The sequence below is a fragment of the Monodelphis domestica genome, chromosome 3 (assembly GCF_027887165.1).
Source record: "Monodelphis domestica isolate mMonDom1 chromosome 3, mMonDom1.pri, whole genome shotgun sequence".
Lineage (NCBI taxonomy): Eukaryota > Metazoa > Chordata > Mammalia > Didelphimorphia > Didelphidae > Monodelphis > Monodelphis domestica.
This window is the reverse complement of record NC_077229.1, coordinates 376,381,527-377,353,923: the sequence shown is the minus strand read 5'-3', so window position 1 is coordinate 377,353,923 and position 972,397 is coordinate 376,381,527. Positions and strand designations below refer to the sequence as shown.

At 36.5% G+C, this 972,397-nt stretch overlaps 3 protein-coding genes and 2 long non-coding RNA genes across 16 annotated transcripts; 3 read left to right on the top strand and 2 right to left on the bottom strand.

Moving 5' to 3' along the window:
• Positions 1 to 150,503: 150,503 nt before the first annotated feature.
• TRIO (trio Rho guanine nucleotide exchange factor) lies at positions 150,504 to 689,737 on the top strand. 9 transcript variants are annotated; one of them, XM_056824286.1, is made up of 58 exons: positions 150,504 to 150,697; positions 213,771 to 213,803; positions 328,405 to 328,479; positions 367,708 to 367,822; positions 396,024 to 396,216; positions 399,362 to 399,874; positions 401,447 to 401,569; positions 413,166 to 413,357; positions 418,546 to 418,677; positions 429,216 to 429,446; positions 453,070 to 453,192; positions 474,437 to 474,628; positions 509,736 to 509,905; positions 511,093 to 511,267; positions 517,053 to 517,248; positions 518,173 to 518,339; positions 521,264 to 521,383; positions 523,495 to 523,686; positions 524,168 to 524,317; positions 527,083 to 527,197; positions 529,609 to 529,724; positions 530,859 to 530,981; positions 536,707 to 536,901; positions 537,029 to 537,144; positions 537,810 to 537,876; positions 538,464 to 538,573; positions 540,864 to 540,933; positions 541,310 to 541,399; positions 545,790 to 545,882; positions 547,857 to 547,968; positions 551,394 to 551,584; positions 553,552 to 553,653; positions 558,380 to 558,522; positions 561,974 to 562,073; positions 585,673 to 585,916; positions 639,801 to 640,093; positions 641,713 to 641,883; positions 644,920 to 645,015; positions 652,086 to 652,234; positions 654,177 to 654,243; positions 655,816 to 655,919; positions 658,788 to 658,857; positions 660,631 to 660,720; positions 661,345 to 661,437; positions 662,702 to 662,752; positions 663,027 to 663,104; positions 664,145 to 664,336; positions 665,652 to 665,829; positions 668,840 to 669,627; positions 676,190 to 676,437; positions 678,237 to 678,375; positions 679,795 to 679,822; positions 680,034 to 680,196; positions 680,779 to 680,900; positions 682,046 to 682,124; positions 682,427 to 682,627; positions 684,953 to 685,091; positions 687,321 to 689,737. In XM_056824286.1, exons 1-58 carry the CDS (start codon positions 150,511 to 150,513, stop codon positions 687,861 to 687,863), a joined length of 9,348 nt encoding a protein of 3,115 aa, XP_056680264.1. In that variant the 5' UTR covers positions 150,504 to 150,510; the 3' UTR covers positions 687,864 to 689,737. The 9 variants fall into 9 exon arrangements, with proteins under 9 accessions (XP_056680264.1, XP_056680261.1, XP_056680265.1 ...); XM_056824284.1 differs by lacking the exon at positions 150,504 to 150,697 and adding an exon at positions 152,986 to 153,899; XM_056824283.1 differs by lacking the exon at positions 213,771 to 213,803.
• LOC130458472 (uncharacterized) lies at positions 371,874 to 378,922 on the bottom strand. The gene is made up of 2 exons (XR_008917795.1): positions 378,059 to 378,922; positions 371,874 to 373,982 (listed from the first exon to the last, which is right to left on the bottom strand). It is a non-coding gene; the product is annotated as an uncharacterized LOC130458472 (long non-coding RNA).
• Positions 641,332 to 644,997, bottom strand: LOC130458471 (uncharacterized). The gene is made up of 2 exons (XR_008917794.1): positions 644,908 to 644,997; positions 641,332 to 641,777 (listed from the first exon to the last, which is right to left on the bottom strand). It is a non-coding gene; the product is annotated as an uncharacterized LOC130458471 (long non-coding RNA).
• A 116,109-nt stretch (positions 689,738 to 805,846) lies between the features above and the next one.
• OTULINL (OTU deubiquitinase with linear linkage specificity like) lies at positions 805,847 to 853,872 on the top strand. Its single transcript, XM_007486829.3, has 8 exons — positions 805,847 to 806,170; positions 841,575 to 841,734; positions 841,838 to 841,869; positions 841,985 to 842,076; positions 844,004 to 844,153; positions 844,896 to 845,024; positions 846,632 to 846,901; positions 847,152 to 853,872. The coding sequence occupies exons 1-8, from the start codon at positions 806,110 to 806,112 to the stop codon at positions 847,329 to 847,331; spliced, it is 1,074 nt and encodes a 357-aa protein (XP_007486891.1). The 5' UTR covers positions 805,847 to 806,109; the 3' UTR covers positions 847,332 to 853,872.
• A 46,408-nt stretch (positions 853,873 to 900,280) lies between these two features.
• On the top strand, positions 900,281 to 959,720 carry OTULIN (OTU deubiquitinase with linear linkage specificity). 4 transcript variants are annotated; one of them, XM_056824280.1, is made up of 8 exons: positions 900,363 to 900,815; positions 916,903 to 916,979; positions 919,218 to 919,312; positions 922,013 to 922,156; positions 949,113 to 949,238; positions 952,755 to 953,024; positions 953,785 to 953,821; positions 955,351 to 959,720. In XM_056824280.1, the coding sequence occupies exons 1-8, from the start codon at positions 900,637 to 900,639 to the stop codon at positions 955,353 to 955,355; spliced, it is 933 nt and encodes a 310-aa protein (XP_056680258.1). In that variant the 5' UTR covers positions 900,363 to 900,636; the 3' UTR covers positions 955,356 to 959,720. The 4 variants fall into 4 exon arrangements, with proteins under 4 accessions (XP_007486892.1, XP_056680258.1, XP_007486894.1 ...); XM_007486830.3 differs by lacking the exon at positions 953,785 to 953,821 and having other exon boundaries at positions 900,281 to 900,815; XM_056824281.1 differs by lacking the exon at positions 953,785 to 953,821 and having other exon boundaries at positions 900,365 to 900,819; positions 916,907 to 916,979.
• The last annotated feature ends 12,677 nt before the right edge of the window (positions 959,721 to 972,397 follow it).

Below are 972,397 nucleotides of genomic sequence, written 5' to 3'. Positions count from 1 at the left end.
TAAGTTTTAACTCCACTCAGGAAATTGTAACTCCCTTTTAAAGACACTTTCTTTTGCATCATTTCCTATGCCTTCCCCTAATTTTACATCTACTAATCACATTTGAAGCTTTGCTTAGGACAGCCCACCAGGTAGCCAGTTTGATTCTGATTTATCACCCTATATTGCATATGTAGGTCCCAGACCTCCGCCACTCAATGATTAAGTGGGATGTTTAAACTTTTGGTGATTAGATCTAAAAATGGGCAGATCTCCCCAATCAACTGAAGTTGCATGTCTATACTTTTGGTGATTAAATCTAAAAATGGGAAGGGGAGTTCACTTAATTTTCACTATCAGGAGAGAGTTAATTAATTTCATTTTCACAATTAGGGGAGAGTTAAATTTAATCTTCACAATAAGAATTTTTCAGACAATGGATCTAGGACCATTGTGTTGTCCCTCAGCCACACAACCTCCTTAGGATTGATACTAGGACAACTAGAGGTTCACCCCAGAGTTGCCAGTGACTATAAGGTGGGTCTTTGGATACTGGAGTATAGGAGCAGGACAGAGAACTTAGACTACTAAATATGACTGCCTGTAGGGTAAAAGAGGGACAAAGGTCTATAGCCAAGGGATCAGATCTTTGCTCTAGGGAGGGGAGTATTGTTTTAGCTAGCAGGTAAAATATTAGCTTTTACCTGATTTTATTGAAGACTAAAATTTTTAATACACCCAAATTTATTTGGAAATCTAGTAGTCAATTACAGTTATGCAGACTTTGTTTTAATATTATAATAGTTTAAAAGGTTGTGGTCACTGAATATAATAATTAAATATAAAATTATGAAGTGGTTAGTAGCTTTTAACAATTTGGTTTAATAGAAATGTAGTAAAAAGAGGGAAATGTGGGAAAGAGGTAGAAAATATTGCCTACCTAAATACCCTAACTGCTGACCTGATGGGATCCAGCTCACTCCCAACAAAAGATCTCTCAGGTCTCAATCTCCAGACAGGGGTCCTGGTAGTCTCTTCAGAAAGAGTCACACCAACCCAAAAGATAGAGTCTTCAGTCAGCTTCGGAGTCCGAATCCAAGTGCCTCCAGAGCAAGAGTATAAATCTGAATGCAAATCTCTCCAGCCCAAAAGAGTGTCCCCAGCCAAGTGTGTCACCAACCAAAAGAGAGTGTCCCTCCAAAGAGGCTTTCCTGCCAAAGAAGTGTGTCCCACCAGAGAGAAAGTCCCTTCAAAGAGAGTGAGGGGTCCCTAGGTTCCATTTATAAGGGGGTTTTCTCTACCCATTAGATCTCCCACTCACATCTCAGGGACCAATCACTGGCACTGCCCAAGGGGCAATGTCTGTTGGATCCACCTCTTATCTCTGAGGGTGTGAACTTTTATCAAAAGGATCTTTAAGTTTCTGATTGATTTGAGTTAGAAACAGGGGGATTCCAAGTTCTTGATTGATCAAGTTAAAAGTTTCTGATTTATTACATTAAAAGACAAAAGAAGTATAACTCTATTTTCACAATATGCCAGCAATTGTAGATTATTGTAAATCCAGGTGTAGATATATATTTCAAGATATTTTCTCTAAACATTGAGTCAAGTTCCATTTTGTTCATGTTGGCACCAGTCAACAAATTTTACTTTGACTCAGATTTGGCTTCAACAAATTAATTTAAATATGTTAACTGATCAATAAGTATTTGTTGACTATTGAGTATGTATATAAAATATTATATTAGATAGGACCCAAAGGAAACACACAAATGTCAAAAGCATTGTTCCTGCCCTCAAGGAGCTATGTGTTATGAATAATGGTTAGAATATGTATATACCGACATAAGCCAAAATTTGACATATCTAGAAATATATTATTTGCGTGCACAATGAAACCATTAACATTTTTTAAACTATAAAATGAGGTCATTGGATTCAATGATGTCATGTTCTAATGAGGTTTTTGGTTCTTTAGTTTCTTCTCTAAGGATAAGGCCAGAAAATACCCTACTCCATTTTTATAAAGCATTTATCAGATGAGAACATGCCTTGTAATCAGTCAAGACAGACCTTAGAAAAGTGTGAAATAGGATTTCCTCTTATACTCAGAGACCTGTACAAAAGCATCCAGTTAACTGAAATAGGAGAGGTTCTGGTGAATGATGAATGAGGAGAGAGCATTCCAGCTAAATCCACCAGGGAATGAATCACTCTGGTGGGAAGTAGAAAAGCATTCTGGCCTAGCCTTGTTCTCTGCCCCACCCCTTGTTTTGAATGAAGTCCAAAGAATGTTGGACTTTCCATCTTACTACTGATGTCCTACCACCCCCCAAATTAACAAATGGTAATAATTGCTTTACAAGCTAAGGTCAGACTGAGCACAGATTCACGTGTTCACAGGTGGAACTTGTTGAGCACCCCATGAATGAGAAGAAAAAAGAGAAAATGGAAGTTATAAATAATCCTTGTTGCAAATGCTTTCCATCTCAGAGCTTATTTCTCCTGGGACTTTGAGTGTTCTTGTGTGAGTGTGTCACATATTTGGTGAGAGAGAGAAGGTTTTGTACCAGCCGTTCTGATCACTTCAGTAAACATGCTTGCTACTTAGAGATGACTGACTAAAATAATTCTCAGCTCATAATGGCAAGGGTGGCATACTAGTGGGGCCTTGAGGCAAAGATATTAGAGAATCACTGTCCTCTCCCCTCTTAAGGGTATTCCTAGAACCTTGGGAGGGAAATATTAAATTTTGCTCTGGGAACTTAGACCTGACTGTGCGAGCAGGGGTTGTGAATATTCTTTAAAATAAAAAACAACCCTCATACCTTCTGTCTTAGAATCAAGTGATAAGGGCTAGGCAATGAGAATAAGTGACTTCACCAGAGTCACACAGCTAGGAAGAATCTGAGATCAGGTTTGAACATAGGATCTTCCATCTTTAGACCTGACTGTCAAGTTGTGATCATTCTTAGAGCTTTTAAGAGCCTACACCTGGACTTTGGGCATCAATCTAGATAATTTTAGGTTTTCAGAAACCTTAATATAAAAACTATTTAATTTTTGTTCTCAACTCTTTAACTACTCATATAATTAAAAACCCTGAGATAATTTTACCTAGGTGTGGTCTGTACAGCTTCTTGGAGCCAAAGGGGAGAGAGTAGCAGATGGAAATCAAAGGTGGAAAGCAATCTCAAAAAAAGGGTTTAGCAGCTTTCATACGAGAGATGCTAGTCTTTCCTGAACACCCCAAACACCTTCTGAAGATCTCCTGGCCAGATAAGGTACCAGACACTGAAATCCTTTATTGAGCTGAACTGCCAAACATTCCAGTTCTACAGTAAAGAGTGCAAAGAGTGCACTGGGCTGGCCACATTGTTCAAATGCCAAATACAAATACACACTTGTCTAAAGGACTATTTTGTGGAGAACTCCCACGAGGCAAGTGCCCCATCAAGGTCAGAGAAGCAATACAAGGACATTCTCACAGTCTCTCTGGAGAATTTTGGTATCTACTATGAGATGTGGGAGACACTGGTACAGGACTATCCAGTATGGTAGGTCCACATCAAAGAAGTGGTCTCTGAGTAAAACAGGACTGCAGCAGCTCAAAAGAAATGTGAAATGAGCATAATTAAAGATATCTCTATCCAAAATGTTCGTTTGAGCTATTTGTGCCCAAAAGGTGGTAGAGCCTTTTGAGCAGCCAGTCAGACATACTGTAACACTGACTCTGACACAGAGATATCATTTTGGTCCTCTTCAAGAGTGAAGGACAAGGACTAACTCATTAAAAGTCCCACTGTTGAACTGTATATCCACAGCATGCCACCAGTTTTTTTTTCCTTTGGGTTCCAGAACCTTAAGAACATGAAAAATATAACTGTCAAATTTGCAGAACGGGGTGGGGAGCAAAAGGAGCAATATAAGCAAGATTTTTCAGAACAGTTTGTAAAAGTACCTCCCCAAATTAGATTGCCCCCATGAAATAGAGAAGTAAACTGAGGAAACTGTTTCTTTTGCAATGACTGCTGTTATCTGGCTTGTGACTGGAGAACTGCTAGAGGGAACCTGAAGCTGCTTATTTGTAATGGAGGTAGAAATAAGAAATGCGGAGGGATGCTGATACACAGAGATGTTGGTACAGGGGAACTGTTCTGGGGAATGCGCTGGGGTTTGCCTACTAATCCCTACTGATGGCTGATGAATCAATCTATTTCCTAACCTCCTTCCTCCTTTATTCCCTCCCTTAACCACCCTTTTCTGGAAGCCTTTGGCTTCCTCTCTCCCCCTTTGAATGGACTATGAAATACTCTAGTTTTCCTTCTCAGGTAAGGGGTTTATTGTGATAACAGGATGGGAAACTGAGGTGAGAGGGATGAGGATGTCCCTAATCTAAAATGAGGGTTTGAGAAAGTAGTCCAGTCACAAGCTGTGACTCTAAGACAATTAGCGAGATGGAGGACAACAGCTTTTAAATCTTCTTTCTTCACAAAATCATCAAGGTCTCAGCTTAATTTCTGAAGTCCCCCCTCCCAAAGGTCCTTCAGTCTGAGACAACTCCCTCAAGAGAGAAAACAAAGTTCAAGGTCTAGCAGTTTCTCCTGGCCAGCTCAACTCTTAAATAGACCACCAACTCAAAAGTCAAATTTCTCCTTCTTGTCAACTTCAACTGTCCAAAGCCAAAGAACCCCAAAACCAAGTCAGCCCCACCAGGGTCTTTCAGCCAGGTTCAACCTCCAGGGAGAGTGACTCCAAGTCAAGTCCCCTCCCCCTGGTCAACTCAACTGCCAACTCCTGGGAACATTCCATTTGGAAATTCCTTCTCGACTGACAGGCTGGTCTCCAGCTTCTTGCATCTTGGTTTACAAATTCTCTCTCTCCCCAGCCTTCTACCACACCCACCAAAAAAAATATGGGAGATTTGGTCGATTCTTCTCAAGCTAAGGAAGTATTTGATGAAGACTAAGGAATGAGGGCTAGAATTAAGGCAAGGTAAGTCAGCCTAAATGAAGTAGCAAAGCATCCTAAGGGAAAGACAAGGGACAGCTTGCCGTAGTCAGGTCAAACAACTACCACTACATTAACTATCCCATTGGACCCTGATGGAGACAACCCAGGACCTTGAATTCAAGACCTTTGGTATTAACAATGCCCCATAAACCACTAGACCTGCTTCCATCGAAGTTCCCATAGCCAACATCAAGGAGAGAAAATTACTGTGGAAAAAGGAGTCCAACTTCCTCATCACTACCAGCAGCAATTGCTGGCCAACCTCCACCAACAGGCTGGTAATCTCCAGAACTCTGAGAGTGGTAGCACCCCCAGCCCAACCATCTCAGAAATCACATAGGAAAGTAACTCCTTTGGAGAAAAGGCCAACCATCCCAACTGAGAGCCACCCACAGAAAAGGAAAGTCAGCCCAGCTGAAGTAGCAAAGCACTCTACAGGAGTGACAGAAAACAGCATGTGCCAAGCAAATGAAACCATTGCCACCTTGACCACCACACTGATAGAAACCACCCAGGGCTCTGAACCCAAAAGCATTGAAAACACTCTCATCCATCATCCTAAAAAACAACCCCTCTGGAGGTTCAGTGTGACAACTGTTCCTGCAGATGCTATAGCCACAGCTACCGATGACCCAGAAGAGAAAGTTCACCACCACTATCAAATAACCCACTGTCAGAAACTGATATTTTATCCGTAGAAATGATGTGAAAGACTTTACCATCTGATTTACTACAACTAAAGACTTACGTATATGTTTTTTTCCACATTTGAATATGAGCTCTTTAGCAATAGGGTTTGTCCTTTCCATTTTTAACCCTAGTGCTTAGCACAATGGTTTCCATATGGGAATCACTTAATAAATGCTTTATTCATTCAGGATAAAATCAGTGCTCTAAAGTTTGGAGATTTCCCCTTCCATTAATCTTTAAAGAATGGAGGCACCTTGAGAGAAGACTATTTTGTTTGGTTTGGAAGGTGGGAGGGTTCTTGTTATCCCTAAGACCTAGTATATAGTAGGCACTTAAATATTTATTGGATTTAATTGATTTTGTGAACTGCAAGCTTTCTTTCAGGAAGTGATCATTGAATTTTTTTTTCTAATTTTACTTTACCTTTTTGGTTCTAAAAGATCTGGACAGTTTTCTTCCCATGATGCCTTGAAATATGATGTCCAGATTCTATTTTCCTCCATGGCTTTCAGGTTGTCTGATGATTCTTAAACTATTTCTCAGTCTACTTTCCAAGTCAATGGTATATATAGATATAAACATATGTATAGGTATATAGTTGTATATGTATCTATATGTATCCGTATATATATATGCATGTATGTGGATATATATATATACATATATATCAGATATCTTACATTTTCTTCTTTTTTCAGTTTTTTTATTTGGTTTTTCTATTTCTTGCTGTCTCCTAAAATTCTTAACTTCTGTTTGTTCCATCCTAGTTTTCAAGCATTTTGATGCTTATATGAGCTTTTTACCTCAGTAGTTAAGCTGTTAATTCCCCTTCCAAATATTTTCTCAATGGCTATGCTGGTCTAATTCTTTCCTCAAGTACTCTAATTTCACTTTTAAAATAATTTAGAATTCTTAATTTCTTTTCTTTTCTTCCACAAATTCTAGTTGAATATGTATCTAAGTTCTATCTCATTTTGAGGCTTCTAGATGGTTGAGAGTAATTTTATTGGCATTTCTGTCACTATTATAGCTTTTTCCGAAAGAATATTTTTTCATTTGCTTATTTATTTTTCCAACCTTACTTCCTAAACTGGAACTCTGTCTTAGGGCCAGACTCTGTGAATATTTGGAAGGAATGTCTTGATTGGTCCTGTTTTTATAATTCTCTTGGACCCTGCCTCTACTTTCTATAGGTACTGAGTGCTGTGTTCTTCAAGAATCTCAAAGGTAAATCAGGGTGGGAGATCATAAGCTTTCACTGAGTCCAAAACGGTCGTATTTAGGGTGAAGTCTAGTCACTGTGCTCTTGATCTGAGTTGTTGTTTTTTGTTTTTTCAGACTCCTGACAATTCTGGGCAACAAAACTGTGAATATACGCCCTAAATGTAGCTCCATTATACATTTTCTGGCCTCAGTCAGTGCTAACTAACTGGAAGGCTGAGCAGGTTCAGAGAAACAGAACTATAGGCTTCCTTTTGTTTCAAGTTCCCTTCCTTGGTTACAGAGATAATATGTTCCAGAATAGGCTGGGGTAGAAAGAAAGACCCTCTTTTAGGGCCAGAATCATACAGCAAGTGCTTGCTTCTGCTTCCTGCTTCTTACCTGGCACATTGTCTCAGACCTACAAGTGTCTTTAATCTGCCCTGTCTACCACCCTAGGATTAAAGTCCCTTCCTCAGGGAGACACCTCAGGACACCACATGTAGGACCCAACTCTGGAATATGTGCCAGCTTCCAATTGTTATCTGTTCCTGCTCCCTGAACAGTGTTGGTCCCCTCCATGTTGCATGTAGGATATCGTGTTCCTCCATACCCAGGACTAATCCCCCTTTGAATCCCCAGGACAGAAAACTCCAGTCATTGTTTTAATTAGACCCAGATCCCAGAGTCAAAAACCTCTATATGCCTCCCAATGCTGACCTGGAATGGAAAAATGAATGACTGAGACTTTTCCTTGGATTTCCTATTCTGAACTAAGTCTGGTGTCTTTCTAGGTCCCTTTGGCAATCAGGGAATGGAGTGCTATATTGATTTCTCCTACTCTGACATCCTGGCTGATCCTTAGAAAGATCAATAGCTTTTGAGAGACAAGGAACCTTTCATCTCTGCTTCCCAGTCTTCAGGAATCTGTGAGCCTTTTTGCAATCCATCCTTATATCTATACTTAGAGGTAACACAAAGTGCATGCTTGTAAAGGTTCCAGAACTGAATGAATGTTGGAAAAAGAAAGGCTTCCTTTAAAGGAGCTTAAAGGAATATTAAGTCACCCTAGTAAGCACAGGAGAGTATCTTTTCCATGTTTAAACCTTCCTGGTCTCTAAGGCAATAAATAGTTGTTTGGGAAAGAACTGTGGGTTCTGTTTTTATTGCTAAGAGTTCAGCACGCTTGCTGCAGTTTCCTGCTGTCCAAGACATTCTTTGTGAAGCCGTCAGCCAGTACTAAAGAAAGTTAGCATTTCCTTTAGTATGTCATTGACCATATTATAGCAATTCACAATATTTTCCTCTTCCTACAGGGGAGAACGGCAGTGGGCCAACCTCAGCACAGCAAGGCAAATGCTAACTTTTCCACTCATTCTATTAGAGGCTGTCATTTAGATTCACCAGCAGCCTCCAGGGTCAATGGCAAACAAACAACAACAAAAATAGTTGGCAGTGTGGACAATGAGCTCTCAACACATTGAATACTTCTATAACTCCAGCATTTCTACTAGAATGTGTTTTTTGTTATCTCTGTTCAGCTCTGCCTTTATACTCTCCCATGTGGTTTTGTCAGATGATCTCTGCCCTGCAGAACAGTGAGTCAGATCTGGAGGGCTGTTGTAAGATAGTACTCATAAGGTCAAAAGTAAGCCAAAAAGACACAGAGAATACCAATCATTCATTCCTAGAGACACAGATCCTGTTGTCCTCTATCAGGTTTTAAACCCCTCAGAATACAGATTCATCTTTTCTCATTTTTTTTCCTGTGGATAATCAAATATTGCTATAACCCAGGGCTACGCAATGGATATTTCTTAGATGGTGATTGATTTTTATATGTGACAAAATACATTTATTTTAAATACCTAATATGTGCGAGACACTGTGCTAAATTCTGGGGATACAAATAAGAAAAAGAAAGACAGTCCATGTCCTCAAAGAGCTTACCGTCTAAAGAGGGGAGATGACACACAAAAGGAGGCTTAAAAGAGGAGAAAGGGAGAAGGTATCCAGCTTGGAGGCATGATCATGGTAGAATGGAATCCAAAGAATATAGCTGAGGAGAAATAAGGAGCTTACTGATCTTCTGTGTGCTCTTTATATGGAGGCTGTAGGTAGGAGGTATTTTTTTCTTTTTGCTCTGCCCTCTAGCCCTAATAAGGCTACTGATGTGGAATGACTAAAAACTGAAGCAATCCCTGAGGTGATGAGTTTCCTGGAGATGAGCTTTTCCTGGGAAGAGGGGACACACCGAATGATGATAGTGGAGTGGAAGCCAAAGTGCAGGTGATAAGAACTGACAGTCAGTTAAAGCACTGCATAGACTTATCACTAGGTGAGGCTGGTCACTCAGTGATACATTCTTTAGCTATGGCAACTCAAGAAACAAGGGAAAACATTCAACGGCCCTTCGGCTTACGTACATTCCTTCTGTTTTAGCAGGTGGTGATGGTAGAAGGGAGAAGAGAAAAAGGAAGCCATAAGAATAACACAATTTTTCTACTGTCTATAAACATTAACTTAGCTATTGGGACTATAAATAAGATCCTTACATGATTGACATAATACTATGGCCTTTGCACACAAGGAATAAATAAATAAATAAATATATATATATATATATATATAGTCTAATTGGAGTAGACAATATATATTGGGGAATGGTGACTAAGACAAAGCATTTTGGTCAAGGTTTGGTCAGTGAAGCCAGAAATCCATCCAAGTAGCAACACCCAAAAGGAAACTTCACTACACATTAAGATATAATAACAATATATAATTTTTATGTTAAATATGCCTTTTGAGAGCAGCTGGGTAGCTCAGTGGATTGAGAACCAGGCCCAGAGATGGGAGGTCCTAGGTTCAAATCTGGCCTCAGACACTTCCCAGCTGTGTGATCCTGGGCAAGTCACTTAACCCCCATTGCCTAGCCCTTACCACTCCTCTGCCTTGGAACCAATACACAGTATTGATTCCAAGACAGAAGGTAAGGGTTTAAAAAATTTATATATATATATATATATATATGTCTTTCCCCCACAATTGAATATAATTATTTAAGAAGTACTAAACTTCTAGACTAATAGGTATGCAAAATGCATGAAGGCCACAAAAGAATTCCTGCTACCAATCTGAAGCAAATAATTTGAATTACCTAGATAATTCAGGTAAAAAAATTTGCTAGGTCAATCATTACTTTCATACTAAAACTACAGAAAATCTAGAGTCAGCTTATTGTCAAATTTTCAATGTGAGTGTTTATACCTCAGAAACTGGCAATGCCACAAATCAGGGTCTGATTTATTGATCTGACGATTGTCAAGAATTACAAAAGCAATAGGGAAAATATTAACAATTCAGATTAAAATTATGTATTATGCATTTTTCAGAGAGCCAACTGTTAAACACTTAACAGCATACCCCTGTCTATAGCTGAATTTGGAATTACCTACACATGGTGAGAGGGAAAGCTTACAAGTGACCAAGGAGTTGGATAAAATAATTTCTTTGTCAGGATATAGAGTGTATGAAGAACAAAAGATAGGGCAGTTATGATAATAATAATAGCTAACATTTATATAGTGCTTACTAAGCACCAGATATTGTGCTATGTGAAAACTATACAAATTGGCCCTCACAACAAGTCTGGGAGATAGATGTTATTATCTCTCTTTTATAGAGGAAGAAATAAGTCAAACAGAAGTAAAGTGACTTGCTCATGGGTACATGAGTAGTAAATTTCTGAGGACAGATTTGAACTCATGTCTTCTTGACTCCAGGCATCCAACCTTGACTGGACCATGTAAATTTCAGAGGTCTGGAAGATTCCCATCTTCCCAGCATAGTCCTACCAGTGTCCATAGATCTTCTATCTCACTGTAGTATCAACATTAGGAGCTGAGGACAGAGTGGATGAAGATTCAAGGCTTTAGGAAGAGGCTAGTCAAAAAGGTAAAGGAGTTATGAATAACTCTTGCCAGGTGTGTTCTTGAAACTTTAGTCCATATTTCTCTAAACTCTATATAATGATAGAGTGGATCACAAACTTTTGGAGTAATGTTTTGTACTAAATGCTGTAATTATGACACCTTACAAAAAACCCTCTTTTGCAAATTGTCAGGCTGATTCATTTATCAATGATTCATATATCAATGATATAAATGAATTGCACAGAGTATACACCAGTGGATTCATATGTTGTCTTCTCACCTCCCTACAATGAAACTTCCAACTTCATCATTTAATAGAAATTGTTCTCTTTCAAAGTAGCCAATGATCTTTTAATCACCAAATCAAATGGCCTTCTCTCAATTCTCATTCTTGACCACTCTGCAGCCTTTAACCTTATTAATCACCTCTTCTTTTTTTTTTTTTTTGTAAACCCCTACCTTTCATCTCGGAATCAATAATAACTGCTGGTTTCAAAGCAAAAGAGTGGTAAAGGCTAGGCATTTGGGGTTAAGTAACTTGGAGTCACATAGGTAGGAAGTGTCTAAGTCTAGATTTGAACCCAGGACCTGCCATTTCCAGATCTGGCTTTCTCTCCACTGAGCCACCTACTTGCCCTTAGCCTCTTCATCTTGATCCTCTCTTCTCTCTAGATTTTCAGGACACCATTTTTTCCTGGTTCTCCTTCTACACTACTCCTTAATATCCTTTGCTACATCATCATCAAATTCTAGCCCCCTATGAGTGTCCCACAGGGCTCTGTCTGGGCCTCTCTTCTCACCTCTTTATATACTACCTCATTTAGTCATCTCATCAGGTCCCACAGATTTAATTATCATCTCTGACGATGATTTTAAAACCTGCTTATCTAACTCTAACTTTGCTGACTTTCAGGCTTGCTTCTCTAACTACCTTTCATATATATTTTCATATATATTCATATATTTTAATAAATTTATTTCTGTGTACAAATATATTTATTACAATTAGAGATTAATTTATTTTACATTAATTTATAATTATATATAATTTATAGCTAAATTATAAATTTAATTATAGAAATAAAAATTAAATTAAAATATATTTTTAAACCCTTATCTTCCATCTTAGAATCTGTTAAATTTATTTGTGGTTGGACTCTGAAATATATTATTAGGTAGTCACCAGGGATTTAATTTCTAAATCCCAAAATGAATTACTAAAGTAAATGGAATTTATGGTAGTTTGTTTATAATATTTATAATGGAAGGAAGATATTAAGGAAAGAGAGAGAGAGAAAGAAAGAAACTCTGGCTTCTTGTGATATCAGTTAGAATTTCTAAGCCCCAGCCAGGAGAAGAGAGTCTCAAGATGATGGTCCTTACCTGGAGACTTCACATCTCCAGAAAGGCGGGATCACTAAGTCAGCTTTTTATTCAACAGTGGTGACAGTCTAAAAGAAGTCTGGTGTCTGTATTCCAGTCGCTCCTCAAGGGTCTGTCCGAGTCAGTGTCCAAATGGATGATCTCCTTCTGCCTTTTGGTCCTCTTTTTAAAGATCTTTTTCTCTTGCATCACCTCCCCTAAATTTCCCATCTACCAATCACAGCAGACACTTTTCTCCAGGACTGCCCATTCTTTAGTTCTCGCCTTCTTTGGTTAGATTTTCTCCAGGACTGTTCATTCTTTAGTTCTCACCTTCTCTGGCTAGATTATATCTTTTTGGGTTACTTAATACCTCTTTTGTTAAGTTCACCTTTTGTAGTTAACACCGTTTTGCAGTTAAAATATAAAAATAGATTGTAGCTTACAATACTAGCTTCACTATAAAGGAAGAGCGAAGTACCTTCATTGTTACAATCAGGAGATAGCTAAATCCAATCTTCACAAATCAATACTATGTATGGGTTCTAAGACAAAGGCAGTAAGGGCTAGGCAATGGGGGTTAAGTGACTTGCCCAGGGTCACATAACTGGGAAGTGTCTGAGGGCAGATTTGAACCTAGGATGTCCTGTCTCTAGACCTGGCTCTCAATCTGCTGAGTTACCCAGCTGTTCCTGCCTTTTAGATATAATGAATTAGATATCTAGTAGACATCTTACATTTAAAAAACCCCAAACTCATTATCTTTCCCTCTAAACTTTCCCTTCAAACTTCCTTGTCATTGTTGATGCTGTCCTTCTAGGACCCATGATTTGCAACTTGTAGCTCATAAGTATTAGCAAGTTCTTCCTTACAATTTTCACCAATTATTTCTAGTTACACCCTCTGGTATCAAGAAGGAGAAGTCTAAACTTGCTTCCACAAGGCAATTTTTCAATAAATAAGACAACTAGAAAACTGAGAACTGGAATGTAATCATTTTTCAATAGGTACTTTTTCCTGTACTGTTGCTGTGGTTCAGTGTGTTCAACTCTTTGTGAGCCCATTTGAGGTTTTTCTTGGCAAAGATACTAAAGTGATTTGTCATATCCTTCTCCAGTTCATTTTACAGATGAATTGAGACAATGACAATTGAGTGACTTGTCCAGGGTCACACAGTTGGTAAGTTTCTGAGGCCAGAATTGAACTCAGAAAGATGAGTCTTCCTCCCTTCATGTCCAGCATTGTATTAACCATGCCACTTTTCTAGGAAACTGATATCTGATCCCTATAAATCAATACCCTATAGTATAAAATACAAATATTCCATATCATTATCTCCTAATGGATTTAGAACTCATGCTTCTCAAAGGTTATGTTAGCAAACTATAAGCTCTAGCAGATTCTAAAAGGTATTAATGTTCCAGGTATGATCTTTACAACAGACTGAGTTCATAATCAAGTATCTGGAAGCTACTAGATGATTAATCCTTTAACCATGGCCACACCATGGTCACACACACACACACACACACACACACACATTGTGTGTGTGTGTGTGTGTGTGTGTGAAACTAGCCTCAGTCCTGTGGAGCCCCTTCTGCTTTTGCAATGAGAGTGGTAGAGTAGGGTCCTAAAAGCATGCAAAGTGTACTAATAATCACACTATTTTTAGGCTGTCTAGACACATTAATTAAATGTTGATACTCTAAATATGATATATTTGTCAAATGACAAATAAGTTGGCATTCTCCTGAGAGAAGCGAAACACATCAATATTGACATTCTTAATTTAAATTCAATTAAAAGATGCAATGGGACTATAGTCAAGAGGAAGGATGTTTCCTGGGTATGGAAAGATGGTTTCATCATGTGCCCAGAAGCAATAAATAAAATCATTTCATGGAACATTTGGTCATCTTCCCTTCTTCTGTTCAAGATAAGCATAAAAAAAGACCACCGTTGAGATAATTATAGCTGTTACAAAGGGGGGATAAGTGAAGAAATTCTAAAATGACAAGTTCCTACAAGGAAAGTCAGCACATCCTTGAAAATTATTAAACATCAAAGAAAATATGTCTATAAAAGAAGATAATGAAAAACATATTGTAAAATGTAAAATTCAGGATTAAAAAATAAGAGGCCCAAATTGCATAATTTCAGAAACCTCTCATCTAGTACCATGAATATTTTTTCCAAAGAGAGTTGGAAAGATCTAGATATGGAAAGCCCCCAAAATACCACACACACAAATGAAATTTGGCTATATGTTATCAGACAGGAAACCACACCACTATGGGAATTATTTCAAAATTGGAAAAATTGTTTATTTTATAGTGAGCCCATCAACTAATTAGAGCAAAAGTCAAAATCAACTACAAGTTCAAAAAAGGATAAAGATTAAAAGGACAATCATCCAATTTCAAACTACCAACTTGGCCTACTCAAACAATATGTCAATGACAAAATTAGAAGACAGATAAAGGTTATCTTGAGAGGTTAAAATATTGTACCAAAATTATGAGCTTAAATTTGACATAAATGTAAAACCTTGTACTTGAGTTAAAAAACAGATTTACAATTATAGAATGATTAAGATGTGAGTGAATAACATGTAATCTATAAAAGATCTGAGCATCATCAACAATGGGGAAAGCACCCAAAAACACCACTATAATCAATATTGGAATTTTTTAAAAAGAGGTGTTACTCCCCACACTAAGATGATAGTACCACTGTCCTCTGTCTCTGTCAGTTCATTCTGAATGCTACATCTTAGTAAGGATATTATTGAGCTGAAGAACATTTAGAAGCATCTTCAAATATTCAAAGATTCCTCATAAGGAAGAAGGATTAAACTTTTCCAAAGAGGATAGGTTTCAGGGCAAAAAAAAAAATCTTCTTAACAATTAGAGCTGTCTGAAAGTAGAATAGAATACTTTTTAAAGTAAAATGAGAGGGTCAGACTATATGACCTCTGAGGTCCCTGCTAGCTTGAAAATTCTATTTTCTAAAATCAACATTCTTTGTAACTCACCAAGGTTAAATCAATTATTTGGTACAGGGCAAAATCTATTTGCGAAGTTAGTATCGTACAAATCATTTTTATCAACAAAGTATAAAGAAAGAAGCCTTGTTCAAATATCTATAGGCAAAATTTCTCAGGATTCCTGGTTCTTTAATGTTCTAGTTTCCATTTTTTCATATATATATATATATATATATATATATATATATATATATAGAGAGAGAGAGAGAGAGAGAGAGAGAGAGAGAGAGAGAGAGAAAGTCTATTCTCCTTCCACAGGAGAAAGAAGGGTCCTAGATTTTCTTCCTTCCATTTAAATCCTACTGATTGAAGCTCTGTGTATAAATAGATCAATGGAACACTGGAAATAGTCACATATTAGTTCAAAGGGCTGTTCTCTATCTATAGTTTGTGAGTGACATCGCTACTTTTCATCTCAGCCTTAAAAATCCATAAGTCACCAGCTGTCATTGATGATTGCTTAAATTACTAATAATTGCAGTGAATATAATTTGACAATTGCTCAATCAAAATATCTAATTTAAATACAATTTTCTCATTAAAATTCAAACAAAAATCATAATTTTAAGGATACCTAAATTTTTTTTCACAGTAATGGGCTATGATATATCTCTCTACCTAATAAAGGCCTAACATTCAGTTATAATGAATTGATATAAATTTGAGACAAAATGAATATTAAAGGATATGAAGACTAGCAACCCATCCATTTCTATATCTAAATTATGTAAATATTATATTATGAGGACCAAAGGCCCTTGTAGTGCTATGCCAGATATAGGAAATAGTTTGAGCAAAGAGGAGGTTGGAAAAACTCAGGGAATATGGGCAGAAGGAATACTTATCTTGCAACCATGTATGGGTTGTATTTGAAGAGAGTGGGAGAATCTGGTAGCTCCTGCCAAGACCCAGTTGGCAGTGAGAATGGAGAGGAGGATACAGATGTGGACAAACTTGTGTAGGTGGGAAAGATGGATTTCAATAATTATATATAAAATGCAAGAAAAAGGGAAGAGCCAAAGATAAAATTATGGTTGCCCTGTGGGAGTCTGAGTAAATGAATATGTCACTAACACAGAGTCAGAAAGAAGAGCATGTTTAGAAGCAAAGATTTAAAAGGAAAAAAGGACAAGCATTTGAACTGAAAGTGTAACTGGACAATTCTGGGGAATGTCTTATAAGTTATGTATCTCATATATAGGTCTCAAATTCAGAGGAGAAGCCAGGATTACAGGATTAGACATGTGGACTTAGAAGTCAGTTGCACGTCCCTGATAAATGAAGTCATCACAGGGAACAAAATTTCCAAGAAATAGAATTTATATTGAAAGGGGGGACAAGAATCAAACATTAAAATGTCTTATAAATACTACATCAAACATAAAAACTTTATGAAAACCCTGGGCCTGAGGTAATAGATGAGCCAACCACCTCTGAATTGTATTACATGGCATTTCGGATTGTGTGAAAGCTTGTGTATATCAGAGAGATTTAAATCAGAGGAAGAACAATGCCTGCTACAAGTAGTTCTTAGGCATGCTCTATTATAAAACACTGAGACAGTTTCTGTTGTTGACAAAGAATTATTCAGACCCATGAAAGCCTCATCATGCAAGAAAAGACATGCCTGCATTGTTTAAGACTGTCAAGAGACTGGCCTGTTGGGGCCATATTCTTGTGAGTCTCTCAGTATGTTGACCCATGGCAAAGCAATCATGTAGCATTATGTTGAGCTTCAGTGTCTATGGATGGTGACTATACTTGATAATAGATTTGATGGAGATAAAGTCATATTTGAATTTTTAAAATTGGCTTAAAATATGTAAGCAATGAGGAAGGACAAGAAAGATAGTAGTTCATTTAAAAAAAAAGATCTGTCCATTTTAATGGAGTACAGAACTGGTGTGAATTATAAATGTGATATGGTAACCAAGAAAACTAATGAAATTTCAGACTGCATTCAAATAGCCATGACAGCCAGAAATAAGCAGATGGATAATCCCATTGTACTTCTCCCTGGTTAGATGAAATCTAGAATATTTTATTTAGTTCTAGGACTCACATTATAGAAAGGATATTGATAAGATGGACAGTATCCAAAGCAGGGCAATTAGTAAAGTAAAAGGGTAGAGGTGTTGCCAAATGAGAATACATTTAAGGAAGTGAGAGCATTAGCTGGGGAAAGAGAAGGCATGGTGGGATGGAGGGAGGGAGGAATGTTAAAGTTGTCTTTAATAAGTGAAGAGCTCTCATGTAGAAGAGACTTGTGTTGGTAGATCTTAAAGGTAGGACTAGAAAGATGGGTCATCCCGCAAACCTCCTTGCTTCCTTGATTCTCCCCTAAATCATCAACAAGGCAAGGACCTAAGGACCTAGTCTGTATTCACAGCTTAATAAAATCTTATTGACAAACAAGACGTGTCTTGTCAAAAACAAAACTGACCTCATTTTCCCCTAAAAACTAAAACCAAAAACCAAACACCCTGATAAGCCTGTAGCAGAGCCACCACATCCCTGCTAGAGGGCAGGATAACTCTGTGGCAAATGGTTCTACCTTCCTTTTCTGTCTCCTTTTTTTTAGCTACTAATATACTTATTATGAGGAAGAGAAGGAACTAATTAGTTCTTTCTAAAATTAATCAATTAGTAAATATTCATTAGGCATCTACTACATACAAGACACTATGCCAAGGCATTGGTACACTCAAGATAACTGTACTTAAAGTGACTATTCAAAGCTTTACAGCATAAATTGTCTTGTCTCAATATTTAGACTTAGCTTAATAAATGTTCAATGACTCGAGTGATTAAATTATAACTTTGTACACATTTAACATATATAAAACATGTGCAATAACATATTTACTTAGTCCTTTGTGATTCATAAATTACTTTTCCTTTATATATATTACATATAATATATACTTCTTTCTATCTACCTATATATATATTTATATTTATTTATTTATTTATTTATATCATTTGGGACAGTTAGGTTGCACTGTGGAGTGGATAGTGCTTGTTCTGAAGCCAAAAAGACCTCTTCTGGAGTTCAAATCTGGCCTCAGTAACTTACTAGCTGTTGTATTAGGGAATTAACTTGAGGGTTATGTTGATGGAAAGATCATATCAGCCAACCTCCTCTCTCTCCTTCCCCCCTCCCTTTTCTTCCTCCCTCCTCCCTTTCCTACAATTGGTTCTTCAGTTTCATTTAAATTTGTAGTTTCTAGATTATTTACTGTAGGATGAAAAAATTCAGCTTCTGGGTTCAAACTGGATGTTCTTTTTAAGAATGTCTGTACCATATAGCTATTTGAAGTTTTAACTGGTTCATGTGGGGTTTAATGTTTGTCTGTGAGTTTTTGTAAGTGTTTTATAGCTTCATTAAAATTATTTGTAACAGTAACCTTTTTCTTTGATTTTTTTTTGTTACAGTCCTTTTGCTGCAGGGAATTGAAATTTTGTTTGACTGTCTTTCACCAGCTCCTGTTAAGGTTTATGTGAGTTTTTATGACTTTTATTTGTACAAAATTCAATCCCTGTGCCTTATCTGCACTGACAAAAGTTTTCTAAGTATGTTTTTATTTGTGTTCTGCTTTTTTCATGAGTGGTTACTATGTTTCTTCTCTCTGAGTCTCTTATTTCAGTTTTTATCTGAGCAAGGATATTTTTAATTTCTTCATCTAGTTCCTTCACATGTCTCTGCCTTTCATTTGATATTTTGCTTGGTTTGCTATCATCATTACTCAGAGACTTAATATATTTGGTTTTCCACATCACCTTTGCATTATCTCTTTTCTGCTCTTTCTCTTGCTTTGTACCAGAATGTCTTTCACTATTTTGCACATAAATTATGCTTCTGGCTTCATAAATCCCTTCTTACAATATCTGAATATTTGGGTTTAGTCCCTACATTAATAGCTGCACACATTTCTTCAAGATTTGATACTTCCTAACTTGATTTCAAACTACAATGATTGCAGCAACTATTTCTCTGTTGTTTGTAAAACCTTACACACACATGCATGTTCCTGGATGTTCCTGAATGTTAAAGAACACAGGACTTCAATCAAGAGCAGATAACAAGCAACAAGTGTATCCAACACAGATGAAAAAACGAAGACAATCAACATCAAAAGACATAGAAGGACTTTGAAATTGTGGACTGGTGTTCTTGAGGTCATGTAAGAATGCAATGTACATGTTAATTTCACATATATATGCTACACAGAAACACAATGGGGAAGAAAATGTCATGGAATGGGTAAATATACAACACATGCATAATAGCAACACAGAAAATTCATACTAATATATGTATAAATTTCTGTGGAAAATTGAAACAAAGACAATTTCTTATCTGCATGAGTTTGTGCAGAAATCAAAACAATGTATTATATTTCTACATATGTGAATCTGTACAGATACAAACCTATGTACATTTGTAAATACTAATGTACTAACAGACTAACTCTATTAAAGTAATTTATTAATGTTCTAATTGCTAACAATTGGGACAGCTTAGAAAAATTGTTCAAATTCTTACAGAATGTAGGGACAGACATATAGAATTAAACATAGAAGTTAGATTATATAATAATGTTAATAACAATTGTTAGTCATAGAAATATTTACCTGGTATAAATTATAGACATTAGGAGATATGACAGTTACATGGTCAAAATACTGTTGAAATTATTCAAATTGTTACAGGTTTACTATTATGTTCAAAACTATATTCATGTAAAATCCCTATTACCTAAGCCATTTTCCTATACCCAAACCTAACATAGATTTATGCAGAATAGATAAGACAGACCTAGAATTTATTGTTTTGGAGGATAAAGGAATATTTAACATAGTATAGGGTTAAGAATAGATAGGTATTTATCAAGACAAATGTTAAGAGGTAAGTAACATCAGTACAGGATGCAGGCTGAACCCTGGCCAAAGACAAAATGGGGGATTATTGTGGATGAGAGAATGGGAAAAAGCCTGCAGCACAGCTGAAGGGACAAGATCTGCAGAGCTGTCAATCAAGGAAAGCATTCTGTAATGGAATGGTGACTGGGAAAGACAGTTGAAGCAAAGAACAGCAAAACTAAGAGAGGGGGTCTCTTGCTCTTGGGACAAGAAGGAGTAAGGACTGAAAAGATCCTGCTCTCACTGATTTCTCCCTTCAAGACTCAAATGACTAAAATCCTCAAACTTGTTTGCCATCTTCCCAATTTAAGACTCTATTCCACTATCCTTCTATTTGGGAGTATTGTAGGATTAGGGAAACCCAAACCCTCTCTCCCATCAACTTCCTTACCTTTCCCCTTCTCCTAAATAGAACCCCTTTTTTAAACTTGTCAAAAAGAAAGTCATCTGTCTGATATATCAAGATACTCACTCAGAGCTGATTTCCAGTGATACCAACTGAAGAACCAACTGATGGGGGAAGGGAGGAGGGAGGAAAGAAAGGGAGAGGGAAAGGAGAGAGAGGAGGTTGACTGATCTGATCTTTCCATCAATATAAATCTCAAGTTAATTCTCTAATACATTGTGTGACCCTGGGCAAATCAAATAGACCCTGTTTGCCTCAGTTCTTTAACTATAAAATGGACTGGAAAAGGAAACAGCAAAACACTCCAGTATCTTTGCCAAGAAAACCCCAAATGGGGTCACAAAGTATTAACAACCAAACAACAAAACGTGACCTTATCAACCTTTCAACTATGTCATACCAATAGAATGACTAATATATCATAATTAAAAAAAGAAAAATTTCCAAACTTTGCATTTCAATCATAAGAGAGAATTGTTCTTAAAGCTGTATCAGTTTAAGAAGTCTGTTTATAACTCTAGAAAAAGACTAAGAAGTTTTAACCTAGAAATTAATAACTATTAACTGATCAATTCTATTTATTATTAATTGAAGAGTGAAATAATTTAAGAAAGTTTAATTCCATTATAACAATCCAACAATAACAACAAAAACAATCGTTTCTGATAAATGATAAAGGCTAAAGACTTTTTTTTTCTGCGTCTTTGCGACTGGCAATAGGTAAATGTGATTCCCTGAGCTGTTGTCAAGGTAAGACCTGTAACAGCCTCAATTTCAGATCTTAAAACCCAGGTGCATGTTTTCATTTGTGCTTTGAGTAATGGTATCTACTTATAGAAAATCAAACAGAAATATGAAAAGCAATTGCTCGTGGGGATTTTCATTTTTCACTAACAAAAACAATTCATTCAAATGCTATACCATTTTAACAATTTGCCATTATACTATCCAAATACTTTCCACATACTGTATTTGTAGTGGAATTAAGAATCTCTAATTTCATTCCTAAAACACATGATATGAAGGAGATAATGATTCTTAAATGCAGATAGCATCAAGGTTAATATGCTAATAATTTTCTCAATTATAGATATGTGTATCTTTTCTCTTACAGAGCAAAAAAAAATATTTGGTTTAAATATTTATGTAGTGAGGGTCCAAGGATGGAAAGAATCATGAGCAGAGTAAACATTTACTGAAGCACTGCAGATTAAAGATAAATAATCATAAAATGGACATGGAGACACAAGAAATAACCAAAAATGACTCAATTTACTGGTAATTTCTAGCTGTATAATCATGCATTCCACTACTATCACATTCTCTAGGGTTCTTCTGACATTTCACGCACATCTACTGAGAGCAAATCTTTCGTATGGGCCATAGATAGGAATAACAAATATATGTCTCAGATTGCTGAAAGAAATTCCAGTTTATAAAAAAAAGAAACTATATTTTTTTGAGCACACACAAAAGGTCTATCCTTTGTTAGACCAGGTACCTCGATTTGGGGCTAAGAAAATATGATCATTGGAGATTTTGGCTAAAACAGGTTCCCATTTTAGAGGTAGGTAGCAAGATGGATAAGCACTGAGCCTAGGATCTGAAAGATCTGAGGTTAAATATAGCTTAAAATACTTCCTAGGTGTATATCCCTGGGCAAGTCACTTGATGCCTGTCTGCCTCAGTTTCTTCAAAATGGGGTTAATAATAGCACCTACATCCCAGGATTATTGTGAAGATCAAGTGAAACATAGTCACCATAAACTTTTACAACTATTGATTGTATGTTGGTTCTGATCTATTGTACTATTTTTCTATGCTTAGCCAGTAGCAGATTGTTTTTATAATTATTGCTTTCTTTTTTATGTCATTCTATTTTTTTTAATTGTTTTTATTTGGTCAATTTCAAACATTATTCCTTGGTTACAAAAATCATATTCTATTCCTCCCTCCCCTCCCCCTGCTTTCCCATAACCAACACACAATTCCATGTATTACATGGGTATTACATGTGACCTTGGTCAGAACCTATTTCCATGTTGTTGATGTTTGCACTAGGATGATCATTTAGGGTCTATATCCCAAATCATATCCCCCTTGACACATGTAATAAAGCAGTTATTTTGTTGTTGTTGTTGTTTGTTTTTCTGTGTTCCTACTCCCACAGTTTTCCCTCTGAATGTGGATAGTGGTTTTTCTCATAGATCCCTCCAAGTTGTTCAGGATCACTGCATTGCCACTAATGGAGAAGTCTATTACGTTCGATTGTACCACAGTGTATCAGTCTCTGTGTACAATGTTCTCCTGGTTCTGCCCCTTTCACTCTGCATCACTTCCTGGAGGTCATTCCAGTTCGCATGGAATTCCTTCACTTTATTATTCCTTTGAGCACAATAGTATTCCATCACCAACATATACCACAATTTGTTCAATCATTCCCCAATTGATGGGCATCCCCTCATTTTCCAATTTTTTTTGCCACCACAAAGAGCGCAGCTATGAATATTCTTGTACATGTATTTTACCTTATTATGTCTTTGGGGTACAAACCCAGCAGTGCTATGGCTTCAAAAGGCAGACAGTCTTTTATCGCCCTTTGGACATAGTTCCAAATTGCCCTCCAGAATGGTTGGATCAATTCACAACTCCACCAGCAATGAATTAATGTCCCCACTTTGCCACATCCCCTCCAGCATTCATTACTTTGTATAGCTGTCATGTTAGCCAATCTGCTAGGTGTGAGGTGATACCTCAGAGTTGTTTTGATTTGCATCTCTCTGATTATAAGAGATGTAGAACACTTCTTCATGTGCTTGTTAATACTTTTGATTTCTTTGGCTGAGAACTGCCTGTTCATGTCCCTTGCCCATTTATCAATTGGAGAACGGCTTGATTTTTTGTACAATTGATTTAGCTCTTTGTAAATTTGAGTAATTAGACCTTTTTTAGAAGTTTTTGTTATGAAGATTGTTTCCCAATTTGTTACTTCCCTTCTAATTTTGGTTACATTTGGTTTTGATTGTACAAAAACTTTTTAATTTGATGTAATCAAAATTATTTATTTTACATTTTATGATTTTTTCTAAGTATTGCTTGGTTTTAAAATCTTTCCTTTCCCAAAGGCCTGACATGTATACTATTATTTATTTCTAATTTCTAATACAATTTAAAGTATGGTTCTCCTAGACTTACTTCATTTACATTTTTTATTAGTTCATTTGATATTCTTGACCTTTTGTTCTTCCAAATGAATTATGTTGGGGTTTTTTTCTAGTTCAATAAGATATTTTTGGTAATTTAACTGGAATAAGATTGGATAAGGAGATTGTCATTTTAATTATATTGGCTCTGCCCACCCATGAACAATTAATATTTCTCCAATTATTTAAATCTAACTTTATTTATATAAAAAGTATTTTACAATTATGTTCATGTAGTTCCTGGGTTTATTTTGGCAGGCATACTCCTTAGTATTTTATTCTCTTTTTGGTGTTTTAAAAGTAATGGTCCAAGTGTGGGGGGATAAAAATTCATTATTTGATAAAGATTGTTGGAAAAACTGGAAAGCAATATTGCAAAATTAGAGCTAGACCATTATTTTACAGTGTTTTCGAAGAGAAGATCAAAATGGATACATGATGTAGACATTAAGGAAGATATCATAAGCAAATTGGAACAGGGAACATATTATCTATTAGGCTTATGGATAAGAGGGGACCATATCATATATCAGACATATGGATAAGAGAAGAATTTATGAATAAGAATATATAGGAAGCATTAAGAGGTGTAAAATAGATAATTTTAATAACTTAATAATAATAATAAATAAAAAATAAATAAAAATAATAATTTAATATATTAAATTTAAATTTAAAAGGGTTTGTACAAATAAAACTAAGGTAACCAACATTAGAAAGAAAGCAGCAAATTGAGGGGAGGGATTTCTAGGTAATTTTTCAGATAGAGATCTCATATCTAAAATATATAGAGAACTTTGTCAAATTATAAGAATATGAGTCATTCGCCACCTGACAAATGGTCAGAAGATATGAACTGAGAGTTTGGGGTGAAGAAATTAAAGCTATATATAAAATTATATGAAAAATTCTCTAAATCATTATTGTTTAGAGACATGTATATCATCTCATACCTATCATCTTGGCTAAAATGATGAGGACAAAATGACAAAGGTGGGGAAATATTAATATACTGTTTTTAGAAAATGCAAACTGATCAAACCATTCTGAAAAACAATCTGGAATTATGGTCCCAAATTTATAAAACTGGGTATTTCTTTTGACCCAACAATATCACTATTAAATTTATTTCCTAAGGTTATCAGGGAAAAAGAAAAGAAACTATATATTATAAAATATTTCTAGTAGTTCTCTTTGAGGTGGCAAAGACCTGGAAATTCCCATCAACTGAGAAATGGTTCAACAAATTTTATCATACAATAGAGATGGAATACTATTGAGCCATAAGAAATGATGAACCAGTTAATTTTAAATACCATAGAAAGATTTACATGAAATTTATGAAGAATGAAATTAACAGAACCAAGATTTTGATATATACAACAAAAAGATTGTTTGAAGAATGACTTGTGTATGTCCACCCAGAGAATGAAATAATAAATAGAAAAATAACAAGAAATAGTTTTATATTTACGTATGTCTTTTTGTCAAATGATGCCTTTTCTAGTATAAGGAAGGAAGGATGAAGGGGAAAGTTAGCTGGAAAATTTACTATAACAAAAAATGAATTAAAAACAAAGAAAGACTATGGCCACTCTTTCTCATAGATATCATGTGAATAGATGAGCAAGGGTGTCCTAAGTTAAATGGTGAAATTTTACTTTTATTTATTCTTGGTTTACCTTCTTTTTAGTACAAATTTCTGATCAAGACTTTTTAAAAAACAAGTGAGATAATGTTTATAAAACTCCTAGAATATTGTATGGGAATAATAAATGCTTATTCCTGTCATAGGAATTACTCTCTGATCCAGGAGATATGTACACACATAATTGAGGACAGAGACTAAATTTTGGCCTTTATTGTCTGATTGAATAGCACAGTGCCTAGCTATCATGCTTCTTGATTAATTGACATGAGGCTCTCCTCTTTTCCTATTCATTGGCCATGAGCTGCCAATATTAATTTCCTAAAGCACCAGTCTGAGGCTTGTCATTTCCTTGCTCAAAAACATATTATTTAGGGAATAGAGTATAAAAATAAGAACCCTTCCCCAAGTGATAAATGGCCAAGAATACGAATAGGTAGTTTTTAGAAGAAAAATACTCTATCACTGTTTTTTTAAACCCTTACCTTTGGTCTTGGAGTCAATACTGTGTATTGGCTTCCAAAGCAGAAGAGTGGTAAGGTCTAGGCAATGGGGGTCAAGTGACTTGCCCAGGGTCACACAGCTAGGAAGTGTCTAAGACCAGATTTGAAGCTAGGACCTCCCATCTCTAGGCCTGGCTCTCAATCAACTGAGTTACCCAGCTGCCCCCTAAGTCACTGTTGACTAAAGAAATTTGGATTAAAATAACTCTAAAGTACAACCTCAAAGCTCTCATTTTGGCTACCATGACAGAAAAGGAAAGTAACAAATACTGGAGATGTGGAACACTGGGATGTTAATGCACTATTGGTGGACTTAGGAAATAATCCATTCATTCTGGAGAACAATTTGAAACTATGCCAAAAAAGCTATAAAACTGTGCATACCCTTTGGCCCAGCAATACCACTATTAGTCTATATCCAAAAAAAATGGAAAGAAAAAGGAAAAGGACCTGCTTATACACAAATATTTATAGCCTTTTTGTAGTGGTGAAGAATTAGAAATCAAAGGGATTTCCATAAATTGGGAAATAACTAAACATGCATAAGATTGTGATAAAATACTATTGTGCTATAAAAAAATAATGAGCAAGACCCTTTCCGAAAAAACCTAGTAAGATATATATGAACTGATACAAAGTGAAATGAACAGAACCAGAAGAACTTCATACACAGTAACAATAATATTGTAAGGATGATCAACCATGAAAGAATTAGTTACTGTGGTTAAGACAATGATCTAAGACAGTGATGGCAAACCTATGCCACATGTGCCAAAGATGGCATGCAAAGTGCTCTCTGGGGGCACACAGCCACCATTCCCCCACTGCCCCACCCCAGAGTTTGTTACTAGAAAGGCAGAGGGACTCAGGCAGAGCTGCTTCTTTCCCCTTCTCCATCACATCTAAAAACATTTTTTCACATCACCTACCCCTCCTCCACCAAAAAGCCCAATGGGAGTAATAGGGGTACCCTAAAACTAATACCCCAATAGGGGTAAGGTGGGCAACTCACAGGTAGCAGAACTAGAGAGAAGTGGAGCACTCAGACCACTCCTCTCCCCCTTTCTATGTGTGCTGAAGACATTCCTCACTTCACCTGCCCCTCCACTCAGCAGCCTTTGGAAGTGCTTCCTTCCTTCAGGGCATGGCACACAGTTTCTAAAAAGTTTGCCATCACTTATCTAAGACAATTCCAAACATCCACAATGAAAAATACTATTCATCTCCAGAGAAAGAACTGATGAATTCTGTATATAGATTTAAGTATACTTTTTTACTTTATATTTCTTGTTTTATTTTTGATGGTTGTCTTTTATAATATGGAAATGTTTTTTACATGACTTCACATTTATAATCAACATCAAATTGCTTTTTCTCAAGGAGGATGAAGAATTAGAAAGAAGGAAGAGAATTTGACATTTAAAAAATTTAAATGATTACTAAAAATACTTTATGAATAATTGAAAAATATTTAATAAAATAAATAAACATATATTAAATAAATAAAAAGCAAAGCAAAAGAATTACATATAGAATAAAATAAAAATCTGTCAGCCTGGCATTTAAGATCCTGAACAATTTGGCCATAAACTATGTTTTTAATCTTGTTTCAGAATACTCCACTTCATATACTACATTCCAGACAAATTGGATCATTAATTATTTCCAGAATTCAATACTTTGCTTCTGACCTCTGTGTCTCCATACAATTTATCCCCCACAGCTAGAATCCTAGTCCCTCAGGCACTTTTCACCTGTATGGGTCAGACTCATTCTCTGTCTCCAAATTTTGGTTCAACTGCTACCTACTTGGTAAATCTCTCTTTGAGCTCCTTAGTTGTTAAAATTCTCTCCTTCCTCAAACTACTTCATGTTGTTTATCTCTGTGTATGTTGTATTCCCTATTCCTATAAGATTGTGAGTTCTTTAAGGGTAGGGACAGTTTCATTTTGGTGGTTTTATTCCTATTCCCATCTCAATATCTTGCATCATACTTGTATTTAGGACAGTCTGGAGTCTGTGAAGTTGTTTGTCTTTTAAATCTTTTTTTTTTCTTCAGGTGAAGAAATCAAAGCTATCAATAATCATATGAAAAAATGTTCTAAATCACTCTTGATTAGAGAAATGCAAATTAAAACAACACTGAGGTACCACCTCACACCTATCAGATTGGCCAAGATGACAGTAAAAAAAAATGATAAATGTTGGAGGGAATGTGGCAAAATTAGGACACTAATGCATTGTTGCTGATCTAACCATGGAGGGCAATTTGGAACTATGCCCAAAGAACCATAAAATCAAGCTCGCCCTTTGGTCCTGTACTGGATCAATATCCCAAAGAGGTAATTAAAAAAAGGGAAAAGGACCTACTTGTACAAAAATATTTATCACAGCTCTTTTTGTGATAGCAAAGAATTACAAATTGAGGAAACATCCATAGATTGGGGAATGTCTGAACAAATTGGGGTATGTATCTGTGATGGAATGCTATTATTGTGCTATAAGAAATGATAAGCAGGATGATTTTTAAAAGCTGGAAAGATCTACACAAACTGATGTAGAGTGAAATAAGCAGAACCAGGAGAATATTATTGTACACAGCAAAAGCAATATTGTCCAATGATCAGTTGTGAAAACTTGGGCTACTCTCAGCAGTGCAATGATCTGGTACAGTTCTGAAGGCTTTATGATGGGGAATGTTACCCACTTCCAAAGAAGAAACTGTTGGAATATGACATCAGTTTATTTATGGTTTTATTTTGGGGTTTTGAATTTGTAAGAGTGTGCTCTTACAACAATAACCAATATGGAAGTGTGTTTTGCATGATAATACATTATAGCCCAGATCAAATTGCTTTCCATCTCCAAGTGGGGAGAGGGAAGGGAAGAAGAGAGGGAGTCAGTTTGGATCTTTTGGGAAACTGGTGTTGAAAAAATATAATTACATATAATGGAGAAAATAAAATATCTTTGAAGTAAAAATAATAATAAATTTTAAAAAAATCTTTTTTAACAGAGAATTGACATGATATCTGTCCTCCTCTATAAATGAAAGGTTTGCATAACATGGACTCTAAGGTATTTTTCAACTATCAAACTATGATTCCATGAGCTTCCGAGAAATAAAATTGGACTAAGTAATCTCTAGTCACTTCTGGTTCTAAATCCACAATCCTAAGAATTGAACCAGTTGTAAATAGTCAACTAAGAGGTCACATGCAATACAGCCCTTTGACTATATTACATACGTGGGGTCTCCTTTATGGTCCTTCAGTTTGAGTTTCATTTCATGCTACTCAGTTGCCAAGAGAATACAGAGAGCAAGCCTCCATTCTGAAAGAATCTCAACTCTCCTGTCCCCCGCATAGGGCAAAATGTCACATGGTTCTCAAAAGTGAGGTTACAGTGATATTAATAGTCAAGAGGGATCCCTTGGAATAAGCTTTACAATATCGCTGCACTTCCTTGCCCTTAAGGGATAATACACAGCAATCTGCCAAATGCATACTTAAGCTTTGAGAATAAGCCTTTACAAACTGTGGCTCCTGTGAATCATAATCCAGTATATTCTTCTGACTTGGCCTGAGTGTCTGATGTCCTGATTTTACTGTATTCCCTCTCCTTTCTATTGTTTTTCAAAGAGAACTTACTTCTTCATGAGTCTGGGTTTTCCATTATCCCCTCACTAAGGTTCACCTCAGTTGAACTTTTCTTGGTAGGTCACCTACCAGCTTCCAAGGTAACAGCTGTCCTGTTTAAATAATCTCAGGGGATTCAGGAGCCCAGCAGGAGGAGCCTACTTCTGCAACTTCCATCCTCAGTCCAGAAACAGGTTCAAGCCCCCCCAAACTGGTATGGTGTCATCTTAGAAAAAAATGCAGAACTACTAAAGTAGTCAGAAAAATCAAGTCTTTAATCAGGAAAGAGATAGGTCCAATACAATTGGCCACCATCACTGAGCCATGTGTCAACATACTAAGCAGAGTTAAAACTCTGGGGCCCTGGGGACAATGTCTCTGGGAGAATGCACCAGGTGAGATGATTCTCCAAAGAATCAGAGAACCTGACGATCTTTTATACCCGTGGGGAACTCAGGACATCAAACCTACACTGACAGGTTGTAAGCAGGCTTGGGACAGAGACTGTAGCCAGAAGTTAGGGTAACAGGGAGTGGTCTACTACTATTGATACCTAAAGGATGGTTCCTGCACAGGTGTTGGTCGTCTTGGGAATGGATCTCTGATTCCATGGGGGAAGCTTCTAAGACTAAAAGGGTGCTTAACATTTGATTAGATCTACTTGCCTCACCTGAGCTAGTCTGAAATGGGTCAGTCTGGGGCTTCCTTTGGGGTGAGTTCTTAGGGGACAGGGGCAAACTTGGGGCTCCCCAAAATCCAGTTAACAATGGTCTGTTCCCCATCTCAATTTACAGCAGATACTTCAGATATTTTTAAGAATTAGAAGAACTAACCTAACCCTGGAAATAGCAGAATTATGTCCAAATGTGCCTATATGTTCCACTTGTCAGAGTATTCACAGGTACAGCATAATACTGGACTTCAGGAAAGTCTATGCACATTGTCTGATTCAAAAGGCTTAATCACTGGGAAACCAAAGATAATACACATCGATTATTTTATAGTTGATCATATTTTTTTAGTTTTTCCATTAGAAATTTCACATTAAACATTAACACAAACAACTGAGCTTGCTGAACAAGTACTGACATTTTAATTAATTCATTTCAATACATAAAGTATCCTAATGCTATTTCAATCCCTTTCCTTAAGTTCCCAACAGAATTATGTCCTTTAATTCACATTTACTTTGCCTCAAGTAAACATATGTCTCACTCTCTTCTTCTTATACTGCTTTTTTGCTTTGCATTATTTGATTGTTTTAAAAAGTCTCCCCAGAAAAAAAAAAGAAAAAAAATAAAAAAAAGTCTCCCCAGATATCTACATAGTTTTCATATTTGTCTGTCTTACTGATTTTTCTTCTTATTAAGAAAAATATAGGTTCACTTTCCATTCACTCAGTAAGTGTCCAGGAGCACTCACAAACGTCACTGAGAACTTGAGAAAGGAAAGCTGAAATTGATGGTAGGCATAACTAAATAGCTCAGCTCTGAAAAAATAACCAGGGAAAATTTTTCATTAGGAGAGCTGCTACTCACAAACCATTGAGAAACTTTACCCAGCTCAAAGAACAGAGAATAAAAATCAAGAGCTGTTTAGACCTTCTAACAAAGAATCCTACACACATTACATACTCATGGACATATAATTATGTTCTTCTACTAAGACAAAATAATGCCTATTCTCTCTATTATTTTTCCAATTTCATTAGATTTCATTTTTATAGGTGCTAAGGAATTATGGAGTAAAAAGAGACAAATGTATATATATTATTGTAATTAGGACCAACAGTATTCAAAATTGTAAAGTCAGCAAGGTTTCTCTTAGTACTTCTCACTTTCTTTTGATAGCTTCCACAGCTTTTGGAAGAGTCCCTCCTTTGGAAAGTACTCCACCTCATTTCTTACTGCTGGCTCCCCACCTCCTACCCCAACACCCAAATTCTTTCTAATGCATCCTATTAAGGAATCCAACTCAATCCAAAAGATTATGTTCCATCTTTATCATTGGCATTACTCCGATTCCCCATTCCCTCTGCCTTACTCTGTAATGAAACAAAATTTACTTTAGTGTGTTGTACTTCTTCAGGGCAGCCCTTTCTTTAGAAGGAGATTATGATAAAGGGTTAATCAGATGACATAATCCCTAGGACTATATTACCTAGTCAATTTGTCACCCACCTCCAAAATAATTTGATTCATTTTAAACTGTGTGTTTCAAAGCAGGTGGGAAGAGATATTGTTTGTGGTCAACCAAGCTTTTAGTGCCCCCCAGCAGCTGTCTCCTCTGCCTATGTATATCAACGACCTTGAGCAATATACCTATTAATAGAAAGGACTCTGCGCAATGTGGGCATTCAAGAAATGTTATTTGTCTGGTTGAATAGAGCTTTAAACTCCAAGCATTACTTTTACACATTCAGATATCAAAACATTTGATATACAGGTCTTTACCCAATTTAGAATACCCCAAGAATTTAGTGAGATTTAGGGAAAATAGATAAGAAAATACTATATTTATCTGGATATAAGTCATCACTATATGTGTCACACCTTTTAGATGAGATTATACGATCACAGAATTTAGAACTGGGAGAGCCACAGAATTTCAGAGTTAGAAGGTGCCTTAGTGGCCATCTAGTCAAATACATACCTATGAAGTACTCCCCTTTACAACATTAGTGGTCATATAGCCTTTGCTAAATAACTTCCCATGTGGGGGACACACTATTCCCAATCCAGCCCATTCCACTCTTATAGAAATCAAATTATTGGCGAGGGGTTTTTTTTATTATATCAAATCTAAATTTTCCTCCTTTCAATTTTTATCCATTGTTGCTAGTTCATACCTTTAGGACCAAGCAAAAGACATCTGGTTTCCCTTCTACATAAGAGCACTTCAAATATTTAAAGGCAGTTTTGACATACTGCTTAAACTTTCTCTTAATCTAAGGTACAATTGAATTTCTTATGATATGATCTCTGAGATCCTCACCATTCTGGTTGCCATCCTCTGAGCATTGTCCAGCTTATCAATGTCCTTCCTTCCTAAAATGTAACATCCAGAAAAGAATGTAGTACTACAGAAATGATCTGTCCAGGGCCATGTATCACCTCCTTGCTTCTAGATACTAGACCTCTTTGAATTTAGTCTAAGATCATTGACAAATAGCTAAGAGACTTCACAACTGATCTAGTCTAAATTCCCAGTCTTAAAGAGGAAGAAACTGAGAGTTTAGTGACCTGACCAAAGTCACACAGATAGTTAAGTAGTAAAGGAATAACTCAAATCCACATCTTCTAACTCTTTCTTTATGAGAAGAGGGCAGACACAACTAAGTAGCGCAAAGCATAGAGCTCTAGGCTTGGATTTGGGAGGACTGGGTTCAAATTTGACTTCAGACACTTCCTAACCATGTCACCTTGGGCAAGAAAATTAACTCCAATTGCGTAGCTCTTGCTGCCCTTTTGTCTTTGAATTCAAACTGAGACAGAAGATAAAGGTTTAAAAAAAAAGTGGACAAGAATAGTATCACTACAAAATACTACCCCAGATAAAACTCAAATCTATAGTTTCTAAGGAAATTAGAGGGTTTTCCTAGTAAACTAATAATAATAAGTTTCTTTTTTTTTAAACCTTTACCTTCCATCTTAACTGTTCATGGGTACACCAAGCTAATATAATACAAATCTCAATCCTACCTAAATCAATTTACTTATTCATGCCATACCTATCAAACTACCAAAAAACTATTTTATAGAATTAGAAAAAAATAATAATAAAATTCATCTGGAAGAACAAAAGGTCAAGAGTATCAAGGGGACTAATGAAAAAAAAATATATGGCATAGAAGTACCAGATCTTAAACTGTACTATAAAGCAGTGATCATCACAACAATCTGGTACTGGCTAAGAAATAGATTGGTGGATCAATGGAAAAGATTAGGGGTAAATGAACTCAGCAATCTAGTGTTTGGTAAACCCAAAGATCTCAGCTTTTGGGATAAGAACTCACTATTTGACAAAAACTGCTGGGAAAATTAGAAAACAGTATGGCAAAGATTAGGTTTTCATCAATATCTCACACCCTATACCAAGATAAGATCAAAATGGATGTATGATTTAAACATAAAGAGAAATTTTATAGGCAAATTGGGCAAATGTAGAATAGTTGACTGATCTGATCTATGTAGAGGGAAAGAATTTAAGACCAAATGACATAGAGAACATTACAACATATAAAAGTAATAATTTTGATTATATTAAATTTAAAAGGTTTTATATAAACAAAACCAATGCAAGATTTAAAGAGAAGCAACAAACTGAGGAAATTTTGTGAAAATTTATCTGAAAAAGATCTAATTTCTAAAATATATAAAGAATTAAGTCAAATTTATGAAAAACCAAGCCATTCCCCAATTGATAAATGGTCAAGGAATATGAATAGACAGTTTTCAGATGAAGAAATCAAAGTTATCAATAATCATATAAAAATGTTCGAAATCCCTCTTGATTAGAGAAATGCACATTAAAACAACACTGAGGGAAGGCACTGGAATTAAGCAGGGTGGGGAAAGTTATGAAAAAGAAGAGTCAAAGGTAATTGTCTACCTTGTTCCTGAATTAAGGGAAATAGAAAGAGTATGATGCACTTGACAATGGGAATTTAGAAAGGGTTGCAGTGTTGGAGGGAGAGAAGAGTTAGATTTAATTCATAAAACATTATACATTTTAATAATTGGAATATTGTTTTGTTTAAATAAGACAGGAATAAAGAAGTCTAAAGAGATATAATCTGTTTTCTTGATTAGTGATATATTATTAAAATGTTCTCAAGATACTCATTGAAATATACAAATTTGCATATAGGTGTATAGGTCAAATCTTTTTTCATTATAATTCAAATGAGAGTTCAAATTGTTTCATTTTATTGGAATTTCATTATGTTGAATAATTAAGCTATTGCTGTAGACCAGGTTTTTTTTCTGTGTATGGAATATAAAATATCCCTATATGGATTGCTAGTTAGAATATGGTAACTGCCCTGTGTATTATGCTTATCCCTAGTTTTCTCCTATGTAGATTTATTCCTTTAAATTTTTAATGTATTTTTATTTAAATTATTTCTGAATATATTCACATCCTCTATTCAGAGAGCCAGATTCTTTCTTGTAATAAATAAAAGTGATTAAGCAAAAACAACAGATACAGACCTCATCAGACAACATATGCAACATTCTGCTCTTGAAGCATCCCTGTCCTTGGAGGGAATATACAGATTTATTTATGGGGAAAAACCTGCTTGTATTAAAGTTTATTTTCAGTGTCTCTGTATCTATTTTGTTCAGTCAAATTCACAAAAATAGAAGTGCTTCTTACAGTGTTTAATTTCTACCCGCACTTGAGGTAGTCAAGTAGTGACTTATGTCATTTTTAGTCAGAACTCAACTCGGTGAATTTTTGTATTTTTTTTACATCATCAGTCTGGAATCTTTATTTAAAAGATAGTAAAGCTATCATGTTTAAATGTATTGTTCTTCCCTGTATTCCATGATAATGCTATTAAATATTGGGAAGGGTTATTCAGGCTTTTAAAATAGGCTATATCTTCAACTGATATGTGTGGTTCTGCCTGAGGCAAAGGGATTTATATTAGTTGATCTCTTCAGTTCCCTTCCAATCCTATTATTCCATAAATCTATAATATTCTTTGTGATGTGCTCAGCCTCTAAGCTCCAGGGAGCCAGGGAGTCAGTACAAGGGAATATTATTAGTTATGAAAAAATATATTCTATGTGTGCACACTCAATAAAGTAAACTCATCAGAATCTGCAATGCCCTATCTAGTGGAATTTCTAACTCCTCTGCACCTGCACAGTAATTTTTTGTGTTAAAAATTATGATTTTGAGGCACCATAAAATACTTTCTAAATCATCTGAGAAACTAATTACATTCAATATTGTTTGCATTTTTTATTTTGTTGCTTGGAAAACTGCTAATCAGAATTTACTATTCATTATCTCTTTTACGCAGAATTAAGCCAAAAATATAAAGGTTATTGTATATGAAGTTCCAGAGATATACAGTAGAGAAATGACTTGAATAATCTTATCTTTAAAGTCCAATGGGAAAATCAATTCTGTAAAAATGGGGATGGATTTTCTTGTCAGGGTTCTTACTCATCTATGCCATAAGAAATATAGAGAAAATGAATTTGGGACAGTATATATGGGTGGGATATTGATTCTTTTTCTAGCCCTGGCCAGAACCCAAAATCTAAATACATTTTAAAAGTCTTGATTCTTACAGTTTAGAATCTCAGAAAGGTTTGATTCCATTTAAGTTCTAAAACTAGCTAGTAGTTTTTCCAGGCATTTAAATTAGTCTGAAATTTTTCCTGAAATATGGAAAACTTTTTCTTTTATGAAGACAAAATTGTACCCAAGGAGATGTTTTTTGCCCAAAAATTTCATGTATGTGAAAAGTGAATCTAATTATGAAAAAACTTCTTCAGCTACAGAGTTATGGTTGCAACTGTGGCATTGTAATTGGCTTTTCAGTTATGCTACAATGCCTCTAATAATCAATAGAGCTTTTCTAAAGTAAGTGAAGTTGCAAATGTGGGAGCAGAAGAAATTTGATATAAACTCTTAGACCCTAAAGTCAACATTTATTGACATGAAAAGGAAATAAAGATATTAAAATGCAAAAAAGAAATATAGAAGTTAGCTCAATAATATAATCATGTCTATATTTAGTATGGGAGGTCAGAGTTAATGCTGTAAGAATTCAGCTTTGGGTATTTCCTAAATTTAAAACTTCTAGTAAAGAAAAATAATCCCCTAAAAACACTATCTTATTTTTAAAAATTAAAGGCTGAGCTTTGTCCTGCAAGAAAAAAGGAATGTGCCACTTTGACAGACAGGAAACTGAGTCTAAGAATAGATCTTGTTGTGATGTTGTCTGTGAAGCTGAAAATGCTTTCCTTTTTTTGCTTCAGACTCTCTTTAAAAGGAAAATGGAGTGTGAAATGAATGGTGAGAAAACAAACACTCTATAAGAGAGCAGAATACAAAAAGATATCTCACCAACTTTTCTAAAAGTAAATACAATCAAGTATCAGGGAACATCTTATGAGATTCATTTTTTTCTCTGCAAGAACAAAAACAGTTCATAAATCATAGAGAATAAAACTCCCAAAATAAGTAAATATAACTTCTTTTTTTCCTGGTGATTAGTACACCTTCCTTTAACTATATAGCATCTGTTATGAAAGTAGGCTTTTACCTGACATTTTAATAGAGTAAAACAGACCATTGTCTCTGTAAGTGTGAGTTACTGAATTGGGTGAGGAGGAGACAGGTAATCCAAGAAGAATGTACCACTCTGACCTGGATTTTCACTTGTAGTTTTTGCATGTGCACATATACAAAGTAAGGAACAAAACATGTAATGATGACCTTAATTTCTATGTGATTATGAATTTTGACTTCCTGTTTTATCCTCTATAGGTTCTTTACTTCCTAGGAAGATACAAGGTTAATGGAATAAAAATGGAAAATAATATTCTATTTCAAAACCATTGTGGCATAATAATGTTGAATAAATTATGAAATTTTAAATAATATAACTATCAAAAGTGGCAAAGTATAGCAAATGTACATATAAAGATATCACTAGGAAGCAAGGAAAGGACCTTATTAAAAATATGGAAACTATATAAATGATCGCACAATTGTGTAAAATTTCACAGAGAAAGCTTATAAACAGACTGTTGTAACTAATGCTATGCAGATTAATTTCAGAGTCCTTTAACATCAAAGAAGCCATGAAAAACATGTCCAAAAGGAAGAATATGTTGTACCATCTGGGATGCAGATTTTTCAGTCATAAATCAATTGGCATTGTGAATAAACCTTTTCAGTGGCTTGAATCTGATATGGCTGATTAACAATAAAATATGAAACAGGAATCAAGTACGTAACACAAGATCAAGACCCCCATAACAGTTCTGTCAACTCTGACAAACACGTACCTGGAAAGGAGATTATACAAATGACTTGCAGGAATTTACCTACAACTGGGAACTTTGTATCTCACTTCTATTAACACACTACTTCTAGAAGACTTACTCATCTTTAATCCCAATTTTTGTAGAAAAAATAATTTAGTGTTCTTTTAGTTTTAGGAGTTAGTGTAAGAAGAAAATTAAGGATCCCCTGTTAGTGGCAAACTTTTGGAAATTTGTGTAGCAAATACAAGAATAAAAAAAAAATCCTTGCCTCCAGGAGTTTCTATTCTACTGGAGAGAGAAAGCATTCATACAGATAAGTAAATATAATATAATTTTAGGAGGAAGAATATTAACAAATGGAGGACATATTGTAGGAAGAGGGACTTGGGCTTTGAGAAAAGATAGTGATTCTTAGAGACAGAGGTAAGGAGGAAGAGCATTGCGGGCATGGCAGTCAGCCTGAGCAAAAGTATTGTCCAGAGTTCACAGAAGAGCTAGTAGGGTATTTGGGTTGACATATAGAACACATGGAGGAGGGAAATATGAAATAAATCTAGGAAGGTAAATGACAGCTGGATTTTGACATGCTTAAAATACAAGACCAAAGAGTCTGTTTTGGTCTAAAGGCTTTGAGGGGTCACTGAAGATTTCTGAGAGTGAGCGTAACATATTCAGACTATTATTTTGGATTGTTGGTCTGTTTGTTGTGAAGAATAAATTGGATAAAAATCTGAGAACAAGAAATCCAATTAAAATGCTATCACAAGAGGTGGGAGATAATGAGGATTAGAACTACAAGCTGTGCAAGTATAGAAGAAACAGACAACAGAGATATTGAAACAACAAAGCTCGACGTGTGATCAAATGTGATGAATGAGAACTAGAAAGAGTCAAGATAACCTGGGTGAAGGGAAGAATCATAGTACTCTTAACAGAAATAGGAAAGTTTGGAAGAAAACTAGTTTTAGAGAAGAAGATAATGGGTTTTACATCACAAGCATTAATTTAGAGATGCCTATATGACATGCAGGTGGAGATTTCCAGCAGATAATTGGCAGTGAAGACTGGAGCATAAGATGAATGGGGGTTTGGAAATCAAATGCATAGAGATTATAATTGAATCCTTGGTAGCTAATAAGAGCATCAAGGCATAGCATAAAAGAAGAGGTGAAGATCCAAGAGGGAACACCGAGAAACAGACTAAGGTTATATTAGGGGAGCTGTGAAATGATGATGAGGTCATTCTGGAAAGCAGTTTGGAACTTTAAGCAAAAATTCACTAAAATGCACACACTCTGACCCAACATTATGACTATATAAGCATAAACACCAAAAAGGTCAAAGGTGGAGTAAAAAGAAATACTAGAAACAAAATAAATTCCCATCAATTAAGAAATAGCTGAACAAATTTTTGGCATAGGGATGTCTCATATCGATGAAGCAGATTTATAAAATGGGGCCCATATTTAAAGTAATTTTGCACTTAGGAAGGTAGTTACAAAATGCTTATACTTATTGCCCTCATGTAGAGGACACATTTATCTATCAATGGGTGTGGAGCTCTAGGAAAAATCCCTCTATCCCTTGTGGCTCCCATTGCATGGTCTCATGCCACAAACAAAGGGACAGCCAATAACATAAGGACAAGGTTCACCAGAGGTATAATGAGAAGAAATACTAAATCCTGTAAATGCATTCTATAACAAAATAGATTTAAGAAAAACACTAGAAGAAGTAAGGCTAGAATACAATATGGGTCTGACAGTTCCTCTCAACAAGCTTATTTCTCTCATCCTCTTACTATTAAAGTGAAAATAAAATGCATAAACAGATACAGACAGACAGACAGACAGACAGACAGACAGACACATACACACACACACACACACACACACACACACACACCTCCCAATTCTATTTAGATGAAAGTCATCTCTCATGGTCTTAAAGAAGGGAACTGTAGATACAGAAGACACCTGTTGTCTTCATCATATTGCTGCCATGGTACCACCACTTCATAGCACTTTCTTTTCTCCTCATTGCTCTTGAAAGTTCTCGAGCAATTACATACCCTGCTCCCAACCTTCAAAGAGCTTCTTTTATACTACTTTCCTCTCTCATAAAAATGGAAAGAACTACAAACAGAGGAAGGGAGGAATGTTACCACATCTACAATTCCCTTCTTTAAGACCATAGAATTATCATGAACTGCTGGCCTCTTCCAAGCAGTTGTTACATTCAATCATTATAAATGTAATGAAATAATACCAGGTCAGAAAAAATTACAAAAGAGATGGACTCAAAAATGTGTCAAGTTTTTGAACAAGTAAAACTAATATAGCCAAGATTAGAAGGAAAACAGTAAGTTAGGGGGAAAATATCAACAGTTTCTCAGATATAGGTCTCATATCTAAAATTTATAGAGAACTTTGTCAAATTTATAAGAATATGAGCCATTCCCTAACTGATACATGGTCAAAAGATAAGACCAGGTTGTTTTGTAGATGAAGAAACAAAAGCTATATATAAATAAAGGGGGAAAGTATTCTAAAATATTTTTGATTAGGAAAATGCACATTAAACTAACTCTGAGATATCAATTCATACCCATCAGACTGGTTAACATGACAAAAGAACAAAATTGCAGGTGTCAGAGGGGATATGGAAAAATGAGGACTAATACACTCCTAGTGGAACTGTGAACTTATCCAACCATTTTAGAGAAAAATCTAGAATTATGCTCAAAGACCCAAGCTAACCACTATACCATCATTAGGTTTATTTCCTAATCAAAGTGATCAAGGAAAATGGAAAAGAAACTCCACATTCTAAAATATTTATAGCAACTCTCAGAATTTGAAGGGATGCCCATCAGTTGGGGAATAGCTAAACAATTTGTATCATATGATTGTGATGGAATACTACTGAGCCCTAAGAAATAATAAGTTAATTTTGGAAAAATATGGAAATCCCTCCTTTATGATGAGTAAAATGAGTAGAACCAAGAGAACATTAACTCCAAAAACAGAAATATTGTTTGGGAAATGATTGATAAACAAAAAAAAATTAAGATATAGTTTTAGATAGACATATATCTTTTTTTCAAATAATGCTAAAAAGGGGAGGTCAGGGAGGGAGTTAACTGCATTTTTAATATAGCAAACAAAATTTTAAAGTATATAATAAATCCTACATGTTACTTTCAAAACTTCCTTGTTTGCTATGCTTCCTTCTGAACTCCCTTATCTTCTGATTATTTTGCAAACTGACCCTCTTTTTTTCTTTGAATCACTATTGCTCACTTCCCTGCCCTTATCCCTACAATTCCACCCCAACCCCTCAATTAACCAAGAGAAAGGAAGGACCTGAGAAACTTTGCAACAAATAAGCTCAGACAAACAAAACAAATCCAATGCAGTGGCCAGGCCCAATAATTCATATCTAGGTAACATACAGTGGTGTACTGGAACCTACTCTCACAGAGCCAATTGTAAGATTTTCAGTGAGCAAATTTACTTCCTGACAAATGCTACAGACCTGGGCTTGATTTGTTGTTTTTTTGATTGTCTAAACTGAAGAAGGGATGAATAAAATGTTAATATGCAAATTAAACTTTTTTTTCAGAGCTAGTTGTTAAACAATTGCCCTCATACTTTTTTCTCATCCCTCAACCTCAAGCTCCCATCTCCTCATTTCTCTGTTGAATTTATCCTATTTCTACACTTAACAGTGTCTCTGTGTGTATCGGCATGTCCAGCTCTCTTCTATACATTTCAGAAGAGTGATGTTCATATTTGACACCCACTTCTACTCTACCTTCTGTATATATATTCTTCCAAGTCATTTATGAGAAATAGTAAATTTAACCTCTTTTTTCCTTTCTGCAATAGTACATTCTTCCTTTTATCTACTCTTACTTGTCTAGTTGGCAAATCCCCAGAACAGAACCAATCAAACTCTAGGACCTCTATTTTTTTCTGATTTAATTTCCTCTGTACCCTTTTGGAAACAATAAGGTTCTGAAGAGATTCTTATTTCTTTTCCCTATTTTAGAACAGTAGTGCTGCATTATATTCTGAACCTTCAAATTGCTTAAATAAATTTACCTTTCTAGGTTTCTCTGTACTCTCATGTTTGTGTTTCCAAATTCCTACTCATCAGAAATAGTTAAAAGTTCTCTATTCAGTCAAAGATCATCTTTTCCCACATAAAATAATATCCAAGCTTGCAATGTAAATTATTCTTGACTATCATACTTTATCTTTTACCTTCTGGAATATTCTATTTTGAGATTTCTTCTGACTTTTTTTAAACCTTTCCATTTCATCTTAGAATCAATATTGTGTATTGGATCCCAGGCGGAAGAGTGATGTTAAGTGACTTGCCCAGGATCAAACAGCTAGTCTTCTGACTTTTAATAAAAGTTTCCAGTTCTTATGAGATCTTGACTGCAGTTACTTGCACTCCTTCCTTTTGTATGCTTATAGTATTTTTCCTCTGGATTTTGGGGTGACGTTCCTGGGACATTTCTATTTAAAGTTATTTTCAATAGATAATAGATAGATTCTTTCTATCTTCACTTTGACCTATTTTTCAAAACGATCTGAATTTTCGTTTATCTTTAAAATAATATCCAGATGAGAAGATGTTAGGTTACAGAGGATCTCAGATTCCCACTCAAACACTCTTAGATCAAAGAAATGCATTAATTTAGTGGGCAATAGGAAAAATAACACATTTAGACTCCCTACCCAACCCACAAATCCAGAGAAGTACCCCCAGAATCCTTCACAGATACAAGAATAGAAAACCTGGGGCAGGTCAAGAAGGAAACTGGAGAACAGAGAATACCAGTCAGCCATCCCTGGAACCATTTGATCCCTCCAACACTTTTTGCTTCAAATCATCTGCTCCCAAGCCCAGATAAGCCTGAGCCTTCTCTGAGGCTGTAGATGGAATATAATAATTCTGAGGTATTCTGGGCCATCTAGTGTCCCAGCATCAAGAAGCCCAGACCCAGTCTTTCCTAAATCAAAGCACGTTTGCAACCAGGATTAGAAGGAAAATAACAAACCGGGGGGGGGGGGGGGGGGGAGGGGGGGGAAGGGGGTAATAAATCTCTGGCAAAGGCCCTATTTCTCAAATACGTAGAGAACTGAGTGAAATTTATAAGAATACAAGGCATCTTCCCAATTAATTGAAAAATGATCCAAAGAAATGAACAGGTAATTCTCAGATGAAAAAATTAAAACTATCTTTAGTTATGAAAAAATGCTCCAATTCATTTGAGAAATGCAAATTAAATCAACTCTGAGGTACCAACTCACATTTATCAGACTGATTACTATAATAAAAATAAAAGGAAAATAATAAATGTTGAAAGGAATTTGGGGAAATTGGGACACTAATACATTGTTGGTGGAGTTCTGAACTGATCCAAATCAATCCATTCTGGAACGAAATATGGAACCATGCCCAAAGTGTCATAAAACTTCACATATCCTTTGACCCAGTAATACCACTAGGGGGTCTACATAAAGAGATCAAAGATAGAGGGAAAGGACTTGTTTGTATGAAAATATTTATAGTAGTTCTTTTTGTGGTGACAAAGAACTGGGAATTGAAAGGGTGTCCATCATTTGGGATATAACTGAAAAAGTTGTGGTATATGATTATAAAGGAATACTATTATGTCATAAGAAATGTTGAACAGGATGATCATAAAAAAATCTAGAAAGATTTATATGAAGTGATGCAAAGTGAAATGAGAGAACCAGGAGAATGTTGTACACAGTAATAGCAATAAAATATAATGATCAACTGTGAATGAATTAACTATTATGAGCAATTCAAGAATCCAAGACCACTCCAGGAGACTCATGACCAAAAAAAAGAATATCCACCACCATATAAGAAAGTAATGGAGTCTGAATGCAGATGGAAGCATGTGATGTTTTTTTTGCTTTATTTCCATCATATATTTTTTCTTGTATAAGGGACATTGTCTTTTACGACATGATGAGCATGGAAATAAGTATTGCACGATAGTACTTATATAACTTATATCCTATGACCTGATATCTCAAGGAGGGAGTAGGAGAAAGGGAGTGAGAGAACATGGATCACAAAATGTTAGAACATGATTATTAAGAATTGTATCAACACAAAATCTGGAAAAAATGATTTAAAAAGTCTAACCAATTATATACTAGCAATTATATGTAAATGAAACTGTTAACTTAGAGGAAATAGTGGAATATTTACAAAAATGTAAAATATCCAGATTAACATTAGAAGAAATAGATTGTTTAAGTAACTTAATATCAGAATAAGAAATTGAAAAAGCCAAAAATGAATTCTTAAAGAAAAAAAATTCAGATCCAAACAAATTTACAAGTCTATATTTCAAAGAACAATTAATCCTAATACTGAATAAACTGTTTTCAAAAATAAGAAATTACCCTTTTTAATGATGAGAATATTGTCTAAACCAGAGAGGAATAAAATAATAAATTACAGAACAATGTCTCTAATAAAATTTGTTGTAAAGATGTAAACTGCAAAGTAGCAAGTAGGCGGCAACATATTAGAAAGATTATACACTATAAGCGTAGACTGCTTACTCAGTGTTCTGCAGTTGCATGGGGGGTACAGGTGGGAAAAGTTTGGGAACAGAGAGATCTTGGTCTTCCAGACACCAACTTCAAGAGAGAAGACTCAGCATCCAAGATTCTCTTCAAGACATGGGTCCTTTCTTGTCTCATGACAGTGTTAGGGATTTCAAAGTCCTGGTTTGAGTGTGAAGCACCACTTTGAATAGATGGAATAGAGGAATAGAACAATAATTCATTATGCCCTTATTATTTGCCAGTCTCTAACATTTTACAAATATATAATTTTATCTCCAACTCTGAAAGATAGTTGCCATTATTATCCCTCTTTTACAGTTGAGAAAACTGAGACAAACAGAGGTTAAGTGACTTAGCCCAGGGTCACAGAGCTAATATTAGTCTGAAACCAGATTTAAAGTTAGATCTTTCTGACTTCAGGCACATATATATATTGTACCACCTAGCTGCCTCTTGATTGGTCCTGAGTTATTTACAGTCTGCTGCTAATTGTGGTGGTTTTCAAAGATCTCACTCTTTGACTTTTTGACCATCCTGAGGCTTCCTCAGGAGAGCCTTCTACTCTACTTGTCTCTGTGTAACAAGACATGCATGCTATATATATTCTCTGGTAGTAATAGTATTCATTTTGCTTGAGGGGTCCCCTTTTATATTGCCCATGGGCTTCTGAATTATTCTGTTCCATTCTGGCATGGAGAATGCCACATCTTGTAGTATATCATTAGATTTCTTGACCTTTATTCAGTCTGGCGCAAACAAGAGTTGCTGGAGTATTCATATAAAAGTGGGGCAACTTGCCTCCTTTCAGCCAGGTATGTTGGACAGAAAATCTCAACTACCTCATTTTAAAAGAAAAAACATTTAGTCTGATTAAATTCATGGTTAACTATAACCATAGAAAACAGAGGTTGAATTATGTTTCCCACCTCATAACAGTGAGGTGATGGACTGACAAAAGGTAGAGAGTAAAATATAAAATTTCAGACAAGGCAAATGTATAAAGTTGTTTTGGTTTCTGTGGTTGTTGGATGTTTTTTTTTTTGCTTCTATATGATTATTTTTTACAAGAAAGGACCTTTATAGAATGGGGACTTGGAAGGTAAACAAATAGCAATAATGATGCCAAAGCAATAGAAGAAAAGGATAAATAGAAGTTCAGAAGGAGAGATAGATAAGCATGGCAATTTTGGAACTACGATGTCAATTTTGTATAAATGCATGTATATAAGCATATGTGATGTAATATATACATATTATATATATGAAGTTGTACATATTATTCATGGTTTAATACATTAAATGCCCCCAAACCAATTCCTGACTATTTTGACTAATCCTTTCTGAAATTTTTGATCATTCCACAACTTTTATCACCCAAGAACATTTTATCCAGAGATTTTATGAAAATGGACCAACAAGAAATGAAGTTTCTAGAGTCTTTTTATCATGCAAAAAAGGTACCCATTTGGGTATTTTCAAGATGTAACATGTCTAATCATCTGTCTTCATTAACTTGTTTCATATTTCTACAAATAGTAAATAAGCAAAAAGCATCTACAAATGTAAATAACCATGAAAAGAATTTAATAGGGAACTCGTGTAATGTAAGAAAGAGATCCAGGGGGTTACAATGGGAAGCCAAGCTGAAGGAGAAATCTGCTGAAGAACAGTGGAGGGGAGCAGAGAGAGAGAAGCTCCAACTGTCAATGGTCTTCAGCCTGGGAGGTGGAGGAGGAAAGGAGGTTTTCCTGGAAGCTGAGAAAGAACCCATCCGTGTAGGACCTGTTATTCCTTCAGGGACCCAAAAACACCCCCACTAAGACTCTTCAAGAACAGCTACAGGAATTCTTAAGGGGATTTTGGATTTAGACTCACGCTGGCCAGAGCCATCCAGATCTTTCTCTGAGATTTCTCTATCTCCATGACCTGTTCCTAGACTTCTGAATTAAAAGTTAGTTAGCTGAGGAATAGGGATCATTAGCAGTGGGCCGGAGGAGGGTTCAAAGCCCTCAGCCTTAAACCCTGAGAATTTGGGGAGGCCAGTCTGCCAGAGGGGACTAGAGTCATGGTTTCCTACTCCCCACTTTCCTTGTATGACATTCCTACCTCTTCTTCCCTGGGTGAACCCAAATAAATTGCTTACTACTTTATAATTGTTGGTTTCTGACACCAGGAAAGGGGACAGAAGATTTGGGGAGAATCACCCCTCTCCCCAAAAGGGGAACGTTAGCTCAGGATCCCAGGGATCCAAACTGCCTAACCCAAGGCACAACATCTCTCCTCAATAGTGGGGTGATCCCAGGTTTCTGAAGGAAAGTGACAGTGTCCTTTCTCTCCCAGAACCATTCTCTGAGGAGACATACCCCCCTGTCAGGGAGAAAAGATTTGGCTACCTCTCTCCCAGAAAAGAGAGGGGAAGAAGAATCTTCTCTCTCCTTCCATTCCCCCTGTTCCCCTCTCAAATCCTTCTATTACACTGCGTAATGGAATCCTATTTCTTTGAGCCTGTACAGCGAACTCTTCCTTCAGAACTTGGGAATTTAACAAGCTTTCTTTCAGAACTGTGTAATGCAGAGCCCTACTCCCACTTCAGAATACATGCAGGTGTTCTGTAATTTATGTTCTACTTCCTAACTTACTATATGGTGATGTTAAATACCTTTTACATGACTGATGAGCAAGAACCAAATATGAATACAAAGGAAAGCTCTATCTCCTCCCTTGAGATTTTCAAGGAAAGAACAAGAAATGCTGTGGAACTATAACATGGGAAGAGAAGTAGCGTGAGAAGCAGTAGACAGTATCCATCTTTGTTTCTGCTGTCTTATCTCCCAACCTGGGCTGCCCTGAGGCTCAGAACATATAGCCTGGCTATTTCTTCTTTCTCAGTTGTATTTATTCTTTCCTGATGTTAGATTGAGGATTACTGGAGGCAAAAAGGACCAGGCTACAACCATGTGAACTCTGCAAGATCTGAAGAGCAACCTGCAGTTCAATTAAGTGAACATAGTTTGCTCATAATCACAGCAAATTAGCCCAACATGTAAAGAGCCTTGAGAAGCAACCTACTTCACACATCTCAGCCAGAAAACACTGCCTTGTAAGCAAAGGAGAAAATCATCCATCAGCTATCCCAAACCCACAAATCCACTTGTTGAACTGTTTAGAGGATTGTTTCTAACAACAGCTTTAAATTTGAATTCATTCTCCCCAGAGACTGATGTGGTTAACAGTGTGTCCCTTGTTTGGGAGATTCATCATTCCCTTTCTAGCTGTGTTGTCAGCAACTAGTCTTTTAAACCATGCTATCTCATCCTGAAACTGTCCCTCCAGTTTTATCAGCCTGGAATGTCTCTCTAAATGAGGCACAAGCCCATCTCCCATTGCTAAGTTCCTCCTGAAGCTTCCAATTTATTGATAGTTCAAGGCCTCCTTTATTCCCCTCCCAGACCTGTTCCAGGTTCCTGGATTTTGAAACCAAGCTTCCTATGCTTTCACCATGCTTGTTGCCACTTCTGTCTTTCATTGTCCTCCATTAGAATATAAGTTTCTTGAGGCCAAGGACTGACCTTAGTGTATCCCCAGTGCTTAATACATAATAAGTGTTTCATAAAGTCTTCCTTCCTTCAGGTTTTGCCATATCTTCTTGGTATAGATCCCTTGGTAACAAAAAAAAATCATCAATATTCCACGGTGATCAATGATATCTAGAAGTTATCAAGTGAACAAAAGGATACTGATCACTACCAATGATATTTGAGGACATACACCAGTGATAGCAGTATTAGTGATACTCTGTAGCCCCTCAAGGCTATGCTTGAATGCTAAGAATGAAGAAGTAGCCTAGCTCTGGGGACCTGATATGTTAGTGTGAGTTTGGAGTTGAGTTCAGGTTTGGAGGTAAGTCAAGAAATTTTATGTTATATCTACTATAGTAATTAGTAATTGAATTGTTAAAGCAATATAAGGTTTGAAAAGAATCCTTTGTCTCACTTGATTAAATATTAAAGCAAAGTGCAATGGAAGCCCCACTATTGTGAGATAGCACATGTATGTCTTCTTCTGTACCTGATTTGTTAATCATATTAGATCAGAGTTCAACTCATTTTGATTTGATCAGTATATGCCTATTATATTCAGAAATATTGCTAGGTATTTGAAAGCATACTTCAATGCTTAAAACAACTGTGAAGTTAGTAATGGAAAATTGTCACAAACAATATGTATGTATACACATATGTTATTTTTAATCAGAGAGGAAAAAGTGGTTTTCAGAATGGGATCATATTTCCCATCTCTTGGCTGAAAGGTAATGGACTGTAAGTTCAGAATCAGCCATTCATTTTCACAGAGGACCAAGATGTGAATTTGTCTTACTTAATAAAACAAAGCACATATATGTTACAAGGAAAATTTTTTATTATTTTGAAGAGGAGAATGGGAAGTGATGAGAAAAGATAGATATATTTTAAAAAGGATAACAAAAAAATAAACTAGTTTAAAAGATCAAAAGAAAGCAAAGGGAAGTTCAGAATAGGGAACCAGACAAATAGTAGTGTTAATAGGTATTACTACATCAAATTTAATTCAAGGGGCAGCTAGGTGGCTCAGTGGATTGAGAGTCAGATCTAGAGATGGGACATCCTAGGTTCAAATCTGACCTCAGACACTTCCCAGCTATGTGACCCTAGGCAAGTCACTTAACCCCCATTGCCTAGCCCTTACTGCTCTTCTGCCTTGGAGTATTGACTCCAAGCCAGAAGGTAAGGGTTTAAAAAAATTTTAATTCATACTTATGAAAAAGAAGATATGTACATATGATAAAGAATTATGGTTTCATATAGAATCTTTTTCTATTCTTCTTTACATATAAAATGTTCATGTTTGTATTGTAAATTCTCAAGTGTAGAATTTAAAAAGAATTTGTTTTAAATCTTTAATGGAGTAGTCAGCCAGTAGCCTTATTTGATTACCAGACTTTTTCATATCTAACAGAAAAGTCCTTGATAGGCATCCTATTCTTACCACTATTTCTAGAGAATTTGCCATATGCTCTCTAGAATTAGATATGGAAGAAAGTCTCTAACGGCAATCTCTAGTACAGAATATGTTTAATATCTGAATCTATGATTTTAAGTTTCCCTGCTTAATAACTAAAAGAAAGAGGAACAAGGTTACAGATATGAGTAAGAAGAAAAATACCTTTTATCTGCCCTCATCATTTATTCTGACACAACCAGTGTGTTCAAGGACCAGGCCCAGGAGAGGAGAAAGGCATAAATAGAGCAATAGGACCCTTACTCACTGAAGTAAGTAGCAGGCAGAAATGGAGAATGAGAGATTTTACAGTGCAAGCATAGATGCTCTCCATTCCAATGCTGCTGAAATCATTTTTGCTCACCAGTGCCCTCCCCTGTGCCCAATTACTGATGAAGGATTGACAGCTAGCAAAAGAGAGGATTCTTTTGCCAGCTACACTGAGTCACTTTCTTGGCATACCCTGGGAGTTATTTACAGTGTGAATGGCAGGTGTTAAAAGTTTCTTGAAGTTGTGGCCTCATAGAATCCTGTTAACCTGCAGTGTTTGGAAGTCTCTCTCCTCTCAAGTCATTTATGAGTTCAATGTTATCTTTTAGCTTATTTTTCTGGTCCTGTCTTTGGTCAGGCTTTCTTCCATCTATGAGTACCTTAAGAGGTAGAATTGTGTTAGTCAAGGGGCTGTATGAGGGCATCTGTAGGCAAAGATGGAATCTAAGGGGCAGATAGAGGAGACAGAGGTAGCAACAATTCTCTTGCCTAGAAGTCATGATGAAATGTGTTGCAACTAAGCTAATATTTTGTGCAATATCTGCTTTTTCCACTTTTAAGTTCTGTACTCAGAGAAGTGGACATTCCTCTAAATTCTCCTTTTTAGACAATCTATCTCTTTCTATCTTTTCCTGACACTTTTCTTGTCTTTTTAATGGTAAAGACAAAAATGATGACATCTAAATCCAACAGAAAATTACATACCATTGCATAATTTGAAAGTATTAAAGCTGAGTGCTTAGACTAGAGGTTTTTTATTTTCATTTCACCATAGGTAGATTCACAATTTCATTTTACAGCAACTTCAAAAAATTTTTGGTAACCTTTGATCTCAGTTTACAAGATTCTTTACTGATTTGTAGGCAGCTTATTTTAGCTATCCAAAGAAAGAAAAATGCTTTTCTCTCCATTCATTTCTATAAGAAAGATTTGTAAAAGAATTTTTATCAATCAAGGAAATGACTTTCAATTGTCATTGAAAATGAATTATGTGTCCTTAAGATTCACCAAATAAGTTTCCTACACCATAATACAAAAAAAAAAAACCTTAATCATACTAGCATTATCAGAAAAGAGATCCATTCGAAAACAGAGAACTCAATAATCCAAATACCAAAGCTACCTAAAATTTTAGCAGATATATGGGAAAAGTTATATTTTTGGGAAAAAAAAGCATTTAACTGGAGGAATTCTTGGCCTATTTTTTTTTACTCCTTCCATTACTACTCAGTTATTTCTTTCTCTACAAAGTCCCAAGAAATTCCTATTCCCTTGCTGTGGGTACAGCATCAAACAAAGAGATGTGATGAGGTCAGCTTAAACCATATCAACCACAGAAATCAGCAAGTTTTAGAAATCAGGGCTTGAATGATTATTTTCTAATTGTCTAGATTTAATTGTTGGGGAAAAGTTAATAATACAGATGAAATTAAAAGTGCCATTCACACATTTCCTCTCCTTTTTTTTTGGAAAGACAATTTGTTAAAAATTTTCCAACACACTTCTGTCTATAATTGACACAGTGAGATTTCCTATTCAAACTCTTTATTTTACAAATAATGGGCCCAGAAAAAATATCTTGGCACAGGGCACAGAGATACTGCCTGAGCTCAGATTTGAACAGGGACTCTTTGGATCTGAATCCAGTGATTTTTCATTCTATCCAGAAATCTTTCCATGGTAGACCTTAAACATAAATTTATTTCCAAACATTATCAGATGGCAGTAGTTATAAATATTTGCAAAAACTTTGCAAAAATAATTCCCCAAAATTGGTAGTTTAGAACTTCTATGTATGACTGAACAAATCTAGGCATTACAATTCATCTAAAAGTATATAAATAGGGGACAGATAGATCTGCCAGTGAAGAAGGGAGCAGGTATCAGATTCAACTAACTACATAGTAATTATCACAAAAGTGCTCAAAAGAAATAAAATCTCTTACAACTTGAGACATAGCAAAGGATGAACTCCTATAGTTAACGTCATTCATAAAATAATAAATAAAAATAAAATTACATATTAAAAAACAAGCTTTTTTTTTTCATTTCAACTGTCTCAAGTTAGATAATATCTTCCCATGTAGTTTATAGATCAACCATGCCAATTTGAACCTGGGCCTTGGGGTGCATTTTCCAGTTTTTGTTCCTTTCTGTGCAAGTCATTAAACATGGTTCTCAGAATGGAAATGTTGAGGATTGGAAATGATCTTGTGAGCTTAAGAGACCTTCAGGCCCTGGGGTCCCTTTGAGCTGAAACAACCTGATGGCAGAAAAAGATACTGCTTTGGCAAGTATTAAAACCAACTAGAGAATTGATTCAGATCTGTCCATTTGACCAGCAAACATGTTCCTGGAATTGTTTCAACAGTTCAGAACTGAGTATATAATGAGAAATGCCTAACTAGCAGTCCTTCAGGATGATTTAAGTTCTGATAGATTTAAGTATCACTCTCCCCATAGAATATAACAGTAGTAATATATTAAGTTATCAAATCGTGTCTGTAAGTCATTCTGTCAATGCATGTTGTCTTTCATATTTAGCATTTATTTTGTGTATGAAAAAACTACCTGTCCCATTCCTGAGTTACACTGCATATTCACTATCTTTCTAGTCTCCCCTTTTTGGGGAAAACCCTAGATGTAAACCATAACTTAAGTAAAATCAATCCCAGTTCACCAGAGGGTGAAGGTTTAGGGGTTGCCTAGGACTGTACCTGGTCCAAACCACAGGCTTGGGTACAGAAGAGGGATTGGACACAGTACCTGAGTCTCTGTGGGTGCAGCCTTGGTTTCCTGAATGTTATTTTTAAATTTAAAGATATTTTATTCTCCCGATTACATGTCATAATAATATAAATAAAATAATTTTAATAATTTAATTTTTAATTAATTTAATTAATTAATAAATTAATTAATAAATTTAATAAATAAAAAAATTTTCAACAGTTCTTTCTACAGTGGTTGGTTTCCTGGATATTGAACAAAAACACATGTCAAACAAATAAAATAGATTGCAGCTAAACATTTAAGAAAAGAGACTCTATACAAGTGCCGATATGAGAAAGTTACAATTTCAAATCAAGTTAAATTTAAACTAAAATGTAGTTAGCAAGGTAAATTGTATTTCATAATGAAAACCCAATCACACTGAATTGATTGATTGGCCCAAAATATATTAGCAATTATTATTTGTACTCTAAATATTTGTGGTTTTGTTAGGATGGGTCATACCACTTTACATCTACTGCTCTGCCTGGTTTCAACTCTGTGAAATAAAATGCAGTTGCATCAAATACCTCATGGTTTGTTTGTTTGTTTCCTGCTCCTACTTTCATGATTCCTTTTTGTGTTTTTTAGGTTATGAGTTCCTTTAGGCCAAGGACCCATCTATCTATTTATTGTGTCTTACCCACTTAGCACAGGGCCTGGCACATTGGAGGAGCTCAATAAAAGGTGGATTGTATTGGGTATGCCTCACTAATGTATAGATCCCAGTTTCTTTATATCTTATTTAAAAATCTTCATAAATTTCTGAGATCTTTTTTGTCATCGCCTTGTGGCCAACCTTGTAATGAATTTGAATCTTGTCAAAATTAGATTCTATAAGCTTGTCCTTAAATAATAGAAATTCAATTAACATTTAACTCATGATCAAAACCTTTCTCAAGTTTGATAAAAAACTGTTTGAACTTACACTCCACTGATTATGACACAAGTATTTAATTGAAAAATATAACCATAGCTTTTCTTCCTTGACACACTGAATATCAGAGTTGGATCTTAGTGCAACAATTAAAAACATAAATAACAGTTAACAGTATTGCAAAAGAAACAGTGGGAGCTCATTTCACTCCTGGACTTCAAAACATTGGGAAAAAATGCTCTACTCTAGTGGCATCTGTTTCTGCTTTGTCGATTTGTTTCAGATTCATTTTAAGGAAAAGGTCTAGACCAATTATACTTTCATTTTGATACCTCTAAATCATCTACATTGTTTTCAGCTTATTTTTATAAATTATCTTTCCACACATTAGAATGTCAGTTCCTAGAGGGGGTGGACTGACTTTCATTCTGTTTTGTAGTTATATTTCCAATACTTAGCACAGTGCCTGCCAAATAGTAAGCAATTAGTAAAAGTTTATTTGAAAATAAAATAACTAGAAACTAATAGTAGTTGAGGTTCTCTGTAATCATTATCAGAATGTGATAATATGATCATAAACAAAAAACAAAAACTAGAGGAAAAGAGAAAGAGAGATTTTACCACCACGGATAGGGACAGACTTCTTGACAAAACAAGATATAGGAAAAGTGGGTTACAGGAAACAAAATGGACAATTTTTATTAAAATGAAATTGAAAAGCTCTTGTAGAAACAAATTCGGCACAATTAGAATTAGAAAAGAAACAGTTAGCTGGATGGGGATCTTTTTTAATCAAGTTTTGTTGACAACAGTCTAATATACAATATACACAGAGCCATTGTCCTAATAAATAAAAACAAAGAAAAAGAGCAAATTTTTAAAAAATCATTACTTAGCAAGATGGAATCAACAGATACTTGGAGAGAAACAAATGAGAAAAGAAAGTATTAAGAGAGTTTTTTTTTAAATAATTTCTCCTTTTTTATATTTAAGAGGAAAAGGAGCAATAATATTTTTCAATAGGAGACCCCCTGCTGTGCCGCTTGACAGAAGGGTGTGGCCAAGGGGAGCTGGTCAGTTGCAGAGAGTTGTGAAGGGCTTTTTGGTTTCTGGGTCTCCTTAGGAGAGGGTGTATTACTAGCACTCTCTCTGGTTAAAGACAGAGAATGGAATTAAGGCCTTACTAGCCTTATTGGTTATTAATTACTTGGGTAGGTAGATAAGGTAGATAGATAGTGTTTATATTCATAGATAGTGAGAGTAGGAGAGTAGGCAAGAGCTTTGGCTTAGCAGAAGATATTGCCCTCTTAGGGAGATAGATTTAGGGTTTTTTAGAGAAATTTAGTTAGGATTGGGATCTGGGGTATATAGGTACGAGCTATTATAAGATTATTTTCACTTTCCTCCTTCCTATTTCCTATTTTTATTTCCTAATAATAAACAAGTGTTTTGCATTTAATAAACTGCACACTGGCTTTTTTTTTAAACCCTTACCTTCCATCTTGGAATCAATACTTAACCAAAATTTAACCCTTCACAGAAAGTATTGCACATTTTGTTCAAGAGATATTTCATATACTTGAATACAAATTACCATCTAATAGTCAAGATATTCTCAGAGGGAAATAAATAGTGTTAAATGTCTGATTGTTGAATTTTAATAATCCATAGGGAAAAGAAAAATACAATAAATCTATAAGTAAGAATTTCAAAAAAGGAATTCAACAATAAACTAAAGAAAAAAAGAGCTCAAGAATAGGTATAGAACTAACTAAAGTGAGAAATTTTTAAAGCATTGATGAATAAAACTAAGTTGATTTTTCTAAATTAAAAATATAGCTATCCTGACAAACCTTTTTGCTTTTGCCAAAGAAGAAAACACAAATTAACAAAATTAGAAGGAAAAGGAGTCATGCAATGTATTTTTCAAAAAGTAAATAACCTAGTATGTTGGTATGTGGCAATAAATTAGAAAATCTATAGAAAATAAATGCTTGATTTATAAGTGTCCAATCTGAAGAAATAATCCAATTTTCAAAGAAAAGAGAAAGTCACTCAACAAATTCCAAATATTGTTGACCCTCAAAGCAACTGACCCAGATAGTTTCATAGCAAAATCAAGTTTTGGAAAAACAAATAATCTTGATGTTTCAGATTACATCTGAATATATAGGAAAAGAGATTACACTGTTTGAATCTTTTTGTGAGGTAAATGTAGTCCAGATTCTATTCTTCTACAACCAAAACCAAGAGGAAAAAAATTACAGGCTTTTCTCAAATATGAATATAAATACAAAAATCTCACATAAAATTGTGATTATTAGAACTAAAAAATATAACCCAAGAATTAACCATGAAAAGGATTTATTCTAGGAATGCAAGAATGGTTCAATACTATATAAGAAAAATGATTGGCATAATTTATTGTAGCAGTCCACCCCTAGCTACGGTTAAGGGGAACGGTTGGTATGTGCAGATTGCCTTAAAAGAGAGCATGCTCAGTCTTGAGCATGCTCAGTAGTGCTCATGGCTGGGAAGGCCTCTGACCCTTGACCCCAGCTTCCCCCAGGTTAGGCGGGAAAACAAGTTTCTTTGTGCTCGCCTGGTTAAGAGAAACCACACCTATGCCTTGTCATTAACCAATGAGGGTCATCCCTATGTACTGCATAGCAAAGGGTATTTGTAACCCAGCAAGCTCCGCCTCTCTCTCTCTTTCTCTTTCAGGCTAGCTGATGGCTGTCCTTGCAGGAGCTTGGCCTCTGGCCAAGCTCCATCTTTAATCTTTCTCTATCACCTCTCTGACCTGTGTGGTATTAAATATGGATCTCTGGACTGGTAAAAGCCTTCGGAAGGGTCCTTTGATCAGAGCTTAGCTGTGGCTCATGGAAAATTAATAAAGACTCATTCTGGCCACCTCATATCTCTACTTCGACTCCGTCATCCCCCTCGTGGTATCTAAAACTTCTATCCTGTCTCTATCTTTCTACCTTAAAGCTTCTCTCCCCTCTGAGAGAGCTTCATTTATTATGTCTAGATGAAATAAAAAGAAAAATAATATGATCATATCAATAGACCAAATAAAAAGCTTTTCCTAACACTCAATATCCATTCATGATAATTCTAAATAGAATGGGGATAAAGATTATATGTTTAAACTTGGCAACATAGTGTCTGTTCAAAGCCCCCAAAATCAACATTATTTATGATGAAGAAAGAATAGAGCTCTTCATCAAAAAAATCAGGTATCAAAAAAAGATGGCCATTGTGGTCATTTCTGAGCTGGACAATATTAGAAATTCTAGTGATTGCAATAAAATGTGAAAATCTACTTAAAGCAATAGGTGCTGGAATATAAGAATTTGAATATTAATACCTACATATATGATTATTGTATACCTAGAGTAGGAGTATCAAATATGGGACCCACAGGCCACATGTAGCCCAACATTCTCTAATACAGAAGGAACCAATTTAAAATATAAGTAGAAAATATTAAAGAAATAGATGAAATACAATAGAATATAGATTATCTTAATATGTAGTTTTCTAAATCAACTTGGAGCATATGGGGATCTTTTTGTATGGATTAGTGTCCCCATTTCTATTTGAGTTTGATGTCACTGACCTAGAGTATGAAACATATTCAATAAGTAAAAAATAGAAATAAAAGTTGAGTAACTAGATAAACTGCACCACTGGAAAGAGCACCATATTAATAAAATCCCAAATCTATCAAAGTACTAAGTTCAGCAAAATACTAAAGGTGGACCAGTTATGTCTGAGTATTACAGAATATCTTGGAGTGAGCATTATCAATGATCCTTCTTCCCCTCAGAGGAAGAATAGACTCACAGAAAATCATTTATGTGCCAGAAACAAATAGTTATAAGAAACAATAAAAAATAATAAATGTTAGTTTCTATTGACATATATATGTATATATGCATATTAAAATATATAAATAAGATCATGAAAAAGACCATCTTAGTACTCAATATAATCTAAGTTCAAATAATATTTTGACACATATTGTCTGTTACAATGGGCAAGAACCAGTGGTTTACACTTGTTCAAGATATAATCCTGAATTGGTTCCTAGACAAAGACCTCAGTTTCCTATAAAAAGTATTATGCTGGGCTAATATGGTACAGTTTTTAACCTATACCTTGATTCTGGAAGTTCCCCCATCCAGGTGGCCCTTTCTACAAGGTTCTAAAACAGACCTTCCCTTGATGTTGGAAATGTTAGCTATATTTTCTATAGATTTTACAAAAGTTCCTTTTGTTGCTAGTTATTAGCACTCATTGGTGTGGTGTTCTCTGTGATCCCCAGCATTACACACTCCAAAATCAACACTGCCTCACTTCTGTCAAACTGACATTCATTAAAGAGAATTGAAAATGACAAAATTCAATACTGGCATGGCTGTGGGACAATAGCATGCTAATTCATTGCTTGTAGAATGGTAAATTGATTTGATATTGTAAAAAAAAATACTGTGGAATTGAAGAAAAAGATTCAGAAAAATTTTCATACTTTTTGACCAGGCAATCTCATTAGTAGCAGGCAAAAGTAGTAGAAAAGCACAAATAAGGAAATTTACTAGGTTTGATTCCAGCAGAGGTTACCACATGTCTAAAATCTAAATAGCCCTTTTGTTCAACTTATCTTTACATGGATAAAGTCTTCAGAAATTTACTTATATAAATGGCATCTTAAGACTTGTCACAATTCATATTTCTCTGGCTATTAGCCATTTTAAACACTTTTTCCAGTGGCTTCTAAAAATTTGTTTCTTTTTTCTGAGGAAAACCATCTCTTATTCTTTTACTGCTTATCTATAACTTATCTATCTATTTATTTGTAATAGTTATAATTCATAAATTTATGTCATTATCAACTTTGAATGACACAAATTTATGAAATATAGCTATTACAAAAACTTTTTTTGAAAAAATTTTTATCAAAAGGTGCACTTTTTAATGCCAATGAAAGACTTTGTATTTATAAAAATTTAATCATTTTTATAAATTAACAGTTATCAAAACTTTGTAGCACCAGGTGATTTAAAAAATAAACTAGACCAATAGGACAGAGAGAGAATTCTGATAAAATAATTGAAATACATACAAAGGAGAAGCATCATTTGTATGTTTCTAATTGCCTCCTTGACTTTTTGTTGTGGTTCAAGTCATTTTCAGTCCTATCCAATTCTTCATGAACCCTTTTGGAATTTTTTTGGCAAAGATCCAAGAGTGTTTTGCTATTTACTTCTCCAGCCCATTTTACAGATTAGGAAACTGAGGCAAAGTTAAGTGATTTGCTCAAAGTTACATGTGATTAAGTGTCTGAAGCCAGATTTCAACTCAGATCTTCTTGACTCCAAGACCAGAACTCTACTGAATTATCTAGCTGCCCTTAAGAGGTATGTGCAAGATGTTCAGGGAATACTAGCCCCTCTGGGGTGAGGGTCAGGGCTATACATTGACCTTTGGTGCCTACCTGTCATCAAACTCTCACATGTGAATCCAAGAAGCTAGAGTATGTGCAGACACATCCTGGTAAAATCATCTCAGCAGGTGGGCTAAACCAGACTGAGAGTGATCAACAGGTTTCAGACCAATCAGTGAATTAGAGGAATGTCTGTCCCAAGCATATGAAGACTTCTTTAGCAGAAGGGGTAGATAAGAGCAATTTGTTCCAATAGCCATGAAGGCAGCTGAGGCAGGTGCTGGGGAGCATTTAGAGCTTGGTCAGATATTGAAGATGCAAAATCATTCACTGCATTCTGGATTATAAGCAGTCATCTTGGCTTCTGACTTGCCCCTGGATTTTTTAAATTGGGAAAAAAGAGTGAAGTGAGGACTGTGAAACTCTGCCTCTTTGAAATCCAATTCATGCACAAGTTAAGGCATTGCCCTATGATGGAATTGATTCTCTTTTTTTAAAAAATGAATACTCCCTAGTTATGTGATCCTGAGCAAGTCACTTAACTACAATTTAGCTCTTGCCACACTTCTGTCTTAGAATAGATTCTAAGGTAAGGATTTTTTAAAAGATGGATAAATAGCTTTGTTAATAATTGGTAAAAGGAATCCATTAATGAATAAGTACTATGGAAAAGCTAGGTAGTGTAAAAATAATAGGCAAAAAATAAACTATTTATTGAAAATATAAGGATAAAAAGGACTTCTAACTCTAAAGGATTCTAATTCTACCCAAATAAAATTCCCTGGTTCCACAAGGAACCACTTCTCCTGTTTCCACAAGCTATACTAATATTTCCTGATCCGACTAACCCAAATTTTCCCTATTTTCTACCATAAAATAAACACTATTATCCTTATACAAAGTATATAATTCTTAACTTTGTCTCCAAGTTATCAAAATTACAAAGGCTAGCTGGTTGAGCCTCAGCAAGAACCAAATTAGGACTCTGAGCCTTAATAGACTCAGAGTCCAAACCAAAGACCAGGTCTTTCTTTGGTCTTCTCAGATATAAAACAATTTATGAAACTGCAATGGACATTCACTAGTGTTTCCCAAGTTGGAAAAAGAAAAACCACAGAGCTCCTTCAGTTTTTTCCCTCCTTTCCTTCTACCTCAGACAATGAGAGAGAAAAAAGATGTCACCTGTTCCCAGGACTCCAAGAGAGTATCTAACTGCCACTCCCAGAGTCCAATTGCCACATAAAAACCATTAGATTGTCAACATTTAAAACTGATGCTCTGTCTCAGATCTACTTCAAACTCCAATTCTTTCTCAAGCCTGCTTCTCTACTTATTATCTCTAAACGAATATAGCAAGACTTAATTTCTAATATCATCCTTATAGAAATGATAGAATAAAAGGTAAATTTAGGTCCATATCTTACAGCTCATATCTAAGCATACATTCAGTTGAGAGAAGTTACTTATTTTAGTATACTGAGGAGTATTATACTACAATCCTAGATCTAGGAAATATTAAAACAATGTCCTATAGTAGGGCCATTTCAGACAAAAAAATATGTTAATAGACATAAGAAGAAAGTATTTCTTATAATTCCTATATTTTCTATTTATTTTCTTGAAGTACCAGAATTATCTCTATCAAGCCAATAAAAGGTAGAATTCACATACACACACATTTAGCTTCATAAAGAGGCATGAATAGCTCATGACCTGCATTGTAGGAAAGAATAATGATTACTATTTAACTCACTGAGAGTGTTAAATAGAGTTTAACTCAGTTCACTAAATAATAATACCTCAGTAACTAAGACATCAGATCTGGAGTGTTGGAAGATATATAGTATATTTGCACAAGGATTCAAGTCAAAAGGACTCCCAACAAAATGGAATGACTTGGGATCAGCTCTTTTCCTCTTGCCTTCCAGACAGTGACTCCACAGACAAGTTCTGAGCCAGGGCTCTGCCATGTACAGTCCCAAGAAGAAGAAAAAGGTTTCTTGTAGAAGGGCCATGAAGATTGCCAAAGGCAGCTAGAGGGTATAATTATGATGTCAGCAAAGCACAGAGAAGGGATGGGGCTAGCTGGCCTTTTGGGAAATCAAGATAGTATCAGGCTGACTGCCCTGAGAAGTGTGTAATGAGATAAAAGCCAGGGCCTGAGTTGGGAAGTTTCAGAGGAAGTGAGGCCAGATTCCAAAACAAGAAAATGAGCAGGCACTATTGGGCAGATGAGCAACAAGGCTTAAGTGAAACAGACTTGAGGAGACACTTTTGTCTGAGATCCGCTAATCTATTCTCACTCCAAAGACTCAGCAGGAGTATATAGTAACATAGCTCTGGAGTTGGAAGGGAGTTGAAAGTCAATTAGTCCATTTCTTTCATTTTACAGAAGAGGGAATTGAGGCCAAAGAATGTAAGCAGAGGGAAGCTGGGCAGCTCAGTGGATTGAAAGCCAGGCCTAGAGATGGGAGGTCCTAGATTCAAATCTGGCCTCAGACAGTTCCCAGCTGTGTGACCCTGGGCAAGTCACTTAACCCCCATTGCCTAGACCTTACCAACCCTTTTGCCTTGTAACCAATTGATTCCAAGACTTAAGGTAAGGGTTAAAAAAAAAAAAGAACGTAAGCAACTTGCCTGAAGTCACAGCGTATATTTATAAACATCCAGGAGTGAGAAGGAGTCCATCCAGAGCCAGTGTTCTTTCATTGTATCATGCCACCTCCTATCCATGTAATTAAATCCAACATCTTTTTTTAATCCAACATATTTATAAGGGGCTTATGATGTGTGAGATGCTGCTGGACACTAGAGTGACAATTCCAAAAATGAAGCAGTTCTTGCTCTCAAAGAACTTATATTCCATTAAAATATAAAATCACTGAATCCTGTATTTCCAAGGAACCTCAGAGATCATCTCACTCAAGCTATAACTGAGTAAGAAGGCCCTTGAAAACATATACAACTTGTGGTCATGCTAGCCATTAGGGGGAAAATAGTACCTCCAGAGACAACCCATTCTAATTTTGCCTAATTCTGTTAGGTATTTTTTCCTTTATCATCTAATTCTAGCTTCTGAGAAAAATAAAAGCAAATCTAATCCATCTTCTATATGATATTAGAATCAACTAAGTGATACAATGAATAAGAAAGCTGAGTCTAGAGTTAGGAAGACCTGAGTCCAAATGTGGCCTCAGACATCAACTAACCATGTAATCTTGGTCAAATCACTTAACCTCAGTTTCCTTAAGTATAAAATGGAAACAATGATAGCATCTATTTTCTAGGATTACTGTGAGAATAAAATAAGATAATGTATGTCAAGCACTTAGCGCAGTGTGTGGCACATAATAGATCAGGTATAAATACCAGTTATTTATTATATATATTATATAGTTATTATTACATCCCTCCAAATAATTAGTAAGAGCAATCATAGTCCATTTAAATATCTTCTCCAGGCTAAATAACTCCAGTAATTTTGATGGATCCTCATATGGATGGCCCTTATCCACCACTATCACACCTCTCCTGATACTCTTCAACTTATTATCAATGTGCTTCCTAAAACTGCCAGTCAGAACAGAATACTCTAGGTGTGACTGAATCAGAAGAAAATACATGGAATTCTTGTCCAGACTAGTCATAGACACTGTGCCTCCTTTTGTAGAATCACAATTTTTTAGAATAGAAAAGTATCTTAGAAGCTATCTAGGTTGGGCTTTCACTAACCAAGAAATCCCTCAATACTATGCCTTAAATAGCCAGGCTTAGAAATGGGAGACCCTGAATTCAAATTTGACCACTGATACTTCCAAGTTGTGTGACACTGGGCAAGTCACTTAAACACCATTGCCTAGCCCTTACCTACCTCTCTTCTGCTTTGGAACCAATATATACTATTGATTCTTAAATGAAAGGTAAGGGTTTTTAAAAAATGAAACACAATACCTAAGTATTCATTCAGTCTTTGCTTGAAAACTTGTAAAGAGGCAAATGTTGTAGGGAATGTGGAAAAATAGAAACACTAATTAATTATTGGTGGAAGTGTGGACTGATCCAACCATTTTAGAGAACAATTTAGAATTAAAAACAAAAAGTTATAAAACTATGTATACCTTTTGATCCAGTTATACCACAATTAGTGTTATTTCCTAGAGGGCCCAAGGGAAAAAAATAGAAACCATATATTTTAAAATATTTATAGCAGCTCTTTTTATGGTAACAAAGAACTGGAAACTGAAGGGATATCTGTCAATTGGGAAATGGAAATGGCTGAATAGGTTGTTGCATATTATTATAATGGAATAGCAGTATGAAATAAGAAATGACAAACAATATGATCACAAAAATCCTGGAAAGACTCTTATGAAGTGATATAAAGTGAAATGAGTAGAACTAGAATATTTTACACAGGAACGACAATAATATATGCTTAATTGTGAATGTCTTAACTATTATCAACAAGGCAAGGATCTAAGACAACTCCAAGGAATTCATGAAGAAAAAGGATATTCACTGCCACAGAAGGAAGAGACAGAATCTAAACGAAGATTGAAATATGCCATTCTTCACTTTATTTCTCCCATGAATTTTCTGCTAGTGTAAGCAATATGTTTCTTATTTCACAACAAGACGAACAGGGAAATATGTATTATATGATGATGCAAGCACAATCTATATCAGTGATGGTGAACCTATTAGAGACTATGTGCCATGACCTGCCCCCCCCCCTTACCACACAGGGAAGGGAGAAAGCGCTCCCATTGGGATACTTGCCAGAGGGGTGAGTGAAATGAGTAATATCCTCAGTGAGTATAGAAAGAGGAAGGGGAGGGGCCCAAGCTCTCTGCTCCCCTCCAGCTCTGCCACCTGTGAGCCACCCAACTTCCCTGCTATGAGCTCCCATTGACTGCTGGGCAGAGGGGAGGGTGATGTGAAAAAAAATGCCTTCAGGCTCGGTGGAGAGGGGGAGGAGAGCAGCTCTACCTGAGTCCCTCTGCCTTTCTAGTAATGAACTTTGGAAGAGCTGGGGGAGAGGGGACAGTGCCTATGCCCACATGGAGCACTCTATGTGCCATTTTCGGCATGTGTGCTATAAGTTTGCCATCACCGACCTATATCATACTATTTGCTTTCTTGGGGAAGGAGCAAGGGTAGGAAGGGGTGGGGAAGAAGAATAGGTTTTTGAATATAGCTTATGTGAGAATGTTTCTCTTGGATAAGCATAGTTATTATAATTTATTAAATATTTATAGCAAAGCATATGTACTATATTGTTATATTACATATTATATTAAGTTATATATAAAAAGGTAACTCAAAAAAGAGGAACCCAGGGTAACCCAATCTACTTTGAAATAACTCTAGATATTAAACAAATTTCCTTTCATCAAGCCTAAGTTTATCCCTCTCACTTCTATACTGCAATTAATTCTCCTTTCAGAAGTCAATCAGAACAAATTTAATCTCATTTTCAAATAACAGCAATTTAAAAGCTTAAAGATGACTACCTTGAAGATGAAGAAAACTGAGTAAATAATAATCTCATGAACAAAAATGGTGATGCCAAAATTGAACTCTCAATTAAAGTCAGGGGTGAATAAAAATTATTATCTTATCAGGTGATACTTTGACCTTCATAAGTAAATCAGATTATCAATGTAATCTTATAGAGAAGATGAGAAAGTCAAAGGTTGAACCTCAGGGATATTTAAATAAACAAGTTGAGAAAAGGGCAAAGAGCCAGTTAGAAGACAAAGAGCAATTAAAGATGAGGTAAATTAATATGATGTAGGGTGAAGAGTGATGGACTTATAGTCATGAGATTTAGCTTTGAATCCCATATCAGTTATCCCTAGTTATTGGACTTCGTACAAATGACTTACTCCCCCTAAGTCTCAGTTCTCTAATCTACAAAACAGAGAAAATAATACTTTTTCTGCTTACCTCTGATGACTGTTTGGGAGGAAAGTACTTACAAAACTTAATATAATACTGAAGTTAAAATTATTATTATTAACCAAGAGAGCAGTGGTGTCTCTGAAGGTAAGAAAAGAGTGTTTAAAAGAGTGATCAATAGTATTCAGTATTTCATAAAGGTAAAGAAAGATGAAAACTGAATAAAAAGGCCACCATAACTGGAAATTAGGAGGTTGCTGGTGATATTTGAGAGTATAATTTCTTGATGTAGACTAAGCCAGAATTAACTTTTTTGGTTACTATATCATGCTATTGAGTCATAATGGGCATGCAACCCACTAAAATGCCCCCCAGATAATTTTCAGACAAATGGTTGTCTCACCATTCCTGCCCAAGTCCCTCAAGCCCCACCATCTGGTATTTCTGAAGCTGATTTTTTTTAAACCTACTCATAAGATTTTAAATTTATCTTTTTTTTTTTCATTTTATTTCATTAGGTTTAAATCAACATTCCAACTTTTTAGAATTTTTTTTGGTATCTTTCAGTCAAGATATTACCTACCCTCCCAGGTTTTTGTAATTGTTAAATTAAATAAGTACATCATTTGTGACTTTATCAAAATCATTAATTTATAAATAATGTTCAACAACAAAAAACCTCCTGAGAACTTGACAAAAGACTTCCTTTCTTCCAACTTGACACCAAACTATTAATGAGAACTCACTTAAACAGAAAACCACTCAATCTACCTACCTAAACTCTCATCTAAGCTGCATATCTCCATCCTTCCTCCAAGAAGAGCAAAAGAATTTTAAATTCTTTATTAAATCTAGGTAAACTATGTATAGCATTCCTTTAATTTACTAGTCTAGAAATTCTGTTTTTTAAAAAATAAATTAATTATGACATCTTTTATAAGAAACCTGTTCTGACTGTTCTTATTTCAGTGCCTTTCTTCCACTAATTATTTTTTTTATACTATGTATAACTTGCTTTGAATATATTTGTTTATGTCTTATCTCCCCCACTTGATTTTAAACTTCTTAAGGGAAGGTACTATTTTTTAACTCTTTTTGTACCCCCACCCCCCACACCCAGTAATGATCATAGTGCCTGGATCACAGTAGGCACTTAATAAATATTGATGGATTGTTTGATTGATTAACATGACTTTTTTTGAGATTGGGCTTCCCCATCTTGCCCATGCTAGAAGTATAGTGGCTACTCATCACCTAATTCTATGCTGATGAATATGGAAGTTTTGACTTGCTCTGTTTCAAGCCTGGAATATTTTGCCCCTCCTTAGGTAACTTGGTGGCTCATTGCTATCTCTGGATCACCATCTTGGTTCTAGCCTTAGTGGAAACATTCAGTAAGCTTTAAGCTTACTTCAGCTTAAAACTCCTGAGCTTAAGCAATCCACTGGCTCCTCTGACTCTCTAGGAACAGGGATCAAAGGCATGTATCACAATGCCAGTATGATTTTTTCTTCAATCAATCAAGATACATTTATTGGGGTAACTAAGTGGCTCAGTGGATAAAGATCCAGGCCTGGAGATGAGGGTTCTTGGTTCAAATCTGATCTCAGATACTTCCTAGTTGTATGGCTGGGCATGCCACTTAACCTTGATTGCCTAGCCCTTATTGCTTATCTGCCTTGAAAATGATAGAGACACAAGGAAAGGGTTCATTTAAACACAGACACATTTATTAAACACAAACTATTTTGGCAGGCACTATCCTATACTATATACTATACCTAGAAATGCAAAGAGCTTAAATTCTATAGAAGACAACATGTACACAAATAAGCACATCTAAAACAAGGCACATGTGATACATTGGTGTATGTAATCAATGCAAAGTAATTTGAAGGAATGCTGATCCTGCAGTCAGGAAGACAATCATCATTGTGAGTTCAAACCTGGCCTCAGACACTTACTTGATGTATCTGGGAAAGTTACTGTTTGCCTCAGTTTCCTCATCTGTAAAAAGAGCTGGAGAAGGAAATGGCAAACCACTCAAACACCTTTGCCAAGAAAACCCCAAAGGGGATCATAAAGTCAGACACAACTAAAAATGAGTAAACAACAACAATGTGAGGGGGAATTCAAGAAAAGCCTCATGCAGAAGATGGTGTCTGAGCTCTAAAGTAAACTAATTTTTCAAATCACAAAAAAGTAAAAAAAAAATGTATTCTAAAAATCAAATGAGATCAAATAAGATAATATTTTTAAATCACTCAGCACAATGTCTGGCACTTGGTAGACACTATAAATGCTTATCCCCTTCCCCTTCAAGGCAGAGAGGAGAAGGGAGTACTGCATTCCAGATGTAAGGGACTGCCTCTACGTAGGTATTGAGATGGGAGATACAATAGCAAATTGCAAGGAAAAGCAAGCAAGAATGTCTGACAGGACCATAGTATATAAAGATGTATATATAATAAGGCTAAAAAAAATAGGTGAAAGACAGTTTTTACCTGACTTGGATTTAAAAAAAAAAAAAAGAGCCTGTATTCAGTACTAAAGGTATTAGTCATTGGAGTTTATTGGACAATGGAGTGGCATGATTAAATCTGTCATTTGGGGATATAGCATTGGCAGCTATGCAGAGAAAAGATTGAAAAAGAGAGACTTGAGCCTGGGAAACCAATTATGAGGCTATTGCAGGCAGGAGGTGATAAGTGCCTGAACTGCGGAGGTGGGTATGTGAGGAGAGAGAAGTAAACAGCTGCAAGACATGCTGTGGAAGTAAAATCAATGAGATCTGGCAACTGTTTTAGTATGGTAGAGCACTGGAAAGGAAAGACATGAGAATGACTAAAAGGATGGTGTTGCCCTTGACAGGCATAGAGAAGTTAGTAGGAAGATGAAGTTTTTAGCAGAAAATTATGAGGTGAGTTATTTTGGACATGTCGCATTTAACCTGCAGGATATCCAATGCAAAGTATGTAACAGGCAGTCGATGATGTGAAAGCTTAGGAGAAAGACATCTGTGAGTCGTCCACATAGAGGTGATAATCTAACACATGGCAGCTGAGGTCACTAAAAGAATGTTTTAGAGAGAGAAGAAAAGGGGGTCCAGGAGAGTCTATGGGAATGTCCACCATTAGTAGGCATATTATGAATGATGATCCAGCAGAGGAGACTTCGATGAAGCAATCCGATGAGAGAATCAAGAGAGGGGATAGTATCATAAAAACTCAATGAGGGAAATAGGGTATTCGACCAGATCAAATGATTCAGAAAGTCTGAGAAGGATGAGAACTAAGAAAAGGCCATCTGAATTAGCATTTAAGAAAACACTATGAATAATAATATTATGCTTAGTGCTTTCTATACTTTGGAGAGAGAAGTTTTAATTAAGCAAGGAAGTTAGAGGACGAATTTGAAAAATGAATGAGAGGAGAAGTGATAAGATAAGTTTTTTTAGGAGTTTGACTATAAAAAAGGAGTGATATAGAAGAATGGATTTAGTGACTGGTAGAATAAAAGGATGAGTAAGACCTAGTTGCATTTTTTGGCAGTAGGGATGTAGCCAGTAGTTAGGGGAGACTGAAAATTAGAGAGAAGAGATGGATGTGGGGGAAGTCTATCAAAAGGGATAGGAGGGCTACAAGTAGAGACACTTATCTTTGCAAAGAGAAAGGCTATTGCTTTTTCACAAATTGGAGTAAAGAATGTTGCAATGGAAAATAACATCAGATGGTTTGGGGGCTATAAAAAAAGAAAAAGGAGGAACTCATGGTAAGTGGCTTCTATTTTCTTACTAAAGTATATAGTGAGATAGTGTGATAATAAGGTACGTTGTGATAAACTTAAGTAAAGAAGAAAGAGTTTGGAAAAAATCACCATGAGGGGTACAATAAATCAATTAGAAAAATAAAATTTTTGGCTTGCTGCATTGAAAACCAGTCCATTGTGTAGACTTTTTTGCCTCAACTCTCTTTTTTTAAGATGTTGACCAATCTTTCCTTTACAAATATATTCAGAAAAATTGCTTGAAATCAAACTCATTGACATTGCAATATGCAAACTTCATTCTCTTCACTTATTTGATAATTTAGGCACTCTCCTTAAATCCTTTTGCATCTCTCATTCTCGTTACTTTTTTAAAATTAATTTATTTAGTCAATTTAGAACATTATTCCTTGGTTATTATTATGCCCTCCCTTCCCTCCCCCCACCCTTCCCATAGCAGATGCACACTTTCATTGGGTATTGGTATTACTTGTGTCCTTGATCAGAACCTATTTCCATATTGTTGGTGTTTGCGTTAGGATGTTCATTTAGAGTCTACATCCCCAGCCATATCCCCTCAACACATGTATTCAAGCAGTTGTTTTACTTCTGTGTTTCTGCTCCCACAGTTTTTCCTCTGAATGTGGATAGTGTTCTTTCTCATAGATCCCTCCAAGTTGTTCAGGATCACTGCATTGCCACTAATGGAGAAGTTCATTACATTCTATTTTAATGCATCGTATCAGTCTCTGTATATAATGTTCTCCTGGTTCTGCTTCTCTCACTCTGCCTCAATTCCTGGAGGTTGTTCCAGTTCACATGGAATTCCTCCACTTTATTATTCCTTTGAGCACAATAGTATTCCATCACCATCAGATACCACAATTTGTTCAGCCATTCTCCAATTGAAGGGCATCCCCTCATTTTCCAATTTTTGCCACCACAAAGAGCACAACTATGAATATTTTTGTACATGTCTTTTTCCTTATTATCTCTTTGGGGTACATCTCATTATCATTCTTTACAATCTTTTCGAGATTATTGGCAGTAACTTGGCCAGAACATTTTCAGTTTCTTTTAGCATCCTGGAATATAATTCATGTGAGACTTTTGATGTGAATTCATCAAGAGCAAATAAGTGTCTATTTCATACTAAGTATCATCTTGATAATAGAAATATTTTAATATGACTCCAGATACTATTTTGTAACACTGTACTATATTTTTTGATTCATCTTCCATTACCTACCCTTGAATCCTATGTCTTCTTAAAATAAATGTTGGTTAGAGGGAAAGGATCAATGTGTACAAAAGTATTTATGGAAGCATTTTTTCTGATAGCAAAGAATGGGAACCTTAATTGATTCCCATCAAATAGGGGAATGTCTGAACAAATTATAATACAGAAATGTAATAGAATAATATTGTTATATAATTCAGAAAAATCTGATAAGATTTAAATGAATTGGGGACAGTAAGGCTACTCAATGGATTGAGAGCCAGCCCTAGAGAAAAAATATTAAGTAAAGAAAAATAAATGGTCAATGTCTTCATGATGATGTAAAGTGAAAGGACTTAAGACATTGTGGCATGGGTGTTGATATAGTCTCCTGGTAAAGAACTAGGTCATTCCTCATTCTAATCCTGGAAATGTAGTCTGATAAATGAATAACAAATGTTGTATGTATTTCTCATTCTCTCTCAATCATATTCTGTACTAACAACTTTTGTATGTAGACAATCTTTGGACCTCATGCCCATATAACATTTTTGTCCTAATGAGACAGACAGAGACAGAAATAGAGAGAGCAAGGTATTGTATTCAGATATAAGGAAGTATTGGTCTGCTATACTTGGCTTTATACAAACCACATTTGAGATATTGGGTTCAATTCTGTTATCAGTCTTATGGAAGGATACTGATAAGCTACAAAATGTCTAGAGAACAACCTATGTAGGGAAAAGCCTAGACACTATGCAATAAGGAAGTTCGGTTGAAGAAATTAAGGATATTTTTTTAGCCTGAAAGAAGATAAGTAAGACTCAGAAAGCATATAATAACTTTCTTCACATATTTAAAAGATTGTGATGTAGAAGGATTAGCCTATTTTTTTGTTTCATCTCAGATGTCAGATGGAGAAACAATGTGTAGAAGTTTCAAAGAAGAAAATTTCAGCTTAATAGCAGGAAAATCTTCCTAATAATAGAGATATCACAAAGTAAGAGATTATCTTGGGAAACAGTAGTTTTGTTTCTTCAGTAAACGTCAATCAAGGAAGGCTAAATAATGATTGGTTAGATGTTTTATGAAAGGGATTTTTAAAATTCAGATATGAATTGAACTAAATAACCACTGATGACATTAAAATTATGTGATTGATCTCAGATATCATTCAGAAGTAGTGATAGATTCCAGTACAAATGCACAAATGCAAGTACTTTGTACAAATGATGCAGTTTGTTATATTTTGAGTCTTGCTGTCCTCCATCCAATTTCATCTACAAATGTTCATGTACAAATGAGGCTATTCTCCTCAAAGATTTCTTTCAGTGCCACTATAAAGTTCTACAATAAACTTGTCTTGTCAGGTCTCTTTCTGATCTCTTTTGTCCTTTTCTTTGTTGTAATTGTTAAATTTTAAGAAATAATCAACCAAAAGTTTGGCTACTTTTGTTAATCTCTCACTTTTTTGGAGATGACTTCTTTTAATGGGTCAATTTAGAGTTGCTGAACTTGTAAACAATGTCTTCATCTTTATTTTTTTCTACTAGGTTGGTATATTCTTTGATCTTTGCTCTACTCATTTAATTGATAATTTGAATATTCAAAGATAGCTGATTCAATTTCATTTCTTGTCTGCTAAAAATAATCAATTTCACCTTTTTTTAATATTTGCTACCTTCTAATTTTTTTTCTCCCTGAGGAAAGTGTTCATGATACATTGGCTTAAAGTATCTAAATTCTCTGCAATTCTTTCTTATTCAGTGATTCCCAGTCACGTCCAACTCTTCATAACCCCATTTGGGTTACCTTGGCAGAGATATTGGAATGATTTGCCATTTCCCTCTTCAGATTACTTTACAGATGAGGAAACCAAAGCAAATAGGTTAGGTGACTTGCCTAGGGCCACACAGCTATTGCCTGAGGACAGATTTGAATTCAAGAAGATAAGTCTACCTGGCACTTTTTCCATTGTGCTACATAGTTACCCCTCCAAACCTTGGGCTTCTTTCATTTCACAATCCAAAATCTTAATTTTCCATATAGATTTCTTTATTTACTCCATCTCCCCATTATGCTAGAATGACATCTTATACTAAATACTAAAGATGTTATGTAATATTTTATACACTTTAAACTGTCTGGGTGATTATACTCTCCTCACTGTTTTGAGTTCTAGTCTGTTCTTCTAATTATCCTGCACATAGCTACCATAATAATCTTTTCAAGAAACAACACTATAATTGTGGCATTCTTGTACACTACAAATTGCTTTATTCTAAATTATAAAGTCCAAAATCCTATTCCCATTCCCAATAAAACCCTTCAAAAATTTAGTTCCAACCTGTCATTATCTTTCAAACTCTCCCATAAGAATAGTCAGCTTCAATAATTTTGCTGTAATCATTGTCTCTCTGAATAGATGTCCAACACCAAGCCTTTGGTCATTAAATCCCCGTATTTGGAATACACACCTCTCTCTGTATTGAAGTACCATCTTTAATGGCCCACCTAAAGTCCAGTCTCCTCTATATCACCTTCTTTGACCACTTCACTTGAAAGTATAGTTTTCTATTCTAAACACAGCACTTGTGGTCTGAAACACTCACATGTCACTTGTTATATTTTGTGGAATTTTGTCTTTGCTTATTAAACATGTAATAGTTATAGTTTTGCATTTTTCTCAGCCTCAGCTTCCTTTTTTTGTAAAATGGATTTAATAATACCTATAATGTTTTACTTATAACATTGTGAGGCTCAATTGAATTAATGTATTAAAAATGCAAATGTTAGAGCACTATTTAAAGATTAGATATTATTGTTATAATTTAGTTATTTTCTAAATATATCTTGTTTTCCCAAATAGAAGGTAAGCTTCTTAAAGTCAGGAACTTTTTGTTAATATTTTTTGTATTCTACACAGATAATACAAAACAGAGTATTATGGATATGGTAAATAATAAATAAGTGTTGAATGAATGAATGAATAAATCAATGAATTACCGTTTCAAGGACAAAATAGATAAGCTATTAGAGTCAGTTTGTCAATCAATAAAAACTTATTGAGTACCTACTATGTGCCAGTCACTGCACTGAACACTGAGGATACAAAGAAAAGCAAAACACTGTCTTCTCTCAAGGAGCTCACAGTTTAATGGAGGAGACAAAATCTAAACATACAACAATACAAGAAAAGTTTGAGATAATCAGCAGAGTGAAGGCACTAGAAGGCATCTGCAAAAGTCTCCTTCAGAAGGTGGGATTTTAGCTGAGACTTAAAGGAAGAGAAGGAAGTCAGAAGATGGTTTGAGATGGAAGAGAATTCCAGGCATGGGGAGAAAACAGTGAAAATTTAGAAAGTCAGAAAATGGAGTATCTGGTATAAAGGATAGTAAAGATACCAGTGGCATTGGATTTTAGGGTATGATAAGGAGCAGAGGGTATAAGAAGAATAGAAAGGTAGAAGAGGTATACAAATTAAGGGTTTTTATACCAAATAGAAGATTGTCTATTTTGTCCTGTAGATTATGGAGACACTAGAATTTGTTGATCAGCCTCCTACATGGTCAGACCTACAGTTGAGGAAGATCACTTTGGCATTTGAGTGAAGAATGGACTAGAGTGGGGAAAGGCTCTAGGCAAAGGAGACCAAACAGCAAAGGGTCATAATTGTCTAGATGTTGACAAAATGAAGACCTGTACCAGGGTGGTGGAAAGTTCAAAAGAGAGACAAGACCATATAGGAAATCTGCTATGAAGGTAGAATTGAATGGACTTGGCAACAGATTATATATGAAGGGTGAGAGAGAATGAATTTAAGATGACACTTAGGTTATAAGCCTGGATTACTGAGAACATGGTGATATTAACAGTAACAGAAAAGTTAGAAAGAGGGAAATGTTTAGAAGGAAAAATGAGTTCAGTTTTAGACTTCTGGAGTTTAAGATATCTATGCAACACCTAGTTTGAAATATCCAATAGGTTCATGGAAAAATGAGACTAGAGATTAGCATAGAGGAGAAGGCTAAAAAAGAAGATTTGAGAATCATCAGCATAAAGATGAAAATCAATTCCATGGGAGCTAATGAGATCACCAACCAAAGAGTATAGAGATATAAGAAAAGAGGGATCAGGACAGAAACATGGGGAACACCAAGTAGATACAACTTGTAAAAATATCTAGGAAAGGAGACTCAGAAGGAAAGATCGAACAAATACAAGGAAAACTAGAAAGAGTAGTGTAATAAAAATATTAAAATAAAGGAAATATCAAGAAGGAGAGAATTGAACAACAGTGTCAAAGACTGAGAAAGTGTCAACATTAGATTTAACAATTAAGAGATCATTGGTAATTTTGGAGAGAGTAGTTTCAGATGAAGTCAAGAGGCAGATTGTGGAAAATTGTGAAGTGAATCAAAGGAATGCATCCAAAATTAGAAGGGAAGCAACAAATTGGGAAACAATCTTCATAACAAAAACCTCTGACAAAGGTCTAATTACTCAAATTTATAAAGAACTAAATCAATTGTACAAAAAATCAAGCCATTCTCCAATTGATAAATAGGCAAGGGACATGAATAGGTAATTTTCAGTTAAATAAACCAAAACTATTAATAAGCACATGAAAAAAAATGTTCTAAATCTCTTCTAATCAGAGAAATGCAAATTAAAACAACTCTGAGGTACCACCTCACACCTAGCAGATTGGCTAACATGACAACAAAGGAAAGTAATGAATGCTGGAGGGGGTGCAGCAAAGTTGGGACATTAATGCATTGTTGGTGGAGTTGTGAATTGATCCAAACATTCTGGAGGGCAATTTGGAACTATGCCCAAAGGGTGCTAAAAGACTGTCTGCCCTTTGATACAGCCATAGCACTGCTGGGTTTGTACCCCAAAGATAATAAGGAAAAAGACATGTACAAGAATATTCATAGCTGCGCTCTTTGTGGTGGCAAAAAATTGGAAAATGAGGGGATGCCCTTCAATTAGAGAATGGCTGAACAAATTGTGGTATATGTTGGTGATGGAATACTATTGTGCTCAAAGGAATAATAAAGTGGAGGAATTCCATGGGAACTGGAAGAATCTCCAGGAATTGAGGCAGAGTGAGAGAAGCAGAACCAGGAGAACATTGTACACAGAGACTGATACACTGTGATACAATCAAATGTAATGAACTTCTCCATTAGTGGCAATGCAGTGATCCTGAACAACTTGGAGAAATCCATGAGAAAAACCACTATTCACATTCAGAGGAAAAACTGTGGGAATAGGAACAGAGAAGAAAAGCAACTGCTTGAATACATGGGTCAAGGGGATATGGCTAGGGATATAGACTAAATGAACATCCTAGTGCAAACACCAACAACATGGAAATAGGTTCTGATGACACAATGACATGACAATGACACAAGTAATACCCAATGAAATTACATGTGGGCTGTGGGAAGGGTGGGGGGAGGGAAGGGAGGGCATAATAATAACCAAGGAATAATGTTCTAAATTGACTAAATAAATTAATTTAATTTTTAAAAAAAGAAGAGAATCAGAGGAAAGGTAATAGAGGTCTATCATAAACATCCTTCTCAAGGAGTTTAGTCCCAAATGTAGGAGATGTGGGACAGTAGCCAGGGGTGATGGATGGACCAAGTAAGAGTTCTTTGAGGAAAGGAGAGAGATGGGTGTGTTTCTAGGCAGTAGAGAAGCAGCTAATAGATAGGGGTAGATGGAATATAAGTGAAAGAGGGGGGATGATAGGTGCTGGAGAAGATGAGATGGAATGGGATCACTTGTGCAGGTAGAGCTGTTGCATTTGGCAAGAAGAAACATCTCATATGAAAATAGAAATAGTAGCAAAAGACATTTGAGAGGTGTGAGTTGATGAGGAGGGGGAAATAGGAAGCTTTTTAGAATGATTTCAGTATTTTCAAGTAAGATTTCCAGTTGTGAGTGTGGGGTATAAAGCTATAGTGGGGGTGGAAGATAGATGGGAAAAGTTTGAAAAAAGGTACTGTTGTGAGTGGAATAGTAATTGAGGGCCCAGATGAGATTATGTAACATAAATTTGTAGTAGATTCTGTTAACATAGTTTTGTGACTTTCACCAGTTTGCTTTTGCAGTATATAAGTAATAGCAAAGGTAGAGAATGGTGGGAATAACCCAGTGCTAAAACTTGGTAAGGTAAAATCAGTAAAACGATAAGAGGGCAAAGGATTCAAGAGAAAAGGGTAATGTAGAATTGGGCTTTCTCACTAAGGGGTCAAAATAGGCAAGGGAAGATAGTGGAACCAGTTCAGGAGTCACAGTCTGGGAAAGAAGTAAGGAGTTGAGGAATTTGAAGCTCATGGTGAAAATGAAAACAGGATTCAGAGTTGCAAATCAGAGAGAGAAGTAAAATGACAATGGAACATGACCAAATAAAGGAAATTCAGAGTTTATATGTATGGAAGTGGAACATTTGTGGGATGTCAAGATCAAAACCATGTCTGCATTAGCTGAGATGGGATAGAGGAGTAGATCATGGGAAGTAAGCAAGTTCAGAAACTGGGATGTAAGGGTGTTTGAGAGAGTATTGATACATATATTGAAATCCCCTAGTATGTGGGCAGTAATTGAAGAGGAAAAAAAGACTGTGAACCTGGCCCTTAATTATTGAAAAAAAAAAAAAAAGACAGGGTGTATCTTAGAGGTCAGTAGATGACATCTACCAGAATTTAAACTGAGTGGTAGATATGGATTGAGTGAAATCCTCAAAGGAAAAGAGGTTCCTCAGTGATGAAAGAACCAGTGAATTAAGAGGAATGAATAAAAATGCAACAAGTTCCAGAAAGGGTGTCCAAGGAGGCTGTGTCATGAGGAGGCAGTCAGGTATCAATGAGAGTCAAAAGTAAAGGGAGACAGAGGGGAGGAAGATTTAAGATGGAAAGCAAGTCTGTTGATGTATAATTTTTAATTATAATTCCAGTTATGTGGATAGCATACAATTAAATACATGTACACACAGGTACATGAGAAAAGGATTCTCAAGGTGCTTGTTTCTACACTACTGGAGACAAAAGAAATTATTCAGTCGTACATAGCAGAGCTTACTAATTGAGTAGTTCTAGTTGTACCCAGTAGAGGGAAGTGTGCACATACATTCCCAGTTCAACCCAATTGGGTTTGTTTGTTTTTTTTAAATCTTCTCCAAAAGATCCACATATTTTGTTGATATAAACAGGATTAACAAACTATTGTGGAATAACATTAAAAAAAATATTTTAGCTGCCACTTTCTGCAAATTACAGGCAAACTTTTGGTAAAGTTCAACAAAATATGGTAACATCAACCCAAACCCAAAATACAAAACTAGATCAATCACTTAACAATTATTTCATGACTTTAAATAAAACCATATATTGTATCCCAAATAGGAGCAGTTAATAAATACTTTTTGTGTGATTTAAATCTCAAGCCTCCTCCACAACCTTACCTATTTGTTTCATCAAGAAAAATTCATATATTTAAGAAAAATTTTAAGTGAGATAGCATGGGGAAAAAGATCTCACCAGTTAGAAAAATGACTTCACAAAGAAGAAAGTGAATCAGCTTTCGGGATGGAAACTAGAGATTCTTTCCTTTCATAACTGGCAGAAACTGATTTTAAAACAATGCACTGCCTGGGACTACTTTCTCTAGTTTCCCATTGAAACATTCGGTGTTCTCTTCCTTTGCTCTCATATTGGAGGAGAGACCTTTAAAAGATACCAGATCTGGCAGCCTACTTGAAACAAAAATTAATAGAATTGCATATTTAGAGCTGGAAGGTACCTTAGGTCAATTAGTCCAGAGATGAAGCAACCAAGGCCCCAGGAGGTAAAGTGACCATCGTTGATATATAAATAACTGGGCAAGGATTTGAGCAAAGAAGTTCACCAAGTTCAAACCCATTGCTCTTCCCACTTCTTCCTAATCATACTAGAGGAGAAATCAGTTCTGAATAAGAAAAGGAAGCCACGGGATTATTCATTTAGAGACAATAGAGAATTCAGAGGCCATCTAGTCTAACCTCATTGTTCTACAGAGAAGGAAACCAAGGCTTTGGGAAGGGAAGAGGTATCTGAGAAATTATTTGATTTCAAGTCGTCTGATACCATAGCCATTGCTCTTTTCACTGTACCACATCACCCCCTTAGAGTCTTTGGACCATTTGCTGCTTTACAGAAAAGAAGTCAGCAATGATTTATGAGAATTTAGCCACAAGTTCAGTTTATTGACTTTCAGTCTCCACAGAAGGTAGTAGACTCTCAGCTGGCCCCTGGTCCTTTGAAGATCTCTGGAGAAGATGAGGAGAGTTTGTGGAGGCCTTCTTTTATGAATGACATCAGGGCTTCAGCTCCTTGGAATAGTCATTTTGGCACCTTTCACAGACAGTGCTGGGGAGAAAAATCATCAAGGAAGAAAGAGAAATCTATCAACAGAAACTACTGCATGCGTCAGCACACATCCTAGTCATTTCTCCTGTAATTATTCTTTGGGTGGAGTAAGCTGCTAGAGTGTGTTATTATAATAGGAAGCTATTTGTCCCCATGGATCTAAAGATTATGCTTACATTTCAGATTACATCAGAGGCAGAATTTAAATGCTAAGAGCTATGTTAAAACAGTATTACCTAAGAAACATACTTGGCCACTTGCTTGTAAACACTTTTCATGGTAGATCTCAAAGTACTCCACAAATATTTATTACATTTCACAACAGCTACCTGAAAAGTGTGCCATTGTTATTCCAACTTTACAAATTGCAGAAAAATAGATAATCTGATTTTTTAAAGTTTCATTGCTGACTTTATTTTTATATCAATAGTTCATATCTGGATACATTTCATCCACCATTCCCCACCACCAACAGAATTGAATTCTCCTTTAAAACAAAGAAAACCAGTAAGCAAAAAACAACTGATAGTTCTACCCACACATAATGTATGCAATATCTGTTCTTGTGTTACACCCCCCACCCTTACATATGAGGGGGAGAGGAGGGAACTATGTTTCAATGACTCTTCAGGACTACTATTGGTTTTTGGTTGTTGGTTATTTTTTACCATAGCTTGGTTTCATTTTAGCAATGTCTTCCTTTACGATGTGGTAGTCATCGTTTGAATTGTTCTTTTATAACAGAGCCTTCAAATCTTCCCAACTGACTTTGCAAAAACTATTCAACAAGTTGGCAACATCTGTTCTATTTTTATCACTAATTGTCCTATTTTACATTATTTAATTTTGGAAATCATCTCATATCCTTTTGGGAGTAAGTAGAGTTTTCATCCTAAATATCTAGGACTAGAATGCCAACTTCCTGAGCTCATGACTAGGAAATAATACACTTTTAGTCTACATGGTGCTTGAAGATAACTCACTGAATTGTCTAAAATATTATATGAAATTCAATGGGTGGACCCCAAATTGAAAGTGAAGTAATCCACTTTGGAATGTAACAGAACTAAAAAATCTTGAGTATTCAGAAATTCAAATGGTTTTCCTTTAGCTTTTAAGAATCATTACAATACATGGGAGGGTGGGGTGCAGTGGGAGGAGGAGAGGCAGGAATTGAGGGCAGAAGAAAGGTTACTCATTTAATAGTTAAACTACATTTAAAAATAATATAAATCATTAAAAGGTTGTTTTCTCCTCTTCCTCTAACATAGCCACTTTAATTACATTAAAACATATCTCTAAACCATGGTGATATAGGACTGTAATCCTTGCTCCTGGGAAGATGACGATAGTGGATTGTTTGAGCCCAGAAGTTTTGAGCTGCACTGTGCTAAACTAATCTGATATTTTGCACTGAGTCCTGAACCAGTATGGTAAGTCTCTGAGAGATGATGGCCACCAAGCTGCCAAGGAAAAGGCAAACTGGCTCAGGTTGGAAATGGAACTGGTTAAACCTTCCATGCTGATCACAAGATCAAGTATATGACTGAATTCTGCATTTCCTGTCTGTGTAAAAGAAGTCTGATCTCAAAAAAAAAAAATGTGTCTCCAAATATTCCTGTAACACAGGATGTTTAAGGGCTTTCTCAACAACTGTTGATGTAGTAGAAAGAACACTGGATTTTGGAGGATTCACATTTAGTCCAAGCTCAGTTATTTACAACCTGTGCTGCCTTTGGTAAATCATTTAATTTCTCCCAGCTTTAGCTGCCTCATCTTTAGGACAATGGGATCACAGATCTAGATCTGGAAGACAACTTTAAGAGGAACTCATCCAACCTCCCCCCCACCCAACAATCTCATTTTACAAATGAGAAAACTGAGACCCAAGGGGGGTGATTTGTCCAAGATCACATAATAAATAGAAGAGACAGGATTAGAACCCATATCTTTTAATTCCAGAGCTATTCCTATTTTCACATTAATTGTGTAAAATGATAGAATTTAAACTAGAGAAAATCTTTGTAATTCTTTTCTTCTCTAAATATCACAACCTTTAACACATTTAGATGTATTCAGTCTGTATGATTATCATGTCCCCCATGTTAGAATAAACTAGATTTTGTTTCAGCAGAGAACAAATCTTGTGAACAAGCAAACCTATCCCTCCAAATAATGGGCTAGCTCAGGGACTAGCCTAGTCCCTACTACTTAAGGTTTTCAATCAAAGGCTGCATAGCCACTTTCCAAGGATGTTATAGACTAGATTTCTGGGGTTGGAATAGGCAATCTCTGATGTGCCTTCTAATTCTAAGAATCTATTGTCATGCCTTTGGGGTAGCTCAGCCACAGAGTAGAGGATATGAAAAAAGAAAATCCTAGGCTAATGGTAGTTACTATTGTCTTGCAGCTTAATATCTCAGAGTTAAGAAGTATCATACTGGTCATGATTATCAAAATGCTCAAGCAGATGCATGAATGGCATATGAGACCATAGTGAGGGGTTGGAAGTCTAAAAGAATCTGAAATTATGACAAAGTTATCTAAATTCTCCTTAACCTAGACTAGAGAAATAGAGTAAGCACCACTTTCTTCAGTCAAATAATTTAGTGGTTTTTAGAAAAGGACAAATTGTTGATAAGTGCTCAAAAGATGTGAATAGGCAGTTCTCAGATGAAGAAATTCAAACTACCTGTAATCATATGAAAAAATGCTCTAAATCACTATTGATTAGAGAAATGAAAAGTAAAACAACTCTGAGGCACCAACTCATGGCCTACCAGGTTGACTAACATGACCAAAAAGGAAAATTATAAATGATGGAGAGGATGAGAGAAAATTAGAGCACTAATACACTGCTAGTAGAACTGTGAACTGATGCAACCATTCTGTAGCACAATATGGAACCATATCCAAAGGACCATAAAATTGAGCATACTCCTTGACCCAACAATATCACCACTGAGTCTGTATCCCAAGGCAATCAAAGATAGGAAAAAAGAATCTATATGTACAAAAATATTTTAGCTGCTCTTTTTGTAGTGACAAAGAATTGGAAATGGAGGGGTTGTCCATTAATTGGGGAATGACTGAACATATTGTAGGATATAGTTGGAGTGGAATACAACCATTGTGCCATATAAGGACAGGATGAGTTCAGAAAAACCTGAAAAGGCTTGTAGGTATTGATTCAAAGTGAAGTGAACAGAACCAGGAAAACAGTGTATATAGTAAGAGAAATAGTGTGTGATTATCAACTATGAAGATCTAAACTCAGCAAAACGTAATCCCAAAATAACCAAAGAGACATATGATCAAAAATGGTCTCCATAGCCAAAGAAGGAACTGTTGGAATCTGATTGTAGATCAAAGCAGGCTATCTTTCACTATATTTGCTTCATGAATTTTTTTATTACATGGGTAATATGTGTCTTCTTTCTTGGCATGGGCAATATAGAAAATATTGCATCAAAGCACTGGTATAAAACTATGTCAGACTTTTGACTGCCTTGGGGAGTGAAGAGAAAGGAGGGAGAAGGGAATCTGAATCACAAAATGTCAGAAAATAATTGTCAAAAAATCTACATTAATTTAAAAATAAAATTTTAAAAATACAAATTGTTTTCTAGGATGGTTAGAGCTCCTCCCACAATATATCGCCGCTTGTTTTTCCACAGTATCTCCAACACTGATTGATTCTACCTTTTGTCATTTTTGTAACCTCATTTGTGATTATAAAAACCCCAACTCCAACAATGTTTTGAGAAATAGGAGCATCAAAGAACTAAGTGAAAGTGTCTAATCCCAATGCTATGACTAAAGGACAATATACTAATTGGCATATATTCCCACAGTATTCCATTTAAAAATTTATTTTCCTGTCTAAATTATAGCTCAAATATTTCAGGAACTTAGGGAATTATGAAGTGGAAACATTAAGGTACATTGGAAATCTTAAAAATGGATACCAAATACCATTCACAAAACATTTCCACAAAGCTATACTTCATCTCTTTTCTAAGTTATATCTTTGAGATGCAAATATAATAGATAAGACTCCAGAATTGAATTTAGAGTCAGGGCATATAAATTCTAATTTTGACTTTGCTGCTTACTCCTTGTGTGACCTTGGGCAGATTTTTTTCACCTCTATGTACCTCAGTTTACTCATCTATAAAACAAGAGAGATGAACTGGATAATCTTGAAGATATCTTCTGGCTCTAAATATACAAAGAAATGATTGTGAGGATTTTATCATTGCCTCAGTATCCCCCAACAACTGAAATAATCTTTTTAAACATTTTAATTTGATTTAATTTTCAGATCTATTTTCTCCTTCTACCCCCTGAATATACATTGAGAAGATAAGAAATACAATACCTATTATACATATGAAGTCATACAAAGTATATTAAAATAATCTTCTAACTTTACCCTAAAAACTATTATCAAGAAAAGGATTAAGGAGAATCTATGTCCTCTAATTCACTAATGTTGTTCTTTTAAAGACTTAAGATGACCCCCGAAAGTGCCCTGCAGCTTTAACTCCCCCAGAAGGTTGAATGTGATCTAGTTGTTATTAGTTTCTCAGAAGGATCCCCAAAGCTACAGACATCTGCTAGACATGACCTGGGACAAAGACAGGTCTGGAAAACCCACAAGGAAGGAAATCCCACTGAGTGAGAAGCTGTTTCTGTGTTCCTTTTAAAGCCTCAGTTGACTATTGTTTAGTTACAAAAGGCTTAAGTTGAAAGTTGCTGCTGATTCCAGGGTCAGTCACTTGACTCACTGCTGGGCTGAGGCAACGAAGGGACACAGAAGTTCCTGTGTCCTGCTGCATCAACTGTCAGAGGCTTGATGAAACAGCTGAAGGGACTGGCTGCCAAGAGCTAAGGCACTATTCTGGTTAGTGTTTTGCCCTAGAAGTAGACAGACTATGTAAAGAGAATGAACAATGGGGTCCTTAGCTGTCTGTGGATCACTTTGCTGTCCAAGACTGGCATGTATTGTATGCCCCATTCTCATGAGTCCTTGTGCTCCTTTTAAACCGTAATAAATCAAGGCAAAAACAGCCTTTCAGATAGCCACCTGCCCATTTACTACAGGAATATCATGTATTTTCCAAATCCTCTTGGTGTTGTAATAGAGGGTTGTTTTGGTGGTATGGCGAAGAGAGAGAGAATGGAGTCTTCTCTCCCTCAAGGTAAAGACAAGGGATTGGAGGAGTTGATGTTATGTGCCCAGGAGGTAGAAGGAGTGTGAGATCAGCTATTCCCCCCTTCAGTCCTCCCCAGTTATGTCTCCCCAATAAACCTGCCTTTTACTCCCCTCTATTAACTATTCTTGAAGATGAACTTCCCTTGGAGAAGAGAGAGAAATCAGTTCTCTCCCCCCTTCAGCTGTAGCTATTTACTTCCCTCACACTGGAGTCAGTTGAAAGGTGGATAACAACTTTTATTCTAAGATAATTAAGGACAAGGAGCAAAACTGGAAGATGGTTGACAGGATGGGCTCTAGACGAAAGAGGGTGAGGGAGATCCCTGTCTATCTAGATCTTCTCCCCCAAAAGATTGAGAGACTTAAGCTCGATAGCCTGAGCCTCTGAGAGGTTCAGATGGGTGGACCCTGGTTTTTGTCAAGGCAGAGCAATGTTCAAATTCAGGATATAAAGAGGTTGTGAATGGGTCGTCTTCTTTAGGATGCTTCTTCTTTTCTTCAGGTTTCTGGCACCATTTTTCGGGGTTTGGGAAGGAGGATGAACAAGTTCAGGGAAGGATGAGAGCTTTTGCTCAGGATCCAGTCTTCAGTAGGACCTTCTCCTTTGCTGTCTCAGTTTAGAGAGAGAGATCAATTGCTTCTACCCTAGAATCTCCTCTTCCCTCAGGATTCTAAGCCGTCTCACCCATCTCCTGCTGTGGATGGAAACCTCAGCATGTCTTCCAGTCTCTGTCATTCAAAGTCCCTGGATTACTCCTCTATCACAGTGTCTATGTTTCTGTCTCTGTCTTTCTTTCTCATAAGGACCATATACATATACATATACATATACATATACATATACATATACATATACATATACATATACATATACATATACATATACATATACATATATAGTGACCAGATTGGTCATGCCTTTGGTGTTACTAAAAAGATACAAAGCCATTAAGTTCAAATTTCTTGAAGTAGGAACCAGCAATAGGAGAGGGACCCAATTTCTTTTTCCTTTTGTGGAGAGAAGAGGATTTTCTCTTCCTTCTCCTCTACCATTCCCAAGCATTAGACCCAAAGTTCTACAGTGAAGCTATTCACTCAGAGAGAGGCATCCCATCCATAAAGTTAGAAAGTCAGAGAGAATTTTGAAGAACTTTGAAGAATGAAGGAGCAAGGGAGTAAGATACACAGTTCTAACAGATACACATATGGAGACACTTGAGGTTGAAAGGAGCTTTAAGGAGTAGGACATCTGGCAGCAAAAAAAGAGAACCAGCAATGAATTAAAGAGGAGGCAGCTAATTGTATCAACCAAAAGTCAAGCAGGGAAAAGACCCTTGAAGCCCAACTGAGCCATCCATGAAAGAAAGACACATTCCCCAAATGATAAGGGACTTCATAGAAGAGAAAGGGACACTAGAACTTTTAGTACAAGAAATGTGAGTTGTCTTAAGCACAAGTGTTCCTAAATATGTACTTCATCACTGAGGTACCCCAAATTTTATTTTTAGTACACCATCATAATAAACGCCTTTGTGGAAAAATAATTTTAACTACAGGGGAAGAACAGTGGTAGAGTTTTGTAAGCTTTGGTACTAGGAATGGGTTCTCACATAATACCTCTTGATCCCACAAGTAGCAGCTGCTCTCCAGCCAGAGACTGATTCCACTGGCCTTGGGGAAATAAGTCAGAGGGATTGCTATACTAAAAATTACCTTGAAAATCTATCATTATCTTGCTGAAATGAGAGAGGCAGGATGACCTTAGTATGTCTTTCACAATTTACAAAAGGGGGTTGGGAATAAAATCCTTTAAAAATAAATATAATTAATCAAAACAAATTCCTGCATTATTCATGTCAAGAAAATACATCTTATTCTGCTTCTTTGTCAGGAGATGGGAAGGAAGCGGAAGCATGCTTCATTATTGGTTATCTAGAATTTTTAGATTCTAAAGCCATCATCATGGCTTAGATAAGAGTTCTTAAGTTCTTTGAAGTTGTTTATCTTTACAATAATGTTATTATTGAATAAATAGATCTCCTGGTTCTGTTCACTTCACTCTGCATAAGTTCATGGAAATCTTCCTATATTTCTCTACAACTATTCACTTCTGCTATTTCTTATAATACATTAATATTCCTTCATATTCATATATATAATTTCTTCAATAATTCCCCAATTGGGATGTAGACTCTAAGAGATCACCCTAATGCAAATATTAACAATATGGAAATAGGTCTTTATCAATGACATATGTAAAACCCAGTGGAATTATTTGTTGGCTATGGGGGGAGGGGAGGAAAAGAACATAATCATGAAACCATGGGAAAATATTCTAAATTAATTAAATAAAAATTTTCAATTCTTAAAATAATAATAATCCCCCAATTGATTGGCACTCCCTTAGTTTTCTATACTTTGCTACTATACCAAAAGAATTTATATATATTTTATACACACACACACACACCCAGATACCATTTTCCCACTTATTTGATATCCTTAAGGTATGGCTTACTACTATTAATCAAATGAGACAATAGTAAAAAGCACTTAGCATAGTACCTAGGTAAATATATAAATGCATTCTCACCTGCCCTTATCCTGTATATTTATAGTATAGTATAGTAGTAGTCTCTTGGTAACTGAGGATGACGATTGTTATTGGATCAAAAAAGTACAACAAAATGTAGTGACTTTGGGAATATAGTTCTAAAATTTTTCCAGAATGACTAACCCAATTCATGGAGTTAACATACCTTTTTATCAATAGTCCCACCATCATTTGTCATTTTCCTTTGTTATAGGTATAAGATAGAACACAAGAGTTACTTCAGTTTTTATTTTTTCTAATTTTTAATACTCGGGGGAATTTTCTCAGATGTTTGTTGATAGATTGAATTTCTTCTCATGAATACTACATGTTCATATCCTTTAATAATTTTCAATTGAGAAATGGCTTTTATTTTTACAAATTTGAATCAAATCAGTGAGATATAGCATACAAATGAAACCTTTATTAGAAAATTTTACTAAAAATTGTTTTTTCCTATAGTGAATCATTTCCCTTCTAATTGTAATTGTTGATTTTGTTTGTGTGAAAACTGAAAATTTTGTTTAAGAAAATTTTCCATTTTATTTTTCTGTAAGCCTCTCTATCCATTGTTAGCACATGAATTCTTTCCATACCTATAATTTTAAAGGTAATTTTTCCTTGATTCTCTAAGGTGTTGATTATGTGATCTTTTGTGTCTCAGTCATATCCAGTAGGACATTATTATTGGAACCTGGTATAATGGTCTAAATCTAATTTATTACAGACTGATTTCTAATTGTCCCAGCAGTTTCTTCAATAGTGAGTCTTTAACCTAGCAGCTGGGGTCTTTGTATTTACTGAACACTAGTCTAATAGATTTGTTTACTTTTGAATGTTGTATGCTTAATCTGTTCCAAATTAATTTTATAAATAAGAGTGCAAAGTTACTTTTGCATGGAAGTAAGATGAAATCTTGAGTGCCAGAATTTATCAATTTTACGTGTGTGTAAGATAACATGCGTTTTCTTCGTGCAAGTGGGTAAACTTTTTGCATTTGAACATCTTTGTGCTTGCAGGTAAGCTGTACAGGTGTTTTTACATGCATGGGTATGAGAATTATGCATAGGTTTTCAAGACTTTGGTAAGAATAATGATTTCAATTTTTTTTTCTTCAAGGAGGTTTATCATATGGTTACTGCTATTGTTTCTTGGATGGTTACTGTATCTAGTTCTTGGATATAGATCTTTTCGTTTTGTTACTGTTTCAGGCAGAGACTATTTTATATTTTATATTGAGGCTTTTTTTTTCTTTGTGGCTGCTACTCTTTCAAATGCAAGTTTTCCTTTTGATTTACTGTGTTACTGGCTGCATATCTTCAGACACTGTACTATATACTTCATCTTTAGAAGTGCTTTTCTATACTTTAATCAATTCAACTTGTGCAGGGCTCTCTTTTCTGTATTTTGATGGCAAGGATTCTCCAGTGCTTTCCTTTGTTCTCAGTAGGCTTATATTCACAAGGCTTTTGTTTTGATTTCTTCTTGGGCTATTCACGTTGCTCTTCATGACTAGGATTTCTTTTTTTTTTTTCAGATGTCATCTGTATATGGATCATTACTGATGGCATGTGAGATATCTGAAATTATGAAGTAACATCTTCATGGTACATCCTCTCTCTCTTCCTTCCCCTGGTAGAGACTGTTTTAGGATGAAGGTTGAGAGATATGGATAACCTTTTTCTTTCAGGTCTCATCTATAACTTGCTGTCAGTCTTGTCATAACAGATTCAATCAATGTGAATCCATGCTTCTCCAGCATTCTAGATGTTTGTGTCTGTCCTAGTTATGAAGTTGAAATTCTATGCTACAAGTTTAGGAGTGTACTTGCTGTTGAATTACTTGTTCTTCTCTTGCTGGAATAACTTATTCACTATGCTACCCCAAGACCAGTCTTCATTCACATAAGGTTTTGTGTAGTATGTTACCCTATGGAACTACAACTAATCATGGTTTCACTGTTACAGCTTGAATGGTACTTGTCATGTTTTTGAAGTTAGAGAGTAGAAGTGAAATTGTGTATCTATAGCTCTCCTCCTCCAGTTCTCAATATGTTTCTTGATATTCACCATCCCATTCAAAATCAGTATCTGCACAAGCCATGTAATTCAATTTATCTATAAAATCATTTTCATTATCAACCCCTAAACTTGCATAAATTTCTTTCAATGGAATGCAACTTGTTCTGTGCCCAAAGAATAATTCCTCCTCCGAGTCTTGGTAAGAGTTTGTTTGCACTGGTTCTAGGTATTCTATCTTTTCACCTGTGTCCCACACACCCCCTTCTTCATCTACCTCTTCATAAAGCTTATAAAACTGATAAGGCATTTGTTCTAAATCATCTTCATTCATTTTTTATAAAGTCTTCTGGTATTCCTTCAGATTCAGTGTCTGAATCTGCATCACTGAATCCAATCACTATGTTATTTAGATTCTGTTCAATGCCATGTAAACTTTTGTCAGATGTTGGCAACTCTGGCTTTGCATTTTGACCTAAGCCTATGTCACCAGCTTCTGTGTTTCTCAAATCAGTTTCAGTTTGTTTTTTACTACTAAGCTTTAGATTTTCATTTTGAATTGGTAAATTAGATAGTATGGGGTTGTGCAGATCTTCTCCACTGTTAATAATCACAGCTCCTACTCAACCACTAGTCTGAGGTTCACGTTTAACTCCATTCTCATTTGACTATGTAGAGATAGGAATCTTTCCCTCTAAGTTATTATTTTCTTCTGGGAATACGGTTTGTACTTCTGCATTTCCCCCTGTGTCAGTAGCAAGATGTGTGTCTTCATATTGTCCCACAATGCAAACATGTTGTCCCCCACTACAACATATTACTGTTTCTGGCTTAGTAGCTAAGGTGTTCAAAACTACTGTCTCATTGTCCATGTCCTTACTACTCTCTGCCAAGTGCATATGTAACTCAGTTAATTCTTTTTGATTCAATTCATTCCCAATGAAGTCTATATTGGAACATGAATCTAAATCACCACTGTTGCTTTGGCTAGATAACCCTTTGCCCCTTAGAATGCCGGCTTCAAGTCTGCCTTTTGAATCCATGGTGGTTTTTCCAGTTGGTAAGAGTTCCATTCCATCCTGCTTTTCAAATTTAACTGAAATGTCACCTCCAATACTTTGAATATGATAATTATTTTGTTCAAAAGTAATTTCAGCTTCATTTTCAGTTAATTTTCCCTTATCTACATCACTCACTGCTGGATGGAAGGTACTAGCTTCTGGATTCAAACTAGATGTCATTTCTGTGGGTACCTGTGCCATAAAGCTATTTACAGAATTAATTAAGTTAGGTGGGACTTCATCTGTGAATGTTTCCAGAGCCTTTTCATCTTTATCAACAGTAACCTTTAGGGAATTGAATTTATGTGTCTCTGTATTAGTCACAAACTTTTTCTTGAGTTCTTGTGACCCTTTCTTTTTCTTTTTGCATAATTCAATCCCATTATCTACTCTATACTGGAAAAAGTTCTCTAAGAAAGATTTGATGTCTTTTAAACATTTTTCCTGTGTGGTTACTATACAGCTTATTTCAAAGTCATTCATCTCATTTACTATTTGAGATGTTATTTCATTAATTTCTGCTTCATTTTCTTTAATCAGTCTCAGCCTTTCTCTTGCTTTATTGCAATGGTAATCATTCACAGATTCACTTTCTTGCACCAATTTTACACTATTTCCCAACACTTTTATATCATTTACAACTATCATCTCCAAGTTTCACACCAAATAATTTATGGGCCTGGCTTCATAACTCTTTTCTAACCATATCTGAATACTTTGGATTTGCCCCAGTTTTTATAGCATTTTGCATTTCATTCAAATCAGGAGCTTACTGTGAGGACTTTAACTTGCAGTGTGAACAAGTGGAATTTTTTGTGCCTAGTTCCTGCATTATGTTTGTCTCTGTTAGTACTCTCATGTTTCTTCTTCAAAAAACAGTTTCTAATCAAGTGCCCTTTCCAGTGACAAAGGAAACACTCCCTAGTCTCTTTTTGCACTGATTTGTCTGGTAACTAGGTTTGTGTGTGTGTGTGTGTGTGTGTGTGTGTGTGTGTGTGTCCTAACCATGTCCAAATTTTTAATTTCTTCAATTTCCTTTTGTTTCAAATCATTCTCGGTTCTCTCTAACTTTCCCTTCAGATCTTGAACTTGCTTGGTTTGATCTGAATTGTTTTCAAATAGGTAACCTGCAGCCTCTCTCAATTCAATTAGGGAAACTGAGTCATATTTAGGGAAATAGTTCTTGAAAAATATTCTTAAATTGGGTATGCATCCCCAAAGAAAGTATGAATGTGTCCAGCTGTCTCGTCAGTATCGGCTTCTAGACCTAATATGGACTCTTCCATTTCTGACAGACAGTCTATGTATGTGGCAGGATGTTCCCCTTTATCCTGCATGATCTTGTCAAACTTGGCCCATGCATTTGGCTTGGAACAGCATTGCTTAAGTGTCTGCAGCAAATCCTCCCTGCACCTTTTCAGGTAGGATATGCAGGTGGGATTTGCAAAGTCCATATCCACCCTTTGTTCTACTGTTGGCCAGCTAGTCAAATTGCCATCAGATCTAGTTTTCTCCATAAATTGCCTCTATTCATGGGGGCTGAACAGCTTAGACAATAGGAACTCGACATCCTCAAAGTCTGGATCAAATAAAAAAAAAAAACCTGATGGATCAACTAGTTCAGAAATTAATAATTTGAGGGCTTTAAAAAAAGAAGGTAAGTAATTTTATATAGGTCATACATGTGCAGTCATGTAAAACATATGTCCATATTAGTCAGGCTATGAAAGAAAATACAGATTCCTATCTTAAAAAAATAAAGATTAAAATATATGCTTTGATCTACATTCAGACTCCTACAGTTCTTTCTCTAGAGGAGGACTGTCTTAAATCATTCCATTGCTGAGAACAGTTAAATCATTCACAGTTAATCATCATACCATTTTGCTGTTATTGTGTACAGTGTTCTCTTGGTTCTGCTCAATTCACTTTGCATCAACCCATCTAAGCATTTCCAGGTTTTTCCAAAAGTATTCTGCTCATCATTTCTTATAGCATGATAGTATTCCAGCAAAATCATATTCACATCTTGTTCAGCCATTCCGCAATTGATGGGCATTCCATCAATTTCCAATTCTTTACCAACAGAAAAAGAGCTGCTATAAATATTTTTGTTCAAATGGGCCTTTGTCCTTTTTCTTTTATCTCTTTGGGATACAGATCAAGTAATGATATTGCTTGTTTAAAGAGTATGTATATTTTTATAGTCCTTTGAACATAATTCTAAATTGCTTTTCAGAATGGTTGGATCAGTTCACAATTCTACCAAGTTAACTTCTGACATCTCCTCTGACATTTTTTTCTTTTCTGTCATATTATCCAATCTGATAAGGGTGAGGTGGCACCTTAGAGTTGTTTTAATTTATATTTCTCTAATCAGTAGTGATTTACAGCATGTTTTCATATGAATATACATAGCATTGATTTCATCTGAAAACCATCTCTTCATATCCGTTGATGGGTTATCAGTTGAGGAATGACATGTTTTTTATAAATTTGACTCAATTCCACATATATTTGAGAAATAAAGTTTATTTCTACTTTTATCAACTTAATTTTGAAATATGTAAGTTAAAATTTAAACTCTTAATTTAAAAAAAACTCTTACTTTCCATTTTAGAAACATGCTGTCTATTGGTTCTATGGCAAAAGAGTGGTAAAGTCTACACAATTTAGTTTAAGTGACTTGCCCAGGGTCACACAGCTAGGAAATGCCTGAGGCCAGACTTCACCCCAGAACCTCCCATCTCTAGGCCTGACTCTTGGTCCACTGAGCCACATAGCTACCCTATGAATTTTTACAAATAAAATACCTTCATGAAATTTTTTAAATGATTTTATGAATCAAATGAAATTGCTGTAATATTTTTCCTAGTTTCATGTTTTTCTTCTACTATTCACTGAGTTGCTTTTATTTATACAAAACCTTTTTAATTTAATGGAAAAAATTTCTCATTTTATATCCTTTAATGCTATCTATCTCTTCTTTGGTCATAAATTCTTCCCGTATCCATAAATCTGACAGGCAAACTATACTTGCCTAATTTGTTTATGGTATCATCCTTTAGGACTAAATATTATAGCCATTTTAACCTTTCTTGGCATATGGTATGAATTCTTGGTCTATTTCAACTTGTTGTTGATCTGTTTTCCAGTTTTCCAGCAGTTTTTTGTCATATATTCTTGCCCCAAAAGCTTCAATGTTTGGGTTTTTCAAACACTAAATTACTATGAACATTAAATTTACATTAAATTACATTTAATACTGTGTATACCTACTCTGTTACACTAGTGCCCCACTCTAATTCTTAGCCAGTAACAAATTCTTTTGATAATTACTGCCTTGTAATGCAGTTTCAGACCTGATACAACTAGGCCATCTTAATTAACATTTTTTCATTGATTTTCATCATATGCTTGATCTTTTGTTCTTCCAAATGAATTTTGTTAGTATTTTTCTAGTTATATAAAATAATTTCAATGAATAAATCAATTAAGTAGAATTGTCTTTTATTATATGGGCTCAGTTTACTCATGAGTAATTAATATTTTTCCAGTTGTTCAGATCTGACTTTATCTTCATGAAAAGTGTTTTATAATTGTGTTTAAATAGTTCTTGGGTTTGTCTTGTGAGGTAGACTCCAAAATACTTTATATTGTCTATAATTATTTTAAATGTAATCTTTCCTTGCTTTCAGATTGTTTTATAATACATAGAAACTCTGATGATTTATGTGGGTTCATTATATATCTTGCAACTTTGCTGAAATTATTATTTCAACTAATTTTTCAGTTGAGCTCTAGAATTATCCAAGTATACCACCATATCATATGCAAAGAGTGATAGTTTTGCTTCCTACTTCTAATTCCTTCCATTTCATTTTTTCCTATTATTGCTATAGCTAGCATTTCCAGTACACTGGTGAATAATAGTGGTAATAATGAATATTCTTGCTTTAGTCCTGATCTTCCTGGGAAGGCTTCTAGCTTATCTCCATTATAGACAATGTTTGCTGTTGGTTTTAGGTAGAAAACTACTTATTGTTTTATGGAAAAATTCATTTATTCCTATGTTTTCTGGTGTTTTTAATAGGAATGAGTCAAAATATTTTTTTGCATTTATTGAGATATTATATGATTTTTGTTGATTAGTGATATATTAGTGATAGATTTCCTAATATTAAACAAAACTTGCATTCATGAGTTAAATCTCACAAGTTGGTGTATGATCTTTGTAATATATTGCTATAATCTCCTTGCTAGTATTTTATTTAAAGCTATTTGCATGAATATTCATTATGAAAATTGGTCGACAGTTTTTGTTTTTTGTTTTTTCTGTTTTGAATCTTCCTAGTTTAGGTATCAGCACCAGCTAGGTATAGTGATTTGTGTGTTAAACTTCAAGTTAGGAAAATTAGTGTTCAAATCATTCTTACTAAATATGTGACCTTCCTGGAGCAAGACACTTAACCCTATTTACCTCAGATTCCTCATCTGTAAAATGAAGAAAATAGCAAACCACTCCAGTATCTTTACTAAGAAAACCCTAAATAGTGTCATAAAGAGTTTGACTCAACTGAAACGACTGAAAACAATAGCCATATTTGTGCCATAACAGGAATTTGGTAGCATTCCTTTTCTCATGCTCCCAAAAATTTGTATAACATTAGAATTAATTTTTCTTTAAATGTTTGATAGAATGCACATGTGAATCCATCTACTCCTGGGGATTTGTTTTTAGAGAACTCATTGATGACTCAATTTATTTTTCTAAAATAGGGTTATTTAAATATTCATTCTCCTTTTCTATTAATCTGGACAATTTATATTTTTATAAATATTCATCTATATCACTTAGATTGTTAGCTGTGTTAACATATAATTAGACAAAATACTTCTTAATAATTTACCTTAATATACTCTTAATTGATGGTGAATTTATCTTGTTCATTTTTTATATCGGTAATTTTGTTTTCTGTTTTTTAATTAAATTAGCCAATGGTTCATCTACCTAAGGTTTTATTTCCAAACAATCAACTCTGAGTCATATTTATTAGTTCAATGCTTTTAAACTTTCAAATATATTACTCTCTCCATTGATTTTCAGGATTTCTAACTTGTTATTTAACTAGGCATTTTCAATGTTTTCTTTTCCTGACTTTTTTTAGTAACATGCCCAATTCATTCATTTGCTAATTCTCTATTTTGTTGATGTAAATGTTTAGAAATATAAATTTCCCCTAAAGTACTATTTTGGTTGCATCCTATAAATTTTGAAATATTATTGCATTGTTGTTCTTAAAATAAAATTATTAATTGTTTAAATTGACTTGTTCTTTGTTCCTCTCATTCATTAGGATTAGATTATTTAAATTTCAAATTAATTTTAATCCATGTTGTCATGAATCTTTATTGAATGTAATTTTATTATAATGTGATTTGAAAAGAATTCTTGCATTTAATAATTCTGCCTTTCTGCATTTGTTTGTGAGATTTTGATGTCCTAATATATAGTCAATTTTTGTCTTGATGTCATGTATCATTGAGGAAAAAGTATAGTCCTTTCTATTTCTTTCTATTTTCTCTAAAGGTCTGTCATATATGATATTTCTAAGATTCAATTCATCTCCTTAACTTCTTTTCTATTTACATTTTTGTTAGACATATTTAATTATGACAAAAGAAAATTGAGTTCCCCCATTAGTAAAATTTTACTATTTCTTCCTGTAAATCATTAAACTTTTCCTTTAAGAATTTGGATGTTATATCATTTCATGAATACATGTTTAGTATTGATATTACTTCATTATCTATGGTGCCATTTATTTATTTACTATTACTAAAAAGAATTCATTTCCAAGTATCTCTGGCTTTTCCTACCCTTCCTGCAAATAAAGAAGACATGACCTGACAAACAGATATTATATATAAATTATGTCTTTCATTTTTCCATTTTAGTGCATTCTCTGGATATTACATTCAAAAGCAATTCTTCAGATATTTTATCTCTAGCTGTATACAATGTACCCCACCAATTGGTTAGAGTGACTCTTCAAATGTGCATTGCGCCTCGCCATCCAAAACGCGCCCAGACAGTTCGCACATTTTACAACGTGAGTCATCTTAGAGATCCATCTTATTCGCAAACATTCCAGTCCTGCCTGGACGACAAGCTGTCTGCCAAGGGACCACTCACTGGAAGCTCAACCGAGAAATGGAACCAGTTCAGAGACACAGTGAAGGAAACATCAAAGGCAGTCCTAGGTCCCAAACAATGCAACCACCAGGACTGGTTCGACGAGAACAACACTGCTATTGAAGACCTATTGAGCAAAAAGAACAAAGCCTTTATGGAGTGGCAAAATAACCCAAACTCTGCCCCTAAAAAGGACAGATTCAAGTCTCTTCAAGCCACGGCACAGCCTGAGATAAGGAAGATGCAAGACCAATGGTGGGAAAAAAAGGCAGAAGAAATCCAGCATTTTGCTGATACGAAAAACTACAAACAATTTTTCAGTGCCCTTAAGACTGTCTATAGGCCATTAAAACCCACCACCACTCCCTTGCTATCCTCTGACGGTGACACTCTCATAAAAGATAAAAAAGGCATTAGCAACAGATGGAAAGAACACTTCAGTCAGCTTCTCAACCGACCCTCTTCAGTCGACCAAAGCACCCTTGACCAGATCCCCCAAAACCGCACCATTGAACAACTTGACATCCCTCTTTCAATAGAGGAAGTCCAAAAAGCCATTAAACAAATGAGTGCAGGCAAGGCACCCGGTAAAGACGGGATGCCAACCGAGGTGTACAAGGCCTTAAATGGAAAGGAGCACCAGGCATTCCACATAGTGCTGACCAGCATATGGGAAGAGGAAGACATGCCCCCAGAACTCAGAGATGCCTCCATCATAGCCCTGTACACAAACAAAGGCGCACAAGCAGCCTGTGACAACTACAGAGGCATCTTACTACCCTCCACTGCTGGAAAGATCCTCGCCCATGTTATACTCAACAGACTCCTGTCATCTGTTTCAGAGCAGAACCTGCCTGAATCACAATGTGGCTTTCGACCAGATTGTAGCACCATAGACATGGTCTTCATGGTGAGGCAAATGCAGGAAAAATGCCTTGAGCAGAACCTGAGTCTCTACATTGTCTTCATAGACCTGACAAAGGCATTCGACACAGTGAACAGGGACGCATTGTGGGTGATCCTCAGCAAGCTCGGTTGCCCAGCAAAATTCGTCAAACTGATCCAGCTCTTTCATGTCGACATGACAGGGGAAGTCCTATCTGGTGGAGAGACTTCCTATCGCTTCAACATCTCCAATGGCGTGAAACAAGGCTGTGTCCTCGCTCCAGTACTATTCAACCTATTTTCCACCCAAGTATTACGACATGCTGTGATGGACCTAGACCTGGGCATCTACATCAAATACCGACTGGATGGCTCACTATTCGACCTTCGCTGCCTGACCGCAAAAACAAAGACAACAGAGAGACTCATCCTGGAAGCTCTCTTCACAGATGACTGTGCTCTCATGGCCCACCAAGAAAATCATCTCCAAACCATTGTGGACAAGTTCTCTACCGCAACAAAACTGTGTGGCCTGACTATCAGCCTCAGCAAAACAGAGGTGCTGTTCCAACCTGCACCAGGGAGGCCAACGAACCAGCCGTGCATTACAATCAATGGCACGCAGCTTTCTAATGTCAACACTTTCAAGTACCTGGGCAGCACCATCACCAACGACGGGTCCCTAGACCATGAGATTAATGCCAGGATCCAAAAGGCCAGCCAGGCACTTGGGCGGCTGTGCTCCAAAGTCCTCCAACACAGAGGTGTAAGCACTGCGACGAAGCTCAAAGTGTACAACGCAGCGGTCCTCAGCTTGCTCCTGTACGGTTGTGAGACATGGACACTGTACTGGAAGCACATGAAACAGCTGGAGCAATTCCACCAACGCTCCCTCCGGTCAATCATGAGGATCCAATGGCAGGACCGAATCACCAACCAGGAAGTCCTCGACAGAGCCAACTCCACCAGCATCGAAGTCCTGGTCCTCCAAACCCAGCCACGATGGTCTGGACACGTCATCCACATGGACCCACAGCGAATACCAAGACAGGTATTCTATGGTGAACTGTCAGCTGGACTCAGGAAACAAGGCCGACCAAAGAAAAGATTCAAGGACCAGCTAAAGTCCAACTTGAAGTGAGCTGGCATCACACCAAAGCAACTAGAACTCGCTGCCTCTGACAGAAGCAGCTGGTGAACCCACATTCACCATGCCGCCACCACCTTTGAAGATGACCGACGTCGACGTCTGGCCGCTGCGCGTGAAGGCCGACACCAGGCCACAACCGCACCTCCCGTAACAACTGGCGTCCCAGGCCCCGTGTGCCACAAACTTTGCGCCTCAGTCTTTGGACTTCAAAGCCATATGAGGGTACACTGTAGATGATAATGCACAAAGACAATCGTCATTCTCGGTCACCGAGACACTACCACTAGTATATAATGTCCTCTTGTTTCTATTCATTTCACTGTGTATTATCCCAAGTAGTTCTTTCCAAATCTTTTTTAATTAGCCTGCTCATTATTTCTTATGGCAGAGTAGTATTCCATCATACTTATATATCACAATTTGTTTAGTCATTCCCCCAATTGATGGACATCCTTTAAATCCCCAGTTCTTTGTCACTACAAAGCTACAATAAATATTGGGAACTTATAGATTTTTTTTCTTTTTCCCCTGATTTCCTTGAGAAACAAATCCAGCAGTGATATTTCTGGGTCTAAGGGTATACACAAATGTATAATTCTCTAGATGTGGTTCTAAATTGCTCCCCAAAATGGCTGAATCCATTCACAGCTCCACCAATGGTATATTAGTATTTTAATTTTTCCACATCCACTCCAATATTTTTCATTTTTCTCTTTTGTCATTTAGACAGGCTAATGGGTGTGAAATGATATCTCAAAATTGTTTGGGTTTGCAGTTCTCTAATCAGTAGTGACAGAGCATTTTTTCATTATACTTATGCATGATATTGATTTCTTCATTTGATTGTTCAAATCTTTTGCCCATTTATAAATTGGATGATGGCTTTTATTTTATAAATTTGACAATGTTCTTTGTATATTTTAGATATGAGACTTTTGTCCAAGAGTCTATCAAAAATTTTCCCCAAATTTCTGCTTTCCTTCTAATCTTGGCAACACTTGTATTATTTGTACAAACACTTTTCAATTTCATGTACTCAAAATTATCCATTTTACAACTCACATTTTTCTTTATGTCTTCTTTACTCATAAATTCCTCTCCTGTTCATATGATGATATCTTATTTATGGCTACATAATTATACATTTTAATCTTTTCATAGTAATCAATGTAAGATATTTTTCTATACATAGTTTTTGTCAAGCTAGCACCTAGTTGTTCCAGCAATTTTTACCAAATAGTATAATATTTAACGGGAATTGTATAGAATTGAAGGGGGTGCAGGGGATAAGGAACATTTTATAACAGGGAATGGAGGAGTTGAAGAGAGAGATGAATATGGCTACCAGTGAGGTAAAAGGGGGAAGATGCCCCCTGATGAGAGACTATCTTTGAAAAATGGGGTTCCCAAGAAATGGGCCAACTATGATAGCCTGAGGAGATGTCTTCTCTATGGATTGATGTTGAAAAGATCCCAGGGCAGGTAAGCACAGATGCCCCTGAGGGACAAGCCTCCCCCCAGACCAAGGTCACCCAGCAGGGGTCCAATAAGGACCATTTATGGTTGAATGGCTGTCCTGAGGTTCAGCTCTCTCTATGTCCCCTGAAATGATAGTCCTCTTATCTGACTGTGGTTATTTAAATAAAGATGAATTTTAATAACAAGTTTGGATTGGGGAAGTATCAGGGAAGAGGGAATCAGTATTTCCCTAGATTGGGTTTGAGTCTCTCTCAGCTTTTGAGCTGAAGCCAGGCCTCACAGGCTGGTGGAGGATTTCTTTTATTCCTGTCTATGCTAATCTGTGCTAGCTTTCTTAAATTCAAAGTCTTTAGTCGTAGACAGTAAGAGGAAGAAAAGGTTCTGACATTCAGAGCTGGTTGGGCTTTTCTCTTCAGACTGATGCCCCTAAAGACCGGCCTTACAGTTCAAACTGCTTCCCTTAAATCCTTTTGTTTGATGACATGAGCACAGGAAACCAGGTGGAGCACACAGTTGGGAAAATCAGGAATGGAGGCATTTCTATCCCAAGACAGGAAGAGAGGCTCCTACCAGTCCAAGAGCGTGCAAGAGAGCCAGGAGACCCACTGCCACTCCCAGTTGCCCCTCCCCCCCCACCAACTGTCATTCTTGTCAATAACTTCTCTCTAACATTCCAACTGCTATCTGTTCCACCTGATTTGCAGAAAGTCCAAAACTTGCTTCAGTTTTCCTTTCCACAATCATCCCCTTTTTTTGTTGTGACCTTCCTAAGGTCACTTATTTTTATTATATTTACCAAACTACTAAATCTAATTTCTAACTACTCTCCCCAAAATAATAAACTTCCCTCAATTACTCTATCACTATTCTATTCTAACTTTATCTACTCTAAGGAATTCTGTGCAGGAAAGTTTGGGTAAGGGTAGTTTTAGAGTTTTACAAAAAATTCAGTACAATAAATGTTTGAACAAAACCATTACAAAGAAATTTGAATGTTAGTGCTAATACTACTTACTCTTACTAAGTTAAACTAAAATAAACACTTTTCCTATTTTATATATTTATTAGTATTTGCAAACTATTTTACCTATCTATATTTCCATTAAGCACAATTTAGCATCAGCTTTACAATAAACAATTAAAAGTCTACTAAATATCTGCAAATGCAGCATAAGTCTATTCCTATATATATAACTAACTGTCTATGCTATGTTCAACTTAACTTACTCCTAATCTATTCCCTACTTATTATAACTATTATCTAAGCCTCTAGTCTAATCTATAACCTGTGTTCCTTTTGTCCATTTAAAGTATGATATCCTGGAAGGATTCTTTGTCTCTCTGGTCCAGCTGTCTTTGTGCTGGAAACACACTGTTATCTCACCTTGATTGTAGTCTTCTCTCTCCTTGCATTGGAACATGCATGTGTGTAAGATTTGTTGCTATTGTATGAGTGTGTGTACAAATGGTTGATATTTTATGAGTGCAAGTAGGGCTTGTTAAGATTGTGTGAATGTGGGTAACACTTTATATGTATAGTTTTTCTTGTGTGTTTTAGGATTTTTTAAATGTATATAATGTTTTCCTTGTCCTAGGAATTTTGTGAGAGTGAGGGATGGAGAGTTAGATAGGTATAGATGGAGATTAATGGACGGAAAGAATCTGTCTTTCTTCCATAATCATTCATATTTCAACATCACTTTGTTTAGGGCTATACATAGCTTGTGCTTCCTAACTCTTGTCAATTTCTCTCTGGGTCTGTACCTCTTGTGTATGGTCAGGGGCATTTTATGATCCAATTTCATCTGGGTCAGTTGTGGCAAAGTAGCATTTGACATGTGAAACATGATACCATGGTTCTTTCCCTATGATTTTGATTGAGGTAAGTGTTGTGAATGCAACTTGGAATGGTCCGTTCCATTTTGGATCTGTTACTATGCTTCTTATAAAGTTTTCCACATACACCATGTTTCCAGGATTGATGTTGTGTAGTGCAAAGTCTGATGGTACCCTTTGTACCATTAAGCCTAAATTGCATAGTTCTTTCAGCCTGTCCTATATTTATGTCAGATAAGTGTGTAACTGGCATTCCCCTCCCAGCATGGAAATGTAAGATGGCTTTGTGGTGCTTCCATGCCAGAGAGGCTATGCAAACAGTAATTCATATGGGGTTATGTGCAAATCTCCCCTTGGTTTTGTCCTTAGGTGGAATAGTGCAAGTGGGAGAACTTCTGTCCACTTGAAATGTGTTTGTGCATGTAGTTTTCCCACTGCAGTTTTAAGTTATCTCTTCATTCTTTCTACCTGTCCCAAACTGCTCAGATGGTAAATTGCATGTAGATTTCCCTTTATGCCCAGATTCTGATAGACTTCTTATAAGATTTTAGATGTAAAGTGAGTCCCTCTATCAGAATCTATAAAATGCCATATCTGGAGATGATCTCTTTCAAGAGTCCTGACTACAAAGGCTGTGTTAATCTTCTTGGATAGATATGATTCTGTCCACTAGGTTAATCTGTCCATGATCACTAGGGCATACATATATCCTTTGTCACTAGGCATGTTGATGTAATCTATCTACAAGCATTCAAAGGGTGTGAAAGCTAAAGCTCTACCCCTGTAAGGATAATTTAGGGTCATGATCTAATCTAAATTTAATTTTTGGTTTCCCGGGGACATCCCAAATAAAACTACCCAAGTCAGTTTGGAAATATATGATGGTTTAATCAATATATAGGGAAGAAATCAAGGAGAAGAGAGAGGGAGAGGGTATAGGATTTCTCCTGCCTGGCCTATGCCAGAGGGAGTTCAAAATCCTCCACCACGAGATTTCTGAAGAAGATTAGAGGCTTCTAAGTGGATAGTGTTTGGAAGGTAAAAGAGAAAGAATCAGCCTAAAACTGAGAGATCTCAGAGAAGATGCCTCACCGAACTAGGTTACTAGGCTTCCTTCAGTATGGTATCAAGGAAACTCATCACTAAAAATTGAACAATAGCAGCTGCCATGCCAAGATGCCAACATACTCAGCCAGCTCCCCCCAGCCACCTCTCCGCTGTCCAAAAGTGACACCAAATATATAGATGGTTTTATATCACTTTCCTGAATCTCACATGTATCAAAGATATCTTAGGCTTGACTTAGGACAGCCTAAGAGTCTATGGGTTGTTTCTGATTTGTCATTTTCTAGCACATGTCTGTCATAGGCCATCATCCTCAACACTTAATCCTTAAGTAAGAGTGTAGACAGTCCTGATTTTGTTAGACTAAGTACAATGGAATAATCTAAAGTTCACACCTCCTAATGCTTTGCTTCTAAAATGACCTTGGTTGTATCACCTGCAAAGATCACATGCTTGGTATACTTTTATTGCATATGTAGATATCCCTGGGGCTGCCCAAAATCTTTTAATTTCATCTAACAATACAAGAGTGCCATGATGTTCTTTGGAATGTATGACATTGCAGAGGTAGTAGTATAATATTTTGAGTAAAATGGATTTCCTTCCTTCTGATATCCAGATCCTGTTCACTAGTTTTGCTCCTAATCATTGTTTCTACAACTGAACTTCTCCATTGTAAGCTTGTATGATATTTTGCTTTTCTACTAGAAAGAAGTTCAGTTCATGAATGGGACCAAATCTGGCTACAAATGTTGCTGTTACATAAGCCTTGTTATTCCCTTGGGATATCTTATCTTTACTAAAGGAATGACCCTTTCAGGGTATTACAGTAACTTCTTTTGGCAACAGAACTGCATCTAAAAGTTGTGATATGTTTCCCATAAGCTATGTGTTTCCCAGTTGATGTAATGAACCCTCTATTTTTCCATATATCCCTTGTCCCATGCAAAATCAAGAAAGCATAATCCAAGTCACAATAAATGTTGATTCTTTTGCCTTTCCCTAAGATGAGAGCCATGGTAAGAGCTTTTAGTTGTGCTCCCTGAGAGCTGACATGACTAGGCAGAGAAGCATGCCAGAGTGTGTCAGTTTGGGTAACTACAGATGCACTGGTGAGACTTTTACTTGGTGCATTTAAGAAGATCCATCAGAAAACATTTCCAGTTCAGGATTGATGATTGGAATATCTTTTAAATCCTGTCTGGATTTCTGCACTAGATCTATTGTTTGTGTACAGTCGTGAAGTGACTCTCCTGCAAATGGCAATTGAGGGATAAAGTTGCTGGATTTAATGGTGGATTTAATTTTATGTCAAAGGCAGATCTTCCTAGTCCCACATTCTACCAAGTACCTCAAATTTGGCTCCTACCTGGATCCTATAATCTAGTCCCTATTCTGTCTTTCATTGTGTGGAAAAACTCTCTGTAGTCCTGGCTGCTGATTGGGTAAATGTATAATTGCTTAAATCACTTTAATTGGGCCCTGATTCAAGGACCTGTTATGAGTTTATTTTTCCTTTACTTAGAATTTTTTACACATAAGACTTTGATAGTCTATATTTCATCCACAAATTATTTTCTCTTTTATTTGAATATTTTTATGTTTTTGATTTCTCTTGCCAATTGATTCATATACCTCATAACTCTGCCATGCATTCCTAAGTGATCCCTGTGTTTTTCAACACCTTCTTCAGGGGGGAATGTATTAGTAGTAGTAGTAGTAGTAGTAGTAGTAGTAGTAGTAGTAGTAGTAGTAATTGCAAAGTTTAAATTATTTTTGAGAGTTATTTTAGGATAAGAAGCACACTACCTCTCCAAATCGAGAAAGTGAACTGTTTGGAGAAGATACCATTAAGATGCCTGCACAGAAACACGCTGCACCAGAAGATCCAGAATGAACTTTGGGATGTGGTGATTTGAACTGTGTGGGGTTGAATGCATTTGTTTTGTATGCATACTCTTATGTCAAAGGGGACTGCTTTCTAACTGGCTTTTTGTCAATGCCAATCATTGATTTTGTTTTCTTTTCCTTTTATCCCCAAATTATTGTAATTTCAAAGTTGGTTATATTTATGAGATCCTTTGGAGAGACTAGTGTTCCACGGATCTCAGGGATGTGTAATTAAAAATGTTACCCTAAAAAAGAACTACATTTCCCAGAATCCCACCAAATTCCTGTCATTATGTACTTCCTGTAGACAGGGATATTAGGCGGGGACGTTGAGGGTCTGCCTCTTTACTTCCTGTCCTGAGCTTGGTGGTGGTAAAGTGAGCTTTTGAACTGGCTGATCAGCCATGGGCATGTGGTCTTTATTTTGTATCCTCTTTATTCCTTGATTTCTAATGTTCATTAATAAATCTCCCTTAAATATAACATTTTAATATTTGAGATTTAATTTTAATTTTTACAACATCAAGGTAGGGACAGGTTTTCATTGCCTAACATGATGACTTCATACTGGGATAATCTGGCAGATGTAAATTCCTGCATGTGTATTTTCTCTATTTGATGAGCAGAGTACACATGTAATCTGCATCCCAGAATTAGGTCACTGGCTTTTTTCACCATTAGAACAGTTGCCAGAGAAAAAGTGCCTAGCTGAAGAGTATGTGAAATTGATCACCTCAATGGGGGAGGGGTCCCAGGAGTGTGGAATCCTGAGGGGAGAAGACTCTGGCTGGGAGAGCAGTGAGAGTCTCAGTTCTGAGAAGCCAAAGAGAGAAGATGGGAAAAGACTTTCTCCTGAGTGTTACCCACATTTCCTGCTGGTGACTAGAAATCTTTCCACCCAACACTTCCCAATTGAAGGGACTTCTGAAGAGAAACATGAGCAGACTTTTCTTCAGCTCCTGTTGCCCAAGTGTGATTCAACCTGTCTTTCTCTCAGGGGGCTCAGTCTGCCAAGGCCTGAGTTCCCCCCAAACTCAAGGAGGGAAGGAAAGGGTTTAGATAGAGACAGGGACTCCATTTCCCCATTTTCCTTTTCCCATTCCCTGCCCATTATTCCTTTTGTATTACCTGATTGAGTTAACATTAAAAGTTATCTGTTCCCCAATCTGAGTGTGAGTGAACGAATCAAGGGGAGACCTTTTGGTCTCCAGTAGTGGAGGAGGGACAAGAGGGACAAGAGCGAATTGGGGAGAGCAGCTTTAGCTAAGGAGGGAAAACAGAAGGCGGGGAAATCTTCAAACCCCCTCTCCTCTCTCTAAGCCAACCCTAAACATCAGCTGTTTCCCCTGAACCCCACTTTGTGGAAGGGGGTTCTCCTCTCTTTCCCCCTCTCCATACCAAAAGTTCAAGCTCCCTTCGGGGTACAAAACTTCTCTACTTCTATCTTTTTTTAAGACAGGAGGGGAGGGGCAATATGGAATGTCTCCACTGCTACAACTAGACTGCCCACTCTACACTCTGTGCTTTTTCTCTAACCTCTTTCCAACTGCCAGTTTGATGCTCACAGTCTGGCACAGCTTTGCCCGCACCAGCACCCTTGCCCACCCATAGGTTCCAGCTTTCACTGGAGGCTTAGTGCTCTAGGTGGGGAAGGGGTCCTGGGACCTTCCTTCTTCCTTCCCTCTAGACCCCAGTGTTCTTGAATTCTGGCTTTGAGGGGCGTACCTTTTAAGTCCAGCAGGATTCCTTGGCTCTGTCTTGTGGTTAGGTTTGATTTTCAGTCCCCTAGGAGCATTTAGTTTGTGATTGGTAAGGAAGGGTTTTCAGAGGTCTGAACTTTCACTGCCTCTATGCTGCCATCTTGACTCCCTCATTAATCAAATTGGTCTATAATTTTCTTTCTCTTTTTTTTTGCTCTTCCCATTTTATGTACCAGCACCATATTTGTCTCATAAAAGGAGTCTTGTAAAATTCCTTCTTTACCTATTATGTCCAATAATTTATTTAACATTGGAATTAGTTAATCTTTGAATGTTTGGTAGAATTCACTTTTAAATCCATCTGGTTTTGATGCTTTTTCTTAGGAAGTTTATTTATGGCCTGTTCAATTTTTTTTCTTTTTTTGTCTTTGGCTAGTCTTTTTACTCTCTTGTAGTACAATATTTCTTTGCCTGTCTACTCTTTAAATTTTTTTTCATTATTTCAAATGTTTACAAATCCAAGCAACCCTAAATTCCCAAAGATATATGTATTTATACATATATAAAGAAAAAGAATGTATAACACAAATGAGATCCCAGATCTCCTATATATTTAACTTTTTTTCATATCTAAATAATAGATCCCATCCACTAGGGCCCCAACATTTCCCCATTATCCTCCCATAACGTAGAATTTCATTTTGTAGACCAACATATTTATATGAATTACGTCTTTCGTGTTATATCTTTCTGTTCATTTTCTAGAGGTAACATTCTCAGTTTATTCTTCTAGTATTATTAGTTCTGTGTCTGGGTATAAATTTCTCCTTGTTCTACTCATTTCACTATTTATTATCTCATATAATTCTTTGCAGGTTTTTAATAATTATTTTGTTCATCATTTCTTATCAATTTTTTTCTAAAATCGGTTTATTTAGATTATCTATTTCCTCCCCTAATAGTCTAGGCAGTTTATTTTTGTTATATATTTTATTTCACTTCCATTGAGACCAATTCACATTATTTTTAAAGCTTTGCATGTAGCTGTTTTATAATTATTGTCTTCTGAGTTTCTGTTTTGACCTTCTTTGTCACAAAGTAACTTTTTATGATCAGGTTCCTGATGTTATTGTCTATTCATTTTCCCAGCTTATTTCTTTACTTTTAGCTTTATGTGAAAATTAGGTTCTTCTCCTTAGGTGGAGGGGCACTGTTCCAAGCTTCAGGTTTTAAGTATAATTATTTTCAGAGTTAGTTCTAGGTGTCTTTAAGTTTTTAGTTCTACCAAGGTAGTATGATCTAAGAAGTGTGGCTACATCTCTCCTTGTCTATTCTCTGATTTGTGAATCACTAGAGGCACTCTTTTACATCCTGGATCTGTGACCATCATCCCACTCCTACTTGTGCTCATCCTTGCCCTGGATCCATGACCCAGAATCACATGAGGGCAATGCCACAAAGTCCTTCTCCCTGGCCCAGAAAAGGGCCTCCTATAACCTCCTTCTTACCAGTTGCCTAACCTCATTGCTATTAGTGGTCTGAGAACTTTGGAAGCTGCCACTGATTCAGTTGTCCCCAGGGCCTGCTGCTGGCTTGTCAGGGTACAGCCTGTGCTAGACTACACTACAATCCCATCCTTTTGAGACACACCTTTCCTGATGATTTTCCAAGTTGACTTGAGCAGGAAAATTATTTCACCCTGTCTTTTATTGGTTCTGCCACTATAGAATTCATTTTAAGGTATCTTTTTAGTGTTGTTTGGTGGGGAATTTGGGGGATTTCAGGTGAGTCTCTTCCTTTCCTCCACCATCTTGGCTTTTCTCTTTGACTTTATTTTTTTTAAATATTTTATTTCTTATATGGGTATATGATTTAGGGTTTTGAATTTTAAAAATTACTCTATTAAAATTAATAATATGAAAATAGTTTTTGAGTGATAATACATGTATAACCCAGTGAATTGCTTATCAGCTCTAGGAGTGGGGAGGGAAAAGATGGGGGAGAGCACAAGAATAATGTAACATTAGAAAAATATTTTTAAATAAAATAAAAATTATATCTAAAAATACTTTCTTTGTTTTAATTAGCCAAGATCTGCCTTCTCACCCACCTTTCCCAAATCAAACACAAGAAAAACAATGTCTGTAGCAAAGATGTGTAAGAGTTTAAATTTAGGTTTTATGCTAAATATGAGAGTTTTAAAGTAATATTGTAGTTGCCTATTTTAAAATATTAGAACTTAAGTCAAAGTTATTTTTGGCAGATTTATTTACAAAGAGGTGGAAAGAGTGAAGGTAGAAAAGTGTTGATAAAGAGACAGATTGTAACAAGCCTATCAGTCCTTCTCCAGTGAAGCCATGCTCAGGCCTGGCAGGGGCTTCCCCAAGTCCCTTGTCTCCACATGGATTTCCCAGTAATCTTCAACGAGAAATCCTGGAGGTGTCTTCAGCCAGTGTTCTACAAACATAGCTTCCTCTAAAGCCAAGGCTGTCAAGTCAGGAAAGGAATCTCCTGAACCAATCTCTCCAAATTCCAGGAAGGGAATGAATGCTAGATCATGCTGGTTTCTTTTATGCTTTTCCACGTCACTTCCTGTCACTTCTTCACAAAAACCAATGGTAGTCTTTCAATTTGCCTAACACTGCCCAAGAAAGGGGCAGTAGCCTTTGGAGGTGTGAGCTTAATCAAGTAAGTGACTTGTGAATTCTTATACTTAATGGTAAGTAGGGGTACTTTAAGTTCTTGATTTGATTAGCTAAAAATAGACAAGGGGAGAGTTAACACTATCTTCGCACATGTATATTCAGTCAAAATGAACTTCCATCCTGGTCATGTCCAAAAATAAATTGTTGCCTTCTACATTCTAAGTTCTTCACCTCTTTATCATAGGTTGGAAACCATGTTTCATTATTAGTCCTTGAAAATCATGGTTGGTCCTTATGCTGTTAAAAATCCAGCACAGTGGTATTTCATCATATTTATATGTAATTTTTCATCTATTCCCAATTTATGGACACTAGTTCAGATTCCCATTCTTTGCTACCTCAAAAAGAATTATAAATATTTTTGCAAATTCTTAGAGTTTGTTTTACTTAGGAATAATTCCTTCCTCAAATGACCCTTTCTTAAATTCCCACTTCCTCTTGTTCCTTTTTCTTCCTACTTCCTAGTTAAGTGAAATGTATTTCTCTACCCAAATCTTTGTATGTGTGTATTCTTTATTCTTATGTCATGTAGACATTGACTTCTATTTGTTCCTGTCTAGTGTTCAGGGAATTTGTTGCCTGAATAAGGTTTTATACCTCTTGTGCCAAACTGTTAATTTCCCTTCCAATTCTTTCTTCCAGCTTTCATCCTTTTGCAATTTTTATTTTCCTCAAGAGGACTCTATTTATAAAAGCATTTTTAATACTTTAAAAACTTTTGTTTCATTTCTTCCAGAAATTTGAGATGAATTCCTGCACAACCTATGGTTTCCTCTGAGGTATTGTTTATAAGTATTTTGGAGTAATTGTCTTCTTCTGCATTTGTGTCCTGAGCACCTCTGCCACACAATAACTCTTATTATGTCTTTCTTTTCTTATTCTTCTTTCATCCAACCTACTTCCTGTCTTTGGACTTGATGTTACACCCAGACTCTGTAGCACATGCAGAAAAGTTCTGGCTTGATTTTCTTTTTCTTATTTGGGGTATCTCATGATACATTATTTCAGGATCTTAGGGAAAGGCTAGGGACTTTCAAGCTTTCAATCTTCCCAAAGTAGTATAATCCAGGGAATATTCTAATTGCTATCCCCTGTGTAATTAGAATCTGTTACCCTAAAAAAAACTATGATTCCCAGCACCCCACTCTCTTCCTGTCATTACATGCTGACTCAGTCAGACAGGATATAAATTCTGTGGAATTCTGTCTCTCACTCTCTCTCTTCCTGTCACAGATTTGGTGGAGTGGGCTTTTTAAGCAAGTAGAAAAACATAGTCATGTGGTTCTGTTTTGTTAGATAATAAACTTTATAATATTTTAAGTATTGGACATTAATTTAAATCTTACATTTATGGCAACAACAGAAGTGGGGTATAGAACCCTTAATTCTCTCTGAGTAGATTAGTTTGAAAAGAAACCATGTTTCTCCTGCTGTGACCTCTCTTTGGAGTTTTCTGCACTCTGTCACCTGCTGCTGATGATCCTGCCTCCCTCCCTAACTGCCTGGGTGGTTACAGCTAAGCTACTGCTGCCACTTGCTTCTGCTGATTGCTGTACCTTTTAGAACACACAAACTGGGAGTCCATGGAGCCACTAGGGAGCTGGGAAAGTATAAATCCCTCTTTCCCCTACATTGCCAACACCTGAGTGCTTGCTTGCTGCTTGCCAAAAGCCAGGATGTGTTTCTCTTAGGCAATAATTAGCTTCCTAAAGGGCTTTTATCTGAGGAGACTCTTCTACCCTCTTAATTCCCTGTCCATGTAGCAGGGGAAGCAAGCTGATCCCTGTTTTTTTTACCCCTTGCGGGACGGGGAAGGAAGGTTACTCTTCCAAACTACAGACAGGAAGCAGAATTGTAAGCATGGTCCAGTTTCCTGCTTATCTCAAACAGTTCCCATTCTGGGAGAGCATTACAGAGCTCACACAACTCAAAGTTTTGGGGTATCTTCTCTTACTACTGTTCTTGGATGCACTTGTCCTTGTGACTAGCTTGAATAATCCTGAGATTCAGGGGAGAAATTCATCTTCCTACACCCTCTTGCCATTCTGGCCTGCTCAGTCTCTACAACTAATCCAATATAGGATTCCTCTACACTATAATCAGTGTGGAATTCTCCCTCACCATGGGAGATCCCAGAGATGTGACCAAGGGATGATAACCCTGGGGAGGGGAAGGAATTTTAAAGAGTCTAGAGGTGAAATTTTTAAGCTTTTTAAGACTCCATTGTTTTATGGAAGTCTCTGTATTGGAATTGATAAAAGGACTTTTGAATTCAGTGCTTGTATCCCATCACATACATTGTATTTGCTGATTGCTTGTGTGAAGATTATATTTAACGCTCCCCTGATTGTAACAATGAAAATATTTAACTCTCCCCTGATTGTGAAGATTAAATTGTAACCCCTACTTAAAGTTGAGTATGAAGATCTGCCCATTTTAGATTTAATCACCAAAGGTATAAACACCTCATTCACACTTGAGTGGGGGAGGTCTGTGACCCACGTGTGCAATAGGGGGTGATGAATCAGAATCAATACACTGCCTTCTGGGAAGTCCTAGAGCAGAGTGTCAACTGTGATTGATAGACATAAAATTAGGGGAAGGCACAGGAAGTGACACAAAGGAAGCATCTCTAAAAGGAGCTGTTATTTCCTATGAAAAAACATTCATTCCTTGGAGGGCTGACTGAAGCTGAGACCCTGTTTCCTGGTGAGGCTAATAAAGAATCTGCTGACTGGACTGACATGTGATGAGTGAAAGGGTGACTCTTAACTGCTGGTTTTTCTCTGAGGAGACCAGCCTCAGGAAAGACCTACTCTTGAAAGAGGCTTCCCCAGGTCCTCAACTTTGCCGAGGCTGACTGAAATGAACTCTCCCTGCCCAGGGAGGGCCAGAGATAAATTACTTAGTGCTAATGCTGGATATCTTACCTTATCCTCCTCTCTCTGATTTCTTGCTTCACTCTCTACATTTTGTAATGAAATTGTAAATAAAAATCTCTTTAGAAACAATTTAATTCCTGGTGACCACACTCTTAAAATATAAAATCCAACCCTTTTAAAAATAAACTCCTTTCCCCCCTTACACTTGTTTTAAAATTTTATTTTGTTTGTTAAGTTCTGTTACACTATGTCACTTTAAGTTACTGTGTTTTGACAATTAGCTATATGTGCTGTTACATTGTCTTTATTTGTACCTTCCTATATGACTGGACTGGAGAAAATACCATTGTAAAGGTACCTCTGAGTTGGCTATAACAAGAGATAAGATTCCATTTAGTAGCTGAAGTGAAGTGCTATAGCACTATTGTAATCCTCATCTCCACATTTATAAAAATGTAATGGATGAGACATATAAAGACATGCCATATAAGGCTGTTACAGTCTCATCTAGGAGGTGGGAAGGTTTTCCTAGGGGGAGTGACACCTCTGGCTGGCTTTCAAGAAGGGAGCATTACCCAGGTAGTCTAGTGGCTTCTGGATTTTTTTTTGTAACACTTCAGCTTATGCTACCCCTCCAGCAGAATGATTTAGATTCTTGGTGACATTTTAGACCCAAAAGGTTTTCTTGAATTAGCTGCTATACTACTGGTTTTTTTTAAGCCATTTTCTTAGTGAAAATTAATGTATCCTGAGTTGATCCATGTGTTCATCAACAACCTTCGGGGGGGGGGGGATTTGTATAATTGTCATAAAATTCTGGTTTTATAAAAGTTTTTCTTGTTTGAGAGTAATTTTAGGATAAGAAACTTGCTACCTCCCATAATCCAGGAAGTGAACTGCTTGGAGAAGGCTCCATGGAGATGCCAACAAAAACTCTCACACTGCACCAAAAGATCCAGAATGAACTTTGGGATATAGTGAAAATGAACTGTGGGGGGTTTAATGCATTTGTTTTGAATGTACACTTTTATACTAATGGGGACTGCTCTCTAATTGGCTTTTTGTCAATGCATCTAGCAATCACTGGTTTTGTTCTCTTTCCCTTTTATCCTGAAATCATTGCAATATTATGTTTACATGATCCTTTGGGGAGATGAGTCTCCCAAAGAATACCAGGGGAAGTTGTGTAACTAGAATCTGTTGCCCTAAAAAGAACAAACTACGATTCCTAGTGCCCCACTCTCTTCCTATTGTTATGTGCTGACTCAGACAGTATATAAATTCTGTAGAGTTCCATCTCTCACTCTCTTCTCTTTCTCTTGCAGCTTTGGTGGAGTGGGCTTTTTGAGCAGGTAGAAAAACTTAGTCACATGGTTCTGTTTTGTTAGATAATAAACTTTATAAAATATAATACTTGAAGTATTGGACATTAAATTAAATCCTACACCCCTTGATCTGAGCTCTGAAAGCTTCTGGATTGACTTTGATTCTGTTCAAGATTAAGCTGTTGCTCAACTGCACTACTATCAGCAAATAGGAAAACTCTGGTAAGTCAGAATAGTAGAATTGTGGCTTCCTTTGGTCTGGGATTCCTATCTTGGTTATTCCTCTGCAGGCAAAGAATGAGACTGGAAATGAGATTGTGCTCTACTGGGAAAAACATCTTGCTCTAGTCCAAATAATTACTGCTGCTGGTTTCTGAGATTTCCATTTTCTCCAAACACTTCCCAGGACCTTCATACCTGAAATTTCAACCCTCTATGTAGATCCTCTCCTCACTTAGCCTTGGATCTCTGATGCAGGAGTAGTAGTAGGTGACAAAGCTACTAGTTTTCAGGTGTCCCTATTGTGGTGGTCCAGTATTAGTCTGGGGTGCCTCGGTTTGAGTTTAAGACTTTCTTTTGCTCTGGACCCTAGAGCACTTGGTGTGCAATGAAGACAAACTCCAGTGTCCAGAGACCACACTCAGTCAAACAGGACTTCAGAAAGGACTCACTATGACTTTTTTCTGAATTCCCTCATCAGTATTCAGTGTAATGTGTCTTCTAGATCTGTTTAGAGGAATTTCTAGAAGGGGGTCCATTGCATTGCTCCTATTCCTCCATCTTGGTTCTGTCCCCCAACTTCTTTCATTCAGATGCAAATCAATTTTATGATTACCACTTTGTAGAAAAAGAGAGGTCAGATACTACTAATCTCCACTCTGCTTTTTCATTATTTCCCTTGATTTTCTTGATTTTTTTGTTCTTCTAAGTAAATTTTGTTAATTTTTTTATCTCTACTTATCAATCCTTGTGGTAATTTGGTATGGCACAGGTCAAACAAATTAATTTTAACAATTGAAATCTCAAGAGGTAGTATATACTAAATTTAAGTTAATTTATTAATCAACCACTGCAAAATATTTGAACTGGCCAGTAGATTCCCTCCATAATATGAGTAGATGCCAAGGAACAGAGGCAATGCAAAAAAAAAAAAAAAACAAGGCAAAAGAGACTGCATTTCTGTGGCACAACCCAATATATAACCCTTATGATGTCATCCTTCAAATCCCTCCCTAAGACATTTCTGATTGGAAAGTTATCTGAGAAGAAGAACCTAGAGACCCCAATTCTTCCCTTATTACTTCATCACAGAAAGAGGTAGATCTCGGGAGGACACGAACACACACTCTTCTGATTCAATGGGTAGGCATCGTCTCCCCAGTGAATCATTCCATATTTGCTATCTATACTTTTCAGGATTGTCTCACAGTAAGGGCCTGGAGATACTATATATTTCATGGAGAGTCTAACTGTGCTTGAATGTTTCTTAAAATGATATTAAAAATGACTGATTAATGCATTGACTGCGAACCATTAGCTATTTGGCACAAGGGTTTATAAGAAATTAAATGTAGGTTTTATGTTAAATATGAGAATTCTAAAGTAATATTATGGTCACTGACTTCAAGATATTATAACTTATGTCAAAAATGGCTTTTAGAAGCTTTATTTACAAAGAAGCATAAAATGGAAAAATGGAAAAAGTTAGCTAAAGAGACAGATTTTAATAAACCTATTAGCCCTTCTGTGGTGAAGTGAGGTTCAGCCCCACAGGGGTTTCTCCACATCTGGTGGTGTCTTCAACTGGAGTTCCACCTGTGCAGCCTCCTCCAAAGCCTTAGCAGTGATCTCCAGATTCAATCTTTCCAGAAGCCAGGAAAGGAAGGTCAGCTACTCACCAACCCAAGATGAATTCCAAAGGAGAAGACCAAAAGCCAAATCCCAAGGCAAAATCCTCCAACACCAGAGTCCAAAGGAGAAGATCCAGAAGCAGTCCTCCAAGAAGAAGTCCAAGAGCCCAAGTCTAAGCTCAAAGGTTCAAGGTCCCTCAACAGGAATTTCAGGACTTTTTATAGTCCTTTTTCCACATCACTCCCTAACCCTTCCTCCACTTTATGGGAACCAATTGCAGTCTTTCAATTTGCCTAGCACTGCCCAGGGGCAGGGTAGTGGCCTCTGGAGTTGTCACCCACTTTAGTAAGTAACTTGCGAACTCTCTTACTCAGTGTTAAGTAGGGGTGTTTAAGTTTTTGACTGATTAATTTTAAAATTGCTGATTGATAGACAAAGAAAATTTGTTTAACTCTACAGGTTTTACAATCAAAATAAAATATCAATGTATGGGGAGGACTGGCCCAAGTCCCAGGGATAAGTTCATTGTATCCAAGGGCTAAGAGTCTCATAATGTAGCTTTCTGATTTCTGGGGACATCTTCTATTGCTATCCTCTTCTTAGACCATCTGAAATTATACTGGCTCTTAGTGCATTTTTTTTCCTGGTAGATCTGCCTATCCCAATCCAGGTCATTGGAAACTTCTTTCTCTAAAATTGATGAAAAAATAGAATCTAGTGAAAGAGGCATTCTTTGTTAGTAAACACATGCATCTGTTAATAAACAGTGTTATTCCTAGAAAATGGCCTCATTCTTCATTGGTTAAAAAAGCCAAATGCTACAAGTTAAGATGGTACTGTAGTTTTATTATATTGCTTTAACCTACTCATGAACAATTAAGATTTCTTTAATTATTAATATTTTTATTTCTACAAGCAGTATTTTGTGCTTGTATTCATATACTCTCTTTCAGTAATTAGCTTGAAATGTTTAATATTTATTTTTAATAGAAATATATATATAATTAGCTAAAGGTTTTAATAAATTATAGTAAATATACTTATCCAAGAGAAACAACTTCTGACACTAGTTATGCCCAAAAATCCATGTCTCATTCTTTTTCTCATTCCTCCCATCCCTTCCCCCTTGCCAAGGAGGCATATAATATGATATAGGTTGTACATATATTATCACACAATACATATTTCCCTATTTCTCATGTTGTGAAACAAGACATAATGCTTACACTAGGGAAAACTTCATGGAGGAAATAAAATAAAGAACGATATGTTTCAATCTATATTCAGACTCTATGTTTTCTTTCTATGGCAGTGGAATATTCTTTTTTCACAATGAGTCTGGATCCTAAACCCTATTGATACTAGTTAATTCATTTACAGTTGATCATCATACAGTATTTTGCTGAGTACAATATTATCCTGGTTTTGCTCACTTCAGATTGCATCATTTCATATAAATCTTTCCAGGTTTTTAAGGTCTTTATGCCCTAATACATGGTTGACTTTTTAAAAAGTGAGATGTATAGAGGGAAACTAGGAGGCTCAGTGGATTCAGAGCCAGGTTCAGAGATAGGAGGTCCTGCATTAAAATCTGGCCTCAAACACTTCCTAACTGTGTGATCCTAGTCAAGTCACTTAACCCTAGCCTTTACCACTCTTTTACCTTGGAACCAATACACAGTATTGATTCCAAGACAGAAGGTAAGGTGTTTGTGTTTTTTTTAGGGCCATGTGTAGTGGATATATAAAAAATATGTGTGTGTGTGTATGTGTGTGTGTGTGTGTATAAATAAATATATATATATATATTCCTTTGTATTCTAATTAAATATCCATAAAGGATTTAGCATATCTAAATTCACTAAATTATATTTGAGTCAACTTCTTTTTTTAAAGATATTTAGTTCTGAAAGGTATACATTAAGTTTCTCAAGTATTATAGTTTTACTGTTGTAAAATTTAAATTAATGTCCAATACTTCAAGTATTATTTTTACAAAGTTTATTATCTGACAAAATAGAACCACATGACTAAGTTTTTTTACCAGCTCAAAAATCCCCACTCCACCAAAACCTCAACAGGAAGGAAAGAGAGCTAGAAAAGGAACTACACCCAATTTATATCCTATCTGAGTCAGCACACGTAACAACAGGAAGTAAGTAAGGTGCTGGAAATTGTAGTTTTGCTGGGGATCATAGTTTTTAGGGCAACAGATTCTAATTACACACTGCCTACTTCTTCTTGAAAGTTATTTGTATTTTCTTTTAAGATTTCATGCCATTCAGTGCATGTTGCTGTTATTAATTTATTGACTTTGGAGCCTTTAGGCATAATTTAGTTTCTTTTTTTTAAAACTAAGACTATTTTTGCTGTTGCCTTGTCTGAGATTATGACTGCTATCCTTGCTTTTCAGAGTTTAGCTAAAGAATGACAGATTTTGCTCCAGCCTCTTATTTAAATGGTATATATTTTCATTTCAAGAGTAATTTTTTGACTCTGATTTCTAATACATTGGCTATCCTCTTCCATCTTATGGGTGAATCCATTACATTTATGTTCATGTTTATGATCATTAAATGTGCATTTCCCTCCCTCCTAGTATCTTGTGCTTTTTTCCTTCCATTTTTCTCTGCTCCTTCTTTATTTTTCTTTTAAAATTTGTTTATCTCATCAAAGCTAGAAATGTAGGGGCTTCTCATAGGCCTAATCCCATTGCTGATGGGCATGGAAGATTCTAAATGTTCTGTTTTTAATCTGTGCTTTTTTGTTTCTGTTTATAAAATCTAGAGCCCTCCATCTCTTGGAGCCTGATGATATTAATGCCAGACTTAGGGTAGACACTAAAAATAGCATAGTCCATTGTAGATTAAGACTTTGACCTCAAGAACTCTAACAGCTTCAGTGTCCAAAATAGGTGGGATTACATATGTACTCTACTATATTTTAATCTACTAGGAGGAGGAAGAGGAGGAAAAGGAGGAGAAAGAAAGAAAAAGAAAGAAAGAAAGAAAGAAAGAAAGAAAGAAAGAAAGAAAGAAAGAAAGAAAGAAAGAAAGAAAGAAAGAAAGAAAGAAAGAAAGAAAGAAAGAAAGAAAGAAAGAAAGAAAGAAAGAAAGAAAGAAAGAAAGAAAGAAAGAAAGAAAGAAAGAAAGAAAGAAAGAAAGAAAGAAAGAAAGAAAGAAAGAAAGAAAGAAAGAAAGAAAGGAAGAAAGAAAGAAAGGAAGGAAGGAAGGAAGGAAGGAAGGAAGGAAGGAAGGAAGGAAGGAAGGAAGGAAGGAAGGAAGGAAGGAAGGAAGGAAGGAAGGAAGGAAGGAAGGAAGGAAGGGAGGAAGGAAGGGAGGGAGGGAGGGAGGGAGGGAGGGAGGGAGGGAGGGAGGGAGGGAGGGAGGGAGGAAGGAAGGAAGGAAGGAAGGAAGGAAGGAAGGAAGGAAGGAAGGAAGGAAGGAAGGAAGGAAGGAAGGAAGGAAGGAAGGAAGGAAGGAAGGAAGGAAGGAAGGAAGGAAGGAAGGAAGGAAGGAAGGACAAAACAAAAAAAAAACCAAGAATTTCCATTTACTAAGAAAAAGAAGATTCCTGATAAATGAAACTACAAATCTTTTATATATTTAGCTTACTTTTCTTCATTGCTACATAATAAATCCCATCCACAAGTGTCACATCCCCTTCCCAAATCATAAAAGGTATCATTTGGGAGATTAATATTTTCATACAAATTAAGTCTTTCATGATTTCACCTTTTAGTTCACTTTCTGGAGATAACATATACAATTTATTCTTCTAGTATTAATTCTGTAGCTGTGTATAATGTTCTCTTGGTTCTATTCATTTTAATGTTCATTATCCTGTGTAGTTCTTTCCAAGTTGTTTTTTTTTTTAATCTAGCTTACTCTTATTGCTTCTTATTGCATAGTAGTATTCCATCACAATTTGTTTAGCTATTACTCAATTGTTGGACATCCCCTCAATTTTCTATTCTTTGCCACCACAAAGAGACCATCTATAAATGTTTTAGAGCACATGGGTTCTTTTCCTTTTTCCCTGATATAACTACTGATAAGAGAAATGCAAACCAAAACAATTCTGAAATATTATTTTACATCTATCAGACTGGGTAAAATGACAAAAGGTCAAGATATCAAAAGTTGGGGAGGGTATGGAAAAAGAGAAAATTAATGTACTGTTGGTAGAGTTTTGAACTAATCCAGCCACCTAGGAGAACAATTTGGAATTATATCCAGAGAGTTAGAAAACTACACTTAGACTGAATTTGTTTCCCAAGTAGATCAGGAGGAAAGGAAAAGAACCCATATGTTCCAAAATATTTATAGCATCTCTCTTTGTGGTGGAAAAGCATTGGAAATCGAGGTAATGCCCATCAATAGCTAAACAAATTGTGGTCTATGATTGTAATGGAATATTTCTGTGCCATAAGAAGCAATAAGCAGCCTAATTTTTTAAAAAATTGGAAAGAACTACATGATAAAATGAACAATGAAAAGAGTAGAATCAGGAAAACATGCACACAACCACAAAATTAATGCCGGAACAACAAATTGAAAATATTACCTCCAGAGAGTAAAGTGAAAGGTAGAAACATGAAAGTTTTAATTTGTATGAACACACCGTCTGTGGACCATACCTTCTGTGATGTAGGAAGAGTAGAAAGATTGTATGATATTTGTAGATAAATTCTATTAAAAATACAGTTTTAAAAATTTAAAAATATACTGTGTTTTTTTTTTTTCTGGTCAAGGATATGCAACCAATCAGCAGCACATCTTACATGATCTGATGTAGAGCAAAGTCTGGTTGCTACCCTCTGGTTCTGAGATTTTCAAGTGTGTAATATCCATTTGAGCTTGGGTGACATAATAGCAAGCTCATATCTGCTCAGAGCTTGATGAAACTTCAGCTAGTCACAGCTCTTGTTAAACAGTTGTCAACCTCTATAGATTCAAGAGTGGCAGAATTATGGGTTCTCCCATGGTCTGAGGGACTTGTCCTTGTTACTTACCTGTAGCCCAGTTGGATGGACTGAGTCCACAACTTCATTCTAGGTTGAGAAAGATACAATTGTGACTAACTCCTGTTCCAGCTCTGTGAACAAAATATGGTCTCAGGCTTCATCTGTGCTGGATCCGTGATGAGTCTTTATTTTAGTACATGGTCAGAATGGCAGATGCAACCCAATTCCTCTGGTGTGAGATTTTGTGTAGGCCTTTCTGCTTGTTCCCATTTCAAATGTTTACAGCTCTTGGGCTATTCTGACCTGGGCTAGGAAAATGGCCCACTAAAGTTTCACCTTGTATTGCTCAATCACTACAGTGTCCAGAACTATTTGTCTATCTCTTTTTGGAGTAGTAGCAGGAGAGAACTGCACAGTACGGTTTCTTTCCTCTTACTTTATTATGTCTTCTTCAGCATATCTTTTTTATTTTTTAAAAAATTATTAAGGGGAAGCTAGGTGGCTCAGTGGATTGAGAGCCAGGCCCAGAGATGGAAGATCCTGAGTTTAAATCTGGCCTCAGAAACTCCCTACCTGTGTGACCCTGGGCAAGTCACTTAACCCTCATTGCCTAGTCCTTACCACTCTTCTGCCTTGGAACCAATACACAGTATTGATTCCAAGATGGAAAGAAAGGGTTAAAATTTTTTTTAGTTATTTTTTGTGGGGGGGGGGTGTATATTTTTAGTATATTTTAGTATTTATTTAATATATTTATAATATATATTTAGTTATTTTTGAAGTACATGTAGAAACAATTTTTGAAAAATGTTTTCTGACAGTTTAGTATTCAGATTTTCTCCCTTCCCCCCACCACACTTGGCTTCTTGAGGTGTTAAATAGCCCAATATAGGTTATACTGGTGCTTTCATGCAACACATATTTCCATAATACTCCACATATAACACAATTAAAAAAAAACTCACATGGGAAACAAGATGGAAGATAGCATGCTTTGAAATGTAATCAAATTCCCAACATTCCTTCTTTGCCTGTGTAAGGGGTAAAAATTATGGTTGGACTGAATATTTAGGAGTTTGGTTGCCAGGAATTTAATTACTAAATTCCAATGAATTACTCAAGTCAGAATGACTTTTATGGTAGTTTATTTACAAATAGAGAGAAAGAAAGTAAGGACAGACAGACAGACAGACAGACAGACAGACAGAGAGACAGAGACAGAGAGAGACAGAGTGCTACTCTGGCCTGGTCTGAACCAGATGGGGATTCAGAAGCCCCAGCAAGGTGGAGTCCAGAGGATTAATTTAAGATGGTTTCTAGCCATGAGGCCTCCTCCAAGATGAAGGGCCTCTCCAGAGGGTAGTGTAATATTTATAGAGAAAGATGGGTAGGATATGAAGTACAGGAGATCAGGAAGGTTTGTAGCAAGGAATGGAGGAGTTGAAGGGAGAGAGGGAATATGGCTGCAGGTGAGGCAAAAGGCGAGAGATGCCCCCTGTCGAGAGGCTATTTTTGAACAAAATGGGGTGTCCAAAAAATGGGCCACTTATGATAGCCTATGGGGATGTCTTTTCTATGGATTGATGCTGAAGATGCCCCAGAGCAGGTAAACACAGACCCTCCTGAGGGACAAGCCTTTCCCCAGACTTTAGTCACCCAGCGGGGGTCCGATAAGGACCATTTGTAGTTGAATGACTATCCTAAGGTTCATCTCCCTCTATGCCCTCTGAAAAAGATAGTCCTCTGATCTGACTGTGATATTCAAATAAGATAAATTTTAATAACCAGTTTGTATTGGAGAGGTATCAGGGAAGAGATGTCCCTAGAGAAGGTTTGAGTCTCTCTCAGCTTTGGAGCTGAGTCCAAGCATCACAGCCTGGTGGAGGGTTTCTATTATTCCTGTCTACACTATATCTGTGCTAGTTTTCTTAATTTCAAATCTTAGCAGTAGACAGCAAACAACAATAAAGTTCTGACGTTCAGAGCTGGTTGGACTTGTATTTTGGGGCTGAAGAAAAAAGAGGCACTTTTATCCAGAGACAAAGAAGAAAAACTCTTCACCCTTCCCATGCCCAGAAGGAAGTCCTAGTCACAAGACCAACTGCCACTCCCAGTTGCCCCTTCCCCCACCAACTGTCAGTCTTGTCAATTTCTTCTCTCTCTAATATTCCCACTGTTGCTTGTTCCAACACAGTGGCAGAAAGTCCAGAACTTGTTTTAGTTTCCTTTCCACACTAGTGCCTCAAGAAAAGCCAAGGAAAGGGAGTCAGCCTTTTCACTCACCATGAGTCAGTCCAAAGGGAAACAGTCTGAGGTCTCAAGCCCGAGCTCCTCCAAGGCCAAGGCCAAAGGCAAAGACCCCTCACAGGAAATGGCCAACAAATTTAAAAGCAGTTCTTTGTGTTACTTCCTGTGCCTGTGGTCCACCTTTATGTGTACCAATGATGGCTTAAACTTGGCTCTGGACTGCCCAGCAGGCAGTTAGTTGTTTCTGATTTATCATTCACTAGCACACATGGGTCATAGACCTTCCCCACCAACACTTAATCCTTAAGGGGGGTGTATACATTCCTGGTAGCTAAAATCTAAAGAATAAGTAGATTGGAGTAAATCCCATTTTCACAGCTGTAGATTGCATTTTTTATTATCAGTCCTTTGTGATTATCTTGAAAATTTCTTTTGCTAATAATGATTTAGTCCTTTATAGGTGATCATCATATACTATTTCTGTTACTTTATACATTGTTTTCCTGGTACTGATCACTTTGTGTTGTATCAGTTCACATAAGTCTTTCCAAATTTTTCTGAACTTATCCTATTTGCCATTTCTTATGGTGCAATAGTATTCCATATACCACAATTTGTTCATCTATTCCCAAATTAATGGACAACTCTTCAGTTTTCCAATTCTTTGCCACCATAAAGAGTTCCTAAAAATATTTTGGTACAATTGGTCTTTTTCCCTTATCTCTGATCTCTTTGGAACACAGACCCAAAAGTGGTATTGTTAGGCCAAAGAGGACACATACTTTTATTGCCCTTTGATCCTGGCTCCATATTGCTTTCCAGAATTGTTATATCAATTTACAGTTATACCAACAATGTATTTATGTTCCATTTTTCCCACATCTTTTCATATGACAAAAGATTGTTTTAATTTCCTCCTCTGGGAACTGCCTGTCAGATCCTTTGATCACTTGTCAATTGGGGAATGCTTTGTATTCTAATAAATTTGACTCAGTTCTCTATATATTTGAGGAATGAGGCCTTTTTCGAAAACACTTGTTATCATCCCCCCTTCCCCAATTTGTTATGTCCCTTCTAATCTCAGTTACATTGGTTTTGTTTGTACAAAACCTTTTAAATTTAATGTAATCAAAATTATCCATTTTGTTTTTCATTATGTTCTCTTTGTCTTGCTTGGTCATAAATTCTTCCCTTATCTATGTCTGACAGATTTCTTTTATTCCAAATTTTACATAACCAAACAAAACAAGCATTACTATATACAAAAAAAAAAAAGATTGTGGGGCAGCTGGGTAGCTCAGTGGATTGAGAGCTAGCCCTAGAGATGGGAGGTCCTAGGTTCAAATCTGGCCTCAGACACTTCCCAGCTGTGTGACCCTGGGCAAGTCACTTGACCCCCATTGCCTAGCCCTTACCACTCTTCTGCCTTGGAGCCAATACACAGTATTGACTCCAAGACGAAAGGTAAGGGTTTAAAAAAAAAAAAAGATTGTAAGTAAATTAAATCACGAATTTCTTATATGTCTTAGCTTACTTTTCTTCATATCTACATAATAAATCTCATCCACAAATGTTCTGGTCCCTCTCTGCATCACAGAAGACATATGCAGAGAGATATGTGCATATAAATTATGTACAGTGACCTATCACGGGAGTTACATTCCAGAGACCCCTGCGATAGGTAAAAATCTGCAAAGTAGTGGGCATTCTATTTATTTTATTATTTATATAAATATTTTAAGACTTTATAAACCCTTCCCACTCTCCTATAAACCTTTTCCACACTCTTATTAACCTATAATCACTGAGCCAATCAGCACTGTGGTTGGTTGCCTTTAATTCCACCAGCCAATAGTGTGCCATGATAAGCGTAACTCCATGATAGAGAATTAGATTTTTTTTTAAACTGAGATACAGTGAAACCTCAATAAGCAAACCACAATATAGTGAGGGACAACTGTATATGTGTACGTATGTACAATATGCACATATATATCACTTTTCTGTTCATTTTCAGGAGATAACATTCATAGTTTCCTCTTCTAGTATTAATTCTGTGATTGTGTATTATGTTCTGCTTCCTCTCATTTCACTGTTCGTTATTTCATGTAGTTCTTTCCAAGTTTCTTTTTTTTAATCAGGCTGCTTATCACTTCTTATGGCACAGTAGTATCCTATCACAATCACATATCACAATTCATTTAGCCATTTCTCTATTGATGGGCATCTGCTCAATTTCCAATGCTGTGCCACCACAAAGAGAGATGCTATGAATATTTTGGAGCATATGGGTTCTTTTCCACTTTCCCTGAGCTTCTTGGGAAATAGCCCCAGCAGAGGTATTGCGAGGTCTAAGGGCATACACACTTTAATAACTCTCTGAGTATAATTCCAAATTGCTTGTCCAGATGATTGGATTAGTTCACAGCTGTGAACAACAGTGCATTAGTATCCCTCTTTTTCCACATCTTCTCCAAAATTCATCATTTTATCCTTTTGTCATTTTACCAAGCCTGATGGATATAAAATGATATCTTGGAATTGTTTTGGTTTTCATTTCTCTAACCAGTAGGGATTTAGGGCATTAAAAAACTATATCTATATATGGCATTGCTTTCTTGATATAACTGATATATTGTCTATTTTCTATGTCTATAATTTTCAATATATTGTCTATTGTCTATGAAAATTGTCTATTTTCATATCTTTTGCCCATCTATCAAAGGAGCATGGCTCTTTTTCTTATAATTTTGACACAGTTCTCTATATTTTAGATATGAGACATCTATTCAAGAAGTAATCTATAAAATTGTCACCCAATTTTCTGCTTTCCTTCTAATTTTGGCAGCATTTGTTTTATTTGTAGAAACACTTTTCAATTTAATGTACTCAAAATTATCCATTTTACTTTTCACAATGCTCTTCATTGCTTATTGATACATAAACTCCTATTCATGAATCTGGTAGGTAGTATGTACTCTGTTCTTATAATTTACATATGGTATCTCCTTTTGCATTAATCGTGTATCTCTTCTTATCTTAGTGAATGGTATAAGATCTTGATCTAAACTTATTTTCTACCAAATTAGCTTCCAGTTATATCAAGCAATTTTTACCAAATAATGATTTCTTATCCCCCAAACTTGTATATATGCTTTTGTCAAATATAAGATTGCTACAATCTTTTATTGCTGTTTGTTCTATGTCTCTTCTATTCCACTGATCTACCTTTATATTTCTTAGCCAGTAACAGAAAGTTTTGACAATTACTGCTTTATAATACAATTTAAAATCCGACAGCACCAAATTGTTTTGATGATTTATCACTTTATATTATGTTTTGAGATCTGGTATGGCTAAGCCTCCATTTTTAGTGACTGATAACTTTGTACTTTTTTTCTTCAGATGACTTTTATTGCTATTTTTTTCTAGTTTTATGAAATAATTTTTGGGTAGTTTGATTAGCATGGCATTAAATAAGGAAACTGGGTAGGACTACCATTTTTATTTTATTGATTTTGCTTATTTATGAGCAACTGATGTTTGTCAAATTGTATAGATCTAACTTTATTTGTGTGAAGAGTCTTGTAATTGTGTTCGTGTGGTCACTGGGTTTGTTTTGACAGATATAATCCCAAGTATTTTCTATGGTCTAGTTACTTTCTATCTCTTGCTGTTGAATTTTGTTGGTGGTAAATAGAAGTGCTGAAGATTTAAGTGGGTTCATTTTATACCCTGTAACTTTGCTAAAGTTGTTAATTATTTATATTAGTTTTGGGTTTTTTTTTTTTGTTGGTTCTCTAGGATTCTCTAGGTATACCATCATATCATCTGCAAAGATTGATAACTTTGTTTCCCTTTCACAGATTTCTAATTCCTTCCATTTCTTTGTATGCTTTGATTGCGACAGCATTTCTAGTACAATATTAAATAGTATTGGTGATAATAGGTGACTTTGCTTTACCCCTGCTCCTGTTGGGAAGGGTTTTAATTTATCCACATTACAGATAGTGCTTGCTGATGGTTTTAGATCAATGCCATTTATCACTTTAAGAAAGATTTCATTTATTCTAGTGTTTTCTAATGTGTGTGCGTTGTTTTTTTTAAATAAGGAACTGGTATTGTATTTTGTCAAACGGTTTTTCTGCATCTATTGAAATAATTATCCAGAGAAAGAACTGTGGAAATAGAAACACAGAAGAAAAAAACATTTCCTTGATCACGTGGTTCAATGGAGATATGATTGGGGATGTGTAAAAATGGATTGGAATCCAGGACTTCAATCCCCACAAGCCTTTGCTCCACTTCCCCAGAATAACTTCTAATCTCACCTGGGCCTAGATTGAGAAGGGATTTAACCTGATTGCAAAGGCTTTTGAGCTCTCTTGGACTTCCGTTTTGGGGCAGACATGGCTCTTTCCATAATGTAGGTGAGGTCTTGTCTAGGCCTCTCCGGCCTAGGCACATTTTTCTTATCCGGTATTCTCTTTAATCCTTAACTTTAATAAACCTCATAAAATATAATACTCCTTGCAGAGAGAAACTAATTTCTACCTGCCTCAGTCTCCCCTAAATTTTAATCTTTACAGATGTAGACTAAAGAATCACTCTACTGCAAATATTAATAATATGGAAATAGGTCTTGATCAATGATACATGTAAAACCCAGTTGAATTGCTCTTTGGCAATTTGGAGGGAGTGCTCGTTGGAGGGGGGAGGGAGGAGGGGAGGGAAAGAATGTGAATCATATAGCCATGGAAAAGTATTCTAAATTAATTAATTAAATAAATAGTTTTCAAAAAAAGAAATAATTACAAGGTTTCTGTAGCTTTTATTATAGATGTGGTTGATTATGCTGATGATTTTCCTAGTATTAAATCATCCCAGCACTCCTAGTACAAAACCCATGTGGTCATGGTTTATGATACTTGTGATATAATGTTATAATCTCCTTGCTATTATTTTATTTTAAATATTTCATTAGGGAGATTGAACTATAATTTTCTTTCTCTGTTTTAGCTCTTCCTGATTTAGATATTAATACCATATTTTTGTCATAAAAAGAGTTTGGAAGTATCCCCTCTTCTATTTTTCTAAATAGTTTATGTACTATTGGAGTTCTTTGAATGCTTGCTAGAATTCACTTGTGAACCCATCTGGCTCTGCATCCTTTTTCTTAGGGAATTCTTTTTTTTTTTGATAGTTTGTTCAATTTCTTTTTCTGTGATGGGGTTGTTTAAATATGCTATTTCCCTTCTTGTTAACCTGGGTAGTAAATGTTTTTGTAAGTATTCATCTATTTCACTTTGTTGGTCAGATTTATTGGCACATAGTTGGACAAAATAACTTCCATTAACCATTTTAATTTCTTCTTCATTGGTTATGATTTTAACTTTTTTCATTTTTTATTTTGGTAATTTGGTTTTTTTAATTAATTAATTAAACTTTGTTATTCATCAAGTTAACCAATGGTTTTTCTATTTTGTTAATTTTTTTATGAAACCATCTCCTTGTTTCATTTATTAACTGAATATTTTTAAAACTTTCAGTTTTACTCATCTTTTCCTTGATTTTCAGGATTTCTAATTTGGTATTTAATTTGGGGTTTAAAAATTATTCTTTTTCTAGCTTTTTAAAAAAAAAAGTTATGGGTTCCGGTCAAGATGGCGGCTTAGAGAAAGTTAAAGCTCAGATCTCCGGAAAACCCTTCGCAACCAATCTCAAACTATAAGCTCCTAAGGCGCCGAAATTCAAAACGATCAACAGCACAGACCCTGGGTATCCTCCTCCTGGACCTGGACCTGGATCAAAAGGTATGGCCCCCCTCAAAAGCCAGAAACCAAGATAATTCGAACCTAAGGGGTAGGAGCACAGAGTCCAAGGCTCCGGGAAGCCGCAGCCCCAACCCCCTCAGAGAGCAGGGTCGTCTGAAACAATAGCAACCCTCAGGGCGGGCAAGACAGCCTCACCAGCTGGATCCTTCTATCCAAGTCTCAGTGAAAGTCACTGCCCTCAGAGCTCCTGGAAGCCCCAGCCCCACCCCCCCTCAGAGAGCAGGGATGTCTGAAACAACAGCAACCCCCAGGGCCGAAAAAACAGCCTCACGGCCAGCTATTCTGAAGGCACCTTCCGGAAAGCAACCCAACCCAGTCGAGGGGGCACCTTAGTAGCAGGGAAACAGAGAGAACTGGGGAGAGTGTGGCCCCCTGGTCTGACCCTTCCATTCCAGTTCCAGTGAAAGTCATTGCCTTAAGGCATATTCAATTTAACCCAGGGAAAGCTCATAGAACCGACAATCTGCCCAGGACTAAAGCCTCTGAACACCAGACAGAGATAAGAAAAGCTAATCCTCCACATTCAGAGATGGCAAACTCCACAGAAGCACAGAAGCCCCAAAATCACAAGAAAAATAAGAAGAAAGGGGCGACTTTGGACACATTGTATGGAGCCAAAATACAAAATACAGAGGAGATAGAAGATGATACACAAGAAAATGCTCCGAAACCTTCCAAAGGAAATGGAAACTCTCCACAAACCCATGAAGAATTTGAATCAGAAATGACCAAAAAGATGGAAGCCTTCTGGGAGGAAAAGTGGGAAATAATGCAAAAGAAATTCACGCATCTACAAAACCAGTTTGACCAAAGTGAAAAGGAAAACCAGGCTTTAAAGGCCAGAATCAGGCAGCTGGAAGACAACAATCGTGTAAAAGAGCAAGAATTAATAAAGCAAAGCCAAAATACCAAGAAATTAGAAGAGAACATAAAATATCTCACTGACAAGGTGACAGATCTGGAAAACAGAGGGAGAAGAGATAATTTAAGAATAATTGGACTTCCAGAAAAGCCAGAAATAAACACCAAACTTGACATCGTGATACAAGATATAATCAAAGAAAATTGCCCAGAGATTCTAGAACAAGGGGGCAATACAGCCACTGACAGAGCTCACAGAACACCTTCTACACTAAACCCCCAAAAGACAACTCCCAGGAGTGTAATTGCCAAATTCCAAAGCTCTCAAACAAAAGAAAAAATCCTACAGGAAGCCAGAAAAACACAATTTAGATATAAAGGAATGCCAATCAGGGTCACACAAGACCTTGCAAGTTCTACTCTGAATGATCGTAAAGCATGGAACATGATCTTCAGAAAGGCAAGAGAGCTGGGTCTTCAACCAAGAATCAGCTACCCAGCAAAACTGACTATATACTTCCAAGGGAAAGTATGGGCATTCAACAAAATAGAAGATTTCCAACTTTTTGCACAGAAAAGACCAGAGCTCTGTGGAAAGTTTGATACCGAAAAACAAAGAGCAAGGAATACCTGAAAAGGTAAATATTAAGGAAAGGGGAAAGGAGAAAAATTTTATCTTCCTCTTTTATTCAAACTCTCTTCTATAAGGACTACATTTCTATCAATCTATGTATACTAACATGTGGGGAAAATGTAATATATCAATAGGGGGTAAAGAAAGACCAAATAGAATAATCTTTCTCACACAAAGATTCACATGGGAAGGGGAGGGGAAGAAAACTCCTATAAGAAGGAGAGGAAGAGAGGGGATTTTTACTTAAACCTTAATCTCAGGGAAATCAACTCTGAGAGGGAAAAACATCCAGATCCATTGGGATCTTGAATTCTATCTTACCCAACAAGGGTAGGGAGAAGGGAAAACCAAGGTGGGGAGGGGGAGAGGGAAAACAAAAAGGGAGGGAAAGAGAGGGGGGAGGGGGAGGGAACAAAAAGGGATGGACTTAAAAGGGAAACATCAAGGGAGGGGACAAGGGGGACTGATTCAAAGTAAATCACTGGACTAAAAGGTAGAGCCGAAGAAGAAAAGGTTAGAATTAGGGAAGGCTATCAAAAAGCCAAGGAGTCCACAAATGACAATCATAACTTTGAACGTGAATGGGATGAACTCACCCATAAAACGTAGACGAATAGCAGAATGGATTAGAATCCAAAACCCTACCATATGTTGTCTTCAAGAAACACACATGAGGCGGGTTGACACCCACAAGGTCAGAATTAAAGGATGGAGTAAGACCTTCTGGGCCTCAACTGACAGAAAGAAGGCAGGAGTGGTAATCATGATATCTGATAAAGCCAAAACAAAAATAGACCTGATCAAAAGGGATAGGGAAGGTAATTATATTTTGTTAAAAGGGACTTTAGACAATGAGGAAATATCATTAATCAACATGTATGCACCAAATAATATAGCACCCAAATTTCTAATGGAGAAACTAGGAGAATTGAAGGAAGAAATAGACAGTAAAACCATATTAGTGGGAGACTTAAACCAACCATTATCAAATTTAGATAAATCAAATCAAAAAATAAATAAGAAAGAGGTAAAAGAAGTGAATGAAATCTTAGAAAAATTAGAATTAATAGACATATGGAGAAAAATAAATAGGGATAAAAAGGAATCCACCTTCTTCTCAGCACCACATGGCACATTCACAAAAATTGACCATACATTAGGTCACAGAAACATAGCACACAAATGCAGAAAAGCAGAAATAATGAATGCAGCCTTCTCAGATCACAAGGCAATAAAAATAATGATTAGTAATGGTACATGGAAACAAAATCTAAAACCAATTGGAAATTAAACAATATGATACTCCAAAACCTTTTAGTTAAAGAAGAAATCATAGAAACAATAATTTCATCGAGGAAATGACAATGGCGAGACATCCTTTCAAACCTTTTGGGATGCAGCCAAAGCGGTAATCAGAGGTAAATTCATATCCCTGAATGCTTATATTAACAAACCTGGGAGAGCAGAGATCAATCAATTGGAAATGCAAATGAAAAAACTCAAAAGCGATCAAATTAAAACCCTCCAGCAGAAAACCAAACTAGAAATCCTAAAAATTAAGGGAGAAATTAAAAAAATCGAAAGTGATAGAACTATTGATTTAATAAATAAGACAAGAAGCTGGTACTTTGAAAAAAACAAACAAAATAGACAAAGTGCTGGTCAATCTAATTAAAAAAAGGAAGGAAGAAAAGCAAATTAACAGCATTAAAGATGAAAAAGGGGACAGCACTTCCGATGAAGAGGAAATTAAGGCAATCATTAGAAATTACTTTGCCCAATTATATGGCAATAAATACACTAATTTAGGAGAAATGGATGAATATAAAGAAAAATACAAACTGCCTAGACTAACAGAAGAGGAAATAGAATTCTTAAATAATCCCATATCAGAAAATGAAATCCAACAAGCCATCAAAGAACTTCCTAAGAAAAAATCCCCAGGGCCTGATGGATTCACCAGTGAATTCTATCAAACATTCAGAGAACAGTTAATCCCAATACTATACAAACTATTTGACATAATAAGCAAAGAGGGAGTTCTACCAAACTCCTTTTATGACACAAACATGGTACTGATTCCAAAACCAGGCAGGTCAAAAACAGAGAAAGAAAACTATAGGCCAATCTCCCTAATGAATATAGATGCAAAAATCTTAAATACGATACTAGCAAAAAAACTCCAGCAAGTGATCAGAAGGATCATTCACCATGATCAAGTAGGATTTATACCAGGGATGCAGGGCTGGTTCAACATTAGGAAAACCAGCCACATAATTGACCACATCAACAAGCAAACCAGCAAGAACCCCATGATTATCTCAATAGACGCAGAAAAAGCATTTGATAAAATACAACACCCATTCCTATTAAAAACACTAGAAAGCATAGGAATAGAAGGGTCATTCCTAAAAATAATAAACAGTATATATCTAAAACCATCAGCTAATCTCATCTGCAATGGGGATAAACTAGATGCATTCCCAATAAGATCAGGAGTGAAATAAGGATGCCCATTATCACCTTTACTATTTGACATTGTACTAGAAACACTAGCAGTAACAATCAGATAAGAAAAAGAAATTGAAGGCATCAAAATAGGCAAGGAGGAGACCAAGTTATCACTCTTTGCAGATGACATGATGGTCTACTTAAAGAATCCTAGAGATTCAACCAAAAAGCTAATTGAAATAATCAACAACTTTAGCAAAGTTGCAGGATACAAAATAAACCCACATAAATCATCAACTTTTCTATATATCTCCAACACAGCTCAGCAGCAAGAACTAGAAAGAGAAATCCCATTCAAAATCACCTTAGACAAAATAAAATACCTAGGAATCTACCTCCCGAGACAAACACAGGAACTATATGAACACAACTACAAAACACTCTCCACACAACTAAAACTAGACTGAAGCAAATGGAAAAACATTAACTGCTCATGGATAGGACGAGCCAATATAATAAAAATGACCATCCTACCCAAACTTATTTATCTATTTAGTGCCATACCCATTGAACTACCAAAATACTTCTTCACTGATTTAGAAAAAACCATAACAAAGTTCATTTGGAAGAACAAAAGATCAAGGATATCCAGGGAAATAATGAAAAAAAACACATATGATGGGGGCCTTGCAGTCCCTGACCTTAAACTATATTACAAAGCAGCAGTCATCAAAACAATTTGGTACTGGCTAAGAAACAGAAAGGAAGATCAGTGGAATAGACTGGGGGAAAGCGACCTCAGCAAGACAGTATACGATAAACCCAAAGATCCCAGCTTTTGGGACAAAAGTCCACTATTCGATAAAAACTGCTGGGAAAATTGGAAGACAGTGTGGGAGAGACTAGGAATAGATCAACACCTCACATCCTACACCAAGATAAATTCAAAATGGGTGAGTGACTTAAACATAAAGAAGGAAACCATAAGTAAATTGGGTAAACACAGAATAGTATATATGTCAGACCTTTGGGAGGGAAAAGTCTTTAAAACCAAGCAAGACATAGAAAGAATCACAAAATGTAAAATAAATAATTTTGACTACATCAAACTAAAAAGCTTTTGTGCAAACAAAACCAATGTAACTAAAATCAGAAGGGAAACAACAAATTGGGAAAAAAATCTTCATAGAAACCTCTGACAAAGGTCTAATTACTCATATTTATAAAGAGCTAAATCAATTGTACAAAAAATCAAGCCATTCTCCAATTGATAAATGGGCAAGGGACATGGATAGGCAGTTCTCAGATAAAGAAATCAAAAGTATTAATAAGCACATGAAGAAGTGTTCTAAATCTCTTATAATCAGAGAGATGCAAATCAAAACAACTCTGAGGTATCACCTCACACCTAGCAGATTGGCTAACATAACAGCAAAGGAAAGTAATGAATGCTGGAGGGGATGTGGCAAAGTAGGGACATTAATTCATTGCTGGTGGAATTGTGAACTGATCCAACCATTCTGGAGGGCAATTTGCAACTATGCCCAAAGGGCGACAAAAGAATATCTACCCTTTGATCCAGCCATAGCACTGCTGGGTCTGTACCCCAAAGAGATAATGGACAAAAAGACTTGTACAAAAATATTCATAGCTGCGCTCTTTGTGGTGGCCCCAAACTGGAAAACGAGGGGATGCCCATCAATTGGGGAATGGCTGAGCAAATTGTGGTATATGTTGGTGATGGAATACTATTGTGCTAAAAGGAATAATAAAGTGGAGTAGTTCAATGGAGACTGGAACAACCTCCAGGAAGTGATGCAGAGCGAGAGGAGCAGAACCAGGAGAACATTGTACACAGAGACTAATACACTGTGGTATAATCGAACGTAATGGACTTCTCCATTAGTGGTGGTGTAATGTCCCTGAACAATTTGCAGGGATCTAGGAGAAAAAAACACTATTCATAAGCAAAGGATAAACTATGGGAGTGGAAACATCGAGGAAAAGCAACTGCCTGAATACAGCAGTTGAGGGGACATGACAGAGGAGAGACTCTAAATGAACACTCTAATGCAAATATCATCAACATAGCAATGGGTTCAAGTCAAGAAAACATGTAATGCCCAGTGGATTTACGCGTCGGCTATGGGGGATGGGGGGAGGAAAAGAAAATGTTCTATGTCTTTAATGAATAATGCTTGGAAATGATCAAATAAAATGTATAAAAAAAAGAAAAACAAGTTATATGTCCAATTCATTGATTTTCTCTTTCTTATTTTATTGATGTAAACATATAGAGATATAAATTTCCATTCAAATGCAACTTTAGCTGCTTCCCATTAATTTTATCATGTTGTCTCTTCATTGTCATTTTCTTTAATAAAATTGTAATTGTTTCCATGATTTCTTCTTTGGCCCATTCATTTTTTAAGATAAGATTATTTTGTTTTCAATTACTTTTTTAGTATTTTTTTCTGCTACCCTTTATTGAATGTATTTTTTTAATTATGGTCTGAAAATTACACTTTTAATATTTCTGTTTTTCTTCATTTGATTGTGAGATTTTATGCCCTATTATATAGACAGTCTTTATGAAGGTGCCATATATTGTTGGGGAAAAGGTATATTTCTTTCCATTCTCATTAAGTTTTCTCCAGAAGTCTATCATATCAAACTTTTCTAAAGTTCTATTTATCTCTTAGTTTCTTTCATGTTTATTTTTTGGTTGGATTCATCTACTTCTGAGAGTGGTTGAGGTCCCTCACTAGTAACATTTTACTACTTATTTCCTCCTATAACTCATGCTCTTTTTCCTTTAAGTATTATTTGGTACACATTTGTTTAATATTGATACTGTCTCATTTTATGTGGTGCCTTTTTTCAAGATATAGTTTCCTCCTTATCTCCTTTGATTAGACTGATTTTTATTTTTGCTTTGTCTGAGATCATGACTGTTACCCCTTCTTTTTCAGGTTAACTCAGAGGCATAGTAGATTTTGCTCTATCCCCTTTCTTTTCCTTTGTGTGTGTCTCTCTGCTTTGAATGTGCTTCTGTAGACAGCATATTATGTGATTCAGGTTTTTAATGCACCCTGCCATTTGTGGAAGAGAAAAATTGGGAAGCATGTGAAAAGACAGAAGCAGTAGCTGAGTGATGACCTGTCAATCAAATGAGAGGGTTCTATTTGGAATGTTCCTGGGAGAAACAGTTGGAGGCAAAACCAACTGCTGGCTGGACTCTGTGTGGCTTGTAAGACTGATGGGTCATCACTTAGCTACTGTTTCAGCCTTTTGCATGCTCCCCATTTTCTCTCTTCCACAAATCCTTTTCCATTTTATGGGTGAATTAATTCAATTTACATTCATAGTTATGATTATTCATTGTGGGTTTCTTCAACATAGTTTAAATAAGCACTGGTATAAGTTATCTCTAAAACACTATTTTGTATGACTGGGCAGTGTGAAGAGTTCTGCAACTTTCTATGAAATTTAGTTCTGGTTCTCCATAAGATTATCATTTAATATTAGAATATAGTTAGCACTAAAAAGAGATGAGGAGTGGTTTGACTGAAGTATGATTGGAGTAAAATCTAATATATATACTAAAACTTCCAAGAAACATCAAGTTACCAAGAAGAAACTATTATATTATTTATATTATATGAAGAAAAGCCTAATTTACAAAAAAAGTTAAACCAATTACCTAGAAATCATAAAAAAGTAAAAAAATCATACAACAGCCTTCTGAACCTAAACCTATTTATAATAAAAGACTGATAACTTTCACGATGAGCTTACTGAAACTGTTCATAATTTACTGATGCTATATTTTGGAACATGAGACTAAAGACTTACACACTTGATACATGTGTTGGAGAGGAAGAGAAAAATATTTTTTCAATAATTTTAGCAAAATGTTATTTATTAAGTACCTATTATGTGCCAAATACTGTCCTTTGTGTTGGTCAGGCATTTCTTTTGTTATTTTTTTAACTAATTAATTAAATAAGAATAATTTTCCATGTTCTTTCCTTCCTCTCTTCCCTCCCTCCTTCCTGAGCTGAAAAGCAATTCTACTGGGTTATACATGTATCGTTCAAAACCTATTTCCATATTATTAATATTTGCAATAGAATGATGATTTAGAGTCAATATCCCCAATCATATACTATGAAGATGGGATTGACTCTCCCCTTGTCTATTTTTTAATTAATCAACCAAAGCTTAAACACCCCTATTTGGCACTAGGTGGGGGTGTTCATAAGCCACTTGGAGAGCTCCACCCTTTCAACTCAATTGGTCAGAAACTTGTGAATCCTTTGATAAGAGTTAACACCATCATAGGATGAGGGGTGGAACTTACATACACTTCCCCCTTGGGCAGTACTAAGCAAACTAAAAGACTGCAATTGACCCCCATAAAGTAGAGGAAGGGACAGAAATTCATGTAAAAAAAGGACTATAAAAGATGATAAACTTCCTGTGCAAAAAGCTTCATTCTGAATCTTTGGGTTGAAGGAGCTGGGACTGGAGCTGGGGTTCTTGGACTGCTTCTGGTAAGACTGTTCCTGGATCTTCTCCCTTTGAATCTTCTCCTGGTGAATGAAAAGCTGACTTTCCTTTCCTGGCTTCTGGAGAGATTAGGTCCAAAGAGGCCTCTCCTTCTTGGAGGAGGCTGTATGGGTTGAATGCTTGCTTAATTCAACACCAAGCCCTCCAGCTAAGGGGTTGACAAAGCCTGCATGAGTTGAGCTAGAGATCAGAACAACATTTAGGATGATAAGCTAGATTTTTCTCTACCCTCTCTTTCATTTCTCTACTTTCACTCTCTCCACCTTTTTTGTAAATAAAAGCTGCTAAAAATCATTTTGACTTGGGCTATATTAATTTTAAAATCGACAACTACAGTATTATCTTAAAATTCCCATATGGTTAAACCCCTAACCCATCAAACCACATGATTGATCATATGCTTTTCTGTGTTTCTGCTCCCACAGTTCCTTCTCTGGATGTGGATAGCATTCTTTCTCAGTTCCTCAGTGTTGCACTGGATCATTGCATTGCTACTAATAAAGAAGTCCATTACATTTCATTGTGCCACAATGTATTAGTCTCTGTGTACAATGTTCTCCTGGTTCTGCTCCTTTTTCTCTGCTTCAATTCCTGAAGGTCTTTCCAGTTCATATGGAATTCCTCCAGGCCATCATTCCTTTTAGCACAATAATATTCCATCACCATCAGATACCACAATTTGTTCAGCCATTCCCTAGTTGATGGACACCCCTTCATTTTCCCATCTTTTTTGCCACTAAAAAGAGCATGGCTATAAATATTTTTGTACAGATATTTTTCCTTATTGTTTCTTTGGGCATAAACCCAGCAGTGGTATTGCTAAATCAAAGGGCAGGCATTCTTTTAAAGCTCTTTGGGCATAGTTCCAAATTGCCCTCCAGGATGGTTGGATCAATTACAACTCCACCAGCAGTGTATTAGTGAACACTCTAATGCAAATACCAACAACATTGACATGGATTCGAATTAAGAACACATGTAATACCCAGTGGAATCGCGCGTCAGCTATGGGAGAGGTGGGGGGGGGGGAAGAAAATGATCTTTGTCTCCAATGAATAATGTTTGGAAATGATCAAATAAAAAAAAGAAATTAAGGAAGTAGGAAGCTGACACATAGGAAAGTGAGGATGTTCCAGGGTACTTATCTGCATACCCTACAAGAGAATAGGAACCAAAAAATGAAAATGTGGGTACTGCCATACAGTGATAGGAATCATTCAGTAGAATGTTTATCTTCTATTTTTTTAAGTTGTATTTACATATTATATTCTAGGTAGACATTTGAAATCTTATTGAACATTATATTATATTCCTCTCCCTTATTCACTCACTGATCCTACCAATAATATCACTCAAAATGCAGTTCTAGATATAGGCACTGTAGTCAAGAGAAAAGGTCAAAAAGCAGAGAAAATGTGAAAGGTAATGAAATGGACCCAAGAGAAGCAGATGGAACCATGATGAGCCAGCAGGGGAAGTGAAATCCATGGAATTCCAAAGAAGATTCAAGAGGAGAAAACTGTTGGCCAAAAGGAGGTCTGGACTCACTCCTTTACTCTGTCTCACCAGACTCTGACCAGAGATAGAAAGCAGAGTTGGTTTTCCATATACCTTTTCTACCTGGCTTGTGCAAATGTAAAATGGAGATTTGAACCCCAGACTTCAATTCCCAGAAGTCCTTGGTAGTTCCCAGAATTCCCTATAATATCACCCTGAGTCCTCACCTGAGTGTGAGAACACAATTTGTATTTAAAATAACTCTCTGCCTACTTCAGCCCTCTCCCTGCTTCCACTTCTAAGCACACGGGACTCTCTACCTAGCAGGCAAGATGTAGAGTAAGTGGTCGTGAATGGGTTCTGGGCCTAGGCACATGCCTTTCTTATTTTGTATTTTCTTTATTTCTTAATTCTAATAATCTTTAATAAACCTCATAAAATATAATACTTTTAGCAGAAAAACTAAATTTTAACTCTTACACTAAAGAAGTGTTATTGCTTTGTTTTGAAGATCACCTTATACCATCATTTATCCTTGAAAAGACAGTTTGATCTCCCATCAAATATAGCTATAGAAAACATAGGGGTAGGGTCTACCCAATCCCTCTCTCCTACGTTTCCCCCTTTTATCTCTTTGTCATAGAAATAAATTAGCCAATTAGTATACCAAGACTGTCTCTGAAATTTTTTAATAGGAGGGAAGATTCCAAAGTCATCTAGAAACAGAGTTGGGAGGGGTTTGACTCATTCTGGATCAGGTCCAGACTCCATCAGGCTCTGTGGAAGAGAAGGAAGTACTACACTTTACAAGCCCCTCTAGCAGCTGGCTTCCTGTTCCTAGTACTGGGCCTCTCTCTCAATCCCACCATTACAGCACACATGGCAGGTTGTGCCAGCCCAACATGCACATCCTCTAAGTGCATCTATATTTCCAGACCCTGGCACAAAAAGTATTAATTCTCTCTAAGAGAGACATCTGAAGCCAGAGACAAAATGATTTTAGATGAATATCTAAGGATATACAAGAGTTAAGGTCAAAGAGTGTACTCCAGAATGGCCAAAATAAACAGAAAAAGTAGGTGGCTGGCTGGAAGGGTTAGAACTTGGCATAAATTATACTTGTAATAGCCTACAGGATAGTTAAAAGACTCTACAAATTGAAAAATATTGCCTCATTGGCCTACAATGAGCCTTAACCTTTGCCTTTACATGGTCCTGAATTCCCACCACCATCCTCCACTCTTTGGTTGCATATAAGAGGCAGGTGCCAAGTTTCAGAACACTATAAAATATGCATATGAAATCTTGAATGAAAAGGAAGTCCTTTCCTGTCCCTAGTTGCCTTCTACCAGTAACACTTAGTTAATCAGCTAGATATTATAGAAAGCACAAGAATCTAGTTCTGAGAGGGCTGTGGTTTAGGGAGGTGGAGGTAAGAGAAAATAAGACCTTTGGTCCGGATTGGCAGGTTTTCATTGGAAAACTTGAAAAGACAGTGCTATGGAATTCTATGTTGGAAGAAGGAGCAATGTAGAATGAAGTTATTTTTCATGAGTGCCTTAAGACAAAAAAAGGAGGCCTAAGGTTAAGGGAAGGTCTAGTGATTAGGGAAATAAGGGAAAATAAGGGAAAGGTCAGTGATAGCTTCCTAAAATCACATCATAGTAGCAACAGATTTAGCAAGGGAGACTAGTGTTGCCGTTGTTATTGTTGTTGTTTCCTTAATTCAATTCAGGAATTTTATTAAGAGAGTACTATAGGCAAGGCACTATCCCAGGGTCTAGGGATTCAGGGACAAAAATGTAAAGAAAAAAAAACACAGTCCTTGCCTTAAAAGAGTTAATATTTGACTTTTTTTTGAGGGTATGGTGGAGGATATGACATTTACACAGATAAATAAATACAAGATTATCTGGAGAGAAAGGACTAACAACTACAAATATTATTTTGGCAATTTCTCCAATTTTGATGTTAAGGCCAAGAATAGGAAAAAAAAACCCATTTTGCAAAATATTGAGAATGTTGTGGGGAAAAAAGCACTGACTACATCAAGTGGGAGATTTTTTTCTTAAATGTATAATATCTATTTATGGATTCTTTATCATGGGAGAAGACAGTAAAAGTGACATAGACAACATAATACTACTGATTCAGGATTCCTTCATTCCAGTGAAAAAATAGAGAAAGAGAACCTAGAGTCACTCTGACAGAATTTGGGAACATGTTGCTTTTTAAAACACTTAAGTAACTACGAAAAATGGGATATCTAGTGATCCTTGATCCATGATCCAACTTGAAAAACACAAAATTTTTAAAATATAAGAACAAATGTTCATTGAGAAGACTATTACTAACAAACTCAGTAGAAAAGTAAATATGGCCTTTAGATCTTGATATTTAAAGTGAATAGAGTACTGGGACTGGAGGTAGGAACACATCTTCCTGAGTTCAAATTTGGCTTACACATTTGCTAACTGTGTAAACCTAGCATAAAATTGAGATTTGAACTCTGGACTTCAATCTCCACAAATCCTTGCTCCACTTCCCCAAAATGCTTTGTAATCTCACGGAATTCTGAGGTGGTCAAGATCGAGGAAGGATTTAAGCTGGTGGAAAAGGTTTTGGGGTCTTTTTTTTGGACTTCCATTTTGGAGCAGACGTGGCTCTTTCCATAATGTAGGTGAGGTCTTGTCTAGGCCTCTGGCCGAGGCACGTTTTCCTTATCCTGTATTTTCTTTAATCCTTAATAAACCTCTAAAAAATATAATACTCCTTGCAGAGAGAAACTAATTTCAGATGCCTCAGTCTCCCCTAAATTTTAATCTTTACAGTTGGCATAACCACTTTGGGAGAAAAAACTCTCAATCTTCTGATTTCTTTTCTGATCTTTAGTTCAACTTTTAATATCTAGTACCTAGAAATTTTTTTGAGCCATATTACTCTGGCCAAGGTTTTTTTTACCCTCCCAAAGCTGTTGATCAACTCCTGCCTGCCTGCCTGCCGCCCACTTCAGACAGCCGCTTCTCCTGGCCCCACCCTGGCTGCCCGCTCTGCTCGGCCCTGCTTGTCTGAGCTCCAGCTCTGGCCCCAGCTCAGCAGACTTTCTCTCGATACCTGGCCCACCTGATTCAACCAAGATTGCAATCACCTGGTTTCTGATCTCCCGGCCCTCCAGCCTTGCCTGCCTGTTTCTGCGCCCCAGACCCACAATCTCGACCCCAGCTGACTCATCACCCAGATCCTCGGAGCAGATTCACTCATCGCTTAGGACTCATTTCGACCAGCTGGTAACAGTATTGGCCACATGGGCGGAGGGGAGAGACGAGAGGGAAAGGAGTACGGGTAATTTTCCCTTAGGCTAAGCCTCCGAGTGGATGGGGGTATTGACTCCACGTGGGCGGCCTGGGCTCCACGTGGACTGGGGCAGGAGGAGGTATCATATCAGGGGAGAGAGAAAAAGGGAGAGAGAAGAAACAGATTTTTCAAACAGAAACTTAATAGCAATGGGCTGTTTAAAAAGATACCTTTTGACTGTTCTGGTAATTTCATTGATTTCACCTGTGTGCCAGAAGAAAGATTCAGCCCAAAGATTCAACTTTGGGGAGGCAAATGGGTGGCTCAGTGAACTGATAGCCAGGCCTACAGACATGTGATCCTGGGTTAAAATCTGGCCTCAGATACTTCCCAGCTGTGGGGCCCTGAGCAGATCCCTTAAACCCCATTGCCTAGCCCTTACCACTCTGTCTTCTGACAATAGACATTTAAATGGATAAGAACCCAAGGAACTTTGAAGAGACTTAAAGGCTATATTTTAAGGCATTTCAAACTCCAATGGTTTATACAAATCTCTGTACTCTACTGCATTTTTCCTGATTGTTTTAAGATATAATTTTGTGATTTTAAGTTCATATATTACTGGATTGAATATTATTATGTTACACTGAAGGTTGATTGAATTTATTTTGAATGTACTGAGTTTTACAATTCTGTTGCTTTTTCCCCTATAACTGTGCTGAAAAAATATTAGTGATTAAGCCCATATATGAAAAAACAGCCTTTCTATTTTTGCCTTTGTAAATTGACATAGAGGATGGATGGACTTTAGAACTGGTTATAATTGTATAACAACCTTTAAAAATTTTAATGTGCTAAATATCTCAAATGATTTTAAGGGTTTTTAAAATATGATTTTTGGAATTTTTTTTAAACAATCTCTGGTTATTTTTGCCTGCCCCTACCGCGAGGTAAGGCCAATAGTAGCTGAAGTGAAATACATTTTATAACCGCCAACCTTCCCGCATTTCTAAATATGTGAATGGAAGTTGGGGCAGTTAATCTCAGGGCATTGATCAAAGGATCATTTTAATTGGGCCCTGATTGAAGGACCTGCTATAGATTTATTTTTCTTTTACTTGGAATTTTTACACATAAGACTTTGATAGTCTATATTTTCATCCAGAAATTTTTTCTTTTCTTTTTGATTTTTCTGATATCTTTTTAATTTCTCTTGCCAATTGATTCATATACCTCATACCTCAGTCATACATCCCTAAGTGATCCTGTTTTTTTTAATCACCCTCTTAATGGGGGGAATGTAAAAAAATATCATTATTTAAATTGCAAAGTTTAAACTCCTTTTGAGAAGAATTTTAGGTAAAGAAGATGCTACCTCTCTGAATCCAGAACTGAACTGTTGGAGAAGCCACCAGGAAGAAGCCTCCAGACCACAAGTTGCACAAAATTGAACTTTGGGTGTGGTTGATTGAACATTTATTTGTATGTATACTTTCATGCCAAAGCCCCCTAACTGGCTTTTTGTCAATGTGTTCAGCAATTATTGATTTTGGTTTTTTTTTTCTTTTCTTTTCTTATCCTCAAATTATTGTAATCTTTAAATTGATTATGTTTTTATGATCCTTTGGAGAAGGACTTCTTCCCAGAGGATCAAATGGGGATATGTAAAATTGAGATTTGAACTCTGGACTTCACTCCCCACAAGTCCTTGCTCCACTTCCCCAAAATGCTTTGTAATCTTACAGAATTCTGAGGTGGGCAAGGTGGAGAAGGTACTTAAGCTGATTGCAAAGGCTTTTGAGCTCTCTTTTGCTCTTTTTGGACTTCCGTTTTGGAACAGACGTGGCTCTTTCCATAATGTAGGTGAGGTCTTGTCTAGGCCTCTGGCCTAGGCACGTTTTCCTTATCCTGTATTTTCTTTAATCCTTAATAAACCTCTAAAAAATATAATACTCCTTGCAGAGAGAAACTAATTTCAGATACCTCAGTCTCCCCTAAATTTTAATCTTTACACTAGGCAAAGAACTCAACCTTGTGTGCCTCAATTTCTTCATCTGTAAAATGAGTTAGAGAAGAAAATGGCAAAGGACTCCAGTGTCCTTGCCAAGAAAACCCCAAATGGAGTCATATGGAATCAGACATTGTGAACTTGGAAATTACTCCACCCTAATTAGGCATACTTTAGGGGAAGATAAAGTTGTAAACTCCTGATTGAACAATGAAGGTACTTAACTCATACCTTAGAGTAAGCTAAAACTTAAGCTAAGTCTATTTTTAGATCTAATACAAAAGGGTGTTAAGTACCTAGAAAGGTAAAATTAATCACAAAAAGGTCAAGTAACTTCACAAGGGGTAAGCTTAACAAAGAAGTGTGGAGTACCTTAGAAGATATAATCTAACCAAAGAAGGTGAGGACTAAAAGTGTGGACAGTCCTGGAAAATCTAATCAAAGACAGTGAAAGCTAAAGAATAGACAGTCCTGGGAAAAGCATTTACTGTGATTGGTAGATGTGAAAATTTAGGGGAGGTGACATAAGAGAAAATTTCTTTAAAGGGAGGCTAAAAAAGTCAGTTCAGGCAATTGAATTCAGTTCGGAAGGCAATTCAGTTCAGAGTGCCATTGGATTCGGAGTTCAGTTCAGGACTGGAACTCAGCCTGGAGGATCTCGCTCAGACTCCTTTGAGACACTCCTTGGAGATGGTCTCGTGGAGACTAAAAAGACTGACTCCCTTTCCCTTAGGCTCAGGAAGGTCACTTTGGCCAAGGCCTTTAACTACTGCCTGGCTCAGCCTGAGCCAGAGCAGTTTAAATTAACTCTTTTTTTTCTCTCTCTCTCCTTTCCTTAATTCCTTCTCTCTATATTAATTAAAATCACCAAAATTCCCAGCTGACTTGGGTATTTTATTATTTGGGAATTTTCTCTGGTGACCAATTATTTAGATTTCAAGTCACAAAGCTTGCAACATTATTGAAAAAACAATTGAACAACAAAAATAACACAACACCAAAAAACAAACAAAAAACCTGGAGATAGATACAACAAAAGCTGCTTCCTCAAAGTTTTAAGCCTGAGAATTCCTCTATCTCCATATTCTATATGTGGTACTGCTGGGTGGGAGGCAGCAAGGCTGGAAGGAGGAAGGATGGACCAGACTATTGATCTACCAAGTTAAGCAAGTATAAAAGAAATGAGGGGGCAGCTGGGTGGCTCAGTGGATTGAGAATCAGGCCCAGAGAAAGGAGGTCCTGGGTTCAAATCTGGCATCAGACACTTCCCAGCTATGTGACCTTGAGCAAGTCACCTAACTCCCTTTGCCCAGCGCTTTCTGCTGTTCTGCTTTGGAATCAATACCCAGTATTGATACTGAGACAGAAGGTAAGGGTTTAAAAAAAAGAAATGAAAAATAGGGAAATGAAAAAAAAAGTCTGGTTGATAGGAAAGTAAATTCAAGTTTCATGCTGAAGATGCGAACTCCCACCTGCCTATGTATAAACAGATGCAAAGAGAGTAGGAATGGTTAATATGAGCTATATTTTTGACCATGTAGCAATTCAATAAAATTCAACAAGCATTTATTATGAGTCTGCTATGTGTTGGGAAATCAGGCAGTATTGAGCACTAATTTGACACTTACCATGAAATCAAAGAAAGGCAAAACAGCAAATGCTCTCAAGGAGTTCACATTCTATTGCAATAGACAAACTATGTCCATTGTAAATAGGAAGTAATTTTTGAGGGAAAGGTCTTACAGTGGGTGGGACCCACAAAATTTCTTGAAGAAGGTGGGATTACTATAGTTGAGTTTCAAAGGAAACCATGGAAGCCAAGAAGAAGAGGTGAAGAGAGAAAATCCAGGCATGGGGAAAATCTAGTAAAGAGGTAAGGGCAATGGGAAATGATGTATCATATGCAAGGAAGAGCAAGAATGCAAGTGTTGCTCAACTATACCTAGAGGGTAGTAAAGTATAAGAAAACTGCAAAGCTAGGAATGGAACAAATTGTGAAGGACTTTAAATGCCAAATAAAGTTTTATATTTAAATCTTACAGGTAATACAAGCCACTAGAATTTGAGTCAGAGACTAAGGGATGTGACATAGTCAGATATGGGCTTTAGGGAGATCATTTGGGCAGCTGAATGGAGGATGAACTGGAGCAGAGAGATACTTGAGGTAAGAAGATTGATAAGAAGGCAATTATATTTGTCCATGTATGAGGTGATAAGGGCCTAAATGAAGATAAGGTGGGGTGAATGAAGAAAGAGGGACTTATACAAAGATATTATAAAAGTCTTGGGTTATTGGGGTAAAAAGATAAAAATAAAAATCATCCCTATCTTCAAAGGGTTTACTTTCTATTTGGGAATATTGTGCTATGAAGTATTTTGCAATGGGACAGAAAACATTTAGTCATTTAAAGTGGAAAAAAAGTTACCTACTATATATGTAAATACTATATTATATATAAATATATGTAATTTATTATTATATATCATATAATATAAAATGCAATAAAATATATACATATATATATAATAATAATCAGAGTGGATGATACTCTCATATTCGGACCAATCATTTTTTAAACCTTTATTTTCTGTCTCAGAATTGATACTGAGTATCAGTTCCAAGGCATTATAGTGGTAAGGGCTGGGCAAATGGGGTTAAGTGACTTGCCCAGGGTCACACAATTAAGGAAATGTCTGAATCCAGACTTGAACCTAAGACCTCTCTATTCACTGAGCAATCTAGCTGTCCCCCAAACATTTTGAATATTAAAGATTCCTATGTTCTCCTAAAAAGATGAGTGTAATTAATTTTCAGGGTCCTCTATAATATAATTTTAGGCACTCCCATTATTACCTCATATTTAAGAATTCCAGAACCAAATTCATGATGTTTTGTAACTATTTCTTGATAACTCCACTCTCACTTTTGTTAAGGTAAATCCCTCTATATCCACAAATGATCTTGTTTCTTCCTGTCTTCTCCAGAAGTTTTTCCCTTCCATCATCCCCCCTCTCTCATTTATTTTCAGTCTCTCCCTGACCACTTGCTCCTTTCCTTATATCTATAAGGATTTCCATGTCTTTTCTATGCTCAAAAACTCTTATATCATCCATTCTTTCTCATAGCTATCCTTATATCTCTCTTCCCTTTGGATATTAAACTAACTCAATTGGAAAGCTATCTACAATTGGTGCCTTTCCATCCTTTCCTCTCACTCTCTTAATTCTCTTCAGTCTGGCCTCTGACCTCATCATTCAACAGAAGTTGATCTCTCCAAAGCACCTAATCGAATAGCCTTTCTGAATATTCAATTTTTCTTGATCTTTCTGAACAGTCACCCTCTTCTCTCTGTTCTGTGTGTGTGTGAGAGAGAGACAGAGAGAGAGAGAGAGAGAGACAGACAGACAGACAGACAGAGAGACCGAGAGACAGAGAGACAGAGACAGAGACAGAGACAGAGACAGAGACAGAGACAGAGACAGAGACTACCTTCTCTTGGTTCTCCTCCTTCCTATCTGACCTCTCAGTCTCCTAGGCTGAACCTTCACCCAGGTTGTATCTACTAATTGTAAATGTTCTCCAACACTCTTTCCTGGCCCTTCTTCTCTTCTCCTTCTTTATAATTTCACTTGGTGACCTCATCAGTGCCAGTGGATTCAATTAACATCTCTTTGCATGTGATTCTCAGATCTATTTAGACAGTGCAAATCGCTCTTCTGACTTTGCTTCATATCTCCAACTTTTTTGGATATCTTGAACTAGATGTCCCCAAATTCGTTAAATTTAACATATCTGTAATTGAAATAATTATATTCTTCCTGCTTTAATTTCCCATCAACTCTTCCTACTTCCTAACTTTCATGGAGGGCATTCAGGCTCACAATTTAGGTGTCAGCCTTAACTCTTCACTCTTTTCAATTCTCATATTCAATTTGCTGCCAAATCCTTTAGATTCTATCTTCATAACATTTCCCAAATGTGCCCCCTTTCCTCCTCTGGCCCTCATTATCTCATGCAAAACTTGCTGGTTAGTCTCTATTTCATCTCACTCAACTCCAGTCCACCCTTCACTAAGCTGTCAAACTGATCTTAAAGCTCAAGTTTGACCATGTCACCTCTACTTTGACCCAATGACCCCCTATTACTTCCAGGATCAAGGGAAACCCTCTATGATTGTCTTTTAAAATCATTTAAGACCTGGATCCTTTCTATCTTTCCAGTTTTCTTATGCCTTATGCCCCTCCACATACTCTATGATCTAATGGCAATGTCTTTCTTGCTATTCCTTACACAAGATACAACTCCTGACTTTCTGGATATTGAATGGCTGTTCTCCATCCCTAGAATTCTCTTCTTCACGTTCACCTCTTGGCTTCTCTAGCTTTCTTTGAATCTCTAGTAAAATTCTGTTTTCTGTAGGAATCCTGTCCTAGTTCCGTTTCCTTGAAGGTCTTCATACAGAGGTTTGCCAGCCACTAACTGGGTATGCCATATCAGGAATAACTTTCATGTATGAGTTGACTAAATGGTCAACTTCCAACTCTCAAACTCTGTTATTCTAAACCTATGATTCTTTCTACTGTAACAGAGAGGTATAGTATCCAAGGCAAGAAAGGTATTGCACAAAGTAAGTACATTTAAAAAATATTTGTGGAATATTCAAAGAGCATAGAATTAGGCTTTATGTAAGAAAATATTTTCCTAGTAATTATTGTTCCAACAAGGACTGGCCCGTCTTGGGAAATAGTGCAGTTCCCTTTCGGAAGGTCTTCAATCAGAGGTTGTGGATCACTTTTGGAAAATGTTGGAAGAAAGGATTTTTTAGATTGGAATGGATTGGATCCTAACTCAGATTCTATAAAATCCTGGATCTAATCATTAACTAGATAAGAGGTCTTGGGCAGGTCAATTAAGCTCTCTGAAGCTTAATTTACTCAGTAAAATGGGCAAACAATACCTGTTCTACTTGTTTCATACAATTATTGTGAGGAAAACACTGTGTGAAACTTAAACTTCTATATAAATGAATTAAAAATAATGATGACAATAATATTGTGTTATCATAAGCATTATTTTATTTGCACTGCAGTAGATTGTTTAAAAGAAACAAAATTGCTAAAGATAGACATGAAGGAAATTTTATGTAAAATATGACATACTATTCTGAATCCTCATCAATATTACCTGAAAAGCTGCTATGTGGCTTGAGTTCTCTCTGGAAGCCATATGACATGAGGTACATTCCTGGATAGGTTCTGGGCAGGACTTTTCACAGGAGATTTTCAAGCAGGAGCTGAATTTCCCCCTGTTGGGTGTATTGAATTAGGTTCTCTGGACCAGAGATGTTAGATGCTCAGCCCAGAGGCAGCATGCTGCCCACAACACTCCCAAGTGCCTCCCAAACCAGATGAAAAATATTTTTGGAAGATGTTTAACAAACAAATAAATAAAAATACAATAAAAGATAGATGGCATTAAAGTTCAAAATTAAGTCAATACATTAAAGTAGGGATCCTTTTCATGGATTAATGGACCCATTTCTGAGTTTGATACTATTGCTATGGACCACTGTGGCTTTGACCTTCTACCCCTTCACCTTACCCCTGCAGTCAACTCAGGCCCAGCCTCACTATTCCAAGATAAAGAAATGATATATAAGCAAGACATAGTTTTATATATTCATATATCTTTTTGTCAAATTATGCCTTTTCTAATGGAGGAAGAGAAGGGAGTGAGGGAATTGTAACAATGTAACAGACAAAGAAGTAAATTTAAATTAAAAAATTAATTCAGGGGACAGCTGGGTAGCTCAGTGGATTGAGACCCAGGCCTAGAGACAGGAGGTCTTAGGTTCAAATCTGGCCTCAGATACTTCCCAGCTGTGTGACCCTGGGCAAGTCACTTAATTCCCCTTTGCCTAGCCCTTACTACTCATCTGTCTTGGGACCAATACACAGTATTGATTCCAAGACAGAAGGTAAAGGTATAAGAACAAAAATCAATTCAATCCAATTTTTCAATTCAACAAGTATTTTTGACATCCTCAATAAAAATGATCACATTGTGTATACAGATTTCAGTCTTTGTTCTTATGTTCCTTCTCTATACTCCCTTCATAAATCAGTTTTGTAGCTTCATGTATCCTCCAGATGCAGTTGAATCTCATATTTACATTTATATTCTTGACCTTTGTAAAGTACCTAGTTCTTTGGCTTTCCCCAGCACTTAAGAGGACAGTACACTTGGATCTTCCCTTGCCACTCACATTTTTTAATTAGTGCCTTAGTTTCCTTTAGCTCTAATAATCTAAGTCTATGAGTTCATATTTTAATATGTGTAGTAAGAACTGATTCTACAACCTCCTCATTCACTATTCATCACTCAGAGATCTCTTGAGATTTCCAAGGGAGGGGCTGAATAATGAGTTCCCAAATTGTATTTATAGACCAGCACGAAAGAACTTCCTGGTCTTCAATTATAGAAAATATCACTGACCTATTAATTTATTAGTTAAATGCTTGCCTAATCAATAAATTGATATTCTACCCCCCCCCCAAAAAAAAAACCCAACAACTGATTTTACACATGCAGGCACATGGCACAGGAACATTTTTTTTTGCCAACATTTGCCAACACTGGAACAATAGCCACCACTTCTCTCTTTCTACTACTGAACCTTGGCCACAGTGGAACTAATGCCATTTCACCAATCTTGACTTCCAAGGTTGTTCTCCATCTTCATCACTGCCCATCCTTTTCTAAATTATTGCTCACCTAGTTAAAGTGTATCTTCTCACCATTCTTCCCCGCAACTTGAAACTTTCACTACCTCTTCTCCATTACTTCACACTTTCCTCTTCTGCTGTCATCTAGCATAGTGGTATTTGTTGACACTGACGCGATTAAGAGAAAAATCTCTTTTAGTGGGACTCTGACCACCCACCTGCCCTTCTCCGGAGAATCTCTCTCTACTGTCTCTATTAGGCTCTCATAGACTCAGCAGATGGGTAGAGGGGAAATTGGTGAGAGTGGGAGGATTGTGATCTGATTCCACCTTTGGCTATAAAAGGGTAGGGGGGATTGAGAGGAAAGGGATTTACTTTGTAAGACATCAACAGCTGGAAAAGAGCCACTTTTCTTCAGTCCTCATGGGGGCAGGAGTGGTCTGCCCTACAACTAATTGTCTGCCCCAACCCACCCCAATTCTGTATAAGAACTTACTCTCTTAACGATCTCAAGCTCTCACCCCCTGAACTCGACACCCCAAGACTCCACCTCCCCTTGGAGGAGGAAGTTAAACTCAGCTCCAAACTTCTACACCCGCTGGACGTGCGCGTGTCTCCCCGGCTTCCAGCTCGGAGTCAGCCTCCGAGTAGTCAAGCCAGTCTCCGACCCCAGCTAAAGACTGCAGCTAGAGGAAGAGCAGCGCCCCACCTCTCTGGGGCCAAGCTCCACCTCCCTTTCCCCTCGCCTCGGCTTGGCTCCTCCTATTAGCCGAGTCCTAGCTCCGGTGCCTAGCCGATCTTTGCCGGAAATTCACGAAGTCCTCCCTCCCCACCTTTTTTTTTTCCCTTTCCCTTCTCTCCCCTTTCCTTCTACCCTTGTTCTCTCGACTGTGATTTCCCCCCTCCCCCTCCTTCTTCCCCTATTTGAAATCAAGATGGAGGATAGCAGCCACTGCTGGGGTTCCTGATTCCTGAAGAAGCGGCAAATTCCTCCTTCTCCCCCTTCCCCCCTTCCTGCTACAGGGATTGAACCCCTTCCCTTCCCCTCCCCTCCCCTCTCCCGGTACACCTTTCCCCACCCCCTTCTCCCCTCCCCCTCAGCAATTGTGTGTCTGGCTCTGCCGCCTCCTCCCCACCGGCGCCGCTGATCCCCAACCCGTCCCCAGCCGGCCCTTTGGAAGCAAGCAGGCAGGCAGCGCTTGCTGGCTTCGCCTTCCAGCGAGCTACGTGCCCTCCATTGGAATACACTTATATGGCCCCGTATTCATTGTGGGGAAAAACCGCAGCAGCAACAGCCACGGTCAGCACCAGCCAGAGCTCTTGCTCTTTCTCTCAACCGCTGGCTGGCCAGGCGGCCGCTGCTTCCCAGCGCTTTTCTCCTCTTCCAGCGGTCCCCGAAGCGCAGCGCTGAATTGCCGCAGATCGCTACCGTCCCTACCGCAGTCGCTCCGGCCGGGGGAAGCCGGGAGCCAAAGCAGGGACTGGAAGAGCAGACCTCGCGCGGGTGGATCTTTCTCCCTGGACCCCGAGACCGGCTCGCTGGGGGAAGGAGGAGGAGGTGGAGGTGGTGGAGGTGGTGGTGGAGGAGGAGGAGGAGGAGGAGGAGGAGGTGGAGAGGGGCGGTAGGGAAGGAGGGGTCTTGCCCGGAGGAGCCGCCACCGCAGCCATGAGCGGCAGTGGCTGCGGCAGCAGCACCAACCCTGCCGCCGCCACCGCCTCCGCCACCTCCTCCTCTTCTTCCGCCGCTGCCTCCACCAGCACCAGCACAAGTGCCGGCGGCGGAGGCAATGCAGGTGAAGGGGCGGAAGAAGCAGCCAAGGACTTGGCCGACATCACCGCATTTTTTCGATCTGGTAAGTGAACTTGCCATCCCAGTTTTGAGGATCAGGGGAATCCAAGGCCACTGAGGAACCAGAGCAACTGGAGTGCTGGCCGGGGTAGGGATGGGGGTGGGGGACGTTTGTTTGGGGGAAGAGATAGTCCTGATGAACAGAAAAAAAGGTATGAAGTGTGGGCTGCTGTGTATGTGGGGGTGGGGGACCAAAATCTTGGAAGAACAGAAGGTCGTGATTGGCAGCTTTGGGACTGGCTGGAGTGAGAAATCTGAATTGAGGATTTCTTATCTTCCCGGTGCCTTAGAGGCGGCCCCCATTCTCTTCTCCCCTCCCACTCTCTTTGGATGGGTGTAGGTGTCTTTGGAGTGGTTCTCCTCTAGTAGAATGCATTGATGTGCAACACACACGTTGCTAGTGTAGGAGCCACCCCCTCCTCCCCCTAGGCGATGATGTGATCTTTCCTTAAGCGAGCTCCACCTCCCCTCCCTTTCTTTTTCTGGTAGGGAGGGTAAGGAAACATGCCAGCTTCACACTAGCTCTCAATAAGATTCTCTCTCTCTCTCTCTCTCTCTCTCTCTCTCTCTCTCTCTTTCTCTCGTAAAACGGACAATTTATACACTTTGCCTATCTGTTGTTAAGGTTTCAGTGGGTATTTGGAAGAGTAGTAAGGGCCATCCATCAATAATACCTGGCACAGGAAAGGAGGGGACAAAGCCATCATTACTGTTTCCAATTTTTTTTTACCATTGCTAACTAAAACAAAACAATCTTTCTTTTCTCCTCATGCTCCCTAATAGACCATATAGGTAGGATAGCTGGTGAGTTTCCACTATTATCAGTAATTCATTTGCTGGGTTAAGGACTCTTCCAACTTTCACTTTGTCACCTTTCCTAATAGGAAGTCCTTTAATCAGATACATACAAATAATACATTTTTAAAGAGAGGTAGCATAAAGTTGCCATTTGGAGCATTTTTCTTGTTAAAGAAAAAAGAATGATTTTAGAAATTTAGCATGTGTCATCTAGAGGAAGTAGTGACTCCACTGATTATCTAGTGGAACACTGATGGCTCACTTGGCAGGCTGTAGACACACATGTCACTGGAAGCTGTAACAGCTCTCAGGCCAATATGTGAGAGAATTTTCCCCTAACCTCAAGTCCTCCCAGAGGCCTCCATACTGGGTAGTTCTGAATTGGGGCTAAGTTGGTAGGAAGGGGAAGAGACTAAGAGAAACTGTAATATTATTTAGTACATTACAAAGTAGTAATGTATTATGGAGGCATGCATGGTCCAGAGAACCTCAAAGATCTTAATCAGTCCCAAGACTCACTCTAAATAAAGCATACCTGGGCCCAATTTTGAATCTGAAGACTCCAACAAAGACCCTCCATAAATAAATATGATGAATAAACATCTAAGAGAACTAGAAGTGACCTTAGGGATCATTTTGTCCAAACCCAGTGAGGAAGTGGAGACTTAAGAGACTTTAAGTGATATTACTAAAGTTTCTCAGCAAGTTAGAGAGAGAGAGCTAGGATTAAAACTCAGGTTTTCTGGTTTCCAGTTAAGTCCTCTTTCCATCTTATCATGGCTGTCATGGAGGGGAAAGGATTACAGAAGGCATGTCATAAACTAAAAGCCAAATTGAAATTTGAGGATCATACCATTAGAGCTGGAAGGGACTTTAGGGGACATCTGGTACAGTGCCCAGATTTTACAGATAAGAAAACTGAAGCCCAGAGAAGTTGTGACTTGTCTAAGATCATACATAGAAAGTAGCTATTCAAATCAAAATCCTTTCTATAACTCCAAGTTCTACATTCTTTAAAATCTCTTAAAATATTTGCATATTATGCATCTTATTACTTTGTGCATACTATTATGATTATATTCGATAGAAATCATGGTTATGTGTAAGAAACCTTTGTGATGGTGGCATTACATTTTACTGGCTTAACATTTAAATAGCTTTCTGGGAAGTGTATTTTCCCCCCACTCCCTTTATATGACTTTTAGCGGTTAAAATGGAGGAATAAAACTGCGAGAGTCAATTTGCACAAAAAATTCTCTTTTACTAATACTGTTTGTGTTGTTTTTTAAATGTTTGCATGGGGTAGAGAGAGGAAAGATGGGTGCTGACCAGTCAGTGATAGAACACGGGACTAGAGGAAAGGTGTTACTAATACTATTGCAGCCCTACTGAACATCTTAATGGTAGAAAAAAAGCGGGGGAGTACTGAAAAAATGAGTTGGAATTTTAAATATCTACATAACAGTTGGAAAATTCTTCTTTGGAACCTAGGGAGAGACCGATGTCGCTACTGAGTCACGTATAATCCTGGTAGATTTTTAGAAGGGAAACATTTGACAGGCTCCTTCTGCCGGCACGAAAATGGAGCTCGCTCTCTTACAGCAGGCCCTTCTCTTGGGACTCTCCTTGTCCTGGTGACGGGAGGGAGAGAGGGAACAGCTGCTCACCTCGAGCAGGCGAGAGCTGCCTGGATCCCCTAGGCATTGGACTGCCTGCTGTGTAGAGGCTGGCTGAACCTAGAATGGGACAGACAGCCTGAGACTTGGATCCTCCCCTTGCTTGATGGGGGTGGAGGAAGACCGGGAAGATTGCATGTCGCTTGGAAAGACTAAGAAGCCGCGCGGGTGGATTCTCCTGTGCCACTAAAGCCCTGGAACACTCTGCCCTGCATCGAGCCGCGACGGTGTATAGTGAAGAGGAGGCGGGGAAGGTGGGGTTCCCCCACTCCTGCCACCGCAGCAGCAGCAGCAGCAGCAGCAAGCAACAGGGGCTGAGGCACTCGATGTGACTACTGCCCCCCCCCCCTCCCTCTGCACCCCGCTCCTCCTCCTTCCCACTCCTCTCCAGATCCCGCGCGAGCCTGGCCGTGGCAGCCCCTCCTTCTCCTCCTCCCGTTGCTCCCAGCAGCTCCACTCCCTCTCAATCCCCAACCGCTCACGCACTCTCCTGAAGAGGAGGAAGAGGAGGAGGAGGAGGGAGGAGAAGGGGACCTCGAGGGTAGCGGCAGCAGAGGCAGCAGCAGCAGCAGCAGCAACAACAGCAACAGCAACAGCAGCAGCAGCAACAGCAGCAGCAGCAACTCTGCTTGTCTGCTGTCGATCTGGATGCGTTATTTCAAAGAGGAGAGGAGGCCAGGAAAATGCAGACTCACCGCTGGAAACCCGAAGAAGGAGAACCGGGCGGGCTAGGTTGGTATAGCTATGTTCATATCACCAGACTCCTGCTTCCCTCTCTCAATCTGTCTGTGTTGGGGTGGGGTGAGGGGGGGGGGGGGGAGAGTTGTTGAGGGGGAAGGGAATTCTGATGACGACTTGGGTTTAAGGAAGAAATCGCCGACAGTGGCCAGAGGTGATGATTGAATTGATCCCAACGGACCATAGAAAAGAAGGGCAGGGCAGTTATACAAGGGGTGCCTTTTCCAGGAAAGGTTGTTAAAGAGGTGAGGTTGATGGAGAAAGGATGGTGGATTGATGCTGGTATGGGACTGAGCTCACCAGACGGAAAGAGGGGGCAACCCCCTGGATGTGAGCAGCCAAATGGCAGTGGACAGGAGTTGGGGGCTTTGCTTTGAACCAGAAAAGGGACTCCTGGTCTCAAGAGGCAGATGGCTTTAGGGGAGAAAAAAAGGAATTGACTGATATTTCTCAGTTGCCTTTTAAACGCAAATCCCAAGAGATTTGGTAAAATCAGTTTAGTAATCTGGGTCACAGGGAGCAATTTATTGGTTTCTTCAGTAATTCCAGAAAGATAATCAGAGACAGAAGTTATATCTACTGTAGAACCTAGAGAAATAGATACATAAGATGTATGGCAAGTATGTCTTCTTTTTCTCAGTCTTTCCTAGGCATGATTGTTTGACTCACTCCAATAGGCTAGTTTTTATAGTATATGCTGACTTTTCAGTGTCAAATTGGGTTTGATCCCCCCCCCCCCATTATCACTTATGTCTTTAGAGGTGAAGTTGAGAGCCTGGTTTTCTATGCTGAAGGTAAGAGAAAATGTAGGGAAGAATCATTTTAGCTTTTGTTGAGCTAATATATAAATGTTTCTTTAGAGCAGAAAATGTTTCATTCCTCTCCATTCCCCTAAATAAGCTAAATCCTATCTTGCCTTTCTTACCCTACCACTGCCACCTGTCACGGAATAGACTCCATGTGTATTTAATTGTTCTCCATTAGAAATTCTTTTGTGGTCTAAAGATGAAATTTTGGTGTTACCAAGAAAGGGCTTCATTACAGCTCTGCTGTAGTGAGGAGTACAATTGATTTGATGTGTCTAGGTGACCCAAAGACAATCTGATTCATATTAGGCCTTCTTTTTCTGCTTCTTCCTTTGCAGTTTTGCCTCTCTCTTTTTTTAATCCAATTCCTGAGCTGAACCAGATACTCAACACATTTGCATGCTTCCCGAATTTCCCTGGGGACTAGGTGTCTGACTGGTCCAAGAGCCAAAGTAGGTTTTGGTTACAAGTAGGAAGCTGTTGCCCTCTTCTAGTCTGTTTCTACATCATTGAAGCTCCTTTGCTCTCTTTTCTTAGTAAAGATAAGTCTATCTCTGCACCAGTGACCTAGATCTCTTGATCGAGCATCTACAGGACTGATATCTGGTAGAGTCAGGAGGTTAGGGTTAGGATGACTTGGGAGAATTAGAGGGAAGAGGGGTTTGGGGGAGAGGAGATATCAAGGGAATGAAATAAATCAGAGACCACAGAATTTAAAGGTAGAAGGTATCTTAAAGATCAAATATGATGGGGGTAGATAAACAGGAGATTTAAGGTTGTCTAGCATATGTTCTTACATTCCAGGTAGATTGAACAGTGAATTGTCATCTGATTTCTGAAATGCTTTTGTAAGATACAAACATACACTTATTTGGGGAGAATAGATTCTTGGAGGCATGACTTATGGGGTGTTTGTATGTGTGCATGTTTTCTAATGTTTTCAAAGTTGAACACTTCAAATTACTCTTTATGAAAATATATTGGTTTGAAATAGTCATTTTGAAGTTGTGTGCACCTTTTGGGATAGTAGCTCCTTACCTGCCCATGTGATCTCTGCCTCTTACTCGTCCATACTTTTTATGCTCTCCCTTTCTTCTTTTTATTATTTTCTCCATCATTTCCCTCATCTTGGTTCCTGAGCGCCAGACAGTGATCCAGACTTTTTGTAATAGATTAGAATTCAAAGAGTCAATGACTTCTTTACAGTTAGGTCAGATTTTATACCACCACTGAAATAGTTTTGAATTTTTTTTACTCTTGTCCCTATGCTTTCATTTTAGTATGTCATATCTAAAGAAATGTTTTATAATTGAGGATCAAGGAATAATTGAACTTTACCAGTAACTGAAAAAAATCACTTGTTTTTGTGCATCTAATAGATCTTAAGCTTTGTGGCATTGAATATTAAGGAAAAAAATTCAAGCCTGCAAAGAATCAGCAATACAGGTGGTAAAGTAGATCATAGAATGTTATACCTAAAAATATTTTTAGTCTAATTCTCTCATTTTTCAAATGAGGAAACTGATATCCTACAAAAGTTAAATGATTTGCTGAGAGTTATGCTGCTTGTTGGTAGTAGAACCAATATTAGAAACCAAATCTAAAGACTCCAAGATTCCAAAGAATCCAAATCTTTAGGCTAGTGCTTTTCCCACTATACTACACTGCATCTTGTGTCCAATAATTTTCTTCCATTAGCTCTGAACTCCTTTAGGACTCATAATTTTTATCACCAATCTATTTTTGTGATTTATTCTTGCAGTAATAAATCAGTTTTTCTTGACCTACTGTTTAGGCATACAGGACTTTAAAAGGATGATGTGCTTACGTAAATGCATTATTTTTAACTTGCTAATATGTTTTTAGGTTGGCATCAAAAGAGAGAACAGAGAAAGGTTTTATGTCAGTCCTGAAATGTCATTGGGTCATTGCGGTACATTTTACTTCCTATTGGATCATGGTCTAGTTACTTGTATATGGCCCTGATCATTCTAAACAAGAATATTATTCTAAAGAATTCTTAAAGAAGAATTCACATTGACTTTTTAAAAAAAATTTATTAAATTTGTGCTTTTCCTCATAAGTCATTTTGAGAATGACATTTTTATCTATATTTATGCTTTTAACAACATTTATATAGTCAATCCTAACCTTGCCAAACATGAATATATTTAACTTGTCATCTTTTGTTAGGAGGATGATTTCTTTTCTTCCTTTGAACTGTCAGTGTGAATGACCTAACTAGATCTATGTATTATATGGAAAAAATAATAAGCATCTCTTTGTTAGCCTCAAAATTTTAAGAAAGGTACCAGGAAGTTAAAGGAAATGCATTTTGATAGGGTAAACTATCTTCTTTTATTGGGGTGGCATAATTATACTCAACTTAAAGAAAAGGTAAGTATCATGTAAAAGTAATTCTATAAATGATTTTTAGGAAATCAACATAGAGTGATTCAGTGCTCATTGAAAGGAAATTGAGATTTTTTTTAAACTGTTCTATTGATGAGGGGCATTATTTTGCTTCCACCAATGAGATAATATTTATAAAACACTTAGTAAAGTGTCTGGCATGTAGTATATATATAAATGCTTATTCCTTGCCTGCCCCTATTGTGTAGTATAACTTTCCAAAGATATTAAAATGAAAGCTTTTGATGCCAATAGATAAGTACAAAATAAAGCACATGGTTTGATGAGGTAGTGATAACAAAGAGTATGTGGTTATAAAACAAAATATGTTCTTATAATACTTTAAAATTCACAGTAAATCAGAAGGCATTTTCAAATTTATTAGTGGGTTATTTTGGCTGTTTCTGACAGTTAAAGATATATTTTAATTTCATATCTGCACTATAAAGGGGATTTTATTTATCATTGGCAGAACTCCAGAAAATAATCAAATTCCTAATCAATAGCCACACTTCATTGCCTGGTAAAGTCCTTTCTGTTAATTGTAATAAACTTAAAAAAATTTAAAATACTAAAATAAATATCTTTCTTTGAGGTGATATAATGAATTAGCTTTTTTTTTAATTATAAATTAATTGCTTCTGTGAGACACTAGAATTTCAGACATTAAGTATGAGAAGTGATTTTCTATATAATAGAAAACAGAAATGAATTTCAAAGAGAATGTATCATTTTTAGGTTTGACAAAAAGATTCTTTGGTGGTGCATTCTTTCTCCTATCAGATTGCATCTTAATAAGCTAAGTTAGAAAAAATACATGAAGACTATGTCTACCTCAAACCCTTCATCTTATACATGTGGAAACTAAGGATCAAAGAAGACTGATTAGTTGCTAATGGTCACACAAGTAGTAGGGGCTAGAGTCAACATTTGATCTCTATGCTTATGACTCTAAATCCAATGAATTTCCCATTCTTGAAGATGGTAAGGCTTATCACACAGCAGTCATTTTTGTATAACTAGACACAGGCTTATATCCTAGCATTGATAGGTCAGTAATGTCAATTGTGTCAAAGAACAGCCCAGTATTTTAGTTTTCAATAAATACTTTTTGCCTAATTCCATGACTTAGTTTATATTATCTGCCTTGCTTCTCTCCCATAACCTGTTAAACTAAAGTTGTTTTGTTGGGAAGTAAAGGGAACTGCATCTGATTAAAGAGTTCTACCAAAAATGTTTTACATCGGGCAATAGAAAGAATACTTGTTAGCATATAGTATGCTGAACAATTTGGGGTAAACAATCCTACAGTCTTTCTCTAAAGGAAAAGTAAAATGCTAAGGGAGAAAAAAATGTCAGCTTCAACTAACACATAAAATATTTGTTGTGAGCATCATACTATGTTAGGTTATAGGGAAAAATAACTTGAGATGCACATAATCTAAGAGAAAAATAAGATGCAAAAATACTTATAGTCATACACAGATATATGAAAAATGAAAACCAAGAGTAATAGGAGATCCAAGGCATGAAGTATTACTAATAAGAAGGCCACATGGAGACAGTAGCATTTAAGAGGTGGAGAAAGGGGGGAAAAGAGGATAATTCTTCTCTACAACTGTCGTTTTTCCCAATCCCTTCCCTTTTGAAAAAATCTTTGGTCAGGTAGTGAACTATCCTGGCTCTTAATTCCTTTGACTTTGACTTGAGACAACTAGATGACACAGTGGACAGAGCTGAGCACCTACATCCCAGCATAATTTTGGGGATTAAAAAAGATAATATTTATTTTGAAGTTAATAATCTGCTAAAATACTTATTTGTACTCTAATTTCATATCATGACTATCTACAAAACATGCATGCTATAAGGGGGTTATTTATTAAAAAGGTTGGACTGGATTATACTTAAAATAGGGTCACCAGGGATTTAATTTATTCCAAAGACATTTATTTACAAAATATAGAAAGAGTGAAGTAAGAAAATCAGAGAGAGAGGATAGGATAAGGTATCTAGCCTAACTAATTTACTCCCAGCCCCTGGCTCAAAACCAGGGCAGGGCAAATTAGTCCTTAGCAGGCTCCGCAAAGCTGAGGACCTGGGGAAGTCTCTCTCAAGAGTTAGGTTTTTCAGGCTAGTTTTTTTCAGAAAATATATAGGAAAGGAGTCAGTTTTTTCACTCACCACGTCAGTCCAAGAGGAAGAGATTTAAGAATAGCCTCACCAGGAACAGGTTCTCAGGTCCAGTTAGCATATTCTTTTCCAACCTCAGCTCCAAAAATTGAAGAAGTGTCTCTCACAGGAAGTTCAACTTCAAGTAAAACTCCAAGTAAAAATTCCACTCAGGAAGTTGTAACTCCCTTTTAAAGACACTTTCTTTTGTGTCACTTCCTATGCCTTCCCCTAATTTTAGTTCTGCCAATCACAATTGAAGCTTTGCTTTAGATCTTCTTGGGGCAGTCAGTTTAATTCTGATTCATCACCCACTATTGCACATGTGGTTCACAGACCTCCCCCATTCAAGTGTGAATGGGGTGTTTACACCTTTGGTGATTAAATCTAAAAATGGGCAGGGGAGTTAATTTAATTTTCACAATCAGGGGAGAGTTAAATTTAATCTTCACAATGCTGAGAAGTCCTCTGAAATCTAAACACAGAAACACTTTACCTTTAAAAAGATTTTAAAGAATGTAAACTGTATATTAATCTGAAAATTAAAAAAAAGTCTTAGAATGACTTTAGTTTTAGAAGAGAGAGTGGACAAGATAGAGAAAATGGACAGTTTCTCAACTCTCCTCAGTATGGTCTTCTCAAATCATTATTTCAATAGAAGTGATTTTTCACATCAGCTAGACATATTAAAATCCAAGTATAAGTATCCATTTCAAAGCCTTCTTTTCTGCAGAATGATTCTGTTACTCTTAATTTGGCATAAGCCAGTTTTGCCTAAGTGGTTGTTTTGATTATTCATGCCTGTACTCTTCTTCAGTTAATAAGGATAGTAGAGAGTGTGTGTTGGAAGAAAGTTCTGTCTTGTTTAGTTGTAAATTAATAAATTTCTGAACCTGCATTTCCATAAACAGCCATAAACCATGAAGAGTTGAGCCCACAAGAATGGCTTCTAGATTCAGATTGCTTTGTGTTGGCTATGAGTAGGTGAATGAACCATGTCTTATTTTTCAGGTAGCATATATTTCTGTCAAGTGAAGTTATGAAATTCATGTAATTTTTCTCAGTAAGCATTCCCTATTCAGGAGGAGCAGCTATACATGTGGGCCATGTGATTGTCCTTCCAGATTGACCCTAAGGCACCTGGCTTTACTCTTGCTTCCCCATTGAGATAGAGGTACTCTTTATGTAGCTTGGCAAGGATAGTGACCTTTTGATACCCCTTTTTGTTTGTAAACATTTTAACATGTTTCTTTAGATTAAGAAAAAAACTTGAACAAAGTATCTTCTTAGGTTGTTTTCCTGTTTAGCCTCAAATGTGGCTTAAGTGATATCCTGTTGCTCATTTAAGCTCATCATGTAGAATAACTTAAAAGACACATATGGAGAAAACTTGATCTACTTGCTCTCATGAGAGTAAATTTAGTAATCTATGTAGAATTTATGTAAATTGTTATAATTTATTGTAAAAATAAATGTAAATTATGTAAATTATTTTTATTGACATATAAGAGTCACATTTTAGGTTTTCTTCCTTCCTTCCTTCCTTCCTTCCTTCCTTCCTTCCTTCCTTCCTTCCTTCCTTCCTTCCTTCCTTCCTTCCTTCCTTCCTTCCTTCCTTCCTTCCTTCCTTCCTTCCTTCCTTCCTTCCTTCCCTCCCTCCTTCCTTCCTTCCTTCCTTCCTTCCTTCCCTCCTTCCCCCTTATCTCTAGGCCTGGCTCTCAATCCATGGAGCTACCCAGCTGCCCCCCCCCCATTCTCATTTCTTTTGAAGGCTAATCATATCCCATGTATGCTCAATAGGAAGGATTACATTTTATAATGATTTTGAATATTTAAATCCCTGAGAATGACATTCTCCATGAATTCTGATCACAGGTCTTAAACTAATGGTATGATATGATGTCATTTTGCCCTCAAATTTAAAGTTGGAAGGACCTTCAGAGATCATCTACTCCAATCCCTTATACCATGTAAAAATTCCTTCTACAGAAATTCTGGAATGAATCTATCCTCAGGATGAACACTTGGCAACTGAAAATTTAGTACTATGAAAGACAGCCTATTTCATTGTTGGACAGTTCCCTTTTAGGCTAAGGTCAGGTGACTCCTCCTCCCAGAAGCCCTTTGCTGCTGGCTCAAATTGTTAGTGCTCTTTTCTTCTCTCAGAAATTATTTGCATACTCTTTGTATTTAGTTGTGTACACTCAGCCTGCCTCACTTCTTTCTCCCCTGTAGAATGCAAGCTCCCTTAGGCTGGGGACCATTTCACTGTTTCATTCATTGTTTTTGCCTCACTAGTGCCTAGCACATCCTTTTTGAATTAAATCATTGAATAGATGACTGGAAAGTTCTTCCTTACATTAAGCTAAAGCTTCTCTCCTTTTAACACCAGACCTTTCAACTTTTAGTCTCACCTTTTACCTTTTGTACCATAGCAGAACAAATCTTTTCATTTTGTCAGTTGATGGTCTCTTGGATGTAGGTAGACAGAGATCAATTACTTTTTTTCTCTTTTCTGGTTTCTTCATCCTCTAAGGCAGTGGTTCTCAATCTTTCTAATGCCGTGACCCCACAATACAGTTCCTCATGTTGCAGTGACCCCAAACCAAAAAATTATTTTGGTGGCTACTTCAAACTGTAATTTTGCTACAGTTTTTTTTTTTTGCTATCATTCGGAATGTAAATACCTGATATGTATTATGTATTCTCATTGCCATATTTGAGGAAGAAAAAGACCTAATTTCACTGGATGGTAGAGTATGTGAAGGGGAGTAATATATAATTAAAAGTTGGCAAGGTAGTTTGGGACCAAGTTGTGAAGGGTTTTAAATGAACAAAGAGGAGTTTATATTTGATTGTAGAGTCAAAAGGAAGCCACTAGCATTTATTGAGAAGGAGAATGACATGATCACATATGCACTTCTGAAAAATCACTCTGGCAGCTATATAGAGAATGTATTAGTGTGAGGAAAGACTTGAAGCAATGAAGTCAATTAGAAGACTCTTTTAGTAGTCTAGGTAAGAAATGCTGCTGCTGCTGCTAACAAAAATAATAACAGCTAATATTTATTTAGCATTTACAATTATGATCACATTTGGCCCTCATAATGCTGGGAGATATGTGTTATTATTATCCCCATTTTGCATCAAGAAACTAAGGCAAGCAGAGATGAAAATAACTTGCTCAAGGTCACACAGCTAATAAGTATCTGAGTTTGGATTTGAACTCAGGTCTTCTTAACTCTAGGTCCAGCACTCTATCCACTGTGCTAGCTGGTTGTTCAGATGATAATAGGGCCAGAGCTTATATTTGTGAATGGAAGGGGACAGATACAAGATGATGTGGACTAGATGGTGAGCGTTCTTCCCAGTGGTCAGATCACAGTGTACCTGTAACGTCTTACTGTTTATGACTTTCACCATGTCATCCTATAAAAAGCAATCAATCAAACAAGCAAATAGTAAAAATCAAGAAGAACCTCTAATACGTGCTGGGCATCTTCCTACAGTACTAAATCATTTAGTTGTTCTATTGCCAAGGAAACCAAGACAGTAGGAAAAAGGAAGAGAAGGGAATAAACATTTATTAAGTATCTACTATGTACCAGGCACTCTACTAAGTTCTTTACCAGTACTATTTCATTTGGCCTCATAGTGCTTTGTTCCTGAAACTTATTTCTTCCCACCTCATTCCTATACTTTACCTTTTTGATGTAATTGAAACCTTTTTAAGGGATATCCAAATAATTGTTTCCCCAAAGTCTGCTCCTGAGTTGGCAAGGGTTGGTAAAGTTAGGATCTTGTCCTAGGAACCAGATCTCACTGTCAAATGAGATGTTTGGAAAAAACAAACAAACATGATGAAGTATCATAGGAAAAAAAATATTTCTGAAGCTATGGGATAACTGATTTACCAAGGATCTACAATTAAAAGGTTCCTTTGAGATAATGAAGTCTGACCACCTAATTTTACAGATGAGGAAAAGAAGTAAAGTGATTTGTTCAAGTTCACTTAGTCAGAAGAAGTATCAGGTTTTGGATCCAATTACTTTGACTCCAAACCAGCACTCCTTACACTACAACTTACTTTAATGTTATATACATATTTACTCCCTTTCTGTTAAAGTCTTTAATTTATATTTCCCCTTATGGCTAAACTAATAAAGTCTTTCCCTTACTACAGAAGGGGGAAGTTTTACAGGAAAGGGACATTGACAATATATTGTCTAAACATCCTTCTTTCCCACCTCCAGGCACATGCAATTTAATCAGTCAGCCAAGAAATATTTATTAAGTATCATCTGCGCTCCAGGTAGCCTTTTCAGGATATAAAGATAAAAATAAAATTTGATTGCTCTCCTGGACCTTAGAATCTATTTAGGAAGTGATATATACACATATTGATCAGTCAATTAACATTTATTAAGCATCTACTATGTTCTAGATACTGGGCTCATAAGTATAAACATAAAGTCAATAAGTTTTTTTGTGTGGGGGGGACTGGTGACTGTGGGGTGAAGGAAAGGCCTTTTGTAGGAAACATGGATTGGACTAAGCTCTGAAGAAAGTTAGGCCTTCCAAGAATGTCTTGATTAAGGAATGAATATTCTGACCTGGGAGACTACTGTGTGGGTATAGGAGCAGATATGAAGTTTCAAGGAACTTTTAAGAATCCAACCTTTACTTTTATAGATGAAAAAACTGAGGCTGGAAGAGATTTTAGGTGACTCACCCAAGACTGAGATTAGAATCCAGGTTCTCTGACTCCAGATGTAGGACCCCTTCCAGTGTACTTCAATGCCTCCCTAAGACCATGTTGATTTGGAGAGAACAGATTTAGTTGAATGATAAGGTGAGAAGTCCAATTGTAAGGAGCTGAGAAATGAATGAAAGAAAAGAAAGTGTGGAGGCAGTAAGTTTAAATAACTCTTTCTAGACTCCAAGGTATAACAAATATTTCTAGTCATATTAAGAGCCCTATAATTTATTGTTCTATGTCTTCTCTCTTCTTACCTCATTAAGAGTATGCTGCTTTTAACTTAACCATTGACATCTTTCAAATTGAGGCATGTTGAATTTTCACAGGCTTGTTCCCACCTGCCTCAAATTCTTGGTGAAAAATTGTTGGTTGAAATTTTCAGCTTTCTCTTTTTTAGGCTGCCTTAACTTGGACTTTAGAACTGAAAAGACAGTTTCATTTGTTGCAATTGGAAGTTAGAAGGTCAGACAGGGAGACTATCACACATGTTAAATATTCTGGACTTTTCTTTTTTACAATTGGCAAAATAAAAGAGCTGGGGGATAGGTCTTTGGTGGTGACAAATGATCTCAGTTCATTTTGGAAAGATAGGAAAGTCATGTTTCCATCCCAAAATCTTTAAAAGGATAAAAATTAGAAGAGAATGAAACATTTTTTGAAAGGGATTTCATGGGAAGAGAGAAATCAAGTGGGGAGAAGCTGCCAAGCTTCATCTGTTTAACACAGTGGGTGGAGTGACTCTTAGGTATAATACAGCTATGTCATTGCATCTACTAATTTCCTAGCTGCTATTCATTGCAGTGTTCCTGTATTTTATGTAATGCTGTGGTTGTGAGAAAGGTTATTTCCTATTTGGCATTTCTTCTACTCTGGAAGCAAGGAAACCTGATGCTGTCTCTTAGAAAGACAAATGATTTTATTTATGTAAAAAATCTTTTGGAACACTATATAAACAGACTAGCTATAATATAAACTCTTATACAGACAGTATGGTTTGTCTCTTAAACAGTTTTTCTAGTAGTGGTGATGAATTTTCATTGATCTCACTTTCCCATTCAGTCCTTCTTGTGACCATTATTGGCAAGGGGGTAATCTCTTATTTTTTTTTAGTATTTTTTCTTTAACATCAGTTTCTCTGTACAAAGCTGATTTTTTTTAAACCCTTACCTTCCATCTCCAAGGCAGAAGAGTGGTAAGGACTAGGCAATGGGGGTCAAGTGACTTGCCCAGGGTCACACAGTTGGGAAGTGTCTGAGGTCAGATTTGAACCTAAGACATCCCGTCTCAGGCCTGGCTCTCAATCCACTGAGCTACCTCGCTGCTCCCCAAAGCTAATTTTTTATAGTGAGGCTTTGCCATTTTTGAGGAGAAGAAGAGGAAGGCTAGCCATTATCATGTCACTATAATGTTGCTGATATTTTGAGAGGTGGTCATTATGCAAGTAGAAAATGTTATTTTGATTTTAGGACATAAAAATATCAATTTTACTTAGCTTCACAAATTTTTTTCTAAAGTTTACTTTTGGTTGCCTTTCTCTTTTTTTGCCTTAAGATTTTGAAGTTTGATAAAATTATGAGAATCTCATTGGCTTGCTCTTGTTGTGAGAAATGTCCATATGTTTTTTAACAATCCATTAACACATCTTTGAGCTTAAATTACAACTAGGAACTAGTTGACACACCTAAAATCCATACTGCCAATTTAGTTGTGTGGTGAGGGTTTTTTTTTCCCAGTTAGCTAGTTGGTTACTTTCAAATTATCCTAACACTATAATAAATAATCATTACTATTGGCTACTATTTAATTTAATATTAAATTGAAACTCAGATCATCTGGAGTCAGAGTATTCAACTACTCTTTGGATCATTATATCACCAATCAGTCACCCAAACAAAATATATGAGGCAATGCTGTGGGACTTCTCAGAGGTATATTTAATACTAGAACTGCTAGGCCACATTAGTGTCTTGCTTTCTACTGATATAACTAAGAAGAAATTAACCTAGAAAAATGTCAGTCTCAATCTGACAAGCATTTATTAAATTCCTACTTTGTGTGAGGCACTGGGGATGGCAAAAAAAAAAAGATACAATTCACACCCTCAAGGAATTTGTGGTCTTTTCAAAAGGCATATATGACAAAAGACAGTCTAATTGTGACTTTTGTAAATGTCACAATTGTTATGGGGAAAAGCATAATATCATCTTCTAAATTACTTGGCTTAACAAGACCTAGAAAAACTTCAGTGAATCAAAATTTGTAACCTCCTTGTCTTTGATCTCTATCCATATGTATGCTTGTGTAAAAATACATAAATACATATACATATAATGTGGAGTGGATATGGAGAGAGGTCATTTATAGTTTATCTTCCTTTAAGAGTCCATTACAGTTGGAATTTAGTGTAGGAGACAAACAGCATATGTGTATTAAAATATATCAGTTACTAATACCTCTAAAAACAGTTTTTGGTAGATTTAATGTTGCTTTACTTTTTACTTCAGTGCTCTTTTGGATTTCTGAGAAGTGTCTCAGTTGGTGTTTAATTCCCCAAACTATAGATTCATCAGGAATGAACTAAAATAATGTGTTTTTCCTTTGAAAGAATAAGATGCAGTTTTTATAACTCAGCCCAAAAAGGTCATTAACTTTTTACTGAGCATTTTGGTGAGGGAAGAGATTTACAGTTAGCTTGCTAAATGGCAGATTTTTTTTACTTAAAATTTTTCATGACTTAGAAAGCAGAAGAGAACTGAACTGAATAGGGAACAGATCTCAGCCTCTGCAAAGCTGAATCATTTGATTCTGGAAGAATAGTGCTGTTGCAGGAAACCAATGACTTGCTAGTAATTTCTCTTCCCCCACTAATCAGCAAAGAGCTCTGACAAATTGTCCTTAGATTTAGACTCAAACCCCAATTTTTCTTTTTCTGGTGCCATAGAAAAATAACATATCTGACTTTGAAAAAAGATGGTTATGGCTGGACATTTGTTAATTGTGTACAAAGAGTTACTGCAAGCTTTTTTAGAAATTCATGAAGAAGGTTTTTGATATTAAATAAGAAAAGACTAGACATTCCTTCCTTAGAGTTTGTAATGTATTTTGTGACAAGTGAGTCTAGCTGGAGCAGAGGATTCTTTTAATGATTGGAAGAGAGATTTTAAGGGAAAGGCACAATTTTCTTTGCTTGGCTATTTAGTAAATGTATTATCTTACTTTTCTCTTTCTTTTTAGCCAAGTTTTTTTTTTTTAAGTACCAGTAGCTTCATTGCTGAAATTTTCATTGTGCTTACTCTAGAATTGAGTTGACACATCATATGGAATGATTTTAACTAAACCTAAAAAGAAACATCTCAGAAATAAAAGAAATTTGCCCTGAGAGTTGATTCAAGCAGTAGCCTCTAAAACAAATGAATTACTAGGGAGATGTTCTTTCTTTAGTGTTCTGAACCCTTTCCTGTGATTAGTCAAAATGTGAATCTTCTTTAAATGATCTTTTTGATAATGTGTAGAATTCCTCAAAAGGGACCAAAGAGACTATGTTAAATAGAATGCTTCTCCTGCTGGGTAGTGACCTTTTTTATTATGTTTGGTCTGTCTTTGTTTCCCTGTTTCAAATGCTTAGCCCAAAATTATTTAATACTTGAAGTGGTTTTCATTTTCAAAGCACTTTATAGGCATTATTTAATCTACATAATGGTGTGTAATGAGTAGGTTGTTTATCCTTTTAAGTACCATCAATATGACAGATGCAGGAATACAGGATAGAGATGAAAATATACACATATGTATTATATGTGTATACACACACACACACACACACACACACACACACACACACTGTCCTTTAAGAGTTTATTTTCCAAAGAAACAAAATGGATAAACATATTCTTCACTTAAGGCTCTTTAAAAGTATATTGCATAATAATAGTACCTGCCTCTTAGGATTGTCCTGAGGACCAAATGTGATAATATTTGTAAAGGACTTAGCACAGTGCCTGGCATATTAAATGAGTTTAATAAGTGCTTTTTTCCTTCCTCTCAACCTCCTTTCCTTTCTTCTTTCCATCTCTTTTTTTCCCATAGCATCAGTTATTTAGACTTGGCTGCTTCTTGCTGAATATGCTTGAATTTTACAAATATCAGGAGATATCACATGGCCCCAGTTTACGTTGCTCCTATTGACTTTTTTTCTTCTTCCGTAATTTCATTAGTATATAGAACTCCAACTGAGGAAATGCTTATAAAGCAGATGAGCACCTGCTCTGTGGCATATCATTTTAGAAAGCTGCCCAACACTATGAGTTGATTGATTGACTTGTCCATAGTCACACAGCCAGGTTGTATTAGAAGTAGAACTTAAACCCAAGTCTTCTTAGCTCCAAAGTTGACTCTATCTACTAGCTATGCTGCTGTTTATATTGATTAGTGCCTTAGGATAAATAATTCAACAACTAAGAGTAAAAAAAAGTATATGGGAGGAAGTGGAATATGGAAAGCTGAATATTAATATTTGAGGATGATGTTTGACTATATCTATTGTTCAACTACTTGTAGAAGGGCAGCTTCTTGAGAACAGGGACTGTTTTGCTTTCTGTTTTTGTATTTTAATCAACTAGTACACTGCCTGGAACATAGTAAGTGCTTAATCAATGCTTGAATTTATGGGATTTGGGTTAATTTAGAAACTGGGACTTTAGATCAAGGGATCAGAGGTTGAGAGGTGGAATAGGACTTAGAAATAGTTTCTTTAGCCCAGTCCTCTCATTTTATAGATGAGGAAACTGAGGTCAAGAGGGATTATTAAGTAACTCACATACACAAAAGTAGTTAATAAATGGAAGGACTGAGATTTGGACTTAAGTCCAAAAATACTTCTAATGCTTAAATATGTTAAATAATACACTTAATAGTAAATATATTAAGCATTTACTATACTTAATATTAAATATACTTAAAATGCCATATATTTATGTCTAACTTAACTTTAAATTTTAGACTGAGAAAAAAAACCATTTCAGACAAAGGCGAAGTGAAATTAAGAAAAAGAATAATTAACAGTAGGGGTGGAAACAAGCCTGGTCAGCCTCATTGCCATTAAGTACTTCCTGTCCTTATTCCTTTTTATTTGATTTTGTATTGAAAGATGTCACATGTCAGTGCTAGGTCCATATGTATGCTTTCAGTGACCTTCAAATCTGTAAATTATTTAGTGCTGGGTTGGTTTGAGTAAACCTAAAACTTATTCAAGGTATGATAAAGATTGTTGGACTTAAAAAAAGAAAGAGAGGCCATTTGTGGCTTAGAGATCTTTGAAGCAGAAAGGATTTCAGTTCAGTTAGGAACTTGCTGACCAATCTGGCTCTCTGGTATGAGAATAGACTGAAGATCCAACCTAATTTGATGTCAGTATGTTGCCATAGAGATATTATGTAGTGTTGGAGGAGATTGGCGCAGCCACATTGTAAATTATCAGAACAGATGGCTTGTAATTTAACACTCTCCTAACCACTATAGTTTGCATTCTTCTTTAAGTGTTATAAACTCTCTGTTCTTATCTAGTATGATAAGTGCACAAAATTACCCTTGTGTGTAAATAAAGCAGAATCCACATATAATATGATTTAAAATGTTACATATGCCACTTGTATTTTGATAAAATGGAATACTGATAGGGAAAAGAAAATATCCTGAGAATTTTAGGATAGTCTTTGAACTCTCCTTTTATATCCTAAATCTGATTTTTGTTGTTTCTTTTTATTTGCAATTTTATTTGACTCACAAATTTGAAACTTGTTCCTTTCTTTCCTGGCACAGGGATAAATAGAGCATCTTAATACTGTACAATTTCAGAATTGGAAGAGGCTTAGTCCTGGATGACCTTTTTTCCATATTAAAATCTTATTTTGTTGATATATTTTGACTTCATATCACTGTCATTTTCAAACGTATTGGTTTATCCTTGTCTCCCTTGAAACAAAGACTAAAAGAGAAAGAGAAAACCTTACACATGTCTGATGTGTAGGATTCTGCACTCATAGTCAGTCTCTTCCTCTCTGCCAAACATTTTTTTTTACTCTTCCTTAGGGTCAAATATCAGTCATTAATACTTTATAATGTTCTATTTTCTTCTTGGGGGGGGGGGTCTTACTGTTTAAATTTCTGTAGTTATTGTGTTTTTTCCCCACTAGTTCTACTTTCTTTATTTTGTACCAGTTCATGAGTCTTGCCAATCACACCTAAATTCTTCATATTTTCATTTCCAACAGCACAATAATATTCTGTTGTATTCATGTATCACATGGTTTATTTAGCCATTCCCTTAGTTAATGGGCATGGCTTACTTTTGACCACTAATTTAGTCTGTTGCATTTTACTCTTGAGATTTTTTCCTGAAAGTCATCCTATAGCTTAACAGGTGCAGGATATATCAGATCATTTCTAGTCTGTCCTCATATTTTTTTTTTTTACAAACTTTTTGTAAGTCAAAACATATCTAATGAAGGTCCTTATATATGAACTAAGGAACTGAATATCTTTGTATTTGGGATAATTAAATAATGATTCAATAAGGATATATGACAGTATATTTCCACTCCTGAAGCTTCCACTTTTGTGATATACAATTTTTCTGCTACTTTAAGATTTTGTGTTTTTTAAAAAGATTTTTTCTTGTCTTAGGCTATGACCTACATGAAACTGTTGGGTTCTAACACATAATTGAGAGCACAGATCTTTTTATTAAGGAGCAAATAATTTAATTGCAGTTTTGGATACATGTGTTGAATATTTTTAAACTGCTCTTCATAACTTACATTGCATACATGACCCAAGGACACATACAATTGGCAAAAAAAAAAGCCTCACCTCAAAATGAGCACAGTTCCACTGGTATAATTTTTCTTAAAACTCAGAAAAGCTTGAATTTGCATTTACAAGTATATGGTGGTGATATTTGATTATTTTGTTTGGAAATACTTTGAATATTTAGTAATCATAATGTAATATATCCATATACATTTTCTTGAATTTCTTGTCCTCTTGCAGTAGTTACTTTAAAAGGAAATTACCCAGTGAGTTTGCCAGGTCCCATAGAACTTTATCAAGCTCTTGCTTTTTTAACTAAGTTACACATTATCAGTACAAAGTATTTCTGCCTATAGATTACTTTTTCTGAAACATGCTAATAGTGATGGTGGTTGACAAGCATCTTTCTGAAACCTTGCTTTGTTAACTTAGTGGCAAAGGCAGTGCTAATGATAAAAGGAAATATCTGGGTCACTATTTTTATTCCAAAGAAACACACTTTGATAGTTTCATACTGTGATCTTAGACCCAACTTTGAACCTGAGTCATCTGAATATAATTATTACTACAGGATGGGTGCACAGAACCCTTTGCTACCTTCATATCAATAGAAATTTTTAGGAAACAATGACAAGTTACTATCAACAATATTTTATTAAACATTAGCTAAGAAGGCAGTTTTATCAGAGTATATGAGGAAGACATCATTCCTCTTAGTGATGTCATTGTACAAGTCAACTAGGCCACTAAAAGTAGTTCTCTGAAGTCAAGCCAGAGTTTGCTTGTTGTTCAGTCTTGTCCAATTCTTTGGGGCCCCATTTGGGGTTTTCTTGGCAAATATATCGAAGTGGTTTGCCATTTCCTTCTCTAGCCCATTTTGCAGATGAGGAATTGAGGCAAATAGAGTTAAATGATTTGTCCAAGGTCACACAGCCAGGAAGTGTCTCATGCCACATTTGAACTCAGGAACATGACCTGGCCTTCTATTCACTGCACCACTTAGCTGTTCCAGAATTTTGCTAGTTTCTTAAAGTTGTTGCTAACTAGCCTGCTTACTTAAATGACTATCCCAAGGGAGAGAAAATTCTTTTGCTCTATTAATCCATATGCTCCTGGCAAGAAAGAAGAGGCTAACTTAGGATCCTCCATAATATCAGACTGAAAACTCAGTAGGTAGAAAAGGTGCTCCCCAGTTTGGATTCAGTTTTCCTGATATTACTTCAGGAAATGTTAGACAAAAGGCCTTTCCTCCTACCTGATTTAAAGAGTAAAGGGCTGGCCCTACCAGATCTTCTTCTTCATTAGACTGGGCAGACCAATCTCCCACAATCTGCCTGGACTGAAATGAATCACATTTTGTCCCTGCAAGCTAAGCCATTTATGCTGATGTGATTAGTCTCCTCCTACTTAATAATCCTTTAGAATTATCCCTTTACTTGGCAATTACCTCTGCAGGAAGGATTTCCTCTTTGGAGCTGCTGCTGGACTATGGGTTTCATTGAAATTTACTTTTTCATCCAAGTCAGGTTTTTGTTAGGCCTTTTGGAGATTATGCACTGAACTGACCATATTATACCACATTTCAAGAGGTCTTTACTTTTTTTTAGCAGCTCATATAGCATCTGAGTCCCAGAGAGCCATGGCCACATCCTCAGAGATGAAATTCATTCCTCAGACACAAAACCAAAATGCTCTTCCAAAATACCTTAAGGGACGTGCCCAGCTAGGTGTTTGCTTTTTTTTTTTTTTAATTTGATTTGGTTTTCTGTAGTATAGTAATATCCATTGACAACTTTGATTTTCCTAAATACAACTCCAGTGTACCTCAAAGGACTGTCACTAAGTCCATGTATTACTTTAGTCCGTAGACCTTGTTACTAAAAATTATTTTGATTATTTAATAGAGATAGCTGGGTAACACATTGATTAGAGTATAAGACTTGGAGACAGGGAGGCTTAAATTCCAATCCAGTAGCAGACACTTCCTATCTGAGAGGTCTTTCCTCTCTTTGCTTTAGTCTCTTCAACTGTTGCCTAGACCTTACTGTTCTCCCTTGGAACTGATACATAACATCAATTCTAAGACAGAAGGGAAGGTGTTTTTTTTTAAGCCAATGTCAAATAAATTTTTGAAAGAATAAACACATTTCTTAGTATACTGCAAATTTTTTTTTTTTATTAAACAGGAACAGATTTCTAGGCTTGTAAGGGGTTGGATTATAATGTTTTGAGAAGAGCAAGATAAGGAAAAGAAAATCTTTATTTTCTAGAAGAATTAATTATGCCAAGCTACTGTTGTCTTATTTGGAAGAATAACCATTTGTTGTTGACAGACAAAGTATTTCTTTTGATGGGTTACATTTAAAAATTTTCTGTGCTATTATTGATGAAATTGAATTTTGTCATGTTATCTATTAAAGATGATTAGGAAATGTTATTTTTCTGATGGATATTATTTTTCACTCTGTTTTGGTTAGACGTGAGATTTCCTCTGGTGGAAATTTAGAAATATAGGTTATCCTTAGCTTATACAGTTGTTTTCCAAAAGATCATTTGCAAAAGTTAATTGTTTAGAACTATCTCATTTCCCCATAGCAACAACAAATGTGAATTTTTCTGGAATTCCTAGGCTAGACTTTAGAGCCTATTTAATTCACAATATGCCTAACTAATTATGTTATTTGTAGTGAAAAGTATTATGTAGAACATGTGATTCCTTTCATGAAGGCAATGCGGTGATATGTTTTCCACAAACCAGGCTGGGTATTCATCTATTTGTTCCTGGCCTTCTTGCCCTGTTTCCTGCCCTTTAGGGCAGAAATGAATAAGCTTCCTACCCTTGTTCCACTGGACTTGGGGCAGCAAAAACATCATGCTGTTCAAGGTGAATTTGCTGAGAATGAGTCAGATAGCCAATCTGGGCTGATGGTCAAAGAGCTAGGACAGCAAGATGTGAATTTATTCGATTACTGATGAGCAAGAGCAGGGTCTAGGAACCTAGTATGGTTCCTAAGAAATCAGGGTATGGCAATAATTCCTTGGATTATTGTGGGCTAGAAAACAAATGAAAAGAAACCTATTTTAGTAACTACAGTTTTGGACTTGGAGTTAGGAAGGCTTGTATTCAGACCCTGTCTGAGATACTTATTAGCTGTACGACCCTGGGTAAGTCACATACTCTGTCTCCAATAGATTTCCTCATCTGTAAAATAGGGATTATAATAATTCCTACTTTCCAGGGTTGATATATAAAATACTGTACTATATAAATATTAGTTGTTGGTGTTATTACCTCCAGATTTGCAGCTGAGTCGAGTTGCTCTGTCCAGTGTTGAAAAACCATCTTGCTGAAGAAAACAATACAAATTGATACCCTATAATAGCTTTACAACATTGGTCACTATAGAAAATTCTCTGTGCCCAAACATAAAGATTTTGCAGTGTCTTTTGAGGGAAATTGCACTGTCTCCTAGAACTCAGGTAGCTCCAGATGGCTGACATCTCTTTATACACATGCAAAAGATGGCTTGAGACATGAGAACAAGTGCTTGGTCTTACCCCTGAGGGAAGGAGTAGCCCATGTCCACTTAGAATCTGGATTGGGTTGGTGTCACTAGGTAGCTCCTGAAGCAATTGTTTACTTTGTTATTTTTATCTTGTATAACTCTACATTCTAGAGTACTCTGTTTAACCTTGAGATAGCAAATTATTCAGATACTATTGTATCTTAACAGTTCTTCACCTAAAGTATCATTCAGTTAATCAACATTTATTCAATTCCTGTTTGCTGCATGCAAAGCTGTATGCTATATTGTTATTTAGTCTCCTGACTCTGTTACTCCAGTTGAGGTTTTCTTGGCAAAGATACTTGAATAGTTTGTCATTCATCTTCTTCTCATTTTTTAGTTGAAGAACTGAGGCAAACAGGGTTAAGTGACTTCCTCTGGATCATACAACTCAAGCGTCTGAGACCAAATTTAAACTCAGGTTGATTAGTCTCCCTGACTTCAGGCCTGGCCTTCTATCCTCTGCTCTAGATAGAAGAGCCCTGACTTTTTGTGACACTTTAAAAACTTAAACATGTCCATATTGTGTAAACACTCCTGGCGTTTGACCATATTATGCAAAGGTATGAACAAAAGTCAAACTTAATTTCATTTGATTCTTACTGTCTCCATCACCATGGTGTATCTACAGGTTATAGTTTCTCATTTTTCCCTAGCTAATGACACTGGCAGGCATTTATTTATCTTTTAGTGTCTATTTTATTGCATTGATACCTTATTCCCAAGTCTAAATCTTCCCCTTAAGAAGTACTAGAACTGTTTACACAATTCAGCATAGAATGGTACCAGAGCCTTTGTTTTCCTGGTTTTAGATATTTAGGGCTATTGCTTTTTCTTATAGATAGTTTGTTATTAAGAATTAGAGTGGTCTGCTTCTTTTCTTTTCTTTTATCTTCTCTACTTTTTGTCAGCCTACAGATCTAACAGGTATATAATGGATACTTAACAAATACCCTAGGACTCAGGTAGCTCCAGATGACTGACAGTGTTTTCATACACATGCAAAAGATGGCTTGACACAGGAGAACTTTATTTGTTCACCAATTTATCTGCTTGAAAAATGGAAACAAAAAGGGGAAGAAATAAGGAAAATTTACCCTGGATTCTCTAGAGACTTAAAGGCCATTTTTAGAATCAATTCGTTTTAATGAGTCAGTTTCCTAATGTCTGCCTAAAGGTATTTTCCTGATCCAAAGCAAAATAAATAAAAAGGAGTTGATGAGATTAAAATAAAAGTAAAAATATCATTGCACATCAAACAACTCATTTATAATTAAATTAATTTAAATATGCATGGAATATCCTAACTTTGTAGTTACTTCCTTTCCCTGTTATGATTCCTTATCAAGATTCTCTTTTCGTATTCATTCACTTTTTTAGGGGGTATAATATTTACTCTTCTTGTTCTCCACTTTTTAAATTCAAATTTTGGCTTTGCATTGTTTCCTAAATGTCTTTCTAGAAAAACAACTGCTTGATCATGTTGGTTAATGGGGCTATGACTGGGAAAGTAGACTCTAAATGATCACCCAAATGGGTCTAGATCAATGACACATGTAAAACCCAGTGGAATTGTGTGTCAGATATGGGAAAGGGGTGGGGAGAGGGGAGGGAAAGAACAAGAGTCTTGTAACATGAAAAAATATTCTAAATCATCTAATTAAATAAAACTTTAAAAAATGTTAAAAAGATAAATATCTTTCTAGATTTTGTTTTCCTCATACTGTCTGTCTTAATTAAATTATAGTATTCAATTAAATTAATGTACATGACTTTATTTAACCATTCCCCTTGGTGTTGGGCACTTAGCTTGCTTCTAGTTTCTTTTAAAATGGCAAATAATGCTGCTCTGAGCATCTTTGAATAGATTGTGTGTGAGAGCTGTTTGACAGCAGGGATTTTTAATTTTGTCTTTATAGCCCCAGCATAGTGTTTGCCTCATACTAAGTACTTAATGTTGCTTATTATTTATTGATTATGTGTATCTTAATAATACTTGCATACTATAGTCTGAATAATAGAATCATTGGGTCAAAGGTTGTGATTTAAAAAATTTTTTATGTATATTACCAATTTTTATCCAAAAAATATGGCATAAATTCTCAATGAAGTAGTTGCCTGTTTGAACATGAACTCATCAGCACTAGAGCTTTTAATGTTTTTACACTTAATGGGTTCAAGATATGGTGTCTAAAAGTTGTTTTTATTTTCATTTCTCTAGTTATTAGTGAGGTTAAACATTTTTGAATGATTATCAATAATGTTTCCTCTTGTTTGTTTTTTTTTCAAACTGTCTGATAGAATTTTTTAGGATGGGGGAGTTCTAAAAATTCTCATGAGAAATGAAACAGTACTTAATAATATATTTCATTTTTCCCCTCATCTTCCTTTTGCCACTCTTTTACTTCCTTTAATATATACTGAAAAGTTCCTTTTAAGTTGTTTGTGATCTAATGTAAGTGTATCTTATAGTAGTTGGGTCATTAGAGATTTTCTTTTAGCTTTTAAATTTATAGAAGTTAACATTAATACAATTCATTTTTCCTTTATTAAAAGGGCATATTATATCTACAAAGGAAGAACCCATATTCTTTCAGGATTTAAAAAAAAAACTATTTTAAACATGGTGCAATACAAAATGTGATGGGAGTTGAAAATAGAAGTTTTGGGATCAAATCCTTGTCTATTTCATCTACCACTAGTATGACTGTGGGCATACAATTTAACCATTTTTTGGCCCGAGTTTACTAGATGACTTCCCAGATCTAAAGCTTTGTTCCTATGAGCAAATCTTAATACTACAAATAGTAGCTGTTGAAATGACATTTCATATATATTTAAATGTGTTGAATTGTAGAATATACATGACCCCTTCTTTACAGAGGGGTTGAAATTTAAATTTGTCATCCTGAGTAGCTCTAGTGTAGAGCATCCTATCCAGAACAAACATTTTCTATTTGTATTTTATCCAAGTTGACCAGATATGGTACCCTTCTAAAACTGGACAAGGATTATATTTTGGATCAGTACTCTGGTTTCATCTGTTTACTGTATAAGATGAATACTGCACTCTTATTGCTTTCAATTACAGTATATTTATTTTTACCTTAATAGAGGGAAGGGATTTAAATCTTTCTTAAATCAATGAATGAGTGTATTTTTGTGTGTAGTAATAAATTTATAATGATAGTATGAAATTAGGAATGTGTATGTATTATTGCAGAAGTAGGAAGTAAAGAAACTAAGAAAAGCTTTGCCAAGATTCTTCAGAAGAATGATTAGGAAATAGATGGTCCTTAAGGAGGTAGTACTTTTTGGCATGATTTTTCAAAAGGTTTCCAAGATGCTGGCTCATGATTATAAAATTAAAAGGAATCCCTTGCAGCTAAAAGAACAAACTCTGTTCACAGGTATGAACATTCATTCTTAACATCAGACCCAGGCATGTTGTAATGAAATCACTGAAAAGACAACTTTTCAGTGGCATCAAACATTAAACAGGCTTGAAGAAATTTAATTCACTTTGAGTTAAATATTCCAAATTCTCCTTTGTAGTAGAAATAATATTCAGGGAATATTATTGTTTGTTCAGGTCATTACTATTTCATATTTAGGGATAGTTGTACTTCACTTGACAAAATAGGTATATTCCAAAAAGTTTGGTATAAATCAAGTCTTGCTTTCCCCTTAACATACATAATAATTTTAGAGATTTATCTTATTTAATTGATCAACTGCAAGTGACTTTTATCTTAGTTTTAGGTTACTTTCCTTCTCAGTCAAGTATAAATTGATTTGGAACCACTCTGATACACAAGGTACAGGCTGCTTTTTAAAAAAAAACTCTTACCTTCTGTCTTAGAATCAACACTTAAGATTCTGGTCCAAGGCAGAAGAATGGTAAGGGCTAGGCATTTGGATTTAGGTGACTTGCCCAGGGCCACACAGCTTAGGAAGTACCTGAGGTCAAATTAAACCCTATGACCTTCCCATCTGGCCTCTAGCCACTGAACCACCTAGCTACCTTGGTACAGGATGATTTAAAGGAAGATAGTGAAGAATCTTTTATGTATATTTACATGTATATTTAAATTTCATTGTAAATGTGTTTGCTTATATATGTATGTATGAGTCCTTTCCTAAAGTTGAATAGTCACCACTTAATTTATGCTTGGCACATTATTTTTGTCATTTAGGCTTTTGTTTTTTAATTTTTATGAGTTTGTTTTGTATTTAGTTTTATTAGAACAGTGTTAAACCTGTACCAATGGTGTGTTGGGATATCTAGCCCTCATCTTTCTCTGGAGTGGCAGGCTCAGGACTTTCTCCCTTCAATTAATCCTTCATACTCCATACCAACTGATAATCCTTTTTAAAATTTTATTTTTACATGTATCTATAAGCTGCCCCTTTCACTTGATCCCTAGGCTGAACCATCACTACAAGTACAAGAACAAGAAAATCCAAAATAAAATATTTCTCATAAAAATGTATAGTCTAGCAAAAAAAAAAATCCCACATTGAATGGGCCTGGAAATGTATACCTTCTTCCCTATTTTAAATTCTATTATTTCTCTGACAGGAGGTGAATGGCATATTTCATTTTTAGTCTTCTATTTGGATATTGCATTTAGCAGAGTTCTAAAGTCTTTCAAAGTTGGGATTTTTTTTCCCCTCTGTACTCCTTGGTGGTTCTAGTACTTCTTCATTCTACATCTGTTCATAAAGGTTTTCATAGTTCCTCAGAAATTATCAATTTCTTCATCAGTTATGGTACAATAACTTCATTTGTTTCATTTACCATAATTTAGTCTAATGTGTGGGTACTACTTTGGTTTTCAGTTTTTGGCTACTATGGGAAAAAATTCTATAACTATTTTTTGTTTATATAGATATTTTTCTTGGTATATCTAGGTGAAAGGGTTTGTATAGTTTAGTAGCTTGTGTTATATAGTTTGAAATGATTTTCTAGTGTGGCCAGAACAATTCACAACTACACCAACAGTATTTCAGTGTGCCTGCTTTCCTCAAAGCCCTCCAACAATAGTTATTTTCTTATTTCATCATCTTTACTATTTTTATGAAAGTGAGATAGAATGTCAAAGTGGCGTTTATTTGCATTTCTGTAATTATTAGTGATTTAGAGCATTTTTCACTTGGTTAATGAACTGATATTCCTAAAGTACAGACGAATCCTTTTCACTTATTCCTGTGATCAAGAAACTTCAGTGCCTCCCATTTGCTTCTGAAATATAACATAGACTCTTGTTTGGCATTTAAATCTCTTCACAATCCAGGCCCCAGCTGTCCTTAGATAGAAAACACATATGTGACATGGATTGGGAATCAGAGAATTTGAATTCTAATCCTGGATCTATGAGCACAGGAAAGTTACCATTTCTGGTCTTCAATTTCTTCATCTTACAGATGAAGAGATTTGAACTAGATGGTGTTTGAGGTTCTTTGCAGTTGTGAAATGTCATGAATCTATACATATGTATATTATTTGTGAGCATACACACATACACATATATATTTATATATACATATATGTACACACAGTATGTCTACAGATCTTTACAGACATACTGGTATCAGCATTCCATTTTTCCTATATCATATCACCAAAAATTAAGCAAAAAAAAAAAGTCCTGAAGAGCCAAAATAAATATTTGTACCCACACGTTTTTGTTTTTTGTGTTTTTTAATAAAATGGGCCTTATGCCATCACTTTGAGCTACTTTCATTTTATACATCAAATTTCCAAGACTATTGAAGATTAAAAGCAGCAAATTAAAGACTCACCATTAACAATCTGGAGGTGTGAGTAGAGAGAAAAACTTAAACAAAACAGATAAGGGATAGCACAGAATAGAAAAGAGAAGAAACAAACAAGAAAACAGAACAAGAAACATTTAATGCAGGGGCAAATAGCTCTATGTATTCTGGCCCTGAGAACATTTTTGGTATGTCTACTTGGTGTTATATTGCTTTACTTGAAAAAGCATTTTGGAATAGGTTATCACTGAAGTATTTTCCAACTTTAAATTATATCAAAATGACTCAGATCATGACTAAGAAAAAGTTAATTTATGGTCAATATATTAATTTCTAATACAACATCTTCAAGAAATTTTAGAAAAACTTGTTAATTCATTATGATTTTGATGTCTAAAGGGAGGTAAACATTCAAAGACTGAGGAAACTATTATCTAGAATAATTCTTTCCCCATGGATCCCAAGACAGCCAAGGTTGTGTTTTATATGTACTTCTCCTTATTTTATTGAATTAACCCTAGCACTAGCTTTTTGGAGATTTTTATATGAATAACTGGAGGTATTAAAGAGAATCGGATGTTTTCCCATTATCTTCCCCTTTGAATAAAGGATGTTGGATGAAGAAACTAGCTTTACATCCATTAAATGATATTTGAATTAATAAATTAATTTTCTTATTATGTTTTCCAGGCACTACTTTGGAAATAAGTAAAACATTTACAGTATAGCATCCCCTCCCTTTTTTGTGCAGTTGATTTTCAGAAAGGACAATATCTATTTTGTTATTTCACCATGGCAAAATAACTTGTTAATGCACCCTTATTTGGGACTGTTTTCCAGTGCTGGAATTGGTTTTATGTGCGTTTCCTTCTTCCTGTTTCTCCTAATTTGAAATATTTCTTTAGTGCCAACTTTTGGTTTTTATTTTGGCTTTACTTTTTTAGGGTGTTGGTTGTCCAAATAAATTCAGGACATGCTGCAATTGAAGTTATTATTAGTAATGGAAACATTGAAACACATTAATGACAGTTCTGTATGAATACCTAAGTTTTCATTTTACTAATTTATTCTTCAATCTTCTTTTAAAAAATCATATGCTTTCTAACCCAAATGACTTAAAATTATGGACATGATAAAAAAAATCAAACTTTTAGCAAAACTATATATAGCCTTTAAAGCATTGATCTGAGAACATTTCTCTGCTGGATAAAGTCAACTTCTCTGACTTGATTCTGAAACTACAAAAAGGACACATGTGGAGTGGTGACTAAGGAAGGAGACACCTACCCAAACAGTCTGAAAAGCAATCTTATGAACTAAAAAATTTAGGACATCCATTGTGAGCTTCCTCCCCTCCTCAATTCTACCTTTCAAATGTGTTTCACATTATCCTCTGTTCTATTTTCCTCTGCTCTAGTCTTAGATGTTGATGTGCCCTTTCTCCTTGCCAGCATCAGCTCCTCTATTCATATATTTGCCCTCATTCTTTCCTGCCTCTCCCAGAGGCTTCCCTTTTGGTTATCCCCTTTTCTTCTGATTTTCAACCTCTTATCATTGATACATTTCCATCTGCCTATAAACATGCTCAAATCTCCATTTCTGTGAACTATTTGTCCTGTATCTCTCCTCCTTTTCAAAAAATTGTCTCTACTCCTTGCCTCCACTTTCTTATCTCCTACTCCCTTTCAAATCCCTTTCAGTTTTGTTCTAGCCATACTTCTCTACTGAAACTGCTCTCTCCAAAGTAATAAATAATCACTATTACTAAATCCAGTAACCATTTTTAAAAAATCGGTTTTTATCCTTCTTAACCTTTTTCTGATTGTGTTTGACTGTTGTCCACTCCCTCCAGGATGCTTTCTATATTTTCTTGATGCTGCTCTGTTGTGAGTCTTCCTTTCTGTCTATTTGATTCTCTGTCTCCTTCACAAAATTAGATATATTTCACTACCTTATAATAGGTGTATCCAAGGGTCAATCCTTCTCTTGTTTTCTCTTACTTAGTGATCTTATCAGCTCTTAGGGGTTTAATGATAATTTCTATGGTGAGTTCCAAATCTATATACACAGCCCTCATCTCTCTTCTAAATTCAGCTTATATCTCCAAAGGCCTACTTGTCATCTCTAAATCAATGAACTATAGGCATCTCAAACTCAACAAGTCTGGAACGATTTCTTACCTTCCCTCTTAAATCCCTCTTCATCCCTCCTAATTTTGTGGAAGACAGACACCACAGTTCTAGGCATTTTGGTTCACAGCCCTGAAGTCGTCCTTAGCTATTTATTTAAAACCCTTACCTTCCATCTTAGAATCAATATTGTGTATTGGTTCCAAGGCATAAGAGTGGTAAGGGCTAGGCAATGGAGATTAAGTGACTTGCCCAGGGTCACACAGTTAGGAAGTGTCTGGGTCCAGATTTGAACCCAGGACCTCCCATCTCTGAGCCTGGCTCTCAATATACTGAGCCACCGCAGCTTCCCCACATCAGTAACTCTTGACTATAATTCATCCTGCATCCCCAACTCCATATTTACATTTCTGTGAATTTGTTGTAGTCTCTCTCCCCAAATTGAATATAAGCTCCTTGGGGCCAGGAACAGTGGAATTTATGTGCCACCTCTCCTGCTAGGTAGTGGAGAGCTGGATTTAAGAGATAGGAAGATTTAAAAAGGGGTTCAAGAAAGAGTTCAAACCCTGCTTCAAATACTCACTAGTTGTGTGACCCTGGGTAAGTCATTTAATTTCTCTAAGTCTTCATTTCCTCATTTGTAAAATGAATTTAATAAGACTATCTAATTCTTATTATCTATCTCATAGGATTTGTGGTGGAGACCAAATGAGATAACATATGCAAAGTCCTTTACAAATCTTAAATGTACCACATAAATGCTAGCTATTATTCTTTATTTATATCCCTACAGCCTAATACTATTCCCGACACAGAAGATGCTTAATAATTGCATTTTTATTGTTTAATTGAGCTGACTCAATCTACTCACCCATGCACAGATATATTAGATCCTAGCTATTGAAAGTAGTTCTGAATTTAGAATTAGAAACTTGGTTTCATGTTATCTATCCCTTATGTAAAAAATATGAATGATGATTGGATTATCTACCTTAGAAAGTTGTTGTAAGGAAGTTGCTTTGTAAGCCTTACAGCTTATATAAATATAATTTGTTATCATATGTAGAGACCTATTTTGACTTGGGCTATTCTGATTTTTTTCCCTTAGGGGAATCAGATAATTTGAAGTAGATTTATGGACTACGTTCTATTTCCTTTTGATTTGTAGAAAAATCAAAGAAAAAACAATGCTCTCTTGTCAACTTTGCTTCTTTTCTTAGTTAGTTGAAATTTGGTTATTGGTTTTTAGTTAAGAAGAGCCACAACCAAACTTTTTTCTTACTTTGACTACTTATGAAACACATGTCTTCCATTCTCCATTTCTTTACCACTTTAGTGAGCATTGTCTTGCATAAATATACCTAAATCTCTGTTTCTTTAACACTATGAGTTCTGAAGTTCTCATATGCACACTTGATTTAATGTACTAATGACTAATATGGCTCACTCTTATTGCTTGGTGAAGCAATTTGTTTATTCCTAGTGTGAAAGCCTCACTTATCCTTCTGACTTTGACATGGATTAAACACTGTGAATAATTCACCCATGTTAATAAACTTAAGATAAGCTAGTTTTATGGTCTGTACAATATAGAATGTAGTTCTTGTGTGGAAAGTTGTTCACAGAGTGACTGTAAGTAGTATTTGATTTATTTGATCAGGATGCCTGGCCTACTCATGAAAAAGTCCCCACAAAACAATTTGTATTTTTTTGCTTACTAATTATAGGAGTGGTAACAGAGAATAATTTTCTATAATTCAAGATTAAGCCATCACAGATAATGGATTCCTAGTGATTTAAAATACTTATCATCAGTGGATTGCAATCTGGCTTTAGGAAATTAAAGAAGGTGTGTACTTAATGGTACCTGGAGGCTTCTTTTTTAATGAGTACTTTAATGATATCTGAAGGATTCATTTTAAAAAGATTTTTAAGCTTGTCTTGCTTAGATCTCAAAATTGAATGGGTCACCAGCTCTAGAAATGATTTATTGAATGAAGATTGATCTATACAAAATAGCACAATTAAAAAAAAACAAACAACAAGAATAAATGGTTTATATGTATGTGTATATGTGTACATATATAATAGGTACATATATGTGCATACATTCACATTTACATGTACATGTATGCAAACAGTAAGAGAAAGGGGAGAGGAGAAAAGAAATCTAAAATATTATGTGACAAAGAACTTATACTAGTCTGCATCTGACAGTACTTCTTCTAAACTATGTTTCAGCAATTCAACATCAATTTAGTAACTGTCAATAATATGCTCTTGTGAGAAATTCTGATAAAGCTTTTATAATCCCTAACTCATATTAATGCCCAGTATCAGAGCCACCAGGTCCTAGATTATACCTTTCCTGATTTCTACCTTCAATACCCTTGTTAAGTCCCTCCCCTCCTAACTTCTCATTTACTATTACTTTGTGTATATTTTATATATATTTTGTATTTTATTTGTTATAGATAGGTTGTATCTTCTCCTTAGACTTTAAGTGGCTCTAGTAGATACTGTTTCTTTTTTGTCTCTATTGCCTAAGACTTTGCTGATGCCTGACACTTAGTAGACTTTTAAATGCTGGTTGAATTAAATATAGACAATAAAGCTAAAAAGCAAAGTCCCTATCCTCTAGGAGTTTACAGAGAGGAAATAGAACAGCCACACAGATATATAATGTAATTTGGAGAGAGAAAAAAAAAACAAACTCTTAACAACCCAGGGAGATCAAAAGAAGTAGTTTCTGAACTGAGCCTTCTAGGTAAGGAGGTGGGAGGAGGAAGAGTTCTAGATTAGAGTCAAATAAATAAGAGTTCAAATCCAGACTTGACACTTAATAGTTGTGATACTGGGCAAGTCACCTCACCTCTTCTAGCCTCAATTGCTTCATCTGCAAAATGAAGATAATAATAATACTTATAGGGTTGTTGTGAAGATCAAATGAAATAATACATATACAACACTCTTAAAGCCTAAACCGTTAAAGTGCTTATAAATAGTAGTAGTAGTAGTAGTAGTAGTAGTAGTAGTAGTAGTAGTAGTAGTAGAGAAATCCTATAGGAATACATTTTAGGCATGGTGGATGGAATGGGCAAATATATAAAAGTTAGAGATGAAATGAAGACTGCATGAAGAGGACAGAATATGAAACAAGGCTAGAAAAGGTGGCTTGGAGTAAAAGTATTGAGAACCTTAAATATTAGGCTAAGGGGGTTGTATTTTTATCCAATGGGTAAGATACTGATGGATTTTGATAAAGGGAGTGACCTAGCACACATTCCTAAGGAAATTATTTTGTCATTTCTTTAGAGGATAATTCTGAAGTTCTCTAAAACAAGACCCTGTTTTTCCATTGTTTTTGTGTGAATACATTTTTGAAGGAGCTCAAATTTGGTCTTGGAGGAAAAATTCAAATTGCTGACATTTATTTCCTTGGTACTGTTGAAAATCTCTAGAAGGAAGGATATTTCCTTTGGTATATATTTTGGGCATTGGATAAAGGCAATAAATTTTTTAAATTGATGTCAAAACTACCCAAGGTGTAATATGTGCTATTCTCTTTAAGCTAGTCTTATTCTTACAATATATCTACTGATAATGAGAAATTATATAGTAATGAGGAGTGTGTGTGTGTGTCTGTGTGTGTGTGTGTCTGTGTGTTTCAGTGAGAGAAAGACAAAGAGAGAGTTTGGAAAATATACATTTCTGAAATCTCAGAATATTAACTATGTAAAAAAGGAAAATAAAGGTAGAATACCTAACAATGACTCACCAATAAAATAAAGAAACCATATATCTATTTTGTTACTGTCATCTTTCATGACCACAAACCAGTCATCGATTGGTGTTCAACTCCAAACTATACACTCAGCACATTATTGTAATGTTGCAAAGCAAAACAAAAACTTTTCCATAATACTTTGTCAGAAATCCAGTGGTATGTGAAAAATTTGTGTAGTTCAGAAATAAAGTAATTTAGAGGTTGATACCAGTTAATTCTTTAGCCACTTTTGTAATGACTGCTTATTGACCAAAACAAGAAGATATCAAATCTAGATCATTCCATTTTTAATAAACAAAATTTAAAATTTGCCATGTAGAAACCTCCTAATATGTTCTAAAGGGCAAAAGGAATTCAATTGGATTTAAGAGAGACCAGTCTGCTTTGGCCTTAAAAATGTGATAATCAAGAAGCCCTGAATTCAAATCCAACCTCTGAAATTCTTAATTGAGTGGCCCTGGACAATTCACTTATAATTTCTCTCATATTTATTATCCTTATCTATAAAATCGGGGTAATAATAGCACCTACTTTCCAGGGTTGTTATGAAGATCAAATGAGATCATTTAGGTAAAGTGCTTTGTAAATCTTAAAGTGCTTTATACTGCTGCTAGTTATTAATAGCTTAGTATTATTTTAATGAAAAACAGAGACAGCAAAGAACTTTAAATTCAAATAATCCCAGGTATGGTACAGTGAAGAAAGTGTCAGATTAGAAGTCAGAGTACTGAGGTGCAAATAACAGTTTTGCAACTTGGAATCCTTGTGACCCATGGGCAAGTCATTCTCTAGGTCTTTGCTAGCTTTTCTGTAAAATAAGAGAACTGAGCTATGATTTTGTGATGCTAAATTCCAAGTCAGCCTTCCAGAATTACACCGAAGTCTGGCCAGTAGTCTTTATGACTTCTCCCTTTGTGCCATTTACTAGAAATATAATGAAAAAGCCCTCAAATACATTGACTTGCATTCTTCCTTTTTTCTGCTTACTAGACAGAGGAAGAGAGAAGGAGAGAAGGCAGCTTAAAGAATAGTGTGGTAGCAGCTAGGTGTCTTAGTAGATTGAGGGCCAGGCCTAGAAAAGACAGGAGGTCCTTGGGTTTGAATGTGGCCTCAGACACTTCCTAGTGGTGTGACCCTGGGCAAGTCATTTAACCCCTTTTGCTTAGCCCTTACCACTCTTCTGCCTTGGAACCAATACACAGTATTGATTCTAAGATAGAAGGTAAGGGGTTAAAAAAGGGTGACTAGTGAATAATTCATAACCATACAGTTACAAAATTTCTAAATAATTGATAGCTAACTATTTTGAGGAGTCAAAAGCCTAAACCATTAGCAAGGATAGTGTCATGGAATCTGACTTTAGATTTCATAATTATGTGTGATCCCATCTGTTTTTTTTTTTCAGCATCTTACTTTTTTGGTTTATTCAAAAGATGAAAATGAGATTGTTGGTTATAATAAATGGAGTGATTCAACTGGTTGTCTGTGTTTGCACCTTGATTTGTACTGATCCCGTTTAGCATTTGCAGGGCTAATTACTAAGCTTTATGAAAATAATGTTTATATGCATCCTAATTTTTCCTTAGCAAAAGTGAAAAAGTTAAAATTTTGGTATAAAATTAATATAAAGACTTTTAAATTAAAATACACATTTAAATTTTAAATTTTATGAAGTTGTTTTGCTTTTAAAGAATTCTCTGCATGGTTTTAAACAGTTTTTATTTAGAGTAATAATGCCTGCCCATGGCTAATGGAAAATAAAAATAAAATAAGCCTAGAAACAGAAGCAAAATGACAAGCCTGGTTTCCTGGACTAGGTTGAATAAAATTCCAAAGAAAATAAATTATGTCACACTGAGGACTTCATTTTTGACTGCTTCTAAGCAATCTATCCTCACATCTCAGAAGTTATTGTTCCCTTTTCCATGAAGTTCAGAGTTAGCCCTTAATCAGAAGTCATAGCCTTGACTTAGCATCCATAATAAAGCCTCCCCTTCTACATGTACCTTTTATTTGGCAAGTCCTTGTTTAAGTGCCTAGAACATATAGCACTACAGTGGATTGTATCACTGGTAACCATATATTTGGGGGTCAGAATAAAATAAGATGAACTCAAACCAGAACTCCCTAAATAGAGACTCAGAGCTAGAGAGGATGAGTAGTATGGAATTTTTAAGAAGAGATTTGCAAATGAAGAGATTTTTACTGATGAAGAGACTGAGTGAGGCCTAGGGAAGTTGTCCAATCTTTTCTAAAAATTAATTAATTAAGAATATTTTTCCATGTTTATATGATCCATGAATTTTCCCTTCCCTTTTCTCTCCCCCCTCCCTGAGCTGACAAGCAATTCCATGGGGTTATATATATATATATATATATCATTATCATTATTCAAAACCTATTTGCATATTATTAATATTTGCAACAAAGTGATAATTTAAAGTTAAAATTCCCAAACATATACCCATCGAACCACATGATCAATCATATATTTTTCTTCTGCGTTCTGTTCCCACAGTTCTTTCTCTGGATGTGAATGGCATTCTTTCTTATAAATTCCTCTGGATTGTCCTGGGTCATTGCATTGCTGCTAGTAGAGAAGTGTATTACCTTTGATTGTGTCATAATGTATCAGTCTCTGTGTATAATGTTCTCCTGGTTCTGCTTCTTTTGCTCTGCATCAATTCCTGGAGATCTTTCCAGGTCACATGGAATTCCTCCAGTTCATTATTCCTTTGGGTACAATAGTATTACATCACCCACAGATACCACAATTTGTTCAGCCATTCCCCAATTGATGGACACCCCCTTATTTTCCAATTTTTTTGCCACTAAAAAGAACATGGCTCTAAATATATTTTATATGTATTTTTGAGATACAAACCCAGCAGTGGTATGCCAGGATCAAAGGGCAGGCAGTCATTTAAAGTCCTTTACTCATAGTTCCAAATTGCCCTCCATAATTGTTGAATCAATTCCTAACTCCACCAGCAGTGTATTAGTCCCAATTTTGCCACATCCCCTCCAACATTTATCATTTTCCTTTGCTGTCATATTGGCCAGTCTACTAGGTGTAAGGTGGTACCTTAGAATTGTTTTGATTTGCATTTCTTGAATTATGAGGTATTTAGAACACTTTTTCTTGTGATCATTAATAGTTTTGATTTCTTTATCTGAAAACTGCCTATTCATGTCCCTTGACCATTTATCAATTGGGGAATGGCTTGATTTTTTTTTTTTGTACAATTGACTTAGCTCCTTATAAATTTGAGAAATTAGACCTTTGTCAGAGGTTTTAGTTATAAAGATTTCCCAATTTGTTGCTTCCCTTCTAGTTTTGGTTGCATTGGTTTTGTTTGTATAAAACCTTTTTAATTTAATTCAATCAAAATTATTCATTTTACATTTTGTAATATTCTCTCTCTCTCTTGCTTGGTCTTAAATTCTTTTCTTTCCCACAGATCTAGTAAGTATACTATTCCATATTTACCTAATTTACTTATAATTTTCTTCTTTATATTTAAGCCATTTACCCATTCTGAATTGATCTTGGTATAGGGTGTGAGGTGTTGATTGAAACCCAATCTCTCCCATACTGTTTTCTAATTTTTCCAGTAATTTTTGTCAAATACTGGGTTCTTGTCCCCAAAAGTAGGATTTTTGGGTTATCATACACTATCTTGCTGAGGTCATTTAACCCAAATCTATTCCATTGATCCACCCTTCTGTATCTTAGCCAGTACCATATTATTTTGATGACTACTGCTTTAGAGTACAGTTTAAGATCTGGTACGGCTGGGCCCCCATCCTTCACATTTTTTTTTATTATTTCTCTTGAAATTTTTTATCTTTTGTTCTTCCAAATGAATTTTGTTATAATTTTTTTCCTAATTCTATAAAAACGTTTCTTGGTAGTTTGATAGGTATGGGAAATTGTCCAATCTTAAACAAGTCACTTCACTTTGGGGGATCTTGATTTTCTCATCCATAAAGTAGAGGAATTGAACTAGATGACTTTTGAATTCTCTTCTCATTCTTCCTCTATCATCCTATTTGATGGAACAAAGTTGGGGTCACAGCATTATCCCAGACTCTTTCTAACTCTTAGAATAGTGCTCTTCCTATACTATCCCCTACTGACTTCCTTTAAATAAGTCTCCACGTTTTTATGGTCAGGTTGAGTTTTTTGCATCATGGTCTTTGGTGGTCTCTCTAGTTAGCTGGTTAGCATTTGGGTCTTTTTCTCTGAATAGCAGTTTTATAGATAAGGAAACACAATCACTTTAAAAGTATTTAACAGGCATCATGATTAGTAAGGGAGATAAACAAAATTTAGAGGTCCCTGTTCTCAAGGTGGCACAGGGGATAGAGCGTCAGGCTTGAACTCAAGAAGACATCTTTCTGAGTTCAAATCTGGCCTTAGATATTTACTAGCTGGTTGACCCTGGTCAAGGCACATAACCTTATTTGCCTCACTTTCTCATTTGTAAAATGCTCTAGAGAAGGAAATGTCATACCACTCCAGTATCTTTGCTGAGAGCCCCAAATCTGAACAACACTTCTGAAGGAGTTTTTAGTTTTTAGGGGGAAAATACATATAAATAAATATAAAATAACTGAAAAGTAAATGTGAGATAATTTGCATTTGGGTAGGCAATCAGGAAGGGAGAGTGGTACTTGAACTTTGAAGGAAGTTTATCACCCCAAAATAAGGAAAAATTTCTAGAGAGATGCCCAAATTCATAGTCTAATTGGTACACTCTTGATTGTGGTTGGGATTCAGGAGATTTAGTATGATGGTGCACTCACCAGCACTATCTTGGAATTAGAAAATTTGGGGTTTGAATACTTCCCTAACATATTATTGCTATCTACAACCAACAACTCATTTATCTTCTTTTTGCCTCCATTTCCCAATCTGTAAACAGTGAATATGTACTTCTTATGTATAATGAGGTTGGACTAGATAACTTTAGAAGTTCTTTTAGCTACTTATCTACTATCCTATATTTATATAGTGCCTTAAGATTTGTAAAGTAATATAAACAAATTATTTGGTCTTAAAACAGCGATGTGAGATAGATATTACAGATATTATTGCCATTTTCATATAGGGAAATAAAGGCTGATAGATTTTAGCATCACACAATTACTAAATGTTGGAGAAGGGTTTGAACCCAGGGGGCCACTAAGATTCAAGTTCAACATCTGTAATGAAAGTTCTTTGTAAATGTAAAATATAAATGCGTGTTTTTGTTGTTGTTGTTGTTGTTGTTTTTTAATTTTACTGGCACTGAGATCATGGAGCTCTGCATTTGAAAGGTGATATTTTTCAGAATGACAAGTCCAAGATAAGCTACCAGAAGCTACTGGTAAATTTGACCCATTTAAACTAATATTGTTTCTGTATGTTTGCTTGTCATTAATTAAAAACCAAAACTTTGGCAACAAGGGCCAGTTTCTTTTCATATCTAAATTAAAAGTATCTGTCCAGGCTACTCTTGCCCTGAAGGTAAAGGTCAGTATAAATATAGATCTGCTTGCTGTCTGTATGTCTTGGCTTTCTACAGTATTATGGAAATAGCAACTAACACAAAAAGAGGACTGCTTTGTGTTCTGGAGTAAAATAAAGGAGCTGCTTGATAGATTCTCAGAATTTATAAGCTATACAACCTTTCAGGATTTGCAAAAAATATGCTTATCATCTTCTATTTATCTGTGCTTCTTGGGTCCAAACACCACCTCCAACACTTATTGGTTGTGTGATCCTGGGCAAATTATCTATCTCCAATATCTTTCCATCTTAGTTTCCCCTGTTGAAAATTGGAATAATATTTGTAATACTCATAGAGTTATTTTAAGGCCAAGATCAAATAATTTCTGCAAATCACTTTATAAATCTTAAGATGCTATATAAATATAATGGCTGATAGATCCATAACTAGAAAGGACTTCAGAAATTATAGAGTCCAAGCTACGATCTAGTTATTTTAAAAGCCCACTGAATCGTAGACTTGTGGAGTATTCAGATTAGAAATAACCTCAGAAGATGTGAAGCATTTTTACTAGTGGTCATCTGACTTGTGCTGCAGATGGCATTCATATAACATACTCTGTTGGTGTTAGACTGACTTTCCTAACAAATGCTAATGAGTAATTCCTTTTGGTTGGTATAGACAATGAGACTAAACAAATAACTTAAAAGGTCCAGAAGTGATTTATTAGCTAAATTTAGGCTTTTCTGAAATTCTGGCTGTCAGCTGCCAAGGTGGCATGGTTGCCATTTTTACCATCTGCAGACATAGACTAACATGAGTCTCTGTCAGGAAGCAGAAGCAAAGAGAAAGCTATTACAAAACCGGTTCAGTGAAGGAGGCTATGAAGGTTTACTGATTACATTTTGATCAGTAGTAGTAGCAGCAATAATAATAAATGGCATTTAGACAGCATTACTCAGTTTGCAAAATGCTATTACACATATTGTCTTAGTTCCTTATAACAACCCTGAAAGTGAGAGTAACAGCCCTTATTTTCCTTATTTTTATTGAAAGGAAACTAAGGCTTGGAGAGAGAAAGAGAGAAAGAGAGAGAGAGAGAGAGAGAGAGAGAGAGAGAGAGAGAGAGAGAGAGAGAGAGAGAGAGAGAGAGAGAGAGAGAGAGAGAGAGAGAGAGAGAGAGAGAGAGATACTCCTGGCCAGTTAGTAAAAAACTGAACTGGGGTCAAACTTGGGTTTAACTCCTAAAATTGCATCCTTTTATAAATGGAATGTTTGTGCTAGTTTAATTTTTGTCAGATTTCTGATTCAATTGGTGTAGCAATTATAATGGCTAGCATTAATGTAGGATTTTAAGGCTTGCAAAGCACTTAACAAATATTATTTTGCTTTAGCCTCACAGCAGCTGTGGTAGGGACAGTTTTTATGTTCACTTTATAGATGAAGCAGCTGAGGCAGATGGAGATTAAGTGACTTGTTTAGGATTACACAGCTAATAATTGTCCAAGGCTGTACTTGAACTCAGTTCTTTTTAACTGCAGATCTAGTGTTCTGTCTATTGTACCACCTGATTGTTGCCTAGTTCAGAGAGTTTCCAGTGAAGAACTTCCTTTGCCAATGGAGATGGGCATCTTCTTTGTAACTTAAGAGTCTTAGAGAATGCTGGGGGGATAGTAAGAGGTTAAATGACCTGCCTAAGGTCAATAAAAGTTTTATTTATTTATTGGGGGGGGGGGGTGTCACTGCTCTGATTTCCCAATTGACCCTTTACCAAAATGGCTCTCCCTTGAGGAAAAAAAAGTATAGTTATGAAAAACAAATTAATATATTGGCCATCTATGACAACATATGCCACATTCCAAACCTTAGGAGTCTACCAATTTTCTGGCTAGAGAAGATAAACTTAAAATTATTAGTGATTTGGAGCATGCTTTTATATGACTTTTTGCTTGTTTGCACTTCTTATTTTAAAAACACCTAGTCTTTGCTTGTCAGCTAGATTTCATTAAGTGCCTACTTTTTACTAGATACCATGCTAAGTTTACAAAGAAAAATTAAAACAAAGGAATGAACAAATCAGTCCTTTTTCTCAATGAGGTCACAATCTAATCAATGAAGGAAACAAGTCTATATAAATGAGATAAAGAAGTGGTCTTAGAGGTTAGGAACTAAGATTATAAAGGTCTAGGAAAAGTGTTTCAGTCTTTTGACCACTTTATCTATTGGGAAATTGCTTTTGGTCTTCTATATTGTTATCAATTTCAAAAGACTTATGAATCCAACCTTTAGCAGAGATCATGGAATGAATTATAGATTTAGAGCTAGAAGGGGTCTAAGAGACCATCTAGTCTAACTCCCTTGTTTTTCAGATGAGGAAACATAACAGAAAGTCAAGAGCAATAATAATTACTACATCACAGATAATAGAAAGCAAATGTAGGAATAATGAACACAACTTATCCCACCATGTACTGAAGTATCTTTAGGAATGAGTGGCCAACACAGAAAACTGTCAAGGAATGTGAAGGAGGAAAAGACATGTGTTTGGGGTAACTTACAACTCTGGGATGCAGGTCCTGATGTAATTGGTATATTCATGAATATCTATATCACAGGAAGCTGCTTTTGTCCTGGCTGCTTTCTTTCTGCTTTTCATATTTTCCTGCTGGACGAATACCTCACCTTTTCTATTCATGAACTGATGAAGCAATGACATTAGTTTTTTTTGTGTTTTTTTTTTCTAACTTGCTATAATTCTCAAAAGGGCACTGAGAAAATATTCTAATCCACTAGCTAGCATATCCCTTTAACTAGAAAACTGTACAAATCCACAAGCTGGCTCCCTGGAAAATGCAGACAAACCTAGTTAATTCATCACTCACCAGAATTCTGTATCCTACAATCAGCTGTCAGCCATTGAATCCAGCAAGGTCATTTCCCTTTCCTGTTTTTTTCCTCTCAAACCACAGTAAGCAAAAGTCATCTACTAGAGCAGTGATGGTTAACCTTTAAGAGATGGAGTGCCAGGATCTGGCCCCACCCCAACCCCCCAGACCTACTGCTGTGCCCCTCCTCCCCCACTGAATGCTGGGCATGCTCTTCCCCTTTACCCCACACAGGGGAGAGAGAAAGTATTCCCATTAGGTTGCTGGGCAGAAGGGTGGGTGAAGTGTGGAATGTCCTTGGTTAGAGTAGAGAGGGGGAGGGGAGTGGCCCTAGCTCTCTGCTCCCCTCCAGCTCTGCTGCCTATGAGCCACCCACCTTACCCCCTGTGTGCTCCCATTGGGCTGCTGGGCAGGGGACCAGGGAGGCAAGGTGAAAAGGGAGGGGAGCAGTTCACTGAGTTCCTCTGCCTTTGTAGTAATGAATGGGGGGGCATGCCCACAGAGAGCACTTTATACCATCTTTGGCACCCATACCATAGGTTTGCCATCTCTATACTAGAGGCTTTACATCTCTTAAACTTTAGATGCCATTAAATGATATTAAATTACTTTTCTACTTCTTGCTGAATTTTTCTTTTTACTTCTGTCAAATGGGTCAGATCATAGAGCCTTCTGGTACCCTTCCCCTTGTTAAAGGAAAAATTCACAAAATATATTTTCCTATTATTTATAAAATCAACAGTTTCCAAACTACACTTTGAGTTATAATTTTCTAAGTTTTAGTCTCTGGAGCCACAAAAAGAAGTTACATGCAAATTAGCCAAGGAACAGGTCTCAAAGTTAGCCTCAACATTTTGTGCCTCTTAAAAGTGTTACTTCACACTTATCCTTTATCAAATTTTAGTATATAAAAGTACTTTCACTATCTCCTTTTATTCACTAAATTGTTCACATATGAAAGGACCATTTTATCTTATATGCATTACAAAGCAATTTTAGCCTTTTTATTTATTTAGAAGTTCATTTTCTCCTTTTTGCAATCGGACTGCTCACTGACAACTGTGGTTCTCCATTGATTTTTACCAGTTATTTATTTAACAAAAGTTCAGTACCTTTTAGTCACCAAACTATTTACCTATGAAAGGGATATGATTATACATTCTTCACAAATTGATTTAAACAAATGTGCTTTTTCTGGCCCTTTCAGCAACAAAACTGCTCACCTATTAATGAGTCATACCGTACATCTTCAATAGAGAATTAGAACTGTTTGAAACAGTTGATAACTTCATGTCCATCCCCTTCATTTTCCGTTAGGAAAAACCAGTGGATTTGAAGTTAGAGGTTTTGCCACTTAATACCTGCTTGATCTGGGGCTAGTCACCTCACCTTTCTAAGCCTTAGATTTCATCAGTCTTCAATTTCTTCAATTTTCAATCTTCAATAACACAAGAAAGATTGAGTAGTAGGACCTTCCAACTTGAAATCCTATAAAGAAAAACTCCCAGAAAGGACAGAAGATTAGAGTCAGAAATATAGACTAGAACACAGGTTTCTAGATAAATGGATCTGTACTCTTGGCACTGTATAAGATGGATGCTGGCTTTGTTTGTCAGGCCCCTTGGAGGGAGGGAAATAACTGCTCAGGAATTTTTGCCTTAGTTGAAAATTAATCATAATTTGAAACTTTCTGTAAATCTATACTGATTAAGAAAGATACAATCTTTGTACATTAGAAGGAGAAAAAAGCCTTGAAGATTATGTAGTTGTAATCACATTATTTTATAGGTGAGGAAACAGTGCAGAGACAGGATAGATTTGTCCAATATTACCCAACTATTTATTAATTGAGCTTCAACTAGAAATTCTTTCTGGATTTATGAGAATAATACTCCTTTAATTTTTTTTAAATTGTAAGCTTAATCACAAATACAAAATTTCAAGATGCATATAACAGGTGAGAGAATTGTATACAGAACTGTGAACCTCTGTCACCAATTTGCTTTAAAAAAAAAAAAGATATGCAGCTTAACAAATAGAACCAAATTATTGTGTCCCCCTTGGCACTTTAATTTTATTCTCCTTTAGCATAAAAAAATTTTTTATTCTCTTTGTCATTACCTAATCCCTCCCCTTTTCCAACCTGAAGCCTTTGATAGTAATAAATACATATTGTTGGGTAGAAAAAAAATCAACTTTTTGGCTTCTGAGGTAGGTATTTCAAGTGTTGCTATAATTATTTTACAAGTGAGAAAACCAGGCTCGGGGAAATTAGTGACTTGCTCATACTGACATGAAAATCAGAAGAAGGAAGGACCCAAATCAATGTCCTCCTTCTAAAGAATAACTTTATTATACCAAGCTAATTCCCAACAATACTCTTTCTATTATTCATGCTAATTTTATGAATAGTTCTTTTTTGTTAAAAATGCCTTGAAGAAAACTTTGAATGTTGTAACAGCAATAATATTGAATGATTAACTGTGAATGATTTAAATATTATCAGCAATGCAAGTATTCAAGACTTTTTCAAGAGACTCATGACAAAAAAAATCTGTCCACCACCACAGAAGGAAGTGATGGAGACTGAATACAGATTGAAGCATAGTATTTTTCACTTCATTTCATTCGTGAGTTTTTTCTAGTATAAGTGATATGTCTCTCCTTTCACAATATGGTGAACATGAACTATATATCACATGAGAGCACACATATAACCTATATCATATTGCTTGATGTCTCAGGGAAGAGGGAAGAGAAAGAGGGAGAGAGAGAAAATGTATTGCAAAATGTTTGAAAACAGTTATTAAAATTGATTCTACATGTAATCTGTAAAAATTATAAAGAGAAAAATGCCTAAAGACAGAAATGATGAATACATTTTTATGTCATCCATCCATCTCTCTCTATCATCAATCTATGTCTATCAATCTTTTCTCATGTCATCTTAAAGAGTGCTTCTTTTTTTTAAACATATGAAAACTAGGAATGTACCTAAATAACTCAGTAACTTTCTTGTGTGACAATGTCTCACTTTATTCCTTGACAACAGGTATTTATTGGGCATGTGCTATTTTGCTAATAATATGATGGGACCTACAAAGTATGAGACAACTCTGATTTCAAGTCCTCCAAATTGTTAAAACTTATAAACTGATAGCTCATATGTATTTTTTAAACATAGAACTCTTTATTGAGATTTTTAAAAAATACTACATTTTTTGACATTAGTTTTGAACTGAATTTGTACATTTTTGTTACAATTTATATGATCTATCTGAGCTGGATTCCATTAATTTTTAATTTAATTTACAATTTTACTTTCAGTTATTACATAAATAATTATTTTCCTTTAGGATAAGGTAAAGGGAGCTACCCAAAACAAATATAATTAGTCAGCATTAATCTTTTGTTATCTAAATTTTGTTTTCAAATCCTGACTTTTAAAACATAAATATTTTGTAATGCTTCATTTGCAAACATTTATAATGAGTGGCTTATTTAATATGCTTTTTAAGGATTACAAACATGATATTAAGAAGTATATCTTTCTCAAATGTCCTCTTAAATTTGTGTTTTGCTAGTGCTTATGAGGTCTTTCAAGTTATCTCTTTAAAAATATTTGGTTAATGAGCAGTGATTTCCATACCGAATACTTATAATTCATAGATTCTGGTTTCTTTTATGACAAACGGAGTGAATTCACATTGCCTTCTGCACTGTTGATGAAGTCTTGGTGAAGAAGGCATTGACAATCATATGATAAAATTAACTACTATTTATGATGTCTGAAAATATTTCACTTTCTAGGAAGATTACCAGAGTTAGGCTTTATTTTGTGTTTTTAGTTTTGTTGTTTTCATAAGAACAAAGTTCAGAATTCATTTCTTTTTTCTTGGCAGATTTATTTATGGTTTCTGTAAAACGAAATGAATCTCTTTGGACATAGATTCCTTAGCTGTAAAAGGTGGAGTTTGGGTTTGGTCTTTAAAATTCTAGAACTAAAAATTTTGAGCTCTAAACCTTTTCTTTGACCTGAATTGAAATGAATCCTGCCTTCTTAGGTACCATAGCAAGAGAATTACCAATGAGTAGTTCTATCCTTGTGTTTAGGATAAAGCTTAGTGGAATTCATTCATTTAGTAAACATTTTGATGAATGCCAGCTATATTTAAGGCACTGTTTTATTTTTTTTTAATTTTTTTTTAAACCCTTACCTTCCATCTTGGAGTCAATACTGTGTATTGGCTCCAAGGCAGAAGAGTGGTAAGGACTAGGTAATGGGGGTCAAGTGACTTGCCCAGGGTCACACAGCTGGGAAGTGAAGGCACTGTTTTAAATATTGGGCCAGATAGCTAAATAACATAACACTGACTATGTGCCAGCTACTTTAAAATTATCAACTCATTTGATCCTCACAACAATCCCAGGAAGTAGATACTATTATTGTCCCTGTTTTATAGATGAGAAAATTGAGGATAATAAAAGCTAAGTGATTTGTCCAGGATTACATAGCTAGCAAGTGTCTGAGACCACATTTGAATTCAGGTCTTCCTTATTCCAAGCCCATACTATATGCACTATGCCACCTATCTGCCCCAAAGACAAATGAAAATAATCCCAGCTTTTATAAGGCTTATGATATATGAATGTAAAGGATATGAAACATACACCCATGAAATGCAATAAAAATTAAGCTATGTAAATACATAAATGGATCTGGAACTAAATGAGTTCATGGTCTGACAATAAATTTTTCATATTTTGGGGAACAATGATGAATAAAGTCCCAAACCTATTGTTAAGTAGGCCTGAATTTGAATCTTGCCTTGGACATTAATCTCTAAACATATCATTTAAATTCTTTGTGTCTCAGTTTCTTAACCCCAGATGTGCATGATGATAGATTCTTATGAGAATCAAATGTGATAATTTATGGAAAGTACTTTATAAATATTAAAATGCTATATAAAATGTGTAATACTAGAAGAAGTAGTAGCAGAGAAAATTTAATGACTTCAAATTTCTAGTATTAAAATTTCCTCTAAGTCATCATTTCTGGGTATATATGTTTCTCTAACAAACTATATTTTTCACTGTAGTCCTTTGTGTTTGGCTGTATTGCCAAAGGGATAGGGATTGGATCTATGATTTCATTAGTAGGGAACTCCCAGGTGAGCAAGTTCATTTCACTTATGTAGTTATCATTTTCTCTGCTACTTACAGTCTGAAGGAATTACTTAGAGCATTGAGAGGTTAATTGACTTGTACAGGGTTATACAACCAATATATGTTAGAGATGGGACTTGAATCCAGGTCTTCCTGACTTCAATTCTAGTTTTCTATTGACTAGAACTATTAACAACAACAAATTCCCTCTATTTTTCCAGGTGATTAAAGGTCTTTCAGTTAAGTTCCAGTTTCCTTCACTAAACTGTCAAAATTGGGCTCCTTTTCTAGAGGCTCTCACCTGATTTTAACTCCATTATTCTTGGACAGCCTTTGCCTTCACCAGATATTTCCCTACCTCTGAAGAATATTGTGCAGCTTAAACAACAAATATTGTATATAAAATAACCATGGCACATCAGTCTATGTCTCCCCTCTGCCTTTATTAGCCACCTCTTTCCCCTTTTAACTACTATTTTCCAGATTTTTATTTATTTTTAAAGTTATTATTTTATTTGTTCAATTATCAAACATTCATTTTCCCCTCCCCCATTACCTCCTTGTAGATATCAAAAAAGAAAGAGAGAAATAAAGAATCTCTTTATCACATAAGCATAGTCAAGCAAAACAAAATCCACATTGGTCATTTCATTTTTCATTGCAACTGAGAAACTGTTTTGATTTTCACAAATCCCATAGGATTACAGATGTCTGGATTTATACCATTTACTTTCCCAACCTTGCAGTGTTCATAGTTCTGCTCTTCTTTGCCTAAAATTTCACCATCTCAGGGTTATTATGTACAAAGCAGGAACTTTGCTAATGGACTCCATTGCCTTTTTTTTTTAATTTAAAGTTGTATAACTTGTCAGGGTAAGGAGGTAGGGGAATAGAAGGAGTCACTTGGAGAAAAAGAATTCTGTTTTGGTGCTTTTCACAGATCAAGAGAATGACTAGGTAATGATTGTAAGGCAAGAATATATGACTCTTAAAAGGGAAAAAATGAATAATTCTTAAGTTTTCAGATGATAGATAAACTTGAAAAATACAAGAATAGAAATGGTTTTTTTTATGGGTCAGCTTAGCAGTTGTTATTGTTACCCCATATGTTTAGCCATGTATTTATTAAGCGCCTTCATTTTGTATGGTAAGAAATCTACTGTATAATTTTGTATGTTGGATAATTGAGAGATCTTCTGAGTCAAATTTATAAGAATACAAATTATCACTTAACTGATAAATGGTCAAAAGATATGAACAGGCAGTTCTCGGATGAATAAATTAAAACCATCTTTAGTTATATGAAAAAATCCTACAAATTCCTATTAATTAGAGAAATTAAAATTAAAATGACTCTGACATATCACCTCATACCTAACATGTTTGGCTATCATGACAAAAAAGGGAAATGATAAATGTTGTAGAGGATGTGGCAAAATTGGGGCACTAATACACTGTTAGTGGAGCTAGAAACTGTAAACTATCTTGGAAAAGTGAGGGTTCTTCCTTTCATTAAATGCTCCCAAATTCTTTCTTTTTTAACCAAGATCCTGCAGTTTTGAAATCCCCAAACTGAGGAATTGTGTTAATATATTACTGCTATTCAGTGACATGATTTTTTTTTTCTTATTCCTAAGGAAAAAATGACATTTGACTTATTACTGGACAAATACAGGCATTGAGGATTGGCTAAGAAGAGTGGTCATAAGAGATGGTGGTGAATCAGAATGATACTCTAAATAGAGTTCTGTTTAAAAACAGACACTTTTAAAAAAGCTTTCCCTCCCCACAACTCCTTAAATGGTTGAATTGCTCATTTCATACATGAGTTAAGTGTGACTCGAGCAGTGAATCAGTATTTGTCAGCACTCAGTATCTGGCTTGTATTCTGACTTTCCTTACAAGATCTCAAGAGATGGTTTTTGTACCACCTCCACCCTACCCCAAACAGAAAAGGGGCAGTGAAAAGTCTTTTTAAACTCTTGTTTTAAGTGAAGATTCCCTCCCCCCCCCCAAAAGTTGTCTGATTCAGCAATTGTTTATTTGCCTTTATTTCTTGTTGCCTTTACCCTTTTCTGTCTTCTGCCTTCTCTTCTCTCCAGGCACAGTTGTGTCTTTTATTTGAAGTAAGCCTATCAGTTTTCCTGTCTTTTTTTTTCTTTTTTAAAAAATGAATCTTTTGAAATGGATTTGTATAGGGAAGATTTCATGAGTGTATCATTTTTGACTGTTAACAGCTATTGGTGTAGTTGCTAGTAATTCTTAACTGCTGTGATACAATTTAAAAAAACCAATCCTGATTCACCCATAAATTTAAATTAAAATATTTCTTCTCCTGTCAGTACAATCCTTTGGTGGCAGAAGACTTTTCTTTGGTTTTGTGTGAGATGAATAAATCTTTTTTTTCTTACTCTAGATTGTTAGTGTATGTATATAATATTTTAAATAGTTATATTTATTAAAAATTGAAGGAATCACTAATCAGAATGTGAAATTCTATAATCTATTCTTGGAGTAGAACAGTCTCTCTAGGCTGATGCTATTCTCCACACCCTTGAAATAACCTAGACAGAAGCTGATTACAGTCTGATTTTGTCTCTCCAGTTTCCTTCTGTGTGGCCTGAATTTCTGACCTGATCATTGCCTATTGCCTGCAGCTTCCTGTTCTGATTGGATAAAAATGGATTGTTTGCTAAGGCAATGAAGTAAAAGAGGACAACTGTAGAAGTGATATATCATTCCTTGGACTAAACTGTTAGAATTCTTCATTGCTGATAGTAGACTGAATTAATAGAGGATATTAGTATGTTGACTCAAATCAATGAAGTTTGTTTCCTCTTTTTAAAACAAATTTAATTAAGATATTCTAAGAATCTCAGTTTAAGTTAAAAGGAGAAAGATCACTAAAACAGTTACATGTTAGGATCTGATATTTTAGTGTGAAAATTTAAGTAGGTTGAATTAAATTTCTTGTAGCAAAATATGCTGTTTACAGTTGGCTTGTTTTCCTACATATGTAGAAGTACTTCATTTTTGATCATCTGAGACCATCAGCAAAGAAGTAAAATTGTTAAAGGTGTTAAAGGTACACAGCTGCAATCCTTGCTACTTGAGAATTCAAGGCTGACGGATGTCCTAAGCTTGGGAATTATAAACTACACTGAACAAAATTGACAGAATGTTGGTACTAAATAGAGCACCAATATGGTGAGTGTACAGGAATGGAGGGGGCACTAGGTTGCCAATGGAAGGGTAACCTTGCCCCAATTGGAAGTGGAACTAGATGATCCAGTGGCATTCAATATGAGTAATTCCTACTCTTCTAGCCTAGGTAAGATAGGAAAACCCACTATTAAAATAATAAAAATTCGTAATAGTAAACAATCCTAATCATAGTTTTAAAAATATGTGCTAAGTAATTACTTTGATTGGCTTTTTATAGGAGTGATTTGGGGGCATAAATGATTCTCTATATTTATACATTGATCTATCTACCTCAAGGATGATGATGATTGTGAATAGCCACTGACAGACCTCTTCCTATTTGCTTTGGGTCACTCTACACCTACACTTTCCATGCATCCCTATTAATAGTGATGAATTGTTTTTTGATGAGATGTATGGCAAATCTTCCATAAAATATGAAGACTTCCATTTGTAACCTTTCTTTGGAAACTATCCCTGAAGTCAGTATAATTAGTATAGAAGACAATATTAACCATACTTTTTCATCAACTCAGGGTTTTAGTTTTTTGCCCTTCCTAGTTCGCTATAATTATTTTCTTATCACTGTCATCCCATTTCTCCTTTAAGCCTGTTGATTTTTCATATTATGTAATACAGTGTAATTAAACATTTATTAAATTCTTATTATGTTCAAGTCACTGTACTAGGTACAAATTATAAGAAAAGGAAACAGTTTTTGCACATAAGAAGCTTATGTTCTGGGGAATACAACATGTACTAAAATTTAGTATTAACAAAGTTTTACAAAATAATTTCTTGTAGTGATCCAAAAAAGACTGTTGGATATAAACATTAGCCAATCTTTAAGTTATGAAAGAAAGCTATTTATAAAAATTTATTTCATAGTTGCATATTGTACGTTTTTGTTTTAGATGTGTTCTAGGAAAATATGAAATATGAATAGCCAACTAGAAAGGTGATATAGCTTAAAATGTCTCTAGCCACTGACAAAATCAGAATTATTTGTGTTCCAAAGTTCTGTTTATATAAAAAGTTTTTAGAGTTTTTGTTTATATCTTTTGTTTTACATCATCTGTATCTATTACTGGATTCCTTCCCCAACTCCCTCTTAAAGAGCCATCCCCATCTCTTTAAAAGGGATGAAGAAAGAAAAAAGTTCCCCCCCCAAAATTAAAAAAAATGTGACACTATAGTCATCCACGCTTTCCCTTCTCTACAGAGAAACAGGGGGGCACTGAAGAGATTAAGGATCATACTATATTCTTCTTTTGGACAAAGATTGGACATTGTGATTTTGTAAGATTAAGTTTGGATTGTTTTGCTATTGTTATTTTTTTTATTTACATTGGTGCCATTGTGAATTTTTTTCCTTGCTTCTATTTACTTCATTTTGCATCAGCTCAGAGATGTCATTCTGTTTCTCTGTATCCATCATGTTCATCATTTCCTTCAGCACAGAAACATTCTATTAAATTTAAATATCACATTTTGTTTAGCTACTCAGCAGTATAAATGGACATCTACTTTGATTCCAGTTCTTTGCTTCTACAAAATGTCCTGTTATAAATATTTTGGAAAATCTAAGGTTCTTTTTGTCATTGACCTCCTTGGGCTATATGCCTAGCAGTAGAATGTTTGGGTAATAGAATCTGAACATTTTAGTCACTTTCTTTGCATAACTCTAGATTGTTTTCCTGAGTGATTGCACTAATTCACAGCTTCATCAACAGTGTACTAATATGCCTGCATTCTGCACTATTTCCATCTTGTCATCTTTGCAAATTTGCCAGTTTGAGGTGAAATTTTAAAGGTTATTTTGATTTGAATTTATCTTATTAGTATTTTGGAGTCTCCTTTTGTGATTGATAAAAATTGAAATTCTTTTGAGAAATGTATTTTCATAGCTTTTAATTAGTTATTTGTTCACCAAAGTTTTGATGGAAAGGCTTAAGAAAATTTTGAGATTCATTCCAATTTTTGAGAATGTTACAAAGGACACTGAACTTCATGTCTTGCAGATATGATTTGGTTATGGATAGACTATTTCTTATAAACTGTTCTGGCAAAACCTTGGATTTTCCTTGGGTAAGAGATTGGACTCAATAACTTTGAAATCCCTTCAACTCTGTTGCCATTCCTTGATAGGAGTACAGCTATGTGGGCAAGATAAGCCAAAACTGAAGTGAATTGGCAGGTGGAATGGCTGAAATTTCCATGCAATTCAACAATTATTTATTACATACATTCCAAGTATGGGGTGTGAGGGGAGGATTAATTCAGGAAGTGGGTAGAAGACCAGTTTGGCCAGATCTCAGAGTTTGTGCACGAAGGGATACAATATAGAAAAAGGCTAGAAAGGTAGTTTGGACCAGATTGTTTAAAGCTTTAAATACTAATTTTAAGATATATTATATCCTACATGTTCTGTGAATATGTTCTCTTCCATGATTAAAACCTTAATTGTTCATCTGTATTACCACCTACAGCCTAGCAGAGTACTTATCACATGGTAGGTACGTGATCCTTGATTGCCTGAGCTATTGAAGATTTATTAACCAGGGTAGTGACACAATCAGGCCAGTGCCATAGGAAGATTATTTTGACAGTCATATGGAGATATTTAGGGTATGCAGATTTAGGGTATACAGAGATTTGAATAAAGCAGCCAGTTATGAGGCTACTGTAATAATAATCCAGGCAAAAGATCACAAGAGTCTGAAGATGGTAACAATAGTCTCAGTGGAGCTAAAGAGATAGATGTGAGAGATATTGTAGAGGTAAACTTATAGGACTTGGCATCTGAATGAAAATGAGAGGTGGTTAGAAAAATAATCAAAGATGACAGGCTATAAACTGGTGAAAGATGTTCTCTATAGCAATAGAAAGTTTGGAGGAGATAGGTTTAGAATAGAGGTCTTAACTTGAGTCCATTAATTTAAAAAATACTTTGTTCAGTATTTTAGTGTAATTGGTTTCCTTTGTGATTTTATATATTTTATATCATGCATTTTTAAAAGTTTATTTTGGAAAGGATCCATAGGTTTTACCAGACTGCCAAAAGGGCACATGACAAAAGATTAAGAGCCCCTAGTTTAGGGTGAATGCATTCAATTTTATACCCAGTCTGAATTGCCATTAGAACATTCAGGGGTTAATGATCACACAAAATGATGGCAATATGGGACTGAAGTTTAGAGGCATGATCTATATATTTCAATTTGGGAGCCATCTTTGTAGAATTATAATTAAACTTAGAGGACCAAGCCCAAAATAGGAATTCAAGATTATGGCTTCATAGAAAAATGGGGTATGTTTTTGGATGAATGCTAGAAGCAAAGCCAGAGTCAATGACTTTGGTGTCAAAACAAATGGGAAGACACATGTAAGCTTTGGAATTCAGGTAAGTGGACTGTGGTTAATGTGGGCAAAAGGAACATATAGGGTTATAGAGAGTCTATTTAGGGGGATCAGTGTTCCAAGGGGAACCCTTTGAAATTATTGAATGAGGGCATAATATGATCCAAACTGCCCTTCTGGAAAATCACTTTGGCAAGTATGTTGAGAATGGATTGGGCTGGGGAGCAACTTGAAGAAGGTAACCCAATTGTGAAGTGATTGCAGTAATCTAGGCAAGCGGTGATAAGAGCTTCACGTAGGAGTGGTGAATGTATATATGGCCAATTTATTGGATAAGTAGAGTCAAGTGGGGTTCCAAGAACCTACTGTGGAATACTTGAAAAAGCCAGTGTGGGGGAAACCCTGGTAGACCAATGGCTAAAGAAGATTGAAAATGTATGTGTATAGATGGGAGGAAAGTATGGAAGACTATGATAAAAGGGAGGGAACTTCTGTGTTGGGCAAAAACCTCCCCTAAATAATAATTTTTTAAAAAAACCCTTACCTTCTAGCCTAGAATCAATACTGTGTATTGGTTCCAAGGCAGAAGAGTGGTAAGGGCTAGGCAATGGAGGTTAAGTGACTTGCCTAGCTAGGAAATGTCTCAGGCCAAATTTAAACACTAGGACCTACTGTCACTAGGTCTGATTCGCAATCCACTGATCTGTCCAGCTGCCCCCATTTCCTATAGTCTTTTGAAGGTAAAATATAATATGATCCATCTTCCTACACTTTTATTGAATGATTGTGTCCTAGACCCTCTAGAGGGGGTTGGGGGCTACTATTTTGTAGACTACTGCACTATGAAGCCTTCACATTTCTAATGTTGAACTTAATCAATCAGAAATGTGATAGTTTCTTGAACATTTTTAATCCTTAAGAATCTGATTAAAATGGGAGAAATTATCAGACTAAAAATTGTATTTCTATCTTTAATACAATATTGTACAAGAAAATTTTAGTTGATACTTCATTCACTGTGAAACTGTTTTTCTTGTCATCCTTTGGCACACTGATATTGTCTGACTTTTCAAAAAGTTTATTATGGTCTGTGGGTCATGGGGTGTGTGCATATTTTCATGATTATAGCCTTTGGGGGAAGTTATCCACTTGTGGCTTTATTTTCAAGAAACGGTGTGGTTTCCTCTCTCTTTACATATCCTTAAGAACCTTAGAGTTTATGGCAATTCTAGAGTTTAAAGGTTTGACATCTTGGACTTTAGTTTCCATGAAATAAATTTAAACCTTAAAAGGTCTATTCACTGGTATGGGACAGTGTAGAGGATGTTTGAAGAAAAGTTATATACAGAAAAAACTGATGGTGGAATAATTTCTATATTTGAGAAATAGCTGCAGCAACTTTCTGGTTCCTAGTCCCCTTGACCAAAGGTACTTGAAAGCTTTCGTCTCTCCTTACTGCTTTCTGTTACATTCCTCTGGATTCACAGGGGATTTTTTGTTTGTTTGTTTGTTTGATTTTAATGGGGATATGAAAATGTGGCACCTGGAAATGAATTCAGGAATCTAGGAATCCTTTGACTAGTCAAGAGTATAGTGGTACCATTTTTCTCCTTTGATCTGGGTACTATATTTCTATCAATATGATTTAAGATTTAATTAGCTGTTCTAGCAGCCTGGTCTCACTTTTGGCTCAGGTAAAACTTTTGGTCACATGAAATTCTGATATCTTTTTTATATGCTGTCCATTCATGTGTGCCACTTCCTGAACTTATATAATATATTTTAAAACTAAATGTAGAACTTTTTTTATTTGAAAATTTTTATTTAATTAATTAATTTAGAATATTTTTCCATGGTTACATGATTCATGTTCTTTCTTTCCCCTCCTCCCAACCCCTCCCCATAGCCAATGAGCAATTCCACTGGGTTTTACTCGTGTCATTGATACTTATTCCTTTAAAAGTTTACTTTTTGCTTTGAGTCCATGGTTCTAACCCATTAAATTTCTTTTGAGCCTAAATGTTAGTTATCTCTCTAATCTTTGTGTTAAATGCAAATTTGATAAGCATACCTTTGCCCTGTTTGGTGATGAAAATGTTGAAAAGACAGGGCCAAGGACAGAACCTTATCTTTAAAACATTTCTAAGACCTCTTGGGCTTTACTATAACCTTTGCCCCTTTCCATCACTCTTAGTGAGTGAACAGTTATTTTACCAAATGGTCTCCTTTTGCTTCTATTGCTTATGATTTCTTATAGAATAAACAGTCTGCGCTTTGGACTCCATCTGTAATGTCAGTTCTTTTGAGTGCTTGACAGAAATGCTTAAGCCTTGGGCTGTACTTATGTCATCTGTGAGTTGACTGTTGCAGGAACTTGAGGGCAGTAGCCAAGCTTTCTGAAAGGAGAAACTGTCTGTCATAGCGTATATTAAATAAACGTTGGGTTTTCCAGTGCTGACATGCTATTTCTTCTAACTCCCAAATAGTTATTGTAAAGAAACATTGTTTCTGTCTCCTTCAAAAGAGTAGCCTCAGTATAATTTTGAAAAACAAAATTAAATGATGCCATAAATATTTTTTGATAATTTTTTAGGTACTAATATACAAACATCAACTTAAAAAAAAAAAGAATCCAGGCTTGTGAGTTCATTCATGTGGAGTACTCTCAAGTGTGGAAACTTTTCCCACTATGACAGACATGCAACTTATGTGCAGAGAATTGTCTGGGAGCACTAGGTGACTTTGCCCATAGTCACACAGAATATGCCAGAGACAGAGTTAAAATTCAGAGCTTTTTGATTCTCAGACTAGTCCTTTCATGACTAATAATTAATAGGAAGATGTAATAATGTTACATATGCTGCTTCTCTGATATTAAAGCATTTTTAGAGCTTTCCTAAGTTATTTTATTTCTTGTTTTTTTATTATTTATTTCTTGCTTGTTCTTGAGAAGTCACATTTGAAAATGATTATAACTTAATTGATTGGCTTCTGGTGAGTCATGTTCTACCTAGGTCCTATGAGTGTCTACTGAATGCTTCTCAAACTTTTATTAACTTTGTGATCCTAGAGTACTATAGTACTGTGCCATGGAACTCATAATGCTTCTGATTCAGTTTTGAAACAGGACTAACAATATCTTGGGTATGTACCTAAAAGTCTTATAGAGGTGGCCTCTGAAGTTACTTATTAATTTACCCCTTGTTTTCTGTCAGTGCTAGAGAGGACCTAGAAATGAGTGCATACACAATTCTTTTCTCCTTAACAATATTCCCTAACTAGACAACTGAGATTAGATGTAAAATCAATGTTTATACATGGGGAAAGCTGATGGAAAAGCACCCTCAATTTGAAGAGAGGGGATACAAATCCTATATTTGTGTTTGAGAATCCCGTCTCAGAGGGTTAGGGTTTGGGTAGAGTATTTTACTTTCTGCGCATCATTTCAATTCAGTGCATTCTAACAAGATTTATTGAAAATGCTCACTGTATTCCTATAGTCTGGTTTGGCTGGGTAAGGAAGTAGAAATATAAGTAATCTTTAACTGAGAAACATTTATTAAGCAATTAGTATGTGCCAGGCACTCTACTGAGCACTGAGAATGCAAGATAAAAGCAAAAATAGTCCTTATATCCAAGGGACTTACATTGTTAAAGTAATAGGGAGCATTGGCATTTACTGAGTCAGAGGGTAACATGGCCAGATCTGCTCTTTAGAAAAATAACTGGTGACTGTGTGGAGGATGAATTGGACTGGGAAGAACCTAATGGTTAGAAGCTACCATGAAGATAGAAATAACATGATTTGGTAAGTGTATGGAGTTTGTGAGAATAAGAAGTCAAGAATAATTCCAAGGTTTTGAACTTGGATGAGCATAAGGATATTGGTAAAGATTACTGTCCTTTAACAATAGGAAAATTCATGAGGAAAGGGAAAAAGATAATGAGTTCTGTTTTGGATACACTGAGTTAGAGATGCCTATAGACCATCCATTTTGAAATATCCCATAGTAAGTTAGTTCTATGGAACTAAAGTTCTGTATAATGACTGGATCTTTCATAGATCAAGCATGTCAGAACAAATACAAATCACTAAATGAGAGAGTATAAAGAAATTAAATGCTTTTCTCTCCTCTTACTGACATCCCAAACTCTCAGCAACCTGCCTTTCAGTCACATAATTCAACTGAAATGTCTCTCTTTGAAGTTACTAATGATCTCTTCATTGCCAAATAAATGACTGTTCCTCAGCCTTCATTCTTAACTCACTAATAGCATTTGACATTGCTGATCAGTCTCTCCTCCTGGATATTCTCTCCTATCTGCATTTTCTTGACATCTCACTCTGCTGATTTTCCTACCACCTCAGTCTTATTTGGTGAATCTTCATCCATGATATACTCACTAACTTTGGGTGTCCTCCTAAGTCTCTGTCTGGTGTATCTAGTATAGTGTCTAGAACATAGGAATTATTGAATAAATGTTTTTTAAATAAATTTTTGTTTTTATGCTACTTAAATTTCCTCCTGTGTCTTTCCACCCTTCTACACATTATTCTTATGTGAAAAATTTTTTCCAACAAAATAGATAACAGGTAGAAGAGAAAAAATTAAATCAGCAAAACTGATCAACACATTGAAAAAAATTCAACAACAATTTTGTACAGTGTTCTACTGTAGTTACTACCCCTGCCTTTGCAAAAGAGTTGAAATGTTTTCTCATGTCTTCTTTGAAACCAAGCTTGTTCTTTATAATTTTGCAACATCCATTTTTCATTGGTTTGTGATGGTTGTAGATTATATTGCTGTGTATATTGTTTTCTTGAATTTACTTACTTTGTTTTACATCTATTCATGTATTTTTATACTTCTCTGTATTCATCATAGTCATTGTTTCTATGGGACTGGATAATATTACACAGAAATAAAATATTAAATGGTAATACGATTATTGTGGTATGGAAATATTCTATTAAATTCTTGATAAATTCTTGTTGATTAACTCAGATCTTCCATCAACTATGGTGAGAAGTCCTAGACAGTAGGGCTCTGGATATTCAAAATGATGGAAAGCCAAGGCCCTAGTGAAACATATTACTTGGAGGTGGGGTAATCCCATTTTCCCCTTCCCACTTTACCTCCAGCACCTGTGCTAAGGTACTCAGTTTCTTTACAGCAGGGAAATCTGACAACACTGAAACTTGGATGAGGGCAAGAGCTTGGAAGGTTGGCAATCTTACCATTATTATTAGCCTTGAATCACAGTGAATATAGGTGTTTTCTCAAGTGTCTATAGTATTAAAGTTGATTCCCTATGAATCTGGTGGTTTGGGAGATAAATAGTTTTTCTGCTTTGACTTAGTTGTAACTATCAGTAAGGATACAGAATGGTTTGTATTTCTGTGTCAGCCCATTGTTCATTTCCTTTAGCTGATAGGAATGGGGCTTCTGTTAAAGTACAGTATCATGACCCTGGAAACCTGAGTTTTAAGAGAGTTCCACTAATTTTAGTGAACTAAATCCATAATTTATTAAATAGTACCTTATGTTAAGAAGAGTTAACAATCACCCCCTTTCCCCAAGAATTACTAATTTATGCCCAAGGAACAGTTTATTAATTTTTTTTTCCCTTTTGGGCCAATGCCTTTTTTCCTCTTAAAGCAAAAGGATCTTTTCTTTTGGATTTTTATAGATTTAGTTTTCTTTATGATAGTGAAAAGTGAGAATATGTTCAAAATTATGCATCCCAAATTAGGTATTTATGCCTTGAATATGGAAAATTAACCCACAAGCCTCAAATCACCAGGATAACATTTTTTCAATTATAATGTTGGTCTTTGATCTGTATAATAACACTGCCCTACTCATATAAAAGCCCAAGTTGCTAATGGTGTAATGTAAGCTATAAAAAACAAGGTGATTAAGAAGAATATTTTGTTTGAACATATTAATGCAGAAAAAAAGAAGAAAAAAATGACCCGGTGGAAATGACTAGATTATTAAGAAGCAGCACGGGGTAGAATTTAGGCATAAGATAAATGAAATAATTCTGAGTAATTTTTAAATATAGCCTCTCAGGACCATGATTTCTTTATGTTTATAATCACGTTTCCCAATGAGTTTGCTAACTTATAATTAGCTATTATAAGGATTTAAGGGTTAGTGATTATATAATCCTTTGATTAGGAAAAAGAAAGGAAGGAAGGAAAGAAATATACTACTTTAAATATATAAGTCTTTTTATTGGTATATTTATTAGCATGTTTTTCAACCCTTTGTGCTTTGAAACCCATGCTAAATATATTTTTAAGTACTAAAACTTCAATATTGTGTGTTTTCCAAGCTCCTAGCACTGCATTCTCTATTGTGGGACAGACAGATTTTTAAAAGTGTGATACAACTGCAGCTCTTTTTTGGCACTCCTGGATATAACATATTGGATGTAATTATGCTGTTTTGCAGGTCATAGCAAATTATATATGTAAATAAGAGGTGACAATTTTACTTTGAATTTATTTCATTGAATTATTTTAATTTATCAAAAAGAAAATCTGAGAATGCCAGACTTCAAATAAACCTTGTAATGGACTTTTGGTAGAAACTGTAAAAATTGTGTAATGCACATGCATTTAGCAGAGAAGATTAGTTTAAAACTTTTCTTCTTCCTCACCCACCTTTTTTTTCATCTCTCAAGAAATATTTATGAAATAAATATTTCTGTGTAGAGAAGCATATTAAGGCCCTGGAAAAACCTTGTTGGAAAGAATGATACAAAGGAACTATCCCATGAAATAAGAGTACTAGGTTTTCTATATGTATATATATATGTGTGTATATATACATATACACACATATATATATAGTTGGTGCCTAACAAATATCTGTTAAACATAATTAAATTTGTTAAGGTTGTCTGATTTTTGTTCTGTAATGAAAATATTGCGTTGCTGTGACAATCTGACAAAATTTACTCGTCCAGGATTTTTAGCATGCTTTTTTTGTTGTTAAGTAGCCATAATATTCATTTTAAAAATTATAATGTTTTGTGAGTGGACTTGTGAGCATTTAGAGTATGTTAACTCAGGAAATAGTTACACATAATGCCAACACACCCATATTAAAATAATCGTTTTCCTAAAGCTAAACTGGAGGACTAGGGTGGGATGCTACTGATTGATGACCTCTTTATAATAATCAGATTATGAATTCTGGATGAATACAAGGGAGCCTTCATTGTCTTCTAATCCAGTGCATTGTATTAACTTCACTTGACAGTGTTGTTGAGACTTTGAACATATGATTTTTATCACATCAAGAAAATTGCATGGCTTGGTTTACTGGAAAAATTTCCCACTTGTTTCCTATTAGCTATTTATCATAATTTAGGACTATATTGCTATGGAGGAGTCCTATTCCCCTAGATAATTAAATCACCTGTACTTTCAAAGAAAATATCACATCTTAACTAGTCTGTTAAATTTTTTTGATTGTTGAAGAAGTTCCAACTTAAAATATTTACCATTTTCTTTCCATACAGAACATGGTTTATATCTGTCATCAGAAGCCTGTGGTAAGTTTTGCTTCTAGTAGTGAGTCTCTTCCTCTCAGAAGAAAAAAAGTTTCAAAATAGGTTAGAGAAATTTAAGGAGAAAACAATGTTTTATGTATATTTCATATATTCACGAGTACTAAAGGCCATGGAGTACTATTTCAGTCAGCCATCTTTTTATTTCTATACTTCTATTGCAAAGAAATTCTAACGTAGGATGTTATTGAATGGAACAAAGTACTTCATTATAACCTATTAGTTTAAAGTTAATTTACTCTACTGAAACATATCCTTTATACTACAACCTATTCATTCAACATATTAATAAGTACTTAATATTAAATATGCATAGTCTATTACAAAATTCTTGTTTTCTATATCTTGAGAAATATATTTTCTCTTTTTGCATGTTTATGAAGAAAAAATTCTATGGATTTTCCCTCAGCTATAAATGATAATGAAATGAAACTCCAAAGAGTAATTTTTTGGAGTAGAGAGAAACTTTTCAAAAACCATGTAATACAACCAAATCTTAGCATATTTCATTGTTTAATGAGCTACCAATAAAAGTCATGTGTCCATTTTAATCCTGTTTGCCTTACATTTGTTGCTTAGTGTATAAGATTTTGGCAGAGAGGTACAACTTGTTAGTGGTATTATCTGTATTATAAATGTTTATCAATGTCTAATTTTCAGTGTGATTAAGACTTGCAAAAATAGTTTGCTGCAAAAGATTAGAGAAAATTTTCAGGTCTTTATAATACCACGGAGAATTAAACATTAAGGATTTCAGTTTTCATTTTTTTATTGTCATAGAAGTTAATATTTAGGTACAAGCATTAGTGACTAGACAAGCAATGGGAATTATTAGAGTAGTCTCCTTAAGCCAGGTGTAGAATATGAGGTTTGCTTCTTTTTTAATCAAGTATGTAACACCAGGACTTTGTTAAATTTGCCTTTCCCAAAGCTAATGTTCAAAATCTGGCCCCAGGTTAGGGCTTAAAAAAAATCTAAAACTATCTCTTCAACCTCTCCTTCTGTTTTAAATATTTCCTGTGCTCTTAGACTTCAGAGGTTCTGGGGTCTATTATAGAAGAGGATGGATAAAATTTTTACTCTCTTAAAAAAGAAAGAAATGAAAACACTTTGAAAACAAAATTCTACTCAACCAATATAGTTTTCAACTGAGCCATGGCAGTTAATACAAAATGTCAGCTAACATTAGAAAAATAGTTGAGAGCAAAAAGTTCAGTCAGCATGGACCTTTCAGACATAGCAGCAATCACTGATTGCTTATTTTCAAAGATATGGTTTGGCTCTGAAATATGTCTTAGTTTAGACTAGACATCTAGACACTCTTGGACTGCTTCCTTTTTTCTCTCCTTTCCTCATCCTCCCTTTCCCCCCATTCCCCAGAAACATACAAACCTGCCTCATGCTTTAATATATGGGCTCCCCTTGGGCTGAGAGGCTGGAAAGAATTTTGAATATTGGCTTCTTCCACCCAGCTTTTGGGTAGAGGCAGGCTTGCCCAGAATAAAGATTGAGGGTTGTTGAGATGGCCAGAAAAGAGAGAAAATTGGTAGGAAAGGTGATAGGCATGTGAGTTTAGGGCAAGTAGGAAGACAAGTTGTAAAGGACTGTCAAAACTGGTTTAGAGTGACAATGCAGCATTTTTCAAAAGCCTGAATGAGGGTTGTGCCTCATTCAAGAGAGTTATTTAAAATTAATCCCATACCTAATTATCTAGTGAAAGATAGTTTTAAAAGGACTGAACTTAACCTCAAAATCAGATGATCTGTTTCTGCCTTCCAACTTCAGGATTTAAGGTCTGTTCGATTTCAGGGAACTCATTTCTTTATAAGTCTTGACTTCTTCAGATATAAAATGAGGAGGTCAAACTAGTTCATCTCTAAAGTCGCTTTTAGAAGTAATTTTTTGTTAAAGGCTCCTTTGCAGTTGTAACATTCTATGTAATGGTCACAGGAGTAAATTGAATCAAATACATTTCAGTAATTTTATGCCTTCCTTTTTTGTCTAGATTTTCTCTTATAAAACTGTTCCCATATAAAATGTACTCTTACCTCTTACCTAATTGGTAATTATCTGATAAGTAGTTTATTGACAAAAGCAGTAACTTTTACAAGATTAATGTTGTTTAATGCTTTATAGACAATGTCCCAATAATTATGGGTGAGCATTATTTGACACCTAGCAATCTTACTTGATGTATCAAAATCATACAAATGTTTTGATTCAGTAGAGTGACATACGGTGACATACTTATATTTGACATCATATTTCTTGCTTTGGGGGAAGAAGCCAGTGTGTAAAAAAAAAATAGGAAAGTGATTCCTCAATGTGAAATGTAAACATATATTACGGCAATGATTTTGCCAGGTAGGTGGATAATTCTTTTTTTTTTTAATATTTTATTTGATCATTTCCAAGCATTATTCATTAAAGACATAGATCATTTTCTATCCACTGGGCATTACATGTTTTCTTGATTTGAACCCATTGCTATGTTGATATTTGCATTAGAGTGTTCATTTAGAGTCTCTCCTCTGTCATGTCCCCTCAACCGCTGTATTCAGGCAGTTGCTTTTCCTCGGTGTTTCTACTCCCACAGTTTATCCTCTGCTTATGAATGGTGTTTTTTTTTTCTCCTAGATCCCTGCAAATTGTTCAGGGACATTACACCGCCACTAAAGGAGAAGTGCATTACTTTCGATTATACCACAGTGTATTAGTCTCTGTGTACAATGTTCTCCTGGTTCTGCTTCTCTCGCTCTGCATCACTTCCTGGAGGTTGTTCCAGTCTCCATTGAATTCCTCCACTTTATTATTCCTTTTAGCACAATAGTATTCCATCACCAACATATACCACAATTTGCTCAGCCATTCCCCAATTGATGGGCATCCCCTCGTTTTCCAGTTTTGGGCCACCACAAAGAGCGCAGCTATGAATATTTTTGTACAAGTCTTTTTGTCCATTATCTCTTTGGGGTACAGACCCAGCAGTGCTATGGCTGGATCAAAGGGTAGATATTCTTTTGTCGCCCTTTGGGCATAGTTCCAAATTGCCCTCCAGAATGGTTGGATCAGTTCACAACTCCACCAGCAATGAATTAATGTCCCTACTTTGCCACATCCCCTCCAGCATTCATTACTTTCCTTTGCTGTTATGTTAGCCAATCTGCTAGGTGTGAGGTGTTTTTATTTGCATCTCTCTGATTATAAGAGATTTAGAACACTTCTTCATGTGCTTATTAATAGTTTTGATTTCTTTATCTGAGAACTGCCTATCCATGTCCCTTGCCCATTTATCAATTGGAGAATGGCTTGATTTTTTGTACAATTGATTTAGCTCTTTATAAATTTGAGTAATTAAACCTTTGTCAGAGGTTTCTATGAAGATTTTTTCCCAGTTTGTTGTTTCCCTTATGATTTTAGTTACATTGGTTTTGTTTGTGCAAAAGCTTTTTAATTTGATGTAGTCGAAATTATTTATTTTACATTTTGTGATTCTTTCTATGTCTTGCTTGGTTTTAAAGCCTTTCCCCTCCCAAAGGTCTGACATATATACTATTCTGTGTTTACCCAATTTACTTATGGTTTCCTTCTTTATGTTTAAGTCACTCACCCATTTTGAATTTATCTTGGTTTAGGGTGTGAGGTGTTGATCTATTCCTAGTCTCTCCCACACTGTCTTCCAATTTTCCCAGTAGTTTTTATCGAATACTGGACTTTTGTCCCAAAAGCTGGGATCTTTGGGTTTATCGTATACTGTCTTGCTGAGGTCGCTTTCCCCCAGTCTATTCCACTGATCTTCCTTTCTGTTTCTTAGCCAGTACCAAATTGTTTTGATGACTGCTGCTTTGTAATATAGTTTAAGGTCAGGGACTGCAAGGCCCCCATCATATGTGTTTTTTTTTCATTATTTCCCTGGATATCCTTGATCTTTTGTTCTTCCAAATGAACTTTGTTATGGTTTTTTCTAAATCAGTGAAGAAGTATTTTGGTGGTTCAATGGGTTTGGCACTAAATAGATAAATAAGTTTGGGTAGGATGGTCATTTTTATTATATTGGCTTGTCCTATCCATGAGCAGTTAATGTTTTTCCAATTGCTCAAGTCTAGTTTTAGTTGTGTGGAGAGTGTTTTGTAGTTGTGTTCATATAGTTCCTGTGTTTGTCTCGGGAGGTAGATTCCTAGGTATTTTATTTTGTCTAAGGTGATTTTGAATGGGATTTCTCTTTCTAGTTTTTGCTGCTGAGCTGTGTTGGAGATATATAGAAAAGCTGATGATTTATGTGGGTTTATTTTGTATCCTGCAACTTTGCTAAAGTTGTTGATTATTTCAGTTAGCTTTTTGGTTGAATCTCTAGGATTCTTTAAGTAGACCATCATGTCATCTGCAAAGAGTGATAACTTGGTCTCCTCCTTGACTATTTTGATGCCTTCAATTTCTTTTTCTTCTTTAATTGCTACTGCTAGTGTTTCTAGTACAATGTCAAATAGTAGAGGTGATAATGGGCATCCTTGTTTCACTCCCGATCTTATTTGGAATGTGTCTAGTTTATCCCCATTGCAGATGAGATTAGCTGATGGTTTTAGATATATACTCTTTGTTATTTTTAGGAACGACCCTTCTATTCCTATGCTTTCTAGTGTTTTTAATAGGAATGGGTGTTGTATTTTATCAAATGCTTTTTCTGCATCTATTGAGATAATCATGTGGTTCTTATTGGTTTGCTTGTTGATGTGGTCAATTATGTGGATGGTTTTCCTAATATTGAACCAGCCCTGCATCCCTGGTATAAATCCTACTTGATCATGGTGGATGATCCTTCTGATCACTTGCTGGAGTCTTTTTGCTAGTATCCTATTTAAAATTTTTGCATCTATATTCATTAGGGAGATTGGTCTATAGTTTTCTTTCTCTGTTTTTGACCTGCCTGGTTTTGGAATCAGTACCATGTTTGTGTCGTAAAAGGAGTTTGGTAGAACTCCCTCTTTGCTTATTATGTCAAATAGTTTGTATAGTATTGGGATTAACTGTTCTCTGAATGTTTGATAGAATTCACTGGTGAATCCATCAGGCCCTGGGGATTTTTTCTTAGGAAGTTCTTTGATGGCTTGTTGGATTTCATTTTCTGATATGGGATTATTTAAGAATTCTATTTCTTCTTCTGTTAGTCTAGGCAGTTTGTAGTTTTGTATATATTCATCCATGTCACCTAAATTGGTGTATTTATTGCCATATAATTGGGCAAAGTAATTTTTAATGATTGCCTTAATTTCCTCTTCATCGGAGGTGCTGTCCCCCTTTTCATTTTTGATGCTGTTAATTTGTTTTTCTTCCTTCCTTTTTTAAATTAGATTGACCAGTACTTTGTCTATTTTGTTTGTTTTTTCAAAGCACCAGCTTCTTGTCTTATTTATTAAATCAATAGTTCTATCACTTTCAATTTTATTAATTTCTCCCTTAATTTTTAGGATTTCTAGTTTGGTTTTCTGCTGGGGGTTTTTAATTTGATCGCTTTCAAGTTTTTTCATTTGCATTTCCAATTGATTGATCTCTGCTCTCCCTTGTTTGTTAATATAAGCATTCAGGGATATGAATTTACCTCTGATTACTGCTTTGGCTGCATCCCAAAAGGTTTGAAAGGATGTCTCGCCATTGTCATTTTCCTCGATGAAATTATTAATTGTTTCTGTGATTTCTTCTCTAACTAAATGATTTTGGAGTATCATATTGTTTAGTTTCCAATTAGTTTTTGATTTGGTTTTCCATGTACCATTACTAATCATTATTTTTATTGCCTTGTGATCTGAGAAGGCTGCATTCATTATTTCTGCTTTTCTGCATTTGTGTGCTATGTTTCTATGTATGGTCAATTTTTGTGAATGTGCCATGTGGTACTGAGAAGAAGGTGGATTCCTTTTTATCCCTATTTATTTTTCTCCATATGTCTATTAATTCTAATTTTTCTAAGATTTCATTCACTTATTTTACCTCTTTCTTATTTATTTTTTTATTTGATTTATCTAAATTTGATAATGGTTGGTTTAAGTCTCCCACTAATATGGTTTTGCTGTCTATTTCTTCCTTCAATTTTCCTAGTTTCTCCATTAGAAATTTGGATGCTATATTATTTGGTGCATACATGTTGATTAATGATATTTCCTCATTGTCTTAAGTCCCTTTTAACAAAATAAAATTACCTTCCCTGTCCCTTTTGATCAGGTCTATTTTTGCTTTGGCTTTATCAGATATTATGATTACCACTCCTGCCTTCTTTCTGTCAGTTGAGGCCCAGAAGGTCTTACTCCATCCTTTAATTCTGACCTTGTGGGTGTCAACCTGCCTCATGTGTGTTTCTTGAAGACAACATATGGTAGGGTTTTGGATTCTAATCCATTCTTCTATTCGTCTACATTTTATGGGTGAGTTCATCCCATTCATGTTCAAAGTTATGATTGTCATTTGTGGACTCCCTGGCATTTTGATATCCTTCCCTAATTCTAACCTTTTCTTCTTTGGCTCTACCTTTTAGTCCAGTGATTTACTTTGAATCAGTCCCCCTTGTCCCCTCCCTTGATGTTTCCCTTTTTAGTCCCTCCCTTTTTCTTCCCTCCCCCTCCCCCCTCTCTTTCCCTCCCTTTTTGTTCTCCTTCTCCCCCTCCCCCCCTTGGTTTCCCCTTCTTCCTACCCTTGTTGGGTAAGATAGAATTCAAGATCCCAATGGATCTGGATGTTTTTCCCTCTCAAAGTTGATTTCCCTGAGATTAAGGTTTAAGTAAAAAACCCTCTCTTCCTCTCCTTCTTATAGGAGTTTTCTTCCCCTCCCCTTCCCATGTGAATCTTTGTGTGAGAAAGATTATTCTATTTGGTCTTTCTTTACCCCCTATTTATACATTACATTTTTCCCCACATGTTAGTATACATAGATTGATAGAAATGTAGTCCTTATAGAAGAGAGTTTGAATAAAAGAGGAAGATAACATTTTTCTCCTTTCCCCTTTCCTTAATATTTACCTTTTCAGGTATTCCTTGCTCTTTGTTTTTCGGTATCAAACTTTCCACAGAGCTCTGGTCTTTTCTTTGCAAAAAGTTGGAAATCTTCTATTTTGTTGAATGCCCATACTTTCCCTTGGAAGTATATAGTCAGTTTTGCTGGGTAGCTGATTCTTGGTTGAAGACCCAGCTCTCTTGCCTTTCTGAAGATCATGTTCCATGCCTTATGATCATTCAGAGTAGAACTTGCAAGGTCTTGTGTGACCCTGATTGGCATTCCTTTATATCTAAATTGTCTTTTTCTGGCTTCCTGTAGGATTTTTTCTTTTGTGTGAGAGCTTTGGAATTTGGCAATTACATTCCTGGGAGTTGTCTTTTGGGGGTTTAGTGTAGAAGGTGTTCTGTGAGCTCTGTCAGTGGCTGTATTACCCCCTTGTTCTAGAATCTCTGGGCAATTTTCTTTGATTATATCTTGTATCACGATGTCGAGTTTGGTGTTTATTTCTGGCTTTTCTGGAAGTCCAATTATTCTTAAATTGTCTCTTCTCCCTCTATTTTCCAGATCTGTCACCTTGTTGGTGAGATATTTTATGTTCTCTTCTAATTTCTTGGTATTTTGGCTTTGCTTTATTAATTCTTGCTCTTTTACACGATCGTTGTCTTCCAGTTGCCTGATCCTGGCCTTTAAAGCCTGGTTTTCCTTTTCAGTTTGGTCACACTGGTTTTGTAGACGCGTGAATTTCTTTTGCATTATTTCCCACTTTTCCTCCCAGAAGGCTTCCATCTTTTTGGTCATTTCTGATTCAAATTCTTCATGGGTTTGTGGAGAGTTTCCATTTCCTTTGGAAGGTTTCGGAGCATTTTCTTGTGTATCATCTTCTATCTCCTCTGTATTTTGTATTTTGGCTCCATAGAATGTGTCCAAAGTTGCCCCTTTCTTCTTATTTTTCTTGTGATTTTGGGGCTTCTGTGCTTCTGTGGAGTTTGCCATCTCTGAATGGGGAGGATTAGCTTTTCTTACCTCTGTCTGGTGTTCAGAGGCTTTAGTCCTGGGCAGATTGTCCATTCTATGAGCTTTCCCTGAGTTGAACTGAGTATGCCTTAAGGCAGTGACTTTCACTGGAACTGGAAAGGAAGGATCCGGCCAGGGGGTTACATTCACCCCCGGCTCTCTCTGTTTCCCTGCTGTTTGGGTGCCCCCTCGACTGGGTCGGGTTGCTTTCCGGAAGTTGCCTTCAGAATAGCTGGCCCTGAGGATGTCTTGCTTGCCCTGAGGGTTACTGTTGTTTCAGATGACCCTGCTCTCTGAGGGGGGAGGGGCCGCGGCTTCCAGGAGCTCCGAGGGCAGTGATTTTCACTGAGACTTGGATAGAAGGATCTGGCCTGTGAGGCTGTCTTGCCGGCCCTGAGGGTTGCTGTTGTTTCAGAAGACCCTGCTCTCTGAGAGGGGAGGGGCCGTGGCTTCCCGGAGCTCCAAGGACAGTGACTTTCACTGAGACTTGGATAGAAGGCCCTGAGGGTTACTGTTGTTTCAGATGACCCTGCTCTCTGAGGGGGGAGGGGCCACGGCTTCCTGGAGCCTTGGACTCTGAGCTCCTACCCCTTCGGTCCGAGTGTTCTCGGGTTCTGGCTTTTGAGGAGGGCCGTACCTTTTGATCCAGGTCCAATTCCAGGAGGAGGATTCCCAGGGTCTATGCTGTTGATCATTTTGAATTTTGGTGCCCTAGGAGCATATAATTTGAGATCGGTCGGGAAGGGTTTCCGGAGATTTGAACTTTAGCTTTCTCTAAGCCGCCATCTTGACCGGAAGTCTCTAGGTGGATAATTCTTAAGTGGAAGCAAGTATATTTATGAATGATATAATAAAAGTAAGAAGTTTGGCTTTATCTGAGGGAGGAGTGTAGAAATGCATTCTTTGGTTTCGTTTTGCACAGTGTCAAGCACATAGTAGACCCTTAATAAAGGCTTCTTAACTAATTTAACAGGACTTGTTGCCTGGCTTTGTTTTTCCTCTGATCAGAAAGAGATGCTTTGGTTTTTTAAATTTAAATTTTATTTTCTAAAGTACTTTACCCTATGATTAACTTTTGGAAAAGATGGATCCTTCGCAGTACCCTTATAAATATTTCCATAATTTTTTAAAACAGATTGGGACCAGGATGTCTGAATGACATGTTAAACAAACATTTAAGGTGTTGACCCAATTAGGTTTGCTGAGTACTGTCTAAATGGTCAGTAGATTTATGGTTCTATTCTGGGAAATAAATTGCAATCTTTAGTTGTATGACATTCTAAACTAGCTATTTGACTCTAAAAACCACTTTCCTGAGTTGGAGAACCACCAAATTCTCTCTTGCTTTCCTTCCTGGGTCAGTAAGGTTTAGAGTTTTTGCCTGACTCAGCTAACACTTGGAAATTCTCTTTTTTTAGAAATTGAAGTACCTGATCCCTGTTATGTAGCTATGAATCATCCAGGAGATGCTTTAAAAAGCCAAAAATATTCTTTACTCTGGTTTATCACTCTTTTCAGTTCCATAATTTAAATTAAGATCTCTTTAAAATTAAAGTGCAAGGGTCTATCACTTATGCCAATTCCAAACAGTCTGGTTCAATCCTTCATTTGTATCGGATATGAGTGAGTGATAATTGCCAACTCAGAATAGGCTAGACAGACACTTGAGCCTAACTTTCATTCATTTCTAAAAATAGAGCATCCTATTGGCTCAGTAGGTTGATAACCAGTTTTCAATGATTGAAGCGTTTCTCTTGTTACAATGTGCAGATTGATTGTGCTAAATGTTCATAGTGTTTACACCCATGTTGATTTAAACTTTATATATTAATATGAAGCAATATTTGGACAGATCAGACCAGTTTTCAACATTAGTACTTTGTAGTATTTAGGTGTGTCAGTATGGGAAAGTAGTGAGAAGAAAAGCTTACTTTGGCAAGAGCTTTTGAAAGTGATGAAATGGGACATAATGTTGTGGTTTGGTTCTTTTTTTTACATTTCAAATTTCAGTGATAGATACTGTATGTTGGTCAATTCTAACATCTTTAAATTATGTGGTAGGATTTTTCCTCCCATCTTTGAAAGGGTGTGGTACAAATTTTATACAACAGATTCAATTAACATTGAAAATAAGTTTTCATGCAGAAAAAAAATAGAGTTAACCAAAAAAGGGCAGAGAGGGGGAACGGGAATATGGGGAGAATTGGTATTATTCTTCCCTTCATTTTATTTATACCCTTGAAGATTACTAGTCCCATTCCTAGAAGGATAGTTGTTAATAATAATATATATAAAGGATGTTTCTTTTCAGTAATATTTTGAATATACATTGTATATTACATACTTGTGAGCCTGTATGTATTTACATACATCAGTATTGCGCCTTGTGATTTTTATTATTATAGGGAACTTTCATTGAGGGAACTTCTATCCTTGAAGATTGCCATCTGCTCTGTAATTCACAGTTGTTGAAAGTTATCAGGGGCACTTAGAAGTGAGAGTTTATTATTTGCCCAGAGTCACTTCACTAATACATGTTGAATATATTTATCATAAATCAATTAGGAAACATCTATAAGAAGCCTACTATGTGCCAGGCACTGTGCTTAGTACTAGAAGTATGTAATATAGAAGTGAATATGGTTTTCCAGAGATAGTACTTAAATGTTGACTTTGAGTTTTAATTAGAAATGGTGGTATATTTACTGCAGGTTTTCTTAAAAGGGTATTGAAATACCCAGAGTATATTAGTTTAAGAGTCACATAATTACATTACTTCTAGATTCCATATAGTTCTAGCTGTACTAGTATTTTTTAGAATCAAGGTATTTAGGGAAAATACAAAAGCATAAGAAAAAATGAGAATTTCACACATTGTATAGCCTTTTTAATGTTTTTTGTTGTTGTTGTTCATTATACATATGTCTTGTGGTCTACTTACCTTTCTTATTAAATGCTGGTGAAGTGATCCCCAAACTAAATTTCTGAACTTATTTAGATTAGAAAAATGTAAACTCGTAACCAGCATGATATTGCAGAGATTCTTTTCACCACTGAAGCTCTCTTATCCTTATTATAGCATTGCATTGGCCAAAATCGAAGTTTTGTACAGAATAATTAAGCTATAGTGAATAAATTTGAGATGACTGCAATACATATTCATGTTCTTTAGGGATGGATTTCATACAGTTAGACCTAGTCTTGGCTTAAAAACTTATTTCAGATGGTAGCAAAGAGAACCCAATGACATAGTTGCCTTCAACATCTTTAGATTATTGGATCAAATCTGGTTGAATTTTTTTTTCATTTATTGTTCAAGCCTTGATGGTTCATTGGAGTGAGGTGCTAATATAATAGGTTATGCCTTTTGATCTTTACTTTCCTAATTGGCTATTACTAGAAGCAAAACAAGATGAGACTTAGATGAGACTGCATCCCTAATCTTGGCAAGTCATATGGCAAATACCTGGCACTGTTAACAAGAACAATTGAGATCTGGTATTGTATAATCATCTGAGTGAATTAGAAATACCATTTTCAGAAGAGTAGTTTATATTATTATATGACTAAATGGCAAATCTGGCTAAACATTCCCATGGAAAAAGTGAATCAAGTTAGAGGAAAGAAATGGATTGGCAGTGTGTCAAGTCTTTATGTTCATGGCCTCTCCCTCCGATAGACATTCTCTTTTATCTGTTGAGGTACTATACTAATTCAATACCTGCTTGTTAAATGGCTCTGGCAAATGTAACATCAGTATAAATATATCCTTGCTCCACTCACTCTGCCAGCCCCTTGTTCATTCATTTGAAGATTGACTCAGATGCCTGCGGCAGTGGTTTGAGTAACCTGTGATCATTCTGCAGAGGCCCTGCACCCTTATCTTTAAAAAAAAAAAAAAGTTCTTTTTACTCTACTCCTCCCCAAAAGGGGGTGAATGACAGACAGGTCTACTTCTTTGCTTAGAATTCCCTTAGGCCAACTTTACTTGTAAGCTTTTTCATTTGAAACTCATGTCCCCCTAACCAGATAACATAGTGCAGTTTCAGTAGTAACTTAATCAGTTTGTATTCACACAAAAAACTCCAAGGTTTACATCAGGAAAAAGGCCTTTGTACTTCATTCCTTGTGCTGTGTACCTAACAGAACCCTTCTCTTGAGAATTATCCATATGTATGATTTGTTTGTTCCATGATCTAACCTTTCCACTTTCTCTTATCTGTCATTCTTAGGCTAGTTAGGAAGGCTAGATCAGCTTCTGTTACTTTCACCTGTCAAATACAATCTCTTTATTACCTCAGTGGAATTAGTTGGAGTCTTGACTTTCTACATTTTGTGCCTTGATGTTATGTTTTGGAAGTGATAGATGAAGGCAATGATTATAATAATACTGGTTTAATTTGCATAAAAAGTAATCTTGGTCAGGTTGATTTATGTTAACTTTTTAAAAATTATATATTTGGTTATTGTAATTGGTGAGTACTATATGACTACTATGTAAATTGTTCCTCTAAAAAGTCAAAGTAACTGATAATCAGGAACCATGTTTTAATCCCTTCAAAATTTTCAAATTGGAACTGGCAATTTAAATTCTTTGCATAATAATTATAGTTCACATTTATATAAGGCTTTATAACTTACAAACTACCTTATAAAAATCCTATTTGAATTTCTTACATTTCTTTAAGAGTAGATCGTAGAAGTAACATTATTCTCATTTTCTAGAGGAGGAAACTAAAACTGAGAGAGGTTAAGTGACCTTATTGAGGTCACACATAATCATGATGGAATCAGGGCTTGAAATTGGGTTTCATGCAAAGTCAGTCTGTCCTAGATTTGAATCTCTTGCTGAATTTGTTGTGTCTGATATAGTTTAAAGCTTTTATTTCTACCTCCTTTTCACACCACAGTGATTTCACTCTGGGCTACATAATACCTTTCCTTATTCCAAAGGAAAAAAATTTAGCAAAACTTAAAAACACATAGTCACAGGTGGGTCACATGTGTGACAGCATATGCAACATTTTGCAGACATAGCTGTCCCCCACATCACCACCACCTCCCCATTTCTGTAAGAATGTAAATGTGTTTACCACCTGTTCTCTTGCACTAAGATTAGTCTTTTTGCATTTAATCTTAGTGCTGCTGCTTTTTAAGTTTTCTTTCATATTATTGTAGTAGTCATGTATAATGACTGCTTTCCGGTCTGCTTTCTTCAGTCATCATTAGTTCACACAAGTCTTCCCATGTTTTCTGAATTCTTCACATGACTGTTTAGTAATATGCCATTAAAATATTGTGTTCAGCCATTCCTCAATGATGGGCGCCTACCTTTGTTCTTAGGTCATTGGTGGGAGTGTTTTGTTATGTTTTGTTTACTATTTCCAAAAATCTGTTGCATCTTTTCACATACTCAAAGTTTATATCTTCTGATTACTATAATCAAAATCACAGGCTAAATTCAGTCTAATGAATTTTAAAATGTATGTAATAAAAAAATTGGAGAAATTCTGCTAAAATTGCATTTAAATATAGGTTTCTAGATACTAGGGTAAATGAAATCTTGGTTCCTTCCTTTTTTTTGGTCACTTGGTGACTTTAATTAGAGTTAATATCTGATTACCAGGTTGTGTTCAGAATTGCAGCGACTAGAATCTAGGGAGAAGAAACTTGAACAAAAAAATTTAGTCAGGAATAAAAGAAGTCTGAGTTGGTCTGCCAATCCAAATCAAGAATATAGGAGGCCCTTCTTTGTAACTCATAGACTTCATAATTCTGGATCTAAAGGTGGAAAACTGGGTAGAGCTGGAAAGACAGATCACTGACATAGATTGCCTGGGGGTGCTTAAGTGCCTTTCTGCACCTGGTAATGTTTTCTTTTTTTCTATTCTGACCATGTTTTGGATATTAATCCCTGCATAGTCAGCTCATTTGCTTTCTCCACAATGTCTTGACAGTAACATACTAGAGAAATAAGATCTCTTGAAAGGTATGACTGTCTTATTCTTTTAGGATTGCATCTCTTTTTTTCTTTATCTTATATTCATATTCAATTTTCTTTCACTACTTTTGTTATAAAAAATATGTTTGTTCTATGCAGATGTGTATTATGTTCTATGCAGATGTGTATTATTTCTTTCTAGGGGATCCCCTTTCTGAGAGTGGAAATAAAGGATTACCTTTATATCTTTTATAGAATCTTTGAAATTGCTTAATAAATTATTTTTCTATCAGTTCATAATTTAATTTTGTTTGATTTAAAATTTTGCCTATCACTAAACTTTGATGATAATTTTATATGTACATGCATCTTTGTATTTTATAATTACTAAGACAATTAGAAAATAGTTTAGGTCTTTCTATTTTCAAAAATTCATCTCAGAGGTTAAGAATATTAAATGTTTATGTAAATGAGGAAACAGTTCTTAACCAGGTTTTTGCATTGCTAAAACTCTTTAACACCTTAGCACATTTTTGGTTGCCTATTTATTATCCCCATAGATCTTTTTAATAACTTATGTCAGAAATAAATATTTAGGGGTGTTAACATTCAAAGATGATTAAAAATACTGGAATCAGGCAACAAGCAACTTTTAAGTATCATGTATGTGTATACATTGTGCTAGGTAGGCCCTGGGGATACAAATATAAAAAATAATGAAATGATTCTTAAATTCAAGAAGAGAGCTGAAAAAGAAAGATGAAATAAATTAGGTGCTAACATGCCTTAAAGAAGATAAATAGTTCCTAACTTAATTTAAGAATCAGACTATTTAACAGGACTATTTAACATAACAGGAAGTTAGCTTGTTCTATCAAATATTCACCTTAGCAGAAAAGAAAAATTAACAAAGTAATACCTTGTCCTTTTCTTTATACTTAATTCTTAAGGTCAAATGTTAGTTTGTTTTGCTAATACTAAATATCTTGATTACTAGAAATTCCATCTGTAAGTTTTGAATGACTGGTTTTCTTGCGAATCTCAGCAATCATTTCATTTATTAATGACCACAAATGCTTTGTAACCTAGGCAAAATCCATAAGATAAAAGCACAATTTGAGGATAATTTCTATTTTATCTTCATAAATGTTTCCTTTTAAAGCTATTAACTAGCATTTGGACTTTAACTGATCTATAAACTGAAGAACAAGTGAAAATCTAAACAATAGATTGAATTTGTATGGATAGTTACTTGTTGGCAAAACCTGTCAACAAATTTCTTATTTACTACAGAAAAACTGTAGCATCAAGTCATGGCCTAGAGAAACTTTGAAAGGAATTTTTTTTTTTGGCATGGTGGGAAAAGTTACCTCAGAGAGCCTGAAATTACCATGCATATAGTTGTTGGAGAAATATCTTAATTTCTTGTTCAAGAGTGATAGTATTGGAAACCGGCTACTCAAGTATTTGATGTATAAATGAATTCCTATTTTAAGATGATGAGAAAAATATTAATTGACATTCAATTATAATATCACAGGATCATAAATTTAGAACTGGAAGTGAATTGAGAGGTCATGAAAATATAACCCTTTGTTTTTCACTTGATGAAAATTAAACTGAGAGGAGCTAATAGCCTAGGGCCATATAGTTAGTAAGTGACAGGACAAAAGAAAAATGCTTTCCACAATTTCCTGGAAGCCCAGAATATGAAGGCAAAAAAAAATTATGCAATATTTCTATGATAAATGATACTCTAAACCAACTGTGGGAACATAGAAGTGGAGACCAAGTTTTTCTTTTTCTTTTTTAGGATAATAGTTAATTATTTCTATTGTATTTATAATTAAGATGAAATATTGCTTAAGCATGTCATGTATAAATCACAAACACAGACAAAAGCCTGAATTTAGACAGTCCTTCAAGCCATAGTTAATTCTTAACTTTTCCTAGTAATTGTTTCTGCCTCTGATGAGTATTAAATGATTATGCTTACTTCAGAGGGTATAATTTAGTTTGGGAAAGGAAGTGTGGTTATACCTGATACAATTAAAGAAAATATACACAGACTTATTCTTTACCCATAGTTTACTTTGGAAGTTTTGAAATTTATTTAGATTGATGGTGGACGATATGTATTACTGGGTGATAAGTCTAATAGCTATGCCCATATCATAAAAACAAATAACTTTTTAAAATGATAATTCAAATTGTGCAGCTTTATCTAAAAAGTTCTTTTCCTTCATTTTAACAATTTTCATTCAGAAACACATTTATTATGTTCATACTATGTGTAAAACACTTTGCTTTCCAGGTCATAAAGGCAGGTCATAAATTAAAAAAAAATTTTTTTTTACCTTCAGAGTTCACTGGATTTTAGGGACAATTACTTTAATTTATTGTTACACACATAATAAATTTACTTTTTTTCCCTAAAAATATTTCCATTAGGAAAAATGTAATTCAAATATTCTCTATTTTGAAATTAAATGATTTTTAGGTGCTTTGTAGTAATAAATGACATGTATTTAAAGCTTTACTCTTTACAAAGTGGTTTTACACAAATTTTCCCCTCAAATCATCACATGACCCACATTTTGAAAGAAATTTTTAATTTCAAGAAGGAAAATTATACTTTTCTTAGGACTTTGCAAAAGCTAAACCATTTTTACCAGTCTTCAGTTTAGAAAACATAGTTGTACATATAAATTCTAAATAGTATTGAATACTCTCAAATGTCAACATAAACAAAAATGGGAAAACGTTAGCACCAAAAGACAGTGATAGAAATTGTATGTGAGGAAAACCATAACTATATTAAGGTCCGAAATAGCTAATATTTCATAAAATCTACGAAAGCAATTGGGCAAAACTCTTGATGCCCAAAGCTGTCAGATTGGTAGAGGGTTTCTGTTTCTTTTAGAAAGGAGTGGGGCAGTGGTAGCTAGGTGGTTCAGTGGATTGAGAGCCAGGCCCATAGATGGGAGTTCAAATATCCTGGGTTCAAATGTCACCTCAGACACTTCCTAGCTGTGTGACTCTGGCCAAGTCACTTAACACCCATTGTCTAACCCTACTGTTCTTCTGCCTTGAAACCAATACACAGTACTGATTCTAAGAGGGTAGGTAAGAGTTTGTTTGTTTGTTTGTTTTTAAAAAGAAAGGAGTGGGGGCAATTCTGGGTAGGCTAAAAATAGCTTGCTGTCAAAGTGCTAATTCAGTTCCTGAAATACCTTTGATACTAGACTAAAGTAAATCTGCATTCAGAGGAGAAAAACGCACAGTAAACCTTTGGTAGTATTCCCTACCACTTCTCAAACAAGAAGACCATGTCCACCTCCTGGGGCATCATGGAAACCTTGTTTTCCTACTATGAACCCATAGTTCCTACTATAAACCCATAGTTTAACTGCTTCTTTTAAATAGGCATAATTCATATTTGTTTGATAGGAGTTATTCCCAGTGATTAGCTAATGCTGTTGACTAATTGCTTGTGCCTTCTTGAATCATCTAAGTAGATTAAGGTGTTTCCTAGATAAGGGATGCTCTAATTGAGCATATTTGGGTGTAAGCTGATGTCACACAGAAGTCTTTATAAAGTGCATTAGAAAGTCTATAGAGTGTTCCAACTTTACTGACCTTATATGAAAGACTAGCCTCACTCATCTGCTTTGCAGTTGGGGACTTTTGTTATAGATCTCTTTAAAATACACTTTAGTGAATAAAGTAACCATTGGTTCTGGTTTAAAAGGGAGAGATGCTTTAGTCTAATTACATTCAATGGCCATTAGTCATTTCAGAGTTCATAGGTTTGGAGATCTAGAGCCCTGGACTCAGAGAGTCAGGAAAACCTGAATTCACATGCTGACTCAGTTCCATACCAGTTATGACTGAGCAAATCACTTAACATTTCTGTGCCTCAATTAATTTTATCCATAAAATGAAAAAGTAGGTCTCAAAGGGTCTTTCTAGCTCTGTGACTATGATCTTATGATCTAGAGGTGAACAGGACCTTAGAAGACAATGATCTAATTTTATGTTTGAAGAAATCAAGGTTTAGTCTTGCATTCTTCTCTTAAACAAAAATATATAGTTATGATAGAGTTTGGATTTCAGGACTGGTTAAAGAATATAATTGACTTGAAAATATTGGCTCTCATAGATCATGTTTGGAACTGTTGAAACTTAAAGATGGAATTTTATATGGTCTTAGCATTTAGTGGGCAGAACATATTGGCAAATTTTTATTTATGTAGCCTAGAAAGACTTGCTTTGTGCTCAGAAGGGAGAACAAGCTGGTGGTAGTACTCACACTCCAAAACAAACCTCCTAATACCTCAGATAATATGTGATCGATTCAGTCCCAACTACCAGATACTATTGTTGGAAATATACAAGAATTTGAATTGTGGCATTAGTGGGTTTTTAAAAATGATATTTTCCCATGTGCATTTGTGGTCTTAACAAGTTATGACATCAAACACAAGAACTGTGCATTTAGCAGGGTAGGCGTGATTGTCATGGGACCACTTCATATTTGCAAAGAACAATTCCTCTCAAGCTACCTAGTGCCCCCAACCTGATTCATGCCTGTGCAGATTGCCAGTTCTAACAAAAGAAATGATAGACTTAATATTGAACTAAAATATAACCAACTGAAGTTGTTTTATAAGTATTATTTACATTTTGATTAAACACACAAGGCATGACATTTTCTCTTATGTTTCATGTCTTCAGCAAGATTTGCATATCTTCATTCACTTTTCCTCATTCATGATTGTAGTTCATTTTTACTACATTAGAAGGATTTTAAAATTTGAGTCCTTTTGGGAAGAGGAGTATTAACAACTGAATTTGGACAAATTTATGCCTGGATCCTGGGTGCCTTTATGGATGAATGGATAAGGGCAGCTTCACACCATGTTAAGTTTTGACATAAGATCTAGGTGGCCCCAGAGGATGATGGTCTTATCTTAGTGGGTCTTCAAAAGTTCTTTGTATCTTCCCTTTAAATTGTTCATAGCTGGCTCTTGGGGAGCTGACCAGAGGCAAGAATAAAATGACCCAGGTCCTGTGGTGGAGCTCTTTTGACTTGACCACAATAAATCTGGTGGCTATAGTTTTAAACACATCTGCACCTATGCCATTAAGCCAGATCAACTCCTCAGTATTGTCTGTGAATGGCTTGTGGTGGTGAAGGAGCCACCCTTAATGGGATGCCAGTGGGTGCTGTAGTCTCTGATTTCCCTCTGACACTACCTTCACTTGGCCATACATAGTCTAGCATTTGCTAGCTGCATCTACTCCTGGTTTTTGCAAAAACAATCAAAACCCTGTTTGTTACAACATAGTAGTGCTGGCACATAAGGTTCCTACAAAGTATAGTAGGGGAGAAATGTTTATGATGGAGACTGAATGTCAATTCCTTCAGTGTTTAATGGCCAAAGTCCAGTGAGTATAATCTAGAAGCAATGTGCAAACAAGGATATTATTGAAGGAGATATAAACTAGTTGTGCCAAAGCTTCCGAAGTTGGAAGGAAAAACTTGAGAAAAGTCAGTGAAAGTATTGGTTAGTCACCAATGAGAAGCTTGAAGTAGAGTTCTCAGTTCTAGCAAACTGCCTAGTTCATTTACTTGAAAGCTCATGGAGATTAGGTAAATTGGGGCAGTTAGGTGGCTGAGAGAAAGCGAGAGACAGACAGACAGACAGACAGACAGACAGACAGACAGACAGACAGACAAAGAGAGCTCAAACCAGACCTAGTGAAAGATTCTGGATTCACATCTTGTATCAGACACTTCCTAGCTGTGTGACCCTGGTAAAGTCACTTAAGCCCTATCACCTACCCCTTACCACTCTTCTCCCTTAGAACCAATATACACTATTCATTCTAAGAAAGAAGGTAAGAGTTTAAAATTTATATATGTGTATGTATATATGTATGTGTATATATATATATATATATATATATATATATATATATATATATATATATGAGTCACACTGAACTTGTCCTGAGAGTTTACCTTGGTTTGCTGGGTGGTGGGGTGAAACATGTCCTATTCTTTTATTCCAACCCCTCCTCCTAATATAGGACTTGGTGTCTATCCTGTAAGTTCTAAATAATTCTTGTTATTAGAAGGTAAATAATAAATTTTTATTATTTAACATGATTTAATAGAAATTATAGTAAAGCATATTGTGAGTAGTGTGTTTGTTATAGACTCTGCTTATTTTAGGCCATTAACGATTTTTTCAAAGGACAATATTATGACAGTTCTTTGTTTATTGTTAGCATGGACATCAACTCAAGAGATAGTATTAATGCTTAAATCCACTAATTCTTTCCTTCTTTAGGTGTATTTGATTATGAGATATTTGAAGGTGAATTCATTTCTTGAGAAGGTGCTAATCACATATCAGCAGCTTACAAGGAAACTTCACTGATACCAAATTATCTTTATTTGGATAAACATTTTAAAAAGAAATCATTGAAGATCTGTGGAAATACCAGCCAAATGGCAGGAACTGGTCATATTAAGATTGTAAAAAAATTAATGACTTAAAAAAGTATATATATTAGAGGATAATGTAAACAATGGATTTTTATTATAATTTTAAACCTATTTAAAATCTATCTTTAAAGTTAGAAGTGATAGTTGCACATGATGTACAGCATAAACACCATATGACAAAATTAAATACCATATATGTTTTGAGTATATTTCATATATTTTCAAAAGGAAATAATTAGATATAATGATTATGAAAGAATCACCAAATATATTTCACATAATTTTTAATAAAATTCAACTTGCTTATTCTTCCCAATAATCTTATATCATTGAAGCAGAGGACATTTCTGTGATCGATGAGGCAATTAGATGCAGTAAATTGAGTGCTGGACCTGAAGTGAGGAAGATAAGAGTTCATATCCAGTCTCAGACATTCACTAGCTATGTGACTTTGGGGCAAATCCCTTAACTACTATGTGCCTCAGTCTCCTCATTGATAAAATTGGAATAATAATAATACCTACCCCATAGGTTTGTTGTGAGGATCAGATGATATAATGTTCGTAAAATGTTTTACACACCTTAAAATATTAATATTAATGAATTGCCTTGGCTGAAAAAAAACATCATTTGTGTTCACTTTTAAATCTTAGATTTATCTTATTTAAATTTTAGATAAACTTAACTAGACTCCATTTCATGTGGCAGTTATGTACATCACATCACATTCACTTGAGGTCTTTCCAGCTTGGCATAGTTGCTTGTTCTCTGCTGCCATAGCCTTCTAGAATGCTAGGACACTTTATACTACTTTAGTAGAGGTTTCCCACTTAATAAGTGTTATTATCTGCATAAATTTGCAATGTGTTATCTTGGGGGAAATTGAGACTGAGTAACTGAGATACTCAAGAATTTTCTGCTTTATTGAAAAAAAAAAAGTAAATGAAATTGATCTCTCCTTATTTCCATACCAGAGTAGAGGTGCTTCTAAATTATTCTTCCCATGACTACCTTCCCATCAAAAAGTCACTTTCTTATGTATTAAATTTGTTAGATAGATTTGACTCCAGTGAAATTCTAGTCCAACTCAGGTTTTGTGGGAGGAGTTCTTAGTTTGGTGTTAGGAGCTGATTTGAATTGTATCATTCCCCACTCCTTGAGGATAACAATAGGATGATTGGACTTCACTAAAGTTAATATAAAAATTTACTGATTCAAGAACTCTCACATAAAAGTGCAGGAATGTTACTGTCTTGATGGATGAATTAACAAAAAAAAAACTGGTGACAGTATGCTCTTTTGTGTAAGGGGTAAAGTTAGGGGTTGTTGACTGAATATATTATACTAGTAGTCTCAAGGGTTTAATTCAGTCCCACTAAAATGCTCAAGTCAGTTTGGGATTTTTATGGTGGTTTAATTACAATAGAAGGAAGAAAATTAAGAAGTGAGAGAGGAAAGAGGTATAAGATTTCTCTGGCCTACCCTAAGCTAAGGGGAATTCAAAGACCTCAGCCACAAGGCCTCCTCCAGGATTTAATCTAGCTCAGCTTCCAGCCACGAGGTCTCCTCCAAGATGAGGGGTCTCCTAGAAGGATAGTGTTTTAGGAGGTAAAGGAAAAAGGAATCAGCCTAAACAACTCACCGAGGTCGCTCAGGGAAGATGCCTCACCTAACCCACGCTACAGAGCTTCTCCCAGTTACCTCACTGGCAAGCCATAAACCGCCAAAGCGCCAAGACACCCAGCATGCTGCCATGAGCCACATGAGCCAGAGAGAGAGCTATGCCTCCACAAGAGAACCCAGAGAGAGGAAGTGACACGAAATATATAGACTGTTCTTTACATCACTTCCTGTGTCTCACATGTAGTCCAAGCTTGACTTAGGACAGCCCAGGGGGTCTGTCAGTTGCCTCTTATTTGCCACTTGCTAGCACATATCTGTCATAGGCTATCCTCCTCAATACTTAATCCTTAAGTAGGGGTGTATACATTCCTGGTTGCTAGGATTTTTAAAGACTAATCAGGGTGGAGAAAATCTAAAATTCACACTTGCAAAGTTGTACAGGTCACCAGGTTCTCCTGGGCAATAAAAGTTGGACAAAACTAAAACTTCCTCTTGAGGCTTTTGCCTTCTGAAGATCTGCAAACAAGGATTTGCTAAAAATATTACGGATAAACTGTGCAGTATTTGTATATTATATATGTGGACAAAACCTAGCTAACTTTCATCAAGAATTTTTAATCTTGCGCTTGTTCAGAAATTAAATTTAGCATTTTTAAAGTAACTATTGGTAAGGATATGTAATTGTCTTTGAAAAATGACCTCCTGTTTTGATATTTTCCCCATTGAATTGCTATTTTTTTTATTTTAAAAGGATTCTCTATTGTTTTGTAAGTAAATAGTGTCAATAATTAAATAATGCGTATTATAGTTTCAATATTAGGAGATAAGAAATCTGTTTGCAATCAACTATAGAATTCTAATATACTTTTTTGGAGGATTAGTACAGATACATATTAGAGATATTAAAAACAAATTAAGCAGAAAAAAGTTTATATAAATTATATACACAAGTGTATGTGAAACTTAATATTCACTCATAGAGTTCAGTGAGGGAAGTAGTAAATTGTTATGTGACAGAAATTCATGGACAATATACAATTCTCCTTTTGTTCTTTGTATGTTGGAATTTCTGTGTTTGTTGATGATGACATTCATCAATAAAAACTAAAATAAAAATTTTTTTAAATTTAAATAATTTTAAAATTTAAATAATTTAAAATTTAAATAATTTAAAATTTTAAAATTTTAAACATTTAAAAAATAAAAATTTTTTAAATCCTGGCAGAGTGACCTGAAAATGTTACCAAGTCTTAAAAATCAAGGGCTTTATTTCCTGGAAATACTAATGTTCCTTTATGTTTTGATAGTTAGCAATTCATTAGGATGTTATGAATAAAGGCTTAAACTATAGGTAGGAAACACCATTGATCTGGAATTGGTGCATGCTAAAGCTATGGAGTCCCACACAAAAGTATATCTAAAGTTATTTGGTTGTGCCTGCTAATCAGCCACCCCAAAGTAATGCTGACGAGCTAAATTTGCTTCTCAGTAGACTGTCCTGAAATCGCTGATCAGTGTACTGCTTATTACTCATCCTATAATTACACTATTATTCTATAATTACAGAAACATACAGTTAGGGTGAAAGAACAGAGGCCTAGTAATTTTGTGCTGACTATCTAACTTAGAAGACTTTCTCTGGAATGAAGATTTATCAGCTCTCTTACAAGGGGAAAAAAATACCACTTTCTTTGAGCTGCTAAGTATGTTACAGGTATTAATTTTTGTACATACCACAAGTTAAATACATGAGACCTCTTAATATTACCATTTAAAATTTCCTGGCTTTAAAGTACAGTTGTATAAAGTGTCTGCCATTTTGGGGGGGTACATGTAAAGTCTAGTTATAAACCTCTAAGTGCACATTCAACTACTCATAAATATACACATTCTCTATAATTTGCCAAGACTTGTAGGCACAGATTCAACTGCTAATTCAAAAAATTTTAGGCTATCTAAAGTCAATCTCTTTTGCCCTGTGTCTACGTGTGTCTTTGTGTGTGTGTATATATGTATGTGTGTGTTTATTTCATATCCTTTAAGACCCTTAGCTTCTGAGTGTTTGCATGTGTCAGAAAAATCTGCCCCCCCCCAGAGCCAGAGCCAGAGCCAGAGCCAGAGCCCTTGGCACTTTATTTACTGTGCAGTACATGTGTTTTCTTTTTGGTTGTAATAAGAAACATTCCATACTGAAAATATACAAATAACACATGTAACTATTATATTCCTGAAGCGACTCATCAGTTCTTAAAGTTGGGTGCTTTTGTGCACATTTGAATGGTCCTTTTTAGAACTGGCTTTCTGTCAGATCTCAAGATTTTTTAAATTCTTCATGTAATGAAAGCAAGGGTTGGACATCTTTGTGCTCATTGCTTCTCACATAAGATCAAGAGATCTAAGAGGAAAGCTCCCCATCATTCACTCCTTGTGTGGAAACACTCCAGTTACACAAATCAATAACCTTCTTTCACTTAGCATCCTAGACAATTACCTAGGGTAGACTGAGTTTATCAGTCAAGTCAATAGTACATATTAAATCACTTGAAGTGAAAAATTAAAAGTAAAGCCATCCCTTTCCTCTCAGTGAGCTTCCATTCTATGAGAGAGGGTGTAATATGTTCACAGTTAAGTGATACCTTATTCATTTAAAATAAATACACAGGGTTTGAGGCCAGGCACTAATATAATGAAATCAGAAAAGTCCTCTTGAAGGAGGTGGCACTGGAAGCTTGGGGGAACTGCAGGTTCTAAGAAACCAAGGAGCAAAGGGACAACATTCCACGCAGGGTATAGGAGATTAGATATTGTGCACAGGGAGCATTAAATAAGTTGTGTTGGCTGGAATTCTTGAGGGAAGAGTAATATGTACTCCGCCTGCATCTAGATTGTTAAAGTAACTTTACATGTCAATCTAAGGAGTTTTATTCCTTAGTGCCCACTATCACACTGAAGCTACTTGAGTGACATGGACAGATCTTTGCATTAGGAATATCATTTTTTGTGGCTGTGTGGAGAATGGATTGGTGAGAGAACGGACTAGATGTAGGCAGAACATTATGAAGTTATTGTTGTGGTCTAGAAAAGAGGTGACCAGGGCCCACAGAGGAGACAGTGAGTAGAGAAAAGAGGATGGATTTCATTAACAGTGGGGAAGTAGAATCACAAGACTTGACAACTATTTGGCTATGGTAATTAAGAGAGTGAAGAGTTTTAGGTTTTGAATCTGGGTGACTGAATTAATGGTCATGTCCTCAACAAAAATAGGGCAAAGTTTGGGAAAAGAACTTGCATGCTGATGGTCACCTCACAAGTATGTGTCAGGGGCAGTACTTAAACCCAGGCTTTATGAGTCAAAGGCTGGCTTTCTAAGTCACTCTTTTTAGCCTTATCAAGCACATTAAATTCTTTTCACATATCTGATGTTTTGGTCAAACTAGACTGCATCTCCTGAATATTTCCTGTGTTCTCTTGCTTCTTTGCTCACTCTGTTCTCTATGCCTGGAATGTGCTCTCTTCTTATAAGTAAATAGTGGCTATCTATGCAAAATGAAAATTCATCTTATTGACTTTGCCTCTTATTAATGCAAAAAGTCTAAGTAGGAGAAGAATTTCCCCTGTAATAGCACTCAGTTGATGATAAAAGAAAAATCTACAAAACCAAATAGAATATTCTGGGCTTAATTCTTCATATGTTCAGGCATTTTTTAAAAGCAGGAAATTTTCATAAATCTTAGGGAGAAATATGGTGTTTTATTTATGATACTCATCTAGAGCTGCTCTTAAGCATGCCTTTAGAAGGAAAAAAAGTACATTAGTATAACATTTGTGTAAAGGCTATAAATGATTCTGTAATCTGAGAGACAGTATGCTATAATGGAAAGAACAGTTGCCTATGAAATAAGCATGTTGGGTTATGGTATCTCAAAGGTCCCTTTAATTCTAATATTCTCTTATCATGGCTAATTTGTGCATATTTGTTAGTACATTTCCAGGGTGAGTTTGTATGTATTTGTTAGTTGATTAGAAGTTAGAGGGATTTGTTTACGGGTATATGTGTCTGTTTGGCTGTACACATATTGGTTTGTATATTTTGTATGCCTTATATATTTAAGCTATATAAACTATTCATGATTTTGTGTGTGTGTGAGACAGAGACAGAAAGAAAGAGACTAAAGAATCTTTAAAGAACTGAACACATTCCCCAATACAGCCCTACTCTCCTTTTTCCTATTTATTTTTTGGTTTAGTTCTTCTTCATCTGCAGTATACTTTGTCTCAGATATGTGTATTGCTTAATGGCCCAAATACCAACTATTCATGATTTTTTAAAAAATTCTCAATCTTTTGTTTTTACAATACTTCAGTTTCCCAGGAATAATTCACCCCTCATCCATCTCAGAAAGCCATCCCTTACAATAAGGCATTTTTTTAAAAGAAAAAAGTGAAACTAATCAATATGTCAAAGAAAACTAACAATTTATGTACATGTCTTTATTAAAGCTAAAATATTACATGATTTTTGTTGTGTGCGTGTTTTTTTTTAAGTATGAAACTTTGAACACATATTGTGTTAACTTGGTCAAGTCACTTCACCACTGTTGGCCTCCTTATTTGTAAAATGAAACAATTGAATGAGATGAGCATTACCATTCCTTTTGCTTTGATGAATATATATATATATATATATATACACATATATACATTTGATTTTTTTAATACTTCAGTTAGAGTCATACTATAATGTTAGTATTTGGGAACAAGAATAACAATTCACTTTCTAGGCTTTTCACAACATAATTAGACAACTATATTAGTCACCATTTTGTAAACAAGAGAATATAATTTGACCTACAAAATAACTATATCCCATAATACACTTCTTGCTTTATGTAAATTCAAATTATAGTACTCAATCTTCAGCTCTGGGCAGGTTGTTATAGGGGTGGGACCAGAAACCCTGCTAGGGGAGTGGGAAGAAGTTTGCAGAACACTCCACTTTAAGTTATAATTGCCTTGTAATGGGGCTTTACATGACCATTTGACTTTATTTATTGTGCCCCCTTCCTAGAACGCAAATGACTGATTTGATGAAATAAGGAACAAGCTATAGTTTATTTACTATTTCAGAAAGACAAGTAAAAGCAAAGGATAATGTAAAATGGCTGATGCCTTTTACTTTATGAAAAATAGTTTTTTATAGCTAGCAAAAGTATTTTTTAAAAACATGAAAAATAGCACATGAGACTAAAACGGTTTTCCCAGATTTTTTTCTTTTTTTCCTTAAAGCCATCTGTACTTTGGGAATTCAGAACAGGAGTGTCAGGAGCTGGTTTTGAGAAAAAGAATATCTTTTATATGAATTTTCTTTGTAAAATTAATGTTTATAAAGATTGAAGGGGTGGGGGGAAGGAGATCACAGAACCTTCCAAAAGCCATATGATTTCTTTCTTGTGGTTATAGAAAAACCATTTTTAATAGTTCATCTTTAATGATAAACTTCTTGGTCTTTTTGATTCCAGAAAGGTTGCAAGCTCTTATTTTGCATGTGTATGTGTAAAGGCCCCTTTTCCCCAGTTCTAATGTCTGTCATCTCAAAGTGTTTCCCCCTTGAATGTTGCTACAATAGCTATAATTGATAGTTGTAAGTTATTCTTGGTCAGGGAGTTCACACTGAATAGACATTTCCCCAGCACCACACCCTTCAGTCTGCCATTCATCTGATTTCAGGCTTAATGAACTTGGTGGATCTTGACTGGAATGGTCCCAGAGAATATTCTCTGGACTGGATAGCTGCTTGACTGACATTTCTCCAGTCTCTGCTCTCTCTAGTCAAAGCTTATACAATTTGTTTCCATTTTGCTCTGGCCCTGTTCTTGAGTTTAACTTTTATTTATGTTAGTATGAGTTACTCTTCCAATGTCAAATATTTGCATTGCAACAGGACCAACTGGAAGCTAGTATCCCAAAGAAATGACTCTAAGAATGGGAATTTCTGTACAAGCTGGTTGGAGGAATAATTTAGGGGTAGGAGGAAAATGGGTTGTGTGTTTTGTGCAGAAAAGCATTTTGTTCAAATCATGTCCCACTTATGATTGCCTTGGTTGGTTGTACTTAGGGCCGGCTGTCGTTCAGGAAGCATGGGTATTTAGTTCTAACTGGAACCTGAAGAATTATCTATTAAAGACTGAACAGTTCCCAAATGGACCCATTTTTCTGAAACCAAAATGAACTTTCATGGATGCCCTACACAAGCTCTTATGCCTATTTGAAACCAAAGTGACAGTTATGCAGATGAAGAGTACTAAAATGTCATGGAAATATGATGCCAGTCAAACAGCTGTTCGTTTTTCTAAATTCGACTTCATGCCAAATTGACTTCTCTGCTTCTAGTGGATTGAATGAATGAAAAAAATGTATTTCTTATTTCTCTGTACCAATCCTCATACTTAGTCCTGGGAATATAAATACAAAAGCAAAGATAGACCCTGACCTGATAGAGTCAAAGGGGGAGACAGTACCCAAATAAGGAGTGATGGTTAGGGAGGGGTCTTTCAGTCCTGAGGATTACAGAATGGGTGTGTGGTATTATAGGGGAATAAATTAACACACTCCTCCCAGAATGACTGAGCTAATGCAATCCAGTATTATGCTTACAGTGTTCTGTATTGTTCAATAGGATCCCTGAACTCATTTAAATGATTTAAAACTTTGGTTTTATAAACATTTATTCAGGGTCACTTTGTGAAGAACATTGTGCCCAAGGACTAGAGAAAGTACTGGACTGTGCACTGGGAAGGTGAAGGGTATCACCAAACTCTCAATCTCAAACTTTTGAGTGACCTATGTTTTTTCTATGTTCCTGGGTCCTATTAGCAATAATATCACTTGTGGGTAGACCTTCATTCTGATTAGATTCAGGTTATGCTTCAGACCTGAGCTGAAGTCCTATTCCACTCTCTGATTTGTAGCCTGGAGGAAACTTTGCAAAATAGTCAGCTAGCATATATATTATATATATATATATATATATATATATATATATATATATATATATAAAATGCTTTAAGCTTTATAAAGTGATTTACAAATATTTCATTTTGGGGAGATTTTTTTGTATATGCCCTAAAGACATGACAGCAGACTACAAGGTCTGGTGGGTGCTCTGGTAATGTATGTCTATCTCATTAAGATGTCAGCTTCTTGAGAGCAGTGATTGTTCCATTCTTTGCATTTGTATCCCTACCAGCTACTACAATGTTTGGCAGAGTAGACAATTAATGACTGCTGACTGAATGTTGATTGATCTTCTGATCTTTTTGAGCCTCTTTTTGAAGAGGCTCATCACTACAAGGTTGTCTGCCAGACTCTTTTTGGCCACAGCAGTTTGTGACATAGTCTACCAGGACATGGAAGGGGCAAGATCTGTCCTAAGGGAGGGATGAAACACCAACGAAAGCATGCATCTCTAAGTAGTGAAGTATGTGCTGTGCAGAGCAAGAATGGCTACTGTCCTTGTGAATGACTCTCTGGTTTACTGAAAGGCACAAAGCTGGCTTATTTAGTTTGCCTTCAAGAAAATAATATTCTTCCCATTGAGTGATTGAAGCTTATTCTATTCTAGGAATAGTAGAAAGATGTGTTGGCTGCAAAACAATCTCTCATTTCTATTGCTAAGAAGGGACTATTGTTGCTGAGCAACATTTTCACTCCAGATGTCATTCTGTTAATTGAGCTTTCTGGAGTCTATATTGGAGAATGGTGTTAGTACTGTAACATTCCATGGCCTCATCCATGCTCCTAAGGGAATATGGAATTCCAGTCATCCTTTCCTCTTTCTGACCCCAATCCATTCACATCCTCAAAAAGCTCCTCTTCCCCCCCAAAAAAAAAATCCATATTAAATGGGGTGGGTTAACATCTTTTCTAATTTTTTATTCCTTGTCCATCACACAGTTTGGACTGTTTACAATATTATAAACTACTTGAAACTACTCAGTTCCTCCCATGTTTTACTCACTATTTATGGAAGTATTTTGATTTAATTTAAAGAGAGGATGAGGTTTTCATCATCAAAAATATCTTGCAGTTATGGATAGGTTACGTTTTCATGGATTACTCAGTTTTAGTTTTCAAAAGAGTCACTTGTTTGGAGGGTTCCTTGATCTTATCTTATTAATGGTCAATTTAAAAAAAGAGTTATAAACCACTTTTATTTTATCAACTTTTTACTTACATCATTTTCTCTTTGAAAACATTGTAGAAGTATTTTAGTTTAAATATATGTATTTTTTGATATGGTACATTAGGATTATGTTGTTATTCCTATTATACATTAAAATGAGGGAGGGAGAGTACAATAAGAGTGAACTTCATTAAAAAACCAGTAGTGGATTTTTATCTTCATGAATTTCTACAACAGATTATTAACAGAGAAGTATGATAAATTATGACTTATTTAGATTGTATTCAGCAGATTTCAGGGAGACACCCATAGTTTAAATGTGTTTTGACAGAGTTCTTTCTTGAATTAAGGAATTAAATATTGTTACTCAGAGAACTTTTAGAAGTAGAAAGGGCTTGGATTGACAAGTGATTCCTCAATTGACTTGTAAGAAAGGTATTTTCTATTTTTATTTCAGGCTTTGGTGAATTATTATTTTTTTTTAAATGAACCATTACTATACAGATATTAATTCCAGTTGAATGCTATATGTTTCTTTGAAATATAGGTTTTCTGTATACCTCAGATCAAGGTATAACTTTAGATTAAAAAGTTCAAAAGTGGCCAAAATTTCAACCCTAGTGGCTTTGCAGGTTATATTTCATATGCTTTGAAGGATTCAGAAGAGTGGATTTTAACCTTTCAAATTCTGTCCTTTTTCATGAAATGTATAAAGCATTTTTGCAAATTAAAAATACATTTCTGGGGAATGTTACTGTAATAATTAAGGATAACTTTTCTAAAGCATAACATTATCTTACAAAACCATCTCTTCTGAACTGCCCTATTAATGTTGAAAACTACAAAAATCTTTCCAGGCACTCAGGTTTTCAACCTCATATCCTCATTCTTGATTCCTCTCTTTCATTTACAGCACATATCCAATTAATTGCCAAATCCTGTGATTTCTTTCTCTACATCTTTTATGTATGTCCCTTTTTTCCATTGACAGCCACAGCTCTAGATCAAGAAGACCCTCTTCACCCCTAGAACTGTTGCAATGGCCTGTTAATTGTTCTCTGCAACCAAAACCTCTCCCCAAGCCAAATTATCCTCCATACACAAGTGCCAAAGTAATTTGCCTTCAGCAAAGGTCTGACCATGTCACCCATATCTTACACACTCAATAAACTGCAATCGCTCCCTGACTCCAGGATCAAATTTTAAAGTCCTTGGTCATTTAAGGCTCTTCACAACATGGCTTCTTTTCACACTTCCTTCCACAGTCTCTTATCTAGCAATACTCACCAACCTACTATTACTTGCACACGACACTCCATCTCCCATCTCCGTAATTTTGTACTGCCTGTTTTTTCATGTTTGAAATGCTCTCCTTACCAGTCTCTGACTCTTAACAATCCTTAACTTCCCTTATGACTCGGTTCAATCTACTTCAGGAAGTCCTTCCTAGCACTTAACCCTCCCTTTCCCCCTGCAGCTAGTGCCAGCCCCTCTGTTACATTTTTCTATTCTGGATTTAATTTATATGTTCTGGTTTACATGTGTTGCTTAGCCCCTTGGCATCAAATGAGTTTTAGCTGTTTCCAAAAATCAGTTACTCCCAAAGTATTTAGATTAGTTACATTAAAAAGAATTCAAAAGAAGCTATCTTATAGGTTCTGATCATTTTTTCAAAATATGAATTCCAAATATTGTTTTAAAGCAATAGTAACACTTTGTGTTATGAATGCAGCTTCTCAGGATTATCTACTTTGAAGGGCCAGAAGTAAGAACATAGATGACAAGGTGGAAGGGATCTTAGAGATTATTTCAACTTTTTTTTTGTAGATGAAAACTGAGGCCTAGGAAGCTTAGTGACTTAGCCAGGGTTTTTCAGGTACATAAGTGAGAGAGTTAGAATTTGAATCTTTATTTCCAAATACAAACATTCCAAATAATTTTTTAACTGTTGTTTTTCTGTCATTTCAATAGTGTCCAATTCTTTGTGGCTGTGTTGGGATAAATTCTGGAGTGGTTTGCCATTTCCTTTTCCAGTTTATTTTACTGATGAGCAAACCAAGGCAAATACCATTAAGAGACTTGCAGAATGACACAGCTCATAAATGTCTGATTGAACTCTGGAAGATGAGTTTTCCTGATTCCAGGCGCAGCACTCTATCTACTATGCCATCTAGGTGCCCACTTTCTTCTATACCCGCCATATAAATTATAGTGCATTGGGTAAAACCAAAAACAAAAAACACTAGTTGCTTAAAAGGGAGGAAACATCTTTTTTACCTAGCAAATATGAGAATTCACTTTGATGAAACATAAACATTTATATTTTTTTCTTTTAATTACTATTCAGTGAGGGGAGGGGAGACAGTGGGAAGAACAGAGTATAATTACTTATAAAAATAAATTTAATTTTAAAAAATCTGGTATCTTACCTTATTATTACAACTTCAGACATAGAATATTTTTCTTTCAAGACCTAGTGCTGTGCAAATAGCACCTTCTCAGTTTCACAGCATTCCTAAAAAATAAAAAGGTAGAGAGGTGATACTTCTGCAAAGTACATTTTCTTTCCCAAATGTCTCAGGTTAGAAACTTCCTGCTTTCTGATTAGAAAAAGGAATACTAAGGCTGAGATCATATATCTATCCTTAAGACTTATTAGAATTACCTTAGCCATTAGCTTCATTCAATTAAAAATTCTGACCTCTCTTTTAGGAATGACCTTCTTATGTTTACTGCCCAATGTGAACTCAGTATTCCCAAGGATGTGAATCATTTGCCAAAATTTTGTCACAGAGTGACTTATTTCATTGTCTTCAAGAAGCTTTGTGTAAGTAGGAGTGAGGTCAGATCACTTGGCTTTCCAGCAGAGAAAGGAATAAGAAAGGGCTTCTTTAGCATATGGCACACTAATTACTCTGACCAAAATATGGTTTTCAGAGTTAGATTGTGCAAGTTGTGTAAAAAACAACCATTTTCCCAGTAGAATGTGGGAGAGAACAGGATGATGACTTTCTTATAAAGAAAAAACACAAAGGAATAAAATACAAAGAATTATAAATGAAGAATATGGCTCATAACTTGCACAGTAAAGAGGATCCTTAGTTTTTCATATTTTATTGTTTGGTGCTTTACCCTAAGTTAATAACTAAAAATTTAATTTATACTTGTATATGAAATAGGGAAACATATACCTATATATCTATGTATGCATATATACCAGCATACATTTATGCATGTATGTGTATGCATTAAAGTAAAAACCAGATTTGAGAAGGAACTTTTATATCTTTTTCAGAACATTTCTTGAAGCTGTAAAAAATTTTTTTTAAGGTCACACAGACTGTTCTTCTGAAACACTTCTTCTCACTGCTGCTTCTTCTCACCATTTTGTGCAAAATGTTTGTTTTGTATATCAGAGCACACATATACAGGACAGGGGGGTAGGTATGCAAGTGATGTAGTTCTCCATAGTCTCAATAAAAGGATTTATTTTTTTAAGGCACCCTCATGTCTTTTTGTATGACTTTATCTCTTCTCTCTTCTCTTCTTTTCCTTTATATCTTTACTGACTCTTTGAGGACCCTGAGCTTCTCTAGATTACATTTATTATCTCATGATTATAGAAGTGTACATTTAACAAGAATTGACCACACAATAAAAATGGGTTTTTGCTGGGAAATTAAAATCAGATGATGAAAGAAAGAGTTGTTGAGAATACTATTATATAATATTGCTTACAGTTTGGAAAGTCAGTAAAAGCTTTTATTTTCTAATGTGTCAAAGGAATACAAAGATCAGTTGGCTGAAATTTGTCACTTATACTTCATACCTCAAGTCAAGTGTGATGAATAAGAAATAATAGACTAGAATTTTACTGTTTGATGTAAGACTTCAGTCACATAGTCTATCTTTAGAAAGTTTGTGGCTTTGTTGTTTGGTTTGGTGTAGGTTTTTGGCACAAAGTAATTTCCTTTCCCATATTGTCTGTATGGGTGTGACAGCAACATTATGTCAATAGAAAGGTACAAAGGAAAACACAAAATGAATGGAAAGGATGCAGGATTTGGTTGGTCCAAAGTAGAGATCATTGCCAGGAGAATCCACAGAACATCTTTGTCTAAATAGCAGCTGCCGGAAATAAATGAAGGACTTGCTTTCTGGACCATGTTTGGAGTAGGTAGAGTTCACTGAGTGTGTTTCCTTGGCTATTTCTTTTTGTGAACTGGAAAGGCTTAGATTTCAATAAGAGAGAAGAACTATTTGAAAAGTGGAATGGATGATCCTAAAACACAGCATGAAAATTCAAAATATCAGTAGAAGTTATATGAACACTAAAGTAGGTACTTCCTTGGCTTTGACTATGTCCTTCAAAAGAAATGTTGTGCTACCTGTTATCTGTCAAAGCAAATAAGGTTTTATCTTGTGTCTTAACTTTTTTGGGGAGTCAGAAATAGAAGTGTAAAACTTCTGGCAAAAATAGGAATCATTCAGTTACAATATGATAAAATGAATTCACTTGAAAACAATACAGTTTAATTCAGAATGTCTAAAGAAAACCTACTGTAGAATAAAAATGTAGGTAGCACCTAGTGAATCATATATTCCTTCAGGTTTTTCTATTAAATACAACATTCAAGGGCTGTGAGTTCTCTAGAAGACTATATTTTCTTTGAATATGTATTCAAAACAACTTTTATTTCTTTTCTAATATTGATTTTAGTTAGTTTCAATAACTTATAATACCTCAGTTTTCAAAAGTTTCAAAAGTTACCTAGACTATTGTGCTATAAGAAATGGTAAAGGAGATGGGTTTAGAACCCTGGAAGATTAATATGAACTGTTGCAAAAGAATGTGAGCAGAACTAGGAGAACATTGTGCATAATTATAGTAATATTGTAATGTTGATCAACTGTAAAGGACTTAGCTACTATGGACAATTACAGTGACTCAGAACAATTCCAAAGACCTCATGATGAAAAAGGCTAATCTACAGAGTTAAAGTTAAAGAACTTTGAGTGCAGATTTAAGCATTTTTTTCACTTTGCTTTTCTTGCTTTTTTTTCTTGGAAATATATTTTTTTATGAATTCAAATGTTCAATTTCAAATTCAAAATTCAAATAAATGAATATTATATTGCTTTCCATCTCAAGGCAAGAAGAAAGAGGAGCTAAAGACAGAATTTGGAATGCTAATTTTTTTTTAAATGGTAAAAATAAAAGGAGAGAATAAAATAAAAAAAAACAAATAATTTCTTGGAATTGATGTTTTGAGCTGACTAAATAAAAGTAATACATTTAACAAATTAATTATTGAGAATTTATTTTTTACCCAGTGGAAAGCTATTTCATGACAGTTGGACTTTTTGTGACTTTACCTCATTAGAGCAGGGTTCTAGAATGAATAGTTCTTAAAAGAGCAAATGCATAGAGCTTAAATTTGGTAGGAAATCTTTATCTGTTCTTAATCTTACTTATTCCTTTTTTTCTACTTTGAGGCTATACATTAAGTCATGATGGAATGACCTGTGAATGACATGCCCTTAAAAAAAAGTAGCTTCACCCTAAGAAACTGCAACATGACTTTTAGTAAATCTTTCCCATTTATAAAGATACATCAGGGAGCTACTTAACTGTCTCCACAGACCCATCAGTTTTTCTGCCCTGAGATGGTAATCATAGATGGTCCCCAATCCTTTTTTCCCTCCTTTTGCAGAGCTTTGTTCTTCACCTGACGATGATAACAAGAAGTAAGAGTGGATTGTACTTGGTGGGAATTTATTCATACTTGTTTTTAAAACTCTAAAACCACAAATTTATCTAGCAGTATAGTTAGCATATCACCGGTAGATAATAAAATGAGAAATAGCACTTAGCTATCATCAATAAATGCTTATTAAGCACCCATAGGGATGGAGGCACTATGGTAGACACAGTATATCTACCAAGACCAAAATCAAACAAACAAACAAAAAAAACCCCTTCTACTTTTAAGGAGCTTACGTTCTACTCTCCTTTGTTAAGAATTTTTTTTTTATGTTTCCCTCCATTCATTTATCCATTTAATATCCATCAAACATTTTTTAAGTGCTTACTGTATGCTAGGCACGAGGATACAAGTTAAAAAACAAATCAGAACTTGTCCTTGGGGAGTCCCATTACCTGTTCAGACCCCAGGAATATTCTGTGCTCGTTCCCTCTTGTCTCCTGAATGATTCTACATGGTCATATTGAGTTAATTACTTTTTTCCATTTATATATTTTAAAAAATCAATATTTTATTTTGAGGTCTGTATTTTCTTCCTCCTACCCCTCCCTGATTCTTTTTCCATTGAGAAAGCAAGGAAAACAAAGCCTGTTACAACCATGGGTAGTTAAGCAAAATACATTCCCACATCAGTAATGCCTATATGTATATGTGCATATATGTTTGTATATATGTGTGTTTATGCCTTAATCTTTACTCGGTCCATCATCTCTAGCTGAGGGTGGATAGCATGTTTCAGAATGAGCCCTCTGGAACTGTGATTGATCTTTGTAATACTCTTAGTTCCCAAGTCTTTCAAAGTTATTCCTCTTTACAGTATTGTTATCATATACATTTTTCTCCTGATTCTGCTTATTCATTCTGTACCAGGTCATACAACTCTTCTAATTTCTTATGGTACAATAGTATTAACAGTATTTCAATATATTCATATACCAGACTTTTTTTTAGCTGTTCCAAAATTAATGAGCACCTCTTCAACTTCCAAGTTTTTGTTACCACAAAAAAGCTATTATAAATGTTTTGGCACATACAAATCTTTCCTCTTTCTTTAATCTCTGGGGTATAGACTTAATTGCAGTATCACTGAGTCAAAGGGCACACACCGTTTAATCGTTTTTTCCAACATAGTTCTAAATTGTTTACAGAATGACTGGATCAGTTTATAGTTCTTCCAGTGGTGCATTAAAGTACCTGTTTTCTCATAGCTCCTCCAACTTGGATCATTTTCCTTTTTTGTCAACTTCACCACTCTAATGAGTGTGAGGTGGTACCTCAGTGTTATTTAACTTGCATTTCTCTAATTATTAATTATTTAGGGCATTTTTTTTTGGAATGGCTATTGATTGCCTGGCTTTCTTCTTTCCTGAAAAATTGGCTTTTCATATCCTCTGACCATTTATCAATTGGGGAATGATTTTTATTCTTGTAAAGTCTTATCTATTCCATATATTTCTTGGAAATAACACCTTTATTAGAGAATCTTGCTACATTTTTTCCTACCAGTTACCTGCTTCTTTACTCATGTTATTTGAATTTCATCGACATGCTTTTCTATTCATCTTCACTATTAATCTGTGGTACCATTATTTAAGCTTCTTTCTTGATTCTTCTTTTCCCTCATCTTTTATATCTATTTAGTTATCAAGTTGTATGAACTCCATCTGAATTATATTATGAAACCTTTGTTTCTCTTTTAATTCTTATCATTTAGAAAGTCTGTTACTCATTACCACCTGCTTCATTACTGCAGTAGCTTCTTATCAGGTTTCTCAGTTCTAATCCTACTCGGAGCCATTCTTGATTCTGTGGTTAACAATAATTAGTCTGTACCTAGTAAAGTATAAATTTCTTTACTTAACATTCAGGTCCTGTTTCTACTATCTAGCACCATCTGACCTGTTTAGCCTTATCTATTTCTGCTTCCCTCTACATAGACAAACTAAACTACTTTCCCCCTTTTGAATAAACTCAGTGCCCACTCACTTCTCTAAGCCTTATTTTCCTCATCTGTAAATGAGGAAGTTGGACTAAATAACCATTTTTGCATCTAAAGTCTAATATCCTATGTACTACACTATGAGATAATCTCTTGGGTACTTGCTAGTTCTAACTCCTGTACTACTTGTTTTATCATTTTCTAATGCACTTATGAAATGTGTAATAAAGTTATTTGTAGTTGAGTTTCAATGTCCCATACTTTCTCTCTCCTATCACCTAACATGACATCTCATATATATATATATATATATATAATAAAAACCCTTACCTTCAGTCTTAGAATCAATACTGGATATTAGTTCAAAGGCAGAAGAGTGGTAAGGGCTAGGCAACGGGGGTTAAGTGACTTGCCCAGGGTCACACAGCTAGGAAGTGTCTGAGGCCAAATTTGAACCCAGGACCTTCCATCTCTGGGTCTGACTCTCAATCCACTGACCCACCCAGCTGCCCTAACACTTCATTTTAATAGGTGCTCAATAAATGTTTATTGGATGATAGTATACCTCCCTATATCTTCCTTAAGCATATTTCTAGAAATAATATGAGCTCTTTTTAAGGATGAATTATGCTTTAAAACCCACGCATCTTTTTTTAAAGAGTTTTATTGATGTTTTTGTCTTTTGATTTAATACCAGTCACTTGCTGATTTGTACCTCCCCTTCTCTCAAGCCCTTCCTTTTAATAAAGAAAAATAAAACACAGAGAAAAAAGCACAGAGGTCATTCCTGTGAGCATATGTACTATTTTGGAACCTTAATTTTTCACTTCTCTATTAAGAAGAGGGATTTGTATTTCATCATCTGTTCTATATTTTGTGATCCATTATTCTCTGGATCACAATTAGTCCTTGTATTTAATCAAAGTTGAGTTGTCACTTTTGTTTTCATTTGCATTATTATAGTCTAGTACAATTTTCTCCTAATTCTACTGTTTACTCTTTGTATTACTTTGTATATTTCAGTCTTATCATATTTTAGTTCATTATTTTTGTCAGTTCTAGTATCTTTTAAAATCTTTTTAATCTTTTAAAAATAAGAACTTCTGTCTAGCCATGTCTGATGAATCTTGGATAGGCCTGTCCTCTTTAGACTTTCCTGGGTTCTCTTAACTTCTCCCTTTCTGTTATTTAATTTGGTGACTTCATCAGCTGCCATGGTTTCAATTATCACCACCATGCTGATGATTCTCATGTTAACTTATTTAGTCCAACCTTTCTTCTAACCTCTAGACTCACATCTCCACTTGCCTATTAAATATCTCAAACTAGATGTTCTATAGACATATTAAAATCAAAGTGTCCAAAATCAAACTTATTATCTTTCCCCCCAAGCCAAAATATTCCCTTTCCAAATTCCTTTTTTACTGTTAAGGGCACTATTAATACCCCAGTTACCCAGATTTGCAAACCTAGATGTCATTCTCAACTTATTCTTTCTCACACCTCATATCTAAACTATTGCTGGTTTCTGTCAATTTTATCTCAGTAATATCTCTCATATATGCCGCCCTTTTCTCCTCATCACCTCATGTCTAAACTATTGCAATAGTCTGCTGGTTGGTGCCTCTGCTTTAAGTTCCCTGTCTTCCACCCAGGGGTCAAATGGATCTTTCTAAAGTGAAGGCATGGATACATCCCCCTTTCCACCACCCACCTCTGGCCCCCCTCCCTTCCATTTAATAAACTGCAGTGACTTTTGTTCATCTCTAGGATCAGATATAAAATCCTTCTTTTGTCATTCAAAGTCATTCATAACTTGGCCCTCTCCAACCTTTCCTGTGTTCTTAAACCTTATACTGCTCCCCCCCATTCCTTTTCCTCATTCCTGGAATTCTTTTCTTTCTCATTTCTGCCTCCTGGCTTTCCTTAAGTCAAAGCTAAACTCCTGACTAATACAGCAAATCTTTCTCAATCTCTCTTAATTCTAATACCTTCTCTCTGTTGATTATTTTCCATTTCATGTTATGCATATGTGGTGTCTGTGTATGTGTGTGCACACATACAGACATACATATTTCTTACTTCCCCATCAGACTGTGAATTCCTTGAGAGAATTGTATTTTGCTATTCTTTATATCCCTATTATTTTGCACAATGCTTGGCACCATAATATGTACTTAATGAGTTCTTATCAACTTTCCAGTTCCCTCATTTCAATCTTTCCACTATACCACATTTTTGTCAGGTTTTGTTACATTTCTTTTAAAAATCAAGACATGACATCTCCAGTGTTTCTCTGAGCAGTCTAGCAATTCCAGCAAGCTGTCTGTTTCCCAGGGGTGCTGTTGCAGCTGGGCTCTCAGTTGTTCCTTGGACACTGATCCTTTTGCCTGTCTGCCTTGTCAGCCTTCCCTTGTCCTACCATATGACCTAATTCACAGATCATTGATTGGTTCATTTTTTATACTAGTGGGACAATCAGAGCCTTATTTTTCCTGATTTCTAGATTAGTGATGACCTTTTGGAGAAATGAAACTTCCCAATCTTATCTTTCTTTGTTTCTTTAATTTTTTCGTCACTAGTCTCAAAATTTTTATAAAAGTCACAAAATGCTAAAGTTAGAAGTCACTTAGGAAAGAGGTTAAGTAAAGGATTATATGCTCAAGAGCTCACAGGTAAGTAGTGTCAGAAACATCTGGCCTCCTGACCTTTAGTTTAATGTTCTTCCTACCATATCATGTGAAAAGGCTTTGTTGAATCCTATTTTAAAATCATTACTTTAAAAGTCCTTATTCAGGATTTATTACTACTTTTGTAATTTAATTCAATCATTTTAGGAGTTTAACGCCAACTAAACCCATTACTTATTGAATCACTTGAGAATGTCAGAAATTTATGTCAAAGTTCATGGCATCTAAATAATTTAAGCATTATTGGTGAGGAAGCTTTTTTGTGTTTTACTAGCATAAGTTAGTATTTAGGCTAAAAGACCTGGGAGAAAAAATCATCTAAACTATTTTGTTTTAGCATCTATATAAGAGTATAGAAACAGAAACCAACCTTAATTTTTCTAATGGATAATTAAGAGACAAAATCAGCATTTTGTTATTTTTTAAAGTGCCTCTTTAAAATTGATAGAAACTATACTGTTCAAAAATACTTTATTCTTTGTGTCTTCTGGTGCTATACATAAAACTAAACTGTCACTTCAGCAAAAATACACAAAAATAGAGATTATTTTAAGAAGAGAATGAATAAAATAGATGAGGCATTTTTTTCCTCTCTCTCTCTCTCTCTCTCTCTCTCTCTCTCTCTCTCTCTCTCTCTCTCTCTCTCTCTCTCTCTCTTCCTCCCTCCCTCCCTCCCTCCCTCCTTCATCCTTCCTAAAAGCTACAAAAAAGTTTTGTCTTCTGTCTTTGGGTCTCCACTCCATTCCCCAACGGTAGGGACCTGCCCAACCACCCCCTCCCCCTTCCCCTCCAAGCAGCAGTCTTATTTGCTTGGCCTTTGGGGAATTGCCCATGTTCACTGGTTGTTACTTGGAATCTTCCTAGGGCAAGTATGGCGAAAAAACTTTTGTGTCATTGAATATGCATCAATAGTGGTCTGGAAAATTCCTTTTTCATCCATAGAAATTTATGTTAATTTTCATATCCAACCTCACTTCTCTTCATTCTCTTGCTATACCTCTCCAGGGAATAATAATCTAGCCTGTCCAAGCAGCTCATTTTTCTCTAAATACTGCCAAAGTTTATTTTGTGATGGGAAGAGAATTAAAAATGTAGGTTATTAGAACAATTTTCTTCAGCCAATAGATTTGAAGTAGAAATTCAGCAATTAATGTGTTTTGGGTAGCAAAATGTTAAGACTAATTTAGTTCTATCAACTATAGTGAATGTTAAGTTGGACTTTAAAATTCATCATGTATATAGTATAGCTTTTCCATATAAATATGTGTATTATATATACTGTATGCTTATATATCTTTTGAAACATATATCTTTGAAATTAATGAGCTCATCTGAAGACATCTGCCAATACATTAAATTTAATCAGTGAACATTGATATAATTAGTAGCTAGTAATAAACAAATTCCTTCAGTAATAAAGTCTAGAAAAATAACATTTAAAATGGAACATTTTACTATAGACATAGTGAAAGCAAAAGCATCAAAATAAAACATTTTAACATGAAATTGATATTTTTAATGTCAGGAAAAATTTCACCTAAAATTTACATTTTCTAAAAAAGTCATATAAAAGTATATTCCTTTGGACATTTGCAGGAAAATATAAAGAAGCTGTGCCTAAGAAATTGAATTTTGACATTTTTTGTATTTATAAAGCAATGTTCATTTAAGAATGATTCCTTAAGGTTTATCACTATTGAAATCACTCTTTTCTGTAGCCTTAGCATATTAGATGAAAGGGAGTATTTGAAAGAAAATTTATTAAATGATTTTCATTCAGCAGAAAATTATTAAGCTCCAACTCTATTAAATATCACTGTTGTGTTGATCATTGTAAGCTCCTTGCTTTCAAGCATTCAGCTAATGTAGTTGAAAGGACAAAAGGATAATACATGAAAATTTAAATGACAGTAAACAACATAAACACAAATCCTAGGATTCAGAATTGTAAGGAATCCTTAAAGATCTTTTAGTCCTGCTCCTCCATTTTTTTTTTTAAGATAGGAGAAAGGCCTGGGGCCCAGAGAGTTGTTGTGAATTGGTTAACATAATAATGCTGTAAATTTTAGAGAACAAGATATGAAGTGATACACAGTCTTTGGTTTCTAGCTCCTGTGCTCTTCCCAGTAAATTGTGATAAGATTAAATACTAAATGTTTGAAAAAGCCTGTCCTTTAATTTCCAAGTAGGGAAAGGTCATGTAAGGTTGGATAATCAGGAAAGACTAAAGGAAATAGTTTTGAACCTGTTGGTTTTTAAAGATTGATATGGATTTAAATTGACCCAGTGGTACCTATGGAGAAGAATAGAGGTGAGAACATTTAAAATGGGGGATTGGTAAGGATGAATCAGAATGGTATAGCTAAATTAATATATTGTACTCGCTACCAAAAAACCTGGTTCCAATCGTGACTTGGGCACTTAATTCTTTGGCCCTGTTTAGACCCAGTTTTCTAATAGATATTCCCTGCAGGACCCTGCAGCTTTAATATTTTGTAGCACAATGAATAAATCAGTTTGACTAGAGCAGAGTATTGAGAAAGGTAAAGGCAAAGGCAAGTTGTGTTCAAGTTTGGGAAATTAAAATAAAATCACCATGAATTTTTTGTGTTGCTTTTGCTTTCACTCATTTAGGGTATAGTTAAAGCCAGTAATTTATAATGTCATCTATTTCCTCTATAAGTATTTTTCTCAACATTAATGGTATCTGCATATCCCATAGACTCTGAGAAGTTAAAGGAAACAATTCTCAAAAGATTTCTTGGATGGATCTTGATGGAATAAACATGACAGCCTCTGTGACTTCAGTTGTGTGGATATAGCTGCCATCATCACAATGCTTGTATTATTACAGTAGATATGTATGGTAAACATCAATGGAAAAGAATTAAAAAAGATGAATAAACTTTGAAGTCATATCTGCATTTTCAGGATCATAAGAAGATTAATACTAAAATAAAAAGGTTTTGAAATTATTATTATAGTTTATTATTTTCAGCTACTTGTTATATATATATGTATATACATTTATATATATAAATACAATACATTTTGCATAGAAAAAGAAATGGCTTATTACTGTGGGAAGGTCACTGGATTTGGAAACAGACCCAGATTTGAGTCATGCATAGTTCTTTTACTACTTATTATAAAGGGGCCCAAGTCACATATCCTCTTGAAAGCTCAGTTTCTTCTTCTGTAAAATGGAGGAAATACTTTTTTTACTATCTCACAATGTTGTTATGAAGAAATCTCTCTTCAAAACTAAAGACTACATAAAACAAATGTGAGCAATTTCTTTTGTTTGGATTGCTTATTATCTGCATTTTTAGGAAACTCAATTTGAAGAAGCATATCTGTTTGGGTCTGTAAACTATCATTTGTTTATTTAATTATTATCCAATATCTTATTAGCCAGAACTGATTTTAGTGTACTTTATAAAAAAAGAAAAGAAAAACTTTGTTTAATCCTTGGTCATCTATAACTGCCCTCTTCCTTTTCACCTTTAAAGGGAACTCATCATTGTGAAAACTCACATGCACATAGTTTTGTGAATTGCTAAAGATGAGTCATTTCAGTACTGAATCACAAAGGATGTTTCTTTGGTGTTTTCTTGTGGAGACATATATGTGCTCAGACATGCACATACATTCCATTTTTTTCTCCATGCCTCAGGTAGTAAAAGAAAGGCTAGACACCAAATGGACAGATTCCATAGGAATAGAGATAGGGACTAGAACTATATTTTAACTGATAAATGGAAAAAGTATCAACTCAAGTGGGCACTAGCTCTAAGTACAGAGTTAGTACTTTAGGCAACTTGGAGTTGCCTGAAGCACTAAGAAGAAAAGAAAGAAAGAAGCATTTAGTAAGCACTTAACTATGTCCCAGGCAGTATGCTAAGCACTTCACAAATATTATCTCATTTGATCCTCACAACAACCCTAGAAAGTAGGTATGCTATTACTATCCCGATTTTATAGTTGGGGAAACTGAGGCAGAGACAGTTTTATGTTGGGTTTTTTTTAAGTGGCCTGCCCAGAACCACACAGCTGGTAAGTATCTGAGTCTAGGTTTGAACTCAGGTCGTTCTGGCTCCAGGTCCAGTGCTCTATTCATTTTGCCACCTATCTGCTAAGAGGTTAAGTGATGTGTTCAGATTCATACAATCTATGAACATAATAGATTGCTCACTCTGAAATCAGCTCTCCATCCACCAATGCTACTATGTCTTATCATTTCTTGGGTGACAGATCTGGAGCTGAAAGGGAAATTAGAGATCACTTTGACTTGAGAAACTGAGACCCAACAAGTTTCAAGGTTATTTTGTAAATATTTGTCTCAAGTGGTACTTAAACCTAGATCCTCTGATTCCAAAAACAGTGATTTTTCTATTGTACAGCTCTGAATCTGAGCTTGGGGTCAGATGATCACATTGAAATTTCATCTTACTACTTACTATGTGACCTGAAGGAAATCCTTCATGCCCATGGAACTGTAGTTCCTCATGGTTATCTAAAGTTATTAATGGTTGCAATTACCATATGGGGTAGTATAAAGGTTTAATGGATGGGAATGTGCTTTGGAAGATAAAGTCCTATAGTTGTATAAGATATTGGGAATATTGTTGGGAAAAAGTTACTTAGAAGTTACTTGTCCACATTGCCTTTAACTCTGCTTTCATGTGAAGATATTTCATTAAATTTCCTTTTAGTTGTAAGTCTTGAGAATCTACTTTTTGAAGAGAGGAGGGAGAACTTGTATTTATTAAGAGCTTTCTATGTGTAAAGGAGTTAAGGGAGGGTGAGTATTCTCCCTCTCTCTCTTTGGGGCCAAGCTTGGTCATTACAATTTCTCAGGGTTCATTTTTTTGTTGTTTTATGTTGTTTTTCTGGCTGTGCTTGCTTCACTTTGCATTAATTCATATGTTTTCCCATGCTTCTCTATATTTAGATCTGTTGTTTCTTAAAGGACAGTAATATCCCATTACTTTCATTCATGAGCCACAGTTTATCTAGTCATTCCCCACATAAAGGGCATCTACTTAGTTTCTAGTTGTTGGCAACTACAAATATGGTATAATAAATATTTTGATGTATGTAGATTCTTTCTGTCTTTGACCAATTTAAATATATATACCTTGGTGTGGAATCTCTGGGTCAAAGGAAATGGATATTTTACTATCTTTCTTTGTATGATTACTAATTATTTCCCAGATTTATTGTATCACTTCAGAGTATACTGATGAATCCATCTTTCCCAAAACTCCGAAAGGAATGATTCTCATCTTTTTCCATTCACAGTGTGTGAGGTGAAACATCAGAATTATTTTGATTTCTATTTCCTTTGTTTTTGATGGTTTGGAGCATTCATGAAGTTTTGAAAAAAATTTTTGAGAACTGATCATATTCTTGGGCCACTTACATTTTAATGGGAAATTAATAATGTGCTATATTTTAACTCATTTTTTGTTCATCCAATGACTATTTGAGTACCTACTGGTTGCAAATCACCATGCTTAATGGATTTTGGAATATCAAAAGAAGAGGAAACATTGTGCAAGAAGTGTGATCCTTTCCTTTGGTCAGTTTATAATGTTGCTGGGGAAATCATATTGAACCATTAAAAGTCAAACAACAAATCAAAGCACTCCAAGGGAGGAGAATATGAGAATTCAAAGGAAGTAAAAACTTGGCCTTACCAGCAAAGTTTCCATGTTTTAAGTGAGTTAGTTGTATGCCTTTTTTTAGTGAAAAGGGAGAAAATATATGCGAGTAAAGCAAGACAGTTAAATCTAATTAAGAATTTATAATATCATCTTGTTAGAAATCAGGAAAGAAAGATCCCTTTGGGGAGAAAGGTAGGGAAGGAAAATGAAATGGTTCTTATCAGTATTAACCTTGTAATTAATTTGAGCTGCCAGCAAATTGCTGCCAGCTAAGCAATAGACTGAAAATGCTGTAGAGCTCTAATTCCTGCTGGGTCCATAGCTTGTGGTTGTGACACTGTTTAAAATTGATAAGCTTGCTTATGCTTCAGTTCCCACATTTGTTTAAAAACAACAACCCAAAGCTAGTTGGATTATTTGGCCAACACAACAACTAGAAATGAATAATTGATGTTAATTCTATTTAGGGTAAGCTACAGACAGGAACCATCTATTAGACTAGTAGAGATTTGTTCCTCCCACCTCCCACCCCAACTCTCCATCCCTATTTTGAGAATAATGTCCTCAATTGGAACCTTGGAAAGTGATCCTAAATTCAATTGCTCATCAGGGGAGGCAAATAGTTGTCTGACCTGAAATCAGGAAACTTGGGTTCATGCCACTTCTTACTTCCTAATTGTTTTACTGTAGGCAAGTCATTTCACCACTGAGACTTGGTTTTATCATCTGCAAAACAGGTTTAGCAATATTTTCATTATCACCTTTACAGTATGGTTATGAGGAAAGTGCTTTATACCTAAAGTAACCCTGTAGCTATGTGAGCAGCTAAATGGCACAGTAGATAATCAGGAAGATTCATTCTCCTGAATTCAAATCTGGCCTCAGAAACTTATTGTTTCTGTGTGATCCTTCGCAAGTCATTTAACTCCTTTTTTGCCTCAGTTCTTTTGTAAAATGAGCTGGAGAAAGAAATGGCAAACCACCCCAATATCTTTGCCAGGAAAAGCTGAAACAGGGCCACAGAGAGTCAGACATGACTAAAACAGTTGAACCACAATAATAACAACAGCTATGGGGAATTTGTTTTCCAATTTTTAATGATTTCTTTATTGTTAATCTAGAAGAGTATTGTTTGGTCTGCTTAGAAATACAGGTCAAGTTGAAATAGCTACAACCATTTTATACATTGGAAAAAATCAATTGTTAAAAATGAATGTGCGTCATAATATAGCAAAACTCTTTGGAGAGACTCCAAAAAAATTGAGTATATGTGCCTGTAGCTAAAGAGATGAAAAGCAATTACTCTACCACCCATAAATCAATTTGTATTCTCACCTTATTTCACCTAATTAAATTTTTTCAAGGGATGGATTAAAGTGAATGTTATGTTTCTTGTTGATTATTTAGGGCTTCATTGATTAGTTTGCAAAGACATCAGTGCACATATATAAAGAGAAGCAGCATATTCCAAGAAAATTACTTAGCCAAGAAACTGTATTCTATCTTAGATTATTGGTTTCAGTTTATTGAGTTCAAATCAGTAGCCCTGGTTGATTTTTCTTTAAAATTTATGTGTGTGTACACATATATGTGTATGAATATAGATATATGTAGATATATAAAATGATGTAAAATATTATAGTGCATTTCTAGAAGTCTTAATTTGGGGGACTGTACTATATTTCATTATAAGAAAATTATTTCCCTTTAGTAAAAAAGCAGCCTTTAGTATTTAAAAACTAGCTATCACATTTAACATAATAGCTTCATTCTTGTTTTTTAGATCCCTCCCTCCCCCATATACTCATCATAAGCTATTTTCTAAGTGAATGAAATGATGTTGGTTGTTGCATGGTTTCCAAGAAGATGTTTACATTATTTGTTTTATGTAACTCAAACCCTTTTTTTCTTAGTAAGAATTGAATAAATGTCAATAGAAATTTGGCTACTGAGAACCTAAGACTTGGAAGACTTTTCTGTAATGTGTAGGGTAGAACCCTATTGGTTAATGCAAGAAATATTGTCTGGGTGCCAAAATGCAATTATGGTGGAAATTGACCATCTTGCTTCCCAGCTCTGTTTTTGGTGCCTACTGACTGGAAGGGGCTGGGGAATGCCAATGCCTAGCCTTCTTGATTGAAGACGTGTTCTCTGATTTTGTGCTGGTCTCCCATAACATTAACCTTTTCTCAAATTGATTGTCTCTGGTTGCCCTCTAGAGGCTGATTTCCCTTTAAGTAAATCAATGGCAGTAGTGCTACTCCCCATGTTTGGTAGTCCTCTCTTGGTAATCAAGGATGAGGATTGTCTTTGTGCGTTTTTGTGCACAACTTGCTGTGTCGCCCTCTCAGCGGTTGAACCTTCTTGTTGGTTTCTTCTGCCTGTTCTGCTGAAGCAGTCTTCACATGCTGGGTGAGCAAAGCCCTGGTTCACCAGGGGTTGACGACCCGATGGCTACCCTCTCAAGGTTTAGCTGGCCTGTGGAAGCCGTTGCCCGGGGTGTGGACGCTGCCGCATGCTAGCAGCTACTGGGAGCCACAAGTGAGAGCCGAGTGTCAGGTGGGGGTCAGAGGCTGGAGAGCTGCCCTAGGAGGGCATGACAAGCCCTCCATACCAGAGATACTACCCCTCCCTGAGCACCCCATACTCCCCAAGATGAGGAAGAATAATGGTTACCTTTGTAGAACTTGGTTTTTGTGGGAATAGTGGTAGGAGGAGGATAAGTTCTTTATTTTTCTTTAATACATTTTGGTGAGAGAGGAGTTTGACAATCTATCTTGATCCATCACTTCCTCTTCATTAATTTATTTCTTTTTTAATATTGTCAACAAACATATATCAAGCATTTACCCTGTGCTAGATACTGTGCTAAGTTCTGGTATTACAAAGAAAGGAAAAAAATATCACTCCTGCCCACAGGGAGCTCTTACTCCAATGAGAGGAGGCAACATGCAAACATCCATATACATAGAAGATATATACAGAATTGAGACAGCTAGGTGGCTTAGTGGATAGAGAACCATGCCTGGAGATGGGAGGTCTTGGGTTCAAATTTGGCCTCATATATTTTCTTTTTTTCTTTTTTTTTTAATGAGAAATTACACTTATTCATTTATTGTTTTTTAATTTTTAATTTTAATTTTTTTGGTTACAATAATCACTTTATTTCCCTCCCTCCCCTTCACCCACTCTTTCTGCTGCTGACACACAATTTCATTGAGTATTACTTGTGTCCTTGATCAGAACCTATTTCCATGATGTTGTTTGCACTAGGATGTTCATTTAGAGTCTACATCCCCAACCAAATCCCTTCGACCCATGTATTCAAGCATTTGTTTTTCTTTGGAGTTTTTACTCCCACAGTGTTTCTTCTGAATGTGGATAGTGGTTTTTCTCATAAATTCCTCCAAGTTGTTCAGGATCACTGCATTGCCACTAATGGTGAAGTCCATTACATTTGATTGTACCATAGTGTAGCTCATATACTTTCTAATCTGGGTAACCCCAGGCAAGTCACTTAACCCCAGTTGTCTAGTTCTTACCACTCCTGCCTTGGAACTGATACCTAGTGGTATCCATTCTAAGACTGAAGGTAAGGGTTTAAAAAAAAAAAGAGAGAGAGATATGCGATATTTATTGCCTGAGAGGTAATTTCAGAGGGAAAGGTGACATGAGACTAGGAAGGCTTTTTACATTTGAGTTGAATCTTGCCAGAAGCTATGGAAGCTGGTAGGGCTACAAAAGGAAATTGGGGACAGTCATTAAAAAGATATAGAAATGGGAAGTAGAATGTTGTGTGCAAAGAATAACTGAAAGGTGACCAATGTTGATGGATAATAGTCCCTAGTTTATCAGAAATGTAGTTTTCTAACAATTGATTTTGTTTTCCATTCTCATCTTAAAGTATTATTGTAAAACCTCCTTACTTTCACAAGCTATGATCTTATGTTTTATGTATCTTTACTTTCTCTAGTTTTGGCTTTATACTTTTTATCTCCTGTACTACCTTCCATATCACAAACATTAAATAATTTGTTGATTTGATTCATGGAAGAACTTTTCCGAAGTTATTTTTTCATACAAAGGTTATGTATGCACACATTGTCATTACAATTTGAAATCTAGAATATTGGATATAGATTCAGAATTGTACCTTTCATTTCTAACAAAATAGTAGTTTGGAGTGCTTGTTTAAGCATGCTTCTGCATGCTCAAAATATCAGAATTTCCTCTCCTTTCTTGTATCTGATTACTACTCTTGATATAAAGTATTTAGACATTCAGAAAATAAATGTTCCATCTTCTTAAGGAAAATGATTTTATCCAATTTTTGCTGTTCTCTTTATTTCTCCTAAAGTTAAAAAATGGGTACAATTGAATCTTTGATGACTTCTAAGTATCAAAGCTCAATAGAGATCCATGATGTGATCAGGAAAATACCTTTGTCTGAGAGACTCGGTATATGATTATGATATACTGTCTGGGGAATACCATTTGGCATGAGCTTGTAGTACTGCCTTATAATGGAATAAAAGTATGTAATTCTCTTAACACAATCTAGTGCTTTTTTAAAAAGAATTTCTGAGAATATCTTGAATCTGGGTTACAAATTATATCCTGTCTCACCTGTCTTGCACAATTAGATTAGGACTAATCTTTTAGGCATGCCCATTAAAATCAGCTACTGCAAACTTGAGTGACTCAGGCTGGCTACAGAAGAGTGACTGAGTGAATAAGTACATTCTGCTTTTTTTTGCCACTACAACCTTTCCATGTGATAAAGGCTTTGTCTTTACTATAGGTTTATTATAACCTGGTTATAAAAGCTTTGGCTCCATCTTGATTTATGAAATGCTATATTTTCCAGCACTGATAGAGAGCTAAATGATATTGATAGATTCACAAAAACTTCTTGTTTCCTTTTATGATATTAATTTTGGCTACTTCTGCATTTAGTCCTTTAAATTAGATAATAACAAAATTAAAAAGTAGAATAATAGTTCATCAGTGTATATCTTACCTTTTTTTAGATGAGAGTTCTCACAGAGATTGTGGTAATCACTATTCTTAGGCCATATAGTAGAATTTACTTTAGGAGGGTAGAAAAAAAATAAATGCCTCCGGTTGGGACTAAAATGCAAAGCAACAACACACAATTCCAAAAATAGTAGCTTACAGTAAAAAATAAAGTACTGCCACTTTTTTGAAATGTTAAACCATAATAGCACTAACGTTAAATATGTCAAACAGTTTCACAGACTGTTTCTTAGTGAAATATTGAAAACTGCTATTAACAAATACTGATGAACTTCTCTGAGGGAGGTGAAATTCTGTCAGAAAGAATTTAGAGTTATAATGGAAACAATGTGGATTTCAGCAGAGTGCCAAACAAGGATTTATATTGCTCCAGGGTAATGGAAGTGTTCAACTTTTTGTTAGAGAAGATCACCTAGGTAAGTGCTATTTTTCAACTACCATTACAGTTTATAAGAAACAAGATACTTCTCTTCCATTTTTATTTAATACTTCCAGGTATTAAGAGGCATTAAAGGAGGGATTTATTGTTATGTTGAAATAAACTTACTAGGTTTTGATTGAAGTATGGTGTGACCAACTTTGTAAGTTATACACATAATTAAGAATGTTAATCAATGTAATATTTACCACCTATGTCTTTCATAGCCAAATTCTTAGAAAAAGTTGTCTATACTCCTTGTCTTTACTTTCTCATCTCGCTTATTTTTTACTTTGCATTCTCCATCTCTCATCACTCAACTTAAACTACTCTCCCTGTCAATGATTTAATTGCCAAATTAGTTTGCCTTTTCTCAGTTCTTAGCCTTATTTACCTTTCTGAAGCATTTGACACTCTTCACCACTCCCTACTCCAAGTTGATGATCTCTCCATTCCATGCTCCATTTTGGCATTTTCATGGTTCTGTATCATCATCCATTTCCCACTCTTTATCTAAAGATATATCTCAGTACTCTGTCTTTTAGAATCTCTTCTTTCTCTTCACTCTGTGATTTCATCAGCTCTCCTGATGTTTGTTTATTGGAACTCAAAGTCTCTCCTGAACTCTAGTTCTGTATCCCCAATTGAATATTGGTTTTCCCCTAGGCAATGAAAATTTAAAATACTCAAATGCATCTCAGTAGCTTTCTTCACAGATCATCTTTTTCTAACTTCCTGGTTTTTGTTGTAGCACCACTATCCTTTTGGTCACATAAGTTTGAAACCTAGGAAGCATCCTTGATTCTTCCTTCATCCTTTCCTCTCATATCCAATTAGTTACTAGGACATTTTCATTTTGCCTCCACAAACTTTCATTTACTTCTTTTCACTCATAGTTGCCACCTTAGTCTTCCTTGCATCATTTCAGTTGTCTTTTTCCCACTGGTATCCCCACATGCTCCAATCTCTCCTCTTTCCAATCCATCCTCCACAAAGTTGTCAGCTATTCCTAAAGCATAGGCATGATCATTACAGTTCCCTGTGGAGAAAACTTCAGCAAAGTCATTATAATTCTAGGATTCTAGAAGTTCCATCTCTTCTATTTGGCATGTAAAAAGCTCTTCTCATCCTTGCTGTAGCTTCCTTTCTAGTCTACTTGTACATTGCTTTTCTTTGAACACTTTGTGTTCTTGCTCAGGTGGCCTATTTGTTGTTCTTTGAACATGACATTTCATCTCCTATCTTTATTTACCTTTATTTTCAGACCCCATCCCTGAAAATTCAACCTTTTCACCTCCCATACATAAAATCCAGGATAAGTACCACCTCCACAGGAAATCTATTCTGATTCCCTCTAGTTGCTATTCTGGTTCCTTCAGAAATTACCTTGTATCTATTTGCACTTAATTTTATATTAAATATTGTTTCACCCCTTTAATTTAAGCTCCTTGAGAACAGGGATTTTTTTTTGTCTTTATATCCTTAGTACCTAACATGATTCTCTCAACATATATTAGATATTTAATAGGTATTTATTGTATTACTGTTTTTATTGTTGCCATCATTATTTTATAGAACTAGATAAATATGAAATTATTTTTGCTTCCTTTCCTTAACAATTTCACTTTTTTGCTGGCTTGCTTGATTTTTTTCTCACAAAGTTAATTTACATTATTTGGTTTTCTTAATGAAGGCAGATTATGCTTTTTTAGAGGTGTGCCTTGCAATTTGACTTCCAATTAGCATTCATATTATGGAAAGTATTTAGAAAGAAAATGAAGTCTTAATTATTTCTTTACCAGCAGTAAATATTAAAAAAAATACTCACTTTTCTACCTTGTGACTTCCAAGGAAATTTGTAGTATTTAAATGCTGGGATGACTAGGTAGAGAGAGATTAGTCATTTAAATCGGATATTGCCTATATCAAATTATAGCATATTCCCAATTAGTGGATTCTAGTTTTGAATAAAGTTTTCATTGTGTTTTCTTACTATCCATGATAGGTTAACTGCCTAAAGCTCTCCTTTATCTTTAGTCTACCCCCTAGGACTCACCAGATGCTACTATCACTGACAGACTACCTGATCTTGGAGTACAATCTTCTTAAAAGAGAGTTTATAGAAGACAGTGTGGAGTCATAAAAAGAAAGCCAACTTCTGAGTCTAGAAAACTTAGGTTCAAGTCCCATTTCTGACAAAGACTGCCTGTGTCATCTAGGCAAGTCATCTAACCTTTCAGTGGCTCTAAAACTATAATTTGAAGAGAAGGTATTGATCTACCATAATCTGAGGGAATTTCCACCAACAATTAAATCACTGACCTATCTCCATTCTCCTTCCTCCTACAACAAATAAAGGAGTTTACAGACGCTCCCTAGCTTCTTTGGTTAGTAATAATTTGGAAGTTGGGTGGGATAGAAGAGTACTATCAAACTCAAGAAGAAACTGGATCTACCATGTATACACAGAGATATCCTTGTGCTACATATTGACTTACTTTAAAACATAACGTTATATGTGTTTTATTGTGTTTTTATTTATTTTCTTAAATATTTCCCAATTACATTTTCATCTAGTTCAGCTGTATTCAATACTATTGTAGTCACCATGTTTGACACTTTTGTTGTAGAAGATAGAGAATCCCTTGAAGCATTCTTCTTCATATACTAATAAGAATTGAAGGAATAAAAAATTCACCATCAGTAGAATTTCAAACCAAAATGCCCTATCCCTAGCCAGCATTCCCTTATATGAATTATGTCTTTCATTAAGGTGTAAGCTGCTTGAGATAAGAATCTTCACTTTTGTGTTTATATCCTCAGTGCTTAGTACATAGTAAGTAAGCTTAATAAATACATTTTCATTCATATTTCCGTTCATTAATCCAGCAGCCAGTTTTCAGTGGGAAAAGTATTTGAATTTATTCAAATCCAGGCCTGTAATTTTATTACCATGGGCAAGTCACTAACCTCTCTGGGTCTCAGTTTTCTCATTTGTAAAATGAGAAGGTTGGACTAGATTACTTCCTTTCCAGTTCTAGTTCCAGTTTACCCTATATCCTATGAACAGTGGGAAGTAACTTTAGATAGGAAAATTCATTTGTCCAAGGCATTTTATGTTGAGTAAAATTTTTCTAACTTGCCACTAATTAGTTTATATGAACCAAATTACTTAATCTATCAGTCCTAGTTTCTTCCATCAAAAACTGAGAATGTTAATGAACATTCTTGAAGGCTAGAAATAGAATTTTGACACAAATTATCTTTTATTATCTCTAGATGAAAAGATTTGCAATCAAATGCTGATAAACATATGCATAATAATAATGATGATAATATATAGATAGATAGTACTGATTATATGCCAGACACACTATCATAAATACTTTACAAGTATTGTTTTCCAATCTTGAGAGGTAGCTACTATCATTATTCCAATTTTATAGATGAGGAAACTGAGGCTTAGAGAAGTTAAACACCTTGCTTGAGATCAAACAGCTACTTTGTATCTGAGGATGGATATGATTTCAGATCTTTCTAACTCCAGGCCCAGCACCTAAAATCCATTGAGCTCCTTAGGAAAAACTAAATAAAATCGTATGGCACTTATGTTTTTTAATGCATCCTACGTGTTCATTCTAATCCAGTAAGTTTCCAGTCTTTGAGTTTGAGAAAGGCTCAGGACTGAATTTCTTGGTTTGGCATTTATAACCATTTTCTCAGTTTATCTACTTATCACTAAATAGAGAGAACAAGATAACAAGGGAGTAAGATAACAACTCAGGACTGTAAGATAAACCTGATTTTTGCAGCTTCAAGTCTTGATTCTATAATGGTCAAGTTTTGCTTTTTTACATAGAGAAAAAAAGGAGGATTTTATTTTTTAGATATAGTTAATTGTTCTAATAGCATTTACATGTAGGCTATTCAATCATATTTCTGAAAATAAAAGGAAATATTTAAGGAAGGATTATAAAAAGAAGAAAAGGACAGTATGTTTGACAGTATATATTTTCTGTATTTAAGGAACTAGTTTATTTTTTAAATGGTTAGTATCTTCCTTAAGGAAAAAAAGTTCCCATTTTATATTTGTATTCCTATATGTGATTTTAATAATAAATTTAATTTGAATATTAATTTTACTTATTAATAAGTACTTATTAATCTCAGAAGATCATGTTTTTAAAGTATAAAATATTTTCCTTGACTTCTCTTGGTTTGAATTACTTTAGTTTGGTAATTATTTTACTTGATATCCTAGAAAAAAGTATTTGTGCATTAATAAATACTATATATATAATAAATATAGATGTTAAAATATACATATTTATGGAGAGACAGAGAGAAAAAGTGACCTATTTTAGAATGAGACAGTATTATAATTTAAAATTTTTGTTTTGACTTTGGAATTTGAAGTTTTTAATTAATTTTTAATAATTTTAAGTTTTTATTTATAATTTTATTTGAAATTTTCAATTAAAAAACTAAGTTTATAATTTTAAATTTTAATTAAATATTTAATTTTGCAAAATAGAATTTTGGAATTTTTAAATTTTGCAAAAAGTTTAAAAATTCCAAAATTCTGAACCTATAAAATATTTATCCCCAAACATTTGCATATGTGAAATAGGCCACTGGAGAAACTTATCTATGAAACCATGGATTTCTATTCTTACAAAAAGGAAAAAAAACCTCTGACAACATTGTGGTTTTTAAAGGATATTCTTGTTGCTTGTCCCTAAACTATTAGGGACTATTATTTTCACATCTCACATTTCAATTGTTTGGATAAATTTGCCTAAGTTTCTGTTGCCTGGGTTTGCATTTCTAAGTTCCTATTCAGCTCTGGTTTTTTCATCAGAAATATTTGAAAGTCCTCTATTTCATTAGTAGTCTTCCCCCCACCCCCAATTGATTATACTCTGCATTGCTAGGTAGGTTATTCTTAGTTGTAAGTACTGCAAGATGTTCTCTTCCTTTTGCCTGGTTTTGTGTAATCTTGATTGTGCATCTTTGCTGTTTGCAGTATTTATCTTTGATGTAGAAGCTCTAGATTTTACCTATGACATTTCTGGGACTTTTTGGGTATTTCTTACAAGAGATGATCAGTGGATTCTTTCCATTTTTTTTAATTGTTCTAGTAGATCTTGGCAGTTTTCATTTATGGTTTCTTGGAATATAGTCTCCAGACATTTAAATATATATACATATATAGTTATCAGGCATTCCCAGTGATTCTTCAAGTATCATTGGACCATTTTCTAGATTCATGATAAAATAATGAAGAACAGAAAAAAAAGGCCTCATTGACCTGTTTTCTAGCCTGGGTGCAGAAATAAGGAGTAGAAAGAGGGCCTAGGTCTATGATTTCATTGGTAGAGATCTCCTGGATGAGCAGAACTCCCTCACTCAGTGATGTCATATTTTCTGTCACTTGTCTTAAGAGAACACTATCACATGGAAAAGGTCAGGTGATTTGTCCAGTGTCCTACAATTCATGTGTCAGAGCTGAGATTTGAACCAGGTCTCTTGGTCCTGAGACCACTACCCTATGCTTCCTCTTAGATCAAGTACTTAAGAATGGTGATTGCATTTATTTCATGGCAGGTCTTAAGGGATATACTTTGTCAAAGGCAACTGACTATTTAGCCAGGATTTTCAGAACATCTCCCTAATCCATCATTACTTTTAATTAATTGTTTAGACACTTGGTTGGATATACTATTTTAAAATGGGTTCATTTTTCTTTTTTCTATTTATATTAATAAAAGAAGGAACTTTTTTTAGATTTCATAAGTTCTGGTAATGAATGAATGAAAAACCATTTGTAAAGCACTTAGTATATGCAAAGTAGTATGGTAAATTCTTATGAAATAAATAGGAAAGCAAGACATTCCTGTTTCCAAGGAACTCCTGTTCAAACAGCGGGAAAGACAACTCATATAGGAGATTTCAGTACAAATATGATAGATGGAAAGGTCCCTGGTAATAAGAGTGCAGCACCAAAATGGATGATAATGTATCTTCTTTAACATTATTTATACTAATAAAAGCATATCCATCTCTAAAGCTGAAGTATTTGACAATATCAAGGAATTTCAAATTGAGACATTCCTTTTCTGGATCTTTTGTAGCTGTTCCTATTGAAAAGGCAAGAGCTACAGAAAGTTGTCAGGGTAAATATCCACCAAGATTGTTTCTCTGCATGATTGCCACTGTTGGGGCAGGTCTGCTATTTGAGGGGCTCTTGGACTAAGGGTCCTGGACTTTATCTAGATCTTAGAGGAGATCGTGGTTGTGGTGGCTTGACCAGTCTGGATCATGCCTCCTGTCTTTCTCTCAGGCTCCCTTTCCTTTTGCTAGGCTGACTCGCCTGCATGTGGGACAGCAGTTGTAGTTGTTCATTACTTGGCAGGGATGGTTGCTCACAGGGATTGATTCTTGTGTGAAGATCCTGAAAGCTGAGGTGGAAGCCATTCTCTGCCCTGGTGTAGGAGCACTACTATTTCCAGGGATCTTTTGCTCAGAATCCTGAGATAGCTTTATTGGAGTTTGAGGGGAGTATAGTGGTTGAGGTGGTGGTTTTTGGATATTGTTCTTTGACTTGCCTAATGCTTCTGGCCAACTGCAGCAAGCTAAGAAGGATTTTCACATTTTTAAGTGTTTAAAAATGTAAAAACCATTAGAAGGGGTAGGCCAAATTTGATCCCTAGGCCTTAATTTATTGGCCCCTGACCTAAAGTAAAGCAGGAACAGAGCAAGGAACAGGCATGTAAGTTAAGTAACTGATGCTACAAGCTATGCTGATACTGTCAAGTATATAAAATTTAAGTCATTTTGTGAAAGATGAGTACTAACTTTTCTTTCATTAAGGTGAGTAATGCGTGCTGCTTCCTTTTTGGCTGGTGATGCAAATGATTACTAGAGCATAGAGTTTTCCAGGAAAAGCAGAACTTTCACCTTATGAGTAACAAGGATATGTATTATCCTCTGATATGAAGAACCACTGGTATCTGGAGGCAAATGATTTTGCTTCCCAATTGTAATTCATTTTTCATGACACAAGTTGTAATATAAATAGAATTGTAGAAGAAGAAAAAATGTGTATGTGAATTTTTTTAGGTAAGATTTCTCTACTGTGTTATAGTGTTGCCTGGGTCAATGAGAAGTTAAGTGTCTAACCCAGAATCACATCGTTTATATGTGTCAGACACAAAAGTTTTTTTTTCCCTTTGTGTTGATACTGATATTGATATTGGTTCTAAGGTTTCTACTTTAATGAGATGGATGAGGCAGTTGTTAAATGACTAGGAAATGTCTTCAGATGAAATTTGAATTCAGGTTCTCCCAACTCCATGCCTGGTTCTCTATCAGCTGTGCTACCTAGCACCCCGAGAGATGAAACTTGAACTCAGATCTTTCTTATTCCATAGTATGCCATATGACTGCCATTCTTGTGATTTTTTCACTGAAAAGACATTAAGCACCAAGAATGGAACATAAGCCATATGTGATATTAAGGTGTTCAGTTATTTCTCAGTCATGTGTCTTGGTGTCTCCATTGGGGGTTTTCTTTGCAAAGATACTAGAGTGTATTTCCTTCTTCAGCTCATTTTATAGATGAAGAAATGGAGTTAAATAACTTGCTCAGGATCATACAGCTAGTAAATGAAGCCAAAGTTGAGTCTTCCTGACCTCAGTCCTTCACTCTTTCTAATGTGTCACCTAGTTGATCCTACTTTGATCTCATTTGATTTTTGAGGATCACAAAAGATAATTATTACAAAGCCCTTAGGACCATGCCCAGCACATATAGAACCCTTGCAACAACACTGGGAAGAACACCCATTTCACAGATGAGGAAACTAAAGCAGAGACTTGCCCAGGTTCAAGTAGCTAGTAAGTGACTGGGGTAGAAATTCAATCTCAAGTCTCGGCTGGCTACTCTAACTAACTACCATCTACTTTTTTGTTGACACTGCTTTAGTTGCTGCCTACTGCCAGTCCCTTTTATAAATATCATATCCAGGACCTTTTCCTTCTTTCTTTGATATCTTGAGGTTGTAGACTGCACCTTTTTCACTAGGTCCAAGGGTATGAACAATTTAGTAACTCTTTAGGTATAGCACCAAATAGAGCAAAATGTATTTTTAAAATAGAGGAGGGGGACAGCTGGGTGACTCAGTGGATAGAGAGGCAGGTCCAGAGGTTCAGGGTTCAAATTTGGCCTCAGGATTGTCTTAGTTGTGGGACCCTGGGCAAATCACTTAACTCCCATTGTCTAGCCCTCATTGCTCCTCTGCCTTAGAACATATATACTGTATTGATTCTAAGACAGAAAGTAAGGGTTTAAAAAAGTATTTTTAAAAAGACAATGGGAAGAAACTTTGTAAAAAGTCATTACATAGCTGAGAGGGATTGTGGTATAATGGAAAGAGCAATAGATTGGAGACTAGAGTGCCTTCTCCCAAAATGACCCTCTCTCTTTTTCCTGTGTATTTCTGTGGATCTGGCTAGAGTGCAAGCTCTTTGACAGTAGATATGTTTACTTTTGTCTTTGTGTCCTTTATCTATCATATTTGACTATGTGACCTTGGGCAAGTCTTGTAACCTTTCACTGTGCCAGGTAACAAGTTTCAGAAGACTCAGCTTGAATTGGTAGAGGGAGTTCTCTCAACTGGAAGATCCCTTACAAATCAGTGAAATCATAGATCTTATACCTATCCCTACCCTTAACTAAACTAATCTTACCTCTCCCTCTAACCCCAGAACCAAATACAGTGCCTGGGATATATTAGGTACATAATAATTATTTGTTGATTGATTAATTTGGAAATTTGGGTTTGAGCCTCTGTGCTTTCATTTTACCTCCAGAAGTGTGGGCAAGTCATTTAATCATTGTGTCCTTTTTTAGTCACTGGTAAAATTCGCATGATGATATTTCCTTACTTATTTCATAGTGCTATTATTGTGGGGGTTTTTTTTTTTGAGAGTGCTAGACAAATGTAAGTTTTTACCACTAACTTTCTAAGGTAATAAAAAAAATTGACATGGTCTGCTTTTAAATCCATTTGGAATTGATCTTATTACAAAAAAATGGAAGGATATATTATGTCATGTAGAAAGCTCAATTTATTATGCTATTTCAATTTCAGTTTGTACCTTGAGGCATTTGAAAAGCTTGATTACAAAAAAAGCTACATTCTTGACCTCCTAAATGTGCTGGCCCTAAAGCATATATCCAGTGAAGCATATTTGCCCTTCAACCACATCAGTAGATTAATGTCCTTTAGCTTGAATCATGGCATAACAGATAAGCATGTACATACAGTCCTTGATGAAATGGGTTAAATTAACTGACCCTAACTAACTGTGTTCATAGTAAGGTTAACTGGAAAGCATTACCCAGGAATCACAGTGAGTTAGAGAAGTCTAGGAAACTTCATGCATGCTTGACACTTGTGGTAGAGGACAGGGAGAGTTTTATATAAACATATCAAATGAATCTTCTTCCAAGCCCTAGAGTAATTTCTTAGTTTACTCTTTCATCAATCATAAGAGCTTATATTTAGAAGTCAAAGGAACCTCAAAGGCCATAAAGTCCAACCCCCAGATTTTATAGATAAGGAAACTTATCTGGGAAGTTAAGTGACTTGCCTAGGATTAGATAGCTAGTGTCTGAAGCAAGATTTAAAGCCAAGGTCTTGCTGATTCCAGTCTGCCACTTTATGTGCTAAAACTAAATGTAGATGATAGATTTAGAACTGGAAAGGACCTCAGAGGCCAACTAATCCCAAACTCATTATTTTACAAATGAGGAAACCAAGACACAAGAAGGTTAAGTGACTTACTCAATGTCACAAAGGTAAGAAGTGTCAGAAGCAGGATTTGAATCCTTGGTTCTCACTGATTTTACCTTAATGTGATAAATGCAATGTCCCTTCCTGTGGGTAACTTCAATGAATCAGCAAGTGTTTATATTGAGAGTAGTGCCCAACAATTGGACCCCAACCAGTGGGAAACAGAAGACAAGTAAAAGGCACCACCTCAGTTCTGAAGGAATTTATCTATGAATTGGGAAGATAATATTTAAGCTCAGGAAATAGAATAGAATATATATACTTACCATGTTAGCAAGCACAGCTAATACGTGTGGTCTTAACGAGAAGTTTATTGATTATACATACTTAGATCTATGACATTAGAATTAAGGATTGCCCTAGCTTTGTTTCTCATGACATTTAATTACTAAGCTGTGATAGAAAAGGAAAATTTGCTATTTCTTAAAATATTTTTGTTTATGGTTTTCATTCTAGTATATGAAATTATAAGGTATTTCCTTCACTGTATTATTCTTATATTCTATTTAAATGATAAAATTGAGAGGTGCCACCAATAAAATAAATATGAATTTTTGAATTTTGAGGTTAGAGATAGAGCCTCATTTAACACTTTCTTTTTGCTGGACCTAGAACAGCACATTATATATCGGTGTCTAATTAGTTGTTGAATGAATACAGTAATATCAGGAGCATCTGAACTCTAAAAGAGATAAAGGTGCTTCACTTGATTTCAGATCAGAAAGACTAGCTGATGTTTGGCTCCATATTTTCTCTGAATTCTTTTTTTGGTTAGGGAGGAGCTTTTAAAACTTTTTAAATGGGCCATTACTGATTGTTTTATAGTTTTTGAGGTTTGATGTGGGTCTCAGATGTGATATCATCTGATAGTGATTGTGGTAAACAACTTTAACTTGCTAGAAATGGCAATTATGAGACTTTATTTCTATTTAATGTTGGTTTCTTATGTTCTCTCCTCACTCCACCCCACAAGTCAAAGATTGCAAGTAATTTCTGAAGTAGACAAAAAAAATTCTATAGCCATTAACACATGGACTTGCTCTTGGGACAAACATGTCAGGCATTTTAGGGTGGATGGTCAGCATCAGAAGACAAATGGCTTGGGAATGTTTGTGAGAAAATACAAAACATAACTGATTCATTTCTATTTGACTGAATATATTTTCACAAAAGTTCCTTTGATTATATGCTGCTAAGGATTTATCTATATATGAATATATATACATATATATATAGAGAGAGGTGTATATATACATATACATGAGGATTTAACTATATGTGCACACATATAATTGATCTTCCTATATGACTATACCAATATATTCAGAATTTAATTGCATCATGTTGATTAAGCCTATAAAATTGTCATTTTTATATGTTTCACCATATTCAAATTTAGGATTTTACTAGGTTGAAAAAGGGTTTTTTCAGTAAAATTAAGGATTTCTTTGTATCAAGATTTTCAGAAATTGACTAAATCCAAGGCGGTACCACATGATGCTTACTTCCCATTATGTTCATGAAACTGCTCTGGTTAGAAGTGATTAACATGTTCTTTAAAACAAGGAATCAAATGGCAAAGAAGTATTAACTTCTCTCCTTTAAGCCAAGCAGGTTAAATCTTTTTTATAGAAACATTAAGTTATCTGCTACTAGTTACACTATTTTTTCAACTGAGTCTTTGCAGAAACAGATGTTGCCATTTGACTTTTATAACTTTGGTAGTTGAGCTCTGGTGAGTCATAATTGCTACTTCATTCTTTCGATTCAGAAGCTACATGCTTATGTTTGACAATATGGCACTTTCTTTAGATCCCTTGGGCTTTCAGTGAAGGAAGAAGTTTTTGCTAATAGTTAGGAAAAATATTAACTATCTGAGCCAAGCTTCATCATGGATTGTTTTTCCTGCTACTCAATACTGGGCTTTCCCTCCCACTTAAAAAAAAAAAGTTTTTAGTGTCTTTATGTTGGAGAATCACTTGTGTTTAGGTAATAATGATAATAATGTGCTATACGAATTAAAAAACAGTTTACACATATCTCATTTTGTCCTCACATCCCTGGGAAATAGCTGCTATTATTATTCCCATTTTGCAGATGAGGAAACTGAAGCAGACAGGATAAAAATGACTTGCTCAAGCACACTGCTAGTATTTGAGGTAGAGCTTGAACTTGGGTATTCCTGACTAGGGTATTTACCTGCCCTACAGAAATTACACTAGGATTAATTAATAACATGGTCTGAACATTATTTGATCCATAAATGAACTGTATTCTTCTAATATGAAGCATTTCAGAATTTTCACTATTTAAAGTAGAGAAAATGGAATTTATCATAAGTAGGTGGTGATGCTGGCAGCTTGGCATTGGGAACACTCATCTTCCTGAGTTCATATTCAGTCCCAGAAACCTACTTGTTGTGTGACACTGGACAAGTTACTTACCCTGTTTCCTCAGTTTCTTCATTTGTAAAAGAAGTCAAGAGAAGGAAATGACAAACTAGTTCAGTATCTTTGTCAAGAAAACTTCCAAAATGGAGTCACAAAGAGTTAGACACTACTGAACAACAGTAGAGGCAAAGAGGGTGGCTCGGACAGTTTCTGAGGTACCCTCTAAGTGTAGTGATATATAAACTCTTTATTATCTCTATTGAAAATATGTAGGTATATGTATATGTAAATCAAAAATTAATAGAAATAAAAAAGATGATTTTTCTCATAAGTGGTTGCTATGTGTTTTAAATTATGTAGGTTTATATATTTTTAAAAGTCTCATCTCATTTTAAAATAATAATTGTTACAGTTATTTTATACCAACTAGGATAAGTCTAGTAGCACATTCAGAAATAAATTAGAACCAGAGAATCATAAATTTGGATATGGACGATATTACTGGCCATCTAATCTAACTTCCTCATTTTACACATGAACTGTGGCCCAGAGAATTTAAATGACTTGCCTAGGGTCACACAGGGAGCTAGAGTCTGAGCTTATACTTTGCCTACTAGATTAGGCTGCCTTCCCCAGAAGGCATAATTTGATTTTCTCAGAATGAAATGAGCCTGTGTATAAACCCTAGTTCTGACCACCATTCAATTCTGCTTTATGAGTCCAAAGATCTGAGGACTTAATTGCCATTGGAGAGTTTCATTCTTGCCATTGAAAACTATTCATCTTGAGAGCTTTCAACATACTTAAAAAAAAAATAACGCTTACTTTTCATCTTAGTAACAACTCTAAGACAGAAGGGCAAGCTAGGCAAACTAGGTTAAGTGACTTGCCCAGGGTCATACCATTAAGATGTGCCTAAGGCCAGATTTGAACACAGGACCTCCCAACTACAAGCATGACATTCTTTCCACTGAATGACTTAGCTGCCCAACATACTTTTAATAGTGCACAAAATGTAAATCTTTCAGAAAAGGGAAATTTTTTCTTTTTTTCCCCTTTTTTCCTGAAGCTAAAATATGAAAATCAACCATATAATCTGCCTTGGATGAATACCCAATTCAACCCAGCTGCATGTGTTTGTGGGATGGATTCAAAAGGAAGTTTTTTCAGAGCTTTTTTTAATTGGAATGAACTTTTTGCCAGGTCTTTGATGAAACTAGAGTCTTGGTGGAATATAAGCTTACATGCTTATAAGTTCAAATGAGTTCTCACCAGCAAACCATTAATAATTCACTTCTGAAGGCAACCATGTTACAGTTGATAAGAAATTAAAGTTGTTTTTAAATAGCTGAGATCCAAATATTATATAATTTAGGGCATTTGGTGTTTTTTTTTAAGGAGATAGTTTAAATATATACATATATACATGTTATGGATATCTTCTAAATCGTGTAAGCCTCTAAAATAGTAGAGATTAATGATTTTCCTTTAAGCTTCCTACTACAATGTTGGTTTTTCATTTTATATAAAAGAACAGAAGCTATTATTTTTGAGATCATTTATCATGTTAACAAAATCTTTAGAAGTTTTTTCTTAGGGTCAAATCCTTTGGTGAAATGTTATTAATAAAATGCTTCCTTAGGTAAAATTAATGAGTAGTTTGAGTATCATCCTTTTTCTGATGTAATAAAGCCTATTTCGGGTGTTCATTAAGAGATAATTCAGAATGGATTAAAGTTTTTAATTCATAGAGAAACATTATTTGGGCAGAAAAGAATACTTAAGTAAAATTACTTACCTTATGTTGGTTTAGGTAGTAGATTAGAGATGACATGAGCCCTGGCATCTCCCACTCTTCCTATTTTTTCTTTCATGTGTGTATATCCAAATAGAATAAACTTTTAAGCATGTTTTACTAGTGTAAGGAAAAATTTTTAAATTTTCAGTATTTTTTATTCAAATATATTTTATTTTCCCAATTATATGTAGTAACAATTTCAACATACATTTTCAAAAAAATATAAGATTCAAATCTCCTTCCCTCCCTTCTCTTCCCTACTCCCTCTCAGAGATGATAAGCAATTTGATCTGGGTTATACATGTAATATCCTGCAAAACATACTTCCATATTGTTCATTTTTCTAAGAAAAGACTCATTTAAAACCAAAATCCCAAATTAAAACCATAAATAAACTAATATGAAAGATAGTACACTTGGATAATTTGAAGCATTTTTGATCAGCATGAAAATAATTGAAAGTTAAAATTCTTACCATTTTTTTTGCATGCTATTGATTTGATATAAAATATCTCACCTCTGACTCAATGTAGAAATAATGGTTTTCACTGACTTGCAGTCTCCCTTCTGTAAAGATTAAAATTTAGGGGAGACTGAGGCAGGTAGAAATTAGTTTCTCTCTGCAAGGAGTATTATATTTTTATGAGGTTTATTAAAGATTAAGGATTAAAGAAAATACATGATAAGAAAACATGTGTCTAGGTATGAAAAGAGCCACCTCTGCTCCAAAACGGAAGTCCAAAAAGTGCCCAAGCCTATTCATAACCAGGTTTAAATACCTCATCTCGCTCTTGGCCCAGGTGAGATTACAAAGCATTCTGGGGAAGTGGAGCAAGGGCTTCTGGGGGTTGAAGTCCTGGATTTGTGTCTATTTTTTACACCTCCCCCCTTTTAAACTACTTTGTTCCCTCCATGCTATTCTTTCCCTTATCTCTTCCTAGAGAACTAATATGTTAAAATAAAGATTTTTTTTAAAGGAAAAAGTCAGGAAGAAGAGAAAAAAATCAGCAAACTTATCAATACATTGGAAAAGTCTGACATTACATGAAATGTCCCATACCTGTTCACTTCCCCTTTAATCCTACCCCTTTCCTCCCAGAGTATTAGGGAGAGATATCTCTTACCTCTTGAGGCCAAGTTTGTTCTTTATAATTTTGCCATATACATTTTTGATTGTTTTAGTTGAATATATTATTTTTCTTATGGAATGTAAGAGGTTGGTTTTGTTTGTTTGTTTGTTTAAACCCTTACCTTCCATCTTAGAATCAATACTATGAATTAGTTCTAAGGCAGAAGAGCAGCGAGGGCTGGGCCATGGGGATTAAGTGACTTGCCCAGGGTCACACAGCTAGGAAGGAAGTGTCTGAGGTCAAATTTGAACCCAGTACTTCCCATCTCTGTGCCTGGCTTTCTAGCCACTTAGCCACCTAGCTGCTTCTGAGGATGTCTTTTTTTTTTTAACCTAATTGGGTATTTATCTTATTCTTTCTTTTTGTACAAAATTTCAATTATAAGATATTTTGCTCATATAGGGTGACATTGTTTTTAGCAATAATATGATTGTTACTCTTTTTGTTATTTGACAGTGGAAATTGAATTTTGATGGGATTGGGAATCCTTCAAGTTTAGTAGGAATTATAGATATACATCTCTCTGTGGATTATGGCTGCTCCATGTAGGTCAGAAGTTGTAGTCCTAACACATTTGGGGACTGGATGGCCAGATAGTTGAGAATAGAAGAGAATTCCTTGCATAGACACTGAGCTTTCATATGGTATGTAGTCCTACCCAGTTTTGTTTCGGCTAGTAGCCAGCATGTTATTTATAATGTCTTGGCTGTCTGAATTTAGCAATCTCATGTATACCTAAGTAGATCCATTGATTAATAAATAATTACTTGGCCAATAATATAGGTCAGGATTTGATAATCAAGTGTTGAAGAAGGAAGGAAGTAAGCATTCAGTTACACACTGGTCCCAAGCCTGTTTACATAGATTTTATTACACAATTGCTGTTTCATGATGTAGAATTTATGGCCTAAGAATATTTCTTTTCTTTCCCATAATATTAGACTTGCTTTCATTCACCAGATATGCTTACTGGAAATAATTTTACAGAGGATAGTTGATACATTCCCCTATTTTTACCCTCTCTCAATTAAATTCATGTGTAGTGGTTGAGATAGTCACTATTTAACACATTTTACCCATTTCATGGTATAGATTCCAATTGGGATCAGATTTTCAAATAATAGATCGAAGCAAATAAAAATAGAAGAAAATAAAATGAGACTGTAGTTTCCTAAAATAGTGACTTTGTACAATACAGTTAAGTGGGGACAAAAATTATATATGTGTGTTTGTATTTATTTATGAATGTATATATGCAAAAGTGTAGATATATATATTTATGTATATGTGTAGAGACTGTAGTTATGTATAGATGCATATATATTTATAATACATTGTACACATTTATATATGAAAATTAATTTGTGCTTAAAAGATTTAGTGGTGAAAGAAAAAAAAGATGTTAATGTATTTCCTTGATAGTGATCAGAACTTATCCCTTAATTTGTTCATTACTTTAAAATATTTATAGTCTAAAAGATACTGTTACTTTCCAGTTACATGCTTGGTTGTTACGTGAAACTTGAAGCCAAAATATATCTCATTCAAGTCAAAGAACAGTAAGTGTACTATTTAATCATCATAGCCTGGCATTACTTTCATACCTTAATTCTTCCTGGGCCAGGTTTTCTCGTCACCTGTGTTAGAATGAAACAGAGGGGATAATGAGTGTGGACATTGTCACCAATCTGTCTCATTGTAGCCTGGAATCTTCTCTATTCATCAATTCCTAAGCTGTTTTTATTTTGTGTAATTTTTGTTTTCTTGTTTTCAGTTTGTATTTCTGCAAATTATCAAGCTGTTTGGTCATTCTTTTACATTAAAAAAAAAACCATGTTAGGTTTTGTAATGAGATAGTATTACATTTTCATTATCAAATCTTGTTATCTAAGTCTTGCTCTCCTTCTTCCAAGAAATTTATAATGGCTTCAGAAAGCCAATTCATATTTTCTTATATTAAAATTGGAAAACCATGATGTAATTATGGTGGTATCTTTCTTTTTCTATCTTAAGTTGGACAAAATCAAGCCATAACTAATATTTACTGTATTAACTCTATTTCCCAACACTTACTTGTTTTTAAAATATAAAAATGAAGGCATAAAAAGTCACACTAAAAATCTTTGGGTTTTCTGAGTTTGTAAAAAATATCTAGTTCAGTTATCTAGATGCCATTATTTTCATTTTTTTCTTTTGCTTATATCTATCAACTTTTAAAATTTATCATTTTTACTTTTAATGATGTACACAAAATGTGTTTGCTTTATTTTGAGGAAAAGATGTGACTTTGACATACCACAATTATATCTGTTCTTTGTTAACTGATCCCTTCCCCTTTTTTTGTGTTGCAGAGGAGGGAGGGACTTGAGGCACTCTTTAAAAAAATAGAAAGTAGAGGGAAATTTCTGAGAGAAAGGAGCTATTTCTGGAGTTGCTTTGCAAAAGTTCATTTTTTTTTAATGCAGCCATTACTCATTCTTATTTCAGTATAAACCATTTTTAAAATAAAATATTCAGATTTAAAGTACCACACTCTCTTCTCATTTTACTGGCTGTCCCCAGTGCCTGGAATTCTCTCCCTCCTCACTATTACCTTCTCTGACTTCCTTCAAGTCTCACTTTAAGTCCTATCTTCAACAATAAGCCTTTCTCAACCCTCAGCCTCAGTGCTTTCCCTCTGAGACTATCTTGGATTTACCCTGTATATTTTTTATTTGTACTTACTTGTTTTCATGATGTCTTCCACCATTAGTAGGTGAGCCTCTCAGACTGAATTTTTGTCTTTGTTTCCCTGGTGTGTAATTACCACTGTGCTTGGCACTCCTTTAAAATGCTAGTTGGCCAACTGACTTAAGTTAGGAAGGTTTATATATCTACTCTACAATATCAGTCAGGCTTTGTACTGACAGTGGAATAGCCAATCAGAATCAGAAACACAGATGCTTTTTGGTGAGAAATGCTTTGTAGGTAATTCTTCCTCCATAAAGCAACTTCATTAAAAATAGCTGATGGGCTTTGTTGTTGTTTAAAACAGTCATATATTTTCACGTTTGTTTGTTCATTGTTTTTATTAAATTTTCATTTTCATTTTTTTCATTTTCAGCAACAACAAATAACTGACCACCACCAAAAAAACTCAAACCACTGAAGAATGGTGATGTGGCAGACACAAATCCAAATGATTTGCATCCCAACAGATTTCTCTACCTTTTGGGGGCAGTTGGGGGCATTTCACTTTGAAGTGGTGTGGTTGTATATAATTATTACTCTTAACACCTGTGTGCTTCCTGGTGAAGAAATGTTTTAATAATGCCCACTAGAATAGTTTTAAATTAAAGTAATTAAAATTAATTTTATATTAAAATTGATTAAATTATAATTATTTCATATTTTAGAAATTGCACGTAGGAAAGGAGAGAAATAACTTAATTTAGGATAACAATTCATTTAAAAATTTCAGTTCTAGCAATTTGTTTTGCTGAATATTATTCATTTTTTTTAATTAATCAGTGGTTCTCTTTCCTTTGAATCAGTCCTGAAATTGACTTCCTTTAAAATTCTACTCCAGGTGGGATTCTGGATTAAGATATTAAAAAACTTCTTTACACATATTGTTATTTTACAGTATTTTATAAAATTAATTAAAATAAATTAGAATGTATTTTTATTAAAATATTTAATTCCTTTATTTAAAATATTTTTATTTAAAACATTTAAATTTCAAAATGTTAAATGAGTCTATAACTTTTAATTAGACAAAGCAGTTAAAAAATACTTGATTTGTTAGTATGCCACACCTTCTCCAGTTTTCTTATAAATATTCTTTTATTGGTATCATTGTTAATTTTTAGATACTGAAAAGGGATTCAGGATCATTCAGTAATCATTATTTCATGGCACCATTTATTCAAGATACATGTTGATGAGGTTGTAAAGATATCTTCACTAAGTAACTGGTGAAAATGCCTGAAAGATCTCTAGATTCCTTAGAGATTTCTAAAAGAATAAATCAAACAGTGACTTTTTCTGTAGTTGTGGAGAGATTATTTTCTTATTTCTAATTAATTAATAACTTAGAAATTGCATAGGAAATAAAAAGAAGGAACCATGTTTTTTTGGTTTTTTTTGTTGTTATTTTCCAGAAGAGAAAGAGAATCATGGTCATATGTGTAAACCAATCTTTCACTTTGAATACTGAATCAACTGGTAACTTTTGTTTATTTTTTCCAAAGCTTAAAATGATTAAAATAAGAAATCACCTTCCAAAATAGATCTTTTTTACAATTCAAAACATACAACTTTGATATGCAAGTACTTGAATCCTTAAATGGTTATATAATCTAAGATTTGAATCTCTCTGATGTGGTTGCTCTTTGCAGTGGTCCAATTTATGACCCAGCCATGCCTTCTTGTCCTATGTGGTTTCATCCATATCTTCTTTCCATTGATCCATCATAGAGTACCCACCTTATGTGATAGAGACCTTCTTTGCAACTTCTGACATTGCATGATCACCAATTTATCATTAAGACTGTGTAACCACTAAATCAACCTGAAAATTTTGCTTTAAAATACATTATATATCACTTTTCAAATGAAGATTTCTTAAACACATTGCACTCTAATGGAAATAACATGTTATAATAAATCAGAATAATTTTAGACTCAGTTCTGTCCCCAAATTGTTCTGTGACTGTATAAATTACTTAAACTGAGTAGATGTCAGTTTCTTCATTTACAAAATAAGGCAAAGTGTGCTGTATGTTGTCAGTAACCAGTCCTGCTTAGATCTGAAATTTTTTAAATTTCATTTGAATTATGAAATTGAGAAAATAAGATTTTAACAGATAAGGGCTTTTTTTTTTAGTGTGGATAACTGTCTTCTTACTAGTTGATTAAAATCATAATTGAAATGTTTCAATTAAAATCCATTCCAGTATTTTCTCTGAGTTATTATTCTAGTCTTTATTTCCACCCTTTCTTGCATACAATATCACATTTAGATTCCACTCCTTCCCCAGTGATATCTTTGTCTTCCCCACTCTTTCCCTTCCCTGACTTTGCTAGGGAACCCTTGCCTTTGAGCATTACAAGGGATTAAGAGTAATCATTGTCAAAGCTTATTGGGTGGGAAATCCAAGCAGAACAACTGTTAACCAGTCTGACATTTTAGTAAGCCATATCAATTGTAGAAAATGTCTAGAGAGTGTAGTGTGACACTCAGAAACAAGAGAAAGCTTTGGTTGTCTTGACTTTGTCACATATTTATATTGAAGTCCAGGCAAAAAAATATCAATTTTTCTTTGGAGATTTTATTTTTCTTCAGGAAAACTCACTCCAACACTGTATCTGATGAAATTTGTAAAGATGGTTAGAATCTGAGAGACCAAGCCTTTACCTTGATCTATTTCTAATCTCTTAAATGATATTTCTTCTCCACTGATGTCAGCAAGGAAAAGATTTTTTGAAAATAATTTTGAAAATTATATAATAAAAACAATTATGTATATGTATGTAAGTTGGAAATCTATCGTTTCCCCCCAAATCAGACAATACCATAGTGTTACTTAAAGCTGTAAAAGTGATTGGGTAAGTAAAACAGACTGAGTTGAGATATGTGCCAATATGGTTAGAGGGCATTGAATTTTATTCTGTTCAAAGAATGACATTTTTATCTTAGTGTTTTCTTTTGTTAATGCTTATTATTGTATTGGAAATAAGGCCATTCCTCCACATCCCTTGAGAGTGTGTGTGTGTGTGTGTGTGTGTGTGTGTGTGTGTGTGTGAAGATAATAGCTGAAAGCAACTAAATGTATAATTCAGACAGAAATTATTCCAGTGCCTTCCTTCCATGTTTCATTTTCTCTTGTGCTCTAGTTTATAGTTCTTGCATGTTTTAACCTCATAAATATGGCTTTTATAATAATTGAGAATAAAGCAAGATCAGCTTTCTGAGATTTTTTTTCAATTAAGATTCTCATGGATGATGTTTAAAACTGGCATTTTAATTTCTGAAACCTAATTTGTGGGTTTGATCTCAACAGTACTCAACAAACAAGTAATTTTGTAGTAGAGTCCCTAGTTCTCTCACCTGTAAGCATGTCTGTGAATATCTAAGTATCCTGTAGAATTGGTTTTTCTTGTCACTATGTCAAATACTTCCTCCCACTTTAGTTTGGGGTTTTTTGTCTTACTATTTTTCTTTTACAAAATAAAAAATGAAATAATTATTGCACTAATCTCTAATTTAAAAAATACTAATGATAGGTCACAGCTCTCTAAGGTGTAAGAGATAATATACCAACCACAGACACAGTGAGTTTCATTGTTTTGAGGATAAGGGTAAAAAGAAAGGTGTTGTTTTACATATGAGGGTTATATGGTATTTGAAGGGGAATGAAGGGACAAGCGATTTTATACATAAATTCCCAAACTGCTTGCTTTCCTCTTTTTTTTCAGAATATCTTCAAAGGATTAGTCAGCACCTGGGCTATAGACAGTATAATTCTTACGATTTTTACAAGAAAGTTTTCAGGTGGTCATAAATACTAACCTGTATGTAAAATAAGCAGCATATGATTATTATTCTACAATTGTGGAGCCTTTTTAAAAGGATAGCAATTTTTATAACATTTTTATTAGCTATGTAGAAAACAAGCTAAGGCTTGATCCAAAGAGTAGTAGAATCCACTGTTGGTCAAAATTTTAAAATAAGCTAACAGTGTGCCTGTTTTAAAGTTGTCATAACTTCCTTTTAAATTAGAACCTTATTTTCATCATGAGTTGAATTGGTTGCATTGTGGTATGGATGTGGGAGCTTTCTTTTGCACTTTATGAAGAAGAAATGAAATGGGTAAAGCAAAAATGAATCACATTCACAGAGAATGCATGTGCAGAGGCACATACTGCCTCTAGTCACAGCTGCTTCTACTAACCATGTGACAAGTCTTCACTATAATTTTCTTAAAGCTACTTCTTTGGGGTACTAGTTGGTTTTTAGTATTGGCATCCATATTTTAATAATAAATTAATCTGGTTCAAATATGTAAAGTATAGGAAAAAGTAAAGATATTTATGGATTTACCAGTCAGAAATACTGGAAAATGATACCTTTCTATTCTTTGTTTCTTTCCTGAAATTTCAGAATCTGGTAACACATAATAACTATTTAAAAGACATTAAAAACTATTTAACAAACTATTTTAAAGGCCATTTAAACTATTTTACACTATTTTAAAAAGTATCATTTTCAATTAGAGGGATATGACTTATTGGTTTTATTTTTGCCTGTAGAATCTTTAATTGAGGTATTGAGTTAAAATGCTATTTTAAGCATTTAGTAGGATACAACATACATATTTGGTGAACATAGTCACTTCCAATAAACCCTGATTTCCTAAATGCATGTATTGTTATCCTTTGTTATCCCAAAATTACTATCTTCTTCCCCTTTCTCAATGTGAAATATTCCTTGCTATTCTACTTGCTTATGATTTAGGTACTTAATAATTGTAATAGCATTACAAACCTCTAATATGCAAAAGATTAGAGATAATTTTCTTTTACCTTTGCTGTCAGTTCACCAAGTAGTATTATGAGGATTTTTTAGAGATTGCATGACACTGGACAAGTCTCTTAGCTCTGTTTGCTTTAATTTCGCCATCTGTGAAATAGGGATAATAATAGCGCCTACTTCCCAGTGTTGTATCAAATGAAGTAATAATTGTAAAAGTGCTTAGCATAGTCCATGGTATAAAAAAGTGTCAAATAAATTTTAACTGTTGTTGCTGTTTACTGTTGGATAATTTTTGACTTTACATAAAAATGAAAGAGAACATCTAGTTGGTGCAGTGAATCGAGCACCTGACCTGGAGTCAGGAAGACTCATTTTACTGAGTTCAAATCTGGCCTAAAACACTTAATGTATGACATTGGACAAGTTCCTTAAACTTGTTTGCCTTGGTTTTCTCATCTATAAAATGAGCTGGAGAGAAAATGTCAATCTACTATAGTATCTTTGCCTAGGAAACTCCATATGGGATGACCAAGAGTTGGATATTCCTGAAACAACTAAATAAGAAGCATAGAACAGAATTTATAGATGATGAGATCGCCAAATGAATAAGTGTAGAGAGAAAAGCGAAAAGGGCCTAGGAGAGAGATTTAAGGAACATGTACATCTAATGAACAAAAATATGGTGTTTAAACGACCCTGAAAAACAATAGTCACATCTGCAGGAAGAGACTCAAAAGAGCACAGAAACCAATGGAGAAGCATATAGGAGGGAAAAATTGACCAGCTTAAAATGTGAATAAAGGTTAAGAAGAAAAATGAGAATTAAGAAAAGGACATTAGATTTAGCTGTTAAAATAACTGGTAATTCTGGAAAGATTGTGTACATAGGCTTAGAAATCTGGTTGTCAAAACTGAGAAGTGAAGTGGTGATGAAGTGAAGGAATTGAAGGTAGACAATCCTTTAGGAGGTTTGACTGTGAAAGGAAGGAACTATATAATATGGTAACAGTGGGATGGAGGGATGATAGTGGTCAGTAAAAGCTTTTTTTTTTTTTTAATTAAAATAATGACAAAAATCTTGGCATGTTAGGTTATAGGGAAGATGCCATTAGATAAATGGAGATTAAAGAAGAAATATACAGGGAATGACTAAAGGAGCAAGCACTAGGTTATGATAGCATCATAATTTGAAATAGAGGGGTTACACTTAGCAAAGTCATCTCTTCATCAAAGAATGGATCAAAAGAAGAGAGAATGGGGTTAATGTAGAAGGATTTTGAGGTGTGCAATAAAGAAGAGGGAGCTTCAGGTGGATGGTTTTTAAATCCTCAGTAAAGTAATAATGAGGTCCTCTCTTGTAGGCAGGAGGGAAGAGCTGATGTTGGAGGTCTTAGAGGAGAAAAGGTTTGGAAATTTGATTTTGGAATTTATTTAATATAAAGCTAAGTTGGTGTGGGCTTTTTTTTTTTTTAGTTCGTTTGTTTTTCTTTTGTGTTCAGAACACAGTTTATCATAGAACACAATGTGGGAGGTAAATGTACAAATCTATACTCAGTCACTCACTTTTATGAACTTGTTTTATTAATACAAGTTACTAAAATTTCATTAGCTTTTCATCTTGGAGGTATTATAGGAGGAATCTGAAGGTTATTATGCCATTATGAGTGAGTTTTTTTTTAATCATTCTAACCAAGATCTTGCATATATGAATACTGAGAGGAGAATGATAATTTCAGGACATCTTACTTTGTGTTTACTGAAGTCAACCAATGGAAAACATTTTTACTGCATTCCCATTATATCAATCAAGTAGGAGACTAAAAAGGAAATAGAAGTTATCATCCTTCCCATATAGCTTAATTGGGGAGTTAAAACACTCAGCAATTCAATTTAACTAACATTTGTGACATGCTTAATATATGTAAAGCCCCTGGATACTCCTATTACTAGTCCTACTTGCCCAGGTTTTCTCCTAATGTTCTGACAGCTGACACTGTTAGATGAAGAGTCCTTTGGATACTTCTGAGTTCCAGAATCCTCTGAGGAAATGACATTTTGTAATTTAGGAATCTTACTTCTTTGCTACAAAAAGTCCCTTTTGAAAAAATCATGACTGAAACATTGGTAGATATAATCCAGTGCAATTTTCTCTCTTAAAAACAGCTATATATCCTTATCATTAACTATTTCTTTCCATCATCTTTTCTACACCTGCATAGTTTGCTCTCCATTCCTTTCAGAAATTATAGGAATTGATATATGATAAGTATCCAAGGATAAAAGTGACACTTTAAAGATTGAGGCCATTTGATCTTCTAAGACTGAGCTTAGGTTCCATGGGCTTCCATGAATCCATCCTCAATTCTCCCAGGTTAGAAATGAAATATTTGTTCTAGAATATTATTAATCTGTTTGAACATCTCCTATCGACTTACCATATTCCATCTTGTATCTTAGTTATTTTGTACATGTTTATCTCCTGCTATAGTTGTTTATTCTTTGTGTCAGGAAGAAAATATGTATTGAATTGAATTGACCTGTTCTCTGATTTCATGCAGTTAACAATGTAGGAGGGAAATATGAGATAATAAATTTTAGTACTTTAAAGGACAACACAGTAGATGGGTAAGAGAGAAATGGAGTTGCCATGCAGAGTCTCAGCAAGAGATGATTACCAAGGAGATATGAGATGGCTGGATAGAGAAGGCTGAATTTCATCTAGACCTTCAAGGATAGGTAAGATTTCCACAGGTAGAAAATGAGAAGAGTACATTCAGGAAGGGCATGAGGAAAGAAAGCACGATGACAGGAAAAGCACAAAGATGGCTACAACCAATCATCCCATTTGGTAAGCATTTTAAGCTTACCCTCTAGTAAGGGAATGGTATATAAGATAAGATGGTACCAAGTTTAAGGGGTTTTAAGTTCCAAATAAAGGAAATTATATTTAATTTGTAGGCATTCAGAGGGGTCCTGAGGAGTTAAAGTACATGTGTAGATCGAATCCAGACATATTAAAAAGACTTAAGAAATACTTCAAAATCCACATGCTGATTAATAGTGATATTTACAATTAGCTCTTGCTTTTATGATGTAAAAGGGAACTATAGCCTTGATATGGTAAAATAATAGTGAATTTTTTTAAAGAATTGTCTTTGGAATGCACTGTGCATTTTTTGACAGCCTGTTTACCTAAAGAGTTACATTTTGTGTGGGGTTTTATTTAAATGCTTTTGAATTCACATACTAACATGGAGGGAGAAGGGGGAAAGAAAACAACTTCTAAAAACTTATGGGTGTATATTTCTAACTTCAGCTTATCTATATTCTTCCTTTCTTTCATTAGTCATTTCATTTCATAATTTGGGACATATAACTTGTAGACCAAAGGTTATGTATACTTCAGTTGTATCTGTCTAATTGTTATATGTGAATTTATTTAATAATATATCTTCACTAACTTATCTATAATTTTTTTAAATGTGTGATCTTGAAATACAATCCTAATTTATTTTTCCCCCTATGCCTGCTTTGGCACCTAGTAGGCACATCACAAAGTCTTACTGAATTGAAATCATGTTTTTAAGAAAATAATCCTTTTAAAGTAGATTCACCTTTTTAAATTAGGGTGGAAAATTTCTAGCCCACTGGTGAGAGTTGACTTCTACTTACCTCTTGACATTTATTTTTTTGATAATCTTATATATGGCCATGGTTGTGAAAATACAGTACAGCTTTAAAAGTCTTTAATGGCAATAACTGAAAAGATCACACAAAATTGCAGTATTGCTTCATGACATTCCATCTTTTTTTCCTAATCTCTCTTCATTTCTTTCTTTCCATGTGGGTCATTGTGATCCTGTCTCTTCATTTTATGTGTGTATACATGTATTTTATTTTGTATTCATATGTGTGTGTGTATGTTTGAATGTTCTTGTAATAGTTCTCTAAATTGTATTAATTTCATATCAGATTTTTGGTACAGACATTTTTTTGCATCGATCTTATATAACTGTAGGATGATGTTTCCAGGAAAGTAATGGAGGCTGGACTGTCAATTCTCCAATTGCTGATCAATCAATCAATAGCTCAGGAAATTTTTATTAAGTGCTCACAATGTGGTAGGTACTGTTCTTAGTGCTGTGAAGACCAATATAAGCAAAAAAGAAAAAAAAATCATGTCTTCAAGGACCTTGCAATTTAATGGAGAAGATAGCACCTAAAAGGAAACTGAAAAGGGAACAGCTATGGAGGCATGATAGAGAAATCCAGTGGAATACCATCTACTGGGAAATGTATAAAAAAGATAGTTCATCTGGACTCTGGACACCCTCAATAGATGGAAGTTAAAGGTGACAACAACTTCAGCCCTCTGATCAAGGAAAGAGCTATAGGGCAGAAGATACTTGAGATAAAAGTTCTACTGATTTGGAAGTTAATCTGAAATAGATCCATTTTAGTAATCATCCAGGAGGAAAATGTTTCTAGGGCCTGATATAGAAGTCCCAGGGAGTGTGCATCCTGGTACTCAGTACCCTTTCTCAACCCCACCCCACCCAAAATCTCTATAGTTTCCTAACAACAACAACAACAACAACAACAACTTTAACCATTTCCTTTTCCTGGGCAATGTCACATATGATATAAATTCTCATTCCAAAACAGAGTAAAGTCTAGTTTTTTTAAGTAAAAATTTTCATCTAGTGGTTTATTTGAAGTTTATTTCAGCTGTCAGTGATTGGGAGAGTCACTTGAATATTTTATCCATATTTCCCATCATTTAAAATAAGGGCACAAATGTAGGTTTCTTTGTTAAAATATATTTTTATTTATTTCAGGAAATATTTCCCAATAACATGTAATTTTTTAACATTTATTTAAAAATTTTTAAGTTACAAATTCTCTGTGCTTTCCTCCTCCACCTTGAGAAGGCAATCAGTGATGTAAAATATACTTGTCAAATCATGGATATATTTCCATATTAGCCATATTTGTTTTTTAAAAGTTCTTTGAAATCATTAAATATATTATAACAACAAAAGTTGACTATATTTTCATTTTTATACCTTTAAAAGTAAAACTTCATATTTTAAAAATCATCATAATTTTGCTATATCTTAAAAGTATAGAGATTATACTTTGAACTAGCTACATTTGGCAAAATATTTTTTTGGAATACATCCTTTTTTCTTTTATTTAGGTTGTAATGCAAAGAAATCGTCTTTCTGTCTCAGTTGTTTTGACTTTAAATAGAGCAAGTATTAGATAAGATTAGATAGATTAGATAAGATTAGATAAGATATTCAAAAGATAATAATCTTTTGAAATTACTAAAACTATTACTCCAAAGGTATATGATATTTAAACAACAATAGATATTTTCCTTAAGACTATCTGCAATAAATCAGTTTTCAATCAGATTTTCCCAACATTCCTAAGAAAATTACATGATATTCCTTTAAAAAATTAACTAATTCCAAATCCATAAATGGGTTACATTCTAAAAGTTTACTCGTAAGACAGCTATTTGGAAATTAGAATATCTTTTGCCATGGAAACAATGTTATAAATGGTCATGAATTCTAGGGCTCATAGTACTTTAGATGTTAACTGCCATTTTTAATATGGGAAAATTTATTCTAATTTCCAAATAACTACTATAAAGCATATGGCATTACCAAAAGCTTGTGGCTCTTCTGAGCCACTGAAAGTACAACCTTCACTGTGCTGAAGACTTCCCCAATGTGACAATTCTTCGCTCAACACATCATACTCTATATTCATGTTTGTATTAAAATGTATAGTACCATATTATTATAAGTGTTGTCCACCTGTTGAAAGCATTGACATAATCCCAGTGCTAGTAAATCCCATAAAGCTGTGCCCTTCTTTCATTGGGGTTTCTTATTTCAACTCAGTGATTCTTTTTTAGTCTATATGATAAGCTAAGTGTATAGCTTTCAGATGATTTAGTTCCTTTTGCTCTGACAACAAAGATTGATATTCAGCAAAGAGGCCCATTTTCTTCTGCTCATTCTCTGTAACATTCATTTTGTGGCAGCTGCTTTTTTTTTAAAAGTCACATTGTTCTTAGGGCTGTGATTTTTTAACATGGTAGATATGTATGTAAAGTCATTTGGGTAAAAGATTCTATTATCATGTTTCAGAACAATCCTGTTATGAGAAGAGGTGTATACAACAGGTGTATACCACACGTGTCAACAGAACCAATATTCATTGGTATTCTACCATACAGTAATTTTTAGGAAATCCTCACTACCATTCATGTTAGCATGTTTGCAATAAGCAGAAATTACACAAATTTCTATCTATAGATTGAAAAGGTATTTAAAAAAAAACATTACCTTCCGTCTTAGAATCAATACTGTGCATTTTTTTCAAGGCAGAAGAGCACTAAGGGCTAGGCAATGGGGGTTAAGTGAATTACCCAGGGTCACAGAGCTAGGAAGTGTCTGGGGACAGATTTGTACCCAAGATCTCCCATCTCTAGACCTGACTCTTTGAGCCACCTGACTGCCCCTTGGTTGTTGTTGCTGTTGTTTTTTAAAACAAGCTTTTGAGTCCAGCATAACTGATGGATAGTGGTTATATGTATGTTTGCCATAAGTGAAGACCTTTCCAGAAATTCAGCAGGGACTTGGTATGAGGGTAACAACTTTTTCTTATACCCTTTTCTTATACCCTTTTCTCTCCTTCTCTGTGGCTTCCCTTTCTGTCTCTCTTTCTCTCTGTGTGTCTTGGTCTGCCTTTCTTGGGACTGGCTAACTCACTCAACATGCACTTAGACCCACAGATCAGAGGTTCTCAGATGAATGCCTGCACTGTTATAGCTCAGACTCAAGGCTCTAGGGTAACCCCAGTGGAAGGAATATACTCTTACAATTACTCAAACAAGAGCATCTCAGCCCCCATCAGTATGCTTTCCATTTAATGTCAAGGTGATTCTTTGAACTTTTAATCAGAATCATTTACTAAATAGAAGGCAAAGCAGCAATAATTAAAGCATACTATTCTTCCTGTGTACTTGGAATGTACTCTTCCATCAATGCATGTACATTTACAACACCATAAAGAGAAGCACACGAGTTGGGGAACGTGTAGAAGAGCAACTTATAACTCTAGCTTTTCAGCCTTGATGTCCTTTGTTCCTTTTCTGAAGAGTCTGAAAAGCTATTCACTCATAGGTAGAATCACTCCTCTTTTGGGTTTCTCTATTCTCTTGCTAGTTGGTATTGCTTCTCCGCTGTCTTCTACGTAACATGTTATGTTTAAGCTCTTGTAATAAAACAGAGCCCTCAGCTTGGGTACTAAGAACTTTTCCAGGTTCCCCCCTTGCTTGGGCTCTGAGAGATTTCTGCCTGTCAGGCAGTGGATAGAAATGTTATTTCTAAGCAGCAAAGTTGTCTTCCCTTCAACTTTGTACCTAGTTCATCCCTTCTTTAATCCCTAAGCTTAGTTCTTCTGCTAGCAGCAGCTGACAAGCCTGTCTTCCTTCACTCAGGGGGCAGCGAAGGCTCTAACGTCTTCTCTTAGCTCTGCTCTTCTTAGAAGTTTCTTTTCATCTGGGCTCAGCTTTCCTTGCACTATCCTCATGTATTTAGGCACTCACCTCTGTCTTGTGGTAAGAAACCAAAATCTACATTTCTCTCAGCCATGCCACATAGATAGCAATATACAATCACCCCAGAGTCACCAAACAATTCTTTGATTCAAGATTTCCCATCTGTAATGCTCAAAGTATTCATAACAGAAAAATGTTAGTTAACTGCTTGGGAAACAGGACACACTGGCCATTTTGCCTTCAATAAGTACTTTTCTCTGAAGGGCCAATTATGCCAATTGTTTATTTTTTATTTCGAAGAGAGCCAATGGCATCACAAGATGATGTCTTGACTTGTGCATGAATTTGATTTAAGTGAGGCAGTATTGCACAGTCATCAGCCTCACTTTTACTCCCAGGGTCGTCAGAGTGTAGTAGCAAGACAAAAGTCAGACAACTGACAGTGGAAGTGGCTTAGGTTGTAGTGAATGATTCACTTCTTCACAGATGGGTTTGCGAACTATCAGTTACCCTCAACCTGGTTTAGGCAGTTTGCTGAGATGATTTACACAAGGGGTGTGCTTGCTATAGCTTCTTGGAGCCACAGTTGAGAGATGGGTAGCAGGTGGCCACAATGAGCTACCCTGAAATGGGCACAGTAAACCCTGACACTAGAGGTGCTAGTCTTCCTACCTAGAACACCCCACTATTTTTCACACCAGTCATTTCAACAAATAAAATATCCAAATAAGGAAGAAATACCACCTTACAGGAGAACGTCAGGGACCTGACTTCCTGGAAGCCATTTCTTGGAGATATATCTATTTTAATTTGGTAACATTAATATGAATCAGTTTTAGCAATATATTAATGACTTGAGCCTAAATAGGAAAAGATGGGGTTAGCTGAGAAGAGATAGTATATTGAACACAAAACTTTTTGAAAACTCACTGTTAAGGACTTCTAGAAAATAGTTCTAGTAAGCACAACTATCTAAACTTACTTAGATTAGCCATAAATTTTACTTCCTTTCTCAGTTAAAACATTTCCTTTGTCAGATGATCTGGAGCACAAACCCTGTTTCATTGTCTTCTTTGCAGTATTCAGGAAAAAACAGTTAAGTACTTTAAATAGATTTGCAGTAGGTTAAGGTTCAGAATGCATTAAAGCCTTTTTAAATAGAAAAATCAAAAGGTTTATATATCTTAATTATGAGATAGATTTTTTTGGGAAAGAAATCTCTACTTTCAGTTTCCTTTAGATTTAAAATTTGAATTGATAGAGTTTAAATTAGATGGTGATTGTCAAGTCTAGTTCAATTTACAGAGGTATAAAATATGTAGCAGTATGGAATATGTATGTGATTTAAACCTTTAAACTAAGGCTTAAGATAATTATTCTTGAATCCAACTGTAGCAATTTTGCCAGCAAAAACCTCAAAATAATTTTAAGGAAGGTGATTCAAAGAAATGTGGCTTTTTACATTCAAATGTGGCATATATTAATGAATTTTAGCTAATTGGGCCCATATTATCTTGTAATTATTTTAAAAATAAAAAATTCCTTCAACCTATGAATGAACCTAGAAATCGAAATTATATTGTAAGAATCTTTGATTTGTCAAAACATTAGTTTGAAAAAGCTAATCAATTTTAAATTAGGTTCCTTTTACTGATTAGCAAGTCCTGAAAATTTGCAGAGTAAAAATTATCTCACTCTATAAGAAAGCAAAAAAAAAAGAACAGTTTACCATATAAATTATAAAGTAATAGAATCTGAATTATTGATATTTCTTGCTTTTTCTCTGCAAATGTATATAAATGTCATCACAAAAACTAAATTGGCTCTTATAGTTTGGAGACATTTTGGGAAGTTCCAGTTGCTATAACAAAGAAAGGAATATCTCTTTGCTTTTCCTTTCTTTGTTATAGCAACTAGAACTCAAATGGAGCCTAGGCACTTTCTAGTACATTAGGCAATTGTGAGAATGCTATGAGAATCTGTATGCTAAATGCAACTTATTGTCTTGGAGAATTGCCTAAGGGCACTCACAGGTTAAATGACTTACTTATGGTTTCACAAACCAGAATAAGTCTGTAGGATATGAACCTAAACCTTTTTTACTATGAGACCAGCCCTTTGTCTTTTAAAGCACATTGTCTCTGGATCTGTAGAAAGATCTAATATATTGTGACAAAATATCTCTTTAGATTTCCACTTGGTAGAAATATTGGGCAACTAGGTGGTGCAGGGGATAGAGTCCTTGGCCTGGAATCAAGAAGACCTGAGATTAAATATGGCCTCAGACACTAGCTGTGTGACCTTGGAGAAATCACTTAATCCTGTTTGCCTCAGTTTCATAAAATGAGCTGGAGAAAGAAATGGAAAAAAGACCTCACTTATCTTTTCCAAGAAAACCACAAATGGAGTCATAGAAAGTTGGACATGACTGAACTATAGAAATGTTGCTTTTCCAACTGAACATACAGAAAAGAGAAAGAAGTAAAGAGTGGTGAAGATGATGGCTTTCATGATAATTCTTTATGAGAATATGCATATTTAAAGATAAATATGCCACTTTAATAACATAACTGCTAAAATTTCTGTTCTCATTTCATTAGAATGAATTTGCTGATCTGGCTCTAGTAGCATGTTGTAATTGAAGTTAAACAGTAGGGGAGCATTTTTTAAAGATTGTACATTCTATAATTTTTTTTTTTTATGTAGTAACAAATTCAGCTTTTCATGGAACACATGACAAGTGAGCAGAATCTGAAATGAGGAGGTTTTAAATGATTTCTGATGGGGGCTTTGGTACTACATGTTGAAAGAGTCTTAAATTCAGAAGCTGAATGCCTGGTTTTGAATTCCAACTTCATCCTTTCTTTGCTTTATGACCTAGGGCAAGTAATTTAAGCTTTCTGAATCTTAGTTTTCTCATCTGCAAAATGGGGATAAATATTTTAACTATCTCACAGAGCTGCTGGTTCAGATTAATTGCAAACAATACTATTTGTAATTATTATTGTCAATAAAATGGTTTAGAGACATGTGAGAACAACAAAACTTAATGCCAACACACTAAAACCATAGTTCATGGCTCACCTATTAGGTCAATAATACTTTTATATAATGACAGATAAAGGGGGAGGAAACTTTTGCCACAATTTCAAAAATATTCAAGCTTTCTTAGTCTTTGGATAGAGGTACTGTTAATAGGGATTATGTTCTTTTGGCTCATATTTCACTTATTCCATTATAAATGATTAATTTGCATTTATTTTAGGCAAAGGGATATTTTCAGCAGAAGCACCTTGTTTGCCAGAGTGGCTCATGGTGTCCTACTCTGCTAATTCAGTCTGTGTTTGCCTTCACAATGTATTTTGTGAGTGTGTTTCTTAGAAATAACAGACTCTTAAGCTTATATGGTTTTCTCTCTTTGCTTGAGGAAAGCAGCTGAGATTTGTGAATTTATTGGACAAGGTAGCAAAGGAAACCTGTTCAGAAGCACTTATATTGTACACAACTGTGTGTATATCGTAGAGCTGTTTAATTTCATCATGAGTGAAATACCAATTACTAGAATAAATTTGGTTATACAATAGAGTTAAAATGGATCTTTTACTCTGAATCGATGACCTGCCTTTAAACATTAAAAAAAAATTTTTGTTTTTAAACATAAAATCCTACTTTTTGCCAGTTTCAGTTTTAACTACATTGATAAGAGATGGATGTTCCCCATCTGGTTACACTCCTTTCTTTAGGAAGGAGGGAGGGAGGAAGAGAGGGAGTACAGTGAGAAGGAAATGGTAAATGCAAACAATGAGTTTATTACAGAAATACATCCCGTCTCATTTAGGCATCTTGTAGGACATACTTTATGTTTTAGACCAGAGAGGTGGGTTAGAATTAAAAAGAAACAGGATTGCATACACAGAATATTTCTGTGTTTTGCCTAATTGTGTATTTGTCTCTCATACAGTTCAGCATTACACAAAGAAGATGATGTAATCCTTTTAGCTGTTGACCACGTGGCAAGCATTCTGTCATTGGTCTTCACATGGATACCTCAGTGCTGCTACGCTTCATCTCAGGAGTCTCTGTGCATTTATAATTTGAACTGAATTGCTGTCACTCTGCCTTGATCTGTCTGTTTGAGTGCTCTCCTCTTTCTTTCACTAAACTATTTATACGTGTTTACACGACTGTGTTTTGTGATGGAGTGTTACTGTTATATAGATTAGGGTAATAAGGATAACTTTCATGAAGAAAGATAATAAAATAGCATTATAGATAGATGTTGAGGCTCTGCCCTTCTACTGGTTTAGAATTGTGGGAGGGGAATTAAAGTTGCTATTAGCAACCACTTGCCTAGTTTTAAAAAAAGGGAAGAAAGAAAGAAAATTGCACAGGCTTTTTTCTTTCTTCTTTCCTTTTTGTCCTCTTTCCCAGAATTTTAGCTATGGATTACTTGAATCTATACAATTTCCAGAGTTGTGGACAAGTAGAATGTTATATGTTCAGACACGCTTATGGAATATGATTCCCTCCCCTTCCCCCCAAAAAAGTCAATTCTGCTGCAAGGAGAGTGATTTAGACGCTGTTTCTTTCTCTGTGTTCAACATCTTATCACCTGTTTGCCTTATGGTACCTGAAGACAGCTTGGCAGTAGCTGCAGTGAGATTATGGAAACTGGATTAATATTCTTCCATTTAAAGAACCATAGAAGCAGAGAGTACCTTGGAATCATTCCCAAATTGATAAATGGACTCATTTCTAAAGAATAGAAATAAAAGCTATCTATAGAAATATTTTTAATGCTCCCACTCACATCTAAATAGAGAAATGCTGATTAAAGTAATTCTGAGGTTCTACCTTACCCCTCAGATTAACAACAATGACCCAAAAAAATTTGTTAAAGGACATACAGGAAAAGAGTCACATTGATTTGTTTTGGTAGACCTGTGAATGGATACTGGAATTCTGGAAAGCACTTTGAGGTTGTACACAAAATAGTTTCTAAACAGCATGTGCTCTTTAATCCATAGGTTGACCTATACCCAAAAGAGTCCAGAGAAATTTGAAAAGGTCTTTTATCTACAAAAATATAGCCATTTTTTTGTGGTGACAAAAAATAAAACTGGAAACTAAGAGTGTGCTCACTAATTGAGAAATGACCAAAGTACATGCAATATGGAATGTGATGGAATATAGTTGTGTTGTAAGAAATAAAGAGATAACCTCAAGGAGATATGGGAATATGTGAAATAGTACAGGGTGAAGTGAGCAGTATCAAAAGAATATTCTGTACTACAACAGCAATGTTATAAAAATGAACAATTTTTAGAATGTAAAAAAACTAATGAAGAATGAAATGAACAGAACCAAGAAATAATTTATATAATAACAACAATGTAAAGACTAATAACTTTGAAAGTCGTAAGAATTACAATCAATGCAAGTAACCATTCATGATGCCAGAGGAATGATAGATGAAGTATGTTATCCACTCCTGACAGAGAAGTGATGGATTCACTTGGTGATGGTGCAGAATGAGACATTTATTCAAATATGACCAATGAGGGAATTTGTTTTTCTTTACTATGTATATTTGTTATAGGGAAGTTGCCTTTATTCATTTATTTATTTGTTTATTTATTTACTTATTCATTCATTCATTTATTTATTTATTTTTCTGTAGGTTGAGGGAAAAAATACTGACCTCTATTAATTAAAAAAAAAAACTTTAATTTTTTTTTAAAGAGATCTAAAGACAGAATCTTAAAGAGTTTGAAGAAACCTCAGATGCCAGCTAGTCAAACTTAGATGTTAACGAAATTTATTTGACAACATTTCCCACAAGTCTTTCCATAATGGGGGACCAATTACCTCCAAAGAAAGTCTATTTCACTTTTGGATGGGGCTGATGGTTTGGGAGCTTTTCTTTACATCAGCCCTTAAATATATTTCTTTGTAACTTCTCCCTATTGGTCTTAGCACTTTCCTCTGGGGCCAACCAGAGCAAATCTAATCTTTCTTCCAAGTGACAGTTCTTCCAATATCTAAAGACAGTTATCACCTCTCTCTTCTTGGCCTCTCTCCTCCATTTCTCCAAGCTAAAATTATTCAATCTCTTCCTTTATAGAAAAGAGAAGGGTCAAGTAATTTTGCTAACAATCATTTCCTTTACTCCTTCAACTTTTACTGGAGGAATGACAGAAAAATATATTTGCAAAATAGTAGGTAAGGGAAAAGCTCATTTTGTTTATTAATGTAATAGAAAAAGCCCAGATTTCAGGTCAGAGGACCCAAGTTTTAATCCTATATCCCAGGCAGCAGGGTGATGTGGTGCAGAGTGCTAGCCTTGGAGTCAGGAAGACTAAAGTTCTGATCCTACCTCAGATACTTTAGCTCTGTGATCCAGAGCAAGTGACTTAACTGTCAATGTGTACCTTTGTTTCCTTTTCTGTAAAATGGGGATATTAATAGAAGCTACCTCACAGAGTTGTTGTGAGCAACAACTGCAAATATGTAGTTCTTTGCAAATCTGAAAGCTCTATAAATGCAATTAGTTGGTTGTTGATTTTTATTGTTGTTGTTATATATCTGTGTGACCTTGGGCAAATCAATTGTGTCCTATCTGCATCTCAGTTTACCCATAAAATCAGTGTTACTGGATGAGATTATTTCTAAAATTCTTTCCAGCTTTAAAACTATGATTGTGTGAACTCCATTATATGAAACTTTATAATATAGAATACTTGTCTTAACATAGATAATCCATTTTATTCTTTTTTTCAAAAATTGTTTCTCTCCTTTGTTATCAGTTCATGGACAACAAATGACTTGTCTTCTGGGGCATGGCTTCTTCCATTATTGCATTATAGCATTTAGGTAGTACCCCATGTTAATGCAGAGCAAATTATGGAGGATTGCTTGATTTTATGGTTGATGCATTCTGAAGTAAAAATACCTTGCTTATAATAACAAATTAACCTGTTAGAAACATCATGAAATGGAATTGAATTTGGGCTTAAAGCCTCTCGTGACCTTCTTGTTTCAAATGTGCCAATACTGATTGTGATTAGCTCCTGAAGACTTGATAGAAGCTGACAGGATTTAACTGCTATGTAATTAAAATCCAGGGAGCCTTAATCGGAGGGAGTCATTAACTCCTATGTAATTAAAAGCCAAGGGACCCTTAATCTGAGGGGGTCAAAGTGCTTAACAGAGGGTAAAATGGTTCTTCCTCATAGCAACGTTTAGACAAAATGAGAGTTAAATGGATTAAATTGCAGTTGGTATTGTCCTGATCTTGCACTTGAGGAAATTAAGTCAGAAATATTTACTGAATTCTTATGGTGTGCACCAGGGATGAAAGAAGTGATCTAGGTAGTGTGGAGTCAGAATCTCAGGGAAAAAATGATTGTCATGGTCTTTAGAAATTTACTAATGTTCTAAAACCAAAGAGAATCTTATAGCAACACAAAAAAGTGAGTAAATAATGATAATGGACATTTAGTCTTATTTAAGATTTTCAAAGCAATTTACAAATATTATTTCACTTTATCTTTACAACTCTGTTGGGGTAGGTTTTGAAGATACTGTAATGCTGATTTTATAGATGAGGAATCTGAGGGTCAGAGAAGTTAAATGATTTTGCCTGTTTACAAAGTACTAAGGACAAGAGGCAGGATTTGAATCACATTCATTTTTGTTCATGCTCTTTCCCCTATATCAAATAGTAAGTTCAGATTTCAAAGAAAACACTAAATGTATACAGCTTTGAGAAGTTACTTGCATATAATGGCCAATAAATTTTCCATTGTTTATTATAATTATGACAAACTTTTGACTTCCAATTTTGTCACTTAGGAAGATGACAATAAAACTTTTTATTGTAGTAACATTCATATTTATATAATTTATGGAATATTTTTTTCACAACAATCCTGTGACACCACTAATGGAAAAATCATCATCCCCATTTTACAGATGAAAAAACTGAAGCTTGGAAATTTTTTCAAGATTACACTTTTTTTAAATTGATTTAGCCAACTATTTTTTTTGCTTTTTGACCCATTCTTTGACATTGTATTGTTTTGCACATTTATAGAAATAAAAATTGGCATAAGTCCTTCATTTCTGCTGTGACCTTATTTTGTTGTTAATTTTATTCCTTGGTCAAAATTTTATTCTGCCACCAAAATAAGGTTTCATTAGAAAGAGCAACCTGTTTCCTCTTCTTTCTGAAAATACCCCACATACAAACATACACCCACATAATCCTTCAATACAGTTGGATTTCCAATTCAAGAAACTTTGGGCTCTTTTTTAATGTATCAATGTTCTTTAATATATCCATCTAGTTATGTGTTCTATTGCTTTTTCTTTCACAATTTGTTTTAAATCTTGCCTTTCAAATATAGCTTCTGTGTAGATCCTAATGATCACATTGGACTCCTCCCCAACCCTTTATGTTGCTTTTCAATGTCACTCTGAACCCAAGTTTAGTGAGAAAAGCTTACAGTGAACTTGGCATTATAATCAACCTAAGCTGTATCCCTAGCCATGATGGTACACATCTAGCATTGACGATCAGAGACCTGATGCTATTCCTTGGGAGTTTTAAAACTTTTTTTTAGTGGTGTTATCCAAATCTTTAACATAAATAATTCCACAGGTTGTTTGTTTTTTCTCCTACCTATTTCTATTCAGTTAGCCATCTATTAAAGTACTATTGTGATGCATAAGGGGTATAAGCCCCAGTGGGTCTGACCAAGGGAGAAGAATTTGGAGTATGGGCATGTTGGGGGAAAAAATGCATGTCTGTTGTTAAAAGACAACTATCCAAGTTCTGGAAGGTTCACATGGTTAGGTTGGCTTCCTTGTGATTTCATTTGCAGTCATGGCAACTCTTAGAATTACTTTCTGGGTTATAGTATAATAATAATAATAATAGTTGTGCTAGAGGTGAGTACTATTATCATAAGTTTATTCTGGAAACTGGGATTCTGTCTAGCACATGCTATTATTATGCCCATTTTACAGATGAGGAAACTCAGGCACTTATAAGTTATTTGATTTGCCTGGGTTCACATAGCTAATATGTTTCAGAGGCTGGATTTGAATTTAGGGGTTCCTGACTTCTTGCCAGTTCTCTGCCCACTTTACTAACCTGCATTATTGGAAGGAATGCCCAATATCTGTGCAATCATATATCCTTAAAATATTTATTTGATAAACTAATGTTTTTAGTATCTCCTTTTAAACTGTTGTCTTTAAAGGTCTGAATTAGTAATATTAATTGAGATTTGTGGCATCACTATGTAAGTCAAGATTGCTTTCTTTTTCTTTAAGTTCTATCTCATAACCCTACTGAAGAAAAATGGTTTTAGGGCAATTTCTTTGACAGACTGCCAGACAAGCACAGGCAGACCCAGACTTACTTAAACTTGATCCTCATATTAAAAACAACCAATACTCTGCTATTAGACAGAAAGCAAAGCAAAACACAAATTGGAGGGTTTTCATTTATTTGTTTGGTTTTTAGAAAACATTTGAGTATGGATAGGAGAAAGGGAGGGAGCTGTGAAAATAACTAATCCTTTAAGGGTACTCATCTGTGGGTGTGAACTCCTACTTGGCCTTTACAATGGTACTTTGACCAGAGTGGAATTTTCCCATGTGTGACCTGAAAAATTATAAGTTCATTTTATTGTCTGAAATTCCACCAATTTCATCTGAGTTAATTAACCTAACCCTTTAAAAATGCAAAATGTTAAAGTAGGGAGTTTCAACTCTGTCTTTATCACAATCAACAGTGAAAAGTTTATTGAGCTGTCATATTTCCAAGGAGCTACTATACCAGCCTTTATGTAGTAGATGTTTTTCTTGGAATATGAACCTATTCATTATCATGGAAAGATTAGGGGAATTAGGAACTAGAGTCATTCAAGTGCTTAATCATATTGCTTTGGATATGGAATCAGAGGATCTGGATTCAAATTTACTCCTATTTTCTATCAGTGTGATCTTAGATAAGTCATTTAATCTCCAGGGCCCCATCATTTGTAAAATGAGTGTTGGATAAAATAATAATGAAGATCCTTTCCAAATGTAAATTGTTGATTCCTTGTGAACCTGTGAACTTTTTGCTTTTAGCTTTTTTTGAGAAAATGATAAATTTGATAGGTGTAAGACAAAGAGGTATATAATTTTGTAACATATAACTTATCAGGATAAAGCCCAGAGAAGAGTGCCATATAAGGAGACTTGGGGGTACTCTGAGAAAACTGGGCTCCTGAAGAGAGCAACAGCAGCAGGTGACAAGATGGTTTCCTAAAATAAGTATCACCTCTTTCAGTATTTCTCCTAGGGTCAACCTAGTGCTCAAAATGGAGAGCAAAATTCTCTTCCTCATTTTTCTTTTCTTTGCCTTTCCACCTATACAACATTATTCCCTGCTCACATCATCAAGCTCAATTAAAAGAAAGAGGAGCAAAGGGGTAATTAGGAATTTGTGGGCTGTCTTCAAAACTTAACCACCATTTATAACATATGCAAAAATACTAAACTACATTTCAAAGCATCCAAGGTACAGATTGTTTCTGCACAATAGATATCTAAGTAGATACTACTGTTTGTTTTTGGTATATATTTGTGAGCTTAACTAGTTATAGCTCTTATGGAATTTTATGCTAATTAAAGCTAAAAGATTTATGAAAATGTAGTTTACTACTCTGTCAGAACAAAGAGTCTAGAAAACAAAATATGTAACTACATTGGCTGCACAGCAACTGATGGAAATTAATGTATTGATTGCCCTTATTCTTTTATTCTGCTCCTTATGGCAAAATAACCAAATATTGGAACCCTATTTTCAATGTATACTCATGAAAGTCAGTCCTGGCTTTGGGTATAAGACTGCTTTAAAAATATAAAACTTATTCCTTCAAATTGCTTTTATTATATAAGGCTAAATGGTTAAATACTTAACATTTTTCAGGCTGCTCAAGAATTACTTACTTGGGAAGCAATCACTTATAAACCCAATTTTCTGCTTTTAATCCCAAATGGCCCATGTTCAGGACTTGGTTGTTGGGTAGTTGGGGAACTCATGCCATGTTCTTCCTGTGCTCTTGGACTTACCTAAATGGGTTGTGATGGTGGAAGAAGAGAAAACTCATTAGTATTTTCCCCTTGTATCAGAGTTCTTTTAAAAAATAATTTTAGGTGAATTATACCTTGACCAAGGAAATTCAGAGAGTGCGGTAAATGCAGTCTTAGAGCTGTGAGGCTAACCTCAAGCTTTACTTATATGTGTTCAAAGCAGGATATGCTTCTGATTCTAGGCAGTATTTGAAATGCCTGTGGATGGGTTCTGAAGAGGTATGATTAGAAATGATGGAACAGGAAGACAGAGCATATGTCACTCCTTATGTATGTTTCACTTAAATCTAATGTCTTTGCATCACTCGATTTTCAGATGTAAAACTTTGTTTCATAGAGATTATACCTCTAGCACCAACTGGCCACTACAAATGAAGGGTTTCTGTGAACCCTTCCTGGGGACAGTAGCATTTCAAAAGGTTTTAACTTCAGGAGCAATCTTGGAACTCAATACAAAGTCTATGAGTGAGCAGTGTGTCATAGCTGGGGCATATCAAAGGCAATTTAGGTTAAATTCATATGAAAATGCTGGGGAAAGGACACAAAAGAAAACCAAAGTGTCACTGAAAAGGTCTCACACTGTGCACGATTCCCCCTTAATACAGGCTGAGATGCTGACAAAGTAAATTGGTCTGGGTTAGAGCCATCTACAAGAATGGCCATCCTGGTGATGACTGGTGCCAGCAACAATCAAGGTCTAATTAAAAAAAAAATAGAACTTTAGGTGGGGATCAGATAAACAGAATGTTCAAGATGTGTACATGACTTAGTAATGTAGTAGCATTGGCAAAAAAAGAATAATAGGCAATCATAGATTAAAGTCATGCAACAATATCAGGAACTGGATATCCAGTGAGCTTCAGTTCATAAAAGAGAACTACTTTGCAATTTAATTTGCTTGATTCTGCGAGTGACCATGGAAAGACTCCTTTGAACCTGAGTGCTTGGCCCTTACTTTGTTTTGTTTTCATCTTGTGTACAAGCTTCAGCTGTGGACAGTTCCCTACTTCTGCAGGTTATAATGTGAGATTGCTTTTAATTACACCAGTAGGCTTGTAAGATCCCCTTTCCAGAGGACCTTCTCAGCCTCTGGGTGAATAAAGGCTGTATGGATGCTCATGATGCAATAGGTTATTCATAGGCATGAAGGGTCTGGGAAGGATTCAATATGCTGTTTCTCTTTTCTATAACCTGCTTAGTTGTCAGGTATTGTATTTGACTATGTTTTGACCCTGCCAGTCCAGTACTTGTTTACCTTGTACGTTTACTAGTATTGGAAGTGACCATAGTAGGAATGAATGGAGTGGTAGATACTCAGAGTTTCTGAAACTAAGACCAAAATAACTAAGTCTACTTGCATCAAGTTTGGGGCAGAGAGTTTAAAAAAGGCAAAAACCACAGGCAGAGAAGGCCCTAGTCACTCTATAGCTTAAATATTTACCACCACTTCCCTGTATTGCTTATAAACATTGTTCAGCAGGACTGAAATACAAGGCTAAGGAACTAAAGTCATCACCTGATTGGAGAGTAATAATAATAATAATAATTAGAAAGATAATGACTGGTATTAATACAGCACTTTAAATTTTGTAAAACATTTTACATATCCTATCTCATTTGGGTCTCACACCACCCCTGATTTTAAGACTGACTGATTTGTCCTCCATTCTCTGGAGGTATGGTTCAGGCAGCCTAGGGGATGGAGTGGGGGTGGCTTATAGTAAGATAGTGGGTTTAAAATCCAAGATGGATTCTGGCCCTGGTACTAGAGCAAGTTTTAAGTCTCAGGAAATTGCCAGCATGGTTTTGAAGGTGCATGTATCCCACAATATATATGCTTTGAGGATTTCTTAATTCGTTCTTTTATTGTCAGAGACCTTGGGGTACTAGGTCAAGGCATGCTATATCCAAGGCCACACACACACACACACACACACACACACACACACACACACACACACACACACACACACACACACAAAATCCTCAAGCCCTTTCAAGAAAAGCTGGGGAAGTTCAAATCCTGATTCAGTAGTGATTATAAAGATGTGGTTTACTTCCTTGAAGCCTTCCTAGGCCATGCCTGTCTTTCTTATTTTTTTTAACCATTTCTATAATGCTCTAACAGTGTGGGTACAGTCTTTTTCCAAAAGGAAAACACATAAATGATCATATATATTTCCACAAAATCCATCACTGTTCTAGGGAAGAAGGAGGGGAACAAAACTGTTAATAGAATAGGACTCAATGTAGTAGGTCTAGAGAGAGATACCACTTCTTTCACAATGGTGGAAGGGAGTGGAATCTAGGACCTAAACTTATAGCCTATTTTATATGAGCTTTTTGTGATGGATGTTGCCATGCCTTTGTTATTCCAGAACTATTTGAGCAGATGAGAGTAACCCTGACAAATGTTAGAAAAAACTTGATGAAGCATCAGAGCTGAAGGAATGAGACTTTCAGTGGCCCATGCAGACATGTGGCACATTCCTCTGAACGGCTGTTATTGAAATCCCTGTTTGTTTTCACTTACTAAGCTAAAAACCTGGGAGAAAATCAAGAGTTAAAAACACTACATGTGAAGTAGTAGCTTTCCTAATTTCATTTATTCTCATCCCAGAGACATCTCTGAGAAAAATCTTCTCTAATCCATACCAAAGAAAAATTTTTCTAGGCTTATCTTATTCTCTTCTGTGTCTTCTGTGGTCTATATAAATATGGCTTTGAAATTAGATTCTTTTTCTCTTGGCTAGTGAGGGTATAAAAATAGGAAAATTAATCACATTTATTATAAAAAGTAGGGAAAATAAGGATTAATACCAATAATTTCTCTTTCTTCCTGCATTAGATCTTTTTATACTTTCCTTCTGTCCAATCTTCCTTTCCAGTTTCTATTTGTAATAGACTAAAAGAACACATATTCAAAAGACATTGACAATGTCTAAAAAATTGACATTTGTGGTTAAATGCAATACATGCTAAGTTATTTACACCCTTTTATTCAATATTTAGTTTAATTTTCATTTTGTCTTTTTATATAGTTTTCCCATTTATAATGAAAACTGTTAGAAATTCTGTTATTTTTAAAAAATTCTACTCTAGCAGAGAATACTATATGTAAATGGTGTACTCTTACTTAATTTTGTAACAAAGATACTAATACTATGTATATATAATAACATATTGAATATCTGCTCATTGATCAAGGGTCAGTGTAGTGGGAAGTTCTGCTAAACTGAAGTTCTCAAAAAGTATTTCCTGATAACTTTGTAAGTTAAAGAAATCCATGCTTAGGTAAATAACTTTTAATTTTTAAAATTTTAAAAATCTTTTTGTTTACATCAGTGGCTAATATCTCATTGGATAAATTATTAAGGACAAATAAGACAAAAATGAAAGGTTTTAAAATTTGTAGTGGACTAATTAAATTTTTGCTTTGTTGACTTGAAGTTCATAGAATTACATTTGATCCTTGTATTAGAAGAAACAATTTTAACATTTTTTAACATACTGCATTTTGAATTTCACTAATCTCTAATGATTCATATTAACTGTTCATTTGGAAAAACAATAAACTCTCATTTATCTCCCCACAATGATTGGGAGTATTAAACACTCAGTAAATATTTTCTGATTGGTTGATTTTAAAGAGTTTGAGCAGCTGAGTAGCAACTACAGCTGTAGTGGTAAAAGTACATTCCTGATTGTATTTTACATAGCAACTGTCCCTGTTACTGGTATTGTCATGTCTAACTGTCCTAACTATATGTCTAACTAGAAGAGCACTGGTATTCGTTCAACTATTCTAAATTCTTTTATAAAGTAGACCTAGTGTTGTAGTTAAGTACCACAGATGATGACCAGCCATCATATACTTTTTTGGCAAAGATATAGGAATGTGCAATATGAAGTATGAATGGTCATCCCTGCAAACAAAGTTTAGCATCTGTGACAACAACATGTTGTTAGGGTATCTTTCTATCTCCAAATAGCTTGATATAATTACCTATAATTAGATAATATCTATAGATACACAGCTGATCCTCATTCACAGATCTGATATTTGTGAATTCACAAACTTACTAAAATTTATTTGTACCTCCCAAATCATTACTCATGGTGTGTGGTTATTCATGGACTGTTCTTTATTTTCTTATGATCAAAAGCTCCTTGCTTCTTTTTTGTTTCTTCAGCATTTAGCATAGTGCCTGGCACATAGGAAGCTTTTCATAAACGTTTATTGAATTGGATAAGACCATAAAAATTAATTGATGAATTGAAGATAAAAGAACCTATTTCACAGAGTTGTTGGAAGGATCAAATGAAGTAGTATGTACCAAGTTCTAATAAATTTTGTTAGCTTCAGCAGCAGCAGTAGTGATAGTAGTAATGGTAATAGAAGCAGCAGCAATAGTAGTAAGATAACAGTTCCCATTCTGTCTTGAGAAGTATTCATTGAAATACATTTCTTAAATGTAGGATAGCAGAATATTAGGGCTGAAACAGGCCATAATGATCTTATCCATACTCCATTTTTCAGATGAGTAAACTGAGCAACAGGTGACTTGGTATCAGAGCTGTGATACTACATGCCACCATGGTTATAGCCATGACTAAAATTCAAATGGCTTGGTGTCTGGCTTACCTCATCTCCCCATACCTTGTCCTTTTACCTGTTAGTGTTCTTAATACTTATTCAGAATGTCAAGCACAATAAAGCTAAAAAATTAGACAGAGGATGCAATATACACTAAAATATCCCCAGATTATGAAGGCATGTTCTTTTCTGTTCTCTTGGTTTGTTCTGAGTACAGTAAAAGACAAAAAACCTTGGTACCAATTGCATCCTTGTATAGAAATAATACATTCAGACTTTACTTTCCTTAGAGTTATGATATCTATGATATCTTATAAGTTATAACTAGAAATAATAACTTCTAAAATGTATGAAATGGTAAATTAAATATCTGACTGTAACTCTAGTAAAATGGGTTATATATAAAATATATATATATATTTAATAAATATATAAAAACTCCAAAAAATGCTCCATAACTAAATCCATATTTTGATGTGGTTTGCAGACATCTGGTCTTTGTTTATGAGACCTAGATTTGAATATTCTATTCACTTTCTTTCCATTTCATAATGTCTAATTTTATCAAAGATATCAGCAAATGTTTACATTTTTAAAGTTTAGATGTGTAAGTGAAATAATAGTGAGCCAAGTCAGATCAATATCCAAGATTGAATCTGAGTTTTGTTAATAGGGGATTCATCTTTCTATGTCATTCATAGTGTGACTTTAGACAAATTACTCCACATCACTCTGGTGCTCCATTTCCTCATCAGTAAAATAAGAGGATTAGATTTAGCTGATTGATTTTTTTTTTTGCCCTGAAATTCAGAGATCCTGTGATTCTGTATGATCTGGGAAGCTTAATTGGACACCGTTCTTATCTTTCCTTTCAAACTCTGATCTAAAGATTCAATCTAGTTAAAATGTTTTCTGTTTTGATTTGCTTTTAATATGAATACATGTACATGAAAATAGCTGTCTCCACAACCATAAGCTTTGTTAACTCAGACATCCTGCCTGCCACCCTGTGCATGGCTTCATATCCTGTGAATCATACTGCAGGCACTGCAGTGAAAACGTTGGTAGTAGGAACTGCAGACCAGCCTGGTTTGAAAGGATGACATCACCTCCATTAAATGTGTGATAAGTACTGCTAGCTTAGGGATTGCCTAGCTGTGCAGATATTTAAGAAATTCTTATGTATATTCAGAGATCTCAGTGCATAACATGTATATGTGTTTTCTCTAAATAAACTTTCTCATTATTAAAATTTTATAATTCTCATCAGGACTGGACAGGGCTATTAACATATCCTCTTAAATTTTAAAATATGTCCTTTTTTATTTATGTTTTCATAATTACTAAAACCTATGTTTTTTTGAAGGTGGAATTTAGTTTTTTAAAAATCCCCTTGTTGGTGATTTTCTCCTCAAGTGAACATTTTGATTTTGGAACTGACAGGCAAAGGAGATTTTTGAAAATGAATTAGTAATACAGTTTATATTCAGCATTGTCTTATAAGGGCAAATCCACATAAAGGAAGTAGGGCAGACATGCAGAACAAGTTTATTTTCATTGGCAGTTACAGTGATTAGGAAATAATTGTGGTTTTTCTGACCCTAAATCAACATCTGAGTCATTTAATTTGAGAGTTATGCAAAATTTATAACAAGTGCTTGCCAGATATCCCAAAGAGAAGTTCAGGAGAATATTATTAATAATAATAATAAAGCGCCTCTATTTTATTGAAAAGTTACTGTACGGTAAATTATTTTCTAACTTATTTTAGATAGCCAAAATAAAACATTTTTCAGTAATAATGTACTCTGTAGAAGCTTTTTAGCAACTGGTAAAATATTTCTGTTAAACTTTTTATTTTAAAAGGTAATGTAATGTAATAGGTGAAATATTTTTATAAGTGTACTTTTAAAAATTCAGTATCAAAAAATGACAGAGTAAGGTGAGCATGAGATGATTAATGATTGAGCAAAAAAAAAGTGTTTTTTTAATTACTTCAAATTCCCTAGAATGTATTAAATACAACTCATTTCAAAATCTCTTAAAAAGTTAATGTATTATTGATTTAAACATTAGAATCTTATATAGTTCAAGTTTCAAGATACTCATTCAGTTAAAAGTTTTTCTGTTACATAAGAAAGAGAACTAACTTATAGAATATTTTCTCTTAGGGAAGAGGTTTCTTTTTTTTTTAAAGAAACAAAACAAAAAATCTAGCCACATCACACAGTGCATTAATAAAACTTTTTTTTTCAGATTAACAACTTGTAACTTTTTTTCAGATGAACCAATAGAATGAATCTGACTATTCTAATGTTTGTTTTCCTAACTATCCTAGAACTAAAAAGATAAAATACGATGCCTGTGGTCTGAACTATTTGGGAGCAATTGTAGTTTGATGAGATATAATTTTATCATTTTTATTAGTTACATTTAGTCAATGTCATTTTCACTAGCAATCTATCAATAATCTGTACTTTGGTTTTAAAAACCAAGAATTGTGTTAAGAAACATGGTGGGGAAGTTCATTAGGATTTCCTTCAAAAAACCCACAGGCTGATTTTAGAACAGTCCAAAATTCAGTGTCTCAAACTGGACATATGAGAGCCTTACTCCAAAAGATGCATGGAGTATAAATTATTAGGGAACACAATACTGTGCTTTTGAAATTTATTTTCAAACTCTCGCAACTTGAATATCAATTTCATGTTAAGATTATTTCAAAGATTACAATAAAATCATTACTTGCAATTAATACCATGCTGAAACATTAAAATTTTACATGTTGAGGTGAAAATGATTACTATCGGTCTTTAACTAGATGAGTAAGCAAAAAAAAAACGCTATTTCATGCTCAATTTTAAATTGAAAAATAATCTGGATATTTCCTAACCATTTAGGCAATGTTAGCTGCAACTACTCTTGAGCATAACAAAATAATTTTGACAACTTTTTGAATCTTGCCGTAATATGATTTGATGTTTCTGTAGAAGCAGCATGTAGGGATTTTGATGTCATGGTTAGAAAATTTAAATCCATTTCTGGGTCCTGCTACATCATCCTGGATATGAATCTTTAGCTTTGATGTCTACATCTGTAGACTAGGCAGGAAGCTGTTTCTTACCAACTGGATTGAAGGGCTATTTTGAGCACACAAGTTTTACTTTGTAAAGTGCTTTAAAAATATCTTTGACAAGAAAAGGCTATAAGAACACAATTTTTAGTTGTTGACCTTATGTTAAGTACTAGTTTTCTTTGAGGAAATATATTTAATGTAAACAAGTAACTACTTTTCTGAAGATGAGTGACTCATTAGCTTTGCTAATTTGTATCCTCAGGTTCCCAAGTTGAAAAATGAGAGTTACACCCTAAAATTAAAGATGAGATCAATGAAATTGAGCATAGAAAAACCATTGACTTAATAAATAAATCTAGTTCATTTTATGAAAAAATCAACAGAATTAATAAACCATTGGTTAATCTGACTTTAAAAAAAAGAAAATCAAATCAAATCACATATATCACCAATGAAGATGAAATTAATCATTAGGAGTTATTTTGCTCAATTATATGAAAATAAGTTTAACTCTGAAAGGGAAATAGAAGACTACTTTCAGAAGAAATGAACTGCCCATCCGAGCGAGAAATAGAATATCTAAATAAATCTACTTTAGAAAAAGAAATTCAATAAGCCATAAATGAACTTCCTGAGAAAAAAGTATCAGGACCAGATGAATTTATAATTCTACCAAACATTCAAGGATCAACTAATTACAATAATAAATAAATTATTTGAAATGACAGGTAAAGAAAGAGTTTTAACCAAAAGCTTTTTTGGAAATAAATATGGTGCTGATATGTAAGATTTAAATTAATTTCAATAACTCCAAGTATTATGTTTTATAAAATTTATTAGTAATCACTTGAAGTAGAAGAAAAAAATAGAAGTACAAAGCTTAAGTATAACCATGTGAGTAAACTTTCCTGCCAGGCTCAACCTTGAGCCTCCATAGCCATGTTCCTGGAAGAAGAGAGAGTGAGGGGTGGGGTTACATCAAAAATATATCCTCCCTACATTAGGAAATGTAGGAAAAATGGAAGCTGGGAAAGAGAGTTCTGGGGAGAAAATTCTAATTACACAGTTATCTAAACCAGGAAGAGCAAAAATAGATATAGAAAATTATAGATTAATTTTATTAATGAACATAGAGACAAAAATCCTAAACAAAATACTAGCTAGGGAACTACAACAAAATGTCACAAAAATAATACATTGTGAAAAAAACAAGATTTATAACAGCAATGTAGGGACAGTTTAATATAAGGAAAGTTATCAACATAATTGATAATATTAGTAACAAAAATAATAAAAACCATGTGATATCAATAGATGCAGAAAAAGCTTTTGACAAAAAACCCTCTTGTTAAAAACTAGAGAACATAGGTATAAGTGGATTTTTAAAAATGAGACAAAGCATCTACCTAAAACCATCAGAAAGAATTATTTGTAATGAGGAGAAGCTAGAAATAAAATCAGGTGTGGAACAAGAATGCCCATTTTTACAGAATTATTTAACATGGTATTAGAAATTCTAGCAATAGCAATAAAAGAAAAAGAAATTGAAGGAATCAGAACTGGCAAAGAAGCTTTAAAACTGTCCCTATTTGCAGACAACATGATGGTATGTGGACAATCCTTAAAATTCAACTAAAAAGTTAGTTGAAAAAACTATCAATAATTTTAGCAAAGTAGTAAGACATAAAATAAAGCCACATAAATTTTCAGCATTTCTATGTATTGCTGACAAAGTTCTACAAAAAGAGATAGAGATTTTCCATTTAAAATAATCATGGATAGAATAAAATACCTAGGAGAAATAATTTATAAAAACCTGCCAAAACAAACCCAGGAACTACATGAATATAATTATAAAACACTTTTTGTACAAATAAAGTTAGATCTAAATAAATGGAGAAATGTTAATTGTTCATGGATAGTCAAAGCCAATATCATTAAAATGACAGTCCTACCTAAGCTAATCTACTTCTTCTATGTCATCCAAATTAAATCACCAAAAATTGTTTTATTGAGTTGGAAAAATAATTAAAAATCTGTGAAAGAATAAAAGAACAAAGATAGCAAAAGAATGAGTGGAAAAAGAACATAAAGGAAGGAGGTCTAGAAGCACCAGATTTTAAATTATATTATAAAGCAATAATTATCAAAACCATCTGGTACTGGCTGAGAAGTGGAAAAGTTGATCAATTGAACAAAGTAACTTATGATAAAGAGCAGTAAAATAGTACAACACTCTTGTATTTGACAGAATCATAGATCTAGGTTTGGGGGATAAGAAATCACCATTTGGTAAAAATTGCTGGGACAATTGGCAGCTAGTTTGGCAAAAACTAGTTATAGACCAATATATTACACCATTCACTAAGACCAAAATGGATATATGAACTAGATATAAAAGGAGATAGCATAAGTAAATTAGAAGAACCGGCAACATACCACCTGTCAGATTTATGGATAGGAGAGGAATTTATAAGTCAAAAAGAGATGGAGAGTATTGTGAAATGTAAAATGGGTAATTTTGAGCCCATTAAATTGAAAAGATTTTATACAAATAAAATAAACACTGCCTAAAATAGAAGAAAAGCAGACAATTGGAAAAAAACATTTTTATGGATAACCTCTCAGATTGAAGTCTCTTACCTAAAATAGAGAACTTTGTTAAATTTATAAGAATAAGTGCCAACCTCAATTGATAAATGAGTAAAATATATGAATGAGTAAATTTCAGATGAAGAAATCAAAACCTTATGTAACTATATGAAAAGATGCTCAACATCACTACTGATTAGAGAAATGCAAACCAAAACAACTCATTTCATACCCATCAGAGTGACTAATGTGACAAAAGTACAAAATGACAAATGTTGAAGGGGATATGGAAAAGTGAAGACACAACTACACTGTTGGTGGAGCCGTGAACTAAACCAGCCATTTTGGAGAGCAATTTGGAATTATACCCAGAGAGTTACAAAACTGTGTATACTTTTATTGCTTGATCTATTTCCCAAGGAGATCAAAAAAGAGGAAATGAACCCATAAGTTCCAAAATATTTATAGCAGCTTTCTATGTGGTGGCAAAGAATTTAGAAATTGGGGAGATGCCCACCAATTGGGGTATAGGTAAACAAATTGTTGCATATGATTGTGATGGGATATTACTCTGCTTAGAAAGGTCAAGCACTCTGATTTTTTTTTAAACTTGAAAAGAACTTCATGATATAATGAACAGTGAAATGAATAGAAAGGGAACATTATATATGACCACAGAATTAATGCTGAAAGAATAAACTGTGAATGTTAACTCCAGAAAGTGAACAGAAAAATGAAACATATGCACATGTTGATCTCCCTGACTATATATTCTGTGATGCAGGTAGGGCCTAGGACTCTTGTGGATGGAAGTTATTATGTAAATATGAAGAAACATAAGCTAAATATGTAGGATATTTGTGATTTAATTTGTGTACTTCTTTTTCTTTGTGTAGAGAAATGCTTATTTGGTTTGGTTTTGGAAAAATAAATAAAGAAAAACAAGAGTTGAACTAGATGATCTCTGTCTTTATCAGTATGAAATCTCTATGATCATCCTTGTATCCAGTATTGATACAGATAAACAGAGTTAAATCTGCCTTTTTTACCTATATCATCTCTTCCAGCCCCAGTTTGGAAAGACTTTCTGCTGTTGTTTTTGAATCAGAGATATTCTTTGGTGCTTTGTTAAATTTGTGGACTCCATCTACTCTCATTCCCACATCACTCTTTTCTTGAAGCTTCATACTTATTGTCTATGAACCTTCAAAAAAAGATGAAACCCATTATTTTCTCATTGTCTTTCAGTTTGAGTTCTTCAGAATTCATCATTTTCATCTTTAAAATGATGGAACTGCCATTGAACTACCAAAATACTTCTTCACTGATTTAGAAAAAACCATAACAAAGTTCATTTGGAAGAACAAAAGATCAAGGATATCCAGGGAAATAATGAAAAAAAACACATATGATGGGGGCCTTGCAGTCCCTGACCTAAAACTATATTACAAAGCAGCAGTCATCAAAACAATTTGGTACTGGCTAAGAAACAGAAAGGAAGATCAGTGGAATAGACTGGGGGAAAGCGACCTCAGCAAGACAGTATACGATAAACCCAAAGATCCCAGCTTTTGGGACAAAAATCCACTATTCGATAAAAACTGCTGGGAAAATTGGAAGACAGTGTGGGAGAGACTAGGAATAGATCAACACCTCACACCCTACACCAAGATAAATTCAAAATGGGTGAGTGACTTAAACATAAAGAAGGAAACCATAAGTAAATTGGGTAAACACAGAATAGTATACATGTCAGACCTTTGGGAGGGGAAAGGCTTTAAAACCAAGCAAGATATAGAAAGAATCACAAAATGTAAAATAAATAATTTTGACTACATCAAACTAAAAAGCTTTTGTACAAACAAAACCAATATAACTAAAATCAGAAGGGAAACAACAAATTGGGAAAAAATCTTCATAGAAACCTCTGACAAAGGTTTAATTACTCATATTTATAAAGAGCTAAATCAATTGTACACAAAATCAAGCCATTCTCCAATTGATAAATGGGCAAGGGAAATGGATAGGCAGTTCTCAGATAAAGAAATCAAAACTATTAACAAGCACATGAAGAAGTGTTCTACATCTCTTATAATCAGAGAGATGCAAATCAAAACAACTCTGAGGTATCACCTCACACCTAGCAGATTGGCTAACATAACAGCAAAGGAAAGTAATGAATGCTGGAGGGGATGTGGCAAAGTAGGGACATTAATTCATTGCTGGTGGAGCTGTGAACTGATCCAACCATTCTGGAGGGCAATTTGGAACTATGCCCAAAGGGCGACAAAAGAATATCTACCCTTTGACCCAGCCATAGCACTGCTGGGTCTGTACCCCAAAGAGATAATGGACACAAAGACTTGTACAAAAATATTCATAGCTGCGCTCTTTGTGGTGGCCCAAAACTGGAAAATGAGGGGATGCCCATCAATTGGGGAATGGCTGAACAAACTGTGGTATATGTTGGTGATGGAGTACTATTGTGCTAAAAGGAATAATAAAGTGGAGAAGTTCCATGGAGACTGGAACAACCTCCAGGAAGTGATGCAGAGCGAGAGGAGCAGAACCAGGAGAACATTGTACACAGAGACAAACACACTGTGGTATCATCGAACGTAATGGACTTCTCCATTAGTGGTGGTGTAATGTCCCTGAACAACTTGCAGGGACCCAGGAGAAAAAAACACCATTCATAAGCAAAGGATAAACTATGGGAGTGGAAACACCGAGAAAAAGCAACTGCCTGAATACAGAGGTTGAGGGGACATGACAGAGGATAGACTCTAAATGAACACTCTAATGCAAATACTATCAACAAAGCAATGGGTTCAAATCAAGAAAACATCTAATGCCCAGTGGACTTACGCGTCGGCTATGGGGGGTGGGGGGGGGAGGAAAAGAAAATGATCTATGTCTTTAACGAATAATGCTTGGAAATGACCAAATAAAATATATTTAAAAAAAAAATGATGGAACTGGATTAGATGATCTCTTAGGAATTCTAAAGTTGTGTGATCCTAGGAATATCATTATTTTCCATGAAAATTCAAAATTTTTAAATTATGATTGATTTTTATAATTTAATACTTACTTGATAGGACCCCAGAAATCCTCTAGTCCTTTGGTGAGTTCACAAAGATTAGGAATAAGCAACTGCCCTTTTATTTTAGTGATTCTCAGATCTACTTTTGTCTATCCCTAACTCCTCTCTTTGCTTTTTGTACATTTTGAATTGGTTGTCTTACATAGACATCTTAAACTCATTACATCCAGAACTGAACTCATTTTCCCCCTAAAACTTTCCCAGCTTCCTAACTTTCCTAATACCCATCAAGGATACCATCATCCTCTCCATCACACAAACTCATATTCTAGGTGTCATTTTTGATTCCTCATTCCACACTGGTGCAGGACCTCCTTATCTCACACCTGGAGTATTGCAATAGCCTTTTGGTTAGTCATGCTGCCAGAGATCTCTCTCCACTCCAACTCATTCTCCACTCAGCTATCAAATTAATCTTTTTAATTAAAACTCAAATCTGACCATGTCATCCACTGGAATTCAGTTAACTCCAGGGACTTCCTATTGTCTTTAGGACCAAAAAGAAGGTCCACTTTTTGGCTTTTGAAGCCCTCCAAAATTTGGCCCCTTTCTACCTTTTCAGTGCCTCACTCCCTTCTACATACTCAATGATCCAGTTAGAACAGTCACCTTGCTTTTTCTCACACTAGAAACTCTTCTACTAATTCATAGATTTTTTTTCTGGCTACCTGCCCATGATGTCAAGACCTCTTTCCCTTCTCACCTCCAACTCCTGACTTCCTTGACCTTTTTCCAAGTGTTAGTTAAAGTCCCATCCTCTATGAAAAGCCTGTTCCAGTCTTTAATCCTGCTGCCTTTCCTCTAAGACTATCAGTAGTTTGTCCTTTGTATGAATCATATTTGCACATAGTTCTTTGCTTTTCTCACTATGATTAGGGAGGGTGAAATGGCAGAATGATGGAGAAGTAGGACAAGATACCAGTTTTCCACTAAGGCATAAGTCTGTAATGATGTGATTAATCCACTTGATCCCTCTCAAACCCAAGAGACTCAACTGGCCTTAGGATTTCATTAGCCTTAGCTTCCCCATCACAACTTACTGGTTCCTAAAGGAATAAAAAACCCAAGCCAGGAAAAGTCAAGGTCTCTCAGATTTGGTGGATTTTTTAAATACAATGTGGATTTATGAGGATCACCATCATTTCCTTCAACACATTTTTTTATGGAGACAAATTGGGGGGCGGAGGATAGGAAGATTGAGAATGTACAGCGAAGCAAAATGCCTTGGTATCCTTGTTACCTATCTTTGTCATGCTAGGACAAAGCCATCCTCCTTTTGTTAACTGTTCAAGGATATTTAGGGGTGCTTCCTTTCATCCCAACACAGAATCTAAACTAAGAGAGCCCAGGCATTAGAGCTCCCTCTGACATCTCAGAAGGGGAAAGAGAACTAGACTTGGGGCAAGAAGTTCAAATACCTAAAACTGGACGGGACCTCAGAGGCCATCTAGTCCAAACCATTCATTTTTCAGAAAAGGGAAATGAGGACCCTGCCCCCACCTCACCCCGTAGACCAAGTGCCATGGGGCACCCCACCAGAGATGGAGTGCTGGCCAGAGGAATGGGTGATGAGAAGCACATGTGGAGAAGGGGAGGGAAGTGGCCCGAGCACTTGCTTACCTCTAGCTCTGCTGCTTGTAAGCCGCCCTCCTTATCCGCTGTGAGCTCCCATTGGCTGCTGGGCAGAGGGGCGGGGAGCAGTTCCTCCTGACTCCCTTCCCTTTCTAGCAACTCTAGGGAGGAGGAGCATTAGGGCTGGGTGGGAGGGTCCTGCATGCCATTGGATGTAGGTTCATCATGTGGGGGGAGGGGGGATTCTTTGTTTCCTTTCAGAGAAAGCTAATTCCTGTCCTAGGAAGCAAGAAGTAGGGCCTGAGCCTATGTTATAGGTGGGTAAGAAAGAAACTATGACTTAGAAATGCCAGGAAATGGTATTAATTTTTTTAATATTATATAACATAATATCATTTTAATAGTTGTACCACGAGATCACAGAATAAATATTATTCTGTCCAAAAGTCATGGGATGTTTGCTCTTCCTCTTCATTGACTTTGAATACAGGGAATTCCCATTCCATGTGGGACAGCTATCTTAGAATTCATGGACAAGTGGGTGGGTCTGAGAGCTTTCAGAGCCGGTCTCCAGGGGTAGACACGTGAGGAGCCATCACCTGGTGCTCCAAGAGTGTGTGGCTTCTAAAATACCAACCTAGCTCTCCACAAGCTCTGGGAAGGAGACCTCAGCTGTGACATCCTCAATGACAGTGCTAGGCATTGCAGCATCAGTCCCTAAAACCAGAGTAAGAGCCCTGACTTCAACCAGATTTCTATAGGTTCCTGTTAGGAGATGGAATGTGTTTTAGGTATGAGAAGGGAGTGGGCAGACATTTACAAATTCCATTTGGAAAAAGTAGGGTGCTTGACAAGGAGTAGGGTTGAAATAGTTATAGAAAGCTAAAATAGAGCTAAATTGGGGTGGGATGCTAACATGTTAGGATAAGATATTTGTGTCAATAGAGAGCCACTGAAGGGTTGGGGGGAGGGAGATTGACAGGGTTTTGTCAACTGTGTGGAAGAATGAGGGAGAGGCTAAAAACAAGGTGAGGAAGAATGAAGAAGGGAATTGTTTAGTGTCCTTGGGAGCAAAGATGGGTGGAGGATGAAGGGAGAGAGATAGAATCAGTATAGCTTGACAAATGAAACCTATAAAATGTCATTTTACAACTAGAAAATGCATTTTTATTCAGTTACATATATCATTGAATGACATGGTACCTGAACAGTTTATGTTCCTTTGTTAACCATTATATACCAAATTAATATCTTTTATTCCCCCCTTTTCATTTTCCTTTCTTCTCCCTCCTTCCCTCCCTCCCTTCCTCTCTCTCTCTGTGTTTCTCTCTCTAATTTCTTTATCCTTTACCTCTTCTGTCTTTCTTCCGTATTCTTTGAACCGTCTAGTAATACAAACAAGTTTTTTTTGGTTGAGCTCACTGTTGTGACCTGGAGAAGTAAAAAGGCTAGTGTGCCCTGTCCTAGTCTGTAGCAGAAAAAAAGTGAGTTTATAATCTCCTAAACCTATGTACTTTTTGTGTCTTTTTAGTTTTAAGACATGTGAGAGTACTTTTAAAATTAAGGTGACGTATAATTTATCACTGCTTATGGTTCCCTTTTACTTTATTAAGTTCTGCAATAATGAATAGAGTATTTCAGTGCATGGAGAGGAAACTGGTAAGATCTAGGCCTTAAAGGCCAAAAACAGATAATAGGCATCTTTAGGGTGATCTAAAACCAATGGAATTGCCCAGAAGCCATTTACCTTTAAAAATTCCTTTATGGTCACATGTATTTATAAATATATGCCCTAGAAGCACCATGTAGAACTTTGCTTTTTGATTTTGCAAAGTATGATGGCAGAATCCTTCCTCCTCTTTATTGAAAGTTACAGAATTATTTAAATTGAGTTTGTTTCCATTAAAACATAGGTGGATGTTAGTGATGATTAAAAACATCAGTTGTCAAGCACCTTGGGCACAGACATTTAATATTTGTTTCTATAAGATTTTTAGCTTGTTGTTGGAAATCTGATAGCCAGTAAAGATTCATTAAGTGGCTATTGTGTGCCAGGCACAGTGCTAGGCATTGAAGATATAATTAATAAAAAGAAAGACAGTCCCTGTCCATAAGGAATTTATAATCTAATGGGAGGAGATGGGTAGGGAAGGGTAGGGAGGAGGATGTCAGGGAGTACCTATCACAGGGGTAAGAGACATCTTATTCAGTGGAGTTGATATCAATGAGCCCAAAAGTCCAGTTTCTGGAAGGCATTAGGAAGAGTTTGTACTCTACATTTCCATCCTCCATTCAGGAGAAAGGAGACCAAGGGAGATGGCATCTTTCAAACCTTGAGTTAGCAGCATGGCATTGAGATTAGAGGTGATGAGCAGAGCAGCAGGAACAGAATGGAGTGAGATAAAATAAATAAAGCTGACTTTTAATTTTCAGGCATAGGTTTACCAAACTAATTCTCTCAATTTAATGTGTTACCATTACTTCATAAAAATGAATTTAGTAGGAATACATTTGCATCAAAGGTACTTTTTGCTCTCTTTTAAAGACAGATTGACCTGTAGGATTCTGTGATTTTCTCATTCTGGGAATTCTTCCTTCTATATCACTGGAAGCTGTCTTAGAAATGAACTGAGCTGATTCATAGTCCTTTGTTACAATTCTCCTTTGGCTATAACTGTAACCACTTCATCTGGAGAATTCTACTTTAATAAAACTGATGGGATTTCAAAAGTGTATATTGTATGTATACAGACACACATTTTATATATATGTATATGTGTGTATATATATATATATATATATATATATATGAATTTAAGGAGGTGGGAGAACACATTTAGCATTTATTTAGTTTTTTGTTTAAATGAAGACAGTGTGATAAAAAGGAAAGAATTCCCTGCTTCTCTTCCCTTTGATAGTTTGGGCATGAGTGACATCTCAGTTATAGCCTCAAGTGAGAACCTCCCATGTTGAGTTTAGAATCATTTTTAGGGACATCCCTGGTTAATTTAGGACACATCTGATCATAGTTTCATGGGTTTGAACTCAAAGGAAAATATAAAAATTATCTAATCTAATATCCTCATGGTACAGATGAGAAAACTGAATTTTTTTTTTTTTTATAAACCCTTACCTTCCATCTTGGAGTGTATTGGCTCTAAGGCAGAAGAGTGGTAAGGGATAGGCAATGGGGGTTAAGTGACTTGCCCAGGGTCACACAGCTGGGAAGTGTCTGAGGCCAGATTTGAACCTAGGACCTCCCGTCTCTAGGACTGGCTCTTAATCCACTGAGCTACCTAGCTGCCCCAAGAGAAAACTGAATTTTAAAGACACTTACCTGGCTTGCCAAAGGTCAGTTAGTAAGTGGAACAGCCAAGAACTGAAGACCATGAAACTGGAGTCTTAAGGGAGGTATACAAATTCACACGAAGCACCATTTACTGCTTATGTTGCTCTGAACACAAAACACTTTTCAACTTTTTTAGCTATGAAATTTTACATTTTCTATGCCCCCCCTCCCCTTCCCCCCAAATTCTCTGAAAGTTCAGTAAAGCATCCATTACTATTACTAGTGGGAGGAAAGTGCCACCATCAGTGCAGGAGAAATAACATGATGAGGAATCGGGAGATTCCAGAACCACTGAACCATTTGACCTTGGGCAAAGAATTCCACTTCTCACAGCTTAGTTCTTTAGTATATAAAATTAGTGAGATTCAGCTGAGTTGTTTCTAAGGTCCCTCCAACCCCTGTAAACCCTGTACTTTGTGGCTTCTTGACACTATGCAAATCAATTTACCTTCACTGTAATTAGCAGCTGACATAGAGCCATTCAGCAATTTTTGTTAATAGCTGCATATGGACACAACACTGTTAGGTGCCGGGAATACAAAGATAAATATATTTTTTTAAAAAAACCAACTGTCCTTGGCCTTAAGGAGCTTGCTGTACTTTATTTGGGATATATAATATAATCGCTAGAATATTAATAACCAACTTTTGTATAAGGCGTTAAAACTTTTAGTGTTCTTTACAATGTTATCTTATTTTGCTCTTCCACAGATAGCAAGGGAGATATGTGCTATTATCATTCCAGTCTTCTAGATAAGGAAATGGAACCAGATGAGGTTAAAAATATGATAATAATAATAGCTAACATTTATGTTGTGCTTCCTATGTACCAGATACTGTGCTAAATGCTTTACAAATAGTATCTCAGTTAATCCTCACACAACCCTGAGACATAGGTGCTATTTTTATTCCCATTTTACAGATGAGGGAACTCAAGCAAATAGATATTAAATGACTTGTTCAGGGTCCCGCAATGAGTAAGTATCTGAGGTAGGATTAGAACTCCGGTCTTTCTGATTCCTCAGCTAATGATTTATTTACTATACCCTCTAGTTGCCTCACATGTAACCTTAAATTATTATCTAACCAATAATTCAAAGAAGAGCAATACTAACTACTGAGGGAATCAGTCTGGAAAGACTTCATGTAGATGGCAAATTAACTCAATTAAGAATGAAGCCATGGAAGGCAGCTAGATGGCTCAGTGGATTGAGAGCCAGATCTAGAGATGGGAGGTCCTGGGTCTTAGGTTCAAATCTGTCCCCAGACACTTCCTAGCTGTGGGATTCTACTCAAGTCACTTAACCCCCATTGCTTAGTCCTTACTGTTCTTCTGCCTTGGAACTAATATGCAGTACTGATTCTAAGATGGAAAGCAAGGTGTGGTTGTTGTTTTTTAAGTGAAGCCATGGTTTCTAAGAGGCATTGCCATGTCCCTCTGAACTAATCAACCTTTCTGTTATAATCCTTTGGGTGATTTGGCTTAAGCCAAGCTTTAAAGACTTAGTATTCTTCCTGCCACACACCCCAGAGTGTCTTTCTTGTCATGTGGGGAAAGAATTATAACTCAAGATGCCTAGGACGATTCTTGACTTACCTTGGTGATCTTGATTATGCCCCTTTCCTTCTTTGTTTCTCGGGACCTACTCATTTATTTGGAAAATGAAGAAATTAGATGAATTAATCTTTGAGATATTTACAATTCTAAAATCCTCTACTTCAATGTAAGCAAGAGAATTCACTTAGGATATTTTTGTATCAAAAAGTAATAGTAAACACATTGTGGAAGAAGACAATTTTAAAAAACCCTCACTTTCCTTCTTAGGATCAATATTGTGTATTGGTTGTGGTGGTGAGGACTAGGCAATGGGGGTTAAGTGACTTGACCAGAGTTAACATAGCTTGAAAGTGTTTGAGGCCAATTTGAACCCAAGACCTCCTGTCTCTAGACCTGGCGCTTAATCCATTGAGCCACCTAGATGCCCTGGGAGATAATTTTTTTAAGTCCGTGGTTCAGAGACAGGGACAGAGAAGGAGAGAGAGACAGGGAGAAGTAGAAGGAGGAGAGTTGAAATCATTTGATTTTTCTGTTTTGTAGCCCTATTACTCCCTGCTTAGTTGAACTTTTTCTTGCTAATGGAAAGAATGTCAATTGTGCAGAGATGAGACAAAAGAATGGGACAAATTGATATTTTTTATATTTTCTCTTAGTCACATCATCCCCAAAACATTTTATAAATACATTTCATATTTTAGTCATCCTTCTCTCTTTCCTTCCCTTCTCCCCAATCACTGCCTTAATCTGCTCTTTAGCTATATTAAGGATTGTTCTTCCGAACAGTAATTGCAATGTCTACTACTGTGTGGTAGTAAAAAATAGTTTATCTTTAGTTTTGCTTTCTGTATTTAGAAGCATATATATATATATATATATATATATATATATATATATATATATATATAAACTAGAAGCTTAAATTAAAGGGTTGACAAATTAAGTGAACTGGTATTTTATTTTCATGTTATGGTAATTATGTATACTATTTATTTACACAAAATTCAACTTTCTCCCACTACTAAGGAAAATTAAGAGCTAGCTCCATTTACCGGACTTTTAAAACATAAATATACATTTAATAAATAAATTTTATCTTATATTGAAATATAAAATATGGACTTTACTTAATTTACCTTGTCTTAAATTGTGCTAGTTCTAGGGATTTGAATGATTATAGCAAACCTTTCTTTTAGTGTGTTTAAATTGTCAGCTAGGTGGCACAGTGAATAGAGTGCTGGACCTGGAGTTCAAATACAACTGCTGACACTAGCTGTGTGACCCGTGGCAAGTCACTTCACCTCTGCCTCAGTTTCCTAAACTGTAAAATAAAGATAATAACACCAACCTTCTAGAGTTATTATGAGAATCAAATGAGGTAGTATTTGTAAAGGACTAGATACGGTGCCTGACACTAGGAAGCATTTACTAAATGTTTTGTTTCCTTCCTTCCTTGCCATAGAAAAGAATATCTTAGATGCTGTTTCATTTGAACAGTCTAGTAATTTTATTTTTTTTCTTATGTATTCCAGGATTTCGCAAAAATGATGAAATGAAGGCTATGGATGTACTGCCAATTTTAAAGGAAAAAGTTGCATATCTTTCAGGTAAAATTGCCTTGTTATTCTTTATGAATCGCTTTAATGTAATATCAGTTGTTGCTTAAGACTTTGAAATAACTTGACCAGGTCACCCACCGCATGGTATTAAGGAATTGGCATCCTTGGGGATTTTTCATTTTATAATAGCTGCATAAACATTTTACTCTTCTAGCATTTTTTTTGGTACATTAATATCCAAATTAGTTTATACTGATTGAAAGATGTAGTCTGAACCCCAAGAGACTCAGGATGAAAAGTGCCATCCACATCCACAGAAGGAACCATCAGAGTATAGATGCAAATCAAACCATGCTATTTCTTGCCTTATTTCCTTAATTAGTTTTTTGTTACATGGGCAGTATATACCTTCTTTTACATCATGAGGAATAGGGAAATTTGTATTGCATGATGACACTGGAAAATCCTGTATCAGATTGTTTGCTTCTTGGGGAGAAGGGTGGGAGAGAATTTGTATTGCAAAAGGTCAGAAAACAGTTGTTAAAGAATTGTTTCTACATATATTTGGGGGGGGGGAGGGAATGAGTTGGTTTAAAAAGAAACTTTGCCTTTCTTGCTTTATATGTCTCCCATTCTTTATACTCAAACCAGATTGTAGCCGAAATACTCATTTTTTCCTGCCTCCACTTTTTTAGATCTGTGCAGTCTGTCCCCATTTCCTTTCTTATCTATTGAATTCCTTCCTATTTTTTTCAAACCCAGCTCACATCCCTCCTCTTCTTAAAAGACTTCCCTAACTATTTATTATAAACTTATGTATAACAGATCACTTTATGAAGTAATATTATAGAAAAGTAGCATGAGGGAATCAAGGAGGCAAAGAAGACTTGTGTGACCCTGGGAAAATCACTTAACTTGGTTTGCCTTAGTTTCATCAACTGCAAAATGAGCTGGAGAAGGAAATGGCAAACCACTCCGGTATCTTTGCCAAGAAAACCACAAATGGGATCACAAAAAATCAGACAACTAAAAAAAATGGTTGAACAACAACAAAAGGGTTAATGCAGCATTCAGTACCTAGTAGTTCATTAATAAATGTTCATTGAATTAAATGGATTTGGAGACAAGGTATATGACACAGAGAACTAGATTTCCTAGGAGCAACTCTTCTATTTCCACACTAAAAATATAAGGAAAGGTCACTTGAATTAAAACCAAGCATTGATAAGATCATAAAATTTAAAAACAAATAAAACATACTAAAGGTAATTTTTATAGAAAATAATAACTAAAGAACAATTGATTGGTATATTATTCCTTAAATTTCATGGATTCCATACTCAGTGTCCCTTACTCTCATAGTCTTTGTGCTTGCTACTAGGCTTGCTCCTATGGTCGTAATCATTTTAGGCAAAGTATTTTAGGATTAACCCTTTGGCAATCTACCAGGGTACTCCAAGTACCCTTTATTCTTCATTCCTACCTTTTGAAAGCTGGAGAACATTGTCATTGGGGCAGTTTTAGGCAGCTGACTGTTGGAGTTAACACCTTGGGGAGTATTTTAGGGGAGCTCCACTGACAGGGAAAATTCAGACCTCTGAATCAAATAAACTCTAAGATTTAATAAAAAAGGAAAGAGGTTAGCACAGCCTAGGTCACTTTCTTAGAAATTAGAAAAGGGAGAACAGACTATAGCATTGATTTAAAATGATGCATTTGAGAGAAAATAGGTAGCTATTTTATTGAGTAAGAGAAAAGAGATGGGAGAGAAAGAGAAAGATGGGAAAGAGATAAAAGTGTAATGTTTTCTTCAAATATCCCATTCTACTGTGTTCTGAGAGATTCTATAGTGAATCTTTACAATTGGCCCCCAGGCCTCACCCTAAGAAATGAAGAAATTCAGGCACATTTAGGATTCCTGAAAATAACGGGCCTCCACCTTTAAATGTAAAGGTGGAGAACAGTTCCTATTACAGTGACCACTTGGAGTCCCAGTAATAATGGCTAAAAAAATTACAACCAAATTATTTTCTGCATATAAAAATACATTTAAATGATAGAAAAAAATGGAAACTGAGGGGTTAGAACTAAATCTGATATGCATCAGGTTATTATCAAGAAGGAATTTCAATTATAATCTCAGATAAAGGAACAATAAAAATACAGTCGAGAAAGACAAATGGGGGAAACTACATTCTTCAAAGTAATCATATACATTGAAAATATAAAAATATTAAGTGAAAATGCACCAGCATAGATTAGTGTCTAACTTTTTAAAGAGAAACTAGGGAAGATGCAAAAAAAAAAAGAAAAAAGAAAATTGAAATAGATAAAATGATGAGAAATAAATATTAAATATTGACCTTTGTAAATATTACATAATGTATCACAGTACAATCATGCTAAAATTTTGATCATAAGCTAGGATATGAAGAAATGATAAATATGTAAAAGACAGACTTAATAGATCCTTTACTGACCAAAATACAATAAAAATAGTAATATAAAAACTAAATTAAATTAACACTCTGGTTCTTAATTTCCATAGAGTTTATTACTATTTACTTGAATAAAAGAGGCCAGATAGATATAGAGCTATTTAAGTCTATTCTAATCTCATTCTAATCTAGCCACATGTCTCTCCACCTCATGGCTCTCTATTTCCATCACCATCCTTTCACTCTCATGTCCAAGACAATAGATAGAGACCAATTCCTGGAACCCCCTCTTTTATATCTTCTCCTTTAACCTTGGATCCATAACCTTTCCTTTCTGGGTCAATGTGCCCAGATCACTCCTGACCCACGCTGGCACAGTTATGTGATATAAAGCTATCACAGTACCCAGGTAAGGCAACCCCACTACATGTTTTTTGGGAAAGGGGGTTCCCTTTATATGAATAGGAATATGATCCAAAGATATAGACCTAAATGGAGACTAAATAATAACATTACAAATAATACATATGTCAAAAGAAACCCCATTATCAGGACAGGCATTTTGTTAAATAAAGAACAATGAATCAACAATTAAATAGCCCTTAGAGAAAAAATGTCCCTGAAAACACATATTAACACAATTAAAATAGGGAATATCAGTGAACTGAACATATAATTGATATAATTAGAAAATAAGATTTATAATCCTAAAAGAACTCAAGAAGAAATACTGAAAATTAGAGGAGAAATTAAGAAACTTAGAAATAAAAGATTATACAACTAATAAACAAAATTAAGAGCTATATTTAGAAGACAAACAAACTAGAACTATTATCTGATTAAGGAAAAAGAAGGAAAATTAAATTATTAAAGTAAAAATTTATAGCTGATTTCACAAAATAAGAAAGAAAATTAAAAAAAGAATTAACAGAAATTACTGTTCATAATTATACTCCTGTAAAACTACCAGATACCTGCATCTACCTGATATTCTTGCTACCTTTCTTCCCAACTCCAACACCAGCATTAGATCAATTGATCTGGAAACACTAATCACCACTTTTTGTTTTGGAAAGCACGGGAGTGAAAAATGAATTGTTTATGGTACCACATTCACTATCCATATAATTTTAGCCTTTCTTGGTTTCTATTCATTTATGTGTTTTGTTTCCCCTAATTAGAATGTAAGCTCCTTGAGGGAAGTAGCTACCTCTTGTGTATTTATAAGTTCAATGCATTGCACAGTACCAGAAACATAAGTAAATTGATAAATGCATTATAATTTATTCACTTCAAAAGAAATATGTGAGTATCCACAAAATATAAAATATCCAAATTAACAAAAGAAGAACTAAGGATATTAAATTATCCAACCTTAGACAAAGTAATTGATCAAACTATAAATGAATTGCCAACAAAAATAAAACCCTGAGTTATAATGCTTTAGGTGAATTCTATCAAATGACAATCATTACTAGTACTATGAACTTTTTTCTCAATAATAGAAACAGAGGTCATTTTATTAAACTCATTTGATGAAACAAAGTCTTGATATGCTAAGTCTGTTATGTAACAAAGACAACTTTAGACCAAGGTCCCTAATGGATATTGCTACTAATAATTTTTTTAAATTCCCCTTAAAGATGCTATAGATATATTCAGAAAATAATTCACTATACCCTACTTCTATGGCCATTATTATTTGACACATTTCTAGAAAATGGTATGCCATAGAAGTAAAACAAGAGAAGAAACTCAGAAGTATAAAAAATAATTTTATAATGTTACTAACACTTCTATACAAATAGCTAAAATGATGAAAATAAGAAACAAATACAAACTGCATGAAATATCTGGAAATTTATCCTACTAATACATGTAAGATTTGTAGAAATACAATTTTAAAACACTCTTGACTTAATTAAAAGTATATAAATAATTGGAGAAAAATTGGCTGTTCATATCAAGCTTGTGCCAATATGATGAAGTGATAATATTTTATTTGCAGATTTAATGCTATACTAATCAAATGATGGAGAGAATACTTTTTAGAACTAGGTGAAAACAAAAATTTTAAAAGTCATTTGGAAGAAAGTTCCATAATTTCAATGGAAAGGAATTTTTTTTAAAGAGTAAATGAAGGGAGCATAACATTATCAGATTCCAAATTATTATAAAGCAGTCATCATGAAAACTATTTATTGCATGTTAAATAAAAGAGAGTACTAAGTCCCTGGAAGAGGCTAAACAAGGTAAGAGTAGAAGCACTGGAAAATATGAACCTTGTCTTTGGTTAAACAAAGTACATAAATTGCTGGATATTGGGCTTTTTTAAAAAAAAGAACTATTGGGAAAATTATGAAATAATATAGTAAAAATTTAGTTTAGGATTCAGATCAGGATCTTAGGTCATATACCAATAAATTAAATTAATTCTTGACCCAAATATAAAGAGTATACTATTTTAATAGCCAGAAAATGAGATGAATTACTGTTCACAACTGTGTCTATGACAAAAGTTCTTGACCAATGGGTTAGAAACTATCAGGTATGAAAAAGACAATTTTAGTATTTAAAAATTTAAAGCTTTTGTACAAAGTCACGAAGTATGAAATCAAAAGACACAATTATTTCAACTGAAATATATTTGCTTAATTTATCACAAAATAAAAGTCTGCTATCCTATATTTGTATATACAAATAAATGAAATAAGTATATAACCTTAAGATCCATTCCCCAATATAGAAGTGACCTATGAAAGTATGTTCCAAATTGGTAATATTGGGAGATATACAAATTTTTAAAACTCAAGTTTCCTTTTTACTTTACAAATTGAGAAGATAAGACAACTAATGTAGAGAGGTTGTGGAAAATAGACATTCATTTGCTGATGGTAGAGGTGTAAAATGGTCTACTTATTCTGGTTTTCTGCCTGGAATTATGCAGTAGGAGTGATGATATAGATCAGTGATGGCAAACCTTTTATAGCCCAAGTGCCCAAACTGCAAACTGTGTGGAAAGGGGGAGGGGTACAGTCCCACCTCACATACCTCTGGGTTTCTAGTAATGAACTCTGGTGAACTCTGTGCTGGGGAAAAGGTAGGCATGCCCACAGAGAGGGCTTTGAATTCCCCCTTGGGCATGCATGCCATAGGTTTGCCAACATGGGTCTAGATTGTCTATACTTTTTGATCCTTCAGTCTTGCTGTTAGTCATAGGAATCTGATGACAGAAACAGTTATATACCAAAATAATCATAGCAGCACTTTTCATTACTAAAGAATTAGGAGCAAAATAAGTGCCCATTGATTGAAAAATATATGAAAAAAACATGTTATCTAAATGTAATAAAATATTCTTACCTAGGAAGAAATGATGATTATGAAGAATTCAGAAAAACATGAGAAAATTAGTGTGCATTGATGTAGTAAAATAAGCAGAAGAAATATACACACACATGTAATGACTAGAAGCAGTATAAATTAAAATTATACTGTGAATACCAATGAAATACATCCTCTTTTGTGACATGGAGGAACACAATACTTTACACATTGTCAAATGTAGTCACAATATTAAAATTTTTAAATTTTTCTTTGTGATGAAGGGTGTAGTTTAATCTAGTAGGAAGTGTGAAATGAGTGTACAAAAGAGATTAATAAATTATTATTTTTTTAAAAATCTGTCAATTAAGATTGAATTGAAGCCCTAAGTTTCTTATGTTTTTTTCTTATTCTCTCTAACCACTTATCCTCTTCTCTCCTTTGTTCTCCTATAATTAACATAGCCTATACTTATTTGTATCTCCTATCTTGACATAGCCTCACACATGCTAGCTGTTTAATAAACTTATTCTCTCTATCCCTTCATTCATACATATATACATACATCTTTTCTCATCCATCCATCTTCTATCTGTTCTTCTGTCTACCTATTCATTTATTTACATTATCTTCCAAAACCACACAAGTAGTAATCAGTAGACTCAGAATTTAAACTCAACTCTTCTGACTCAAGAAACAATTCTTTTTTTTACTTACCATTTATTTTTATTATTTGTAACATATAACATATGATGTGTGGTATAACAATAATATATATGGTATCATAAATATATAATATATCATAATAACTATGCTTATCCAAGAAAAACAAATGCTTACCTTATCTTGGTCAAAAAATCTATGTCATTCTTTTTTTCTGCTGCCTCCATCCTTCCCCTACCCCCAGAAGGCAGATAATATGATATACATTATATACATATTACCATGCTTATCTCCCTGTTTGTCATGTTATAAAACAAGACACATAGTTCTTCCACTAGAGAAAAATTCATGGAGGAAATAAAGTGAAGAATGATATGGCATTCACTTCCTTTGTTTTCGTTCCCCTATGAATAATAGTATTTATGACCACCTAAGGCTTCAGTGGCATAGGAGAAAATACACCTGTTTCTGACAGAATCAAAGACAATAAACAATATGCCTGGGTTCTGCTCACTCATTTATTTACTCACTGTCAGTCAGTCACTCAGTAAGCATTTGTCACTAGCATGCCAGGCCTAGAGTCAGGAAGGCTTTCCTCAGTTTCCTCTTTTGTAAAATGAACTAGAGAAGGAAATGGCAAACCACTCTAGTATTTTTGCCAAGAAAACCTCGAATGGGGTCACAAAGAGTTGGCTATAACTGAAATGACTTTAAAACAATAAAAATAATAGAGGAAGACAATAGGACAATGTTGAAGAGGGAAAACATTCTAGGCAGGGGAGATAGCCACAGAAAATACTTGGAACCAGGCAATGGAGTGTTTTCATTAGTATCTTTGGAAAGAGGAATTTCAGTTTGAACAATGATATTGGAAATCAAATTATAGGCAATTAAGAGAGTGAGTGGAGAGGAAGTGAAGGCACATTTTATAGATAGCCTTCTCAAGGAGTGTAGCCACAAAAGGCAGAGGAGATGGAAGGATTATGTGAGGATTTTTAAAGGATTGAGCAGATAGGGATACTTTTGTAGGCAGTAGGAATCAATACATAGGAAGAGATTGAAGTTAAGTGAGAGAATAGAAGCGACAGGGCATTCTGTTGGAGGAAATAGGAACTGTCTGACCTTGGATAAATTATTTAATGTCTGTGTTTCTTAATTAATTTAATATATAAAATGAGAATTTTGGATTAAATTATCTCTAAGATATCACCTTATATTCCTTTAATTCTACTAAGAACTATTTGATTATGAGTAAATCTCACCTGTCTCAGAGGTTAGGACAGGATGAGAAGAAAATTAATAGATGAATGTCTTAGAATCTAAAATACCATCATGATTCAATGAAATTTAAAGGGATGAATAGGTTTTAAATTCTTGTGAACTAAGTTGCAACTCTGACATATTTTAGGTTTACTAAATATGCTTCTAAAATGTTGGGGTAGGAAGCAGCAATTGCTTTTCTAAAATTTCACACTGATAAAACAACATGGAAAGGACTGTTTCCATTTTTGCTCACTACTAATTTTGTGCCTCAAAAAATAGCATTTTAAAGGCACTATAATTCAATCCCTCTATTTGTAAACTTTGTGGTATGAGAAAAGGGAGACATAGATAGCTGCTACATCATATTCATTTCCTAACAATTCTGCTTCCTCTGAAAGCTTAAGCTGAGATGGTTCCATCTGCTGTCCCCACCACCATTATTCTCACCAGCTCTATTCCTGATTCTTTCTCATTAGGTAAAAAAAAATAAAGACACATGAAATAGAGTTTGGACATTTTTATTTTCACAAGCATACAGATTAGAACAAGATAAATCACTGGCCTGCATTTTTCTTTGTAATTTGCCCTCCTAAGGATCATCTCTTTCTGTTCAATGAGCAAAAGAAATAAAACCAGTAGCTTTTAATCCATTATCAGAAATGTTTACTAACTCATGTCATTATGCAGTATCTGTAACATTTTTTTTCTTATAATCAGTGTGGAACTAGTTTAAGACATTGGGGAAAATATATTTTCTAGTGTATATATATATATATATATATATATATATATATATATATATGTATATGTGTGTGTGTGTGTGTGTGTGTGTGTGTGTGTGTATAAGCCAATATTTTTACCAAAAAAAATGACATTAGGAGGTGCCACCACAAATTTTAAAGTCATCCTTAATTTCTGACCCAGAGAATTGTCAAGCTTTGTTAGAATGAGCTCACCACTGATTCCTTTAGAGTTGTAATTATCCCTTTTAGGAGAAAAGAAAAAGATCATAAAATTAAAAACAAATCAATTATGTGGCTAGTTAATCTTATTTCTGGAAACTTTCATGGACTGAGGCTATTTTAAACTGTCGGCCCAATGGTTTTTTATTAATTTCCACCTCTGACTCTATTTCTTCACATATTACTTGCTGTGCCATTTATAAAAAGCTTTCCAAGTGAATGGTTTCTAGTAAATTGAAGAAGGCTTAGATGGAGTTCATTATCCAGGGTATAGCTGCTACCTGTATACAATTTTTTTTTTAATTTTTAGTAACAATTAGAGTTTCCTCTTATCTCCCTTAACTGTTGGAAAAAATGAAAAAGAGAAAAGCAAAATCTTTGTAGGAAATATAGTATATTCAAGCAAAATAGTTCTCTCATTGGTCATATAAAAATGTATGTCTCATTCTACATCGGGAATCTGTCACCTGAATGAGTAAGGTTTTCATCATTGGTCTTCTGTAATCATTGTTTGGTCATTGAATCAATCAGTCCCTGAGTTTTTCAAAGTTGTTTGTATCTACAATGTTATTCTATAAATTATTTACCTGGTTTTGCTCACTTAATTCTGTATCAGTTCATACAAATCTTCCCAGGTTTTTCTGGAACCATCTCTCATAATTTCTTAAAACAGACTGTATATTCTGTCCACAAACACCATTTGGTATTGCTTCTTGGAGGTCATCTTCAGGAATTCATTTGTGTAGTTTTTGTGGACAAGGATCTTGTTACAAAGAATCAAGGGTCAGAACTGGAGTATCGCAAAGGCTTTAAGAGATAAAATACTTCTGCTAAACCTAAATTGTGTCAAATTAAACTGAAAGGAATATAGGTACTATGCTTTGCTAAAAGGAAACTTGGAGTAGATACATTACTTGCCACAAACTCCCAAAGTGGGACTTGAATCAAACTAAAATGTAATCGGAAAATGTTCAACAAGAAAAAAATAAAAACATACACACAGATACTGTGAATTTGTAGTTTTTCTAAGTCATTTTGCAATTCACAAGGATCCCTATTTCTATTTGAGTTTAACACCACTAGGCTGTGTTATCTTTCTAGATGAATGGAGATATACTGACCCAAAGTCACTCTTAGTCCCTTCGATGTTCTTTGAAGCATAGGATTAGAAAGTCAAGGATTAAACTTCAGAAGTGTCACAAGCAGATAGGGGTAAATAACTTTTCTAGGATAATGGTGGAATTTTTGAAATATTAGTGGTCTGTGTCAGCTGAACTTAATGGACATCTTGTCCAACAGTGAGCAAGTTGATTCCATAGACTTCTGAATATTTTTTCTTGTTGAATAATGAAGTTTTATCTGTAGGCATTAGTAGTTGTATCCTTCAGCAAATAATGAAAACAGGGAAATTTTAGTTGATTCATTTAAACTTTTACCCCCCAAGTAATTGTGTCTTACTCTTTAAAAATAATCTTATTAGGTGAAAGATAAGAACTTTATTTCATTTTAAATGCCAGTGTTATTATGTCCTGTTTTCTTCTGCTTTCTGGTCTGTCTGCTACATTTCAAATGAATAATATACTGGACCTATTTTTGTATGCCCACAGCAGGATTTAAATGGGGGTGGGGGGCAGTTCCTTTGCTTTGCCTATCATCATTTTTGATAAAACTCCCTTTCTCAAGATCATGGAAGCTGCTGTCAAAATTATCTTTACATCCTCTACATAAATAATTCCTCTATTTCTCATGGAAAGATCCTTGTTTAAAATTTGGAAAATTAATGTCTGGTTTGTGGTATTTGGTTGGTTATTTTGAAATATTATAACTGTTAACAAAGGTTCTTAGGTTCATTTGTCTAACACTATTATTTTTTTTCTACTTTTTAACTTGTTTCCTTTATGTCATCATCTCAGAACTTCCTAAATTTTCATTATTTTAAACCAAAATACTATTTTGGAAGAGTTTGAAAATTGTTTTTAAAAAGTCTTCACAGCTTCAGAAATGTCATTTTATCTCAAAATTTTATCTTGACTTTTTATACATTTACATATGATGATTCTGTAAGTCATTCTTACTTTTCTACTTATTCTATGCCATTAAGTTAAGAGAATACAAATATTTCTCCGTAGCCAACATATTTTCATTTCTTCTATGAACTCAATTTATTTTAGATCTAAAGAATAATTTCAAATGAATCCCTGGACTGATTTTCACTTAAACCCCTCCATGACGCCTTTCATACTCATTTCTGGGTGTTGTCAATTTAAAACATTTCTTTATAGCAATTGTCTTGTTACCCTATGATAATGAAGGAAAATTAACTCTTTTCCATCCTTGCCAATACCTTTAATCTGTGAAAAATCCAATTTGTAAGCATCATTATGACCATAACTGAAATACTTTGATGAAGGTCTGATCTCACTGATGTAGGTTCTCATTCCATCTAGTGAAGAATGTACCTCATCTAATCTTGTGTTATTTTTGCCCAGGAATTTCTATATTTTCCATAGAATTTTTTCTCAGTCTGTTATAGAAATCTTTCTTATTCATTCACAATTTCCTGGATATTCCTGCAGCACCATGGCTATCCATCTACTATCTTGCTTTTACCAAATGTTATCTCTTTTTCCATCCTTCATATTGTCTTTTACTCCACTTTCATGCAAGTTATCATTGGCAATATTGCTGCAAAATGTTTAGACTTGTTAGTATCATTCTTATCACCCTTTAGATTCTTCTAAGATCACAGTATTAGGTGATTCGGAGCTATATAGCAACATGAGGAAAGAATTTTCTGTTATAATGATGGCCTTCTGCAGCAGAAAACAGTTTAGAACAGTGGTTCTCAACCTTTCTAATGCCTTGACCCCGCAATACAGTTCCTCATGTTGCAGTGACCCCAAACCAAAAAATTATTTTGGTGGTTACTTCAAAACTGTAATTTTCCTACAGTTATGATTCTGAATGTAAATACCTGATATGCATTATGTATTCTCATTGCTACAAATCAAACATAATTTAAACATAGTGATTAATCACAAAAACAATATTTAATTATATGTTGAGAAATATTAATCCAGCAGGAGGCAGCCTGAGCACTGGGGTAGGAGGTAAGTCCTGCCTGGGGAGGGGGTCCGCAGATGCTGTTTTCTTCTTGCTGCCTTCTTTTTCCTGTCTTCTCCCTCCAGCTCGAGCTGAGGCTTCACTTTGCTGGGGTTACTCGGCTCTGTTATCAGCTCCAAGAGTTATCCACTCCAGGATTCATTCTTAACCCCTCTGGAGCCAGTGCCTGGGTGCTCTCTCTGGGTCTCTGTTTGAGTCTGGTCTCCAGGCAACAGGGTAAATCCATCACCCCTCATAGGGGGAGCACTGCTGATAGGTAACTAATATTAGTACAATGTGCGGGCAGCAGGGTCCCCGTTCTTTCTGAGATCTTGCTGTAAAGTAGTGCAATTTCTCAGAGACTAAAGCTATCGGAAATAAGTATTTTCTGATGGCTTTAGGCGACCCCTGTGTTTTGGTCATTCAACCCCCACCGGGGTCGCAACCCACAGGTTGAGAACTGCTGGTTTAGAACCATTTGAGAGCATTGCTCAATATAGGAAACATGGTCTAGCCTGATCTTCACACCTTCACTCTGAGCCTGGCTTGTTATCCATCTCTTGTGTCTGACCAAGATAAAAGGATTCTGATTTACTAGTTTATAAATTATTGACCTAGTTCTGCACATTTAATTCTGCATTATTTCATATAAGTCTTTCCAGGTTTTTCTAGAACTATCACTTTTATAATTTCTTTTAACATTATATTCATTCTACAAATACCATTTGACTTTGCCTCCAGTCTCTTGGAGCTTGTGTTCAGGAATTCATTTGTGAATTCCATTTGGGCAAGGATCATGTTACAAAGAATCAAGAGGGTCATGGAATTGTAGAATTATAAATGCCTTAAGAGATTACATACTTTTACTAAACCTGATTTGAATCAAACTGAACTCAAAGGAATATGGATACTATTGCTAACAGGGAACTTGGGGTATATCAGAGGTGACAAACTCTGATTCTGATTTATTAGCTCATTTACCCAACCCTTTTAATTTTTTTTTGTATGTATCATGAAATTATTCTTATTTGAGTGACTAGGCTAAATACACTTCTCCTATTTGCTACTTCTGCGACTTTGAGTCACTTAACCTGTATGAACCTCAGTTTCCTTGTCTGTAAAATGAGGATGTTAGATAACTTGGTTCAAAGATCACTTCTAACTCCAAATCAATGACCATAAGCACAATATTATTTGCTAATTCGTATATCAATAGAACTTTACCATTTATAAATGATTAGAATTTTATAGCCCTTTAAGGTTTGCAAAGCATTTTCCATATTATCTCATTTAATCATCCTTATACATAATATATTTGTATAATATCTATATAGATATAGAATCTTCTTTTCTTTGACTTTGACCATCAGACATATTTTATGAAAGTATCATGATTCAATTCAATAACATACTTTAAAATTTACTTTTGAGACTCAAATACCCTTAGGAATGTTTTAATAAAACACTACTTGGCTCTGACTGACATATATGTATAAAGAGTATTTTTGTGTACAGGATGTATGTTAGATATGTATCAGTCAGTCATCTCTCATATTTAGAAGTTTGAAAAAAAATGAAGAGATACAAATATAAAGTTAGCTTTCTTTCTAATGAGAAAAACAATAAAATTTATTAAAATATATTTGTGAGAATTTTAAATAACTGTTATAGCAGATTCTAATAAGGTAGAATTTGTTTCTTAATTCAGTTCTGCAAACCTTTGCGCAGTCTAGAATGATAGCATGTTAAAGCTGAAAGGACCCTTACAATTCATCCCAACACTTCTCCCTATTCTGTATTTATTTCCATGTGCATGTAATGTCTACATGTGGTGTCATGCATATGTTGGGTCTCTTAATAAAAGTGCCCAGTTCCTTGAAATCAGGGCTATTTATTTCATTTTTTACTTCATATAGACAGTGCCTAACATTGTGCCTGGTTTATTGATTGATGGACTGATTTTTACAGGTGAGAATACTAAAACTGTGTACAAGTTGTCTGTTTAGTTATAAAGATTAGAGACAAATAAAGGTCTCTCCTATTAGACCATGTTGCCTCTCCATATGTAATTCGGTGCTTATAAATGGTTATTGTTGGTGGTAAAGTTATAAAGTAATTCTATGGAATTTAAGGTCACCTTATGACTCTTAAATAAAAAGTCTGATCCTTATTTTTCTTCTACCCTAAATCTCTGACTCCAGCTGAATTTCTATGATAAGTTTTAGATGACCTGTTTATGAAGGTGATTTGCCCTGAGTCAAGCCTGCCATTGAATTATACTCTTCTTTTTGAATGCCTTCAGCAAGGAAGATCATTGTTGCTGAGAACGAGTTCAGCTGAGTCAGGCCCAACCTTCCTGCTCTTCCTTCATATTATTATTCATATTATTCCTACATTAAAGAATAAAATGGTTGTGCAGTATTCAGATTCCTGATTTTTTTCTAACCACATATTTTTACTGACAGTTTCCAGGTTCTGGTTATATAACTAGACCAATATTAACCCTTGAGAGAGACAGAGATGTGTAGTGGATAGAGAGCTGGCTTCAGATTCAGGAAGACTTGGGTTCCAGCCCCACCTATTTACTCTATGAACCCAAGTCTCCCAACCTCTTAGAATTCTAAGCAACTCTCAAATTCGTAACTAGCGGGAAGGTGCTGACTTGAATTACTAGAAAGAACTTCCTTAACTTGGGAATTCTATAAAGCACTAAAATTACAGGTCTAGTTCCTAACCCTATGCCTCTCCCTATTCCAATGCCCAGATATACCTTTGGCCATTAAACTTATTTCTTAATTTGAATTTTTTTTTTTACCATTTTATGGTATTTTCCCAAATTATGAAAACAATTCACACTTGTTTTCTGACATATTGCCATACAAATTCTCTCCCTTCATCCCTTTTCTCCTCCCCAAGACAGAAAGTAATCTGATATAGGTTATATAGGTGCTATTATGCAATGCCTATTTCCATATTTACCTTGTGAAATAAGACATCTATGAGACATACAAGATATAACTCATGAAGGAAATAAAGTGAAAATTGGTATGCTTTGGTCTGCATCCAGACTCCAACAATTCCTTCTATGGTAGTGGATAGTCTTTTTCATCCTAAGTTTCTTGGAGAGTTGTCTTGGATCATTGCATTGCTGATAATAAAAAAAGTCATTCGCAATCGATCATCATACATTATTTCTATTGTTGTGTACATTGTTCTCCTGTTTCTGCTCACTTCACTTTGCTTCAGTTCACATAAAGTCTTTCCAGGTTTTTCTGAAATCTGCCAGCTCATCATTCCTTAAGGAACTATAGTATTCAGTTCATAAAACTTTAAGAACAACATTTTGATAGATGTTCCGTACCAAATTTGCAGTCTTTGCACCATGTGGAATTTGTTTTTTTAATATAGAGACTTATTAGGCAAAAATTAACTTGTAGGGAACGTGATGAAATACATATTGCTATCATCCTTTCTACTACTAGTGTTGTCCTTGAGAGCTTAGAGTGATACTCTAGAAGATGAGTTTATATTCCTATTTTGTTGTTGTTTACTCATTTCAGTCATGTCTGATTTTTTGTGATCCCTTGGGACATATTCTTGGCAAAGTTACTATAGTGATTTACCATTTCCTTATCCAATTCATTTTATAGGTGAGGAAACTGAGATAAAGAGGGTTAAATGACTTCCCCAGGGTCACATGGTGTTCAACACCAAATTTACCTCTTACCACAGCATCATTACATTCCACTGCTTTTGCTCAATTACAAAAAGCTATCAATTATGTAATTGTGCAACAATCTGTAGATGGGCAGCTAGGTGCCTCAGGAGATAGAGTGAGGCCTGGAGACAGGAGATCTTTGGTTCAAATCTGGCCTCAGACACTTCCTACATATGTGACCCCTGGGCTAATCACTTAACCCCACTTGCCTAGCCTTTACCTCTCTTTTGCCTTGGAACTGATATTTAGTATCACCTCTAAGAAAGTCAGGGTTGTTTGTTTGTTTGTTTTTTAAATAATCTATAGAACATGAAACAAAATAATAATATAAGAATGACTCATCCTAGGATCATTTCTTTCTGAACCCCATCGAACAAGATGAGTGAGGAGCAAAGTAATAATAACTGACATTTATTTAATCCTTTAAAGTTTGCAAAATGTTTCATATAATAACTTGACCCTGATCACAAAGCTAATAATTATCAGAGGACAAACTTTGACTGTAAATTGAATATTCTTGTTACTATATCACACTGATACTTTGAAAGGAGTGAATGAAATACTGGGCAATTTATCATATGCTTATGCCTCTCTTTCCAAGAACATATTCTTCTTTACTCTAAATGTTGAAACAAACAAAAAGTAACAAAAGCCAAATTTAGAATGATATTTAAATAAACATTTTTCCTGATCAATATTTGGTACTATATTAGAGCAGAATCAATAAGCTCTGTAATACTTAAATTATATTACTTGTTTGAAAAGAATGAGATTTAAGAGAATGAAAATTATTTTGAATGTTATCTGTCTGTTCTTTGGAGATATAAAGATAAGGTTCATTAGCAAAAAGGATAGGTAAAAACGAAATGTGGCTTGTTTAGGGCATACATTCCTAAAGAAAACTATTTTCGTTAATTCTCTAATTTATTTTGTAAGTATATTGTCCTAAATATGTTCAAGTTGAAAGCTGTGCATTTGACTCAAATTTGCTATAGCTGGAGCAGTTGAGAACCCAGTGGAGAAATATTTTTTTTTATGTTTTAAGTAAACTTAAAAATGTATATTTTTTCTTGTTGCTTCATTCAGAGAAAAACTTAGATGAAATGGAAGTGTATTTATATTCATGTATGTTAGGTATATTTGAAATTTAAGAATCATTCATTTGTCCTATACATTCTTTCCTTCTGAGATGTTTGTTTTTAACTGTAAGTCAAAGAACCTCAGATTTGGAATGATCTTGAGACATGCATGAATCTTTTCTAACAACATCTCTATCTGCTTTGGTATATGTGCCTGAGCAAGAACTCTCAAGGAGACCCATAGAATTTATCTCTATCACTGAACTGCTCTGGTATAGAGGCAACAAAGGACTTATAGATTGTTTCCAAAATAAAATGAAAATTAACATCCACAGTCTTTCTTAACTACGTAAACTATTCTTGGAGCTATACTCTATATATCAATTAAGAGAAGTGGAAAGTAATTGGCAGAACTGAGTTTGTCATGTCCAATGGCAACTCCTTTTTAGGACTTACTGCTAACTTCACTTCCTCTTCATATTATGCCCCAAAAGACCATCTGTGGTTCCTGGGACTTCACTGGTTGTATCTTTGACTCTCCCTGGCCCAATGATGGAGTATCTCATTTAAGTGTTAAGGCTTTGTGCACTAGTTACATTAGTCAATTACAACTGAGTTTTCATTGAAGCAAAGCAGTCTTTCTCCTTTGTAATCTATTCTCTTATCTCACTCATTTTGATAGTTTTTTGAAATTTCTTTCCTAGAGACTCCCATAACAGCCCTTCCCCTCACCCTTTTAGTTGAATATACCTCACCAAAATAACCAAGACAATGTTTGACAGCTCCTTCTTCTTCCTTTCTTGTCTCACATCTCTTTGACATCCTTCCCCAGGATCTCTTCCTTTCCTTTAGTCCATGATGACAAGACTGACTCTTCTTTCAAATTGTTTTCCTCAAAGTTATCACTGATCACTTAATTGCTAACTGTAGTGACTTTTCTCATCCCTTATTCTTCTTAATATCTCTCTATTGTTGATCATTATTCCTCTTGGGTAACTCCTTTTTCTTCATTCCCTTCCTACTTCTTTGTTCCTCAGTATCTAAAGATCCTCAGTATTCCAGATTCCTATTTATGGTATATCTACTAATTGGTTAACATGATCTGTCATAAAAATAGTAGATATTATACAAAGAATAGTTTTTATATAGCTCTTTAAACCATGTAACATTTAAGTTTTTTAAGTATATAATACTTTATGCTTTGCAAAACATTTTATACATTATATAATTTTATCTTCTCAACAATTCTGAGATGTAGGTGTTATTATGAGCCCTATTTTATAGATAAGGAAACTGAGATAGACAAAGGTTAAATGACTTTACTCAGGGTCTCACAGCTACTAAGTAACTGAGGTTAGATTTAAACTTGAGTCTTCCTTATATAAAATGGAGATTTGAACCCCAGATTTCAATTCCCAGAAATCCTTGGTAGTTCCCAGAATTCCCTATAATATCACCCTGAGTCCTCACCTGAGTGAGAACACAATTTGTATTTAAACTGACTCTCTGCCTACTTTGCTCTCTCTCTCTGCTTCCACTTCTGAGCACATGTGTCTCTTAAGATATAGAGTAAGTGGCTGTGAATGGGCTTTTCAGCCCTCCTAGACATGTGCTTTTCTTATTTTGTATTTTCTTTACTTCTTAATCTTTAATAAACCTCATAAAAATATAATACTTTTATCAGAGAAACAAATTTTAATCTTAACACTTATTCCAGGTCTAGTGCTCAATCTACTGTGCTATCTAGCTACTTCCAACAATGTCTCCTTTTTTCTCTGTATACTGTGTCATTTGGGGATATCACTGGCCCCCAAACTGCACCAAAAGACTGAGTTTACCTACTGACAGCTTAGTTATTATCATTCTTATGATTCTCAGATCTATATATTCAGCTCAAGTCTCTCCTCAAATCTCCAGCCCCACATCACCAGTTGTCTACTGAACATTTCTAATTATTTGTTCTGTTGTCACCTCAAATTCATTATATCCTGATTAGAATTCACTATTTTTCTGTCTTAAGATGAACCGCTTTTCTTTTTTACATGGTCTGGACATCCACCATCTTCCCAGTCATGTAGACATAACTTTTCCATTTGTTTCTTGGCTTAATCAAAGCAGAATTGTAGTAGTTCAAAAGAAACACGAGACGTACAAATCTCCATCCCAAATGTTAATACAAACTATTTGTGCCCAACCTGTGCTATAGTCTTCCAAGTTTGTATTAGTCTGATTAGCCACAGCTGGATACACCCCAACAAAGAGATGTCATTTTGGTTTTCCTCAGGTTTGAAGCACAACAACCAACCAACTCTCCCCATATGCCCAGTAATATTTAAGGAAATAGATTCTTATTATAAGGCATTTTAATAAAAAAAAATCACAGAATTTTAGAGTTTGCAAGAGACCTCATTAGTCATCTTGTCCAACCCATACATGAAAGTAATTCTTGTTATAACCTAACAAAAGATCATTCACAGTCTCTATTTAGAGACCTTCAAAGATGGGAAGGCCACCTCCTCTAAAGGCTGCCCATTTTTTTTTAAATCCTTGCTTTCTGACTTTGAATCAATATTGTGTATTGGTTCCAAGTCAGAAGAATGGTAAAAGCTGTATAATGAGGATTTAGTGACTTGCCCAGGGTCACACATCCAGGAAGTGTCTGAATCCAAATTTGAATCTAAAATCTCTGATTTCCATGCCTCGATCTTAATCCACTGAGCCACCTAGGTGCCCCAGTCCATTCTACTTTTGAACAACTTTAATTGGTAAGAAATTTTTTCTGTCCTCCAGGTTTTTTGTAACTTCTATGCCCTGAGGCCAAACAGCACAAAGTTTAAAATCCTTTTCACAGACCAGTCCTTCAAATACTATTAGAGACTATATCTAGTTCCATAAAAGATATACACAGAGTAGATACAAGGCATCCTTATAGGGAAGTTTGAGAAACCATCAAAGAAAAGACCTATTAGAGAGGTGGCATTTGAGCTGATCCCTTGAAAAAAAGCTGAGGATTTGAGAAGGTGAATGCAAGGAGTGATTATATTCCAACCAAGCAGAACAATTAGGGCCAAGAATTTCATGAAGAATTTTAGAATTTCATTGAACATTAGTAGAAAGAGGGCCAGTCTAACTTGTCCAAAGAGCGTTTGGAAGGGTATGTACTATTGTAGTAAGGGAAGGCAAAAGTAGCAAGAGTACGATTGACAGGCCTGGATTCTAAGAGCCACTGGGTCAGGATTCTAAGCTGTTGAAAGGAGCAGGTTTCCAACTGTCAGTCTGGAACTGAAAGTGAAGCCTGAAAGGTGAAGATCTGATCTTGCCTGGATTCTCCTGGACAGCTTGCAAGCAGCCTCTTTGAATACCATCAAATAAGGGTGAGAGGACATTCTCCATACCCTCTTGTGGACAGACTGGAAACTTGGAGGAACCTCTCTTTCCTGGGACATCTGAGGACTCAGCTGGATTCCTGTATGTGACCCACCAAGGACTCTCTGTGTGCGAGAAATATAGTTCCCTGTTGGACTTAACCTTAGGAAACTTACGTATTTAGTTTAGGGGAGTTAGATAGTGGGTTTAATAACTGGGATAAATCAGATGCAACCCCTTCCCCTTATTCTCCCTTACCTTTCCCTTCTTTGTTAATAAATTCATTTTATATATATGCAATTCTTCCCTTGTGTATAACCTTCCTTTCTCCTTTCCTAAAAATCATAATAACACTATGTAAGGAAACTGAAACATAGAAAAGGACAAGATTGTGGAAAGCTTTAAATACAAGCTTGTAAGAGTATCCTATCCCTGTGAGAGAAAGGGTTACAATTCACCTAAACCTGGTGTTTCTTCTAGCATCCAATAAGTACAGTATTCTCCCCACAGGACACTTAATACATGCTTGTTGAAAGAATGAAAGATGGCAAAAAAGTGTTTAAAGAGCCATTATCCATTTGTGTTCCTACCCTTTGGCCTAACTTAGAAACAAGGCCATATTCCAAGACTATACATTGAAACATTGAGACACAATGCTTTGAGCTTTTCCTAGAAGCACATGATGAGATATAAGCAGAACAAAGAAGAAAATAAAAATCACAAGGTGAATACTGTCCATGTTTTCATAATCAAAAAGTTAGATTTTTTTGGTCTTTAATAAGCAAGAAATGAAGATTCTACAAATTCTCTGTGACCCCAAATAATAGTAATTTGTAGAAATTTCTTTAAATTATAATTTGTTTTTATGTTTGCATATGCTAATCAAAGTTATGATTCCATTTCCTTCCCTGTGAAAATTAAAAGCTGAGTATTTGTAATTTAAGGTATATTTCTTGTCATATAAGATGTGTGAAATTTGAATTTTCATAAAAAGGATTATATTTTAAATTCTTGGTTCTTTTTTATTTTTTCAGTGATACCCTTTATGAAGCACATGCTCTTCTTGAAGTGCTAGTAATCACTATTAAACTGATTTATTTTACAAATTCATTTTATTTCCATACTGACAAAGGTATATGTGGGCTTGTAGTTTCTTTTCCATTTGAAAAGAGTTAAATGGGGTAGTATTGTAATAGTCAAATTTACCAAAAATACAGTTATTTCTATCTGTTTCATAGCACCATGTTAGCTAAATTAGTACACTTGTTACTGTATAATTTCTTTTGTCCTTTTTTGCCTTTTGTGAAATTGTCAGAAGAACTTGTTCAGCAAATGGATTATGGATTTATAGATGACTCAGAGCTATTTTCTCTGGAATTTGCAAGACTGCATGTTCCAGTCTCTGCATGAGGAAGTTTTATTGCAGTATCTTGTACTGATTTAAACTATCAGAGTTAGAATCACTTCTTGTAAGTGTTCCAAATACACAATGGAAGAGCCTAGGAAAGTTTGAGTGACATTGTAGAGTATATGTCTTTTTTAAAGTGGGCTAGCATGTGTTTCAGCATTGGGTTTAAGGAGTGAGAGGGCTGGGGTTTAAATCTCCAGGCTGCTACTTTGCTGATCATGTGAGAGTGCTTTTTATTTATTTATGTGATCCTGAGCATTTCACACATCTTCTCTAGAACTTTCCTCATCTAGAGTTTCTCTAGAGTTTCCTCATCTGAAATCAGAGGGGTTGGACTAGAGCAAGAGTTCTTAACCTGGGGTCTGTGGACCTCTTTATTTTTTCAGGAGACCTGTGGTGGGTGAGAAAAAATTGTATATTTTCACTACACTGTAGTTTCCTTTGTAATTCTATGCATTTTAAATTAATGTATTTAAAAACATTATTCTGAGAAGGAACCCATGATACAAAAAGGTTAAGAACTGAAATTTATGATATTGGAGATCCCTTCTTTTCTCTGAATTCAATATCCAAGTTTCCTCATTAAGATTTTATTTCTTTTAAAAAGGTTTTTGCTATATCTCCTTGGAGCCCTATTTAGGAATCTGGAGTGTTATACATTGATGGTTATATATAGAGAAATTATTAATATAATAGTAAGAATTTTGAGAACAGATAAGCAAAGTTGCAAAAGTGAAAACAGGAGTAATTGCCTTTCTTTTAGTCTTGACAAGGCAGGTAAAATTACCCTAAGAAATGTGATCATTTTATTAGAACTGCATTCTCAAGGATTTCATTCATATATATTTATCCATTGAACAATACTGATTAAGTACTTTGTTTTTAGCAGGTGTGAAGTATTCTAGGAAATAAAAAGATTTGTACATGATACAGTTTTACCTCTCCTATAAGTTTATAATTTCATTTAAAAGATATTATTGCTTCTTTTTCATTTTTGAAGAAAATTAAAGTTGGTTAGAGGTACATGAAGTTGTCATCCTCACTCTCTCTTCCAGAGTCACTATGTCCAAAGGCAAGACAAAAGTCAAGATGACTAGCGATATCTCAGGATATGGTCAATGACTTTGGCATCTTCAATGTCTGACCAAACTCTAAGCATTGCACAGTACCAGTTTCAATTGCTTTCATGGCTGCTGGAACAAATTGTTCTCATCTTCCCGTTCCAACCTGGGAAAGTCTTCACATTCTTGGGGTAGACATTCCTCTAATTCACTGACTGGTTTGAGGCCTGTTGATTAACCTCAACCTGGTGTAGCCCATCTCCCAGGATGTGTCCACTATGAAAGCTAGAGCTTCTTGAAGCCACAAGTGAGAGTTGAGTGCCAGGTGAACATCAGAGGCAGAAAGCAGCCCCCAAAAAGGTCTGGTAAGCCTTTACACCAGAGGTGCTAGTCCTCCTTGAACCCTTATATATTCCTTTATTCTAATAGTAATACATGAATACATAAAGAGTAACATGACTTAAGTGACACATTAGTACCCACAATAGGTATCATAAGAATTGAGAAGACTACACCTGGGGAGGCAGTGTGAGAGGTACCTTAGGGGTATTAGGCTTGGATTCATTAAAAAAACTGAATTTGAATCCTACCCCTGATACATGCTGTGTGATCAAAGACAAGTTCAAGTCTACATTTTTTTTTTACTGTGTAGAGTGGAAATGATCTATCTCGTAGTGTCTTTTTCGTAAAACTATTGGGAATTTCAAAGAAGATAATGTATGTAAAACATTTTGCAAACCATATATTTATTCTAGCTCTCCTTTAATAATACCATTTCACTTTTGAGCATTCTGAAGTTTCTTCTTGTTGTTCTGGGATCTCTCTGGAGATGACTCAAAATTGTGTCTTTGGTTAAGCATTTTCCTTCATATGAAATTATTTGCTTAACATTTAAGTTTGGTTTCTCTTTGTAATTTTATTATAAATTAAATTATATTATATATAATATATTATATTGTAAATTATATTATAAATTTAATATAATCCATTCTGTTGCTTTATTTATTTGTGCCCCTCTCCTCCCAAGGTTTTATAGAAGCTGTATATATGCTTTGGTGTTTTAGCCTTTCTTTAGTGTTCTTCCATTACCTTTTCTCTGATTATTCTCTCTCTTCTGTGGTATTATGGACTAACTAAGGCTGGCCTGGTGGGCTGCCTCAGCTTCCTTTCCTTACAAAGCCTAGAGAATTTGTTATTTTGGATCCTTGTTCTTGAGTAACTATTGGGGAATGAGACTGGATCCACCTATTTCCCATCACCTTTCCCTTCAGGCCAAGGCAGCCACATTCACATATTTATTTTTAGCCCTCTGGTTTCTACCTCTGCTCTCTTCCTTTCCTTCCAGAAACTCCATTAGATTCTGGCCAGGTAATAAGGGAAAGGGATGTTTTCTGATAGGTGGGCTCCCTACTCTAGTTCTGGGATCCCAGGGAAATAAACCTGATTGTTTGCTTAGAGTGTAGGGACTGACTACTTTATACCTTATAGTTCACTAGTGTGAATTCAAGAGATTTTCAACTTTGCCACTGGTTGTTTTGTCTCTTGGATTTAATTATAATTACTTTATACTTGTTGCACAGTTCCTTTGTTTGGAGGTTGGAGATGTTTGTAAAGCGTGACTGATTATTGACTTGAAGTTCTTGTCTAACTTATTGAGATTTCTGCAAGTCTTAAAAATTCCTCTCCTCTCTCTCCCTCCTATTCTTCTGTCTTCATCTCTTTCTCTGTGTGTATGTGTGTGTGTATATATATATATATATATATATGCATATTTGTGTAGATATATATGTACATATAGGTAGTTGCTATTTTATTATAGTTAGGAAAAACCTAGTATAATTGAGCAAAGGTTTCTGATGGTATTTGGATCTGAATTTGAACTTTTAAGGATTTGAATTGATGGAATGGAGGTGGGGGAATTTTGGATGGAAAGAATTGTGTGAGATGACAGATCATTCTGACTGTGGAGGGAGGGAATAATAGGAAATATGGTTTTAAATTTAATTTGGGGAAAGATTTTAGAGGGACTTCAGTGCAAGCTTGTGGAGTTTGGACTTTTTTATAGGTAATAAAGAGACATCAAAAAGTTTAGGATTTGGATCATTGATCAGTAAGTGCCTGGTGCATCATAATTGCTAAGATAATGTTATTTAGGGAATGAATGTATCTGATAAGAGCATGTTCAAGCACTTGTTTGATTTTACTAGAATCCTTATGACCTGTTCTAAAACATAATCAGATCCCCAGACTTCCTGATGATCTTAAAGTTCATCTGCCCAAATTTCTTGACAAGTAGTTTTGTCTGAATGAATGAATCCATGACTGAATACCTGCATACTGGGGAATTTGCTACTTTACAAAGTAGTTCATTGCCTTTTCAGCAAGCTCTAATTCTTAGAAATTCTAATCTTTTACCCTTTCTAATACTCATTGCATGGAATGTCAAGGAATCAAAGAATCTCAAAGTTGGAAAGAATCTCCAGCAGTCACCTGAAAAAAGATTTGTCCACAACATATTCAACAGTGGAGTAAGCCAACTTCTTCTTCAAAATATCTAGGGATGGTAGGTAAATATACCACCTTCCAAAGTAGTCTGTTTTCTTTCTCTGGACAAATATTGTTAGGAAGATTTTCCTCATATCTATTCCCTTTCCTTTATCTAATATTTCTTTTTCTAGTCTCTGGGTTCACATGAGAGCTCTTCCAGACATTTGAAAAGTCCCACTATATTTTATCTCCCACCTCAAGTCTTCCCTTTATGTTAACTATCCCCAATTCATTCAATTGGTATTTGTGTGGTTAAGTTTTTAATCCTTTAACCATCTTGTTTACTCTTCTTTAGATTACATTATTTAACATTATTCTTTCTAAAAATGTGCTATCCAGATCTGAACACAATTCTCCAAAAGTTTTTAAATGACTCTTTAGGGAAAATCTTATAGTTATATCCTTTAACTGGATGTCTGTGTTCTTTTTTTAAGCCACTAGATTGCATTTTGCCAATGGTAAACACATTTGTTTCCATCATTAGGAATTTTTTTTTAACTTACTGTCTTAAAATCAATACAAAGATTGATTCCAAGGTCGAAGTGCAGTGAGGAAGAAACAGTTGAGGTTAAGTGACTTGCCTAGTGTCAAACAGTTGAGAAATATTTGAGGCTATATTTGAACCCAGGTCCTCCCAATGCCAGGCCTTGCTTTCTATCTGCTGATGCCCCATCATTAGAAATTTTACATTAGTTAGAAGCAATGATGTTATTGACTAGCAAACTGTCTTTTACTATAATTTATGCTCATATAATCACATTGCTAAATTTTTTCTTTCAAAAACTAAGTTTAATTTTAGCCTAAATGACAATGGTTTTTGTCCAAAAAGTAGCAAAACTGGGAGAAAAGCAGTGCTTTTGTCCTATGGCCTCAGAATTTTTTCTGGTGGTCATTGTTTTAGTCTTATACTTTGGAAGCAGAAATAAAACTTGATAGTTCATGAAGTATGAATGAGTGGAATATAGAGCATTCTGAATGAGAGAGGCATATGTAAAAGTTTAAAATCATGGAAAATATCATATGCCACTAAGATTAAATTCCTATTGGTGAAAATTATTGCATTTCCTCAATTCATCAGATTAAAATTCATTGCTATCCTACTCTATCCTTAAAACAGAAATAGCTTTTGAAATAGATATATTTCTGCAGTGAGACAAGAATAAAGTTTTCTTCTTTGTCACACTCTAGTAGTGATGGGAAGAGTATTCTCATCAAGGTCAAATTTGGTTGACAAACAAAATGATAACTAAAGTATAAGAAAAAGCAGAAGAAAAATATGAACGAATAAATAACATCATCCACATTTTACTTATGATCTTCCTGACTTTACATTATTGTGTCCAAATTAATGCCCAGGGAACTTCAGAATTAGTCTGATAGTCTCAAGAAGCTGAGCAGAATTTTTCTTCTCTTTTGACTTTGGACCATGAATCATATACATATTCTAAACTCTGAGGAACCTAGTCTTCAGCTGTTATACATTAGCTTGCCATGTTCTTTAAATAAACATATCTCAGTAACTTTCATAAATTGCTTTATTTCACCTGGTTTTATTTATTAATTCCTAAATTCAATATATACTTTTATGTCATCTGAATATCTATAGGACTCCCCCAAAGTCATCTCCCCATTCCTCCTACTTTTTGGTTTCCCAAGTTTATTTACCATTATGGGGAATTGTGTTGTTTGTTTATTTTATTTTTTTATAAAATCCTTACCTTCTGTCTTGGAACCAATACTGTGTATTGGTTCCAAGGCAGAAGAGTGGTAAGGGCCAGGCAATGGGGGTCAAGTGATTTGTCCAGGGTCACACAGCTGGGAAGTGTGTGTCTGAGGCCAGATTTGAACCTAGGACCTCCCATCTCTAGGCCTTGCTCTCAATCCACCGAGCTACCCACCTGCCCCCTTGGTTGTTTATTTTTAAGTGATTTGGACTTCTGATTTCATTGGGTTATTCACATTGTGATTTCATTCATTTCAACTCTTTCTACATTTGCAAAACAACATTGTCTGGGCAAATGATTAAATGATTTTTTTGGGATTACCGTATGTGTCAAAGACTAAATTAGAACTTGGGTCTTTCTGACTCCCAGCCTAGCCCTCTATCCTATCTGCTGCTTTTCAAATGAATCTTGCCTGACAAATAGTTTTCTTCTTGCAACCAACTCTTTTAATGGTTAGTGATATATAGAAAAAGAGAGTAAAACCTCAAAATTGCATCCATCTTGTAACAATGCCTTGTCCTTAAAGAATGAATTATAGTTTCTTGCTCCAAGAAGGGAAATGGACTGTATAACTTTGCTTTGCATTTTTCAGTAGTGATTTAAGTGATTAAAAAGGGGAGAGGGCTTCTAATAGACTAAATAATTGTGAGGTTTTTTTTTTCTTTTATTTGAATATTCTTTACTGTTGTAGAGATGCTTTTATGGGAGAACCCCAAGCCAAGAATTTTCAAACTTGATTCAAAAGATGTCTGGTGGCACTTGGACTATATTTGGTATTAGATTTGTATTCAGTCACCTTTCTGTGGAAAGAAACTATTTTTAAACATTTCTCATGCCATTGGTTTAGATCCTTGTGGCAAGTTTAACTCTGGAGTCTCTGGTATTACAAACAGATATTTGCCATTTCACTGGGGCAAAGGAGGCATTTGATGTTCAAAACATAAAAGCAGATTAGTTAAGAATTGAATGGGGTTTATTGAAATGCCCTTTCAGCTAGTTGCAGTAATTCCACTGAATTTTTGTTTCCATATACTCTTGCCAGGGGGCACAGAGTAGGTGAGCAGGGTAGCATTCATTATGAGATGCAGGTCAAACCTTGACACTTATGACCTTTTTATAATGCAAGAGAGAGCAGGTTCCCCAAGTTCCCTCTTCTAAGGCTTTATAACTAACATATAATTTTGGTTCTTCTTTGAGCCTCCTTTTTTAAAAAAAAAAAACACTTCAAGTGGGCAATGCAATTAAAAAATAGACTGTTTTAATTTTAGTATTTAGTACGTATAATTATACCATGAAAATGTTCTCATCTGTAAAATGAGGGAGAATGATGTAAATAATCTTTAATCTTTCTTCCAGCTCTGGAATCATGTGCTTTTTTGCATTTTATATATGAATAGTGTACTTCAATCCCATTCTGAGGAATAATTTAACTGTCTGATGGGATCTAAAAGTTAAGATTTGAAAAGTAGTTGCCTCTTCCAATATGTGTCTCAGTGTGTTTCTTCAATATAACACTTCCCATTTACCCCAACCTCCCTTGGAGAATGGCCCAGAGGAAAATGTCTGTTCAATCAATAAAATCCTAGGCTTTTGGCCAAGACATTCATGTGTAAGCTAATAATCTCCATAAATGCATTAATAGGAAAAAATGAGTAAATTTGGATTTCAAAATGTTTGTATATGGTAAGATGAAATTCTGGATAAATTCCAGATTTTATCTGTGGTTTTGCTCATTTTTTCTGGTCTTAATTTCATTAAAAATTACTTTCTTTAATTTATGTATACTAAAAATGCATAAATTCAATTTGTCTAGCAATTATAAAAGATAAGAACATTTGATAATATTGTAAATGAATACTCTTACTTCTTGTCTGCTACCTATTGAAAAAAAGTTGCCTATTGATATGTGCAAATAGCATTACTTTTTAGATATTTTTAGTGAAATCACTGAATACTGATATATTTTCATTTAGTCCAAGGCATTAGCTTTTCTTCCTTTTTATTTCTTTTCTTCTTCATCCATATTTTAATTTCATCTTTAGTTTATAAATTTGATATATGTTAGAAGTATATTCATTCTCAATATTATATCAGGTAAAGTATAAAGAACAAATTTGTTTCTCTTGAGTTTATAATTTAATTTGGAGTTCACAATAAACAAAAAAAATCTAGCCAAACATGACTATATCTAGTTAATGCTAAATGAAAGGGCAGAGCATTCTTATGTGGATCGACATGGTTAAAGGATGTGAGATAACCTGTGTTGACCCTTAGTTGAATTTAGGGACCCAGTAAGAACAATATTTGGGAATTGCTAGATATAGGTGGAGTAATGTATTTCTTTGATATACTTTGACCCTCTTTAGTAAAAAACATAAGAATAAAAGGCCTCCTTTGTGGTAGCAAAGAATTGGAAGTTGCGAGTTGTCTATCAATTAGGAAATGGCTGAACAAGTTATATTATGTCATCATTATGGAATACTATTGTACTCTCAGAAATGATAAGCAGGATAATTTCAGAAAAATCTGGAAAGACAACATGAACTGATGCAAAATGAAGTGAGCAGAAATAAAGGAATATTGTACACTGTGACAGCAATATTTCTTGATGAACAACTGTGAATTACGTAATTATTGTCAGCAATACAGTGATCCAAGGCAATCCCAGAGACACATGATAAAAAAATGCCATCTGCCTTTCAAGAAAGAACTGTGGAGTCTAAATGCAAGCTGAAACACAGTATATTTTCTTTTCTTTCTTCTTTTTTCTTTTGAGATCTCTTCATGATTGGAGGATTAGAAGAAGGGAAAGAATTTGGAACTCAAAACTTTTTTTAAATGAATGTTAAAAAAATTTATATGTAATAGGGAAAATAAAATATTATTTTAAAAAAGAAATGATAAAGGAAAAAAATTTGCACTCCCATCTTTATAGTAATTATTTTATTTCCTTTCTTCTTTAAACCCTATAATTTTGTCTTCTTATCTCTACTAATTCTCCTCTTCTTTTTAAAAATCCTACTTCTTTTTAATATAGAGCATTGTCTGGAGATTTGTCAGAATTTTTGTTTAATTACCATTGCCATCAGTACTTTTATGGTTCTATAATTTCTTCTATGTGGGCAGTCCCTTCTGAGGAAGATTACAGCCCTTCCAATACCTTCTTGTTCCATGCTGTTAAAGTTAGTATTTTTAAAAAATAAATTCTTTATAAGTGAACTAACCAATGTGCTAGTAGCTATCTTTGCACTTTAAAATTTCTTGGTTTTACTAATGTAGCACTCTGACTATCCTTTTAAAAATTCTTACCTGTGCTACCTGACTAGTCATACATTTCTCTGTAATTTATGTCATTTCTTGCATTTAAGTCATCTTTGGAAATATGCTGCATTATAATTAGGCCCATTATATGACTATCTATTCCCTTTGGGAGTACTAATTTTTTTTAATTTGAATTTGAATACCAAATCAAATTATTATTTCCATACAAATAGATTTTTAAAATAGGATTAAACATGAAATTTTAGGTATTTATTATTTACAAATTGCTTTTCTTTTTAAAAATATTCACCATGTCCCAGAAGTCTTCATATAATTTTAATGTTTAATAAACTTAATAAGCATAATAAGCATTAAGACTGCTATTAAGTTCAACCTGTAATTTTCAGAGCTGCCCCATTTGCGGATCTTTTTTGGTTTTCCTTTTGCTTTTCTTCTGATCATTCATTTTAAAAATGTTTCAGTGATCCTCTTCTTTTTCTTATACTTTGGGGGTTATATTTTCCTTATTTAATCTTCTCCCATCCCACCCCCTTTTGGATTACACTAATTAATATTTTATGATGATCACATGTTCTCCAATTCTATAGCTATAAGAAGATTATTAGAATTTAAAAGATGGGATTTTGGTGAAAGTGAGAAGCCAGAAAATTGAGTACAAAGAAGAGATTAGGTTGGATTACATTAGGGAAGCTACCAATTCTAAATTCAATGGAGCACATGATTCCATGATGCTCACTTCCACAAGACACCATTTCTTTAATTCCAATTTTCTCCCAGTTATGAATGAACATATATCCACTGTAAAATGTAAATTAAAAGTAACTCAAAAGAGTAAGGAATGGGAAAGAGAGGGCAACTTGGAATGGGGTGGTCAAAGAAATAAATAAAGAAAAAAGATCCATTATAGTTGTTCCTGATTATTATCCTATTGATTTTACAACTTTTCCCTCTCATTAAGCTCTACAGTTTTATTTGAGTTTAAATGCTGAGCTTTCTGTGTCTGTTTGTCACCCTTCTGGTTTCTTCTGATGATATGGGCAAGTTTTCTATGATCTTATTTTTTCTTCTTTTTGACATTTTGTGAGGAAATATACTTTTAGTCTTCTTTTATCCTTATTATTGATTACTTAGTACATTTGTGTATAATTCTTAGTAATTCTAAATAGGTGTTGCCTAAGCTACTCTGCCTTGTCTCTTCTTTTGGCAAGGAGATTATTTGTGTTCTCTCTCCATGTTAAGGCAATTGTTTTGCATTAGTTAGAAGCTCTGTGTTGTAATAGACAGAGCATTGAATTTGGGTCAGAGATCCAGGGGTTCAAATCTCAGTCCCAGTAGTTCTTACCTATGTGAATTTGGGCAAGTCCCTTAACCTTATAAAGCCTCTTAAAGTTTCCTTTAAAAATTAGTGGGTTGGACTAGATGGCTTTTAAGGACCCTTCCAAGATGAAATTCTATGAACATTCTGTAAGAAATAATCTTCATTATATTTGTCCCTCTATAGAATCTATGAGTCAAAAGGGGTTTCAGAGGCCTTCTAATTCAAGCTATGACTGAACAAAATATCCATTCTATACAACTTGTGCAAGTGGCCATTCAGTTAAGGGGTTTTGTGTAAATGATCATTTTAGCACCAGGTGGTTCATTAAATTAAGGATAGGTAGTCTTTGTTTAAACATTACCAGTGAAGAGGAACTTACCATCTCTGAAAGCTGTCCATTCCACTGTGAGATAATTAATTGTTAGGAAGTTTGTTTTGTTTTGCTTTTGCTTTTTTAATATAAATTGTCCTTTCAGTTAAAGCTTTTGCTTACATCAAGTCTAAATCTGTATTGCTGTAACCTCCACCAGTTACTTCTGCAAATGATTTCTTTAAGTCCGCTAACAACTTGTTTAAACAAGTCAAGTTGGAGTACTATGATTGCATCAGGTATCCCTTTTTCATCCTTCTGTTTTCTTCCAATTTGCTATTTACTTATTTACTTTGACCTTTTACTTTAATCATTCACAGGTCTGACTATAGTCAGGCAGCTGAGTCTGAAGTGATAGTAATGTCTGTAAAAAGTCATCAGATGATATAGTGGAGTGAATACTATTTGGAGTCAGAAGATATTGACTTAAACCCAGATACTTCCATTTTCTACCACTTGTGAAAAGTTTGGGCAAGTTAATTAACCTCTCTGAGTCTTAATTTTCCTCTACAAAATAGAAGTATTTTACTAGATGATTTTGAAGGTACTTTCCTACTCAAAAAATCTTGTTTTGAGAGTGTTAGGCAGTCTTTGCCAAATCTAACACTAACTTTTTTTTTTTTAAAGAAAATACTCCCTTTATATAGGCATAACTAGTATATAAACCTTTGACTGTGTTCATTTGTTTACAAACTTTATTTTCCAGCATAGTTTTCCAATTTTCCTCCATGCCCTCCAACATACTTTTACTTTGGTGTTTGAAAATATTCAAGTGTATGTTGATTTTGTTTGGAGTATCTTGCCAAGTTCTTCAGAGAACTTCTCCATTTCTTCACCCTTTGTAACCTTTGTTGATATGTAAACTGTAGTTATCTCCTTGGTGGTCTGTTTATTGTCTTTGTGAGCTGCTGCTAGTATTTTGTGTTGGTGTTTCTTGTTGCCTTTGGGTGTATGGTGAAACCAATTTTTGATAACCGTTTTTCTGAGTAGTATCTTTGAGCAGTCTTTGAATTTAACTTCACTTTTTTTTAGTCTTTCGTTTTCATGTTAAGCAGATATTTAAATAGAGATGTGCTAAATTCCTCCAATAGTCTATGGATTTACTGTCCTAAGATAAAGATTATATAGGTGGTGGGTCAGCAAATATACTGTTGGGCTGAATTCTACCAACTCCTGCTTTTGCACAATCCCAAACTAAGAATGTTTTTTGCATATTAAAAGAAAATTTTATTGAATTTTAAAACGTAAAAGCCATTCTTATCTCTTAAGTCTTTCAAAAATAGACCATCCACAAGTTTGACCCTCCCTTCATAGTTTTCCTATAGCTGATACAGACCACTAGTTAAATAAATACTTGCAAACACTTCAAGAAATGTCTTTATATTCTGCCTACTTTTCAGACATTAAATATGAATAACTGTCATATTTTCTTATATTCAGAATTCCTATTGAAGTCATGATATTAATTTCCTACCAATCAAATGGATTAATTATTATAAAAATCTTGGGTGTATTCCCCTTTTCTGTTTTTTGGACACTGGTAACATTTATGGTTTTTAAAAAAATTAATATTCCCCTTTTCATTGTGAAATTAAATCATTAACCAAAAACTAACATTTCAATAAGTAAAAAGTAAAGAGAATTATATACAAAATTGTGATTTCTTCTTATATCTGATCTAATAAATATGTGCATAAATACAAATATGCACAAATTAACTACTAATATGGTATTATGTCATTGAGTCAACAAACATTTGTTAAAGGCCTACAATGTGCCCACCACTCTGCTGAGTGCTGGGGCTACAAAAAGACTATAGTCTAATGGAGGAGCTTGAGTAGAAACCCTCCCTTATAAAGAAAAATACATTAATTTCAGCAAAAGACATACATATTTTGGCCATATGTAGGGTTATATTTCATTCTGCACAAACCTGGGTGATGGATAGTGTGAATATTATTAACCCAATTTAACAGATGAAGAAATTAAAGTTCTAATAAATTCAGTGACAATCACACAGCTAGTCAGCAGCACAGCTGGGACTCCATAACTAATTTCTCCCTCAACATTGTTTTCTTTCTACTTTATCTGAATACCTCATAATAGTCATTCTTGTTGAAAAGCAAGAGATATATAACAGGAAAAAGATGTGGACTGATATCATTGAGCAAAAAAAAATGATGACAGATGGACAGCCTGTGGGTGCCCACATCATGTCAAGAGACCAAAAGGAAGACAACAGTCATAATGCCATAAGCTAAGAATGGATTGTGATCTGAATGTTATGAGAATGATCTGTATCATTGGATGGAATAATTTCATTGTTAGATCACTGATCCACTGACGTATTCGTATAAATGTAAATCCTTATTTTGGGGTTAGAAAATTCTTATTTAGAAGTTCAAAATTAATAATGGCTCATCCATATCTGATCAGAAAACTAATGGGTCTGTAATATTAGCCAGCAGTATGATATTACAAGCAAAACCCAAAACCTAGTATCTAATAAGGAAGACAAGAGTTCAACTGTACTATCTTCTAGTTAGAACATATCTTTCATGTTGAACTGTTCAGTGCAGAATATCACAGTTTATAGAGCACACCACTAAGTGGCAAAGTTTTCCAGAGGAAGGTGATCAAGTTTTTGAATGCCGTGAGACTAAGTTGAAAGAATTTAGGATATTTAAGCTGAAAAAATGAAAATTGTGGGAGACGTGAAAGCTGTTCTCAAGTATTTTTGAAGAGCTATCAAATGAAGAAAAGGCTGATACTTTTTTAGGAGCAGTGGGTAGAAATTGCAGAGGAAAATATAGGTTTTTCTGTTAGGAAAAACTGGAATGAGCAACCTCAGGAAGTACTGAGTTCCTCTCTGACAGTTTTTCAAGCAAAGGATTTATAACTAATTTCTGGGGTTTTGTAGAAGAGATATTTGTTCAGGTGTACATTGGACTAGATGGTCTATGGGGTCTCTTCTGAAATTCTATGATTCTATAAATGCTGGGAAAAATTGGATTGAGCTAGATTATAGAAGGCTCTAAGTGTCACAGTTGGAAATTTGTATTTATTAGGGACTGGGAAGCCATTATATATATAATATATATATATATATATATATATTTTTTTTTTTTTATTTGAAGTAACATAATGAGAGCACTACAATAGGAAAATTGCTCTGCAATAGAGTGGAGAAAGAATGAATTAGGGAAGAGATATGCTGAAGGCAGGAAGACCAGAGTGAATACCTTTTATGTTAATCTAACCTAGAAGAGATCAATTTGTAAATGAGGATGGGTTTTAGTTATAATGAACATTAGGAAATGCAGGAAGGAGATATATTTTTAATTCCAAATTAATTCCAACTGACAATTAATATGGAACAAAACCCTTTATAGATTTGAATAATCATGAAAAACAAATTCTCATATTCGCTATGTCCAATAATAATAGATCAAGAGAAGAAATTATTTTTACTTGTACTCTGAATCCATAAGTTCTATATGGGGGCAGTATGTTTTATCATTTGGCTTTTGGATCTCTAATTTGTCATCATATTAATTAATTGCTAAATCTTTCAAAGTAGATTACCTTTACAATACTGCTGTTATGTTATAGATTGTTCTACTTCTGCTCATTTCACTTTATGTCAATTCATATAATTCTTCCCAGGTTTTTCTGAAACCCTGCCCTTAAACATTTTTGATATCACAATAATATTCCATTACATTGATATAACTACTACTTGTTCAGCCATTTCCTAAATGATGGGCTTTAGTTTCCAATTCTTTGCCACCACAAAAACGTTTCCTAAGAGATATTGTGGGGATAGAATCATTGGGATTTGACAACTGATTGATTGTATAGAGTTTACTATAGGGCTGTTCACATACACAAACAAATACTTACGTGATGACCATAAATTAACTGTTAAAGGAAGGGAGAGCTGGAAAGGCAGAGAAAAACTCTCATGACTTTTGGCTGTGGTTTTTCTGTAGGTCTGCATTTGTGTTCGTGGCCCCCAGATCTTGTTTTAGGTCTCTGGGGAAGATTTATCTTTGGGCTTGTGCTCTGATCTACTTGGGGCCTTAGGAACATCAGTACTAAACTGCTTGGGGTCCCAGTAAAATCATCACAGTCAGTGTTCCTGAGGGATTTGCCAAATAAAAAATAATTGTGGGGTGAGCAGTTATTTAGGAAGCAAGAGGCAGGACATAAATTATTTCTAGAAGTTTGCCAGTAAAGAGAAGCAAGGGGATGTTAGTTTTTGAAAGATAAAAGAGACTTTAACATGTGTTTAGTGTAGGGATGACACGAGAAAGATGGGAAGTGATTGATCAAAGGTTCAAGCACAGACAGCTAGCTACCTATAACTTTTGAGACTAAGGGGAAGGAACTTGAGGTAGAGTATTATTGAACAGTTTAGAGGAAGTAAAGAGGGGAATTAGAGAAGTTCACATCAGTGTGGTACAAGAGAAATAATATTGTATGTAGAGGCAAAGGACCTGAGTTCAAGTCCCATCTCTCTTGATTTATTACAACTGTGATCTTGACTTTTCTTCTCAAACTCAGATTTCTCAACTATAAAATGAGAGATCTGGATTATATGACCTCTGACACCCCATTTTATTCTCTAAATGTATGATTATATAATGACCTCAGTCTTTTCAGTAATAATAATAAGTGAAGTCATCTGCCTAAGATTGAAATGGGAGGCAATGTAACTGGGTGCTAAAAGGGAGAAGGGAAAGTCTAGATCATCTGTTGGGAATGTGATAGTAAGAGATGTACCAAGATGTAAAATGGAGTATAGAGGATGTTCACAGAAGACTAGTACCTCTGGTGTGAGGGCATGGTGAGCCCTTTTCAGGGATGCTTTCCTCCTTTGGTGCCCACCTGCCAACCAGCTCTCACCTGTGGCTCTGAGAAGCTATAGCATGGGCAGTGGCCACATCTTGATGTACCCTCTGGGCAGATGGGCTGAACCAGGTTGAGGGTAACTGATAAGCCTGAAACCTATTGGTGAGAGTGTGTCTGTGCCAGACATGCAAAAGCTTCCCCCAGCAGAAGGGGTGGATGAGAACAATTTGTTCCCATGGTCCTGAAGACAATAGGGAGATGGGTTGATGAAGGAGGTTTCAAGTTAAGTGTTTGGAGAAAGGTGGGAGAATTTCTAGGCAGTGGGTAAATGACCAGAATTTGGAGAGGTTACATATAACCAGATAGTTTGAACTTTGAAGCAGAAGAGGTCGTTGAATTAGAGTGACAGTCACACATTTTTCAGGGTCATCAGCATCAGTCATAGCACCTGCAAGGAAGAGTTGTTTTCCATCCTTTTTCCCTTCAGGGCTAGAAGCAGAGTTGTTCTTGGGTAGAAAAGGGAGGATGAAAATGCTACTGAAGAAGGATTTACTATATAGACTGAGTAGTGTTAGTAGGGAACATTGAGCACATTGACTCTATCTCTGTCCTTTTTGATCATCTGATTTAAAAACTTCTTACCTATGGCAGGCGGCCTTTGTCAGTTTTAACTTATCTTTTTACCACATTATCTGTTTTTAAAACCATTATCTTTAGTCACCTTCATATCTACTCTAACAATCATTTAATCTAAGCAATTGCTACTGTAAGGGTAAATTTAAGGGTTGAGACTGAATATAAATTTATTTGGTCACCAGGGATTAATTCAAATCCCAAATAAAATACTCATCAGTTTGGAAATGTTATGGTGGTTAAATTAACATAGAGTGAAGGAATTAAGAAGAGAGAGGGAAAGGGGTTTAGGATTTCTCTGGCCTAGCCTGTGCCAGTGGGAGTTCAAAGACCTCTGCCATGAGGCCTCCTCAGAATATTAGGGGCTTCCTTAGAAGATAATGTTTTTGGAAGGTAAAGGAAAAAGGAATCAGCTTAAACTCCGAGAGAGCTTAGAGAAGACACCTCACATGACCTACGATATTAAGCTTCTCCCAGTTACTGTATCAAGGATGCTCACCTCCAAACCTAGGCAATAGCTGCAGCCACCCCAAGATGCCAAGATGCCAGCACACTGCCACCAGCCACCTCTCCACGGAAAGAGCCCTGAGAGAGGAAGTGATGTGAAATATATAGACCATTTTTACATTGCTTCCTGAGTCTCACATGGACCAATGGTAGCTTAAGCTTGATTTAGGACAGCCCAGGGGGGTCTGTCAGTTGTTTCTTATTTGTCATGTGCTAGCACATATCTGTTATAGGGCTGTTATATCCTTCTCAACACTTAATCCTTAAGTAGGAGTGTAGACATTTCTGTTTTGTTAGACTAAGCAGGGTGGAGTAAATCTAAAATTCACACTACTTTGTGCTTGGGCAGCTAGGCCCTGCATGGATAGAGATCTGGGTATGGTCAGGAACACTTGATTTCAAATCCAACTTTAGATACTAGTTGTGTGACCCTGGGCAAGTCACTTAATTGTGTTTGCCTCAGTTTCTTCATCTGTGAAATGAGCTGGAAGGAAATGACAAACCACACCAGTATGTTTCCCAAGAAAATTACAACTGAGATCATGAAGAGTTGGATACAACAGAGTAACAACTATGTGCTAGGCATTCCCCTGAATGTGGTTTATAGATTCCTGCCTTTCTTTCCAACTGTTCCCCATTCAAATCCTTATCTATCCTGGAAATCTCAATTCAGGCCTTTCTTCCTTAATGTTGAAACTTTTATTAAGCACCTCTATCTGGAAGTCAATTTCCTTTACCTGAATTTATAGGTAAATAAATGCCTCTCTGTGTAACTGATTAGGGTACATACATGTACTGCTTTGTAATGTTATTCATCTCCCCAGATATTTTGAAAGTACCTTGAGTGTATGGACAATGCCATATATAGGTTAAGTAAGACATATTGAGTGTATGGATGCTGTGTGTGTGTGTGTGTGTGTGTGTGTGTGTGTGTGTGTGTGTTTGGGTGCTTTATGGATCTTTTTTATGCATTTCAAATTTCTCATTTGTAACACTTGAATAAGACTTTTAAGGAATTACCTCAGGGGGTTGTTGAGGCTCAAATGAGATAATGTATGTAAGAAGCTTTGCAAACCTTATAGCATGGGATAAATGCCAACTCTTTCACACATTCTTCAGGGCCATCAGCATCAGATGTATTACCTGCAGGGAGGAGTTGTTTTCCATTCTCTTCCTTTCAGGACTAGGAGCAGAATTGTTCTTGGGTAGAAAACGAAGGATGAAAATGCTACTGAAGGTGAATTTATTCTGTAGATACATTCATTAAACTTTTTTTTCTTCCAAAATGAAAATTTGTTCTTCTAGGTGAGGAAAGAACAAAACACATTGAAAAGACAGTTCATGTAGCAGCCTACTGTGAATGGTATGAAGGACTGTGTGGTGACCCACTGACATTTTTCATTCGATGAGCTGCCAAGAGATTAGAAATAGCCTTGGCATGCTTATGACAAAACAAGGACTCTTGGCTGTTGGCATTGCTGTACCTGACTGCTGCTTTTGATTAAAATGAGTTTTTCACAGTATGTCTTGTATCATTCTGTTGGATGAAGATGAAGTCTTTAAAAAAAAATTCAAAAGCAGAGTCATGTTTTCTTTTGATTTGTTATTATTGCCTTCTGTACATTTTCTAAGTGTTTTCTGAATGTTTGTTTTTCAGGTGGTAGAGATAAACGTGGAGGTCCTATTTTAACCTTTCCAGCTCGCAGCAATCATGATAGAATACGACAGGAGGATCTGAGAAGACTAATTTCATACCTAGCCTGTATTCCTAGGTAAGTTGTCTCTTGTAATTTGTAAAAAGCAAAAATTCTGGTCATTGACTTAATCTGACTCTGATGTTACTTTCAATGGTGCCACTATTTTCCCAGTCACCCAGGAGTGTGAACTAGGAATCATCTTTTGTTAGATTTTAAATGGTTGAGGTCTTAAACTGTAGTGATTAAAATAGTGGAAGATATAAATTGTGATAGGTATAAGAGAGGGTGAGTAAATTTGACCGCAGAAATATGTTTCACTACAGTGTCTTGGTTTTAAATCAAATATAAGGTGGTCGCCAGGGAAATATTCCCAATTATTCAATATGTCCAAGTCAACTGGGTTTTATAGAGAATTTAATTAATAATACAATGAGTAATCAAAGAGAGAGAGAGAGAGAGAAAAAAAGGAAATAAGTATGAAGGGCCTTAAGCCAACATGGCTTAGACCTGAGTCTTAAGAGAGAGAGATCAGTCAGTCTTTTAACACTCACCACAAGGTCTGTCTAAGCAAGGATTCCAGTGACACCAGGCCAGATCCATCTCAGCTGACTTCACCAGAGAGAGTTCCAAAGGGCCTCTCTCCAGAGCCTCCAAAGGGACAGAGTCCCCTCAGAGGAGCTCCAGTGAGATCTCCTTAGAGATTGTCCTCTAAGAGCTTCCCTTCTCCAGCGCCTCTCTCAAGAGATTCTTCCCAAGCAATCCTCATCAGAGATCCTCCAAAAGGATTTTTTTCTCAAGAGATTCTGCTTCTTCTTATATAGGGGTTTTTCTCCTATGTCACCTCCCTAAGTCCTTACATCTACCAATCACTGCAGATGCTTTCCAAAGGACTGCCCATCTGAATTCTTGCTAAGTCGACAAATCTCCTCAGTAAGTCTGAACCAGAAAAAAATGCTGCTGTGTCGACTAATCTCCTCAGTAAGTCTGAACCAGTAAAAACACAGCTGAGTCAACTAATCTCATTAAGAGAAGACTTGCCCGACCCTTTTAGGTACCTAGCATCTCATTGTATCAGTTCTAAAAAACAGGCATGGCTCAAAGAACTCCTTGCCTTATTATATGGGTCCAAGTACTTTCTTTGTTTAGCAAGGAGTTTTCTCCCCTAAAGCAGTCTTAAGTACGGCTAGAGTAGAGGTCCCTCCCATAGCAAGGAGTTTTCTCATCAAAATGGGGAATGTTCCCAGTCCAATGGGGAAATTTTTAACATTCACAAGTCTGGGAAATTTCAAGGTTTACACTTTCATGTTTTGTTGTCACTTCCCATATCAAATGGATCTCTGTGTCTTAACATTTAGATTTTCAAATCTCTTTAAGCACTCATCTTTTTTATTCCCAAAACTATAACCCCTATAAAGGCTGAGATGGTGACGCAGCAAAGCACTGTGGAGTGCTTAGGGTGTGTTGGAGCACAAAAGACAACATGGCCATCAAATGCAGCTGAGGAAGTCTCCAGGTGTAACAATTTTTCGTGCCACTGGACCCAGGCTTCCAATGCTGAGAGAGTGGGACTGTCTCTGTGCAACGACTTTTCCACTTAAATCTCTTTCACGCACAAGTATCTTTGGGCACACTCATCTATCCTAACCCCGTCCACCCTCTTCAAGATCTGGGGTGATGGGGGAGTGGCGACTCAACAGGTGGAGGTGACCACTGGCAGTTGTAGTCATGATCCTGCATGTAGGCGGCCCAAGGACCAGTGGTTGCTCGGCCCTATAGGGCAGCAGGGATGTTCGGCAGCATCCTGGGCGACTGAGCAGCCCTCTCTAGGATAGAACTGCTCACCCTTATCAAGGGAAGGGACTAGAAAAGGTGTCCCAAACATTGCCTGCCCTACAAACACCCAGTCAGCACACCGCGGCTGGCGGGTCATCCCTTTAAGTAGTCAAAATCGAGAAAAGAAAATACAAAGAAAGAAACTCCTACTAGGAGCATGGAACATCAGGACATTACTTGATAGAGAGAATACCCCAAGACCTGAGAGAAGAACAGCTCTAATCGATAAAAAACTGGCTCGATATAACATCGACATCGCAACATTAAGTGAAGCATGCTTACCAGAAGAGGGATCACTCAGCAAACCCACCACTGGATACACTTTCTTCTGGAAAAGTAGAGCCTCAAATGAAGACAAAATCCACGGTGTTGGCCTGGCTATCAAGACCAGTTTGCTCAAACAGCTGCCAGACTTGCCTGTGGGCATCAGCGAGAGGCTCATGAAGATCTGTTTGCCTCTCAGCAAAGACCGGTATGCCACAATCATCAGCGCATATGCCCCAACACTGACCAGCACAGAGGAGACCATCGAGCAGTTCTACTCTGACCTGAGTGCCATCCAGCACTCAGTGCCCACAAATGGCAAGCTGATACTACTGGGAGACTTCAACGTCCGCGTTGGCCAGGACCATGAAAGATGGAAAGGAGTGCTTGGCAAACATGGCATGGGCAAAATGAACAACAACAGCCTACTGCTACTCAGCAAATGCTCAGAGTTCGAACTCACCATCACGAACACTGTGTTCAGAATGGCAAACAAATATAAAACAACGTGGATGCACCCACGATCAAAACAGTGGCATCTCATTGACTATATCATTGTATGCTGGCTAGACATCCAGGATGTAAAGATCACCAGAGCCATGAGAGGAGCTGAATGCTGGACAGACCACTGATTGGTTAGAGCGACTCTTCAAATGCACATTGCGCCTTGACATCCAAATCGCGGACCAGACAGTTCACGCATTTTACAATGTGAGTCCTCTTAGAGATGCATCTTATTTGCAAACATTCCAGTCCTGCCTGGATGACAAGCTATCTGCCAAGGGACCACTCACTGGAAGCTCAACCAAGAAATGGAACCAGTTCAGAGACGCAGTGAAGGAAACATCAAAGGCAGTCTTAGGCCCCAAACAACGCAACCACCAGGACTGATTCGACGAGAACAACACTGCTATTGAAGACCTATTGAGCAAAAAGAACAAAGCCTTTATGGAGTGGCAAAATAACCCAAACTCTGCTCCTAAAAAGGACAGATTCAAGTTTCTCCAAGCACGGCACAGTGTGAGATCAGGAAGATGCAAGACCGAAGGTGGGAAAAAAAGGCAGAAGAAATCCAGTGCTTTGCTGATATGAAAAACTACAAACAATTTTTCAGTGCCCTCAAGACTGTCTATGGGCCATTAAAACCCACCACCACTCCCTTGCTATCCTCTGACGGTGACACTCTCATAAAAGATAAAAAAGGCATCAGCAACAGGTGGAATGAGCACTTCAGTCAGCTTCTCAACTGACCCTCTTCAGTCGACCAAAGCGCCCTTAACCAGATCCCCCAAAACCACACCATTAAACAACTTGACATCCCTCTTTCAATAGAGGAAGTCCAAAAAGCCATTAAACAAATGAGCGCACGCAAGGCACCTGGTAAAGACGGGATCCCAACCGAGGTATACAAGGCCTTAAATGGAAAGGAGCTCTAGGCATTCCACATAGTGCTGATCAGCATATGGGAAGAGGAAGACATGCCCCCAGAACTCAGAGATGCCTCCATCATAGCCCTATACAAGAACAAAGGTGCACGAGCAGCCTGTGACAACTACAGAGGCATCTCACTACTCTCCACTGCTGGAAAGATCCTCGCCCGTGTTATACTCAACAGACTCCTGTCATCTGTTTCAGAGCAGAACCTGCCTGAATCACAATGTAGCTTCCGACCAGATTGCAGGACCATCGACATGGTCTTCACGGTGAGGCAAATGCAGGAAAAATGCCTTGAGCAGAACCTGAGTCTCTACATTGTCTTCAAAGATCTGACAAAGGCGTTTGACACAGTGAACAGGGATGCATTGTGGGTGATCCTTAGCAAGCTTGGTTTCCCAGCAAAATTCGTCAAACTGATCCAGCTCTTTCATGTCGACATGACAGGGGAAGTCCTATCTGGTGGAGAGACTTCCGATCGCTTCTGTAAGACTCTATGGCTTACAAGACTCATCCACAGGGTCGGCCAGTCCTGTGACATCCTGTTTGGGGTAACGAAAAATGAAGAGTAACAAAAGAAGAGATGGACACTATATGAAAAGAGAGAAATAGTGCCAATTTTATTTGCTTCACACAGAACTTTTATAGGCAAAGACTACTTAGACAAAACCCACAGGAATTTATGATTCTTCATTCCAGAAACCCTAACCTTGGTCAAGGGATAGTCAGGTGTTCAAAGGTTAGCCTACATTCTTCCTTTAATGCAAATACAAACAAAGGGAAGAGGGACAGATGAGGGGATAGGCGCCCACCTAATCGCAATTTGCCCTTCATAAATGTTATCCCGCAGTCTTCTTGTTTACTGTTCCATCCTTGGTCCCAAGATGGGCGAAGGTCAATCCTCATCTTTGTCTGAAGCAAAGACAAGCAAGTCCACAACTTTATCTTAAGCAAATACAAATAAAGAAAAGAGGAGGTATTCCTCGACTACAATTCCCCCTACTTGTTTTGCAAAGGACTTCTGTGGAGAGCCAAGATTCGGCCAATTTTGCCCAAGCTAGACAAAAGGAGTTGGAACAGACAGGGAAGAAGGACCGCTAAGATAACTATGAACAATATGAAGGTTAATATGGTTATACTCATTTGAGCCAAAGGGGATAGCCAACTTTGGCCTGACTTAATCCAATTGTATAATGAATCAGCGATATGTTTGGGGCGAAGGTCCTCAGCTAAAAAGTTATCCATCTCATCAATGATATGGTTCAATTGTTGGATGTCCTCTGAGATGTTACTCTTTAACCAAAGACCTTGTAGATCATTTCTAATTTTTTCGAATGCATCAGATGTGTTAGCTTTAACAGGAAGAAGGCAAAAGGCTGAATAGCGATAATCACACCTTAATTTACCCTTGATAGCTAAAATTTCTACTTGATTGGTAAATAACAATACATCTTTAGATATTTGTTGTAAAGCATAAAAAACCCTTGTATTAATATCCTGCTGTAAGTGCAAAACCTGGGTTACATTCTGTGCTAGCCCATGTAAGTATTCTGCTTCATGTTCCAGGGTCTGTACATTAGCTACATTTTGTGCTAGAGAAACACTACTGACAGTTGTAGCTGTTATGGCAGCTATAAGGGCTACAATTCCTAAAACTAAGCAAGAAATACATCTTCTTTTCTTAGGGCTGATTAATTGAGACAATTATTCCATTGCTCTATCTGCCGGTGAGTGATACCACCCCGCTGAGTGTTTACCTTGAATTTCTAATGTAACACTTCTAGTTACTGGATTTTGGACTTTTCCATTATAAGTAACATTAACATAATGAGACATATTTACTTTATCCAATGCTGGGGCTATCTTTCCATAATCAGTCAAAATCTGTGTGAAATTAGCAAAATGTAACCAATTAGCTCTGGGGGCATCACCCACAAAGGTGAGCTGTATCCTATAAAACAATCATGAAATTTGTAAGAATCCAATTTCTTTCCAATACACCTTGTGTTGTTATGCCAATACATCCAAATCATATTTTTCCAATGAATACATGATGCCCTTTTAAATCTACATGACAGCAAGGGCAGAAACATATTAACAGTGTCTCTTTGTTCATATCCCATCACATATGGAAAAGTAGGTCTTTCTTGTCCCCAAATACTATCACAAGATTCCCCCAGCCAACCTAGATATTGCAGTTGGCCATAATCTTCATATTTTTCCCTTTTATCTACACGATAAGGTCCTATCCAGAAAGAGTCTGACAGGTCAGGATGACCATAATAATGCACCTGCAGAGATCTGAGGGGCAGGCATGCAGGATAGTCTCCTGCGAGGCACACTGGGGGTGCCTCAACTAGTCCAGTCCAATTGAAAGGCACAAACAAATTGTTGGCCTGATTGTTGTCCTTAGCTTGTCTCTCAAAATGGTAAATGCCAGGAATATCAGTTAGTTTTTGTATATAAGATGACTTCTGGTAAAGTGTATCCCATGCTGACATGCTCTACCCAAGGTGGTTGTTCCCCAAAGACCATCTCTTTACTCCAGTAGCTGCACTTAAATTCTTGAATAGAAGCAGAAGAGTCAGTATCTTATGGAGACGTTGTCAAGTCCCTTGTGAGGCTTCCTGTGTCCTCTCCTTGTCCTTCTCTTTATGGTCAATTTCTCGAACTCAGCGGGGAGGGAGCCATACTCTGTCTTTACCTGTGGAGACACAAACAGAACCTCGGCCTTGCAGGACCACTGGGTGGTCCTTGCCTCTTGCCAAGTTTGATTATCATCTTTCCACATGCCAAGTTTTTGTTCTGGGGCAGGGAGCACAGGAGTGGTTCCTGAATTTCATTTATAAGAAAATGCAGAGAAAAATTTTTCATCTCTGGATATATTATTGGAAGTAAAGATCAAATTATTTATAGTATATATAGCTATTGCCAATCATCAATGTGGGATGCTGTCTCCCCCTTTTTGTTTTAAAAGAAATGTTTTTTAAGATCTGATTACTGTGCTCCACAATAGTTTGTCCTTGTGGATTGTGTGGGATACCTGTGAGGTGAATAGCCCAAGTGTGGCAAAAAAGAAAAAATTGTTTGGAAGTATAAGCAGGTCCATTATCTGTTTTAAATGTTCTGGGGGGACCAGTCATTTAACACAATTAGGACACTTTTTAACAATACTTTTGGCTTGATCTTTAGTGAGTTGGAACATTTGGCATAAAGCATTACTATTTTGGTGAAATCTATGATGTGATTCCTCAGCTAATTGTATATCAGTTAGATAACATTGAGCAATCAAAGCTTGATCTATGATATCATTTCCTTTAAAAATAGGTCCAGGCAGAGTGGTATGACTGTGTACATGCATGACATACTGGATGTATCCTTTGTCATATGACAGTTTGTAATTTACATTTGTACATTGCTTTGAGTAGATCTGATAACAGCTTTTTCTATACCCTGCAAAAACTGAAAAACATATTTAGAGTCCATTATAGGGTTGAAAGGCTCCTGAAATAACCAAAAAGCTAGTAAAACAGCTGTTAATTCATTTTGTTGGGTAGAAGAATAAGGAGTGGTAAAAATGACAGGAGAACTACCTTCCTTGTATACTCCTGTCTTGTAATTAGCATTTGCATCAACACAAACATTAGGTCCTGATACCGGACAATCTCTTAGAATATTAGGAAAAACAATAGGATGTTGTGACAAAAAAGAAAATAAGCCTTGTGGAGTGTAGGTGGTAATAGCAATGGGGTACACTAATAGTAAAGACTAAATATTTCTGTAGTATATCTTTAGCAATGGGTACCTGGACTTCATGAGGATACTCTCCTAAACCTGAGACCACATGTTTTATGCCTTTCCATATTAATTGAGCCATAAGACAGTCATAACTCTGTAAAGCCTTTCCCATTTTTCTTTTTAGATGTAACCATTCAATGACTCTTTGTTTCTCAGTTAAGGCACCTGTTGGTAACATTAAAGTTGCAAAAATAGTCACTTCCACGGCTAATTGAGGCTGATAATGGTTATCTTCTACTATCTCTAAAGCAAGAGAGGCCTCAGGTGTCAAAGTTCCAGGGGAATTCAAGTCAGAGCTCCCTTCCAGTATTTTGAATAAAGGTTGTAATTCAGTTGTAGTAAGAAATGAATATTGCCTGACACAATTGATATCACCTAACAATTTCTGATAATCATTAAAAGCAGTCCTTTCTTAATTGTACTTTTGAGGCATAACAGATGTTGCCTATAACTGAGCCCCTAGATAGAGTGCGGGACTTGTTTTGTGAATCTTTTCTTGAGTAATAGCTAAATGGTATTTTTGCAAGGTAATTTCCAATTGACTATAGCACTTGCTTATTTGAGATTCATCTTTAGCCTTGATAAGAATATCATCCATATAATGGACGATGTACAGAGCAGGAAAGTGTAGTCTTACAGAATGAAGGGCTGAAGCTACATCTTGTTGGCTGAATAATCTTATCATTCTGGACATGGAATGTTTGCACTAAAATTCACAGCTTCAAACAAGCTACTTGTTCAGACCAGGCCTGGCAAAGTTTGTTTGTTTGAGTGTCTTAAAACCTCTGAATCTACAATTAAAATACACTTATCTTAAGTTCTATCACACAGAGGTTGTTAACTCTTTGAGATCCCTATTTCAGTTCATAAGTATTAGTGTGGAACTTCTTTCTCCTTCCTGTGTGCAAGGAAGGGGTTAATAGCTTCTGAGCAATTTATCGTAAGGCTCCTTGGCTCAATTTAGATTTATTACTTAACAGCCTTGTCCCATCCTTCTTTAACAAGTGAGCTTACTATAATATTGAATTTATCAAACCTCTTTCATAATAATTTACTCTCAGTGGATTTTAGTTTAAACTCCACAACTCCCAAATAACTTTGATTAAGTCCTTTAGCAATGTTTCAGTGTGTAACCAAACTGAAGTACAAAGCATTTACATGCACTCCTCAAAACCTGTCTAAAGTAGAATAAAACCTACAGTTTAGTTTTCGTTTAGCCTAAAATATTGCTATATTCCTGATTAAATTCCATCAAAATTATTACAGTTATATCTAATTCATACTAGAATTTAAGAATATCAGTTAGTATCTCTATTCATTACTCTTATTGCAGAGGAACACTTCATAAAACGAATCCAGACACCTCCAAATTCAATTATAAACTTATATAGATAGGTTATAAGATATAAAGTTATTTCCTTTCACATAAAGATTCTTATCTGACAATCAAACAAACCTTATCACAAACATAGTTATGTGAGGTCAGAGATCCTTAGGTTTGTCCTCAGAGGCTGGTTACTTTCACAGTTACTTAATCACATCCCTAGTTAGCTATATGTTACCTGGCATTCCAGCCGGACCTCTTTGATATTCCTGAAGTTCCTTTTGTTACCTGACCTTCCTAATTCTTATCCTTCAGCTAATTAGAGTCTTTTTTTTTTTCCAGCCTGCCAAAACTGTTTGACCTCCTGAGGGGGAGGGGGCTGGGTCTGTTTCCTAAAAAAAACTTAGGAAGGGATAAATCCCCTTTATCTACTTCAATTAATTATTTTCTCTTATTGGGACTACTTCATTATTTCTTCTGGCTTTCCCTCTTTACCATTATTGTAAGTAGAGGAAAGGCACTATATGGAATTGTATTCAATCTTCATGACAAGCCCTCTTGATTTCAGGGCTGGTTAAATTTGTCTTGTTAAGGACATGCAGTTTGTATATCATATACCCTTAACCTATTTAGGTGGAAAACTTAATTCTCTTCATAATACAAATGCATACATATTCTGTATTCACTCAGCATCACTAATTTCCAGCATTTGGTATCTGAATACATACATGTTCATCTCTAGATTACCAATTCCTTCCTATGCATTTTTCACATTTAAAAACAATTCATATAACCTTGATCAAAAACATCATTTAGAAATTCTCTCTTGCAAAATACCAAATTCTTAATACTAGTATTATAAAATTCCATGAACAGATTACTTAAACTTCTTGTGTGTCATATGATTTCTTGTTACTATTCCTGACAGCACATGCATTAAAATAAATCTGATTTGAAAAAATCCCAAATTTAATTTCTAGAATAAGTTCTTCTCAACAACATGATGACTTTTACATATATAAAGTAGCCAGTGCAATTTTTTGTCCTTATAGAATAAAATATTCCCTCTCTGTGTCAGTCTGGCTATCAGCCACATTTAGACAATTCTCAAATTCACTGAAACCATGATGCATAGCAATATTTAATAAAACAAACTTCTAACCAGGAGTTTTGTTGTGCTCAATAAAATCTGATTAATATTTCACATTTAACTGACAAATAGTTGCACGAAATTAAATTTAGATCATATCAAAATCATTAACAATACTCCCAAATTGCATACATCAAACCATAGGATTAATCTTAAGTGAAAAATAGCCTCTAATTGTGGAGTAAAAATCTCCCTTTTTCTGCTCTGAATTTTTCTCTTTTTCGCTCCTTTGGGGGCCCATCCAAAGGAAGAAAGAGGAAAAAATCATTGAACAGGTATTTGCTTTTGTCCTCTGCTGAGGATTTTTGACAGACAAGTTCAATCTTGCAACTATCCCATTTTACATTCTTTCTTTTTGTGAGTGTCCAATTTAAGAATACATAGAGATGAGACTTTGACAAAGACAACAAAAAACAGAAACACACAACATTGTGACAAGCATGCTTTGAGAAAAAAAAATCAGTGTTTTAGGATCCATTCTAAAGAAAAAATATAATTTCCCTCTCACCCTTAGAGTATCTCGTATGCTCACCACCAAGGGGATCTCCATAGCATTGAAACTGCATGACCAGCACACAGCGTCGGGGGTTCTCCAAAGAAAACCGAAGGAAGGGTTCCAAGAAAAGAAAAGAAAGGGGGGAAGGGGGTCCCTAATAGGGGACAGTTTAAACTAAAAAGCGAAAGAGAGAGAAAAAGTTGGGGAACAGAGGAGGCCCACAAATACTGCACTCTCTCTGTTCGATTCTTCTGCCCATCTGAGCTGCAGTCTTGGGGCAAAAGCTGTTAACTCTTCGTCATCCTATGACCAGCAAAGGAATCGGGGTTACGAATGAAAGTCCCTGTCTGGGCAGCCATTTGTAAGACTCTATGGCTTACAAGACTCATCCACAGGGTCGGCCAGTCCTGTGACATCCTGTTTGGGGTAACGAAAAATGAAGAGTAACAAAAGAAGAGATGGACACTATATGAAAAGAGAGAAATAGTGCCAATTTTATTTGCTTCACACAGAACTTTTATAGGCAAAGACTACTTAGACAAAACCCACAGGAATTTATGATTCTTCATTCCAGAAACCCTAACCTTGGTCAAGGGATAGTCAGGTGTTCAAAGGTTAGCCTACATTCTTCCTTTAATGCAAATACAAACAAAGGGAAGAGGGACAGATGAGGGGATAGGCGCCCACCTAATCGCAATTTGCCCTTCATAAATGTTATCCCGCAGTCTTCTTGTTTACTGTTCCATCCTTGGTCCCAAGATGGGCGAAGGTCAATCCTCATCTTTGTCTGAAGCAAAGACAAGCAAGTCCACAACTTTATCTTAAGCAAATACAAATAAAGAAAAGAGGAGGTATTCCTCGACTACAGCTTCAACATCTCCAATGGCGTGAAACAAGGCTGCGTCCTCATTCAGGTGCTATTCAACCTATACTTCACCCAAGTATTACGACATGCTGTGATGGATCTAGACCTGGGCATCTACATCAAATACCGACTGGATGGCTCACTATTTAACCTTCGCCGCCTGACCGCAAAAACAAAGAGAACAGAGAGACTCATCCTGGAAGCTCTCTTAGCAGATGACTGTGCTCTCATGGCCCACCAAGAAAATCATCTCCAAACCATTGTGAACAGGTTCTCTACCGCAACAAAACTGTTTGGCCTGACTATCAGCCTCAGCAAAACAGAGGTGCTGTTCCAACCTGCACCAGGGAGGCCAACAAACCAGCCGTGCATTACAATCGATGGCACGCAGCTTTCTAACATCAACACTTTCAAATACCTGGGCAGCACCATCGCCAACGACGGGTCCCTAGACCATGAGATCAATGCCAGGATCCAAAAGGCCAGCCAGGCACTTGGGCGGCTGCGCTCCAAAGTCCTCCAACACAGAGGTGTAAGCACTGCGATGAAGCTCAAAGTGTACAACGCAGTGGTCCTCAGCTCGCTCCTGTACAGTTGTGAGACATGGACACTGTACCGGAAGCACATGAAATAGCTGAAGCAATTCCACCAACGCTCTCTCCGGTCAATCATGAGGATCCAATGGCAGGACCGAATCACCAACCAGGAAGTCTTTGACAGAGCCAACTCCACCAGCATCGAAGTCATGGTCCTCAAAACCCAGCTACGATGGTCTGGACATGTCATCCGCATGGACCCACAGCGAATACCAAGACAGGTATTCTATGGTGAACTGTTAGCTGGACTCAGGAAATAAGGCTGACCAAAGAAAAAATACAAGGATCAGCTAAAGTCCAACATGAAGTGGGCTGGCATTACACCAAAGCAACTAGAACTTGCTGCCTCTGTCAGAAGCAGCTGGCGAACCCACATTCACCATGCTGCCACCACCTTTGATGATGAGCAACATCGACGTCTTGCCACTGCGCGTGAACGCCGACACCGGGCCACAACCGCACTTCCCGTAACAACTGGAGTCCTATGCCCCATGTGCCACAAACTCTGCGCCTCGGTCTTTGGACTCCAAAGCCACATGAGGGTACATCAATAGATGATAATGCACAAAGACAATAGTCATTCTGGGTCACCGAGAGACTACCACTATAACCCCAATTCAGGCTCTCATTGACCATTGCCCTGAACTATTGCAATCACTTATTAACTGGTTTCCCTATCTTCAGCTGCTGTCTCTTCCAGAGTTATCCTATGTATTACAACCACATTAGTCTTCTAATGAATTCTCTAGTCACATTATTCTTCTCTTCAAAAAACTTCATTGACTCTCCACTGATTCTCAAATATATTTTTAACTATATTCTTTGGAAATTCACTCAATTTCCCTCAATTGTAGTTTTTCCTCATCTATAAAGTGAGAATTTTATTACTGGTTTTACGTACCTACATTAGAGTGTGATGAAGAAAAGTGCTTTATAAACCTTAAACCTCTATAGAAAAGTAAGCTGCTTGTTGTCATTAACCTGGTTCTCAAAAGCTTCATCACCTAGTTTTAACTTTCTTTTGTCTTATCTCCTCACTCTTCACTGCTTTACATTGAAGGCAGATTTGCTTATGTACCCAAACATAAGTAGATTTTCCTGCTTCTGCATCTTTGATCATGCCATCCTTATAACTTAACTATCCTCTTCCATACTCCTACCCTTGGTTCTCAACTCTACCTGTTAAAATTTTCTCTTTCCTTTATTATCAGCTTCACATGAAACTTCCCTGGTCCTAATCAGCTGAAAATAATCTCTTCCTGCCCTCCTTTACCCACCTACTTCATGCTGTCAAAGAACTTTTTCATAAATCTTTTTACAGATTTACCCTGTAGTACTTGGATTTGTGGTAATTTGTGTATATTTTCTCTTTACATTTGATTACAAATTCCTTGAGAGTATAGTCTGTATTTTTATCTTCTATATGTTTTTCCTTGTGTCTAGACAAAAAAGGGGGGGGGCTTTAGATAACAGGAACCTTATTAATGTTTTTAAATAAGTGATTGGTCTCCAGCAACCCTTTAATATCCAAGTTCATGACAGTTTCCTTAGATTTTCTAGTTTATTTTTCTGACACATTTATTATTGCTTCATTGATATATGTTAGAATAGAGGGAAGTGGAGTATCTTGGTGACAATGACAAACAAGGCATTGATTTAAACAATTTCCAGGCAGTCCATTGGGAGGGAAAAATCTTAGTTACATATTGGCCATCAATTAATATTCCTTTTATTTGCATACTAGTGCAATAATGACAAAAAAAATTAAGTTACTGTCCTTAACACAAACACATAGAGGGTGTAATATATGACATACTGGATAGAAGTCTAGCTTTGGAGTTGGGAATACCTATGTTCAACTCTTGTCTTCAATAAATTATCAATTTGTTACCATGGACAACAACAAAGTCTTAAGACTTTAATTAATGTTTTAGAACACTTTGCAACCTGAATTGGTAGAAGTTTTCACCCTGATTAATTCATATATCTAGACCAATTAAAAGACAGGAGAGGTATGGAATGATCATGTGAGGGTTTTTTTGAGGATAGAAGAAACACAGGAATATCTGTAAACAATAGGGAAAGAGCTAGTAGGCAAGGAGTAACTGAAAATTAGTGGGTAAGTAAAGATGATTCAGGGTGCAATCTACTAGAGAAATTAGAATGGAAAGAGGTATCTGTATGATTTGCCTTGGGAAAAGGCCTCCTCTTCATGTGAGAAAAGGATAAAGAAAGACATAGTAGTTAAAGTCATCTAAGTGATGTGAGCTGAGGAGGAGAGGAGAAGAAGGCAGTCATCTGACCCTATTATAAATATATTCAGTTAAACCAAAATATCATATATATAGAATCCACCATCTTGGGTGTATCCATTCCTAGGCAATAGGAAAAGCATGTATAGTATGAAATACCATTTAACCATCAATTACTCCTCAACATTATCGATGGCTTGTTTTGTAACAGTTGTGCCTGTGGCTTGGTGTGCATAGAAACTGTTATTTTGAGGGGGAAAAAATAGCCTTTCTTCTCCATTAGTCATCCAACAGTCATGGTGAGAGGTATCAGAGGAGCCTGGCTTTATAAAATATACTATCTTTATGAAGGATCTGTTTATTTATACTCTTGCTGTATGTTGTTTAAGTTAATTTACGTGATATCTAACAACTCAGAGGGGAAAAAAATTGAGCTAATTCCCAGAGAATTCCTTCATTTCCTAGCCTCTTCAGTTCATATCACTTAGGTGCCTTCTACCACAATCTCCTTATTTACCCATCTCGCATGAAGAGGTGGTCCTTTTTACCCCCAAGACAAAATCCTCTACATGTATATCCCTTTCCATTCCAATTTCTGCAGCAAATTGTATTCATTGATCTTCAGTTATTCCTTGTCTTTTGGTTGCTTCCCTACTGCCTACACATACTCTCATGTTTATTCTATCCCCAAAAAAACCCTTATCACATACCTCTCTTCCTTTTGTAGCTAAACTCTTTGAGAAGGTCAACTATAATGGGAGCCTTCACTTTCTTTCCTCTCAATTGCTTCCAAACTCTAATTTTGAGCCTGACTTCATAATTTAACTGGAATTGCTCTCTCAAAAGTTGCCACTGATCTCTTAATTGCCAGATCTAATGATTTTTTTCTCAATCCTCATCTTTTTTGACATCTTTGTCAACTTTGACTTTGTCAATCACCCTGTTCTCCTTGACACTCTCTAGTTTTTTTTGACACTTTTCTCTTGATTGTCCTATTGATCTGATCTGATCAGTCTTTCTCTATGCCTTTTGCTAGATCTTCATTCTGTTTGTATCTACTAACCATGAATTTCCTCTCTTTCACTTGGTGATCTCATCAACTCTTATGGATTCAGTTTCCATACCTGTGAATTTGAGGAAAATTTTCAAGAGATATGTCAAGGTCTCTTAAGATCATGAAAGATAACAAGTAATGGAACATATTTTATTCATCTGGTTCTGGTCTACTACCATAGGAAGGTATTTCTTCAAGCTTGGAAGAGATATATTTAGGACAAAACAACCAATGACAAGTGTACCTTTGTAAAACCTGACCACTGGTGCCAGCTTCATCGATCAAATACTGAAATTTTCTGTCTCAACTTACTTTGCCAGTTTTTAGGTATTTATCAGTGATGCCTATCTCATTTACCTGCAGGGTCAGTGTAGCAGACTTCTTTTGGAAATGTTCATCACTTTCTCTTTTCCCTTTAACATCTCTGCTTCAAACACTCCTACAGAACTGCACAATTTGGGGGTTGAAGGGGATACCTTATAAACAGTCTAGTCAATCCCTCTGCCCACTGCAGAAACAACCCTCTACAACATCCCTGGCAGGTACTATGAAATCTTTACTTTGTCATTCCTACCCTGCTGGTCTAGTTCTCCTTTCTGGAACAAAGCACCAGTCCCTCTTCTGCATGCCAGCTTTCACCTGTTACAGTGGAAATAGGGTAGGATTAGGAGAGAGAAAATTTTGTTTTGAATTTTGGTCATATGACTTCCATCCTAAATGAACTTGAGGAAATCACTTCTCTGGGCCCCAATTTCCTTTTCTACAAAATGAGGGAGTTGTTCTCTTCCAGTTCTAAGACTCTTTTTACCTCTTTCATATTCTCTTGTCTAGTTTAAATACCTTTAGACCTTTTATCTACTCTTCGTGATATATGATTTCTAGATTGCTCATCCTGGTCATCCCTCTGAATACAGTCCAATTTCTTAAAGCCTCATGAAAATGAGAGACACAGAGCTGCCACAGTTCTCTTAAGTTCAATTTTAATAGACTAGACAAGTCTTTTTCTTTGTCAGGGAAGTTGTTATTCAATTTTCTATCTGTAGTTCTGGTTCTGGTACTTTTCTGCTTTTTCTTTTTGCCTTGCCTGAACTGTTCAGTGTAGTCTGCCATATGTTTTCTGGGACATTTTGTCTTTTTCAGGACTAATTCAGAGGTGGCTTCATAAGTAATCTACTGTGACATAGCACATCTTCCCTTAATTAAGGTCAAAGTTATTGTGGATTGAAGACTTGAGTGCAGTTTCATCCTTCAGTTTTTAGAGAGGAAGCCACTTTTCTCATCTCTATGCCCAGTAAGGTAGAGCTTCTGTTCCTTTAGAAAACTATATTGGAAAAACAAAAGGAGAAAAATTATGTTGAATGAGAACATCAGTATTAAATTGGGAATTCATTTATCTTAGAGGAAGAACTATGTGGCCAACTGCCTTTAAAAACAACTGGCAAATAGATATGTGTCATATAGCACATGTCTTGAACTAAGGACCATTATATGAATGCCTGGCATGTAACTACTCTCTTGCTAAGGACTGTGCATGTTGATTAGGTGCCTATAAATACAAACCAGCCTTTTAGATAGCTGTAATTCATTACTCTTTAAATAGTACCTCATTTCTACTTGGAAAAAATAAATGGATTAGGAGGCAGATGCACTGTTAGCACTGCTAAACTACTGTTTTTGAAGTAACTGGGTAGTAACTCTTTGACTGGTGGAGAGGATGAACAGTTAAACCTTCTTTAGAGGGTACCACTTGGCAAGTTCAGGATGATTCTCCAATCTGTTGTTTTCTAAATTTTCTGCTATATGTCCTGGAATTATTCGGAATTCCTGCTAATCCTTTTTTAAGTGGGAAAGCTTACAAGTGTTATGTAGTTATGTTAAGAGGAAGATTTTCTATAACCATATATTTTGATCTAATGAAGATTAATTTTTTTGCTTGTTTTTTATTGGTGCAGACTTTTTTTATTCTATGAGTTCTGTGGAAAATGGTAGAGAAATATGGCAGAAAATACATTTAGGGAAATATACCATATAGAACAATAAATTCCAAATAGATAAATGACATATATAAATTATCATACTATTATATACGAAAGGTATATATACTATAGTAGATGAGAGTGGGAGGTTATAGCTTCTGCAAAGGAAGATCAAGGACAGATTTATAAGAGACAATTTAGAGTGAATGAAGAAAGACAAAATAGACAACTTAGTCATGAAAAGATTTTAAAATTTCTGAATAAAGAGAATTAATTAAGTGATTTGATGATAACAGAATATTGTAAGACTATCAGTTCCTTGGTCTTAGGCACCATAGCTTTCAAAGTACCTTCAAAATACTTTTTTAGTTTGTCATCATTACAGTGTAGTTCACTAACCAACTTCCATGTATTGACATGTATAGTATTGCATCTAGTACTGGTGAAGCTATTTTTAAAAATAAGTAGGACTTTGCCTTTATTCTTTTATTTTTTTTAATATTCAATTTAGAACATTATTCCTTGGTTACAAGAATTATATTCTTTTCTGTCCTCCCTTTCCCCCACCCTTCCTGTAGCTGATGTGCAATTCCACTAGGTATTACATATGTCCTTAATCAGAACCTATTTCCATGTAGTTGGTGTTTGCACTAGGATGTTCATTTAGAGTCTGTATCCCCAATCATATCACCCTCAACCCATGTAATCAGGCAGTTATTTTTCTTCGGTGTTTCTACTCCCACAGTTTTTCCTCTTAATGTGGATAGTGTTCCTTCTCGTAGATCCCTCCATGTTGTTCAGGATCACTGCATTGCCATTAATGGAGAAGTCCATTACATTCAATTGTACCACAATGTATCAGTCTCTGTGTATAATGTTCTTCTGGTTCTGCTCCCTCTCACTCTGCATCAATTCCTGGAAGTCATTCCAGTTCTCTTGGAATTTCTCAATTTTATTATTCCTTTGTGCACAATAGTATTCCATCACCAACAGATACCACAATTTGTTCAGCCATTCCCCAATTGAAGGGCATCCCCTTGTTTTCCAATTTTTTCCACCACAAAAAGCCCAGCTATGAATATGCTTATACGTCTTTTTCCTTATTATGACTTTGGGGTATGAACCCAGCAGTGCTATGGCTGTATCAAAGGAAAAACGGTATTTTAGCGCCCCTTGGACATAGTTCCAAATTGCCCTCCAGAATGGTTGGATCAGTTCACAACTCCACCAGAAATGCATTAATGTCCCAACTTTGCCACATCCCTTCCAGCATTCATATCTTTCCATTGCTGTCATGTTAGCCAATCTGCTAGGTGTGAGTGATACCTCAGAGTTGTTTTGCTTTGCATCTCTCTGATTATAAGAGATTTAGAACTCTTTTTCATGTGATTATTAATAGTTTTGATTTCTTTAACTGAAAATTGCCTATTCATGTCCCTTGCCCATTTATCAATTAATGAATGACTTGATTTTTTTGTACAATTGATTTAGCTCTTTATAAATTTGAGTAATTAGACCTTTGTCAGAGGTTTTTGTTATGAAGCTTGTTTCCCAATTTGTTGTTTCCCTTCTAATTTTGGTTACATTGGTTTTGTTTGTACAAAACCTTTTTAATTTGATGTAATCAAAATTATTGATCTCACACTTTGTGATTTTTTTCTAACTCTTGCTTGGTTTTAAAATGTTTCCTTTCCTAAAGATTTGACATCTATACTCTTCTGTGTTCACCTAATTTACTTATAGTTTCCTTTTTTATATTCAGGTCATTCACCCATTCTGAGTTTATCTTGGTGTAGGGTGTGAGATGTTGATCAAAACCTATATTGTCCCATACTGTCTTCCAATTTTCTCAGCAGTTTTTTATCAAATAGTGAATTTTAGTCCCAAAAGCTGGGATCTTTTGGGATTATCATAGACTGTTTTGCTGAGGTCCTTTACCCCAAGTCTATTACACCGATCCTCCTTTTTGTCTCTTAGCCAGCACCATGTTGTTTTGATGATCACTGATGTATAGTATAGTTTGAGATCTGAGACTGCAAGGCCATGTAAAAATTAAATTATCTCTACTAATAAAAATTTTATATTTTAAGATATTAATGATCATTAGAAATCAAGGAGTAAAGGAGCTACAAGATAAAGATCACGTACCCATGGCTGATCATCCAGTTCAAATATCCACATTACCACCACCAAGCTTGGGACAGGAAGTAAAAAGAGGTGGGAGCTTCCACATCCCCTCCTAATATCTCCTATCTACAGGAAGTACATAATGACAGGAAGTCAGTGGGCTTCTGGGAAATTTAGTTCTTTTTTTAGGATAAAAGATTTTCAATTATACATTCCCCCCTGAGACCTGCAGAAGAATAGTCTCTCCAGTGAGTCTTGTAAACATATCAACTTTGAAATTACAATAAATTGAGGATAAGAGGAAAAGAGAACAAAACCAATAATTGCTAGGTGCATTGACAAAAAGCCAGTTAGAAGGCAGTCCCCCTTGGCCTAAGAGTATACATACAAAACAAATGCATTCAAACCCACACCGTTCAAATCACCACATCCCAAAGTTCACTCTGGATCTTCTGGTGCAGCGTGTGGTCTGTGGAGGCATCTTCATGGTGCCTTCTCCAAAGAGTTCATTTTCTGGATTTGGAGAGGTAGCATATTTCATAACCTAAAATTACTCTGAAACATTATTTAAATTTTGCAATTTAAAATAATTATACATTCCCTCCTGAAGAGGGTGTTGAAAAATACAGGGATTACTTAGGGATGCATGGCTGAGTTATATGGTATATGAATCAGTTGGCAAGGTAAATCAAAAATATTTTTAAAATTCCAAATAAAAAAGATAATTTCTGGATGAAATATATACTATCAAAGTCTTATGTGTAAAAATTCTAAATAAAAGAAAAATAAACCTATAACAAGTCCTTGAATCAGGTTCCAAGTAAAATGATTTAAGCAATTATGCATATACCCAATCAGTAGCCAGGACTATAGAAAGTTTGCCACACCACGAAAGACAGAAAAGGGACTAGATTATAGGAGCCTGGTAGGAGCCAAATTTGAGATAACTTGGCAGAATGTGACAAGGAAGACCTGCCTTTAACACATGCTAAAAGCAAACAAGTTCAAGTCCTCTTGTTGTGGCTCAAAATTTTCATCAATTCCATCAGGATTGGTTGGTCTCTTTGACCTTATGCTCGATTGGCACTATGCAGTTTTGCTTTGTGATTCGTTGGCACTGTTCAGTGGCTCTTTTTGTATTCTCTTGTCCTGGAATGAGACAGAATCATTAAGCAACGTCCCATAGTTATTTTTAATAAGTGTCAGGTTTCTATAGTCTAAAACTTTTGGGTATGCATTCAATATTATAGCAAATATATTTTAAACATATATTACTACAAATTCAAAAAAAGTTACAGAAAAATCTCAATACTGTTGACATGTGCTTCAAATACAAAAAGGAGAAGAAAAATAAAACTGAAATGGTATATTGCATATGCAAGCAAAAACAATAATATAAAAGTTTTAAAATTCAAAAATATGTAGCTTACAATCATTGACACACTGTCAGTTAAGGAAATGTCAAGTACAAGGGTTTCTCACCCAATAAATGAGATTCATTTCCTTTTTAACTTAACCACTGTGTAAGTACAAAAGATTTTCAGAATAAAACAGTAATACAGTAGATCATGCACATTCAAAGAAGTACCAAAGTCCCCAAAATCCACAATAGCTCAGTTAATTACAATAGCAAACAAGCCCACTATCATATTTCATATAAGTTGTTGTATGACAAAAAAAACCCTATGAACTGATGGATATTTGTCATGATTTTTACAGACATAGCAAATCTTTCAACCTTGGCAAATATATTATTAAACAAAGTAAACCTTATGTAGGTCTAGAACATCACCAAGAAATCTAGATTGTTCTGGTGGAAGTAAATTAACTTGAAGAGGTTTTTCAGGAGCTCTTTTCTCGGGTTCCTGATTCATAGAAACACTTTGTTAGGAACATTTCTTTGTTTCTCTACCTTTAATATAGCATTCTTTAAATTATGAATATATAAAATAAAAAAATCTCATCCATTCAGAAACCCCTAGTTAATTAAAATTATTTCTGAAGACCTCATAGAATCACCATTAAATTCTTAGCTTATTAAATTTTCTAAAGGTTATTAGCCAGGTTGAGTCCATCCATCATCTATGTGACAATTAACTAATGAAAAATGAAAAAAAAAACTGTTTATGGGCTTTTAAAATATTTTACCATATTTTGTTTAGTAGCCATAGGGGAAAGGTAACAGAATATGTCTAATAGTTAAAATACAGTAGATTAAAATGATTCAGTGTAATAGAACAGTATTGAATACATTAATATATGAACTTAAAACAACAAAATTAAATCTTAAAACAATCAGCAAAATACAATAAAACAAAGAGGCTTTTATGAAACATTGGGGTCTGAAAAGCCTCAAAAATGTCACCTCCAGTGTCTTTAAAGTTCCTTTTTTTTTTCCTTTGAGATTCCTTTTGTCAGTACTGTGGGATCTCCTATAGTGAGGGAGTACGTGGGTTTTAGGAATCTCAAACTGGGCAGGCCCAAATGGCAAAGAGTTGCAGGGAGATGAATTCCTCCCCTGAATCTCAGGTAAGATAAGTAAAAGGATCAGTGCACTCACGAATGGTAGGAGCTGTTTGAAACAGGCAATGCCCTGCTCTTTCATAGAATATGCCATGCTTGTAATCAACTTCCTGTTTTGGAATGTTAAGATTAAAATTTGGGCCAAACTGTGGCAGGTAAAAATTAATTTTACTCTAGAAATATTATTATTTTGTGAGGTTTATTAAGGATTAAGAATTTAAGATGATACAAGTAAGAAAAGCATATGCCTAGGTGGGCCAAGAGGCCCATTCAATTTCACTTATACCATGAGAGATGTGTCTGCTGGGAAGCGGAAGTAGGAAGAGAAATCAGTAGGCTTTTACAGCCAGTTAAATAGAAATTTTCATCTCACCTAGGTGAAAATCTCAGTGAGATTAGAGGGCATCTCGGGAACTAGAGCAAGGACTTCTGGGGATTGAAGTCCAGGGTTCAAATCTCCATTTTTACAGGAAGAGTTTCTTCCTTCTCCTTGTTGACCCCCTCCCCCCACCTCTGAGGTTCCCTGCCACATGGAGGATAACTGTTGCCTAAGGAAAGAACACCCCAGTTTTTTACCATCTGCCCTGACTACTAGCTTCATGGTGGCAGCAATCAGCAAGAGCAGTAGGGGTCAGGGTCTGGTCAGATGCCGATTTCAGGAGCAGAGCCACTGGGGGCCTGGGCCTGGGGTCCAGATCAGTGATTGGGGTCAGGGGCTAGAGGAAGCAGTATCAGAAATGCCAGAGTCAGCAACAAAGAACGAGGAACGAAGGACTCAAGCAGTTGGGTGAAAGAAGTGGTTTATCTCCTTTTCACCAAGAGTCTCCCAGCTAAAAATAGCCAGGCCACTATGCCCAAAGGGCGATAAAAGACTACCCTTTGATCCAGCCATAGCACTGCTGAGTTTGTATCCCAAAGAGACAATAAGGAAAAAGACTTGTACAAGAATATTCATAGCTGCGCTCTTTGTGGTGGCGGCCAAAAATTGGAAAATGAGAGGATGCCCTTCAATTGGGGAATGGCTGAACAAATTATGGTATATGTTGGTGATGGAATACTATTGTGCTAAAAGGAATAATAAAGTGGAGGAATCCATGGAGACTGGAACGACCTCCAGGAAGTGATGCAGAGTGAGAGGAGCAGAGTCAGGAGAACATAGTACACAGAGACTGATACACTGTGGTACAATCGAAAGTAATGGACTTCTCCATTTGTCACAATGCAATGTCCCTGAACAACCTGCAGGGATCAAGGAGAAAAAAAACACTATCCACAAGCAGAGGCCAAAGGTGGGAGAAAAAACACCGAGGAAGGACAACAACTTGACTACAGGGGTAGAGGGGATATGATCGAGGAGAGACTCTGAATGAACACCCTACTATGGAAACCAATAGCATGGAAATGGGCTTGTTTTGAGGACACATGTGATACCCAGAGGAATAACGCATCATCAGTGGGAGGGGTTGGGGGAGGGGGAAGGGGGAAAAAAAGGTGATCTTTGTTTCTAATGAATAACGTTTGAAAATGACCAAATAAAATAATGCTTAAAAACAAAAATAAATAAATAAATAAAATAGCCTGGCCAGTAGGGAGATCAAGCAACCAGGCAAAAAATAGGAAAAGAAAAAAACAGCAGCTCCAAACAGAGTTGGAGTTTGCAAGAGTGGATGGGGTGGGCAAAAAGCCTTGGCAGGAGAAATGTGGCTTAAAAAAATTATCTAGACTATCTTAAAAAAACAATTTTGAGTTTCCCGTTCCTTTTGGTCACCAACTGTAAAATTAAAATCTCAATAATAGAAATATTATATTTTACAGAGATTTATTAAATGATCATTAGAAATCAAGGAGTAAAGAAGACACAAAATAAAGACCATGTGCCCTTGACTGATCAGCCAGTTCAAACACCACCAAGTCTTAACACCACCAAGCTCAGGACAGGAAGTAAAAAGAGATGGGACCTTCCTCATCCCTGCCTAATATACCCTACCTTCAGGAAGTACATAATGACAGGAAGTCAGGGGGCTCCTGGGAAATGTAGTTCTTTTTTTAGGATAACAGATTTTTAATTATACATCCACCTTCCTTTGCATTTTTTTCCATTAGTTCCCTGGATATCCTTGATCTTTTGTTCTTCTTAATGAACTTTATTATGTTTTTTTCTAATTCAGTAAAAAGTTTTTTGGTAGTTCAATGGGTATGACATTAAATAAGTAAATTAATTTGGGTAGGATTGTCATTTTTATTATGTTAGCTCATCCCGCCCAGTTAGGAGCAGTTAATGTTTTTCCAATTGTTTAGATCTAGTTTTCATTGTGTGGAGAGTGTTTTGTAGTTATGTTCATATAGTTCCTATGTTTGTCTCGACAGAAAGATTCCTAAGGCTTTCATATTGTCTAGGGTGATATTAAATGGAATTTATCTTTCTAATTCTTGCTGCTGAGATGTGTTGGAAATATATAGAAATGCTGATAACTTATGTGGGTTTATTTTGTATCCTGCAACTTTGCTAAAGTTGTTGATTATTTCGACTAGCTTTTTATTTGATTCTCTGGGATTCTTTAAGTAGACCATCATATCATCTGCAAAGAGTGGTATCTTGGTCTCCTCATTGCCTATTTTAATACCTTCAGTTTCTTTTTCTTCTCTGATAGCTTCCTTCCTACTTCCCCTTGAACCTGAGTGTTGTCAAATTCTGGCTTTTGTGAGTCTACTTTTCAAGTTGAGTCCAGCAGGAGGGTTCCTTAACTCTGTCCTGTTGTTAGATTTGGTTTTCAGTTTCCTAGGAGCATTACATTTTTAATCAATGACTAAGGGTTTTCAGAGGTGTGAACTTTCACTGCCTCTGAGCCTCCCTCTTGACTCTGTCTTCAGATTAATGTTTAAAATGCAGGGAATCATAAGCCAACTAACAAAACATTTGACTGCAGGTTTTCTGATGACATTTATTTGGTATGTGGATGTAAAATTTATGTTTATTATGAGGAGTTAAAGTACTTCAGTACCAACAGCATTCTATGGCCTGTAGAAGAAGTAGTAGCACATGATTATATACCCTGATGGAGTTCTGCACTTTGACATATTTACCTAAAGTAAATATTTGAATGAGAACTTGAATGCTTGAACCCCATTAAAATTTAATGAGACTAGTTTATCAATTGGTTTTGATAGACTGGGTTGACATTAACCTGTCTAAATGTTCTATATGTTTTGTGAATTAGGATATAAAGCACAATATGTTTCCATTTATATTGTTACCTGGATTGAAATTTTCTAACAGAAAGTGGACTGGAAGTGGAATGGAATGATGATGTGAAAGTGAATTATATGAGTATAAACCAATTTTAAATTGAATAGATCATTTAGGTAACTTTGATGAAAGGAGGTACCTTCTGCCAAATTAAATACTCTGTTCATTGAATCCAATCAGGTATGATTCAGCTTCCACGCCCCCAAAAATATGCTAATATGAACTCATTCTTGTTTTTTGTCACCCACATTGAAAGATGTACTATAAACTTTAACCTTTAAGAATTCCAACAATATAAAATATTCATCATGTTAGAAATCATAATAAGAAATAAGTGGGTTGGGATTTATGTCTGTGTTTTTATACATATACACGTGTTGCATATGAATGTGTTATTTTTCGGCATTTGGTGATAAAGAACCGAGAGAAGGTAATTTTAAAGAGAAGCAGAAAATCCACACTTGGGTATAGCATTTAGTTTCACAAAGATTTAAATTTAGGCCAGTTTCCAAGGTTGATTGCCTAAGGCTAGATGTCAGGTGATTCCTCCATTGTCACAGTAAAGCAATGGTTTAAATTAGGTGAAAACCTAAAATTATCATTGGCATTCACATAGTACTTTGGTATTTTCAAAGTGCTTTACACTCAGTACCTAGCTAATGACCTGACTTCAACACCATTAGACCACACAAGCTGTTTTACTGAATAGACTGTGTAATGATGAGGATTAGAATTGTTCCTTAACTATGGTGTAGCTTGGAAACTATCACAAAACCTTCCCTGTAGCACTTGAGGCTGTTAACGAGGAATACCAAATCACATGTACTTCTTTTCAGCCTGGATTAAAGGAAATTTTAAGCTGAAAGTGAATTAAAAAATTTTGATATTCTAGCTCTAACAACTTTCATAATATCTTTATATCTATTATATAGGGGGAAAAGGGTTATATTTTAAAAGGGTTGGGTTTTATATTTTAAGAATGTGGTCACCAGGAATTTAATTAATTCAAAAGAGATTTTATTTACAATTTCATTACAAAATGTAGAAAGAGTAAAGCAAGAAATCACAGAGAGGATAAGGTAAGATATCCAGCCTCAGCACTAAGTAATTTATCTCCCCTCCCCTCTCCCTTGGGAGAGTTGGTTTCAGCCAGGCTCGGCAAAGCCGAGGACCCGGGAAGTTTCTCAAGAGGATAGGTCTTTCCTGAGGCCAGTCTTTTCCTGAGGCCCAGAAGGCAGTCAATAGATTCTGATTTGTCACCTGCTATTGCACATGTGGGTCACAGACCTTCCGCACTCAAGTGTAAATGGGGTGTTTGCACCTTTGTTGATTAAATCTAAAATGGGTAGATCTTCATACTCAATTTTTAAGTAGGGTATTTACACTTTTGGGTATTGAATCTAAAAATAGGCAGATCTCCTACTCAACTTTAGGTACTGTGTTCTAAAAATCAGTAGGGGTTAAAATTTAATCTTCACAATCAGGGGAGAGTTAAGTATTTTCATTGTTATAATCAGGGGAGAGTTAATTTTAATCTTCACACTATATTTGAAAATTTCATGAAATACAAATGAACCTCTGTTTGCCTCAATTTCTTGACTGTAAAATGGGAATAATAACAGCAGCACCTACCTTTAGGATTCTTGTAAGACTCAAATGAAGTAATATTTGGAAAATACTGAGCATAATACCTGGCTTTTAGTAGGTGCTCTATAAATGTTTATTCCTTTCCTTTCCCCTATGAGTCAGCCTTCAAGGAACGATGTTGTTCACTGATAGAAATAAATCTTTTAAAAATTGTAGTGGGAGCAGAAAGGAGTTATTTCTCATGGAGTTTTTTGGGGAAGATTTTGTCTTTCTGCTCATTCATTTTGCCATTGTGCCTTAATAAGAGAATTAAAAGAAGTGTGGTGAATAGGGGAAGGCCTGAAGACAGGTGGCAGGGAAGGATGCTTTCTCCATCTTGATCAAGGAAATAGCATAGCGAACTAGAAATTTCTATAGTTAGGAATGACATATTTTAATAACAATTATGTTTAAGATCAGCTATGTGTTCCAAGAAAGATTACTAAGTCTTTTCTCCCTGAGAGAACTCATTTTTCCCTTAAAGATATAGAAAAGTTTATATGTATTTGTTAAAATTTATGTTTGTTTGTTAAAATTAACTCTGATGATTCTTGATAGATAATTTTAGAAGGCACTGGCCAAACCTCATTTGGATCATCACTTTAAGTTCTCTGAGCCAAAGATATTTTTGTTGATTGGTTGGTTTCTAAGTGAATCTGCAATTTATTAATCACAATAACATGTATATGCATTTGAAAAATATTAGAAATATATATCTGTGAGAAATTCATTGAACTTATGGAAAGCATATAACCCAGTTTATTGTATTGGGTTATTTAAGGAGACGGACCCCTTGAAATAACTTTATCATTCATAAATTGGGAAAAAAGTGATTTCCTAAGATCTTAGATCATACCTCAGGTCATTTAGTGACTTGCAGTGCAGTATAGGAGAAAGCATACTAGACCTGAAACTAGGAGAGACTTAGGTTAAAGCCTGCCTAAGAACCTTAGTGCATATATAGTTCATTGATGCATTCTCCTTTCCCCCTTCCTTTTTTCTTGTTAAAAATTTAATAGAACTTTTAATCTACAACTGAATCATCAGCCAGAAATTTCAATGTACAAAAAAATAAAAAGGATTTTATATCCACTCTTGAACTTGTTAATTTTATAGTGTATATTAATAATTGCAACAAAATTATTGTTTATATCCTGTCATGAACTTTTTTCTTTTTTAAGTATTTTGAAAAATACTGTATTCATGTTCTCTTTAAAAAAAAAACCCTATCATTCTAATTTGCCCCTTCCTCCCTACCTGCCTCTCCCTCTCCTTCCTTTCATCCCTACTCCTCCATCCCACCTTTCCTTCGTTCCTTCGTTCGTTCCTTCGTTCGTTCGTTCCTTCCTTCCTTCCTTCCTTCCTTCCTTCCTTCCTTCCTTCCTTCCTTCCTTCCTTCCTTCCTTCCTTCCTTCATTGCTCTCTCTAGCTCAGGCCTCTGGAATAAAATATTCATTATATATATATATATATATATAGGTTTACCAACTTTCACTCCATACTTGCTCTCTTCCTTTGGTTTCAGTGTCTCTCTCTTTGTTCTCCAGATATTTTAACTGAACTGAAATACAAAGTACATTATCAATAAACTGAATGATCATCTCTTGAATAATTGAATATGATTGTAGTTATTTATGAAGTTACCAATGTGATAGCAATTTAATTCACCTTTGCTATATGTATTTAATCTTTACTTTTCCTTTTTCCACAGTGAAGAAGTATATAAACGAGGATTCACTGTTATTGTGGACATGCGTGGATCCAAATGGGACTCTATTAAACCTCTACTGAAGATTTTACAAGAGTCCTTTCCTTGTTGTATTCATGTTGCACTGATAATCAAGCCGGACAACTTTTGGCAGAAACAGAGGACAAACTTTGGCAGTTCTAAATTTGAATTTGAGGTAATTTCTACTATAGCAAGGCCAGCCAAACTGATAGTTGTAGTTAATTATATGGTCACTCCTTTTCATTATTTAGTCAGGGAATAGATTTTTTATAGGTCATTAAACTTGTATTTCCAATACCTAATGTATATATGAGAATATATTTTTAGATATTTTCTTAAAAGTGAATGAAGAATTAAGGAGAGACAGTAAGAAATGGGAATAGAGCTGAGGTATGATATGACCATTCTGTGAATAAAATAATGTGGAATTTTTACTTGAAAAAGAAGGCTTTTACATTTTAATTCATTTTATATCTTTATGATGCACTCTACATAGTCAATATATTAGCCAAATTTGGTTTAAAGGGTTATCAAGTGATACCTCTTAACATGATTAAGAACCAAAGAGGAACACAGTAATTTTAGTTTCCTTGTGTTTAAGAATAAATAAAGAATGCTCACAGCTCCCAAGACTGACCAAAAAGTGAATGGTAATGAGGAGAATGGTGTAGCATATTTAGTTGCTTTAATTTGGAGTCCTTTTAACACACATAAAAAAGTGGTGGTTCTGGTTGGAGTGAGGTGATGAAGAGGACGATGTTACTTTAATTATATATATATATATTGAGGATCAGTGTATATATATATATATACACTGAATTGAAGGCCAGTTAGAGGCACTTCCTGAAAGGTATCATATTCATAGTTGATTTAACTGTAAGCCTCCTAAACAATGGAGTGAGTGCTAGTCCTAAATGGGCCAACTTTCTTTGTCCACCCCATTTTCACCTCCTTAATTCTAAAAGGTACCAACATTTTTTGAGGTAATTTAATGAGGTGATAATAGGAATAAGGAATTCTGCTCTTGTGTGGGTGTTTTTTAACAGAATGTGATTGCTTGTATAAACTTTAGGGTTTTTTCTCTAGTTTTTTCTCTTTTGAACAGGTTTAGCCAAAAGTTATATCCAACGTGAGTGCTAGGGATAGCTGTTGTCACAACTCTGCCCTGACCCGCTCCACTTCCCCAATTTATTTCTGTATATTGATCCTTCTTATAATCACAATGTGAATTCAACCTGGTTCAAGGAAATCCAGCCTCACCAGTTCAGATAGAAGAACTATGAAACCAATTTTATGCTATCATCTCATATAGGGCTTATGCTTCTCTTCATTCAAAGAAAGAATAACCACTGAAGAATTTTTTATTAGATTTTAATGAAGCATTTCTCATTTAAAAATTTAGATACCCAAAATAGGGTACATATAATTATATATACTGCCATATTTTCCAACAGGAAAGAAGAAAATGGTGATTAAGTGATGCAATTCACACAAAGCTTAGGGGTATTCTACTGAATCTGTCTCTGGATTTTTTTGAAGTCTCCTTCACCAGTTTTCCAACACTGTATATGTATATTGTCTCTCCTCTCTTAGATGGGTTGTGCAGGTGATTGCCTCCAGGAGTTTGCCTTCAGGAAGTTATTATAAGTCAGTATAAATGAGTCTGTCTCCCTAGGGATGGGACTTAACCTGCAGCAACCTTGCAGGCACAAATGCTGCTTTAGGAGAATGCATCAGTATATGCATCTTTTGTCTAATGTTGAGCTTTAACTTGCAAACTGATACTAAGTCTTGTTTGTTGGGCATTTGGGGGCTGGGGCAGAACCAGGACCAGGACCAAAATGGCTTCATCTCAAATCTATTTTTATTGTCTGGGTATTACTAATTTATATGAGTATGATAGTCTAGTTTAGTAGTTTACCTAGTTTCTCTGAATAAACTAGTTTTATTCAGCTATGTTGTTTTATGACTTGTTTTCTTTCCTCTGTGAAGTTAAGATCATCCATTTATATCTTGCATGAGTAATAATTAATTAAAATGTTCTACATTTTTTCCTCAGATGAGAATATGAAACAGATTGTTAAGGAATATAGTCATTGAGGATCATAGATTTAGGGTTGGAAGGGGTCTTACAGTCATTTAGGCAAACCCCTCTCATTTTACAAATGAAAGAACCGAAGGAGGATAAAGTACCTACCCAAAGTCATATAAATAAAATGGCAGAGCCAGGAGTTGACCTCAGGTCCTCTCTCAACCAGTTCCGCCTTCTTTCCATGCACCATGCTGCTTAGTAAACTTGTACATTTTTAAAAAGGTAAACAGATTATTAACATTTCCTGTGCTCTTGCTTTTGTGAAAGGGGAAGAGGAAGAGAATGGGGATACACATTTATATAGTGCCTACTATGTGCCAGGCACTGTGCTAAGCTAATCATTTCTGTACCTAGACACATTGTTTTTCTAGTTTTAGCAGGTTATGTTATTGTTGTTAGCTGTTCATGCTTCCTTCTCTCTAAAGTGGAAGAAATGGGAGCAGACAAACTATGAAGAGTGGTCAGTAGGAGACCATATGAAGGAGTAGTGAATGACAAGTACCAGTCCATGGGCCAGAAATAACTTTGGAAAAGTGAAATCAGAAATTTGTTTTCCATAGGATAATAGATATACAAAAAAAGAAGGAACCTCAAAGACCATTTTATTACAATCCTTTCATGTTACAAATTAGGAAACTGAGTCCCAGTGACCTTAAGTGACTTTGCCCCACTTTCCTATAGTTGATAAGTGGCAGATTTTCTATTTGTAGTCTTAAGAGCTGGCTCTCTTTCCACTTTTCCAATGTAATTAAAAAGGTTTTCAGTAGGGAAAGAGATGGTTGTAGTGATGTAGTTTATAAAGGAGGCAGACTAGAAATCAGGAAACTGGTGAAGGTGAAATTCTATCACATATCACATCTGCCTTCTGCTTGTAGCTTGGGAACTCATGTCATGGTTAAACAGCCTCCAATCAGTTAATGCCAGTATTTCTCAGAAGGAAACTTAATTGATTTCTAATCTGGCTCTGATCAAAATATGTCAGTTTCTACAAATGGGATGTTCTCTCTAAATATTTACATGATGCTTTTATGAATTCACCCTCTTGCTGACCATGCTGCTTTTATTTTTATGGGGAAGGAACCCAGGTATGTCTTTTTTTTGTCCTCTAAATAAAATACTTCCCTTAAGTTTTAAAATCCATGACAGAGCCACAAAAAAGCACTAAAATGACAGTATGCAATTGTGAATTCTTTGTTTTCTCACACATGTTTTTTTTTCCCCCCTTAAGACAAATATGGTGTCTTTAGAAGGCCTTACCAAAGTAGTTGATCCTTCTCAGCTAACACCTGAATTCGAGGGCTGCTTGGAATACAACCATGAAGAATGGATAGAAATCAGAGTGGCTTTTGAAGACTATATTAGCAATGCAACTCATATGCTGTCTAGGCTGGAGGAACTTCAGGACATCCTAGCCAAAAAGGAGCTCCCTCAGGATTTGGAGGGGGCTCGGAATATGATTGAGGAACATTCTCAGCTGAAGAAGAAAGTGATCAAGGCCCCCATAGAGGACTTGGATTTGGAAGGACAGAAGCTACTCCAGCGGATACAGAGCAGTGATAGCTTTCCCAAAAAGAACTCTGGGTCAGGGAATGCAGACTTGCAGAATCTCTTACCCAAAGTGTCAACCATGTTGGATAGACTGCACTCAACACGGCAGCATCTGCATCAGATGTGGCATGTGAGGAAGCTAAAACTGGACCAGTGCTTTCAGCTGAGGCTGTTTGAACAGGATGCTGAAAAGGTAAAAGAAGAAAGAGTGAGATACACAAAATATAAAATGAGGGGAGGGAGGGGGCAGTTCCCTGGTTCCTTATAATCAGATTTTAGTTTAGCTGGTTTAATAAAATGAGAGAACAAAAACTAGGAATTGCTAGTCCAAATTAGATCAAATCATTTAAAATCCAGTAATTTTCTATTTAGAGCATGTCATTTAACAACATTTTAAATTTTTGTTGAATCTGTTATAAAAAGACACCTTAGATAATTTTGATTGAATAGTTACTGACAGTTTGGTTTTGAGTGCTATGTGGGGATAGGAAAATGTTCTATTTTAATTATAGGAATGGATTATTTGTAGGATTATACCACTGAAAGCAATTAAATGTGTTTAATGTTAATGACGAATATCCTCATAAGTGGTGATAGAACATTATTAAGTTTTCTAACAGAGAGGCACTGTTACTGGAATTAATAAATCTTTTAAAAATGGTTGTCTGAGTTATATAAAAAATAAGTATCCATAGTGTCATGTTTTATTCTTGTATTTTAGACAGAACAGTTGTGTGAAAGTCAACCCTGGGCATTTACTTGCTAATTCAACTGCAATGATATGTGAAAATAGAGCATTTATTTATAGAAATGTGTTGTGAGCCCCAAACATGGGGTGAGTTAGTCACTCATAATTTGTGTTCATTGAAATTTCTTCATGGATGAAGGAATATTTTGTGGTCTGGAGAAAAAATAAGATTTATATCAGTGAAACAAAACAATTATTTTTAGGAGATGTAGACTGCCTGAAATAGGAATAGTGTTTTGAAAATATTTAATGTGTATATCATTTCTATTCTTTTTTTCTTAAGTAGTACCTTCCTCCTCTGTTTATGGGAAAAACAGATCACTGACCTCTGGGACTGTGGTTCAAGTCTGGCCAGCTGCTAATTGATTTTCATTTCCCATTCCCTGTAATTGTCCCCATGAGCATTCTGATCCTTCCTTTGTAATTGTCAACCTTTTCTCAGGAGTGTCTGATGGAACTCCCATGGAAGCTATCATCTTTTCTTTCCAATTTTCCTGTTATAAGGAAAAGCCTAATTTCAATAATCTAGCCACATATTGAAACCCACTCAAAGGCTAGAAAATTCTTTATCATTGGGTTACTTTTTCTCAGGGATAATGAAGTAATGTCAAGTAAAGGTTTTAGTGGAAAGAACATTGGAATAGGTTAACTTTGGTTTCTGGGATGACCTTATCACTTTTCATTTCTATAATCTTGGATAACTAATTAAACTTTTTTTGACCTCAGTTTTATCCTCTGCAATTTATGAAGATTGGATTAGCTGATCTATAATACCCCTTTCATCTCTTAAGTTCCCCACTTGTAGCTCAGTGATTGGCTTATGCCAATTCATTGGCTTCTTACACAAGTCATTGACTCCTTACAGTGTTTTTTCATTAGGATTTAATCCTCTGAAGCCAAATGTTCCACTCTGAGAATTTTAGACCATTTATATTGGCTTCTTGCCACTGTATCTGACCATGATAATATGTAGAATGATCTTGACTTGTTTTTGTTTGTTTTTTTTCCTTTTGGTAGATGTTTGACTGGATCACACACAACAAAGGCCTGTTCTTAAACAGTTACACCGAGATTGGAACAAGCCATCCACATGCTATGGAGCTTCAGACGCAGCACAATCACTTTGCCATGAATTGTATGGTAAGATATTTTCAGATAGTTTGATATCCTGAGTGTGAGGGCATCCTGTACCTGTGAGAAAGAATACTGTGCTTTCAGAAGGTACTTAAGCAGAGCCGTCTCCAGGCAACTCATAGGAAGAAATGTTATATTACAGTATATTTAGAATTGCCTTTTGGAATACAGCAGCATTTTCCTAAATGTGGCTTGTTTTTCAATACTTCCAGCTTAACTAAGTAGTTCTTTTAAAATTAGAAGAAGAAGAAGAAAAAAAGGTAAGAGAAAAATATTAAATCAATAAAATTAAAACAACATTTTTCCAGCAGAGGATGGTCAGTTCTTAAGCAATAGCTTCAAGTCATCTTGAGAACGTATAGGAACCTGCAGTCAAATATTGTAATAGTCTGCAAAGCAAACAGAGGTTTACATAAGCTATGTTGTTATGTCTGGCAGATGGTATTAAGGTGAGAGCCAAGCCATTGTGGTGTCATTCATATCTAACATCATGGCCACCTGAGGGAAAGACTCTTAAAAATATGAATTCATTGAGGCATGTACGGAGGGCTTCCATTCCAGGTTTCTGATCAATATCTTTAATCATGTGGGATACCTAGAGGAGATGCTGATTGAGGAGGCTTTGTTACGATGATTTCTGTGTGTCCTCACAACAATAATGAGTCTACCTGGTATTTGAATGGGCAAATCTCTGACTCTGTCCATGGATAAACCTCTTTGAAAGTCCAATGAAGTCTAAGGACCATTTCTCAGAATGTTTTTAAATGAAAACAATACATAGGACTACAAAGGACACCAAGTATATTGAAATATTACTTTCAAATTATTGTTTTTTTCAAATAATTAAAAAAACCAAATTCATAGAGTTTAGAACCTCCGAATTAAATTAATTAGACTAGTGGATTGAGTTGTGCAATGTTCTAAGTAAAACTTTTTATGATAACTCATTATCCAAAAATTCATCATAACATCAAGAATATTCATCTGGGCAACAAGACATCTTGAATCTGGGGAATACTTGTATAACATCATAGTGTTGAAACACAAAAAAACTATGACTAGTTGTTAAGAGCTACTCCTAAAATTTATTGGATAAACTTGAAATTATTTCTGAAGGAAGATGTACTCATTTTTTAGAATATCTAAGCTGCTAGGAGTTTTCTATTGAATGTTAAGGATTTATAATATTTCTTAGGAGAGATTGTGTAGTGATTAAAATTATCTTGAAAGATTGATTTTTCTTAATTTTATAATTTATTACTCAAATGGTTGTGACATCCTAATTGTGGTCAGGGGACTCTTTAACCATCATAAGACAAATCCTGATACTAATAAATATTTTTGGAGACCTATTCAGTCCCTTCTTTGAACATTTCAAGACATCTTTAATTGGTGATAGCTACTTAAGAGGTGGTTCATCAGACTCTCAGCTCTTCCCCAAACTGACAGATGAAGTTTTGCACAGACACCACAAAAACCCTTCTCCTCTTCATTTATTAACTAAATTCTGTTAAAAAGGAAAATATCCCTTCAGATTCCCAAGGATAAAGAAAAGTCAAAAAGCAGCAGACTAGATGGTGTTAAAATTATCTGTGGTTGGACTTGAATATATCAAATTGGTGGTCACCAGGGATTTAATTCCTAAATCCCAAAATGAATTAATAAAGTAAAATGGAATTTATGGTAGTTTAATTACAAGAGAGAAGATATTAAGGAAGTGAGAAAAGGGTAGAGAGGGAGAGAGAGCTCTGGCAGGGTCACTAAGTCAGCCTTTCACTTACCAATGGTGACTGTCTTAAAAGGAAAGCAGTCTGAGGTCTCCTATACGAGCTCCTCCAGGGATTCAGTTCCACAGCCAAGTCCAAATGTCTGTCTTCCAGTCTCTCCTCAAGTGTTTGATGATTCTTCCCTTCTCTCCCCTGAGTGACTCTTCTTCACTCCAAGCTCTAGAGACTGATCCTCCAGTCCAACTCTGGGTCAGAGTCCTTCCATCTATCTCCAATCTCCAATCGAATATTGAATGATCTGGCCTCTGTGGTCCTCTTTTTAAAGATCTTTTTCTCTTGTGTCACCTCCCCTAAATTTCACATTTACTAATCATAGCAGACACTCTCTCCAGGACTGCCCACTCTTTAGTTCACACCTTCTTTGGTTAGATTATACCTTTTTTTGGTTAGATCACACCTTTTGTAGTTAGTTTGCATCTTTAGTAGTCAGTTGGCACCTTTTGGTGGTTTAAATGGGTAGATCTACTTCAAATACTGAGTTACCACCTTTTAGTAGATTAAATGGGTAGATCTACTTCAAATACTGAGTTACCACCTTTTGGGGATTAAAATCTAAAAATAGATTGTGGATTACAATTCAATCTTCCCAATAAAGGAAGAGCTAAGTACTTTCGTTGTTACAATCAGGGGAGAGCTATATCTAATTTTCACAATGGTATCTGTGAACCAGATTCCAGACTCATGAATACATAGTAATCCTCCTTAATATGTAGGAATCAATAAAGTATATGAAAAATAAATTCTCACAATTGTAACAAGAAGTGTATTTTATGGCAGAGAAATTTTCTTGTGCAAGGGGAGACATTAACCACAGTGAGGGCAGCTTTCAACACTTGAATTGAAGCCAGAAATTGAAACAATATGAATATATGAACATTTATGACTTCCTACTTAAATTTAATTTGACCAAAAACTAGAATTTAGATAGAATTTAAGATTTGTTAAATTAGCAGATGGTTGAAGTTGCATTATAAATGCCAGCTGGCAATCAATTATTAACTTTATATACACAATGAGAGAACTCAAATTGTCTGTTCAGATCTCTTTGTGGGAGGGGAAGAGATAGGAGGGAAGTAGAAGGGTTGAATTAATCATAAAACTTCTATTAAATACCTACTATATATCAGGCATAGTCATATATAGAAAGATGTGAGACTATTAAAGCAAAAGTAGGACAAACATTGACTACTAAGGGCTGATATCCCAATAGGGTAAAGGCATGTAAATATAAGTATATACTGGATATATGCAAAATAAATACAAAGTATTTTGGGGAGGCGGGCACTGCCATACCAATTTGGTCCTTGAGCAATGTCTTAAAAGAAACCAGGAATTCCAAGAGATGGAGATGAGGAAAGAATGCATTCCAGGCAGGAGAAAAAAACAGGGTAAAGACCTGGAGATAGGAAGTCATGTGTGAGGAGGCAGTATCATATAGTACAGTGCATACTCTATTTGGAGTCTGAGGACATGGATTCAGAGCCCTACTTTGCCACTTAATCCCTTCATGACTTTAGGCAAGTCACTTAACCTTTACCTGTTTGGACCCCAAGTTCCTCAATTATAAAATGAGAGGATGGAGCTAGGTGATCTCTAAGATCCTTTCACTCCCACCCTTATTATCCTAAAATTCTAAGGCAAAGTGACATTTGCTTCCTTCATATGAGGCAAGTTTTGAATATAAAATTCCTTCTAATTATTATGTTTCTTTTACTACAAAATCTGTTACCAGAGTCAGACTTAAGCTACCTGTGAATATTTAGTCACTAGATCCAAAGAAGTCATTATAAAGAACTGCTTGGGACTTGGAAAAGTCAGACTTCTGCTTAATTATATTGTTTTCAAAGGGCTGTCACCCAGTACCCATTATACATAGAAGATCTTCCTTTTTTTTAAAAAATAGGTGGGGGGTTGTGGTAGGGTAAAGATTTGAGTGTATAAATAAAGGGAGTAAATAAGACAAGACCTAATGTTTTTTCTTCCCTGAATACAATGGACTCCTCTTTACAGGTTGTATGAATTATTCCCTTCTGTAGTAAAGTGGATGGAAAATACCTTTGGTTTGGCAAGCTTTCCTATAGAAGCTAACGGGGCATCAGGAAAAGCACCATTTAAGTACACACTAGCTGAAAGTGGATCAGTTGACAATGGTTCAGAAGAGAAAGCTTTAAAAAAGAATTGGGTCCATTTCAGATCCACGTTCTGAAAGTTGTCTGGTTCTGTGATCAATTAAACGTCTATCTTGTCTAGTCTCTCTTTTTCCAAGGATTGGAATTTGATGCCACTCATTTATTTAGGACATAATTAAAATTAGGAGGAAGAGGAGGAAAGAAATGTTATTTATAATGTTTGCCTTCCAGTGCCCAGGTGTTTTGTCATTGCAGTCAGTGATCTCTAATGATACCAGTGGGATTAGGGCTGAGAGGAGGTCCTTATTCTTTCAAAGTCTTAACTCTAGCTATGCCAGCCCTTCCCAGAGAAAGCATAGCAATTTGTGGGTTACCCCTTTAGTAAGTCCCTGTCCTCATATCTGAATTATTTCCAGGGGACTTCCTAGATTAGAAAAGAATTGGAACTTGTCCCTGTGCTATCATTACATAGCATAACATCCCAGAATTGAGCCCCACTATCCATTGTGGATGTCTAGCAAAATGCTTGGCTTTTTGTCCTAAAAGAGAATAACTCTCTTCCAGCCTCTTTCTGCCTTTATTCTCAAAAGGTTCATAGATGAGATTCCCTATTCATCTGAATTTTCCCAGAAATTCAGCCCAAGCCAAGAAGGGATGAGCTGACAACTAGCCTAAGGTGATTTACAGTCTTACCATAAGTTCCAGCTTCCATAAATCCATGAATGAAATTTATTTACATTATTAAAGGTAACTTTATTTGCCTGTTTAAAAGTTGTTATTAAATAATTAAATATTTTTAAAACTTATTTACTTTACTTTAAAGTACATAAACTTTATTTACATTAAACTTATTATTAGGCTTATTTGGCCTGTCTTTCAGATCTCCAAGGCCTTCTTTCCATTTCTTCACTTGGCCATTCCTCTCTCCAGTACTACTGAAGAAAATCATTGGATTCAAAGAAATAATATACAGAGTCATTTTTCTTTGACAGATTATTTCTATCAAGGATTGTAAGGCAGTGCAGTGAAAATGGTGGGTGGTTGGAGTTTTCTTATATTCTCCATGTCTACTTAGTTAGCAGGAGAATCACATAATTGGCTTAGAATTGCTCTGTTCTATCTTGCTCTTCTTTACCCATCTTAAAGATGGTGAGATGGAAGTTTTTGAGAGGTTAAGTGAGTTGCTTGTAGTTTAAGGTGGAATTTACATCCAGGTCTTCTGCCTGCAGTACATCCAGCTTTCTTTCTATTTGAGAAGTGTCATACATTCAGATAACCAGATTAAGATATAATTGGGAAATATTTAACAATACAATAGAATATAGCTAATGTTAATATATCGTTTTCTATGTCAGAATGGCCCACGAGGATCTATCCTTACATATAATTTAATGGCCTCTATTTCTATTTGATTTTGACAACACTAAACTATACCACACTACCTCTCTTGTATTAGATGTGTGCAGTAAATGTCTGTGAATTGATCTCAAAGGCATTGCAGAGCTAGTGAAGGTTTTTGATCTAAGAAGTGATATAACCATACCTTATCAAACATTAGTTTTTCATTTAACTCAAAAAAAAAGAAAAATGAATAGATCATGTCTCTGGATCACTAAGGACTTGTTCTGAGACATTTAAGAACTCTATTAATATTTATTGAAAGTAGAACTAAATATGCCTCAGAAAAGCTATAATATTTGGAAACTATGAGGGGGAGCAGTGTTGAACTAATGGAGTCATTATTTTATTTGATGTCTTTTGCCAGTTAAGCACTTTTGAACTTTAACAGAATTAATAATTTGCAAGATGTTGGCCACAACCAAGAACAGCTCTCTTCCCTCTTTTCCTGTATCTCACTATAACATTTGCAGACTACATTTGATCCTGTTATGGTCAGGATGACTAGGTGACTTGGCAGTGGCCAATTAAGTTTTATGCCCCTACAGTCTGCATGCTATGGAAACAGATTAAAAAAAACAACAACACCTTCCATTATCATTAGTTATTTGCTGGAGCATCTCACTAAAGTAGTAAATAATCTTGGCAAATGACATGAGATGAATTTATTAAATAGAATAATCAAGCTTAAATTATAGAGGGCAAAGTGAAGAAATTCTTTTTTTTTATACTGTTATAAATATGTGCATGTATATTATCAAGGATTTAAGTCTTCCCAGCACATGGGGGGAGGGGAATATATATTATATATATGTAAACTTAAGGTATTAAAATAGTGATTTCCTAAAATGGCACAAGTGCACCTGGTACAATGGATAAAGCATCATGACTGTAATCAAGAAGATTCCCGAGTTCAAATCTGACCTCCAATACTAACTAGTTGTGTGATCTTGGGAAAGTCATTTAACCCTGTTTGCCTCAGTTTCCTTCTCTTTAAAGTGAGCAGGAGAAGGAAATGGCAAACCATTATCTTTGCCAAGAAAACCCCAAATAGGGTCACGAAGAGTTGGACACAACTGGAGTGACAAAACAAACAAAAATGGCATAAGGTATAATGATTCTCATTGTATTTTATCTTTACTCAGACTTTCTGGACTGTGTCGGAAAGAATACATTCCCAGAAATGCTAAAAGAAGCTATACTATCTATCTATCCATATAAATAAAAGCCTTGAAGAGAAAGAGTAGGGTTACTTATTGACTTTTCTTACATAGAAAAATCAGTGCTCCCCTCAGTTTATCTACAATTATGTAAATAACAAGAGCATGAATAAAAATGTATATAGGTAAATGCTCCACCTAAACCCCAGTCCTTCAGGAGAATTGTCTGAGCTTGACTCAGGGTGTGGAGAATGCCAGCAAAGTGAGCTTTAAGGACTGGACAGCTGATTGGTGCAATGACTAGGTGACTTGGCAGTGGCCAATTAAGTAATGTCAGAGCTGGAATCATGTTTAAATTTGACCCCAGATACTTACTAGTTGTGTAAGGCTAAAAATTGTTCATTTAGTCTTCTCATGTTCCTAGATGATCTAGATTTTGATTAACTCTGGAGTCTGGTTCTGCTCTGTTATAGACCAAGAAACAGTGTATTGCTAAATGAGAACCAGAATATTCATTGACCCTTGGGCAAGGAGGGTTGAGATAAAATTTTTAGAAGGTTCAATCTTTGTAGCTTCTTCTTAGAAAAGCATCTTGCTTTTATTGGATCCTAGACCACTGACTTTCCTAAGAGGTTTTTTTGCCTTAGCTAATATCAGGAGTTATATCAAATCTGTGTATCAAACACTATGATAGCTTTAGGAATGCTGCTGTTTCTTTTTCTTTTTCTTTTTTTAATCTCTCCTCTCATCTTGCCTCTGCAAATCAGACTTTTTTTTTTAAATCATAGGAAAACAAAGAGTATAAACTGCTAAATTGAGTGACTGGGAGAGAAACATTTGACATTATAAGTTTTAGAAATAATCTCCACTTTTTCCAAGGTACCCTCCCCCCCTGCCTACCCATATCTAAAAAAAACCCAAACCCAACAAATCAGAAGCTTTCTTCTATTCCTGTCCCTTCTTGTTTCCATACTAAGAATATTATACTTCTTTCTTCCTTTTAAGATGGAAAAAGAATCCATAAAGTTCTCATTTTACATTCTGGAGAACATCATGGTGCAATGAAAAGAACACTGGGTGTGGATTCAAGTGAATCAAGTCCATTTTTCTGCTCCTGATACATATGTTCTTGGTGACCATAGGCACCTTACTTAACCTCACTGGGCTTCAGTTTCTTTGTCGATAAAATTATATTATTCATTCAGCCAGAACTAAACACCTATTATGTACAAGGTACCACTAGGCCCTGTGGGTTCCATAACAAACATAAAACAGATTAATGATCCTTTCCAGCTTTAAATCTTTTCACTGCTACATAAGGGGAGGGGGGGGGGAATCTTATTTTCAAATCAATAGTCAAATTTACAACCTTTAAATTTCAGAGTGGCACAGCACTGTGCTATGGCTCAAACATAACACTTTTCTACTGAATTTTTGGAATCCCTTGCCATTCTTCCATGTACTGAAAAGAAAAAAAAAGTCTAAACCAGTTTAGTGTAGTTATAATACACTATTCCAATGCCCAAATAACTCAGTATTATCTTAGATAAATATTTTGGAGCTCAGGTTCTCAAAATACAAGACATAATATTGTGGTATCAACTTTTCCTTTAAGTTCCAATCTTTCAAAACAGATATTGAAAGCAAGTTGAATTATCCATTCTGACTTGATAATAGCAAGGCAAAACTATATATAACAAGAAGCATAATTGGAATGAAGGAAAGAAGAAAAAAAAAGAAAAGGGAAGGGATTAAGGCAAGGAGGAAGGGAAAGGGACAAAAAAGAAGGAAGGAAGGAAGGAAGGAAGGAAGGAAGGAAGGAAGGAAGGAAGGAAGGAAGGAAGGAAGGAAGGAAGGAAGGTGGAGGGAAGCAGGAAAAAAGGGAGGAATGAAAGGAGGAAAGCATGGATGGAGGAAAGGAGAAAGGCAGAAAGTCAAGAAGGAAGGGAGGGGGAGAGAAAGAGAGAGGGAGGAAGTAAGAAAAGATCTGCTTTGCACTAGCACTATGCTAAAGGCTTTACAAATATTATCTTATTTGATACTCTCAGCAACCAGGGAGGTAGATGCAATTATTAATCCCATTTTATAGTTGAGGAAACTAAGACAGATTAAGTGATTTGTCCAAGGTCACACAGTGTAATAGATAAAGAAATTGTAGGGATTGAAGAAGTACAGGGGATAAGGAAGGTTTTGAAATAAGGAATGGAGGAGTTGAAGAGATAGAGGTAAATGAAAGAGATATCCCCTGCTGAGAGGCTATCTTTGAAAAATAGGGTTCTTGAGAAATGGACCAACTATGATAGCCTGAGGAAATGTATTCTCTATTGATTGATGTTGAAGATACTCCAGAGCAAATAAGCATGGACCCCCCTGAGGGACAAGCCTCCCCCCAGACCAAGGTCACCCGTCAGGGGTATGATAAGGACTGTTTATGGTTGAATGCCTATCCAAGTTTAGCTCCCTCTATGTCCCCCTGAAATGATAGTATTCTTATCTGACTGCAGGTTATTTAACTCAAGATGAATTTAGTAACAAGTTTGGACTGGGAAGATACCAGGGAAGAGGAAATCAGGATTTCCCTATACTGGGTCTGAGTCTCTCTCTTAGCTTTTGAACTGAGGCCAGGCTTCACAGGCTGGTGGAAGGTTTCTTTTATTCTTGTCTATGCTATTCTATGCTAGTTTTCTTAAGTTCAAAGTCTTTAGCAGTAGACAACAAGAGGAAGAAAAGGTTCTGACCTTCAGAGCTGGTTGGGCCTGTCTTTTCAGGCTGACACCCCTAAAGACCAGCCTTACAGTTCAAACTGCTCCCCTTAAGTCCTTTTGTTCGATGACATGATCACAGGAATCCAGGTAGAGTATACAGTTGGGAAAATCCAGGAATAGAGGTATTTCTATCCAGATGCAGGGAGAGAGCAATCCTTCCAGTTTGAGGGCCAGGAAAGAGAGAGTCCTTCGAGAGCAACTGTCACTGCTGTCCATCAATTTCACTCTAACCTTCTAACTGCTGTTTGCTCCAACTCAATGGCAGGGAGTCAAGAACTTGATTCAGTTTTCCTTTCCACAACAGGTAGTAAGTATCTAAGACTGAATTTGAATTAAGTTCTTTCTATCTATCTTTTCAGATACAACATCCACCAAGCCACCTAGCTAAGGAGGGTAAACATTTTTAACACATTGATGTATGTAAACTCTTTAAAGGCAGGGGCTATTTCAGTTTTGTCTTCATAATCTTTGCCTCATAGCTGTATTATACACATAATAAGCACTTTACAAATAATATTAGTGGAATTAAATTGAATTATAAGCACTTTACTCTTGTTTTTGAGTCAACTTTGAAGTTATTCATGAGGTTTTTTCCTATGAGCCCTATACTGTGCCAGACAGTAACATATGGAAAAGTAGAGGTACTAAAGGAGGTCATTTATTTAAGAAGATGAAATTAAATCACAGGAAACAATGCAACTAAATTAAATGCTAAACAATAAGGTGCCTAGGCAATTCAGGAGAGGTCACCATAAGTAGTTCTTAGGAATGGGACCCAGCCAATACATAATGTAGGCTGGCTGAAACTGTTGCATTATTAAGAATTCTAGAAATATTTCTTATTTTTGAAAAACCACCTGCTAGACGTGAAGGAAGAATAATGCATATAGCAGCTTTATTATGTCTTGACTTACAGTATACAAAATAAACAGAGCAGAGAGCCCCATTAGAAGGTACTTATAAAGAAATATGCTTTATTGAATTTTAAAGGTAGTAGAACCAGTTCACAGGTACCTTAGTTTTATTTATCTTACATTCAGAATTAATGACATGAATAGATCAAGTGTTTCCAAATGCTTTTCTAAATATGTATCTAGTTCAGACATGGAAACTATTAAAAAATTAAACAAATATGCTTAAATCCTTGATTATATTCATGATCTCCACCAATGTGGGTATTACCTTCTAAAACTGCTGATTGTAACTTTTTTTTAATCCCATGTGATTCTTGTGCATGATCTCTCATGAATCCTCCTTGAAAGATCTCTGGTTTTCTATCATTACATGCTTCAATCAATCAGCTTTGAGATATGTTTTCCCTCATTCTTTCCACATAACTGGCCTCTCTTTTACTGATCATCTGTTGATGGATATATTTACAACTTATCAAATATCTTTTAAGGATCCACTATGTGCAAGGCACAATGCTAGGATTGGGGATACAAAGACAAGACAGTCATTGCCTCTGGGTACTTATATTCATTCATTTAGGAAGAATGATGATACCTTCTATTCCACTTTTTGTAAACAAGTTATCTTTGGAAATATGTTGACACTCATTCTGCTTCTCTACATTGCCCTTGGATCATCTTCATTTTTAATTCTTCAGACACTATGATGCCCCATGCTTTGTAGTCATATGCTTTCATCAGTAGAAAATTAATATTAAATTGTTTTTCTTAATTTTTGTCTTTTATTTGTGTTTGCAATCAGGGTTCTTGACCTGGACCCTTAAGCATATCTAGGAATTTTTAGAATATTGATGATTTCATTTCAACATAATTGATTTTCTTTGTGATGTTAAACATTTTTGTTTCTTCTCTCAATTTTGCATCTTGGGAGAAAATAGAGTTCTCTTTCTCAGAATGCATTCTCCCTGTCCCCAAGAGTCTTCTTAGGCTTGCCCAGAACAGAGAGCTTGTGTGACAACAAATAGCCTTTGGTTGCTAAGTAAAGATTTTCAGTTTCTGGGTTCTTGTTAGAATCTGAAACATCAGGTTTCTTTAGCTCTGTGGGACTACTTGTCAGTAGGCTTGCCATCTGGACGGTGTTCAGTATTCAAGGCCAAAAAGTGAGTAATATTATATTTATATATGCCCATATGTGTGTGTGTGTGATTGCTGTCTGCTTAACAATTATGCCTTTCAGTCAGCTGATTTTTTAAATTTTACAGTTTTAAGTATAGAAATTAATGGCAATATTTTGTGGAAATCCAGACAGAAAATAATGTATACCAGGTGATTTTGCTATCCGATACTTGGAAGAGTAGGTTGTGTTTTGGGGTAAACCATCTGGATTTCTTAGAAAGAAGAGTTTTTGTTTGCCCTATCCTAATGGATCCTATTTTTGCCCCTCTTTTCTAGAATGTGTATGTAAACATAAACCGCATCATGTCAGTAGCAAATCGTTTGGTAGAGTCTGGCCATTATGCTTCTCAGCAGATTAAGCAGATTGCCAATCAACTAGAGCAAGAGTGGAAGGCTTTTGCTGCAGCCCTAGATGAACGAAGCACCTTACTGGACATGTCCTCCATCTTTCACCAGAAGGCTGAAAAGGTCAGTGCTTGGCTCTACCCAAGATTGTAATTGTAAATGTTTTATACTCGATTTCACTCATTATGGCCCAAAACATAAAATAATGCAGTCTACCCTGCTAGAAAGGATAATCATCCAGAAAATTTGGGGGGGAATTCATGTAAGAAAGCCAGTATTCAGATCAGGAGTTCTGGGTTCAGATATTGACCCTGCTTCATTCACAGAGGCTGCTACCATGGACATACTGCTTACATTCCCTGGGCCTCATTTTCTTCCTTTGTAAAATGGTTATTAAAGAATGCTTCCAATGAATTCCTCATGGAGTTGTTTTGAAGTTCATCAATAAATGTGAAATACTTTGTAAGCTTAAAACTCCACATAGATGGGGAAGGTCATTTTTTATTTGCACAAGATAGTTGCCAAATGAAGCAATTTGGCTTCATTTCTTATTTGTTCTTGGATATCTTTACTGTGACCATAAATTGGATTTAGTAAATGGTTTGCAGGTTTTTGCAAATATATATGGTTTAAAGAAAGAAAACGGGGGCAGCTGGGTGGCTCAGTGGATTGAGAGTCAGGCCTAGAGATGGGAGGTCCTAGGTTCAAATCTGGCCTCAGACACTTCCCAGTTGTGTGACCCTGGACAAGTCACTTAAACCCCATTGCCTAGCCCTTACCACTCTTCTGCCTTGGAACCAATACACAGTATTGACTCCAAGATGGAAGGTAAGGGTTTTAAAAAAAAAGAAAGAAAGAAAAAGAAATTAATTTTAAAAAACGCTTTTAAAAAGATTTTCTCCTCCTCACAAAGTTCCTATATCCATATTACCAGAAATATCAAATGAATGTACTAAGGAGATGATTCAGATCTATTTATTATATGAAGCTAGAAACTTGATTTGAGTTTTCAACTTTTCTACTACCTGAGGAACTATGGTATCCCTTATAAAATATCTGTAAAATCTATAAAATAGTTAAATAATTCCAAGGCAGAAGAGCAGTAAGGCTTTAGGCAATTGGGTTTGTAATTTGCCTAAGGTCATTGCTAGGAAGTGTCTGAGGCAAGATCTGAGCTGACTCTCTATACACTGAGCCTCCAAGCTGGCCCAAGTTATTGTTTTCAAATAGTAAAATATGATCTCAGAACTATGGATCTTTTAATCATTAATGTGGTAAAGATTAAATTAGATAGTTTATTTTTCTAAGGAGAAATTTGGATTAGAGAAGGGAGATCCTTTAGGTCAGGTGAATATTAGTAGACTTACTATAGTTAAAGCAATGTGAGTGTCTGGTCTAGGTGATAGCTTTGTGAGTGGAGAGAAGTGGGCATTTATAAAGATTATGGAGATAGAAATGACAAGAGTTGACAATTTGTTTTATTAGATTCATGAATTAGGATAAAGGATAGCATAGCCTCAGAATTTGATGTAGAAAGGTTCCATTAGCTATCTAATCCAACATGAAGAGACTCTCCTTGAAAAAACACAAAATAGCTACTTTGCAACTGTACCCATTTCTCTCCTGAGGGCCCAACCAAATGTCTAATCCTTCTGTAGGATAAGCCCTACAGATACTTGAAGACACATATTGTGAGCAGCCTTTTCCAAGCTAGTACCCCCAGTTCTTTCAAATGAGGTAGATCATCATATTGAATGAACTAGAAGCACTTCCCTTTCTGATTACCCTCTTCTAGACATTATCCATCTTAATCAATGCTCTCCTTAACTGTGATTCTCAGACCTGAGCATCATACTCCACAAATGATTAAAATAGAGAATGCTTTTTTTTTTTTTTTAACTAGGCAGAAGGACAAAGGAAAGTAGAAATTAGTTAAAGAAACAGAGTCTATCCAATGAGCCTATTTATGAGTTCACTTTGACCAATAATCTGTTGGGTTGTCCAGTAAAAATGGTGCAGGGTGTTATAAATACATAGATTTACCCATCACTACGAGGGAAATGTGGCTTTTATCACTTTGAGGGAAACACCCTTAGCTACATTTTAGGGAGATTCTGCTCCTATTTCACTTCATCACAATGGGACCAACACCTGTGCTAAGCGTAAGCTACATCATAAGGTTGGATGAGGCAGGAGTAGAATTAATTAATATGAAGAATGTAGCAGTACGTAGTAGTGAGGCAGAATAAACAGGAGAGTGCTTTATTGGTGGCCCCTAGTCTTCTAACAGATGGAGAGTCAAAAGAATAAATGCTGTGAAAATAAGCCTGCTAATTAATCATTAAAACTCCTTTTTGCTGCCTTCTATGTATTTATCATTATTTCCTCATCTCCAGTTTTGCAAACCTGGCCTCCTCATTTTGTGTTCAAATGTAGTTGTTTTTTTTTTAAAAGCCCTTATCATGTACCCATCATATGGCCCAGAAAACCCACATTTCCTGAAATATTTGCATTTGTTGAAATCTTATGATAAATTTGAACATAGTTGAGAATATAAGGCTCACATCTTCATTTGGAATTTTTCTGGATTTCTGCTAGGTCTCCCCAAGCATTTCTGCTCCTCTGAGCCATTCAACTGTTCACCCAGATGATCCCCAAACTATTTTTTTCCCCAAATATAATTTAGTGAAAGAATTTGGATTCTTGTACTAATGCCTCTTTCTCAAGGAATAGTTCTGCTCATGGTTTCTGTGTATTAGGGGGACCATTGCAAACACAAAATTAGAAATATTAATTTTATTAATTACCAGGGGTGTAATTGAATGCAGATGTCCAGAAACTTGTTTAGTTCAACAATTCAAAGTAGAAAGTCAGCTACTGGGATTCCTCTTATGCCCAGTAACTTATACCATGCCATAAATAAAGGGGTATAATTTCACATGGCATATATAGATCATACATGAAAATCAGGAGAACCATAGTTTTAGGAAAATAAATTAACTTTTCTGGGCCTCAATTTCCTCATATGTAAAATGAGGAGGTTGGAATAGAAGAAATGTAATATTCCTTCCTTAAGAGATTAAATTCCAAAAGCCTGAATTTTATACTCCTTTGGATTATTATTCACTCAAGAACAGCCTATAAAATTAATTTATTGATTGACATAGAATGTTTCTTCTTCTCTGCATTGTTTGCCACAGAAATCAGACACTTAGTCAATTTGACAGAATGAAGTATTGATTCCTCATTCATAAAACAAGTTCAGAAAGGCTCTATGTTTGTGGACTCAAAAACTTATCTTAATTGTTCTGTTTGAAATATTATAATCTTTTTGGAAGAAGGGAACGTACACATTTTGATCTTTAGCCAAAAACAATAAATTTTGCTTTGTCTTGACTGTTTACAAATGCTGACATTTACCATTAGATAGCATTTTATATTTAAATCCAATGCAGTAATCAGTAAGCCTTCATTAAGTGCTTCTGATGTGTCAGGCACTATTCTAAGTGCAGGGGAGGCAAAGAAAAACAAAAATGGCCTCTGCCCTCAAGGATCTTACACTCTAATGGGGGAAACTGCATAGACTTAAGTAGGTTTGTTTGGCTCAGATGCTTCCTAGCTGTATAAGCCTGAAGAAACCACTTCACCCGCATTCCTTAGCCTTTGCCACTCTTCTGCCTTGAAACTGAAACTTAGTATCAATCTAAGATGGAAGGTAAGGGTTTGGGGGCATAGGGGGGAGACATACAGCATAGATGGAAGGTTTTAGAGGAGAAAACATTTAGGAGCTAGGGGCACTAGGAAAGACTTTTGAGCTGAATTTTGAAGGAAGCCAGGGATTCTAGGAAGCAGAGGTGAGGAGGGATAGTATTCAGGACATGGGAGATAGCCAGTGCAAAGGCACCCAGATGCTAGATTAAGTGTACTTAGTGAAAAACTACAAGTAATCCTGATAATCCTGACCTGTCCAGTGTGCGGAAGCTAGTAAAAGTGTGAGAAGACTGGAAAGGTAGGAAGGGACTAGGTTATGAAGAACTTTAAATACCAAATATTGTTTCTTTGGACTTTCCTTTGTCAACCTGACATTTAGGACACAAAACACTTAATTAATGTTTTTTTTCAGTTGAATTTAATTTCCTAAGGAAAAGGATGCAAGTGATATTTCTTTGACAATTTATATTTTGAAAATCGTCTACTTTTTTCAGAATAACAATAACTATTTAATCCTTTTATAGACCACATTTTAAAATGTACATTTGTAATTAGTAGATTCGTGGTACTGAAATAATTAATTCACATTATATTTTGCAAGGCAAATAGTCAATTTCCTGACTGGCAAATATATTAGCACAATACTTTGCATATAGTAAGGGCTTATAGTTAATGCTTCATTCCTTCATTTATTCAGTCATTCCTACAAAACAGTCATCCATTGCTTTGCCTGATATTTAGGAAAATGTCTTAGTGGAAAAGATATAAAAGAATTTAAAACAAAGAGAAAAATGTTTATGTCTGTTTAGCTTAATTGAATTAGTTTCTTAATTGGACCTTCTGCTGTGCATGTGCCTTTAGACACTTACTTAACCATCATAGATTCTAATAGGCAATCCAATGAGAAAATTGGCTGTGATTTATCAGCTGTTTGATTAACAATGTGGAAATAAGGTGGGAAGAAATAGAGACTGGAATGACTTTCTACTGCTAGACTACAACTGATATTTTCTAAGCTGTTTGGTACAGCTAGGACTATCTAGTTTACATACAAATTGGATTAGGACTCAAAAGATTCTACTCCTTCCAGGAAACCTTATCTTTTCCCCAAATTCAACATATTCAGTTGAGAAGTTGTGTATGCACTGATTTAATTTTAGTCCTTTTTCTCAATTGCTTTTGCAGTGGGCAGAAAAATTGGGCAGGCTGCTCTTGCTAGTATTAGGTAAATTGACTTCTTTTGTTTTTGTTTTTTAATTAGTCCTTGAATTCTAGGAGGAAGGGAATAGGGCTGAAAGAGGCTCAGGAAATTGAGATGTATTGGAGCTCTGACAGGTAGAAATTGATGATAGCTAATGGAACTCTACTCTGTACCCAGAAATATAGTGGAATAAGGGACATTTTCAGAGGCAAGACTTGCCAATTAATTTGTAATCATTCCTTAAAGCTTATTAACCATTTACATTTAAGTGATTGTTCCATACTTTCTTTAATTCCTCTTCCTTATATAAACTGCTTTTCAAAATGTATGTAACTAGTTTGTTATTACAGGTAAAGGTACTCATTGAGGTTTTGTGTTTTTTTTTCCTTAACTTCCTAGTATATGAGTAATGTCGATTCTTGGTGCAAAGCTTGTGGTGAGGTTGAACTTCCCTCTGAGCTGCAGGATTTAGAAGATGCGATTCACCATCACCAAGGAATATATGAACATATCACCCTTGCTTATTCAGAGGTAAGTCATTTGTTGAAGTGAAGTTTTGTAGCAATATTATTGCCACATGTCCTCAAGAGTTTGAAAATTAAAATGATTAATTATTAATTAAAATTAAAAATTATAAATAGTCTGGGAAGAATCTTTAAGACTCTGATAGGCAGTTCCCAATAGAAAGTACTTTCTTTGCTTTAGTCATTGAGATTGTTCTTTTAAATTGGTTGTTACTTAATTTTCTTTTATCATGACTTAGGTAAGGAATTAAACTTAAGTCTTAGGTACTTGATTTTTTGTCACAAAACACATAAATTTTTGTTACTCTAAGTAATTGTCATTTTAATAATGTTTTCTCTAGACTCTTGTATGTTGTAGAAACCAATCAATAAATATTTGTTTAATATAATTCAGATTTCTAATCTTCCAAACTAATGCTTTCAAAAGAAAAGGGTCTTATTTGAAATTTCTTTTCACAGATGCATAATTTTTTTCTCCAATTAAACCTACTCAAATGAACAAATTATTTGTGATGCAGTTTTTCACTTTGGCTTAGAATGGATTCTTTTTCATATTAAGGCAGTTTATTTCTGAGCATATTCAGATCTAATGTTTAAATATCTATTTTAAGTCAAGTATATTTGTAAGATGATTAGCACAGTGCCAGGCACATAATAAGTACTATATGCTAGTTTTATTATTAATTCATAAATTAGATTTGATCAGGCCAGTTCATATTTATACATAATTTTTAATTAAGGTTACAAATTACTTTTTAAAGTTAAAATTTTTGAGTATTATTACATTTTCATCAATGAGAAAATTTAGGTGTAGAAAGTATATGAATTGCCCATAGTGACACAGCTTCTTACCAGATTTCCAGAGGCTAGGCTTAAACCGAAGGCTTTTTACTTTCTAGCCCATTAGTCCTTCTAGGAAACATTGGAAATTTCAGTTTACTTTTATAAGACTTGAAAAATATATAAATCATTTTAATCATAATAATTTATGCAAATCTATATCCTTGGGTGTCAAAAAGTTACCTCTGTGACCTAGTTTTATAGTTTCAAGACCCAGGGGTTTGAAGGGTAGAACTGCTTCCTGATAGTTCTGCATATGGCTCCTATGTTTGCATAGGACCCAACTGGGAAGAATGCTTTTCTAGAGATCAGAAGGGCACTTTGTCTCTAGGCATCTCTGTCACCCCCAAATTCCTAAACTCTATTTTTGTTTTAAAAAATAATAAAATTTAAAGAATTAGTACTTGTCTTATTTAGTATTGATTCTAAGACAAAAGTTAAAGATTTTAATATGTTCATATACACATATTTTTCTATAGGTTTATGTGTGTGTATAGATGGAGAGAGAGAGAGAGAGAGAGAGAGAGAGAGAGAGAGAGAGAGAGAGAGAGAGAGAGGGGGGGGGGGGGGGGATAAGTTTTTTGAAACCAGAACTTCTGAAATAAAAACATTAGAGCCACTTATCAGAATGAGTAAGAATCTTAAGTATTCTTTACTGATTCTTGCCTTTGGTCTTTTTTTTTTTAACCCTTACCTTCTGTCTTGGAATCAATACTGTGTATTGGTTCCAAGGCAGAAGAGTGGTAAGGGCTAGGCAATGGGGGTTAAGTGACTTACCCAGGGTAAATGTCTGAGGGCAGAACCTAGGACCTCCTGTCTCTAGGCCTGGCTCTCAATCCACTAAGCTACCCAGCTGCCCTCCTTTGGTCTTTTTTATTCTTTTTTTAAAAACTTATTTACCTTAGTTTGATCTCAAAAACTGGGCCAGCTTGTCTAAGACCTTAGGGGATACTTGACATCAAGTTATCAAGTTATCTCAGTAATTTATTCCTTGGTTATAACTTTCCTCTTAAAGAATCCTCTTTGTTATTGGTTCCTCTTGATAAGAGGTAAGATGTGTCTGATTTTGGTTTAGGGTTGTTGTTTTTTTTTCCTTGAACTCTTAGTATTTACTTAGTATAGATTGTTCATATAATGGAAAAATTCAGCAGCAATTTCCTCCCACCCCCTCTCTTCCTCCTCCTTTACCCCCTATTTTTGTCTTGTAGGGCATAAAGTTATCCTATCTCTTATAGAAGAGCATGAAATTTAGGAGAATTTAGGAGAAAGGCCTACTGATGTGTGAGTGGAATGTAGCTTAAGGAATTAAAAATTCCAAGAATCACTGGTTCTTATTCATAATTTTATGCCCAAATAAAATAATGTAATTTCTCTGGTTCTCAACTTTTTCAGTTGTTGCAAAGAGTGAAGAATCATTCTTTTCTTTGCCTTTTAGGAGCACTGCTCACTTGCTGAGAATAGAACATATTGCCTGAATTGTATTTCAAGTAGTCGTGATATTGTTTGGACTATTCAGTCATTGTGTGACCAGTGGTATATGTTTATGAAATGCATGGCTGTGGTCAGGGTCAGAAATGTGGTCTGTAGCTTTGGAATTATGCTTTTGTTCTGAGAGAATATGAGGGTTAGAGGTGGAACCTTCTCCCTGTTATCCTCAACCACTACAGGTACCAACCCAGATTGCAAACTGCCTTTGTGATGTGTAATAAAGGTACTATGCGAGTAGATGTGAATGTTATTGTTGTTATTATTACAATCTTTTAATAGCTTTTCAATTTGAAATCAGATTTCAAGTTCACAAAGAAAATGGGACACCTGAATATGGGGCATGTGTCCATCTACCTAGGAAGTGGTCTCCCAAGATTTTTAATTAGTGCAGATAGTTTAAAATGGACAAATTGACTAGAAATATAAAAGGTTCTTTGAGGTTTTAAGCCACAAATTGTCAGCCTACAGATATATTTACAAAGAAACCATAAGCCCCAGAAGACTGTAATCTATCCTAGAAAGATTGAGAAAACTTTGCATGGAGCTGAATAAAATTCCCGGGTTCTTTTTTGAAGTGGTCTTCTTTTTTTTCTTATGCTGTTCAGGGTTCTCTCACCATGTGGTAGAGTGAATTCATTGACTATATGAATCATTGAATCAAAATGTCAGGTCTAGAGAATTTTAGAGATCAGCTAGCTCAAACCCTTCTTTTTTGTAGAGGAGGAAATGTTCAGAGTTCAAGGCAAATAATTGCTTTGTATTTTTAAGAAAAGTGGTTTTAAGTAAAAAAAGGGGGGGGAGAGAATTTGAACTGCATTTCAATTCAGCTTTTCTTGCTTCTAGTGTTTTTAATGCTAAAAATGGGAAATAGGAATGCTTACCAGTAAAATTATTTTTTTACATAAAGACCTACTTTATTCTATTTTAATTAGACTTGTCCCATGTTGCTCCTGTTTGTATTTCAACAACAGGAGCATACCTGAGTCTTATAAACATTGCTTGCCTGAGCTTGCCAGATTTGGAGTACTTGGTCACCTAGATGAGTAGAGCAGTATACATACAAAGTGAGGATAACTATTAGTTTTGCTTTTTAAAAATAATTTCTTGATGCATGAAAACAAAAGAAAATAAAAAAGCATTTCTATCCACTCCTCCCCCTAAAGCCATCCTTTTAAAATAATTCATAGTTAAGCAAAACAGCTCAGCACATTTGATGTGTAGTTTTAAAGATTTTGCTTGGCTTTTCATTTGCTAATGAAAAGTAAATATTTTTTTGGAAATGTATTTCTAACCATTTCTTGTTTATAAAACAATGCTTACTACGTTAGGTCGCACTCGTATTACTAGATTAAAGATCTCAATTAGATTATGTGAAAATCCTTAAATGAGACAAATTATTCATTAAAAAGCATTTACCACTTTAAGACAGAGAGAGTGATTTCTAAGATTGAGGCAGAACTCTAACCTCAACTTTTTTTTTTCTTAAACCACTAAGACTCCTATAAAATTAGACAATGCAAGAAACATGGGTTTTCATTCCTGATCTGCCACTAACCTCTTGTGTGACTTTGAATAAACTATCTTCTCAATTTCTTCATCTATAAAATGAAGGAGTTAGACTGGCTTTCAAAGGCTTTCTTTTCTGATATTCTGTGGTTCTGTGTAACTTTAGGAAGCTCGTACTCTGTGCCTCAATTTCTTCTTTTGAAAAAAAAAACATACACTGACTTATCACATGCCTCAACAGGATTTTGTAGAGTTTAATAAGCTCCTTTCTACAAAGTCTGTTGTGTTTCTTAGCTTCAAGGCCCTGTATAAATGTATGATGATGTTATTATTGTCATTAGGATAGGATAAAAACAAACAGCAAAATCTATGAGTCATCCTAATCATTAGCTTGTAAAGTTACACCTATGTTATGGATATAGACTCTCTTTTGCCTTGATAATAACTTTATAAACCAATTATTTTAAAGCCCCATCAAACAAAGCAGTCTAGCATTGGATTTAATAGATTACACTCAATCTTTGGCATAACATCAGAGCTGGCAAGTTTCAAAAACAGTGGTTGTTTTTCTTTTTCCCATCTCCTTTTTTTAAAAGACCTCCTAGAGGTTGATCTGTTTCCAAACTTGCAACATAATAGGGAAGAGGAAAAAACAAACCATGAAATCAACCTGTAGCCATTACACGAGTAATGCTATGTGCCCATAGGAGATAACTAAGAAAGTCTTTGGAGGTAGCTTTCAAACACTCTCCTAATTTAATCTATTTTAGTAACTGCAGCTAGGTGGGGCAGTGGGTAGAGTGCCAAGCCTGGTATCAGAAAGACTCATCTTCCAGTTTTCAAATCCGACCTCAGACACTTATTAATGGTGTGACCCTGGACAAGTCACTTAACCCTGTTTGCCTCAGGTTCTTCATGTGTAAAATGAACTGGAGAAGGAAATGGCAAACCACTCCAGTATCTTTGCCAAGAAAATCCCAGATGGAGTAACAAAGAGTCAGATATGACTGTACAACAACAATAAGTGCCTAGAGGTGGCAGAAGAGATGAATCCCCATGGAGGAAGATGAGCAGGAACAGCATAGCCTTGTTTTGTATGTCAGCAGAGTTCATCTATGCTGAAAGACTGAATTACAGATCCAAATTCTAAAAATTTATTCTGCAAACTCCAATTGCAGAGGGGCCAGAAACACAAGGGGCAAATAGTTTACCTTCTACTCTGTTGCCTGTATTGCCTTCAGTCCAACACTGTAAGGCATTTCAGCTTTTGACAATTAGATCCAAGTCTGCACTATTATATTAACTTTTTAGAGTGGATACTTCATCCCTTATCTTTCAACCTTTCACCATTATTAATTGACTGCTGTACTGACTCTGGGGCAGATCCAAGAACTTTGACCATCTTATCTCTCTTCTTGAATGCCATCCTATTCTCAACCATCTGCAGCTTTATCAGAAACAGAATGAAAAAAAGGATTTTGTTAAACCAGAGCTGGCGAAGAGAGTAAGCACAGTTAAACCAAACCCAGGATGAATATTAAATTCTGTGCTATAAAAAGCAACTGCTGCCCTGACCCCATGTCTCTTCCCCCCAAACCCCCAAAATAACAAATATGACAAAATACTAGAAAATCCCTGCCCTTGGACAGCCAGTGTGCTTCTCTCATTAGCCACTTGCGTCTCCTTGGGATTTTAAAAAAGGAACTTGCTATTTTCCCAAGAAAGGTTAATTTTCACTACTTACATCTTCCTAGAGTCAGAATATTTGGTTCTTACTCAGCATTCTTTCTCAAATGACTAGAAACCCCGTTCTACCTTTGGGATATCATTGATTGGTAACATCCCCCCTTTTGGATCTAAAATACCAGATTCAAACCAAACAAACTTACCTAATGTTCATATAGATGCTAATATCAGGTTTAGCCATAGCCAAAAGTCTTTAGTGCTGCTTCCTGTTCTTAGATAATTATGAAACTTTGATACTTTGTAGATGAATATATAAATATTCCTGCTGGAGTCAATTAAATCAGATATAATCTAGTAGCAGATTTCAAGGTGCAGATACCAGAAGTAGAAATTAGCAAACTTGGCAGTGAGTTTCCTTGCATTTTTATTTTATCATATACTACTGAAAATGTAGCAAAAAATTATTTCTGTCTCAGGCAGCTTGTGGTGGACTAGAGAGTACTAGGTTTGGGATCAGAAAGACCTGTGTTCAAATCTAGCATCTCACACGTTAGCTGTGTGATTTTTTTAATCACTGCCTGTCTCAGTTTCCTCAGCTGTAAAATGGAGATAAAGTTGTAAAATGGAAACAAAAATAGCACCTCCGTCTCAAGGTTGTTGTGGGGACTAAATGAGGTAATATTTGTAAAGTTCTTAGCACATGCCAGGCATGTAGTAGGCACTATATAAATGATAGTGTTATTGTTATTCTTTATTTACTTTTCATTAAATACTCTAATTAGTTGCTCACTTAGATCTCAAACACTTGTTTTCTCTTAACTGTTGGAGGCAATATCTTTTGACATGTTAGGACTACTTATCACATATTTAGGTACTTTTATTGCTTTAATTAATCGTGAATTTTCTCTCCACTTAGCGGTAAATATATTTTTTTATTTGGTTCTTTATATTAAAATTTTTTTCCATGATTCATGTTTTCTTCCTCCCCCTTTCCAGAGCTGACAGGCGGTTCTACTAGGCACTCAAACCCATTTCTATATTACTTGTTTTTGTAAAAGAGTAATCCTTTAAAACCAAAACCCCAAATCACATACAAATATAAACAAGCAATGAATCACATTTTCTTCTGCATTTCTACCCCCACAGTTCTTTCTCTCGATGTGGATAGCATTCTTTCTCATAAGTCCCTCAGGATTGTCCTGGATCATTGCATTACTATTAGCAAATTCGATTATATCTGATCATTCCACAATGTTTCACTTTCTGTTTATAGTGTTCTCTTGGTTCTGCTTATTTCACTCTGCATCAGTTTATGGAGGTCATTCCAGGTCATATGGAAATCAAGCAGTTCATCATGCCTTATAGGACAAGAGTATTCCATCACCATCATATACCACAATTTGTTCAGCCATTCCCCAATTGAGGGACATCCTTTCATTTTCATTTTTTGCTACCACAAAAAGTACATCTATAAATACTTTTGTACAAATAGATCCTTGCCTGGATTTTTTTTTAATCTCTTTGGGATAGAAACCCAGCCGTGGTATTGCTGGATCAAAGGACATGCATTCTTTTAAAGCCAGTTGAGCATGATTCCAAATTGCCCTCCAGAATGGTCAGATCAGTTCACAACTCCACCAGCAATACATTAGTGTCCCAATTTTGCCACAATCACTCCAACATTTATTATTTTCCTTTACTATAATATTGGCCAATCTGCTAGGTATGAGGTGGTACTTCAAGGTTATTTTGATCAGCATTTCTCTAATCAGAAGGAATTTAGAACATTTTTTCATATGATTATTGATAGTTTTGAGATTTGGTTATTTATAAAACATAGAATAAAATTTAACTCATAGCATCTTACTAACTTATTACAAATTAATGGCAAAAGACTTACTGTAATAACAATTAATATGGAATTTGCTGGCTATCTACCTAGAAACAAAAAACATATTTTGAAACTAGGTCAGCATATCTTTTTTGAGTCCATCAGAATTTACCTGGCAGTAAAGTCAAGACAGTCCTAAAACACATCATGAGCTTTTTATTAATTGCTTGGGTTAGGTTTTTGTTTAAATTGTATGGAATTTACTTGGCTTCCCTTTTTCTTTGAAATATCTCCTTCTGTTCAGGATAGGATAGCATGAAGGATGTTTATTTTTGGAATCTTTTGTTTTGCAAAATAGGCTAGAAGACTATAAAATAAATATATTTATCTTGGCCACTGAATACTGTTTTTCTGAGTTACTGAAACAGGTTATGCTAATCTTATTCACCTAAACTAAATGTTATCACATTTACTTACAGATATTCTAATGTGGAGAAGAATGTTACTGAAAGGTAGTTTTTTAATTTAAAAAATGAAAAGTGAGTTTTCCCAGTTTACTTATTTTTAAAAATAAAAAATTACCCCCAACTGTTAGCCATAACAATTTTGGCTGATACTCTTTTTCTTTGTATCTCTACCAGCAGGCAATCTGTCAGGCAGGCAGTAAACATTTATTGTGTCAACTATGTGCCAGGCACTGAGCTAAACTACTAATAATACAAAGATTGACAAAAAATAGTCTCTTCCATCAAAGAGCTCACAATCTAATGGGGGAGACAACATGCAAACAGCTACGTACAAACAAGATATAACATCGGATTAAATTGAAGATAATGAGCATTACAGAGAATTGGGCGAGGCTCCTTGTCCAACTGAGATTGTAGCAGGGACTTGAAAGAAAGCAAAGAAACAAAGATTTGGTGATGAAGGTAGAGAATATTTCAGGAGGTAGCATCTTGTTCAAGGAACAGCCAAAAGGCCAATGCCACTAGTCACAGGGTATGTAGGGATGAACAAAGTATAAGAAGATGGGAAAGTGACAAAAGACAGAGTTTCATTAAATCAGAGTAAATTTATATTGAACCCTCCTAAAGAAATGTATTATTATAATTGTTTTCATTTCTCTAAATCTATTTAAGTTTTCACTGCTAAAGTAGGTATTGAACTATAAGCATCCTTGAGGAAAGAATGGTAAATGAAACTCAATAGTTACTTAAACTATATAATCCCACAACAATATGAAGGATGCCCTTTGCAATGGATATGGACAGCTCTCCTATTGTGTGAGAGTCTTCCTCAGTAACTCCTTTCCTACCCTACTGACCTCTGATTAGTAAACTCCTGGACTGGGCTCACAACTTGGTTATTGGGCAAAGGCAGGTGTGGGGCTCTTAGCAGCCAAGACAGCTAAGCAATTCCTAGAGTCGTCTCACAGTTAAAGCCCCAAATATTCTCCCACAAGGCTGGGACTCCATGGTCTGACATCCCCTACTTTCACATTTGGACTAGGAAAAGTCAAAAAATACTCTGGGAATGTCTTGGGCTTTCCCATTAGTGAAATATGTGTCCTTAAAGGCTTTTTCCATTTCAGTCATTTCTGTGACCATTCATCCTTCTTATGGGTCAGCCATTCTTTGGACCAACAGTCTTTTTCTTCTAATCATGTTTTGAATGGCAGAGGATGATCACCTTTCATGAATACAAGTTAGTTAAAGAGTTTACATACACGTATTGGCAGGGTAGGAATAGGGAAGTGTGACATTCTAGAAAACCTCCTCAGAAGTGAGACAGTTAATTGAAGAGGTTATTCTTGTTGGATTGTGCTTTCAAACCTTCCTTGCATTTTCGTCTTTTCTGGACCTCATGTTTTTCTAAAGTGAAGCATTCCTACTTATTTCCTTCTTTTAGTAAAGAATCCAAACCCCTTTAACATGGGTTTTCTGTTTTAAAAAGATCTGTCTAGAATGGAAAGAAATATATATTTAGAAAATACTTTGTGTCTTTCCACTGACCTCTGATTTTAGGCACATCATTGAAGTCTACTAAGTCTAATGATAACTTTCTTCCATGTTTGTCAGTATTCTCTATTATCATTTAGTATTGCCTGGAACCTAGTAGGAGCTTAATAAATATTTGTTGATTGATTCAATAGCCCTAAGTGCATAGGTTCTATTTCTTCTTATACTTCTACCTTTTAATACACATAAATAACATGTATATAAATGTATATGTATATATATTTAGTTTTTTTACATTGTAGTTTATAATGAACTATATCATTTCAATCTCTTATAGAAAATAATAGTATCTCAAATTGAAAATGTTCAAATTAATTTTTGTATTGAGTAAAATATTGGAGTGTTTAATTGTATTAGAGACAGCTCTTTTAATTCCCTAGTATTTCTCAGGCAAAAAAGAAAAAATGTTATCAAACTATGTCAATAAGTAATTTCAGCTCTTACTAATATATCCAGCATACTGTTGTTGTTTAAAAGCACAAAAGTTCTCCCAAACTCAAAATTTATATTTTATGTTGCTGTGAAGATTTAGAGTGTTAGTATGACACAATGGGTTTAATGCCATACCTGAAAACAGGAAAACTTGGGAAATTCAGTATCTGAAACTAAGGGCAAGACATCTAAGCTCTTCAGTGGACCTAAGAATTATCAATTAAGTTACAAGTGGCTTTTGATTTGTGTGAGTAAAAAGAAGGTCCATACCAAGGAAATCCCAAGCCTTGACATTGCTATGTGATGATTTGCTTTACTTCCTTGAAATATCCACCAATGTGACTAGATCTATGGTCACCTGTCCTCATGAGTTCTCTCCTTGGGAGTACTGGCTACGGATCAATTCAGAATCAGTTGCCATGTAATTTAAATAAATTTAAGTCTTTTAAAAAAAGAATAATATGTGCTAATTTATTAATATTTATACCATCCTATTCATATAGATCAACATCTAATAAGTGTTTCTGATTGTTAATTATGCTAAGGTTAAATGATAGCTCTCATTTTAAGTTATTACTCTGGTCTCTTGTCATCAGTTAACCAACAGAAAATTTTATTTTTTCTGTAGAAAGATGCATTTAAAGAGAAATGAAACCTGCCTATATAAGCATATTTTTAAGAAGGTACTGAATGCTGAAAAGAGTCCTCAGCATTGAAATAAATGCTAAATTTATTCCTGGGCAGGTAAGCCAAGATGGGAAATCACTTCTTGACAAGCTTCAAAGACCTTTAACTCCTGGGAGTTCAGATTCATTGACAGCCTCTGCAAACTATTCTAAGGCTGTGCACCATGTTCTCGATGTCATCCATGAAGTTCTTCACCATCAGAGGCAACTAGAAAATATCTGGCAGCACCGGAAGGTCCGTCTCCACCAGAGGCTTCAGCTGTGTGTTTTCCAGCAAGACGTTCAACAGGTCAGTGGTTGGCATGGCCTAGGTCTGTGATTTATTAAACTTGGAGTGTTATGTGGTAGAAAATAAGGATAGTGTTAACATGCTGAGGAATGGCACTGGGCATTGTGGATAAAGGACTTGGAATCAGGCAAACCTGGGTTCCAGTCCTGCCTCAGTAACTTAATAGGTGTGTGATCCTTAGCCCCCAATCTTTAGTTTCCTCCACATCACACTGGGGACAATAATAGTTTAGAGGTCACTGGATTGTAGTGAGGATTAATTGAGATAAGTTTTATAAAAGTACTTTGTAAACTTTAAGTCACCTTATAAATGGGAACTATTATTGTAAAAATGCATCTCCATTTACAATGGGATGTTGCTAATTATTGCAAAGTACAATAATACTGCTATTTGACACTAGTATGCCACTTTATGGGTTATAGTTGACTTCCTTCCCCTCCCCCCCTGAAAGCTGTTTATTAGGATTTCAATAATTTCTATCGCTTGTCTTCTTAGGAAAATTCCATAACAAATGTGAGAAGATTCCTAATTAGTTATAAGAACATATATATGTGTATATATATATATACACATATATATGTTTTACAACATACATTATATATTTTAGATATATAATTATATATTATGTGGTATATATTATTCTAGGACATTATCAATTATCTACATAAGAAATATAATTCATAATAATGTATATTATATATGCAACATATATTAGCACTAATAACTGTTGTGTGTCTGCATGACCTCTGCCTATAGCTGCCTTTATTGGCCTGCCTCCTGAGTCAAGAGGCATCCAGCTAGGCAAACTGAGAAAGCCTGATAGAGGAAGGGACATTGTTAGTAGAGATGGAGAAAAGGTCAGGAGGCTGAAGTGGAGTTACTTTGGGCATCATGCATGGCATGAGTGAAAGCACAAAGGTGGAAAAGTGAGGCACATGTCTGGGGTAGCTGGAGGGCAGGAGGCATGAAGGGGATCACAGAATCTTAGATTTAAAATTAAATAAAGCCTCAGTGATCCAAACCCTGCATTTGACAGATGAGAAAATAGACCTAGAGGTGAAATAATTTGTATGAGGTCACACAACAGAATGTGTCACAGCTGGGATCTCAGCACTGGTACCTTTATAGCAAACCTTTCTACCATGTCCTAGGAGATAAGTGTGGCAAAGAGGGCGAAGGGCTCTGTTGGGAAAGGTCTTGAAAATCCATTAAAGGAAGCTGATCTTCATATTAGAGGCAATGAGAAGCCATTAAATATTTTAGAATTGGTAGCAATTAGGTGATTCAGTGGATTAAGCCTGGAGATGGGAGGTCCTGGGTTCAAATATGGCCTCAGACACTTCCTTGTTGTGTGACACCCCCCACCCCCTCCACACACACACTGCCTAGCTCTTGCCACTCTTCTGCCTTGAAACTAATACACAGTATTTATTCTAAGACGGAAGGTAAGGTTTGGGGATTTATTTCTAAGTTTTTGAACAGAGTGGGAGAAAATGTTCAAAACATTAATTTTGAGGTACTGTGTAGATGGAGTTTAAGAGAGATTTGGTAACTGTAGTCATCCGGACAAGACCCCAGGAGAGCCTGCAGCAGAGTGCTGGAGGAAAGGAGGGAAGGCAGGGGGCAGGTGCAAGAAATGTTAAGAAGAGTGGATATTGGGGAGGATTTCACACCTGATTAGGCATGGGTGGCATATTAAAATTTTGGTTTTTGATTCAATAAGAGAGTTATAAAGTAATATTTTGGTTGCAGATTTTAAAATAGTATAGCTTACGTCAAAATGGCTTCTAGGAGCTTTTATATACAAAGAGGTAGAAAGAGTGAAAGTGGAAAATGTAGATAAAGAGACAGATTCTTAACAAGCCTAACAAACCTAAGATCTTCTCTGGAAAAGTGAAGCCCAGTTCAGCACCCCTGCAGGAGACTTCCTCAGGTCTAGATCTCCATGTGGACCAGAAGTCCACCAGTGCAGCCTCCTCCAAAGCCAAGGCAGGAATCTCAGCCACTCACCCAACAAGCTGATGCAGGATCCAGAGAAAGTCTCCCCTAGCCCAGCTCACCAAGGTAAAGTCTGTGACTGAATCCTGGGGCTGGCCTTTTTGAAGCAGTTTTCTTGATGTCACTTCTTGTCACTCCCCCACTTTATGGGAACTAATTGCAGTCTCCCAATTTGGGTAGCACTGTGGAGATGGGGGGCGGGGGGGGGGGGGGAGGGCAGGGGAGGAGTTAGTGGCCTTTGGAGGTGTCATTTACTCCAGTAAGTGACATGTGAACTCTTAATGGTTATGTAGGGGTGTTTTGAGTTCTTGATTTGATTAGCTAAAAATAGACAAGGGGAGAGTTAATCCTAACTTCACAGTGGCAAGCCAATCTTTTGAATTAAAGATAATGTAAACATTTCAAACTGAAATGTTTATGGTAAAGGGGAATAGAGAATAAGCTTCTACTGAAGAGCCTACTATGTGTTGGGCATTGGGCTAAGTGCTTTACAGATATTATCATTTGAGCCTCACAACAGCCTCCTAAATGGTAGGGGGGTAGTTGTTAATATTATCCTTATTTTACAATTTAGTAAACTGAGGTAGACAAAGGTTAAATGGCTTGTCCAGGGTCACAAAACTGTTAAGTACCCAAGGTTGGATTTGAACTCCAATATTCCTGACTGCAGGCTCAAGTATTCTTTCCATCATAATAGCTAGATGCCTCTAAAAATAAAATTCATTTATAAATTAGTTTATATTAAAATAAAATACACATGTAAATATGCATTTTATTTTTATATTATATATTTTATTGTTATTAACTATTTGAACCAATTAATTACAGTAATTATTATATATGTTTTATTATTAATATTATTAGATTATATATTATGTGTATAAACACACATACACTGTGTGTGTGTGTGTGTGTGTGTGTGTGTGTGTGTTTGTGCATGTGTGGCAGTCAGGTGGCATGGATAGAGTATCAAGCCTGGAATCAGGAAGACTGCTTCCTGTGTTCAAATCTGACCTCAAACACTTACTAGCTATGTAACCCTGAGTAAGTCACTTGACCCTGACTCAGTTTCCTCATCTGTAAAATGAAGTAGCAAAAGATATGACAAACCACTCCAGTCCCTTTACCAAAAAAAAAACAACAACAAAAAAAAATAAATGAAGAGCTGAGCACAACTGAAAGGACTAAACAACAACAAATTTTTTAAAAAGAAAATGCTATGAAATGAGAGGACCTAGGTTCTAACCCTCCCACTGCCACTAACTACCTTAAGCAAGCCATTTTCCTTCTCCAGACTTCAGTTTCCCCCCTCCTTAAATTAAGGAGGTTTGACTAAATGACCTCTGGTAGTATCACTAGGAATAGTAGTGATATCAGGGGAATGAGTAGATGTGTGTGTGTGTGTGTGTGTGTGTGTGTGTGTGAATTTTATAATCAATAAACACAAGAATTTTAATATATAACCAAAAACAAAAAGGTGCTTCTATTTATAAAAGCTATGAGGATATATTAAATATAATTTTTTTAGAAATAAGAGATTTTAGGGGTAAACAAATTTTAAAATAATTTATATACATATAATTTTTATAAAATATGCATTTTATATTTAATTATAGATGTTAGTAGAACATCCAGGAGGAAATCTCCATTAGGGCAACTAAAAATATATAGCTAGAGTTTAGGAGCGTGATCAGATCTGGGAATACAGATGTAATATTCATTTGAATAAAGGTAATAGCCAAAGATAGTGGAAGTGTCAACTATTTATCTTTTCGTTGGAAAAGCAAGGAAGGAATTCAAAACCTGAGGGAAGGGCCATATTAGGGTTCAAGATGAAGAAGAAGAGTCAACAAAAGGTGAAAGCAAAGGTTTGGTCAGATCAACTTCAAAAGTCAAGGAATTAGAAAATGTCAAAGGGTCAGGAGAGGCAGGCAGAGGAGGAGGACCCTCAGCAGTGTGAGAAAGGTCTGGGCAGATGAACACTTAACAAAAACCATTGCATTGGGTGATTTAGGAGGCCACTGACGACCTTGGAGAGAGTAATTACTGTTGAATGGTTGGGACAGCTGCCAGAATCCAAGAAACAGAGGAAAGATTCTAGGGGGAGGAAGAGGAGGCAGTAAGTGTAGATTTCTCTTCTAATAAGATTGACAGTGAAAATGATTAGAAATTAGAAGAATGAGAGCTTTAGAATTTCCCTGATCCTTTACTGGGGTCTCTTATAAAAATTAAATAACTGGTTAACAAATGTATAGCATTCATTATTGCTTATTAATAATTCATTATTGTTTGTCATGGCTTAGTATTAGCAAGTAGGTTTTTAAGAAAGAGAAAAAATGTTTTGGAAATAGCAAAGAATTTAGAAAGAAAATGAGGTAAGATAAAAAGGTCATATGACCTCATCAAATTAACATTGTCATTGTCTAGAAAACAACTTCTGATAACATTTCCATGCTAGAGGCTCTTAATTTTGGAGAGGAATACTACACTTCTAACACAATTTAGAGGGTTAAAATGTTTCAGCATATAAAACATGACTGCATTAATGTCAAATCAGGCATAAGCACCTGCCTTACATGATTTAGAAGAGGAGACTGGTTTAAATCAGTTGTCAATTTTGAGAATGAGGAATTGAAATGTGTACAAAGAATGTTGTCAGGATCTAGAGAAAGATGGTGTTAAGCCCCAGTGACATGTCTAAAAGAAATTCTTCCATCCTTGGCTGATGAGAAATTTTATTGTTAAAACATGTGGTCGCTCAGATTTCAAACTCTTCAATAGTCATCTGAAGGAGTATGGTTTATGGTAAAAGGACTGAGATTTTAGAGACGCTTCCTTTGTTCTTGATCAATACAAAAGCTGTCTCCCAAGTGCCCAAATAGTGTTTTTTAGGTCTGTCCCATAAGCTTGGATACTTAAAATTGTTTGATGACTATTTGTTTTTTTTAAAACCTTACCATCCATTTTGGAATCAATGCAATGTATCGGGTTCAGGCCCAAAGAGAGGTAAGGGCTAGGCAATGGAGGTTAAGTGACTTGCTCAGGATCACCTGGGTGCCCCCTATTTAGTGACTCATAATGCCAAGTAACTCTCCTTGGCTTCTTATACTTTTAGGTGAATGTCCTCTGTTTGAATGCCTTAGTAATCAAAATTCTGACATTGCGTCTGCTTCACACTCTTTTATCACATGCAAAGAGGATAGGGTGTGGAAAGTATCCCATTTGGAATTAGAATAACTGGACAGAAATTCTGGCTTAGCCACTTCCTTTGTGACTTTGGACGAGATACTCCTTTCTTCTAGATGTAAAATGAGTAGGCTGGATTCAGTGACCTCTAGGGTCCCTTGCCAGATTTAACAGGACTTAACTTGGCCTGGTCACTAGCTCCTAAATGAGCAAATATCCATTTTAGGGAAGCTTATGAAAACTGAGATTCTAACAGGGATTACATATACTTTCATTTTCTTTTAATTGTCCAAGAGCACTTACATACCGTTTGCTTATCATCGTAGAAAGAGGTTATTTTTTAATATCCAACTTGCCTCACTTAGCAGGTGAAATGTTGCAGATTCACAGGGAGAAACCCTCCTTGGATATGAATCCAAAGGAGAAATATTTCTCAACTGACAGGGGCAGAAGGAAAAAGGTTACATCTGTCTTCTCTAAAGAGGTCCCCTCCCCTTCCTCTCGCTCCCCCACACTAATGGGTGCTGAAAAGAGAGAATTGGACTCTTTAAGAAAAGACAGGGGATGGAAGAGATAAAGGAAGAACTCAAGTTTGCCTGAAAATTCAGAATAGCATGCTTTGGGTGTAAACTGTTTTTAATAGACTGGAATTTTAGAACAGCAGTCATTAATTTTAATATACAAGAAGATAATTAAAATGGGGATGTAGGCCAGTTCCCTTATAATCAGCTTCTTTTTTTTCTTCTTCTCAAGAGCACCAAACAGATCATGTTGTTGAGTCAAAGGAAGAAGGCATTTTGCAATAGACATAATGTGTACTGTCCTGTTACCATACCATATAAAATATATAATTGCCCTGTAAGGGGAATAGGGCTGTTTTGCAGGTTAAATTTAATCAGGAATGGTTTGGACTTGTTCTCCTGAGAAAATAGGAAATTACATGTGGATTTGGTTTGGAAGTGATGAGAAGTGTTGATAAGGTTAATCAAAGCAAACTCATTTTACTTTGAAGAAGTGGGTAGGGGACAAACTGAAAACTATTTTTTTACTTAAAACTCAAATTGAAAGTACGTAGGGAAGTTTTGTGTAATCTATTTGGTAGAGAGAAGCAAAGTGAGTGGAAATTTTGAAACAGTGATTAGTTCACAGAGTGGATGCCACCTCTGTGGCTCTCTTCCTTTTGCTGGAATTTGTTTCTCTCCCTGGAGTTCAAGGCTCTGATAGGGGAGGCTTCACTTTATTCCCTGAAGGAGACCATCCTGTTGCTTTCTGGCTGTCTCCCTCTTCTTTTCAATTCTAGCCTTACCAGTATGTATTGTCTTTCCCTATTAGAATGTTAGCTCCTCAAGGGCAGTGACTATCTTGCTTACATAGTATCCTCAGTGCTTAGTATATAGTAACCTCTAAATTTCCTTTTTATTATATGTGTGTGTGTATATATATATATACATATATATATATATATATATATATTTAAGCTAACTCTTACTTTCCATCTTGGAACCAATATTTTGTATTGGTTCCAAGACAGAAGAGTGGTAAGGGCTAGACAATGGGGGTCAAGTGACTTGCCCAGGATCACACAGCTGGGAAGTGTCTGAGGCCAGATTTGAACCTAGGACCTCCCGTCTCTAGGCCTGGTTCTCAATCCACTGAGCTACCCTGCTGAGCCCTTATTATATTTTTTAAATTGTTCAGAGCAACTCTTTCAACATTGGGCATAGTAGTAAAAGACAAATAATAAAAGCTAAAGGATATAAACTGGCAGCATACTTTTGTGTCTTGTAAAGGCTGATACACAAAAAAAGAGGTGAAAAAAGTGAAACAAAATATTATTAGCTCTACTGCTCATAAGACATGATCATGAAAAAATCCATTTCAATTGCATTTTATCTGATATTAAATATTCTAGTGCCTTGCATTAAATCACATAATTTTAAGTCTTTTTAAAGGCACAATTTATTTTTAGAATAGTTAATGAAATAGAATGACAGTTTTCAGATGAAATATTAGAAAGATGCTGTCAGTTCAAATTTTCAACAAAATTAGTATTTTCACTGTATCCTAGAAAGTCTGTTTGCCCCCCACTTGCCTTTGAGCTCATGCTTTCCCATCCCTTTGCAAACTATAGTCTATTCATGATTTCCTTTCTTTCTCATCTTCATCTCCTTCCTTCCTACTGGCTTTTTCAATTCTGCCTATAAACGTGAACCTTAATAAAAACAAATAAAAAACCCATCCCTTAAAAAATCTTCATAGAAACCTCTGACAAAGGTTTAATTACTCATATTTATAATGAGCTAAATCAATTGTACAAAAAATCAAGCCATTCTCCAATTGATAAATGGGCAAGGGAAATGGATAGGCAGTTCTCAGATAAAGAAATCAAAACTATTAACAAGCACATGAAGAAGTGTTCTAAATCTCTTATAATCAGAGAGATGCAAATCAAAACAACTCTGAGGTATCACCTCACACCTAGCAGATTGGCTAACATAACAGCAAAGGAAAGTAATGAATGCTGGAGGGGATGTGGCAAAATAGGGACATTAATTCATTGCTGGTGGAGCTGTGAAATGATCCAACCATTCTGGAGGGCAATTTGGAACTATGCCCAAAGAGCAACAAAAGAATATCTACCCTTTGACCCAGCCATAGCACTGCTGGGTCTGTACCCCAAAGAGATAATGGACACAAAGACTTGTACAAAAATATTCATAGCTGCGCTCTTTGTGGTGGCCCAAAACTGGAAAACGAGGGGATGCCCATCAATTGGGGAATGGCTGAACAAACTGTGGTATATGTTGGTGATGGAGTACTATTGTGCTAAAAGGAATAATAAAGTGGAGAAGTTCCATGGAGACTGGAACAACCTCCAGGAAGTGATGCAGAGCGAGAGGAGCAGAACCAGGAGAACATTGTACACAGAGACTAATACACTGTGGTATAATCGAACGTAATGGACTTCTCCATTAGTGGTGGTGTAATGTCCCTGAACAACTTGCAGGGATCCAGGAGAAAAAAACACCATTCATAAGGAAAGGATAAACTATGGGAGTGGAAACGCCGAGAAAAAGCAACTGCCTGAATACAGAGGTTGAGGGGACATGACAGAGGATGGACTCTAAATGAACACTCTAATGCAAATACTATCAACAAAGCAATGGGTTCAAATCAAGAAAACATCTAATGCCCAGTGGACTTACGCGTTGGCTATGGGGGGTGGGGGGGGAGGAAAAGAAAATTATCTATGTCTTTAACGAATAATGCTTGGAAATGATCAAATAAAATATATTAAAAAAAAAAAAGAAAAAAAAAACCCATCCCTTGATATTCCTACCCTTCCTAGCCATCATCCTATATCTTTCCTCTTCTTCACTGATAGCTTGGGACTAGGATTTCATCAGTACAGGAAACTCCTGTGTGAGGAAATCCTCTCTTCCAATTAAAATCAGCCTCTTTTCCTACACTTATGACTTTGGAGAATTTTCTGGATCACTGAGGGCTAAATGATTGAAAGAATATTGCACCACCATTATGTGCCACCCTGTTAATCTTTTAGAAAGGGTAGGCTGTACTTTCTTCCTTCACTCTCTCTAATTAATCACTCAGTCTACCAATAAGTATTCATGAAGTAATAACTGTTAGGCTCTGGAAACACAATGACAAAAACAAAATCGTTTCTGCCCTCAAAGATCTTGGAGTCCATTGGCAGAAATAACATATGCATATATAGGAAGGGATTTGAGGGAGAGAGAGAAAGAGAGAGAGAGAGAGAGAGAGAGAGAGAGAGAGAGAGAGAGAGAGAGAGAGAGAGAGAGAGAGAGAGAGAGAGAGAGAGAGAGAGAGAGAGAGAGAGAAAACCATTCATGATAGGGAGGTTCTGTCCGCTGTAGGAATGTGATTATAAAGAGTTGAATTTTGATAATAGCAAGTTCGAGAGGATTGGAAATTATCTCCAAATTGCTAGACTAAGGCCAGAAAACCTGGAGAGAATTCTGGAATGCAGAGAACTGAGGACGAAGGAATTTGAGGGAGAAACTCCCACTTCCAGTTCTTGAGCTAGAAAAAGAAGATGCAGCTTTCTTGGGCTACCTTACCTGTTAGGTAAGGAATAATGTGGATAGGTGGTGTTATCCACACTAGGGAACTGGTTTGGATATTTATTTGGCTGTTGATAAGTATCATATTTCCCTTTTGGTGAAAGGAAGCAAAGTTCACCTCCCTCCACTTGACCAGTGTGAATAAAAGCCTTGGAGACTATGTTATAAGAAAACAGTTTTGATATTTATTAGAAATCAAGGCAGACTGTGAGTATTATATAAAAGGATAACCCGATTCTAATTTCTTATATTTCACACAACCAATCTAAATCCATCTCACGACAGATGCTTCTGTTCTTCTGGCTATGCTACCAACTCCCTGTTTCTAGCTAGATTTTCCCAAAAAACTCACTAATCTATCTGGCTATAATCCCCAGTCTTTAGTTTAGTGGTTTCTCTAAGAAGTTGTCTCCAAAATCTAAGGAGTAGCCTCAAGATGGCTGAGTCCACTCAAAGCTGGGTCTGACCCTTATGTAAAAAACCCAGAGCCCAACAGACAGGATCTTCAGATAAAACTTCAGACAAGTTGGCAAACCCAGCAGGTGTGACTATATCTTCCTTAAGATGTTCTCCAGTTGAAAAGGAACCTCCAAACTTCCACAAACAGGTTAAGGTAAGGTAGCCCAGGAAAGCTGCACCTTCCTTTTCCAGCTCAAGAGCAGGAAGTGGCAGTTTCTTCCTCAAACTCCTTCCTCCTCAACTCTCTTTGCATTCCAGAATTCTCTCTAGGTTTCCTGGTTTGAGCCCAGCACTTTGGAGATTATTACCAATCCTCTCAAATTTGCTCTTATCAAAATTCAACTCTATAATCCCATTCCTACATAGCAAAAGGGCTTAGTAAAACTTTCATGTAGAAAGTAAAATGAACTGATTTTTTTTTTTAAGAAAATGAGTGATTCTAAGAGATTGGAGACGAGGAGAAAGTACATTTCAGGCATGAGGGATAACTCTACAAAAACAGGAGATGGAGTGTCATGTCAGAAAAACAGTAAGATAGCCAGTTTGGTTTTACCATAGCATCCATGAAGGGAACAATGTATATGATAGACTTCAAAAGTTAGGTTGGATCTAGTTTGCAAAGAGCTCTAAATTGCTGGAGGAGTTTGTGTTTTATTCTAGAGGTAACAGTGGGGCAACTAGGGTTTATTGGGTAGAAGAGTCACATGTTCAGATTTGTGTTTTAGGAAACTCACTTTGATCATTGAATAGACTAGAAAAGGCAGAAATTTGAGACTCTTAATTAGTAGGCTCTTTCAGTAGTCCAGATAAGAGAGGATGAAGGCCTAAACTAGAGTAGTAGCCATCTGTGTAGAGAGAAAGAAGAGGCAAACAAGCAAGAAGTTGCCAAGGCAGAAAGGACAAGATTTGGTAGTGTTTAGGTATATCGAATGAATGGAAGGGAGGATTTAAGGAAGTGACACTGAGATGTTAAAACTTGGTGACTGGAAATAAGGTGTTCTATCAGCAGAAATAGGGAAATTCAGAAAAGGAGTAGGTTTTGAGGAACAAAAAATAGTTTTGTTTTTAAACATCTTGAGATGGAGATGCCTTCAGACATCCAGTTTGAAATACAGAATGGGAAGTTGGCCTTTGGGAATGGTGCTCAAGAGAGAAAATAGGGCTGAATATTCATACATGTACATAATGCAATTAATTTGTAGTGATATGATAATTAAACAATGGGATCCGGTGAATTCACCCAATAAGCCAAATGTTTCATGAAATAATGTTTCTTATTGCCTTTGGACACATTATAAAACCATTTCTGCCATATCATTTATTTGCCTGTCCCAAGAGAACCTATGATCTCTTCCTCCTTTTCTCTACTACTTCCTTTTGTTTTCCTATTCTATTTATGGAATCTCAAGATTCATGATTCAGTTCCTCCAGGCATACTTGTGCCCATTGGTCCCTGGACAAGAATCTCACATTTATAGTATAAGCCTTTATGTATAGTTTTTAAGACAGTGTAGAACCTATGAGATTCTTAGCACCCCCCTTTATATCACCATGACACTGTAACTTCTTAAGAAGGGGCCATTTGGGTTCTGAGGCTATTTTATAATTTTCTTTGTTCCATGAATGTCCAAAGCCCAAGAATTCATCCTTTCCCTGTACTTAACTCCCTCCAAACCATCTTTCTGAATTCCTGATCATCTCTTTGGATATCCTCTAAGAGGAAGGCTTCCTAACCTTTTTTTCCTTATGATCTTCTTTGGCAGTTTAGTGAAGACTACACATCCTTTCCCAGAGTAAATACATAAAACATATAGAATTACAAAGGAAACCAATTATATCTAAAACTTGCCAAACTTTTTATTTTAATTCACAAACCCTGTTTAAGGTACCCTCCTCAGCCCAGTGCTGGGCAGCCTTTCCAGGGTTCATTGCCAGATTTCTCAACCCATTATTCTGTTGGGAGAGAGTGTGGGAAAGTAGGGGTGTTAAATTTACACAGGTACATCCCACTCATTTGAGATTCATTTTTTTAACAAGTTTTTCTTTTTAAATTGCAAATACAGGGAAGGTTAAGCCAATCAGTTAATAATTGATCAATCATTAATCCTTTGGTGTGAATTGCTTCAATAAACTGCTTTCCCCCCATCAGATAAATGTCAAACATCTGACCAAGAACTGCTTTTCTGAGAGGGAAATAATTTGGAGTGGGATGGGATTGGAGGTGTTGCCAAAAGATATTTTGAATGATGGAGCCTTTGGATGAAGGGAACTATTTAGTGTAATCTGCAAAAGGCGAGGTTTGAAGACTCAGAGGACTATAGGAGGGCTCAGTAGGTTCAGAAGAAGGCAGGTTGTGAGGTGAGAAAAAGCTCTAAAGGAGGTGGGTTTCCTTTACTGGGCAGTTGTGCTTTTGCCTCTGTTAGCTGATATCCTGTGTCTACAGAAGTCATCTCCATGCCACCTTACACATAAACGCCTCAGGTGGTCAGTTCTCCAAGGAGCATTGAGTCATCGATGAAGTTTCAGACTGACATTTTAGTGACTCTTATGCCTTCCCTGTGGTCATAATCTCAGTTTCTGCCCAAATTCTTTTGTTTTTCATTAATTTTTTTTTCCAACTTACTTTTAAAGATGAATTTAGGTGGGTATGTATTCATTGGTGATGAAGTATTCTTCAGTTAGATAGATGTCCATTCAGTTCAGGTCTTGCCAGTTACTCCATGTACATTCTGATTGTTTCTCTTGATATGGATAAGTTGTTTCTTCTAAGAGTACCTTATTTTGCTTTGGAGAGGTGTTAGAGTGGGCTATGGTTTGGGAACCTGATGATGGGAACTTTCATGCAGTCAGTCACATAGTTAGAAGCAGAATTAGGACTTAAATAAAGATCTCCTGACTGATATCTTTTTTACTGTACCACACTGACTTCCTTAAAACTACATGGGGGGCAGTCAGGTGACCCAGTAGATAGACAGCCAGGCCTGGAGATAGGAGAGTTCTGAATTTAAATCTGGCCTTAGACACTTCGTAACTGTGTGACCCTGGGCAAGTCACTTAACCTCCATTGCTTAACCCTTACTGCTCTTATCCCTTTGAACCAATACACAGTATTGATTCTAAGACAGAAGTAAGGATTAAAAAAAAAGAAAGAAAACTTTATTTGGCTTAAGAATAGCAATTTAGCAATTCTTTAGAAAGACTGTAGAATATGAACCATTTTAATAACAATAAAGAATATTTATTTACTGAACTCCTTTGATCTGCATAAGTTTTTGATGCTCTAATTCATTCATTCATTTATTTATTTGTTTATTTATTTATTTACAAGGTAGAAGAGGTAGGAAATAGATGTGGAATTTGCCAGGCTACCTTCTTATTTGTAACTTCTTTTCTTGGTTAAGAAAATAATATGGTGGCAAAGAGCGCCTATCACTTAAAAGGCTTTTTGTTGACTATTGTTAAGAGAGTTTTTATTAATTTCACCTTTTTTTATTTAAGAGGCAAAAGAGTAATAAGATTTCTTAGTAAGAGACTTCCTGCTGTGCAGGTTGTCAGTTGGGGACAGTTAGAAGGGTGTGGCTGAGTGTGGTTAGATAGTTGCAGACAGTTAAAAAAAGGCTTTTTGTCTCTAGGTCTCCTGGGGAGAGTTTGTGCTGCTAGCACTCTCTCTGGTTGGAGACAGAGAATGGAATTAAGGCTTTAATAGCCTTATTGATTAATAACCCGGGTAGATAAGGTAGATAGTGGTTATATTATTAGATAGGGAGAGTAGGAGAATAGGCGAGGGCTTTGGCTTAGCAGAAAATATTGCCCTCTGAGGCAGATAGATTTAGGTTTTTTTAGAGAAATTTAGTTAGGATTGGGATCTGGGGCACAGTTACAAGCTATTGTAAGATTACTTTCACTTTCCTCCTTCCTATTTCCTATGCATATTTCCTAATAATAAACTAAGTATTTTGTGTTTAATAAACTGCACACTGGCTTTTGTTCAAACTCCTACCCCCAAAATTTAACCCTTCACACTATGAAAAGTAATATTTGGAATATAGGATATTTCTGTCCTGTCTCAGACTCTTGCTTTGGGTGACTGTTCTGTAAAACTTTCCTTCTTCTTTTCTGTTGAATGAATTTCCCTATACCTCTTGCCCCACTAAGTATTAGGTTTTTTGTCTTTGATGGTGCCTAATTCCAATTAAGCTCCTTCATAGGTTAGATGACTGTTTTTTTTTGAAATATGTTGAATTCTAATTTTAAAATAAGAAATGAAAAGCCTTGAATGTCAAGACAGGTGATAACAGTGAAACATTGAGCTTGAGAAGGCCACTTTATTTACACAACTGAGCAAGCTTAAATTAAGTATAGGAAGCAGTCATACATGGTTAGACTTGGTGTCTGCAATTATATTTCTTAATTATAAGATATATCTCATTAACTTATAAATATTTTTAGCTGGAAAGGACATCAGCAATCAATTAGTGCATTGCTTCCTGAATTATGTTTCAAGTGCTATGATTAAGGCTTCCATAAGGAAATATGAATGCTAATAATATTTCCCCAAAAAATTATCCAAATATTTTTAAATATTAAATGTGAAATTTTGTATATTTAAAGAAGTTTACTATTGCTATACTGTCTTGAAGTTAACTGATTTTATCTATTTGTCTCTAAAATTTCCATGATCCAATATCCCCAAAATATTTCATAGCCTCAAAGCCCTCTAAATCAGCATATATAGATAGTACCATTTTACATAAGACCCCGAAATCATCTGTGGCAATTTTAGGTAAAGAACTACCAATGTTGTCCAAAATCAACACCTTCATTTGATAGGGGGGAAACTAAGTCCCAGAAGATTAAATTAATCTTCCAACGCCATCTTGACGACAAATGGCAGAGCTGTGATATATCCCTTTATTCTCAATCCAGGTCATTTCCTACAATACCATTTTTGTAGATGTCATGGAAACGCTATAAAATCTAAGTCATTTAAGGGACATTAAATAACAATTTGTGTTCCCTACAAAAGAGAATTGAGATTTATGTAGTATTTACCAAGATGGCAGCAGAAGGGTTATAGGTCACAGGATCCTAGATCTAATATTGGAAAGGAGCTCAAGCCATGTGTTCAAACCCTGTCATTTTATACATTATGGAATTTGGGTCCAGGGAAACCAATGATGAATCACACAGGTAGTAGAACTTAAACATAGGGCATAAAACCAGTTAGACATGTCTGTCTTTGTAGTACTGGAAAAAATGGATTAAGGTTAGGGATAGATACCTAGAGAAGGAGATGGAAAGGGAGAAAGGAGAGAGCTGTTGGTATAATTGCTCTGGCAAAGTTCCCAGGCTCTTTGTGGGAAAGAAGCTCATCAGTAATCTAGGGCCCCAGTCCTCTATTCTAGGCAGCTAATTTTTTTTCCTTCTGTGTCCAATTTATTAGGGACCATGAGGAGATGGATGATGTGGTTTTGCTTAGCTCAGCCTCAACTTCAAATGGAAGAGCATGACTAAATGGGCTACTTCTTTTGAAATAAAGTACTCCCTTGTATATCAGAAAATAAATGCTGAGAAAAAGAATATATACTGGCTATATTGAAGGGTGTCCCAAAAATCTGAGTGCAGTTTTAATCATAAAGTTGCTTTCAGAATGTTGGGTCACTGTATTGTAGCATAAAATTTTTATATGCCAACTGTGAGAAACAATTACATTCACTTTGTTATTTTCATTTTTTTCTGAATTCATAATGGCACAATACTGATCTTTATCCAGAGCCAAGCACTGGGAAATGACATTTTCAGAATAAAATGTTCACCAACTTATATTTAGCAAAATGATATTGCCAAATTGCTTGATCTCATTTTACATAATCCAAGTTAGTTTTGATTTAATAAGTTTAAAAATCTTGCATTCTAAATGTTTTTCCCCAAAGGAGTTTAATGGGATTCTCAAAAAAAAAAACCAAAACATTTTATTGGGGGGGGGTTTAAATTAAAAGAGTCCAGCACATATATTTCAACACTGGAATTACTAATGATTTAAATTATCAGAACCAACTGGGTTTGAACAAGGAAGTAACCAAAATAAATGAAAATATGTTAATTTTGGCTTTATGGTGAATTCAGGGTGGAGCACAGAGGAAGTCATTATTTTGCAACAGGAAAAAGATTTGTTTTATAAAAAGAAACAAATCAAATTCAGTGTCAAAGATGTTTAAAACATTTCATTTAATATTATTGTTTTCAAAATCATAAGTGTCTATTTAGAACTCTGTTTTATTCATACTTTACATTGTCCATTTAACAACACATCACTTAGAGTATTTTATATTTTGGCATGCTACTTCCATATCTGAATATATTTCTGATCTTATTAGTGTTAACACTGCCCCAACTAATGCATCAAAATTCATATATGCCTTCATCATGACAAGGTAGCTAATTGGCATAATAGGTAGAAAATGGAAGGAAGTTCTAAGTTTGAATCTTGTTTCAGAAACTATTAGGCCTTTGACTCTGGGGATTCATTTGACCTCTGTCTTCATCTGATATAAAACGTGGATAATAATAGTACCTTCCTAATAAGGTTGTTGTGAGGATCAAATAAGTTAACGTGTTTTTAAAAAAAAAAAGACTTTGTAAACCTTAAAGCAGTATATAAATGCTAGCAATCATCATCATCATCATCATCATTATTTTATCATTATCATCATCATTATTCCTCCTTCTGTAAATTCTCCAGGGAAGAGTTAATTATGTTTCATTAATTATTCCCTAAAAATAAAAGAATACTGAAATTTTTATTTTACATTTATTTTATGTATCTCTTGTACACAGCAGTTACTTAATAAACATTTGTTGAATTAATTAGCAAACAAAACCTGTGAAGTAAACAATATAGATTTCTTTTTTTTTTTTAACCCTTCTTTGTATGTATTCTAAGATAGAGATGGAGCAGCAAGCTAGGCAATTGGGATTAAGTGATTTGCCCAGGGTCATTAAGTGTCTGAGATCATATTTGAACCCAGGTCCTCCCACCTCCAAGCCTGTGCTGCCTAACTGCCCCAATAATGTTGATTTTAAAGGATTCATGAACAAATCCCGTCCTGTCTTCACTTAGAACATAATATTTTTCTTTTTGATACAATTCTAACCTGCTTGGTTTCTTCAATCCATCATAGATTATGAGCACACACACGCACCCTCCCCCCCAAAAAGAAGAAGAAATATACATGGGGGAGGGAGTTTAGAATCATAATATGGCAAGCCAAAGAAATAGATAACAATAAGGAATAACATTTTCTGGACATAAAGTATAGCCAGAAAGAAAGAAAAAACCTTAAGTAGACAAAATAATTTTTAATACCATAAGCTATTTGTGGTGGACATAACTGATGTTGATCTTGCTATCATCAAGAAAAAGTTATATTATGTTAGAAATTGGGGGTTGGGGTAACCTCCATCCAAAACAGTTAAAGTAAAATTTTTGGATATTGAAGGGCAATTAAAGGGGAAATTCATTGTTTTAGATTTCTGGTGAGACAGGGTAAGCTTTTAATACTTCTCAGTCAGTGGGCTGAAAAACCCCAGTTATTCCAGTAAGAAAGTGGAAAGACTTTTTGGTTTGGAGTCAGAGGATCTGGATTCAAATTCCAAGTCAGTCCCCTTGGGAGACAACAATGAAGGAATGGGTTGGGCTAGCAGACCTCCAAGGTCACTTGAAGCCTCAGATCCAAGATTCTGTGCTTTGATTCTATGCACCCTGGGGGGTGGCAGGCCAGGCCTTTTCCCCTGGCCACAGCAGCTGCCCTGACAGCCAGGCACTGTGGAGCACCCCTATCTGTCCATTAGAGGGCACTAAAACACAGAGCAGTCCAGGCCTGCATCACATCCTGCTCCTTTCTACTTTTCTGCACAGGAAAGGGAGGCAACTCTGGCCCTCCTGTCCCTGGAAGAGCAGAGGCTGCTTCCCCGCCCTCCTGCGCTTCTGCCCCTGGTGAAAGGGATCAGGCCTTTGCCGGCTTCTCCAAGCCCAGGAGGAGAGCAGTGGCTGAGATGTGAGTCCTTTTGTTAGGAGGGTCACCAGGAGTCCAGAGAGGCAGCCGCGCTTCTGGCTCCAGTTTGGTTGCCTTGGGGTAAAGAGTTAGATTGGGAAATGCCTGTGGTTAGCCAGCCGAGCCCTGGGCTTTGATGAATGAAACCCCTTGTTCTGCAAATGTTTTGGCTTGAAAAATTTAACAAGCATTTCTTTAAAATGTTATTTGGACAGATTTAAATTACAACTGTTGATGAAGAATTCTTTGGAAAGCTGGGAAGTATACTACAAACTGCCAAACACTGAGCATCCCCAGGGAAACCTTCGTATTGAATATCATCTTTGATTGCATGACTGTCTTTAATTATTTTAGAACAGTGTTATGGCATTTCAGTGCTCTTTTAAAAAAACTGTATTTGTCACCTGGCACATAGTAGGCCCTTGTTGATAGACTGAATATCCTTTGTCTTTATGAGAAATAGAATTGTTGGATACTTGATTGAATCCCTCTTCTCATGTTAGAAATTTGCTAGCACTGACTATTTCTTTTTGCAGTTCCTGGAACATAGTAGGCCCTTGTTGGTGGATTGAATTTTCTTTGTCTTTGTCAGAAATCTTAACTATTAGCTGCTTGATTGAATTCCTCATCATTGTCAGAAATTTACTAGCATTTCTTTTTATGGGGGCCAGAGACGAAGAATATATCAGTTAAAGGACTAGGAGCTGAGAAACTGTTGATAGCTGACTTTTTATAATTCGTTATCACTGAAACTTTATAATAATTAGAAAAGAAATTCTGTCATTTAAAAATATTCATCTTCTGACTCTTCTTGATTTGTTATTTTCCCATTCTCATTTTCAAACTTTTGGCCTTCTGTAAAATATGTTCTGGGAATCATCATCTACCTATGTTTTAGTTTGCTTCTGATAATAATAAAAAGGTAAATTTACTGTATGTAGTGCCTACAATGTGCCAGACATTGGGCTTTACAAATATTATCTCATTTGATCCTTACAACGATCCTTAGAGATAGATACTATTATTATCCCCATTTTACCTAGGAGGAAACTGAGGCAAAATAGCGGTTAAGTGACATCTTCCTGACTCCAAGCTGGACACTATCCATTGAGCCACTTATCTACCCATGTTGCTAATGATTTCATCCTTTTCACTACTTTAGAAAAGCAAAGGATATATAATAAATGCAAGGTAGACAGAATGTGTTGTAACTAAGAATGAAATAGGCTCTGTGGCCTTTCTGTCAGATTTTAAAAGTAGCATAGCTATTATTTATGCATCTCTTTACATTCCTTTCAGGCTTAAAATATTTGATAGCTTTCTTCCTCCTGGTATTGGCTTGATGCCCAGAGGAGCATTCCATTAAATGGATCCATACTTGGAGGTTAAGAGATCTTGAAGTTGTCATTGAGCCATTTCTTTAGGAGTGGGTGGTGCCCAGGCTCCCTAATGTGTCCTCAACGGATTTTCAGTCATATAAACAATTTAACTGCTTGTTATGTGTGCCTTGAAGTCAGGTGACTAATACAGCAGCACCAGCTGAGGGCATCTGTTCCCTTAAATCTTTTAGAAAAAACGCTTAGCTGTAAATGAGCAGCCACTCAGCAATCAACTTTGATGGAAGGACCCATATGCATTTAAAAGGGAAATATTTATTTTTGTGAACCCACTTAGTTAAATAGATAGTTCTCTTCAAGATACTTACTCAGATAAGGAAAGATGCAACGTAAAGCCAAATCCAACTCCCATGTATAATAGGGTTTTAAATATGAAAGACAGCAGACTTGTTGAATTGGATCATACAGCATTCTGTCAGTTCCCTCCAGTATCATAGCAGGCTTGGCCTGGAGATTGGTGCAGCAACCTGACGGGAGACCACATAGAATCTCTGGGTGGGCCATTCCCTGATGAGATCAGGTTTGCAGTGGGGGGACCAGACCAGGAGACTGGACCTGAGCAGCTCTAGGAGGGACCTGTATTTGACCTCAGTCCAGAGTTCTTCAGGAGAGATGAAATTGGTTCTGAGCCTTCCTAAGGAATGAGGTTCATTTAGATGGTTCAGAGGGAAACGTTATTGAAAGTTACAGGACTGAACTAGCCAGTACAGTATCTGGAATACTAATAATAAATAGTGCATTAGTTTGCAAAACATTTGATAGACATTATTTTATTTGAGTCTCATAATAAATTCAGTAAGATATGTAGTACCAGGATGAAGATCTTTATTTTATAACAAACTGAAGCTTGGAGAAATTAAGTAATTTGCTTGTAGTCTCATGCTAAATGTCAAATGAGGGGCTTGAACCTAGATCTTCCCGACTCCCAAGTCTGGTGTCATGCCTTGCTGCTTCTGTGGAAGTAAATTGGTCTCTTGAGGGAGACTCAGAGCAAGTGTAATCAGTGATCACCCAGACCAGACTCACCCCAGTAGAGTTTTTATCATTTTCCTCAGACTTAAAATAGCCTCTACTATGGCCAGGGATTAATTGTAGCTCAACAAGAATCTTTCTTGACACCAAAACAGCACATCCTGTGTTGTGATATGCTCATAGGCTATCAGATAATTTGCATAGCAGTCTTCAGTGGCTAGATTAGTCCATTTCTACTAAGGACTAAATAATAGTTCAAGTCACTTATATTAATGATGAGAAATGTTAAATGGGGAGGGAAAGAAACAGGCATTTATTAAGCATCTACCACTTTATTGGCACCATGTGGAAGACTTTACAAATATCTCATTTGATCCTTACCACAAATCTAGGAGGTAGATACTATTATTGTCTTCATTTGATAGTTAAAGAAACTGAGGGATTGAGGAGCTAAGTGACTTGCTAAAGGCCACCCAGTGAGTAAGCGTGTGAGGCCATATTTGAACTCAGGTCTTCGTGATCCCAGGATCAGTACTCTATCCAGTGTGCCACATAGCTGCCTCTGTATTTATGGTTCAGAAACAGTGAAAAATTCCCAAAAGTTTTCATTTGGTTTTGAATTCATGATATGACTTTTTGATTTGCAATGTTATCTTAACTGTTTTTTCTTAGAAAATTAAAAATTAAAAATAAATACATTAAATAAATACATGAATTAATTAAATTTAAGTTTAAAACATTTAAACATTTTGGGGTTTTTTCCCATCATCCTCATTAATAAAACTATAGCTTTAGTGTTAGAGTAAATCCCCTGAATCCTTTTCTAACCCTAGCTGCTATTTCTCTTAGTCTTTCAATGATTCCTGTCCTTTCTCCTACTTTTTAGATACAGGAATTCTTCTTCAAGATATTGTCCTCAGCCCTCAGCAGACTAGAGAGTTAAGTACTAAAAATGAATGCTCTAAGCAACAAGTGTGTTAGGAAATGGAGATGGGTCTTCCTGAAACATGGGTGGGATTATGATAGGTAGGCAGGAGGCAGAGGTTATTCCAGGCCACTAGAATACATTAGTAAAGTCTGAAAGGCAGAGTCCAGTGTGGTACATAGGAGGCATTTAGCAGAATGAATCAGGAGATAATCAAGCTGGGAGAAACAAGTGAGTGGACTGACCTGACCTCACAGAGACTTCATGTTGTGGGGTCAGGTTGAATGGAGTCCACTGGAGAGGGCTTTGAATGCCAGTGGCTTCTAGTTACTTTTCTGTGTTCAGGACTGAGGCTCCGTTGAGGGTTTTTGAACAGGGAAGTGGCATGATGAGGGAGGGCAATGTTTTTGAAACAGAATCCTAACAGTAAGGGGCAGGTAGCCAGCTAGGAAGCTGTGGCAGGGGTCCAGATTTGAAGTGGAGAGGATTTCTCCTAAGGTAGGAATAGAGAGAATGGAAAGTAAAAGATGGATTCAAGAAACATCACAAAGTAAGATATGTATAACCCAGTGGAACTGCTGTCAGCTCCAAGAGGGGGGAGGGAGACAACATGAATCATGTTACCATGGAAAAAATATTTAAGATAAAAATTATATTAAAAAAAAAAAGAAAAAGGTAACACAAAGAAAAATCCAGCACGGCATGGTGAAAAGATAGGAATGTTTATAAAATTATTTTCTGACCCCAGGTACCTGAAATAATGATTGTTGTTGATAGAAAGAAGTTGAGTGCCAGCTTCAGTTATAAGGCAGAATACTCATATCCCCATAGGTTTATTTTATCCACAGAAAGTATAAATAGGCCCAAGGCAAAAAATCCTTAAAGGAACAACCTGGAAATCAGAATATAAATATTGGGGCTTTAGACCTCAGCCTCTTCTCAGTTTCTTTGCTTCAAATTAGATATATTGACAACAGTATCAGAAAATTCTTGTTCAGTCATTTTCTGGTCATGTCTGTCTGTGACCCCTTTTAGGATTTTCCTGGGAGATCATGGAGTAGTTTGCCATTTGCTTCTCAAGCTCATTTTACAGATAAGGAATTGAGGCTCGCAGCTAAACCCAGGGAGCTGACTCCAGGTCCAGTACTCCATCCACTGGGCTACCTTCCAGCCTCCATCAGAGAATTCTAAAGCCTCACAAATATCTACTTAGAGAAAGACTAAATGTGTAGAAATTACCTGATGTCTGAAGTCCCATGGATTCATGATAGTTAATTATACTGACTGTTTTGTGTGGCGTAAGTTCATAATGTTATGAAGAGCAAGCTAACTATGTATAATTGAGATAGCCTCTGTCAGCTGCTTTCTCTTTTTATCTCTCCAGAGGTCTAAATGTCATTCAATTTTCCCAGCAGTATAAAGCATAGAGATTTCTGTTTTTCACCTAACAAAGGAGGAGATCATCTGTCCTGATGCTACTAACTCTATCCATCTCAAACTTATGGTCTTAGCTCTGTAGTTATGGCTTTTAAAAATTTGGGTACAAAATCATTTGGATTTTTGCTAATAGTTACAAATGTTACAATTCTAAATCCAGTTTTCCATGACTTCTATCGACTCATAATTTTATTGTAGTACAAAAGATGATCAAGATGTATTATGTTGTGCTTTTCAAACATTGATAATTTTGTTAAAATTTTTATTTAACTACTTAAATAAAACAGTTCATTTTTATCTAGTGATTTATATAACTATTATATGCTCTTACTCCATCCATACCACCTTCTGGAAGAAAAGGATTCTGACAATGTACACAATTACTATAATAAAAATATTGTTTGGGGTATAATCAATCATCCATGATTTCTTAGGTGAAAGAGACCCAGCAAACTATTCATTGTATTGTGATCATAAGTGAGAATGACCTTTCATAATTAAATAGCTTAAGTATTTTGTTTTTACTAATTTCATTTGTTACAGTGGTTTTTAAAGAGAAAACTTTTAAGCAATTCAATTATGGAATCGTGGCTTAAAACCTTCTATGGAACAAAATTGTTAGTCATTTAGGAAGGAGGATCTAAACCATCTTTCTGGTTTATTTCTGTTTTCTTGTAGGCTAGTTAATAAACTCGTATCTTCTATGAGTGGGTCAAAAATTACCTATTTAATGTATAAGTTGAGTGTTAATTTTGACTTTATAGTTATGATTTATTTTAAGAATTACAAAACTAACTGGATTTTCTCAGCTTTGTAACATATGTAAGAGCTAAACAGTTATATTTCTGCTTTTAGTGTGACATTTATTGTAAGATCTGATTAAAGTACTATAATAGAAAAGCTGATTTAAGATTTCACTATAGAGCCTGTTGTACACCAGAATCTTATCACCACTCTTAAATTTCCATTTGTAGTTTGTTTTTTTTATCCCAGTTTTTTTTTCCTTTGGCAGAATTTAATCTTCACAGACCAACATTAAAGCATTAAGGAAAGCTGATATTTTTGTAGTGACATACTTATATTCCATCCCAGGTATTGGACTGGATTGAGAACCACGGAGAAGCATTTCTGAGCAAGCATACCGGCGTGGGCAAATCTCTCCACAGGGCCAGAGCACTACAGAAACGTCACGAAGATTTTGAAGAGGTGGCACAGGTAGGTAACTGACTTTCTACTTCTGTTTCTGCTTCTATCAGTGGCCCTTTTTGTTTTTCTTTTGTAAATTATTATTGTAACATTATCTGTCATTTCAGATTAAGGTGTTGCTCAATACTCATCTGAAGTCTTACCAATATGCTTTGGAAGATGATTTCTGTGAGAATTTCCTTTCATTTTCAGTCAATGAACATATATTAAGGGACTAAGGTCTGAGGCTACAAAGAATGAAACAATTCCTGCTCTCAGATACTCCCTCAGTCAGGAAATAGATTCGTTTATTAGCTCTTATGCAAAGCATAATATTTGAAAGAGTGAAGCATCAACTGAGTGTTTTTGGTGGTCTGCTTCTTGCCACTGGTATGATTCAATCCAGTGTACTTCAGGGAGCCACATTCTAGTTAAAGCTTCATGGCTTTCCTTCATCTTTTAAATGAACATCATCCTTTATGGTGTTTGTGATGCCTGTGTTGTTTGAGTTGGGAAACTTACCCCTATTGACATGATTAAGGAAGAAGCCACAGGAAGGTAATTGTTCTTAAAATGTTTGCCAATTATTACTCTTAAGCTACATCAGTCTGATCACAGGACAGTCCACCAGAATTCTCACCCTTTATATTAAGTAATTTACCAAAATATATTTTGCAGATTAAAGAAAAGTAGAATTGTAAAAGAATCTTTTAGAACATATAGTTCCAGGGCAACTAAATTACAGGTCAAGGGCAGTTAAATTGCTCAGTGGATTGAGAACTAGGTTTAGAGACAGGAGGTCCTACATTCAAATCTGACCTCAGATACTTCCTAGCTGTGCGACTCTGGATAAGTCACTTAACCCCAGTTGTCTACCACTTACCACTCTTCTACCTTGAAACCAATACTTAGTATTGATTCCAAAACAAAAGGTAAAGATTTAAAAAAATAAACAAATAAATAAATTATAGATCAATCAGTTGCAGATCTCATTAATAAAGGTAGTTTCCTTAACAGGAGTGAGTTACACCAATGAAATCACAAATTTGACCCCATTCTCCAAAGAGAAAACAAATAGTAGAAAATTATGGAAGACAGGAATATGTGGAACACAAATAAGTAGCCAGTGTCTTTATACAGCCTAAGTCAGAGTTCTTCAGGACACAGGAAACTAGCATATAAAATTATTCAGTCTGTGGTTTCCAAAATAATGAGGCCCAAGATGGCAGAAGCAAAGCTGCTATTAGGAGAGTGCCAAATGTTCAGAGAGTATTCTTTAATTTACAAAAGAAATATCCTTTTCATACCATAGGGAGTTAGGAACCATCTCCTTTAAACATTTAGCTTCCTTCCCCAAGGAAAGAACTACTTCATGTGTAACCATGAGTTTCATGACCCAAAGAGAGTTTAATGAATTAGTGTGAAATGTTAATGCTCATCCAGCATAACCATACAGGTTTCCTGTAGCATTTTCCTACATCTTACTGCCCTAGGGAACCACTGAGAAAGCACTATATGCATGCAACATTATGGTAGATGGTGTATGAGACAAGAAAGATATCCTATGCCCTCAGGTAACTTATAATCTAGCTATAATAATAATAATAATAATAATAATATGTCAGAAGAAGGAAGGAGCAAGGGAGGAAGGAAAGGAGGAGGCAGGAAGGGAAAGGAATAAGCATTTATCATATCCCTACTCTGTACCAAACACTGTGCTAAGAACATCATCTCTTGATTCTCACATTGACCCTAGAAGGTAGAGCATTTATTTTCCCAATTTTATATTTGAGGAAACAGAAGCAAATAGCATGGCAGTTATATGCCCAAGGTTACATAGGTTGGGGGTGTCTGAGATTAGAGTTGAACTCCTCTTGCCTCCGGGCTCAGTGCTTTATGAAAATTATCTCACTTTGCTATCTTACAACTATAAGGAACTGTTCAGGGAGTATTATTGACTTCCTCATTTTTTAGGTAATGAAACTGAGCTTCACAAAAGTTACATGACTTGCCTGTGGTTTCACATTTAATAAGAATCAAAGATAGGGTCTGAACTGAAATTTCTCCAAATTTTAAGTCTAGTCCTCTTTCCCCTCCACTCTACTCTCTCCCCTAAGGGCAGAAGAACTCATGGGGGGAAATGCAGAAACCTCCAATACTCCATTGGGTAGGCTGATTCCATCTGTGGCAGAAAGAGATAAGAGCCTGGGCCAGTAGTCTGTTAGGAGCCAGAGGCTTCATAGTGAGTGGATGCCTACTGATAGGAGGTCCTGTGACCAGAGCATTCATAAGGCGATGCCAGCTGATCACGGGGCAGCACCCACACATGGCTCAGAGGTCGGGGGGGGCTTAGATGTAAATAGTCCCCAACAGTGGGGAAATGGGCTTTAGTCAGCTGGCCTCCTGGGTTCTTCTGCAACCTGACTGGGTCAGCACTGAGAGACAGCTGGAGGAGTACTCTTACACTGTCCCCTGATATTTTGAACTACTTTGGAAAACATGTAAAGAAAGGGTTAGTGGGGATCCAAACCCCCCCACCCCCGAATCTTTACACAGTGACTAAGAACCCCCAGGACAACTTAGAGTCCACTTCATTGCTCTCAGGACATCTTATTCTAGACCTACAGGCCTGAGGCTTCCTGGAGCTGGACCATGCATTCCAGGCTTCAGTTATTTACAGTTTTTTACACTCTGTAGTATGGAGACTCAGAGACATCCTTGTGTCCTGCCACAACTCTCCATCATTTTCCTCCTCACCTCCACCCTCCTGGGGACATGCTCATCTAGGAAGTCAGAAATAAAATAGGTCATAAATTAGTACAAACTCTCAACATATCAGATCCAGACATTAAAATCAGACAGCAGATGTTTGTTAAGCACCTACTGTGTGCCAACCACCAGGAGTACAAAGAGAGCCAAAAGATAGTTCTGGTCTCAAAGAGCTCACAGTGGTATAAGCATTTAAATAGTGCTTGCAAAGAGGGAGGGAGGGAACATGAATTGTGTAACTGTGGAAAAATATTAAAATAAAATAAATATATTAAAGCAAAAAATAAATTAAAAAGAAATAAATAAAAAGAAATAGTGCCTGTGATGTGCTAAGCACTATGCAAAGCACTTTATAACCATCATCTCATTTGATCCTCACAACAACCCTATGAGGTTTATTCTTAGAAGCTATTGTTATCCTCACTTTTAATATGAGGAAACTGAGGCAAAAAGAGGCATGTGACTTTTGGTCATATAACTGGTAAGTTTCTGAGGCCAGATTTGAACTGGGAGCAAAATGGGGAAAACAATCTGCAAACCACTGTGTACAAACTAGATAAACTAGTGATATCTCCTACGGAAGGCACTAATCTTTGGTTGAAGATAATAGCACATTCTTGGACTTTTATGCAAAAGTGAGCATACTCTGTTGTACAACTTTTTTGGTGATAGTTTTGCAGAGGTATTCACACTCAAACAGCAAAGGTGTGGAGGGCTTTTTGCCCTGTGTTTCTCTGCAGTTCATCCATATTTTTTTTTATTATTTTTGTTCATGTATAATTTGTTGATTAGATCTGGGGCACCATCTGTAACTGCAGAACACTTCTTCCTCTCCCATCCCATCCCCTTCTTCATGCAAAGGGAATTGTTTTGTATAGGCTGTGGCCTGGGGTCTTTTCTTCCTTATGTTCTCTGCAGCTGAGTTTACTGACCCAGATATCTTGATTTAGAACCCCATAAAAAATAACTGGAAAAGCTCTTATGATAAAGGCCCAAGACTTGGGACTAGGAATGAAAGGGTTAGCGCCTATCACAAGCTCTTGTTGAGGCAAAGCTTGGTCCTGCCAACTGGCCAAGTTTTAATTCTACTCTGCAAAATCATTCTGAGCCTTGTCATCTCCTCACCCTGTCAGCACGTGATTTCATTGCCTAGAAGCATGATTTTCATACCTGGAGGTCTCCACATCAGTGGCTCAGCCCTGATTCAAATAGCCCTCCTTCGGCATGCCTCAACATAGATTGCTGGGACTGAAGACATCCCTCATGTGTTGAGCAGCCTTCTGGGGACGTGCCTCCCTGACCTTCCTGGACCGCAGGGAACCCATCAGTCCTGACAGCCCTCTAGAACCGGGAACACCTGTGGGCTCCAGGGGGGCGCTATACAACTTTTCACATTTAAAGCAGATATAATAGTATGTAATAGTAACAGATGCTGCCTATTACACACTTATTTTTTGAGCAAAGGTGTGACACCTCATAAGTGTGCAGGAGATTATTATATTTTGTGGTTAAGTTATCACTCACAGGAAAGTTCCTTACCTAAGACCATTACAAGGCATGGTAAAGGAGGACCATTGTCAGAAGTCCCTGGATTCCCAAAATGTAGTACCCATGTACAAGCAGATTTCAAGTACCTATGCACCAGGTGCTGAGGTTACAAAACAAAAACAATATGTATTCATATAAATAGATGCAAAATATGTGCCAAGAAAGTGCAAGGAATTTTCATCAAGGAGAAGCACTAACGGCTGGTCTGGGGTAGTGGGACTAGGAAAGAGCTTCATGTAAGAGGTAATATTCCAGTTGAGCTTTGAAAATGGCTAGTTACAGTGGATAGCATGCTGGGCTAAAGTCAGGAAGACCTGAGTTCTCATCTGGCCTTAGACACTTCCTAGCAAGTCCCTTAACCCTTTCCTTCTGTTTCTTCATCAAATGAGCTGGAGACGGAAATGGCAAACCTGTATCTCTGCCAAGAAAACCCCCAATAGAGTCACAGAGTTGGTACACAAATGAAATGACTGAACAAAGACATTCTGAGAGGTGACGTTGAAGAGGGGAAACATTTCAGCTTGGGGTTCAATCTAGGCAAAGGTATATCAACTCTCTGAAGAGAAAAAGAAAAGCCTTTTCAGCTTCTTCTCTTTTGGAAGATCTTTGAAGTCTCTACTTTTGGGTTCACAGCTGAGGACCAGTCATTAAAGAAAGGCTAAGATAGGTGTTAGGAGTATGATGTAGTAGAAAAACTTGGAATCAGTAAGACTTGCACTAAGATCCTTCCTCTGCCTCTTATTACCTGCCTGACCTTGTGCATGTTATTTGAGTCTCAGCACCTTCATTTACAAACTGAGGGTTCCTGACTGTCCCTTCCAATTATAATGTTCTCTGACAATGTGATGAACTTCTCTATCTGATCATCCTTTGTTTCATAATGATTGCATTTGGGGCAATATTTCCATCTTGATGACCTCATGGTGCTCAGACAACTCAACTAGGAGCCCTGGTTTTATTAAGATGTGGTATATAGATGTTGTCTAGACAGACAGTGTCCTCAGGAGCAGGGCAGAATAATGCTGGGTATTTATAGTACTGTTCATTCACCGAAAGATCCCTGTGTCTTTGACAAACAACAAACTAACATTATTCTTTCTTCATCATAGGAAAAATGATGCCCACTAAGATAAATGACCTCAGCCAGCACCCCACCCCCTTCCTCTCCTTGCTTACTTTCTGTCAAAACAAATTGAAGTGGACATGTGCTCATGTCATAGATTTTAATGTCTGTTTGGGGACTTTATTTATTGCTAAGCATAGCCTCACTCTAGGGGTATTTCTAATGTACGTACAAGAGAATCTGTTAGTGATCAAGGAGGCAGAATCATACTTTTTTAGAAATGGAAGGCACCACAGTGGCCATCAGATCTACCCTGCACACCAAAAGATTTCCCACTGTATGATACCTGACAGTCATTCATTCCTCAATTTTAAGAGCCCCAAGAATGGGGAACTCACCACCATTCTAAGCTGCCCATCCTACTTTTTTACAGCTCTTATTGCAAAGAAGCTTTTTCTGATCCTAAATATAAGTTGGCCTCCTTACCACTTCCACCCAATGCTCCTGGGGCTCAATGGAACAAGTCTTTTCCCTCTTCCACACGAGTCCTTCAGATACTTAAAAGTTTGTTCTCATGTTCCTCTCCAAGTTTCCTTTTCTCCAAGGTAAATATGCCTGCCCAATTCCTCCAAGCAACAAAACTTATTGCTCTTCTCTAGAAACTGGCCAATCTGTCTATATCCTTTCTAAATATGGTGGCCAGTCCCAAACATAGTACTCCAGATGAGGTCTGATGAGGGCAGAGGCCAATGGGACTATTACTTCACTCTTCCAGTACACTATCTCCTTCTTCATTCAACTCAAAGTCTCATAAGCTTTATTTGGCCGCAGCATCACACTACCGACTTGTAACACTTAAAATCCCATACCAGAACTATGTCTACGCCTCACCCATCCCATATTTGCAAAGATGATTTTTTTGTACCCAAGTGCAAGACTTTTTGAGTCTGGTGAAAAATTTTATTAGAAAGCCTGTTGCAGGGCAAACATACCTTTAAAATGAGATTTTTCTGGTTTGGATTAACAGGATTGTGGTTTTGGAAAGTACTTTAGAAAACCAGGCTCCAGTTTATATTTTTGCTTAGGAGACTTGAATTGAACCTGCTGGGAAGCAGCCTACTTCTCTAGTTCCACTCAACTCTGTCTATTTCTCTAGTGTCCCTTCCCCGTTTATCATTTCACTGATTGCACTCTGCCAAGCCTCAGCCTTGGATTGCTCTGACCATATGCCACCTTGTTTGATCCTACATATGTATTATTGAACAAAGATGGAGAAAGTCCTACAAATATTCTGATCGGATCCAATACAGATTTATATTATACAGCCTCAACTGGACCCTCTTTGTTGCTTGGCAGTCCTTTTATACCTTTCTGAGGAGCTCACTGCCCCTTTCTTCATAGCAACTCTGCCAAACCTTGTCACCCCTCCTCAAATCTACCATGGCTCCTCCTCCCTCTACTTCTTATTTGAGAACTTTGCCTATTACAGAGAAAATTGAGGCCATTCGCCAGAAGGTCCCTCTCCTCCCATCTTCCTCATATCACTGATATGTCTTCTTCCACGATCTCCTTCACTCCTCTCTCACATGATGAGAGACTTTACTTCTTATCAAAGCTAACCCTTCTCCCTATACAAGTGATCTCATTCCATCCCATATCCTTCAAGAGACTGCCCCCATGCCATCCCCACTCTATCATTTATTTTCTGTATCTCCTTATCTACTAGCCCATTCTCTACTGCCTGTAAACATACTCATGTTCCCCTATCCTGAAAAATTTCACTTGATTCTTCTATGCCTTCTAATGATCATTCTTTATTTCTTCTGCCCTTTTTGGCTAAACTTCTTGAAGACCATCTACATTACAAAGTAGACCTGCAATTAATTGGTCTTCTATTTTTCTTCTTCTCTTCTTAATCCCTTTACAATGAGGCCTCCAACTACTTCATTACATTGAAATGCTGTCTCCATAGTTGTCAGTGCCAATTCCAATGTTTTGTTTTGTTTTTTTCAGTTTTTATTCTCCTCTACTTCTTTTTAGTCTATTGATACTGGTTATCACCCTCTCCTCCTTGATATTCTCTTCTCTCTAATACACTCCTCTCTACCTATCTGACCACTCTTCAGGTTCCTTTGCTATATCTTTCCCTATATCGTGCCCTCTAACCAGAGATATCCCACAGTTCTTTGAACTTTCTTTACTTGATAATCCCCAAAACCCCCATGGATTCAGTTCCTATCTCCATGCTGACAATTCTAATGTCTCCTTATCCTTCCCTAACTTCTCTGCTGACCTCCAATCTTGAATCTCCAACTGCTTTTCAGTCATCAAATTCACTGTCCAATTGACATCGTGAACTCAATATGTCTGAAACCAAACTCATTATCTTTCCCCTAAACCTTCCCTATCTCTTACCTTCCCTATTACTGTAGAGAACAACATTATCCTGTGAGCCCCTCAGACTCACAACCTAAGTGTCATGTTTAACTCCTTGATTTCAATCTTGCCCTGCCTATCCAATCTGTTGCCAAAAACATCTCGTGCATACACCTCCTTTTCTCTACTGACATTGTCCTCATCACCTCACACCTAGAGTCCTGCAATAGCCTGCTCTGGGTCTGCCCACTGCGAATCTCTCTCCATTCCAGTCCAGCTTCTCTTCAACCACCCAAGTGATTTTCCTAAAGCACAGTTCCAGTCTTGTCACCCTTCGTACTCAGTAAGCTCCACTGACTCCCAATTGCCTCAAAGATCAAATACAGAATACTCTAGGTAGCCATCAAAGCCCTTCATAACCTCGTCCCCTCCATCCTTTTCTGTCTCCTTTCACCTTTTTGTCCACTATACTCTTTGATCTAGTGACTCTGGCCTCTTGGCTGTTCCTTCAACAAGACAATCACCCTCTCTACCCTGGTCTTTTTCTGTGACTACCCTCCAAGCCTGGGGCATCTCTCTCTTTCATATCTGTCTTTTGGCTTCCTTTAAGTCACAACTAAAATCCCACCTTTTACAGGAAACTTTTTACAACTCCTCTTAATTTTAGTGCCTTATCCTTCATCTAGCTTCTTTCTATGTCTGTTGTTTCCCCCTTTCTATTGGGAACTCCTTGAGGGCAAGGGCTGTCTTTTGCCTCTCATGTCCACCGCACTTCGTAATATACCTGGCGCATAGTAGGTGCTTGAAAAATTAATAAATTGACTTTCTCACATATTCATTTCCCTGGAAGCAACCCCCATTTACCTTTTCAGCCTTCTTGATATTCCTCTCACAAGACACTATCTCCTGACTCAATGCCTTTCCACTGGCTGCCCACTCATGTCTGTAAATTCTCTACCTCTTTGCTGCCATCTCTTTACCTTGCATCATACAAATAATAATTCCAAACAGATATATCTTTCTAAGTGATTGGAAATCAAATAATTTCATGACAGGTGGCATACCTCTGAGACAAGAAATACACAATTTTCTCTGTACAACTTTTTCCAGAAGAAAAGAGCTAAGATGAACCTCTCCCTTGTCAACCAAATAGTTATTCAGCACAGCATTATTTATTTTCAAAATATATCTAGTAGATCAGGAAGTATAATGCCCCAAACTGTAAAACAGAAGTTACTGATTTTGATGGCACTTCCAGAGTCTGACAGTTAATCTCTTCAATATCTTCCTTCAAGAAATATTAAATCATTCTTTGAACTTACCACTTTCCTCACTGATCATCCCTAAGTAACTAATCCTCTTTTCTAGGTAAGGCAAAATAATTCTTCTTTAACTGTTTCTATTAATTTCCTATTCCTATGAACAGAACATTTAAGTATTTTATAATTTGAAAGAAATAGGTAAATAAGAAACTTGTAGGTTTTACTTTTATTCTGCATTTATACACATTAAAATGGGTGATAATTTAGTTTCATATTCATTCCCTATCCCTACTTCAATCCTTTCATCTTTTTTCAAGAGGTCACAGGCCTGAAGAATGTATTTTCACATTCCAACTGTTCTAAAAATTTCTGATTTGCTACAGATGATAAAGTTTTTACAGTATGCAGCACATTACCCTTTTGGGGTTAAGCACATTTTTATGTTGCTATAAAATACTGTGCTAGTAGTGTAGCTTATCTACAGAAGTTCTGTCATTTGTTGACAAGTCGTTAATGAGAGACTTTAAGGACAAACTCCATTCACTGTGAAAATTTTCTTTCAAATAGATATTTATTTTCTTTCAGAAACTCAGCCCTTATACTTAATTTTCTTACTTGTTTTTTTTTCCTTTAGAAACCTCCCCCTAATAAAAAATAGAACATTCAATATTTTAAAAATTTTACCTAATTTTTTTTAGAATTTGAGGAAATAACAATAAGGGGTAACTTGCATATATTTGTGTCTCTCTAACCCAATATTGTCCCACAGACCTGAGAGTCCAGTAATTTCTCCTGGGGTTTAATTGCAGTTTGCTGCTGAGATAAAATTTCCTGAACAGCCCAACATTTCTCATTTACTTTTGTTGTATTTGTGACAATTGTTACTGGTAGCCTTGGGGGAGCTCCTGTCACCTAATGCCCAGGAAGGTTCCTAGTGGGAGTGGATTGGTTCTACAATTCCCTTTAAGGGATTTTCATTGACTTCTTTGGACCATATCCAACTGGAAAGACTCCAGAATCACTCTGCTCACCTTGGGGTTTTGGAACTAGGAACTGGTCTTAGGCTAAGACAACTTGGTCATAATAAGTTTAAGAAGATTCATTGGGACCTACAGCATAGTGAGAAATGAGGAACTCTTGAGTTACTCCCTCTCCCCAGTCCCATCAGCCAGATTTAGGGGGAACAAGAATTTGTTGTTTCTGACATCTGGGCATACCGTGAGTTTCAAAGTCAACTGGAATTAACAAGTTGATGAGGTAATTTTTTTTTAAAGTAGCATACCAAAATGCATACATCTAAATGGCTCATTTAAATTAGTCATCTTGGACATTTATTCCAGTAGGAGACTGAATGTTGTACGAGCAAGGGCACTCATTTGGACAAAGTCCTGGATTTAAATCTCATCTGTGCTGCTTACTTTCTGTGTAACCATGGGCAAGTTACTTAATTAAATCATCCCAATATCAATTTCCTCATCTCCAAAATGAAAGTGTTGAACTAAGATGCTTTTTAAGGTGCCTTCCAGTCCTAAAAGCTGTGATTGTGCTTAATGCATTTATAGGATGCAGTAACTTACATCCTGTAAAGAGGTAGGGGAAGAAAGACAAGTACATGACAAAAAAGATGGCAAGCCTGATATGGTAAGGGCAAATGGAGAGATTTGATCTGTGGGCTAGCAAGCATTTTAAGTATCTGCTATGTCAGTCACTGTGCTAAGCTCCTAAGATCTCCACAAAGGACACTGAAATAGTAGAAAAAAATTAATGAGAAAAACTGCTAAATACTGGTGATACAAGTACAAAAGTGAGAAGCCTTGGCCCCCAAGGGGCTCGCATCTTAACAGGGAGACACAGTCATATAGGGGAGTAAGGCCCCAGGAAGGATGTTTTCCTTTAGCACATCATGGAGACAGGAACCACTAGGTGCCTCAGTGGATAGAGCATCAGACCTGGAGACAGGAAGTCCTGAGTTCCCCAGACACTTCTTAAATGTATGACCCCAGAGAAGTCACTTAACCCCATTGCCTAGCGCTTACTGCTTCTCTGCCTCGGAACTGGTACTTTGTATTGATTCTAAGACAGAAGAAAATCATTGAGGAAGTGAATAGCGTCACTGAGCAGCTGATTGATCATGCCTCTCCTACAGCAATGTTAGTATTGTTATGATTATAATTTTTAGGAAGGTAGAAGAAAGAAAGGGAGTAGATGTACAGTCTCAGGATGGAGGGCAGGAAGATGGCGAGGGCAAATGCACAGATAGGATGTGAAACCCAGTCTGAAGCCACTCACTAACCAGGCAAGACAACTTATGCCTGGGAATGAAGTTCCAAATGTCAGTGGCTTAAGTCCCCTAAGACATAGACTCTGGATGCTGGGTGATCTAGAGTGTAATGACAAAGTGTCTTGCCAGCTAAGATAGGAAAAATGATCTTGGACTGGCTAGTTACATACTTGTATGTGTTTGCATCCTTAACTTCCAGTCAGGGTGGCTTATCTCCAGGGTGTGACGAAGACAATTGCTTTGATCAGGGTTGATCAGGGAAAGTTTCATGATGGAAATGGCACCTGAGAGAGGTCTTTGAAGGGTAAAAAGGATTTCAGCAGCCTCTCTTCAGATTTGAATGATGGCACATGGAGAAGTCTACATTTCATTTTAACCCTAAGTGACTATTTGAGAAACTACATGAGAAATAGCTCAAAAAAACAATTTAATCTGGGTACGAAAGTTGTGTGGGGAGCCTAAGAGAAGAAAATTAAGAATGCTCAAAGGTATTTTTTATCTGGTTACCACAGAGAGACTGAGTTTAATAATGGGAGAGGGGTCACAGCTAGAAGTCATCTAACCTAGAGGGACATAAAATTGGTTAATCTCTTCAAGGAAATAATGTGAATAGGCAAAAACCTAGAGAAGAGAACTAATGTTGGGGAGGATGTGGAACATAGGAATAGTCAGAGACATTGGGAAAAAATCCAAGCTTGTGCCATGGGGGGGGGGGGGGGGGAACCTAAGGAAGTCTGCAGTGTCAAATAATGCTGAGCACAAGCCTATGCCCATATAGAGATTGATGGGATAGCTTCAATAGTAGATAGGAGGTGTGGGGAAAACAGTTTAAAAGTGAGTAGGTCTACCAGGTATAGAACTAAAAGATCAAAGAAAGAAGGAAAGGGACAAATATTTACAAAAATATTTACTACAGCAATAGGGATCTGCCCATCCCACTCCCCAGGTTGAAAAGAAAGGAAAAGAAAAGAGGGTCATTGTAGCACTTTTTAAAAAAATAGAGCAGAAAGTTCCAAAGGAGATACAGGTAAGCAGGACTAACATGTTGAAACTGACATGTTGAATTTAGGACTTTTTTCTAAATGCAAGCTATGTAGAATAGAGGTTCATTTTTTCACTTACAGTTAGAATGGAAATGTTCAGAATAACATTTTTTTAAATTCAAGTGAATGAGACAAAAGGTCCAATCCATACAAAAATATTCATAACAACTGTTGTAGCAAAGAATTGTAAACAAATGGGTAATGATTTATTAGAGAATGATAACTAAAGAAACTATGGCTTATGAATGTAATAGAGTATACTTATTTAATAATAAATTAAAAATGAAGAAATCAGAGGTATATGGGAAGGTTATATCAACTTATACAGAGCAAAATAAGCAAAACTGAGTAACATACACAGTGACTGCAACAAAGTAAACGAAAATAATTCTAAGCAGAAATCTAACCTTGAGTATTGAAAAAGTAATGAAATTCTCAGACAGGAGATAATGAAGGCAAAGAGGTGAGGGACTGTTACTATAGAATATTATATATAATTTCAGATGCTCATGGACAAATAATTTCTCAGAATTTTCTACATTGGGAGTTCCCCATTGGATGGAATTACAGGCTTGGATTCTCAACCTCTTCTCTTCCAACAAAATGAAGCAAAACAGATATTTAGAATATCTAACAAAATTAAAGTTTTTCAAGGATAACAGAATCTCCATATTTTTAAAGGTAAAAATAAATATACCAACAGAAACTGAGAGTTCAAAGATACTAGACAGAGGTAGATAATTGAGAAAGTTAGATCTGGAGATTGGTGGAAGAATCTGCCTTGGAAAATAAAAGGGAGTCAGTCCCCTTACTTCTGCATCTGAGAGTTAATGTAGAGCTAGAAATACTTTGTGGTCCAGGGGAAAAGAAAAGTGAAAGGAGCTTGTTATATTTATCCTTTGCAATTTGAGTTTGTTTTACACTTCATTATCACTTTGGATTTGGAAAATTTATCTGATGTTGATACTTTGTAGACACCGTGAGATAATTTTGATCCTCTCAAGTTATGTTGAAAGACAAGCCATTGGTCAGAGGATTGGAGGATCAATAAAAAGTGGAAATCTAAACAGTCAGTCAGCAAGCATTTGTTAAGCATTTGCTATGTGCCAGGCACTATGCTAAGCAATAGGAACACAAATAGAAGCAGAAACACAGTCTCTACCTTCACGGGATTAAGATTCTAATAGGGAAAAACAATACTTAAATAGGAGTTCAGAATAGGGGAAAGGGAGGAGAAAGTATGGGGATCATGGTAGAGAAAATCCTGTGGAGATAAATCAGCAGTGCAGCCTGGAGGATGAAGGGATCTTGAGCATGGGGTTCCCTCCTTAAATTGGAGGTTCTGGGTAGAATTAGCCAGTCAGTATAGATGAGGCCTCAGTGGCAGAGTCCTCCTATGTGAGAAGTAGTCCAAGTGACTGAGCTTCCAGGGTAAGGAGAATAAAGTTACTTGACTGAATAGATTGAAAAAGCATTTATTAACCACCCGCTCTGGGCCAAGCACTATATCACATTCGAGGAATAAAAATATAAAAGTAAGATAGTCTCTGTCCTTAGGGAACTTATATTCTAATATAGGAGAGGAATGACCAGGAGAGGGTGTTTTTGTCATCTGTGAAATCCCCAGGACCAGGATGGAGAGTCACAGATATTAGAGGCAAACCAAGAATGAAGGTTAGGACAGTCAGTTGAAAAGCCCTTTTTGGAAACTTTGGGAAAGGGGAGGTTTTGGTGTCAGTAAGTGTTCTACTGATGAGTGGGTGGCAAGAAGATGATCAGAAGGAAGCATGGTCAAGTCTGTGGCTATCCTGCAATACAATGTGCTTTGGTACCCTACTTAACCCTTCTCTTCTCCAGGCAAAACATGCTCAGTTGTGTGTGTGTGTGTGTGTGTGTGTGTGTATTGTGGCATTTAAAAGAGTGGGAGCTATAAATTGTAAGAGTTAAAATGGTTGAGGGTCATAAATGGTAGTGATTAAAATAGTGGAAGATATAAATTGTGATAGATATAAGAATGGGTGAGTAAATTGTGACCGCAGGAAATATATTTTCACCACAGTGTCTTGTTTTAAATCAAATATTTAAGGTGGTCGCCAGGGAAATATTCCCAATTATGAATATACCCAAGTCAACTGGGTTTTATAGAGATTTTTAATTAATAATACAATGAGGAATCAAAGAGAGAGAGAGACACAGAGAGAGATGCAGACAGAGAGAGAGAGAGAAAGGAAATAAATGAGAAAAGAATAAGCTGGCCCAGGCAGCCCTGGCCAACCCAGGCCTAAGCCCTAAAAAAAAAAGATCAGTCAGTCCTAATCACTTACCATAAGATCTGTTTAAGTGAGGATTCAGGGGGACAGAGTCTCCCCAGAGGGAGTTCCAGCCAGAGTCATCCTCCCTTGAAAGACCTCCTTAGAGATTGTCTCTCAAGAGCCTTTATATATCAAGAGATTTTTCCTTCAAGAGATCCTCTTTCTTATATAGGGGGTTTTCTCCTATGTCACCTCCCCTAAGTTCTTCCATCTACCAATCACAGTAGACATTTTCCAAAGGACAGCCCGTTCTGAATTCACAGCTGAGTAGATTAATCCTTTTAGTAATCTACACCTGAGTAGGTTAGAATCTCTGAGTAAGTTTCTCACCTTTTTGTCCTGGCAAGTTTACAAGTTGCCTGACCTTTAATAGGTACTTAGCACCCCTTTGTATTAATTCTAAAAACAGGCATGGCTTAAGTATGGGTTTAAGTATTTTTCATTGTTTAGCAAGGAGTTTTCTCCCCTAAAGCAGGTTTAAGTATGTGGATTAGAGATCCTCCCATTCCTGATCTAAGTAGAGTTCTCACATTTTAGATCTAAGTAGCTTCACTGTTTAAAATGGGGAATGGTCTTAACCAAATGTTCTAAGGTAGAGTCTGAGAATCTTTTAACATTCACAAGTCTGAGAAATTTCAAGATTCACTATATATATATATATATGTATATATATATAAAACACATATTTATCTTTGTAAAAAACAAAAAAATATATTTTTTATTTAAGGTGCTGAGAAACATTGGTAGAAATTGATTTATCATACTATCCAAAAATATGTTCAACAAAATTTTCGGTGCCTGTGTATGTGTATGTATGTGTATATTATGTATATATGTATGCGTTAATAGGCAACATTAGCATTTATTAAGTGCTATTCTTTAGAAACACAGAGACCAAAAAATGAAACAATCCTTGCCTTTAAGGAGCCATCTTTCAGTCAGAAGAGGAGAAACAACACATACAAATATATGCAAAATAAATACGGGTTCATTTAAAGAGATGGGGAAGTACTAGGCAGGGAAGGAATCCGGGAAGCCTTGGGTGGGTGACTTTTTAAGCCAAGTTTTGAAGAAAATGAGATCTTCTAAGAGAGTAGGAAGAGAGTGAGTATATGATGAAATGTCAGTGATAAAAAGGTGATGTGATGCTTTGCACTTTGAGGATTTTTTCTCATACAAACCTATAAGTATTCATAGGTAGTAAGAATCTATTATCTCCAGGAGATGTTGGGGAACTGAAGTTCAAAAAGGTGGTGTGTTTTGCCTACTCATAAAATTTGTAAGAATCAGAGACAGGACCCAGGTCTTCTGACTTCAAATCTAGCTCCATTTACCCTTTTTGTAATAGTTATTACCATTTGTAGTAGTTACCATTTGTAGTAGTTATCAATGTGACCCAGTGGACCTGGGTCACTGTGATCTGCAATTTAATCCTCAGGTTAACTTGACCTTTGCCATCATTTCTTTTATATTCATCAGTTTCTATATTCTTTTGTGCCCCTTACCTGAAAACAAAACAAACAACAACAAAGAAACTTTTTTAAATTTTCTTTTATAAAGCAAACAAGGGGCAACTAGCTAGGTGGTTCAGTGAATAGGGAGCTAGGAAGGTTCAAATCTGACCTTAGATACTTCCTGGCTGTGGACCCTGGGCAAGTCACTTAATCTTAGATGCCTAGGCCTTAAGCTCTTCTGCCCTGCCTTGGAACCAATACTTATTACTGATTCCAAGAAAGAAGGCAAGAGTTTAAAAAAAATCAAGCTATAAAATAGAAGCTTTATAATATATAATATGTTAATAATGTTCTCTTGGTTCTGCTTATTTCACTCTTCTTAACTCCACATAAGTCTTTCCATGTTTGTTTAATTAACCTGTTCATCATTTCTTATAATAGAGTAGTATTCTGAGTGAGGGGGGGATATATTTCATTAGAAGTCTCCTTTAAAATCACGATTGGTTCATGAACTGGCCCTGGAGCCTTTTAGAATTGTTTTATTATATAGTATTGTTGTCACTATGCAAATTCTAATCTAAATTTTAAAATTAATATGATTATACAAGGATTCTTTATTTGCAAAAAGTGTCATGATATGGTTGAGCCTGTCTCTGGAGCATCTAGGGTATCTCTTGGCAGAGAAGTCTCCATTATAACACTGATAGGAGCTCCCAATGAAAAGTACTGAAAAAGTGAGCAAAATAAAAGTGAGTCCCAGAGTCAGAAAATTCAGTAAAGCTGGAATGGATTCTTACAAGTCAAGAGATTTTCTTTGTTCTTGGCTTTAACTGTCTGCTTATCAAGCTAACTAATGAATATCAGCTGACATTCAAAAAAAAAAAAAAACCCAAAAACCAAGCAGGTTGGGTCTGCCTTATGGGAAGAGCCCAAGACTTGAGTCAGAAGACTGGAATTTTAAGTCCTGATCAAAATAGATAGCCTTGCTGGATACCCAGACAAGAGAATACATGCTGTTTCCTCAGTTTTGAACTCCTTTACCTGACTCAGTACAATTTCAGATCTGAAATCAGTCATGTTGTAAGGATATATCATTGTTGATAGTACAGATCAGGCAAGAAAATGGGAAGGGGTGTTCTAAATCTATCCACAGTTTGGAAATAGCTCAAAGCACATGCCCAAATGATCATATGATCTGCACATCTTTCACATCTACCTCCTCTCCATTCACATAATCATTGCCTGTTTTCAGGCACTCTTTACTTCCTGCTCAGACTATTTCAAAATTCTTTATTCTCCCTGTCTCAAGTCTCTTCTCTACTTCAATTTATACTCCAGGATGTCAATAAACATTGATTTAATCAATTAATTAAGTTAATTGATTCTATTCTCAGCTCCAATGCTAAAGATAGAAAGAAAAGCAAAAGCAATTCCTTCCCTCAAGAGACTTCCATTCTAATGGAGGAGACTGCATGTAAGTGACTAAGTACAAATGAGATTAGAAGTCATCTTGGAACATGGTTGCTAGCACCAGGGAGACTAGGAAGGGCTCTTTGTGGAAGGTGAGAGTGTTGAGACTTGATGGAAGCCAAGAGATAAAGATGAGGTCAAGAAAAATGTACTCAATCAAGAGAGGAACAGAAATAAAGACAAGCACACACACTTTATCAGAGCCAAACTTCAAAGCCTCATGATGAATCAGGGCTTGAAATATGTGACCTCCAAATAATCTTCTTACACCTTACACTCTGCCACATACTCTGCAATCCAGCAACACTTGCTTCCTTGCTATTCCTCAATCAAGAGAATCTGTCCCCCAACTCTAGGCATTTTTCTTGGCTGTCCCCACCACCACTGGCAACTCTCCTTCCTTCTCTCTGCCTCCTGGCCTCCTGCAAGTTGCAAATCAAATCCCACCTGCAGGGAGTCTTTCCCAGGCCTTAATCTTAATACTTCCCTCACCTGATTATCTGTCTCCAGCTTATCCTGTTTGTGTCTCATTTGTACATTATTACTCTAGCTTCTTCCTCATTAGATTGTAAACTCCTTGAGAGCAGGGGCTGCCCTCTCCTGCTCAGCACAGTGTCTGTCACATAGTGGGCACTTAATAAACATTTGTTTTAAAATTACTCTGCCAGAGTAAATGTGAGAGGGAATTAATAAGATATAAGAAGACTGAGAGGTACCAGGCTAGAGAAGGATTTTAAAAGCCAAACAGAGGATTTTCTATTTCATCTTGAAGTAATAAGGAGCCACTAGAATTAGCTGAATAGGAGGATGGCATGATAAAACTCGTACTTTAGGGAGATTGACTTGCCAGTGGAGCTTAGGATGGATTGGAGTAGGAAGTCACTCAACCAGCAGGCTATTGCAATAGTCTGGTGGGAAGTGATCAGGACCTATGGCAAGGTACAGTGGAGGTGGCAGAGAAGAAAGAGGGCACCACCTTTTCATAAGGTCTTTACTAATCCTTCCCAACCCCTATCTGCTAGTGCTTTTTTCTTCCCAAACTAGTTCTTATTGGAGATGGGAAGTCATGGATTCAAATCTGGCCTCAGATCCTTCACTTAACCTCAAATTAGCCTTACATCTCTTCTGCCTTGGAACCAATACTTTTATTAATTCTAAGACAGAAGATATGGGTTTTAAAAAAAAACTAGTTCCTATTTATTTTATATATATTGCATCCATACTTCTGTACATACAGATTATGTCCCCCAATGGAGCATATGCTCCACGAACTCAGAAGTGTTCTATTTTAGTCTTTACGTCTACAGCACCTAGCATAATAGCTGGTCCATTGCAGGTGCTTGATAAATACTTGACTATTTCATTGTGCGTCAGTAACATCATAACTATATGCAAAAAATAGACTACACTATACCCAAACTAGATTGTTGATCCTTAAAAATCTATTAGAATATCTCAAGTATGCTAGAATCATTGTCAGAAACACTTTTGAATTATTACTGCCCAAAGGTATTAATAGGGCAATTAGGTGGCACAGCAGATAGAGTACTGGGTCAGGGATCAGGAAAATTCCTCTCCCTGAGTTCAAATCTGGCCTTAGACACTTCCTAGCAGTATGGTCCTGGGCAAGGCACCTCACCCTGTTTGCTCACTTTCCTCATCTATAAAATGAGCCAATCGAGGAACTAACAACCAATTCCAGAATCTTTGCTAGGAAACCCTAAATGGAATCATGAGGCATCAGGTGGACACGGTTGAAATGACTGAATGACAACAACAGTATTAATACCTCCTTTTTTTTCTTTTATTCAAGCCAGGATGCTTCCGATCACCAAACTTATTATAAAAAGTGTTATCATTGGATTCAAAATGGGGATATTTGGCCCTCAGAGCAGCCTTGATGAATATTGTCTATGCACAATATATTATCCCAACCATTTGGGAATTGAACCCACTCCTTATCTGTCCTGTGCTTTATAATAATTGATGTTAGTTTTGGAGTGGACCTGTAATTTTATGAATATAGGGAATGAAATCCCTGCTAATATCCCTAAAACTGCATTTCACTGTTATCGACTTCGACTTCCTGTGTGTAATCCTACAGAATATATACTTTACAAATATTTCGGGAAGGGGTCTATAGGCTTCATGGTGTAAGAAAGGCTAAAAACCCCTGCCTTAGAGAGTTGCCAAGTGAGCTGAGAGGTTAAGTAATTTGCTAAGGGTCACCAAGCCTGTCTGTCTCAGGGGTTGGGCTTGGCTCTGCGACTAGCTAGCTCTTTAGCCATTACCTTGTTCTTTCCTTTTATTCAAAGTTCACATAACTTTATATTTTACTTTTAAAGCTTATAGAACGAAACATTTCATGTGTACTTATATAACATAACTCCAAAGCATGATCACAGATATGATCTTTAACCTTAGAATCATTGCATTATTTGGGACTCTGGGATGCACTAGAGAGTTGATGCAGAGTGAGTCCTAACACTTAATCATCACTCTATGTGAATTGGGTGTAGAGAGTGGAGAAGGGGGAATCCACAGGAAACTTATAAACAGAGAAGAGTGTGCAACTTGAATGTGCAACCTTCCTTCTTGTTGTAGAGCTGAAGAGGATAATGCATTTTCCTTTTTAAATGGCACGGGTTCCCTGGAGTCATCCTCATTAGGGCTAAAATCCTACTTGACTAAATTGTCTTCTCTCTAAAATAGTCTTACTGAATGTATTTATATATATATATATATATATATATATATATATATATATATATATATATATATCTTGATTTCAGCCTTGCTTCTTTCTTTCCAATTCTTACATTCTCCTGGCCTCCCAATCAAAATGAATTCCTCTACTAGCCTGCAGTCCTTAAATCTGCACTCCACTGCTCTTTAAGGTGCCTCCTTAACTACCTCATGCTCTCAAAATCCTGTCTCAACTGCTCCTCCCAGTGGACATGCTCACCATTAGCTGACTTCGCAGTGAGAGGCCCTCATCATGACTGTTTAATGTAAAAGACCTTAGAGGAGGCTACAGTTTCTCAAGAGTCACATGGCATGGGAATTTTTTTAAGTGTTTTTAAACGTAATTTTCAACTTTTTAAAAAAACTGGGGAAAAGGTTGTGCATGCTTATAACTGCTTAGTTCTGTTTCTCTAAAACCTCTAAGAAAGGAAAAGCTTACTGAAATGCTTAGAATATATGCCTCAGAAGAGCAGGAATGGATTTATTTTGGAAAGTTAAGCAGCTGACATCTTGGGAATTACCATAAAGACACATATACCACACAAGAACAACAACATTAGAGCACTTTATACAGTTATGAAACTGGAAGGAAAAAAAAGTGAAGTGGACATTTACTGTTCCTTCCCATATGTCATTTGCTGGCTGTACGGTGGCAGGGAGGCATTTTGCTCCTTTAGCTCTTTAAGGAGACGGCTGAGCCAACTGATTCCCTTTACTATTCAATATTGCCATAGTACCAACAATACTCAGCCACTTAAAGTCATGATAATGAAAAGATTATTGAATGATTTAAGTGGCTTTCTATTTTAGCCTTTCCTATTGGAATTACAGAATTATCCAAACCTGATTTCTTTGGGGCTCTCATATATACTCTTCTTGTAGCCTGGCTTCTTCCTTTATTGGTTTCTTTTTATTTACATGTTTTGTTTTTCTGAATGCTCTCTTGTGCAGAACACATACACCAATGCTGATAAATTACTAGAAGCAGCTGAACAGCTGGCTCAGACTGGAGAATGTGACCCAGAAGAGATTTATCAAGCAGCCCATCAGCTCGAGGACCGGATACAAGATTTCGTTCGGAGGGTTGAGCAACGCAAGATCTTGCTGGACATGTCTGTTTCTTTCCACACACATGTAAAGGAGGTAAGACATTCATAGCCAGAGTATTTCTAACCTAAATTTCTAGCCAGTTGCAAAGCAACCCTTTCTAGAAGCAAATGTGAATCTTGTTCGAAGTATAATTTGTGAAAGTAGATTAGAAAAGTGATTCATCTTGATTTGGTTAACTTCAGTTCTCATCACTCTCATTCTTACTTGGAATCTTTGTAAGAGACTAGGTTATTGGTAGATCTCTTCTAGTTGTTTTCATTCAAAGAAGGATGTGATAAATGTTTTTTTTTTCAGGGAGTTGAAGGAAAAGGGAAGAATATATGCCATAGAAACATAAAAGGGATATTTCTATACAAATAGCTATTCTTTCTATCTCTAGAGTGACTCTGTAAGTTATTTCTGTTGTTAATAGGAGTTTGAATCTGTCTCTTAGTCATGTAGCTGGAATCATGACTGCCTCCAGATTTTATCAGACCAAGTAGCTCTTATCAAATTCAGACTGATATTGAAGGTATGTATAAAGGAATGCATTTAGGAAAATGTTGAGAAGTTAAGATTAACTTAATGATGTTAACTAGACGGGTATTTCTTTTTCTAAAAAAGTTCTAATAAAATAAATTATAAGTTGTCTAGTTAACATTGTTTATTTAATGTTAGGGCAATAAGTGGGAAAGAGTGATTGGGGAGGGATATATAATAGGTTATTTAGCACATAGTAAAGACTTGAGTTCATGTTATTCTGATTCTTCACGTAACGCTAGTCAGAAGGCTTAACTGTCATCTTGTTGTTAATTGTAGAGTTTATGTTTTAATTTTGTTGTATTACTTTGTTTATTTTGGAGGAAAATGGTATCTTGCTTGTTCCTATCAGTCCAGATGATTTCAGTTTAGGAATTATTATATTAGCTATTGAAGATGGGAAGGGCAAAGGTTTAGCATTTTTTTAACAGCTATTTTCCAGGAGGAATGCTTTTATGTGGAATTTTTTCCCCTTTTCTAGGAAGACAGGGTATGAAGGGAGGTCCTTTTCAAAATACAAGTTTAGTGAAATTTTAGAAGGCCAAGAATGAGTACAAACAAAACAGAAGCTAACAACCTTACTGTGCCACTTTCTGTGATTTCAAATTATGATAATTATAAGGGATGAAAAAATTTTCTACCTCATAGAAGGACTATGTTGTAATGTAGTACTACTGTGTAAATGGGAATGAGATACCCTGCAGGTCTCCCTTAAGGATAAAGATAATAAAGTAAGAAAGACTGTGTGATTTGTACACATTTTGGATAAGATATCATGACATTAGGGGAGAAATCACTTGGGGGAAAGAGTAAGATCTGGCCATTATTTCAGAGGGACCCTTAGTTACATAATCTCTTTGGACCTGTTTCCTCATCTCTAAAATGAGGAGCTGGACTAAATGATAATAATAACAAGAGCTGACATTTATGTTACACTTTAAACTTTTGTTACAAAATGCCCTACAGACATTATATAATTTTATTCCAACATAACATTTTGAAATAAACACTACAAATAGGTTATTGTTCCCATTTATGATAAAGAAACTAAGGTTCAATTTTCTCATCTGTAGAAAAAGAGGGATATAGTTAGACTGGAATATTTTAAGGTCATTTCCAGCTCCCATGATTCTACAAAATAATTTCAGAAATATAAACTTTGGAACCGAATAATTATCCATTGCCTTAACTACAAAAGTCTCCAACTTTAAATGGTTAATGTTCCAAATTTTATTTGTAAGTTACCTTTTAAGTACTGAGAAGATATTTTTTCCTTGAAAAAATGTCATACAGACCATTTAGGTTCCCAGATTAGCACAAGCCCACTTGTTCACATAATAAAGCTGGAAATACTTTGCATTTGCAATAAAATAGTAGAAAATAACAAAATGCTACCAATTAAACAAAATTTTAAAATAGTGATCTTGTTCTAAATCTATAATCCTGCAAAAGCTAGCAGAAAATTAATTTTAGGTTTTGTTTTTGTTTTTTTAAACGTTATCTCGAATGCTGACATGTGAGAAAGAGTAAAAGAAAATTCAGAGAAGAATGAGGAAGTAGATGAAACTTCTGTGGAGGTGCCACAGGGTTTTTCTATAAACTTTAAAGAGTTTCAGAGGTTATGGCATTGGTTCCTCATTATTTCTAATTTCACTTCAAAACTTTGTCTTTTTGTTTGTCTTGTGACAAGAAATATTAATATCCCTACCAAAATTCACATCTTTTAGCCACAGGTATGGGTCTTTTTTGAAGAATAGAAATGGAAAGAAATAATTGACAAGAGATGGTAGTGGGCGATAAATAGGTTGCGTGTATGAGTGATTCCAAGGAGGGGAATTAAGTTCTGAGAGCATGGCTTAGTTTGTAACTGTCACCAAAGGGTAGTGACTAAGGGAATTTAAAAAAAAATCTAGGTCTATGATTTCATCTCTGTAAGAGGTTCCAATCTGGAAACCACCTTTAATGATGGAAACAGCAACTTTTCTGACATTTTTATTCATGAAGAGTCGTCTGTAGAGCTTAGTGGTTAGATGACTTGTCTATGGTCCACCAGGTTGGTATGGGTCACAAGGCAGAAATTGTACCCAGATCTTCCTTCACCTCACCCTCATCCCCAAAAGCTTCTCCCTCTCTAGAAAGGGGAGAAGAAATTGTCAGACAGTTCTTCATGCTGACCACTAGGGAGCACCATCAGACAAGGACACATTGGGGGAAGAATTATGATGGAATGAGGACTATGGACTAATATTCCAAAGAACTCTTGTCTTATCTGCAGGTCACCTTGAACACGTTACCTCCTCTCAGTGTCTCACCTATAAAATGAGGGGTTTAGACTGGGTGGTGTGGAAGGACCCTTCCAGGTTTGCTATTCTGATGTCTAGAGCAACTTTGGGAGGGAGGAATGGAATAAATACCTTAATAGATGGCAAAAAGAGACAGTGTAAAATAAATTAAAGATTCCACTACATAGATCATAAAGTCAGTCACACAAGAAGTAAGATTTTGTGCCAAGCACTGTGCTGGGTACCAACTACAAAAATGAAATGGCCAGTAGTAGCTGGGTGACTCGGTGGCTGGAAAGCCATGAACATTCTCTCTGTAGAAACAAGATACACACATAAAGGTAAAAACAAAATCAAATAACTAGACATTTTTATGGAGGGGGGGGGGGAGGCTCTAGCATCTAAGAGACTCAGGAGATATCTCCTTAGGGCCTTAGAACTGGATCCAACCTGCCTTGCCTTGCCTTATTTATCCCCCATCTCCCACTCTATATCCTAAGCAAGTTGGACTGCTAATTGTTCCTCAAATTTAGCCTGTCATCTTCCACCACCATGCCTTTCTTTAGGCTGTGTCCTCGGTGCCTAGAAATCATTTTTTAAATCTCTAACTATTGAAATCCTTCCTAGCTTTCATATCTCAGCTTAAGTGCTGTGCCTTACATGAAACCTTCCCTGATTCCCAGAAAATGAAAATATTCTGTCCTTCTCAACTTTTCTTTGAGCACTTCTCTGTATCTCTCCTTTGACCCATCATCCACCTTAGATTATAATTCTTTGTCTATATGTTTTAAATCCTCTGTTAGAGTTTCTGTAGTGAAAATTTCACCTTTTAAGATTGTTATGATATTGAACAATGGCCGCCAAGGAATTTACTTATGAAATTCCTAAAATGAAACACTCAAGTCAGAATGGAGTTTATGGAGGTTTAATCACAATGGGAGTAGGGAAAGGAGAGGGAGAGAAGGAGAGAGGGAAAAGGGAAAGGGGCTACTCAACCTCTGACCAGGGCAGAGGGAGTTTTAGGCCCAAAGGGCCAAGGTGGAAAGAATCAGTCCTTAACTCACGTGACCGATCTGAAGGGAAGCTGTCTGTGGGCCTCCTCCCTGTTCAAGCTCCTAACAGGAACTGGCTTCTAGCCCTGTCCCCAGGAAGTGAGCGAATTTCCGAGGCTGCTCTCTCCATCACTTCCTGTGCCTCACAAGTGCCAGTGGTGGCTCAAGCTTGGCTTAGGACAGCCCAGAGGGGCAGTTAGTTATTTCTGATTTGTCATTGACTAGCACATGCCTGTGTAATGTGGGTGTGCACAATTTTTGGGTGCTAGACCAAGATGGAGATTTTAAAATTCACAGAGTATAAACTTCTCAAGGGCAGAGATGATGCTGGGTTTTTTTTTTTGTCCTTATGTATTAGCACAGTGTTGTTTACAAAACAGGCCCTTTCAATGTCTGTTGGGTTGTTGGTTTTTAGTAGTAGTAGAATAGTAGTAGCAGTAATGACAGTTTATGTTTTGGGGGCATTTAAAGAAAAAAGCATTAAGTTAGTTGAGCCTCAAAACAACATTGTTATGTCAGTAGAGCATTGTTATTCCTATTTTACAGATGAGGAAATTGAGGTTCAGAGAATTTAAATCAAGCTACTAATAAACAGTGGGTCAGGAACTTAAACAGGATTCTGACTATTTCTTATACTTGTCTTACTACATCAGTCTAGCATTTAACTTTTCTTTTATAATGAATCATTACCTTGATACATTGTTTGTCAATGTTAGTCCCATTAAATTTTTTCTTTGATCTTATCAGTAGTTTTCAAAAGAAAAGGGAAAGGACAGCTCTGTGTGTGTATGTCTATTAAAGAAACTATTCCCTCATAGCTATGTTTATATCCATTTGTCTTTACAATAACAATAGTGGTCCAATATATGCTTGACTTATCTCTAATGCCAAAGGTTTCTGATTTGCAAACCACCTTAACTATGTCAACATATATTAGGAAATCAACTTTAAATGAAGTTTTATTTCATTTCAGTTGGCTTTTAAACTTAAAAAAACAATACATTTGGTAGGTTCTTGGTATGAATTTTTTTCATGTCCAGTAAATGTATGCTATAACTGTCCTGAGACATAGCCTTTAAAGATTAAGTATTTTCCCCCTTGGGTTTTCTCACATTGGAATTCTCAAGCTCATTCATTCTGTTATTTTTATGTGACTCTCTGGCACTTCAGAGTTATCAGGGTTTCCAAGAAATGACCATTTTGACCAGATTGATGGCCAGCTAAGAATTTAGAAATAAGGTGGAGAGAAATTGCCAGGTGAAATTTATAAAAGGACAGATTTATTTTGACAGTGTAGAAGTTTTGGGAAGTTAACCCAGGTGCTTTAGAATATTGCCTGATTATTCCCCTTGATGCTATTTGACTTCTTGTTAGAGACAATCAATCTTTAGTTAGATTTATTTTTTTCCCCTGATACCCAAAGGTTTTTCTTCACTCTTTTTTTGTTTGTTTGTTTACATAAGGTTCTCATTGCCATAGAAATCCCTGTAGTGGGGATTGGAGGATATTTGTAGAGAAAAGCAAACATTTCTTTGAACTGTATTTGTTGTTGTTTTGTAAGTAATTGTTAGTTGTTTATATTTTTTAAAGCATATTTTTTTAGGAATCATGTTTTGATCTTATATAGCAAAGCTGCTATCCTAATTAGTTTAAGAAGAAATTAAAAAGTGAAGTAAGTTAAAATAGGAGCAAAGAAAGCTAATTAAATTTAGTTTTTAACACAAAATCATTTAAGGACAGTGTAAAAGTAGACAATTTGAAAAATATGGACCAATTCCTTCTGGGCAGAGCAGGTAATTTAAAACCATGGAGATGAGGCTAAGAAAATGCACATTTGCCTTATTCCATCTACACTAGCATTTGGAGCCCCATAGAGTTAACTTATCAAAGGCTTTCTTACCCAGAATATTACAGAAATTAACCATGGCTCCCAACTGTTCTTCATATGGTTTCATTTGCTCCATTGCTCCCTTCCTCCAGATAAAGAACTCCCTTATGTTTCCATATAGTCATTTTTATTGTTCTCTGAAGAGCATGCATTGTTGATCCCATGAAACCACAAAGATAGATAAAAGATAGAAAATACACAGAGGCTCAGTGACAGGGGCTTAATGACATTTTTTTTTTCTTTCTGGAAGGGTAGAGGTCAGGTGGTAGAGGTGTCCATAGCCAGAACATTAAAATATAATTGGGAAATTTTTTTTTAATTTTTTTTTATTTTTTAAATATATTTTATTTGATCATTTCCAAGCATTATTCGTTAAAGATCATTTTCTTTTCCTCCCCCCACCCCCCATAGCCGACGCGTAAGTCCACTGGGCATTAGATGTTTTCTTGATTTGAACCCATTGCTTTGTTGATAGTATTTGCATTAGAGTGTTCATTTAGAGTCTATCCTCTGTCATGTCCCCTCAACCTCTGTATTCAGGCAGTTGCTTTTTCTCGGTGTTTCCACTCCAATAGTTTATCCTTTGCTTATGAATGGTGTTTTTTTCTCCTGGATCCCTGCAAGTTGTTCAGGGACATTACACCGCCACTAATGGAGAAGTCCATTACGTTCGATTATACCACAGTGTGTTTGTCTCTGTGTACAATGTTCTCCTGGTTCTGCTCCTCTCGCTCTGCATCACTTCCTGGAGGTTGTTCCAGTCTCCATGTAACTTCTCCACTTTATTATTCCTTTGAGCACAATAGTATTCCATCACCAACATATACCACAGTTTGTTCAGCCATTCCCCAATTGATGGGCATCCCCTCGTTTTCCAGTTTTGGGCCACCACAAAGAGCGCAGCTATGAATATTTTTGTACAAGTCTTTGTGTCCATTATCTCTTTGGGGTACAGACCCAGCAGTGCTATGGCTGGGTCAAAGGGTAGATATTCTTTTGTCGCCCTTTGGGCATAGTTCCAAATTGCCCTCCAGAATGGTTGGATCAGTTCACAACTCCACCAGCAATGAATTAATGTCCCTACTTTGCCACATCCCCTCCAGCATTCATTACTTTCCTTTGCTGTTATGTTAGCCAATCTGCTAGGTGTGAGGTGATACCTCAGAGTTGTTTTGATTTGCATCTCTCTGATTATAAGAGATTTAGAACACTTCTTCATGTGCTTGTTAATAGTTTTGATTTCTTTATCTGAGAACTGCCTATCCATGTCCCTTGCCCATTTATCAATTGGAGAATGGCTTGATTTTTTGTACAATTGATTTAGCTCATTATAAATATGAGTGATTAAACCTTTGTCAGAGGTTTCTATGAAGATTTTTTCCCAATTTGTTGTTTCCCTTCTGATATTAGTTACATTGGTTTTGTTTGTACAAAAGCTTTTTAGTTTGATGTAGTCAAAATTATTTATTTTACATCATGTGATTCTTGCTAGTTTGCTTGTTGATGTGGTCAATTATGTGGATGGTTTTCCTAATGTTGAACCAGCCCTGCATCCCTGGTATGAATCCTACTTGATCATGGTGAATGATCCTTCTGATTACTTGCTGGAGTCTTTTTGCTAGTATCCTATTTAAGATTTTTGCATCTATATTCATTAGGGAGATTGGCCTATAGTTTTCTTTCTCTGTTTTTGACCTGCCTGGTTTTGGAATCAGTACCATGTTTGTGTCGTAAAAGGAGTTTGGTAGAACTCCCTCTTTGCTTATTATGTCAAATAGTTTGTATAGTATTGGGATTAACTGTTCTCTGAATGTTTGATAGAATTCACAGGTGAATCCATCAGGCCCTGGGGATTTTTTCTTAGGAAGTTCGTTGATGGCTTGTTGGATTTCAATTTCTGATATGGGATTATTTAAGGATTCTATTTCCTCTTCTGTTAGTCTAGGCAGTTTGTATTGTAGTTTGTATTTTTGTATATATTCATCCATTTCTCCTAAGTTGGTGTATTTATTGCCATATAATTGGGCAAAGTAATTTCTAATGATTGCCTTAATTTCATCTTCATTGGAGGTGCTGTCCCCCTTTTCATCTTTAATGCTGTGAATTTGCTTTTCTTCCTTCCTTTTTTTAATTAGATTGACCAGTACTTTGTCTATTTTGTTTGTTTTTTCAAAGTACCAGCTTCTTGTCTTATTTATTAAATCAATAGTTCTATCACTTTCGATTTTATTAATTTCTCCCTTAATTTTTAGGATTTCTAATTTGGTTTTCTGCTGGGGGTTTTTAATTTGATCGCTTTCGAGTTTTTTCAATTGCATTTCCAATTGATTGATCTCTGCTCTCCCTTGTTTGTTAATATAAGCATTCAGGGATATGAATTTACCTCTGATTACCGCTTTGGCTGCATCCCAAAAGGTTTGAAAGGATGTTTCGCCATTGTCATTTTCCTCGATGAAATTACTAATTGTTTCTATGATTTCTTCTTTAACTAAACGGTTTTGGAGTATCATATTGTTTAATTTCCAATTGGTTTTAGATTTGGTTTTCCATGTACCATTACTAATCATTATTTTTATTGCCTTGTGATCTGAGAAGGCTGCATTCATTATTTCTGCTTTTTTGCATTTGTGTGCTATGTTTCTGTGACCTAATGTATGGTCAATTTTTGTGAATGTGCCATGTGGTGCTGAGAAGAAGGTGTATTCCTTTTTATCCCTATTTATTTTTCTCCATATGTCTATTAATTCTAATTTTTCTAAGATTTCATTCACTTCTTTTACCTCTTTCTTATTTATTTTTTGATTTGATTTATCTAAATTTGATAATGGTTGGTTTAAGTCTCCCACTAATATGGTTTTGCTGTCTATTTCTTCCTTCAATTCTCCTAGTTTCTCCATTAGAAATTTGGGTGCTATATTATTTGGTGCATACATGTTGATTAATGATATTTCCTCATTGTCTAGAGTCCCTTTTAACAAAATATAATTACCTTCCCTATCCCTTTTGATCAGGTCTATTTTTGCATTGGCTTTATCAGATATCATGATTACCACTCCTGCCTTCTTTCTATCAGTTGAGGCCCAGAAGGTCTTACTCCATCCTTTAATTCTGACCTTGTGGGTGTCAACCCGCCTCATGTGTGTTTCTTGAAGACAACATATGGTAGGGTTTTGGATTCTAATCCATTCTGCTATTCATCTACGTTTTATGGGTGAGTTCATCCCATTCACGTTCAAAGTTATGATTGTCATTTGTGGACTCCCTGGCATTTTGATTGCCTTCCCTAATTCTAACCTTTCTTCTTTAGCTCTAACCTTATAATCCAGTGATTTACTATAAATCAGTCCCCCTTTCCCCCTCTCTTGATATGTTTCCCTTTCTAGCCCCTCCCTTTTTCTTCCCTCCCCCTCCCCCCTCTCTTTCCCTCCCTTTTTGTTCTCCCTCTCCCCCTCCCCCCCTTGGTTTTCCCTTCTCCTTACCCTTGTTGGGTACGATAGAATTCAAGATCCCAATGGATCTGGATGTTTTTCCCTCTCAGAGTTGATTTCCCTGAGATTGAGGTTTAAGTAAACCCCCCCCCCTCTTCCTCTCCTTCTTATAGGAGTTTTCTTCCCCTCCCCTTCCCATGTGAATCTTTGTGTGAGAACGATTATTCTATTTGGTCTTTCTTTACCCCCAATTTATACATTACATTTTCCCCACATATTAGTATACATAGATTGATATAAATGTAGTCCTTATAGAAGAGAATTTGAGTAAAAGAAGAAGATTACATTTTTCCCCTTTCCTTAATATTTACCTTTTCAGGTATTCCTTGCTCTTTGATTTTCGGTATCAAACTTTCCACAGAGCTCTGGACTTTTCTTTGCAAAAAGTTGGAAGTCTTCTATTTTGTTGAATGCCCATACTTTCCCTTGGAAGTATATAGTCAGTTTTGCTGGGTAGCTGATTCTTGGTTGGAGACCCAGCTCTCTTGCCTTTCTGAAGATCATGTTCCATGCCTTACGATCATTCAGAGTAGAACTTGCAAGGTCTTGTGTGACCCTGATTGGCATTCCTTTATATCTAAATTTTCTTTTTCTGGCTTCCTGTAGGATTTTTTCTTTTGTTTGATAGCTTTGGAATTTGGCAATTACATTCCTGGGAGTTGTCTTTTGGGGGTTTAGTGTAGAAGGTGTTCTGTGAGCTCTGTCAGTGGCTGTATTGCCCCCTTGTTCTAGAATCTCTGGGCAATTTTCTTTGATTATATCTTGTATCACCATGTCCAGTTTGGTGTTTATTTCTGGCTTTTCTGGGAGTCCAATTATTCTTAAATTATCCCTTCTCCCTCTATTTTCCAGATCTATCACCTTGTTGGTGAGATATTTTATGTTCTCTTCTAATTTCTTGGTGTTTTGGCTTTGCTTTATTAGTTCTTGCTTTAAAGCCTGGTTTTCTTTTATAGTTTGGTCAAACTGGTTTTGTAGATGCGTGAATTTCTTTTGCATTATTTCCCACTTTTCCTCCCAGAAGGCTTCCATCTTTTTGGTCATTTCTGATTCAAATTCTTCATGGGTTTGTGGAGAGTTTCCATTTCCTTTGGAAGATTTTGGAACATTTTCTTGTATATCTTCTTCTATCTGCTCTGTATTTTGTATTTTGGCTCCATAGAATGTGTCCAAAGTCGCATCTTTCTTCTTATTTTTCTTGGTATTTTGGGGCTTCTGTGCTTCTGTGGAGTTTGCCATCTCTGAATGTGGAGGATTAGCTTTTCTTATCTCTGTCTGGTGATCAGAGGCTTTAGTCCTGGGCAAATTGTCAGTTCTATGAGCTTTCCCTGGGTTAAACTGAATATGCCTCACTGGAACTGGAATGGAAGGGTTGGACCACGTTGCTTTCCGGAAGTTGCCTTCAGAATCGCTGGCCGTGAGGCTGTTTCGTTGGCCTGCGGGGGGATGGGCTGCAGCTTCCCTAAGCTCCGAGGGCAAGGACTTTCACTGAGACTTGGATAGCAGGATCCAGCCCTTGAGGCTGTCTTGCTCCAGGACTCGGATAGAAGGCCCTGAGGGTTGTTGTTCGAGGACCCTGCTCTCTGAGCCAGGCTGGGCTGCGGCTTCCCAGAGCCTTGGACTCTGCGCGCTCCTACCCCTTAGGTCCGAGTGATCTCGGGTTCTGGCTTTTGAGGGGAGCCGTACCTTTTGATCCGGGTCCAGGTCCAGGAGGAGGGTTCCCAGGGTCTGTGCTGTTGATCGTTTTGAATTTCGGCGCCTTAGGAGCTTATAGTTTGAGATCGGTAGGGAAGGGTTTTCTGGAGATCTGAGCTTTAGCTTTCTCTAAGCCGCCATCTTAACCGGAAGTCTGGGAAATATTTTTAAATAAATAAAAATACAATAGAACTGTTTACAATTTTTATAATTACTTAATGCTATTTAGTTGTGTCACCCTGGGAGAGTCACTTAACCCTGTTGACCTCAGTTTCCTTATCTGTAAAATGAGCTGGAGAAAGAAATGGCAAACCTGTTATCTTTGTCAGGAAGGCCCCAAATGGGATCACAAAGAATTGGACTAGCCTAAAACTACCAAAATAATACAACAAAAAAAGTATGGTTTTCTAAGTCAGTACCAGGCCTTCAAGGATCCTAACTTACTGTTTATTTTTCTATTTGAGTTTGACACCACTGGTGTAATGAGGACAGAGATACCTACCCCCTTCCTCCCACATATTAACTCTGTGGCCCTGAGAGGCCACTCAGTGCCCCAAGGAGCTCTTTACATGTTCAAGTAATTGCAGATCTGCATTCAGGAGGGATGTTTCACACTGGAACTTTTTTTTTTTTAAACCAAGTAAATCAGCCACTGCTCTGCAGTTTTTGTCCTTAGATAGCTGTGCAGAGTCCTGTAGATAGCATGTCTTAGAGGCAGGATTTGAATGTAGATTTTCCTGACTTTAGGACCAGCTCTCTCTGCTTCTGTTGCTTCCTACTGTTTCTCATCACTAAAGGAAGTCCAAGGCCTAGAGTGGGAATAGGGTCAGATTAGAACTGAAAAAAACACTCAGTATTTAAAAATTATTGTGGTAAAGAAATAGGTTCTGAACAAGGACACATGTAATACTCAGTGGAATTTCGCGTTGGCAATGGGAAGGGGGGGGGGGAGATAGAATATGATTTTTGTAACCAAGGAATGATGTTTGAAATTGACCAAATAAAATAAAATTAAAATAAATAAATAAATGGATGAATGAAATTATTGTGGTGGGTGTCTTTGGATTATGAATTGAGAATTGGAAAGCATCTTATTCCAGCCTTCTCATGTTTTTTTAGATGAGACTGAATCCTGGAAACCTTAAGTGATTTGCCCAAGATTACCTATGTAAAAGTGGCCAAACCTGGGTAAACATGTCCTCTGGCTACAAATGTAAACCTTTTCTAATTGATTTAGACTAAATTATGAATTCCCTAATATAAGAATTCATTTTCACATTTGATTGGCATGAATCATTTTTATTGTTCTTACTATTTCCAAAAATCTTAACTCTGGTTTTCTAATTGCTGGAAAGTTAAGAGATGAATTTTTCAGTATATATGGAGTATAGGGAATATATCCATTGAGAAAGAGGATCTGGAAAAGGAAATGAACAAATCTAGATAGAGAAGGGACTGTACTGCACTTGGAGTCCAGAAGCCCTGGATTCAAATCCCAATTTAAAATGTTTCTCTGTGCTTCTGTTTTCTCCTCTGTAAATAAAATTCAGTGGTTGGACTCAGCAATTCCTTCCAACTCTAAATGTGATACAATACTCCATAAGCCAGCAAGATAGAGTTAGGATATGATCTAGGTTTATGGGAAGAGTCATGAGATGGGGTTTCTATGTTTTTACTCCTTCCCCTTCAGTATGGTGATTAGAAAGCACTTTATAGCTATCCTTCTTCCCTACCCCCACCCTTTCCTTTGCCTTTACTTCTAATTGAAGTTGATGGAGATTCCTTGTTTACCTTGTATGAGTTGCAGGAGTGGAGAATGACCTGTTCTTAATTCTTTTATTTTCATTTGAATTAGTTTATTTAGTCAATTTAGAACATTATTACTTGGTTACAATAATCACATTATTTTCTTCCCTCCCCTCCACCCACTCTTCTTGTAGCCAACTCACAATTTCATTGGGTATTACTTGTGTCCTTGATCAGAACCTATTTCCATGTTGTTGTTTGCACTAGGATGTTCATTTAGAGTCTACATCCCCAACCATATCCCTTTGACCCATGTATTCAAGTAGTTCTTTTTCTTCCGTGTTTTTACTCCCACAGTTTTTCCTCTGAATGTGGATACTGTTCTTTCTCATAGATCCCTCCAGGTTGTTCAGGATCATTGCATTACCACTAATGGAGAGGTCCATTACCTTTGATTGTACCACAGTGTATCAGTCTCTGTGTACAATGTTTTCCTGGTTCTGCTCCTCTCACTCTGCATGAAGTCCTGGAGGTCATTCCAGTTCACATGGAACTCCTCCACTTTATTATTCCTTTGAGCACAATAGTATTCCATCACCAACATATACCACAATTTGTTCAGCCATTATCCAATTAAAGGGCATCCCCTCATTTTCCAATTTTTTGCCATCACAAAGAGTGCAGGTATGAATATTCTTGTACGTCTTTTTCCTTATTATCTCTTTGGGGTACAAACCCAGCAGTGCTATGGCTGGATCAAAGGGCAGGCAGTCTTTTATCACCCTTTGGGCATAGTTCCAAATTGCCCTCCAGAATGGTTGGATCAATTCACAACTCCACCAGCAATGAATTAGTGTCCCCACTTTGCCACATCCCCTCCAGCATTCATTACTTTCCTTTGCTGTCATGTTAGCCAATCTGCTAGGTGTGAGGTGATACCTCAGAGATGTTTTGATTTGCATTTCTCTGATTAGAAGAGATTTAGAACACTTTTTCATGTGCTTATTTAATAGTTTTGATTTCTTTAACTGAAAATTCCCTATTCATGTCCCTTGCCATTTGTCAATTGGAGAATGGCTTGATTTTTTTTTCTACAATTGGTTTTGCTCTTTATAAATTTGAGTAATTACACCTTTGTCAGAGGTTTTTGTAATGAAAATTGTTTCCCAATTTGTTGCTTCCCTTCTAATTTTGGATGCCTTAGTTTTGTTTGTACAAAACCTTTTTAATTTAATGTAATTAAAATTATTGATTTAACATTTTGTGATTTTTTTTCTAGCTCTTGCTTGGTTTTAAAGTCTTTCCTTTCCCAATGATCTGACAAGTATACTATTCTGTATTCACCTAATTTGCTTATAGTTTCCTTCTTTATATTCAGGTCATTCACCCATTCTGAGTTTATTTTGGTGTAGGGTGTGAGATGTTGATCCAAATCTAATCTCTCCTATACTGTCTTCCAATTTACCCAGCAGTTTTTGTCAAATAGTGGATTTTGGTCCTCAAAACTGGGATCTTTGGGCTTATCATAGACTGTCTTGCTGAGGTTATTTTCCCCAAGTCTATTCCACTGATCCTCCTTTCTGTCTCTTAGCCAGTACCAAATTGTTTTGATGACTACTGCTTTATAATATAGTTTGAGATCTGGGACTGCAAGGCCTCCTTCCTTTGCATTTTTTTTTCATGATTTCCCTGGATATCCTTGATCTTTTGTTCTTCCAAATGAACTTTGTTATATTTTTTTCTAATTCAGTAAAAAAAAATTTTGGTACTTCAATGGATATGGCACTAAATAAGTAAATTAATTTGGGTAGGATTGTCATTTTTATTATGTTAGCTCGTCCCACCCATGAGCAATCAATGTTTTTTCAATTGTTTAGATCTAGTTTTAATTGTGTGGAGAGTGTTTTGTAGTTGTGTTCATGTAGTTCCTGTGTTTGTCTTGGCAGATAGATTCCTAAGTATTTTATATTGTCTAGGGTGATTTTAAATGGAATTTCTCTTTCTAATTCTTGCTGCTGAGCTGTGTTTGAAATATATAGAAATGCTGATGACATATGTGGGCTTATTTTGTATCCTGCAACTTTGCTATAGTTGTTGATTATTTCCACTAGCTTTTTGGTTGATTCTCTAGGATTCTTTAAGTAGACCATTATATCATCCACAAAGAGTGATAGCTTGGTCTCTTCATTGCCAATTTTAATACCTTCAATTTCTTTTTCTTCTCTAATTGCTCCTGCTAGTGTTTCTAGTACAATGTTAAATAATAGAGGTGATAATGGGCATCCTCCTGCGCATCCTTGTTTCATTCCTCTTAATTCCTAAAAAAAAAGATTATTTTTATTTTTATTTTTTTGCTGGTAATTTGTTTTAGTCCCATAAAGTTAAGACTTTCCAAAATCCCTATTTCTGGGTCACTGGATTTTAGTCACTTGTATTTTACCACTTCTATCTATTAACTCTCATTTTGAATTCCTCCCTTAAGTTTTTGTCAGATTCATTCTGTTCTGGGTTCTTTAAAATTCATACCCTTTATCTTTTCTTCCCTGGTTTTTCTTTTGAATCTCTTATGCTTTTAATTCTTTTTTTTTTCCTGGTGTGATTCATTATCTCTTTTTTTCTTTCCTTTTCTTACTTTTAAAGAGTTAGTATGTCAATATTTTGTTTTGCCTAGTTTAGCCTTATACTAAAAGAAGTTTACAGGTAGAAGCTTATCAGGATCTATCTTCCACCTCAGCCTACACAGGTTTTTTTGTTTTTGTTTTTATTTTTTTCTCCATTTCTTTCATACCTGTATAATAATATGTGTACCGGAGAAACACACACACACACACACACACACACACACACACACACACACACACACACACATTGAATGAATGAATGAAAATGCACTAATTAAATGTTTATTATATGCCAAGCATTATGCTAAGCACTGGGGATAGAAATTCTAAACATGAGTGGTCTTTAGGAGGCTACCCTTTATTATGGAGAAAAAAGCAAAAAAATAGTTTATTGCAATTGGATGGAAGGCCCCATAACTCACTTCCTTAGTGGACTGAATGAATATTTGCTCTGAATGACACCATCTTTTTCCTATCTGAAAAAGGACTAGCTCTCTCTAGGGATCTTCCTTTCTGTGTTTCCCCATTGTGTTTCTCTCTACCTATGCCATTTCTACTCCTTCCTCCTATTTATTTCTTTTGCCTTTCTTTCCCTACCTCCCCATTCACTACTTTCCCTACTACCTGCACTAAGCTGGTCTGGGTCAAGGAATGTCAGGAGTTTTTACTGGTTAAAATCTTCATCTGCGTAAGGCAATGATGATTTTTTTCTTTGACTACAAAGGTACAGTAATGATAACAAGCTATGCAGCTCGTCTAAAATAGTAGCCTAATCTAAAACCTGTCTCATGCCTTATGAAATAAATAAAAATACATATTAATATTAATTGTAGCAGTTGCCTATATTCTACATCACTGCAGTTCATCTACTTGAAAGCAGTAAAATGAAAGTCACCTTCAAGTGTGTGTTTTGGGTTATCAGGAGAATAATAGTATTTAATGTGCTGGCTAGATGCTACACTGTGAAATATAGGACTCTAGGGTGGTGAAATAAGTCTTTGCTTTAATACAAGGTTGCTTCCCTCTAGCCCCTTGATCTGCAGTCCTGTGTGTTGTCAGTATTTGATTAGATTGCAAAATGCTGAAGCAGAGACCTTTTCACTCCTTTTTGCACTATTCCTACTGCACAGGCAGTCCTGGGTTTGGAAAAATAGCATCAAAAATAGTGAACTTATAGGTAAAATAACCATTGGCTATCTTGTTTCATCATGCAGTTAAAGTGAGTTTTTAATCTTTTCAAATGGGTTCACAAATTTTAAACCTTTAGGTTCTCTGAGTCTCTGAGTTGGTTTCCTATATTTGTGTTTCCTAAGTCTGCATATAAATTACTGTCAGTGACTAATGAAGCATGACTTCATCAAGAACAAGACATGCCAGTGTAACTCTATTTCCTTTTTTGAGAGGGTTACATGACTTGTCAGTCAAGGAAATGGCAAAGTTATAGTTTGCCTAGATGTTAGCAAAGCATCAACAAAGTCCTTCATATTATTCTTACAGAAAATATGGAACAATGTTAGACTAGACAGCAGTGAAATTAGAAGCATATGGTAATGATTGGCAGTACCCAAAGAATATTCGTTAATGGTGCAGCATCACCTTGAAGACTTGTCATGGGCAAAGGACATGAATAGTCAGTTTTCAGATAAAGAAATCAAAACTATTAATAGGCACATGAGAAAGTTCTCTAAATCTCTTATAATCAGAGAGATGCAAATCAAAACAACTCTGAGGTATCACCTCACACCTAGCAGATTGGCTAACATGATAGCAAAGGAAAGTAATGAATGCTGGAGGGGATGTGGCAAAGTAGGGACATTAATTCATTGCTGGTGGAGTTGTGAATTGATCCAGCCATTCTGGAGGGCAATTTGGAACTATGCCCAAAGGGCGACAAAAGAATGTCTACCCTTTGATCCAGCCATAGCACTGCTGGGTCTATACCCCAAAGAGATAATGGACAAAAAGACTTGTACAAAAATATTCATAGCTGCGCTCTTTGTGGTGGCCCAAAACTGGAAAATGAGGGGATGCCCTTCAATTGGGGAATGGCTGAACAAACTGTGGTATATGTTGGTGATGGAATACTATTGTGCTCAAAGGAATAATAAAGTGGAGGAATTCCATGGAGTCTGGAACACCCTCCAGGAAGTGATGCAGAGCGAGAGGAGCAGAACCAGAAGAACATTGTACACAGAGATTGATACGCTGTGGTACAAATCAAACGTAATGGACTTCTCCATTAGTGGCGGTGTAATGTCCCTGAACAATCTGCAGGAATCTAGGAGAAAAAACACTATCCACAAGCAGAGGACAAACTGTGGGAGTAAAAACACCGAGGAAAAGCAACTGCTTGACTACAGGGGTTGAGGGGACATGACAGAGGAGAGACTTTAAATGAACACTAATGGAAATACCAACAACAGGGAAATGGGTTCCAATCAAGGACACATGTGATACCCAGTGGAACTGCGTGTCGACTATGGGAGGAGTGGGGGGGAGGGGAGGAAAAGAAAATGATCTTTGTTTCTAAGGAATAATGTTTGGAAATGACAAAATAAAATAATGTTTAAAAAAAAAACTTGTCATGGAAAGGGTTTCAGAAGACATAAATTTGAGTCCTGGCTTTGCCACTTAGGACCTGTATGACAGTGGGAAAGTCACTTAGCCCCAGTGGGTCTCAGTTCCTCACATGCAAAGTGAAGGAGTTGAAGTAGATGGTTCAGTCCTCTTTTGTTTGATATTGGAACAAAATGAGATACATGTAGGTCATCCAAAACGTAACAAAAGATTTACCTAGCCATAGCAAGAGAAGGATATTCAACAAGAATAAGAATTGAGGGTAAGATTATTGCTCCCAATATGTATATATATTAATGTCATAATAGATGTGGTTGAATAAACTCTGCATGTTTAGGCTCGAGAAGACATAGGAAATGATAGCTGTCTTGCAGAAACACTAGGTGACCCAATGGATGCAGCACCTGGCTTGGAGTCAGGAAGACCTGAGTTTGAATCCTGCTTAGACACTTAATGAGACTTTGACCCAGGGCAAGAGAAATGGGCCTGAGAAATGAAGGCTTTGTACTCAATAGCTACTTCTAAGTTTCCCTTCAGCTCCAAACTTATGACTGTAGTCTATGATCCTAAGTACTTAATGGAATCTTCCCTAATAGAAGGGATTAGACTTGCCTTGTTGGGCCCAGAGGACTAATTTGGGAAGAATGGAGACCAGTTGAAGGAAAGAGAATTCAGGGTCAGACAATAAGGGGTTCCTTCCAACTGGAGATCTTCAGATACTATTTGTATTAGAAGGGCTCTGGGTTTACATGCAATGCTGAGACTGTGGATAAATGCTGCCCAGACAAGTAAAATAGATGTGAAAATGAAAAGGTGAGATTTCCAAAGGATTTGGGGAGGAAGAGGAAACTAGTTATTTCCCCCAAACCTCAAAATTGCTTATGTCTTCAGAAGGGGGCTGTCATTAAAGTTCTCAGAGTATTCATCAAGACAGTGCCTTTTCCTATTGGGACTCCCAGCCAACAAAAGGAAATTTTAGAGAGGTCATAACTGTGGCAACTAGCTTAAAGAACACAACCAAAGAGGGACCTTCTTGTGAGAGATTCCTGTGTCATACGTAAGACTTCTTAAAGATCGGAGGTTTCACAAAAATAAATCTGATAGTATTTAAAGATAGCTTTCCCTTGTCAGAGAATTATATTTCTTATAATTTTAACAATTTCAAATTTTAATTTCCTAGGTCAGTGGAAAATATCCCCCAGTTCTGCCAGGCAGCTGCAGCTTATAGATATGAAACAGATAAATGAGAAATTAGGCTCCATTAAATGTAATTTTAAAATATATTACTTTTCTTTAAAAATTATCCAAAGCTTATTTCATACAGAAGGCCCTGTCTTTATTTTTTTTTTAACCTTCACCTTCTGTCTTAGAATCAAAACAGAGTAGAAGGCAGAAGAGCAGTAAAGACTAGGCCATGGGGATTAAGTGACTTGCCCAGGGTCACACAGCTAGGAAGTGTCTGAGGCCAGATTTGAACCTAGGACCTCCCATTTCTAGAGCTGACTCTTAATCCATTAAGCTATCCAACTGCCCCCAAGCCTTATCTCTCTAATGAGTGTTGTGCCCTGTTGGGCCAACTTAAGGGCAGCCTCTCTTTAGGGTTTTTGAAATGTCTGAAGAAATGGTTTTAATGGAGGAGGGGGATCCCATAAAGGAATAAAGGATGTGCTCCAGGCCACTGTAAAGATTAACATTATATGCCATATAACCAGTAGTTATTGGAAAGGAACAGAAACCGGCAAGCAGTGTGAGGGGGCAGCCTGTTCTGAATCTCAGTATTATCTAGCCCAAGCACCAAAGGTGCAATCTACAGTTATTAACCAGAATCCAAACTAGGTATTCACTTTATGACAAAGATTATATATCATTTACCTCCTGCCTGTCTGGAAACAACAAGCTTTAGTGAATCCAAACAGTACATAAGTGACACATGCATAATCGGTAAAGTGAATTGCACTAGAATTCAATCTTGACTCGTCTTGGTAGACAAGGATGCACCTTCCTTATTATGTATGTTTTCCCATGTGATAGTAGAACTGTTGGGTCTTTCTGTCGTCTCTTCCTCTCTCTCTTCGATCTTTGTCTCTTTTTGCCTCATTCTTTTCTCTTCTATTCTCTCATTTTACTTTAACTATATCTATGATTTGATATTGCTCTTAATAACATTTGTAAATAACTTTTCATGATAATATTGAGATCAATTTGGCATGAGGGTGGGTAGTGAAGGTAGAGGAGAGAACCTCATCTGTTTTTTAAAATTTTTTTTCATCTGTTTTTAACAAAAAGAAAATAACAAAAGCTTGCCAGACTAAATTTTCTAATACTATATAGTATTTTATTTTATCTTTTTGTCAGCCAAAATATCTTGGCTAGATGTTTTTCAGCCCTGTCTATTTAGAGATTATATCTTATATACTAGAGCAAGGTCACATAAGGAAAATTTTTGGCACAACAGAATTTTAAATGGTCAAAGAAAATACTTTCCATTTCTAAATAAAGGGAAAAACAACCTGATCTCATTTTTACTTGTTCTACCTTATTTGAAAATTTGGGACCTTGGATCATTAGATAGTCTTTTTTGAAAAGTTTAGGTCATTTGAGGGAACCAGGTGGTGACACTGAGGACTTGGCCAGGATTAGTTTCTGGAATTGGTTCAGTGGCCTTGCCTCAGTTTTTTGTTCATCAGTTTCCCAGCAGCTGCTTAGGGTTCCCAGAAAAGATCATTCACTTTTGAATCTAACTCAATTCTTGCTGTGTTAAGTAAAGAAGTTTTCCCCCTTAGTCTCTACAAATATGCAAAGTAAACTAGGACAGGCTTTTATTATTTTAAGTAATGCCTGGGAACCTTCCCTTTTATTTAAAGGACACAAAAATAATGGTTTCCCAACCACCTGTAGCTTTTTGTCATGGGACACCAATGTCATTTCATTCAATTCATTCAAAATTCTTTTTTTTATGTTAAGTTCAATTCTTAGCCATCCTTGGTAATAGTAAAAGAAAGTAGTGACCCATGAACCTCCTGTACCCATGGTAGTGCTAGAGTGAGGGAGGTGTAGGTGAGAGTGGGAGTCAAAGGTCATGTCCACATGAGGACTCTACTTTTTCCTTCACTAAGAAATTGGGTGCTCATTTATTCCAACTTAACCCATTTACTTTTCTATCTCTTCCTAAGCTGGGCCCAGAGCAACTCTGTCCTCTGATCCCCTTTGGACAGCTAAAAAGGAAAATAGTTTAAGTGTGATGAAATAGATCAATATAGTCTCCGTTAGCTGTCTATAGCATAAAAACTCTATTTTCCATAGTATTTGGGTATCTCCAAGTCAAACTGTATGACTAGGGTTTGAGGTACATAATCCCGTTATTTAAGTTAATTTAATATGATTTGATAGGTTGGCTAATTTCATAGCTCAAATCTTTGGGTTATTCAGTCTCTTTCAGGTTAAAATTGTCAGCATATATGTGTGTGTTTATACATACATATATACATACAGTATATATATCCCTTCCCATCATGGTTGTTAGGGGCGCAACATCCTCCAATATCTGGAAAATCTGCATAAATTTTTGTCCCTCCCCTTTGTACCATAGACGTCTGAATTTTTTCTTTTTTATTTATGGGGTGTTTACAGTACCTTATTATAGATTTTGGGGTAAGTATGCATTTCTGGATTGTCTGCAGGTCTTTGTGTGTCATCTGCATCTTCCATAAAACTCCCAAAAAATTCCCCTTCATTTTCAAAACTGTAGTGGGGAAAGTCATGATGTGGGAGGGATAACTGTATATCATAGCTCAGGATATTTATAATCCATATACTATATAATCAGTTGTTGAACTTATGTAATGGAATGGTGATTTCATGGTATATGGAGCCACCACTGCAATGAAAACTTAGCCAGGATATAATTGAATATTTATCATATTTTAATTAGGATGAACAATACAATTTTTAAAAATAAATATTGGTTAAATTGGCACTATCTCATAATAAAACCAGGTGGAGAGATTTTCAGCCATTCTGTTATCCTAATTTGATAGAAATTTAACTGATAGTTTTACATGTAAGGTATGGCCTTTGCCAATACTTTAAAGTTTGAAATACTACTAATCATTTCCTTCTTGGCATCATGTATATAGTTTGGGGAGTACCACCAAGTGAACAGTGGTGTTTGTGTTATGTCATTCCCACCATGGCTAGATTTCCCATGGGTATAAATAATTGAGAAAAGGGATTCTAATACATTTTAGCTATTATTCCTTTTTATAAAGGCCAGCCCTATTAAAATAGTATAACATCTAATTTCTTATTATTAGATGATAAAGATACACAATTTAGATCAAACTGTAAAGCCTTACACACAATGTGATTGGACTCTTGAACTTTAAAGCATTTTTTTCACTAATCTCGAAATGACTACAATCAACATCCCATTTTACCCAGATCCTATTTCTAAAAATATGACAACTCACCTTAACTTTTTCTTCAAGTTCAAAGCTTTCCAAGGCATATTAATATCTTCCAATTTGACTCCAGTGCTCCAGAGCTCCCATGTAACTGAGTGACAAACAGTTTTTACAGGTGACTTTCCCCTTCCCAATTAATGGGGTTTCATCATATTGCCCTTGTTTGTGCTTAGCAAACCTTAAATTCTCATCTCATTCCTCTGCAAAAAAGAAGAAAATGGCTTTTCTGCTCCATTCAATTCTGTTTGTTCCACCAGATATTAGTTAAAGAGGGAAGAAGTTTCAACTACTAATCACCATCATTCTGCATCCTGTGACTGATGCTGCTTACCCTCACCATTTTTCCACCATCAGGACCATGTCTTGAGTTCCATGGTGCCCCTTTCAGGAATTATCTTGTCATTGTGTCTTGTGCATAATGGATGTCTGTGAACCCTAAGGTTCTGACCAGGGGAGAAGATTATTGCATTTCTTCACCCCACTCATTCCCTTGCTCCCTAAAATCACACCAACCTCTTAGATATTGAAAGGAAAGTACATATTAAACAAGCCAAATTTATTTTTTAGTGTACCCTGGTTGTAAATAAGGAAACAATACAGGAGAAAATACTGTGATGGGCTTTTGGAAGTGGAGAAAGTTAGAATAATCAAATGGAAAAGTTAACAGGTTAGTAGTAAAAAGGTTCTTACAGTGTCATTGAATTCTCAATGGTACAGTAGAAAGAGCAATGCATTTGGAGTCAAGAGGACCCAGGTTCAATTCTCACCACTGCCACTGTTGTGGCTTCTATAGACAAGTCACTTTACCTCTTGGACCCCAGTTTCCCCATCTGTAAAATGAGGGAGTTGGACTAGATGAAATCTAAGATCCTTTCCAGTTCTAAACCAAGCACAAGATGAAAGGATGGATAGTGAGGGCAAGGATTAGCATTTATGTAGCACCTCCTATGTGCCAAGCATTTGACTAAATGCTTTTTACAAATATTATCTTACCTGATTCAGGGGTACAGGTACTCTTATTATCTCCATTTTACATTTGCAGAAACTGAGACAAACAGAGGTGAAGTGATTCTGCCTAGGGTCACACAATATTCTAGTAACTGAAGGTCAGGTTTGAACTCAGGTCTTCCTGACTCTAGGACCAGTTTTCTTTCCTCTATACCACAATACACACATGACTTGCTTCTGCCTCCAGTTTGCTTTATTACCTCTCTTCTAGTTCCCCAGCCCTGAATTGGCTGGCCAGAGCCGCCCTCCACTGACGTCTAGAGCTTCTCCCACATTCTCTCACATTGCCCATATTGGACAAAGTCTAGCTTTAATAAGGAAATGACCTTCAGTCACTGCCAAGATTAGCTGTTACTTTATTGTCAACTTGGGCAAAGCTCTTCAGGCCTTGCAGACTAGGAACAATAAATGACTTCTGTCTAACCCCAAAAGCTTCTGTCCCCATGTTTCAGCACCTTTTAGTCTGTCATCTCAACCTAGAGGTCTTTACTCTCACCTCAGTAGATGCTATCCGACCCCTCACCTTGTTTCTTAATATGGCTGGTTACCTAAAACATTCTACAGCCATTCAGTCCTTCTGTGACATGTAAGCTCCTAGTCTTTTGACTGCAGTACTCTCTATGCTTATGGCATGACTTCTAGCCAGGTAACTTCTTTTTCCTTCTTAAATTTGCAGTTTCACTGGCTCCTACATCCCCATGTTGGCCAGACTAGTCAGACATTTACACCAGAGGGCAAATGAAATATATTTATTTTCCACACAGTTTTTTTTTTAATTTAAATGTCTTTGTTACATTAAAATACCCCGATAACTTCCTCCCTCCCACAGTCCACTTCCCCCATCAGAGAAGGCATCATTTGACAAAAAGATATATTTGGACATAAAACTATGTCTTGCTTCTTGCTATTTATCAATTCTTTCTCTAGAGGTAGCTATCCATAAGTCATTCTTCAAACTATTTCTGTTGCTGTACATTAATATACATAATATGGAAGTTTCTTGGTTCTGCTTGTTTCGTTCTTCATAACTTCATAGAGATCCTTCCTTATTTAAAAAAATTAATCTGCCCATCATTTCTTATAATGAAGTAGTATTCTATCATAATCATATGCCACAACTTGTTCAGCCATTCCCCAATTGATGGGCATCTCCTCAGTTTGCAGTTCTTTACACCACAAAGAGAACTGCTGTAAGTATTGTAGAACATATAGGAACTTTTCCTTTCCCCCTGTTCACCTTAAGAAAAGTATACAGTTTTATAATTCTCTGGGCATAATTCCATATTGCTCTACAAAATAGTTGATCAGTTCACAGTTCCACCAACAGTCTATTAGTGTCCCCATTTCCCACATCCCCTCCATCAGTTATGACTAGCTTTCCCCCTAGGACCAGGTGGTTCACTCAGAAAACTCCACGGAATAATTATAGTAAGCAAATTGGCATTAGATGTATAGCATTACACACCTCTATACATATAGTATTATATATGTACACAGATAGATTGATAGATAAATTCAGACATAGTTATATACATTACAAAATGCATTTTCATTCACACAAGCATACCTGTTCTTAGGCAAGATAATTTTGTTAACACTGTCCTTTTCCAATCAGAATTTTTTTTTTAGTATATCACTTCTTCCTTCATACCAAAATATCCTTTGAATGCTGCCTGATGTCAGTAATTCCTCTCTTAAACCTACATTGTGTACAGTTGTTTGTTAACAGTCTGTAGGTTTCCTTTTTACCTACATTTTTTTCCCTAGACTAGACCTGTTAATATTGATGCATTTTGTTTTTTAAACTACAGTCATTAATCCAAGCACAAGAATATCCACACTAAACTTCTTCTAAAAGTAATAATAGCAACATTTACACAATGCTTACTATGTGCCAGTCACTGGGCTAAATGTTTTACAAATATTATCTCATTTGATTCTCACAACCTTACAAGGTATTAACATCTCCATTTTACAGATGAGCAAACTGAGGCAAAGAGAGGCTAAATGACTTGATCAAGATCACATAGCTATTCATTGTCTCCTCTCTTCATGACTCTTAACCCAGTACTCTATTCACTCCATCTCCTAAGGTAAATGTAGACCGAGTCAAAGCCTTACATTTCCATCATTCTCATATCATTCATGGTTGGACCAATTCACAACTCCACCCATCTTTCCACCACTCCTCTAGCAATGACTTCCTATGTTTTATTATGTTTGCTAATTTGTTGATTATAAACTGAAACCTCAGCATTGCTTATTAGTGGTTTGGAGATTCTTTCATATGGCTGTGGGTAGTAAGCATTTCTTTTTTCTTTTCCTTCCTTTTTTCCTTCCTCCCTTGCTTCCTTCCTTCCTTTCCTTCCTTCCTTTGTGTCTTTTTTCTCTTTCTTTCTTCCTTCCTTCCTTCCCTTCTTTCTTTCTTTCCTTTTTTTTTTTTGAGAACTCTCTGTCTATCTGACTATCAATTAGGGCATGGCCTTTGGTCCCATATACATGTCACAGATAAAGGTACACATGAAATTGCAGGGGGCTGCTATCACTCTCAAGTCAGGTCTTTCCTGACAAAGAATTTCCTATACCAATGAAATCACAGGCTCCATTTAATTTTTTTAAAAGAAGAATACATAGTAAAATAGTGCAAAGTAGTGTTTTGAAATTACTTTTTTACTTCGATGCATACTTTCAGTGCACATATAGATAATGTAAGTTTTCATTATAGTGTCACACCTAATAAAAGTTGGAAATGTTCATTTTAATGAGCAGTTTTCAGATGTGACAAACTATAATGTTATAGTTAAATATTTAAACACAGAGTCAGGCATTTGTGTTATTCATTACTTAGGGCTTTTTGACTATCCAATTTTAAATGGAGCATTTTGTATTTTATATTCTCTTTTGTAGCCTAACATTTGTCTGATAAAGCATTTTAGCTTTATTTCAACTAGAGAAATATTTATCAATTTGTGTTATCACTAACAATTTATTTTATTCTTCTGTTATCATCTTCAGTATTTAGTAAATGGAAGAAGGATTAATCCATACAATTATTTTAGATGGAGACAGTCCTTAGGACAAAGAAGAAAAAATGCCTGTTGATACTTTTTTCTTTCCACTATACCTTCCCTTCCCATATTTAACCTTTCCTGCAAAAATAATGTCCATATCTTGATTAAAAGAGATAAACTTAAGGAACTTCTATGAATGCATCCTACATGTTTTCATAGAGAGCCCTCATTGCATATCATCTTTGATACAATTAGAACAGAAATAGGGAGAAGGATAGGATATGGAGCAAGTAATGAAATTATTCCAATAAAATGTTAGAATTTTACCCCCACAAAATCTTTCAAAGTCCTGGACTCCGTTTCATAGCTATGACTTCTGATTATCTGTTGGAACTGTAATTCTAGAAGCTTTACTGCATTGTGGAGATCAGACAAAATACCTGGTGGCAGCTGTGCTGCTACTGAAGTTAAGCAGAATTAGAAGATAGCATGTCAGTTCTAGAAAGAATTATTAATTGTTAATAGTGGATAATTAAACAAGACATACTCTTGGTGCCTTTGGGCATTTTGAGTTGTTCAAAGAGCAAGATTCAAACCCAAGTAAGTCTGTTAGATTCTGGTAGGATATAACTACATTTTCAGAAAACACCTCTGATGTAGACGTGCTGAGTAGCAGAGCGGGGTTCCTAAATGTCTTTATATTTTTCTTTCCCTGGACATCTTCAGTTCCATGCAAATTTGATGTTTTTTCCTAGGGGTGGTACTGATAGAGAGGTGGAAAAAGTTTAAGGTATGTGTGTACTATGTGATCAAACAATTTAATAGTTCTCAATGCTAAGAGACTCAGCTGAATCTAATTTGTATTATTCAGCCTACCCAGAGGTACCCAGATTTAGTTGTTTCTCACTTGTTTTCAGTCTGGGCCCAATTTGTTGTGTCCTTATTTGGGATTTTCTAGGCTAAGATACTAAAGTGGTTTGCCGTTTCCTTCTCCATTTTACAGATGACGAAACTTGGGCAAACAGGGTTAAGTGACTTACTTAGAGACACACAGGTAGGAAGTGCCTAAAGACAAATTTGAATTTAGGAAGAGGTGTTTTCCTGACTTCGGGCCAGACACTCTGTCCACAACCTCACCTAGTAAAATTTTAGCCTAATTGTCTACAAACATTCTTATTCTTAAATGTTCTATCTCCTACCACCTTAGCATGTTGCCATAATGGTAATTTGATTAATTAATTACTCTAGATGAATTCCATCTAGTCCCCTTATCTCCATGGGGTTTCTATAATTACTGTGCCTTTAAGAGTCAGTGACTATGAAACACCAGGATTTTGAGGCTCTGGGATTTTTGTGAGAAATTCGAAGATACTATTTTAAATAATCTCATTAGTGGGTCCATTCCCTTTCCTTCTTCCCTATTCTCTTTTACTTCAAGATATATGGTGTTCTAGGATATACCCTTCTTTCTGCTATTTCCAGGAAATCTGAATTCCATGAAGTATACCTCGGAAAACATGTTTGCTGGAGATCTTAAATTTGCTGGTCTTATTTTCCCAAATAAAATTTCTTCCTTTGAAAAAAACGGAGATAACACTTGTCACTCTCCACTCTATAGCATCTTTCCCACTCTCTGTGACTTCTTATTGACTTCAGACAGTTTACAAATTCATGCCTACAAGTTCTTTCAGTATCTTCAAGATATGCTTTTTCTGGCCCTGTCGCTGAAAGCCCTGGATTTTGTCAGGTCTACCCCTTTAAGGAACAGAAGCTGCTGTAGCTAGTACATGCCAAACTTGCTCTGAGGGCTACAAACTATCATTTTATTGCACTGCAAACCCCAAGCTCTGGATATGACATTCCTGATTTTTCTGACCCTGGCTTGCCCCGACACTCTACATTTGCTGCAGACCTATTCCTCTCCTCTTTCCTTGACCCAGCCTGAACTCACCAACTTCAATTTTTGCCATCTCCACCAATCTCAGCAGACTCCCCTTTTGCTTTTTAATTCCTGTTTGGACCATGGCCCTGGCAATCATTGCTGATTCTGACACCGGGCTCCCTCCCAAACAGCTGGATCTAGCTGCTGGTCATGGCTTTTTGTCATTAAGCCTAGCAGGAGATGGAAGATGTCATTGACAATTTGAGAGCTTTGAAGTGGTTACGGTAGGTGCTTTCTCATTTAGTGCCTCCTGTTCCTCCTGACATTTTTTCTAATTTTTCTGGTTTGAAGAGAGTTCTCCTTCATGGAAAAATCAGCAGGAAAAAAACAAAAGCTATTCTTCTAGATAAGTCTATCAACTGTGTGAAGCAACAGTATACAGAAACAAACATTCTGTCTTTCTCAATGCTTATATTCTATTTGGGGTTTGAGAGGGAGGCCATATGCACACAGATAGTTAGAGAGAGAAGAGAGTACTAGCAACCCATTTACTTTTTTACCTCCTAAAGGCAGGAAAGGCTCTTTTGGTCCATTTAAAGATTTTTTTGTAGACCTCATCTCATTCTCAGACTTAGCTTTTCTGATGTTCTTTTTACAGGTTCTTGCTCTTCTTTTACATATTTATTCTTAGTTCCATCTCTCTCTCTCTCTCTCTCTCTCTCTCTCTCTCTCTCTCTCTCTCTCTCTCTCTCTCTCTCTCTCTCTCTCTCTCTCTCTTTCATTTCACCCTATACTTTCTGTTTGGATTTCTTCTTTTTTGCTTTGGGTTAGCTTCTTCTCATCACCGACTAGAAACTAGCCTTCCTTTCCCTCTGTTGCCTCAGATTCTGTCTTCCCCTCTGTCCTATCTAACAGTGCTCTTGGGCTATTGTAGTCTTTATGATAAAGGGAAGTGTTCCCTGGGCCCTTTCACTTCCTCTAGTGGGGAGATTAGCTTGTATTTTCAGCACAAATTATTATACTATATATAACCCTAATATGTGGTATACTGCATCATAGTATATAGTATGATATGAATGATAATTTCAGGAATAGTACTTACCCCTTCCCGGTTTATAAGAATGGTTCTCAAAGACTAAACTCAAAACCACCTCACCATAGCACATCACATTCATTATGAGTATCCCTGGCTTCTGTGATCACATCACAGGTTAATGTCAGCTAATCCAGCCGGATGCTAGCCAGACAGTAATCCTAGTTTCAAGATGAGTTCTTCGCCTCTTTTCTCAATCCCATCTTCAAGACTCAGAAATTCTACTAGGAATCGATGACCAAAAATGCCTACTTACTATTCAGGAAAATGGTATTTTTATTCCTACTGGCGCCACTTTATGTTGCTTGCTTACCTTGAAACCAAGGGGACCCATACTGTTGTTTGGAAAATAACAGAATGATATGATCACATAATAGCTTTTTTATATAAAACATTTGATATTTTTCAAAGTGCCTTTATATAATTTGTTAACTTAAACAAGTTGATCAGAAACCACTAAGTGGGTTCTGCTCAACTTTTTAAATGGAAGATATGTGACTAGAACCCAGGCCTTCTGATTCCTTTTCAGCTATTAATGTCTTCCTTTCTTGAATTACCTTTTTTCTACTCTGTATATTTCTTGTGTGGATATAATTAATTATTTACATGTTGTCTCCTTTATTAGAACATAAGCTCCTAGAAGGTAGGAGTCTTTATCATGACATATTAAACTCTTGAAAAATGTTTGTTGACTTGAGTACATAAGGGGGCTATAGAATGAATATAGAGAATTTTTATCATCCTTAATCAAAATATTTACCATCTTTCTAATATAAACTTATAGAGGTAAGTCACCTTTGTTAAAGTTTTAATAGGTTTTAGAAGAGATGTTGAAAAAAGACCCAAGAAAAATGATTTTTTAAAAAATGAACCTATTCTCATATTTGTGATAAATCTCTTCTGATAGAGGGTTTGATTTTGCTAAACTTAAAAGATTTTTAATTCTTCAATGACAGAACTTGCTACCCATCCGTACTTTCTCCTCTATGTAATACTTTTCCATATCTCCCAGAAAATGTCCATAATGTATCTATTAAGTACACAAGGGACTTTCCTCTAGGTCTTTTAGCACTCAGTGGATCCTGTTCATTCATTATCCCTTTTATTACATGATCCAACCCACCTTCTTTTCTGATTATTCATTTTTCTGAATAAAAATTAAAAGTAGGATGTGAATAACTAGTCTTCCATTGTGATTAAATGGAATCTCATTTACTCTTAACTCATCTGCATATACCATGATTTTTTTCAGTGGCCTCCTTTTCCAAAGTAAAACTTACAGGAATCAAATTTTTGAGTTATTTCTGTAATTCCAGTTTTTCAGAGTGATATCTTGAGATATCACATCCTCTTCTATCTGTAAGATTTAACAAAAATTAATTCAAAACAACAACAAACTTTTGTTATCTATTTAAATGAAAAGAAGAATTCCAAATGGAAGAATGTAATTTAAGCACAGTGACATCATGGTTAAAAGCCCTTTCCCTTTCCCTTCTTTTCCCCCTTTCTTTCTTCAGCAGCATAACCCTGAGGTCAGTTCCTTTGTGGGCCCTTCCGCCACTCTTTGGTAGTTTCACAGGACCAACAGCTAAACGAGGGTGAAGTCCACCATGGAAACATATTGAAATTGCCAGGATGTTGCAGTGAATAAGCAATTTTTTTTTAAAGCAGAAAAAAAGTCTAACCACAGGTACTAATGGCAGCTCCCCAAGACCTCAGGGAAGCATTTTATACAGGATACAGACTGGTTCTAACAGCTGTTCCTCAGACCTTACTATATTTAGGCATGAAAAATATTTAAACCTGGGATAATATGTACCTGACTAAGCAGTAGGTATATGGTAAACTATTGTTTGGATTCAAAAGAACTTCATATAAAGATTCAGAGAAAGGCAATTAGTTTTTGTTTTTAAAGAATACTTGTTTTCTAAAGTTTCTTATTAACTTCTTAAAAGTTTCATCTGATTAACTTTTAAGATACTGCATAAGTGTTATTTTCCTGCTGTGATATATATATATATATATATATATATATATATTCACTTAAAATGTTTATGTGTATGTGTGTGTGTTTCTACCATATGTATTGTGTTATGTTGGATATTGGGAGAAAGATTAAGAAAATATAATAAAGCAGATGAACTCAAGATGTCCCAAAAGACTTTTGAGACACCTTGTATATTCACAATAGACTATTGTGCTGAAGAGGAATATAAATTTGTTCTAAATTAGACTGAGAGAAAAATAGTTTCCAGATTAGGGGGAGGAGGTGAGAGCATAACTGAATATTTTTATACCTAGGAATGTTTCCAGGTACCACATTCCTATTTCTCTTCCCCAATCTCATACCTGTCATCCCCTTGAAGTGTATAAATTCTAGTCATGGAAAAACAAGCAACCCTGCAATTTTTAATTCATTTGTCTCGGAGTTCTTATATCTTATTTTTAATGATTTCAGTTTAGTTCAAAATGAAAACCTTGGAGAATTGCATGTATTTTTAAGATGTGTTTTTGGAAACAATATTTTCTTATATCACTGAACTCATCTGAGTGCTTAAGTATAAAAATAATCTCAAGACAGGCCCCTTTGTAGAGTCACAGCATTGTGACATGGTTTGTGTGTTTAATATGCAGTGTGTAGCATTCTTGCATAAATTCATTATGTATTCATCACATTCTGTCCAATTACCAACTCTGGGGGTTGATGAGCAGACAGGTGTACACCAAAGGAAAACTCATTTTCCTTTTGAAGCTTTCAATATGTTCTTGGGCACAGTAAAGGGTACCTTTAAATTAGCAAATAAATAGTGACAGACTATCCACTCAGGCATTCCAGAATACAAAAGAGGTTTGAGTGTTGGCATAGAGTAAGGTGAATAACTATTATTGCTTTTATTTTCCCTATGTTCAATATTCAACTGTAGATGGCCACTCTTCTTACATAGTAGAAGGACAGATTGACGAGATAAATCACATCTGCCTAAAATTGTAATCTCCATCTTTTCGTAGGATCACTTTATTGTCTCAGAGACATGTTAGAAAATAGTTTGTATATGACCTGTAATAAGAGGGTGATAATGGCTCAGATGAAAATGATTTTAATTAGAAAAAAATTACATAACTTTTTTTGGGAGGGGTTAAGGAATTAAAATATATTAATGAGAATGGAAGACGTTTATGCCATTTTTTCTCCCCTTCATTTATAAATTGAGTTTGCAAAAAATTTAGGGCAGTTAAAATATATATTATCCAGTTTATTAGGGATTTCTATTATAGCATATGTGTTTATTTAAGCTTTTGTAGGTACCATTTTGAAATATATTCTTTTCTAAATCTTCTAAATTCAAAGTAAAGGTGATATAATGAGAAAAATGAAATGGGCACTTTTTTTTAAAAACCCTTATATTCTGTTTTAGAATCAATTGTGTATTGGTTCTGAGGCAGAAGAGTGGTAAGGGCTTAGGCAATGGGAGTTAAGTGACTTGCCCAGGATCACAGCTAGGAAATGTCTGAGGCCAGATTTGAACCTAAGATTTCCTGTCTCTAGGCTTGGCTCTCAGTCCACTGAGCCACCCACCTGCCCCCAGGGCATGACAGGAATTTAAGGACCCTGTCTTCCATTTCTGCATCTATTAACTGGCTATACAACTTTTAACAAGGCATTTAGTTTCTGTCTTCTTTTTCTTAACATTTAATAGTGCCACTAACTAAGCTCTTAAGTCTCTTTCATCTCTAATATCATATGAATGTGATAATTTAGTTAAAAAAAATAATAGGAAAAAAGGATACAAAAAAAACACATTTTTTTCACCTTGGTTTTCAGCAAAACACACCCTGAGGATTCTGATTGTCTCAGTTGTGGGAAAAAAAATCTTTTTTACTTCTCAATTTTAAATATACATATACAATTTATAACCAATTTAAAAGATAAATTTGACTTATTTGCTTCTACATTATTGAACTATAAATCAGCTATAAAAATTTCTCTTGAAAAAGGAAGCCATAACATGCATATGAAGTACCCAAGGTCTCATAGTCAACCCGTCTGAACCAATGATTGGCTTAACTTTTCATCTATTTCTTGGAACACAAAAGTGCTTTCTTTCTTTTTTTAAGACTTGCAACAATTTAGAAACAAAGATTAAATATCAGCACAAGTTGTTCCAACAAAAATACAAGTTTGATGTCCTAATAACCCAAATGTGGAAAGTGGTTAAATAATCCCTGAGAGCTCAGGAAAAAACTTGCTGCTTTGACCACTCTTGATTAAATGTGCTTGTGAGATGTGCTTTCATTTTTGTGTATAAATTATGCAGAACTATGGTTACGTACTTGGGAAGGCACTAACTTTTATTGATTTCTAGAAGTTTTAATTTCTTCAAGTTTTCATTTTGTGTTATCTACCCTAAATGTACTGCATAGTCCTGAATGAACTAACACACATACTGAAAGGGCTAGGTAGCTTCCATCTTCCCAGCAGTATCATACACAATGTAATTAGTGATGCCCAGTTGGGACAAATAATCCTTACCCACCCAACTCCCATATGATCTCTGTAATAATAGTTGCAGTACACATTTTTACAATACATTGGTGGCATGGTGGTGACGGGCATATGTAGTCTTAGTGAAGGGAGGACTGGTTTGGGAGTCAGGAAATCCGGGTAATTATAACATCTCAGGTACTAACTACTGGTATCATCTTGAAAAGAGTCTCTTATCTTCAGTTCCTTCATCTGTAAAATTAAGGAGGCCGATTAGATACATAGTTGGACTAAAGTTGCTTTCGCCCTAAATTCTAGGACTTATATCTTTTATCAGCAAGATAATTTTCATCTGAGAGCTGACAAATCAATTGGTTCATGTGTGATCACACCCATTGTAAACATCCAGCTATACTATTCTTTTCTAAGGCAGGACATGCTATTAAAAACTCTTGACTTCCAAACAGTTCAAAGCTATTCCCAACTATAGTTCAAGTGATTTTTAATTGCCTGCCTTACTCAGAGGAACTTTCTAGGAATTAACCAATGATTATGAAAATACAATTGTTGCTCAGTCATTTTCTGTGATGTCTGACTCTTCTTGGCTCCATTTGGGGATTTCTTTTCAGAGATATTGTAATAGTTTGTCATTTCCTTCTCCAGCTCATCTTACAAATAAGGAAACTGAGGCAAACAAGGTCAAGTGACTTGCCCAGGGTCGCATATCCAGTATCTGAGATCACATTTGAACTTGGGAAGATGAGTCTTCCTGACTTCCGGACAGGGCTCTATCTACTGCCTTATCGAGCTTCCCTTAAAATAAAATAACCTTCTGCTAAATTAGCATAAGAAGATATTGGATTGTTTTTATGCATTTACAAATGCTTCTGTTGTTTAAGAAGGATTTTTTTCCTTTGTACTGCCAATTGAACATAGAAAAATATTGGGGGGGGGATTTCTCCTTTTTCCTTTTTTCTTGTTCTTATTTCTTTTTCACTTTTCTAACATTTTTCTGAATCTTCCTTTCTGATTTTTCTCAGTTTCTCTGCCTCTTACACAAATACACATATATGCGCACACTTTAAGCTCTGAAAGCTTTTTTTTTTTTATAAATATGTCACTCTGGCAGTTTGACTGCTTTTGGGATGCTTCTCCCTTCCTTCCTTCCTTCCATCTCTCTGGGAGCATTATACCACCATTTCCCTCCCAGTCAGTGTCACACAGAGCTCCAGCACCAGCCCACTCTTTCTGAAGTCAGCCAGCCTCTGCCTGCTAGTCAAGTCAGGAACCTCCACCACACTGGGCAATTTATTCTTATTTTCTCTCATCTAGCTCTGGACATGGCTAGAAGAGTTACAGAAAGAACTGCTGGATGATGTCTATGCGGAGTCAGTGGAGGCTGTTCAGGACTTGATCAAACGATTTGGTCAACAACAGCAGACTACCCTGCAGGTCACCGTCAATGTGATCAAGGAGGGGGAAGATCTCATCCAACAACTGAGGTGAGTCCCTTGTTTGCCCTTTTCATTTCATAAGCCATCAATCATAAAAACCTGGCAGCGTATTTCCTTTGTCTAGCAACTGGCTATTATCCTCAACCCACCTGCAGGAATAGTAAGCACCATCAACAATCTTATCTTTGGATACAAAGGACAGTGAAGAATCTCTTACCTTTCCCCTCTCTTCTTGACCTCTTCCTAATATCTTCTGTTTTCTTTCTCTTTTCTTTTACTCTCCCTCTCATGTATATGTTTTTGGTCTTTCACAACGCTGCCCTTATATAGGGCCAAAAATATTTTTAATCTATTTTATCTTTTTCCCAATAAATATCTTTTTCCTTTCCTCCATTTTAATTTAAAACTTGAAATTATAATTAATATAGATTTTCACCTAAATTTACTCAGAAACTTTCTGTCAAGGAAGAGAGAGTATAAATTACCTTGGTTGGGTGTGAAAAGCATCATTCTTTTTAGCACCAGCCTCTTATAAATCAGACTGAGGCAGTAATCAAGTTTAAACTTCACACACATACCAAGTGTCGTGCTTAGTAAAACCAGTTTCCCTTTTGGTGAGGCAAATTCCTTCCCTTGGTCAAGCACAATGCTTTTTTGTTTTTTCTATTTTTTTCTTTTAAATTTCATTCTCTGGATTTCATTCATTGAAGCCATTTCTTTACAAGGTTGTTGGTAAGTTTACAAGGGAATTGTCTTTTCTCCCCAGAAAGTTTACATGAAAAGTGTTTCTATGTACACAGTAGGTTTTTAAGACTAGTTATTTGAGCTAAAGTTTAATCTCTCCTAAGCAATTTAAACCTTAAGCTGTAGAAAGTGTGTTTGACTTTGTATCTTTGTTTCTAGAAAGGAAAAAAAAAATGGGGGGGAGGGCAAGTAATTCATTTATGTTTGAATAATAAGGTAAATTGTTAGAACCAACACAAGAACCAAAGCTAGAAAATTAAGTCCCACTATTGTGACAGAATTGCTCAGGGACAGAAGCTTAACTTTGTTGTTGAAGGGAGCCAACTTACTACATGTGCTAAGACAAGAAGTCCAACTTCCTGCTTGCTTTCTTCCCACTGAGGTTTTTAGTTGCCGGATCTGATCCTGTGTTTCTAACAATGTAGGACTTTCTCACTCAATTCCTGTTTGTCTTTTTTAAATCTCCACTTCCCTCATCTGCTCTTTAACAGGGATTCTGCCATCTCCAGTAACAAGACCCCTCACAACAGCTCCATCAATCATATTGAGACAGTCTTGCAGCAGCTGGATGAGGCCCAATCTCAGATGGAGGAACTTTTTCAGGAGCGAAAGATCAAACTTGAACTCTTCTTGCAATTGCGTATTTTTGAAAGGGATGCCATTGATGTGAGTAACTTGGTTTGGTTTTGTTTCAATTTTGTTTCTTTTTCCCTTGGTGGATCTTTGCTAACAGGGACAAATGCATATTCTCAGGAAGATGCCAAAAGCAAATAAACACCTAATCTTTTCTCAATCATCCCTTATTTAAATGAATCCCTGGTTCTCATCTCCCCTAGAGCCTTCAGAGGTGAGGTAGTACAGATAAGATCACAGACATGGCTAATCTGTGTCTTTAAGGAATACTCCCAGAAGTTCTGATTTTTGAAAGACTTAATTAAAAAAGAAAAATGAAAACAAATAGGAATAGCCAATAGTTACCTCCAGAAGAAAGGCAGTTATTTAAAGAGGATCACTTGTTCACTTGAGAAGCAAAACAAAGACATCCATTAGAAATTTATAAGTACTGTATTTTGATAGAAATAGAAAAGAAAGAAAAGGGACTTTTTTCCTAAAAGAAACTTAAAATACAACATGGTTACTTTATTTTTTTATTTTTTACCAATTACACATAATAACAAATTTCCACATAAGTTTTCCAAAGTTATATGATCCAAAATGTCTCCCTCCCTCCTTCCTTCCCCCCACCCAGAGCTGGCAAGCAATTCAATCAGAGTTATACTACATGTATTACCATGCAGAACCCATTTCCATATTGTTCATTAACAGAGGTGCTTTAGATGTGCCTGAACTATAGTAGAGTACTCTTCTCTCTGAGTGACTAGTAGAATTAGATGAGCAGACATTGACATGGGAAAGTGAGGCAGGAGTACTATTTTCTCTTCTTTTCAAGAATGAAAGTAATTTGAAATAAAAATCTGGAGTAGTCACAATAAAATATTAGGTAATAAGTAATCCTTTTTTTAATCAATAAAAGTCTCACTTTATATGTAGTTGCTGTGCAGAAATGGACCACAATAGCAGAAAGAGTTGCAGGATCTCTTTATCACTCCTTAACCAGAAATAAGGGAGTAGTTGTGAAGTCTGTGTTAGGAGACATATCTTCTTTCTTTTTGAACTGTGGAAGTGCAAGCAAGAGTAAGTATAATTTGGCAAAAACCAATTGAGGCTGACTGTGGATAATGATGAAAGGAGCCAAGACACACTTAGGAATAAATTATGGCAGCGTTTCCAAGGGAAGTAGAGCCCAAGGAGCTCATGGGTAGTGACTGATGCTTCATCCTTCTGCTGACTCCAGCATTTCTTTGAGGTGTTTTTTAACCAGCCCAGGCTTCTTAGTAGTAGCTAAAATTTGCCAAATAGGCTTCCCCACAGCATTGTGACATACAACCCTAATGGTGTTATCTAAAACTTATACAGTGCTTTAAAGATTACACAATATTTTTCCTAAGTATTGTGAATTTTTCATTGGTCTTCACAACATGCCGTCAGTCAGCATGCAATTATCACACACGGATTCTATAATGGGCACTGGACCAAGAAAGACCAAAAAAGTCCCTGTCCTCAAGGAACTCAGGTTCTACAGTACTTGAGATATTATCTAGCGTAGGAGTGGGAAAACTGAGGCTTGGAGAGTTTAAGCTATAGGTCTAGGATCACACATCTAGTAAGTATCAGAGGTACGATTTGAACCGGGCCTTCCTTGATACAGCCTGTCATTTTGGCCACTATTTTGGTGCCTCCTTTTTAGTATAGCCACACCTAGTAAAATTTATTTTTTGATGTTAAAACAGACTCCCTCATTTACATATCAGGTCATCAGTGGGGATGGGCAGGAGTTTTGTGGTCTCAGTAATTCATTGCTTATGGGCTCCATCTTGGCTTAGGAAGGATGCTTTCCACCCTAAGGTCAACCTTTACCTTATCTAGAGCTGCGACCAAAAGTCTTCACTGAGAAGTAACTGGCACCAAGGCTCCTATGTGCACTTTCATAATGCTTTTAAAGATCTTTTTCAAGTCAGTAGGAGCAACCTTACTTTAAAAGGCAATCTTTGGCATAGCTAGAGACATAATGAACAGAGCTCCATGCCTACAGAGGGGAGGACCTTGGTTCAAATTTGTCCTCAGATCGTTCCTAGCTTCATGACCCTGGATGAATCATTTAACCTCATTTGCCTAGCCCTTGCCCTTTTTCTAAGACAGACAGGAAGATTTTTTAAGTCAATCTTCACTCTCAGTTTTTAAAAGGGAAATTTTTAAAATCAATATGCATCTTGTGAAATATACTGAAATTCTCTGAAAAAATGTAGTGTTGGCTAAAACTTAACTATAGACCAAATCTCTTAAAATTAGAATGGCTTTTGGTGGTATCATGAAAACCAGAGATCAGTGGAGGATTCCATGTCTCAATGAGCACAGGTCTCCCCAGAGGAGCACTGGCTCAACAAAAAAACAAGTACTTCCTGTTTTCTTTTGTACTCTTTACTTCAAAGGGGTTTTTCTCCCCCCTCCTTTATTTCATCATCTGTTTCTTTTGGTTGGACATGTTCACTTGAGGAGCAAAACAAAGATGTCAATTAGAAATTTATAAGTGCTGCCATTTTGATTTTTGAAAATTCACTTTGTATTTGGGGTGGATGCAACTAAAAATGAAAAAATAATCAATTTTTTTTATTGGGAAATGATCTGTTTCTGGCAAAAAAAAAAGTATTTGGGAAAGTGAATCAGAAATGCTACTGCTTTATCCTTGTGGTCTAGTGGAGAGATTATTGAACTTGCAGTTAGAGGACCTGAGTTCAAATCCTGACCCCAGCACTAACTACTCTGGGCCAGCCATTTGATTTCTCTTAGCATCAGTGTCCTTAATCTGTAAACAAAAGGGATTATACTATTAGGTCAAAATCCCTACAAAATCCAGATTTGTGATCCTCTAATCAATAAATAAGTATGCATCCATTTCTTTGCAACAAAATCACAGATAGCTTAAAGTCAGTACACCGAATTGGTGTAAAAATTCCCAGTATCAAATTTGATAAATCTAATTTACTAAAATTTGAATGATTTTAAATCAAAGGCTAAGATAGAAATTATTAAACAAGCTTTTAGACTTGAAATATCTAAGAACCATTGTATTTTTCTTTAATTTAGGTGGCAGAATAAATTGTTGGAATTGGAAAGAACTAAGTTTGAATCCTGCCTCAGACACTTATTACATTACCAGTAACATGTCAATTTATTTTTTTAACCTCTGTTTCCTCATCTGGAAATTGAGGGGTGGGTGGACTTGATGGCATTTAAGATCCCTTCCTCATACAAATCTTTGAACCTGTGATTTTAGAGCCAGGATGTCAGAATCATTTACTATAAATTCACTTAAAATGAGGAAAATAAGTTGCAGCTAGGTAGCACAGTGGATGAAGAGCCAGGCCTGGAGTCAGGTTCAAATTTGGCCTCAGGTACTTCCTAGCTAGGTAACCCTAGGCAAGTCATTAACCCCAATTGCCTAGCCCTTACTGCTCTTCTGTCTTAGAATTGATACTAGGACAGAAAGTAAAAGGTTAAAAAAAATAAAGATGAGGAATTAATGGAATGCAGAATTAAATGGCTTGGTGAAAATATTATATGTAAAAGAAGCACACAGCCAGCATTTGAACCAGCCTCCTCTAAATACGAGCCAGCATGCTCACAAATGAGGCCGTTTCTTTACCTCTTTTTTTTTTTAAATAAACATAAAGCAGGAAGGCTTGAGAAAGCTAGAATCAAGTTTAGTTTTTCAATTTAGCTTTTGCCTACTGTGGTTTCCTCTTATATGAGGTGAAAATTCACTGCAATAGGGCACAAGGTTTCATAGGGTGCGGATTGGTTTTTGCTCATTTTTCATTTATGTCTTTGTACCTCCAATGGCAAGCATGGTGATGGCACTTAATAAATATTTGTTGAATTTCTTTGAATATGCGTGCCCCTTGGAAGCATGGCATTTGGTGCTTGTAAGAAGTTGAATGGTAGCTTTTATGTTTTCTTTCCATTTCTCTTATTTATATATGCCATTTGGGATGGCAACCACGTTTTTTAAAAGAGCCAACAAATTTTTTATAGCTTTTTCTTACTCTTCTTTTTGCAGCTTTCTTAAATAACTTATGTTCCTCAAGGCTTTACTGTCTAACTTCTTAAAAAAGAAAGGTTTCTTCTAAAACAGCATAATTATTACTATAGCATATAGCACGGAGACAGTGGAAAAATCACTGGCTCTGATATCTAAGGATCTAGGTTTGAATGACCTGACCTCAGATGCTTCCTAGCTGTGTGACCCTGGGCAAGTCACTTAACCCCAATTGTCTAGCCCTCACCACTCTCCTGCTTTGGAATTGATACTCAGTATTGATTCTAGAAGGTAAGGTTTTAAAAAAAATAACCTTGGACAAGTCATCTATATTCCCTTTGCTTCTGTTTCCTCACTTGTAAAATAGGGGATTAGCTTCTGAATTCCCTTCCAGCTCCAGCATTATGACAGTTTGCTTGTGAAAAATTATTATAAGGAAAAATTAATCATATGGAATTTTAGGAAAAAGAACTTAGAACTCATCACTAATTGTGTGACCAGGCAAGGTGTTCTGAAACTTCTTTTTGATTCCTTAGTATGCATTGGAGAAAGTGAGGGGCTATATGTGCAAATTCTGACCTGTGCTATTAACAGGCCACTTCTCAATTGCATTGTGAATAATCCTCAGTGGAGGAGGAGAGGATGTTAAAATGAGATAAGAATTTTTCTTCAAAATTTTTAATTTTCAAATAAAGTATCTAATTTAAACTTTCATTAATGAAAAATCAGTATCCAAAAATCTTCCCCTTTCTTGAATTTTATCTTAGTGGTTTTCTTTGTTTACTTGTTTCGTAACTAAGAGCTTATAATAAACATTATAGTAGCATTTTCCATGTTTATTCATTTTCATGGCTTCCTCCAGGGTTTTTTCTATGCCCAGAGGACAGCTTCAGTTCATGTCTCATTTGCTGTGTTTGGCTTTGCCAGTTTATTACCCTCTCCTTGTAGGCTGTTTTATTACTGGTTTATTGGTAAACTTGGTAGGTTTGCCACCACTACCAACCCAACTCTCTCCCCCAAGACCCAACAAAGTAAAATAAAGGTTTTTTCTTAAAGGGATTCGTATCTATTCTAAGACAGAAGGTAGGGGTTTCAAAAAAGGACTTGGTAATAATTTTTTTTCCAGTTCTTCTTGTTTATGTCTTCTTTGTCCTTTGGTTCATGTCTGATTTGGAGTTATTCAAATATACCATTTTTATATACACACACATACAGAAACCAAACTGTACAAAAGAAATCCTAATGAAGACTGAGACAGGCAAGATTGGTAAAAAAGGGCTGATGTTCCTGGCAGCTGAGAAGCTGCTGAACCTGAAGGCAGGAAGATGTAAGTTCCAATTCAGCTTCTGACACTGACTAGCTCTGTGACCCTGAGCAAGACACTTAACCTCTATTTGCCTCAGTTTCCTCAGTTGTACAATGGAGATAATAATAGCTCCTACCTTGCAGGGTTGTTGAATGATCAAATGAGATACTATTTGTAAAATACTTATCACAATGCTGGCAATATGAAAACCCACTATGGTTTCAATACATACCATTCCCAAACTCTTTCAGGTCTACCCTACTGGTGCCCATATCGATGAGCATTAGATTTTACAAATGCTATTTCACCATTTTGTTTTGCATTTTCAAGAACTTATGATATAGGATGGGAAATGGAAGAATAGATTTCCTATGATTTTTTTCTCGTGTTTGTTGTCTTTTGAATTTTGTCATTTCTAAAGATCTGAATGTAAATAGTCAGCATATTTTTTATGTTCTTAAGGAGATGGATTTTTTTTACCCTGTTAGATCATCTCAGACCTTGAATCTTGGAATGATGAGCTTTCTCAGCAAATGAATGACTTTGACACCGAAGATCTCACCATAGCAGAACAGCGGCTCCAGCACCACGCAGACAAAGCACTAACGATGAATAATTTGACCTTCGACGTCATTCACCAAGGACAAGATCTCCTGCAATATGTCAATGAAGTACAAGCCTCAGGTAAGAGATGGTCAGGCATTTTGTTGTTGTTTTCATTTTATGCCATATTGGAGTTTCTTCTTCATGTTGCTCTATGAATTCAGAATATTTTAATGGGATGGCTAAAAGCTGTTAATGTTTTCCAAAGTTAAATTTTAGTATAACTCTAATGTAGGCATTCTGCTCTGAATTCTTAAAATGAAATTTTTTATAATAATCAAAATTATGATCATACATACTAAAATAATCTTTAAAATAAATTCTCAGGAACCATTCCAAGCTCCAACAAACACATCATAATGTTATGAAATGAGAACACTAGAAAAATGACATAGTTCAGCATCAGAAATGTAACTTTTTTATTTCAGGTTAATTTAATTTTTGTTTAATTTTTATTTCACCAGCAGGTGTCACTAGAGGCAATAGGAAACATCTGACTAATACTTTACACTATATGGAACTATGTTCACCACTGAATTGCTTTAAATTGCCAAGGCTAATGCCAGGCTTATTAAAATGCAAGCTGAGCATGCCCCCGAAACAGGGTTCCACTGACTCAGAAAAGATGCAGCCTCCCCAGTCCCCCCATCTGTAGAGACGGTTCCCAGAACGTGAATCTAAGAACTGAGCTCTTCAATTAGCCATACAATTACCCATTGGTTATGGTCACAGAAGATCTAGAACATTAATTTAGGCGCTGGAAAATGGTGTTTGGTTTTAATGTGTAGCAAATAGATTCAGATACATGTGTGTAGTATATGTAAGGACACGCCGTGCCTGTTACTGAGTTATTAATGTCTCAGTCTAATTGCCATCACCCAGGAGCCTCCTGGGCAGACTGACTGGGCCAAGGGCAATTGTCAAAACCTCCAAGCAGATCCTCTGTTTAGCCATACATTGGGAAACTGGAGAAAGCGGGTCAGTGTCTCCTGTGATCGCTTTCAGGGGTTGAGTTGCTGTGTGACAGAGATGTGGACATGGCCACCCGCGTCCAGGACTTACTGGAGTTTCTTCACGAGAAGCAGCAGGAGCTGGACTTGGCGGCGGAGCAGCATCGGAAACACCTGGAGCAGTGCGTGCAGCTGCGCCATCTGCAGGCAGAAGTTAAACAGGTATCCTCCAGCATATCCACTTGCGCTGTGGCCCCTAGTGAACGGTCAGTCCACAGAAAGCACTCATTGCACATCTGGTCTGCAAACACAGAGCTAAGGGCAGGGGACGGAGGAAAGGGAACAGCCCTGCCTCCAGTGCACCTCCCACAAGGAGAGGCAGTGCAAGGGGCAGAGGGGAAGGCAGCAGATGAGCCACCTCGGGCAGACGCTTCTTGGCCCTGGGACCCCAAGAAGGGGATGGACCCACTCTGTTCTCTGTGAAAGGAGGAAGGGCTGGGTTAACATTCTCATCTCTGAATCCATGCAGCCTTATCACAATGATAGGAAGAATAAACACAAATGAGCAGAGGAGTAAAGAAGCAAGATGGCTCTGTGCAAGGGGGCATCTGAGCTGAATCTTGAAGGAACCAAGGGGTTATTCTTTTTCCTTTTATCTCTGAGGAAAAAAAGATCCCTTGAACCTTCTAGGAGCGGCTGGGTAGCACAGTAGATAGTGGTGGATCTAGAGTCAGGAAGATCTCCTCTTTCCAGCCTCAGAAACTTCCTCACTGGGGGACCCTGTACAAGTCACTTTACCCTGTTTGCCTCAGTTTCCTCCTCCATAAGAGGAGCTAGAAAACAAAATGGTAAACCTCTGAGTCACTTTGCCCAGAAAACCCTAAATGGAGTCACGAAGAGTCAGACACAACTGAACTGGCTAAACAGCAACATGCATCTTCTAAGGCTCACCCCATCTCTGTTCTAGATATCTTCTTACCGTCAGGGACCTCGGCCCATCTCCTCACCCACTTGTTCTTGGGCCCTAAGCAAATGATGATACAATATATTGGCCATGTGGCTGCTCCTTCGTACCTAGGAAATGCTTCTCAGCTCCTCCGCAGGGAGCAGCCTCTCAGAGGAACACCATGTCGTAAACCTCCTGCAGGGTCTGTTTTCTTATTTGTATTTTGTACCTTAAACACCTGAGTGCATTGCTTCCTGCTGGTGTTACTGAGATTTCCTGCCAAACTGACTGTCACTGGCTTGGGCAGGATCACACGCTCTGGGAGGCTATGGTTTTCCTCCTGTCTAGAGGCAGGCCAGGCTGAGAAAATAAAATGTTAAACATTTGAAAGGGTCCATTTTCTGCAGCTTGGGGAGCCACGTGTACCTGATGCAGCATCTCCCAGGTTTTGTATAATGATCAGAGGAATACTCAGGTAAACAAGACTATCCTAGCACACAGGAGGGAAGGATATACTCTCCCATGAGATGACTTGTCAGTAACACAGAATGTTAGAGCTAGAAGAGATCTTAGAGATACCCTAATCCAGGACCCTCATTTTATAGATGAGGAAACTGAGGTACAGAGAGCTAATGTGAGATAGCCACTGTTAGAAATAACACCTGAGGCCCGGTTTTCCAGTCCTCTTCCCTTCACAGCAGGGGTGTACTGGTAAATTTTACCCATTGGCTGGCTAAAAAAAGCATGACTCACTTTTAAATTTAATTTACATTATTAATATTTTTTCAATAACTTTCTTAAGTCAAGAAAATCAACAAAACAATAAACCAAGCCCTGATTTGTAGAATTGCCAATTTCTGAGGTAGAAAAAATTAACAATTGGTTCTATTGAGCAGGTATGAGCTGGTTCCAGCATATGCTTGATTTTTTGTCACACTTTTTCTCAGGTTGAAGCCCCAAGTTATATACTTAATGAGATCTAGATCCTATATGTAAGCTAATGAAATGGATTATACTAACCCTATCTGAATTGTCCTGGCTTGCCTTTTTTTTTTTTAGGAACAACTAATGTAATAATCTTTTCTTTTTATTAGCAGAAACTTAGAATCACTTTGTTGGGTTTTTTTTTCACCTCATGTCTTGTCATATTTCTTTAAAAATATTTTTATTGATTTCTTTTGTTTTTTACATTGCCTAAATTTCCACCATCCCAAAGAACAATCCCAAAATAACAGAGCATTTTTTAAGCTTAAAAAAGAAAAAATAATGACTGTTCAATTCATCAAGGAAAAAAAAACAAAGAAATAAACAAAATAAATAACAAAATAACACAAACAAAAAAGACAATGTTTCATACTCATAGATAACCCTTCAAAAAAAAAAATTCCACAACTCCATAGAAGGGAAATGTATCTACCCTGATCTCTTCTTTGTTTATAATGATTACAAAACATTCCATTTTCTTTTCTTTTACTTGTTCTGTTCATTTATATGATTGTATCATTTTGGATATTTTTTCTTGACTCTATTTACTTCACTTTGTATCAATATTAATTCATAGAAGTCTTCCCATGCTTCTTTCTATTCCTCATTACTTAACAGATGCCATCACCTTTCATTGTATTCATATGTCACAATTTTTGAAGTCATGAATTAACTTCTTATTTTGTGTATTTCTAGAGAAAGAGAATTCAGAGTCCTGATAATTAATCAGTTGGATCAGTTACAAGTATAGGCTACATTGTCTCCTACTTCCTGTTCCATTTTATGTGACATTTCATTGTCTATTTTAAAAAAAAGACTCTAGTCACTTTACATTTTGAAAATTTTATTTATCACAGGTTCATTAAAACTGAAGGGATATAGAAAATGACTCTTCATTACCATAGAAATTTTAGATCTTGAAGTCACTCTCAAATCACTATCTGTAGCCCGACCCATAACCACCCCCCACCATCAGTTCCCACTTGCTACTTTAAAAACCCTCACAGAATGATTGGTGAGAATGGTCCTGCTTCTAAGGAGACACCCCAATGAAGGTTACGGTGACAATGGTTTTATAACAATAAATGTATCAGTAATATGTTTAAAATAAAATACAAAAAACCAAGAAATTTGGGGAACACATCTAGAACTCTTTCAGGTTGGTGACTGGCATGTTAAGAACCAGCTCTCTAAGTAATTATATTTGCTATTTCAGGTGCTGGGTTGGATCCGCAATGGAGAATCCATGTTAAATGCAGGACTCATTACAGCCAGCTCATTGCAAGAGGCTGAACAGCTACAACGAGAACATGAGCAATTCCAGCATGCCATCGAGGTAAGAATACTTGGGTGCCATTCATTTAAATTAGTCAATAGCCTTTTGCATTAATGAACTTATTCTTAGTTATATTCTGCAAGATGATTATAATACCATTATGTTACCAAATTACTTATTACAATAAGTAATGTTAGCTGAAAAATAATTAACAGAAGCTATAATGAATTTTTTTAATTTCTGAAGATCTGTACCTGCTCCAGCAGCCATAAAATAGTAACAAAATAATGACCATTGATATGTCCATTATTTCCTTTGTAGTATAACAAGAACTATGTGAATGAAAATGGAAACCCTTATCTTCCTGTGACCCACATTAGTTGGCATCTTTTACAAATCTTGTGGTCTATCCCCTTTTTTTTTCTCAGTTAAATTTAACAACATAAAGTAATATTTGCTTTTAGGTTTGATATCATTTGGGTTTTTTTTATTACAATTTCGAGTTTTGAAAACATACAGATCCAACTTCATATCATGAAAATTTCTTTTCCAAAACAGGCTAATTCACTTAAGTAAAAACCAATGCAACAGAACTGTAGTAAGTCAAGGATTTTGTACTGGTTTCACGTAAAATTAACTTTTTTACTAACCATCTGATAGAATAATTTTTAAAATTTGGGTTGGGATTTGAGCTTTTACTGGATATTGGAAACATCTGGGGTAGAAATCTGCCCCTCAAATGCAGACCAGAAGCTTATCTGTAACTTAATCTCAGAGAGTTGTCTGGAGAAGCGAATCGATAAAAATGGCTTTCCTAGAGCTAAAGAATTCTTGAGATTTGTTCCAAAGCTTCTCTATATTGTCTTGCTGAGTTAGGGGGAGGAAAAAAAAGATCCTTTCTCTCCTGAAACAGAATCATTTTATTATCCTTTCTTTTTGCTGGTGTGAGCTTCATGCTGAGGCTCTGTTGCATCCATTGGTAATATTAGGTATACTTTTGCCTTCATCAAATAGAACATAGAACACATTTTCCCATAGAAAAAAGAAATACTCAAAATAGTCATGCGAAAAGCACAAATATGTGTTAATTAGTTGAGTATTCTACAAATTCAAATTTGCCAGAGGTTGTTTCAGACTTTTTTTCACTCTGTTCAAGCCCCTGGCTCTATTCCTGGCCCCCTACTTTTTCTGGATTAACGCCACCCATTATGAGTTCCCTCAACTTCTGTCCTCTAAACCTCATCTTTTTTTTTTTTAAATTAACCAATCCCAACTTTTCATGTGACCCTGGGCAAGTCATAAGAACTCTGGACAGCAGCAGTATAGGATTAAAAGTTACAGAGATAGTACCTAATGTATTTGGAGAGAAAGTTCCTCCATATAGCAACAAAATAACAGAACCATTTACTGAGCTATCCCTATTCTTTCAGGATCTCCCATTGACATTTCATATTCATTTACAAGAAGAAGCAAATAGGAATTGTGAGATTTAGGGATTTAAAAAAATTTTTTATATTTAAAAAATAAATTTAGAATGAAATTCCTTCAAACCACAATTTTTCCTGGACTTTAAATTGAAGTTTCACATTTGTTTGTTTGTTTTAAATAATATGCAAGGTTTTCTTGCCACTGTCTCCCCAATTTCTTTTTATCAAGTCCCCAAAGAGTCAGGAAGACTCATCAGTTCAAATCTCACCTCAGATACTACCTTTGTGACCCTGGGCAAGTCACTTAATTCTGTTTACCTCAATTTCTTCATCCATAAAACGAACTAGAGAAAGACATGGCAAACAACTCTAGCATCTTTGCCAAGAAAATCCCAAATGGGGTCATGAAGAGTCATACATAACTGAAAATAATGGAAGAACAATAAACAGGCCCCTAAAACACAATAGCTAAACCACGCCATGATTATAAACTCATTGCTCCAAAAAAAAAATTTCTTTCTACTGAACTTCCATTGATTCCTTCTAAAAGTGTACTAATAAGTATTGACCATGTTGGGGAGTTGCACCTTAGAAAAAGAATTAATTTAGCCTTTCATAAGTGCATGAATTCATAAAATATAGAGCAAGAAGACTATTACAGCCAAGCCAACTCTCTCCCAATACATGAGTATATCCTTTGTTAGGAATCAGTTTCATTCTTTTCTCCTTGCTTTTCTTAACTAGAAGACACATCAGAGTGCCCTGCAGGTACAGCAGAAGGCCGAGGCCATGCTCCAAGCCAACCATTATGACATGGACATGATCAGGGACTGTGCCGAAAAAGTGGCCTCTCATTGGCAGCAGCTTATGCTCAAGATGGAAGACCGCCTCAAGCTGGTCAATGCCTCTGTCGCCTTCTATAAAACCTCAGAACAGGTAGGAAATTTCCGTAGCTCAGACTTGCTTATGTCCAGATGCCCTTGATTAAGCCACCTGCTCAGGAAGGCCTGCCTTAAATGACGCTACCGCTATAACAGTCTCAATTTACTATACACCGTGTGCCTCGCTGTGGGGATCCCCAGGATGGCTGAGAAGAGGCCTCTCTTAACTCCTTTCAAACCTTTAGCCAACACGTGATACTGACTGACGTGGCTTTATTGAGTTTGCCGAAAGCCCGGCTTGCCTTTGCCTTTATCCTCTACGTGTCCTCCAGGTTGTGAAAAATGACTGTAATGTTTAATGTGCTCCATCTTTTGTTTCTTTAACCCCCTTCAATGGTGCCAGCCTTATGCTCTCCTCATAAAGACGACCAGGCTTTGGTCACGCTTGCCCAATGACAACTAGCCCCGATACATTTGTCCATGTGGCGTGACGCTCTGAGGGACGTCCTTGAGCCTTGCTCTGTGGTGCTTTGCAGGTGTGTAGTGTCTTAGAGAGCTTGGAGCAGGAATACAAGCGAGAGGAAGACTGGTGTGGAGGAGCCGACAAACTGGGGCCCAACTCGGAGACCGACCACGTCACCCCCATGATTAGCAAACACCTGGAGCAGAAGGAAGCATTCCTGAAGGTACGGAGACGGCTTTCTTGGCCTTGACTTCCTCACCAGATTGTGAGCAGGCACGTGTTCGAGGAATCGTAAAGGATTTTCTAGACGAGCACTCTTATTGTGTGTGTGTACTGTGAAGGTACCATCCTTTGGAGTTCACTTAAAAAGCATGCTCCACCCCACCAAGGGAACCATGAGGAATCCTTTATAATCCTTTATATCCTTTACACGTGAACTCAGGCATACACAACTGGCCGTGAAAAAAATTAAGGTAGAAAAATGCGTAAAATAAAAATTTTAATTATGTGCTAAAGCCACACCATTTTCCTAAGCAGTTGACTCGGCCATGCTCATTCTTGCTCTGAGAAGCGTCCATACGAGTCCTTTTATTGTCTTGGGCCAGGCATTAGCTCCAGCATTAGGCTTTGTCCGACGTTCTTGCTTGGAACATGTCACTTCTGGGTCAGAACCCTGCTTCTCTTTGCTCCATGAACACGATGCTGCTAGCTCTGAAAAGCCTAAGAAAAGTCATAAAGTACCTCATGGGTTCATATAAGAAATAATAAATCATGGGGTTATTAGCTGTTGTATGTGATTTTCAACTTACACAAAGGATCTGGGAATGTATCGCTTATGTTAAACAAGGTCCTACTGTACTAATGGACAGTGGATGCATCTGAGAGCTTCTCAAGAGGCATGGCTCTCATATCCTCACGGTGATTTTGTCATTTGGCCAAAGCATTTGTGGTAGTTGGGCCGATGGATATCACACACACACACACACACACACACACACACACACACACACACACACACACACACACACACACACACACAACTGTATTAGGCAGGTGGCTCAATGGATAGAGTAAGGAAGGCTTGAGTTCAAATCTGGCCTCAGGCACTCACTGCCTGTGTAACTCTGTGTAGCTCGCAGTAGCAAAAGTAGGCTTCAATAAAATCATAGCCATAGCTTAGATAAAGCCAAACACATAACCTCCTAGATGTCCAATGGCATTGTTAATGGTGCTGCTCCTCTTTATAAACTCATGTTGTATTGTTATATTTTGTAGTCATTTAAGTCTGTGTCACAGTCACACACTGTTTAGTTCAAGGAGTGCAAGTATTGTGTTTTATCTAGCCAATACCTAGAGCAACGGCTTGCACACAGTAGGCACTTAATAAATGTTTGTTGAATTAAATTTTTGTGCATTATCTTGAGTTCCTCATGAATTTTCAATCTGTAATTAAAGCCTGTCTAAAAGTTATTAGGAACTCATGCTCCTATTCTTTTTGTTGTATGACATACTTTTTATTAAGGACCTAATGTGTGCAGAGAATTATATTAGCCTAGGGAAGATATGAAATTTTGGTAAGATATTCTTTCTTTCTGCAAAGAGTCTATGAAGTATTGATTGGGGTGGGGAGAGGGATGCTAAATAAATGTGCATTATTATGAGATCTAAAGTTTGTTATTTATATGAATGAACAAGAAAGGCTGCATGGAGAGAAGGTAGTATTTAAGTTGGGATTTAAAGGATGAACAGGAATAAACAAGTCACTCAAAGCAGTTATTTAGCGTCTGCTGTATGCCAAGAACTGTGCTAAGCTCAAGAGAGACAAAGAAAGCTAAATCAATCCGTGTCTTTAAAGACTTCACAATCTAAACAAAGACAGAAAAGAGGAGAAGGCATTCTGGTTCTAGAGAGAGGCCTGAGCAAAGCACAGGGGATTTAAGTGTGTTACTTCTAGAATTAACTTGCCCATGACTTCTGAGTCTCTTAGATGGCCCTTGCTTCATCATGGAGGAAATGAGACTTAAGGGCTCCAGATTGGGGAGCAACACGGCTATCCACCCATAGTCCTCCAGCAGGTCAGAGCTGAGCATTGGCTCCAGGGGAATAGGTAAATTCTTGTGTAGGAGAAAGTATTTAGCTTAAAATACCTTCCTCCATTGATTAAGTTTTGTTACATAAAAAGATAATGTTCAGAAATTGAAATTTCCTGGGCTGGCCATAGTGCATTCATAAGTAACAAGTAATTCTCTGAATTTTAAGCAACTGGCTAGTCAGCATCTCTACAAAAAAAGGATCCTTTTAGGAAAGAAGTTTGTACACATACTGGCAGGACCGACACACTTGGAAGTGTTCTGCATGAGAATATACAAGCTCCTAAGGCTCCCATGCTATACCGTGATAATAGGATTCTGCTGTGACTGGAGTAAGGCAGTGTGGGGTGTCGCAGCCAGGCCTCCATGTGAGGAGCAAGCCAGAGTGAGGTTCAGGGCCTCCCTTGCATGCAAGCCGTGCACCCCCAGGATGACCATTTTTCCATGATCATTCCCCAAGACAATTCTCCCAGACTAAGTTACCCAGCAGCTTCTGGCCTGCGTTGGCAGGGAAACTTTCCCTACCTTAAGTTCCCAGGATTCAGGGAAATTACAGATCCTAACCAGACATTTTTTGAGTTGCTCCATTTAGAGGTTAGCTCAAAATTGAATTTTATGTGAAACCAATATGAATTCCTTGTTTTACTGCAGTATTTTTGCATTGACTCTTACTTAAGTGAACTAGGGTAATTGGTGTTTATTTGGAAAAGAAATTTTCATTGAAATGAGGTTGGATTTGTATGTTTTCAAAACTAATAGGTCTAAGTAGTATGTATAAATTCTGTAGGTGTATGCAAAGGTTTGTAACAGTGAGATGATATTGTCTTTGTAGTCAGGCGATGGATTTTTATAAGGTTCCATAATACACCAGTCCTCACAGACCATCCATTTTTTATAGGCTTGCACACTTGCTCGAAGGAATGCGGACGTCTTCTTGAAATATCTACACAGGAACAGTGTAAATATGCCGGGGATGGTGACCCACATCAAAGCTCCTGAGCAACAAGTGAAAAGTGAGCATCTCTCACAGCATTCCCTTCACTGGTTAGCAGGACTGATTCCACCTACGTTGGCTTCACCTAACTTTGTACACAAGCCATTGAAGGATTCTAAAAATGGGAGATCTGTACTACTTTCTGAACATAATAAGGGAAGACAATTAAATTGCATTATTGTGGGGAAGCTTTTTAAAACTATTTCTATTTCATATTCATTCAGCTCTCTTTTTAGTTAGTCAGTATGTATTTATTAAGCACCTCCTATTGCAGTCTTTTCCTGGGAATGAATTTTTATACAGAATTTTAAATGAGTCATGGATCCTACCTTCAGGGAGCTTAGAAATTAAATTACAACTTGGTTTGTCATTTTCTTAGAAAAGTAGCAACAGCGGGCAACTAGGTAGCTCAATGGATTGAGAGCCAAGCCTAGAAACAGGAGATCCTAGGTCCAAATCTGGCCTCAGACACTTCCTAGCTAGGTGACCCTGGACAAGTCACTTAAACCCCCATTGCTTAGCCCTTACCACTCTTGGAAGGTAAGGGTTTAAGGGGGAAAAAAAGAAAGAAAAGTAGCAACAATTTAATAAGCTTATTAAAACCTCCATTTGTTAAATAGAAGACTAATAAAAGGATATTATATACCAAGTAAATTCATTAGAACTGATGAAATGGAGCAAAGTGAAAACAGATACATAAAAATAGCAATATGGAGAGAATATGAGCTTTGAACTGAGACTTCCTTAAAAAAATATTCTGTCTTCGCTGTATTTAAAGAATAATTTTCAGTCTGATAAAAAGATCAAACTATTATAAAGTGAAGGGCAAACTAGTAATGCATGTAACCAGTATTTTTTAAACTGTAGATGGGTCAGCTAGGTGGCACAGTGGATAGAGTACCAGGCGTAGAGTCTGAAAGAACTGTGTTCAAATCTGGCTTTATAGACTAGACATTTCCTAAAAGTGTGACCCTGGGCAAGTCACTTAACCCCAGTTACCTAGCCCTGGGCACTCTTCTGTCTTAGAATTGATACTAAGCCCGAAGGTAAGAGTTTTGTTTTTTTTAACTATATAAGAAGTTAGGCAAAAAAAAAAATCCAAAGAAATTCTTATAAATCTTCTATTTTTAAATTTTCTTAATGCATTTAATTACTAAATATGAGAGCCAAGATGGAATATAGAATGAGAGTTGACCCTAAAGCCAGGAAATCCTGGGTTCAAGTCCTCATTTTAACTCATAATGCCTTGTGACCTTGGTCAAGTCATGAGGACAAGTCCCTATCTTGAGGGAAAGGTTTTGCCTTGTTCTATGTCTTCATCATCTAGAATAGAATAGGCAAGTTCTTAAAAAATGCTCACTGACATCCTTTTTAGTGTTCTTGACAACTCTTTAGATTATTAATTTGAGAGAAAGAGCTGATCTACATTGGGAAAGAGGATTTCCTTGCTGGGGTTCCCTATAAGGCAATCTTTGCTTCTCTCCCTGCCAACTCCCTTATAGCTAAAGAAAAAAAAAATTCCCCAAATTTTAGTCATGAAGTTTGATTAAGCTGTTACAGGTACAATCACATTTGAGGTTCTGCCCATCATTTTTAGTCAGATTTCATGAAATGAACCAATTCCATTTGAAGTTTTCATCTACTTGACCTGAAAGAGTATAGATTCATCATTAAGTCTGGATTGTCACAGTTACTTCATAGATATGATAACAAGTTGGGAGCAGTGAGTCTCACTTTACTTTTTGAGAAGACTGGAAAAAAGAATGATAGAATATCAGTTTTTCTCAACCTGGTGGTAGAATTTACATGTCTTTGAGTTTAAAAGAAAAAGATTTTATTAGTTCATGCAATTGAAGCATGTTGTAAGGGCAGCAAGGTGGCACATTGGGCATAGAATTGGGCATAGAGTCAGGAAGATCTAAATTCAAATCCCACCTCACACAAGCTCTGTGATCGTAGGTAAATCACTTACAGATTCCATTTGCCTCAATGTCCTTCAACTCTAAAATGGGCAGAATAATAGCCTTATTAAATTAACCTTCACTAACCTTTTCCTCCCTCTTTTAAAATTTTTTTAAAATAATTTTTTCCTCTTCCAATTTCCCAGAGTTGACAAGCAATTCCACTGGGTTATACATGTATTATCACTCAATAACTATTTCCATATTATTCATTTTTATATTAATCTTTTGAAACCAAAACCCCAAATTATAGATCTTTATAAACAATTTATAAATCATATATTTTTCTTTTGCATTTAGGGGAAGATCAAATGAGATGACATTTGTAAAGACATAAGAGTATTTAGCATAAAGCAGATATTATATAAATGCTTATTCCCTTCCTTCCATTCCTTTGAATATAGTAAATTATTTTTTCCTCTTATTTAAAATGTAAACCCTAAAGTTTGACTTCTGTTTATCCTTTCAGATATTTTAAATGAACTCTTCCAGCGGGAGAACAGGGTATTACACTACTGGACCATGAGAAAGAGACGATTAGACCAATGCCAGCAGTATGTGGTTTTTGAAAGAAGTGCCAAACAGGTCAGATGTGATTCTTGAATATGTTCTTAATTCCGTACACTTCGAACTTCTCCTATCCCTTCATCATTCACATACACTCTTCCCTTCAAATTTGATTTTAAAAATTAATCAACACTTTATCAGAATCACAGCTCAGTAAGCTGAATTCAGGAGCCATGGATTTTTGAGTTGTCATCTAGACTCTCTTACTCAAGCGCCCCAGCCTTCAGCCAAAAAAAATCACTTCTAGTCACACAGCGTGTTTTTGAGCTGTGGGAACAGACAGATACAGAGACAGTGACTTCCAAAGACTTGAAAGTTTGTGATTGGTGTAATTAGTGAGTAGTTTATAAGAAATATTATATAGGCCAGAGAATTCATCATCTCATCCATGTGAACACTCCCTGCATCGGTATATCTGACATCCACACCATGCCCTCTATCCACAGCCCAGTATTAGCCCTCTATTGAGGGTCTGCCCAGCAGATTAAAAAAAACTGTCCACCTCTTTGTGACCTCTTCATGCTGTACAATATGGGAAGAAAAAATAATTCATCTTCTATTTGAAGATTGGGAGGAGGTCCCTGCTTTCTTTTTCAAATTGATACATTCTACTAAGACTCCAAGTTTTGATAAGATTTTAACACTGAATGTTTAGCATTTTCAATGTGTGGAGGCTTGGTGGTGTATGCCTATAATCCAAATCTGGATGGCCTGAATCAGATTAAAATGTAATTGGGAAATATTTAACAAAGTAAAAAAAAAAGACAATAAGACACAGAGAATGTTAATATTATAGCCTCTGTCACAGTGGAGAAGCCAGGGCCTCCACACTTTCCTTTCCTCCCTATTTTACTGAATGATATTGATGGTCATTTTCCATTGTTGTACCCTCAAGACTATGGCTGTGAGGGTTTTCAGCACTTTATGAAATTGTTGTACACATTTCACACAGTCATAATTTGATTTTGGGCACTAGCAGCTTTTTCTGATTTCTTAAATATTTTTTTAGAGGCTTTGAATATATGGTGAATGTTTCATAGGAAGTATGAGATAGCAATTTCATATTTTGGTAGAGAAAATCATTGTAGCTTCCATTGCAAAACTTTTGCAACTATCTTTCTTTTAACTCTTTCTTCTTTGATTCTATTGTAGGCTCTGGAATGGATCCATGATAATGGAGAGTTTTATTTGTCTACACATACATCCACTGGTTCCAGTATACAGCACACTCAAGAATTGTTGAAAGAACATGAGGAATTTCAGATTACTGCAAAGGTAAATTAAAATTAATATTATGTCTGGGTCTGATTGCTTTCCTACCCTCTTTGTTCTTTCTAAAATGGCCCAAAATAATAAAACTACAATTAAATATTATACTGAACTATAATTATAAAAACATTGAAACTATTATTTCCATATTGAGTTAAGTAGGTTGTTCTATATCTACACACATTGTGTGTGTGTGTGTGTGTATAATGATGGAACTAAATAACATGCAAAGCTTTTTCATCCTTTTCTTTCTCTCCTTTCTGCTGTTTTCTCATCCTTCTTTTCCTCTTCCTCTTGCTATTTTTCCTCCTGTTGCCTGACCTTTTCCTCCTGCTGTTCCCCTTCAGTGTTCTCTTCCTTTACTAAAATGTTTCCTGAGTTCCCATTGTGTATATTGCATCCTATCAAATGTTAAAAGCTTCACTGTACTTATGAAGCCACTTAGCTAGTGTTTATCCTGTTCTGCCTTTAGTTTTACAACAGGACTGCCCAGTTCCATTCACTCCTACAATTTTCCTTATCTGTCTTATCTGTTGAGTTTGTAGGTTACCTAACACTAGTCACTCATAGCTCATAAAATCGTTCTTAATTAGCTCTTTGTAATTCTTAAAGCATCACCTAAATGTAAGTTTTTGAGGTTATTTTAATTATTATTCTCCCTGCAGCTGATGATAGAATAAATCCATGTTCAAGGGCTGTGTGTGTGTTTATGTGTGTTTGTGTCCCTTAAGATATTATAATGATGTGGTGAGAAAATAACTTAATGAAAAGACCTGACTCTTATCTGTACCTCTGGTACAAATCCTTGGTTTCCTATGTAAATTGGGATTATCATATTCATACTACCTACTCATGGAGTGGTTATTATCTGTATATTTGCTATAATATTAACATTCTCTGTGTCTTATTGTCTTTTTATTTATTTTGTTAAATATTTCCCAATTACATTTTAATCTGATTCAGGCCATCCAGATTTGGATTATAGGCATACAGCACCAAGCCTGATCAAACTCTTCTGTCTTTACTGGTACTTCTGCTCAGCATCACAGCGAAAGCCCCTGTAGCAATCCATGACCAACTAAATTAAATATGTTTCAACAAATATTGCACATCTTCAAGTATAAGGCATTAACTGATTTATCTGATCTCCTCTGCCTGTGATTCTGCTTGACAGTCTTCATTCATTTTATGTTGACTGCCTATCACCCATGCTGAAAATCTCACTTATCCTTGACTCTTCCCTCACCCCACATGTTCAGTCCATTGCCAGGTGCTTTTATTTCTATCTGAATGGTATCTCTTATCCTTCCCATTTATTAGTTCAGCTTCTCAGCAACCTGTTACCAGAACTAATTTAGTAACTTCCTAATGGCTTTCTTTGGTCCTTTAACTCTCTCACCTTCCTGTGTCCATCTGCAAGGCTAATGTTCCTAGTCATGTCACCCTTCTGACATGGTCTACCATGACTTATTCTGCAAAGTCCAGGGAGACAGACTTGTTATATTTAAAATAGTTAGAGACCATAAACTGTAAAAGAGTGGAAGATATAAATTATAGTAGATATGAGTGGGTGAGTAAATTTGTGACCGCAGAAAATATGTTTTCACTACAGTGTCTTGTTTTAAATCAAAATATAAGGTGGTCGCCAGGGAAATATTCCCAATTATTGAATATACCCAAGTCAACTGGGTTTTATGGAGACTTTAATTGATAATACGAGGAATTAAAGAAAAGAGAGAAAGAAAGAAAAAGGAAATAAGTATGAAGGGCCTTAAGCCAACATGGCCTAGACCTGAGTCTTAAGAGAGAGAGATCAGTCGGTCTTTTATCACTCACCACAAGATCTGTCTAAGCAAGGATTCTAGTGACAGAGTCTCCTCAGAGAGAGTTCCAGCCAGAGTCCTCCTCAAAGAGCCTTCCAGCCAGAGACTGTTTCAAAGGGCCTCTCTCAAGAGCCTCCAGAGGGACAGAGTCCCCTCAGAGGAGCTCCAGCGAGACCTCCTTAGAGATTGTCCTCCAAGAGCTCCCCTTCTCCAGAGCCTCTCTCAAGACATTTTCCTCAAAAGGATTTTCCAAAAGGCTTGATCTTCAAGAGATTCTGCTTTTTCTTATATAGGGGGTTTTCTCCTATGTCACCTCCCCTAAGTTCTTCCATCTACCAATCACAGTAGACGTTTTCCAAGGGACAGCCCATTCTGAATTCACTGCTGGGTCAACTAATCCCTTTAGTAAGTTTGAACCAGAAAAAAACTTCTGAATAAGTTTTCACCTCTTTGCTCCTGGCAAGTTTACAAGTTGCCTGACCTTTAATAGGTACTTAGCACCCCTTTGTATTAATTCTAAAAACAGGCATGGCTTAAAGAACTTTTTGCCTCATAAGTATGGGCCCAAGTACCCTCATTGTTTAGCAAGGAGTTTTTTCCCCTAAAGCAGTCCTAATTATGGATGGAGTAGAGGTCCTCCCATTTCTGATCCAAGTAGAGTTCCCACATCCAAATGTGGACTGTTCCCAGTAGGGAATTGTTCCAATGGAGAATTCCCCAATGTGGAAATGTTTAACATTCACAAGTCTGAGAAATTTCAAGATTCACAGACTGTCCCTAGGAGCAGTGGGACTGCCAGGCAACAGCGAGAGCCTCACTGTGGCTTGGCATCACAAATGTAATTGTAGATGAAGTTACTTTCATTTCATGACTTTGTATGGTGGATCTCAGGAATGGAATTAGAGCACTGGATGGTAGGAGTCATGCAGGTTTGAAGATTAGCAGTTTGGAAACGCTAGACTGTTGAGAGTGTGTTTCTACCTAGCTTTTAAACTACATAAACTTTGTTTTTTTTAAACCCTTACCTTCTGTCTTGGAGTCAATACTGTGTATTGGCTCCAAGGCATTAGAGTGGTAAGGGCTAGGCAATGGGGGTCAAGTGACTTGCCCAGGGTCACACAGCTGGGAAGTGTCTGAAGCCAGATTTGAACTTAGCACCTCCTGTCTCTAGGCCTGGCTCTCAATCCACTGAGCTACCCAGCTGCCCCAAGCTATATACACTTTAAATAACAAGGTGACCTGATTTGATAACTTTTAACAACATGATGAGGTGGATATTATTATCCCTATTTTATAGATGTGGAGACTGAAGTTCATGTAGTGATCACATGACTAATCAAGGGTTCAAGGCTGAATTTGAACCTAGATCTCTCAAAAATCTAGGCTTTTATCAGCTGTACCATACAGGCTCTCTAGAATGGTAGCTAGTGAATCATTATTGTGATAAGTTACAGGTGATGCCAGAGTGGAATGATGGATAGATTTAGAAAATATAGAGGGGTCAAAGGTGTTAGTGAAGACAGAGAGGAAGTTTATGAGAGGCAGACATATTGCAGATTATGGGACCTCACGGGTGAGGATCTTTAAAGGTAATGAACCTCTTCCTTGAGGACTAAACTGATTTTTCCAACTGCTAGTCATTGCTTCTTCTCTTATTTCTTATTACCCCATATATATATACATATATGTATATATATATAGTAGTCCATAGCCAGTAGAATATTGACTACTAAAGCATAGAGAATTTATTTTTCATGTGTTTCTGCTCTTAGCATGTTGCATAGTCATCATTCAATAGTTGTTTTTTTTTTTGAATGAATGAAAATATATGTGGCATTTCTATACATTCTGAGCTGGTGAATATGTTACATCTAAGAGAAACCTTCCCTAAGTCATCTTTTTGGAAAGGTCTTGCATTTATGGTGTTTTTTGTGTGCAAATATGAAAGCTCAGTAATAATAACAAATTAATTGTGAACTAAATTGTTCAGAAGTTGTGTTTTCAATACACAGATTTTGCTTCTCCCTCTTATTTCCTGTAATCAGGCTTTTCTTAACCTATCTACCGTTATCAGATAGTTAACAAGTCAAAAAAATTGTTTGACCATTAGATTTTTTCTTTTTTTTCCTACCACTTCTCCCACCTTCAACAAATGCTATAAAAAAATTAATATGACTGTTTTTAAAGCTGCATCCACTTTTCCCAATGAAAAACTTTAGAGAAACAGTGTTAATGAGTCTTTTGTCTGGTTACATTCCATATCCTGAGTTTTTTTTTTTCACATGCTTTTTATTTGAAATGTCAACATTTATGAGCTGCCTTTTAAAGGCATCTACCATCCCAGTAAAGTAATATTTATAATACGCTTGAGAAGAGAGCCAGATGCTGGGAGTTGTAAGCCATTTTGTTTGTGCTGGATAGATGTTTAATGTCCAAAAAGAAAGTGCCTTAGCAGCTGTTCAGTGGATCTTTGATCAAATCTTTTTATTTTATAAGTCAAGAGCAATTTTTCTTAGATTTAGAACTCTGACCTACATCCCAAGATTTGCTTATCTTCACTTCATTTTGCCATTCATAAAGCTGGTATAGTCAGATTTTAACTAGAAACTATGTCCACCAGTAGAAGATAGACAGATAGAGTGTCTAATGGCAATAGAAGTTCCATGATGTCAGTAAATGAAATGGATTCATCAGAAATACTTGTTGGGTAGATTCAGTTTTGTGAATTTGTTGTCCTCTATTTAATGGGATCATAGATCAGAGCTGGAAGGGAACATAGTTCATCAAGACCAGCTCTGTCATTGCACAAGTAAAGAAACTGAAGCCTACAAAAAATGAATGATTTGCCCAGGGTCACACAGCATCATCACACAAAGGTCTTCTTAACTCCAAATCAGAGTTTTACCTACAATGCCTCATACCCTCTGAAATTCAATTATACTTGCATACCTGGTTGTTAATGAATAGATTATAGATTTAGAAAGGAGCTCATCTAACCCCTTCATTTTACATATGAGAAAACTGAGACCCATGGAGGCTAAGTGACTTTGCCAAAGGTCAGGTAGGATTTGAATCCAGGTCTGTCTCTAGAGCTAGTGTTCTTTCCACAATAGTAGCTAATACCTGTAAACTATTTCTGTTTAATTGTAACATGGTGTATTTCTTCATCTAGGTCATCAAGATAATTATATTCCAAAGAGCAAACAAGCATCCAAATCTACTTTTGGGGATGATTTCTGACAAGTAAACCAATTTTGGTCCAGGTCCACTGTAGATTCAAAAAAAAGAAAACAAAATGGGTCTTTTGGTGCAGAAAAATATTTCAACCATTAGTTTTCCAGAGTACCTGCTATGTAGAATATTTGTTCTTAGCAAAAAAAAGAAAAGACACATAGTACCCCCCTCCCTGGAGCTTACATAGAATATGTATGAATGAAATCATTTTGTTGATTTTTTTGTTGACTCACATAGAACCAAGTACATATAAACATACCATGTAAGTATACATCTTCATGTGAAGGAGTAAACCCAGATAACCATGGAAGAGTTCTTGGAGGCTCTTAACTTGGGTTTTAGTTTTCAACCTCAAAAGGGGAAAATATTACAAATGATGAGGGCTGTCGACACTACTATATTATTTAAAACTATAGAACTTTAACTTGATGTCTTAAAACCATATCTATTGACATAGATTGAATGAGAAAAATAGTCTTATTTGGAACCCTGGATAGATGGACTATAGGATGCTTAGCCTTTCCAGGTCCTTTTATCCTAGATTTTCACCAGGATTAGACCTTTTCATTTTTAAAGATGTAAATTATAGTTGTCTAGCCACTATATTCAAGGTTTGTACCATTTGAGTTGAATTTGCTTTATAATACTATTCTGTTGTGTTTTTTCCCCCACAGCAAACCAAAGAGAGGGTGAAGCTGTTGATACAGCTGGCTGATGGCTTTTGTGAAAAGGGGCATGCCCATGCAGCAGAGATTAAAAAATGTGTCACCGCAGTGGATAAAAGGTACAGAGATTTCTCTCTGCGAATGGAAAAATATAGAACTTCTTTGGAAAAGGCTCTGGGGATCTCTTCAGATTCCAATAAATCGGTAAGTTTCTGTGTGGACTGAATAAATCAAGCATTTCCCACTTGATGACCTCTTTGCTAATTGAAATGGCCAACTTCATCTTCTCTTTTGTACATCAAATTCTACTGGGCTTCCTTTTATCCTACAGAGTAAAAGCCTTCAGCTGGATATAATCCCAGCCAGTGTCCCTGGATCAGAAGTCAAACTGCGGGATGCTGCTCATGAACTTAATGAAGAGAAGAGAAAATCTGCTCGTAGAAAAGAGTAAGGCATTTACAGATCTAACCTGAGTCCTTCATATGAAGGATGAAGCCTGTTATCTGACTACTACTATGCTTCATCCATATATGTGTATTCTGAAATTAATACCACAGTTCTCTTTGGTTTTCATGAGCAAGCATTCTAACCCATCTCTTCACCGGATTCAGAAATAGTATATAATGTCCCCAACCCCATTTATCTGTCCCCCTTTGATTTGGGTGTTGACAATCTTCTTTTGGTTATTTTGAAACTATCCTATTATAAGTCAGCAGTACAATTAAGCTAACAAGGAAAAATTATAAGCATGAAATCCAGATGGTTAAGACCATTTAGGAACCAAATTATACTGAATTTTTAAAAAAAGGATTTTTTCCTAAGATTTTCCTAAATAATTTTGATTTTAGATCTTCAGTTTTCTCTCAAGTGGTGAGATCTCTTACAGATCTGTCTTTCCTTAGTGAGCATTTTACATGGACACAGATGTAGACATATACAATCTTCTCAGGTTTAAATTGTGTTTTGGAAGATAGTATATACAGCGTAGCACACTCCTGCTATGGCTGTTAACATTGTTTTTTTAAATATTTATCAAAAGAGAAGGCAATATGTATATTGAATATTACCTATTTAAGTTCTTTTGAATAACATAGCTTCCTGTTCACTTTAAGGTTCATAATGGCTGAATTAATTCAGACTGAAAAGGCTTATGTTAGAGACCTTCGGGAATGTATGGATGTAAGTGTTTTGTTTTTTTCTTGTATGTAGTCAAATTATGCTCATGTCCCTGAGCCTTGCAATTTTTTAAATTAAAAACTCTTATGAACCTCTAACATTTAAAATCTTTAGCGACCTTATGAATAGGAATTCATGACAGCCCCCTTCTTTGTGGGGGTTAGATTTGTTTTGGGGTTCAGCAGAGATGATACAGCATTAATTCTTTCATTCTGTTAATCACATGACTAATTAGCTGACACCCTTTTTGTATAGAATTTTGAACCATTTCACAGCAACATGGCCAGTCGTTGTAATTGGTAAATCAGCAGTAACTGTTATACCATGTGATCACTTCTCATGTCACAATGTGCATTAATTCTGATATCCTGAGGATTTAGGGAAGGGGGTTTAGAGTGAATGCTGTAGCCACAATGTTGAGAAAGAATATCAATTTAAGGGTTATTAAAATGTGGCCTTTTAAAAATGTTTTTTTTATTTTATTTCTCTTTGCACATTAGTAATAAGTAGTCATTTGCAAATGTCAGAAATAGCTACTTCTTGATAAATGATATCTTTTGATATAATCTCTGTATTTCCCTGCCTGTCAGACATATCTGTGGGAAATGACCAGCGGTGTTGAAGAGATCCCACCTGGTATTGTAAACAAAGAACATATTATCTTCGGCAACATGCAGGAAATCTATGAGTTTCATAATAAGTGAGTGACTTTTATCTTTGGAAAGCATGTTATTCTTGAAATCAAGATACTTCTCTGGAGATTTCCCCTAAACAACAGAAGTTTTATCTGTGCTTAGCATTTATTTCTGTAGCTTTTGATGAAATCTGCTTGATGAAAGTTCTCTATTTCATGTAAGTGGCATCTCAAACTGTCTAACAAAAATCCACAGCTCCATCATAATAGCTGTTCATGTATTTGTTTTCTCCTGTAGTAGAAACGGGAAATATCTGAAAAAGGAAGCCCAGTGGCCTTCTTTCCTCTCACTGAGTAATCAATGGCTTATTAACCACTTACTAGGGTCAAGTGGGAGATGCTGTAACTGGATCAAGCTCTCCATTAGTTTCACTGCCCCTCGTAATTTCCTTTTAGATAACAAGCATGAAGACATGGCTGATGTAAGGAACCTTTTCCATCATTCTTCCTAGCCAAGAATGTTGACATACTTCTTCTGACTGTCCTATGTTCCACACACTGTGTAAATACAAGGCATAATATGTTACTCAAGACTGACAAATACAGTACTTTGTAGATTCTAGAGGTAGAGGAGATAATATTTAATTGTGGGGACCAGAAAAGGTTTCATGGAAGGGAGTTTTGAACTGAACTTTTGAACTAAGCATGATGCCAGCAGGCAGATACTGTAGAAAAGGGCAGAAAGAAGTAGCATGATTAAAGATGAAGCAAGAGGAAGCATAGGATTTATTTAAGAAAGAACGAGTAGGAATACTGTCCTTATGGTTTATAATTCAGTAGGCATTTAAACATTTTTCTGAATAAAGAAGTGAGATGATCAGTGCTGTACATAAGGAAGAAAAGAAAGGAAGGAGGGAAGGAAGGAAGAATTTATTAAGTACCTACTACACACCAGTATCAGTGCTAAGCACTTTACAAATATTATCTCATTTGGTCTTCACAACAACCTTGGTTTGTGCTATTCATTTGAGCTGTGAATAATTCTCATTTAGCACAGGAAACTGATACAAACAGGAAAGGAACTTGCCCAGTTACACAACTGGCGAGTATCAGAGGCAGGATTTGAACTCAGATCTTCCTGTCTCCAGGCACAGCACCCTTTACATTTAGTCACCTGGTTACCTCTAAAGAATAATCTTGAAGGGATGTGTAGAATCAAAGGATAGGGGAAGGACTAGAAGTAGAAATTAAGGAGGAAGCTAAGAAGTTGGTAAAAGGTAAATAAGACCAGAATTGAGGTTATCGAGATTGTGGATCTAATACTTACTATTAGTATGGCTAGGTCCTCTACCTTCTCCAATCCTCAGGGTTTTGTTTTTTTTTAATCTGTAAAACAAAGATCATAGTACTGATACTATCTGTTTCACAAGATTTCTATAAGCCTTAAAATGTTTCATGGCAAGAAAAAAAACCTGATGATAATTAGAACTCTCCAGAAACTGAAGTGGGATCTTGGGTGGGAGTTGGGGGTGTGAGTGGGAGTGTTCAGTTCCCACCTGGTTAGATGTCCTCAGGTGAAGTCGGAATGAATGCTTGTGGGATATGTTGTGGGGGGAGGGATATTTTCAGGCCTCAGATGACCTCTGTGTACCCCTCTAGCTCCAATATTCTGGTAGAAATGTGAGTTGTTATTATTGTTAAAGTCTCCATCTGGGCATGAAGGTGGCCCATTCTGGCTCATCATCCTCACCATGGTCACTGTAACCATCCTTTGGGTTTCAATCAGTCAACAAAAATAATTTAAAGAACATGTCTTCTCCCAGGAACCATGCCAGGTACTAAGGATAAAAATACAAATAATGAAAAATGCTGGGGAGCTTAGAATCTTATGTTTGTTTTAAAATTTTAAAGCCTTTTACTTTGCCCTTCTTCATCCTCAGTGAGTAAAACACTTCAAACAGAATCTCTTTCATTCTTCCCTGGGCCCTGGCGCCACATCATAGTTTGAAAATGACCTCAGTGGCCTCATCAATGGAGCAGAGGCTCTCAGAGGTTCTACACAGCCAGAAAAGCTTTGGGGGTAGGCCCAGGACTGTCAGGGATCTGGGCACCAGCCTGTTTTAAGCTTCTTCTCACAGGGTTGACCACTAAGTAATAACCTTTCCTTTTCTTTTTTCTTTTTCTTGTTCTTTTTAATTTTTTTGACAAGAGCAATGCCTTGAGCCATTTATAAGGGCATGGAAGGATTGTGATCTGTGTTGGCAGAGGTTACCCACATAGATCAAATCCTGCATTCTTAGTATATTATGTTATTGAAGTTAACTTTCTTGGTGACATTATTTTTTCTTCTCTGCAGCATATTTTTAAAAGAGCTGGAAAAATATGAGCAGTTACCAGAAGATGTTGGACATTGCTTCGTTACTTGGGTAATTAAGTCCCAGCCATTGTTGGGTCAGGAAAACCTAATGGGGTAGTGCAAAGGATTTTTATTGCTGTTTGATATCTATCAATTACCCCACCCACTGCTGAAGATTGGATACAGCAATCTAAAAGCCGTTTCTTGAGGGAAAATGTATATTTTAATTTTTAACAGTTGAGTCAATAAAACAGTCACTATCAGCAAAATAAGCTTTTCTGATTTTAGAAAGTTTTAGTTAATAAACAGAATCCATTGTTCTCATTTGAGACATTTTTTTCCTGCCTAAAGTATTGCTTTACCCAAAGCATTTGCTTATATTTTGGGTTCTTGCAGTTCAAGGTTCAAGGTTCTTATGTAAAATGTTCAAACTTTTTGTTTTACAGGCAGACAAGTTTCAGATGTATGTCACATATTGTAAAAACAAGCCAGATTCTACTCAGTTGATATTAGAGCATGCAGGATCCTATTTTGATGTAAGTATGAGATAACTTAAAAATTAGCATGAATATGAATGAAGGTTTACATTTAATTTGCACCAAATTGACACCTAAACTTCACTTGATGTAGCACAACTCAGTGGTGTCAAACTCAAGTAGAAACAGATCCCCGTCAGGTGCCCATTCAATTATTGTCATTTCAGTCATCATGTTCAGTTATGTCTGACTCTTTGTGACCCCATGGACCATACACACTGATCCTATCCATGAGGGTTTCATGGCAAAGATATTGGGGTGCCTTACCCTGTCCTTCCCCAGTGACTTAGAAAACCAGAAATCTCCATTATCTATGCGGCATTTTATTTTGATAAACATTTCTTAATTACATTTTAATCTAGTTCAGCCAAGTCTCAGAAGTTTTAGAGATTGACCTTGAAATAAATCATTTCAAGTTATAACTATCAGATATTTCATAGGAACTTTTATGCTATTTTACATTTGAGCATGAAATGTGATTTTTAAGGAAGTTATTTATCAGCACTGAGTTTTATTTTAATAAGTAAAATTTATCAATCTAGAAGCAAAAAATGTATGTACAAGTGTAGCCATTAATTTTATTACATATATTACTGAATTGAACATAAAATGGTAGTAGAAAATAGAACACTAACTTCTTTGTCTCCTTACTTTAAAGCAGAAATGTCCCTGACTTTTAAAAATAGCTTCTTTCTGCTTTGTTTTAATGTTGGTATAAAGTGACCAAATTTAGCACGAGATTACAAATCCTACAAATTGGCACGATAGACAACTGCAGTTTTATGTCAGGTTCACAAATCTTGCTCTTTGGAGCAAGGTAAGATAAGGCCTATTTGTTTCAAAGTAAAAAGGACTTTGTGAAGGTTACTTCATGTAAAAAGGCATGGAGCTTGATGACTTTCTCAACACCTAGAAAATGTGACACATTTTGAGTTGTTAGCCAAAGATGTGCCCTTGGGAATTAAAAGACAGGCTTGTTTGAACTCGACTTATAATAGTCCATCTGATGTGTGACTAAACTACAGGCATAGTAGTTAGGGAATAAAAAAATTCGATTTATTATGCATCTTTACATTTGTGCTTATACTGAGGAACATTGTAATAATCTCTCCTTTACCTCTCATCTTTATCTTTGGGATCTTGAAAGGATTTAAATGTGGGCTTTCCAATAAATGGCCTCTTCATGTTCCTTCAGAAGCTATGAAATCTTTGAGTTTTTGTTATCTTTGCAGCCAATAATAACACATTGCTTTTATTGATTCTAAATCCACTAAAAGCCTAATGTCATTTTTGTCTTTGTGTGAGAGCTTTAATGTTTCACATGAACTAAGGAGTCTTCAAGGGTATATTGAACCCAAAGACTCAATGCATGGAAGGGTTATTTTTTGAGGCTTAAGCTATGGTAATATATATTATATTTAAAATTTGAAGGACAAAGAAATTTAGAAGCCCCTGTTATCCATGGAATTTAAGAATAAACTTATGAATGTATATGTTACAGCTTTTATCAATTATATTGTTAATATTTCTGAAGGAAACTTATAAAAGGTGATTTTTTTATTGTCTCTCCCTCCTTTCTCAAGCTTATTGTGTTTCCTTTAGATCATACTACAAAGGGGATGATGTACTCCTAACTAGTGAGAGGTTTTTAATGAATTTATCAGTTTGTCTCAATAAGTATGAAAGGTGATTTTAACAAAATCATGTTCCACAAGGAATGAGAACTAAATTAAAAAACAAAAAACTTCTATTCATTCACTCTTGAGAGCATGTTCTTTGCTTGTGGATGGATATAGTTCGCTTGTCTCATCTGTCCTAATTAATTCTAATTGCAAAAGTCTGAGCCTAGTTTATGTTAACTATGTTCTGTGATCAGTGTTCATATCCAAAGGAGGATTATTCAATGCATGTTTAAAATATAAGTTACTATTCATATAAACCTTAAAGTTAAAGAACATAGAGTAAATCTTTAATGGAAGGTTTAAGATAATTTGGCAGTCTTGAGACTGGCTTATTTTAAAGATTCTTTTTAGAACATACCAACCATCAGTCATTGTTGCCATTTTCTTCCTTCTCCCACTGCCTATAAAAAGGTACTTTTCTTTGGAAGAAAAATAAGTGAAGCATTTTGGTACGTCATTTCTTTCATTTTGTTGAGGAAAAGTCAACCGTCATAAAATAAAGTAGAGAGGTACTGTGCATAGTGCACAGAGCACTCACAAAAACTTGGGTCCAAATTCCTTTTTATTAGTTGTGTGACCTTAGACCATTTGATTAATCAGACTGAGCTGTAGATTCCTTATTTATAAAATGAATATAATAATCCCAGCTACTTCATAGAGTTGTGAAGGTCAGACAAGGTAATGTATTATAAAGCAGTCTAAGAAATGCAAAATATTCTTAACATATGAGATAGTATTACTAAATAGGAGAAAGAGCTAAATACCAGGAGTTAGAAGATACACGTTCTAATTCCCAGATACTCCACTAACTACTTATATGGTCTTTGGTCATTTTTGTCCAAGACTTCTTGGGCAAATCATTAAGTGTCATCCTAGGTAAAATGAAGGAATAAAACTAGGCAATCACTAAGGTTCCTTCCAGTTCTAAAGCTTTCAATTATGTTATTGAGTTGCAAATATGAGAAGAGCTATTTCTTGAGTAGTCTAGCTCTGCCCTAGACTTACTACCATCATGAGTTTTAAGGACATTTTTAGAAAAGCAGAACATTTTTATTGGTTTTAGAAACTTCCTTTATAACTGAGTTTTATTCATAAAGTAAACTAAATGTAAGAAAATCATTTGCAGTAAATTCATTGAGAGTCATTATGACTTAATGAATAGAAAGCCAGCAAGTCACATAATCTCTCAGCACTTCTTAGCCAGAGGTGTCAAACACATGGCCCACTGGCCTCATGTGACCTACAACATTCCCAAGCACAACCTTAATCACATAAACATGTAATTAGGAAACACTTAACAAAAGAAACAAAAATACCACAAAACATAGATAATACTGCTTTTTTAAACCAAGTCAGTATGTGGCCCAAAGGGATCTTATATATGGTTTAGTCATCTTCATTTATATTCAATTTTAACCCTCCTGCTCTGAGTAAGACTGTAAGTCAAAGAGCCAGGCCCTATCCTTATGATCTGTCCTAGGTGTGATGATGCTTTTTATATCTACACACCAATAAATTTATTCATTTATACATAATTTTAAGTCCTCCATTTTTGAAACATTAATATATGAACACTTCATTATCATTTAGAAATTCAGCTAAGAACTGAAATGACTGAGGATAGAACAAGTTCAGGCTTTTCATTTATCCCACCTAACTTGTATCATTTAACTGAAGAAGTTCATTTTTTTATTGTCTACATTATTTTATCAACCTACCTACCCCACTTCTGAAAAGCTTGGCAATTGGGTGGTTTTAGCATCTTTCTGCTATTTAACAAAAATATCTCCACATGTCAAAAGCAGTTTATATTTTCTGAAGTGCTTTATAGTATACATTCTCACAAATTCAACCCCCATGACACTATGAAATAGCTGATATAATTAGTTCTCTCCCTGGTGACTTTAGAACAGCAATCAGTTTTTAAATCAATTCCTTCATATCTCCTTTCATGAGTAAACTACTTGATTAATCATAAGCAAATATATACTTCATGATTGATTTAGTTTAAATAGATATCCTCATAAATATACATACAGTCTTTTACAGTATTCTTAAATGTTTGAATGTGGCTTTGATGTTTAATCTGAGAGTTAGGAATTAGTGTAGAAACGATCAGGTCAATTTTCTACATATATAGCTACAATTGGAAAAAGAGTGGAAAGCTTTTATAAAATTATAATTTATGCCCTAAAATTAAGTACATGAGGGAAAGAGAGCAAGCTTATAAATTGTATTGAAAAGTGACCTGGTGAAATGTTAAAAAAAATCAAGCAAATGGACAAATCTGAGAGCACCAAGTAGAAGGTTCTGAATATTCATATGTGAAACAGCATAGAAAGAAGAGCCACCTGAGAATCTCTGATTATATTTACATGGTCATAGTGTTAGTTAGAGCACTAATGTATGGGGATAGTCAGACTGAGAAATTAAATTCTGTTCATGAGAAATGCATCAGGAAAACTTTCACTTAAGTCATATTATCTTTGAATATAGAGATCAGTGAGGTGTGTGTGTGTGCAGATATGTGGTTATGTCACTGAAAAGCGGTCTGTATTCTCAAGTTACTGTATGAATGAGTGAATATAACTGAAAAATCTCTTCCTTTAATACATATACCCAGCAATATAATAATTGGTGGTTTATAGTGCAAAAATCAATGTCTTCTTCCTGAATGAACATGTTCAAAATCTTCTTGTTTTATACAGGAGATACAACAACGGCATGGACTAGCCAATTCCATTTCTTCATACCTTATTAAGCCTGTCCAGCGAATAACAAAATATCAGCTCCTTTTAAAAGTATGTATATTGATATTTTGGGTACTAGACTTTTCTGAACGCTATATTAGAAGACAAAACGCCCTAATATCTTGAAATTTTTCCTCAGTTAGTATGTTAGAACAAAATACATAACTTACAATGTATTAATTTAATACTATATTAAGTTGATTATGAATCCTAAGACAAAAAAATATTGAATAAATCACTATACTAGGGCCAACCTTCAGAATCCCACAATATGATTTTAGCTTCTCAGTGCAGAGGTGTGGACTGAAGGTAAGAAAATGGAGGCGAGGTAAAGAGAGTGAAATTTCTCAAGGAATAGAATCTGTATGTATAAATTTGCCCATCAGGCTTTAGTGGTTCTGTTTTATATAAAAAATGGTAGTAGTTTTCTGTCTCATGTGTTTTCCCCATAAATAATATTTCATATAAGCTCTCAGCTAGTTAATTTTAACTTTTTTAATCTTAAAATTAGTTTTTTGCTCTTTAATGTTTCACAAGGTGATATTTTTAAAATATTTAAATTTCTAATAAGGAGGATTTATCAAAAAAATTAGTTTTATTGAAATGTCTTTTAAAGCTTTTTTCATTATATTATGTAAAATATTGTATACATGCCATTTGGTTTAGAATAATCTTGTTTTTCATTATAATTATGTAACTTTTCTCAGGGCATTCCTTTATTATCTTAAGAAACCTCGATCAGCAGTCAAGAAACCTCAGTTCAAATTCTGGTTCTGGTTCTGTTTTTTCAAAAGGCATGTCATTTGATTCATCTTGCCCTCAGTTTCCACACCCATAAAATGATATTGGTGGTTTGGATGATTTTTAAAGACCCTTCCATCTTTTAATTCCAAAGCCCTAGTGTGGATCTGGGAGTATTGTACCAAGTGCTCCATTCTGCTTCATCTTCATATCCATCTCTTGAGAACATTATTAACCAAAATAATTCGGAAAGTACCTTTATTTATTGATGAGGGTGGTGGCAGTGGTGGTGTTGATGCTGATGATAATGGTGGTCATACTAGTGGTGGCAATGGCAGCATAGTATAATGCTATCACCCCATTTCATATTCCCCTCCAACATATATAGTCAAAGTAATCCCCAGGCAACTCTGCCAGAGTGTGTCACAGAGAAAGGCACAGATTCTCATCAATGACAAAAATCACAAATCTTGCAAATAACAACAGCAACAACCATATAGTAATTAAGACGATGAACCAATAATATATGTATGAAATTAACAGAATATGAATTTCTGTTATTTTATTATCTACTCTGTAATATCATATATCCACAGGAAAATCTGAAATATAGTTTCACGAGTCGCCCAAGAAAAAGAATATTTTAAACCTTGAGTTTTTCTTATTAAAAAAAAAAGCAAATATAACACAACCCAAAGAAAATTACCATGACTGTGGAAACGGTTGCAATGTTAATATTCTTGGAGCATCTTGATGAAAGCTCTAAATCCACAGCCATGAATGGTATTGAGAACTCCCAGTCAACTTTCTAACTCACATCTACAACTGATCTGCAACTTTTAGTCTTAAAGAGTTTTCCAGAACACAGAGTAGTGTTTAAGTGACTTTCTTATGGTCCCATAGCCAAAACAGGCCAGACACAGCATTTAATATGGCTTACATGATTTCATATGCATATTTGATATCATATTGCTTGCCTTTTCAGTGGATGGTAAGGAACAAGAAGGGAGAGAATTCAGAACTCAAAATGTATTTAATTAGTGCTAAAAATAAGAATAAATAATAAGTTTGTTAAATGAAAAATTAAAAAGTATTTTGTTACCCCGAGGTAAGCTCTCTATCCACCATCCTATTCTGTGTCTTTCCACAAACGTTTTTGATTCAATGAATATAAAGCTTGCTGTCAAAGCATTTTGTGGGCAATCTTCCTGTATTTTTTTAGATGTTCTTTCCTTGAACCTGTCTATAGATCCATATCAGTTCATATGTATTGGTCTTCTGCAGGAGCTGCTCACCTGCTGTGAAGAAGGCAAAGGAGAGATTAAGGATGGCCTCGAGGTGATGCTTAGTGTGCCAAAGCGAGCCAATGATGCCATGCACCTTAGCATGCTTGAAGGTGAGTGGTATCATCATGAAGTTGGTTGAGGCTGTGTTTATATAAGTCATCTGGAAATGAATGTTCTCAGTTATTAGAAATCTGGAGCTATTATTTATCACTATGGCTAACTTTTAGTTCTATGGTTTTATTGGTGTTCTGATTTTAGCTCATTTGGCTTTTTGCTCATTTTATAATTTTAAATTGGTCAGAATTTTGGATTTGTCTGGTCCAGCTGCCCCAGTACTATAGGAAACCCTTCCACTCTCCTTCTTCTGCCCAATCTCCCTTCCTCTGAGTGAACATTTTGCTTAAAGATAGCCAACTTTTAAATTTTTGTTAAGTCTATAACCATGTCAGAGATGGGCATGGTAATCCTGCTGGGATCTCTGATGCTTGGCCTGAGAGTGGAGGGCAAAGAGTTTCCCTCCTCCTTGTGTGCTGCTATGGTGGTGCAGGAGCCCGTGGGGTTATCTCCACCCAGAGTGTCTAGAAGAATCTGAAACACCCGCTATGTCTCTTCACTTGGATCCTTTTAGAAACAGATCAAGAAGCTGGGAACAATATGGGGGTTTGTTTTGTTTGTCTGTACTTATTTGTCATAAAAGTTAGCCTTTTCTTTTTCCTCCAGTGGGAGGAAGGAAAAAATAAATGCTTGATAATTGGGGGAAAAAAATAATAAAAGGCATCTAAGCCAGTAACTATGTAAAACTGTTCTCTATAGAGGAACATCTCTAAAGAAAAATACAGGGAAAAGAGTCTTAGGAAATCATATTTATTACTAATTCTCACCCTGCCTTGACCATAAATGTAATACTTTTTAATGTGTCCATTAGGGGTAACCCCATATTGAAGCCTGTGGATAAGCAACACATTCTCCAGTTAACAGTATTGTTAAATTTCAAAAAAAAATTTCATAATTTCTTATGACATCTGTATAAAGACAGGACCTTTCTTTTCACAAGAAAAGGGAATTTCCAGGTGAGAAAATTCCCTCTTCCATGCAAGCTGACACCTTCCTTGAAATTGATAGCCTTAGAGAATTGCCTAGAGACCTAAGACGCTAAGTGAGCTGTGCAGAGTCCCACAGCCACTGTATCCATGGTGCCTTGGCTTCTGGCTATAAAGGCTCCCTCTAGCCCTTGTGACAGGCTGCCTTGTGTCTTCTCAGATGCCCAATGCATTAGAAAACTAAATTCTCCAATGCTATTTCTATATTATTTCATTTAATAAATTATACTTGACAACAAAGCTCCCATTTCTTCTAATACATACTTCTATCTTGAAAACAAGTTAGTGGGGACAGTAAGGTGGCTCAGTGGATAGAACATCAGACCTGGAGTTGGGAAGACTGGATTCAAATCTGGCTTCTGAAACTTCCTAGCTGTGTGATCTTGGGCAAGTCACCAAACCGCATTTGCTTAGCCCTTGCCCTTCTGTCTTAGAGTTGTTACTACAGCAGAAAGTAATCTTTAGGAAAAAAAAGTTAATATAAACCAGTGAATTTTAATGTCTCCCTTTAAACATATGCCTCAATGTGGGAATAAAAGCAAGAAGTATTAGAGAGTTGACTGTGTAAATGAATACAATAGCCAATTCTGGAGCATAACAAGTTTCACATCTTAGAGAATGTCTCATAATGATAGGCCATCAAATAACAGGTTACAGTCCATTCTCTGTGATAATAATCCTGAAATCAAATGCTTTCTCTAGTCCTTACCAACAATGTCATTGTTAACAAGAAACATTTTATTAAGGATGTGCTTTTTTGTAAGACAATGCTAGATAGTATGGCTAGAAAGCTGCATAGAAACTCATCCCTGTCCTTAAGGTGCTTTTATTTTGGTTGTGTGTGGATATAAGAACATAAGTGACTATTCAGGGCCACATCTGACACACTAAATGAGTAGTACCAGTACCGAGGGTACCTTTCAGGAGAGGGAGCTATACCACAGGCCTGAAGCAGTTGAGAAGTTGTAGCTTAATAACTTATGATAAATAACTTAATGATCCACATTTTAATAACAGGGTAGGATTTCAATAAGTATAGAAGTGAGTGGAAAGAACTCTAGGCAGGCTACAACTTTGCAGTGACTGAAGAGCAGAATTCTATGTGAGAGCAACACTGACAAGATAGAACCTTTTGCAAAAGGATTTTTTAGGGGAGTAGTTAGAGAAAAGTCAAGTAAATTCAGTTCAAGCAACATTTAGTAGCTTCCCCCTTTATGACAGGTGAAGCATTGGCACTGCAAAGACCCCCCAAATTTTCTCCCCCTCAAGGAAATGCTATTCAGGTATGTGGGTGGTGGGGTGGTAAGAGGCATCCAGTGATCAGGGCAGGTATATGATGGGTATGAAATAAGTGAAGGAGAGTCATTTCAGAAGGAAGAAAAAATTCACAAGAGATGTTTCCTGAAACACTTTGAATTCCAGGCTATGAAACTTGTTCCTGCAGACAGCAGAAAGATATTAAAGAATTTTGAGCTGGGGTCAATGACTTATACAAAATAATGTTTTAGGAAGACAACCATCCTTCCCATACAGTGCCATCTGGGATTGGGTATGGGGCACTAAGAGCCAAGGATGGGGATTAACATCCAACAGACTTCATAAGAGGGGAAAACTCCACATGGGAGGTGCATATAAAGCTAAAATGTTTCTCCCTAAGGATTATTAGCTTTAGTGACTTGTGTATGTAAGAGCTGACTTAGTAGAGAAACCCTAATCAAAATTGTCTTCTACAAGGCAGAGCCATTAAAACTTTTTCCAAATGCATTTATTTTCTGTGGAGTGTTATTCATATTTCTAAGCTAGAGGGGAAGTAAACTGCGGCTGAAGGTAGGAAGATAATTAAAGAGTTATTACCTCCCAAAACAGAAGCCTTTGTCCCCTGACATCATTTTATTGATTCAGTAAAAATGTAATTTTAAGCAAAAAAAAAAATGGAGGGGTCAGAGAGGGAAAGAGAAGGGGAAAGGGGAGAAAGAGGGAAAAATAAGAAAAGGAGAAAGGGAGAAACAAAGAAGGGAAGAAAGTAATGAACCGCTATGTAAATAATAATATAATAATAAATAAATAATGTAAAAATGAGTCAGGTATTTTGCAAGTATTGCCTCAGTTTCTCCTAACAGCAACCCTAGAAATTTAGAGGCTGTTATTTTCCAGTTAAGAAACTGAGGCACACAGAGGTTCAGTGATTTGCCTGAGTTCACACAGCTAGTAAGTGTCTATATATGAACTCTGGTCTTTCCAACTCCAGGCCAGCACTCCATCCACTGCACTACCTAGCTTTTATTCTAATAAGGAATATAAAGTAGTTTGGGAAAAAGACTTTGGCAGCTATTGGACCCATTACAAGTCTTTGAATAATCATCTTTTAAACATCTGTTTATCTCTTATGTTCCCTTTCTAATTCTTATGTCTTCCCCCCCCCCCTCATTTTTCAGGGTTTGATGAGAATATTGAATCTCAGGGAGAACTTATCCTTCAGGAATCCTTCCAAGTCTGGGACCCAAAAACTTTAATTCGAAAGGGTCGGGAGAGGCATCTCTTCCTTTTTGAGATGTCCTTAGTGTTCAGTAAAGAGGTGAAAGATTCCAGTGGAAGAAGCAAGTACCTTTATAAAAGCAAACTCTTTGTAAGTATGACTTTAGAGAGTGCTGATCTTGTAGCTGAAATATAGATGTTATATGTTATCATAAGTAAAGAATACAAAACTATTTTTGTCAGTTTAATTTTTCAAATATTCTTGAACTTTAAACCATCTTTTAAAAACTGGTTTCACATTCTGATACTATCTGGCTCACTAGAGGGCTCTCATATACAATTTTATTAGAACTTGAGACTTAGCAAACATGTTAGAAACAGTGTTCAGAGAATTTTACTAAGATCGCAGGAAGGCATTAGAATCATAACCTTAGAGTCCATCTAGTTGAGACCCTTCTTTTTATAAATGAGGAAACTGAGAGTTAGGGAGTTTTTAGTGTCTTGCCTACAGTCACACAGGTAAGAAGCATCAGAGGTACGATGAACCTTGCATTTCTGATGCCAAAGTCAATGCTTTGTCCACCTTAGAAATTATTTTTACTGTTTAAACCATTGTCTGCTTCATGTCATATTTAACATGGTATGTCAAATAAGAAATATGCCTCTATGATAATTTTCCTATGTTGATTTACTTTTCTTTAACAGAAAAAAGTTTACTGACAAAATGCCTCATTGTGAAATTTTGCTCATTAGTATATATCTTCATTAGATACACATCGTGCCCTTTCTTCTTAGTAGCTGAATGTCAGGATAAAAATAATAATAGCTATCATTAGCAGGACATTTAAATATTTTACCTCTTCCTTTTAACCATATTTCTGCTTTCTTGGAAATACCTGTGGTCCATGATAAATGCCAGCTCTATTTTTTTGACTTCCTGGATCATTTATGTTGAAATCAAGATATAATTGCTCTGGGGACTTGAAGAAAATGGTCATTTTATTCTTTGATTCTTTTAGAGAAAGAACAGAAGATCAAATTTGGTTTCATTTTTCATCTTGTCACAAGGTCTCTAAGACTGGTTTACATATCTTGGTATAATATTTGAAATTTTGGCAAATCGAATCACCATTATACATTTAAAAGATGATAACTTTATATATCTATATATGTGTATGTATATATCCATTTATACACACATAAATATTTCTCAAAATCACTGAACAATAAAATAGTTCTTAATATGTCTGAGTTACCTTAGTGACATTCAGAGTCAAACATTCTGCCACCCCCAAGCTTAAATTCATCATTTTTGTGCTATTTCTTCAAGCTTATCCTTTTTGGCATTGTCAATTTGCAGAATAACTTACATCATTTTAGATTACATTCCAATTGGAAAAGAAAAAAGCAACGTTGCTGAGTAGTAATTCACTTTGAGTTCCTTGGCTTTCAAACAGCCTCTTGGGACTAAGCTAATATGTTTTAGAAGCCAATACATCTTCATTTAATTTATCTTGTATTTTAGGATTCCCTCAGAGTTCACCTCCAGGACTGTGGATTGTGACTCACTTCCTTTTGCTGGAGGGGGAGAAATAGTATTATGGTTAACTTGTTTAGAAGGGAAAAAAAATACTGAAAAGTTAGCACTCCAAGTACAAACTTGCCTAGTTAATCTACAGTCCACAGATAAAAACATAAATCTTAAAAAGTCTGCTGAAATACAGATGGTGAGATATCTCAGGAAGCATTAGATAGAATTTTGCTAGAACAGTTTCAGCAATTCTCCCAGAAGTGGTCAGAGGAAATTTTTTAAAAAATGAACTTAGAATTAGTTAATTTAGGTACTTTTTAAACTACCCTAGTAAATAATTTGATGAAAGAGGATATTAAAACCTTCAGCTGAAATAAGAGGTTTTTCTGGTTTTTAATTTACTTATGTCATTATTGTTTATAGTATACATCCTAAGATAATTAGTAGGTACTTTCTCCATTGGTGATAATTGTAACTCCTCCATTTGCCACCAATTTCAACTCTGGACTCATCTTTAAGTCTTGCTGCAGTTTTGTTTGTTTTAAGTCACAAAATAAATTGTTACCGTATCAATTTTTTTTTTCCAGACCTCAGAACTAGGTGTTACAGAACACGTTGAAGGAGATCCTTGCAAATTTGCACTGTGGGTAGGAAGGACCCCAACTTCTGATAATAAAATTGTCTTAAAGGTATGCCCGTCTGACATCTTGACAAACATTTAAGTATCTCCTATGTAACTGCAAAGCTAATTATTTTGGAAACTGTTCAAGAAATTTATGACATAAGTGGGAGAAAGAGCCTGCACATAGAGACGTATGATACAGAAAATAATGCAATGAATGCCAAAGAGAACTAGACAGTGTGCTATAAGAAATTCAACAGAGATTCTGTTTTATTTGGTACACAGGATAGGGAAGGCTTAATGGGAGAGTTGGCAGCTAAAGTGACCCTTGAAGGAGAGAGAGAGACTTAGAAATGGGGGAGGTTCTCTTTTTCTGATTCCTGTATGTTAGCACTAGGGATGGTGTGAGCAAAGGGTGAGAATGGGAAGAGAACATGAGATGGTAATGAGGCCAGTGTGGCTCAAAAGTAGAGAATGTCAAAGGGAGGTATGGGATGCAATATTAAAAAACAAGGTGGAAGCCAGATTGGAGAGGGCCCCAAATTCCATATTCACATATGTATACTTTATTCTCTGATAAGTGGAGATTGTAAAGAATGATTAAAGAAGGAATAAACAGGAAGAAGGCTCATTTAAGAGGCCATTCTCATTATCTAGGCAAGAAATAATGAGGACCCGAATCAGAGAGGTTGCACTCTAGAAGGAATGGAAAGGAGTGACTGATTATAAAATGATGGAGATAGAATTGATTTGGCAATTGATTGGAAATGAGAGCTGAAGATGACTCTCAGGCTCTGAATCTAAGTAACTGGGAGTATGTTAATTCCATTAATAAAGATAAAGAAATCCTTGGGTGAGATCCTGAGGGCAGGGGAAAGTGGCAGCACGCATATGTTTTGTGTGAAAAACCATTTCACAATTATATATAAGCCTTTTTAAAGGATTTGGTTTTAAAAACGACTGTGCTGTACTCCTCCAAACATCTCTGGGACAAGAGTTGGTTATGTTGCTTGGAAACCGGAAGATAAAATTCCTATATTGGCTAAATGCAATTAAAGAACAATGAAAATATTTGCATTTTCATTTTGGTGGAAAATATTATATTTTAATTTTGTTGGGGAAATGAATTTTGCCAAACTCTTATTTCACCCACCTCAAGACAAAGACAGAGAGAAGGCTAATTTTTTATCCTTCACTGCTGATCTGGTTTACCTGATTTTATAGGAGATCAGAGGAGTTATATATGGCCTCAGTCTTCAGGCTAACAGGCTGATGAGTACTTTTCTAAATGCTGTCAAAGTTCCACTTGTATGTCTCACTGGTTTGGCCACAGTAATAAAAGCTGGTTTTTAAGTATGCAAAGATTCTTGGTAACTGATGGCATAACAGGGTCTTGACTTGCTCCCTTAAGGTTACTCGGTGCCACAAGCAAGCTGTGTTTGTGTTTACTTTCCTTTTGCAAAGTGAAAATAACTGTGGAGATGCTCTTTAGTATGTGATGGCAAAACCTGCATGATATTTTTATATGAATTTCTAGGAGATAATATTAAAACATTTTACTTCTCTTACTAGATCTTCTTACTAGATTTTCCTAGTCTCTTAGCAAAGACTTATTTAAAGGTGATGGGGGAGGGGGCAGGGAGGTGTCCTGTCTAGTGAGGAATTATTAAAACATAAATGGAATTGCTTTTTGAGTTGTCTAGAAACACCAGAAGTTAAAGGATGTCTGAGCTTGGGGAAGTTGTAGCTATAGATTATTACAAAGAAACATTGGAAGAAAAGTCAAATGCTTCATGAGACTCCAAGGTATTAATCAGAACCATTGCTATTTCATCTCTGACTTTAAAAAAATTCTCATATACTTGCAGAAACTATGATTTTAGTTTTTGTTTCTATCAGGTAATTTTCTGTTAAATGGATTCTTGGAATATGTACTACTTTTAAAAGTTTTCAAGTCCCCTGTCTGTGGAAATTATTATTTTACCTAGTTTTGACCTGCATTATATAGTAATGAATATCTGGATAATCACAAAGTCAGTGTGCATATGATAGCCCTAGCACAATGTCATTTACCAATCAGCTAACACATTGCTAAATATTAGGTAAATGTGATCTAAGTTTTTTGAAGTTTATGGCTGTGTGCATTATGGGACCATAAACTTTACAAAGACATATAGCCAAAGCAACTTCATGTGCAGAGGCCAACAGGGAACTATTTATATGCATGTGTTAAAACTTATGTAAAGCCCACACCCTGTCTTCAATGCGGGGTAGAACAATACTCCCCTCAAAATGGTCATATGTTCTTGGATTTTAAAAAAGGCATCTAGGAAATTTTTCCAGGCATCATCGCCAAATATGGGCAAAGTGCCTTTAGGATATCATAAAAGATCCATGACACAATTCAAAAGTAAGCCTTCCTGCACGTTACAGAGAGTTAACATGGTGAACATCTTCTGAAAAAGCATGTATTTGCAGAGGAACTGAATACTTTGTGGAGAATCGTTGGCAAGAGTTCTTTCTCCAAGAGACAAAAACAGAATTTACTTGGGAATCTTTGTTGTTGAGTTGATTCAGTTGTATTTGGCATTTCATGACCCCATTTTGGGGTTTTCTTGGCAAAGATAGTAAAGTGGTTTGCCATTTCCTTCTCTAACTCATTTTACAGATGAGGAAACTGAGGCAGACAGGGTTAAGTGACTTGGGGTTGTACAGCAAGTAAGTGCCTGTGGTCATATTTGAACTCAGAGAGATGTCTTACTGATTCCAAGCCCAGTATTCCATCTGTGCCATTTAGCTTCCCACCCATGAGTCTAAAAGACTGTATATCATGAAAAAACTCATTGACACTTTCTTACCTAATTATCCTATAAACTGAGTTTGGTTTTGTTTGCTTTCATAGGCTGAAAACAATGTATCCATCATTGCATCCATTTAACTCCACCTTTAGTGCTAGTATACATAGTATAAAACCGATCATTTACCATCATCATGTGAAATATCTCACCCAGCTCTCCAGGTTAGGTCTCCTTTCCCGTAGGACTATATTTCTCCAAAGTTGTTCACTTTTGCACCCTTACTTAGTGTTATTTTTAATTAAGGTTTTATAATTACTTCTAAATCTAATCTTTAATTCATTGCTTTTAAATAATAGGCATTATGATTTTTCAAGGCAAATTTAGCAGATCTTCTTTTCCTGATTGTTTCCAGTCTCTGCCAAATTGTTTCTTTTTCTGCTAGCCCAGATGATATCTCTTTAACTCCTGATTGTTTTCATGAAGCATTCCAATTCTAGTAGATCAGAGGTTTTTAGAGTTTTTTTTCTTCCTTCTCTGACTCTTGAGAATACTTTTCATGGGAGGAAGAAAGAGAGCTAGAGAAAGGGAGTGGGGGATGGGCAGTGATATTTCAGGGAGGAAGGACCCAGTCAGGCCTAAAGACTAAGTAAAAAAAAAATACAGAGGAAGTCAGAGGCCAGCTTATTCCCTTCCCTTCATTTATTTCACAGCTGTCAGAACCAAATAGTTCTCCTCTATGTAAAAATGGTTTTCAAAAACAGTAACTGGTGATAAAATATATATATATACTTTAAAATAGTGTTATCAGATTTGAGTATTTGAGGAAGTTGTTTTGTTTTTTTTTTGTTAATTTAGCCAGTCTCATCTGGGCCACTTTTGTTGGAAGATGCTGTTTCCTGTTTATTCATTTATTTGTCTGTTGTCCTAAATAGTTTGTGACAATCATTTCTACAAGAAATAATTCTCAGAGTAGCAGGATAATACTTTCCAGAAACCAGCTTTTAAGGGACAAAGATCTCCTTTCTATGTATATGGCCAAAATAAAAGTAAAGTTGAACATGTAGATATTTACTCAGTATTTCTCATAAGTTTTTGGTGGAGCAATGAAGTGACACTTTAAATCCAGCCAAAGAACAAATGTTCTATGTTGGGGGGGGGGGGGGGGTGTTGGTTGTTTTTTTTTTTAAACCCTTACCTTCCGTCTTGGAGTCAATACTGTGTATTGGCTCCAAGGCATTAGAGTGGTAAGGGCTAGGCAATGGGGCTCAAGTGACTTGCCCAGGGTCACACAGCTGGGAAGTGTCTGAAGCCAGATTTGAACTTAGCACCTCCTGTCTCTAGGCCTGGCTCTCAATCCACTGAGCTACCCAGCTGCCCCCAATGTTCTATGTATTTTAACACAGAACAGTGAACCACTTGCCAGAGCCCTAAACTAAGATCCATTTCTAAAGGCTAGTTCTAATCTAGGTTCCATTGTCTGCTCTTTAGTGACTCATATCTTGTAATGAATATCCAGAAGCCTTATGGAATATTGGGGTGGGGGGGAGAGATCTCTGCTATATATTCTCTATTATTTCTACATTGGCTATTAAAAAAAAGTCATTGGTTTGGGGGCATGACAGAAGCACGTACTTTCTTCATAGCAGATCCAAAATAATAATACAAAAGTGTAAAGGTATGCCTTTTGCAGACTCTGAGTAGCCCTACTTTCAGGGTATGCAGGACAAATGGCAGGCAATGGAAGTATCATTACCTTACATAAGCATAAGGTAAAACTGAAATCACTTTTGGTGAAAGAATGGTCAGATTAGCAATTGTTATCTAGCCGTTTATTGCAAAGTTGTTTTGAAAACAAGAGACTAAAATGTGTGTGTGTGTCTGTGTCTTTGAATGTTTGTGTACACACATGCATGAATACTTATACTTCAGTATGTTTAGGTTGTGGGGGGAAATGATTCTGCTTCAAAACGAATTCATAACCTTTTTTTTTTTAAGGCTTCCAGTATAGAGAATAAACAGGATTGGATCAAGCATATTCGAGAGGTGATACAGGAAAGAACCATTCATTTGAAAGGGGCACTAAAAGAACCAATTCATATTCCTAAAACAGCTCCCACTGCCAAACAGAAGGGAAGAAGGTATGTGGTCCTTGTCCCCATACAGGAAGGCTTTCATTTTTCATAATGCAACCAAATGGAACTCCTATTTACCTTACCCTTACCACTCCTCCATCCCTTACTGATGCCTTTGAATATTTATGGGATATTGTTTGAGAGGACATAAATTATGACTATTTCCTATAGATTCTAAAAGTCTTTACATTTAAGAGGCCAAAAAAAATCCAAACCATTTTAGTCAGCAAACATTTGTTTTTTTGTTTTTGTTTTTGTTTTTTTCCCCAAGAAGAAAGAACTCTTAGCCAAGGGCAATACTACTTTAGAATATAAACTAATTTTCAGAATATTACAGGGGAGTATGGCAAATAAAGAGCAAGTGTCACCTCACTAAACAAGACAGAAAAGAGAAAATGAGTCTGTAAAAAGGTTGGTATGTGATCCAAATCATCCCCAGGACTTTAAATGAAAGACTGGAAGGAGGACAACAAACAAGTAAAAAATGGAACAGATCCATTGGCATTTCGAAATGTTAATTCATCAGGGATTAAAGATTTACCCAGTATGGGTTTTTTGACTCTGCTGACACAATCAGATAATCAACAAGCACTAATTAAATGTTTCCTATGGATCAAGGTAAGCCAGGGCATGAAAAAAAAGAAAAAACATAGTCTTTGTTCTCAAGAAGTTAACAGTCTAATGGGAAAGACAACATACAAATAACATATACTCAGGATAATTTGGGAATGATCTCAGAGGAAAGACACCAGGATTAAGGATAGGGAAGGGCTTCTTACAGAAGTTAGAATATTAGCTACGACTTGAAAGAAGCCAGGAGGTGAAGAGAGTTACAAGCATAGGGAACGAGTGAAAATGAGATGACCACTGTTTTGTGCAAGGACTAGCAAGGAGGCCAGTGTTACCTGATCCTAAATAAGTAGAGGGGAATAAGATAAAAGAAAATTAGAAAGCTAGGAAGCAGGCAGTTTATAGGGGTTTTAAAAGCAAAATAGGGGATTTTATATTTGATCCTAGAAGTAATAAGGAGTCACTCGAGTTTCTTGAATAGTGGAGAGACAGATCTACACTTTTAAGATCAATTTGACAGCTGGATATAGGATAGATTGGAGTGGGGAAAGACTAGAGGCAGGAGGCTCACCAGAAGGCTATTGCAATAAAAGTCTAGGCATGAGCTCATGAGACCCTGCATGAGAAGAGTGGTATATGAGAAATACAGACAGCAACCCAATTATAACTTGGTAGCACTATATTCATCATCAGTGACAGCATAAATACCACATCAGGACTCTTCTCTCTAATTCCCCATGTCTCTCATGTATGATAACATAAAATTGGCAATTGGCACTAAAGAAGACAAAGGTAGGAAGAGGAGCTGTACCATAAGTATTCACAAAAATAAGTCTGTATCAGAGGGAACACTATTTTGAAGACTATGAAGGATTGATTTTTTTTTTTAATTTCAGGAAGAGGTAAAGCTATTCAACAGTCAGCAGAAATCACTCATGGTATAATTTCTACAAAAATGTGATTAAGGCACACAATTTTCCACCAGCCCATTTAACTTTCTCATCTCTATAAATTTTTCTTAAGAATGATCCCATATAGTTAGAATATGAAATATGAAAAACAAACAGTCCGGCTTTCACATTTCACTGCACCCTTCCACATTTCACTGCCATACAGAAAACTTAGATGGGCAAATAGGATACAAGATTCCCTTGTGCTAATTGTTAATTGATTTTAAAACAGCATTTGGTTCAGTAAAGCAAGATGGAGCCTTCAGGGTTCACTTCCAAAATATATCTCTCGGCAACATGTTAAGATCACCCAAGAATCTTTGATACATACAACCACAAAAATAACTAGTCAGGGAAACATAAAATGAGGACTTCTTTGCCTACCAAAGGTGTTTGTCACTGTCATTCAGTATTCTGGGACTTTGTACAAAATCCAAATGTCAGAAGGATTCCTTATAGATGGTAGCTTCTCAGATGCTCTTGTTTGTGAATGGCATGGTGCTACCCTTGTATTAATTCCCAGTGTGCTACAGAACTTCCTCAATGAGACTGATTGGCATGAAAAAGAAATCTGTCCAGGAAAGAAAAACAAAACTGAATTTATGAAGAGTTTTTACTACTTCCAAGACTATGATATGTGATGACCAATTACTCCATTGAGTTAATCCATCAGTATCTATGACTAGAAATAGCTAGAATTACAGGAGTTAAGTGGTTAGGTAGGATTACATTTGGGAAATTGTTGAATACTTTAAACTGTTCAAAGCTGCTCCTAAAATCAAAATTTTAAATGTTGAAAAAACATTCTTAAACCCTTACCTTTCATCTTCGAATCAATACTGTGTATTGGTTCCAAGGTTGCAAAAAAGTAAAGGCTTGGGGGCAGCTGGGTGGCTCAGTGGATTGAGAGCCAGGCCTAGAGATGGGAGGTCCTAGGTTCAAATCTGGCCTAGCTGTGTGACCCTGGGCAAGTCACTTAACCCCCATTGCCTAGCCCTACTGATCGTCTGTCTTGGAACCAATACACAGTATTGATTCGAAGACAGAAGGTAAGGGTTATTTAAAAAAAAAAAGGAAAGGCTAGGCAATGGGAGCTATGTGACTTGCCCAGGGCCACATAGTTAAGGAAGTATCTAAGGTCATCTTTTAACCCAGGACCTCCCATCTTTAGTCCTAACTCTCAATCCACTCAGCCACCTTGCTGCTCCCCAAAACCTACCTTTTTAAACACCATTATATTTCTGGTATTACCATGTGGCTACAAATCATGGAATGTCACTGAAAATCCAGAAATCACAGGTTACTCAAGGACAGAGAGATATATAGTGAACGTTTAGTAAAGAAGATATAGCATATCACCAACTATATCTTGTAGGCAAAAAGTTATCCTTGAAGTGCATTATTTAGAGAGGAGATGGACCAGTTATTTGCCCAGTACAAGAGGCCATAGGGGCCATAGATGGATAGCTCCAATGCTACATTGTGGCTCCCAGAATGATAATGATCTTATAGCCTTTAGTTTGTTGGCTAGAAACTTTCTAGACGATTTATAGTAATTCACTCACAAGAATTTTACATGATTGAGATATAGATAATTTATCATTTTTGCTTTCAGAGGAAGATCCCATCTCTGTGAAATTACAGATTCAGTGAAGTATATTCAAGTCATTTGATGAATATAGTCAGATTACCTTCCCAAATGCCACTTGCACAAAATGATTTCAGTCCCAATTCTAGTAGGGTTTTAAATTTTATTGCAAGGGCTTCTTTCCAAATAATATTAACCCTATAATATACATTATAGCATATTAGAAAAATATTAGGTTTTTTAAATCAATTAATTTCCAAATAAATTATAAATGATTCAGAAATATTCTGTTTTCTAAAGGGAAAAAAATGACATTGTCAATAACAAAAAGTCTGCTTTATCTTCACAGAGATGGAGAGGACTTAGACAGTCAAGGTGATGGCAGCAGCCAGCCTGATACCATTTCCATTGCTTCCCGTACTTCTCAGAATACCTTGGACAGTGATAAAGTAAGTTGCAGAAAAAAAAAAACAGATTCTCATTTTTTCATTGATTAGTCTCTAGTCTGACATGAAGCAACCTCCATTTCTTTTTTTAGATGTATTTTCCATTAATGATCAACATATTAGAACCCTAATCATATGCCAAACATTGTATTGGGTACATTGGTACAATAGTGAGTACAAACAAGGTTTGCTATCTTTTAAGATGATGTCAAAGTGAAAAGACTCTGAAGTTCTTCCCTTTAAAGAATTTTCTTTCTTCTCCTTCCCCAGATACACTTATATAAGTGAAGGAGAGAGATAAGCAGTAGTTAAATAATGAAATAAAGTATATTTTATTATTATTATTAATCTTTTCACTGCAGTTTCTAGCTCCAGGGCATCTGATCAATGTCAACACAGCACAATATGAAGTCTACTGTAGTATTTCTTAGTACAATGATGGCAAACCTCTTAGAGGCCTGGTGCCCAAACTGCAACCTTCACCTCTCATATGAGACCCCCATATTAGCCCAGACAGGGGAGGGAAGAATCACTCCCATTGGGCTGCTTGGAAGAAGGGTGGGTGAAGTGAGGAATGTCCTAATTGGGTGGAGAGAGGAAGGGGAACAGCTCCTTCCAGCATGCTCTGGCACACATGCCATAGGTTTGCCAACATGGTCTTAGTATAATCTAAGAAGTGATATTAAGCTATAGACATAGGATTTTAATTAGTGGGGGGAGGGACAATATCTTTTGTGAAAACTGATAGGGTTTTCATGTAAGTGAAATTTCCACTTTTAACTAAGACATAGATCCTCGTTTTATAGTCTTCCTAAAAATGTTAGAAAAAAAACTAAACTGAAAGTGTACATTTGAGGATGTAGTGGGGTTGAGAGGGAAGCAGGAATGGGAAAGAGGGTGAAAAAAAGGTATAAGATTAAAATTAAATATCCAAATAGTCCAAGTATTATTTTTATAAGATTTATTAATAATAACTCAAAGTGAAGTGAGAGAAAGAGCATTTTTCCAGCTATGTTAGCAGAAAAAAGACCTTAGGGCATGGTTACAGAAACTTCTAACAATCAAACATAAAATGTATGGGAGGATGCAATTCTGGGGGTTGTAGTTCTGGGGTACAAAATTCCAACTACACAAAGGAAAGGACTGAAATTAGTCATTAAAACAGGATAACAGAGTTTTATTATTTGCAACAACCTGTATCTTGTTAAACAAAATTTATTAATGATCATATGAGGTAAGTATAACTGTTCTTTGTCCAGTGTTTTCCCTTGAAACCAACTTGCCTACAAAAAGAAAAAATTACTAGACTCATTGTCCTCTAGAAATTCATAATATAAAAGGATTGAGTTCAATGGGTTTGAATTTTTTAAATATATAATATCTCTAAGAAAAAATTAAGAAAACCTCTGGTTCCTTTTTCTACCTAATTCCACAAAGAAAACCTACAGTGAAATTAATATTCCTGGTGTGAATTAAATACTAAAATGGTACTGTTTAGGAAATTCTTTTTGCCCCAATATAGTAATACCTCTTAGCTAGAAATTGACTCACGGTGGCATTTCAAAATGTTAATTAGATCGATTGTAGGAAGAATCCTGAATCTAGGTAATATGACATAGAGATATTGAGCTGCAATAGATATTCCTTTTTAAAAATATTCTTAGTTTAAATCCACCAGAAATACTATACTGGCAAGCTTGCTCTGTGAAAGCATGAGTCCATCTAGGCAAGCTTACATCTTATTTTACTTTATTCAATGCCCAGAACTTTGCCTTTCCACAAATGTTTTTTAATAATTATAATAATAACCAGAAGATAAATGACGTGTTCAAGCATAATGCACATAGCATCTGGTATCATTTCTCTCTCTGTGGGCCCCACCTCTAGCCACTCGCATATAGTGGGGGAAGATTTCTCTTCTGGGAAGCATTTGCAGGAGAAATTAATGTGTGAGAATAGACTCAAGGGTCAAATGAAGTTAAGTATGTAGTAAGCAGCAAAAAGACAATAAGTAAAGAAAAGCATTTTCATAAAATTAGTTTGTACTGAATGAGGAAATCCAAATAGGCAGGAAAACTAAGAGCAGAAAGGCTTTGAAAGTGAAAGAATACACTTGAAATTCCAATAAAACTAAGCCAATGGACAAATCAGAGTGAATGTCAGAGATGACAGCATAACTCAAAGCATAGATTCACCCCTATAAAGTTGTCTTTTTTTTCTTTTCAACTTTCTTTTAGGAAATGTGTGAGTTTATTTTCAATGTACATGACCTTTTGCTTTTTCTTTAAATAAGAATTGAGTTTATTAACCATTAAAATTGTTCAAATGCATTAGACTCATTACTGAAAGGAGGAAAAATTTAAATATCTACTGACTTGCAAGAAACATAGCATCACTGTCATTCCCACCCCAGTTTCAGGAGAGCTGTGCTCCAAAACACATTTAACATGATCAGTCAGTCTCTCTTTGTGCAAGTATACATTTCCTCTGATGGATGGATAGATGGATGGATGGATGGATGGATGGGTGGGTGGGTGGATGGATGGGTGGATGGATGGATGGATTGACAAGTAGGCAGGCAGGTAGCTAAGGTTACTTTTTGAAGGATGTGAGATTGGGGAAGAAAATCAAGAGAGAAAGAAAGTTCTGTTAAGTACTTACTATGATACCAGACATGGTGCTAAAAACTTGAGATAGAAAAATAGGCAAGTAACGCCCCACAAGGAACTTGTATTCTAATAAGGAAAGACAATTTGTATAGGAGCTGAAGTTGGAAAGGGGTGGAAGGTGAATGCCAAGCTAAATTACCTTAAGGCAACTGTGTAAAGTAGCTCAGTGGACCTGGAACAGGGTGAGATGATGGTAATGATTTATGTAACATTTACCATGTGCCAGGCACTTTGCTATATTATTTACATATACTGTCTTATTTGATCCGCAAGCAATTCTGGAATGTGGGTGCTAATATTGCCCCCATTTTACACTTGAGGAAACTGAGGCAAGCAGAAGTGGAAAATGGCTGAAACTAGATTTGAACTCAGGTCTTCCTGATTCTAAGCCCAGTGCTTTGTCTGATGCACCACCTGGCTGCCCTTAAAGTTCAGAGGCAATAAGAGCCCAGCAGCTTGGTAGTGAGAATCAGTTCAGGTGGGAGAAGGTTAAAAGGAGGCTGAAGTATTAGCAGGGTTGTGCTGGTAAATATTTTAAGAAGTAGCTCACTTGGGTAGGGGGTTGAGGAGAAGAGTGGGGGAGATGGGAAAAGACAGCATGCCACACATTTAAGTTTAATCTGCATTGTTAACATTTTCTCCATCACTCTCTTAAGTCTAGCAGTCACCAAAGCAATAAATCGACCTCTGTTTGTAACATTTGCTGGTTTCTAAAGCATTAATACTCACACTGAATGCTCACACTGATGAGGGCCTGCACTAGTGTTGGCAGGATCAGGGGAGAGAAGGGGTGCACACAAGAGATGTTGCAAAGGTGAAATAAGTAGACCTTGACAAGGGATTGAATGGGGTGTCAGGATAAGAAATATCAAAGAGTCAGGATGATTTCTAGGTTTTAAGCTTAAGAGACTTGGAGGGTAGAATTTCCTTATACAGTAATAGAGAAGAAAGGAGGTGAAGAGATGGAGGATGAAATAATCCAAGCATAAGTCAAGTTTTATTTGGAATGGATAAAAAAAATGAAATGAAGTGTGAGGAATGGGATTTCTATCTTATCTGTTTGTCTGTCTATATTGAACCTTCCTTTTTTCCCCTCCACTCTCCCACAAAACTGAGAGTTCATAAACCTCATATTTTATAGGGAAAAAGAGACATTTTCCAAGAGCTGCCCCTTCTCCCCTCCTCATCTCATGCCGCTCAAATGCTGTCTGCCTCTTTCTCACTTTTACCCATGTCACATGAAAAGATGACACTTATTGCCAAAGCAGATCCCTCAATTTGCACAGGTGATCCCATTCTACCCCATCTTCCCTCTGAAGATTGCCTCCTCTATAATCCCCACTCTCACTTATATTCAATCCTTCCCTATCTACTGGCTACATCCCTACTGCCTACAGTCATGTCCACATCTCCTTTGACCCTTCTGTCCCTGGTCACCATATCTCTCCTGCTTTTGTGACTAAATTCCTGGAAATGGCTATATGTGGCTCTACTTCTTCATCTCCCTGCAGCCTGGCTTCTGACTTCATCATTCAACTGAAACTGCTCTCAAGTTAGCAAGGCTCTGTGAATTCCCAGATCTATTGGCCTTTTCTCAGTCCTCATTCTTCTTGATCTCATTCGTCCTGACACTGTCAGTCTTGCTGTTCTCCTTGATGTTCTCTCTGGATTTCACTGCTCTCCCTGTTCTCCTGCCTATGTGACCACTCCTCCTTCTCCTTTGTTGGATCTTCATTGAAGTCACACCTCTTAACTAGGGGTGTCTCCAAGAGCTCTGTCCCCAGCCACCTTCTCCCTTTAAACTCACTATTGATAAATCATCATTAGCTCTCCTGGATTCCATTATCGTCTCTATGCTGATATTTCTCAAATCTTCTTACCCAGCCTTAACTTTTCTGCTTACCTACAGCCTTGCATTTCCAGGCACGTTTCCAGCTGCTATTAGAATCTTGAACTGGCCGTCTGTAGACATCCTTAAACAACTCGCTGTTCTTCCATCAGATTTTCCTTCCTTCTAATCTTCCTTGGTGTCCCTTGCATCTTTGAATACATCCTTCAAGTCCCACAGCACAGAAGCTAGGTGTCATCTTTAACTCCTCATTGTCCCTCTCTTCCATGCCTGGTCTGTTAGCATGGCCCATCACCATCCCCTTTGTAACAGTCCTTGAACATGCTCCTCTCTCTCACCCTCTTCCCCATTCAATAAGCTCCACTGGCTCTGCTGCTTACACAGAGGGTTATACAAACCCCTAGCAAATGTAATTGGGAATATCTAACCAGATAAATAAAAATACGATAAAACTAGAAAATGTTACATTTTAATCAAAATCATTTTCTGGCTTCTAGGGTCCTTATGTATGGATTAGTGGCCCCCGTATCTATTTTCTTTTGATACCACCAACCTCCAGCATCAAATATAAAACCCCCATTTGGCATTTGGAACCCTTACTTCCTATCCCCTTCCTCCCACTACCTTTCTGTCCTTACACCTTAAACAACCACCCCTACATGTTTTGTATACACTTTCCTCTTTGCTATTCCACTGACAAGACTCTTGCTCTCTTGGCTCTGGGCAAGTTGTCTGCATACCTGTCATGTTCTCCCTGTTCATTGCTTCTTCCTGAAAACCCTACCTTCTATAGGCAGTCTTGCCAAATCTCTCTTAGCACATGGTGCCTCTCTTTTGTTTTTGTTTTTTTTTCCATGTTATCCTGTATATAGCTTGCTGGTGTATAGTTGTTTGCATGTTGTCACTTCCATTAGGTAGCAAACTCCCCAAGGGCCAGGATTGTCTTTTGCCTTTCTCTGTATCCCCAATATTCAATACAGTACATGGTATATAGATGCTTAATAAATGCTTATCGATTGACTTAAGAATTTTGTAGAATATCTTCAGGGAACTCACAAAACCTTTCTGTTGTGCCTTTCTTTTCCTAAAATCTATTTAAGCATCCCCTTTTCTTTAGGTGAGTGGAAATACTAGTGCAGTTAGCATTGTTACCCAGATTATCATCCTAGGACTAAGACCCTGGGTTTTTCTTAATTATAATCTCCTTGCCCTGATCAAAGACTTGCTATTATAACTTTAAAAAAGGAAGAAGAATGTTGCCTGAATAAAATAAGATTGCAGAGTGGTTGAGTTCTGATCTGGTCCTTACCCGGTTTAAGAAGATATAGTTGAACAAATTACAGATTCCAAGAAATATCCTCCTGGAGTGTCCTTTTGGAACATTTATACCCTGAGTTATGTTCCTCAGAATGTATTTTTCCTAGAAATAATGTAATTAAATATTGTGGACTAGACTTGAAATATTAATATTGGTATTCTACCTAGGATACCTGTAGGATAGTTAGTGTTCCTTTGTTTTTGTTATTTGTTGTAGAATGACCTGGAAACTTAACTACCATTTTACAAGATTGTCTATGAGAAAATGCATTCCCAATTTTAAACTCATAAATGAACATTTCTATCTTGACTGGTTGCTAAGTTGGTTATTGCCTACATTCTTCTTTTTAGATGAATATTTTTGTGATTAACACAGTGTTTACTCTTAGTCTGTCATATAGTTAAGCCACTTTATCACCCGGCATTGACACTGCATTCCAACTCTCTCCAAGGATAGAAAGCTGAATGTAGATTAATTATCTCACCCTAGGAGTCTTTTTGCAGGATGACTTTTTTTTTTTTTGTAATTGAGTTTCAGATATTTTCCTATGGCTATGTCACTGATTTTATTTTTCATTTCTTCTAATCTGTTGTCCTCTTAAACTTTATTTGTTAGCTCTTGAATTTCTAGAGAGTCTACATCTGCTTCTAGAACTATCAACTAATTTTTCTGGACCCCTTCAGAGATTCTTGCAGGTGCTTGTAGAAGAAAGTTCTTTTTGACAAGACTGTTATAACACTTAACTCTATTTATGTGTTCCTGCTCCAAGTTTGAGCATTGTGCTAGCCCTCCGATTCTACTGGTTAAATACAGAAAAACTGGATAGAGTGATCTACTCTCTCAGGACAACAGGTCAAAATGTAGTTTACATTGGGTATGTCCACTTACTGCTTTTCTTTGTTATAAGGGAGACTTCAATCTGAGGGAGGAAAGAGTATTTCCAGAAATTACTGTAGTGTAAAAGCAAAAGACACCAATAAAATTCAGTTTAAAAAAACCAAGTCTATAACCATACAGTAAGGGAATTATATTACCAGAGTATTCGAGTGGTCTTTTACCTCTCAGTTCTTGCAAACTGTATTTTATATGGAGCTAAGCTGCCTCCAAGTCAGTGGCTATAAACTTTAATAAAGTTAAAAGCCAATATCGAGGCAGAAGCTTATAAAGCTTTATTTAAAAGACCAGCAACTAATATTAGTTACCTTTCACGGGCATTTTGGTGATTGTGCTTTTTTTATTGTTGGTGAATTTGTGTACTTTCTGATACAAAGTTAATGAATGAATAGATGACCTAAAGATATGACTGTAAGTGTGAGAGGTACATATTTTGAGAGCTGTGAGACTAGAATTGTCTCCAAGCTAAAATGTAATCCCACTTAGAGACATCCTTTTCCTAGATTTAACATAACAGCCATTTGTCTTTGGTAACATTCCTTCATAATAAATCACAAGGTTCTCTCTACCATTATATGTTTGCAGCCTCAATATGTAGGCTCTTTCTGAATGATTAGAACAGATCGATCTGGCAAGAAAACTGTTTAACTATCTCCTGCCTACTTTATTTAATTTATGATGTCTGTTGTGGGTTAGTTCTGAGTATGGAGTTTGGCTCCATTACAGATGTTGGGTGCGGTGGGGGGAGGATTAAATCAGCCTCTTGGAGAATTCCTAAGGAAAATGTTATTTGACCAGGGCTTTAATAATTCTCAGATGAGGTACTAAAGGTTGCTAGAAAAAAAGTTTTCTGAGGAGGAGTTGCCAGAGAGACCCTGTTTCCTAAGGAACATTATCATCAGAGCAAAACTTAGGCTTGCATGAGATAAAACTAAACAATCTCATGAGCACATTTACTTCTGTGAAAACATCAGTTTTAAAATATATCATTTCCTGTGCTTGTCGGTGTTGCTAGGATATAGTCCATGACACTTTCTTCATGCCAATATTCATAATTCTTATATAATAAATACAATGACCTTGTGAAAATGTGTCATTGTTATACACATTAGAATGCTTTAGAAGCATTCAAATGCTTGCCAGATTCTGAGCTCATGTGTCCTGAAAGCATTCCTCTGTGTTAGGGAAGGGAGAAGAGACATAGTTATGTTTTAAATGAGGAAACTGAGGCAAGGATTAGATAACCTAATGACTTGAGGCCACCCTCCAAGACAGTGGTAAAGCCAGCAATGGAATTCTGATGCAATCAGTGATTTGTCCCCTGCTAGGTTATGTAATAGCATATGTAAGCCAAACTATTTTCTTTGCAATTAGCTTCATATTCTCTCTTCTTCAGTGCCAGGCTTAAATCCCCCTCCATTGTGGTTATCTCTTATCTGCCTAACTAGTGGGAATCTCGGCTCCTCTGTACCCCAGAAGCATATTCCTTGTGCCCTTCTTATACAGTAGTTATTTATATATTTATCAGTGCTTCACAAATAACTATGTCAATACCACTAGACCATCAACTCCATGTGCATTTTCCTTAACTTGTATCTTTCCTCCCTTGGACCACCATTATTTTGCAAGGTGCTTTGTGCATGATAGACAAACACTCGTCCAATGATCAGGGCTAGATCAAGCACATCCAGGAAAGAATTACTCTTTTGAACCACAAAAATTGTGATGACTTTCACTGTTTTAAACTGATTTAGAAAATGTGTTACCAGACTTGGTTGGCCTTTGGGGGGGTGGTGGGGGGAACTAGGGCTTGGCAGTCTGTGACACCCACAAAGAGAAACCATTAAGTCTAGCATTAAACTGAACTGAGCAATGTTGGCCTGAAACACTAAAGGGGCTAACGGGGAGGTAGGGAAGAAGGGACAAAGGTCTTCCTCTCCTTTGCCTGTCGTTCCCACCAATTTTAGTAACAGTGAATCTGGAACATTGATTAAGGCATGGAAGGATGAGTATGTAGTTTCATTTTTTTAAGTCCCCTGAGTACTAAACAGAGAATCAGAATAATATTATGTGTTATTTCTATCATTGTTCAGATACTTATCGTAATAGTAGTACTAATAATAGTAGTAGTAACAATAATTATAACTTAACATTTATATATCATTTATAATGTAACTGGGACTGTGCTAAGCAATTTTCAATTATTTTCTTATTTGATCCTCACAACAGTCCTGGAGAAAAGGTGCCATTATTATCCCCATTTTACAGATGAGGAAATAGACAAATAGAGCTTAAGTGGCTTGTGCAGAGTCACATGGCTAGCAAGTATTCCAGGCCAGATTTTAAATCAGGTCTTCCTGATTCCAGATCCAGGACTTTTTTCTGTTGTACCATTTAGCTTGCCTCTAAGAGTTCCTGATTTCTCAAGAACAAAAAAAGTAAAAATGGGGGGGGGGGGGGGGTGGCAGGAGGGGGTGGAAGGAAAAGAAAATGATCTCTGTTTCCAATGAATAATGTATGAAAATGACCAAATAAAATAATGTTTTAAAACTAAAAAAAAAGGAAAAACAAAAGAAAGAGAAAGAAAATTTGGGCATGATTAGGGTTCTGATTCATTCATTCTAAAGGTCTGTTTACCATCCAAGCAGTTCCTTATAATGTCAAGGGATGATGGAAAGAAAAATCCCGTCCATTACCTAGAGTCCAGGCTTCCAGCTAATCTTTTTGAAATCAGAGGCAACCTCATTCAGTCCATTTTTCAATTATGTCTGATTCTTTGTGACCTTTTTTGTTGTTTTTCTTAGTGAGGATATTGGAGGGGTTTGCTATTTCCTTCTCTGACTCATTTTAGAGATTAGGAAACTGAAGCAAACAGGGTTAAGTGACTTGCCCAGGGCCACACAGTAGTAAGTGTCTGAGGTCAGATTTGAACTGAGGAAAATGAATCTTCCTGACTGTGTCCTGGCACTCTATCCACCTCAGCAACTAGCTGCCCCAGAGGCAAGCTTAGTTGCCCTAGACAAAAATCTAATCTCTCAGCTTTCCATTATTAATTCACCAAACTAGGGCATAGGATACTACAAACCAGGCCAGAGCCCTGACTATGGGGTCACAATCATGTCTTTGTAGGAAAAGGAACTTCGTGGCCAGCCCCTGGCACCTCAGAGCTCTGCTCTTCCATTTGCCTGTCAGCTCATAACCAAAATGTAGCATTCTGGCCAGTAGCTCCAGCCTTGTACATGCACTTTTGTCCTTCTGACCTCAAGGCCAGTTTGCATTGCCTCAGACATTCTTGTGTTATAGTCTCAAGCCATCGTCTTCCATAGTCATCTGCTCTGAGTCCTGCCCTCTGCTTCCAAGCACACCCTTGCACCCACACACCAAAAACCCTGAGTGCCTCTGCTCCTGGGTGCCACATTCAGAGCACCCTGACCAGCCTCCAAATGACACACCACCCTCCCACAGTTTCCTGGAACTTCTAAATCTGTCCTGCCACCCCTGTAAAACTGCAGGCACTTGTCCTCCCCTGTAACTGCTCCTGCAGTGGTGGGAAACAAGAAGGAAACCTTCCATCTGAAGCACTTCCCTAAACATCGTAGGCACTGTAATGACTCCTTTGTAAAGTTTTCATGAAGAGAACTCAGAATTTAAGCATTTCCTCCTTCAACCTCTAGCAAATATTGAAAAGGAAGTTAAATGTTCTATCTCATCTCTTAGATTGAAGATGTATTTCATATGTGATAAGAGAAGGAGAACTATAGAAAGAAAAGTAGATAGCACAAACAGCTTGGAGCAAAGACAATCACAAAAACTTTTAGTAAAATCAGGTTTATCCTGTGGAAAAGCCAGCCTAAGCCAGCAGGGTTCTCCAGTTATTAAGTTGTCTTGTTGGATCTTAGGTAATATAGCTCCTATTTTTTATGGGTTTTTTAACTTAGTTGTTACAATTCACTTGGGTCTGAGACTTGGCATGAGCTGCCTCTGGGATGTTAGGGATGTGTATGATTGTGTGCATATTTAAATTCCAGTTGTTTAAATCACTTTAAGAATGAGGCAGTAAAATTGAGCTGGGAAATTGGGACTTTATGTAATTTTTTAAAATATCAACCAAAAAGTTTCCTTTTATCAAGTGATATTTTGCAAGAACTTGATTCGATTGGCATAGTTGCTTAACATAAATTGAAAACATTTTAATTATAAAGATCACAGACCACTAAATTTTTAAGTATATCTCAAATTTTAAAATTTTATAGTATCATAAGAAAACATCTCCATTTTCCCCTATAATAGCCATCAACATGATTGAGAAATGGTTCCTTCTTTAACTGAAATAACAGCAAATCCATTAATGAAGTAAAATTACAATAAACCTACTTCTTCATCTGTCAGAAACTCCCACTTGTGCATGACTGTTCTGGATATTCTCTTTCAGAATCTTTCAGAAAATAAAATGTAACTATGACTATTTCGAACCCTTGGATGAACTGAGTTTCCTGGATAACAGAGAGTTGACCTCTTTAAGGATAAAAATCTGTTTTTAAATTTTGATCCTTTGATTGGAAATATATGCCTGAAATTCTCTTACTTCTTAATCAAAATATACAAAGCTTATAAATTAAAATTTGGTTTTAGAAAATTAATAAGTATTTTTCTCCATCCCTCTACCTAATTGAACAAAAAAAACCCCTCCTAACAAGCATGTAATATTCAAACGAAGTAAATACTAGTACCTATTTTATTTATTAAGTATCATCACTAGGTGTCTTGTAGAAGATACAGAGAAACTCCTCTCTAGGACACAGGCTACTAGATGATGCATTCTTGTCCTTGGTAACACACATAACAAAGAAAAATAATGGCCCTTGGTCTTGTGCATATCCCTTTTTAGTTCTTCAGGTGATTGTAACATAATGACAGGAAACACGGCATAGGCTGCTAGGAATCACAGTTTTTAAGCCATCTACAGACATTAACCTGATTGTTGATGCCCTGAATGTGAGGCTTCCATTCATATCAATATTAACATTTTCCTCTAATCAAAAAGAGGAGAAAATAAAAGAATAAGTAATTAGAATGAGGCCTCATGCATTCTCCACTGAGAGGTGAATAAAGTAATCACCAGAGTTGGTTTTATTATACATCCAAGGGAAACAAGAAAAATCATTTCCTAGGAAACTTGGTCATCTCATCTTGCATGGCTTGTGATGAGTATAAGCAAAAAGACCACCCATGAAGATAATTGCTGCTTATGTGCCAACATCTGTTCAGAGGATGAGGAAGTAGGAGAATTCTCCTGAGAACTCAGTGAAACCCTCCAAATTAAATATGCAGTAACACTTAGTGAGTTCAGTCCAGAAGCAGGCATAGGATAAATATGTAAGAAAATAAAACTCAAGCTTCAGAAAAGACAAAGGACAACAGTTTACAGATTACACAGAAAGCACATGCTTTATATCATGAATGCCTCAAGAAGAGAGATAGGAGGCTCCAGATATGCTGAATCTTGCATAATACTACCAGAAATGGACATTCTTAAGAGTTAGGAAATGACTGATTACCAATATGGGAGTCATTTCTAGCTCAACTAGCAGTGGACATTCAGCTCAAAATTAATAACAAGTTATGAGTAAAAATCAGAAGAGATGAATTATCAAAGCAACTAGTGAATATGAATAATTGAGAGGAACATTAAAGAATTATGTGAATTGTCTCACAAAAGAAAACAAAACAAAACTAGGAGAATCATATACTCAATGTAACTTAAATAAACAATCTTAAATAACAAAATGCAATAAAAAAATGGGCCATTGGACAATGTTAATTCAAAATCACTATAGGTAAATCGTACATCTTTGTGTACTTGTTAATAGTAAACTACACAAATGGAAATGACACCTACTCACAGTATTAGGCAAAAGTGCTTTTAAGAGCAATTATGAAATTGTTTATAAGAACCCCAAAATATAAATTAAAAGCCATAATAAAATTATAAACAGAAAAATAGATTAAATATATAATTAAAGCAGCTTTGACCAGAAAAAATTTTTAAAGCTATTTGTGTTCTAAAATGGGTAATGGATAAAAGACCAGATACCAACAAGATCAGATTACCAGGATTTCCTGAGTAGATTAAATGTCAATTATTTGCCACAATGAGAAAACTTCTCAAGAAGAGCCTAAAAATGTGCCAGAGTAGCAGACCTTTGATTTCCTTGCCAAGTGGAGAAATATGGCAACCAGGTGCTGTTAAAGAGTATAAAATTATTTATAAAAACTTATATATAGGAATAAGGTCAATTATTATGAAAAATATTACCTCACCAAACATCAGTAAGTGTTAAAGAGAAAATATATACAGAATACTCAGTGATTCAGTTAAACTAGCTCATCCCAAGAACATTTGAGGATAAAAATGAAAGAACATAAGTCAAAAATGAAGAAAAGAATATTTAACTATTACTCTAACGAAGTATTTTATCAATCAATGATAGTGTAGTTTGCACATTTGGACTCTTAATGTATTAGAATCTAGAAATGTCACTAAAGAAACCAAATTTGATAGAAGTAACTGGACCAAATCTTGTAAACTCAAAAGAGGATCATGAAGAAAGCAATTTGAAGATGTTGAGAGAGATGGCCTATCTCAAGATACATGTTTTAAAGGTTACTGAAATTCTTGGAAAATATCACAATCATTAATGAGAAAAAGGATGTAGAGAAGATGGCAATAGCTACTAACCCATATACCCATTTTCTCATTTCTATGAAATGTGTGTGAAAATAATCTACTCAAGTACCCAGGATATCCTTGTAAAAAGTATGGGAAAAGAACAGGTAGTTTCTTGCAAATAATTATCTTCATTAGACTTATAATCATAAATTGACTGTGAACAGAAAATACATAATGATCTATTACTTATTTTTAAAAAGCATTTTATTTAATAAAGCAAAATGCTATCTTAAAGATTCTCTTACAAAATCACCTATGTTAAAATCATATAGGATTTCTTGAAAGATATGTTATTTTTAGTTGTGGTCAACTCTTCCTAACCCTATTTGGAATCTTCTTGGCAAAGATACCGGAATGGTTTGTCATTTCCTTTTTTTAAATGTATAACCTCCTGCAGTTACATATTAATATTTTCATTGGTGGACATGTGAGAAGGAGATTGGAAACTGAGGGGAAATGGATAGAGGAGAGAAAGAGAGGGGGGGAGGGAGAGGGAGAGAAAGACGGAGAGAGAGACAGACAGACAGAGAGAGAAAGGGAGAAGGGAGGGGAGGGAGAGAAGGAGAGAGAAATAAAGATTCAGATTCAGAGACAAGGAGTTAAAAAATATAGGCTCCATCGTGCATGCCCCTCTGATGGAATTGAGAGAGGGCTCTACAAGTGTCCCCAAACTTTTATTGGAGTATTTAGAAGTGATTTAGAAAGAGGGAGGTAGCTAATGAACATGTGACATGGCATAGGTTTTAACATTGGTTCAACTGACAATCATGTAATCAAAGAGGAGGAGGTTAATCAAACATGTGACTTTGTAAGGAATGTGGTCTAACAAGGAGGGAGCTAGGACCCTGTGGCAAATAATGTCCTGATCAGGAATTCCTTTGTCCTTTGGACTGAAGATTTGGAATAGAATAATCAAGAAGTAACATGACCATGAGTCTGGTATATGAACACATAAGATACAATATCAGTACACCCATAATACTTTCGAGATGGCTCATATACCTGGTATGCTACAAAATGAGTAAAATGAGGCAAACAGGGTGAAGTGCCTTGCCCAGGGTCACGCAGCTAGTAAGTGCCTGATGCCAGATTTGAACTCAGGATATGAGTGACTCCAGGTCTGACTATCTACTGCACCTTCTGGCTGCCCTTCAAAGATGCAGCATTAGAAATAACTTTGTTCATTAACTCTAGTATTATTAATATCAAGTCAGGCCTAAAACAGGGACATGTACCCTAAATGTGCTTGCCACTGTCATGGAGGATTTTGAATGAATTCCAATTGGAAGAGAGGGATTCCTTGCTAAAAATATGTGCTTATAAATACTTGTATCTTTATATGACATTGTGCTGATTCTGTCTTTCTCTATAATATTATAGAACTTCCTAAATAAGATTGATAATAACTTAAAAGAATTTGTTCTAACTCTCCACAAGAGAAAATTAAATCATGTTGTTTAGATTGTGATACATAGTTGGAAGGAGGACTATGATGGAAATGAGTTAACAAATAAAATCATTTCTATCACCATATCTGCCCAGTCAGTACTTACTGCGCTGTTTTTATTAATTACTCTCTGAATGACTGATATAGGTTTGCACTGAGGTTATTATTGAGAGCCAATAACTTTATTCCTTTTATTTAGGCTCATAAGCTTCCCATAATGGATTGACTAGCTCGTTCATTAAATATATCTAAGAAATCTTCTTGTTTTGAAAACCAATAGGTATATTTGTGTTGGGAGAGTGGGGATTTCTACAAGTATTTTTCTTATCCTTTGAAAAAACAAACAAAATTAAAAAAAAAAAACCCAAACCCTGGCCCTGAGAAAATATTTTAAATTATTGACTGGGGGGATATCTTCCCAATATTCTTGCTATGATCTCAGATATTTACATGAATATTGAAATAGTTCTCTTTTGAACCCTAAGTAAGTCTTAACCTTTACCGTGTTCCTTTACATTTGTACTGACTCCCAAAAAAGAGAGTAGGTGTGAGGAAGCTGTGATTTCCTTTTTATTTGTAAGGGAGCTACTAATAAGCCTTAAGCCCACAGGAGAGGATTTTGCACAGAAGGAAATCTGAGGGGGTGACATGGGGTATATAATAGCATTATTTTAGGAATTGTATCAACTGTGCTTAGAAGATATTCTTTTGTGACTATTATTAGTAGCACTTTGAATATCTCCATCCCTAATCTCTTTAACAAGTAATCTTTTTAGGTTTGTTGGTCAGCTCTGTATGCAACCTGCTTTAATTCACAAGACACTTCTGGGAGGGTCCTGAATGAAAGAGCTTGTAGGATGTGATTGTTCACAATAATTTGGGTGTATTTTGTTCATAAAAGCATAGAGAACGGGCTTTTTATTAGAATTCTTTCTTCCTTACCCATTTTTAAAAATTCCCCATAGATAACTGGCCAAGATACCCACTTGCAACTGATCTTTAGCACACAAGACTTTAGACCCTTGAAGCAAAGTTATTCATGGAAAGGACTCTATGTATCATCTATCCATGCTAATCAGAAACAGCCTTCTCTTCCCCAAACTGCTTTGCACAAACTCATCACCATCAATGTAAATTTCCTCCAACCTAAATAATTCAAACCAGCTATTTTTTATTGTCTTAAAATTTTTTTTGCTGTCCTTGAAACTTAAATATCCTCATATAACAGGTCATATTAGTAAATGATGAACCTAACAAAAGCAAACCAGGAATGAAAATACAATTAGAAGATAACCCTCATAATAGATAAATATCTCAGACAACATCACTAATTCCTCAGGCTAGGCCCATAACTGAAGAGCAGTACAATTATGAGATAACTCTCAGAATGGGTAACATATTAGTAACTATTCTCAGGTAAGACCCAGATGAAGACTTCTCAGAATTAGAAAAATGTCTAAATATCTCAGACACCATCATTAAGTTCTAAGGCCCACTTCAGAAGAATGGCATCTCATTCTCTTATCTAATAAATAGTAAATCTATGGGCACTTGGGGAGTTCAGTGGATAGAGCACAGATGCTGGAATCAGAAAGACTCCTCTTGCTGAGTTCAAATTTGGCCTCAAATATTTCCTAGTTGTGTGATCCTTAGCAAGTCACTTCACCTTGTTTGCCTCAGTTTCCTTATCTGTAAAATGAGCTGGAAGGAAATGGCAAACCACACCAGTATCTTAACTAAGAAAATCCCAAATGTTGTCATAAAAAGTCAAACATGACTTAAACAACTCAACAGCAATAAATCTTTAGATTGTATAAACAATGCAAGAGAATGTAGAGTACAAAATACTTTAGTCTACTTTCTGTTCTCATGACTGTTTTGATGTACTATTAAGTAAAAGTTTTATAAGCATAGAATACCATTATCCTCAAATGAGTATATTTTAAGTGCATTTCCAAAGAAATCCAGTTGAACCTCATACTGCTATTACTTTTATTTGTGTAATTGCTATTATTTTGTTTTTCTCAAATTGCTCATTGTAATGCAAATAGTAATATTCCTGGGAAAACTTGCTATCCTTCTATTATTCTTTCATAGTAATGTTCTATAGCACAAGTGAATAAAAGAAATGGATTTTATAGTCAAATTAAAATGTTAAGATAATATTTCATCTTCTGTAGTCTTATGGAAAGTATCTTGAGTAGAAATCCAATATTTCTTCTGAACTAATTTTTTATCTCATCTTTTTTCTCCATATTTTGAATACTTTTCATCCTACATAATTTGGGAATTATGAATATTTGATATGGCAACAACTATTTTAAAAGTTATTGTTAGATTTTTATGATTTGTTGTTATGTCCAGGAGGTTGTAGGCATCATTTTGGTCTATGAAAATACTCTGATTCTGATATAGCTTTTTAATTGAACTCTCAAGAATATGGACAGTTGTCATTTGTCAATCCGAGGAATATAAGGGAGATTCTGATGTAAAATTCTAACCTTCAGGTGACAGTCATTAATTATCATTATTAGACCACAGATGGATAAAAAGAATATGAGTTGTTGACTTGATGCAAAGATTCAACCAAAACCGTTTTTTTCTACCAGGTATCATCTGAGCCAAGAATTTTTATTTTTAAAGGGCTCATGTTAGAGAATGTGCAAGTTCTTTGAGCTAGTCACCTCCAGAAAGCATTGGGATTGGGAGGTGTACACTTAGCACAGTGCCTGGCATATATTAGGTGCTTAATAAATGTTTATTGGATTGAATTGCTTGTGTATTTTATACATAAACAAACACATACTCATATAGCAGCCTTAAATTACTGAATAAATCTCTCTAAAGAGAAAACCACTAAGAATATTCCATCTTCATTCAGCTTGGCAAGACAGAGGAAATGACTCCCCTTTACTTTAAAAAAAATACTTCTGGTGTCTGTCACATAACAATGAGGAACTTCCTACATCCTTTCCTTATTGTTTAAAATTAAAGTTGTTGAAGTCTACTAACTTTTGTCATGCTTCTAATATAGAAATACTAGAAATTCTCATTAAATCTACCAATCATAGATTTTTTAATAGTCATTTTATATTTTTCATTGGAATTTCCTTCATCATGAATGAATGAATGACAACCCTGATTGTAAAGTCTACACCTTCAAATAAAATAAGATAAGCTTAGAATATTATTAAGAGCTGATAAAGACTGTAGACATTGTTTAATTTTGTCCAGGGTGTTATCAAAAGAATGACTGTGATGATTAGATGTTGGGAATGAATATATTGCTTCTAAGATTTCTTACAACTATATGATTCTACAGTTCTAATAATAATAAACTAGGCAGGTTAAGTGACTTGTTTGAGTTGACAGGACTAGGACTAGAACATAAATCGAGTAATTCCCAGTCTAGCATTCTTCCCACCATACACTTCCATAGCTCTTTGAAAGCAATTGCTTTTTTATTTGTATCCCCAATGCTTTAAACATAAAAATTTAATAAATGCTTTGCCATCCATTCACAGTAATGTTTGGAAAAGGGGGGAAAAAAAGTCTCAGCATCTGAGAAGTAGAAAAGGCATCCTTTTTCATGTTTCTAAACTTACAGATAATTCCTGGAGGGATTATAATGGTTTTCATTCATAGGTCATCATGAAAAGCTATTAGTATGGCTCTACACATCCTAAGCATGTCAAACTAGGGACACATATGGCCTTAGGATTCCAAAGCATATTCTCTAGTGACTTGTTTCTCTAAAGACAACCCATCATTAAATAAGACAAAATCTAAACCAATCACTTTCACATCTGAATTCTGGAATGATGCAGAGCAGACCACTGGAACTCTCCTCTATCATGAGTTTGATCTTTGAAATGGTAGACAATAATCATGTTGAACTTCTTACCAAGACACTTATACCCACTATATATTAATTGAAATTGAAACATTCTGGATTAGCAAATTTGTTTTCAGAAAAACTACATTCAATCAAGAAATTAAAAACCATAGAGTTGTTAACACCAAGACCAAATTCCTGGTAGACTTTTACTGCTTTGGGCTAGAACATGCTTATTTAACCCCCTGCTAAATACAACCTGTAAGAAAGGAATTATGCAGGCTAAGCCCATTGAGCCTCACAAATGCTGCCTTTATACATGCACACATATCTATATATTGCATCCTCTGGGAACGTTTAATTCTTTTACTGACTTGTGTTGACTGCATCCACAGTACTTCCTGAAAATAATTTAGAGGTAATTTCTTATGTGTTTTAGAATCAAAATATGCCTGAATTTTACCCCCTTTCTTTGGCTCTGTCAAGTACACAGCTGTTTTCAATTGTTTTTGATTGACTCTGAGAAGACCTAAAAATCTGTGCCAGAAAACTAGGGCGAGCTCTTAATTACCCATCTTGGGCGGCCCCTTCCTCCCCCCTCCTCTACACACACATCAGCAAACTCCTTGGCATAACTTTCTGCAGCTTGGAAGTTAATAGTGCTCATAAGGAAGGGACAGGAAAGGGGGTGGGTCAGAAGGAGGTGTAGTTTAATGTTATACTTCCCAGAACTGGGAAGCCAGATTGTTGTAAGCAATTTCAAAAGAGCAGGATTGGTTTCTAATCAAGATTGGAATTACTAATTTGCTTTTTGCCACTATGAACAATATACATTACAATTAGAATTAAGGTAGAGAGATTGGAAGACAGTGGTCATGGGAAAGCAATGAGGTCTGTCCAAACTCCCTGTCAGGAGTTATGTCTTGGGATTTGGGGGAAGGGAATAAATGAGTCCATATAAAATGCATGTCATGGGGGGGGGGGGGCTTGGCAAGATGTGGTCTTAACTTTTCTCTTGTTGACAAGTTTTATTTTCCTTAGAAAAGCAAAAGTTTCTGCTTTGTGTTGGAAGGTCTAACCACCTGGAGGGGAGAAGGAAGAAAAAAAAACCACCAAACCTATGGTTTTGTGAGGAAAACCTAGAATCTTTTCTAGGCCGAGACTTGTCCCTTAAATGTAGAACCTGATATCTGCACCTCTGGCTTAGGAGAGAAATAGGTCTAGTTTAGAAAGGTTTAGAAAAAGTTTAGAAAGGTACTAGACATTTGTTAGAAGTTACTTTTATAAAACAGCAAAGTTGAAAGTTTAATCAACATTTTAGTGTTCATCCTTTAGGAATAGTTTGCTATAACTTTTTGAATGCCTCATGAAGTGACTTTCCTTATTCTAAACACCTGACAGTTTCTACTAAAATTCTCATTCATTCACAATAAACTGTCATTTGTATAGTCTCTTTGAAGTTTGCAAAATGCTTCAAGTACATTATCTTCTTTCAGCCTCCTAACAACCCTGTGAAGTAGGTAAGTCAGGTATAATTATCATTCCCAATCTACAGGTAAAGAAACAGATTTAGTTCAAGGGAGCTGCATAGGGACACAACGCTAGTTAATGTCAGAGGTGAAATTTGCTAAATTGGTTCTGGCTACCATTTTCTATAGCTAATCTTGGTTGGACATATGTGCCCTCATTATTTTTCACAAATACACAAGATCCATCATCCCAAGAATGCATCTTGAAAGCTTGCTACTATATCACCCAACTCCATTCTTGCCTTTTTAAAAAAAATTATTTTTGTGACATTAAAATACCCAGTTAATTCCCTCTTTACCCCTTTTAGAGAAGACATCATTTGACAAAATATGTGTGTACATTAGCGTAATTATGTTTTATTTCTGTTTATCAATTCCTTCACTGGAGGTGAGCATATACAAGTCATTCTTCAAACAATATTCATGTTGCTCTGTACAATGTTCTCTTGGTTATGCTCATTTCATTCTTAATAATTTCATGTAGGTCTTTCACATGTTTTTTTCAAAATTAACCTGTTCATCATTTCTTAGGGCTCATTAGTATTCTATCACAATCATATGAAACTTTTATCTTATATCGTGAGTTCCCTAAACCAGTGGTAATGCTACCTACTAATCTCCAGTCAGAATCTCCATCTTTACTCTCACTGTTTTTTCTCAATCAGGAGGTCCTGATTTTACTGTCTTTTTAGATTACCCTCGCATTATTTTTTTAGTAGCAGATGCTAATTTAATTTCCCTTATCTTGCACATAATGCTAATTTCCTTCTTTTACTGGCAATTTCAAATGCACAATCTCAACTAAATGGATAGAAAAATATAACTTTATGTAAATCAGAATTTTGATCATACCAAACTACTAAAGAATTATTTTATAGAGCTGGAAAAAAAAATTAAGAAGATTCATCCAGAAGAACAAACAATCAAGAATATTAAGCAAATTGATGAAAAAAAAAGAGGCTTAAGGAAGGTGGCCTCTCAGTTCCAGATTTCAAACTACATTACAAAGCAGTAATCATCAAAACAGTCTGGCACTGGCTAAGAAATAAAGTGGTAGACCAGTGGAATAAATTAGATACCCAACACACAGTAATACATTACTATAATGACTAATATTTGATTAACCCAAAGATCCCAGCTTTGGGGGTAAGAAATCAAAATTTGAGAAAAAATGCTGGGAAAACTGGAAAGCATTTTTACAGAAACAAGGCACAGACTAACATCTTGCATTGTATAACAGTATAGGATCAAAATGGATAAATAATTTAGACACAAAGAGTGATTTCATCAGTAAATTAGGGGAGTATTGGAGAATGGACCTGTCAGACTTATAGATAAGGGAAGAGTTAATGACCAAACAAGAGTTAGAGGTGATTATGGGAAGTACAATAGATAATTTTGTTTACATGAAATGAAAAAGCTTTTGAACAAACAAAACTAATATAGCCAAATTCTGAAAGAAAACAAAAAACTGAGGAAAAAGTTTTTGCAGCAATTTTCTCTTAAAGATCTCATTTCTCAAATTTAGAGGAAACTGAGTCAACTTTATAGAAATAAGAGACATTCCCCAGTTGACATATGGTCAAAGGCTATGAACAGGCAGTTTTCAAAAGAAGAAGTCAAGCCTATTAATAGTCACATAAAAAAAAAGTTCTAAATCACTATTAATTAGAAAGATACAGATTAAAACAATTCTGAAATGCCACCTCACACTTGTCAGATTGGCTAACAAGAGGAAAATTATTGGAGAGGATGTGTGAAGATTGAGAAACTAACTTACTATTAGTAGAACTTTGAACTAGTACAACCATTCTGGAAAACAATTTAGAACTATGCCCAAAGATCATAAAACTGTGCGTAGAAAAGGGGAAAGGACTTGCTTGTACAAAAATATTTATTTTTTTGTGATGGCAAAGAATTGGAAATTGAGGGGATATGAGTCATTTGGGAAATCACTGAATAAATTATGGTATGTGATTTTGAAGGACTATTTTTCTAAAAGAAATGATGAATAATATGGTTTCAGAAAAACCTGAGGAGATTTATATGAATTCATGCAAATTGAAGTGAGAAGAACTAGGAGAATATTGTACACAATAATAACAATATGGCATCAACTATGAAAGTCTTAGCTACATAAATCAATACAGGGATAAAAGACAATTGTAAAGGACCTATCATGAAAAATACTATACACCTCCAGAGAGAGAACTGATGAACTCTGAATGCAGATTGAAGCATACTTTATCTAAATTCTTTATTGTTTATTTGTGTTTTCTTTTTCAATATGACTAATATAGAAATATGTTTTACATGACCTCACATATATAATTGAAATCAAATTCTTTGCCTTCTCAAGGAGGGAGGGAGAGAATTTGGAACTGAAAATTTTTTTAAATGATTGTTTAAAAAAATATTACATGTGTCAGTTCTGGGAGAGAGTAGAGAAAAGGGAAGGGAGAGAACATGAGTCAACTTTGGAAAAATATTTTTAAAAAATAAAATAAAATTATATTTGAAAAATGTTACATGTAATTGGGAAATATTTAGCAAAGTGAATAAATATAATTTTAAAAAAATTTGAGCAGCAGTACTGGGAAACAGATTTTGAACAAAGATTTAATCTAATTTCATCATATGTCATGGTATTCTCAAGGCAAAATTAAGATTAATTCAGTGCAGTTAAAAAATAAATATATGCTGTGTAGCCGGTTATAGTGGAGGATTTAACATAAGCATATCATTTATACTTATCAAAGGATGGAGATATTATAAATTGAAGTTTCTCAGCTACAAAAACTTTTAGACTCTTTAACAGCATCAAATAAAAATATCATGCCTCACAGAACTATAATTTCTTCAGTGTGAATACTTTCTCAGTCAACTGCCAATATGCTATTGCCTCAAAATTTACCTCTCTGAAGCCAGCCTGATTATTTCTCCAAATCTGGTTAGGCTGATCCTCAGACAGACTTATTCCATCACCAGGCTTACATTCAGAGTATTTCTAAGATGGTCAGACTTGCCAAAGTTTGAGTTCTTGTGGCTTAGTCTTTGGTAGGTGAGGTCCCCTCTGGCCACAATAAAATATTAGAGGGGGACCTTAGTGAATGGTAAAACTTTTCACCAGACACCAGCATGTAAATAATCATCTGAATACTTCCAAAAGAAAAAGGGTTGTGGAGTTCAAGATTTCCTAGGGTCAGAAGTTATGTTCATGTGAATGGAAACTTGATTCCTAGCCCCGAGTCCATTCTGGAACAGCTTAATGATACCCAGCAGACAACGTAACCTTTCTAATCATTTCTCGGCTCCTCTTTCTCTTTCCTAGCTGTCTGGTGGCTGTGAGCTCACAGTAGTGATCCACGACTTTACAGCATGTAACAGCAATGAATTGACCATCCGCCGGGGCCAGACTGTGGAGGTTTTGGAAAGGCCTCACGACAAGCCCGATTGGTGTCTTGTCCGAACCACTGACCGGTCTCCTGCTGCAGAAGGGCTAGTTCCCTGTGGTTCTCTTTGTATCGCCCACTCTAGAAGCAGCATGGAGATGGAAGGCATCTTTAACCATAAAGGTAGGAAACAATAAGCCGCAAATAACCAGGTGCCTTCTGGAATACCTGTTTCTTTCTCTCATGCATATTTCTTATTTCTTTGTGACACTGTGCTTTCCTCTGAAGCTCAGTAACGCCTTGTCTTGGAAATCATGCTCCACAAGAATTGGTAGAAAGAAAGAGAGATACTTCAGCTAGAGAAAAGAAAACTTGGGTGGGGACAAGGTAGCTGTGTCTTTGAAGATTTTTAAATGATTAAAGGCATATGGAAGAGAATTTTTTTCCTTCTTGGCTTCAGAGAACAGAACTAGAGGGAACTAGTTGTGGAAAAATAGGGACAGGGTTGTTGAGGGACAGATCCTGACTTATTCTTTATTTATTTTTATTTTAATTAATTTATTTAGTCAATTTAGAATATTATTCCTTGGTTACAAGAATCATATTATTTCCCTCCCTCCCCCCCCTTCCTGTAACTGACATGCAATTTCACTGGGTATTACATGTGTCCTTGATCAGAACGTGTTTCCCTGTTGTTGATGTTTGCACTAGGATGTTCATTTAGAGTTTGTATCCCCAATCATATCCCCTCAACCCATGTATTCAAGCAGTTGTTTTTCTTCTGTGTTGCTACTCCCATGGTTTTTCCTCTGAATGTGGATAGTGTTCCTTCTCATAGATCCCTCCAAGTTGTTCAGGATCACTGCACTGCCACTAATGGTGAAGTCCATTACATTTGATTGTACCACAGTGTATCAGTCTCTGTGTACAATGTTCTTCTGGTTCTTCTTTCGCTCTGCATCACTTCCTGAAGTTCATTCCAGTTCCCATGGAATTCCTCCACTTTATTATTCTTTTGAGCACAATAGTATTCCATCACCAACATATACCACAATTTGTTCAGCAATTCCCCAATTGAATGGCATCCCCTCATTTTCCAATTTTTTGCCAACACAAAGAGCACAGCTATGAATAGTCTCATACATGTCTTTTTCCTTATTATCTCTTTGGGGTACAAACCCAGCAGTGCTATGGCTGGATCAAAAGGCAGACAGTCTTTTGGCACAAATTGCCCTTCAGAATGGTGGATCAATTCACAATTCCACCAGCAATGAATTAATGTCCTAACTTTGCCATATCCCCTCCAGCATTCATTACCTTCCATTGCTGTCATGTTAGTTAATCTGCTAGGTGTGAGGTGATGCCTCAGAGTTGTTTTGATTTGCATCTCTCTGATTATAAGAGAGGTAGAGCACTTTTTCATGTGCTTATTAATAGTTTTGGTTTCTTTAACTGAAAATTGCATATTCATGTCCCTTGCCCATTTATCAATTGGAGAATGACTTGACTTTTTGTAAAATTGATTTAGCTCTTTGTAAATTTGAGTAATTAGACCTTTGTCAGAGGTTTTTGTTATAAAGATTGTTTCCCAATTTGTTGCTTCCCTTCTAATTTTGTTTGCATTGGTTTTGTTTGTACAAAACCTTTTTAATTTGATGTAATCAAAATTCTCTATTTTACATTTTGTGGTTTTTTTCTAGATCTTGCTTGGTTTTAAAGTCTTTCCTTTACCAAACATCTGACATGTATACTATTCTGTGTTCACCTAATTTACTTATACTTTCCTTCTTTATATTCAAGTCATTCACCCATTCTGAGTTTATCTTGGCGTAGGGTGTGAGATATTAATCTCTCCCATACTGTCTTCCAATTTTCCCAAAAGTTTTTATCAAATAGTGGATTTCAGTCCTAAAAGCTAGGATCTTTGGGCTTATCATAGACTGTCTTGCTGAGGTTGCTTACCCCAAGTCTATTCCACTGATCCTCCTTTCTGTCTCTTAGCCAGTACCAAATTGTTTGGATGACCACTTCTTTATAGAACAGTTTGAGATCTGGAACTGCAAGGCCTCCTTCCTTCGCATTTTTTTTCCATGATTTCCCTGGATATCCTTGATCTTTTGTTCTTCCAAATGAACTTAGTTATGTTTTTTTTCTAAATATATAAAAAGTTTTTTGGTAGTTCAATGGGTATGGCACTAAATAAGTAAATTAATATGGGTAGGATGGTCATTTTTAATATGTTAGCTCATCCTACCCATGAGCAATCAATGTTTTTCCAATTGTTTAGATCTAGTTTTAATTGTGGGGAGAGTGTTTTGTAGTTGTGTTCATGTAGTTCCTGTGTTTTTCTTGGTAGATAGATTCCTAAGTATTTTATGTTGTCTAGGGTGATTTTAAATGGAATTTCTCTTTCTAATTCTTGCTGCTGAGCTGTGTTTGAAATAGAAATGCTGATGACATATGTGGGTTTATTTTGTATCCTGCAACTTTGCTATAGTTGTTGATTATTTCCACTAGCTTTTTGGTTGATTATCTAGGATTCTTTAAATAGACCATCATATCTGCAAAGAGTGATAGCTTGGTCTCCTCATTGCCGATTTTAATACCTTCAATTTCTTTTTTTTTCTCTAATTGCTACAGCTAGTGTTTCTAGTATAATGTTAAATAATAGACGTCATAATGGGCATCCTTATTTCACTCCTGATCTTATTGGGAAAGCTTCTATTTTATCCCCATGGCAGATGTTTGCTAAGAGTTTTAGATATATACTGTTGATTATTTTTTAGGAAAGGCTCTTCTATTCTTATACTTTCTAATGTTTTTAATAGGAATGAATGTTGTATTTTGTCAAAAGCTTTTTCTGCATTTATTGAGATAGTAATGTGATTTTTGTAGGTTTGCTTGTTAATATGGTCAATTATGTGGATGGTTTTTCCCAATATTGAACTATCATTGCATTCCTGGTATGAATCCTACCTGGTCATAGTGAATAACCCTCATGATGACTTACTGGAGTCTTTTTGCTAATATCCTATTTAAGATTTTTCCATCTATATTCATTAAGGAGATTGTTCTATAGTTTTCTTTCCTTGTTTTTGACCAGCCTGGCTTTGGAATCTGTACAATATTTGTGTCATAAAAGGAATTTGATAGAACTCCTTCTTTGCTTATTCTGTCAAATAGTTTGTATAGTATTTGGGATTAGTTGTTCTATGAATGTTTGATTTGTGAATCCACCTGGACCTGGGAATTTTTTCGTATGGAGTTCTCTGATGGTTTGTTCAATTTCTTTTTCTGATATGGGGTTGTTTAGGTAGTCTATTTCTTACTCTGTTAGTCTAGGCAATTTATATTTTTTGTAAATATTCATCCATATCACCTAGATTGCCATATTTATTGCCATATAATTGGGCATAGTAATTTTTAATGATTGCCTTAATTTCCTCTTCATTTGAGATGAGGTCTCCCTTTTCATCTTGGCTACTGTCAGTTTGATTTTCTTCTTTCCTTTTTTTAATTAGATTGACCAGTACTTTGTCTATATTTTATTTGTATTTTGAGTTCTTCAAAAGCCTGTATCCAATTCACTGGGGTTTCTGTTTTTTGCTTGGTGTTCCCTCATCCTTCTCTGTTGCATTTGCTCTTTGTTCATTGCCAATATAGAAGCTGTCAATTGTAATTTCTTTTTTCTTTTTCTGTTGTTTGCTCATATTTACCCTTTCTTTACTCCAGCCAGTTGCCTGAGCTCTTGCTCCTCTCATTTTTTTTTTTGTTGGATCTGTGGTTTGGGGGGTTTTCTGTCAGGCTTCACCCTTGGAGCTTAGTCAGCAAACCTCTCAGTGCAGTCTGTGGGGGAGGGGTGTTGGAGCTTGAGTTTCCCTGCCCTCTGAAGACTTTGATGAGATTAAGTCCATCTGGGTTGAGCTGGATGTGCCCTGAGGCCAAAACCTTGGGAAGGAGGGAATATGGAGTGTCTCCACAGCTGCAACTAGGCTTCCCACTTTATGCTTCTTCTCCAACTGCTTCCCCATCGCCTGTGTTCAACGCTCTGAGCCTGGCACAACTTTGCCTGCAAGGTACTCCCTCCAGACCAGCACCCTTGCTCACACAGAGGTAATAGCTACCACTGGAGGCTTAGTGCTCTAGGTGGGGGAGTGGTCCTGGGACCTTCCTTCTTCCTTCCCCTTAAACCCTAGTGTTCTCGAATTCAAGCTTTGGCGGGGGATGGGGGGCATACCTTTTAAGTTGAGTCCAGCAGGAGGGTTCCTTGACTCTGTCTTGTTGTTAGGTTTTATTTTTCAGTCCCCTAGAAGCATTTAGTTTATAATCAGTAAGGAAGGGTTTTCAGAGGTCTGAACTTTTGCTGGCTCTACGCCGCCATCTTAACTTTGCTCTGACTTATTTTTTAAAAATAATCTAACATTAATACTTGTCTAAAGCAAAATAGTCAGTTTTGGTAGGCAATGAATTTCATATCAATTAATTTCTTCATTGGAGGTTGGGTCTTGGGGTTGTTCAGTTATTTCAGTTCTGTCTGATGCTTTCTGATCCCATTTGGAGTTTTTCTGGCAAAGATACTGTAGTGGTTTGCCATTTCTTCTCCTAGTCATTTTAATGATGAGGAAACTGAGGTAAACAGAGTTAGATGGTTTGCCCAAGATCAAACAGCCAGTAAATGTCTGAGGCGAGATTTGAACTCAGAAAAATGAGTCCTCCAACTTCAGGCCCAGCACTTTATCCACTGTGCCACCTATCTGCCAAAGATATATATTTCTCACATAGAGAAATAATTCCCATTCAAGAATGAGATATACTGTCGTGTAAAAAAAAAAAAGACCAAAATTCTTTTAATTAGTGAATTAGCTGAACAAAATGTTCCCTGTCCTATTTCTGGATAGAAATTATTTTTTCTTACTTCCAAGGTTAGTATTTTCCATTTACTCAGTTTAGATTCCATCTTATTAGGTTTTGCCCATTGTTCTGCATGTCTAGAACTTTTTGTATCCTCATTTTGTCTGCCAGTGTACTTAAGTCTCCTTTCCAACTTTGCCATCTGCAAATCTGATAAGTATAACTACACTTTCATTCAGGTCACCAATAAAATTTTGAGTAAACTGGATGCTAGAGCACTTCACTCCAGTGGAGTCTCCAGACTGGCTTTGACCCATTTATCATCATCACTCTTTTTGGTTCTTTTTCTAAGTTTTAATGTATTTATTTGTTTGTTCCATTAAAATACCCAGGTAGCTCCCTTCCTCCCTTCCCCCCCCCATTAGAGAAGACATCATTTGACCAAAAGATACATGTATATAAAATTATGCTTTGCTTATTTCTGTTTATCAGTTCTTTCTCTGAAGGTGGACACATACAAGGCATTCTTCAAATAATATTTCTGTTTCTATATATAATATTCTCTTGGTTCTACTTGTTTCATTTTCATGTTTCAATGTTTCATACATTTTTCATATGTAGTCTTTCCATGTTTTCTTTTAATTAACCTCATAATTTCTTATGGCACAATAGAATTCCCTCACAATCATTTTCCACAATTGGTTTCAAACTCGCCTAAGCATTCCTCTTCTAGTTTTCCTTTCTCCATATTCTCCAAAATGATGTCATGAAAGGCTTTGTTAAATGCCACTGTCTGTTTTAAAAAAAATATGGCTTGGACCCCAAGGTATGGAGAGGGGGAAGGAGAGGAGAACCCCCTCAAAAAACAGGGTTCTGGGGAGACAGCAGATGCAATGGGTTGGCTCAGAGAGAGGAGATGGGGTATTGAAAAATTTCCCCCTTCTGCCTTCCCTCCTTAGCTAAAGCTGCTCTCCCCAATTTGCTCTTATCCCTCTTGTCCCCACTCCACTACTCGAGACCTCTTGTCCCCACTCCACTACTCGAGACCTCACTACTCACACTCAGCTTGGGGAACTTTTAATATTAACTCAAATCAGGTAATACAAGAGGAATAATGGGCCGGGAAGAATGGGAAAAGGAAAGTGGGGAAAGGGGGTCCCTGTCTCTATCTAAAGCCCTTTTCCTTCCTTCTCAAGTCTGGGGGGGAACTCCGGCCTTGACAGCCTGAGCCCCCTGAGAGAAAGTCAGGTTGACTCACCCCTGGGCAACAGGAGCTGAGGTAAAGTCTGCTCAGGTTTCTCTTCAGAAAGTCCCTTCAATTTGGGAAGTGTTGGGGGGAAAGATTTCCAGTCACCAGCAGGAAAAGTGGGTAACCCTCAGGAGAAAGTCTTTATCCACCTTCTCTCTTCAATGTCTCCAGACGGAGAGAGCCTCACTGCTCTCCTCACCAGAGTCTTCTCTCCTCAGGAAATTCACTCCTGGGGCCCCGCCTCCATTGAGGTGATCAATTTCATATACTCTTCAGTCTGGCACTTTTTCTCTAGTGCCAGCCTCTATCACACTGTCCAAGTGGGATTTGTCCATAGTTTTACCCTAATCTTCTGATCTGGTATGCCTCTGAACAAAAGAATAAGGTTTTCTGTCATGACTTGTTTTACTGAAACCACATTGGCTCTTCAATCAATCAATCAATAAACAAGAACTTGGTAGGTGCAGGGGATACAAAGCCAGAAAATGAAATTAATCTATATCTACTACAAACCATCCTTTTAATAATCTTTACTAGAAACTACAAGGAATTGAAATGTCAATTGTTGGCCATAGCATAGTGGATATTGATTTATGAAGAACTATGTTCAGATCCTGACTTACTAGCTATGCAATTCTGGGCAAATGACATATCTTTCTATAGTTAGTTTCTCTATTCACAGAAGCCTCAATTTTTTGCATTTTGTGCTTTCTGACAGTATTCTTACTCTTTGATATTCATCCTTAATTACCTGCCAAACTAAGGATGAATATAAAAGAGCAACTTCCAACTACTCTGTGTCTTTTTAAAATTTTTGTTCATCAGTAGGTTTCCTGGGCAGCCATACTCTCTTTCCATATGAGAATCATCTGGATTTGTGTGGCTGAGAATTGTATTAACTAAGATCATTCCATTATCCTGGAGCTGATTTCCCTCTAGAAAGTCAGAGCTTCTGGCCATCAAATTTACCTGTCCTTTTCTGGTCTCTTCAAAAATCATCTTTAAAAAAGTCTAGGGGACCCAACCAGTTCCAGAATAGCAGTTCCCCTTGTCATTTCTGAACAATGAAATCAGCAATTTTTCAAGTCAAAAATTTCCCAGCATATTTTTTTTATCAATCAGATTGCTAGCAGCTGGAAGGATTATCTGTTGTTCTGCCTTCTATGTAGTCACCTAAGAGAAAATCAGATCCAAGAGTTTGAGAACTTGAGTTCAAATCCAGCTCTACCATGTACTACATAGGTGAAGGTAGATAAGTCACTTAATATCCTTGGAACTCTGATTCATTGCAAAATGGACAGATTGGCCCTGATGACCTTTGATTTCCCTTCAAGAAGTGTATGTGTGTGTGTGTGTGTGTATATATATATATATACATATAGTGCTCCTGTTGTATCCACTTAAGAGATTATCTTCTGATATAAATAGTGGTTCTACTATCCCTCCTATCCAGTATGTTACTTTTGATAGGTAAATCCTTTTCCTTTGATATACTCCATATTAAATCTCAAACCACCAAGCTTTAGTGATATCTCCTTTGGAGAGAAGAAACTGGAAAAAATATATCAGATATCAGAGAAAGAACTCTTATTTCCTTTCAAAAATAAACATTAAAAATCTCTAGCAGTCAGTTTTGGTGGCCTAAAGCTGAGAAAGCCAGTGCAAGATCCAGAAAAGTTTGACTCAAAATAATGAATATATATATATATATATATATATATACATATATATATATATATATATATATATGACTGTAAAAGTTTTAGGGCAGCTAGAGGTTCCATAGATAGAGAACCAGGCTTGGAGGCTCTTTAGTCTTTAAAGATTAACATTGTCAATGTCTGTTAACAGTGTCAAGATCCTATCTAGGTCCTCAGTGATGGGGAATTCACTATTTCCTCACATATTAATAATTCACTTTTATTGAGCCAGGATTCTTTGTTTCATTGGTCTTGCCTAAGCAAGACACCTTTTGGAGGAGTCCCAACAAAGACAACTCATGGCCCTATCATCTCAGATATTTCCTAGCTGTGTGACCCTGGGCAAGTCACTTACCCCAGTTGCCTAACTCTTAGCATTTTTCATGCCTTGGAACCAATACTTAGTATTTATTCTAAGAAAAAAGGTACGGTCTTTCTTTTTTTGTTTTTAAGTTTTAATCATTTCTTTTTCTAGTAGTAGAGTCTATATTATATTTACACCATGATATCTTTTTTCCTTCCTCCATTAACCTTCATTCAAATGTTATGCTGTCTTCCCCAGTGCTCCTGTTGTATCCACTTAAGAGATTATCTTCTGATATAAATAGTGGTTCTACTATCCCTCCTATCCAGTATGTTACTTTTGATAGGTAAATCCTTTTCCTTTGATATACTCCATATTAAATCTCAAACCACCAAGCTTTAGTGATATCTCCTTTGGAGAGAAGAAACTGGAAAAAATATATCAGATATCAGAGAAAGAACTCTTATTTCCTTTCAAAAATAAACATTAAAAATCTCTAGCAGTCAGTTTTGGTGGCCTAAAGCTGAGAAAGCCAGTGCAAGATCCAGAAAAGTTTGACTCAAAATAATGAACAAGTTAAAGTCCCCATCTCCAACAGTAGGCAGAAAAGGTTCCATTTTAGAAATGGGCATAGAGGTAATAAGGTCATGGCTGTCTTTATTGGGACTCCTCTAAAAACAATGTTTTTAGCCAAGACTAATGAAACAAAAAATCCTTACCCAATAAATAGTGAATTATTCATATGTGTGGTAATAGTGAGTTCCTCATCACTGAGAATCTAGATAGGATCTTGACATTGTTAATTGACATCAACAGTGTTAATCTTCTAAAGATTTTTCCAATTGGGAAAAACAACTCACTTCCTTAAACTTGTTCCTTCAGTGATACATTGTAGCTATTTCACATGTTCCTCTTCTGAATTTCTTTATTCGTGACTGTAAACCATGCTTTCTTTTGTTAAGGTTTTGTTTGTTAGCAAAATTTAAAAGCAACTTTGCCTTAGTTTAAATTGTGAAATATCCATATTGTTTGTTCATTTCTAGGGAATATTCCTTATACTAGATCAGCTGGAATTTAAAGCTCTTGCAAAAGGAGAATTTACCCCCAAAATAAATAAAGGCCTCTAAATATCCTTTAAGTAGTATTCTTCAGTGCCACAGTGGAACATGTACTGAACTTGAAGTCAGAAGAATGTGGAACTTAGACTTGGCTCTACACTAAGTTATGGTGAGACCATGGCTAAGCATTTAACTTCTTGGATCATTGGTTTTCTTATCAGAAAAATGATGGGATTGTTTTGGGTGATCCCTAAATTCCCTTCCAGTTCTAAAAATCTCTGATTCTACTCACTCAGTGAATGATTCTTTTCACTCCCAGTGTTGGTACAGGAGGGATAATGTTTCGTTTGGCTCTTGTGGGAAAGACACTAAGACCCTCAGTCTTCCCTTTTTTATATTAAATCTTCTTAAGCCTGCCTCTTGGCTTGTCTAAACTTTAATAATTCTCAAGTCCTCAATATTCTTCTTTGGCTATGGAAGCCTCAAAATGAGCAAGTTACTGAGACGGTTGACCAAGACAGCATTAACTCTAAGCTAAATAGTATAAATATTAAGTAGGAGTCTATATACTTCACCATCCACCTGTCATGCTTGCTTTCTGAGCTGTAAAGATGCATTGTTGCCCAGTACCTGCTTTGCTACTCATGAGCCTTTTACTTCCCTGTTAAAAAATAGTTTATTCTCTGTCTTGTATATGTGAGACTTGTTCCTTCCCAAAGGCACTGCATCATAATTGGCCTCATTTAGCTTACCACTATTTGTTTTGGACTACTGTAAGACATTTTTTATTTGTTACTTCTTCACCCTTGGACAGATGCACCAATTCTTGTCCCTGTAGCTCACCTCTGTCCTGCCTTCTTGCTAACCTTCTTAAGACTCCTGAACTGCCAGCCATCCTGTTTATAGACCTGGGGGTGACTAGCAGGCTAGCTGAGATCTTTATCCATCACCTTTCAATTTCAATGCCTCCCGGCCAGACTATGTTCCTGATCCCTCATGATTTAAATATGGATTTGCTGCCACCTCAGTAAGGAGCTGGTTTAGTTTGGCTATGCTTTTTCCCTGGAGGCTCCAGAGAAAGGCTGAGACCTTTGAGATTTGAGCCAAAAACTAGAGTACAAATCTTAATTTCCGGTGAAATTCCCCATATGCTCAAAGCAACATTCATCTTTGCCATCATTCAGGTCTTAAACACACACAGTCATCTGTTTGGTTTACCTCAGCAGGGGGGAAAAGAATTTTTAAAGTTACACATTGTCTTTGTAATCCTTGAATCCTTGGGAACTGAGCTGAAAAAAAAAAAAAGAGTGCCAGTTTCCTTCCCAAGTTAAAAGGTAAAAATTCAGTAAAAAAAAAAAAGAGTGGATTCTGAATTCCACTATATCACATAAGAATTGTATTTTTAAAGTTTATATTTGTCTCTATTGTACATTCACCATATTATTTGGGAATGAAATAATATGAGGCAACTTTTCTATATAATATAGTTCTTGACAACAAGAGAGTGAGAGATGGGCTTGTTTAAGTATTCAATTTCCTCTCCTGTTAATCTGGGCAGTTTATCTTTTTTTTAAATATTAATCTGTTTTGCTTAAAAGAAGACTTGGGTGTGAGTTCCAGCTTCATCATTTACCTTGTCATGTGATTTGGGACAAGTCACTGAATCTCTATCAGCATCATTTTTCTCCTCTGTAACATTCAACTAGATAATAACACTTCAGGTACTTACCTCATATTCTTGTTGTTAAGAGCAAATGAAATGATGTATCTGAAGGCTTATGTGAGTGTATGTCTGGAGGTGGATTCAATTCATCACACATTTATTAACTAGCTGGCCACTAGATTCAGGATAGTACATATGTGCATTTTGCCTCATAAAGATCTTTTAAAGTAGACGTTATAACTACTTTATCATACTAGTATTATATATGTATATATCTAATATAGACATAATATAGATATTATTATCCCCATCTTTCAGATGAAGAAACAGAGATTCAGAGATATTGAATTACTTGGCCATGAGTTGCCCAGCTAGTAAGTATTGAGAGCAGGGTTAAACTTTTTTTATTTTGTTTTGTTTTTAATTTATATTATTATTATTGCTTATGTTAGTGACACTTTCTTGTGCTTTTTTAAGATGTAAGGGAAGTTTTTTTGTTATCAGGGGAAGATTATAATTGGGAATAGAGAAAGCAAGTATCATACCGAGGTGATTGTGGTATTAAAAACTATGTTTTATGGGGGGAAAAAAAACCCTACCGTAAGCAGAGAATAAGAATTAAAATTCTTTCATTTAATAAATACATCCCAAATGAATTAGCGTAACTCACTGAAGAGGATTCTGTAGGGCTTTTTAAAAAACTCCTGCTGCTATGACCTTTATGACAAAAGTTTTATTGATGCCTTTTATTTGTTTTAAATTTCCTTTTTTATTTATATATGATCAAAAACACATATTTCCCATGTAAAAAACAAAAATGGTGTTTTCTGTTAAAACTATGCCAATGAAAGGGTTAAGTTATAGAATGTCTAAAAACAAAAATATTATTGAGAGTGAGCATGGTAGGTCACCTCTCGCCTTATATAAACAGTTCATTCCTAACTTAGTCAAAAAGCTTTTAGTGTTGAAACAGGAGAGAGGAATCTCTTTGAGAGTTATTTTTAAACACATTTAGTTATGGTTTATTTCCAATTTTTACTGAGTTCTGGACTAAGGAGGTAACTACAGACTTGAGAGGTAGTCAATAAAAGCTAGTCACGACTCAAGGAAGAAGGTAAGGTCCTGGTCAGTCTGAACACAAGTTTCCAGAGTGATATGCTTCATTTTGGAATTCACAGTTTCTAGTGTTGTGGGGGATTTTTGTATACCTGATTAAACTTGAGAAAGAACTGAATTAAGTGTTAAGGATGAAATAAGGCCCAAGATTGTGAGATTGTGAGAGGGTCATGAGGCCATTGCAACACTTCATTAACTATTAAATGCAATGTAAATGTGAGCTATCATTATTATTATTCTCTTGAGAAATGCTTCCTCTGCTGTTATAAAAATATGTTTGCATGGAGATAGACTATTAAGAGTTTTCCTCCCAAAAGTCTTTCTTAGAGAAGTAGCCCTTGGGTTGTTAGTCGCTGTTTTAACCTTCTTCATTGTTCACAGTATAATATCTCAAAAGGAAACCACACATACTTTTACAATTATGTGAAGGAATAGATACTGGTTCATTAGTAAAATCTTAATAAAAGTGACTACTAGGGCAGGCAGGTTGCTCAGTGGGTAGAGTCAGGCCTGGAATTGGAAAGCCCCGAGTTCAAATATGGCTTCAGACACATCCTAGCTGTGTAACCCTGAGCAAGTCACTTAACCCTGTTTGCCTAACAAGGAGGTGGGGAAGTGACTGCTTCCTCTCTGGGATAGCGTAGTGGGGAAATCACTGGTTTTGAAGTTGAGTAACCTGGATTTGATTCCTAGGTCTGTTACTACCTTTAAGAAACCTTAGTCAAATCACTTAAGCTCTGTGGACTTCAGTTTCCATGCCTATAAAATCAATATTATTGGACTAATTTACAGGCTCTTAATGTGGATCTATGGATAAATTTCAGGAGTTCTCTGAACTTGGGTAGGGAAAATTACATCTTTATCTTCACTAACCTTTAGCTTTTCCTTCAACTGTGAATATGTAGGCAATAAACTTTATTCTGAGAAAGTGGTCTACAGGTTTCACTAGACTGCCAAAGGATACAAACAAGATTAAAATGAATTAGATAATCTCTATATAGATAATAGATAATTTCTGAGACTTGATCATATCTAACTTCTTTTTTAATGTAAATTTTCTTCTACATTAAAGTTTTCAGTTGACAATTGATATGTCATCTATTGATTTTAAGAGTTGTAATTCTTCTAAGTTGTGCTGAGTTTTTGCTCCCATGTCATCTGTCAAATTTATAATAAAAGAAATATATAGACTCAATTAAAATGAAGTGCTTTTTAATACCAACAATCCACTGTACCTATATTGTCTCTGATCCTCACAAAGATCTTTTAAAGTAGATGTTATAGCTACTTTATCATACTCATATTATACATGTATATATCTAATATAGACATAATATAGATATTATTATCCCCATCTTTCAGATGAAGAAACAGATTCAGAGATATTGAATTACTTAACCATGAGTTGCCCAGCTAGTAAGTGTTGAGAGCAGGGTTAAACTTTTTTTATTTTGTTTTGTTTTTAAACCCTTACCTTCTGTCTTACTATTGATTCTAAGAGAGAAGAATAGCAAGGGCTAGGCAGTTGGGATTCAGTGAGTTGTCCAGGGTCACACAGCTGAGAAGTATCAGAGACCAAATTTGAACTCAGGTTCTCCTCATTTCAGGCCTGGCTTTCTATCTACTCTACTACCTAATTGCCCCTAACAGTACAGATCTCTTTCCATTATGATGTTATTAAGATGTCTTCCAAAGTAATTAGGGAACTAAGAAATTCCTTATAGACTTAAAAATTTATGATTTTTTTTTAAAATTAAAGATTATGATACCTTTTATTCTATAACAACTAAACTTCTATTTTCCTCTTCACCACAAATTTTCAGCAGTGGAACTAGAGAAGAACTTGTTGCTAGAGGTAACTGAGGATCAAGGTTTGGCAAGACAGAGTATTCTTTGGGGACAAGAAAGTGTATATTTGAACTGATGTACTACAGGGTCAAAACTAGGAAAGGAAGTGACTAGAGCAAAGAGTATAGCGATGGTTGAGAATGAAGAGAGGTGGATGGGCTGACTGGAGAGCACAGTCAAGACACAAAATAGGAATGGAGATATGGCTATTAAGAATCTTCCTCCCAAAAGGCTTTCTTAGAGAACCTTTGGGTTCCAGCAATGAGGCAGAGGTAAAGATGGATGCATAGAGAATTCGGAGGAGAGAAGGAAATCAGAAAGTGAGGCCACAGGCTTGTTTGCTGTCCTGGGGAATGAAAGAGTCAGGTCAAACCAGCACTAAGTCTGATTCCCAGAGCTGAATTCCTATAGCTCACTAATGGCTCTTGTTCTTGTTGAAGGCTTTGGCTTTTGGATGTCAGAACTCAATTCTAGGCTCTTCTAAAGGGGAGCTGCGCCTTTCTGAAACCACAGCTTATTTCATCAGAAGAGTAAGCCTGGACATCTAGTGACAGCCTGGGAACATGGATTCCATCCTTGTCACATTTTACATTAGGTGGGACCAGTTTAAAAATACAGTGATTTATTTAATTGTTTGGTGGTGTATAGATGGAGATTTTTAACCTTTGACTTCATTCCCCAGAAGTCCTTAGTATTTCCCAAAATTCCCTACAAGTTCTCCTGTGTCTCCACATTGGCGAGATCATGTTATTGGTATTCAAGAGGATGTATGCTCCTCCCATGCTCTCTTTGACTTGCGGCCAGGCTGAATTCAGGCAGTTCTTTTGCATTAGCTATTATTAATAAAACTTAATAAAATATAATATTTAGTTATTGGATATTAATTTTAATCTTTACAGTGACAAATTGCCTCTTTCAAGGACCCAATTTTGAAATTGAAAAGATTTACAATATTTAACTAGAGATTTTTATAATCACTATTTGTAAAGCTGGGCAAGTGAGAAGATAGGTCATCTCCATGGGGTATTGTATTTCTTTCTCCTTTTGCCTAACTGATCTACTGTGCCCTTCATCCACATTCTTTCTAATTTCTCATGAAAGGCATATGAATAATGCCCGGATATATCCCACATAACAAAATTAGGGTGAAAGTAGCTATTTACCATTTCTGAAGAAATTAGCCTTAACATCTTTAAATTTTTGTTATAAATCACATTTCTCCTTTGTTGGGCTATATACATACAGTACCTACAATTTACTTTGGAGGCGTTGATAGAATGATTAACCTGGGCCAAATTTGACATGACAAAAGGAAAGGAACAAAGAATTGGAAAATAAAGTAAGATCTCACTCCTGCTGCTACCTTGACAATCAAATCTTACTAATTCAAGGGCTTTAAATCAATGTACTATATTTTACTAAAGCACACAATAAATCCCTTACAATACAACTAAAATGACTGCCCCCCTTTTTAAATAGTAAAGCATTTTTGGACTATTTGACAGTTGTAGAGTCTCCATATTAGAAATTCCCTTAAATCAAATGGGCCCAATTATAAAGAAGAAAAATAATAGTTTCTTTTTAAAAAACTTATGAATAAAGCAGCGAAGAACATCTATCTATCTCAGTGGATATAGAGCTAGGCTTGGAAGCGAGAGGTCCTGGGTTCAAATTGTAAGAATGAAGGGAATTTGAACAGGAGTGAAGAGGTACTGGGGATAAGGAAGGGCTGGTAACAGGGAATGGAGGTGAAAGGACAGAGAGACTCTGGAGGGTTAAAATGGAGGAATACCCTCTGGCTGACAGACTGTCTTTGAAATTTCCTCTCACTCAACCCACAAGAGAGGTACCCCTAAGAGGTAAGGTTAGGTTAATAAAGACAGGACCAGTGTCCTAGAGAGAACTTCTGGGTACTAATGGAAATTATTTAGCAAGGCTTGACTAGTAGTTGAACCCCAGGAGTTCCCCTTGTCTGGCAAAGGGTTCCCCTTGTCTGGCAAACAGAGTGTTACTGTTGGCTCTCATTGTTTCGCTTAGGCTAATGACTATCTGTTAAGGGTAAATTTTAGGGTTGAGACTGAATGTACATTTTAGTGGTCGTCAGGGATTTAAATTCTAAATCCCAATGAAATACTCAAGTCAGAATGGAATTTTATGGTGCTTTATTTACAATAGAAGGTAGAAATTAAGAATGAGGGAAGAGACAGAAAGGGGAAAAGTTCTGCTCCAGTCCGGCCTGAGCCAGGGGGAGTTCAACCTCAGCCAAGGGGCTTTCCCAGAAGATAAAAACTAGCTCGGCTTCCAGCCAGGAGGCCTCCTCCAAGATGAGGGGCCTCCTTGGAGGCTGGTGCCTTCAAAAAGGTCAAGGGAAAGGGGAGTCAGCCTTATAACTCACCATGTGGTCCCTTCCGGGAAGCAGTCTGAGGTCCCAGGCACCACCGAGTCAAGTTCCCCCGCCAAAGTCCACAAAAGATCCTCTCGCAGGAAGTGACGCAAAATATATAGGCAGTTCTTTACATCACTTCCTGTGTCTCACATGTACCAAAGATAGCTTAAACTTGGCTTAGGACAGCCCAGGGGGTCAGTCAGTTGTTTCTGATTTATCACTTGCTAGCACACATGGGTCATAGACCTTCCTCCCCCACACTTAATCCTTAAGTTGGGGTATATACATTCCTGGTTGCTAAAATTCTAAAGACTAAGCAGGGTGGAGTAAATCTAAAATTCATATATCTTAGCCACCAGCTTCTCATTCTTTGTTCTATCTTCAATATGAATTTGACTGCAATTTTCTATTTCTCAAGTACTTTAATAATTTTAGTAAATCAAGAATGGGGAGAGGTTTGAGGGGAGAGGAGACCCTACTGTGTTTCTAGTTTTCTTCAGCTGAGCCAAGATGGCTCAGCTTTAACTTATCTATCTTCTTCTTAACTAATCAGTGTCTCTCTCCTACCTTACCAAGTGGCAAGAGTCCTTCTTAGGGAAGGTTAAGGGTTGGAAAGGATCTTCAGGGTGACCCCCCCTGAAGTTAAGGGATCAACCCCTTCTCAGCAGCTGTTGTTGTTTGTTCTTCCTCTAATGGATGCTCTCAAACATATAGGAACCTTCTTTTTCTTCTGGGTAAGGGAAATGGAGGCAAGATGTTCCACAGGTTGGGATATAGAGCTCCCTCTCTTTGTTCCACACTCTGCTGAGTTTAGAGGGCAAAGACTCTTCACTTAGCAGTTTTTCCCACAATCCTCTTCTCTCACTCCAACTGTAACTCCCCCTTCCTGATCACATTCCAACTGCTGTCTGCTCCACCTCAGTGGGTAGAAATGCAAAGGCTTAATTCACAGTTTTCCTTTCCACAAAATATGATCTGAGACATTCCTAGTTTAATGTCCATTCTGGTCATTGTTTTTTTTGTTTTTTGTTTTTCCCAATGAAGTGGCAAAGGCTCCTAATTTTAACAGAATTTCTAAAAATCATCAGGAACAAGGGGACTTTAAGCCATTTACTTTTTTTTAAAAGGGAGTACGGCAAATTTCTTAGTTCTATAGATCATTTTGCTACCATACTCTGAAAAGTCCAGAAAAAGTCTAAAAAAGGCTTTCTATTTCTTCTAAAATTAAATATTTCCTCTGTTTGGCACATAAGACCCTTCCCAACCTGTCTCCCATCTAACTTTCTAGAGTTGTTCTATATTACTCCTCTGAGTGAACTCTTTGGTCTATCCAAGGAAACCCAGTATTCACTAAGTGTTTACTTTGTGCCAGACAATGTGAACAACAACCTTAGGAGGTAGATACTACTGTTATTCCCATTTTGCAATTGAAGCAGGTAGATATTAAATGCCTTCCTCAAGGTCACACAGCCACTAAGTATCTGAGACTGGATCTGAACTCAGGTTTTCCTGACTCCAGGCCTAGTACCCTATCCACTGAGCCTTGTCGCCCCCAAGCTGGCCTTCTCACAGCTGCCTTTACCATGCCTTTGCACAGACTGTTGCTGATGCCTAGAATGCTCTCCTTCATCGGCTCAGCTCAGTTTATAATGTACTTCTCCCTTCTTGTACCACACCCCAGTCTGCTAGTCTCATCCCTCCCCAAATCACATAACATTTAATTTGTACATACTGTCATGTGGTCTCCACATAAAATGTAAGCCCCTTGGTCATCTATCTTACCTGAGTTTTTGCACCTACAGACCTTTACATACTGCCAGGCATAGAATAATAATTAGTAAATGCTTATTATTTAGTCAACTTATTGATGTTAAATAAAATGGGACAGTTCTAGATTATGGAATGGTTATTTCATTTGGTTAGTTTTCAAAGTTTTTCATGTATTTTTGAGAAACTAAAAATGTTCTAAACTAATTTAACTCAGCATGCTCAATTTTTTAAAGCTTTACCAGGAACACTATTAACAATTCCCAATACTACTATCAGAAAATTAGATCCTCTAAGAACTTCAGAAGTTCTGTTTTGACAGCAGGACAGCTTTTTAATAGATCACAGGGAAAGGACTGCTGCGTTTTATTCAAAACAAGAACAATACCACCCCATCACTCACTGCTAATTATTAAATATTCCTAGAACCATCAGAACAGAATTGTTTATTTCTATATACTAGAATTGTAATGCATATCCAAACTTCCCCTTCCCAATTCTGCATTTATAAATGTTTGGGAATTTCAACCTATATTTTAAAGTGTTTTTAAAAGAAATAAATTAATATGGAAGTCTGTTACAATATTATAAAATTAACATGGCGAACAACTGAGTTCGTTCTGCTTGAAAAGCTACTAATATAAATCTCTGTGGGAAGTAAAGCTGAGCACAGTGAGGCAGAAATAAGAATTGAAAAGCCGAAAAAAAAATTGTCCCTATACTATACATTATGTACCAAAGACTAAATGTTCAATTCAAGACATGTAATTATGGAAGGTTGTACATATGGTATATAATTATTGAGTCACAAAAGTGGGCTGTTTGAGAGATTTTAAATATTCACATTAGATGATCATAAAATTATATATAATAGATATCAGGAATAGTAAGAGTGATTAACTGCCAGCCTACTGTTGTTTTTAAGTGTCTATAAAATGATATTTAGTGAGAGATGTATAATTAGGCCAAGTAGAGGTCATCAGAAGTTAGATATTTACATCAGCAGAAATATTCAGATGAATTATAGTCCTAAATTGGTTCTGGCTTTATATCTTAATATTTCTGAATTTTACTTCTCAGTGTAGTCTGGTACCATAAAAAGCCTTCAGTGAGAAGCTGGTTGGTGCGGTAGAACACTGGGCCTGAAGTCAGAAAGACTCAAAAACAAATCCTGCCTCTGAAACTTACTGGCTGTGTGACTCTGCTTTCATTTCATTTCCTCATTTTATAAAATAGGAATGATAATATTTCCCACCTACCTCCCAAGCTTGTGTCAAGGATCAGATGAGATAGTATTTATTAAATACTTAACACAGCCCATAGTATATGCTTAATAAAGGCCTGTTTTCTTCCTTCTCTCCTCTTTCTTCCCTCCTTTCCTCTGTCATACATTCTTTCCTTTTTACCTTGTAAACACCAGACATGGCAAGATTTTTCTAAGAATTTGAAATCTCCTAATCCAACACAAATTTTGTGGACTATAAAAAGAGCAACATGGTAGCATTTTCTATTAAATTATTTCCTAAGTATTAATATGTAGCTAAGATGAAAAGACAGAGGTATAGAGCTTAATTAGAATGAGAATGCAACCATTCCCAAATATTCTTTGTCTATTTATTGTGTCCGACAGGACACTTGGTACAATGGCAAATAACCAACCAAATAGTATGGTAGACAAAATTGAAGTGTTTACTTTCCTCCCACATGCTGCCATCCCATTATTTGCTCTAAACTCTCCCGATAAGTGTGACATTTGATTTTGTTAATTAATACATGTTTCTAGAGCTTCCTTTCCCATAAATAGTCATGCTAGCAATAGACTGAATAATGTTCTGCTGAGTGTGAATCATTGGTATCAGGGTGAACAAAAGAATATTTCTCTAAAGAATAGAATTTCTTTCATTCTTATATATTTATTTCTCTTCTCTGGAGAAGAGAAAGTATTTGGTAGTTCTTTGTTCTCTAAAGAACATTAAGAAAGCTTGATTATTGTTTGTTTCTTCAAAAAAAAATTTCTAAATAAACAAAAAACTCCAGGTCTACCAAAAAATGATAAATTGTACCACCATTAGCTATAATGCCATAGCATGGTATTAGGCAGTATTTAACTCCAGGTTTTATGTGTGTCATATTCATTTTGATAAAGTTATGCAAATTGAGCTTCACTGAAGTCCATGAGTTATTTTTAGTGTCTTTTATTTCTCAATTCAGAATGAGGGAAAGCAGAGACAGAAGAAACTTCATCATTTAAAAAATTTTACTCTTTGAAATAACTCAAGTAAATTTAATCCTGTGTCCTCATGTAGTTGATATCTTGATCAGATATTTGCTGAATTTATTTTGCCACAGAACTTCTGAAAGGTCAAGAAAGTTAAACGTTGAAACAGTTGCATAATGACATAGAGATCACTCATGTGTTTTGTTATTCTAGATCCATTCTTAAGAATATATTATCAAATTGATTACTGTCTCAAGAAGGAGGGAGAGAATTTGGAACTCAAATTAAAAAAAAAACAACAATTGTTAAAAATCATTTTTACATATAATTGGTAAAAAAACAAAATTTTTCTTTAATTTAAAGAGCATATCATAAATCCTGAAGTGTTATAGCCAACCTGTTTTCAACATGTCAGACTTTTAAAGCACTTATTTCATGTAACCCCACCCAAGGAGACATAACAGATTAATGTGAGGCAAAATGGAGAGGATCATTTTTGGTCTGGCAGAAAATCACTTGGAAAGTACTATTCATGATTTGTGCCTTATCACTCAAGGAATTTGAAAATGAGGTTCTATCATAAAGGATTATGGCCTGAGTGATTCTTCTACATTCTAAACCAGGCAGTTCTATTTTTCCTTTCTAAGCCGCTCCCCCTAATTGTTATGTCAACTAGCTAGCATTTCTGTAACTAACACTTAAAAGATTTGCAAAACATTTTACAAACATGATCTCATTTTATCCTCATAACAACTCTGGGAAGTAGATATGATTGTTATCTCCATTTTACAGATGAGAAAACAGAGGCAAGCAAAATTAAGTGACTTGCCCAGGTGCACACAGCTAGTAAGTGACTGAGGCTGGATTTGTATTTCCTGACTCCAGAACCAGTGTTCTGTCCAATCTATTGCCTAGCTTCCTCTATACTAATATGGCTTTTGTTCTTTTCTTTCCTAATATGTCCCTGTTTATGATTCTGTATATTCTGAAGTAATCCCTTCTGTTTCCCATGTGTGAAATGAAGTTCTTTATAAATGATGGCTTAATTCTATATCCAATCTCATTTTTAAAATGCACATAATATCCATGACAATGGATAAAACTCAAAGAGCAACTGTTATTAATGTATGTATATGTAAAAAAGGAAGAAACTTTGTGGTTTTTTGCCCTCTGAAAATCAAAAAGATGATACCCCTGAATCCAAAATCCATTTTTACTTTTACATAAGACATTAATGATATTGGAGGAGCTGACTTTTTTTTTTTAATATATTTTATTTGATCATTTCCAAGCATTATTCGTTAAAGACATAGATCATTTTCTTTTCCTCCCCCCACCCACCCCCCATAGCCGACGCGTAAGTCCACTGGGCATTAGATGTTTTCTTGATTTGAACCCATTGCTTTGTTGATAGTATTTGCATTAGAGTGTTCATTTAGAGTCTCTCCTCTGTCATGTCCCCTCAACCTCTGTATTCAGGCAGTTGCTTTTTCTCGGTGTTTCCACTCCCATAGTTTATCCTTTGCTTATGAATGGTGTTTTTTTCTCCTGGGTCCCTGCAAGTTGTTCAGGGACATTACACCACCACCAATGGAGAAGTCCATTACGTTCGATGATACCACAGTGTGTTTGTCTCTGTGTACAATGTTCTCCTGGTTCTGCTCCTCTCGCTCTGCATCACTTCCTGGAGGTTGTTCCAGTCTCCATGGAACTTCTCCACTTTATTATTCCTTTTAGCACAATAGTACTCCATCACCAACATATACCACAGTTTGTTCAGCCATTCCCCAATTGATGGGCATCCCCTCATTTTCCAGTTTTGGGCCACCACAAAGAGCACAGCTATGAATATTTTTGTACAAGTCTTTGTGTCCATTATCTCTTTGGGGTACAGACCCAGCAGTGCTATGGCTGGGTCAAAGGGTAGATATTCTTTTAGCACCCTTTGGGCATAGTTCCAAATTGCCCTCCAGAATGGTTGGATCAGTTCACAGCTCCACCAGCAATGAATTAATGTCCCTATTTTGCCACATCCCCTCCAGCATTCATTACTTTCCTTTGCTATTATGTTAGCCAATCTGCTAGGTGTGAGGTGATACCTCAGAGTTGTTTTGATTTGCATCTCTCTGATTATAAGAGATGTAGAACACTTCTTCATGTGCTTGTTAATAGTTTTGATTTCTTTATCTGAGAACTGCCTATCCATTTCCCTTGCCCATTTATCAATTGGAGAATGGCTTGATTTTTTGTACAATTGATTTAGTTCTTTATAAATATGAGTAATTAAACGGAGGAGCTGACTTTTAGAAAGAAATTGGTTGTGAATTCTTCTTTCTTTTGTACTTTATATAAACTAATCTTAAAATCTTAGGACTGCTATTTTGCAAATTATTAAGTCACCTAAACTCAGTCTCTGTAAAATTTGAAAGACTTTTTTTAACCTTCCAAATTTTACATGCTTAATAAGTAATAATATCTTTAGTAGTAGAGGGATTATCCAGATAGATTGAAGATGGGCAAAGATGAAATAATAGTTCATCTCTGTCATAGCCAAATCTAAGGAGATTTATTTTCGCCTTTTTTAGTATCAAAACCTGACTGTCTTGGAGTTTTCTTCAAGTCTCTGAATTGTCTGAGAACCCTCTCATTGTAGTTTGGTTGACAGTGGCTGGAATCCTTCAGAAAGTTTGGTCATTCCACTGTGCTGACTATTCAAGGGAATCATTATTCTCCCAAAACCTTTCCAGCTAAACATAGGACAGTGAACACCAAAGTGTTTATTATTTGAAGGGCCCTTTCAAACATTTGGGGGGATGGTACACAGATACTTTTGTCTTGGCTACACTACAAGGTAATACAGGAATTTACTTCATTTTTTTCTGATTGTCAAGAAATTCATTCCCATATGTTCCTGTGATTATACCAAGTGTACTAGGAGCATTTGAAGTATATGAATTAATTTCCATCAACTCTTGCAAAAGGTTGATTTTTGGGAGTCCTGGTTTATGGAACAAGCAAATTGGTATATCATCCAAACCCCCAGACCCTCAGCCTGAGCAGAACTTCTACTGTTTTTAAAAAGGAGGGAAAAAAAAAGAAACTAAATTAGTCTCCATTTTTGATAATGACCATTTGTAATTCTAAAATTTCTGTAGCTAAGTAGAAATTTTTACAAGTGACCTTGTAAGGTTCATACAGTGACTAGAGAAGACCCAATCTGACTCTCTTTTTCCCCAAGGAAGAAGGAAAGTTCCTTCTGAATTTTGCTCCTTTTATTTTCAGTATGTAATGATAGTGAACCCAAAATGAATCTTCATCCCTGGAATGGTACTCTGAAGAAAATGTCCACTTAGGGGTTTTCTTACTCATCTTCTTATCCCTCATTGTGCATAAACATGGAACCTTGCATATTTTCTGCTTCTTTACATTTTAAAGCCAAAGACAAAAATTGAAAAAAAGTATTTGCCTTAGAACCTGGAGAGATTATATCTCTCCCAAAATCAAGATCTGACAAATTAATATATGCCAACATGATCTTTCCTCTTTTAAAACATGGTCATCTCCTTTGAAAACCACTACGTACCATTATACCATTATTTTTGTGTGTATGCTCTCGCTTTTATAAGGTCTCTGGACATTTTAGAACTTAACTTTAATTTTTAACATCCCTAATTAGAATGTCAATATGTAATATTACTATCTCATCTTGCAGTCCTATGAATTGCTTATAGTGCTAGTGTGTACAGGGAATAGTGGTATTATATGACTTCATTTCTAGAATATAGAATGGTAGAATGGGGCTAGGCTTTAGAGATCATCTAGTCTAATGCACCTCCTCCTCCTTCCCCCCCACCCAAAAAATAGAGATTGAATGTTTGTTTTGTTAAAAAAGAAGAAAGAAGGGCCTAGATAGTTGGGTTTTTTTAAGATAGTAAATAAAGGGACAAAAAAAAGGCCCTTTTGGCTTTTTGGCACTCATATGCCGTTTTTAAAGGGCCTAAATAAAGGTGCTTTTGTGGATTGGCAACCCTACTAGGAAGCAACAGGAAATAATGTGCTGAATACAGCCCTAAGAAGCAGTGTTCTCGTCATCCCAATCCTCGCAGCCTGGGTAGTGTTATCTGTGGGTTGAAGGAACTAGAGAAAATTTCCTAGAACAGGGCTATCTTTGTACATGGAACCTGAGAAACTAAATCTCAGTGGATGCAGCTGTGCTTCAGATGCTGAATCTGTAGATATATTGTGTAGAAGGAAAAAAAAGGGGATAAAGAGTGAGAGGAAGGCAAGTGAAATGGTAGAGGCAAGAAGATGCCCAGAGCTCCTACTTTGTTAAAATAACATAATTTCCTTTTAACATCACAATATCTAGATATAGAGAGAGTTATTTGCTATGTTTTATTACTGGTAAAATGAGAATCTAAAAGATTCAACTCAACCCTGGAAGAATTTTTCAGGCCATGATTGATAATATGTTAGCTCAAGAAAATACTCTGGAATTTTGCAGAAAATTCATATTGTAAATAAAATTCCAAAAGTTATGTAGTTTACATTTTAATATAAGAATTTAGCAGTTACTGCCATTATTTGTCTGACTCTGCCTTTGAGACCTGGGTGGCCTCTCTTCTACTTGAGTTTGCATAATTCCAAGTATTCCTTTCCAAAGTAGTATAATCTTAATGGAAAGGTTTAAAACCCTTTTGACTAATGTTAGTCTTACTTGTGACTTCCTGAAAGATTATATTTAGCACTCTTTAAAAAGCACCATTTGCCCACTAATGTATATGGAATCATTTCCTAGGGTTTTTTACAGGCCTACATTGTTAGAAAATATTAACTTGCTTGTAGATGCCTATTAGAGTAATAATGTTCTAATCATTAAAGATCCTAACTTTCCAAAAATTTGTTCACTTCTAAGTGAAGTTTATTAAAAAGAGCTGGCTTTTCATTTTTCAGAATTCCATAAAAATCGTTATCAGTGTAATTCTTTTTGAAAATATTTTCTATTTCTTCTAATAACCTTTTTCTTTAGACTCCCCCCCCACCCCCGCTTTTTCTTTCAGAAATCCATTCATTACCAGCATGTATGAAACAACTTTTTTTAACCAGGCTTCACTTTTTGACTGCCCTCTTATTATGACCATTGGCATCACCTTAATTATCATCAATGAGTATCTCTTCTAAATGCCAGCTATGCAGTTACCATCTAGGTAACGTTTGGATATTTAATACTTTTGCCTCAAAACACTGTAACTTCGTCAGAACTTGATTTTCCTCGCAAATCTTCCACTCTTAACTTCTCTATTATTTTCCCACTTTCCTCCATTTGCCACTTTCCTACCTATATACCATGCCTAGATTTTTAGGTTCTTTAGCTTTCTGTGCTGAACAAATTCTGATATGCCACTTTTCCTTTGTCTTAGGCTTATTCAGATCTGTCCATTCTAATCTGATTCCTCTCTGATATACTTTTCCAAATCTTTGTCATTCAGATCTGGACTATTTCCTGATCCCTTCCTACTCTTAGAAACATTTCTCAGTGTAGCCAGTGACAGAGGCAAACCATCCAATCATCTTCTCAGACAAGAGCCTTGATTGGGAGCAGTTATGACTGTTAGCCATTATCATTCACAGCCTGACCAAGCAGTTGCCTAATTTCTTATTGCCAGTTACATCTAGACACAGACCACTTGTATTTCCTCTTCCTCTATCCCTTAGAAGTCCCAGGAAATGGGGAAAGGACCAGTCTCTTTCTCTTGTACCAGCCCTAGTCGAGTTGACTTGAGAAAAATAGAAACTCATACAAAAGACCATTAGAAAAAGAGACCTCAGAAATGGAACTGCTCATTATAACATTTCCCTGGTTTTGGAATTGCACAGGTTTTGTCTTTGTTTTTGTTTTTACTTTTATCTCCATAATCCATGAATAGTGATATCACCAGTGTTGGAGGAGTCTGTGTGACTGGTAAATATTATCTTCAGGATCATAGTTTCCAAGAGGGGCAGCAGCTGATGAGAATATATCTCCACTTCACTACCTGCAGAACTGTCCTGAGGTTGCTGCACATCTCTGCTGTCTTGATCTATCCACTATGATGGCCTGACAGTTTGACTGTAATTTCATAATAAGTATAAGTCATAGCTATACATGCAGCATTCCTATTTAATATTGTTATCAGCCTTGTCTACAGAATTGCACAATATTGCAAATTCCTGAAATACACAGATTTCATGCTCTTTGCTCTAGTGGAATCTGGGATCTTATCAACATGATGAGTACTTCCTTTATCAGAACAGAATCATGATCCGTCTATATTCTCAGCACATATAATTCTTGGCCTTATGTTTCTGTAAATACTACATAGATGGATCTCACAGGATCATAGATTTAGAGTTGGAAGGGACCTCAGAGCCAGCTCCTCCAACTTCAGATCCGATGCTCTTTTCTATGTATTTGAATCTCAAGGTAGAAAGCTATAGGTGTGGGGAACTAGGAAACACAATGGATAAAGTTCCAGGCCTGCAGTTGGGATGTACTGGGATCAGATCTAATCTCAGACACTTGCTAGTTGTGTAACCCTAGGCAAGTCACTTTACCCTGTTTGTCTAGCCCTTGTCTTTCTGCATTACAGTTGTTACTAAGGCAGAAAGTAAGAATTTTTTAAAAATCCATTGGCATTAATTAAGAGAATAATTGGATTTTATTTTAAGGAAAAGCATTTTCATAACACTGGAGGATGGATTAAAGTCATGAAAGACTTTGAGTCAAGAAAAATAGACTCGGAGACTATTGCAGTTAATGAGGAAGTGGGTGATGGTGCCTGAATTAAAGTGGAGGCTATGTGAATAAAGAAGAGATCAGATGTAAGAGATGTTGTGGAGGCAGTAATAGCAATATTTGACAACTGATTGAATATGTGGGCTCAGAGAGAATGAAGAGTCGTAATTATACCAAGATTCCAAATCTGGGAGACTGGAAAGATGGTGATGCTGTATGTAGACAGAAGCAAAGAAGCTTGGGGAAAGGATGGGTTTGAGGTAAAAGATAATGAGATGTTTTAAAGATAGTGTGTTTGAGATATCTCTGAGATTTCCAGTTTGAAATGTCCAATAGGCAATTAGTAATGCAGGACTGGGGCTGGCTACAGAGATCTGTGAGTCACCTGCATATAGGGTAATAATTAGATCTCTGGAACCTGATGAGGTCACTGGAGGGGAGAGAGAGAACAGGTTAGAGAGACAAAAGGAAGTACTTGGCAAATACTCACAGGGAATGGAATAAGGGTGAACAAAGGAATCTGATAAGGTACATTTAGACTGAGAGAAGAACTGAAAGAGAACAACCAAGAGAAGAGAGATACCTGGGAAGAGAGAGTGCATGGTCAGCAATGTCAAATGCAAGAGATAAGTCAAGAAAGATAAGTGAAAAAAGGCAATTGGACTTGGCAAGTGACACCAGTGGCAACTTGTAGAGAGAGACTTCAGTCAAGCTGATACTGTCTAAAAGATTGCAAAAAAGACAGCAAGTGAATGAGAGGAATTTACTTTCTCTAAAAGTAGACACAGCTTCCTCAGAAGGAGTTATATTCTCCTCACCAGAGGTGAAGATCTGAGTGGCCACTTTTAGAGATTGCTGTAGAGGAAGTCCCTTTTTCAGAATGTGTTAGACTAGATAATCTCCAAGTGGCCTCAGTTTCTCTAGTTAGACCAAAGTTCAGCCTTTGGTGGCATAGCCTTCAACACCTCCATACCACAATGAAATATCTAAAACAGAAGTCATTCTCTTCTCATCCTTCAACACTGCTCTCGCCCTACCTTTCTTCAGAATTTCCTTATTTTGATAGCAATACACTCTTCTAGGTATCCAGATGTGTGTGCCATCTCAGGGTCATCTTCAGCTCTACACTTCCCCTCACCTCAATTATCCAGTCAGTTTCAGAGTTTCCACTCAATAATCATAACCCTAGTTCTGGTCCTCATCACTTCTTTCCTCCTTGTTAGTTTCCTACCTTTAACTCCCTCCTCTCATCAGTTACCCCACAGAACTGCCAGAATGAATGAATGAATGAATGAATGAATGAATGAATGAATGAATGAATGAATGAATGGATGGATGGATGGATGGATGGATGAATGGATGGATGGATGAAGATTTGAACATGTCGCTCTCCTCAATAAGTTCCAGTTCCTCCTTAGTTCCTCTGACATCAAAAAATCTTCACAGCCTTACTCCAGCCTACCTTTCCTTCATGCATTCTTCAGTAGAATCAGATTGGTCTTCTTGCTATTCTTCATACATTGGCTCCTTTTTCTGTGCCTTCACACAGATGCTTGAACTGCCCCTCCCTTTTGGACTTGCTACTTTCCCTCTTAGCTCAGCTCAAACACTACCTCCCATAGGAAATTTTTTCTCTACCTCTCTTTGCTACTAATGACTCAAAAATTATCCTGTGTATATTTTGTGAATATTTATATATTTACATATTGTTTCCCACAATCACAATGTAATCTCTTCAAAAGCAGGCAATGTTTCAGTCTTTGTATCTCTAATTGGCTATAATAAATGCTTGTTGATGGCTTGACTGATTTTGACAGTGAATATATATATATATATGTGTATGTATGTATATATTTATACAAGTTGCACTCCACAGTAGTTCAACTTGAAACAGTTTCTTATTATCCTAAGAAACTATTGAAAAAACAAGGCATGGGAAAGAACACATGGAACTTCTTGCCTAAGAAAGGAAACATGCTAGAAGCTTAAGAAAATACACACCCAGTGACAAAACAGAAAATGAGATTTTACAATCCACTTTCCAGAAATTTCCTAAGAAAACAGACAAACTAGGGAAAAAAAATCAAATGAATTATCCATTTTTCTTGTGCACCTCTCCTGTAAGAAAGTGTATTGTTTTCATAATTAAGGAGTGGTATTTTTGCATAGCAGTAGAACTAGTTGAAATACTAAACAGTTTTTGTTTTGTTTTTTTAATTCATTAAGAAAAATTAGGAGGGTACAGGTTTATTATGCCTCTTTAGAGATACTATTTCTATCCAAACTTGAGCAGAACCTAAACTCAACCAGTCCAGAGCAAGTAGTTATATGTGTGCCTGTCATTTTCTATTTCACCAAGTACAGTGTCTACTAGAGGAGGGAAATAGAAGCATCTGGTTTACAGTAGGTCCCAAGAATTTTCTGGAGCTCCAATTAGAGTCACTACGGTAAAATGTAATCCAGTGTGTCTGGATATTCCCAGATGTGATACAGCACTGTGGGAAGCAGTGTTCAGAAGTGAGTCAGAAGAGCATCTCCTCCGGCTGAGAAGCTGCTTCGGAGATAGGGCAGATGGGCTTGGGAATTTGAGAACTAGCTGCCTTCTCTCTCATCTGTTCTTGCCTCTGTCTGTCTCTCAGTTGGTGTCTTGGATTGTCAGTCTCTCTCATTTGTAGATCGATTTCTTTCTTTTGTTTTTGGAACTTCTTTTTCTCTGAATATTTGCAGCAGGGTTAGAACTCTGCCTCATGTACTGTAGGTGTTTTGGACTTCTAGTCTCAAAACAACCTAGCTGTTTACCATGCCCAACGGAATTAAGCCAATAGATTCTCTGGACTCACTTCCCTCTGTAAATTCAACCTTCTGCAGCAACGGGCAGCCTGGAAGCTGTAAATACTGGATCCTCGACTTAGGTAAAAAATACAAGTTAAGATTATGCTATGATATTTTTCTTTGGGGGCTTTGAAAAAAATTCTATGGGGGTAACAATAATGCTTTTGTGCTTAAGAGGAAAAAAAAAAGTAACAGCCATGTATGTTAGCTGACTGCTTTAAATAAATTAGTGGGATTGAAGAGAGAAATGTTTTTATCTTTGGGGATTCTTTAAAGCTAGTTGACTAGGAAGAGTTCCTAACAGGGACTTACACATAATAGGGTATTTAATAGATATTATGTGTTTGATTGTCTGACCATGGAACATTTGAAATTGATTATATTGGGGGTGTATTTTTTAATTTAAACCTTAAGAATAAAAGGCAAGCTAAAACAGGCTGAGCTGTAGATTGCCCACTCATCACTTCTTTTGCACGGTGCTACATTTTTGTTTTCATATTGAGCCAAAAATTAAGGGAGAAAAAGAATGATCTAAGCTGAATTTAGATAATTCAGCTCCTTTATCTTAAAAAAATTATTCTTTTAAAACATAACAGTAAATTATACACATTCCTCTCTCTAATACTTTGACTTCATTTTTGGTCAGCATTTAAAAGGTAGAGAAAAAAATGTTAGCTAAGTGAGTGAACAAAACCAGATTCTCTTAGTTGACTGACACTCAGGAAGGAAGGACCTCTTCAGGGAAAGGCAAGAATATGCAGAACCAAGCAAGGGGGTGTGCATACTTATATATGTTCCCAAAAGAGACTTTTTATCCTGTTATACTGATTATATTGTGATCACTGCAGCTCCCAAAATAGGATAGTCTTTCATCAGAAGCTTTTGACATCTGTCAAGACAACTCAACCTTTAAAATAATGTCTCTCAAATGCTACAGCCTGTGCAGCAGCTGGAATGGTTACCTCGTGGATTCAGGTAGTGCGTGATTCAATTCAAATGACCCCCTTCACTTAAATGCCTGGCCTGCCATCAGCATGAACACACTGAAAATGGGCAAAGTATGGCAACACATGCCAATCTCCTAAGCTTTTCTGTGCACTGCCAAATTTATAGGGATGTATATAACCTGAAATAAGGAGACGGGAATTGTGATAGAAGCAAAAATGGTCAAAGAGAGAAAAAAAGAACTGCTATAAAAATCAGAAAAGAAGCACCCATGCATGCACTGAGCATATAAAAAGCAGATGATACATTATAAATTACTTATCTTAACCCAAACTACTAAAGATAAAAAGACAATATCCCCTTAGAATATAGGGCCTACAAGAAGGTGTTGGCTGCAAAAATGTTGTTTAGTAGTACTAGGACTAATGATATCAAATTTTTCTATTAATTCCAAGCCCGTCAAAATTTATAGGGAAAATCTTTACTAGAAAGTTTTGGGGTTTCACTGTTTTATTTCAGTGATTCCTCACACAAGCATTCTGTTCAAAGAAAGGCAAACCAGCAGTACCATTGCAGCCAACACCCATGAAAGCAAGTATTCAGATTGTTAATTTATGTGACCAAATACTCACTCACTTACCCACCACTATTTTCCCCCTCCTTATCTTCTTCCTCAACACTGAATGCTACTTGGGTTTGGCTTATCTTACTTTGCTTCCATTAACTACCAAATATTTCTCACTTTGGGGAGCTTTCTAGAAATGCCTCATACCATATAAGCTGCTACCAGTCTATTCTTTTCTTTATTTAGAGCATATATCACTGATTTATATAATGTTGTAACCCTTAAACAATCATATGTACTTAATTTAATTTAGAAACAACAGTTTTGAAAACAAGTTCAGCTTTGATTTTGAGTTTTTCATAAATAAAAGCACTGCCTGGGGAGATAATTCTTATAAAGAAATGTTATTTTCCATATTTATGTTTTCTCTCTGTTGTCTCTAAACAGAGAATATATTTGCATGTTGTTTTCCCTGATAGGAAAATCAAATTATCTTGGATTTTCTAAGCCTAAAGGGATTGTCATTTACAGAATAAATTGTTCAAAATAAACCATCTTATTCCATGGCTTTCTCAAATTAGGTAGAGTCTAGAGAATTGTGTATAAAGCAACACATTGACATTCATTACCATTAGTTTTTCCTCAAAAATGACCTAGGCTTATATGCACCATTTACTTACTTTGTCAGAGGCAGCCAGGAGGTTCTGGTTGGGTTTAAGATTGCTTTTTCCTATGAAGAGTATCAAGCTCTGAGATTTGCAAATGTGAACCATCATTTCCTGCTCTTAGCATGGCTATATCATAACCACATTTCAGTTACAATGAGAGATTCCATTTTTATTCTTCAGACTTTCTCCTTCTTTGGGAACTGAAGGATACTGCCTATTTGATATGGCTCAAATGGTTTCATTAATGATTGAGGTGTGTTGGATAAATAGATATTAAACATGCTTGCCATATTATAGTACCCATCCTTTCTGGGCCAGGTTAGCTTAGGTAGTGTTATCATGCATTCTCTTCCAACTTTCAAATTCTGTGATTCTAGGATATCCATGATAAACTTAGAGAACAGAAACTAAAAAAGCCTTATTTCTGTTGTATTGTCTTTTTATAAGCAACAGGTAATGACAAATAGGGCTTCTAGCTATTGAAACAAAATTTTTATTTTCTGAATTTCATAGCTTTAGCTGAAGCAAGGCATGAAGAAAAGGAATTGAGGAGGCCTTTTGCTTGTGTTTTCATTTTTTTATATCATAGTCTTACCTGAATACTTAACCTTTAAATGGTGACCTGTCCCAAGGCTTAATAAATTTCAGTATGACCTTCTTCCCTAACCTCACCCTCAGGAGAAGTTTTATATCATAGCTATAGTTTATGGTCTTAGAAATTCTTTTTTTTTAATTCAAAGATTTTATTTTCCTAATTACATGCAGTAACAATTTTCTACATATTTTTTCTGAAATTATAAGATGCTAAATGTCTCCCTCCCTTCCCTCCTTCTCAGAGATGGTAAGTAATTCGATCTGGAGTATATATGTATTATCATGCAAAAACTGAACTGTGCTCCAATCAGAATTTCTGCAGATATCAAATAGGAAAGCAGTCCTCTCTTAAAAACCACTTCCTCAGGGGAAGATGAATAATAATATAAAACCACATTCTAGTTTGATTTTTCTAGAGGAAAAGAATGGCTATTTTCTCTAACTAAATTGTTTTGTCATCTTAACCATATTTCTAGTAGCCATATACAGTCAGAGGAAGAAATGGTTGTACTCATTGGTTGTAGTTACCACTGAATCATGGGAAAAAACCCATGCTTCAGTTTTGAAATGGAAAAATAATTATGAATGAAATCCAAGAAAGAAATCCCATAGTAACCTTTAAAATACCCAACAAATCATTAAAGAATCCTCCCCTCCACCAAAGTCTTTTCTTATGCCCATAAGGAGCCAGAGGGTCACATGGTTTTATTGTACCCTGGGAAAAAGCTGTTCTGGTGCTTTATAGAGTAGTTACTGTACATATTCAGTGGGAAATTCTCATTGTCCACATGTGAATTAGCTGCGCTCAGGATAATCTATATGGATTAAATTAACCTCTTGTTTGCTTGCCCATTTTATTTGCAGATGTTTCCAAGACCAAATAATTTATATAGCCATGAGCCAAGAAATTTTTATGGCTAAGCAAATGCAGGGAAATAGAACCCAAGAGAAGATAAGGTCCAAAAGGATTGTAAATTAGCTCTTTCTGGGGCCCAGTGGGGAAACCAGTAACATTGATAAGGTGGTGGAACTGTTGAATTTATTCTCATTCTGAAATAAGCATGGTCTTTTACAGCACAGATGGAAGTTGTTTTGCCAGTGCTGTACAGACTCTCCTAACTAAAACAGGAGAGAATGTTTTTTTAAAAAAAAGAAAAAAATTCTGCAACACTCTCTCAAGTCAAACATGCTTATGGTAGCTGTATGGTTTCCCCCCCTTATCTCAATCTATGATATGGAAAGAGCACTGTAATTGGCATCAAAGGATCTGGGTTTGAATCTCTACCTTTTCCACATGTTCCTTGTGTGACCTTGGGCAAGTCATTTAACTTTCAGGGGTTATAGTTTCCTAATTTATAAAATGAAGGAGTTGAACTGAATATAATATCTAAGATCTCTCCTAGCTATAACCCTGTTATATGCTCCGGGCATAAATTTTCACCAAAGCAGCTTTTTTGGGGCGGTGGGGGTAGAGGGGGAGTAAATTAAAGGAACAGACTTATTAATTCGATGAATACTTTGGATTGAGTTTCCTGTGTTTTGGGGGGTTATTTTGCAAAGTAGGTAATACTAGCATGTTTATGAAGACTTATTAAAGATATCCAGGTGAGAACATTGCATAATTAATGTATAAAACACAGATCTATACTAGACATGTTTCCTAAACTCGGCGTCAGTGATAGTGATTAAATACTCCATATAATGTACCATGTAAATCAGTTAAACAAGCCAGTTAAACAGTTAAATCAGTTAAACAAGCTCAACTACCTCCATCCTAACTTCAATAATAACTCACATTTTTATTTTTAACATTCTTTGTTGTGTAGCACATTTCTAAATGTATCACTTCTGCCCAGGTTCAAGGGCAGTGCCACTAACTGCCCCTCATGCTGAAGAATGCCCTCCAGTATGGAGAAGCAGGATCATAAGCACAAGTTAGGATGCCTGTAGAGTGCTGTAATGGGCCATGGAATTTGTCCATCTAGACTTGACTGATTTCCTTTTCCTGTTTCCAAATAGGGAGAAAAATACAGCAATCCAGATGCTTCTAATTAAATTTGTACAGTTCTGACCTCTAAAAAAAGCATATAAGGAGAAGCTTGGGTAACTCAAGCCTGCACTGAATGCATCATTTTTAAATGATACATTGTTTACATACTTTTTAAATTGAGGGTGGGAGGAGAGGCTAAAAGAGAATAAGCTTACAGTGGGAAAATAAACCCAGAGACATCCTTATACATTGTTCTAATAGTCTAGTTTGTGAAAACCTTTATTGTTTACTTCCCCTTTTTAGTTTTATCTTTTCCTATTGTGTTAAAATGGATCCAGAAACATATATAAAAATTCTCTGAGCATTTCTTCTTTCTTTGGAGGTAGTTATTGAATAGAGAAACAAAGAATATTAAACCTCAGCTAACTTCTTCCATGCCTTAGTGACTATTAGTTATTAAAAAGAGGGATCTAGAGATGGAAATTACATAAATGATTTTGATAACTTGTCTTTTACAAACAAAATGAGATCATCGATTGCTGTCTTAAACTTCATGGATCTCTTCCTCATCTCTACACCTTTCCTCTACAAAACAGAATGACTTCAGGTTTCTTTTGACTAAGTAATTTATTCTCTTGTCTTAAAAAGAACAATTGGTTTTATTATTTCATGTTACTATCTTGTTCAAGATCTGGGTTATTGAATTATTATTGCACAGTGTACTAATTAAAGCAAAGAACAAGATTTGTACCATTAATTAGGATTCATAACAGAACTGTACTTTTCAGTCCCTTTTCTTTGTGCGACTTTTATATATATTTTTCTTGCTTGGAATAACTCCAGACCCTCCTTTCTTTTCATGTTCTTCCTATTACCACTTATTGGTAATTTCAGTAAAAGTAATGAAGGAAAAGTGGAGCATGCAAAAAATAAAGTGAAAGAATTGCAGAGAATTTTTCTTTAAGAAAGTCAACTTGTTCTTGAATTAGTTTTAATACAGCTAAAGGAAAAAAGATCATGTTACAGATGGCAAGTTCAACTCAATATGAGCTCTGACTTGAAGAATATATTCACTCCTAACTGTTGCAAGAGCTTGTGTGGAATTCTCAGGGAATTTTTAAAGCACAATTAATTTTAATTCACTTTGACTTTTTCAAACAAATATCACCAAGCATTTTTTTAGGAAGTGGGGCAGAATGCCAAAGAATTAAGCAGAAACCATGAAGGTGATAGCTTAATAGATTAGAGTAAAGGCAATGCATACATGCCTTTCTTTTCTTCTATTTTGGGACTCCAGGATTACTTAAAAAACCTATTTTAAATTAGTTGGATTGTTTTTTAGTATATAAAGAGTTTTGGAGGTGAGGCAGAGCACAGGAGGTAGGTGAGAATAAGAAACCAGTTAGGTAATATATACATTGAAAAAGAATTCCCATAGAATGTTTTACTGGAAAGCCACGGTCCCCAGGGTTTAGTGTGCTAGATCTTGATATTAGTTGTGGTTTGGTCAAAAGCCATCTAGTTGTTTCCTCTTTCCCTCTAACCATACAAACTTCTAGACTAATAGTGCATCCCTTGAGAATATGATACTTTGCTTAACCTAAGCTTTCGACAAGGTGAAGAATGCTGCTGCTTAGCAATATATTTTAGAGCATTCCAAGGCCTGTTCTTTTGGTAAGTATCATCTAATGAATTAACAAGTGTTGTTATATAGGTCTGTTAGGATATTTACTAGTTATAGAGTTTATACAATGTTTAGGCTATATTCTGATTCAATTCATGGGTTTACTAGAATGTAGATAAAAGTAATAATTTTGCTCTGACATTCCAGACCTGGTCTTAATCAAAGAAATAACTGGGAAAAGAAATCTATCATCACCTGAAATAAATCAGCTGTGTACTTGGGGGGAGGAGCTAACCTTTAATTTACTATGTGTAGTAAAATGTTCCATTTCAAATATTTGTGTTACAAGGGGTGAGAAGGGATGTACTCCCCCCTTTTAACACTATAAATTTACTAAAAAACAGAATGACAAGAAGTTATATTTGTCATTTGTAAAGTCATTTAATTGAATTTTTCTTTTTAGACAATCAGCTTCAAAAAATATAACATGTAATCAAGAGTTCCATAAAATAAATCAAAATAAATAGGCTTCTCTTAATGAAAGATCTTGTTTTAAAAGTATAATGATTTCTCTGGATGGAATTTTCAGAGATGTTCTAGTACTTTCTGTTTAATAGGATATGCTTCTTTATATCATGCTCAAGAGCTTTATCTTAACATTCAGCTTGAAAGTTCATGGTATTGTTAGAATAGAAGCTCAAAGTAAGAGGGGCTTGTTTTGTTCTTTATACTAGTATCCCCAGTGTTATGGGGATTGTAGGAAAGGGGAAAGGGTTTATACACAAGGGAAAATCACATTTAAATAACTTGAGTTTATTAACAGAGAAGGGGAAGATGTTGGGAAAGGAATAAGGAAAAGGTTAGCCTCTGACTTTTTACCCACTATATTTGATTATCTAAGCTAATGCTGTCTAACTATCTTAACTAAAGACTATTAAGAATAAATCCCACAGCAAACCCAGAATTCTCACACACAGAGTCAGTGGTTGGTCAGGTATCAGGAATCCCAGTTGTGGTATCCTCAGATGGTCCCAGCAAGGTAGAGGTCTTCTCCCAGTCTATCTGTCCACCAGAAGACTGGAGATTTCCCTCTCACCCTCAGCCAGTTGATCCTCAAAGGCCAGTTGCTTAATAGGTTCAGGGAGTCTCAGCTATACACCTTTCTCCTTCACTTTCAGCTCCAGACTAAGTCAGTTGGAAAACTACCCCTTTGGAACTCTGACCCAATCAGCTCATAAAAGATTCTAAGTCTTAAGACCTGCCAATCATTCTTGCAACTTCTACCTTCCCTTGCTACACCATCACCTAACAGAGTGCCTAGCATATAATCAGTCCGCAAGCATTGAAGTGCTTACTGTGTACCAAAACCTGTGCAGTAGGTGCTTAATAGTTATTTGTTGATTGTTGATTGAATATCATGGAGGAATACAAGGAAACTTACACTACCACTTAAATACCTTTTTCCCCATAAAATAATTCCTTATTCCCTAAAATAATGACTATATCAGTACAATGCCACTACCAGCAGAATGAAATAAATTCCACTATTGTGATACATAACTTGTCTCGAGAATTTTTGAGGGGGAATCTAGGTGGCTCAATAGTCAGGCCTAGAGATGGGAAGTTTTATGTTCAAATCTGACCTCAGACACTTCTCAGCTGTTTGTCTGTGGACAAGTCATACACCAATTGCTTATTTGCATTTGTTTTCTTTGTCCTTAAATTTGTTTTGAAGGTTTTCTCAACTTTTGCTTTTTGACTGTTGATTAATTTTTCAAGCCAGGTTACCTTTAGATAGCTTTCTTTTAGAAGTATGCACTTTTTAAGGGAAACAAGATAGGTAAAGAAGGGAGAAGTACTAATATATTCAGAATGTGAGGTGCCAGATAGAAGAAGCAAATGGGCAATCAAAAAAAGGAAAAATAGTTGTAGAATTGTCATCAAAGGACCTGGCATAAAGAGAAAATAAATGAGGGTTTTAGAAAAGAGATTAGAAGTGAGGCATGATGTACAATTTAGAAGTGATAAAGGGCCTCAATTATGTGGACTTGTCATGATTCTTTCTCTGCCCAAAGCCACTAGTAATGTTTTTAAATCACTCATGCTTCCTAATGAAATTTCTTCCTTTTCCAACTTAGAAAGCCATACTTTCTAACAAAAGAATTTCCCTCCTGGATCCTCTCCTACTTCTCTGACCATTATTTCTTACTCTATATTGTATAATCTTCATCTAGATCGTATCAGTATTATCTAGGCTCTCTCCCGGTCTCCCTTCTCTTCTTCCCCTAAATTATACTGCTTTGTAACCTCATTGGCTTCCATAGGTTCATTTATCATTTCTATACCAATCATTCCCAGATATATACATCTAGCCCTAGTATCTCTCCTGAATTACTGGCCTGCATCACTTAACATGTCCAAAATAGAATTCATTATCTTCTCCCCTCTGCCAAACCTGTCCTCTTCTCAACCTTCCTATTGTTATTGAGAGCACCTCCATTCTTCCACTCACCCACGTGTACAGCCCAGACACTAACCTCATCTCCTTGCTTTCACTTACACCACAGGGTGTGCATTGTCTCTTGTCCTTCACAACATCTCAACTACCTCCCCTTCTCACACAGAAGCCATTCTAGTATATGTGCTCATCCCCTCTCACTTTGATGATAGTGCAATGGTTTTCTGGTTCATTTTCCTGCCTCCTATCACATTCATTCCATTCAATTGCCATCACTTTTCTGGAGCCAAACTTAGGATTGCCCTGCATATCGTTTCCAATGTTTTGTTGGTGTTTTCTTTCCATTTATGATGTTGAAATCATTGTATATTTTCTTTTTGTGTTTCTGCTCACTTCACTTTGAACAGGTTTTTAAGAATTGATAGTATAGGTGGGATCCTATGGATTCAAATGAAAGAGGAAAGTTTTTACCAATCACCTGGAAAAATAAATACTGATAAACCTAGCTGGGATATCAAAATTAAAGTTGACACAGAGCAGAGAAGCAGAGTGAACAAATTGGAGGAGTCCAGATCCAAATCTGATATTGATGGGAAGAACCTAATAAAATGGAATATGGGGATAGGGTCTAGACCAGTGTTTTTATTAATTTAGAAAATTCCCACTGATAACATCTTCTTTGTAACACAAATCAAGAGAGCTATCTAGAGCTCTTAAAAGGCTAAGTGACTTACCCAGGTCAGAAATCAGACTGTGACATTTTTAGGCAGTTGGGTTGATTGGGCACTATATTTGGAGACAAGGAGAGCTAAGTTCAAATTCCACCTTGCATATGACTCTGGGCAAATCACTTATCCTCTGTCTCTGTCATTTTCTTCATCAGTAAAATGGGGATAATAATAGCACTTGCTTCACCTGGTTGTTGTGAGAATCAAATGAGATAACATATGTAAAGCACTTTACAAATCTTAAGGCACTATGTAAATAGTAGCTACTATTGTTAAAATGATGAGGATGAGCCCAGGCATTTCTGGCCTCAACCTAGGTTTTTATCTGCTCTGGTATACTACTAGAAATTTAATAAAAATTAATGTGAATTTTTACCTTTAGGTTAGTTTTAACAAGTACAAGAGAGAGTTGGTATGACTAGATAGCAGTCCTGAGTAAGATGTGGAGTTTTTAGTAGACAAGTTCAATAAGGGTCAATAATATTATGTGATAACAAAGAAAGTTAATGTAGTCAGTCCTAGGCTGCATTGCAAAGCTATAGTGTTCAGGGCAAAGAAGTCAATAAGTTCATTATTCCATTATATTCTGCTCTAGGTAGACCATATCTAGAGTATTATATTCAGTTATGACTGCCAGATTTTAGGAGAGGCATCAATAAACTATATGGAAACCCCTTGATGGTTATGAGGAGTACCTCAAGATTATTCTATATGTATATCAGTTGAAGGCACTGGAGATGGTTTGTTGTTTGTTGTTTTTTGTTTCTTTTGATCTTGAAGATAAATAGACTTGGGATGTACATGCATGATAACTGCCCAAATATTGGAGAGTCGTTTCTAAGGTTAATTGGACCTGGACCCAGAGGGCAGGACTAAGAACAATGGGAAAAAGTCACAAAGAGGTATATTTAAGCTTGATGTAAAAAAATAGTACCTAACCATTAGAGCTTCCCAAAAGTAGAATGGATGACCTGAAGGTAGTGACTCTTGCATCACTAGAAGTCTTCAGGCAATGACTTTTGGTAGCCTTTACATGATGATATCATACAAGAGATTCTTGCTGAGTAGAATCAGTGGTTCCAGCTTGGAGATTATATGGTTCTAAGATCTTGTAGGAAGTAAAAGTCAATTTATTAAATGCCAGCCTTGTTCTATACACTGTGCTAAGAACTGGGGATACAAAGATAAAAGGCTGCTTCTTCTTTCAAGGAGCACACAGTCTAACAGGAAATAGCTCATTTAAACAAATAGGTACAAATAAGATACACAAAGAATAAACTGATATCCTTGAAAGAAGGAAAGTACTAGCAATATGGCTTCTTGTAGAAGGGACTTTATCTGGTACTTGGAAGAAATCTAGAGAAACCAGGAGGGTAAAATTAGAGAATAAGAGGGTTCTAGGTATGGAGGACAGCCTTGTGCATAGAGTAGAGAGATATAGAGTATTGCATGTGAGGAGCAAGGAGACCATTGTCACTGGATCCTGGACTGGACATTGTGTTTGGGAAGGCATATAAAGACCACAAAAGTAAGAAAAAGCCATGTTATGAAGGTCTTTAAAAGCCAGAGGCTTTTATATTTGATGCCCGAGTTTATTGAATACATGGGTGATCTATGCTTTAAGATCAGTTTGACAGTGTAAAAATAAGTTGGCAAGTCATAAAAAAAAAATTTAGATGGAAAAACTGTTCAATATAGGTTCAAAACTGTTCGGATACTTTTGATAAAAGTAATCAAAAGTATCATCAGTGATTAAGTGAAGCTCCAACGTGAACTTCCCTTCAGGGCCAGGCGCAAGGATGCTAAAGAGACTCATTATAAAAATAAAATATTTATTGAAATCTATAAGGAGAAAGAAGGATTTCTAATTCTAAGGGATTCTAAATCCACCCAAAAAAAACTCCCTGGTTCCACAGGAAACCACTTCTCATGTGTTTCACAGGCAATACTCCTCCTCCCTGATCTGACTAATCCAAATTTATACTATCTAAATAAAATACTACTAAATAAAAACTACCGCTATGATCCTTATAATTCTTAACTTCGCCTTTAAATTATAAAATAGCAAAGGCTAGATGGTTGAGTCTCAACAAGAATCAAAAACCAAAAACCAAAGGCCAGGTTTTTCTTTGGTCTTCTCAGAGTTTAATCAATCTATATAAACCTCAATAGATAGTCACTAGTGTTTCCCAAGTTGGGAAAGGAAAACACTAAGTTCCTTCAGGTCTTTCCCTCAGACAGAGAGAGAAGCAGAGATGTTACTTCCTCCAACCCTGAGAGTCTCAGTGTGTGTCTCTGCCAACTGCCAGAGACCAACTCCAAACTGCCAGAGAGAGTAATTGACACAGAAAAAAAGGTTATAACTGTCAACATCTGAAATCAACATTTTCTCTCAGCTCTGCTTCAAACTCCAGTTCTTTCTCAAGCCAGCACTCTACTTTTTATCCCTAAACTAATAAAACAATACCTATTTTCTAATATCATCCTTACAGGTTCTCCCCTTTGAGCATATGGAGATATGAAAAATTCCATATGCTCGCTATTCTATGTAATTCTAAAGCTATACCTCGCTTATCTTATCCTATTCTTATTGCTACACTTTATCTATGCTAATTTGTACTAGGGATATAAATGAAAGAAAAGAAAATATTTCAATGAAAACAAATAATCAATGAAAACATATTTGCAGAAATTCAAGTGCAAAACATACAATTACAGAAATTCAAAATGCAAACTTTTGAAAAACTTGAAACAATAAAACATAGTTACACACTAACTTGTTTTACAAAAAACTAAAGTCTAAAATAATAACAATGCAAAACTCATGCAAATTTCATTTTATAAATCCTATTTGAACAATTCAAATGAAACTTTTTATTATGCTAAGACCTTAGTCTATCATTAATGCAGAAAACCAAAACTAACTACATTAAAACTCAAAATCAACTTACTATACTAATAAATTCAAAACTTTTAAATAATTTAACTATATACACATAAATATACAGACCTGTACAATTTCTACATCTATGTATATGTTATGTATAAATTATTTATATGTTGCAGAAGGAAAATAAACTTCCCCCCCTTAAGATAGTCTAAAAAAAATTTAAAGATTTTCTTTAGAAAGTTATGTGTTTTTACTTTTTTACTCTAATAAAACAAATCACCTCTATTTGGGCCCCAGTTGTCTCATCTATAAAATGAGGAATTTAATTAGGTTATCCAACTTCCCTCCCATTGCTAAAATCTTTGATCCATCATTCAAAATTGATCATTTAATCTTGAGATCTAATGTTTGTTCTTATGTGTTTTCTTAAGTTAAAGAATGATTTATGATTACCACTCAGCTCTTACATTCTCTTCCCTCATTCTCCAGTTTAATTCTAATAACAAGTAAAAGATTTTCCTCCCATGAAAACTGTAGAGCAAAGATTATAATTTCATCTCAAGGAAACATGAAGACCAAAGTCATGTAAAAAATGCTATATTATAATTTATAATGAATAATTCCATTTATTTTTCATTTGCATCCAAAAAAAATGTATAACCATCTTTATAAGCAGATGTTCTTCATAGATTGAAGATTCTCAGGCAGAGAGATTTTGGACACTATAGTAGTTAGATGGAGATAGATATGAAGAAAGCTACAAAGTTAGCTGACCTGTCACTAGAAGTATATTAGCAGAGCCTAGAGTAGATGGAGCAAACTAAAGTCCTCGAAACTCCCCAGGGGACCTGAACCAAATTAAAATGTAATTGGGAAATGTTTAGAAAAATAAATAAAAATGCCATGCAACATAAATAATGTTAATTTTTGGTTTTCTAAGTCATTATGCTGCCTACAGATTTCTAGTTTAGTTTGATTTCACTGGCCATATGACCATGCCTCAAATATTATAAAAAGATTCATTAGTGGAAAAAAGATGAAACCTTAAGTCCTTTAAAATTGAAACACCATATGATTTGATTTCCTACTTCTTCCTATATCTTCACTTCTCTTCCCTCACCATCACCACACTTGCCATTAAAAAATTACCACCTCTTATGACTTATTTAATAGTCCTTCAAATTTTCATTTTCACAAAATATAATTCTATACAAAATTCTAGTAAGATAATGATTCTTATTTTAAAAGCAGGAAAAGTGATCTAGAAGAAGACTCCAATTTTTTACTATCAAATCATACTCAGATATCACTCAGAATTTTGAGTTCTTTTTTCTGGAGTTCTATTATATGGTTTCTGGAAATCCAAAACAACACATTCTCTTCATCTATGAGAACAACCATGCACAGAATAAGTTTTCTTGTTTTTGTTTCTTTCCGTGCATGAAAGAAAAAGGGGTGAGTGTAGAAAGGAAAGAAATCTAGACTAAAAGAGAAGTTCCCAACTACTCATTTTTCCATCTTGTGATGCAATCAAAAAGAAGTCCAGGAAAAGTACTGCCAAAAAATGCTTTTGTTTTGTTAATACAGTCGTATTTTGCAAGGAAGACTTTGCCAGCATTTTCTGTCCTTAGAAATTATGCTAGGGATAAAGCAGCTTTAAAGAAAAATCCATAATGCTACAGGAGAAGAATGATTTTATTAAAAATACACATTACAAATCTTGGGCCTATTATTCAAAGTATTAAATGGTTAAATATGTTATGGCAGTGGAATTCTTTTGTTAATAAGACCCACCTAAGCCTGGAAAACTTCTGTTTCCTATTTGAGGCCTCCCCAAAAGACAGGTATTGTGCTCTTACTTACCGGAATCACTGGGGAGATGAGTAGGATGACTTGTATACTGTACATTCATGTGTCAACCAGAGATGGATTGTCGAAAGGCAGAGTCCTTTGTGAATTCACGTGGTTAAGAGAACTCTGATTGAGCACTGCAGGCTTGACCATTCCAATGTGCTTTCACAAGCTCCAGTGACCATATGTTCTTAATTACTGAGTAAACTGATCTACACTGATATGTCTCTCCTGGAGGCCAGAGGATAAAAGGGGCCACTTCTCTTTTTCCTTGTCACATTTACTTCACATTTGAAAACCAAAGATCATGACTGTCTTGCTGTCAGAATCACCCAGATAGCAGCACCTTAAAGAATCCATATTGCATATTAATGCACATGAAGAGTAGGGAATTCTGTTTTTTACACTCTCCCATCATGCTTTTCAGCTCCTTTTGTCTCTCTGCCAAGCACCCAGGTTCCTCTTCTCCCAGGGACCTGCCCTATGTTATGTAACAGTCAAGCAGGTAACTAACTGGTGCTAACAGGCTATCCCACATGGATAAGAGTGCATTTTATTAGCAATGCTCTGGAGACCATGAGACCACGTTTTAAACCAAAAGATTTAGTCTAAAGTCTGATCACAGGAACAGAGAGCAGGGGTTGGTATTAAGGGAAGTTTTGCAAGGCCAAACCTCATTCAGCCTTTTAAGCTATAAGGTGGAGCCCACACCCCTGTGTCAAACTAGTCATACCTAAGTATTTGAAAAACAATCAAAAGCAGTGATGTGAAATTCACATACAAATGGTGCCATTAAACCATACCTAGAGATCCCTGCAAGCCACATATTCAACACATTCAACTCAGGAAGTACATTTTAATCTGATTCAGAAGAAATCTGAAGTATTGTGGACCATGTCAACCCAATGGCATATTTGATAACTGTGATCTAAAGCTTTTATATTAATGTAATGCTAAAAAGGAAAATATTACTCTTCAGGTTTATAGTGCTGGTATGTCTAAAAGCCAGGTCAACAAGGATTTATTAAGCTTTTATGATGTGTCAACCACTGTGAATACAAATGCAAGTAGAAAGTCAATCCCTTCCTTCAAGGATGTACATTCTAAAGTAAATCCTAATGGGAGACGACAAAACTTAAAGGTGAACAAAAAATGTAGATGACTGGCTATAAATAGATGTGAGAGAGAAAATCCTACAGAGATGATTCAAGAGTGTAGCAATGAAGTAGAATGAATTCATGGTTGGCCCTAGTCCTCCTTAAAATGGAGATTCTCTGCGGAATCTTTGTGGGATTGACTTCTCACCTTCTGAAGGTTAAGTTCTCATCTAAGGGTGTGAATTCACTAAGTGGTTTGAGAGCTCTTCCACCTAGTTCAAGCTTGTGTTGATTCAACTAAGTAGGGGTACTTAAGTTAGTGTTAACTCAGGATAGACAAAAGGAATAAAGGATTCCCTTTCACAAGTGTAAACTCAGAATGGACAAGGAGAACAAAGAATTCCCTTTTACAACAGGAATCATAGACCTAAAAAAAAGAAGTCAACAATAAACTCTATGGTCCCAGATGTTTTTACTCAAATATACAGAGTATGAATAGCAAGGAAGCTGAACTAACAACCTAATGGAAGAAGGAAAGTTTAACACTAACCTCACAGATATCACTGAGAATCATTAGGATGGAACTCATGATTAGAGTATGATCTTTTTCGAAAAGAAATAAGATAAGCAAAACTGTGTATTATTAAGGGCAGCATTGGGTATTAAGAAGTTAACAAGCATTTTAGATGATTCCCAGGGGGAAAAAAAAAAAGAATTAAAACCAGGCACTGTAATTCTATAAGGGAATTTTTTAGCCTATACAAGAACAAAGGAAAACTCTTGAGAACAAAATTTTAAAGACCCAAAGAAAAACTTCCTATGAGAAGGAAGGAAGAGTTGTCTGAGGAGACTGGTAAATATATTGAGAACTTACTATCCAACTTGGATTCTTAATAGATGTGTAGTAAATAAGAAGCAGCTCAGAGGAATGCTATTCATACAAGTTTACCTATACACACACAAACATACACACACGTAATTAGGTTGCATGTTATATTTATTTTTAAAGTTTTATTGATACCATTTACTACAATCATTTTCTGAAATATATCATGCCACTTTGAATCCTCTTCTGTAATGAAGAAAAACAGCTAAGAAAAATAATCCAAAAAGTGTGATGGTTACAGCTCATTCCATACCTGTAGTTCCTTTCTTGGGAGGAGGGAAGTCTGTTTCATCATCTATTCCTCCAGTACCCAAAATGTTCATTATAATTAAATCACAATTCAAATATCTTTTAGTGCTATATTTTTCTAACTATCACCTATGTCAATCTTTTGGTTCTGCTTATTTTACTCTGTATCATTTCATACACATCTTCCCCATGATTTTTTTATTTTTCAGATTATCTCTCTTACACTACCATTGTATTCTATTACATTCATATACTGCAGTTTGTTCAGCTATTTACCCAATCAAAGGGCACCCACTTTATTTACAAGTTCTTGAGATACATGAGAGTTTATTCTATTTTTTGTCAAGTGATTTGGATAGAGAAATTTTCTTATTTCAAAGTGCCAAAAATCTGGGGAGAATAACTAGTGAACAGATTGAAAAAGAACTTGATGGACTAGATCATTGAGCTGAGATGAAATTTAAGTGATTGTTTTGAAATACAATCAACTTTACATGCATAAGATAGAAGGTACACGATTTTTTCAATAGTTTATCTTTAAATTTTTCAATATGAATCAACAATGTGATATGTTAGCCAATAAAATAATCTCTCTATGCTCTATTATTAGAGCTTTAGTGTTGAAGAGTAAGTAACTAGTGATCCTTTGTACCCTGGACTCATCAGACTCTAAATAGAGTACCTTTTTTTTTCATTTTGAGCAACTACGTTACAATTTCCTAAGGAGTCTGATAACTATCTTCCAAGTATTTGAAGGACTGTCACAATAGAAGTATTAAACTTATTTTTTATAACTTTGTCTCAAAAGTCAGAACCATTAAGTGACAAGTAGAAATTGCAAAGAGTCAAATGTAAGTTATTTAGCTATCTGGTTCTGAACCCTAATACCTATACAGTAGCCTAGTACTTAGGTCCATGTGAATATTAAATCCCCATAAAAAGTCTCATAGATTCAGACTCACACTAGCTATAATTATGAAAAGTAGATCATTGGTTCTAGCCCAATTCAGTGAGAATTCTAATAATGTGACCACTTAACTGGATTCATTATTCACATTAATCAGATCCTAGCTACATAACAAAAAACTGTTTTATTTTTGTTTTCAGAAAAGTATATTTTTTCTGAAATTAAAAGAGTTGAAGTCCTTCAGCAAAGAGCCATTGCTGCAAATGAGCATTCCTTTTAGTACTTAACAAATAGGATTTTCCTTTAGCCTTTTGCCTGACAAATCTGTCTTATACATGGTAAACATTTAAATGTTCCTTAACTCAATTGAATTGATTTGAATTGAACTGGTCTCAGTATCCTGCTGATCCTATTTGAAGTAAAGAGAAATGAGCAAAACATTTCAATGAGAATATTTTTCTTTAAATTTGACTAGCTAGAACCTAGGGTACAGGGACATCTCAAGAAAGAATGTCTAGATTCGAACTGGAACTTGAAACAGATATGATTGGAAAATCTTACAGTTTTTAATGTATACATGACATTGCTATTTGTATTACTTCCATATGTATGAATTTGGCTGACATATGAACAATCTGTCATAGCATACTTATTTATAAGGAAGATACAACACTCTCAAAAGCCGTTCCCTAGTGTGAACCTTGATTGTGACTATTCCTTGAGGCTACCAGTCAGCAAAATGCTATTTATCTTTCAGTCAAACCATTGATAGCCTTTTTTCCCTTGTCTTTTCTGCTGACCTTTCCCATGGACTGAAGCATATACTTCATTGTTGCAAAGGCAAATAGAAAAGGGCAGCTAAATTAGTCTCAAGTTTCAGCACTGGATTATATCCATGTAATTGTTCATGAAAATTAAAATAGTGTTAATGTTATTAAAGTAAATTTTTTTTCATTTGGTACTTTATAGCTTTCTTTAAAATATCTTAAATTTGAAAACTCTTTTGATAGGGTTAAAGTGAAGCTTAAAATTCTTCCTAGCTATCAACTAGCAGGATACGGTCAATTTATTATTAAAAAAAAATTTTAAGTCTTTGTTATTAATCACAGATGTCTCAGACTGGGGAATAGGGACTGGGAATAGAAAGAAATCTCTCTTCCTCCAATGGTTTCAGAGTTTTTTGTGTACTTTCTCTGAAACCTTATCCTTCAGGGCCGAAGGGCAGGGATCCCTGATGCTTGTCCTTTTTTCCCATTCTTTTCCTCTTTTTCTTTCTTTTTATAGCAAAATCCTAGCGTGATGGACCATTTTAATTTAAAAGAGTGTGAATTTTAATTGAAGCTCTTGAGACTTCAAATAGATCGGCAGTTTGGAATAAAATTACTCATTTGCACACCTGGGTAATTTCTTTTTTAGAAATGAGGGTGACATTTTGAGGTATATTTTGCTATTCATATGGGATATAACCTCAGATTATTAATCAGAATGGTGATTTAGGGGAGGTGATTGAATAGTGACTCAAACTCAAGCATCCTGCTCATCAGGAAATTCCACCAATTTTTGAAGTGAGTCTAAATTGTGCCTTTCCTCTTTCTGTTTCTCAAAGGCAGTGCAATACTGATAGTTGATCTTTTGATACACCTTAAAAACATACCCAGAGGAAGTCAGGCTGCAGAACCATATTTTAAAGTACCAATCGGTACATTTAAAGTAGAAAGCATGAAAATTGAGTTAATATCTATAATTGTGATCTCTTAACTAGTGGCTGAGTCTTGTGTGAGCATTCTTAATGGACTTAGCATCTTAAAAAACAGTATCTTATAATACAGATGAGCTTACAGGACTCTCAGAATAATCAAGAATAAAACCCAGGTTGTGTGCCCGACCTTTAAACCCCACTTCCTAATTCCTGTTACCTTCAAAGGAGTGCCATTTTAGAAGAACCAAACTCAACATGGTTTAAAAAAAAGTTGGAAGGGAGTTATACCCTTGTCACATATTTAATCCTGAGTTTTCTCTTTCATTTTAAGTGAAAAAATGTTTCCATCTTAAATGGAACTATTTTAATTGATCCAAATCTGAAAATATTTTAATTGGCATCTTGTTTTCTAGCTTGTAAACATCTTTGTCATATGAATGCTAGGCTCCTATGCAATATCTTGTATCAGCTTGGTGAATTAAATTGCCTAGGAGTCAGCTAGATAGCTCAATGGATAGAGTGTTGGGCCTAAAGTCAGAGAGACCTGAGTTCAGAAACTCACTAGCTGTGTAACCCTAGGCAAGTCACTTAATTGTTATTTGCCTTAATCTACTGAAGAAGGAAATAGCAAATCATGTCATTATCTTTGCCAAGGAAACACCAAGAACAATATTGTGGTCCACAGGGTCACAAAGAGTTGGATGTGACTGAATGACTGAATAACAGGGAATAGCACTGTTTTAGGGGTGATCAAGGGCCAAACTGTGGCATGTTGGACTGAGAACTGATAAAAGAAATGTTTGCTTCTTATGCAGAACTGTTTTCATTCCAAGTTCTGTACTCTCCCCAATTCCCCCATGTTTTTCTTTTTCATCTAACAATGAATTTTTCTTAAAGAAAGAAAATTTAGGGAATAATTTTAACTCATAATCTCTTACCCCAACTTAGCATCTTTCTTAACCATAAATACCCAATAAAACTCCATATGTAGTGCCACGTGGGAACCAAAACAACAAATTCTATTTCCTTTAGCATTGCAGTGTTCCAGCATCACATACATTCAACCTACAGCTCCAATTAGCCACTGGCCTTGACCCATGGTACCATTTCTAGTAATGTGATGGAATATTTAAGACCATGAATCTGTTTACTATTCCTGACCTGCCAGATAAAGAGGAAATTCTCATGAACACTCCTCCTGAAGTGCAGTGAACAAAAGTCTACACAGCTGAGCAGGAATGGGTACAAGTTCTTTAAGTTAGAGCACCCTTCCCCAACAAGGCTGGACTCAAGACTGCCAGGAGGATTTCTCTTGTCCTTCATTCTGCATTGCACAGACTTCCAAACTGACTGAAGAATGATATAAATGCTTTTGGAATTAGGGATGATAATTATGGGTCCTTCTAAAGAAGCAGACCTACAATTCACTCTTTGATCCAAATAAACTCCCTATCCCTCTCTCGGGCTGTAGATTTCGGCTCAGGAAAATGGTTTTGGTGCCCATGTTGCATGGGGGTCACATGGAGTCAACTTTATCTCTTCCCTAGAAGTTCTACAAAGTTCTTTGACATACTCTCCTCCCAATGACAAAGGATCATGTGAATTTAATTAATGGCACATTGAAATAGCATATTTGCCATTGATTTCAAACCTCATTGAGTATGTGATTACTATTGTTAATGTTTTATAAACTCTGTAAACATTCATCATTAGTACAACTAGCTTTTTGATTACTTAAATCAAGGCATTTAATGTAGAAAATTGGGATGGCCTCCCTTAAGATCCTGTTCTAAAAACCTCTTTATGCCATGGAGGTAACCCAGGGTTCCTCAAAATAAGCCAACAGAGCCTAAGAAAAGGGCATTGAACAGGCATTTATTAAGCACCTCTTTTGTGCAGTCACTGTGCTAAATGCTTTATATTTATTTTGTCATTTGAACCTCAGCAATCCTCCAAGGTAAGAATTCTTATTATCATCTAAACATATATTTGTATGTATAATTTACAAATTATTATTTATGTTTAATTTCATACATTATTAATATATAGTAATGTTATTATTTAGAAATGGGAGATAATAATGGCTCTTCATATTATTATTGCGAGGATTAAATAACTTGGCACAGTGCCTGGCAAATAGTGGGTGCTATGTAATGTTAGCTATTTTCATATTTAACATAATATTAAATCTTCAATATCATTACATGATCTATAAATGACTCAACTTCTTTACTCACAAGTCTTCAGTGGTTCCTTACTGACTCTAGTATAAAATATACTTAGCCCAACATTAAAAACTTTACACAATTGGTTACTTTCCATTCATTTCCTATTTCTCCCTATTTAAAGTGTCTTTATTCCTACCAAAGTATACTTCTTGCTTCCTAGACAAAATAATCTCCTACCTCCATGATTTGTGCAGTCTGGCCTCCATGTGTGGAATGTACTCTTTCCTCATTTCCTAGGGTCATTATCTTCCTTAAATCACAGCTTAGGTGCCATACAAAACCTTTCCTGATTTTCCCTCATCCCCAACTGTTAGTATTCTCTACTTCTTGAAATCATTTTGCATTTCTAATTCATTTTTTGTTCTTGAAATAGAACCTGTTCTATTTCTGCCCTGATGTCAACAGCACCTGACACAACTGTACCTTTACACATAGTAACTGTTTATATTATTTGTTGAAATATTTAGTGATACAGAATTCAGGTGATTAAATACATTCAGGAATAAATGTGTAAATAACAATTCTTTTGATGTGTTGCAATTGTAGCTAACTTGTGTTTACTTCGCTCCCAGTTCTGTTGAAACCCAGCTCAATTGTCATCTCCTTCATGAAACTTTCCTTATCTTTTCTCCTTATTAAAAAAGATGGAATCCTTCCTGCCTTTAAATATATATGTAACATTTCACTTTTTAAATATTTTTCACATTTCCTGGTGTGATTATTTTAAATTTTCTTTGCTACTAGATTATAAACTCCTTGAGCCTAGGAACTTTGTTTAATTTTCCCACCCCTACCCCTAGTACCTAGAAGCATTCTTCTTACCTAGTCATCTCTATAAATACTGTTTGAATGAATTAATTAATGAGTGATCAATTTAGTATTTAGAACATTGAAATACTTTTTTTCTCCTACTGCCATTTCAATTGTCATCACATTTGAAAAAAACAAATCTTTAGATGTTGAGATATATTGTAATATCTAACTGTTTTCTGCTTAATGATACAAAGGAGTTAACTCAACTAAACATGGCTTGTATCTTGAATTTTCTGGATTCGAGTTATTCCTGTTCATAGAATCACTAATAACACAGAAAACTAAAAATGAACTCTGGGTGAATTGTTAATGGAGCCTGGGGGGGGAGAGGGGGAGCTAGATTTTAAGCTTAATGGTGATCATCCTCAAAATACATCATCTGTTTATAGAAAATTATACCCTTTGCTGATGAATGCTTCACTACCTGACACTTCACAGATTGGGCAAAAAGGAGAACCCTTGTCTAGTCCCTGTGTCTGGAATGCTGGTGGGAAAGTGCTGTTGGTTCTATGTACATGTAATCACAAGATTGGGAAGGGATTAACTCTCTTGTTTTTCATTGAAGACCATAAAGGCCTCTAGTGCAGCAGAGGTAAATACGTCTAATCCAAGTATTGGTGTAAAGGACTACTTTCAAAGGCCTTTAAATATTTCTACTTATTCTTTCTCAACACATAGAAAAGATTAAAGAGGAAATATAATTATTTTATTCTACTTTGCTGGCCCAGACCTAGAAAGCAAAATATTTTATTTTATTTGAACTGTGGCTAAAACCTTAGTCTATGAGTTTGTGGGAAAAGCCATTTGAGCTTTTAATTTTCAAATCATAAAGTACCATCATAGAAACACGCACAAAGTTTGAGGTGTCAGCTAAATTTTGGTCACTTTTTTGTTGAAAAATTATTAGACTATGGACTTAACAGGAAATAATTAGCTTTTGAAATTTGATGAAAATATTTTCTGTGATATGATTTTCTGTTATTTAGGACAAAAGAATTTCTTGCTTTCACAGGAGGCTTTCTTGGGTTTCAGAAGATTTTTTATACATTTCTACCTGCTCTGCCATGGATTAAAACAAAGATAGTGTGGTTCAGAGGAAAGATCAGTGTCTCCAAATTTGGAAGACCTGGGTTCAAGTGCCATCTCTGGCATTTTCTTCATGCACATCCTTAGAAAGTTCTTTAACTTCCATGGACCTCAGTTTCTTTTTTTTTTTTAAACCCTTACCTTCCGTCTTGGAGTCAATACTGTGTATTGGCTCCAAGGCAGAAGAGTGGTAAGGGTAGGCAATGGGGGTCAAGTGACTTGTCCAGGGTCACACAAATGGGAAGTGTCTGAGGCCAGATTTGAACCTAGGACCTCCCATCTCTAGGCCTGGCTCTCAATCCACTGAGCTACCCAGCTGCCCCCCGACCTCAGTTTCTTTATCTGTAAATGTACTAAGTAGCCTCTGCTATGATGCTGTATTGCATGTGTTGAACTTCATCATATTCTTCTTGAGGTGTTTTACAGATTAGTTTAATCATAACAGAGAGTTAATAAAGTCAAGCTATTTAGTTTCCCTTTGTTTCCTAGACACTGGCAACATGCTTAATTGTTTAATAACCTTGTAAATTCTGTGGTCACAAAAGAAACTGGATCTAATAGATGTAAATCAAACCCTGCTCTACAGAGTACTATTGTTGCTCACCATACTGATGGTGAGTCAGTTGGCTAATAATATATCATCTTCAACCAGAACAGACTAGACTAGGTACCTCCTTCAGCATTTGTGATAGCATTTTATATTTTTCAAGATTTTCTCTTTCATGTGTTGGCAAAGGAAACTGGGCATAAATAAATGTACTGTGATATCCTTGTGACTCTCATTTTTCATTATCAATTGAGTACCTATTCTTTATCATTCATATTTTTAAGTTAAGAACAAAAGCAAGTTCCTAAGAATTCTTAAGTTGTGTGAAAGTAGCATCTTGTTGGGACTTAATATATTTTCTTCTCAAATCATATTTGCTTTGAACTTTTTTCTTTCTTTTCAAGACTATACTGTGGAGCACAGTGATCTTCTGGACATTCCATTTAAACCACAACTTCTTCCTTTGCCCTTTCAGACTCTCTCTCTGTCTCAAGTAATGATGCCAGCCCTCCTGCTTCAGTCACATCACTGCAGCCCCATATGATTGGGGCACAGAGTTCTCCAGGTCCCAAGCGTCCAGGTAATACCCTGAGGAAGTGGCTCACCAGCCCTGTGAGGCGTCTCAGCAGTGGAAAGGCAGATGGGCATGTGAAAAAGCTTGCCCACAAGCACAAGAAGAGCAGAGAAGTGCGTAAGAGTGCAGACGCCGGCTCTCAGAAGGACTCTGATGACAGTGCTGCCACTCCACAGGATGAGACGATAGAAGAGGTTAGTATCTTCCTTTGAGCTACAGATCAGAACTAAGATTTACCTTAGGAAAATCAAAAGGCCTTGTATCCTTGGGTTTTTACTTTAAGTTGGAGATGTCTGCCTCATGATTAAATTAATTTGATTCTCTTCCCCCATACAGAGTAGTGCCAAATCATCCCTTCCCTTACGTTCCTACTGGCCTCTGTGGTGTGGACAAGGAGGGCAGTGGCTGTCAGAGCACTTGCTGCCATTTCAGCCTGTTCACCACCATTGACATGGTTTTTGCTGATAATGAGAGGCTTGTCCTAGTGACAGCTGCCATGTCTAGCTTAGTCATAATCCTAAATATTGGTGTGTTGCAGGCCGTTCTGTCCAAGACCCTCTCCACAATTAGCTCACAGACAGGGCTGGAAAGTGCTACTCAAGCTTGCAAAAAGTTTGGCATTCCATCAGTTTATCATTTTTCCAGGTTCCCTATAGCACTACCAGATACAGAATTTTCAGAGAAAGTACTGGATTTTGTTTGTTTTGTTTTAGATTTTAATAGGAAGGATGCATGGACTATTTTCTTCTTCCTGTTTTTTTTCTTCAATTTCTATGCTATCCTATGGAGAGAAGTATCAAATCAGTTTTCGGAGCTAGCCCAACAGCAAACACTACATTCCCCTCCTTGAGAGACAAACATACTTAATTAAGTCAGGAGATTTTTCACTTCCCTTCCTCCTGAAAATCAGGAAACTCCACAGGAAAGAACAGTTAATACCTATTTAATCTGGCCCTGCCATCCTCAGCATTGGGGGCATCAGTATTCCCTGCCTTGGGAAATCTCATTGTCATGGACAAAAGGATAATAACTATTGTATGTGTTTTCCCAAATCCCTCATAAGCTTTAATGAAGAGGAAAGGATATAAGGGATGTGTCATTTAATTTCTCTTGCACATATGTACTTTTGCTAAAGATTTTTCCCATGTGTAATTATACCTTTGATTTGGATAGTTTGTGTTTCTCTACACGCATTTGTCTTATAAATTCACTTACCAATTATATCTGCTTAGTAGCCTCTAAAGTCCTAATTTTGCCAAGTTTAAGACAATGATAAAGACTGAGATTCATAATTTATATTTTCAATACATAATCTTAACTTTTCTTCCCTCTCTAGCCAGTATCATTATTTCCATGAAATTTTAGCCTAACAAGGTTGATCCTTGAACTTTTCTTATTTCTGGTGTTAAGTGAATAATTCCCTTCAAAAGAGATCTTTTAAGTTGCAATTGCTTTATTCGGTAGTTTTGCTTAATAGATCTTTTATGGAAATATATTATTAGTAACCAGGAGCAGAATAATAGAGGTTATGGGACAGGATTTGACTGATATAATCAAACAAGATGTACATTAAAAAGAGAAAGAACTAGAGCCCACTTGATGACTTCTTCCCTCTTCTAAGATGGTAAACAAGACACAAAATGTATGAATTGAAGGAAGAGGACAAAAAGTTACTGCTAATGTCAAGTAACTATCTTTCTTCTGGATTTCTGCTTTACTCTTCCTATGTGGCCTTTAGGCATTCATCAGAGATTAACTGATGATGACAACAGTGGCCCAGGAGGTCATAAAGGCTTTTCCTATTTTCTTGCAGAGAGGTCGCAACGAGGGGCTCAGCAGTGGCACGCTCTCCAAGTCCTCCTCTTCAGGAATGCAGAGCTGTGGAGAAGAAGAAGGGGAAGAGGGTGCAGACTCAGTTCCTCTTCCACCACCAATGGCAATTCAGCAGCACAGCCTCCTTCAGCCAGACTCCCAGGATGATAAGGTAAAAGGATATGGAAGGGTACTTCCCTGGGAGCCAGGTTAGGACTGTCACACCTGAGCAGGGGTTAGTCTTACTTTATAGAGGGATTATTTGTTGGGCCTTTGTAAAATCAATAAAACAGACAAAATATTGGGGGAGTGCATGAAAGAAATCTATGAAAATTGCAGCTACTACAGACATGCATAGTTTGTTTTCTACATTAGAGAGGTAGACATAGAATATATAAATATATACCTACAAAAAGTAGGGATTGTGTGTGTGTGCATGTGCGTGTGTACAGATTTGAAAGAAGAAACTGGTTTAATGGTTCAAATACATTATCTGTTTCTCAAGCTACAAGTTCAGATGCTTGCCTCATGATTAAATTAATTTAATTTTCTTCTATATATAGTAGTATTTCTTCCCTTATATTTCTACTGGTTGTCTGCTTAGAAAGCTAGGCTATTGAAGTATGGACAAATTGAGGACTTTCAGAGGTTTTTGATTTACTAATTTTAGGTCATTTTTTCAGGTTAATGAATGTAGTCTTTGACAAAATAAAGTGCAGTTTTTTATGAAAGTTGCAAAACAGCAGATAATTCAGTCTAGAAAAATATGCATTTCCCCATTTTGTTTGCACTCTCTCCAAGACATTGGGTACTGCTATGTATAGATTTTTATTTTCAAAATGAAATTGTGGTGCTCTTGTTTAATTGGTTTTTTCCCACATGCCAAAAGTCATTAATCTGTGAAAACAACATGCTATTCCCAAATGTTCATTTTGAGAGATTATTATAGGAGTACATAAATGTTCCTAAAATTCCTAGCCTTTACCTTGAATGAATTTGGGGAAATATTATCCAAATAGACTTATTTTTCAAATACTCTACTATATATAGCCCAGTTATGAAGCCCTAAAACAAACATACCGAAATGGAAATTTGATAAATAACAATTTGAATGTCCTTTCTCACTTGATTCCCCATTTGCTGCTTAAAATTTTCAAGTGTTGAAAACTGTAGAATGAAGTCACTACTGGTGATTTTCCCCCCCAGTGGGTTGCAGGGGAGGGAGTGGTGGCACTGACTAACATTTCTGAGTGAAGCAGATGTTTTCAACAGTTGTTTTTTTTTCTCTTTCTTTTCTGTCCTTTCCCCCCAATGATCATGATCATCACCAAAGTAGTCAGTTGCTGGATTGCCACATCTTTTGTTGTACTGTGCCTAGATCAATTTCCTGCATGTTTGCTGAACTAAGATCTATCCCAATCCAGTCACTGACAACTATATCTTCAGGGAATTATTGCCAAGGCCAAATTGAGCCAATATAATCTAAATTCAAACCCTTTTAGCCACATTTCTTTGGGGATTCTCTTTCTCCCACATGCCTCTCCCCCCCCCCCACTTTTTTTTTTAATCTAGTACAAGTTAGGAGAGCCACACTTCTTAGGAAAAATAAAAACATTGTAAGTTAAAAAATTTAGTTTGGGTTTGATTCCTTTGACTTTTTTGTGCATGTCTTGAGTGTGTGCAATCACACACATATCTGTGTGTTGAGTGAAAAAGAAGGGGGAGAAACCGAGGCAAGACACCATGTAGCCATTTTAGTACACATAACTAAACGTGAAATTGGGCCCATGCTGTCTCTCTGTCTGCCTCCAGGCTAAGTAATTGTCCTCATTAATGTTATAAGTAACTTCTATTTTAAAAGGAGAAAAATATCTATTTAAATTTCTGTGGTTTTCTAAACAACAAATAGTTGCCAGGCAGTATTATCTTAATAGAATTAATGAGATCATTTTTTTCTCCATTTAAAACATCATTATTCTTCTCCTTTGTAGAATCATTTATTGGTTATTATATTTCATTGAGTGAAGTTGATAAGACCTTATTTTTTTTTTAAATAAAAGTATAGTGATGTTTCTAGACAGCTAGTTTATTACCATGTGACTAATTTTTTGTTTTGTTCTGTTTTCTCTTTTTTTGTAAACTCTCACCGCAGCACTATGTTGATTTGTGTTCTGTGTCTGCTTTGGCTCAATTTCCTTACCTTTCCATTTGAAATTATTTTCCTTCCTTCATTCCGTATTCCTCTTTCATTAGAAAAATCAACTTTTATTGCCCAAAGCGCATGTTTTGATTTATATATTTTAAAGCATCATTGTAAATGTACAAACTTGTGTGTGTCCATTTTGTCCAGGAACATAATGTCAGGACAGCTTTACCTCTGTTGCATGCATCTGTGCTGTCCTTAATATGAAGCGAGGTTCATATTATATACCCTTTTCTAGTTTCCAGTTATTGAATGATACAAGTAATCTGCAAACCCATCATGTTTGCTAATTACTGAAACGGAACTTAATGGCCCCTTACCCAGACTCCTTTGCTGTCAACTCCTTTTACCCTCAGTTCTAGCCATAAATTGGCACCTTATTTATAGCTTGTGAGGCCAGAGATCTTCTGTACTCTGCAATACTCACTGGGGAAAATGGATGGCACAGAAAATGGTGAGCTTGTTCCCCCCTCTCTTCCCAGTCTGGTCAGTGTGCCCCAGCCCCTTTTCTTCCTTGTATTTATTTATTTATTTTGAAGAATTACAGTAAATGCACTTTGTGGTCATTTTTCTTTTTCTGGTTTTTCAAGGACTTGCACATTAGAATGTTTTTAAGTCTCTATTATATTAACTTATCAGGTATTGTACATTTTTCCTTTTATATGTTATGTAGGAATTATTTGAGAAAGTTAGACTAAGCCTATTCCCATACCCAATCACTTGTTTGAAAATCATTATGAATTTAGATTGTCCATTTAAAACAGAGATGGTCTGCTTTCCACATGTATCCCAGATCAGCATTCACTTAATATTTCATGTCTGAATATTGTAAATTGGAAAGGATGATTTTAAATAAATAAAAAAAGACTAAAACTCATGGATTTTCTGTCTGGAATTACTTAAAAAGAGATGTTTGCAGAAGGAATTATTGTGTGTTGAGTGACTAAACTAGAAGCATTTCCTCCCTCCCCTTCCCTCTTTTTTCCCCCTTACATTTTTCCACAGACATCATCACGGCTGTTGGTCCGTCCCACTAGCTCCGAAACACCCAGCGCAGCAGAGCTCGTCAGTGCCATTGAAGAGCTTGTGAAAAGTAAAATGGTAAGTCTGGCTATGAGGTTCCCAGCAGAGCAAACATGTCTCATCATGAAGGAATGCATCCAAATTTAGATCACTTCTTATTTGGCACATTTCTTCACCAGGAAATGCATCCATAATTTGACAGCCCTTTGAGCAAGCCCCATAACAATTTGAAAAGATGCTGTGCTATGTTGCTTGGGAGCCATGTGCCACCATCCCCAACTCCCTCAAACAGTTTTATGATTTCCTTATCTGTTAAAGATCATTTCTCATTTCCACTGTTAAAGCCTTTCCTTTCTGACTTGATTTAAATCAATTGACATCTTAGTATTTCTTTAGTTTTCCTACCTAGAAATTATTAGTCACTTAGCAAACAATTTATAGGGTACCTCCTTTGTACAGGCACAGTGGCCAGAGAAGAATGCCAGGCCTGGAATGAAAAAGATCAGAAATCATCTGAGACACTTACTGGCTGTCACTTGGGCATGTCACTTAACCTCTATGGTCCTCAGTTTCCTCATCTCTAGAACAGAGATAATTTTTAGCTCTTCCCAGAGTCGTTGTGAGGATCGAATGAAATAATAATTGTAAAACACCTCACATTCTGCCTGGCACATAGCACTATATCAAGAGATAACTATTATATTTCTTTTAAAATGTTCTTCCTGGATACTTATTTATAGCTGAATCACCTGTTTTGAAAAGTACATAGGAAGACTAGTATAGACATCTATCTTATTTCAAATACATTTAGGTGATTGTAAAAACAAAATACATTAATCTGAGCAATACAGACAAAAAAATAAAATAAAGATCAAATTAGTTATGCTTAATTCATACATATCCATTTCTCACTTCCTAGACTTTATTATAGAATTATAAGGGACAATATCAAAGCCAAGACAGCAAAGAGTAAACTAAAAACCATTTATGTCATGGTCTAGTTGGAAGAGTTTTTTATCATATACTTCTAGGATATCTAAGTGACTCAGTGGATAGAGACAAGATCTAGAGATAGGACATCCTAGGTTAAAATCTGGCCTCAGACATTTTGTAACTATATGACCCTCAGCAAGTCACTTAATCCCCATTGCCTAGCTCTTGCCACTCTTCTATCTTAGAACTGATAGTAAGACAGAAGGTGAGGGTTTAAAATAATTTTTTTATTTATGCATGTTCTTCAAACCAACATCTTTTTCAAATAGTTGCCCCTGCACAAGATGGGAAAGAATTTGTAAATTATCTAATTAAGGGAAGTTCAGTTCCTGATCCAACTGTCATTTATTGGGTGTGGCCTTTAATTTGAAGCAGAAATAAGAATTAAGTCAAATCAATAAACTTTCCTTTGTGCAACGTTATTTTGTGCAAGTGACTATGCTGGGAGTTGGGGTTACAAAACCAAATGATCCTTTCCCTTAAGGAACTTGTACTCTGTTTATTGTATTCAGTCTCTACACAGATTAGTATAGCCACAAGCATAGGGAGTGATGTGGGCTAGGGAGGAACCAAAATGTTCTATGAAAATTTGAGAAAGGGAAGAACACTAACAATGAGTTGGCTAAATTTTCCAGGTCAGCAGTTAACAAAAGTGGGCTTCTTGCAGAGATGAATCAGCCTGGAGGATATTTTTCTTCTTCAAAGAGGGAAATAGTGATTTCCAAGATCTGTTACGGTCCTCTTCCTAAAACACTGAAAATGACACATGAATGCTGATGTTCAATTTCTAAAGCCCACACTTGAGAAAGTTAGTTTTAGTTTTATTATTGAGTTCCTTGCCATTACATTTTATCCAAAAAATTTTTTCCACACTTTCATAAGCTGTCTTATTTTACTGAATAAATCAAAGTATTTAGTTCTACATCACTCAGAAATTTACTCCACTGATTAAGATATCTGTACCATTTCAGAAAGGACTAGGCTGAATTTAACTCTGGTGCTATATGTAAAGAAAGGGCAAATTGAATTCCATTCTCTCATTATATGTTTAATATGAAGTGATTTCAAAACCATTAAGTACTTTGGGAATAGTAATTCATAATCAGTTATGTGATTACTAGAATCATTCTTATCTATTCATTTAAGGAAATCACCTGAGATTCTAGATGTATCAACACTGCCACTTCTATTTAATGTACATAAATATGTTAAAATAGCATTTTTAAAAAATTTTCTTTAATCCTGACCTTTCTCTAATTCTGGCAGACCTTAAATTTTACTGTATCATTCTCTCCCTTTAAGGTGCTCTGGCTGGTTGACAACCTTAGTTTTCCCCCTAAAAGCAGTGGTTTGGACTAAATTATTTTTAAGATCTTTTCAATTTAGAAAATCCTATGATCCTAATAAAGTTATTTTCCTCTCTTTTAGCATGATAGAATTAATTTCAATCTTTTATTTAAGTCATTTCCAATAATCTTTCAGTTTTCTGAGAACTTTAAACAATATGGCAAGAATCATCTCTATTTAGACAATACTCTCTTCTGCTTTCTTCTCCAAGACAGTTTCGTTTGTATTCTGACCTCATTTTTGAAACATGGACCAAATGTGGCTTAATTCCAAACAATAGTCCCTGTGGCAGGTTTTAATAAATGAAAACTTCCATTGGCAGGTGACTCATCCTAATGTTCCATATCCTATGGGTCTGAATCATTGCTGTATGTATTCCCCCGTGGTGGGCTTCTCACCACAGATCGCGAATCACCCTTGTTCATTTTCTTCTGGTTCATCTCCTAAGAGGTCATTTCCAGGGTGGCCACATCTTTTTGTCTGTGTAGGCTGAATGGTATGTCCTATAAAATGCTGCCTATTATTTCATTGGGGTGTGGTTCAGTTCCTAAATAGCTAATGTTCAAGAAAACCAAAACTCTAAACTCAGCAGCCAAGATTCACATTATATGGCAGTTTGTCCCAGGAAACTCATGATAGAGATGGAAAAAATATTAGATTCTAGTGCAACTTCTTCATTTTAAGAAAAGGAAACTGAAATACAGAGAGGACACCAAAAAAAAAAAAGCTAGTAATAGTAAATAACAGGCCAGAGTTCAAATAAGTTTCTAAGTTCAGTGGTCTTTGTATCACATATCATCATCATTGTCCTCATTTGGTGATTTGCAAAGTGCCTAGAAGTAGTCTCTCATTTGATCTTCATAGCAGCCCTGGGAGGTAAGTACTGTTATTCTCTTTATTTTGTAGATAAGGAAATTGAGACAGAGAAGTTAGATGACTTACCCAGGGTCACCCAGCTAGTAGTTGTCTAAGGCTGGGTTTGAATTCAGGTCTTCCTGCTTCCAAAGACAGTTCTCTATCCCCCTGTGTCCTGATATTGTTACATCTCTGGTGTTCCCAGCCTCCACGTTGTTGCCGAGCCCCCAGAATGAGAGTAGATGCTCTGTAGCCCCAGGACACTGCCTCTCCCCCTTATCTGCCCTCTCGCTTCTTTTGTCCCTACCACACTCTTTCCCCCCCCCTTCCCCCCCAGCTCTAAGACATGCACCATTACTTGTTATCTATCATCCTCACTACTGGGATAATCTTCTAAGTATCATCCCCACCTCCCTAGGCCACATCTTCTCTCCAGAAAGGTTTCCAGTGACTACCAGTTCACACAGCCTTGTCTCATTGTTCCTTTCTACTGTAGCTTACCTCTGCCCCAACTGCTACCTTGGTGTCCTCTCTGTCTCTCTGTCTGTCACTCTCTCTCATTCTCTCTCTATCTCTCTGTCTCCTCTCTGTCTCTCTCTCAGTCTCCCTCTCCCTCTGTCTCTCTCTATCTCTCTCTCTCCCTCTCTCCCTCTCTGTCTCTCTGTCTCTCTCTCTGCCTCTCTCAGTCTCCCTCTCCCTCTGTCTCTGTCTCTGTCTCTCTCTCTCTCTCCCTCTCTCTCCCTCCCTCTCTGTCTCTGTCTGTCTCTGTCTCTGTCTCTGTCTCTCTCTGTCTCTCTATCTCTCTCTCCCTCTTTCTCTGTCTCTGTCTCTCTCTCTCCCCCCCTCTCTGTCTCTGTCTGTCTCTTTCTCTGTCTCTGTCTCTGTCTCTGTCTCTCTCTGTCTCTCTCTCTCTCTCTCATACACACATACACACTGTTTTCCTGCCTCCGCAGCCTTTGCTTCTTCTCCTGTTCCCTGCGCCTGCGGGGTCCTTCCCTCCCAAAAGTCTTCACTCCAAGGTCTGTGGAATTTGTATCCATGACTTCTAGCTCAGCTTAAACATCCTTTTTCAAGAAACTTTCTCTGTTCTCCCCAGGCATTAATTTCTCTTTTCTGACCTTCTACCCTGTTATTACTGCTTCCCACGCACTTAACCTGCTATTCCTTCCTGTTCTAGACAGAGCTCCATGTTACATCCACTGCCAATCTGTAATTTCCCGAAACCAGAGCGTCTTGTCCTTGGCTCTCTCCCAGGAGCACCTAGAGCAGTGTTCTCCCCCGCAGTGTGGGCCCTCTGCCTTCTCAGGGGGAGACGGCCTGGCCACCTTAGAAATGGCCCCGTGTCGCATAGCTAGTTGGAACCTGGGGCAGGATTTAAAACCAGCTCTTTCCAATTTTAAATCAAGGACCCTCTCCGTGACGGCAGGCCGTGTCTATGCACGCGTAGGCCTAGACGAAGCATACAAAGCAGACACGGGTTGTTGTGAGATCGATCAGCTGCGATAGACTTAGTGACTCTCAACCATACAAGGATACAGGATGCTTCTGAGGGACTTGTGACAATGCTCCCCACCTCCAGAGAAAGAAGTGTTGGGAGTCAGAATGCAGAGGAAAACATAGGATTTATCACTTGTTTATTTGGGTAGATGATTTGGAGTTTTGGTTTTATAAGATTATTCACTTACAAAAATGAATAATATGGAAATACATTTTCTGTGATAATACATATATAATCCAGGGGGGTGAAATAAAACAAGTCATTGCTAGAGGGAAAGGAATTAGAAGGTTGGGGAACCAAGAAAGGTTTCTCAGCGTTCCAAGAGCAGATGAAATAACAGCCTTCCGGGCCTGGGGGACTAGCCATAGAAAAATGTCTGTGAAGGTGAAATAGCTCAGTACTGTGCAGGTGCTGCTAAATGACACTCATCATTAATAAGATGGCCTTGTATATAGGAAATCCCAGGTTGAAGTTTCAAGGAGTTCATGACTCATTGAACACCAAACAGTTGCATTTAGTAACTAAATTTGTTCCAGGTTTGCTATTTTTCTGAGGCCAGCACCAAAAGGGATCTTAAAATCCATTTGGGAACTCGGTAGCGCCCTCCCAACCAGGCTTCATTCTCTCCTTGGTAAATAGACACAGCAGGATAGTCTCAGAAGAGTGCCTATATGTGAAATAAGCCTTCTTTTGGGGGGGGGGGGAAGTTAAGTCATACAGTTTCTATTATCACTGACTTTTTTTTTCTTCTGATCAAATCTTCTCTCATGACAGGAAACTCCTCATTCCCATCTCCTGCCACCATCTCTATTCAGACTGTCCCCCCTCAGGGCCTTTCATTAGCATGAGTAGATTCAGTGACTGTCTCCAGTGGAGTCACTCCAGCTTTCTTTCTCTTTATTTGGGGGAAAGTCTGGCACTTTTGCCAGCTCGTTCTTTTTCCTTCCAAGTGGACACTCATATGCTGAACTTCAGCTGTTTCTCCACAAATCCAGATAGCCTAAAAAGACCAAAAATTCTTCCATTCATTGTCCCAGGCTTTAGTAGTTGTCCTCTCAAAGAACTCTTAAAATCTGGCCTGCTATGAATCAAGATTTATTACTTAGAATAAACCTCTTCCAGTATAAGCAGGATTTGTTTATTCAAAATAGTTCTAACTCTGAAGCAAACATTATTTCCCCAGCTGACTAGCTATACTAATCTTCCACAAAAATACACTATCCAGACCTAGCAACTAAAAAGTCTTAGCTCCATGAGTTTCAGGTGAGTGGGATTTTGCTCTATTTTCCTTTGTGACCTTTGTGGTTGAGACATTCAAGAACGAAAATCTGTCCTGTTGACTTTCCTAGGATAATAGCATCCAGTTTATGTGAAAGATTTGAGGAAAACTGAGAACCAGGACAACTATCTTTTAGTTTGCATGACACATTCTCTCCAGAGGAGTAGACCACTAGTACAAGTAGGTCATGGTCTGCCCCTTTCTGATTTCATCAGACAGTCAACAAGGATTACTGGATCCCTCCTCCGGGCCTGCAGAGGGCTGTAGTAGATGTAAAGAAAAGTGGGGAAAGGGAGGCAAGGCTAACACACATGAAACAATGAGAGCCGTGCATGCCAAACTTGGAGGGCCTGGTTAGAGGGCAGTGGTGCCTAAGAGAAGGAAGAGATTGGTGTGGCCTGCAGTATTCAGGGGGGCTTGGTAAAGGGTCTAAAAGCAAACCAAGTGTGAAAATGATGGAGGACCTCGCTTTGCCGCTGTAGATTCAGCATGAATGAACAACTTCCAAAATTTTAATGTGTACACATCATCCAGCAAAGCAATGCTTTTTCCAAGGTTTATATCTAATGAACTGTGCCTTTCTATCTAGGTTACCTTAGGTAAATCATTTAACTTCTCTAGGACTCAGGTTAGCCATCAGTAACATAACTGTTTTAACAAGATGCTAACTTTCGTGTCCGAATCCTGTGATCCCTATGAATTAGATATGTGTCCAAATATATCTAGGAGAGAATAATCCCTATCTCATCAGGCAAATGGGGATAATCCCCCCCCAAAATTGAGGTGTTTGAAACACTATGTTTCTAAAATGTCATATCTCATTAGTCAGAGATGCCTCTGAAAAGAATTAACTAAAATTAAGAAATATGATATGGAATCAGAAGCAGGTACCAAAGAGCTGACTGTAGCTGACTATTGTTATTTTTCATCATTAATTACAATGCAGACTATTAATTTGCATAAGTTTATATTCCTCCCTTTCTATTTCCAATTATTTTATTTTCCTGCTTTGTTTTAAAAATATACTTAAATGCATTTGTTATGTAATTTCTGACCTAATGAATTTACTTGTGATTCTTGTATGAAAAAGTAAGTTTATATTTCAACGAGTCAGCATAAAAGAAAGCAGCTTGGTTACTAATAAATATTCTTTGTCATTGTGTCTTTCGGGTTTAGGCACTGGAAGATCGTCCGAGCTCACTCTTAGTAGACCAAGGTGACAGTAGTAGCCCATCTTTCAACCCTTCAGACAATTCCCTCCTCTCTTCCTCTTCACCCATTGATGAAATGGAAGAAAGAAAATCCAGCTCTTTAAAGAGACGACAGTAAGACGGACTTTTAAATTAAATTTAAAAAAAATTTTCAGTCTATGACCTCAAGCTTTTGCTCATTTAAAAAAAAATGTTGGGGGCAGCTAAGTGGCTCAGTGAATTAAGATTCAGGCTTGGAGATGGGAGGTCCTAGATTCAAATCTGCCCTCAGACACTTCCTAGCTGTGTGACCATGGGCAAGTCACAACCCCATTTGTTTAGCCTTACCGGGCTTCAGCCTGGGAACCAACACTTAATATCAATTCCAAGACAGATGGTAAAAGTGTTTTGTTTTTTTTAAATGTGATTACTACCATTTTGAATTAAGACTGTTAGAGGTCACACTGTTTTTCATCAGGAATCAAAACTTGAAATGTGTGTGATACTTGGTTTTCACTTTTTAAAACTAAGAAATAACCTCCTTTAACTCCAGGGATATGTTGGGTCTACCTTTTCATAATTTTTTCTGTATTCCTAGAGGATTCACCTAATTTTTTTCCCCAGGATACTTTAATTGTACTCATTCATTTGTGGATAAGGCAACCACTACCATGAAAAAAAAAAGACTCAAAAATATATGGTCTAAGTCTTTTATTAGAAATTAAGTAAATTTCTTCATTAGCTTTGTCAGATCAGCTCAGGATTCTATTTAGTGTGAGATAATTTATTTCAAATATATAGTCAGGCCTTAAAATATGCATTCATGAAATGCTTACTCTATGCTAGATCTGTGGAAAGCACTTTACAAGTAATATATCATTTTATCCAAATGGTCAGAAACATAGCATCCTATATCTAAATTTTACTGTCCTCCTCTGTTTCCTGTTGAAAACTTAGTGTCACTAAACTATTAAGAAGATAATTACAGGGATCCCTGCCACATCACAACTTCCTTGATTGTAATTTCAATATATTGCTGGTCAGCACAAGAAATTGAATGGAGGGGACAGCTGGGTAGCTCAGTGGATTGAGAACCAGACCTAGAGACAGGAGGTCCTAGGTTCAAATTTGGCCTCAGACACTTCCCAGCTGTGTGACCCTGGGCAAGTCACTTAGCCCCCATTGCCTACCCCTTACCACTCGGCTGCCTTGGAGCCAATACACAGTATTGACTCCAAGACAGAAGGTAAGGGTTTAAAAAATAATAATAATTAATAAATTTTAAAAAATTGAATGGAAATTTTGGAGAAGTTTTGCATAGTCCATAGATGATGCAGAAAATATTTAGAAACTCAGAAATGCATGAAATATATGTATAATAGAATATGATGTCAACATATTTTGATACTATAAATATACACAATTCTTCTTTTATGTAAAAAGTTAGTTTCCAAAAAGAGCACAAAAGCCAATAGATTAACACCCAAAGGCTAGAAATGTTAACATTGGCCTACATAAAGCCTCTGACCAAATACTTGACCCAAATTTCACAATAAGGTACTGTAAAAACCCCAATGAAGAAAAAAGAACAAATTCAGGCTTTTTCTCTGGTTCAAAGGGAGGACCAAAAATTGTGTGTGGTTTTTCCAGATTGTGGAGTGTAGCACCCCAACTCCCTTGATATGGTAGGGATACCTCCACTTTGTTTGGTGATTCCTTTAACATGATAATTTGTAAACTAGGCATCTATCTCAATCCCATTTTGTCATCCGCCTTCTGTCAGTTTTGCTGTGAATTCAGATTTTCGTGGAATGCAATTACAATGTGTATCTGTGAATGTAAGCTCATTTAGAGCTTACTCTGTATTTATTATATTGACTCCAGTGGTTTAGCTATTTAGCTTATTCAGTACACAAGAGACACCTATTTTCAAAACTTAAGTACTGAGAGTCGTTTATTTTTGGAAAGGAACAAATCTTTTTATTGTCAAAGATACAGAACCCCTACTAAGTGCTATATTTCTCAATATGCAAATGTTGTCTTTGATAAACTGTTATTTATTTCTTTTTTTTTACAGTTATGTCCTACAGGAATTAGTGGAAACAGAGCGGGACTATGTACGGGACCTAGGCTATGTAGTTGAGGTATACATATTATCAATATTTTAATCATGTCACCGCAGTCACCTGAGTAGTTTTTCCCCCCTGCTACATATATTATGTTTAAAAAAATTTAATATTGGCATTTTCCCCAGGTTTCTAAAACTACTATTATTCACAAGAATAAACAAGTTCTTTCAAGACATTTATCTTATAGCCCTTTAGCTTATGAATCTGAATTAAAATTCTGTTCTCCAGTCTACATAGCATACCTCTTCTTTTGCTGTCAGATTAAGTTATTACCACTAGTTTAATTATGGCACCTATTATTAATCAGTAAACATTTATTAAGCACCTACTAGATACTATAATAGGTACTGAGATAAGCACTTGTTAACCTAAGACTTGCCCATAATTATACCCCTTGTAGATGTTTTTGACAAAGCAGAAGTGAGGTTTTTAGTTCCTCTGAACCAGAGTATGCTACAGCTGTAGATCTTATTCTAGCTTAAACTTACCCCTTGGATTCAGGAGACTTTGTTCAAAAAATAGCTCTGAGACTACCTCAAGTAACTTGATAATAGTTGAGAACGAACAAGACATACATCATTACATGAGAGCAGAATTTATTCAGTACTTCCTCTTGCTGATATCTACTATGGTTAACTTAACCAAAATGTGGTATATTATGGTATATATTTTTAAAGTATCATTTCAGCTTTGGAAATTTGCCTATTTGGCAGTGTTTGGGTACATATGCCACTCAAGCCACTAGTTTATTAAAACTGATTATATGAGATAAGAAGCTTTTCTGTACATGGACCTAACCTATATATTTTAGGTATAGGTGTGTGTTTTACACACACACACACACACACACACACACAAAATCCCAACTATGTGCATGCTTTTCCTTTTTTTTTAGATTACTAAAGTGAAATAGTGAGGGAATTTATAAGAACTTTGATAATGAGTACCCTCTAAATTTTTAAGACAAAACTGGGATGTCCAGTTTTGTTTGTATTGAGCTCTAAAAAGTAATTAGATTTCCTACCTCCTTCTTATATTCCCAAGACCACCATTTATAGTCTTAAATCTTCATTATAGTAATTATGTACATTTAGAAATATAAAGAATTCCTTTTGATTAACTTGAATTGAGTATATATATATATATACATATATATATACATATATATATAACATATACATTTTTTTCTGAGCCCAGGATATAATGTTTGCTCTTTCGCATAATAATAAGACATCTTTTAAAGTTTTTTTTTTATATTTGTAAAACTTTTAATTTCTTTAGATGAACTTTTATTAATGTGCATGAATCAATCTAAAGTTAAAGTCAGGAGAATTAACCAATTTCATCATGCGTTTTAGGCATGTTATTTATCTCTTTTATTCTAGCTTTTATTTTAAATGATTTGGTGGCAAGAAAAGGCAAAGGTATATTTGCTCTTAGAACTGGTGCATTTGAATAAGTTTTTACATGGAAGCAGCTAGAGGTTTGGGTTTGGTGTTTTGTTTTTATTTGGAGGTGGCGGGTTGGTATATTACTAAGCCATGACATAGACTGAAAATGGTTTTAAAAAACAATCTCTAATTGCAGGGATACATGGCACTTATGAAAGAAGATGGTGTTCCTGATGACATGAAAGGAAAAGATAAGATTGTATTTGGCAACATCCATCAGATTTATGATTGGCACAGAGAGTATGTATAGCATAATCAATTTTAATGTTTAATTAAATAAATTTATTTTCTAATTAACTAAATTAATTAAACAATTTTTAACTAAGTAAAGTTACTTGATGAGTAAATGTCATTTTATTTTAGATAAATGCTAGTTTAATTTATTTTGCTACATGCCTCATTTTTAAGCCAGGTAATTTTTAGGCTATATTGCAGGATATTAAGAAAGGAGTAGCTAACTGACTGCCCTGTTGCTTAGATATGACTTCATTATGTATCTATGCCTGTTTGGAATTGCCCTGAGTCTGGATGTAATTCTCAACTTTACAAGTCCACAAACTAAATTTTATCAGTTCACCTAGGAATAATTAGAGTCAGAAATTGATTCATGCTCACCCAAGCCCACAAAAGTCTGGATGATAAAACAAAAGGCCAAGTTTATTTGTTTATAAAAATAATAGCTCACATTTATATAATGCTTTAAGAGCTACAGAGCTCCTTCTTCCCAACAACCTATGAAAATGGGTATTACAGTGTTAATCCATTTCACATGTGAAAGAACTGAAACCCATAGTGATCCAGGGTCAGAGAACCAAAGCCATCCCTTCTGATTGCAGCACCAGGACCTCTCCTACTCTGCCATGATGCCCTTTCCATTTGTCATTTGGTATGTCTTCCACATATAGTAAAATCTATAAGTGACAAGATATGAAAGAGTCCTGACCATTTGTACAGATCTTCTCTCCAGGTGTTTTGGTTTATTTAGTAATTGCAAATACAGATTAGAAGTACCTCATTTGGTTCTTAAGGACATTTTTCTATTGAGCTTTAATGAATATGTCCTTCTCTGTGCTGGAGAATCTTCTCTCAATCAACACTTTCTAAATGTTTTTAATTCCATACCTATCAGTAAATAATTTTTTGAACTTGAACTTCTCAATATACATGTAATTACTTAATTATATTTTCTACAAATGTACAAAGCAAAGGTGACCTTGTATACAAAAGACATGTATAAAATATAGATTTGTTCAATGAATAAATGATTAGTATCTGTTCAAACAAGTCCAGAATTTAACATGTGTATGGCAGCACTGAAGACTAAATTTGGCAAATGCTTTCAATGAAGGCAGTTATCAGATTCATGCCTTGTACTTTTGTTTGCCCTCAGTCCTAAAATCATTTTTTAATAGGGAATTTACCTTGATTAAAGTCACAGCAGAGAAAGGAAAAGAAATTCAAGCTGAAAAGAGAACTCTAAAGACAATTAACAAGGAGAAAACAAATTTATTGATTAGGTGTGAATCAAAGCCTGCTGTATTTGCATATGCATATTTCCACCTTCCATAGCTGCTTATAGGTCTCACTGGCCTGAGAGTATGCTGATTAGCATCATAATATCTTGAGAAGAGTAGTAAACTTGGAGACAGAAGACCTCACTAGCTATGGGCCCTGGGACATATTCTCTAAACTCCTTTAGCCTCTGTTTCCCTGAGTATAAAATTGAATTAATAATATTTGTACTTTCAAATCCTTAAGATTTTTTTTCAGGACATAGATTTGTAAACTATAATGCATTATATAAGTAAAACCTGTTTTTATTTAATAATGTTAGATATTTAAATACTGTCTCTAAGACTTAGTCATTTAATAACTGTAGTCTACTTGACTTCTGATTCTCTACTATAAAATGGGATAATAACCTAGTGAAGCTCACTCGAAATAATGTATGTAAAGCACTTTATACCTTAAAAGCCTAATGACTGGTAATAACTGAGTTACTGTTGTAAAATATTAAAAGGAAAAATTCTTAAAGTAAAAAAAAATTATTTTATAAAGAAATGTTTTTTTAAAAATCCTACACCATCACTTTGAAAGAAAACCTACTCATCACTTTGAAAGAAATACAAATGAAATGTAAAAGTCCTAAAGTTACTGTGATTTCATTTAATTTTAACCTTAATTTGGTTTTTAACCTTTTAACCTTTAACCTTAAATTGGAGATATTCTTTGAATTTGGAAACTGATTGCCTTAATGTATATCACATTGACTTAGTCTTTCATATCAGTTGGTATCTGACTTGATGCTTTTTTAAAGTTACCAATGGAAGAAAAATTCATTAAACATATGGAAATACTTTTTTAAATTGGGTTCCTAGAGCTGACATGAGGTCTGAAACCCTGACTGAAAGACATGGAGATGTTTACCCTGAAGAAGAAAAGGCTTAGGAAAGGAAATGATAACTATCTTCATGTCTGTTAAAGGCTGTCATGTGGAAGAAGGATTCAAGTGGTTCAGTTTCACCCTGGCAGCCAAGCCTGGGACCAGTAGATAAGACTTACAAGAGTGCAGTATAACAGTGATTGCTAATAATGATTGATATTCAGAAGTGCAATGACTGCTTCAGTACGATTGTGAGCTTCCTGGGGCTTAAGGTCTTAAAGCAGAAACTTGTCAATTATATTGTAGCAGGAACTAGATGGACTTCTTAAGTCCTTTCCAAAGAAGAAATTTTGTAATTCTCTGACTTCTTTTTTACAAAAATCAGTCAACTATGTGGTTACCTGCCTGTAAATGAAAAAAGACAGATATCAGTAAAACTTTTTAATTTTTTAAGAAAAAATTTAGGGAAGTGAAAGCATTCTTGAGTGTAGTGTGTCTTGGAAAAAATCTTGAATTTGGTATTAGACAATTTTGATTGAAATTCTGGCTATGCCTTTTATTACCTGGATGACTTTACTTCACCTGTCCCTTGTTTCTTTGTTGTTAAAATGAGGATGTTGGACTTGATGTTTAATAAGGTCCCTTTCATCTCTATACCAGTGGGCCATTGTAATGCCCTTATTTGGGCAGAACAAGTCAATAAGCATTCTTTCCCTCTGTTTCAGCTTCTTTTTGGGAGAATTAGAAAAGTGCCTTGAAGATCCAGAAAAACTAGGATCCCTTTTTGTTAAGCATGTAAGTACCATTTTCCTATTGATTTTCATTATTCCATTCAGGTAATATAAGAAATGTTTAATCATCTTAATAAATTAATGGCAAGCACAAGTAGGGAATAAAAAGACATTTTTTAAAAAATCAAATCAAAATGAACAATATAAGTTTAGTGGATTGAGATTCACTTAATACAAATATTTGCAAAGTTAAATTTATTGTATTGATGTTTACTGTTGTTCGTAATAATTTTTAAATGAAATATAAATTTGCCACTGAGCTGTCATAGCAGCCAACTAGCAGTTATCCAAAAGCATATTATTTCTGTTCAAGGACAGTAGTTCATAAAGTCAGTAGTTCCCAGGCCACAAGTTTCTCTGTGTATACTGCAAAAAATTGGTATCACATTATTATAGAAAAACAAAAAACTCATAAATGACTTTATTTAATATAAATTTTACTTAGCCAGCATCAACAATATTCTAGTAATAATATTCCCCAAAATAAACAAAACTTAACTATTACATGTAAACAAAAACCTCAAAACATGTCAGACCTTGAACAAGCAAAGTTTAAAAAAAATACCAGCTGCCTTCATTTTTAAGGAAAACTACACGTGTGAGTCTCCTAGCTCTCCCATTGTGTTGCCAAATTAAACTTTCAGGATCCTACAATGCCTCTTGGCAAGAAATACTGTGCAGTGAGGAAAAAAATTAAGAATCCCTATTATAGATTGTCTACTCCCAACTGGGTCCTTAACTAACTTGACTCAACACCTCACTTAAACCAGGAAAAAGATGTGAATTCAATAAGATGTCTTATATTGATGTTTCTGATTGTCTTCTAATACCAAATACAAATGCCTGACCAAATATTCATCATTTTCTTTTATTTGACCTTTTCCCCTTCAGTAACCCAAATTATCAGGATGATTATCAGTTTTCTCATCTGGTAAATTATAATATCTCTGGCCATTTCTGCTTCTAAGGTGACTGCAGAGTTAAGTGATTAAGGGAAATTAAATTTTGATCTCTTGGAACTTAAGTACATGCTTTCTCCTGTAAAACATTCTATGATATTTTGAAAGGGATCTTTCTAGGAATCTCATTAATTAGATGGAGAGTATATAGCTAATGGGAAATAGGAGGGTTGAGCATCACACTGGATCTTTAGAATAGTAACATGTGGAAAGCATTAAAAATAAATTTAGCTGTTCACACATGTCATCTAATTTTATGATTGAACCATGGGAAAATGTTCTTGTTTCTGCCTTGGGGCTTATTTACTTGTTCCCTGACTTATCTTCTCTACACTCCAATTCTTAAGGATACTGAATCATATTTTTCTAAAGTTCAGAAGTTATGAACACTTTTAGGAGGCTCAAGGGGCAGTTTTTTCCCTGTATTGTCCTAATAAAAAAAAAAGACTCCCACTCCCTAGTCCTACTAGTGTGACTTATGGCATCTGGCAATTTATTTAGTCTCATGGTACCCCGAGGACTTTACATAAAATCAGTACTCGGATATTTCTAGAAGAAAATGAAATCCAGCACTTGAACCAAAATGTGGAGAGAAGTGCTATCACATTACATGGTATAATGCATTGTAAGCATTTATTAAGTGCCTACTATGTGCCAGACACTGAGCTAGCTTATTTGTACATCAGAAATATCTCTAGTCTTCTCTCAATACAAAATCTCGTTTTAAAAATCATTTCATTCTAAAATGTTAACATTCCACCTGAACCTCTTGCCCTTTTAAACTGACTCATTTAATTTTATTTACATTTCATTCACAGGAAAGACGGTTGCACATGTACATAGTTTATTGCCAAAATAAACCAAAGTCTGAGCACATTGTCTCAGAATACATTGATACATTTTTTGAGGTAAGTCACACAAAACAGACAGAAGTATGAGCCTTTGAATGCGTTTCTGGTCCAAAACTCTAATTAGTGTTTTCCTCACCAAAGATTTAGTTAAACCTCAGAAGACTAGGTTTCAGACCAAGTGTTATGAATACTGCACCTGACATTCTTATATCAAGGGAACCAAATGTAAACATCAACCTTGATGCTTGATTTAGAAATGCAAAATTAAAACTGGACCCACAGCCAGTCTTTAGCTTAAGGCTTTCTTTCTATCTTGCCTTGAACTCAGAATAGCAAATTTTCCAACTTAGAATTTAGATAAAATTGGCTCACTTCTAGAAAAAGAAAAATTTGCTGCAAAAAATTCAGTTAAGTAAGTCTAAGTGAATCATTTGGAATAGCTTCAGAAATTGAAAAGTAAGAAATTGGAGGATCTGAAGAAGTTAAAATTGCACTAGCAGAATTACAAGTGGTTGGCTAAGAAATTTATGTGGGAGCAGACAGTGGGTCTTCATATCCTTGAAAATTAAATTTATTGCCTGTTTTGAAGTTGGCCTTTCTGACTTTAAAGAGTACTAAGGCAGGATAGGCCACTAAAAACCATATTTAAGTTAAATTCCTTTCTGTTTTTTTCAACTATAGGATTTAAAGCAACGACTGGGCCATAGACTGCAACTCACAGATCTACTAATAAAACCAGTGCAGAGAATTATGAAATACCAGCTGTTACTGAAGGTGAGGCCACATTAGATGTCCTTCTAAGGAAATCCAAAGGGTTTAAAGAACTCACTTGTGAAGATAATGGACAGCATTGGGAACAGAAATGTTTGGGGGATTTTTTTTCTTCAAAAATAAATGAATAATAACTAGCTCTTATAGAACAACTGGACATTTACAAAGCACTTTACAGATGTTATCACATTTGATTCCTACAACAATCCTATGGACACAAGTGCTATTTTTATCCCCTCTTAATAAATGAAACTACTGAGGCTGAGAGCAGTTAAATGGTTTGCTCTGAGACAAATAGCTAAGTAAAGCAGGATTTGGCCCTTGATTTCCCTGGATCCCATGTCCAACATTCTACCCAATGAACTCAAAGAAGGGAGGAAGGAAGAATATCTCAAAATGAGCCCTAATGTTTTTATTTTCTTTGCAAACTATCAGTAGCCATAAAAGCACTTATAAGCATTTATTCTATGTGTCAAACACTGCACCAAACACTTGGGATACACAGAAGGCAAAAACCAATCACTGCCCTCAGGGAGCTCACATTCTAATGAGGGAGACTACATGCAAACAACTACACATACACAAACTATACAGTGTTATTCTGCCTATCTTAAAGCTATTGTTTCTTCATCTTCTTCCTACTAACTTTTAGTCTTTGACAGCTTCTAACTCTTGCCATTTCCTTTTTGTTGGTAAACTCTGATTACTTTAAAATCGAAGTATGAATGAGAGTAATATTATGGAGACCCACACAGTGAAAGGAGAGTACAGAGAGATTTTCTTCCCATATCCTTATGCTGTAGCATTTGGAACTTAGCTAAATGGGAGATACAGCTGTCATGAGGAACATGCACTCATTTGGTGTTAAAATAAGCACAATGCGCTGTTGTTGGCTCTCATTTTAATACTTTTCAAGCACAGAAAGAACAAACTTCATTTCAGGCATCATGGGAATGCAGCACATGGAATGATGGTCCTGGAGTGAGGAAGACCCAGGTTCAGACTTGGCATTAGATAATTATTGGATGTATGACTTTGGGCAGATTACTTAATCTCTTTCCTCAGTTTTCTCAACTGGAAAATAGGAATAATAATAGCATCCATCCCCATCTTGTGGAGGTCAAATACAATATCTGTAATTAAGTTTAGTATAAGACCTGGCACGTTAACACCATATAAATGCTAGCGATGTTGAAGATGATGGCAATGACGTCCACTTTTAATTGGAGACACTAATGCCCTAAATTCAAATGCATTTGCCTTACAGGATTTCCTCAAATACTCCAAAAAAGCCAGTTTGGACACAACAGAATTAGAGGTATGCCATTTTTTCTTCTGGGTTTTTCTTTTAGGTTTCCTCTCCTCTCAGCACATAAATTAGTTTATGGACTATCTGATATTTTTTCCATCATTAACTGAATTGTTCTAGTGTTGTTACTTGACTCTTGCATACTTGGGTAGAGATTTAGGAGAGGGAGGGTGGATAGGAGGTTGAATTTTAATCTATTTACTGAATATTAAATTATTAATTATTTATGACACTTTCCCCCCAAAAAATCAACTTTTGTGTTTTTTTTTTCCTCTCCCAACAGAGAGCTGTAGAAGTCATGTGTATAGTACCAAAGCGGTGCAACGACATGATGAATGTTGGTCGCCTCCAAGGATTTGATGTAATACAGATATTTATCTAAGAACTCCATCTCTGATTTCTGTAACTTTTCTTTTGCCTTAGATTAGTGCCATATTCCCAAAGCTGATCTTTTATTCAGGGTTTCCATTCTTTGACCTTACTTTTACCCTTTTCTTTTGACTTCCTTTCTACTTATTTGATATTGTGACTTGTTCTGTAAGCATTTATTAAGTACTTTGTATCTCATATAAAGAATGTCAGAAGAGAGTCTCTCCCTTCGAGATCACACAGTCTTTTGTGGTACCCTCCCTCTTCTAAGTGGGCAAATGTGAATCTGGGTCCCTCTACTGTTGCAGGGCTATATTTTTCATCCCTAGTATTTAATGCCCATATCATTTAACTATCCAGTTAGTATGCTAACGAGTCCCTTTTGGGATTAAGTGCCATTGTTCTTAAAGGCAGAGCTGTATGACTCTAGACTTATCTCTGTAGTAAGCTAGACTTATCTTGATAAGCCCTACAAATTTCTCTCAAGGCAGTTCAACCAACCAACTTATTCTCTTCCTTCAAGTAAGGAGATAGAGAAATTCTCAAGAGAAAAAACTCTGAATTGGTGTTTTGCTAAAGGAGAATAAGTATTTATTTTCATTTCTCAAGAATTCTGTGTTAGGAGTTTTCGTATCATAGTATGATTTTCTCTTGTGCAGAAAAGTAGTGCTATAGACCAAGTTTCACCTGGATTTTGAGGCCAGTTCTTTTTGGAGCAGAAGCCACTTTAATTTTTTTTAAAATATATTTTATTTGATCATTTCCAAGCATTATTCGTTAAAGACATAGATCATTTTCTTTTCCTCCCCCCCACCCCCCATAGTCGACGCGTAAGTCTACTGGGCATTAGATGTTTTCTTGATTTGAACCCATTGCTTAGAAGCCACTTTAATTTTGAGAATTATGCTTTTTTAAGAAAAGATTTGTAAATTAATTTTTGTCACCAATAGAGAAGAAACATTGTTTTGGTTTGAGAAAACCTAATCAAAACCAAACTTTAAGAAATTTTAACTTGGTAATTTCTTGTTTCAGGGTAAAATCGTAGCCCAGGGTAAGCTGCTTCTACAGGACACATTCTTGGTCACAGACCAGGATGCAGGCCTCCTGCCTCGTTGCAAAGAGAGACGTGTCTTTCTCTTTGAGCAAATCATTATATTCAGTGAGCCACTTGACAAAAAAAAAGGTTTCTCCATGCCAGGATTCTTGTTTAAAAATAGCATTAAGGTAATGTATGCTTGCATGTTAGGATTGTGTTTGTTTGTTTTTCCTGTCTCTGACTTTCTTAGATTCACTGAATCTCAGAACAGTAAAAGAAAGGCAACATTGCCTAGTGGATAGTGTTGGATTTTAAATCAAAAAGAACTGGGTTCACATTCTTCCTCATGCACTAGCTACATGACCCAAAGCAAGTCCCTTAACCATTCTTAGCCTCAATTTCCAATTCATAAAATAGGAACTTGAACCCAATGGCTTCTTAGGTCCTTTCCAGTTCTAAATCTATGATCCTATGAACTTAGAAATTTGGAAGTGGGCTAATCCATCCCCCTACCTATTACATGAATATCCTCTTCAACATCCCAAACAATTGGTGATTCAGTCTTAAGCTTGAAAAAATTCAGTATTCTCTTTATGAAGCAACATATTCTGTTTTCCTATAGCTGTTATTATTAAGAGATTCTTACATTGAGCCAAAATCATCGTGCCTAATATATTCCAGCCATTCATCCTCACTCAACCCACTAGGATCTTGATCCAATCGGATCAACCAGAATAAGTCTAATCCTTCTATGTAACAGCCCTTTAAACATATGAAGAAAACATTAAAGCTTCCCCGTGTCTTCTCTACTTCAGAATAAAAATCCTTAATTCCTTCAATCACTCTACCTTTGGCATGCTGTGTCCCATCCCTATCTTCTCCCTCCTGAAGAGTATTCCAATTTGTCAGTATCTCCTAAAATGTGGTACCTAAGATTGAATGTGTAGTCCAGACACAATCCGACCAAAGCTAAGGGTGGTGAGACCATCATCTCCATGGTGTTCTGTCTATATGCCCTACAATAGCATTTCTGATACATTTATCTAAGCCATTAATCAAGTCATAGTTAAACCATGTCTTGGTTTCAGAGAGCCATTGGGGCATATTGAACAGCAAACTAGTCTTGGAGTCAGGAAGACCTGGGTTCAGTTCCCAGCTCTAAACCATGTTGGCTTCATAAACTGGGCAAGTAACAATATTTTGTTGCTCATGCAAGTATGCGAGACTCTTACGTTGAAAAAGAGTTACTGGTCTGTATCAGTGGAAGATATTCCCTCTACAGATGAAATGTTTGATTCCTTCCCCCACCACTTTAAAAAATAAAATAAAATATCAGTCAATGGCAATGGTAAATACCTTTAAACTCAGATCTCAAAGTATTAGATTGTGACTCAGCAATAAAAGGAGTACTTCACATTTGACCTCTCTTTAAAATATTCCTGAAATACAAGTAACGATCTCTTTCCTATTAGAATTAATTTGTAACAAACTATTTTCTTGTAGGTGAGTTGTCTTTGCTTGGAGGAAAATGTGGACAATGATCCTTGTAAATTTGCACTGACATCAAGAACCGGGGATGTCGTGGAGACCTTTGTTTTACATTCCTCCAGTCCAGGGGTCCGGCAAACATGGATCCATGAAATTAACCAAATTTTGGAAAACCAGCGCAACTTTTTAAATGGTAAAGCATTTAATTACATTTGTTTCTTTGGCATGACCACTCCCCAAAACACATCTCATTTCCTTCTTTCTGATGTCTCTTTCATTTTGAACTTTTCCATCCTGTTTTTCAATTGGCTAGATATTTTAAGTACAATAAAACTGTCCATTGGGTTTCCATTTCTAATGAAAAATACTGTTTGATAATTCTACAAAACCTTGTGATAGCACTGTAATAGAAGGAAGATTCGCTTTGTTGCTAGGTGTAGGAACATTTAAAGGAAATAAAGGAAAACTGGCCGAAATCCATGATGGGGAGGTGGGGGTGGGAGTGGAGAACATTTACAGATTTCAAAATGGAACCAGAGAGTTTTGCATTCCAACCACTAAACTGTGTTTCCAACCCACACCTCCACCCTCTGTTAAGAAACAAGAGCCAGTATTGTCAGTCTTATGGAATGAGTTATCATGGAAAGATTACAAAACAGCTAGAAAGAAAATGGGTTCTATAAAAAGCTAGTGTAGTCCTGCTTTAGGAATAATTGCTTTGGCTATTGATTCTGTGACCTACAGTAATAACTAACTTCTCTTGACTTGCAGAAGGCTCCAATTGTCCTTTTTCCTGGGTCATCTTTGAAGAACATAGACAGAAGGCCTTTCTAAAATGTTTTGTCTTGAGCCCACAGCTTGGAAGATGATTGACTGGCAGAACATTTTGTGCCTGTGTTCTGTGAATACACCCCAAACTAACAGGGCTGATTTAAGCATTTGCTATTATCATAACACCACCTCCACACTATGCATCCTATATGAAAGTGGGAGAAATAATCACTCAGCAGAATATAAAGGTCATTGAGCGTCTTTGACTAAATAGCAATCTATTGGCATTTGTCACACGATCTGTGTTACCCAGAGAATCCTGTCCAAGCTGTAGATCTCAGATCATTCTCTTCTAAAGTTTTTTTGCAACTATAATTAGAAGCATTCTTTATAGTGGGCATCTAGGTGGCACAGTGGATAGAGCCCAGGCCTGGATTCAGGAAGACCTAAGTTCAAATCTGCCCCCAGAAACTTACTAGCTGGGCAAGTCGTTTTATCCTATTGGTCTCAGTTTCCTCATCAGTAAAATGAGCTGGAGAAGGAAATGCAAACCACTCCAGTATCTTAAAAAAAAAACACACACACAACAAAAACAAACAAACTCAAATGGGGCGTCAAAGACTCAGACATGACATGACTAAATGACAAAAATTCTTTATAGTGCCACATCTCAAGGGATTGGAGAAATGTATTTAGAATTCACTTTGGCTTATTAGGATGTAAATGAGAAAAAGTTCTATACATGTGCTTTTGACCTGCTATTCCCTCAGAGTGATAGCATTAAAGGGAAATGATTAGTGAGTAGTATTTAGGGGATCATAGAATTATAGACCTACAGCTGAATGGCTTCCATTATTCAGACCCTCAACTGTCTCTTCTATAAAAGAAAGAATTGCTACCACAATTGCAAGCATTAATGGGCCTGGCTATTGAGCATCTTGTTAGCAAGATAAAAGCTAAAAAGATATTTTAAAAGCAGCGAGATGTTCCAGGTGCAGGCTCACAAATTATAATAGTCAGTGCCCTGTCCGGGGAATATCCTTTCTCACCACCTTTCTCTAAAGCAGTAGCTCTCCAGGACTTTTTTAGATTGGTGAAGTAGTTGCTGGAATGCTACCCTTGGGCATCAGAGACCTGGATTCCAATTCAGCCTCCGATACTTACTAGAAAGGCAAGTCACAGCCATTCAACTCTAATAATAACAGACAAGATGGGTGGCAGTCTGCTCAGTGGAGCAAGTTCCCACCCAGGTAGCATCCCAGCTTCTTGCCATTCAGACTCTCGGTTGGCATCTCTTACACATCCCGGGTGTTTTCTTACAAGCGGCTGTGTGGTGTGTTTAAACAGAGAAGGCAGGAGCGAAGCTGACTGTCAGCATCCATCCCTACTCACTGAGGGCCCTGGGTGCAGATTCTTCCCAGTGACTCATTTTTGTTCCACTTACCAAATGAATATAACAGGACTTACATTTACCAACATCATGAAGACTATACAAGAGTTAATTAGACTATGGTCAATTTTTTTTTCCAGTGGCCACTTGTAAGATATATTTGAAAAAGTGGCATCAGTTCACTGCGACAACAGTCTTTGGAGAATCTTAGTATCTCCCAGTCCTTCTTTTTGCAGGGGTGGTATGTCATACCCATCCCCATTGATTCAGTCGGCTGTAACCTTTTTCTCCGAGCAGATGTACAAAAGTGACACACTGAACTGCTCGCCTTGAAACTTCAGTCCTCCAGCATCCTTTTCTTTATTTCCCTGGGCATTTCTTGCACATTGAATTCTAATTGCTACCCATGCATGCACAGGTTTTATTGGACCAGTAACCGGATTTTTTATATAGGAAATTTTACAACATGAGGATCTGTTGTTTTTCTGCTTCATGCAGATAGGAGAAGGGAAAGGAATAAGCATTTATATGGCATCCACCTTCGGCTAGACCCTTTGCTAGGCACTTTTCGATTTTACCTCATGGGATCCTCACAATAATAGGTGCCATTAATATCCCTTTCTGACAATTGAAGAAAATGAGGTGAACAGAGGTTAAATGACACCCAAATTTTAGCTACAAACCACTTGACCCTGTGTTTGCCTTATAAGGTTCCCTCATCTGTAAAATGGGGGTAATAAGAGTCCCTTCTTCCCAGGGTGGTTGAAAGAATCAAGTGAGATAATGATTGCCAAGCTCTTTGCACACTACATGCACGTTAGGTGCTCTTCTTCACCCAGTGAGGCCACGTCTGATCCCGGCCTCCCTGGCTCCAGGCCCGGGCTCTATCTCTGGAGCAGCAGTGCCCGTGACTGCGCGTCTTTCTTCCGCCTGTGTGCCAGGAAGCTGTAGTGATTGTCCCCCGCCGTCGCCTGACCCTGCCTGTTCTCCTCTCAGAGGCCATGTGCTCACCCTTCTTGTCTTTCTCTCCCGCTTCCCCCAGCCTTGACTTCACCCATTGAGTATCAGAGGAACCACAGCGGCAGCGGTGGCGGGGGCAGCGGGGGCGGCGGGGGCGGCAGCCCCGGGCCCAGCGGCAGCAACCACGGGGGAGGCGGCGGCGGCCCCAGCGGCTGCAGCGGAGTTGCCAGCTCGAGCCGCAGCAGGCCGTCCCGGATCCCGCAGCCCGTCAGACACCACTCCCCCGTCCTGGTCTCCTCTGCAGCCTCAGCCCAGGCAGAGGCAGACAAGATGTCAGGTACGTCCATTCCCAGTCCTTCCCTGCCACCTCCCAGCAGCGCCTCCTTAGAGCCTGGCCTCGGCCAGCCAAACAGGCCTCCTCCCGCCGGAGAGCCCGAGGGCCCCGACAGAGAAGCCGACAGAATCCCCAAGATGAGAGTCCTCGAGAGTCCCCGCAAGACGCCGGGGAGCCAGGACGGACCCCTGAAGGAGGCCCGAGGGAGCGCCGAGGACAGCCGCCCCAGGAGCGGCCTGGGATCCCTGACGCTGGGGAAGCCGCGACCCGGAGCCATCTCCCCGCTGAACTCTCCTCTCTCCGCCATGGGCAAGGAGTTATTCCCCCCCAGCAGCCCCCTGCAGAAGGGGGGCTCCTTCTGGAGCTCCATCCCCGCGTCTCCCGCCAGCCGCCCCGGCTCCTTCACTTTTCCGGGGGACGGCGACTCCCTCCAGAGGCAGGTCCATCGCCACTCGTCACACAGCAAGGACACAGACCGCATGAGCACGTGCTCCTCGGCCAGCGAGCAGTCAGTGCACTCCACCCAGAGTAACGGGGTAAGAGCGCGGAGCGCCTCTGTCCTGCGAGCTCTTCTAAACCTTCCCGCGTTCCCGTCACTCTCCTTCGTACTAACTCCTGGCTCGCTCTGAAGCACTCCGTGTCGCCGCGCCTCCCGTGGCGGCACGCTTCTGTGTGTGCCCGCTGTGTGCGTATACACGGAGCCGCCACCGCATGTACGCACACACGCACACACACAGAGACGCTCCTAACTGTAGTCGTGACTCCTCTGCCTCTGCTGACAGCGTCGTCTGGCTCTGACTTCTACTAACTGCTCCCTCGCTCTCTTTCCGTCTCCTCCTTAGACGGGCACACCCGTAACTCCTCAGGCTCGGCCTCTCGCTCACGCTTGTTTTTGAGAGGAGGGGGAGCTTCCCCTTACGGAGGAAACGGGACCCGCACTTTACACTTGCTACTCCGCTTGGTTTTGCTCCCTCCGGCCCCACTGACGGTGCAGCACACTTTTTTGACTCCTCTGCTGAGAGAATTTTTTAAAAACAAAAACTCAAGAAAACAGCCAACTCACAACTCAGAGCAAAGTAAACTCAGACCAAATGGGTGGTGCCAAAAACATAATCTGTCAAGTGGAAATATTGTCTCCACCCAAAGTTTCACTCCAGAAGAGAGAGAGACTGTTTGAGGGCATCTGCAAATCAACCATCTACATATTTTGATAGGGGGAGGGGGCAAAGCAGGATTATCAAGAGACTGGGGTTCGTCCCCTTCCCCCATGCCCCAGGGAGACAGCAGCTACCACCAGGGGGCCTGGGATGATGCTAGGGCCCACTCGCCCGCCCCATTCTATGTGAGAGGAGGGTTCTGGTGCCTTGAAGTCCTTGTCCACCCCTCACTTCAGGGTTGTGTTTGCAAGTTGGTTGGTTGGTCGGTTGATTGGTTGGTTGGTGTGGGAGTTTTTTTCCTTCATTTTTTTGGTTTTCTTACTATTCTGCACAGCTCCTTCCTAGTTTCAGTGACTGATCACCTAGCCTGTAACATTTTCTAAAAGCATGCACTTGAAAGAACTCTTTTAATGATTAGATGATCTGATTTCCTTTAAAATCTCCTCTGTATGTTTCCTTTTAAAAAAATGTTTCTACTTGAGGGGGGAATCAATCTTGCTTTGCATGTATTCTCTTTTCCTTCTGGTCTTCTGTAAAGGGTTCATTTGGATTAACTTGATCTCATTTTTTTTTCTTTAAAAAATGTCATTTAATCCAATTTTTAAATTGAACTGGTCAAAAGATTTAAGAAGCTGGTCCTTGTTGTTTATATTGCAATGTAGTCTTATTCTCTGTTAATTTTTTTTCAATTTTGAAAATAGCTCATTATTTAGCTTTAATACCCTTTTAAAAAACTTTAAAGATGCTCCTCATACAGTAATTTGTCTTATTTAACCTGTTAAATGGTAGGTAGTCCTCCTATCACACAGATTCAGAATGATGCAAAAGGTGAGATGAATTGTCTAGGCTTGCAAGGTATGCTTGTGATTATTGTATAGACTTGTAATTAAAGTTGATTGCCTGGGCCTACTCTTAAATTACATCCTTAGGAAAATAGACAGGGATTAGCACTTAGCCTCTGTCTAACTTTGATACTTTCTCAATATCTTAAAAAAAATGTTAAAGGAGGATTTTTCTGAGTAATACAGTGTGAATTTTAGAGGATGAAAAGGACAACCTCCAACCAAATGGTACATCATTTATTTGTTGGTGTTAGTTAGATTCTTTCCAAGCTTACTCAGACTGATCTCCCACACACAGCTCCTTCTTTTTTAGGAATTTACATGCTAAGATCACTAAGCTACATGTCAAGCGGCCCCTTTTAATACAGAAAGTATAAAAGTTTATACAAATCAGTGCTATATGGGCAGGGGAGGAAGAACTTCATTTTTAACCTTGCCTGCTACTTTTTTGTGCAATTTCTCATATGGTTATGCCAAGAGAAATGACAATTACCAAATAGATTTTATGGGGAGCTAAGACTTCCTCCCCTTTGACTTAGACCTAGGGAAAGCCTCATCAGTGAGGAGAGAGTTTGAGGAAAGTACCTTGGATTCCTTTACCAAAACTGGAAAACCTGAAACAATTTATTTTCCTTCTGATTTTATAAGTATTACATATCATAGTGTGTATCAACTTTGACATGTTTTTTCATTTAACCATCAAGGTTGAAAATAACATTTTTTCTCCTTAGCCCTGAGTCCTTCCCTCTTAATTTTCAAGTAGCCTGGGAGTTTGATTAACCATTTCTCATTATTTAAGCAATTTGCTAGGGGTAATGTCCAAAACAGGAATAAAACAAGAGTTCATCTCTAACATCAGTATTGGTCTATTCTTCACTACACACACACACTCTCTCTCTCTGTATAGAGTGTGTGTATAGAGACACATATGTACATGTGTATTTCTCTGAACCCTTAGTCATCTAATGCATCTATACATGCACATAAATATAGAAACATAGCATTGTTGCTTATAGGTATGTATATGTAGAGATACGTATGTGTATCTATACATATGTGTGTATCTGTGTACACAAATACCTAAAAACAAACATGCTACAGAATCTATAACTTTTTTTGATAACAGCATCAAACTGAGGAAACTGTGCCTTGAAATTTAGAGTTCTCTATACTGAAAGGAATCTTAGAGAGCATTTAGTTCAGGGTCCTCTTTTAATAGATTAGAAAATGAAGGTGAAGACTGGTGAGACAACTTTCTGAAGGTCACACAAGCCAGCAAGTACAAGATCTGGATTTGAACCCAGGTCTTTTAACTCTAGTATACTTCCAAATATTTTACTTCATCACACTATTGTTATACACTTGCTTAAAAATTATGCTTGAACACTGTGACGCTAAAAGCAAAAGGTGTAAATAAAATGTGAGTCTTTTTGAAGAAAATTCAGTTTAGTTTAGTTTTACAATTACAAAGTTATTCCATCATTCCATTTTTTAAAAGCATAGCAAAAATTATATGAGTACAGCATCTTACATATTTTTGCTGTAATTGAATTAGACTTATTATATTTTTGCCTAGAACATTTTTCCTTTTTTAAAAAGTGTTTTTAGAGGAAATTCCAACAACACTTAAGTTAATTATAGTGGTCGAACACAAAATAACATGATTTAGTGGCAAGAACTTTGAGCTGGGAAACAGGAGACCTGGATTCTAATTCAGGTTCTAACATTAAATCTCTGGGTCACTGTTACCAAATTACTTGATCCATCTTAAATTCATTTTCTCAACTCTAAAAAGAAGATAAGATTAGCTAAATTTCCAAGGTCTTTTCTTACTCTTAACATTCCATTATTTTCAATTCTATCTTCAATGAAGACCAAAAGCAGCTATAAGGAAATTAATTTTATAAGTAGGATCCTAAGGCCCTATTCGTTTCAATAAAATTAGAACACATCTTTGCCATTTCTATTTGTTCTCAATACATTGATTAATCTCTACCCATACTCTTAAACAAGTATTACACACTGGTGGTTGAATATAATAAAAGTAGTCTCAAATGGCTATTTTTAAGTCATTAGCAATTGTTTTGACACACTTGGGAAGCTTTCATAATACCGTAGGGGAGTTATGTCATGTTACCAGTTCAGCCTTTGAGGTAGGGATTTTAGGTCCTCATTCATTAAAACACATTAGAATAGATAGAGGAGAGGCAGGGATTTCAATAGTTTCAGAGTAGGAGACCAATTAATGAGAGAACTTATAGTAGACTAAAGTCTGGTAGTGCAAAATCAAAATTCCCCCCGTGCTATATTTGAATTAGGAGGGAAAACTGATACTAGCTTATACATTTTGGGAATGTGATTTGTAGTAATTTTCTAGTAGATCCAAATGAATAGTTTTACAGATGAGCATTTTTTAAAATCCAGGGCCTGAACAATGGCCCCAGTTCCTGAAAAAGAGAAATTACCCACCCAGAACCTTGTTCTGTTAGAGGAGGGAGGCATTTTCAGACTAACAGAATAAACAACTCTATGGGCCCTTTCAGCCTTATCTTTATTTTGTCCAGTGTTTCCTCCCAAATGACTCCTGTAGGAATAAAATATGTCCTAAAATCTGTGTCACAGAATGTGGAGTTTGGAGGTACCTCAGTAGCCATATAGTCTAACACACATGAAGAAATCCTCTCAAAAGACTAGGTATGATGCTACAGTACATCACTTGTTCAAAATATGAAGAACTTGCATCTCTCCTAATACCCCCCTCTTCTTATAGCACGCAGTAAACACAAGTACCTACAATATACTTACATTGAATAGAAACTGACACCAGTCGGGCATCCCAGAAACACCCCCCTGAGCCTTCTGCCCCACAGAGGCATTGGGAAGAGAGCAGAAGCAGAACGTGTTGGCTTGTGTGAATAAGAAATTTCCACAATTATTGAAGAGGATGCCTCCCCATGGAAGATGGGGAAAGGCTCTGCCATGGTGGATTTGCATTATTTTTTTTTAGCTTTACCTTCTGTCTTAGAATCAATACTAAGTATCCATTCCAAGGCAGATGAGCAGTAAGGGCTAGGCAGTAGGGTTAAGTAATTTGCCCAGGATCAAATAGCAGAGTGTCTGAGGCTAAATTTGAACCCAGGACCTCCCATGTCCAGGCCTGGCTCTCTATCCACCAAGCCACTTAACTGATCCTTCATTACTTTTTTTTTTAAACCCTTACCTTCCGTCTTAGAGTCAATACTGTGTATTGGCTCCAAGGCAGAAGAGTGGTAAGGGCTAGGCAATGGAGGTCAAGTGACTTGCCCAGGGTCACACAGCTAGGAAGTGTCTGAGGCCAGATTTGAACCTAGGACCTCCCTCTAGGCCTGCCTCTCAATCCACTGATCTACCCAGCTGCCCCCCCTTCATTACTTTTTAAGAGACTCGACTTTCTATTTCTTCCTCCCTGTTATACAACTACTAAGAATAACAGCTTACATTTATATACTGCTTAAGGCGTACAAAGCACTTTACATGCCTCATTCCTTTTGCTCTCACTTCCATAGGTAGAGTGAATCCTATATGCATCATTTTATGGATGAGGAAACTGAGTCTGAGAAAGACTAAGTGACTTTCCCACGATCACACAGCTAGGGAATTTTGCAGGCAGGATTGAGTCAAGGTCTGATTTGACCCAAATCCAATCCTCTTGCCCCTCGTACAAGAAGTATATTTGCCCAGCAAAAAGGAGGAAAATGATAGACATTTTAAGTTCCCTTCTTCCACTTAGAAACTTATATCCACTCCACTGTAGAATCTGGGGCAGAGGAGGCAGCTCAGTGGATTGAGAGTCAGGCCAAGAGACAGGAAGTTGGGGGTTCAAATCTGGCCTCAGACACACTATGTGACCCTGGGCAAGTCACTTGACCCCCATTGCCTAGCCCTTATCACTCTTCTGCCTTGGAACCAATACACAGCATTGATTTGAAGATGGAAGGTGAGGGTTTAAAAAAAAATTCGGAGGCAGAAGAACCATGTGGCACAAACACATGAACACAATTTCTGTGAGAACATCAGGGACATGATTATTGGCAAACATCAGAATGGCTGAAGAATGAAGGTGGTTTTACTTGAGTGTCCTTTCCCAACCCTAATTTTTACAAAGTTCATATATACATATATGTTCCCTGTCAGAAACATAATGGCCTTTTCCTCCTAGCATGGTCCTTCTTTTTTAGAGAGAAAGAAGGGGGAAAGGAGCATGGTCGGGGAAAGGACTCACCATGTTTTCAGTATCTTAGGTCATAGCTAGTGAGCGCCTGAGATGTAAACTCTCCTGTAGCACTGGCTGCCAGCCCACATGTCATGTGACCAAACCAGGCCTCTGCCGTGCGGTGTGACACAGGTACTACAGGGCCCACACTGGCAAATGGGGCTCCAGGAGCACATTAGGAAGACTACAAACCTGACTGCAGCTTTACATGACAGCAAAATGGCAGGCAATTGGATTTCCAGATACTGTATATTCTAATTTGCTCAGAAATAGAGACAGAAAAATATTTGGAAATGTATAGATAGCATATCGCAGCTGGTGCCCATAACGTACCTTCTTGGAACTGGTCTTAAGTTTAGATGCCTCCACAGTATTCAAGCCATAAGACAACCTTTACATTACAAAAAACGAAACAAAACAAATACCCCTTTTTTAAATCACACACACACACAATCACGATTATGTTTGTGCTACTGAAGCTCCTTAAAATTACGTTGTCCTTAGCTTTCCAACATCAGTCTCCAGAGGAAAGATGTTCTGTCAGAGAACAAAAGGAAGATGAGCCTGTGGCATCCATCACTTTCAGAATGAATAAAAGCCTAGTCACGGAAACCATTTTTTTTAAAGCTTCTTAAACACCGTTCTAGAGCCATGTGGATCTGTTGTTGGTGCTGGTGTTGTTGAAAAAGATGATTGAGATGACCTGAAGGAGGTCTGAAGGAAAAGCCAAGACTCTACTCTTTCTCTGTATATCTTGTGTGTGACTCTGGGTCGTGTGGCCACGGTGCGGACTAACTACTGATTTCCTCACTGTCAGCATTACGTTTTGTCCCCTCTCGCCTCGTAGAGTGAAAGTAGCAGCAGTAGCAATATCTCCACCATGCTGGTGACACACGATTACACGGCAGTGAAGGAGGATGAGATCAACGTCTATCAAGGAGAGGTCGTGCAAATTCTAGCCAGCAATCAACAGAACATGTTTTTGGTGTTCCGAGCCGCCACTGACCAATGCCCCGCAGCAGAGGGCTGGATTCCCGGCTATGTCCTGGGGCATACCAGTGCAGTCATCATAGAGAACCCTGATGGCACCATGAAGTGAGCATCTCTTGATTTCATAAAAGGAGCTGGAGGGTGGTAAAAGCGTGGCAGGAGGGAAGGAAGCAGGGGCGCACGGGGCCGGTGAGATTAACTAACAGCACATAGTGCAAGGGGCAGTTCTAATTGTGACATATAATCTAGTCTCTACGGAGATGATGATAATAATCTCCACTTCCCTCAGACAACAGTATGGAGTGGGGAATGCAAATGTTGTCATATTCAGTTTATAGGTGAGGAAATTGAAGCTGAGATGAGCTAAATGGCCTGTCTTTGATCACACAATTCATACAGATCCTGTCCCAGTTTCAAATCTGATGTCCATAACTCCAAGACTAGGGTACCCTCCCTCTCAGGTGGCTTCTTGTCTGTGAAATTCGTCTAACTGCCAGGAATTAGTTATCGCATATTTAGAAGTGCATAGACTTTTTAGTTTCACAAAACAAAAGTTTTAAGTCACAGTCCTGATTTATGCAACAAGCATTGATTAAACCTCTACCGTGTGCCAGACAATATGCTAGTGGCTAGGATTTAGAGATAAAAACAAAACAGCCTGACTTTCTCTTTGGGAGAAACAATACCAATGAAGAAGATAAGTTAATACAAAACCCATACAGAGTAATGTCTTTGGGGGAAAGATCAAAAGAGGCCTTTTACTGTTAGGAGGATGCACCGGAGCAGAGACTCAAAGGCACCTAGGGCTTATGACAGGCAGACCCAGGTGAAGAGAGAGTGCGTTCCAGGTATGAACAGCAGCTTGCCCAGAGATAGGAGAGGGCATAACATACATGAGGAACAGCAAACCATTGGTATTTTATCCTAGAGGACATTTATTCAACCCAGGGTCTCTAAACATGTTAATGCATGTTCCAAGATCATGGAACTTCTAACTCCAAAGTGGAGTTGTTTGATGTGTGACCCCAGTAAGGAAACTGGGTCTATTATTTATCCCTTATTAGTAAATCTCAATAATTAAAAAATTGGAAACCTATCACTTGCAATAAACATAAATTAAACAAAATGGAGTTTGGTTTCTGGCTTCATTACAGCAGTAATAAAACTTGTTTCTCTCCTGAGTTGCTCCGAGATATATTTTGCTGTTGTAAAAAAATTGGCTAAATGGAATCCCCTATTTAGTCCCATAAATTCCCAGCACAAAGGGATCTTTAAAGAGGAAAAGGCAACCAGCTTCCAGAGGGATAGATGAACAGACTTTAAAATTTATTAGTTTCTCCAGTGTTCATTGCAATTACATTGCTAACTAAATGCAGTCATGCTTCCATGCAGTTTGGGCTCCTCAACTGGCTCTCAGTGGTATCTAGTATAATTATGTCCATTAAGGGGTATAGGAAGAGTTCTTAAGCCCTAAATCTTGCTGTTTTCAAAAAGAAGCTTGATTCCCCAGCAACATTCCTAGGTTTCCAGGAGCAGCTTTATCTTTTTAATTTGCTCAGCATAGCTTTCTCAGTCTATGATCATATGCAAGAATCCCATTATTTTTATTTTCTCAAAGGGAAAATAATCCCTGTTCTTGGCTTTTTATATCTCACAACTTAAGATTTGAACTTAAATTATTCATGTCTTTTGGATATAAGACATGGTAGTTCTTGTGATTTAGTTGTTTCGAAAGAAGAGAAAAAATTTAAATGAGTGGTTTTTGCTTAGCTCTTCATAAGGATCAGCTTAATATTTTTCTTCTACAATATTTCCTACCAATCAAATTAATTTTCTTCCAAGATTCTTTGTAGAACATTTTTTTAAAAGCACAGTATTTAACAGAACATTCTATTTTCTTCTAGGAAGTCAACATCTTGGCACACAGCACTCCGTTTAAGGAAAAAATCTGAGAAAAAAGATAAAGACGGCAAAAGGGAAGGCAAATTAGAAAATGGTTACCGCAAATCACGAGAAGGACTTACCAACAAAGTTTCTGTGAAGGTCAGTGAAAGTATTTTCTGAAAGTCCCGAGTGTTCTTCTGAAAGCATGCTAAGCAGAAATTAGTCAAGCACCAAGCAAAGGACAGCCAAAAATATGCAGTTGCTAAACTAATTGCATTTGTAGTAACCATGCCCTATTCCCCTTTTCATTGGATGCCATTATATCAGAGAACTACAGCCTGTACCATAATTTCTAGTCTGCCACTTAGCTACTTCTTTTATTTCTCTTTATCTCTCTTTCCCCCTTCCAAACTCTCCATTCCCTTCCTTCTCCCTCTACCTTTTTTTCTCTCTTCCTTCCTATTCCTTAAGCTTTTCCAGTAGTGTTACCCAAGCCATTCCACGGTATTATAGGATTAAATACTATGCTGGCCTTTCTTTTCATAATTCTTTATTTCCTTTTGTCCTGTGATTGTGAAATTACAGCTGTTTAATTTGGTTCCATGAATTTAATAGAACTGCACTTAGTTTCAGATTATATTTTACATAAATATGAAATGAATACCCAAGTTATATCTTATTTGGGAAGCATATCTTGAAAGCATGCAGTTGAAGGCATTATCTATGGAAAATCAAGTTCTGATTATTTAATTTTATAATAAGGATTTTTTAATCACAAAATCACAAAACAATGCATTGTGACTTCTAATAACAAATGAAAACATTATAAAATTTCAAAATATAATATTTTACACCTATAAATTATATAGCAAAGCATCCATCTGATGGATGATCATCAGCTACCACCAAATTTTCTGGATTCACTAAAGACTCATCTATTACTATGGTGTGGGAAGAGTTTAGGATTTAGAGAACCATCACCACCCTACCACACACACACACACACATCTCTATAAAAGGAGGTAGAGGACACAGAAGTAACAGCTATCTAGATCTACTCCCTGACTCCACTGAAAGCTTTCCCTCCTTACAGTGTCTTACATCTGCCTTATGTAGTTGGCTACTGGAACTGCTTGCCAGATGGGCCCATGTTATGGCAGATGTGTAAAATGGAATATTGTTTTGCCATAAGAAATCATGAAAAAAGCACTTCAGGGTAGACTTGTGTCATTTGTTGCAAAGTGAAGTGAACAGACCAAGGAGAACAATTTATACCGTAACAACACTGTAGAAAGGAAGCTCTTTACTTAAAAAAGAAAAGCATACCAAGCTTAAGCATCACTTTTCTGCTTGAGGTGAGACTACAACTCTTAAAGACCAACTCTGGAGTCATGGGCCATGATGCTTCCACACTGTGTTAAAAAATAATCAAAAATATTTTTATTTCTAGGTCAAATTACTCCTTTTTATATCCTTTTTTTAGGAAATAATTCTATTATAGGAACTGAAACCAGGGATCCTTACCATAATTCACCCTTTGGATTGTAATTAGTTTTTTGTTTTCTGTTTCTGTTTCAGCTTCTTAATCCCAACTACATTTATGATGGTAAGTTACATTTTTGGTTTCTAGTATTCCTACTAATTGGCAGGAAGAGAATTTTTAATCCATCGAGTTTAACCCTAAAGGGATGTTTTCTTTTTTGGAACTTAGGGCTTACATAGCTATTTTAGCTCAAAATCCTCATTCTTTCCTTTTGGGGAGATCGTAAGAAGAACACGGAAGAACTGGTAATTAATTCGTTCATTTTCCCTTTCAGTTCCCCCAGAATTTATAATACCATTGAGTGAGGTAACATGTGAGACAGGAGAGACCATTGTTCTTCGATGTAGAGTTTGTGGTCGCCCCAAAGCTTCAATCATTTGGAAAGGCCCCGAACACAACACATTGAGCAGTAATGGACGCTACAGCATCTCATACAGGTGTGCCAACTCTTCATCTTATGTTCACTTCACATAAGAGAAGGGTGAGATAGAACAGGAATGGGGGGGGGGGGGAGCAACAACCCTGTATTCACTATATTTACCTGATTAAAGGAAGGGCCTGTGCATTGTGGGAGACTCCTGGTGAGAGCTTTCTCCATCCAAGTGACTGGTCTGGGCTTAATACAGCATGGCCAGGTGGTTTGCTCAGGGCCCGAGGAGCCAAGCGACTCATGTGATCACATGGCTAGGAAGTGTTGGGGCAGGCCTTGAACCCAGGTCTTCCCAGCCCTGTGTCAGCATCTCTATCCATTACATCTCACCTTTTAGGAAGAGGGGTTGGGGGAGGGGGAAGGGGAGAGAGAGAGACAGAGAGAGACAGAAAGATAAGAGACAGAAGACAGACAGACAGACAGACAGACAGACAGACAGACAGAACACACATGTGCCTCCACAGCACATCTGAGCTGGTTTTCTGACGGTCTGAGGTGGATGTGAAGGGAGACTGAGCTGGAGCAGGGATGATGGGGGTAAGTGGCGGCCCGTGAGAGGTTTTAAAGGGTGCATCTCCATGTCCGGCAGTGATTTAGGAGAGGCCACTCTGAAAATAATCGGCGTGACCACAGAAGACGACGGCATCTACACGTGTATAGCTGTGAATGACATGGGTTCAGTATCCTCGTCCGCCAGTCTGAGAGTTCTAGGTAAGCTCCTCGCTCTCGGGCTCGTTAGGCTTTCCGAAGAGGGCTGGGGAGTGGATAGAGGGAGGCTATCTGCCGCCCGGGCTCTCGCATAGCTTGGGGCAGCCTGGGGGAGCAGCATCCTCCCTCCAAAAGCCACGCTTTCCCTCTGTGCACACTCTCTCCAGGGGTGCAGATCGCAGGCAGTCTGTGCTCCTGGGGAGTCACGAGGGTGGAGGTAAGGCCAGGAATAGTCTGAAGGATTTACGCCTCCCAAAAACAGGTTTTCCCAGTAGGCAGCCTGCTGACTCTCTGAAGAGAGCTAGACTAGTGTGCAGTAGACAGGTGTGGAGTCTGTTCCCAGGCTGGGGGTCCCTGGCACAGCCCTCAGTTACTTAGGAGCTTTTCTCGCCAAATCGGACTTGTTCTGAAATACCCGATTATAACTATTGACTTCATTGTGTTTTATTTTGTTTTGTTTTTCAAAACCCTCTCTTATAATCAATTCTGTGGATTAGTGCTAAGGCAGAAGGGCAGTAAGGGCTAGGCAGTGGGGGTTCGGTGACTTGTTCACGGTCACACGTCTAGGAAGTGCCCACGTTTGATCCCAGGACTCCCAATCCAGCTCTCAATCCCCTGAGCCGCCTCACTGCCCCAACTTCATTGCTGATCATCATGCTATAATTTCCTAATGTTGGACTTCAGGGGAACTCCATAATAAGACCAAATTAGGTTTTTTATTTCAAACTTAATATTTTGAAAGTAAAAAAATTGCAAATTTCTTGAAAACAAAGCTGATTTCATTTTTTACTTTTTTATCATCAGTGCCTGGCACACAGTAGATGCTTGATAAATGCTTTTTAAACTGAATTGAAATTATTATTTTAAAGTATACCTTTACTTAGTAGAGAAAGTTTAATTAAAATTAATTACATAAAGTTATATCAATACTTAAAGTATTAATGGCTCCACACTTGGTTGATTGGATAAAAAGCTACAAAGATGAATGAGCTATTAATGATTTGTCATTGCATCTGCAGGGAACGCCATTGTAGGCCACCCCACTGCATAGTCAGATGTCTGTGTGAGACTGAAATAATTAGGAATTCACAGATCTAAGCATTTGCACTAGGGAAAGGATGATGGAGACATTCTTTTCTTTTCTCTAGGTCCAGGAAGTGACGGGATCATGGTAATTTGGAAAGACAACTTTGATTCCCTCTACAGTGAAGTGGCTGAGCTTGGCAGGTATGGTATAAAAACTCCCTGAATACAGCAAGCATTCTGTACGACTTAGCCAACCACGTGGCTCAGAGGCGGCCAGACCTAAGTGTAATATTCTACCACCAGATACTAATTTTACATGTAGCATATTTTAAATTAAACCTGTTATCATCTTTATATCACAATAGCATATCACTTGAACAATCTTGAAATGTTTTTACACATTGACCTAAGTGTATTTATACTTGGATAATCTAATCAAATCTTAGAGACTAGCAAATCTGCTACTATAATCTTTTCTAAATGCCACTTAAAACTCTTTTTAGGGGCAGGTTCTCTGTTGTTAAGAAATGTGATCAAAAAGGAGCCAAGCGATCGGTAGCCACTAAGTTTGTGAACAAGAAGTTGATGAAACGAGACCAAGTTACCCATGAACTTGGAGTCATGCAGAATCTCCAGCATCCCCTGCTAATTGGCCTCCTTGATACGTTTGAGACTTCCACCAGCTATGTCCTGGTCTTAGAGATGTGCGTATGATCTGACTTTCTTTACTACTTTCTAACCCTTTACTTCTAATGTTTTCATAATTTTTTTTTCATAAATGAAGGGAAGAAAAACCAGGATTTTTTTTCAGGATTCCACAGAATTCCTTAAAAATATATTGGAAATCAAAAATTAGAGTTTTAGAGCTTTTCTAAAATAAAAAACAAAAAACTTATGATTAGTTTGACCAGGAATCATATATACCCAATAAATTCTGTTGTCCTATACCCTCTGCAGCTGGTTCCCAACCATCCTGGTGATAGAGGTCTGATTTCAGGTGGTTCTAAGACTGCTTGAATTCAGAAGGTCCCTGAATTATTACTGGTATGAAAAACATCCTTGAAGTTGACCTAGGAACCTGGGAAAGTTCTGTGGTCCAACTGGTTTCATGTCTACTTCAGAATATGGAATCTAACCTTACTTTAACCCGAGAATAAACTTCTCATGAATTTTTCCCCCTTTTTCCAAACATTCTTAAACATTTGTTTTCTAAAAGAGAAAGAAGTTCAGTTGATGGAGAATATCCAGTGTCTTGGTAACTAAAGTCCCCTGTCTTCAGTCCATTTTTCTAACCCATTTCCCTAGACCTGTGGCTTTTGCTCTCAAGATTCAATGTTGGCAGTGTCCCAGCTTCATCACCTACCATCATTCTGAGCTCCTGACTCGCCCTCACTCCTGAGATCCCATCAGCTGTCAAGTCTTGTCATTTCTGTCATTTCTGTCATTCCTGTCTCTTCTCTCACGGGATGCCTCTTCCACTCAACCTTTCACCCAACTCTCACTTGTGGCTCCCAGAAGCTGAAGCCCTCCCCATGGCCATATCCTAGTCTAAGATAAAAACTGAGATATTGTATCTTTGTTGCTATAAAAGAAGTTGGTTTCAGGCTGCTGTGAGCTGTGGCTCTGAGTAACAATGTAACTGACTTGAGGCCTACACAAGGATAACTGCTGGGAACAGATGTAAAAAACAAAACCTCATTTAATAAGATTTAAAGTTTAAAGAAAAGGTAAGAATAGGTAAAAGGTTTAGGATATGATCCCTAATCTAAAGCGGGGAAGTGGGAGGGGGGTGTCTAAACTGTCCCACTGATCCTCACGCTCCTGCTTCTTGTGCAGGGTTTCCTCCTTCTACCCTTTTTAATCTATAACTAAAAACCCAAAATTTCTATACTCAGTAAGCTGTTCTAATTGTTAATATCCTTACACGTATCTTAAAAGTTTAGGTCTCCTGCTCACTCCTCCAACTGTCAAAACCTTTGGCGTAGAAGGCCCCAGTCAGGGTTTTCTTGGCCTCGTAGGCCCCTGGCCTGCTCTGCAGTCACTCAGGGATAAAAAGAACAGGTGTTTCTTTCTTCTCTCTTCTGGTCTTCTTACTCCAGCCACTCCCAAACTGCCACTTTCTCTCCTCTCCACACTGCCACTCCGGTTTTCCAAGTTTCCAAAGACAATTCCAGAAAGCAAGCAGCAGCCAGCACGGGTCATCCCGGGCATCACCAGCCGCCCTGACTTTGGCCCTGCCATTGGACTTAGATGATTCTGCCTCACTTAGATCCAGTGTATGCGCAAGTCAGGACATCCCCCTGTGCTCGCCGGTCCTCTTCAGAAATGAAGGACAAGCACAACTTTCCACTCCCGCAGTTACTGCTTTATTTAAAGCCCGGCACCAGCTGGACCCCTGCTGTCTTTCTAACCTTGCTGGCCATTACTGCCCTTCCACGCTAGGTGGTCCAGCCAGTCGTCCTGTCCCCTGTACCCATACGCAGCACTGCTCTCTCCCATCTCCTCCCTCACGTCCTGGAGATGCAGCTCAGGGATTGTGCCCTTCTTGACCCCTTCGAATGCTAGGGCTCTCCTCCTTCCCCCGTGAGCCGATGTCTGTATTGGTGCCCTTTTTTCTAGTGACTCCCTTGCCCATGGGCTACGTCCTTGTTTCCTTCATCTGAATGGGAGTTCCTTGGGAACAGAGATTGTTTCATTCCTTACCCTTTTATCCCCACTGCCTGGCACATAGTAGGTCCTTGATAAATACTTGTAAGTCACATTGGGAAGAAAGCCTTGAGCAGATGGAAACCTAGGCGGTTCCATTGCCCTCTGTGAAAGTACCAGGCTTATTTTGTCCTTCCCTGATCATCTCCACATTGTCTTCTTAAAGCATGATGCTCTAGAATAATGGCTTGATTGTGAAAGTGGTTGAGACATGAATTAAGGGGAGACTCAAAAGAAAAGACAGGATGGCACGTTTTCGCGAGTCCAGAGAAAGAACGGGCCGCAGGAGCCGTGTCACAGCAGCTGTTTCTCTACATTCATAGGGCTGATCAAGGCCGTCTTCTAGACTGTGTTGTGCGATGGGGGAACCTCACTGAAGGGAAGATTAGAATGTATCTTGGAGAGATTCTGGAAGCTGTGCAGTACCTTCACAACTGCAGAATCGTACATCTGGACCTAAAGGTTAGTAGGATGCCAAGGACCGGGGGTCTTGGGACGAGAATTCTGTTCACTAAATCACAGACAGCAAAATGATCTCTTCTCTGGAACGCAGTAGTCTCGTTGGCCCAGGAACAGTGGGGCCTCCCTGCTACGGGGTCCCTCAGAACCATTCCCAGGACCAAGCCGCCTCATCCCAAGTCTTGGAACGTCAATTCAGAAACTACCAAAAGTAGATTACAAGATGGGTTGTCATATGTGGAATCCTGCTCTGTAGTCAATAGTATCGTCACAGGGTTCCAAAGTGGCAGGAGTTTATTAACAGATTTGTGTGTTACTTAAGTGAGAAAGTAATATACCTTTGTCCTCCATTCAAATATATATTTGTGGAATATTTTTCCCACTGTAAACATCCTGTAGGCAATAAGCTACTGATATGTTTTCCTGTTTAGTTCCTATATCCAAAGAGTAGTTTGGAATTTGCCACAGAGAGAGGGAATAAATTTAAAACAAAACTCAGGGGGCAGCTGGGGGGCTCAGTGGATTGAGAGCCAGACCTAGAGATGGGCAATCCTGGGTTGAAATGTGGCCTCAGACACTTCCTAGTTGTGTGACCCTGGGCAAGTCACTTTACCGCCATTGCCTAGCGGTGAGGGGTCCCCAAACTACAGCACACTGGCCACATGCAGCCCGCTGAGGCCTTTTATCCAGCCTCCACCCCACTTCCAGAAGGGGCACCACTTTCATGGGTGGTCAGTGAGAGGAGCACTGTATGTGGTGGTGCCTTGTTCTGAGAGTAACTGAACAAGAACGAGGTGCCACACACAGGATTATGTGGCTGCACAATGGAAGATCTGGGGGAGGGGATTCCGCACTGTGTATACTGCTGCCCGGTATAGTGGTGGCAGTGATGGGCCTGTGCAAGGTGTGACAGGCCCATCACAGCCAGAGCTGCAGCTTCCGCTATCCCAGACAGCCGTATACAGATTTGTTCATAGTTTTTTTTTATAGTTCAGCCCTCCAACAGTCTGAGGGACAGTGAACTGGCCATCTGTGTAAAAAGTTTGGGGACCCCCGTCCTAGCCCTTACCACTCTTCCGTCTATTTTGGGAAAGAATTCAATCAAATTAGAGCTCTCCCTCTCTTCTCAATCATGTTATAGGCTTCTGTGCTGAACACAAAAAGGTTTTGCCCTGCTCTTCAAGTAAGTGATCTTGACTAAATGACCCCTAAGGTCTCTTCCAACCCTTAAGAGTAGCCTCAAGGTCTTATCTTTGTATTGTAATGGTAGAAATTGTGGGTTTTCTGGGAGAGGTTATAATATTGTAATGGTTAAGAATGTGGCTACAGGATTTATGTAATATTGAACAATGGCCGCCAAGGAATTTACTTATGAAATTCCTAAAAAATGAAACACTCAAGTCAGAATGGAGTTTATGGAGGTTTAATCACACTGGGAGTAGGGAAAAGGATAGGGAGAGAAGGAGAGAAGAGAAAAGGGAAAGGGGCTACTCAACCTCTGACCAAGGCAGAGGGAGTTTTAGGCCCAAAGGCCCAGGTGGAAAGAATCAGTCCTTAACTCACGTGACCCATCTGAAGGAAAGCTGTCTGCAGGCGTCCTCTCTGTCCAAGCTCCTAACACCAACTGGCATCTCGCTCTCTACACAGGAAGTGAGCGAATTCCAGAGGCTGTTCCCTACCTCACTTCCTGTGTCTCACAAAATCCAATGGTTGGCTCTAGCTTGGCTTAGGACAGCCCAGGTGGGCAGTTAGTTATTTCTGATTTGTCATTGACTAGCACATGCCCGTGTAGTGTGGGTGTGCACAATTTTTGGGTGCTAGACCAAGATGGAGACTTTTTAAAATTCACAGTATCTCCCATAGTGCCTAATGAACATAATTTGTCTGGTTGACTTAATGAGTTAGTAATAAAATTAGCCTAAGATAGCAGGAGGAGGGATTGTTTAAACATTAAAGTGTGGCTCCTGGAGTCAAGAAGACCCAAGTTCAAATTTTACCCCAGATATTTACTCTCTGTATGACCTTGGTCGAGTCATTTAACCTCTGCCTCCATTACCTCATCTTCAAAATGGGGAAAATAATAGCACCCACCTCGTAGGGTTGTTGTGAAGGTCAAATGAGTTGATGATTGTAAAATGCTTTGCCAACTTAAAAGCACCATCTATTGGTGGTAGTGAGTGGTCAGTTGGTTTGATTTTTTCAGAATCATCATTTTCTTCTTGTATTTTCTAGCCTGAAAACATTCTGGTGGATCAGAGCTTGGCCAAGCCGACAATAAAGCTGGCTGATTTTGGAGATGCAGTCCAACTGAACACCACCTACTATATCCACCAGTTACTGGGGAACCCAGAATTTGCAGCTCCTGAAATCATCCTTGGGAATCCCGTCTCCCTTACCTCAGATACTTGGAGCATTGGGGTGCTCACGTACGTCCTTCTGAGTGGTGTCTCTCCTTTCCTGGATGACAGTGTAGAAGAAACGTGCCTAAACATTTGCCGCTTGGACTTTAGCTTCCCAGATGACTACTTTAAAGGAGTTAGCCAGAAGGCCAAAGATTTTGTATGTTTCCTACTACGAGATGACCCTGCTCAGCGTCCTTCTGCTGTGCTCTCCCTCCAGGACCAGTGGCTGCAGCTGGGCAATAGTAACAGTGCTGATAGCCTTGATATATCAAGACTGACTTCTTTCATAGAGCGGCGAAAACACCAGAACGATGTTCGACCCATTCGTAGCATCAAAAACTTCTTACAGAGCAGGCTCTTGCCTAGGGTTTGACCTATCTTGAAGTTCTTTCTCATTCTCTTTCACCTGCCAATCAACTGTTAATTTGAATTTTGAGGAGAAAAAATAAAAACAGCCAATCAGCTGCTAGTATGTTCATCGTGTGAAATTGCATTCCAAGTAAGCTGTGAGTAACAGTTCTTGGGACTTATCGATGCAAGCTATGCTGGGGTGGAGGACTTTAACATTATACTCTGCAAAAAAGGCAGATAGAGCATTGCTGTATCACAGTATTTTATTCAGGTTTCTGCAAAAAAAAAGACAAAAAAAAGATACTTTTTTAAAAAATGAACAGGAATAGAATTTTGCAAAATTAACATTTTCAAGATTTATTCAAGAAAAATAAATGCCTATGTTCAAACCACTGGTATTAATGAACAAAACAAAGACATATCTGGAGAAGACTCACTCAAATGGTGATCCATTTATATGGCTTCAATTTGCAACCTGGTTTCAAGGAGGCCATAGAGCTTATCCAGTTGCCTCGTCTATCTGTATCTTGCATAGCAATGCACTGAGACCAGATTTGTCTTTTGAGTGCATTCAACCTCAAACTTTTGCATACAAATAGAATGAATCATTTTGCTCTGATAAAATGTAGGCCTTACTTGTATATAGACTGTTCCTGCCTTCAGTCTGTAATTTCCCCTCTCTCCCTTACCTTATCCCTCCTCCTCGGCAGCGTCCTAAATAGTGGCGTACCACCGTTCAGGTCCTTCAGTTGGGGGTCAAAGTTTGCCACCCCATCAGACAGGGACTCCGGGGCAGATCTTACTCCTGCCTCACCCTCACCCCCTTTCCACATCCCACCGAACCCATCAATCAGATTGTTGAGCAGTATACAGCCAGATGAAAATACTGTAAATGCACTCATTGGGATTTTTCTGTTTTATTTCATATCATGTGCAATGTTGTGGCTTTAACATTTTATGCAACTATTTATGAGGACCTCTGTTGTAACTGTAATAAATATATAGAAAAAGCACATACTTAGTACGGTGAGCTTTATGGTTTTGTGCGTGTGACTAAGGGGGTTTTTTTTGGGGTGGTGGGTGGGTGGGTGAAGGGATTGTATCACTGTGCCATTCGTTTTTATGATAATTAACACAGCAAAAATTCTCGTCAGTTTTGAGGACTGTAAAAAGTGATTTCGTATTCCAAATTGAAAACTGGATAATAGGGTAACATTTTAAAATTTATTATGCTATTATTCAAAATGCCAAAGTATTATTTTTTCCCAGAATCGATCTTGACATTTAGTACTTTTTAACATTTTTGAACCTGTTTACTTTCTGTACAATAATTGGCTGAATTTTGTGTTCTTTGGTTAAGAAAGCCAATCAAGGGTCAGCCACCATGAGGCCAGAATCCAATGCCTATGTCACTGTGGCCAAGGGAAAGGTAATGTTGGAGGTAGTTTCAGTGAAGAGGGATGTGCTTCTGGGCCACTTTGGATTTTCCTGAATGTCTTTTTATCTGTGACTGTGTGAAGTATAATAAATAGGAAACCAGCTGCATCCCCAAGCAAGTTAGACATCTTGGTCTTGAGCCATAAACCAGCTTAGTTAGCTTTGCAACTTCCAATGTATTTTATTTATTCATTTTGTTGGGTTTTTTGTTTCTTCTTTGTAAAGTTGTACAGAAACTTTTTAAGAGAAAAAAATGAATTCAAAACTGGATGTGTATTCGTAACCTCATAACTTTTATTTGTGTATGATTTCTTTTATTATTTCAGTTCAATTTTTACATTATTTTGCATGTATATTTCTTTGTACAGAGACGTGTTTACACAGTATGATGTGATGTAAATATTTTATTTTGCCATCAGTTATTTTAAAAAATTAAACATATTTGACATATTTGCCTGATTTTTGTGTTAGGCCTTTTATTCAGCTTTATTTCATTGGGATCACAGTGGACTAAACATTCCCCCAAGTGGCATAGATCTTTTGGCTACTTGCTGGGAGAGATGTATGAACTCTACTTTGAAAGCCAACTCAGCCAGTTTATCAAACCCCCACTTGCCCGCCCCCCCACTCTTGAAGCATTGTCAAATCACTGATATTTTTCTTTAGGGAAGGGGAAGAGAAAGAAATAAGCATGTAGAGAGTGCCACCTCTGGGCCAGACGCTATGCTAGGCGCTTTGCAATTGCTACTTATCTGATCCTCAGGACAACCCGAGAGGTAAGTGCCCTTATTGCCCTCATTTTACAGCAAGTCGGGCAAACAAAGGCTGAGTGACTAGCCCAGGATTGCCTGGCCAGTAAGCGTCTGAAGCCATATTTGAACTCTGTTCTTCCTGACACCAGGCCCAGCGATCTAAAGATGCTACCACCCATCTACCTCTAACGGTTGATCCTGTCTTTACCATCACGTCATCATTTACCAATCACTATTGTGCTTTGTGCAAAGATGTGAAAACTACCCAGAGGAGTAGTTTTTATTTAAATTAGTCCTAGAAGGCTTTGGGGCCTAATTATGTCCATTCTACAATCTTTGCTATTAAAATAGAGGGCCAAATAAGCCCAAGATGTCACATTTTTAATTGTCTTTTATATTCTCCTGTTGCGCAGTCAAAAAGGCCTAAAATGTTTCAGATCACACAGTGACATCTCATAGTTCCATAGGACTAGATTGTAAGACACCCCAAAATGAGGAATGAGACTTTGCTGAGGCTGTGACACATTCAAAGCACATCTGCTGAGATTAAATGAAAAATAAAAAGTCTGCTTTGTGAGGCCCCAACTTCTGTAAGAAAGCTTTAGGCTTTGGGGGTTTCCTTTTATCGACCATAATCCTCAGTGGAGGCACTTCCGTTTTAAAATGAGACCATTCTCTTGCACAGAGTAAGCCCCCAAAACTCGGGAAAGGAAATGATTGACTCATTCATATAAAGAAGCACAGCTCAGGGAGTTCAGCAACGAAGGCAAAATTAAGAGCCAACTAAACTGTAATATGGCTTTACTAAAGAACCGCCTCAGCCTTCCCACCCCTGAAATGAGATCGTCAAAGTGCCCTGGTTGAATGCTTGCCAAATATATAACCGCCTGCAATAAGGAGCAGGTGGAAAACCAAGTCAAGCATTTGGAGCTGTTGGGTGCAAGACCCTGAGTAAGAATATTAACTCGGGACCCAAGAGGCTGTGGAAGCTTAGAGTCAAGATGAGAGGGAAGGAAAGATTCTGCGCTCGCAAAGAGCTGGTAAGTTAGCAAGAACAATGGCACAGATAACTGTGATACTCTTTCAAGATGTCGACAGAAAGCCAAACAGCCCTCTCAGATGAAGGCCTCCAAAAGGAGACGGTGTCTGAACCGAGCCTGGAAGAGCCCGAGTTACTGGAGAAACTCACAGAGCCACGCGGTGTAAGAGTTCACTGCTCGTACTACCGCACGGAGGTCCTTCTAGTTGATCTTTTCTAAACCTGCCATCACTTGTCCGCAGCGCCGTTCTTCACCTCTGGTCACGAGACGACCTCACCACTGCGGAGAAGACGAAACCCACCCCACCAGAACACCTTCGTCTCTTTTCACCAACAGGAAACCTTCTGTCTCTCCTGCTTTTAATCTACTCCTTAGTTTCCTCTCTGCCCCAAAGCAATCGAGTTTTCCCCACCCTCTGAAGCCTCCCTTTGAATCCACTTTCTTTCCTTTCTCCCTTCTCCCCATCTTCCTGTCTCCCATATCCACGATCCTATGATCTTATATTTAATATCTCGGAGACAAAATTCATTCTCTTTCTCCCAAACCTGTACCTTCACTCAACTAAGGCTCTACTACTATCTCGCTCCCAGTTACCTTGGCCCACAACTTAGTTTCATTCAATATGCTTTTACGTGCCAACTACAGCATAGGCATTGTGCCAATCCCTGGCGCGTGCGGGCATCATCGGCTCCTTACTCTAGCCCCACACGGTCAGTATCTCCTCACCCAGCCATGAATCACCCCATCTTAGGGCTGGCAACCGCTCTTGGCTGAATGGAGACACTCTTTGGGGCTCTCACCAATCCAGCCTCCACACAGGAGCCAAAGTGAGTTTCTTTCCACGTAAAGAATAGTGATTGTGTCACTACAACCTCGCAGCCATTCAATAAATTCTGCTGGTTCCCTGTTACCTCTAGGATCACATATAAGCCTTTCCAATGACGTCTAAAACTCTCCACTCCATGGACCCTTCCTTCCTTTCTAATCCCCTTCAGCACACTTTACAGTTCAGGAACATCGTCCTGCTTGCTGTCTACATACACAAGCAAACACCACATCCTGGCTCTGGACCTTTGCATTGTCTCCCCTCCAATTCTGGCATGAACTCCCTCCTAACCTCTTTCTCTTAGAAGCCCTGATTTCCTTCAGAATTAACTCAAGCACCCTCCTATAGGAAATCTTTCCTGATCCTTCAATCTGCTAGTACTACCTTCTTCCCAAAACTACCTTGTTTTTATTTTTAAATATATTCCATCTATTCCATATGTAAAAAAAATACATATATATATATGCTTCAGAGATATGTTCATATGTTTCTGTTTCTCTTTTTTGCTATTCTGTATTGTACCTCATTAACTCAATTCACTTTTGTAAATGCCACTTAAATATTTAATTTATTATTTCACATTTAAACGTTTTATTTAAATTAGATATTTATTTAACATTTTTATATTTTTTAATTTTGCCTTTGATCTTAATATTGCTAATTTTATCTAATTAAAATGATCAGAAACATGTTTGGGTATACATAGAAAAAATTGTATATGTATCCATTGGCCTCTAAGATCCTGGCAGAGACCCTTTTGTTTTTGTATCCCCAACATAGTATCTGTTACTTATTAGGGGGTTTAATTGTGGCTTGAATGACTACTTGATATACATTTAGCCTTGTCATTAACTGGTCATCTTCAGTGGTTCCTTACTCCCTTGTGGTTGTTGTTCAGTCATATCCAACACTATGGCTAGCCGGGGGGTTTTCTTGGCAAGGACAGTGGTTTGCTAGTTGCTTTTCTAGTGGATCTTTTTGTCAGGCAATCAGATGTTAAGTGACCTACCAAGTTAAATTCTGATTCTTTTGCTTGACGTTGAAGGCACAACTCAATGTGGCATCACCTCATCTTTCCAGCTCTATCTCAAATTATTTCTCTTCATATACGCAGCTCCAAGCAAACTCACTTGATCTCAGATTCAAAAAGCAGCTGGTAACATGGTGGCAATAATGCTAGATTGGAAAGAAGATCTGTATTCAAATCCAGCCTCAGGCACTGTCATTCCAGGAAAGTCAATCTGTTTGCCTCAGTTTCCTCAACTGTAAAATGAGGATAATAGCACCTGTTTCCCAAAGTTGTTATGAAGATTAAATGAGATAATTTTTTGTAAAAGATGCTTAACACAGTGCCTGGCAGATAGTAGGTGATATATAAATGCTTATTTCTTTTCCTGTCTCCCAAATGGACCTCAGACTGCCATCACTTTTTAAGCTTTTATCCATCCGTTAGATTATTGATTATCTCCCTTACTTTATGGCAAGCTCCACAAAAGGCAAGTATTATAAAAGCTAGACAGATTCTTGGTCATTATTCCAACCCCATCAACTTCTTTTTAATCATCCTAGTATTCCTCAGTCCCTAATCTGGTACCTTGCACAGAGGATTGGCTTCTATTTCAATTAAATGAACAAGTAAGCAATGTCATGACTATAACTGTAGTGATGCTTCCAGATAAAGATTCCAGGCAGATTTTCAAATGACTCTTCTCAAGGAATCATTTTGGATGTGACAAGCCCCCAGCGAAATCTTATCTAAGCTTACGAGAAGAGCATGAGAAGAAAAAATTGGACCCAAAGCCTTTAGTCTGGAATATTCAAGACAGTCCTGATTTCTTTCCTCCATCATGGAGTTCTGACAAATTATAAAGAATTTCCCTGGCCATGAGAAGAGCCCAAGGAATCAGAATTTGATCACCGTCTATCTCACAATCCTGCTTAGTCTCTAAACTTTGGTTCAAGGCCCTGAGCCTATCCCAGCACCTACTCACTTTATTTTGTTCCAGCCCTGCCATCCAGCACCCTAGTGCATCTTTTTCTGGATATTTCTTTCCAGGGAGATAGGGCTTATTAACTGAAAAATGGAACTCAGAATAAAAAAGGTAAGATAGCAAGCACTGGCCTTGGTGCAGAGACAACCAGGTTCCAATCAGACAATCAAACAAGAACCATTTCTCCAGTAATGATTGTCTGTGTTCTAGTCCTGATCCTGACATTTTTATGGGTGGGGGGGAGGGTCCATGAACAGTACAACATGCTATCCACAAGGATTAGCCTGGTTGGAGGAAGCCAAGTGGTGCCGTGGCTTGAGTGCTAGGCATGAACTTAGGAAGAACTGAGTTCAAATCCAGGCTCAGATAGTTCCAGCTGTGTAACTAGGCAAGTTACAATCTCTATCAGCCTCAATTTCCTCAACTGTAAAGTGGGTTTAATTGCACATACCTCCCAGGGATGTCATGAGGATCAGAGAAGATAACATCTGTAACGTGCTTAGCACAGTGCCTGGCACATGGTTAGATTAAACATAAATGCTTATTCCCTTCCCTTAGATATAGAAAGCCTCACCTCTGGTAGTAGGCATGTGCTGATGAATGTTAAACAACCATCTCTGGGGGAGGGGGGAGGGGAAGAGTCCTCAGGGCCCACTTCTAGGTTTAATCTGCATGAATAGCATTTTCTCCATCACTTTCTAAAGTCTAAATAATCAATAAAACTATAATCAAGCCCTGGCAGTGAGGTGACACAATGGAGAGAACATTGGACCTGGTGTTAGGAAGACCTTAGTTCAAATCCAGAATCCTTTACTAACTGTGTGATCTTGGGCAAGTCATTTAACCTCTCTCTGTCTCAGGTTCCTCAACTATAAAATGAGGATCGTAATAGCACCTAACCTCCCAGTGCTATATTAAAGGGAGTTTGGGGGAAGAAGTAATAGCCCAGAGTGGAAACAGAAGTTGGATGGGATGCAACAAACCAGGAAGGACAGGGGAGACCTTAGAATCCTGTGGAAGGATTCTGGGACAGTTAACAGCCCTGGAGGTGGGGGAGATGAGGAGAGCAAGCAATGGCTCTGGAGCTGATCTCTCTCTCTCTCTCTCTCTCTCTCTCTCTCTCTCTCTCTCTCCTGGTCCTGTGGAAAACCCATACAACCATCTGTTGTGGTTTCCTGTGATTCCTCTGCAGTCCCAGACACTGGAAAACCATCTCAAAAAATCTAGCTTTGGTAGTGACCTGAACTGCTGAGTTGCCTTGGTGGGCTGTGTCAAAGCCAGGGTGACTAGGTCACTACTGACCCCATCTCTGACTCATCTCTATCTCTGGCTTTCCATCAAAGACTCTGTTTGTGGGGGCTTAGCCTAGGTAGTAAGTTAGAAAACAGGTAAATCTAGGGAGTGAGGGAGTGAGTGTAGCCCCAACATTTGTTGGGGGTCAAAGAGACCTTCTGCAAGGTCAGTGGGCTGGGAAAGGTAGATCTGGTAGCGATAGGGAATGACCAAGCCCTCAACCCAATACCCAATCCATTTTATCCTTGTTAATAAATCTGTAGATCTTAAACAACTGAAGTCCGAGTGAGTTACCTACTGGCCTTCACAGAGAGAAGCCATTGAGCAACCTGAGCCTGAGTAGACCACCCCTTCTGACTGGTCAAGTGAAATCCCAGTCACCATTTTAATCACCCTTTACAGCTATGAAGATCAAATGAGAGAATTTTGTCAAGCTCTTGGCGCAATGCCTGGCATATAGTAGGCACTTAACAAATGCTTGTTCATTTTCCCTCCCTGATTTGTAGTGTTTGCCAGTTTCCGAGGTATAAATGCCCACCCCAAAATCCAGCTGGTAAAGGCTGGCTTTGGCACATCATTAAATAATGAATTCCTTGGCCATGGCAACACAATAAATAAAGAAAAGTACAAAAAGCTCTCAGTTCTGTGTAGCTATCTTCTTCTTCTGCCGTAAGTGTCCGAAAAGAGGGAAGAAGGTATCAAAAATCCCACCATGTTTAAACCTTCTTGACTATTGCCAAAAAAAATTAATATTATAGTCTGTTGTAGGCATAAGCCTGCCAGAAACAATTTTTATTAATTCATCATTAATCTAAATCAAAATATCTCTCCTTGAAACAGAAACATCCAAACCAATAAACTCCCCATTTTCCCTCAGACATCTTTCCCTCAAGACATTTTGAACTTATTTTTATATGTATAATTAATATTAATATTTATAGGATTCTCAAACATGGGAAAATTTCATGGCATGATAAAGTAGAAGACACAGCCCAGAGCTAACATTTTTCTTCATCCAAAGTAACAATTATTCCAGCAGGCCCTCTATAACTACTCCCACAGGGGTTCTCCACCTTTCTGGTCACAAATGGCCAGAAGTAATCAAGAGCACCTCCCTCTCATCAGTATGAGATGCCCCAGTGCCTTCAGCAATAGCAAAAGAGACTTCTCTTAACTGGTAATGACCCAACTCTAAATGCTTCAGGTGAAGAGGAGAAAAAAATCATTTTATTTTTATTTTACTTTTAATTTCTATTTAAGTATTTTTTCCATGGTTACATGATTCATGTTCTTTGCCTCCTCTTTCTCCCTCTCCCCTCCCAGAGCTGACAAGCAATTCCCCTGGGTTATACATGTATTATCACTCAGTACCTATTTCCATATTATTTATTTTTGTAATAATCTTTTAAAAACCAAAACTGCATATAAAGAAGTAAAAAATCAAATGTTTTTCTTCTGCGAGAAAGCAACCATTCTAACCATAAGTATTTCTTCTTTTTTAAATATATTTTATTTTCCCAATTCCATGCAATAATAATTTCCACCATGTCTTCCAAAATTACAAGATATGAATTGTCTCCCTCCCTTTTCTACCCCATCCCCTCCCAGAGATGGTAAGCAATTTGATCCAAGTTATACATGTATTATCATGCAAAACTTCCATATTGGTCATCATTGCAAAAGAATACTCAAAACCTCAAAATAAAAACATAAACTAATGTGAAAAATAGTATGCTTTGATCTGCATTCTGGCTCCAACAGTTCTTTCTCTGTCATAAATTCTTCAGAATTGGCCTGAATCGTCATATTGCTAAGAGCAGCTAAGTCTTTCACAGTTGGTCATCATACAATATTGCTGCTACTGTGTGTGATGTTCTCCCAGTTCTGCTTATTTCACTCTGCCTCAGTTCATGTAGATCTTTCCAGCTTTTTTTGAAATCATCTTGCTTATCATTCCTTATAACACAATAATATTCCATCACCAACATATGCCACAACTTTTTCAACCATTCCCCAATGGATGGACATCCCCTTGATTTCCAATTCTTTGCCACTACAAAAAGAGCTGCTATAATTACTTTTGTACAAGGTCCTTTCCCCTTCATTATGATCTCATTGGCATACAGATTCAGTAGGAGTATTACAGGATCAAAGGGTATGCACAGCCCTTTGGGCATAGTTCCAAATTGCACTCCAGAAGGGTTAGATCAAGTTCACAACTCCACCAACAATGCATCAGTGTCCCAATTTTGCCATATCACTTCCAACATTTATTACTTTACTGTCATATTGGCCAGTCTGCTAGGTGTGAGGTGGTACCTCAGTTGTTTTCATTTGCATTTTTCTAATCAAGAGGAATTTAGAACACTTTTTCATGTGCTTATTGATAGTTTTGATTTCTTCACCTGATTTCTTCACCTGATCAAGTCCTTTGACCATTTGTCATTTGGGGGAATGACTTGGATTCTTATAAATTTGACTTAGTTTTCTATATATTAGAGAAATTAGAGCTTTATCAGATACATTTATTATAAACATCTTTTGCTAGTTTACTGTTTTCCTTCTGATCGTGGTAATATTGCTTTTTTGTTTGTACAAAATCTTTTTAATTTAATATAATCAAAATTATTCATTTTACATCTTATAATGTTCTCTATCTCTTGTTGATCATAAATTCTTCACTTCTCTGCCAGATAAACTATTCTATGTTGCCCTAATTTACTTACAGAATCACCCTTTATGTCCAAATTATACCCATTTTGATCTTATCTTGGCATAGGGTGTAAGATATTGGTCTATACCGTTTTCCAGTTTTCCCATCAGTGACTTGCTCGAGGTCACATGGGAAATGGCTGAGATTTGAACCCTAGCTCTCCAGTTCCACAGCCAGTCCTTTTTTTTTTACCATCCCAACAAGATGGTAGTGGATGCACCAAGAAGATGGAAGTGGATAGTTCAGCATCTGTTGTGGGGAATAAAGAGGGGAAAGAATTCTGTGATGAAGATCTTTCAAATTAAATTGACATATTTTAATGCTCAACAACTCTGATGTGAAAGCAGTCATAGAAGAAGGTTAAAAATATGGCTCAGGATCCAAAAATAAAAGCGGCCTTGTGGACTTTGCCGGTTTTATTATTTTTCTAATGTACTTGATAGTGAATATTTGAAATCTAGAACATCATTATCATTAGAATATCCTCCCAGAACCCCAATCCCTATTGCCCAGACCCTCTGGGATCTGCAGAACACGATTTAGGAAACAGTCCATGATCCGTATCCCTGACAAATACCTGGGACATCTGCCAAGTCTGAAAAGTTCCAATTTCATGTGACTGGGCCTGCTTTTTAGGGGACCAGAATCCTGCATCAGTATTGCTAGAGGTGAACAGGAAGCTGTGTGGAGGGAGATAAAGCTTGAGTCTTAGCCACCTGAATCCATCAAGTCTTGGGACAGCTCTGTCACCTCTCAGGGAAAAAGTAGCTTCACTGGCACAGTGAGGGGAGTTAGGACACCGCTCTGGCCAGAGGCAGGGACTGCTGGATCCTTGTCACTGTTTCCTCACCCCCTGGCACAGTGCCTAACACTTACTAGGTGCTTTTAAAATATTTATTTAAATAATGAAATGAAATTAAACTCTACCCAAGAGGGAAGCAACCAGCTCTGCCAAATTCTCTTTGTACAGCCGTATGACATGCACATGGGCCCTCAATCTGTTTCATGCTTAAAGGGGAGATTCATCTGGCCCACCTACCCATTACTGTATAAGCTACTTTATCTTGTGCAGTCCAAGGCAGCAGACGTTGCCTACAAGCTTGTCTCTTGAGACCAAAGACTAAGACTAGGCATTAAAGAGAAGCAAAATCATTACAGACAAGTTCTTTGGGTAGGGCAGGCTGTTTAACCCTGAACTTACGAAGCTGGTTTCATTGCTTTACAAAGCTCCACTACTCTGACAGCCTTTATTTCTGCCCATTTGAATGTGATTAGTCACTGCTCGGTTTTGCCCCTGCAAAGAGATGCTGCTGCTCCTGCTGCCAAAGATTCTTGGCATACAAGAGGGTCACAGTGACTACAGCCTTCTTTTTAGCCCGGAAACTCCCATAAGAGGAAGGAAAATTTCTTTCAGAGACTTCGGTCCCTACTGAGCAATTTCCTGTTTATACTACATTTTATAATGGACATTATGAAGAGCTATTAAGTCTTTTCTGTTCAGCGGACCTAAGGACACACCTGGAAGAGATGACATGGGAGAATGATTAGTCATGGAGTGTTTTTTTCAGGGCTCATGGTCCCTTTTAGTGAAGGATTATAGAACCAAAGATCTGGAGTTGGCAGGGCATAAACTACCTAATCCAGAGCCCTCACCTCACACAGAAAGGCTCAAGAGGTTAAATGGTGCTCCCAAGGTCATACAAATGGTAAGCATCAGAGGTAGGTTTTGAACCTGACTTATTTGGCTTAGAACCAATACACTTCTTTCCTTCCTTCCTTCCTTTCCCCCTTTCTCACTCCTTTCTTCCTCTTTCTTTTTTCTTCCTTTCTCTCTTCCTTCCTTTTCTCTTTTTCTTCCTTCCTTCCTTCCTTTCTTTTTTCTTTCCTTTTTCTTCTTTCTTTCTTTCTTTCTTTCTTTCTTTCTTTCTTTCTTTCTTTCTTTCTTTCTTTCTTTCTTCCTTCCTTCCTTCCTTCCATCCTTCTTTCCTTCCTTCCTTGCTTTCTTGCTTGCTTGCTTGCTTTTTCCCTGTGTCTCCCTTCCTATTCTTCTTGTCTCATGGAATTTAAAACTGCGACTAGGAAATATCACTTCATATTTTGTACTCCTTCAAAACCAATATGGTACAATGGAAAGAGTCCTAGTCTAGAGTCATAAGACTCTGATTCAAATCCTGTCTCTGATGCTTATTGCTTATAAGACCTAAAATAATATATTTAACCTCCAGGACTTTGGTTTCCTTATCTGAAAAATGATTTGAACCATACGTACATTATGTGATCCTTCTCCTTGAAAAGACTAACCCTTCTCTACATATTCCATTGATCCCATCTCCATTAAAAAAATGCTCCAAATCACTACCAAGTAAAGAAATGTAAGTTAAAGCAAGTCTGAGATCTTACCTCACTCCCATCTAGGTGGCAGCCATAACGAAAAAAGAAAATGATTAATGTTGGCAGGGCTGTGGGAAAATAGGCAGATTGATGTATTGTTAGTGGACCTGTGAATGGATAAAACTGTCCTAAAAAGCAATATGGAATTATTTATCAAAAGATACTAAAAAGCATGTGCCTTTTGATCCAGCCATACCACTTTAAGTCTGTATTTCAAAAAGATAAAAGAAATAGTAAAAGATCCTGTACATATCAAAAGATTTATAACTCTTTTTTATGGTGGCAAAAAAAGGGGGGAACTAAAGAGATGCTCATCCACTGAGGAACAGCTAAACGGGAATGTGATGGAATATTCCTATGGTATAAGAAATAAAGAAATAGATTTTTTGAAGAGACATGGAAAGGCTAATATGAACTGACATAGTGAAGTAAGTAGAATGAGAAGAGCAAGCTATATCAAAACATCAATATTATAAGCATGAACAATTTTGAAGACCTACAAACTGATGAACGAAATAAGAAGAATCAGGAGAATGATAATAGTAACAATCTTATACACACAAACCACAAACACATACACACACACACACACACACACACACATATACACACAAACCCAGAGAGACTTATATGAAGTGATGCAAAGTGAAATGAGCAGAATCAGGAGAACATTGTACACACTAACAGCAATAATGTATGATAATCAGCTGTGAGTAATGTAACTATTAGCAACAAGGCAAGGATCCAGGAGAACTCCAAAGGACTCATGATGAAAATGGGTGTCCATTGCCATAGGAGGAATAGATAGAGTCCAAATGCATATTGAAGCACACCATTCTTCGCTTTATTTCCTTCATGCATTTTTCTCTAGTGTAAGCAATATGTCTCTTGTTTCACAACATGATGGATGTGGAAATATGTATTATATGATAATATATGTACAACCTATATCATATTACCTGCTTTTTTGGAGAGGGGGGAGAGGTAGAAGGAGTGAGAACATGAATTGCAAGATGTCAGAAAATGAATATTAAAAATTGACATAATCTGGAAAAATTTTTAATTTTAAACCACATTAAAAATTTAATAACTATGATAAATACAATGACCATCTATGACTCCAGAGTACCAGTGATGAAACACAATACGTGCCACCTGATAACTGATAGAGGTAGCGAATTACATATGCATATATATGTATTTTTGTATATGAATCCTTAGAGGGAATTTATTCATTTGAATACATATATTTCTTGCAAGGAATTTGTTTTTTCTCTTTTTTAATGAGTAGGGGGAGAGAATATAGATTTTTATTAATTTTTTTAAATTGTTCTAGAACGAGTTGTTGTATGTGACTGTAATGAAATATTTTTGTGCTGTAAGAAATAGCAAACAAGATGATCACGAGAATATTTCAAAAGACTTACATGAAGTGATGCAGAGTAAAGTGAGCAGACCCAGGAGAATGTTTTAAATAATACCAACAATAGCATATGATGATCAACTGTGAACGACTCAAGCGTTATCAACAACATCTGGATCCAGGACAACTCCAAGGGACTTACTTAATGATAACAAAGATATCCACTGCCATAGAAGGAACAGAGAGAATCCAAATGCAGACTGAAACACACTATTCTTCACTTTATTTCCTCCAGGAATTTTCCCCTAGTATAAGCAATATGTATCTTGTTTCACATGACAGAGAGCAAAACATGTTATGTGATAATATATGTACAGACTAGGTGATATTTCCTGTCTTCTTGGGGATGAAGGGGAGAAAAAGGAGACGTAGATTTTTGGACATAACTAATGTGAGAATTGATTTCTCTTGGAAAAGTGTATTTATTATAATTTATTAGATATTTACAACATCATATGCATTATATTGTGCTATATATATTGTGTTATATATATATAAGTGGTAAAAAATTGATGTAGTTGGGTCAGTGTGACAGTTGTGGAATGTACTCAGACAAATTCACTGGATCATTAGTTTTCTTTAATTACAAGAGAGCTCTCAAGGAATAGAGAGTAATCAGTAAATGTTTGTAATATCAAAACAAGACATATCAATTTTTAAGATGCCCATTTCCCCAATCCTTACAAAATTCTCACTAGACTATCCAATCAAGTTATCTTCCTATATCTCTCCTCCTTTTCTCTGACAAATTCCAAGAAAAAGTCGCCTGTTCTTCTTTCTTCTTCTTCCTCTCTTCTCACTCACTCTGACTCTGAAACCCTTTGGCGGAGTGACTCAGCTGAAATTGCTCTTTCCAAAATTACCAACTATTTCTTAATTGCCAAATCTGAGGGTCTTTTCTTAGTCTTCATTCAACTTGACCTCTGTCAAATCTGACACTGTTGCCCACCCTCACCTCCTGGATACTCTCTTCCCTCTGGGAAATATCACTTAATAACAGTTCTCTTCCTTGGTTCTTCTTTAATTTATCCAAACAATATTTCTCAATCTCCATTACAGGCTCATCATCCATATGGTGCCCCACTAGGTGTTCCCCAAGGTTCTGACCTAGCTTCTCATTTCTTCTCACTTTACATTCTCTCTCCTAGGGAAGTTATCAGTTCCCAGGGGCTTGATCTCTGAGGCACCTGGTAGCGTAGTGGATGGAAAACTGAGCCTGGAGTCAAGGAGACATGAATTCCAATCCAGCCATAGTCATTTACTAACTGTGTGATCTTGGACAAATCACTTAGCTTCTGTTGGCCTCAATTTCCTCAACTCTAAAATGAGGAGAATAATAGCACCTATTATCACAAGGTTGTCATGAAGATCAAGTGAGATAATATTCATAAAATGCACTTGTCATAATTTCTGGTACATTGTAGGTGCTATATAAATAAACATACTCTTACCTTCTCCTATGTATATGGTATATAACTCTCTATATGCTTGTGTGACCCTGGGTAAATCACTTAACCCCAGCTGCCTCTCCCTTACTGCCATTCTGCCTTGGAATTTATACTCATATCAATTCTAGGACAGAAAGTGAGGGTTTTAAAAGAAAAAAAATCTCCATAGGCTGCTACAGACTCCTTTACCTCTACTTTCACATCACCAACAACTCAGTGGACCTTGCAAACTTGATGATTCAGAGAAATCTAAAAATCAACTTGTATAGAACAGAACCCATTATCTCCCCCACTTTGACCCCCATTACTTTGCCTCCTTCAAATTTCCTTATTTTTGTCAAAGGGGCCACATTTCTTCTAGTCTTTCATGTTCATAACTTCAGTGTTATCATTAAATTCTCATTCCCCCTCACCTTACTTAACTGATCAGTGAATTGCCAGATTTTGTCATTTCTACCTCTACAAAAGCTCTTATATTTGACCTCTTCTCTTCCTCACTCAGCCACCCACTTTAGTTTATGATTTTATCACCTCTTGCCAGTATTATTGCAATGGCTTCCTATTTGGTCTTCCTGCCTCAAGTATTTCCCCTCTCCAGCTCTTCCTCCATGTGGCTGCTGAAAATGATTTTCCTTAAGCATTAGATGTGACCATGTCAAGGTCATCCACTGCATCCCAGGCCATCGCCAGTTGTCTTGGCTTTTGTCTTGCCACTGGACATTGATGACCCTGGAAGAGAGAGTGAAGCTGACAATGTCATGCAATTCTGCCTCACTTAAATCCAATTCATGGGCAAGTCAAGACATCACTGTGATGTCCTTGGTCCTTTTCAAAAAAGAAGGACAAACAACAATGACCATGTCACTCCCTTACTCAGTGAACTCCAATGGCTCCCCATTGCCTCTAGTAGCAGATTTAAACTTATCACTTTGGCTTCTAAAGCCATCCAGTCTCAAGTTCTCTTTCCAGCCTCCTTGCATATGAGTCAGATTGTCACACTTTATAGTCCAGCCAAATTTGGCTTTCTCCATGTTCCTCACACAAGAGACTCCCATCTCTCATTTGCATGCCTTTTCAGAGGTCATCCTCCTCTCCTCTAACAATTTCCTTCCTCACTTCTGCCTTACAAAATTCTTCTCTTCCTTGAAAAGGCAGCTCAAATACCACTTACTTGCTTGCTACCAATAACTTCTTCTGTCCCTCTCTACCTACCATGTACTGAATTACTATGGGATTACTATGAGCTCGACTGGATGACTGCTAGAATCCCATCCAAATCTCAAATTCTGTGTTTCTGTGATTTTATCATTCTAATCACCCTCATCTGGGCTCTCCCTGCTTTATCAGTGTTCTTCCTAAAATATGATGCTCAGACCTGAATGCAATGCTCTTGTATGGTCTGACCAAGGCAGAAGACAGAACTACTATCACATTCAGAAAGGATTTATTAAAAGCCCTGGTGGCCAAAGATTGTATTAGGTGTAGGTGATACAAAGACAGAAAGAGCAATACAAATCTGCTGGACTTTCTTGGCAGAGCAGTTGCATGTCTGTTTACCTGTGTTTTAAGAACAAAAATATGGCTACTGCGTGGGAATTCTATTGGTAAGAAGGGAGAATGGAAACAGAAAGATCAAATCCAAGGTTATCTTGATAGTGCAGCCAAGAAGTGATCAGGGAGGGATCAGTTAGGTGGCTCAGAGGATAACGAGTCAGGCCTGGAGATGGGTGGTCTTGAGTTTGAATCTAGCCTCAGACACTTCCTAGCTGTGTGACCTTGGGTCACTTAACCCCAATTGCCCAGCTCTTATCATTCTTTTGACTTGGAACCAATATTTAGTATTGATTGATTTTAAGACAGAAAATAAAGGTTTAAAAAAAAGAGGCTAAATTGGGAGATATGCTGTGACTAGAGAGAAGATAACAAGGGATGTTGTAGAAGCAGAACAGATAAGACTTGCCAGGTGAGTAGATGTGGGGCGTGAAAGTGTATAAAGTCTAGTTTAATTGCCAGGCTATGAAACTGTGTGCCTAAAGAATGGTCCTAAAGTCTGGCAATTAAATCAGTTCTAATTCTACCAGTTATATATGTATACTCAAGCCCCATATCATCTCTATCTTGTGTGATGATTTGCATTTCGACACTCTACCAATCTAGTAACATCATTTAAAAAGAAAATAATGTTCGTCTGGCATGACCTGTTCTTGAGAAGAAGGGAAGGTCGTTCCTTGGGATGGTTGCTTCCTTTTCTAGATATTCACTAACCATGCCTTTGAAAATACACTAGAATTTTTCCAGGAATCTAAGTTTAAATCATCAGCCTATTTTTAAACATCTAATTTCTTGTCTTGTTTCAAAATTCCAAACAATATTTGCCTTCCTCTAGTCCTGGAGCACATTTGTGATGCTTTCTGATTTCTCAAAAGATCTCTGACAGAATCTCTGACAGCAGTGGAGGATAGATTAGCGGGGAGAAATTTGAGGTAGACAGACCAAAAAGCAGACCTTCAAAATAATCCAAGTGTGGGATAATGAGAGCCTGCACCAGAATGGTGGCTGTCGGAGGAGAGAAGGAGCATATTGGAGAGGCGTAGCAAAAGTGAAATCCAACAGACCTTGGCAAGAGCTCTGATATGGGGCAGGGCATAGAGGGAAGAGGTGGTGGCAGCAGATGGTGAGAAGCTGAGAATAGCTCTTTGAGCCTGAGGAACTAGGAGGCCCTCTTCACCTCTAGGGAAATAAGAGGTAGGGAGGATTTAAGGAGAAAGGTAATAAGACACTGAAATTCAGTTAACTCACTGAAACTTAAGTGCTTTAAAAGTATTTAAAACCATACAAACAAGAGAAATAAAATGCATTTTTAATCATTCTGATTGGAGTAGGTGAACCAAGGTTGCTATAAAGGAAACAGGAGACCTGATATCCTTTAAGAGTTGCAGAGATCAGAAAGTCTACAATACTCCGTAGTCACAATTTTAGGCAGAAATTCACATCTGAGGGGTTATTTATGTGATTTTAATGAAGCACTTAAAGATTTAATGAGAGTGAGGCAAAGCTTTTTTGTAAGTACTTTCAGCTCCTGCAATATTATACATTTATAATCTCAAGGAACCTTATAGGTCATCTAGTTCAAACTTCCATACCAATGTGGACATTCATTTCTACAACATCCTTCTGCCTGAATACATCTCCTGATGGGGAGTTCATTATCTCACAAAGCTGCCCATTCCATTTTCAGATAATTTTAACCATTAATAAACTTTCCTTAAGCTGAACCAAATTTTCCCATATTGTAATTTCCATCTATTAATAGTCTTGTCCTTTGGAGTTATGTGGAATTTAGAAAAGATCTATTTCCTCTTTTAAAACTCTTCTAAAAATCTGGAGATTACTCTCATTAAGTCCTCTTCTAAAAGAATCAAATAAAATCAAAATGTTTATATATATTATATGTATATATATTTAATTTCATTCATTTTCTTCCCTAGAAAGTAGCTATTTGGCTCTTCAGTGCATGGTTTAACTGGCTGCAGCTCGTGGTAAGTGAAGATAGTTCCTGGTTTTGTTTCTGATGTATAAGGGCATTTCTTTTTGGTGTAGGTTTTATTTATGTATTTTGTTTTTATATTATATATATTTACAGATTATTCACATTTCTTATAATCCAGTAAAAACAGTTAAGCAAAACTAATAATGCAATGACCGCATCTGAAAGCGCATGCAAGACTTCAAATGAATGTGTAGCACCTTCTCGCCTCTCCACTAAAAATGGCAACAACAAACATTAAAAGAAATTTATTTTCTCTCCCTCCCACACCCTCCAACCTATTGGGAAAAAGAAGGAAGAAAAAAAGTATTTCAAATATATAATACTCATTGGTTTGCAACCACTAGAGGGCAATCAATAAGAGCACTTTACAGTGAGAAAATGCTCACCTTGTTGTCTAAGGCTCCAAAGACAATTTTAAAGGCATACCACAAACAGACATTGACAACGCCGCCTTCCCCCCTCCATTTTTTTTTTAGTTAGGGAGGAAAGAGAGTGAATGGATCCTTGAAGAAAGCTCATTCATTCAGAGCTTAACTGATAAAGCTCAGTGTAAGAAACCTCATCACATGTTTATATGAACAGGGAACTGACAAATTGTGAAATATATTAAGTATAGAATATGAAGCAAACTATTATAAATGAAATCTAAGAACTTTCCAGCATTGTACTTGCTACTTCCCCAAAAAACACCATTGGGTGTAAATAACAAATGTTTGATGAACTGTATTGTTGAACTGAACCAATGGAGTAGTTTGCTGTACGGTAATTAAGTTGTTGGCTTGTCTTCTTATTCCAGTAAACACATCCAGTTAAGAATTGTTTCTCTGTCAAATGCATATTTTCAAAATATTAGCCACAAGCCAGGAAATGACTAGTCAGAGGCTTATTGTATTCGGTAAGGCAGTTATTTATACCTAATTTGCATCTGTTGTGTATACCCCATCCTGTAAAATAGTTGCTTTTCAAACCACTGTCAGAAACCTCTCAAAACTCAAGTTCACGTAAGAATTTAGATGCTTTTATTTCTCAAAGTTCTATCATCCCCTTGCTCCCAGAGCTGCAGGTGGACAAAGTAAGACCTGCTCTGAAGGCTGCCCCATCCTTGTGTTCCCTGGAGCAAAGCAATTGATTTCCAGTGAAAATGCTGAAGAGACAACAGACTAAGAGAGTGTTGAAATAAAGAAAGATTGAAAATCACAGACCAGAAGAACAGCTAAAACCCATGAGAAACAACAAAGCAAAGCCATGTTGGGGTAGAGCAACCTGGACTTTGCCCTTTGCGGGTACTGTGAGTCAGGTGGACTGTGCAGGATGGGGAAAGGGAGGTCTTCTCTCAGGACCCTCATAATGTAAAATGTGGTTTCCTAATAATAATTATGTGATCACAAGTGGTTCTAGAAGTCAAAGAGACAGTAGAGATCTCTGTGAAAAGTGAGAAAGTCTTCTGGATTACTGGGGATGAGTCCTTTCTGTGTCTGTGCTCTGTAAATAAAACTTTTTCTAATTCCTTCCTAATTCTAATTTTCTAATTCCTAAAAACTAATTCCTGCAAGAGAAAGTAGGGATGTTTTAGAAAAAAAATGAGTCAGATACAGAATTCAAAATGAGTCATGATTTACCTGGGTGGAGCACAAGCCAGAAAGATGGGATGTCCCCAAGATTATATATCCAGATCCTCATGTTGGGAGTGTGATAAAGGATGAAAAGTTTCCAAAAACTGAGAGTTGCAAACCTCAGAGAATGATTGACAGGAGCATGGGACTAAGGGTCACAGGGGAGTCTGAGCCTTGAGATCTGGGAAAATTCTATGCCCAACAGTCTTCGTCTCATAGGCTTTCCCAGATCTCAAGGCTCAGGCTCCCCTATGACCCTTAGTCCCATGCTCCTGTCAATCATTCTCTGAGGTTTGCATCTCTCAGTTTTTGTAAACCTTTTATCCTTTATCACTGGAGGTACAATAAACATAATTGTCTGGCATTCCTAGAAAAAAATACCAACAGTCCCTTTGTATATGAATTTCCTTGTACATTTCATGAAATATCTAGGCAAGTTAACAAATATTAAATCATTTGAGAAGTATTGCCTCTGACTGATTCTGTGGGATCTTTTTATTTATTCACCTTATATAGGACCTGTTTGTTAACCTCTACCCCATTAAACAGTCTTCTCTCTCCTTTCTTTAGTACCAAGAACTGCTCGATGCAATACGTGTCTCAAGTGAGGCTGAATAGCTTAGGCTAAGTAAAGAGAAAAAGTAATTTCTAAAAACAAATTATTTTAGCCACCAGCACTGAGCAGCCTAATCACAACATGAAGACCACAGCTGTTGCTAATGTGAGCTCCTTAAGGGTAGGGATTGTTTTTGTTGTTTGCTTAGCAAAGGGCATATCACCATTAGTACGAAAAGTGATACCTGTAACATTTTAACATTAGTTTTTAAATATTAGTTGACAAACTTCCTATAGGGTAGCTGGATTCCTCAGTGGACAGAGAGCCAGGCTTACAGATGGGAGGTCCTGGGTTCAAATGAGACCTTCCTAGATACGTGATCCTGGGCAAGTCACAGGCTCAATTGCCCCTAGACCATATCACTCTCAGCCTTGAAGCTGATAATTTGTAATGATACTAAGATGCAAGGTAAAGGTTTAAAATTTAAACCAGAAAAAGACAACAAAATTACTATAAAATAAATTCTAGCTTAAGGCCTTAATGGGCTCTGCTTTTCAGAACCTTGGCTAGGTGCCCTAGTCAAATGTCAGCTCCTCCAGCTCAGTTGCTTGGCAGAATGTTAGGATAGAGGTAGCCTGGTGATGCACTCACCTTCCAAAGCCTAATTCTTTTTATTTGTTGTGTATCAAGACTAAGTTCCACTCTAATGCCTTATCTGGGAAACAAGATAACTGAGTTGTCAAAAGGCATGGCAACAAAGTGCAGACTCTAGAGAGTTGTATGAAGCTGGCAAGACTTCAGGTACAGCCTCACCGTAGACTTTGAATGTTGGTAAGACCGCCAGCCTAGCCAAGTTCAGAGAGGCTTGTTATTAAAGGCCAGACACCAGATGTTGTAGTTTTTCAACTGTCACTCATAAAACCATCTGCTACATTGCAAAAGGTAAGTCCTGGCAGGAAAGAACGCCTACATCCATAAATTGACATCCACAAATGAAAAGATAGTTAAAGCATTGATGTATAAGGACTGCATGATGCTCAGTTCAATGCATGATGAATGGAAACTGAAGCGACTGATATTAAGAATAAGCAATTGAGGGGGGCGGAGTCAAGATGGTGGCTTAGCAAGCAGCAAAAGTTCAGACCTCGTGGAAGACCCTTCCTTAACCGATACAGACTGAATGCTCCTAGGGCACCGAAATTCAAGCTGAACAACAGGACAGAAGCGGGGAACCCTCCTTCTGGACTCAAATCAAAAGGTACGCTCCCCAAAAGCTAGAATCTGAGAATACTCAGGGCTAAGGGGAAGGCAGAGGGATGGTCCCAGGACCCCTCCCCCACAACCCAGAGGGCTGAGCCCCCAGCAACAGCGGGAACCTCTGAGCAGGCAAAGGTGCTGGTTTCGAGGGTCTACCTTGTGAGCAGCGGGGTGCCAGGCTTAGAGCATCCAGTTTGGACAGCGGGGAGGAAGCCAGGGAGAAACAGGGCCGTGGCTGGGTCCCTCCATAGGGCTCCAGTCTCACTGTTGCCTCGGGGCACATGCAGACCAATCCAGTTGAAACTAATCCCATCAGAACTCCTCAGAGTTTAGGGAGGCAGGCAAAGACACGTGCAGACAGTGGAAAAGCAGCTGGAGAGAACTGGAGAGAGCCTGGGTGGCCCAGCCTTCAAGGAGTCTTCAGAGCCTCAGAGCTACATACCACATACAGCCCAACCCAGTTGAACTCAATCCAATCAAAAGCCTCCAGAGGACAGGGAAGCTAACATTCCTCCCCTAGAGACTGTACCAAGAGATCTGACAAAGCTCCAAGAGGGGAGCCTGACAGCCCCAAAACCAAAACAAAATGAGAGGAGCAAGAGCACAGCCAAATACAGGGAACAAAGAAGCGGTAAACTCGAGCAAACAACAGAAAAAGAAGAAAGAAATTACAATAGACAGCTTCTGCACAGGTAATGAGTAAAGAGCGAATGAAACAGAGGGGTAGGGATCAGCAAAGGAAAAATCAGAAATCCCAGAGAATTGGATATAGGCTTTGGAAGAACTCAAAATGCAATTCAAAACACAATTAAGAGAGGCTGAAGACAATTGGGAAAAGAACTTAAAAACTAAGATAAGTCATCTGGAAACAGAAAATAATGTCTTGAAAGCCAAAATCAACCAGCTGGAAAATGAGGCAAAGGAGATGAAAGATGAGGCAAAGCAGATGAAAGATGAGGTGAAGAAGATGAAAGATGACCTCCAAAGAAAATCCGGCCAAAAGGAAAAGGACGACCAAAAAACTAAGGATGAAATCCAGTATTTAAGAACCAGAATACAACAACTAGAATCAAGTGACCTCACAAGGCAGCAGGACACTATAAAACAAAACCAAAAGAATGAAAAAATTGAGGAAAATACGAAGCATCTCATTCACAAAACAGGATTTATAAAATTGTTCAAGGAGAGACAATTTAAGAATTATTGGCCTACCAGAAGACCATGACAAAAGAAAAAGCCTGGACATTATATTACAGGAAATTATTAAAGAAAACTGCCCTGAAATCCTTGAACAAGAGGGAAAAGTGGAGATTGATAGAATCTACAGATCACCTCCTGTACTTAATCCCCAACTGACAACACCCAGGAATGTTATAGCCAAATTCAAGAACTATCAGACCAAAGAAAAGATATTACAAGCTGCCAAGAAGAAGTCATTCAGATACCAAGGAACCACAGTGAGGATAACTCAGGATCTGGCTGCATCCACACTGAAAAAATGAAAGGCATGGAATATGATATTCTGGAAAGCAAGGGAACTAGGTCTACAACCAAGAATCAACTATTCAGCAAAACTGACTATATTCTTACAGGGGAAAGTATGGTCATTCAACAAAATAGAAGAATTTCAAGAATTCGTAAAGAAAAGACCAGACCTGAACAGAAAATTTGATGTCCAAGCACAGAACTCAAGAGAATCATCAAAAGGTAATTTAAAAAGTAGGGGAAAAACAAAAACAAAAAAAAAATTTTTAAGAGACTCAATAAGTTAAAATGATATGTATCCCTATAAGAAAAGAGGTCATTGGTAACTCTTAAAAACTGTTGTTATTACCTGGGCAGCAAAAAGAATTACACTTAGAGGGAACAGTGACAAACTGTATAGGATGAAAGGACAAGACATAAATAGGTATATAGATATATGCATGCAAAAATACATACGCATGAGTATGCATATATATATATATATATAACTAGAGCTTAAAATAGGTTAATATTAAAAGAAATGGGAAAAGAAACAAATGGGGGTAAATTTATATATCATAAAGAATCTCATGGTGGGAGAGGGGAGAACATCAATGCACTGTAAGGGTAAAGAGGTCAGAGACAGGAAATATTAAACTTTTGCGTGCTTTGAAAGTGACTCAAAGAGAGAAAAACAATCCAATCCATTGGGGCAGAGAATAGATTTGCACCCTATAGGGGAGTAGAAGGGTAACAAACGGTCTGGTGGGGAGGGAAGCAGTACAAGAGAGGGAGGGAGGGGGGGTTAATTTTAGAAAGACTACAGGGAAAATAAGGAAGGGATAAATAGGGAGGGGGTTAGAAAGGGAAGTAAAATAAGGGTGGGAACAAGGGGGACTGTTCAAAAGCAAACATTGGTGTAGAAGGATATAGTGAAAGAAGAAAAGGCAGGAAAAGGAGCAGAAATCAAAATGCTGGGAAATACACAGCTAGTAATCATAACTCTGAATGTGAATGGAATTAACTCATCCATAAAACGCAAGCTAATAGCAGAGTGGATTAGAGTCCAAAACCCTACCATATGCTGTCTACAAGAAACACATATGAGAAAGGTAGATTCACATAGGGTGAAATTAAGAGGGAGAGCCAAATCTATTGGGCATCAACTGACAAAAAGAAGGCAGGAGTCGCAATCATGATATCTAACAAAGCCAAAGTAAAAATAAAACTAGTTAAAAGAGATAGGGAAGGTAATTACATCCTGATAAAAGGCAGTATAGACAATGAGGAAATATCTGTATTTAACATGTATGCACCGAATGGCAAAACATTCAAATTTCTAAAGGAGAAACTAGAGGAACTCAAGGACAAAATAGATAGAAAAACTATACTAGTGGGAGACCTGAACCTTCCTCTATCTGAACTAGATAAATCAAACCAAAAAAATAAATAAGAAAGAGGTAAGAGAAGTGAATGAAATCTTAGAAAAATTAGAGTTAGAAGACATGTGGAGAAAAATAAATAGGGACAAAAAGGAATATACCTTCTTTTCTGCAGCACATGGTACATTCACAAAAATTGACCATGTTTTAGGGCATAAAAACATTGCAAACAAGTGCAAAAGAGCAGAAATAATAAATGCAACCTTCTCAGATCACAATGCAATGAAAATAATAATTAGTAAGGGAACATGGAGAGGTAAATTGAAAATTAATTGGAAATTAAACAATACGATTCTCCAAAACCAGTTAGTTAAAGAACAAATCATAGAAACAATAACTTCATTGAAGAAAATGACAATGATGAGACATCCTTTCAAAACCTATGGGATGCAACCAAAGCAGTACTCAGGGGGAAATTTATATCCTTGAGTTCATATATTAACAAATTAAGAAGGGCAGAGGTCAATGAATTGGGCATGCAAATTAAAAAATTAGAAAGTGAACAAATTAAAAATCCTCAGATGAAGACTAAATTAGAGATCCTAAAACTCAAAGGAGAAATTAATAAAATTGAAAGTCAAAGAACTATTGATTTAATAAATAAGACTAGAAGCTCGTACTTTGAAAAAAACAAATAAAATAGACAAAGTACTAGTCAGTCTAATTAAAAAAAGGAAAGAAATAAACCAAATTGATAGTATCCAAGATGAAAAAGGAGACCTCACCTCTAATGAAGAGGAAATTAAGGCAATCATTAAAAACTACTATGCCCAATTATATGGCAACAAATATGGTAATCTAGGTGATATGGATGAATACTTACAAAAATATAAATTGCCTAGACTAAAAGAGGAAGAAATAAATTACCTTAACAACCCCATTTCAGAAAAAGAAATTGAACAAGCCATCAAAGAACTCCCTAAGAAAAAAACCCCCAGGTCCAGATGGATTCACAAATGAATTCTATCAAACATTCAAAGAACAACTAATCCCAATATTAAACAAACTATTTGACAGAATAGGCCAAGAAGGAGTTCTACCAAATTCATTCTATGACACAAACATGGTACTGATCCCAAAGCCAGGCAGGTCAAAAACAGAGAAAGAAAACTATAGACCAATCTCCCTAATGAATATAGACACAAAAATCTTAAATAGGATACTAGCAAAAAGACTCCAACAAGTCATCACAAGGGTTATCCACTATGACCAGGCAGGATTCATACCAGGAATGCAAGGATGGTTCAATATTAGGAAAACCATCCACATAATTGACCATATTAACAAGCAAACTGACAAAAATCAAATGAATATCTGGATAGATGCAGAAAAAGCCTTTGATAAAATACAACACCCATTCCTATTGAAAAAACTAGAAAGTATAAGAATAGAAAGGCCTTTCCTAAAAATAATAAACAGTATATATCTAAAACCATCAGCAAACATCAGATCAGGAATAAAACAAGGATGCCCATTATCACCTCAATTATTTAACATTGTACTAGAAACACTAGCAGTAGCAATTAGAGAAGAAAAAGAAATTGAAGGTATTAAAATTGGCAATGAGGAGACCAAGCTATCACTCTTTGCAGACAATATGATGGTTTACTTAAGGAATCCTAGAGAACCAACCAAAAAGTTACTCGAAATAATCAGCAACTTTAGCAAAGTTGCAGGATACAAAATAAACCCGCATAAGTCATCAGCATTTCTATATATCTCTAACCCATTTCAGCAGCAAGAATTAGAAAGCAAAATACCATTTAAAATCACCCTAGACAATATAAAATACTTAGGAATCTATCTGCCGAGACAAACACAGGAACTATATGAACACAACTACAAAACACTTTCCATACAGCTAAAACTAGATCTAAATAATTGGAAAAACATTGATTGCTCATGGGTGGGATGAGCTAACATAATAAAAATAACAATCCTACCCAAATTAATTTACTTATTTAGTGCCATACCCATTGAACTACCAAAAAACTTCTTTACTGAATTAGAAAAAACCATAACTAAGTTCATTTGGAAGAACAAAAGATCAAGGATGTCCAGGGAAATCATGGGAAATCATGGGGAAAAAATGCAAAGGAAGGAGGACTTGCAGTCCCAGATCTCAAACTATACTATAAAGCAGTGGTTATCAAAACAATTTGGTACTGGCTAAGAGACAGAAAGGCGGATCAGTGGAATAGACTTGGCATAAATGATCTCAGCAAGACAGTTTATGACAAACCCAAAGACCCCAGCTTTTGGGACAAAATCCATTATTTGATAAAAACTGCTGGGAAAATTGGAAAACAGTGTAGGAGAGATTAGTTTTGGATCAACACCTCACACCCTACACCAAGATAAATTCAGAATGGGCGAATGACTTGAACATAAAGAAGGAAACTATAAGTAAATTAGGTGAACACAGAATAGTATACATGTCAGACCTTTGGGAAGGGAAAGATTTTAAAACCAAGCAAGACTTAGAAAGAGTCACAAAATGTAAAATAAATAATTTTGACTACATCAAATTAAAAAGGTTTTGTACAAACAAAACCAATGTAACTAAAATCAGAAGGGTAGCAACAAATTGGGAAACATTCTTCATAAAAACCTCTGACAAAGGTTTAATTACTCAAATTTACAAAGAGCTAAATCAATTGTACAAAAAATCGAGCCATTCTCCAATTGATAAATGGGCAAGGGACATGAACAGGCAGTTCTCAGCCAAAGAAATCAAAACTATTAATAAGCACATGAAAAAGTATTCTACATCTCTTATAATCAGAGAAATGCAAATCAAAACAACTCTGAGGTATCACCTCACACCTAGCAGATTGGCTAACATAACAGCTATGGAAAGTAATGAATGCTGGAGGGGATGTGGCAAAGTAGGGACATTAATTCATTGTTGGTGGAGTTGTGAATTGATCCAACCATTCTGGAGGGCAATTTGGAACTATGCCCAAAGGGTTATAAAAGACTGTCTGCCCTTTGATTCAGCCATAGCACTGCTGGGTTTGTACCCCAAAGAGATAATAAGGAAAAAAGACTTGTACAAGAATATTCATAGCTGCGCTCTTTGTGGTAGCCAAAAATTGGAAAATGAGGGAATGCCATTCAATTGGGGAATATCTGAACAAATTGTGGTATCTGATAGTGATGGAATACTATTGTGCTCAAAGGAATAATAAACTGGAGGAATTCCATGGAGAATGGAACAACCTCCAGGAAGTGATGCAGAGTGAAAGGAGCAGAACCAGGAAAACATTGTACACAGAGACTGATACACTGTGGTACAATCGAAGGTAATGGACTTCTCCATTAGTGGCAATGCAATGTCCCTGAACAATCTGCAGGGATCTAAAAAACACTATCCACAAGCAGAAGATAAACTGTGGGAGTAAAAACACCTATGAAAAGCAACTGCTTGACTACAGGGGTTGAGGGGATATGACTGAGGAGAGACTCTAAATGAATACTCTAATGCAAAAACCAATAACATGGAAATGGGTTTGAATCAAGAACACATGTGATACCCAGTGGAATCGCGTGTGGGCTATGGGAGAGGTGGTGGGAGGGTGGGGAGAGAAGAAAAGAAAATGATCTTTGTTTCCAATGAATAATGTTTGGAAATGACCAAATAAAAATTAAAAAAAAAAGAATAAGCAATTGACATTTTTTTGAAATAAAAATCATTTATTTGATTAATTTAGAATATTTTTCCATGGTTAAATGATTCCTGTTCTTTCCCTCCCTTCCTCACTCCCCCCTCAAAGAGCCAATGAGTAATTCCATTGGGTTTTACATGTATCATTGTTCAAAACCTATTTTCCTATTATTAATATTTGCAATAGAGTGATCATTTAAAGTCAACATCCCCAATCATATTCCCATCGAACCACGTGATCAATCATATGTTTTTCTTCTGTGTTTCTACTCCCACAGTTCTTTCTCTGGATGTGGATAATGTTCTTTCTCCTAAATCCCTCAGAACTGACAACAATTTTTGAGGAGAAGTTTAACTGACAAAATTTCTGGAGAACAATATGGAATCACACCCATGGGGCCATAAAATTATACATACCCTCTGACCTGGAAATACCACTCTTAGGTCTATATCCCCAAAGAAAGGGGAAAAGGATCTACTTGTACAAAAATATTTTAGCAGCTTTTTTTGTGATGGCAAAGACCTGGAAACTGAGGCGATGTCCATCAATTGGGGAATGACTGAGCAAACTGTGATATATGGTTGTAATATGATGCTATTGTGTCATAAGAAATTATAAACAGGATGAGTTCAAAAAAACTTGGGAAGACATATGAACTGATGCAAAATGAGATGAGCAGAGTCAGGAGAACAGTGTACACAGTGAAATATGATATGATAATCAACTGTGAAGGACTAAACTGTTACCAGCAATACAAATTTCTAAGATAACTCCAAAGGATTCATAATGTTATCTACAGTAAAAGAAGGAACTGTTGGAGTCTGAATGAAGATCAAAGCATGACATTTTTCACTTTATTTTCTTTATGAATTTTTCATTATATGTATGATATATGTGTTCTTTCACTGCATGAGGAATATGGAAATATGTATTGCATCACAGCAATAGTATAACATCAGACTATTTACTGTCTCAGAGGAGAGGAAGGAGGGCAAGAATCTGAATCACAAAATAGCAATTGTCAAAAATTGTTTCTACTTGACACTAGAAAAACTTTTAAGATTAAAAAACATCAAAAAAGATAAAAGAATAATGTTCACAGAAGGGAAACAATGAACTAAGACACGAGTTCATATACTATTTACAATTAATTGGGAAATATTATCAGAGTGCCACAGGCTTTTGTTCTGGGTTGAGCCCAACTCATGTCAGTCACCTGGTGGTTTCATGCTCAGAATTGGAAAGAAATAGGATCCTCATAGGTTATTCCACAGTTAACAAAGGAGGTTACTTTGCTACAGCAGGACAAGGATATTCAACAAGGTCAGGCATTGAGGTCATCTACTGTTAATTCCTTTGGCAAAGCTACCTTGACTAAGCTAAGCCTCAGAGAGGGTACATGAGATCCTTGATGCATCTCTGCACCCAAGAGATGAGAACGTAATGCTAATAGTACATTTCCTCAGCCAGCCAAATCAGAGACCAAATCCATGGTCTTAATACATTTCAAGGGGATAAAAAATTATCTAACTTCCATGGAGGTAGGAGTTAAGGTATGGCTCCTGCCACATCATGAAATGATGGACTCCCTTCTACTATTGCCTTCCCCACACTGCCTTTGTCAGAAGGGCAGGTGTTAGAGCAGCAGTATGTTTTACCAGGCTGAGACAGTTCCTTCCTAAGAGTGCAATGAGGCCATCATTGGGATTTGACTGGTATGGGGAATACTAGGGCTTGAATCATTGGTTGGCTTCCTGGATATTTAAGATATAAGAAACCCAGTCTAAAGGAGAGTTGGTTTGCCTTAAGTCTAACAACTTTCCCTATTGTGTTGGTCAAAGCAGCCTAGCCAGGATGCATAATAGGAAACTGGCCCAACTGAGCACTTCTGAACCCTCAGTCCAGGTCTGGCTATCAGAATTGTGTTCCAGTCCTGAGCCTGATTTGACCTGAGTTCGACTTTGCCCAAAGCACCAGATAAACTCCCCTTTTCACCAACCAGTGGTCCCAACCCTTTGCTACCCTTCTCCAGGGTCCCCGACTAATAGCATGGAAATGATTGGGAGAAGAGCAGAAGATTTGGGAATTAGGATTGCTCTAGCTTTAATGAAGATGTGGTGGTGGTCAAGGAGAGAGTTAAGTGGAGCTCAGACCTACTCCTCTTCTATGCTCCCATTCTGGACAGGCTGAACAAGCTCCATTTGGCAAGAATAATTATTGAAAATCTCTCCCCTCCTTTTCAAAAGCAGTTATGGCATAGTGGATAAAGAGCCTGCTTTAGAGTTGGGAAGACCTGATCAAGTTTTGCATCCGATACATCTTGGAGGTGTCAAACTCAAATAAAAATGGGGGCCACTAATCCATACCTAAGGATAGACCATTGTATGGAGCCATATATGGACTACATTATCTACATTTCATTTCATTTTTATTTGCTTTGTTAACTCTTTTCCAATATATTTTAGTCTGGTCTCTTGGTAGTGTGCAAGACTCAGTCTAACATACCTGCTCTAGACAACTCTTTAAGCCTATACCTTTCAGGGGGCAGCTGGGTAGCTCAGTGGATTGAGAGCTAGGCCTAGAGATGGGAGGTCCTAGGTTCAAATCTGGCCTCAGCCACTTCCCAGCTGTGTGACCCTGGGCAAGTCACTTGACCCCCATTGCCTAGCCCTTACCACTCTTTTGCCTTGGAACCAATACACAGTATTGACTCCAAGATGGAAGGTAAGGGTTAAAAAAAAAAAGACTATACCTTTCAGAGAAATTTCTGGGTTATCAGCAGAGGGAATCCTTTTGCCTAGAAGATTTCTATTTAAATTACAGAACCAGTTTCTCTTCATGTTTTTATAAAAATTAAATATTTACCAATCCTATACTACATCCCAAAGATTAAAAGCTCCAATTTGAGGAGGCAACCCTTCACCTTTGATCTAAACTAGCAATGAGAGCAGTCAAAAGAGCTTACAGCCTAAAAGACTGTGACTGAAAAGTCACAAAACCAATGACTTACTAAAAGTGGTGTTGAAGACTCTTAGAAAGAAAAGAAAATCCATCTTGCTGAGCCATGAGGAGCAGCAGGGGAAATGAGAGATATGTGTCCTGCTGTGCAGAGCACACTGGCCTCTGTGAGTCCTGAAATCCTCTAGGAGTTTATCTAGGAGGACATTGGAAAGCAGAAAGGAAAGGTAAGACCAGAAACTATGTTGAACCTAATTAGGCAGAAAATGTATAGCTCCATCAAAATATGCAGATTTTTTTTCAAAATGACCTCTATAAAATAGAGGCTACAACTTTGAACAATAATCCCAAAGATTCAGATATTCCCACATTCTTCCTACAAAGGAGTAGCAGTTAATAAGATTAATAATAATAATAATAGCCAGCATTTATATAGCACTTTAAGGTGTGCAATGCATTTTGCATAAGTTCTCTCTTTTAGTTCTCTCCAAACATAACGATTTAGGTGCTATTTGAGGACAAATGAGAGGAGTGGGGGGAAAAGGGAGAAGCGCAAGAAGAAAGAGGCATAGGCGAATAAGCCAGCTGCCTTCTCATATTCATTTCATCCTTGTATATTTCTCACTTCTTCCAGTCTAGTCAGGTCACAGGGGGAAGAACTTACCCAAAAAAATCTTCTTTCTTACTAGAGTGGCATTAATTCTACTCTTCGGCATGTTAGAGACACCAAATCACTTTGTGCATTCCAGGCACAGATGTTCACTTGGTGGGACTGCTATACCCTTTTAAGAGACAGACCAGTTTAATTCAGTGTGAGAAGCAATTTATTAAACATATGCTATGTACAAAGAACTGTGCCTGATCTTAGAGAGGTACCTAATCTCAAAGATCATAGATCCAGAGGAGGGAGGTGGAGGAATGAATTAAAAATAGCTAAGGGCTATGTGCCAGGATGGACTAGGGCACTACGCATGGAAATGGGCGTGTGCCCTGGCTCCTTTCTGCAGGACGCATGCTCTGACCTCTTGCTAATGTGCAATGGATAATGCAACTCTAGATTGGTCCCTTGGTACTTGTGACTAAGATTAAGGCAAGTTTGATTGGTTAATAAACCAAGAAGAACAGGCCATTTAGGGGGCCATAAGAAGAAATGGGTCCCTCTCTTTGAGCATGGCCACTTTGGAACCAAGCAGTGTCTTCTCTCCCTTAGACTTCAGTGAGGAGGAAAAGATTTCTCCTTTCTGGTTGCCAAAGTATGGCTACAAGCACATGGCAAGGGGAACATCTCTAAAGCCCCTGACTGTTTCCTCTGCTCTATAGTTCTTCCCCTGAGCATAGATCAACAAACAATGATCCTGGAAAACTGACCAGAGAATAACTCTGGCACTCACCTCATGAGTTTAAAAGGTTGAGAATTCCAGAGTCGGATGTTGGCTGTCCAGTGGGTGGTGAGTCTTGCAACTGTATTACTTCTTAGAAGAGAAGAGAACCCCTAACAAGATAATCCTGGATGCCTAAAGAGCAGACCCTGGGAGGCCAGGCAATCTAGAATCTGTAAAAGTTGGTTAGACACTATATACATAAGGCAGAAATGAAATATCTGTCCCATAGCCCCTCAAAGGGTCTTTGCATTTGGGGGAGAGCATAAAAAGTATGATGAGTGGCTCTTTCATGGTTTGGTATTTATTAATATCAGTCTGTCCAGTAATAGGTCAATTAATAAACCCTTATTTAGCACCTACTTTAAGCCAGGTGTTATACTAAGTGCTGGGGATATAAAGGTCAAAAGATGGTTCCTCCTCTCAAGGAACTCACAATCTAACAGACAGCAAGCAAACAACTCTGTGCAAATAAGAAACATGAGTACACACATAAATGATCGATTGAAAATAATAAATAGAGGAAAGGTACTAGAATTAAGAGGATGGGGAAAGGCTTTCTATAAAGCAGAAGTATAAACTTACAGCCTGCTGCTCACATGAGGCCTATAATACACCCAAGTTTGGCCAAACTAGATTCATCTCATGTTAAACGTTAGAAAATGTTTAATAAAAATAAATAAAAATACAATAAAACAAAAATAAAGTTAATTTATGGTTTTGAAAGTCCACATACCCCTAAAGGACATGGTTTCTATTTGAATTTGGTACTACTGTTGTGGAAGGTTGCATTTTAGCTGGGACTGGATGGCTGAATACAGATGAGGAAAGAAAGCATTCCAGGGATGGGAGACAGCCCATGAAAATAATTGGAATCAAAAGACGGAGTTTTGTTTGAAGAAAGGCTAGAAGGTTAGAATCATTATAGTATTGAATTGGGATGTATAAGGTTTAAGTGTATAGTATATATAATATATATATATATATATATGTACAAGTGTAAGTAGTCTAAGGTGTAAGAAGATTTGAAAGGTAGGGAGGGGGAGAAGTTATAATGGGCTTTGAACACCAAACAGGATTTGTATTTGATTAGCAAGTGAAAGGGAGATGCTGGTATTTGGTGGGTTTGATAGCTGGGGAGGGAACGTGATCAGGTACCCACCTTAGGAAGTTAAACTGCTGAGTGGAGAATAGTCTGGAGTGGAGAGACTCTGCACCAGTTGGCAGGAAGACCAATTAGAGGCTATTGAAATAGTCAAAGTATGAGGTGATGAGGATTCATCACCTTCATTAGGATCATGGCAGTGTCAGGGGAAAGAAGGGGGTTTATGTATACTCTTAACTATGATAGGTAAGTTAGAAAGAAGGAATAGTATGGGGAAGGAGAGGGAAGATAATAAATTCAATTTGGGGATATGTTGGGTTTAAGATGTCTACAGGGCATCTGTGGGAGATGCAAGACTAGAAATCAATGGAGAAATTAGGGCTGGATAAGCAGATTTGAGAGTCATTGACATAGAAAAGATTGTTAAATCCATAGAAGCTGATGAGATCATTAAGAAAAATAATCAAAAGGAAGACTAGAAGAGGGCCCACAACAGAGGAGTCTCTTGTGTCTCAAGGATTTTCTTTTGTTAGAGACACAAGGCACTGTCTCATTCCTCCTTACTGTTTTGTAATAGAGTACCTTTCTCAAAAGTACCTTTTGGAGGAGACCCTAGATATGAGATATGCCTCAGTTTTGTTTCATTGATTTTCCTCTGGAATCCAGAATGGGGAACTTATACCACAAAGTGTGAACAGATTTGACTCTTTTAGACTCTCTTAGCTCAGGCTCAATGTTGAGGGGTAGAAATGAGGGACTCATACTTCATTAAGAAAAAATTTACTTTATACAAGCACAGCAAAGGGATAGGAAACCAAGATGGTGGCCTAGGAGCACCTAAAGTCATAACTTCTCTGACAATACTTCCAAACCAATATTCATATCACACTTCAAAGCAAACAGAAATCCAAACCCAACAAGAAAAAGAAGTCATAAGACTCTCCTACTGAAAATAACTTGAAAGGTAGGCACAGTCCATCTATTTTTATGGGGAAAAAGGAGAGGCACACTCCCCCACCCAGTGGACCTGGGACAAACACAGCAGATATGTACAGCAAAGATCCAGTGTACTTAGCTTCTCTAGACATCTTTTCCCACTCTTCTCCATCTAGAAACATTTCTGGTTAGTATCATCAGGGTAGATGACTCAAGTAGTTTAAGGCACCACCAAGTCTGAGAAACACCAATTCCATGAGGTTGGGATTTTTTGTGCCCCTAGACTGAAACTAGGGCCAGTCAGGTTGCTTAGGAGAAGGACGACAAGGAAGTGAGGGCACTGAGTCAGGAATGTGCAGGTTATGTCACAACTCCACTCTTAGAAATCAATCTCTCTTGAGGGTATATAATTTGGGGTTTGGGGTTTAAATAATCACTCATTTTCAAATATTAATAATATGGAAATAGGTCTTGATCAATGATACATGTAAAACCCCAGGGAATTGCTCATTGGCTATAGGTGACATGTAAGAAAATACTCTACTTACAGTTATTATACCATGGTGAAAGGGGGGAGAGGCACAGATGGGTACCTCAAGATTTAGTGTACTTGAGGTTACAGAGAACCTTCTCTACTAAGAAACTCTTTCTCCCTTCAATCCCCCTTCACCCTTACAAAGATTATCTGACTGCATTTAATTAACTAAAGATGATTTAATAACAAGTTCAAACTGGGAAGGCATCAGGGTAGAGGGAATAGGGATTTGCCCTACACTTTAGCACCGATTGATTTCAAGTCTCTCTCAGCTTTAGAGCTGAGCCTGGCCTCACAGGTTGGTGGAGGGTTTCTTTTATTACTTTCTATACTATATCTATGCTAGCTTTCTTAAGTTAAAAGTATTTAGCATTAGATAGCAAGAGGAAAAGAGATTCTGAACTTCAGAGCTGGTTGGGCCTGTCTCTTTGGGATAATGCCCCAAAAGACTGGCACTACAGTTCAAGTAGCTCCCCTTAAATCCTTTTGTTCGATGGCACAATCCATAGGAATCCAGGTAGAGCAAACAGTTGGGAAAAATCCAGGAATAGAGGTAGTTTCTATTCCAAGAGGCAGGGAGAGAGCTCCTTCCAGTCTCCAGGTCCAGGAAAGAGTTTCTCTTGAGAGTAACTGTCACTCTCCAAGTCTCCCCTCCCGCCTCCAACTGTCTTCATTGTCAATCAATTCTCTCTCCAACATTCCAAACCCTTTCTGTATAATATTTTCCCCATGGTAGGGGATGAGAGAGGGGGAGGAAAATAACATGAATCATGTAACCATGGAAAAATATTAATTAATTTTTTTTTAAAGAAAAAATCAATCTCCCCCAGAATTGCATCTAGTCTGTGTGAATACAAAGCCAGAGCATCTGTATGCTAGCCTTAAGCTTTGGGAAAGAAAGTAAATATAACATAATTTGGAGGAAGAGAGCACAAATTTCTGAGAGGATCAAATCTTAAAGGGAAGAAGAGATACCTAGAGGCAAGGAGGGAGGTAGTGAATAATATGAAAAGGCATGAAGGCCAGAGATGGAATTTCATGTTCAGGAAATAGGCAGGAGACCATTTATTTGTAAATATGAATTGTATGAAGAAGAATAACATAAAATCAGTTTAGAAATATGTTGGAATAATATTTTATTTATTTAGTTAGTTATTTTACCAATTATATGTAATAACAAATTTCCACATAAGTTTCCTCAAGTATATGATCCAAATTATCTCCCTACCTCCCCTGCCCCAGAGCTGGCAAACAATTCAATCTGGATAATATATGTATTATCACACAAAACATCAAAAAGATATTGGAGTAACATTGTAAAGGGCTGTAAATGCAAAGCAGATAAGTTTGTATTTTATTCTAGAGATAATAGGAAGCCATTTCTTGAACAGGAAGTAACAGCATTAGCCCTGTCAACTGTGCGTTGTGTAATTAGGATTTGCTCCCCAGGACTTTAAATCTGAGAGGAAGGGAAGAAAAGGAAATATTTATTAAGTACCTACTATGTGTTAGGCACTACTCTAAGTACTTTAAAAATATTTTTCTTTTGATCTTCATAAGAACTCTGTTGAGATATTATTATTCCCACTTTATAGTTGGGGAAATTGAGTCAGGTAGAGGTTAAGTGACATACAACGAGCAAGAATGGGAGGCTTGGTTTGAATTTGAGTTTTTCTGACTTGAGGCATAACTCTATCCACCTTGCTACCGTGCTGCCTTTATAGAGAAGAACCTGGAGGCAGGAACGCCACTTAGGAGGCTTTTATGATAGTCTGGGTGAGAACTGATAAGGAACCTATCTAGGGTGGGGACTGTCAGGAGCAGAGATGTGTAGGTAGTAATGGAAGAATAGACAAGATTAGGCAACTGATGGGATATAGAGGTGGCAAGGGAGAGAAAAGTGTTAAAGATGGCTCTGAGCTTCAGACAGAGAATCTTAGCTGAGAAATCTTCTGTCCAGCTTTCCCTCTGACCAGTCCCAAGCTCTGTGGTCACCCTCCTTCTCCAGGACCTGTTATCCTTACTGGGGAACACAAAGAAAGGTCCTGAGGTATTGGAGGATATTACTAGATATAAAATAACTATATAAAAGGACTATACATAATTATGATATCTGAAATCTCCTAATGGCAAGAATATTTGCTACATATCTTGATAACTCACTTGGATTCGTCATTCCTTTTCCTGTCAACAGTTCTTGTGAAAAGGCTGTTTGCACATGGCGCTAGGCCAGGCATGGTACAAAGGAAAGTATCCCTCTTCTGGGTTGCCATTTAATAATTTTTCTTATCAGTCTGGGTTCTGATTCACCCATGACTTCATCTATCAGGACTGGTCACCTGCCAGCAGACTAAGAAAGCATTGAAGCCTGAAAAACCGGGTGAACGAATAAACAGAAGTGGGTGGAAAGGGAGGTTTTAGGTCTCTCTCTGGCAGCTTTGAGCAAAGAGGATGAACTGCAGTAGACTTGTGGGCTCGCGCAAGAAGCCCTGGGCCCTCTCTCCCTGGCTCACATGAAGCAATGAATGCAGCGCATGGCTATTTCTCTCTCTCTTTTGTGTTTCATTTTTTCTAGCTTCCATGTGAATGAATGGACTTGGCTACTACTTTATGAGTTCCAAAGGTCCAAAGAGCCATCCAAAGTCCAAGAACTGGGAGTCTAAGCAGAGTTAGCTGGCAGCCAAGGCCAGGGGGGACTGGCCTACTCAACGTAGACCAGCAAGAGGGCTCTCAGGAAACTGAGACATTGAATCCTCCAAATGAAGGGGAAAATTTGCCCATCCATTATGCCTCACCCAGAAGTGGAGAAGAGTATTTTGTAGCAACCTCCTTAATTTTGAGCCCACTCTCTCCAGGAACCAAGGTGGAGAGGAGAAAGTAGGCCCCAGTCCCTGGAGACATTTTTTTGTATCTTGATCCTTGTGTATTTTCTCAGTAAATATTCCTTCATCAAAGCATTTTTAAAAACAGAAAGAAAGCCCTTTACCCCAAATTTAACACCATGTGGAATTTAAATATCCAAATAGCAAGGCATTGAGCCAGTTCTATCAAGCTTTTTATATTAACCTCAAATGAAGATAAAACAGATAGGAAGCCTAACAGTTTTTTTAGTTCTGAGTACTTCTGTTAATATACAGATGCCTAGGCGTGAGATCAGGAGGGGATAAAACAGGAGTTCTTTTTGCAATTTTAGCTATACTCCCCCAAACTGGCATCAGTGAATACTTCTCGGGCCTTTCCTTCTCCCTTCTGCTTCTCTCTTGTCTCTTCTTTTCCTCAAAACCAAAGGCAATAGCAGTAATAGCACTAGCAATAGCAATAGCCAGCCCATCTAAGTTTCAGTATAGTAAATTTATAGACAGCTAAAACATGATTGACAAAGGGAAATTCTGACCCAATCGCTGAGGACAATACTCCTATTCTTACTATATGTACCAGGAAAGTATCTCTCTTCTGGGTGAACATTTAATAATAAAATTAAATCAACTTAATTACTAGCAGAAAAGGAAACATGGAGCTAGTGGGAAAAAATAGGGGACTTGGAGGAAAAAACACCAGGCTGGGCTTTGAATCCATTCTCTGAAACTTAATAACTGCAGGAATTTTTCTACTTCTATGAACCTCCACATCCTCACCTATAAAATGGGGCCAATGGAAAGCATTATCTAAATGGGAGCTACTATTGTAAACAGTCTGCTTTGATTTTATAAAACTTCTCAGAAAATTGAGTCAGTTGGTATCTATGGATTAATCATTCATTCATACAAAGCAATGACGGTGACTTCAGAGACACCTCAGACTTCTCTTGAAACCCACTATTGTACAGGACCTGCTTGGAACCCTACTTTGAATGTGAACTTTAACATTAGACTGAACATCCTTTGAAAATAAGGTTAGTAGATTAGTCTTTTACACCAACACCACCAACACTTGTATTCTTAAGCTATTAGAACAATGTTTGAAAGAAAAACCATACTATAAAGAAAATCTCATTTCCTCAGTGCAGCTATTCTTGCCTTTTTATGTCTGCAGAAAGTCTCAGACTAATGTTTTAAATGAAAAAAAAAAATGCATAAGATGACCAGGAAAATCAATTATATTAAAATATTTATTAAAATATATTTTTTTAATAAGTTCATGGGAACAACTTCCAGGAAGTGATGCAGAGTGAAAGGAGCAGAACCAGGAGAACATTGTACACAGAGATGGATACACTGTGGTACAATCAACTGTAATGGCCTTCTCTACTAGTAGCAATGCAGTGACCCAGGACATTCTGAGGGACTTAGGAGAAAGATGCTATCCACATCCAGAGGAAGAACTGTGGGAGTAGAAACACAGAAGAAAAACAACTGCTTGATCACATGGGTCAATGGGGATATGACTGGGAGTTGTGAATTTTAAAAGTCTCCATCTTGGTCTAGCACCCAAAAATTGTGCACACCCACACTACACGGGCATGCGCTAGTCAATGACAAATCAGAAATAACTAACTGCCCACCTGGGCTGTCCTAAGCCAAGCTAGAGCCAACCATTGGATTTGTGAGACACAGGAAGTGAGGTAGGGAACAGCCTCTGGAATTTGCGGACTTCCTGTGGGGAGAGCTAGGGAGTTGGTGTTAGGAGCTTGGAGAGGGAGGACGCCCGCAGACAGCTTTCCTTCAGATGGGTCACGTGAGTTAAGGACTGATTCTTTCCACCTGGGCCTTTGGGCCTAAAACTCCCTCTGCCTTGGTCAGAGGTTGAGTAGCCCCTTTCCCTTTTCTCTTCTCTCCTTCTCTCCCTCTCCTTTCTCTACTTCCAGTGTGATTAAACCTCCATAAACTCCATTCTGACTTGAGTGTTTCATTATAGGAATTTCATAAGTAAATTCCTTGGCGGCCATTGTTCAATATTACATAAATCCTGTAGCCACAATTTTAGCCATTACAATATTATAACCTCTCCCAGAAGCCTAAAATTTCTACAATTACAGTGTGTAGACTCTAAATAATCACCCTAGTGCAAATATTAATAATATGGAAACAAGTCTTGATCAATTACTATGGGGGGTAACCATGGAAAAATATTCTAAATTAATTAGTTAAATAAAAATTTTCAATTAAAAAAATAAGTTCACGGACCTCAGATTCTTCATATATACAAATGAGGTGAAGGGTTAGAACCCATTGAATAGAAAGAAACACTGTAGGCCAATGCCATTTCCCTAAGAAAATATAAAACAAGGGTAGGAAATCAAGATATAAATTTAAAAGAGCCATTGGAGTAGAGTGTAGCCAGATTTCCAAGATTTCCTGTCGCTTTAAACATTGATGAGTCTGTAATTTTAAGCCATGTCAACAGATATTGGGCTTGGAGTGTTCCAGTCTGTTGTTTTTTTAAAGATAAGGGTTAATTTTAATAGAGACCTGCAGTTTATGGAAGAACTGATGTACTGGAAGGTTATGTCTGAACCATTCATTCATTCTTTGTTTTGTAGCAGTCGTGTTTGTTCCAGTGGAATAAACATGCCATGTTTTGTTAGTTCTAAACTATAAACAAGTCAAGAACACTTGGACAGGGAGCACCAAAGTCCTGGGAATAGGAAGGAATTTTGGACAATACATTATAATAACAAGCTGGAAGTGAATCTGAGCCTAGAGAGAGATGGATATGTGATGAAAAATGTTAACTCTGTAGCTGTCCATCCTCTACTCACCAGTGAATGCCATTGTTGTGACTTCAGAATATGGCTCCCAGATTGTATATCTGGTGTGATCATTTTTTTTCTCCTTTTGGCCCAGAATTTATTCAATGTAGAGAATTCCCAGGAACGAAACTTCCTTTACTGATTTGTATTAGGAACTTGCCTATAATTAATTTACATATCCTTTATAATTTAGCCAGCATCTTCCTAATGAAAATATTGTAGTAAAACACAAATATGATTATCCCAGTTTTGTAGCTGAAGAAGCTGAGTCTCAGAGTAGTTAAGTGGCTTGTCCATGGGAATAACAGGTAGTATGCTTAAGAAGTAGGATTCTAATTGGTTTTTCCAGTCAGACAATTTTTCCAAGATGATTAAAACTGACTGAAACATTTTTGGATTGGGGACTTTGTTAAATAATGTTACTTATAGAAAACAAACTAATACAATATCCTCAGAAGAGCCACTTTCTTAGCAATTTCTTAATTTTTTGCCTTTGAAGAATTTGAGTAAAATCATAAAATATAAAAATACAAATCCCACCTCTGATGGTTGTTTACTACCAGTGTGACTTTGGTTGTCCCTCTACCACCTTTGGACCTCCTTTTCTTCATGTGTAAAATGAGGAGGTTGTATAATATGATCTCTGAGATTCCTTTCAGCTCCAGATCTGCTTTCCATAGGCTGCTGAACCTATGGAAACTGTGAAGGAAAAAATGCTTCTATTTCCACACCCAGATGACACAAGCTTTTTCATTTCAATATGTTTCTGTGCAACAGGGAGGGAGCAATTACCCTGGGCAGGCCTTGCCAAACCTTTTCTGTCCATTGCCTGTCTAGAAGCTGTGTGTGCATAGGGAAGGTATAAGTTTATCCAGAATCATCCAGAAGCAAGGGATATGGCAATATAAGGTCTGGGTCTGTCCCTAGCCCCCAACATTTTTAGATAGGTGAATTCTGGCTAATAGGAAGGATGCTGGGAAGATGAGGGAATGAAAAATATCCTGGGGTCAGCTCTCCTTCCACCACATAAAATTATACTTGTTTAGAGCCCCCACCCCACCTGTAAAAAACTCAGCTCTAACAGAAAAGTGAAAGGGAATATCTCAATAAAATCCTTATAGGAAAAATAATTGTCACTGGGCTCCTGGTCCTCCTGTGTTTCCCCCTCTCTCTGCCTCATTACCCTTTGCTATACTTCATGCACTGACCCAAAGCAGTCCTATGAACTTTGCATCATCTTTCAGGTTTAACTTCTCAGTAGAACCCAGGTTGGGTAATGGTGGGAAGGGAAAGGAACCTTGATCCCAGTTTATGTCAAAATCATTCCCCTAAAGATCAAGGTATATAAACAGTTCTCAAAGAAAGAAATCCAAGCATCAAAACCTATGTGGGGAAAAAAAGATCTGAATTACTAAGAACAAGAGAAATGCAAATTAAAACAACTCTGAGTTTGAGGGGGCTTCGAGAATACAGATACATTATCTGTGCTGTGAATTGGGTCAATCATTCTGGAAAGCAATTTGAAACTATGCCTCAAAAGATACTTGCCTTTACCTCTCCTACCCCTATGGGCCAAAGAGATCAAAGGAAAAGGGAAATGATCCATATGAACAGGATATAGGGAAAGAAAGGAATTGAAGAGGGGAAACCAAATCAGATTAATGTAAGTAAAAAAAAACAACTACAGAGACTTAATATTGACTTAAGAAATACTTCATTTTCAATGGAAAAACTCTAGAACCTTAAGCAGTACAAATAGTGGTAAAGGGAGAAGGCCCTCTCTCTTTCTATTATTTTTTGACATTTTTTTTTATTTTTTGACATTTTTAAAAATGATAGATATAGAAATAAAATAAGAGAATAAAATTAAAACAACAGGTATCATCTAAGAGAAAGCAAAGTTGTTGCTACAAGGTACAAATTTATACAAATATACAACATACAAATGATATTCTGGTATATTTAGACGGCACCAGGCAATTACCAAAGAAAATAATTGAGTGATAGTTCCAACAAGTTAAAAAGATATTAAGCAAATCTACAGAAATCAGGAACGTTTCTATAGAACACTAAAAAAAATCCAAGGATGAGTGAAAATAAGAGAAATTCTGTTAAAAATAACAAAAAATGCATAAAACATCTTGCAGTTATTCCAACAATAGAGAATTATATAACTGCAACTACAAAATGTTACAGTAATAAATGAAAGTATAAATAATTAGTCATATTCATGACTCACTGTTCGGTCATGTCAGTATGATTTTTAAAAAAACCAATATTACATAATTAGAAATTTGTTACTATACCAATGGAATTACCCAAAAAATCATGTTAGAAAACTAGACAAGAAATAACTATCCAAGAAAAAAAAGGGTGGACAAAAGTATCAAAGGCTGTAATAAGGTCAAGAATGATGAAAACTGGGGAATAGACAATTGTATTTGATAATAGAAATCACTTGTAAGGCTGAAGAGTCAAATTTCAGTTGAATGAAAAGGTCAGGAGTCAGATTGCATGGGGTTGAGAAATGATAAGAGGGGAGGTAGAGGCTATCGGTGTAGACAGTTTTCTCAAGAAATTTAGCTCCTTTTCAGAATGTCTTCTTCCTTTCTCCACATACCCCAACACTTAACCCAGGGTTTGAAACACATGCAAAGCCAACACCAGTCTGATTCCTAAAACAAAACCTTTTCTGGTTCTAGACTCCACAATTTAGAGTAAATGATTAGAAAAGCCTCAAGGCCAATTAAAAGAGTAGATGAGAAGTTTTCCAAGGTAGGTAATCTGGAATAGGGAGATGGAGAGAATCCAAACTTTCTTTTCATATCTAGGAGTAAATCCAGGATCCTCAAATAATCTTGCAAGCTTTGTGTGCCCAAGCTGGGTAGCAGGAGATATGGGGAATGTTGTCTGGTAAGCACTGGTTTCATTGATTTCATTTGGCTTACATTCTACAAGAAAGACAGAGAAAGAAAACACTCAAACTGGTTTTTGTGCCAAGCTCTACTGCCAGACTTCAAGTACGTGTTACTTGAATCTATGATCCTCCATCAGTCCAGATGACTATCCATCCAGTTCACCCATTTTCCTTCTGCATGTCTTGCTTCTGTTTTTTCCTATAAATCCTCCACAGGGGGTTCCTCACTCAACATACTAGGAATCTTTATTGGGATTTTTTTAGCACTGTATCTTTTACTTTTACACTAAATACCAGGACTGATTTTGCCTTTCTTTGTACCCCCAATTTTAGCACAGTGCCTCACATGTAGTAGATGTTTAATAAATGTTTTTTGACTGACTGATTTTCATAGTTTATATCTCAAAGATTTCCTAATCTTAAAATGTACTTCCCTCTCTCCCACCATTGAGCAATTAATTCCTTGTAAATGGAAAAAAAATGTTTACCAAACCAGCAAATCACATTATCCTGTCTGTCAGGGTACTCCACATTCCATACCAAAATTCTCCTTATCTCCTCAGAAGAGGGAGGCGTTTATCATCTGTTCTCCAAAGACAACAAGAGTAATTCCAATGATCCAACTGCCTATCTGTCTTATTTTCATTTGCATTTTTAGTTATTGTGTATAATGATGTCCTAGTTAAGCTTGTTTCACTTTGCATCAGTTCATCCACATCTTCCCATGTTTCTCTGATTTCCTTGTAATCATCATTTTTAGTGACATAGTAATATTCCATCATAGGCTGCAATTTGTAAATCCCATCCCTCAATGTAGTGGAGTGGATAGACCCCTAGAACTGAAATCAATCCATGAGCAAGCCTTTATTAGGTCCCTACTATGCATCAGGCATTCTGCTAGACACTGGTGATGCAAATGAAAGAATGAAACAATCCCTACTATCAAGGAACTGAAATTCTTCCACTAAGTAGGCATCTGGCCTTAGGCTAGTCACAACCTCTCCAGATCTCAGTTTCCTTATATGTAAATTGAAGATATAGATCATCTCTAAAGTACTTTCCAGTTCTGGATCCAGTCTCTTTGTTTCTAATTATTGGCTACCTTAAGTCTCTTTTAGCACCTGGTAGTTATCCACCTTCTTCTCCTTTCCCAGGCAGCTTCCCAGAATCTCGTTAGCTGTATAATTTCTAAAACAGCAAATGTCTTCCACAAGGTGAGGGCTCCTGGATGCTCATTCTGCTGTGTTCATATACACGGACACACACACATACTCGTCCCATTTTATTTCATTTCTGCACCATAGTTCCCATCACCTCCATCTTCTAGTGCTTCCTTTTCCTTCTCCCCAAGTTAAACATTAGCAAAGTAGGGTAAGGGACCTAGGATGTTGGTTCTTTACCCCCCAAGAATCAAGCGGATGACAAAGAAATCAGTTTGGTATTGAATCCAGTCTTGATCATTCAGCTAAAATTAATCCCTGGCTTTGAATGTGTGGCTACATGGCAACTAGAAATTAAAACTCCTGAGCAATATGTTATTCAACTGGAATACCAGATTTGAATCACTGTCCACTTAGGAAAGAAGCAATTCTTGTCACCTGTCAATTTGGTTACTTCCTTGTACCTAAAGTTAGTCTAATTATTTTTATTTGATTTGATTTTGTTTTTGTGAATATTCTCATTCTGGAAAGGCAGCTAAATGAACTACCTCTGCCTTTTAAAATGCTTCCTGTTTTCAGTAAGAAGACCTGGAGTCAACTTATTTCCTTTACAATGCACGTGGCCTTAAGAGGTATAAATATCAATGGCTTCGAAAGCAGATTCTGCTATGTAATGCAGATATAATATCATATCATTATCTTCCTATTTTTTGCTTCCCAGTTTGAACATCAAGCAAAATATGCCTAAAGGTTCTGCCTTCCCTCAATTTCCTAATTAGGACCCACGGAGGTAAGAGAATAAGTCATTACCTCACACCAGAGTTCATTCTGTCAGCTTTAATTATGATGAGTGTCTGTAAAATTTTAATGTTCTTCTGTGTTACAGATGTGCAGAGAATTCATTACATTAAGCACAGATTAATTCATTCCTCTAGGCATAAACACCTGGCACACACACACACACACACAAGGTGGGAAAAGATTAAGGGCATATTCATAAAATGCCAGAGTTGGAAGGGACATTAGAGAACACAGAGTTTAACCTTTTCACATTATGGATGAGGAATCTAAAGCCCAGAGAAGTCAGGTGACTTGTTCAGGGTCACGTAGATGTATCCCATAATAAAACAAGATGAGGAATAATTTCATTAGCTACATAGTGCCATGAACCATGAGTTAAGAATTCCCTGAGTACAAATCCCACATAAGACAGTTAGCAGCTGTGTGTCCCAGAGCAAGTCACTTTATCTCACCTCAATTTCTTCATTTGTGAAAGGGATAAGAAGAGTGTCCATCTCCCAGAGTTGTTATGAGGACAAGATAACCTTTGTAAAGCATTTTCCAAACCTTAAAACTCTCTCTAAATACAAGATCTTATGATGTTGATTTTTGGTATCCCCAGTGCCTAACACAGTATCTGGAATATATTAAGAATTTAATAAATAAATGCTTGTTGATTGGTTGTTTTGGCAGAGTCAGGACTGGAACCAATTCCTTCAGATTCCCAGTTCATCACTCTTTCTATTATATCAACATGCAGGGCAGATATCTGCCATTTTTCATTTAAAAATTTATTTTTATATGTATAGTATGCCAGCACTCAAATAACTCATGTCAGACTATTTCCTTTCTTGGGAAGAGGGGAGAGAAGGCAGAGAAAGGGAGAATCTGGATTGCAAAGTATCAAATAACAATTGTTAAAAATTATTTCTACATATAATTGGAAAAAATCTAATTTATTTTCATGATATGAATATATTCGAATTTCTCTTAAGAAATACAAACACTAAGCTATGGGAATTTGATTGATGAATGTCCTTTGCCTGAAGTTCATTGAATACTGCTTCTCCTTTTATGGTCCTACTGAGTCTGTTCCCCACTACCTAAGTTTGGGGAAGGATACTGAAAGGAGGGTGGGAGAAAGGGAATGGCTGGGATACTAAAGAAGAAATATGCCTATTTCATATTTTTTCATAGAGTTAACTCTGACTCCAGCACATGTATAAAGCCTCTATTGGCATGCAGGTCCCTCGTTCCATATTGCCTCTCCATTGAACAAATACATGAATAAAACTTTTATTAATCACTTACTCTGAATAAAGCACTGTGTTATGTGTTGGAGATATAACAGAAAAGTATAGCCATCCCTACTCTCCAGGAACTCACATTCTAATGGGGAAAGAAAACACATCTGGAAGGTTTCAACTACAAGTCAGATGGAAAAGTCCCATGGTGCCATGATGGAACAGATAGTAGTGTCTCTTCCTTGATGTCATCTCAAGTAATTAAAACTGTTTAACCAGTTGACAGTATCAAGGACTTTAGTGGCAAGAACTTTCTGTTTTAGGTCTTCAATCAATATGACTGTATCTGCAGGAGCAGTTGCCAGGCTTCATTTCTACAGAAGTTATTCCCTAAGATAATATCTACAAGCATTGGACTGAAGCATTAGGCTCTTGAATTCAGGGTCCTGAGCTGTGTTTGTTGGGATGTCTGGGGAGATGGAGGTCAAGGCAGGGGAAGAATTTTGCTTTGTCTGGTATTTTCTACTTCCTAGGGAGTGCAATAGGTTCCCCCAGTCTAGTAAGCTCAATAAATGATGGGAGATTTCAAATATTTGCCCAACTGCTGGACCCTTCTCCTCCAAAAGTAGCTCATTCTTTGTTCACCTAGATGATTCCAGCCTTCCAAAGATGGACAAAACAACAAAGGGAACTGTTATTCAGGTTTGACAAGATTTGGGAGTTTGCTTTCTCTTCCAGAAGGGAAGGTAGCCTCCCTTCATGCCAGTTTAAATGTAGATAACATATACCTGGTCATGTTCATGAGATCACAGATTCACTGAAAGAATGAATCACCTTTTTCAATGTGGATGAACAGGCTGATATCTTTTAACAGATAGTTCGTCCTATGGCAGAGACCTTGTAGTGTTCTGGAGCTCCATGCCACCAGTACAAGGTCATTCTTAAAGGGAAACATGGAGGAAACTTCGCTATCAATAGGAATTCTGCCCAGGAATTCAGAAAATTGCTTACTTAACTAAGAAAAAAAGTCTCTTTCCTTCCTTCTGTCTTTCTATTTATTCCATTGGTGGGCCAAAAAAAATGACATCATTATGATTAATAAGCATTAGAATTGTTCTAGTTATTCACTAAATCACAAAGTCATTTTTTTCAAGAGGAATTAGATATTTAAAAATCCATAAAATAACCTTTTACAACCACAAATCAAAATTTTCCTTTGATTCTCTATTCTTCTCCAATTGTCTTCTTTTCCTTAAAGACTAGAAATCAAAATCATTTCTGAAGAATGATTTTTAATACACATTTATTGTTTCTCTCTTTTAAAACTAGTATTACAATCATAAGTTGAAATGGCACTTAATAAATACCTAGGCAAAACCATGTACTTTTGAGTCAGTCAGTTTATAAACATTTATTAGGCAACTGCTGGGTGCCAGATACTGTGCTAAGCACTTGAGTATAAAGAAAAGCAAAAACAGCCTCTGATCTCAAGGAACTCATATGGGGAAGAGAACATGCAAAAGATGCTGTTCAACCAATCTAAAGGATAAATGGAAAATAATCAAAGGAGGGAAAGCACTAAGATGAAGGAGGACTGTAAAACACCTTATTATAAAATGTGAAACAGTTCATCTTTGTTTCTGAAGAGGACCAATGACATCACAGAATGAGGTGTTGACCTGCCTATGAACTGGATCTAAGTGAGGCACGGTTGCACAAAGTCATCAGCTTCACTCACTCACTCTTCCAGAGTCATCAAGGTCCAGTGGCAAGACAAGAGTCAAGATTCCTGGGGATGGCCCAGGAAGCAGTAGATGGCATTGGCCTCTTCAATGTCTAACCAAGCTCTAAGTACTCCATATAACCTACTTCATCTTCCTTCATGATCAGTGGAATAGTTCTTCTCATCTGTGTATTCTGACTGGGGTAGTGTTCACTTAGTTGGGGTAGAGCTCCTCCTAACTCATGAATAGGTATGGGGCCTTTCAGTTTCCCTCAACCTTGTTTAGCCTGTCTGTCAAGACCATTACCAGGTATATAGTATGGCTGCTGGGCATACTACAGCTTCTTGGACCCACAGTTGAGAGTTGGTGAAAAGTAGACACCAAAAGTGGATGACTTAAAGGAATCCAGGGAAATTAGTAAGTAGAGATGAGAAAGGAGAACTTTCCAGGCAGTGTCTTGTTTGAGGAGCATCAAGGAAGTTAAGTTGCTGGATCAAAGAAGGCTTGAGAGCCAGGTGGTATATGGAAATCCATGATTTAATTGATCTAATTCTGAAAATATTAAAAGACTGTTTTGTCTCATGGAGGAGACGATATCACAAGAGTAGAAAAAAATAGAATATACTATTTTTTGTTTGAGAATTGCAAAGAAGAAAACACCAAGAACTGCCTACTTTTTACAGTCTTTGGAAAATCTTTATGAAAATGATCTATACAAATATTGAAGGTATTGTTAATGAAAATACAAGTAATAAATGGCTAAAAATTTGTAAGATGCAAATGTAATGAATGGTATACTATTGTCGTATATAAAAATGTTACAAAATGCTCTTATAAGAATGAATGAATAGGTTTCAAAGAAACATGAACAGACATACATGAACTGATACAAAGAGAAGTAAGCAGAGGCAGGAAAACATTATGCACAATTAGTACAATAAGGGAAGTGAATAATCATTTATATGGCACCTTCCCTATGCAGGTATTTTTTATTAATACTATCTCATTGGACAATATAATATATAATATAACAAATAAACATAACCCTAAAAGGTAATTGAACTGTTTCATTGTAGTAACCAACCTTGACTCCTGGGAACCTATAAATAACTTTCCCTCTCTTCAATTCTTCAATTCTCCCAACTTCAGTTTCGAAATGTTGCATACCAGGTTTTGTTTTGTGTTTTGTTTTATACAAAAGCATTTTATTTTCTGAATTACATATAATAGCAAATTTCCACATATATTTTCCAAAAGCATAGAATCCAAATTATCTCCCTAACTTCTTCCCTTCCTTCCCCTCTTCCAGAGATAGTAAATAACTTGATCTGGAATATACACATATTGTCATATAAAACATAATTCCAGTCATTTCATTGTTGTGAAAGAATATTCATATAAAATCAAAATCTCACAATAAAACCATAAATAACTAATGTGAACGATGTTATGCTTTGATGTGCATCTGACTCCAACAGTTCTTTCTCTGGATGTAGATAGCATTCTTTATTGCAAATTCTTCAGCATTGTCCCAGATCATTGTATTGCTGAGTGACTAAGTCTTTCACAGTTGACTAAACCACCATGTTGTTGTTACTGTGTACAATGTTCTCCCAGTTTTACTTATTTTGTTCTGCATCACTTCATGTAGATCTTTCTAGCTTTTTCTGAAATCATCCTCTTTATCATTTCTTATAGCTCAATTTGATCAAGAACATATATGACAATTTGATCAGTCATTTCCCAATTGATGGACATCCCTTCAATTTATTGCCACCATAAAAAAGCTGCCATAAATATTTTTATGCAAGTATGACTTGTTTTTTTCTTTTTCTTTTATTTAATTAGATGATTTAGAATATTTTTCCATGGTTACAAGATTCATGTTCTTTCCCTCCCCTCTCCCCACCCACTTCCTGTATCTGAGGCATAATTACACTGGATTTAACATGTGGCAATGATCAAGACCCTTTTCCATATTATTAATATTTGCACTAGGGTGATCATTTAGAGTCTACACCCCTAGTCATATCCCCATTGACCCATGTGATCAAGCAGTTGTTTTTCTTCTGTGTTTCTTTTCCCAGAATTCTTCCTCTGGATGTGGATAGTGTTCTTTCTCACATGTCCCTCTGAATTATCCTGGATCATTGCATTGCTGCTAGTAGAAAAGTCTATTATATTCAATTGTACCACAGTGTATCAGTCTCTGTGTACAATCTTCTCCTGGTTCTGCTCCTTTCACTCTGCATCAATTCTTAGAGGTCATTCCAGTTCACATGTGTTAGATAATTTTTGGGTTTTGACTTTAAATCTATATTTAAATGGTCACCAAACAAAATTCCCAAGTCAGTCTGGAAATTTATGGTAATTTAATTAATATAGAGGGACAGAATTTAAGGAGAAGGAGGAAAGAGGATATAGGATTTCTCCTATCTGGCCTATGCCAAGGGGGATTTTAAACTTCCCACCTCTAGGTCTCTGAAGAAGATTAGAGGCTTCTGAGAGGAAAAAGTTGGAAAGTAAAGGAGGAAAATTCATCCAGAAACTCACCACAGAACTGGACAATAGCTTGTGGCCATGCTAAGATGCCAAAAAAGCACAGCATGCAGCTCTCAGCTAACTCTCCACTGCCAATCAGGGAAAGAGAGAGAGAGAGTCCTTGAGGGACGAAAAATCTCAAATATATAGACCTTTCATCCTTGTGTCCCCTCCTCTAAATTTTCACATCTACCAATCACATTAAAGGCTTTTTCTCCAGGACTGCCCATACTCTTAGTTCTCACCTTCTTTGATTTGATTATATCTTTAGAGTTACTTAACACTTCTTTGTTAAGTTCACCTTTTGTGAGTTACTTGACCTTTTTGTGATTAATTTAACCTTTATAGTTACTTAACACCTTTTTGTATTAGATCTAAAAATAGACTTAGCTTAAAGTTCTAGCTTCACTATAAGGTGAGAACTAAGTACCTTCATTGTTCAATCAGGAGATTACAGCTTTATCTTTCCATAAAGTACAGTCTAAATAGGGTGGAGTAGTTTTTTTTTTTTTTTTGGTTCATATGCTCCTTTTATTTTATTTTTTTTTTTAATATATTTTATTTGGTCATTTCCAAGCATTATTCGTTAAAGACATAGATCATTTTCTTTTCCTCCCCCCCCCCCACCCCCCATAGCCGACGCGTAAGTCCACTGGGCATTAGATGTTTTCTTGATTTGAACCCATTGCTTTGTTGATAGTATTTGCATTAGAGTGTTCATTTAGAGTCTATCCTCTGTCATGTCCCCTCAACCTCTGTATTCAGGCAGTTGCTTTTTCTCGGTGTTTCCACTCCCATAGTTTATCCTTTGCTTATGAATGGTGTTTTTTTTCTCCTGGGTCCCTGCAAGTTGTTCAGGGACATTACACCGCCACTAATGGAGAAGTCCATTACGTTCGATTATACCACAGTGTATTAGTCTCTGTGTACAATGTTCTCCTGGTTCTGCTCCTCTCGCTCTGCATCACTTCCTGGAGGTTGTTCCAGTCTCCATGGAACTTCTCCACTTTATTATTCCTTTTAGCACAATAGTACTCCATCACCAACATATACCACAGTTTGTTCAGCCATTCCCCAATTGATGGGCATCCCCTCATTTTCCAGTTTTGGGCCACCACAAAGAGCGCAGCTATGAACATTTTTGCACAAGTCTTTTTGTCCATTATCTCTTTGGGGTACAGACCCAGCAGTGCTATGGCTGGGTCAAAGGGTAGATATTCTTTTAGCACCCTTTGGGCATAGTTCCAAATTGCCCTCCAGAATGGTTGGATCAGTTCACAGCTCCACCAGCAATGAATTAATGTCCCTATTTTGCCACATCCCCTCCAGCATTCATTACTTTCCTTTGCTGTTATGTTAGCCAATCTGCTAGGTGTGAGGTGATACCTCAGAGTTGTTTTGATTTGCATCTCTCTGATTATAAGAGATGTAGAACACTTCTTCATGTGCTTGTTAATAGTTTTGATTTCTTTATCTGAGAACTGCCTATCCATTTCCCTTGCCCATTTATCAATTGGAGAATGGCTTGATTTTGTGTACAATTGATTTAGCTCTTTATAAATATGAGTAATTAAACCTTTGTCAGAGGTTTCTATGAAGATTTTTTCCCAATTTGTTGTTTCCCTTCTGATTTTAGTTATATTGGTTTTGTTTGTACAAAAGCCTTTTAGTTTGATGTAGTCAAAATTATTTATTTTACATTTTGTGATTCTTTCTATATCTTGCTTGGTTTTAAAGCCTTTCCCCTCCCAAAGGTCTGACATGTATACTATTCTGTGTTTACCCAATTTACTTATGGTTTCCTTCTTTATGTTTAAGTCACTCACCCATTTTGAATTTATCTTGGTGTAGGGTGTGAGGTGTTGATCTATTCCTAGTCTCTCCCACACTGTCTTCCAATTTTCCCAGCAGTTTTTATCGAATAGTGGATTTTTGTCCCAAAAGCTGGGATCTTTGGGTTTATCGTATACTGTCTTGCTGAGGTCGCTTTCCCCCAGTCTATTCCACTGATCTTCCTTTCTGTTTCTTAGCCAGTACCAAATTGTTTTGATGACTGCTGCTTTGTAATATAGTTTTAGGTCAGGGACTGCAAGGCCCCCATCATATGTGTTTTTTTTCATTATTTCCCTGGATATCCTTGATCTTTTGTTCTTCCAAATGAACTTTGTTATGGTTTTTTCTAAATCAGTGAAGAAGTATTTTGGTAGTTCAATGGGTATGGCACTAAATAGATAAATAAGTTTGGGTAGGATGGTCATTTTTATTATATTGGCTCGTCCTATCCATGAGCAGTTAATGTTTTTCCATTTGTTCAAGTCTAGTTTTAGTTGTGTGGCAAGTGTTTTGTAGTTGTGTTCATATAGTTCCTGTGTTTGTCTTGGGAGGTAGATTCCTAGGTATTTTATTTTGTCTAAGGTGATTTTGAATGGGATTTCTCTTTCTAGTTCTTGCTGCTGAGCTGTGTTGGAGATATGGGTGGAGTAGTTTTTAAAGTTCACACATGGAATTCCTCCACTTTATTATTACTTTTAGCAAAATAGTATTCCATCACCAACATATACAACAATTTGTTCAGCCATTCCCCAAATGGAGGGCATCCCCTCATTTTCCAATTTTTTGCCACCACAAACAGCGTAGCTATGAATATTCTTGTACAAGTCTTTTTCCTTATTATCTCTTTGGGGTACAATCCCAGCAGTGCTATGACTGGATCAAAGGGCACATAGTCTTTTAATGCCCTTTGGGCATAGTTCCAAACAGCCTTCCAGAATGGTTAGATCAATTCACAACTCTACCAGTAAAGCATTAATATCCCAATTTTCCCACATTCCCCTCCAGCGTTCATTACTTACCTTTGCTGTCATGTTAGCCAATCTGCTAGGTGTGAGGTGATACCTCAGAGTTGTTTTGACTCTATTTCTCTGATTATAAGAGATTTGGAACACTTTTTCATGTTCTTATTAAAAGTTTTGATTTCTTTATCTGAAAATTGCCCATTTATGTCCCTTGCCCATTTATCAACTAGAGAATGGCTTGGTTTTTTTTTTTTTACAATTGATTTAGTTTCTTATAAATTTGAATGATTATACCTTTGTCAGAGGTTTTTGTTATAATGATTTTTCCCAATTTGTTGCTTCCTTTCTAATTGTGATTGCATTGGTTTTGTTTGTACAAAAAATTTTAATTTAATATAATAAAAATTATTCATTTTGCATTTTGTAATTTTTTCTAACTCTTACTTGGTCTTATAATCTTTCCTTTCCCAAAGATCTGACTAGTATACTATTCTGTGTTCACCTAAATTATTTATTGTTTCCTTCTTTATGTTCAAGTCATTCACCCATTCTGAGTTTTGTTATATTGGTATAGGGTGTGAGATGTTGATCTAAACCTAATTCTCCCATACTGTTTTCCAATTTTCCCAGCAGTTTTTGTCAAATAGTGGATTTCCCCCCAAAAAAAGCTGGGATCTTTGGGTTTATCATATATTGTCTTATTCAGGTCACTTACCCCAAGTCTATTCCACTGATTCTCCCTTCTGTCTTTTAGCCAGTACCATATGGTTTTGATGATCACTGCTTTATAATACAGTTTAAGATCTGGTACTGCTAGGCCACCTTCCTTTGCATTTTTTCCCATTATTTCCCTTGATATTCTTGATCTTTTGTTCTTCCATATAAAATTTGTTATTGTTTTTCTAATTCTGTAAAAAACTTTGTTGGTAGTTCAATGGGTATGGCACCAAGTAAGTAAATTAGTTTGGGTAGGGTTGTCATTTTTATTATGTTAGCTCATCCTACACATGAGCAGTTAATGTTTTTCCAGTTGTTTAGATCTAGTTTTAATTGTGCAGAGAGTGTTGTGTAGTTGTGTTCATATAGTTCCTGTGTTTGTCTTGGCAGATAGATTCCTAAGTATTTTATACTGGCTATGGTGGTTTCAAAGGGAATTTTTCTTTCTAACTCTTGCTGCTGGGATGATTTGGAAATATATAGAAATACTGATGACTTATGTGGGTTTATTTTGTATCCTACAACTTTGCTAAACTTGTTGATTGTTTCCACTAGCTTTTTAGTTTATTCTCAAGGATTCTTTAAGTAGGCCATTATATCATCTGCAGAGTCCTAGCTTGGTCTCCTCATTGCCAATTTTAATACCTTCAATTTCTTTTTCTTCTCTAATTACTACTGCTAGTGTTTCTAGTACAATGTTAAATAATAAAGGTGATAATGGGCATCCTTGTTTTACTCCTGATCTTATTGGGAAGGCTTCTAGTTTATCCCCATTGCATATGATGCTTGCTGATGATTTTAAATATATCCTGTTTATTATTTTTAGAAATGTCCCATCAATTCCTATACTTTCTAGTGTTTTCAAAAGGAATGGGTGTTGTATTTTGTCAAAGACTTTTTCTGCATCTATTGAGATAATCATGTGATTTTTGTTGGTTTGCTTGTTGATATGGTCAATGTGAATGGTTTTCCTAATATTGAACCATCCTTGCATTCCTGGTATAAATTCTACCTGATCATAATGAATAACCCTTGTGATAATTTACTGGAGTCTTTTTGCTAGTATTCTAGTTAAGATTTTTACATCTATGTTCATTAAGGAGATTGGTCTATAGTTTTCTTTCTCTGTTTTTGATCTACCTGTCTTTAGAATTAGTACCATATTTGTGTCATAGAAAGATTTTGGTAATAAAACTCCTTCTTTGCTTATTATGTCAAATAGTTTATATAGTATTGGGATTAGCTATTCTTTGAATATTTGATAGAATTCTCTTGTGAATCCATCAGGCCCTGTGGATTTTTTCTTAGGGAGTTCTTTGATGGCTTGTTCAATTTCTTTTTCCTATATTTAAGTTATTTAAGTATTCTATTTCTTCTTCTGTTAATCTAGGCAATTTATATTTTTAAATATTCATCCATACCACCTATATTGCCATATTTATTGCCATATAATTGGGTAAAATTTTAATGATTTCCTTAATTTCCTCTTCATTAGAGGTGAAGTCTCCCTTTTCATCTTGGATACTATTAATTTGGTTTTCTTCTTCCCTTTTTTGTTAGGTTGACTAGTACTTTGTCTCTTTTATTTGTTTTTTTTTTCAAAGAACCAGCTTCTAGTAGTCTTATTTATTAATTCAATTGTTCTTTTACTTTCAATTTTATTAATTTCTCCTTTAATTTTTAGGATCTCTAATTTAGTTTTCATCTGGGGGTTTTCATTTGTTCACTTTTTAGTTTTTTAATTTGCATGCCCAATTCATTGCACCCTATAATTTGTTAATATATGAATTCAAGGACATAAATTTCCCCCTAAGTAATGCTTTGGCTTTATCCCATAGATTTTGAAAGGATATGTCATCATTGTCATTTTCTTCAATGATATTATTGTTTCTATGATGTGTTCTTTAACTGATTTTGGAGAATCATATTATTTTATTTCTAATTAATTTTTGACTTGCCTCTCCATGTATCCTTACTAATTATTATTTTTATTGCATTATGATCTGAGAAGATTGAATTTATTATTTCTGCTCTTTTGCACTTGTTTGCAATTTTTATGCCCTAGTACATGATCAGTCTTTGTGAATATGCCATGTTCTGCTAAAAAGAAGGCGTATTCCTTTTTGTCCCTATTTATTTATTTCCACATATCTACTAACTCTAATTTTTCTAAGATTTCATTCACTTCTCTTACCTCTTTCTTATTTTTTTTTTGGTTCAATTTATCTAGTTCTGATAGAGAAAGGTTCAGATCTCCCACTATTAGAGTTTTTCTATCTATTTCATCCTTGAGCTCCACTAGTTTCTCCTTTAGAAATCTGGATGCTATGACATTTGTTGCATACATGTTGAGTACTGATATTTCCTTATTGTCTATACTGCCTCTTATCAGGATGTAATTACCTTCCCTATCTCTTTTAACTAGATCGATTCTTACTTTGGCTTTGTCAGATATCATGATTGCAACTCCAGCCTTCTTTTTCTCAGTTGATGCCCAATAAATTTTGCTCCATCCATTTACCTTTAACCTATGTGTATCTACCATCCTCATGTGTGTTTCTTGTAAACAACATATGGTAGGATTTTGGTTTCTAAAAACTTTGCTATTTACTTCCTCTTTGTGTGTGAGTTCATCCCATTCACATTCAAAGTTATTATTACTACCTTTGTATTCCCCAACATTTTGATTTTCTCTCCTTTTCCTTCCCTTTCCTCTTTCATTATTTCCTTCTACACTATTGTTATGTTTTTAATTAGTCCCCCTATTCCCCACCCTTATGTCACTCTCCTTTCTCCCCCCTCCCATCTTATTCCTCTCTTATTTTTCTTTTCAGGTCTTTTTAACCTATCCCACACACTCTCCCCCCTTGTATTGCTTCCCTTCCCACCCTCCCTTTCCACCCCCTCCCTTTTTATTCCCCATTTTTAGGGTCTATTAAATTCCCTTCCCCCTCTCTTTCCCTCTTCTTTTTTAGCTCCCTGCCCCACTCCCCCCTTTAGTTTTCCCCTTCCAATTTTCCTTTAGGGTAAGATATAATTTGATGCTCCAGTGGATATGGATGCTCTTCCCTCTCAGAATTGATTCCACTGAAAGTAGGATTTAAGTATTACCTTTTATCACTCTCTTCCTCTCATTCTTATAGTCATATTCTTTCCCTCTCATTCTCATGTGCCTTTTTGTGTAATACATATTATCCTAATTTTCTTATTCCTTCAAGTTTCTCTTGGTGCAGTCTTCTCCACCACCACTCTGCCTTCCTTCTTCTTTTTTTACATATGGTTTTAAACCACTTAGTACCCCAATGGATACCTATGGATAATTCTTCTAACTACTATAATAGTGAATACAATTTTTGATAGTTACAAATAACATTTTTCCATATAGGAATATAAACAATTTGGCCTTATTGAGGCCCTTAAAGAAAAAAAAAATAAGAACCCTCTCGTTCTTTTTTGCCTTTTCATGTTTCTCTTGATTTTTGTATTTCAATGTCAAATTTTCTGTTTAGTTCTGGTCTTTTCATTATAAATACTTGGAAGTCTTCTATTTTGTTGAATGCCCATACTTTCCCCTGGAAGTATATAGTCCATTTTGATGGATAGGTGATCCTAGGTTGTAGACCCAGTTCTCTTTCTGAATATCATATTCCGAGCCTTGTGGTCTTTTAGTGTGAAGGCTGCCAGATCCTGTGTAATCCTGATTGGTGCTCCTTGATATCTGAATTGTCTCTTTCTGGCTCCTCATAATATTTTCTCTTTAGCTTGGTAGCTCTTGAATTTGGCAATTACATTCCTGGGATTGTCTTTTGAGGATTTAGTATAGCAAGTGTTCTATGGATTCTTTCAATGTCTATTTTGCCCTCTTGTTGCAGAACCTCAGGGCAGTTTTCTTGGATAATTTCTTGTAGTATGGTGTCAAGATTTCTGTTTGTTTTCAGGTTTTCAGGTAGGCCTATGATTCTCAAGTTGTCTCTCCAAGATCTATTTTCAAGGTCAACTACTCTCTCAATGAGATATTTTGTGTTGCCTTCTAATATGTCATTCTTCTGAATTTTCTTTATTAATTCTTGCTGTCTTGTGAGATCATTGGCTTCTACTTGCTCAATTCTAGTTTTTAATGACTGGTTTTCAGCTGGTTTTCCTGGCCATCTCAGACATAAAGTTTGCAAGAACTTGTGACCAATTTCCATTTTTTCCAAAGGTTTGAGTGTGTTTAATTGTCATTTTCTGCTGTCTCTTCTTTAGTCTGGGTTTTTCTGCATAAAAATTATCAAGGCTCAAAGTTTTCTTCTTGTTTTGTTTTTTTATTTTGTTTTGTTTTTGGTGTATGTGGATCTTAGTTCCTAGGAGTTGGTAGCCATTGTCTTGTTCCTTCCTGGTCAGATGTCTAAGTAAGAAATATGGGTGATCTTTGTATTGGGCTCTGGAGAGGTTTTTACCCTGAGGATATTTTCCCCAGTACTCAGCAGTGTCCAGCTGATCTTAGTGGCAGGTCCAGCCCCTAAGAACTTATAGATTGCCTCACAGAGGTCTGGGTGTTGAGTGTAGGAAAGTCTCTGTATTGAGATCTGGAGAGGTTTTAGCCCAAGGGCTTTTTTTCGTTCTCAGCCTTTCCTCAAGCTCTGCAGCCTGTCTCAATGTTTCCTCAGCCTCCCAGTGTTCTGATTCTAGTTTCTCTTAAGGGTAAGTTTGTGTTGACCTCAGCCAGCCTCCTTTCTAGAACTTAGAAGTTTGTCTCTTGCTCGTTCAGACTCTGGAAAGATAGGTGAAGTGGGAGAGGGGTGATAAACTCACCCTTGGTGTGGGAAATTTTGCCCCTTTTTAGTGTGGAAATGCCATAACTTTGCCTACCTTCTGTGCTATGTGATACCATGGAACTCCTTTCCTTGTTTAATTTTGATTTTGTCATTTTGAGGCACTCTGTCTCCATCAGTGGAGAGGAGAAGAGCTCTTCTTCTACTCTAGAGCCATCTTGACCCTGAAGTCCTCAGAATTCCTATGACCTGGTTTTTCTGACTAGTTTTGCATAACAGAATATCATTTATCAATCCATAAGCCTTTATGACATGCTTCCTATATGTCAGACACTGTGCTAAAGGCTGGGATTCAAAGATTAAAAATGAAGCAGTCTTTCCTCTTAAAGAGTTTATATTCCACCAAGTAACATAATATGTTAGATATATTTACAGGGAATAAATACAAAGTAGTTTAAGGAGTTAGGGCACTGACATTAGGGGGAATCAGGAAATCCTTCAAGTAAAACACATTGCATTACAAAGGAAGGTTCATGGCAGGGTGGGATGTCAGGAAATAACTGTGATGTTGAAAACAAAAGGCAGCAATAAAACTTTTTTTTATATGGAAAGGTCTTTTGCAAGTGATTTTCCACAGGGGACCATATTGTTACCATACACACAATTGACTAAAAGGTGCTGAAAATTCAAGATCCTATTGTGTTTATTTTTTGTTGATTAAAATAGCTGATTGATTCAGTTGAGCAGTAAATACCTTTAGAAGATCTCCTCTATCAAGGGGTTAAACATATATGTGTTAAATCATAGATAATATCATGATAAATTAAGTCATAGAGAGAACTCTATTTGGTGGCCACCATTACACCAAGTAAAGCATATGGCAGGAATAGTATACTAGCCAAAGATGTTTACCACTATCATGGATGATATCCAATGGAAGGTCAAAATGGGAAAAAGGAAACATATAGGTGGGGAGGTCCTCCAGATGCTCCTATTTGCATTAATTGACATTGATACTGATCTCTTTTGAGTAATTATGAATCTAAGATTCATAATTACTCAAATGAGATCAGTATTAGAATACATGAAAGAAAACTAAAATAAATGAAGAATTCCTTTATCCAGATTATGGCAGTCAGCTAAATGGCCAGCACATTAAGTTTGCACATCAGAATACACATGTGGGATAACCACCCTCAGTGGAAAACTAATCAAGTCCAGAACTAACTAGGAGGAAGAAAGGTTAAATTGCTGTTAGGAAAATGTGCTATACATTCAATGATTCCATGATGACCATTAGCACAAAAATACATGTTTTTTAAGATACTTATTCTTCCAAAGATGATATTTGGTCAGTCATTCAGTCATCAAATATTTATTAAGCATTTACTATATGAGGAAATGTGCTAAGTAATGTGGATACAGAACAAAGCCCTCAAGGAGCTTACAATCTAATGGAAGGGGACAACAAATAAATATATTTGGAGTAAACAAGCTACATACAAGATAAATAGAAAATAATTAAGAGAGGGAATGCATTGGAATTGAATGATTGGGAAAGGCAACCTTAGAAAATAGAAATTCAATTCATACTTAAAGAAAACCAGGGAAACCAGTAGTCAGAGATGAGAGAGAAGAGCATTCCAGACATAGGAGACAGAGAGAGAAAATGCTTGGAGCCAAGAGACGGTGTGTCTTGTTCACAAAACAGCAAAGCGAGTTAGCATTATTGGATCTAAGAGTACAAGGCAGAGAATTAGGTGTAGGAAGACTCAAAATGTAGAAGGGGATTAGGTTATGAAAGTCTTTGAATATCAAAGCATTTAGTAGTTGATTCTGAAAGTAATAGAGAGCCACTGAAGTTTATTGAATAAGAGGTTGACATGACCTTAGGGAAATGACTTTGATGGCAGAATGGAGGATGAAGTGGAGGAGGGGAATACTTGAAGCAGGCAGTAGGCAAAACTATGGTCAAAAATCTTGGTATACGGGGGCAGTTGGGTGGCTCAGTGGACTGAGAGCCAGGCCTAGAAATGGGAGGTCCTACGTTGAAATCTGGCCTCAGACACTTCCCAGCTGTGTGACCCTGGGCAAGTCACAACCCCCATTGCCTAGCCTTAACCACTCTTCTGCCTTGGAGCCAATATACAATATTGACTCCAAGATAGAAGGTAAGAGTTTAAAAAAAAAAAGAATCTTGGTACACCACAATATTCAAAAAATCATAGTCACATGTGCCCCAAAGACCAATGGAGAGACACCTGAATGTTGTGAAGATTGGATTTAGCTATCTCCTGATTGTAACAATGAAGATACTTAGCTCTACCTTTATTGTGAAGATAAAATTGTAATCTCCTGATTGTAACAATGAAGGTACTTGGCTCCTCCTTTATAGTGAAGCTAGAATTATAAGCTACAATCTATTTTTAGATTTTAACTTCAAAAAGATGTTAAGGAGCTATAAAAGATGAACTTAACAAAAGAGGTGTTAAATTACCCAAAAAGATATAATCTAACAAAAGAAGATGAGAACTAAAGAATGGACAGTTCTGGAAAAAATCTAACCAAAGAAGGTAAGAATTAAAGGTAAAAACTAAAAAAAAAAAACTGGACAAAAGCATCTGCTTTGATTGGTAGACGTGAAAATTTAGAGGAGGTGACACAAGAGAAAAAGATCTTTAAATAGAGGAAAAAAAGGCTGAAGTGGAGGAGTCATTCATCTGGGCTTGGAGTGAAGGATCAGTCACTCAGAGCTGAAGGGAAGAAGGATATTTGGATATTCAAGCATGTGGAGATTCTGGCACTGACTCTTTGCCTCTCTGTCTCTCTGTCTCTCTGCCTCTCTGTCTCTCTCTCTCTGTCTCTCTGTCTCTCTGCCTCTCTGTCTCTGTCTCTCTCTCTCTCTCCCTTCCTCTCCCCTTCCTCTTTCCCTTACCCCCCCTACATCTCATACAGCCAAGAGAAGAAATTGCTTTTCTTCTTTTTTTCATATTATTTTATTTGGTCATTTTCAAACATTATTCCTTGGACATAAAGATCATTTTATTTTCCTCCCCTCCTCCCACCATCCCTCCCATAGCCGACATGCGATTCCACTGGGTATCACATGTGTCTTTGATTTGAACCCATTTCCAAGTTGTTGGTCTTTGCATTAGGTTGTTCATTTAGTGTCTCTCCTCAATCATATCTCCTCAACTCCTATAGTCAAGCAGTTGCTTTTCCTCGGTGTTTTTACTCCCACAATTTGTCCTCTGCTTGTGGATAGTGTTTTTTCTCCTAAATCCCTGCAGAATGTTCAGGGACATTGCATTGCCACTAATGGAGAAGTCCATTACCTTCGATTGTACCACAGTGTGTCAGTCTCCGTGTACAATGTTTTCCTGGTTCTGCTCCTTTCGCTCTGCATCACTTCCTGGAGGTTGTTCCAGTCCCCATGGAATTCCTCCACTTTATTATTCCTTTTAGCACAATAGTATTCCATCACCAACATATACCACAGTTTGTTCAGCCATTCCCCAGTTGAAGGGCATCCCCTCATTTTCCAATTTTTGGCCACCACAAAGAGTGCAGCTATGAATATTCTTGTACAAGTCTTTTTCCTTATTATCTCTTTGGGGTACAAATCCAGCAGTGCTATAGCTAGATCAAAGTCTTTTATCACCCTTTGAGCATAGTTCCAAATTGCCCTCCAGAATGGTTGGATCAATTCACAACCCCACCAGCAATGAATTAATGTCCTGACTTTGCCAGAAGAAATTACTTTTCAAATGTCATACCTATGAATGGAAAGTTGCTAAGTCAGAATTGAAATAAAGATCCTGGAATTTCAAATTTCCATTACATTTGATATCTTTCTTTAGGCTTTCCTCTTTACTTCCCCCCCCCCCCCAATCCTTTCATTAACCTATTTCGGTTTAGCTTCCCTGTTTATTTTTTTCTTGCTAACCTTCTTATTTTCACTTCAGCTAACTACTTTTAGTATAAGTAACAGAATATCCACATACTGGAAGTGAAAGCCACTAATTCCATGCAAGAAAGTAAAAACTCTTTGTATTGAGCATTCAGTTTATATGATCTTTGAGTGTTAAATAAATTAATGATTAAAAGACTAGGTCTCCTATAATGGTTTTGAATGAATTCATCATATGAGAATTTGCATCTGTAAAGTCCACAAGTTAGAGGGTGATTACTTAGTTTATAAGCGATTTCTTTTCTTTACAAGAGAAATAACTACAGGGATCCTTAAAAGAGCAAGCTCTGCTGGTATACACCATTTGAGACAATTTTGCAATGACAACAAAAATGCTTCCACACAATTTTTTAGGAATAATCACAGTACAATAAAGCAAAGTACAAAATTATATTCAGATTAATTTACAAGAAAAAGAAGTTATTGATGTTATGAGAGAAAACTCAATCATCCCTTTTCGTGAGGGGAATATTTACTTGCAGTTTTTTCTCCTCTCTTTCCTTCTCCCCTACCCTTTTTTTTTAAGCAGATGTTTTATAACTGAAACAACATCCAGGGTAGAGCTCTGCAATCTTGAAAGTAAATACTCCTGGGTGGGCAGAGATGACTCAGTATGCCTTGATCTTCATTGGGAAGGACACTAAAGAGGTCTGAAGAGTGCTTAAGCATGTTCTCTTCTACTAAGTCCATTATTCACAAATGAGCACATGTGGAGGAAATTGTGAAGAAAGAACTCTAGAACTACAGGTAAAATAGCCAACAGGGGAGAAATTCTATTCTGGATCTGATTTTCACTAATAGGGAAGCACTGGTTGCTGGGGCAGAAATGACAGGAACCTCGACAGGAAGAGGCCAGTCCCTTCTAGAGTCTGTGGTGGAGGAGAGGAAAGCCAAGCAGTCTAATAGGAAACCTTGATTTTAAGGAACAGATTTCAAATAGTTCAGAGGAAAGATAGACTAGATCCTATGAACTTTAAACCCTACAAGGGAAGTGAGTCTACGAGGGATCTGGAATTCTTAAAGATGAAATTCTAAAAACCCCAAAAGATACAATTCCATTGAGCAGGAATAACAGGAGTTGTTCAAAGAAAAAAATCAAGGAAAAAAAACACAAACAAGGTGATCACAAAAAAACTTATATGAAGTGATGCAAAGTGAAGTGAGCAGAAGCAAAACATTGTACACAGCAACAACAATGTATGATGATCACCTGTGAATGACAACTATTTTCAACAAGGTAAAAATCCAGGAAAACTCCAAGGGATTCATGACAAAAAAGGATATTCCCCCACCAAGGAAGGAACAGAGACCAAATGCAGATGAAATATGCCATACTTCACTTTATTTCCTCCATAATTTTTTCTCTAGTGCAAATAATATGTGTTGTTTCACAACATGACAAATTATGGAAATATGTGTTTTATGATAATATATATGTATATATATTCAGCCTATATTATATTGCCTGCCTTCTTGGGAAGGAATAAGGAGTGGGAGAGAGGGAAAAAAGGAAAGAGTCATAAGATTTTTTTAACATAACTAATGTGAAAATTTATTTCTCTTGGATAATCATATTTATTATAACTTATTACATATTTGTAACACAGCATCTGTATCATTAAGTTAAGACTGGCAAAAGGGAAACTAGGGTCAAAAAAAGATGTTGGGCTTTTTTAAAGTTGTGTTAATCAAAATAGTAGGATCCAAGACTCCAAGACTTCCCACACTTTCTTCTCCATACCACCTAGTTACCTCTGACAGCCTGATAGATCAGAGAAATCATATAGATATAAATGACCCAGATTTTTTTTAGAAGAACATTTGATAGATTATTATATACTGCTCTTTTGGGGAAAAAAATAAAAAATAGCAAGTTATAATACAATTAGATGGATTGAGAACCAGATGAATAAATGACCTGTGTAAAAGCATAGTTGTTAGTGGTTCCAAGTAAATTTGGCAAGATATCTGTAGATGGAAAATCCTAAAGCAACCTTTTATACTTTTGGATAGCTATTACCAATGATATTTTTAAAAGCTCAACTCACAGACCTTTTTGTGGTAGCTCAACTTGTCTAGTTTATAAGATATTGGTCCATCAGAATGTGTGACATTTCATCTCTAACTTGCTTCTTTTGAAAAGATAATCCTGAATGCATATGTTATTACTTTCCAATTCATTTGGAGGCCCTGAAAATGGGTTAGGGAAAAGTCTGAAAAACACTGAACTTATTAGGGTGAGGAAAAAGAAAGTGATAAAATGCAAACAAGTGCTAAAATGATCGTACTCTCCTTGGATCCCAAATAGGCTCCTTTAGAAATGGAAAGGATCTTTGGCACAAAAGGAGATCTTGCTATTTTTTATTTTTTCCCCAAAAACAGCAGTATATGATAATCTATCAAATATTCTTCTAAAAAAATCTGTCTTGGTTTTAAGAAATACTTATACATTGATACAAAATGAATTGCTTTAGAATTATCCTAAAAATTCTTAAATTTTTGAACTCCATTTTGCTATGTTAAAGATTTCAATATGAACACATAATATGGTTTTTCATTTCTTCTCTGCTGTGATTTCTTTTTGAAAAAAGTATCCTTGAAACATTTCTTTGTAGTATGTTAAACTGGGCAGGTATGCTAACATCTCCTAGTGGTAGGGCTTCAAAGCCTACATTCTTCACATACCACTCCCCACAAACTGGACTTCAACTATCCAGTACAACTTAATTCTTATTTATTCCTGAAAACAACTCTAAGATATGACATCCTAACAAAATAAAAATCTCCTTTTAAAAAATATCTTCCCTGTTGCACAGTACAGGTATGTGACTTACAGAATTAAAGCTTGAGTGAAAAAACACAGAAGGTCAATTGTATTGTGAAGAATAATTTGTAGTCTGGGAGAAGTTGAAGGTTGTCTGATAACTGATTACTCACATCTAGAAACACCTGGTATGACTTCAAAGTCTACCTGCTACTCTCATCAGAAAGGTGGCTGATGATAGCTGTAGAATAGTAGTGTATTAGTAAATATTTGTCAACTGACTCAAGGGGAAAAGAATGTAGAACTGATAACATTTTTAAAGTTTTTAATCTTCATTGTTAACATTTTCTCCATCACTCTTAAATCCAGACAATCAGCAAAACATTAAAGCAAGTTTCATCAGCATTTCTACATATCACTAGCAAAGCGCTGCAAGAAGAGATGGTAAGAGATATCCCATTAGAAATTACCATTATTAGCAATGCAGTGATCCTGAATGGCCCAGAAGGATCTATGAGAAAGAACACTATCCACATCCAGAGAAAGAACTGTGGGAGTAGAAACACAGAAAGAAAAAAAAAAAACAACTGCTTGACTACATGGGTCAAGGGGATATGACTGGGGATGTAGACTCTAAATGAACATCCTAATGCAAACACCAACGACATGGAAATGGGTTCTGATCAAGGACTCATGTAATACCCAGTGGAATTACACATCGGCTGTGAGAGGGGTTGGGGGAGGGGAGGGAGGAATGGAATATGATTCTTATAACCAAGGAATAATGTTCTAAATTGGCCAAATAAATTTAAAAAAAAATAGATACTTGATCTGGAAATAAAGGGTGACATAATAAACATATTAGTGAACATGAAAAAAAAAATAACCATAATTAGAATACAATACCTGGGAATATACCTGCCAAAACAAACCCAGGAACTACATGAGCACATAACAAAAAAATTACATACAAATACTCATTTAAAAAATTGGAGAAACAGTAATTGTGCATAGGTGGGTAGAGCCAATATAATTAAAATGACAATTGATAATCCTACTTAAACTAATCTACTTATTCAATGGCATCCCAATTAACTTATAAAAATTCTTTTATAGAGCTAGAAAAAATAATGACAAAATTCATTTGGAAATTCAAGACTATCAAAGGTCAAAAATATGACAGGCTCTCTATGTAGATATGAAGGAAAATAGTTTAAACAAATATGAGATCTGTAATTTCATTTATGTAATATCTTCTTTTTCTTTATATATGGAGATGCTTGTTGTGTTTGGATTTATAAACATTTGTAATGATGAATTTTTTAAAAATAAAAACAATCTAAAAAAAGATCTAGACAATCAAAATCTCTAAACTTTTTTTAAAAATATATTTTATTTGATCATTTCCAAGCATTATTCATTAAAGACATAGATCATTTTCTTTTCCTCCCCCCCACCCCCCATAGCCGACGCGTAAATCCACTGGGCATTACATGTTTTCTTGTAAAATCTTTAAACTTTTTAAAAGTTCAAAGAAAAGAAGTCCAGCAGTACCAGATATTTAAACTCTATTATAAAGCAGTAATTACCCAAATTATCTGGTACTGGATAAGAAATAAAAAGGTTGATTGGTTGAACAGAAGAGATGTGCAACAAACTAATAAAAGATTATAGTAACCTTGTGTCTGACAAAAGTAAAGACCTAGTTTTGGGGATAAGTAATCCATTATTTGGTAAAAAATTGATAGGAAAACTGGGAAGCAGTCTGGAAGAACCTAGATATAGTCCAATATTTTATACCTTTTACCAAAATAAGAGCAAAATGGATGTGTTATCTAGTTATAAAGGGACATGTAAGCAAATTAGAAGAAGATGGAATATATTACCTATCAGATTTATGGACAGAATTCATGAATAAACAAGAGACAGTGAAGTTTGTCAGATGTAAAATGCATAATTCTGACTATATAAAGTTTAAAAGGTTTCAAACAAATAAAATTAATGTGGCCAAGATTAGAAGGAAAGCAGAAAATTGGGGAAAATTTTTAGAAGACAATCTCTCAGAAGTCTCATATCTCAAATATATAGAGAACTTTGTCAAATTTATAAGAATATAAGCTATTCTTCAGTTGATAAATGGTCAAAAGATATGAATAGATAGTTTTGGATGAAGAAATCAAAGCTGTATATATGCCAAATGAATATAGCCTCTAAATTATTGCTGATTAAAAGAAGTGCAAATCAAAATAACTGAGATATCATCTCATATCTATCAGATGAGCTAAAATGATAAAAGGGCAAAATGAAAAATGTTGAAGGAGATGTGAAAAAATAGGGACACTATTACATTGTTGGTGGAACTATGAACTGACCCAATCATTTTGAAGAACAATTTGGAATTATGCTCAATGAATTACAAAACTGTATATATCCTTTGGTCCAAGAATATCACAATTAGTCCTGTTTCTCAAGCTGGTTGGGAAGAAGAAATATGTTCTGTTTGTTCTAAAATATTTATAGCAGCTTGCTTCGTGGTGGTTGAAAACTGGAAATTAAGAGGATGCCCACCAGTTAAAGAATGGCTGAACAAATTGTAGCATACGATTGTAATAGAATATTACTCTATGATAAGAAATGATGAGCAGGTTAATTTTTTTTAAATATGAAATTATTGAGGGTGAAATAAGCAAAAACAAAATAACATTATATGCAGCAAGAAAAGTATTGTTTGAAGAATAACTGAATATCCTCTTCCAGAGAAAGAACTGAAAGAAACAAAGAAACAAACAAGACATAGTTTTATGTATTCATATATGCATGCATACATATGAGTTTTGGTCAAAGGATACCTTCTTTAGTACAGGGAAATGGGGGAAGGAGGAAGATACCTGGGAACTTTAAAGTAACAAACAAATAAAAGAAGGAAGCCCTGATGAGTAAAATTAGCTCTTTTCTGAGGTACTGAAATTGGCTCCAGTGTATTCCTGGATGTGGGGGAAAAAAAGGCTCATAGCTTACACTTGTGGATGTGACCAGTGCATTGATTTGTTTTGATTAACTGTATTTCTTTGTTGCAAGTCGGGTTTTTATAGAGTGGAGTTATTAAGACGTGACTAGGGTCTAAAAAGGGCCATCAACAAAAGGTGTTTGTGCATACAAAGATACCCAGCATGTACTGGCTGGTACATAGTAGGTACTTACTAAATACCTATTAATTGATTGATTTGATCAGTAGTTTTAATTTCTCTGGTTCCTAGAACCTCCTAAAGCATATGAATCAGTGGTGAGTGCAAAGTTTCTTACTGTAGTCATTTTGACCCATAAGCCTTACATCAGGAAGCTTGAGTTGCTCAAAAGGGCTCATTAACAGTTTAAATAATTTTAAATAATTTTCTGCTCAATGAGATCTTTTAATATAGCAATGCCAGTCTAGAGAATGGCAATCTGTTCAGGCTTTAACTTGTTTCATTCTCTAGGATGAACATGACTCATGCCTTCTAGACAAAGAGTCTGAGAGCCTTGCAAAGCAGAACACCTATTCTTTAAAAAGGAGGGAATATGGTTATTAGCCTTTCTGGATTTCAAAATCAAGTTCACACGGCAGTTGGGTGGCACAGTGGATTGAGAGTCAGGCCTAGAGATGGGAGGTCCTGGGTTCAAATTTGACAGCAGACACTTCCCAGCTGTATGATCCTGGGCAAGTCACTTAACCCCCATTGCCTAGTCTTTACTGCTCTCCTGCCTTAGAAACAATACACAGCATTGATTCTAAGACAGAAGGTAAGAATTAAACAATTTAAAAAAAATTTTAATCAAGTTCACAAAATCTAGATTTAAGGATCTTTGCTTTAAAGGCAGCTCGGTTAACACAGTAGATAGAGAGTCAGACCTAGAGATGGGAGGTTCTAGGTTTAAATCTAACTTCAGACACTTCCTAGCTGTGGGCAGTCACTTAACTCCCATCGCCTAGCCCCTGTCAGGGTTCTGTTTTATACCGAAAGAATCTTTGCTTTAAGATAACTTCAGATTACATCGTCCAAAAGTGACTCCAAACATTCATTTCTTCCTTGAATGTGTATGTTACATTGTTAGCATCACTTTCGTGTGAGGGGGTATTCAACACAGAATCTGAGAATCTGCATCTCTAATTCCCATCCTTAGCTTTTAGCTCTGAGGCTGAGCAGACTACATCTAACCCCTTTTTCCATGTGATAGCCATACGAAAATTTAAGTCAGCAATACTCAGTCCTCTAAACCTTCTCTTGTCCATGGTCATTAAACATCACCAGGTTTGTCATCTGACACTTCATAATCTCAAGACCTACTTTGGCTACTTCTTTTTTTTAATTTGTAAAATTTTATTTAATTAATTGATTTAGAATAATTTTTCCATGCTTCCATGATTCATGTTCTTTCCCTCCCTTCCTCCCACCCCCCTCCCATAGCCAACAAGCAATTCCACTGGATTTTACATGTATCATTGATCAAGAACTATTTCCATATTATTGATATTTGCACTAGCATGATTGTTTAGAGTCTACATCCCCAATCATATCCCTCTCGACCCATGTGATTGAGCAGTTGTTTTCTGCTGTTTCTACTCCCACAGTTCTTTCTCTGGATGTGAATACCATTCTTTCTCATACTATTATGGCTACTTCTTAGCTTGTCAATGTCCTTCCTAAATGTTTTACATGATTACACATGTAAAATCTATAAGCTAAGTGGCTTGGTGGATAAAGTATCAGATCTAGAGACAGGAGGACCTCAGTTCAAATCTGCCCTTGGACATTTCCTAGCCCTGTGACCCTGAGCAAATTAATTCACTCCAACTTTTAGCCCTTACCACTGTTCTGCCTTGAAACTTTTACTCAATATAGATTCCAAGACAGAAAGCAAGATTTTTAAAATATATATATCAACTGGCTTACCATCTCAGGGAGAGAAAAGGGGGAGAGGATTTGGAACTCAAAATTTAAAGGGAAAAAAAAGTCATTCATAAAATGTAGCTTCCCAGAACAGAACACTCCTGATGATGTCTGTCCAGATTGAGTCCATTGAGACCATCAAGGAGGATGACAATAGGAAGAATGCTCACTCTGGTAAGAAGATCTGAGTTCAATTCTCATCTCCATAATTATTGATTGTGTGACCACAGGCAAGTCAAGTTATCTCCCTAGGGCTCATTTTCCTTATCTGTGAAATGAGAAAGTTGGACCATGTTGCCTTAGAGGTTCTATCCAGCTCTAGATATATAATCCTATTTTGATTTTGTGACCTCCCTCATTCTGGATTTGATGCTTGCTTTTAATGCTACCTAATGTGCTATACTTCCACAACAACATAGCTTCTGTTTCTCCCTTGGCTCATCATCTAAATGGTCTCTACCTTACCTCCTCCTTCCCCTTTTCACCTCCGTCTCTTGGTTTCACTTGGGTTTTTTGTTTTGGGATTTGTTGGGGGCAAGGGGTTGGCTGCTGCTATTCATTCTTTCCCCCTTTCCTTCCCTTCCAACTCCACCCTACCCCACTCAACTGTTTTTGGCCTTTGGTGAAAAACAAACAAACCCTAGTTATGACTACCAAATATGTTGCAAACTGGTACTAGAAGTGAGAGAGAAAGAATTAACCCCAAAGGATGCTTGTCTCTTTAAAGTCCTGCCAGAACAAAGCTACATGAGACCTTTGATAAGAGCCCTTTCTTTCCATTCCCTAAAGCTATCCTAGCTAGCACTTCTGCCTTTTTGGTGCCTGATGTCCAGAAAATGTAAGAGAATATAAGCTGCTTCAATGTGTGGGTGAGCAGCAGTCATGAATGGGAGCAAAAAGGGAGTAATAAAAAGATGCACTAAAATATATATATTTTTGTCACAGGTTAGTCCTCTCTGACATCCTTTCTTATATCCCTGCCTATTAGACATCTCAAACTGGATGCCCCAAGGACATCTTAAACTCAATATGTCCAAAACCAAACTGATTTTCTTTCCCCTACCCCCTGCCTTCTTAGTTTTCCTATTAACATGGAGGGCATCACTATCCAGGGACACAACCTATGGCATGTGTGCCAGAGGGGGCTGCTGCCCTCCCCCTCTTCTCTTGTCCCACTGCCCAGCAGTCCAAGGGGAACACTTCCTCCCTACCCTGTCTGGGGTAAGGCGGGGGGGGGGGGTCCCATGTGGTATGAGGGTTGCAGTTTGGGCACTTGGTCTCCAAAAGGTTTGCCATCACTGACCTCAGTGTTATCCTTGACTTCTCAATTCAATCTATGCCAAGCCCAGTCAGTTAGATATTTGGAACATTTCTTCTTTCCTCTGGCATTCCCATCACCCTGAACTTCTATTGGTCTCTCAACTTCATCTTTCCCCACTCCATTCCTCACTCAGCTATCACAGTTATTTTCCCAAAGCATGATCTTGTCACCCTCACTTATTCAATAAACCCCAGTGATTCCCTATTATCTCCAGGATTAAATATAAAATTTTGTTTCAGTCTGAAACCTCTTTAGGATCTGATTCCCTCTTACCTTTTCAGTCTTTCCTACCTTACTTCCCTCCATGAACTCTGCCATAAAAGGGCACTGGCTATCTTGCTGGACACTCCATTTCCTGACACTGTCCTTTACTGGTTGTCCCCATGTCCAGAATGTTCTCCCTCCTCATCAAGTCTCAGCTAAAATCCTACATTTTTCAAAAAAGCTTTTCCTAGTCCCCTTTAATGCTAGAAGCTTCCCTCTACTGATTATCTTTTACTCAATCTCAATATATATCAAATTGTTTACATATTGTCTCTTCCATTAGATTATGAACTCTTTGAGACAAAAAACTTTCTTTCTGGTCTTAGTTTGTATTTTAATGTTTAGTACATAATAAACCATGCACTTGATTAATGCTTGTTAACTTAACCACATAATACCACCCTTCTCAATTCTCTTTGTTCTCTTCCATCTGTATACCTTATATCCCAATAAGGATTCCAATCCCACCAACTTTTTTGCAATTACTCTTTATTAGTTACAGATAAGTTCCTAACTTAGAGTGAACTCATTTTTCAAACAACAATATTTTTTATTATTTTTCAACATAATTTGGTTTCCTTTTTGTAATCCTATGTATTCGATTAGGCTAATTTAAAAACATTATTCTGAGGGAGTCCATAGACTTCACCAGACTGCCAGAGGTGTTCATCTCACATACACACACACACACACACACACACACACACACAGACCACCATCACCACCACCAGTAAATGGTAAAGAACCCTTGGGTGATCAGGAAAAAAAGAAAAAGAATCTGTATGTTCCAAAATATTTTTTTTTCATTTGAATAAGTTTATTTGGTCAATTTAGAACATTATTCCTTGGTTACAATAATCACATTATTTCCCTCCCTCCCCTCAACCCACTCTTCCCACAGCCAATACACAATTTCATTGGGTATTATTTGTGTCCTTGATCAGAACCTATTTCCCTGTTGTTGTTTACACTAGGTTGTTCATTTAGAGTCTACATCCCCAACCATATCCCTTTGACCCATGTAGTCAAGCAGTTGTTTTTCTTCGGTGTTTCTACTCCCACAGTGTTTCCTCTGGATGTGGATAGTGGTTTTTCTCGTAGGTTTCTCCAAGTTGCTGAGAATCTTTGCATTGCTACTAATGGAGAAGTCCATTACATCGATTGTACCACAGTGTATCAGTCTCTGTGTACAATGTATTTACCTTCCTCATGTGTGTTTCTTGAAGACAGCATATGGTAGGGCTTTGGATTCTAATCAACTCTGCTATTTGCTTACGTTTTATGAGTGAGTTCATTCCATTCACATTCAGAGTTATGATTACTAGCTGTGTATTTCCCAGCATTTTGATTTCTATTCCTGGTCCTGCCTTTTCTTCCTTCACTATTTCCTTCTACACCAATGTTTGTTTTTAATCAGTCCCCCTAGTTCCCACCCTTATTTTACTTCCTTTTCTACCCCCTTCCCTTCTTATTCCCCCCTTATTTTCCCTGTAGTCTTTCTAAAATTACCCCCCACCCTCTCCCTCCCTTATACTGCTTCCCTCCCCACCAGTCCATTTGTTACCCTTCTACTCCCCTATAGGGCACAAATCTATTCTCTGCCCCAATGGATTGGATTGTTCTTCCCTCTTTGGGTCAATTTCAAAGCATGTAAGAGTTGAGTATTTCCTATCTCCAATCTCTTTGCCCTTCCAATGTATTGGTGTTCTCCCCCCTCCCGCCATGAGCTTCTTTGTGACATGTAAATTTACCCCCATTTGTTTCTTTTCCCATTTCTTTTAGTATTAATCTCTTTTTTAAGGCTCTAGTTGTGTATATATATATATATATATGTATATACACACACACACACATATATGTATTTATGCATGCATATAATATATATACCTATTTATTTCTTGTCCTTTCATCCTATACAGTTTGTCACTGTTCCCTCTAAGTGTAATTCTTCCAATTGCCCAGGTGATAGCAATAGTTTTTAAGAGTTACCAATAACCTCTTTTCTTATAGGGATACATATCATTTTAACTTATTGAGTCTCTTAAAATTTGTTGTTGTTGTTGTTGTTGTTGTTTTGTTTTGTTTTTCTTTTCCCCCTCTTTTCTAATTACCTTTTGATGATTCTCTTGAGTTTTATGCTTGGACATCAAATTTTCTGTTCAGGTCTGATCTTTTCTTTACAAATTCTTGGAATTCTTCTATTTTGTTGAATGTCCATACTTTCCCCTGTAAGAATATAGTCAGTTTTGCTGAATAGTTGATTCTTGGTTATAGACCTAGTTCCCTTGCTTTCTGAATATCATATTCCATGCCTTTTGGTCCTTCAGTGTGGATGCAGCCAGATCCTGCATTATCCTCACCACGTTTCCATGGTACCTGAATGACTTCTTCTTGGCAGCTTGTAATATCTTTTCTTTGGTATGATAGTTCTTGAATTTGACTATAACATTCCTGGGTATTGTCAATTGGGGATTAAGTACAGGAGGTGATCTGTGGATCCTTTCAACCTCCACTTTTCCCTCTTGTTCTAGGATATCAGGGCAGTTTTCTTGAATAATTTCCTGTAGTATTATGTCCAGGCTTTTTCTTTTGTCATGGTCTTCTGGTAGACCAATGATTCTTAAATTGTCTCTCCTTGAATGATTTTCTAAATCCTCTGTTTTGTGGATGAGATGCTTCATATTTTCCTCAATTTTTCATTCTTTTCATTTTGTTTTATAGTGTCCTGCTGCCTTGTGAGGTCACTTGATTCCAGTTGTTGTATTCTGGTTCTTAAAGACCATCCCTGGATTTTTGGTCATCCTTTTCCTTCTGGTCTTATTTTTCTTTGGAGGATATCTTTCATCCTCTTTACCTTGTCTTTCATCTCCTTTGTCTCATCTTTCATCTCCTTTGCCTCATTTTCCAGCTGGTTGATTTTGGCTTTCTGTTGTTTGCTCATATTTACCCTTCTTTGCTCCCCATATTTGTCTGTGCTCTTACTCCTCTCATTTTTTTTGTTTTGGGGGCTTCTGTCAGTCTCCCCTCATAGAGCTTTGACAGAAGACCTCTCGGTATGGTCTCTGGGGGAGGGTTGTTCGGGGTTTGAGAGTCCCTGTCCTCTGGAGGCTTTTGATTGGATTAAAGTCCAGCAGTCAGTTAGGGAGGGGTGTGAAGCCAGGGCTTCCCTGAGATCTGAAGACTTTTGATGGGATTAAGTTCAGCTTGGTTGGGCTGCCTGTGCTCTGAGTCCAAAACCTCCTGGAAGGCTGGAGCAAATATGGAGGATCTCCACAGCTCTGGCCAGGCTGCCAGGTCTATGCTCCCTCTCTTGCTCCTTCCCTGCCATCTGTGTTTGACACTCTGAGCTTGGCACAGCCCTGCCCACAAGGTACATCCTCCAGACCAGCACTTTTTCCTGCCCAGAAGTTCCCGCTGCCACTGGAGGCCTAGCGCTCTAGGTGGGCAGGGGGGAGGGGTCCTAGGACCTTCCTTCTGCCTTCCCCTTAAACCTGAGTGTTCTTGGATTCTGGCTTTTTGGGGTGGGGGGTACCTTTTGAATTGAGTCCAGCAGGAGGGTTGCTTTGCTCTGTCTTGTTGTTAGGTTTGATTTTCAGTCCCCTAGGAGCATTCAGTTTGTGATCAGTAAGGAAGGGTATTCAGAGGTCTGAACTTCTGCTCCTTCTAGGCCACCATCTTGACTCCACCTCCTCCAAGATATTTCTAGTAGCTCTCTTTGTGGTATAAAGAACTAGAAATTGAGGGGATGTCCATTAAATGAGGAATGGTTGAACAAATTGTGGCATATGCTTGTGATGGAATACTGCTATATAGTAAGAAATGACAAGCAGGTTGATTTTTTAAAAAAACATGGAAAGACCTAAATAAAACTATGAAGAATGAAACAAGCAGAACCAAGAGAACATCATATACAGAATCAGAAATATTGTTTGAAGAATGACTCAAAATATGTTCACTTCCAGAGAAATAACTGATAAATAGAAATAAGCAAGATATAGTTGTGTAAGTGTGTGTGTGTGTGTGTGTGTGTGTGAGTGAGTGAGTGTGTGTGTAATCCAATGATTCTTTCTCTAGGTCAGAGGGAAGAGGGAAGGAGGGAGTTACCTGGGAATATTAATGTAAAAAACAAATTAATTATTTTAAAAATAATACTTGACCTTGGATATCAATTCTTGCATTAATAGTTCATATATTTTTTAAATTACTTTAGGTTACCATAAATATAATCAGCTCACAAATCTCCTTCCTCCTCCAGGATGAAGAGGTGGAATTCTTCTCTGCCTATTCACAATTACTTTTCAAGGTGCCTTTCTGTGATTTCTTTCTCATTTAAGACTACTATTTAAAACTTATTTCTTCTGTATAAAATGTATAGTGGTGGACAGCATTATTTGCTCCAGTCCCCAAACCCCCCGAGGCTCATCTTCATTAGCAGGTACTGTATCTTCATTGTTTTCTCACTAATGCACAATCAGAAGACAGGCTCTGCTCCTCCTGAAGTCTGTATCTGTGTGGTTCTCTTTTGGAAAGGTTAACCACAATGGAAAATATTGCAATGTGTTGACTTCCTCCATTACTCTGATAGGGTCTGTAAATTAAGGAAGTTAGCCATGCCCTTTTGCACAAATGGTGAATCACCACCAGTGAATTTTCAGCTCCGATTTCTCAGACTCCCAGTATTTAAGGCAATTATAACGCTAAGCCCCATGCCCCGGGGCCTTAAGAAATATGGTTATTTTCCTCACAGACATATGGTGCTTCGACTTTTGTTTCCCTCTCCAGGCCACCTAAGAAACAAACGTACAGGCCATTTGGTGCCTAGGTACGTGGGGATGGAGATAGGCCTGCTTTGTCAAAAGGAGGCTCTAAACCATCCCAGAAAGAGCAAAACGAAATTATGATTTTTCGACAGTCACTATTTGTTTGACTTTAAGGATGACTAAGTTAGAACTCTTCTCAGCTATACAATGAAAGAAGGCAGTCCCCAAGGATTTATGTCAAAATGTACTCTCTACCTCCAGAGACAGCACTGATGGAATCTGCATGCATACTGAAGTGTATTTTAAAGATTTTCTTTATTTTTCTTGTGTTGTTTTTATTCTGCTTTTTTGGTCTGTGTTCTCTTTTGTAGCATGGCTAATATGGAAACGAGATTTGCATGGCTGCACATGTATAATCTATATTAAAGGGCTTGCCTTGTTAAGGAAGGAGGAGAGGCAGGAGGAAATCTGGAACTCAAAAATCACAAAAAGCAAATATAAAAAATTGCTTTGACATGAAAATAAAATAAAAACATTCTTTAATTTTATAAAAAGGAAGACTAAGTTTTCTAGAGATTGTAGATTTTTCTTTCCCAACATGAAAAGTTTTTGCTTTTAGCTGGTTGGAAGTATTCAGAATAACTCCTTATCCATGCTTGAAATAAAATATTTTAGCTATTTATAGGGCAGGGGTATGCTGATAAATGTTTAACAACTGACTCTGGGGAAATAAAAGTAGTCGTGGCAGACTTTTATGTTTATTATTAATATTATTAACATTTTCTCTATCATTGTCTTAAGGCTAGACAAGCAATAAAACAAGAAATCTATCCCTAATTTGTAGTGTTTGCTAATTTCAAAGGTAGAAATGCTTACCCTGAAAATTTAACAATCTACTCTCACAAGCTGGTTTGAGCCATATCCAGCACACTCCTGCTAATTTGATGAGATTTGTCTCTAAGCAGAGAATTAAATGTTTAATTCTCTCTTCCCAGCCTGAAATAAAACATCTTCGACTTGTTCTTTCCACGTCAGTGTGAGCAGGCTCCTGTTGTACATTCTATCCATCCAAACCTCCTTTTTGACCAAAGTTCTGTCTCTTCGAACAGAAAATGGCCAAATTGCCAATGAATGTCGGCTTCATGGTAGCTCCTGCTTTAAAGAATAATGATACAGGCCAATCCTACTGACATGGCGGTGATCTCCCACCAATATGGGTATTCTCTCTGCTAGTTCAGTTCAACACTCTGAAAAACTCAAATGATGAAATAGGGTTAACCACAGCTCCAGCTCCTAAGAAAACTCTTCAGTAGCTTTCTGTTGCACTCAAATATAGAGCTGTAGTAGGCTAAAATACCAATTCCTCACCTTAACATTTAAACCTCTTTACAATCTGGCTCCAATTTATTGGGGGGGGGGTATTTCACTTTAATCTTCTTCACATATATTGGTCCCACCAAACTAGCATACTTGCTGTTGGTCAGAGTCTCTTCTATCTCCTGTGTCTATTCCTTTGAGCCAGCTCTCGAGAGCCAATGCCTGGAATGTCCTCCTCCCCATCTCTGCCTCTCAGAATCCTTAGCCTCCTTCAAGATCCAGGTCAAGTGCCATGTCCTACTTCCCTCTCGTGATTCCTCTAACTGACAGTGCCCTCTCCACCTCCCTCTAAGGAGCTAGCATTTACTTACCCGTTTTTATGTTGTATCTCTCACAGAATTTACATTATGCATTCCATGGGGGCAGGAAACGATTTTTTGCTTATCTTTGGAATTCCAGAGCCTAACACCAAAGCATTTAATCAGTGCTTTAATCAGTCTAGCTGAACTGATTATAGTGAAAAGATTTCAAGAAGGGGCACTTTTAGTAGCAAATAATTCCAAATAGATCCATAAGAAGGGAAAGGAGGTGTAGGATTGGACATGGAAAAATCACTTCTTCAAGTCCCTTCATTTTGAATTAGTCTTTAGGAACCAGTTGTATTTTTCTCCATATTTATAACATCTCAGTATCTAGGGATATAATGATAGCAGACTAATTATCTAATGTGATCTTGAAACAGTAACTCATCTTGTTTAGACCTGAGTTTCTTCTCCTGGGAAATGATGTGAGATGGTCTAACTAAGCTATATATAATATCTTTCAAGTTAAAAAAAACCCTGAGGTGGTATAAATTAATTTTTCCATTGTCGTTTGGTTTTATGTTCTTCTTTTATTCTTTTTGTTTTTAGTATGGTTTTATGATATGTCTAGTTTTCCTAATCTTTAGCCATTTCTGGTATAAAGTCAACCTGAACTTAATAATGGATAATTTTTAATGTGTTATATTGTATTATACACATTATATACAATAATGTATTTAATGTATTATAGTAGCTTCTTAGATGATATTTTATTCAATTTTTTCACATTCATATTTGCTAGTGGTATTGGAGTTTAATTTTCCTTCTCTGTTCTCTCTTTCCCTGTTTTATGGATCACAATTAAATTTGTCTCATCAAGGGAATTTCATAAAGTACTTTCTCTCTTTTTTTCAAACAATTCATTTTAGCATAGTGGTTAACTGTTCATTTAAAGTTCAATGGAATTGACCTGCATCTGTGCACATGTTTTTTTTCCTTTTCCTTCCTTTAAGAAGGCATATATGGTCTGCTCAATTTTGCTCCATAGCTGGGTAATTTAGATTTTTTGCTTCCTGCTCTGTTCATCTGGATATTGTCTGCTTTTGCAACTTTTCCTTCATTTCATTTTCATTGTCAGCTTGTTTCATATTTAACAAAAGTAAAATAGTTTCTGATAATTTCTTTTACATAATTCATTACAAATTTCCTTTTCTCTTTTTTATTGTGGTAATAGTTTTCCCCTCTCTTTTGGAGACACCAATTAGCTACTTCCCCTTCTATTTTTTTAAACCATTACCTTCTATCTAGGCAATGGGGGCTAAGTGACTTGCCCAGGGTCACAGACTACAAAGTGCCTGAGGGCAGATTTGAACCTAGGACCTCCTGTCTCTAGACCTGGCTCTCAATCTACTGAGCTACCCAGCCGCCCTCTCCCCTCTATTTTTTAAATAGGAAAAAAAAACTTTTTATTTATCTTCTCAATAATCTTTTTTCAATCTTTTTCTTCTTTGACTTTCAGTTCTTCTATTTCTGTGTACTTTAAGTTTTTCCCCTCATGGCTGAAAGCAAAAAAAAAAAAGAAGGTAAATAAAAAATTCCAGTTGTGGGAAGGATAAAGCAGAAAAGATATAGGGAAGTGCGACTTTGAGGTAATAGTAGAAGCCTCATTTTCCTCTACAAGAGGCCTAATAGGTCATGTCCTTTTCGTGACTACTGCTCTCAAAATTTGGGAAGATACCAGCCAAGTGGCCCCAGAATAGCTAAAGATGGAGAGGGCTGTGAGAGCACAAAATCACTAAGATATCGACCCAGAAGCCATAAGACATGCATGGGGTAATAGAGAGAAATATAGTAGAGAAAATCTGAGAACAAATCTTATCTCAGAAACTAATTAGCTATATGACTCTGGTTAAGTCCCTTCATGTCTCTCATCCTCAGTTACCTCATCTGTAAAATGTGAACAGTACTAATGGTAGTTTATAAAGTTCACAGGGTTTTTGTGAGGGAACAAATGAGATAATATACTTAAAGTTCTTTGCAAATCTTAAAGTGTCCTTTAAATGCCAATTATTATTAGGAATAGTGATAAAGGATAGCTTGAGTCAGTAAATATAACATACATAATATGATCTATAGAAGATCAGTGATAGAGTTGTAGTTTATGACTCTAGGGGGACCCCAGGAAACAGATGAGCCCCAATTTCCCCCTTTTCCCCCTTTCTATCTGCCACCTCCTTTACAGTTGTGCTACCTCCAGGAAATTTGCTCTAGTCCATGGAACACAGAATCATTTCCACAGCCCTTTGTGGATGTTGTTCCACATCTCCATTCCTGACACCAGTAGAGGAGTCTAAAGCTACAACTACTGAGGCAGCTCTTTTTTATTGCATTGTCAAACTTCCAGATTCCAAAATATGTCATGCTAACTGCAGCTTGTTAGTTGCCCAATAAAACTCTATGATATCATCTGTTCCATATTAACTTACAGAAGTTCAATGAGAAAAAGAGCAAAAAAATTAAGCAATGATTTTGCCAGAATTTCTGGATAAGCATCAATGTTTGTGTGTTTGTTTGACCTTTTTTATATGTTTATTCATGTCAAGGTTGCATGTTTCCTGCAGGACAAGAGTGAAGTCTACTTAACTCGAAACCATATCAAATAGTGGATACTTTGCACATATATACTGGTGACCCTGTTGATCCTGGCAGGTATCGAAGACCTGCATTTTATTATGTCCTTGAAATCCAATCAATTCACTTCAAATGCGATAATGAATACCCAGCAAACATTACTTTTGCAAAGTGGGGACAGGCAAAGTCTTTGGGTAGCTCTTGAGAAATAGCGTTATTCTCTGAAGCCAAGATAAAGGCAGGCTTCTAATAAGCAAGAGGATAAACTCACGATTACCCTCTAGGCTTGTTTGACTCTGGTAATGATATTTAAATTACGAATTTACCTGTTAGGAAATTTGTTTATTCTTTATATGTGAAGCTAGGAAGCTTTAGCTTTCAAGAGGCATATTTTATTTGTCCCTACAGAGAAGAACTAAGAGCAAAGGGTAGAAAAGACAAAGGGGCCACCTTCTCCTTGATATCAGGAAAAGCTTCTTAACAATCAGGGCTGTCCAAAGGAAAACTGCCTGCTTCTGGAGGTGGTGGATTTCCTCTTCTGGGATGTCTCTTAGCAGGAGATAGATGAGTCCTTGTCTAATAGATAAGGACATGAATTCCTTTTATAAATGGGTTGAACTATATAGCTGCTGGGGTCTCTTATAACTCCCAAATGAGGTGATCCTGTGGCATTTTTCCTCTCTATTAAAGAAGAAACAGATGGGGGCAGCTAAGGTGACTCAGTGTATTGAAAAACAGGCCTAGAGATGAGAGGTCATTGGTTCAAATCTGGCTTCAGATACTTCCTAGCTTGTGATCTTGGGCAAGACACTTAAACTCTATTACTGAGCCCTTTCCACTCTTCTGCCTTGGAACCAATATATAGCATTGATTCTAAGATGGAAGGTAAAGGAAGAAGAAGAAGAAGAAGAAGAAGAAGAAGAAGAAGAAGAAGAAGAAGAAGAAGAAGAAGAAGAAGAAGAAGAAGAAGAAGAAGAAGAAGAAGAAGAAGAAGAAGAAGAAGAAGAAGAAGAAGAAGAAGAAGAAGAAGAAGAAGAAGAAGAAGAAGAAGAAGAAGAAGAAGAAGAAGAAGAAGAAGAAGAAGAAGAAGAAGAAGAAGAAGAAGAAGAAGAAGAAGAAGAAGAAGAAGAAGAAGAAGAAGAAGAAGAAGAAGAAAAAGAAGAAAAAGGAGAAGAAGGAGAAGAAGAGAAGGAGGAGGAGGAGGAGGAGGAGAAGGAGAAGGAGAAGGAGAAGAATCAACTCTCTTTTAAAAACTGCTTTCTAGTTTATATTCATTGTGTCACTGAGATAATGAAAACAATGAAGAAACAGGGATTGAAAGGGTATACAGAACAAAGAACTATGTGTGCTATTATGTTCATATATGTAGAAATTCATTTTAAATATCAATAGCAATTTTTTATTTAAAATTAAGTTCATGGAATATTCACATTTTCTTGATCAATATAATGAAAAATATTTAATGTCATAAATTATATTTTAAAATATTTCAATCTTGGTTGTTTCAGATTAATGATGAGCTGGACCCAGACTGGAGAACAAGAAAGAAGGAAAGCTGAGTCGTATTTGGAAAATTGCAAGTTTAACCTGTTTAAAATAGATATACTTTGGGGGCAGAGCCAAGATGGCAGCTTAGTAGCAATGGAAGCTGGAACCATTCTGAGAATCCTCTCAAACTAACCTTAAAACAACTGGAGTCACAGAACCAACAAGGGAATGGAGTGTGGTGGCTCTCCTGTGAAAAACAACTTGAAAGGTAGGTGGAGAGAGTTGATTTTCACAGGATAAGGAAGAACTAGAAGTAAAATTTCACATAGAGGTGTGCAGGCCACCCAACCCTTCACCTACTGCGCCTGGTGCTGAACCTGTGCAAAAGCCAACTAAGAGATCTGAAGTTCCTACCTAAGCCAATAACAAAACACCCACACCTTCCCCTTGAAGTCCCAAACCCTGGCAACAGCCTGCAGTGAGAATCAGAAGCCCATAGTGCTTGGCCCTTTCAAGCCTGGAGCAAAGCCCTCAGGTCCAGAGAAAAATAACTCACAGAATTTTTCAACAAAGGAGATGGAATCAGAAATTTTCAGAACTCCCAGTACATAGGTAAAAAAGAAAGGCTGGAAAAATGAGCAAACAGCAAAAGAAACACCTAACCATAAAAATTTTCTATTGAGACAAAGAAGAACAAGGCACAGATTCAGTAGGAGATGGTAAGATCAAAGCAACCACATGCAAACCTTCAAAGAAAAATGGGAATTGGTCTCAGGCACTGGAAGAGCTCAAAAAGAAATTCAAAAATCAATTAACAGAAGTGAAAAAAATGGGGAAAAGAAATGAAAGTAACACAAAAAAATAACAGCTTAAAAAGTAAGATTGGTCAAGTGGAAAAGAGGTACAAAAACTCAACGAAGAAAAGAGTTAATTAAAAGATAGAATTTACCTACTGGGAAAAGAGGTAAAAAAAACCCAATGAAGAAAATAGTTCCATGAAAAATAGAACTGACCAACTGAGAAAAGAGGCAAAAGTATCCAATGAAGAAATGAGTTTCATGAAAAGTAGAATGATCAAATGGAAAGGGAGGATCAAAAGATCATGTAAGCAAATAATTCTTTAAAAATTAGAATTGAGCAAATAGAAGCTAATGACTTTATGAGACATCAAGTAACAAAAGAATGAAATTAAAAGAAAAAATGGAAGAAAATATGAAATATCTCAGAGAAAAATAACTAACCTCAAAAATAGATGAAAGAGAGAAAATCTAAGAATTATTGTACTACTACCTGAAAGTCATGATAAAAAAAAAACCATGCCTAGACATCATATTGTAAGAAATTATCAAAAGAACTGCCCTGCTCTTCTTGAACAAGAGGGTAAAATAGAAGTTGAGAGAATCTACAGATCATCTGAAATAAATCCCCAAATGACAACTCCCAGGAATTTTATAGCTAAGTTCAAGAGCTTCTAGACAAAGGAAAAATACTGGAAATAACCAGAAAGAAACAATTCTAATATCATGAAGCCTATGTCAGAATTACTGGCAGCTTCTACATTAAAGGATCAAAAGGCTAGGAATATGATAATCTAGAAGGCAAAGGACCTGGGTTTATAATTAATATATTTACAATATTTCAGAGTCATTGAAACAACCATTCCTTTTAATTATGCTAATTCTCCAGGAAGCATCTTCTTGTCTCCTTAATTCTAGTGCCCTCCCTCCATGGGTTATTTGAATTTATCCTGCATATTATTGTGCACAGTTGCTTGTATGTTGTTATCTGCTCTGTCAGACTGAGCTTCTTAAGAACAGGAACCAATAACTTTGCCTTTCTTTGTATTCCCAAGTACCTATGGCACAGTGCCTGACACATAGTAAGTGTTTGATAAAAGTTAGTTGACTGACTATATCCCTAGCAGATCTAGCCATCTTGTTCTCTTCCATCCATGATTCTCTATAAATCCAAATAGGGAATCTACCCTGCATGCCAGGGGCCTTTATCTAGGTCTTTTATCATCCAAAAAGTTCTGGTACCATTTTGTATCATTTTTAAAAATGTTATCTTTATTTTATTCCAATAACAAATTTACACATTTCCCAAAGTTATATGATTCATGTTGTCTTCCTTCCCTTTTCCCTCCCTGCTCCCAGAGTTGACAAGCAATTCCACTGGGTTATACATGTATTATCACTCAAAATGTACTTCCATATTATTCATTTTTGTAAGAGAATAATCTTATAAAACCCCAAATCACAAATCACAAATAAACAAATGATAAATCATGTTTTCTTCTACATTTCTACTCCAACAGTTCTTTCTTTGGAGATGGATAGTATTCTTTTACACAAGTCTCTCCGAATTGTCCTGGATCATTGTATTGCTAATAGTAACAGAGTCTATCACATTTGATTATCCCACAATATTGCAGTTACTGTGTACAATGATTTCCTGGTTCTGTTTATTTCACTCTGCAACAGTTCCTGGAGGTCTTTCCAGCTCTTTCTGAAATCATTCTGTTCATCATTCCTTATAGCACAATAGTATTCCATCTCTAGTACAACTTTGGATAATCTGTCTGTGATCTTTTTGCTCTTCTGACCTGACAGGCACTTCCTTTTCTGATCATAAATTTCCTGGATATCTCTTCTCTCTCTTCTTGAACACAGGCCATCCTTAATAATGCACTGTGAAAGCACAAAAACAGTAGAAATTGAGGTGGACTTGCCAGTGATCTTGTCTCTGATACCTGTGGTATCTATCTCACAGGGTTGTTGTGAGGTTCAAATGAGATATAAAGTGTTTTGGAAACCTTAAAACTCCATAAAATGTTGACTATAATTATTGTGAAGCATAAATACATTATCTACATTGACCTTTGAATCTTTTACAATTTGGATATTTTCAGACAGTGTTCCATGACTCATTGTTTTATTGAAATTACCAGGAGAATACTGTTTATTTAATTAAATGTTTCTTTTCATTGTTGTTGTTTTATCAAACCTGTGGTTTCAAAGGGATAGGGCACTTCCAGTAAAGAATCTCTTTGTCAATGCAGAGTGACATCTACTCTGAGATTTGCCTTGTCCTCTGTTAATATTAAAAAGATGGCATATTTTTTAGTGTAAGGAAGCAGTTTGCAATTTTCCAAATGCAACTCAGCTTTCTTTCTTCTTTCTCCTCCAGTCTGGACCCAGCTCATCATCAATCTGAAACAACTGTCTGGGATCCATGTATTGATGAATCAATTCAGTTGGCTGCCTGACCAATCATTGCATGTCACTGTTATTCTTCAGATGGTTTTTCCTCTCTGAATCAGTACGCCAATCCATTTTTTAGGTCTATTTGTATTTTGGAACTTATTTCAATCAGAAAATTTCATTCTTAAGGAGAATCATCTAAAGGAGAACCATCTAAAGGGATTTCCACCTCCATTTGGACTTTGTATGTTACATCATCCACAAATATGGCAAGCCTGTCTCTCTTTTATATATCACCTTCCTTGATGGTGACCATCAGAGACTTATTGAAAAACCTTATCTCTTGGGTACCATCTATCTATTAAGGCTTTCTTTTTTTTAATCATCTCAACACATGCAAGAGAGGCATCTTATAGGAGGAAAGCCTTTAAAGCTTAATTTTTCTCTATTCAGTCAGATTTTACTTTGACTAGGAACAAATAAAACTTGGAACTGTCACATAACAGCCCAGTCCTCAGGATCATAGCCAGCATGCTCTCCATTTAATGTAACCTCCTACATCGATGTTTTATAAGTCAGTTTCTGGGCATATATAATGAAGGTCCCTGTTCTTCCCCTCAGAGCATGTGCAAGTAAGCTATGACTATTTTCTCTGTCTGCTTACTGTGTGTGTTAAAGAGGGGCTTCATTTGGCTGCTGAGACAGGATTGGATAGGAATACCAAGGGCTCATAGTAGCAATTTTTTATTTTTAATTTCCTTTTATTATTTTCTATTATTTGGGGCTCAGGGCCATTCCTTCTGCAACTTTGGTAAACTTTAAAGCCTGTCTACTGTTAATATTAACCCCTCCTGACCAAAACCTGACTCATGAATAATAGTATTAAAGTATTATAGTCTAGTATAATCGTATTGAAATTAAATAATAGCCTTAATGTTTTTAATATTTGTCTTGATATTCCTGAGATAAGAAACCAAGTAAGTGGAATAAGTAAATAGAATATGTTTAAAACCTCACAAAGATATTTTATTTGCAGAAGAATTTCCCTGATGCTGTATTTGAGACATATAAATCTGTTCCTCTTAGTCAGCCCAATGTGACTTTTAAAAAATGTAGTCTAATAGTTTTGTGAACTAGGATTTTGTTTAATCTATAGCATGGTATAGTTGTCTTATAGTCTGTTTAATTAGGTCTATTTCTTTAAGGGGATATGTGAGATTACGATTCTGTTTTACTATTTGTTCAAGATTTAGGACATTGATGGAAGCATAGGATTATAAATGTCTTTCCTTAATTTTTATGATGAAAGAAGAATGTAATTATGTAAGAATGTAAGAATGATTATAATTATTTCTCTGTCCCTGATATAATTTTGTCTTTAAGAGAACTGGTTGGAATACTAATCTTGGGTTTATTTGTTTGTCTGAGATCTGAAACTCTGTTTAAATATAATAAACCTCATTGGTTTTCCTTTTTCCTCCATAATTTCCATGTTATATTAGATTTATTTCCATAGCAGTTACTTACTACATGAACCACTCCAAAGAGATAATACTCCCATGACAAGCTATAAAAAATAGATCTCTGATTGTTTCCTCCCTAGCTATGTTTTGGGGCCTCCAATTCGGGAAGAAGCTTTAGAGTTTCTCAACAAGAGCTGCTTCAAAGTTGATGAATGCAGAGACTCTTGGACAATCTTGTGTCTGGGATGGAACTGACTTCTCTTTGCAGGGGTGTGCTGGTAAATGTTTACCAACCAGGGCTCTGAAAAAAATTATTATTTATACCTTTTTTTAGTTTAATATGCATCATTAACATTTTTCTCTATCACTTACAAGAAGGAAGGAAAGAAATGGAGAGTTGGTTTTTTTCAAGTATATGGGTCAATATTTATGGCTATCCTTTTAATTGCCTTGGTAGAAGAAGGAATTATTTCATCTATAATATTTCTCTATCATTTTATATCTTCTCCTTTGGGGGTATCTTGAAAATAAATTCCTCAATGCTTTAAAATTGTGTCATTCCCAGCATAAATTTTTTTGTACTTGCTCTAGTCTATCTGCTCTTCCTAACTTCATCTTAGTCGATATCATTTCTATTTTCTTATAAATAACATTGGAGAATGGAGCATTTGAGTCTAAATTTGGTAGTTTTCCTGCCTTCAATGATGAAAATATATTGTTATATATTGAAAAATACATGGGTTTTTGCCTGTCAATCATTGCTTCCTTTCATAAGATGGATCTGATTTTGAACTCTTATGTTCAATCTTGGAAGAAACCTGTCCCACAATGAGCTGAGTCAAACGTTTTCTTGAACTGGTTTGTTATGGCCCCAATTAGAGTTCCTGGTGGCAGGGGGAACCCTTAAAATTAAAGTGTAGTTAATGTCTGCAGTCTCCTAAAGAGAATTAACAGAGTCACTTAAAAAAAGGTACTTAATATACAAAGATATCAGGTATGGGACAGATATGTATTTCTTCCCACACAAAGGAAATATTTATTTTCTTCCACTTTCATCTATACATCCTCCTCAAGTAACCTGGTTTCACTTAGTCTTGCAACATACTCTAAGCAGACATGCTTTCCTTTCCATTGATAGTCTCTGTGATTTAAGGTGATACTGCTCATAACCCACCATCTTCCCTGTTTGTTGGGTTCTGCAAATTATATTCCAAACTAATTGTTACATTTGGATACCTTGACTATCTTCACTTGGCAAAGAGATTAAGTGTATGCTGACTGACGTGGTTTGTGGATTCTTTGGCTACATTAGGTGATTATTATTTTGCTTTTGTTAAACTTCATAGGAAATGTTTATTATCAAAGTGAATGTCCTTTTCTTTATCTGTTTCCTATTTTTTGGCCTCGGTAGTTTGTTTCCATATGGTAGACTAAAACTTATAATTTTATACCCTGTCTTCTTCTTATGTTTATCTATTCTTCTCATTTTTTTGTTGATTTTGGCTACATAAGCCACCCATTAAAGCAAAGTCAAATGAAGAAAATAAGTGTCATATAAATCAGAAACATAATGAACTCATATCACTTTCTCCAGGCATCATCCACTATCATGAAATTTCTGATATAAACTTATTTCTGAAAGATATTTTTCCTTATTATTTTAAAAGGAAAACCCTAGGGTTTTTTTAACAGTGCAATGAAGGGGTTTTTTATACCTATTTTTCATTTTTCCTAGTTAAGAAACATTTTTTGCATGGTATACCTTGTCTGCCTGCTGTTTAACAAAATAGTACTCCTCTTCTCCCAAAGGAGCTATGTGATGGAGAGTGACCCTTAGCATATGTCAGAAATCCATGCTTGGTGACCATTACAAATAGGCAAATTAGTGCTCCCAGACACCACCCTTAGATACAAGGAGCCTGGATAAAGGTTGCTATGCATTAAGTGCTCCTATAATCCAGGGTGCAAAAGAAACTTTGTGTAGGTAGGGAGTATATAGTAAACAATGTTCAGAATTTTCCTCTACCTTTTGCCAAGTTACAAGAACAAGATATTTAAGCAGATCCAAAATGGAGCAGGGTGGGGGTGGGCAGAAGGAGAGACAGACAGACAGACAGAGAGACAGATAGAGACCCAGAGAGAGACAGACAGAGACAGAGAGAAACATTAAACCATTTGGATTTCTTGAATCTTTGCTCCATTTATTTCAGCATAGTTCAAAATAAAATAAAGGTTAATATGGTAGTGGTATTTAATGAAAATGAATTATTTAAATGTAAGTTGATTTTATATGCAAGTTTTCTCAATTTAATAGTAAGTTAGTTCTTTGATCCTCCATTTCATTGTCTATAAAATGGAGATTATAATACATATAGTTCCTGACTCAGAGCCATTTTTAGGTTCAAATGAAATAATATATGTAAAGCACTTTGAACATTTTTAAACACTTCATAAATATTAATTGTTATTCCTGTTATTGGTAGCTAAGAGGAGGAAGTTTGTTCCCAGCTTCCTTGGAAATGATTGCCTAGCCCTTACCACTCTTCTGCCTTGGAACCAATGCATAGTATTGATTCTAAGGCAGAAGGCAAGGGTTTTAAAAAAAAAGACTCTCAAGCATCATCTTCTGAAAAAAGTCTTTTTTGCCCCTCTAAGACCTTTTTAATCTCTCTACTTTATAAGTATCTTGCTTATGTCTATATGTATATGTCTTCTCTCCCAGTGAAATCCAAGTTCTTTGAGGAAAGGGCCCATTTTTGTTTAATATTTGTATCCCCATGCTTATTTTACTCTTGTCAATTGATTGATTAATTAGGAAGACCATTTGGCTATGTATGACTTGGCTCTTATAATAACGACCAAAATGGAAGTGTGTTTTGCATGACAATAATAAATAAATAAATATGAAGACCAGTCTTGGCCATGGAAAAGGGATGTCCTACCTTCCTTTGAAGCAGCAGGTAGCTCTATTTATTTATGTGATATTGTCTATGTGCTTCATATCAAATGTAGTTGCCATGTTAGTTGCTTACCTTTTTTTCTTGGTTACAAATGAAGAATTACTGTGTGTTGGGGTGCTGATGGGACATGACTCGAAATGATTATGTTGTAAAAAACAAAAGACTTCAATAAATTGTTACAAATTTTTTACTTGGCAAAAAAACAGGTTTTACATAGTAAGAAACTTCTCAGATTTGACAAGTAGAAGAAATACTCTCATAAAGAAGAATTGTATATTTGTGTGTGATTTATATACTTTCTTATTTGTAGCCAAATAATCATTGGCCATGACATTCATTGCCTTGGACAGGATTTTACGAACTTCCAGTGCTTCTGATATGGAAAATAATAGTTCCATAGCTCCCTGAATGAGTTTAAATACCAGTTTCAGAATATTTGTCACGTTATTTCTCTGATAGGCTTTTCATCTTTGAGATGTTTGATCTCAAGGCCTGGAACCCATAATTCTTGTTTATTATAGACTCAGACTTTCAGAGTTGGAAGGAACTTCAGATCATCAAGCCCAACCCACACATCTTTATAGAAATCTCCTCAAGAACAAGCTTAACAAATGTTTATCCAGTCTTTGTTGATTCAATTTTTTAAAATGACCAAAATAATTTTCTATTTTCTTATTTGATATTATTTAAGGAACCTTTTAGAGGTCTTTTCCTCCCGCATAAGCTTCTACTTAATTGCTGTTGCAAAAACCATTTTATTTTCCAACATATATACACAGTAAGCTCAAAGCAAACATATTGATATCTTTCACAGTAATACTGGAGGAGGGTTTAGGGAGAGTAGATTTTTTTTAACCAAATGAAAGATACAGCAGATCCCAAAAAATAACATAGGTAATTTTAACTACACAAAATTTAAAAGCTTTTGTATACAGCATTAAAAGAGAAATAGTAGAGGAGAAAACAAAATATGTTTCAAATCACCCATAAAAGTCTGATATTCAGAAAATATAGAGAACTGACTCAAATGGAAAATAGTATTTTCCAATATAATTTTTTAAATTGCAAATTATAAACAACCACATGCAAACAAGCTTCAAATAACTAATAGTAATAGATAAGCATTTAAAACAAAACTCTGGGGGCAGTTAGGTGGGGCAATGGATAGAGAGCGAGTTTGAGAGATGGAAGGTCCTGGGTTCAAATTTGATCTCAGAAACTTCCTAGCTGAGTGATCCTGGACAAGTCACTTAACTCCCATTGCCCAGTCCTTGCTGTTCTTCAGCTTTAAAACTGATAAAAATAAGACAGAGGGTAAGGGACTTAAAAATAAGTGAACTTATGAGATCAAACCAAACAAAACCAAGAGAATGATATGACAAATAATGAAAACAATTTAAATGAATGGATCACTAAAAAAAAAGTGGAATTCTGAATTAAAAAAAAAAGAAGGTCTTGCAGACAGTGAAACAGCACTCTTCTCTCATAACAAATAGGCATGGGACTTCTGGGACGTGATAGCTTAATTGCTTATCTTTGTCACATATCTTTATCCACAGCTAGGCGGCTCAGTGGCACCAAGCCTGAAGTTGGGAAATCTTGAGTTCAAATATGGCCTCAGACACTTACTAGCTGTGACCCTGGGCAAGTCATTGAACATCTATTTGCCTTCATCCACTGAGAAATGAAAAGGTAAACCACTCCCATATCTTTGCCAAGAAAACCCCAAATGGGGTTACAAAGAGTCAGACATGACTGAAACAACTAAACGAGAAAGTCACAAAACAGTATTCAGCCAGGGGAGGGAAGAAAGGTGGGAGGAAAGATTGATATAAAGAAAAAATGCTTCAAAATATTTTTAGCGATTTTATTTTTTGAAACCTATTTTCATTTTCAGAATAGGTATCTAGAAGCAAATTAGTATTAAAATTGACTAAATTGTAAAAATAAATTATATGAGCATTTTCTGATCTAGTAATGTGGTCCAAAGGATAGTGAGCAAGGAAATATGGGTTCCAAATAAGCTCTGCTATCTTAGGAAGGAAGAAAACAAGAAAACAAGCATTTATTAAGCCTTGTGGTGTGTGCATTACAAATATAATCTTATTTGATTCTTATTCCAACTCTGTGAGATAGACACTATTATTATCCCCATTATTCAGTTAAGGAAAGTGAGGCAAAGACACTTACCCAGAGTCAGGAAGCTAGTAGGTAGGTATCTGAGGCTAGATTTGAACCAGATTTGAGTCTTCCTAACTTAGTGCTCTCTGGCTAGTAACTTAGCCAAGTCCCTTAATGTCTTTGCCCTCCAGTTTTCCATCCCCATAATTTCTTTTTTTTTTAAACCCTTACCTTCCATCTTAGAATCAATATTGTGTATTGGTTCCAAGGCAGAAGAGTGGTAAGGGCTAGACATTGGGGGTTAAATGACTTGCCCAGGGTCACACAGCTGGGAAGTATCTGAGTTCAGATTTGAACCCAGGACCTCCCTTCTCTAAGCTTGACTCTCAATCCACTGAGCCACCCAGCTGTCCCCTCCCATGATATCATATTAAATGAAGTTGTAATTTATTTCCCATACAAAATCATTGGCCAACTAAAACATATTCAAGAATCCCCCTGGGGGGATGATATTAGATGGAAGCATAGGATTATTTCCATCTGGTCCAACACTCTGAAACATGAATCTCCAAACATTATTCTTGACAAATGGTCAGGCTGCAAATGGGCCCCAAACCCAGAGGTTTTTAAGAGTTTGGCACAAGAAAGAGTTTGCCAGTTCTGGTGAGGATAGACCAGAACCTGCCTGCAAGAAGTGCATCTCATCAGGGAGAGAGAAGGGAAATTTTTTCTACCCAACTCCACCCCCAATCATCCCTGCTGGCTAGCACTGGAGCTACTTACCCAGAATGAGGCACCCCATTAAGTACTTGGAAAATTAATTTAAGACTTTTGGGATACCCTGTATATATTGATATGGCAATCAAGCTCTCTATCTAGATCCAGTAGATTTCTCCTATATAAATACATCTGTAGAAAATATATCTGTGTGTGGAGAGTCTTGTTTATTTAGTTAAGTGTTACAAATTATAATTCTGACTCTAGTGGTTGATTGTGGGATGAAGATGGCCTTGAGTTTTCAGGCCACATCAGGCCACAAGTACTTAAAGATTGTGTATCTGTTATCTCAGAACCAGTTTAGCTAAATATGAATTGTCTTCACCAGGCTCTCATCTAGGGCTAATTCATTTTTCTGTCTCATGAACTCTTGAATACCAAGTCCAAGTCTAAAAGGTTTACCATTTGAGCTACACAAATGGAGACAGTGTCCATAATGCCATAATCTTAAAATGTCAATGATTAAACTAATTAGCTATGGGTTTATAGAATTAGTCTTGTAATACACTTTTTTCACTAAACTGTGAATTTAGACAGATTAAGGTTCAATGTAGGAATATTTGAAAGTATTTATAATTTAATTCCTCTGGCTGGAGTTCCTATTAATTTCCTTAAAATTCTTAAAGTCAACTGATACCTTACTAACAGACCAAGCAGAAATAATGTTAAAATAATAAAATATTTAATTGAGACAGAATTGAAATAAAAAGCAATTGAAAAATAATTTTCAATACCCATTCCTGGACAATTGGAATGAAATTTTTGATTTCTAGTAGAAAAGCCTTGGAAAATATCTCTGAGATTCATACTTCCTGGTGAAAGTTTCTCAATCTATCTCTGTCTCTCTCTGTCTCTGTCTCTATCTCCTTTCCTCCCTTTTTCTCCCTCTTTCCCTCCCCCTTCTTTCTCCCCATCTCCTTCTCTCCATCCATCCCCCCCTCTCTCTGTCTCCCACTCTCTCTCTTCTGTCTCTTATCTTTTTCTGTGTGTCTCTCTTGCTCTTCTCTTTCTCCTCTCTCATCTCTCTTATCTCTTCTCTCTCTCTGTCTCTCTGTCTCTCTGTCTCTGTCTCTCTGTCTGTCTGTCTGTCTGTCTCTCTCTCTCTCTCTCTCTCTCTCTCTCTCTCTCTCTCTCTCTCTCTGTCTCTCTCTCTGGGCAAGTAGCACGTTCTAGTCCTTACTAGAAACCCAAATCTTTTGTGATGCTCCACTCTCTGTAGACATCTCAAGAACATGTTGGGACTCCTGCATTTTTGTATACTATCACATAAGTCTCAGTTGCCTCAATGATCCAGGCACATAGGCAATCCAATGTTATGGGAATTGAAGTCCCAGGAATGTGAATGGGACCCATCTGTGAGGCCTGTTGCCTTATAGTAAACATGCCTGGGTATGTCTCTGTTACATCAGTGTTTTTAAAATTTTTACCAAAAATAATTACTTATGAAAAATAAAAAGATGAATAATCCTTCGCGTCTCTGATCCAAATTTTTTGCATCTCATCTGTTCTTTTTTCAAGTTACCCACCTGAACTCCATGGCATTCTCATACCCAGAAAATTGTCCTATGCTGAGCTATCATATGTCACTTTCTTCCTAAGGTTTTTTTTTTTCCTTTAGCAATTTCTTATCACACACAAAAAAAGTTTTATTAGCCATTCTTAATCAGATAAAATGACATCAAATGCCTATTTGTCCATGACAAATGGGTTCCTTATCAATTGATGGTTAGAAATATCCAGGTCTTTAAAATAAAATCAGAATTGTTTCTATAAATTGCACAAATGATATAGGCATTTATATAGGTATTTTATTAATAGGAAGTATACTTTTTAAATTGGAAAACATAAAAATATTTTTAGAAATTCTCTATCCATAGCTCCAATTCATTCATAAATGCAGTCCTCTTATCTTTATTAGTCAGAATATGAATATGAGAACTTCAAATTGATTTATTCAATCAATTTTTCCAAAATACCCACCAATGCTTCAGTTTCCAGAGAAAATTTGTGTTATAAAATGAATTTGTTTCATCTTTATTATTATGAATAGGACAAATGGCAATTTCATCTACCTCAAATATTCATCTGTTTTAGAATAATATAAAAATTCCCCAAGTTCTGTCCTTGAACATATACTTTCAAGAGATTATTTTAATTTATTATATTTCATACAATCTGTGGTTGAAACCTCACAAACCAAAGAGGATGGTATTTCTTTCTTCATAAATAATCAACTTAAATGAAAAATAAAAAATGTATTGACTCAATGACAAACAGAGTGGATTGTATTTTCTGGATCAGGTCTTTGTCACCTCATGGTCTCTACATTTCTACTAAAATTGTCTCTGTATTGTCATACTCATTTCACTGCTTCAATGGATTTTTCTCCTTAAATTATCTACGTATTAGTGAGAAATTTTTCACTAAAAAATTAGAGATGTTAAAAATTTTAAATAATTACCCTTAATTGTTTTGAGTTATTTTAATTTTTAAAAGTTAAAAGTTTGAGGGATTTTTTAAAAACCAGCTTACTATATATATGCCACTTGACCAAAAGGTAATGATGATACTTTGAACTCTCACACAAAGACTGTTTAATTTCAAGTGTACCTACTTCAGATTGGAATGGGACAAGCAGCCTGATACACTAAGTCTTGAATATTGTCTCTTTTTTTCTTTATTTATACATACTATCTAGAACATTCACTAGCTATGTGGCTATAGTTGAAATGAATTCATCATGTTAGTCTCACTTTTGTCCACTTTGATTTGAACTTTGTCTTTTCTAGAAAGACTAAATATATCTAGAAAAGACAAAGTTCTAATCAAAGTGGATAAAAGTGAGACTAACATGATGAATTGCTTTGCAAGAAATCTTCCCTTCCCATCAATGGTCTCCTGCCTTCCCAGTAAAGTTAGCCTCACAGTTGTAAAGACTCTGGTTTGAAGATAGTCAATTGGAGAACAATTTAGGATGCTCCCAGGTTCTAAAAAATGGAGAAATTCAATTAAATTAGGCATACATTTATTAAAGTGTCTATTGTGCCTAGAATATCATGCTGGGTGATAAAGGAAATGGGAAGTTTAGATATAACATGGTGCTAGCCTTTATGAAATTGTATTCCTTCATCTTTCCAAGAATTCTCCATGCCAAGTTCAAGAAGACATTATTCCTGTGACCTGTAGGTAAAAGTTTGCTTAGCTCCTAGGGTACACCCTGTGATCTGAGCCCCTATGGCAATTCTCAACTAGGGAGTGAAATGTTATAGACTGAAATGAGGGCTTTTAGCCTTCAGGATGTAGTATAAGATTAGTAAATATTTGGTTAACCACATAATAAAAAAAAGAACTTGTCCTATGATTTCACAGATATGGAAAATTCCCAGATGAGCAAACTCCCTCTCCCAGTGGAGTTTGGACCTTCTAATCTTAGGAATTATCAATAAAGACTGTTGTCTGCCAGCTCTCCAAACCCTCTTCCAATCCCCCATTTTTAAAGTCTCACTAATAAAAATAAATTAAATACCTTTTTAAAAAGCACTTAAGAGGTTAAATAACTTGTTCAGGGTCTCACAGGTAGAATGTGTCAGAGACAAGATTTAGATGTTTTTAACTCTAAGGCCAGTTCTGTATCCACTAAACCTCAGTTGCTTCTGAAAAGAGAGAAGAGAAATTTAAATAATTGTTATTGTCAACTGGAAACTAGTTAGGCTTGTCCATGTTGAGGACACAGAAGAGGAGTGGGTCTGACACTGACCTGCCTCTCTTCTTGGTTGCCACCATTTCTGTCTGAATCAAAGAGAAATCCTAAGAACCTGCCATGCCTAAATACCCTCACAAAGATGCTTAGGTGAGGGCCAGACCGAGGCAGAGAGTATCAATGGGCCTGGGACCACCATTCAGTGGGGAAAAGAGTTTACCTGATAATCTGGTCCAAGTTTAACTGTGACCAATTCACTGGTTCAGGCTCAGGATTGGGGTTGCTTTCCAATCCTGCCAGGCCTGGACTAAGGGTTTATAAGGGTTAGAGTTGGTCATTCACCTATTATGCTCACTGGCTAAACTATGTTAACTCCAACAACTGTAGGAGTTCAAACCTAAGGAGTACGAACTCCCCTGTAAGCTTTGCTTTTTCTGCTTTCCATAGTTGTTCAACAGGCAGCAAAGAGGCATACAGGCTGAGTATGCTACTGAACTAATCTAAAATGAAATTGGTAAATATTTAACAAAATAAATAAAAATATAATGCAATATAGATAATGTTCACTTATAGTTTTCAAGGTTAAATTTCAATTTTGGTTTGATACCACTGCTAGGTGACCAGGAAACCAGTTGTTGATTCAAGCCCTGGTCCCTGAAACCAATTAAATCCCAGAAAACCACTCATTATCCCATTAAAGAGAAATCAGCTAAATGGCAAATATAAAGAGGGAAAGTAAATAAGTAAATAAATAAATTAGGTGAACATAGAATAGCATACCTGTCAGATCTATGGGAAAGGAAGGAATTTAAGATCAAGCAAAAGATAGAGAAAATTACAAAATGTAAAATGAATTATTTTGATTATATTAAATTAAAAAGATTTTCCACAAACAAAATCAATACAACCAAAATTAGAAGGGAAGCAACAAACTTGGAAAAAAAAATTTTATGACAAAACATTCTTTCAGAGGTCTAATTTCTCAAACTTATAAGGAGCTATGTCAATTGTACAAGAAATCAAACCATTCCCCAATTGACAAATGGTCAAGGGACATGAATATGCAGTTTTAAGATGAAGAAATCAAAACTATCACTAATCATATGAAAAAATGTTCTAAATCCCTTCTGATTAGAGAAATGCAAATCAAAGCAACTCTGAGGAACCACCTCACACCTAACAGATTGACCAATTTGACAGTAAAGGAAAATAATAAATGTTGGAAGGGATGTGGCAAAATTGGGACACTAATGCATTGCTGGTGGGATTGTGAATTAATCCAATCATTCTGGAAGGCAATTCAGAATTATGCCCGAAAGCCTTTAAAAGAATGCATGTCCTTTGATCCAGCAATACCACTACTGGATTTATACCCCAAAGAGATAATAACAAAAAATGTTTGTACAAAAATATTCATAGCCATGCTCTTTGTGGTGGCAATAAAATGGAAAACAAGGGGTTGTCCCTCAATTGGGGAATGGCTGAACAATTTGTGGTATATGATGGTGATGGAATATTACTGTTGTGTAAGGAATGATGAAAAGGAGGATTTCTATGTAAACTGGAAACAGGAATTGATGCAGAGTGAAATGAGCAGAACCAAGAGAACATTGTACACAAAAAGTGAAACATTATGGAAGTATCCAATGTAATGGTCTTTACTACTAGTAGCAATAGTGTTCCAGGACAATCTTGAGGGACTTATGAGAAAGAATGCTAACATTGAGAGAAAGAACTGTGGGTGTAGAAATACAGAATTAAAATAAATGACATCACTTGTTTATATGGGCATGTGTTTTGGGGTTTGGGTTTTAAAAGACTGCTCCATTCAAAAATGAATAATATGAAAATAAGTATTATAACATTTGTATAATCCAGGGGAATTGCTTGTTGGCTCCAGGAGATGGGTAGGGAGAAAATGAATCATCTAAACATGGAAAATATTTTTTAAAAAAATAAAAATTTAAAAATAAAGAATAAAGAGAAATCAGCCCACATTAGTAAAACAGATGCTCCTTTAATCACACCTGCCCTTCCAACCAAGCCATGCGTGAGTGAGAAAGCAATGGTAAAAAGAAGTCTATCATCCTCTGATACATTTGGGATGTGGTGGGAGGAATATCCTCATCTCCTCCCCATTGCAATCTCCTGCAAATTAAGCTGTTTTTTTTTTCCCCACAAAACAATATTGAAAGTATCATTAAGGTTTGGTTGGTTCAAGGGATTATGATCAGGCCATTGATGTAACTTCTTTATTACCTGGGGGGCAAAACCCCAAGGAACAGGACCCTAGACCTGCTGTCTCATACCACAGACCAGAAGCATGAACAGGATGGGAAGCTGCATTGATCCTAATCAATACTTTACTTGGGTCAAACACCCCTACCCTTCTCTGAACTTCCTTCCTCTGCTAGGATTAAATAGATTTATTTTTGTTAACTGTGTGACAAAATATGAGGTCTTAATTCATCTTTATTTTTGGCCTAACCTACAAGGGGATTTGCCTCAAACAAACCCAGTCTCAGGCAAGTAGTTTTCACCAGCTGCAACACCTATCTCCTTCAAGAGGAGTAAGACACTGGAGGAAATATCCAGGCTTGATATTATTATTCCTTAGGTATAGTCCTGTCTGTTTCTACCAACTTCCAACCCCACTTCCCCAACTTTGAAAAATCAAGACCTATCTGGAGCCCTCTTCTCCCAATCTGCCTCTCCCACTTACTCAGATCATCTCCATCAGGCCAGTTTAAATGTGGACATTCTCATCCCTAAACCCCAATCCCCTCCTAGGATCAGCTTGAATTTTAGGTGCCCAGAGTGTTGGTGTCATAGCCCAAGGGAAAAATAAATATGGAGCTCTCCCTTACATCAATCTACATCTTTCTTGCTTCTCTACAAACAACTGAGACACCAATTTGGCAGCATTCAAAATTCAAAAAAGGTCTAAGTAATTCTTGCCCTGGTTTTGAATGAATACAACTCTCTGAGAGAGGGTGGTAGCTATGAGGCTAGCTCACCCAGTCTAGAGTGGAGGATAACTAGAAAGTGGTGGATTTCCCAATAGCTACCAAAGGACATTTCTGAGAAGAGAGGATGCTTATAAGAGGATATTCCAGCTGAGGAAGCAGGCAGCAGCAGGTCATCAGAAGGATGGGAAGAGTAGTCTGCCTCTGGAGATCCCAATAAGGGAAGAAAACTCATGCTGTTACTTTCTCTGCAGGGAACACTCAATGTTGGACACTGTGGGAATTTGGAACATTATAATTCACATAGAAAAGCAAGATATCCTTGGATTTTTTCCCCTAATAATAAAATTCCTTTTCATATAGTCTGGTCTTACAAGTGTAGGATTAGTGTCAACAAACTGGCTTGACCAGTGAAGAGATTTCCTAATTGGGAAGAAGTAACAACCCTCTTCTTTTCAATTTTTCAGGTCCTTGAGCTATGTACATCTCTGGTACAAAGTTTTACATGGTAAATTCCAAATGGGTCTATACTCTGCAGGACAGGAATATGTATAGCATACGGGTCGTGATACAGATAGCGCAGTGATGGGGATGAATAGTCATAACTACTCTAGTAGCAACAAAGTCTGTCATCACAATACTCTATGCCTTTATTTAAAACCCATAATTAGCCCAACTCCTCTGGAAAACAATTGGGAATTTTATAAAAGTCACTAAAAATGCATACTTTTGACCCAGTATTCCAGCTACTGAGCCTGCATCCTGGTACCCAAAGGAGATCTATAAAAAAAGAATAGTACTATATGTGTCAAAATAATACATAGCTGAACATCTTGTGTTAGCAAAATAGAAGGTTGAGAACCCTATGGGTGAGGAAAGTCTGTAAAAACATGTAGTACATGAAATGTAATGGAATATCATTTTGTCATAAGAAAGAATGACTACAAAGAATTCAGAGAATACCAGGAGATTTGTATGAACTGTTACCAAATAAATTAAGCAGAACCCAAAGAAAGTAACCACGGCGACCACATTAATGTAAGAGAAAAGAACACACAAAGAGTGGCACCCTGATGAACTATAATGACCAATCTTAGCCCAAGAGGATAGGAACATGCTCCTTCCTCTTAGTAGATAAATGGGGACAAAGGGTGAAGAATGTTGCAAACATGGTCAATGACATCATTGTGTTCATCTTGATTAGGTTTATTTTTTTGTTTTAAGGGATGTTTAGAGTGAAAGAGAGGTGTAATATATGGAAATGACTGTAATGTGAAACAGAAGACATAAATAAAACTTAATTATAAAGCTGATGTAACTCCTGAATTTTTTGTTTTGCAATTATTTCTAGACACAGACTTAGAGAAACTGAAAAAAAGTATCACTATACTTTATTAATTGCAATCAATTATTTGAAATAAAACTAGTTATTAAGGAAGAAAAACTAAAATCTCTAGACTGCCCCAATCTTGGAGACATAAATTTGTGGTCTGAAAAAGGAATCCTTAGTTGGAACCCATATAACAAATTCTTCTTTTTGTCTTATTTTCCTTTACATTATTATCATTATGTATGTTGTTCATTTAGGTTCAATTTACTTCATTCTGTTTCAATTTATAAATGTTGTTTCATTTTTTCTTGACTTCCTCAATCATTATTTCCACCACAGGATAATATTCCATTACAGTAACTGAGTGGTGTGGTAGATATGGTGTTATTGAGCCAGCAGGAAGGCTCGAGTTCACCCTGGGCAACTAACCTCTGTATGCCTCAGTTTCCTCATATGTAAAATGGGAATAATAGTATTGGATATCTCCCCAGATTTTGTGAACATCAAATATGATCATTGTAAAGCACTAAGCACAGTACCTGGCCCAAAGTGAATGCTATATAAATGTTAGTTGTTATTATTATTACATTTAGGAATTCTACTGTACATTGTGTTTGGACTCTGAAGTAGCTGTAAACTCAAGCTTAGAGTAGAATAGTTTCTTATAAGCATCCCTCATTACAAAGATGACCCAAAGATGCTGGTCACAACACCACTACTGTAACTACACTGAACCTCCTAATCTAAACCAGTCTTTCTCCTGCATTCATTCCATTCACTCTTACCATGAAACATAAGACCAGTCTGATCAATGATACACTATCTGCCTTCCCACCATTTGGCTCAACTACAAACTCTGGCAGAGGTACAAGTGCCATTCAACCTACACGCTGTTCCCAGGGAATTTCCCCAGTAAATTTCCCATATGCTTCTTATGCCATCTTTCATCTTCTGTGCCCTTTAATGCCCCATTCTCCCTGATATTCTGATAGAGAACAATCCCTACATATACATACACACAAACATCTAAACCTTTGATTTAAACTAAAAGTTAAGTTCGTTTTTGAAATTTTAAATAGCCCTCAATGCCATTATAAGCCAGGGAATATTTAGAGTTTATTCAAAGCAAAAGACTTGTATAAAACTACTGATTCACAATCCAAAGGACATTTGTGATGAATTGTTTTTCCAATAGAATTTACTGTTGTGTACTGAACCACTCTCTCAACCCTACTTATGATGAACTGAACTCATTTATTAAGAGCCTAACCACAATTAAACATGAAGTTGGCCATGGATCACAGCAAAGCCAATGGATTCACATAGGAGTGAAGTTCATGTCCTTGGCCTTGTGAGCAATATACACAGGGCTTTACTTAAATTTACAACTAGCTTTTGGAAAGAGTGTATAAACAGAAGAATAATTTATGGTTTTACTAATTGTTCATCCTTCCTGAAAACACTGACTAGCATTTGCTCTTTAGTCCTAAAATACAGTCCAACTCAATTATGCAACTCTAGTTTATACTGATCTCATAATGTGTTACAGCTGCAAGAGCTCATCTAATCCAAGATCCTTATTTTAAAGATAAGGAAATTGAAGTCCATGAAGCCTGATTGACTCAAGTTCCTTGAGAGCAGGAAGGGTTGCATTTTTTTGTTTGTTGTATCCTCAGTGCCCAACACAGTACCTGGCACATAGTAGGTGCTTAATAAAATACTTGTTGATTAATTGATTACTTACAGTCAAACACTGGTGGCACTCTTTCCTTTTTTTAAATTTTATTTGGTCAATTTCAAACATTATTCCTTGGTTACAAAAATCATATTCTATTCCTCCATCCCCTCCCCCACCCTTCCCATAGCCAAGGCACAAATCCACTGGGTTTTACATGTGTCCTTGGTCAGAACCTATTTCCATGTTGTTGGTGTTTGCACTAGGATGCTCATTTAGAGTCTTCCTCCCCAACCATATTCCCTCACCCATGTATTCAGGCAGTTGTTTTTCTTCGTTGTTTTTACTCCCACAGAGTTTCCTCTGAATGTGGATAGTGGTTTTTCTCATAGATTTCTCCTAGTTGTTCAGGATCACTGCATTGCCTCTAGTGGAGAAGTCCATTACATTTGATTGTACCACAGTGTATCCGTCTCTGTGTACAATGCTCTCCTGATTCTGCTCCTCTCACTCTGCATCACTTCCTGGAGGTTGTTCCAGTTCACATGGAATTCCTCCACTTTATTATTCCTTTGAGCACAATAGTATTCCATCACCAACAGATACCACAATTTGTTCAGCCATTCCCCAATTGAAGGGCATCCCCTCATTTTCCAATTTTTGGGTGGCACTCTTTCCATTGTCTCAAACTGACATTTTATCTAGATTATTTTTCTGTGTAGATCCTCTCTCTCAAAGAACATATTTGCAAATGCTCTGGCTGATAAAGCCTTAGAGGGTTCCCATAACTTTCTACAATTATTCCCAGATCTTCCACTTATGAAGAGAACCCAAGGGAGTCATTTCTCCCTTATTACCCAGTGGCACTCCTCTGATCTCCATCATGCTCTCAGGAACCTCAGTATTCTGCAAAATAACATCAGTTCTGAAACTCACACTCCACCAGTATCCCCTGTCGGTAGGTCCCCTCCCTCATTCTGATTGGAGAGGGAGGACAGCAGAGAGCTCCATTCAGATCTTGCATTGAAAGAAGGTGTCCAAAGTATCCATCTCATCTTTTCTTTCCTAGCTACACTCCTCTGAACTATATCATGCTCTCTCGCTCTCTCTCCTCCCCACCTCTTTTCAGCTTCTTTTTATTTGCTGCTTTCTCCTCTTAAATTGTGAACTCTTTGAGAGCAGGAATTGCCTCTTGCTTTTTTTTTTTGTATCCCTAGTACTTAGCATAGTGGCTGGCACATAGTAAGCACTTAATAAATGCTCATTGACTAACCACTCCTAATTAAATTAATAGAACCAGTGAGGCTGTCCTGAAATGTTAAATGCACACAATGGAATAAGTAATAGGTTTAGAATCAGAGAACCTGAGTTTAAATTGCAAATCTGCTGTTTTCTTTCTTTGTGACCATGGGTAAGTTGTTTAATTTTTCACTGGGCCTTATTTCCCTCATCTGGAAAATGATGGCATTTGACCAAACTTCTAATGGTCCTTTCCAGTTCTATGATCCTAAAAACTCTAGAGGTTTATAATTTATATCAGGAATGCAGCCTTGACAATGAGGAACTTCTAGGTCCTTGAAATAACCTTTCAATATTGACATATCCAAGTAATATCCTATATCTTGTTTCAACCACCTTTAGGAAAATTTATTGGAGAAACATAGAAAGGTAGGAGAGGTAGAGTAACTATCGCAAATGTAAGACTCAGATATTAACCGAGCCAAAACAAATCTCAGGGAATTGCATAGAGATCAATTTGAAAATTTAAAGTATTATATGATTTACTAATACTGATGACTCTAGTGAAGACAAGTAAATATTATTCAAATAAATACATGATCAAAGATGCTAACAGAATTATAAATAGGACTCCATAGTTTTGCTCATTGATCATTGCCTAACATGTAGCAAGATCTTAACAAAGATTCCATAAGAAACATTCCAATATATCTGTGTGCCATAGTTTGTTTAACTATTTTCCCCAAATGAAATGCAGCCCAGTCACTTTTAATCCATCAAAATTTCAGGGCCAGTGAATATCTAGAGGTACCTTCCAGTAGCCTGGTGGGGATGACACCTTGACTTTCATCCATCTAAGCTACCATCCATATCTCCCTTGAGTCTAGTTGAAGATTAAATTTCATCACTTGGATGAGATCAGCTGTATAGAGGAATATGCTCTATTTAATAACTTACATTGGTGTCTTACTGCCATTATAGACAATCATGTAAATGAGTCATTATGAACTTTTATAAATTTACCATTTACTCCTGGGACATTATCCCATTAGTCCCATTAGGTAGATTGTAGATAATAACTTTTTAAATAACTTGAGAAATCTTATCACATATATATATATATATATGTGTGTGTGTGTGTGTGTGATTTAACCTAGTACTTATTTGTACTCCAATGCCCCCAAAGGAAGGCAGAGTTAGGTGGAACTGTAATCTAGGTGTTTATGTCCAGCTGGTGTGAAATATATTATCATTTTGGGAAGAGGTGGCCTGGTTGATAATTTAGAGCACTACTTTGATCAACATGCCAAGTGAAAAATACTTGTAGATGGACAGAGAACTACAGGGTACTCGAAGGCTTGAGATCAATATTATATACCCTTCAGGAAAGAGATAGCCTAGCCTGAGGAAAGAAGTTTCTTGCCATTAAGTATGGATGTATTGTGTAAGTCCTTAAATGTCTCCTTGATCCTTGTAGGACTAGCCCTCTGAAAAATGATGAACTATTTGCATTTTCTTGGTGTCTCAGTTTGTCACTTTCAATTTCCCTGGACCTATCCCCTATTCTCAATTCTCCCTTTAACTCTATTAAAATTAGAGTTGAGAATCCCTTCCATTTTGAATTTTTTGTTCATGGTATTTATAAACTTTATGTACCCAGCTCTCTGCCCTGCCCAATAAACATTCTGTGCTGGAGACTGACCCTTGGCTGGTGCTGGCTTCTTCCAAGCTTCCTTCCTATTACACTAGCAATTACAGCTCCCATACTTTATTTATCTGAAGGATTAAAACCCTTTCTTTTGCTTTTCTATAGCCATTTTGCTGTAAACAGGTTGCTTTTAATGAAATCCTCTTTGTTCTTGCCTTTCTACTCCTTTAAGTCACTGCATTTCAAGTGAGTGAGTGAGTGTGTTTGAGAAAGCATGTGTATCTGGGAGCTTGTGTTTGCTTTCTGACTCACTTCTGTGCAGTCAGATAATTGATTTATTCTTAGAGTAAAATGTTCTGCTCACATTAGTGACATTTCAAAAGCGACTGACTTTTTTTTCCCATCAGGTATTTTTCCCCAATCTTTTGCTTTTTTTTCTTTATTCTTTTTGTGACACCCACAGAAACTTATTAAAAGTTCTTCTTTGTGCCCAATTTATTTCTCCCATGACTAATTTTAATTTAGCTTTCTTACAGCAAAATTAGAATGTTTTGTATGTGAACCTTTGAACTTGTACTTCATATGGAATAATCAACTTTATGACTCAAAATGTTCTTATCTTCCCAATTCCTTTCCCTTTGAGGGGAGAAGGAGAAAGGAGAGTGAGGCATTGTACAAAATGGCTGCTACTAGAGTTTCAATGTGTCCCACTATTCAATAAGCAATGATTATCAGCTGCAGAAATGAATAAGAAAAAGGGGAAGGTTTCTGTCTTTTTGCCTGGCTTTCTGTTTGGCATTTTTTATTTTTTTTTCAAATACAAATGTTACATTTTGCAAATATTAGGGGCTTCAAAGGTCAAAATAAGTAATAAGAACATTGGATTGATCTATTCCTAACCCAGCTACATATAAAATTCTGACACAAGAAAGAGGATAATGGTAATTCTTGGCTTTTATAATAGGTGTTTCTATAACTCAGAGCTGGAAGAAATACAAGACTCTTAAATCAAATTTCCTCATTTTATATATGGGAAAACTGAGGCCATAAAAATTTAAGTGACCTGCCAAAGATCAGACAGGAAGGAATAAAGAGACCAAGAATTTTCATTCATTTGGGTTTTATGGCAATTTTGATAGTTATCAGAAAAGTAGGAAAGGCCTTTTACTCAGAGATTTCCTTTTTTCCCCTCTTCACACTCTAGATTATATTACAGTAGCCTGTAAGCTCTTTAAAAGGTGAGAACCATTCTGGTTTTCATAGAGCCTTTCCTTCAATAAATATTTGTTGAATTATACTGCATGAATCATGAAGACTAGAAAAAAGATTCTGTTCACTCTACCGCAAAGCATCATACATGCTTATACACCTTCATGATTTCCTTTGCCCTCTTTTAAAAAAATAAATGTCTATTGTGGCCGGATTTTTTCCACTTTCTATCTCTCTTACTGATGAGTAGGAAGGAAGAAAGGAAAGGAAAGGAGAGATGGAAGAAAAGAAAAGAACTGTATCATATAAGCATTGTGAAGAAAAAAATCCCTTATAATCCATCTCCAAAAAATGCTTTTCTTCTTCTGCATTTTAGTCTATTATCCCTCTTCCATAAGGTAAGCTGTGCCCATCATCAGGCCTCTGGGATCATGGTGAGTATTTAATTGATCATAGTAGTGATTTTTAAGTCTTTCAAGATTGTTCAGTTCTATCCCTAAATCCTAAAATTCTACTTGTTCTTGATTTAGGCTCTTGTTAATATTGACTGTTGGTTCTGCATCTTATAGGATGAGGCCCAATAAGCATGTTCTCCTAAACTCCTTTAGAGTGACCTCAGAAAAGTTGAAATATTACTAAAAAATGCCTATAAGATACCTAGAGTTCCCACTGATTGAGCTCAAGGTAGAACAGCCTCTAGAAGAGCTAAGACACTTATTAGCCCCTTTGCTAAACTAAATTCATCAACTAGAAAACTAAGCTTGGTAGGGATTCTGGCCCAGTTAAGAACGGGTCAGCTAACTCCAGTACTAGATCTTTTTACATTCCCCTGTAAATACAGTTCACCGACCTTCAGCAGAGCAATGCACAGAGAGCCCTTCCTGGAGAGCTAGCTGGCTGCCTGGGGGTGAGGGGTGAGTCCAGAAGGGTGTGTATATGGCTGGGAGGAAGTTTTCCTTTTCCCTTTAATGAGGGGGAAAAGCCCATACACAAGTAGCGGAAACACATAAATCAACCATCTACAAATGCTGAGATGGCTGACAAGTCACTCCTTAGGATAATTTCCTCAAAGAATCCAGGGTACCGAAGAATGTTTAGAAATGGCAGATTGCAGAAAAGGGCAAGAAAGCAACTGCAAGATTCCTTAAAATTACTATTTGGGAAATTCAATCTAATCAGACATGTGACCTTAATGTGAAAAATTATACTTTAAAAAATTAGAAGAGAAATGGGCCATATACCTCTCGTAGCTATGGAGAAGAGATGTTTTCTTAAGCATTCCAGAGATAGATGCAATTATAAAAGATAAAATTGATAGCCTAGGTTACTTGGAACTAAAAAGCTTCACCACAGACAACATTAATGCATCAAGAGTTGGGGGGGAATATCTTTGTATCAGATTTCTTTAATAAGAGTTTGTTATCCAAGATAGATAAACAATCACACACACACACACACACACACACACACACACACATACATACATACACACCATTCCCTAATCTAATAGATGGTCCAAGGATATGAATAAAGTACTCTCAAAAAGAAGTGTAAAATATCAACAAACACATTAAAAATATTCCATATCACAAATAATAAGAGAAATGCAGATCAAATCAACTCTGAGGTTTTAGCTCACACTCTGAAAATTAACAAAAATGACCCCCAAATGGTAATAGTCAATGTTTGAGGGATTGTGAAAAGATAAGCACACTTGTATATTGTTGGTGGAGATGTGAAATGGTGTGAACATTTGAGGAATCAATTTGGGAAGCAAATAGAGTTACTAAAATGTCCATTTTTGAACCAGTCTATTATTGGACTTATAAGAAAAAAGCCCTCATATAATACAAAACATTTATAGCAGCACTTTTTGTGATAGCTAAGAATTGAAAACAAAGTAGATGACTGTCCGTTGAGGAAAGGCTAAACAAATTGTGGTACATGAATGTAGTGAAATGCTACTAGGCTGTAAAAAATGATGCATGTGATGAATACAGACTATGGAAAGATCTATTTGAATTGATGTGAAATGAAATAAGGAGAGCTAAGAAAACAACATATTTGGCAACTACCACAATGTAAATGGAAAGAACAATGGCACACTAAAAAATCAAAAGAGGGGGCAGCTGGGTGGCTCAGTGGATTGAGAGTCAGGCCAGGAGACGGGAAGTCCTAGGTTCAAATCTGGACTCAGACACTTCCCAGCTGTGTGACCCTGGGCAAGTCACTTGACCCCCATTGCCTAGCCCTTACCACTCTTCTGCCTTGGAGCCAATATACAGTACTGACTCCAAGATGGAAGGTAAGGGTTTAAAAAAAAAAAGTCAAAAGTAAATGTAACAAAATTATAAAGATCAAGCCCTCTTCAAATAAAGAGGTATGACAAGATCTTCCAATGTATCCTTTTGTGGAGGTGGGAGGTCCATAGATGTTACATATTGTACTTTTCCAATGTATCAATCAGTTGGGCTGTTTTCCTCTCTAAAAAATTCTATTTGACATGAAATGGCTCTCTGGACTGAGGGAGGATAGTTGGGATAACAATGATGATATAAAAATTAGAAACTATTATTAAGGGTTTTTTTAAATATATGTGAGCATGTGGGAGGACTTGCCTGAGACACATCTTGGATATCACAACTAAGCAGAGAGTACATATGCTAAAACAGTAATACAGAAGGAGGCAGATAATATCCTTAATGATCAGAGAAAGGTAGACAGGATCCTCTATAACACACGTTCATGTGATCTATGAACTTAAAAAAATTGATAACTATAGTTCAATACAATTAGTGTCCATTATAATCTCATTTTATTTCATGAATTTAAAAGCATTCTTTTGAGAAGGGATCAAGAGTCTTTAACAGTCTGCCAAAAAGATCCAATGCACAAAAAAGATTAAGAATATTTCCCCATCCCCTATTGATAGCATTACCCTTCTGCCAACCTCTTATCAGCTTGGGTGATACAGTGAGAATATCAACTGGCATGACATATGTTCATATCAGAGGTGTTTTGCTTCTTCAGTGCTGACTATAGGTCTAGAAGGAGAGAAGATGCCAGGAAAGACCATGCATTGTCTCAGTATTTTTTCCCCCTCTGTGTACCGTAAGGATTTCAGAAAGGACAGAATGCCCTGAAGATAAGAAACTACTGAACTTAAACAACCAAACAAAAAGCCAAAAAAGAAAATCTTTACTTTAAATAAACATATTAGCTCCTTCCTAATCTTTTTTTGTTAAATAATCTGGGAAAATAGCAGCAATGGGGGATTTGCTCCAACATCAATGTAAATCACACATTTTCACAGGAGAACATACCAAACTTTGAAGAACATAAGGAAATATATATATGCATATATATATATATATACATATGAAACCAAATAAATTAAAAGTTAACTTTTTTTTTTAAGAATGTTAGATCTGGAAGGGACCTCAGAAATCAATTAATGCAAACTCTTTGTTTTATAAATGGGTAATCTGAGGTCCACAGAAAGAAGTGAGTTGACTAATGTCTCCCAGCTAGTTAGTTGTAGAACTGGATCACTGATCTATAATTTCAAGGTCTCATTCCTTATAGTGAAGTTTGTTTTTAATTTAGCATATTTACTTTTTCTTATGAATCCATGTTTTAATACCCCAAAGAGATAAAAGTAAGAGTGAAAGGACCCATCTCCACAAAAATATTCATAGTAGCACTTTTTGTCTTTTTTATTAACTGTTTTGTGAGGGAAAAACCTGCAAACTAATTAGAGGGGAAGGGCTAAACAAATAATAGTATATGAATGTAATGCATTATTGCTCCATAAGAAATGACAGAAGATATACATTCAGAGAAGCCTGGGAAGATTTATATGAACTAATGTATAGTGAAGTGAGCAGAACCAGGAAAACAGTTTATATAATGACTACAACATGTAAAGAAAAGCTATTTTGAAAGCCTTAAAAACTGATCGATGTAGTAACCAACTATGACGGCAAAGGGCCAAGGATAAAGCAAGTTTTCTGGAGAGGCAATGGTCTAGAAGTCCAGAATGAGACATATACTTTCAAACATGGCCAACATATGGATTAGTTTTACTTGACTTTTCTAATTTGGTAAAGAGGAAATTTGTTCTGTTTGGGGATCAGCAGAGAATTTGAAAGGGGAAAGGGATTAGTGATACTCAGAAAAGAAAAAAAAATAATGAACTAATGAAGTATTTTTTTAAATGTAACAGCAGAAAACAAAGGCTGGTTCAGAGGGAGACATACATGAAGAACAGCTTTGAAATTAATATGCTGAATTTATTATATACTTGAATTTGTATGTAATCGACCTTTACTGTTTCATATACAGTCCTCTTTTTCTGTTTGTTGGATTTGAAAATGTTCATATTTGTTGATTTTTACACAGTTCAGAATAACATAAAATAGTTTTTAATTTGTTGCTTAAGCCACTGTTAAAACAAGATCTCAATGTAGTCAAACCAGGACTCTAATGTGGTATACTGGCTTTAGTGCTCTTCAGAAAGAAATGAGTCATTTTTAAAAAGCAACCTGGGTTTTGACACTCCTACGTATACTTTAATATGAAAGGGGAGGTAAAGGCACAGGGACTGCTGTTTGCTTTTCACTAACTATAAACCATGTGCCCATATTCCAAAAAAAAAAAAATAGGGGAATGCAACAGCTATTTTCTAAGGATTGCTGGGAATTTGGATGACTCATGGCAAAAAATGAACTTGGATCCAAACCTCAAACCATACACCACAATTCAATAAATTCCATGGCTGTTTGACCTGCTCTTACAACCTAAGGGCTCCTGGGCTTTGTCATTCATTCTGCTAATGAACTCTAAAAACCACCAGAAGTTTTTCTATTGACCATGTAGATGAATCCTGCTATAAGTGTTGTATACCCTTAATTAAAATGGGAGCACTGGAGACAAAAGTGCTCAGCACTGTATTTGACACATAGTAAGGATTTTAAAAATATTTTTCATTTATTCATTCATTCTAACTATATTGGTGATTTAAATGTTTAAATAAGTGATTAATCAGAAAAAAAGGTATCATGGCATAGTATAAAGAGGGCTGACATGGGTTCAAGTTCTGCCTCTCTGACATACTAACTGTGTGGCCCTGGGTAAACTACTGAACTTCTCAGTGCTAGTGCTATTAGCAATTCTTTGAGACCAGGTGATGCTGAACAGGTACAGACATATGTTTGGTAGAGGGAATTCCCTTTACCCAATGAAATCGCAAGTCCAGTCCAAAAAAATAACTATAAGAAAAATATATTCATCTTTACTACAGAGAGACTATTTTAAGCAAACATAAAAAAAATAATTGGTGACAATAGAATTCCCGTTCACTTGTTTTTTGGTGTTGCAAATGCAGCAAGACTTCTTCTATTTAGCCTTTGAGGATGGAGAAAGGCTGTCCTTTATCTCTTTCTTGCCAGTTTAGTTAGTAAACTTTTCCTTTCTTTAGCATAAGTTCTGGTTGGAGAAGCTTCTGTTTGGAGAAGCCTCCAGAAAAAAACTTTGAAAAGCTTGCCAGAGGTGAAACAGGAAGTATAATCTTTCTCCAGTTGCTTATTCTCTCAAAAAAGTCCAGTTTCATCTCACTACTCAGACACCAGATAAAGAAACAAGGCACCCATGGATTTTGGAGACTCATCCACCAAAAGGGGGATGTGAGGATGAACTTGGAGTGGGAACTTTCCAAGAGTGATAAAATGGTCTGTAGTGTTTGAGGAGAGAATTGGGCACCCGTCAAAGAAAAGCTTTGGTGAATTCTGGTTTGGCCCTATGGAAAATTGTGAAGTAAGCAGTTTGTTTCCATAGGCCTGCCCTGCCCCCTTTACCACATACCTCTTCTTTCTGTTCCCATTCCCCTCCTCCATAGTACTTCCTCCTTCCTTCTTTACAGACCCCAAAGTTCCCTACTTCCCTTTATTAAAGCCTATTCTTCTCTTAAGAAGGGAGCTGGAAAACTCATCCCCACTAGAGTGTCCATTACTGACTTGGTTTAATACACTACCATTCCCAGGAATACTTGCTTTTCCTTGATGGCAGTGAGGGGCTAGAGGGGAGGTCTCTACCTATAATGTTTTTGTATTGGGAGCTCCTTGCTGAGGAAACCCTCTCTATCAGTGCAGGCCAGTAAATGCTTGCAATTTACCGTCTTAGAGAGGTACCTGGGGCACAAAGGGGTTAATTCACATAACCAGTATGTATCAAAGGCAGGAATTGAACCCGAATTCTTGAGACTGAGGCCAAATCCCTAGCAGGTCAAATCTTAAGCCAAAGAATGAATCCCTAGCTGAGGGATTTTAGCATCATTGGGGGCAAGAAGGAAGAGACTGTGCAAGGAGGCTGCCTCTTTGTTTGCAGTGGATAAGGTCGGCTCTTTCGATTTTGCTATCAAAATTTAAAACTAAAGTAGTTCACAGGTTTCATATAAAGTAATTCATGGGGGAACTGGGGGCAAGAAAGCGGATGAGGTATTAAACACAGCATTTCTCTGATTCTTCTTTAGTCTGCATATTAACAGAAATCCCTGCTCTGACCTGGCAGATTCTGTCTACACCTGGGCAACTCATTTGACCTCTTAGGACTCCCCAGGCACTAAGGATGTAAATTGAAGAGCTGATACTGATATGCCTTCGTAGAAGGGGTTTCCTCACTGGAATTTTCCTAGAACAATGAAATCACAGGTCCTCCCCCTCTACCCCTTACACACTCACACACACACATAGGCTTCCCTAAATCATAGGCTTTCAATTCAAGGTGAGCTTTTAACTAATCGTTCATGATAGCCAGAAAATGTACTCATTTGAAGTCATTATTAAAATTATGTACTTCAGATTAAGTTTTCATAATTTGTTAGTACACCATCAGTTATGTTTAGCTGCAGGTTTGTCTGGATATCAGGGAATATTCCTCAAGTTAAAAAAAGAAGTATCCTTTCATGGAGCTGCTATCAGGAAAGCTCACTGTAAACTGTAAAGCCCTATAAGAATGCAAGATTTTATTATTATTATTGGCAGTTATAGGAAGTAAATTTGCATTTCACAATTAGATATAGTGATTAAAAGAGCTCAGTAATCCTGCAGTTATCCAAGAGGACATAATATCATTTTGGAGCTGGATCTCAGAGACTATATGGTCCAATGCTTAAATTTTATAGGAATGGAAACTGAGGTCCAGAGAAGTAAAATCATCTGCCCAATTCTATGTAGATCAAAGATAGGATTTGAACCCAAGTCTCTTAATTTCAGATTGATCATTTCTCTTCTAATCTTTGATACTTCTTTTGTAACCTTAATATCAAAGTAATGGTCATACTGGAATTGAATATGCTTCTGGCAGTGCTCATTCTGAATTTCCTAATTTGGACTGGCTCATCAACACAATCTAGTGCTCTGACATTGTTGTTCTGAATTATATCACTCTATGTTTGGGGTATTAGTAAGTGCCATTATTGTTTTTTATCCTGTGCTATTACAGACACAACTGAACAACTCCAACAAATTTCAGTACTTGTCAGCACCTCTGGAAGTCTTTGATGAATGTGAGCTATAGATAATTTGAGATATGAGAATCTGGATTGTAATACTGGTTCTGTAGCATACTACTTCAGTGACTTTGGCCAATATGATAGCTATGTTTCCTCATCTGTAAAATGATAGCTTTCACCTACTTGATTTCTAAGGTTGCTTCCTGTGCTGGTCAACTTTGATAGTATATATCTATTTTTCAACTTTCCTACATAACATAACACTCTACCCCACAAACCTACATTGTAGTCTGCAGAAACAGCTTGCCTGCAGAAATAACTACACACTGTAAAAATGTAAGCATGTTAAGAAGAAAGAATGTGAAATGTAGATAAAGCAAAAGAGGGAAGAACAAAGAAGAAAGGGGGGAAAGCATGTCCCATTCTCATTGATGGTCCACTTAAATTCTCAGTTATAACAAACAAGTCAAAAAGCTATTATTTGTTATTTTCTAGAAGACTTTTACTATTTAGAAACTTTGTGGATATACTTTTTAATTTGTGGACCATAGATATACTAAAAGCCATTCCTCTAAAACCTACTTATATTTCAAATTGTAACAAAAGACACTAACCTTATATTAGTGTTTTGGGTTGCTTTTTTGGATTGTTTTCATAATTTTAGGATGAATATGTAATTAATATCCCATAATAGGCCATTCATTTATTTTTTTTAAAAAAGTGATAAAAATAGTAGTAACCAAGAAAACAGTAGGCCTCAATCTGTACATTAAAAACTACTATTAACCTTGAAAGATTAAGTGCACTGATGTCAAATAAATTACAAGCAATTGACCTAATAAATATCATCTGGTAGAAGGGGAAACCTGGTCAGTTAGAATAATTCGTTCTTTAGTTATAGGATGTAAATGCATTTTAGTTTATTAAAACAAAGAAAAATTAATGCTGTTCCCCCATTTCTTAAGTGAACTTTAGAATTTCCATACTAACAACTCTGTTTAGTTTTAATTAAGAACAGTATCTTTAAGACATCTATTTTGTCTTAGCTACATGGCTTTATACATGCCACTCATAGTTTAGGGAAACAGAAAACTATCCTGGTGACCTTAAATTCTGATTGGTTAGAAGTATTTTTTCCTAAACACAAAGTAGAGATTAAGTACATTTTCATTATCTTACATAACAACAAAGTGCCAACTCTTTATCTTTATTAACCTGTATGGCTCTCAGCTCTATCTTAGAAAAGTCAGAGATTTGTCTTAAATCACTGCCCTTGTTTGTAAAATGCAAATGAGTTAACACATATCCCCTCCATTATGATATGTCTGCTTCAATAGATACCAAAAATGTGATGGAGAATGACATCCATCAGAACTTCTCATTTTTTCTTCCATCTGTCTTCTGTCTGAGGAGAGAAAGATGAAAGGCTCTTGTTTTAAGACTTTTTAAAAAACTGTTTAATCTGCCAAATAATTTGATTCTCTAACATCCCAAGTGCTTTTACAAAAGTTCACCATGGGGTTAATTTTTAAATAATGCTTTTCTTGCCTCAGAGAAAGCCGAGTGCCACATATACCCACACACAAAGGGAATTTCAGATTACAAGGGGTTTACAGTAGAATTACTAAAAGTACCCTTTTCTGTTTATCTAGTGGGAAATAGCAATGAGAAATCTCAGTGTGCAGTCTAATTTCGTGGAAATATCACAGCCTTGGTTTTGTCTTCTGCTGTAGTTCTGGGAATTTCAGATTAGTTAAACTGAATATAAATAACAGGGAAGAGAGCATTGCAGAGATCCAAGAGCATTCAGTGCAACATCCCCAGTCTTTTCCTTCCTAGAAAAGTCACAAGATCAGAGCTCTGAAGTGAGAGAGGCCTTGAAAATCAGTTTGTCCAGCCTTCTTCATTAAGGAAATTAAGAGCCAGGGAAGCTAATTTATCCAAAGTTACACAGGTAGAAAGTTGTCAAAGGTGAGAACTGAACCTAGGCCATTGACTGAAGAAAGCGTTCTTTCCACTATCGCCTAAGGCTAGGCACCGGGCATCACACCGGTCATTCAGAAAAAGTGATGGATGTGGGAGAAAATTCACAGGGAAACACCCATGGGGGCCGTCCCTGTTGGGCCAGATAAGGCTGAGCAGGTCCAGTCGGTTCTTCCTACGAGTAGGCTGGAGATTCACAGGACATTTCCTTATGGCTTCTTTAGGTCTGGAAAAGAGCAGGCATTCTAAAGGGTTGGAAACTTAACCCTACCTCTGGGCGAGGCGGAAAACACCCCCAACACCGCCCCCCCAACAAAAGAGCACTAGGTGCTGCTCTAGGACACACCCAACCTCTTTCTCCCTTCCGAAAGGCGGGGTCTGATTGGTTGCTCATCCAGTCTGTTTGAGTAAGTGAGAGGCCAGGAAGGGCGGCGCACCGAGCCCGCTGCAAGGAAGAGCAGCGGCCCGAAGCTAGCGGAGGCTGCAATAGAGGCGCGGGGGAGCGAGATCCCCGTGGTAGCCGCGACTGTCCACTTGTCCCTGGCGGCCCCCGCGGGCATGGAAGGAAGAGAGGTTGCAGGAGGCGACTGCTTGCCAAGCTGGATCTGAGCAAGCTCTCGCTCGCCCTCCAGCAGCCTGGGATGGCAGCCCGAAAGAACCACCACCCGACCCGGGAGAGGTACCAGCTTCCTCCTGCAGCAGGTGACGTTCTGGAACTTTGCAAAGGCTCTTGTCAGCTCTATGCTTCTTCCTCGGGGTAATGGAGTGGGAGTGGGGGGTCGAGGTTCTAAGAGAAGGAGGAAAAGATGCTGGAGAGCTCTCCTCTCAGGAGCTGACATTTTTGGGGGGAAACTAGACGCCTTTTTTGTTGTTGGGGTGAGGGAGGCTAGACGAAGCCTGGACACGGGGAGGAGTGAAGATGGGGCACTGCTGCTTCTGCTGCTGCCCTCTCCGGAGTCTCTGCACCTCTGTCCGTTTCTAAGGCATTTGATAGCGAGCTGCGGACCCTCCCTTCCCCCAAACCCACTTCCTTGGAGACTTCTGAAAGGCTGATGTCTCTGGAGAGGCAGAGGTGGAGAGTGGGAGAGGAGACTTGGGTGACAGCGACAATGGCCGTGAGGGACGGCGGGGAGAACAGGGAAATACGGAATACTTGAAGCGACCGAGTCTGAACTCTCCAGTTTCTTGGGCTTTGATTTGGCCAGGCTAGTCTTTGCCTTTCTTTATATCTCCGGCAGCTCAGAATAGGATCTTAATAATGCTTACTTACTTGCGGGGTAGGAGTGGGGAGGGACGTCGATGTTCCCGTCCAACTTGCTTCGCCCTCCTGGGGAGTTTGCTGGCAGTGCCCTTTGGGCCCTTCACCTGCCCACCCTGTTGGTGGTTGTGGCAGACCAGGACCTGTAAACAGAAATGGTATCAGAGTAGCCAGAGACAACTGTATGGATGCAGTCCCTAAGACATCCTCTGGAGCCACTGAATAATAGGTTGGTCAATAATGAGAAAGACTGAGAAAGTAATTGCTTAAGAAAACCCTTGGATGTTCCCACTATTTGAACTGTTCCGAGCTTAAGTTGGGATGGGTAAGTAAATACGCTCCTGCCAACTCAAGGAAAGTTAGTTTCACAAAGACAAAAAGAGAATTTATCCCTATAGGGAACATCCAGGCTAGCCCTTACATCACAGATACTGGAATAAGAGTTTGTTCCCAGCACCTTTTACCTATTATATGTTATCAGATACACAATGTGGAAGAACACTGGTTCTGGCGATAGAAGTCCTAGGTTCCAATCCCACATAAGATACTTAACAACCTGTATGATGTGGAATCAGTCTTGAGTCTTTCTGGGCCTGGGTTTCCTTAGTTGTAAAATGAGAGTGTTGGATTAGATGACCCCTGATGTCCTGTAGATCCCTGATAATGAACTGGCAGCCTGAAGGATGAAGGAAGGTGCTTGAATTTTTAGCAGACTATTCTCAGCCTCTAGAGAATTAACTAAAGGAGAATAGTTATAGATCTATTCTGTTTGCTCTGTTTTGTGGCTGTCCCTAAAAACCATCCCTTCCCTACCCCCCCTCACAAAAATCTCCCTTTAAGGAATTCTATTCTATAACAAGACAGACTTTTATTTAAAACCACACCCCTGATTCAAAGTTTCCCCACAGAGAATAATACTGTACACATTTGAAAACTAAATCACAAAATTGAATGGAATATCAAACTATCTAATTCAGTCACAGAAAAGCCCTCTATAACATCAGGACAAGTGGTCATTGGTCATCTAGATTTGGCTTGAAGACCTTTCTTTAGTAAGGAGGAAATCCTCTATCTCCTAAGTCAATAATTCTACTTTTGGATAGTTCCAATTGTTGGGTAGTCTTTCCTTATATTGAACTTAAATCTGGGTTCTGCTCTTACTCATTGCTCCTAGTTCTTTTCTCCAGGACCCAGAAAAACAAGAAAAATCTCTCCTACTAGGTTGTATGTTAATTACTTCCCTCCTCTTCTATACTGGCTCCTTTCCCCCTTCAATCCATTCCAATCTATCAAGTGTTTGTTGAGTACTTTCTCTTCTGCGGACTCAATATCCATAGTTTCTGGCTCACATGGCAAGGCTTTTTACCAGCCTGATCATATTCCTCTGAATAACTTCCAGCTTATAGTACGTGTGACTATATTAAACATAGTCTTCTAGAATCTGACCAGGGCAGAATATAGCAGGACTATGCCTGAACATGCTACCTCTCTTAGTTCAACCTGTACTAGCTTTTTGGGCTGCCATGGATGCTGTTATATGTAATGGAGGGGTTGGTTGGATGGTATGAGAGAGAAAGAATGGATTCTTCCTCTATCACATATATTTGTTGTCTTCTAAAAACTTCAGAACTCTTCCACATGAACTGTCTGGCTCTGACTACAGAACCTAACAGCCTAGTTTCTTCGTTTATCTTTTCACTGTAATGCTGTATAACTAGATACGTGAAGGTTTAGCTTTCCGGAGGGAGGGAGGCAAGGAATGAAGGGAAGAAAGAAGGAAGGAGAGAGGGAGGGAGGAAGAGAGAAAGGAAGTGAAATAAGCATTTTTAAAATTCTTACTGTGAGCCAGGCACACAGAGAGAGAGAGAGAGAGAGAGAGAGAGAGAGAGAGAGAGAGAGAGAGAGAGAGAGAGAGAGAGAGAGAGAGGGAGGGAGGGAGTGGGCGGGGGCGAGGGAAGGAGAGGCAGGGGGAATCCTATTTATCTCTAGTTCTGTCACAGATCACCAACCCACTGAGGCTATCTTCCCTCTGCTGAAAAGCCTCATTTATAATCACTTAAAATTTGGCATACATAGATTAAAGACTATGGAGAAGTGTCAGTGGACATAGTTATACTTATTAACTGTAGTTTATTGGTGTTCATGATATCCTACAGAGTGGGAGAGTGAAAACAGCACTATACTAGCATCTTCCTTGAAGAGTTGCTGTGAAAATCAAATTTAAAAATATCTGTTAAGTGCTTAATGCAGTGCCAGGAACACACTAGGCACAAATATAACTACTCATTCTATTCCCCTTATCCCCCTAGGAGTCAAAAGACCTAGGTTCTAGTTCCTTCTGGGTTGAGGCATGAATAAATCTTGGTCAACTGGGCCCCAGTTTGCTTATCTGGAAAATGAGGGAATAAGATTAGATGATATCCAAGACTTTACCTTATTTTAATCATCTGTGTTTTTCTTATTCTTCACTTCTTAAAAAAAACTGCAATAAACTAATGTTGCCCATCCCTTTGACCTTATTACATTATAGAATTTGTCAAATATTTCCCTGTGGGTGTATTTGAACTTCTACTATGTGCTTCTTTCTTCTCCACCTTATTTTGGCATAGGAAGGAAAGATGAATAGAAAGAGTATGGGTACAACCAGAGAAAGCCATTTTGGAAGGAAGAAAGATTTCTAGTTGGACCTGACTAGCCCAACTAACAAGGGCTTTTTCCTTTCCCTACTTGGTCACAAGAATGCCAGCAAAAGTATTCTCTGTTTTTCACACTGTAGTGTTTGAAGTTGAAGTGAAAGAGTGGAAAGTTGATTCTAGAAACAGGTTATGGAAAACTTTGCCACATTAGGTCCTAAAACATTGAGCCCTAAGGACCTGGAAACATACTTTCCTTGTTTTGCTGGTTGGGCTTGGCATTGAATCTGTTTTAAAATTGGCTGCTAAGTCTCTTGGGGGGAAGTAAGAGGGCCAGAAACTTTTACTTATCATTAAATAGTTTTTTATTAGAAAGGGACCAAGGCACAATTTGTGATAAGACTAACCCTAGAATATACTAACAGTAAAAAACACTTATCTATTTAAAAACTCTGTTGATAAGAGAAAGATTTTTGTGTAACTATATTTCCACCCCTTTAAGCCACCAAGAGAATCTTAGAATCAGAAAGTTAAGAGGCCTGAAGGACTTTAGTGATGAGTCTTCTAGTATAAAAATGGGGAAACTGAGACTCAGAGTGGTTAAGTGAATTTGCTTGAGATCACCCTTCTAAATTAGTTTGTGTATTTTTAGGAAATCATGGATTTAGTTATTCAAAGCTATCTAGGATAACATTAATGTCACAGAGTACAAACTATGTGGCATTAAAATATTCTTGACCATCATTAATAATCTATGTGTTTTGAATTTTTGAGTGGTAATGGATTTGTGACAATCTATTCCCATTGCCCAATGTGGCCTCATTTGTGACTAGCTATAGTTTCCATTTGCAGGCCAGCTAACTTGGCATAGAGGTACAATCTAATGGAAACCTTTACTTTTGTTTCAGTTCTCTTGAGCAAAAAGTAATTAATTTATTAGATGTATATTAAGGATCTGCTACATGCCAGACATTGGGCAAGGAGCTGGGAATAAAAGGCATAAACAAAACTGTTTTTTCCTTCATACAATGGATATTCTGGGAGACAATAACTTACTAAAATAGGTTGATAATAATAATATCTCAAAGTTACAAAACACTTAAAAGTTTACAGAGTGCTTTATATACATTATCTTATTTGAACCACACAAAAACCTGTGAGGTAGGTGCCATTATTATTCCTGTTTCCCAAGTGAGGAAACCAAAAGTTACCTGTCTGGATTAGACACAGCGTGCCTGGTCTAGCGTCAGAAAGACCTAAGTTCAAATACAGCTGCAGACACTTACTAGTTATGTGACCCTAGACAAGTCACTTGACCCTGTTTGCCTTTGTTTCCTCATCTTTAAAGTGATCTGGAGAAGGAAATGGCAAAGCACTCCAGTATCCTGGGCAAGAAAACCTCAAATCAGGTTTCAAAGAGCCAGACAACAACTGAAATGACTGCAAAAACATATATATATATATATATATATATATATATATATATTTAATATATCTATATCTATAGTGTACTTTTGAGAGGAGAACAGTCTTAATTGGAGAGATGAGGAAGGGCTCTCTACAGAGTATGCCACTTTAGCTGAGACATGAAGAAAGCTAAAGATTCCAAGAGGAAGTGGTGAGAGGGCAAACATGCCAGGCACAGGACAGAAGTAATGCATAAGTATGGAGGTGGGAAGTAGGATATTATGGACAGGGAGATAGTACATTGATGGGTAAATTAATGAGAACAAAGTAAAATGATTAAATGTACTGATATATAATCAACTTTCTATGTCTTTAGGAAAAGTCTTAATATAGAAGATCTCCCTCTTTTGCTTTTTTTAATTTTGTTTCACATGATTTGAAGCTGAATTCACAAGAGTTTGACACATTATCATTCATCATGAAACATTTTTGCATTATAGATATTAAACATATTGTGATGAACAGTCCACTTCCTGAGTCTGCCTATAGGTTTTCCATTAAAGCAGGCAAGCTCCTAGGCTCTTGAAGCATGCCTATCATCATCTCTTGGATAAATTTCTCAATATTTTTGTGACAAGTGTTATGAAGCAAGGCAATATTGCAGTATTCTACCACTATTGGGAATTTCTGTAAGTCTTGAACAACTTCTTTTCATTATATCAATATTTTTATTGGAGGGAGGATAGGGAGGTACAGAAGACTTCCAGTCCCAAAAGGCAGCTAGGTCACTTGGAGTATAGAATTCTAGGCCTAGAATCAAAAAGAACTGAGTGAAAATCCAGCCACAGCTACTTGGTAGCTGTGTCACCCTGGGCAAGTAACTTAATCTCTGTCTGCCTCAAGTTCCTCATCCATAAAATGAAATAATAATAGCACCTGCCACCCATGGTTGCTATGAACATCAAATAAGATTTCATTTGTAAAGCACTTAGCATAGGTACTATATAAATGCTTATTCCCTTCTCTTTCCCCTCAAGAAGTAAAAAAATTGCTAAAATATTATTTGGGGGTAATTATCTTACAATGTGACGGAGATGTCTGTATTTTACAGGCACACTTAAGCTTCTGGCAATAATTTCAATATAAGCTCCTATAAAAAATGTAACTTTCTTCAAGAAAAATTACATTTTTTCCAAATATTCAATAATCTGGTCTTTGTATTGTCTTGCCCATGACAAGCATTATTTCCTTCATAAAAGTAGCTGTTTTTCTTCTACTTTTCTCAATGTTCTTCAAACTTCAATCAATTGATGCCATACTACAGTGGAATTCTAACAGCTCCTCCAGCTGCCAAGTCTCTAAAGGTCTTAACTTTTTTTCTCAAGATTATTAAGTTGTCTTATTGCAATAGTGAGTCAGTTCTTTATAATTTTGTTTGTTTTTAACTTTCCTTTCCTTTCTTCTTCATGTAATTGACACCATTTCATGGTGGGCACAAAGAATCCTAGAAATGCTTGACTTCCCTAAATTAATAGCCACTACAATATCTTTGTCAATGATATATGTTCTTTAAAAACCACAACTTTTGCATTTTTCTTTTTCTTTAAATAAAAACCACAGAATTTAAAAACACAACGAAAGGGACCAGTGAAATACATGTATGACACAAAAGCCTACACCCAACTAACAGACTGAATCAAAGATGGGAGAACTATCTCAATGTAATTTTATCTAGTCAAGTTCAAATTTTATGAATTAGTAGAAAGAAGAATACACATATAACCACGGCTATCACAAAGTTTCAGTTTCAGTCATGTCCAACTGTTTGAGTCCTCATTTGGGGGTTTACTTGGCAAGGATACTGGAATAGATTGTCATTTCCTTTTCCAGCTCATTTTACAGTTGAGAGGATTGAGGCAAATGGGGTTAAGTGACTTGTTCAGGGTCATACAGCTAGTAAGTGTCTGAGGCTCAGATTTGGACTTAGAAAGATGAGTCTTCCTGATGCCAGGCTCAAGACTCTCCACTGTGCCCTCTAACTGCCCCCACAAAAAGAAACCATATCAATAATTGGTTGTCCTAAGTAATTTGCACATGAACATATCTACTGTTACAACAATTGAAAATAATGAGTGACTCCTCACTGGCTTGCTTGCTCTTTCCTTAAAGGAAAAAAAAAAGCAGTGTGAGGATTTATAAAAACATAGAACTTTAGAGGCAGCTGTGTGGCTCAGTAGTTAGAGAACCAGGCCTGGAGAGAGAGTTCTTGGGTTCATATCCAGCCCCAGGCATTTCCTTAGCTGTGTGGCTGTGGGCAAGTCACTAAGATCCAATTTCCTAGCCTTTGCCCCTCTTCTGCCTTGGAACCAACAGTGTCAATTCTAGAAGGTAGGAATTTTAAAAGGCAAAAACAAAACACTTTACTTTAAATATATATATAATGACTAAATTCAACAAGCATTTATTAAGCAACTACTATGTCAGGTAGTCAGCTTGGGATACAGAGACAAAAATGAAAGCAGTTCTTGCCCTCTAGGAGTTTGCAGTGTACTGAGGACAATAATAAGTATGCAGCTAAGTGTAAGGAGTGAGCTCTGGTGAGGACCTACGTGTATCAAGGCATGTCATTGCATGGCTCAAAGAGAGATGGAATAGACATCTCTAGCCCCCACCCCACCCCCCAGGAAATTTTAATTCCTTTGAAAAGGGGAAGGAGGAAGTTGGGATTTGAAACCACTCTGCTCTCCTGTGTCCTGGGCAAAAATTATATCTATCTGCTGTCAGATATAATTAGTTTAAAGGACATGATCAGGTTCAATCCAATTTGTGATTGCTTTGTCATTTAGGGGGAAGGAGGATCCCAAGCTTTATATACAAGATGATCCCTTCCCCACAATGAACACACAAAGTCAATGGCAAAGAAATCCATTTATCCAAACAGTAGCAAAATAGACATTATAGAAGGTATGCATGAGAGAATATATACCAGACAACACAGAGTAAATGAGCTCTTTGGTGCTAATTTTTGAGAAGAGAGAACTTAGTTCAACCAAAATAGAATCTTAGATCTGACCCAAAGGGAAGCTCCCCAAAGCCTCTAGTATATAGCAAGCTGGATATAAGGACATATTGGAGGCTGCCTGCTCCTCTCATCTCTTCTCAGTCTTTCCTTCAGCAACCTGAATGGAGTTGGCTTTTTCTGCCTTCCTTCTCCAATATGGAAACCAGAGGTGTCCAAAGCAACTTGAAACTTAAAGGGCCCTAAAGCTTGTAGAGTCCTGAAGAAGATTGGCATTGGAAGACACCCAAAGGGACTATCCTTGAAGAGTCTAGAAAAGGACTTTTAAAGGCTAGAACTCTCCTGTTCTCCCCATCTCCACCAGTGAGGAGACAGTCTCATACCAATTGGCTCTGATTCAGGGGTTACATAAGTAAGTGCAAAATATATGAAAAATAAAAATAGAATATAATTACAGGGTGGGGTGAGGTGCTAACAAAAGAAAGTCTTCTTTTAGAGTTCTTGTAGGATGTATCACTTGAGCTGAGCAAGACTCCTAAGAGTCAGAGGTATGGAGGAAAAGGATTCTAAGCCTAAGACACAGCCAGTGCAAAGGCATGTAGGTTAGAGATTCAATGTAGCATCCAAGGAATAACAGTTCAGTTTAGTGCATGAGATGAAATATGTATGAAATCAACCTGAAAAAAACGGGTTAAAGTCAGAATATAAAGAACTTTGATTGGCCATCAGACCCCTTTATATTTTATTCTAGAGACAAAAGGCATGGTCAGACCTATGCTTTTGGAATATCAACGTGGCAGCTCTCTGGAGAATGGTTTGGAGAGGAGAAAGATTAGAGGAAGTTCAATTAAGAGACTATGGCAGAAGGGGGCAGGTAGGTGGCTCAGTGGATTGAAAGCCAGGCCTAGAAAGGGGAAATCCTGGGTTCAAATGTGATCCCAAATACTTTCTTCCTGTGTGACCCTGGGAGAGTCACTTAACCCCCATTGCCTAACCCTTCCTCCTCTCCTGCCTTGGATCCAATACCCAGTACTGACTCTAAGATGAAAGTTAAGGATTTTTTAAAATAAAAAGAAAGCTATGTAAACATTTTTAAAATATTTTTTTAAATTAGGCTATGGCAATACTTCAATAAAAAGGTAATGAGGGCCTTAATGAAAGTGGTTCTGGTGTAAATGGAGATGAGGAGCTAAATGTAAAAGAGATTATGGAGGTAAAACAAGCATTAACTTTTTCACAAAATTTGGCAAATAACCATTTAGGTGAAGGGAAAGTGAGAGGAAAAGATAGAGGATGACTTTGGTTTTCAGCCTGAGTCACTGAAAGAATAGAGCATTCAACAGGAATAGTCAAGATAGGAGGAAATCATAAATTTCAGAAGAGAAATCATGTCTGTTTTGGACATCCTGAGTTTGAGATGCTTATGGAGAATCCAGGTGGAGATGTCCATCACAAAGATGGAGACTTCGACATGGAGCTTGGGATAGAAATGAGTATTGGATATGTAGATCTGAAAGCCATCTTTGTAGGAATTATAATGTAATCTCTTTCCCTTTCCCATGAGAATATTTTTAAAATAAAGGTACTTGCAATGATTGAATGGTTTCTGTTGGCCTCTTTGGCACTACTTTTGGTATTTTGCTCTTCTCTTGCTAACAACTCATTCAATGATGTACATGATTTAACTTTTTTTTTTTAATAGTACATGTCATCGCAGGGACTCTGACATCATGCAGCTAAAAACTCAAAAATGGTTTTTCAATAGTGCTTAAAAGAAATGTTGTACTCAGCAGTTTGCCACATAGTATATTGATTGTAAGCTTTTATCAGCTTGTAAAAAGATCTTTTTTTCTGCATTAAATTTGGTTCTAATTTTCCTAGCTAGTTCACCACATTTGCTTTGTCTTATTTTATCTCAGTTAAATAGATTTGGCAGTTTGATGTAACAACAAATAAAAGGGGAATGTTGTTTCTTTAGTTGATCAGTTCTTGATTAAAAAAAAACATTTATGGAATTCAATCCAATAAACAAATATCAAGCACCTTTTCTAGGTACTAGGGAAGAGCTAAATTTTGATAAGATATGATAAAGTCACATGAAGCTTACAGTCTGGTATAATTTGACATGTTACAGATTTAATACAAATCTATGTATGCTGAGTGAAGTTGAGAAGTTCAAGGGCTTTGTTAGGAAAAAGAAAAAGAATAAGTACTGGCTTTGGGGGTTGGGGTTGGGAGCTGCGGTCAGGGAAGTCATCATAGAGGAAATAGTATTTGAATTGAGCAATCAAAAGAGAGGTAGAAATTTAGTAGGTAAAGGGAAGAATAAATGAGGAAAGTCCATTTAAAAAGAAGAGTATGAATGTGTGTGTATGTGTATAAGGTAAGGTGGCACTGACCTGGTACAAAGAAAAGAATGCAGGGTTTTGGAGTCCAAAGACCTGGATTCAGATCCTGACTCTATCTTACTACTTGTGTAAGTAGAATTTTAGGTAAATAGACTTTAAGAAAGTCACTTAACTACTCTGACCTTAGTTTTCTCATCTGGAAAATGGCAGGAAAAAACAGGAAGATTTCTAAGGTCTTCTCCAATTCTAAATCTATGAGAATGCCAAGCAAAAGAGTTTGAATTTTACTTTTTAGGCAATCTCCACTTGAGATTTTAAAGATGAAGAGTGATATGCCTTGTACATAAAGCTTTTTATACAGTAAAGATTATCTTGGCTGTCCTATGAAGAAGAAAGAAATGAAGTGGGAAATTCATGAGACTACTGCCCTTATTGTTGTGGATTGTGAGGACCCATACTAGGGTGATGGTGAAGGGAAAAGAAAGATGGAGCCAGGTGTAAGAGATAAATTTGTCGCCAAGAATGTTATACAAGATGCTATGAGGGGAATCCAAGAGAAAGAAAATGTACAGTGCCAGTTCTGGAGGGGCTTATCCATTTTCAACAATCAATGTTATAGCACATCTTTTAAAAGCAAAAGAATTTGACAATAATTATTACATAAGCTGTCATTATAGCTGATGACTCTTGATTCTCTAGGCCTCTGGAGCAGAATTATTGTCAAGAGAAAACATTCATTTCTAGAAAATTCTTTCCTAGCTTTTACCCTTTTAGAAAAGTTGCTTAACTAGAAAATATGATTGATTTAAGTTCTTTCTCCCCAGCCTAGTTCTCTGGCACTGTTAGTTAACAGAATGTTAATCTGTGAAGTGGTTTATTATTATTAAAGATGGTCTCTTGGACATTCATCCAACTAACTGCTTATTTCATGGAAAAATTTTAATGCAGCTGCACCAAGAGATCAAAAAAGCAGCTTCCATGTACATTCAAAAGTACTCTTTGTTTTTCTAGCAACATTTTATTTCTACTTTAGTTCCCTTTTCTGCTTTACCATTTGATTAACTGCTAAAAAGGTCAAGTTCAGACTAGGAAAGCAATAAAATTTTGTTTACTTTCATTTCTACTATGCTGTAGACAATAGTCTGGGAGCACTATTATTAAGATTCATCATTAAAGGATATGAATTCCGAATATTTTGTTTATCATATAGAGTATCATGTTTGTGAGCATTGCAGTCTCAGTCAATTAAGACATTTGGCAAATAATTCTTTCTACATGCAAGAATTCCTTTGAACCATTCCTTTTTAAAAGTTCCTATGGAAACTTCAGTTTGGCTCTGCATTTTGAAGATTATATTCTTCATCAATCCATTAGTCGCATTCTCTAAGGCTCTGTGGTTCTGCATGTTCCCATAAAGAAACAAATGGAAGCAAAGCTGAAGTGGCATGAATCTTAGAGTATTTCTACTGGCAAAAGGGAATACAGTGTAAGAACAGCCAAATGCTTTGTGATTGATTGGTTGGTTGAAATACAATTAAATAAGCATTTATGATGTGCTTACTATGTGGCAGGCTCTGTGCTATACCAAGAGGATACTAAGTCAATTAGAAATAGTTTCTGGCTCCTAGAAAGTTACAGTTTATATAACAACACATACAGTGAAAAGTAAATATATCCAAAGTAATATCTGGAGGGAGGATAATAGCAACTGGGTAGATCAAGTTCAGATTCCTGTAGAATGTGACACTTAAGCTGAACTTTGGAGGAAGCTGAGGATTCTATGAGGCTTAGTAAGGATGGAGTGCATTCCTGGCATGGCAGAGAGCTTGTTTAAAAACACAGAGCCAAGACAAACACAGGAACTATTTGAACACAGCTACAAAACACTATCTACACAATTAAAACTAGTTTTAAGTAATTGAAAAAACATTAATTGCTCATGGGTAGGATGAGCTAACATAATAAAAATGACCATCCTACCCAAACTAATTAACTTATTTAGTGCCATACCCATTAAACTACCAAGAAACTTTTTTACTGAATTAGAAAAAACTATAACAAAATGTAATAAAATCAAGAATATGAAGGGAAATATTGAAAAAAAATGTGAAGGAAGGTGGCCTAGCCATACCCGACCTCTAACTATACTATAAAGCAGTGGTCATCAAAACAATATGTTACTGGCTAAGAGACAGAAAGGAGGATCAGTGGAATAGACTTGGGGTAAGTGACCTCAGCAAGACAGTCTATGATAAACCCAAAGATCCCAGCTTTGGGGACAAAAATCTACTATTTGACAAAAACTGCTGGGAAAATTGGAAAATAGTATGCAAGAGATTAGGTTTAGGTCAACATCTAACACCCTACACCAATATAAACTCAGAATGGGTGAATGACTTAAATATAAACAAGGAAACTATGTCAGATCTTTGGAAAAGATTTTAAGACCAAGCAAGAGTTAGAAAAAATAACAAAATGTAAAATAAATAATTTTGATTACATTAAATTAAAAAGATTTTGTACAAAAACCAATGCAACTAAAATTAGAAGAGAAGCAACAAATTGGGAAAAAATCTTCATAACAAAAACCTCTGACAAAGGTCTAATTACTCAAATTTATAAAGAGCTAAATCAATTGTAAAAAAAAAAATCAAGCTATTCCCCAATTGAAAAATGGGCAAGGGACAGGAATAGGCAATTTTCAGATGAAGAAATCAAAACTATCAATAAACACATGAAAAAAGTTCTAAATCTCTTATAATCAGAGAAATACAAATCTAAACAACTCTGAGGTACCACCTCACACCTAGCAGATTGACTAACATGACAGCAAAGGAAAGTAATGAATGTTGGAAGGGATGTGGCAAAATTGGGATATTAATGCATTGCTGGTGGAGTTGTGAATTGATCCAACATTCTGGAAGTCAATTTGGAACTATGCCCAAAGGGCACTAAAAGATTGCTTACCCTTTAATCCAGCCATAGCACTGCTGGGTTTGTAGCCCAAAGAGATAATAATAAGGAAAAAGACTTGAACAAGAATATTCATAGCTGCTCTCTTTGTGGTGGTAAAAAATTGGACAATGAGGGGATGCCCTTCAATTGGGGAATGGCTGAACAAATTGTGGTATCTGATGGTGATGGAATACTATTGTGCTCAAAGGAATAATAAACTAGAGGAATTCCATGGGAACTGGAACAACCTCCAGGAAGTGATGCAGAGTGAGAGAAGCAGAACCAGGAGAACATTGTACACAGAGACTGATACACTGTGGCAGAACCAAATATAATGAACTTCTCTACTAGCAGCAAAGCAATGATCCAGGACAATTCTGAAGGACTTGTGAGATAGAGCACCATCCACATTCAGAGGAAGATCTATGGGAGTAAGAAACACAGAAAAAAACAACTGCTTGATCACATGGGTCAATGGGGATATGATTGGGGTTATAAATCCTAAATGATCACCCTAGTGCAAATATCAATAATATGGAAATAGGTTTTAATCAAGGGCACATGTGAAACCCAGTGGAATTGTGTGTCAGCTATGGGAGGGATTTGGGGGAGGGGAGGGAAACAACATGATTTTTGTAATCCTGCAAAAATACTCTAACCAATTAAATAAAATTTAAAAAATAAAATAAAAACATAGAAATGGAAAGTGGAATTCTATTGTGTGAGAAACAGCAAACAGGCAAGTTTAGTTGGACAGTATTCAGAAGAGGAGGAATATGTGTAATAAGACTAGATAATTGGGGCCAAAGTTGAGGGTCATTAAATGTGGAACAAAGAAGTTTGGTTTTGATTGTCAAGGCAAGAGGGAACTATTAGAGCTTCTTAAACAGAAGAAGATTGGCATGGTTAGACCCATTATTTAGGAATATCAATTTGACATTGAAATGGAAGATGACTTGGAAAGAGATTTGAGGCTGGTTAGAACAATCAGGAGGCTGTTGTAGTTATCCAGGTGAGAGTTGATAAATGCCTGAAGTAAGAAATGGATAGAGAGAATTTGACATATTATTAAAATGAGATTTGCAGTCCTTAGCAATTGTTTGCATGCAAGAGAGGACAGAAAGGGAGGCTTTCTAGATGACTATTTTTTAACTTGGACAAATAGAAAAATGGTAGTGACTTCCACAGAATTAAAGAAGTTAGGAAGAGATGAGAGTTTAGCATGGGGAAAAATAATGAATTGAGTGTTGGATGTGTTAAAGAAAACAAATTAAGAGCAGAAAAACAACTTCTAATCCATCGAATTCAACTCCTTCATCTTACACATGAGAAAACTGAGGTTTAAGGGAGATCGTGGGAATTGCCTAATGTCACACGCAAGTAATAAGTGACTGGTGTTAGGACTTAGATCCATATCTTTTGATTATGTCTGGTGCTCTTTTTCTACAACAACAGACTTTTATTCGGTCTTAGGTGCTAAGGAAGAAGAGGTTAAATAGTAAACTGAGTAAACTCAATATTGAGTATTGATTCTAAGAAAGAAAGGTTTGTGGTTTTAAAAAAAGAACTTACTATATGTCAGGCACTGTACTAAGCATTAGGGACATAAAGTAAAGTAAAAACATAGTCCCTTCTTTTCAAGGAGCTCATAGTCAGTAGAATTAGAGACCAACACAGATAAAACTCTATTACATGACATTGCATTGCTGCATGCTTTTTCTATTCTGGCTATGGCTCTGGTTGGCAAAAATCAAACACTGACTAGCTTGGGGAAGCAGGGTCAAATTGGGTACAGTGTCATCAGCGAATTCTCCTTGGGCTCAGTTAGCTGACTCTTGTGTTCAAGAGAAAGTTGCAGATTTTGTTTTGCCTAAGTGGATAGCAATCCATTTCCCTTCATGCTCTCTGATGTGAAGGGAAGAACTGGAGTGCCATCATTTCTTCAGAACTGGTTATTCTGAGTGATGGAAATGCTTATTGAGGATAACAGACTAATACAGAAGAGGAAGAGCCCCAAAACCACTGATTTAAACTGAATTTCATCTGTCTCCAGCTAGATGTGATATTCCGGATAGCAGTGATACGAGCAGACAAAAGCTAGGCTGTGTTTGACTTGGCATTTTAAAAAGTGATCTTACTCCTTCCCTCCAAATTGAACTTTAAGTTGGCCACTCCATTTGAAACTGAAACCGGGGCAATATAAATATAAAACCAAGTGTGATGTTTTTGTGTCAGCGTCTCCCAGCTCAAATGATACAGTTTGCCTTCCTGATTGCTTCATTCTTTCTAAAACCAAACAAAATAAAACATCTATTTAAATATGAGCGAATAAACAGCTTTATTTTGCTCAAGCCTGTTGTTCCCATTTAAAAATGATGAACACATTCTTTTTAGCAACTCAGTTACATGCTTTGGCAGGAACAGAATTTGTGTTCTTTATTGTCCTGCCTTGATTTTACTTTAATGTTCCTCACCATCTCTTATCCTCTGTTTACTTTCCCCCCCTTTTTTATTTTTCTGATCTGTTTTTAGGTATCATTGGATTTCAAGTCTGAAAATCTCAGGCTGTTTCTTTTCAATATAGTAATTAAAAAATAAGTTTTATTGATACCTTTTGTTTTTACTTCAAAGTCATTTCTAAACATATGGACATAGATATCTTTGCCCCTTCCCTTCACCAAAGCCTCCTTCATAACAAAGAAAAAGAATTTGGCTAAAACTCACAAAACAATGACCACATCTGACAGTTTGTACAATATTCCATCATTGTAGGAATTGACTTTTAAAAAAGATTGCAAAACAAAACTCCTTTGAAGACTACTTGACTTATAAGACCTAGAAAACTAAGGATGTTTTCCAAATGTGATGCTACAGTATTTTATGTGATTTGGGTCAAGGTATGATAAATCTTCTGGAAAGTGCTTAGGAGATCTTTCCTGTGGTACAAGCTTTGAGTCATGATTTTGGCCTCAGTTGAATTTCACAGCTATTTGGCAGTTGTTTAAACCATATAAAGTAAATATATGTCATCATCCCTTAAATAGCCTACTGAAAGATGTGAAATTTGGATGCTTTATGGGAAATCACTGAATTTGAAGGGTAGAAGAGACTTTAGCAATCAAACATTTCTAAAATATATTTTTATAGATGAAGAAACTGAAGCCCAGAGAGACCTGGTCTTGAGCAAGTCACTATGTTGAACAAGGGGTAGAATCCAAGTCTCCTGACTTTTAGCCCAATGGCCATGATAGTAGGGAAGAGAAAGAAACAAGTATTTATACAGCAATAATTCAGTGATTGTGCTAAACATTTTTTACCAATATTATCTCATTTGGTCTTCATAGCAACTCTGGTCTTCTTGCCTTTAGGCCCAGATCTCTAATACTTTGGAACAAAACAACTACTCAGCATTTACTACCTAGTCTATTTTGTATTTGTGTGACTATTATTACTAGGAAACCAAATCAAATAATATTTCAGTATTTTACATAAAATAAATTGTTAAATATTCATCAATTTATGGAGAGTCAGTATGGCTTGGTGGATAGAAAGCTGGCTCCCAAGTTCTGCCTCAGACACAGACTGGCTGTGTGGCATTATAACTTCTTGGTGCCCCTGGTAACTCTCTTGGTTGCAAAGCAAGTGTTCATCAGCTTTGACAGAGGGGGTTCCCTCCTGGGAGTGCTTTATATCAGAGAAATCACGGATCTCTGCAAACAAAAAAAAACAACTTATTAAATGTAATTTATATTTTTGAGAATCATGGTTACTTCTGGAGAACTGGTGCTTCTTAATGGTAGAAGAAAGCAAACCAACATCATTGTTTTAGTGGTTAAACATTTTGACAAAGGCCATGTATGTAAGCTATAAGTACAAATTCTAAAACCTGACTTTTTACTTATTTTCAAATTAATACTAGATAGGAAACTAGAATTCTTAAAAATTAAAGATCTGTGTATGTTTGTCTGAAATAGAACTTGTGATTATTTATGATCTTGGATTTTAACCTGAACTTAAGCAGAGGCCTGGGAAGAAATCTAAAATTAAAACAAGCCTTATTGACTTTCATATTCCTTTTTCCCTGGTTGACATGGCAAAAAGCATGGCTATACATACACAATCACAAGCCTTATTAAAACTTAAAACAGGACTAAGACTTGTGGAATACATTGAAGGTGTGTATATGTTTGTCTTTTGTCTACATATGTAATTATGCATCAGATAGCACTTTATAATTTATAGTAATTTTCCTCATAATCCCAAGGGGTAGGAATTCCCATATTGCAGAGGGAGAAATTGAGGCAGAGAATGAAGTTACTTGCCCAAGCATGTGTGTATCTATAGTTTCATATAGTTATAGTACATGTATATATGTATATAGCTTTTAATCCAGAAATTGTAAGCTCTAGTATTCCCAGAGGGAAAACCTGATTTCTGATGTGACTTGTTACATTTGGAATATTGCTACTTGCTACTTTATGCATTTACAGTTTCTAGTTGTGGTTATTTACTTGAAGGAGGAATGACATTTGTCTATAACTACTCTATTACAAAATCACAAAAATGAATGATATGGAAATGGGTATTGAGTGATAATATATGAATAACTCAGTGGAATTGCTTGTCAGCTTTGGGGGGGGGAGAGAAGGGAAGAAGAAAAAATAAATCATGTAACCCTGGAAAAGTACTTAAAAATAAATAAATTTAATAAAAACAAACGGATATTTGTCTACATTCTTAACAACATAAAGTTTCCATCACATCTTTGCTGACTTTGCCACATTTGCCACTGTAGAATTGGTCCTGTGAAATTTGAGTTGTATCAAAGGGGATGCTTTGAGCAAACCCCCAGGCAGGTGGGTCAGACCTGGGAAAGAAACCTCTGCAAGGCAAACCCTTTCAAGCATTAAATACTCATCTCTACCCTGCCTGATATGTCTCTGTCTCTGCAAGCTATACGTGTATCTAAATGAGCTTTGGGTTCCTCACCCCTAGAATATGGAGGTCAGACTGCGATCTCTTCTGGTTCTAAAATCCGAAAGACTAAATGGAGATAACAGCATGGACTTTCAAGCCTGAGAAAGGACTTTAAACTGGAGAAAGCAGAGGCTCCTGAAATAAAAGTTTTCAGACTTCACCAAATTTAGACTAGGACAGATTATCGTAGCTACCAACTTTTTCTTCGTTTCCATAACCCTCTCTGAGTTTTTCCATTTCAGTCATAAAATGCTTTGGTGTAAAATAGTTGTTGATATGCTATCTTTCCAAGCCCAGAGAAATTGAGAATTGCTTTTTGTCTGTATCTTTCTTGTGTCAAACAACTGCAGAGAAATTAGAAATCACCAGCAATGAGCAGTGAGCCACACCCACCATTCAGTAAACAAGAGAGTTTTATGGTATTCTGTGCCCGAGTTTTAAGACCAATAGTAAAGGAATGAGAAAAATTAAGCTTCTCCCTAAAAAGAAAATGGACTGAACTGAATGCTTTTAGGACTGTGTTTTCAGTAAAAAGGTAATGGAAAAATTGAACTTAGAGAGTTACTTTTAAAAAAATCTGTTCCATGTGTGTCTATGAATTCTATTCACTGGCTTGACTATCTTGGTCTTAGTTTAATGCGAGTCGAATAAAACGTGCCTATTCCTGTAGTCAGCTTGCTAATACCTGAAGTAGTTTCGTGATGGAACTTGCTGCTGAAAAACTCACTGGTCATTCTTTCCAAGATAAAAATCTTTTCATTTCAGGGCATAATCACCGGGTGACTGGAATATTCTAGACTCTTTGATATTCTGACTAGGTGTCAGAACATGGCTCAGTTTTAAGTGTATTCCCTAAAGCCCACCTTAATAGCGAGAGACATGATTTTACATACAATCATTGACATTCTGTACTGCTGTCTATGTGCCAGACAGTCTGTTAAGTGTTTTATACTTATCTCATTTGAGCCTCACAACAACTTTGGGAGGTAGGTGCTATTATTATCCCCATTTTACAGATGAGGAAACTGAGGCAAAACAGAAATCAAGGGTCTTGCTCAGAGCCTCACAACCAATAAGTGACTGAGGCCAATTGTAAACTCAGATCTTCCTGATTCCAAGTCTAGCACTCTATCCACTGAGCTACATATAACTTTAATAATCTGATTATTAACTAATGGGCAGTCAGAGTCTCGTTTCACCTGTGAGACTGTGGTAAAATCTCAGCATCTCTCTGGACTTCTTTTTCCTTTATGTCTAAGGGGCAGCTAGGTGCCACAGTCAGACTCATCTTCCTAAATTCAAATGTGGCTTTAGACTCTTAGTAGCTGTGTGACCTTAGGCAAGTTACCTAATCCTGTTTGACTCAGTTTCCTGATCTATAAAATTAGCTTTTAAAAAAATGGCAAATCATTCCAGTATCTTTGCCAAGAAAATCCCAAATGGGATCATGAAAAGTTGGACATGACTGAACAACAACAAAAATTAAGGAGTTGCACTAGATATTCTCTGAAATTCTTTCCACTTCTAAATCTTTGAATTTGTAATGCAACTGTGGCATAAAGCCATGAAAGAAAGGAAAATATTTTTATTTTAGTATTTTCATGTTTTCCAATTTTTAAAAAGTACTCATGAAGATTTCTGAAAGAAGTAAAAAATTCTAATTTTGTCTCAAGGTTTTCTAGAAACACAGAAAAAGATTCTTAATTTGTCTATAATTGTACTGCTCACATTTTCCCTATGTTTAGATAGATAATATTCAACACATACACTCTAGTCATTGCGTGTTACACATTAGGAATGTAAATATGAGCAAAAAGTCAATCTCTGACCTCAAGAAGCTTATTATATTCTAATGGGAGAAAACAACACATTACTGGGAGATGGAAAAGAAGGTGAGGGGAAGACAAGGGGTGCTTGAAAGAGCAAAGACAGAGAGGAGGCAAAGTCTAGAAAGCCAGTTTAGTGCTAAGTTCTCCCCCAAGTACTTGCAACTTCATGATGTAAGAACATTTGTTCCATCTTTTAATAACTTAAATGTGATTTTCTTTAGTTCAGCTATTTGACATTTGTAGTCATATATATATATATATATATATATATATATAGTATTTTGAATTATGCATTCCTAAAATGTTTGTAAAATCTTTAAGTTAAGAAATTTGCTTCAGCAAATCACCTAAACCTTTTGTTTCTGTAGCCTCGGAGTCTAAAAAGCTCATATGTATTTTACAGTTTTCCTTTTTAGAGTGGGTAAGTGGGATGTATTTGCCCTGAGAAATCCATCCCTGCTGAGCTTCTCTGGCTGAGGAATATTTTGAGAATTTAAGGATGCACTGAGATTAGGGGTACCTCATATTTATGGGTCAGTTTAACCTAAATTTCAGGCCCCCTCATCTATCATTAAAGAAAATGCAATTAGAGAGCCCCCTAGCTTCTTGGGGAATATGGAGGCAGGATTACTGTCCACCCAGGGCTAGCTGAGGGACAAGCAGAGAAGCTTTGTTTGACTCAGTCTAACCCTAGTCTAACAAGTTCAGTGCCTCAACTTTAGGATGTCACTTGTCCCAAATTAAAAACACTTTCTCTAGTTTTCTTTAGTTCAGCTATTTGACTACAGAAAGTGTTCTTAACTTATATGTATGTATGTGTATGTGTATGTGTATTTACTTATGTATTTGTGTGTATATATATGTAGTACCTGTGTAGCCTTGGGATATGTGTGATCCCTCAGTCTTGCCACTAGACTGGCTCTCTCCTTTTCTCAGTCATATAGTTCCACAGTAATATCCTTCATTATACTTTTGCTTTGATCATATTGAATACATGCTGATGCCTGTTTGGACCTAAATTTGTCTCTCAGCTCATCCCTTAATCACCTACCACTTTGATTACGCACAGACTGTGGCAGTTCAAAATTTCCAATCTCACACCATCACTAGAAATATATTTGTATTAAAAAGATGAATCTGAAATGGGCCATACCTTGGGGTCATTAAAAGCAGTGAGCAATTTATCTACTGCAGTTCAACCCCTTCTCTTCCTCTATCAAGTCTAGACCCAACTTGTGCTTTGACTACAATGCTTGTCCCAAATGTGTGCACTAATATTATAACTAAGTTGCCTGACTATCCAAATGATTCTCTCCTCCTCTCCCTCTCTCTCCCCCCCCCCCCAATACATCATTATAAAATAACATACAATCTCCAGAGAATTTTAATCATAACATCAGGAAGCAAAAACAATGACCTCCGAGACCCTACCTAAGGTGAGGTGAATAGGACTTTTTTTCCAAGGCACTCAAATTTAAAAGGCACTGAGAGAATTTCCATGCCTTCAGGCTCTTTGAAACCATCCAGCTAGTTAGCAAAACTAGGAAGCTTCTTCCTCCTACTCAAATTGCATCTCTACTATTATGTTATTGTGGTCAGGCTGTCAGCGCCATTTTCTCACCTCAAGCTACCTAACAAATTGAAATTTTACCATCTATTCTTTATATGTAGAGCAAGGTAGCTTTTTCCTCTCTGTAACCACAAATTCAGAAGGGAGAAGAGAGCTTAATCAAAGGTTCAAGAAAATAAGAAAGTTTCATTTATATGTTTTTGTCTTTTTTTTTCTGAGATAGGGTTCATAAAACCTTACACAATAAGTGTAATAATTATTATTAAATATGTGTCCATTTTTTGGAGTTCAGAATATTTCCCCTAAACTCCCCTCCATACCCCGCCCTGTAAAATACAGTTGAAGATTTGGGGACAGTGACTAATTGGCCATTTATGATTTCAGAGTGGAAAGAATCAATAATGGTCTTAGCTCCGACACCCACCCTCCTGGATTTTGATAGAAAGTGCTCTCTGATCAGCTTCACCAAATGCAGTGGGAGCGTGGTTGGGCTTTTAGCGTCCTATTGCATTGGAGGGCAACAAGGTATAGTGGAAAAGCCATGGATTTAAAGTTTGGAAAACTAGATTTTCATGCCTAATTCTGCTACTTCTCTGAATGAGATCTGGCAAGTCACTTTCTGAATCTGTTTTCTCTCTGAAGTGAAGGGCTGGGCATAGGTGATCCCTCCTATCCCTTTCAGCTGTGATTTCTGTGACAAGTACCCTGGGAAGCTTCTCTGATTCTTGGCTATTTACTAGGCAAGGTCAATCAATTAGACTTTATCTTTATTCCTGATGACTAGACTAAAATCTGACCCAGCAAATTAGCTCCCCTTAACTAGTAAAGGAATAATTTTCTTTTCAGTTTGGGCCAATATCTTCTTATGCTATCTGCCCTTTTGAGGATATACAGCATATGTTAGCAAATTAATCACCTCAGCCCCCTTATCTTCCTTGCAGAGAAAAAAATACTTAGCCCCTCCATCACTTGTACTTGAACACAAACCTCCCAGTTCCTAGTTTTGGGCTGTCCCCAGATCATAGTCTTTGTTACCCAGCTCAGGATGTGGCAAATAGCTTACCTACTACTACCCCTGGGGCCCCTCCACACCTTTTACTCCTTCCTCTCTAGCTCTATCTTCTGTTTCTCCATGCAATGTGCTTATATGGTCTTATTACTGCTTCTCTTTTTGCATCTCTCTCTCTCTCTCTCTCTCTCTCTCTCTCTCTCTCTCTCTCTCTCTCTCTCTCTCTCTCTCTCCAGTTACATTTCTCTCCCCTTCCTTCCTCATATTTCTCAAATTCTCATTGAATATTAGAGCTGGATAGAACTTTAGGGACCATAGTTAATCTAACCCTTCATTTCCCACATAAACAAACTGGGTGAATGTCTCTTCTCCTAGTCCTTCTTCTCTATCTCCTTTAACTGTAATACAAAATAGACACATATATAACAATAAATATTACATTTTTGTGTAAAGATTTATGAATCTTGTGAAAATATTTATATTAAGATGAATTTAACCTTGGTTATGTCTCTATCTTAGAAAAAAAGACCCCAAAAGTCATGTAAATTAAGTTGCTTCTTATTTCCTTGAATCTTTGGTTAAGCCCTCTTCTCCCTTCTGGATCTGTAGTCATGGATAGGAAAAAGATAATCCACCCAAAAGTAGGAAGAATAGATGGTAACTTTTCAGGTCATTTGAGATAAGAGAATGGTGCTGAATAAGAATGAGAGTGAGGTTGGGGCTGAAGTTAAAATGTGTGGAAGAGTAAGTGAGGAGTTATAGCTAATAAAGAAGATGGTCTGAAATACTACACAAAATATGTTTGGAGATTTCAAAGGAAAAACAAGAAATATTAAAGGAGAAACAAAAGAGAGAGAGAAGTGGGGGTGGAGAGGAGTGAACCAGGATGTGCTTATAAGAATTTTTACAACTACACTCTGAGAAATCTCATGACTTCCTGCTTTAGATCATTTTTTTGTTTTCAAATTTTGGAGGGGGTGTTTCCTGTTTAATGTTTGATATTAATTTCAGCTTTGATAGAATTTAAAGAATGGAAAAATAAATGTTTCAAACTGGTTTTTGGACAAATGGCCAGCATTGCTTTCTATTTTGATTGAAAGTTCTTTTGGTCATATTTTAAGTCATAGAGATAGTGTCTCATAGTGGATAGAAAACTGTACTCAGCTGGGAAGGCTTGTATTCAAGTCCCACCATTGACTGGCTATGTGACCCTCAGCAAATCATAATAATCTTTCTTTGCCCTAGGCAATTAAGACAGGAGTTTAGGAGTCTATGAACTTGTTCATTTAATGTTTTGATGACTATATTTCAGTAATATTTATTTCCTTGTAATCATATGTATTTCATTTTATACATTATTTCTTTCCCCTGAGGTGTCCATCAGACTACCAGAGGAGTTTACGACACAAAAAGTTATCTGTTTTTGTAGGGAGAGCCCCTCACTAGGAGCTCCCTCTGATAATGAAATCACAGGTCCCTTCAAGAGCAAACATTTTTATTTTAGTCAGACTTCAGAGTTCTCATAGACATTTAATAAGAAGATTCAAATATTACCTTTATTAGCACCTTTTCAATGTTCTGAATAGCGGAGCCTTGCTTTTGGAGTATTGTAATTCTTAAAGTCTGAAGGTGTGGTGATATTGTAGATGGAGTTCTAGAGTTGAGTCAGAAGTCCCCAGTTCAAATTCTACCTGAGATTCATACTGATGTGACCCTGGGAAAGTCTCTTAACCTTGTAGAGCCCTTGGTTTACTCTTGATGATCTCTAAGTCTAAAGAAATAAAATCTAGGATTTTATATTCATGAACATTATTTCTACCATTTTTAAAACCTGGTGTTGGGTGTTATTAACTACCTAACAGACTTTCAGTTTTAAAATAGAAATGCATAACATCACTCTACATGGAAAAATATGTTTTTATTCACAATGTAATGAGATCCTGGTATCAAGATAGCATCATGGGGTACTTCATGATGGAACTCTTCTGTTTCTGGATGGTCTGAGATGGGATGAAATTGGAAAAGATAATGATCTCCCCACCAAAAAAAATTCCTTTTTAGAGTACCTAACCTGGTAGTAAAACTTGTAATATTTATAGGGAAAGATGAGTAGTTATGAAGAACAGGGGATACGGAAGGTTTGTAGCAGGGAATGGAGGAGTTGAAGGGAGAGAGGGAATATGGCTGGTAGTGAGGCAAAAGGAGAGAGATGGCCCCTGCCAAGAGGCTATTTTTGAACAAAATGGGATGTCCAAGAAATGGGCTACTTATGATAGCCTGTGGGGATGTCTTCTCTATGTATTGATGCTGAAGATGCCCCAGAGCAGGTAAACATGGACCCTCCTGAGGGACAAGCCTTTCCCTAGACTTTGGTCACCCAGCAGGGGTCTAATGTTTGTAGCTGAATGACTGAACTGAGGTTCAGCTCCCTCTATGCCCCTGAAAAGATAGTCCACTTATCTGACTGTGATATTCAAATAAGATAAATTTTAATAACCAGTTTGGATTGGAGAGGTATCAGGGAAAAGGGAAGAGGGATTTCCCTTGATAAGGTTTGAGTCTCTCTCAGCTTTGGAACTGAGGCCAGGCCTCACAGGCTGGTGGAGGGTTTCTTTATTCCTGTCTATGCTATATCTGTGCTAGTTTTCTTAATTTCAAAATCTTAGCAATAAATAGCAAGCAACAAGAAAAGTTCTGACTTTAAGAGCTAGTTGGACCTGTCTCTTTGGGCTGAAGAAGATAGAGGCACTTCAATCCAGAGACTGGGAAGGGAAAACTCCCCCAATTTCCCACACTAGGAAGGAAGTGCTAGTCACAAGACCCACTGCCACTCCCAGTTGCCCCTTCTCCCACCAACTGTCAGTCTTGCAAATTTCTTCTCTCTCTAATATTCCCACTGTTGCTTGTTCCAACACAGTGGCAGTGGCAGAAAGTCCAGAACTTGTTTTAGTTTCCTTTCCACAAACTGAGTAGAAAGTTTATTTCATAAGATTTTTATTCCCTATTAGGGACCCCAGGAACATCTCATTTGTGCTGTTGCTTTACAAATAGAGACTTGAGGCTTAGAGAAAAGAAGTGATTTATCTAAGATATCACATCTACACATCATTTTGTGTTGAACCATTCCTTTTTGTTCTGATTTGGAACCATTGCTCTTAGGGTTTATAGAGAATTGTCTATGAGGAAGGGACAGATAATGTTCTCCATACTTAACAGCGAGTATTTCAGGCATACTTTTCAGGGTATCTACATCAGTTTCAGCCTTCTTCCAAATGCCATAATTCCATAAAAATATCCTCTCCCTCTGCAAAGCCCATCCATAAGATCCCTTCTATCTAGCCTGAGTGATTGTTTTGGGTAAAACTACAAAGTTCCAGGGATAATACTGAGGGATTTTCTCCAGAAAGGAACTTTGGCAATCTGATACAATGTGGGTAGAAACAGAGGACAGTGGAGTCAGAACAATGAGAAAAGTTTGTGCTTACAAATGCTTTGTAATTTAAAAAAACTAATTTGATCTTTACAATACATATATGAATGTAGATACATAACTATCAGTATCCCCATTTTTCAGGTAGGGAAACAAACTCAATGGTAAATTTTTTGTTGAAAATCTTAAGATTAAAAAGTGGCCATTGGCAAAGTAGGTTCAAAGTCTGATCTTCTAACTCCAAGTTCACTTAGGACCATAGGATTTAGAATTGGAAAAGTCCTTGAGATGATCTAGTGCAGGGGTCCCCAAACTATGGCCCATGGGCCATATGCAGCCCCCTGAGGACATTTATCTGGCCCCCACCACACTTCTGGAAGGGGTACCTCTGGAAGGGTCAGTGAGAGGAGCACTGTATGTGGTTCCCTCCTTAGCTAAAGTTGCTCTCCCCAATTTGCTCTTGTCCCTCTTGTCCCCCCTCCACTACTTGAGACCAAAGGGTCTCCCCTTGATCTGTTCACTCACACTTAGCTTGGGGAACAGATAACTTTTAATGTCAACTCAATCAGGTAATACAAAAGGAATAACGGGCAGGGAAGAATGGGAAAGGAATGTGGGGAAAAGGGGTCCCTGTCTCTATCTAAACCCTTCTCCCCTCTGAGTATGGGGGGAACTCAGGCCTTGGCAGCCTGAGCCCCCTGAGAGAAAGTCAGTTTGACTCACCCTGGGTTTGACCCCTTGGCCACAGTTCAGACTCAGGGCAACAGGAGCTGAAGTAAAGTTGGACAGAAATCTAAAATATCTTTCTCAGGCTTCCTCTTTAATAGTCTTTTCAATTGGGAAAAGTTGGGAGAAAGATTTCCAGTCACCATCAGGAAAAGTGGGTAACCCTCAGGAGAAAGTCTTTTCCCAACTTCTCTCTTCAGCTTCTTAAGACAGAGAGAGGCCAACTCCTCTACCAACCAGAGTCTTCTCCTTCTCCAGATTCCCCTCTCCTGGGGCCCCTCCCCCATTGAGGTGATCAGTTTCACACACTCTTTAATCTGTCACTTTTCTTATGTGCCAACCTCTGTCACAGAAGGAAGGAAGCAATGAAGAAAGGAAGGAAGGAGGGAAAGGAGGGAAGGAAGGAAGGAACTATTTATTCTAAGTTTGGAAAGGGTAGTATATTATAATGCTCAAGGAGAGGGATCAAAATAAAGTAATTTTGATAGTATGTAGAGAACTCATATTAATTTTTAAAGGGAGCTATCAGCCCTTGAGGGATATAGGAACTTGACTGGAATAACATTCAGGCTAATGACATCAATAATTAAGAAATCTTTGTTCGATGCTTATAAAGGGAAATGAATGTCTGATTTTTACTTTCAAGTAGAACATAAAAGATAGTTGAAGGAAAAATGATTCTCTTTTTTAAAAAGTCATAAAGTTAAAGAACTACAACTTAAGATAAATGCCATGCCAAAACATAATGTTGCCATGTTTCTCTAGACTGACAATGCTTTCTGCATAATTGCTATTTAATACTTGTTTTCTAAATTTTTGCATGAGGATTTTCCATAAATGTGCCAAAGTAGTTCCATACTCTGAGAGAATGTATATGCACACAGGCAAAAGGGTATTTTACACTATATACATTTATATTTGTTCAATGAAATTCATGACATCGCAAATATTTGAACATTTATGAGGAAGGGCAAAGATTATATTTATGATATAATCATGGGCATGTTTAAACATAGGCCAATCCAGTGTATTCCCAGATGATAAACTAAATCTATCCTGTGGGATTATCCTGTCATTGAAGACAGCTTGGAATGATAAAAACCAGAGCATGTAAAGCATGTTAATTTTTCTCGAAATCTTTATAAATTACAGAAAGAATAAATGACATAGCAGAATGTAAGAAATTGCCACTGGAATCCCAGCTCTAGAGTTTAGGTTCTAAAATGTAGTATGTTGTATAATTGCCATCTTTTATTTTAAGTAAGGATAAATACAATAATAGTGAAAAACTTTTATAAGTGGCAGTATGCAAAAGACAGGGACTCATGAGTGTGCATAGCCAGAGTCTGTGTTTCAGAGAGTGAGGAGTGAATTGATTTTAATGTCAACTACTTTAGCTACATCTTTAACTTGCAGCCTTACTCCCCGTTCAGCCCCAATGCTTATTGGGTCCTTCAATACTCATTTGCAAATATAGCTTTAAATTAGCTGTGGCCAGGGTTTAAATAATAAAGGGTTAGGCGTGGGAATAGCTTCCAACATGGAAAGGAGCACCAAATTAGAACTGAAGAGATCTAGGTTTTCTTCTAGGCTTTGCTTAGACAGAATGATGTAAAGCTGAGATGTCAAACATGGAATATACATGCATTGACACTCCCAAGGGCAGCTGTAACCAGATTAAAATGTAATTGGAAAATATTTAACAAAGTAAATACAAATACAATAGAACATAGATTATATTATATATTTAAAACTAAATCAATTTGTGGCCTGTGGGGATCTTTATGTATGGTTTAGTGGCCTCCATTTCTATTTAAGGTTGACACTACTGGTTTAAAGAGTGCTTGGAGAAACCTGGATTTGAATCCTGCCTCTGACATGCATTACTTACAACAGTAGTTCTTAACCTAAAGATTATGAATTTTTAAAAATATTGTGAAAAAAGAAGCTAGGTGGCATAGTAGATAGAATTCCAGGCCTGGAGTTGGAAGGACCTGGGTTCAAATCTGACCTCAAACACTTCTTAGCTGTGTGTTGGGCAAGTCATTTAACCCTGTTTGTCTAGCCCTTGACCTCTTGTCTTATAAAAAATAAAAGACAGAAAATAAGTGTTGAAAAATATTGTGATAACTATACTTCAGGACAATTTATTTCCTTTGTATTTCATCTTATATATAATAATAATAATCTCTAGTGTTTATATGGCCCTTTAAAGTCTGAAAAGCACTTTACAAATATTATCTCATTTGATCCTCATAAAGACCCTGTAAAATAGGCACTTTTGTTACTGCCATTCTATAGATGAGGAAGCTGAGTCAAAAAGAAGTAAAAATCACTTTCCCAGTGACACACAGCTAAGAAGTGTCTGAAGTTGGATTTGAATTCAGGTATTCTTGACTCCAAGTCTAACACTCCATCTATGGTACCATCTAGCCATATTTAAAAACATTGTTCTGAGAAGGTTGCCATAGGCCTCACCAGACTGTGAAAGTGGTCTGTCACATAAGAAGTTCTGAGCTGTGTAAATATATGGAAACTCACTTAACATTCCTCGGTCTTCCTTTTCTGTAAAATAAGAATAACATTATATCTATAATCCTTACCTCACTGGACTGTTGTAAAGATAAAATAATGTTTAAGAAATGTTTTTCCAACCATAAAACACTATATAAATGTCAATTATTGTTATTAACTAGCTGTATTACATTTGTCAAGTCACTTAGGTACCAATTGTCTCATCTGTTAAAGAAAACTGGATCACATGATTTCTAAGGATCCTCCAAGCTCTTAAGTTCTGTACTAGGTTTGCTGACAATCATAATATTGGATGTTTGAAACATCAAAAATTAGGAAGAAATATGTTTGTTAGATTTGTCATTCAATTGTTGCTTCCAGTTCACCAATCCTGACAATCACGTGCCATCCCTTTCCTCTCCCATCTGCTCTGCCAGTAACATTCAGGGATTGCATTTGGCTTGATGAAGTATTTTCAATTCATAGAAATTAAGGAAGAGTCACAGAGCTTGCAGAGGAAAATATTTTTGCAAAATAAACCTGTGAATCTTACATTTCAAGTGTTATTTTAATGGATTTCCAAAGTGTCGCTTTATCCACAGGAATAGCAAGCAACTGCCTGACCTTAATTTTCATCTTCCTAAAGTAACAAATATTATGTAAGGCCTCACATGAAACTAAGCACAATATAAACCAAATAAACTAGCTTTTAAAAGGAAGACATATGGAATGCAGAGGAAAGCGTATGATTTTTCACTTCTTTATTTGGGATTTTGGCTTTATATGATTATTCACTTACAAAAATGAACAATATGGGAATATATTTTGCATGGTAATACAGATATAACCCAGATCTAATTGTTTGCCAGCTGGAGTAGATGAACGGAGGAAGGGAGACAATTTGTATCATATAACTTTGGAAAATGTATGTGGAAATTTGTTATTACATGTAATTGGTAAAACAAAAAAAATTTTAACTGATTTTTTTAAAACAGGGACAATGACCATTCACATTTAGGTAACTCTTTAAGGTTTACAAAGTATTTTCTCTCTCAATGAATTTGTTGGAGAGGAGGAAAGTAGTGCAGGAATTAACACTCTCATTTTATAAATGAGAAGATGGACTTTAAAAAGATAAGGAACCCCACACCTCCAAGTGCTGCAGTAGGGCTTCAAACCCATTTCTTCCATCTCCAAATTCCTTGCTCTTTCCACTACACTAGTTCATTGCCTAACTCTAATAAATGAAAGCATCATTGATTCAAGCCAGGATGTAATTCTATACATATAAAATTGGCCAAGGAACAATAAATGGTCCTTCACTCTATATGATGTGATTTTTTTCAAATATTTTATTTTTCCCCATTTACATGAAAAACAATTTTACCATTCTTTTTAAAAAAATTTTTAATTTTTTAATTTAATTTAAATTAATTTAAATTAAATTAACTAAATTAAAAAAAATTTTAAATTTTAAAATAAAGTTTAAAGTTCTCTCCCTCCTTCCCACCTTTCCTTCTGCACTCCCTCCACTCTCTCTCCACTCTCTGACACCAGAAGCAATCTAATATAGATTTTTTTGCATACAATCAAGGAAAGCATTTTTCCACATTGTTATTTTATGAAAGAAATCTCAAATTAAAAAAAGAAATAGAAATAAAGTGAAATGTATGTTTCAGTCTATATTCAGATGCCATGAGTTTTTTTTTCTTAAAGGGCAGTTGGTTTATTTTTCAACATAAGTCTCTGAGATTGTCTTGGATCAGTGCATTGCAATTGTTGTTCATCAAAAACTATTGCTGTCACTGTTCACAATTTTCTTCTGAAGCGTTTTTTTAGATTATAGTTCAGAAACTATAATCTCCTTTGCCTTTCACTTTTATGAAGCGAAACCTATATTTATGCATTTATTCCTATCGCATTCCCAGATCACAGCTCATAGCATACTCAGAGACCATGTAGAACACTCAATACATGTATGAGAGGATATCATGAGAATACATACATGAAAACATCATGGGGGACATTTGTGAAATGATGCAAACGAATCTTTGTACTCACAGAATAGTAAAGCTGTCTTTAGGAATCATGTGGGCCAAGCCCCCTCATCAATGCAGAAGAAACCTGGAGGTGTCCAAGGACTTGCCTAAGGTCACATAGCAAGTCAGTAATAGAACAGACTAGAACTAGGGTTTCTTGAGGCCCACCCCAGTCTCTACACCACCTCAATCTTTGAAATAGATACATTATTCCTATAGCAGTCCCTGATCCACCTGTCTATTAATCAAATTTTTAAAAAAAGAAAGAAAGAATACTGGCATTGTGTAACTTTTTGGTGAACCCATGTTCCTTTTTGATTCCTAGTAATCACCAAGTTTCCCCTCCTAAATAATCACATATTATCATTAATAACTTGCTCTGAGATTGTCCTAGGGATTAATGTCATACTCATTGAGAGGCAGATTTAAGAAATTAATCAAATTGTACATATAATCCTCTTTAGAATATTAAAATTCCTTTCTCTGACTTTTATTCTTTCTCCCACAAAGACGAAAATAATTGTAGCCATAACTGCTACTAGTCTTCAGTTCTGTGGTGGATTTCTTTTTCCCTCTTCTTATAATTCATGTTATTGAATTTTGTTCACTGGGAGAAACGAAAGTTATGTTGAGAATTTGAAAATTTTGTTAAAGGAAGAATGCATTCACAACAACAAATGGAAGAAAATTATCAGTCTTGCCATTTGAATTAGAGATACTAATATTTCCTTCAACCAAATCTGTGGTAGCAACTTGTAAGAAGCTCAAAGACTAATTTTAACTCATCTAATTATTTGACAGCCAATTTTTCCCCCTTTGGTCAAAGTAGATAATCTAGAAGTAAAAGGATTGGACTTCGGCATAATTAAATTTTATTTTGTAGGAACTTGTGAGATTTAATGTGCTTAAAGTGTTTTTATTTTAATCCAAGATTTAGTGTTGGTTTGGTGATATGCCCAGTATTTCTCAGTGGATTCATTAAGCACTTTGACATAATGTATATATGCATGAATGTATCTGAAAGTTAACCAAACATAAGAGACAGTACTACAAGACTGTAAGGCTGTCTTAATTATTTTTAATTTATTAGGCCTAGAAGGTGTTTGTGTAGTTTTGAGAGCAATTAATGAAAGCCCAAAAGGTTTGTAAAATGTATATCATAAAAATCTCAATTTTACTATTTTACCATAACTTTCCATTCAATTTCTATTGTATATGTAATGCCATTTTATGATTTCAATCTTTTAAATAAGTGGAGATAGTTTTCTGTTCTTAGAAAATAGATAGAAGCTAATTGATCCAATCTGCCACATCTTAAGAGAATAAAAGCTAGCATTTATGTAATGCCTTGAGGTTTACAAAGCTCTGAACATGTGTTATCTCATTTGATCCTCATAATCCTAAGAAAAACACCTGCAGACATCCCAACATCTGCTCTTATACTTTTTAATAGACCATTACATCTGACTCTTTTTATTTTGATTATGATAATTCTCTTATTGATAGAATATTTTTATGCAGGAAAGGCAAATGAAATCTTAAAAATGAGAATTTGTGAAATTATATAATGTTATTCGCTGTGAAGTTTTATAAAAATATATTTCATTCAAATGCTTACCAGCATCAGAAGTGGAAGCATTTGGAGCTGGACAGACTCTGTAAAAACTAAGGAAAACGCAACAAGAAATGCCATTTTTCTCTGATTTTTAAAGCTTTCCCTTTCTCCTCTATACACATGAATGTTAATGTGGCATTTTAAGAAGGCAGAATGAAAACCTGACTTATTCAAACTAATTGGTAGGGCTAATTTTTACAGAGTTAAAAGAAGTACAGTTTTAATATCTTTAGTTATATAAAGTAATTGTAGCTAGTTTACCAGAGTATAGCCTACCAAATTCTGTGAAGGAATGGATATAATGTATTTGAATATTTCCTAATTAGGTAACTAAATGTTATAAGTAAACAAACACTGTAAAGTGTTTGAAGGGTTGGGGAATCCTCCTATTAAGTTTTAAAACCTCACGGAAATCTTGTTTCTATGCTCATTTTGTTCAGCCAGCCCTTTCTTGGCCATTAGTATGAAAGTAAACTTCAGCCTGTACAATACCACAAATTCTACATGCCTGGAATCAAAATTAAGGTGGTTTTAACTGTGGTTGTATCATTTGTTTGTTACTGAATCAGATGGAATAGAGGAAATTATTATGTAAGAGAGAGTGGGTCCTTATTCCAAAGGTTTCTTCCTCATTTTGACTTTGGCTACTTCCATGACACCATTATTTGACATACTATGTTATGCCTTCTAGCATAATATGGTCTGCACGCAGTAAAATAGTATGCAAAATGTTGTCACTTTGCATGCAAACCTCAACACGTTTAAAATTAATGAGCAGATGCCATCTTTGATTAAACCATAACATTTTTAAAGGAAAGAGCAAAGGATTTATGATTATTATTCAAAAAAAGAAAATGTATTATAATTTTAGACTTGCAATTTAAAAGTCATGAACTTGGTAAAGCCAAATCCACAGATGTGTGTAGAGTATAATCCAACCAAGTCAGCCTTCAATCCCCAGTCATGGGGAGATAGACATCAAAGTTTCTGTTTAATATGTTATCAGGGAGAGCATGTGGTGTGCAGTTTGTTTGACATTTCTGATGACAGTACCTCCAGTGCCTGAACCACCCGAAGCAGTTTTGAAGCTTTTGTAATCTCGCTGACCTTAAGAATGGCAAAGCAAGGCATGTGCTCCCCAAGGGATCCTGAATGGGTAACCGAAGAAGGGAAGCTGTTTGAGAAATAAGCAAGAAAAAAAACAAAACACAACCCTGCTCTTCCTCAGCTTGGCAATGCAAAGTTGTATTTTATCTGCTTAATTTTTTTTACAACAATCTATAATATAAGTTATTATTAGTGTTGTTGTTGTTATTGGAGGCTATTTTGCCCCCGAAGCATAACCCCTCAGCCCACCAGAGTAAAAGAAAAATAATGCTCTTGTAATAAATAGAGTCAAGCAAAACAAATTCCCATATTAGCCATGTGAAATGCATATATCTATGTATACGTATGTGTGTTTCTCATTCTATACTAAGTCTTTCATCCCTCTATCAGGAAGTGACTATCATGTTTTCATCACTGATCCTTTTGGAATCCAGGTTGGTTATTATATTAATTAGAGTTCTTGTGAGCAAAGGCTATTGAATATGAATGTGCCATGGCCAACTTCTTGCCATCTAGGGTCTTGATAATGGTTCTGCTTTTAAGTGATAAATCAACATCCATTACACTAGTCTTAAGCAATCATCCCCTGCATAAAATTATACAGGTTGGTTCTGGATTTAGGGTCTGTGGACTTTTATACCAGGCATACAAATATAACCAGTTTAGGGCAAGTGGATTCTAGACACTTTTGAACACATCCTAAGTATCTTCACTGATAAGGATAAACACATGGGTGGATAGAATTCCTTTGGTGAAAGGGGCCATACTTAATGGACTCAAGAAATCATAATAGCTGTTTCTGTCTGCATGTTTCCCTCCCACGTCTCAGGAAAGGAACTCAGTTTAATCAGATGCATCCACTGTTGTTGTTAAATTGCGTATTGGCTAAAGAATCTGACCTTTCCAGGTCTTATAGTTTTATCTCTTATTTCTTGTCATGAATTTTATTTCTTTTTCTTAAACATGCCCCTAATTTATAAGGCAATTCATAGACCAATATTACTACTCTGCTTTCTAATGTGGGCTTAGTGTAGAGAAACCATCTACATGTTAGCTTAAATATTTATCTTAAATCTTAAATATTTTAAAGGTGATAAAGTGACCTTTGTCAGTTTAAATTCATGCAAGGAATTATTGCAAATGGCAAAATAGCGGGAAAAGTGTTTCCTTTGTAAATTAGACTGTGAAATCTGCTGAATACACAAGAGACTTTAAGAACCCTTAATATATACAACAGACACATTTTTTCAAGAGTTCTGAATATCTTTAAGAATCTTAAGAATTTAAGAATAATTTAAGAATTGAGAATCCAGACAGCTAGATGGCTCAGTAGATAGAGAATCAGGCCAGGAGATGGGAGGTCCTGAGTTAAACTCTGGCCTGATACTTCCTAGTTGCGTAACCCTGGACAAGTCATTTAACCCCCATTTACCTAGCCCTTACCACTCTTCTGTGTTGGGACCAATACTTAGTATTGATTCTAAGACAGAAGATGAGAGTTTAAATTTTCTTCTAACTTTTTTTAATTAAAAAAAATTTTTAGTGTTTAGTGAATATTATACTAGGTGAGAGAAGTTAATACAATTTATAGCTTTTTTAAAAAAAATTGAATACATAAAAACTAAAGCATATATTGTACTTATCTATTCATCTGTATTATTTAATTGTAGGAAACCATAAAGTTCAGCCCTGGACAGCAGTGACAAATCAAGCTTTAGATGTTGCATGGAGAACTGTAAAAGGACCAGTGAGGTTGGGTATATCATTTCTTGCTGCCACTCTCTGCTATTTCAGCAGCCTATATTTATATTTAGGACATCGTTTAAAATGGTATGTTCTTTTGCCATTTCCTCCATTTTAAAAATGCCTCTTTTTGAACTAAATACTTTTTTATAAATCATCATTTGACATTACTATCTTTTTAACATTTCAGGTGGAGTGGATACCTGCAGAGAAAATTCAAAAGTAAATATTCTCCTTTTGGTCTCTATTATTCCTGACATGGAAGGGAGGTATGAGGAAGGAAGTTGAGGGAAAAAGAAAAAGGAAATTAACAGCTTTTATGTTCAATTTGGTCTAGAGAACCTCAGTGTGGAGGCAGAAGTTGATCTCCTTGGTTATTGTGCAAGAGAATGGAAAGGAGAAACAAGTCGAGCCAAGCTGATGAGGAAGGTATTGCTATTTTTTAAAAGCATTTATTTTTAAAAGCAGGGAAAAAGAAAATTCCATCCAACTTCTATTAATGTGAAGCCCAATTAGTTCCAAAGAGTACATGCAAGTGATTGCTATTTTGTTCATTAAAACTTCATGAATATTTCTCTGTCAACTCAAACCCAACACATTCTACTTAGTTTTGTTGCTGTTAAAAAGAACTTATTTTAATTAGGTTTCATAATTTAGGAAATTCTAGTGTTACAGCTGTTTTCCAAATTCATTATAATTTGGTGAACTCTTTTTAAGCACTTACTAGTTACTGGGGCCACTATGCCAAAACAAAAACCTACCCCCTAGGCTATTGTAGTCTACTAGAAGGTAATACCATGTATGAACAGAGAAGTACATAAAAAGTAATTTCTGAAGGGAGAAGGAGTTAGAAGTGATCAAGAAAGGCCTCTTTTAGTTAGGATCCATCCACCAAGCATACTTGAAAGAAATCTGGGATTTTATAAGGTGGGGGTGAGCAGGAAGTGCATTTCAGGCCTAGAGACCAGCTGAGCAAAGGTAAAAAGGAAAATCGAGAAAATAGAGTCTTGTTATAAAGAGAGAGAGATTAATATTAAATAGTTAGACGACCTCCTTCCTTACTCCAATAGACCATAAGGTTCTTGCAGAGAGATTCCATCATTTTTATCTTTGTATCTTCAACTTTTAGTACATAAACCTATCAGGTGCTGAACCAATGATATTTTTTTTTCATCTAATTTCATTTCTGACCCCTGAAATGGGCCCTTTTCAGTTTTACTTAAGTGCTAAAGAATGTGTATATAATCCCTAACACAAAGTTATTGCAAACAAAGAATCTTAGCTGCTGGGGTTTTGTGAAGCAAATTTCTTATAATATCTAAAAATAAGAGAAGAAAAAGGCTTTCTGTCTTCAATCATTTAGAAAGTAAATCCTTTTGTCTTTGATGTACTTGAATATAAATAATGTATAGTGATAATCATAGGTCTTTGGTAAGGGAAATTGAGTTAATGAGGAATAAATATTCGAAGTGATTATGCGGCAGCATATCCCAGAACAGATTTTTTTTTTAATATATAAGAGAATGAAGCATTTGGGTGTTTGGGATAAAAGGTGTCCTACTGACTGGTTAAGCCATTGAAAATATTTGTTTTGCTTTCAAAATTGACATAATTATCACCCAAAAATGACCCTCTCCCTTCTGGGCAGAACACTTCAGTGTAGCATTGGCATCTATAAGGGTCTCCTCACCTCAAGATGAAACTAGCAATTTTAGCAAGATTACCTAGATGCTATTTAGCAGTCCCATAACATGGAGAGCATATGTGGTCCTTTTATAATGGGTGGACTTTCCTTGATTGGGGCAGAAAGAAGACCTAGAAGAAAGTTTCCATTCTGCTTTACAACTGTTTTTAACATTTTCATTTCTACCTACCAAGCCAATTTTCATTATAGTTGTTTTAAGTTTTCTTTCTCATCTTCAGGAATTATATTCCTCCTTGCTTCGGCTCAACTCACTTAAATGTAACATTGGTAATTATTGTACTATGCTCACCTGGTTTTGCTCTAAACATTTCCCGAGTCACTGCAAGTACACCTGGGTGGCCACCAAATATTTACTAAAAGTTCTCAGTATTATTTCTAGATTGTACTTCATGGTCCCTGCTGTCTAGGTACTAGTTCTAGTATTGAATCATTGTGTACTTTTGTAAACTTGTGTAAATGAAATGCTTGGAAAATAATATGCCTTCACATTGAAATGTGAACTAATACAAATGTGAATCAATAATTTGTTGCTGTTTTTAAAGTTTTTCCACTTGTCTTTGAAGTTCTATAGTTTTTCTATTTCCTTTCTTTAGATGCTTCCCCTTCAAAAATACCAAAAAACCCACCATATTTTTTTTTCTGCTTTAATAGGCTTATGAGGAACTCTTTTGTCATCATCATGTTAAATGCATTCGCCAAGTCAAAGGAGATAACTATGATGCATTAAGATCAGTCCTATTTCAGATATTCAGCCAAGGCCTCTCACTTCCATCTTGGATGAAAGAAAAAGATATTGTAAAGGTATGGTGTCATGTATTAAGGCTAGAACATGCTTCTAGTATAATCCTATTCAATATAGCTTCATTTTAATTAACCATACTTTTTTTTTAATGACCAGAGAATGAAAAAATCCTTAGATACCACTTAATCCATCACTTGGACTCTTATGTAGAACTGTATTCAAACCATTCCAGAAAGATACTATTTAGACTTTTCCTTAAAATTCACAATAAGATAGTTCATTCTTTTCATGTAAAGTATTCTATTTCTTACATTGCTTATAATGAGAACATTTTTCTCAAGACATGATCTAAATTCTTCTTACTGAGAATTTGTTTTAAAAAGGTGTCCCTTTGATATAGTACCCATTTATTTTGCTGACCTAAGATTAAGATATTTAAGAGCATAGAAGATATGAAGAGATTCACAGTGTACTACAAACATATTATAAATTACTCATTTAAGTTACTTTGAGTTTTAAAATTGCTTAGTTATGATGAATCATTCCTAAAAGCACATACCTTTTGTTAAAGATACTTTAATGAAAATGATTGGATCTGTTGACTATGCATTTTTGTTTGATACATTTGAATTGTCAGGACTTTAATATTTTAAAATAAGAATGTGCCTTGCATAAAGTTATTAAACTTTTTTAAAATAATGTTTTACTCACAACCTTGGTTAAGAGCCAATCATTAAATTTGGGGGAAGGATTTGGGCAAAATACTAATTATTTCATAGCTTTTATGCTTTTCTTTTCAAGCTTCCTGAAAAGCTTCTCTTTTCTCAAGGATGTAATTGGATTCAACAATATAGCTTTGGCCCTGAGAAATATACAGGTCCAAATGTGTTTGGGAAATTACGTAAATGTGTGGAAATATTAAAGACTCAGGTAAGTACTTGGAGACAAGCTAGAAAGAGGAAAATACATTCAGATCAGTTTCCCTTCTATCATCACTTTCATTGTCTTGGTTCCTGACTTCAGGCATATTAGTTAGTATTGCATTTAAAGAAGTAGAGAAGTTTCCTCCATCCATTGCTATCTTACTGTCCAGATTTATATCTCTTCCTACTAGAAAGTGGTAGATACCTGCAAGATTTTACTACTTCCACAGAAGCTGAACATATCTCTTCCCTCCTGCATAGTGACAAGAAATAGCCTTCTACTACTATTCCTGTATTTCCTCCCTTCCTTTTTGGTAGCTGAGAGCAGCACAGAGGCTATGTATAATCAGAGCATTTTCTGTTCTGGGAGGCCTTGAGAACATAATGCAGCTGAACCAGTCTTAATTCTGCTCTAATTCAGAGGTGAAAAAAACCTGAATTGCACCCTTTTTTCAGTAGCTCTAATTGAAAAACTAGCCTACCTTACAGGGAGGAGAGAATATATATAACTAAGTATTGTGTGACCCATGAGTACAGTGGCCATTTTTTCCCAACCTCAAATTGGGATATATTGTCTAGAAAAGGACATTTTTTTTTGGTAAAACATCAATTAGCTTGACATTTGGACAGTAACATAAAATATAGGCTGTATCAGAATCCATAAAGCTATGATAACCCCACAAACTGTAGTGAGAAGGGCTGGTTCTATTTCCATTAGTCAAAATCAAGGTTATACGTCAGATGAAATTTATTTCCCTCCCATTCTACCCTCCTACTACTCTGTTATAGCTATGTAACTTGCCTATCATATATATATAGCCTTTATTTAATTTTAGACTTCAGAATTAGATGAAAACATAGAAATTACCATTCGTACCCGCTCATTTTCAAGAGGTAGAAACATCAGGGCCTAATGTTCCAACTAGATAATTTGTCCAAGTAATTAGTAGTAGTGTGGAATTTAACTGTGATTTTCAGGAAATTACGTCCCCACAACTTTGGTCTGGCTCCTTAGAGATACCAATAAAAAAATTTAATCCAAGTGCAGAATGGCAAGAGAAGATTGGGCTCCAAGGCAAGTTGGTAAAGGAACCTGGAGGAGGCAGAATATTTCTTATTAGATAGACTTTTGGTTCCCTCAAATCTTAGTTCCTATGCCACTAACAACCTTCCTTTTCCCTAGAACTTATCCTAATCATAGTCCATTTACCCTCCAGTGCATCCAACTCTGGACAGTAAGTGACAATAAAATTTATGAGGCAACATGCAGTGATTTGAGAATGTGATTTCATTGAGACTTTCCCCTTCCATTGAATACTGGTAAAAAAAAAAAGAAAGAAAACTATTAGACCACTAGAATCCTAACATTCTTTTCATAGCAGTGGACAGTATTTTGTTAACTGAGTTGTTTTATGAACCAAACCTAAGTGATCTGAGGACATAGACTTACACTGTAAACTCCTTAAAGTCAGAATCTGTTTAGCTTGTTGAGTACAACACTTGGCACAGTACCATAATGTAGTCTGGCAATATTTAAGGACTGTGGACAGTAGTCCCATCTTTCTTGGACTGATTATAACCCTTCTGAAGCTTATTTTTTTATTTCCCTTTTAGTGGACAGAGTTTAGTGGTATTAAGGACCAGCACAAGAGAGGGAACATGTGTAACAGCCTTTTTTCTGATGAGAGTCTGGAATATAAGCTTTATGAAGCTTTAAAATTCATCATGTTATATCAAGTCATCGAAGTATATGAACAAGTGAAGAGTGAAAAGGCCATTCCTGGTCCTTATCGCCTCCTGTTTTCCAGGGAAACGTCCTCCGATCCTTTAAGTTTCATGATGAATCACCTGAATTTTATAGGTGATACATGTGGATTACAACAGGTAAATGTCAAACAATAAGTGTCCGACAGAGGAAGGCATTGGTTTCATGATGTATAGAGATTATTCCTATCACCCTTTGGTTAAGGCAAATTCTGGGTGCTTCCTCCTAATTCTGGGCTTACGCAAAGCCTTATATATAGTGCTATAAATAATTAGATTACTTCATTAAAATGTTTTCTTCCACTGGGGCAGAAGGGTAGGAATTTGAAAATATAGTACATTTGTGACCTTTCCCTCATTTTTCTCCCAGATTGACATGTTGATTCTTGGACACTCTCTGAAAGTCAAGATAAAAGTATTTAGACTGTCTAAATTTAATACCAAGGACTTTCAAGTCTACTATCCAGAGGAACGCCACAGGGAATGGCCTGAGATCTGCCTTCTGACTGAAAATGACCGCCACTACCATATTCCTGTCTTTCAAGTGTAAGATGGAATTGGTACTATTGCCTACAATAGCAATGAACATGCTTAAAATAAATTATTGCATGAAAACCAAAGCTTTTATCTGACTACTGAAGGAACTGAACCTTTTTTCCGTCTTCTGGAGTTATAGGCCTGCTGTGATGGAATAAGGCCCTTGTTGTTCTTTCGGGTATGTGGTTTCTTCAAAAATGACTGAGAATTGAGATTTATCTGTTTGTTTTTATCTAGTTCATGATGGATTTGGTTGTTTAAAATATCTTTGAATGGCACAGAAGGTTAACAAAAATGTACCTATAGTTAATCTAGAAAAACTGGCCTTTTCAAAGTCTATAACCTTGAAGTTATTGGGATATTGTTATTCCTAAAGTAAGCAAAATAAAATACCTATTCAGGAATCTTTCCATATGCTGATTATGGGTTGATAAGGCCTTAGCATGAACATCATCACCTCCATCCATCAAGAAGCTTCATGGTACTTTGGTTTTCTAGAGCCACCTGCTTGACTTTTTAAAAGGAAAAAAAAAGAGTAAACAAATGGGGAAACTACTTTTATGCTATGTTGTATGAATTGTTTTAGGTGATTTTCAACTTTTGTGGCTAGTTCTGATTGGTTTAATATTATGTGTGCAAAAATGAATGTTCCTATTAAATATTCCATAGTTTAAAGCAAACAGGATACAAATACTGTACTGTTCCTGAAATGTCAGGCTGTTTCAAGCTTTTATGCATCGTATGCATTTTTAATATGGAATTACATGCTCTCTGATGTTTCTCTTTGTATTTAATGCTATTTTCAATGACAGCATTTTTCTCTGTCATCTATATCAAATGTCATCAATGTTACATTCAAAGAAATGTAAATTTGTAAAGTTAAAGTTTCTTACCAAATATTTGCTACTTCAAAGTTGTTTAGTTAAGGGTAGGCATAAGGACTCAGTCAATTTATTCCTTCTAAGATACAGTAAGGAATAGCTACTATGAGATGTGAGGAAAAGGGTATATTAACAAGTGCTATGGTTCATAAAAATCATTCCTAGGCTTTAAAAATTCTTCATATGATATTTTTATAAATTAAGACTCATGAGAAATATCTCATAAGTTTTTGTCTCCAATTGTACTTCATTTGTTTACTAGCTTGGCAATAGAGAATTGAGGTCAAGAGGATTTGTATTCTTTGTATTCTGTATAATCTAGCTCGATACATGGAATCCATGGGATTTGCTTCTATTTTATATTAATTATGTGATCTCTAAGGCCCCCTCCATCACTGAAATTCAGTGATTCTAACTAATAAATTTTTAAGTGCTTCCTGTTGGAAAACAGCAATTTTGACGTAGGTACTACTGTGATGTAATTGGCTGAATTCCTATACTAAACCCTTAAGAAATTGGCTGAGACAGTGATTCATTGACAGCTCTCTGGTATATCCACTTGGCAACACTACTAATTGCTAGAAAGGAATGGCCACATTCTGTTGATGTTTTAAAACCAGGATTTCAAAATTCCTAAGTTACTCCTTAGCTTAGACAGTCCTTACTTTCATCAGTGATTGCAGCATCTACATACTACTGAAAAGGCAAAACCTTATCACAGAGATCAGCATATCTTATTCTAAATGAGGCACCGAAAATGGATTTTATTGGTATAGCATCAGGGAATTGCTTCTGGGTCCACAGGGACCCAGGTGCTCTCTGTCGCCTAGGAGCCCATCTGCTCTAAAGCCAAGCACAAGCACTGAACTCTATTCAGCTTTAGGTGAGTCTGACCTCTAATCCTAAGGGAGTTATGCTCTCTTTTTTTCTAACTACTTAACTCTGTACCATAGTGCCCTGGGGATAAAGTGTAGAAAGCTTAAGTTTAGGCTAACGTCTAGGATTTTTCCAAAAGAGGGAGTTTAAAGGGTACTAAATGTATAATATGAATCAGAATAGGATAAGTATTTATTTTCTCTACACAAAAGGAATGCTAACACAAGATACTCACCAATGTATATTTGACAAGACAAATTTAAACCAGAATTCAGTCATTAATTTTAACAGTATTATAATCTGCTGGAATGGTGGCATTTTTCAGTTTATCAGAACATAAAGAAGTTTTCAGGATTGATGATTAAGCATTTTACATTTCACTCACCTCTGCAGGGTACAAATAATTCCCCAGTGCAGGCTTTAACCAATATTCACATTTGCATGGTCATTTTCTGACATCAGTCAGCTCTGCTTCCTGGACCAAGCAAGCATCTCCAGACCTCAGGAATTGACAAGGTCACCTGTAAACCTGAGTATATTCACATCAAGGCTGATAGTCTATCATCTGCTCAGGAAAGGAAACACAAATTAGAAAAGGGAGAGAGGGAAATGGATATAAATTCCTATAGCCTAGCCCACATTTCACATGGTAGTGGTAGGGTGTTAGAGTGAACACTGCATTTCTTTCCCTTTACCCCACCACAGAGAATATGGAGACAAAAGCTTACTACTTGCCATAAAGAATATGTGATGCAAAACATATTAAACTAGAAACTGTCTCTGTTTCAAATTGATTTAGCACTCATTCCCCCTGCCATGGTCCTAGGGTAAAAAAAGGACCAAGGGACATCCAACTAAAATACCACCTGATTAGAAAAAACCCATAAGTCTCCAGCTGACTGACTAGAACCAGGAAAGGCAACTCTAAGCATACTCCATAGATTAGCTCCTAGGATTGTGGAATGGAGTAAACCTGGCAAAACTGAAAATATACCCCACTGTCTCTCCTTTCCTCCCCTGTGTATCTATTCCCTGGATATTCAGGATGTCAAGAGTAAAAATCCTGGAAGAACATTCCCCTCTACTAATAGAACCTGTCAGATAGATTCTGTAACTGGGCACCATTAATTGTCACTTTCTTTTGTGTTTGCATCTAAGTTGCCATCTTGGCCACTACACCTTTTACATTCATTCATGGGGAGAACCACTACTGATGCTACACATCCTCCTAGACATGGCCCTGGAGGCAATGAATACATTGAAGACTTGTTTGGCATTTTCCATCCCTCTTTGGCCTCAGTTTCCTTATCTGTAAAATGTAGGAGTTAGACTTGATGATTTCCAAAATGTTTTCCATCTCTAAATTTTTGATCCTAATATTTTGGCTCATATTTGGATTTGGAGAGACAATCTTGAGATGGAATTGAGGGGGTGGCATCCAAGGGTTCTGAAAGTTTGAAATATCAGGTACTAACTAAATGACCTATTATGTGGTTGAATATATTTGGGAAAGCCAAAACATCAAAAATTAAAGTCTTGTCTTTGATATGTAATTAATAAACCCAGTTAACTAGATTTAGTTAATGAGGAATGATTTGTTAACTCTGTTGCAACTGAATATGAATTAGGGGAAAACTTCAACCTTCTGTATAATGACATCTGAATGTCTTTCACACTTGTTTTAAGAGTATATAAGATTTTATATATAAAATATAAAGCTATCTTTAATCTTGGGCTTGCATATTCTTATATGGGTAAGAATTTCTGTGAATACAAATTCAATAGATTCTTTCTGCTCCAGGGCATGTTTAATTTTCTAATTAGTATCCAGATTCATTTTATCATCCACACTCTATGAATTCACTACTTATAATATGGATGTAGCCTTCTTTGAGCTACAACATGACAAAAAGTTAGACAAAAAAAATTGGCTGGAGAGATAACATGGCATTGTTGATATGACTAAAAAACCTGGGTTCACATCCCACCTCTGATTCTTTTTTTTAAAAAAACCCTTACCTCCTGTCTTGGAATCAATACTGTGTATTGGTTCCAAGGCAAGAAGAGTGGTAAGGGCTAGGCAATGGGGGTTAAGTGACTTGCCCAGGGTCACATAGCATAGTGTCTGAGGAACCTAGGACCTCCCATCTCTAGGCCTGGCTTTCAATCCACTGAGCCACCCAGCTGTCCTCTCATTTAATCTTTTAGTTTCAGTTTGCTCATCTGTGAAATGGGAATAATAATGCTTTTGCTATCTAGCTCATAGAGTTATGAGGTTCAAATGAGACATCTGTAAAGTATTTAAGAAATCTTAAAGTACTATAATAAATGTCAGTTATTATTAATAATATCTAATTCCAATTCCAAAAGCCAGTCAACATGGCCTCTTACATCCTCTGCCACCTAACACTCCACTTGGCTAATTCAGATTAAGACTGATATTCTTGAACCAAATCAAATCCCCAAACCCATGCCTCTTGCACAGTGTCAGATGCCTGAATTGGACTTCTAGGTATTTTTATGGAGTGGATGAAAGATTCTGCATCCTATCCTAGGCCAGACCTTTGCTTTCCTACACTACACTAGAGTAGTAGGATTAAAGGCAACATGATATAGGTCAGGAAAGGACAAAGGCTGCACAGTCTCTTCTTTGTTTCTGTCCCTGTCAGTTCCAACATTTTACTTTCTAATAAATTGGCTCAGTTGATCAAAGAGCGTCATTTCTGCTCTTGAGCCCTAGAAGCTAATATATTTTTAAAAAGAAGTTTGTGTTGCTTGGTACCAAGTTGTAGAGATGTGCTTACTAGGAATACTTTCATAACAGGTTAGATAGTGAGTGATTCCCTTATGCTAAGTGTTATAATGGATAGAGCCGTGGACCTGGAATCAGGAAGATCTAAACCAGAGGTTCTCAACCTTTCTAATGCTGTGACCCCACAATACAATTCCTCATGTTGCAATGACCCCAAACCAAAAAATTATTTTGGTGGCTACTTCAAAACTGTAATTTTGCTATAGTTATGATTCAGAATGTAAATACCTGATATGCATTATGTATTCTCATTGCTACAAATCAAACATAAAACAATATTTAATTATATGTTGAGAAATATTAATCCAGCAGGAGGCAGCCTGAGCCCTGGGGCGGGAGAGGTAAGTCCTGCCTGGGGAGGGGTCCGCAGATGCTGCCTTCTTCCTGTCATCTCCCTCCAGCTCGAGCTGAGGTTTCACTTTGCTGGGGTTACTCGGCTCCGTTATCCGCTCCAGGACTCGTTCTTAACCCCTCCAGAGCCAGCGCCTGGGTGCTCTCTCTGGGTCTCTGTTTGAGTCCAGTCTCTAGGCAACAGGGTAAATCCATTGCCCTTCATAGGGGGATGGCTGCTGATAGGTAACTAATATTGGTACAATGTGCGGGCAGCAGGGTCCCCATTCTTTCCAAGATCTTGCTGTTAAGTAGCCCGATTTCTCAGTGGCTACAGCCATCAGAAATATGTATTTTCCGATGGTTTTAGGCGACCCCAGTGTTTTGGTCATTCGACCCCCACCGGGGTCGTGACCCACATGTTGAGAACCACTGATCTAGACTCAAATGGAGCTTCAGACAATTGTTAATTACGTTCTTCATCTGTCTTCCTTGTTTTCCTCAACCAGAAAGTGGGGGTAATAATATTATCTACCTCACAGAGTTTTTGTGAGGATCAAATGAGAGAATATTTGTAAAGTCCTTGGCATATAGCGATTAATACATTTTTGATCCCTTCCCCCATCCCCTTCTTACATTTATCAAATGCCAGAATTAGGTCTGAAATACAGAGGACCACATTCTTTCAACTATACCATGTGGTTATCTTTCTAGGCTGCCATCTTTATCACTCTATAGCACTGAACCTTCTTCCTTCATCTCTTTTCTTTAGTATGTTACTAGCCCTGCCTATCACGATGCCTACCTTGCATTAGGCATTTTTATAAATAACTAGTGATAGAAGGAAACCTCCCTAGTGTGGGATGCTAGATTTAGAGCAGGGACCTGAGGAGGCAGAGTCCACCCCCCCCCTCCTTTATCTTACAATTATAGAAGACAGGTGGAGGTTAAGAGACTTGCCACAGTTGCACAGCTAGTAAGTATCTGAAATCGGATTTGAACTGAAGACTCCTTTGCTCCAAGCCAGTTCTCTATCCATTGTACCACTTGTTAAATGTCTTTTTGAGACACCCTTTTATCATTTGTTAAATATATTGCTACAATTATTGTATGATAAATTATCCTGGAACCAAAAGATTTGTAACTTGGTCACATACACTAAAGAAAATATCATTTTGTGTGTCTTGCAACATTAAATGAGGCTTGGAATGGTTACCTAAAATTATTCTTTTAATTTTTTAAAATATCTGCTATAAATAAGGGGTTAGGTGGCACATACGGTGCCAGGCCTGGAGTCAGAAATCTTCCTGGGTTCAAATCTGGTCTCAGAATTACTAGCTATGTGACCCTGGGCAAGTCATTTAACCCTATTTGCCTCAGTTTCTCATCTGTAAAATGAGTTGAACAAGCCACTCCAGCATCTTTGCCAAGAAAATCTTAAATGGCACCACCAAGAGTCGGACATGATGGAAAAATGAATTGAGCAACAATATAAATAAACATCCATCCTGATCCTTATATCGAAAGGGCTATAAAAGCCATTAAAGTACAGATAATCTTTTATTTACAACAGTGATGTGCTCTTGAGAAGCATGTTGTAATTTGAAACTTAAAAATATATTTCCAGTGAAATAAAAAGAATTTATCACTATCTATTCTATGAGGTAGTTTGTCCATGACTAATTTGTAATTATGCAATACTTATAAACATGAAACATTAAAAAATACATATTTCGTGACACAGATTTATAAAGGTATATTATGAAAGGTGGCAGAGAGATATTAAGAAGCAATTCTAGGGGGCAGATAGGTGATTCAGTGGATTGAGGGCCAGGCCTAGAAACAGAAGGTCCTGAGTTCAAATGTGACCTTAAATACTTCCTAGCCGTATGACTCTGGGCAAGTCACATAATCACCATTGCCTAGCCCTTACTGCTCTTTTGCTTTAGAATTATTACTCAATTGTGATTTTAAGATGGAAGACAAGTTGTTCGGTTTTTTTTTTTTTTAAGAAGCAATACTAGACTATTTTAGGGTGCTGTTTTTAAGTGAAAAATGTCCTATACAATTTCTTATTAAATATGTCCATGAACATTTCTGAACAAATGCAATTAATCAGAGCAGTCCTTATCTTAGGGATTCTCAAGAATTTCCTGAGATGAAGTACTCCCCAATATTTCACAGATCGGCTAGGTCTTTGGCATGCTTTCCTGACTCAAGAAAAAATTTTAGGAAATAGCTTTCAAATAAGTCCAGGCCAGGCTGATGGAGAGCAAAGAAAAACAGAAAGCCCAGTATGGATGTGGACTACAAGATCAAAAAGAGCATGAGCTTTCCTGGATATAGTTTTTACTATATCCAGGCGTGTGATCAGGGACAGGGAACTTGGCACCCAACTTCTCTTGAGCAATAGGGAGGAAGAAAGAGGGGTGGCTGCAGGGAAGGGTTTCTTTTCCTGCTTTTCCTGCATGCTTGACCACCTACACCATCCCCCCCATACCCCGAGGTGAATTGGGGCCAGCTTCATGGACAGGGAATGATCCTCAGCTCTGCCACAGTCAGAGAGCTGCCCTCAGACTGGCTTATCACCTCAGTGTAGGATTTTATAGGCAAATGGCGGTGTGGCTCTTAAAAGACAAGATGGTAAGACAGGACAGAACAGATATGGCATTTTAAAGGCTATCTTAGTTCATTAGAACTTTCTTTTTCAGGTCCTGAGAAAAAAAAGCCAGTATAGGGTTTTATTTATTTTATTTTTGTTTGTTTGTTTGTTTGTTTTACTACTGTTCAGATCTGAGTTCTTATTAGCTGAATGACTCTGGATGAGTCACTTAACCTGCCTTAGCCTCAATCTTCGCATCTGTAAAATGAGAGATTTGGACTAAAGAGCCTCCAAGGTCTTTGCCAACTCTTAATCTTTGATGCATGATCTAAGTTAGAATATGAATTATTTTTTTAGGTCAAGGCTATTTTGGATAGACTCTGCATTCAAGGCTCTCCATAGGAGCAGTAACTATGTTCACCATTGTATTATGATCTTTGATTTCCTCACTTTAAAGCCTCTGCCCTCAAAAACAAATCAGTCATCCAATAAACATTTACCAAGCACTTAATATACCAAGTACTGTGCCAAGCACTGAGATACAAAGAGAGGCAAGCACATCCTTGCCCTCAGGGAGCTTACATTTTATTGAGGGAGATAACACAAGGAATCCTAACATTATTTGCTTTTTTAAACCCTTACCTTCCCCCTTAGAATCAATAATATGCATTGGTTCCAAGGCTAGACAATGGGGGTTAAGTGACTTACCCAGGGTGACCCAGCTAGAAAGTGTCTGAAGCCAGATTTGGACCCAGGACCTCCTGGCACTCTATCCACTGAGCCACTGAGCTACCCCCCATCCCAAACATAGAAAGGAAAAGCTGGACACTGGTTGGGGCATGAAAATATTGAAAGACTGAACAATGATACCTGTAAAACCCAGTGGAATTGTTTTTCAGCTCTGGGAGAGGCTACAGAGGAGGGAAAGAACATGAATCACGGAACCATGGAAAAATATCCTAAATTACTTAATTAAATAAAAATGAAAAAAAAGGAAAGATTTTCTATTGAATATTTTTATTATATTTATATTATATATGAATATTTATATATTATAAAACACAAGATGAGACAAATGGAGTCACCACCTGGACTGCCTGGTTTGAAATACTTTTTAGTGCCTTATTGATTGAGCTTTGATGACCCATTTGGCCTCTGCTATTCCTTGGCCCCAGACATCACACAGATAATATGTATAAAAATATATGCACACATACATATGTAGGAATACATGTATGTACACATGTGTACATAGACATATTCTATATATGCATGCATGTACGCATGTGTAATGGAACACTAAGCAATGACACTGAACTTATTTGGGGGAAAGCAATAGCGACATACAGGAAACGTTCAATGGAACTGAGATCGAGTTGTGAAAAAATGATAACTTTAAGAAAAAACAGTTTTAATGGTCTTAGTAAGGGCAGGAATCGCCTCTTCCCTTAGTGAAAGTTGTAGAGTGGATCTTCAACTCTTAGTGGTTGGAGGATGGAGGAGTTGTTCTACATTGGATAAGATCCAGGAGAATTACACTAGGAGCAGACTTTCTCTCAAGAGCATGTGCTTAGGAAAGGGAGGCTGAATGGAGAGCAGATGGGATAAAGGACTAGGCTTAGAGTTTGAGAAAGCTCAGGATATCTCTGGACAGCTGGGACCGGGGAAACAAACCAACACACAGAAACGTCCAAAACATGACTTCCAGTAGAGTGAGTGAGCGGCTCTTGAAGGGGAATCCTCATGACTCCAGAGCGAAGCAGATTTGGGGCAGCCTCTTGGGAAGTCAGCAGATGCACATGTGAGAGTCACCACTAAGGAAACAGGGGAAATTGATGTTTCTTTTATTGACTGATGTTTTGAGAGATCGCCTACTCACCCTGGGAGATTTCTACGCCATTCCCACTTGCTGGAAGTGAACGATGTAGATCCACATATTTATTTATGGGGCAAAGAATGACTTTACTGTAATCATTTTCTTGTTGTTATATTTTTTTCCTCTCTTAGTTACTCTTGCTGTTTCTTCCACATGGTCTGGAAGTTTCATATTGTTCAGGATAGGGGCTCAGATCACAATTTCTTTTCTTTTTTTTAAACCCTTACCTTCTGTCTTAGAATCAATACTGTGTCATGGTTCTAAGGCAGAAGAGCAGTAAGGGCTAGGCATTGGGAGGTCAAGTGACTTGCTCAGGGTCACACAGCTGGGAAGTGGCTGAGGTCAGATTTGAACCCAGGACCTCCTATCTCTGGGCCTGACTCTCAATACACTGAGTGACCCTGCTGCCCCCCAGATTACAATTTCTATAAATGATTACTCAAGAGAACCACAATGAACTTTTGGTAGCAAGGGGTTCCAGTGCTGTTTGAGACCTGTGTGTGCTCATATCATGGGAAGTTGCCAAGATTTTTTAAAAAATCATTTCAGTGGTCTAAAATCATTCCTTTTGGATTTGTGTTTTTGTTGTTTAATTTTAAAATTTTAAAATAATTGATATATGTATATTACAATGTTTTAAAAATTCTGGGGAGAGGGGGCAACTGTGTAGATCAGTGGATTGAGAGCCAGGCCTAGAGATGAGAGGTCCTAGGTTCAAATCTGGCCTCACACAATTCCCAGCTGTGTGACTCTGGGTAAGTCACTTAACTCCCATTTCCTAGCCCTTATTGCTCTTCTGCCTTGGAACCAATACACAGTATTGATTCCAAGATGGAAGGTAAGGGTTAAAAAAATTTTTTTAAACCTCTGTGGTTCAGTGGATTGGGAGCTAGGCCTAGAGATGGGAGGTCCTGGGTTCAAATTTGACCTCAGACACATCCTAGCTCTATGACCCCAGGCAAGTCACCTAACTCCCATTGCCCAGTCCTTACCATTCTTCTGCCTTAGAACCAATACATGATATCAATTCTAAGATAGAAGGTAAGAGTTTTTAAAACATGTTTGTAAAGTTATTTAAGGGAGATTTCAGAGAAGTCAGAAGTTTTCAGTGTTGGTGGGTATGACTCATAAAAACTATTGTGAAAATTCGTGTAAACATCAGAGTAGAAATGCTTTTGCTAATTTAATAGCCTCTGAGTCCAGTTATTCCAAGCATATATATGGTATGCTGCTAATTCCATTCTCCATGTAGAAGAGGTTGGGCATACTCTTTAGAACATGAGCAAACATCCTATAATTGTTTCCAGTTCACTTGCTCGGTGATGAGGAAGAACCTTGTTGATTGGCTGCCTCCACTTCTCTGGAACTGGACATGCGTTCCCTGTCTCTTGGTTTGCCTTCTTCTGGAGATAACTAATTCATGCCTGATACATCCAGTAAGAGAAAAGACAATAATGGAGGAGGAGGACCCCAATCGGAAGCAAGAATGTGTGGCTTCATTTCTCTAACTGAGCATTTATTATTTTGTTTTAGGGAAGTGAGATCGGAGATGGTGCCTATGTCCCTGTGAGTTCTGAAAGGTCAGGGGAGTATGTCCTCCAAGGAATGAGAGTCTAAAAGTTAAGTCCATGCCAGATGTTGCAGGTAACTCGGCATTTACTGCAGCATCCTGAGGATTATCCAGGGCCAATTAACACTAGGAGCCATCAAGCAGTAGCAATACTGATGCTTTGGACATGAACTTGATGGGAGCAAGTAGAAACTATGCTAACTAATCCATGATCCCCAGAGTTGAAAGTAGGAGAGAGAAGGATATTCTCCAAAGGACTGGAAAAGAACATTTTTTTCTTTCTCCTTTGCCACATTTTTGAGGTAAATATGCCTTTGTAAAAGTTAGCTGATGTCCATTGGTTAAGTGGAACTGGTGTGCTTGGTATTAGCTGTTAAGAGTGAGGAGACCACATTAAAACAGAAGCTTGAGCCAATGACATTAGAGAAGATACCCCAACTCCTAAAGGATACCCCTAGAACCATAAGGCGGGGATGTAGCTAAACTTGCTCTAGAATACTGAGTTCCCAGGTTGGTTGCTGAATTGGTGTCCTTTGTAATCAAAAAGAACCAAAATGACATCACTGGTGACATCTTTTGACTAAAGCATAAAATGGATTTAGTAGAGTCAGAGTTGCACAAAGTTGTCAAGTCTCACTCTCACTTACCAGAGCCATGAAAGTCCAATGGCAAGACAAAAGGCAAGATGACTGCTGGCTTAGGATGCAGTGGATGACCTTGATTCTTTGAGCTCTAACCAAGCTCTAGGCACTCACTCCACAGTGCTTGCTTCCATCCCTTTATGGCCACTGAAACAAACTGTTCTCATCTGCCCCTTTCGCCAGGGGAAGTCTTCACATGCCTAAGGTCTCAAGTCAATGGACTTGAGATCTGTCAGTTACCCTCAACCTGGTTTAGCTTGTCTGCCAAAATAGTTTAGCAGGTTATGGCCACTGAACATACTACAGCTTCTTGGAGCCACAGGTGAGAGATGGGTGGCAAATAGACACCAAAGGAAGAAAGCAGCCCTGAAAAGGGCTTAGTAAGTCCTCAAACCAGCAGTACAAGCCTTCCTTGAGCATTCTGAACTCAGTAAACTAAGTATTCTAACACTTTATTTGGCTTATTTGGTCTCACAGGTTTTAACAAAATAAGATACATCTCCAGGTGATAATGTTATATTTTATAGCATTTGATGTTTGCAAAGTACTTTTATCCTGGTAAGCCCATCAAGAATGTTCTACAATTAACATTATACCCATTTTACAGATGAGGAAACCAAGTTTTGGAAAGTCAAATGTCTTCTTCATAATCATACAGCTATTGAGTATCTATGCTTGGTTTCAAACCCAGGTCTCCTGACTGAGTCTAGCATGCTCTCCATTATATTATGCTCCTTCTAAATCTGTTGGTCAGGCATGTTTTTCACAGATTTTATGCCCCAACACTTGGCATTATCTAATTTTGTCATTGTTTCCTCCATGTTCCATAACGATTTCCTACTTGTATTGTTTTTCTAGTGTCACAGCTTCTAATTTTCAGGTATTAAATTTTTGTACAGCAATGAAAAATTGGCTCAGTCTTCTCTTGAACACTTGTGAAAAGGTTAAACTTGATTAGTTAAGAGTTCATGTAGGGAATTCATAACAACTTTATCTCAGGATAATTTTATGTTCATTGCAATTAGCTATTGTTTTACCTCTAAATAAGTTCTGGGTTGTTTTTGTTAACACTATTAAAGAAAAGTTCTAAATTTTATCTTTCCTCCAACCTGGGCTATTAAAACTACAATCTTTTCCCAAACTCAAACATGTTATCCTTTCATAGGTTATCAAGAAATATTTTAAGAGCATTCTATTCCAAAATTATATTTTATTTTCTTGATCAGGTATGAAGAATCCTACTAGTATTAAACTAGTAGTTAGTTTACAGTTCTCATTGATTCAAAACCTTATAGAAGTAATTATAGATTTTTTTCAAAGAATATTTTTAAAAATTGGGTGGGGAATGAGGATAAATACCTAAAATCTACTAAAGAAGAAGACAGCAAAAAAGATGAGCCATTGAGTATCTTGCTTCAAGGGATAAGTAACCCATTAAGAGTGATTTAGAAGAAAGGAAGGAGCCATACACCTAATTAAAAAAAGACCTTTTTAAAACGGATACAGGAACAGAATTCCACGTCCCATATGTTCAGTTTTTACTGCCTTGTTCTGCATCTTCTCACCTGAATGGATTTCCATTGCAGGATCTACGTCCATTCTATTCTCCTTATTTTGAATCAAAGTAGGAAATATCAATATATCACTTAGTCCTATTCAGGATCAAGTACTTATAGAATATTCAAATGAACTCTGCAGACAAAAATGATATTTCAGGGAAAGGACTTTATAAATGGAAAATATAGTCATAGAATCAAAGTAAGCTGGAACAAACCTTTAGAGACTTTATAGTCTAACTCTTTTATTTTAAAGATGAGAGAATTGAGAGCTGAAAAAAATTGAACAGATTCTGCATAGTAAGACAATAGCGTCATGAGTTTAGAGCTAGAAAGGATCTTAAAGGTCAGCCAGTCCAGTTCTCAATTCATTTTCTAGATGAGGAAACTGAGACCGGGAAAGGGGAAGTTACTTGTCCATGGTCATATAATTAGGATACAGCAGGGACAGGATTTGTACCAGGAGAAAGCATGGACAAGGTGCCAAGGAGGAACCTCATCACTCCAAGGATTATGTCAGACAATTTTTTTACTCACAGGCATTCAGGCATGTGGCTCACTGGTCCTGTAGGCCCAAGAATGAGCACAGGTCATAGCTCAGAAATATAATGGAATATGTAATAGATAATAATAAGGGACTATATTTGATTGTTAGTTGATAACTAACAGATCAGGCAGTTATCTTCTTTTTGCCTACCCTCCCTTCCTTCTGTTTCCTCCCTCTTCCAGCCTCCCTCTTCTTCTGCCTCTTCAGCTTCCCCTCCCTCCTTTTCTTACACTTCTTTCTAAATCACTCAGGGTAAGCTATGATGTTTCAAATGAAAATACTTTTTCTTTTTTTTATCTTAAGCAAGGGGTTTATTTGGATAAGACAGGAAAAAATAGAGAATGAAGGTAAGAGGGTTGGGCATTTCCTTAACTCTACAGTAAGCTTTAGATTGGAGAATTTTGGGATAGAGTTCAAATTGAGAGGAATGATTGATAGGTCTGGCAGTTCAGTCACTATCATAAACAGAGCAAGTCAAAGAGATGTATGTCTCTGGACTATTGTCCTTCCTTCTTCAATCTCCAAGATCACTCCTTTCTGTCTTTCAAGGTTAAAAGACATAATCCTTCAGGTGGTCAGTTCCTTCTTTCAACTGCTTTTCCCAGTAACCTTCCAAATGGAACCTTTGTTCAATTGACAGATCGTCATGCCTTTTGTATGCTTCCCAATTCCTCTCTTCTACAGATACATACCTCAATCAATCCCCCAGGCCTTTGGGACTCGCTCTTCTGTTTGGTTGTTGCTATTGGGCAGAATCACAAGGAATGAGTTGGAGGGGTGCTTTAGGGACAGTCCATCATCTGATAGCCTGGTCTACTATGCTCTCCCCAACATATCAGCCACAAAGACATTGTGATTAGGAAATAGAATAAAGGAAATAAACATTTAAATAGAGTCTACTATGTTGCAGACACTTTCTACAAATATTATCTCATTTGATCCTTATAATAACCATATCCTCATTTTATGAACCTCATTTTATAGTAGAGGAAACTGAGGAAGAGGTTAAGTGACTTGTCGAAAGTCACATAGTTAGTAAGTATTCAAGTCTGGATGGGAACACAGGTCTTCCTGATCTTCATTCCAGGCTTAACACTATCCCCAGGGCTACCAACTGGAAAGTTTGCTAAGCTTGCACTCGTCTATTAAACGGAATTTGCCAAACTTATCATGATCAGTAGAGCCTTGCTTTCGTCTTCTAAACAGAGCTGACTAAAGCAGAACTGAGCACATGGGGATTTCTAGGTCCAAAGGCAAATTAATCATTGATCAGACAGTTACTTGTGTCAGCTAGGCACAAGTAATAAGCCAATCCTCAAAGAACTGCAATCCTCTGACTCTAATTCCAAGATTCTTTCCATTGAGCCATGATGAATATACCCAGTCCAATACTCTTTGCACTGTGTAACAGCTGCATTCCTGAGAAGTAGAATGTTAATCATTCAGTCAGCCAAGATCAACTTAAATAGTCCTGGATTATCCTAACAAAATAATAAATGTTGTTTTTAATATTGTACCTCCTATAAATTCAACAAGTATCTTTAATTCTTCTAGTCTGTACTTGAAAATACTGCTAAAAACTGTTACTAACATTATACCTATATGCCCAAATTGATAGTCTTCTGCTCATGAAACTGTTCATGAAGGAGTCCCAGATGGGACTTTAGAATGAAGCTCTTGAGATAGAAGATCCTGGCTAAGAGATGGACAAAGTTGATGTGTATATATCTCCACACATAAAAAAGCTGATGTCAGTGAGATCCACAAGACTCTCAAAAGAGATTAGCTTCACAATCGGCAAAGAAAGAACCAAAAGGATAGATGATGTCTGGTGTCTAGAGTATATAAGGGGGTGCAAAGGGTTAATTTATAAAAGGTTGGAATGGATTATTTTATTATAGGGTCACCAGGAATTTAATTTATTCCAAAGAGATTTATTTACAAAATATAAAAAGGATGAAGTAGGAAATCAGGGAGAGAATAGGATAAGATACCTAGCCTAAGCACTGAGTAATTTACTCTGACCCCTGGCTCAAAAATAGGCAGGGGAGTTTAACTAGAGAGGCCTTGGCCCTTGTAGCTGAGGACCTGGGGAAGTCTCTCTCAAGAGGTAGGTCTCTCCTGAGGCTAGTTTCTTCAGAAAATCCAGGAAAGGAGTCAACTTTTTCACTCACCACACGTCAGTCCAAAGGAAGAGATTATAAAAATAGTCTCACTAGGAACAGGGACTCAGGTCCAGTCAGCAGATTCTTCCCCAGTCTCAACTCCAAAGAATGAAGAACTGAGTCTCACAGGAAGTTGTAATTCCTTTTAAAGATGCTTTCTTTTGTGTCACTTCCTGTACCTTCCTCTACTTTTTATGTGAACAAATCATAGTCTAAAGCTAAGGAGGCAGTCAGTCGATTCTGATTCATCACCCACTATCACACACATGGATCACAGACCTTCCCACTAAATGATTTAGTGGGATGTTTACACTTTTGGTGATTAAATCTAAAAATGGGCAGGGGTTACAATTTAATCTTCACAATCAGGGGAGGGTTAATTAATTTCAGTTTCACAATCAGGAGAGAGTTAAATTTAATCTTCACAAGAATAACCCATAGATGGGTGGATAACTCGCTGAGTTTGTCTGTTAATACATATATCATGTGCAAGCACTGTATGTAGACAGATGATGAGCTGGGTTAAGCATTGAAGAATAAAATGACTTACATTGCATTTGGGAAGTTATATAGGACTTCTAACAACCCTTAGCACAAAAATCCATCTATCAATAAATAAAAATTAATTAAGAACATTCTATGTGCCAGGTACCCTACTAGCTGCTGGGGATACAAGTATAAAGAATGAAATCCCTTCTCAGGGAGACAAGTACACATAACAGTATACATTGCATAATCTCCTGGTGATGTTCAGAGGATCCTAGATAGAGTCTAAGAAAAGCCTGATCTTTGGGGTTTGAATCAGGTCAACATGAATCCAGAGCTAGGCTTCTTTTTCTAGGAAAGGACCCTTTAAGACCAAGAGAAACACTTTTTACACATTTATTTATTTATTTATAACTTCTCAGGATTTATGGGGCAATGATTTAAAGGGACTCACTCTGTTAAGGATACTAGTCCTTATGGCTATTGTTAAGTCTTCAGGGATACCATCATCATGTTTCAGAGGTAGTAATTTAAATATCCTCACAACAACCTTGAGAGGTAGGTATATTATTATCCTGATTTTAGAGATGAGGAAATGGAGGCAGACAGAAGTGAAGAGTCTAGCTCAGGATCTAGCTAGGTGTCTGAGACTGGATTCAAATAAAATTTCATTCTGGCACTCTTTCCACTGTGCTACCTACCTTTTTAATCATATACCATGAATCTTGCTAAGTGGATTATTGTGAATTATGTCCCTAAAACAAAGAGTAAATTCATATTCAATCTGTCTTTTATGAAGACTTCATTCTTGTTTAATGTAGGAAGTACCTAGTTTCTCTAATTCATTTATTTATTTTTAATTTTTTAAATAACCCTTATTTTTGTCCTAGAAACAACTCTAAGGCAAAGGGACGAGGGCTAGGCAAACAGGGTTAAGTGATTTGCACAGGATCATACAGCTAGGAAGTATCTGAGACCAGATTTAAAAGATTTGATCCCAGGTCCTCCTGTCTCCAGGCACTGTGCCACCTAGGTGCCCTTCTCTAATTTATTTATAATTCAACATATGGATTAATCATGCCATAAGAAGGTTCAGTTTCCCTTCAAATAAAGAAGAGTCAGTATAGCAGTGTTCTGTAGTGAAAAGTGTTAGACTTGGGTTCAGGAGATATTGCATGCTATACTAGGTTCCAATCCTGTTTCTGACAGTATAACTAATTCTTTGATCATGGACAAATCAGTTAACCTTTCTTTTCCTCAATTTCCTCCTTAAAAATGAAGGAGTAGACTAGGTTGCCTTGAAGATAATTTCTAGCTCTAACATTCTATGAATTTCAGGTTGGGTAAGAAGAGAAAGCAAGCAAACAAGCAAGAAAAATAATTTCCATTTCCAGATGCCAAACCAAACCAGAAGAAAGCCACTCCTTTGTGAAATAATAGGAAAAAGGATATGAAGTCTCCAGAATGGAAATTAGCACTCTTATAAATTACTTCCTACCAAACTTTCTGGTGCTCTCCAGATTATTTCACTCTGGTGCTTCTAATATTTGAGTGACTGGAATACAAGACTGGAATGCCAGGGAATGTAAGTCTAGGATGGCAATACTTTGTGATCATTCTAGTTAGTCACATGGCCAATTCTAGTTTTTCTGGATCATGCCATGATAGTAACTAGCCATATGAATGGAGCCTTCCAATTTTAAAGGCAGTGAATACCCTAGAAATTGTTTCCCCTTTCCTATTTTTTCCAGAAGCAATAGAAAATAATTTTAAGAAAGAACATGGTAACTATTAATTAATAAAATAATAGCAAGGAATTTTACTGCCATGAGTGATTTAGCTCTATAGCTCCTAGCTTTAAATATTAGTTATTATTATAGAGCAAGATCTTTTTATTAAATAAGTCACTGGAGTAATTTTAAAATAATGAAAATAATGAGAATACATTTCATGGAAACTGCCTTGGACTTTCAAATTAGTCATTTATTTCACATTTATCCTTCTATTTATCATATAGAATCAAAATTGCCATAGTCATCTAAGTGGAGCAATGTGTAAGTACTCAATCAGACAATCTTAGTGCTGGAAAGGGCCTAATAGCAGTAATATGGTAGATTGGAAGGAACACTAGATTTGATATCTAAAGACTCACTTTGAGTCTTGGCTCTGCCATTTATTTGCTTAACCACTCTGAACCCCAGGACTCTCATTTATAAAATGAAGATAACATTTTTGTTAATTACTTCAGAGACATATTTTGAAATAAAATCCAATAAGGTACTTTGCCAATCATCAAATGCTTTATATAAATTTATTATTATTATTATTATTATTTCCATGTCTAACTCCCTTGTTTTGTAGTTAAGGAAACTGAGAGCCAGATAGATCAAGTTAGTCTTCCAAGCTTACACTGATAATGTCAGGGCTAGAACAAAAGAAAAATCTTTTGAGAGGTGCAATGGGACTTAAAGAAAGGGGAAAGTTGTCGCAACTTTCAAAAAAGGGAATGTAGAAAGTGGAGCTTGCCAATTGTAAGACAGTGAGCTTGACTTCAATTCTCTGTGGCAGGGTAGGGTAGAATTTGAACATATTATTGAAACATTGAGAAAAGGAAGGGTAATCCCAATGAGGCAGCATAGCCTCACTACCAATGGGTCATGCCAACCTGCCTTCATTTCTTCTTGGACAGAGTTACTAAACTGATAAAATTAAGGAAATATTGTAGAAGGAAGGAAATGTTTGCTTAGATTCTTAAGCAATTATTTAGCAGTTTTTCATGCCAAATGCTATTCTTGTGGACAACATAGAGAGATGAGGACTATATCATATTATAATTAAGTTGATTCTGAAGTGATTGAATAGTTAGCCCCAAAGAATGTCATAAATGATTTACTATTGCTTAATAAGAAATGAAGAGCAGGCTGTTTTTTTTTTCATTATATGCTTAGAAACCACCAGCACAATTCACTGAAGAAAATACCATATGAAAGAAGTGACTAAAGAGAATTAAAACATATCCTTAAAATGTCCAATTTCAATCTAATACAAAACACTTGACCTATAATTGTAAATCCATCTATACATAAAAAATAGAAATCAATGCTTATAAAAATCCTTATGACTCAACTTTTTTAAAAATCAGAAAACCTTTTTTAGACACCAACTAATAACAGTGGGTGAAAAGTTGAAAAAGAAATAGGTTTGGATTTAATATGATGATAAATTTCCTAATAATAAGAACCATCCTAAAGTGGAATGAACTCCCTTCATTAGAAGTTTTCAAGTGAAGTCTAAATTGTCATTTGTTGGGTATAATATATAAAAGAAGAGGAGTTCAACTGAAAGTCTGAAGGGCCTCAATCAACCGCAAAATTCCCCAGTGGCCAGAACTATATTAAAATGTAATTGGAAAATATTAAACAAATAAATAAAAATATGCAACATAGAAATGTTGATTTGGGAATTTCTAAGTTAGTATGCTGGTTTGCTATTTAAATTTGACAACACTAATAAAGAGAATTCTTATTCAGGTAGAGGTTGGACTAATGGTTCTTGAGAGCACTTCCAACTATGAAATTTTCTCTTTCTGTGACTCCCAGTCCAATTTTCTTTGTTCTATACCATGATCAAGAGTTCTGTTGGTATGTTCAGAGTAAGAAAGCCAGAGGCTTTAATTTGTTATCCCTGAAGCTTATAAAGGAATTGAATATAAACTGGCTGAGAGAAGATTTGGGACCTGAAAAACAGATATAACTTATGTTAAATACTACCTCTGAAACATGATAAAGGCATCCTGAAGATCTGATAATCAACTTAAGCTCAGGCATCCTTAACAAACCTAACCCCTTTAAATCATTGTCTCTAAATACTGAGAAGTAGACAATTCAAAAAATAAGTGGGTAGGAAGCATTTCTCCTGACCAAGATGGATTCCTTCCTAGAAAAAAGAAAAAACAAAAACCTAGCTCTAAATTCATGAGGTTTAGTCCCCAAAGATAAGGTTGTTGTTGTTGGGGTTTTTTTTTTGTAATCTCCTGATTATTTCCCTACTCTCAAATGCCAGGGAAATTCTCTAAAATAAATTTGATTCATGTATCATGTCTAGAATTTCCCCTTAAAAGGATTATAGGGACCTTGTAAGGAAAATCTTAAATGTATGAAGACTATCAATATTTAGAGTACAAAAGAATCATAAGCACACATAGATAAATACCTATATTGATTAACTACAATGCATGTAGAGTTCTTCCTTTGCACCTCTATCTCAGAATCTTTCTCTTCCTTTGAGATGTTACTCAGATGTCTTTTAGGCATTAAAAATATTTTAAATGAAGCCTTTGCTGGTTCACCCCAAGTCCCAATACTCTCTTCCAAAATTAACTTGTATTTATTTATATTTATGCTCTTTATATGTATTCCATATACATATATATTTGCATTTTCCCCCTCCACTTAGCATATAAACTTTTTGAGAGTAAGAAATGCTTAATTATTTTAATGTGTGTCCCTAGTACCAAGCACGGTGCCTAACACATAGTAGGTGTTTATTAAATGCCTGTTAGTTGTTGGTTGGTTGATAAGTTTCTTAAGAGATCACAAATAACAGCTCAATATGGGCAAAGAAGATATCTACTCCTTTGAAAATATAGAAAATAAAGAGCTGTCTATCTGGAAAGATATTGATTTCTGTAAGAATGATTTATGCTGTTAATTTTATAGCCATTCACTAACTTTGTTTCATGAACAAACTTGCAAAATTAGCCCAAAGACTGGGTGAAACATTTTCAAAAGGTTTCTCTTCCACCATTTATTAAAGGCTTGTGCAGAGCTCAGTGCTAAGGACAAAGATAAATATTTTGATTTTTTAAATTTAAAAAACTCAACTCAGTTTAATTCAACATTTAATAAGCTTTTGCTATGCCCAGCATTTGCTAAACACTTGGCAATACAAAGAGATATGACTACCAGCAAAGCCCAGAAACAAGATACAGAAAAAGAAACTCCCTTTAAATAAACTGTAGATAATATAAAATAATTGGGGGTCTACCTGCCAAGACAAAGTCAGAAACTTTATAAACACAATTACAAAACACTTTTCATACAAAGTCAGATTTAAATAATTGGACAAATATTAATTGCCCAGGAGTAGGCTTAGCCAATATAATAAAAATGACAATTCTACTTTAATTGATCTATTTATTCAGTGTCAAACCAAACAAACTAATCAAAAATTATTTTATAGAATTAGAAACAATTACAGCATTCACCTAAAAGAACAAAAGGTCAAGAATATCAAGGGAATCAATAAAAAGTGGGGGGAAGGCATCCTAGCAGTACCAGATCTCAAACTGTATTACAAGTCAGTAATCATCAAAATAATCTGGTGTTGGCTAAAAAATAGAGTAATAAATGACCAAAGTAACTTAGTGTTTAATAAATCAAAAGATCCAACAAATCACTTGACAAAAACTGTTAGAAAAGCTGTAAAAAGTTATGGCAAAGACTAAGGATAGATATTGGTCATATCTCACACTACATAACAAGATACGGGTCAACGTAAGTACATGATTTAAACAGAAAGGATGATCCCACACACACCTTGCTGCCTCATTTGTTCTTCCACGAATGACAATGGTAGAGGCAACTGTGTGATGAAGGCCTTCAAAAGTGATCAAAGTAAGACTCGGAAGTTTAATTTCCTAGGAAATATTTTGCAATTTAAGAAAATTGCAGAAACTGGACCTGTGCAGTGGAGTACTGTAACAGACTTCAGCCAGTCCCACCTCAACAGAGGATTACATCTGCGTGCCACTAGATGGGAGCAATGAGAGCAGTAGAGGGAAGAGGCTGCAGCAGGGAACCTCTGGATGAGAAAGATGCCCAGTGAGGGTTAGGGGGGAGCCATAGAAACATGACACCTAGTAGGGAGCAAGGCCAGCAGAGCTGAATGGAGGAATCACAGAAGACATCAGGGGTCCTGCAGCATTAGAGGTAGGTGCTAATCTTCACAGGTGTGTCCTGGCCCATTTATTCTCTATGTGTGTGTCCTACTCCATGCTTATGTTCTAGACATATATCTTCCCTACCAGCTTATCCCACATAAACACTTCATACATATCTCTACTTTTCCAACTAATACTCTACGTGCATGTGTGTATTTGTGGGAGATGTGCCCACGTTCATCAGAGAAGGATCTATTGCTATTTTTCTTACTACTTTTATCTCATTAAATTCCTTTGTTTTCAACAAAACTTATTTTCTGGCTACTATAAGAGTAAATCTGTTATATGTTTTTTAAAGAATTTAGAACTATAGCTCAGTGGATTGAGAGCCAGGCCTAGAGATGGGAGGTCCTATGTTCAAATCTGGCCTCAGACACTTCCCAGCTGTGTGACCCTGGGCAAGTCATTTAACTGCCATCGTCTAGCCCTCAATACACAGTATTGATTCCAAGACAGAAGGTAAGAATTAAAAAAAAAAGAAAGAGAAAAACTGGAGAAATTATTGGAGGGACAGGCTATCAAAGGAGCCAGGAAGGAATGAAGTTAAAGGAAAAAGTACAAGAATTAACCTTGTCAAGGCTTGTTCTCTGAAACAAGGGCAGAGAAAGATGTAGAAAGGCTTTAGGATTTTACTCAGTAAGAAGCCAATTAGTGGGAAAGCTCTTTTATTTTCCATTTCTTATAAAATAAAAGAAAGGCAATTGTCTTAAATGGAAAAGTCATTTCATTCTCCTGCAGAACTGTTTGAAGTCACAAAGTAATCCAGAAAAAAATTATTATGTTGCCATCTAGTGACCACAGCTAGGAATTTTCTGGAAATTTAAAAAAATTTTTGTATTCAGCTTAAAGAGGAAGTAATACCATTTCTAAGGAAACCAAGTAACTGAAGCTCCCAAACAAATATTATCTCATCACTCCACAGATATGGCTGGCGTGGTGTAGGTTACATAGTTGTAGTTTTCATTGGTTCATGAGCAACACTATTGAATGTTACAGGTCCTTTAATAACAGGAGATGGATTAAAGATAGCAGGGATTACATTGAAGTTCTATCATTCTATATCTCAGCTCCTTAGTCTTGTATAGACTTTCTGAAGATGAGAAAAACCAATGATAATGGTTGCTTCCTGATAACTTCTCTTTCACTCTATATGATATGCTCATATCAATTGCTTGTGATTCATTTCTGTCCCTGAAAGGTTAAGTTATGAAACTTGTTCTGGCTCATATAGCTAGTTAAAGAAAGAGCTGAGACTGGAATAATAATAAGTTAGCAATTCTATAGTACTTTAAAGTTTACAGAGCATTGTACACATATGTTATATCATTTGGACTATAAGGGGTAAAATGAGGAATCATTGACTGAATATATTATACTAGTGGTCACCAGGGATTAATTCAATCCCAATAAAATGCTCAAGTCAGTTTTGGATTTTTATGGTGGTTTAATTACAATAGAGGGAAGGAATTAAGAGAGAGAAAAAAGGGTATAAGTTTTCTCCGGCCTAGCCTAAGCCAAGGGAAGTTCAGAGAACTCAACCACAAGGCCTCCTCAGAAGATTAAAACTAGTTTGGCTTCCAGCTATGAGGGCTACTCCGAGATGAGGGGCCTCCTAAGAGGATAGTGCTTTAGGAGGTAAAGGAAAGGAGGAAAGGAGGAATCACTCACTGAGGTCCTCAGGGAAGATGCCTCACCTAACCCACGCTACAAAGCTTCTCCAGTCACCTCAAGCCACAACTCCCAAACCGCCAAGACACCCATCACGTTGCCACAAGACACATGAGCCAGAGAGAGAGCCACGTCTCCATGAGAGAGGAAGTGACACGAAATATATAGACTGTTCTTTACATCACTTCCTGCATCTCACATATACCAAGGGTAGCTTAAGCTTGAATTAGGATAGCCCAGGCGGTCTGTCAGTTGTTTCTTATTTGTCACTTGATAGCACATGTCTGTCATAGGCCATCCTCCTCAACACTTAATCCTTAAGTAGGGGTGTATACATTCCTGGTTGCTAGGATTTTAAAGACTAATTATGTTGGAGAAAATCTAAAATTCATAGATCTTCACAAGTAGGTGCTATTATTCTTCTTATTTTACAGATGAGAAAACTGAGGCTAAGAAGTCAACTGACTTGTCTAGGGTCTCAAAGCTTACTAAGTAAGAATCTGAGACAGAATTCCAATTTGGTTCTTCCTCTTACCCACTACACCATCTAGTTGCCTTGATCCAAGTCACGGGGATTTAAGAGTTGCTATTCATATAATAATGTCCAGTGTTCTCCTGGTGTTCTGCCACTGGAGGGGAGTGCTGAGTATCAAAATTCCCAAGTTCCACCTAGATGGGGAAAACAAACCACCAAAGTTTAGAGGTACCCAAGATGTATAAGGGAGGATTCTAGCAGATTAATGTTTTAAAAACTGGAAAAACCTACAAGAAATTATGAAAAGCAAGCTGAGTCAAACCAAGAGAACTTACATATAGCTACATGATTAATGTTTGAAGAATAACTTATGAATGTCCACTTCAAGAGAAAGAACTGATTGAGCACAAAAGACAGAGTTTATAAATACATATTTTTGTGTGTGAAGTAATGTATTCTTTAGTACAAGAAGGGGAAGGAGGAAGGAAGATACCTGGGAATTTTTATATAACTAACAACAAATAAAATGTTTTACAGGAGAGGAAAAAAAGATGGAGGATTTTATGTATTTGATGATTTAAGTCAGATTGCCTCCAAATTTTCTACTGCTTAGCTTTTCAGGACTCATGATTTCCTAAGTGTAGGAAAATTCATAAAGAGGATACTCCCTATATCAATTCAGATGGGCAGTTATAGAGAGTTCTCTGGAGCACGGAGAAGTTAAACTTGTTGGTGTTTGGTCATTTTCAGTTGTGTCTGATTCTTCATGACCTCATTTGGTGTTTTCTTGACAAAGATATTGGAATGGTTTTCCATTTCCTTCTCCACTTCATTTTAACTTGAGTATGTTCAAATAGACACTATGTTTTAAAGGCAGAATTGATTCCCAAGTTTTCCTGGCTATGGCTTTGTATTCTCCAGGCAACACTCTCATATCTTAGATGGCAATTAAAAAAGTAATCTACAGAGATATCTCACTTTAATGTGCATGAACATTATAAATCAAGCCTTCAAGAGAGTGCCATTTTGTTCCTCTGAGTAGAAGACAAAATAAAGTTGTATTATCTAATGACTGAAAATTATTTTGGGCAAATCAACTTCTAAGTGTCTCAGTTTCTTTATCTGTCAAAAAAGGGGTTATATCCTTCAGGGTCCTCCTGTTTCTAGAATTCTAAGGTCTTAAGGGAGTTAGTATATATTATAGTTTTAATATCTCTTCCAAGTTACATTTTATTTTCTCTTGGACCTTAAAGAAAAGATAAGGATATTCCAAAAGTCTTATCTCTTTAATAACTTAAAACTGCAAACTTCTGAAACATTCAGTACTATAGAGGAGAGCTACAAAGATAAATTCAAAGATAAATTTCTTAAAGGAAACTTCCATAATAACTATTCTACTTCAGATGGGTCATGAAGGGACTGAACAGCATTGTCACATTGTAATTGGTTAAATGAAATGGAGGATATTTAGCTTAGTGAAGAGAAAACCCAAGGACAACTGATGCGCTGACATCACATATATGAAAGACTGTCATGTAGAGGAACAGAAATGAAACTGCTTTGTTGCATGGTTTATAACAAACATGGTCAGGTTTTCTGGGACAGGAGTATATGGTGCATAGGTGAAAGGTGTTATAGGAACTGATGTTCAACTCACCCTATCAGAAAGGTGCTTACTTTCCATCCCAACAGAGATGAATCCTGCCAAAATGAATTCCTCTGCAACTAGAATTCCTGTTAAAGCCTATTTAACTTGTCGACTTTAACTGAGGGGATGGGTGAAAGATGATTAAGGTATAACTCTTCTTAAGGGCTTAGCCATTGCCTGAATTACATAGACTGAGAATCTCAGCACTGGAACTGACTTTCAAAGGGCTATGTAATCTAACTCACAACTGACCAAGCAATACCTTTATGTTACTTGGGACAAGTGATCATTCAGTATATAACTGAAAGTTTCCAGGGGCAGCTAAGTGCTCAGTGGAGAAAGTGCCCGGCCTGGAGTTAGGAAAGCTTGGGTTCAAATGCAGCCTCAGACACTTCCTTGCTGTGTGACCCTGGGAGAAGTCATTTAACCCCATTGGCCTAGCCCTTACCTTTCTGTCTTAAAGTTATTACTAAGAAAGAAAAAGAGGTTTAAAAAAAAAAGGAAGAAAGTTTACCAAGAGCAGGAACTCTTTACTACCCATAGGAGCAAAATTGACTTTTGATGGTTCTAATCATTATAAAGTTTTTCCTCAAACAACCTCTGAGGAGAGCTTGTGGGTGAATCTGGTCACTTGTAGCATAACTATGCATGCTCAGTAATTCTTGGTCTTCCTCTTCCCCTTTAGGACTATATTTTTGAACTATCAGTGGAAAAGCATGCTACCTAAGCTTTTAAGTCTCAGGCAATGATGGCTTTTCTCCTTCACAGTGCCCTATTTTTCGGTTATCTCTCTCTTTTCTCTCTCTGTCTCTCTGTCTCTGTCTCTGTCTGTCTGTCTGTCTGTCTGTCTGTCTGTCTCTCTCTCTCTCTCTCAAAACAAAAAATAGGGAGGTGGGGGCAAGAAACAGGTCTATTTCTTCAAGGCTTAAGGAAAAAAGGCCTTCACTCTGCTTCTGTAGTTCTAGCCCTCAGTTCAGTTTCATTAAACCAAATATCTTCATCTTTGAAAGTGAAAGATATTCTCACTTTCTGACAAATTTGGGACACAAAAACCAAATGAAAGCAGTATTAATGGCCATTAGGATTTATGTAACAGTGTTAGAAATACACCTCACCATTTAAAATAATGCTACATGGGTCAATAACCTTATATGTGATTTATAGGTCAGCCCACGGTCAACCACTTACTTTGTTCCCAAATATAACCCCAAACTTCTGGGGCTCTAGGGTAATCCTGGAATATGTATACTTTTTCATTAATTAATACAACTGAAATATATTTCTCAATTAATCATCTAATCTCAGAACCCCCAACCCAATTCATCGAATATTATTTATTTAATAAACTAGAGAAATATTTTTCCCATTGGTACTTACAACTTTCTTTATATTAAATCCCTTAATGTCCACGGATTAAATAAATATCCAAGTTCTAAATAGACCATTGATTGACAATGAAATCAATAATAACAAAAGCACAAATCATGATTTACAGTATTTATGCTGTGAGAAAGATCATAGCTAGTCATCTCAAACCTACAGGGTAACTACAGATGACCTCTCTTCACTTCTGAGAGTACCTTCCCATAGCATTTAATTACTTCTAGTTTCTCTGTTCTTAAAGAGACAGTAACAGTTTTCATAGTCTCTTTAGAAGAGGGTGGTGAAATAGGGGTTCCACATATATTTTAAAGAACATGGACAATGAAAGTTAAACAATCAGAGAAATCAAACCCTCTCACCAAATTGAGCACCCCAGCTTGTCTAGCCTCCAGAAATAAAACAGGGCAAAAGAGGAAAGTCCAGTGTTCTTTACTTTGCCCTGGAAAATCTTCTTCCTAGGTAGAAAACATAGGGGGCAGAAAAGTTATTAGCTGGGTTGAGGTTGAAGTCCCTGAGCACTCCAGCCGCAGGTCACTATCTTGTCCTCCTAGTTTACACTTGGCACCATCCTTTAAATGCCCAGTCAGCTTGGATGTGGAATTATCATAAGTCCTATTGGTTCATGCTTAAATGGTGTCTTCCTTCCTCTCCTCAGTTTTTCCCCCTAGAAGTCCATTCAAGTCTCAGGTCAAGGGTATTTCCATAGAATGGGGGGGGGGAAATACTAGGTAAACTGTGTTGGTCCAGCAATAAATCCCCAATCCCTAGCTCCTGAGTCACATTAAACTCTAGTGGGGCCAAAAGCAGGTTACATTTACACATAACCTAAATCTGCTCTCTGAAGCTTCACCTCATTGTTTCCAGGACTCAGTAGAACAAGTCTAGTCTCTTCTCCAAATGACAGTTTTCCAGAGGCTTGAAAACAGCTGAATTACTCTTACTGTATGCCTCCTTTACTGCTGAAAGAAGCTGGAAGAAAACATGAAAGTATGCTAACTGGTCCTACTACAAATTTGTGTTAACTTATCTTAGGTCCTCACTGCAGCAAAGCAGATATTCTACTGGTCCCTAATTGATCTGATCTCTCACTCTCTACAGCAGTTGTGGAGAGTTGCATATGTCCTCCAATCTTCCATAACACTCTCTGCCCCCACCCTTGTTCAGGGGAGCTTGACTCATATGTCCCCGGGAAAACTAAGTACACTTATGGAGAGCTCCCCAGTTCTCCTCCTCCTCATCACACTTCACTTGAACATTTCCCTCCACTCTAATCAAATGAAGAAGTGGACCTTTTCCTGGCTAAGACATATTCCTTTGGTTTCACCCTTGGTCTTATCTCTCAACTTCTCTAGCAAATTGCCTCCACCATCACCCCTTTATCTAATATTCAATTTATAACTACTACTTCCTTCTCTACTGCCTTCATTCCTGTCAAACCCTCCCCTTTTTTGGAATATTTTACTAATGGTAAGGTCACCACCAGTCTCCTAGTTGCCCAGGCTGCTAACCTTGTTGTACTTCAACTCCTCACTCTACATCACTCCATATATACAATCTGTTGTTAAATGTTGTTCTTTCTTTCTCACATTCTCTCTCTTATATTCTCCCTTCTTTTCACTCTCACGGTAATTATCAGATTACAGGCACTCATTACCTCTTGCCTGGGCTACTGGGTTTGCCTTCAGACTCATCCCCTTGCTTTCTGTCTCTCTCTCTATTCTCACTCTACTCCATTCATCTGCCAGGGCAATTTTTCTAAATTATAACTATGTCACCCCACTGCTCCATGAACTGTAGTGTCTCCCTATTAACTGCAGGATCAAGTATAAAATTCTCTATTTGACATTTAAAGTCGTTGATAACCTGACACCCTTCTTATCCTTGCAGCCTTCTTAGACCTTACTTTCCTCTTCATAAGCTACTATGCACTCTACTCTGCTCTATTTTTCCTCTAACACAACAATTCTCAAAGGTTTTGGTGTCAGGACCCATTTATTGTCTTTTTTAAATTGTATTTATTTGTTTGTCACATTAAAATGCCCATATAACTTCCTTCCCTCCCTCCCCCTTAGAGAAAGCATCATTTGACAAAAATATATGTGTGCATAAAATTATGCCTTGTTTATTTTTATTTAGAAATACTTTCTCTGAAGGTAGACATACACAAGTTATTCTTCAAACAATATTTCTATTGTTATATATAATGTTCTCTTGGTTTTGCTCATTTTACCATTTATAACTTCATGTAGATCTTTCCATTAAAAAATTAATCTGGTCATTGTTTCTTATGACATCTTAGTATTACCTCACAATCATATGTCACAACTTTTCTAGCCAGTCCCCAATTTATGGGAATCCCTTCAATTTCCAGTTCTTTACAACCACAAAGAGAGCTGCTATGAATATTTTAGACCACATAGATTCTTTTCCTTTTTCTCTGATCACATTAAGAAATAAACCCAATAATGGTATTACTGGATCAAAAGGTATACACAGTTTTTTTTATAACTCTTTGAGCATAATTCCAGATTGCTCTCCAAAATGGTTAGATCAGTTTACAATTCCACCAGTAGTGTATTAGTGGTGCCGTTTTCCACATCCCTTCCAACATCTATCATTTTACTCTTCAATCATTTTAGTCAATTTGATGGGTGTGAGATGATATCTCAGAGTTGTTTTATTTGCATTTCTCTAATTTATAATAACTTAGAGCATTTTTCATATAGTTATAGATAGCTTTGATTTCTTAAGAATTTTAAGGGACATGCTGAAGAGCTTTTGTTTATTTGACAATATATAAACATCTGAAATTTTATGAAAATAGTTTTGACCTTATGAAAGCCCTGAAAGGGTCTTAGCCAAAGTGATCCTAGAGACCACATTTTTGAAAACTTACTGTTCTAACACATCATTCCATGTCCTTTCTTATCACCTTTGCTAGCTATCTTCTCTGCTTAGAATCCTCTGCCTATGACCTCTGCCTCTTAATTTCCCTGGGTTAGCTTAAGTCCTGCCTTCTGAATGATGCTTTCCTTGGTCCCTCTAGCCAAGCGGTTCTCACCCTGTGGGTCGCGACAATGAGAATACATAATGCATATCAGGTACTTATATTCCGAATCATAACTGTAGCAAAATTACAGTTTTGAAGTAGCCACCAAAATAATTTTTTTGGTTTAGGGTCACCTCAACATGAGGAACTGTATTGCGGGGTCACAGCATTAGAAAGGTTGAGAACCACTGCTCTAGCTACTAATGCCTTCTCCTTTCAGATTACTTTCTCATATATATACATATATATATATAGCCTGTATGAACTTAGTTGTTTATATGTTTTCTCTCCCATTAGAAAGTATATTCCTTGAAGACTGGAACTGGTTTTTGCCTTTCTTTTACACCTCCATTACTTAGCACAGTGTCTGGCACCCAATAAACAATAAATGCTTGAGTGACTGATGTGTGCCCAAGGCCTTCTCTTCTCTAGTTCTGTTGCAATTAAAAGTCTCTGGATACTTCATAATAATTTATAATTATTTATTAATAATAGTTGGAGAAAGAGAAAGAGAGAGAGACAGACAGACAGACAGACAGACAGACAGAGACAGAGTCAGAGACAGAGACAGAGACAGAGACAGAGACAGAGACAGAGAGAGAGGGAGAGAGAGGGAGAGAGGGAGAGAGAGGGAGAGAGACAGAGACAGACAGAGACAGAGATAGAGAGAGACAGAGACAGACAGAGAGAGAGAGAGAGAGAGAGAGAGAGAGAGAGAGAGAGAGAGAGTCACATAATCATCTGGCCATGCTTGTCTCTGTTGGCTAACCAAAAGCAGTGGTGCCAGGAGGAGTTTGAAGCACAAGAGATAGCTACACTTCCTCCAGTCTCTCTCTTAAAACCCCCATGATGTTGTTCCTACTGAGACTCTCTGGTTAGACTAACTTGACCTCAGTCCAAGTCAGAGCCCAGCCTTATGGACACCAGGTGTCTCGAGGGACTAGGGATCAGCTTCTTCCTGAACGCCAGGGAGCCACAAGGCCCCTGACATCCTCCCACAGTACTTATGTGTTACCAGTCAAAGGGTAGGACTAATACTGACCAAAATGAGTTTTCAAAAGGATGCAGAAGTATAATTTAGGGGGCAGCTGAGTAGCTCAGTGAATTGAGACCTAGAGATCAGGCCTAGAGACAGGAGGTCCTAGGTTCAAATGTGACCTCAGACACTTCCCCGCTGTGTGACCCTGGGCAAGTCACTTAACCCCCATTGCCTAGCCCTTACCACCCTTCTGCCTTGGAACTAATACACAGTATTGACTCCAATATGGAAGGTAAGGATTTAAAAAAAAAAAGAGTTATAATTTATATTAAATTCACAGTTCCTTCAACCTATCCTCATATGTCATAATCTTAAGATCTAATACTATACTACTTGCATTCTTCTGAATGCTCTTCATCTTTTCAATGCCCTTTCTAAAATGTATTACCCAGAACAGAATACTATACCCAAATGTGGTCCAACTAGAGTAAATTGCAGTGAGACGCTTTCTTCTTTCTTTCTGGACACAGTTTCTCAAGGCAGACTGACTTTCCTGATTTACATACAAAAAACCACCTCAATAGAAACTCCTTTGTCCTTCTCTCTCATCCTCCCTGAAAACCCAGTACCATTTGGTAAATTGATGGTGATACAGATTTTGGAAAGGAAGAAGTCTAAAGCTGAGAAGGAAAGGAATCCTCATTCTATTGCTCCATGATATGTTCCCTCTCAAATATGGTAGAGCTAGGGGCTTAGAAAACTGGCAGGTCTCAACATTTACTATGAACTACTAAGTACTTGAGCTGCTGAAAATCCAAAGTTCTTTGGATTAACCATTTATGTTAGATAAATCAACAAGATAGGTCCTTCTGTGGAGGAAATAACAGAATCTCAAAAGTTGGAAGGGATCTCTGAGGCCATCTAGTTCAAGGGTGAGTTGAAGTAATAATATGAGATACTTAATTTTTGATACTTGAAGATTGAATACTGATGTGATGAACCAAGAGGAAGCCAGATGAATATTTAGTTGACAGAAGTGAAAGAAGGAATTCTTTTGCAATGGCCTAGTGAAAGAGGAACTAAAAACAAACACTGAGACTTTTTTTAAGGAGCTTTTGAACTTCATTTTCTAATAACTCCACAGGTAAATGAAAATGAATTCTATTTTTCTAATTTATGTGTGACAACTGGTGAATGAATAGCTTTGCAAAAGCCTTGTGAAGTAGATAAAAAAAGTTTGTTGAATATAATTTGTTGAACTGAAAAAAAGGTAACAAATCATATGACTTTATTTTTTTTTTAAACCCTTACCTTCCGTCTTGGAGTCAATACCATGTATTGGCTCCAAGGCAGAAGAGTGGTAAGGGTAGGCAATGGGGGTCAAGTCAAATCATATGACTTTAAAGTACTCGAGCCTATCAATATTTAAAAGAAGGATAGAATGATGTTGTACCCTTTGTTTATAGAGAAGTTTTTTTGGAAAAGGTTCTGTCTCTCAATGAAGGTTACTACAATGCAGGGAGAAACAGTTCGTGACAACTAGGAGGTTTGAGGTTGAGAAGATGTATGGGACAGTTGGGAGGCATGGTGGATATGGCACTGAGTCTGGAATCAGGAAGACTCATCTTCCTGAGTTCAAATCTGGCCTCAGACACTTACCAGCCCTGTGACCCAAGGCACTTAATCCTGTTTACCTAAATTTCCTAATCTGTTAAAACAACTGGAATGCTATTTACATCCAGAGAAAGAACTGTGGAAGTAGAAACACAGAAAAAAAAAACTGCTTGATCACATGGTTCGATGGGGATATGATTAGAGATGTAGACTCTAAACCAGGGGTCCCCAAACTATGGCCTGAGGGCCACATGTGGCCCCCTGAGGTCATTTATCTGGCCCCCACTGCACTTCTGGAAGGGGCACCTTTTTCACTGGTGGTCAGTGAGAGGAGCATAAGATGAGGATGTTGGAGCACTGTATGTGGTGGTGCCACAAAGCCCGGCCTTGCTCATGTACAGTACTAATTCTGGTGACATAATCCTTCGTGTGGTGCCTTGTTCTGAGAGTAACTGAACAAGAACGAGGTGCTGCACACAGGATTATGTGGCTGCACAATGGAAGATCTGGGGGAGGGGATTCCGCACTGTGTATACTGCTGCCCAGTATAGTGGTGGCAGTGATGGGCCTGTGCAAGGTGTGACAGGCCCATCACAGCCAGTGCTGCAGCCTCCGTTATCCCAGACAGCCGTATACAGTGTCACAGGCCCAGCACCACCTCCAGTACTGTATACAGGCATAAGATAGTGGTGATCTGGCCTGTGACATCAGTGGTGAGCCTCTACTATGAGAAACCTACCACTGCCACTGGGTGTTTTATAAGACAGCCCCTGGTTTTTTGGGGTCAAATTAATATAAGACAGTGTCTTATTTTCAGGGAAACACAGTAGTACAATGACCCTCATACTCCCCTTGATGGCATTATAGGGGCCATTATTGTCAGTTTGTTGATTTAAATTTACTTGTTCCTTATTTTAAATATTGTATTTGTTCCTGTTTTTTTTTTACTTTAAAATAATACATGTGCATTGTACATAGGGATTTGTTCATAGTTTTTTTTTTTAATAGTCCAGCCCTCCAACGGTCTGAGGGATGGTGAACTTTACCCCTGTGTAAAAAGTTTGGGGACCCCTGCAAATCTAACTGATCACCCTAGTGCAAATATCAATAATATGGAAATAGGTCTTGATCAATGACACATGTAAAACCCAGTGGAATTGCTCATTGGCTATGGGAGGGGGTGGGAGGAGGGAAGGGAAAGAACATGAATCATGTAACCATGGAAAAAATATTCTTAATTAATCAATTAAATAAAATATTTTTTAAAAGAGCTGGAGAAGGGAATGGCAAACCATTCTATTATCTTTGCCAAGAAAACCCCAAATGGGGTACAAAGAGTCAGTCATGATTGAAAACAACTGATCAACAACAAAACATGTATGGGAGCCAGGCTCAGAGTTCTGTAATGGCAGCAGTAAGTGGGAACATGGAAGCCATCTAGCTCAACATCCAAGTTAGTGAGCAGAACATGCCTTTTCCAAGCTTAATTTCTTATCATGTACATTCTTAAATATATTTCAGATATATAAAAAGTAAGAAACATGATGCAATATATTCTCATCATAGTTTAACTATTTAAAGAGGAATGAAGCTCTCCCTTCCCCCGAGTTCCACCTGCTTACTCTAGATGTAATCAGACTGACATTTTACCAGTTCTGGAAGATTCACTTCCAGTCTTTGCTGTTTCTAGGGCATGGGAAGCCCATAAAGATAGATGTTTTGATATTAGTTATAGTATATTTCTTCAGATAAAATTATGGGACCTAGGAAAGAATGAAATACCACTGGTCACATCCTTCTAGAAGGCTGTGGTTCTGGACCTAACAATTAAAGATATGGAGGGGATTTAGAGGAAAAGACATAAGACCAATTAAAGGATTAGAAAAGAAAGTTGGTCAAGAAAGATATTAGCCAGGTGTAGTTCAAAGGTCATCAGATAATCTTACAAAGGGCAATTTGCTCAGGCTGAATAACAATTGAAAGTGGCCAAGTAAATAGGTAGAGTGTGTTTCATTGATTATGTGTAGTATGCCTTCTAGGAGGAAGAGGGACTAGACAAAAGCAACAATCTCATTTATGTGGCAGGTGGTAACAAGAGACTTCGAATATGTGGTCCTTAGATTTGTTGGTACTGGTACTTAAAATACCTGTTTTATGCCATGTTTTACATGTCTAATCAGAGGGTTTTCCAATAAATTTGTCTTTTTTTCTTTCTTTTTTTAAAAAATCCTTATCTTCTGTCTTACAGTATTGACTCCAAGGCAAAAGAGTGGTAAGGACTAGGAAGTGGGGGTCAAGCGACTTGCCCAGGGTCACACAGCTGGGAAGTGTCTGAGGCCAGATTTGAACCCAGGACCTCCTGTCTCTAGATCTGGCTCTCAATCCACTGAGCTACCCAGCTGCCCCCTTGTCTTTTTTTTTTCAATACTTGTTACACCTTTCAAAGCACTTTGTGTGATTTTAACAAATGCAATGAAGAAATGTTGCTAGAGAAGACCATTTAAAGCAGTGTTTGGCAGTCCCAGATTAAACATTTTTTTATAGCCAATAAACAATAAACCTATTGGTAGGCAGTGAGGTGGTACACCAGGAAGAGTAGAAAGTGGCCTCAGGTCATGCAGGAAGACTTGAATTAATGTATCTTGCTTCAAATACTGACTGTATAGCCCTGAGTAAAAGTTGCTTTATTGCATCTGCCTCAATTTCCTAATCTTTAAAATGGGGATAATAGCACTTATCTCCCATGGTATGAAATTAAATGAGATTTTGGTAAACACTTTAAAGTACTTATATAAATACTTACTATTGGTAACAGGAGCATTTTGTACTCCTCTCCTCCTTTCAGTTAGCTGTGTTACTGTGAAGATGTGGCCTACTTTACAATATCATTTGGAAAAGCTTATCTTTCATTAAGTATGCCCTTGATACACAGGATCATAGATGCAGTTAGAAGGCACCTTGTAGTTTATTTTACAATACCTTTATTTTACAAATGAGGAAACTGAGGTCTAGAGAAGTTTTATAAAGATGGGGTTTGTAGAGGTATCTTGATCAACATTTTTTCAGGAGTATTAACGTAAGTGGGGAGGAGTTAATAGTATTTTTTATCCATGCTTTTTCAAATATCTTCAAATTCTGTCCTTCAGTACCCTCAGAAGTGTGTCATCCTCATCAGAGAACTCCTCTGGGTATATTTGGCCTAGTTCAGTCAGAGCCATAGCATTATTCCACTGTCGTTGCTAGAGATGATTCGTTATGTTTTCCATTTTTTAGCATGCTGGTTTTTCTTCTTCTGGCTTCATACCTACATTGTCTTGGGATGATTTGGCTTAACTGGGCCTCTTGAAAAACTTTTTGTAAACTCGTTTTTCCCTACAAATATGCATTATTATACAGAAAAGGACATTCAGTTTTTACCAACAAAACAAAGGGCAGGACAAGAGGAAATGAGCTCAGAGTATAACATGACTAATTCAGGTTCTCTGGGATTGGAGCAAGAAGTCATGACTCTTGGTTTAGGATCCTTGATAGCATATCCTGTCTCTAAAATACAAACAGCACAGCTAAAGGCAGCACTACACAGACAAATCTATAAGCATTCATTAGGCTCTTGCTATGTACCAGGTACTATGCAAAATTATGGGGATGCAAAAGAAAGGCAAAAGCATCCCTGCTTTCAAGAAGCCCTTAGTCTAATGGGGGAGACAGGATCCACAAAGAGGGAAGGTACCAGTTTTAAAAAGAAATGGGAAAAGCTTTGGACAGAATGTGGGACCTTAGCTGGGACTTAAAAGATGGAAGCCAGGGAAGCTAGACCTCGGAGATGAGGGAGGAGAGTATTCTAGATATAGGAGCAAATCAGTGAAAATGACTAAAGTTTTAAAAAAATGCCTAAAGTTGGGAGATGGAATGTCATGGGTAAGAAATAGGAAGGAGGCCAATATCACCAGGCAGAGTACAAGAAAGGTACAAGACTGATAAGGTAGGAAGGAGCCAGCTTATGGAGACCTCTAAAAGCAAAATTTTATATAAACAAATCAATGAACAAAGTATTTAAGTACTTACTATATGCAAAGCACTATAAAAATTCAAATTAATATAGCACAAGATTTCCAATTACACAGCACAGTGCTAAGTGGGCTAAGAACAAATAGGTTGCCTGAATAAAGGTCAGGAAGATCCAAGTTCAAATTTGACCTCAGGCCCTTCCTACTAGCTCTATGTCTGTGGGTAAGACACTTAGCCTCTGTTTTCCTCAGTTTTCTTTTTTTTTTAAACTTTAAACATTATTTTATTTGGTCATTTCCAAATATTATTCACTGGAAACAAAGATCATTTTCTTTTCCTCCCCGCCCCCCTCCCACCACCTTTCCCTCTCCCATAGCCAACGCACGATTCCACTGGTTATCACATGTGTTCTTGACTCGAACCCATTTCCCTGTTGTTGGTATTTGCATTAGAGTGTTCATTTAGAGTCTCTCCTCAGTCATATACCCTCAACCCCTGTAGTCAAGCAGTTGCTTTTCTCAGTGTTTTTACTCCCACAGTTTATCCTCTGCTTGTGGATAGTATTTTTTAGATCCCTGCAGATTGTTCAGGGACATTGCATTGATACTAATGGAGAAGTCCATTACCTTCGATTGTACCACAGTGTATCAGTCTCTGTGTACAATGTTTCCCTGGTTCTGCTCCTCTCGCTCTGCATCACTTCCTGGAGGTCGTTCCAGTCTCCATGGAATTACTCCACTTTATTATTCCTTTTAGCACAATAGTATTCCATCACCAACATATATCACAATTTGTTCAGCCATTCCCCAATTGATGGGCATCCCCTCGTTTTCCAATTTTTGGCCACCACAAAGAGTGCAGCTATGAATATTCTTGTACAAGTCTTTTTCCTTATTATCTCTTTGGGGTACAAGCCCAGCAGTGCTATATAGCTGGATCAAAGGGCAGACAGTCTTTTATCACCCTTTGGGCATAGTTCCAAATTGCCCTCCAGAATGGCTAGATCAATTCACAACCCCACCAGCAATGAATTAGTGTCCCCACTTTGCCACATCCCCTCCAGCATTCATTATTTTCCTTTGTTGTCATGTTGAACAATCAGCTAGGTGTGAGGTGATACCTCAGAGTTGTTTTGATTTGCATCTCTCTCATTATAAGAGATGTAGAGCACTTTTTCATGTGCTTATTAATAGTTTTGATTTCTTTGGCTGAGAACTGCCTGTTCATGTCCCTTGCCCATTTATCAATTGGAGAATGGCTTGATTTTTTGTACAATTGATTTAGTTCTTTGTAAATTTGAGTAATTAAACCTTTGTCAGAGGTTTTTATGAAGATTGTTTCCCAATTTGTTGCTACCCTTCTGATTTTGGTTACATTGGTTTTGTTTGTACAAAACCTTTTTAATTTGATGTATTCCAGATTATTTATTTTGCATTTTGTAACTCTTTCTAAGTCTTGCTTGGTTTTGAAGTCTTTCCCTTCCCAAAAGTCTGACATGTATGCTATTCTGTGTTCGCCTAATTTTCTTATAGTTTCTTTCTTTATGTTCAAGTTATTCACCCATTTTGAATTTATCTTGGTGTAGGGTGTGAGGTGTTGATCTAAACCTAATCTATCCCACACTGTCCTCCAATTTTCCCAGCAGTTTTTATGAAATATTGGATTTTTGTCCCAGAAGCTGGGCTCTTTGGGTTTGTCATATACTGTCTTGCTGAGGTCGCTTGCCCCCAGTCTATTCCACTGATCCTCCTTTCTGTCTCTTAGCCAGTACCAAATTGTTTTGGTGACCGCTGCTTTATAATATAGTCTGAGATCTGGGACTGCAAGGCCCCCTTCCTTTGTATTTTTTTTTCATTATTTCCCTGGATATCCTTGATCTTTTGTTCTTCCAAATGAACTTTGTTATGGTTTTTTCTAAATAAGTAAAAAAATTTTTTGGAAGTTCCATGGGTATGGCACTAAATAGATAGATGAGTTTGGATAGGATGGTCATTTTTATTATATTGGCTCGTCCTACCCATGAGCAGTTAATGTTCTTCCAATTGTTCAAGTCTAGTTTTAGTTGTGTGGAAAGTGTTTTGTAGTTGTGTTCATATAGTTCCTGTGTTTGCTCAGTTTTCTTTTTAATAAAATGTGAATAATGATAGTACCTACCTCCCAGGATTATGGTGAGAATCAAATAAAATAATTTTTCTAAAGTACTCAGCACATTGCCAGGCTATGTAGTAAACACTAGATAAATCTTAGCTCTTTTTATTTAATAATAATAGTTATAATTAATTATATAGTTAATATTATAATATTATATTAATTATATAGTTACTAATAATAGTTATCATCATTATTATTAAAACAGTCTCTGCTCTCCCTTTTTAAGAAAAATAAGCTTTACCTCCTATCTTAAAGTCAATACTATGTATTGGTTCCCAAGCAGAAGAGCAATAAGGGCTAAGTAATTGAATTTAAGTGACTTGCCCAGGGTCACATAGCTAGGAAGTATCTAAGAACACTTTTGAACCCAAGTCCTCCCAATTCCAGATCTGGCACTCTATCTACCTAGCTTCCCCAAGAAGCTCACATTCCAATAGGGAAGACCATACATGGAAGGTTTTGATTATGCCATATGGAAAGATCCCAGGATCATTAGGGTATGCTGTAATGACAAAGCACTTTTGTTGGTTTGAAATGTCTCTTCTTTAATATCTTTTACACCATTAAAATCAGCTCACTTTCTGATGCTGAACTCGATAATGCCAAAAACTCTGCTAGAATGAACTTTTTTCCTGGGTCTTCAATATTTGGTCCTAGAGATGACAGGGATCCAGTGGAATTTGTTAACTAGGGAAGTGACATGGTGAGGCCCTATGCTTTAGGAAGATCAACTGGATAACTAAATAGAGAATCCATGTGGGCATGAGTTGACAATTTCCTGATGTAAGCAAATAGATTTAGCAACTTAATACCATGTCTATTTCTCTAAACATTTCTATGGCTTTCCCCTCCTGGGCCCTTCCAGTGATTTTAGAGTCTCAAATGTGAATGGATAGGGTGAAGCACATCATGGAGATTAAACATGAATAAGTAGTTTCAAAGCGTCATAGAACTAGAACTGGAAGACACCAGATGGCTTCTAGTCCAACAGAGGCTGAGTGGCTGACAGTCACACAAGTATTAATTGTCAGAGGAAGGATTTGAACCCAGGCTGTTAGAAACCAGAGCCAATACTCTTTCTATTGTATCACAAAACCATTAGAGATATATGGGGGGGGAATGATTGAAGGATGACATGCAATTTTCTTTTCTGAAGATATTTAAACAAGTCATTCATTCAGGATGGTTTGATTTCATCTAATCTTATATAGCTTGGGGCAGAGGTGCTAGAAAACCCTTCTAGGAGGAACTAGATAAAAGCCCTAAGACCCATTAATTTTTTATACTTTCCCTTATTTTTCATGGAACCAGATAGTTTCATTTTCATAGTAACAGGTTTCATTATGACCTGTAACCTATTTTAATAAGGCTAAATTTGGCGGGCAGTTTTTTGGGGGGAGGGGTTCCAGTATATTTAACTGATTTCTACCATGAGCCAAAATTTTGTCTCCATTTGATATGACCTAATCATCCTCTGCAAAGTTGTGCCTCAACCTTAGAACTCCATTGGGGAAGTTGGGTCTCATTCTATTTGAGGGAGAATAATGAACATTCAAACTGAAGTAGCTATCTGGAAGTGAAAGTTTACCCAGGTAGAACTTGGATCTTTCTGGAGTAGTTAATCCCTAAATATCACTCAGAATAATTCCCCTTTCATGAGTTACTATAATGTTTGAACATATCTATGAGATGAGTAATACATGATAAGAAAACACATTTTCTAAGAAGATTGTGCTATAGAAATACAGATATACCGGCAATGTATTTCTTTGTTATTATAGCAGTGGGGAATTCCATAAAGGAGAATGATAAAGCATCTTGACTTGGCTGAGAAATATTTTTATGACCTATAAAAGGGGAAAAATATACCTGATTACTACTATATCCCTAAAGACAACATAAAAATGGACAAAAAAAATTATCTGCATTCTGCTAACATTTTAAAGTGCCTGCTACACATTGAAGACCTAGGGGAGATATAAATAAGACAAAGTTCCTGTCCTCAAGGAGTTAATATCCCATAAAGAGAAATAAGATGCATATTCAGATATATATAATAAAAATTGGAAAATAAGTACAGGACATGTGTACTACATATTCTGGAGCAACTGTCCCAAATCTCACACTGCCTCCTAAATCTGATGTACAGAGTGTGGCTACTACTTCTCCTCTTCCCTTAACTAACTGCTGTCTGCTGGCTTGCCACTCAAATTTCCTAGTTCCAGATAGGTCTTCTATTTCTATAGTCATTCCTGTTGGAATGACCGAGTTTCTTCAGCTAATCTAAATGTACCTTTTGTACAATACTATAGTGTCTATGATGCCATTTTATTCTGATGGCTTTCAGGGACTTATGACATCTAGTCTAATGCCATTGATTGATTAGCTGAATAAAGATTTCTAGATTTATTCACACCTACATCCTATCTCTGGTTGATGATAGACTGAATGGAGGTGTTCTCTTCTGACAAAGTTCAGTTACTTTGTGGTGACTGAAGAACCAATTCAGTACATTGATGGATCCTTACAGAGGAAAATAAAATGCTACAACATCAAATGAGAAAGAAAACATTTTCAGCTTGGGAAATCAGGAAAAATGTTCTAGAAAAGGTGATATTCAGATGAGATTTTAAAAGGTAAGAAGGAAATGTGAAGAGAGGGTGTTCTAGGTATAAAGAACAGTGTGAGTAGAGACCTAAAGGAATAAAAAGAAAGGATAATTCACAGTTTAGACAAGAGTATTTATGTGGGGAACTGAAGAAAGGTTAGTAAATGATGGAATGGTCAGAGAAAATGAAATCAAGTTCCCAGCCATTTAGAAATAATCTTTCCATTAGGTAAGACCAAAATATATCAAGAAGAACTTAAACACTGTATGTAACTATATGCATTGGTTATAGGAAGTTAGGACTTATATTGAGTAAAGAACAGAGAGGCCAATGGTCACAACTATTCTGTCTATGAAATAACAGCTGTCTTTGCAAAAGTGGCAAGTAACTCACAATAAATACGCTTACCCATCAACTTCCTTAGTGGAATTTCCCAAAGGCAACTACCTTGTAAAATACTTTGATTTTTGGAAATAAAATACAAACAATCCTCCTTAAGACTACAGAAGAGTTTTCCATATTACTTTCCCTTTGAATGATTTCATTGTATAGAGAAAACACCTGCAGAGTTGTATTTGGATTAAAGAAGGTAACTAACAGTGAAAGTAATTCTGAAGAGTTAAAAGCTATATTGAGACTCAAAAAGAGAATTAAAAGTGAAGAGTACCATCTTACATTGTGATATAAGAAAATATCTGGTGCAAGAAAAACTTTAATAAGTACTCATTGGCATATGAAAGATTATCTGTTTTTGCTTCTTTTCTTGGAGATATTTTCCAGATTTTCTTTTTAATTTATAAGATTTAAACCATCTTTATCACTGTAGTAAAGATGTTTAAAATGGAAAAATATAATATCCTTTCAAGAGAACTTTTGCAATCTCTTCATGTGGTTAATTTTTAAACCTTTTGAAAACATGATAAGGATGCCCTTCTTCATATGATCTTTTTAAAATTCTAGGTGCTTATTAGAGGCCTAAATCTTTCATAAATATCACTAGATTCAACTTAAAGGACTTTTAAATAATAACACATATTTAGGAATAAAAACAAGAGACACATGTAGAGTAAAAATAAAGGGCTGAGTGCTTTTGTGGTGGCAAAAAATTGGAAAATGAGGGAGTATTCCTCAAGTGGGGAATAGCTGAACAAATTGTGGTATATGATGATGATGGAATATTACTGTACTGTAAGGAATGATGAACTGGAGGATTTCTATATGAACTGAAAGAACCTCCAGGAACTAATGCAGAGTGAAATGAGCAGAATATTATACCCAGAAAGTGAAGCACTGTGGAACAATACAATGTAAAGAACTTTGTTAATACAAGACAATTCTAAGGGACTTATGAGAAAGAACGCTATCGACATCCAGAGAAAGAACTGTGGGAACAGAAACACAGATCAAAAACAAATGATGTATCATTTGCTTATATGGATATATGATTTGGGGGTTTGGTTTTAAAAGATTGCTCTATTGCAAGAATGAATAATATGGAAATAGGTATAAGTGATAACATTTGTATAACCCAGTGGAAGTGCTTATTGGATCTGGGAAGGGGGAAATTAGAGGGGAGAGAAAGAAAATGAAATATGTAAACATTGAAAAATGTTTTTAAAATGAAAAAAATAAAGGGCTGAAGCAGAATTTACATGGCATAGCTGATACAAAGAAAGAAGAGGTGGCAATGATGATCTCTGACAACGTTAAAACTAAAATAGATATAATTAAAAGAGATAAGCAGGGAAGCTGTCTTATATTTAAAGGTCCCAAAGATAATGAAGCATTATCAGTATTAAATCTACCTGCACCAAATGTTACAGCAACCAAAATTTTAAAGGAAAAACTAAATGAGTTATAGTATGCAGAAATAGATAACAAAACAATAATAGTAGGAAACTTTAATCTCCCCCTCTCAGAACTAGATAAATCTAACTAAAAAATAAATAGAAAAGAAGTCAAGGAGATAAATAGAGTCTTAAGTTAAATATAATAGTTATCTAGAGAGAATTGAATGGGAACAGAAAAGAATATGATTTACAAATGTAGTACATGGCACATTGCAAAAATTGATCATAAAACAGGGCACAAAAATATTGTAGTTAAATGTAGAAAAGTGGAAATATTTAATGCATTATTCTCAGACCATAATTTAATAAAATTGTATATTATAAGACTCCATGGAAACAAAAAGTAAAACTTAATTGGAGACTAAGTACCTTAATCTTAAAGAATGAATAGGTTAAAAAAGAAATCATATGGGGATATGATTGGGGGTGTTAACTTTAAATTATCACTCTATTGCAAAGTCTATGAATTGGTTTTATTAAAAAAATCAACAAAATTTATATTACCATTGATTAATCTGATAAAAAAGAGAGATAAGAAAGCAAAATTACAAGCATTAAAGATAAAAAGAATGAATATACAACCAAGGAAGATAAAATTTAAACATTAGGAGTTATTTTACTCAATTATATGAAAACAAATTTAAGAATGGAAGAGAAACAGAAATATATTTTTAATAAAATAAACTGCCTGGACTATCAGAGCAAGAAATAGAATACATAAATAAATCTATTTTAGAAAAAAGAAATTAAGCCATGAATGAACTTCCTAAGAAAAAAAGCATCAGGACCAGATGGATTTATAAGTGAATTCTTCCAAACATTTAAGTATCAACAAATTCCAATCTTAAATAAATTATTTGGAATAACAGATAAAAGAATATTACCAAACTTCTTTTAGGAAGCAAATATGTTGTTGATACCTAACTCAGGAAGGACAAAAACAGAAAAAGAGATCTATGAACCAATTTCATTAATGAATATGAATGCAAAAATCCAAGCTAGGAGACTACAACAATATGTCACAATGATAATACATTTATGACCAAAGAAGTTATATACCAGGAATGCAGGGATGGTTTAATATAAGGAAAACTATCAACATAATTGATAATATCAATAACAAAATTAAGCCACATGATTATATTGATACAGAAAAAATTTTTGACAAAATACAACACATCTTCCTATTAAAAGAAAACCAACCAGACAGTATAGTTATACATTATTTTTTCTTAAAACGATACAAGCCATCTACCTAAAACTACCAGCAAGTATTATTTGCAATAGGGATAATCTAGAAGTTTTTCCAACAAGATCAGGGGTGAAACAAGAATGCCCATTATCAACAAAATTATTTAACATAGTATTAGAAATGCTAGCAATTGCAATAAGAAAAAGAAATTAAAGAAATCAGAATGGGCACCCCACCCCAAGCTGATTAATTATTTAATTATTAGGCCTGCTACACTTTGTAGTATGTAGAAAGCAGGGGGTATATCCACGTTGTAGATGGACATACTTCGGGCAGTGCCACTATATGTACACCTCATACACATCTTCCATAATTATTAATCACTCAGTAAGTGAAAGTTCTCTTGTCATGGCTTACTGGAATTATCAGGGTACCAGGGGATCTTCTTATCAAAAAGTGAAGTGGTATGTAAATATATCCAACAGGGAATCCTTCTGAAGAATATGTTTCCTCAAAGGTAAATTGAATTAAAGGCTTGTCTGTCTCTGGCATGTAGCAGCCTCTGTTTAAGCCTCAACACCAGAATCCCCTTATATATAGTAATAGAGTGCTAAGCCATTGGGTGACATTTGTTGTGCAAGATCTAACTGATGATCTAGTTCACAGAAAACTCAATTATACATAAAAAGTATTTCTCTGGGAGACTGGAAGATAAAGAGTAGAGACAAGATGGTGTAGTAAAAATTTAGCAATTTTGCCTTTCAGATCCTTCCCCACAGATTGATAAAGCCTACCAGACAATAGCAAAGGCAAGAAAAAATATTGCGCTGAAACAGCTCCCACCCAATTCCTTTGCAGAGGTGGGAGAGGTCCACAAGAGAGTTGTACATTGTACATGTTTTTAGATTTTTAAAATATATCAATCACCTATACTGTATTTCTTTTATTGTTGCAAAAATAGTATTTGTTATATGGGATGCTCTTTAGAAGGTTGGAGGAGGGACACTTGGATAGTGTAAAACCAAAATGCAACAATAAACACTTATTTTTAAAAAAAAAACTATTATTCTGGCTTAGCTTAGTCAGGTCTGATAAAATTAGCTCAAGAAGAAATATTGCCTTTCAGATAAAATGCTGAGGTGAGAAAAAGATTGTTTTGAGACCCTGAAAGAGAACTGACCCTCAGATAAATATACTGAAAGTGGTACCTGTCAGGGTAGCTGAGGACCATCAAGAGAGAGGATTTAGGAATATTAAGGAAGCTAGCTGCATCAAGAAAAACATTAGTTGGGGGCAGCTGGATGGCTCAGTGGATTGAGAGCCAGGCCTAGAGATGGGAGGTCCTAGGTTCAAATCTGGCCTCAGACACTTCCCAGCTGTGTGACCCTGGGCAAGTCACTTGACCCCCACTGCCTAGTCCTTACCACTCTTCTGCCTTGGAGCCAATACAGAGTATTGATTCCAAGATGGAAGGTAAGAGTTTAAAAAAAAAGCAAAACACACATTAGTCCTATCACATATAATCCTTTGGTTGCAAGGTTCTAATGATCAGTACTAAGGGAGACAAAAAGAGGAACAGGGGGAAAAAATGAAAACAGAAAACAAAACAAAAATATGGAAGAGGACCAGAAATTTTATGCTTTCTTCCCTAGTTGGAAAGACTGTCTCAAAGTCTCACAGTTTGGCTTATGTGATCTTTGTAACTTGCAGTGAGTTTCCTAGAGCAAAAATGGTGACAATGAGCCAGAGTAGCTCTAGGACATTGGAGCTACAGCATAGATGATGATACTTCCAGTTACAGATTTCTTCTCCTGATGTGAAGTAGTGATGGGCAGGGGAGCCTCCAGCAACATCAGGGCTTCAGTATCAACATGTTTGGTATAATCAACAATTCTTGCATTAGGATCATCTGTAGTAAAGTGTTAGTTTATTGGCTGTTGAATTTCAATTGTGTATTCTTCCCTAGTAGCAAATGGAACCATTGAGGAAAATCTAATAAAATGTCAGGCAAAATAGCATTCCTCAGGAGCCAGTTCTTATAGTGAGGAACCTACTAGGCCAGCAGAGGAGGCAGGGTAGACTAGTAGTCTCAGACTCTGGCATAGTCACCATCTATTTGTGATGAACATGAACACTAGAGGGATCCAGGTAAGTGTGATTTCTAAATGTACCACTCTTTTTTTATTTTTTATTTTATTTAAAATATTTTTCCATGGTTTCATGATTCATTATTCTCCCTCCCCCCCCCCCCGCTCTCTCCTGTTCCCTCCCAAAGCCTACAAGCAGTTCCACTAGGTTATACATGTATCATTGTTCAAAACCCATTTCCATGTTGTTCATATTTGCAGTAGAGCAATCCTTTAACAACAAAACCTCAATCATATCCCTATCGCACTATATGGTTGAGCATATATTTTTCTAATGCATTTCTGCTCCCACAGTTCCTTCTCTGGATGTGGATAGAGTTCTTTCTCCTAAGTTCCTCTGGATTGTCCTGGGTCATTGCATCGCTGCCAGTAGAGAAGTCCTTTACATTCGATTGTGCCACTGTGTATCCATCTCTATGTACAATGTTTTCCTGATTCTGCTCCTTTTGCTCTGCATCACTTCCTGGAGGTCGTTCCAGTCTCCATGGAATTCCTCCAGTTCATTATTCCTTTCAGCACAATAGTATTCCATCACCATCAGATACCACAATTTGTTCACCCATTCTAAATGTACCATTCTATTAAGTAGTACTGCGTTCTGCCTATCTTGCTAAAGGGTCTACTTTATACAACTCAATCTATATAATAGGCAATTCTGGAGAAAAAAGTAATATGTGCCAGCTGTTCCATAGCCACTAGATCCCAGAAGAGTCAAACAATTGCAACTAACCTACCTAACAATGGCTTATTCTGGCTCTAGGTTTGTACTGCCAAAGTCTCCAGACAGCCTGTTGTTGTTGTTTTATGGACAGAGATCTCCATAACTTTGGGCCTTGCAGGGTCATAGCAGTCCAAAGGGAGAGACTGATAGACAGCTACTCAATCAGTAAACATGCCTACTATGTGCCAGGCACCGTGCTAAGTGCTAGAGTTACAAAGAGAGGCAAAAGACAGTTTCTGACCTAAAGGAATTTACAATCTAATGGAGACAACTTGCTTTCTATCTTCCTGGTCTGTAATCTGTTCTGGTTCCCACATGAAAGATTCTGGGCTAGAGGTCTGTGGGTGACTCAGGAAATTGACTTTATCAAGATATCTGGGTGGAGAATATGAGTTTTCCAAAACCTACTGAATCCATGGGAAATTCATGGATTTCTTTCCTAGATCAGGAGGAAGTAGGTGCCAGTAGTTTATTCTGAACTCTGCCTGGAGTCTTCTGGGTTTTCCTACACACTATAGCCCCCCAAATCTGACTGGGCAGGGTGCACCATCAATTTCCCTAGGGATGATTTCCCACCTCTTGTCCCTTACATTGGTTTCATGTGATCTGGGGCCTCTGCTACAGTGGCCTCATCTGGTCTGGTTAGCATTAAGTTATCAATGTAGTGATGTACACTAATGCCCTCAGGTAGGGAGATGTCTTTCAGGTCTCTGTCCACCATAATGTGATGGCAGCATAAAAGAGAGTTCAGGAAGCCCTGAAGAAAGATGGTGAAGATATATCAAACTCCTCTCCATGAAAACAAATGGTTTCTAACTAGTCTCAGCCACAGGAATAAGAAAAAAAAGCATTACTCGGGGCAGCTAGGTAGCTCAGTGGATTGAAAGCCAGGCTTGGAGTTGGGAAGACCTAGGTTCAAATGTGGCCTCTGACACTTCCTAGCAGTATGACCCTGGGCAGCCACTTAACCCCCATTACCCAGCCCTAACTGCTCTTCTGCCTTGGACACAGAAGGTAAGAGTTAAAAAAACAAACAAACAAACAAACAAAAAACAAAAATACACAACCCATTAGTTAGGTTAATAGTCCATACCACTTGCCCTGGGCCTACACTGTTTAGTTTACAATATGTCAGGATCAGGAACTACTGAATAAATCTGACGACTTTCTTCTGGTCCACCATAAACTGCCAGGTACCATCTCTGTTACCACCTTCTTCACAGTATTCTAGCTTCCTTCATCTCCATAACTAGTGAAGAAATATCTTTTTTTTTCCAACTGTAAAGATTAAAATTCAACTGTTATGATTCAAATTTTGGAAAACTGAGGCAGGTAGAAATTAGTTTCTCTCTGCAAGGAGTATTATATTTTTAGAGGTTTATTAAAGGTTAAGGATTAAAGAAAATACAAGCAAGAGAAGCACATGCTAGGTGGGCCATGAGGCCCATCCAAATTTCACTCACATCATGAGATGTGTCTGTTTGCCAGCGGAGACAGGAAGAGAAGAGCTAATAGCCTTTACAGCCAGTTTAAATACCCCATCTTGCTCTCGGCCCAGGCGAGGTTACAAGGCATTCGGGGAAGCGAACAAGGACTCCTGGGGGTTGAAGTCCTGGATTCAAGTCTCCATTTTTTACACTCCCACCTGATAATGTATGGTGTTAATTACATGGGATTGTTTCCACTTGGGCACTAGCCACAGTAACATGCCTAAAGTTTGCTAAAAGAATACACACAAATTTAGAGACCATAGTACCCCCTTCCCTTCATAGAATGCTTTCTATAGCGTCCTATAAATAATCCTTATGGAATAGGGGTTTGGAAGTATACCTCAGGCTTGGGTAAGGTGGAAGGGCTTCCCCCCCCATGCCTTTTTGGGGTACAGCCTCAATGGCTGTTCAATTGCTTTCTTATCAATCCCAAGTCTCAGAAGCCATATCCAAGCTCCTTGGTGGGGATGGTATTGTTCCCTTTTTTTGTCTAGCTCAGTGCTTTCTTACCCCATTCCCAGAGTGTCTGTACTATACTGACAGAAGTATCTGCCCAAACTACAACTGTCCCAACTTTCTGCTCAAATTTTACCAATTGATCAGCCCACGCCAATATGGTTGTATGATAGGGAGACCCATAGCTAAAGTCTGAAATCCCAATGTACTTTAATTTTGGTGGGTATGATCTCATAGCCCCTGAGACAGGTTGGGCAGGTCTTGAGGAAGCCACATAAAGCCAATCTATCAAATATATTCCCCATAGTAACTTCACTCATTCCTTGCAGATCCCCATCTTATAGTTAACTATAAGGGTAATTCTTTACATGGTTAGGTACACATAAATAACCTTCTGTAATCACCTAAAAAGGGACAAAGGAAATATTCCTTTTGGAAGCTCTAACAAATTAAGTTGGCTCTATAAAAGTATGTCCTTATAGTTTCCCCCAGGCTTTGGAAAAGAATAGCCAAGAGCCTGTTGGGATTAGGTCCCTCAATCCTGTCTTCTGCCCCACATTAGTAGAAATCTTTTTACTGGCATAGTCACTGTCCCCATTAGCTGCCACTTTGTTTTTCATTTTGCGTCCCTGATAACTGGGATCTTTGTAGCACTTGAGTGCCCAGACCCAATTTCATTTCTTCCTTTTTTTAAACCCTTCCTTTCTGTGTTAGTAACAACTCTAGCACAGAAAGGCAAGAGCTAGGCAAACAGGGTTAAGTGATTTCTCAGGGTCATACAGCTAGGAAGTATCTGAAGTCACATTTGAACCAGTCCTCTGGAATGTAGTCCTGGCAATCTTTCTACTGTGCCACCTAGTTGCCTGCCCAAGCCTGAGCAGGAGTATGTTTCTCATTCCACAGAAAAGATTCCTCATAGGAAACCAGAAAGTCCTTGGCAACTAGGAGCCATGCAGACTCAACCCCCACCTCCCACCCTGCTGCTTCCCAATTTGTTGAAATGGTTGTCCTCATTCCAAACTGCTAAGACTACCAAATGTTGTTGGCAGGACACTAAAGCCAGCAGCTCTTTCCTAGTGCAGGTTTGTGTTGGGAAGAAGTGAGTCATTAGACTAAGGAGGTTTACTTTGTTCAAACAGCAAAGATATACAGCCAGGATATGGTGGCACTTAACTATATATATATATATATATATATATATATATATATATATATATCTGCTAGTGAGGTTGAAGGAAGTGTTGCTCCCAAATTAAGCGATCAGGTCCTCTATGTATTATTCTTCTTCTAGCCTTCTCCTTGCTAGACTCACAAATAACAATAAAGAAAAAGAGAACATAAAAGACACAGGAATAGATAGTCCCTCAGTCAGAATAGAAGAATCCTATTCTTTAGATCTAAGTTTCTGGGGGAAGCTCTATTTTTTTTTTTTGCTTTTTTTAAAAAAGCACAAAACTAAAAAGTCCATGCAGTGTAACCATAGAACACCAGTGTCTGATGCTTGATTTGAATTAAAATTTTCCTGACTCTAGGCCAGATGCTCTATCCACTATGCCACCTAGCTGCTCACTATGTCTAATAGTTCCCTTCTTATGTCTCCTTCCCCAATCTCATCTATCTCTTGTTCTGTGAACAATAATTAATTAATAGAGGACTTGTCTCAGCCATGCAACTAATAAATGTAGAAGATGAGAACCTAATCTCATATCACTTTGGTGACTATGTGAAAGATGGATGAAAAAGGGGAGAAGCTTGAAGCAGGGAGACCAATTAGGAGCCTAAATCAATGGTGATAGGAGCAGAGGAGATGTTGCTGTGTAAGCTGAGAATCTTCAATGAACATTTATTAGGTATCTACTATGTGCTAATATGCATGGAGATACAAGGAAAGGCATAAGACAGTCCTTGCCCTATAGGCAAGCCCTTCCAGCTCACAATCTGGTGACTGGAAAATGGTGATGCAATAATAAAAATAGAAGACTGGAAAAGGAATGTGTTTAGGGTAAAATATAATGAAATGTTTTTTTTTCACATGCTAAGTTTTAGATGTCTGACTTTTCCTACCAATATTAACATTTTCTATTATTACATTTCCTAATTATATATTTTATATTTTTTAATTGGTTCTTTTTTTTACTTTACATTTTTTATTCATTCAAGAACAAAATCTTTTTTTTTTGCCCTTTTCCATTTTCTGAATGAGCCATTTCTTCCTTAAACTTCTTTAGCTTTTGTTTCCCTTTATGGGCAAAGCCTATGTTTCTTTTATAGTTATTCTCCCCAGAACTCAGGAACACTGCTTGTCACATAGTAGACAATATCTTTGTATTTAATATATAAAACATATATTTTCTCTGTATTTATAATTTCAACTCCCTCATTTTTACAGATAAGAAAAATGAGGCCAGTTAATGGCACACTTGCACTTAGTCAATGTTTATTTTGTTGTTCAGTTGTTTTCAACTCTTCATGACCCTATTTAAGGTTTTCTTGGTAAAGATATTGGAGTAGTTTCCTTCTCAAGCTCATTTTACAAATGAAGAACTGAGGCAAACAGGGTTAAGTGACTTCAGTCAGAAAGTGTCTGACGCCAGATATGAGCTCAGGAAGATTAGTTTTCCCATCTCCAGGTCAGGTAATCTATCCACTGCATTATTGACAGAGAGGAAAAAGGCCACCAGCTCAAGGTCGCAAATATAGTTATGTTGCAAACCCCACATTGGAAATCGAAGCATTAAATAAGCATGTGGGAAACAGGTAAAGTTCAGGTCTCCTTTGAGAGAGGCATGATGCACTTTCCACCCAAATTGCAATATTTGATTAATGTAAAAGTAAACAGGCAGTTCTAGAGCGGGAAAGGACACTGTATGCCTGATCCTCCTCCTAAAACTGTTCCTTAGTTATGTGAATTGTCCCGTCATAGTCAGTGCGAGATTACTTTTTGGATAAAGGAGCACAGTAACTTTGTACCTGGCTGAACTCCGTACCAGAAGAGACACAAGTGTACTGCAGACTGCACGAAGTCTCAGCCATCATTAGCATCCAAACTCCCCCACCTTCTCACACTTCTGCAGCCAATGAAAATAGCGCAGCCCTGGGAAATTACCGCGGAGTTTCTTGAGCATGCGCTCAAAGGTCAGGGACTCCGCTTGGCGAGTAAAGCCGGAAGCGCGTGCACTCAGGTGAGCGCAGGCGCAGCGCAGCTTTTCTTCCCCTCCCCCTCAGGGTCAGAGGCTCCGGGGCGGAGCTATCGCGCCGTGCCGTGCCGTAACGTGCCGTGACGCTCCTTGAGGCGCACGGAAGCGCCGGCAGAGGAGCTGCTTGTGGCCACTTCAGCTGAGCGGTGCGGAGGTCCTAGAGCTCCAACCGGGCCTGGAGGGGTCTGGCCGAGAGGGCTTAACCCCTTCCGCGCCGCAGCCGTGCGGGGGGGGTGCTTATGGCAGCTTTGCATCGCCGCTGGGCAGCTAGCTGCTCGCGCCGGAGGAGCCCGGGCTCCGTTTCTACCGGAGACTCCCGGCTCATTTAGGTGCTCTCTATGAGTCAGGGGGCGATGCCCCAGCCTGGGGGGTGGCCTGGGGCAGGCGCCCCTGAGGGACACGACTTGGAGACAGAGCCTGCCCCTTTAGGCCATGGGAAAGCTGCAGCAAGGGAGGACGCGCCGGCGGGACAGGAGGACCCGGGCTTCTGCCCTGCCCGGGGCTACTCTGGAGAACAGTAAGTGGGCACTGCCCGAGACTGGGGATGAGCCTCCCCTCTCCGGAGCAGCTGCTCGGGGTGGGGGCTGGGCGGCCCAGGTGGCTACTCTTTCGGGGGTAGCTTCTGGGCTTGGTGGTGGGGCGAATTGGAGCCCCCGGACTGGTCTCAGCCCGTGCCGGGGCATGGGAAGGAACTTCTAGGAGGACAGGGGTGGGGACGGTACCGTCAGGTGACTGAAAGGGGGGGTGGTACAGCGTGGGGGTGTATCCTAACGAAACACTAAAGTTTTTAAAAGAGGCAATTTTGAAAGCATTTATTGCAATTCTTTACAGGCTGTTATTTCTACAAATCTTGGCAAACTGTGGGCCTTTTCTAGATGCTACGTTAAAAGGAGTAAACTTTTGGGAAAGCATTGCCGTGGACTTTTTTCAAGATGTAACTTTTACAAGTAAAACCCCCAAAGATTTTTGGGAAAACATTTAGAGTTTTCCCTAACTTGAAATGCATATATGCCCTTCACCCACGCAAAAGTAATCACAGCGGTGCTAAAAGTGGCATATGTGATGTGTCTGTGCTTGCAAGTCAAGTTAGTACTTGTTATAGAGTCCCACTAATGTGACAGACACTTCCAGATTTAATCTCGGGATAGTTTAGCCGATAACAGATTGTGTAGTCATCATTTTCCTGCTATGGAAGACTGTGTGTCAAATAGATAAGATAATGTGGTGAAGGGAAAAGTGCTAGATTTTGAGATCTTCAATTAATACACATTTATTAAGTCATGCCAGGAATTAATTTGCCAGGTATTAATAAATCAAAGCCAAGGAACAGTCTTTACTCTCAAGGAGTTTACTCCCGTTCAATTAGGAGAAAATAACACATACAAAATAAATACTAACCACATAAACACCAAAGGACATAGAAACTGGGTGGGGTGAGGGGGGAAGGTGGCAATCCAATGAACCTTGAAGAAAACTTAGGAATGTAAAGAGGTGGAAGTGAGGGGGGAATTAAATGTGGTTTAATAAAAGGAGGTTAGGGTTATATTAGCTTGGCCAGTTTGATAGGTATATATAATGTGGGAAGGGAGTAATCTGCAATAAATGGAAAGTTAGTCTGCAGCTAGACTTTAAAGAACTTTTAGTGCCAAACAGGAATTTTTTTTTAATCCCTTAGCTTCCATTTTAGAATTAGTAAGGGATAGGCAATTGAGGGTTACATGATTTGCTCAGTCACACAGCTACAGAGGTGTCTGAGGCTAGAGTGAAACTCAGGACCTCCAATCTCTAGGCCTTGCTCTCAAACCTAGTCTCCCAGAGTTTATATTTAATAAGAGAGAAAATAGGTTTCTTTAGAAGTTGTCAGTTATCAGCCTTAGGACTGCCAATTTGGCAGCTCTTCAGAGTATGAGTTGGAATTGACTGAGACTTAATTCAGAGAATTAAGGCTGGCCCAGGAGAGAGGTGATGAGCTTTGAACTCAGTAGCCCAGGTGAATAGAAAGAAGGGGAGAGATATTTTGGAGGTAGAACTAGTAAGGCTTGGCAGTTGATTCACTCAGCCAGTTGAGTGGATGAATCAAGTATAACTCTCCAAATTTGAATCAAAGGATCAAGTTCAATCCCTGACATTGCTATACCTCTCTGGGCCTATTTCCTCATTGATAAATTGGGAATCTGTGCTGATGACTCCATAAGGTTCCTTCCAATATAAAATCTATGAATTATGAACTAAAATTGGACACACAAATTTAGCTTATTTGGAAAGAACTATGGCTTGAAAGATAGAAAATGTGCTCTTAATGTTATGCAACTGGCAAATGAGGGTTTGGATTTAAGTAGGGAACAGACTTTTTCAGGATGCCTGTTGAGTCATCTCATTTGTGTTAATTCTTTGAGATCCTATTTGGGGTTTTCTTGGAAGAGATATAGGAGTTTTTTTGCCATTTTCTTCTCCAATTCATTTTACAGATGAGGAAACTGAGGCAAACAAAGTTAAATGATATGTTTGAGGTCAGATTTGATCCTAGGAAGATGTATCTTCCTGCCTCCAGACCTGGCACTATGTCCATTGCATCACCTAGCTGCCCTAGGTGAATGTACATGCAAGAGTGTGTGTATGCACAGATTAATGCATATGCCCTCGTAGACATATGTCCTACATATGTTTATATATGTACATATATACATTTATATATGTGTGAGAATATATATTTCTGGGTATTTGTTACATTAAAAAAAAAAAGAAAACTGTTCTTTCAACAAGCTATATACAGGCATGCATGCAGGTATGTGCCTATATTTGATTGGTTCATTGAACCACTCAGCCTGTGAAATTGAGGTCTATTCTGACACAGCCTAGGTATATTATAAGTTGAGCTTTTGTGTAATTTGTCTTTTCTAGTGGTTTCCTAGGTAGAAGAGGGAATCTACAGTGTGAATCTGTTAAACTGTGAGTCAGATCTTTGTCACAAATAAGAGTGAATGGCCAGTAGCCATTTACTTCCTATTGCTAATGGGTATTATGGTTTTCCTTTACCATGCAGTTATCAATTGAGATGCTCTGGTAAGCAGATTCTTCTTGGTCCATTGTAACACTTCAGATACAGTTTACTTTGTTTCTTTCTGATGGTTACAGATGGAAAAATGTCCCATTATACTATTGTACTATTAAGAGAAGAAATTACAAATAGTCCACTAGCATATATTAACTACTCTATACTAGACACAGTGCTAAGAACTGTGGATACAAAGAAAGGCAAACAACAAATCTGACCAGTCTCTGCTCTCAAGCTGAAAAGTTTAATAAATTTTTTAGAAATTGTAGAGTCTGCTCTCTTCATTTTAGAGATAAGATAAATTGAGTAGTGCTGAAATGACAATTCATTTCATGTATAATAAGTAGCAGAACCACAACTAGAATTCAGGTACTCTGACTCCAAATCCAAGGTTTCTCGATTTGAGAATATTCCTTAAGAGTCTTAGTCATCTAGACCAACATCCTTATTTTGCAAGTGAGGAAAATGAGGCTAAGAAAGTTAAGTGACTTGCTTAAGATCACATAGTCAAATAACATGAGAAACCAGAGCTTGAAACCAGACCTAGATTCTAAGACCAGTGCCCTTTCTACTATACCATCTTAAATGAGTAGCAATAAAGAGTTTGATTAGACTTTCTAAGTTATCTAGAGATGTAGGAAAATCTTTTTTTTTCCAGTACAAATTTTTTAAATTGACTTTTAGGAGCTGGGTTCACTTTCTTTTATGCTTTCCTTGAAAATGCTTTTTGTCATTTTGTTTCTCAGTAATTCTTAGGAAGAAGGAGGAATTTCCTATTGAACTTTCAGAACTTGATTTCTGATGATCACATCAGACATATATTTTAGGAATATTGGACTCTTTCCTTTTCCCCTTTCTTGGGATGATAACTTTTTCCCATATATACTTTGTGTTTTTCTGCTAGATTTTATTATTTAAGCAGATATGGGCCACTTTTAAAAAACCCATTAGTAAGTATTGACTCCAGCAGAAGAGATGTAAAGACTGACAGTTGGGGTTAAGTGGCTTGCCCAGGATCATACAGCTAGGCAGTGTCTGAGGTCAGATACAAACCCAGTTCCTCCTCTATCCACTGTGCTATCTAGATGCTCCCATGGATCAATTTTATATTTGTGTGTGTGTGTGTATGTATGTGTATATATATATATATATATATAAATTTACACATGTGTGTACATATACAGTTTTAAGATAGTTTAAAAAGCTTTCTTCATAAATTAATTTCTATAATTCCTGCAGTTTCCATAATTGGATCTTAAAGCCTTTCCTTTTGCCATGAGAATTTATTTTAATTAAATAAGCAACTTGCAATGACAAAGCTTTGAAAATATGAAGGATCATCAAAATGCTGAGTATTTTATATCATCTTATAGTTTTATCATTAATTTATATAATTGGCATTGGTAAGTATGTAGCTATATACATGCAGATTGTATGTTAAAATTCTGCATTGCTGGATATGATTGTGGTTGTAGGGATAAAGGATGATTTGCTTGCAAGGAGTTTCACTGCTTCTCTGATTTTATTGATGAATAGGAAGAAAAGATTCATGTAAGAGTTTAATGAAAGGTCCTCAAAAATTCTTTCTAAGAACTTTTTCTATTAGCTGACCTCACATTTTTCCAGGATCATTATACTACTTGGTAATGTTATTTTGACAAGTTTGATCATCCCTATGCCAGGATCAAGTTGATAAGCTATGGTACAGGTGGTGCATGGTATGATTTTGAGTGGTGGAGGGACTGCCAAATTGAGCTTTAGCAAATACTAGGAGTTGAAGTGTCTTGCATACTGCTTTATCTTGTTAGTTCTCTTTTCCCACTTCTAGTTTATGTCTTGTTCTTCCTCTCATTGCTAACTTTGATTACTGGCTACTAGTCCTTGCTAGGATGTTCCAATTACATTTTAAGTTATCCATCCTGGGAATATTTGCATTCCAAAAAAAGACTCATTGATCTTAAAGATGGGGGACCCTGAAACCAAAAGAATGAAGCCATAACTGGAATGGCAGGTGGTATGGTATAATTGACCATTTTTGATGATGGTAGTGGTGGATGAAGTGCCTGCTTGTAATATAAGTTGCTAGTTTAAAGAAAGATGCCCAGTGTGTGTGGATGAGGGAAGAACCTACATCCCTGCTTTTTTGGTTCCCCTTAACTTGAGACAGGACAATCATAATTGCCAGATGATTTTAGCTTCCAAGGGATGAGAATGACATCATGGTTTTAGCCTCACCCTTCCCTCTTGCAGAGGAGAACTTTCAGCTTCCTATCCCCTTTAGGGAAGGAAGTTTTGGCACAGCACCCAAGAAATGTAGAGAATACTATGTTATCAAGTTGACCTGTTGTAACAGAGCTATAAGAATAACTTGTTGTTTTGGGGAGGAAGTTGTTCTCTTGTTCCTTAGATTTCTTAGTGATTTATCTTATTTGAAGGTATATGAGTAACTACTCATCTATGAATAAAATAAAACTATTCATAGAAAGAAAAAAGGAATTTTGGCTTCTGTACTGGTGCTTTCTATCATTTTGAGTATCTTTCCACCTTTCTGACCTCCAGTATGCAACCTGTGTGCAGTGTGTCAGCCCTATCTGGAACTGAGGTTGGAGAAAAAGGACATGAAGGAGCTATCCCTTTCCGAGGGCTTTGGGCTGTCTCACCCTTTAGTGTTTGATCATTTCTCTGATGTTATCTTTTTGAGCTCTTGCTGCTAGCATGAACTACTAGTGATTTCAGGAAAGATAGAGGTAGAATCAAAATGTTAGGGCTGGAATTTGTGCTACTGTGCTTAAGAACAAACTTGAGCCTAATTAGTAGAGACAAAAGATCAACTCACCTTTATACTTTGCTGAGCACTTTCCTCATTATCCCATAAAGCCCAAGTGTAATTTCCCCCATTTTATGTATGAAGAAGTTGAAGCTTAGAGATTTTTTTTTTAATTTGCTTATAGCTACTCAAACAATAAATAGCAAAGCCTAAATTGGGATCCAAGTCATTTGGTTCCAATTCAGTGTATTATTACCATTCCATATTGCCTCTAAATTAGAAAGCTAAAGGAAATTTGGCCTAAAGTCTAATGATGGTAAAAAGCTAAAATACTATATGTCATATCCACAAAGGTTTATATAATTGATATTTGAAAATATTAATGTTGGATTGAGCCAGAAATTGTTTTTTCACTTAACAAATATATTTTGCTTAGGTTACTTTGTTTTGCTAATATTTATTTATTGTTCAACAACCACTTACGTACAAAGCACTATGCTAGGTGTGAAAAACGATTATTAAAATTTGATCCCTATTATGTAGTTTACTGCCTAATGGGAAATGTAATGTATACAAGCAGAACTGCTATTTGACATTAGAGGGGGGGGGGGGGGGAAATGATTTCCAACTGATTGGCACAGGGAAGTTTTCATAGAAGAATGGATTTTTGAGCTAGGTCTTAAAGAATGGGTGGCATTTTCTAAGATGAAGATGAGACATGAGGGAGATTTTTTATTTTTTATTTTTATTTTTTAATTAATTTACTTTTCTAGAATATTTTTCCATGGTTAAATGATTCATGGTTTTTCCTACTATTCTCACCCCCCCCCCCAATCTGACAAGCAATTCCACTGGGTTATACATGTATCATTGTTTAAAATCTTTTTCATATTATTCATATTTACAATAGAGTGATCTTTTTTATTCTCTCTTTTTTAAAAATTTAGAATATTTTCCATGGTTACATGATAAATGATTTTTCCTACTCCTTTTCCCTCCCCCCATCCCAGAACTGACAAGCAGTTCCACTGGGTTATAAATATATCACTGTTCATGTTATTATTCATATTTGCAATAGAGTGATCTTTTAACATCAAAACCCCAATCGTATACCCATTGAACCATGTGAACAATCATATGTTTTTCTTTTGTGTTAATACTCCCACAATTCTTCCTCTGAATGTGGATAGCATTCTTTCTCATAAGTCCCTCAGAATTGTCCTGGATCATTGCATTGCTACTAGTAGAGAAATCCATTATATTTGATTGTGCCACAGTTTATCAGTCTCTGTGTATAAGTTCTTCTGGTTCTGCTCCTTTCCCTCTGCATCAACTCCTGGAGGTTTTTCCAGGTCACATGGAAATCCTCCAGTTCATTATTCCTTTCAGCACAATAGTATTCCATCTCCATCAGATACCACAATTGTTCAGCCATTTTCCAATCTATGGACACCCATGAGAGAGATTTTTTTAAAGCATGAATGTGAGTAGAGACACAGAGAGGAAAGTTTTGACATATAGGGTAACACACAGGACAGGTAAAAAGAAATAGTCCCAAATAAGACTGAAAAAGTAGGAAGGCTCATCAGGCTGTGAAGTCATTGAATGCTAATCTAGGCTAAGGAATTCAGACTACATTTAATAAGCTATTAAAGGTTTTTGGGGACAGGAATGGCATTATCAGAACTTTGCAAAAATTGGCATTTTATGAAGGAGGGATTGGAAGTTGGAGAGATTAGAAGCTAATAGAACAAGTAAATTCCTGTTCTAGTTCAGGAAAGTAGTGAGGGACTAGATTAGTGTGGTGATGATGTGCATGGCATTGTGGGAAGCCCAGTGGATGTGACTTGGTTATTGGTTAAAGGAGATAAGGGAATAAAAACTGATAGGGAAGTTTTAACCATGGGGTGTTATAAGTGACAGAAGTAGGAAAAGTTAGAAGGAGTCCCTCTGGGGGGGAAAGATAAGGTCGGTTTTAGACACTTCTAATCAGTTGTCACATCTTGCTATTCCTACTTCTTTTTGTTTGTTGTTGTTTTTTAAACCCATACCTTCTATCTAGTATTGATTCTAAGACAGAAGAGCTGCAAAGACTAGGCAATTGGAGTTAAGTGACTTGCCTAAGATCACACAGCTAGGAAGTGTTTGATGTCAGATTTGAACCCAAGTACTCCTGATTTAAGGCCTTGTGCTATACACTGTGCTACCTAGCTGCACCAATGTTGTTCCTACTTCTTCACCATCACTCATTCAAGTCCACATCCTCTAAATCAATACATTTACAGCAAGTAAATGGTTTTGGGCCCTATTGTCTCTTATCTAGATTATTGCAATAGGTTCCCAATTGACTTTCCTGTCTCCCAAACTTTTCCAAACTCTCCAAAACTCCCCAGTTTATTCCTTACTTCCATTCCATAAGCTGTAATGAATCCCTATCACTTCCAGGACCAATTATAAAATCTTTGGGGTCCAAAGGCCTTTATAACCTAGCCTCCTCCTTAACCTACCTTTCCAGTATTCTTATAGCTAGCTCCCATTCCTGATACACTATAAACCAGTGACACTGGCCTGTTTGCTATTCTTCCCACAAGACACTCCATCTCTGGTCTTTGTATTTTCACTCTGGGCATTAATTCTAAACCTGGAATTCTCTCTCATCCTTGCTGCCTGACCATCCTTGCTTCCTTCAAGTCCCAGATAAAATCCCACCTTCTACAAAGAAGCCTTTCCCAGTCATCCTTAATATTAGTGCCTTCTCTCTGTTGATTATCTCCAATTTATCTCAAATATAGTCTATTGGTAAATACAGTTGTCCCTTCCACATCATTGAGGTTTAGGGGCACAGTGCCCCCACAATCTGGATAATCTGCATGAAATTTTTTGGCCTTCCCTTTGTACCAGAGAAGAAATCTGAATTTTTTTTTCTTTTTCTTTTATGGGATGTTTATAGTATCTTCTTGTAAATTTTGAGTTTACTATGCATTTCTGAGTGTCTAAACTTTTTCTGTTGTCTGCAGCTTCCTAAAAAATCCCCCAAAATTCCCATTTAATTTCTTATGCTGATTGGCAATATAGTGAAACTGAGGGGGAAAGTTGGATAACTGTAGTTTCCAAGACTACCCAAGCACACTCTGAGCTCTTCCTGGGCCAGGACCAGTTTTGTTTGTTTTTGTTTTTGCCTTTCATTGTTTCCCTGGTGCTTAGCATAATGCCTGACTATTAAAGGGGGAGCTAGGTGGCTCAGCCAGTAGAAGGTTGGGCCTGGAATCTGAAAGATCTGAGTTAAAATCTTGTCTGTTATTTATGAGCTGTGAGACTGGGCAAGTAATTTAACCTCTGCCTACCACTCCAGTGTCTTTGCCAAGAAAACCCCATGGACAGCATTAGTCCATAGGGTCCTGAAGAGTCAGACACAAGTGAATAACTGACCAGCAACTGGTATGTAGTAGATGTTGAATAAATGTTTATTGACCTCATAACTAATCATATTGTAACCTAAGTGATTTTCATAAAATGCACATTTGACCATAATCACCTCTGTCCTCAGTCAACTCCATTGGCTTCCTATTAATGGTTAGAATATTAACTTATCTCAGTTTTAAAAAAAAACCCATCATCAACTTTTTAATCTTTTGACATAATACTTTCCCTCTGTGCTTTTCAAACCAGCCAAACTGGCCTTTATATTCCTCACAAATGTTATTTCTTTGCCTTTGTACTGCTCTTCCCTTCCTTCCTCTTTGCCTTAAATGCATATCTTTCTCACCTGTATCTCAGAGTCCCTCTCTTACTTTCAGAACCTACATATAGGCTCTCTTTCAGACCTTCAACTGCTGGTGCCCTTTTCTACCAAATTACTTTGTATTTAATTATTTTGTTTTTGTTTAAATTCTGTATATATGTATTGGCTTTCTTTCCCATTTAAGATATTTGCAAATAGAGGTTGTTTCATTCTTTGTATTTGTATCTATAGTCCCTGGCTTATAATAGATCCTTAGTATAAAAACTTGTTAATAAGTTTTGGAGGTGTTAGTAGAACATCCAGGTGGAGATACCCAGCAGGCAAGTGGTAATGTGACTTGAGCATAGGAGAACAAATACATATTTGGGAATTCTCTACAGAGATGTTGTTACTATGGACATATGTAAGGTTACTTAGGGAGACTGAAGAATTTAAATCAATAAATACTCAATAAATAATATTACACAAACAAAAAAACAGTCTAACAAAGAATGGGGAAAAAACAGGAATAGCATTTTGGATTGCTAGATGCTGAAGAAAGGTCAAGGAGGATGAGGAATGAAGACATGTTATTAAGAAAGAAGGCTATTGGTAATTTTTGAAAGAACAAGATTAGTAAATAAGAGTAGGAACAAAAGCCAGAATACAAGGAATTGGGCATATTTTCCCTCACAACTAATACAGTATTAGGTAGAAAAAACTCTTGTGATGATGCTGGTGGCTTTTATCATTTCAGTTGATTTTGGATAGAGGTGGAATCTTGTGTATACTTCGAGATTCGTCATTTTTTATTATCCCTTTTATGTAATTTATGTAGTTGAATATATCAGCTTATTCAATATTATGAATTTATTGTGATTCTCATCTTTAACTTAAAGGAGAAATATGGAAATATTTTTAAATAAAAGCTAGTTTATTTAGATTTTTAAATGTTGAAAAATTTAATTATAATTCTAAAATAATGTTACTTTTTTAGAAGGGATAAGTTATGGATTTGAGCATTGAAAATTATTTGCTTCATGATTCTAAAAAAAAGTTCAATTCAGTCTTGCAAATTAGCGTGCCCCACATTAAAGTACTCCAAATAAATTCATATTTAATTTAATGCTTATTTTTTAAAAATTATGTGTTCATTGGAATTTATTTTTTTGTAATTTGTATTTTTTAAAACCTCTTCTGTCAGTATCAACTCTTAAGAGAGGAAAGTAGCAGGTAGGCAGTCAGGGTTAAGTAAGTTGTCTAGAGGCACACTAAGGTAGTTGATTTGTGAATCATATGGAACCATGAAATCACAAAATCTCAAGAGTTCATTTAAATGCAGCTGTTACTTTCCCTGGGATTCTTAAAACTTGTCTGACTAAGTGGTTATCCATTCTCTGCTTGAAGACTTCTAATAAGGAAATCATTCCCTGCCTGGATAGCCCATTACACTTAGGGGCAGATTTATTGCTAGAAAGATTTTCCTTATATCTAGCTGAAGTTTGCCTTTCTATTGACTTCTGTCGGTTGTTCCTAGCTGTGCCCTTTGGGGCTAAGCTAGATTATATTAGAACTGTTTAGACATTAGAATTATGTTGCCTGTCTTAAGTCTTCTCTGCTATAGGTTATCCATTTCTAGTTTCTTCAATTTATCTTCATCTAACATGGGTTTTAGTCCTCTTATTAATCTGTTCACACTCTACTACATATGTCCATTTTGTCAGTAATTTTAAAATGTAATTTTCCTCATAACTGAATAAGATACTCTAGATATGGTTTACCTCGAACACAGTTATGTTCTGGATACTGTACTTCCCTTAATTAATATAGCCTGAGGGCAGCTGGGTTGCTCAGTGGATTGAGAGCCAGGCTTAGAGATGGGAGATCCTAGGTTCAAATTTGGCCTCAGACACTTTCCAGCTGTGTGACCCTGGGCAAGTCACTTAACCCCCATTGCCTAGCCCTTACCACTTTTCTGCCTTGGAACCAATACACAGAATTGATTCAATATGGAAGGTAAGGGTTTAAAAAAAATTAATATAGCCTATTTGGTAAACTTGACTCATTGAACTTTCTAGCCAATAAATCCCTCAGGTCTTTTTTTATGTGATCTCTGCCATACCTCACTCAGCTGTTAGATGAAAAGTTAGTTTGAACCTAAATGCAAGACTTTAACCTTATTAAATTTTACCTTATTAATTTGACTCAGCCTTGTAGATTGTAAGGATATGTCCACAGCTTTGGGTCATTTTTCAAATTGGACAAATATTCCTTGTGTGCCTTTACCCAAGTCATTGATAAAAATGTTAACAATAGTGTAGGGCCAAATAGAGATCGTTGGACACCCTTCCAGCTGACATCAAAGTGAATGCTCTTTAGATTTAGCCATTCAAGAATCTTCTATCTCTTTTTGAACATTGGAACATTTGTTCATGTTCCCTTTGCATCCAGATTTTTTTTACCCCATGTCTTTTGTCTTAGGATCAATACTAGGTATTGGTTCCAGGATAGAAGAGTGGCAAGAGCTAAGCAATGGGGGTTAAGTCACTTGCCCAGGGCCATACAGCGAGGAAGTATTTTAGGTCAAATTTGAACCCAGGACTTTCTGTTTCTAGGCCTGGCTTTCAATCCTACATCCCTATTTCTTATTTTTTTTTTAATTTAAATTTTCTTTTTTTCAATTAAGCATTTTTTTATGTCTCCCATCTGCCTCCTACCCATTTTAAGAAGAAGGGGAAAAAAAGAAAAACAAAATCCTTGTAACACAATTAAGCAAAACAAAATTCCCAAACTGGCAGTGTTCAAGAATGTGTTTCATTCTACATATTGAGCCCATCATCTCATCATCTCTGTGTTAGGATATGGATAGTATTCTTCCATAATCTGTCCTCTGGAATTGTGGTTGATCATTGCATAAGACTTCCTAAATCTTTCAAAATCTGTTATCTTTACAGCATTATTTCATTGTTTTTCTGGTTCTGCTCACTTAACTATCAGTTTTTCCCCACACTGCAGTCATTTTTGTTTGTGCTGTTAGAATTTAATTAAGAGCATCCTATCTGCTTTTCCAAGACCAACTGCTCCTATGAAATTTTTAGGAAATTGGAGTCTGTGTCTCTTTACTTGGAGTTTTTTGAAATCTCCTAAATTTAGGCTCTATCTAGATTGTACAAAGAATGCCTACCATTCCCCTCCTAATCTGTTATGAACCTTTGGTGTTATGGCTATTTCCTCTCATGGTTCCTGTGATTTCTACTTCAGAAAGTAGTTCCTTCTTTGTGGTAAGTCAGATCTAGAATAGTAGTTCCCTGCCTCACTTCCTCTACCTTTTTAAAAAATGAAGTTATTATTAAAACATGTAAAAATCTTGCTGCTTTTCTTTTAGCTACAAGAAAGCTACAATATATGTCCAGATAGTTGAAGTCTTCTATCTTTGTTCTATCTCTTTGCAAATTTTGCAATTTTTTATGAAGGCTTCCATTTTTCCTTCTGACCTGGTGGTCTGTAGTATGCTTCATAATATAAATTTTATTTTTCCCTTTTCAGTCAGTTCTATACACTTTGCTTTTCCTTTCATTTCATGGCTTTTCTCATATGAATCCTTTTGTATATAATGCTTTTATACTGCCTCTTTTACTAATATTTTATTTCTTTTGAACATGATATACCTCTTTTCTTCCATATTCCATTCATGGATCACATCTTAGCAAGTCTCAAAAATACCCACAAGATGGAGTCTATAGATATGTACTTATGTGTTTTCAAACCTATTGGAAGAGAGGAATTGGGCTTGGGGGTATGTTAGTAAGGTTCTGTGGAGATATTTGGAGTGTGATTATGAAGGTCAAGGAAGTTTTTCCAGGTGCAAAATTACGTTTTGCTTATATTTGCTTTTGATCTCCCTGTTTTTATTTTATGCTATAATTTGACTTATTTTGTAATCAAAGTGACCCCTTTCCACTTCCACTCACTCTTAACCTCAAACTGGCAGTGTTACCAAAGAAAAGGTTTTTTTTATTCAGATTATCTCCATCTTCCTGCCTCTCTTCCCCTATGCTTTTTTGTCTGTTAAGGATATTCTTTTAACTTGAATATTACTTATTTCCTCCTAAGTTTATACATACTAAAATTTTACAATTATGTATCTTGCTGATTGGTTGTGATATTCAGTAATAATTCAATCCAGATGTACCCTTCTCCTGGTAAATATGTACCTTTGGAGTAATTTTAATTGCATGCTATAATAAAGATATATTAAAATTTTCTTGTGCTATTTGGTGGGCATGAGAATTAGCATATGCCTAAGACCTAAGAGAAATACATCATCAGGTGCTGAGATTTTTCAATAAACCCTGCTCATTTATACCCATTAATTTTGCTTCCTTTTTAGGGAGTATCTCCCACTATCTTTATTATTCTCCATTCTCATTTTCCTCACATCTGAAAATGGATATCATTTTCAATCACTCTTTGAAATTATCTTTATTCCATCTTGTTAGGTGTTCATGGAGACTCACGTGACTGTTCAGTGATGGGAACTTGTTTCTGTTCAGTCATCCTGCATGTGACCCTGATAATGCAATTTGGTTAGCACCTAATTTTAAAGAACACATCTGCATGGTAGTACAGAATTATCTTGGAATGGTATCTTTAATCATATGAAAGAAAGATGGCTCTGCATTTTGAATATTTTTGAAACAGTTTAAAGAGGTATTTTTTATATTAAGGATTATTATTATTATTTTTTAAACAGTGTCATGTCTTCCCAGAGCCACTTATAAGTGAGTAAAGGGAGGCATGGGTGCTTTTTATTTTATTGCTTTGACTCTGGCATGTACTCTGGAGACAACATTATACCTTATACTTAAAATCTTCCTAGAGCCTTTGTCCTTGGAAAGTACCCTTCTTCCCCTTAACTTTTGAATGTAAAGTGGTTTTCTTTAATATCTCTTATTATATTATGAAAGTGAAAAGTTACTTTTACTTAGAAGCAAATTAAGAAAGAGGAGAGGTAGCTAAAAAATCTCTTTCCTGTTTTGCTCCATTGAATGTGACAAAATATGCAACAAAGACAGATTGTCATGTAACCTAACATTTAATCAAGTATCTGTTATGTTCAAAGTTTCATGCTAAGTTCTTTGATAGATGGATAAGACCTGAACATCATACTTGAGTAATTCAGGGATCTATCATTTTACCTGTGTGGCACTCTCTCCTGTGCAAATCAGAGTGCTTACAACTGCATAAGTGTTCTTTATGAGTTACTCTGAACAAAAATTGGATCACCCTGTGGCCATCTTGATAATAAGTTTCTCCTAATTTTAGGTTGGCCAGTCTTTTGAAGGCATACTGAGTCTGGCCCAAAGATTTCCTAGATTAGGCAAGACCTGCTACAGCCTGTGCTATCAAAGACTTAGAAAGAACCTAGTCACTTTAATTATTGGATGGAATATTGGATTAGAGAGTGCAGTACTGGTAAATTATCAAAGTATGTTATAAACTCAATGAGAGAGATGGTGTTCAGAAAGATCACTATAAATGAAGGCTTATGATACAACAAACATTTATAAAGGAAACCAATTCTTCCTGATCCCCTTCCCTAATGTCTTAATCTCTAGACATGTCTTCTTGATCTTCATGGTGGCTTTGTCTTTGTCTGCATTTGTCACTGTCTGCAAACTGTCACAGGGTCTTAGGAGTTTTCAGGAACCTCAGAAGCCATCTTATCCTAATCAGATCAGAACAAGAATCTCGTCTGTAATATATGGGACAAATTCCAATGAAGGAGAAGCTACCATTTTCAATTTTTCCTTACTTTGAGTCTAAAACTGTGTCTCTGCAACTTGTAGCCCTTGTTTCTACTTCTACTTTTTGGAACCATGCATCTATCTCCTCAGTTTCAGCCTTGTATCACCATCTGCCTGCTGTACATTTCCACCAAAATACCCCATAAACTTTACAAATTCAAAATGTCCAAAGTGGAACTCTAGTTCCTTCCTTCTCAATCTATTCCTTCTCCTAATTTTCCTCTTATTATTTAGAACATGATCATCCATCTCATCACCTAGGTTCATTCTTTATTCTCCTTCACATATTCTGTCTGTCCAATCTACTGAGTATTATCATTTTTAACTCCAAAACATCTCTCTCTCCCTCCCGTCCCCTGCTGTTCATCCCCATGGTCACCACCTCTTTAGATCTTAGATCCTCTTTACTTGTTCTCTGGATTAGTGCCATAGCCTTCTAATTGATATCCATATCTCCAGCCTTTCCCCCCTCCACTCTGCCCTCAAATAGCGGCTATATTAATGTACTTAAAGCACAGAAAAGAATGTATTGTTACCTTGCTCTCTTTATGCTAAAAAAAACAAACAAACAACTTTCCTTTCCCTTTCTAATAATTTTATCTCCTATCTCTGCATCCTTTGTATAGGTTGTGTCCCATATCTGGAATGTTTTCCCCTTCACCTCCATCTTCTGGAATCCCTAGATCCCTTTATTAAAAGTTATGGCTCAAATGCTATTTCCTACAATAGATCTTTTCTGATTTCCCTCCAGTTGGTGGTGCTCTTTCCTTTCCCACTTCCTTAAAAATTACACTTATTTTTTTGTATGTGTTTTGAATCTGTTTCTGTGAGATGTTGCTTCTACTCTTCAGAATGTAAACTTGAGGGCTGGGGCTATTCTATTTTTGTCTTTGTATCCTGAGTGCCTGGCATATGAGCACATCAAAACTTTTATGGAATTGTGAATTCTGTGTAGAAAGATTGGGCACTTGGAAAGAATGTATGGTTTTAGTAATATGTAATTACTACCCTCAAGGAACTCACTGCTGAATATGAATGAAGACACCAACACAAGAGACTGTAATATGAAGTATTATTAGAGTATAAGAATTGCCCAACCCATTATCTATTGGACCACCTCACTGCCTTCAGTAATGGCACTTAAGATAAAATGCAAGAACTAGAAAATTTTTAATGTGTTTTTAAAATGTCAACAGTACTACATATTAATAAAAAGGAAACGTGTTTAAAATGTCTTATTTGGTGTTCTTTCAGGGAGGAGGACATGTATCGTGCTGAAGATGAAATAGAAAAGGAAAAAGAATTACTGGTACATGAAAGAGGGTTATCAGGTACGTCTGGGGTTTTATCCCTACATAGCATTTAATATGTTATAGGACAGATTATAATAAAATTCACGTCTAGCTTCACAAAGCACTTATATATGTGCATGTATGTGTGTATATAAAACTCCATTAGATTGGGAACTCCTTCAGGAGCCTTTTTTTTTTTTGGCCTTTCTTTGTAGCCAAGCATTTAGCATAGTGCCTGGTACATAACCAGTCCTTAATAAATGTTCACTGACTGACTGAGTGAACAGTAACACTAATAGCTGGTATTTTAAAAATACTTAAGGTTTGCACAGTGCTTCACAAATATAGTCTCATTTTGTCCTCATAATAGCCTGAGAAAGTTGGTTTATTATTCTCTCCATTTTACAGATAAGGAAACCAAGGCTGAAAGAGGTTAATCAACTTGCCCTGAGTCCTATAGATAGTAATTGTCTGAGGTTATATGTGAACTCAGATCTTCCTGAATTCAAATAAGGCACTTTTATCCACTGTGCAGTCTACTAATCTCTACAATAATAACTGTCACATTTTTCATATTTCAATTATTATTGTGATATTTGATTTCATTTGATGAGCAATTGAAGGTGTCAGGTAAAAGAGTGCTTCCATGAGAAATTTTAATTTGAGTGTCTGTATTTTCTAGATTCCTTAAATTCACTTCATTTATCATTAGTTGAAGGCAACTTTGTCTCAATTATGCATTTAATTTTATCTCAGTAGCATAAGAGAAGAATACATTGTTTCAATTATATATTTGAACATCATAGCCAGTCCATTTATTTGTACACATTTTGTTTTTTAAATTTGAGGAATTTTCAAGAAGGAAGTCTTTTGTGCATAAAATGCATGATGTAATCAGGCTGTTCATTGTTCCATGATTTTTTTTAAACCATGGGTCCATACTTACATCTCCAAGACATGGATCTAAACTTGTTCCCTGATCCGTGTGATCTCAAAGCCACCTCACCTCTTCTGTGATCACTGGCAGAGCTCCCAGTTGGATAAGATGAGGTGGTTCCATGTCCTACTCACTGGCTTCAGTCAGATATACAGACAGTGGCAGGGGGACATGTAGGCACTGCTTCTGTGCATCATCAGCAGCCCCAGAAGCAACAGTAGATAATGGCAAGAACCATGTGAAGAAGGATGAAGGAAGGCAGCTCACTTATAGATGTTTTAGCCAGTTCTGTGATTTAGGGAAGAATCTGAGGGATTTTTCCTCCTTTGGTTCCGGACATAACCTTAAGCTTTAGGTATGCTGTAAATAACCTGTCATAATGAGACATATTGATCTCCCTGTTGCATTATGAAACTTTAATCTGCTTTGCTTTTGTGAACCATGTATATACAGGGTGTGATTATAAAGCAAGAAAATGTTACTGATTTGTACACAGGGTGTCCCAAAAGTCTTAGTGCTGTTTTAAAGTTTAAATGGTTTAATAGCTTGCAGGGGTCCCCAAACATTAAACAGGGGGCCAGCTCACTGTCCCTCAGACCACTGGAGGACCGGACTATAAAAAAAAACTGAACAAATCTGTATACCACTGTCTGGGATAGTGGTGACTGTAGTGCTGGCTGTGATGGGCCTGTCACACCTTGTACAGACCCATCACCACCACCGCTATACCAGGCAGTAGTATACACAGTGCGGAATCCCCTCCCCCAGATCGCCACTCACCATGCTGACATCTTCCATTGTGCAGCCACATAATCCTTTGAGCGGCACCTCGTTCTCATTCAGTTACTCTCAGAACAAGGCACCACACAAAGGATGATGTCACCGGAAGTAGTACTGTACATGAACGATGCTGCACTTTGAGGCACTGCCACATATAGTACTCCAGGAGCACAGGATGCAAATGTATGAAAGAGGTGCCCCTTTTGGAAGTGCAGTGGTGGCCAGATAAATGGCCTCAGGGAGCCGCAGTTTGGGGACCCCTGGCTTAAATGCTTCCTTTACTGTAGTCTACTGCCAGATCTGGAGTCCATCTTTTCAAGAATTTAATTTTAAGAATTCTGATACTAGCTTTAATAATTCTCATGATGCTATTCAGAAATCCTTTATGTCATAAAGTTTATGAAATGGATGCAACAAATATTCATGGCAGAATTCCCCTTCTGGGAAAAGGAAAACAATGCCATTTTGTTAAAAGAGTGAATTTGTTGCCTTTGTTATAAGATTCCTACTTTGTTTTATGTTTTCTTGATTATTATTGTTTTATATTTGTTCCTTAACAGAGCCCAAGTTAAGTGTGGCCCCTGAAATGGATATCATGGACTATTGCAAAAAAGAGTGGAGAGGGAATACCCAAATGGCAAAACGGATGAAAAAGGTGTGATTAAAAATTAAGCACATGTGCATGCATGCATACATGCATATGCGAGCGTATGCTGTGTGTGTGTGTATGCATTTTAGTGTATACTTTCATTGATGGCCATGTAGCCCTTTCTGTTTTCAGAAGTCTTTTAAGGTAATAGTTACTAGGTTATTTCTGAGAATCTGAGGATATTGTCTTGATTTTAGAGGTGAGAAAATAGTCCAAGGAAATATATAAGGAACTTGTTCCTTGTATTCTGAATATATAGTTGGTACCAACTCATCAGGCTGCTTCTAGTTTATAGAATAATTGTTGTTTTATTGAAAGATTAATTTCTAATTTTAGGTTAAATCATCCTGAGGATACTGCTTTTCTCTGTGGTTTAGGGCTTAGCAAGAAAGGGACACCCTGCTCTGTTAGTGTGATATTAAGGGATATGACCAGCCTGATTTATATTCCTGGGCTTTGAGAAAGTTATGGGATCCCATCAGCTTTGAGAGGACCTCTTATAGGCTAGTCTTAGATATCTAGGGAATTCCCCTTGCTTCACTTGCTTTTCTCTTCAAGGATCTAATCATTATTAGGAACCCCATGGAACATGAACTAGATACTGCAGGTCCTTCCTTAAAGTAACTAGGAATGAGAATTGGAGAGGCTCAGGGCCTGCCTCCCATTTCTCCTTTTGGAAGGTAGTTATTACTCAAAGAGAAATAGTGGCTTAAGCCTGAAAAATGCATTTCTTATGACTGCCAGTTTGGAGAGTTCTCAATTACCCAGAATTGTAGGGTAAGGGTAGGTATTCCTTATATCCTGGTACTGTTTTGATGCATTATGTCAATTCAATTTCAATTGAGTAAGTATTGGTGGACATTTTCTGTGTGCCCAGTTCTTGACACTGTGGAAGATAAAAAAAAAATAGTATAGAACATAGTCCTGCCCTCAGAGGAGCTTATTGTCTGGTTGGGTGCCATATTATAGGACTGCTCCTTATCCCATCGTTAGAGAAGAGCCACTGACTGCTGGCCACAGAGAGCTAGTTGTCTTGAGAAATAGTTGGTATGTTTTCCCTTGTTATTGTTAGATGATACAGCTCAGCATCAGTTACATAAAAACAAAACTAGTGCTTGGCAGGCTTCTTGCACCATTGAAATGGTGTCCTAAATGATTCTTTCTGACTTAACTGTCTGCTAAATTACTTGAGTAGAGGGCAGAATGTATTTTGGAACTAACACAGCAGGATGCAGTTCTTTTTAAAATTGGACACTTAATGGGCCATATGAAGTTTCTTTCCAGATATGACAATCAATTGCTAACATATGCTCTAACATTTTTTTTCCTGGATAAAATAGTTTCTTCCATGCTAGAACTCTGAGGTTTTAGCCAAATTTGTGCTAAATGCTTGAGAAGATTCAAAGCCTGTTTCTATAAGGAGAGAATTTTAGTTTTATCTGTAGGCACCCCTGTTGCCCCACACTCAGCTGAAGTGAATTGGTTTTCCTCTCTGGGCAAGAATACAAATCTAACTCTTAAAACTTTGAGAGCAGATGGAGAATTTTTTTTCTTGCTGCACACCTGCATATCTAAAGCCTATGACTCCAGGTTTAATCAATAGCATAAATATCTGCACCATAGGACTTGTTAGAGAGAATAGAGTTTTAAGCAGACTTTATGTGCCATGGATGTAATTGAGAATCTGATACTTGAGACAGGCAGCTTAATGGATACATAAAGTGGCCATTTAAAAAGATTTTCTGAACTATAACCTTGCATAAATTTAAATGATCAGAAAGCAAATATCTGGACCATATTTATGTAGCCTCCCCTAAAGAAATGACTTTGCTGAGTTCTGGTTTGATTTCATGTCCTCTAACTTTAGAGAGGGGCAGAGAATGCTAGGACTGGAAAGCACTTCACAGTGGCCATCTGGTCTTCCATCTTTATCTTACAGAGGAAGAAAATGGAGTCTAGAGATGGCAGCTTGGCCAGTCACCCATATTTTTATTAGTGAATTAAGGGCTAGAACTCAGGTCACCTGACTCCTAGCCAGAGGCCATTTGTTCTTCATTTCTTCCCAGTGTTCCTTTGGACTGTCTCCTCTGCTTTTCACATACTGTATTTGAGGATCTTGTCCATCATGCTCCCCGGTGTTCTTTGTATGAGAACTCAAGCAATAAACTAACCCTTGAATTAAGTTCTTGAAAACATTTGATTTCTACAGGTGAATTTGTTTGCTTTCTTTGATCAGATTTTGAAAACCATATCACCAAGCAGGAAACTCAGTTCTCCTTGCCTGGTAATGCCTTTTCACTACAATTTAAATGTCACTTTATCATGAAGTCTCCTATGGATCCCTAATAACAACTTTTCTCTTTTTGCCTTCACATACATAGCTTTTTGTTTTGGAAACTTCTTAATAGACTAAACTCCATAAGGGATTGTCTTCTCAGCACCTGGCACAGTTGTATACCAGAAGTGCTTTAAAATGTTTATTGAATTGGGTGGGGGTGGGGATCATGTTGTAGTTTTTTGATAAAAGTACTTGAATTCTCTATAGGGATGATTAGACCAAATGTTCTTTTGGGGGGAGATTTGGTTATTTAAAGAACAGCTGTGAGTTTTGAGACCTGAGATGAATTTTTTTTCCTAAGTGAATAAAACTTTCTAAGCCACATGAACTTAGTAATGGCTATATTGGTTTCTTTGACAATTTCACAGGGCTATGAAGAAGTTTCTCAGAAATTTACCTCTATAAGGAGAGTCCGAGGTGATAATTACTGTGCTCTCAGGGCAACCTTGTTCCAGGCAATGAGCCAAGCAACTGATCTTCCTATTTGGCTCAAAAATCAGGATATTATGCTGGTATGTTTAAGATTTGCTCTTATAAAAATTTAAAATATTTAGAAATATTATACATCTTGAACTTTAAATACTTTCAAATATTAAATGCTTTTTTTTTTTCTTTTCAGAAAATCATCTTTTTCGGGGGCAGCTGGGTAGCTCAGTGGATTGAGAACCAGACCTAGAGACGGGAGGTCCTAGGTTCAAATCTGGCCTCAGCCACTTCCTAGCTGTGTGACCCTGGGCAAGTTACTTAACCCCCATTGCCTAGCCCTTACCACTCTTCTGCCTTGGAGCCAATACACAGTATTGACTCCAAGACAGAAGGTAAGTGTTTAAAAAAAAAATCATCTTTTTCTTATGGTCCATATTTATTTTTTAATTAAATTTTATTATTTTCAGTTAATCAGATTCAGTCTTCTCTCCTTCCTCCCTCTTAATGCACTGAAAAATAAAGAAAAACATAGTCCTACATAGCAAATACTTATAGACAAGGAAAACAAATTCTAGCAGTGGCCACATCTATAGGGTAAATACACACACACACACACACACACACCCCCTCTCTATTATCATGACTCCTGTGGAATCCTCATTGGTCATTTTGTTGATCAATTTTCTTATATCTTTAAAACCTGTGTGTTTTTACAGTGTTGTTTTTATTGTATAAATTGTTTATTTGTTTGTTTTTTTGGTTCTTCTTACTTCCCTGTGCATTGGTTCATCAAATCTTATCAGGATTCTTTTAAAGTATCCCCTTCATTCTTTTCTTTTTTTAAACATTTACCTTCTATCTTAGAATTGATGCTATGTATTGGTTCCAAGGCAGAAGAGTGATATGGGTAGGGGAATTGGGGTTAAGTGACTGGCCCAGGGTCACACAACAGGAAGTGTCTGAGGCCAGATTTAAATCCAGGACCTCTTGTCTCTGGATCTTGCTTTTAATCCACTAGCTTCCCCCTTATTCATATCCTTCTACCATTTATCAGTTGAAGAGAGAATTTTTATTCATTATCAATTTGAATCAATTCCCTAAAATCTTTAAAATAAGAACTTCATAAAAAACTTAGTGCAAAGACTTTTTCTTATTTACCCACTTATCTTTTAATTTTAGCTATATTGGTTGTGTTGGTGCAAATGCTTTTAAATTTTATGTAATGAAAATTATCTTTTACCTTTTGTTATTCTCTATATTCCTTGTTGAGTCATGAACTTTTTCCCTCTCCAAAGATTTACATGTAATTGTTTCCTTGCTCTTCTAAATTATTTCATTCTTTATTTCCAAATCTTGTACCCGGAGTTTTCTGCCAGACTACTTTCCAGGTTTCCTAACCATTTTTGTCATGTTATTAGTTCTTAATCCCAGTTACTATGTTCTTTGGGTTTATCAAATACTAGGTTACTGTACCCATTTAATCCTGTATATCTGTTCCACTGAATGGCTTTTCTGTTTTTTACCTGATACAAAATTGTTTTGATGATTACTGCTTTGTAGTAGAGTTTGAAATCTGGTAGTGCTAAGCCTTCTTTCATTCCCATTTTTTAAAAAAAATCCATACTTTATGTCCTAATAACTCTTAAGACAGAAAAACAAGGGCTGTGCAATTGGAATTAAGTAACTTGCCCAGAGTTACACAGCTGAGGATGTAGTATTTGTATAGCCCTAAGTATTTTATATGTTACTTAGTTATTTTAAATGGAATTTTTCATTTTGTCTTTTAGACAGCTTGCTAGCTCAGTAGACAGAGTGCTGGACCTGTAGTCTGGAAGTTGTGTAATCCTTTCTTTAGGTATGAAATGGTGATAATATTAGCACCTACATCACCTAGTTGTTATCAGGATCAATGAGATAATATTTATAAATGTGTGATGCAGGGCCCATCACATAGGAAGTACTTATATTCTTGCTCCCTTCGCCTTAAGATGAAATATTTAATTGGGACAAATATAAAGTCTAGACCATAGGTTCAAAATATTTCATTAGGATATTCATAGAATTGATTATAGTGTTAGAAGATATTTCAGTGGTCTTCTAGACCAAGAGTCTCATTTTACAGATGAGGAATCTGAAGCCAAAAGAATTCATTGACTTCTTTAGCTTCACGCAAGTAGTTTGTGTTTTATCCAGTGGCACAAATAGGATTTCAACACAGTTATACAGAATCCAGTACTCTTTCCACTATATCACATTGCTCTTATGGTATTGGACATGAAAACCTAGCTGGACAGTGGTTCATGTAGAAAGTCTTAATGGCTTTAATTTAGTACAAAGCAGTAGTTTGATGTGATTGCTCAAAAAACAACACCAAAACTTAATAGTTTTAGGCTAGATAGTGTTCATTAATATTAGTGACGGAGGGGTTTAATTGTTCTTATGAATTTTGTCCTGGTTAAACCACATCTTCTTTGTGTTCAATTTTACCTCATTTTCAAAAGATACATTGACAAACACTAGTGTATTTGAAGTATAGTGAAAGACCCAGTTGTAAGAGAGATAAGAAAAAGCATTTGTGGTCTTTTGTCTTCAAGAAAAAAAGACTGAGTCATCTTCAAACATTTTAAGGGCTATCTTGTGTCAAAGGGATGTGACTTGTTCTTTTGTGTAGTTCTAAAGGACAGGAATATTTCCAATAGAAGTTATAGGGACTTCAGTATAAGTCTACTTGGAAAGCCAGATTACATGGTCTCAATCTCTTCTGCTTCTGATAGTCTATTCTGAGCTTGTTGTTATCTATGTAAAAGAAAATACAAGAGGGGGCAATGTCACATGTGAATTAGTGGTAGTTTCCCATATCACATGCCAAATTTCTACGTGATTCTTTTTATTCTTATAAACCTGTGTACTGTTTACTCTGTTTAGTTCCAAGATAGATAGATTTGAGGTCAGGAAGACCTAAACTTAAATCTTATCTTAAATACTTAGTATCTGTGTAACCCTGAATGAGTGAAGTACCTTCTTTGAGTCAGTTTTCCTCTCTGTAAAAATAGAAATAATAATAGCACCTAACTCACAGGGTTTTTGAGGATTAGCTGAGATGATAAATACTTTGTAGAGAGGCAGAGTCAAGATGGCAGCATAGAGGCAGCGAAAGTTCAGACCTCTGAAAACCCTTCCTTACCAATTACAAACTAAATGTTCCCAGGGGACTGAAAATTAAACCTAACAACAAAGACAGACCCAAGGAACCCGCCTGCTGAACTCAATTTAAAAGATATGCCCCCCAAAAGCTGGAATTCGAGAACACTCAGGCTTAAGAGGAAGAGAGAAGGAAGGTCCCAGGACCCCTCTCCCACTAAGAGCGCTAAACCTCCAGCAGCAGCTGGATCCTCTAGGCGGGCAAAGGTGCTGGTCTGGAGGGAGTACCTTGCAGGCAAGCTTGTACCAGGCTCAAAGTGTCAAACACAGAAAAAGGGGAAGGAGTTAGAGAAGGAGCACAGAGCTGGCAGCTTAGTTGCAGCAGCAGAGACCTCCAGGAAGTATTGGCCTCAGGGCACATCCAGCCCAACCCAGCTGGACTTAATCCCATCAACAGTCTTCACAGGGCAGGGAAGCTCAAGCTCCAACACCCTTCCCCCACAGACTGCACTGAGATACTTGCTGACAAAACTTCAAGAGGAAAGACTGATAGAAAAGGCCAAAACAAAAAAGAAATGAGAGAAGCAAGAGCACAGACAACTGCAGGGAGTAAAGAAGGGGTAAATATGAGCAAACAACAGAAAAAGAAAAAAGAAATTACAATTGACAGCTTCTATACAGACAATGAACAAAGAGCAAATGGAACAGAGGAGGAGGGAACACCAAGTAATAAAACAGAAACTCCAGTGAATTGGACACAGGCTTTGGAAGAACTCAAAATACAATTCAAAACACAATTAAGAGAGGTTGAAGACAATTGGGAAAAGAAGTTAAAAACCAAGATAAGTCATCTGGAAACAGAGGCACTTGAACTAAAATGAGAAAATAGTATCTTGAAAGCCAAAATCAACCAGCTTGAAAATGAGGCGAAGGAGATGAAAGATGAGGTAAAGAGGATGAAAGATGACCTCCAAAGAAAGTCAGACCAGAAGGAGAAGGATGACTAAAAAGCCAGGGATGACATCCAGTCTTTAAGAACCAGAATACAACAACTAGAATCAAGTGACTTCACAAGGCAGCAGGACACTATAAAACAAAATCTAAAGAATGAAAAAATTGAGGAAACTATGACTTACCTCATTTACAAAACAGAAGATTTAGAAAATCGTTCCAGGAGAGACATTTTAAGAATCATTGGTCTACCAGAAGACCATACAAAAGGAAAAGCCTGGACTTCATACTAATGGAAATTATTCAAGAAAACTGCCTTGATATTCCAGAACAAAAGGGAAAAGTAGAGATTGGGAAAATCCACAGATTACCTCCTTTACTTAATCTCCAAATGACAACACCCAGGAATGTTATAGCTAAATTCAAGAACTATCAGACCAAGGAAAAAATATTACAAGCTGCTAAGAAGAAGTCATTCAGATACCATGGAACCACAGTGAGAATAACACAGGATTTGGCTGCATCTACACTGAAGAACCGCAAGGCATGGAATATGATATTCTAGAAAGCAAGGGAACTAGATCTACAACCAAGAATCAACTACCCAGCAAAACTGACTGTATTCTTACAGGGGAAAGTATGGTCATTTAACGAAATAGAAGGCTTCCAAGCATTTGTAAAGACCAGACCTCAACAGAAAATTTGATGCCCAAGCACAGAATTCAAAAGAATCATCAAAAGGTAATTAAAAAAGAGGGAAAAAAGAAAAACAAACAAACCCCCCCTTTTTTTTTAAGAGACCCAATAAAATGATATATATCCCTATAAGAAAAGTGGTCATTGGTAACTCTTAAAAATTGTTATTATCACCTGGGCAGCTAGAAGAAGTACACTTAGAGGGAATAGTGACAAACTGTATAGGATGAAATGACAAGACATAAATATGCATACAGATATATGTATGCATAAGTACATATATTTGCGTATATATGCATATATATAACTAGAGCTAAAAAAGAGGTTAATATTAAAAGAAATGGGAAAAGAAACTGAAGGGGGTAAACATATGTCACAAAGAAGCACATGGCAGGATAGGGGAGAACATCAATACACTGGAAGGGTAAAGAGGTTAGAGATAGGAAATATTCAACGCATACTTGCATTGACCCAAAGAGGGAAGAACAATCCAATCCATTAGGGCAGAGAATTTACTTGCACCCTATAGGGAAGTAGAAGGGTAACAAACAGACTGGTGGGGAGGGAAGCAGTACGAGGGAGGGGAAGAGGGTGAGTGGGGGTAGTTTAAAAGGACTCTAAAGAAAATAAGGGGGAATAAGAAGAGAGGGGGATAGAAAGGGAAGTAAAATAAAGGTGGGAATTAGGGGAAGTGATTAAAAAAATTGGTGTTGAAGGAAATAGTGAAAGAAGAAAAGGCAGGACTAAGAGTAGAAATCAAAATACATAGCTGGTAATCATAACTCTGAATGTAAATGGAATGAACTCACCCATACAACCCAAGTGAATAGCAGAGTGGATTAAATTCCAAAACCCTACCATATACTGTCTACAAGAAACACACATGAGGAAGGTAGATATGCATAGGGTCAAAGTAAGAGGATGGAGCCAAATCTATTGGGCATCAACTGATAAAAAGAGGGCAGGAGTCTCAATCATGATATCTGACAGAGCCAAAGTAAAAATAAGTCTAGTTAAAAGAGATAGGGAAGATAATTACATCCTGATAAAAGGCAGTATAGACAGTGAGGAAATATCTGTACTCGACATGTAGGCACCAAATGGCATAGAATCCAAATTTCTAAAGGAGAAACTAGTGGAGCTCAAGGATAAAATGGATTAAAAAAACTATACTAGTTGAAGACCTGAACCTTCCTCTATCAGAACTAGATGAATCAAACCAAAAATAAATAAGAAAGAGGTAAGAGAAGTGAATGAAATCTTAGAAAAATTAGAGTTAGTAGATATGTGGAGAAAAATAAATAGGGACAAAAAGGAATACACCTTCTTTTCTGCAGCACATGGTACATTCACAAAAATTGACCATATATTAGGCCAGAAAAATATTGCAAACAAGTGCAAAAGAGCAGAAGTAATAAATGCAACCTCCTCAAATCACAGTGCAATAAAAATAATAATTAGTAAGGGTACATGGAGAGGTAAATAAAAAAATAATTGAAAATTAAACAATACGATTCTCCAAAACCAGTTAGTTAAAGAACAAATCATAGAAACAATAATTTCATTGAAGAAAATGACAATGATGAGACATCCTTTCAAAACCTATAGGATGCAGCCAAAGCAGTACTCAGGGGGAAATTTATATCCTTGAGTTCATATATTAACAAATTAAGAAGGGCAGAGGTCAATGAATTGGGCATGCAAATTAAAAAACTAGAAAGTGAACAAATTAAAAATCCTCAGATGAAGACTAAATTAGAGATCCTAAAACTCAAAAAGAGAAATTAATATAATTAAAAGTCAAAGAACTATTTATTTAATAAATAAGACTAGAAGGTGGTTCTTTGAAAAATCAAATAGACAAAGTACTGGTCGATCTAATTTAAAAAAGGAAAGAAGAAAACCAAATTGACAGTATCCACTATGAAAAGGGACACCTCACCTCTAATGAAGAGGAAATTAAGGCCATCATTAAAAACTACTATGCCCAATTACATGGCAACAAATATGGCAATCTAAGTGATATGGATGAATATTTACAAAAATATAAATTGTCTAGACTCACAGAGGAAGAAATAGATTTATCTAAACAACCCTATATCAGAAAAAGAAATTTAACAAGTCATCAACGAACTCCCTAAGAAAAAATCCCCAGGTCCAGATGGATTCACATATAGTCAAAGAACAACTAATCCCAATATTATACAAACTATTTGACAGAATAAGCAAAGAAGGAGTTCTACCAAATTCCTTTTACAACACAAATATGTTATGGATTCCAAAGCCAGGCAGGTTAAAAACAGAGAAAGAAAACTATAAATCTCCTCAATGAATATAGATGCAAAAATCTTAAATAGGATAAAGACTCCAAAAAGACTCCAGCAGTGTAATGGTGGAAATTTTAGGCTTCTGGGAGAGGTTATAATATTGTAATGGTTAAAGTGTGGCTACAGGATTTTTTTAATATTGAACAATGGCCACCAAGGAATTTACTTATGAAATTCCTAAAATGAAACACTCAAGTCAGAATGGAGTTTATGGAGGTTTAATCACACTGGGAGTAGGGAAAGGAGAGGGAGAGAAGAGAAAAGGGAAAGGGGCTACTCAACCTCTGACCAAGGCAGAGAGAGTTTTAGGCCCAAAGGGCCCAGGTGGAAAGAATCAGTCCTTAACTCACGTGACCGCTCTGAAGGAAAGCTGTCTGCGGGCATCCTCCCTGTCCAAGCTCCTAACACCAACAACCGTCTCCCTCTCTCCACAGGAAGTGAGCGAATTCCAGAGGCTGTTCCCTACCTCACTTCCTGTGTCTCACAAATGCCAATGGTTGGCTCTAGCTTGGCTTAGGACAGCCCAGGTGGGCAGTTAGTTATTTCTGATTTGTCATTGACTAGCACATGCCCGTGTAGTGTGGGTGTGCACAATTTTTTTTGGTGCTAGACCAAGATGGAGACTTTTAAAATTCACAATCCCCCCTGATGATGATTGGGAGACTAGTCTCCCCAATTGATCACTAAACATAAGCATACTGCACCTCAAAAAATTCTAACTGTAAGTGTATACAAAATTTTTTTTACCCACTAAGAGGAAAATTATAATAGTTGTAAATATGGGGAAATAGAGGAGAGAGAAAGACAGCAAACCAATGTTTTTCTGGGCGCATTGACAAAAGCCAATTAGGGGGCAGTCCCCTTTGGCATAAGAGTGTACATTCAAAAAAATGTTCAATCAACCACACCCCAAGGTTCATTCTGGATCTTCCTGTAGTGAAAAGGTTTAGATATCTTTCTGCAAACAGTTCATTCTCTGGATTCAGTTAGTTAGCAAGCTTCTTCTCTGAAGATTTCTCTCGAACAAAATTTAAATCTTGGATTTGATGAAATACAATCCCCCCTGAAGAAAGTGTTGAAAAAAACACTTAGTCCAGCTGAGGATTCAAGTTTTAGTTGTGGGGGTGTGTGAGTTAATTCAAAAGAAAAACAAAAGAATATGAAAATAAAATCAAAATCAAAATCAAAAGAAGAAAAAGGGAAAAAATTAAGGGAAAAATATAGACCCTTTATATATATATATATATATATATCTATATTAAAGAAGAATTCAAAATCAGTATCAAAAATCAAAAAATCTATGTATATAAAATTTGAGAAAGCAAGAATAAAAAAAAATTTTTTTTTCACAGGCCCTGTATTAGGGTCCAGTTAAGTAATTTCTAATCCCACAAGTCTGTAGGACAGAACGCAGCATATTTTACTTCCCCATTTGCAGCCAAGGCTACAGGAAGTTGCCATACTATAGGAGAGAAAAAAGAGGACCAGATTTTTATTTTATATCTAGGGAAGTGTTATTCCCTTGTCTGATTTTACCTTCGTTCTCAGGAATGGATGGAGCCAGAATGGTAGCCAACCTTAGGTACTTGTCTGTAGGTATTTTCACGAAGAGTGTGGATACAGGGAAGGCCTACATCTTAACGTCTGTCAAGTGTCGCAACCCCGAGTCTCACACTCAAGTCCTTAGTATTGGCTTAGAAATGCATTAATCCTACCTGGATTGGTCTTTGATTTTTAGACCTGTGAGCTCTTTTGGCATTATCCAGGTTATCTCTGTGCTCCTTTTTTGATCTTGTTCCTAGAATCAGACACAAACATTAATCATAGTCCCACAACAGTTATCAATAAATGGCAGGTTCCCATAGTCTAAAGCTGTTTGGGTGCGTATTAAATAATAATAGCAAGTATATATATTTAAACTAATATTGTAGAATAAAATTAATATTGATCATATGTACCTAAAGCACATAGAAATGAGAAAAGGGGAAAGAATAAAATAATGTAAAAAAGGATAATAATAAAATAAGGAAACAAGAAAAAAGGAAAAAAGAAAAAAATATTAAATTTAGGAATTCAATGTGTCAAAAGCAGAATAAAACAGTTCCACTTGTCAATGGGTAGTTATCTCCAATGCATGTATAGGATACAGTCAATCAGTCTCAACAGAAGATGCTCTCTTTACATGAGAACAGTGAATCCAAGAGTCCTTTTCTCCTACCTTTATAGATGTTGGAGTAGTTAACAATATTTGGAATAGTCCTTCCCAGGAAGGCTGGGTTGCCCTTGTACGCTGGAAGTTCTTTATATACACGTTGTCTCCTGGGTTCAGGTCATGAAGTGAAAAGTCTAGTGGTCCAGCTTGTACTGCAGCTCCGGATTCATGTAGCTCACGCAGTTTGTGCTGTAATTCCTGTATATAGGAAGCAATAGTAGTATCTCCCCCTAATAGCGATGTATAAGCCGGGGAGAAAGGCTTAGCCTGTATAGGCGGATGTCCAAAAAGCATCTCAAATAGTGAAATATGTAAGTCTCCTCTAGGCCTGCTTCTAAGATAAAATAGGGCCAAAGGGAGAATTTCAGGCCATTTTAAATGGGTCTCATAGTTTTAAGTTCTTTGTTCATCCTCTCAACTTGGCCTGAACTCTGGGGATGATATGGAACATGGAATTTTGGAGTTATCCCCAAGCAAGAATATATCTGGTTTAGAACAGAATCAGTAACAGAATCAGTGCCACCTGTATGGGCTGAGCAATGAACTACAGCTAGGGCTTCAGGCAGCTGAAGAGCAGAAAGGACTTCATTAATAATTTCAGCATTAGCTATGGATTTTCCAGCTGAGGTTAAAAATCCTCTCTGGAGCCATAGCATTCCGACTGAGTGACAAATGCCAAAAGCATATCTAGAATCCGTATAAATTGTTGCCTTTTTATCCTTGGCAATTATACAGGCATGTTTCAGAGCTATGAGCTCTGCTCCTTGAGCGCTAATGTTAGAGGGCAATGAGGCTGACCACTCAGTGGCAAATTCTGAGACTACGGCAGCTCCACTATAGCGTATGCCATCCCTCATGAAAGAAGAACCATCAGTAAATAAGATCAGGTCTGAGTTCTTTAAGGGAGTGTCCAAGAGATCATCTCGAGGCTTTTCTGCCATGGACACTAGTGTTTCACAACTGTGTAAAGGTTCTCCTGAAGTTGGTATGTCTGGAAGCAAGGTGGCAGGATTAAGGGTTGAACAGCGTTTCAAAGTAATATTTTCATTATTTAGCAAGGTTATTTCATACCTTGTAATTCGCTGATCAGAAAATGCCTGTGTTCTCTGTCTTAGCAATAATGCTTCTACCTCATGTGGACACATAATTGTCAATGGGCATCCTAATACTAGATCAATGGTTTTTGTCACTAGTAAAGCAGTAGCAGCCACTCCTCTAAGGCATGGTGGTGCTCCTGAAGCTATTGGGTCCAGCTGGGCTGAATAATAAGCAACTGGACGCTGAGAAGGCCCCAGAGTCTGAGTTAAAACGCCTGAGGCTACTCCTCTTCGCTCATGTACATACAAAGTAAATGGCTTGTTGTAATTTGGGATGCCTAGAGCAGGAGCAGATAGGATAGCCTTTTTTAGCTCTGATAGAGCTGACATGTGTTCAGGCTCTAATTTGAGGGGTTCAGGGACTGCATCCCTTGTTAGTGCTATAAGAGGTTTAGTAATTTCCCCATAGCAAGGAATCCATTGTCTGCAAAACCCTGTTGCTCCCAGAATTGCTCTTAACTGTTTTTTTAGTGGTAGGAGCACTCAATTTTTGAATATTCTCAATTCGCTTGGGAGAAATAGAGCGAGCACCAGCTGTCAGAATGAACCCCAAATATTCTACTTTGGGGAGACACCACTGAACTTTATCCTTCGAGATCTTATGACCTCTTTTGTGCAATTCCAAAAGAAGGTGTTTACTATCTTCCTGACATGTTTCTGCATCCACAGAAGCCAAGAGTAGGTCATCTACATATTTTATTAATTTGCTGTTTCTAAATTTTATATTATCTGTATCTTGTCCCAAAATTTGTGCAAATAAGGTCGGACTTTCTACATAACCCTGGGGCAGACGACTCCAGGAATATTGTATGCCATTCCAGGTGAAAGCAAAAATATGCCTTGAGTTCTCATGTATGGGTATAGAGAAGAAGGCTGAGCACAAGTCTACTACTGTAAAGTATGTAGCTGTGCTAGGAATAGAAGAAATAATAGTATTGATATTGGGAACTATGGAGTGTCTCTTTATAACGTGATTGTTCACAGCCCTCAAATCCTGTACGAATCTATAGAGGTGTTTGCCATCGGGTCCCCTTTTTGGTTTTTTAACGGGGAGGATGGGCGTGTTGTATTCAGATTTACAAGGGAAAATTATTCCTTGGTCAATTAAAGAATTTATTATTGGGGTAATGCCCTCCATTGCCTCCTTGGAAAGAGGATACTGAGGAATGCAAGGAGGTGGGCTGGATTTAGTTTTTATTTGCACGGGAGTAGCTGATTTAAGTAAGCCTACATCAGTAGAAGATGTGGCCCAAAGAGACTCTGGTATATCTGTAGGTATTTCAAAGGTGGGAGGCTCCTTTGCCTCCTGGCTCTCTGAGAGAAATACAGGGAGTAAATTTAAGGTTTCCTCGGGCACTTCTACGGAAAGGGAGCCATCTGGGGCACACATTATTGTGGCTTGTAATTTGCATAGTAAATCTCTCCCCAGCAAATTTGTGGGGGATCCAGGCATTAAAAGAAAAGAATGTTCAACAGTTAGGGGTCCCACACGTACCATGCGAGGAGAAAGTTTTGGGACCTTTAACGTTTTTCCTGAAACACCTACTACATTTAAAGAGCCAATAGAATCACATTTCTCATCTGGTTTGCTTACTAGAACTGACCTAGATGCTCCAGTGTCTAAAAGATAGTCATAGTATGAATTTCCTACCTTTAAAGTGACATGAGGTTCCTTACTGTTTGGGGGGGAATATATAGGGATTATTGGCATTAAAATATCAGGGTCTGGAAAATCAAAGGTCTCATTCTTTGATTCCAAGGCCCTCACCCCCCCTTCATACCTTCATAAAGATGCTTGGGCAGTTTTTTGGGACCCTCCACGCTGTTGGGGTTGTTCACCCTAAGTGTAGCGTGGTCGAGCTCCATTTCTTATATATTGTTGTTGGGCATTTCTTGGGGTAGTATCATTTTCTGTATTTTGAGCACTGTCATTTTGATTGGCATTGTGATTCCTATAGTTATTATTCCTAAAGGTGTTATTATTTCTTGTTTCCCGTAGCCTGTTCCTACAGACTATCATTGCATGGCCTCTCTTCCCACAGAAGAGGCATATTAAGGGGTTTGTTAATGATCTATCTGTGGATTCCTGCAAAGGGGCCATGGTCTCTCCCTTACTTTTCAATTGTTCCTTTAAAATTTCAATTTCTTTTTCTAAGTCTGACACTGATTTATTGTGTGTCTCAGGTTTTTTTGTACGATTCTTATAGGCATATGTTGCTACTTTCCTCAGTTCTTCGAGGTCCATAGACTCCCAGTTGGGACAGCTGGTTTCAAAGTAGTCTTTTACTGCTGAACAACAATTCCTAACGAATTGTCTGCGTATATGTTTAATGTCTTTTTCTCTGGACAAATCAAGGTCCATATATGTACTTCCTACGTCAATAAGTCTCTCCATAAAGTGGGAGGGGGTCTCATCAATTTCCTGTCGGGATTGTTCAAATTTTTCCCATGCATCAGGGCTATCAGAGCAGTCTCTCATGGCTTTTAATAATGCTTTTCTGGCCAGGACTAGTTTTGTGTGATCTTGTGTAATATTAGGGTTCCAGTGTGGATCTACAGTTGGCCAGTGATGAGCTCCTCTACCACTTTTCTTATTAGCTAGAGAGATGACATTATTTTTCTCTCTCTTTGTCAGAAATGTATCTAACAAATTCTCCACATCCAACCAAGAAGGGTCAAAGTTTCTGAATATATTTTCTAATTTTTCTATAACCAACATTGGTTCTGCCTCAAATGATTGAACATTGTGCTTGAATTTTTCTAAATCATCAGGTTTAAAAGGTGTATAGTGTCTTACAGACACCAAGTTCCCTTCTTTATTAAAGGTGGGTACTTCCCTCAATGGAAATAAACTTCTGTCTAAACTATCTGGTGTTACCGTTTCTAGGCTACTTGCTCCATTTTCAATGTTAGGATTATTGGCTGTTGGAGCATGGGGGTTGGAGATTAGAGCATGAGTGGAGGGAAGGGCAGGGGGAAGGGCTGGGACAGGAACAGGGGGTGGGGCTGGAGCATGAGCATGGGTGGGGGGAAGGGCAGGGGGAGGATCCGGGGCTGAGGAGGCAGGGTAAGAGGCATGAATGGAAGGAGGAACCAGGGTGGGAGGGGCAAGAATGGCAGGGGGAGGATCCGGGGCTGAGGAGGCAGGGTAAGAGGCATGAATGGAAGGAGGAACCAGGGTCGGAGGGGCAAGAATGGCAGGGGGAGGGGCTGGGTGGTCAGGATGGGGAGGAGCTGGTTGGTGTGAAGGGGCTTCTATTTGAGCCAAATCGTTTTGGGCAGGGTTGGTCAGGGAGTCTGATAATGATGGGGGATGGAGAGTTAAATCACTCCTATTGTGGGATGTTTTTAACTCCCTATCAATGTTTTGCAGGAAGGTTCTTATCTCTCCCCATTTGTCCTCTTTAATTTCATCCAGGGAAGTTTTTATCTCTCCCCATCTTCCCTCACTAATTTCAGCCAGGGAAGTTTTTATCTCTCCCCATGTTTTCTCCCTAACTTCATCCCGTTCCATCAATTGTTGATAAATAAGAGTATTTTCTTTTTTAATTTGTTCAATAAAAGCATTTTGGTCCCGAATTCTTTGATCAGTGATAGTAATCAATTCTTTATGTTGCTGATCAATAAATGTGTGCAATTCTGTAATTCTCTGATCAGTTATAATATTCTGTTCTCTAATTTGCTCCCCAATAAAAGTGTGGAGTTCCCTAATACGTTGATCAGTGATATTATATTGCTCATTAATTTGTAGATCAATAAAAGTGTGTAATTCCTTAAATTGTTTAGTAATAGAAGGAACAAGGGAGTGTTCTCTCTTAGAGGTTAGGTGTATTATTGTAAGTACAACAATTACAATCCCAAGGAAGATGAATATAAGGGTCACGAAGAGGTTTATAGTTTCTGAAAAATACCATCCTAGAGGAACACCTACTAAAAATCCAATGTACTTGGTCATCGAACTTATAAGCCAATTTCGAAGCAAAGCAGACATTGGTTGTAGCCACATTTTTTTTCTTTGAGTCAATTTGCTAGGTTGCCTGTAACCTTTTTTTTACTCTTTTTTTTTACAGTAGGTGGCTCCCTAGTCTACAACCCTATACAGGCTAAGGGCCTATTGTGTTGTAAATTCTCCTTATCAAGCTTCTGGGAGGGGTTACAAAAGCCCTCCTGCAGGAAGGTAGAAGCTATGAAAGGGCTGATTAGGAGTGAATAGACCGTAAACAAAAGGTAAAGCTAAACCTCCTTCTTTTACAAAGTGTGTATGGGTGGGTCCCAGCAATCTTCTTTAGCCCTCAGGCTAAAACCGCTAGGACCATGTGCTATCTTCCTTGAGCAAAGCCCACTTAAATTTTTAAGACTAGAAAGGCCAGGAAACAGAAAAAAAATGGGTTTTAAGTTAGCTCCCTAGCTGTATTCAGCTGGTTTTTTGTTTTTTTTGCTTTTTGCGGGCTAGGAGCTCCTAAGAGCTCCTTCTCCTGAGGTTCCTCGTTGCTAATCAGTTGATTAGGTAAGCCTGGCCTGCCTCTCAATCTACTGAGCCACCTCCTTAAAGTAAAAGGAGGCGGAAATGAGAGACAAAGAGGGAGAAGAAAAAAAATCCTGTTGACCCCAATTTAACTTAAGGGGTAAAGGGAAAAGAGAAAAGGTATTTTATACTCACCTGTTCTGGCAGCTGTGTCTTTAAGCCAAGGTATTTGGTAAAAGGACTGACGGAGTGAGTAATAAGTGGGGTGAAAGGGCAAGAAAATTCAGGAAATTTATTGAGGTTCTAGAAACCTTTGAAGCACTAAAGCAGGGCCAAGAGCCAGAGGGGGTAGCCGGGGTGGGACTTCTCCCAGGTGATTAGTAAGGAGATCAGAAGACTGATAATAGTTCTTTTTCCCGTAATGGTTACGCCAATACTGTACTGGTAGAAATTTTAGGCTTCTGGGAGAGGTTATAATATTGTTATGGTTAAAATTGTGGCTACAGGATTTTTTAAATATTGAACAATGGCCACCAAGGAATTTACTTATGAAATTCCTAAAATGAAACACTCAAGTCAGAATGGAGTTTATGGAGGTTTAATCACACTGGGAGTAGGGAAAGGAGAGGGAGAGAAGGAGAGAAGAGAAAAGGGAAAGGGGCTACTCAACCTCTGACCAAGGCAGAGAGAGTTTTAGGCCCAAAGGGCCCAGGTGGAAAGAATCAGTCCTTAACTCACGTGACCGCTCTGAAGGAAAGCTGTCTGCGGGCATCCTCCCTGTCCAAGCTCCTAACACCAACAACCGTCTCCCTCTCTCCACAGGAAGTGAGCGAATTCCAGAGGCTGTTCCCTACCTCACTTCCTGTGTCTCACAAATGCCAATGGTTGGCTCTAGCTTGGCTTAGGACAGCCCAGGTGGGCAGTTATTTCTGATTTGTCATTGACTAGCACATGCCCGTGTAGTGTGGGTGTGCACAATTTTTTTGGTGCTAGACCAAGATGGAGACTTTTAAAATTCACAGCAGGTCATCACAAGGGTTATTCACTATGACCAGGTAGGATTTATACCAGGAATGCAAGGATGGTTCATTAGGAAAATGAGTGTCAGCTAAAAGTTGAACCCAAATTTTTGAGTTGCCAAGTTCAATGCTTTTTCTGTTGCTAGTACAATCCTACTGCTTTTTCTCTAGTATATCATTATTACTTTCTCCCCTTTTGCTTTTGTTAGATGGTTGTGAAGATTAAGTTTAACTATCCCCTGATTGTTACAATAAAAATACTTAACTCCCCTGATTGTGAAGATTAAATTGTAACCCATGTCTATTTTTAGATTTAATCCCCATAAGTGTAAACATGGTACTTAAAAGTTAAGTATGAAGATCTGCCCATTTAGATCTAATCACCAAAAGTGCAAATATCCCACTTAATCCTGGTGTGGGAGGTCTGCGCGACAGTGGGTGATGAATTAGAATTTACTAACTGCCTTCTGGGGAGTCCTAAAATAGGACTTCTACAGTGATTGGTAGATATAGTATTAGAGGAAGAAACAGGAAGTGTGACATAAGAGAAAATATCTTTAAAAGGATCTGTTACTTCCTGTGAGAATTCAGTTCTTCATGCATTTGAGTTAAGGCTGGTGAAGAGGGACAGAAGAATCTGCTGACTGGACTGACATGTGGTGAGTGAAAGGTTGACTCTTAATTGCTAGATTTTTCTGGGGGGAAAAAAACTATCCTCTGGAGAGACCTACTCTTGAGAGACACTTCCCAGTACCTCGGTTTTGCCGAGGACGGCTGAAACTAATTCTCCCTGCCTGACGGGGCCAGGAGTCAGTTATTGAGTGCTCAGGCTAGATATCTTACTTTATCCTCTCTCTCATTTCTTGCTTCCCTCTTTCTACATTTTATAAATAAATTGTAAATAAAATCTTTTTGGAATTAATTAAATCTTGGCCTTTAAATCCAACCCTTTAAAATTAACCCCTTTCCCCCTTACATGGTACAAAAATCATATAGCCCTTACCTTATTTTAAAAATTTTTTTTATGTCAAGCACGGTGCTAAATGCTGAGGATACAAATGGGAAAAGTGGATAACTTCTGGAAAAGCCCAGGGTCAAAAGAAAGGAGACGGAAAAAGCTGATCTCGTATTAGATCGGGGTACTTTTTTTTCCTAAGAAAAAGGGAGTTAAAGTATTTAATGTCATAATATACTAGAAGTTGAGGCCATTATAATTCTGAAAAAAGTATTTTTTGCTTTTTCTCTTATTTTTCTGTTAGCATTGCATCTTAGATATTGGTGACTATACAAGATCAGTTGTCATTGTACATAAGTATCTTAAACTGAACACATTTAAAAATAGAACTCTTGATCTTTTCCCCAAAATCTACTTTTTTTCTGAACTTCATTCTTTCTGTTGAGGGCATCATCACTGTCATCTCAGGTTCACAACCACCCAAGTTCAAAGCCTCAAAGCAATTCTTGATTTCTCACTGTCCCTCATTCTACATATACAGTCATTTACCAAGTCTTGTCAAATTTACCTCCACTGTAGTTTTCATATCCTTGAAAAACTTTAATGTTTTGTTGAAATACTATTATTCATTCCCATGACCATTATCCTAGTCCAAGTCCATATCTACTTTTGCCTGGCCTTTTTCATTAGCCTCCTAATTGGACTTTCTCCTCTAATTTTCTCCTATCTCCATTTATCCACAGTTGTTGAAGTGATTTTCCCCAGGTCTCCCCATATTACTTATCTGCTTAATAAACTCCAGTGAGTTTCTGTTTGCTTTAGGGTCACATAACAAGTTTTGCTAACACTTCAAAGCCTTTCACAGCCTGGTGCTAGCCTCCCGTCCAGCTTTGGTATACATATATATTACTTACTTTTGTGGGCTATGTGAAGATAATTTTAGGATTGTGACTTAAAATCTAGATTTAATTGGTCACCAAGGAAAATCCCAAATAAAATACCCAGGTCAGTCTGGAAATTTATGGTAATTTAACTAATATAGAGGGAAGGAATTTAAGGAGAAGGAGGGAAGAGGATATAGGATTCCTCCTGCCTCGCCTCTTTCAGGGGGAGTTTAAAATTCCCGCCTCTTTGTCTCTGAAGAAGATTAGAGGCTTCCCAGGGGCTAAAGTTGGAAAAGTAAAGGAGGAAACTCAGCCAGAAACTCGCCACCGAACTGGACAAATAGCGTGTAGCCACACCAAGATGCCAGAAGGCTCAGCACACTGCTCTCAGCTAACTCTTCACTTCCAATAAGGTGCTGGAGAAAGCAAAAATCCCAAATATATAGACCTTTTACCCTTTTGTCTCCTCCTAAATTTTCAAGTCTACCAATCATATTAAAGGCTTTTCTCCAGGACTGCCCATACTTTTAGTTCTAATCTTCTTTGATTTGATTATATCTTTAGAGTTACTTAACACTTCTTTGTTAAGTTTACCTTTTGTGATTAATTTAACCTATAAGTTACTTAACACCTTTTTGTATTAAGATCTAAAAATAGACTTAGCTTAATGTTCTAGCTTCACTATAAGGTGAGAACTAAGTACCTTCATTATTCATTATTCAATCAGGAGATTACAACTTTATCTTCCCTTAAAGTACTGGTTAAGTAGGGTGGAGTAATTTAGAGTTCCCAAGACATTCCTGATTTTGTTAAACTAAGTATCTTCATTGTTACAAACAGGAAATAGCTAAATCCAATCTTCACAGGTATCAGTCCAGTCAAACTGTCCTCCTTGTTCTTCACATCTGACATTCCATCTCCCTTTTTTCTGCCTTTGTACTAATTGTTGCTCATGTTTGGAATGCACTCATTCTTCACCTCCACCTCTTAGCTCAGGTATTGATTCCAACTCCCACTACTAATTGCTAGTGCATCTTCCTCTGAAATTAGTGACTCTGTGTGTGTGTGTGTAAGTAAGTAGAATTTTCCAGCATCTAGTCAATACTTAAATAAAAGCTAATTTTTGCATTTGCTTAACAAGGAAATTGTTGCATGGTAGCATTATTCTGTTTGGACCAAAGTCTTTATGAACAATCAGATCATTCACTGGCCTCTACTAGAATAGTAATTCCAGTGTATATCAAACCTTTAGAATTTCCTTGAAACTAGCTTTTTCATGGAAATCCTAGACTTACATTAGGTATATCAGACAAGATCTCTGTCAGCCCAAGATAAGAGTAGATCTAGAGCAACTCTAGGCTTTTGAACACAACTGGCAGTTTAGGAACCAACCTGGGATCTCTGGAGACTATGAACTATTTCTTAAAGACATCACTGATTTCTATTTAACTCTTTACTATCACTTGCATAGCTTTTATGGAGAATGCCTTGGTGAACTCATATTTGTCGTTGAAACTATAGGTTGTCTTCAGTGATAGAACCTGAAACTTAGTGAAGGTAAGTTGCTGGTCCAAACTATACCTGACCCTATAAAATATCACCAACTAAGTGTTCTCACTCAGTCTTTGCTTGAAGACCTTCAGTATGAGAGAATGCATTGTTTCATGAATCCATTTAAGTTTTGAATAGCTTTAATATCAGGAAGTTTTCCTTCACATCAAATCTAAAACTGCTTCTTTGCAACTTCCACCTATTATTGTTCTTAGTTCTACCTGTGGGGTCAGATCTGAGTCTACTAACACATGGCATTTGTTCAAATCCTTGAAGACAGTGATATCTCCTTTAAGTTTCCTCTCCTTCAAGCCAGACATCTCAAGTTTTTTCAACTGAACCTCATATGTAATGTTTTGTGTTACTTCACACCATTCTGAACTCATCACTTTTCTTCCTCAAATGTGTAGTTTAGAACAAAACAGCATAACGAAGACATGGTGTGACAAGGGTAGAGTATAGTGACTATATCACTTTCTTTCTGAATATTATTTATCATGTATTGCAGCCTAAAATAGCAGTAGCTTTTGTCATAGCAAACTATATTGACTCATTGAGCTTGAATTCCCTTAAAACCCTTTAATAAATTTTTTTCCATTAATATTTTTAAAGGATTGCTATTGATCCTGAACCCTCCCTATCTTGTACTTGTGAAGTTCACTTTTATTTTTTTTTAAACCCTTACCTTCCATCTTGGAGTCAATACTGTGTATTGGCTCCAAGGCAGAAGAGTGGTAAGGGCTAGGCAATGGGGGTCAAGTGACTTGCCCAGGGTCACACAACTGGGAAGTGGCTGAGGCCAGATTTGAACCTAGGACCTCCCATCTCTAGGCCTGGTTCTCAATCCACTGAGCTACCCAGCTGCCCCTGGTGAAGTTCATTTTTTAAAAACATTTGTATAGTGTTTTATATTTAGCCCAACTAAATATCATCTTATTAGATTTGGCCAAACATTCTAGCTGGTTAAGTTTTAGTTTTTTGCTTTTTTCTGTATCTAGCATGTTAACATTCTTCATAGCTTTGTTGTTTACATAATTGATAAGCCTGTCATTATGCAGTTAACTAAGTTGTTGATAATAAATTTTGAATAGCCCTGCACCAACCACAGATTCTGGATAGACCATTAGATACTTTCCTCTATTTTGCCATTGACATATTAATGACCTCTTTCTGATTGAGCCATTCAGTTAGTTCCAAATTTACCTAATTGTACTATTAATCTAGCCCACATCTCTCCATCTTTTCCCCAGAAATAGCATTAGAGACATACAAATGCTTTGTTCAAATCTACTTAAATTCTATTTGTATCATTCTCCTAATCTGCTGGTCTCTAATAACCTTTCAAAATAAAGGAATAACGTTATTAATCTTGATATTAGCTGGCTCTGTGTGGGCACTATTTCCTTCTCTAGTTCTTCACTTGCAAAAAAAGGAACTATCAAAATCTGATTGCAGATCAAAGCACATCATTCTTCATTTTATTTACTTCATGAGGTTTTTATTGAATATGTAATTTATGTCTTCAGTCATGACATGGGGAATTTAGAAATACATATTAGATAAAAGCATTGATATAGTATATATCAGACTATTTACCACCTTGGAGAGGTGAATGGCAAATTGTCATTTTTTCATTTAACCATCCCTTTGACAACATGATCTAGAGTTTTGCCAGAATTAAAGCCAAATTTAGTGACTTAGAGTTTGCAGACTCCACTCTTTCCTTTTTTGAAGATTGTAACGGTATTTGTCCTACTCCAGTGCTATGGAACCTTTCATATTCTCTGCAATTTAAAAAAAAATTATTTTTTTTTCAATTTGTTTTCAATGTATATCAGTTCCAAGACATCAGTGAAGTTACTGTGAATCAACACACATTGATACAAACACCACAGACTACAAACCCAAATAACATAATGTGCAAAATAGAGCAGTTGATAGCATCTATTCTCACAAGTGTTGTCTTGAGACACTGCATCAGAAGATTTATGGTTTGGCCACTAAAAATAGCAAGTTTTTGCTTTGTTAGGAAATTAAGATAATAGTATCATTGGATGCAAATCCAAACAGTAGTGTATGATTGTAGAAACCAAAAACATTTATGTATTTTCTGATGTTTTCAGTATCGAGATAGTTGTAAAATATTTGCTTTTCTTAGTGACATTAGTACCATGTTCTCTTAAAAAATGGAATGATAATGTTTCAATTATGGCAATTATAATTGAAATTTCTGTCTATTGCATGCTCATAAATAGTGTAAAAGAAGTCTTGTGAACTTAAAATGACACAATTAAGTTCCTAGTCTTCAAAGTCAGAATTATTTTACTCTTGTTGCTTTGCTTTTTCACGTTTGTTTCTTAATATCAAAATATAGTTTGATGTCTTTTGTCTTTACATCACACTCGGACCTTGCTCTTCTTCAAATTGAACCTACATTATAACAAAGAAACCCAGAGTAGAAAACATGTTTGACAAGTTATAAATTATTTTGGTCTAATAGTCTTTCATTTATCTGACATAAGGAAAGGGAAGTATGTTTTTTTACCTCTTCAGGAACTTTATGACTTTTACCATTATTCAGAGCTTAACTTCCTTTTAGTACTCTTTACATTTACATTATTATTGTAATTGTTAACAATTAATAGATACATTCTTTTATTTCATTGTACATCAGTTTATACTTGTATTGTCATTTGTTACCTGTTATTTTGAGGTTAATCTTCACAATGAATCATCTTCAGTCTAAAAAGCATTTTAGCATGTTCAGAATTAAAATATAACATTTGGAAATTATTAAGAAGCACTTCAAAACATCTTTGGAATCATGGAAACGAGGATAGCTAATGAAATCAGACATTATTTTGGATAGAGAGTAAAGAGAATATCCATTTTAAACTCAATGTAAGCCAGGTTTGCATTTTGAGTAGATTCCAGTTGATCCTTGCTTGGGCACATGCCATTTATCCTCATTTAAACTTTGTCAGCAGTTTAAATGTTATATCAAATTTAAAGCCCCAGAGTAAATAGTATGGATTTTTAGAAGAACACAACATTAACTTTTAAAAACTTACCTAGATTTATAGGTATCTAATTATTAATGTTGCTGAAATATATGGAGGATATACTACAAAAGTTTGGTCCTTCAGTTGTTCATGCAGAAAATAGGAATATGGACCCTGTTTTTATTATTGAATCATTATGGCCATGAATAGTCAATGAATCAGAATGAAAAATGGACTATTAATTTAATATATTTCACCTTTTCCAGATCAAATAAAAGCACTCTTTTACTTTCAAGTTTTTGAGTTCTGTTTGCTCACATTTGCCAAGCTAAATTTAGTGAATGTGTATCTTGAACTATAATTTGGGATTCTAATTCTTTATAATTTTGTAATTAAAACTCTACTTGACTTAAAACTCCAAACATCATTTTACCACTACTAAAATTCTTTGAATTACTTTCATATTAATCAAATTTGCAAAATCAGCTTGGGACCTACTTTCGTTTAAATATGTGTAAAAATTTAAGGGGCAAAATACAGTGGATTTGGTAAAGACATTTGTTGTTTTGATTTGTTCTTACCACATTGATCTTAGAGAAGTAGCCACCAATGATGATTTGTGAAAATGGATTAGGGAAGCATAAATTTTGACCTGACTGCCCATTTTTTTCTTTCACTTTAACAAAAATTTAAGTGTCAATTATTGGCATAGTATTGTACTTAACTAAATATTGGAGATACAAAGATTAGTTTAGACACAGTTCTTTATGGAAATTACAGGGTAGTGGTGAGATAATATGCAAACATAGAAAACTAATAGACAATACATGTAACACTACGTAACATGAATACATCCAATTAATAAAACTATCTGTGTTCAGAACAGGGAAAGGGTAGTTATTCCTTTCTCTACCTCTTGACTGAAATGTTCTTTTCTAAGATTACTATGGTTTTCTTAATTGCTAAATCCAATAATAACCTTTCTAACCTTTCTCATTTCTTATCCTTCTTGATCTGCGGTTTGTCACACTGTTCCCTCATTTTTCGTACCAATGCTTTGTTATGCTATGCCATTGGGGATTTCTGTAATTGGGCTACCCCAGCGCTCTGTTTTCTCTTTTCTTTTTCTTGGTGAGTTCATCTCTTATCATGGATTCAGTTGTCATCTCTAAGCAGATGTTCATGGGTCTTAAAAATAACCCTTGATCTCATCCCCACCTTTTTTCTTAGAAGATCAACTCTATTAAACTTCCTTTCTTTAATCTTCAATCTCTTTCTCTCTCCCTCTTCCTTTCCTGTCACCTGCACATAACTGAGTTCTCCTGTTCCTTAAAACTCCCCTCACTAGAACCTGCCCCTAGCTACCATCCTCTATATCTTCTCTCCTTCTTAGTGAAATTCCATACACTTAGCTAGATTGTTCAATGCCCCCACTTTTCCAGTTTCTAAATCAGAGGTGTCATGTAATATTGGACTATTGGTAGTGCTCAGTAGTGTCTGGATTAAATGTAGCTCTGAAATATTTAATGAAATAAATTAGAACAGGACACAGATAAAGTTAATATGTGATTTTCTAAGTCAATATGCTGTCACAGGGATCTATTTATGTGTGGTTTCATGACTCCTATTTCTCTTTGAGTTTGACACTACTCTTCTAACCCCTCTGCAGTCTGACTTCCTGCCTCATTGTTCAATTAAAGTGTCTCTCTCCAGAGTTACTAATGTCTATTCCATTGCTGAATTCAATTATCTCTTCTTTTCTCAGTCATTCCTGCTCCTTAGCATTTAACACAATTGAGTGCTCTGGTTTTTTTGTGTCACTGAATTCTTTTGATTCTCCTCCTAATAACCGACTAATTCTTCTCTGCTTCTTTTAACCAGATATTTAGCTATATCGTGCCTACTTATTTCTTAGTATCCCTCTTCTCTTCTTTCAATATTCTCTTAAGAGATGATCTCATCATCTCCCCTGAGTTTGTTAATCTTGGAGTTGTGTCTATATCCAGCCCTAGTGTCCTTCCCAAGTTTACTGAGCTGAAGTCCTCCTGTCGCCAATTGTCTTGACATTTTGAACTGGATGCCTATAGATATTTCAAACTCAGCAAGTCCAAAACCAATCCTCAAATTTTTTTTCCCCTAAAAACCCAATCCAAACTGTTGAATTCTTGTTGAAGATATGCCTTTTCAGTCTCAAAACCTTGACTTCTCACTGCACAGTTTGTTGCCATGTCTTGCTCTTTTTATCCTCAAATTTCTCACATATGTCCCCCTCTCTCCCTTCATATAGCCCTAACCCTAATTCAAGGTCTCATCCCCTCTTCCTTTCAGCTGCTGCAATAATCTTCTAATTGGTCACCGTGCCTCAAGTCAAATTCACAAACAGATACTTTAGCAAGAATTTCATAATTGTTGAGGATAATATGACAGGTATATTTCCATTTTCCTGTTATCATGTCTGCTTTTTAAATAATAGTATGACATGCTTCACTTACTACTTGTTTTCTCATTGCCCTAAGTTTAGTTTATTCAACTTCAGAGTTAGAATCATTCTCTTTTGTGCCTATTTTAATAGATTCATTCTCAAAGATTTATGTTTATTTCACTTGTGGTTTCAGATTGTTGCCACTTGATGGCTATAGTAGTTCCGAATTTGAGAGTTAAAACTGTAAAATGAGTCATAAGATTTTCATAAAGAAAATGTTAAAACATAAAGGTAAAGACAGATAAAATTCTGGCTAGTGTGACAAATGAATTCTAAAACTACTAAACATTTTTGTGGTTTGAATGTTTAATTTGTGAAATTAAATGGAAAACTTGGAATTTTTTTTTTCATTTTCAATGGTGATCACTATTTTAATAGAATATGTGTTTGTGGACATTTTGAAAAGACTGTATTTTTGATTTATTTGATTTATATGTGATTTCTTTGGAAAAGACTCAGATGTCATTAACATTCCTGTGTTTTATTTTTATGGTAACATTAAATCTTTTTGGTATCTTCTTAGTGCCCCATTCCCAAAAAGGCAAAACTGGAATGCAATATTTTAAAATGAACTTAAGAGAGATTTAGATGAATTCTTCAAAAATTAAAGAGTTGAGTCTCATTTTAAAAATAAATTTTGCTACTGTAGAAGCAGTTGCTAGTGTAGTGAATAGATTGCTGAGCCTGGGGTCCTGAATTTGAATTTGGCTTGAATACTCATTATCTCTGTGACCTTGAGCAAGTCACTTCATCTCCCTCAGCCTCAGATTCCTCAGCTGCAAAGTGGAGATAATAACACCTATCCCGCAGTGCTGTTTGAAGATCAAATGAGGTAATATTCATAAAAACTGCTTAGCATAGTGTCCAGCATGGGTTAGGTACTGTATGAATGCACATTCCCTTTCTCTTTAAGATTCACCTAGATTTTTTCCCTATGATGACCTGATGTATATGTCCCAGATCTTCATTTATCATCTTTCATTTTGATATGAAGTTTGTTTTATATATTTTTTAAGCTATGAATTAACTGCTATTTTTGTCCCAATTCTGACTTGATTTTTCACTGAAGGCACCTAAAGCCATACCCACCATTCTCTTGCTGTCAGGAGCCAGGTTCTATAGGCTCTTGTTTCCCTGATTGATGGGCAGAGACAGAAAAAAAAATACAGGGGATGACTTAGTTCAGCTGTTTATCTTTCAGTCATTGAGTATCTCTCTTTGTCTCATGTACCATTTTATCTATTGTTTTTTTTTAAATCAGTTATTAAAAATGTGCTTATTATATGCTTGGCATTTTGCAAAGTGCTCTTGATACAGAAAAAAGCAAAGCCATTCTTGCCCAAGAGACTTTATTTTCTAATGAGGGAGATGGCATATATTTAAATAGTTATAATATACAAGATATATTTGGACTTGGCTTAAGAGTTAGCTTCTATGTGAAACTTTTCTTGTACCTTTCCTGATCTTCTCCCTCAATAGATTTTGATCGTATTTATTTTGTCTATATTTGTGTGTGTGTTATTCCTCCTAATGGAATATAAGTTCCTTGTGGGCAGAGATGATAAAATTTTTGGTTTTGTATCCTCAATGCTCATCACTGCCTGAAACATAGTAGGTGTTTTAAAAATTGTTGGGAATGATTGATCTGATGGATTTATAAAAATATAATTTCATAGATACTGTACTAGGATATCACAGACCTGAGTTTCTGTTAATATAATATAGCAAAACAACTTTTCCAGGTAGGAAGAAAAAGTAGAATTCATTTGGTTAGAGTAGATTTTTTTCCCCATTAACAGTGAACTAATTTTTAATAATTGAATGCCCCACATAATCCTGAAGTACCTGCCTTAGTGTAATTCCTTAGATAGTGGTATTCCAACAATAAATGAATTCCCAAAGCCTTTGGATGATTTCTAAATAGACACTTTATTGAAAGAAAGAATGTTAGCCCAGGTCTTGATTTTATCCTTTAATTGCTATTGAATTTCCCAGACGGTTATTAGAATAGTCAAACAAGATTTCACATTTTGTGTCTCATTAAAACCTCTGAAATATATCCTCCAATAATTTGAATTCAGGACCCCAAGAGAGGATCTTGACATGATAGTGCAGAGATTTAGATGTTCCTTGCTTAGTTTGAATTGATTAAAGAGACCTATAAAAGTACTGTGAATTCTCCCCCCTCTCCCTTTTGTGGAATTAGGTGGACTTCTGTGGATGTTAACATCTTTATTTTTCTGTTTTCTTCATACTATAGTTACCAGAAAAACTAATAAGCAGATATAACTGGATCAAGCAGTGGAAGCTTGGACTGAAATTTGATGGAAAGGGAGAGGACCTGGGAGATAAAATTAAAGAATCTTTAGCTCTACTAAGAAAGAAGGTTTGAAACATTTTCATTATTTTAATTTATGAAGTTTTTTTCCTTTGATATCCTCCCAAGTCTTTTGTTTCTTTTTTCCATTCTGATAGTTGTAGAAACTAACCACAGGTGTTATATAGAAATATGTCTTAGTAGTCCAAGTGTCTACAAATTATTTTACATAAATTCAGAGACTTTTCATGTGTGTAGGCTTCTCATAAAATTAAGAGTTGGAAGTTCTAAGAACAATTGCCATGTATTAGTGTCCTTTTGAAACTGGACTTCTTATATGACAAAGGGTTATACAAAAGAAAATTCAAGAAAACTTCTGTTCTATCATTTCATGGATATTATTCAGCCTGCCTTACTAGCAATCTTAACAAACGATATGAAGTAAAATCAACTTCCTTTATGTGAAATTAAGATTTTAAACTTTTATTGAGAGAAAATTCCCTAAATTCACAAAATTTTCTGAAGTTTGCTTTATTATGAAGTTTTTGGTAATTTTGAATTTTATTGAATTTATGAAATTGAGCTAGAAACTAAATGTGCTGGACCCTTAAAAGACTTATACAGGACGAAGAAAGCTTCAAAAGCACCCTGGATGGTTGGGTTGTGATCTTCACCACAAAGTTAACAGGATCCACAAATCCATGGAATTGGAAGTAAGGGATTTAGTTGACTTTATGGATTGTAAAGGGTTAGGGCTTTCTAGGTAACTTCCTTTATCCTCTGTCTATCTTTGTTCCACCAGAGAATTTTCTTTTTAGCAGCATCACTGTTACTGATGTCAGCAAATAAGCTGTTTTAGACTTACTGTGGGTAGTGGGAAGGGGCATTGTGCTAGGCACTGAGGAACACACAATAAATCTAACACAAGATCTTTGCCTTCTAAGTTCTTAAAACATTAGTTGGAAGGAACAAGATAGGGGTATGTATACTTCTTTTATCTCTTCCCATTTAATGTGCCCTCTACATAGCTGCCAGATTATTTTCTGAAGTGCAGATCTGACAGTGTCACTCTATTGCAAGGGTTCTTTTCAGTGCATAAAATAAAATACATAAATAAAATACATAGATTAAAAAGGAAGCCAGTTATATTGAAATAGTTATCAAGATGTTAAAAATAAAAGTTCATGGGCCATAGATTAAGAACCCCTGTTGTTGTTGTTGTTGTTTTGCCTCTAGAACAAAATATATAATTCTTATATGGCACTTAAAGCCCTTTACAACTTGACACCAAACTTCCTTCCTAGGCTTCATATATATTATTTCCCTTCCCAGCTCTCACAGGCAGAATGTCCCAATTATTCTACAAACACAACATTCTTTCTTCTCCATATCTTTCTCTTGGAATATATTCTACTTCTACCCCTGGGTATCCCTAGTTTCCTTCAAGGCACAGCTCATTTACTAATTTATACATAAAGCCCTTCCTGGTTACCACAGTCATTAGTAACTGTACTCTTATTGCTACTTTATGTTTGTTTTGCATGAATGCACATGAATATATGAGCATGCATGTGCATACATACATACATTATATAGCATAATGCCTGCTATATAAAATAGCAAGCCTTTCATCAATGCTTATCTGTATACATAGGTCTGTGTATACATATATATGTATATAAATGTAAATATAGATATATTTATTTACATTCATCTTTAAAGCATGCATATTTGACTATATGCTGCATTGCATTATACTTTGTTGTATAATTGTAGCTTTAATATTAAGGGGGGAAAAGAATGGGTCAGAGTTTCGTGTGCTAGAAAGAGACAAGTTCCATAAAAATACTGAATTGTTATCATCTGATAAATATAGATTAGAGATGAGATTGAGGACAGAGCCCATGTTCCATTTAGTTGATGGGCGTGAAACTTCAATTCTGTAAGACCTGTAGTTGTTAGTATTAGGAAGTTTCCTCAGCAAGATACTCCCTACCACAATGGGTCCTGACCAATATGAGAACTTCTGGAACCAAATGAGATAGAGTCTATCATTTAATCTTGCCCTTTCTTCCTACACATACCACCTTGGTCAGATACACTACATATAGTTCAGAAAGATGAAGTGTAGGTTACTTCTAACACATTTGCAGGGATTTCTCAAGTAAAGGTGACTGGCTTTTCAAAAGCTGTGCTGACTGAGCACAAGTCCCACTAGACTAGACCCCCACAATTTAAAAAGACTTTGAGTGTGGCTCAGTTAACAGATTGTTCATAAATCAAAATATTATTTTAATCCCCCCCTCAATTATACATAAATGAAATCTTTAACATTCCTTTTTAAAACTTTTGAGTTCTAGATTCTCTCCTTCTCCTTCCCCTTCCCTTCTTTGAAAAGGCAGGCAATTTGATATAGATTATGTGTGTGAAGTCATACAAAATTTTTTATATTAGCCATCAGCTGAGTATTTAATACACTTAAAAGGCAGGGGATTCTGGAGTAGAAGTGAGCCTGATTGCCCAAAGAAATAGACCCACTCTCAGAGGGATAGGAGAAGAACTCTACTATCTTATTATAGTCTTTACTATTAATTCAGTTGAATTCTAAATGTACAATTTTTTTGAGACAGATATTATTATTTTCTATTTCCCAGTAACTGAAATTTGTATTAGCACATATTCACATCTTTGTTAATTGAAGCACATCATTCCAGAGCTAAATTTATTTAAAAGTTCAAAGGAACAAAGTTGAATTTTACAGAGTACCTAGTAGCATGGACCTTGTATGTAGAAATTGCTCATTAAAGATTTAGTTTATTGTTCTGAACATTTGTGTCTAATATGTACCTATTCAAGGGTCATTAAAATGAGAAAATTACTTTGGGAAGACAAAAGACCCTGCTTGTCATCTACCTTTGAATCAGTATGCAAGTCAACAGTGTTTTAGTGTTGGTTTTTATTTCTGAGTTCTGACTCCTCCTGTATCTTTCTTGTGGGTGTTTCTAGACATATTGAGCAGTGCCTTCTCTTTTTGTTTGCTCAATATTTGTACACCTGACTTAACCTTGTTGCATTGGAAAGGGAGGAAATAAAGGGAGAAAGCACAAAAATGGGGAAAAAAATAATTTTTTAATGCCTGATATTGTACCCAACATTTTGTTGAGTATTTTACAAATATTATCTCATTTGATATGACAACGCTGGGAGGCAGGTGCTTTTATTATCCTCTTTTACAGTTGAAGAAACTGAGACAGACAGGCTAAGTGGCTTTTGTCGGAGGTCATGAAGCTTGTAAGTGTCTTGAGGTCAGATTTGAGCTCAGGCCCTCTTGGCTCCATTGGCTAGAGTTCTACCTACCTAACTCAGTGATTATTGGAAGGTATATACTTCCACTCCCTTAGGGTACTACTACTTCCCCTTATTAACCTCTTGTTTCAACCACATGTAAATATCTGGCATTTAGAATTTCTGCAGTCAGAATGCCAGTTGTTATTTTAATATTGACTTGATATCATGAACCTGTGGTCAGGCCCTTTTAAAAATCTGCATCTCAATTCTTGACTGACTCACGTTTATGTCCTATAGTGGACAGGTTTAACTGCAATGAGAACTGCAGAAGAGAGGCAGGTGGCTTGTGATGAGCTCTTCCGAAATGAAGAGGAAGAATATAGCCTCTATGAAGCTGTGAAATTTCTGATGCTGAGCAAGGCCATCCAACTCTACGATGATAAAGAGAAGGGAAAGGAAGTGCCCTTCTTCTCTGTCCTTCTGTTTGCTCGGGACACCTCAGGAGATCCTGCTCAGCTGCTGAGGAATCACTTGAATCAAGTGGGCCATTCTGGTGGCCTGGAGCAGGTGAGCTGTCCTGAGAGGCCCCAAAGCTCAGGCCAGAGCTTCTTAGGAAACATCTCTAAAGTCAATAGATTTCACAATGTCAGACTGCTGCAGATAAAAGCTTAGCCCTTGAAATACATGTCTTAATCTTAGCTTCTCTGAGCAAAATAGGGCATTGTTTTTAAATATAGGAACAGCATAGCTTTAGTTCATATTGACCCTCTTCTGGCACCTGTTTTATTTATTTTTTCCACCTTCAAGGCCACAAAGCCATTTATAGCTCTGCTAGATTGGTTACTTTAATTGGAAGCCAAATATAGTATGACTTTTTGCCAGATCTTTTGCCCTACAAACTATATTAGAATGTGGCATAAACTACATATTCCCATCATTAGTAAGCTTTAAAGGCTATTTTCTGTCATTCAAAAAAATAGGTTTTCAACACTGAGCATGTAATTTAGTTTTTAAAAGTTATCAGGCATTTATTAAAAACTGCTGCTAAAGTGATCTTATTCTAAACCCTCATTTCTCTGCTTATTTAAATGTACTTGGCCAAAAAAAAAATCAAAATGCCAGAATTATGCTGGGTATTATTATACCTGAGACGAATGATAGTTTTTATACTTGCCATCATGGGTTAACAGCTATCCCTCATACTGGCATTCCTTGCCAGGGGAAAGTGGGGGGGCGGGGATGATTTTTTTGTTTGTTTCATTGCTTAAACAAGACCTACATGTATTATCTTTAATTTTTTTTTTTAACTCTTTACCTTCTATCTTAGAATCAGTACTGTGTATTGGATCCAAGGCAAAAGAGGAGTTAAGTGACTCGCCCAGGGTCACACAGGTAGAAAGTATCTGAGAACCAGGACCTCCCGCCTCTAGGCCTGGCTCTCAATCCACTGAGCCACCCAGCTGCTCCTTAATTTTTAAAATATATGTGAACCTCCTCCCTGGAAGCTATAGATTTTTTGGTTTGCAAAACCATATGCAATTTTGGCATTGTTTTCAAACTTCAAAATTCAGACCCTTTCTGTGCAATTTTCCCCACTACCTGAGAATGGAAAAATCAGAATTGTTTGTTCAAAATCTTTTTAGACTCATTTCCTCATATTGCCAAGTCCCTATTAGGTCACTCTTTGATTTCTGATACTTGATGATATATTTAGCTAAAGTGTAGATAGTAGTGGCATGATTTGGTCAGTCCAAAAGTAGATCACCATTTTAAAAACTGTAAGAGCAGCATTATCAGTAGCTTTGAATTAAACTTTAGGCTTTTCCTTCTTAAGTAGTAAACACATAGTGATTCCATTAAAGACAAGTCATAGTTATAAAGAAGCCAAATACAGGCAGTCCTTAATAATTACCCACAAATACAGACCATCACAACTTTATTGTTATTCAGTTGTTTTTTTATCCCACTCTGTGAATTTTGGAATTTCCTAGAGTGATTTGCTATTTCCTTCTCCAGCTCATTTTACAGATGAGAAACTGAGGGAGATAAATAGGATTAAGTAACTTGCCCAGATTCACAGAGCTCTAATAAGTGTGTGAATCCAGATTTGAACTCAGAAAGATGAGTCTTCCTGAATTCAGGTCCAGTGCACCAGCTATCTGCCCCATACCATCATGACTGCCCCATCTCTTTTCTGTAGCCCTTGCTAATTTCCATAGAGGAGCAATCTTGAGGGCTCTTTTACTTAAGAAGGAGAGCAAGAGAAATATTATGAAAAGAAGGCACAGATAGAGGAGTTGGACCTAGGATTAAACTCCCACATAGGGCTAGTGTATTCTTTCCCCAAATTTTCTTCAGTCATATTTGACATTTTTTACTTCTTTTTGGTATTCCTTCCTAAAGTTCTACAAACTAGTCATTTTGGTTTTACATGCATCCTCTTTTATAAAAATCCAGATACTGAAAAGTCTCTAGTCATTCACTTACTAGTGTTATTTAGTTCAATCAGATTGTCTTCTTCCTCAGACGATGCTTTCAAAAAGACCCAGGGGAGGTTCTATAATGGGAAGTGTTTTTTAGGTACATTCTGGAGAGAGAGTCTTCTATATTTCTATACTGATGGACCGTGAATGGTTGGCTCTCTTGGCTACTTCATTGTGACAGGTTAATCCTTTTTCCTGCCACCAAGTAGAAAAAGGTAATGGCAGAGTATGGAGGAGGGTGAGCATGTCAGCAGAAGAGTCTCTGTTCCAAAGCCAAATGTAAAGATTATCTGGTGTTTTAGGATTCTTTTTTCTCTATTTGTATGAAATGATTGCTCTCTGATGATGCTATTAAGCTTCAAGGTTCCACTCTTAACTTAAAAAAAAAAATGCTTTTCTCTTCACCCTAGGTTGAGATGTTTCTTCTTGCCTATGCAGTGCATCACACCATACAAGTTTATCGACTATCTAAGTACAACACTGAGGAATTCATCACATCTTATCCTACAGATCCACCCAAGGACTGGCCTGTGGTGACTCTGATTGCTGAGGATGACAGGCATTATAATATCCCTGTCAGAGTGTGTGAGGAGACAAGTTTGTGATAAAGAGATCAAAAGAGAGAGAAACTTATTAGACTTCTGGCTTGAAATATGGCTTAGAGTGCTGATCTAAGAGAACTCTTCATCCTCTTTGAGCTGGTTTTGACCTCACGGAGGTGTCCTAAAACCTAAATGTTTGCTATCAGGATTAAGGTTGTATATAAAGCTTTTTTTTTTTTCCTTCCTGCTCCAAGGCAATAAATTTCAGAGGCCTTCAGAATATTGCACCTGTTGGAAGGTGTAAAATATATATCCTCAATAAAGCAAAATGTTCTGTATCATGCCATCACAGGGCTAATTTGGGAGAATCCCAAAGTCAAATCCCCTGTCATGATAAATTAGTAATTTGTTTTTTAAGTAGAGAGTAAACAGTTTTCCTCTAGTGATGAGTCTTTGAAGTAACCTGTCTATGCAATGCATTTGTTGGGACATTAGAACTGTCTGCTCACTTGGTATACCTCTGGCATTTTCTTCTGCATAATGCAGAGAGAATAAAACTGGGTTGAAACATTTCCTAAAGGTATTTTGAAACATTCTCAGCAGAGAGGCAGCAGGGCATAAGGAAGAGAGTTCATCTTGGAATCAGAAAGATCTAGGTTTCTTGCTTATGACACACACTGACTACGTGTCTGTGAACGAATCACTTAATATCTCAGCCCCCCTCTCCAATACTCTAAGAAATGACAAGTTGCTGACTTGGATTAGAAGGACCTTTATTGCTAGGAGTTCTCCATAATAATGAAATCTCAGTTCTGGACCAAAAAAACCTAAAATCTCCAACATAGACTTTTAAGGGCTGGGTCCAAATGGGCTTAATAAAAGCATTGTAGAAAGCTCTGTTAGGTGAGAGAACATTATAGGAATTGATCCTAGTATAGAAAATCACCTTCTTTGGGGTGACTACTCATTCAAATTGCTCTCAAATACATCAGCCAGTAAAGCATTCATTCATTTACCTCTGGGTGCTTGTGATACAAAGAAAGGCAGAAACGTGGTCGTTCCCCTCAGGAAACTTACCTAAAAATAATTGTACATACAAGATGTGGTGCAAATGGGAGGGAGTCTTAGGAGGAAGGCACTAGCATGCAAAGGTAATTTAAGTCTTAGGGTCTGTGTGGCTACAGGAAGAACATTGAAGTAAGAGGATCTCCACTCAGGTTTCAGCTGTGACCTTTAACCGGTAGACCGTGAGTAAGTTCCCTAACCTCCTTGGTCGCCTTCATTTCCTTCTCTGTAAAATGAAGGGTTTAAACTAGATATCCTCTGAAATCCTATCCAGCTCACCAGTGACCCTAAGTGTGGCCTTGGTCAAATCTTTTAACCTCACTTTTCCCATGTTTTATTTCATTTCTTTTTCTAGCCCCTTATTTTGTATTAGTAAGAACTCTTAAAGGTGGAAGGGCATGGGCTGGACAAATGGAGTTAAGTGACTTGCCCAGAGTCACACAACTAGGAAACATCTGAGATTAGATTTGAATCCAGGACCTTAGACTCCAGGCCTGGGACTCTGTCCACTAAGTCATCCAGATGCCCTTTTTCCATTTTTTCAAAGAATAGTTGAAATAGATGATCTTTTAAGATCTCTATCAGGTTTAAAACCTTATTTTTGTAATGCTAGGTGCTCTTAAATTGAAATACTGCCAGAGGTGGCATTTTCTTCCCTCAACTTGACTCATGTTGGAAGCTCTTGCTGCCAATGTTTTCTTTCCTTGGGATGAGGGTTGGGGAAACTAGGGGGTGAGGGTGAGTGTAAATCAGATCCAATTTTCAGAGCTGACAAGCTGAAATTTTACATAGGAATAAGCTTATATACTACTTCTACATTAATTTAAAAATTAAAGGAATGTTGTGCAGCAATACCTGGTGAAGCTGGCATGTTCCTGGATTTACTGATGATGTCACTTAAAGTTGTTTTAATGGGAAACATAGCAGACCATCTCAGATTATGTATGACAACTAAAAAAATCTGTACAGCTCTAGAAGGAAGTGATGAAGCTAGACAGCCTATGTGTGGGATCTTAGACTGTAATAGAGTGATCATCAGAGGGATGAATCTACTGTACTTTTGTGGCAACATTGACACAGTCTAGGTGAATGTGACAACCCAGCATTCAGGTGATTCAGAGAAAAACTGGGATTCACTTTTCTCTCAATCATTGTTTTGTCTGTTACTACATAAGTACTTTGATTTGGGATGATCCCTTTTGAAGGTGGAGAGGCTGGTTTAAATGTAATATTTAAGTAACACAAATATTACATATACTTAAAATTTGAAGTTCTTGGTTGAGGAGAGAACTCTAAACATAAATAACTATGCAAACTCTACCATGTGACTTTAATCAGCTTAGATGTTGCCTCTGCACTGTGATCAGTACACAGTTCCTCTACCATGTTTACTTTATAGCTAAAAGCCTTTGAATCAAATTCTGTTCTCCTAGAGAATGCCAACATTTCCTGTTGAACTGGGCTGAACTACAGAGGCTGGGACCAGATCTCTAGATTATTTTTTCCCTGCACTCAGCATATGGTTATGCTGTGAATGAACAATGTTCCTGAAAGTCTCATGAGAGTAGTAATAATGAATTCTTGGGTTTTGGTTGCCTTTTAGTGTTTCTATCTTATCCATACAAAATAATTCTTATACCTCTTCCATCACAGGATCTCACTAGAATGATTGGCATTTGAGGCAGTAAAGCTGTAGCGCACTTGACCTGGTGGATCTTGCCGTACTGGGCCGCATCTTCTGGTAGCATTGGTAATGATGTATGAAGTATTCCTAATCCATACACTTCCCCCCCCTCAAATTTCAGTCTATATGTTTGAAATGGAGCCAGTGGATTTCACTGCTATAATTGTTTGCTTGCCCCTTTTTTCCCTTCTATTCTTATGAATGTGTTGAAAATCTCAAAAATGAATGCAGAACTCACATTCTCACGCAGGTCAACGATGGAAATTTAAAAGGATATAAATCTGTGATGCTTTTCCACATACTTTTTGGCTGGCTACTGACCCAGACACTTGTAAACTTCATCTGTCACTTCAGCACTTGGAATAAGGAAGAGAGGGATAAATAAGAGGAGGATAAGACATAAGATACATAGTTTTAGGGAAATATTGGTAAATCATTTCTTTCCCTGTTGAAATTCATTCTTTGTTTGCCCACATTCTTAGATTTTTTTCTTATAGTGGGCTGGTCTTTTTTCCTTTGGGGAAGGAGAGCAGGTTTTGTGATTAATTGAGTAACTAACATTTTAGAAACTGGTTAAGACCCAAATGTACTCAGCAGGCTTATCTATTTATAAGTGAAATGGTTAGTGTTCTGAAAGAGAGCACATGGTGAGAACTTAAAGCACACTGACTTAATACCCCAAAGTAGACCACACGAGTTCAGAAGTATTCACACAAGCAATCAAGCTGCTGAAAGAATCCCTGTGCCTTGGACAAAGACATCACAAGCATTCTGTCTCACATTAAAGCACTTTTAAATCAAATGGCAGCTTGGTTTCTAATATTCTCCACTGATAACCTTTGTATCAGCATGTTTCCTTCTCCCCTCTTAATTCCTTATACTTCTGTGCATCAACCATCTACTGGCTTCACTCATACAAGGACCACCAACACAGCACAAATGGGAGTGAGAAGCTGTTGCCACCACTTCATTTCTGACTTGTGTTGTCAACTTCAGACATCCAGGATATCAATGCAAAATAATGTTTTTGAAGTTCATCCATTAGAGAACTGATTACTGATTTGCATGTAATATCTAAAATTGGATTCATCTTTTTTCTCTAAACTATTTGATTCTTGGAACCTTTCTTACAGTACTCATGTTCATTTTATGACTGACATTTTTATAGTATCAAGGCACGTGCTTTGGATCCTTTTAATTCCTCCCACATGTTTTATCATTTAGCCCGTAAAATCTCAGGCCCCCTGTCTAATAGGAAAACTAACTACTGCGGGAATAAACAGTGTTTGTAATCTTATGTGCTGGCTACATTTTTTAAGGGCTTTGTGGTCCCCTTAGCAAAAAAGGTGCTATTTTTAGCAGATATGTTAGTGTTCCAAATCTTGTACATGTTGATAATATTAGTGAATTTCTGTGTTTCACCTGCATTTAAAACCTAAACATCCATCTTTTATTAAACTTTTACATACAGGAGTTACATAGACCTAAGTTGTTTTCTCTGGTGCAAAATATTTATTTTTTAATACCAAAAAAAGAAGGCATTTTGTATGTGTGTTAGTTTGTTGTTGCCATTTGGAAGCCAAAGACTATTTTGAGAAATGTGAACTATTAGAAAAATCTTAATTATAGCTGCAAATAAAAATAAATACTTTTATTTAAATTTTGTTTTAAAAAAATACTTCAGTGTATCAAGGTCCTTATCATAGGTACTCCTTTGGGTATAGATTCAACAACAAATTAATAATCAGTTCATGCTTGCTTACTTCTATATTCCAGGCACTGTGTTAGCAGCTGGAGACCCCAAAATGAATACAGTCTTTGCTCTGAAGCTTACATCCTTTGCAACATAGCCATACTGCCTTATCCTGTGTGATTCTCATTCATATCCTCCCTTAAAATTTTCATGAAGAAGCAGGACCTAAAAGGCAATTACCTTGAGTTTAATGCTGTTTAAATTGTCATTAAACAGATTCTTTTAAATAGTCACTCTTCAAGTGCATATTTCCTCAAATAGAGAAATAGACTCAAGCAAGGAAGTTCATTATAACATATCCTAGGGATTTTTAGATTTATCTTTAGCAAAATGATACTTTAGTTGAGGCTTATTTATCTACCTCATTTACTCAGTAATCCTTTAACCAATTTGTTTTCTGGAGTTTTCTTTACCAATTAGCAAGTTATTACCAAGTTTTGTATGTATTCATATTTAAACATAAACAATTTCGATTTTTTTTTCTTCAGCATATCCTTGATTTCACTGTTGGGGCATTTCCTACATTTGTTTCAACTCCTTTTCTTGGTGAAAAAGCAAAGGAAGTATTTAGCCTGACTTCTTAGTGCCTTAAACAAAAATAAAGGAAACTAAAAGAACATGTTTAATATGGCATAGTGGCTACACCCCTAGATTTGGGGTCAGGACCTGGGTTTGAATTGTAGTCCTACTATTACCTTGGAACTTTGGTGAGGCCACTTTGTCTTCTGGGGACTCACTTTCCTCAATCTGTAAAAGAGATGGTAAGATCCCTAATAGTTCTGCTAGTGCCAAGTATATTCTGCCGTTTAAATTGGAAAGAGAAATTTTTAAAAGAAATAAAGTAATTTTTTGTCTTTCAGCAATTAGCATAACACCTAACACACAGGTATTTAATAAATCCTTGTTGACTGAATAATGGGGTGTTTTTTGGACTAAAAAAGTGCTTTCTTAATTACAAAAGACCCTTAATAGTTGTTTTAAAACCCCAATTGACTCCAGGGCCATACTTATAGTGGAGTAGAGCACAAGGTGCCAGGTTTTACAAAAGTATAGTCCTAGGGACAGATAGTGCCTATCATCTTTGGACCAGCCTAATTAAGAACAAAGACCCTGGGCACACCAGCTGAGAATTATTTTTTCCTCTTTTTGGCCACAAATTCATGACGTAGGTTCAAGAAGGCCTTCAATGTGTACTGATAGATGGAGTGCACATAGTAATGAAACAAGATCTTTTGAAGTATTGACATGAAAGTTTAAAATATTTCATGTTTAAATAGCATTATTTCAGGAAACTTGGTAATATTTTGCTAGTGGATGATTCTAGATAATAAATTGGTTGCTTAGTGGACATATAAAGCATGCATGTATAAGTTTTGCCTGAATAGTGATGCTTAGTGAGACTGTTAGAGCCTTGAAAATAGTCCCATGGCTCCATCAGCTGTCCCTGGATATAACAGCTTACCTTTATTTATATGGTACATTTCAGCTTGCCAAGCTTGCACTTTTCCTCAAAGCACCATGATGGTAGTGATGCCATTCTTAACCCTCATTTTTCAAATGAAAAAAGATGCAGAGGTGAATCTCTGAAGTTCACATAGGCAGGGCACAATCTCAGGACTCGTGATGCCCAGAACTAGTACTATTTCCATCATGATTGCAGCTTGACTGGCATGTTTCAATGGATTGGGAATCATTTCAGAATAGCAGCTCTTCCCTTTTTGCAGTGGGGCAGGGGAAACTTATTAGGAAGAATATGAGAAGGTAGCCTGTTGTTTTCAAAGACAAATCTTTAAATAGTAAGCTTCTTGAGAGTAGGGACTGGCTTCTTTATTTATTTATTTGTTTGTTTGTTTATTTTTTGAGGAATGAGAAAACACTTAAGTGCCCAAGTAAATACAGTTAATTTGCAATGGCTTTCTATACTCAGTACACAAAACTTGATTTTTTTGACAAGATTTCTCTGATCTTGGTAGTAATGTAAAACTAACTTCATAAGGGCTAATTGCATTTTGTTGATAATGGAGGAAAGGAACTGCAAGTAATTCTCAGCCCTCTTTAATCCCTTTTGATTAGATTCTTTCCTTATTTTCTTTTCATCAATTGCCTTTCCCACCCTGGAGAAACCTCCCCTGTACAACATCACTTTCAATATTGTTGGCCAGCCTGGATCATTAGGCAGAAGCTCCAGCCTGCTTCGCATCACACTCCAATTGTGAAAAGGAAATTATCTCCATTTTTCCAATCCCATTTCCTTTCCCAATAAATATTACACAATCTGACTGGTCAGCCTTTCCGCTCTAGAGAAGCCTCCTCCCTGAGGCCTAACAACAGGGGGGTTGATGACTGCCAGCCGTCTGCCTTGAGCACTATTTCAGGAACGGCCCCAATCTTACTTCCACTCAACTCCCATCCAATTCACCGGTTTGACAATCTCCTCTTCCTCACTAACTGCTTTTGCCCATGTGTCCTCCCTCTCTACTGCTTCCTTCATATGTTGTCTTCCCTCCAGTGAAATGTAAGCTCCTTGAGGATAGAGATTTTTTACGCACTTAAATTTATATCCCCAGAGCTAAGCACAGTTCCTGACGTCAGTCAATCAGTAATTATTGAGCACCTACAACATCATAGGGGTTGTGCTTGGTGCTGGGGATACAATGACAAAAGAGAGTCCCTGATCTCAAGGAGTTGACATTTTCATGAGGGAAGAGTACATCCAAGCACTACAAACAAGGCAGTTTGATGATAAATTGGAGATAATCAACAGACAAGATACTATCATTAAGAGGCAACAGGAGAAAATGCTAGTAGAAGGCAGGATGTTAGATGGGATGAGAAGAAAGCCAGGAGACGGAACCCTGGGCATCAGGTCAGCCCATGAACATCTCCATCGCTGGAGCATGGGATTGCCTTGTGTAAGGAACAGCAAAGAAGCTGGTGTTGCTGGGTGGCAGAGTTTACTGGGCTAAGGTGTGAGGAGACAAGGCAGGTTGCCAGCTAATCAAGGACTGATAATCGCACAGGGTTTATAGTTGAGCCTGGAGGTGAGGGAAGTAGATGGAATGAGTGTGATCTGGGCAGATCCACTTGAGAGCTAAGTGAAGGATGGACAGGAATGAGGAAAGAAAGTAATAATGGTTGTTTGCACTATCATCCTCCTCTTCCTCTGCTCTCCTTGTTCCCCTGAGCCCTCCTCCCCCAATTAGAGCTCCATATAATTACAAAATAGAGTTGGGCCTTGAGAGGTTGTATAAGTCAATGTACCAGAACAGAATCTCCAGAATATAGCTGTGGCAAGTTGTTGACCGACATTTGGTCTTTGAAGACATTCACAGTTCTGAGGAACCCAGTGCCTTCGAAGGCAGCTTATTCTGGTTTTGGTTAGCTTTAGTTGTTATTAAGTTTCTCTTTAGGTTAAACCAAAATTTACTTTCTTGAGACATGGGTGCCCTCTGAAGTAAAAAAGAAAAGTCTAATCCCTTTCCTCAGGACAACCTGTCAGATTCTCGGAGCCAATTATGTTTTCTTTAGGCTGACCCTTTATTCTGTTGGCTTAGGTCTCTGTCTTCACTTTTCTAACACTTTGGCCATACCTCTGGACCAAGCCCTCTGCTGACTAAAAAAAAAATAAAGATGCCATTGCTTTTGAAATTCATTTTTTCCTTTGATGAGCAATCAAAATGGGCACATTATAGGTAATAAAAAGAATGAAAACCAGCAAAGGGCTTTACTAATCTTTAGCTGGATAATCAAGCTTCCTAGGAATAGTTAAGTATTTCTATGGATTTGTGATTTTATGGCAGGCCCTACAGTAGTGCCAATTGTAACTCTTCCTGTGGATTTTTGTCCATGCTTTTCTGTAAATCCTTTCCAAGAGTTCCATCCAACATGCCTGTTGCCTGAACCCCTGGGTCTCAATTCTTTTAATACCAGTATAGCGTTTGCAGTCCAGTGGTACATAGTTCATCATCGCTACATAGCCAGCATATAATTTTTTTTTAATTCAGTGTAAAACATTGAAAAATGACATTTGGAAAAATGATGTAAATGTTCTTGGACATCCCTTTTACCCCTCCTCTAACCAAATTCTTCAAGGAGCTAGGAAGGGAAAGTGTTTTCTCATGTCTCTAGTCATGGGACTAAGCATATACTTTTTATATGACATCATTGATTTTTTTTTTAATTTGTGATTTAAATTTTTCTAAAATTTAAATAGCAAATTTCCACATAGGTTTTCCAAATTTATATCATCCATACTGTTCCACTTCCTTTTTCCCTCCTCCCTCCTGGAGCTGACAAGCAATTCAATCTGGGTTATTACATGTGTTATCATTCAAATTATTTCCATATTATTCATTTTTGTCAGCGAATAATCTTAAACAAAAACCCCCAACATAAGCCCAAATAAGTGATAAATCCTATGTTTTCATCTGCATTCCTACTCCCAACAGTTCTTTCTCTGGAGATCCTGAATCATTATATTGTGTTGTATTGCTATTCATTGATTTTCAGTTGTTTTGTGGTTATTGTTTACATTTACATCATTTTAGTTATTGTTTTAATATTTTCTGACTGCTTCACTTTTCATTCCACTTCCCTTACCCCTCCTTTTTTCTTCTCGATGGTAGTCTTTCTGTTTTTTTGTAAGTAATATTAATTATAGCTCTTCATTGCCTTTTAGTTGAACCCCAACTTTAATTCTAAAGATTGCCATTTCAGGACTTGCCACACAAAATCATCAAAGGATATCAATTCACAAAACAATTCACATTGTTTCAGAGAGGAGCTTGAGATTGTTTTTGTTAACCCTTACTTTTTGTCTTAAAATCAATACTGTGTACTGGTTCTAAGGCAGGAGAGGGCTAGGCGATTCAGGTTAAGTGACTTGCTCTTGTGCAGGGTTACATTGCTGGGAAATGTCTGAGGTCAAATTTGAACCCAGGACCTCTAGTCTCTAGACCTGACTCTCAAACCACGGAGCCACCCAGCTGCCCTGGGAGCTTGAGATTTTAAAAGTACTTTGCCAAATAGAATCCATCCTGTTCTGTCCCTCCAGTTTTGGCCCTAGTTCATGGTCATGCCAATTAGATGTTGTCTGTCGGAGATACGTATACTGCAGGACCAGCTGGAGAGGTTGCCTCTATATTACTTCCTGTCATCATTTGGACAACAAGCATTCTTCATTTAATTTTAGTGTAGAGTATAATGGAAAAATAATAAAGAAAACCTACTATTAGGCCTCCCTTTTGTCTTACGGTGTCTTCGCTGTCGAGATAGATGTAGTGTGTGAACTTCAGATACCTCTTCATTGCTCTAAAACGCTGTCTCCGGCTTTAAAGGACCAATGTGGGCACAATCACTGCCAGCTAACTACTTCACGGGCGTCACAGCCCTTTAAAAGCTTAAACTTCAGAACTTGGGTTTTTTAAAATAGTGAGACTTTTTCTCCCTGTCTCTACCTAAAGACCGCACGTGCTTTCCTTAGCCTTGTGTGGAGTGTGGAAATTTGCTGTTTCTGTGCTGGCTCGGCTTTGTGCCCTCCGTCTTCCACAGAGACCGCCTCGGCCCTGAGGCTTTGCAGCTGACCCTCCCAGCCCGCCAGACGCGGGGCGTCCATCGGTGAAGGCAAAAGGCTCAAACCTGGCCCTAGAATCTTCGTGAATTCTGCGGATTGCTTTTCAGGCCAGTGTTGGTTGTGCGGGAATCACTAACCGGCGTTGGGCTGGATGGAGTTTAATGAGGGATTTTCCCTTTGAAGGGCTTTCCAGCAGGAGCCAGAAGGGTAAAACGCTTGATTTACGGGTTCGTGAACAGATTAAGAGGGGTTACGGCGGCTTTTAGGGCCTCGGCTGCTACATCTCCCTGGGCAGCATTTAGCACCAGCTCTTCACCAATCTGTAGAATGCAGGGTTAAACCCTGGAGCTTCCAAGGTTTCGTGTGGCAGACAGAGCTGCCCTGAAAGGGACTTCTGCTAGTCTCGTTTGTTCCCCGAGAGGGCAGAGGGGGACCCCGGGGTGGTGGGGAGCAGGACCGGCCCAAGGGGAAGGGCAGCGGACTCGACCTTCAGGGATGGTCTCAAATTGTCATCGCTTTCTTCCCTTTAACATACTGGCCCCGGGCTTATTTGGCAGGGCTCTGAGACTGCATCTCGACTTCTGTGTGAGCTTATTTTCCCAACACCCATCTGATGCTACCGATGTAGACGTAGACACACTTAGGGTGAGGGAATGACTAGTATTTGACATGATAAGTAGCTGGTTTCCAGATTTAGTTATTCCCAGGCAACCCTACACACTGGACCCAAGATGTTTCCCAAGAGGGAGTAATCCGTGTTCTAGGATATGAAATGTATGAACATCAGGATGGAGGTGAACAAAATAAGTCCTTTTTAGTCTTCTGATGTGTCTCTGGCTTTTGTATGTTGGTTAATAGCTGTGAACCTCATTAAATTTTACCTGCAAGGATATCTAATTTGTTCATAAAGAGAAAGATAATGAGTAATCAGAAATTAAAGCCATCAAGGATGGTTTTATTCCTCCCCCCAAAATCAGGAAAATCACAACAACTACTGAAATATGTCTCTGCTCCCATATCTATGTAATCTTAGTAAAGATGACGTAGTAAAGGTTTTTTTATAGAAATGTATAGACACATACAAAAAACTACATAGAGAGCTGGCGTCTTAAAGGTATACACTTCGCTGTATGTGGGGCAGGGAACGTCAGGCTTTTAGAAACAACTTCCAGCAGACTGGACTTCAGGTACAACCGACGATGTTTAGAGTAGACAAGGTTTCACTCTGTTGTTCATTGATCGTAAAACAGCATTTATTTTGGTGAAACAAAAGGCATTTACTCCAACGAAGTGTCCCCTCCGAAGTGTTCATGCTCACGTCATATTCATACAATATACAGGACTGCTGAATTAGCTATACCAGGGGACACATGAAACTGGAACGTGCCCATCAAAGGTATTTGCCAGTGTCATGTCTCATAATAAAAACGGAAGAGGACTTCTTTCTAGTTCAGGGATTCTTAATTGGGTCTGTAAGTTTTAAAAAGCATTTTAAAAACTTTCAATACCATTTTTTCTTTTGTAATATCATCTATGTAATGTGATTAAAAATCTTATTCTGAGGAGGGTCCATCCGCACTACCAGATGCAAAGGAAGTGAAGAACCCGTGCGCTAGATGGTGAGATTTTCTGGATGATATTGTGCTGCTTATATCTAACCCCAAATGATTGCAGAACCGTCCCCAGAGAGACCCAGACCTCCTCAGAAGAGATCAGCCTAATCGACACAGGGAAAACGTGAATAAAAAGGCTTCTTGTCTAGAATGACATGCCGTTGATGCGTGACGTGGATTCAGTTCATTAGTAGAGATGCTGTAGATGGACGATGAGCGAGTTGCGACTTGGACATTGGACGGTGCTTTTAGTGATCCGGGGAAATGCTCCAGTGCAGTGGGGACTTGATCAATGCTGGCTGATCAGCCACGGGGCAGTCATTCCAGAGAGCCCAGTGGCGGGATGGGAGGGAAGCTGCGGGGGAGAGGCAGGGGACAGTGCCGGGTTCAGGAGAATGAATAACGGGCAGTGGGAGATGGAGAGTGTGTGTGAGTAGTAACTGGAGAGTTTGCTGGGGCCAGGAATGTGATAATGATTGAAATGGGTTCCGGTAGGGTTATCACATCCTGACGCTTAGACTCCTGGTGGGGGCCTTTCTGGGCGCTGGGCAGCCGTGTAGCTATGAGGCGCTGGAGTCAGGACTAGCGGGAGAGTGATGGAATGAATGGCCTGCCCAGGAGGAAGCCTGACAGGGTTACTTCTCTTCTTCCTCAGTAGGCAGGCCAGTCTAGGGGAATTTGATAGAAAGAGGCTTCTTTCCTGCGGTGAAAGAGTCATGGAATGGCATTTCTTTTCTTTGTCAGGAAGCAGGAGAGAAAAGGGAGGTAGTTCAGTAACCTATTTCCCATTCATATTTTTGCCACAACCTTCTCAAAGGGCAGCCTGGTCTCCTTTTGAGAAGAGAAGGTAAAGGGTTTGTGGAATCTCTCTCCACTCTCCGGGTTTTCCGAGAATGAACTAACTAAAGAGGGAAAAAAGCAATCAAATGATGATGATGAAACAGGAGTGCTTTAATATGAAAACAAGAAAGAAGTATCTGGAGAAATAGAAGACTGTCTTGACTCAAGATGTCAGAGTAAATGAATTAAACACAGTAGAGAAAGGGAAGAAAAAGGACTTGGAACTCGTGAGCTTGTGTGATCTTTTTCTAGCAGAGGAAGAAGCAGATCCTTGGGAAGACGTGGATGGTCATCCTTGAATGCCTGATCCTATGAAGCTATACATGGTCAGCTGAGAGATCATCCAAGTAGGGTCGAGGGGGAAGAGACACTTTATTTTTACTCTACTGAGGAATACTGAAGTGCTGCTTACCGACCTGATAACAACAAAAAAGAGATCTGCTATTATTTCGGAGGCATCTTTCCAGCAACTGACGAGTATTCTCAAGACCTGTCAGAACCAGATGATTGCTGCCCACTTCTGGGGATTCATCGTGATAAATGAAACTTCCAGAAGGAACCAAGAAAGTGTTGCCAAAGATCACAAAGTCCTGGGCTCGGAACTAGAGACCACACAAGTCCAGGTGGTGTTTTCATCTCTGCTTTTGACCGAAGGCAAAGGCCTCAGACGAGAACAGAAAATCTGGGATGTGAACAGCTGGTTAAGAACATGGTCAAAAGAGAAATGTGAATTCAAAAAAAAAGTCAAAAATGACAAAAATGGAAAAAGTCAAGGCGGGAAGACGGGAACATTTTTAAAAAGTAGTTTTCCATGTTTCCATGATACACTTTCTTTCCCTCCCCCCTCCCAGAGCTGACAAGCAAGTCCACCGGGATATACAAATGGTATCACTTGATGCCTCTTTCCATATTATTCATTTTTTCAATAGAGCAATCTTTTGAAACCAGAACCCCAACTCATGTACTCATATAAACAAGTGATAATCATGGTTTTTCTACTCCCACAGTTCTTCCTCTGAGGCTGACATACCTGGAGATAAATTCGGTTAATAAAAAGAAATAGGAAAAAAAGAAATAATGCTAAAAAAAGGGTGACTGAGATGTTCATAACGTTTGATGCGGAGATCTTGCTAACATGCCTCAAGGAAAGAACTAAGGCCAGAATAAGTGCATGTTGATTGGGCACTAGATGAATAATTAATAAGTGGCAAATATGGAGAATTCAAAGAAACAAAGGAAGATGTAGGTATGCTTGTGTTTTCAGAATAGCAGTATCAGGAAAACAATAAACACAGTGAGTAAATGATTAGGAAAATTAAAACAAAATTGAATGCTATGTAATTATATTGACCTGAAGAAACACCGAGAAAATATTTTCATCCTTCAAATTCTGTGTGTGTGTGGGGGGAGGGGTGAGGTACGGGGGGGGGGGGTATGGGGGAGGCATATTGCACTTACAGTGTTGGTTTGTTCAGCTGAATTGATTTTTTTTTAAACCCTTACCCTCCGTCTTGGAGTCAATACTGGGTATTGGCTCCAAGGCAGAAGAGTGGTAAGGGCTAGGCAATGGGGGTCAGGTGACTTGCCCAGGGTCACACAGCTGGGAAGTGTCTGAGTTCAGATTTTAATCTAGGACCTCCCATCTCTAGGCCTGGCTCTCAATCCACTGAGCTACCCAGCTGCCCCCCTGAATTGATTTTTTAATAAAGAGGCTGATCATCCAACTGGGGGTCATCAAGTAGAAGCCAGTTGGCCCCTTTTACTTGTGGATAATCTCACTTTTGAATGAGTATGGATGTTCTGCATCTTAATATAACCAATACAATATCTTTGTTATTTGTAAATAGAGAGATATGGAGAAACTTACTATCTGCAGGGAATTCTCCACCTTGAACACTGTACTGGGTTGAATCTGGGTTGAATCTACATTTATCCTTGTTAAATTTTCTCTCTCTCTCTCTCTTTTTTTTTAACTCTACCTTCTGTGTTAGAATTAATACTAAATACTGGTTCCAAGGGAGGAGGGCACTGAGGGCTAGGTAACTGGGGTTAAGTGACTTGCCTAGGGTCATACATCTAGGAAGTGTCTGAGGCCAAACTGAACCCAGGACCTCCCATTTCTAGGCCTGGCTCTCTATCCACTGAGTCACCTAGTTGCCCCTACATTTCATCTCATTAAAGCCTCACATTAAGTTAAAATCAACTCCCTAAATATCAGACAGGGAAGATATAACTAGTTTGCAGTTTATTAAAAATAGATCTTGGGGCTTCAATGAACTAAAGGCTTCCTAGAAATCAGCAGGGTGATATGACAACCAAGATATTCCATGTGGATGTACACCGAACTGAGAGGAAAATGTGTTAGAGAGAGAGAGAGAGACCCAGACACAGAGAAAAAGAAAATGAGAGAGAGGGAGAGAGACACACAGAGAGACACAGAGACACTGAGGCACACACAGAGAGATGAAAGGGAGAGACTGAGACAGAGAAAAAGAAAATGAGAGGGAGAGAGAGACACACAGAGAGACACAGAGACACTGAGGCACACACACCCAGATGAGAGGGAGAGACTGAGACAGAGAAAAAGAAAATGAGAGGGAGAGAGACACAGAGACACTGAGGCACACACAGAGAGATGAGAGGGAGAGACTGAGAGAGAAAAAGAAAATGAGAGAGAGACACACAGAAGCACAGAAAGAAAATGAGAGAAAGACACAGAGACAGAGAAAAAGAATGAGAGAGGGAGAGAGACAGAGACACAGCAGCACAGAGAAAGAAAATGAGAGAGAGGGAGAGAGAGAGAGACAAAGACAGAAAAAGAAAATGAGAGGGAGAGAGACAGACAAAAAAAGAAAATGAGAGAGGGAGCGGAGACAGAGACACAGAAGCACAGAGAGAAAGAAAATGAGAGGGAGAAAGACACAGAGACGAGAGGGAGAGACTGAGACAGAGAAAAAGAAAATGAGAGAGAGAGAGAGACAAAGACAGAAAAAAATGAGAGAGAGGGAGAGAGACACAGAAAAAAAAGAAAATGAGAGAGGGAGCAGAGACAGAGACACAGAAGCACAGAGAGAGAAAGAAAATGAGAGAGAGGGAGACAGACAAAAAAAAGAAAGTGAGAGGAGCAGAGACAGACAAGCACAGAGAGAGAAAGAAAATGAGAGAGGGAGAGACAGACAGAAAAAGAAAATGAGAGAGGGAGAGACAGAGAAAAAGAAAATGAGAGAGGGAGAGAGACAGAGACACAGAAGCACAGAGAAAGAAAATGAGAGAGAGACACAGAGAAAAAGAAAATGAGAGAGGGAGAGACAAAGAAAATGAGAGGGAGAGAGACACAGAAAAAAAGAAAATGAGAGAGGGAGCAGAGACAGACACAGAAGCACAGAGAGAGAAAGAAAATGAGAGAGAGGGAGAGAGACAGAGACACACACAGACACAGAGATAGAGGCACAGTGGGAGAGTGAAAATGAGAGTGGGGAGAGAGACAGAGAGATGAGGTAGTCGGCATCTCTGGGTGAGACCTTGGCTGGGGTATTTTGTTCAGGTCCGGGCATCACATTTCTGGAAGGATTTTAATAAATTAATGTTTAGTGCACGGGTCAGCAACCTAGACTTGTGTCTACATGGCCAAAAAAGCTGAGAATATTTTATTTTTTTACATTTTTTAAAGAAGATTTTTATCTTGGCCTAGGTGATGCAGTTGATAGAGCATCAGGCTTGGAGTCAGGAAGGCTCATCTCCCCAAGTTCATATCTTGGCTTTAGACATTTACTACATGTGTGACCCTGGGGAAGTCACTTACTCTTATTTGCCTCAATTTCTCATCTGTAAAATGAGCTGGAGCCGGAGATGACAAACCACCCAAGTATCTTTGTCAAGACAAACACTTGTACAAGACTAAAAGAAATGACTGAACAAGAAGAATCTTGGACTAAATTATGTGGGTTTCAGGTGCCGTATACTCTGTAGGTAAATTCCTTAGGTTCTCAGAGAACAAATATACAATCTGGTTGGGTCACTTTTTTTTTTTAAACTCTTACCTCCTGCCTTAAAACTGAAACCAAGGCAGAAAAGAGGTAAGGGATAGGTAACTGGGATTGTGACTTGCCTGGGATCAATCAGCTAGGAAATATGAGAGTCCAAATGGGATCCAGGACCTTCCCAGTCCAAACCTGGCTCTATGCTCTGGGACACTTTTTAAAAAGGGATTTTGTGTGGTTTCCTGCTCATTCAAAAGTTCATGATATCATCTACTTTGTAGAAGTTATTGCATCTACCTATGACCTATTCCCCATTCCCCTCTACTCTCAACTCCTTATATAAGAGAAATTACATTTTCTTTCTCAACTTTTCTGAGAGGGCTCCAGTTTTAATTAATTATACCTACA

Bases quoted from the DNA above. Each gene is read 5' to 3' on its own strand.
- OTULIN (XM_007486830.3), top strand. From the start codon at position 900,637: ATGAGTCAGGGGGCGATGCCCCAGCCTGGGGGGTGGCCTGGGGCAGGC. The intron at 900,816-916,902 runs GTAAGTGGGCAC...GTGTTCTTTCAG, and splicing joins CGGGGCTACTCTGGAGAACA to GGAGGAGGACATGTATCGTG. The intron at 949,239-952,754 runs GTTTGAAACATT...TATGTCCTATAG, and splicing joins TAGCTCTACTAAGAAAGAAG to TGGACAGGTTTAACTGCAAT.
- OTULINL (XM_007486829.3), top strand. From the start codon at position 806,110: ATGGCAGCCCGAAAGAACCACCACCCGACCCGGGAGAGGTACCAGCTT. The intron at 806,171-841,574 runs GTGACGTTCTGG...ATTTAATTGTAG, and splicing joins CCAGCTTCCTCCTGCAGCAG to GAAACCATAAAGTTCAGCCC. The intron at 846,902-847,151 runs GTAAATGTCAAA...TTTTTCTCCCAG, and splicing joins ATACATGTGGATTACAACAG to ATTGACATGTTGATTCTTGG.
- TRIO (XM_056824286.1), top strand. From the start codon at position 150,511: ATGAGCGGCAGTGGCTGCGGCAGCAGCACCAACCCTGCCGCCGCCACC. The intron at 664,337-665,651 runs GTAATGTATGCT...ATTTTCTTGTAG, and splicing joins TGTTTAAAAATAGCATTAAG to GTGAGTTGTCTTTGCTTGGA. The intron at 680,197-680,778 runs GTGTGCCAACTC...CATGTCCGGCAG, and splicing joins CGCTACAGCATCTCATACAG to TGATTTAGGAGAGGCCACTC.